Here is a 1,153,433-nt window from a genome sequence, read left to right as displayed (position 1 = left end):
ACAGTATGACACATTTACAGAAACCTGCAGGTAGTAGAGTACATCTGTTTCACACTACATGCTCTCCAAATGTGTGTTGTAGAAGCTGCATGGATCACTTTCTCCTCATTATAGAGGGCAGCCAGGCAAGAAAGTTGTATGTTCAAGTGCTTCTGGGATGCCTGTCTAAGCAACATTTGGACAGGAGTATGATAGTCTGCATAGTTCTTAAGTTAGGGTCATCAGCTGCGCTACACTTTTCAGACTAAACATAGAACTGCAGACCTACCTACCACATGGTGGCAGTCAAACATTGAAATTTGACACAGTACACTTTCAGTTTAAAGTACACTCCTCACTTTATATGATCTACCTGCAGTATACAGTTGCAGAGACGTGTATGAACTAAGATAAAGGTTAATACATTTAGCAACCTGTTTTAAATCTCACTTTTCTCTGTCAGTTTCATTAGACAGGCAAAACTCACAGTGCCAGGCCTAACCCAAAATGAAAGGCTGACTCCTGTCGTGCCACTCTTTTGAGTGTCAACATCTTTCTAGAGACGTCAATGAGCGTGTCAGTGCCTTCAAAGGGGTAATATGACACATGTAAGCAAGTATATAGATACTAGATTACCGCTGTTACACACCGCTGGCTCTGTGCTATTTATGAAACTGCATGCATCACTTGCTGTTCATTATACAGGGCAGTCACATATACATCTCTGTGTTCAAGTGCTTCTGTGACTTCTGCCTAACAAAGAGATCTGTGCTTCTGGAATTGAATATCGAAGTAGCTCTAACAAGATTTGTGCAAGTGTATGATAGACTGTTTACTTTTTAAGTTAGGGTGATTAGCTACACCACAGGTGTCAGATTACACATAGAAGTGCAGACATACCTAAGACATGATAGGAGTCAGACATTTGCATTTTCAGTTTAAAGCACACACTGCACTATGTGAGACCTACTTCCAGTGTACCTTTTCAGAAACTGATATGGAGAAGGATACAGGTTAATACATGTGACAACATCTTTCAACGCTCACTTTTCTCTACCAGCTTCATTAGAGAGGCTCGCAATGCCAGGCCTAACCCAAAATGAAAGACAGACTCCTGTCATGACGCTCTAGTGAGTATCAGCATTTTTCTAGAGACCTCAATGAGTATGGCAGTATCTTTTAGGGGTGACATGACAACTATAAAATAGCCTTTAAGATCTAGATTACTTCTGTTTTACCCTGAATGCTCTCCCCTTTTGTGTGTAGTAAAAGCTGCATGGATCACTTTCTTCTCATTATACAGGGTATGAAGGTATGTGATCAGGTGCTTCCCTGGTGCTTTTATGACTAAACCTACATTAAGTACCACAGATTTTCTATCCATGTAATTCAATTGCACAAAATACCACATAATTCCATTACACTCCATATACATCCACTCCACTCCGCAACACATAACGAAAAAATAATTATATTTACTACGCTAATAGCTCTATCTCTTGCAAATGCGAGACCTATTGTACTGCAAATGCTTTTTTAACTAGTAGTTGCGTTTGCAGAGTGATATAGAATGAGGCCTGGGCTTCCCTCCAGTTAGCAGGAATCCTGCTGTGTAGGAATTACTAGAGGTAAGAGGAGGGCTCTTGGCCCCCATGGTCCCTCAGAAGTCAAGTGGACATCATCCCCCAACAAGTAGTGAACCATGAGCCATGATTGCAGAGTGGTGGCGAAAGGGGGCGTGGCCTCTGAAGACCTCTTAGCATTCCATCTTTGTGGGACTTTTTGAAGATAACAGGAAGGGGTAGTTGGCACCCAAGGACGTCCTTGGGCGCTAACTACCCCTCCTATTACCTCCAGTAAGTTCCATACAGCAGGATTTCTGAGACCTGATAGCAGGCCACACCCCCTTTCTCCGTAACTCTGCGAGTGCACCTCCTGGTGCACTAATAAGATGGGGATAAAGTCCCCTGGGTTACTGAGGGTCCTTGTGGGGCAACCACTCTCCTGTGGATTTGCTGAGAGGTTTTCAGTGACCACACTCCATTTCTCCTTCACTCTGCAAGCATGCCTCCTGGAACACTATTAGTTGGGGGATGAAGGGCCCTTGGCTCTTGAGGGTCCTTGGGGGCCAACTATTTCTCCTGTTACATCCTGTAAGACCAACACAGCTGGATTGCTGTGAGGTGGCAAGAGGCCCGCCCCCTTTTTCAACCACTCTGCAAACTCGTATCCTGGTGCACTGCTGCTTGCGGGAAAAAGTCCACTTTAGTCCTGAGGTCCACAGGAGACTAGGAGATGTCATCCCCTTACCAGCAGTGCATCGAGAGGTGTGTTTGCAGAGTGGTGGATGAAGGGGGCATGCTTTCTGACCTCTCACTGGCGGTAACAGGAGGTCTTGTTGGCCCCTAAGGACCGTTAGCAGCCAAGGTGACTTAATTGCCCAACTAGGAGCATGCCAGGAGGTGTGTTTGCAGAGTAGTGGAGAATGGGGGCAGGGCTCTGGCAAGTTGCTGGCTTTTACGTTTTTATTTTTTAGGAAGGGGGTTTTATGGCCCCCCTTCTGTGGGACATTTTCAGCCTGGTGACCCCATCCCAGGGGGCCTGCCCCTTTTTACATTTATTTATTAAAAACCAGGAGGCAGCTATGCATCTATCCTCCTGGGACGATTTCAGACCCAAAGACGCCATTTCCCAAGTCCAGGATACCCATATATATGGACATATATATATAGATAGACATTTGTATAGATATAGATTTTTTTGTCAGTGGAGGGCGGCCAGACGGCTCCTCTCCCCAGGTTTATTTTGACCCCAGGGACTCCAGGTCCTGGCCATTTTGCTTATTTTCTTTTTGATGGGGTAGAGCAGCCCTCTCAAGGGCTGTATTTGTTGGCCCTGGGGACCCCAATTCTCTAGGACCTGCCCATATTTCTGTTTTTCTTTTTTAAAAAGGGCAGAGGGCTGCACAGCCAATTTTGACCCCGGAGACTGCATGCCCTCTTAGGCACCCACTCACAGAGGCTTATGCTTCTAGAGAATAATGTACCCACTCACAGGCACACTCAGACTCATGCACACAGTCACAAACCCACTCGGACACTCATGCTTTGACTCACAGGCCCACTGAGAGGCTTATGCTTCCACTAACACACCCACTGATGGATTGATGTGCCCACTCACAGATCTACTCAAAGACTCATGTACCTATGTACAGACCCAGTCAAAGGCTGATACACCCATTCACACACTAATATAGCCACTTATAGATCCAGTCACAGACTCATGCACCCAATTACAGAGACCTATACACCCACTCACAAACGTAATCAAAGACTCATGCACCCATTCATATACCCGCTCACAGATGTATGCACCCACTTATAGAACCACTATGCGCCCACTCACATATCCACTCAAAGATTCATGCTCTGACTTGCTAACCCACATAAGAGAACACATGCAGTCTGGCGTATACCCACTGAGATGCAAGCACCCACTCACATAACATACCTACTCAGAGAAATATGCTCCTTGTCACATACCCTCTCCGGCACTCATGCACCCACTGAGAGAGTAGATCTGAGAGTTAGCTACCTAGTCAGAAACCCAGTGAAAGACTCATACACCCCCTCAAAGATCCACTAAAACATTTATGCACATACTCATAGGTTCAGTCACAAACTGATATATCCACTCACCCACTCAGACAGTTGTAAACCCATTCAAATTCGAACTCAGACACTCATACACCCACTCAGACACTCTTGTCAATATCTTGTCAATATCAGAGACTCAGAGGGAAACTTATGTACCTTCTCAAGTATGCACTAAAAAGCTCACATACCCACTCGCAGATCTATTAAAAAAGCATGTGCCTACTCATACCCACTTAACGACGTATACATCCACTCACATACCAAATAGACACTCATATACCCAGTCACATACCTACTTACATACCCACTCAAACACTGTTACACCCACTCATAGACTTAATAAGAGACTCATGGCCCTACTCATATACCCACTCAAAGGCTTATACACCCAGTGAAAGATTCACTCAGAAACTCATGGCCCACTTACATACCCACTCAGAGACTCCTGCACCCACTCGTATATCCATACAGAGACACATGTACTCATTTGTATACCTACTCAGACACTGAGGTTTCCACTCACAATACTCAGTTAGAGATATATGCACCCAATTACAGACATACTCAGAGACTATTACAGCCACTCGCAGACCCACTGAAACACGTATTCACCCATTGACACACCCACTTAAAGGCTTATGCTCCCACTGACAGACCTACTCAAAGACTCATGCACCCACTCACAGACCCAATCAGACATTTAATAACCAGTCATAGATCCAGCGGAGTGATTAGAGGTCAGTTCTCTGTTGCTGGCCACGCTAAACGCTGCTTGCATGTTTTAAGAGCGTTTTTTTAAAACCTCAACTGTATTGCCTTTTTCAACTGTTCTTAAAAGTCATACCTGCGCATTTGCACAATCCCCTGCTGGGGCTTTGTCCTCTGCCCTTGTCTACCGTGGCAGGAGCTGTTTCAGTGGAGGGTGGGTCCAAATCATCCCTAACACAGCTGACTCCAGTCAGGACAGAGAAGGGGCGGAGTCACTCCTAAGCTCCCCCTTATCAGTCCATAGGCTAGAGGACACGCAGCGGGCGTGCCTCTGGTGCACCACTGGTGCGCCAAAGGCAAGCCCGTCTGCACCCGTCCACATCCGGCACTCATCCAGCACCAGCCCTGCTGCAGAGTGGGCTAAAGAACGGTACAGATGCTCCATCCATCACCACCCTCTTTTGTACCGCTTTGTTCTCCATAAGTTGGCAGGGTATGCTCAGACGTGAGTCCCTTGCTCACTTTGCCACTGGATTCAAGCAATCCTGGCTGAAGACGGCTGAAATGACAGAAACCTGTCCTAGGGAGCTTGAGTCCGGTCCAGGGAAGGCATGGCTTGGCAGTTCGGGCTGGACTGTCTCCCATGAGGCACAGGGTCAGCCTGATTTGCATATGGCCATGTCTGCACTAGGGTAGCAGAGTGGGCTAAAGAACGGTGATGAATTAAACCCAGATCCGTTGACTTGGTGTGAGTGTTTGATTGGTTCAGATGCTCCGTCCATCACCACCCCCTTTTGTACCCGTTTGCAGCCAGCCTCAAGATTGACACTGACCCGGGACCAAATCCTGGAGCATAAGTCCAGAGGTTGTCCCAACCCTATACGCTTAAATCCCTGCACATTAGATCAAGGGGCCCCGGTCAAAGGCCCCACTGTAAGGACTGTACCTTTACATTGAATGAAGATTACCTATGCAAAAGGTGTAAATCCTTGGATAAGGTCGCAGCCTCAGACCCAATGACGACCAATAGCGGGTCAAACATACGCATTAGAGCCTCACTGATGAACTGCAGGCCTCTCCCCAAGCATGCTGATGATATATGGCTACTACTAGAAACTAAAACCTGGGACATCATTTTCCTCACAGAAACATGGTTAAGAGAAAGTACCACCCCGGATGTCTGGCTGGCCATCTCTCAGGAGTAATAAATAGTCACAGTAATTTAAGCTGGCAACAGACTAGGTGGCGGATTAGCTATTATCATAAAAAAGTATTGGGAAATATCGCCCAAAAGGGTTGAATCCATGGACTTGCTGTAAGCAATGTCCTTTAATGTTACAATCTACCCCACTCTCTCCATTGCAGGAATGCTGGACTATAGACCTCCTGGTTCCAAACCCACTGAGCTATAGAATATACATGAATTAATTGCTGATCTTTCATTGAAATACTCAAACAACTTAGTTTTAGGGGATTTCAAAGTCCATATGGACAACTCCCAATGTCCCCTAGCCTACCAACTAGTTGACACACTCAAGGGACTAAATCGCAACCAACTGGTCTCTACACCCACACATCTGGCATGACACATACTAGATCTCATCTTTACCAATATCTCAACCTTAACAGCAGATAACCCCATCCCTTTTGCATGGTCAGACCATACCCTGATACCATTTAATCTAACCTTCACCACAAACCTTGGCCATAGGGAAAGTAAGTACGAAGTCCGAAGAAACTGGCGGAAAATCACTCTTGAAACCATGGGCCCGCACTGCTCAACACCCCCCTACTATTTACTGGAGAACCAAATAGTGATACAGCAACTTTCAATCACTGGGTGACCTCCGCTATAGACACCATAGCCCCCATGAAAGTCACAAAATCGTCCTGGCATAAACCCTCAGCCTCTTGGTTCACGTAAGTACTGCAAGCAGAAAAAAGTTGCTACAAAAAGCTCCAGCGGCCATGGCGCAAAACTTACAGCACTGAGATGAAAAACATCTACAGGAAAGCAGTAAACCAATTTCATAAACTAAAACGCACCTCTATAAAAGATCATATTGCTAACCAAATCAAACTATCAGACAATTCTACTAAAGAAGTCTTCAAAATTGTCAAAAACTTCCTGAAACCAGGGACAACGAAAAGCAATGACACCATGTATGACACTCTCTGTGAGAATCTTTCTATTTTTTTCCAAGAAAAAATTCAAGATATCTACGCCTCATTTACTGAGACTGATACACCTAAAACACCCCCCCCCCTATAAATACCTGGTCGGAATTCTGCCCGATCAACCCCGACACCTCTCCTAGCCAACTGGAAAAAATGTAATCTGGAACCCCTATGGATCCCTGCCCAGCGAGGTTTTTCAAACTATTTGCCCATTTGTTTAACCCTCCATTAAATTTGCTTTGGAACCCATCTCTAAAGTTAGGCACCTACCCTTCCATCTGGAAACTGCACTTATTCAACCTATCCTCAAAAAAGAGGATGCAGACCCAGCTGTACTAAAACATTTCAGACCCATCTCCCTTCTGTTCGCACCAGCCAAGGTTCTGAAGAAAGAGGTGCAGACACAGCTATCCAACTACCTGGAATCCAACAAACTGCTACACAACACGCAGTCCGGATTCAGAGCTGGCTACAGCAATGAGACAGCATTGTTGGAGGTAGCTGAAACAATCTGGGAAACCTTGGACAAGGGTAGTTACGCAATTCTGGTGCTGCTTGACCTTTCACCGGTGTTTGATACGGTGTCTCATAAGATCCTCCTTGACAGGCTCAGGCAACTGGGAGTTAATGGGACCATCTGGGCCTGGTTCAGATCCTTTCGTGAGGGGCGATTCCAAAGAATAAGACTGCAGCCGCACGTCTCTTCACCCCCTCCTGTGATATGTTGAGTTCCACAGAGCTCGGCCCTAAGCCCTACCCTTTTTAACATTGATTATGCCCCCCTAGCCCTACTCATTGAGCAGCATGGTGTAAGTGTCACTGATGACACACAGCTGATGTTTTCCTTCAAAGACCATTCAGAGGCTGCGTTTACTAAGTTCAAGCAATGTCTTACTGACATTTCAACTTGGATGACCAAGAACTGTCTGAGGCTGAATGCCGAATAAACAGAAGTACTGTTTATTAAGCATGTTTTGGGAAACTGAAGGCATTATTGAAATAGCTTCACTTCCCCCCAATGGACTGTAGAAAAACAATTGTCCACACACTTGTTGCATCACAATTGGACTACGCCAATATAGATTGTTGGCGTAGTCCAACAATCTATATCTGGGCCTACCAGCCTACCTGTTCAGTAAACTGCAAAAAATACAGAATGCAGCTGCAAGACTTATCAGAAAAGCCCAACTGAGGCATCACATTTCTCCACATCTACGTAGCCTACACTGGCTGCCTGTGAGAAAACGGACGGAATTCAAAGCATTCACCATTGCCTACAGGGCAATAAACAGAGCTGGTCCCCACTATCTATGGAAATGAATCCATAAATCACACCAAACAAGGAATTTAAGGTCCAATCATCTTGAACGCCTTTCCACCCCTCGCTTTGCCAAAGCTAGAATGGGTGGGCGATCATTCCCCGTCAAAACCATGATCCTCTGTACAAATCAGAAAGGCCAACTCGGAGTCCAGCTTCGGGAAGTCCTTGAAGACATGGCTCGTTAATCTCCTGTGGCACCTCGCTAGCCCCAACATGCTCACCCCTCCTCTCTCTTTGTCTACGTTGCCAGCGCCGGGACACTCCTGTTGGGGGTAGCCGCGCGCTTTTCAAGCTACATAATAAATAAATAAATAAATGTACTCGATGACATATCCACTCAGACACTTATACATCTATTCACATACCCACTTATACCCTCACTCATATGCCCACTCAAACCCTCTTGAACCCACTCACACACTCACTCACAGACTCATGAGTCTACTCACGTACTGATTCACAGACTAAAATACCCACTCACAGACCCACTCTGGCACTTATGCACCCACTCACCTAACCAGTAAACCATTATTACAGACTGTTATAGAGATATTTGCAGACCGATACATGTTTGTATAGAGTTGTTTAGTTAGTGATGTATCTAGTGGGATGGTTAAAATGAATTATACAGTTATAATTTTTGAATGTGTTGGTTTATATTGAATTACTGCTTTTGCTTTTAGAGGTGGTTTTTATAGAAACTCATTAGAAAAATCAGACTTTAGACAATATAGTAACAAAATGCCAGTGGGCAAAATACTGTAATATGTGTGCTTATATGTGTGTTACACTTCATGAAAAAGGCGTGATCAGAAAATAGGTTTTAAAGATGAATTTTAAAGAAAGTTAGTACAAAATATGAGTTTAAATGGTTTTTTAAAGAACCATGTATAGAGCAATATGTGTAGTGCAATGTTTAGAATATATTTTTCTCATTATTATTTTTGCATGTCCTGGTGGCTTCTGAATGTCTCCTTTTGTTTCGCATTTTGGCAACATATCCGCCACCATCATGACGTAATCCCAAGATTCCCCAAAAACTAAACGAATAATCTTTATTAAGAAAAAACAACATTTGAGGTACTAGAGTGGCTCTGAGAAGAGCTTTTGTGTTGATTGTATGTATCTGACAGCTACACATAAGGCCAGATGCAGAGTTTTAGGTTACTTAGAAACATCTGTAAAGTGCACTCCGTCATTCAAATAAATTCCATGCTGTCGAATTGCATGTTGTTGTTAAAGATTGAGTCCATGTTATGGTCTCTGAGAAATGCAGTAACAGTCCTAACAACATGTTTCCTGCCTTTGTCAAGCTGTGGACAGAACTGATGATTAGACCACTACTATTTTTGCCTTTGGCATTTGTTATAGTACACAAAGACAGTGCTAGTGAAAATCAGTAAAGGTAACCTTTATTAGGATTCCCAGATACCCCAATCAATGTGTCTAGATCATTGCCACCACAGTGCAGCCAAGTCCCTGTCCATACTCCTCTTTCTTGCTGCCTCACATGCGCAATACACATAGCAGTGTCCCACAGTCCACCCTCTAACCCTTTTGAAGTGAAGCAGCAGTAGTAGACAGGAGAAGGCTGCACCTGAATAATGCAGTTGGTGCAATAAAAGCCAGTTAAAATGCATGTGTGGTGGTGATTTCAAAATTAAATAGAAAATATCATTGGTTGCAGTGAATATACTAGTGAATAAAAGTAGATAGTGTTTGCAAATAATTAGTAAATAAATGTTTTGATCGGTTCTGGTAAATACAGACTTGGACATGCTTTACAGTATGTGCTGTAAACCACAGCTGCTGTAGTTAACATTGTAAGTAAAATGGCCCTTCTTGAATATGCTATGAACTTCTGGGCTACTGATTGTATGGAGGATGTGCAGAGGGTACATTGGGGGAAGGGTGTTAAAAAGACAGGTATTAGTTTTTCAGAATTGGAGAGGTGTAGATGAATTGTTCTATAAGGTAGCTAAGATTCCCTAGTGAGGATTTTCCATTAAGGTGTAGAATGGTGATAAGAATATATAAAGGAAAGTAGTTTTTCTGAGTCCTTTTTTTTGTTTGAATTCATTGTGATAATTGTGATTACTTTGCGATTACTGACACAAAGGTATGCATTTTGGTCTATTTCCAAACAGTAGTAAAAGGGTTAACACACAGTAACCATTCAGACATACAGTTACAAAAATGCAACATGCAATATGAAAGAAATGCATTTATTTGTGGAGTTTTGCAGAATCTTAGAAAGTTGCCATTTATGGTAGCTTTGCATGAGAGTGGTGTGCCATTCTTGCTCTATGTTTTTACAAAACCTGAGAGTATTGTATCTATCTAATAAGAGAACATTTTTTTTTTACCAATGAACTCAATATTATGGTATGTCAATTACATTATTTTATAAATGAAAAAATTGATTAAGCATGTATATTTCATTAATATACTGTTAAAAAGCAGTTTAAAGTATAACAAATATTTAAAAAGATAAGATGGTTTATAACTGATAGAATGCATGTTTTTATATTTCAGTTAATAGGAGGACTAAGGCAGTTTGTCTGAGGTGCAGTTAGGTGCCTCTGAGGATAGTTTACAACATGTTTCTATGGAACTGCATATTGCAGTTGTTCTCCTTTACTTTATTTTGTAAGTGATAGAAACAAAGAGTGTACACTAATGGTTTAACATATTATGTAGTATAAGATGCAACAATTTTCTATGTGCATAACATGATGTTCTGCTAACAAAAACATGTTTTCATTTAAATTGTGGGAGCTATAGTCTATTTTCGATCATTATAAAAGAGGACTAGAACACTTACAATTAAATGTGGAAAGATTGCCCTGTGGGTGTACATGCATTATGAATCTGTGAAAGGTGACAACTATCTTTACATACTTTTTTGTGTAGATGTTGGATAAATTAAAGGCAGATTTGTATGTGCACAGTTGGTGAGATATGTTATTTTATTATTACTCTAAGTGAGATGTGTAGTATAACACTGATAGCCATAGATGAACATGCAGTGTTTTAATATGGATTACAGTTAGTAGTGTGAAGTGTACTTTAGTACTGTTACAAGCAGCATGTAGTTTGTGATGTTTTCAAAGTATGTTTTCATATCTATAGGTAACCTCTAATATACCCTGTATGTATGTTTTCAAGTAAGAATGTTATGTGAGGCTGTAGATCAAATATTCCAGTTTTTATGCGACTGACATAGATGCTTAAAAATTATTTAGGGTGGTTCTGACCCAGAAGCACTTATACATTCACTAACATACTAAGAAAGTAGGAATATATTTCTAGCAGCATATAAAGTTGTTGCAGATATTTTTTGTAATTTATATTACAGCAACTGAGGTATCCAAATTAGCTATGTATGTTCCTACACAAGGCATACACTCATGTTCTAATACAAGTGGAAAGTGAGGTAGGTTGCAAACAGGCCATAGGGCAGTCTGGTATGTGATTAAAAGGTAATGCAGGTACTCTAAAGCCTGACTGGGCTATATACCTTCATGGAAACTGATATGCCCGAATGAATATCCACACTTTAGTAGGAAAGTCAGTAAAGTAGCACTGATATCGATAGGTGCAGGTCATGTTTTTGTACTGCTAATAACTGTGACAGAAGCACCTAAACATCCACTCATGTAGACAAGCCGGACTGTTATGTATGTCATGCTAATTAAGACATTTGGACAAACACCTAAAACACTACTACTTACTAACACATGTACAAGGCAAATCATGTAACCTCTCACAGGCACATTTATAGAGGTTACAAAGAGAGGCAGATGTTTACACACAGAGTTACATGAACATGCAGTGAAAGCCACAGATATGGACTGAGACATTATTTACATACATATGCAGTGAAAGCCACAGGTATGGACTGAGACATTAAACATTTACATTTAAAAGTCCTATACAATGTATAAAGTGCTCTTTACCATGTACAACTTACCACTAAGGTATGCCACAGCTAGGCCATAGCGTTGGGTGGTGTATGCTTAAAAGGTAGCATATGTATGGCGAAGTTTCAGTGAGCTCTATGCACTTCAAGAGACATATTTGCCCAAATATATATCCAACCTGATTCCCATACTTAAATCTGACATACCCAAGTAGAAACGCAGAGAGACACTAAAAAACTCAGTCACATACTAAGATAAGCATCTAAGGATTCACTCAAACACACAGGCAGAACTTATATATATCTAGTGCTAATGGGGGAAGTTGCAAGCACAATTAACCTGTTGGCTGCCGCCGTCGGCCAATGGTCGTCGCGTGCACTACCTTGGTATTGCTGCGCACGTCCGTTGGCCGACGCTGCCCCACCCGTTTTTCGAACGTTCAGCACTGGAGCTGAACGTTCGATGCAGCCAACGGGTTAAATAACTTAATACTTACTAACATAGCGAGTAGGTAATCCATGCACCCCTTGAAAACATATTTACAGAAGCGAGGATCTCAAACAGGGAGGCACTCATTTACTTGGAAACTTACATACACATGCAACCAAAGTCTCAGATAGGAACTCAAACTCTCATTTAGATATTTCCAAACAAATTACACTATCAATTCTACCATGAAGAGAAGTAACCCTTGCATTGTGTGTCAAGCCTGCTATAATTGAAGTTGTGCATTCACATTTAATGCCAGGGCTGTCTTGACACTTAAAACTTGCAAAGAAGGAGTAAGCTGTTCTAGCACCACATATAAGTGAGTACTAAGATAGAATGTATCTAGGGTATAGCGCATGGAGTTGTGTGGTTAAAATGTAAAACATGTAGTCTGAAGTTTTGGTGAGCTAAATGCACTCCTAGAGATCAAACTGCCCAATTAAATATCCACCCTGCCACCCAGACTTTAATCTCACATACCTAAGTAGAAAAACACAAAACACTTCAAATCACCCTGTGAAATAGTAAGAAAAACAGCTAAACATTCACTCACATAGACATGCAGAAAAGCTGATGGAAAAGAAAAGAACTGCTGGAAAGAGGACAAATGGAGTTAATACACAAGAATATATAAGACGCACTAAGAAAGGTGAGCAAATACATGGACAAAGACTGAAAAACTGAAGAAGGAAGGAGATATTTTTACTAGGAGACATGAGCACGTTAAAAATTTAAGTAGAAGTCTGAAAAAGTATGAAAGAAGAAATGAAGCAGTGAGACAAAAGGATCATGTTTAGGGTGTAGTGGATAAGGTATTTGTTTCAAAGAGTTAACAATATTTTATACTAAAAAGAATTAGACACTAGAGAAAATGCTATTGACAATGAAAAGACAAGTTGAGAGGCAAGATGGCGGCCGTCACTCTGGCCGAGTAAACGGGTCGTATTGCTTCTTCCTGCCTGGATGCCCTGCCGGTGCAGCAGCCCTTAACGAAAGTATTCAATTGATGCAATCCGAAGTCTTTTGAAATGACGATCGGCATTCTCTTACTGTCTGCAGCGGGATGCTGCGGCTGCCCATGAAGAATCGTCGCCGCCCTTCACAGCTAATCCCGGCTCCCTGGCGTCTGCTTTAAAGCGGCTTTGCTTTCACGCGGCGGCTTCAGCAGCTCTATCTGCTTTGCATGCAAAACGCCGTGATGCCGCCGAAGCGACAAACAAAAAAACAGTCTCGGATCCCCGCAAAACCTCTGGTGCCCCAGCCCCCGTCTACACATGCGGCGCTCTCAGCTGACAGCGCAAAGAAGGTTCAGGCAGATATTTCACTTGGTAAAAATCCCAAAAACACCAAGACCGTACCAGTACCTGCAATGTTCCAGACACGGGCTGTCAGTATTAATAAAACGCCTCAGACTCCTCACAGCCCGGTGACAGCAAAGACTCGACAGCCTACAGCTACCACATCCACCAAAGCCTCCACAGCTGCAGCGGGTAAGATTGATACCGTCTCTAAGACACTATCTGTAGTTGTTCCACTGAATGTTAAAAATGGGGGCTCAGTAGACTCTGTACAAGTAGAGGCTGACAATTCTGGACCTTTGAATCGTATTGAGTCTACAATGGCTTTATATGCACAGTCCCAAGGCCTTCTGGGAGATGTAGTCCCTCTGGCACAGATTCCTCAGAAACTCACATTCATAGACTCCCTTGCAGCACTCTCTTCGCCGCCATCAAGTGTCCACACACATGTTGGGGCTATCCTAGCTCATTTGCCACCAGCCTCAATAAATACGGATGTGGACACAGACGGTGACAATTTTTTTTCTTTATCGGAATACACTGGTTCTTCGGTGGACGATGATGGCTTAGATGGGGACTGGACGGATGACGAGGGCAGTGTAATGGGGGACTGGCGCACAAATGAGGTTCTAAATTCAGCGGCCATCTCAAATGTTCTAGCTACAGTTTGCAAACTGCCTCAAGATCAGGATCAGGTGATGGGCTCCTTAGCTTGGGACTATTCATTTACAAAGCAGCCGGGAGTTCAATCCAACCCTTTAGAGTCAGCCCCTAACATCTTTGACCCTAGTTTGGTGAAATGACGCTGGCAATAATGTATCAAACAATCATTGCCCACCGGGAAGAGACGCGCCAGGAAAGTGCCCGTGCGCAAGTGGCTTACCGCAGGGTCCAGAACACACTCCGGAGAGTCATTAAAACCTGTGCAGAAACTGATTCTAAGGTAGCTGAAGCAGAAACTTGTATTTCGACCTTGGAGGATGAAATGTCTGCCCAGAGGAATGCGATTGAGGCAATCCAAGCGCACAGGGGAGATGTTCAATGGAAGCTTGTGGATATGGAAAACAGGGCCCGCAGAAATAATCTGAGGATTTTGGGGGTTCCGGAGGGCATCGAGGGGACTGATGTTCGCCGATTTGTGGTGGAGCTTTTCACGGAAGCATTCCCTGAAGTGAAGGAATGGGACTGGCAAATGGAAATACAGCGCGCCCACCAGTTTCCGTACAAACCTAAACAACACTCTGGCCAAACATCTTATAGACCTCTGGCTATTTTAATATCTTTGCTTAATTTCTTGGCCAGAGAGAAGTTGCATGATTTAGCGAGGGCGGACAAACAGAGATCGGGGAAAGGGTGCCAATTTTTTTTTAGGCCAGACTTTTGCCCAGCTACAGTGGAATGGAGGTGGCAACTCCGCCAGCTGATCGCCTCATTCCAATCTAAAGGGGCACAGGTGTTTTTGCTGTATCCGTCTAAACTCAAAGTCATTTATCAAGCTCAAACTAAATTTTTTGAGTCAGAGATACAGGCTAAGGTGTTTCTGGACTCAATCTACACTTTTTTGTAGGATTGCATTGTTATCCTCCCCCTTCTTCTCATTGTTTTGTTTAAACTTTAGTGGGGGCATGCCCAATAGGGGGGTTGACGATTGTTAGCTTTTATTTCTTCTGGTGTTTTTCAGGGAACCTACTAGGGCATGCCCCTATGTGAGTTGACCGGCAGCAATTCCGGGGGGGTCTCAGCACTCACTAGGTTCCCCATCATTTGGACTTCGGTCCTATTGCCTAGCTCTGGGGTGGGGGGCTGGTTCAGCGGGGGTGGTGTCTCAGGGTTGGAGGGGGGTAGGTCGGGGGTTCCGGGTCCGGGTTTAGGGGTGGCTGGGAGGGGGGTGCATCAAAAAAAAAAAAATCAGCTTGTTGTTTGTATCATGATACCATAGTGACCCTTGTGGTTATTTTGTTGAGTTCTCTGAGAAGATTGAATGGCGTTGGGTAAAATACGCATTGCTTCATTAAATGTTTGTGGCCTGAATAATGGCAAGCATAGGGCTTTATTCTCAAGGGTTGTTCAGGCCTTAAACTTAGAGGTACTTTGTCTCCAGGAGACGCACTTACCTTGGCAAAATAGAGAATGTTTAAAAATCCCCGGTTTTGATTTGAATGGGTGTTCCTGACAAACTTCAATGACACGAGGGGTTGCTATTTTGGTCAAGCGTGGGCTGGGATCATGTGTGAAAACTACCCAAGACAATAATGGTCACTGGGCTATTGCTGAATTTCTGATCAATGGGGCGCCCCTGACTATTTGTACTGTTTATTGTTGTAACTTGGATGACCCCGCTGTTTTACATCATTTAAATTTAGAGCTGGCACTGTGGCCGCACCCCGTCTGTCTGTGTGGTGATTTTAACATTAATCTTTCGGCAGACTTTAATATAACTGGGGGACAAAAATATGTAGGCAAGAAACCTAGGGTGTTTAGGGCCCTACAAGCACTGGTTCAGGAGCACTTGATGACTGATCTCTGGCATTACCACCATAGGGATCTAGATGGCTGTACGTATTTCTCAGCTCCCCATAATAAAATGGTGCGTTTGGACTATTTCTTCCTGTCGGATCAGTTAGCGGACACAACATCAATTACTATTTCACCTCGTATAATATCTGATCATAATCCCCTGACATGTCTGCCCAGAGGAATGCGATTGAGGCAATCCAAGCGCACAGGGGAGATGTTCAATGGAAGCTTGTGGATATCGAAAACAGGGCCCGCAGAAATAATCTGAGGATTTTGGGGGTTCCGGAGGGCATCGAGGGGACTGATGTTCGCCGATTTGTGGTGGAGCTTTTCACGGAAGCATTCCCTGAAGTGAAGGAATGGGACTGGCAAATGGAAATACAGCGCGCCCACCAGTTTCTGTACAAACCTAAACAACACTCTGGCCAAACATCTAATAGACCTCTGGCTATTTTAATATCTTTGCTTAATTTCTTGGCCATAGAGAAGTTGCATGATTTAGCGAGGGCGGACAAACAGAAATCGGGGAAAGGGTGCCAATTTTTTTTAGGCCAGATTTTTGCCCAGCTACAGTGGAATGGAGGTGGCAGCTCCGCCAGCTGATCGCCCCATTCCAATCTAAGGGGGCACAGGTGTTTTTGCTGTATCCGTCTAAACTCAAAGTGATTTATCACGCTCAAACTAAATTTTTTGAGTCAGAGATACAGGCTAAGGTGTTTCTGGACTCAATCTACACTTTTTTGTAGGATTGCATTGTTATCCTCTCCCTTCTTCTCATTGTTTTGTTTAAACTTTAGTGGGGGCATGCCCAATAGGGGGGTGACGATTGTTAGCTTTTCTTTCTTTTGGTGTTTTTCAGGGAACCTACCCGGGCATGCTCCTATGTGAGTTGACCGGCAGCAATTCCAGGGGGGGGGGTCCCAGCGCTCACCAGTTTCCCCATCATTTGGACTTCGGTCCTACTGCCTAGCTCGGGGGTGGGGGGCTGGTTCAGCGGGGGTAGTGTTTCAGGGTTGGAGGGGGGTAGGTCGGGGGTTCCGGGTCCGGGTTTGGGGGTGGCTGGGAGGGGGGTGCATCCAAAAAAAAAAACAGCTTGTAAAATGTTGTTTGTATCATGATACCATAGTGACCCTTGTGGTTATTTTGTTGAGTTCTCTGAGAAGATTGAATGGCGTTGGGTAAAATACGCATTGCTTCATTAAATGTTTGTGGCCTGAATAATGGCAAGAATAGGGCTTTATTCTCAAGGGTTATTCAGGCCTTAAACTTAGAGGTACTTTGTCTCCAGGAGACGCACTTACCTTGGCAAAATAGAGAATGTCTAAAAATCCCCGGTGTTGATTTGAATGGGTGTTCCTGACAAACTTCAATGACACGAGGGGTTGCTATTTTGGTCAAGCGTGGGCTGGGATCATGTGTGAAAACTACCCAAGACAATAATGGTCACTGGGCTATTGCTGAATTTCTGATCAATGGGGCGCCCCTGACTATTTGTACTGTTTATTGTTGTAACTTGGATGACCCCGCTGTTTTACATCATTTAAATTTAGAGCTGGCACTGTGGCCGCACCCCGTCTGTCTGTGTGGTGATTTTAACATTAATCTTTCGGCAGACTTTAATATAACTGGGGGACAAAAATATGTAGGCAAGAAACCTAGGGTGTTTAGGGCCCTACAAGCACTGGTTCAGGAGCACTTGATGACTGATCTCTGGCATTACCACCATAGGGATCTAGATGGCTGTACGTATTTCTCAGCTCCCCATAATAAAATGGTGCGTTTGGACTATTTCTTCCTGTCGGATCAGTTAGCGGACACAACATCAATTACTATTTCACCTCGTATAATATTTGATCATAATCCCCTGATTATTAATTGTACCCTACCCTCTGTCTTAAAGGTCCCTAGACCTTGGACCTTTGAGAGGAAGTTGCTGTCAAAGGAAGCCTATTTAAATTATATGCGACCTTGGGTTTGTGAATTTTTGGATTTTAATAGAGGGTCGGCATCTAACATCATAGTCTGGGATACACTTAAGGCTGCGATCCGTGGTGAAACTAAGAGCTTTTCACTGTCACGTCAGAAGCAAATCCGTGAGCAAATCAATGTTCGGACCGATGAACTTTGTCGTGCAGAGGTTTCGCTCACCAACACTATTAAGGAAGGTCTGGATACCGCCCATCATCAACTACAGGTGGCACGTATCAAAGCTTCTCTCCTTGAATTTTTTGGGCAAGATCTAGCAGCTAAGTACTTTTTTTGAGTTTGGGGAAAAAGTGGCAAGGGTCCTTGCCACGCGCCTTCAACAGCAATCCTGAATCGTATTGATTCAATTCAGGACGCTCAGGGCCGGATTCACGATACCCCGGACGGAGTCCTGACTGTCTTCTCTGATTTTTATTCTTCATTTTACACAGAGGCATCCTGGGATAATAATCCGGATGAAGAATTCGCGGCCTTTGTTTCCGAACTCAATACCATAAAAATATCAGACAATCAGAACTCAGTCTTAGCTGCACCTATAGAATGGGAGGAGGTCGAACTGGCTCTAAACATGTTGGCTAAGGGTAAGGCGGCTAGCCCGGGCTCCATTCCTTTGGAGTTTTATAGTATTTTTCGTTTGGAAATCCGGGAAGATCTCTTAACAACGCTTAGGGAGGCCCAGCTTGGCTACATACCAACCTAGTGGCAACATACAAATAATATTTTATTTAAAAAGAAGAATAAGTCTGCTCTCAATCCCACTTCATTTCGCCCGATCTCATTGATTAATACGGATAATAAGATTTTCGCTAAAATTCTCGCCACCAGATTAGCTTTAGTCATCTCCCCTCTAGTCTCTAGTCTCTATTCATCAGCACGGATTTATTGTGGGCAGAGACACGGCGGATCATGTTCGCCGTGTCATTGCACTCCTAGATTGGGCCCAAGCCACGGGTTCTCCCCTCAGCGCAATCCGACGCCGAAAAGGTGTTTGACAGGGTTGCATGGGGGTTCCTGTGGAAAGTTTTGGAGTGGAAGGGGTTTTGCTCTGGTTTTATTCAGGCTGTACAGTCACTTTACATCACGCCACGGGCAACTATATCCATCTCTGGCACAACCTCGAGTTCTTTTCCTATTAGCAGGGGCACCAGGCAGGGTTGCCCCTGCTCGCCCCTGCTATTTGCTTTATATATCAACCCATTTTTAAATAAAATCGAGACTACCCTCTCTATACCTCCAGTAAGGGTTAACACTTTTGAGTTCAAAGTTCTGGCTTATGCCGACGATATTTTGGTATTGACTAGTGATGTGGCAACCGCGTTTCCAGCACTAAAGATTCTGGCAGGGCAATTCGGCCTGTGTTCGGGGTACAAACTTAACGCTCAAAAAATCCAGGTGGTCCAATCCTCTGCTAAGGGGCCATCTGACGCACCAGTGGTCCCAAGTGCATTGAACCTAGGTGTAATAATTACAGCAGCGGTGGAAAAACTTACAGAAATTAACAGCTTACCTATTATAGATACAGTTGCTACCACTTTATATAGACCAGATAATCTGCACCTATCTCTGTTTGGAAGGAGGAATGTTCTAAAGATGTTAATTCTACCAAAACTTTTGTAACTCTTTAGAACTATCCCATTAGAATTTGCCCAGACCAGTATGGCCAGGGGACAGAGATGCTGTAATAGGTTTTTATGGAGTTATCGTCAGGCACGCAGGGCTTCGAGATGGATGCAGCTGCCTGTGGATAAGGGAGGGTGGTCAGTCCCCAATCTGCTGTTTTACAACTGGGCAGCTCTATTACAACATCTTGCTGTTCCACTCTTTGGGGACAGAGCAGTACTCCCAGTATGCTGTAGCCCTTCGATCTTTGCAATTGTTCTGGGGGAGGATGTGAAAGGAACGTTATTAACAGTTCTCGAACCCAGTTACTATAAAAAAACTAAATTTAGAGTCATCATGGCTATGTATTCTGTTTGGAGGAAAGTGCGGCGGAAATGGGCAATTCCTATTATTAATTATTACACACCCCTCGCAGCAGCTAGATTATTACCATCTATCTTCCAAGATCATATTACCATTAGGTGGAGGATGCATGGTATTATCGTTTTGGGAGATTTAGCCCAGCAGGAGAGTCTGGTTCCTTTCCTTTTTCTTAAAGAGAAGTTTGCTCTGGACTCGCACACATTTTTTTAAATATCTACAGATTCGTAGCTTTCTAGAGCGACTTCTGATTGGGAATCCAACTTTTGTTGTTAAAAATGTACTCATGGATTTGATTCTGAGGAAATCAAAAATTGGGCTTATCTATCAAAACCTTCTTTTGGGCCTTCCTGATGACCTATCCATCCAAAACTCTAAATGGGATAATAAACTCGGTCGGTCAGGCACGTATATCATGCATTCACTTGAGTTATCTAATATGGTTTTAACTTCTGGGAGCCTGCGTACACAATCATATATGGCCTTATTGGACCTTTACTACACCACGGCTAAAATTTCCAAATGGGGGAAGGGGGGCCATAGTTGTCCGAGATGTGGCTTAGCTGCTGCGAATGATATACATATGTTTTTCAGCTGCCCCAAACTTGCTATATTCATTCAAGACGTCCAAACATTTATTAATGTTAGCCTTAAAATATCAGTGGCTCTATCTCCCGAAGTAGTAATATTGGGGTGTGAATCAAATGTCGTGGACTCCAGATCAAGCTACCCTTCGGCTTTAATATTCATAGCGATGTCTGTAATGTGATTATGTATCACCTCTGAATGGATCGCCCAGATCCCCCCACGTTCGTGAACTGGAGAGCCAGGATTCTGGCTCTACATAATTTAGAATCCGCAGCGTTCATGCGAGGAGGCAAGAGGAGGCGGGAGAGGGGGCTGCGAGTTTGGGGTCCATTTGTTCATTGGCAGAATAATTGATTGGCCGACCTGGTTTATTATTATTGTTGCCGTGTTAACCCGCTTTACTAACCTCTTCTTTATTTTGTATTTGTGTTTCAATCCTATGTCTATTGGCTGCCATTTTTCTTTTGCTCTTTCTTTTGTAAGTATAAATTTGCTGTAAGGATTTTATGGTTGTCACTATACGTTCTAATGCAATGTTATACGATGTAATTTGCAATCTGAATAATAAAAATATTTAAAAAAAAGACAATGAAAAGACAAAGCCAAAATAAATGATTTGTTTTCTGCTGTACCGGGTCTCATTGGTGGTGCAAGAGTACCACAAGAGTTTACCATATGGTGCCTGCCAGCAGAGTGCTTCCTTAACCTGGGAGTCATCTTCACCACGGGGGTCCAGCCACTGTGAGGTGCAGCAGCTCAGGTAGCAGGTGCAGCAGGTACTACAATGCCCATAACCCCCTGCGCAACTCACCAGCTGTTCACAATCAGCCCTGTTAGAGTCCTTAGCAAATTTTAGCCAGATTGTACAATAAACTGACTTCTCACATCACTTCTGAGTCCTATGAAATCCTGCAATAATGGGTAGTTTGATAGATCATGTACCAGTGCTCTGCTGAATTTGTTCCACTTGGAACCCTAGGGCGATTAAGCTTTGATGTAAAAAATATATTATGGCTATGGCAAGAAGGAAGATATTATTACAGGATGAGGCCTAGTCCAAATTGATTATAGCTTCTGAAATGAGGGACACCAAGCTTTTTAGTTAATGCCCTGTTTAAAAAAATAAAATGATTCAATCCCGAAACTAAAATCCTTTGGGGCAGATTTATGTCGGACTTGCGACACGTCTACACCGCCGTTGCATCACGCAATGGCGGCGTAAATGTGGCGCATCCCTGCAACCTATTTACAATGTGACGCATCTAGGCAGATGCGTCACGTTGTAAAGCCCTGCGCCACATGTGTGCGTTCCGGCGCAGGGTGGGCGTTCCGGGGCAGGTGCGCCACGCAAAATCGCCTGCGTGAAATCTACAAGATTTCACGCAGGCACTTTTAGGCCAATGCTGCGTGAAAACCCTGCGCCTGCTTGAAGCAGGCGTAAGGCTTGACGCAGCATTGTACAGATAGGGCCCCCCAGAGCATTGCTGGAGCTGCGTCGCGCTTGCGATGCAACTCCAGCAATGTACCGCCTTTACGGAACAGATGCGTGACGCATCTGTGCCGTTTTTGCCCCATGGTGCACCGCATTGTAAATGCGGCGCACCATGGGTGGCGGAGCTGCGGCGCACAATAACTAGCGCATCCCTGGGGATGCGCCAGTTATTGTAAATCTGCCCCTTTGTTTCTTGTGAATCCTGGGTAACCCATTTTTCAGCAGTGTTTAATCCTAATCTAGTCAGTAATGGCTCTACCATGCATGCACAGGAGTTAAGTAGGAATCCTCCCTTTAATACTACCCTCAAGGAGGTTCATCTTTCCTTACATCAAAGTGCGGCTGGGAAAGCACCAGGCCATTATTGAGTTTCAGTTGACACATTTAAATCAGTCGTGAATTTATGGGACACATCTTGACTCAGTATGTAACGCAGCTGAGGAATGTATGATCCCCTTCCTGAGCTTTATTAACAATCATATATCAATTTTTAAGAAGGGTGATAACTCAGATCCCAGCTGCTCTCGCCCGTATTTTTCTTTTAGACTCATCATTTAAATTAATGTGTAAGATCTTACTAAAGAGGCTATAGGAATAAGCTCAGGACAAATCGATCTTTTTCAGTAGCACATTTTTTAGGAAGGACCTGGGGACAGTTGAACAATTTGTGAATTTGGAATTGGTAATCGGAAAGTACGCTAGGGTTAAGCCAGGACTTAACGTGGCTTAGCACTGCCATGTGCACAAGGCCCCCTTTCCCGCTTTGCTTGGGGTGAAAGGGGTGGACAGTGGGTGTTGCGGTAGGTGTTCCACCGCAACACTCATTAATTTTAATGCTGCCCCCTATGTACAAGGATAACGTACATAGGAGGAAGCACAGCACCATCGCAAGGGGAAATGCAAGGCAGCACCCAATTCTTGTATACATGCTACAGCCTTGGGTTTCAGAAGTGGCGGAGCAAGGGGTTAAGCCAAGGAGGCTAACGCCCCGTTCCACCACTTCCTTATACATATGCCCCTGATTCTTCTTGCGTGAAATATTAGAGATTATAAAACTGCACTGAGTTATTTGTCTTCACGGGAAATTCCTTTGTTTGTATTAATGTTGCTATTTTTATAAGGGGGGGCTATACAATCTAGGAAAAGTATTATGTATTAGGGTTGATAATGGGAGAACTGGGGCTGCTTTTCCTATGTATTATGATTAACATGTTTTTTATGATATGTTCATGCATTGTATGTGCTGAATAACGTTTATTCGAATTGAACATTTTGATACATAGCCCTTATTTTGAGTTTCTCAAGTGAAATGGGGAATAACATAAGGATTCTGATGTTTGCTGTACCAAAATCAGTACAGTCTAATATTTACTGGGCCTTTTTAGTCCAGTAAATATTGGTATTTTTGATCTGCTAACATTTAATTGGGGAAAACATCAATAATAATGATCTTTATTTAGATATAAAACAAATATCTTTAAAAGCGAAATTTCCGGTTCATGTTGATTACAAATATTAAAACAGTACAGACTATCAAATACACAGCAGAGATATGCATAATCATCTTCCTTGCTCTCTTAGTTGCAAATAACATTAAAACTGCTCCCCTAGTCTATGATACATACATAAAACAAACCATGGTCCTAAAATGCTGTTTAGCTTTTCTTGTCTCTAATTACCTAATGGTTTTAGGAATATTTGTTTTAAAAGCGTTAATTATTTAAAAAAAGGTTAGGGGAAGGCTGTAACTGGTCACTTTTGTTTAAAATTGTGATATGCCTGCTGGATCAGGTTTGTCAGTCTTATGTTTAGATCTGTGTTGTCTGGGCTCAAAGCAGTAATGATAGCTTGCCTACAGGACCGAACACCCAGCCGATTCCATTCCCCCTTCAGCTTAGACCTGCGTTGGAGACCAAAGGCTGGGCAGATGCAAGCCACATGCAGTAGCGTTTCTGCTGCTTCGCCGCACCCTCTACATAATGTGTCCTCCTCAGTACAACACCAGGCGGGTAAATTTTGCAAGAATAGCCAGTCGCCCTTTCTAATTGCTGTGAAACTGCAATTTAGGAGGAGGCGGGGGTTAGGCGATTATAAGAATTAATAACTGCCCATGAATGGCTTCGTTTTGCAAAGAGTGCTTTGTCACTGATAAGTGATAGCGTTCTTACACTTTTTTTAATTGCGAGCTTAAATGCTGACTGACTGGGGTTTAGGGCCCAGAGGCCGTCTGCTGACATTTGTTGAATGTAGTCCTTAAAAAGACAGCCAAATGTGCCTCCTGGATTTTTCACACTTATTTCTTGCCAGACTAGGGACTCTAATGTGCCTGGGTTAGATTGTCTTAGTTTATGGCACAAGTTAAGAAATACCCCAATGCTGGAGGCATCATAATTCAATAGCCCCATCTCTAGTCTAATCTGTGAGGAAGAAGCAGAGTGTGGCAAATGAAGGACCTTTTTGTAAATTTTGGTCGTATACTGATTTAGAGCGGTGTTCAGTTTGCCCTTGAATATCCCTATGCCATACGACAGAGTGGGGCATGTTTTCGCTTTCAGGACTTCCAAAAGGGGTGACAGGGTAGGGCCTGACATATTTTCTGAGAGCTTAGGCAATGACACCGCTAGCGTCATTGCTTTGACTGCGATCTCGTCACGCTGCTTTTTGAGGTTACCCCTAGAATCTAAATGAACCCCCAGATATTTATACGACTTGCCTGTGGCGAGGCCATTGTTGTTAAATGACCATCCGCCACCGACATGTCGCTTCTTCCCAAACGGCATTACCTGGGTTTTCTTCATGTTTACTTCTAGTTTGTTCTTGATCGTATATTGCAGCAGTGTGTCAAGGAGCCTTTGCAACGCCACCCTTGTGTGACTGAACAGCACCAGATCGTCGGCATATAAAAGATTACTTAATGCCGTGCCCCCTATCTTTGGCGGGTGGCTGTTGACCTCATCCAGGGTCTGGATAGGTCGGCCAGAAATAGGTTGAAAAGGAGATGGGCCAGCATGCATCCCTGCCTAACGCCTCTCGTTGTTGGAATTTTTCGCGAGAGATGCGTGCCATTCCCTAACTTTACTCGAACCCAAGTACGTGAGTGCAGTTCAATGATTGCATTCAATAATTTGTCTGGGATTCCCCACTTCCTCAACTTTCCCAAAGGGCCTCCCTGGGGACCCTATCAAAGGTGGCTTTGAAGTCGACGAAGCAACAAAACACAAACCTAGATGTAGAGAGGGCTTTGTCGACAATGGAGGACACCGCTAATAAATTGGTCATGGTCCCCGAGTTGGCAGTGAACCCGGTTTGGCTCATTGGCACCCGGTTATGATCTTTTGCCCAGAGCCTCAGGTCCTCCAAAAGGAGCCCTGCGTAGTGTTTTGCCTCAATGTCCAGGAGGGCTATAAGCCTGTAATTATTGGGAACAGCATGCGAACCGGATTTGTAATAGGGTGAATTATTGCACCCCGCCATGAGTCTGAGATTGTTGCAGTCCTCAATGCATAGTTAAAAAAGGTTTGTTAACAATCCAGACCATAAGATTATGTCCGATTTAAAACGTTTTTGTGGCATGCCATTAGGCCCTGGTGCTCCGTCTTGTCTGGCCTTTGTCACTACAGTGATGACCCTGCCTACGGTCACCTGATAAGCCTCGTCAGACAGGTGTTGTAGCACTGTAGGAGTACACCCTGTGGGCCCGAGACCGGTGCCCATTTCTCCTTGCGATCCGTGTCCTGCGGAGTCTGGTTGGGCTTGAGACTTGAAGTGGTCCGTAAGGTAATTAACCCATTCAGCTTCTTCAATATTTGCAGTTCCAAGACTCGAGGAGCTCGAGTTTGAGTTGTCGATTAGGGCCCAGAATTTCCTTGCGTTTTGCTCTTGCTCTCCCACACCAGTTTGCACCAGAATTGGTTTTCATGGGTCCGCCTGTCTTCATTGATCGCCATCCTAAAGGCTTTTTGGGTTCTGTGGTATATTTTTAAGGACTCGCTGTTCCCGGGGGGTTTTAACGAGTAGCCGTAGCGCGTTATTTCTTGCTTTTTTAAGCAATTTTGTTTTTAAAGATACTTCAAACTTACTAGACTGAGATCGGCTATGCCCCTGCATTTTAGATGGAAAGCTGCTGGTCAGATGGAAGCAGAGCCTCGTCCATATGACGGTCGGTGCGGCGTCAGGGTTGTTGTTGCCATTTAAAAAATCCATGCTCACTTGTAGTATTTTGGGGCTGATGTCGTCACTCCACTTCAGTCGCTTTAGATTTTCAGTATATGTTCCCTGACTAGTTGAAGGTGCTGGTTTGTGACGCTCTGGCTTTGTGTTGAAGGAAATGACCTGGGGCCTATGGTTGCTTTCGGTACGTGGGAGGATGCTAAAGGTATCTAGGTGGTAAAGCAGAGCAGCATTGCAGATAGTATAGTCTAGATGGGAATGTCTGCTGCCATTTGCCCAAGACCAGTTTGGTGGAGTATCGCCTGTGGACCTGCCGTTCATTACCAGGAAGCTTGCACTGTAGAGACGCGACACACAGAGTTCTCCCAGTTTGCTGTCCGCCTGGTTAGGTGGTCTGGTTTGGGGTGCGGCCTCTATGATGTTGTAAAGAAGGTGCTCATCGGTCTCTGCTGTTTTTCCCTGAAATAGGTTGATGTTAAAGTCCCCCGTAGCGATGCAGTCAGAGTTTGGATGCTCAGCCGCAATGTTGCTCTTAATTTCTGTTAGGCGGGCTAGATGGGCTTTTTTGGTGCGAGGGTTTGGATTAATGTACACATTTAAAAGAAATAGGGAACGCAGCTGTCGCCACCGATTGATTTTTACCCCTAATACCCAATCTTCTTTAATGGGTAGTTGTTTAGCTGTACCTTTTAAATTGGTGGATAGGTAGATTGATAGGCCACCTTTTGCGTGGCCGTAGGGGCTGTCCCTAAGAGCTGGGTTCCAGAATTCAATGAATCCGATAATAGGGTGCCTGTCAGTTGCCCAGGTTTCCTGGAGGGCTATTACTGTGTGCTAAAGAGAAAAGATGAAGTTTCTTGGTTCATGATTTTTTGGTGAAGCCCGCTGATATTCCAGGAGCACATTGAAAAGGTAGCATATCCTTGATGATCGTCTGTGGTGGAGAATACTACAGGCCGTATTGGTGCGCCCAGAGGTTTGTCTGTCACGGGGGGTGCCGCTCCACTGGGATTCATTCTGTGCCTTTAGATGACAAGAACCCTGGAAGCCACCGCCAGCCCTGGCTAGGATCGACCTCATGGACCTCTATTTGCGGAGTATTACAATGAACTAGTGGCCCTGATGCGTTTTTTAGAATCGAATATGGTCTAACTTTTGTAGCCTGTCTAGTGCTGGCGGCTTGCTGGAGCAGCGGCAATTGAGGAAGCAAGGAGGTGGGATAGCCGGGGGTGGAGTATGGATAGACTCTAATACCCCAATTTCGCAGGGTGGGCTTATTTACCCATCTGGCCAGTTTAAATGACACCAAGGTTACCTCAGACGGTTGGGTGCCTCTGGGGGGAGAAACTCAATGGATTGAATGTCCTCCGAGGTCAGCCCTTCAAGCCCCGAGATGCCTGCCACTAATTTTAATATATTTGATCTGTTAAGGATATCTTGACAGCCCTTTGATTTATATTCCGGGGCCAATAAGAGCTGATGGTGTGGCGTATCGTTTTTTGTCGTGTGCTCAGACGTGTTTATTTCATTGGGCAGCTGCCCTACATCAGATTCATGCTTCTGGTCGGACTGCCGATGAGGGGGTCTTCCATAATTGTTGTATGGGTCTAGGCTGCTTCACAAGGTCGTTGTGAATTTTTTTTTGTAGGTCCTTCTTGGTGTAACATTGTCCGCTCCAGAGAGGGTTGGGGCCGGCAATAGATTGTTTTTTTCTTGTTTCGTCATTGGCCACGTTGGCTTAGCCTCATTGGTTTCGTTGGTTTTCAACCTTAAGATTTCTGTAGTTATACTAGGCTCATCTATTGCTATCTCCAAAGCTGGCTTGCTTGGTGCGGGGGCACTCTTCACACCCTGTTCGATGGCGGGCCCGGTCAATTCTTCTTGACGATTCATTGGGGGTGACAAGACGCCCGTCTCGCTTGGGATCCTGTCTCAAAGATGGGGAAGTACTGCCGATGAGCGGTGTGGGTGAGAGCCCTTGTTTTTGTATTTCTATTTTTTCTTAGGCGTTTGCGCTCTCTCTTGCTGCGTGGGCGAGGGGGGACTGATGCTTCTTCTCGAGTGGACCCATTCAATGAACCTGGACTGTCCTTCGGCCCTGTGACTAAATGATCCAGGTTAGTTGTGTTTCCACACGAAACCCCGCCGTTTTCGATCCTCGGTTTGGCACTTGTTGGTAAGGTTTCTATTTTCTCGCTATTCACCTGCCCATTGTGTTGGGTTCTGCATGGAGCTATTCCATCCGATACCACTGTTCCTTTGTTTGTGGTGAGCCAAGGATTTGCGGGGTATTGGGGCGGGCCGGGCTGATTTTGATGTTGCTGGCTGGGGTTTGTGAGTGGATAGCCTCCCTTCAAACCCTTAACTTCCTTTATGATGCTAGATAGAAGCTCTGGAAGCGAGGAAAGGGAATCGATGATTGGGGAGCAGCAGCAAACTGATTGAACGAGTTTTGTGGATGCTTGCGCCCCTAATATTAGGTTATTTAATTTATCCAGTTTGTTGTCAATCCCGGACGTAAAAAAGTGCTAGAGTGTTTAGAAGGTCAACCTGAACCTCCAGTTTGTCCCAGTGGTAGTTTAAAGCAGTGACTGTGTGTTCAAAAGTCTGAAGGAGTTGTGACCAGACACTGCTTACTACATACTCTTCTTTGTGAGGATTTATATTAAGCACTGAGGGGTATATTATCAAGGGGTTTATCTCCGCTTTTTTGGCTTTAAAAGCCAAGAAAGCGGAGATAAAATTATCTCCCTATTACCAAGCTGTCGCTAACACCAGTTAGTGACAGCTAATAGGAGATAGCGACCATCTTGGGCCCCGCTTTGCATGTCAGTGATATTTATCACTAATGACATGCAAAGTGGGCGTGCCAAGATGTTAGTGACTGGAAACAGTCGCTAACATCGCTATCTCCTATTACCAACTTTTGGAGATATTCGCGCTAAGCGCGAATATCTCCAAAAGCTAACACCTGCCCTGAGCAGTTCTTCACCATGTTATCCAATGGGAGGTGGATAATATGGCTAAGAGCATTTGCTCGATAATGCATGAATATCGCTGACTTTTCAGCGATATTCATGCATTGCGGCCGTTTTTTATCGCATTTGCGATAAACCTTGCTAATAGCAAGGTTTATCTGCGATAAAAATCGCCGATGTGCGGCAATAATTTTTGTCTCTAAACAAGTTAGAGACAAAAATTATCGCTAGGTGTTGGTAATATGCCCCTGAGTTTGGTGTTGAGTTGGGAGAGTTATTGGTGTCTTTAAAAAAGATTGATAAATCCGCTAAAAGCTGCTCGCTTGGGTCGGGAGTTTTTAACTGTTTTTGTGGTGATAGCATAATGGCTCCAGGTGAGGGAAATGAAATATGCTCGGAGAGTTGTGCAGCTGTCTGCTCCATTAGGCTTGTTTTGTTTTGGGATCAGACCGGCATATGAATATTATTTATACAAACATTAGAACTTTGGCCGTGGATTTGCACGTAGGTTAATTGACTTGGGGGAATCCTTGATGAGGTCATTGGCGACACCAAATTTTGGTTGGTGGGTGATTGTTGGAGTTCCAATGACTGTGTGGGGTCAAGGCGTGGACTTAAGGCAGGCTGTGGCCCCGGTGACTGGGGTTCCATGTGGCATAGTGCTTCTATGTCCACCCAGGAGGGCTTAGGCGGCTGGCCCAGTGGCGACCGAGCTTGATGATTTATGATGAGGTTCTGGTTGAGAGTTACGTCTCCCCGTAGACCCTGGACAGAGCGCTGGGTGAGGATCCAAAGATATAGACTGCAGTGGGTTGGGCCAGCTTTTTGATCTCAAAAGACCAAGGTCGGGAAGAAGACGCGTGCAGGGGGATGCACTTAGTTCTGCTGGTTCGGGCGGGGCTCCAGACCTCCTTCCCTCCGAGGGTTGGGACTGCCGCTGGGGAGATGAGATGCTGGTTGTTGGAACTTTTTTTTTAAAATTCAGCAAACTTGAAGATTTTAAAACTTTTGAAACTTTAGACCTGTCCATAATTCTGTCTTTATGTAGAACTATATCATCGGGCGATGGTGGTTTTGCCACTTTTACTGTTTCTTGCGGGGTTCTGGGCATTTTTTGACTGTCCAGGTGGGGCTCCGGGTGGGGGGCTCCACTGCCAGAGCAAGCTGTTTGGGGCTTCCCCGTTTGGGGACTGCTGCAGCCTTCCTTACTTTTCCTGATCTTATGGTATCCCGGTTAAAAGGGGTGGCTGGTGCTGCGCAAATCCCAAAATTCGAATTCCGTGATCCGTGTTCCCAGTGCGGGGCACGGATTTAGTTCTGATTTGGATTCTTTTCCGATAGTCCTATCCCCCGCAGACTGATTAGCAAAGCAGTAAACAAGCTCGCTCCCCTTGGCGAGCTGGAGGGATTCAGCAGGGTTCAGCAGTGTGATCTGGCTTCTCCCCCACCCGCGCCGCTGTGGGTGCCTGTGCTGGTACTGGTGCTGGGTGCTAGGTCTAAGGGCACCCCCCCGCTCTGCTATGCCCGCCCTCCCAAGGCACCGACCCTGGCGGCCCCCACGCGCCGCGCCCCTCACGCCCTATCCGGAGCCAACCGACGACCACACAATTGGATAGCACGGTCAGGCTGGCTCACAGGATGGGCAGAGGGGGCAGCGGAGCTGGCCACCACTGGTCCGGGCCCGAGCAGGGCACAGGGCAAGAAGGCAGGGGGAGCAGCCCCAGAGCTGGAGGCGATGGCCCGACAGCTGGGCTGGCTGGCGAGCAAGGGCCACAGGGGGAGTGCGGCGTGCGAACCGAAAGGAGCCGGACTGAGCAGGGAAGCAATCATGGCAACTGGAGCAGGCGAGCCAGAGAGCGACAAGAGAAACTAGAGGACAACAAGAGAGCAGCACTTGAACAGGACTGGTGAGGCCAGGAGGGAGCAGGCGACTCGCGGTAACGTGCCGTGCTTCTGTGAGGGGGGGGCTAGTTGGGGTGAGAGCGTCCCGCGGCTCAACAAGGGGGGAGGCAGCAGACCTCTCAACCCGCCTCCCAACCCACAGCCCACACCCCAGCACAGGCTTGGCTCAAAGCGCTGCACGTAGCTGCACGTACACTTACCGATCAGCGCTTGCCTGCTCTCTCCGTTCCTGCCTCCACACAAACCTCCGACCGTCAGCGGGTTGAGTATCACCCCCGCTGGCCCCCAGCTCTCTGTCCTCCGTGCGCGCCTCCGGCTCTCCGGCTCCAACAGCTCACAGCCGCACGCCTACCGCTATCCCGCCTCACCACACCTACCTGCTGACACACCTGCGTTTCCGTTAGTGGAGCGCGGCCCGATTCACCAGTGGTTCAATTGACAAACAATTGTATGAAACTCTGGTAAGTCTGGGAATCCCAGACAACAAAAAGATAACTGGAGTGTGACACTTTCACTGGTGGAAAACATCAACTCAAGCGGAAAACTCTATCTCACTTATATTTTTGACACACATGCAAAAAAGTATTTGTATCATGGCAAAACAAGAGCTGCAACATAATTGTAAACTAAATATTATTTATTGTAGTTTTACAAGGGCAGATCCGTCAACAAGAGTGAATAAAAGTGTGATAACTGCAAGACTCTTGTTCCAGTTGTAGTCATGAAAGCAGGAGGAACAATCCAAAATCCAGGTCCTAATGATTGTCACTGAATTCTACTTTCACAGGTCATACCTATAACCCTGCCAGCCTCTCTAAGTTACTGCTTGCATGCTGCTTCCAATTTAGATGATGATGAGGGCTCAACTGTCCAGAAAATGAACATCATGCCTTCTCTCTTTGAGATGGAGCAAGCCTTGTGCATTGACACCAAAGGCGCCTATACTCAATTCAGTTAACCTGGTTTCAACAGAAATACACTTGAAGGGCCCCCTTGTTTTCACTATCACTATAGAAGGCGAACAGACTACTGTATGCTTTTTTAGTCGAGCTTTAGCAGCAGCGTGCATGCGCAGCTCACTCTGTGAAGCATGCAGTAGTAGAGTATTTGGAGACAAGCTTCCCTCACTCTCTGCCCATATTTTTCATTGGCTTCTGTCTTTGACCTTCGTAAATTCTGTCTTCTGATTGATTATAAGGCTGGTCAGCCCATCCTTATTATGGCCATGTTCTCATTTGTACCCTTCCATGGTTATTGGCCCCTTTACTTTGAGTGTTACACAGTATGGTATGTGTTATTTAGAGCACTATTTTCTCTCACCCCCGCCCGCACTCCCGCTCTCCGTGCCTTCTCGCCCCCTTGCCCCCCATCTCCCGCCCACCCGCCAACCCGCACGCATGCCTGTTTGCAATGCAATAGGTCTTGCGTAAATGCGATTCCTATTGCACTGCAAATGCTTATTAGTGTACGAATTGTACTGTGAGTGCCAGATTTGTTCTTGGGGAAAAGTGTCCCGTCCCAAAACATTTCAACATTTGTGCTGAGAACATGAATTGGCCGGGCCAGCTAATTTGCTCCCCGGAGGTCCATGGGCAGCATTGTCTGAATGTCCCTCTTATTGAACTATGTGTAGGGCCCCAGACGCAACAAACATATGGCCTTGCGCAGCGGTGTGTGGCCTTGGAGTGACCTCTATTGTAGGGCCGGCATGTGCTGGGTCAGAGTTTGCCACAGATGTCTGGGAGGGGGCCTGAAGCATGCCCAGTGGGTCACACTCTAATCATGAACGATTGCCAAATTCAATTCCCAAGCGGGTGAAGCTTGGCCGCGCGCTCCACGTCGATTTCTGGTGACCATATGCAGACACCAACCGCGAGCTGGGGCTGCTGCATTCAGGATTTGGGATTTTTTATAAGCGCAAGCCCACAGCACATTTGGTAAGAGCAAAACTTGTATTCTGTAAGAGTTTATGTGGAAACATAGTATTAAATAAATCCGTTTAGCATCTTTAAAAAGAAATGTGCAAGCAAGCGAGCATTAGTTTGGCTGTGCTCTGGGTTTTTCTTCCTTGTCAATTTCACTGTGCACTTATTGCACAGTAGCAGTACAACTGGGCAAAGCAGCAGTTTATTTTCTGTCCCATTTAAGAACAGATTGGTGTCTATATATTGAGACTAGACCTTAGAATATGTAGAGTTTGAAAGGCCATATAGCATAACATTGGTATGACCCATCCTTAAGTTTTCAATCTGGCTATTTGAGTGACATAGCTTGTTTAACCATGCCTGAATGTTTTTATTTTTGCTTATTGTTGTTTATTTCTTAGCCTCATATTTAGGCTAACTGAAACAATACTGTTTATTGTGGTGTGTGACCAAAGCCATTACGGAACATTTCACCTTGACACACTCTTCCTTATTTAAAATATGTTTTTAAATTCAATTATAAATTTTGAGGCATGTTCACAAGGAGCTATCGCCGAATTAGCTGCACTTTTGCACAGCCAAACTTGTGATAAATTTACCACCTCATTCACAAGCTGGTGGTAACTACACTTAGCACCAGTTTACCCTCGATAGCAGCTGCAAAAAACATCACAACAGAGGACCCTAGCAAATATCGTTAATGAGATGCAGAGTAGGCGATCCCGTGCCAAAAGCCGCAACAACACCACACCACAACATTAAGAATGACCAGACCGAACCACGAAAAAAACACAAAACACGCAATAAGCTGGAAATTTCCACCTGCTCTGACCTGGTGTAAAGTCGGACCACAGTCTGCACCACAAAAGGGAGCACAGTCCACAGCCACACCTGAAGACAAACAGATGCCGTGGTGCAACTGAAAACGCAGCACGGACAACCAAGAGGGCCACAACACCAACCAACACCACGCCCAGGCCTACAACCCCCCCCCCGGGCCCACCCCCAAACCCGAGCCACACCAACACCACGAATCACAAAAAAACATGTTTCCTGAGGTCGCACAAGCAGAAAAATCAACATACATGCGTCGCCAGAAAATGGAGAACCAGTCATACAGCAATGCAATCACCAACACAAAACACCATACAAACAAAATACAAAACAACCATTTGGATGAGTCCTCGTGGGTCGACACTGGACAATCCGTAGAACACAGCCTGGACGACTAAATACAACAGAAGAAGGTGTGTCATGCGCCCAACAAAGGAAAGACAGGGAGAGAGCATGGGAGAGAGACAGAGTGAGATTGCACATGCAGGGAAAGGCCTTGGAGGGCACCTGTCACCACATGCCTTCATGTGTGTGAGTATTGCCATCCGTACACCATGAGCCCAAGGCTGTGTCCCACTCTTAGCCACAAAGCCACATCTATTCAGAAACTGCAAGTAGTAGTCAGACAAACCTCAAGGATGAAAGCTCCATTGTTTCAATGCAGAAGGCGAGAGGACACCTGCACCTCTGACCTTGGTCCTGAACGCGCCTGGAACACCCTGCGAGAGATGCCATGGCAGATGTGGACAACTCCCACACCACGTATTGCACAAAATAATTATCCAACTGATCCACATCCCACACACAGAACCCCCTGCCTGAGCTACCCCTGCATGCAATGGCCTTGACTGTCACGGAAACAGCAAACCATTCAGCCCAACGTTGCACACACATTCAAGTCATTGCTCAGAGCTGTGGCATATCCTCCACACAACTGCTGCATTTCAGAAGAGTGCTGGTTCCACGAGACGCACCAAGGCAATGGCAGGCCATACTGGGCACATGCACAACCCCGTCACGTGTAAAAGTACTGTGCACATATGCTGCATTTACTGGGTGCAGTGCCACTGGCAGTGCTGCTGATCAGTTACCGGCTCAGCTTCCGCATTGCCAACGTCACCTGCATCCAGCCATGATTCCACTGCCGAACATGCACATTCGAGTGTCCCATGGATGTCTGCCTATCCAACACAAACGTTGATGAATTGGACTATGACTTGTGTCAGCTCCCCCTGTTGGATCATGAACAGGAGTGTAGCAGAGGGATGTATGACGTTACAACGCATACTTTTACCACGCATACCTTTACAACGCGGTTTTTACATCGCAAACCTTTACAACGCATAGCGCTTAGAGGTTCTGGATAGTGGTAAGTATAATTTTCTATTCCAACTCCAGTCCCCGTGGACACTAGGGAAGGTGTTGGATAGAAAATTAAACTTATTCCCTATCCTAGAGCGCCCCCCAGCGCAATGCGTTGTAATGGTATGCGTTGTAATGCCTGCGTTGTAATGGTAGTGCGTGGTAAAAGTTTCGTTGTAAACGTTGTATACCGTAGCAGAGACAGCCGTGCATGGGATGCTTTGACATACTGCGTTTGTATTGGCAGTTGTGCATGGGAGATTGCACAATTCCTCATGTGCAGTGACCACATAAAGGCGCTTCTCTATTGGGCTGTCTAGCGGATTGGTGAAATGACGTGGGCTGAGCACACCTGCCCAGACCAGTTAATGAATGGGCTCACCCTGGTGTTCCTTGAAAACAACAACGATATACTATTGGAACACATTGCATATGAAGCTGCGTGGGCATTCATGGACGAGTAACTACTTTCCCGCAGCCACATCTGATTGTTACCCACAACACAGGTCCCAACAACATGTTGCATCGTGCGGATTGCTCACATATCGCACCATAACAGAGGACATGTCCATGGTCATAGCAACACAGCTTGGTTTGGCAATGTTGCCAATTTGGACAAACTGCTGGGGTACAGCACACACACACAGCACTGTGGCACAACATGTGAACCTGTCGGGCCCTTTCACCTGAGCACTCTCAGCAGAGCAGACAACAGGCGCACTCCCGTGGCAGTACACTAAGCAGATCCCATCGGCAGTGAGTTGTGCCCCCTCACACGGGGCAATGGGCAGATGCCAAACAACAACTGACTCATGCAGCAAGGCAAGGTGGGCTGGGAGCATTGGCATCCGTGATGATTTTCGTCCAGTGTTGCAACAACAATGTCTGAACCTCACCATGTACCCATGCTGCGTTCAAGTGTCTTAAGCATGTCCCTGCCTGTTGTGGCCGTACTGACACGCACAAGCGAATAAAGTCTATGTCACCCCACAAGTGTCTAACTGTGAGTGGTGTTGATTTGATTGTCCACTTGTGTGCCACAATGAGCATCGTCCCCACACAGGGAGGGACTGACTGACGCGTGTGCAATGGTGGTGTGTCCCTTTTGCAAGCTCAACCTCTGTGAGCCAGACATTGTTTTGGAATAGGTGCAGGCCGCCATGTGCACTCACGTGACTTCAGCAATGTGAGTATGGTGTGCAACCTCCAACCATGTGGAGAAATGTCATGCATCATAACAGAATGAGTCCACACAGATGTGTGTGAGTGGGTATGCGACGTGCAGTTCTGCTGTCACATGTGATGTAGGCCACCACTCCTGGCCTGTTACCGATTTGAACAAATGGGGGTAGGACACGCACAGCCGGTTAATCCAATGTTAATATAGTTCTCTCAGTGTCGCGTGCAACTAGGGCTTCGCTGTTTGTTCCAAACAGCGTTGTAAACAATGTCAATGGGTGCAGCTCCTATGTAGGGGTTGTACCCCAGTGCACAGCGAAAGGAAACACATAAATGTTTAAATCCAATGATCAAATAAATCATATGTTTAACAAACAATCCATTGTCAAAAGTTCTTTAATGAACACTTCTATTCAATGGTCATTGTTGGTCAAATGTTCAAATCTTCACGAGATAATTTAAAATGTCTCTCAATTGAGTATCCACAATAAATCAATGATCCCAATGCATTTCGGGCATCGTGTCTGCCCTTCATGAGGGGATAATTCTACAAACAAAAAAATAATAAGCAGGTCTTAATGGGAAGCATCTCGCTATGTCTTCAGCAAAGTATTCTTTAACAATCAAAGCATGGTTCCCAGAACTACTGTTAGATACCGTGAATAATAACATTGTGTATTAGACATGTTTATTGGTGAGGGAAGAGAAACGAAGTATGAATATGACAAATGGTCAACCGGGTGATTAGAATAATCAAGGAATGCATCAAAAAAGTAAATAGAGGTGCGCAAGTGCTCAAGATTGAACAGGCGTGTGCTAGAGAACGTGCAACGCTCTAATTGCTGGTGAATTAGCCGGCCTACGTGATGGGATACTGACGGTGTTAGCCCGAATCGTGTTTTTAGTGCCATGAAGTAAAACATAAGCTTCATGTGATCAATGTGTGGTCTTTATAGTTGTGTCGCATGACAAAAGGTGCCCCTCTTATACATAACATATCAGTGAAAAATCAATAATCCAATCTCCCGTGTTAAGTAGAACTCGTGAGCGGCCGTTCTCGCTAAGAACAAAACAAAATTACGAACATTCCGTCAAATGCGTACAAAACGCGTGTACTGCTGGAAAGAATCCAGGGTCCACCACTGTGGTACTTACAAGGTTAGGGTGCTCTAGAGCGGAAAGTAAACTCCTAGGTCGATACGACGTCCGGGTGTTCGAAATGTTGCTCCACCTCACCAGTAAGCCGGGTGAAACGGCGTGTGTCAGTCGGAAAGAAAGGAAAACAGTGTGCTAAACATAAAAGAAGTACTAGGTCGGCGATCTCCAAGAACGGGCGCCATCTTGGAACGGAGTGCGTGATAAAAGGTGCAACATGCTGTGACAAAGAAGCAATAAAATGTTCGATGATGCTTAGGAAGCATAAAAAACACTGAATCAGAATGAAAGAAGTGATAGCTGCCAATAGCACTCGTCTAAAATAGCATGTCAACAGGGTTTCTAAGTGCGAAAAGTGTAAAGATAAAATTGCTCAAATACACATGATTGAAAAATGATGTTCGAGATGCAATACACTGAACAGTTCTAAATCAAAGATAACACAAGTATTCCATTCTATCATTTAGCCCGTTAGGCTGCATCGTGCAGAGATACCGGATCCAGTCATTTTCTCGTTGTAACAGTTTGTTTTTGTTGTGTATGCCTTCCCCTGGTTTAATGACCTCAAGGATGAGGAACTTGAGTTGTGCTACGCTATGTCTGTTCTCAACAAAATGCGCAGCTACAGTAGATTTCAAATTTTTCGAACGAATATTGCTCTTATGTTCAAGAATCCGGGTGCGGATCTTCCTTTCAGTATGTCCCACATAGCATGACCCACAGGGACATTTCAGCAAATAAATGACGTTGGCAGTGTTGCACGTAGCATTGACTCTGAGTTTGATGTTGGTTCCTTTCATGGGATGGTTGAAGTGATTGCCTTGTATGATGTTATGACAGTTGCAACAGTTGTAGCACGGTGACAGACCTTTAAAATGAGCGGGTGTAGAACTGTCTACTGGTTTTGTGAGCATATCTTTGAGGTTACATCCTCTTGTATACACAAAGATCGGTTTGTTTACAAATAGTCCCCTGAAGTCAGGTTCACTGCTGAGTAATGACCAATGTTTCAAAATCATGTTTCGGAACCGGTGACTTATAATGGAATATTTGGACACAACTACCATCCGTTTGCTGGAATCTTTCTTCTTGACTGTCAGAAGTTCTTGTCTGTTTAAAGACTCACATCTCGTTTTGGCAGATTTCAGAATCTCTTCAGGATAACCGCGATTCTTGAATCTAGTCAGCATCTCATCAATTTGTTTGTCGCATTCAGAGGGCGAAGATACAATGCGTTTGACTCTGAGCAGTTGTGAAAATGGTAAATTGTTTTTTAGACCCGGTCTGTGGAAGCTGTTGTAGTGTAAAATGCTGTTTCGGTCTGTGGTTTTTCTAAATAAATTAGTAGAACGTTTACCATTGATGAGTTGAATTTCAACATCCAAGAAATGAATTAGTCGTTGGTTAAACTCTCACGTGAACTGAATGCGTTCATCGATCTTGTTCATAAGCTGTAAGAAGCCTTCCAAAGTGTTGTTCTGGACCACAGGATGAAAATGTCATCTATGAATCGAAGAAAAATTCTACCATGTTCTTGCCAGATCAGTTGGTTCAATATGTGTTGTTCTTCATAGTGTCTCATGAAGAGATTTGCATAGGCTGGAGCTGCGCAGTTGCCCATGGAAGTACCACACAGTTGTAGGTACCAATTGTCGTTCCACTTGAAGTAACTGAGGTACAAAGTAAACTTTGAATTGTGTGCTTTTCGGGGCCTGATGTGTTTTTGACTTGGGTTATATGTGCTTTCGGACAGATTTTGTGGCCTGGTGCATGGTTTGTCTGCTGCATGTTTTGTAAGGCATGGGTTGTGTGTTCGCGTGGACATGTCAGAGTGTGACCTGCTCCTTTACGGATGTGATCCGCACTGGGCTACCACCATATCAATTCGGGGGCCATCACAAGTTTTTGGGCTGCTGCCATGATATCGGGCACACAGTGTTACTTGCATAGTCAGTGTGGGTCACAGAGCCGCTGCTTTGCTGGATTCAGCACATATGCATGGGTCGGTTGTTTTATTGGTGATCTGAAGGGGGGCCCCGTTGTGCACATTGTGGACGGGGGCCTACTTGCCGTTTCTATGTGTGCTGCAGTGTGCCAAGCCTCTCAATGACATGATCCAGGGTCATTGTGGTTGTGCAGTGTGCTACACATAAATGTGCATGTGGGTCATTGTGCCCATCTCCCCCCGTCCACCCGTCTCTGGTTGTTACTCACTCTGTTGCTGTTGGGTCAGGTCTTATTGTGCTGTGTCCAGTCCCCAAATTCGTGCCACCGTCTCCACACTGCTGACTGTGGCCACCATTTCCTCCAGCTCATCAATCACCTGCTGTGTCGCATGATTCCCTCCCCCAGTCGCCCTTGCTGCATTCCTGTTGGCGGAGAGCTTCTCGTTGGTTTGGCTGCGCACTTCATGCCAGCGCCTCTTGACTGCATTCACGTTGTTGACGATGGCCTGCCATATTTTCGTTTTGGTTTCCAGTGCCGCAGTGGAGGTGGCGGCCAGTTGTTGGTAGTGTCCTGTGACCTCTGTGACGATGATCCGGTCTTCCTGCGGCCTGAACCCCGTCTTCCTCTTCCACTTGTCCTTGCCCTTCCCCAAACCCGGGGTTCCATGCTGGTCCTCTGTGGTGCTTGTGGAGTTCGGCTTGTCCTCTGCTCTTGGTCCGTGTGCGTCCTCGCCAGACGTGTAGTATTTGCAGGCCTGTGGCTGGTTTTCCCAGATTTTTGTACCGCGATTGGCCTCATCGCATGTGTTTTTGCGTTCGCGTTTTTGCATTTTTGCGGCGTGGTGTTGATTTTCTGGCTGATTTTTGACGCGTTATCTGATGACCATCGAATACTTCCGCATTGTTGTGAATTCCACGTTGACATGGGTTTTTTTTCCCGCGATGGGCTGCGATCTTAAAAGATGCGTTACGCTACTCTCACAGTAGTTATCACACATTCTTGTGAATATACCCTTAGAGCGTTGGAACATCGGTGTTCCCTAAAGTTTTGTTTTTGATACCGTTATATTTTCAAATTCATTTGTTAAATTCAGAGGCATGGCACCGTGACTCGTGCGGAAAAACCTGAAAAACGTGTTATTTTTTCTTTCTTTATTTGTTTATTTACTCATTATGTGTGCATTTTTAGATTTTGGTGCTGTGCGTCTCCATTAGCACTTCTGTATATTACTGGAGAAACGAGTTGTGTTGCTGCCGTGGGCCTTTTTAGAAACCACATTGCCAATAGACAGGTCTGCAGATGGTGCTTGTAGTCTTTGCAAACAGCTGAATTTAGCATACGAAAGACATACAAAGTAAACATTTTGAACAAGAAGTTAATATTTAAATAATATAATATAAATAAATGTGTCTATATTATGTGTTAGTGTGTGTATATATGTCTGACTGACATAGATCTAAAGGTGTAAACAAGTGCTACCAGGCTCAGACATTGCTCAAGTGTGAGCAGTTATCTAAAATAGACCTCTAATAAACAAATATCACGTCACTTCTCCCAACAAAAGTACATTTCGTCAGGCAGTCTGTACTTCCCAATCAAACTTTCATTCAGCAGCCCTTTCTCCCATCTCTACAGACAGCCCAGGTCCCTTTGGTGGAAAGCCGTGCAGCCTGCACATAGGCACTTTGATAGAGGCGGTCTCTGATGACAGTTTGTTCCTGCAAGCTACTGCTGGAAACAGTGAAGGGTACCCTTGCTGCTCTAGGGCTTTGGCCTTTTGAACTGATAATGCATCAATATGGACACAGTTCCACTTCTTCCACCTTGGAATTCATTCCTGAAGCCCCAGTTTGTTATGTTGTTTACTTCTTATTTTGAAGTGCTGAATTGTGGGAAGGAAAGCTGGTTGTGTTTGCTGCAGTTTGTGATTGGTTGCTCAATTGCTCGTATCATCGAAGCTAGAAATGACCACACTTCCCATACACACTAAATAGGGCGGCTTATTTTATGTTGTTAGTTCAAAACATATGGCCCTAACTTAGAAATGAAAGAGAAAGTAAACACCCTCAGGATTATGATTTACATACAAGAAATGTATTCACTTTATGTACACCTGGAAAACTCGCAGCAGTTTCACATTTCCTTGTGCACTCCTGAGAAACTTGCAAATTAAATTGTATTAAATTTTCGCATATCATAATAGTAACGGGTAATTTTTGCAATTGAAAATCAGCCTCACAAAAGCATGGGGATTTTTTTTTCCCTAGGATGGAAACATGATTGTTTATGTTTAAACCTCTTGTTGAATACTTTAATACCCCCACCAATTGTTGTGTTCCCTTTTCATTCTCGAAGGAAGTTTATTTTTACCCACAAACGGGTGTTAACCCCCTTCCAGAGCATTCGTCCCCTGGACTATCCCCCTCCCTCGAACAAGCACATCACCATCATTGCTAGTGAATGTTTTATAGAACAACAGTATTGTTGGCCCTCTAACATCAGTGATAAATTACATTATCCACAAAGAATACTGCCCAGTCGCCACTGGCTACCCAGAATTTAGAGAGAAGGCAGCACAATCTGCACATACGAGTCATCTACCTGGTCCATCAGTTGGGGGTATTATAGCTATCTGAGCAAGATTCCAGCCTTTTAATCCCAGAAAACATCAAAAGGTGGGAGGTGATTATTTAACATTTACAAAGAGTCAGGAGCTGCATTCCATGCAATGTAAAGACTTTAGTAATCTTTCCTCATTTGAGGGATTAAATATGTAAATTATGCAGCAGAAGGTGGATTCAGTAGCATGTGAATGCCATCCATAACTATGAAAAATCCAGGGACAGATTTACAAGCCCTTAGCGTCACTTTTACGCTGCTGTTGCGTCACTTTTGTGACGCAACGGCGGCATAAAAAGTGCTGCAAATTTACTATGACACGCATCTAGGGAGATGCGTTACGTTGTAATGCCCTGCTTGACATTATACCTGAGTCAGGTATAATGTATGCAGGGTAGGCATTCCCACCCAGGAAAGCCTCGTAAAAGTGACGCAGTGAAATCAACAAGATTTCACGGCGTGACTTTTAGGATGCCACTGGGTCAAAACCTTACGCCTGCTTGAGACAGGCATAAGGAGTTACGCAGTGTATTGGAAATGTGCCACAACACGGATTGCTGAAGTCGCGTCGTGCTTGCAGCACAACTCCAGTTGTGCCCAATGCGTGACTTTTCCACCAACAGATGTGTCAGAAATTTTGATGCATCTGTCAATCCTTGAGCCATAATGCGCCGTATTGTAAATACGGCGCATCTATGGCGGCGCAAGGGTTTTTCACTCAGGCGCAGGGAAACTGACGCATCTGTACAGATGCGTCAGTTTTTTGTAAATCTGCCCCCCAGTGGCCACAGAGTCCAAGATTGACAGTAGTCCTGCCTGTGACTGACTGCTTGTGTGAAAACTAGTTGTGTGAAAGAGAGCATGAGGAGCTCTAAATATCAATTAAATAAGAGTGTGCATGAAGGTATTTGCCATTTTTTGTATCAAGAGATGTGTAAAACGTCTCGGGGAAAAAGCTCAGGCCAGCTTTGTAGCTTGAGAACCTACCAGGGTCCAATGCAGTGTTAACTGCTCCATGGAAACACAGCTAAGCCTTCCCTGGGACATGAAGGAACCCTGGCTTCCTGCCAGTAACATGCTGGGCACCTTGGCCACCATGAACATTAGGATGTTTCTACTAGGTTGACCATGGGCTACATAAGACCAAATCTCACCTATTCTTGTAGTTTTAATAAATCCCAAAGTCCTTCTGAGGCCCCCATCAGATATCCTATCCTAATACTTACATTTGTGCCAACATAATAGTGAATATTTGTAACACCACAATAATGAAAACTGAATAGTGTTATCAGTCCCCAGTATGAGGGCTGTCTTAACCCATTCCGTGCAGGGGTAATTCCCCCGCTGTTCTGGGGGGGGTGCGCACAGCGCCCAGGTGCTCATGACGATCTGAGCTCGTCATGACCACACCCGTTCCCGTGGAACGCTCAGCACAGCAGGGGAATTATCCCCGCGTGTGAGCGTTCCACGGCTCATGACGAGCTGAGCTCCTCATGAGCACAGGAGCGCTGTGCCTCATGACGAGTTCAGCTCGTCATGCCCATGGATGAGGTTAACATTGAGGGACAGCACATGGATAGGCAAGCTACGCGAGGGGATCCTACCCCAAAGAGCTTGAGAAGTGGACCCTTCACCCTATTCATGCATGTTAGATACTCCGGTGGGTCTCCGATACCTGCTTAACTCTATCATTAATTGAAATCAGGCATGACCTTGACTTTGCCCTGGAATGTTTTGCCAATGTAATAACCATGTAACTATCAAATCAAATTACCTCCCCAATTTGTTTATTATGTGGAAATTTGCTAAAGGTGAAATCATTTCTCTGCTCTCCCTTGAACATAAGCCTGTTGGTGGATCCATGATGGCGAATGGCATCCGTACGAGGATACAGGTTCAGCTCCACACAAACCAGCCACAGTAACTCACGAGGGACCTTCCTATGCACCCAACTGTCAAAGGAGCTGCCTCAGGGTCTTGGCTCGAGAGGGGCTGTTCTTATGTTTGAAAAAGTTCACCTTGGATTATATAGATGTGACAACATTATTCACCTGCTTTCAACAGAAGCTCTAATCTGAATACTGAACTATTGACCTTCCTTTTGACTGAACTTTTTCAGGGGGTCAGGGTTCACAGTTGAAAAACGTCAGACAGTCACTCGCCTATCTGATCGGACTTTACATACTATCACATTCATTTTGAAATATATGTCTCTCATTATTCTAAGTGCTTTGAGTAACCCTGTGTATAATTTCAGCGTCACATATACAATATCTTAATTAATAAAGAACGTTCACCCTGGTTGTATGTCATTGCAACGCGTTGTTTCACCATGCATGTTTTTTCAACGCAATTGGTACAGCACACACCTCTAGTACGCATTCATATTTAGTTACATGCAAAAACGTCTGCCACGCTAGCAAGTAGCACACGCACATGCACCACACATACCATTTACGGCACATATGTATTTGTTAGAGCATACTGGCTTAGAGCTTGACTCTGCCTCCCTTCTTCCTTCGTTACTGTAAATGTTCTTGATTTTTTACAAGAATATAAATTAAACTTATCTGCACACAGCACTCTGATCGGTTCCTCCATCCAGCTCCATCGCGCTTTACTTGCTCTAAAAAGACATGCTCCACCGCGTAGGGTCGGGAGTAGGCATGGAAGGCGAGAAAGGACTACTGTTTCAAGCGTTTTGGGATTAGTTCATTGTAAATCTGTATTTTTATTTTGTACTTTTCTGGTATTATTTATAACAAGCATTTGCAATAGAATAGGTCTCGAATTTGTGAGAGTTTGAGCTATTGATATTGTCAATTCCAATACCTTTTATTTATGTGTTTGTGTTTAAAACAGATAAATATTAGGCATTGTCATTTACAATGCCACTAGCTTAAACGCTCACAAATGCAAGACCATTGCATTGCAAATTCAGTCAGGACGGAGGCTCCGATTATGCTCATCTCATTTCTTTACTAGAAATGCTCAGCAGCCAATCACAAAACAGTAAAGAAAAACACAACTACAATACCCATGAATATTCTGGGTATCACCTGGTAAACTATAGAGTAACCACTATATAAGGTCCCATAGAGAATACCACATCCTCTTTCTTTGCTGCCCCTGATGGAGCGAGATAGAAAACAGAAATCTGTTTAAACTCGTGAAGTCACACTTCCATAAATAAATTAATAATGTTAACAATTTGTGCTATGTGTGCTAATTCAATCTAGTTTAAAGTTGCATACACAAAAGACACGTGGGAAACTAACATGTGTGCTCATAAATGTGCATTATGTTGCATTCTTATGTATGTGGAAAATAATAAATTAATCTTGTCTATTGTCATGTCATAACTAATAGCAGCTGTTTTTATATAATGGCATGTGCTTATTTTGCTTTCCTTGTCTATGTGATGTCATTTCTACTATTCTAGGTGCACATAAGGTTTTATGGATTCATGAAGACTGGTAGATATAAAATGCTGCTTTATTTGTGCTTTACTGCTAGGTAATTTAGACTAATGGGTTAATTATTAGCAATGATGGGAGGCAACAGAACAAACTGTATTTCTTTCATTAATTATTCTTTGTGTTTGTTTATATAATAGTTTTACAAGTGAAGCTTAAAGATGACTGCAGGAAAATAGTACACTTTTAAAAGTGGCGCAGGAGAGGTGGCGCAGAAAATTGACGCTAATTGAAAAGAGGCCTATTGATGAAAATGGCTCAAGTGAAAATAATTCTGAGAAGGATGGAAAAGGCCTCTGAGCTTTTATTTTGAAAGGTTTTGGATTGAACTGCTAAAAAGATGACTCTTTGGAGAAATTTGCTAACGTTTGCTAACGTGCCACGGGAGTTCAGAGCTGACAGGCTCAAGGTTGAAAGGAAGCTTTCGCTACAAAATGTAATAGCCTAAGGAAGAACTGCCAAGACTTCTAAATGAACAATGAACTAGTGAATTTGCCCGGGCATGTAAGAAGGAGGTGTCACAGTCTACTGTGGTACGAGGTGGCTCAGCCAATGGAGAACTAGAATTCGTCTGCTGGAATGTGAAAAATAGTTAGCTCAGCTTAATTTAGGGTATAAGAATAGGTTCAGAGAACACATATATGTCGATTCCGATCCGGTAAAATGCGCTCCGAATGGTCGTACGGAGAGTTTTTCCCCCGTACGAATCGTATCCGTAGACGTCCCGTACGTACGATGAAGTACGATCCGTACTAGGTGCCGAACTCCGTACGAGTCGTACAGGACTCCGTACGACTCAAATCTCCGTACGAATCTCACTCGGAACCCGCAGTACGCGACATCGCGGCACGTTTTTACGACCCAGCAAGTACGATCCGTGTCGGGTACGCGCCGTACGACCCTTTTCCTACGGGAGCCGAAAACAGTCGTAAACGCAGAGTTCGCGCCGAAACAGGTACGGAAGGCTCCCCCCCCGGGTACGGCACGTACCCCCCATGATCGCAGGGGTACGCGCTGTACCCCTGTGGTCATGCGGGGTACGCGCCGTACACCCAGCGTACATGGGTGTACGGCACGTACCCCGAATGACCAGAGGGGTACGCCGCGTACCCCTGCGATCATGGGGGGTACGCGCCGTACGGTGTGTAGGTGAGCGTGCGATTTTCCGTACGAATCGACGTGTACCGTACGAATCGCGTACGGGTCGGCCGATCGGGATCGGAATCGTCCGATCGTACGGCGTCTGTACGAGTCGTACGGAAACGGCTCCGGATACGATTCGTACGCCGGATTATTTTACCGGATCGGAATCGACCCCATAGTTGGCTTACGCTCGAGAAATCTGGAGGACGTGTTATGCTGATGGACTTTACACGTGAGGAAAGGTGTTTTTTATTAATTACTTTATTACTAGGTGATGAGGGTAGAGACAGAGATATAGTTAGGATTTTGGAAATGCTTAATTTTACTTATTCCTGCTAATGAATAATAATTCTTGATGTATGCTCTTTTTATTAATACTGAATAAATCTTTCTTTATGACATTTTCTAATGCTTGTTTAATAAAATACCAAAACCTAAGTTTTCCTAGATGTGTTTAAATAAACTTTCTAAAATGACAAGCTGGTCTTGATTATTGTGGATAGTTTTAAACAACATATTTAGATCTTATCGCCTCATGATTCAGTCGCTCTATTGTTGTTATGGGCCTAGTGTTGTAGTGTAAGTTTTGTGGTAGTAGATAGTGTTATTTGTGCAATATTTTAGTGAGAGCGCTGGATCAATTTCATGGTAGCCATCGGACGGTTTATATATGTTGTTTTTGACATACATGTTACATGCATGATACATATATGTTGGTAAATTCATAGGATTAAATTTTAACACATGTTGAGTTTGTTTATTTTGTGCTATGTGTGTACCGGTACAAAAACTGTATGATGAGAAGGTAGTCATGCAGAATATCTGATCTGTTTCTGTGATATCGCCGAGTATCACTGTTGGTATCGCCGTGTACCAGAGGTGTTGTCGCCGTGCAACACAGTGTTGTCGCCGTGCAACACAGTTTTAGGGCTAGGTGTGAATCTTGTATAGTGAGGATTGCCTAGGAAATTAGAGCAGCATGAGAATAGGGACAAAGCGCCTTCCATAAAACTCACTGTGATAAGAGTATTAGGTATATTCAAGCTTGAGTGAAGGGTAGAGTAATGTCGGTGCATGATTACCTATAAACAGGTTAGAGTCCTGTAGGGGTACATGTTTTATATCTATAAACAGGTGAGAGTCCTGTACGGATAACGTCGTTATTTTGCTAACGGTGCATGATTTCTATAAACAGGTGAGAGTCCTGTACGGATTTCATGTGTGTTTGAAGTTAGGGAATTTTCAGTGTGAAAGTGCGAGTTTGATTTGTAATTTATGTTCAAGTGGAACTTTCGAACTGTCACTTCGCGGTGCGTTCAGAGGAAAATGAGTTCATATTTTACGTGTTAGAAGGGTAGGGTAAGAGTTGCTCTACTGACAATTGAAAATTATCCTTAGTGAGAATAGCGCCGACTATTCCGAAGTGTGGATACTTGAATGTATGTAAACTATCCTAATTAGAGAAGCAGACAGATGAGTTTCGTTTTATGAATTCACTAAATAGTACCAAAAGTAATTCTAAGGTACTTAGGAATGTTCTAGGTAAAGTCTGTACCATTCTAAGACTTTATAAAGTGTTGCGCGTTGTTTAAATGCACTTAAAAGCACTGCGCGCTATTTTAAATTCATTGAAAAGTGCCCCGATCGAAAATTGTAAGGGAGGGGCTGGTTTTACGAGTGAGATCGTGTGGGAGAGAGCCTGAAGCTGCAGCAGCTGCTTACGTCAGAATTGCCGCACTCGGATTGGCTAGAGCGTCAGATTAGTTAATGAAAAGCTGCCCCCTGATTGGCTGAGGTGTCGTTATGCTGTAACAAGCTAAACGTCTACTTTTGTTCCCTTTATTTCAATAATACAGTTAAATTAAACACTGATGAATGTGACAAGCGCGCTGTACTAAGAATAAAAACAGCTGTTAAGTACTCAAAGCGTCATAATAAAATATCACTCCGATTAATTGAAGTGTCTGGAGTGTCTTCTGCTGAAAAATTTTGTTTAAATAAACGTCCTCGAAATAAATGCCCGTTTTAATTTAATTATAATTCTTCCCAAACACTAATATTAAAAGAAGAGAATAGCGCGCTCTGTTAAAATTCATTTTGTGAGGGAGGGGCCGTTTATTGTGTGAGAAGCGCTGAGGTAGAGCTGCCATCTGAAGCGGCTGCCTACGTCACAGCCGCCGCGCACTCATTGGTTAGAATATCACAGCTTCGTGACAAGGCTGTGTTCTGATTCGTTAAAGTCCCGTCGCGTCATAACGAAGCTGCGCTAATTGGCTAATGAGCGTCACCTTGACTACTGAAATTTTAATAATTAGAAAATGTCCCCAAATTAAATTGAATAATAAAGAGTACGTTCTAATGGATCGACTCTATGCATGAGCGAGTTGTAACGAGTACGTGTGGAGAGCGCTGCACATTGTAATTCAGTCTCTAGGTATTTTGGAAAGAGACTGAAGCGCGAGAGGAGAAAACTTGAAGCTGCAGCGGCAGGATAATTAAATAAAGAAATAGATCTTCGCTTCGGTTTTAACAACTGCAGTCCCACAGTTATTTTCGGGGAAGAGGTGTGTGCTGGCTGATGCGGACGAGCGAATACACACAAAATAAAATAAAATAAATTAAAAGCGCTAAGGGAAAACTGAAAACAACAGCAGCTGTGTGAGCCGCCGTATTCTGTTTGAGCAGCGCTGCTATTGGTTAAACACTCCGTCGCGTAATAGCGAAATCGCGCAACCATTGGCTGGTGAAGCGCACACCCCTGGTTCCCGGTGCAGCTTAGGAAGGTTGTGCACCCATTGGTTGTTGACGCGTAGCGTCACACAAAGGCCGCGACCTCATTGGTTGAGGCTTCGTGAGCCCCGAGGTTGTTTATTTTTGTACAAATATTATGCTACACTTGTGCCTGCTGCTTGGAGATTTGAAAAATTAAGAAGCAGGTTGGATTTCAGTATCAGTGTTGTTAGGCTTGGTTGAGGGAGGTTTGTTTGCTGTTGTTCGAGAAGAACAGTATTCTGATTGGCTCAGACGACGCAGTGTCATAGAAAGGCCGCGACGGGATTGGTCGAGGCTTGATGAACATTGTGGTTGGCTGAGTGATGTGGTAGATGCATGATGATTGGCTGAAACACTCGTTGTGCTGATGCACATTGTTTATTTAATACCAAGTGTTTATTTCTACGCTAGCAGTGCCCAGAGCTTTGTGATTAATACTTAATTCGTTTTTTAAATATTTAGCCACAACATTTGGGAAGGTGGAATTTCCTGGAAAGTATTAAACATCAAAGCAAACAGCTATTTTGATTAATTAACAATAGTAGCTAAGGTGACTAGAACCTATTAAATAAAAGGATTGTGCAACATAATTAAATAAATAAATATTTCCAAGTATTTTGTTAGTTACTGTATTAATTAATGGTGTGATTATAGTGTCCCAGGTATATTATTTTAAATTATACAGTTCTGTCCCTGTTTTGATTTATAAATTGGATTATTTCCATTGATATTTTTAGTTAATTTACATTTTACTACTCAAATTTAAAAGCGAACAGATTAGGTTTTCTTTTTCCACAGGTATATGTTGCAGAAGGTGTGTAAGTAAAAAAAAATAAGTACATTTAAAACACATGTGATTATATGATGGTATTATTGTTATAAATAAATATTTTGCATTGCTATTGTTTTTGCAAATTGATATTTTTCTTTACAGGTTAATTATAATTAGTGATACAGGTAAATTAGGAGATATATTAAATTGACCAAATTATAAGGTTTTCTACACCTGATAGTGTTAAACTAATTAATTAATTGATCAGCAAGCGCTGCAAGGCAAATTTAAAGAGTACTTTTACCAAATTATTTAAAGAAAATGTCTTCCTTATATAAGAAAATGAAAAAGGTTGTTGCCAAATGCGAGAGCAAATTAAAGATTCCCAAATTAGCGAAAATAAATAATAAAAGTGTCAGAATAGAAAAAGTTGATCAATGTAAAATCAATATTGTAAATATTGATCAGAACAGGAAATCAAGAACACGAAGACCCCCAGAGCAGATTAATGCAACGCCAAAAGTGTCAGATCAGATTGATAAAGTGTCAGCTCAAACTTCTTCTAAAATTAATGCAATTGAAAAACATGATGAAATGATTGGTACATCTGGAATTAATATTCCTGATCATGTGAATTCATCAAATGATTTAAAGGAGTCCATGAAAATTATGGAAACAGTGACAGTCCCTGTGCTGGGAAAGGATGAAATTAGTCCCGCAGTTTTAAAGGTCCCATTAACTGAAAAAGTTTATTCTATTGTACTTGAAATTGAATTAGTAGGGATTGCAACCGAGCAAGAAACAGAGATGACTTCAGTTCTGGTAAGTGAGAAGTCTGATACTAATCTGATTGATTTGACACAGTCTGATGAGTCAAAATTATGCTCGAAGGAAAAGGAGATTGAAATAAATGAGTTGAATGAACAGCTACAAATACAGCGACAGGTAATGGTTCAGCAGAATGACATGGCTTCACTGCCATTACAAATTTTTGTTAATGAACAGACAGATAATACAGATACAGGATTAATTAATGAACAAGAAAACAGTCTAAAAAGAATAGATGCACTTCCAGAATTTAGGAATAAAAATAATGTTCTTTTGAGTGAAGACATCAAAGTAAAAGATACAATTGATCAACAGATTAAAACTTTGACTTCTGCAAGTTCGTATTTCAGAAATAAAAATTTAATTAAAAGGTTGATTGATGATATTCAATTGGCAGAAAGGTTTGCTGGCGTGATATGTGCAGCATACAAAATGAACGATGAACATGCTTTGAGTTCACTAATACTAACATCTGTAGTTGAAACATGGCAGGTGGTCAAAGACTTACAAGATGAAGCAACTCATGAGGAGAAAAACACATGGTTGAGAAACACATGGTTGAGTGCAGATTTTAGACAGCAAGATGAGGATGAGATTTGGATACACAAAGATAACAGAGTTGTTTTGCTAAATAGCATGTTTACTGACATGGACAGAATGTACCATAAAATCGTAGAATCTCTTTACCAAAGGTGTCTGACTTACCAGCAAGTGAACACAATTAAGAGAACAATTGTGAGATTGGGAACAGAATTACAGGAGAGTGGTTTATTCACTGGATTACAAATGGATTTCTGTGAAATGTCACTGCATGAAAAACTGTGCTACATTTTTGTGATTATTTGTTTGATTACAAAATGGTTTGAAACATTTCAGATGCGACATGATGATAAAATTACTGTTACAAAATTAGCAGATGGCAAAAGACATATTGAAAACAGATTGCTCCATTGTACAAATAGAATAGAAATTTCAGATGTTGAGGAACAAGAGAACGGTACTATAAAAGTCAGAGATGCAAAAGTGTGCCTAGCTGCAGGTACAAAGTGGATAGATGTCCTTCCACTTGTTTTGATGTTTCTGAGAAACACTACTGATAAAAAGACAGATTTAAGTCTACATGATATTATGATGGACAAGGTCATGAGACAGACATTCATACCAGAGAAAAGAATGATGACTATCAATGATAGCATCAATTTAGAGAATTTCAGGAATTTATCAGATGAAATGATTTCTGTGTTTGATGAAGATGAAACTGAAGTACAAACAAGAGAAAAAGAGCAAGCACTTGAATTGTTACCAGGAAAAAGAATCAGGAAAAAGGTTCGTCTTAAAAGAAATACTCTAGTGCAAAGGTGGCAGAAAAGGAGGCCAGTCAGTCTTGTCACAACAAATGCAGAGAAGTGCAAAAGACTGAAGAGGTGGATTGACACTGGCCATACTTTTCGTGTAACTACACCTGAAAATCCTGATGAGGATAGTGTCACAACTGCTGATTCAGATTCTGAAGAAGAGCCTGAAGAGAATCCAGATCTTGAAGATCGACAGGTTGGTCGACATCTGGAGAGTTTGACTGAAAAAGAATAAGCCTTGATTGAAGAAGACTTGAAAGTTGTGACTGAAGACTCAGAAAATGATGGAAATCTGCCAGAAAAAGAAGCAGAAGAAGAATGTGATCAAATTGTGATTCAAGACCAGGAGAGTATTGAAAAGCAGAAAAGTAGCTTTGAAAGCAGGAACAGGAATTCTGAAACTGGGAAGTTGAAGGTAATTGAAGAAGAAAATGAATTGCCAAGTACCAGCTACAAAGATGATGTTCCTAACGGAGTGAAGCTGCCGAGTAAAGAAGTGCCTGAGTCTGAAGTTGAAATTTCTGACACTGAAAATGATGAGAATGATGAAGATTCTCAAATAAGAAAATTCAGAAAAGGAGCTTGGAGAACAGAATGTAATGTGACCAAGCAAAAGAAGAAAGTACTAAGAAAAAGTGATAACTGGCCAGAAGAAAATGAAGGCCTAAAATTCAAATTGAGATACAGATCAAAGAAACAGATTGATGAAAAATCAAGTCAAAAAGATTCTGTAAAGGAAAGTGAGGCAGGAAAGAAAATAGAAGTGATACCTGTAATGGAGGTAAATAGTTACAGTCAAAAAGTGATTGAAAAGAATAGTGACAATGATTGAAGTACATACCTGTTAAATTTTAAGTTTCTGTTTTTGGCATAAGGCTGAAGAAATCTTGTTAGATGACACAAGGTCGAAGAAATTATGTCAGCTGAAAAATTAATTTGTGACATTAGGTCGAAGAAAAACTGTTAGAAGGTTTAAAGAGTATATAAAAAAAAAAAAAAAAAAAATTTGAAAAAGGGGGGTGTTAGAAATTTTTAGAAAATTTAGGTAAAATTTTTAAAAATTTTGTTTTATTTTTCTTTGCAAGCTTAATGAAAATACATTCAACAAGCTCAAGATGCTTAATTTTAAATAAATGTTGTAAGATGTCTCTGATATATATGCTCCTAATAATTCTGCTTTGGTTAATTTAGGTTATTGTTCTTTTAGAAATTAACAAGGAGAGGTTTAAGGTTAATATGACAAGCAAGATACTGACATTTTATTAGTTATAGTTTTTGCAACACATTTATTGAAGCTTAGTTGTATATTACACAAGAGAAAGAAATAGAACTAGAGGGGTTTCTTAAAACTCAATATGAGAATTGTAGATAAATTGATAAGATAAGTCTTTAGAACTACTAACACAGGTGAAATTGAATCATGTTCATCTTAGATAAAATTTTTGCTAAATTTTGGGTGGTGGTGTGGTGATTTGTTAATCACCAGATGAGGGAGTTGATGGAGCGAGATAGAAAACAGAAATCTGTTTAAACTCGTGAAGTCACACTTCCATAAATAAATTAATAATGTTAACAATTTGTGCTATGTGTGCTAATTCAATCTAGTTTAAAGTTGCATACACAAAAGACACGTGGGAAACTAACATGTGTGCTCATAAATGTGCATTATGTTGCCTTCTTATGTATGTGGAAAATAATAAATTAATCTTGTCTATTGTCATGTCATAACTAATAGCAGCTGTTTTTATATAATGGCATGTGCTTATTTTGCTTTCCTTGTCTATGTGATGTCATTTCTACTATTCTAGGTGCACATAAGGTTTTATGGATTCATGAAGACTGGTAGATATAAAATGCTGCTTTATTTGTGCTTTACTGCTAGGTAATTTAGACTAATGGGTTAATTATTAGCAATGATGGGAGGCAACAGAACAAACTGTATTTCTTTCATTAATTATTCTTTGTGTTTGTTTATATAATAGTTTTACAAGTGAAGCTTAAAGATGACTGCAGGAAAATAGTACACTTTTAAAAGTGGCGCAGGAGAGGTGGCGCAGAAAATTGACGCTCATTGAAAAGAGGCCTATTGATGAAAATGGCTCAAGTGAAAATAATTCTGAGAAGGATGGAAAAGGCCTCTGAGCTTTTATTTTGAAAGGTTTTGGATTGAACTGCTAAAAAGATGACTCTTTGGAGAAATTTGCTAACGTTTGCTAACGTGCCACGGGAGTTCAGAGCTGACAGGCTCAAGGTTGAAAGGAAGCTTTCGCTACAAAATGTAACAGCCTAAGGAAGAACTGCCAAGACTTCTAAATGAACAATGAACTAGTGAATTTGCCCGGGCATGTAAGAAGGGGGTGTCACAGTCTACTGTGGTACGAGGTGGCTCAGCCAATGGAGAACTAGAATTCGTCTGCTGGAATGTGAAAAATAGTTAGCTCAGCTTAATTTAGGGTATAAGAATAGGTTCAGAGAACACATAGTTGGCTTACGCTCGAGAAATCTGGAGGACGTGTTATGCTGATGGACTTTACACGTGAGGAAAGGTGTTTTTTATTAATTACTTTATTACTAGGTGATGAGGGTAGAGACAGAGATATAGTTAGGATTTTGGAAATGCTTAATTTTACTTATTCCTGCTAATGAATAATAATTCTTGATTTATGCTCTTTTTATTAATACTGAATAAATCTTTCTTTATGACATTTTCTAATGCTTGTTTAATAAAATACCAAAACCTACGTTTTCCTAGATGTGTTTAAATAAACTTTCTAAAATGACAAGCTGGTCTTGATTATTGTGGATAGTTTTAAACAACATATTTAGATCTTATCGCCTCATGATTCAGTCGCTCTATTGTTGTTATGGGCCTAGTGTTGTAGTGTAAGTTTTGTGGTAGTAGATAGTGTTATTTGTGCAATATTTTAGTGAGAGCGCTGGATCACCCCGCAGCCAGTTAAGTGCATTCTCTCCTTTATATGTTTCATATATTGTATTGCTACTGCTGTATTTGAATGAATTATTCATATCTGCTTACTTTCATGCTGCCTGTGTTTGCGCCATGTTTCGCGCATTGCCGCTGTGGTTTCTGGCTTCGTGGCAGCGTCTGTGCGCTTCGCGCTTCTTTGTGCGGTCGGTCCTTCGTTTTACCTCCGTTGCGGGGAGCGTGAGTTCGCCTCCTCCGTTTGGGCACTTGGCGCCCGCGCCTGTTATTTGTGGAGTGGGAGACTCGGGGACTGAGAGGCTGCGTGCGCTGCTCGCGCGGTCCTCCCTGTGGCGTTCTGCAGGCGGCCGATAATGTGCATGCGCAGCGGGCATTTTCTTTGTTTATCTCCGTATTGACACGGAGAATTACACGCCAGAGCAGCGTTTTTGACAGCTCATGCCCCCAGCCTGCACGTCTGGTCCCCATGTTACGCCCTGATTGTATTTTATCGATTTTGGGCTGTATAATACTCATAGGTATTGCCTAAAGTGGCCTGTTTTTTCAGGAAGCCCTCCCTTCACACTTAATACTTTATTTCAGTCAGGTGGCTGCCTGCCTTCCATTGGCTTGCTTTGGGGTTACCACTTCCCCTTATTTATTGCCTTCGGCATTTTTGTACTTCCTTCCTCTAGTGGGCGTGAATTGTTACACTTGGTGTAATTATGGGAGATTATTACGAGGAAGATGGCTATTATTATGATGAGGAGGCCTCTGGTCCTATGGAACAGGATTTGGTAGAGGCCCTAGACCAAGGTGTCCAGCACTCTGTTAATAAGGCGCTTGTCCGCGCAATTGCGACCTTGAAGCGTCATCTATCAAATTATGCATTGCAACAAGGCTGGTTGCCTTCTTCTTCAGGGCGCTCTTCAAAATCTCCCAAAAATCCACGGCAGTCGGATTTTGCTAAACTGGCCAAGGCGCTGTCTGCTGTCTTCTGAGCAGGCTTCTGGAAAATCGTCCAAGGATGCTCGAGCGTCTCCAATTCTCCAGACCGATGATGGCGATACATCTTCTTCTTCTTCGTCCTCTGATCAGGATGTTCCTCCTCCATCTAAGAAAACTTGTAAAGAGCATTTTGTGGACGCGCCATCTCATCCCCAAATGCTTACATTCGACCCTGCAGATATTGTGCACCCGAACTCCACATCTTGGCTTCCGTCTCCGGAGGTGGCGGAGTATGTTCAAGCACATATTCGCCAGCCGTTCGAAAGAGATGTGTGGACCCGTCTTCGGTCAGAGTGCCCGCGCCCTGATTTGGCAGACAAATTGGCAGATACCCCAGAAGTGGATCCAACGATGGTGACGTATCTCAAGAAGTATGCCAAGGATCCAAAAAAGAACATAGATAGGGCATGGCAATCATGTCAAGATAAAATGTTAGATCTTCTGGGTCCCCTTACGAAGATTCTAGACATAGGCTTTCGGGCCAAAGAGTCTGCAACTATCATAGACCCTGACAAGTTCATTGGTTGGTCCCAGAGGGCTATCTGCCAGTTAGGGATTGACAACAGTGCAATATCCTGTGAGCGCCGTCGCTCTATTTTGTTGAAGCTGGATCCTAAATTAGCTGAATTAGCAACGTCTGAGTTGGGCTCTCTAGCTCAGGGCTTATTGTTTGACCAACCATTCATTAAGGAATTAACCACATTCATTGCGACTTTTAGTGGGCTTGACAAGGCTCAATCTTCTCTTTGGTGGGCGTTCTGCCCGGTTTTTGGAAGGGCCGGACGATACAGGGGACGATCGTTCGGCTGTGGGTCTAACCAACATGACCAGCGTGGATATCAGTCCCAGAGAGGAGGTGGTCAAGATTCATCTTACACCAGTAATAAGTCCTCGTTCTATCCCTCCAGCAAAGGGAGAGGGCAACTCAAAAAAGGATGCTACGGTGGTAATCAGGGAGGACATCACGACTCCTCGAATTCAGGTGAGTTCGATCCCAGCCTCAGAAGTAGTATTGGGGGCAGGATACAATTTTTTCTTCCAAATTGGCATCTGATCTCGAGCGATGCTTGGGTGTTGGAGACTGTACTAGGTTACAAAATAAAGTTCTACAGTTGTCCGCATCAGTCCCATCCTCCTTAGCCCCTAGTTTTTTCACTTCAAGATCAAAAGGTAATTTCCACAGAAATCGAGTCTCTTTTGGCCAAAGGGGCCATAGTTCAAACTTCCCGTCATCCTCAGGGTTTCACCAGCAATGTCTTTCTGGTCCAGGGGGCGGTTCGAGGTTGGTTCTCAATCTCAAGGAGTTCAACGGAGGGGTAGTTTACCGCCACTTCAAGATAGTGGGCATCCATCTTCTGAGGGATCTTCTTCGGGAAGGGGACTGGATGGTCCGACTCGACCTGAAGGATGCTTACTTGTTGATTCAAATCTACGGTCCTCACCGCAGATTCCTCCAATTCCAGTGGCTAGGCACTTGGTTTGAATACAAAGTTCTCCCTTTCGGCCTCTCGTTGGCACCGTGGTGCTTCACGAAGCTTCTGAGGCCCGTTGTGGAATCTCCTCGAGCCCGGGGTGTTCATCTGATCATATATCTAGACGACATTCTCATTTTGGCACATTGCCCTCTCCTGTTGATGACTCATTTGAATTGGTCAATAGATCTTTTACAATCACTAGGTTTTCTGGTGAATCCTCAGAAGTCTGTTTTCAGTCCCTCTCAGTCAATAGAATTCCTGGGTTTCCTGGTCAATTCGGTCTCTTGCCAACTCCTCTTGCCCAATCAGAAGATCAGATCCATCAAGAGGTTGAGGTTGGTTTTGTCCAGACAGAGTAGGTAGCTCGGATTTTCTGTCTGCTGGCTTCTTCGATTCAGGCGATCTTCCCGGGTCCTTTGTATTACCGGGCTCTTCAGCGTCTAAAAATCCGGCATCTCCAGAAAGGCCTCCGCTATTCGGATCAGGTTCCTCTGTCGGAGGACGCGAGGTGGGAGATATTATGGTGGTTGGAGCACATGGAGTCTTGGAACAGGCGAGCCCTCTTCGGAACATCCTCAAATGTGGTGATAAAATTCGATGCAAGTCTGTGGGGATGGAGGCCGGTGGGCTCAGAAAGAATTGTCTCTCCATATAAATTGCTTGTAGCTTCTGGCAGGGTCTTTTGCAATTCGTTCGGTATGTCAACAAGTTAGGGGGGACGAGGTCCAGAATTCTGGCAGAGATTGGCAAGGATTTTTGGCACTTTTGTCTTCAGCGGCAGATCACAGTTACTGCACAATATCTCCCGGGTCGCGACAATCTGATAGCCGATTGGAACTCTCGTCATCTGAGGGATCTCAGCGATTGGAGGCTTCATCCTCGCATATTCCGGTATCTGTCCCGGATTTGGGGTCAATGTCTGATAGATCTGTTCGCCTCTCGCCTCAACACTCAGCTTCCCCTGTTTTTCAGTTGGCGTCAGGATCCGGAAGCCTTAGCCATGGATGCTTTTCTCCAGGTCAGGCCTCCTCTCCTGTGTTATGCATTTCCCCCATTTGTGATGATTCCCAGGGTCTTGGCTCACATGAAGCATTGCCAGTCGGAGCTCATTCTGATCACTCCTCTGTGGAGGGCTCAGGCTTGTTTCCCGGTTCTTCTGGAAATGAGTTGTGCGGTGGCAATCCTTCTTCCTCAGAGATGAAACCTGTTGCTGGACCCTCTACTCAACCGCATCCCATCATACAATCCGGTCAGCTCTTCCTAATGGCATGGCGGGTTTCAGGGAACGCTGGCAAATCCCAGGCCTTTCTAGAGACGCTGCCAGATTTATCAGCGAGGCTTGGTCTCCCAACACACACAAATGTTTTGCGTCAGCTTGGAAATGATGGTGTGGTTGGTGTTCTCAACGGGAGTTGAATCTCGCTTCAGCGGATATCTCTTTAATTGTGAATTTTCTGGCCTCTATTGCTTTGTCAGGTCTAGCTTATAGGACAGTAAATAATTTTAGTTCTGCCATTTCTGTAGGACATATCACTATTGATGGCAAACCTGCTGGTGAGCATCCTTTGATTTCTAAGTTACTCAAGGGTATATGGCTGGTAAAACCACCCTGTGCAAAATATGTGACTTTATGGGATGTTTCCATTGTTTTGCATTTTTTGGAGGCTCGGCCTTCATTATCCCGCAAACAACTCTCAGCTGAACTGACTATTTTACAGTGTTTAGTTTCGTGCAAACTGGTTTCCGATGTTCGTGCTCTGGATCTTGCGGTCATGCTTACTCACCTGAAGGTGTTACTTTTACTATCTCCAGATGCACCAAATGTAATACGTCTTCTGTTACTTATCCCTCTTTTCCAAATAACCCAAAGCTTTGCGTGGTTCAGTGTATTAAGGATTATGAGGTGAGTACTGCTCTTTATCGACAAAATCAACATGGTCAATTGTTAATTGCTCTGCAGAAGCCTTTTTGTCCTATGACCCCAGCTACGTTAGCGAGATGGGTACGATGGCTCATGCATGAAGCAGGTATTGATGTTTCCAAATTTGGTGCGAATTCCGCACGGGGGCTATGGCTTCCAAAGCCTTATCTATGGGAGTGAGTTTGCTTGACATTATGAAGGCCGCTGATTGGTCATCTGACTCTATGTTTAAATCTTTCTATTATAAACCTATTGATATTGCATCTGCGGTGGTGGCCCAGTTTTAAACACGCATAATCGGAGCCTCCGGTCCTGACATAGAATTAAACATTTGCAAACATACGTGACAAGAATTTTCAAATCCATTAAGGACACGGAGGCGAGGATTATCCCACCCAGATTTGTCTTGCTGCATTTCAATTATGATGATATTGTTGTCATTTTCTTGCAACTGTATATTGTGTATTGTTTATCTCAATTCCTTGTTTCCTCCCCCCCTTCTTGCTCCTACATATTTCTACTATGGTGGAATGGTATATTACGACTCGTTGTTTCTTTTCAGGTTCTGATCCTAAATGAGGTTTATTCCTGTATGGTCCTTTGATCTGTCTGATGACTGTCTTCCTTTCCAGTGGGCTGCTGCTTCACAGTGTTTTCTTTCATCCACGGTCTTCGTTTTGGACTGAGAATTTCTTCAATTTAACTTTTTTTTAAATTGCCAAAGAAAGAGGATGTGGTATTCTCTATGGGACCTTATATAGTGGTTACTCTATGGTTTACCAAGTGATACCCAGAGTATTCATGGGTATTGTAGTTGTGCTTTTCTTTACTGTTTTGTGATTGGCTGCTGAGCATTTCTAGTAAAGAAATGAGATAAGCATATTCCTTGCCTCCGTGTCCTTAATAGAATTGAAAATTCTTGTCACGTATGTTTGCAAATTTTTTATTCTTGTTTGAAAATAGAAAGGATTTAATAGCATGGGGTGTTGGGGTTACCTAGCAGCACAGATAGTCTTTATGGTATGAGAAATGCTTCCAAATTAAAATGTTTTTTGAGTATTTAACCAATCTCCCCATGCTTAATTTAAGCCGGTGGTGGCCAGTGGGGTCCACCAGCACTCTTTTGAGGGAGCAGCAACCATTTTTAGGGACTAGCACTCATTTTTAAGATCTGGGATTGTTTTACCCCACCATTTTTTTGGTAGTCCAAAAACACACGAACGATGGAGGAAGAGAAAGACTGCATAACTGTCACAAAGGGTGAAAGAAAGAACCTACAAAAGTGAGATAAAGGTGCAGGGAGTGTCTGGAAGTGGATTTAAGAGGCATGACGTGATTTAAGACCTTTGTTTTCAGTGTTTAATTGTTTCTGCCTTGTATTTCAGATCGAGGATAGGGGCACCAGCACTCTTTCTTTTATAAATTAAGCTGTCCACTCCCATAACAAAATTAGCAAGAGAATCAACATTTCTGGCCTGGGATGCCATATTTGTTTTAAAAAATATCAACATTTAACTACTATTAGGGTGGGAGAGAATGCCATAGTTAAGAGATTACCCAACAAGCAACGTACCATCAATAACATTAGACAGACCTTAATAGGTCTGTAAAGAGCAGTTTGCATGAGAAGTGTTTCCCAAGGATATTTATAAAATGGGTACAACATTTTAGGTTGGAAATATCAGTACAATTAAATAAATGTTGCTTTGATTAACTTGTGGCCAAAACGTTGACAACTTTAAATTCTGCTGTATAAGAAACTGAATGGTCTCCCCTGAAACTAATGTTTTTGAAAGTAGCGCGAATTGTTGTGTTTTAAAGAATATTGGACTATTAATAATAGTGTAATTTAAAATAGCCTGCTGTCCCAATGTGCTGTTTTATGGTATCGACATTCTATCCATCTACATTCAGTCCCCTCTGTCTCTCTGGCTCTTTCAGTGTCTCTGCCTTTTACCCCTCCTCTCTCTCCTTTCTTATGTTTCTCCCTCTTCCACTCATTTCCTTCTAATGTTTGTCCTGTTCTCTCCCCTTCAATCCCTTTCACCCTTTGCTTACTCCCTCTCTATTTTGTCTTCACTTTCTTCCTAAAACCCAATACACCCCTTCAGATTGCTTTTCCCCTCTTCATCTTCCCTTCACTTCCATGTACACCTTTTCAGCTCCCTAATGATGAATAATAACTTCTGTTTTCACTGTTCTCATCTATGTTACCATTGGCTTTCTCTTTCTTGCTCTTTCTCATCAATATGCAGCTCTTTGTTCTTTTTTCCTCTCACATATTTTTCCTCGCATTCCTTCTTTCTATTTCCAGCTCTCACATCCTTTTGAAGAACTTCTTTCTCTTCTCTCTACTTTTCACTCGTTCTCCATAATTTTCTCTCTAGCAAACGACTCCCAATGTATCTGTGACCAGAGCATTCTACAAGTGATCTCATCACTATTTCCACTATCCCATTTGAAGAGATATTCAGCCTTAAGAGTTGAGAGAGATTAATATTCCATGAAATCAAAGGGTTAATATTTGTAAGGGACATCTTAGAAAGTAGCCAATAGAAACTACGCTGCAGAATAATATTTCATAGAATTCCAGCTGTGCCCTTTTATTAAACCAACCTGCTCATCAGTGCCCAGGGTTGGAGTGTAATAGAAATTTAATATTTTGGGTGAGATGGTGGACTCATAAGTTATTTTTATAGGAATTGTGAAACCTAAAGCAAAATCTAAGGTATTTTTTGTCCAATGGGATGGGAGACCTGTGCAGCTGTTCAACTTCTGCATATCCAGATGTGTTGTTTTATGCAGTAGCGGATGACAGGTGAAGATATATTTGTATTGGACAAGCAGTAATGCAGAATCAACTGGCAGAGACTATAGACAATTTCCAGAAGAGGTAATGAGTACATGGACAGATCCAAATCTACAACATCTGATCTAGAAAGGAAATGAGTAATGATGCTGATCCAACTATACACCCCTCCTTATTGAGAGGAGGTTCTCATCAAGTAAGTGAAAATTAAAGACTGGAGTGATGCCACGCAGCAAGAGGGTATTCACATGAAAGTCAGCAAAATCAACATATGTTTGAGTTTTCAGCACTACAACCATGTCAAAGTTAGGAAAGCCAGAACATATATGCATGTAATGGGTGAATCCATAGCAACACTTTGCTTACTTTGAAGCTGCTAGGTCTGGTGGTTTAATGGACTAATACATCCACCGTAGGGGCCTGTGTTCGACCTCATGGGCACAGCTTCAAATCCCAATTGTTCCACTTTGCCTTTCATCCTTCTGAGGTCGACAAAATAAGTGCCATTGAGTTTTTATTTATTTAGAAAGTTTTATTTATCACAAACGAGACCCTGAAAGGGTATCATAGCACTTTACAAATGTTACATCAAATAGATAGAGTGAAAAACTAGAAACATATATGAGTAGATAACAGGAAAACAAATGTTGTCAATACTCATTGTAGATCACATCGAACAGACAGAGTGAACAACTAGGAACATATATATGAGTAAATAACAGGAAAACATAAAAGTTGTCAGTACTCTTAGATCTTGAAGGAATTCAAGAGTACGTTAGTAATTCGCACTTAGAGTCAAGCGCAGATCCTGGTAGGTGAGCTGCGTCTGATTAGTACCCAACTAACTCAACAATTGGAATGAAGGAATAATTGTGTTCACTAAAAGTTATTCGACTTCTTTTTTGAAGGAAGTGATTTAAGGGTTCTTTCTGATTTCTAAGGGCAGGACATTCCAGATCCTAGGTGCTAGTCCGGAGAAGGTACGGTTGTATGTTTTCTTTTTCCACGATTTTTGAGGTTTCAACAACAAGGTGCTGGTGCTTCTTGAAGTTCTGCCACCACCTGATATTTCCAGTTTATTGGGTAGATGCTTTGATGCGTTGAAGTGCAGGGCTTTGTGTGTCCTGCAAGCAAGTTCTAGCTGTGTTCTTGCCTCATAAGGGAGCCAGTTCATTGCCTTTAGATCAGAGATGTGGTTGTTTTTTTGGAGCCAGTGATGTGCCTTGCAGCCTCATTGAGGGAGGCTCTTAGTGGAGTCAGTCTGGATCTCAGTAAACCACATAAGATTGGATTCCCATAGTCTATTCTGGGAATCACTTGAGCTTGCACGGCTGATTTGAAGTCATCAGCGGTGAGGAAAGGTTTTCGTTTTCTAAGAACATTCATATGAAAGTTTGCTCCTCTGGTGGCTGTGTTGATGTGTTCCTGCATGGTGAGATTCTTGTTGAGTGTGATTCACAGTGATCTTGTGTAGTGTGCAGTTGAAGACTGTTAAGTGTTTCATCCAAATTTTAATGTCAATTGGGCAACATTAAACATCTGTTATTGAACCATAAGATACAACGTCATATTATGTCATGTTAAAGCGCACATTAAGCGTCAGTCCACAGACCTAAATTTGTCATGGGAGGAAGAGCAAATAGCTGAAAGCCTTAGATCATGGCGAGGATGATGAATACATGATTTCAGAGAGATTGCTATCAGGACCATCTACTAAGGCTAGTGTGTAAAAGGCTAACGAAACCACCACTCTTACAGCACAACAAAAGGCTTCAGTTGATAACACTTCATGAATGATCATAGGTCAAGACATCTAAAAACATTTACAATAAAGATAAAAACAATGGCCCGATTCGCAAAGGCAATCTGAGACAAAAGTCTATCTTTACGACTTTTGGTATTCACACTGCATTAGACTCGGAAAGATTTAAACACTTTATGCAATATTTTGTGAGTCAAGTACCATAACAGTAGGATTAGGGATTTTTCAAGTTAGAAAAATAATTATTAAACCAAAAATCTTGTGACACTTTAAGAAAAATACTTTTATACATTGGTACCTGGAAAGGGTGAGAAAGGGAAACGGTACAAGGACATACCACAAAGATTATATTTACCTAGAATGGTGCGAGGACCAACCATGGTCACGGGCTGGGACAAGAAAGGGCTCCCAACTAATCAGGTGCCAACAGGAAAGGACATGTGCAAGACAGGACAGGTTACCTCTTCTAAGTGCAATACTAGCGTCACACCCCTCTCTGAAGGTACTCTCATTTCCCTCTGGTTGACAGTCTTCTCCCTCAGCCATTCCCCAATTCCTCTTTTGAGTGCTCGACCAGCCCTCTGAGATCTGCGTCATCCACGATTCTTCTCCAGCATACGTTAGGTTAGAGACAGGTCTTTACAAGTCAGACGAACTAACTAACTGAACCTACCTTAGTTATACCATTTGCCAGGGTATATACCACCCCCCAGTGTTGCAAATATGTGTATATATGTGTATTGATTGGTCAGAAAGACGAGGAGAGGTCATCACACCATACCAATATGAGATCATTCGTATTCGATGCAATTAATCAATGTTCCTACCCCTAATTTACTTTCCCATGCCACCCAGCAATATTAGTTTCAATTCATATTCAATGTATGTAAATGCAGTCAGTATTTCTTCCTCTCTTGGGGTCATAGAGTTAGGTTCCCAAGCGCATCGCTGGTGAAGTGAGACTTGGCGATGTTTCAATGACAGAGCTTCAATGTTTCGGTCTTTGAACACTCAAGCGTACCAGTTTTCAAGATGGAGGTTTGCAGTACCCACTATAAACCAACGTTAGAATATGGTCCAAGGGCTGGATTAATGACCCAACAGATACATACCCTATTGACACTTATAAACGAAAAAAATATCTGAGGGTCAATAAAATCTACCAAACCACTGTAAACACATTGACAGGAATGATGTTTTATGAACCAAAAAATGTGACTATGTGTCATACTGCATTTGAATTCTGAGTATTGGGAAAACGTGCCCATCAGCTCCCATCCGATACCGCCCTACATCATTTGGGCTTTCCTTACCCAGGAGAAGGTGCAGTATATCTATCAATGTAGTGTTGATAGAAAAACCACTTCAGAAAAACTGGAGTGTCATGTTGGAAAATTATTAAATTCGGGTAGCTGATTTTACAGTGCCAAAAATAAATGTCTGAAAAAGTGCTATGTTAAAATTAGGTAAATATCGAGTGGAAAAATTATTTATTAAGTACCCTCAATATTCCTAATGTTAAAACGTGAGAGAACAAGCAGATTTGACATAATATCTGCTATTCAGTAGGGTCGAGCCTACTGAATAGCAGATATTATGTCAAATCTGCTTTGATAGATATACTGCACCTTCTCCTGGGTAAGGAGAGCCCAAATGATGTAGGGCGGTATCGGATGGGAGCTGATGGGGACACATAGTCACATTTTTTGGTTCATAAAACATCATTCCTGTCAATGTGTTTACAGTGGTTTGGTAGATTTTATTGACCCTCAGATATTTTTTTCGTTTATAGGTTTGCAGTACCCTTCAGGCCCAAAATATGACCTATTAATAAAGTCAAAGAAAGACACATTAGAATACAAATATAAATGAATGCACTGTATACCACTTATTTCTACTCTAACCCATTACTTTAATTTAACTATAGTATTTGTAGTAAAGCAGGACATACAAAGTTTAGAACATTAAGTTCATTTTGTGAATCGGGCCCATAGACTGCAAATATGAATCCTATTCCTAGTTCCTAGGATTCAATATTGAGCATCAAAGAAGTACAAACAGCACTCTGCAGTGATGATGGCAAAACTCCAATCGTTAACTTATGGCTTTAAGCTAATAAAAAGGAAATTGAGCTGCCAGTCCTTTGCCCACCTGCTATCGGTAATGCGCTCCAAGTTAATGCCAACAGTTATGTATGGCACAGAAATGAAGGGTCGTGAAGCAACCATCCAAAAGAAAATTCAAATGCGGACTCGTCAGCCCATGTCCATCTTGTGTTTGGATTGATAAATTAAACATTTCAAAGTAAAACAGCTTTTTTTTACCTTATGCTGGAGACTGTGCGCATCTGAAAGAGACACTATTGATAACTAAATAAAAACTGATGAATTAAAAAGGATTCTGGGGATCCTACCTAATGTATACCACTTATTTTTTCTCCAACCCATTACTGAGTCCCACGCTTCTCAACTTGTACGTGCGGCCGCTGGCTGATGTCGCCAGGCAATGGGGCCTAACCATGGTCTCGTATGCCGACGACACGCAGCTAGCAGTCACGATCAGCGGGGATGCCGAACAGGATGCCCCCAGGTTTCGAGATGGACTGAGAGAGGTGGCCAGCTGGATGAATAACAACTGTCTCCAGCTGAACGCGAAAAAAACTGAGGTGATGATCGTTGGGAAGGGAGCTGACCGCTTGGGTGGCGTTTGGTGGCCTCCGGACTTAGGGCCGGTCCCTACACCAGTGATGGAATTTAGGAACCTGGGAGTGTGGCTAGATCACACCCTTTGCTTTACTACCCATACTAAGAGAGTGGCGGCATGCTGTTTCGGTGTCCTGCGCGGGCTAAGGCCGGTGCTCACATTTTTTGATGCCCCGACGAGACAGCTAGTTATACAAGCGATGATCATCTCCTGGCTGGACTATGCCAGCTCGCTCCTGCTGGGAGTAAACCAATCTGAGATCGTTCACTTGCAACGAGTACAGAATGCTGCTGCGAGAGCAGTGGTAGGTCTGCCGAGGTCCTGTCCCACTTCTAATACCCTGCGGTCCCTACACTGGTTGCCAATCAAAAGTCGAATCCACTTTAAAGCCCTTAGCCTTGCTTTTAAAATCTTAAAAGGATCGGCACCTGAGATCCTTAATAATCTTTCATCCGCCTATGTCCCGACTCGCTCTCTCAGATCTCTTGGGCAATCTCTTGTGGTTATTCCGCGTTTCAGGCTTAGCCGGATGGGCGGTCGTACCTTTCGTGTGAGAGCTGCGGTTCTCTGGAACCCCCTCCCTTTGGAAATCCGCCTGTTAGAGGATCTATTAGCATTCCGTAGGGCCGTGAAAACTCACTTGTTTTAATTCCTTCACATGGAGTCGTGTACTTTTCTGTTTCCTTTTGCGTTGTGTTATGTCCACCTTTTCCATGCGCCAGGACGCTCCTTAGCTGGAGCATCTGTGCGCAAAATAAATGATAATAACATAACATAACATAACTTTATTTTAAATATAGCATTAGTTGTTAAGCAGGACATACAAAGTTTAGTTCGAGCAGAAGCATGTACATTAGTATGTGTAGTTTGAAGCGGCCATCTTAGGCACTACTGCGCAACTGTAAAGAATTCCCAGCAAAAGCAGAAATACGTCACACTATGTAGATGTAGTAGACGCATGCGCAGAAAGGTTCCCGCATGTTCTGCACCTATTTTAGGACACTCGGGTTACTGTTAGTAAAACCACATAGGAAAGCTTCCCCTAAATACAAAAATGTTGTGTGGTGCCATTATTAGTACTTACAAAATATGTTGGTTAATAAGTTAAATGTTATTTTGAGAGGGCTGAATCCAAGCAAGTTTCTTTACATATGAAACCTTTATCCATCACCTGCATCAAAAGAAAAGGGCAAGAATGTGCCGTACCTATGAGATATGGCACATTTTTGTCGTCTTTCATTGTGCTGGCTCAAAGATGGCTGCCTATCACCAATGCAGGCACTCTAAATTGGCACAATTGTTTTTGTGAAGGAAGGAAAACCTTCCTTCACAAAAACAACTATTATGCCACCACTGGAAAGGTCAAGGCTTTTGACACATTCCCAGATTTAGGCAGTGTTGTAAATCTGGCAATGTGTCAAACCCCATGGGCACCCATCGCAACGCCCATAGCACACCTCCTCAAGGCAGTGTGAGGCAACACAGCGACTTGCACTGTGTAGCCTTTCATCCTATCTACGAGGCCATGAAAAGCCATGCAGGTAGCTTTAACTGGCCTCATAAATATATCGTCTGCACTGTGAACCCTGAGGAGATCAGGTGTCGTTCCTGCGGTGCACTGGGCTTGCAAATAAGTTCCCTGGTTTCTAATACCTAAATGTAGAAGCCTGAAACAGGCATGTTAACTCACTAACCTATATTTCATGACTAGCCAGTACTCTTCAAAATGATCTAAAACTGAAGTAGAGTGAGTAATATGTACAGCCTACCTGACATAGTCCTAGTTCTGCCCTGCCGGGGGATCCAAGAACAATCTCACACCGAATTATGGAGATTTCTCAGGAGGACCGTGCCTCAGTAAGGCTGCCAGTGTTAAGAAAAGGTTGGTGAATTACTCATAAAGTATTGTAAAGACAGATCAATAAAGGTCCTGGCTTGAGAAAACAATACGTAAATATCCCACACGTGTGCACACATTCAAATATGGCATCTAAGCTGCGGATGGTGAGTAGCATTGATACTGTTATTCAAAGCTTAGAGTGACTTTAGAAAATTGCTAATAATTTTATTACAGCCACCAAAGAAAGTGATGTGCTGTTGAAAAAAGTGTTACTGTCTCTGTCAAGTTGCAAAGCTCCTGTCTCATTAGAAGTACAGCAAAAATGATTAGAAATCCAAGTTGTGCCCATTAAAACAATAATATGGCACCTGGAAATGGAATGGCATGGAAAGCTAAATGTCACTTTTGGACTTAAAAACATGTTTTGTCACCCAAAATGTTGACAAGGAAAACATGGCATCATCCCGTCTGTGTAGACTGACTGCTGCAGATTTTAAACTTGCAGTCAAAACTGGCAGCAAGGAAGGAACCAAACTTTCAAATAATAAATATGTTAATTCTAAATAGGATCTTCTAGATACAGCACCTTCCTTCCCTTTCGTTCTGATGTAGGGCAGTGCAGCTACAAGGCTTGCGATGCTGCACTATGCCAATATATTGTAAATATTCCCCAAAATGTTAAATTTTAACTTTTTAAAAGTAAAAAAGAGGCAATACAAATTGTTCTACTCTGGGTATTTATATATGTTTTAAAACACATTGATCAATATAAAACTCCATGGGTGAGGCCAAAAAGCGTCCTAGTACAGATTATTTGCAATTGCCTCCAGGTGTCATGCTTGCCTCCCAGCATTAGCATCAATTTCCTCCTCAGAGGCTCTTCATCCTTCCAGAGCACATGTTAGTCTGGGCACCGACTTTCAGGAGCAGAATGGTCATTTTTGAATCGTGTTTTTAGGGGGGAGTGTTCTGGGGAACAATGTTTATGGGTATGGTGAGGGTTAATGGTTATGGGAAAGTTTCAAGGTGTTTGAGAAAGTTGCTAATTGATGCCATGGATGGCATGCAGCATGCCACCAACCCCACACAGAGGTTCTTAAGAAACTTCAGTGCATCTTCTAATACTCTTGCTTGAGGAATGGGAGCAGGGAGGCCAGTGGTGAGGGTGTCATTGTGCCCTGTGATGTTTTATAAGTCCCTACGAGAGGCTGGACAGAGTCAGATACATCAGAGTCTGATGGTAAATTACCTCCTCACTCTCAGTGTTACTGGGTACCTCTGTGTTTGTGGCTCTGCCATCTGATTCCCAGTGATCTTACTGATGGTCCCACACAGTCAGGCATAGAGTTTCCCTCACATACTCTGAAGGAGGCTAAAGCAGACATAAACCCACATCACTAACAAAGTATAGAGTAAATTAGCAAATTGTGCACACATCAAAGAGCTCCTCAATGTTTACATGGGAGGGTAATATTCCATTGAAAGTGAAATCAAAGAGCCTGATTTAGCATTTAGCCTACTTTTTGCTGTGACACAGATGTCATGGCTAGTCTGCCAGCCTTACTAGAAGTGCATTCTATCCTACGGCACTTGCGGTAAGGCAAATTGGATATTTAGCACATTTGTGAATACCCATCTACAAACTCTAAATCAAGGCTAATATGTTAATGTACAAATTGAAAGAAAAGCTTACATTTACAAAGTATGCAATTTTGTTTACAAACCAAAAACACTGTTTCCCATCTATATAAATTGATGGACCAGTCACTATGTCACAATTGTGACAGAAAACTGGTCCACTATTTTACAAAATACCAAACAATGTAATATGCTTGTAACATGGTGTATGTGCATTTACCATGTATGTGAAGGAGTGTTATGTCCTTGTGTATTTTTTACACATGAGGGCAATTTTTATGTTTTTAAACTTATCCATAAAACATGTGCACATAGATTATTTAGGTCAATCATCCACCCGAGGGAAGATGGAGAAGAATTTATCAGTGTAATTGACATGTGAATCAACGAGGTCCAGAAATAGAACTGGACATCAAAATGCCATTTATTGTGAATATGAAGTCATTGTTACAGTTCTGTGTTACTTGCTCATTAGAGTATCTCAGCCAACTTTATGAGCTGTCCTTATCCTAGTCATACAGCCACAGGGAATAAAGAGGGGCGGGAAGATAACCCCTCCAAAAACCTCCAGGAGGAGGGTGATGACAATTGTCCACTACTTCTATTATGAGGTCCAGCCATTCAGATAATGGTACGAGGAGAAGAGGCTCCCCCCACAGAGGAGCCAGAGCTGCCCCTTGCAGAGAGACAGTCAGCTTCAACCCAATTGTTCAAAAGGAACTCATTTAGATCAAAATGTGTTATTTTTCAAAAGTTCCTACTATCTTGCAGTGATTTAAGCATAGTTAGCAGTTGATACAGTCAATATGTACAAAAACTATTTAAAGTTTCTTTTACGTTTCATGTAGTCTATGACTTTAGATAGAAACATATGACTGGAGAGAAAACAGCCCAACATATTTTCATATTCAACACTCACTTCAGCCGAAGCAAGTGCTTGTTATTTGCAACTACCAATTTATGGTAATACAAAACAACACATTCATAACTACCACTGTATATTAACACTATTTCCATATTCATGGAGAGAAACATGTGTCTTATGTGACCCCAGTGAAATGACCATAACCAACATGTGAATAAATCTAAAGTGACGGTTTTAGAACAAAGGGTTGGGGATTGGAGGTAAAAGGAAGTCCTTCAAGGTTTCAGAATAAATCATAAGGTCATGGAGTGTGCTCTAGTGTTCTTCCGATTATCCTTTATCAATTTTCGATGACGTTTAGACCCTCTATCGTTTTTGGGGTCTCTTCAGGACTGAAATTCTGGGAATCAAGGTACTTTAATGTATGCCAGAAGTCGCAAGGAGTAAATGTAATATTCCTATTCCAGTAGGTGCAACAGTAGAGAATGTGTTGGATTGCAGAGGGGTACAATTTACTATTCCCACTCAAGTATGTACAGTAGGGAACATGTTGGATTGCAGAGAGAGGGGAGTTACTATTCATACTAAACTCCGTGCAATAATAGGGAAAGAGTTAGACTCAGGAGGGGTAAAATTTGCTAATGCAGTCTGTGCAACAGTAGGGAAAGCATTGGGCTCAGAAGGGGTACAAATTATTATTCCCAATCCACTTTATGCAGCAGTAGGGAAAGTGTTGTATTTCAGAGGGGTACAATTTACTATTACTGTTCCAGTCTGTGCAACATTGGACAGAAAGTAGTTCACTTCATGTAAATAGATATTTTAACAACTACATAAAATAACTGGAAACTTAAATATTTAAATACAAAAATCAGCTATATAAATAAATATTTACATATTACATATTTATTACAATGCATATTCAATGATATAACTTGAAACTAATAAAATTAACATAAATAAAATACCACATTATATTCTCACAATCATGAACACCAACAATTAACATGTAGTTGAAATTCAAAATAATAAAATAATTAACACATAACATAATAAATAACACACGGTTTACTGAATGAATAACATTTTTGACATTTATTATAACTAAAATAGCATCCCACCCTATACCTCAACAAACTAAACAACACAGACCTGAAATCTCAAAAATTATAATAATGACATATTTTACATACATATCAATTAAGCAATTATAAATATTTAACTAATAATAAATTAAACATATTTGATTAACTTAAGGTAGGTAATCAAAATGGAAGCATCTCAATAAAATATATTATTATAATAAATGTTTATATCCACCCAAGAAAAGAAACGAAAAGGAAAAATATTACAATTTTGCTTGAAATAATAAAAACAATACAGAGAAAACACAAACTAGCCCTGTTTTTCATCACTGGAGACTTTAACACAGATCTGTGTAAGAAATTGCAGAATACTCCTCAAAGTTGTAACGCATATAGAACGCAACTATGGTTAAGGCATTTGAATGGAATCACAAAAGATGAATCTTCTGCGTCAATTACTTTTTTTAAGTGGCAGCAAAACTTCAACTAATAATCATACATTGGTAAGTGATTTTGAAAAACCTCAGGTATGCCAAATTTAAATAACGGAGAGTGACCATTTTCCACGAATTATTAAGATAACGTATAAAACGGATTTGATACCATCAGTTAAAGAAATAACTTTGGGCTGTTAAGTACATAATCTAAAGAACCCGAAATGGAGAGGCCCGAGGCCAGAAATGGCAATGACACAGGTTTACTCAATCAATTTATTTTATTATGTTTTGGCTCTCAAAAGAGGGCCACTTAAAACAAAATACAACAAATGCAAACACACATTTTTCCTTAAACAAAATAACAACTAAAGCATTTTCCAATAACAAGATAGTCAGTGTCACAAACCTCCATATCTCATCAATAAATAGCTAAAAAACATTTAAAAAAGTTAAAAATATTGAAGCAAAACATTTCATTTGGAGGCGAGTATAATGCCTGTACAAAAGAATTCATATTAAGGATACCCAGTTGCAAACATATTGGTTTTATCCACTTCAAACGAAGTGGACGCAATGCATGGCAAATGAACAATATATGGGAACGATCCTGAACAGATATATTACAAAAGTTACATCTAGAAGAGGATCCATACCATTTTGCCAAAATATTATTCAAGGGTAGCAGGTCCTGCCTTAACAGGAACCAGAATCTCCGAATACCATGGGGTAAATTCCAGGCGACATAGGGTTGGGCAAGCTTCATAGAATATGAGGTAACCAAAAGATCACCTTCCCTCTTTGCTTGCATAGACTTTTTATCCAACATAAAACATAAATCCCAGGACGCCTGTTTCAAAAGGGATTTTAACTGGTAAGGAGAAATAGTAAAGAGAGTACTCTCTTCTAATTCAAGAAGTGCCACAGCCTTTCTAAAGTTCTTAACAATTTGGGAGTACTCCTTTAAATTACCCAACAATTCCCCTTTAAGAAGGAATCTCAAAGTCCCCATTTCACCTCTAGCGAGGCTAACCACCCATCGAACTAAAGCAGATAGGCCCTGCGCCCAGCTGCTACGGAGACCAAATTCCATTCTGCACGCAGCCACGGAACAGGCTGGGTTAAGAGATGTAATAGACCTTAATAATTTTCCTTCTATCGTCTGCAAAAAGCCCCAGTGCTTTATGTCAACCAGTTCCATTCCATACAATAACGTTGGAGGAATTTTTGCCCTAAAAACTTCCAGTAAGCAAGCAAAATGTCTTCTCCCTGTGGCGGAGTAAAGGGCACTCAGACTTTTGCCTTGGGACCAGCCTTTACGAGAATTATTATCAATATGAGGCTTCTCACTCAAGTTAGCGGAAATTATTTTTCCTAAAAAGGTATATGTCTTAACCACCTCCAGTTTCTGGCCGCCTACAGCCCACCCAAAATTCTCAGATTTAGATTTTTTCTTTCCTGTAATGCACATAATTTTACTTTTTGACGCATTTATCCTCATATAATGGGACTCTGCAAACAGATGTAGAGCCTGCAGACGATGGGCCAATCCCTTAGGAGTTAAGTCCAGGATAAGAATGTCGTCTGCGTATAGCAAGCAGGAAATAGAAGATCCACCCACTACCGGGGCTATGCCAACACAAGATGAAAGGGTAGCAGGTAGATCAGCAATATACAGAGAGAAGAGTAAAGGCGCAAGAAGGCAGCTTTGTTTTAATCCATTAATGGAGGGGATAACCCGTGATAAACCCCTTTCTCCTCCTTGTAACACTCGGCACCAGGTGTCCGTATGAAGGGATCGCACCAGGTCTAGTAGGAGGGGAGGCATGCCCAAATCAAACAATTTTCTCCACAGCAGGGGTTGGTCAACTTTGTCGAATGCTGTGGAGAAATCAATAAAAGCCGCATACACCCCCCCCCCCCCGAACTCTTATATATTTGTCCGTAATAACCTGAAGGGCTGTAAGATTATCCAATGTACCATGCCCCTTGCGAAAGCCAGTTTGTTCAAGGGGAAATATATGATTCACATCAACCCAATCCATTATTAAAAAGAGGAGACATTTGGCAAAGACTTTGCCAATGGCATCCAGGAGAGCTATCTGGCGATAGTTCATTGGATTATCCCTATCACCCTTTTTGAATAGGGGGACCAGTATGCTCCCCTTCCAAGAAGGGGGTATGATTTTGCTAATGAAGCAAGATCTAAATAAAAGGAAAAGGATCTTACTCCATGAGATAGGATCCTGCTTAAGAACTGAAATGGGAAGTTCATCAGGCCCCATTGCTCCGGAGGAGCGCATATCCCTAATGGCCAATTCAATAGTTATTTCCGATGGAGAATCAACAGGAAACACATCCTCTTTAATAGACTCCTTACAATCTACCGTTGCGATATTCCCTGCATACAGGTTGGAAATATGGGTAACCCATGATAATTCAGCAATGGGAATAGGGAGCGAGCTAACTCTGGCTCCGCATCCCTCGCCAATGAGAGACCAAAATTGTCTTATTTTGCCATAAACAACGGCCTCCCGAAGTTTTATCCAGAGTGAGTCTTCTTTTTCTTTTCTAAATTCCTGATTCTGTTTCTCCTTCTTTTTAACACACATATTTCCCTATTCGTTTCGATAGATCTACACAAAAATTGTTCTCGCACCAATTTATTTATTTCTTTATTTAAGAGGAAAATTTGTCTGGGAACATAAATCCTTTTCCCAGAAAATCTGGACCTTTTGGCAACGGAGATGACCTCTTTCATAAATTTTTCAAAATGGATCAATTCTGAACCCTGCCAAACATTCAGTTCTGATATTACTTTACCCAGTATGCCCTCCAGGCCTTTCTTGGCTTTAAAATTCCAAAAACATGTACCAGAGTCCCTATGAAAGTTAACTAAGTCACTGCCAAAGGACCATGGATCAGAATCAGGAGGAAGAAAAGAAAGGCTTATAGTAATCAAGTTGTGGTCGCTAAATTGTGTCAACGAGAGCACCAAATCCTTCACTAAGGAGAAAGTACAATAATCAGAGATTACATAGTCCAGAATAGACTTATTTTGGGAAGATCTATGGGTATAGCTGGCAGGGACATCGGAAGGAAGCCTACCATTCACAATTAATCCCTCTGCCACTGCAAGTTCTTCCAACAATAACTTCCCTCTCTTATTAGTTTTAATTTTACTAGGGAAGAGGGATTGGGGAATGAAGAGGGCTTCTTCTTTAAATTTATTTCTATATAGCTCTAGGCTTGAATTGGAAACTTTACAATTAAAATCGCCCACCAGCAAAACATATGGGGGAAATTCCACATCTTCAATCTGCTTAATATATGAAAACAATTGCTTCAATAGGATATTAAAACATTCATCGGGTGGGATATAGGCATTTATTATTACCAAAGAATTAGAGTTTCCCCTGCTATTTAAGCCACAGAGGGACACAGCTTGAAATAAGTTGCTGGGATCAACATAATGGGTGAAGTTCCACTTCAATCTATTAGATAAAAGGCACGCGATTCCCCCTTTTGCACGCCCTTTCTTCGATGGAGCAGCCACCGCCTCTAATACAAAATAATCTCTCCCTACACACATTCTACTAGCGCACCAAGTCTCTTGGATGCAAATCACACTAGCGTTCAAAGAGAATAAGTACTGTAATTTCTCAGGGCTACTGTTTATCCCGGCGGCATTCCAAGAGATAACTTTCAAGTTACTGCTAAAGATGTTGGAAAAGTTTAGGGTTATCTGTGGTTTTACTAGATAAAGCAACGGGCAGCCAATTCCACCGCTGATTATCTTCTATTGGGAGAATATTCTGAATTAAAGGGGGGGCATTACATGTGTCACCAGACGAGTATTTTTCGATACCCAAATTTTTAAATCGTCATAAGAAGTAGTATGCCCATTTTTGCCATTGCCCTGCTGGGGAAGTCTATTATAAGGGAAACTGTCTCTACGAGAAAAAAAAACAGGTAAAACATCAATTCCCCTACGCTGAAAATACTCAGCCTGTTGTAATATAAGATTTACTATAAATTTAGAATAGAACTTTACCCTAGCATAGGGCGAGGTAGCTGTTCCGGATAGGTAAACTAAGTCAATATCATTTGTTTGAATTAGCTTTAGACTCTCTATGCTTTTGAAACATTTGAGTAGCCATGCTCTATTTAGAGGCTGATCAGAATCAAATAACGATAGAAAATCCAAAGTCACTGTATCAACAGAAGCTTCTAATATTTTTGTGGGCAAATGGTGAGGCCATGTAACGTCGACACCTGTAGTATGAAAATCAGGAGCTAGTGGATTAAGAACCACAGGTACGATGGGACCTGATTCTATCAGCTCTACTGTGGGGGGAGGAATCGTCAAACCTGCTACATTTAAGGAGGGGACTCCCGCAGGAAGAATGGTACGTTTAGGAGAATGTATAATATTTATTGCAGAGAGATTCAAATTATCAGAGGAAAGAATGGCAACTTCCTGACTCAAGGACCCGTGCACGTGCTCCTGGGAACTAGCTTCAATTATATCAGGAACAACAGAGTCCTCAAAAATTATTTGTCTCTGCTTTTTTTTTCTATGTCTCCGGATTGGTTTTCTCTTTGTCACTTTATTTTTTCTATGATTTCTAGATTTTACTTTTTCAACACCCCCTATGACCTTACTTTCGGGGACAAAAATTGGGAAAAGCTCTTTTTCAAGTTCTGGAGCAGTAACAGACATATTTTCTTCTTCAATTACAAGAACAGAATTTCTTACACAATTAAATGCCGAAGATGTGGAGAGTAGAGGAGGCTCATAATTAGAAATAACCACATGTTTATTTTGGACTGGATTAACATTTCCGGCTAAGTGGTCACTACTCAGCTCAGACCCTTGCAATCCCGCCTTAGGATCTAAATCACGATCCTTTTCCGGAAGCTTTAATAGTAAGACATTTAATATCTGAGTAACTGACTCCAAAATACAATCAGAGCTACCCACAAATTTACCCAATAACATTAAAATGGATGCCAACAAATGTTCCAATGCAATCATAGATTCAGAAATAGGTTTTTCCAATTTATCAGAACCAGGAAGACCTAAAGGACCAATGCCAGAGATGTTAAGCAAAGGGCTCTTCGATATATTATACTGTGAGGAAATATCTTGTGATTTTATGGAGGGGCTACTACTATAAAGCAGAAGTCCAGATGGAGTAACACCAATAGGGGACTTGATCGCTTCTTCTGGTTTCAAAGAAACATCAGCTAGGTATGGGCCACATAACTCCAGGTCAATACTCGACAAATGAGAGTCCCCCTATTTTCCACCTTTGGCGGTGAATCTCCTCTTGGAACATTAGAATATAATACTTCAAGGGTTGAGGCTACATTTTTCTTTTGTTGGCCACCTTCAGAACTGGAAACAGGGGATTTGATAACACTAGTTATTGCAACAGACACTGGACAAGACTCCTCAAAAGTCAAGGAGCCAGAACAAACTTCACTCAACGGAAAAGGAACCTTCTTAACCACTGCAGGGGTTATGCCAGATGGAGAAGCTATAACAGAAGCTTTGTTCGCAGAGTTTAACAAGGCCTTATCCTGGGGTTTTTCCCAAAGATTCAACAGCTGACATTGTCCCTTTAACAGCAGATTAGTGGCAGCCCTGTTTCTGAGGGGGTTAGAACGTGTCTTCATACAGGACCTTCCACCCAGTAATCTCCCTGAGCGTAACTTTTTAGAAGTCATCCTTGTGCTACATAGAAAGGGAAACGTAGTCCCGATGAGTATGATTAATAACAGATTACACAAAAAACATAAATAAATGGAGGTGAGTCTCAAAGAATACCTGAATAAAGGGAAAAAGGGCTAAGCTGACATGTTATACAATGTAGTGCTGTACAAGAAATAATTACAAACGAAATATATAGAAATGTTAATAAGTGGGCCCAGCCCAGCCTACTTCAGCCACAGAGGGCCCGCCCTTTGTCCGGGCTTAGTCCGGCGCGTCCCGCGCGCGTCCCGCGCGTGTCCTCGCGGGACGAAGGCTCTGCCGCTGTTAAATGCACCTCCTGGTGCGCTGACTAGTCACGTGCCCAATTTCCCCCTTGGAGTCCTGGGGATTGCAGTCTTTACTGTGCGACCGGCGGAGCAAAGCCCGGCCGGTCGTTTGCAGCGAGGGGGGGGGCGGAGCCAAGCCCGGCCGCTCCACGGGAAACTGAAGGCACTGCAGCGAGTCTGAGAGTAGAAAAATAATGAGGAACGGGGAACTCAGCCCCTGCCGCTGTTAAATGCGCCTCCTGGCGCGCTGACTAGTCACGTGCCCAATTTCCCCCTTGGAGTCCTGGGGATTGCAGTCTTTACCGTGCGACCGGCGGAGCCAAGCCCGGCCGGTCGTTTGCAGCGAGGGGGGGGGGAGCCAAGCCCGGCCGCTCCACGGGAAACTGAAGGCACTGCAGCGAGTCTGAGAGTAGAAAAATAATGAGGAACGGGGAACTCAGCCCCTGCCGCTGTTAAATGCGCCTCCTGGCGCGCTGACCAGTCACGTGCCCAATTTCCCCCTTGGAGTCCTGGGGATTGCAGTCTTTACCGTGCGACCGGCGGAGCCAAGCACGGCCGGTCGTTTGCAGCGAGGGGGGGGCGGAGCCAAGCCCGGCCGCTCCACGGTAAAATGAAGGCACTGCAGCGAGTCTGAGAGTAGAAAAATAATGAGGAACAGGTTTACTCCTGTGCACGTCCTATTGATGTAATAAAAAGCAAATTAAATCCACCAGAAAATATGGGCCTCATATATGAAAAGTGACGCATCACTGCGTGAAAACACTGATGCACCCCTTTTCGTTGCAGCCTCCTTGCGACAACAATGATGAGTCATATTTACAGTATGATGTATCATGTCGCAAGGTGTTACAGAAACGCCAGTATTTCTGACGTATCTGCAGGCGCAAAAATGAAGAAATTGCTGGAGTGTGACATCAAAGTGACGCAACCCCAGCAATGTGTCCTTTCACATGGGGCAAGCCCCATGTGAGAGGGCCTGCACCTGCTTTGAGGCATGTGTAAGATATTTACGTAATGGTGTGCTAGAAGTGGCGCAATGAAATCTCTTAGATTGCAATGCGTCACTTCTACGAGTCTTACTTAAGTGCGAATGCCCCCCTGAATACATTATACCTGACTTACGTATAATGTAGCGCAGGGGTTTACAAAGTGACACATCTGCTTAGATGCATCACTTTGGAAATATAGTGCAACAATGCTCACTTTTTACGCCACTGGTGCGTCACAAAAAGTGACGCACCAGCGGCGCAAAAGTGATGGAAGGGCTGATAAATAAGCCACTATGTATTTAGAAGAAGGTGAACTGCAAAAGGCATAGGAAATTTTAATGAATATAATATTGGAAAAATTACAAGCAAAAAATCTAATAAGTAAGAGGCATTTCAGTACAAAACAAAAAGATAGATTTTGACCCTAAGTCTGGTTTAGCAGGGAATAACGTAACCTTAAAAAGTTAATATTACAATAAATTAGGAAAATCTGGAAGCACCTAAGACAAGGTGTTCAAACAGATAAAAAAAGATTGCAAAATTTAAGAACTCAATATAAGAAAAATTGCTGGAAATCAAAAAGAAGGTCAAAAGTTGACTTGTGGAATAAACACTTGATGGCAAGTGAACATTGTAGGCAGTTAAGAAACAGATTGTCTTTCGGCAAGAATAGACAACAAAATGGGGAGATAAATGCTGCGTCATGGCAAGCCCATGTTAGAAATGTATGCTGATCCTATGCCTAAAGTTAACAAAGGTAGCTCAGAAGTAGAGTCCTAAATGCGAGAATGTTTATTCCTAGAATCTCAGACAGACAATATGGTTCACGAAAAGAAAAATGCAAACAATATACTTCATAACACAAATAAATTGTTAATATCAGACATAGATCAATTGATAAGACTCATAACGAAAATAAAGCCAGAAGGTGTGGCAGGACCGAACGGAATCCCCAACGCACTATTTAAAGGAAACGTGACATATTGGGCCCACTACTTTTTACCTCTATTTAATGAGCTGTACGGCACAGATCGAATTCCGGACTCATTGAAAGGTAACATCATTCAAATGATTTTTAAATGTGGAAATCAGTCATCACCTATAAATTAAAGGCTTATAGCCTTAAACGCTCTAGAAACGAAGCTCTAATCCTCTTTCCTATTGGAGCATCTCAAATCATTGACAGAGGATAATAAACTAGATATAGGGCTGGGTTGGGAACATCAACAAATCTAACAGCATTACCATTCTTAGCTGAAAAGGCTAAAAACAAGAAGAAGGCCTGTTTTGTAGACTTTAAGTCTGCATTTGATTGAGTGCCTTGCAGGCTCTTATGCCAAAAATGTGCTAAATGGGATATTAAAAGCAGTTTGCTGAGGACTATTTTTTAATTATATGCAGAAACCTGGGCACAGGTTAAAATGGGAGATGGCAGACGAGCAACAAACAAAATAGAGACAAGGAACGGAATAAAACAGGGGTGTGTTAGCCCCAGGCTTGTTTAATTCATATCTTGCCGACCTTGCAGAAACACTTCATAAAGATAAATGCCACCCGCCTTTCCTGGCTAACAAGGAAATAAGATGTATTCAGTATGCAGACAACATTGTCCTATTAAGCCAAATGCCAATAGGACTAAAACGCAGCATGACGGCTGTGAAAATGTACATGAACAAACATAGATTAGAATTAAAATTGCAAAAAACAAAAGTGGTTCGACTGGTAAGACCCGACTCACTGAACTAACTTAAGACAAAATCTTAAACTTACTACTTTTGGCATTCACAGAATGCACTTACTACTTTTGGCATTCACAGAATGCACTTACTACTTTGAGCATTCACAGAATGAACTTACTACTTTTGGTATTCACAGAATGAACTTACTACTTTCTGCTCTCCATTTCTTTGCCACTGGGTATTTCCAAATATTCTCGAGTTACCATGTGGGCATTTCCCAGGCAAGCCAGTCATGGTGCCTGCATCAAGTACTGAAATGCATCTCTGCTAGAGCCCACCACCACATAAAAATGCCCCATACACTGGCCAGGAGACAAATGGCAGCACGAGATTTCTATCCTATTGCACAATTCCCACGTGTGCTGGGTGCCATTGATTGTACACATGCGGCCCTTCAGCCACCCTGCCGCATTGCACACATCTTCTGCAACAGACACCAAAGGTATTCCATCAATTTGAAAGCTGTCTGTAATGACAGTGGAAGGTTCATTCATGTGCATGCAGTGTTCCCAGGCAGTACCCATGACAGCTTAGTTTTCGGCATGTCGCCTCTTGCGTGGCGGATGGCTGCGAAGAATTTGTTAAGATGTGGCTATTGTGTAAGTACCAAGCATTACAAATGAGGGATATGTGTCATTGAAATATCTGAATGCCACACAAAATTAACCATTGTATAATAAGAATCATAAAGCTACATACATGGCCAAACAGGCACTGCATGTACTAAAGTATAGATCATGTCCTGTGCAAATCAAAGAGGGAAATGTAACCAACTGAACTTTCTTCCCTCCTCAGGCGACGCTGGTTATGCACTCTCCCCACATCTCCTCACCCCTTACAGGCGTGCAAACACTGTACCTCAGCATAGGTACAATAGAGCACACATACGGACTAGAGCCATCATAGAGCGCACTTTTGGTCTGTTGAACTCGCGATTCAGATGTCTTGACCGTATAGGGGGTGTGCTGCTGTACTCCCCTGAAGTTGTGTGCAAGATCATATTAGCCTGTTGTGTTTTGCACAACATTTCTTTAACGCATGGCTTACTCATACCTCTCTAATCTCGGCTAGCTCTGAATCTGGGAAACCGGGCCATTGCACATAACCGAGGTCAGGGTATGCAAGTTCGTGATCAGCCCGTTGCCACATTTTTCACATGACCAACCTGTAGTGTCATGCACACAATGTGGTTTGCTGTCTGTTGTCAATGATGAAACTTGTATAGACTCAACTGTGTCAATATATTCCATCCTGAGACTACTTTGCAAGCCACACACACTGCATGTAAATCACGGCTGTTGAACAGTAGCCTCAGGTCATGTGCCCATGTCAGCGATCAGTGTAGCGGATGTCCCTAAACAATCTATTTACGCAGATAAAAAACGATACATGTTCTGAGAGACCTACCTGGTCCTTATGAGGATGAGTAAATCAATCACAATAGGCCATAACCATTGCAGTCTCAGGCCTGTGCACTCAAAGTTTTTGACTCCCCACAAATGATGGGCCCACAACGTGAGTGATGATGTGATGGGTGAATCAGGCACCATGTGTCTGTGATATACATCACTGCTCCATTCCATTGTAACTCATTAAAGAACTCTTGTAATGAGCACTCAAGATGGACTACACGTACCATAATGCAAAGTAGGAGAAAACTAAACTGGGGTTTGATGTTGTGTCACCCCGCCCCCTGTCCGCGCAGACATTTCATTAAATGGCTGCCAACAATTTCCTGTGATGTATTTCCTGTCTCCCACTTCATGTATAACATTTCCTGTATGAAATATTGTGTTGTGAGTCAATTTCGAAGGTAACGGCCCGAAAACTTAATTTCCGGTTTCAGAAAGTAATGCGCGGATGCGGACCTGCCGCTCCGGAACCAGAAACAGATGAGGATCATGTGACCTGGTTAGTGTACCACCACAAATTACAGCTCACACATAGCACTGAGGCGTTAAACGGAGATGTACATTATACAAACAAACTCACCAACTCCACCCACAACTTTCTGTCCCTTCGCGATCACCCCTGTTCTCAAATGCTGAACCTGTCAGCTCATTGATGTTGTTAACATGGCTGTCCAAGATCCATCAGCTGTAGAGGGAAGTGACAAAATTCTCAATGATCAGCATTACTAATTGACAAACAGGTACATGTGACACTCGTAATATGTATGTCACTTTGTAAACAACAACTGTTGATTCCATACAGAAGGGGATCTTGATCTCTGTCATGGTTTAGTAATCTAAGCTAGTGACACAATGTATGCCAGAATTACCTGATGGATGGGTGCGAGAGGGTGTCACTGCTGCAGCCAGGATGTCATGCATTCTCCGGGATGGTGTACGCTACACTGGTGTCATCCTGTCAGCAGCTGTGATGAGACACACATGTCCATATTTCAATACAACAGATGGTAGCTGTGAGCTAACATGTCATTCTCAATAACCATTGACCGGATAATCCAGGACAATGTGCAGCATGTTTCCCTCATGGACTTTACATGTGGGCTCCTGCTCTCATGCAGTAGTTGCCAGCTGTTACCTCTATACAGCACTGACATCAATAAGATGACACATCAACAGACAAACTTGTATGAGAAGGTTACTGACATTTCAAGGAAGGGGATAACTGACCCATACTCCGCATTACACTGATTTCACATTCACCATTAAGACCAACAGGTGAGTGTAATGTTCTCTGTTGACAAGTCAAAAGGTTTTCATGTGTGAGATGTGCAATAGCCAGGTTCATAATGTTGATCATTTGTGCTTCCCTAACCAAGAAGTCACAAAGGTCATTTCTGACTGAGAGTACACAGAATTCTTATGTCCGTCCTTTGAGTGTCCTCTGGTTGCATAACCTAATTCCAACATCATGGTAGTATTTAGCTGACAACGGATGGTGTCTTGTACAGCAGACATCCTAATGTCATATGTCAACAACTCATCTATATGTAAATACGGTAGAAGAGTAGGCAAAGAGAATGCAACATTTGGTAATGATCCCACATTGCATCTAAGTTGAGAAGCTTTGATGCTCTCCACCTGCACTGGATTAGCGTGTTGCTTTTCAGACAAGTGATTTGAAAATGTAACTGCATGGAGATTCCACTTAAAATGTAAAAATTGTAAATTGATACTTGTATAGCGCACTACTCACCCGCAAGTGTCTCAAGGCGCTTGTACGAATACCGCTGTGGAACCCATCCTGGCTTTCCCTGTGAGGTATTCACTCCTGGGCACCCCCAAGGTGGAGGCCAGGCATCCTTAGCGTTGTGGGGGCGGTTGTGGAGATTAAGCAAGCTATTGCCCAGAGTTGCACTCCATGATTGGAATAGGCACCGAGGCGAGAATTATCAGGTCCGTGGAATGTTTGAGCTCAAGACCTGCCGAGGCGGGGAATTGAACCCTGGTCCCGGGCTAGACCTCTGCATCAGGGTCTGCCGCTCTAACCATTTAGCCACACTTCTCCACTACTTAGCAGCCCATACACCCATCTCAAAGGTACACAACTGGCATCAGTGTGAGCCTCATTTATACCAATTTTAATATTATTTTGCCACAGATATTTTGCTAGGGACTTTTCATATAATTGAATTGCAATCCTGTTGAGTTTTAGACACTTCATATGACACATTGTACTATTTTATGTCCATTCTGCAATCACTTGGCATACATTTTGTGTCATCCGTTCGTTACCCAAATCTCATAAATGCCTTATGTGAGCATATTGTGATGCAGGACAACAGTGTTGTACAACACATACAACATACGGTGGAGATCAAAGGCACATTTAATGAGCATTCTTGTACATTATTATTGAGTTTGCTCACCATGGCCCAGCACCGGCCCAATGTGTGGTCCCGGACCAGATGCCACAGCCAACCTTGTAGCAGAAGTCAATGTGTGTCTCTGATTCTGGGAGGACTTCATTGTACCTACAATGATAATTGTGTTTGCAACTTTACATTTCTGCTGGCCCATGTGACGCACTCAATTACAGGCACAAAAGATAAGCACAAGCAGTTGTGGGCAACACCGTTGCAAAAGTGTGTGTCACCTAATATCATGAGTGATCCCACATATAACTTATAATTGGCCCACTACCTATAAACGACGTATATCAGAATTACATGAGTCCGAATCCGGAAATAAGGTCCACTATCGTGTTTTGTTGATGGCCAACATGCAAGCCATCCAATGGAAGTAGTACATGCCCAGCTGGGTTTGACTGGGCGATTTCACGTATAGTGAAAACATTCTGAGTTGGATAGCGGCTGCATTGTTATTACTTCCTCATTGTCATATTTGTTAACATTTGAATTCTTGAATATGTCTACAGACACTATTACAATATAGTGGGGGCACCCTTTTGACGTGTGGCACTCGATTGCAGGATTGAATTCCCAGGTCTGGGACTGTTATTGTAACACATGTTATGTTCACCAATTACAAAGGTATGATGAGCCAAGACATATTATATTTTATCTTTCAATATTCACATATGTCATTTGCTAAAGGTGAATGTCCATTGACAAATCCAATAGTTATTAAGCCAGGTTTTTATCTCTGGTTACCTTTCACATTCAGGCACTATATGTCCCTCTGTTGTCTCCTGACAATGTATGCCTTTTGACCATCTTCTGACCAGTTTGAGAAATGAACAACAGACCATGGTCTGTGGAGTGACCTCTGGTGGCCAGCAAGTCTGGGCACACCCCCGCAAGCAAGTGGTAAAGAACTTAGGGTTTTGGTTGGACTCATCCTTAAACTATTGAGTCCAAACCAAAAAAATAACTGTTGTTTGCTTTGGATTTCTATGTTGGCTTAGGCCACTGATGGGCCTCTTTGATACCTCTATACGTCAGATCATTATCCAAGCGGTGGTCTTGTCTAGACTTGACTATGCTTGCTCCCTCTATATAGGGTCGAACAAAGCAGAGGTTCAGAGGCTGCAAAGGACACAAAATGCAGCAGTCAGAACACTTCTAGGTCTGCGCAAGTCCTGCTCTATGTCCAGTGCCATCCGTCGTCTTCATTGGCTTCTGGTAGCCAGGCGCATTGAATTCAAGGCCCTGTGCATCTCTTTTAAGTCTTTGAAAACTGCTACCCGCCTATTTTGGCTAATCTACTTTCATCGTATGTTCCATTGCGCCCCCTCTGGACAGAGGGTCAGCATTTGGTGGTCCCCCGGATTCGTAGAGTTCGGGCTGGTGGCCGCTCTTTTCGTTATAGAGCTGCCACGCCATGAAATACCCTTCCTGTGCAGATTCAGGGCCTAGAGAACTACCTGCAATTTAGAAAGGCCATCAAGACTCTTCTCTTCCCCACTGACTAGCTTGTGTTTCTCTGCAATCTGTCAATCTTTCTTTCAGCGCCGGGGCGCCCTATAAAAGACATCCTAACATAACATAACATCTGTGAATGACAGACTTTGATCTGAGGATTCTCTCACCTCCTGCTTTGCAATTTTTGCTGGCACAGGGTGAGTTACTTCTTGGATAATTTGTGGCAGATGTACAGTCCCTTGCTGGATATTTAAGCCGCCTTTGCGTCACTTCTGTGACACAGCGGTGGCAGAAACCATGTGCCACGTTGCTACTTACAAAATGACGCATCTAGGGAGATGCATCACGTTGTGCACCCTTGCCCAACATCAAACCTGCATCAGGTTTAATGTAAGCAGGTAGGCGCATTCCTGAGTGAAATGCCTCGTGAAAGAGATGCAGTGAAATCCACAAGATTCCACAGAGTCACTTTTCATAGGCCGCTGCGATAAAACCTTACACATGCTTGAAGCAGATGTAAGGAGTGTCGCAGCACGTTATGTATGGGCGGTCCATGAACATTGTTGGAGTTGCATTGCACTTGCAACACAACTCCAGCAAAGTGCTGCCCTTACGCCATCAGAAGAGACACACATCTATCTATCCCTGTGTCACGGTGTGCAGCATTGCTAATGCGACGTATCCGTGGTGGTGCAAGGGTAGAATTGCGTGTCGCATTGGTGCTGGCGCATTCCATGCTAATATGCAGGGATGTGCCAGTCCATGTAAATCTGCCCCCTTCTATTGTTCCAATGAATTTTCTGTTGATTTTCATATGCTCCGCAACCCCTTACATTTTTGACTGACTCAGCCACATCTGGATGAGTGGAAAGGGCACTTTGTCAATTGCTACTTAGCAGTGTTAGGTATGTAAGGCAGCAGTACTGTGCCCATGTTTTCAATAGTGGGAGAGGGATTTGCCATTTCTATTGCAAAGGATTCTGGAGCTTGTGGTGATACATACGGAGGGTAACACATGAGTCTCTGACTGACTATATTTTTATATACACTTTGTACAACTTCCTTACTCACAATGCCAGTGCAACACAGACAATCTTTTCATAGACTGTTTCTTGTGATCCAATTTACCTAGTGCCACGTTTCGGACATCACTCACAGGCAGCCCATGAAGCATGTGGGGTAGATTGTGGTGAGAATATCCCCCTCTAGTGGGGTGAGACGGGGGCGTGTTCCGGAGTGTGGGGCAGGGGGGATCCTGTTCAATACGATCCTCGAGTCCTTCTCCTTCACACTCTGCTTTTCATCCTGCCACTTCTCCATGATATCCTGGACTGTGCGCCTGTCTTCCCCCAAAGCTGTGACAGAAGTGGCTAATTGCTGCCATTTAGCTGCCTTCTATGTGCCACTGGTGCAGTAAGGTGGGTGACCATATAGGCATTTGTGGTGCCTCGCCATGTACTCCATAAGCATGGTGGTCTCCTCAGTGGTAAAGTTATTCTTCCTCCTCATTTGTTCAATTTTCCTCTGGCGATGTACAGCGATTGTAAACAAAAACTCTCTGTGGCCAAACCCGTTCCTTCAATGTGTGTTGCTTTTATATGTTTAGTGGTGCTGGTCTTGCAGTTAGTGTTAATTGACTTCAGCTGGAGCATGGTGGGGGATGGTAGGCACTTGAAACGTTCATCAGGCCAAAGTGGTGGTATTCCGACACAAAATCTGGAATTCCGGCCTGGAAGCAGAGACTCCGTGCAGTAAGCAGAGATTCCGCCTCGTAATCGGAAATTCCGCTCTGGGGGCAGAATTTCCAGTTCGAGTGCGGACGTTAAGGTAATAGTCTTAAATCCATTCTGTGAATACAAAAAGTAGTATGTTCATTCTGTGAATACCAAAAGTAGTAAGTTTATTCTGTGAATACCAAAATGGTAGTAAGTTTAGGATTTTGTTCTAAATTCATTCTTTGAATACCAAAATGTTGGTAAGTTTAGGATTTTGTCTTAAGTTTTTACTGTCAATACCAAAATGGTGGCAAGTTTAGGATTTTCTCTTCAGTTCATTCTGTGAATCGGGCCCATAGACTGCAAATACAAATCCTACTTCTGGTTCTTAGGATTCAATATTGAGCATCAAATAAAGTACAAACAACACTCTGCAGCGATGATGGCAACAGCCCAATCGTTAACTTATGGCTTTAAGCTAATAAAAATGAAATTGAGCTGCCAGTCCTTTGCCCACATGCTATCGGTAATGCGGTCCAAGTTAATGCCAACAGTTATGTATGGCACAGAAATGATGAAGGGTCGGGAAGCAACCATCCTAAACAAAATTCAAATGAGAGTATACAAATCAGTTTTTAATATATCAAAATCGGACTCGCCAGCCCATGTCCGTCTTAAGTTTGGATTGATAAATCAAACATTTCAAAGTAAAACAGCTTTTTTTACCTTATGCTGGAGACTGTGCGCATCTGAAAGAAACACTATTGATAAATTGTGCTGTCAGGAAATAGAAGAATAAAAAGTGATGAACAAAAAAGGATCCTGGGGATCTTACCTAATGTAGGTCATTGAAGGATTAGGGGTGCATGAAGTTAGGATAGCGAGTATGGGAAAGCAGCTTTTTATCAGGCAATTAAAGCCACAGACAACATTTTTTCTCATACAACTAACAAGAATATTCTTACATGAACACACCACTCCTGGATAGTGATCAATTCCTATGAAACGTGGCAGATGCAGGAATACATCTCAGCTCATTTCTCACTAAACATAAAACAACAGTTCATGCATTTTAGCAAATCAAAGATCTCGCTCCCAATGGAAATATTGGTTTCAAAATCAAGAATGATGGCTGTGCAAATATAAAAAGGAGTGTTTAGCGCATAACCTCTGTGTGTGCCCAAAGTTTGGATTAGAAAGGAAAAAGCTATTGAAAACAAATTTTACAGCATTGAAATTGTGTACCTGCAGGCAAGGGGTAACAACTTGGCTGGGAGGGAATCTCACTCTCACTTGTCTGCAGAGGGGTAACATATTTAAAACTCATGTTCAAAGAAATAGGCCAAATAAAGGCCTAATAACACAAAAAGCACATATGTAAAGATCAGTTGGATTACAAACCAACCAAGAGTTTAGTAATCCTAGACTAAATGAATAATGCAGATACCCTATTAAGAAGACATTTTGGAATTAAGGAAAATACTAAAATTAGTCACGAACGATGATCTTGACGGAATAAATTAATCCCATCTCATACACAAATTTGGAAAGAAAACATGAGTTGTTTTATATCTTGTTCTGACTGAAAAGAAACATCTCTTGCCAGTATTCTGTTGCATGAGAGATTTGTGAAGTATATTAGGTATTTTAATGAGACGACATGAATTTTCAAAGGTAAACCGAGAGTCTGAGGCCTAGCACTACTCTGCTATTTAGAATAGAGAGAGGTTTGTTTGTGAAATGCTGGTCTGTGTGTGTGTGAGTGCTGAACTTGTGGTAAAAGTGAAACTCTGAGTCTCTGCCTCTGAGTCTTCTTATCTTGATATACTCCACATGTAGCTTACTATGCTTCTCTCTTTCTCCTTGACTCTAAAATAGTTTCTTTTCTACATTCCGCAGGCCTTTTTCTAGACTCCTTAAAAAAAAGGTGAAAGCTAGCTGAGCTCAACAATACTCCTGCTTCTCTACCTGAACAGTGCAAAGAGGCCATAAAGAGAGGAAGTTCCTAAGTAAAATGCAGATGCACCACCCAATTTACCAATACATGTCATTTTTCTTTTTACAATCATATTAACTAAGAAAGGTTGGTGGGTGGGTTCACACCCAAAACCCAGAAAACAGAACATATAGATACATGGTAAATTGGGTCTCGGGCAAAGGACTGTTTGAAATGCATGTATCTGTACTCTGTCATACTCATTCATTGTTTACTTCTAAAAACAGATTGATGGCAAATGTTGTACTGTTACTTATTTTCTAAATTATTGTTGGCCTTGCGTTGTACTGTTTGTCTTTGACAAACCTTTCCTCAAGTCTCTTTCTCCATTCATTCATTAAACCCATAACCCGCTTCCCCTGTGCTATTTGATTTATTGAGTTGTGGCTTAAATTACACCATCAATGGAACACACACTTGTTTGGGCAGATGTGTTGAAAGCAACACCAACTTACTATATCTTTGAAGCAGTAGCCTACACCAGCCCTTTACCAACCTGTGCTTTAAAAACGAACCATAGTTTTTTAAACTTAGAATGAACAGCTTCAGTCATCAGCATCATCATCATTAATGCCTTGTGTTGCCTAACCGTAATCTCCTAAACTTAGCTTGTCAAATCCATACTTTGAGTCCATTTTTCATAACTTGTGGATTTCACAAATGATACTGCTAACTCCACATTAGCCAAAATATACTAGTATTGCTATTGTTTCTATATCAGCACAATCAGGCATTCTCATTGTGTCATCATCATCATCATCACTTAGTACTCAGGTGGTGTCAATTGTTTGTAAATCTTTTATAAATATATAACCCTCTTACTCAGTTTTTCTACTTATATTTAGCCATTCAGAACAATCCTGCAGATGGAACACACCTGGGTGGTACTGGAAGTGGAGCTTCGCTCGTGAATCTGTGATGCCTCCCTTATTACTGCTGCACGTATATTCAGGTAAGATAATTAGTATAGATGAAATTTAACTTAGTAAGATACAAATTAACTGCTACTGCTTTTCATCTAGATAGTTCAGACCCTGCACACAATATAGTCTAGGTCATCTCATCATGGCAGCTTTCCCCATAATGGTGTAGATAGTTATAGAAGTATAACCTTAGACTCTATAACTAAGTGCTACTCTATCTCTAGTCTTAAGTTACAAACACATAAACAGGTAAGAGCGGTTGGGCCGGGTAGAAGGTGATTTTGAGAGATAGTGCCAAAACACAATTAAATAAATGAGTAATTTTGTGGAAACAACCGTTACATCGCAACTATTACCACGAACTACTGTTACATCGCAATTTTTACAACGCAGGATCCTTTACAACTAATGCCTTTACAACGCATGATTTTACATCGCAGATGCTATTACAACGCATGCCATTACAACGTAAGTATAGGTAAGTATATTATTTTATTAAATCATTTATTTAATTAAAATTATTATTTTTAATAATTACATATTAATAATTTAATAACAAAATATTAAAAATAGTAATAATGATTAATTAAAAAAAGTACTTTAAATAAATTTAAAAAATAAATTAATTTAAGTATTTTTGATAGTAATTTGTACCCTTACACTATCCAGCACTTACCCTACTATTACACCCCCCTGGAGTTAGAATAGTAATTTTTACCCCTACACTATCCAGCACTTACCCTACTATTACGCCCCCCTGGAGTTAGAATAGTAATTTTTACCCCTTCCCTATCCAGCACTTACCCTACTATTACACCCCCCTGGAGTTAGAATAGTATTTTTTACCCCTACACTATCCAGCACGTACCCTACTATTACAACACCCTGGAGTTAGAATAGTATTTTTTACCCCTACACTATCCAGCACGTACCCTACTATTACAACCCCCTGGAGTTAGAATAGTAATTTTAACCCCTACACTATCCAGCACTTACCCTACTATTACACCCCCCTGGAGTTAGAATAGTAATGTTTACCCCTACATTATCCAGCACTTACCCTACTATTACACCCCCCTGGAGTTAGAATAGTATTTTTTACCCCTACACTATCCAGCACTTACCCTACTATTACAGCCCCCTGGAGTTAGAATAGTAATTTTTACCCCTACACTATCCAGCACTTACCCTACTATTACACCCCCTTGGAGTTAGAATAGTAATTTTTACCCCTACATTATCCAGCACTTACCCTACTATTACTCCTCCCTGGAGTTAGAATATTATTTTTAAACACCTACATTATTTAAAAAAAAATATATGTATATTTAAAAAAAACTATGTTTTAAATTAATTAAATTAAATTAAATTAATTACATTTTTATTAATTCAATTTTTTAATAAAGTTATATACTTACCTATACTTACGTTGTAATGGCATGCGTTGTAATAGCATCTGCGATGTAATATCATGCTTTGTAAAGGCATTCGTTGTAAAGGATCCTGCGTTGTAAAAATTGCGTTGTAATGGTATGCGTTGTTAAAGTATGCGTCGTAACGTCATACATCCGTAATTTTGTGTTCGTCATCGTATCTCAAAATACCCCCCACCTGGCCCCACCGCCTACTGCTCTTACCTGCACGGGCCGTGGCTGTGTGTAATAATACTTGAAGGGAGCAATGCAAAGTAAAAGTAAAATAAACTACTTTTGTTATAAAAATAGTGTCCCTCTTTATTTATTTACAAAGCAACCCACCCTCCTCACCCAAACAACATTCCCACCCCTCTCCCAAACTAAACTGACCCAAGCCCCAAAACTCATAATGTTCAAGAAAGTCTCTTGAGTCCCACTCTTGACTCCCAACTCCCTTCCCACCCTTTCCACCCGGCCCCAACAAACAACACATCCCTTCCACCGAAACAAAATATTTAAAAAAGGGTTACAAGAGGGAATTACGTATATCAGTTCGAGGATGGTCCATGCTCTGCTCCTTTGAGGTGAGATGGCCCTTCACAATGTCCGGCCGCTGCAGGAAGCGGTGCAGCAATCGCCTGTTGCCATTCCGGTGGGTGGTGGCAGCAGTTGACGGCCAGTGGCACCAGCAATGGAATGGACAGGAGTCTGAGGCGGGCCGGTTTCACTGGGGAACAGGAGCTCTGCATTGATTTCCTCCTCTTCTTCTTCCAGGACCACAGGCCATCAATATGACTGTTGGATATGCTCCAATCTCTGCCGCCGCAAACGGGTCACTCTCTCCTGCCTGTCTGGTGGTCAGGCTGGAGAAACAGGCGCATCTGTATTGAAAAAAACAAAAGAGACAAATTGTAAGTAATGCTCCGTGCAAACCAATTGTTTCAAATAACAGCATGGTCCCCAATGACCATCAATAGCCATGGGGAGTAGGTATGGACTGAACCAAGATGAGCAACTCTATGTAGATTTAGTCTAAAAAAATGTTTCAGCACGTTTTGCTTCTCAATTAGCTTTTAATGCAATGTTTCACTTTTGATCACTTTTTTCACAGTAATTGTTTAATCAAGCTTGATTTTGATGGGTATTCTTACATCATTAAATTTGATTGAACTACAAAAATTGCAAGCAGGGAAAAGAAGAAGATCAAAAAAAGAATTTCCATTTGGGACTGAGTTATAGAAAAGGCACTGAACAATTTCTCACGTATTATCAGTGGCTGCATTAGTGAGTGAGTGGTTGTGTGAGTGGTTGTATGGGTGAGTGTGTAGAGGTGTGTGTTGATCTATGAATCCGTGAGGAAATGTGTAAGTACTGGTAAGGGTGTAGGAATGGGTTTGAGAATGGTAGTGTGGAAGCTGGGGTGTATTTTTTCATCCAGATGTTTTAAAAAATATGCTTTTTTTGGTCCTGGGGGTCCCTGGCAGATCCTATGATCAGGTCTAGGGGTTCAGGGTGTTTCTACCGTGCCCCCTTTTCTTAATTTGTAACAATTCTTTGCCTTTCTCCTTGTGACACAGTTCAACAGAGTCACAAGATGTCTGCCTGCACTTCCTGGTTTGAAGTGTTGGCAGACTATGAGATTGCAGGCTCAATATCGGGAGGGTTCATGCATCCTCCGCAGCCACAGTTGTATATCTGAGAAATGTTTACATCGGAAACTTCGATACATATTTGCGGCTTCCGTGATCTTAATTGAACAGGCAGGTAATCGCATAGGAGCATGCCCTGCACTGTTTGACATCGTTTCCATGCCTCTTATGAACGATTTTTACTGGTTTTTGATGACCTGCGCTCTGAGCCTGCTCTGCTGCCGCCATTTTGTCCTACAATCATTTTAATCTCGTCAGAGGTGAACTGTTTGTGGCACTATTTTCCAATTTCCCAACTCTCTCCTCACTTCTTGGACGTATCCTGTTTCTCCTTGGAATTGAAAGATTGGGAAAGGTGATATATATTCATTGTTGGCTGCGTTCTTTTCCTGTCTGTGTTTTTCAATGTTTTTCTATGGGCAGAAGTAAAAACGTACTGCATTCATATAAAAGCAGCAGTGTTAATTCTTCTAAGTCTGCTTCCTCACTTACAGTTTTTTCCATGGACTGTTCGCTCTCTGCACTCGGGATGGCTCAGTCTTCTACCTCTCAGTCAGCACTTTTGCCGTTCTCGACCTCCAAGACGCACATAACGCCTACAGCTAACAAGCGCCACTAGCAAGCCCCACCTTCTCCTCCTAAACATCTTACTCCTGTATAATTAGATACTATATTGTAGGAGATAATCGCCCTGCCCCCTTTCATTGAGGAGACTTATACTCGGTTACAAGTGATGGATAATAAGGGGTCATCTATGGACTCTAGGAGTTCCTTGGTGGAACAACGTGTCAGTGATGTCCAGGATGCTGCTGTTATAGCAACATTGGAGAAAGATATTTCATTGCTTAAAAAATTGGCTGAAGACCTTGAAAACAGGAACAGACAGAACAATCTTCAGTTACAAATGCCTCCAGCTGTCATGCTTGCCTCCCGGTACAAAAGGGGGTGGTGATGGACGGAGCATCTGAATCAATCAAACACTCACACCCAGTCAAAAGATCTGGGTTTAATCCATGAAGACGGCTGGAATGCTAGAAAACGGTCCTCGGAAGCTTGTTTCGGGTCCAGGGAAGACATGGCTTGGCAGTTTGGGCTGGACTGTTCCCATGAGGCACAGGGTCAGACTGATTTGCATATAGCGATGTCTGAACTGGGGTGGCAGAGTGGGCTAAAGAACGGTGATGGATTAAACCCAGATCTTTTGACTGGGTGTGAGTGTTTGATTGATTCAGATGCTGCGTCCATCACCACCCCCTTTTGTACCGCTTTTGGCCGCCATAAGTGTGGCAGGGTATGCTCAGACGTGAGCCCCTTGCTCACTTTGCCACTGGATTCAAGCAAGCCGGGCTGAAGACGGCTGGAATGCCAGAAATCGGTCCTCGGAAGCTTGTTTCCGGTCCAGGGAAGACATGGCTTGGCAGTTCGGGCTGGACTGTTCCCATGAGGCACAGGGTCAGACTGATTTGCATATAGCCATGTCTGAACTGGGGTGGCAGAGTGGGCTAAAGAACGGTGATGGATTAAACCCAGATCTTTTGACTGGGTGTGAGTGTTTGATTGATTCAGATGCTCCGTCCATCACCACCCCCTTTTGTACCACATGCTTGCCTCCCAGCATTTGCATCAATTTCCTCATCAGAGGCTCTTCATCCTTCAGGAGCACATGTTAGTCTGGGCATCGACTTTCCGGAGCAGAATGGGAATTTTAGAATCGTTTTTTTAGGGGGGAGGGTTCTGGGGAACAATGTTTATGGGTATGGTGAGGGTTAATCGTTATGGGAATGTTTCAAGGTGTTTGAGAGAGTTGCTAATTGATGCCATGGATGGCATGCAGCATGCCACCAACCCCAAACAGAGGTTCCTAAGAAACTTCAGTGCCTCTTCTAACACTCTTGATTGAGTAATGGGAACAGGGAGTGCCGGGGGGTGAGGGTGCCATTGAGCCCTATGATGTTTTAGAAGTCCCTACGAGAGGCTGGACAAAGTCAAATACCTCAGATTCAGATGGTAAATTACCTCCTCACTCTCAGTGTTACTGAGTACCTCTTTGTTTGTGGCTCTGCCTTCTAATTCCCAGTGATTTTACTGATGGTCCCACAAAGTGAGGCATAGAGTTTCCCTCACATACTCTGAAGGAGGGTAAAAGCAGACATAAACCCACATCACTAACAAAGTATAGAGTAAATTAGCAAATTATGCACACATCGAAGACGTCCTCAATCTTTACATTGACAGGTAATATTCTGTAGAAAGTGAAATTACAAAGGGCCTGATTTAGCATTTAGCTTACTTTTTGCAGTGTCGCAGATGTCATGGATAGTCTGTCAGCCTTACTAGAAGTGCATTCTATACTATGGCACTTTCGGTAAGGCGAATTGGCTATTCAGCACATTTGTGAATACCCATCTACAAACTCCAAATCAAGGCTAATATGTTAATGTATAAATTGAAAGAAAAGCTTACATTTACAAAGTACGCAATTGTGTTTACAAACCGAAAACACTGTTTCCCATCTATATAGGTTGATGGACCAGTCACTCTGTCACAATTGTGACATAAAACTGGTACACTATTTTACAAAATACCATACAATGTAATATACTTGTAACATGGTGTATGTGCATTTACCATGTATGTGAAGGAATGTTATTTCCTTGTGTATTTTTTACACAGGAGGGCAAATTTAATTTTAATGTTTTTAAACATATCCATAAAACATGTGTACATAGATTATTTAGGTCAATCATCCACCCGAGGGAAGATGGAGAAGAATTTATCAGTGTAATTGACATGTGAAGCAACAAGGTCCAGAAATAGAACTGGACATCAAACTGCCATTTATTGTGAATATGAAGTCATTGTTACAGTTCTGTGTTACTTGCTCATTAGAGTATCTCAGCCAACTTTATAAGCTGTCCTTATCCTAGTCATACAGCCCCAGGGAATAAAGAGGGGTGGGAAGATAACCCCTCCAAAAACCTCCAGGAGGAGGGTGATGACAATTGTCCACTACTTCTATTATGAGGTCCAGCCATTCAGTCAGTCATAAGCTTTTATTCGATATGCAAGATATCTTGTAAGCACATTTGAATACAAACATTACAGTATCAAAAATAGAAAAACATGCCGTACAAGAAGCCAGTATAAAACACATTTAAGAGGGATAAAAGAGCGTGAAATGCCCGTTAATAAATTAGCTAAAAAATGAATTAAACAGCTACTGACAATCTCTTACAACGAATAAGCCAAAACTGCTTTAAAAATTTTGCTATTCCACACACTAAAGGGGGAGAAGTGTCTGTGGTTAGGATACGCAAGGCTACTAGGTGGTTACGCGTGCCCATTTTACGACATAGAGGTTTCAGCCAAGAGCTCCTAGGCCTTGCATAATCCGGGCATTCGAATAGAACGTGGGCAATGGACTCAACCCTGCTCGGGCAGCATGCACAATTAGGGGAAGTGCGGCCCGATGATGTCCATTTCGATACCACAGCACCTACTGGAAGGGATCCAACTCTGAATTTAAAATAAAGTGATCGATCAAAAGGGATGGTGATCATGTCCAGGTATTCAGATAATGGTACGAGGAGAAGAGGCTCCCACCACAGAGGAACCAGAGCTGCCCCTTGCAGAGAGACAGTCATCTTCAACCCAATTATTCAAAAGGAACTCATTTAGATCAAAATGTGTTATTTTTCAACAGTTCCTACTATCTTGCAGTGATTTAAGCGTAGTTAGAGGTTGATACCGTCAATATGTACAAAAACTATTTAAAGTTTCTTTTAAAATTCATATAGTCTATGACTTTAGATAGAAACATATGACTGGAGAGAAAACAGCCCAACAGAATTTCATATTCAACACAGAAGCAAGTGCTTGTTATTTGCAACTACCAATTTATGGCAATACAAAACAACACATTCATAACTACCACTGTGTATTAATACTATTTCCATATTCATGGAGAGAAACATGTGTCTTATGTGACCCCAGTGAAAAGACCATAACCAACACGTGAATAAAGCTTAAGTGACGGTTTTAGAACAAAGGGTTGGGTATTGGAGTTAAAAGGAAGTCCTTCAAGGTTTCAGAATAAATCATAAGGTCATGGAGTGTGCTCTAGTGTTCTTCCGATTATCCTTTATCAATTTTTCGATGATGTTTAGACCCTCTATCCTTTTTGGGGTCTCTTCAGGACAGAAATTCTGGTGACCAAGGCATTTAAATGTATGTCAGAAGGCGCAATGAGTAAATGTACTATCCTTATTACAGTAGGTGCAACAGTAAAGAATGTGTTAGATTGCAGAGGGGTAGAATTTACTGTTCCTACTCAAGTCTGTGCAACATCAGGGAAAGCGTTCGACTCAGGAGAAGTAAAATTCCCTATTCCTACTCCAATCGGTGCAACAGTAGGGAAAGTGTTGGATTGCAGAGGGGGGATTCACTATTCCCACTACACTCTGTGCAACAGTAGGAAAAGAGTTAGACCCAGGAGGGGTAACATTTGCTAATACAGCTCTAGCCTGTGCAACAGTAGGGAAAGTGTTAAACTCAGGAGATGTCAAATCTATTATTTCCACTCCAGTTTGTGCAACAGTGGGCAAAGCGTTGGGCTCAGAAGAGGTACACATTATTATTAAATATTTTAACTACATAAAATACCAGCACATTTAAATATTCAAATATAAAAATCGGCTATATAAATAAAAAAGTTAAACAAATTAGATATTTATTACAATGCATATTGAATGTTATAACTTAAAGCTAATAAAATGAACATAAATAAAATACCACATCTCTCACAATCATAAAAAAAACCAAATAAAATGTAGTTGAAATTCAAAATAATAAAACAATTAAAACAATTAACACATAACATAATAAATAACACAATGTTTAATGAATAAATAGTAATTTTTACATTTATTATAACTAAAATAGCATCCCACCTATAATAATCTTAAAATGAGATATTTACATACTTATCAATTGAACAATTATAAATATTTAACTAATAATAAATTAAACATATTTGATTAACATCCCTTTATACCTACAAGCCTAACAACCAGCACCTAATATATAATTCAAAACATATCTTAATTAATCATGGGCCGTAATCTACGCTCCGCTTGCGGAGTTTGCGGAATTTGGTCACTACATGTAGTAACTCGGAATTCCTGAATTCCACCATTCGGGCAGGAAGCAGAGTTTATTTCCCCATTTTTGCGCCAAGTTTTCTTTGGGGGCCTAGTGTTTTTTAATGCATGAAATTTATCTTCTTTTGTTAAGGAAAATGTTGCACAGTTCAGTACATTTTCTCTATATGTTTTTTAATAAGTTTGCAATACTGATTGATTAAATTCACTATGTGGCCTAGTTTCCTGTACTATTCAAGGGTGCAGAAAACAACTTTCTGTGGTGTCTGAAGATTTAAAACGCCATTTAGGGGATGGATGTCATTGGATTAAAATGCAAAATGTGGTTTTGCACATTTTTCTCCTGCAAACAGTGTTTAGGTGGGGTAATGCGTTAGGTGGATGTGTGCTGTTGATAACATTTTTAGCAAGTTAATTTCATTTTTGGCATTGCTGAATTTTGTGTCCTCTGTGTTACCATGGCACTTTTGTCTGGTCACAGTATATGAGCATAGGCCACCATTTGCCTTTTTTGTTCAAAAAATATTATGCTATTTGGCCAGGGGCCATTTTGTGTAGTCAGTGTCAGGAATGCATGTGTTCTTTGTTTTCCAGGCCTCCTGCGTATTGCTGTTGTGACCTTTGTGGCTGGTGGCCATTTTGTGTAGCCTGTCAGTGTGCTTTCCTCACAGGCCTGCATTTCTTCTTTTTTGTGGCCATACCCCCTTGCTGGTTTTCGTTGCTGTGACCATGCGGCTGCCAGCCATTTTGTGTGGCCAGCCAGTGTGCTTTCCCCATAGGCATGCATTTCTTCTTTGTTCGTGGCCATGCCCTCTTGCTGGTTGTTTTTGTTGTAACCATGTGGCCAGTGTCCATTTTGTGTTGCAAGTCAGTGTGCTTTCCCCATAGGCATGCATGTCTTCTTTGTTTGTGGCCATGTCTCCTTGCTGGTTGTTGTTGTTCTGAAGTTTGCCCATGTGGCTGGTGGTCTTTGTTTGTAGCCAGCCAGTGTGCTTTTGCCATAGGCCTGCATTTCTTCTTTGTTTGAGGCCATGCCCCTGTGGAAAATTAGTACGGTCTGGTAAACATTATCTGCGCCATCTTGCCTTTTTCCCCTGATGCCACACTTTTTGTCGTGCGCACCCGCCATTTTAGGTGCCTCGATCAGAACAACCCTTCTGCATGCCACTGGCCCCCAGCATAGCCCTCCTCCCTCACAAAAGCCCGCACTCTGACAACCCCCGCTCGCACATGCCTTGGGTCATAAACCCCTCTTCAGCGCAGCTCTGCCTCAGAACCCCATCCTGTCCCCAGCGCGACACCTCCCTTCCTTCCTTTCATGGTCCCAGGCCCTTTTTGATACAAATCCCCTTTTCCTGTGTGCCCGTTTGTCTTCCTCGTTCCCAGGCCGACACCTAGCTCTGCCGATACTGTTCCTTGCCCCTCCCCGTACAGTAGAAAGCTTCCCTCATCAAAGGACCCCCGAGTTGATCAAAGCCCTCACCCTATGAGATCCGACCAAACCCCCACATTCCATGAATCGGCGGAATGTCCAGCTGCGCGGTAATCATCACCTGTTGTGACCAGGGTGGGGACTTCTGCTGTATATGTGTGTGGGAACGGGCTTGGAGCGGGGGTTCCGAGAATGTCTTTCCGTACATCAAAGCATTGCCAAGAATGTGTTGTGTGTAATAAAGCAATAAACCTGTGTATAAGAGGCCAGGCCTCAGAGATGCGGTTAGAGGACCTCCTGACGATACCTGCTGTCTGAACTGATGTGTTCTCCTCCGGAGAGAATAAACCTTGTTTCCTGCCTTCCCGTCTCCAGCGCCTGCCTCTTCATTGATTAATATTTCGCGGGTTAAAGAGGCGATACCGCCGGGCAAATATCGATTGTCCCAGACCTAGTTTTAACAATTGGCGTCCCAAGCGTGGGGCCCATCAGCGACTCGTGGATCCAGTGGGAGAGGTCCTGACGACAGAGTGAACGACTGCAACGATCGGGAGAGCTCTTGCCCAATAGACCCTCGTCTGGCAGCCGATCATCCGAACTTCACTGGTTCCGAACAGACCTCTCCCGAGTGATCTACGGTCCTGACTGGGAACCATCAGGAGTGCTGCGAGGAATACAAAGAAAAGAGGACGATCGGGCGCTGGATTCGGAAGACAAGAAACTGTCCATACGGTCCGGGTAAGGTCGTGTAGACACGACAAAACACGAAATAATTGTTTAATTGTTCAGAAAATACTAGTATTACTCTTTGTTGACCTATTTGAAGATTCACTGTCTGCACACGAAGAAACAGTAGGCTCTTTCTCTTTGCAAACAGTGAAGGATAGGTAACGCAGCCGTCGCGCCTATCTTTCTCCCCCACTGAATCGAGTATTTATTAACGGCCACTGATTAACTGTTTTTGACCCCGAGCTACTGTTCGCGGATTGTTTTCTGGAGATTCTCTGTCTACAAACAGGAAAGAACAGGTTCCCCTTTGCAGATAGTGAAAGGGTAGAGGACGCAGATCTTTTGCGAATCTACTTATTCTTCCCACTGGTCCTCTTTTTGTTCATTTGATATTGGTTCATGAGGTATTCACTGCCTGCAAACAACGTAGAATAGAAATATTCTGTCTAGTCTTTGCACACAGTGATAAGATAGGCAGTGCTGACTTTTGTCCCTCGTTGTGAGCTGTCATGTCTGTCTTCTCCCCACTGGTCGATAGCTGGTTCAGCCCGGACCGTTTATTAGAGGTGGATCATCTAGCTCCGCTGGAAGGCACCCCTAATAAAGACATGTTCATAAACTATGGATTAGTTACCATAGCCTATAGTAAACTGTGGCACAGGTATACCAAAGAAAGTCAAGAGAAACAGTGGCCACTGATAGGATCCTTCGATCATGATAAAATAGAAACGTTAGAAATAGCCCTTCGTGATAATAAGACAACGCCTATTATGCTCGACTGCCTCGGTATGTGGCGCAAAGAAGCAATGCAACGAAAGAAAAGAGACGAGGACAGAGCAGGTAAAGGAACATATCGACAGGACGACCTCAGGACACAACGTCCCGAAAGTAATCCCCCGACACTACGCACAGGACGGCCAGACTTAGGGCAAAACCAATGTGCTTTTTGTAGATATGCCGGGCACTGGAAAGCCCAATGCCCGACTCTACTGAACGTGAGTAGGAGCAGAGGACCGACAGGAATAACAGGCCGGCAGAAAGGGAAAAGGCGCGAGACAAAGATGAATCAGACTGACATGGACAGGCCAGATAGAACCACCACGTTCGATTATGCCCGATGGCACAGATTTCGCCAGGCCGATTTCAGCGACATGTTCGAGTCCTCATAGACCAGACAACGCTAAGACAGGAAACCCAGTCTAGCTCTAAATTAACAGACGACAAACCCCGAATAAAGCAGAAAGAATAATGTACACACATGATCAAGCATCCTTACGTTTAGCCAAGTAGGGAAAAGTTTAGGGTATTTCGAGGTAAGGGTTACACAAGTATCCTTCGCCGAGAGGACTAGGGATATTGCCAATGTCTGAAAACCTACTACCTCCTTTCTTCCGCATCCTTATAGGCATATAACTAAAGCCTGCTCCATTGCTCTAACGATAAGTATGCGCAGCATACAGAAAAAGATAATTATGGCCACAAAAAAAAATAATAATAACTGTTTTATGTTTGTCTTGGGTCTTTTGTATATAATACTTGTACTGTCTCCCCATCTGAGTTTGTGTGTACGTGATGCATGAATCTGCATCATCCCTCTGCCTGTGTTTCCGTGTGCATGAATCTGCGTCATCCCTCTGCCTGTGTTTCCGTGTTACTTAAACTTCTGTTAACAGAAGCTTTAGCATGGAACAACCTGGAAAGAAAGGAATGGGAAAACGAAATCCGTAGGCCACTGATGAACTTGAACTTTTATTTAACATAACGAACAAGAAACAAATAACAGTACGTAATAATAACACCTAATAATGCCCTAACAACAGAACACGTTTGAAACAAGAACGGTAAACTAGAAAATGAAAATCAGCAGAACATTCGCCCCCCCCCACTCTGGAACCTTCCAAGGTAGGGCAGGGTTACGGCTACGCCCAGCCGGCAGCAACCCATATAAGGCGGGTCCTGCTGCCAACAGTCGGCCAGGAAATCGTAGCATAGGGTGGAGCCGGAGGAGAGACAAGGGCCAGCGGGACCCAGCCAGGGGATCACCTTGACCACACCGGAGAGTTGTAGGGGGGGGGAATGTCTATGTCCTCGACCCCCCCCCCCTCTCTCTCTCTCTCCCCCAGTCCGGCCACGGTGGCACGTGGGAGTTTCAGGTAGTCCCGCCACATGTCTTCCCGGTCCGGCCACCAATGGCCAGGGACTGGGGCCAACTGGATCCGGCTGCAGCCGATGAGCCAAGGAACCCGTTCATGGGGCCAGAGCAAGGGGCGTCCGGCCGACATCCACCGGAAGCCCGGCCCAGAGAAGGACGGGACACTTCTTTCTTTTCTCCTCCGTAATGGCCGCAGCAGCACGCCCGGCGCCACTTGAATAATGGCTGCGACAACTCTGGGGGGAGGGATGTCTTGTACATACCTCCGCGAAAATTAGTCCAGGTCGGGCTGGGAGGGAGAGGCGACGCGGACGAGCCTCTCCCACCTCCACGGATAGGAGGTTTCCCAGCCCCCGGCCCAGCGCCGAACTCCTCCAGCCAGGCGGTGGTGCCAATACCTGCGTAGCACCGAACATACAGCGGTGGCGCCAATACTTGCGCAGCACCGAACATGCGCCGCAGGTGACCATACTTCCGCAGCACTGGCATGGGACTTGTGGAGCACAGGGTGTGGAGAGACCATCGTGCATGCCCATGAAAGAGAGCGGCATGGAGTGCACCGGGAGAGGGAGACGGCGCGAACGAGTCTCCCTCGCCCCCCCAGGTGGGGGCACCACAGCTGCACCCTAGCCGAACGTCCTGCTTCCACAACACGGAGTTCCATTCCCTATTTGTCCCCAGAAAGGTCTCTTCCACTCTTGCAGACTCGACGAGGGGGGCTGCTGCAGGGCCTCAAAATGGCGTCTGGGTCCGCTGGAAGGCGGGTCTCGGCCGCTAGAGTAACTTTGAACAGCAATGTAACTCGGGCGCTTGCCCACCGGGGCACGAGCCCCCACCTCCGACAGCACCCCCACAGCCTTGAAGATTCTACAAAAGTCCCAGGAGCCCTCGGCCCCTGCAGGTTTCCGGTGAGGGACAACTGCCTTGATCGCTAACGAAATAAGCATGACATAGCCACTCCTTCTGTTAGCATGAATTCTCGAACTGCCGAAAAGGACTCTGGTCCAACTGCCGGTTGTAGGAAACATTTTTTCCTTGGTACTACTTCCGGACTAACCCGGCCCCGCCCAAAATGGCGCCGGTAACAATAGGAACTTACGAACGCCTCGTGGTGTTTTCTTTTGCTAAAAAAGACTCGATGTTCCGAGATATGTTATGATCCTTTGTACACTTGACTGAAAAGAGGGAGGATTCACTCGACGAACATGTAAAAGGACCCCGTGAAAAATGTTTTTCAATGTACGATTCATTATGATATTATCATGTCTGACATGTGACCTCGCTTATGACACACTCCCATGGTATACCTATAGGAATTTGATTACAACTAGTCCAACAGTGTTTCCAATTATGAAATGAATGCCCCTTGGTCCCTCAACTATTCGATAGACGTTTTTAGTTCACTGCAAATGAATGAATGAACCTTTTTAAACATGTTTTTAATCCTACAAGATAGCCCCCCCCCCTCTACTGTACGCACTTTAGCCATTGCCGTATCCGGCCAACCCCGATCACACTGTCCTATCAACATGCTGAACGATTGTGAAAATAAAGGTTTTCGAAACTATGAACGGGTATTGCATGCTTTATTTAAATGTGGGATCGGCGGGAGAGTTTTTTTCTGTGCACCCTACTCTGCTCTATCTTTAAGGTTAATAGAAGATGGTTGCCCAGCCCCGGATGGAGGATCGAATCTAAGACACGACACTCTGCCGTCAGATATGCGACTGACTCAGGGACTCGCGCATGGAGAAAGACCTCGACTTCTGGGGACGGGTAAAAGTGAAACGGTGTAAAAGATGGAATATAAAGGATGGGTAAAGTGAAACGATGTAAATGATAGAATATTATAAAGATACGACACTCAAAGGTACTAGGGAACAGAGTTGACCGAAGAGCTGATAAACCTTAAAACATCACAGCGTTGAAAGAGATTTAAGGACCCCGATAGCTAAATACACCTACCAACTAGAAACCTCGCGCTAAGTGCTTCTGATTCTCTAACGTTTTCCTACTCACAGCCTATAAGGACACACTGCCCCCCCCCTTGGCTCCAGAAACCACAACCCCAGGGATTCTATCCCGAAGAGATAAGACGAGTATGAGGTAAGTAAAAGACTTTCGTACCCGTGCTTTTGATATGCTCGAATGTTGTCCCCCTCCCCTCCCTTTTCCCCCCCTGCAGGCCACATCGGAATCACGACCGAGGTATGGTGAAGATCTGAAGCCTCGCCATGTCTGATACACGAAGCGGACTAACACTGCCTGGTGGCACCTAAACACACCCACAAACTGCTCTTGTACCAAAAGAGCCAATAGATTGTATGACATGATGAAAGCGATCACCCTTAATCCGTGTTGCGTGAATGGACGCCTGTCACGTATGTCCGAAACTATGAGATGATGTTTGTGTATGACTGACGCGTTGACTTAACTGGTTAAAGGACCGAGAATGCAAGAAATGCGACACAATGGTGCCCTTTTTACTCGATGTATGTCCCCTGTACCCGGCCTAATGCTCGTCCATCCCAAACTGCATGCTTTCAAAATTCTAACACAGACCCGTAATGTCTTATGTTGTGTAATGCGCTGAATAGCCTATCTTAATGCACGGCCACTCCCCATGTCGCACGTGTACTATTTAGCCTGTTGTTGCACATCTCTCTCTCTCTCTCTCTCTCTCTCTCTCTCTCTCTCTCTCTCTCTCTCTCCCTCTCTCTCGCTCTTCCGAACGACTAGCACCTAAATTGGCAAACCGCCACCCCTAGTGCACCACCCAATTGGCTCCAAATACCACAAGTATTTGCTCAAAATGTATCCTAAATAAAAATTACCCTGACGCCGTGTCACTACCTCTCCTTTCTGCTAAAAATTTATGAAACCGAGATTTGGCCATAAGGGAAAGGACAGGTAAGACGACTGAGGTTCCCTAATCTGACCCGAAATAAGGGAACTACATGTCAGCGGCTCCTGTGTTATAAAAAGATGCCTCAGATAACGCGACCTTCCCCGTCCCGAATTGCCGCAATACCCAAACAGTAAAGGTGATCGAAACATCCTCATGTTCCCGGAACGCCCCCTGTTTCGTATCAGCTGCCCTAGACGAGAGTTATAAAACTGTCCCTCACCCCCGGCTGTAAGAGATGGGTCGATTTACGCCCTTACCACAGTTTTCTATGTCCCTAGTTGTTTCCCATAAGACCCCTGTCTTTTCTAATTAAGTAGTCAGGCCGTAAGAGGCTATGTAGGAACTAGAATGATGTTTTACAAAGTTAAAGATTAGACCAAAGCGAAGAAATCATTGCAATGAACCCTGTTGACAGCGAAAACGTTTAGTTGAAAGGCAGGATGCATTGATAGAATGAAAAATGTTTAGCCTATGTTCGTCCCTCAGCAAGATACCTGTCAGACCATGGTGATAGCACACAGCACCCTTTTTAAATATAAAGCCCTGGAGAACGGTATAGCTTCGTAAGGCTCGTATTAAGAAGGTGGGTCTCCGTCAGAAGAACTGACGTAACTGTAATGCGATAAAAGGTACCAGATCTCGTCCCACGACCAACAAACACCAAAGAAATAGTTGTGAAGGAAAGTTATAGTAAATCCAGCAGGCCCATCATCAATCATTTATATGTTAGTTGTGAACCCTAATATAACGGACGTTTCCATTTTTGCCTGGAGCTGGGAGAGAAATAGACTTATGTGATTACCTTCCTCTGCCAATTCTCTAAAGACTGTCTTTTCAAACTCATTTAAGGGTACGACTGTCGGAGGAAAGAAGGACCGGATGTGGGAGCACGTGGCCTGACTACAGACTATGGAACATCTGCGACATTGGCCAAGGCGAGACCGCGACAGTAAGGAGCTGCAGGACGAGGCACTGTTTTCGACAAAACGAGAGGAAAGGGCTGACCTGATGCCCCTGCTCGATGTTCAACGTATGCCGAAAAGTCCCCGCTCTCTAAACTCGGTCATGAGCCCGCCTACCTGAAATTTTCCGTCCCCCTAGTCTGTTCCCGATCTGGCCCTGCTCCATCCCCCTTTTTCTCCGACCTACCCTAAAGGACTGCTCACACGCACATTTCTTCCATCTGAATCTTTTTGACAATCAACTCAAAGGACACAGGGCGAAAAGGACCTTTTTGACCAGAAACGCGAGGAAAAGGTCGTGCCCTGCAACGCGGGACCTAGAATAGAGCTGGACCTGTAGCTCCACCGCCGGCGCTCCACAGCGCCAACAAAAGACGACAAAGAATGCTGAGAACTCATTAACTTCGAACATTGACACCCTCAATTATCGTTTCTACTACGTCTCATTTCTCTCCCAGCCACCATTGTATTAATTATGCTCCAACCAAACATGAACAGAACTGACATATGTAATGACCTATCAATTTGCATTCCGAACGACCATAAGTAGCTATGAAATGTACTCAATGCTCTCACTACAGAATCATTTTTTGTCTGTTATTGCATTACTATGACTTTCCTGCAAACGAGTTTTTATCGATAGACCCGCCTCCTAAGATAAAAGATTTTAAAATGTAATGTTTATAACTCCTTCACCTGGGTACCTACTTCTTTCCCTATGACCACCACAGTCGACATGAATTGGAAATAGGCCAGCAAGATGTCTTGGATATGTTAAAGGGAGGACTGTGGAAAATTAGTACGGTCTGGTAAACATTATCTGCGCCATCTTGCCTTTTTCCCCTGATGCCACACTTTTTGTCGTGCGCACCCGCCATTTTAGGTGCCTCGATCAGAACAACCCTTCTGCATGCCACTGGCCCCCAGCATAGCCCTCCTCCCTCACAAAAGCCCGCACTCTGACAACCCCCGCTCGCACATGCCTTGGGTCATAAACCCCTCTTCAGCGCAGCTCTGCCTCAGAACCCCATCCTGTCCCCAGCGCGACACCTCCCTTTCTTCCTTTCATGGTCCCAGGCCCTTTTTGATACAAATCCCCTTTTCCTGTGTGCCCGTTTGTCTTCCTCGTTCCCAGGCCGACACCTAGCTCTGTCGATACTGTTCCTTGCCCCTCCCCGTACAGTAGAAAGCTTCCCTCATCAAAGGACCCCCGAGTTGATCAAAGCCCTCACCCTATGAGATCCGACCAAACCCCCACATTCCATGAATCGGCGGAATGTCCAGCTGCGCGGTAATCATCACCTGTTGTGACCAGGGTGGGGACTTCTGCTGTATATGTGTGTGGGAACGGGCTTGGAGCGGGGGTTCCGAGAATGTCTTTCCGTACATCAAAGCATTGCCAAGAATGTGTTGTATGTAATAAAGCAATAAACCTGTGTATAAGAGACCAGGCCTCAGAGATGCGGTTAGAGCACCTGATGTGTTCTCCTCCGGAGAGAATAAACCTTGTTTCCTGCCTTCCCGTCTCCAGCGCCTGCCTCTTCATTGATTAATATTTCGTGGGTTAAAGAGGCGATACCGCCGGGCAAATATCGATTGTCCCTGACCTAGTTTTAACACCCCCTTGCTGGTTATTGTTGCTGTGACCATGTGGCTGGTGGCCATTTTGTGTAGCCAGCCAGTGTGCTACTGCTTTACAAATAATTATTTTATTTATTTATTTGAGTTTTATATATTTCTGGCTTGACGGGAGGTATCAGAGCGCTTTACATAACGCAATAGAGTGTTACAAGTTGCAAAATAATTAGATTAATTACAGAAAGGTTACAAATTCAATATATGAGTTATTAGCGACAATGAAAAAACAAGATCCACAGAAAAGCAAAAAAAAAAGAAAAAGGCTAGGGAGATCAGGGAGTTAGCAGCGGAGAAAGAGACGAGACATAAATCTGAGGTTCGGCTGGGTAGGTGATGGCCAACGCGGTGTGCCAGAGCCTGTCTCCCCTACAGCTGTCGAAGCAGCTCCACCGGGAATCGGTCATACATTTCGGACTCCGCTGTATAAAAATGAGGATCAGGGAGGGACCAAAAGTTGAAAGTCCAGAGATGGGCTGGTGGAGCTGGCAAGTGTGGCAGGATAGGAAGAGGAGTGTAGCTTGGCAGCCATCTTAGAGTCTGGCAAATCAAGTCTGTTGATATCTGTAGGTGGTATTGTCTTTGGGTCTTAGGAATTGTTACCTCAGCTAAGTCCATTGACATAGTGACATATCGGGACCGATGGGCTGGGGCCTTCACATTTCGAGCATACGTATAGGGGGAACCTGCAGAGAAGGTGCAAGTGAATGTCTCAGGCACTGTGCAGGTGTGTCAGCGTTAACATTTATTGTTGAAATTCGATGTTATTGAATTGCAAGGTGCAGCCCAGCTCCCCCTTGTTGGTTAATTTCCCAGCACTTCCCAGTGCTTGTTTGTCTCCCAATAGTGGGGTCTCCAGAACAGATCCACCCGCGTAGACAAACGCAGGTCAGGTTCGCAGGTCCCTCCACTACCAGCCGCACTCATACCTCCTAATGGGTGCAGGCAGGCGTAGTCAGAAGTGGGAGTTCCCCCCCCCCTGGAGGGGCAGCCGGCAAGTCCGTTAGTCAGGATGAGGGCAAGCTGTGATGAGAACCTCATCGGCTGAAAGAGTAACGGGGCGATTCTCTCGGCCTCCGGGCGCTGTCCCGCAGCTCCTCGAGCGCTATCTTAGTGCACTCGCCTACAGGGACATCGTGATTCAGTTCTCAGTCAGGCAGTGTCAAAGAGATGCAATGCATAGTTTTATGTGAGCTGCCTGCATTCCGATTGCAGAAAATTGGTTTTCCAATGGGAATTGAGCACGGAATGCACTGCTCTGGAAGTTGGTGTGTGGGTTCTCAACGGAGCTTAAGCTCCAAGCGGACATCATGGTCCTGCGATGCCTTCTTATAGGCCTGCATATCTTCTCTTAGTTCCCCATGCCTACTTGCTTGATGTTTGACCATGTGGGTGGTGGGTATTTTGCATGGACAGTGTGTGTTTGCCGTCAGCTTGCATGTGTTGTTTTTCGATCATTATGTTGTGGCTATTTCTCCCTGTTTGCTGCTTCAGCATGTGGTCAGTTGGTGGCCAATCTTTATAGGTAGCCAATGTGCTTTTGCCAAAGGCCATCATGTCTTCCTCTCTTTGGTCCCATTGCCAATGCCTTTTTGGTCTGTTTTGTTGTTGTTGATGACCATGTGGCAATGGCAGGCAGCCATTGTGTGCGTCCAGCCAGTGTGGCCCTTTGCCATATGTTTGCATGGATGCTTGAGCACTAAGATAGCAGTTTAATAAATTAAATCAGATAAAATGCTTGAGGATACTGTCAATATTTTTTTTCTAACAATTTTTTATTTTTGTAAAGATTTTTTTACCATTTTCATAACATCTGACAAGAATTAACCAACCTTTTGTCTGCTTTAGGCGCACAACTGCAATCATTGTGTAAGGAATATTTGATTGTCAATGCATTTGTCAGCTGTACCTCCCTGCATGCCACATCCCACATGATGAATTGCAAATAAAGCAAACAGTTCCACCTGTATTGTTTTGTTTTTGTTGTTCTTGCAAATCCTTCCTGAGTGTACAGTCACTTTGAAAGTTTATATGGGTGTTGTTTTCCGTTAAACCAATGAACACTGTATACTATTGTTAATTATTTATAATAACTTAAGTATCCACACTAAATGATATTGTTTGTTTGTACTACTGCTTGAACGGCAACAATGCCACGTTTCACTGATGTTTCCTTGCTTGTTTACTTTTAGGTTCACAAGAGAAGAAACATCACCCACAGTACTACCAGACAGAAGGCCTGTGCACGACGTGACACATAACTGACTACTACAGTTATCTCATCAGCTTGTTGTGAAGCTAAGTGCCGCTGCCAACTGACAGCTTCAAGATGGCCCAAAATACAGTGTCTGCCAAGAAAGTGGCTAGTGGGGATCAGAAGACGAAGATTTCCACCACTGGCCTGCCCACCGCAACCTTTTTCACAGTTGTGCCTGACGCACCAGCCTCCAGAGAGAAAGCTGAGAGCAGCACTCCTGCATCAACAGCACCACCTCCCAAACCTAAGCCCAGGATCATGACTGTCAGTGAGGCAGCCTGTGCAATCATGTCGACGCTGATGAGTCATGACGTTGAATAGGATTTGTCCCTTTTGCAAAGTAGTACACAATGATTTCAGGAAACACAGCTGTTAAAAATGGGGGTCTCTAGTTGGCAACCTTTGTCCAAATAGGGACAATTGCTTTTAGTGAGGATAAGGGGGTTGCGGTGCAAGTTGGCCTGGCAGGCAGTTCACAGACGGTAGAAAACTCTTGGAGCAAGAGAGCCTTTCTCCCGCTAAGGAGCCCCCAAAGCACATGTGAGAGGGATCCTACAAAAGAATGCTCAGCATGCTAACGGGCAATTACCAAAGTATGATTAATATTCCCTGAGAACATAAACAAGATATAATAATAAGTGTAAGGCTGCTTTAAGAAGTCGACAATACCAGAGTAGGCAACGTGAAAGGGAACATAATGCGGTCTGGAAGAAACAGTTGGTCTCTCTCTCAAGGGAAGAAAAAGCAGATAAAAAGAGTTAGGCAGGAGTTACCTAAGCTGGACTCTTCACAGGAAACAGTGGCACATTCTGACACCAGAAATGAGCAGGAGTCCCCCATTCTAGTGAGGATAAGGGGGACTGCGGTGCAAGTTGGCCTGTCAGACAGTTCACAGACGGCATACAATTCTTGGAGCAAGAGAGCCTAAGGAGCACCCCATTCTAACAACAGAACAAAAAAAGCAAGGACTGCAAAATCAAAAAAGAAGGAAGGGTTTAAAATAACAGACTTCCTAAAAGGAAAAAGTACAATAAAAGTAAGCCCCACAAACAGTAATTTAATTTTTAATATGGAGGGAGAAAGTAAAATTGATGTAGGAAATGAAATTACCTGTAATTTGAGAGACCAAGGCCTAGAGGAGAATGAAGCTGTTAAAACAATGCAAGGAATAGACACAACTCAAGTAGGTACAATCCAAGTAATGGTTCATAAATTGAACCTAAGACATTCCCTCTCCTCAGACCTCCAGAATTAGATCTTTCTGTATTCGAATTACGCAAAACTACAATGCTCATACAGGATACACGTCTCTTCTTAAATATCAACCAGAACAGCAATGGAGAGGGGAGGTGCAGGAAGAGACCGGCAGACAGAGGGACAGTTCAATAACTAGCCTAAGTCCAGTTGGGACTGGCAGCACTGGCCATCTTGACAAAAAAATAATTCACCCTCCACAATTTAACGCTGTGAATCTTAACCAGGAAGACTGAGCATATGCTGGCTTTGTTAGAGGAACACGAGACAAAAGGAAGACGTTATTCCCCTAAACAAAATTATGAAACCCAGGATCCAGCAAATAAAGCTCCAGCCAGTACATGGGGGACACTTCTTTTTTTTTTTTTTTTTTTTATTGCCAACAGGGGATCAGACAAAAACAGAAAGAAAAAAAATTGCAAATATATTTTACAACTTACGATACTCGAAGATTAGAGCCGGAGATAACATTAACAATTTAAATAAGCAGTTAAATCCAGGGTATTAATTCATTACATTACAAGACACGTAACCTAGTCATAAAGAGATTCTAATTCTCTAGGTAACCTTTAAGTACACCCCATATCAAAATTCCAATCCTTTTTTTCCTTGTCCCTTTTAAAGCAAATAAGTTCCATTCTAATTCATATATGTTCATTAATTTCCTTTTCCAAAATTCAAAAGATGGTGCTTGAGGTTGTTGCCATTCCGTAGCTATACACAATCTAGCAACTATCATTGCTACAAATAAAAAATATTTAAATTTAGACAAATGTGTATTTTCATTGATACTTTGAGTCCTTCCTAATAACATCAATGCCGGTGATATCTTTATAGGGTAGTGGGTAATTTCTAACATAAACTTTTCTATACTTAAAATAAAGGGATTCAATTTAAAGCATTCATAAAAGATATGAAGTAAGTCTGCTTCTTCTCCTCCGCACCTAAAACATTTTCCATCATATTGTGGCCCCCATGAAGACATTCGTTTAGGTGTATAATATAATCTAAAAACCATTTTATATACTTGTGCTTTCATATTAGCTGAAACACAGATATCTTTAGTCATAAGAATAGTATCTACAATATTCAATTCATTATCTTCCAGCTGATTTTGCCAGTATATATTATATTTGTTCAGATCGTCCTGTCTGTATTCCAGCAGTATTTGATATAACTGCCCTAGCTTTCTCTTTTGTTGTATCGCTTCTATTAAGTTATTAGATGTCAAGTTAGTTATTTTCTTTAAACAGAAGTCCCTGATTTGCAGATACTTAAAGAAGCTAGTATGCTGGATGTTAAATTTATTAATTAGTTCAGAGAAGGCTTCAAAGGTTCCATCCTTCTGATATAGGTCTCCAATTCTTGTCATCCCTTGCAGACTCCATGCTTTAGTTACTTGATCCCTAAATATTGATGGTAGGACTTTCTCTGCTGAAAATGGGGTGTAAAAAATAATTTTATCTAATTTCAATACCTTTTTGACTTTCCTCCATACTTTATATGCTGCATTAATCACCTTAAACCGGGTGTGTTTGTAGTAGTTGCCTTCCAGTTCTTTCAGTAGACAACCCTTTGAATATTCTCCCAATAATAAATAAAATATTGAAGGAGATTCTGCCGGGTCCTCTATTCGGTCTCCTGTTAAGAGGATTCGCATTCTCTGTAAAAAACATACATAATAATAAAACAAAAAATCCGGAATCCCCCGGCCCCCCCTCTCTTCCGGCAAAGTTAGCCATTTCATTGCTCTTCTGGTTTTCCGGGGTGCCCATAGAAATTTCGTACATAACGTTTGTATTTTATTTATATAGTTTTGAGGAATTTCTAAAGGAATGCTACGATATATATATAATATTTAAGGTAATATATTCATCTTGATAATATTACCTCTTCCGATTATGGAAAATTGAAGTCTCCCTCATCTGTCTAAATGATTGTTTAATTTGTGATGTTATCGTAATCAAATTAGTTACCACTATCTCCCGTGTATGTGATTTTATAGTTATTCCTAAATATGTTACTTCTGAGACTACCCTGTTGTCATTATATAGAAGATTATCTGTACAAAGTATCTGCGTTTTTGCCGCATTAAGTTTATAGCCCGAGCTATGTCCAAAGTTAGTGGCTAGTTGTTCAATCTCTATGATTGCTTGTCTGGGATCTACGGTAATAACAGCTATGTCGTCCGCATATGCAAATATTGAAAAAGATATATTGGATACACTAAATGGTTTGATACATAATGACTCCTGTAACTTAATTAAAAGAGGATTAATAAACAACGCAAAAAGAAGTGGAGAACAGGGGCATCCCTGTCGGGTACCTCTCGTGATAATTATACTATCTGATTTTTGCCCCATAACTACAATTCTCGCATTGGGTGATCGATATAGTATCTTAATGGCTGTTAAGAATTTATTACCAAATCCCATTCTAGCCATAACTTCCCATAAATAATCCCATTCTACGCGATCAAACGCCTTCTCGGCGTCCAGTAATATCAGGGCCAAATCTCTCTTCTCAGTTTCTGCGATATCAATTAAAGTAATCACTTTATTAATATGTGATACAGTTCCTCTTTTGGGGATGAAGCCATGTTGGTTTAATGATACTAAAGGTGTTATAATCTTAGATATACGATTAGGTAACATTTTTGAATAAATTTTACTATCGCAATTTAACAATGATATGGGTCTATATGAGGCAGGCTCTTCTGGGGGTTTCCCTTTTTTAGCAAAAATGATTATCGAGGCGTCATCCCAAGATTGTGGGGCTTTCCCTATTTGCGCTCTTCTAAATGTCTCTAGCATAAGATACTTTAGAGGATCAAAAAAACATTTATAAACCTCACTTGGAATGAGGTCAGGACCGGCTGCCTTACCATTAGATATGTTTTTATTGCACTTTCCAGCTCTTCCATTGTGAAGGGTTGATCTAACACATTTTTCTCTGATTGAGTGAGTTTATTCAGTATCGCGTCCCGCAAAAACAAATCAATATCTAAATTAGGTTGTTTCGTGTATAATTCTGTATAGAATTGATGAAATATTTCTAACATCTTTTAGGGATCTTCAGAGATTAGACAATTTTTATCTTTTAATCTCGCAATTTGTTGACACGATTCTTTCATTTTTAATTTTAATGCCAAAGCTCTACCTACAGCTTCCCCATACTCATGCATGTATCTCCTATATACTAAATATTTCCGAGCAATCTCCTGAGACCAGATTCCTGTGATGTTTGCTCGACATTTAGCTATAAGAAACTCAGATTCCTGAATTTTTGTTATATTGTTAAGTCCCTTTTTAATTTCGATAGTTAGCTTTTCTTCTGCTTTGGCAAGCTGGTCAAAAAGATCTCTCATTTTACCTTGTTGTAAATTTTGAGCATGAAAGCCATAGCTCATTGTTTCACCTCTGAAACATGCCTTCCATGTATCCCATATTATATCAATATCGGCCGATCCTATATTGTTTTGAATAAATTCCATGATCCATTTCACCATAGCTTCTCTATATTGTGAATCTAAACATAGCTTCCTGTCAAATGTAAAGTTCCTAGTCTGTTTTACTTCTCCTGTATAAATAATCTCTATCAACAATGGTGAATGATCCGATGTTACTCTCGGAAATATCTGGATTTTTGTTTTAGATTGTAAACTAATTGAAGTAAAAAAATAATCCAAACGGACTAGTTTCTTTATTTGTTTTTTTTTTTTCTTATTTTTTTTTTTGTCCTCATTTGCCGATACCCTAGTACAAAGAAACAACCACCAACCACCACAACGCCTCCGTAACCAGCCCTCGGGTATGTTAACATGGCACGGACCCAGGCGCGCAAAAGCTATTATTGGCGGGAGAAGGGATTCTTCACACTACAGGGAGACCTAGATCTCTCCATCTAGACGTGTTAACGCCTGTTGGACCAGCCCAAACCTAGGAAGACCCTTCAACCGGTCCATGGAGTAGGAAACAGGCATAATCATAGGACCCGGGGAAAAAAAAAAAAAAAAAAAAAAAAAAACAACCCCGGGCATTTTATCTCCATTTTACCAAAAAGTCCCAAAAAGCAAGCTTTTTCCTGCTGCAGGATCTGGCCAGGTCCACCCTAGAAACCTCGTAGAGCGATGTCAACCATCCTGAAAAAGTTGGGGGAGCTACGTCTACCCAAAACCTGCAAATCTGTCTCCTAGCCAGGAGGATTGAATAAAACAAAAAGCATCTAGCCTGCCCAGTGATGCTATCCTCTAATCCAAAGATAATCAGGGGAAGAGAGATATGCAATGTTGTATTAAGCATAGAAGACAGAGCCTCCAACACCTTCTCCCAAAAATAGCTGATTGCTGGGCAGTCCTTGAACATGTGAACATCCGAAGCCTCCGGCAGATTACATTTATTACAACTTTTCCCATGTTGATATTTAGATAGTTTCTTGGGAGAAAGGTATGCACGATGTAGCGTGAAAAGGTGGTTTCTTTTCAGCCAAGCTGGTTTCACCAGCTTGTTTAGCAAAGTAAATGAAATTTGCCACTTCGAATCCCACTGATCTCCCATCTCACTTGCCCATAATTTCTCAGGGAGATTAAAGTCTCCATCTATTTCTTCTAAAATCCCCCAGTACCAACATGCAACCTCCTTGCCCCCCCTTGGTCTCGTGACCAATAAACTTTCCAGTTGACTTTCTTTCCCAAGGGGGACCCTCTTCCTAAGCGTTGCCTGAGCCCAGCTAGTTAGTTGTATATACTTAAAGGTAGAAAGGTGCGGTCCGACTTTCTCCCGCAGATCCTCCCAAGAAATCATGGAGCCTCCTGCCACCAACTCTCCCCAGGACAAAAAACCGGCCTCTTTGATAGGACCCGCCAAACTGTCTTTAAGACACGCTGGAGCTCCAGGTGAGTCCCACAGAGGAGCCGCGTTGGAGAAATAGCCGAGCCCTAACCTTTTCCTAATTATAGACCAGCTCCTCGCCAGTGATTGAAGAGTCTTTAATGTAACTTTTTTGAAAAATTTCTGGTCTCCAAACTTGAAAAGAAAGCCAGCCAGTGGAAGACCGGCACCTTCTAGCATAGCTCGAAACATTCTTCCCCTAGCATTATCCATTGGTGTCTTTAGGAGCATTCTAGAGTAAGATAGCTCAAATGCCCAGGCGTAATACTGAAGGTCAGGCAGCGTCAACCCCCCTTTTTCCCTCCTCCTCCTCAACTTCTTCCACGCCAGACGTGTGGCTCCATATCTCCAGACAAATGAATTGACATCCTGTTGACACTTCGCCAATTGTTTAGGGTCAAAAGCCATTGGGATCGAGTTAAACAAACACGTATATATAGGCAGGATAGACATTTTAACTAAGTTAGTTCTCCCAAAGATGGATAAAGGGAGATGGTTCCAAGCCTTAAGCTTCTTCCGGCATTCATTATGTACTCGCTCCAGATTTTTAGCGGCGAGCTTATTAATATCTTGAAAAATTCTGATGCCTAAATATCGCATTGAGGGTACTGTCTCAACCAGAGTAGTAGTGGTATTCCAGGCCATAATTTCCGTTTTATCTGAGTTTATCTCATATCCGGAAATCTTGCCAAACTCTTCAGCCCTCTTGAACACTGTGGGGAGAGCCTGGTCTAGGTTGGAAGTCATTATGAGGATATCGTCCGCATATAGGGCTACCTGCTTTTTCCACCCTCCGAAGCTGAAAGATGATATGTTTGCTTCTTCTCTTAGAATCTGAGCAAAGGGCTCGATATAAAGGTTGAAAAGGAGGGGGGAGAGCGGGCAGCCCTGCCTTGTTCCTCTAGAGATATTAAAAGGCTTTGTCAGAAGATTGTTCACAAAAAGCCTGGCCGTTGGAGCTTTATAGATAAGAGATATCATATTACAAAAATTTGCGGGTAAGTTAAATTTCCTCATAACTGCCGCCAAATAGACCCAGTTGACCCTATCAAAGGCCTTTGTCGCATCCAACGTAAAGGCGGCAAGCGGGAGAGAAAAAGTGGTAGCTATATCAATTGCACTCACAAGATCTTGAGTGAGATCTGATAGCTGTCTACCCTTAATGAAACCCTTTTGGTCATCGTGTATAATTGTTTTAGCCACCGCCCCCAGTCTGTCCGCCATAATAGCAGCGAAGATTTTGTAGTCGCAATTAAGAAGTGATATCGGACGGTACGACCCACAGTCCCTCACGTCCTTCCCAGGTTTGGGTATTAAAACCACAGTGGCATCTTTCCAGGAATTAGGTGGGTCTGAACCTTCCAGAAAAATGCTATTAAAAACAGAGGTCAAGACCGGCGCAATTTCTCCACTAAGGGCTCTATAAAGTTCCCCTGGTAGCCCATCAGGGCCTGCGGCTTTCCCCCGACTCACTTGCCCTAGTGCCTTGTTAACCTCCTCCACCGAGATCTCTCTCTCCAGGATCTTACTCTGCTCAGTTGTGAGCTTAGGAGTAGAGATTGAGTTCAGCCAAGCCTCACACTCCCGAGTATCTACAGCAGTTGAATGTATTAAAAATCTTGAGTTGGAAATGAAGGCAGTAGAAAACACTTTGGGGGATCACATGGGCACGGAAGCTGATCGAGAAAGATTAGGAGCTTTAAAATCGCAGCTGGAAGGCATTTTACAGAACAGAATAGCGAAACGGTGGGAGGCAAGTAAGAATTCTCATTTTGAGTTTGGGGAGGCGGCGGGGAAAATCCTCGCTTGGAAAACCAAGGCTAACCAAGCTCGGAATTATATTAGGGAGATTAAGGTGGAGGGGGAAGTTTCCCCGCGGCTGACCCAATTAGAAATTGGCGCTGCCTTTCAGGATTTTTTTCAGGCCATTTATAAAGAGGATACTGCTGTAAACGGACTAGTTTCTTATGCGAGGAGGAGTAAAAAGTATATCCTGGGGCGGAAGGATGATTCCTACACCAAACATCAACCATTGCGTGATCCTTCACTAAATTGTATAAAGCTTTAAAGACCCGAGGTTTTCTCCCCTTATAATTCTCTATTCCCGCATTTAATTCTCCTACACTCAAATTTATACTAAAATCTCCACATAGTACTAAAGGAGTTCTCCAATTAGCCAATTCAAGATTTAAATATTCAAATATTTCTCCCTCATTCAGATTGGATCCATAAATTGAACATATTGTAAAATACGTAGTTCCTATATTTAGCGTAGCTATCACCCATCTGCCCCATTTATCCGATAGGCTTCTTACCAACGTACCCAACCTTGGTTTTATAAAGATCATTACCCCTCTAGTCATGCTTGCTTGCCGGGAAGTTACCAATAAAGTATATCCTAAATCAGATGCGAGAGCTCTTTTCTCCCATGGTAAGTGTGTTTCTTGGAGACATAATATATCCGGTTTAAAAAAATGAATTTCTGCTGCAATCCTCTTTCTTTTATTTATATTATTAAGACCAGAAACATTAAAAGAACATATTTTCATTTTCTTAACCATTTATTAATTTTCCCAATCCTGTTTCTAACTCCGAAATTAACATTAAAGTATATTGTTTTGATCTTAGCCTTTCCTTCAAAGCTATCTCCATTCCTCTTAATTGGTTCCAAGAAAACGTTTGACCTCCCAGTGGCTTTTTCCCCTTTTAACCCCCGTGCCCCCCTCCACCACCCACCCATCCCGTGACCCAGTAACCCCCTCCCCTTCCCGCCCCCCTCCTTTACCGAGGCTTTAGGACTCCTGGTCCTGGTGATGGAGTTGAGCACAATCTCTCCCCCTTCTCTACCTCACAGGTTTAACAGTTCCTTCGTCGTAATATCACATAAATCACATATATCGATACTTTCATGCTTTTTTTTCAATGCATATACCAGTAAGTGCTACCCAGTATCAATATCCCATTGAAGAAGTATTTTCATTTTTTTTTTTCCTTTTAAATCAGATAAATCAAAAAAAAATAAAAAATAAAACTATATCATTAAGCAATACCGACTGTGTCTAACCAACGTTCAAGGATCTAAGGGTCTTTTAAGTCGTGTAAATATCCTTTAGCAGATGCGGCATTAGTGAAAAACCGAGTGTTCTCTTTATAAATAACTTTCAACTTAGCTGGGTTCATAATATAGGCCTGTGCGCCCTTTTTTTGAAAGCCAGTCACTAATTGTCTTAACTGCCAGCGAGTATCCATGGTATATTTACTATAGTCTGGTGTTGCAAAGAAGGTAAACCCTTCCCCCCTGCTTTTGCTGTTTGGTCTTGTATTCATATATACATCTTCTCTCGCCAGATAGCTGTTGAAAGCAAACAAAATGGGTCTGGGTTTTCAGACGTCTTCTCCAGATCTGAGTTGAATCTTAAATGGGAATCTATGGGCACGTTCAATCTCCCGATCCCAATCCCATCTCTTCAGCTCAGGGAATGCCCTTTGAAATAATTCAACAATAAATTTACGTGAATCTTGTCCCTCTTTGCCCTCGGGAATTTGCATTAGCCTTAAATTATTACGTCGAGAGCGATTTTCAAAATCGGCCATTTTCCAGAGTAGATCCTCTTTGTTAGTACTCAAATTTTCTGTGATAGTCTTTTGTTTTACCAATTCATCTTCAATATTAGACACTCTTGTCTCGACCTCAGTAAATCTTTCCCCAAAGTCAGAATGCGATTTCGCTAATCTGCGGATAGAACTCTGTAGCTTTCGACATGAGTTTTGGATTTTTTGACTGTCTCTCTCTGTTTTATCCATATGGCTCAGAATAGTCTGGTAGATGGTCGCTAAGGTGATATTATCGTTAGGTTCTTCTTGGCGAGCTGCTATAGATCTTTCCATTATTAGGGAGTCTCCATTACCTCTCAATGTATTAGGGCTATCTTCAACATCCTCTAGTTCATCTTCATCTTCTATTTCGCTCTCAGCTTCCTCTAAACACATTTGTCTTGAGTACTGAGCGGTTAAATCCTCACATGAAGATGCAGAATTCTCTGACACAGAGTAAAAGTCCAGCAACTCTGCGTCATTAATTATTTTTGAATCTACATTTGTCTTTATCAGATTAAGCCCTGCCTGAGAGTCTGCAGTAATCGCCCCGTCTAGGATAGCAGCAGCACTATCTCCCATTGGAGTATTATCGGCAGCTACATCTACATCTATACTTGTACATAGAGCAGCAGCTGGTGTAATAACAATTTGAGGCACTTGAGTATTTAACTGCTCAGTTTGTAGCTTTTCTCTTGCCCCTGTTGCAGCTAATATATTAGGTTCTTTGTTAACACTACTGACTGCTTGCAGAGCTGCAGGGGGACTACATATAGCTTCCTTCCATTTTTTTTGTTCCACAGCTTTAAACAATGTAGAGATAGTTTGTTTAGCTACATTTGTTACATTTGTTGCGTTAGTAATATTTGTTTCATTCAAGTTCTCTGAGCCATTTGTACCCACAGTTGTATTGATCTCTAGTTCTCGTTTTTTCCGTGTTCCTTTGGGAGCCATGCAGGTTCTCCTCTCAGCTGCTTTCCTTTCCCTGTCTCCTATAATGCAGCACTGCAAGGCTGCGAGAAGACTGCGAGGAGCTTTGGGGCTTGGAGCTAAAAACGTGTATGACTCGGCGCTCAACGTTCAAATCGCGGCATTCAGGGTGCGGCTGATTTCAAGAATCTCCCTTCCTCCATGGAAAACCCGCCCTCGCACTCCCGTGAAGTCAGCACCTGTGTTGCCGTTGATCCCCGGAGTTCGGCGTTTCCTCCTTGTTATGTAACTCCTCGCTTGCCTCGGGAGCCTTGTGTAGGTGAGCAACCACTTCAATAATATTAGCGGAGTCCCGCCCGCGCATCACCTCCGTGGCGTCTTTCAGCTCCCTGCATCGGCCCCCGCGGCCGAGGTCCGTCAACCAGCAGCCGAGCTGCCGAGTCGTCCCAGCTGTGTCGAGGTCAGTGGATCAGCGCCAAGTACGAGGAGCAGGCATGAAACACAGAGAAACACGGGGAAATCCTACTCGCGCCTTTGCTTTATTTGCAGCTCTCCATCCGATAGCCGGGTGTTATACTGGATACTCGGTGGGAGAGAAAAAACCTGTGAGCAGAAGGAGAGTAAAGCTCACACGTCCGACGCAGCTCGGCGTTCGGGCGCCATCTTGCCTCTCGCTGACACTTCTAATGACGCAATATCGAAAGCAATTCACCATCAAGCTGACAAGCATGATCTTCAGTTGGACTTCTTAATCGTCATGGCAGTGCATATAATCGGCATTGTCTTGAAGTGGCAGGCATTAAAAGACCTGATCAGGAGGGTCCAAAAGCACAACAATACACAGCGTGTTACTTGTCAATGTGCCAAGTAGAAGACAACCCACAAGTTTTATCATTGATTCTTATAGTAATACTGATGGAAGTCAAAGCACAAGCAGCAAGTCCACTTATGAGACTAAGAGTGCAAGAATACAAACCAAAAGATCCAATAAAAATGAAGGCGATACAAGAAATGTCCCAAACAAGTAAGGATAGTACTTCTTTTATACAAACGCCAAATGTGGCAAACTACCAAAAAGCTAAATGAAGAGACAAAACCCTATGCAACCAAGACAAATATAATCATAGACGACAAGAAAAAGAATATGAAGACAACTGCAGAATTAGCAGTCTCAAAAAAGAAACAAAATGGCAAAGAAAAGCACGTGAGAAAGGGAAATTTAGCCAACAAAACTACATATGGCAATTGTTCTCACATCACAGGAATAAAATGCCGCTGGGAGCTAGGGACCAAAACAAGGTGGATACAGAATCAAATAAACAACAATTAGATATGCAGGCAATTAAATCCATACCAATTGACTCAATTAGATTCCAGCTGAGTAGTAAAAATAAAAGATAACTAACCTTAGCTATTGACACTGAAATAGCAGTTCATCAAGAGGATAACATCAAAACAGAGCATAAAAAGGCAATTAATCAGCCCACCATATTACAGCAAATCCTGGAAGAAAACAGATTGTCAAAGGCAATTAAACGCCTGCCTAAACAAAAGAGCCCAGACTACAAGAAAAGTCTACGGACGGAGCTGACTCAGAGACTTATTTTAGTGTCAGAAAGTGTAAATACAGCCCAAGAGCGGGATAAGAACCAGGAACTAGGGCAGTGCGTTCAACGTCAAGACCTCAACTTTCCAAACAATTACCTAGAAAATCAACAAGTAAACGGGTGAGGGCAAGCGAACAAGCTCCTGCTATTCCCAAATTATATATCAAGTGATATCCTTAATAGAGGCACAATTCTAAAATTAAGTACGGAAATAAGGGACCTTGCCCATAATAAATCTTCTGATTTAAGATCTATTGAATTCAAACATCATCCACTGAGTAACAACAGAGACGGAACAATGATAAAGTGGGTCTCAAAGGAGATAGTAGAGCAAATATTGACAAAGCACCTCTGGGCAGATTTGGAAGCCCCGTATGCCACTTTTGCGCAGCTGTTGCATCACTTCTGTGATGCAGCGTCGTTGCAAAGCCAGCGCCATGCTGCGGGGTATTTACAATGTGACGCATCTAGGGAGATGCATCACGTTGTAAAGCCCTGTGCTACACGAAACCTGTGCCAGGTTTCATGTGGGTGTTGCGGCACGGGGGGGGGGGGACGTTCCGGTGCAGGAACGCCTCGGAAAAGTGGCTGAGTGAAATCTTCAAAATTTCACTCAGTCACTTATCCGACCCCGCTGCGTCAAAACCTTATACCTGCTTGTAGCAGGCGTAAGAAGTGACTCAGCACAGCTAGTATAGGGCACCCCCGAGCAGTGCTGGAGTTGCATCACGCTTGTGACACAACTCCAGCACTGCATCACCTTTACGGCATCAGATGCATCACGCATCTGTCTATTCTTGCGCCATGGTGCGCCTCATTTACAATGGTATTTAACAACAAGGGGTGGTGATGGACAGAGTTTCTGAATTAAGCAGAATACTCTCACCCAGTCAAGAGATCAGGGCTAGATCCAACACCGTTTTTAGCTCACTGCACCATCCCAGTTCAGAATTTGGTGGCGCAACAGGTTTCTGCCGTGACAAAAAAATAATTGGCGCATCACGCTGATATGCAGGGATGCGCCAGTTATTGTAAATCTGCCCCCACATCTTTAAAGCAAGGGGAATTGAGCTATAAAATATTGAGCCCCTGTACTATCCAGGACCCATGCTTCCCACATCAGAAAGACGGAGATCAGGTTTAAGAGGAGCAGCATATACAGATTTATTCAGAAAACTTAACAATTGTCAAGTTTGTACCCAACCAGGGTGCGGTTTCTCTTGAACACCACAATGGTATCCCTGCAAACAATCAGGAAAGATCATGGCCTTATTACCATTGAGCCATGACGCATCCCTGATAAGCCAACAGAAAGCCCTGATATGGTGCAAAACAGCATCAATATTTGTTCTTGGAATAGTCATGGGCTGGAAAATGTGTTACAAAAAAACAATGTCATGGCATGTTATGGAATGTTAGGGCATTCCTTCAGGCTCATGATATAATCATGATGCAGGAAACATGGAGTCCATCTCCAATACACATTACGGGCTAACCAGCTAATTATGAGGCAGCGATTAGATCTGCAAACTTTAGTCATATTTAAGGGGGTCTCTCCATATTTTGTTTTACAAAACACAACTGGCAAACAGAAAAATTGGAAACCGGGCTGAACTGGATTTTAAGGTAGATAATCAGAATTCAAATTAAACATATTTGATTAACTTAAGGTATATAATCAGAATGCAAGCATCTCAATAAAATCTATTATTCCAATAAATGTTTATATCCACCCAAGAAAAGAAACAAAAGGGGAAAATATTAAAATTTTGCTTGAAATAATAAAACCAATACAGAGAAAACACAAACTAGCCCTGTTTATCATCACTGGAGACTTAACACAGATCTGTGTAAGAAATCGCAGAATACTCATCAAAGTTGTAACGCATATCGAACTCAACTACGGTTAAGGCATTTGAATGGAATCACAAAAGATGACTCTCCTGCGTCAATGACTTTTTTGTAAGTGGCAGCAAAACTTCAACTAATAATCATACATTGGTAAGTGATTTTGGAAAGCCTCAGGTATGCCAATTTCAATTAACTCCCCGTACAGAGAGTGACCATTTTCCACAAATTATTAAGATACCGTATAAAACGGATTTCATACCATCAATTAAAGAAATAACATCAGGCCTTCAAGTGCATAGTCTAAAGAACCTGAAATGGAGAGACCCAAGGCCGGAAATGGTAATGACGCAGGGTTACTCTTGTGCACGTCCTATTGATGTAATAAAAAGCAAATTAAATCCACAAGAAAATATGGGCCTCCTTTATGAAAAGTGACGGATCACTGCGTGAAAACAGCGTTGCGCCCATTTTCATTGCGACCTCCTTGCGACACCAATGATGCTCCATATTTACAGTATGACGTTTCATGTTGCAAGAAGTTACAGATACATCAGTATTTCTGACTTATCTGTAGGCGCAAAAATCACGCATTGCTGGAGTGTGTCACAAAAGTGACTCAACCCCAGCAATGTGTCCTTTCACATGGGGCAAGCCCCATGTGAAAGGTCCTGCATCTGCTGTGAGGCAGGCATAAAATATTGACGCAATGGCGTCCTAGAAGTGACGCAATGAAATGTCATAGATTGCACAGCGTCTTGGTTACGTGCGATTGCCCCCCGGTATACATTATACCTGACGCAGGTAAAATGTAGCGCAGGGGTTTACAAAGTGATGCATCTGCTTAGATGCATCCCTTTATAAATATGGTGCAACAAGGCTCACTTTTTACGTCACTTTTTACGCCACTGGTGCGTCACAAAAAGTGACGCACTGGCTGCGCAAAAGTGACGCAAGGGCTCATAAATAAGCCCCTATGTATTTAGAAGAATGTGAACTGCAAAAGGCATAGGAAATTTTTATGAATATAATATTGGAAACATTTCAGGCAAAAAATCAAATAAGTAAGAGTAATTTCAGTACGGAACAAAATTATAGATTTGGACCCCAAGTCTAGTTTAGCAGGGAATTACGTAACCAAAAAATGTTAATATTACATGAAATTAGGGAAATCTGGAATCACCTAAAACAAGGTGTTGAACCGGATGAAAAAAGATTGCAAAATTTAAGAACTCAATATAAGAAAATTTGCTGGAAATCAAAAAGAAGATCAAAAGTTGACTTGTGGAATAAACACTTGATGGCAAGTAAACAATGTTGGCAGTTAATAAACAGATTGTCTTTCGGAAAGAATAGACAAAAAAATGCGTGGATAAATGCTGCCTCATGGCAAGCCCATGTTCAAGAAATGTATGCTGATGCTGAGCCTAATGTTAACAAAGGTAGCTCAGAAGTACAGTCCAAAATGCGAGAAAGTTTATTCCTAGAATCTCATACAGACAATATGGTTCACGAAAGAAAAATGCAAACAATATACTTCATAACACAAATAAATTGTTAATATCAGACATAGATCAATTGATAAGACTCATAACGAAAATAAAGCCAGACGGTGTGGCGGGACCGAACGGAATCACCAACACACTATTTAAAGGAAACGTGACATATTGGGCCCACTACTTTTTACCTCTATTTAATGAGCTGTACTGCGCAAATCGAATTCCGGACTCATGGAAAGGTAACATCATTCAAATCATTTTTGAATGTGGAAATCAGTCATCACCTATAAATTAAAGGCTTATTAGCATTAAATGCTGTAAAAGCGAAGCTCTAATCCTCTTTCCTATTGTAGCACCTCAAATCATGGACAGGGGATAATAAGCTAGATTTAGGGCTGGGATGGGAACATCAACAAATCCAACAGCATTAACATTCTTAGCTGAAAAGGCAAAAACAAGAAGAAGGCCTATTTTGTAGACTTTAAGTCTGCATTTGATCGAGTGCCTCGGAGGCTCTTATGCCAAAAATATGCTAAATGGGGCATTAAAAGCAGTTTGCTGAGGGCTATTTTTGAGTTATAAGCAGGAACCTGGGCACAGGTTAAAATTGGAGATGGCAGACGAGCAACAAACAAAATAGAGACAAGGATTGGATTAAAACAGTGGTGTGTTAGCCCCAGGCTTGTTTAATTCATATCTTACCCACCTTGCAGAAGCACTTGATGTATTCAGTAAGCAGACGACATTGTCCTACATCGCAGCATGAAGGCTCTGAAAATGTACATGAACAAACATAGATTACAATAAATCTGCAAAAAATAAAAGTGGTTCGACTGGTCAGACCAGATTCACAGACCTAACTTAAGACGGAATCTTTAACTTACTACTTTTGCCATTAACAGAATGCGCTTACTTCTTTTGGCATTCATAGAATTCACTTACTACTTTGAGAATTCACAGAATGAACTTACTACTTTTGTAATTCACAGAATGAACATACTACTTTTGGTATTCACAGAATGGATTTACGACAACTAACTTTACGTCCGCAGTCAGACCGGAAATTCCGCCCTGGAGCGGAACTTCTGCTTATGAGCTGGAATCTCCACTCACAGCCCGGAATCTCCGCTTAAGGACTGGAATCTCCGATTTAGGGCCGTACTACACGCACTGTGTTCTTTGATAATTTTCCTCAAGGGTAAACACCAGTCCAAGTGCCTACCATCCTCCAACATGCAGCAGGTGACGCACTGCAGCCAATCCCAGCCCGGCAGGATGTATAAATGCTGAGCAGACACACACAAATCCTCCAGAAGTCATCTTGGATATGGGATGTGAATGCCTCTGTGACTTGCTTCTCCCATGCAATACCAGCCTTTTTCAAGATCCTTTCAGCTCTCCATTTCTTTGCCACTGGGTATTTCCAAAGGGTCTCCAGTGACTATGCGGGCATTTACCAGGCAATTCAGTCATGGTGCCTGCATCAGGTACTGAGATGCATCTCTGCTAGAGCCCACAACCACATACAAATGCCCCATACACTAACCAGGAGACAAAGGTCAGCACAACGTTTCTATCTCAGTACACACTTCCCATGTGTGCTGGGTGCAATTGATTGTACACATGTGGCCCTTCAGCCACCACGCCGCATTGCACACATCTTCTGCAACAGACACCGATGGTATTCTATCAATGTGAAAGCTATCTGTGATGCCAGTGGGAGATTAAGTGATGTGCATGCAGTGTTCCCAGGCAGTACCCATGACAGCTTTGTATTCCGCATGTCACCTCTTGCCTGGCAGATTACTGCAGGAGAATTTGGCTACTGTGTAAGTACCAAGCACTAAAAATGAAGGACATGTGTTATTGAAATGTCCGAATGCCACACAACATTAACCATTGTACAATAAGAATCATAAAACTACATACATGGCCCAACAGGCACTGCATGTACTAAAGTATAGGTCATGTCCTGTGCAAATCAAAGAGGGAAATGTAACCAACTGCCCTTTCTTCCCTCCTCAGGCGACGCTGGGTATGCACTCTCCCCACATCTCCTCACCCCTTACATGCCTGCAAACACTGGACCTCAGTGTAGGTACAATAGGGCACACGTACAGACTAGAGCCATCATAGAGCGCACTTTTGGTCTGTTGAAGTCGCAATTCAGATGTCCTGACCATACAGGGGGGGTGCTGCTGTACTCCCCCGAAGTTGTGTGCAGGATCATATTAGCCATTTTAGTTTTGCACAACATTGCTTAAGCACGTGGCTTACACACACCTCTCAAACCTTGACTAGCTCTGAATCTGGGAAACCGGGCCATTGCACACAACCGAGGTCAGGGTATGCAAGTCCGTGATCAGCTCGTTGCCACGTTTTTCACATGACCAACCTGTAGTTTCATGGACAAAATGTAGTTTGCTGTCTGTTGTCAATGATGAAACTTGGATAGACACGACTCTGTCAATATATTCCATCCTGAGACTACTTTGCAAGCCACACTCACTGCATGTAAATCAGGGCTGTTGAACAGTAGTCAAAAGGTTGAGCATGCCTGAGGTCATGTGCCCATGTCAGCGATGAGTGTACTGGATGTCTCTAAACAATCTATTCACGCAGATGAAAAAAGATGCATTTTCTGAGAGACCTACCTGATCCTTATGAGGATGGGTCACTCACTCACAAAAGGCCATAGCCATCGCAGTCTCAGGCCTGTGCACTCTACAGATTTGACTCCCCCACAAATGATGGGCCCTCAACGTGAGTGATGATGTCATGGGTGAATCAGGCACCATGTGTCTGTGATATACAGCACTGCTTCATTCCATTGTTACGTAACACATCACACAACTCTTGTAATGTTCTCTCAATATGGACTACATGTACCATAATGCAAAGTAGGCGAAAACAAAACTTGTGTTTGATGTTGTGTCAACCCCCTCCCCCTGTCTGCGCAGATATTTCATTATAAGGTCTCTTCCCCCGTTTGTTACATGTTCATGATTCTAACCTGCACTATCATTTCAGGTTTTTTCCAAGACATAACTGCAGGAAGGCAATGGATTTGCTTAGTGATCGTGGATGGATCAGGATGAATACAAAATGGCGCCAATAATTTTCTGTGATGTATTCCTGTCTCCCACTTCATGTATAACATTTCCTGTATGAAATAATGTGTTGCGGGTCGATTTCGGAGGTTACTGCCCAAAAACGTAATTTCCGGTTTCGGACCGTAATGCGCAGATGCGGACCCGCCGCTCTGGAACTGGAAACAGATGAGGATCATGTGACCTGGTTAGATTACCACCACAAATGACAGCTCACACCATAGCATTGAGGTGTTAAACGGAGATGTACATTATACAAGCAAACTCACCAACTCCAGCCACAACTTTCTGTCCCTTCGCGATCACCCCTGTTCTCAAATGCTGCACCTGTCTGCTCATTGATGTTGTTGACATAGCTGTCCACGAACCAGCAGGTGTAGAAGGAAGTGACAACATTCTCAAAGATCAGCATTACTAATTGACAAACAGGTAAATTAGCAATATTGTGTATGTCACTTTGTAAACAACAACTGGTGATTCCATACAGAAGTGGATCTTGATCTCTGTCATGGTTTAGTAATCTAAGCTAGTGACACAATTTATGCCAGAATTACCTGATGGACGGGTGCGAGAGGGTGTCACTGCTGCAGCCAGGATGTCCCCAGGATGTTGTACGCTACACTGGTGTCATCCTGTCAGCAGCTGTGATGAGACACACATGTTCATATTTCAGTACAACAGATGGTAGCTATGAGCTAACATGTCATTCTCAATCACCATTTACCGGATAATCCAGGACAATGTGCGGCATGTTTCCCTCATGGACTTTACATGTGGTCCTCTGCTCACATGCAGTAGTTGCCAGCTGTTACCTCTATTTTGACTAACTGACCCGGACTCCTCCGCATTACACTGATTTCACATTCACCATTAGGACCAACAGGTGAGTGTAATGTTGTCTGTTGACAAGTCAAAAGGTGTTCATGTGTGAGATGTGCAATATTCAGCTACATAATGTTGATCATTTGGGCTTCCCTACCCAAGAAGACACCGAGGTCCCTTCTGACTGAGAGAACACAGATTTCTTATGTCCGTCCTTTGAGTGTCCTCTGGTTGCATACCCTAATTCCAACATCATGGTAGTATTTAGCTAAAAACAGATGGTGTTTTGTACAGCAGACATCCAAACCTCATATATCAACCACTCACCTCTATGCAAATACGGTAGAAGAGGAGGCAAGCAGAAAGCAAAATTTTGTAATGATCCCACATTGCGGCTAAGTTGAGAAGATTTGATGCTTTCCGCCTCCACTGGATTAGCGTGTTGCTTTTCAGTCAAGTGATTTGATAATGTAACTGCATGGAGATTCCGCTTAGCAGCCCATGCACCCATCTCAAAGTTACACAACAGGCCTCTGTGTGAGCCTCATTAATACCAATTTTAAAATGATGTTGCCATATAAATTTTGCTGGGGAGATTTCATAAAATTGAATTACAAGCCAGTTGTGTTTTGGACACTTCATATGACACATTGTACTATTTTATGTCCATTCTGCACTCACTTGGCATACATTTTGTGTCATCCTTTTATTAGCCACCAAAGTCTGATCTGGTATGTGATTAAATGCCATATGTGAGCATATTGTGATGCAGGACAACAGTGTTGTACAACACATACAACATACGGTGCAGATTAAAGGCACATTTAATGAGCATTCAGGTACATTATATTTGAGTTCACAGCCAACCTTGTAGCAGAAGTCAGTGCGTGTCTCTGATTCTGGGAGGACCTCATTGTACCTACAATAATAGGTGTGTTTGCGACTTTACATTTCTTACAGGCACAAAAGATAAGCATAAGCAGTTGTGGGCACCACCGTTGTAGAAGTGTGTGTCACTTAATATCACGAGTAATCCCACATATAACATATAATGGGCCCATGATAAACAGACAAAATCTTCTTTAGGTAATAACTCTTCTTTTGTTCACAAGTCCTCTCTCCAACAGTAGTCAGCAACTCCAGTAGAAAACAACTACCTCAATCAACATTCTAAGGTAGCCTCCAGAGCATAAAGGAATTTACCAACAGGGAAACAGGGGTGGGGAGGAGAAACATACCATATATATGACTACCATAAATAATTGGCAATTATATAAATAAAGTGAATTATATATTAGAGAGAATACACGTTGTAACAGCCCACTACCTAGATGCGACGTATTCAGAATTACATGACTGAATCCTGAAATAAGGTCCACTATCATGTTTGTTGATAGCTAATAAACAAATGACCAGCTGTGTGGACTGGGCGATTTCACGTATAGTGAAAACTTTCTGAGTTGGATAGCGGATGCATTGTCATTACTACTGACAATGGTAGCTCACTTCTTGTTCCTCATTGTCATATTTGTTCACATTTGAATTCTTGATTATGTCTACAGACACTATTACAATATAGTGGGACACCCTTTTGACTTGTTGTGGCACTCGATTGCAGGATTGAATTCCCAGGTCATGTTATGTTCACCAATTACCAAGGTATGATGAGCCAAGACATATTATATTTTATCTTTCGATATTCACATATGTCATTTGCTAAAGGTGAATGTCCATTGACAAATCCAATAGTTATTAAGCTATTTTTTTTTATCTCTGATTGCCTTTCACATTCAGGCACTACATGTCCCTCTGTTGTCTCCTGACAATGTATGCCTTTTGACCATCTCCTGACCAGTTTGAACTACCAGTTTGTGAGGGTGGTATGCCTTGCTCTGGATGATGTTTTTTCCTCCCAGAAGATGCAGGGAGCCTGTTACTGTGGTTGTTTGTGCTGTGGCTGAATATATCAATAGGTGAGAAGAGAGAAAAGTAACCAAATGGGAAATGTACATGTGGAACTTTTCAGGCATTACCCCATATCTTCTGAATGCTAACAGACGGGGCAGGTAGGTGCAGTGGGGATGTAATGGTGTGGCAGTGTGGAAAATGAACTTCGGAATATATGAATGAGATACTTTGATCTGTGGATTCTCTCACCTCCTGCTTTGTGATTTTTGCTGGCACAGGGTGAGTTACTTCTTGGATAATTTGTGGCAGATATACAGGCCCCTTGCTAGATATTTAAGCCGCCCTTGCATCACTTCTGTGACACAGCGGTGGCAGAAACCATGTGCCACGTTGCGACTTAGTTACAACGTGACGCATCTAGGGAGATGCATCACATTGTGTACCCTTTCCCAACATTAAACCTGCATCAGGTTTAATGTAAGCAGGGTGGGCATTCCTGTGTGAAATGCCTCGTGAAAGTGATGCAATGAAATCTACAAAATTTCACAGAGTCACTTTCATAGGCTGCTGCGACTAAACCTTACGCATGCTTGAAGCAGACGTAAGGAGTGGCGCAGCACATTAGGTCTGGGCGGTCCATGAACATTGTTGGAGTTGCATTGCACTTGCGACACAACTCCAGCAAAGCGCCGCCCTTACACCATCAGAAGAGACACACATCTGCCTATCCCTTAGCAGTGTTAGGTATATACGGCAGCAGTACAGTGCCCATGTTTTCAATAGTGGGAGAGGGATTAGCCATTTCAATTACAAAGGATTCTTGGACTTGTGTTGCTATAAACAGAGGGTAACATATGAGTCTCTGACTGACTTTATTTTCATATACACTTAGTACAACTTTCTTACTCACAATGCTAGTGCACTACAGACAATTTTTTCATATATATTCTTGTCATCCCATCTCCAGGCCTTACATCAACCTGCACATACGCTACGCCTCGGCTGGCCCGGCCCCAGACACTACTAAGCAGACTCCGTGACCGCCTTCACCGCAACCAAGGGGGGCCCCCTAGGGCCGGTCTGCATGACGCCGAAGAAGGGGACATCCATTGTGTTGGGCTGCGGTGCTGGCGAGGATGCCGCAGAGCTGCAAAGGACGGTGTCAGCGCTAAATGGCCAGATTCTCCTTGGAAACTGCTTGGCAGATCTAAACCAGCTGAGGTCTCCCCTGGTATTTGTGTGCATTGATGACATAGTGTGTATTGCTGGCAGTGTGTGCATTGTTGGGCAGTGTGATGCGGGATGGAGTGCCTGTGCACCCAGCTTTCCCTTGGTGTGGGGGAGAACGGGTGAGCCTGTGACAACAATCCATGCGAGAGAAGTGCGGATGTTTGGACCGGAAGCAACATAGCTGCTCCGGGTCTCGCGGACTGCCGCGCCGCGGGTCTACACAGCGCCAGGAGAGGAGCTGAGTGACAACACTTGCCTGGGCGCTTGCAGGCAGACCTCTGGCTGCGGGGTGCTATCATCATGAGGGTGTGCGCACTGGGTGGCCCCGGGCGATAGACGGAGCATCAAATCGGCCCGATCTCTCTCAGAATCGGATGCGAGCAGCGTGATTTACAGTGTTTTTGAATGTACCGCAATACAAGCCTGATAGTCTACATTGCAAAGCAGTCTAGCAGAGAAAATGTAGATAATCATTTCACATTCCTCTATGAATGAACGCTGGGCTGTACTGCTAAAGGCCACCGACCCATCCTACCTGACTTGCCTGTCCCTGATGCTGATACCTAAAATGGCGGCTCCCACTGCGGAGATGTGATATAAAAAGCGATTGAATGCAATTTTTCGCCAGTGTATGCAAGTGACATTTAAACGTGCAATAAGACTTGCTAAGAGAAAGCAGATTGGGAAATCTCCCTTGAGGAATACAAGTCTGTTTTGTCTGACCTGGTACCTAAGATGGCAGCTCACTCCATGAAGTTGTTCCCTGTATGACAACAAACTTGCAAAGTGGACTTGCAAGGCGGTATCAATAGGAACGGAAAAAGAAGATAGGTAGCTTACATCTCTCTTTCATTGTGCTCTGTTCACAGTAGTCTACCAATCCTTCCCATCTGATTTGCCTGACCCTGATGCCAGGACATAAAATGACATCTTCCATTATAGCCAGGTGCATTGCCGGATCCTTATATGAAGCGGATACATGCGGTTGTGTGCAGAATCCACATTTTTTGCCAGCAGCATTTAAACAATCTCCTTTGGATGTGTACGAGATTGATATGCCTGGTCTGACCTGTTCACTGATACCTGAGATGGTGGCTCCACTGTGGAGATGCTCTCGGTAGGAAGCCTGACGTGTGGTCCCTATCAGTGACTTGCCTTCCAAGAGTCCTAACTAAACTCTTCCTTACATAATCAACTGTGTCTGACCTCAAGATGGCATCTGGAATTCATTCAGACCATGGTTTCCCCCCCACCCCCAAATCTGACAATCTCTGAGTACTCCTGATCTCCACCCTGACATAGGACTCTGAGCACTATGTCTGATGCCCGGTGGAGCTGCTCTGTTCAGCTATTAAGGAGATCAGCCTTGGTTCATCCCCTGACCGTCACCTACCCGGCCGGTCTTTGGGCACAGTTTTTGTCTCCCCATCTCCCTGTCTTGCCCACCCCCATCGTATTTCTGTAATTATGCTTTTTCCTTGTCTCCTTTCTATATATATGTTCCCATTTAGCACTCTTTATTTCATTGTTTACTTCCTTTGCTCCTGTCCCCTCTTAATCTTTCACCTTGCCAGCTATACCGCCTAGCCCCCTGTCCTTTTGTGCCCATTGACTAAGCACTCCTTCTCCCCTTGTTGGGGAAAGATCTAATATTTATACTCTGGAGTCTCAGCGAACCCGCTGAGAGAGTCCACAGCGCCTAGAGAGCCACTCACAGTTGAGTTATGGTATGGCCCCCCTACCAAAGCACTCCCTCCCCCCTTTTTGGGGAAGGATCCAGTATGTAGGCCTTGAAGTCTCAGAGACTCATCTGAGAGAGTCCACTGCATATAGGGAGCCTCTCGCAAAAGAGATGGGGAAATGATACCACTTTCCCTAGGATCCCAGCTTACTGGACTTTGGACGCAGCTCTGACTTGTATACCAGTTTGTGTCCCTGTCACCCTCCCCCCTCTTGCCATGCTGTGTTCTCTCACCCTCCCCTCCTCTTCCCTCCTCCATTCTCTGTCTACTTCCGCTGCTCTTACCCTCTCCTGAATATCTCCCCTTGCCGGCTTTTTCCCTTACATATGTCCTTTTTGTTTATCTCAGCCTTACTTGTCACTATGTTGCTGGGCTCTAATAACTGTGTAACCTTTTGTAATGATGTAACCTGCAATTATGGTCTGATACTCATGTAAAGCGCTCTGCTATCTCTGGGTCTAGCCAGCGCTATATAAAACCTTTAAAATAAATAAAATACACGTATTTACCTAGTGCCACATTGTGGACATCACTCAAAGGCAGCCCATGGAGCATGTGGGATGGATTGTGGTGAGGAGATCCTCCTCTAGTGGGGTGATATGGAGGTGGGTTCTAGAGTGTGGAGCAGGGAGGATCCTGTTCAATTCGATCCTGGAGTCCTTCTCCTTTACCCTCTGCTTTTCATCCTGCTACTTCTTCTTGATATCCTGGACTGTGCGCCTCTCTTCCCCCCAAGCTGTGACAGCAGTGGCTAATTGCTGCCATTGAACTACATTCTGAGTGCCACTGATGCAGTAAGGTGGGTGACCATATAGGCGTTTGTGGTGCATCACTATGTACACCACAAGCATGGTGGTCTCCTCAGTGCTGAAGTTCTTCTTCCTCCTCATTTGTTCCACCTTCCTCTGGTGATGTACAGCGATTGTAAACACAAACTCTCTGTGGCCAAACATGTTCCTTGAACCTGTGCTGCTTTTATATGTTTAGTGGTGCTGGTCTTGCTGGAGCGTGGTGGGGGATGGTAGGCACTTGAAACGTTCAGCAGTCCAAAATGGTGGAATTCCGGCAGAAAATCAGGAGTTCGGCCTGGAAGCGGAGACTCCAGGCTGTAAGCAGAGATTCCAGCTCGTAATCGGAAATTCCGCGCCTGGGCTGAATTTCCAGTCTGAGTGCGGACGTAAAGTTAGTAGTCTTAAATTAATTCTGTGAATACCAAAAGTAGTATGTTTATTCTGTGAATACCAAAAGTAGTAAGTTCATTCTGAGAATACCAAAAGTAGTAATTTCATTCTGTGAATACCAAAATGGTAGCAAGTTTAGGATTTTGTCTTAAATTCATTCTGTGAATACCAAAATGGTGGTAAGTTTTGGATTTTGTCTTAAATTCATTCTGTGAATACCAAAATGGTGGTAAGTTTAGGATTTTGTCTTAAGTTCATTCTGAGAATCAAGCCCGTAGACTGCAAATACAAATCCTACTCCTGGTTCCTAGGATTCAATATTGAGCATCAAATGAAGTACAACACCAATCGTTAACTTATGGCTTTAAGCTAATAAAAAGGAAATTGAGCTGCCAGTCCTTTGCCCACCTGCTATCGGTAATGCGCTCCAAGTTAATGCCAACAGTTATGTATTGCACAGAAATGAAGGGTCGTGAAGCAACCATCCTAAACAAAATTAAAATGAGAGTATACAAATCAGTTTTTAGTATATCAAAATCGGACTCGCCAGCCCATGTCCGTCTTGTGTTTGGATTGATAAATCAAACGTTTCAAAGTAAAACAGCTTTTTTTACCTTATGCTGAAGACTGTGAGCATCTGAAAGAGATACTACTGATAGCTTGTGCTGTCAGGAAATAGAAGAATAAAAACTGATGAATAAAAAAGGATCCCGGGGATCTTACCTAATATGGGTAATTGAAGAATTAGGCGTGCATGAAGTTAGGATAGCGAGTATGGGAAAAGCAGCTGTATATCAGTCAATTAAAGCCACAGCCAAAATTTTGTCTCATACAACTAACAAGAATATTCTTACATGAACACACCACTCCTGGTTACTGATCAATTCCTATGAAAAGTGGCAGGTGCAGGAATACCTCTCAGCTCATTTCTCACTGAACATAAAACAACAGTTCATGCATTTTGGCAAATCAAAGATCTTGCTCCCAATTGGAAATATCAGTTTCAAAGTTAAGAATGTTGGCTGTGTAAATATAAGAAAGAGTCTTTAGCGCATATAATCTGTGTGAGCCCAAAGTTTAGATTGAAAGCAAACTTTACAGCAATGAAATTCTGTACCTGCAGGCAAGGGGTAACAACTTGGCTGGGAGGGAATCTCACTCTCAATTGTCTGCAGAGGGGTATCATTTTTAAAACGCATGTTCAAAGAAATAGGCCAAATAAAGGCCTAATAACACAAAAAGTTTATATGTAAAGATCAGTTGGATTACAAACCGACCAAGAGTGTAGTAATCCTAAAATAAATGAATAATGGAGGTACCCTATTAATTAGACATTTTGGATTTAAGGAAAATACTAAAATTAGTCAAAAAGGATGATCTTGACGGAATAAATTAATCCCATCTCATACACAAATTTTGAAAGAAAACAGGAGTTGTTTTATATCTTGTTCTGACTGTAAAGAAACATCTCTTGCCAGAGTTCTGCTGCATGAGAGATTTGTGAAGTATATTAGGTATTTTAATGAGATGACATCATGAATTTTCTCTTATGTTAACACTTATATTAAACATTTTGAAAAAATAAGTGCACAAAAGCTATTATGAATGTTTTCAAGTGTAATGGTTTTAAAAAGCCTGATCACTAGAATAAAACTTAAGTCACTTAAGTAATCAGGTATCGACTTCAGTTTAAAGGTAAACCGAGAGTATGAGGCCTAGCACTACTCTGCTATTTAGAATAGAGAGAGGTTTGTTTGTGAAATACTGGTCTGTGTGCGTGCGCTGAACTTGTGGTAAAAGTGAAACTCTGAGTCTCTGCCTCTGAGACGTCTTATCTTGATACACTCCACATGAAGTTTAACTTGCTTCTCTCCTTCTCCTTGACTCTAAAATACAGTTTCTTTTTTACATTCCGCAGGCCTTCTTCTAGACTCCTTCACAAACAAAAGGTGAAAGCTAGCTGAGCTCAACAATGCTCCTGCTTCTCTACCTGACCAGTGCAAAGAGTCCACAAATATTGAAAATTCCTGAGGAAAATGCAGATGAACCACCCAATTTTGCAATACAGTATCATTTTTCTTTTAACAATCATATTAACAAGAAAAGTGGGTGGGTGGGTCCACACTCAAATCCCAGAAGACAGAACATTTAGATACATGGTAAATTGGGTCTCGGGCGGAAGGACTGTTTGAAATGCATGTATCTGTACTCTGTCATACTCATTCATTGTTTACTTCTAACAACAGATTGACGGTAAATGATGTACTGGTGCTTATTTTCCAGATGAATGTTTACCTTGCGTTGTACTGTTTGTCTTTGTCAAACCTTTCCTCAAATCCCTTTATCCATTCATTCATTAAACCCATAACCCACTTCCCCTGAGCTATGTGATTTATTGAGGCGTGGCTTAAATTACACCATCAATGGATCACACACTTGTTGGGGTGGATGTAATGAAAGCAACACCAACTTAATAGATCATTGAAGCAGTAGTTACACCAACCCTTTACCAACCTGTGCATTAAACATTATCCATAGTTTTTTAGATATAGAATGAACAGCTTCAGTCATCAGCATCATCATCATTAATTCCTTGTGTTGCCTAACCTTGTGGAGTGGTGTGGCTCACTGGTTAGAGGCGGCAGACCCGGGAGCAGAAGTTGGCCCGGGACCAGGGTTCAATTCCCGACGCGGCAGGGTCGTGGACCAGGGTCAGCGGACTCGACAATTCTCGCCTCGGTGTCTACTCTAACCTGGGGTCCCACTCGGCAACTCTGGGCATTATCTTGCCTAATCTCCACAACGGCCCCATCAACGCCGGGGATGCCTGGCTCCACCTTGGGGATTCCCAGTAGGGACCATCCCACAGGGAAAGCCAGGACGGGTTTCCCAGTGGTATACAGCGCCGGGACGCCCCTTTGCTGGGGCAGCTGTGCGCTTTACAAGTATACGACATTTAACGGTAAACTCCTAAACTTAGCTGGTCAAATGCATACTTTGAGTCCATTTTTCATAGCTTGTGGATTTCACAAATAATACTGCTAACTCCACATTAGCCAAAACATACTAGTATTGCTATTGTTTCTATATCAGCACAATCAGGCATTCTCATTGTGTCATCATCATCACGTAGTACTCAGGTGGTGTCAATTGTTTGTAAATCTTTTATAAATATACTAGCTTACTGCTGCGATCTCATAAGAAAGGAAATTCAAAGCAACTTGTTATGTTAACATTCAATTTACATTGTTTCATTTTTATTGAAGTATATTTATTTTAATATGGAAAACATTTCAAAGTGTTGTTTGAATTCTACTTATTTATTCAAGTGCTTGTGGATACACAATATTTTTAGTTTTTCTGTCTGGTGCGTACACGAATAAATCAGAAGCTTTTCCAAAGCGTGAGCTGGCCACATACAGTTGTCCATGTGAGAAGCACTGATTCTCCAATTGGAGTCCACACATTTGCAGCGATTGTCCTTGTGCTTTGTTGATGGTCATTGCAAAAGCGAGTCTGACCGGAAACTGTAAACGTTTGAATTCAAATGGCATACCTGTTGGGATCATTGGAATACGTGGCAACAGTACATTTCCCCCTTGGATTTCCCATTCAAAATTGTAGCTCCTATGACATTGTTAATCATCTTTTTCACTGAAAGCCTTGTACCGTTGCAAAGTCGTGGTGGATTGATGTTTCGGAGTAGAATAATAGGCACGTCAATTTTCAATGTCAAAATGTGCGGTGGCATACCGGGCAAATCCAGTAAATTCCAATCTTGATTCTCGTTGCTCTCCTGATTCAGTCGAGCGGGCTTGAGCAGTGCGTAATCGATCGGTTTCCAATCATGTTTCTTGTTGCTCTCCTGTTTCATTCAAGAGGGCTTGATCACTTTGTATTCGAACAGCTTCTAATCTTGCTTCCCATTGCTCGTCTGTTTCTGAAGCTCATAATGCCTTTTTCTTTCGTGCGTCAGATGTAGATCGACCAATCGATTTCCTCTTGGGGGGCATAACTGTTGATGATGCTCGCAAATTCTCTGAAAATAAATAAATTGAAATATTAATTATTCGAAAGATTATATGGGCCTGGGGGGGCGATATTTAAAAAAATATTATGCCAGAAACCTTCGCGGGATTATACTCAACAACTTCCCAAAGTTTCATGGCGATCGTATGAATGGTGAAGTAATGCATAAAGGACAAACCGACAGACAGACATATATACATTCATTTTTATATATATAGATAACCCTCTTTCTCAGTTTTTCTACTTATATTTAGCCATTCAGAACAATCCTGCAGTTGGAACTCACCTGGGAGGTACTGGAAGTGGAGCCTTGCTTGTGAAGCTGTGATGCCTCCCTTGTTATTGCTGCACGTATATTCTGGTAAGATAATTAGTATGGATGAAATTTAACTTAGTAAGAAACAAATTAACTGCTACTGTTTTTTATCTAGATAGTTCAGACCCTGCACACAATATAGTCTAGGTCATCTCATCATGGCATCATTCCCCATAATGGTGAATATAGTTAGAGAAGTATAACCTTAGAATCTATAACTAAGTGCTACTCTATCTCTAGTCTTAAGTTACAAACACATAAACAGGTAAGAGCGGTTTGGCCAAGTAGAGGGGGGTTTTGAGAGATAGTGCCAAAACACAATTAAATAAATAAGTAATTTTGTGTTGTCATCGTATCTCAAAATAACCCCCACCTGGCCCAACCGCCTACTGCTCTTACCTGCACGGGCCGTGTGTGTGTGTAATAATACTTGAAGGCAGCAGTGCAAAGTAAAAGTAAAATAAACTACTTTGTGTTATAAAAATAGTTTCCATCTTTATTTATTTACAAAGCAACCCACTCTTCCTCACCCAAACGACATTCCCACCCCTCTCCCAAACAAAACTGACCTAAGCCCCAAAACTAATAATGTTCAAGTATGTCTCTTGAGTCCCACTCCGGTCTCCCAACTCCCTTCCCACCTTCTCCACCCGGACCCAACAACACATCCCTCCCACCAAAACAAAATATAAAAAAGGGTTAGAAGGGGGAATTACGTGTGTCTGTCCGAGGCTGGTCCATGCTCTGCTCCATTTTGGTGAGATGACACTTGACATTGTCCAGCTGCTGCAGGAAGCGATGCAGCAATAGCCTGTTGCCATTCTGGTAGGGGGTGGCAGCAGTTAACTACCAGTGGCACCAGCAATGGAATGGACAGAAGTCTGGAGTCTGAGGGGGGGTGGTTTCACTGGGGACCAGGAGCTATGCATTGATTTCCTCCTCCTCCTCTTCCAGGAACGCAGGCCACCAATATTCTTGCTGGATATGCTCCACCCTCTGATGCCGCGAGGGCGCCACTCTCTCCTGCCTGTCGGGTGGTCAGGCTGGAGAAACAGGAGCATCTGTATTGAAAAAAACAAAAGAGACAAATTGTAATGTTCTGTGCAAACAATTGTTTCAAATAACAGCATGGTCCCCAATGACCATCAATAGCCATGGGGAGTAGGTATGGAATGAACCTAGATGAGGAACTCTAATTACATTGAGTCTAAAAAACTTGTCAGCATGTTTTGCTTCTAAATTAGCTTTTAATGGAAGTGGTGAGTGGGTGAGTGTGTAGAGGTGTGTGTTGATCTATGGATCAGTGAGTAAATGTGTAAGTACTGAAAAGGGTGTATGATTGGGTTTGAGAATGGTAGTGTGGAAGCTGGGGTGGGTTTATGAAAGATTATATAATGGTGTTAGTGGGTACGCCAGAGATTCTGTAGATGATGTCATCAGTGACATCATCAGTAGTGTCATTTGGAATATCAGTACTGGCCCATATACCAATGAGATGTTCATTCACTCACCAACACAGCCATACACACACTCACACACCCAAACTGCCCCTCATAGACACACTCATGAACCCATACACCTAGTGCCGCAACTGGGGGCTTAAAGGAAATGAAGCGTGGAAGCCAGCAATTTTATTTTTTTGTATTTTTTTTATCCAGATTCTCAGATTAAATGCGAATACAGCTAAAAAAAAAAGTTTAAATATACTTTTTTGAGACCTGGGGGTCCCTGGCAGACCCTTTGAGCAGGCCTAGGGGTTCAGGATGTTTCTATCCTGCCCCCTTTTCTTAATTTGTAACATTGTTTTACCTTTTTCCTTGTGACTCAGTTCAACAGAGTCACAAGATGGCTGCCTACACTTCCTGGTTTGAAGTTGGCAGCCAATGAGATTGTAAGCTCAAGATCGGGAGGGTTCACGCATCCTCCGCAGCCACAGATGTATATCTGAGAAATGTTTACATTTCTCAGGAAAGACTGAACCGATTTACACCATTTTGTAAAAAGAGTGCACTCTTTTTTCCCCGCTTGGTAGATCAACCTGAGATTTTCAAGACAGCAGCTAAAGTGAGTGGGCCATTAGTTTTGAACATTTTGTGAAGGTTTGTCAAATGGCGTCAAAGATATCGGCAAAAGAAAAAATGCTTTTTGAATAGAAACAAGGTCCTAACTATAACTACCTAATGGTGACTATATGCAAAAAAGAAGCAGAGAACTCTTGTTAGTTCTCAAGTTTAGGTCGAAAGCAGCTTCTGCATAGAGCACCCTCAACACCAACAACACTCTAAATCTGCTCACCTCAAATGTCTGCTTTTCTATCAAAGTCTTTCAGCAAAAGATTAGCACAGTGCCATCAACACCAAGACACAGGGACAATGTATTTTGCCATTTCTACAGCAAAGTCTTTAAGCATAGAATTAGCACAGTGCTCTCCATGCCAAGCTGTAAAATGACAAAAGCCTTTTACCACTCCAGGCACAGTTTTACAGCTTTGGATTGGTAAAGAAACATATAAATCAACCTGAAATGATGAAAGCAAACCATGACACGTGCTTTGCTCTCATTAGAGCTCTTCAAAGCAGTTAAGCATGGGCGTAAAATCCGTTCCGCTCGCGGATTTTGCGGATTTTCGGTAAATTCGCAATCCGCGAACTCTCGCGAATTTACCGAAAATTCGTAAATCCGTGCGAAGCGGATTTTTTTGCTTGGTCGCACTAGCCAACTAGAATACTATACAATTTCGCGGGAGTAAACACTCGCGAAAACGTAGATGCGGCGGGCAGCGACAATCTTGCAATTGCGAGATTGCAAAATTTGCAATTTCGCACAAGAAATCCACCAGCAGGCAGCATAAACCTTGAAAATTATGATTTTTATTAGAATAACTCCTCAGGTTGACATTTGCCTGCACTTTTTTTTTGCAAGGAGTCCATTTTGGGGGGGGTGGGAGGAAGGAAGTGCCCCACAGTCTCCAACTTCCTGTTCCTGTCCAGCAGGCTCCTCTCAGTGCTTTCTTCATGTGCTGGTCACTTTGATTTGGATCTTGACCTGGAAGCACTCAGCAGGTGCAAAAGTTCAAACTCATCATTAGTAACCATTCCCTGTAGTGCTTCCTGAGGGGCCCCTCCAGAGTTCAGTTGCCTACTTGCAACTATTCTATGACCCTGCTCTGACCCTCACAGCAGGCTCAGAGAATAGCTACAAGTATACAACAAAGGTCCTGTTAAAAAAATTACACTGCAACAGAAAGCAATTACAGATAAGGAAGCAGGTGCCAGGGATCTTGACCTGGAAGGATTACTTTTTGTGGATGCTGCTGGATATTTGGATTTTTGCAAAACTGAAAGCACTCAGCAGGTGCAAAAGTTCAATCTTATCATTAGTAACCATTCCCTGTAGTGCTTCCTGAGGGGCCCCTCCAGAGTTCAGTTGCCTACTTGCAACTATTCTATGACCCTGCTCTGACCCTCACAGCAGGCTCAGAGAAAGCAATTACAGATAAGGAAGCAGGTTCCAGCCAGGAAGTTCAAATTCAGTAACACATTAATCAGCCCCTAATTCATTTATGTCAGTTGAGGCAGGGCAGGTGTGCTTTTCCACCCATAATCTACAGTGATGAACTAGAGGGTGGCATGGGTGAGCCAGAGGGTGGCATGGGTGAGCCAGAGGGTGGCAGTGGTGAAACAGAGGGTGCTGTGATGAACCAGATGTAGAAACAACATGTTCGCGACCGTTGCTACCCAAAAAGTAAGTTCGCGTTTGCGAACTGGTACAAAATCCTCGCGAACTGGCAGAAATCCTTGCGAACACACAAAAAAAAATCCGCAAATTCGCGAGAGTTCGCGGATTTTGCAGATTGCGAATCCGTAAATACGCAATTTCGCGGATTGCCAATTCGCAAAATCCGCACATGCTTAAAAGCAGTATAGTTTAGTCAAGAAGCAAGGGAGCACCCAGTATAGGTCAAAACAATACCCTTTCACTCATGGAGTGATGCATAAATTATGCAAAAAAGAAGCAACAAACTCTGGGTAGTTCTCAAGTTTAGGTGAAAAGCAGCTCCTGTATAGAGCACCCTCATCACCAGCGACACTCTAAATTTGCTCACCTCAAATATCTGCTTTTCTATCAAAGTTGTTTAGCATAGGATTAGCACAGTGAGATCCACCCTGAGGTAGAAAGGAACAAAGTATTTTGCCATTTCTACAGCAAAGTCTTTAAACCAAGGACTAGCACCATGCCGAGCTGTAAAATGACCCAAGCCTCTTACGACTCCAGGCACAGTGTTACAGCTTTGGCTTGGTTAAAAAACCTTCCTGCCGACCTGAAATGAATAAAAACAGTACCTGACACATGTTTCGGTCCCATTAAAGCTCTTCTGAGACTTATACTGGTGTTCCCTTGTGTCTGGAAAAAGCTACATCCCTCTGAAGAGCTGGATTAAAAATATCACTAAATTGCACTAAAAAAGCCATTGAAGGATGCTTACTTCCAGTCCACATAGGACCTGGCCTAGCTGGTTAGGCAGGACTGTTCCCATGGGGAGCACGGTAAGACTGATTTGCATATGGCTGGGTCCAAACTGGGGTGAAGTGGTGGACAAAATAATTATGGATTCAACCCAGATCTGAGAATGGAGGGTAATGTTTTAAAAGTTTCCAGTCAAAGATTGAGTGACTTCCTTTCATCTAAAAAGTCGCTCAAATAATGAAAACCATAGGAAGAACATAATGCTTAGAATACGGCTATACCCAGTATTGCTCAATCAGACAGGTTTTTGATAAAAATGTGTTCAGAACTATACAACTGAGAAAGATATCATATTTTAACTGACTGAAGAATAGAAAAAAATGAAAGGTGTGGCATCTGCTCATTCTATTAACATCAGAGTGAGAGGAACTATGTAGGGACACTGATTTTAATTTGAATCATATTGGCCAAATTTCATTAAATCTCGGGTAGGTCAACATTTTCCTATGTAATAGCAAAAATCATTCTCAAGCTTCCAAGAAATTGAAGAAACCGACAGCGAACCCCACCGACCTCAAAAACTTCCGCCCCATCTTGCTCCTCCCTTTTCCTGCTAAAGTCATCGAGAAGATCGTCAACAGACAGCTTGCCGCCTTCCTCGAGACGAACGGATCCCTCGACCCCTCGCAGTCCGGTTTCAGAGCCAACCACAGCACCAAGACCGCCCTCATCGCAGCCACCGACGACATCTGAGCCCTGCTCGACAACGGGGAAACAGCGGCACTCATCCTCCTGGACCTCTCTGCAGCGTTCGACACTGTCTGCCATCGCACCCTAGTTCAACGCCTCAGCAACATCGGCATCCAAGAGAAGGCACTGGAGTGGATCATCTCGTTCCTCGCCGGAAGAACACAGAGAGTCAACCTCCCCCCGTTTCGATCCGAGGCCACCGAAGTCATCTGCGGCGTACCACAAGGATCATCACTCAGCCCCACCCTATTCAACGTCTACATGAGACCTCTTGCTGCCATCGCACACCAACACAACCTCAACATCATCTCCTACGCCGACGACACCCAGCTGATCCTCTCCCTCGCCAGAACCAGCCTACATGAAGGGATGAAAGACATCACCGAGTGGATGAAGAACAGCCGCCTGAAACTGAAGTCAGACAAGACGGAAGTCCTCATCCTGGGACCATCGCCCTCCGCCTGGGATGACTCCTGGTGGCCCCCTGCCCTGGGCACCACTCCCAAGCCAACAGACCACGCACGCAACCTGGGCTTCCTCCTGGACTCCTCACTCTCGATGACCAGACAAGTCAACACCATCTTCTCATCATGCTTTCACACCCTACGCATGCTTCGCAAGATCTTACAATGGATCCCGACCGAAACCAGGAAGACGGTCACCCAGGCACTCGTCACCAGCCGACTGGAGGACGGAAACACCCTCTACGCCAGAACCACAGCCAATCTACAGAAAAGACTCCAACGCATCCAGAACGCCTCCGCCCGACTCATCCTGGACATCCCCGACGCAGCCACATCTCCGGCCATCTGAGAGACCTGCACTGGCTCCCCGTCAACAAGAGGATCACGTTCCGGCTCCTCACTCACGCACACAAGTCTCTCCACGACCTGGGCCCCAAGTACTTCAACGACCGCCTGACCTTCTACACGCCCACCCGCCAGCTACGGTCTACTAGCCTCGCCGCCGTACCACGCATCCGAAGAGCCACCGCCGGAGGCAGATCCTTCTCCTACCTGGCGGCCAAGACATGGAACTCCCTCCCCATCCACCTTCGGTTGACCCAGGACCATCTCGCCATCAGGAGACAACTCAAGACCTGGCTGTTCGAGCAGTAGCGGACCCTTTCCCCCAAGCTCCTTGAGACCCCTCCGGGTTAGTAGTGCGCTATACAAGTGTTATGATTGATTGATTAATTGATTGAAGACAAATTTACAATTGCTGTTTATTGAAAAAAAATATTCTAAATGATTCGGGTATATCAAATATGGAGAATCTTTTGCTTTCTTATGCATCACACTTGCCTCTGATTTTAACCTTGTTATTTTCAAAGTTTACACCTTCAAATACTATAGTTTCTAGTGTTACATTCTAATACAATTCAGTAATTAATTTAATGCTGTACTTACAAACAGAACAACAGGGAGGTGTTGAAATATTTACGATTTTGCAGGTAATCCAAACTTGAGTATTCTCAATTGATATTCTGTCCTGATGTGTACCGAGTAGAATCATCTCTTCTGAAGCATTTATGCACTGTCCGCAAACTTTAAACAGAGCTACACCCTTGGTAATTCTAGAGGAGGAAACAAATGATAAAAATATACATTACTGTTGCAATTGGTGTGTTTCCTTCCTAATAAGCTACACCAGTGGGTGAAAAGTGAGTCGGTGAAAGGCACCTCCTTAGTGCTCAGATAGCTACTCTGTACGGCGACAAAGCACTGGAGTCTGACTGAAGGATAGCAGTGAGTCTGAGGTAGTTCAGACAGAATATGTGGCAGTATGTGATTATACTGCTAGTTTGCTTAACAACACTAAAGGCAAGAGGTAAGAATACATTCAACATGAAAGCGCGTGTGGCAGCACCTAAGATGGCTGCCCGATAACGGAGCTCAGTGTCGCATCGGAAACTTCTATACATATATGCGGCTTCCGTGCTCTTAATTGAACAGGCAGGTAATCGCATCAGAGCATGCCCTGCACTGTTTGACATTGTTTCTATGCCTCTTATGAACGATTTTTACTGTTTTTTGAGGACCTGCGCTTTGAGCCTGCTCTGCTGCCGCCATTTTGTCCTACAATCATTTTAATCTCTTCAGAGGTGAACTGTTTGTGGCACACTTTTCCAATTTCCAAACTCTCTCCTAACTTCTTAGACGTATCCTGTTTCTCCTTGACATTGAGAGATTGGGTAAGGTGATATATATTCATTGTTGGCTGCGTTCTTTTCCTGTCTGTGTTTTTCAGCGTTTTTCTATGGGCAGAAGTAAAAACTTACTACATTCATTGTATTGTATTGCATTGTAATTGCATTTATATAGTGCTTACTACCCTGTCGAGGCATAGAAGCGCATTTTCGGTGGGTAGCACGCTGGTCCGGGACCCATAGAGGATTAGTGTTGAATTAGTATAGTGAAACATGCAAGTACATTTTAAGTGGTCAATAGGTTAGTCAGTTATTTGAATTTGGAATGATAGCAGAAGGATAGAGGAGGAAAAAAGGTTTGTACTTATATAGCGCTTGTTACCCCTGATGGGGTGTTGAAACATGCTATTCAGGAAGCCCATAAATGATTAGTGGTGAATTAATATGGTAAAATATGAAAGTAATTTCAGTAGTGGATAGTAGTCAGTTATTTGGAGTGAGAAGGATAGCGGAGGGATAAAAGGGAAGAAAGGTTTGCATTCATATAGCACTTGTTACCCCTGATGGATGTTGAAGCGGTTTTCTGGCGAGTAGCTCGCCACTCCGGAACTCATAAAGGATTAGTGTTGAAAATGAGTGTAGGAAAATATGACGTAATTTGAGTAGTGGATATGTTCTTCAGTTATTTGGGTAGAGAAGGGTAGGTGGTGGGATAGTGAAGGGAAAGAGGTTTGTATTTATATAGCGTTTGCTACCCCTAATGGGGTTTTGAAGCGCAAGTAGCAGGCTAAACTGGAACTCATCAAGATTAGTGTTGAATTAGTATGGTGAAACATGAAAGTAATTTTCGTGGTGGATAAGCTAGTTATTTGGATTGAGAAGGGTTGAGGAGGGGTAGAAAAGAGGGAAGAGTTTAGAAAGGTTTGTTTTGGGAGATCGGTATAGTAAACGATTTGTAAGATGATGCAAGGAGGGATAGAGTAGGAGAGAGTCTAGAAAGGGTTATTTTGGGGATCATAGTAGTGGTATGGGGTTTGGGGTTAAATGAGAGAGTGGATGTTGAGGATATATTGAGCGAAGTATAGTCTGAAAAATAGGGAAGTGCATTGGAAATGCTAAATTAGTGATAAATATATAGATCCATAGGTACATTGACAGTATATAGATGCATAAAGGAAGTATGTATATTGGGTAGCATTTCTGTCCCTGGTCAGTCTCGAACAGGCTCAAACAGGCAACTGCTCTTGTCCTCTCCACCCTTGGCAGAGACGCCCTAACCCTGACCTTTTATAGCCCTAGTAATCAGGTAACTATGTCAGCCAATGGTAACCCTAGCCCTAACACTGTCCAATCACAACACTAGCCCTAAAACATTGTTCCCCAGAACCCTCCCCCGATTCTAAAATTCCCATTCTGCTCCAGAAAGTCGGTGCCCAGACTAATATATGCTCCTGAAGGATGAAGAGCCTTAGAGGAAGAAATTGATGCAAATGCTGGGAGGCAAGCATGACCTCTGGAGGCAATTGCAAATGAAAATTGTTCTGTCCGTTCCTGTTTTCAAGGTCTTCTGTCAATTTTTTAAGCAATGAAATATCTTTCTCCAACGTCGTTCTAACAGCAGCACCCTGGACATCACTGACACGATGTTCCACCAAGGAAAGCCTAGAGTCCATAGATGACCACTTATTATCCATCACTTGTAACTGAGTATTAGTCTCCTCAATGAAAGGGCGCAGGGCACGTATCTCCTCCAATACAGTATCTAATGAGATAGGAGTAAGATGTTTAGGAGGAGAAGATGGGGCTTGCTTGCTGTAGGTGTTATGTCCGTCTTGGAGGTCGACAAAGGCAAAGGTTCTGACCGAGAGATAGAATATCTAGCTTTACCTAGTGCAGAGAGCGAACAGCCTCTTCGAACACTCTTGCTTGAGGAATTGGAGCAGGGAGGACAGGGGGTGAGGGTGTCATTGTGCCTTGTGATGTTTTATAAGTCTCTACGAGAGGCTGGACAGAGTCAGATACCTCAGAGTCAGATGGTAAATTACCTCCTCACTCTCAGTATTACTGGGTACCTCTGTGTTTGTGGCTCTGCCTTCTGATTCTCAGTGATCCTACTGATGGTCCCACACAGTTAGGCATTGAGTTTCCCCTCACATACTCTGAAGGAGGGTAAAAGCAGACATAAACCCACTTCACTAACAAAGTATAGTGTAAATTAGCATATTGTGCACACATCAAAGAGGTCCTCAATCTTTACATTGAAGGGTAATATTCTATAGAAAGTGAAATCACAAAGGGCCTGATTTAGCATTTAGCTTACTTTTTGCTGTATCACAGATGACATGGATAGTTTGTCAGCCTTACTAGAAGTGCATTCTATCCTACAGCACTTGTGGTAAGGCGAATTTGATATTCAGCACATTTGTGAATACCCATCTACAAACTCCAAATCAAGGATAATATGTTAATGTACAAATTTAAAGCAAAGCTTAAATTTACCAAGTATGCAATTTTGTTTACAAAACAAAAACACTGTTACCCATCTATGTAGATTGATGGACCAGTCACTCTGTCACAATTGTGACATAGAACTGGTCCACTTATTTACAAAATACCATACAATGTAATAAACTTGTAACATGGTGTTAGTGCATGTACCATGTTTGTGAAGGAGTGTTATTTCCTTGTGTATTTTTTACACAGGAGGGCAATTTTAATGTTTTTAAACATATCCATAAAACATGTGTACATAGATTATTTAGGTCCATAGTCTACCCAAGGTAAGATGGAGAAGAATTTATCAGTGTAATTGACATGTGTAGCAATGAGGTCCAGAAATAGATACCATGCTGTAAAGGCACATCATTAAATATTACGGCATGAACCATAAATACCTAGATGGTTTCTAACTACAATTTCAATCTGAACTTTTGCTGGACACAAAATGCCATTTATTGTGAATATTATTTCATTGTTACAATTAGGTGTTACTTGCTCATTAAAGTATAGAGTAAGTGAGTTAAAAGGCATATCTCAACCAACTTCATGAGCTGTCTTTAGCCTGGTCAGACAGCTACAGGGAACGAATTGGAGGGGGAAGATAACCCCTCCAAAAACCTCCCGGAGGAGGATGATGACAATTGTCCACTACTTCTATTATGAGGTCCAGCCATTCAGATAATGGTACGGGGAGGGGAGGCTCCCCCCACAGAGGAGCCAGAGCTGCCCCTTGCAGAGAGACAGTCATCTTCAACCCAATTGTTCAAAAGGAACTCATTTATATCAAAATGTGTTATTTTTCAAATCTGGTAGTGATTTAAGCGTAGTTAGCAGTTGAAACAGTCAATCTGTAAAAAACAATATAACGTTTCTTTTAAGTTCCGTGTAATCTATGACTTTAGATAGAAACATATGACCTGGGAGAAAACAGCCCAAGAGAATTTTGTATTCAACACTCACTTCAGCCGAAGCAAGTGCTTGTTATTTGCAACTACCAATTTAATGTAATACAAAACAACACATTCATAACTACCACTGTGCATTAACACTATTTCCATATTCATGGAGAGAAACATGTGTCCTATGTGACCCAAGTGAAGTGACCATAACCGACATGTGAATAAAGCTAAAGTGACGTTTATAGAACAAAGGGTTAGTTATAGGAGTTAAAAGGATGTCCTTTAAGGTTTCAGAATAAATCATAGGGTCATGGAGTGTGTTCTAGTGTTCTTCGGATTATCCTTTATCAATTTTCGATAACGTTTAGACCATCTATCGTTTTTGAGGTCTCTTCAGGACGGAAATTCTGTAGACCAAGGCACTTTAATGTATGCCAGAAGGCGCAAGGAGTAAATGTACTATACTTATTCCAGTAGGTGCAACAGTAGGGAATGTGTTGGATTGCAGAGGGGTACAATTTACTATTACCACTCAGGCCTGGGCAACAGCAGGAAAAGCGTTAGACTCACTGGAAGTAAAATTCCCCATTCCTACTCCAATTGGTGCAACAGTAGGGAAAGTGTTGGACTGCAGGGGGGGGATTACTATTCCCACTCCACTCTGTGCAACTGTAGGAAAAGAGTTAGGCTCAGGAGAGGTAAAATTTGCTAATGCTGCTAAAGTCTGTGCAACAGTAGGGAAAGTATTAAACTCAGGAGATGTCAAATCGGTTATTTCCACTCCAGTGGGCAAAACGTTGGGCTCAGAAGGGGTACAAATTATTATTCCCAGTCCAGTTGATGCAGCAATAAGGAAAGTGTTGCATTTCAGAGGGGTACAATTTACTATTCCTGCTCCAGTCTGTGCAACAGTGGAGAGAAAGTAGTTCACTTCAAGTAAATGAATATTTGAACAACTACATAAAATAACAGGACATTTAAATATATAAATATGAACATCAGTTATATAAATAAAAAGGATAAACGAATTACATATTTATTGCAATGCATATTTAATGTTATAACTCAAAGCTAATAAAATTAACATAAATAAAAAACCACATTATATTCTCACAATCATAAAAACCAACAATTAATATGTAGTTGAAATTCATAATAATAAAATAATTAGCACATAACATAATAAATAACACAATGTTTAACGAATGAATAACAATTTTTACATTTATTATGACTAAATAGCACCCCCCTATACCTCTACAAATTAAACAACACTGACCTAAAATCCTAAAAATTATAATAGGGACATATTTTACATACTCATCAATTAAACAATTATAAATATTTAACTAATAATAAATTAAACATATTTGATTAACATCCCTTTATCCCTACAAGCACAACAATCAGCACCTAATATATAATTCAAAACATATCTTAATTAATCATGGGCGGTAATCTACGCTCTGCTTGCGGAGTTTGCGGAATTCGGGCACTACACGTAGGAACATGGAATTCCTGAATTCCACCATTCGGGCAGGAAGCAGAGTTTATTTCCCCATTTTTGCGTCAAGTTTTCTTTTGGTGCTCAATTGTGAGCGTCAAGACACTCAGGCCATTTGTGAGTGCCCTTGAAACTTCTCACACTGCTAGAGAGCTCCTGTGAGACTTTGTGCTCACTTGCGCTCACTTCTGGCTGCATCAGCACCAATCTAGAATCTTAGAGTTGATAAACAGAGCAGTCGAGCAGCTTTTCTGCTTTAAAATTGAGCTTACAGGCATTTGGAGTGGATTGTCTTCTCAAACTGTCAATTGGAGTTGTTTTTTTTGTGCGAGAAGTTATTTTTCATTAACTTTTTTTTCAAAGCAGAAGGAATTGCCCCAGTGACTCCAAACTTCTGTTCCTGCCCAGCAGGCTTCTCCCAGTGTTTTGTCCCTCTCCTGGTCACTTTTCATTGGGATCACAAGTAAGTTGAAAAACTGATGTATAAGGTTGTTGTTTGTTTGACCAAGGGCATGCATCTGTACTATTATTCAATTTATTACATTTATTATTGTGGTGGCCTAGTTTTTTTATGAATGACACCATTTAGGGGATGGATGTCAATGGATTAAAATACAAAATCTGGTTTTGTTTTGGTTTTTTACGTTTTTCTCCTGCAAACGGTGTTTAGGTGTTTAGGTGAGGTAATGCATTTGGTGGAAGTTTGCTGTTAATAAAATTTTTAGCCAGTTAATTTTATGTTTTGGCATTGCTGAATGTGGTGTCCTTTGTGTTACCATGCTACTTTTGTCTGGTCACAGTATATGCGTGTGTATTTGGCATATTCCACCATTTGTCTTTTTTGTTCAAGAATCATTATGCCATGTGGCCAGGGGCCATTTTGTGTAGTCAGTTTCAGGAATGCATGTGTTCTTTGTTTTCCAGGCCTCCTGCGTATTGCTATTGTGACCTTTGTGGCTGGTGGCCATTTTGTTTAGCCAGCCAGTGTGCTTTCCCCATAGGCATGCATTTCTTCTATGTTTGTCGCCACGCCCCCTTGCTGGTTATCGTTGCTGTGACCATGTGGCTGCCAGCCATTTTGTTTAGCCAGCCAGTGTGCTTTCCCTATAGGCATGCATTACTTCTTTGTTTGTGGCCATGCCATCTTGCTGTTTATTTTGTTGTGACCATGTGGCTAGTATCCATTTTGTGTTGCAAGTTTGTGTTCTTTCCCCATGGGCCTGCATGTCTTCTTTGTTTGTGGCCATGCCTCCTTGCTGGTTGTTGTTGTTCTGAAGTTTGACCACGTAGCTGGTGGCCTTTGTTTGTAGCCAACCAGTGTGCTTTTGCCATAGGCCTGCATTTCCTCTTTGTTTGAGGCCATGCCCCCTTGCTGGTTATTGTTATTGTGACCGTGTGGCTGCCGGCTATTTTGTGTAGCCAGCCAGTGTGCTACTGCTTTACACATACTTATTTTATTTTATTTATTTGAGTTTTATATAGCGCTGGCTTGACCAGGAGGTGTCAGAGAGCTTTACATAACGCAATAGAGTGTTACAAGTTGCACAATAATCACATTAATTACAGAATGGTTACAAATTCAATATAGGAGTTATTAGCAACCATGAAAAAACAAGATCCACAGAAAAGGAAAAAAAAATCAAAAGGCTAGGGAGAGCAGGGAGTTAGCATCGGAGAAAGAGATGAGACATAAGTCTGTAGTCCGGCTGGGTAGGTGATGGCCAACGGTGTGTGCCAGAGCCTGTCTCCCCTACAGCTGTCGAAGCAGCTCCACCGGGAATCGGTCATACATTTCGGACTCCACCGCATAAAAATTAGGATCCGGGAGGGACCAAAAGTCTAAAGTCCAGAGATGGGCTGGTGGAGCTGGTAAGTGTGACAGGATAGGAAGAGGAGTGTAGCTTGGCAGCCATCTTAGAGTCAGGCAAATCAAGTCTGTTGATATCCAAGACTATTTAGGTGGTATTGTCTCTGGATCTTAGGAATTGTTACCTCAGCTAAGTCCATTGAAATAGTGACATATCTGGACTAATGGGCGGGGTCCTTTACATTGTGAGCATACGTGCAGTAGGGGAACCTGCATAGAAGGTGCAAGTGGATGTCTAGGGCACTGTGCGGTTGACTCCGCATTAACATTTATTGTTGTAATTCGATGTTATTGGATTGCATGGTGCAGCACAGCTCCCCCATGTTGGTTCATTTCCCAGCATTTCCCAGTGCTCGTTTATCTCCCGATTGTGAGGTCCCCAGAACAGATCCAACCGCACAGACAAACGCAGGTCAGTTTCGCAGTTCCCTCCCCACCAGCCACACTCGAACCTCTTAATGGGTGCAGGCAGGCGTAGTCAGAAGTGTGAGTCCCCCCCCACCGGAGGGGCAGCCGGCAAGTCCATTAGTCAGGAAGAGAGCAAGCAGTGATGAGAGCCTCATCTGCTGAAAGAGTAACAGGGCGATTCTCTCAGCCTCCGGGCGCTGTCCCGCAGCTCCTCTGGCGATATCTTAGTGAACTCACCTACAGGGAGATCGCAATTCAGTTCTCGGTCAGGCAGGGTTGAAGAGATGCAATGCATAGTTTTACGTGAGCTGCCTTGCAGAAAATTGGTTTTCCAATGGGAATTGAGCACGGAAATGCACCGCTCTGGAAGTTGGTGTGTGGGTTCGCAACGGAGCTTCAGCTGCAAGCGTACATCATGGTCCTGTGATGCCTCCTTATAGGCCTGCATATCTTCTCTTGGTTCCCCATGCCTACTTGCTTGCTGTTTGACCATGTGGGTGGTGGGTATTTTGCATGGGCAGACATCCAGTGTGTTTTTGCCATCAGCTTGCATGTGTTGTTTTTTGATCATTATGTGTGGCCATGTCTCCCTGCTTGCTAGTTCACCATGTGGTCAGTTGGTGGCCATTCTGTGTAGGTAGCCAATGTGCTTTTGCCATATGCCTACATGTCTTCTTCTCTTGGGTCCCATTCCCAATGCCTTTTTGCTCTTTGTTATTGTTGTTGAGGACCATGTGGCAATGGCAGGCAGCCATTTTGTGCTTCCAGCCAGTGTGCCCTTTGCCTGGATGGTTGAGCACTGAGATAGCAGTTTAATAAATTAAATCGGTTGAAATGCTTGAGAATACTGACAATACATTTGATTGACTTTTTTTATTGCTTCTAACTATTTTTTATTGTTGTAAACATTTTTTTACCATTTTCATAACATCTGGTATCTCCTTTAGTTGCACAACAGCAATCATTGTGTAAGGAATATTTGATCGTCAATGCATTTGTCAGCTGGACCCCCCTGCATGTCACATCCCACATGATGCATTGCACATAAAACAAACAGTTACAGCTGTAATATTTTGTTGTTGTTGTTGTTGTTCCAAATCCTTCCTGAGTGTACAGTCACCTTGAAAGTTTATATTGGTGTAGTTTTCTGTTACACGAATGTACACTGTGTACTATTGTTAATTATTTATAATAACTTAAGTATCCACACTAAATGATATTGTCTGTTTGTACTACTACTTGAACGGCATCAATGCCTTGTTTCAATAATGTTTTTCTTGCTTGTTTGCTTTTAGGTTCACAAGAGAAGAAACATCACCCATAGTACTACCAGACAGAAGGTCTGGGCACGAGGTGACAAGTGACTGACTACTACAGTCATCTCATTAGCTTGTTGTGAAGCTATGTGCCACTGCCAAATGACAGCTTCAAGATGGCCCCAAAGACAGGGGCTGACAAGAAAGTGGCTAGTGGGGATCAGAAGACGAAGATTTCCACCACTGGCATGCCCACCGCAACCTTTTTCTGGACAGATGTGCCTGACGCACCTGCCTCCCGAGAGAAATCTGAGAGAGCACTTATGCATCAACAGCACCACCTCCCCAACCTAAGCCCATGATCATGTCTGTCAGTGAAGCAGCCAGTGCAATCATGTCGACGCTGATGAGTCATGACGTTGAATAGGATTTGTCCTTTCGCAAAGTAGTACACAATCATTTCAGGAAACACAGCTGTTAAAAACGAGGGTCTCTAGTTGGCAACCTTTGTCCAAATAGGGACCATTGTTTCCGGTGAGGATAAGGGGGATTGCTGTGCAAGTTGGCCTGGCAGGCAGTTCACAGACGGCATAAAACTCTTGGAGCAAGAGAGCCTATCTCCCCCTAAGGAGCACCCAAAGCAGAGGTGAGAGGGATCATACAAAAGAGTGGGAGTGTCTCTAATGCTCAAGCATCCTAAAGGCCAATTACAGAAGTATGATTAGTATTCCCTTGGAACATAAATAAGATATCATAATAAGTGTAAGGCTGCTTTAAGAAGTGAACAGTAACTGAGTAGGCAAAGTGAAAGGGAACATAATGCGGTCTGGAAGAAACAGTGGGGCTCTCTATCGAGGGAAGAAAAAGCAGATGAAAAGAGTGAGGCAGGAGTCACCTAAGCTGGACTCTTCACAGGAAACAGTGGCACATTCTGACAACAGAAATGAGCAGGAGTCTCCCATTCTAACAATAGAACAAAAAAAGCAAGGACTGCAAAATCAAAAACAAAGTAAGGGTAAAAAAAGAACGGACTTCCTAACAGGAAAAAGTACAATAAAAGTAAGCCCTACAAACAGTAATTTATTATTTAATATGGAGGGAGAGAGTAAAATTGATGTAAGAAATGAAATTACCTGTAATTTGAGAGACCAAGAAATAGAGTAAAATTAAGCTGTTAAAACCATGCAAGGAATTGACACAACTCAAGTAGGTACAACCCAAGTAAAGGTTCACAGATTGAATTTAAGACATTCTCTCTCCTCCTTAAATGTTAACAAGTGGGGTTATTTGATCCAATTGGCAACTGCAAATACTCTTCAGAGTCCGTCCAAACCTCCAGAAGTAGATCTTCCTGTATTCAAATTACGCAAAACTTCAATGCTCATACAGGAGACAAGTCAACTACTGATTAAATATCCACCAGAACAACTACAAATTGTGCAGGGAGAGACAGGCAGACAGAGGGACAGTTCAATACATAGCTTAAGTCCAGTTGGGACTGTATTTCTCTGGATAAAAAGCAATTCAACTTCCACAATTTAACGGTGTCAATCTTAACCAGGAAGACTGAGCATCTGCTGGCTTTGTTAGAGTAACACGAGAGAAAAGGAAGATGTAATTCCCCTAAACAAAATTATGAAAACCAGGATCCAGCAAATAAAGTACCAGTCAGTACATGGGGGACACTTCTATCGACGTAATATCAAAAGCAATTCACCATCAAGCTGACAAGCATGATCTTCAGGTGGACCTGTTAAACGTCATCACACTGTATATAATGGGCATTGACATGGAGTTGTAGGTATTAAATTACCTGATCAGGAGGGCCCAAAAGCACAACTATACATAGCAAGTTACTTGCCAATGTGCAACTGTAGGAGACAACCCACAAGTTTTATCATCGATTCTTATAGAAATACTGATGGAAGTCAAAGCACAAGCAGCAAGTCCACTCATGAGACTAAGAGTGCAAGAATAATAACCAAAAGATCCAATAAAAATTGAAGGCGATACAAGAAATGTCCCAAACAAGTAAGGTTGGTACTTATTTTATACAAACGCCAAATGAGGCAAACAACCAAAAAGCTAAATCAAGAGACAAAACCCTATACAAACAAGACAAATATAATCATACACGACAGGAAAAAGACAAAGGCAGAATTAGCAGTCTCAAAAAAAGAAACAAAAAGGCAAAGAAAAGCACGCACGAAAGGGAAAATTAGCCAACAAAACTACATATGGCAATTGTTCTCACAGCACAGGAATAAAATGCCGCTGGAAGCTGAGGACCAAAACAAGGTGGATACAAAATCAAATAAACAACAATTAGATATGCAAGCAAATAAATCCATACCAATTAACTCAAAATTAGATTCCATTTTAGTAGTAAAAATAAAAGATCCATTAACCTTAGCTCTTGGCACTGAAATAGCAGTTCATCAAGAGGATAACATCAAAACACAGCATAAAAAGGCAATTAATCAGCCCACCATATTACAGCAAATCCTGGAAGAAAACAGCCTGTGCACTCAACAGATTTTACTCCCCCATAAATCATGGGCCCACAACGTGAGTGATGATGTCATGGGTGAATCAGGCACCATGTGTCTGTTATATACAGCACTGCACCAACCCCATTGTTACATAACACATCACACAACTCTTGTAATAAACACTCAATATGGACTACATGTACCATAATGCAAAGTAGGAGAAAACAAAACTGGGGTTTGATGTTGTGTCACCCCCGCACAGAAATGTCATTAAGTGGTCTTTTCTCCCTTTTGTTACATGTTTATGATTTTAACCTGCACTGTCATTTCAGGTTTTTGTACAACAGAACTGCAGGATGGCAGTGGATTTGATTAGTGATTGTGGATTGATCAGGATGAAAACAAAATGGCTGCCCACAATTTTCTGTGTTGTATTTCCTGTCTCCCACTTCCTGTATAACATTTCCTGTATAAAATAATGTGTTTTGAATCAATTTTGGAGGTTACGGCCCGTAAACTTAATTTCCGGTTTCGGAACATAATGCACAGATGCAGACCCGCTGCTCCGGAACTGGAAACAGATGAGGATCATGTGACCTGGTTAGTGTACCACCACGAATGACAGCTCACACTGTAGAAACTAGAAACCTTCTAAGGGGTCCCACTGATACTTGATCCTTTTAAACCAACAAAGAAGAAATTGGCACAGAAGCTGAAATATAAAAGAACATCTTTATTAACCTCAAATGAGGGACACTACATCACACAGAAGTCTTAGCAACTGAATGAGGCAGTCTGAGGAGTCCAGAAAACGGGGGCCTTATATATGCTTAGGGTTACATAGTCAGCATAAGACCAAGGGGCAGTACTGGCTCATGTAAGCATGCAAAATGACTAATATGGGCATGCAGGATCTGCTTGCTCAACAAAGTGGGAGGAGCTAACAGTTGCTAATTCTGGTGAGCACATCCTGACATTTACAGACTAGAAACAGTTCAAGGATAGCTGCAAGCTCAACTGAGCATGTCCGAAGGTGGAAGATGCTAAATATAGTTTGTTTCTATGCAGATTACAAGAGCAGTCAATACTGAGGGAGGACAGAGCACACGGCGAGCACGTGGCAGCACATGGCAAACAAGATGGCTGCCAGAAATACAAAATGGCTTTCAGCTCATGCTAACAAATCCGTCCAATCTTTAATAACACCATAGCACTGAGGTATTAAACGGAGATGTACATTATACAAGCAAACTCAAAAACTCCAGCCACAACTTGCTGTCCCTTCGCGATCACCCCTGTTCTCAAATCCTGAACCTGTCTGCTCATTGATATTGTTGACATGGCTAACCACAATCCAGCAGCAGTATAGGGAAGTGACAAGATTCTCAATGATCAGCATTACTAATTGACAAACGGGCATATGTGACACTCATAATATGTATGTCACTTTGTAAACAAAAACTGTTGATTCCATACAGAAGGAGATATTGAACTCTGTCATGGTTTAGTAATCTAAGCTAGTGACACAATTTATGCCAGAATTACCTTATGGACGGGTACAAGAGGGTGTCACTGCTGCAGCCAGGATGTCATGCATTCCCCGGGATGGTGTATGCTACACTGGTGTCATCCTGTCAGCTGCTGTGATGAGACATACATGTCCATATTTCAGTACAACAGATGGTAGCTATGAGCTATCATGTCATTCTCAATAACCATTGAACGGATAATCCAGGACAATGTGCTGCATGTTTACCTCATGGACTTTACATGTGGGCCGCTGCTCACATGCAGTAGTTGCCAGCTGTTACCTCTATACAGCACTAACATCAATAAGATGGCACATTAGCAGACAAACTTGTATGAGAAGGTTACTGAAATTTGAGGGAAGGGTATAACTGACCCGGACTCCTCCGCATTACACTGATTTCACATTCACCATTAAGACCAACAGGTTTCGTGAGTGTAATGTTGTCTGTTGACAAGTCAAAAGGTGTTCATATTTGAGATGTGCAATAATCAGGTACATAATGTTGATCATTTGTGCTTCCCTACCCAGGAAGTCACAAAGCTCTGACTGAGAGAACACAGATTTCCTATGTCCATCCTTTCAGTGTCCTCTGTTTGCATACCCTAATTCCAACATCATGTAGTATTTAGCTGACCACGGATGTTGTCTTTTACAGCAGGCATCCTAACCTCATATGTCAACCACTCACCTATATGAAAATACGGTAGAAGAGGAGGCAAGCAGAATGCAAAATTTGGTAATAATCCCACATTGCGGCTAAATTGAGAAGCTTCAATGCTTTCCGCCTGCACTGGATTATGTGTTGCTTTTCAGCCAAGTGATTTGAAAATGTAACTGCATGGAGATTCCGCTTAGCAGCCCATACACCCATCTCAAAGGTACTCAACTGGCATCAGTGTGAGCCTCGTCCATACCAATTTTAATATGATTTTGTTATACATATTTTCCTAGGGAGTTTTAACCCCTTAAGTGCTGCCGTCGGCCAACGGTCGTCACGGGCACTACCTCCCCAGTGCTGCGCACGACCGTTGGACGTCCAGTTCAGCACTGGATAATGGACAGCGCAGCACTGGGGAGGTTTGTTTACTAGCTTTAAAGGGGTTAATATCATTGAATTGCAAGCCAGTTGTGTTGTGGACACATCATATGACTCATTGTGCTATGTTATGTCCATTCTGCACTCACTTGGCATACATTTTGTGTCATCCTTGCATTAGCCATCAAAGTCTGATCTGGTCTGTGATTAAATGCCATATGTGAGCATATTGTGACGCAGGACAACAGTTTTGTACAACATACGGTGGAAATCAAAAGGCACATTTAATGAGCATTTAGTTACATTTTTATTGAGTTTACTCACCATGGCCCAGCACCGGCCCAGTGTGTAGTCCAGGACCAGCTGTCACAGCCAACCTTGTAGTAGAAGTCAGTGTATGTCTCTGATTCTGGGAGGACCTCATTGTACCTACTATGATAAGTGTGTTTGCAACTTTACATTTCTGCTGGCACAAGTGACGCATACAATTTCAGGTGCAAAGGATAAGCACAAGCAATTGTGGGCACCACCGTTGCAGAAGTGTGTGTCACTTAATATCAAGAGTGATCCCACATATAACTTTTAATGGGTCCACTACCTAGAAGCAACATGTATCAGAATTACATGACTCTGAATCCTGAAATAAGGTCCACTATCTTGTTTTGTTGATGGCCAACAAACAAGCCATCCAATGTAAAAAGTACATGACCAGCTGGGTGGACTGTGCGATTTTATGTATAGTGAAAACATTCTGAGTTGGACAGTAGATGCATTGTCATTACTACTGGCAAAGGGAGCTCACTTCTTGTTCCTCATTGTCATATTTGTTAACATTTGAATTCTTGAGTATGTATACAGACACTATTAGAATATAGTGGGGACACCTTTTTGACTTGTTGTGGCTAAGCAAGGGCGTAAAATCCGTTTCGCAGGCGAATTTGCGGATTTTTGACGATTTCGCGATCCGTGAATCACGCGAATTTACCCAGTAATCCGCAAATTCGCAAGCTACGAATTATTTTGCTTGGTCGCGCTTGAAAAATACAATATCGCGTGCGCGGCGTTGACTATGAGCCTGCCGAGTTGTTTTTCTCCCGGTTTTGCGTGTGCTGCCCCATTTTCGATTTTGCTGCATGATCACGCGAGAGTTTTTCGAACGCAATTATGTTATCGCGGCTTGCCATCTTGCACGGCGAGAGTTTGACAATGCGAGTACTTCATAAAAACCCGCGACGGCACGCAGCTGACTTCCGGCGGGAGGTTCGAACAGCTAACGTTCCCAAAATTGCAAAAATTGCAATTCTGCACAAGAAATCCACCGCAGGAAGCATAAACCTCATGGAAATGATGATTTTGATCAGAATAACTCCTCAGATTGACATTTGCTGCACTTTTTGGTGCAGGAGTCCGTTTTTTGGGGTGGGGTGGGAGGAAGGAAGTGCCCCAGAGTCTCCAACTTCCTGTTCCTGTCCAGCAGGCTCCTCCCAGTGCTTTGTCCATGTCCTGCTTACTTTTCATTTGGCTGTGGAGGTGGAAGGATTACTTTTTGTAGCTGCTGCTGCTGGATATTTGTATTTGAGGACTTTTTGGACTTTGGAGTTTGGATCACTTTTGGACTTGAGATTTTACAAGTAAGTTGGTGTTGTTTGTTTGGGGCATTGCAGTTGAGGCAACTCCAGTTCTAAAACTTTTTTCACAACTTTAACAAAATATATATTGTGGTGGGTAGCCACAGTATCCAGTAGGCCCAGGGTTAGTCATGGGTGCATGATACAACTGTTTCTGTGATTTTTTTTAACTTAATTCTCATTTATGTCCTGTAATTTTAGCTCACTGTTATATGTTGTTGTTTTTTTTTTATTTTGGGGTGCCTGTAAAGCCTCACTAGCCAGTAGGCCCAGGGGTAGCTAGTGAGTGGTGCATGGACCAAGTCTTTCTGTGGGGTGTCTTGAATGTAAACATCATTGAGGGCATGGATGGCATTGGATTGTGGTGATTTTTATGTGTTTTTCGATTTTTTGGGGTGTTGATAGGGCATGGCCATGTGGGTGGGGGCCATTTTGAGGGCTGGTCCAGGCAGGGCCTGGCCATGTGGTGGGGGTCAAGGGGCCATTTTGAAGCCAGGCAGTGTCCTTTGTGCCAGAGGCCTGCATCCAATGTGCCTTGCTTTCATCCATTATGCCCAGGGTTACTCAGTGGCGCATGGGGCTAGTCTTTCTGTGGGTTGGCTTGAATGTAAACATCATTGAGGGCATGGATGGCATCGGATTGTGGTGATTTGTGTGTGTTTTTCGATTTTTTGGGGTGTTGATGGGGCATGGCCATGTTGGTGGGGGCCATTTTGAGGGCTGGTACAGGCAGGGCCTGGCCATGTGGTGGGGGTCAAGGGGCCATTTTGAAGCCAGGCAGTGTCCTTTGTGCCATAGGCCTGCATCCAATGTGCCTTGCTTTCATCCATTATGCCCAGGGTTACTCAGTGGCGCATGGGCTTAGTCTTTCTGTGGGGTGGCTTGAATGTAAACATCATTGAGGGCATGGATGGCATCGGATTGTGGTGATTTGTGTGTGTTTTTCGATTTTTTGGGGTGTTGATGGGGCATGGCCATGTTGGTGGGGGCCATTTTGAGGGCTGGTACAGGCAGGGCCTGGCCATGTGGTGGGGGTCGAGGGGCCATTTTGAAGCCAGGCAGTGTGCTTTGTGCCATAGGCCTGCATCCAATGTGCCTTGCTTTCATCCATTATGCCCAGGGTTACTCGGTGGTGCATGGGCCTAGTCTTTCTGTGGGGTGTCTTGAATGTAAACATCATTGAGGGCATGGATGGCATTGGATTGTGGTGATTTGTGTGTGTTTTTCGATTGTTTGGGGTGTTGATGGGGCATGGCCATGTGGGCGGGGGCCATTTTGAGGGCTGGTACAGGCAGGGCCTGGCCATGTGGTGGGGGTCAAGGGGCGATTTTGAAGCCAGGCAGTGTGCTTTGTGCCATAGGCCTGCACCCAATGTGCCTTGCTTTCATCCATTATGCCCAGGGTTACTCGGTGGTGCATGGGCCTAGTCTTTCTGTGGGGTGTCTTGAATGTAAACATCATTGAGGGCATGGATGCCATTGGATCGTGGTGATTTTGTGTGTGTTTTTCGATTTTTTGGGGTGTTGATGGGGCATGGCCATTTGGGTGGGGGCCATTTTGAGGGCTGGTACAGGCAGGGCCTGGCCATATGGTGGGGGTCAAGGGGCCATTTTGAAGCCAGGCAGTGTGCTTTGGGCCATAGGCCTGCATCCAATGTGCCTTGCTTTCATCCATTATGCCCAGGGTTACTCAGTGGTGCATGGGCCTAGTCTTTCTGTGGGGTGTCTTGAATGTAAACATCATTGAGGGCATGGATGGCATTGGATTGTGGTGATTTTTATGTGTTTTTCGATTTTTTGGGGTGTTGATGGGGCATGGCCATGTGGGTGGGGGCCATTTTGAGGGCTGGTACAGGCAGGGCCTGGCCATGTGGTGGGGGTCAAGGGGCCATTTTGAAACCAGGCAGTGTCCTTTGTGCCATAGGCCTGCATCCAATGTGCCTTTCTTTCATCCATTATGCCCAGGGTTACTCAGTGGTGCATGGGCCTAGTCTTTCCGTGGGGTGTCTTGAATGTAAACATCATTGAGGGCATGGATGGCATTGGATTGTGGTGATTTTTATGTGTTTTTCGATTTTTTTTGGGGTGTTGATGGGGCATGGCCATGTGAGTGGGGGCCATTTTGAGGGCTGGTACAGGCAGGGCCTGGCCATGTGGTGGCGGTCAAGGGGCCATTTTGAAGCTAGGCAGTGTGCTTTGTGCCATAGGCCTGCATCCAATGTGCCTTGCTTTCATCCATTATGCCCATGGTTACTCAGTGGTGCATGGGCCTAGTCTTTCTGTGGGGTGTCTTGAATGTAAACATCATTGAGGGCATGGATGGCATTGGATGGTGGTGATTTTTGTGTGTTTTTTGACTTTTCGGGGTGTTTAACTGATGTTCCTCTGGCTTCCATTGCTTTTAGGTGCACAAGAGAACCACCAGTGCCAGGAAGAAGTCCTGCAGCGGTGTGTGCAGCACAACGTCACGTGACGTCACGTGTGGCCACAGACAAGACAACTCTCCAACTCATGGAATTGCGGCCTGCTGTTCTGAGTTGACATCTGAAGAAGATGGCCCCAAAGAAAGGTGGCCGTAGCGCCTCAGCGAAAAAAGTTGCTAGTGCCACTGCCAGTAAGAAGGAGCAGAAGAAGCAAGTGGCACCACCTACCAAGGAGACTGGTGTGCCCACCGACACCTTTTTTGGGAAAAAAGTACGCCTGCAGCAGCAGCGGTGTCCGCCGGTGACCAAGCTGGAAGCAGCACCTCCGCTTCATTGGGCTTAGTGCCACCACGCCAAGTTAGGTCCAAGACCATGAGTGCTGTTGCGGCAGCCACTTTGGTTGTTCAATCCCCATCGACCAGTGATGTTGGCTCATCACAAGAAAGTACCATCCAATCAACGCCGGGTGTAACTCAGCTGACGAGTGTTCAACAACCACAGCCGCAACGACAACCACAAGTGCAACTAGTACAAGCGCAAGTACATGGGCAAGGAGAGGTGCAAGTACATGGGCGAGGAGAGGCGCAAGTACATGGGCAAGGAGAGGCGCAAATACATAGGCAAGGAGAGGCGCAAGTACATGGGCAAGGAGAGGCGCAAGTACATGAGCAAGGAGAGGCGCAAGTACATGCACAAGGAGAGGTGCAAGTAGAGGTGCATGGAGAGGTGCACTAGAGGTTCCTGGAGCGGCACAGCTACCTACAATGCTTGTTCCTCCAGAAGTAGGGGCACATCAGTAAATTGATATTCAAGTGGAAGGATCATCCGAGGAAGCCACTCCTCCTGAGGATGATCCATTGTCTTCCAGATCCCCAGCAATACAAAGGTTAAGGAGGGGTGCTACTTCTACTACTACAAGTTCTTCAAGCCCCCTTCATTCTGATGACCTTGATCGTGATTGGAACCCAGCAATGCAGTCTGACAGTGAGGCACGCCATGAGACGACAAAGGTAGCTAAGCCTAAAAGGAAGGTTCCCGCAAGGCTTCGACTTATGGTTGATGACGATGAACAAGAAGTGGTGCCTTCTGCTGCTGATGAACAGTCTGACGATGACCCAGTCATCACAGATGTCACTCCAGCTACAGCGGGCATGCAGCAGACAAACATTTTAACCCTAGCCCGAATGGCTGCTGAGCGGGATGTGGGCAGCGTGGCACTGGTACCACCACCAACGCAGTTAACTACAACGCCAACACGACCTACAGCTTCCATATTTTCTCGTCAGAAGGGCCGGCAGGGACCTCCTTCCAGCTCGACCTCCATTAACTTAAGTAGTGGTGCTGTAAGTGAACAACAGAAACGAATTCAGCCATGCCCATCCTCCACTTCATCTGGCATTGAAAGTCAAAGTAGCACCTCCACCACCAGCAGACATCTCCACTCCCAGTTTGGGACTTCTTTACTGTTAGCAAAAAGGCGGAAAACATGGTTGTTTGTTCGATTTGTAAAGTATCAGTTAGTCGGGGTAAGCTTGGTACCAACTATGGTACCGGAGGCCAGAGAGGTCATCTCAAGCATAACCACCCTATCCAGTGGTATGCGCACCTAAGTAAGATCCAGGAAGTCCAAACCAGAACTGATCCAAATGTATCCATTGACATTGCATCTGATGCTGATGAGGGGCCGATTGTGCAGGAGGGAAGTCAAGAACCGATCGACATTTTTTCTGGTACAGCCAGTACCCACGGCAGCAGCACTGCAGTGGTAGCGCCCACACCCTCTACCCCTGCAACATGTATGATGCACACTAAGAGTCAGGGACATTCACCAATGCAAAAAACTAAATCAATGAGCCTAACTGGACTGAAGTCTGCATCATCATCATCATCACGTAAAATGGTCCAGCCCACCATTAGCAGCGCGTTTTGGTCGGATGCGCCATTTGAACGCAACCGCCCAACGGTACGTCTGTATAACGCAAAGCTAGCTAAAATGCTAGCGCTGGACCTTCTCCCTTTCTCTTTCGTGGAAGGGGTGGGTTTTCGTGAATTAGTGGCAACAATCTGCCCTAAATGGAAGGTTCCTAGCCGGTCCCCTTTTGCCAGGGTTGGTGTTCCAGCACTACATCAAGATGTGCTGAAGGTGATTGGCGCAGCTATTCTGAAGAGTGCTGTTCACACTCTCCACATGACAACAGACATGTGGACCAGTTGCCAAGCCCTTGATTACATGTGCATCACTGCACACTGGGTCTCTTTTGCAGGGATCGAACAACAGTTACAAGCAGGTGTTGACATGGAGGAAGTTTTTCAAGCTACTCGCAAACATGCAACAGTAGGCATGTTTGCCATGGAGAAATCTCACACTGTACATAACCTTTTGGAGGAGTTTGATAGGAAGGTTTCTGAATGGCTGCATCCAAGAAATCGCATAGTTGGTTATGTTTCCACGGATAATGGCAGTAATATACTTAAGGCCATGCAGCAAGGTGGCTATTTCAGAGTGCTGTGTTTGGCGCACAGTATTAACATTGTGGTGCAAGATTTCTTGAAAAATGAAAACACAGTCAGCAAGTTACTGACCACCGGCGAAGAATCTGCACACATTTCAGCCATTTTTTTAAGGCCCGGAAGGAGCTGAGGACCATTCAACATGAACGTAGACTGCCAGTCAAAGGACTCATCCAGGAGGTGGCAACAGGTTGGAACTCAACCTTTTACATGCTTGAGCGTCTGTCTGAGCAGTGGGAGGTAATAAATCATTATGTCTATAAACCGGGTTCTACTCACAAAGAGATGAGGCTAGAGTTGGAAGAATGGAAGCTAATTGCAAGCCTGACAGACATGCTTCGTCCTTTTGAGCTCTTCACACGTGAAGCCAGCAGGGAGGACTGTTCTTTGAGCAAAGCTATCCCATTGTTGCTCATGCTTGAGCACCAACTGAAGAACATGTCTTCAACGTTCAAAGATGATGGTGAAAAGCGAGAAGCATATGATTTGGCGAAGAAGTTATTAAGGCGCCTACTTCTCAATGAAAGGCTTAAAACATACATACAGACCAACATTACATTTGTGCCACTATTCTGGATCCACGGTACAAAAAGGCAGTGGCTAGCAAAGCATGCATTCCTTTTGATGAAGCAGATGTTTCAAAGTACAAACATTGGCTAGATGTGTCAGCCACTTGGTTCGAAAAAGAGCGGCAGAACCTTCAAGGAGGCAGCACAAGTACAACTAAATCCGCAGGCCATCCGGCGTCAAGTTCGACTTCTCAATCTGCGGCCGAAGGGAGTCACTTTCCCTCACAGCCGTTAACGACATCAGCAACCGTATCTTCATCCTCACCTGCACCAGGCCGCCCAAAAATATTGTCGGAAGGGGATTGGCTAACTCAGCAAGGGTTTGCTCGGACCACTTTTGCAAAGGTCGCAGATGTTACGCAAAGTGGATCAACCATGGAGAACCTTGAGTCGGTGGTGTAGGCCTATCTGGATGACCCAACAGAGGTCTGTCATAATGACATAATGAGAACCCATTGGCATAAGGTATATGAAAAGGTCTGGATGGCGACTGATCACCAACTTGGCTCTAAATTATTTGTCTTGCCCACTTGCAAGTGTGTCTTCTGAACGTGTTTTCAGTGCTGCTGGTGCCATTGTAACTTCAAAAAGTACCTGCCTTTTGCCCAAAAATGTGGAGAGGTTAACAATAATCAAGATGAATCAGCACTTCATACCACCCGATTACAAAATACGTGAATGCATGGAGGAAGAAGAGGACACCGACTTAGGTGACGCCAACGGAAGTTCTTCTCTCTCACCAGATCTACTCCCGTCTCAATTCATAGACTTTGAGGACGAGCTCTACTTCCCTGACACCGAGGCCTGAAAATGACTTCCTTTTTTTCCGTACTTATTCACTTTTATTCCTGTGTGTCTTTCTTTGTTTTGCAACTTTTAACCACAACAAAACTCTAATCACCTAATCACAAGTCCATCATCAGCACTGTCTTCATCTTATTTCCCTTATTGATTTAAAGGTGCCGCAGTCTGCATTCCTGATGTTCACAAGTTCACAACTCAATCATGCTCCTCTATCCTCCTCCTCCAGACTCCCCCTATCCATATCCCTCAAGGCAGATGGATGGATTATGGAGAAAAAATAAACTTTGTCTTCGTAGACGAGTCCCCTCAAGTGGGACTGAAATAACTGACTGACTAAATGCTTGCTGATTGTTCACAGACTTACTCCTGAAATTTACTGGAGAGGCTGCCCTGTGGGCCCTCACTTTCCGAATAAGATGCGGACAAAAAGTAGAACAGGTAATGAATAATGGGAAGATGGCATGCAGTGGACAGCAATGGCTGTATGTCTCTGTTGAAACCAATTGCTGATTGTTTTTTGTGAACAGTGCAATTTGCAATGTTTTGACTATACCAGTATTGCAGGTTTTTGGGGGTTTCTTTGGGGGTGTTCTAGATTTGCGGTGCTGGGTCGGGGGGTCTGAGAGCACTGCTGGCACAGTCTAAATTTGATTGCATTTTTTTTTCAGGAATCCATGGTGGAAAACAGGATTTATGGCCTAGCTGCAGAGCGCGCTTCGAGTGATTTTGGAATGAGGCCTAAATATTTCTAAGTGTAAGTTTTTCCGGTTTTGCTTTTTGCCTGTTTGGGGGTCTTCTACTTTTTTTCGCCTGGGTTGACAGGTCTGTTGGCATTGCTGGGAAGGTCTAATACCGTATAAAAGTGGGTTGGACAAAATCCATGGTGGAAACGTTTTTCCGTTTTTGCTCACTTGCCTGTTTTTGGGGTGCTGTTTGGGGGGGTTCCTGGTGTTTGGGAGTGGGTTGAGGGGTCTGGGAGCACTGCTGGCACAGTCTAATTTTGATTGCATTTGTTTTTCAGGAAATCCATGGTGGAAAAGGGGAGTTAGGGCCTAGCTGCACAGCTCATTTGGACTGAATTCCAGGTACGCCAGAAATTTGCTGTCTCACATTTTGTGGTTTTGCTTTTTGGCTGTTTGGGGTGTTAAACTTGTTTCCGCCTGGGTTGACAGGTCTGGGGGCATTGCTGTGAATGTCTAATACAGGATAAAAGTGTTTTGGATAAAATCCGTGGTGAAAAAGTTTTTCACTTTACAGAGTTTTCGCTCACATTCATATTTTTGGGGGCCTGCTTGGGGGGTTCCTGGTGTTTGGGGGTGGGTTTTGGGGTCTTGGAGCAACGCTGGGTATGGATACTTTTGATTGCAAGTGGTTTGAAGAAAATCCATGGTGCCAAAGGGGAGTTAGGGCCTAGCTGCAGAGCGTGCACGGAGTGATTTTGGAAATTTGCCTAAACATTCTAAGTCCCCATTTTTGTATTTTTGCTTTTTGGCTGTTTGGGGGCTTCTACTTGTTTTCGTCTGGGTTGACGGGTCTGGGGGTATTGCTGTGAAAGTCTAATACCGGATAAAAGTGTTTTGGATAAAATACATGGTGAAAAAGATTTTCACTTTTTAGCGTTTCCGTTCACTTTCGTGTTTTCGGGGGCCTGTTTGGGGGGTTCCTGGTGTTTGGGGGTGGGTTTTGGGGTCTTGGAGCAACGCTGGGTATGGATACTTTTGATTGCAAGAGGTTTGAAGCAAATCCATGGTGGCAAAGGGGAGTTAGGGCCTAGCTGCAGAGCGCGCACAGAGTGATTTTGGAAATTTGCCTAAAAATTTCTAAGTCCCCATTTTTTTATTTTTGCTTTTTGGCTGTTTGGGGGTCTTCTACTTGTTTCCGCCTGGGTTGACGGGCCTGGGGGCATTGCTGGGAAGGTCTAATACCGGATAAAAGTGGTTTGGAGAAAATCCATGCTGAAAAGCGTTTTGGCACTTTTTTTAACTTAGGGCTTGTTAGGGTTAGCAGCAGTATTGCATGTGTTTGGGGGTGTTCTAGATTTTTGCAACTGGGTTCTGGGGTCTTAGAGCACTCGTGGGAATGTGTAATTTTAATTTTGGTTGCAAGTGGTTTGAAGAAAATCCATGGTGGGAAAGGGGGGATTTGGCCTAGTAAAAGAAAGCGTTTGGCACTATTCTTAACTTATGGCTTGTTAGGGTTAGCAGTATTGTATTGCATGTGTTTGGAGGTGTTCTAGATTTTTACGACTGGGTGGGGTCTTGGAAAACTTGTTGGAATGTCTATTTTTGATTGCAAGTGGTTTGAAGAAAATCCATGGTGGGAAAGGGGGGTTTTGGGCATCCTTTCTGAGTGCGTTTTGGCACGATTTGAAATTAGGCCTCTGCGAGGTAGCAGCAGTATTCTAACTATTCTGCACGTTTTTGGGAGGGTAATGTGGGGTGTTCTAGATTTTGGGGATTGTCATCTCTGAAAGTGAAAGTATAATCTTTGCACTACACAGTGTGCCTTATATATTTTTTTCTCTGAGGTGTATTTATCACTTACTGTTGTGTTTTTCCATCATCAATTACAGGCAGGCTTTTACCCTGTGCCATCGATGTACTACTCAGGCTTACAATTAGCGATCCGCAAATCCGCATCAGGCAGGCAGTGGACAGTGTGTCTGGTCACCAAGATTGATCGACGGAGCATACGATGGAATAAAGGAGTACCGCGAATAGGAGGAATGGCTGGATGCATCAACTTCACAAATTCAACGGGACAACTACAAAAAACAGTAACAGTATCCAAAATTATCCTTATCTTTTAAATGATATTCTTGTGAACTTGAACTTACTTCTACGAGTGTGCGTTTGTTTGATCTCTACTTCAAATTCATCGCTCCAGCTATTTGATACATCTTTGCTATGTTTAACACTAATTTAATGTTCTAAGTGTTTATTCTAAGTATGGGCGAAATCGAATTCGCAATCCGCAAAATCCGCGAATTGGTGCGAATTTGCGGATTTTTGGTTTTTTGCGTGTTGGCGTTTTTTTGCGTGTTCGCGGGGCTTTTTGCGTGTTCGCGGGCCGCTTGCATGGCGAAGTTACCCATGCGGTCGTGTATGGGCACAGCACCCTCTGGTTCACCACTGCCACCCTCTGGTTCATCACTGCCACCCTCTGGTTCACCACTGCCACCCTCTGGTTCACCCCTGCCACCCTCTGGTTCACCCCTGCGACCCTCTGGTTCACCACTGCCACCCTCTGGTTCAGCACTGCCACTCTCTGGTTCACCCCTGCCACCCTCTGGTTCAGCACTGTCACCCTCTGGTTCACCACTGCCCCCCTCTGGTTCACGACTGCCACCCTCTGGTTCATCATAGCACCTCTGGATCACCACTGCCACCCTCTGGTTAACCACTGTCACCCTCTGGTTCAGCACTGCCACCCACTGGTTCACCACTGCCACCCTCTGGTTCACCCCTGCCACCCTGTGGTTCATCATAGCACCCTCTGGTTCACTCCTACCACCCTCTGGTTCAGCACTGTCACCCTCTGGTTCACCACTGCCACCCTCTGGTTCACGACTGCCACCCTCTGGTTCATCATAGCACCTCTGGATCACCACTGCCACCCTCTGGTTAACCACTGTCACCCTCTGGTTCAGCACTGCCACCCACTGGTTCACCACTGCCACCCTCTGGTTCACCACTGCCACCCTGTGGTTCATCATAGCACCCTCTGGTTCACTCCTACCACCCTCTGGTTCAGCACTGTCACCCTCTGGTTCACCACTGCCACCCTCTGGTTCACGACTGCCACCCTCTGGTTCATCACATCACCTCTGGTTCACCACTGTCACCCTCTGGTTCAGCACTGCCACCCTCTGGTTCACCACTGCCACTCTCTGGTTCACCACTGCCACCCTCTGGTTCACCCATGCCACCCTCTTGTTCACCACTGCCACCCTCTGGTTCACCCTTGCCACCATCTGGTTCATCATTGACACCCTTTGGTTCACCACTGCCACCCTCTGGGTCACCCCTGCCACCATCTGGTTCATCATTGCCACCCTCTGGTTCACCCCTGCCACCCTCTGGTTCACCCATGCCACCCTCTGGTTCAGCACTGCCACCCTCTGGTTCAGCACTGTCACCCTCTGGTTCACCCCTGCCACCCTCTGGTTCATCACTGTCACCCTCTGTTTCATCACTGCCACCGTCTGGTTCACCACTGCCACCCTCTACCGGGACCTTTTGTGATGCAGCGGCAGCACAAAAGATGCGCCATGGTGCTGGGTATTAACAACGTAACGCATCTGAGAGATGCCTCACATTGTAAAGCCCTGCGCCATCAGGAGGCGTTCCGGCACAGGGGAGGGTGTTCCTGCGCAGAAACGCCTCCTAAAAGTGGCTAAGTGAAATCTACAAGATTTCACTCAGTCACTTTTAGGCCAATGCTGCGTCAAAACCCTGCGCCTGCATGAAGCAGGCGCAAGGCTTGATGCAGCATTGGGGAGATAGGGCCCCCCAGAGCATTGCTGGAGCTGCGTCGCAAGCGCAACGCAGTTCCAGAAATGCGCTGCTTTTACGGCACAGATGCGTGACGCATCTGTGCCATTTTTGCCACATGGTGCGCCGCATTGTAAATGCGGCAGACCATGGTTGGCGGAGCTGCGGCGCACAAAACTTGCGCTTCCCTGGGGATGCGCCAGTTATTGTAAATCTGCCCCTATACATTTAGCCAACGAGGGAGCACTTACAGATTAGACAGTAGAAAGTACTCCAGTTGAGTAGAGGTGTTGCACAAAAAGGTGGCATCTTCGTGGACAAACACGCAGGGCGGGATTCATTCTGCCTCCTGTTAGACTCGTTTTTTTGCCCTTCTGCCCTCTGTTAGACTCGTTTTTCCCTTGTTTTTGTGCCCTTCTGCCCTCTGTTAGACTCATTTTTCCATTGTTTTTGTGCCCTTCTACCCTCTGTTAGACTCGTTTTTTGTGCCCTTCTGCCCTCTGTTATTCCCTTGTTTTTGTGCCCTTCTGCCCTCTGTTAGACTTGTTTTTTGTGCCCTTCTGCCCTCTGTTAGACTCGTTTTTGTGCCTTTCTGCCCCGTTAGACTCGTTTTTTGTGCCCTTCTGCCCTCTGTTAGACTCGTTTTTCCCTTGTTTTTCTGCCCTTCTGTCCTCTGTTAGACTGTTTTTTGTGCCCTTCTGCCCTCTGTTAGACTCGTCGTTTTTCCCTTGTTTTTCTGCCCACCTGACCTTTGTTAGACTGCTTTTTGTGCCTTTCTGCCCTCTGCATCACCACATCCTCACTCAGCGCTACCCCAGCATCACTCAACACCACCACATTATCACTCAGCACCACCACATTATCACTCAGCACCACCACAGCACCACTCAGCACCACCACAGCATCACTCAGCACCACCACAGCATCACTCAGCATCACCACAGCACCACTCAGCACCACCACAGCACCACTCAGTGCCACCACAGCATCACTCAGCACCACCAGAGCATCACTCAGGACCACCACATTATCACTCAGCACCACCACAGCACCACTCAGCACCACCACAGCATCACTCAGCACCACCACAGCACCACTCAGCACCACCACAGCATCACTCAGCACCACCACAGCACCACTCAGCACTACCACAGCATCACTCAGCACCACCACAGCATCACTCAGCACCATCAAAGCACCACTCAGCACCACCCTGTCAGGAGTCAGTAGCGCCCAACTTACAATGCCACTAACCTTCAGGACGGCCAGCAGGAACGACGCCGTGAAGATTTAGTCCCAACGTCCCCCAAACACTAAACCCACCACAACGTATGTCGCACAATGGTTAGTGTAGTATTCGAGGGAAAAGGGGAAGGGGACAAAGGAAGGCAAAGAAGCCTGTTCCGTCACAGGAATGGGTGACTGTGTTCTATACTCCCTCTAGGACCCCTGCATCAGGAAGACAACAAGAACAGAAATGAGTAGATCCACAAACACACCCCCTCAAGCACAGAAAGGTAACACACCTCCACTAGCATGTACAGGTACAACGCCCTTCGAACTTACATGAAGATATCCAGGATCGCTCTTCAGAGGGCTGTAAAGAAGAGGCAGGTGCCTTGAAGGGCGTACCGTGGCCAGCTGGACTGTTCTAGATGTGGAGAGGATCACTCCTGAACTCCGGAGTGTCTTTGTACCCTGGAAGGGGGCGTTCCCGGTCCCAGGTCTCCAGAACCAATCCAAATGTCCCTAGCTCAAAATAACCCAGGCAATCTAAAGTCTCAAAAGTATGGTAATTAGCAAAGCAAAACAAAACGCAATCCAAAGTTCATCGGTTCGTTTCTTGAACCGTGACTTGTAGCACCAACAGTCTCTAGGTGCTTCCGGGTATTCAAGTCCGCTGTCGGGAGGTTCAGAGTCACTCTCCCTGGCAGCGCGAAGGTTTCAGCGTCTCCTGTTCAGCTCCGGTGAACAGAGACGCGGCTCTCCCTGGGTTCCGCGGGAAGACCGCGAACCAAGGAAATGTTGCAGGCAAGGTTGGACAGCAATGTAGCACGATGGAGGAACGTGAATACCGTTCCGACTGAATTTGCAGAAGGAGAACTCCGGGGAAAAAGGCGAAGACGCAGCACACAAGGGTAAAGCTTCACAGGCAGTTTGTCAAGCACCGACCCATGTGGGGGCAGGGTTTAAGTAGGAGTGTGCTCCTTCCTGGCCAGCAGGGATGTGCCCCTAAGGATTGTAGGATATGTAGTCCCTACCACATTCATTCGTGACAGGCAAAAACCGGGAAAGGTGAGGGCGGTTGGCTCTATGCGTGCTCGTAACCATGACAGAACCCCCTCTCAAAGACCGCCGAATCGGTGGTCAACCTGGCTTTTCTGGATGGGCCCTATGAAACCTTTCTATCAGTGCGGGACAATGAAGGTTCTCTACAGGTTCCCAGGTACGATCCTCCACCCCGTACCCTTTCCAGTCTACCAGGTATTGAACCTTCCCCCGAACCAATCTGGAGTCCAGGAGGGAGTGAACCTCGTACTCTTCCCACCCCGCTACTTCAATAGGCAAAGGACGAATAGGCAACCTTGTGCTAACAGGGCATGGTTGCAGGAGGGAGACATGAAAGACAGGATGGATGCGCCAGGAGACGGGCAAGGACAGTCGCATTGTTACTGGATTGATGACTTCCTCAATCCCGTAAGGGCCCACGTATCGAGGTTTGAGTTTGTTCACCTTTTTCAGAGGTAAATTCCTAGTGCTCAACCATACTTTATCCCCTACTTGATAGGCTGGTTCTGGGGTTCTCTTCCTATCGGCTTGGTGTTTCTGATGTCGCTGAGCTGTGAGCAAATGCCTCCTTGAATCCACTAGCACGGCTTTGAGGTGAGCATGGTGTTCACTAACGCTTGGCAGACGTGACTGGATAGGCCATTCAAAAGGGAGCAGATTTGGGTGGAATCCGTTGACACAAAAGAAAGGAGAGCACCCTAACGTGGAATGTTCTGCATTGTTCTATGTGAGCTCTGCCGCCCACAACAGCGGATACCAATCGGTGGAATTCTGTAGGGAAAAACAACGGAGGAACTGTTCCAGGGTTTGATTTAAGCGTTCCGTTTTCCCATCTGTTTGGGGGTGATAGCTGCTGGATAGTTTTGCCCCAATGGACATGGACTTGCACAAGGCCTTCCAGAAGCGGGAGATGAACTGCGACCCTCTGTCCGTGAATATAGACGCTTGGTATTCCGTGTAGTCTTACAATGTTCTGGAGAAAGACAATAGCTAGCTCCGAGGAAGTGGGTAGTCTCTTGAGTGGTATGAAATGGCCCATCTTCGATAAATGGTCAACCACAACCAAGATAGTGGTAAACCCTTCGCTTGGTGGCATTTCGACAATGAAGTCCATCGAGACTGTATGCCATGGCTTCGAAGGCACGGGGAGCAGGCGTAGGAGTCCTGTTGGTCTTGTATGGCTGGCCTTTCCTTGTGCACATACTGCACAGTCCTGCAGATATTTCCCCACATCACTACGCAGCGATGGCCACCAGAATGAACGTTCTATATTGGCTATGGTTTTGAACCTTCCCAAGTGCCCACCCAGGTTGGAGTCATGCACCCATGTCAACACTTTGTTCTGGAGATTAGAGTGTGGGACATATAGGGCTTGTGAATGGTAGAGCAGATCGTCCTTTTTGGTGCTGGATTCAGGATTCTCCTGGATCCAGGCGTCGCCGTCCAGGTCTGCGATAGCCACCTTCAAGTCGTCCAGGAATTCGTGAGAATCAATCAATGCTAGAAAAGATCCAGGAAAGCATGCTGCAGGTAAAATAGAGGGTATGTCTTCTTCCTGACCAGTTTCAGGTATGTCTTCATTACGCGACAAGGCATCCGCCTTCCCGTTTTGAGGCCCAGGCCGGTACTTTATCACGAAGTCATAGTCGGCGAAGAATAAGGTCCATCTCAGTTGCCGAGGTGTCAACGCCTTCGCTGTTCTTAGAAATAACAGGTTTCTGTGGTCTGTGTAAATTTCTATCACGTGACGAGCCCCCAGTAGATAATGTCTCCATTCTTCGCATGCCCTCTTAATCGCGAGTAACTCCTTATCCGATATGGAGTAATTTATTTCGCTCGGAGTGAGCTTCTTCGAAAAGTAAGCGACTGGGTGAAGTTGCCGCGTGGACGGATGTCTCTGAGAAAGCACTCCTCCAAGAGCATACTGGGAAGCGTCTGTTTCTAGGATGAAAGGCAATTGAGTGTCTGGATGTCTTAGGATTGGGGCTTGTGTAAACCGTTCCTTAAGTGTCTCGAAGGCCCTCTCGGCGTCAGGTCCCCAGGCAAAAGGGGCATTTTTTCTTAGAAGACTGGATATGGGTTGGATGATTCGTGAGAAGTCTTTAATGAATCGCCGGTAGTAATTCGCGAATCCTAAGAAACATTGGACCGCCTTTACATTCGAAGGTGTTTTCCAACTGTTTATCGCCTCCACCTTTCCGCTTTCCATTTGGAATCCCTCTTTATTGATGACATATCCCAAAAAAGCTATTTCCCGAACATGGAACAAGCACTTTTCCAATTTGGCGTACAGGGAATGGAGTCGGAGACGTTCCAATTTGGTCTTCACGTGCTGTATGTGTTCAGGAAGAGTTGTTGAGTAGATCAGAATATCGTCAATGTAGACGATGCAGATGGTGTCAAGTAGCCCTCTAAGTACTTCGTCCATGAAGTACTGAAACGCCGCGGGGGCGTTGCAGAGCCCAAAAGGCATTACTCTGTATTCGTAGAGTCGGAATTTGGTTCTGAAGGCTGTCTTCCATTCGTCCCCTTGTTTTACCCTCACCAAATGGTAGGCTCCTCGCAGGTCCAGTTTTGTGAAGTACTTGCTCCCTTTCAACTGATCCAGAAAACCGGTGTCAACGATAACGGGTAGCGGTTTTTTATAGTGATACGGTTGATACCCCGATAGTCGATGCAGGTGCGAAGTTCGTCGCAATCCTTTTTCGATATAAAAAATAGGGGCGAAGACGCTGGTGAGGAAGAATGTCTGATGAAACCGGAGGCCAGGTTTTCATCAAGGTAATTACGGAGATATTGCGTTTCAGGTTCCGTTAGCGCATATACCCTACTACACGGAATTTCGGCTCCAGGTATCAGCTCTATTCGGCAATCATATGCCCGATGAAGGGGATAACTGTGTGGCCAGTTGTTTATCGAACACTGTTCGATATTCCTCGTATTCTCCGGGCAACGTTATCGCACAACTGTATTCCAATTGAGGACAAGCCGTAGCCAAGTAGACGGCCTGGGTGCTTTCTTGTTGCTTCCTCTCCTGTATACAATGTTCGTGACAATGTATGGATTCCATCGTCACAGATCGCTCGGCCCATTGGATCGTAGGATTATGGACTATGAGCCATGGCATACCTAATATGAGACGGAACTGCAGGGCATCTATTACATCGAATTGGATGGTTTCATAATGATGTTCTCCCAGCTTCATCAAGAGGGGGACCGTGTGATACCAGACAGGTCCCGAGGTGAGGGTCTTCCCATCTACTGCATGGACTTGAGTGGGGGCCTTCTTCTTCTGCCATTCCACTCCTATTCCTTGAGAGTACGCTTGGTCAATAAAATTGCCGGTTGCTCCTGAGTCTATCAAGGCTGCTACGATGATGGTATTGTTTTCTTCGTGAGATAACTGCACTTCCACGGTAAGATGGGCGGCCGTACTCAGGAGGGTGTTTGTCATTACTGATGAGATCGTCGTCCAGGCGCCTGTTGAACCAGTGACCTCCCCCTGGTTCATGCCTGTTCGTTTCCCAACCCCTCCGATCTGATCACTGCTTGTCCTTTTTGCATCGGTTTTTGGTTAGGCAATTGAGCTCGAGCTCGACAGTCTTTGATGAAATGGCCTGCCTTCCCGCAATACATGCAGAGCATCAATTTCCTCCGTTTGTCCCTCTCTTCTGTGGTCAGGGGGCCCCTGATCCCACCGATTTGCATGGGTTCGGTTCTATCGCTCTGTTTACTGGTTTCTTCCTGAATAGCTCTTGGTCTGGAAGGCAAAAAACGTACGTCCGCCTTTGATCGGTCGCCTTTCCTTTCGAGTAAGCGATGATCAAGTTGTACCGTAAAATCGATCATTTCTTCAGAAGTCTGCGGCAACTGCACCACCTGTGAAAGAACGTCCTTTAGTTCGCCCCTCAGCCCTTGATAGAAAAGGGATGTCCTTTTTGCTGGAGGCCAATCAGATTCTACTACTAGCCGATTGAAGGTGGTGATGTAGGCCAGAAGATCTTGGGAACCTTGACGAAGGGTTAACAACTCCCGGTCTAAGGTCAGCATGTGTGACTTGCGATCGAACAGTTTCCTCATCTCCAGACAGAAATCGTTAAAGTTTTGTAAAACAGGATCATTGCGTTCCATTAGCGGAATGGACCAACTCGCCGCATTCCCCCCCAAGTACGACATCATAAACGCAGTTTTGGTTGCTTCTTCTTGAAAGACCGCGGGTTTACATAAGAAATGCAGGCGACACTGGTTTAAGAATGTTTAAAATTTCTTTGGATCCCCATAAAATCTCTCAGGAGGGGCTAAGGGTATTCCGGAGTGCTGCAGAACATGCACCGTCGGAATCGGTCCAGCAACTGTAGGGAAAGCAGGATTGGGAGTGAAGACACCTCCATCAGGAGGGGCAGAGGTCGAGGGAGGAGCTGCCTGAGTAGGAGGCTGTAGGGTGGCTTCCTGTATATATGATCTGCCTCCTTGTCTAGAGATCCCCGCAACCTCTCTTCTAATGGTACCCATCTCTTTCTTGAGTTCCTGGTTTTCTAGTCTAGATGCTTGAACCTCATGCTGTAGAGCGTTGAGGCTGTCTACAAGCGAGGTGAGGACAGCATTAGTATCCATCGCTCGGGCTGGATTTTAACTTGGGCTTGACAATCTGTCAGGAGTCAGTAGCGCCCAACTTACAATGCCACTAACCTACAGGACGGCCAGCAGGAACGACGCCGTGAAGATTTAGTCCCAACGTCACCCAAACACTAAACCCACCACAACGTATGTCGCACAATAGTTAGTGTAGTATTCGAGGGAAAAGGGGAAGGGGACAAAGGAAGGCAAAGAAGCCTGTTCCGTCACAGGAATGGGTGACTGTGTTCTATACTCCCTCTAGGACCCCTGCATCTGGAAGACAACAAGAACGGAAATGAGTACATCCACAAACACACCCCCTCAAGCACAGAAAGGTAACACACCTCCACTAGCATGTACAGGTACAACCCCCTTCAAACTTACATGAAGATATCCAGGATGGCTCTTCAGAGGGCTGTAAAGAAGAGGCGGGTGCCTTGAAGGGTGTACTGTGGCCAGCTGGACTGTTCTAGATGTGGAGAGGATCACTCCTGAACTCCGGAGTGTCTTTGTACGCTGGAAGGGGGCGTTCCCGGTCCCAGGTCTCCAGAACCAATCCAAATGTCCCTAGCTCAAAATAACCCAGGCAATCCAAAGTCTCGAAAGTATGGTAATTAGCAAAGCAAAACAAAACGCAATCCAAAGTTCATCAGTTCGTTTCTTGAACCGTGACTTGTAGCACCAACAGTCTCTAGGTGCTTCCGGGTATTCATGTCCGCTGTCGGGAGGTTCAGAGTCACTCTCCCTGACAGCGCGAAGGTTTCAGCGTCTCCTGTTCAGCTCCGGTGAACAGAGCGTTCGGCTCTCCCTGGGTTCCGCGGGAAGACCGCAAACCAAGGAAATGTTGCAGGCAAGGTTGGACAGCAATGTAGCACGATGGAGGAACATGAATACCGTTCCGACTGAATTTGCAGAAGGAGAACTCCGGGGAAAAAGGCGAAGACGCAGCACACAAGGGTAAAGCTTCACAGGCAGTTTGTCAAGCACCGACCCCTGTGGGGGCAGGGTTTAAGTAGGAGTGTGCTCCTTCCTGGCCAGCAGGGATGTGCCCCTAAGGATTGTGGGATATGTAGTCCCTACCACATTCATTCGTGACAGGCAAAAACCGGGAAAGGTGAGGGCGGTTGGCTGTATGCGTGCTCGTAACCATGACACACCCCAGCATCACTCAGCACCATCCCAGTATCACTCAGCACCACCACATCACCACTCAGCATCACCATAGCAGCACTCAGCACCACCCCAGCATCAATATGCGCAACCATTCAACAAGTGGTTCAAATATGTTCTCTCAATGTTTCAAACTTTATTACAAATGTCACAAAAAGATGTTAATATTTTACTTCTGTTCTTGGATTTTCGTCACAATAAAATACACTGAACATTATCTTCACAAAAGTTATTTACAAAAGTTTAAGCTATTGCCATTATAAATTAAAATCACTTTTATTTAAGTATTAATTATTTAAATTTTTTTAAAGCCATTGTAATTTGTAATATCAATTCAGCTAAGTCACGTAAATACAAAACATGTTGCATTACAAATGCTATAGGTCTCACATTTGCGAAAGTTATAACTATTGGCATTGTAAATGACAAATCTATTAATTTAGCTATTTTCAAAACCAACACATAAATAAAAAAAATTGTCATTTACAAGACCAATAGCTCAAACTTTCCTAATGCGAGACCTATTGCATTGCTAATGCTTGTTTTTATACCTGTCAGTGCTTCCTGTTGAGGTTTAATTTTCGTGACAGGCGCCTCATTGCCTACTTGTAACTATTCTCTGACCCTGCTTCAAGGGTCAGAGCAGGGTCAGAGAATAGTTGCAAGTAGGCAACTTGGCGCCAGGAAGCACTTACAGGCTTAAAGCAGCAGGTGCCCAAGTTGAAGGTAATTTCTTTGTAACAATTTTGTAAAAGGTTACAAAAAATTAGCTTCAACTTTTGCACCTACTGCTGTAACCCTGTAAGTGCTTGGTTAAAAATCCGTCCCCGCTGATTCATGGATTTTTCCGCGATTTCGCGAGATTCGCGGATCGCGAAATCGCAGAAAATCCGCAAATTCCGCGAGCGGAACGAATTTTCAGCCCATGCTGTAGTGTAGCTCCTATTTTCCCAATAGGCTCTGCGCATTGGAATAGTACCTACAGCAGTAAAGGCCTAGGCCAGACGTTAACTAGGTCTACTACTGTCGATACTAGACTTAATTTTTGGGTTTGCCAGCTAAGCTCAGAGTTCGCTAGAAACTTTCTCGAATGTTCAAGGAAGGATTAACTTCCCTGATTAGACAAGAAGGGATTTAGTTTCTGACAACCATAGAACATGACAACTTTGCTCTCCCCTAATCAAGAGTCAATCTCAAGAGTCGTGTGAGCACAAGGCAATTATTTTACTCAGTCAGTACGTGCATTCTTAGTCTCATCAGAATGTAGAGAAAAGGAAGAGACGGGCGTGTTCAATAAAAGATGTTATTTATTGATCAGTCTCTTTTCTCGTACAAGAGAAATGGATCGATATTATTGCGATACTTATAGTTAAGTAAAGTGCATACATTAGAAGCAATAGTATAAAATAATACTGTAAAAACATTGATATGGTTTCTGAGCCATATGATGTTTAAAATGATTAAAATATATTTACATACACATATACATTTGACTAAACGTACTCAACTGGTGTTTCTAAATACGCCTACCCCGTGTACCTGACCTAAGTCTAATACGTGGGCGGGAATAGAAAGTTACAGTTTAAGTTAAGTTTGTTTTTGCCAAGTGAATAACTAAAGAATTCTCTAGGAGGGGTTATTCAGTTCTGTACCTGGAATTTAGGATGAATGAGGAATGGTATCTCTTTCTCTGCTCTCGATATTCCAGGCTGCCTGCGAGGGCTGCCCAGAAGCGCCGGTGCTGGGTCTCTCGGCTTGAGATAGCAGCGCGTCTCTCAGCGCGTCAGGAAGGCGGGGCTGCTGCCTGCGGGGTCTGCTTCGGCTCTCTGCTTCGGCAAGTATGGCTGCTCCGTCTTGTCACCACGCGTGTGTTTTGCATAGGGCAAGGTCGGCAATATTTATACCTTAAAGGTGCCGGGATTGACGTAAGGATGGACATAGGTACGTCAATAAAGATGTCATACGACTTGCTCGTTAGCACATTCTTTACTAAAGTTCTCTGTGAAATCAAAACAATGGCCGCACGGATTATCCAGGTTGTCATAGGTTTGATTTGTTATGAGAACGTCGTATGCCTTATCAGGGGCTGGAGGAATATCGCTTGTCTAATTAGATCTCAAGCGTTATGACCTAATCAGATAACACGTTCCTGTGCCGTAGTGTGACTGCGTCAGATAACGGTATCTGCATCATGGGGGATTTCTTGCCTCATGGGCTGACTGTTAGTTAACTAGCTAGTAAGTTTAACCAGAATAGGGTCAGGAATAGGGGGATCGATTCAGAACCTATAGAAATACACGACACCCACTCCACGCTAACTATGGTCATATCTACTAATCTATGCATAGTATAACATAGTACAACATACTATAGAGTATAGTGTATACCTTACCACCCCAAAATACATAAATGCATTTTGAAATTTTCAAATATACTGGAAAATTGCAGTCATATATATTGTATGCACTTAAGCTATGAATTAAATGCAAAAGTAAACACGCATTGTTATGCATTATTGCTTGTTGGTATATGAGAAATACACATGAAATGGCTCTTAATATGGCTATACAGAAAAAAAGTCGAAACCATTTCATCACATAAAATATATTGTGAACATACCAGTGGGCAGCTAAAGTCTACATAAAGTCTATAAAGTATCTAAAAAAATAGAAATCTTAGTTCTCTAGGAATAGTTTCTTACTTTAAGCAGAAGATCAGTGTCCCGGGAAAAAATATATAGAAAAATATTTTAGGGGCTTGCTGAAAAAAGTTGCTGTCCGTGAACTGGATTGTAATTGTTCATGTGACTTTATTTTTAAAGTTGAAGGCCGAATTCAGGGAACGCCGTGTGCGAGTTTACTCAAAAGTCTCTATTTCTGTTCCGGAGAGAACATCATATCATTCAGGCTTTCGAAAAAACTGTCAACAGCTTCATGGGAAAGTTCCTCTAAGTCGGAAATAGGGGTAACCATGCATTCGTGCGCATGATTGTCTCCATTGACATTCTGATTTGCATTGCTGACAGAAGGTCGTACCTGTTCGATGCTGCTTTCATCTTGAACTTCACTACTCTTCAATCGCAGTGGTGAAGATTCCAGGAATGCCGTCATCAGAATTGGCAGCCTTTGAGGGCAGCACAGTGCGTGAACCTTGGTAGGAACCAACAGTGTATCTGCATCCACCGGCGCATCCGATTGTAGCGTCAGACAGGTGTCTAACACGCATTCTTCTCCGCATAGCAGACACCTTAGTACAGGTAAAACACACCTTTGCCACATTGGTCGAAATGATAGAAACCAAGTCATGTTTAGGTCTCTAAGCCGGGAGAGTCCCAGGATTTTTGATATCCGGTCCCGGTATCCAATGGCTAGGATCGTATCTTCCATTGTCGTGAGATTTTGTTCTGTGACATGGGTTGCCATAACGAAAAATAAGGACCAGGAATAGGATTCCTGCAATTAGTCCTAGGATCAGGGGAAGTCCGCCAAAAATCGAATGGACGAAATCTGGAAAGATACCCAGTATGGCTTTGAATGGTGTTAATGCCATCGAAAATACTGTCTTAAATACCTTTGAGACCCCAGTGGTATCAGAAATATTTAAGATTTCGCTCAGGATTTCCGCGAAATGTACGGGGGAATTGGTTGATAATAATGTATGTATCTCTGCAGTCGTCCTTGCGACTTGTAGATCATACGTTTCTTTAGATGACGTGAGCCTTGTAGGCGTCTGAAGAAGCACTGTTTTCATTCTGCTTAAAGTGTCTATTCGAATAGAAGTAATTTTCAGACCGGGCCATGCCCTTGCCTCCCTGTCTGGAAAGGAGCTGGGGAACAAAGAACGTCCACAGCACTTGACCTTCGCCGTCGTAGTGACGAGATAAGGAGTCCCGGGCATAAGACTACAGCATCTGCGGTCTACAATAAGAATGTAACTCCCATTATAGAGTCTTTGAAAGAATGGTTCTATTTCAGTTGCAGGTGCGCCTTGCTGGTGACATGAAAGGTTGTATGAATTCCCTTCACAGGCTCCGTGCAAACTAATACCGTTACACAGAAGCGTGCCGCTTAGTGACATAGCACAATTGTTGCCACTAAGAAACACTTTCTGTCCTTTGTTACTGACACATGCATGTGAATAGGGCAGGTTCCAAGTTGTTTTAAGGTACCCCTTTCCCAATTTTTCGTACATGCCAGCCTGTATATATTTTTGCCAGTATTGAAACCTGAAGGTTGAGATTGGAATATTTATGATTCCGTGGATTATCCATTCACTGACAGGTCGTTCTGACATTGTCATTGGTAATCTTTCTAGTTTTTCAATGCTCAAGATTGTATAATCAGCACCCTTCTGCGCCATACCGATTTGTCTATCAGTAAGGTTAAAGATTTGGAATAGTGACGTAGTGTTGATTAAACGCCAAGGCACGTAGCCTGAACGCAGATTTTGTAACGTCCAGCCAAGCTGTACAATAGAACGCAATTGTGACTGACCATGTTGTAATAACAGTAAGTCTTGCGATAATATATCGATTGCTGAAGACACAATGCTGTCCAATGAAAAAATTCTGGAGGACAGAGTCATTAACCCATTGTCCACTACAGAAAGTGATTTTTCCAAATTAATACGGTCAATTTCCCGTATTCTTTCTGCTGTCTCAATTTGAGTAACCTTCCAGGCCTCATTGTATGCTGCATATACAGAGGCTGCTATGAAACGCTTCTGACGCTGTTTGCGTGGTCCCAGTATGAAATCACGCAAGTCAGCACCATCAGTAAGTAAAGTTAGGTGTTGCTTAATTTCAGGCAGTGTGGAAGTTTGTAGCCATTGAAGGCATAATTTGCCCACACTGTAGGTTGTTATTATCCCTGGGTGATGTCTTTGGGGATATCTAGGGTCTGGCCTGTTCATTTTGAAACCCTGTGTTTTATTCAGGAATCTATCTTGACAGTTATTTGTATCTGTGGGCCAGATCAACCATTGTTTCCAATCAGGATGTGTTCTGTTTTGGTTAAGTATATGGTTTATGTCTATATCAGAGTTATTGCTAAACATTGTTGGCTTTGGAATAGACAGGTTATTTAAATCTTTGATTTTCGCTAGGCCAAGACAGGTGGTTTGTTGAACGGTGTCATTTAAAAATATCATTTGTTCTGGGATCATGCAGGCTCTAAACAAAGCTTCTAAACCCTGTACTTGCCATTCTTTTGTACCCCAAACACTTTTCAAATCAACATTTTTGTCCCAATAATCAAATCCAAAGGTATTCATTTTTTCAAAGAAAGAATCTGAATATATCAATTTTGTGTTGGTTATCATGGTTTTCATCCCTGTCTTGTTTGACAATTTGTAATAAAATGTTTCAGCATTAGTTATGTTAAAACCTGAAAAATATGAATATTTGTCATAAACGGTTCTAGAGCTCCCTTTTGGAGGTGTAGCACAATGTTCCAATTGATTATAACTTAAAACATTTCTAGGTTGTGCAGATTTATGCACGAAATGGTTACCATAATGGTTATAGCAGTACATGCTGTCATAATTTGTAGAACCCTGCAAATAATCATGTTTTGTAAATTTAGCAGACATTACTAAGTCAGACATCATATTGTTAATACTTTCAAAGTCCCAATCATCAGCAAATGAGTTTGGTTTTGCAAAGTCACTCAAAGAGATCTTAATTTGGTGTGGATATTTCAGGATCTCGACCGGACCATAAATTTCATAGTCAGTGTTGTCCCAGGCTACCCCACCAGGTATTGGAATTGCTGTGAAGTTGGCTGAAGAAAGTTCTGAAGAAAGTTCTCGTTTCTCGACGTGTGAAGATGTGTGTGGTTTGAGGACCAAGTTGATGTTCTGACTTGCTGTGTCCATTTTAGCATATTTTCCCTCAATGAAGCGTCCCAAGGTAAATACCATGATGAGCCAAAGTATGAGGATAAATGCACCAAAACCCACCCAAAATTCAATCCATGGAGAAATCAGATATGTTTCTTTTAGTTGTTTCAAAAGTTCCTTCGCTTTGTCTTTAAAGGATTTTGATGATGGCTGTGTCTTTTGTTCGCTGAAACCGTCGGAGGAATCATCGAAGTTGATGAAGTAACCAGATGCAGTTCTGTCAATTGTTCCAATTGGTTCAGGATTTTTGTTTCTTGCATTTTCACTTGGTACTTCTGTATAGATTGGTGTGTCTCTGCTAAATGTCTTTATTTGGGTTTTCAGAGGTCTTAGTTCTATTGCATTGTTGCATAGTCCTTGTTGTTCTTCTGTAGGCGTTTCGAATGTGATGAGCCTCTTTGTTAGGACCTCTGTACTGGTAGCAAACCTTGGTGTTCTGCTACTTATTGGGAGTCCACTTGGCCTACCGTTGGTTATCGGCCACATGTTGTGGTTTTACCAGGTCGATGGATACAACTCGGTTCTCCTTTTTTCCAGCAAGTGGCGGTAGTACAACTGATCTTGTCCCGTTGACAGACAATACAGGAACTGCTTTTCTGTAAGAAGGCCCAAATTCCTTCTTTACCGCGATCTTCTCCCTGACTAGATCCCCGACTTTTGGAATCCAGACAGGTCTTGCTGGGACAGGTGGTGATTCTTCAGTGGTTGTTGGCTGTTCTTTCAACTGTATGTTGCTCAGGTCTTTTCTTGTTTTGGTTAAGTCCTGCAAAATAGCCAAACGGTCTTTGACATCAAAGCTTTTTTCTGTTACCACTGAAGTCTGACTATCAAGGTCAGAGATCAACATCCTAGTTCCGAATAATAATTCGTACGGACTGAATCCCTTCAGAGAATTTCTTGGCAAGTTATTTAGACTACGTTGGACACTTATTAGATGTTTGACCCACCCAGCTCCCGAACCTAATATCCTTTCTATTATAGATTGCTTTCTGTCTTGGTTTTTTCTTTACACCATCCCATACCCTCAGGAAGGAAGTGAGAAGATTCCCGCTGGGCTGTGCTCATTTGGCCATTCTTTCCCTCCCCCAGGCTGGATTGCCTGAGAAAAAGAAAAAAAAAATGGTCGAACGTAGCATGCTCTTAGCGTATATGCCATTTAGACTCGCAAATCTTGTATAACAGTCCGGACGTCAGCCGAGTGCTGTGGATCTACATTATAAGTGGGAACTAGCCTGTATATGTTAATCGCAAGCCATTCTTTTTACTGGTAATATTATCTGCCTTGATACGACGAGGTATTAAACTGCTTCTCTCCCCACTGCGATCTCTGTTGCAGTTTGGGCAGTTTTTTACAAACATGGTGTAGTGCAGGCTCATGCCTGGCCACCAGTACCGTGATTGTAATTCTTCCAGAGAATCTTTTAATTTAAGGTGTCTGAGACCCTCGCCCATGTGTGCGTCTGCGATTAACAAGTTTCTCCTGTCCATGTTTGGAATCACTCTATCCCCCACTCCAGGGATTCGAGCAAAAGGAATGGAGTTTGCATCTATGATGTATGTGTAATTGAGTGGATAGTTGATCGGTAACGCCGAGCAGTCGCCTTTTGATGACGTTTTTACTGCCAGCAATGTTTCGCCGTCAATGTATTTTAATGTACGCTTTTTCCGATCTACGGGAGCCGGTTTACTGGCTGCCGCTGCGGCTGTTTCAGCCAATGAATTCCCTACAACGTGAACGCCATCACGCTGGTGACTCAGTGAGTGTGTCACGTGAGTCTTTGGTAGTTCTTTTTTCAAAAGAGCTACCTGTTCCCAGAGCAGTCTCTGCTTTATTGGTGCATCCGTGTCATCTTTGTAATCGTTCTGAATCCAGGTCTGCAAATCCTTGTTATATGCTTTGACGCAGAAATATGAATCTGACACTATAAGTGTCGGGAATTCGCGATCCGCATTATCTAGCGCCATTTTCAAAGCTAATATTTCAGTTTGTAGTTCTGAATTAGTTTCTACTGAATGTGATTTTGTTAATAGAGGTCTTAGTTTACCTCCGTGCCACACTTCTTTTGTAATCTCACATGTGGGATTGTATGCATGTTCTCCCCAAACGGAGGGTTGAGCATGTCCGTCTGTATAGATTACACAGGCGTAGTGTCGTAGAGGCAGAATGTCGATTGGCAGAGGATACGTTTTTTCATATTTTAGATTTTTTAATTCTTCTAGTTCTGGATCAAAGAAGTAATATACTTTGTCCGTTGTGATTGAATTTACCCATTGTAACCATTCTGGATCCAATGTTGTTGTTGGTAAATTACACGGTGTTGTTAATGCCTCAAAGGCTGATTCTGCTGTTCTGACTGTGATATGTCTACCGTCAGCTATGTCTTTTTCTCTAGCTATTGCGGTTTGAACTGCTTGAACAATTTTTCCTTTGTTGTTGAATCTCTGTTCAGCTTTTGTGTACAAATGTGATTTGAATGCAATTGGTACCTTATCTCCTTCATTAGAAGTCAGGTATGTGAATCCGCATCTCCCTGGGATGACTCGGATCACAAGGTTGCGTGTATTATCACGGGTTTCTAATTTTGTTTTAATTAGCATGTCTGTTTGTAAGGATCTCAAAATTTCTGTGTGTGCTTGAGTCCAACTGGATCTTTTAAAGTCTGGTTTAATTAGATCATAAAGGGGTTTGACCCTTTCTGCGTAATTTGCAATATATGTTCTTCCGAAATTTAGGAAGCCTAGAATTGACTGTAGGTTTTTTAGTGTTTTAGGAGCTTGGATTACGGCACATTTCTCTAGGAAATTGTCTGCCAGGCTTTTGCCTTCACTTGATAACTCATATCCTAAGAATAGGACCGTCAGATGGGCAATTCTGGACTTTTTGAAGTTGAATTTGTAACCCTCTGCAGCGAAACCAAGTATTATGGTGTTCACTCTTTTCAAGTGAGTCTCCAAGTCATCATCTGTTAAGTAAATGTCATCGACATAAGATAATGCTTCATCATCATATAGTTGTAGTAATTCTGTTACTCTCGCTGAGAATACCCCCGGGCTGTTCTTGTACCCCTGGGCTAACCGACAGAATTGTTTTTGAGTGCCATTTACTGAGAATGCAGTTAAATATCTGCTCTCTGGTGCTATGTTTTGACAAAAGAATCCGTTGGAGATGTCCAAGGTTGTTTTGTATTTTTTGCGCACTATGTTATTCATTAGTGCAGCACTGTGTGAGTTTTGCACTGCAAAAGTTTTGCAACATGTGTTAAGGTGTCGGTAATCCAAAACTAGACGGTACGAATTGTCTGGTTTGGAGACCGGAAACAAAGGATTGTTCATTTGCGAGGTGCAAGTTTCAATCACCCCCTGGTATTCTAGCTGATCTAGTATTTCATTTACTTGTTTTTTAGCTTCTTGCTTAATTGGGTACTGCCTTTGTGCAGTTGGTTGTGATTTTAACTGGATTTTGTGAGGAGGAGAATCCTCATCCCATCCTACATGATTTTTATATAAAGCAGGTGCTAAGGCCACTGCCCACTTTCTAGCAAGTGTGTATTTTTTATGAATCGGTATTTGATTCGAGAAGGCAGGCATAATTACTTCTTCGCCATGAGGGCACTCCCTGACAAACTCTGGTGGCCAGTCTTTTTCAGCTAGAAGTATGTCATAGCCTTTGGATAGGTTATCCCAAAATAGTCCCCTTATTTTCCTAGTCTTATCTCCCTCTATACGTAATGTTATCTCGTATATTTTGTGGGGCTTGCTAACTCTGGTATCTGCAGTTTCCACTTGAAGGTATTCATTCGTGTCCACTGTCTCCAGATGATCCATAAGGACTTTGCGAGCTATGCTCACCTCTGCTGCGCTGTCTAGCATTGTCTGAGCCCATTCTCTGTTTTTCAGTTGTGTCCTCAGTATTCTCGGCATTGTTAACTACCTTGATACTGGCTACCTTCTTTTTTGGAAATTGTGATTTCTTTTTCAGTTGAGCAGGTTCCTTGTCTTTGGACTTGGCGTGCTCTTCTGATCGTCCTCTTCTTTCCGATTTCTGCGAGGAATTCTGAAAAGATTGAGAGGGACGTGTATCAATGTCTTGATATCTATCAGGTTTTTTAATATTATCCCTATTTCTAAGGTTATATCTATTCCCAGAGGGGTCACTCTGAGGTGACCTTTGTCTCGGGTTTGGAGATTTCTCTCTTCGCCTAGGAGACCTTCCTCTGGACTGGAATTTCTTTTCTTTGGGATTGGATTGTTTGTTCCCATCCCAGTTCTTTTTTGGTGAATTATTATTATTATTAAAAAACATTTTTTCTGGACTTGTAGTCAGTTGCGGTTTTACTGGTATTCCACCTAGACTATCTCTGCCTAGTTCTTCATAGGATTTTTCTATGATTCTGGCAATTTCAGCTGGTTGGTCTGCTATATCTGTCTCTTTTAACCTCTGGCGGATCGCCACGTTTGCTGCTTCACCTTTTATGTTGGCTAGTAATATAGCCGAGACCTGCTTGAAGTCTTTCAGTAATTTCATACCAAGAGTTAAAGCAGGTTCTGGACCGTATTCATCTTGAATTTGTTTAAGCACATCTGGTATTACCGAAATGGATGGAACACCGTGTGTTTTTGTATAGATGGAAGCAAAGACTGTACCCCAAGTGTCACAGTCCTCAATGTGTGGTGCGATTCCCATTGGGAGACATATAGTCAGAATCCTGTGTTTTTCCAGCGGGGTGGTGTCAGGAAACACCGCCTCTATTTGGGTAATTTTCTGTGCCAACCAGAATGGTATCTGTTCCCGTTTAGCTGGAACTTTACCTAGGCAGGATTGGATGTTCTGTGGTGTAATTTTATTTGTGTTCCCCTGGTGAGGGGTCAGCTGTGGAAGTTTAATCGCTGGCTGAATTGTTGAAGTCCGCATTACATACTGAACTAATTGTCTGTGAATTTTTAGTAGTTGTTTTAGCTGTATTAACAGCTCTGCTGCAGGCATTCTTTCGATGTCTGGATGTGGTGTGTATCCGGCTAAGACCGGCCACGTTGCTCCTGGTCTTCCTAAAGGACCGAGCCTTGTAATGTGATTATTATGTTTTAGGGCGCCATCAAATAAGAGCAAATGCTCTTGGAATTTGAGTGGTACTTCCACCTCCTCGAAAGGAGTGTACTCATTAGGAGGTTCCTCTACTTTGTAATAGTGGAAGTACTTTGTTACAGCATTTGCTGCTGGAAAATGTATCCATGTATAGTATACCTCTGTCTGCCGATATTCGTGTGCCTCGATTACGAATATGACTGTGCCACCTCTAGGTGTCAGTCCATTTTCTATAAGTTTTAAGGTTATAGATCTTCTTTTGGTGACCGGAATGAGTATTATATCCGCGTCTGCTGCTTGCATGGTAGCATCAGCATCTGCTATTTCAGTAGCTAATCTAATTGCCTCTCTTTCTCCATCACTGTCTCCCATTTTACTGACAGGATGGTATTATTTTTATTTGCAGATCAGGTTTTTTATGGAAACAGAGATTAGATGCACAATATTCTGGAACTGTTTTATCCTTCAACGTTGACTAGACCAAAAACCATACATAGGAGTTCCCTCCTGCGAGGTTTTGGAGGATATAATAACCTTTCACCCACTCCAGACGTCTTTGGAGTATTTGGAAAAAGGGGTCTGAGTGAGAAAGCACGACTGAGTTACTCTAAATGTCTTACGTTAGTTTTATCGCCCTTTCCAAACGCGTTGGGCGCCATGTAGTGTAGCTCCTATTTTCCCAATAGGCTCTGCGCATTGGAATAGTACCTACAGCAGTAAAGGCCTAGGCCAGACGTTAACTAGGTCTACTACTGTCGATACTAGACTTAATTTTTGGGTTTGCCAGCTAAGCTCAGAGTTCGCTAGAAACTTTCTCGAATGTTCAAGGAAGGATTAACTTCCCTGATTAGACAAGAAGGGATTTAGTTTCTGACAACCATAGAACATGACAACTTTGCTCTCCCCTAATCAAGAGTCAATCTCAAGAGTCGTGTGAGCACAAGGCAATTATTTTACTCAGTCAGTACGTGCATTCTTAGTCTCATCAGAATGTAGAGAAAAGGAAGAGACGGGCGTGTTCAATAAAAGATGTTATTTATTGATCAGTCTCTTTTCTCGTACAAGAGAAATGGATCGATATTATTGCGATACTTATAGTTAAGTAAAGTGCATACATTAGAAGCAATAGTATAAAATAATACTGTAAAAACATTGATATGGTTTCTGAGCCATATGATGTTTAAAATGATTAAAATATATTTACATACACATATACATTTGACTAAACGTACTCAACTGGTGTTTCTAAATACGCCTACCCCGTGTACCTGACCTAAGTCTAATACGTGGGCGGGAATAGAAAGTTACAGTTTAAGTTAAGTTTGTTTTTGCCAAGTGAATAACTAAAGAATTCTCTAGGAGGGGTTATTCAGTTCTGTACCTGGAATTTAGGATGAATGAGGAATGGTATCTCTTTCTCTGCTCTCGATATTCCAGGCTGCCTGCGAGGGCTGCCCAGAAGCGCCGGTGCTGGGTCTCTCGGCTTGAGATAGCAGCGCGTCTCTCAGCGCGTCAGGAAGGCGGGGCTGCTGCCTGCGGGGTCTGCTTCGGCTCTCTGCTTCGGCAAGTATGGCTGCTCCGTCTTGTCACCACGCGTGTGTTTTGCATAGGGCAAGGTCGGCAATATTTATACCTTAAAGGTGCCGGGATTGACGTAAGGATGGACATAGGTACGTCAATAAAGATGTCATACGACTTGCTCGTTAGCACATTCTTTACTAAAGTTCTCTGTGAAATCAAAACAATGGCCGCACGGATTATCCAGGTTGTCATAGGTTTGATTTGTTATGAGAACGTCGTATGCCTTATCAGGGGCTGGAGGAATATCGCTTGTCTAATTAGATCTCAAGCGTTATGACCTAATCAGATAACACGTTCCTGTGCCGTAGTGTGACTGCGTCAGATAACGGTATCTGCATCATGGGGGATTTCTTGCCTCATGGGCTGACTGTTAGTTAACTAGCTAGTAAGTTTAACCAGAATAGGGTCAGGAATAGGGGGATCGATTCAGAACCTATAGAAATACACGACAATGCTTAGTTTATTCTCTCTGAGGGCAGAGAGGCAAGTGAAATTGCATAATGACTGCAGCCCTGTACTGTCAACTTGTTTCTTCGTAGTTACTAGTAAGTTGCAGTAAGTAGTAGTACTACTTTTTAGTAACCTAACCATCCATTTAGTAAACAACTTCTGGCATGCAGTAGTGCACTTCCTTTATGTCCCTTTAAAGATTTATCAATATCTTCAAATCCAAAGATTTATTTCTCTTCATTTGTTGTTTGACTGTCCATGCTGTGTTTTTTTTCCTCTCTACCAAACTTTCCCAAAAAACCCCATTCCCATCTAATTTTCAAACCCTAACCCTCTTCCCCCAGTCTGTGTGGTATTTCATTGAGGTGTGACTGACAACAACAATAAATTTCACACACTTGCTAGGGAGGATAAGGTCAAAGCAACCAGAAGTTCATGTGCGCCATCGTGGATTGATAAGAACATCCTCCTCCTACACGACGTGAACAATCAAATGCTTAATGCTTACCTTACGTTGGCACTGCTTAGGCTACAATTTAGGGCACTGTTCTGTACCGTACTATCTATTGTACTGTTTCTAATGCTACGCTCAGGCCACTCAATGTTTAATTTCCTCTTTTTTTCATATGGTGATACTGCCAGTGTGTACCACTACTGCTACCAGCACAACAATGATATTGCATCCGTCGAGTATTCAAGTCAACAACCAACCTTAATCACCATTTACAATGCAGCCAGCCCTGGGGCTACCCCGATTCTCAAACAAAAATCACAGGTAAGATAAGCATATTGGAGAGGTAGTAGAATAATGGGCTAGGAGGACTAAGTTGGGAGGAGAGCAGAGACTGACAGTACTACTAGTAAAGTACAGTAGTAGGGTTACTAAATTTACTAACTCAGTTACTTGCATTTTGGTACATTTCAGGACTAGATGTTTCATTCATGCTGGTAAGTTTGAAGAAAACAAACGTCCAGTAACCACCGCCAACCCCCACACAAAATAATACATGAACACGTATACTGTGTTTTTGTAAGAAAAATAAATATTAACAAATATATATTCGTGTTGTTTTCAGCACAACAATAAAATAAATTACCCGAACTCACCCCCCTCCCTAACCCAACCAATGTCAAAAAGTCCAAAAGTCCCCTTTCCCAAACACCCAATTCCCACCCCCCCCAACAGTCTTTAAAAAAGGGGCAAGGGACAGTCACTTCCTCCGGTGGCGTAGTTTGGCAAGCTGTTGCTGCATGTCCCACTGCTCTTTGCGGAGGTCCCGGAGCTGGCGCTGATGTTTTTCGGCCAACCGCTCCAGGTAGTCCACTCTTCTACGTAGCCAGCGCACACGAACCATCCAGGATCTGGGGGGGGGAGGGGCGCTGATGTTGTTGCTGCTGTGCGGCAACGGCGGGAGGCTTTCGGGCCACGGCTCCGTTTCGCTGGAGGCTTCTAGCTGGTGGACCCGGGGGCAGTGGAGGAGGATGTAGATGTTGATGTCTCCTCATGCTCCTGAGCCCACAACCGCCGATACTCGGCACAAATAGCCTCCATCTTACGGGCCCTGGCCCGGACAGCCATCTCCTTACGGGTGATGCTTTTTGGGAGTAGCATCTATGAAGAAAGAAAGAAAAGTAATGTAGCCAATAGTCTTTAACATAAAGTCAAAATAATTCAACGGAAGGTTGACACTCAGTGACCCCAGCTAGTAGCAAACACAGTATAACATTTTGGCATGTATCTTTCTGCCGTCTTTGTAAGCCTGTGAAACTGTGAGTTTCTGGTATTCCACTAGCAGCAATATAGGTGGACTCACTACTACATACATAGTCAGAGAGTACTAAAAAAGGCCTTTTTTACTTTTTTTATCTTGTTTTGCAAAAGAAATTACGGGTACGTGAACTTGTGGAAGCCGCCATAATGACAGCTCACTCAGCTTTCACCCAAGAAATACAGACACAGGCCATGATGATGCAGACTCGCAGTACTTTAAGCAGTACATGCAGGTGGGGATAGGAATGTCTTACTTTTCTATAGGGGTGGCACTGCCACTGGCCATACATCATCCACTCAGCGTTGTGCTCTACTACATCATACATCAAAAGTAAAGAGAGTACCCTCTGGACCCACAGGAACTGGGTAGAGTATAATCAAAAACAAATAATGTTCCCTGGGTTATGTTATTCATTGGGGAAATCCATCAACACAGTCACCTGTCACCATATTACTCAAATATACAGTCTACAACTATTTAAATGACGAATATTGAACACAATATGATGTATGATTAATGTGTATGTTTATATCTTCATGGATGAATTCATGCGTTTTTAATTAACAATTTTAATAAATATATCCCTTTGTGAATTTACATTGCCTTTGTGGTTCTACTCTTGCATGGGAGCAGTAATAGGCACATATTAAACACTGCAGACTGTATGTTTGAGTAATATGGTGACAGGTGACTGTATTGATGGATTTCCCCAGTGAATAACATAACCCAGGGAACATTATTTGTTTTTGATTCTACTACATCATACACCTCTGCTATCGACGAGGAGGATAAAGAAGATAACATCCAGGCTTCCAAAGTACGTCTATGATTCTTCTTAATGTCCAAATGTACCAAAATTTCTTTTTTTCATCAACCAACTAACACCCTTTTCATTATATTTTGGAAACCGCCGTCTTCTTATGTTGAATTGCATTCAACAAAACCATTCTTTACAGTCATAAATATTAAGACTCGCTCGTCCTTCGTTTCACCCTTCTTTAACTTTTCGTTCTTCACACCCCTAAACTACATCTGATATGACTTGGCTTCACAATAAACATTTGCCAGCTGAGTTGAAGTGAAATAGAGGGGGCCATTGGTTGCCAGAGAAGTACCACCGCTAATGCTATTAAAAGTCAAGGTTGACTGTCTTCTCCGTGATTGCCCAAAAAGTAGTTCTAAATTAGTACATGTTCTTGACAGTACGGTATACTTATACTAGTGTTCTGTGTACTACTGTACAGTACATCATACACTCCTTTGCGAGCCTACTCAAAAAAATTTCAATAAGTAAGGAGTATAATAACTTACCTCTGTCCGCCGCCGCTGAGTCTTCCCCCCCAGCTCCTCCTGTTGGCGCCGCCACATCCAGAGTGGACCCCTCCGCACTGCTGGCCCCGGCACTGGTGGTCTTCTGTGCTGCATCAGATGTTGTGACGTCTAGGAAAAACATGTCATATTTTCAGATGCCATACACAACCCCCTATTTTGTCTCGTAATGGAAGGAAATGTTACATAACACATTTTTTATTACTGGGATTGAAAAAAAGTAACGGTTTTGGGGAGGGTGTTAACCTTTTATGTGCTTATTCCATTAAATGCTGCTACACTTCTTCTTATGACAACTAATGAATGCTTGCTTAACGTGCACCATTTTTCTCATTAGAGAAAGAAGATTCCATTGCCCTTCTGCCAGACGATTCACCAACTACTACTAAGTCATCACCAGCAGTACTTTAAGTACTTTAAAGAAGGTGGGGGCTCCCGCACAGTTATTCTAATAATTTTATGTGTCTGTTAACTATTATTAAGTTTGAGTCATACTAATTTCATTCATGGGAATGTTGTTTAAACTTTAACGTCATCTTCATCCATCAGAATACTACGCTATTAAAAATAAAGAAATAATGTTTTCATTTCTTAATTGAAAATAAAACTTTAAAACTAACAAACACTGTGTGGTTTTTGTTTATGAGTGAGTGACCGGAAAGGTTTGAACTACTGCACTTGGCAGTCATGTTTCAGTGACTCAGATAGGCCGGGACTCGGAGGTAGTCTTCTTCTGTTCTTCTGGGTCGTAAAATCATTGGTCTGACATTCTAGATAGTCGGTCAGGTGATTGGGGGTTCAACTTGTGTTCGGACTGAGGTATGTCAAATGTCGAACTGCACCTATCATCAACAATGTCCGATTTATCTTGTCCATACTTCTTTGTGTGCAGAATAGTCCCTGAAACACTGGCGGTATGGGATGTGCTCCTCTCAAATCAAAAAGGCAACTGCTACCTTTTACTTGGTGTAAACAATGACATTTTGTTGTTGGAAATTGTCAAAGCACTTACATTAAGAAGACTGGAAAAATAGATAGCAAGGGCAACCCAGAGGACTGCACTCAGTGCCTAGAGCTATTGCTGTATCAGAGTTTTGTTTCACACCATTTGCCGAATGGGCAAGCTTAGCTACCTACACAGACAGACTCATAATTGTAAATAGTAGTAGCACAGAGAGTGATGGTAGAGGCAGGATAAGAATGTAGAAAGTAGTCTACATTAGAAGATCAAAGACTATTTTGTAAAACATAGAATTATTAGGAACTAGTTTGTAATGAATAGGAACTGTAAAAATTAGGGAAGTATAAGTATTAATATAACAATAGAACAACTTACTGGGGCCAGCAGAAGAGCCTGCAAGGGACTGATCCTGCCCACCTTCTGCCACCGGAGTCTCTGTCGCCGCCGGCGCCTTGCCCTTGGGAGGTGCTGGTGATCATGAAATTAAGAAAAACAACATGGATGATTGTTTTTTTGGAAATATTTGATTTCTTTGTACTCAATCTAAAATTATGTCGGGGGAACAAATTAACATCAATTGCATCTGATCTGGTCAACTAGGAGGATAGTAGTACAGTATTGCAGGATTCGCAGACCGTCTAATAGGAAAGTTATGTAATTCACTAACTACATCAACAACAAAAAGGTTCTACTACGACTGCCATCACTCAGCAGCACGAGACGTCGCGTGACAGACACAGTCCATCATCATGATTGCAGACCACTAACAAATGTCCTATAACAAGTAATAAATAATATACTCAACGTATCAATCCACCACTATCTCTTTAAAGTGGCAGCAGCAGGAGTAAAAAGGACTAGACTTGAGTCTACTGTCTCTAGCATTACGCAGTAATGCTCTCAAATGACTAATAAGTTGCAAACAAGTAAGAATAGTAGCAACGCCAATAACCAGGCAAGCACCTGCAATGACAGAAGCTATTTAAACATTAATTTACCTGCAATGTAATCGAATCAGCAGCATTCGTACTCTTCAGGAAAAAAATAGATTAGCAATATAACAGAGCAGAAGGAAAAAAAGTAGTTATTAAATAGCTACTTACCAAGGCCAGGGATCTCCAATCCTAGCAGGTCGAGCATGTCATGCTCCCGGTCCAGGATGTCACTCCACCGGAGCGTCACTTGCTGTTAGGTGCGCCGGACCCCAGACTCCTTATACATACGCCGGCACACCTTCTCCCACAGCTGGCGATGCTCCCGGAGGCCGTAACCGGAGGCAATCCGCCCACCTGCTGCCACGGTCTTTGGGAGGTGGACTTGGACGAATCTCGCGAAATGACAGAAAAACGAACTTTGGAAAACTGAAAGCACTTAGCAGGTGAAAAAGTTCAAGCTAATTTGTAACCATTCCCTGTAGTGCTTCCTGAGGGGCCCCTCCAGAGTTCAGTTGCCTACTTGCAAATATACTCTGACCCTGGTCTGACCCTCAAAGCTGGGTCAGAGAATAGTTACAAGTATGGCACAATGCTCCTGTGAAAAAGATAACTGCAACAGGAAGCACTTACAGCTAAGGAAGCAGGTGCCAGACTTGAAGCACAAATTCAGTGACACATTAACCAGCCCCAAATTAATTCATCTCAGTTGAGGCTGGGCAGGTGTACTTTCTCCCATAATCTACAGTGGTGAAAAAAAGGGTGGAAGTGGTGAACCAGAGGGTGACAGTGGTGAACCAGAGGGTGTCAGTGGTGAGTGCTGAACCTGAGGGTGGCAGGGGTGAACTAGAGGGTGTCAGTGGTGAACCAGAGGGTGCTGTGATGAACCAGAGGGTGGCAGTGATGAACCAGAGGGTGACAGTGATGAACCAGAGGGTGGCAGTGGTGAACCAGAGGGTGGCAGTGAGAACCAGAGGGTGGCAGGGGTGAATCAGAACACCCTCTGATTCACCCCTGTGATGAACCAGAGGGTGGCAGTGGTGAACCAGAGGGTGGCAGTGGTGAACCAGAGGGTGGCAGTGATGAACCAGAGGGGGGCAGTGATGATCCAGAGGGTGGCAGTGGTGAGTGCTGAACCAGAGGGTGGCAGCAGGGGTGAACCAGAGGGTGCGGTGATGAACCGGAGGGTGGCAGTGGTGAGTGCTGCACCTGAGGGTGGCAGGGATGAACCAGAGGGTGTCAGTGGTGAACCAGAGGGTGCTGTGATGAACCAGAGGGTGGCAGTGATGAACCAGGGGGTGGCAGTGATGAACCAGAGGGTGGCAGTGGTGACCCAGAGGGTGGCAGTGGTGAACCAGAGGATGGCAGTGATGAACCAGAGGGTGGCACTGGTGAACCAGAGGGTTCTGTGATGATCCAGAGGGTGGCAGTGGTGAGTGCTGAACCAGAGGGTGGCAGCAGGGGTGAACCAGAGGGTGCGGTGATGAACCGGAGGGTGGCAGTGGTGAGTGCTGCACCTGAGGGTGGCAGGGATGAACCAGAGGGTGTCAGTGGTGAACCAGAGGGTGCTGTGATGAACCAGAGGGTGGCAGTGATGAACCAGAGGGTGGCAGTGATGAACCAGAGGGTGGCAGTGGTGACCCAGAGGGTGGCAGTGGTGAACCAGAGGATGGCAGTGATGAACCAGAGGGTGGCACTGGTGAACCAGAGGGTTATGTGATGAACCAGAGGGTGGCAGTGATGAACCAGAGGTGGACAGTGATGATCCAGAGGGTGGCAGTGGTGAGTGCTGAACCAGAGGGTGGGAGTGGTGAGTGCTGTACCTGAGGGTGGTAGGGGTGAACCAGAGGGTGTCAGTGGTGAACCAGAGGGTGCTGTGATGAACCAGAGGGTGGCAGTGGTGAACCAGAGGGTGGCAGTGGTGAACCAGAGGGTGGCAGTGATGAACCGGAGGGTGGCAGTGGTGAACCAGAGGGTGGCAGTGGTGAACCAGAGGGTGGCAGTGATGAACCAGAGGGTGGCACTGGTGAACCAGAGGGTGCTGTGATGAACCAGAGGTTGGCAGTGATGAACCAGAGGGGTACAGTGTTGATCCAGAGGGTGGCAGTGGCAAACCAGAGGGTGGTAGTGATGAACCAGAGGGTGGCAGTGATGATCCTGAGGGTGGCAGTGGCGAACCAGAGGGTGGCAGTAATGAACCAGAGGTTGGCAGTGATGAACAAGAGGGTGCTGTGATGAACCAGAGGGTGGCAGTGGTGAACCAGAGGGTGGCAGTGATGAACCAGAGGGTGGCAGTGTTGAACCAGAGAGTGGCAGTGATGAACCAGAGGGTTGCAGTGATGAACCAGAGGGTGTCAGTGGTGAACCAGAGGGTGGCAGTGATGAAACAGAGGGCGGCAGTGATGAACCAGATGGTGGCAGGGGTGAACCAGAGGGTGGCAGTGGTGAACCAGATGGTGCTGTGATGAACAAGAGGGTGGCAGTGGTGAACCAGAGGGTGGCAGTGATGAACCGGAGGGTGGCAGGGGTGAACCAGAGGGTGGCAGGGGTGAACCAGAGGGTGGCAGTGATGAACCATAGGGTGGCAGTGGGGAACCAGAGGATGCTGTGATGAACCAGAGGGTGGCAGTGATGAACAAGAGGGGGGAAGTGCTGATCTAGAGGGTGGCAGAGGCAAACCAGAGGGTGGCAGTGGCAAACCAGAGGGTGGCAGTAAGGAACCAGAGGGTGGCAGTGGTGAAACAGAGGGTGGCTGCGATGAACCAGAGGGTGGCAGGGGTGAACCAGAGGGTGCTGTGATGAACCAGCGGGTGGCAGTGGTGAACCAGAGGGTGGCAGTGGTGAACCAGAGGGTGGCAGTGATGAACCAGAGGGGGACAGTGATGATCCAGAGGGTGGCAGTGGTGAGTGCTGAACCTGAGGGTGGCAGGGGTGAACCAGAGGGTGTCAGTGGTGAACCAGAGGGTGCTATGATGAACCAGAGGGTGGCAGTGACGAACCAGAGGGTGCCAGTGGTGAACCAGAGGGTGTCAGTGGTGAACCAGAGGGTGCTGTGATGAACCAGAGAGTGGCAGTGGTGAATCAGAGGGTGGCAGTGGTGAACTAGAGGGTGGCAGTGATGAACCAGAGGGTGCTGTGATGAACCAGGGGGTGGCAGTGATGAACCGGAGGGTGGCAGTGGGGAACCAGAGGGTGCTGTGATGAACCAGAGGGTTGCAGTGGTGAGTGCTGAACCTGAGGGTGGCAGGAGTGAACCAGAGGGTGTCAGTGGTGAACCAGAGGGTGGCAGTCGTGAACCAGAGGGTGCTGTGATGAACCAGAGGGTGGCAGTGGTGAATCAGAGGGTGGCAGTGGTGAACCAGAGGGTGGCAGTGATGAACCAGAGGGTGCTGTGATGAACCAGAGGGTTGCAGTGGTGAGTGCTGAACCTGAGGGTGGCAGGAGTGAACCAGAGGGTGTCAGTGGTGAACCAGAGGGTGGCAGTGGTGAACCAGAGGGTGCTGTGATGAACCAGAGGGTGGCAGTGGTGAATCAGAGGTTGGCAGTGGTGAACCAGAGGGTGGCAGTGATGAACCAGAGGGTGGCCGTGTTGAACCAGAGGGTGGCAGTGATGAACCAGAGGGTTGCAGTAATGAACCAGAGGGTGTCAGTGGTGAACCAGAAGGTGGCAGTGATGAACCAGAGGGTGGCAGTGATTAACCAGATGGTGGCAGGGGTGAACAAGAGGGTGGCAGTGGTGAACCAGAGGGTGGCAGTGATGAACCAGAGGGTGGCAGGGGTGAACCAGAGGATGGTGTGATGAACCAGAGGGTGGCAGTGATGAACCAGATGGTGGCAGGGGTGAACAAGAGGGTGGCAGGGGTGAACCAGAGGGTGGCAGTGATGAACCAGAGGGTGGCAGTGGTGAACCAGAGGATGCTGTGATGAACCAGAGGTTGGCAGTGATGAACCAGAGGGGGGCAGTGCTGATCTAGAGGGTGGCTGTTGCAAACCAGAGGGTGGCAGTGATGAACCAGAGGGTGGCAGTCATGAACCAGATGGTGGCAGGGGTGAACAAGAGGGTGGCAGGGGTGAACCAGAGGGTGGCAGTGATGAACCAGAGGGTGGCAGTGGTGAACCAGAGGATGCTGTGATGAACCCGATGTTGGCAGTGATGAACCAGAGGGGGGCAGTGCTGATCTAGAGGGTGGCAGTGGCAAACGAGAGGGTGGCAGTAAGGAACCAGAGGGTGGCAGTGGTGAACCAGAGGGTGGCTGCAATGAACCAGAGGGTGGCAGGGGTGAACCAGAGGGTGGCAGTGATGAACCAGAGGGGGACAGTGATGATCCAGAGGGTGGCAGTGGTGAGTGCTGAACCAGAGGGTGGCAGCAGGGGTGACCCAGAGGGTGCTGTGATGAACCAGAGGGTGGCAGTGGTGAACCGAAGGGTGGCAGTGGTGAACCAGAGGGTGGCAGTGATGAACCAGAGGGGGACAGTGATGATCCAGAGGGTGGCAGTGGTGAGTGCTGAACCAGAGGGTGGCAGCAGGGGTGACCCAGAGGGTGCTGTGATGAACCAGAGGGTGGCAGTGGTGAGTGCTGAATCTGAGGGTGGCAGGGGTGAAACAGAGGGTGTCAGTGGTGAACCAGAGGGTGCTGTGATGAACCAGAGGGTGTCAGTGGTGAACCAGAGGGTGCTGTGATGAACCAGAGGGTGGCAGTGATGAACCAGAGGGTGGCAGTGATGAACCAGAGGGTGTCAGTGGTGACCCAGAGGGTGGCAGTGGTGGACCAGAGGGTGCTGTGATGAACCAGAGGGCGTCAGTGAAGAACCAGAGGGTGGCAGTGGTGAACCAGAGGATGGCAGTGATGAACCAGAGGGTGGCACTGGTGAACCAGAGGGTTCTGTGATGAACCAGAGGGTTCTGTGATGAACCAGAGGGTGGCAGTGATGAACCAGAGGGGGACAGTGATGATCCAGAGAGTGGCAGTGGTGAGTGCTGAACCAGAGGGTGGCAGCAGGGGTGAACCAGGGGGTGCTGTGATGAACCAGAGGGTGGGAGTGGTGAGTGCTGTACCTGAGGGTGGCAGGGGTGAACCAGAGGGTGTCAGTGGTGAACCAGAGGGTGCTGTGATGAACCAGAGGGTGGCAGTGGTGAACCAGAGGGTGGCAGTGGTGAACCAGAGGGTGGCAGTGATGAACCAGAGGGTGGCAGTGGGGAACCAGAGGGTGGAAGTGGTGAACCAGAGGGTGGCAGTGATGAACCAGAGGGTGGCACTGGTGAACCAGAGGGTGCTGTGATGATCCAGAGGTTGGCAGTGATGAACCAGAGGGGTACAGTGTTGATCCAGAGGGTGGCAGTGGCAAACCAGAGGGTGGTAGTGATGAACCAGAGGGTGGCAGTGATGATCCTGAGGGTGGCAGTGGCGAACCAGAGGGTGGCAGTAATGAACCAGAGGTTGGCAGTGATGAACAAGAGGGTGCTGTGATGACCCAGAGGGTGGCAGTGGTGAACCAGAGGGTGGCAGTGATGAACCAGAGGGTGGCAGTGTTGAACCAGAGAGTGGCAGTGATGAACCAGAGGGTGGCAGTCATGATCCTGAGGGTGGCAGTGGCAAACCAGAGGGTGGCAGTTAGGAACCAGAGGGTGGCAGTGGTGAACCAGAGGGTGGCTGCAATGAACCAGAGGGTGGCAGGGGTGAACCAGAGGGTGCTGTGATTAACCAGAGGGTGGCAGTGGTGAACCAGAGGGCGCCAGTGGTGAACCAGAGGGTGGCAGTGATGAACCAGAGGGGGACAGTGATGATCCAGAGGGTGGCAGTGGTGAGTGCTGAACCAGAGGGTGGCAGCAGGGGTGACACACAGGGTGCTGTGATGAACCAGAGGGTGGCAGTGGTGAAACAGAGGGTGTCAGTGGTGAACCAGAGGGTGCTGTGATGAACCAGAGGGTGGCAGTGATGAACCAGAGGGTGCCAGTGGTGAACCAGAGGGTGTCAGTGGTGAACCAGAGGGTGGCACTGGTGAACCAAAGGGTGCTGTGATGAAGCAAAGGGTGGCAGTGATGAAGCAAAGGGTGGCAGTGATGATCCAGAGGGTGGCAGTGGCAAACCAGAGGGTGGTAGTGATGAACCAGAGGGTGGCAGTCATGATCCTGAGGGTGGCAGTGGCGAACCAGAGGGTGGCAGTAATGAACCAGAGGGTGGCAGTGATGAACAAGAGGGTGCTGTGATGAACCAGAGGGTGGCAGTGGTGAACCAGAGGGTGGCAGTGATGAACCAGAGGGTGGCAGTGTTGAACCAGAGGGTGGCAGTGATGAACCAGAGGGTTGCAGTGATGAACCAGAGGGTGTCAGTGGTGAACCAGAGGCTGGCAGTGATGAACCAGAGGGTGGCAGTGATGAACCAGATGGTGGCAGGGGTGAACCAGAGGGTGGCAGTGGTGAACCAGATGGTGCTGTGATGAACAAGAGGGTGGCAGTGGTGAACCAGAGGGTGGCAGTGATGAACCAGAGGGTGGCAGTGGCAAACCAGAGGGTGGCAGTGATGAACCAGAGGGTAGCAGTCATGATCCTGAGGGTGGCAGTGGCAAACCAGAGGGTGGCAGTAAGGAACCAAAGGGTGGCAGTGGTGAACCAGAGGGTGGCTGCGATGAACCAGAGGGTGGCAGGGGTGAACCAGAGGGTGCTGTGATGAACCAGAGGGTGGCAGTGGTGACCCAGAGGGTGGCAGTGGTGAACCAGAGGGTGGCAGTTATGAACCAGAGGGGGACAATGATGATCCAGAGGGTGGCAGCAGGGGTGACCCAGAGGGTGCTGTGATGAACCAGAGGGTGGCAGTGGTGAGTGCTGAACCTGAGGGTGGCAGGGGTGAACCAGAGGGTGTCAGTGGTGAACCAGAGGGTGCTGTGATGAACCAGATGGTGGCAGTGATGAACCAGAGGGTGCCAGTGGTGAACCAGAGGGTGTCAGTGGTGAACCAGAGGGTGCTGTGATGAACCAGAGAGTGGCAGTGGTGAACCAGAGGATGATAGTGATGAACCAGAGGGTGGCACTGGTGAACCAGAGGGTGCTGTGATGAACCAGGGGGTGGCAGTGATTAACCGGAGGGTGGCAGTGGTGAACCAGAGGGTGCTGTGATGAACCAGAGGGTGGCAGTGGTGAGTGCTGAACCTGAGGGTGGCAGGAGTGAATGAGAGGGTGTCAGTGGTGAACCAGAGGGTGGCAGTGGTTAACCAGAGGGTGGCAGTAGTGGCATTAGTGAACCAGAGGGTGGCAGTGATGAACCAGAGGGTGGCAGTGTTGAACCAGAGGGTGGCAGTGATGAACCAGAGGGTTGCAGTGATGAACCAGAGGGTGTCAGTGGTGAACCAGAGGGTGGCAGTGATGAACCAGAGGGTGGCAGTGATGAACCAGATGGTGGCAGGGGTGAACCAGAGGGTGGCAGTGGTGAACCAGATGGTGCTATGATGAACAAGAGGGTGGCAGTGGTGAACCAGAGGGTGGCAGTGATGAGCCAGAGGGTGGCAGGGGTGAACCAGAGGGTGGCAGGGGTGAACCAGAGGGTGGCAGTGATGAACCAGAGGGTGGCAGTGGTGAACCAGAGGATGCTGTGATGAACCCGAGGGTGGCAGTGATGAACCAGAGGGGGGCAGTGCTCATCTAGAGGGTGGCAGTGGCAAACCAGAGGGTGGCAGTGATGAACCAGAGGGTGGCAGTCATGATCCTCAGGGTGGCAGTGGCAAATCAGAGGGTGACAGTAAGGAACCAGAGGGTGGCAGTGGTGAACCAGAGGGTGGCTGCAATGAACCAGAGGGTGGCAGGGGTGAACCAGATGGTGCTGTGATGAACCAGAGGGTGGCAGTGGTGAACCAGAGGGTGGCAGTGGTGAACCAGAGGGTGGCAGTGATGAACCAGAGGGGGACAGTGATGATCCAGAGGGTGGCAGTGGTGAGTGCTAAACCAGAGGGTGGCAGCAGGGGTGACCCAGAGGGTGCTGTGATGAACCAGAGGGTGGCAGTGGTGAGTGCTGTACCTGAGGGTGGCAGGGATGAACCAGAGGGTGTCAGTGGTGAACCAGAGGGTGCTGTGATGAACCAGAGGGTGGCAGTGATGAACCAGAGGGTGCCAGTGGTGAACCAGAGGGTGTCAGTGGTGAACCAGAGGGTGCTGTGATGAACCAGAGGGTGGCAATGATGAACCAGAGGGTGGCAGTGGTGAACCAGAGGATGGCAGTGATGAACCAGAGGGTGGCACTGGTGAACCAGAGGGTGCTGTGATGAACCAGCGGGTGGCAGTGATGAACCGGAGTGTGGCAGTGGTGAACCAGAGGGTGCTGTGATGAACCAGAGGGTGGCAGTGGTGAGTGCTGAACCTGAGGGTGGCAGGGGTGAACCAGAGGGTGTCAGTGGTGAACCAGAGGGTGTCAGTGGTTAACCAGAGGGTGCTGTGATGAACCAGAGGGTGGCAGTGATGAACCAAAGGGTGACAGTGATGAACCAGAGGGTGACAGTGGTGAACCAGAGGGTGGCAGTGATGAATTAGAGGGTGGCACTGGTGAACCAGAGGGTGGCAGTGGTGAACAAGAGGGTGGCAGTGATGAACCAGTTGGGGACAGTGATGATCCAGAGGGTGGCAGTGGTGAGTGCTGAACCAGAGGGTGGCAGCAGGGATGAACCAGAGGGTGCTGTGATGAACCAGAGGGTGGTAGTGGTGAGTGCTGAACCTGAGGGTGGCAGGGGTGAACCAGATGGTGTCAGTGGTGAACCAGAGGGTGCTGTGATGAACCAGAGGGTGGCAGTGGTGAACCAGAGGGTGGCAGTGGTGTACCAGAGGGTGGCAGTGATGAACCAGAGGGTGGCAGTGGTGAACCAGAGGGTGGCAGTGGTGAACCAGAGGGTGGCAGTGATGAACCAGAGGGTGGCACTGGTGAACCAGAGGGTGCTGTGATGAACCAGAGGGTGGCAGTGATGAACCAGAGGGGGACAGTGATGATCCAGAGGGTGGCAGTGGCAAACCAGAGGGTGGCAGTGATGAACCAGAGGGTGGCAGTGATGATCCTGAGGGTGGCAGTGGCGAACCAGAGGGTGGCAGTAATGAACAAGAGGGTGGCAGTGATGAACCAGAGGGTGCTGTGATGAACCAGAGGGTGGCAGTGGTGAACCAGAGGGTGGCAGTGATGAACCAGAGGGTGGCAGTGTTGAACCAGAGGGTGGCAGTGATGAACCAGAGGGTGGCAGTGATGAACCAGAGGGTGTCAGTGGTGAACAGAGGGTGGCAGTGATGAACCAGAGGGTGGCAGTGATGAACCAGTTGGTGGCAGGGGTGAACCAGAGGGTGGCAGTGGTGAACCAGATGGTGCTGTGATGAACCAGAGGGTGGCAGTGGTGAACCAGAGGGTGGCAGTGGTGATCCAGAGGGTGGCAGTGATGAACCAGAGGGTGGCAGGGGTGAACCAGAGGGTGACAGGGGTGAACCAGAGGATGGCAGTGATGGACCAGAGGGTGGCAGTGGTGAACCAGAGGGTGGCAGTGGCAAACCAAAGGGTGGCAGTGATGAACCAGAGGGTGGCAGTCATGATTCTGAGGGTGGCAGTGGCGAACCAGAGGGTGGCAGTAATGAACCAGAGGGTGGCAGTGATGATCCTGAGGGTGGCAGTCTTGAACCAGAGGGTGACAGTAATGAACCAGAGGGTGGCAGGGATGAACCAAAAGGTGGCAGTGGTGAACCAGAGGGTGCTGGGATGCACCAGAGGGTGACAGTGCTGAACCAGAGGGTGGCAGGGGTGAACCAGAGGTTTGCAGTGGTGAACCAGAGGGTAGCAGTGGTGAACCAGAGGGTGGCAGTCATGATCCTGAGGGTGGCAGTGGCGAACCAGAGGGTGGCAGTAATGAACCAGAGGGTGGCAGTGATGATCCTGAGGGTGGCAGTCTTGAACCAGAGGGTGACAGTAATGAACCAGAGGGTGGCAGGGATGAACCAAAAGGTGGCAGTGGTGAACCAGAGGGTGCTGTGATGCACCAGAGGATGAAAGTGCTGAACCAGAGGGTGGCAGGGGTGAACCAGAGGTTTGCAGTGGTGAACCAGAGGGTAGCAGTGGTGAACCAGAGAGTGGCAGTGGCGAACCAGAGGGGGACAGTGCAGAACCAGAGGGTTGCGGTGGTGAACCAGAGGGTGCTGTGCCCATACACGACCGAATGGGTAACTTTGCCGTGCAAGCGGCCCGCAAACACGCAAAAAGCTCTGCGAATACGCAAAAAGCCCCGCGAACACGCAAAAACCCCAATATGCGCAATTTCGCACGAGTTCGCGAATTATGAAGATTGCGAATTCGCTTTCGCACGATTTAGCGGACCGCGATTTCACAGATTTCGCCCATACTTAGTTGTGGCACTCAATTGCAGGATTGAATTCCCAGGTCTGGGACTATTGGTGGAATACATGTTATGTTCACCAATTACAAAGGTATGATGAGCCAAGACATACTATATTTTATCTTTCGATATTCACATATGTCATTTGCTGAAGGTGAATGTCCATTGACAAATCCAATAGGTATTAAGCTAGTTTTTCATCTCTGGTCACCTTTCACATTTTAGGCACTACATGTCCCTCTTTTGTCTTCTGACAACGTATTCCTTTTGACCATCTCCTGACCAGTTTGACTTACCAGTTTGTGAGGATTGTATGCCTTGCTCTGGATGATGTTTTTTCCTCCCAGAAGATGCAGGGACCTCTGCTACTGCGGTTATCTGTGCTCTGACTGAACATGTCAATAGGCGAGAAGAGAGAAAAGTAACCAAAGAGGAAATGTACATGTAGAACTTTTTAGGCATTATCCCATATCTTCTGCATGCTAACAGATGGGGCAGGTAGGTGCAGTGGGGCGTTGGGGATGTAATGGTGTGGAAGGGTGGGAAATGAACAACGGAATATGTGAATGACATACTTTGATCTGAGGATTCTCTCACAACTTGCTTTGTGATTTTTGCTGGTACAGGGTGAGTTACTTCTTGGATAATTTGTGGCAGATTTACAGGCCCCTTGCTAGATATTTAAGCCACCGTTGCATCACTTCTGTGACACAGCGGCGGCGTAAACCATCTGCCACGTTGCGACTTAGTTACAACGTGACGCATCTAGGGAGATGCGTCACGTTTTTTACCCTTGCCCAACATTAAACCTGCGTCTGGTTTAATATAAGCAGTGTGGGCATTCCTGTGTGAAATACCTCGTGAAAGTGATGCAGTGAAATCTACAAGATTCCACAGAGTCACTTTTCGTAGGCCGCTGTGACAAAACCTTACACATGCTTGAAGCAGATGTAAGGAGGGTGCAGCACGTCAGGTATGGGCGGTCCATGAACATTGTTGGAGTTGCATTATACTTGCGACACAACTCTAGCAAAGCTCCGCCCTTACACCATCAGACAAGACACACATCTGTCTATTCCTGTCCCACGGTGCGCAGCATTGTTAATTAAACAAATCCGTGGTGATGCAAGGGTAGAATTTCGTGTCGCATTGGTGCTGGCGCATTCCCTGCTAATATGCAGGGATGAACCAGTCCTTGTAAATCTGCCCCCTTGTATTGTCCCAATTAATTTGTCAGTTGATTTTCTAATGCTCCGCAAACCCTTACATTTTTGACTGACTCAGACACATCTGGATGAGTGATAAGGGCACTTTGTCACTTGCTACTTAGCAGGATTAGGTATATATACGGCAGCAGTACTGTGCCTATGTTTTCAATAGTGGTAAAGGGATATGCCATTTCTATCTCAAAGGATTCTGGGACTTGTGGTGCAACATACAGAGGGTAAAACATGAGTCTATGACTGTCTTAATTTGTATATACACTTTGTACAACTTCTTTACTCACAATGCCAGTGCAACTAAGACAATCTTTTCATACACTTTTTTCTTGTCATCCCATTTACCTAGTGCCATGTTGCAGACATCACTCACAGGCAGCCTATGGAGCATATGGGGTTGGATTGTGGTGAGGATATCCTCCTCTAGTGGGGTGAGACGGAGGCAGGTTCCGAAGTGTAGGGCAGGGAGGATCCTGTTCAATTAGATCCTGGAGTCCTTCTCCTTCACCCTCTGCTTTTCATCCTGCCACTTCTTCTTGATATCCTGGACTGTATGCCTCTCCTTCCTCAAAGCTGTGACCGCAGTGGCTAATTGCTGCCATTGAGCTGCCTTCTGTGTGCCACTGGTGCAGTAAGGTGGGAAACCATATAGGCATGTGTGGTGCCTGACTATGTACTCAACAAGCATGGTGGTCTCTTCAGTGGTAAAGTTCTTCTTCCTCCTCATTTGTTCCATTTTTCTCTGACAATGTACAGCGATTGTTAACATAAACTCTCTGTGGCCAAACATGTTCCTTCAATGTGTTCTGCTTTTATATGTTTAGTGGTGATGGTCTTACAGTTAGTGTTAATTGACTTCAGCTGGAGCGTGGTGGGGGATGGTAGGCACTTGAAACATTCAGCAGGCCAAAATGGTGGTATTTTGGCAGAAAATCAGGAGTTCCAGCCTGGGAGTGGAGACTCCGGGCCGTTACCAGAGATTCCTGCTCGTAAGTGGAAATTCCGCTCTGGGGGCAGAATTTCCGGTCTGTGTGCGGACGTAAAGTTAGTAGTCTTAAATCCATTCTGTGAATACCAAAAGTAGTAACTTCAATCTGTGAATATCAAAAGTAGTAAGTTCATTCTGTGAATACCAAAAGTAGTAAGTTCATTTTTTGTTTACGATTTTGTCTTAAATGCATTCTTTGAATACCAAAATGGTAGTAAGTTTAGGATGTTGTCTTAAGTTCATGCTACGAATACCAAAATGGATTTTGTCTTAAGTTTCCGTAGACTGCAAATATAAATCCTACTCCTAGTTCCTAGGATTCAATATTGAGCATCAAATGAAGTGCAAACAGCACTCGGCAGCGATTATGGCAAAAGCCAATCGTTAACCTATGGCTTTAAGCTAATAAAAAGAAAATTGAGCTGCCAGTCCTTCGCAAACCTGCTATCGGTAATGCGCTCCAAGTTAATGCCAACAGTTATGTATAAGCAAAGTGGCCCCAGGTAAATACACAATTAGCTCAATCGTAACAGCAAAAAAGTACATACAAAAAAGTTATAACAACATTATTTTTACTCACAACGTGTATCGTAAAAGATTCAATCATAAGAGTAAATACATAGTAAATGACATATAATGCCCCTAAATGATTCAGCGGGGATCCACGCACGTCATTGTCTAAAACTACAGCTGAACCCCCTTTTTCTGCTGCATCCTTGCTATCGGCAGCTCGACAGCGATTAATACCCGCTACATCTACGTGTGAATCTCTATTGTCAACGGCCCCTTTTTATTAAAAGATTTAGAGCCATTCCCACCACTTCATTCTTCACATAGACATTGACGGAAGACGTAACTTTACTTCTGCATCTTCAAGAGCCTACTACTTTTGAACCATACCCACTACATTACTGTATCAATTTAAGATTTATTGCCCCACCTCCCGCTAACCCTGTCCTGATGAAGACCCTCTAGCAAGGTTTATACTACGCCTGCATCCATTTGGGTCGAAACGTCGACACTTCCTCCTGTGTTCAGCCTTTTTCCCGATTTATTAATTGTGATTTTATTTGAGGCATGATTTTTCAAATTGATTGATGAATTAATTGTTCCATTGTGTCAATTTGTCATTATTTTTGGTGTATCCTGGTCTTTTTGACCCATTCTTTAGTTTCTATACTTTCACCATTCCAGCACTACCCTTCCCCACTCCATTCCTTTAGGGGCATTATATGTCATTTACTATGTATTTACTCTTATGATTGAAACTTTTACGATACACGTTGTGAGTAAAAACAATGTTGTTATAACTTTTTTGTATGTACTTATTTGCTGTTACGATTGAGCTAATTGTGTATTTACCTGGGGCCACTTTGTTTGTATCAATATTTCGCCCAGGTCCCAGTGACTTCTTGGGTTAACCCGTGTTTTTTGTAGCACAACAGTTATGTATGGCACAGAAATGATGAAGGGTCGTGAATCAACCATCCCAAACAAAATTTAGATCAGAGTATACAAATCAGTTTTTAATATATCAAAATCGGACTCACGAGCCCATGTCCGTCTTGAGTTTGAATTCATAAATCAAACATTTAAAAGTAAAACAGCTTTTTTATCTTATGCTGGAGACTGTGCACATCTGAAAGAGATACTATTGATAACTTATGCTGTCTGGTAATAAAAGGATAAAAACTGATGAATAAAAAAGGATCCTGGGGATCTTACCTAATGTAGGTAATTGAAGAATTAGGCGTGGATGAAGTTTGGACGGCGAGTATGAGAAAAGCAGCTTTTATCAGGCAATTAAGCCACAGCCAAAGTTTTGTCTCATACAACTAGCAAGAATATTCTTACACAAAGACGCCACGCCTGGATAGTGATCAATTCCTATGAAAAGTAGCAGATGCAGGAACACCTCTCAGCTCATGTCTCACTGAACACAAAACAACAGTTCATGCTTTTTGGCAAATCAAAGATCTCGCTTCCAATTGGAAATATCGGTTTCAAAATCAAGAATGTTGGCTGTGTAAATATAAGAAAGAGTCTTTAGCGCATATTCTGTGTGTATGCCCAAAGTTTAGTCTAGGAAGGAAAAAGCTATTGAAGACAAATTTTACAGCATTGAAATTCTGTACTTGCAGGCAAGGAGTAACAACTTGGCTGGGAGGGAATCTCACTCTCACTTGTATGCAGAGGGGTAACATTTTTAAAACTCAAGTTAAGGGGGCGTGGCCAAGATGGCGAGGTGAGCGGTCGCACTCTGTTATGTTATGTTATGTTATATAGTTGCTTGTAACGCGCACTGTTAGTCGAAACTGTCCTGGTGCGGGAGAGGATCAAGGTGTCAGCTAAAATAAAAGCAAATAGTCTACAAGGCTTGCCTGAAAAAGTGAGTTTTCAGATGTTTTTTAAAATATGTGAGGTTTGTCGTATGCCTGAGGACGTCGGGAAGATTATTCCACAGCTCAGCAGCTCTAACTGTCAGGGATTGTCCCCCTAGATGAACTCTCCTAAATCTGGGAATGACCAGGTGTCTAGGGGTGGCAGATCGCAATTGACGAGGAGGATGGCAGAAAGCAAATCTGTCCCTTAGATAGGAGGGACAAGGGCCATGTAAGGCTTTGAAGGCCAAAACCAAGATCTTAAAGCGTACTCTTAAAGCAACTGGAAGCCAATGTAGCTGTGAGAGCTTTGTACGTACACTGAGTCTCCTAGGAATGTCAAAGAGGTGCCTCACTGCCGCGCTCTGGACCACCTGCAATTTGCGAAGCAAAAAGTCAGGCGCACCGATGTAGAGGGCGTTGGCGTAATCCAGACGCGAGAGAATAAGTGCTCTGGCCACTGTTTCTTTTGCCTCTTGGGGAAGGAGAGGAAAAAACCTCCGGAGAGTAGTTAGGGTCCCAAAACAAGTACCCGCCAATCGCATGATTTGTTCCCGGAAGCATAGATCAGCTCCAAACCAAATCCCCAGGTTTTTTGCAACCCCACAGCCCCCAGTGGGACAGGGCAATCCACTAGGCCAAATGGATTCCTTAAAAGTCACCGGGAAGTGACCATACAGAAGAATCTCGGACTTCTCCTCATTGCACCTGCGGCTGGCCCGGTCAAGCCAGGCAAACACTGAGGACAGGCACTGCCAGACACCGTCGGTACAGAGATTATTCTGTCCCAAGTGAAGAGAAGTTGGGTGTCGTCGGCATAAGCCATTATTTTCGCACCCAAGCTCTCTGCCAAGCAGACAAGGGGAGTCAAATAAACATTAAAAAGCAGGAGACTCAATGTCGACCCTTGTGGAACTCCTGTATCTACCCTGCTGTTCGATGAATGGTAGGGGGCAGCCATACTTGTTGGAACCTGTCTGTGAGGAAAGATTTGACCCAGCTGAGGGCCGCGCCCGTGATGCCAATATCCTCCAGCCTAAAGAGAAGCTGGACGTGAGGGACCGTGTCAAACGCGGCAGAGAGGTCCAATAAAATTAGAGCCGCTCTGCCGCCCCCGTCCAGACATTCTCTAATGGCTTTGGTGACTTCCACGAGCGCGGTCTCGGTGCTAAAGGAGGTGCGGAACCCGGACTGGGCAGGATGTAGAGCCCCCGATGATTCCACAAACTTCTCCAGCTGCCGAAAGGCAGCCTTTTCACAGACCTTGGCTAAAGGAGCTAGGCCTATAATTCGAAACAATCAGGGGGTCCGCTGAAGGTTTTTTGATCAGTGGGAGAAGTTTTGCTTGTTTCCACTGAGGGGGTACCACGCCTGTTTGTAAAGACTTATTAACCAAGTCGGTTACTATAGGAGCAATAACCTCTGCCACACCACTCAAAACTCTAGCAGGGCAAGGGTCGATTGGAGACCCGGACTTCAGAGCTTTTAGGATGGCCAAAACATCCTTCTCTTCAGCTTTTTCAAAAGAGCACATCACGTCTTTCGACTCTATACAGTTAAAAGAGACCAGAGGTTGGGGAGGATCACCTTGATCCCGGGCCCCCTGAGCAGATTGGGAGGAGCCTAAATCAGAGGGATTAAGACTCTCTTGAATTTTTTTTATTTTTTCTATAAAGTAGGTGGACAGTTTCTCACACCAGCCCTCAGATATAGGGGCCGACAAAGTTTCTGCCACTGGAGACGTAAAACTTTTGACAATAAAGAACATTTCTCTGCTGTTGTTTTTGGCCTTACGAATCCTGTCTGCATAGTGGTCTCCCTTAGCCGTCTTAATTGCAGCATAGTAGTCTTTTTGCACTGCTCGGAGTTCCGCCTTAGCTACTGGGCGGTACTCTTGCCTCCAAATTGTTCCCCGCTCTTTACAGCCAATTTTTAAGTTTTTAAGGTGTTCCGTATACCAAGGAGAGGAAGGGGAGACTCTCCGTGAGCTCCCCCGAACCTGAACCTTTAAGCCGTGAATTTGTGCTGATCTCCCCCCGGTCGGCCGAGAAACTGCAGAGGGGACAGAGGAGCAACCAACGGTCCGTCACAGATCCGACCCCAACACGGAGATCATGACGACAGAGCCCCGTAGAACGGTCGGGAGCCAGCGCGGGGAGCGGGAGGAGCCAAGAGCCGCGGCCCGCTGGTGCACAGGGAAGCATCGAGACCCGGCCCACGACGGACCTGGGTGCAGCAGACTGCTCGACTGTGGGGGCAGGGCTTTAGTGGAACCGCAGGCATAAATCCAGAGACTACGGGGCAACCGGAAGCGTCCGGCAGCGTTGCCGGAGCAATTCACCCGGCGTGAGGCTCCTACACGAGGCTGGGGACGCGGCCTACGACCGGAGCGGTCCGGGCCCCCTCGACAGAACGGGCGGAAACAAGACCTGCCGCCAGCGGAGGAGAGGTGAGAGGCCAGCGGTGTGGGGAACGCGGCGGAGAGCACGCTCCCAGGGACGCAAGGCACGATAATCGACGAGAAGAGTAGGCCCCAGACCGGACCCACCTGAGGAGCGCGGCCTCCCTAGAACGTGACCGGTTGAACGGCCGGCCCTTGCACTGGAGGCTGAAAGAGAACTTCGGGCCCCTCTAAATTCCACCGGCCCCCGGTGGCAGTAAGGCACCGACAGCAGTAGGGCCACTGACCGGAGAAGACCGCTGGGTGGCCCGGCCTGAAAGCGGGAGGTGGGCAGCTGGCCCCTCCCCCCCTGTGAGCCACGTGGCGGTCACCGGATCAAGTGGGACCTGGGGGACCCCTGGACTGGCGGGGAGCCCGGGCTGTGCCAGAAGAGAGACTCGCCTGGACACGAGATTAGAGGGTGGAGCGCTCAGAAGACCGGTCCCACACCATAGTGCCCTTCCTGACTGCGCCGGCAAGTGGAGCAGTGGTGTCGCGAGAGTGACCCCAGGACCAGGACGATGGACGCAGCGATCCGAGGAGATCGGGCTGGGGCGTGGTGGGCACACTGGGTCATCACCAGCAGACGGCAGGGACGGCGGAGTCACGAGGCCGATGACAAGGGGGGCCTGTGGAAGGCCGCGTCCCTGGGGTGCCCACGACGAAGGGGGCAATGGCGGCCTGCTGAAGTGGCCTGAGGACTGAGGGGGGTCCGGTTGCACACTGCTAGGAGGACGCAGCCAAAAACCCGAGGAGGAACTGAGGCACGGATCGAGCCCACACGGTCTCTTACAATGACGAAGACGACTTAAGGAAGCTCACAGCCGGACCGGTGCTTTGCGGGGAGTCAAGAACGGGACTCGCCGGACAGAAGCGGATGTCGGGCAGGCCTAGTGACTGACGTGATAGCGATAGCAGTCTGAGGTACGCAAGGGGTACGAAGCCGAGCCACGCCAGATAGGACGAACCACCACGTGGCTGGACTGCGGATGGTAGTGGCCGCCGCACTGTGACTGAGCCCGGGGAGTGATCCGGAGACCTGCGACGGAGAAGGACGGTCCACTGCGCCTGCCAAGGATGACGGGCTGAACGTCGGTGACAGGGGAGGAGCTCTCCCCGGGTTGGTAGCGCCCCTGCACATTGCTGACTATCGCCACGGGCCGGAAGCCCGATAGGACTCGCTTAAGCGGTGCCCGCTCCTGCAATGGCCAGCAACAGAGGGAACAAGAAAGAGGAACGGACATTGCCAGAGATGATGAACAGGGGAACAACGAAACAAGACAAAGGGCAACACTCGCCGGGCCCCTCGAGAAGCTCGCTGGAGGCGGGGGAGAGGGAACCACCGGTCACCAGGTCCTTCCTGGAATCTCTCTTCAGTTCCCTGCGGGATGATTTCCAGACGCTAAAGCAGGAGGTAGCCGGAGAAGTCCGGGAGGTACGGAGAGAGGTCGATAGCCTAGGCGAAAGAGTGGCTGCCATGGAAGAAACCGGACATTCGAGGGATGAAAAGATCGGGTAACTGCAGCAGGAGGTGCTGCGCCTGAGAGAATAGCTGGACCTCCAGGCGCACAATGAGGACCTCGAAAACCGGTCCCGCCGGAATAACATCCGGGTCCGGGGAGTGCCTTCCAAGGAGGAGGGGAAAGACATTGCTGGATACCTGCAAAGCATGTTCAGGGAGATACTGGGTGAACCAGAGGACTTCCCTATCAGAATCGACAGGGCGCATAGGGTGGGCATGATGTGCTGGACCTCGGCACCCCCGCCTGATATACTGGCCTTCCTACTGGACTTTCCGCTTAAGGAGCGAATCCTTTGTGAAGCAAGGAAACAGCAGTCGATGCAATTCCGAGGGCACCCGGTTGCTCTCTTCCACGACTTATCGACGACCATGCTCCAGAAACGCACCCGAGCAGATATCTGTGTTCTTCAAGAGACCCACTTACTGTCCCAAGACTCCCATAGGCTGCGCTCCCATAAATTCCCGACACAATTATTTTCTTCTAACAATACTAAGACTGCGGGGGTAGCGATCCTGGTATCCCAACATTTCAGGGGGGAAATCCTTCACAAACATGCAGAACACAAGGGTCGGCTGTTAGTTTACAGGCTTAGGATAGGAGGTGTTGCATTTCCGGTTGGGTCCCTGTATAGCCCTAATGAACAGCAGGAACGCTTCTTGCGATCAGCACTGGTGGACATCACTCCGTCGCAGTACATGCACATTATCATCGGAGGGGACTTCAATATGGTCTTTGACTCAGCCATGGATAGATCTGCGCAACGCTCCCCACAGGTCGGGGAGTTCTCGGCCGGGTGCAAAGCACAGTTGTCGGAGGTGGACCTCCACGATTTCTGGCGTCACATGCACCCCACTGATAGGGGGTATTCATATTTCTCCCACGCCCACAAAACATACGCGAGGCTGGACCATCTCCTGGTCACGACTCCGGTACGAGCTTTGGTCTCAACGTCGGAACTGGGAGTGCTATCCCTATCAGACCATGCCCCGGTCACCGCCACGCTATGCCTGCCGCCGGTATCTTGCCCTCTCAGAATCTGGCACCTCAGAGACACCTTATTGCACAGAAAAGTGGTGGTTAAACACATCGAGGGTGCTATTCGGGATTATCTGTCCCACAATGAAAACCCCGACACTTCCCTGGCGACGCAGTGGGCGGCCTTGAAGGCAGTCCTTAGGGGGGAGTTTTTGGCCATCTCCTCAGCTGAAAATAAGGAACGGCGGAACAAGAGGGAAGAACTTACCCAGCGGGTCCGCGAGCTCGAACAGATACATCGCCGTACGGGGGCCCCAGGATCTGGAGGCAGCTTAAGGAGGCGAGGAAACTCCTGGCGGCCCTAGACTTGGACCGCGCAGAATATGCTGCGCTTCGTTTGCGCCATGCCTACTACACTGGGGGGGGCCGCTGTGGCCGACTGCTGGCTAACAGGCTCCGGGTAGCGCACCAGAGTCAGCTAGTGAAGGAGATCTCTGACTCCACAGGGGCGAAAGTCACAGAGGACGCCCATATTGCCGAAACTTTCCGCAGATTTTACGCAGATCTCTATGCCGGGGACCCACCGGATGATACTGCGACAGCGGCGTACTTAGACTCGGTCGCCCTCCCAGGCCCCCTCGCAGGCAGAGCACCTAGATATAGAGATTCGAATAGAGGAAGTGATCTCCGCCATCGTTAAACTTAAGCACGGTAAAGCCCCGGGGCCGGACGGATATACATCTCTTTTTTATAAAACGTTTTCACGTCGTTAGCCCCGCTCCTCACCCTCCTATTTAACTCATTCGCTGCTCCGGGGGCCATCCCACCTGACCTCCTACGAGCCTCTCTCACGGTCATCCCCAAGCCAGGGAAAGACCGGTCGCACTGCGGCTCTTACAGACCGATATCTCTCTTAAATGTAGATCTTAAGCTGTACACAGGGATCCTCGCGGCCCGACTAGCCCCCCACCTACTGGGTTTTCCAGACCCGGACCAGGCAGGATCCGTTCCTGGGCGGCAGACGGTGGACAACACCAAGAGGATCGTCCACCTTATAGAGAAGGCCTTCCGAATTCCTGGAGAGAGAATGATGTTAGCGGTGGACGCTGAGAAAGCGTTTGACCGAGTTCATTGGCCTCATCTCGAACAAGTCTTGGTGAAGGTGGGTATAGGAGAAAAATTCCGCTCCATGATCCTTAATTGCTATAGATTCCCGACTGCAGTGGTGCGGGTGAATGGTTACAGTTCGCGGAGCTTTAACATTGAGAGAGGTACTAGGCAGGGGTGCCCACTCTCGCCCCTGCTCTTCGCCCTTTGTATGGAACCCTTCGCCCAACGGATCCGTACCAATCCGGCGGCAACAGGGGTGCGGTTCGGGGGCTTTACTCACACCATAAGCCTCTATGCGGACAACATTATATTGTCTCTAGATGAGCCCCGGACTGCCCTTCCGGCGTGCCTCGGGGAGCTTGACTCCTTTGCTGCTGTTGCGAGTTTCAAAATGAACATGGGGAAATCGGTGGCCCTGGACATCTCCCTTATGCCAGCCACTAGATCTTATCTACAAGGCCTGTTCTCCATGCTCTGGTCGTCGTATCTGGTGCCTTATCTGGGGATCCAGCTGGCTCCCACCTTGCCGGCCATGGTGACAGCTAACTACACCGCACTGGGCAAGAAGATCCGGAAGGAACTCGGGCGATGGAATCGCAGCACTCTTTCCTGGCTAGGCAGAATAGCTGCAGTTAAAATGATGGTCTTACCCCAGGTTCTTTACCTGTTCAGGGCCTTACCGCTCCAGCCACCTGTTGGGTGGATCCAACAGACACAGGCAGACCTCTCGCGTTTTATCTGGCAGGGCAGGAAGCCCAGAATGCGAAGGACGCTCTCTATGTTGGCCCCTGAGGCTGGAGGGCTTGGGATACCGGATCTTCGCAAATACTTCTAAGCGGCACAGTTGCGTTATCTCCTAGAATGGAGTAGGTGGGAATCAGATAAGCACTGGCTCTTCCAGGACCAGGCAGTGGCGGACCGACCCCTGCAGGAGGCCTCACCGCCCGCGAATTTATATGCTTCCTTTATCACCAGGGTGCCCCTGCGGGTCTGAGACGCCACCAACCTCATTCACAATCTTACCACATTCCCATCCCCACTCACACCACTGGTGGACAACCCGGATTTTACTCCGGGGATGGAAATGGGGGCCTTTACCCACTGGCGAGCGGCCGGGTGTCAGGCCCTGTGTCATATGTATGGCCCAGAAGGGGTTGTCGCCTTCCCGCACTTCCGACAGGAATACTCGTTCCCAGAGGCTGAAAGACTCCGCTATATGCAGGTTCGCCACTGGGCACTTCACCCACAGGTACGGGAGACGGCCGATAGACAACTCCTCCCCTATGAGAGATGGCTCATGACGCGCACGCCGGACGCAAAACTGATTACAGATCTCTATAAGCTACTGCAGCCACTTTCTTCACACCTTTACAACCCGGGCAAGGAGCGCTGGGAACGGGAGTTAGGCAGGACACTGAGCCATAAGGAATGGGAGCAGATATCATACAGGGAAAGGCACTCGGCATATCACATGGGACTCACTGAAACACTAACTAAGGTCTCTACCTATTGGTACTATACGCCAGAACGGGTACATGAAATGGACCGTAGTAAGGACAACACTTGCTGGAGGGGATGCGGGCAAGGGGGCACACTGACACACATTCTATGGGACTGTCTGCTCCTAGACTCCTACTGGAAAGAAGTGTTGGATGAAGTAGATTCCCATTTTGACACCGACCTGCCGTGCTTCCCCGCATACATGTTGTTGGGACTCCCAAACAGGTTGATGTATCCCCTCAGATGTGGCAGAGGCAGACAGATAGCTATCGCATTAGGCTCAGCAGTTCAAAACATCTTACTAAACTGGCGCACCACCACACTTCCCTCTATCACGGGCTGGCTACATAGATTGTGGCATGTACTGGGCATGGAGAAACTGTCGCTCACAGTGGCAGGGGATATAGAGTAATTTGACAATCTCTGGCAGCCGTTTCAATCTCTGCTGCTCACTGAATTCAGGGAACTCACCTGCCCCAAATACCTCCGCCTCTTGAGGCTCACGACACCTGCAGAATCGACCACTTGAATGGATACATGATTAGTCTCTCTCGCTCAAGAACGGCCAAGGTAGACGGCAAGGAGACAGGGGATCCGGGAGTTGGGGTTTGGGGGGAGTTCGGGTGGGGAAGGTTGTTTTATTACTGCAACACTGCCTGTCCTCAATGTTGCTGCGGACTAGCCTGCGATTGAAATATCCTTTGAAGACGCAACGCCGTGGGCGCGGCTCTGTCCGCAATGACCTGATATCTCATGCGCTCTGTATGTTTGTTCCTTTGTGTTGCACCAATAAAAAAAATACTTTAAACCTAAAACTCAAGTTAACACAAAAAGCACATATGTAAAGATCAGTTGGATTACAAACCGACCAAGAGTTTAGTAATCCTAAACTAAATGATTAATGAAGGTACCCTATTAAGAAGACATTTTGTTTTTAAGAAAAATACTAAAATTAGTCACAAACGATGATCTTGACGGAATACATTAATCCCGTCTTATACACAAATTTTGAAAGAAAACAGGAGGTGTTTTATATCTTGTTCTGACTGTAAAGAAACATTTCTTGCCAGTGTCCTGTTGCATGAGAGATTTGTGAAGTATATTAGGTATTTTAGTGAGATGACATTATGAATTTTCTCCTATATCAACACTTAAACATGTTGTAAAATAAGTGCACAAAAGCTTTCATTAATGTTTTCAAGTGTAATGGTTTTAAAAAGACTGAACACTAGGATAAAACGTAAGTCTCCTAAGTTATCAGGTATCGACTTCAGTTCAAAGGTAAACCGAGAGTCTGAGGCCTAGCACTACTCTGCTATTTAGATTGGAGAGAGGTTTGTTTCAGAAATACTGGTCTGTGTGTGTGTGTGTGTGTGCTGGATTTGTGGTATAAGTGAAACTCTGAGTCTCTGACTCTGAGTCTTCTTATCTTGATATTCTCCTCATGAAGCTAAAATACAGTTTATTTATTACATTCCACAGGCCTTCTTTTACACTCCTTCATAAACAAAAGGCGAACGCTAGCTGAGCTCAACAATACTCCTGCTTCGCTAGCTGACCAGTGCAAAGAGGCCCCAAAGAGTGGAAATTCCTGAGGAAAATGCAGATGCACAACCCACTTTTGCAATACAGTATTATCTTTCTTTAAACAATCATATTAACTAAGAAAAGTGGGTGGGTGGGTTCACACCCCAAACCCAGAAGACAGAACATTTAGATACATGGTAAATTGGGTCTCGGGCGGAAGGAATCCCCTTATCCATCCATTCATTAAACCCATAACCCTCTTTCCCTGAGCTATGTGATTTATTGCGGTGTGGCTTAAATTACACCATCAATGGATCACACACTTGTTGGTGCAGATGTGGTGAAAGCAACACCAACTTAATATAGAATGAACAGCTTCAGTCATCAGCATCATCATCATTAATGCCTTGTGTTGCCTAAACGTGAACTCCTAAACTTAGCTTGTCGACTCCATACTTTGAGTCCATTTTTCATAGCTTGTGGATTTCACAAATAATACGGCTAACTCCACATTAGCCAAAACATACTAGTATTGCTATTGTTTCTATTTTAGCCCAATCAGGCATTCTCATTGTGTCATCATCATCATCACGTAGTAATCAGGTAGTGTCAATTGTTTGTAAATCTTTTATAAATAAACAACCCTCTGACTCAGTTTTTATACTTATATTTAGTCATTCAGAACAATCCTGCAGTTGGAACTCACATGGGTGGTACTGGAAGTGGAGCCTCGCTTGTGAAGCTGTGAGGCCTCCCTTGTTATTGCTGCACGTATATTCGGGTAAGATAAGACTTAGTAAGAAACTAATTAACTGCTACTGTTTTTTATCTAGATAGTTCAGACCCTGCATACAATATAGCCTAGGTTGTCTCATCATGGCAGCATTCCCCATAAAGGTCAAGATAGTTAGAGAAGTATAAGCTTAGACTCTATAACTAAGTGCTACTCTATCTCTACTCTTAAGTTACAAACACATAAACAGGTAAGAGCGGTTGGGCCGGGTTGAGGGGGATTTCAAGAGATTGTGCCAAAACACAATTAAATAAATAAGTAATTTTGTGTCATCATCGTATCTCAAAATACCCCCCACTGCCTACTGCTCTTAACTGCATGGCCCGTGGCTTGTTTGTAATAATACTTGAAGGCAGCAATGCAAAGTAAAAGTAAAATAAACTACTTTGTGTTATAAAAATAGATTCCCTCTTTATTTATTTACAAAGCAACCCACCTTCCTCACCCAAACAACATTCCCACCCCTCTCCCATACTAAACTGACCCAAGCCCCAAATCTCATAATGTTCAGGAAAGTCTCTTGAGTCCCACTCCCGCCTCCCAACTCCCTTCCCACCCTCTCCACCCGGCCCCAACAAACAACACATCCCTTCCACCAAAACAAAATATTTAAAAAGGGTTACAAGAAGGAATTACATATGACGGTCATAGGCTGGTCCATGCTCTGCTCCACTGAGGTGAGCTGGCCCTTGACAGTGTGCAGCCGCTGCAGGATGCGGTGCAGCAATAGCCTGTTGCCATTCTGGTGGGGAATGGCAGCAGTTGACTGCCAGAGGCACCAGCAATGGAATGGACTGGAGTCTGGAGTCCGAGGGGGACAGGTTTCACTGGGGACCATTGATTTCCTCTTCCTCCTCCTCTTCCAGGACCACAGGCCACCAATATTCCTGCCGGATACGCTCCAACTTCTGCCACCGCAAATGGGCACTCTCTCCTGCCTGTTCAGGTTGGAGAAACAGGAGCATCTGTATTGAGACAAACAAAAGAGACAAATTGTAATTAATGCTCTCTGCAAACAATTGTTTCAAATAACAGCATGGTCCCCAATGACCTTCTATAGCCATGGGGAGTAGGTATGGACTGAACCAAGTTGAGGAACTCTATGTAAATTTAGTCTAAAAAAACTTTTCAGCACGTTTTGCTTCTAAATTAGCTTTAATGCAATTTTTCACTTTTGATCACTTTTTTCACAGTAATTGATTAATCAAGCATGATTTTGTTGTGTATTCTTACAACATTAAATTTGATTGGACAACAACAATTGCAAGCAGGGAAAAGAAGAAGATCAAAAAAAGAATTTCCATTTGGGACTGACTTATAGAAAAGACACGGAACAATTTCTAAAGTATTGTCAGTGGCTGCATTAGTGAGTGAGTGGTCGTGTTAGTGGATGTATGAGTGAGTGTGTAGAGGTGTGTGTTGATCTATGAATCAGTGAATAAATATGTAAGTACTGGTAGGGGTATATGAATGCGTTTGAGAATGGTAGTGTGGAAGCTGGGGTGGGTTTATGAAAGGTTATATAGTGGTGTGAGTGGGTACGTCAGAGATTCTGTAGATGATGTCTACAAATGGTACCAGTGATGTAATTTGGCATATCAGTACTCACCCATATACCACTGAGATGTTCATTCACTCACCAACACACCATACACACACTCACACTGCCCCTCACAGACACACTCATGAACCCATTCACCTAGTGCCCCACCTGGGGGCTTAAGGGAAATTAGGCGCTTTGAATTTTTTATTTTTTTTTCATCCTAAACCGCAGATTGAATGCGAATACACCTAAAAATGTTTTTAAAAATATGCTTTTTGGGACCTGGGGGTCCCTGGCGGACCCTATGAGCAGGCCTAAGGGTGCAGGGTGTTTCGACCCTGCCCCCTTTTCTTAATTTGTATTTTTTTTTACCTTTTTCCTTGTGACTCGGTACAACAGAGTCACAAGATGGCTGCCTACACTTCCAGGTTTGAAGTGTTGGCAGCCAATGAGATTGCAGGCTCGAGATCGGGATGGCTCACGCATCCTCCGCAGCCACATTTGTATATCTGAGAAATGTTTACATTTCTCAACAACTACTGAACCGATTTAAACCATTTAAAAAAAACTGTGCACTCTTTTTTCCCCACTTGATCAACCCGAGATTTTCAAAACAGCAGCTAAAGTGAGTGGGCTATTAGTTTTGACATTTTGTGAAGGTTTGTCAAATGGCGTCAAAGATAATGTCAAAAGAAAAAATGCTTTTTGAATAGAAACAAGGTCCTAACTATAACCACCTACTGGTGACTATATGCAAAAAAGAAGCAGAGAACTCTGGTTAGTTCTCAAGTTTAGGTGGAAAGCAGCTTCTGCATAGAGCACCCACAACACTAACCACACTCTAAATCTGCTCACCTCAATTATCTGCTTTTTTATCAAAGTCTTTCAGCACAGGATTAGCACAGTGCCATCAACACCAAGACAGGAAGGGACAATGTATTTTACCATTTCTACAGTAAAGTCTTTAAGCATAGAATTAGCACAGTGCTATCCATGCAAAGCTGTAAAATGACCAAAGCCTTTTTCCACTCCAGGCACAGTATTACAGCTTTGGATTGGTATAATACCATCAAAGCCAACCTGAAATGATAAAAGCAAACCATGACACGTGTTTCGCTCTCATTAGAGCTCTTCAGAGAGGTATAACTTAGTCCAGAAACAAGGGAGCTCCCAGTATAGGTAAAAACAATACACTTTCAGGCATAGAGTGATGCATAAAATATGCAAAAAAGAAGCAACAAACTCAGGGTAGCTCTCAAGTTTAGGTGAAAAGCAGCTCAAGTGTAGAGCAGCCTCATCATCAGCGACACTCTAAATTTGCTCACCTCAAATATCTGCTTTTCTATCAAAGTCGTTAAGCATAGGATTAGCACAGTGCCATCCACCCTGAGGTAGAAAGGGACAAAGTATTTTGCCATTTCTACAGCAAAGCCTTTAAGCCTAGGACTAGCACAGTGCTGCCCATGCCGAGCTGTAAAATGACTAAAGCCTCTTACCACTCCAGGCACAGTGTTACAGCTTTGGCTTGGTAAAAAAACCTTCAAGGCGACCTGAATTGAATAAAAACAACACCTAACACATGTTTCACTCTCATTAGAGCTCTACAGAGACTTATACTGGTGCTCCCTTGTGCTGGAAAAAACTACACCGCTCTGAAGAGCTGGATTAAAAATATCACTAAATTGTACTAAAAAAAAGCCATTAAAGGAAGCTTATTTCCAGTCCACGTAGGGCCTGGCCTAGCAGGTTAGGCAGAACTGGTCCCATGGGGAGCAGGGTAAAGACTGATTTGCATATGGCTGGGTCCAAACTGGGGTCAAGTGGTGGGCAAAATAACGATGGATTCAACCCAGATCTGAGAATGGAGGGTTAATGTTTTAAAAGTTTCCAGTCAAAGATTGAGTGACTTCCTTTCATCTAAAAAGTCGCTCAATAATGAAAACCATAGGAAGAACAGAATGCTTAGAATACGGCTATACCCAGTATTGCTGAATCAGACAGGTGTTGGATAAAAATGTGTTCAGAACTATACAACTGAGAAAGATATCATATTTTAACTGACTGAAGAATAGAAAAAAAAGAAAGGTGTGGCATCTGCTCATCCTATTAACATCAGAGTGAGAGGAACTATGCAGGGGCACTGATTTTAATTTGAATCATATTGGCCAAATGTCAATAAATCTCTGGTAGGTCAACATTGTCCGATGTAATCGCAAAAATCATTCTGAAGCTTCCAAGACAAATTCACCATTGCTGTTTATTGAAAAAAAATATTCTAAATGAATCGGGTATATCAAATATGGTGAATCTCTTGCTTTCTTATGCATCACAATGGCATTGGTTTTATCCTTGGCATTTTCAAAGTTTATACCCTCAGATAATAAAATTCAGTACTTATGTTAATGCTGTACTCACAAACAGAACAACAGGGAGGCGTTGAAATATTTACGATTTTGCTGGTAATCCAAGCTTGAATATTTTCAATTGATATTCTGTCCTGATGTGTACAGAGTAGAATCATTCCTTCTGAAGCATATATGCATTGTCCTCAAACTTTAAACAGCGCTACACCCTTAGTAATTCTAGAGGAGGAAACAACTGATAAAAGTATACATTACTTTTTCAATTGGTGTGTCTACTTCTTAATAAACTACACCAGTGGGTGAAAAGTGAGTTGAAGAAAGGCAGCTCCTTAGTGCTCAGATATCTACTCTGTACGGCGACAAAGCACAGGAGTCTGACTGAAGGACAGCAGTGAGTCTGGGGCAGTACGGACAGGATTTATGGCAGTATGTTCTTATACTTCTAGTTTGCTTATCAACAATAAAGGCAAGAGGCAAGAATACATGCATCATGAATGTGCGTGTGGCGGTGCCTAAGATGTATGCCAGATAACGGAGCTCCGTGTCGCGTTGGAAACTGTGATACATATATGCGGCTTCCGTGCTCTTAATTAAACAGGCAGGTAATCGCATCGGAGCATGCCCTGCACTTTTTGACATCGTTTCTATGCCTCTTATGAATGATTGTTACTGTTTTTTGAGGATCTGCGCTCTGATACTGCTCTGCTGCCTCCATTTTGTACTGCAAACATTTTAATCTCCTCAGAGGTGAACTGTTTGTGGTGCTCGTTTCCAATTTCCCACTTCTCTCCTCACTTCTTGGACATATCCTGTTTCTCCTTGGCATTGAGAGATTGCTGAAGGCGATATATATTTATAGTTGGTTGCGTTCTTTTCCTGTCTGTGTTTTTCAACATTTTTCTATGGGCAGAAGTAAAAACTTACTGCATTCATATAAAAGCAGCACTGTTAAGACTTCTAAGTCTTACTCATCACTTACTGTTTTTTCCATGGACGGTTCGCTCACTGCACTAGGGATGGCTCAGTCTTCTACCTCTCGGTCAGAACCTTTGCCTTTGTCGACCTCTAAGACGCAGATAATGCCTAGAGCTAACAAGCGCCTCAAGCAAGACGCACCTTCTCCTCCTAAACATCTTACTCCTGTATCATTAGATAGTATCTTGGAGGAGATACGTGCTCTGTGCTCTTTCATTGAGGAGACTAATAATCGGTTAGAAGTGATGGATAATAAGAGGTCATCTATGGACTCTAGGCTTTCCTTGTTGGAACAACGTGTCAGTGATGTGCAGGATGCTGCTGTTATAACAACATTGAAGAAAGATATTTCATTGCTTAAATAATCAGCAGAGGACCTTGAAAACAGGAACAGACAGAACAATCTTCATTTATATGGTCTTCCGGAGGGCCTTGAAAAGAATGATCCAGTCTCCTTTTTTCACCTCCTTTTTTTCCAAAGCTTCTGGATGTTCCACCTTTGACTAACTAGAACATTCAGCGTGCTCATAGATTAGGCCCTCACCCCTCTTTGATGTCAGCTCCATCAAAACCTTGTGGAGGGATTCTTCTTTTCGTACAGTTTACAGACCTCATCCAAGTGCTAAATGCAGCTAAGTCGAAACAGCGACACTTTCGGTCTGGTGCTAACCTGTTTATCTCTCAGGATATTTCTACTGCAATAGCTAAATGGCAGAAGGACTTCCTCGAATTACAACCTGCCCTACGGGCTCTAGTTGCACGATATGGGCTTTTTCAACCTTGTCTATGTAAGGTGAAATTTCAGAACAACACGTCCACATTTGATGATCCCGCAGAGTTGAGGAAATTCATTCATTTGCATTCTACATCGTCAATAAAAATTCCTGGTCCTTCTTCCGTCACTTGACTATTACGCAAATCTTGTTCTCTGTTTTACTAATGTTTGCTTTCCTTACAAGTTGCTCCTTAATTCAGCTTTTTGCTCTCTTGATTCACATTTTTTCCTTTATTAATTCTTCTGTAGACTTTGTGGAATTCAGCTGCCTGTTTCTCCATTTGTCGAGTCGACATCCCAACGTGATTCCTTCTCCCTTGTGAGTCGTGCCGTCTTCATTTGTTATCATCACTCTTATTGTTGTCTTCATTCCCCACTTAAATGGTACATATTACAGTCATCAATTTGTCATGTACTATCCTCTCTTTCTATCTTTTCCCCCCTTCTTTTTCTTATTTTTTCTATCTTTCTTCACTTCTTTCCCCAGTATATGTTCCAGTGTATTTTTCATCTCATACTAATTTTTTCTCTTTATTTTTTTCCTTTTGTCTTATTAATGACGGTCATATAGCTCTGTATAAATTGTTTCTATACCTACCTTATACTACATATTGTTCTTCCTATACTCCTTCATTACTGTCAGTTCCATTGTTATATTTCTATAGTTAATTTTCTGCATTCAGAGTTGTTACGTCTCTTCTATTCTTCCCTTTCTCTTATTGTTCTCATTGGAGACTTTATTTTACAACCTTCTTTTTTGATTATTCTTCCTTTTTCTTTCCATCAATGTTGATCATGTGATTCTATAATATATTTATTTTATTTACATTCAAAGTTATTTCATGGAATGTAAAAGATTGTATTAATCCCATAAAGAGGCAGAGGAGACTATCCCATTTAGCTACATATAACCCTGACTTATTTTTATTGTGAGAGACTAATTTGACAGTCAGAAGCTTTAATACTTAAAAGGCAGTGGGTTGGTTTAGTCTTAGTATCTCCTATGACCACAAAGAAATATGGGGTAAATATTCTAGTTCATAAATGTTTGAAATGTTCTGTTATTTCTAAGGAAACTGATTCAGAAGGCAGATGGTTATTAGTTAAGTTGCTCATTAACAATATTTCTCTTACTGTTTTTAATATTTATGGTCCAACTCAACCACACTCTTGCTTTAGACCTAATATCACACAAAATGCATTCAAAATGAAGACACATTTTTTATTTTAGGTGGTGATTGTAACCAAGTTATGGACCTTTTCATTGATCAACAGTCACAAGTCTGTTTCATCCTCCACAAGACCCACAAACTATTTTAAAACACAATATCTCAGACTCATCTGGTAGACGCCTGAAGCCTCTGTAGCCCTGACATCTCAGAATTCTCTTTTTTCTCTCCCCCACATGGCACTCTGACATAATTGGACTATATTTTTTTCTTTTTTCTGCCTTACCACAGACCCTTATTTCTTTATCAATTGAACCTATTGTCATTTCTGATTATGCCCCAGATGTTGCTGATTTTGACTTGCTCCGCTCACATCCCAAATCTTCTAAATGAAGGTTTAATAACTCCCTTCTGCAGGATCCACTTTTTTCTTCCTTATTCATTTCTTTTACAGAATAATTTTTGTCTTTCGTCTCCTGACACCTCTCCTTCACTGCTTTGGGAAACTTTTAAAGCTACAGCTTGCGGCTTTATTATAGATTATGTATACAAGAAAAAGAAACATTTTTTTTAATCAGCAAATAATGTTGCTAGTTAATGTTAAACGTCTAGAGCATCATTTCTATACATCCTCATCTGATTCTTCCTTACAGGAGCTTGTTCGTGCCAAACTCGACTTTAATAAAACAACCACTGTGAATGCTGTATCTTTTCTACTCAGAACGAGCGCTCAATATCACGGCAGACACAATAAAGATGGCAAACTCCTGGCAAATTATCTTAAATCTCAAAAAGAACGTGTTTTGATAGATTCCATTCACTCATCGGATAGGACCCTTTATGAAGACCAAAACATCGTAAATGAATTCATGGCATTTTTACGAAACTTTATATACCCCAGAATCCTCTTCACTTCTCTCTTCTATTGACTCATATCCTAATCATATTCCACCTTCATCTCACGTGGACCTTGACTTTAGTTCTCTAGAATCTGATCTGTCTATCCAAGAAATATCTCAATCCCGAAATCTTCTTAAGAAAAATAAATCACCTGGTCCAGATGGCTTTACGGTGGAGTTTTTTCTACATTTCTAACATCTTCTTTTTCCAAAACTTCTACAACTTTTTTAATTTTTCCACACTAACGGTAAGGCACAGGGTACTTTCTTAGATGCTACAATCTCTTTAATCCATAAAGATGGCCGCGATCCCAAACAGTGTAAAAATGATTGCGCTATTCCCTTTTAAATGTAGATTGTAAAATCTTTGCGAAACTGCTTGCAATATGCCTTTGGCCTCTTTTACCGAAACTAATTGGTTTAGAGCGATGTGGTTTCCTCAAAGGTAGATTAACATCTGACAACTCTCATATATTTTTTAATGTTTTAAATGCCCTCTTGCCGCAGTCTCTATCAATGCAGAGAAGGCTTTTGACAGAGTTAATTGGTCCTTTTTATTTAAAGCCCTCCATTGGCATGGTTTTGGTCCTAAATTATTTTCTTTGATATCTTTGTTATATTCAGCTCCAAAAGCTTCTGTAGCAGTTAATGGTCTTGTTTCTCAATCTTTTAACTTACACCACAGTGTACGTCAAGGTTGCCCTCTTTCGCCCCTTCTTTTTATTTTATCACTTGAACCCTTTTTATCGCACATCCAACAGAGTTGGTCTATTTATGGTTTTATATATGGTGAACAACATTTGAATTTATCCGCCTATGTGGATGATATCCTACTCTTCATATCTCATCCTGAAACTTCTATCCCTCCTCTTTTGCAAGAAATTTCAGAGTTTTTCCATGTTTCAGGTCATAACATAACTGACAAGACCGAATTTTTTCCCATTACCAAATTTTGTTTTAAACAGCACGTTGATGCCACTGGCTTCCATTGGAACAGTTCTAAAATCAAATAACTAGGCATTTGGTTTAACAACTCCATATTAGATTCAGTTAAAATTAACATGAAGGATGTGATAGTTCGTATCTGTAAGCTTATTTCCTCCTGGAACCCTCCCTTTCTTTCTTGGTAGGGACAGCTTGATTCAATTGATTACTCCTTTTTATTATATATTTTTTCTATGATCTCCTATCATGTCCCAAATATCTATTTTAAAAAAATTGACTCCCTCCTCTCTAATTTTTATGCGACAATAACAAATCTAGACTTTCCTTGGCACATCTTTGTCATCCTAAATCTATAGGAGGAGTACATTTTCCCGATTTTCGACTGTGTCATAAGGTCTTTTGTCTTCGATTAGCTTCTAAATGGCTCTTTTCCACGCACTCAACGCCGGACGATCACACACCTGCTTCTTGGCCGTCCCAAAGCGCACACAAGGACCCTTCTCATTTCCGAGCTGCAGCTTCACCAGCCTCCGAGCCACCAAACCAGCCACCGATAAAGGACACAACCACCTCAGATGCATTTTACTCAACATCCGCTCCGCTCGCAAACACTCCATCGAACTCTGGGAACTACTCGACTCCACCTCCCCAGACGTCGCCTTCCTGACGGAGACCTGGATGAACCCCTCCTCGGCACCCGACGGCTACAAGATCACCCACAGGGACCGCAATAACAGGTGGAAGAATCACCATCGTCCACAGGAACACCCTCAGAGTCTCGACCAGCACCGACGACTCCCTCAGCACTGCCGAACTTCTGCACTTCCAGATCCACACTGATCCCAACACCACCCTCTGAGGAACCCTTATCTATAGCCTGCCAGACCACGGCCATAGTTCGTCAGCAGGTACACCCTTGCCTCCACAGACTACATCCTCCTTGGAGACCTGAACTTCCACCTCGAGAACAACAACGACACCAACTCCACCACCCTGATCGCCAACCTCGCCAACCTCGGACTCAGACCGCTCATCACAACACCCTCCTACTCTGCCGGCCACAGGCTTGACCCCATCTCTCCTTCAGCCACACCACCGAACTCCACTGGACTGACTATCGCTACATCCACTTCACCTTCCAGAAACCCACCATGCACCACCTCACTCAACAGATCCCCCACCGCTACTGGGGCAAAGTCACCGAAGACCAACTAAACACCACTCTCGCCCGGAGCCCATCCGCCGACACCACCGACGCCAACACCACTGCCCACAACCTCAGAAAGTGGATTGATGACTGCGACAACACACTCACCCCATTCCAGAAACCCTCCAGACACACCAACAAGAAAGCCAGCTGGTTCACCGCGGACCTCCAGGCCTCCAAGCAAACCTGCCGGAAACTAGAGAAGAAATGGCACCTCGAACATACACCAGACAGCTACGCAGCCCACAAGAACGCCATCCGCAGACACCATCACCTCATCAGATCCACCAAAAGGGCCTCCTTTAAAGACTGCCTAGACACCAATGCACAAAGAGCTCTTCAACATTGTGAAGGAACTTTCTAATCCCAGCTCCAACAACAACGACATCCCACCATTGCAAGACCTGTGTGACACCTTGGCTATCTTTTTCCATAGCAAGATCGCAGACATCCACGACAGCTTCAACAACCTGACCGCCTGACAGCCACAGAGTCCTCCGACCTCCTCCATCGATCTCCTGCTCACCTGGACCAACCATACACGACAAAGACACCATCAAAATCATGACCATCATCCACTCCGGCTCCCTGTCAGACCCATGCCCACACCACATCTTCAACAAAGGTAGAGTCACCATCGCAACCCATCTCCGCAAGGCCATCAACATCTTCTTCGAGATGGCAACCTTCCCGGAGAGCTGGGAGCATGCCGAGATCAATGCTTCACTCAAAAAACTCAAGGCTGACCCAAAGGACTTCAAGAACTTCTAACCCATCTCCCTGCTCCCGTTCCTGGCGAAGGTCATTGAGAAGACTGTCAACAGACAACTGACCCGATACCTCGAAGAGACCAGCATCCAGGACCCATCCCAGTCTGGGTTCTGCAGCAACCACAGCACCACAACTGCCCTCTTTGCCGCCACCGACGACATCAGGGCCCTGCCGGTCAACGGCAAAATCGCAGCCCTCACCCTCCTGGATCTATCAACCACCTTCAACTCTGTCTTCCACCTTACCCTGAGCACACACATCCACGATGCAGGGATCCAAGACAAGGCTCTGGCTGGAACGGAGCCAGCAGAACCCAGAGCATCTGCCTCCCCCTTTCTGTTCCGAAGCCACCAAGATCATCTGCGGCATACCCCTAGGATCATCGCTCAGCCCGACATTATTCAATGTCTACATGGCACTGCTCGCTCACGTCACCCAACTGCATGACCTCAACATCATCTCCTACGCCGAAGACACCCAGCTGATCTTCTCCCTCACCAAGAACCCCTTCACCACCAAAATCCAACCTCCACAAAGGAATAAAAGCCATTGCCGAGTGGATGAAGAACAGCCACCTGAAGCTGAACTCGGACAAGACAGAAGTTCTCATCCTCGACTCCACCCCCTCAGCCAGGGATGACTCCTGGTGGCCGACCGCACTGGGAGCAGCACCGACACCCACCGACCACGCACGCAACCTGGGGTTCATCCTCGACTCAACACTCTCCATGACCAAGCAAGTCAACGCCGTCTTGTCCTCCTGCTTCAACACCCTCCGCATGGTCCGCAAGATCTACAGGTGGATCCCCACCGAAACCAGAAGAACGGTCACCCATGCCCTCATCAGCAGCAGGCTGGACTACGGAAACGCACTCTACGCCTCTGCACGCCTGATCCTCGACATCCCTCGCCACAGCCACATCACACCCCACCTGAGAGATCTGCACTGGCTTCCTGTCAACAAGAGTATCACCTTCAAGCTCCTCACCCATGCACACAAGGCACTCTACAACACCGAACCGGCAGACCTCAACAGACGACTCACCTTCTGCACCCCGAACCGTCATCTCCGCTCCGCCGGCCTTGCCCTCGCCACCGTCCCCCGCATCCGATGAGCGACCACCGGTGGCAGATCGTTCTCCCAACTCGCCGCCAAAACCTGGAACACCCTCCCCATCCTCTTACGGCAGACCCAGGACCTACTAACCTTCAGGAGGCTACTCAAGACATGGCTATTCAAACAGTAGCAGCACCCCTACCCATCCCCCCTCAGCACCTTGAGACCCTAGCGGGGGAGTAGTGCGCTTTGCAAATGCTCTGATTGATTGATTGATTTATTGATTTTCTGAAGTTTCCCCCTTTACACCTTTATGTGTTACAATTGAATGATCCTTACTTGCACAGTTTTCTTTTAAGAAAGTCCTTGCTTTCTCAACAAAGGTCAGCAGTACCTGTCTTCTGTTATTTAAACACACTTGTTCATTATTAAAGCCTCATTGTCGATTGGAAATTATCTCTAGGAATACATTCCCTCACTCTCTCCTTTGGTGCAATTGTCTCAATACCTCCAATAACAGAAATCTTGGAAAGTAAGGGGATTATATGGGTTCAGGATCTGTTTGATGGCTTATCTCCATGCTCCTTCCCTCAATTTCAAGACACCTTCAAATGCCCTTGCTTGTTCTGGCACAAAATATTTTTTTATTCTCTACCTTCTACTAAACCCATTCGCATAGCAGATCCACTACTCTAAGTATTAACTACATTTCAAAAAGCTTCCTTTATGTATAAACTTTTTCTTTTTTTCCTGATTTTGTTTGCTGTAATTCTAAAATAGAGGCTGCCTGGGAAGCAGTTTTGGGCTGTGATTGGACATCGATTTGTGGAACAAACTATAGGATAGGTCTTTGAAGATCTCTAGATCTGCCTCCACTACTCAGTCCATGTTCTTTCTTTGTCACATATTATATTATACACCCTTAAATATAGCTATGTTTAGACACTCTAATGTTGAGGTCTGCTGGTCCTGTCAATCTTCTTTGGCTGATCTGATACATCTTCTTTTTTCTTGCCCTGCTGATGCTTCCTTTTAGAAGGATGTTTGTAATTACCCCCACTTATTTTTAACTTAAAGACTCCTTCATCACATATTCATCTCTTCATAGGATGTCTATCAGATTAATTGGTATTGTCTTTACATGAGAAGGGTTTATTTGATTTAATGTTGGCCTTAGCTTTGCAGCAGATGGCACTTAATTGGAAATGTCCATATACACTTTCAGTGAAATCCTGGTGGAATAATGTTTGTCATTACCATAGATTAGACATTGCATCTGCTTCTTCTGTTAAACCAAATGTTAATAGGGATGCATTTTGGTTATCATTAACCAATTATTTAACTAGGATTTCAATTCATATATCACGTAATCGTTCTGAGAATTTCCAGCTTTCATAGATCATTTGATTTATGTTTTCTCCCCAACATTATTTTTACCTTTTTTGTATATTCCATTTTGTATGTTTTGAGTGTTTGCCTGCCTCTTGGATACGTTTAATAAGTATAATAGGTTTAATAAGTTGAATAGGTTTCATAAGTTTATCATTTAATCTCATGATCTTCAATTATAGAATTGTATTATATACCCCCTTTTTTCCTTTCCTCTATTTTTTCCTTTATTATTACAAAAATGAAAACAGCGTTCTACTCTGCTTTATTGTCTGTTTTTATACTTCTATTATACTATAGACATTTTTGTTTTTCATGGCCTATTCTCATGTAATTGTTACTTACTTAATAAAGCTTATTAAACACAAAATAATTAATACATTCATCATGTTTTTACATTTATGTGCCCCAGGTCGATGAACAATCAAATTTCCATTCAATTTTGAGTTGTTACACCCTATTTTCACATGCATTTTTTTCACAAAGAGGGTTTCCAAATAGGCAACTGTACTCGCAGTGTGCGCAATATGTGCATAAGACTGCAATGTTCAAAATACTTGGGCTTAGAATCCCAGTGAATGCTTCATGACTTTTCTGAAATACAAATGAATTCAATGTATCTATTGATTTCGAAGGGCATACCTTCTTTTCTGATTATTTTGTTGCTATGCCTAATTTAAATTTGCTGTGCGAGGATAATGAATTTTAACTGTTGCATAAATTAGTGCTTCTTTAGTGAGGCACTTAACGGGATATCAAAACTAAAGTTATGCTACTGGCTGACACAGTACTGTTTTGACCTCTTGGCATTCAGAAACCAAACATGGGGTACACACATATCAGGTCATGGTGTTTGCACAGAGGGGGTTTATTCTTGGAACCATGAGATTTTTACTTATTTCTGGAAGGTCCAATTGACTTCTATCACTTTAAGAAGAGAGGGAATATTCTGTCCTTGGACATCTTAACAGAAAATACCATCTTCCTATTCTGGACTTCTTAATGTTGAAGACTACAAATAGAACGATAGCCATCTCATGTCACGTCATCACATACCCTTGTTTCCGACCTGGGTTAAATCCGTTCTGGGAATTGTAGTCCTGGTGTCCTTTAGCTAGTTCTAATTAGACTCCCAAACAATAGCAAAGATATGGAGGTTTAACAAACATAGCACTAATTTATAGGTTAGAATCTCAGGACTGGGAGCAATGTCCGTGGAATCATTTTTTTCCACACTTCTTTCTATGAAGTCTGATTGTATTCTGGCTCCAAGTGTGCCAAGAACCACCAGAGATGGAGAGCTTGTCTCCCATGGATGTACTGCTCAAATTGGCTTTGTAAATGATCTTACTGTTGCGGACTTTCAAGGCGAGCCTATTGAGTTCCATCAGGGTGGGGGCAGTGACTTCATATTTCTTCACTTGTTGGATGGGACGTGCTGTGGCATGTATGATGCCCTTAAGGGGTTCCAGGGAAAATAGTGACACACGCGAGAGCATTAGGCGCTTTTCTGAAACCTTTGCCAGTTCGGGATTCACCACATTTGCTACAGTACAGAAAATGAAAGTAAAGTGAAAGTGTCTACAATTAATGCTATAAAGTTATATATTCCAGGGAGCACCAGGGTAGACCCTATACAATAGCGACAGAGGTGTGGCGCCGCAGATAGGGAGACTGACTTTGGATGCTGGGGCTCACAGTTCAATCCCCGGCTCCGGTGGCAGGGGTCTGCCCAGCACCATGTAATAGCTCGCTTAATCATCCCAACGGCCCCCAGCGCCGGGATGCCTCCGGGTAGCTGTGCGCTTTACAAATACTGGATTTACGATATTGCACAGTAAAATACATTAGATGTTATTCATGAATGTTTTCATTAAAAACAGATCATTGACAAGTGCATATGGAACATAATTAACCTACAATTCAATATAATAGATAAAGTCAAACATCACTGATTCACCTCTGATTGATTCATTATACTATTGAAAATGTTCTATTATCCTAAGAGAATTTTACATTGAATATTTTGGCAAGTTGTGAAGGAATAGAAGCTGGACAGCGAAACGATTCTTGAAGGTTGAACGTTTGTGGCTAAAGAACCATTCACTAATGTGAGAGTCTGGCAATAGGGTTTTTTAGCAGCACTAAAGGTGGTGATCTTATAAGACAGGTATGCATTGAGAGTAGGGAACAGGACTACAGCAAAGGAGGACATATATCTGAGAAAGCATAGAGAACTAGGCTAATGGATTTGAAGATGATGCTCTTGCCAACTGGAAATCAGTATTTGCTTACTAGATGACTGCTAACAGACGTGAACAGAGTCAGGTTAAGGGAAAGGTTCAGGGAAATGTTCTGAATTATTTGTAATCTCAAAATGAGATATTTCGGGAGCTCTAGTAAAACATCATTGTTGTGATGGGATAGCTGCGTGAGCTACCACTCTTGCTAACAGTGGCCATATAATAAAGAACATAGAGCTTGCAGAATTTGTTTACTACTGTAAGTTTTAAAACATTTTTTCCAAATACCACAGGAGGCAAAAAATATTATTGACAACAAAATTGAATATTACATTTGGAAGTAAACTACAAATATATCGAAAAAAATATATTGGAGATCAGAAGATCATCAAACACAGGGCCCTAAGGTAACTATAAATCGTGCCCCCACCAGGCACAATCTTGTCATCAGTGTTGTCATTTCCAATGTGGCAGTGATGTTATAAATAATGTCATCGAACATGTCATGAGTAATGTAATATATGGTGTAATCTGCGGTGTGAGGGCACAAGTTATAGTTACTTGAGATAACCGTGGGACTGATTATGAGTCTTGTGGTCTTGAGTCCACCAGACACGCTGTGGCGCAGAGGTGTCTACCATTATCACATTGGAGGTGGACCACCTTGTGTGCAAGGGAACAGTCATTCCCTGGCAGTGGTGCAGGAGCACCACAAAGCATTATGCTGAGCAGTAACCGGCCAAATCCTGTTCAGCGTATTTTGGGGCATATTTACAAACCCCTATCACCACAGTAATATCACTTTTAGTGACGATCCTGTGGCAATATATACTTTGTCTTATTTACAAGGCGGCAAAAAAAGTTACTTAACATGGCTTAACGATGCCTTGTAAATAATGCCCCATTTCATGCAATATTTAGTGTGAAAGGGGTGGGCAATGGGTGTTACGTTGGGCATTTCACCGTAACACCCATTGATTTTGACGCTGCTCCATAATTACAAGGGCTGCGCCAGAATTAAGAAAAGGGAAAACCTGGTCTTAAACAGATGCATCAAGGAGAAATGTTTAATTTTTCCCTGTTTATGCTGTTTCCATGTGTGATGCATTAGGCAGCACACATAGAAGTTGCAAAATGCCAGTTAAAGAATGTTTATATGCAGGAAGTAACACCTTCTTGTATATAAACAATCTTCACAATGGTTTAACCCCTTCCATGCTGATGACGAACCCCAGCCGTCACGCTCCACGGTGCTCTTGTGCTGATGACGGCTGGGGTTCATCACGGCCCGCCCTGTTCTTTTGTTTACCGCACAGCGGCGGAATCGGCCCAGCATGGAAGGGGTTAAGTGCAGGGCTGCACCACATTGTTGTATATATGGTGCAGCTCTGCATTTCAGAAGTGGCGGAGGGTGGTGTAATGCCAAGGAGGCTAACACCACTCTCTGCCACTTAAATATGCCGTTTGAATTCTTGCACTTACTCATAGCGGATCGACACCATGAAAAAGCAGGCGGTGCTGGAACAAAAAGGGCTTATAGGGCCCCAATGAACCCATGCCATGGGGCTACAAACAGGGGGCAACAACCTGTGACCCCCTTTCTCTATTCCCCCCTTTGCAGCACGGCATGGACGTCGCATATTCTGCCCCCCTATGTGCATTCACATATGTTTGAAGCACAGGGGCCCTACATGTGTCCTCTCTGCCACTCTTTTAATGGCAGTGTAACCACCATTAAATCCTAGCTGAGAGGAAACTTGTAATATGCATGGTGGTGCCAAGCATATTGCGACCTTAGTCCACTACTCCTATGCCAGAGCCCGTAACCAGGCCTGTAGTGTACAGAATCTTCACCGATTGAAGTCATATTGGAGTGGTAATAGTAAATTTAGTATGTTTAGTGGTAAGCACTTTAATTAAATTCATTTGTATGTGTAGTGATAATAGTATATTTTGTGTGTTTTAAAGATGAGTATTTTCTCTTTTGCATACTATTTTGTGTTAGAATAGGTATTTGTGTATATTTTTATATTGTTATAAATAATTAGTTGATTATGTTTTAGTTGCATTATATTTATATATTTAGTTATATGGTATTGAAAAGACACACATAAATGTTGTAATATTTTTTATTTGACAAAAATAAGAATTAAATAAGAAAATATTGAGGGGCCGATTTCGATGTCGGTCTGATCGCAATCGACGGCCTGTCTGATGCAACCCAACTGACATCTTTACATGCAGTCCGACCACTGCATTATGATGCAGTGGTCAGAGGCAGGGGGTGGAGGGATCGACCGCTGCCTATACGACAGGTTCATGGAACCCATGAGGGCTGAGGGTAGAAAGTAATCCCCTACAATCGGGTACTGCCTGTTCAGACACATGAGGATGCATGGTTCAGTAAGCCTTTAAATGGGGGTCTGGTACAAAATGGTATTTGTTTGTTGGTTTTTTGATAATTGCATATGATATGTATTGTTTTATTTGATATCTATGGAGATTTATATTGCCTCTGTTAAGGGATTTTCAATTGTTTTCTATTTTTTGTATTATTGTTTTTTATGTTAAAAATTTTTTGTTATGTCAAACATTTTTGAAAAATATATATAAATTTTTTCCAAGTAATATTTGATTGGTAAATTTTTTTGTTGGTTACAGGTTTTGTTTAGAGTATAGAATTTGCTATGGTTTATGGGTATTCTATTCCTTTGGTGTTTGCATATAGTCTAACTTTGTATTGTACATGTTCATACATTGTTTTTGTTTGTTTTGTTAGTTTAGGGCATAGTTGTGTTAGGGATTGTTCTGGTCTAAGTTCCTGTTAATTAAGGGCCTGATTGTGATAGCTGTGGGACCACCACCATCAGCCGGTCGGTGGCAGTTCCATTGCCATCAAACCGAGGAGGTCCACCACCTACATTACAGTTGCTGGCAGATGGTTCGCGGTCTCTCTGACCGCCACACATCTGACGGGCTCAAGGACTGGTATGTGGAATTCTGGTTGATGTCTATATCCAGATCTGTGTAGTCTTTAACCCTGGGCGGAGAACTACACTCCGTTCGCGGAGTTTGCGAATTTTCGGCAACTTCGCGGCGAGCGCGAAGTTGTCGACTACTTCGCAATCTACAGCGTAGCGTAGTAGTTTTTCTTCCTCACGCACTCAATAGCATTCTCGCTTGCGCGGTAATTACTTACCGTGGTTCTGCGTTCGCTTTCTCGCTTTTCTCTCCCGGTTGCGTTCGCTACGATGTTTGGAATCCGGCCGCACAATCCCATGCGACTTTGAGAACGCGATTACGTCATTCGGACGCGCGAACATGTCATTGGGACGTGCGATCCTCCTTGCAGTGCCATGTTGGTATGATCGCGTTTCTGAACACGCAGAAACAGCAATCTGTCACAGAATATCTCCCGAGCATGTTAAAATCTTCTCAAAAATGTTCATTTAACCCCTCAGATTGTGATTTGGCTGTATTTCTTTGGGCTAGGAGTCCTCTTTTTGTTTCTACTCTTTTTTTCAAGAGAAAGGAAGTGCCCCTGAGTCTCCAACTTCCTGTTCCTGTCCACCAGGCTCCTCCCAGTGCTTTGTCAATGTGGTGTTCACTTTCATTTGGAATTGGAGCTGGAAGGATCACTCTTTGTGTATGTCTGCTGCATCATAGCATTTAATTGGATTTATTGAGGAATTTTGGATTTGAACTTTTCTTTTACAAGTAAGTTTGAGAATTGAGAATTGGTGTACTGTAATTGTTTTTTTTTTTTTAACTACAGTTTTCTGTGCTTCTCAACCTTTCCTAAAAATTATTATTGAGGGAGGCCTGTACTTTCCTGAGGGGCCAAGTTGTATGTGTTTGAAATTTCATCCAGTAGGCCTAGAGGTACCCAGGGGTCCACCCATGTTTCTGTTGTGTCTGTAAAACATCATGGATGGCATTGGATTTAATTGCATACTCTGTTGTAGTTTTAGTAAATTTAGGTAACCCTGGTAGTTCATGTAGTTAGTGTAGGCCTTCTTGAGTTCATTTAATTTCTGTGGGTGGCTTGGCCAGGTGGTGGTGGCCATTTGGTGTTTGTAGCCACTGTGTTTTTGCCATAGGCCTCCAAGCTTGTGGCCTACCCTGCCAGTAGGCCCAAGGGTACTACTACAGTCCTCATCATGGGTGCATGAAAGTTGTTCAACTGTTGTAGGGGTGTTTAAGTTGTAAGTGTAACATCATGTAGGTCATGGATGGCTTTGGATTAATAAGCAAAATGTGGTTTTGGTGTTGAATTGCAGGTTTAGGGTGTGTGTTGAATAATATGGCTTTTTCTGCGCACTAGGTAACCCTAGGATTCAGCTCGCGTAGTTTTGGTAACTTTGCACAGTGCTACAACACGACCTTACAGTTTTTGTCTTCTTTGCGCGCTCAATGTGCGTGCTCGGACACTCGATAACGACGTTTTGTACAGTTCGCGCTGCCGAACACGCCGAATTTGCATTCTCGCGAGCAATATCTCTCAAGTTGCCTAAAACGTTCCCGAAAATGTAGATGTTGTTCATTTTGCTAAAAGAAACTCCTCAGGTTGTCATTTGCTTGTAGTTTTTGGAGCATGGACCACTTACTGTTTCTGTCCTCTACGTACTTTGTTGTTTGAGGGTGGCCTGACCATGTGGGCGGCTTGTCGGCCATTTTGTCAAGCCAAGCATTGTCCTTTTGCCATAGGAATGTATTGTCTATCTTCTCTTTCTTTTCATGTTTTTGGGGGTGGCCAGGCCATGTGGGGGCGTCCATTTTGTGTGACCTTCCATCGTGGTTTAGTTTTTTTGCCGCAGGCCTACAAACTTGTGTGATTTTTTCTGCCAGTAGGCCTAGAGTCCCAGAGATAGTCAGCGGGGATGCTTGATGTAGCGTTTTCCATTTTGTCTGTTGAATTTAACTTCATTTAGGGCATGGGTGGCAATGCATTGAATTTTCAAATGTGGTGTTTGGGGTGTAGTTAACTGTTTGGGTGAAAACTCTATATGCCTTTGTTGTTTGTGTTGTTGTCTAACTTTCAAACCTTGTAGCCATGGGGATTTTCTTTTTTGCATTAAGCTGTGATGTGTAACAGGCATCCTCCTTTTTCTGGCTATATAGGGTTATTGATAGACCTGCTTGAGTTTATTTAAATTGTATGTACTTTCTTGTTGGTGGGCTGACCATGGGGCTGGTGCCCATTCCCATTTGGTGAAGCCATGCATTTTGCTTTTCCCATAGGCCTGCTTTGTCTGTTTTTTATTTTTATTCCTTTCTTATTTTTTTATTCCTTTTCTTTTTTTTATTGTGACCGCCTGTCCATGTCGTGGCGGCCATTTCCTGGTACTAGTAGTAGCCTCTGTGTTTTTGCCATAGGCCTCCAAGCTTGTGGCCTACTCTGCCAGTAGGCCCAAGGGTACTACTACAGTCCTCATCATGGGTGCATGAAAGTTGTTCAACTGTTGTAGGGGTGTTTAAGTTGTAAGTGTAACATCATGTAGGTCATGGATTGCTTTGGATTAATTAGCAAAATGTGTTTTTGGTGTTGAATTGCAGGTTTAGGGTGTGTGTTGAATAATATGGCTTTTTCTGCGCACTAGATAACCCTAGGATTCAGCTCGCGTAGTTTTGGTAACTTTGCACAGTGCTACAACGCGACCTTACAGTTTTTGTCTTCTTCGGGCGCTCAATGTGCGTGCTCGGGCACGCGATAACGACGTTTTGTACAGTTCGCGTTGCCGAACACGCCGAATTTGCATTCTCGCGAGCAATATCTCTTGAGTTGCCTAAAACGTTCCCAAAAATGTAGATGCTGTTCATTTTGCTAAAAGAAACTCCTCAGGTTGACATTTGCTTGTAGTTTTTGGAGCATGGCCCACTTACTGTTTCTGTCCTCTATGTACTTTGTTGTTTGAGGGTGGCCTGACCATGTGGGCGGCTTGTCGGCCATTTTGTCAAGCCAAGCATTGTCCTTTTGCCATAGGAATGTATTGTCTGTCTTCTCTTTCTTTTCATGTTTTGGGGGTGGCCAGGCCATGTGGGGGCGGCCATTTTGTGTGACCTTCAATCGTGGTTTAGGTTTTTTGCCGCAGGCCTACAAACTTGTGTGATTTTTTCTGCCAGTAGGCCTAGAGTCCCAGAGATAGTCAGCGGGGATGCTTGATGTAGCGTTTTCCATTTTGTCTGTTGAATTTAACTTCATTTAGGGCAAATGCCTTTGTTGTTTGTGTTGTTGTGTAACTTTCAAACCTTGTGGCCATGGGGATTTTCTTTTTTGCATTAAGCTGTGATGCAGGAATCCTCCTTTTTCTGGCCATATAGGGAGGGATATAGGCCTGCTTGAGTCTATTGTTTTCTGGCCTTTACCCATGTACCTGTGATGAGAGTGCCCATGTGGAGCTGTGGTGGTAGTAGTAGTGTGCTGTTTTGTTTTTGACAAATTGGCCTGTGTCTTGCCATTGTTCCTGTTGGCTTACTACTGTTCACATCCCCATTGCTATTTGCTGCAGGTCACTGATGCTGCATCCATCCGAAATGATGCACAAATTAAGGATAAACAAGTTCCACTTCTACTACATTTGCATTTTAGTTCTTTGCTATTCTTACTCTTACTGGTTGTACTAATACTTCTTGTAGTAATTAAAATTAAAGCTAAAAAAAATCCACAATCGACTGATGTTGTTCTGCCTTCTTTGCTCGTAGGTGCACAAAAGACTGAAGAGGAGGTGTCTGTCATCATTCATCGCCTGTTCTACTGCCAGACGGACGTCCTTCTGTTCTGTTCTACGTCACGTGTGGTGTGACTAACCTGACCAGACATCATTCTCAGCAACTTGTGCAACTGAGTGCTGCTGCTGACATCTGAAGAAGATGGGCCCAAAGAAAGCAGGTACCAGGTCCTACAAGACCAAGAAAGTCGCTGAGAAGAAGGAAGAACAGAAGAAGAAAGTGACACTTAAGTCTGGTGTTGACCCGAATACCTTTTTTGGGCAAAAAAAGTACGCCTGCAGCAGCAGTGAAGTTGGGGCCAGCACCTCCGCATCAGTGGGCCCAAGCCACCAACCCAAGTCCAAGCAGATGAGTGGGGAAGAGGTAGCCAGCCTAATGGTGGAAAGCAGTGATCCTGACCCTGACCTGAACTTATCGCTATCTCAAAGTAGTACACATTCCACGCAAGAGGGAACACAGCAGAAAAGTGGTGAACAACAACCAGCGGCCGCAATAGTAGATGTTCAACCTGAGCCACCGCCCGCAATAGTAGTTGTTCAGCAACCACCGCCTGCAATAGTAGATGCTCAACGAAAAGAACAACCACAACCACCACCTGCAATAGTAGGTGTTCCACAACCACCGCCCGCAATAGTAGATGTTCAACGAAAACAACAACCACAACCACCGCCTGCAATAGTTGTTGGTCAAGAACCACCACCGGCAATAGTAGTTGTTGTTCCTCCCGAAGTCGGGGCAGTTCAGGAAATTGAGCCTGATGCAGAGCAAGAAGAGGCAGCACCTCATGCAGGAGATCTATTGTTTTCCAAATCCCCACCAAGGAAAAGGAGGGTTAGTCCATCGAGTTCTTCGCCAAGCATCCCTTCTGATGATCTTGATCCCAATTGGGAGCCACAACAATCTGAGCATGAGAGGGAGAGACATCCCAAGAAGACCAGGCTAGGGAAAAGGAAGGTTCCAGGAAGCCTACCACTTATGGAGTGCGATGTTGAGCAGCCGGATAATGATGGTGATGATGAGTCAGACCCAGTCATCACAAGCATTACTCTTGGCCCTGAGGACATGGAGACCAACATTTTAACCCTAGCAAGAATGACCACCAACACAGGCCACACCAAAACTACCTCCAGCTTCCATTTTTACATTTGCACACAGCGTCCTACATCCAGCACAAGTTCCACCCCAGCAGAAGTAGGTAGTGGTACTACTGCGCAGCCACATAGTGAAATTCACCACACAACCTCCAGTTCATCCGGCATTGGAAGTGGCACCTCTAGCAGGAGACAAAAGTTAAGCTCCCCAGTGTGGGACTTCTTTACAGTTAGCGCAAATGAGGAGAACATTGCTATATGCTCCATTTGTCATTCCTCTGTTAGTCGTGGTAAGCTTGGTACAAACTATGGTACAGGAGGCCAAATGACTCATATGAAAAAACACCACGAAATCAAGTGGGAGGACCACCTACGTATCATAAAAGCAGGAACCATTAATGTTGGTGGGGAAGCAATAGAAGGTCCACAGGTCGAACAGGAAGAAGAGGGAGACATTCTATCTGGGAGTGGTACACTAAGTACCCCTGTCCGACTCCCCAGCACTGCAGTGGTAGATCCCACATCCTCCGCATCAGCAACATCTCTGTAGCACCAGAGTAAGAGTACCCCGGAGACATCAAGGAGTACGGGTGTGAAGTCTGCGACGCGAATGACAGCATCAGGCACAACTGAAAGAAATACCAAGCAGCGTACCATTGTTAGCATGTTTAGGCAGGAGGGAAAGTACGAGCACAACCACCCAATAGCACGTTTGTACAATGCTAAGCTGGCTAAAAATTTTAGCTCTGGACCTTCTCTCTTTTTCTTTTGTTGAAGGGGTGGGTTTCCTGGAATTTGTGACAACCCTCTGCCCAAAATAGAATGTCCCCAGCCACTACTATTTTGCCAGAGTTGCTGTTCCAGCACTACACCACAACGTGCTGGAATTGCTTGGAAAAGCCTTGAAGCAGAGTGGTGTGCATAGTATCCACCTGACAACAGACATATGGACCAGTAGCCAAGCCACTGATTACATGTGCATCACTGCACACTGGATCTCTTTTACAGGTGTTAGAGACAAGATATCTACAGGCATTGACACTACTGATATTTTTAATGATACTCGCAGACATGCTACTGTAGCCATGTTTGCTATGAAGCAATCGCATGCTGCTGCAAACATTTTGGATGAGTTCAACAGCAAGGTCTTTGAATGGCTGCGACCAAGAGGCCTCAACATTGGTTTTGTTGCCACCGACAATGGCAGTAATGTAGTTAAGGCCATGGAAGATGGTCGCTATTTCAGGGTCCCGTGTTTGGCACTCTGCATTAACATTGTGGTTCAAGACTTTCTGAAAAATGAAAGCAAAGTCAGCAACTTACTGACCATTTGCAGAAGAATCTGCACGCAGTATAAAATGCCAGTCAAAGCACTCATCCAGGAGGTACCAACACATTGGAACTCTACTTATTACATGTTTGATCGGCTGTTTGAGCAGTACATGCCACTTAATGCTTATGTCATGACAATGTCAAGAAGATCAGGGCAGGATCCAACTGTTATTAAAGCCATGACAGTTGAGATGTCGCAATGGGACCACATTAAATGCCTGACAGAGATGCTACTTCCTTTTGCGGTCTTCACACGTGCAGTCAGCAGGGAGGACTGTACTATGGGCCAAGCTATCCCATTGTTGTACATGCTGGAGCAACAGCTGAAGGAGGTGTCTGAAACATACGAAGGTGTTGAAGGAAAACTCAAAGCATGTAATTTGGCGAAGTCCTTAGCCATCCGCTTATCTGAGAATACAAGGATTCAAAATAAGATTGTGTCACATCAACATTACATTACTGCCACAATTTTGGATCCACGGTACAAATTATTTGTGAACAGTAATGCAGTAATTCCTTTTTCAGAAGGGGATGTTTCCAAGTACAAAACTGTAATAGCAAAGGAAGCCACTGATTTAAAAAACGAACGGCTCTCAATTAGAGGCCTGCCAGTGCCAGCCCAGGACAGTGCAAGTACTACTGAGCATCCTACAGAGTCAAGTTCTTCTTCACAGCATGCAAGCAGTGCGTTTTCTTCCCAGCAGTCACCAACATGAACAATAACAACAACCGCACCAACAGGATCTGATTCATCAGACACAAGCGAAAAAATAGCTGCTTGGTTTCTACAGAAAGGGATGGGTAAGTCTGTTGCTGTCGCAAAGCAAAAAGAGGACGAGCAAACCCGAGCACCAATGAACATTGAGCGGTTGGTCCAGGCCTATCTGGATGACACAACAGAGGTGTTCATGGAGCAAAGCCCATTGATCTATTGGTATAGGACAAGAAAGCAATGGCCACTGCTCAGCAGGCTAGCGATAAAGTATCTAGCTTGCCCTGTTGCAAGTGTCTCTTCTGAGCGTGTTTTCAGTGCTGCTGGTGCCATTGTGACTGTGAAAAGGACCAGTCTCTCGACCAAAAGCGTGGAGAGGTTAACCATGATCAAAATTAATCAGCACTTCATACCACCAGACTACAAAGTACGTGAATCAGAGCTGGAAGAGGAGAGCGAGTCGGAAGAAATAACTAGTGGGTTACAGGACCTACTTCTGTCAGAAGAACCACCAGGGTTTGAGGACGAGCTCCTCTTCCCTGACAACTAGGCTTTGAAATTGTTACATTCTCCCCTCCTTTATTTCTCCCTTCCTTATTTGTGTGTATCTGTCTTTCTGACTCAAACTTAATCAAAACCAACACCATCTTCCTTTCTTTTTTAATTACCTATTGGAGTTGCACATCTGAGCATTTACTGTGCATTCCACTCATCAAAGTCCTGCTCCATCTTCTTGACTCACCCTAAAGTAAATACATTTCCATCTTGCCATACTCGTCATCACTTTCAGAAGACTCTGCTGTATCTGTGATCTGACAGCCACAAAGAAGAGAAAGACAGGTATATGAATGTGCATGAAGTAGAAATATACTAGTAGTTTAATATAATAACAAAGTACTTGTGTCTCAAGTGATGGTCAATGTTTCCATGTTGTTTAATATTATGTATCCAATTGTACTCCTACTACTGCAGGTGCAGTCTGGACTTAATCGGAGTCACTCACTACAGACTGAGTTGCTATTGGTGGTCTGTTGGAGAACACGTACACATGCCACACCGGATGATGATGATGATGACCACCATACCATCTTTGCACGCTGTCAGTCAGTTCGATCAGAGATGATTGATGGAATATGTTCAGGAAGTGGAATACAAGGTAAACACACAACCAATCAACAAGAACCACAGCAGACCTAGGCTACATGTGTGTGCAGTGGTGGAATAGAATAGTGGTATGATTAACTGACATTGACGCATTGATTTAATCAATTGTTTTGGAAAATGCTAGGTTGATATATATGCCTTTTGTCTGAAACTGTGAAAAATGTAGGTAAATGGGGTTTGGGCCACAGACTCACGGCCCGGTGTTGTGGTGTGGCCCTGTAACTGTTCTGTGCTGGCTCCTATCTTGTTGTTCTTTTCGATAACTGCTGTGCAACTAGAAGAGTAGAGTTAATCAATGTATCCAAGCAGCCTCAGTCTGAAAATCTTATCGCTCACGGGTCTTGTCTTTTTTGCACTACACCGTAATTGATCTTTATGTTTTCTTTCAGTTAACATATTTTGTAATACCCCATTTCTTCTTTCATCAACACTTACAGGCCGGCCTTTCACCCAGCGCTATTATACGTGGAGCAACAACTCACGCTTACCTTACCAATCCTCCTCATCATCATCCAGCCAGAGGCGCCCAAGAATGATATAATCAGTCACAGTGTGCATATAAGGGAGGACAAAGATGAATGACGAGATACAACTACACATTTGGCCCTGGATAATACATTAACTTTAGTATCATTTTCATATTTTTCTTTGATTCCTTTTTCCTCTTCATTTATGTTACGCTTGTGTTTGGTAATTGATTGTTCACTTAAACTATCTCTTAATTTTCTTTGCTAGCTTTCAGCCCGCTACATCAGGTATTACGGTTTCTCAGACGGCATACAGCCTAGGCAAAAGTCATATTCATATCATATATAAGAAATACTTCCTTTGAATTGTGTAGTAGTAGTTAAGTAATTACCACTTATTATTAACCATCAAGTTAATAATAAACCTTCATCATGCATCCATTTAGTTTTTCTTACTTGACTTTACATTTATTGGGTAGTTGTGGATCAGCAATCATCGTCTTCATTGTTTTGCTTTTGTTGTCTCCATGCGTACTGTTTTTCTTTGTCAAACCTTTCCCCAAACCCCCGTTCCCATCCATTCATCAAACCCTAACCCTCTTCCCCCGGGCTGTGTGGTTTTATATTGAGGTGTGATATTACTACATTAAATCTACACCAACAATTGATCACATGCTTGCTGGGGCAGATGTGGTGAAAGCAACACTAATGAAATCAAATGTCAACGAGGCAGGGCGAGGATCTTCTTATGCTTGCCCACCCAAGCTCACTTTATGTACCAGTGTACACAGCAATTAATTTCCCAAAGTGACCCAACGAATAAATGTAAATCATTGCTGGCATTGTTTGAATTTAATTTTAGAGCATTTGCGTTTACGATTTGTATTGTGTTTTTATGACTCCAACGCAACTACAGTTATCTTCTTGTACTTGGCACAGTCCCCGACACCGTTGATTTCTTTGAGTTCGTTTAGCAGTTGCAATATTGTTTGTATTTTTTTTGTCAGTATTATGTTCTGTAATTTTCTACTTCTCCCACATTCTCTCTCAGGCAAATGACTGTCTCTTTGTTTTTGTTTGCCAATGCAAACAAGGTCCACATTAAATACAGCCAAGCTGAGACTTATCAACGAGGGCCCCACGCACAGAGCGGGCCACACGCTTGATTTAATTTTTTCCAATATTAACTATGTGAAGGCAGAGGCACCATTACCATTAGTCTGGTCTGACCATTCTCTGATCCCATTTAAACTAAATATAGTGGCTGACAGTCCTGCTACAAGCAAATGCTCTTTTATGAAGAGACAATGGAAGAAGCTATATATTCCCTCTCTTACCTCGAATGTCAATTTAGACGCACAGCTACTCAGTGATTGGGTCGGGAACATGGTGTCTTCCATTGCACCGGCTACACGCGCAATATCTAAACGGGATTCCCCCTCCGCTCCCTGGGTCTCTCAGGACCTTAGAGTAGAGAAAGCAGCTTGTAAGAGGCTGGAGAGACTTTGGATGGTAAACTACGGGCCCGTAGAAAAAGCTAGATATAAGGAAGCATCCAAAAAATTACAGAAAGGCAAAAAAAAATGTTCTACGCAGAATCAATTCAGCAGGCAGAACACTCAAGCAAAGAAATGTTTAAGGTAGTACAGTCCTTTTTCAAACCTAGGTGTGTTGAGAGGGAGGTTTCCCCCTCAACCACTCTGTGCGAAAACATCTCAGAGTTCTTTGACCATAAAATTAAACAAGTCTATGAGTCATTTGGACCAGAGAAGAAAACGGTGAAAACGGATCTGGCTATCAATGGGGTGGTTGGTGAAACCTTAGCACAATTCCAGCCGATATCCCTGAGTGTGGTCATACAAGAACTAAGTTGTTGCAAGTCAGGGTCACCGGACGACCCCTGTCCACCTAAACTTTGGAGCACCATAGCTGAATTTGTGGCCCCCAGACTACAGCAGATTTGGAATATGTCCATCTCATCCGGGGTGTTCCCAAACATATGGAAACATGCCACTCTACTCCCGCTAAAAAAAAACAAAATGGGGATCCTAAGGACCTCAGTAATCTTCGGCCGATCTCTCTGCTCGCAGCTCCGGGCAAAATGTTTGAGAAAATAATCCAGCGCCAGCTGAGCAAATTCATTGAAGATAATAAGATACTGCATGAGACGCAATCAGGCTTTAGACCCGGCTTCAGCACGGAGACAGCACTAATTGAGGTGGCAGAGTCAGTGAGGTGGTCGATGGATTCAGGAAGCTCAGCGATGCTGGTGCTCCTGGTTCTGTCGGCCGCTTTCGATACGGTTGACCATGCTAGACTCTTGAAGCGACTGGCTGAGATAGGAATCCAGGACCAGGCACGGGGGTGGATACAATCGTATCTGACTCAGAGAACACAGAAGGTGGCGCTGGGGACCGTCTCTTCAGCTCCCAAAGTCCTCAGCTGTGGCGTCCCTCAGGGGTCTGTACTCAGCCACCTTTTATTCAACATCTACCTAGCTCCACTTTTTACGTTGATTGCCAATTGGGGGGTTAAGGCAATTTCATATGCCGACGACACCCAATTGGTATTTCCGTATTCAGAGGTGTCAGAAGCGGCCTTCTCGAGTTTCAAGGGCTGTCTCCAAGATGTTGCATGCTGGATGAATACGAACAAATTAAAACTCAACGTAAATAAAACGGAAGTGATCTTTTTTGGTAAAGGCCTTCCTCCACCCTCAGAGCTGTGGTGGCCAGCGGAGATGGGACAAGCCCCCTCACCTAGCCATACGGCAAAAAATCTGGGAGTGCGATGGGATGACAGTTTGTCCTTTACCCCGCACATCCAGCAAGTAGTTGGCTGCTGTTTGAGTAAGCTGAGGAATCTCCGTAAGATTCTGCGACTTCTACCAGAGGGCTGCCGAAAAACAGTAATCCACGCCACAGTGACATCTAGGCTGGATTACGCTAACGGCCTTTATCTGGGCTTACCAAAATACCTAATTCAAAGACTACAACTGGTCCAAAATGCGGCTGCGAGACTGCTAATGCGGATCCCTTTTAAGCATTCAGTCTCTCCGTATCTTCTGTCACTTCACTGGTTACCAGTAGCCAGCAGAATCAAATTCAAGGCACTTACGTTGGCCTTTAGATCTCTGTTTGTCACCTGTCCTAACTACCTGAAAACTCGGCTCCCGAGATATACCCAGACCCGCTCTCTCCGTTCCAACTGTCGCGTTCAGCTTGCCGTCCCACGAGTAAAAAGGGCTCGGCTGGGAGGACGTACTTTCTCGGCTAATGCTGCGACACTCTGGAACACTCTGCCCCCAGCGATTCAGCAAGCCCCCTCCGAGCTCTGCTTTAAGCGGATGATAAAGACCTGGCTTTTCACCCAACCGCGCTAGGCATTATTACACCTATCCTCGTGGTCAAAAATGTTCTTTAGCGCCGGGACACCTCCGTGCGAGGTAGCTGTTCGCGCTCTATAAAATGCTGTATTATTATTATTAATGCTAGTGCCAGTGTCTAGTCTACTACTACCATCACACAACCACGGCATATTCTCCGTTGTCTTGGGAAACCATGCAGCCCTTGTGCTGCCAAACTTAATCATCATCAATCACAGGTAAGAAGAGAAGTTTGCTGGGAGGTATAATGGAGGAGAGGCTGGTAGTACTAATAGGACAAATATAACTGAGTGAGGGATACAGCATCTATCTGTTTGCATGTTACACATGTGGTCAATTAATAAAGTATTTCAATCAAACACTGGCCGCTGCCCTGCATCTAGAGTAAACCTTGTGACGTACAACAGTAACCCCCCACAAAACAACATCATATGTGTAAGTTGAAAATAAATAACATTTATTCATGTAAAAAAATATCCTCCTAGTCCTCCTATCCCACCCCTATCCCCACCCTAACCCCAACCAATGTACAAGTCCAAAGAATGGCCCACAAAAATAACCCCAACACCCAATTCCCACCCACCAACAAAAGTATTAAAATAGGGGCAAATCGACAGGGTCCATTACAATTGGTGGGCTTTGAGGTGTTTGTCCACTAAAATCTTGACGCGCTCCTCTAATTGGTCCTCCAGCTTGGCCACCCGGAGGAGAAGTTGTTGCCGAAATGCACGGCACCTACATTTGTAATCATGCTGTGTGGGGGTGGCAGATGTTAATTGCCGGTGGTGAGCGGCTGCCTGGCCGCGACGCCGTACTCCTGCAGGTGGGGCCTTGCTGGGGCCAGACGCCGCCGCCTCTTCCTCCTCCTCCTCGGCCTCAGCCACCAGCTTGCGGTACTCCTCCACAATGGCCTGCAGTTTCCTTTGCCGGGCCCTGGCTGCCAACTCCCTCCTTGATAGTTTTTGGGAAGGAGTATGAGTATCTATAAAAAAAGAAATAGAATTGTAACTGAAACTCTTCAAAACTAATTCAACAGTACATTGTGGCATAGTAGCACTACCAAGCTCAGTACATACATTTGGTGTCAACGTTTAGTATCTATCTAATCTATCCTCCTGCTTCCCCTGCATGTAGCATTAGTTGAAGTTTTTTCCGGCATTATACTTGCCCTAGTACTGGGTGGCCTTTCTACACAGAAGAAAACCATTCTTTTTTGTATCTCCTTTTATTTTTTCAAAGTAAGACTCTGCTTCCAGTGACAGTATTCACCTATGATGAATACAATACATTTAGGGGGCATCCACCCATTAAAAGTAAATGTCTATCATTCTTTATTATCGGCTTAGCTGGTTTCACTTTCACCAGCAACCACCCATGCGTCCATTCCTTCCTTGCCTTGGGTTTCATTGACACAAACTCCGCTCATGATTCTTGCTATCCACTATATCCATGCACCCATATTGTTTTACCCAACCAGGCCTGCATTTTCTTTTACCTCCCAGTTCTACCCATCCTTCAACAACCCATGCATTGGATTCATATCAGCCACGTGAATGAACCTTCCAAAGTATCCTTCTATGGTAGTTAGTCTTAATATTACATCACTTTAGTCCTTCCTCCTTCCACCCTAGTTCACTTCTTTCCCTTTTTGTTCAACACATCCCTCAAGGTCATCTGATCTGACTATTAGTCTTCTCCATAACTTTCACAGCTGAGTTGGAGTCTGATTGAAGAGGCCTTGTTTACTCAACTCACACTGGTAATGCTACAAAGGGTGTCTTCTTCAATCATTCTATATTGTCCAGTACAACTTCAAATTCATACTTTCTTAATAAGTCTCATAGCACAGTGAGGGAAATGTCCCCCTTCCACCTAGTAATGCAAATAAGTAATGAATATAACTTACCACCGCCCACCGCTGAAGTTTCCTCCCCCACTGATACTCCTGCAGGTGCCGCAGCCACTGTCCCCTCCTGGATGGCAATCACATCGCCGCTGGCCCCGTCGGCACTGGTGGTTGGTAGTGATTGTGCACCTATAAAAGCAAGTACACCTTTTTAGATGCCTGCACACCTCCCCCTATTTTACTAGTTGTACTTGTTTTACCAGGAAGGAAGATTGAAAAAACAGTGACGTACAACATGAATCGTTGTGTAACTAGTCCAAATTGCGTCCTACTGTACAGCAGTCACATTAGACAGAGTTTAGTTTTAATTTATTAGATGGTCCCTAGGGTCATCTAATCTCTACTCCTACTCTAGTCTTTGGAAAGTTAGCCAGAGCCATATAACTATTTTAGATCCGGGTCTACTGCTTTGCCCATGTTACCTCGCAGCTTGTTGCACAGTAAATAAGACATCTTTGAGGCCACATGAGTGTTGCATACAACTAAAGATGTTGACAAACCAGTATTGTTTGTCCCTTTTGCTTATCCATAATGTTGCACTATTTGCCATGACTTCTAAAAACTGGCATAGTTGTATTCACTGTCTAACGAGCAACATTTTTCTCATAGGCAGATGAGAAGAGAAGATTGACTTCTACGAACCAAGGGATTTGCAGAGCTTTCGAAAGATGCATGTGTAACCAGTATACGTTCAACGGTGAGGGGTCTCCCACAATTCACACATTTCTCTATCGTGCACTAGATGTACAAAATGGATTGTCTTTAATCTTCTTCATTTTGCATGGTGGAGCAGGATGTTTTTCATGGAAATACTTACAAGTTGCAACAATACAAACCTTGTTATTAAAAAAATAAAGTTATTGAACTTGCACATAGACTCTGTGGTATATTTTGAGTGTCTGGGGTGTTGTGGACTGAAACGAGTGAGTGAGCGAAAGGGTGTTCTTCTGTTCTGGCCCGGGTTGTGTAATAAAATCATTGGGTATATATATATAACTATCTTCGTGTGGAGGTCGGGAGTGGGACAAATGACTATGACCGAGACACTTAGGTAGGTAGACGGTCATTGGATTGTGGGTTCTTCTGACTGAGTTCTGTGACTAGGGTGTAAGGTGTAAGTTCCAACCTCCCTATCACCAACATCAACATCCTATTTTCTTGTGCATAGTTCTGTATTTGTATGTGCAGAGAATAATAACCACAACAGTAGTAGTAGTATACTAACTGAACAAAAATTAGTAGGCAAACATCTGGTTGTGCATTTTGTTGGGGGGAATTGACAAAGACTGGAGATTACAGAGGACAACGCAAAAGACAGGAGTGGACCCAGTGGCTACAGCTATTCTATAACAGCTTTATTCAAAAGAATACCTTAACTAAAGAGTGGCCAACAGGGCAAGCTTAGCTACACACAGTCTAATAGTAGTTGCACAGAGAGTCTTAGGGCAGAGGCAGTTTGAAGGAACTGAAAGTCAGGGATGGCATTGGATACCCAAAATTTGTAAAACAAATTTAAGACCAAAGAAGGTTTTGCTAACATTGAAATAGGAAGGAGGCTTAATAGGTTGGAAAAAATAAGGTGCGTTAAAAAGTTAGAGAAATATAATTGTTAATAAAATAAGCACTGTAGGATTTACTGGGGCCAGCAGCAGGATCTTCGGTAGAGGAGCGCTCCTCTTGTGGTTGTCCCGCCGACTCGGACCCCGTCTTCTTGCCCTTGGGTGGTGCTGATCATGTAAGAAATAATAAAGAAAGAAAAACATTAAGTGCTGTGAAACAAAGACCTCATTCAAAAATCCTCTCAAACATTTTAGGAAACAACAATTCCAATAAAATTGACTTCGAAGTAGAAATTACTACTGGCTTGCAGGATTCACAGACCGTCTACTTATAGAACACTAATCAAATGTTCCATAAACATTCTGATTGCAGAATATACTAACAAAGCCAGTACCACCTGACCTACACCACCTATTCAAGAATCCAGACAGGCCAATTGTTCAAGAAGTCGGCATTTCTATTTTATTTTTGGCCGCAAACATGCATAGATAATGAGATGGAGGACACATGCATACATTTTTGCATACACGGAATTGTTGGTTGCTTGCGTCATATGAACTGCTACTGACTCACCTGACCATGCTATTGCTGCTAAGCCTACCACTCAGTAAACAAACTTAAAACCGGTTCTATAGAGGGGTGGGGTAAATAAAGAACTAAGCATTCAGTGACAGAGGAGGCGTCTAGCAGACCAATAGAAAAATATGAACTAATACTATCCATCCACCACTATTTCACTAAAAGACAATGTAAGGAAGGACTAGACTCCAGCAATAGCATTAACTAACTTCAGTTCTCTAAAAACTCTAACATGAATAATCACCAGCCCAAACTAGCGCAAAGTTACAAACCAGTAAGAGAAGTGGCGAGCAGCACCTGTGTCATACAATAACAGAAGATTTTGAGACGGAATTGATCTGCAATGTAACTAAGCGCACCAGTAATCGTGTTACTTTTTCGTCCATGCAATATACACAATACTTATACTACTATATTATATATTAAATATTACTAGCTACTTACCAAGCCCCACGACCTCGACACCTAGCAGGTCCAACAGGTCCTGCTCCCTGTCCAGAATGTCTGCCCACCGGTGGGCCAGCTGCTGGTGGGTGCACCGGATATCCGAGTGACGGTATACTGCCGGGCGCACCTTTGCCCACCGGCGGTGACGCTCCTCTGGGAGGTAACCGGAGCCTGGCCTGCCGCCTGCTGCCAAGGTCAAGGGGAGGTGGCGCTGGATGAAAAAAAACAGGGCGGCCACCTCTGCCTCCCCGAAAAGATTCTGGGCCTGCACCCCTGCAGGTCTCATTCTGCCGCAAGGCAGCCGGCTCTTGGGCGCAGGCGCCTTGCCCTTCGAGCCGGTTCTGCTGCTCCCCTTTGCCATGGTTCTGGGGTGGAGGTGGAGGTGGAAAAGAAAAGTTAGAACAATAGGAAAAAAAGTTAGGGAGAAGAAGTAGGAGCTTAAATAAAGAAGTAAAATAAAACAGTAGAAAAGTTTAAAAAAAGGTGGAAAAGTAGAAATAAAATGCAAAATATAAACTTAGGGTCAGAGAGAGATAGATGATAAGTAAAAACAGTAAGAAAAACTGTTAAAATAGGTAAAGATTGCACAGATATAAGGTGGATAGAAAACTAGGCCCAGAACCATAGCATAGAGTGTGAAAAACAAGATGGCCGCACCCATCGCGACCACGTGGGTAAGTTTGCGCGCGATTTCACGCGAACACGCACTTTGTCAGCGTGAACAAGTAGTTGTGTTCCCGAACAAGACGTGCACCGCGCGAACACGTTATACGCGACCCGGAAGAGGAAATAGGAGACGCGAGCGGGCGGGACAATTGAAAAAACAATATGGCCGCGCCCATAGCCCACCACATGGGTAAGGTCGCACGCTACAATCCACCGAACACGCAGACAGCGCCCCGAACACGCACAACATGCTCCCGAGCAAGAAAAACGGCTCGCGAACGGGAACAACAAGCTACTACGCACGCTTGCGAAGCTCGCGTAGTGCGAGAACGTCTTCGCGTAGCTTCGCGTAGCGCGACTACGCATACTACGCCCAGGGTTAGTAGTCTTCCTACCCAGGTATATTCAAAATAATTCATTAGGCTCGGGAGAAGGGACTTAGTGATCAATAGGTAGTAGTGATTTGTTACTTCTGTTTTGGGGACATATGCTAGAGCATCTGCAGCTACTGCTGGGAAGTGCGGTGTGGTGGAGGGGCAAGGTGAGGGGGATTTTGAGAGATGACCACAAGGGATCTTACCAGCAGCAGCCTAAGCTGGGCTATTATATTTTTTTATTTCATATGCAAAGTGAATATTTGTTCCATTTTCTACACTTAGGGGCCCAATTATGAGTTTGAGCTGTGCTGGGGAGGGTGGGACTCCACCACTGCACCCCAGCATTGCTGAGACTTGCTGGGTGCCCACCAGAGTACAAGTTATTTGTAGTCTGACAAGCTGGCGGCGTGGTGCTCCCAGGGCAGTGCCTTTTCTAAAGGATGCGGTGGCTTTGAAAAAGGCATCACAATGAGAATGCATTTGGAGGTTCCTGCATGGCATCGCCTCAAAAGTACATGCCATGCAGGAACTTTGCACAGGCATACACAGGAGCACATGTTATGCCCCCCTGTGTGCATGCACAAGCAGAGGAGGCACAGGAGGCCCTGTAGGGCCCTCTTTGTTTCCTCTCCTTTGTTTCCTTTCCTCCAAGATGTACATGGAGGAGGAAGCACCATGTAATCCCTGGAGGAAAGGAAAGCGTATTTCCCCCATTTACTTATTAAGCATTAGGGACATGTTTGGAAAAATAAAACAGATAACAAAAATTAAAAAGGACAGTGCACAACTTGGGGAGAGAGTACTTCTTCAGATTTGTGGAGCAAATTAAGTCATCAACCTGCAGTTGAGACACCAAACAAGGTGCCCTTCTTCAGACGGACTGAATGTTCTCTAAAAAATATATTCCCCAGACATTTATTGTTAATGATTAATTTTACTTATAGTACAAACCTGTTACTACTATTTTTTTAACTCTGCTGTTTTGAAACTTCGAAGTCCAGTAGGTGGCAGAGTTACTCTGTTAGTGAAATTTGTACTGGTTAGCATATCCATTCACAAAAGTAATATTATTAAGGAACTGTACGAATGAAGTGTGTGGTGACAGTGTTCTTGCTAGTCGTTTGTGTGGCAATTGTATTTTTAAGGTGTGTAAATGTTAAAGTGTGCTATTGGTATGCATGGTAAAATCTACGCACAGTAAAAAGACGTGCGGTAATGACATACATCCGGCAGGTAACTGGCCAATTACGTGCTTTGGTACAAGGGGCAAAATATCTTTGAGAATTTGAGTTGAGAGGTTTTTGGGAGCTAGTGCTTTCTTTTTTAATGTTTTCTAGCACATCTCTTTTTTCGATTTCAGTTGCCTTAGAGGGGGGCTATGTTCTTTAACATTTAAAACAATTGTTTCTCTAGTTGTTATTCTCTCATTGCAAGCATTTCAGGGATATTTTGTACATTTCCAATTTAGGTAGTTAGAGGATGTTTTCTTTTGCCTGTGTGTGTACCCCATATAGCATAGCAAAAGGTTGACTTTTTGCGAAGGGAAATATTTTTCTCCTTCTGTCATTTTCCTAATTTTGCTGTAATTTATTATGTATGTAGATATAGCTAAAAATATGTTATATGCATTTTTTACATGTTAACATTTTTACATTCATTTATGAACTTACATATATGGTGTGCTTTTAATTTCTTGCTTTGCTTACTGTTGTTTCATGTTTAAGTAAAAAAAAGTTTAATTATTTGATAGAAAAAGTATGTTTTTTAAGGGAATAAGGGTATGGGTAGGGTTTTTTTACTTGTTTAGTTGTGTGTTATAATGTATATAAGGTATTCCTATTATATTTAGTTGCTTTTCTTTGTTCTTCAGTGAAGTTTGTATGATGTTGGGTGGAAATTAAAGTTTTAAATATACTTCTTATTTTATATTGCTTTTACTTTTATTTAGTTAAAGGTTGTAATAAATTAGAGAGTATACTTTGTTAGTTAAATTTATGTGTGAAATATTTCTTCAAAGTTGCTGTGTTCTGACAGAGTTTAATTCTTCTCTAGGGCTTAATTTGTGAAAACTGTCACATCGCTGCATGAAAACAGCGATACAACAGTTCTTACCCCGTCCTCCTTGCGACACGAAGGATGCACCGTATTTAAAGTGCAGTGCTCCATGTCGCAAGTAGTTACAGATATGTCAGTTTTTCGGACGTATCTGTAGGCCTGGTAATGACGCATTGTAAAAGTGACACAACTCCAGCAGTGGGTCATGACACATGGGCAAATCCCATGCTAAATAAGCATGCGTAGGTCTTGACGCAGTAGTGTCATACAAGTGGCTCAGTAACATCTGATAAAGTTCACTGTGCCACTTCTATGAGGCTTTTTGCGGGGGAATGCCCATTCCGCATACATGATACCTGACACAGGTATAATGTGATGCATCTGCTTGGATGAATCACTTTGGAAATAGGGTGCAACATGGCACAGTTTTTACGCTGCTGATATGTCCCAAAAAGTGATAGAACATTTGTGCAAAAGTGTCACAGTGCCTCATAAATAAGGCCTGCAGTTTTAGATGTAGCTTGTTCTTAATTCTTTGTCATCTTTTAAATTGTTTATTTATTTGTTAGAAGATTTTTAGTGGCTTTTATTGCTTGCAGTTTTATCTCATTGGTTGCTATAGTTTCTGCTTAATTGTTATGTCAGTGTTGTCCTTATTTAGAAAAAGCTATTTAATGCTGTTTAATGGTAAATGTGTGTTTTAAATGTATATTTATTATATTAATAGTATTTATTTATTCTGGAAAACAAAATAATTATTTTAAGAAGTATATTAAATTTTTCTTGTGATGTTTATATATCTTATTTATTATTGGTAAATAATCAATTTTCTAAAATGTTGAGTGATATTTCTAAATGTGAAAAGATGATTTATTTAAATGAAATGCATTTATTTATATTAGTCATTTTTTATACCTGTATTTGTTTTATAAATGTAAAATTTGATGATTTGTAGCGGTAAGTTTGTATGTGTTTGTATGATATTTAGGGAGTCACTATTTTTAGTTTCAATAGTATTGTTTTTTTTTACAAATCTTTTTATTGAAACATACATCAGTAAAGCAATGCAGTGCAGAGGGTCATGCAGGTTACACATTACAGTACGCTTGGGAGGATGGATACATTGATTACATCATAGAGAGAAACATCATGGGGTTATAGGGTCAGCCTGCTCAATTCTTCGAGCCGGTACACAGATCTCCCCTCTATAGACTTTCCACGGATTCCAAATACGGGACCATTTCCTGGGGCACCCCCTTGCCAAGTTTTTTCTCTGAACATAAACCAATCAAGGTTTTGCTCCCAGGCCTCCAGAGTGGGCGGTTGTGCTGCCCCCCACAATTGAGTGATGTTTTGTTTGGCCAAATGTTTAAAATACATCGCCTCACCTCCGTGCGAAGAGAGACCCGCAGCACATCATTGATTGTATCATGGATCTGGAGCCAGTAGGGGCTACAATGTGTTCATTCCCAGATGGTGTGCATGAATGTTCCGGTGAAGCCGTAACCCCATTTGCATTAGCCTGTGTCGGACAACCTCATATGTACTAACCGGGGGATCAGAAACCCTAGGCAGCAGAGATTGGAGTGTGTGTGAGACCTGGGCAAGGAAGTACTCGGTGCCTGCAAGCTCATATTCGTTCTGAAGCATACTGAAGGACTTGACCCCCTCTCTTCCCCAGATATCCTTGATCGCTGTGATACCGATTAGATACCACTTACAAAGCTCTTCATTTTCCACAGATCACCTAGCTGCTCTGAGTCCCAAAGAGGGGTGGCCTAAGTCAATTTATGTTTCCACCCCAGGGAGTTGGTGGCGTTGTGCCAATTTTGAACGAAATGTTTTGTGGGGCCCGTCAACAAAAATCTTTTAGGTCGGAAGTACAAAGCTCCGCCGTCAGTGCCCCCCAGGAGGAGCCACCTATCCATATGATAGCCCGGGTCGTCCACACGACCATACGTACAGTGGTTGATGGCCACCAGTTGTGAGACCCAATAATATTTCTTGTTATCTGGGAGGCTGATGCCTCCGTCATACCAATTTAGCGTTAGTTTGTTGAGGGCAATTCGGGGGTCTACCGTTCCACAATAAGTCCCTCTGTAGGCCTTCGATTTTCTTAAAATAGTGAGCTGGAACTAGATCTGAGGTGTTTTGAAAGGCATACAGGAATCATCGTGGTAAGGCAATCATTTTGAATAGGGCAGCCCTACCCAGGAGTGAAATAGGGAGCATCTTCCAACTAGCAATGTCACTTCTGAGTCTCTGAAGAGGGGAAAAAGATTTTGGGCGTAATGGACCGAGGGGTAAAGTGAGATAAAAATTCCCAGATATTTAAATCCGGCAGTGTCGATTTGTATTGGACACCCCTGGGGCGGAACAGGGGGGTCCCTGCTCAGTACAAATAGTAGGGTAGTAGGGACTTTCCCCAATTGATGGAGAGGCCAGAGAATTTGCCAAATATTGCGATGATGTCTAGTACTACCGTCAGCAATTTCTTAGGAGAAATAAAGTATGTTGTTTGCGTATAAAGGTATGCGGTTCTCATCCGAGGGACCACGAAGCCCCCTTATCATCGGAACCCAATAGATCCAAGTAGCAAACGGTTCTAAGGCCAAGAAGAAAAGGTGGAGGGATAATGGGCAACCCTGACGAGTGCCCCGACTAGGCGAAAAAGTGGGCGAGACTTTGTTGTTTACCACCATTTGGGCTAGTGGGTCCGAATACAAAAGGCGCACCCAGTGAATATAGTTCGGGCCATACCCTAACTTCGCTAAGACTGGCCATAAATAGGGCCACTCAATAGTATTGAAGGCCATGGTCGCGTCCAGTGAAACGATCACAGCTGGCTCTCGAAGGGTGTGGGCTCTGACCACCACCCCGTGAACTCCGCGCAAGTTGAGGGCAGTATTTCTATGAGGCACAAAACCAGACTGATCCGGATGCACTAGGCCACTGATCACCTACACCAGGTGGTTAGCTAATAATTTGGCTAATATCTTAGGTTCTGCATTTAGAAGAGCGATGGGCCTATACTAGGCACAGTCTGTTTTAGCCTTCCCTTCCTTAAGGATCATGACAATAGTAGCTATTCTCTGCACCCGGGGGAGCATTCCCGCTTCACTTGGGGATCCACTGAGGTAGGACGTCCTGTTTTAGCACCTCCTAAATTCGGCGCCCCAGCTTTTCTCATTCAGACTTATGCAGGGGCCACTGCAGATCAGGAGACACCAGTCGATTCTCTACTTTTATGAGTCAATGCCAGTTGCATTTTCTGTGCAAACCACAAATCTTTACTACTGACACTGCTAAAGTGGCTTTTATAATTTCCTATCTTGGAGGAGTGGCAGCTAATTGGGCTATGCCACTGGTTGATAATGATGATCCTCTCTTGCATAATTTAAATGATTTTAAGACAGCCATGTCTAATCTCTTTGCCAAACATGTGTTCCTTCAAGCCTCTGATAACGAGGTGTTGAATTTGTGGCAGGGTTCTAGGGATCTGATAACATATGTCACAACATTCAATAGGTTACTCGCAGAAACTCATTGGCCAGCAGAAAAAAGAGGGTCTTTCTTTTACCGAGGTCTTAGAGATGACATTAAGGACTCACTTGCTCATATAGTTGATTTACCCGATGATTTCGCTGAGTTTTGTGAAATTGGATCATAGGTTGGGGGAACGTAAAGGTGAAAGACCAAGAGGTGATATTAGGAACCTGCATTTCAAAACAGAGAGAAAGGAATCTGAGAACAAGACTTCCACAGTGGAACCAATGCAGATAGGAAGGATTAAAGGGCCTGTATCACATGAAGAAAAAGAAAGACAGCAAAAGGGGAATCTATGTTTATACTGTGGGAAATCTGGTCATTTTGCGAGAGATTGTCAAGTGAAACCAGTTAAAAAGAACGTATCAGCCATAACAACTGATCTCTTGCACACGTCGGAAAACTAGTCATCTCAGGGAATGTAGAGATCGATTCCTTGGTAAACAATATTGATAAGATCTCACAATATGCAACCAGTGTAACAAATCATGTACCTAAACACTTCACGGTCAGGATACTTCTGATATCATCCACTCAGCAACAACATAGCATTCCAGTGCTCATAGATTCAGGAGCCACAGGTGTTTTGATCTAGAGTTAGCTAAGAAATTTCAGTTGACTCAAATACCAAAAAGGGAGCGCGAACCAGTGCGGGCTGTTGATGATTCAGCTTTATCCTCTGGTTTAATTAGATTCAACACAACACCGCTATTGCTTGTCACTGACAATGGCCATTCAGAATACACAGTCTTCGATTTAATAGATTCACCAAGGTTCGGGGTTATTCTTGGCATCCCTTGGCTGGAACTCCATAACCCAAAAATTGACTGGGTAAAACACACTGTGACTTTAGATTCAGCTCATTGCAGACTGCACTGTTACCAAGACACAAAAGACCCTATCATGCCTCTCTTTTGTGCCGCATTAACCACAGATCATCCTGATATCCCAAAGGAGTATCAGGATTTCTCAGATGTTTTCGATCCTGTCAAGGCAACTAAGTTACCACCCCATAGAATCTACGATTGTAGAATTGATCTCATCCCAGGGGCAAAAATACCATGTAGTAGGATGTACGCATTGACTGAACCCGAAAATCAATATTTACGAACCTACCAGGATGAGTTGTTAGAACTGGGTTTTATTCGACATTCCACTTCGCCAGTTTGATCTCCCCTCTTTTTCGTAGCAAAGAAGACGGGAGATTTACGCTTGTATTGACTATCGCGCAGTAAACAAGGCAACCATTAAGAATAGGTTGCCTTTGATCCCTGTCCTTCTTAATCAAGTAAAAGGTTCTAGTGTTTACACAAAACTGGCTCTACAAGTAGCCTACCATTTGGTTCGCGTGAAAGAAGGCGACGAATGGAAAACCGCATTCCGCACTAAATTCGGTTTATTTGAATACATCGTGATGCCCGTTGGTCTGTGCAACGCTCCCGCAGCGTTTCAATACTTCATAAATTAAGTCTTGCACGATCTTTTAGACATCTGCGTCATAGTGTATATTGACGACATACTGATCTATTCAAAGAACTCAGAGGAACACAACGAACACGTTCGGTTAGTTTTTCAAAAACTCAGAGACAATGTCCTTTTTGTAAAATTAGAGAAATGTGTGTTTAGTTCTCCTAAGGTGGAATTCCTGGGATACTAGTTATCTCCAGAAGGTATCACTATGGACCCCAAAAAGTGGAAGCAATTCTGAATTGGCCTTCTCCCAAGTCAGTTAAAGTCGTACAGCGCATTTTAGGCTTTGCAAATTTTTACAGGCGCTTTATAGCCAACTTTTTGGAAATTGTTGTACCTATTACTCAACTATTGCGAAAAGGAAAGAAATTCCTCTGGAACTCAGAAGCAGACCAAGCCTTTTTAACCTTAAAAAAAGCTTTTACATCAGCACCTATCCTTACAAGTCCAGATCCTGACAGACCATGTTTTGTAGAAACAGACGCCTCACAAACTGCAATCGGAGGAGTCTTGATGCAGAAAGATGACAGGACAGGTCATTTACATCCAATAGCTTTTTTCTCAAGGAAGCTTTTAGCGGTTGAACAGAATTATACGATTGTGGAACGTGAGTTACTAGCAATTAAAGCAGTGTTCCAAGAATGGAGACATCATCTCCTGGGAGCTAAGCATACAGTCACCATTTTTTCTGATCACAAAAATTTGCAATTTTATTCCACAGTAAAAGCATTCACCCCGAGGCAGATGCGTGGGCTACAATTTTTTTGCGAATTTGATTTTATAATCACTTACTGCCCTGGGACGAAAAAATTACTATCGTACACTCTCTCTCGATTAGTGTGCGAAAAGCAAAATGATCTAGGGAAAGAATCAAAAAGTATCAATCCAGCCGAAAAAGTGTGTGCTGAGAGACTTTTTTAGACCTAGTTAGAAAACAGGTAAAAATCCTGAATCAAGATAACTGGCTGACCCAGAAACACAATTCGATTATAGACGGCCTGTTCTTTCACAAAAAGAAATTGTTTAATCCTAACAATGAATTGCGTCAACAAAGTAAGAGGTGGAATCACGATCTAGCCACAGCAGCTCATCCGGGAATAAACAAAACCTTAGACCTGTGTAAAAGGCATTTTTGGTGGAAGGATATGTTTTCAGATGTACAACAATTCGTCAAGACTTGTTCTGTCTGTGCACGTTAGAAAGCAGTACATACTGCTCCTAGAGGGTTTTTAGAACCAATAGCGATTCCCCCATACCTTTGGTGTACGATTAGCTTAGCCTTTATCACAGATCTACCAAAATCCAATGGTTTCACTACTATTCTAGTGGTGGTAGACTTGCTGTCAAAAATGGGACATTTCATTCCTCTAGCTAAATTACCATCAGCAGTAGAATTCAGAAAAGTATTCTTAAATCATATAGTCAAACTGCATGGATTGCCAAGTAAAATTATTTCAGATAGGGGCCCCAATTTGTGTCTAATTTTTGGAAACAACTCAGTAGTCAGTTAGGAATAGAACTGGGATTGTCCTCTGCTTTCCATCTTCAAACAGACGGTCAGACCGAAAGAGTTAATCAGGTTGTTGAACAGAGTTTACGCTGCTTGACAAGCACAATGTCATCAGAATGGGACGAGACACTGCCCTTGGTTGAGTTTTCCTACAACAACACAATTCACTCAGCATTAGGGTGTTCACCATTGTACTTTATGACCGGGCAACAACCACGTTCCTTGCCTGAGACATTTCCTGAAAATGAACAGAATATGCCAGCAGTTGCAGAAAGATTAGCAAAGCTATAATCATTTCAGAAACACTTAAGGAGAGTTTTAGCCAAAAACAAAATTAAAATGAAAGAAGCAGCTGATAAGCATAGATTGCCAAGCCCGTCCTACAAGGAAGGAGATTTGGTTTGGTTGTCAACTAAAAACATTCAAATTGAGGGACCTAAGAAGTTGAAACCATGATTTATCTGACCATTTCCCAAAGAGAAAGTCCTGAACCCAGTTTACAAGAAGTTACATCTCCCAGATGATTACTCAATTCATCCCGTTTTCCATGTATCCCTTCTGAAACCATGTGATCCTTCCACTAGACCTGATAACCCTCCTCGGCCTGTTGTAGTCGGAGAACTCGTTGAGTATGAGGTGAATAAAATCTTAGACGCCAATTGCTTCCGTGGTAGACTTTACTATTTGATTGACTAGAAAGGTTATGACCCATCTGAGAGATCCTGGGAACCTGAAGCGAATGTTCATGCTCCACGACTCATTAAGAAGTTTCATGCCCTCCACCCAGATAAGCCGCGACCAATTAGGCGGCCTTTGGGGGGGGGAACTGTTAGGGGGTTACATGCTGCCATTGTTTAATTACATGCTGACATTCTTTAATTTTACAGTAGGGCACTGAATATTGTATGGTGCAGTTAGTGTTGGTGCAATGCTTGTAGTATGCACATAAACTTGACTTGGCCTCTTGCCTTCGCTTGTGCTTGTTGTATATTTTTGTTTCCTGCTTGCGTAGTGCATGTCTCATTACTCGCTTCCCTCACGTGTATAACACTTTGCGGCTTTCATGTGAGGGTCGCGAAGGTTCCAGGAGCAGTACAGTATAAAAGGCTGCTTTGGGGACACGGCGACGCTTCGCTTCATTTCGAGCGTCACCGCGAGAGTTCCTGTGCCTTCCGTTCATCGCCCCGAGAATCCCCCGACCTCCACCCTTACTACAATCCCGCTCAAGAGACAATCGTCCTTCGTCTTCCCTCAGCTGGATCCCACCCGTTTCTTATTTCCCTTTGCTCACATTATCCTGGCTTACCTGAGAATCGAACCTCGTCAGAACGCCTCTTCTGGACACTTCCTGGATACTCGTCATTTCCGGTCCAGCTCGCAGTAAGACTTTGATTAACCTCTTCCTCGCCGCTTGCAGTAGGACTTGTTTTAGAACTGCTTGTGTAAAAGAGAGCAGATGACTTTCCGTATTTGCTAAATAACAAACATTGATACATACAAGTGCAATATTCATGTTGGCAAACAAACATTGGTGAATGTAATTGCATAGCTAACATTGGGAAACACTTACAAACGTTAGTAGAGGAATTGTCCTTGGTACTCTACAAACAAACATTGGTTAAGACAAATGTGATTTATGCTTACTTGTGTTGTGAACAAGACAACAAACATTGGTTCAGACAAATGTGATTTATGCATACTTCTGTTGTGAACAAGGCATGTTAATACCATTAGAGTGATAAAGCAAACCCTAATATACAGTAGAAGTAAATTGGGAGCTCTCTGCTTAAGTCTTTGGATATTTGGTGTTTTCTTAGTTTTTTCTTTCACTACCTTTTCAGAACAGAACCCCACATCTTAAACTTAAAAAAACAATTATCAGATATGTTTTGGATTTACAATTTTTAATAACCATTAAATCAAGTACTATCAACACTAATCGGTTAATATATAATACATAGTGCTGTTGGTATTTCATGTTTATGTTAACTTTCTTGAAGGTATTCACGAGTTGTAAGGAGTCTAACATTGATACATACAAGTGCAATATTCATGTTGGCAAACAAACACTGGTGAATGTAATTGCATAGCTAACATTGGGAAACACTTACAAACGTTAGTAGAAGAATTGTCCTTGGTACTCTACAAACAAATATTGGTTAAGACAAATGTGATTTATACTTACTTGTGTTGTGAACAAGACAACAAACATTGGTTCAGACAAATGTGATTTATGCATACTTCTGTTGTGAACAAGGCATGTTAATAGCATTAGAGTGATAAAGCAAACCCTAATATACAGTAGAAGTAAATTGGGAGCTCTTTGCTTAAGTCTTTGGATATTTGGTGTTTTCTTTGTTTTTTCTTTCACTACCTTTTCAGAACAGAACCCAACATCTTAACCTTAAAAAAACAATTATCAGATATGTTTTGGATTTACAGTTTTTAATAACCATTAAATCAAGTACTATCAACACTAATCGGTTAATATATAATACATAGTGCTGTTGGTATTTCATGTTTATGTTAACTTTCTTGAAGGTATTCACGAGTTGTAAGGAGTCTTCTATTATCTGATAATTGTAGGAGTGTCAGCAAGGGCGCGAAGACATTTGGTATGTTCATTTAAATACTGTAACGATTGTTTGCATAATAAATGTTCTTAGATAGTCTCAGTAGGTATTGATTATTGTTTATGCATATTGTACAGAACCTGTCAATTCGACATCAAAGGCCCGGCACACTTCAGCCTGAGAAACTTACTTGGATTCTGCAAGGACCAGTGTTTTGTTTGTTTCTCTCTCCACTTCCCCTTTCCCTTGTGGAAAAGTCAGAGTAGTCAAGCGTCAGTAATCCTTGTTACCTGATTGATCCCCGGAGGAATTGGGAGTTTGCAGCATTAAGGAGAAACACACAGGTGCCTCGTGGATGGAAGCTCAACATCTATGACATCTTTTTGTGCTGGACATTGAGAGACGTTTTGTGGCTTGGGGTAGGGACAGTAATTATGATACCCTGTAGGCCAAAGTTTCAAATGTGTTTTGGCAGTTCTGTCATTGGTCTAGCAACCCCTTATGTGGGCATAGTTAAGTTAAAATAATTAGCTCTCTACATGAATGTGTAGTGGTTTAGTGGCTGCCACTGGGTTGTTAATCAGGGCTATCTTTCCATAGGATATATTTCAGTTTTTTCTAATAATATGCATATTGTATTTGAGGAATCTGCACAAAATGTTCCCGAAAAACATCTTATCCTTTTCAGCCCCTTCCTGAAGAGTTTCAGGCTATCCATCATGCAGAAAAAATGGTAGACCAGAATGACACCAAACTTGAAACAAAGTAAGCTCTTTACCCAGAAAACATACTTTTTGTAATTTAGCATAATTAAATTCAGTAGTTTCAAAATGAATGTATATTTCAGGCCACAGAGGATCCAACAAAATATTACGTCTGGGGGACTCATACCCCAGTCCTGGAAAAATAAAACATATAGGGGGGAAGGGTAGGGATACCATGACACCCGAGACCACAGGGGACTCCCCCAGGGCTGCAGTTTCATTGTAAAAATGTAATAAATACCTTACTTTTGAATTGTCCTGGGGTTGGCAGGATGAGAAAGGGGGCATGCAGCTACCATCCCTAAGCCATAAAATGGCCATATGGAACCCACCCCAAAGGGCTTAACAAACCTGCCAGTGTACTGTAGACACTTCTGTTCTGTTTGCATTAGAATATGGCCAATGAACAGAAATGAAACTCCCTGCTGTTGCTCTCCCAGGCAGGGAGCATAGGTTTGCTCCTACACAGTGGTAGAACAAGCAGGAGCAAACCAATAGAGCAGGCTCCCACCTGCACCCATGATGGGTGCAGGCAGGGATCAAAATGGGGCTGTGGGGGCCTGCCCCAACAACTCTCATTAATGTGAGTGCCCAGGGTGGGACTGAGGTACTCACAAAAGAAAGCATTACTGGCTCCCCCACCACCCAGATTAGGTGCTGGCAGGGGAGCCAGTGGGTCAGCAGGGGTAATGGGCCTTCCGCTTTGCCCTCAATGATTTCCATTTATTGGATAACTCATGCGAGACCACAGCACACTTAAATGTTATTGCCATCTCCTGCTGGCACACTTCAAATAATACAATATATGAAATGTTACCAAAACAATCAAAACAAAATACAGTATAAATAAATTATATTTTAAAGAAAAATAATTCTCCTAAAATTAAATATTAGATAATAATGATAATGTATTAAAAATATAAATATAAAATAACACTAGTAAAGACAATGAAATAAAAAAATAATTTACAAACATTACACAAATACCTCAATACTATTCTCATTCCTTCTTCTAGGGAACTATAGGAAAAGTGTTGGAATCCACAGAAGTTAGATTTACATTTCCCATTCCGATCTAATCAACATTAGGGAAAGTATTGGCATCCCGCAGGGTTAGGTTGACTTGTCCCTCTCTAGTCTAAGCTTTTCCTTTTCTTGTCTACGCAACAGTAAGGAAAGTGTTGGAATCCAAAGAGGTTGGTTTTACTATTCCTACTCCAATATAAACAACAGTAGGGAATGCTCTGGACTTCAAATGGGTAGGATTCCTTATCTCCCCCTCGAGTCTAAGTCACAATAGGAAACATGTTGGTTTCTAAAGGGGTCAGATGTACTATTTGTACTCCAATCTACACAACAGTATGGAAAGTGTTAGTCTCCAGGGGGTACATTTACTATCCTTCCCCATTCTAAGCAAGAGTAGAGAATGTGTTGAATTCCAGAGGGGTTTGATTTACTATTCCCACTCCAGTCTAAGCAACAGTATGGAAATATTGGACTCTGGAGGGTTTAGATTTAGTATTCCCACTACAGTCTAGAAGACATGTTGGACTCCGCAGGCCTTAGATGTACTATTCTCACTCCAGTCTAAGCAATAGTAGGAAAAGTATTGGACTGTAGTATTCTTACCCTAGTCTACACAACAGTAGGGAAGGAACTACACATAAATTCATACCTTGTAATAGTATTCTCTAAAACAATAAAAAACTAGTATATACAAATTAAAACACATTTGAAAAGCAGAGTTAAATGATATATATTTTTAAAATATTAAAACGAAAAACTGTAAAGAAATTAGACAATTGAAATATACCTTCTCCACGTAAACCAGAAAAGTAACTACCTGGAAATGCTACCTTCCTTATGAATTTAAATAGGTAAAATATTTTTTAATATAAAAAAACATGCAATTTTAATTTCAGTGTATTACAAATATATTTGAAACTAATTATTGTAAAAACACAAAATTAATGAAACACTTTAAAAATAAAAGAACTAGGGATATAATATATCCAAGGTATAAACATATATAGTTAAAAATATAGAGACAAAATAATAAATAAAATATTATTAACATTTAATACAGTAACATGTTTGAATTTAATTGCTTCCCGCCCTACACTCCTAAAAACTACCTGAAATATCAATTGTTTAAAAAATATACTATTAAAAAATGAAGGGTTGATTACGATTGCGGTCAGGCAAGCACCCGTCCATCATCATTGTGGTAACCAGACTGACTGACAGATAGTCGGCAGACCCACCCACAAAATTACGAATTAACCACCCTTTAGGCAGTCAGACACATGCCTTTTACCATTGAGGCTTGTGCTGCATCCCGCAAAATAGACCAACACAAGCCTCAATGGCAAACAGCATGTTTACAAACATCGCTGTACCCTTTTCTAGGCACCACATCAATCATAAAATTTTTATAGCGCACTACTCACCCGGCAGGGTCTCAAGGCGCTTGGGGGAAGGGGTCCGCTATTGCTCGAACAGCCAGGTCTTGAGTTGTCTCCTGAAGGTGAGATGGTCCTGGGTCAGCCGAAGATGGATGGGGAGGGAGTTCCATGTCTTGGCCGCCAGGTAGGAGAAGGATCTACCTCCGGCGGTGGCTCTTCGGATGCGTGGTACGGCGGCGAGGGCGAGGATTGTAGAACGTAGCTGGCGGGTGGGCGTGTAGAAGGTCAGGCAGTCGTTGAGGTACTTGGGGCCCAGGTCATGGAGAGACTTGCGTGCGTGGGTGAGGAGCCTGAACGTGATCCTCTGGCTGACAGGGAGCCAGTGCAGGTCCCTCAGGTGGCCAGAGATGTGGCTGCGTCGGGGGATGTCCAGGATGAGTCGGGCGGAGGCGTTCTGGATGCATTGGAGTCTTTTCTGTAGCTTGGCTGTGGTTCCGGCGTAGAGGGTGTTTCCGTAGTCCAGTCGGCTGGTGATGAGTGCCTGGGTGACCGTCTTCCTGGTTTCGGTCGGGATCCATCGGAAGATCTTGCGGAGCATGCGTAGAGTGTTGAAACATGATGAGGAGACGGGGTTGACTTGTCTGGTCATCGAGAGGGAGGAGTCCAGGATGAAGCCCAGGTTGCGTGCGTGGTCTGTTGGCTTGGGAGTGGTGCCCAGGGCGGGGGGCCACCAGGAGTCGTCCCAGGCGGAGGGCGATGGTCCCAGGACGAGAACTTCCGTCTTGTCTGAGTTCAGTTTCAGGCGGCTGTTCTTCATCCACTCGGCGACGTCTTTCATCCCTTCGTGTAGGCTCGTTCTGGCGGTGGTGGGGTCTCTGGTGAGGGAGAGGATCAGTTGGGTGTCGTCGGCGTAGGAGATGATGTTGAAGTTGTGTTGGCGTGCGATGGCTGCGAGAGGTCTCATGTAGACGTTGAAGAGGGTGGGGCTGAGTGATGATCCTTGCGGTACGCTGCAGATGACTTCGGTGGCCTCTGATCGGACGGGGGGAGGCGGACTCTCTGTGTTCTTCCGCCAGGAGTCGTCCCAGGCGGAGGGCGATGGTCCCAGGACGAGGACTTCCGTCTTGTCTGAGTTCAGTTTCAGGCGGCTGTTCTTCATCCACTCGGCGACGTCTTTCATCCCTTCGTGTAGGCTCGTTCTGGCAGTGGTGGGGTCTCTGGTGAGGGAGAGGATCAGTTGGGTGTCGTAGGCGTAGGAGATGATGTTGTAGTTGTGTTGGCGTGCGATGGCTGCGAGAGGTTTCATGTAGACGTTGAAGAGGGTGGGGCTGAGTGATGATCCTTGCGGTACGCCGCAGATGACTTCGGTGGCCTCGGATTGGACGGGGGAGGCGGACTCTCTGTGTTCTTCCGGCGAGGAACGAGATGATCCATTCCAGTGCCTTCTCTTGGATACCGATGTTGCTGAGGCGTTGAACTAGGGTGCGGTGGCAGACAGTGTCGAACGCTGCAGAGAGGTCCAGGAGGATGAGGGCCGCTGTTTCCCCGTTCTCGAGCAGGGTTCTGATGTCGTCGGTTGCTGCGATGAGGGCGGTCTCGGTGCTGTGGTTGGCTCGGAAACCGGACTGCGAGGGGTTGAGGGATCCGTTTGTCTCCAGGAAGGCTGCAAGCTGTCTGTTGACGGTCTTCTCGATGACTTTGGCAGGAAAAGGGAGGAGCGAGATGTGGCGGAAGTTCTTGAGGTCGGTGGGGTCCGCTGTTGGTTTCTTCAGTAGGGCGTTGAGCTCGGCATGCTTCCAGCTCTCCGGGAAGGTGGCGGTGTTGAAGGAGGTGTTGATGATGTCCCGGAGTTGGGGTGCGATGATGGAGTCGGCCTTGTTGAAGATGTGGTGAGGGCAGGGGTCTGTTGGAGATCCGGAGTGGATGGTGTTCATCGTGCGGGCTGTGTCTTCAGTGGTCACCGTGGTCCAGGTGCGGAGGGTGGCGGTGGGGGGCGTTGGTTCGGCAGTTGGGTGCGTGGATGGTGCGCCGAAGCTGTTGTGGATGTCGGCGATCTTGCGGTGGAAGAACGAGGCGAGAGAGTTGCAGAGATCTTGTGAAGGAGTGATGTCGTTGTTGCCGGTGCTGGGGTTGGAGAACTCCTTGACGATGCTGAAGAGTTCCTTGCTGTTGTGGGCATTGTTGTCCAGTCGTTCCTTCAGTGATTTCTTCTTGGTGGTGGGGATAAGCTGGTAGTGCTTGCGGGTGGCGTGTTTGAGGGCGGTCATGTTGTCTGTTGTCTGGTCGAGGAGCCAGGCTTTCTCGAGGGTGCGGCAGTTTTTCTTGGAGTCCTTGAGTTCGTCGGTGAACCAGGAGGCTTTCTTGCTTCTGGGTCTGCTGGGAGGGTTCTTCAGTGGCGCGAGGTCGTCGGCGCAGGCGGTCAGCCACTGCGTGAAGTTGCGTGCTGCTTCGTTGGGGTCCGTTGTGCTGGCTGAGGGAGGTGGTGAGCTGCTCAGCGGTGATCTTGCTCCAGCTCCTGTGAGGAACCTGTTGCGGGTGGTGGTGTGTCGTGGTTCTGCTGAAGTGGACGCAGCGGTGGTCGGTCCAGTGAAGTCCGGTGGAGTGGCTGAAGGTGATGTGCTTGCTGGATGAGAAGACGGGATCAAGCGTGTGGCCGGCGTAGTGGGTGGGGGTGTTGACCAGTAGCTTGAGTCCGAGGTTGGCGAGGTTGTCCAGTAGGGCGGCGGTGTTGCGGTCCTTGTTGTTCTCCAGGTGGAAGTTGAGGTCCCCTAGGAGGATGTAGTCAGCGGAGCGGAGGGCGTGCGGGCTGATGAAGTCCGTGATGTCTTCGCTGAATTGTGTACGTGGTCCCGGGGGTCTGTAGACGAGGGTGCCTCTGAGGGTCGTCTTTGGGTCGGTGTGTATCTGGAAGTGGTGGTGCTCGGCGGCGGCGAAGGTGTAGTTGGAGTCGGTCGTGATGCGGATGGTGTTCTTGTGTACGATGGCGATGCCTCCTCCAGTCTGGTTGCGCGGTCTCTCCGGGTGATCTTGTATCTGTCTGGGATGGCGATGGCAATGTCGGGTGCGGAGGAGGCGTACATCCAGGTTTCTGTGAGGAAGGCGACGTCTGGTGAGGTTGTGTCGAGCAGGTTCCAAAGTTCGATGGCGTGTCTGTGGATGGACCGGGTGTTGAGCAGGATGCACTTGAGGTGGCTGTTGCTGGTGCTCGGCTTGGTGGCTGTGGTGCAGGTCCGGAGGCAGGTGAACTTGCAGGCTTGACAGGTGAAGGGTCCGTGGGTGCGTCTCGGGGTGGCTCGGTGGCAGACTATTGTTCGGTCGGGTTTGAGTGCGATGAGGGTGGCGGCGTCGTAGGTCTGTCATTTGGGCAGGCATCGTCGAGGCCAGGGGTCCTGGCGCTGGGCGCGGGCCAGGCGCGGGCCAGGCGCGGACGGGCTTGCCTTTGGCGCGCCTTCGGCGCACAATCGGCGCGCCCGCTGCGCGTATGCATGGGCGTCATAACAAGGAACCGGGAGGGAAGAGCAGCTGGGTGGCGGGAGTGGGGCGGCGATTGGGCAGGAGGGGGGCGGGGCCGCAGGGAGGCAGCAGCGGGAAAGGAGGTCAGGGGGCGGCTCAGCGGCGGCTGGGTCGTCCGGGGGAAAACGAAGGAAAAACGAAGGCACAAATAAAGGCAAAAACGAAGGCAAAAAGATAAGGCAAAAACGAGGCAGTAGCAGGGGTGTGTGGGGGAGACCTCGCCTGGTTACAGGCTCAGCGGTCGCTCCTCCACCTTATCACTCTACAAATGCAACCACACAGTATATTATAAATTGGTAATTTACCTTAAAAAACTAATAATACAGTTAAAACAATAGTCTTAACTGTGATATTGATGACACAATATTTTCATTTGAACAATATCCTTGATATAATATTAAGGTATTATGATTATTGCCACTTGATACTTTGCCCATTCACCAGGGTTAAATGGTGGCCTGCGTGTCCTTTTTACCCATACCAGATTACATTTCTGTTTATAAATCACTTGTTGTGATGAACACCCTGAAATACCCAACTCACATGTTTCCTCAGCAACATTTCATCATGCAAATTGAGACCTCAATTTAGTTCTTATATTGTTCATGCGCACACCATTACAGCCCTTTCATATTTGTTTCTTATGGCTTCTAACAGTCAAAATGGTCTTTATCATTGCAGTCACTTTTATACACCACGTAGGTTAACTCCAGGCTACCATTCCAATACCAGCTACTTCCAAGACAAGTTGGTGCTTAGAACTCAGGCACCCTTACTTCCAAAGGTAGTATCAACCTCTCATGTTGAACCAACCAGCTTTTTTGATTTGGTTGCATTCCTTAAAAGAGAAGTAGAGGTGTCACCAACTTTATACATAAAGAGCCTAGAGCATTCAAATTGACCAAACAAGTTAACACTTCGTCAATGCTAGGACGGAAGACGGCCCCTGAAAAATGAATAGGGGAAGTAGCTCAGATGCGCCCACGGGAAAGAACGATCAATAGGAAGCAAACAACAGAATCTCCAAAGTATTTGAAACAAAAATAATTATTTAAATATTCAAAACCATAAGTATGACCAATTCTAATTATAATATATTTTCAAAATATGTATTCATATACATTTTACTATTGATCAATTTTCACACAAAAATAAACAGATATTTTATGAGCTCCCTATATACACAACATCAAAACCAGAAAAAACAAGAACAACCACATCCTCACAATTTGAGTCAGTAATACCCACTCATGCTGAGAAAACCAAACACACAAAACATTTTAAACGAACATGAATATACATGTAAATATGTTTTTCTTTTTCTGTTTAAAAGACAATTCCTATGTCTATTAACCATAAAAAATTATTTTAACAATACAAAAAGTAGACTGAGCAAAAAAAACATCAACAAGAAAAATTGCAAACGATACAGCGACTGTAATGAATACGGCTGATATGGCTGATAGCTCTCAGTCTGATACAGTAAAACAACAACAAGTAATTGGGCTAAAGCAAAAAGGGAATGATAATTGCCCAGATAGTTTGATTTCATCATCTATTAATGATCGCTCTCAAGTGCAAATGGACTCATAATCACCTTTAAATATGAGTTCATCGGAGGAAGGGGAGATACTTCAAAATGATAAAGCTGGGAAAAAAACTGAATCAACCGCTAAGAAACACCAAAGACTGTGGTGAAGAAAAGAAATATGAAATTTACGAATTTAAGGGGTAACAAGAAGACGCCGACCAAACCTGACCAACAAGGTGTAGTTATGCCACATAATAAAGTGGTACTTAACGATACCTCCCTACGTCGCTGGGTCCAAATGAAAGGTGGGGTGAAGTCGCTTGTTTCTCGACTATCTGGGAGCAGCCCACGGAGACACTTCAGAATAAGGACACTGTAATGGGCAACTCAGGAAAAAGTACATTTACTGCCTCTATTCAATCGGCTTCATTTGATATGTCAGAAGCTTCTGGGACTGAAGTTGGTAATTCTGATCCAACCCTTAAAGAACCGCTTGGCTTCCACTCAGAACCGCCATTGGCCCTAATCTTTCAAGCTTTGAAAAGATCAGAGGCAAGAAGCTCAGGAACATTTTATGCAGCTTAGAACTGATACCCAAGGCATCCAACAGGCCTTACAGTCAGTAACACTAAAGGTTGATACTCTAGTAAAAGATATTGTTGATCTCCAGCAGCATGTGGCAGACACTGAGGAGGCTATGTCGCAGACGATTGATCTAATACATACTCATGACACTTCAATCAGGGACCTGAAACTTAAGGTGGAGGATTTGGAGAATCGTCTATGCCGGCACAATCTGAGGCTATTTGGTGTTCCAGAGGGGAAAGAAGGGGCGGACCCCAGGGCCTATCTTGTACTGCTATTTCAGAAGGCTTTCCCAGATCTGGTTGATTGGGATTGGAATAGCCAGATCCAGTGGGCACATAGACTCCCTTTTGGGCCTCAGAGACAAGGGTCCCGGTTTCCTAGGCCTCTGTTAATTTGTTTTGGTAATTTTTTGCTGCGTCAGGCTGTATATTTGAAACCCCGCCTAAGCTCTCCTATAACAATGGACGCTGTTACTTTTTTTGTTCAATCAGATCCGTGTAAAGCCTCAATGTATAGGATATGGCAAATGCGGCAATTAATTGAACCTATGAAATCTCTAAATGTACAGGTGTTTCTACAACAACCAGCACGTTTGAAGGTTTTGAGAGGCGGTCAAACTTTTTTTTTTCTGTCATTAATGAGGCTAAAGACGCTATCAGTAAATGGCAAAATGAGAAGGGTGGGAAGTAGTGAAGTGAAACGAAATGAAAATGAAATGAATGAATAGGCATAGACAGTTAAACTCTTATGGCTTCGGGTGCAGGGTTTGGTTGAGGGGGTGTGTTTAGGGTGACCTGTTTTCCTTTGGCTGCCTTTGTAGCAGCTTTTCAAGGGGGTAATTCCTCTCCCAAGGTACGGGGTGGGATGGTGGGATGGTTTGGGGAAGGGTCAAGGGGGAAAATATGGAAAATAAAATCAACAAGACAGCTTAGAGAGAAATTAAGTATAAGTTTGCTTATAGTAGGGAAGGAAGAAAGCAATTGGAAAATAACAAATGTTATAAGGTTGAAATTAAATATAATGGTTTATTTGAAAAGAAAAAGATAGTTTGATGATGGATAGAATTAAATGTATGGTTTGGAACGTCGCCGGTGTAAATAGTAAACTCAAGAGGCAGCTGGTATGGGAAGAGTTAAAGACACATAACCCTCAATTTGTCTTTTTAACAGAAACACATCTTTGTTATAAAGATTGTAAACTTTTGTTACAATTGGGCTTTGAAATCATTGTCTGTACCTCTCAGTCTTGTTCTATTAGAGGAGCGGCTATATTGAAGCAAACAGGTTTTTTCTGTGTGACACATAAAACTATGACAGACAATGCCGGGAGATGGGTAATCGCGCAGGATGAAATACGATGTAAAAAATATGTTTTATCTGCTATATATGGCTCTAATGCAGACAAACCATCAATATTTGATGCTTTAAATATGGAATTACTAAATTGGGAGGGAGATAAGATGATAATGGGTGACTTTAATTGAATTATGAATTATAATATTGATACAAATAGACAAACCTCCACTCATAGAATGTCTAAAACAAGAGGCGATAGTGGAGCTGGGTTGCTTACAGCAAGTTAAAGATCTATGGAGATAGTTGCATCCTAACACTACAGGATATACGTACTACTCTCCTCCACATCACTTATATTCAAGGATAGACATGGCGTGGGTTTCAGACTGGATTTTGATAACAGCCGATATAACGATATGCCCACGCATTACCTTTGACCACAATCCTCTTATGGTAACATTTCAGGTTATAGCAGGAGTTAAGACACGCAAACCATTTACTTTTCCAAAATACTTGCTTACAGATGAAACATATATAGAAACCAGTAGGAAGCAACTATAAGTATTTTTTCAGGAGAATATAGGTTCAGCTACTCCTAATATAATATGGGATACATGGAAAGCAGTTATTTGAGGGATGACCTTGCAGTATGTACAAGAAAAAATTTCAACAATCAAAAAATCCATCCCTCCACTTCCCCAATGGCCGCTACCGGACAATCCCTTTAACAACCCCTCGACCCTCACCTCCTTTCCTGCTCTAGATTCCACCTCCTTGGCGGAACTAGCCACTCGCGTGAAATCTGGCTCTCCGAACGACTGCTGCCCACCATCTGTCCTGCGGAGCATCTGCCTCAACTTACCAGATAGTGTCTTACACCTAATCAACAGATCTCTCAGCAGCGGCATCTGTCCTACCTCCTTTAAGGAGGCCATTCTGGTACCCCTTCTAAAAAAAACGGGTGCTGACATGTCGGAGCCATCGAACTACCGCCCCATTTCCCTCCTCCCTTACTTTTCCAAACTTATGGAGGCCCATGTTACCCGCTGCCTGTCAAGTTTCATAGAATCCGCCTGTTATCTCGAGCCGACTCAGGTCGTCTTCAGACCTGCCCACTCCACATAGGCCGTTATCTTGGCAGTTCTTGACACACTCAGGAGTAACGCGGACGCGGGAATCCCCCAAGCCCTCGACCTACTGGATTTGTCTGCCGCGTTCGACACGGTGGATCATAACATCCTGCTCCACCGTGTCGAGCAGGCGGGCATCCAGGGCGTTGCTCTTGCGTGGGTCAAATCTTTCCTTACGGGAAGAACACAGGCGGTCCGCCTAGGTCCCTACACTGCCAACCAAACCCCCACGTCCTGTGGTGTCCCCCAGGGCTCTTCCCTTTCCCCGCTCCTTTTTAATCTTTATCTTCGGCCACTCATTCAGTCATTTTCGAAATGGGATATCGTCACTTATAATTACGCTGACGACCTACAAATCATCTTTTCTCTCAATTCACCACATGCCATCAAAACCTTCCACGGAGCCATGATTCACGTCCAACACTGGATGAACCAGAACCAATTGAAGTGGAACCCCGGTAAAACCGAGCTCCTCCTCCCTGGACTCAGTCACGTCTACTGGGGTCCTCAGTTCTGGCCTCCAGAGTTTGGCTCCCCACCTACCCCACTAAAAACAGTAAAGAGTCTGGGCATCATCATCGACACCGAGCTCTCCCTCAGGGCTCAAGTTGGAGCGGTGGTCTCCTCTTGTATGTATCAACTTCGGAGGATCCGCAAAGTTCGTTACCTTCTTCCCCCGGCGGCACTCACCCAAACCGTTATTTCGCTGGTACTTTCCCGTCTGGATTTTTCCAATGCCATCGACCACGGTCTGCCGCAATTTCTGATACAACGTCTCCAAGTTGTTCAGAATCAAGCGGCCCGCTTGATTCATGGAACCCCCAGATGGCAATCAGCTAAGCCTCTGCTCACGAGCCTCCATTGGCTCCCAGTCGATCGAAGGGTCACCTTCAAGGTGGCATGCCTCACCTTCAAAGCACTTCACTGCCCTGGTCCCGCTTTCCTAAAATCCCTAATTCGCCCTCACTGTCCCACACGCAATCTCTGATCAGCCCACCACGATCTGCTGATCACCCCCAAGAGTAAAACTAAGAGATTTGGCGGCCGCCGTTTCTCCCACCTTGCTCCTGTGCTTTGGAATCTCCTCCCTCTCCCAATCAAATCCTCCCCTTCCCTCCAGAACTTCAGAAAAATGTTAAAAACCCACCTCTTCCCCATCTCTGGCTAGAATTTATAATCTATGCTCCCCCCTCATCTGTTCTGTCTATCAGCGCCAGGAAGCTTCGGTGTCAGTGCGCTTTATAAATTGCATTTAATAATAATTAAAGCAAAATAAAAAAAGCAAAATATAATAGAAGAAGGTATTTTGGCTATAACACCGGCTGAAATAGAACATATAACTCGGTCCGGCTCGGATCATCTAACCTGTATGAACTATTACTTAAATTAATTGATTTGAGGGTAGCTGCTAAAAGGTATTTAGGGTAAAAAATTGTTGCAAGTTTTAATAAGTATAGCGCTTCACAATACGAATTTGGCGAACATATTGGAAAAATCCTTGCTTACAAGGTAGCCGATGATCGGGCTAAAACTTCTGTCAAAGAAATAAGGGCGGCAAATGGTATTATGCATACAGAACCGAAAGAGATTTTAAAACAATTTTCTGCTTATTATCAGGAGCTATACACTTCTTATATTGTAATTAATGAGGCAGATATACAACAATGCCTCCGAAACATACACCTTCCAAAGCTTAGGGAGGAAGATATTACTTCAATAAGTAATGAGATCTGCAAAGAGGAGATACTCCTAGCAATTTCTGCACTTCCGTCGGGAAAGGCGACAGGGGAAGACACCTTACCTTTGGAGTTATACAAAGTATTTAAAGAGCAGTTAATTTAACCGTTTAGAGGGGCTATACAACATATTGCAAACTATGGTACAGTGCCCGAATTCTGGAATCTGACGCGAATAGTGTTTTTTTTACAGAAAGACAAGCCTCCTTATGAGTGTGGCTCATATACGGCCTATTTCGCTTATCAACTCAGATGCCAAATTTTTGCCAAAATTCTTGCCAACCAGATAGCACCAGCTATGCCAGACCTTTTCTAGGTCCATCAACATGGCTTTATTCAAGGAAGAGAGACTACGGCTCATATAAACACTGCTATCTCTGCCTTTGATCTTAAAAAGGATATCCCACTAGGCATGCTGCTCTTAGATGCAGAAAAGATGTTCGATAGGGTTAACTGGGAGTTTTTATGGGTCAAAAGTGGGGATAAACAATATTTTTAAACAGTGCACTCAGGCTTTATACGACAAACCACAAGCAAAATTAATGTATGCAGAGATACAATCAGAAGTTTTTCCAATTTTTCGTGGTACGCGACAAGGATGCCCACTTTCTCCCCTTTTATTTGCCCTTTAAATGGATCCGCTTATTTTTTCGTTACAGTCTAATCCTCAAATTATACCATTACGACAGGCTGAAAGCTTACTAAAGATAATCGCTTATGCGGACGACATAGCGGTTTTTCCAGAACTAATAAAAGCAATGGAGGAAATTGTAAAGGAAGCAGCTGGGTTTGGTGCAATAGCTGGCTACAAACTTAACACCCATAAAACTCAGAAATTTTTAAACTTCACATCTAGGGAACCCATATGTGATGTATGCTCTGTTGCTACATATTTGGTGGTTAGACTATCCTCACAGATTAAGCAAATAATCTCATTGAATTATGAGTCTTTGCTGAAAACTGGCATAAACTTCCTATTTGCATTATAGGCCGGGCTAACATTATTAAAATGTAAGTACTCCCAATTTTCTTTTATTTTTTTAGGTCTATTCCTCTATGGGTCCCTAATAGTTTTTTAAAAAGATTAGATGGTCTTTTTAGTAGCTTTCTTTGGGGCTATAAGAGGGCACGGAGAGCAATTGATTTACTTAAATGCCCCTTTGCTCAGGGGGGAATAGACTTTCCAGATTTTAAGATGTATTTTTGGTCTGCATTCGCGGGTCGTTTTCGGAGTTTGTTAATTCCTTCATGCAAAACATTTTTTCACCAATTACTGTTGGCAGAGAATAGTTCAATGTATTTGTATAAAATCACTGATCCAAACTACTTCAAGCGCGTTAAATTTAAGACTTTACGGGATAGTGCGTGCTTCTGGAAAGCTATCTTAACTAAATTTGACTTATCATGCTATCATGATGAACTCCCTTTGTGGGGCAATCCGGTTTCCTGGAGATCTTTCAAGATACTACCATTATGCGATGGGCTGATTTTGGTATTGTAACACTCAGGTGTTGTTTCCTCTTTTGAAAATCTGCAACTTCTGTTTAAGTTACCGGGGTATATGTTTTTTAAATATCTACAGATCAAGAACTATCTTTTGACACATTTAAAATTGACAAATATAACCAAGTCGGCTGGAATGCCAGAAACCGGTCCTCGGAAGCTTGTTTCCGGTCCAGGGAAGACAAGGCTTGGCAGTTCGGGCTGGACTGTTCCCATGAGGCACAGGATCAGACTGATTTGCATATAGTCATGTCTGAACTGGGGTGGCCGAGTGGGCTAAAGAATGGTGATGGATTAAACCCAGATCTTTTGACTGGGTGTGAGTGTTTGATTGATTCAGATGCTCCGTCCATCACCACCCCCTTTTGTACCGCTTTTGTCCGCCATGAGTGTGGCAGGGTATGCTCAGATGTGAGTCCCTTGCTCACTTTGCCACTGGATTTAAGCAAGCCGGACTGAAGACGGCTGGAATGCCAGAAACCGGTCCTCTGAAGCTTGTTTCCGGTCCAGGGAAGACATGGCTTCGCAGTTCGGGCTGGGCTGTTCCCATGAGGCACAGGGTCAGACTGATTTGCATATAGCCATGTCTGAACTGGGGTGGCAGAGTGGGCTAAAGAACGGTGATGGATTAAACCCAGATCTTTTGACTGGGTGTGAGTGTTTGATTGATTCAGATGCTCCGTCCATCACCCCTCCCTTTTGTACCGCTTTTGGCCGCCATGAGTGTGGCAGGGTATGCTCAGACGTGAGTCCCTTGCTCACTTTGCCACTGGATTCAAGCAAGCCGGGCTGAAGACGGCTGGAATGCCAGAAACCAGGCCTCGGAAGCTTGTTTCCAGTCCAGGGAAGACATGGCTTGGCAGTTCGGGCTGGACTGTTCCCATCAGGCACAGGGTCAGACTGATTTGCATATAGCCGTGTCAGAACTGGGGTGGCAGAGTGGGCTAAAGAATGGTTATGGATTAAACCCAGATCTTTTGACTGGGTGTGAGTGTTTGATTGATTCAGATGCTCCGTCCATCACCACCCCCTTATGTACCGATTTTGGCCGCCATGAGTGTGGCAGCGTATGCTCAGACGTGAATCCCTTGCTCACTTTGCCACTGGTTTCAAGCAAGCCGGGCTGAAGATGGCTGGAATTCCAGAAACTGGTCCTCGGAAGCTTGTTTCCTGTCCAGGGAAGACATGGCTTGGCAGTTCCGGCTGGACTGTTCCCATGAGGCACAGGGTCAGACTGATTTGACTATAGCCATGTCTGAAGTGGGGTGGCAGAGTGGGCTAAAGAACGGTGATGGATTAAACCCAGATCCTTTGACTGGGTGTGAGTGTTTGATTGATTCAGATGCTCCGTCCATCACCACCCCCTTTTGTACCGCTTTTGGCCGTCATGAGTGTGGCAGGGTATGATCAGACGTGAGTCCCTTGCTCACTTTGCCACTGGATTCAAGAAAGCCGGGCTGAAGACGCCTGGAATGCCAGAAACTGGTCCTCGGAAGCTTTTTTCCGGTCTAGGGAAGACATGGCTTGGCAGTTCGGGCTGGACTGTTCCCATGAGGCACAGGGTCAGACTGATTTGCATATAGCCGTGTCGGAACTGGGGTGGCAGAGTGGGCTAAAGAATGGTGATGGATTAAACCCAGATCTTTTGACTGGGTGTGACTGTTTGATTGATTCAGATGCTCCGTCCATCACCACCCCCTTTTGTACCGCTTTTGGCCGCCATGAGTGTGGCAAGGTATGCTCAGACGTGAGTCCCTTGCTCACTTTGCCACTGGATTCAAGCAAGCCGGGCTAAAGACAGCTGGAATGCCAGAAACCGGTCCTCGGAAGCTTCTTTCCGGTCCAGGGAAGACATGGCTTGGCAGTTCGGGCTGGTCTGTTCCCATGAGGCACATGGTCAGACTGATTTGCATATAGCCATGTCTGAACTGGGGTGGCAGAGTGGGCTAAAGAACGGTGATGGATTAAACCCAGATCTTTTGACTGGGTGTGAGTGTTTGATTGATTCATTTGCTCCGTCCATCACCACCCCCTTTTGTACCGCTTTTGGCCGCCATGAGTGTGGCAGAGTATGCTCAGACTTGAGTCCCTTGCTCACTTTGCAACTGGATTCAAGCAAGCCGGGCTGAAGACGGCTGGAATACAAGAAACCGGTCCTCGGAAGCTTGTTTCCGGTCCAGGGAAGACATGGCTTGGCATTTCGGGCTGGACTGTTCCCATGAGGCACAGGGTCAGACTGACTTGCATATAGCCATGTGTGAACTGGGGTGGCAGAGTGGGCTAAAGTACGGCGACGGATTAAACCCAGATCTTTTGACTGGGTGTGAATGTTTGATTGATTCAGATGCTCCGTCCATCACCACCCCCTTATGTACCGCTTTTGGCCGCCATGAGTGTGGCAGCGTATGCTCAGACGTGAATCCCTTGCTCACTTTGCCACTGGTTTCAAGCAAGCCGGGCTGAAGATGGCTGGAATTCCAGAAACTGGTCCTCGGAAGCTTGTTTCCTGTCCAGGGAAGACATGGCTTGGCAGTTCCGGCTGGACTGTTCCCATGAGGCACAGGGTCAGACTGATTTGACTATAGCCATGTCTGAAGTGGGGTGGCAGAGTGGGCTAAAGAACGGTGATGGATTAAACCCAGATCCTTTGACTGGGTGTGAGTGTTTGATTGATTCAGATGCTCCGTCCATCACCACCCCCTTTTGTACCGCTTTTGGCCATCATGAGTGTGGCAGGGTATGCTCAGACGTGAGTCCCTTGCTCACTTTGCCACTGGATTCAAGCAAGCCGGGCTGAAGACGCCTGGAATGCCAGAAACTGGTCCTCGGAAGCTTTTTTCCGGTCTAGGGAAGACATGGCTTGGCAGTTCGGGCTGGACTGTTCCCATGAGGCACAGGGTCAGACTGATTTGCATATAGCCGTGTCGGAACTGGGGTGGCAGAGTGGGCTAAAGAATGGTGATGGATTAAACCCAGATCTTTTGACTGGGTGTGAGTGTTTGATTGATTCAGATGCTCCGTCCATCACCACCCCCTTTTGTACCGCTTTTGGCCGCCATGAGTGTGGCAGGGTATGCTCAGACGTGAATCCCTTGCTCACTTTGAAACTGGATTCAAGCAAGCCGGGCTGAAGACGGCTGGAATACAATAAACCGGTCCTCTGAAGCTTGTTTCCGGTCCAGGGAAGACATGGCTTGGCATTTCGGGCTGGACTGTTCCCATGAGGCACAGGGTCAGACTGACTTGCATATAGCCATGTGTGAACTGGGGTGGCAGAGTGGGCTAAAGAACGGTGATGGATTAAACCCAGATCTTTTGACTGGGTGTGAGTGTTTGAATGATTCAGATGCTCCGTCCATCACCACCCCCTTTTGTACCGCTTTTGGCCGCCATGAGTGTGGCAGGGTATGCTCAGACGTGAGTCCCTTGCTCACTTTGCAACTGGATTCAAGCAAGCCGGGCTGAAGACGGCTGGAATACAAGAAGCCGGTCCTCGGAAGCTTGTTTCTGGTCCAGGGAAGACATGGCTTGGCATTTCGGGCTGGACTGTTCCCATGAGGCACAGGGTCAGACTGACTTGCATATAGCCATGTGTGAACTAGGGTGGCAGAGTGGGCTAAAGAACGGTGACGGATTAAACCCAGATATTTTGACTGGGTGTGAGTGTTTGATTGATTCAGATGCTCCGTCCATCACCACCCCCTTATGTACCGCTTTTGGCCGCCATGAGTGTGGCAGTGTATGCTCAGACGTGAATCCCTTGCTCACTTTGCCACTGGTTTCAAGCAAGCCGGGCTGAAGATGGCTGGAATTCCAGAAACTGGTCCTCGGAAGCTTGTTTCCTGTCCAGGGAAGACATGGCTTGGCAGTTCCGGCTGGACTGTTCCCATGAGGCACAGGGTCAGACTGATTTGACTATAGCAATGTCTGAAGTGGGGTGGCAGAGTGGGCTAAAGAACGGTGATGGATTAAACCCAGATCCTTTGACTGGGTGTGAGTGTTTGATTGATTCAGATGCTCCGTCCATCACCACTCCCTTTTGTACCGCTTTTGGCCGTCATGAGTGTGGCAGGGTATGCTCAGACATGAGTCCCTTGCTCACTTTGCCACTGGATTCAAGCAAGCTGGGCTGAAGACGCCTGGAATGCCAGAAACTGGTCCTCGGAAGCTTTTTTCCGGTCTAGGGAAGACATGGCTTGGCAGTTCGGGCTGGACTGTTCCCATGAGGCGCAGGGTCAGACTGATTTGCATATAGCCATGTCTGAACTGGGTTGACAGAGTGGGCTAAAGAACGGTGATGGACTAAACCCAGATCTTTTGACTGGGTGTGAGTGTTTGATTGATTCAGATGCTCCGTCCATCACCACCCCCTTTTGTACCGCTTTTGGCCGCTATGAGTGTGGCAGGGTATGCTCAGACGTGAGTCCCTTGCTCACTTTGCCACTGGATTCAAGCAAGCCGGGCTGAAGACGGCTGGAATACCAGAAACCGGTCCTCGGAAGCTTGTTTCCGGTCCAGTGAAGACATGGCTTGGCAGATCGGGCTGGACTGTTCCCATGAGGCACAGGGTCAGACTGATTTGCATATAGCCATGTCTGAACTGGGGTGGCAGAGTGGGCTAAAGTACGGTGATGGATTAAACCCAGATCTTTTGACTGGGTGTGAGTGTTTGATTGATTCAGATGCTCCGTCCATCACCCCTCCCTTTTGTACCGCTTTTGGCCGCCATGAGTGTGGCAGGGTATGCTCAGACGTGAGTCCCTTGCTCACTTTGCCACTGGATTCAAGCAAGCCGGACTGAAGATGACTGGAATGCCAGAAACCGGTCCTCGGAAGATTGTTTCCGGTCCAGGGAAGACATGGCTTGGCAGTTCGGGCTGGACTGTTCCCATAAGGCACAGGGTCAGACTGATTTGCACCACTTTATTCGTGACACTGCGAGCTATCCGAACGGGCGGCCGAGACCTAGGTCGGACCCTCCCAAAATTATCAAGCTACTGGGATTGAATCAGCTATTTCAGTGAGAACGGACGACCTCCTATCTGTCTACAAAGTGGCCAACTATTGTATGGTCACATTTGGAATTCCCGTGTGTTGAAAGATTATAACAGCTCTACGACGAGCTAAAAACTACAGAACTGTTCCTTCACCTTAATAGCCCTGATGAAGTTCAATGTGAACGAAACGCGTTGGGTGAGGAGTCTGTTTTAATGGGAATCAAATAAAATAAAATAATTTTTGAAATAAGATCTGTAGCTTTCGAGTACTCCCTTTGGTGCACCGTCCTTTTACACGTGAACTTTGGGATCTGCTTTGCAAGAGAGTATTGGTGTGGCATACTCTGGACGTCTTGTACCCAATTTTTGGACTTACATCTCATACTTTGAAATACTGTGTGCATAACCTTAGTCAGCCACTCTTTTCTTTCTAACTGATTTGCATATAGCCATGTCTGAACTGGGGTGGCAGAGTGGGCTAAAGAACGGTGATGGATTAAACCCAGATCTTTTGACTGGGTGTGAGTGTTTGATTGATTCAGATGCTCCGTCCATCACCACCTCCTTTTGTACCGCTTTTGGCCGCCATGAGTGTGGCAGGGTGTGCTCAGACGTGAGTCCCTTGCTCACTTTGCCACTGGATTCAAGCAAGCCGGGCTGAAGACGGCTGAAATGCCAGAAACCGGTCCTCGGAAGCTTGTTTCCGGTCCAGGGAAGACAAGGCTTGGCAGTTCGGGCTGGACTGTTCCCATGAGGCACAGGGTCAGACTGATTTGCATATAGCCATGTCTGAACTGGGGTGGCAGAGTGGGCTAAAGAACGGTGATGGATTAAACCCAGAACTTTTGACTGGGTGTGAGTGTTTGATTAATTCAGATGCTCCGTCCATCACCACCTCCTTTTGTACCGTAAATATATGATTAGCCACATGTATAAAGTTTTCATTAGTTTCAGTAGAGGTGATGGTGATAAATTAGTTGAAAAGTAGAGCTTAATATTGGGGGAGGAGGTCACAGCAATCAATATAGAACAAAGTCTGAGGGTAGTTAAGAAATCTGTACATGCAACTAATTTACAAATACAACAGTTTTGTACTGTGTGTATCCTTCATTATACACCCGAGAAAATAGCTAAGTGGTTTGTTACAGGATCTTCCAGTACTCGAGAAAAATGCCAGAGATGTGATCTTTTTGCAGCAAATCTAACACATATGTTGGTAATGTGCCCCAAACTTTATAACTTTTGGCAACAGGTGGGTCAGATGTGTTCTCAGAAGTTAGGGATAGATTTTTCCCCTACTGTTAGAGACATTATGTTGGAACACTTTAATCATAGACAGAATTGGCTATTACTGATTTTGTTGGTAATCGCCAGATTGGTGATTGCTCGAGTCTGGATCGGTCCGAGCTCTCCAAAATATAAGTGAATGGTGGATGTTGAGGAAGGAAATATACTCAATTGAATATGCTTTGGCGAAAGCGAGGGGTACTCATGCCTTGAACTAATTAAAATCTATATGGGGACTTATATTCTAATGTATAGACATACAAATTATTATGATTGAGGTCATGGGAGAATTCATTGTCTTTTGTTTCTTTATTTGTGATTAACAAACTTTTTTACTGTTCACTCTTTACTGGGATATATGTAATCTTCTCTGCTGCTTGTGGTATATGCTGACTTGTTGATTAATAAAAAATTAAGAAAAAAAGAAACAAATTATTGTAAAAACAAAAAATTTATGAAACACTTTAAAACTAAAAACTAGGGATATAATATATCCAAGGTATAAACATATAAAGTTAAAAATATAAAGATCAAATAAGAAATGAAATATTATTAACATTCAAACAGTAACATTTTTTAATTTCATTGCTTCCCACCCTCAACTCCTAAAAATCACCTTAAATATCAATTGTTTAAAAAAAATATACTTTTAAAAAACGAAGGGTTGATTACGATTGTGGTCTGACAAGCACCCATCTATCATCATTGTGGTACCCAGGCTGACTGACGGATAGTCGGCAGACTCACCCACGAAATTACGAATCGACCACCGTGTAGGCAGTCAGACACATGCCTTTTACCATTGAGGCTTGTGCTGCATCCCGGAAAAGGGACGAACCACAAGATTCAATAGGAAATAGCATGTTTACAAACATCCCTGTACCGTTAGCCAGGCACCACATGGTGTCTGGCCAACGGGGCATGGATGTTTGGGTGAGCACCCTAGGTGCTTCCCAGGTCTCATAGCGGAGGTCCGGGGGGGGTGGGAGCCCTACTAGGGGCCCCCAAAGTCACCTTCAGATGGCCTTTTGATGGCGGTCGCACCACCATGGAACGGCTCTATGAAAGGGACATCATAATATCTATGGCGATGCCTGAGTAGGCATCGTCCCTCCCTATGACCCTTGAACCCAACAACCCACTACAAAACAAATAGTTTTGCCAAAAATTAAAACAATTTAATATTTATCTAAAAAATAAAAATAAGCTTTTAAAAATATGACTTTTAAGTGATAAGACAATTTAGATTATTATTAAGAAATGAAAAAATAAATTTACCCTCAAAAAATAAATTGAACTTAACATTTATATACGTATAACTCAATTTACTCCCCACCCTATCACTCTACAGTATGTTATAAATTGCAAATTTACTTAAAAAAACTAATAATACAGTTAAAACAGTTAAAACAATATTCTGAACTGTGATATTCTTGACCAAATATTTTCATTTGAACAATATCCTTGCTACAATATTAAGGTGTTACGATTATTGACACTTCATACTTTGTCCATTCACCATGATTAAATGTTGACCTGCGTGTTCTTTTTACCTTTACCAGATTACATTTCTGTTTATAAATCACTTGTTGTGATGAACACCCTGAAATACCCAACTCACATGTTTCCAACACAACATTCCATCATGCAAACTGAGACCTCAATTTAGTTCTCATATCGTTCATGCGCACACTATTACAGCCCTTTGATATTTTTTTCTTATGGCTTCTTACAGTCAAAATGGTCTTTATCATTGCAGTCACTTTTATACACCACGTAGGTGAACTCCAGGCTACCATTCCAATACCACCTACTTCCCAGACAAGTTGGTGCTTAGAACTTAGGCACCCTTAATATCAAAGGTAGTATCAACCTCTCTTGTTGAACCAACCAGCTTTTTTTACTCACTCATATTCCTTAAAAGAGGAGAAGAGTTGTCACCAACTTTATAAATAAAGAGCCTTGAGCATTCAAATTGAGCAAACAAGTGAACACTTTGTCAATGCTAGGACGGAAGACGGCCCCTGAAAAATGAATAAGGAGAAGCAGCTCAGAAGCAGCCCAGGGGAAAGAACGATCACAATGAAGCAAACAACAGAATCTCCAAAGGATTTGAAACAAGAATACTTATTTAAATATTCAAATCCATAATATACATTTTACTATTAATCAATTTCCACACAAAAATATACAGATATTTTATGAGCTCCCTATATTCACAACATCAACACCAGAAAAAACAAGAATACCCACATCCTCACAATTTGAGTCAGTAATACCCACTCATGCTAAGAAAACCATACACACAAAACATTAAAAACATTATTGAAAAATCAAACGCATGTTCCAATGTAACATCAATTAGCCAATATCCTATTGGCATCAGTGAACATAAATATACATGTAAATATGTTTTTCTTTTTCTGTTTGATAGACAATTCCTATGCCTATTAACCATAACAAAAAAAACAAGAAGAAGAAACATTACAGAAAAAAATTGTGTGATGCACGCTTTGGTGCACAAGACACACTTAGGGCCTGAACACGATCTCACTAGGAAGCCCTCCATACAGGTTCCAGAATGAGCAAATCTGATTCGGTGCCTATGTTTCCGACCAAAACGTTCCCCGTTCTGAACAACCAAGTACAATGCAAGGATATCGTCCATGTCGACTGAATCATTTCCAAACCTGATCTTTTCAGTCTGACTCGTTCGCAACAAATTGCGCTATGCAATAAAGCAGGCTCCCGAATGAGCAGGTAGGATGCATGATTGGGACAGCCATATCGACTCAGTCTCAGGGAGATGAAACAGCTGTGGGAATCGGACTTCGGGAGGCTGTAGTGAGCCTCCCTTCAACCTGGGCCCGCCGAATCTTTCTCGTGGGGTCCCCATGCTTCCCCCCTTCCCATGCATGCACAGTGTCCGAGCAAACCTTATCCGTCACCATATGGGTGCATCATACTAGGTCGCTCTGACTTGCAGAGCACAATTTGCTAGGAAAGCCCTCTGGAACTGAGTCATTTGGAGGGCTTTCCTAACAAGATCATACTCAGGCCCTTAGGTGAATTATGCAACTTTCAGCAGAGCACTACTCAAGATACATGTAATGTGGCTAAAGCCATCAAAGCTGAGCAATTCAACAATGCAGGGAACTCACAGCCGCTTCGTTGTGGGATCTGAAATATGAATGGTTCCACAATCATTTATGCATAACTAAAAGCAATAATTAAAATAAATTAAGAGAACTGAGAAAAAGGAGATATAGTGGCAATGAACCAAGAGATCCCATTGTACTGAAACACCCAATGTGCAAGGAATTTCTTAATATTTGTGCCCAACACATTCTAAATATCAAGAGTGAATGCTGTAAAGATTTTTGACTTGTTCGATGGCTAGCTTTTCATTTTCATTATTGGGTATCAAAAAGGTTAAAAAGTACAAAAGAGGACTTTGTCATGGTGGATTATCTTTAAAGTAGCCTACACACTGGCCATGAGGAACTCCCATAATACCTATTCCACTATGACCTAGACAGCTATGGTGATGCTGGCATGGGTGGGGGGGCGGGGGGAGCTGTGCTATAGACATTGTTGTATATGAATTAATTATTTTTATTTATATTACTTAACCCATTTGCAATACAGCTTACATGCCAGGTAAAAGAAATTTAGGAACAGCAATTATAAAAGAAGACATTTATATGCAACACTCTCAAAACAATGTATTAAAAGACGATAAATATATGAGTATATATATCTATACATTGGTGAAAACAGCGAGAATCTGCCAGTACATCCGTTTTACTAAGTTTCTTGTGTTATTTAAAAGATATTTATTAATTACTAAAATAATGTCTTCTCCATCTTGTTTGGTGGGGGCATGTTTTACTTATTGATTTGAACTAACTTTCATCTTGCCTGACCCCTCATCTTTCATAAGCCTATTTCGAATCTCTGCCATGTATTTCCCAAACCCGGCCAGGTCCGATGGAAGAGTACAGGAGAAAAGTACCAAAACGGCTTCTTTTACTGTTCGAACCCCGTGTCGTAGCCAAATTTGTTTTAAAAAGGTCTTGCGGGCGAAATCATCACAGGACAGCAACAAATCATGTGTAGCAGAGATTTGTGTTTATAGTTGCAGAGTCTGCATCTTGTTTTGTGTTCAAGGGACTTCCACCCGGGGTTTAATTCTTTGATTTGGAGGGGCACTAGTCTGGCCCATATAATGTTTTTAAGTGCTTTCCTTCCCAGTGCTTGACTAAGATAGGGCTGGGTTTTATGCCCAGTATATGATGTTGAGATATGACTATTCCCTTGAAGCATACAATGGGTCTGGCTAGAATCTAGCTATAGCACCTTCATTAATACAATCATGACAACATACTATACAATTCAAAAGGTACACAATTATTTATTAAAATGACAAAGATAAAAATCGATTCACAATTATAAATCATCCATTACAAAAGAACACACAATTAAAATTATTGGTCAACTAAAAAACAGTTAGACAATTTCTTGTGACCTGCACAATGAAACGGACAGACAAAAAGTTGCAAAACATGAAACTTGTAAGATACAGTTGTACATTCAATCCTGCAATATAATATAATCACTCCCTGGTTATGTAAACCAAAACTTGTATATCACCAAGGGAGGAAACAGTTTGAATTGTACTGGGTTTTGGGCGTCGACGCGTTTCGGTGGTAGTGCAGTGTTTATCTTCCACCTTTTTCAAGACAAAAAGTCAGTTGTCTGTCTCTTTACAGGGTCTTTGTGATTGTCCTATAATAAATATACATACAATTACTTTTCTGTTTGCATTTATCAGTCAATATCAATACATTATTAACAGATAACCAATTCAATTTCCTTGAGGATCGATTCCGGTCTCCACTTACTCAATTCTACAGAAATATTAATACCTCACACAGTGCATTTAACATTTCTTCTATCATATAATTTTGGCCCTTTGTTCCTTTCCATATCTATCTCTAAGTCCCCTCACTAGAGATGGACAGCTCACTCAAACTTTTTCCGGGAACAGGCATCTCCCCTCCCTTCTTGCAAATGGGCATGCTCTCCACTGCCTCATGTATATTACAGAACCATTGATAGTGGTAGCCTAGTCCTGTCTTTATAGGTCCTGTTATCAAATAGGGGGCTGGATGGTACCAAATACTGTTATTGAGAGCAATTGGCGAGGGGAAACTTAGGGACTTAGCATTTGCATATACTGGTTGTGGTAGAGTTGAATTAAAGAAGAAAAAAAATTTTTTTCTAGGTATGATCACCTGAGCAAAATATCATGCCTCTTTATTGGGATGGCTGAGGGCTCTGGCTCTTCCTTCTGACTCTGGGCTAATTATTTTGCATAAACCTAATTTTAATCAAAGTATATGGTCTTGTATATACCTGTAAATGGATATATCGTAGTGGAAACGATGTACACCACAATGCTGGGCAAATGATGTGTTTCTCAAAGTTGCTGGACCTGTTTCATCTATTTAAAAGACATGTTAGGGATCTGCATTAAATAGATATCTGTAATCTGCTATCTGCTACTCTTGTTTGAGTTAACTTTGAACACGTACCTTAACAGTAAGTAGATTTCGTGATATATGTCCTGCACTACATGTGGGTTCAAATGAATTGCCAATTTGCTTGTCGTTTAGCCGCCGTTACGTGGGAACCAAAAATCCGAATTCCAAACGTCTGCGCGGTAACTTTGTCTGGAGACGATACTCTCCTAGTGTGATTAAATGGAGAGAATTTAATCAGGGGGGCAATAATTTGGTAGTATGGGGTGGTTGGCCGTCCTCATCGTTTCCTATTCCAGCGACAAGGTTCAGCTGTTCTAAAGCATGGCGTGCGACCTCACCTACAAGCGGGCTTACCTTTAATTGCGGATAAATCGCGCTGTCTCTGGGTGTTTATGCGGTAACTCAGTCTGGAGACGATACTCTCCTAGTGTGATTAGATAGAAAGACATTGGTTAGGGAGGCAATTGTTGGGCAATATGAGGTGGTTTGGCCCTACTCCTCGTCTCCTGTTGCAGAGACAAGGACCAGCTGTTCTAAAACGTGGCGAGCGTCCTAACCTAAAAGCGGGCTTACCTTTGAAGGCGGATGAATCGCGCTGTCTCTGGGTGTCTGGTTCGCATAAGAAACACCGGTTGACGGGAGAATTATAAATGTAGGGCAAAGTGTCCTGATTGGTCGAGAGACTACCGCGAGTCATCCAATGAGATTCGTTCTTTTTCGGGAAGCGGATGCTTTGCATAAAATGACTTATGAACGTTGTGCCCCTATTGGATACTGACATGTCCAATGCGGATGTATGTTTGGAGTTTGGAAAAGGTTTCCACTAAGGTCCTCACTTGCCGTTTCTGTGCTGTTTAACGTGACGGGAACCTAGCCGGGGAAGGGGATGTTAATAATGTCATTTGTGCCCGCTCTATTAGATCACGTGTTGGTAAATGGTTATTCTCTATTCAGAGTCGTAATGTTTGTTAGTGCTCGTGACATTTTACGATTCGCTGCGCGTACGCTATGAGCACCAGCTCTTTAGTTGGTTTTATATTCCTATTTGTAATTCCCTAATCTATTTATGTTTTATTGTAGTGGACGTCTTCCAACTGCAAAAGCGTTTGTGGGGGGAAGGTTGCAAATTGCCGTTAGAGTGGGAACTCTGTGTATAGGGGGGACCCATGGGGTCACCTCCTCTGTAGTGAATATTTGGATCGTTCCTATGCTCAAGTGGTAGATGGTTTATCTCCCTTTAGCGCACTTGAAATTTCATAGATGATTTGCTTCCCTCACAGAGACTGCCTGTGTAACGACATGTGACTACACGTGCTTTTTCGGTGTCAATTTATAAGATATATCCATGGGCAGTGCATTAGGTTATTTATAGGCACTTAGCCCAATCTTCTCTAGTGTTAAGGCCCTTATCTATGGTATTGAGATGACAGAAATACCATTGTTCTCGTATTTTTCTGCGTCTCTCTATATCACCTCCTCTTCTATTGGTTCTGATTTTTTCCAATATGAACCATCTAATATCATTGCAGGAGTGGTTCATTTTCCTGTAATGATCTGTTAGGGGTGCATTTGTTTTAGAGGTACGTATTGCAGACTTATGTTCTAGGACCCTGGTGCGTAGTTCTCTTCCAGTTTCTCCCACGTAGCCGAGGTTACAGGGGCACATAAGAAGGTATACTACGTTTTGGCTGCGGCAGTTATTAAAGGTAGTTGGCTGAAGGTTTTTACCATTGTACACTAAATTACTGCCCGTGGTGCAGTGGGGACAGATTGAACAGGTGCCACATTTGAAATTGCCTGTTATTACTTGTCCTGTCAGAGTGAGTTGTTTCTCTTTCTCTGCCGGATAAGTGTGCACAAGATTATTTTTAATTGTCTTATTGCGACGGAATGAGAACAGTGGTTTTTCAAGCAGGTTTTCGCTGTTTTGGTTTAGGATTTTCCAGTTTCTGTTTACTATATTCTTAATCTGATTGCTCAGGTGCGAATATTGTGTAACAAAAACAATCCTACCCAAGGTGGAATTATTTTGATTCGACTTTCTTTGTGGATCTAATAAACTGTCTCGATTATAATAGCGAGCACGTTTGAGTGCATTTTTAATCAATTTCTTCGGATAACCTCTATTTTCTAATTTTAGCTTAGTATTTTCCGCATGTTTATAGAAGTCATCTAGATTGGTACAGTTCCTGCGGAGTCTCAGGAATTCCCCAAATGGTACATTATCTTTTTGTGATTTCGGATGGTTGCTGGAATATAGAAGGAGGGTATTTTTATCCGTCGGCTTTGTAAAAAGTTCCACTTTCAGAGAACCCTCCTCCTCCTTGATAATGATGTCAAGGAAGTTTACCTGTTGGTTACTTTGTTGTCCAGTGAATTTTAGGTTAGGATCACCCATGTTGAGCCACTCTAGGAAATTTGAGAGATCCCCGCTGGCACCGTTCCAGATGAAAATGATGTCATCTATGTAACGGTGCCAGCAGGTGATATTCTCAAAATAGGGGGCGACCTCGTTATATATATGTTTATTTTCGAAATTACTGACGTACAAGCATGCCAGGCTCGGGGCACAGGTAGCCCCCATGCTGGTCCCTTTGATTTGGAGGTACAGGTCATCTTTAAAGAGAAAGTAGTTCTTTTTTAAAATTAGATAGATACAGGACATTATAAATTGATCGTTTCCTCCCTTAAGGTCTTCATTTTCTAAAATCGAGGCTATCACTTCGATAGTGTCATTCTGGGGTATGTTAGTGTAGAGGGCTTCGATATCTAAGACGACCAAAAATTGGGTCGCCTTATCGAACCCTCTACCTTCAAATGTTGTTATTGCATGGGTGGTATCTTTAAGGTAGGATCTCTGCTTCTTAACAATAGGCTGGAGAAAAAAATCCACGTATCTACTAAGGGGCTCCAACAGTGATCCAATGCTACTGATAATAGGTCTCATTGGTGGGTTATCTAGATGTTTATGGATCTTGGGGAGACCATATATTGCTGGGATAACTGGGTGATTGTTGAGGAGGAATTTATATTCATTGTCACTAATGTGACCTTCCTCTCTCCCTTTGTTTAGAAGTTCTACTACTTCCTGTTTAAGTGTGTTAAGATCTGTGAATTTAGCTTTTTTATAGTGTTCTTCTACACCTAAAAGATCTCTAATATTTTTTTCGTAGTGGCTAGTGTTGAAGACCACTACTCCACCTCCCTTGTCTGCTGGCTTGATAGTAAGCTCGTCGCAGTTTTGTAGTTTTGCGAGGGCTGTTCTTTGTTCGTGTGTGAGGTTGTTGTTGGGCTTGTTAATATCTTTCCTCTTATATAAGTCTTTAATTTCCATCTCCACCACGTGTTCAAATATTTCTACCTTTTTGTCCAGTGAGTTAAGGTTGGGCAAAAATGTAGACTTGGGTTTAAATCCTGTGACACTAGCTGTAGGAGTGTAATTTCTGTCTTCAAAGAAATGGTTAAGTCTTATTTTTCTAAAAAAGTTTTTTAAATCGCTTTCTAAATTAAAAAGTGGATAAAAATTTGTTGGTGCGAAACTAAATCCTTTTTGTAAGACTTCTTCCTCTATATTAGTTAAAACTCTGCTCGAGAGATTGACTATCGGGAGTTCTTTTACCTCCAGTACTGTTTGCTCCTTGTGGCTATATATTCTTTTGTGCTGTTCTGAGGTTGATGGTTGCGGGGGGGATCCTGACGATTGAAATTTCTGTGGTTCCTCTGACCCCGGAATGGGCGTCTTCCTAAAAAAGGCTCCCTATCAAAGTTACGGCCTGGTCTGTTATCCTGTGCTCTCTCTGGTTCTTCTTCGCTCCCTGATCCAGATGTTTCGGAGAATGTGATTCTCCTATTGTCATTTCCCCTTGAATAAACGGGTCTTTGTACATAAGGTCTCTCATTACCTGTGTCGTTTTTGTTTGTGTAGTAATCCTTATTAGTGTAGGGGTATACTATTTCTATTGAATATTTTTCTACATCCTTCTTGAATTTTTTGAGTTTTTTGTTAGTTAAGTACTCTCTATATCCCTCTACATCATAGTTGATTTCTTCTAATTTCTTTTTAGCGTCTTCAAGTGCTGGTGATTGTAATATCTGCGCTTCTAATTTGTCTATTTCTTTTTTCTCTATTTCTATGATTTCTTGCGCTGTTTCAATAATTAAAATCAGCCAGTCTCGGCTACAACGATTGGCTATCATAGTCCAAGTTTCTATGAATTTGGGGCATTCCACAAAAAGACCCGGTTCGTTTCTTACTTGCAACCCAATTGGAATGACTCCTTCTTTAAGGTAATCAATAAGAAATTCTGCGTGAAGTTCAGTTCTGATAAGTTTCTTTTTGGTGTTTAGAATCTTCACTAATTGTTCGTGGCTACTGTTGTTTAGGGTTTTGTTGCTCCCCCCTTTTGGATTAAGGGTCATGAGTCTGTTGTATTGATCTTCTGAAAACCCGAAAGTTTTAAGTTTATCCATGTTTGAAAGTAGTTGTTATCAAACAACTTACTGTGACTCTGAGAACCAGAGTAAATGAGACTACTGCCTCTCCAACCAGTCGGTTGTGCAAGTTATATTAAAAAAAGAGAGAGGAACCCCTTAGAATAAACAAGGGAAGTTAGGGTATTGAACCTGTAGAGATATGACTATTCCCTTGAAGCATACAATGGGTCTGGCTAGAATCTAGCTATAGCACCTTCATTAATACAATCATGACAACATACTATACAATTCAAAAGGTACACAATTATTTATTAAAATGACAAAGATAAAAATCGATTCACAATTATAAATCATCCATTACAAAAGAACACACAATTAAAATTATTGGTCAACTAAAAAACAGTTAGACAATTTCTTGTGACCTGCACAATGAAACGGACAGACAAAAAGTTGCAAAACATGAAACTTGTAAGATACAGTTGTACATTCAATCCTGCAATATAATATAATCACTCCCTGGTTATGTAAACCAAAACTTGTATATCACCAAGGGAGGAAACAGTTTGAATTGTACTGGGTTTTGGGCGTCGACGCGTTTCGGTGGTAGTGCAGTGTTTATCTTCCACCTTTTTCAAGACAAAAAGTCAGTTGTCTGTCTCTTTACAGGGTCTTTGTGATTGTCCTATAATAAATATACATACAATTACTTTTCTGTTTGCATTTATCAGTCAATATCAATACATTATTAACAGATAACCAATTCAATTTCCTTGAGGATCGATTCCGGTCTCCACTTACTCAATTCTACAGAAATATTAATACCTCACACAGTGCATTTAACATTTCTTCTATCATATAATTTTGGCCCTTTGTTCCTTTCCATATCTATCTCTAAGTCCCCTCACTAGAGATGGACAGCTCACTCAAACTTTTTCCGGGAACAGGCATCTCCCCTCCCTTCTTGCAAATGGGCATGCTCTCCACTGCCTCATGTATATTACAGAACCATTGATAGTGGTAGCCTAGTCCTGTCTTTATAGGTCCTGTTATCAAATAGGGGGCTGGATGGTACCAAATACTGTTATTGAGAGCAATTGGCGAGGGGAAACTTAGGGACTTAGCATTTGCATATACTGGTTGTGGTAGAGTTGAATTAAAGAAGAAAAAAAATTTTTTTCTAGGTATGATCACCTGAGCAAAATATCATGCCTCTTTATTGGGATGGCTGAGGGCTCTGGCTCTTCCTTCTGACTCTGGGCTAATTATTTTGCATAAACCTAATTTTAATCAAAGTATATGGTCTTGTATATACCTGTAAATGGATATATCGTAGTGGAAACGATGTACACCACAATGCTGGGCAAATGATGTGTTTCTCAAAGTTGCTGGACCTGTTTCATCTATTTAAAAGACATGTTAGGGATCTGCATTAAATAGATATCTGTAATCTGCTATCTGCTACTCTTGTTTGAGTTAACTTTGAACACGTACCTTAACAGTAAGTAGATTTCGTGATATATGTCCTGCACTACATGTGGGTTCAAATGAATTGCCAATTTGCTTGTCGTTTAGCCGCCGTTACGTGGGAACCAAAAATCCGAATTCCAAACGTCTGCGCGGTAACTTTGTCTGGAGACGATACTCTCCTAGTGTGATTAAATGGAGAGAATTTAATCAGGGGGGCAATAATTTGGTAGTATGGGGTGGTTGGCCGTCCTCATCGTTTCCTATTCCAGCGACAAGGTTCAGCTGTTCTAAAGCATGGCGTGCGACCTCACCTACAAGCGGGCTTACCTTTAATTGCGGATAAATCGCGCTGTCTCTGGGTGTTTATGCGGTAACTCAGTCTGGAGACGATACTCTCCTAGTGTGATTAGATAGAAAGACATTGGTTAGGGAGGCAATTGTTGGGCAATATGAGGTGGTTTGGCCCTACTCCTCGTCTCCTGTTGCAGAGACAAGGACCAGCTGTTCTAAAACGTGGCGAGCGTCCTAACCTAAAAGCGGGCTTACCTTTGAAGGCGGATGAATCGCGCTGTCTCTGGGTGTCTGGTTCGCATAAGAAACACCGGTTGACGGGAGAATTATAAATGTAGGGCAAAGTGTCCTGATTGGTCGAGAGACTACCGCGAGTCATCCAATGAGATTCGTTCTTTTTCGGGAAGCGGATGCTTTGCATAAAATGACTTATGAACGTTGTGCCCCTATTGGATACTGACATGTCCAATGCGGATGTATGTTTGGAGTTTGGAAAAGGTTTCCACTAAGGTCCTCACTTGCCGTTTCTGTGCTGTTTAACGTGACGGGAACCTAGCCGGGGAAGGGGATGTTAATAATGTCATTTGTGCCCGCTCTATTAGATCACGTGTTGGTAAATGGTTATTCTCTATTCAGAGTCGTAATGTTTGTTAGTGCTCGTGACATTTTACGATTCGCTGCGCGTACGCTATGAGCACCAGCTCTTTAGTTGGTTTTATATTCCTATTTGTAATTACCTAATCTATTTATGTTTTATTGTAGTGGACGTCTTCCAACTGCAAAAGCGTTTGTGGGGGGAAGGTTGCAAATTGCCGTTAGAGTGGGAACTCTGTGTATAGGGGGGACCCATGGGGTCACCTCCTCTGTAGTGAATATTTGGATCGTTCCTATGCTCAAGTGGTAGATGGTTTATCTCCCTTTAGCGCACTTGAAATTTCATAGATGATTTGCTTCCCTCACAGAGACTGCCTGTGTAACGACATGTGACTACACGTGCTTTTTCGGTGTCAATTTATAAGATATATCCATGGGCAGTGCATTAGGTTATTTATAGGCACTTAGCCCAATCTTCTCTAGTGTTAAGGCCCTTATCTATGGTATTGAGATGACAGAAATACCATTGTTCTCGTATTTTTCTGCGTCTCTCTATATCACCTCCTCTTCTATTGGTTCTGATTTTTTCCAATATGAACCATCTAATATCATTGCAGGAGTGGTTCATTTTCCTGTAATGATCTGTTAGGGGTGCATTTGTTTTAGAGGTACGTATTGCAGACTTATGTTCTAGGACCCTGGTGCGTAGTTCTCTTCCAGTTTCTCCCACGTAGCCGAGGTTACAGGGGCACATAAGAAGGTATACTACGTTTTGGCTGCGGCAGTTATTAAAGGTAGTTGGCTGAAGGTTTTTACCATTGTACACTAAATTACTGCCCGTGGTGCAGTGGGGACAGATTGAACAGGTGCCACATTTGAAATTGCCTGTTATTACTTGTCCTGTCAGAGTGAGTTGTTTCTCTTTCTCTGCCGGATAAGTGTGCACAAGATTATTTTTAATTGTCTTATTGCGACGGAATGAGAACAGTGGTTTTTCAAGCAGGTTTTCGCTGTTTTGGTTTAGGATTTTCCAGTTTCTGTTTACTATATTCTTAATCTGATTGCTCAGGTGCGAATATTGTGTAACAAAAACAATCCTACCCAAGGTGGAATTATTTTGATTCGACTTTCTTTGTGGATCTAATAAACTGTCTCGATTATAATAGCGAGCACGTTTGAGTGCATTTTTAATCAATTTCTTCGGATAACCTCTATTTTCTAATTTTAGCTTAGTATTTTCCGCATGTTTATAGAAGTCATCTAGATTGGTACAGTTCCTGCGGAGTCTCAGGAATTCCCCAAATGGTACATTATCTTTTTGTGATTTCGGATGGTTGCTGGAATATAGAAGGAGGGTATTTTTATCCGTCGGCTTTGTAAAAAGTTCCACTTTCAGAGAACCCTCCTCCTCCTTGATAATGATGTCAAGGAAGTTTACCTGTTGGTTACTTTGTTGTCCAGTGAATTTTAGGTTAGGATCACCCATGTTGAGCCACTCTAGGAAATTTGAGAGATCCCCGCTGGCACCGTTCCAGATGAAAATGATGTCATCTATGTAACGGTGCCAGCAGGTGATATTCTCAAAATAGGGGGCGACCTCGTTATATATATGTTTATTTTCGAAATTACTGACGTACAAGCATGCCAGGCTCGGGGCACAGGTAGCCCCCATGCTGGTCCCTTTGATTTGGAGGTACAGGTCATCTTTAAAGAGAAAGTAGTTCTTTTTTAAAATTAGATAGATACAGGACATTATAAATTGATCGTTTCCTCCCTTAAGGTCTTCATTTTCTAAAATCGAGGCTATCACTTCGATAGTGTCATTCTGGGGTATGTTAGTGTAGAGGGCTTCGATATCTAAGACGACCAAAAATTGGGTCGCCTTATCGAACCCTCTACCTTCAAATGTTGTTATTGCATGGGTGGTATCTTTAAGGTAGGATCTCTGCTTCTTAACAATGATTCCTGCAATGATATTAGATGGTTCATATTGGAAAAAATCAGAACCAATAGAAGAGGAGGTGATATAGAGAGACGCAGAAAAATACGAGAACAATGGTATTTCTGTCATCTCAATACCATAGATAAGGGCCTTAACACTAGAGAAGATTGGGCTAAGTGCCTATAAATAACCTAATGCACTGCCCATGGATATATCTTATAAATTGACACCGAAAAAGCACGTGTAGTCACATGTCGTTACACAGGCAGTCTCTGTGAGGGAAGCAAATCATCTATGAAATTTCAAGTGCGCTAAAGGGAGATAAACCATCTACCACTTGAGCATAGGAACGATCCAAATATTCACTACAGAGGAGGTGACCCCATGGGTCCCCCCTATACACAGAGTTCCCACTCTAACGGCAATTTGCAACCTTCCCCCCACAAACGCTTTTGCAGTTGGAAGACGTCCACTACAATAAAACATAAATAGATTAGGTAATTACAAATAGGAATATAAAACCAACTAAAGAGCTGGTGCTCATAGCGTACGCGCAGCGAATCGTAAAATGTCACGAGCACTAACAAACATTACGACTCTGAATAGAGAATAACCATTTACCAACACGTGATCTAATAGAGCGGGCACAAATGACATTATTAACATCCCCTTCCCCGGCTAGGTTCCCGTCACGTTAAACAGCACAGAAACGGCAAGTGAGGACCTTAGTGGAAACCTTTTCCAAACTCCAAACATACATCCGCATTGGACATGTCAGTATCCAATAGGGGCACAACGTTCATAAGTCATTTTATGCAAAGCATCCGCTTCCCGAAAAAGAACGAATCTCATTGGATGACTCGCGGTAGTCTCTCGACCAATCAGGACACTTTGCCCTACATTTATAATTCTCCCGTCAACCGGTGTTTCTTATGCGAACCAGACACCCAGAGACAGCGCGATTCATCCGCCTTCAAAGGTAAGCCCGCTTTTAGGTTAGGACGCTCGCCACGTTTTAGAACAGCTGGTCCTTGTCTCTGCAACAGGAGACGAGGAGTAGGGCCAAACCACCTCATATTGCCCAACAATTGCCTCCCTAACCAATGTCTTTCTATCTAATCACACTAGGAGAGTATCGTCTCCAGACTGAGTTACCGCATAAACACCCAGAGACAGCGCGATTTATCCGCAATTAAAGGTAAGCCCGCTTGTAGGTGAGGTCGCACGCCATGCTTTAGAACAGCTGAACCTTGTCGCTGGAATAGGAAACGATGAGGACGGCCAACCACCCCATACTACCAAATTATTGCCCCCCTGATTAAATTCTCTCCATTTAATCACACTAGGAGAGTATCGTCTCCAGACAAAGTTACCGCGCAGACGTTTGGAATTCGGATTTTTGGTTCCCACGTAACGGCGGCTAAACGACAAGCAAATTGGCAATTCATTTGAACCCACATGTAGTGCAGGACATATATCACGAAATCTACTTACTGTTAAGGTACGTGTTCAAAGTTAACTCAAACAAGAGTAGCAGATAGCAGATTACAGATATCTATTTAATGCAGATCCCTAACATGTCTTTTAAATAGATGAAACAGGTCCAGCAACTTTGAGAAACACATCATTTGCCCAGCATTGTGGTGTACATCGTTTCCACTACGATATATCCATTTACAGGTATATACAAGACCATATACTTTGATTAAAATTAGGTTTATGCAAAATAATTAGCCCAGAGTCAGAAGGAAGAGCCAGAGCCCTCAGCCATCCCAATAAAGAGGCATGATATTTTGCTCAGGTGATCATACCTAGAAAAAAATTTTTTTTCTTCTTTAATTCAACTCTACCACAACCAGTATATGCAAATGCTAAGTCCCTAAGTTTCCCCTCGCCAATTGCTCTCAATAACAGTATTTGGTACCATCCAGCCCCCTATTTGATAACAGGACCTATAAAGACAGGACTAGGCTACCACTATCAATGGTTCTGTAATATACATGAGGCAGTGGAGAGCATGCCCATTTGCAAGAAGGGAGGGGAGATGCCTGTTCCCGGAAAAAGTTTGAGTGAGCTGTCCATCTCTAGTGAGGGGACTTAGAGATAGATATGGAAAGGAACAAAGGGCCAAAATTATATGATAGAAGAAATGTTAAATGCACTGTGTGAGGTATTAATATTTCTGTAGAATTGAGTAAGTGGAGACCGGAATCGATCCTCAAGGAAATTGAATTGGTTATCTGTTAATAATGTATTGATATTGACTGATAAATGCAAACAGAAAAGTAATTGTATGTATATTTATTATAGGACAATCACAAAGACCCTGTAAAGAGACAGACAACTGACTTTTTGTCTTGAAAAAGGTGGAAGATAAACACTGCACTACCACCGAAACGCGTCGACGCCCAAAACCCAGTACAATTCAAACTGTTTCCTCCCTTGGTGATATACAAGTTTTGGTTTACATAACCAGGGAGTGATTATATTATATTGCAGGATTGAATGTACAACTGTATCTTACAAGTTTCATGTTTTGCAACTTTTTGTCTGTCCGTTTCATTGTGCAGGTCACAAGAAATTGTCTAACTGTTTTTTAGTTGACCAATAATTTTAATTGTGTGTTCTTTTGTAATGGATGATTTATAATTGTGAATCGATTTTTATCTTTGTCATTTTAATAAATAATTGTGTACCTTTTGAATTGTATAGTATGTTGTCATGATTGTATTAATGAAGGTGCTATAGCTAGATTCTAGCCAGACCCATTGTATGCTTCAAGGGAATAGTCATATCTCTACAGGTTCAATACCCTAACTTCCCTTGTTTATTCTAAGGGGTTCCTCTCTCTTTTTTTAATATAACTTGCACAACCGACTGGTTGGAGAGGCAGTAGTCTCATTTACTCTGGTTCTCAGAGTCACAGTAAGTTGTTTGATAACAACTACTTTCAAACATGGATAAACTTAAAACTTTCGGGTTTTCAGAAGATCAATACAACAGACTCATGACCCTTAATCCAAAAGGGGGGAGCAACAAAACCCTAAACAACAGTAGCCACGAACAATTAGTGAAGATTCTAAACACCAAAAAGAAACTTATCAGAACTGAACTTCACGCAGAATTTCTTATTGATTACCTTAAAGAAGGAGTCATTCCAATTGGGTTGCAAGTAAGAAACGAACCGGGTCTTTTTGTGGAATGCCCCAAATTCATAGAAACTTGGACTATGATAGCCAATCGTTGTAGCCGAGACTGGCTGATTTTAATTATTGAAACAGCGCAAGAAATCATAGAAATAGAGAAAAAAGAAATAGACAAATTAGAAGCGCAGATATTACAAACACCAGCACTTGAAGACGCTAAAAAGAAATTAGAAGAAATCAACTATGATGTAGAGGGATATAGAGAGTACTTAACTAACAAAAAACTCAAAAAATTCAAGAAGGATGTAGAAAAATATTCAATAGAAATAGTATACCCCTACACTAATAAGGATTACTACACAAACAAAAACGACACAGGTAATGAGAGACCTTATGTACAAAGACCCGTTTATTCAAGGGGAAATGACAATAGGAGAATCACATTCTCCGAAACATCTGGATCAGGGAGCGAAGAAGAACCAGAGAGAGCACAGGATAACAGACCAGGCCGTAACTTTGATAGGGAGCCTTTTTTAGGAAGACGCCCATTCCGGGGTCAGAGGAACCACAGAAATTTCAATCGTCAGGATCCCCCCCGCAACCATCAACCTCAGAACAGCACAAAAGAATATATAGCCACAAGGAGCAAACAGTACTGGAGGTAAAAGAACTCCCGATAGTCAATCTCTCGAGCAGAGTTTTAACTAATATAGAGGAAGAAGTCTTACAAAAAGGATTTAGTTTCGCACCAACAAATTTTTATCCACTTTTTAATTTAGAAAGCGATTTAAAAAACTTTTTTAGAAAAATAAGACTTAACCATTTCTTTGAAGACAGAAATTACACTCCTACAGCTAGTGTCACAGGATTTAAACCCAAGTCTACATTTTTGCCCAACCTTAACTCACTGGACAAAAAGGTAGAAATATTTGAACACGTGGTGGAGATGGAAATTAAAGACTTATATAAGAGGAAAGATATTAACAAGCCCAACAACAACCTCACACACGAACAAAGAACAGCCCTCGCAAAACTACAAAACTGCGACGAGCTTACTATCAAGCCAGCAGACAAGGGAGGTGGAGTAGTGGTCTTCAACACTAGCCACTACGAAAAAAATATTAGAGATCTTTTAGGTGTAGAAGAACACTATAAAAAAGCTAAATTCACAGATCTTAACACACTTAAACAGGAAGTAGTAGAACTTCTAAACAAAGGGAGAGAGGAAGGTCACATTAGTGACAATGAATATAAATTCCTCCTCAACAATCACCCAGTTATCCCAGCAATATATGGTCTCCCCAAGATCCATAAACATCTAGATAACCCACCAATGAGACCTATTATCAGTAGCATTGGATCACTGTTGGAGCCCCTTAGTAGATACGTGGATTTTTTTCTCCAGCCTATTGTTAAGAAGCAGAGATCCTACCTTAAAGATACCACCCATGCAATAACAACATTTGAAGGTAGAGGGTTCGATAAGGCGACCCAATTTTTGGTCGTCTTAGATATCGAAGCCCTCTACACTAACATACCCCAGAATGACACTATCGAAGTGATAGCCTCGATTTTAGAAAATGAAGACCTTAAGGGAGGAAACGATCAATTTATAATGTCCTGTATCTATCTAATTTTAAAAAAGAACTACTTTCTCTTTAAAGATGACCTGTACCTCCAAATCAAAGGGACCAGCATGGGGGCTACCTGTGCCCCGAGCCTGGCATGCTTGTACGTCAGTAATTTCGAAAATAAACATATATATAACGAGGTCGCCCCCTATTTTGAGAATATCACCTGCTGGCACCGTTACATAGATGACATCATTTTCATCTGGAACGGTGCCAGCGGGGATCTCTCAAATTTCCTAGAGTGGCTCAACATGGGTGATCCTAACCTAAAATTCACTGGACAACAAAGTAACCAACAGGTAAACTTCCTTGACATCATTATCAAGGAGGAGGAGGGTTCTCTGAAAGTGGAACTTTTTACAAAGCCGACGGATAAAAATACCCTCCTTCTATATTCCAGCAACCATCCGAAATCACAAAAAGATAATGTACCATTTGGGGAATTCCTGAGACTCCGCAGGAACTGTACCAATCTAGATGACTTCTATAAACATGCGGAAAATACTAAGCTAAAATTAGAAAATAGAGGTTATCCGAAGAAATTGATTAAAAATGCACTCAAACGTGCTCGCTATTATAATCGAGACAGTTTATTAGATCCACAAAGAAAGTCGAATCAAAATAATTCCACCTTGGGTAGGATTGTTTTTGTTACACAATATTCGCACCTGAGCAATCAGATTAAGAATATAGTAAACAGAAACTGGAAAATCCTAAACCAAAACAGCGAAAACCTGCTTGAAAAACCACTGTTCTCATTCCGTCGCAATAAGACAATTAAAAATAATCTTGTGCACACTTATCCGGCAGAGAAAGAGAAACAACTCACTCTGACAGGACAAGTAATAACAGGCAATTTCAAATGTGGCACCTGTTCAATCTGTCCCCACTGCACCACGGGCAGTAATTTAGTGTACAATGGTAAAAACCTTCAGCCAACTACCTTTAATAACTGCCGCAGCCAAAACGTAGTATACCTTCTTATGTGCCCCTGTAACCTCGGCTACGTGGGAGAAACTGGAAGAGAACTACGCACCAGGGTCCTAGAACATAAGTCTGCAATACGTACCTCTAAAACAAATGCACCCCTAACAGATCATTACAGGAAAATGAACCACTCCTGCAATGATATTAGATGGTTCATATTGGAAAAAATCAGAACCAATAGAAGAGGAGGTGATATAGAGAGACGCAGAAAAATACGAGAACAATGGTATTTCTGTCATCTCAATACCATAGATAAGGGCCTTAACACTAGAGAAGATTGGGCTAAGTGCCTATAAATAACCTAATGCACTGCCCATGGATATATCTTATAAATTGACACCGAAAAAGCACGTGTAGTCACATGTCGTTACACAGGCAGTCTCTGTGAGGGAAGCAAATCATCTATGAAATTTCAAGTGCGCTAAAGGGAGATAAACCATCTACCACTTGAGCATAGGAACGATCCAAATATTCACTACAGAGGAGGTGACCCCATGGGTCCCCCCTATACACAGAGTTCCCACTCTAACGGCAATTTGCAACCTTCCCCCCACAAACGCTTTTGCAGTTGGAAGACGTCCACTACAATAAAACATAAATAGATTAGGTAATTACAAATAGGAATATAAAACCAACTAAAGAGCTGGTGCTCATAGCGTACGCGCAGCGAATCGTAAAATGTCACGAGCACTAACAAACATTACGACTCTGAATAGAGAATAACCATTTACCAACACGTGATCTAATAGAGCGGGCACAAATGACATTATTAACATCCCCTTCCCCGGCTAGGTTCCCGTCACGTTAAACAGCACAGAAACGGCAAGTGAGGACCTTAGTGGAAACCTTTTCCAAACTCCAAACATACATCCGCATTGGACATGTCAGTATCCAATAGGGGCACAACGTTCATAAGTCATTTTATGCAAAGCATCCGCTTCCCGAAAAAGAACGAATCTCATTGGATGACTCGCGGTAGTCTCTCGACCAATCAGGACACTTTGCCCTACATTTATAATTCTCCCGTCAACCGGTGTTTCTTATGCGAACCAGACACCCAGAGACAGCGCGATTCATCCGCCTTCAAAGGTAAGCCCGCTTTTAGGTTAGGACGCTCGCCACGTTTTAGAACAGCTGGTCCTTGTCTCTGCAACAGGAGACGAGGAGTAGGGCCAAACCACCTCATATTGCCCAACAATTGCCTCCCTAACCAATGTCTTTCTATCTAATCACACTAGGAGAGTATCGTCTCCAGACTGAGTTACCGCATAAACACCCAGAGACAGCGCGATTTATCCGCAATTAAAGGTAAGCCCGCTTGTAGGTGAGGTCGCACGCCATGCTTTAGAACAGCTGAACCTTGTCGCTGGAATAGGAAACGATGAGGACGGCCAACCACCCCATACTACCAAATTATTGCCCCCCTGATTAAATTCTCTCCATTTAATCACACTAGGAGAGTATCGTCTCCAGACAAAGTTACCGCGCAGACGTTTGGAATTCGGATTTTTGGTTCCCACGTAACGGCGGCTAAACGACAAGCAAATTGGCAATTCATTTGAACCCACATGTAGTGCAGGACATATATCACGAAATCTACTTACTGTTAAGGTACGTGTTCAAAGTTAACTCAAACAAGAGTAGCAGATAGCAGATTACAGATATCTATTTAATGCAGATCCCTAACATGTCTTTTAAATAGATGAAACAGGTCCAGCAACTTTGAGAAACACATCATTTGCCCAGCATTGTGGTGTACATCGTTTCCACTACGATATATCCATTTACAGGTATATACAAGACCATATACTTTGATTAAAATTAGGTTTATGCAAAATAATTAGCCCAGAGTCAGAAGGAAGAGCCAGAGCCCTCAGCCATCCCAATAAAGAGGCATGATATTTTGCTCAGGTGATCATACCTAGAAAAAAATTTTTTTTCTTCTTTAATTCAACTCTACCACAACCAGTATATGCAAATGCTAAGTCCCTAAGTTTCCCCTCGCCAATTGCTCTCAATAACAGTATTTGGTACCATCCAGCCCCCTATTTGATAACAGGACCTATAAAGACAGGACTAGGCTACCACTATCAATGGTTCTGTAATATACATGAGGCAGTGGAGAGCATGCCCATTTGCAAGAAGGGAGGGGAGATGCCTGTTCCCGGAAAAAGTTTGAGTGAGCTGTCCATCTCTAGTGAGGGGACTTAGAGATAGATATGGAAAGGAACAAAGGGCCAAAATTATATGATAGAAGAAATGTTAAATGCACTGTGTGAGGTATTAATATTTCTGTAGAATTGAGTAAGTGGAGACCGGAATCGATCCTCAAGGAAATTGAATTGGTTATCTGTTAATAATGTATTGATATTGACTGATAAATGCAAACAGAAAAGTAATTGTATGTATATTTATTATAGGACAATCACAAAGACCCTGTAAAGAGACAGACAACTGACTTTTTGTCTTGAAAAAGGTGGAAGATAAACACTGCACTACCACCGAAACGCGTCGACGCCCAAAACCCAGTACAATTCAAACTGTTTCCTCCCTTGGTGATATACAAGTTTTGGTTTACATAACCAGGGAGTGATTATATTATATTGCAGGATTGAATGTACAACTGTATCTTACAAGTTTCATGTTTTGCAACTTTTTGTCTGTCCGTTTCATTGTGCAGGTCACAAGAAATTGTCTAACTGTTTTTTAGTTGACCAATAATTTTAATTGTGTGTTCTTTTGTAATGGATGATTTATAATTGTGAATCGATTTTTATCTTTGTCATTTTAATAAATAATTGTGTACCTTTTGAATTGTATAGTATGTTGTCATGATTGTATTAATGAAGGTGCTATAGCTAGATTCTAGCCAGACCCATTGTATGCTTCAAGGGAATAGTCATATCTCTACAGGTTCAATACCCTAACTTCCCTTGTTTATTCTAAGGGGTTCCTCTCTCTTTTTTTAATACAGTATATGATGTTGCCAACCCTGGTGGCCCTCCTCTTGTTACATATTCTGCTAGGTCATTTATATGTGACAGGTGAAAACAACGTTTGTTTATTGCATTTGTAATCGCCAGATAGTTTATTGATCCATCCTGCCAGTTGTCGATTGCCAACCCCAAGGTTTCCACTGCTATTTCCTTGTAACCATGCCACGGGTTGGTGGTCTCTCTGTAAATTGGCTTAAGCCTACTTTTTAAACTTCCGGCTGGGGCTGTTAACACTTGATAGAAGTATTTTACATGTTTTCCCATGCATTCCTTACTTTGTTGCTTTAGGCCAAACTCCAAGCAAATTAAACTGTTACAAGAAAATTTAGGAAGTTTAAAAATGTGTTTGTAGGCCAGGCATTGCACTTTGTACAACATTGCCTCCATTTAGCCTGGGAATGCCTGTTGTGCATAACCTGCAGTTGCCCTGATTTTGGCTTGTAATACTTTTCTAATGAGTGCTGACGTTGGACTCTGCATGAGCTCATTTAATTTGCATATCGAAAAGATTGTTGCCTGTGCTCTGGCCTTCATTTTGTGCATGTGTGATGTTGCTTTGCCAGTTTCAGTTAGCCAGCACCCGAGATAATTGTACGAGCGCGTGGTATTAATAATTTCCGTACCCACGTGCCATTTCAGTAAGGCTTTTTTGGGGAAGTGTTTTGAGCGTTGATTTTATTAGACTTATTTAGGGAGTCCAGCCCAATTTGTGTGTGGTCCATTACCACTAAGTCATCTGCGTATTGTAAAATTTGCAGTTTGTTTGTCCTGATTTTAGGGGTTACGAGGCTAGCATTCCGAAGCTTCTTCCCCAAATCTGCAGTGTATAGATTAAACAGCGTGGGGGCAAGTACACATCCCTGTTTTAATCCATGGTTTGTCAGGCACTTCTTTGTTATTGTGTGGTCCGCTAGCTTTACTTGGATCCAGGTATTACTGTAAAGTGAAATAATGGCGTTAAGGAGACCTGCTGGGATGTGCCAATTGCTCAATTTTTTCCAGAGCTTATGTCAGGGTACCCCATCGAAGGCAGCTGAATAGTCAACAATGCAAGCAAAAACTGGTTTGTTGTTTTTGCAGTTAGCTTGCTGGCTCAGATATGACATAGCCACAATGTTGTCAATTGTAGAACAGCCCTTACGGAGACCAGTCTGATAGTAGGGGAGGATTTCGTTCTCTTTAATCCATTCATTTAGTTGCTTCACCTGGGTGCTGGCATAGGCTTTCCCTACAACGTCCAGAAGAGCAATTAGTCTATAATTTTATGAATCCTGTTTGATTTACATTGTAAAGGTTTTAATTAATCGTGTACAATAAAGTAGTATTCTTCTTCTTCTATAATTTTATGGTCTGTATTATCCCCTTTCTTAAAAATTGGATGCAAGAAAGACCCTCGCCATGAGTCTGGTACTTTTGCTTTTAATCTACATTCTGTGAACAGTTTAGAGAGAATTCTACCCCAGTAGACTGGATCTTCTCTAAACATGGCCCCTGGGAGCCCATTAGGCCCAGGAGCCCCTTCTCTTCTTATCCTTTTTATCACTTGTTTAACTGTGGTAACGTCTTTATCTTTACAGAGTGATCGCACGGAGGCCTCTGTGTCTGTGTCTTCACTAAATGCGCGTTGGACCTCATAGTTTTCATGGTCTATAATAGCTGCTTTCTCAGTATAGATTGAAGCAACATGCCTTATCCAAGCATCAGCATGTACTGAGTTGCGCCTGTCCACTTTGCCTTTCTCCAGGTTTGCAATGTATTGCCAAAGTTGTCGTTTTTTGTGGGGTTTTGAGAGCTCGTATATTGTTACCCAGTCTTTCTCTAGTTTTTCCTGTTTTAGTGACCATAACAGATGTCTCTTCTTCTTAGATAAGTCTTTACATCTCTCCCTTGTTTCCTGTGTTCCTCTGGTTTTGTGTAATCTTTTTGCCCTTTTTTACTTACGTGTCATTGTAGTTAGTTTTATTTTGTTGAATCTAAACTGTGAGGTATGCGTTTTATTACCCGATGCACTTACATTGGAGTTGTTAATCAATTCGTCTTTTAGGTTTCCAATCCACTTTGTCCAATTTTCCATAATAAGTAGATTCCCCGAACCCTTCTCTTGTTTTTTTTTCCAAACATTAAACCACTTTGCTTGGTTCTTGTTTCATTTTATCCTTTTAAATAGAGAGTATTCTTCTGTCCCTGTTCACTGTGATACTGCCACTGCTTGCTCCCTCCGTAGTAAGCCGAAGTTTGGGTCCACCTGCAATAATTTGTGGTCACTAGTTTTGTGTGCTTTTACTTCAAAATTGACAATTTTCTGGGCTAGCAGATTGCATAAAAATATGTAGTCTATTGTGGAACAGTTCCTGAACGTGGCCGTACTCAAGGGCTTGGAGTCTGGAGTTTTCCATATGTCCTTCGCAGATTTTAGATCGTTGTTTTTTAAGAAGGAATTAAACACCCTTTCACAAATGGTTAGACCAAGCCAGTCACTCTGGTTTATTCCCAGGTGACACAGGTTAAAATCTCCTACAATCACTTAGGCCAAAAGTGCATTGGAGTATACGATTTCCTTTATTTGTGTTATAATATGTTTGGTGGCATCCAGTTTATTCTTTCCCTGTTATAACTAGAATAGGATCACTATCTTTTCTAACCCTGTCGCCCTCTATTATGAAGGCCTGTAAAATACGTCAGAATCTATTTTCACCCTTTTTACTGTCATCTGTTTTTGATGTGTTACATAGATCGAAATGCCCCCAGATGGTCTACCAAACTGATTGTTTTTGGTTGCTAGTTTATGAAAACCAGCATAGCCTTCGTGGTGTACATAGTCTGTGGCCCAAGTTTCTTGTTTTCTGTGGCCCAAGTTTCTTGTTGACATTGTTGTATACATTCATCAAGCATTACTGTCATAATAGCCATATCTGGAAAGTGTCCTTCAGGAATTAGAAGTGTCTATTTTAGAAAACATTAGTTATCTTTGCTAATACTCTTTTTGGTGGGTATTCAATCTAAATGAAAACTTTTCACCGCGATCCTACCTTCTCTTTCTGTCTAGTAGAAGATTGCACATTGTAAGTTGTCTCAAGATAAATATCAGCACACTTTCAAAAACAACTTGTTGAGAAGGATCCATAACTTTGAAAGTCAATGTGACGGGGTAGTTCTTTTACGCAGGTCTGTTCTATCACTTTCAGGGCTGTGGGAGTTTTCTGCTCAACCACACTGTGCCAGGTGGAAGAACCTCGAAATATTCTAAAGGTAAGGTATCTGTTTCTAGGGAAGGTATACTTTAGGAAGAGTGTTATAGAGGCTACCAGTCTTATAATGAATTTAGTGGTCCTCCTGTCTGCTGGCCACCGCTGTACCAAATGGAGGACCGCCAAAGCCGTAGTGTGGCCACTTGCTGGATCACGAGTGCAATCCATGGCGGCCAGGCGGTGGTGCATCGGTCTCATGGCAGGGGTCTATTAAGCTCATAGGAGAACCTAACATGCAGACTGCTGCAGTGAGAGCACCAATTGCCTATTCCTGCATGGTGTGGCATGCACCAGGTTGTGCATGCAACACCATGCAGGAACAGAGGTTCAATTCCAGGGGAGCATATTACTGCTCCCTGGGTGCTGCACTACCGACACAGGATCCTGGATACTGGCGGAGGCAGCAGTCCTGTGACAGTGCAACCCTCACAATACTGAGGGGGGCCTGGAGTGGTGGCATTAGTCTGACCGCCAACCCAAGTACAGTGGTCCTGTGGACCGTCATATTCATAATAAGGCCCTAAGAGTACATATTTATGAGGGAACCTACTGCGTCAGCTATATATTTTTTGTTTTATTATTGCACTCACAATGAAGTCAGAGATTCCCAAATATGCATTGACAAATTTACAGAACAAATTATTTGGGCTCAGTCTCTTTCTTGAATTGTGCTTTACCCACTGCTCTCACTACAAACCTCGTCTTCATATATGCTTTTGTGTGCCTTGGATTACTTCAGTCCTACACATGTGCACCTTCTGCTCTAGTTTTCTTCGTTCTTTGCTTCCTGTGCTCCTTTTGCAGCCAGGGCTCTTCTTTAAATCCTGTACTCTCCCCTGTACCCTAAGCTTAATATGAGCACCTCGGCTATCCTGTTAGTCAGATTTCTCGGCCTGTGCTCCCCTTTGCACCTTTTTGGATTTCACTATTTCTTTTGATGGCCCATTGCACATCCTAAGCATGCCAAAGTGCCCAATACTTCCACCAAAATCCAGAAAACTCCAGAAATTCAAATATGGTTCACAAACTGCACTACAGTATAACACAGGTGCAATGACAGGATAGCAGGCAGGCATATGTAATCACACAGACACACATGCACAAGCCAATCAGGTGAAACATAGGTACCAACAGTGCACGGTTCTTTTTGAGGGAACTATGTGCCAGATGTTTGACCATCAGGGTTTGTGATTCGCAATTTATGATTTTTATCGACTCACAATTTTTGAGTTGCAAAAAACTGATGTAAAACAGTGTCTCATACACTGTTTCGATTCTCAATTGGGTTGCAAGGGACCTGCCTCAATAATATTTATGACGCATGTCGCAACATGCAACCCATTGGGCATGGGCGGCACTCACAGTGATGGTGGCCTGGAGGTTAAGCTGACCACCGTGGCTGTGACTGCTTTTTAAATAAAGCTGCCTTTTTATAATAATGCAGCCCGTTTTGCTCACGGGAAAATGGGATGCTTTTCAAAAATAGGAATGACAAGTTTTTTTTTCATCTTTTCAGAGCAGGCAGTAGAAACACTGCCTGCTGTGGAAAACAAATAGTTTTTCCATTCACAAAGGGGAAAGGGTCCCTTGAGCACATTACTCGTTGACATAGAATGGGTAAAACCCTTTGATACATCAGACCTTAAGAATCCATTATTCCTACATTTGGGCCATGTCATCCATGTGAAGATATATAAAATCCAAAAGCCATTGGTTGTTCAATATCCTCCCCTTAAATATCTTACATCAAAATAGCCCTTCAGGTTTGGGTAGAAATGTGTCTGTAGCACATTACCACATAGACCAGAGAGTTAATACTTTTGTGATCGCCATTTAGCAAATTCTCTACATATGTTGGAGTCAATTTGTCCACCAGCTCAAAGTACATCAGAAAGGACTTTAATGCAGAAGAACATTGAATATTTATTTTTTAAATATGTGGCATTTACAAATCATGGAAAATGTATTGGGACAAAACATATTCACATCACATTTGAAATACAAATTAAAACAAAACAGCTGTTTGATGGTCTTGTTCAATTATTAGGCGGATTTGCATGCCAGCAGACAGAAGTAGTTGGAGCAGACCTCTAATTCAGTGTCCGCAGAAGACTCCCCCATTGCCTTTAGAATCCTGCAATAACAAATAGGGACAGTAAGTAAGCCATAAACTAAGTATAAACTGCATGGTTTAGCAAAGCCACTTTTCAGAATTATAGAGGATCAAATAGATCATTTAAATGCAGTTAAGTTGGTTTGTTTTGATAACATCATCTTTGTTCAAGGTCCCAGACAGTACAAGTACGTTCTTTTTTCTCTTTTTCAGACAAAGTGCAAGGGCTTGTATATTGTCCAAATCCTCATTATATTGATTACTTCATTCATTTCTTCTGTTAAACCTGTCAACCATAGGATCATCTTCCCTTAAACGTTTGCCTACTTCCTCCACTTTCGGCTGAAATTTGTTTTTGAGTCCTTACGACTTTGTGCACTTTACCACTACTAACTAGTGCTAACTGCTTGTGCTCAGACCTCTAAACATGGTTTGATTGGCATATACCCAATGGGGATATTTAATTTACTTGTAAGGTCCTTGTAGAGTGGTATACCATATCCCCTGGGCCTGTAAATAAAATGCTACATTTAGCACTTATTGTGCCACCCACTTGAGAAGCACCCTTAAAACATGTCACAGGCCTAACATTGCAGATTGAGTGCTGACTGTCATGTCGACTTGGCATTTAAACCCCTTGACAAGCCTTTTATTACTTATTAGTCACCCCTAAGGTAGGCATTAGGTAGCCTGTAGGGCAGGATGCTGTGTAAATAAAATGGCTGACCACCCCCTTTAAGTTTTATATGCCCTGGTAGTAAAAAACGTTTGAATTCAGTTTTCTCTAATTTGAGGCCTACCTCTCTTATAGGATGACATTGGGGAATACTGATTACTTTTAATAAGCTATAATTCCTTATTGGGAACAGGAGGGTATATCATGTGTGGTACTTGTGAATTTGTAATGATAAACCTCTCTAATGGTAAAGTTAGATTTTTCGTTACAATTTTGAAAATGCCACTTTTAGAAAACTTTATAGAAAAGAAAGAAAGGAAAGAAAAGAAAGAAAGACAGTCTTTCTTTTCTATAAAATGTTCTGCTACGCAACCACATTTGCACCACCCTTGAATCATATTGTTTAATTATGAACATGGCATCTTTTGATGATATAGCGCATCTCACCGAGAATAAAGCACAAACCAAAGTTTATTCAGCTGCAGAGGCAGCGGTCATTTATGGACTTATAAAAGAGGTGAGAAAATTGGATGTCACCTCAGATCCAGTCCAGCAACAATTAAAACAGCTAGAATACCTCATGCAACGTGAAATAAATCAGCGTCTGCATGCTACAACTCTCATTCAATACCATAGATTTAGTAGAATCCCACGAGGATTACGTCTTGCCATTAAACCTATGCTTTTCAAAATGAACAAGAAATTTATGGAGAGATGGTACGCCATCCTGAATAAGTGCTCCCTCGATCTCATTCTTCTGATAGTTGAAGAATTGTCTCAGGTTCTCACAGGCCTTGAGTCAGAATTCAAAGATTTACAAGCCATTCTAACCCAACGTATGGAAGCAGAATCTTGGACATCCACTTTAGATGACATCAACACTCGCTTGGACACTTACGCCAAAGATCTTCACGAAAGGAAAATTAGAAAATTCCGTCGTGATACAATCGACTACAAGCTCGATGAGGTTTACTCATGGGCTGAGGTTTATGCTCAAAAGAGAACCTGTCAGAAAAAAACTGCTACTGCTTTATCTGAAGAAAGTGTAGCTTCAGTCACAGACACCCAAATGTCCCGCCCACCAGTTTCTTTAACAATAACTAGTGATCCGGCCGATGGTGGTTCCACTGTACAGAAGTCTTTTTTATCCACAAGCCCAGCCTCCAACGAACCACCTATAGAAACCATCCCACCAAAACCCGCAGAGGTCACAGATTCGGGAAAACCAAGCAGAAAGAAGAAACACTAGTGGTAAACATTTCATCCAAGCAATTGACTCAGACCCAAATGGCAGTATTAAACAAAGGTTGTTCTTTTGTTCCTACTAATCAAGCCAGAAACCTAGATTCTCAAGTGGATCTCTTCAGATTCACACGAAAACTTAGACTCCGGTATTTCTTTTCGACCATTGAGTCTACCACTTTCACCCCTGAGCCCACTGATTATCAGGAGTTTAAGCCCAAAAGCACTTTTGTACCGCCCATCTCACATAAAGCTATAGATCTCAGTCAACCTCAAATCTTCCCAAAAGTGAACAAGACGCATTACTCTCTTTACAAATAAACATCTCTTTGCACTTCAGAAGAGCTGATAAAGGTGGCGCTCTGGTGGTCATGGACCGGAACAAATATGACTTTAAAGTAGAGGAGATGCTGAAAGATACCTCTAAATACCTTCCTCTTCACACTGATCCTACCAATGCATTTCTAAAAGTTCTTGACACTATTCGTACTAAAGCTTTTGTGATGAAATGAATCAACCAAAAAACTAAGGATTACCTTCTTGCTAAACATCCTCGCAGACCCCATCTGTATATGCTCCCTAAAATTCATAAATCTCTCACTGACCCTCCCTTGAGGCCAATAGTATCAGGATGTGGTTCTGTACATGATAAACTTGGACGTTATCTAGATACTTTTCTTCAACCCATTGTCCAATCGAGTCCAACCTACGTTCAAGGTACCACACACTTATTGAACATCTTAGGTTGCATTTATATACCCTCTGATGCTGAGATATGGTTGTGTACAGTGGACGTTGTTTCGCTGTACACCTCCATCCCTCACCTACAGGGCATAGAAGCCATCGAATGGGCACTACTAAAATCCGGAAAATGTGAGAGCAAATCGTGTATTTCTCTTAGATATATTACATTACTGTTTATTCCACAGCTACTTTCAATGGAAGGATCGCTTCTCCCTACAGTCCAACGGTACTTCCATGGGCTTTTCGGGAACCCCCAGCTATGCCAATATCTTCATGATGAAATTTGAAGAAGAAAACATCTTGTCTGGAACGAATTGGTCTGAGCATTTGGTCGAGTTTAAAAGATACATAGATGATATTCTCATCATATGGCAAGGATCACGTTTGTCACTAGAAAACAACATTCAAGAGCTTAACACCATCACCCCACAAATCCAGTTTACTTTTCAAATTGAAGCAAATCATATACCTTTTCTTGATGTACTAATTACATTACAGAATGACCACATAGAAACTTCTCTTTTCACAAAAAAGACTGATCGCAACAACGCTCTGGCATACCAGAGGTTTCACCCATGGTCACTTAAGGGTCTCCTACCATTCTCTCAGTTCTTACGTATTAAACGGATACATTTAAATAAGCAAATTGGCATGCAGACCATAGACACTTTTAAGCTGAAATACAAAGAAAGAGGCTACCCTTACTCAGTGATTGAACAAGCAGCTAATAGGGCTTCTGCTCTTAAACGCACCGATCTACTTGTCAAGTCAGTTCAGCACGACTCCCCAAAAAGAGAGGTTTTCGTTTCCACATATTCGACACAATCTAAATCAATGAAGTCTATCATTCACGAAAGATGGTCTCTGTTACAATCAGAACCCAACTTTAAAGGCATGTTTTCGGAACCCCCTATATTTGCATATAGGCATGCACGTAATTTAAAAGAGATTCTTAATCAACCACCTAAACCTTCACTGTCATATAGAGGTATGATGACATGCATGATCTGCTCAAACTGTAACAATATCATTACTGGCAAAATTATACATCATCCTAGGTCAGGCAAACCTATCAATTTAAGATTCAACGCCACATGCAACAGCCACCATCTTGTCTACTTCATCAAATGTCCTTGCGACCTATTCTATGTGGGAAAAACCGAGAGATCTTTGCGTACACGCATCACCGAACACAAAAGTCGCATTAGAACTCACACGACTAGCCCCGCCATTGCTGAAAACTGGCGCACATCTAGACACAACATCTCTCAACTGAAATGTGGTTTTCTTGAGGTTATTGAACAACGCTCAGATCGAGATACTAGCAAGTTTTTATCGCAACGTGAAATGTACTGGATATGGTCCATGCAATCATTGACCCCACTTGGTCTTAATGATATGAATGATAAATTCGAACTGGCCTGTTTCCTTTGAACCATTATGTATCATCTGCAAACTATGTATATGTCTCTGAACCACTATTCATCATCCGAAAGTTAAGTACATCTATCCCATCTAGGTGTGTCTATTTAGCCTTTGTATTTTTAGCCTTGTCTACAATGTTCCCATCCTTGTCTTATTGTTGATTATTTTGCCTTTAAATTGCTGTTGTTTAATCATTATGATTGTGAATATTATCGCTGGACCACCCCTGATATGACATTCTTATTGTATTTATTTTATCCTTTTCCATCTGCTTGAGTTATTCATCTTATCCTTTTCTGTCTGCCTGAGCACTCCACAACCACATTTGACTACCATCCCCTTATGGTCACCGTCTTTTTTCGTCGTTTACGCGCTACAATGTGTTTTATTTTTATTTTATTCTTGACACTACGCGTTTACTTATCATTCCTCTCCAATTTCACCACTTCAACATGGCCGCCGCCTGTAAAAACAGTTTCAATCGGGTCGGGGACAATCGATATTTGCCCGGCGGTATTGCCTCTGTGACCCTCTAGTTATTTAAATCAATGAAGAGGCAGGCGCTGGAGACTGGAAAGCAGGAAACAAGGTTTTTTATTCTCTCCGGAGGAGAACACAACGAAACGGACAGAAGGTATCGTTCTGAGGTGCTCTAACTGTATTTCTGAGGCCTGGCCTCTTATATCCACATTTATGACTTTATTGCAGATTACACATACATGTTTAAAGCTTTGATGTGCGGAAAAGACATTCTCGGAACTCCCCTTTGGGCCCGTTCCCACACACATTTACAGTTAAAGTCCCCACCCTAGTCACAACAGGTGATGAGCATCGCGCAGCTGGATAATCCGCCGATTCACGGAATGTGGGGAGTCTGATCGGATCTCATGGGGTGGGGGGCTTTGATCAACCCGGGGATTCTTTGATGGGGGAAGCTTTCTATTGTACGGGGAGGGGCAAGGATGGTATCGGCAGAGCTGGGTGTCGGCTTGGGAACGGGGAGGACAAAACGGGCACACGGGGAAAAAGGGGTTTGCATCTAAGGGCCGGAGATCATGAAAGGAAAGCAGGGAGGTGTCGCGCTGGGAACAGGATGAGGGCCGGGGGCAGAGCAGCGCCGAAGAGGGGTTTATGACTCAAGGCAGGTGCAAGCAGGGGGTGGTCAGCGTGCAGGCTTAGTGAAGGCAAAGGGCTATGTCAGGGGCCAGCGGCATGCAAAAGGGTTTGTTCTGATCGGGACATCAAAAAAATGGCGGGCGCGCACGACAAAAGTGTGGCATCAGGGGAAGAGGCAAGATGGCGCAGATAATGTTCACCAAAACGCACTAATTTTCCACAGTCCTCCCTTTAACATATTCAAGACATCTTGCTGGTTCATTTTCTACTCGGGTCTATTGTGGTGGGCATGAGAAAGAAACCGGTAGGAACCCTAGAAAAAGAGTTGTAAACAATACATTTTGAGGTTTCTAGTTTTTAGGAGGTGCACCTATTTGATAAACTTTGATAAATTTGTTCAGCAGGAAAGTCATAGGAATGAAATACAAAAAACGGCGAGCAGCAAGTACATATCATAACGTGAACTGGCAGGTTAATACATATTTCAGAATCGGTTTGGAGCAGGATCAATACAATGGCGGCTGGGAGAGAAATGAGGCAAAAAAACGGTGATTGAGGATGTCAAATGTTCGAAGTTTACGAGTTCTCATTGTTCTTTGTGGTCTTTCGTTGGCGCTGTTGAGCACCGGCGGTGGAGCTACAAGTCCGGCTCTGTTCTAAGTTCTGCGTTGCAGGGCACGACCCTTTCCTCGCGTTTCTGGTCGGAAAGGTCCTTTTCGCCCTGTGTCCTTTGAGGTGATTGTCAGAAAGTTCCGATGGAAGAAGAGCGTTCAAAACAGTCCATAGGGTAGGTCAGAGGAAAAAAAGGGGGATGGAGCAAGGCCAAATTAGGAACAAACTAGGGGAACGAGAGACTTCAAATAGGCGGGCGTGTGACGGAATTCAGAGAGCGGGGACTTGTCGACAGGCACTGGACGTCGAGCAGGGGCATCAGGTCGACCCTTTCTTTTCATGCTGTCGAAAACAGTGCCTCGTCCTGCAGCTCTTTTCAGTCGTGGTCTCGCCTTGGCTAATGTCGCAGGTGTCCCTTAGTCTGCAGTCAGGCCTCGTGCTCCCACATCCGGTCCTTCTCTCCTCCAACGGCAGTACCCTTAAACAAGTTTGAAAAGACAGTCTTTTAGAAAATTTTCGGATGAAGATAATCAAAAAGTCTATTTCTCTCCCAGCTCCAGGCAAAGAATGAAAATGTCCGTTATTTTTAACGTTCACAACTGGCATATGAATGACCGGTGGCGGACCTGCTGGATTTACTATGACTTTCCTTCATAATCATTTATTACAGGCATGACAGTTCATCTGATGGTAACCCACCTTCGGGAGACAAATCTGGCAAAGATATGCCGTTCTCTAGAGTTTCACATTTACAAAAGGGTACAGTGAGTCGTCAACATGGTACTACACAGGTATTTTGCTGAGAGACGAACATGGCTAAACATTTCCTTTCTATCGGTGCATCCTGTTTTTCAACTACTGCGGGGTTCATTTTGATGATTTCTTTACCTTGGTCTAGTCTGTTAACCTTGTAAAACATCATTCTGGGTCCTACGTAACCTTTTACAGCCCGGTTACTTAACTAGGAAGGACAGGGGTTTTATGGGAGACAACCAGGGACATAGACAGGGGAGGTAGCGGGGGTGATCGTTTTTCTGGTTTGGGTATTGCGACGATTCGGGGAGGGGAGGGTCGCGTATTCTGAGGTCCTTGTTTTATACTATAGGAGCCGTTGACATGTAGTTCCCTTATTTCGGGCCAGATTAGGGAACCTCTGTCGTCTTACCTGTCCTTTCCCTTACGGCCCAACCTGGGTTCATTGACTTCTAGCGGAAAAGGAGAGGTAATGACGCGGCCTCAGGGTGATTGTATTTAAAGACAAATGTTTGTGCAAATACTGACGGTATTTGAAGCCAATTAGGTGGTGTGCTAGGGGTGGCAATCTGCCAATTTCGGGGCTAACCACTCGGAAGAGTGGTAGTGCAAAAAAAAATAGAGAGAGAGAGTGAGAGAGAGAGAGAGAGAGAGAGAGAGAGAGAGAGAGAGAGAGAGAGAGAGAGGGAGAGAGAGAGAGAGAGAGAGTGCAACGGCAGGCTAAATAGTACACGTGCAACAGAGGGGGCGGCAGTGCATTCAAGAAAGGCTATTTAGTGCATTACACAGTAAAGGGTATTCACGAGTCCGCGTTAGAATCTTGTAATCACGCAGTTTGAGCATTAGACAGGGTAGAGGGGACGTACTTTGAGAAAAGGAAAGAAGAAAAAGGAGGTACCATTTTGTCGCACTTTCTCGCATTCTCGGTCCTTTGACCAGTTGGGTCAACGCCTCAGTCACACACACACACATTCCCTCACAGTTTCGCATCATACGTAACGTGGGTTCATTCGTCCGGTCTGGTTTAAGGGTGATCACTTTTTATCAGGTTGTGCTAATTTTTCGGGTTTGTTCGATACGTGAGTAGTTTGCAGGCGTGCTTAGACACCACCCTGCGGCGCTAGTCCGTTTCGTGTATTTAGACATGGCAAGGTCTCAGATCTTCGCCACACCTTGGCTGTAATCTCTGATGTAACCTGCAGAGGGAGGAAAAAAGGGGGGGGGTGGGGGAGACAGCATTCGCGCGCATTCAAATACATGGATTCATAAGTCCTTTACTTACCTTTTACTCGTCTTTCCTCCTTGGGGCAGGGTCCCCGGGGATATGGTTTTCGGAGTCGGGGGGTAGTGTGTTCATGTAGGGCGTGTGCGGGGAAACATAAAAAGGAAACCAGAGGGGCCTAGTGCGAGGTATCTAGTCAAAGGATATATCTCACTATCGGGATCCTTAAACCTCTTTCAACGCCGTGGCGTTCTAAAGTTCTTCGGTTCTTGGGTCCCTGCTACTTCGGAACGTTGTACTTTACAATATTTACATTATTTCATTTCACCCTCCTTTTACATTCCCTCATTTACACCATCCGTTTTACCCATCCTTGGAAGTCACGGTCTTCCTCTACGCGAGAGTTCATGAGTCAGTCGCGTACTTTTAAGTCGGAGTGTCGTGTTGTCGATCCGATCCGTCCTCCAGGGCTGGGCAACCATCTTCCTTTAACCTTAAAGAGAGAGCAGAGTAGGGTGCACAGAAAAAGAACTTTCCTACCCATCCCATATTGTTTAAAAATAAAGCATGCAATACCCGTCCATAGTTTCAAAGACTTTATTTTGCAAATTCATTTCAGCATATGGATTAGGAGGGTGTGGTCGTATTTGGTCGGTCGTGGCAATGGCTAAAGTGCGTACAGTGGGGGGGGTGTCGTTTGCAACAGTAAAAACATCGGAAAGTTTTACTCATTCATTTGTAAGAGACTAAAACGTCTATTAATTGGCTGGGGGCTCGGGGGCATATATTTTCATAATTTAGAAACATAATCATAACAGTTGTAATCAGATTTCCTATATGCATACCGTACGTATGCATCGTAAATGAGGTTTACATCAGTTATAAAAAATATAATACATTGTATATTCGTAGTCAACATTTGTAACGGGGATCTTTTCATACTGTTCGTCGAGTGAGCTCTCCTTGTCTTTTCTAGCCAAGTGTACAAAGGATCACAAAAATCTCAGAACATCAAGTTTATATTAGTGCAAAGGAACACCACGAGGTGTTCGTAAGTTCCGATTGATACCAGCGCCATTTTGGGCGGGGCCGGCACAGTCCGGAAGCAGCATCAGGGGGAAATGTTTCCATTACTGGCAGTTTGGACCAGAGTCCTTTTCGGCAGTTCTAGAATTCACGCTAACAGAAGGTGTGGCAATGTCATGTTTGTTTCGTTGGCGATCGAAGCAGCCGTCCCTTACCGGAAACCTGCAAAGGCCGAAGGCTCCGCCGGGGACCTTTGTATGATCTTCAAGGCTGCGGAGATGCTGTCGGAGATGGGGGCTCGTGCTCCATGGGACAAATGTTCGAGTTGTATTGCTGGCCAAAGTTACTCTAGTGGCCGGGGCCCGCCTTCCAGCGGATCCAGACGCCATTTTGAGGCCCTACAGGGGCCACTCTCGTCGAGTTTGCAAGAATGGAAGAGACCCTTTGGAGTGAAAGGAAGAGGTCCCTGTTTTGTGAGAGCGGGACGTTCAGCTGGGGTGCAGCTGTGATGCCCCCACCTGGGGGGGCGAGGGAGACTCGTTCACATCGTCTCCTTCTCCCGGTGCACTCCATGCCGCTCCTTTTCATCGCCCCGCATGAAGGCCTCTCCACATCCGGTGTTCCCCAAGTGCCACCATTGTACGTTCGGTGCTGCGCAAATACTGGGGTGCCACCATTGTGTGTTCGGTGCTGCGCAAGTACTGGGGTGCCACCATGGTGTGTCCGGTGCTGTGGAAGTATGGGCACCATCGCCTGACTGGGGGTGTTCGGCGCCGGGCTGGGGGCTGGGAAACCTCCTACCGGTGGAGGTGGGAGAGGCTCGTCCGCGTCGCCTCTCCCTCCCAGCCCAACTTGGACAAATTGTTGTGGAGGTACGTGCAGGACATCCCGCCGTCCAGGACTGCTGCGGCTGTGACGGAAGAGAAAAGGAAGAGGTGCCTCGCTCTCCTCTTGACATGTGGCGGGACTACCCTAGTCTTTCCAGGCCCGTTGCGGCCGGCCAAGGAGACATGTGGCGGGACTACCTGCAAATGCCCAGGCTGCGGGCTCCTGCCTCTCCTCCGGCTCCCCCATACGTTAAGATTTCCTGACCAAGAGTTGGCGGCGGGGCTCGCCTTATATGGGTTGCCGTTGGTTGGGCGTAGCCGTAACCCTGCCCTACTTTGGAAGGTTCCAGAATGGGGGGGGGGGCGAATGTTCTGTTTGACTTCCACTTTCTACAGTTTATCGTTATTATTCCTTGTTTGTTGTGTTAAATTAAAAGTTCAAGTTTATTAATGTTCTACGGATTTTGTTTTATCATTTCTTTCTTTCCAGGTTGCTTTTATGCTAAGTTTCTGCTAACAGGGGTCGAGTAACACGGAAACACGTGTAGAGGGGTGACGCAGATTTGTACATTACATACACACGAACTCAGACGGGGGACAGTACAAGTACGACATACAAAGACCCAAGACAAATATAAAAACAGTTATCGGTCATAATTATCTCTTTCCGTCTGTGAATTTTAAACGAGGCTGGGTTCCCGTCTTGACATTGCCCGACCTAGGAGAACTTGATCATGCCGCTGAGATTTTCCTGGCGAAATCTGTGCCATCGGGCATAATCAAACGTGGTGGTTCTGTCTGGTCTGTCTATGTAAGTCGGGCTCTTCTCTGTCTCGCGCCTTTTCTCGTACTGTCGGTCTGTCGTTCTTGTCGGCCCTTTGCTTTTACTCACGCTCAGTAGAGTCGGGCATTGGGCTTTCCAGTGTCCGACATACCTACAAAAAGCGCATTGGTCTGACCCTAAGTCTGGTCGTCCTTTGTATAGTGTCGGGGGATAAGTTGTGGGTAGCGGTGTCCTGGGGTTGTCCTGTCGGTATATTTCCCTACTTGGTTTATCCTCGTCTTTTCTCTGTCGTTTCGTAGCCTCTCTGCGCCACATACCGAGACTGTCGAGCATAATTGGCGTCGTCTTATTATTTCGAAGGGCTATTTCTAACGTTTCTATTTTATCAAGGTCAAAGGATCCTGCCAGTGGCCACTGTTTGTCTTGGCTATCTTCGGTATACCTGTGCCATAATTTATTATAAGCTATGGTGACTAACCCATAGTTTATGAACATGTCCTTATTAGGGGTGCCTTCTAGTGGAGCCATATGGTCCACCTCTAACACCCGGTCCGGGCTAAACAGGCTATTTATCAATGGGGAGAAGACAGACATGACGGCTCGTAACGAGGGACTAAAAAGTCAGCACTGCCTATCTTATCACTAGGTGCAAAGACTAGACAGAATATTTCTATTCTACGTTGTTTGCAGGCAGTGAATACCTCATGGATCCAAAAAAAACCAAAAGACCAACAAAATAACAATGGGGAGAATGAGTAGGACCGCAAAGATCTGCGTTACCTACCCTTTTCACTATCTGCAAAAAGGATGGTCTCTTCCCTGCTTGCAGACAGAGAATCTCCAGGAAACAATAGTTTGTGAACAACAGTTCAGTTTCAAGCAATTATTGAGTGGGGGAGAAAAAGAACAAGCACGGCTGCTACCCTACTTGTCCTCCACTGCTTGCAAAGGGAGAGAGAGCCTGTTGCTTCTCCGTTTGCAGACAGTGAATCTCTAAATAAAAATAAACAAGGCAATACTAGTATTTTTGAACAATCAAGCAATCAAAACAAATTCTTTCGCAACTTGTCGTGGCAACACGACCTTACCCGGACCATGTGGACAGTTTCCTGTCTTCCGAATCCAGCGCCCGATCGTCCTCTTTTTTCTCGTATTTCTCACGGCACTCCTGATGGTTCCCAGTCAGGACCGTAGATCACTCGAGAGAGGTCTGTTCGGAACTAGTGAAGTTCGGATGATCGGCTGCCAGACGAGGGTCTATTGGGCAAGAGCTCTCCCGATCGTTGCAGTCGTTCACTCTGTCGTCGGGACCTCTCCCACTGGATCCACGAGTCACTGATGGGCCCCACGCTTGGGACGCCAATTGTAAAAACAGTTTCAATCGGGTCGGGGACAATCGATATTTGCCCGGCGGTATTGCCTCTGTGACCCTCTAGTTATTTAAATCAATGAAGAGGCAGGCGCTGGAGACTGGAAAGCAGGAAACAAGGTTTTTTATTCTCTCCGGAGGAGAACACAACGAAACGGACAGAAGGTATCGTTCTGAGGTGCTCTAACTGTATTTCTGAGGCCTGGCCTCTTATATCCACATTTATGACTTTATTGCAGATTACACATACATGTTTAAAGCTTTGATGTGCGGAAAAGACATTCTCGGAACTCCCCTTTGGGCCCGTTCCCACACACATTTACAGTTAAAGTCCCCACCCTAGTCACAACAGGTGATGAGCATCGCGCAGCTGGATATTCCGCCGATTCACGGAATGTGGGGAGTCTGATCGGATCTCATGGGGTGGAGGGCTTTGATCAACCCGGGGATTCTTTGATGGGGGAAGCTTTCTATTGTACGGGGAGGGGCAAGGATGGTATCGGCAGAGCTGGGTGTCGGCTTGGGAACGGGGAGGACAAAACGGGCACACGGGGAAAAAGGGGTTTGCATCTAAGGGCCGGAGATCATGAAAGGAAAGCAGGGAGGTGTCGCGCTGGGAACAGGATGAGGGCCGGGGGCAGAGCAGCGCCGAAGAGGGGTTTATGACTCAAGGCAGGTGCAAGCAGGGGGTGATCAGCGTGCAGGCTTAGTGAAGGCAAAGGGCTATGTCAGGGGCCAGCGGCATGCAAAAGGGTTTGTTCTGATCGGGACATCAAAAAAATGGCGGGCGCGCACGACAAAAGTGTGGCATCAGGGGAAGAGGCAAGATGGCGCAGATAATGTTCACCAAAACGCACTAATTCAAAATTGACAATTTTCTGGGCTAGCAGATTGCATAAAAATATGTAGTCTATTGTGGAACAGTTCCTGAACGTGGCCGTACTCAAGGGCTTGGAGTCTGGAGTTTTCCATATGTCCTTCGCAGATTTTAGATCGTTGTTTTTTAAGAAGGAATTAAACACCCTTTCACAAATGGTTAGACCAAGCCAGTCACTCTGGTTTATTCCCAGGTGACACAGGTTAAAATCTCCTACAATCACTTAGGCCAAAAGTGCATTGGAGTATACGATTTCCTTTATTTGTGTTATAATATGTTTGGTGGCATCCAGTTTATTCTTTCCCTGTTATAACTAGAATAGGATCACTATCTTTTCTAACCCTGTCGCCCTCTATTATGAAGGCCTGTAAAATACGTCAGAATCTATTTTCACCCTTTTTACTGTCATCTGTTTTTGATGTGTTACATAGATCGAAATGCCCCCAGATGGTCTACCAAACTGATTGTTTTTGGTTGCTAGTTTATGAAAACCAGCATAGCCTTCGTGGTGTACATAGTCTGTGGCCCAAGTTTCTTGTTTTCTGTGGCCCAAGTTTCTTGTTGACATTGTTGTATACATTCATCAAGCATTACTGTCATAATAGCCATATCTGGAAAGTGTCCTTCAGGAATTAGAAGTGTCTATTTTAGAAAACATTAGTTATCTTTGCTAATACTCTTTTTGGTGGGTATTCAATCTAAATGAAAACTTTTCACCGCGATCCTACCTTCTCTTTCTGTCTAGTAGAAGATTGCACATTGTAAGTTGTCTCAAGATAAATATCAGCACACTTTCAAAAACAACTTGTTGAGAAGGATCCATAACTTTGAAAGTCAATGTGACGGGGTAGTTCTTTTACGCAGGTCTGTTCTATCACTTTCAGGGCTGTGGGAGTTTTCTGCTCAACCACACTGTGCCAGGTGGAAGAACCTCGAAATATTCTAAAGGTAAGGTATCTGTTTCTAGGGAAGGTATACTTTAGGAAGAGTGTTATAGAGGCTACCAGTCTTATAATGAATTTAGTGGTCCTCCTGTCTGCTGGCCACCGCTGTACCAAATGGAGGACCGCCAAAGCCGTAGTGTGGCCACTTGCTGGATCACGAGTGCAATCCATGGCGGCCAGGCGGTGGTGCATCGGTCTCATGGCAGGGGTCTATTAAGCTCATAGGAGAACCTAACATGCAGACTGCTGCAGTGAGAGCACCAATTGCCTATTCCTGCATGGTGTGGCATGCACCAGGTTGTGCATGCAACACCATGCAGGAACAGAGGTTCAATTCCAGGGGAGCATATTACTGCTCCCTGGGTGCTGCACTACCGACACAGGATCCTGGATACTGGCGGAGGCAGCAGTCCTGTGACAGTGCAACCCTCACAATACTGAGGGGGGCCTGGAGTGGTGGCATTAGTCTGACCGCCAACCCAAGTACAGTGGTCCTGTGGACCGTCATATTCATAATAAGGCCCTAAGAGTACATATTTATGAGGGAACCTACTGCGTCAGCTATATATTTTTTGTTTTATTATTGCACTCACAATGAAGTCAGAGATTCCCAAATATGCATTGACAAATTTACAGAACAAATTATTTGGGCTCAGTCTCTTTCTTGAATTGTGCTTTACCCACTGCTCTCACTACAAACCTCGTCTTCATATATGCTTTTGTGTGCCTTGGATTACTTCAGTCCTACACATGTGCACCTTCTGCTCTAGTTTTCTTCGTTCTTTGCTTCCTGTGCTCCTTTTGCAGCCAGGGCTCTTCTTTAAATCCTGTACTCTCCCCTGTACCCTAAGCTTAATATGAGCACCTCGGCTATCCTGTTAGTCAGATTTCTCGGCCTGTGCTCCCCTTTGCACCTTTTTGGATTTCACTATTTCTTTTGATGGCCCATTGCACATCCTAAGCATGCCAAAGTGCCCAATACTTCCACCAAAATCCAGAAAACTCCAGAAATTCAAATATGGTTCACAAACTGCACTACAGTATAACACAGGTGCAATGACAGGATAGCAGGCAGGCATATGTAATCACACAGACACACATGCACAAGCCAATCAGGTGAAACATAGGTACCAACAGTGCACGGTTCTTTTTGAGGGAACTATGTGCCAGATGTTTGACCATCAGGGTTTGTGATTCGCAATTTATGATTTTTATCGACTCACAATTTTTGAGTTGCAAAAAACTGATGTAAAACAGTGTCTCATACACTGTTTCGATTCTCAATTGGGTTGCAAGGGACCTGCCTCAATAATATTTATGACGCATGTCGCAACATGCAACCCATTGGGCATGGGCGGCACTCACAGTGATGGTGGCCTGGAGGTTAAGCTGACCACCGTGGCTGTGACTGCTTTTTAAATAAAGCTGCCTTTTTATAATAATGCAGCCCGTTTTGCTCACGGGAAAATGGGATGCTTTTCAAAAATAGGAATGACAAGTTTTTTTTTCATCTTTTCAGAGCAGGCAGTAGAAACACTGCCTGCTGTGGAAAACAAATAGTTTTTCCATTCACAAAGGGGAAAGGGTCCCTTGAGCACATTACTCGTTGACATAGAATGGGTAAAACCCTTTGATACATCAGACCTTAAGAATCCATTATTCCTACATTTGGGCCATGTCATCCATGTGAAGATATATAAAATCCAAAAGCCATTGGTTGTTCAATATCCTCCCCTTAAATATCTTACATCAAAATAGCCCTTCAGGTTTGGGTAGAAATGTGTCTGTAGCACATTACCACATAGACCAGAGAGTTAATACTTTTGTGATCGCCATTTAGCAAATTCTCTACATATGTTGGAGTCAATTTGTCCACCAGCTCAAAGTACATCAGAAAGGACTTTAATGCAGAAGAACATTGAATATTTATTTTTTAAATATGTGGCATTTACAAATCATGGAAAATGTATTGGGACAAAACATATTCACATCACATTTGAAATACAAATTAAAACAAAACAGCTGTTTGATGGTCTTGTTCAATTATTAGGCGGATTTGCATGCCAGCAGACAGAAGTAGTTGGAGCAGACCTCTAATTCAGTGTCCGCAGAAGACTCCCCCATTGCCTTTAGAATCCTGCAATAACAAATAGGGACAGTAAGTAAGCCATAAACTAAGTATAAACTGCATGGTTTAGCAAAGCCACTTTTCAGAATTATAGAGGATCAAATAGATCATTTAAATGCAGTTAAGTTGGTTTGTTTTGATAACATCATCTTTGTTCAAGGTCCCAGACAGTACAAGTACGTTCTTTTTTCTCTTTTTCAGACAAAGTGCAAGGGCTTGTATATTGTCCAAATCCTCATTATATTGATTACTTCATTCATTTCTTCTGTTAAACCTGTCAACCATAGGATCATCTTCCCTTAAACGTTTGCCTACTTCCTCCACTTTCGGCTGAAATTTGTTTTTGAGTCCTTACGACTTTGTGCACTTTACCACTACTAACTAGTGCTAACTGCTTGTGCTCAGACCTCTAAACATGGTTTGATTGGCATATACCCAATGGGGATATTTAATTTACTTGTAAGGTCCTTGTAGAGTGGTATACCATATCCCCTGGGCCTGTAAATAAAATGCTACATTTAGCACTTATTGTGCCACCCACTTGAGAAGCACCCTTAAAACATGTCACAGGCCTAACATTGCAGATTGAGTGCTGACTGTCATGTCGACTTGGCATTTAAACCCCTTGACAAGCCTTTTATTACTTATTAGTCACCCCTAAGGTAGGCATTAGGTAGCCTGTAGGGCAGGATGCTGTGTAAATAAAATGGCTGACCACCCCCTTTAAGTTTTATATGCCCTGGTAGTAAAAAACGTTTGAATTCATTTTTCTCTAATTTGAGGCCTACCTCTCTTATAGGATGACATTGGGGAATACTGATTACTTTTAATAAGCTATAATTCCTTATTGGGAACAGGAGGGTATATCATGTGTGGTACTTGTGAATTTGTAATGATAAACCTCTCTAATGGTAAAGTTAGATTTTTCGTTACAATTTTGAAAATGCCACTTTTAGAAAACTTTATAGAAAAGAAAGAAAGGAAAGAAAAGAAAGAAAGACAGTCTTTCTTTTCTATAAAATGTTCTGCTACGCAACCACATTTGCACCACCCTTGAATCATATTGTTTAATTATGAACATGGCATCTTTTGATGATATAGCGCATCTCACCGAGAATAAAGCACAAACCAAAGTTTATTCAGCTGCAGAGGCAGCGGTCATTTATGGACTTATAAAAGAGGTGAGAAAATTGGATGTCACCTCAGATCCAGTCCAGCAACAATTAAAACAGCTAGAATACCTCATGCAACGTGAAATAAATCAGCGTCTGCATGCTACAACTCTCATTCAATACCATAGATTTAGTAGAATCCCACGAGGATTACGTCTTGCCATTAAACCTATGCTTTTCAAAATGAACAAGAAATTTATGGAGAGATGGTACGCCATCCTGAATAAGTGCTCCCTCGATCTCATTCTTCTGATAGTTGAAGAATTGTCTCAGGTTCTCACAGGCCTTGAGTCAGAATTCAAAGATTTACAAGCCATTCTAACCCAACGTATGGAAGCAGAATCTTGGACATCCACTTTAGATGACATCAACACTCGCTTGGACACTTACGCCAAAGATCTTCACGAAAGGAAAATTAGAAAATTCCGTCGTGATACAATCGACTACAAGCTCGATGAGGTTTACTCATGGGCTGAGGTTTATGCTCAAAAGAGAACCTGTCAGAAAAAAACTGCTACTGCTTTATCTGAAGAAAGTGTAGCTTCAGTCACAGACACCCAAATGTCCCGCCCACCAGTTTCTTTAACAATAACTAGTGATCCGGCCGATGGTGGTTCCACTGTACAGAAGTCTTTTTTATCCACAAGCCCAGCCTCCAACGAACCACCTATAGAAACCATCCCACCAAAACCCGCAGAGGTCACAGATTCGGGAAAACCAAGCAGAAAGAAGAAACACTAGTGGTAAACATTTCATCCAAGCAATTGACTCATACCCAAATGGCAGTATTAAACAAAGGTTGTTCTTTTGTTCCTACTAATCAAGCCAGAAACCTAGATTCTCAAGTGGATCTCTTCAGATTCACACGAAAACTTAGACTCCGGTATTTCTTTTCGACCATTGAGTCTACCACTTTCACCCCTGAGCCCACTGATTATCAGGAGTTTAAGCCCAAAAGCACTTTTGTACCGCCCATCTCACATAAAGCTATAGATCTCAGTCAACCTCAAATCTTCCCAAAAGTGAACAAGACGCATTACTCTCTTTACAAATAAACATCTCTTTGCACTTCAGAAGAGCTGATAAAGGTGGCGCTCTGGTGGTCATGGACCGGAACAAATATGACTTTAAAGTAGAGGAGATGCTGAAAGATACCTCTAAATACCTTCCTCTTCACACTGATCCTACCAATGCATTTCTAAAAGTTCTTGACACTATTCGTACTAAAGCTTTTGTGATGAAATGAATCAACCAAAAAACTAAGGATTACCTTCTTGCTAAACATCCTCGCAGACCCCATCTGTATATGCTCCCTAAAATTCATAAATCTCTCACTGACCCTCCCTTGAGGCCAATAGTATCAGGATGTGGTTCTGTACATGATAAACTTGGACGTTATCTAGATACTTTTCTTCAACCCATTGTCCAATCGAGTCCAACCTACGTTCAAGGTACCACACACTTATTGAACATCTTAGGTTGCATTTATATACCCTCTGATGCTGAGATATGGTTGTGTACAGTGGACGTTGTTTCGCTGTACACCTCCATCCCTCACCTACAGGGCATAGAAGCCATCGAATGGGCACTACTAAAATCCGGAAAATGTGAGAGCAAATCGTGTATTTCTCTTAGATATATTACATTACTGTTTATTCCACAGCTACTTTCAATGGAAGGATCGCTTCTCCCTACAGTCCAACGGTACTTCCATGGGCTTTTCGGGAACCCCCAGCTATGCCAATATCTTCATGATGAAATTTGAAGAAGAAAACATCTTGTCTGGAACGAATTGGTCTGAGCATTTGGTCGAGTTTAAAAGATACATAGATGATATTCTCATCATATGGCAAGGATCACGTTTGTCACTAGAAAACAACATTCAAGAGCTTAACACCATCACCCCACAAATCCAGTTTACTTTTCAAATTGAAGCAAATCATATACCTTTTCTTGATGTACTAATTACATTACAGAATGACCACATAGAAACTTCTCTTTTCACAAAAAAGACTGATCGCAACAACGCTCTGGCATACCAGAGGTTTCACCCATGGTCACTTAAGGGTCTCCTACCATTCTCTCAGTTCTTACGTATTAAACGGATACATTTAAATAAGCAAATTGGCATGCAGACCATAGACACTTTTAAGCTGAAATACAAAGAAAGAGGCTACCCTTACTCAGTGATTGAACAAGCAGCTAATAGGGCTTCTGCTCTTAAACGCACCGATCTACTTGTCAAGTCAGTTCAGCACGACTCCCCAAAAAGAGAGGTTTTCGTTTCCACATATTCGACACAATCTAAATCAATGAAGTCTATCATTCACGAAAGATGGTCTCTGTTACAATCAGAACCCAACTTTAAAGGCATGTTTTCGGAACCCCCTATATTTGCATATAGGCATGCACGTAATTTAAAAGAGATTCTTAATCAACCACCTAAACCTTCACTGTCATATAGAGGTATGATGACATGCATGATCTGCTCAAACTGTAACAATATCATTACTGGCAAAATTATACATCATCCTAGGTCAGGCAAACCTATCAATTTAAGATTCAACGCCACATGCAACAGCCACCATCTTGTCTACTTCATCAAATGTCCTTGCGACCTATTCTATGTGGGAAAAACCGAGAGATCTTTGCGTACACGCATCACCGAACACAAAAGTCGCATTAGAACTCACACGACTAGCCCCGCCATTGCTGAAAACTGGCGCACATCTAGACACAACATCTCTCAACTGAAATGTGGTTTTCTTGAGGTTATTGAACAACGCTCAGATCGAGATACTAGCAAGTTTTTATCGCAACGTGAAATGTACTGGATATGGTCCATGCAATCATTGACCCCACTTGGTCTTAATGATATGAATGATAAATTCGAACTGGCCTGTTTCCTTTGAACCATTATGTATCATCTGCAAACTATGTATATGTCTCTGAACCACTATTCATCATCCGAAAGTTAAGTACATCTATCCCATCTAGGTGTGTCTATTTAGCCTTTGTATTTTTAGCCTTGTCTACAATGTTCCCATCCTTGTCTTATTGTTGATTATTTTGCCTTTAAATTGCTGTTGTTTAATCATTATGATTGTGAATATTATCGCTGGACCACCCCTGATATGACATTCTTATTGTATTTATTTTATCCTTTTCCATCTGCTTGAGTTATTCATCTTATCCTTTTCTGTCTGCCTGAGCACTCCACAACCACATTTGACTACCATCCCCTTATGGTCACCGTCTTTTTTCGTCGTTTACGCGCTACAATGTGTTTTATTTTTATTTTATTCTTGACACTACGCGTTTACTTATCATTCCTCTCCAATTTCACCACTTCAACATGGCCGCCGCCTATCATTTTCTTGTCATCTTCAGACTGTCCTTTTTCAGTTTTCACTGCACTACACTTCATATTCTCCTCGCACTAGGGCAGGGCCCTCGAGACCTCCTTCGCGTCCTGTTCGGAACTCCATGTGGACACCCCGACACTCGGCCTTGGTTTTTCACTGTTGAGCCTCTTTACCACTACCTCATTTACGCACCATTAGTTTTACTTCACAGCGCATCTTTACCGTTTCCTTATACATTACAGGTCACCCCATTTTATTCTATTTTCATCGGGTTCCGCCTCCCGTTTCGTCTCGGTAAGTTCTAACCTCCTCTCCTGGTGTACTGGTTACCCACGCCCTCCCTCACCTTCACTTAACACGATCCCACTGTTCTTTTTAGTCAGCTAACTTTATCGGCTCGCCTCTTCGGCGGCTGACCCACGATACTAGTAATGCTCCCCCAAGCGCTCCGCTCATACCGTTAAGCGTTCCATTCACTTTTCACGTTCATCTACATTCTCCTTCAGCCCTCACTACACTATCGTTCAGTTTTTGATGAGCCTCACGAGGTTTTTTTCCTGGCGACTTCATGCTCTTCTCCTTCTCATTTCTTTTGCAGATTCAATGTGCCACATACCTTATGCTCTCCTCTGCTTTATGGTCGTATCTGTCACTTTCTCTCACACTTCTCAACTCTTGGCTTGTGTTCGTCTCCACTGTCATATCTTTGATCATTCTCACGATCCCCCACCCCGCTATGAGACGCTAAGTGTTTAGCTGCCACCATAAAAATGTTCTACAATAGTATCATATTGTTTCTTTAAATTCCCCTGAAGAAGGGCCATCTTTGACGCCCGAAATGCATTGGGATTTTTAATTCAAGATACTCCTGGAACATATGTGAACATTAACTGAATGGATTTTGTGAATTTGCAACAACATCCTTGAACTTTTGATTTTCAGTAAGAGACTCAAGATAAAACCAGAAGACTCTGCGTTGTTGACTATTATTTTTCAGCGTTTCCAGAATAATATCATATATTGATATACATGTAAGAAATTAGTAACAATATTAACCACTATTGTTCTGCTTGCACTCATTTTGAGTGAGTTGTGCAGTGCATCAGGATTTCCAGGCAATTATCTGGTGATCTTCTTATCACTTTTAGAAATTTGGCATTTTCCTGTTATTAGACACTTGTGCATGCAGCCTACTTTAGGACCATGACTGGGTGTAGCTGACTGACTTTGTGAATTCCTCCAGAATGCCATGCAATAGAGGGATTAGGTGTGCCTCAATGGGCATCTTCTTGCAGGATGGAGGAGTGGAATCGAGCACAGGCCCACTTGCTACAGAAATGCCTGTGTTCTGCCTTTACACAAAGGGCCTAATGACTCTGCAGTATCACTGCAGTCAGTTTGAAACCAGGGCAGAGGAGTCAGAAAAGTCCATGCACTTGAAAGAACCTTCCCAGAAGTGTCTTCCACCTTCCAGAAGAGGAGCACAGAACCTTCAGACCTGCTCTTAAGTTCACTTCTGGACCTGCTGAAGTAGTCTCAGTGGTCTGCCTGCTGCTCTGGCCTACTGTGCACTCTGACAGACTGCTCCTGGATGGATGGCTTGCTTATACTCACTGACGGGTAGCTGTTCCTATAAGACAAGCAATAACCTAATCGGTTATGCAGAAAGGGAAGATAAATGGTAGTCTCTATGTGTGGTGCCAGTCTGATGAAGGTGGTGGAATTTCTCCTTTAGAAAATAGTGCCCTCACACACTCTTGCTAGTGTCATGCTTCATCATCGGGCGTTGCTCCTCATGGGGGTAGCGCTGCTGTACCCCACAGGCCCGCGAGAGGAAATTACCCCACCGGTACCCAGAAGTCAAGCTTTATATGTGGATCCGAGAGGTAAGAGTAAAAGAAATATTTAGGGGTAATGGAACACCCCCAAAAAAACAAATATAATAGAGGTAAGGGTATTACTCTGCTTCTTTCAGTACCCGTGTTTTGTTTTTTTTGCAGAGTTTTATATAGCGCGAACTAGACCCGAACCGAATCAGAGCGCATTACATAGCATCAGTTACGTTACATGAGGACGAACACACATTCATTTTTAGGCACGAGGAGATTAAGTGATTTGCCCAGAATCACAGGAGGTTTTGGCGTCGTTACCGAGACTCGAACCCAGATCCCCAGGTCCGAGGTTGAGCGCCCTAGCCGTTAGGCCAACTCCTCTCCCTCTCCTCTCCCGTGTTAGTGTGTGATTGTGAGATCTGGTCAACATGTTTCACGCTAGGAAAAGGTCCCCAATGGATCCTGCTGCGCTTCATCAGGACTGTGATGTGTAAAACTCATGAATAAAAACAGGAGCAGAGACAGTATCCTTATGGTACCTCTATTAAGGTGTGGATGCGTCAAAAGCGCTCATGGGAACATCTCAATCGTGTTCCTGTTTTCAACCTGGTGGAAATAAACAAGAGTGGAAGACAGACACCTAGAGACAAACTCAAGTCAAAGTGAATAAATATGTCCACTTTTAACTTAATTACAGCAGCTGCGTATCAGTTACAACATGTATCTTGTTGCGGCAGGTATAGGAAAGAGTGCTCCTGACATCATCATTATGCCACATGTACATGTTAGACAGAATCTTCTGAATTTTTGTGATTTGTAGAGAGGTCTCTTCCACAGGCCTTGTGTTAACTACGCTTGGCCGTGCTCCACCAATGTGAATTAAGCAAACACAATTGTTTGAATCATGGTGGCCACTGTTACCATTGCTTATAGTGCGGAATAATTAGGTGGAGTGAAAAATGGCATAGATGCCATGGTGTAAAGTGGCAGTTCATTACCATCACACAATAGTGCAGAATACACTCTAGAAACTATTCTTATGAGACACACTGCATATGCAGGAAGACGCATACTGTTAATTACAGCATTCATACCAATTACCCCTTCAAAGCAATGGAGTGCCTCCTCGGCAAGTCCCCGCGGTCATGAAAGGAGATATTTGTGGAATGATAATTCAGTCGTGAGCCCAAGGTGTGGTCGGATATACCTGTGTTGTAGTGAGAGGCAGCAGAGAGATACTCACAAGTTACCCCCTTTGTCATGGCCCAACACCGGCCCTGCTGCTGGTCTGATGCCGTGGAATACTGAGAAGCGTCCGGCCTGTTGATTGTGCTTGAACGGAAGTGGCGCAGCTCTTCCTAGGAGCGAGGTTTGAGGACAGAAAGGCTGCGGAGATTGACTGGTACTGGCAAGTCAATCATGCCGAAAATAGCGGCCATCTTGGAAAGTGAACGTGTTTATTCACATATGTTCTAGTATGCCGTAGTTTGGTTAAAAGGCATGTTTCGTGCTAATGTAACTGCTGTGATGTAGACAGGAATAAATGCTACTAAAACGTCACTCAGTTATCTGGTCTTGTACAAGTGAGGGAGCCTTAGTACAGATGAAGATGCCGTTTTAGGATTATGTGGTGGCTATCGGTATGTGTGTGTGGCTCGCCCTGAGATGCATGTAGTGCAAGGGAGTGGTCATGGTTAGGGATAGATTGTAAATATTTAGGTCACTCTTTCTCAATAGTGTATGTTCCCACATACATGTGGCAAATAGGAAATGTAAGTCATGTAAGGCTGATTTTAGATACCGAATGTAATGTGGGTTTATTCTAGGTGGTTTGATACCCACAGCTGACAAGTATACTAAGTATACTAATACTCACTCAGTTCTGACTGGCGATTAGTGATTGTCTCTAATACTTCAGCTGATGAGTTCAGCCCTACGGTATCTCATTATTTAATCCCATAGGATGACACCTTAACCGGAACACCCAGCGTTGTTCCTGCCTGAATAGGGTGCATGTTGTCCAATTAGGATTGGATTTGATGATGGTCCATCTAAGACTGTCCAGGTCATGGTTCTACTCAAGGAAGTGACTCAGTAACTTTGTGCTAGTCTTCTTGCAATGTATATTACTCTTCTTGTGTTCCTCTAAGTGGATTTTCACGGGCCTGGTTGTCATCCCCACATATCGCATGTCACACGGACAAGTGATTAGGTTTATGCAGTTTTTTGTGTTGCAGTTTGTGTGTCTTTTTGAACCCAAGATCTAGCCAGACCCAGATCAATCTGTTTTGATACTCCTGTAAAGGGACATACAGAACATGACCCTCAGGGGTGGTGGCCTTCGACAGATGGAAGTTGGTAGAGTGGTGATAGGCAATTGTGGTCATGTACGGACCAAGAGGTCCTTAAAGTTCTGTGTTTGTTTGAACGAGAATAGTGGGGGTGGCCGAGGTTTAAATACTCCAGTCTCTAGGATGACCCAGTGTTTTTTTTAATCAGTTTTGGGATTTTGTTGGAGTTGGGACTGAATGTAGTTACATACGTAAGTACATCTGTCTGGAGTCTCTCCTTCACTTCCAACAATGCCTCTCTGTGATTATTTCTCGCTCATTTTTGTGCTTGTCATATTGTCCTCCTAGGGTAGTTACATGCCGACAATTTGTTTGCCAAGATTGTTGATTGTTTTCCAAACTCACAGATGGTGTTATAGCTACAGCGAAGGTGTAAAACCTGCCCGACTGGGAAGTTATCACTGAGTGCTTTAGGGTGGTGACTTTCATACATCAGGAGGCTGTTGCGATGTCTGGGCTTCTGGTAATTAGTAGTCAGCAAGGTCTCTTCGTGTCAAGTAATCCAGAGATCCAAAAAGGCGACGCTAGCATGTGATATAGTCCCTGTGAATTTTAAAAAAGGTCAAGGGTGTTCCGCCATTCACAGAATGTTGTGCATTGGTCTCCATCACCTCTCCAGAAGAGCAGAATATCATCTATGTAGTGTCGCCAAGTGAGTATTCTCACCATGTAGGGGTTGGTCTCGCCCAGAATGAATTTATCATTAAAATTAGCCATTTATAGACAGGCTAGACTAGGCGCGTACATGCATCCCATGCTGGTACCTTGGATTAGATGATACAATTGTTTTTGAAAGGCAGAACTGTTTTCTTTCAGGCCCAAAGATGCGCGCTCATAAATGAAGGAGCATTGGTACTCGACCTATCTTTTCCACATCGCTCCCTGTCCCCCCTCTTTGCAGTGTTTTGCAGATGGCTTTGCTGCCTGGATTCTGCCTTGAACCTTTAGAGGCCAGTCCTGCTAATGAGCCCTACATCTTTGCCTGCACTCAGATTTACCAGAATTGACTTCAAATTCTATTTGCTGACTTCCTGTTCAGAGCCTCAGGGATATAAAAGACTCCCACCATCTTCAACCTACCTTGATTGAGTTCTGAAACCCCAAGAGTTGTCCCACCAGTTCTGAACTCTTAGAGGTGGTTTTAATGGTGGCCAGATATCCAAATTCTAAAACTAAGAGTTTGGAAACATTTTGGCCCAAAACTGATCTGAGAACCTGCAAGAGACTGGGCCCAGCCTGCTCACTTATCTGTCCTAGGTTCATGGTCAATCTGATTAATTTCACAGCTTATGTTAAGTTTTTCTCCACATCAGCAAATCCTTTTCAACTGTTCTTCATCAAAGGGGTATCTAACCTTGTGGAACTGTCTTCACATACAGCCCTCTGCCTTATCCCGGTACAGATTTTTACTTACATTTCAGGGAAAAAGTCTGAAAGTAGAAATCTTCACCACAGCTTTGTCCTAGGGCAATTCCAATGCCGACTCTCCCTCCTCAGACACCTCCTGCAGACTTGCCTCACCGAACTTTACCTTCCGTGACACTTTTTCTCAGAATTTCTTCTAAATTCCAAGGTAAGCATTGAATAAGCCCAATCCACTTCGTGTACCCTAACCACATCAGCCATAGTTTTGGGACAATAATCTGAAGCCAGTCTCCCATGACTAGATGTCCGTTTTTGGCAATCTGCAACTGGCACTTCAATCTTTTAGGAGCTACTGTTGTCATCTTGGTGGCAAATATTTTATTAAAGTGTACTTTACTTTTGTAAATTGGTTCGGAGTTTTTCTTGTACTGTATTTTATTATTATTATTGTTTGTGTCCTGCATAAATACTTTACACATTGCCTGACTACATTTTGTGCCAAGCTGCCCATGGTTAAATTCAGGTTAATTTGCTGATTTTTTGTGGTTTATCTTACAAAAGATTGTAGCTATTACGTGATCAGGGTTCACCCCCAGTCAAACAACAACCCAATGTCTCATATCTTCATACTAGCAGACTTCTCTGTTCCCTGTCTTTGGGTGTTCTGCCTCACCCAATTATTTTAAAGCCTCTTTGCATCACCAAGGCCACACATTCTTTGATTCACTAAGTCCACTCACTAGCTCGATGAGTAGTCCTGTCAGATACGTTTGTGATGCCTGGATCCCTACATCATAATGGACCTTTACAGAACCCTATAGTGATGCATGAAGTCTTCCTTTAAAACAAAAGCAATATGTTATTGGAAATAACTTTCAGTGGCATAAGTACATACTGTCATGAATGGACAGCTGGCACATCCTGCCTCCTCATGGACATTTCGTACTGCTTTTGTGTTTTATTTTCCAGTTTATCCATGACAGCATGGAAACATGTAAATAGTGTTGCTCAGGGTCCTCAGAGAAGAAAGACCATGCCAGTGTGGCAGTCTGTGTGGTGATCCAGGAAGCATGAACATCCCCTTCTGCAGCATGAATTTAAAAAGGAAGAAGGGAGCCGGAAAATCTGCTTCAGAAGTAATAAGTACACCATATATTTTTCTGGTGGGCTGCGCCCCTGTGAGGGCAGTTTTTAAAGCCCAGGGCCACCCCTGGTACCTCTGTTGTTTTTCTTTGCTCCAGAGATTAATTGCAGCAGGCATAGGGTGACATCAAGAATGAGACAGAGAGATGGAGAAAGGAGCAGGTTAGTGGGAAAGTGAAATGAGAGGGAATGGTATGAAAGAGAGAAATAGCATGACGGGAGCTGGTTTGAACATTTTTACTAGGGCTACTCCTGGTTCCCCAGTCAGGCACTGAAAGTAAGAATATGCTTCCCACACAACAATATAAGTGCAAGGCAGAAGGCTTAATATTAGTAAATAGAAACATAAAACCTAGTGACGGAAAGGAACGAGGAGGAATCATTGAGGCAGCAAAATAGGGTGTGATATATTAATATATAACTTTTTTAAATATGTAATTTCTGTGTGATTGTACATTTGTAGGTGCCTTACATTTGTCGGGTTTTCGTGTTGAAAAATGTGTTTTGGAAGGTGGTCGGTGAAAACAAATCTAATGCAAGACACTGCTCACTCATCCTTGCATTATAGTAAGATGCTTACTAGCCTGCTAAAACAGCAGAGTGGCCAGTTGCTCTGAACTATTTTAATGTTCCTCAGGTTCGTCAAGTTATGCAGGATTTTACAGTAATCTGACGGAATTACATGTACCTTTACTTACAACACCGTACCCATAAGGTATTCCAGACACAACTCATATTTGCTGGATACAAAGATTTTATTGTTGATGCATCCCACAGGGTTTTGTAACAACATATTTTTGTTCCAATAGGACACCAGGTCAAGTGTCAAAATTAGACACCTCAGTGCCTGTGATGTATACAGGCATTTCAGGCTGAAGCAAATCTATGTGGAAAAAGCGTTAAGTGGCATATATGGATGGCTAACATATACTCCTGATATCCAACTGTCACATACAGTTCCGGAAGGTCCTGTGAATGGGCCAGACTTGGGCATATTCTTATCACCTCTATGGTTCTTATTCAAACAACTGAAGATAACAATGTTGTCATATTTCAGGGCCTACAATGTAATGGTAACATTGTACTAACATGACATGTTTTTAAGGCTGGATGAGCAAGGGCCAATGTGGGAATGATGATGAACCTTTCAGAGAAGATGGGTTTGTACAAAAATACCTCAAAGTCATACCTACTACAGCAAAGATAAATTACATTTGTGGGTTATGTCATACATGAAGAGTAAGCAACGTTCCACCATCCCATGTGGAAGATCAGGAGCACAGAGTGAAAAAGATGATGGCAGGACCTTTGTTTCCCTCAGGGCAAGACAAAGTAGTACGCCTGTAGACTACATTCACACAAGTGATATTCCTCAAGAGGTTACACTGCCATGTATTGCAGTATTACAAGGTCTTTCATATTCGATTTAAATCTCATTGAACAAATGGATGATAACAGAGTTCCTATGGTATTTTGAATGCTGGTACACATGGAACATAACCCCTATATTTGAAACCCTCCTAGAATGGGTCAGGGTGTAGGGCACCTTACAGAGTGGAGCCCCAGGAGGCATATGGACTGAGGACGAGCTGAAATTCACATACGTTGCCTGGAAATGTTAGCAGGCTCCTTCATTGTGAGTGCGTGACTTAGGGGGCTCCTTTGCTGTGAATGGATTAGTTGGCGACGGGGTTTTCTGTTGCATAAGTCTGTAAATGTACAAGGTTTCGTAGTAGAATATGAAAATCACCTGAGGTAGACTTTTGCATGTATGTCCTACGTTGATAATTACCAAAATAACTCTAGAGAGAAGTGAACGATTGAACAAGTTTGTGTCTTAAAATTTGTTCAATGTTTATTTAAAAGAAAATGAAAGAAGATTAAGTAAACACACTTCTTAAAAGAGTTTTCACCTGGCACTCTTCCTGCACAATAGTGATGATGGAAGTCTTTAAATCAGAGAATGTGTACAGGGTGGTTGTAGAGGTGTTGCGGGTGCTGCTGGTAGAACTACAGTTTGGTACTGAAGGTGGTAGTGCAGGTGATGCAGGTTGTGCTGGTGTCTGTGTAGTGTCCCGTGCATACAATGTCTGTGAAGATTGATAATGGACGTGTTTGCTGATTGTTCCTATCATCTACATCACCTATACATGGATGCATATTTACAAGCACTATCGCCACCACAATGTCACTTTTTTGAACCAGTGAATAATGGAAGATATTATAGCCCTATGAAAAAAGCTAACATAACCATTTGATGCATGGTGCCAGGCCTGTTGTTACCAAAGGATGCAAGGAATAAGTCCTATATACAAAACAAATAGGATTCAGCCTAATTAATCACGATGGAATTTAAATACTTGTCATGAATTATAGTGTTGAAATGCAAGGGCTTTCGGTATAAAATGTTGTTGAATAGGACATGATCATCTGAGTATTTGAAAAAATGTGTGTTTTAGTAATCTGGGGTTTGGTTAATTGCCGTTTGATATTCCAAGCACTCCAGTTTCCCTTTTGGATTTTTCTTACCTAAAAACTTGTTGTTTGATATTGTATACACCTCTCATCCTGTCCGTGGTTATTGGGAGAAACCCATGCATATATAGGTGTAGTCCTGAAGAGAGAGCACTCTTCTCGTAGATGGCGTATGGCACACAAGGCAATTTTTTTTTTTTAATTATACATATTTGTGTACATGTATACATTCCGGGATTAGTTTTTACTTTCCTTTAAATACATAGGTAAATATAAATTGACGTCAGACAGGCTAGGTTCCTACAGGTCTTTGTAGGTGGCTTGCGTTGCAAGACCTGCACTGTGTTTGGCATGCAGCAGTTCCACAGACATATTTGGTCTGACTGCATGAGGATCAGTAAAAGTAACATTACCACAATATTTTTTTTTTAAAAACCTGATTTGAGAATGTTTTTACTTGCATAGGCCATTACCAGTTTCTTGGAATTGTAATACGACATACGCATATTTAAATTCAGCAAAATGCAAAACAGAAAACATGAACTGGATTACTTACATGAACCAAAGAAAGATTACATTTAGGGAGAGTTAGGAGTGTTTTTTGATGTTTCTGACCTGAGACACCATTAGTATTATCTGGAAAAGGATAGTGTGTTCTCCAGGAAGAACACTAGCAAGCTCAATTTAGCTTCTCCTCCACCCGCCTCCTCACATTCTGCCATGTTTTTCATTATGTCCTCCATGGCTCGGGCATCCTCCTTCAATGTGTTTACTGCACCAGTCACTACCTGCCATAAGGATGTCTTCTGGGCTCTACTGTGGTAAAATGGAGGCAGCCTATGTAGTTGTGTATAATTTATCACACTAAATGAAACTGCAAGGATTGTTCCCTTTCTCAGTGAATGTTCTCTTTCTCCTCAGCACAGGCTGCACACTTGCAGGAGTAAGGGTCCCAAAGAGAGCTGCATGCAAAGGATCAGTAGGCAAATTCTGATGAGGAAAGACCTCACCATCATTTACTTATGGCCAGCTGTGCCCACTGTGAGTGAAGTTGTGACAGGTGTGCCTGATTGCTTTCAGGCACATATGACTCCTGTTCACTACCATATAGAGTCTCTGTTCAAATGCAGATTCTCCACCTCGAATAGGAAGTCTCCAACAAAAATAACTTACAGTCATAACTTAGATGTAATAACTTTATGGTTGCAAATTGTAACTATTCATATTTCAATCCCTCAATTGTAGGGGGTGAAGACATTTAAGTTACACTTTTGTAGTAAACTTACTCAAAAATGTATTTAATTCTAAAGTGTAAGCTACCTTTGTGAAACAGGCTTTCACTGCACTGGTATCCATTCAAGAACCAACAAGTCTTAAACACATTCAAACAGCCTTGCACTGCATCAAAATCATAAGCAATGTATTGCACCACTGCCAAAATGTTCAAAAGCACTCGTTTCATCAAAGGCCGTTAACCTTTGGTATAATAATCAGCACCCATACAAAATAAAGCCTACAAAAATGAGCCCCCAGGAGATTTGCACTTATTAGATGCATATTTAGAGGCTGTGTTGCGTGTACCTATAACCACCCGTGTGTAAGCCAAGTAAGATGTATGATTCCACATAAATCATTTTACATGCAGAGATCCCAAGATATGCAGGTAGCTCGCGTGACTGTACTTGGTTTTATTTGGTATATGGATTTAGTGCAAAGCCAAAACAAGCTATTTTATATAATGTGTTTTTTTGACAAATTCTAGGGGTATTTGTGAAATTCTGTAGTATGGCAACCTCAGTGCATGCATTAATAGTAGAATGTGGCCCTACTTGGTACTAGAAAATATTTGAAATTCTCGACCATCAACACTTAGCAATAAATAAAGTTTGAGCACAGGCCTGCACTCTCCCCGACAGCTCCTACGATCCGTTGCTGACGCTGAGGGTCTTGCGTGTTCGAGGCTGCTGCTGTTCAGAGAACTGTTCTTTTTTTATTTGTATTTACGCTTGCCTACATTTCTCCTGTATTTTTGTCACTGTTGGTTAATTTTGCCTCTGTCTTTTTAATCTTGTACGGCCATACCTGCTCTTGCCCCCTCGCTCCGTCTCTTCCCACTCTTCCTGCCACTGGCACTGCTCACCCGGCTCCTCCCCTCTACTGCGCCCGTTTTTCTGTCTCCCAGCTGAGCATCTCTCCCCTCCCCTACATAAAGCACACCACTGCGGGGGAGCGCTCGTAAGACTTAGACCTCAGTCACAGGCCTGCACTCTATCCAACAGCTCCTGAGATCTATGACTGACGCTTGGCCCCCTGCCTTGTGTGTTCGAGACTGCTGCTGTTTCGAGTACTGTTCTTTTTTTATTTGTATTTACGCTTGCCTGCATTTCTCCTGTCATTTTTGTCACTGTTGGTTAATTTTGCCTCTGTCTTTTTAATCTTGTACGGCCATACCTGCTCTTGCCCCCTCGCTCCGTCTCTTCCCACTCTTCCTGCCACTGGCACTGCTCACCCGGCTCCTCCCCTCTACTGCGCCCGTTTTTCTGTCTCCCAGCTGAGCATCTCTCCCCTCCCCTACATAAAGCACACCACTGCGGGGGAGCGCTCGTAAGACTTGGACTTCAGTCGCAGGCCTGCACTCTATCCAACAGCTCCTGAAATCTATGACTGACGCTGGGCCCCCTGCCTTGTGTGTTCGAGACTGCTGCTGTTTCGAGTACTGTTCTTTTTTTATTTGCATTTACGCTTGCCTGCATTTCTCCTGTCATTTTTGTCACTGTTGGTTAATTTTGCTTCGATCTTTTTAATTTTGACCGTCGTACCTGCTCTTGCCCACTCGCTCCTTCCCCATCCCACGCTTCCCGCCACTGCACCCCTGGCCCCTCCCCTCTACCCGCGCCCATTTTCCCGGCTTCCAGCTGAGCGTCCCTCCCCTCCCCTACATAATGCAGACGGCTGCATGGGAACGCTGCTGGCGTGCCAAAGCCGCGCCTGAGGCAAGCCTGTCTGCGCCCGTCTGTGACCTGAACGCGACCAGTGCCCGGAACCCTGGCTCACCCAGGTACCACCGCCACAATTCTAACGTCTACCATCCTCAATGAACTGCCCTGGAAGACACACCGACTGCGGAAGAGCCTCACCAAACACCCAAGGATAGTTTGCATGTAGAGCTTGCCATAGATCCTTCGCCATCGACAATACCCACACCACCAGCGAAGGCCCCCCCTACGCATGCACCACCAACACCCTGACTTGCATCCTCCTCAACATGAGCTCCCCTCACCGACACGCCGTAGAGATCTGGGACCTGATCGATACCCTCTTGCCCGATGTTGCCTTCTTCAGGCAAACCTGGACTAATGCCATCTCCGACCCCTACATCGCCACTGTCATTCCTGACGGCTACAAGTTCCAGAGAATGGACCACCATCACACACAAGACCCCCCTCTGACTCTCCACATCCAGCACGAGTGACCCTCACTCCGGCACAGAAGACCTCCACTTTCAGATTTTGACCAGCCCCAGGATCACGCTACGTGGCACCCTCATCTACAGACCACTGGGCCCTCACACCCAGTCCGCAACCACCATCGCCGAGTTCGCCACACCCCACGCAATTACCTCCACGGGGACCTCAATTTCCACCTTGACAACCGCAGCGACCCCCACTCCATCACTCCCCACGACAGCCTCGCCAACCTCAGACTGAAGCAGCTGGTCAATACACCCACGCACAGAGTTGGTCACACTCTAGACCCCATCTTCGCGGGAGGAACAAACATCTGTTTCAGTCACACCACCCAGCCACCCTGGACGGACCGCCACTGCATCCATTTCACCTTCAACATCACCACCACTGCCAAGCCTGCCCCAAGACTGCCACAAAGAAACTGGAGGAAGGTCACAGAGGAACTCCTCATCACCACCCTCCACCAAGACCCCCCTGCACCACCACCGACACCAACCCCGCAGCTACTGAACTTCACCACTGGATCGCCCGATCCGCCGACATACTCGCACCCCTCCGGCACCCTGCCAAGCAATGCCCACTGAAAGCCGCCTGGTTCACCACTGAACTACAGGAATCCAGAAGCTCTTGCAGATGCCTAGAGAAATCCTGGCAAAACATGAAAACCCCGGAAGCACAGAACAACCACAGGAGCCCCCTGAAGTAATACCACCAGTGAATAAGGGAGAAGAAATGGACCTTCATGAGAGACAAAGTCCATACCAACGCGACCAACACCAAGGAACTGTTCAGCGTCATACAGCAGCTCACCAACCACCCAGCGAAGCCACAGACGTCACACCTTCCCAGCAACTCTGCTACACCCTCAGCTCATACTTCCACCGGAAGATCAGGGACCACTATGACAATTTCACTGAACTGTCTCTGGACATCACCTCCCCCCCATTGTGGCTGATAAGCCTACCATAGTGACCAGGACGCCTGCCACCGTTGAACACATCACCACTACCATGGATAAAACCCACTCAGGAGCCCTTACTGACCCCTGCCCACTGCACATATTCCACTGAGCCGCCATCACACTAGGTCTTGGACTTACCATCAACACCTCCTTCACGTCTGGCATCTTCCCAGATGACTGGAAGCAGGCTGAGGTTAAACCCCTCCTCAAGAAGCCCACGGCCGACTCAACGGACCTGAAAAACTACCAGCCCATCACTCTCCTCCCTTTCATGGCCAAAGTCACCGAAAGATTTGTGAACGCTCAGCTGACCACCTTCATTGAGAAGAGAACTCCAGCCTAGACACCTCCCAGTCTGGACTCCACAATAACCAGAGCACGAGACCACCCTCCTCGTTGCCACAGACGACATCCGGATGCTACTCGACCAGAGACATACTGCAGCCCTCATCCTTCCAGACCTCTCTGCAGACTTCGACACCATTTCTCATCGCACCCTCGCAGCCAGACTTCATGACGCTGTGATACAAGGAGCCACACTTGACTGGATCTGATCCTTTCTCTCCTGCAGAACCCAGACTCCCTCCCTTCCTCTCCAAACCCACCAACATCAACTGCGGAGTGCCCCAAGGCTCATCACTCAGCCCCACACTCTTCAACATCTACATGGCCCCCCTTGCCGCCATCGTCAGACAGCATGGGCTCAGCATTGTTTCCTAGACAGACGACACTCAGCTCATCCTCTCAATCACAAAGAATCCACAGGACACCAGACTCTGCTTCCAGGAGGGAATGAAGAACATGGCTGCCTGGATGAAAGACAGCTGCCTGAAGCTCAACTCAGAGAAGACCGAGGTCCTCATCCTCGGACCCTGCAACTCCCCCCGGGAAAACTCCTAGTGGCCCTCCGCCCTTGGGAACCCACCAATCCCTACAGACCATGCACAAAACGTCAGCATCATCCTCGATTCCTCCCTCTCCATGAACCGCCAGATCAGCGCCGTCGCCTCCACCAGTTTCAACTGCCTGTGCATTCTCCGCAAGACCTTCAAAGGGATCCCCGCAACTGCAGAAAGATCATCACCAACTTGCTCATAACAAGCAGACCTGACTACGAAAACGCCCTATACGCTGGAATCAACAGATCTCTCCTACACAGGCTCCAGACCATCCAGAATACTTCTGCCAGACTCGTCCTCGGGACTCCATTCCACAAGCACATGACCCAAAACCTATGAGACCTCCACCGGCTCCCTGTCGAAAAGAGGGTCACCTTCAAACTCCTTACCCATGCCTACAAATCCCACAACAACATCAGACCCAAATACCTCAATGAGAGATTATCCTTCCACGTACACAAGAAGAGACTCCGCTCCGCTGACCTCGCCTTGGCAGAGGTACCCCGCATCCGGAGAAACAGAACAGGTGGGAGAGCTTTCTCCCACATCGCAGCCAAGACCTGGAACAAGCTCCCCTTGCACATCGGATGCTCCCCAACCCTGCAAACATTCTGGAACGACCTCAAGACCTGTCTATTTGACTGATCAGGAGATCCCCCTCTTCCTCCTCCAGTGCCTTGAGACACTCACGGGTGAGTAGTGCGCTTTACAAATCCCTGATTGATTGATTGATTGAGCACAAAGAGCAGCTGATCTGGTCCTATGGGACTATGAAAGGTAAGAAAACATTGATTTGTATTGTTATTTGTGTTATCAATATACATACAACAGGACTTTTGCATTTTAATAACACCAATATTGAACATTACAGTGTTGATAAGGGAGCACAAAGAGTGAGCAAGTGATCAAGTGATAAATAATAGAATTGCACAATTGAATTGCATACAGAATAATTGGTCAGGAAAGTCAACAATATAGAATTTCCTAATTGTGACTGAGGTAATACTGTGAGCAAAGGTGTTAAGGAACCGAGGTGAATGGTGATTTGTTATCTGTTTTGCACTGCCTCTTTTCAGAGAGTTCACTTGATTTGCAAAAAAACAAAACATGTTGTTTATTTAACAACAACAGGAGTATCAATATGCCCTACTTAATTTCAAGAGTATTCTAAGGACACCTGGCTTCCAAACATCACAAGATCCTATGCAAAACTGATATGGACCAATCCACCAGGCTTCATGTCTGCGGCGGAGATTATAAACTTGTGCAAAGATATGTCTAGTATGTCATTGAAGATTTCTGACAATGCAATTAAGATTTAAGACAAGAAAGTTAAAATTGATACTTTGTCATCACTTATGGCAAAAATATTTCCCATGTCTGCTCTTCTTCTGGATTTGGAAATCGTAACAGACAGTATAACCTGCACACTTTTAATTTACTAGAAGACGTTGAAGGTTCTGATTGTAGATATATTTGGAAAATTTGAAACCTGGGGGCATATTATCAACGCTGTGCAAAAAATATCGCACAGCGTTGATAACGTGGAAAAATCTATCGCCGATTTCACATCGCCTGTTAGCAGCGTATTCTCAACGCTAAAGCCAACGGGCAATGTGAAATCGTCGATAGGTCGCATTAGCGCGTGAAAACAAGCACTGTTTTCACGCGCTGATGTGTGCCTTGATAATATGGGGGGGGGGTGGATTCAGCTTTATGATCCACCCCCTCATGTTAGCAATGCCTAACATGTACTAAAAGCAGGCATTGGGAGACCTGCGATAGACGCGTTTATCGCAGGTCTCCTTCTCCCAAGGCCTGCCTTGTGAATAAGGCAATCCCACCTCCAACCACATTTTACATATGGTTGGACGTGGGAATGCCCACCCTGCATCTCATTAGCGTTATTCATCGCCCCCAGCGTGGGGGCGATGAATAACGCATGAAATGCGTTGCTAAACGGAGTTAGCGACACATTGATAATAGGGCGATAATTAATTCATGCGTTAGCAACCGGAAAAGGTTGCTAACACATAAATGAAGGCCCTTGATAATATGCTCCCTGGTCTTTTGCGCATGAAATTTCCTGAGAAATTTGGAATAGATAAAGCTCATATGATTCCTTCTCATTGTAATCCACACCACAGCAACCTGAAACAAATGTTTTTCAAGGTTTTACATCACCATCATTTAGTCTTGCTAAGAATAGTGGTACATGAAATTCCTTCTTTAATGGTAATAACATTTTTATTCACCATGACTTTGCTAAAGATACTGTTAAGACTCAGAAGGAATTCACTGACATTCGTTCACGGTTAAGAAGTCTTGGATTTAAATATGGTCTTTTTGAGCCTTCGACAATGCGAACTTCCAGAGATTTACAAATATTTCAGGATCAACACTCACAGCACTCTATGGATACATATGAGCCTGCTACTTGAACATTACTAGATAATTTTTTTCTGGCCAATTTAAATGTTTATTTCCACATAGGGGTCCACTGGTTCGGTCATTCAAATTTGATATTAATGTTTAATTGTTGTTGTTTTTTCTATGTTTGTTTGTCTCATTATTTTCCCTTTTTTCCCCTATTACCCTTTTCTAGAACTACTATTTTCTTCTTTTACTTAAACTTTTTTTTCTTCTCATTTGTATTTTTCCTACTTTACGATGGCTAATGTTCATAACATTAAAATAGTTTCCTTGAATGTCACAGGTTTACGACATCCTGTAAAACCAACAAAATATTAGATTATTTAGGTAGCTGTAAAGCGGATATTTGCTTCATACAAGAAACACATACTGAAGACAAGGTTTTGGATTTTATGAAAAAAAAGTGGGTTGATCTATTATATCTTCTCCTACTATGGGGAATAAATGGTGCGGCTATTCTATTTTCAAAAAGGTTACATTGTCAAATTTTAAGTAAATCTGCAGATTTAGAAGGTAGATACGTCATAGCGAAAGTTAAAATTCATGATACAGTTATGTTTTTACTTATTTTGTATGGCCCAACAGTTGATTATCCTGATTTCTGGTCCATTTTAACCACGGAAGTTCTCAAGTTGGGCAACGTCCCACTTATAGTTGGAGGGGATTTCAACCTTATATTTGATCCTTTATTAGATAGATCTTCTCTCACTAATTTTCGACCACCTAATGCATTTTTTACTTTCATTTTTTTTAAAACAACCATATTGGTAGATATCTGGTGACTATATTTTCCTATTGAAAAAATGTTTACTCTTTTCTCTAATCCTCAGAACTCGTACTCAAGACTAGATTATTTATTAGTTTCTCGACAATTAATACATTCATTTGTTACTCCTAATACCTGCAATATTGATATTCGGATCTTGTCTTGATTTCCATGGTACTACACCTTAACTCAAAGGTTAAAACTCAATCAAGATGACGCATGACTACTAGCACTGTCCTCAATGAACAAAATAAACTTAAAATTTTAACTGAACTTCAAGAGTACTTTCAACTCAACCCAGAAGGCTCTACATCTATTGTGAATCAATGAGATACTTTCAACGCCTATTTTAGGGTCGCCTCCATTTCTCTTATTGCACATAAAAACAAAACGTTCAATGAAAAATTTAAGGAATTAGACAAACAAATTGCAACATTTGAGAGACTTTTCATCTCTTCCGATGACCCCCAAAATAGAATGGAATTACAAAAACTTCGATATGAGTTTAATTCAATCTCAAGCAAATACAGCTCTCTAACTCTAAATCCAAATTCTGTTTGAATGCTATCAGAACTATTCACGTATTAAAAAAGATGAAACACAAATAAATTCAATTCATGGCCACAATGGGAAAATTGCATTATCACAAAAAGATATTGTTAATGAATCCTACCGGCTATTATAAACCTAATTTCAATGATCCTTCTTGAATTGATTCTTTTTTATATACATGTGGGTTACCAAAAGTTCTTCAGTTAATCAAAAATAAATTAGATTTACCTATTACTGAAAAAGAAATTCTACTACCCATTAAGTCTCTTAAACAAAATAAATCTCTGGGCAGTTCATATAGATGACAGTATAAAACAATTATAGCAAAATTAATTTCCAGAACATTTTTCAAGTAGGCACTTCTGAACAAAATTCATACATTTAAAATCCCCCATCAAAAATGGAAAAATAAATAAGTTTCTAAAAAACACAAAAAATTTATAAAAAGCAATGTATGTCCGTTGGCTGCCACTCCAGGCTTAAGCTCGGGTCGTTAGAATTCTGCGCCTATGCCACATAGCTTCCAAAAATTGTGAGACGGCAAATACAATAGGTGCAGTTGTGTCTGGCTTTAACACTTTGAGTGCCTGCATGCAGTGCCGAAAACCCACGTTTTTGCACAAGGGAACGAGCCAGTACTTCCTAGGTTTGTAGTACGCCGGACAAAAAAATAAGACATGAAGCTCAGTTTCAATATCACACTTGCATGCAGGACAATTTTTCGGGGCATGAGATGACCACTTGCTGGTAAGTGCACGTAGGGGTAAAACTCCATGCCTCAATTGTACATACAATTTTTTTCCTAATAAAGGATATATGTCATCTAAAAACCGCTCAAAAATTTAAAATCTTTAACCAGAAGAAAGGAAGCAGTTACAGAACCAATTTGGGGATTACGTATGCCACATCAAGCTTGTCTGCACGGAAATCTTTAGTAAGCAAAGTGAGTGAGATCGTTTTGCAACCCCTTCCTGGGTCGGCGCATAGAACGGGAACTCCTAGCCTTGTGAATTAATTCTTTATAAAAGAAAGCCACAGAATTTTCCATGCATTCGGGAAGGTCAGTATTTCTTTGAGTTCCTGTCTGTAATTTGTCAGCTCTGATGTTACCCAGAGCCTGCGCCAGAACCTCAGGGGTTTTAGGGCTAGCTCTTCATCAATTAGTCTAATCCCCAGGTCGAGCCTTAAGGGAAGAAGCGGGGTACTGGATGGAAGTGCTAGCAGCTGTCTTAAAAATGTATTTTCGGTCCTAGTAATTTCAGTCCTATTACAGTGTCCCCATAGTTCGCCCCCATACATGATGGCACCCCTTGCTTGTGATTTATAAATCTCCAGCGCGGGACCACCAGGTTTAATAGTGGACTTATTGGATAGTTTGAGAATTCCGCCCGAAAGTTGGGCCAGTTTCAATTGTGATTTAGTTTGCTGGGGGCCCCACGTCAAGTACTCATTATTGGTCACCCCCAGATAATCAAAGGTGCTTACCCTTTCAAGTCTCGTTGTCCCTAGACTTGGGTTTGGTCGGGTTGTTCTGGGGGGGTTGAAGATCATGAATTTGGTTTTAAGAGAATTGATCTCCAGTCCCCGAATAGCACAGAATTCTGTAAATCCATCCAATATTCGCTGTATACCCATTGGAGATGCAGAGAGCAAGAGGGTGTTGTCGGCGAACATTATAGCAGGGACCCTGTTGCCTGCTAACTTCGGGGCATCATTATTCTGAACTCCGTTAAGATGCACGATTACCCCATTGACATAGAGGTGAACATCCTTCACAACGTGGTCAAAACACCGCGGTGCCATTACGACGCGTCTTTTACAACGCAAGTCGTTACCACGACTTGCGCTGGAGGGCACTCTAGAATAAGGAATAGTAGATTTACTATTCCAAGACCTTCCCCACTGTACGTAGGCTGGAGTTGGAATAGTAAATCTTACTATTCCTAAGTCCAGTACCCTACAGTGCAAGTCCTTGTAAAAGATGCGTTGTGATGTACCGCGATCATTTTGATCGCGTTGTAACATCATACATCTTACATAGAGGCAAAACAGGGTCGGTGCGAGCACACAGCCCTGCTTTATCCCCCTGCCAACACGGAATCGAGATGACAATGCACAGTTTTTCCCACATCTAACTTGAGCAAAGTTAGCCTCATGTAACCTCATCAGGACAGACAGGTGATGGATAGGAATGCCCAACTCAAGAAGAACACTCCAAAGTTTCCCCCGGGGAACAAGATCAAAGGCAGAGCGAAGGTCCACGAACACCATATAGAGGCTGCCACCCTCTATCCTCACCGTTTTCCAGTACAAGACCCGGTAATGGCCTTCCCATACTTCCGCCGCTATATTAGATTCAATGGCTGCTTTCGGCTCACTGCAGCCAGTGTTAATTATGGACCAGAATTTCCGAGAATCTTTGGTAGCTAGTGCAAGAGATAAACTAGACTACTTGTCATGATCCCACTCTTCCTTCGCACACTTAATTTACCATTTGTAGTGGGCCCTCCTATCCTTAATTGCAGTTCTATTATTATCTTTTATGGCCTTCAATAGTTCCATTTTGGCCTTCCTACACGCTGAATTACACCACGAGCAGTGGGGGGCCCTATTTCCCTTCTTAGAAACCCGAGGGTTGAGTACCTCTGCCCGATTGGATACTAAGCCCACATGAAGAGCCTCCAGCTTGATTAAATAATCAGAGGGCGGTGGTTGGTTAACTAGTGCTGCAACCTCTATAAGAGAGGGAATTATCAAGCTATATAATTTTTCTATTTGTTTTGGGTGTTCCATTAATTTATGCCATCTTACTCTGCGCCTATCATTAGACAGGGTAAGATCCCCATCGATATCCCCGGAAACTGGGGCCCTGCTCCTACTGATGTTAGGCAAGCCCAGTTCTAAAATTAGGGCATTATTATCGCTGTCCATTCTTGTAACCAAATTACAATCTGTTACCTTTGGCCATAGCCTTGTTTCAGCCAAAATGTAGTCAAGATGGGACATTTGTCCAGGTTTGTTAAAAGTACATTTGTCTGGAGTGTCAGAGAGCGTGCGGCCATTGCATGCTCGTAGGGAGTGAATTAAAGTTAGTGCCATGATCTGTACGGCTAGCGGCAAGCCCTAGGAGATGGAGCCTGGATCAAAGGGATAGACCAATGGTCATCCTCTGCCGATAGGACATCTTCATTTATACCCTCAAGAGGCTCGAAGTGGCAGTTCAAATTGCCCCCTACCAAAAGGTAGGTGTCTATCGGGATTGTTGAAATAAAGAGGGACAGGTCCTCAATAGTGCTAGACTCTTTGACTATACTGCCAGGCCGTGAATACACATTAATCAGTGCTAACTTAAAAGCATTGGGCCAAGCAAGGACTACGCATTGAATATCTTTGAAGTAGGTATTTAGTGACTTGGCAGTACAACCTAAATAGGATATCACCCAGATAGTAAGCCCCCATGAAGGGTGACCTCTCCCTCCCCATACTGCCGGGACATGGAATGAAGCAAAACCTGCCCGATATTGCTCCGCTCGTGCCCAAGTCTCTTGGAAGAGGCACACACCACTTTCATCCACAAAAGAACCCCATTCAGGACAGGTCAGTTTGTTAGACAGACCTGCCAGATTCCAGGATAAGATTTTAAGTGTCTCTGTCCCTATTCCCATAACCATACTCTCAGGTAGATCCGCATTTCCCTCCTCGGTTAAACCCGTTTTACCTAATAAGGGGGGCAATAGGTTACCTTCCGCAACTGATTCAACTTCAGGCTCCTTGTTTCTATCAGTGGGGAATGGGCTACTACTTTGGGTGGCTGGAATCAGTATATCCACCATACATCTTTCAACACTCCTGTCCCCTAAGCTGCTAGAGATTTTTCTTCCTACATCCTCCAACTCTCTCCGTTCTATTTCAGGGATTGTCCCATTTGTACCCCCCAACAGTGAACTGCAGCTTAGAAGAATTTAGTCAATCCACCATCTCCAGGCAACTGTATCTATTTTACAGACAGCCACAGGAACTAAAGGTTCTCTAAGCCTTCCCTGGCTGGAACCGCCCACAGCGGAGCACCCTACAATGTTCCAACCCGGCTCAATGCCAGGCCTAGTGCACAATGGACCAGAGGGGTAAAAATGCGACAAGGGAAGGGACTGGATGACTGTCGCGGGTCTGGACTGGTTCCACTCACACATGGCATTCTAGCTGAATTTGATAAGGAACTAGATTTGCAACTAATTTCTCATTTGTTTAAACTTATTACCCTTTTCTAGTTCTACGGGATCAACTTCAGGTTCTTTGACTTTGATTGTTGTATTACCTAAACATAACTGTGACCCTACACTTGTATCAAATGATCACCCTATTTCCTTAATAAATTAGTGTTCATGAAAAATAGATATTCTGTTAATAACACAATACCTTTATTAAATGCTATCAAACAGGGGTCTACTTTATCCCTACCATCTGGGGTAATTGCATTGGATGCTGAAAAAGCTTTTGATAAAGTTCATTGGCAATTTGTATTCTTTACTTTAGCAGGATTTAATTTTGGTGATTTGTTTATATATATGATATCTGCTCTTTACTCCTCCTGCTCGTTTATTTATTATTGGTCACTTTTTTTCTTTTTAGAGGTACCAAACAAGGTTGTTCACTCTCCCTGTTACTATGTCTTCTTGTTATTGAACTTCTGCTTGTCTCTATTAGGAAATGTAATGATATCATTTGTGGTAATATTAATGAGGTTATTATTATAACATTAGCATATGCAGATGATGCACTTTTATTTATTAGCAATCCTGAAACCTCACTTCCTCTTTTATTAGATATTATTTAATCATATTCCTTAATTTCTGGTTACACGTTAAACACCAATAAAACAGATTTTCTATTTTAAAATTTCACTGTACCCCAGATATGTTACCCATACAAGAAATAATTTGGCAAAGCGATAAAATCAAATACCTTGGCATTTTGTTCTCTTTATCTATAAAAAAAACAATATCATTAAATTGTGAATCTATTTTAAGGTATATTAAGGATAAAATATCTAAATCGTCTTCGCTTCACCTTCATGGTGGGTGAAAATGGACACAATAGAAATTGTTTCGTAGCTATGATTCCTAGTCAATTTCCTATGAAGTTTTATAAAGTTGTTAATCAGCAACTTTCTAAGTTTCTTTAAAACAATAGAACACCTCGTATTGGTTATAAAAAACTAAAAATGTCTAAATGTAATGGAGGATTTGGTTTACCAATTTTTTTTAATTATCATAAAGCGTTTATCTTAAATCAAAGCTCTCTTTGGTTTATTCATTCCCACCGATTTATTCTCCTACATGGCTTCCTATAGAAAGGAGTCCGGTAACTCCATTTCCATTGTCTACCTTGTTAACCATGTTTAACAAGTCAATATTATTTCATTATTTTGAAATCCATAAAAAACTTACATTCAATGATTTTGACTCACTTTTTCAATCAACCATTTCTAACACTGTAGATATGTCATTATGGTATAATCCACGCCTGACACTTTCATGGATTAAGGCTGTTTTTTTTACCTCAAAGATATCTACAATTACAATACTTTTGTATTGTTTCATGTATTACAGGCCCATTTTCACTTACCATCCTATGATTTCTTAAAATACAAACTTTTATGTAACTCCATATTAGATTCCTTTCCCCATAATATTCCTTCAAATACTAAGTTAGATTTATCAATTTATATTCAAACTTCATCCTCTTTTTCTCATGCTGTTTCATTAATGCATAAGAAGATGAATGCATTTCAAGGTAACAATATTGATACGGTTTCAACATTTTGGAATAATGAGCTGTCAACCTCTTTCTCATATGATACATGTAAAAAAATATGGCTAAATTATATCTCAAGGTGGTTACCTGTATCACTTTATCATAAAAATTCTTATGATCTGCCCAATAGCTTATGGTCCCCCTTAAGGTTATTTCAGGCTAAGCTTTTTCCGTGTTCAAATTGTTGGCATTGTAACTTACATACTGCTTCATTAAAACATATGCTTTTTGATTCTACGTCTGTTTTTACATTTTGGAATGAAGTTTGGGATGTTATACAAGAAATACTCAATATCTCTGATGAACTCTCATTCCAATTGTTGATTTGCAAATCTGTTTTTCTTTCCAAAGAATTGTCTGACTTCGAATGTAAAATCGTACATTTTCTGTTATCAGCTGCTTTAAAGTCTATTACAGCGTGTTGAAAAGATGTTTCATTACTATCTTTCCATGCTTGGTGGTCATTGATAATTTTTTCTAGAAGAGGTGCCCATCTATCTTTGACTGGTATTACTCACAACTGTAACTCTTATCATTTATTTTGGAAACTGATTGATTATTATTTATCTTCTTAGATATGTATGTCTCTATTTATTTACTTATAATATAAGTTGCTCATGTTTTTAACTGCTAGTAGCTCAACTCAAATTGCTTTGTAACATATTTATGCTTGTTCCTATCCCTTCCTCTTTATTTTTGTTACTATTAATTCTATATTACATTGTACCTGTTTTGCATGTAATTATTGTTCTTTACAGTTATGTAGCCTACATGGGTACTTTATATAATACTCTTTTTGTATTATCACTGTCTATTATAAAATGTAATAAACTATTTTGAACATAAAAAGCACAAAAAAATAACATTACATTTAAAAAGATAACAGCTCCTCTAATTCTGCTGAATCAAATGCAAGCTTGCCACAATATGAAGCCCAGCCTTAATTCTAAACCGCAAGTAATCAACGTTGTTTAATGTTCATTAAGCAATGATTATAAAAGAAAAAAACTGCTTGTATTCTTTGGATATACAAAAAGTGGTGTGCATAAATAAGTAGGTGATGTTAAAAAAAATGTATTATTGATACAGATATAGGTTACTTATAAATGATTATGTTATTTATAGGAACCATACAATTATACGCTCTTACCTGTCCTTAATGCATGTACAGTTAACAAGCATGGTGTCAACTTGCACTTGAGAACCATTATATCATGCAAGCACGTCAGGATGTAATGCTTTCAAACCAATGGGTTGTACATTTATACCAACAGTTTATGCTTTCAAATTAGTGCAATACAAGAACAAAACATTACTTTATATATATCAGCCATAAAATTATGTACAAACCCGTATGTTTTGCATGCAAACCAGAGAGGTATGCATGCAAATCAACAGATGATCCATTAGAAGCACATAGCTTTCATGTTTTCAGATGACTTATGTATGACATTTCCATGATTTCAAGGTGCTTATATTGAACATTTTGATTGTTCATGTGTAACACTTCTAGTCATATTTTATAGTGTGTAGAGCAAAGCAATGATGACAATGTCAATAGATACATACCAGAATATATCTCTTTTGTTGAGAATAATGGCTTACAAACTGCATTATAACTGCTGCAAGACCAACCTATATATTTTCTAAGATGACAATAGCCTCCCCATTACCAGTGGCCTACAAAACGAAGAAGATTTCCCCAGCTTTGGAAATGTCGATACTGGGGGAAACAATAACTCTACCAAGGGGAGGGAAGGAGGGCGAGGGGTTTCGTGTTAATCTGATTTATTACAATATGATCATAGGCTCCACTAAAAATCATGGAATTACCGTGAAGCAGTGATTCTGAGTGTATCCCCCAGAAATTTCATAATGTTTTTGCTAAACTGAAACTGTGAAATTAAGCATACCAGCGGTTGAACTCATAATTCGATTGGGGCCAGTAATAGCAGTTACTAACCTCACAAGAAACCTGCATTGCATTCTAAAGTGATTTACAGCACTATAAAAAACATGTGTAAGGCACTAAACATCTTTCATTTCTTGTTACACACTGAAAACACAACACCCTCTCACCATTCTCCAGCATTTTATATGTTATCCACTCCTTTTTTTCTCCCTTTGTCACTTTCCATCTCTTCACTCCCTACCTTACTCCTTCCACTCTCTCCCCCTTTCCTAATTGTTCAATCACCCTTTCTTTGAGCTTTCTCTCCGCTTCTTTTTCCTCCATCATTCTGCTCTACCTCACTAATTCTCTATGGATCTCTAGATCTTCTTTTTTCTTTTGTTTCATTCCTACAGTCACTCCTGTGGCTAACATTGTTTTGTCCATTACTCCTTCCCTTCTTATTTTGTGCCTGCCATTCATTTCTTTGCACAGTACTCTGCTGCTTTTGTATTTTCACTTTCAGCCATGCCCATGTTACCCTTCCCTTCATCTTCTCCCTTAACAATCCTCCCTTTGTTTCTCTTCTTGCCCCCCACTGATAAAAATGCATAGTGCTGACCAAAAATGTTGCTTATCTGGATAACAGTATCCTAATTTGGAATTAACCTCTCTTGTTATTTTGTCTGTGCATAGCAGCACAATCACTGGAGCTGCTCATTGTTGCTGCTGGTATCCACCATCTGCTGCCAGGCTAATGTTGGAAAGTGGGTTATTTGTCATCATAAATTTAAATCTATGACTGGCAATAAGGCCACTAATAGGGTCTGACGCTAAGTACAGGTCTCAATAAATTATTCCCATGCACCACCTTTAGTAGCTTGGCTGTGAGCAGCAGTCTTAACCTACGAGACAGGTATGTAAAGCATTGAAAGACACCAATTCAGTAAATATTTAAGACACCACACTCAACAAAAATCCAACACCAATTTACAAAAAAAGAAAATACTTTTATCTAAATGACACCAAAATCATGAGATATGAATGTTTTAAGATTTAGCGCTATATAGCACTTAGAAACCTTTTGAGCACCTTTGGGACATCTGGTCATGCCTGACCGGGAAAAAGTCAAAGTTTCAGGCCAACCGTGATGGAGCCCAGTTTGGATATCCCTCAGGGTAGACCTCAGTCAAAAATGTACCTGTGGACCTAGAAACCTTTCTGGAGCTTTTTCTGCCTGGGTCCTTTGATGCTCTTTGCCAGTCCATATTTACTGTGAGGGTTCACATACTTGCTTTCCAGGGAGCTCCCAGTCACCCTCTGAAAGTTGGACCTCCAGAGCTTTTATGCAGGATGAACCAGTATCCCAGGCCAGCTCGCTGATGAAAGTGTCCGGCCTGTATCTCGCACTTGAGTTAGTCTACTTATTAAATTTTTTTCCATAGTTATCCTAAACTTCTGGAACTTCTTCCTGAAGTTCGTCTTAGGGGTCCAAAGTGTCCGAAACACAATCCAAAGGCCTGGAATCTCCACAATGGTCCTTGAAAGGTTGAGACCACAATTGCCACAATGTACCTGAACAAAACACTCACAAATCCACTGGACGCACTCCAGCCAGATGATTTTGGTGGTGATGATCCAGGTGAGCTCTGTTAACCTGTAGCTTGCAAGGAGTCCACTCCTATGAGAAGTGTGTCTCAATGGTTAGAGCGGCAAACCTTGATGCAGAGGTCTAGCCCGGGACCAGTGTTCAATTCCCCACCTCGGCGGGTCTTGGGCTCAAAATTCCACAGATCTGGTAATTCTCGCCTCGGTGCCTATTCCAATCATGGAGTCCCACTCTGCAACTCTGGGCAATAGCTTGCTTAATCTCCACAACGGCCCCCACAACGCTAAGGATGCCTGGCCTCCACCTTGGGGGTGCCCAGGAGTGGACACCTCACAGGGAAAGTCAGGATGGGTTCCACAGCGGTATTCGTACAAGCGCCTTGAGACCCTTGCGGGTGAGTAGTGCGCTATACAAGTATCAATTTACATTTAGTGCTCTTGAAGTAAGGTATATCCAAAGGGCTGAAGTTCAAGATAATGCAGCCAGTACAGTCAATCAGAATGCAGGGTAGTTAATCTGAGAGGCTCTGCTGCTCTCAGAAATGTAATCAGTGTTCCCTGGGGTCAAGCAGGAGAGCACTTCTGTCAAATGAAGTGCAGGGCAACACCCCAGAGCATGACCACTTCCTCCAAAGTGTGGCATATTGTTCTCCCAGAATGCACTATTCCTCCAAAACTCAATAAGGCTGAAGGCTCAGCAGAGGAGCAAGAATGAGTTAAGACAACTTCCAGTGTAGCTCATTTCCAAAGCTCTCCTTCCTTGAGCCTGCCATCTGCCTGGGTCAGAGAGGGTGGGGGTAGATGGACCTGGCCTTCTCTGCTTGTCCTATTCTCCCTTTGAAGCTCATGCTTTCCAACACCTCCCCCCTGCTCTGGCATTCCTGTTTAGCAGAACCCTCTCCTACCAGATAGCCTCTCTGCCTGGGTGCCACTTATCATTTCATCAATGCAGCCTGCCACTTTATTATCTTTAAAAGCAGTGCTACAACACAAGGCAGCTTTTAAAACAACCTCATGGTCGCAGCAATGCACACATGCATATACAAAAATGGCAGCTGACCTCTAAACTGCCATGCCATATTATATTCTAGGGACTTAAAGGTAGTTTCAATCCCCCTTCTCTATTACGTACTAGGGATGTATAGGGTACGTCATGACAATTATAAGTTTACTCTAATATATAGTATACCCTCATGTATGTGTGTGTGTTTCACTAAGTTTTCACTGTGTTTTCACCATAGCACTGATCCTGGATTTGCCTAGCAGAGCCTAGGATGCAGTCAGTTACCACCAATAAAAGTCAGTAAAACTTTGCCATGCACAGGGCTCACATGATAACTTTGCAACAGCTAATTTTTCATATGTTTCAGTATGACGGTGGGGGTCAGGCAGTGAGGGTTTGAGGCCTCTCAGTTTATCAGTGTGGTCGACATCCTGCTGACAATTAAGTTTGTATCACAAACTGGATACCCCCTACATACTTACACATTCAAGCAATTATTGTGTTTCTTGATTACAAGGATAATCAACCTGCCTGGTGATCGATTAGCCAATAAATTAACAGGAAGAGTAAAGTGGGCAAACTCCGCATAAGTTTAAAAAGGCACTGGCCCCTCTTTAACCGTGTCTGGGCATAGGCAGCAGACCGACAGCAGACTGACTCGTGATGAGTGCCTCAAGCTGCATAATGGCAGATAGGAGCTATAATTGTGTGACTGATGTATTTGAGCGCACGATGCATGGACAAGAACTGAAATACATGAATCTAACTATTGATCCCGGGAATTCTGGAGGGAGGCAACACATATATCATACATACAACCCACCATGTATATGTCATATATGTCAACCACTACAATAAAATACAAAAAGTGGTACGAATGTGAGTGGTTAAAGTACAAATACGAACTCTATTCATGCATGTCACTAGTAAATATGAATTCCAACCGGCAGGTAAAGCTTTGAAAGTGCATTACAACTGTGACCCAACGTGCAGTGAATCCTTTGCTTTCAGTGAGGCATGCACTTGGATCAGTGTGCTTTTCATACACTGAGAAATGTATGAGGGCAAGCCAATCTACAGTGTTTTATATGTCTGAACAAATGTGCTTTTTCTGCACAGTTGTGGAGTATGAATGCAAGGCACAGTTGTATGCATATAAACCAAGCAATTGTGAGGGCAAACCAATCGATTACGATTATCACACAATACTTTGAGAATTCACATCATTTAATTCTTCATATACCAGGATTTACTATGCATAAGTGAATGTGCTAAATGTACACTTCACGGTGCTGTTGATATAGACCGGTATACTGAGAACATAAAGAGAGATATTGAGCATAACATCTCTAATCATTCTCACGTAAATCATCGTGCTTCATTGGTGTGCTGATAGTTTATTTGTAAATTAAAACAACATATTTATTCCTCTAAGCAATATTACAGTATACCAACATGTAGAGTGTATGCAAATAAATAGGAATTGTGTGCATCAGCACACTATGCACAAATACACATCATATATACATACAGAAACCAACCTAGTTGCTATGTGAACCACTATGATTGTTGGAGCCCAAAGAGTCCCACATGAACAAGCTTTCGATAGACCACCTGGTGCATGCTCACAAAGCCTACCAGGTATTTAAATAGGCTTTTATTTTGTGATTATACAACAGATTCATGTCTTTACCTTTCTTGCAGTGTTTGTAGGAATTCGTGTCCAGCCTCTGGGTTACTAGAGAAGTGGTATTGGAACAAGAAGATCGACTCCATGAAACCGACCAGAACAGAAACAGGCATGGCACGCTTCATGACAATGTTGCTAATTCTGTAAAAGATTAACAAATTGAAGACTTTGAAACACCATTTTTCATCATAGGCTAATTTACTCATTATCTTTTAGAAGTCTTGCTTGTAGTTGTCAAGATTATGCAACCCCGAGTTCAAATATGATGTGCCACATTCTGTAAGAGAGCAGAAGAAACGGTTTAATTTGTATATTTCCTGGCAAGAGTGCCTTTTAAAACAACTAGCTTGATTTAGATTTGGATGGTTATCAAAGATAACTCCCTTCTTGGTGGAGAAGCAACTTCCTCTTCCCAAGAAGCCCCACAGCGCAGGCAACTTCTACAGTTGTTCTTTTTTTTATTTAACAATGTACAAATGAACTGACTTAAATAATTGTACATTTTTTAAAACATTTTCGAAGTACATTTTCAAAAATGTCCACACATTTGTCAGTGGTCTCTAATGTATATGTATCAAGGGCCTCATTTATGAGGAATTTTTATAAGGCAGCGCCGCAAGTCATCTTGGTGCGTTGCCCTACGTCAATGTGAATAGGCAGAATATACCGTATTTTTATCCTGCACTGGCACACAGTTTAGTGCTTAGTGCCAACCCAGACACTCTTCCACAAGAGTGCAAAGGTGCCTCTGTTGCCATAGGGATTGTTTTTTTTCAAGAAGGGCCACCTTCCTCCACAAAAACAATCCAGAGTTGCGGTGTCCTCTGCAGCATACATGGAAAGAGGAAATAATAAGAAATACAAATATTTCTCCTCGTTACGCCTTCACTGGGGTGCAGTAAGGTTTGGGAGCTGCCTAGTTTTACATGATTAAGTGATTCTGGGGCAGCGTAAAAATCCATGTGTGCTCTCTGGGAATACCCATGGCAATACCATTGGAACACAGCCTTGATGCAGACTAACACAATCAGCAACTTACACTGGTTTGTCTTACTCCATATCTATAAGGCCATGCAAAGCCATGCAGAGCGGCATTGTGATGTCTCATAGATATGAATTTAGAGACTTGCATCACTGGAGCGTCAACAAAACGGGCACTCCAGCAGTGCAAGCCTCTCATAAATAAGGCCCCTACAGTATGACATAGCTGACAGGGAATCAACAATTCTGCACATGTGTGAGTTCTCCTAGGACAAATAAGTTTCCTAAATTGATACATTTTCATAATAATGGATGCCCAACTTCACGGAGAGTGTCCTCAGCTTCATATTCAGTGTTCAATTTGTAAAATAATGAATGCTGATGGTCACATGCCCATGGCTAGCACTATCAAATTTTAGTGCGCCAAATACAAATGCTGCATAGTTCTGAATGCCTCCCTAATCCTCTGCCAGGTGGTCTCTGCCCTTTTAGCTAACTCTTGCAAGTTTCTGCTTCCGCACCGTGTGACGATGTTTCTCATCCATTGGTCCCCATTGTGTGTATCCCTCTTATTCTGGCAACAAAAAATAAGTGCAGGTCCACAAAAATGAATTAGTGAACACCACCAGCAGCCACTGGCTCAAATTAAGCACTAAACACATTAGACTGAATGCATGAGTACTGCTCGACCATCGCAATGATAATGACAGTCTGATCTGCTTGAGAGCTGCAGTAACTGCTCATTCTCCAATTTCACCAGTACACCAGTTCAGAGCAGAGGTATTGTAGGCCCTTATTGAAGGCCCTCCCAAGGTTTGTGATTTCTAATTGTTTAATACACAGGACTGTGGGGTACCCTTAATACAAGGAAAATCATTACCAGGCAACCGTTAGGACATCTTATGGCTCTGGAATGCTGGTAACATAAAAAAAATAAGCCCTAATATGAAAGCACCAAACTAGGGGCCTGATTTAGATGTTGGTGGATGGGGTACTCCATCTTAATGGTGACAGATATCCCGTACACTGAAATATGAATCTCATTATAGCCTATGAGATTTATATTTCGGCAGACAGGATACTCGTCATCGTTATGATGGAGTAACCTGTCCACCAACATTTAAATGTGGCCCTAGGTATTCTCAGAGTGACATCACTGATGACAAATCTGCATTGACCATCTAAAACAGAGAGCTTTTGCTTCATTCTGAGGTTCATCACTTCAATCCTCTTTACCACTTGACATGGTAATTTCAATCCCAGCTACTCACTCAAAACTTGTTTTCCATAGGTATCTACATTGTTCTGTAGGCCACACATCCCACCCATTTTTTTTTTTACATTTAAAATACTACAGTATGACAGCTTCTGACTCCTGATTCATATGTTTCACCTGTTATATAAAAATAGTGTTATCATTTTACCCAGATAGACCTATTTATGTGTCATTTTTTCCACCATAAACTAAACTGTTTCTATTTTGTACATGTACACTTGATCATTAGGTTATATGAGGCACCAGTGATGTCCTAAGTGATGTCATTAATGATGCCTTTTGAGATATCATCAATGATACCATCATAGATATAATTGTTTGTAGAAACTTGGCGGTTACACTTGTGATAAAATGGAAACAATACCAAATAGCCAGATGAGTAGTTTTTCCTCTCAAGTTGCAATGTCTTTACACATGACGTGTGCAAAACGCCATCCTGACAGCACGATCGTCAATATTTGTCTATTATCGAGAATCCTTTCCCGATTTTTCAATCTGAGGACAAATTTGGTTTGACCATTTCCATTTATGTCTTTGGCATATATTGGAATACACAAAGACTGTTTGAGGGAAAAGCAACATCAGTTGTCTAAAGGTGTACTTCAAAAGCATTTCCAAACCTACGCCAGTCAATGTGCCTAGGTCGTTTCCACCAAAGTGAAAAGCCTACATACACTAGGGAACACTATGCGTTGGGGTACCTCTGTGATTAGCATGCCCTCCTCTGTAAGCTCCTAGTACATAATAGGGCAGGGGATTATATCTACCTCTTAAAACGCGCCATGGGGTGCGTTTGCACACTGGTGAAGGAGCCTGAGGTGACATGTGTGCAAACAAGGCCTGTGGGCTTTTTAAGTTAGGGGATTAAGTCCCCTTGAATTCTGAGGGTCCCTGGGGGCCAACTAACCCACCAGGTATGTCCAGTAAGTGCCACAGGGTTGCATTGCAGAGAGGTGTAAAATGGGCCATGGCCTCGGACCATCTCTCTGCAACGCAGCTCTGTGGTGTTTACTGGAGGTACATGGTGGGCTAGTTGGACCCAGGGACTCTCAGGATTGAAGGTACCTGGTGGGCTATTTGGCCCCTAGGGGACCTCAGGATTGAAGCGCAATTAATTCCCCAACTTAAAACGGACTACAGCGCATGTTTGCACACCTCACCTCAGGCCGCGTCCCCTCCCTTCACCACTGTGTAAACACGCCCTGTGGCCGTTTTAAGTTGGGAGATTAAGACCGCTTGAATCCTGAGGGTCCCTAGGGTCCAACTAGCCCACTAGGTACCTCCAGTAAGTGCCACAGGGTGCGTTGTAGAGAGATGTAAAAAAGGGCGTTGCCTCTGAACACCTCTATGCAACGCAGCTCCCTGGCGCATACTGGAGGTACCTGGTGGACTAGTTGGCCCCCAGGGACCCTCAGTATTGAAGGGTCAGTATCCTGACGGTCCCTGGGGGCCAACTAGCCCACCAAATACCTCCAGTATGTTTATCCTTCTAAAGTGTATAGAATCGTGGAGTGGTGTGGCTCACTGGTTAGAGGCGGCAGACCCGGAAGCAGAGACCGGCCCGGGACCAGGGTTCAATTCCCAACGCGGCAGGGTCATAGACCAGGGTCAGCGGACTCGATAATTCTCGCCTCGGTGCCTACTCTAACCAGGGATCACACTCGGCAACTCTGGGCATTAGCTTGCCTCATCTCTACAACGGTCCCCCACATTTGCCGGGGATGCCTGGTTTCACCTTGGAGATACCCAGTAGGGACCATCTCACAGAGATGTCCAGGACGGGTTCCCCAGCGGTCTACAGCGCCAGGACGCCTCAGGGCAGCAGTGCGCTTTACAAGACACATATATTTACATTTACAATCAAATTCTAAGTTTGTCCGCATTTGGATAACTATTGTGATAAAAGCATTTGGTAAGTTAATGTGTTTAGTGCGTCAGCTTTGATTAATAAAGTGCTGTACTAAAAAATTTAGATTGTGTGCAGTCACTTTTTCAGTTGTAGAGTAGTTAATAGTGGTGCTTATTTAGAATTAGGCTTGTGTTTTAAATCTACAATTTTCCAGTCAGTATACATACACAACTGTGAACTCTCTGGGACAGATTTAAAAGTCTATTGTGTGTCTTTGTGCTGCCAGTGTGTTCCTTTTTTGATGCAATGTTCGCACAAATAATGCAGCACATTGTTTATTTATTTGCAAAATGAGTCAGGGTTGTGCATTGAAATGTAGTAGTTATATACATGGAATGTGTGTAGTCACTTTATCGTTTATAGATTAGTAAATGTGTTTTTTTGTAAAATGCAAGGTATAATATTTTTTGTCTAGAGTTACACTGTGCATCTGTGTGCATTTAAGTATTATTCTGAGTGAAGCATTTTTTTATGTTTTGTGTGTGCGGAGATATAAGTGCTTAATATCTATCCTTTTTCGAAGTTTTGATAGAAATATAAACTAGTTATTATTTTTGTGTTTGCAAAATGACTCATGGTCATACAGAAAAAAGCAGTATTTATATTTCTGTAATGTGTGCAGTCATATTAGTCCATGAAGAGTAATTAATAGTGTTTTTTGTCTAGAATCACACTGTGTCTGTGAGCATTTAGGAATTGTTCTGAGAGCAGCATTTTTGTATGTTTTGGTCTACAGATACATTAGTGGTTATAAAGCTAACCTTTATTCTAGTTTTGATAGAGTTGTAAACCGGTTATTGTTTTTGTATTTGCCAAATGACTAATGGTTGTACAGTAAAATGCACTAGTTATATTTCTGTAATGTGTGTAGTGATATTAGCCCTTCAAGAGTAATTAATAGTGTTGCTTGTGTAGAATCAGACTGCTGTTTTAAATCTACAATTCTCCAGTCAGTATACATACACTGCTGCATACACTCTGTGGCAGATTTACAAGCCCCTTGCACCTTTTTGTTGTTCTATTGTGTCACTTTTTTGATGTAATGTTGGCAAAAATAATGCAGCAAATTGCTTATGTATTTGCAAAATGAGTCAGGGTTGTCCACTGAAATGTAGTAGTTATATGCATGAAATGTGTGCAGTCACTTAACCGTTTGTAGACTAGTAAATGTGTTTTGGTAAAATGCAAGGTGTTATATTTTTTGTCTAGAATCACACTGTGCGTCTGTGTGAATTTAGGAATTATATTCGCCCCTTTTTTAACATTCTCCCTCCTCTCTCCTCATACTCCCCCATCTCCTCATACACATTCATCTCTCCTTATACTCCCCCTCTCTCCTCACACTCCTCCTCTCTCTCCACATACTCCCCCTTCTCTCCTCATAATCCCATGTCTCTCCTCTTAGTTCCCTCTCTCTCCTCATACTCTCCCCTATCTCCTCATACTCCCCCTCTCCTCATACTCCCCCTCTCCTCATACTCCCCCCTCTCCACATATTCCCCCTTTCCTCATACTTCCCCCTCTCCTCATACCCCCTCACTCCTCATACTCCCCTATCTCCTGATACTCATTCATGGCTCCTCATACTACCCCCTCTCTCCTCATACACCCCCTCTCTCCTTATATTCCCATGTCCTCCTTATACTCGCCCTTCTTTGCACATACTCCCCCCTCTCTGCTCATACTCCTCCTCTATCTCCACATTCTCCCCCCTCTCTCCTCATTATCCCCCTCTCTCCTTATACACATCCCTCTCTCCTTTTACTCCCCCTCTCTCCTCATACTCACCCCTCTCTACACATACTCCCTCTTCTTTCCTCATACTGCCCCTCTGTCCTCATAGTCCCCTCTCTCCTCATACTCCTCCTTTCCTTCATACTCTCCCCTCTCCTCATACTCCCTCTTTTCCTAATGTTCACCCCTCTCCTCATACTCCCCTCTCTCTCTCTTCATATCCTCCTCACTCCTCATACTCCCCCATCTCCTCATAGTCTTCCCTGTTTTCTCATACTCCCGCCTCTCTTCTCATATACTCCCCTCTCTTCTTTTACTCCCTCTCTCATTCACTCCTCCCTCTCCAACTCTCCCTTCTCTCCTCATAGTCCCACCTCTCTACTCATATTTCCCCCTCTTTCCTCATACTGCACCCTCTCCTCATTCTTCCCCTCTCCCCTCGTACTCCCACCTCTCCTCATACTCCCCCTTGTTCTTATATTCCCTCCTCTCCTCATACTCCCCCCTCTCTCTTCATACTCCTCCCTCTCTTTATAATCCCCCTTTCTCCTCATACTCCCCCCTCTCTTCATACTTCCCCCCTCCTCATACTCCCCCTCTCTCCTCATACCCGTCCTCACTCCTCATACTCCCCCATCTGCTCATACTCCTTCCTGTCTTCTCATACGACCCCCCTCTCTCCTCATACAGCCCTCTCTCTTTATACTCCCCTTTTCTCCACATTCTCCCCCTCTCTCCTCACACTCCCCTTCTCTCTCCTTATACTCCCCCTCTCTCCTTAAGCTCCCCCTTTCTCCCCACACTCCCCCTATTTCTCCTCATACTCCCCCTTCTCTCCTCATACTCCCATGTCTCTCGTCATACTTCCCTCTCTCTCCTCCTACTCTCCCCTCTCTGCTTATATCCCCCCTCTCTCCTCATTCTTCCCTCTCTCTTCATACTCCCTCCTTTCCTCATACTCCCCTTTTCTCCTCTTACTCCTTCCTTTCTGTTCATACTCCCCCCTCTCCTCATACTTCCCTCTCTCCTCATACTTCCCCCTCTTTTGTCATACTCCCATCTCTTCTTATACTCCTCCCTCTTTTTTCATACTACCCGCTCTCTCCTCATACACCTGTTCTCTCCTTATACTCCCCCCTCTCTCCACATTCTCCCCCCTCTCTCCTCATACTCCCCCACTCTCCTTATACACGCCCCTCTCTCCTTATACTCCCCTTCTCTCTCCTCATACTCGCCCCTCTCTCCACATACTCCCTCTTCTTTCCTCATACTGCCCCCTCTCTCCACATACTCCCTCTTCTTTCCTCATACTGCCCCCTCTGTCCTCATAGTCCCCCTCTCCTTATACTCAAACTTTCCTTTATACTCCCACCTCTCCTCATACTCCCTCTATTCCTCATGTTCACCCATTTCCTCATACTCCCCTCTCTCTTTTCAAACCCTCCTCACTCCTCATTCTCCCCATCTCCTCCTACTCCTTCCTGTCTTCTCATACTACCCCCTCTCTCTTTATAATCCCCTTTTTCTCCTCATACTCCCCCCTCTCTTCATACTTCCTGTCTCCCCTCATACTCCTCCCTCTCCTCATACTCCCCCTCATCTATTATTCCCTCTTCTCATCATACTCCCCCACTCTCCTCATACCCCCTCTCACTCCTCAAACTCCCCATCTCCTCATACTCCTTCCTGTCTTCTCATACTCCCCCCTCTCTCTTCATGCACACCCCTCTCTCCTTAAACTCCCCCTCTGTTCTCACACTCGCTCCTCTTTAATATACTTCCCCCTCTCTCCTCCCAATCCCCGTCTCTCTCCTTATACTCTTCCCTCTCTCCTTATACTCCCCCTTTCTCCTCACACTCCCCCTCTTTCTCGTCATACTCCCCCTTCTCTCCTCATACTCTCATGTCTCTCCTCATACTTCCCTCTCTCTCCTCATACTCTCATCTCTCTGCTGATATTCCCCCTCTCTCCTCATTCCCTCTTCTCTCTTCAAACTCTCTCCTTTCCTCATACTCCCCCTTCTCTCCTCTTACTCCTTCCTCTCTGCTCATACTCCCCCTCTCCTCATACTCCCCTCTCTCCTCATACTTCCCCTTCTTTTGGCATACTCCCATCTCTCCTTATACTCCTCTCTCTCTTCTCATATTACCCCCTCTCTCCTCATACACCTCTTCTCTCCTTATACTCCCCCCTCTCTCCAGATTCTCCCCCTTTCTCCTCATACTCCACCCACTCTCCTTATACATTACCCTCTCTCCTTATACTCCCCTTCTCTCCTCATACTCGCCCCTCTTTCTACATACTCCCTCTTCTTTCCTCATACTGCCCCCTCTGTCCTCATAGTCCCCCCTCTCCTCATATTCTTCTTTTCCTTCATACTCTCCCCTCTCTTTCTACTCTCTCTTTTTCTCATATTCACCCCTCTCCTCATACTCCCCTCTCTCTCCTCATACTCTCCTCACTCCTCATACTCCCCCATCTCCTTATACTCTTCCCTGTCTCCTCGTACTCCCGCCTCTCTCCTCATACACTCCCTCTTTCATTATACTCCCCCTCTCTCCACATACTCTCTCCTCTTACTCCCTCCTCTCTCCTCATACACACCCTTCTCTCCTTATACTCCCTCTCTCTCCTCATATTTGCTCCTCTCTCCACATACTCTCCCTTCTCTCCTCATAGTCCCACCTCTCTCCCTATACTTCCCCCTCTTTCCTCATACTACACCCTCTCTTCATACTTCCCGTCTCCCCTTATACTCCCCCCTCTCCTCATATTCCCCCTCTCCTATTATTCCATCCTCCCCACATACTCCCCTCTCTCCTCATACCCCCCTCACTTACCCTTATACTCCCCTATTTCCTCATACTCCTTCCTGTCTTCTGATACTACCCCCTCTCTCCTCATACACCCCCTCTCTCCTTATACTCCCCTTTTGTCCACATTCTCCCCCTCTCTCTTCATACTCCCCCTCTCCCCTCATACACACCCCTCTCTCCTTATACTCCCCCTCTGTCCTCACACTGGCTCCTCTATCATATAGTCCCCCCTCTCTCTTTATACTCCTTCTCTCTCTCCTCATACTCCCCCCTCTCCTCATACATACCTCTCTCTCATTATACTCCACCGCTCTCCTCATACACATCTCTCTCTTGTTATATTTTCCCCTCTCTCCTCATACTCCTCCCTCTCTTCTCATATTCCCCCCTCTCTCTTCATTCCCCTCCTCTCTCTTCATACACTCAATCACTTATAAATTCAGTCAGGCACTCTCCTTACAGAACTGTAATCATTTAGTCACTACCCAAGTACTGATGCAGGGAAGTAGGCCTTAGCACATAAAGTGCTTCAGACTCCTATCCAGTATATATGCATTTTTCTATCAACCTGCACACTTGTGTTTCACATCTTCAATTTTTGCATTCTGTATCTTTATACTTCCATCAAACACTATGTGACTGTTCTTGCAGTACTATGAATTTGAATTGAATTTGAATTTGAATTTGAATTTAAAATATTTATATAGCGCTACATTCACCATACGGTTTCTTGGCGCTGTGGAGACTAATTTAGCAGTAGGAACAAGGAAACCAGTAAGGGGAATAGAAGATAAAATCAGATTACATTAGGAAAAGCCTGGGTGAACAAAAAAGTCTTGAGATCTTTTCGGAAGAGGGAGTAATGTCTGGCCAGACGTAAGTGATCGGGGAGGGAATTCCAGAAGGATGGTGCCAAGAATGAAAAATTGGCTCCGCCCCATTTCTTACGTCTGTAGCGGGGTACCTGGAGAAGAGATTGGGTGGATGAGCGGAGCTCACGGGCAGGGGTATACTCTTTTAGCAGGGAGGAAATGAAGGCAGGAGCCGTGCCCTGGCGCGCCTGGAAAACCATGCAGCCAGTTTTAAAAAGGGATCGCTCCCTAACAGGTAGCCAGTGTAATGCCTTCAGTAAGGGGGTGGAGTGATGGGAGTGGGAGAAACCATACACCAATCTGGCCGCCTGGTTTTGAACCAGCTGGAGCTTCCGCAAACTATACGCTGGAATGCCGTTGTATAGAGCGTTGGCGTAGTCCAGCCGGGAAATCACCAGAGCGGACATGATTAGTTTAAGTGCAAGGGGAGAAAAAAAGCGAGAGACAGAACGGATAGTTCGAAGAGCAAGAAAGTAAGAAGAAACAACAGAATTAATTTGTGAGTGAAGATTAAGTTGGTTATTGATTTTAACGCCCAGGGTTTTAACTGAGGGAGAAGACGTCGGAGGGGGTCCCAAAGAAGAAGGCCAGAATAAAGAGTTCCAGGGACTGGAGGAACCACCCGTAAGGACCAGTTCTGTTTTATCAGGGTTCAACTTCAGATGGTTGTGGTTCATCCAGTCCCTGATGAAAATCATAATAGTCTGAAAGTTAGAAATAGAATGAGAAGAAGGGGAAAGAGAAAAGATAAGCTGGAGGTCATCCGCATAATTATAAACGGTGACCTCCAGTTGTTGAAGTGCAAAGATCAGAGGATAGATGTAGAGATTAAACAGAAGAGGGGAGAGAGAAGAGCCCTGGGGAACACCACATGTGACCTTGAGTTGGGTGGCCGAAAAATCCCCCAGCCGAACCGCCTGGGTGCGGTCCCTCAGGAAGGATGATAGCCAAACCAGGGCTGAGCCCCCGACCCCCGCCGCTCCGACACGGGAAAGTAAGATGGAGTGATCCACCGTGTCGAAGGCGGCGGAGAGATTGAGGAGCACCAAAGCCTGGTGGTTGTTTTGGTCCATGCCCTCCCTGAGGTTGTTCAGGACCGACACCACAACGGACTCGGTGGAGTGCCTAGGCCGGAAGCCTGCCTGGCGGGACGCAAGGCCCCCATTGGCTTCTACATGGGCACTGAGGACCGATGTTACATGTCGCTCCAGCACCTTGCCCAGATAGGGCAAAAGGGAAATGGGGCGATAATTAGCTGGCGCAGAAGGATCCGCGCCAGGCTTCTCCAGGATGGGCACTATGGTGGCAGATTTAAGAGCCGGGATTACCACCCCCTGAGCCAGCGAGCTATTGAGAAAGGAAATTGGCGGTTTGGGGCAAGTAGAATAAATTTGTTGCAAGATATGAGCTGGGCAGATGTCTGCCGGGGATCCAGACTTTACTTTGGGAAGTATTGCAAGGAATACTTCTTCGGTACGCGGGGGGATAGAAGAGAGACAACCGTGAGAAACCGGGGGGTGGGGCTCAACAAACATAGGGGAAGGAAGTGGGATATTGGCTTTAATATTGCAAATTTTTTCCAGAAAGTAGGAGTTCAGAGAATCAGAGAGGGACTGGGTAGGGGGAGGCTTAAGTGTGGCCCTGTCGGAATAGGCCAAGTCATGAACGATGGAGAAAATCTCCCTAGGTTTGTTCTCCGCCACCAGAATTTTAGCTGAAAAGTATGCAGTTTTAGCGCCTAATATGGCCCTTTTATAGTCACTCAGCAAAGTCATGTAGTGAGTTTTTAATAGAGGGCAGTAATCCTTTCTCCATTGCCTCTCGGCCCGCCTGAGGGTCAGCTTTTTTATCTTCAAGTCATCGCCGAACCACCGATTTGACTCCTTAGGTCTTCGGGTTGAAATCCGACGTAGTGGGGCTACCGTATCGCAGCCTCCAGCAAGCCAGGTATCGATGGCAACGGCTTGAGAGACAGAAGATAAACCCTCTAGGTTAGGTGCAGAGTTCAAGAGGGAGGATGACAATGCAGGAAGGTCTACCCTATTCCAGTTCCGCTCCCAGGTGTTTTTGGCAAGCGGAATCTTTGCTGCCGACTTAAGGCGGAGGGAGAAGGAGATCAAAGCATGATCTGACCAGGGGCATGGGGACACGGACATGGAAGAGTCCGAGATATTAAGAGACCAGACCTGGTCTAGTACATGACCGTGGATATGTGTGGGAATCTGCAAGTGAGGACAAAATTCAGGGATACAAGTGAATCAGAAAATTGCTTAGAAGCAGCACATTCATGAGGGTCTAAGGGCCAATAATTAAAATCCCCTAATACTAGAACTGAAGCGTGATTAATCGCTAAAGTGGCCAATGAGTCCTGAAATGCTGGTAAAAACAAGTGGGAAGACTGGGGAGGGCGATACATTAATAAGCAGGTGAGCGGGGGAGAAAAGGCAAGAGAGCGAGCCACCAGGTGCTCGGTGGGAGTAATAGGAAAGGAGGGAAGGAGTTGAAAATTGTGCTCAGATCGGGCTATAAGAGCCACGCCACCCCCTGCCTTACCCGCTGACCGATCAGCACGAAGGGCCACATAAGACGAGGGAAGGGCGGCCAAAAGGGAGGGCAGGGAGGACTCACAAAACCATGTTTCTGTTAAAAGTAACATGTCAGGCTGGTGGGTATCGAGCAGCACAAATAACTCCTGGTGATGCTTTACAGCCGACCTAGTGTTAAGTAAAATAATAGACAGAGGAGGGGAAAGGGATAAGGAACCAGGGTCGGGAACAAAGGAGAGTGGAGGAGTTATGTGGGAAGGGATGATGTGATGAGGGGTAGAATCAAGGTCGGCAGAGATGTGCCGAATAATAGGCACAGACAGAGGCCAATCACCCTGAATAGAGCGTAGTTCTTCGGATGAATAAAAAAGGACATTAGGACGCGCCCCAAGCCCCAGTCGGCCGCGGACGGGCGCAGACGGGCTTGACTTAGGCGCCACTTTGGCGCGCCTTTGTCACGCCCGCTGCGCTTCCTCATTGGGTATGTTTAAATAGGGGCGGAGCGCGGTGGGTGTGGCGCCGAGCTGGGTCGCCTGACCAGCCCAAAGGAAGATGGCGCCCACACTCCACCGAGCCCTGAAGAGGTAAAGGTAAAAGTTGGTCTCCTGTTGACTCGGAGATATTTAAAAACAATAATGCAGTCCAGCGCCACAGCTCTCGTTCAGCAGGGCGTAGCTATCACATTCAGCCAAACACAGTCTCGTTCCTGACTGCAGGCGCGAACCCTCTGCCACCGGGGTCGCCTGCCTCCAATAGCGAGTGATGAGGGAAGCCACTCCTAAATAGGGGCGGAGCGCGGTGGGTGTGGCGCCGAGCTGGGTCGCCTGACCAGCCCAAAGAAAGATGGCGCCCACACTCCACCGAGCCCTGAAGAGGTAAAGTTAAAAGTTGGTCTCCTGTTGACTCGGAGATATTTAAAAACAATAATGCAGTCCAGCGCCACAGCTCTCGTTCAGCAGGGCGTAGCTATCACATTCAGCCAAACACAGTCTCGTTCCTGACTGCAGGCGCGAACCCTCTGCCACCGGGGTCGCCTGCCTACTATAGTGACATATTTGGGATTCTGTGATAATCTTTTCACTGCACTAACACTCAAGCACTTATAAATGAAGTCAGACATTCTCGTTTCAGAACTGTAATCATTTAGGGCCAGATGTAGGTGGCCAATTACCGGTCGGTAACGACCGGTAATTGGATTTTGAGATGTAGGGCATGCATTTACAGAATCAGTATTTTACCGATTATGTATTTACCGATTCGGTAAAATTATCGAATCGGTAAATACAGACTCGGTAAAATACAGATTCTGTAAATGCAGATGTAGCTGGCACATGTCAGAGTGCCACAGGGCTTTAAGAATCGGTATTTTACCACCCAATCCAATTGGGTGGTAAAATACCGAATCCAGGTGTGCATGCACATGTGTGCATGCACACCTTAGCCCCCTAAGGGCATGTCTGTGTGCCACATGGCGCACATGCCTATTTTTGGGGTGCCAGAGGGTGTCAAAGTGACACCTCCTGCACCCTTGCTAAAATCGGTATTTACCCTATTTATTCCTATGGGCTCAAAGGCCCATAGGAATCAATGGGCAATACTGAATCGGTATTTTCAGAATCGGTAAATACCGAATCTTAACGATTCTGTATTTACCGAATCTGAAATACCTACATCTCCCCCCCTCTATTTTACCACCTCTTAAATACCGATTCGGTATGAATCGGTATTTAAGAGGTGGTAAATTAAAATTACCTACATCTGGCCCTAAGGGCCAGATGTAGGTAATTCCTATTTACCGACTCTTAAATACCGACTCATACCGAATCGGTATTTAAGAGTCGGTAAATAGGAAGGAGGCAGATGTAGGTAAAAAATTACCGAATCTGTAAGAGTCGGTATTTACCGAATCTGTAAATACCGAATCGGTATTTCACATTGATTCCTATGGGCCTTGAAGCCCATAGGAATCAATGTGAAATACCGATTCGGTATTTACAGATTCGGAAAATACCGAATCCTGCAAGGGTGCACGGGGTGTCACTTTGACACCCTCTAGCACCCCAAGTACAGGCATGTGTGCCATGTGGCACACAGACATGCCCTAAGGGCATGTCTGTGTGTCACATGGCACAGGTGTGCATGTACAGATGTGCATGCACACCTGAATTCGGTATTTTACCACCCAATAGGATTGGGTGCTAAAATACCGATTCTTAAGGGCCTGTGGCACTCTTAGGAGTGTCACCTACATATGGATTTACAGAATCGGTATATTTACCGATTCGGTAAAATACCGAAGTGGTAAATTTACCGAATCGGTAAATATACCGATTCTGTAAATTCAGACCCACCTACATCTCAAATGCCAAATACCGGTCGGTAATGGCCGAAATCGGCCGTTACCGACCGGTATTTGGCTACCTACGTCTGGCCCTTAGTCAGTACCCAAGTACTGATGCAGTGAAGTAGCCCTTAGCACATGAACTGCTTCAAACCCCTATCCAGTATATATGCATTATTCTATCCACCTACACACTTGTATTTCATATCTTCAATTTTCCATTCTGTATCCTTATACTTCTAAGTAAGGCTCTGTGACTGTTCTTGCAGTACTGTAGTGACACATTTAGCAGTCTGTGATAATCCTTAAACTGCACTAACACTCAAGCATTTATACATTCAGTATGGCACTCGCCTTACTGGACCGTAATTATTCAGTCAGTGCCCAAGTACTCATGTAGTAAAGTAGGTGTTATGGCATTTGTAAGTCCTTTAGCTTTAGCACAGTGAATGGATTAGTACATTATGTTGAATGGGTCACTACAACAATGGAATAGCAGTGATAGAGTGCTCGGTGAAAGTGTAAGGATAGAAACTGAGAAATTAAATGTGTGAAAAACAAGTGTGGAGGTAGATGCAAGACTGCATGCATGCTGAGTAGGGGTTTGAAGCAGTCCATACACTAAGGCCTACTTTGCTGCATGAGTATTTGGGTACTGACTGAATGATTACAGTGTTAAAAAGAGAGTGCCTAACTGCATTTATAAATGTACACTTGTCTTTCACAACTTCAATTCCCCAGTTAGGATCCATGAAGTTGCGGAAAATAGTTTGTGTCTTCCCTTATATTGTTCTTGTGTTGTATTCAGTACCATGAGGTAATGCATTTAGTGCTCCAAAATTCAACATCTTATAAATTAATTCCAATACTCTTCTTGCAGATGTAGTTTTTCAAACTCTTTTGCAGTATGTATACATTTTTGTTAGTAATTGCATACTTGTTTTTTATACTTAGTGAATATATTCGTTTAGTAATAGAATGTTTTATTTTTATAGATTTATTTTTATAATATTATATATATATATTTTTAAACAGATTTTTTGTATGAACACTAAAAGAAATTCATCATGACATCAAAAAGTCAAAAGAAAAAACAATATAAAAAAGAATATTTTTTCCTAAAAAGTCATCCACAAGATTTACCTGAACAACAATGTGTGACAAAAAGAAAAAAACTCCTGGTAAGACAACTAAGGATTTTTTGAAGAAGTTATCAAACAGTAGGAATAGTGTGGACAATGTGAAAAGTAAAACACAGTATCTGCACCCAAAAAAGGAAAACAAGGCAGAAAACTAAAATTCATGTTGTAAACAAACACTGTAGAGTAAAAGGAGGAAGAATCAATTTCAGGAAATTAGAAAAAGAATGTTGTATAATAGAGTTGTTTTAAATTTGATAACGGGAATGAAGAAATGTAAAATGAAATCAGCATTTTATAAGAAAAATAAATATATTGAAAATATTGTTGAGAAGGCTTTTAAATTAAAAAACAAATTATTTATTTTAATAATCAATATAATTTGATCACTAGATAAACCAATCAATTTGATGAAGGAGAAAAGTAAGTGGAGAAGACTAATTAATAGAACTAATTTTTGTGGGTTTTTTTGGTGAATGGAAACATATAAGTATGAGCGTAAAATCCGTTCCGCTCGCGGAATTTGCGGATTTTTGGCAAATTCGCAATCCGCGAATTCTCGCGAATTTGCCGAAAATTCGCAAATTGGCACGCAGCGGATTTTTTTGCTAGGTCGCGCTTGACAAATACAATATTGCGGCGCGTGGCGTTCACTTACCGTCATTCAGCGTTTGAAGAGTTGTTTTTCTCCATGTTTGCGTGTGCTGCGCCATTTTGGATCTTGCTGCGGGATCCCGCGGGAGTTTGTCTACCGCGAATACGTCATCGCGGCTTGCCACCTTGCACAGCGAGAGTTTGTCAACGCGAGTACGTCATAAAGGCCCGTGATCACGCATCGCGGAAGTAAACAATTGCAAACACGTAGATGCGGCGGGCAGCAACAATCTCGCGTTTATGAAATTGCAAAATTTGCAATTCTGCACAAGAAATCCACCAGCAGGCAGCATAAACCTGAAAATGATGATTTTTATCAGAATAACTCCTCAGGTTGACATTTGCCTGCACTTTCTTTTTGCAAGGAGTCCATTTTCGGGGGGGGGGGTGGGAGGAAGGAAGTGCCCCACAGTCTCCAACTTCCTGTTCCTGTCCAGCAGGCTCCTCCCAGTGCTTTGTTCATGTCCTGGTCACTTTGATTTCGATCTTGACCTGGAAGGATTACTTTTTGTGGATGCTGCTGGATATTTGGATTTGAGGCCTTTTTGACTTTCTTTGGATCACTTTTGGATTAGAAATTTCACAAGTAAGTTTGTTTGGGGCATTACAGTTGCTGCAACTACAATTTTGGAACTTTTTCAGAACATTAAATAAAATATATTGTGGGTAGCCACAGTATCCAGTAGGACCAGGGTTAGTTATGGGTGCATGATACAACTGTTTTGTTGAATTTCAACATGATTTAGGGCATGGATGGCATTGGATTGTGGTGATTTTTGTGTGTTTTTCGATTTTTTGGCTGTTTTTGGGGCCTTTTGCCTAGGGGTACTCAGTGGTGCAAGGACTGATTCTTTCTCTGGGGTCTCTTTAATGTAAACATCATGGAGGGCATGGATGGCATTGGATTGTGGTGATTTTTGTGTGTTTCTCGATTTTTTGGGCTGTTGTTGGGGCCTTTTGTCCAGGGGTACTCAGTGGTGCATGGGCTGAGTCTTTCTGTATTGTCTCTTTAATTTAAACATGATGGAGGGCATGGATGGCATTGGATTGTGGTGATTTCTGTGTGTTTTTCGATTTTTTGGGTGTTGATGGGGCATGGCCATGTGGGTGGGGCCATTTTGAAGACTGGTACAGGCAGGGCCTGGCCATGTGGTGGGGGTCAAGGGGGCATTTTGAAGCCAGGCAGTGTGCTTTGTGCCATAGGCCTGTATCCAACGTGCCTTGCTTTTATCCATTATGCCCAGGGTTACTCAGTGGTGCATGGGCGTAGTCTTTCTGTGGGGTGTCTTGAATGTAAACATCATTGAGGGCATGGATGGCATTGGATTGTGGTGATTTTTGTGTGTTTTTCGATTTATTGGCTATTGTTGAGGCCTTTTGCCCAGGGGTACTCAGTGGTGCATGGACTGAGTCTTTCTGTGGGGTCTCTTTAATGTAAACATCATGGAGGGCATGGATGGCATTGGATTGTGGTGATTTTTGTGTGTTTTTCGATTTTTTGGGGTGTTGATCGGGCATGGCCATGTGGGTGGGGGCCATTTTGAGGACTGGTACAGGCAGGGCCGGGCCATGTGGTGTGGGTCAAGGGGCCATTCTGAAGCCAAGCAGTGTGCTTTGTGCCATAGGCCTGCATCCAATGTGCCTTGCTTTCATCCATTATGCCCAGGGTTACTCAGTGGTGCATGGGCCTAGTCTTTCTGTGGGGTGTCTTGAATGTAAACATCATTGAGGACATGGATGGCATTGGATTGTGGTGATTTTTCTGTGTTTTTCGATTTTTTGGGATGTTGATGGGGCATGGCCATGTGGGTGGGGGCCATTTTGAGGCCTGGTCCAGGCAGGGCCTGGCCATGTGGGTGGGGGTCTAGGGGCCATTTTGAAGCCAGGCAGTGTGCTTTGTGCCATAGGCCTGCATCCAATGTGCCTTGCTTTCATCCATTATGCCCAGGGTTACTCAGTGGTGCATGGGCCTAGTCTTTCTGTGGGGTGTCTTGAATGTAAACATCATTGAGGGCATGGATGGCATTGGATTGTGGTGATTTTTGTGTGTTTTTCGATTTTTCTTGGCTGTTGTTGGAGCCTTTTGCCAGGGGTACTCAGTGGTGCATGGACTGAGTCTTTCTGTGGGGTCTCTTTAATGGAAACATCATGGAGGGCATGAATGGCATTGGATTGTGGTGTTTTTTGTGTGTTTTTCGATTTTTTGGCTGTTATTGGGGCCTTTTGCCCAGGGGTACTCAGTGGTGCATGGACAGAGTCGTTCTGTGGGGTCTCTTTAATGTAAACATCATGGAGGGCATGGATGCCATTGGATTGTGGCGATTTTTTTTGTGTGTGTTTGTTTATTTTTTGGCTGTTGTTGGGGCATTTTGCCCAGGGGTTCTCAGTGGTGCATGGACTGAGTCTTTCAGTGGTGTCTCTTTAATGTAAACATCATGGAGGGCATGGATGGCATTGGATTGTGGTGATTTTTATGTGTTTTTCGATTTTTTGGGGTGTTGATGGGGCATGGCCATGTGGGTGGGGGCCATTTTGAGGACTGGTACAGGCAGGGCCTGGCCATGTGGTGGGGGTCAAGGGGCCATTTTGAAGCCAGGCAGTGTGCTTTGTGCCATAGGCCTGCATCCAATGTGCCTTGCTTTCATCCATTATGCCCAGGGTTACTCAGTGGTGCATGGGCCTAGTCTTTCTGTGGGGTGTCTTGAATGTAAACATCATTGAGGGCATGGATGGCATTGGATTGTGGTGATTTTTGTGTGTTTTTCGATTTTTTTTGGCTGTTGTTGGAGCCTTTTGCCAGGGGTACTCAGTGGTGCATGGACTGAGTCTTTCTGTGGGGTCTCTTTAATGGAAACATCATGGAGGGCATGCATGGCATTGGATTGTGGTGATTTTTGTGTGTTGTTCGATTTTTTGGCTGTTATTGGGGCCTTTTGCCCAGGGGTACTCAGTGGTGCATGGACAGAGTCGTTCTGTGGGGTCTCTTTAATGTAAACATCATGGAGGGCATGGATGGCATTGGATTGTGGCGTTTTTGTGTGTCTTTTGATTTTTTGGCTGTTGTTGGGGCATTTTGCCCAGGGGTACTCAGTGGTGCATGGACTGAGTCTTTCAGTGGTGTCTCTTTAATGTAAACATCATGGAGGGCATGGATGGCATTGGATTGTGGTGATTTTTATGTGTTTTTCGATTTTTTGGGGTGTTGATGGGGCATGGCCATGTGGGTGGGGGCCATTTTGAGGACTGGTACAGGCAGGGCCTGGCCATGTGGTGGGGGTCAAGGGGCCATTTTGAAGCCAGGCAGTGTGCTTTGTGCCATAGGCCTGCATCCAAGGTGCCTTGCTTTCATCCATTATGCCCAGGGTTACTCAGTGGTGCATGGGCCTAGTCTTTCTGTGGGGTGTCTTGAATGTAAACATCATTGAGGGCATGGATGGCATTGGATTGTGGTGATTTTTATGTGTTTTTCGACTTTTTGGGGTGTTGATGGGGCATGGCCATGTGGGTGGGGGCCATTTTGAGGCCTGGTCCAGGCAGGGCCTGGCCATGTGGGTGGGTGTCTAGGGGCCATTTTGAAGCCAGGCAGTGTGCTTTGTTGTGCCATAGGCCTGCACCCAGTCTGCCATGCTTTCATCCATTATGCCCTGGGGTACTCTGTCAGTGGTGCATTTTATTGGTCTTCCCATTTTGGGGGGTGGGTCTAATAAAAATGCTTACTTACAAACTATTAATTGAAGCGCTACATATGCAACATTTATTTAACTGATGTTCCTCTGGCTTCATTTGCTTTTAGGTGCAGAAAGACGAATCATCAGCCTCATCGTTCTTCATTAGTGCCAGGAAGAAGTCCTGCTGCGGTGTGTGCAGCACAACGTCACGTGTGGCCACAGACAACTCTGCAACTTGTGCAACTGCGGCCTGCTGTTCTGACATCTGAAGAAGATGGCCCCAAAAATATTGTCCCGTAGCTCCTCTAGCAAGAAAGTTGCCAGTAAGGAGCAGAAGAAGCAAGTGGCGCCACTTACCAAGGAGACGGGTGTGCCGACGGCCACATTTTTTGTGGAAAAAAAACAGTACGCCTGCAGCAGCAGCGGGGTCTGCTGGGGACCAAGCTGGGAGCAGCACCTCCGCTCCATTGGGCTCAGTACACAAATACAGGTGTAGGGTCCTGCACCTAACCAACCTGGACCTCAATAATTGAGAAACAGAACAAAATGGCTGATCAGGGTAATTGGAAACAAAGTATATAACCACACAACCAATGAGTTTCGTGCAGCCAAGGGTATAGATATTCCCAACAACTTAAGTATTTTTTGAAAAAGCTTTTGTATTACTCCATGAAAAATGGCATCAAATAGACACTCCGTCACAACAGTTAGTGCAAAAACACTGAAGAATATATACAAATATCTACAACAAATATATATACATCACATTGAAAGCAACATATACATGAAAAAATGATGAATAACAATATAATACAATTATTGTGATGACACCAATTATAGTATACAATGTGAATTCAAAAGCACACGTTTGCAAATTGAACACTTTTTCTACAATTCATTAAAGAAATAAACCAGTCCTTTGGTAACAAAACATGTGAACAGGGCGGACACTGAGGTGGAATGGCCTGCCTGTCACACAACACCTGTGAATAGTAATTTTATAAGGAATTGCAGGTAGGGCCCACAGAAGTGGTATGAATTTATCCCTAGCTGCACCCTCCGTTCTTGACACAGGCTGGGGGTCAACGCGTTTCGAACCTTGTTTATTCTAGGTTCTCCTCAGGACGAGGACTGGGTAAGGGATTCCCTGAAAGGGAATATGGGGAAGGTGTCAGCAGTTGTATAAACAGTATATATCTGACAAAATAATACTCTGACTAGCTACCCCTGAGTGAGATTACCTTCTCAGCCAACACGTTGACTGCGTGGAGAGAAGGGGGAACACCGGAATGAATCTGAAAGAACAGGAGGAGGCTTTCAGTACAAGCGTTGCATAAGGTTTATCACTCACAGATTAAGCAGATTGGCAGGTGCCTCGGTATATTGAAATGTCAAACTACCTGAGTATGGTGTCAAAGGTGCCGCAGTCTGGGGCACCAAGGGCGAGCTGCATTTATCATCGTGGACTCACATCCTCCCTTAATGGTGTATTATTCAGACGGAGAGGGCTGGGGAGTGAAAAAAATATATATAGAGAGTTGAAGAGTTCAAACTCTGGACAGAGGTCTATGTTCATCATGACCCATTGGCGTATTGGCATGGGAAAAGAGATGTGTGGCCAGAGATCACCAACCTGGCTATAAATTACTTGTCTTGCCCACTCGCAAGTGTGTCTTCTGAACGTGTTTTCCGTGCTGCTGGTGGCATTGTCTCTTCCAAAAGGACCCACCTCTCGCCCAAAAATGTGGAGAGGTTAACAATGATCAAGATGAATCAGCACTTCATACCACCAGATTACAAAATACGAGAATGCACGCAGGAAGTAGACAAGGAGGACACCAACTTAGATGAGGAAAGTTCTTCTCTGTTAACTGACCTACTCCCAGAGTTTGAGGACGAGCTCTTCTTTCCTGACACCGAGCCCTGAAAATGAGTCAATGAATCACTAACTTTCTTTTTCATCCTTATTCACTTTTATTCCTGTGTGTCTGTCTTTCTTTGTTTTGCAAAATCTATATAAAAAAACTTTAATCACCTAATCACAAAAACAAGCCCATCAGCAGAACTATCTTCACTTATTTGCTTATTGATTTGAAGGTGCCGCAGTCTGCATTCCTCAGGTTCACAAGTTCAAAAGAACATGCTCCTCTATCCTCCTCCTCCAGACTCCTATTTCCCTCAAAGCAGATGGCTGGATTACGCCCAATGAAGACTCTGCACTTGTGGGGGTGTTCTACTTCTTTGCGGGTGAGTTGACGGGTCTGGGGCATTGCTGTGAAGGTCTAATACTGTATAAAAGTGGTTTAGGGAAAATTGGAGGTGAAAAAGTATATTGCGTTTTTGCTCACTTGCCTGTCTTTGGGGTGCTGTTTGGGGGGCTTCCAGGTTTTTGGGGGTGGGTTTTGGGGTCTGGGAGCACTGCTGCCGCAGTCTAATGTTGATTGCATTTGTTTTTCAGAAAATACGTGGTGGAAAAGGGGAGTTAGGGCCTAGCTGCAGAGCTCATTTGGACTGCATTCCAGGTAGGCCCAAAGTTTCCTAAGTGTGGCTTTTCCCGTTTTTGCTTTTCGGCTTCTTGGGGGGGTGAAACTTGTTTTTTCCCGGGTTCACAGGACTGGGGGCCTTGCTTGGAAGGTGTAATACCGGCTAAAAGTGGTTTGGAGAAAATCGGAGCAGAAAAAGATTTTGCGCTTTTGATCACTTGCCTGTCTTTGGGGTGCTTTTTGGGGGGCTTTTAGGTTGTTGGGGTGGAGTTTGGGGTCTGTGAGCACTGCTGGCACATTCTAATGTTGATTGCATTTGTTTTAAAGGAAATCCATGGTGGAAAAGGGGAGTTGGGGCCTAGCTGCAGAGCGCATTTGGACTGAATTCCAGGTAGGCCCAAAGTTTTTTAAGTGTGGCTTTTCCCGTGTTTTGCCTTTTGGCTTGTTGGCGGTGTTAAACTTGTTTTCGCCCGGGTTGACAGTTCTGGGGCCTTTGCTGGGAAGGTCTAATACCCGAAAGAAAGTGTTTTGGAGACAATCCCTGGAGAAAAAGTTTTTGCATTTTCTGAGATTTCGCTCACTCTACCGTTTTTGGGGGGCTGTTTGTGGGGGTTCCTGGTGTTTGTGGGGGGTTTGCGAGTCTTGGAGCAATGCTGGGTATGGATACTTTTGCTTGCTTGCAAGTGGTTTGAATACAATCCATGGTGGGTAAGGAGGGATTTGGGCCTACTTTACTTTCAAAGTACGTTTTGTCCCCATTTTCTACTAGGCCTCTGACAGGTAGCAGTATCGCACATTTTTTGAGAGCCGATTGTGGGTCTTCTACATTTTTGCGACTGGGTTTAGTAAGGGTCTGGGAGCACTGCTGGGAAGGTCTAATTTTGTTCTAAAACACAGTTTACAGTAGACCTAGCTTGAGGGGAAAGATCCGCTAAATTAATTCGCCCATACTTATTTATCCTTCAAAAGGAGACTCACACAGAGTACGCACTTTCAAAAATATTGTACTGTCTACTAGGAAACTCAAAGTGTGACTTTTTGCACTACACAGCGTACATACCTTATATTTATTTGTCAGTGGTGTTTTAATATCACTTCCTGTTTTTCCATCAATAATTACGGCCGGGTTTCAGCCTGTGCAATGGGAAAAAAAGGATGAAGTCAGGCTTCACATTAGCGAGCCGCAATTCAGCATCCTCCAGGCAGGCAGTGGACAGGGTGTCTCCTGGTCACCAACATTGATGGGCGGAGCATCAGATGGAATGGAGGAGTCCCGCTAATAAGAGGAATGGTTGGATGCATGCAACTACCCAAATTCAACAGGACAACTACAACAACATACAGAGACAGTATCCGTTCTTTTCTAATTATCTTTTAAGTAATGGTATTGCTGTGAACTTCTATGAGTGTGACTCTGCATTTCTTTGATCTCTGCTTCTAAATTCATCCCTACAGCCATTGTATAGGTTTTACTTCTGCTATTTTTCAAACCTAATTTAATGTACAAAGTGTTTCTCTGAGTGCAGAGATAGGCAAGTGAAAAGTAAACGCATAATTACTGCAGCCCTGTACTGTCGCATTCTTTCATTCACGGTTGTCGAAAGTACTACCTACTTTTCAGTAACCATGCATGCAGTAGTGCATGCACTTCCTTTATGTCACTTAAAAGATTTATGGATAGCTTTGTACCCAAAGATTTGTTTATCTTCAATTATTGTTTGTCCATGCTGTGCTTTTTTTTCTTCTGTCAACAAAACTTTCCCAAAACCCCCCATTCCCATCCATTTTCCAAACCCTAACACTCTTCCCCCGGGCTGTGTGGTTTTGATTGATGTGTGACTAAATGACAGCAATAACTCCACACACTTGCTGGGGAGGATAAGGTCATAGCAACAGGCTGGTGAAGGAATCCGAGGATATATTCTTACTCAGCTTGACACAGACCCATGACAGTGGCAAATGAAAGCAGATTTTCATGTGCGCCATCAACTTGATTGATCATCAAGAACATCCTCCTCCTAGACGTGGCAAATGATTACGCTGCTATGTCTTTCACCTTCAGTACTATTTCTTGTAGTAGTAGCCAATGTCAAAGAAATTCAACGCAAGTAGTAATTATACTTTCAATACTTTACCATTTGTTAGGCTACATTGTGGCACTGTTCTAGTGTACTGTCGCTTGCTACATTCTCTATCGTACCGTTCTAATGCTACGGTAATGACAAACAAGGTTTCAATTTCTTTTTTTCAGATGCTGCACCTGCCACTGTGTAACACCACTAGTACCACCGCAATGATGACATTTCATCCGCCCAGGATTGCCAACCTTAATCGCCATTTCCCGTGCAGCCAGCCCTGTGCCTAGCCCTGTTTCCAAACACAAATTACAGGTAAGATAAGCGTTTGGGGGGAGGTAGTATAATGGAGTATTAGGAGAGACGAGAGACTGACGGTAGTACTAGTAAAGTCCTAGGACTATTGAATTCACTTACTCTGTGAGAGGCACTTAGTTTTGAAAACATTTGGGAAATTACTTACACAACTTGAATCAAGATGCCACTTAAGTTTCAGGAAAACAAACTTACTGTTAAACCCCCACCCACCAGCCTCAAAAGAAGTAAAAAACACGTCTGCTAAGATAAAATAAAGTATATTTATATCCCTAACATAAATAGTCTCCCGCAAGACCCAACCCACCCCCCTCCCTAACCCCAATGAATGTCCGTGAAAAGTCAAAAAAACCCAACTCCCAATTCCCACCCCACAGAAGTCTTTAAATAAGGGGCAAGGGACAGTCTCCTCCTTCTGCTGGCTGCTGTTCCCTTTTCGGGCCAGGTCGGCATGCTCCTTGCGGAGGGTCTCGAGCAGGGTTTTGGTGTTCAACAGCTCCTGCTCGAGGTAGGACACCCTGAGTGAAAGGCGGTGCAACCTTTTTTTGGTACTACTGTGGGGGGCAGCTGATTTTTTTGCTGCTCGGTAGTGGCGGGTGGCTGCGGTACCCCGGCTCCGTACCGCTGGAGACCTGCTGCGCTGACTGGCTGACCCAGGGAGCGCGGAGGAGGATGCAGCTGTCCCGGTCGATGTTGTGGTCGACTGCGTGTCCCCCTCCTCCTGGGCTACCAGCCGCCGATATTCGGCGACAGTCGCCACCAGCCTCCGTTGACGGGCCCTTTTAGCCAGCTCCTTCCGCGTTAGTTTGGAAGGAGTATCTATATGAAGAAAGAAAGACATAGTCTGTAACCAATGCTCTTTAAGATTAACACAAAATGATTCAGCCGAAAGTTGTGTCACAGTAGAACTAACAACTTGCAAGCGCAGTACATAACTATTGTGGCCAGTATCTATCTAACCTCCCACTTCTTCATCCTTGCTCTAATGTTAGTGGGAGTTTAAGGAATCAATTCTACGAGCACTATGGACTCACTCCATTAGAGTCGACTATGACAGTAGACCAGTCTTATTCTTCTTCTTCTCTCTTGTTTAGCAAAATTGGTACGTTAACTTCTGCAAGCTGGCATGCAGTCAACTTGCACCCGAGAAAAACAGACGCCCGCCATGATGAGTGAGACAGACTTGCGTTACTGTACCGGTCCAGTACATGCAGGTGGTGATGCTCTTACTTTTCTATTACGGGTGGCACTGAGAATACTCTGTTCCAAGGGCTACTGCTTAATTAATTTAACTTTCACCCTACAGTGCCAATGAATACTAGAAAAGGAAAATGAAGAAGATTAAATAATCTGATTATCTATCAGTGCACATGGTATGTATTTGCTTACATATGGGATGACTTTAGGTGCTTTGCTTTTTATTGAGTGAACAGTGATACATCCACACATGAATGACCGAGTTCTACTAAATTTATTAACAGAGGTAGTGAGTGGCCATCGTAATAGCCGGTTATATGCTGTGCTTGCAATACAAACTACTGCTAATATTCATGGTAGTATTAGGACAAAATTAAAACTTCTTTTCCTTGCCTTTCCTACACTGGAACGGACGTGCGGGTGCGGTGTTACATGCTCTTCAAAGTAACACTTAGTTCATCCAGTGACCGTCTACTCTCTCTAGATACACATATGCTATCTAAGAATCAGATACTACCATGATCCAGGCATCCATCCATTCAAACTATATGTCAAGCATTCTTCTTCATGTCTCTCATCTGGACAAACTTTACGTTTTCTCACGGGAAAACAACCTTTTCATTTTATTTGGGAAACCGCAAGCCATACATCCGTGCTTGACTTGCATTTGAATTTCAACCAAAGGATATATTGCGCAAACATACAGTTTCTGTTTCACCCACACAGGCTGTTCTCCTTCCACCCATACTTGCTTCATCCTTCACCCAGCCATGCATCATATTCCTTCCCAGCCACCTCGGGCACCAATCAAACATGTATCATTCTTCTTTGTCAGTCATCATTACTTTTAACTTGCTCGTTCTTCCACACTTACTTACTCCCTTCTTTCGCTTTTCGTTCATCCCATCCAACAAGTTCATCTCAGATCTGATTTGGATTCTCGGAAAAAAATTCACCGCTGATTTGAAGTAAATTTAGAGGAGGCTACTACCTGGTTGATAAAAACTTTGTTCTAAATTTGAAAGTCTTCTTAACAGTATAGTAACTTAACTGTACAACATATATACTAAACCCGTGCAGAGAGCTCACTCTGCAGTCTGCAATCTCAGTAAGTAAGGAATATAGGAGCTTACCACTGCCCGCCACTACCGTGGCAACCCTCACAGCAGTTTCCTTCGGCACTTGCACCGCCTCCTCCCCAGAAGTGTCCTCCTCCACCTCCGCGCTGGCCCCGGCACCAGATGTTCCGCCTACAAAGTACATTTAAGAATGTTAGATGTCATAGACATACACCACTCACTAGTATTTTCTCTAGGAATGAAGAAATGTGAATACAGAAACCAATCTAATAATTTGTGACTGTCTACTCTAAAGTAAAAATGTCCCTTTTTCCAGGGAAGGGTGTTGTCTTGCTACACTTTTTGGCACAACTGATGAATCACTAAGCACTTTTCCATTTTTAATCAACTCTTTATGATGTCTGACAAACTTGATTTTAATAAATGTTTTTACTTTTAATAAAGCTTTAAAACTTAAATAGACTCATATTCATCATTGGGGATCAATCATCGATGAATTCGGGAGCTAAATGACTCTGCCACACTATCTAGTCAGTAAGGAGATTGGGGGTTCTTCAAAGTCTGTTATCACTGAGGTATGTGGAAAGTCTACCTGCGCCTATTATAATTGATAAACAATGCATTATTTAGTGTCCATAGTTCTGTTTGTGCAGATTTGTCCCTGAAATTGTCAAAGCTTAAACATTTAGAAGACTTGAAAAGACATTAAGGACAATCCCAGAGATCTGCACTCAGTGCATAGAGCTATTGCTGACTAGAATGGGAGTTTCGTTTAACACCTTTTGCCAACTGTGCAATCTTAGTTAGCTACACAGACAGACTAATAAGAATAATCTAGTAATACCACAGGGAGTCATAGTAGAGGCAGGATAAGAATTTAGATACAGTCTACAAGAAGATCAAAGACGATTTAGAAAAAATCTACGCTAGGAAAAAATAGGTACTCTATATTAAAATGAAAACTTACTGGGGCCAGCAAAGGAGCCTTCGCCTGACCAATCCTGGCCTTCTACAGCAGCAGCAGCCGATAACACCTCCTCCTCTGTCCTCTTGCCCCTGGGGGGAGCTGATGTACAACATGAAAGAAAGAAAGACCCAAAAACATGGATGATTGTTGTCAACCAAATCAAACATTTCAAAAGAACAATAACAAAATATTTGGCGAAATAGCAAATAGACAACTATTACACGGGATATATTGTTGACCTATCTCATGTGGTCTACTACGATATTAGTATTGCTTGATTTGCGGACAATAGACTTGGAAAGTTATGTAACTCACTAAACAAACTACTAAAAAGGTTCGCCTAGGACTGGCAGGCAGCAGTCCGCAGCACGCGAAGTGACAGACAAACTCCATCGTGATTGCAGATCAGTGACAACACTAAAAAGTTTCCTACTACATTAACCAGTCATTAAAATACTCAAACTATCAATCCACCACCACTATTTCTTCTTAATGCCAGGTGTACAAAGGAAGGACTGGACTTGAGTCTGTAGGGGCAGATTTACAAGTCCCTTGCGGCTCTTTTGCTCCGTTGTTGCTTGACTTTTGTGACGCAGCGGCAGAACAAAAGAGGCGCCATGGTGCGGCGTATATTAACAACGTGACGCATATGGGAGTTGCATCACGTTGTAAAGCCCTGCGCCATCAGGGGGTGTTCCGGCGCAAGGGAGGGCGTTCCTGCGCAGGAACGCATCCTAAAAGTGGCTGAGGGAAATCTTCAAGATTTCAATCAGTCAATTTTAGGACAATGATGCGTCACTCAAACCTGCGCCTGCTTGAAGCAGATGTACGGCTTGATGCAGCATTGGGGAGATAGGGCACCCCAGAGCATTGCTGGAGCTGCGCCATCGTTGCGACGTAACTCCAGCAATGCGCCGCCTTTACAGCACAGATGCGTAACGCTTCGGTGACGTTTTGGGCCCATGGTGCGCCGCATTGTAAGCACGACGCACCATGGGTGGTGGTGGCGTGGCGCACAATTACTGGCGCACCCCTGCTACTTTGCAGGGATGCGTCGGTAATTGCAAATCTGACCCTTAGTGTCTAGCATTACGCAGTTCTGTAAACTACACTCATACATAATTTCTTAGGCCAATGAAATGAACACAAAATCGAAAACAAATAAGCATAGTAGCAACGCTACTGAGAAGGAGAGCAGTGCACCTGAAATGCACAGAAGATTTTGAAATATAATTTACCTACAATGTAATCGGCAGCATTATTGTTCTTGATAAAAAACAAAAATTTAAAATATAATAACACACAGAGAAGGAGAAAACAGAGTAGTGATGAAATAGCTACTACTAATCACCAAGCCCGGGGATCTCGACGCCGAGCAGGTCGAGCAGGTCGCGTTCCCGGTCCAGGAGATCCGTCCAACGGTGGGTGGCCTGGTTGTAGGTGCGCCGGACCCGAAAGTGTTTATACATGGCCCGGCACACCTTCTCCCACCGCTTCCAGCACTCCCGGAGCCCGTAGCCGCTTGCGATCTTGCCACCTGCCGCTATGGTCCTGGGGAGGCGGCGCTGTACATAGTACACTAGTGCGGCCACCTCCTCCGTGCTAAAGATCTCCCGTGGCATCACTAGCTCCCCCCTCAAACGCCCGCACGGGAGCCGGGCACGGGGTGCGGGACCCTTCCCCTTCTCGGGCTGCTTCCCGGCTCCCTTTACCATGAAAAATAGAGGGATAGATAATAAGTAAAATAGATTAAAAAAAAACTTCAAACAAGCAAAGGATGGCAGAGATTGAGAGAGGATACAGAAAGGATGCCCAGAACCATAGCAATGAATGAAAAACAAGATGGCCGCGCCTGTTCGCGACCGCGTGGGTAAGTTCGCGCAAGATTTCCCCGTGATCACACGCGAACTCGTACTAGCGAGCCACACACTTCATGAGATTACACATAGCGCCCAGAAATGGAAATACGTCACTCAAACAAGATGGCGCGCCCATGTACGACCACTAGGGTAACTTCGCGTTGTTGCGCTACAAGCGGCTCGCGAAAACGCAAAAAACCACACCAACTAACACGCCGCAAAAAAACAAATCGCATTTTCGCACCAATTCGCGGCTTCCAAATTCGATCTTGCGCAAATTCGCGCCCCACGAATCGCGCGAAATTGCAGAAAAATTATTTTTGAAAAACTGAAAGCATTCAGCAGGTGCAAAAGATCAAGCTCATCATTAATAACTATTCCCTGTAGTGCTTCCTGAGGGGCCCCTCCAGAGTTCAGTTGCCTACTTGCAACTATTCTATGACCCTGCTCTGACCCTCACAGCAGGCTCAGAGAATAGCTACAAGTATGCCACAAAGGTCCTGTTAAAAAAAAATTACGCTGCAACAGAAAGCAATTACAGATAAGGAAGCAGGTGCCAAACTGGAAGTTCAAATTCAGTGAAACATTAATCAGCCCCTAATTCATTCATGTCAGTTGAGGCAGGGCAGGTGTGCTAACGAATTTTGCAAAACTGAAAGCACTTAGCAGGTGCAAAAGTTCAAGCTCATCATTAATCAGGTAGCACTTACAGCTAAGGAAGCAGGTGCCAGCTCAAATTCAGTGACACATTAATCAGCCCCAAATTAATTCATGTAAGTTGTGGCAGGGCAGGTGTGCTTTCCCCCCATAATCTACAGTGATGAACCAGAGGGTGGCAGTGATGAACCAGAGGGTGGCAGTGGTGAAACAGAGGGTGCTTTGATGAACCAGACGTAGAAACAACATGGTCGCGACCGTTGCGACCCGACAAGTAAGTTCGCGTTTGCGAACTGGTAAAAAACCCTCGCAAACTGGCAGAAACCCTTGCGAACATGAAACAAAAAATCCGCAAATTCGCGAAAGTTCGCAAATTTTGCGGATTGCGAATTCATAAATACGGAAATTCTCAAATCTCGAATTTGCAAAATTCGCCCATACTTAGAAACATAGTTCAAGTTCTGAGCCTTTTTTTAATGAAGAGAGTTATTTTCAAATTAATGATTTGTTGCATGCAGTTGACACCAGTGGTCGAGCTTATGAGGTTAAAAATGGTTGTCCTATTGAGAAAGAGAAAATTGTTCCCAGAAATGTAGAAGAGCTGATGAAGTTTTAGGGAGACGTCCTAAAGCTCCAGTGTTCACTTGGAATTGCAGTAGTATTTGTAGTGTACGGCAGGAATCTATTGATTTTTTATGCAATTTCTTATGTAAGTATACTAAGAAAAGTGTTAAACAAAAGATTAGGATGTTGCCAGGACTAGACTCTTGCAGAGTGAGAGAAAATACTGGTTTACAAGGTCTGGCTTGTCTTTCTAAAAGAGTATGTCAAAGTGTTTTTCACCATTTCAGGATGTTAGCAGTACATCATACTCAAATGAGGAAATTAGTCAGAACCTTCTATTATGCAAAACGTCAAGTACTGATATTAAAAAAGTTGAACAGTGCTCTTTTGCATGGATCTGTATCAGATGTAATGAACGTTTGTGAAGAAATTGAGGTTAGTTACTTTAGTCCGGAGGAAGCCAGTGCAGAAACTGATACTTTAATAGTAGGAAATGTGGAAGAGAATGTACAACATTGTAGTACAGAAAAGTATGAGCAAGAAATTACGAAGTTTAAGGTGATTTCAGGTGAAAGGCCAAATTATTCTTGTATTTGTTGTCGACGAACTCATTATAAAAATCAGACCGGGACTGTTGATCTATATTTAAAAAGTGAAAAAGAAAAAAATAATGAGTGGAAAGAATTTTCAACTGATTTGTTAGTAGAGAATTGTTTTGATTTGGGTTCTAATCAACGTATTTGTAAATATTGTAATAACAAATTAGACGAGAACAAAATGCCTGCTGGAGCTGTGCATAATAATCTTGAGTTGGTAAATATTCCTTCTGAACTGATGGATGTAAATACTTGTGAGTCTATTCTTATTCAATGTGTCCATCCATTTCAGGCTATTGTTCGTATGGAGCCTAAGGCAGGGAAATTGCCTCCTTTAGCTTTACAGAGAGGATTAAAGGAAAGAGTTGTATATTTGCCTCTAGATTTAAAGAAAAATATTGAAACAATTGGTGTAGAAAATGTCGAATATGAACCTCTAGTTATTCTGATTAGTGGCATTCCTACTCAGAGTAAGAAAATATGGCAAGAATTAGTGGATGTTAGGAAAGTGAAAAAGGTAACATTGTATCTGATAAAAAATAATCAGTACTGTAAAAATATGTATGTGGGAGAAGAAGAATAACTGTAGAAGAAGATAGTGACTCGTCAACTGGACAAATTGAAAAAGTAGATGTGTCCAGAACTGAAGAAATCTATGAACATTACAGTGTTCATCCACTTCATTCCAAATAATTGATGGGGAATACTATTGAGTTATTCCAAATGAAAGATGCAAAGGGAAATCCCATTAGTGTATGGGAAGAAAGCTTGGAAGCTCGCTGTTTCCCTCAGTTGTTTCCAACCGGAAAAGATGGACGATATAAGGAACGACCTGTGCAGATTCCTGCTTCTGAATACCAGACATCAAGATTGTATGCAGAAGATCCAAGATTTAGACAATGTATTCCATATTTGTTTTATCTTTTGTTTAAGAGTGCCTTGTCTGGACTTTCTTATGCGGTCAACCATACATTGAAAAAAGGTGTGCATCTGCAAAATTTTATTGAAGAATATGCTACGTGTGATATACCCAAAAGCACAGAAGAAAACAATTTAAGACAACAAGTCTTACGATTCCAAAGCCATCGTTTTGGGAAATACTGTCTTCGAAAGTACAAATCTAAGGACAAATTCTATACCAAATGTCATTTTGGGTTTCCACGTCCTGTAATATCAAAGGGAAGAGTGAACAGTTTTATGTCATCTTTGCGACATACTATCACAAGAAAGTCTCCAAAAAAAACCTACAACTTAAGAAGAAATGAAGAGTCAAAATATTTAAATGACTACAACCCAGTTATTTTGTCCATGTGGAATGCTAACATGGATATTCAATACGTTGCGGACAATTCCATTGCTGTTGCTTGATATGTAACATCCTACACAACAAAATCAGAAAATACGGAATTGAAGGAAATGTGGGAAGAGATTTCCCACAAGAAGACTCTAAGTTAGAAATTATACAATTACAGTTTGAAGATGGTATCTCATTGAGAAATCGGAGCGTATGAATGCTCGGATCGCTTATCATCTGCAAGTCTATCAAGAAGATTCATTTGGGTGATTCTAGGTTTTGCTGCAACACGAAATTGAGTACTTTAATCTGTACACAAAATTGAATATTTAGCTGAGCCAGAAAGTACAGATATTGTGAAAACAAATATGTTGGATACATATTATCCAAATAGAAGTCATCATCTTTGAGAAAAATGTTCTCAATGAAGTGCTGCAAATCTATATTTTTTAAACGGAATATTGCAGAAAACATCAATAATGGTAAATATGCTATGATTGGTTCTGAAGGATGTTTGGTGAAACAAAGAAAAGGACAAAAGGGAATTTTACTATTTAGCTCTTTTGCAACTCTTCAAGCTCTGGCGTTCAGAATTGGAGTTACTTGGAGATTTTCAGAGCTACAAAGATTCATTCAACGCAACTAAAGATACTATAGAATGTCCTGTTTTTGCTAATTATGTGAAAATGTTGAACAACGAAATTGAGCAAGAAGCTAAAATTGCATTGCTAGAGACAGTTCTCAAGACAGTCAAACTTCTGCTCCGTTGAGTCAGGATCCACTAGGAGAACCAATTGTTCAAAATGAAGCAGCAACTGCCAGGAATGAGGTGTAAACAGTAATGTATCAAGCTCAAGAAGATGTAACAAACTTAGGAAACTTAGAAGAACAACTAAATGTTGAGCAAAAACAAATATATGACCAAGTGAGAGAACAGATTGACCATGGATTACTTCATGAAAAGAAAAAGTGCACATGCTCGTCATTTCAACCTATCCGAATGTACATGAGTAGACAAGCTGGAACAGGAAAAAGTATTTTAATAAAAGTAATTACAACTTATCTACAGAAAACAACTGAGTCGCATTTGTCTTGTGTTGTCACTGCTCCAACTGGGTTGGCAGCACACAATATTAAAGGAATTACTTTACATCGTTTACTAATGCTACCAGTAGAGCATGAAAACAAATTGGAATACCACTAGCTATCTGGAGAAGCTTGTTGTGAAGTTTCAAGAGTCTTGAAGTAAATAAAACTTCTGATTATTGATGAGGTAAGCATGGTATCAAACTTAATGCTTGCCTTTGTGCATTTAAGAATGCAGCAAATTCTTAAAACAGAGTATGATGTATTATTTGGAGGAAAACACGTCATAGTTTTTGGAGATCTACTACAACTTACTCCTGTAAAAGGACAACCAGTGTTTAAAACACTGGCGCATGAAGATACCAGAAAGTTTTTGGGGAACATTGGAAATGTTAACATTTGGTCATATTTTGAGTATAAGGAACTTATTACAAATATGCAACAGGCAAAGGATGCTGATTATGGAACTATTCTACAAGATATATGAATTGGAAAAGTGACTGAACATGGTAAAGAAGCTTTACTGAGACGATTAGTTTCCAATTTGTTTCCAAATGACAATATCGCACCTAAGAAAATATATTAGAGAATTGCAAAAAACAAATCTGTAATCTGCTTAATGCCAACACTGCGTGAATGTTCTTTATTCAATGAAGACATTTTAAACTTGGAAAATGAAGAAATTATAACATTCGAAGCTATTGATAAAATAGAGCATGAAGGAATCACTATTATTTTGACAGAAAAGTTGAAGAGTAAATTGGATTCTTTAGAGAAATCGATATCTAAAACTGCTGGTTTAGAAAAGTATCTATATGCATAGGTAAACGCTCGGGTAATTTTACGACGTAATTTGGATGTGGAAAAAGGTTTAGTAAATGGAACAATGGGTAAAGTTGTTGATTTCGTTAATTACATAAATAGAGATGGTGTTGAATTTTTGAAAATCAAATTTGATCAAATTGAAGAAGTACAACAATTTATCCGTTGTTCAGCTCGTTTTTTGCTTGTAAAAGATTTGCATATCCACAAAAAACGGTTTCCTGTTTCTTTGGCATATGCGGTGACCATTCATAAATCGCAAGGTTTAAGTGTAGATAGTGCGTTGGTAAATATTGGAAGTACCGTGTTTAAAGAGGGTCTGGCATATGTTGCTGTGTCTCGAGTCAGAATTGTATCTGGATTGTACTTGATTGATTTTGATGAGACAAAGATTAGTGCAGATGCAAATTGTGTGAAAGAGTATAATAGGTTAAGAGGAGAATATGCTCCCAATTTAGGTCAATATCCTGTATTTGAAAAGCGTGTGGTAGGTCGAAAAAGAAGATATGGGAATATCTGTAGTGAAGTTGCAGAGAACGAAAAAAAGCAAGATGAACCTCTGATTGCAAGCAAAAAGAAAAAGGACACTATAGAAGAGGCTGTTGGTTATCAGTTTGAAAATAGTTCTGGTGTCAATTGCTATGCTAATGTAGTTGTTAATGTTGTTTTTTTTCTTGAAAGTTTGCAATAGCAAATTGTTGAAAATCGGGAAAAAAGATTTTGATCGTTGTATTCTGTTTATAAGAAATGTAGTAGCGATAAAACTAAAATGCAAAGTGTTGCTGATATTGGAAATGTATTGGACATATGTTCTGGGTGTAATCAATTTACACTGAATATTTAGCAAGATTGTCAGGAATTTCTAATGTATATGCTCGTTGTATTGGAAGATGAAGGCATAGATATTGAAAATCTTTTTGGCCTTTCTTATAAATGGCAACATGACTGTGAAAAGTGTTTGTTTACATGTAGCACTAATATAGACACTGAAAGATTTATATATTTGACTTTACCAGACTGTGAATCAGTGTCATTTAACAACCTAGTTAGAGGAGCAAGTCAAAACATGGAGTGTAGGTAATGCAAATCAGAAATGTCATCAAGATTATGTATAGAAAGATATGGAGACTGTGTAATTTTAGGGATGCAATGATGGAAGAAAATTGGAAACTTTAATTAAGAATTTTGTTTCTACTCAAGTATCCAATCCAATCCAATCCCAAAATTCTTTATTTCGGTCTTTTAGACCATAAAAGATGCATTGCATATTACATTAAAACAACCATATTAAAAAGAGATTGCGATTATAAAAACACATTACATAAAATTGATTACCAGGTTGTTCCAGACATGATAAGGATTAGAAAAACAATTCATAGTTAGAAAAAACATTTCATTACATAATAAAAGCACAATCCATAATTGTAGGAACGGAATCATATTTTTGGCATTTGTGCCTTTAACAATTTTTTCCTAATCTGCCACATAGCCATAATAAATTTCGCCACTGCAAAGACTATGTGGGGCAGAGTACTAGTTCTCAATACTCTTTACGCATACATATGGCTCCTGAAACCCAAGTTCCTACATAAGGGTACCAGCCAGTGTTTCCTTGGTCTATGGTATGCAGGACAGAAGAAGAAAAGATGGGTTTCATCCTCATCATGGGAGTTACAACCTGGGCAGGTTTTATCGTCCCGCTGTAGCCATTTGCAGGTGAAGGTTTTAATAGGCAGAGTGCCAAGCCTCCACTGTATAAACAGTTTCCTGGCTAGAATGGGGAAGATAATGTCCATAAAACCTTCAAATTCATATGAGTTTTTGGATTGCAAGAAACGTTCAGTTAGGGTGCCGTTGCTAGTTGCGGTCAGGAGGAGATCTAGGTTTTTTTCCTTGTGAATTTGGACTAATCATTTACGGGAAAGCCTTTGGCAGCCTAGTTCTGGAGCCTCCCAAAGCTCAGGCAATTTTAAACAATACAATTCTTTTTTGACAAAAGCTAGCCAGGGAATTCTATCTCGCTGGTTCAAGTCCATTACATGGGCAAGATCACTCCTATATTGTGCAAGCTCACTAGTGGACCAGAGCCTATGCCAGAATCTTAATGGCTTAGACTCCAGCTCAGCAGCGATGGAGGGTAAACCCACGTCCAGTCTTAAGGGAAACAAAGGTGTGCCACAGGGGAGGGCCAGAAGACGTCTGAGAAAGGTGTTTTCCACTCTCGTGAGATCTGGACCTGCTCTGTACCCCCATAGCTCACTGCCATAAGATTCAGCCGCTTTAGCTTGTGTTTTGTACATTTCCAGTGCCGGGCTTATGGGTTTGAAGGTTGAAGTATTTACAACCTTCAAAATTGCACCAGATAGTTCGGACAACTTTAGCCAGGATCTTGCTATCTGGGGGTCCCAGGATAGATTCTCATGTAGTGTTACCCCCAAATATTGAAAGGTTGTGACCCTTTCCAGACTGGCTGAGCCCAGAGTGGGATTAGGTCTGTTTTTTGGGATGGATTGAAGATCATGAACTTGGTCTTCTCTGTATTGATCTCTAGACCATGTTGTCTACAGAAAAGACCAAATCCATCTAGAATCCTTTGAATCCCCATTGGGGTTTTGGAAAGCAGGAGGGTGTCGTCAGCAAACATAATAGCTGGCACATTCCTGCCTGCCAAAAGAGGGGCGTCATTGTCCTTAACATTGTCAAGGTGGGATTTAACGCTGTTGACAAAGAGGCAAAACAGCGTTGGCGCCAGGACGCAACCCTGCCTTACCCCTCTGAGAACAGGAAACCTTGATGACAGCGCTCCATCCCTCCCACACCTGACCTGCACATAGTTGCCATCATGGAGCCTAATTATGGCGTGCAACAGTTGGGTTGAAACACCCAACTCCTTTAGGACCTCCCATAATTTTTAGCGTGAGACCAAATCAAAGGCTGACCTCAGATCCACGAACACCATGTATAGCCTCCCCCCCCTCAATCCTCACCGTTTTCCAGTACAGGAGGATGAGGCGGAAGATCTGGTCCATGGTGGACGTGTTTTTTCTGAAGCCAGCCTGGAGGGGACTCAGGATTTCATTTGCCTCCATCCAATCAAGGAGATGGTCCAAGAGGAGACGAGAGAAGAGTTTCTGGGGAACATCTATGAGGCTGATCGGCCTGTAGTTGGCTGGGAGAAGAGGAGAACCCTTTTTTATAAATAGGCACTATCTCTGCTCCCAGCCAAATACAGGGGATCTCCATACCTCCCAAGATGGCATTAAAGAGAATAAGGAGGTACGGGCCCCAAATCTCAGAGTATTGTCTAAAGAGGTCACCGGGCAATCTATCCAAGCCCGGGGCCTTCCCCGTTGCCAGTCTCTCTACTGCACTAACCACCTCACCAAGAGTAAATTCCAGTCCAACTGCAGGGATGGATATATCATCAGGGGCCACTTCATAGGCGGGCTGTTCAGTATCCTGGTACAATTTGCCATAGTGGGCTTCCCAGACAGATGGTGCAATGTTAGGCTCCACTGCAGCTTTAACTACTCCTGTGCCATTATTTACCAGGGACCAACATTTTTTCGAGTCCCTGGTTTCTAATGCAGAGGAGAGATCCTGCCAATGATTCCAATCCCACTCCGTCTTTGCCAAAGCCATGGCTTCCTTATACTCACGCCTAAGTTTGGCGAACGTGCCCTTGTCTGAACCTGCTTTAATTGTGGCAATTAACTCTGTCTTAGACTTTTTGCAGGAAGAATTGTACCATGTTGAGGTTCGGGTCTGTTTGCGCCGTGGAGCTGCCACTGGGTAAAAAACCTCAGCTAGAGATCCCACTAGGTTTGCGTGGATGTGCCCCAGTTTATCACTAAAATCTGGGGCTCTAGGCTGGTTAATTAGTTCATCTATTTCTACAAACTTCGGTAGTGCTCTATCAAAGATTTTACCTATATTTTCCTCTGAACTAATTATTTTCCCCTATTTTACCATTCGCCTGTTAGAACTGAGGACCAGGTTACCTGGGTCTTCAATTGGATTGGTAGATAGTGACTCAGGAGCGGGAGCAGGGTGTTTCAGATCTAGTAAAAATGCATTATGGTCGCTGTCTGTTCTGGGAGATACTCTAAAATCCTGGACCTTGGACCATAAGCCAATGTCGACAAAGATGTAATCCAGCCTCGATTCATGATCCTTCCTATTGAAGGTACACAATGAGGGGCTGTCTGATGGAGTACGACCATTACAAGCCCTCAGTGCGTAGTTCAAAGTGAGGGACATGATTTGCACCGCAAGTAGAGACCAAGATTTGGGATGAGGGGATGAACATGGTGGGACACCCCAAAAGTCGTCTTCAGTGGTAAGGGCACCCTCCTTTAGGCCTTCCAGAGGTTCAAAATGGCAATTAAAATCTCCGCCCATCACAATTTTGTGGTCACTTGGCAGTGAGCCCAGAAAAGACGAGAGATCTTCCATAGTGTGCGATTCCTTGTCTACACTGACTGGACGAGAGTATACATTTACAATTGCCAATTTAACTGCATTGGGCCACCTAAGAAGTACACACTGGATGTCCTGCGAGAACGTGGGAACGTTTTCCGCAACACATCCAATGTGACTAGCTACCCAAATCGCTAGACCCCCCGAAGGGCTCCCCATTCCACTCCACCTAGCCTGAATTTCAAAAACTGCTCTACTCAATGGGTCCCTGGCCCACATCTCCTGGAAGAGACAGACATCACTGGGGCCTATTAGAAGATCCCAGTCTGCTGTGTGTATTTTATTTGCAATACCAGCCACATTCCAGGAGAGGACCTTCAGGGTTTTGATAATAGATTTAGAAGGGGGGCCCTCAGTTGTTTCAAGTGCAGTGCCCATAGATGGAGGTTCGGGCAGCCGTTCTTGTGTTTTCTTAGTGGGTTCAGCAGTGGTTGTTGTGTTTGGGACACAGGGGGCTTGAGGAGTTAGAGTACTGCCCGTTTGACTCAAGGATGAGGTAGCTGCAAGGTCCCTAAGGCTAGGGGATTTCAAACTACCACCTTGGAGTGAGTCCAATCTCTATTGGTGATATCAGTTACTCCAATTCCCGTCCCCTGTCCTGCAGATTCAGTTACGATGACTTGGTAGGATTGTGAGGAAAAACCCCTTTGAAGTCAATCTACTTCATCAAGGCAATTGAATCTATTGGGATGTGCATAATTTACAGTGGCAGAATGAGTGTTATACCTGGGCCTATATCTTGACCCGTCCACAGCAAAACCCACCCGTGTCCAGCCATCGTCCCTCCTCATAGATGGCTTGCATGAATTAGGATAGAAATATGAGAGAGGGACCAATTCAATGGATGTGTTACCTGCGTTACTGAGCCAGTTGCAAATATAAGTGACGACCTGGGGGCTCTTGAAACTGACAATTATACAATCCCCCACGCTTTTCTTGGCAGTGTACCCAACCCACGGGACCCTTCTAACCATAAGAACATCTCCTTTTAGGTTGGATGGTAGAGGCCTTTGGATGTTTAGCCAGCTAATTACCGTATTGCGTAAAGAATCATAGGACTCCATTACGCCGCTGGCCAGCTCTGGGACCCCCGTCAGTATCACAGTATAGCCCGCCACCTCAGGGGGCAGGTTAACTGCCTTGCGCCTGGTTTTAGGGCTATCCTGCTGGTTGGAGCTATGGGCTAGCGCATTTGATAGTCTCCCCTGGGTGGATAGGCTGGCCGGAGCTGGTTGCTTCGACCTCCTAGGGGTTGGAATCGGGGGCACTAACCTGGGAAGTGGTACAGGTGCGGTTTTAGGCACGGGAACTGTACTGATGTTACTATTTTCCCCAATAGGGGTTGTAGAAAATAGTGGAGCATGGACCGTAGTGACCGGAGGGGGGTGTGGAGCTCCAGCACCACCCCCATGTGTTCCATCTGAACTTGCTCCTATCCCAAGCTGACCTCCATTGCCCACACTTGATCGCTCAATCGCTAACAGTCTCGATTCTATTGAATCCAGTTTAAGGAGAAGGGGATTCAAAAGACTTTTGAGGGCAGCGGTGAGTGAAGCAATAAGGATTTCTGTAGTGTTAGGGGTAGCCCCACCAAAAATAAATGGCTGAGTGAGCACAGGTGTGGATGCGATAGATGGGATGCTTAACATTACCCTGTCCTTTCCCATACTTAGAGTCTCAGGTTCATTCTGGATCTTTTCCTTTTCATTACGGGATCCTCTCTATGACCCGTGTGCTCCGACAAGTTTTCAACCTCACCCTGATCCCCGGACAGTGCACGCTCTGCAACAGGGGATAGCTAATGCGTGATGTGTCTCTATACCTTAGCGAGGATGACAGTGTCCTTAACTGTTGAAAAACTGACTTGATTGTTTGGTCAATACTGTCCATTAGGGATAGGTGGGTGGCATCAAGCAAAAGCGGTGTACTTGTGTTTGTTGATAAACCTGGTGAGGATAGACAGGAATTTTCTACACCCTCCTCAGTTAATTTGTCAAGCACTGAAATACTCTTATTAGTTACAGGATTAGCTTTAAGGAGGAATTTGTCCAAAGTACCTGAAACCGCGGAAGCAGCCTTGCTTCTAGTTTCCCTACTGGCCATAATGTAGCGTCCTGCTTCGGGGCAACCAGCTAGACAATGCACATAGCCAGGGAGACAGGGCGTTAGGGGGGTAGCCCGGCCCGGTCTCTAACGTTCTCTAACAGCCTCAAACGGCCCGCCTTTGCCCGGGCTTAGCCCGCGCGCGTCCCGCGATGCGCGTGACTTACTGCGATCTTAAAGCCTATGGCTGGGGCGGGGCGCCCGGGAGGGAGGCGGGGTCGAGAGGGAAGAGTCTCCAGGTGCGGCAAAGAGACAAGCCGCTGATGTTTCTGGGACTCGCAGTCCCGCTGTTCCAGCCGCCGCCCACAACAGTGTCCTTCTGCTCCCAGGGACGGTTCACAGACAAACAGCGCTCCACAAGGGTCAGGTCAGTTCTCCACCCACACAACTACGAGCGGCTCCCGCGGAGCGGGGGCCGCGAGTCGCGGTTTTACCGCCCGGTAGGGAGGCGGGGTCGAGAGGGAAGAGTCTCCAGGTGCGGCAAAGAGACAAGCCGCTAATGTTTCTGGGACTCGCAGTCCCGCTGTTCCAGCCGCCGCCCACAACAGTGTCCTTCTGCTCCCAGGGACGGTTCACAGACAAACAGCGCTCCACAAGGGTCAGGTCAGTTCTCCACCCACACAACTACGAGCGGCTCCCGCGGAGCGGGGGCCGCGAGTCGTGGTTTTAACGCCCGGGAGGGAGGCGGAGTCGAGAGGGAAGAGTCTCCAGGTGAGGCAAAGAGACTAGCCGCCGATGTTTCTGGGACTCGCAGTCCCGCTGTTCCAGCCGCCGCCCACAACAGTGTCCTTCTGCTCCCAGGGACGGTTCACGGACAAACAGCGCTCCACAAGGGTCAGGTCAGTTCTCCACCCACACAACTACGAGCGGCACCCCCTCAAGTATCAATATCAGGAAGAAATTTTGTAGCCGTAGCAATTATTTTTCAAGATGGTCCTTTTACAACATCTGGACATTACACTGCTTATTTAAAATGTGCTAAAGGTTGGATACATTGTAATGATAGTCAATTGGCTTTTAAACAACGTTTGCCTAAATAATTACCAAATTATTACCTGATATTTTTTAAGCCAAAGTTTTAGGAACAAAATTTCGCCTTTCAGAATTACTACTGTTAAGATAGGCTAGTCCGGTGTTGTGAAGTGCTTTGTGAGCATGGCTAAGCAGCTTGAAGGTGATCCTTTTGTTGATGTGGAGCTAATGTAGGTCTCTCAGGCGGGGGGTTATGTCACTGCAGCTGACGTTGGGCGGAGGCGTTTTGGATTTGTTGTAGTCGTTGTAGGTGTTTGGCTGGGATTTTTGTATAGAGTATGTTGCTATAGTCCAGTCTGCTGACGACGAGGGCCTGTGTCACTGTCTTCTTCTTTCGGACGGGATCCACTTGTAGATCCTGCGGAGCATGCGGAGTGTGTTGTAGCAGGAGGAGGAGACAGCTTGCTTATACATGGAGAGGGAGCAGCAAAAAAGGCAAATGAAATGTTTTACAAATTATTTTGTGTTGTAAAATATATATTGTAACTGTATTTTTTCTTGTCTTCCACTGCTAATTTTATAATATATACTTTTTTATTATTTATTATTTTTAAGGTAAGTATAAGCAGCTATAAAAAATTGTGAATATGCTGTGCTTCTACACAGCTGAAGAAACAAGAGATGGATGGAGTACATATCTGTGCAAAGATGTTTTGTATCTTTTAAAGATATATGAAAATGTTAATATACATATAATGGAACATAACATGTAAAGTGCTCTGTGCAGAAAAAGAATCACATGGGCACAATTCTAGTTTAGTATCGCAGTATGCATCACATGGGTACGACACCAAGAGATGAGCAATACCCATCCTGAATCTGATCAAATAAAACATTTTAGCCTGATTGAAATGGAAAGAGAGGTACGGCTCAATTTTTGGGGAGCTGACAAATATTAAGGTGCTCTACAACCCTTTTTTGCCATCTTTTTACTGTCTCTTACATGCTTCAAATAAAGAAGAAAATCTCTTTTCAGATTGTATTTTGGGATTGCAGAAATGTCACCCAGGGTGCTGAAACAATTCTCCATACCCAGTTTCCCTAATTGTTCTTGAATATAAGATAGCCAGGGAATCTTTTTTACAAAATCTAATTTTAAGCAATCCAAAAGGATATTGGAATTCAGGACTGGTTCCTCCTTGGCTCATATGGGCGGGATACCCGTCACCCCCTCCCAACACAAATCCCAAGAATGGGAAGACGGAAACGGTTCTTGAGCTTTTGGAAGGCGGTGAGGGAGTTACCCTCACCGGCCGTATTTATTAAAATATGAAACAAAAATTAAAACATTAAATTAACAGTTTCATATCATGTACAATTTCATTTACACATTACGATGCATTTTCTCAAAATCAAATTGTACATCCTAGCATTACGGGCCAACGGCAAGGTCGTAACCGGTGTCAGATCCCTAATACCATAACTCCCCCCTCACTTGTGAGGGGCGGGTGCACAGAGGACTGTACCTCTGTGCCAACTTCCAATTTCCCTTGTCTTAACGGGGGCCCCATATTTACTCGGCGCCATCTTGGTGGTCGTCCGAGGACTCGTGTGAGGTGTCTAGAAGGTAGCGTAGACCCCCCTCCCACCCCACACTGCTTACCACATCCGCCGTCGCGGATGTCCTGGCCCCGGGAAATTCCCAGGAGGGGCCCGTAGCCCCTCCTCCCCAGGGAAGGGACGATGACCGCCTTCCCTTTCGGCGTCCCCATCCTTAGAGGGTACCGCCTCCCCGTGTGAGGGGCCAATGGCCGGCTCACCCCGGGCGCTCCCATCCATAATGGGTGGCGCCCCACCTCTAGGGATCTTCCAATTACTGCTCACCGATCATGACCTTACCGCCCGACCAGAAAATAAATACGACAGTTTTTAAACTAAAAGAGAATAACAGTTATACTGGGCATTTTAAAAATATAAACCTCCAACTATGCCCTAACAGTTTTTACATTTAGCTGTGATACCTCGCCAGAAAAGAGCAACCATTTTATTGTCATATCACGACCATCCCAACTTTTCCCAAACAACCTGAGAAGAGATAATATCCATGTCAATTGACTTTATTGCAATACAAATCGCTGTCATCAGGGGCTGGTGGGTGGGTCAAAATTGGCTCCTTGTTCCGTCTCGGGCTCACGAGCAACGAGGAGGTGCAGCTTCCAAGCACAGGAACAAGAGGATGCTTCCTTGGCAAGATGCTCCTTTTATCCTTCTTCGGGAGGGCGTGGCCTTCCCCAACACGCCTACGGGGCGGTTCGAACGGTGTATGTGTCTAGGACAACCCTTCTTGGGCGGGAAAAGGCGCGCCCCGGCTACGCCACTACGGGCATACCAGCCAAGCCACGCCTCCCACCCAAAACGGTTTCCCGGGGGGATCGGGGTACTCCACCACACGTTCGGGGGGACCGAGTGGTCGCCCCTTTCCATATGTTATGCCAGAGCTTCAGGGGAGCTAATTGCGTATGAAAAGTCAACGGTTTTCCATCTAATTTGTTGTGGCACATAATGACAGGAGTACTTTGAGATAATGTCAATGTGCGTTTAAACATCATATTTTCCGCTCTCTGAAGCCCCAGAGTATTAGTGATGCCCCAGACTCGTACTCCATACAGAGAGTGACGGCACATGTCCGTGCTTTGTAGATGCCTATTATGGCTTTAATTGGACGGGAGCCTAATTTCTTTGTGTATCTCAAGTTGGCCTCCGTGTTTGTATTAAAGCTACCAATGCTTGCATCCATTAGAAGTGTCCATTAATTTTTTTCATTAAAAAGTAAGAAAAAGTTGGTATCCGAGACAATATTTCATTATTTATATAAAAAGTGTTTGTTTTTGTCGGAGATTTACCTATTACCTTTACATGTGATTTTGCAACATTGGTTTTTAGGCCAAGGTCACTCATGAAATCATTTAAACCAGTTAAAAGTCTTTGTAATCCCACCCCAGTTCTCGACATTAAAACACAGTCATCAGCGTATAATCGGGTCGGTAGAGACCTGTTACCTACTGTTGGTGCATCTACATCTTTTATGTTTAGAAGGACAGGATAAGTTACTTTGTGTAGCTTTTCTTCTCTATGTAAATATATCCTCATCATACACAATACTTTCTGTTGAAGCGGCGTTCTATACCTGTTGCTGTGAGTATTTTTGACTTATATTAGCAAAGACTACTTTCTAATGATGTTAAAAGGTGAGTACTGGATTGGTTTTCGGGAAAAACAACAGTATTCCTTGCATTTTACTAAAACACATTTACTAGTTTGCAATGGGTAAGGTGAATAGACATATTCTACATTTTTAGTACTGTATTTTACTATAACAGTCTGAGTCTTTTTTTTATAGTTATAAGAAGTGACTGGTTTCAAATTTTATGAAAATTAAGAACAAGATATCTTTATAAGTAATTATATATATTCAACATTTTAAAGTAATAAAACTGATCTGTTGGAATGTTATTAGACAATGTTATTTGTATAATATTTTTTTGAGGCCAAAATAGTTGATAAAGCTAGTTTTGTAATATAAGAAAACTGATAAAGTCAAATGTTTATGTTTTTGTTCAAGGACCTACAACATAAGAAATTAGTTATGGAAAGAAAGCAGAATAATAACAAAGACACATTGGAAATCACGAACAGTTTAATTGAAGAAATAAACATACCTCTAACAGGCAGCAAGACTGAAGTACTAAACATCAGTACTGCAGATATCAGCTGTGATTTCGAAGATGAAAGCTTTGATGCTGATTTTGTAGAAGCACTGGATAATGTCGAATTTTCGGAAGACATACATTTTGAGATTGCTAACCAGCAGTATGATGATGAAGAAATAGCTGATGAATTGCTTTTAGAAGTTTTGTTACAATATGAGATGTTAGAAGAATACATTCATTGTTTAATAATAATAAAGTATTGAGCACTATGTACTAATGCATTCACTGTACTAAAAGTCAAGCACTTATAGATTTATTTACACAATGTTTACAATATTCTATTAATTTAAAGAACGCAAAGTAGGTCTCAGGGCATGCACTGCTTGAAATCCCTATGCACTATGCATGAAGTCTTGTATCTACCTGCACACTTGTCTTTTATACCTTCAATTCCCCAGTCTGTATCCTTCCACTTCCACTAAACACTCTGTCACTGCTGTTTCAGTATTGTATTAAGCCATTCAGCAGAATGTGTTTTTATATGCACTGTGCTAAAACTGAAGGTCTTATAAATTCAGTCAGGCAGTCTTGTTGCAGAACTGTAATCATTCAGTCAGTAACCAAGTACTCATGCAGCAAAGTAGGCCTTACGGCAAACCCCTATAGACTATGCACGCAGTCTTCTATGCACCTGCAAATGTGTCTTTTATACTTTCAATTACCCAGTCTGTATCCTTACACTTCCACCAAACACTCTGACGTTTCTGTATTGTGGTGAACTTTTGAGCAGTATGTGCTTATCCATGCATTGTGATAAAACTGAAAATCTTTTAAATGTACTCAGGCACTCTTCTTGTAGAACTGTAATCATCCAGTGAGGACCCAAGTAGTCATAGAGGAAAGTAGGCCTTACGCCATGGACTGCTTCAAACCCATCGTTGTGGAAAATACTGTTGTTGAAAGTACAAATCAAAGGACAAGTTCTATACAAAATGTCGTTTTGGTTTTCCACGACCAGTAACATCAAAAGAAAGAGTGAACAATTTTATGTCATCTTTGCGACATACTGTTACACGAAAATCACAGAAAAATACCCCTAACTTCAGAAGAAATGAAGAGTCAAAGTACATAAATTACTATAACCCGGTCATTTTATCCATGTGGAATGCAAACATGGATATTCAATATGTTGCAGACAACTCCATTGCTGAGGCTCGATATGTAATTTCTTACATTACGAAATCTGAAAAGACAGAACGAAAGTAAATGTGGGAAGACATTTCTCATGAAAAGAGCCTAAGCAAGAAAATGCACAGCTACAGTTTGAAGATGATGTCTCATTGAGAAATTGGAACATATGAATGTTCAGATCGCTTATCATCTGCAAGTCTATATGCCAAATCTAGAACAATCATTTGGGTGAGTTTAGGTCTTGCAAGAACACGAAACCGAGTTTTGCAATCTGTACAAGAAATTGAGTATTCAGCAGAGAGAGAACCAAACAGTACAGATATTTTGAAGAAAAATATGTTGGATACATACTATCCAAATAGAAGTAATCATCTTGAGAACGTTTGTCTCCATGAAGTACTGCAAAGCTATACTTTTAGGAAGAACATTACAGAAGATATCAATAAAGGGGTATATGCTGTGATTGGATCTGAAGGATGTCTGGTGAAACAAAGAAAAAGACATTTGATTAATCATCAAAAACTGAGTTGTGAAACTTCTGACAAAAGGGAATTTTACTATTTAGCTCTTTTGCAACTCTTTAAGCCATGGCGTACAGAGCAGGAACTACTTGGAGGTTTTCTCAGTTATGAAGATTCATTCAACGCATCCAAAAATACTCTGCTTGCAGAACTGTAATCATCTACTCAGTACGTAAGTACTCATGCAGCAAAGTAGGCTTTAGTCCACGGACTGCTTCAAACCCCTAAACACTATGCATGCAGTATTCCATCCACCTCCAAACTTGTCTTTTATACCTTCAATTCCCCAGTATGTATCTTTACACTTCCACCAAACTTTCTGTCATTTCTGGCATATGTAGTAAGGCATTCATCAGTGTGTAGTAATCCATTGACTGCATTAAAACACTAAGGGGCAGATATACAATAACTGGCACATGCCCAGGGATATGCCAGTTATTGAGCACCATGACACCATCACCATGGATACGCCGTATTTACAATGTGGTGCACCATGTGGCAAAAACGGAACAGATACGTGATGCAGCTGTGCTTTAGAGGAGGGGCATTGCTTGAATTGCATTGCAACTGCAATGCATTTCCTGCAATCCTCTGGGGGCCATATGCTCAGAATGCTGTGTCAATCTTTACGCCTGCCTCAAGCAGGTGCAGGGTTTTGACGCAGCATGAGCATGAAAGTGACAAAGTGGAATCTTGTAGATTTCACTCAGCCACTTTGAGGAGGTGTTCCTATGCTAGAACACCCCACCCCCCACCCCGCGCAGGAATGCCTCCTTCTTGTACATAGATTTACAATGTGATGCACCTCTCAGATGCATCATATTGTAAATATCACACACCATGGCACATCTTTTGCCCTACCACTGCATCACAAAAGTTGCGCAACGGTGGTGTAAAAGAGGCACAAGGGGGTTGTAAATCTGCCCCTAACACTTAAAAAATTCACCCAGGCAGTTTCACCAGCAGTGGAAAAGGAAGCATAGACTTGTAACATATTTATGCACATATGTTGCATTCAAGTGCTTTGGAAGTACTACAGTATACTATAAGTAAACACCTTACAGATTTATGCTGTAGCACTTCCTTATAGTTCTGCACTTTCACATTCACCATACACTACTAATGTATTCATTCATTCATTTATGCACTCTACACTAATTTCGACAATGTTTTACACACTATCATAGAAATATAGCTCTTTTTTAACCAGTGAAGGTAGTTTTTTTTACATTTAAAAAAAATTAACAGTTTTTTATTTTTAACTGCAAAAAAGAAACTGTAAATAAAAAAGTGTCCAACAGGAACAAATAAACAAAAAAAAATAGCGTTGCGAGCAGCGGTGCTCCAGTTTGTGCCGGATAATTAAGTCAATTGACTGTAGGGTACGCTTACGCAGTGCGTACGGTCGACAGTTGCCGCGATTTGGGTAATTCTTTTTAAAAGTAATATACGCTTATTAAAACTCAATGAATTCTATTTTCATAATTATGCCAGATAATGTCTTCCCTTAATATTTACATTAAATAAATAAATATGTATTTTTAAGGAATTAGAAACTTTGACGCAGTGCGCGTACGGGAACCGTACAAACGTGCATGACGTGACGCGGAAGCGCTGATGCAACGCTGAGTGTCGAGACCTATTCGTAACGTATGCGTGGGTACACACAGAGAACGATTACCTGTAAAAAGGACGGTGCTATCACCGTACGCGTACTGTACGATTATGAAAAAAATGCAAAAAGGAAATATGTAGAATGTAATTTAAATATATTAAAAAAACATGACATTAATAATAAAAAAAATGAATTTAGTTTTTATTATTTTAATTAAAATATGTTATTTAATTTAAAAAACATAACAAAAAAAATTATTATAACAATGTAGGAAATTACTATAAAAAGAAATACAAGGATGATGTCATCAGTGATGTCATCAGTGATGTCATTTGAGATGTCATCAGTGATGTCATGAGTAATGTCACTGACCATGTCATGAGTGATGTAATATGTGACGTTATCAGCAGTAGATTGCGGGGGCGCGAGTTATAGTTAGCTGAAGTAACTATAACGGAGGAATTTGAATGGTTTTGTATGAGTGAAATGTCCAGCTAACTATAACATGTGTGAAAGCTATGGTTTTTTCAGTGAAAATATATATATATAGTAGCTCCAATTCCTCCAAAAAATACCCAGCCGGGCCAGTCAGAAGAACGCGTTTCGGGAAAGGTTCCCTTCGTCAGTAAACACTGACGAAGGGAACCTTTCCCGAAACGCGTTTGTTTTGAGAAATAAATCTGTGCTGTTAAACTACTAAATCCCGAGAGTGCTGTATTCTTCTGACTGGCCCGGCTGGGTATTTTTTGGAGGAATTGGAGCTACTATTTGTATCGCGGGACACCACCGCATTTACAGCACCCGCTACTGGAGTGACTCGTGTTATTGGTGTAAAGGAGCATTATATATATATATATATATATATATATATTAGCCAGTCAGTAGGTAATATATATATATATATATATATATATATATATATATATATATATATATATATATATATATATATTCACTGAAAAAACCATAGGTTATACACCATATATAGTTAGGAATTAGCATTTAAAAAACCTTATTTTACTCACACAAAACCATTGAAATTCCATATATAGTTAGTTGCACTAACTATATATCGCGCACCCGCAATCCACTGCTGATCATGTCACATATTACATCATTCATGACATGGTCAGTGACATCACTGATGACATCACTGATGACATCTCAAATGACATCACTGATGACATCTCAAATGACATCACTGATGACATCACTGATGACATCTCAAATGACATCACTGATGAGATCACTGATGACATCATCCAGTGACTGTGTGTTTCTGTAAAGTTTAAATATGTTTTACATATTGAAGAATGAGTAGATGTATAAGTGTCTGGGCGAAGGATTTAGTAGGTGCATGACTGAATGTATGAGTGAGTGATTAAATGTGTCTCACTGAGTGCATGGGTTAGTGAGTAAACTGTCTTAATTTGTGCATCATTATGTCTGTTGTTCTGTAAACTGCTGCATGTGTTGATCAGTAGCTATATGATTAACTATATGGGTTATTGATTGATTGTCCAAGTATTTGTATAGGAGACTGAGTGTGTGTGTGGCTGGCTGGGAGGTGTGTGACTCTGTGCAGATCAATGTGTACTTGTATCAATGATTGTATAAGAAAGTAAGTATGTGTTAGTATATGTTTGAAAATGTAAGGTGCTCTATGTTTAACTGTATAGACAAGAAAATGGAAGTGTGATTGATTCTTTACAGGACTGACTAGGTGTGTGAGTAACTCCATGGATGAGTGGCAGAGTGTAAGTGTCTGTATAGGTGTATGAGTGCATATGATAGTGTTGTAAAGATGAGTGATTGTATGTATGAATGATTGTATGGGTGAATGAGTGAATGTGTGTGTAGACGTAGGAATCAGTGAGTACGTATGTAGTAACTAGTATTGGTGTGTCAATGGTTTCAAAAATTATACTCTGTATTTAACACTGGGTGAAACAGAGGTTATATTAAAACGTGAGGAGATGCATTGTATTGTCACATGAATGATATCATCAGTGATGTGGTCATTGATGTCAAATGAGATGTCATCAGTGATCTCATCAGTGATGTCATTTGAGATGTCATCAGTGATGTCATCAGTGATGTCACTGACCATGTCATGAATGATGTAATATGTGACATGATCAGCAGTGGATTGCGGGTGCGCGATATATAGTTAGTGCAACTAACTATATATGGAATTTCAATGGTTTTGTGTGAGTAAAATAAGGTTTTTTAAATGCTAATTCCTAACTATATATGGTGTATAACCTATGGTTTTTTCAGTGAATTTTCAAGGTTTTGTAAATGCTAATTCCTAACTATATATGGTCTATAACCTATGGGTTTTTCAGTGAATTTCAATGGTTTTTTAATAGCAAATATCATAAGCTGTCGAATGTCAAGTACGTGGTAAGTGAAAACATTTTCGTGTTTATGCACACTGATCTGCTTTGAATGGTGCCCCCCCCCCCTCATTTCTATTAGGAGTACTCTCTCTTTGCAGATAGTGAAAGGTAGTTAACGCAGGCCTTTGCCCCCGTTGTAATCCGTCGTGCCTGCTTCTCTCTCCATTTGATTGATTGTTATCCAAGTATTTACTGTTTTAGAATTAGTTCTCTTTGGTTCATTCTCTATTTACAAACAAACACAGAGTCGCAATACTCTGTTTAGTCTTTGCAGATAACGAAAAATCGTGTAAAAAAAAAGAAAAGGAATCGAGCAAAATCAGTAGGCCACTAATGGGATCTCTTTTTGACCTCGCTAAAATAGAAACATTAGGAACAACCCCTCATGACAAATACAAAACTAGTGAGATGAACTGAACTCCACACAATGATGGCTGCAAAACAGCTCGGCTCCGCCACCCACCCCGCCCAAAATAACGATAAAGAGCGGCTGCCATGATTGGTTGCGGAATGGCCACAACGGAGCTACGAAATGGTGCTGCTCTCATGCTAACCCCAGCTTCGGTCTGAAACATCCAGAAACACTGTAGACTACCAATTCGATCAGTTCCGGTAGCGCCCCAATGTAACCCGGTAGAGAAGAACTAGCCCTCCCCTCTTTGACTGATGGTTCTTGTTGCCTGTCCTTTCTGTTGTCATTTAACAGAACTATTTAGCCTGCTGAAAGGGGTTGTGTTTCGACCGCTGGTTGGTGGAGACATTTTGACTATATTCTGGACCTGCGTTGTCGCGTAATGCGTCATATGACGCGCCGCGTTAGCGCATCCGGAAGTCATCCGGGGCGCGCAGCGCGTAACGTAAGCATAACAAGTCATGTGACTTGTTAATAAAACTTTTCATTGGTTCATTTTACTTTTCTTATTCTAATGATGAAAGCCTTGGTCATATCACCTAAAAATTACGCTTTTAATTACTTCCGAACATTATTTTCTCTTAAATATATGTTATAATGTTCCAGGCTAATGTACTTTCCCGGAAATTTTACAACTGTCCTGCAAGTAAAATATATTCTTTTTTCGAGAAAAAGAGCGTTTCTTCGTCCCATGACGGAGCCGTTGAGCAAAAGAGGGTCGACCTGCTGTCTTAGTCGCCGATACGCCTGAATATCAGATTCTTATCGATCACTTTATGTTGCAGGAATAGAAAACAAAACAGCCCTTGACCATTTATCTTTACTGCGTTCCTTCGTATTATACCTTTTACCCTTCATGTAATTGGTCTGCTTTATTTCACTTGCCTTTTAATGATTCTAAAACAGTGACTATTATTAAAAACTTTACCAATGTATACACTACTACCATGTTTTCTTTTAAAAACCTTTATTGTGAAAATTTCATTATACAAATACGAGCCTATAACCACGTGGGCCTGCCACGGAGCAAACTGTAATCGTATATGATGAATAGACATTTACACTGTAGAGGAACGTAACGGGCGGGCCATTAGGTTGCAAAAACTAAGGTGTCTAACAGTTACGGAATCGGTGGACGTACATTTTATAATTAAAATACGACAGGGCCAGTTACAATAAAATTATCTAGATATACATTTGCGGGCAAGTACCATGGGTGACGTTAATTCGAATTTTCAACAGTACAGTAATCAATAACACATCAGAACTTAATATCAATAGGGATGTCGAAATATTCAATCAATTCTCGTCCCCGCCCGCCATGTGCTTCAAAACTGCATACGTATCTCGTGATTTCAAGGTTCTGCAACCAGTACACAACAAGGAGTTACGAGTCCCATTTATTCCGGCGCCATTTTGGGCGAGGACGGGCAGGTCCAGGATATAGTCAAAATGTCTCTACCAACCATCGACTATGATGATGTTCATATGCTGTATTTATTAGAGTAACACTCATCTGCCCACATGAAATTAATTTACCACAATCTAAACATGTCATTTTAATCTTTCCAAAGTTCTTCTAAATATTTGGGACCGTTTCCCTTGCCTCTGAAGCTCTCAGTGCCACTTCTTTGATGAATGTACTAGCAGGTCAGGGGTTCTCCTCCAAATCTCTCTTTTATGCAGCACTATAATTAATTGGTGCCACCTCTCCATATGACGATGCATGGTATAGTTACCACAACTATATATTTTTTCGGTTCCTCTGGAGAGTTCATCGTGGCAGATGAAGCGTGTAACATACCGGGCATTTACCTTTTTTTGCATGTACAGGAAAGGAAAAAAAAATCGAGCGTTCGAGTTCTTAGGTGTCCCAGGGCCATTTTAGTGGACCAGGCCCAAATCCAAAGAACAGCTATCTCACAGGCTAATGGGGCGACCCACGCCGAGTTTCAGCATTGTAGGATGACCACACAAGTACAGCAACTTGCTAGACATCACCTCGGTGCCATCCGGATCTCGGCGCCCCACTGCAGATGAAGTGCCTCTCAACTATGAAACCACCACGGTGACATCCGGATCTTGGCGCGTTGTGCTGCCTTCGGCCTATTCGCACATCGGTCCGCTACTGACGCCATCTCACAGGCTAATGGGGTGACCCACGCCGAGTTTCAGCATTGTAGGATGACCAAACCAACTTGCTAGACATCACCTCGGTGCCATCCGAATCTTGGCATCTCAACGCCTAGTGGTATCTTCCATACAGAAAATATTGTTACGCTGCCTTTGGCCCCATTCGCACATCAGTCCGCAACTTAGACATCACCTCGATGCCATCCGGATCTTGGCATCTCAGCGCCTTGTGGTGTCAGTCAGAAAATATTGTTGCGCTGCCTTTGGCCCCATTCGCACATCAGTCCGCTACTGACACCATCTCACAGGCCAATAGGGCGCCCCACGCCGACTTTTACCATTGTACGATGGCCACACCAGTGGCACAACTTCCTAGACATCACCTCGGTGCCATCCGAATCTTGGCATCTCAACGCCTAGTGGTATCTTCCATACAGAAAATCTTGTTACGCTACCTTTGGCCCCATTCGCACATCGGTCCGCAACTTAGACATCACCTCGGTGCCATCCGGATCTTGGCATCTCAGCGCCTTGTGGTGTATTCTCTTCAGAAAATATTGTTGAGCTGCCTTTGGCCCCATTCGCACATCCGTCCGCAACTTACACATCACCTCGGTGCCATCCGGATCTTGGCATCTCAGCGCCTTGTGGTGTCTTCTACTCCGAAAATATAGTAGAAAATATTGTTGCGCTGCCTTTGGCCCCATTCACACATCAGTCCGCTACTGACACCATCTCACAGGCCAACAGGGCGCCCCACGCCGACTTTTACCATTGTACGATGGCCACACCAGTGCCACAACTTGCTAGACACCACCTCGGTGCCATCCGGATCTTGGCATCTCAGCGCCTTGTGGTGTCTTCAAATCAGAAAATATTGTTGCGCTGCCTTTGGCCCCATTCGCACATCGGTCCGCTACTGACGCCATCTCACAGGCCAACGGGGCGCCCCACGCCGACTTTCAACATTGTAGGATGGCCACAGAAGTGCGACAACTTACTAGACACCACCTCGGTGCCATCCGGATCTTGGCGCGTTGTGCTGCCTTCGACCTATTCGCACATCGGTCCGCTACTGACGCAAACTCACAGGCCAACGGGGCGCCCCACGCCGACTTTCAGCATTGTAGGATGGCCACACCAGTGCGGCAACTTACTAGACACCACCTCGGTGCCATCCGGATCTTGGCGCGTTGTGCTGCCTTCGGCCTATTCGCACATCGGTCCGCTACTGACGCAAACTCACAGGCCAACGGGGCGCCCCACGCCGACTTTCAGCATTGTTGGATGGCCACACCAGTGCGACAACTTACTAGACACCACCTCGGTGCCATCCGGATCTTGGCGCGTTGTGCTGCCTTCGGCCTATTCGCACATCGGTCCGCTACTGACGCAAACTCACAGGCCAACGGGGCGCCCCACGCCGACTTTCAGCATTGTAGGATGGCCACACCAGTGCTGCAACTTGCTGGACACCACCTCGGTGCCATCCAGATCTTGGCGCGTTGTGTTGCCTTCGGCCTATTCGCACATCGGTCCGCTACTGACGCCGCCTCACGTGCCAACGTATTTTCTCCTAATTTTACACCCTATGCCGCATAACAGGTCATGTGACTTGTTTATAAAACTTTTCATTGGTTCATTTTACTTTTGGTTTCCTAATGATGGAAGGCTTGATCATGTGACCTAAAAACAACACTTTTCATAGGATGAAAACTTTTTTTTTTCCCCAAACGATGAAAGCCCCACCTTGTTTCTGGATGTTTCAGACTGAAGCTGGCGTCAGCATGAAAGCACCACCATCTCGTAGCTCAGTCGTGGTCATTCCGCGAGCAATCATGGCAGCCGCTCCCCACCAGAAGCCTGCAGGAGTCGGAGCCCCCAAAACTTTTGATGAATTCTCAAGGCGGAGGGGACGCTTTCGAGAATGAGGTCCAAGACCTAGCAGACAAGCGTCCGATTTCCAAGGTGTCCCAGGGCCATTTCAGTGGACCAGGCCCAAAAAGGAAAGAGCCTGCCGCCATTTTGAGAGTCCTGTGACAGCCGCCTATCGCTGCACCGCAAGAGTGGGCGCAACTCAGCTGAATTGCGGCTTTTGACACAGTGGACCAAAAACGGACGGAATGGCAACTGAAACGGTAAAGGGGCGCCCCACTACAACAGATGACACTCCACCTGGAGAGGCCCGTTCACGCCGCCTCCCCCGGGGCGCTCCACGCCGTTATTCGGAGCAGCATTGTAGGATACCAAAACCAGTGCGGCAACTTACTGGACATCACCTTGGTGCCATCGTTCTGCTGCCTTGGAACTATTCGCGCAACAGTTTGCTACTGATGACCCACCCCCCGCGACGCCCCATGCCGTTATTTGCTGGGTGGCAACTTACTAGACATCACTTTCGTGTCATCTAGATTTCAACGCGTTCTGCTGCCTTGGAACTATTCGCACAACAGTTTGCTACTGATGACCCACCCCCCGCGACGCCCCACGCCGGAAATCTGGACGTTGTGCTGCGTTGGGACTATTCGCACAGCCGACCGCTACTTCGTTGTTTTTCCCTAAAAATGTTTATATGTTATTACTATTTTTGTTTTCTTGTATATATTTATAAATTATTAAAGTTTTATAATCTTACTACTTTGTCGGAGTGCTATATATTTTTAATGTGACACATAATTGTAAAAACTTTGATGTACAAACAGTCATCCCTGGAATCTTCCGCTTCAGGCTCGGTCCCCTCCCCAATCACAATACAGGATGGTTTTCAGATAATAGCAACGCTTCTGCTGTGACGAATCTCATCGAGTGTGGGCCTTGATCTACTATAACTCCTTTGAAGAGGGGTGATTCTTTACAGCTGTGGCCATAAACTACATCTGCAGGGCTAGCTGATACCCTAGGACCAGCCTGGACAATCGGACACAGAGGAAAAGGAGTGTCAGAGGGTGCGGTAGTGAATAGGGCGAAAGGGAGGTGTCGGGCGGGCACAGGGTGTGATTCTCAGGGAACAGCAGCGCAGATGGGGGAGGTTTATTACCCATGCATAAGACAGAGAGCGGGGGTGACCACTGCCTGGGGGAGATGTTTGCGAGGGTGGGGAGCCATGCTAAGGATCGACAGCGTGCACAGAGTGGGTCTGGTCAAGGCATCTAAAATGGCTGCCGTGCACGACAAAAGTGTGGCATTTGAAAAAAGACAAGATGGCGCAGACAATGTTTTTCAACACTTCCTGATTTCCTTCGAATCGAACGTTAACAGACGTTGGGGCATATTACCAAAGTTAAGCGATATTTATCCCTAACGATGCTTAGCAACGATTTTTTTACCGTCAGAAATTATCGCAGATAAACCTTGCTATTATCAAGGTTTATCGGAAATACGATAAAAAACGACCGCAATGCATTAATATCGCTGAAAACTCAGCGATATTCATGCATTACCGAGCTAATGCTCTTAGCCATGTTATCCACCTCCCATTGGATAACATGGCTAAGAACTGCTCAGGGCAGGTGGTAGCTTTTAGAGATATTCGCCCTTATCTCGAATATTTCCAAAAGTTGATAATAGGAGATAGCGATGTTAGCGACTGTTTCCAGTCGCTAACATCTTGGCATGCCCACTTTGCATGTCATTAGTGATAAATATCACTCACATGCAAAGTGGGGCCCAAGATGGTCGCTATCTTCTACTAGCCGTCGCTAACTGGTGTTAGCAACAGCTAGGTAATACACATATAATTTTATCTCCGCGAAGCGGAGCGCTGTTACAGATATATATCTTGTTTCTGAACGTTAATTTCTCAAAATGCACTGAAGCACATATATTGAGACCTAGCAAAGGCACATCGGGCTACCAGTCCCTACAATTTTGCCAAGTTTCGTGCAAATCCATTCAGCTGTTCGATCCTACCGAGAGACAAGATGGCGGCCGCTACGGACTGTTTGGAATGTTTACAGACACCGGAGAGCCAATCAGCTTCGCTTCGCAAAGCTCCGTAACGCGAAAAGTACGCGAAGCGGTGCGCTGTTACAGATATATACCTTTTTTTGAACGTTAATTTCTCAAAATCCACTGGAGCACATATATTGAGATCTAGCAAAGGCACATCGGGCTACCAGTCCCTACAATTTTGCCAAGTTTCGTGCAAATCCATTCAGCTGTTCGATTATTATTATTTTTATTTTTTTTTGCCCCGCGGGGCCCTTTTAAAACCTCCACATCAAACCTAGGGGGTGAGCGACAATGTACTATGCCCCCTTATGGTCATTTGCCCCTTCGCTTCGGCCTCCTCTTGTCTCTCGATCCTACCGAGAGACAAGATGGCGGCCGCTACGGACTGTTTGGAATGTTGATAGACGCCGGAGAACCAATCAGCTTCGCTTCACAAAGCTCCGTTGCGCGAAAAGTCCGCGAACCAGAGCGCTGCCCGGTCCGCTGTTACAGATATATATCTTTTTTTAAACGTTAATTTCTCAAAATCCACTGGAGCACATATATTGAGACCTACAAAAGGCACATCGGGCTACCAGTCCCTACAATTTTGCCAAGTTTCGTGCAAATCCATTCAGCCGTTCGGGCTAAAAGTGAGGCCAACCGCCCTATGGAAAACTCAATGTTAAAAACACGTTTTGGGACCCCCCTTTTTTCTCAGCCCCCACTGGACGAACCCCCCCCAAATTTTCAAGGGCTGCTCAGAAACAAAATGTGCCATTTTCCTGAAAATTTCAGCCAATTCCGTCCACAAACGCCAAAGTTATTAGACATAGAATTTTCAAAAAACCCATAGAGAAAAAATCCTAACTATATATACCTACTGGCGACCGCCAGTAGGTAATATATATATATATATCTCCGCTACTTTCCTTTTTTCTTTGTGAAAAGAAAACTGCACTCGCGGGAGTAGGATCTACGTTTTTATTTTTTGATCCTGTGAGCACCAGGATCAAAAAATAAAAACGTAGATCCTACTCCCGCGAGTGCTGTTTTCTTTTCACAAAGAAAAAAGAAAAGTAGCGGAGATTATAGCGAACCGCGCCGCTCGCAACACGCACCCGTGCTTGAGTGCACGACTTGGCGCAACGAGGAGCGATAATATATATATATATTCACTGAAAAAACCATAGGTTATACACCATATATAGTTAGGAATTAGCATTTAAAAAACCTTATTTTACTCACACAAAACCATTGAAATTCCATATATAGTTAGTTGTACTAACTATATATCGCGCACCCGCAATCCACTGCTGATCATGTCACATATTACATCATTCATGACATGGTCAGTGACATCACTGATGACATCACTGATGACATCTCAAACGACATCACTGATGACATCACTGATGACATCTCAAATGACATCACTGATGACATCACTGATGACAACATCCAGTGACTGTATGTTTCTGTAAAGTTAAAATATGTCTTACATATTGAAGAATGAGTGGATGTATAAGTGTCTGAACAAAGGATTTAGTAGGTGCATGACTGACTGTATGAGTGAGTGATTAAATGTGTCTCACTGAGTGCATGGGTTAGTGACTAAACTGTCTTAATTTGTGCATCATTATGTTTGTTGTTCTGTAAACTGCTGCATGTGTTGATCAGTAGCTATATGATTAACTATATGGGTCATTGATTGGTTGCCCAAGTAATTGTATGGGAGACTGAGAGTGTTTATGGGTGGCTGGGAGGTGTATGACTCTCTGCATAGATGTGTGAGCAGTTGATTCACTAGGTGTATGGGTTCAAAAGTGCATGTGGAAACATCTGTATGGGCGGTTGACTGTGTGCATGAGTGCATTGGTGAGTGAATGGATATCTCAGTGCTACATGTCAAAGTAAGTACATATGTAAAACACAGTACATGTGAGAGTTGACATATATAAATAACTGTGCATAAGAGCCAGTGAATGTGTGAGTGGCTGTATGGATCATTGTGAACTTGTATCCAGGATTGTATAAGTGAGTAAATATGTGTTAGTATATGTTTCAATAAGTAAGGTGTGTATAACTGTATAGTTGAGGAAATGGAGGAGTGATTGATTCTTTGCATGACTGACTAGGTGTGTGAGTAACTCCATGGATGAGTGACAGTCTGTGAGTGTCTGTTTTCACTGAGTGTATATAAGGTTATATTAGAGTCTGAAGAGGTTCATCGTATTATCACATGAATGATGTCATCAGTGATGTGATCAGTAATGTCAAATGAGATGTCATCAGTGATGTCATCAGTGATGTCATTTGAGATGTCATCAGTGATGTCATTTGAGATGTCATCAGTGATGTCATCAGTGATGTCATCAGTGATGTCATTTGAGATGTCATCAGTGATGTCATCAGTGATGTCATTTGAGATGTCATCAGTGATGTCATCAGTGATGTCACTGACCATGTCATGAATGATGTAATATGTGACATGATCAGCAGTGGATTGCGGGTGCGCGATATATAGTTAGTACAACTAACTATATATGGAATTTCAATGGTTTTGTGTGAGTAAAATAAGGTTTTTTAAATGCTAATTCCTAACTATATATGGTGTATAACCTATGGTTTTTTCAGTGAATTTCATTGGTTTTTTAAAAGCTAATATCTATAGCTGTAAAATGTATTCTTCTTTAAATCCAAAAATATATTTTATGTGTTTATTAATAATTTTTTTTAAATATTTTTTTGTTTCGCTCCCGGTCCGCGAACCGGGAAGCTTCCCGTTAGCTCAATTTAATGCCGCGACCCGGTCCGCGAACCGGTAAGAAATCAACATAGTGACGGTATCGCGTTGCCGTGTAATGCGTCTTATGACGTACTGCGTTAGCGCACCCGGAAGTGCCCCGGGGCGCGGACCGAGGCGCGAAACGCAGCTCCCCGGAAGCGATCCGCGGCGCGTCGCGAAAGCGCGACGTATCGCGTTGCCGCGTAATGCGTCTTGTGACGTACCGCGTTAGCGCACCCGGAAGTGTCCCAGGGCGCGGACCGAGGCGCGAAGCTCAGCGACCCGGAAGCTAACCGGGGCGCGTTCCGCAGCGCGTAACATGAGCGTGAGAGGTCATGTGACTTGTTAATAAAACTTTTCATTGGTTCATTTCACTTTTGGTTTCATAATGATGTAAGGCTAGGTCAGGTGACCTAAAAATAACACTTTTCATTGGTTGAGAAGTATTGTTTTTCCCAAATGATGAAAACCCCTCCTTCTTTCCTCACTCTGACTTTCATCATTGTGAGAGGAAGACCTTTACTACTATATGAGAAATGGCTTCATTGGTAGCTTCAGCTGGTGGACCCCCACCACCACCACCACCTCCTCATGGGAAGAGAGGACCACCTCCCCAGGTCATGACCAACACTGAGGAGGAAGAGGAAGAAATGGATGAGGAGGGAGAAGAACCACAGTTCTTAGAAGAGGTGCCCCGGGTTTCCAGAAAGAAAGCCAGTTTCATCTGGCAGTTTTATTCGATCCCTCGTGGCCAAAAAAAAGTCAATGCGAGGTATGTCACCTGCCTCATATGCAAAGAACAATTATCCCGAGGGACGGACAAGAAATATAGTTACGGAAATCACACAATGCACAGGCACATGACAAGGAAGCATCCGCTCAATTACAGCCGGGCGGAAATAAGGGATTTGCAGGACAATCCAAGACCAACTCCTGTGGCCAGCCCAAGAATACCAATTTCATTAACACCAGAAGAGGCACGGGAAACAGTGCCAAGTATACAAGAACATTTTGGCCACATGATACACTCTTGTATGCACTGTCGGGCGTTGTTAGATGTGGCAACATGAGCATAAACGCTATAAACCTGGCGTATGAACACCATGATTGCCCTAACCGCCCCCAGTAATTTTTTTTTTGCTCCTGTTGAGCCCTTTTCAACGCCTGTTTTTTGTTGTTTCCCCCCCCAAAAAAAACCAAAAAAAATATAAAATCGTTCAAAAAATACAAAAAAAACAAAAAATGTTCAAAAAATAAAAAAAAAATATAAAACAACAAAAATATTTAAAAAAAAGTTCTTTTCAGAACTACCTTCCCTTTCAAAAAAAATTGCTAGAATGTTTAGCACTCTGGCAAGCTCTATTTCTTTTGGTTCGCTCCCCGGTTAGCTTCCCGGTACGCGGACCGGGAGCTAACCAAAAAAAAAAAAAAAAAAAAAAAAGAGTAAGTATAAGGAAAGTAAACAGAGAGTGATGTTAAAAGAAAGACAGCTATAGGGAGTAAAGAAGACATACTGTTTAATAGATCTATTTACTGAAGAAAAGACGGAAGAGGGTATAATTGTGAAAAACAAAATAGATAACGAAGTGAAAGAAAAAAAAAGAGTATAACATTAACAAAGAAGAGTTTCTTGGAGAATGTGAGTGAATGTTCAAAATAAGATTAAAACATGAGGAATAACAGAGAGAAAAAATAGAAAACAGAAAACAAAAAATAACAGAAAAAGATTAATTGAAACAGCAAAGAAATGTAAGTAACATAGAGCCATATCATCAACATAGGCAATAAAAGTTTTGCAGCTTTTATTGGCAGAAATGTGTCGCTAAAGCTGCTTTTGCGGCAGAAAACTGCCGCTACAACCACTTTTGCACCAGTTTTCTGCCAATAAAAAGAGCAATAATTTTATTGGCTGTGTTCATAATATGCCCCTTAGTGTGCTTCAACTACACAGAGAAAGCATTATGAACAAGTAGTGATAGAGTGATCAGTCAAAGACACTAAGAGTAATAGAGACGGAGTGAGTGAACAAGAGTGAGGAACTATGAGAAGAGAGGGACTGAGAAAAAGAATGGAAGGAGTTGAATAAGTAGGTAATAGAGAAAGGAATGATGGAAGTAGCAAAGGCAGGAAACTGAGGGTTAAAGAAATGAAGCAGTGGAACTAATAGTAGGTGAATGTGATAGAAATGTAACGAAAAGAGTACAAAGCATTTACCTTATAATTGTCGTTAAATTACTCACTTTTTGTTTTTATACTTTCAATCTGTGAAAGAGAGAACAAACATTTCAAAAATATTAAAACATGTATTTAAAAATTACAAAAGACAAGGGAAAAGATTGAAGGACAAACAGTTTTTCAACAACTTTGACACTTACAGAAGCTTCTGCTTCTCCAGGCCCCCAAAACAGTCATAAAGATATACATTTTAAACTAACAGTATCTTGATGCAGATGAAGTGAGGCCTATCTTAAAACATGGTGCATCTTTTGCATTGCTGTTGTCTCAGAAAAGTGTCGCAAGACACTAACATTTTAAATAATTGCTTCAGGATGCCAATAAGATGTGTCCTATCCAGAGGTTTGTTTGAGGTGAGGCCTACTCAGGGTTGCAGATGAAATTTCGAGTTGTTGAAGAGAATAGAGGACATAATACATGTGAAGGTCTACCAATGAAGTGAGTCATGTCCACTGCACTCTTGAACAAAGTCCAAACCTCCTATGTTTCCCTGGACAGACCTAAACTTGATCTGCACAATGTGATTCGTAATGATAGGAAACACAGGTGATGTAATTGAAATACGTGCAATTTCTTTTGCTCATTTCACAATCACATCACTTGTGTTTCCTTTGCTTAGGTATCTCATTGTGCAGATGTAGTCTAGCATATGAAAGAATACGCAGAAGTGCAGCACTGCATGCAACAACTTTGACACTTACAGAAGCCTCACCTTCTCCATGCCTCCTACACAGTTCTACATATACATCATAAATGCAAACAGTACAGAATTAATTATACATGTTAAATGGTTTATTTTTGCTGTTCTCAGAATGTATCAAAATTCACTAAAAACAGTGACTTGAAGGTATTCATCATATAACAGCAGGGAAAAAAAAACACAATCAAAATGATTGTGTTTAAAAAACCCATACAACATAAGAAATCAGAATTCAGAACTCCTTAAAGTTAACTTACTTTCCATGACGTCAAAGGATGTCCTATGAACAGCTTACACTCTTTTGTGCTGTTATTACTTTCAGCCCGCCACTTTCTGAAAGAAAATCTCCATCGTTTTTAAAAACATGTTACATGCAATAAATGACTTCTTGCTCTCTACCACAAGTTTCCACAAGGCCAAATCTTGTCAGACCCATTTATAACTCTTGGATTTCTTGTAAGCCAATCCCGTCATTTGGCATTTCCGCAACTTTCAGAATTAAAATGTTGAAGATCATTTTCACAATCCTGGAATAGTAATATCTTCCCCTTCTTGCTCAGTCATGTTCTACATTTCCTATGACACTGATACTGCTTACTATGAAGCAGACTTACACTAACTCTATGACTACTACAATGATTTAATTCTCTACATCACTTTCAATCACAAAGCAATGTAAAACAGTAGACAGCGTTGCAGACTTACATTCCCTCTACTCTATGTTTTGATTGGCTGCTTCAATTAGCTTATAAAAAGAAATAGTTTTTCTGAACTCATTCAAAGTGCACTTATTTTTCCATGACGTCCAGTCTTATGGTTAGAAGTTATGTCTCTGAACTACACTTATCCTCAAGGCCAAATTGTGTAGGAGCCATTAGAACTTCTTGAAATTCCACAGAGCACATCCCGAGATTATTTCCCTAAAATTTTGGTTTTAAAAACACCAGGTAAGAGTTTTTAAGGTCATACGGCAATTTTTTTTTGAAAATTAAAACAGAATCGTTGCAGAATGACCAGCCATTTCTAGACTTTAAATAAGCTGTGTAATGTCCTGATGTTATTGAAGGGCTGTCATGATATATAATTGCTACAGTTACAAAAGTCCTTCCTGATATTGCCAACTGCGAAGCTACAAAATTTTTAATTAAAGTTGTCAATTTTGTTCCATCAGGCCTACATCGTTGGAACATTAAAATGACATACTGGCCATATGTTCGTATAAATAATGTGGACATCATTTCAGATTTACATTGGCTACACTCCATGTTGTGATCAGCTGCTTTTACTAGCTTATTAAAGGAGACTGATTTACTGTCTGGCAAAGTTAAATATATAAATCTTTCTGAGTCTACACTAGTAGTACTTGATACCATACAGTTCTCGCAGTCATGCTGCCATTGATAAGAAAGCCCAAACAGCTGATCTACATCTACACCTTCAGCATGCAATACATCAAGCATATACATTAAAAACTCCTGACAATCTTGCTGAATATTTTGAGAGAATTGTGTTTGGCCTGAACATCTGTCTAACAGATTTCGAATTTCAGACACACTTTCTATATTTCTTCTATCAGTGCTACATTTCTCTAACACAGAATTTAACAAACTGCAAAATCTTTGATCAGAATTGACCACAATCTCTTCTTTGACATTTTCTAGAGAAAACAAAACATTAACCACTACATTAGCATAGCAGTTGACACCAGAACTGTTTTCAAATTGAAAACCAACAACATCTTCAACAGAATCCTTTTTGTTTCTGCTTGTAATTTTAGGTTCATCGACTTTTCGTCTTTTTGCTACAACCTCCCCAGTATTGGTCACATTTCTTCGTTTCCGGCCTACCACACGTTTCTCAAACAAAGGATACTGAGGCAAATGTGGCGCATACTCTCTTCTTAACCTATTGTATTCCTTAACACAATCTAGATCCGCACAAATGTTTGTGACATCACACTCAATCAAGTACAATCCCGATAAAGTTCTAACTCGTGACAATGCCACATATGCCATACCCTCCTTGAACACAGAACTGCCAATATTCACCAATGCACAGTCTACACTTAAACCTTGCGATTTATGGATTGTCACCGCATATGCCAAGCAAACAGGAAACTGCTTACGGCGAACATCTTTTACAAGCAAAAATCTAGCAGAGCAACGACCAATTAGCTGTACTTCCTCAATGCCATCAAATTTAATTTTTACAAATTCAATTCCATCTCTATTTCTGTATTTCACAAAATCAACAACATTACCCATTGATCCATTTACCAGACCTCTTTCAACATGTAAATTCCTTCTTAAAATTATACGGCAGTTTAAGCACACATTCAGAGTCTTTTCAAAACCTGCAGTTTTAGATATACTCTTCTCTAATGAATCCAATTTTGTTTTCAGATTCTCAGACAAAATAATTGTTGATCCCATATGCTCTACTCTGTCAATAGCTTCCAGTTTCACAATCTCTTGCTTTTCTAAATGCAACATTTTGTTGTTAAATTTGGCACATTCTGCAAGAGTTGGCATCAAACATATTCCAGATTTCTTCTCAGTAATTTTCTGAAAAATATTCTCAGGCACAACATCTTGTTCTGGATATAAATTTGACAGTAATCGTGCATGTAAAGCTTCTTTCCCATGCTCGGTCACTTTTCCAATTCTAACATCTTGTAGAATAGTCTTGTAAACTTCATCCTTCGCCTGACGCATATTTTCATGCAGTTCAGCATAATTGAAGTTTAACCATATATTGACGTTGCCAATGCTGCCTAGGCACTTCCTGGTATCTTCATGCGTGAGCATTTTGAACACAGGTTGCCCTTTCACTGGTGTCAGCTGCAGAAGATCTCCGAAAACAATGATGTGTTTGCCACCAAATAACACATCATACTCTGTTTTGAGAACTTCTTGCATTCTCAAATGCACAAAGGCAAGCATGACATTGGAAACCATGCTTACTTCGTCAATGATAAGAAGTTTCATTTTCCTCAAGATTCTTGAAACTTCAAAACAAGCATCTCCAGATAGCTTGTGATATTGTAATTTGTTGTCATGCTCCACTGGCAGCATCAGTAAACGATGTAAAGTAGTCCCTTTAATATTATGTGCTGCCAGTCCAGTTGGAGCAGTGACAACACAAGACAGCGATGACTCTGTCCTTTCCTGCAAATAGCATGAAATTGCTTTAATGAGGAAACTTTTTCCAGTTCCCGCTTCTCCACTCACGTACAGTCGGACAGGCTTCAACGACGTACATGAGCACTCTTTCTTATCATGACTTAATCCATGATCAATTTGCATGGTAACTTCGTCATATATTTTCCTCTGCTCAACGTTGAGTTGTCTTTCCAACTCTTCTAAGTTAACCGCATCCTCTTGAGCATGTGCCATGGCTCTTTCCACTTCATTCATAGCAGTGGCAGCTTCATTTTCAATAACAGGTCCTCCTAGTGGATCCTGACTCAATGAAGCAGAACTCTGACTGTCCTGAGAACTGTCTCTGGCAATCTCGGCTGCAATCGTTTCTTCCTGCTCAATTTCCGCATTCAACATTTCTACATATTTGGGAAAAGCAGGACATTCTATGGTCTCCTTGGCGGCATTGAAAGAGTCTTCGTAACAGAGAAAATCTCCAAGCAGTTCCTCTTCTGCACGCCAAGGCTTGAAAAGTTGCAAAAGTGCTAAATAGAAAAACTCCTTTTTTTCAGGAGATTCGCCACTCAATTTTCGATGGTTTATCAAGTGGCATTTTCTTTGCTTGACCAGACATCCCTCACTTCCTATTACAGCATACACTCCTTTCTCAGTATCTTCTTTGATGTTCCTCTTGAATATGTAATTTTGAAGAACCTCATACAGACAAACATTCTCGAGGTGAATGCTTCGATTTGGATAATATGTATCCAACATGTTGGTCTTCAAAATGTCGGTACTGTTTGGCTCCTTTTCCGCCAAATACTCAATTTCCCGGACAGGTTTGAGAACTCGATTACGCGTTGCAGCAAGACCAAGACTCGCCCAAACGATACTCCTGGACTTGGCATAGAGACTTGCTGAAGACAACCGGTCAGAACATTCGTACGCTCCGATTTCTCGATGCGACAACATCTTCAGACTGAAACTGTACAACTTTTTACTGAGGCTCTTTTCATGGGAAATGTCCTCCCACATATCCTTCAATTCTGTCTTCTCTTTTTTGGTGATGTAAGACGTCACATACCGAGCCACAGCCATACAGTTATCAGCCACAAACTGTATATCCATGTTAGCATTCCACATGGACAAAATCACCGGGTTGTAGTCATTGATGTTCTTGGACTCTTCGTTCCTCTTCAAATTGTATGTGTTTTTAGGTGATTTCTTCATGACATTGTGTCGCAGCGAAGACATCAAACTGTTTACTCTTCCTTTAGAAATCACCGGTCGTGGAAAGCCGAAACGACATTTGGTGTAGAACTTGTCCTTGTTTCGGAATTTACGACGGCAGTACTTTCCACATCGATGGCTTTGGAAACGCAGAACTTTTTCTCTTAGGCTTTTCTTCTCCTTTGCGTTTGGAACAGCACACGTAGAATACTGTTGGATGAAACTCATCACTGAGTCTTCTGGATCCGTTCCAAATTTAGGTGCATCCTTGATCCACAGCAACATATGTATATGAGGAGCACCACTTGCTTGGTACTCCTTTCTCCAGAAGAAATCCAACACCTCTCCAAGAGGTGGATTCTTATTATTCATGATGAAAGACATCATAGCTTCAAATCTATGATTGAAGTACCTACATACATTGACTGGATCCAAAGAGCACAGTTCTCCGGGTGTCTTGAATTCGATGTTATCTACGTTAGCATTTGCCTCTCGTAGAAATTCAAGTAAGTCTTCCCAGCCATACTCGGCACAGCTCAGAGTGAGGAACCATGTGGGAGTACCTAAGTTCCTCAGCATACATTTTAAATCACCATGACGACGGTACCAGTACTCATTAGTACCACGCTGACACGCCATGAGATTAATCAGGTGAGAATCCAAAATACTGTCTTGGACATTGACTTTATCCATAAAGTCACTTGCCGAGATGTTTTGCATGTGTATACCACTTTTCAAGATGTGGTTCACTGCATATGACAGTCCAGACAGATCGCTTTCAAACAGGAGATGAAACAAATAAGGAATGCATTGTCGAAACCTAGCATCTCCTGAATACAATCGCAAAGTCCGGTATTCAGAAGCAGGAATTTGATGAGGTCGCTCATCATATCTTCCTCCCTGACCTGTTGGAAAAAGCTGTGGGAAACACCGAGCTTCCAAACTTTCCTCCCAAACACTAATGGGACTCCCTTTGGCTTGTTTCATTTGAAACAACTCAATAGCATTCCCCATGACTTCCTTGGAATGCAAAGGATGAACACTATAATGTTCATATATTTCTTCACTAGTAGAGGGTTCTACTTTCTCAATTTGACCAGCACACAAATCGCTATCCTCTTCCTCACTTACTTCCTCTTCTGCAACATATACATTCTTATAGTATTTATTATTTTTTTTCAAATACAATGTTGCCTTTTTAACTTTCCTAACATCTACTAAATCTTGCCATATTTTCTTATTCTTTGTCGGAACCCCATTAACTAAGATAACCAGAGGTTCCTCTTCCACTTTTTCTACTCCAATTGTGTTAATGTTTTTCTTCAAATCTAGAGGCAAATAAACAACTCTTCCCTTTAATCCTCTCTGTAAATCTGATGGAGGCAATTTCCCTGTCTTTGGCTCCATTCTTACAATAGCCTGAAAGGGATGGATACTTTGAATCAAAATAGATTCATAAGTATTTAAATCCTTCAATTCAGAAGGAATCTCAACCAATTCCAGATTATTATGAACTGCTCTAGCAGGCATCTGGTTTTGATTTAATTTGCAACAACAATAAGTACACACACGTTGATCGAATCCCAAATCAAAACAATTTTCTACCATCAAGTATGTTGCAAAATCCTTCCATTCACTATTATTTTCCCTTTCACTTTTTGCATATAAATCCACTAACTTAGTCTGATTCTTATAATAAGTGCGTCGACAACACACACAAGTGAAATTAGGCCTCTCACTTGATTTCACCTGAAACGTCGCAATTTCCCTCTGGAAATTATCTGTACTGGAAACCTGTACACTATCTTCCACATTACCCTCTTCTTCTGGGTCAATTTCAACATTCTCCTCTTTACTTCCAAAGTAACAAAACTCAATTTCTTCACATATGTTCTTCACATCTATTTCAGAACCATGCAAAAGAGCAGCGCATAATTGTTTAAGCATAATTGCTGGACTCTTAGCATAATACAACATTCTAACTAATTTCCTCACTTTATTATGATGCACTGCTAGCATCCTGAAATGATGAAAAACACTCTGGCATACTCTCCTGGAAAGACAAGCCAGTGAATGACCATGCAAACCTGTCACTTCTCTCACTCTGCAAGGATCTAATTCTTGCAACAACCTTATTTTCTGCTTCAAACTTTTCTTATTAAATGACCGTACAAAATCACAAAGCAAATTGATGGAATCCTGTCGCACACTGCAAATACTACTACACTTCCAGGTGTACACAGGACCCTTAGCACGTCTTCCTAAAACCTCATTACCTAACACCTCTTCTGTCTCTGTTGTCACAAGTTTTTCTTTTTCAACTGGACAACCATCTTTCACTTCATAAGCACGACCACTGGTGTCAACTGCATGCACCAAATCATTATCCTGGAAATAACTCTCCTCATTAAAAAATGCCTCACAGCTTGAACTATGCATCCATTCTCCAGAAAAAACTTCACAAAAATTACTACGATTAACTATTCTCTTCCATCTACTATTTCTTTTGAAATCATAAATTGCCTTGTTTAGCTTCCTAATTCTATTGATTATCAAAATAAATAACTTACGTTTAATTTCAAATGCCTGATCAATAACTTTCTCAACTTTTTTTTTTCTCTTATAAAAAAGCACTTTCTGTTGACCTTTCTTAATATTTTTTAACAAATTGCCAATTATCCTGTTGCGGAACATTCGTTTACGAATGTCCCTAAACTGTTGTTTCCTTCTACTATCATGCACAGAGTTATCTCTTGCTCTAGCAGTAACATTTTTGATTGGCCTTTCCTTTCCATTTGAATTGGTTCTCTTTTTATGGACTGAAACATTTTCTGTAGTAATATTTTTTTTACTACACATATTTCTTATGAAATATTTTGTGCTCTTACCCGGTGCTTTCTTCGTGACTTGACAAATCTTTTTGTTAGAGGACTGCTGCTTATTTTGTTTCACCTGCTGTCTTTGACGTTTTTCAGCCTTTCTCTGTCTTTCTATTGTTGGCATGGTGAAATCTTGAAATGATCTGCAGTTGAATCTGTGGTAAAATATAATAAAAAATGTTATTAACCATTATTACCAAACAGTAAATCAATAACAGTGATCAAAAACTTAACACACTACTTGACATTTTAAATAGAAGATTTTTTAGTCCTTGGCAAAATTACAATACAGAAATAGCAGAAAAGAAATGACATTTATATTTATGTTACCTGTGCTATTTTATATGTGAATCTGATCTAATTTTATGAGCATATTTTAATATTTTATTGAAGACACTACACATAACCTATTTTTGAAGGTGTCTTTATTTTTAAATTAAACGGTTTACACTTTTACTTTTTATTTATTATAAATTTTAAAAATAAATGTTTATAGTTCCATAGGCTCAAGCAGGTCAGCTTCCCACCCTATGTCATATAATTCGGACAAATCTGCATCCTCATCACGCTCTTCTTCATCCTCAGGATTTAAATCATCCAAGGGATCAACATCCCGCGATAAACCTTGATAATAGCAAGGTTTATCTGCGATAATTTCTAACGGTAAAAAAATCGTTGCTAAGCATCGTTAGGGATAAATATCGCTTAACTTTGGTAATATGCCCCAACGTCTGTTAACGTTCGATTCGAAGGAAATCAGGAAGTGTTGAAAAACATTGTCTGCGCCATCTTGTCTTTTTTCAAATGCCACACTTTTGTCGTGCACGGCAGCCATTTTAGATGCCTTGACCAGACCCACTCTGTGCACGCTGTCGATCCTTAGCATGGCTCCCCACCCTCGCAAGCATCTCCCCCAGGCAGTGGTCACCCCCGCTCTCTGTCTTATGCATGGGTAATTAACCTCCCCCCATCTGCGCTGCTCTTCCCTGAGAATCACACCCTGTGCCTGCCCGACACCTCCCTTTCGCCCTATTCACTACCGCACCCTCTGACACTCCTTTTCCTCTGTGTCCGATTGTCCAGGCTGGTCCTAGGGTATCAGCTAGCCCTGCAGATGTAGTTTATGGCCACAGCTGTAAAGAATCACCCCTCTTCAAAGGAGTTATTGTAGATCAAGGCCCACACTCGATGAGATCCGTCACAGCAGAAGCGTTGCTATTATCTGAAAACCATCCTGTATTGTGATTGGGGAGGGGACCGAGCCTGAAGCGGAAGATTCCAGGGATGACTCTTTGTACATCTAAGTTTTTACAATTATGTGTCACATTAAAAATATATAGCACTCCGACAAAGTAGTAAGATTATAAAACTTTAATAATTTATAAATATATACAAGAAAACAAAAATAGTAATAACATATAAACATTTTTAGGGAAAAACAACAAAGTAGCGGTCGGCTGTGCGAATAGTCCCAACGCAGCACAACGTCCAGATTTCCGGCGTGGGGCGTCGCGGGGGGTGGGTCATCAGTAGCAAACTGTTGTGCGAATAGTTCCAAGGCAGCAGAACGCGCTGAAATCTAGATGACACGAAAGTGATGTCTAGTAAGTTGCCACCCAGCAAATAATGGCGTGGGGCGTCGCGGGGGGTGGGTCATCAGTAGCAAACTGTTGTGCGAATAGTTCCAAGGCAGCAGAACGATGGCACCAAGGTGATGTCCAGTAAGTTGCCGCACTGGTTTTGGTATCCTACAATGCTGCTCCGAATAACGGCGTGGGGCGCCCCGGGGGAGGCGGCGTGAACGGGCCTCTCCAGGTGGAGTGTCATCTGTTGTAGTGGGGCGCCCCTTTACCGTTTCAGTTGCCATTCCGTCCGTTTTTGGTCCACTGTGTCAAAAGCCGCAATTCAGCTGAGTTGCGCCCACTCTTGCGGTGCAGCGATAGGCGGCTGTCACAGGACTCTCAAAATGGCGGCAGGCTCTTTCCTTTTTGGGCCTGGTCCACTGAAATGGCCCTGGGACACCTTGGAAATCGGACGCTTGTCTGCTAGGTCTTGGACCCCATTCTCGAAAGCGTCCCCTCCGCCTTGAGAATTCATCAAAAGTTTTGGGGGCCCCGACTCCTGCAGGCTTCTGGTGGGGAGCGGCTGCCATGATTGCTCGCGGAATGACCACGACGGAGCTACGAGATGGTGGTGCTCTCATGCTGACGCCAGCTTCAGTCTGAAACATCCAGAAACAAGGTGGGGCTTTCATCGTTTGGGGAAAAAAAAAAGTTTTCATCCAATGAAAAGTGTTGTTTTTAGGTCATATGATCAAGCCTTCCATCATTAGGAAACCAAAAGTAAAATGAACCAATGAAAAGTTTTATAAACAAGTCACATGACCTGTTATGCGGCATAGGGTATAAAATGCGGAGAAAATACGTTGGCACGTGAGGCGGCGTCAGTAGCGGACCGATGTGCGAATAGGCCGAAGGCAATACAACGCGCCAAGATCCGGATGGCACCGAGGTGGTGTCTAGTAAGTTGCCGCACTGGTGTGGCAATCCTACAATGCTGAAAGTCGGCGTGGGGCGCCCCGTTGGCCTGTGAGATGGCGTCAGTAGCCGACCGATGTGTGAATGGGGCCGAAGGCAGCGCAACAATATTTTCGGAATAGAAGACACCACTAGGCGCTGAGATGCCAAGATCCGGATGGCACCGAGGTGGTGTGTAGCAAGTTGCCGCACTGGTGTGGCCATCCTACAATGCTGAAAGTCGGCGTGGGGCGCCCCGTTGGCCTGTGAGTTTGCGTCAGTAGCGGACCGATGTGCGAATAGGCCGAAGGCAGCACAACGCGCCAAGATCCGGATGGCACCGAGGTGGTGTCTAGTAAGTTGTAGCACTTCTGTGGCCATCCTACAATGTTGAAAGTCGGCGTGGGGCGCCCCGTTGGCCTGTGAGATGGCGTCAGTAGCGGACCGATGTGCGAATGGGGCCAAAGGCAGCGCAACAATATTTTCTGATTTGAAGACACCACAAGGCGCTGAGATGCCAAGATCCGGATGGCACCGAGGTGGTGTCTAGCAAGTTGTGGCACTGGTGTGGCCATCGTACAATGGTAAAAGTCGGCGTGGGGCGCCCTGTTGGCCTGTGAGATGGTGTCAGTAGCGGACTGATGTGCGAATGGGGCCAAAGGCAGCGCAACAATATTTTCTACAATATTTTCGGAGTAGAAGACACCACAAGGCGCTGAGATGCCAAGATCCGGATGGCACCGAGGTGATGTCTAAGTTGCGGACCGATGTGCGAATGGGGCCAAAGGCAGCGCAACAATATTTTCTGAAGAGAATACACCACAAGGCGCTGAGATGCCAAGATCCGAATGGCACCGAGGTGATGTCTAAGTTGCGGACCGATGTGCGAATGGGGCCAAAGGCAGCGTAACAATATTTTCTGTATGGAAGATACCAGTAGGCGTTGAGATGCCAAGATTCGGATGGCACCGAGGTGATGTCTAGCAAGTTGGTGTGGTCATCCTACAATGCTGAAACTCGGCGTGGGTCGCCCCATTAGCCTGTGAGATGGCGTCAGTAGCGGACCGATGTGCGAATAGGCCGAAGGTAGCACAACGCGCCAAGATCCGGATGTCACCGTGGTGGTTTCATAGTTGAGAGGCACTTCATCTGCAGTGGGGCGCCGAGATCCGGATGGCACCGAGGTGATGTCTAGCAAGTTGCTGTACTGGTGTGGCTATCCTACAATGCTGATAGTCGGCGTGGGGCGCCCCGTTGGCCTGTGAGATGGCGTCAGTAGCGGACCGATGTGCGAATGGGGCCAAAGGCAGCTCAACAATATATTCTGAATTGAAGACACCACAAGGCGCTGAGATGCCAAGTTCCAGATGGCACCGAGGTGGTGTCTAGCAAGTTGTGGCACTGGTGTGGCCATCCTACAATGGTAAAAGTCGGCGTGGGGCGCCCTGTTGGCCTGTGAGATGGTGTCAGTAGCGGACTGATGTGCGAATGGGGCCAAAGGCAGCGCAACAATATTTTCTGACTGACACCACAAGGCGCTGAATTGCCAAGATCCGGATGGCACCGAGGTGATGTCTAAGTTGCGGACCGATGTGCGAATGGGGCCAAAGGTAGCGCAAGAATATTTTCTGAATAGAAGACACCACAAGGCGCTGAGATGCCAAGATCCGGATGGCACCGAGGTGGTGTCTAGTAAGGTGCACTGGTGTGGTCATCCTACAATGCTGAAACTCGGCGTGGGTCGCCCCATTAGCCTGTGAGATGGCGTCAGTAGCGGACCGATGTGCGAATAGGCCGAAGGTAGCACAACGCGCCAAGATCCGGATGTCACCGTGGTGGTTTCATAGTTGAGAGGCACTTCATCTGCAGTGGGGCGCCGAGATCCGGATGGCACCGAGGTGATGTCTAGCAAGTTGCTGTACTGGTGTGGCTATCCTACAATGCTGATAGTCGGCGTGGGGCGCCCCGTTGGCCTGTGAGATGGCGTCAGTAGCGGACCGATGTGCGAATGGGGCCAAAGGCAGCGCAACAATATATTCTGAATTGAAGACACCACAAGGCGCTGAGATGCCAAGTTCCAGATGGCACCGAGGTGGTGTCTAGCAAGTTGTGGCACTGGTGTGGCCATCCTACAATGGTAAAAGTCGGCGTGGGGCGCCCTGTTGGCCTGTGAGATGGTGTCAGTAGCGGACTGATGTGCGAATGGGGCCAAAGGCAGCGCAACAATATTTTCTGACTGACACCACAAGGCGCTGAGATGCCAAGATCCGGATGGCACCGAGGTGATGTCTAAGTTGCGGACCGATGTGCGAATGGGGCCAAAGGCAGCGCAACAATATTTTCTGAAGAGAAGACACCAAAAGGCGCTGAGATTCCAAGATCCGAATGGCACCGAGGTGGTGTCTAGCAAGCTATGCAGTTGAGTTGTGTGCGCACTTGCGGCGAATAGGTCGAAGGCAGCATAACAATGTTTTCTGAATAGAAGACACCACAAGGCGTTGAGATTCGGTTACCACCGAGGTGATGTCTAGCAAGTTGCCGCACTGGTGTGGCCATCCTACAATACTGCTCCGAATAACGGCGTGGGGTGCCCAAAGGGGGGGGGGGAGGCGGCGTGAATGGGCCTTCCTAGGTGGAGGCTCGTCTGCTGTAGTGGGGCGCCCCTTTACCGTTTCAGTTGCCATTCAGCTGAGTTTCGGCTGCTCTTGATGCTACAGCGTCAGGCGGCTGCAACAGGACTCTCAAAATGGCGGCCTGTTCTTTGGATTTGGGCCTGGTCCACTAAAATGGCCCTGGGACACCTTAGAACTCGGACGCTCGATTTTTTTTTCCTTTCCTGTACATGCAAAAAAAGGTAAATGCCCGGTACGTTACACGCTTCATCTGCCACGATGAACTCTCCAGAGGAACCGAAAAAAAATATAGTTGTGGTAACTATACCATGCATCGTCATATGGAGAGGTGGCACCAATTAATTATAGTGCTGCATAAAAGAGAGATTTGGAGGAGAACCCCTGACCTGCTAGTACATTCATCAAAGAAGTGGCACTGAGAGCTTCAGAGGCAAGGGAAACGGTCCCAAATATTTAGAAGAACTTTGGAAAGATTAAAATGACATGTTTAGATTGTGGCAAATTAATTTCATGTGGACAGATGAGTGTTACTCTAATAAATACAGCATATGAACATCATCATAGTCGATGGTTGGTAGAGACATTTTGACTATATCCTGGACCTGCCCGTCCTCGCCCAAAATGGCGCCGGAATAAATGGGACTCGTAACTCCTTGTTGTGTACTGGTTGCAGAACCTTGAAATCACGAGATACGTATGCAGTTTTGAAGCACATGGCGGGCGGGGACGAGAATTGATTGAATATTTCGACATCCCTATTGATATTAAGTTCTGATGTGTTATTGATTACTGTACTGTTGAAAGTTCGAATTAACGTCACCCATGGTACTTGCCCGCAAATGTATATCTAGATAATTTTATTGTAACTGGCCCTGTCGTATTTTAATTATAAAATGTACGTCCACCGATTCCGTAACTGTTAGACACCTTAGTTCTTGCAACCTAATGGCCCGCCCGTTACGTTCCTCTACAGTGTAAATGTCTACTCATCATATACGATTACAGTTTGCTCCGTGGCAGGCCCACGTGGTTATAGGCTCGTATTTGTATAATGAAATTTTCACAATAAAGGTTTTTAAAAGAAAACATGGTAGTAGTATATACATTGGTAAAGTTTTTAATAATAGTCACTGTTTTAGAATCATTAAAAGGCAAGTGAAATAAAGCAGACCAATTACATGAAGGGTAAAAGGTATAATACGAAGGAACGCAGTAAAGATAAATGGTCAAGGGCTGTTGTGTTTTCTATTCCTGCAACATAAAGTGATCGATAAGAATCTCATATTCAGGCGTATCGGCGACTAAGACAGCAGGTCGACCCTCTTTTGCTCAACGGCTCCGTCATGGGACGAAGAAACGCTCTTTTTCTCGAAAAAAGAATATATTTTACTTGCAGGACAGTTGTAAAATTTCCGGGAAAGTACATTAGCCTGGAACATTATAACATATATTTAAGAAAAAATAATGTTCGGAAGTAATGAAAAGCGTAATTTTTAGGTCATATGACCAAGCCTTTCATCATTACAATAAGAAAAGTAAAATGAACCAATGAAAAGTTTTATTAACAAGTCACATGACTTGTTATGCTTACGTTACGCGCTGCGCGCCCCGGATGACTTCCGGATGCGCTAACGCGGCGCGTCATATGACGCATTACGCGACAACGCAGGTCCAGAATATAGTCAAAATGTCTCCACCAACCAGCGGTCGGAACACAACCCCTTTCAGCAGGCTAAATAGTTCTGTTAAATGACAACAGAAGGGACAGGCAACAAGAACCATCAGTCAAAGAGGGGAGGGCTAGTTCTTCTCTACCGGGTTACATTGGGGCGCTACCGGAACTGATCGAATTGGTAGTCTACAGTGTTTCTGGATGTTTCAGACTGAAGCTGGGGTTAGCATGAGAGCAGCACCATTTCGTAGCTCCGTCGTGGCCATTCCGCAACCAATCATGGCAGCCGCTCTTTATCGTTATTTTGGGCGGGGTGGGTGGCGGAGCCGAGCTGTTTTGCAGCCATCATTGTGTGGAGTTCAGTTCATCTCACTAGTTTTGTATTTGTCATGAGGGGTTGTTCCTAATGTTTCTATTTTAGCGAGGTCAAAAAGAGATCCCATTAGTGGCCTACTGATTTTGCTCGATTCCTTTTCTTTTTTTTACACGATTTTTCGTTATCTGCAAAGACTAAACAGAGTATTGCGACTCTGTGTTTGTTTGTAAATAGAGAATGAACCAAAGAGAACTAATTCTAAAACAGTAAATACTTGGATAACAATCAATCAAATGGAGAGAGAAGCAGGCACGACGGATTACAACGGGGGCAAAGGCCTGCGTTAACTACCTTTCACTATCTGCAAAGAGAGAGTACTCCTAATAGAAATGAGGGGGGGGCACCATTCAAAGCAGATCAGTGTGCATAAACACGAAAATGTTTTCACTTACCACGTACTTGACATTCGACAGCTTATGATATTTGCTATTAAGAAACCATTGAAATTCACTGAAAAAACCATAGGTTATAGACCATATATAGTTAGGAATTAGCATTTACAAAACCTTGAAAATTCACTGAAAAAACCATAGGTTATAGACCATATATAGTTAGGAATTAGCATTTAAAAAACCTTATTTTACTCACACAAAACCATTGAAATTCCATATATAGTTAGTTGCACTAACTATATATCGCGCACCCGCAATCCACTGCTGATCATGTCACATATTACATCATTCATGACATGGTCAGTGACATCACTGATGACATCACTGATGACATCTCAAATGACATCACTGATGAGATCACTGATGACATCTCAAATGACATCACTGATGACATCACTGATATCTCAAATGACATCACTGATGACATCACTGATGACATCTCATTTGACATTACTGATCACATCACTGATGACATCATTCATGTGATAATACGATGAACCTCTTCAGACTCTAATATAACCTTAGATACACTCAGTGTAAACAGACACTCATAGACTGTCACTCATCCATGGAGTTACTCAGACACTTAGTCAGTCATGCAAAGAATCAATCACACCTCCATTTCCTCAACTATACAGTTATACACACCTTACTTATTCAAACATATACTAAAACATATTTACTCACTTATACAATCCTGGATACAAGTTCACAATGATCCATACAGCCACTCACACATTCACTGGCTCTTATGCACAGTTATTTATATATGTCAACTCTCACATGTACTGTGTTTTACATATGTACTTACTTTGACATGTAGCACTGAGATATCCATTCACTCACCAATACACTCATGCACACAGTCAACCGCCCATACAGCTGTTTCCACATGCACTTTTGAACCCATACATCTAGTCAATCAACTGCTCACACATCTATGCAGAGAGTCATACACCTCCCAGCCACCCACACACACACTCAGTCTCCCATACAAATGCTTGGGCAACCAATCAATAACCCATACAGTTAATCATATAGCTAATGATCAACACATGCAGCAGTTTACAGAACAACAGACATAATGATGCACAAATTAAGACAGTTTAGTCACTAACCCATGCACTCAGTGAGACACATTTAATCAGTCACTCATACAATCAGCCATGCCCCTACTAAATCCTTCATCAAGACACTTATACATCCATTCATTCTTCAATATGTAAGACATATTTTAACTTTACAGAATTATACAGTCACTGGATGACGTCATCAGTGATCTCATCAGTGATGTCATTTGAGATGTCATCAGTGATGTCATCAGTGATGTCACTGACCATGTCATGAATGATGTAATATGTGACATGATCAGCAGTGGATTGCGGGTGCGCGATATATAGTTAGTGCAACTAACTATATATGGAATTTCAATGGTTTTGTGTGAGTAAAATAAGGTTTTTTAAATGCTAATTCCTAACTATATATGGTCTATAACCTATGGTTTTTTCAGTGAATATATATATATATCAATATTAGATGTCCCCATAAGATTGTAAATATGGCTTATGGTTTTTTGTATATATGTATAGTATTTATTGGCAATTTTTGCACATAATATATCATTTATAGTGTATAAGTATATACTGTATTTTAGAACATCCGTTCAAAATAATACCTTTTAGTGATATAATATGTGTGCTTCGCAACAATATCTTGTGTATATATGCTCTTTTCTGTATTAAGTTTTATGGAAGTCAGTATGTATTCATCTTGCAAGCTGCTAGTATGTGTAATTATCTACAAAATATACATATTTGTATTTTCCCATTTTCCCATTTTATAAGCATTTATGCAGAAGCAATCTTGGTTTTACACATCAATGAATTTATTCAGGTATTAATTGGTGTTTGGGAGACTAACATTGTGCATATTGATTGTCTTCCTTCCTGCCTCAAATCCATGCCAGTGATACGTAGTAGCAGTATTTTTTCCATCTCTATTGTTATCACGTGATGTGCACTAGCACTTTAAAAGTTCAGGCATGATGGGTTAAGATTTGACTGTGATCAAGGGCATCCGCCCGAAACGCGTCAGTTTTTGCTTCTGTTCAGCTTTGCTCAATAAAATTTCAACTGCCTCAGATCGGATTCGTTGAGTCATCTGTCCGGCACTGTGGATCCGGGGCTGCAGTCTGGGTTTTTGTTCTGAAGATATATATATATATATATATATATATCTATATATTACCTACTGGCGGTCGCCAGTAGGTATATATAGTTAGGATTTTTTCTCTATGGGTTTTTTGAAAATTCTATGTCTAATAACTTTGGCGTTTGTGGACGGAATTGGCTGAAATTTTCAGGAAAATGGCACATTTTGTTTCTGAGCAGCTCCTGGAAATTTGGGGGGGGGTTCGTCAAGGGGGGGCCGAGAAAAAAGGGGGGTCCTAAAACGTGTTTTTAACATTGAGTTTTCCATAGGGCGGTTGACCTCACTTTTAGGCCGAACGGCTGAATGGATTTCCACGAAACTTGGCAAAATTGTAGGGACTGGTAGCCCGATGTGCCTTTGCTAGGTCTCAATATATGTGCTTCGGTGGATTTTGAGAAATTAACGTTCAAAAAAAGATATATATCTGTAACAGCGGACCAGGCAGCGCTCCGGTTCGCGGACTTTACGCGTTACGGAGCTTTGTGAAGCGAAGCTGATTGGTTCTCCGGCGTCTGTAAACATTCCAAACAGTCCATAGCGGCCGCCATCTTGTCTCTCGGTAGGATCGAGAGACAAGAGGAGGCCAAAGCGAAGGGGCAAATGACCATAAGGGGGCATAGTAGATCCTCCCTGACCCTCTAGGTTTGATGTGGAGGTTTTAAAAGGGCCCCGCGGGGCAAAAAAAAAAAATATAATAATAATCGAACGGCTGAATGGATTTGCACGAAACTTGGCAAAATTGTAGGGACTGGTAGCCCGATGTGCCTTTGCTAGGTCTCAATATATGTGCTTCAGTGGATTTTGAGAAATTAACGTTCAAAAAAAGATATATATCTGTAACAGCGCTCCGCTTCGCGTACTTTTCGCGTTACGGAGCTTTGCGAAGCTGATTGGTTCTCCGGCGTCTGTAAACATTGCAAACAGTCCGTAGCGGCCGCCATCTTGTCTCTCGGTAGGATCGAGAGACAAGAGGAGGCCAAAGCAAAGGGGCAAATGACCATAAGGGGGCATAGTAGATCCTCCCTGACCCTCTAGGTTTGATGTGGAGGTTTTAAAAGGGCCCCGCGGGGCAAAAAAAAAAATAATAATAATAATCGAACGGCTGAATGGATTTGCACGAAACTTGGCAAAATTGTAGGGACTGGTAGCTCGATGTGCCTTTGCTAGGTCTCAATATATGTGCTTCAGTGGATTTTGAGAAATTAACGTTCAAAAAAAGATATATATCTGTAACAGCGCTCCGCTTCGCGGAGATAAAATTATCTCTGTATTACCTAGCTGTTGCTAACACCAGTTAGCGACCGCTAGTAGGAGATAGCGACCATCTTGGGCCCCACTTTGCATGTGAGTGATATTTATCACTAATGACATGCAAAGTGGGCATGCCAAGATGTTAGCGACTGGAAACAGTCGCTAACATCGCTATCTCCTATTACCAACTTTTGGAAATATTCGCGATAAGCGCGAATATCTCCAAAAGCTACCACCTGCCCTGAGCAGTTCTTAGCCATGTTATCCAATGGGAGGTGGATAACATGGCTAAGAGCATTAGCTCGGTAATGCATGAATATCGCTGAGTTTTCAGCGATATTAATGCATTGCGGTCGTTTTTTATCGTATTTGCGATAAACCTTGATCATAGCAAGGTTTATCTGCGATAATTTCTGACGATGCTTAGCGGTAAAAAATTAGTTGCTAAGCATCGTTAGGGATAAATATCGCTTAACTTTGGTAATATGCCCCAACGTCTGTTAACGTTCGATTCGAAGGAAATCAGGAAGTGTTGAAAAACATTGTCTGCGCCATCTTGCCTTTTTTCAAATGCCACACTTTTGTCATGCACGGCAGTCATTTTAGATGCCTTGACCAGACCCACTCTCTGCACGCTGTCGATCCTTAGCATGGCTCCCCACCCTTGCAAGCATCTCCCCCAGGCAGTGGTCACCCCCGCTCTCTGTCTTATGCATGGGTAATAAACCTCCCCCCATCTGCGCTGCTCTTCCCTGAGAATCACACCCTGTGCCCGCCCGACACCTCCCTTTCGCCCTATTCACTACCGCACCCTCTGACACTCCTTTTCCTCTGTGTCCGATTGTCCAGGCCGGTCCTAGGCTATCAGCTAGCCCTGCAGATGTAGTTTATGGCCCCAGCTGTAAAGAATCACCCCTCTTCAAAGGAGTTATAGTAGATCAAGGCCCACACTCGATGAGATCCGTCACAGCAGACGCGTTCCTATTATCTGAAAACCATCCTGTATTGTGATTGGGGAGGGGACCGAGCCTGAAGCGGAAGATTCCAGGGATGACTCTTTGTACATCAAAGTTTTTACAATTATGTGTCACATTAAAAATCTATAGCACTCCAACAAAGTAGTAAGATTATAAAACTTTAATAACTTATAAATATATACAACAAAACAAAAACAGTAATAACATATAAACATTTTTAGGGAAAAACAACGAATTAGCGGTCGGCTGTGCGAATAGTCCCAACGCAGCACAACGTCCAGATTTCTGGACGGCACCCAGGTGATGTTGCCTGGGTGCCGCACTGATTTCGGCATCCGGCGTGGGGCGTCGCGGGGGGTGGGTCATCAGTAGCAAACTGTTGCGCGAATAGTTCCAAGGCAGCAGAACGATGGCACCAAGGTGATGTCCAGTAAGTTGCCGCACTGGTTTTGGTATCCTACAATGCTGCTCCGAATAACGGCGTGGGGCACCCCTGGGGGTGGGGGGGCGTGAACGGGCCTCTCCAGGTGGAGTCTCGTCTGTTGTAGTGGGGCGCCCCTTTACCGTTTCAGTTGCCATTCCGTCCGCTTTTGGTCCACTGTGTCAAAAGTCGCAATTCAGCTGAGTTGCGCCCACTCTTGCGGTGCAGCGATAGGCGGCTGTCACAGGACTCTCAAAATGGCGGCAGGCTGTTTCCTTTTTGGGCCTGGTCCACTGAAATGGCCCTGGGACACCTTGGAAATCGGACGCTTGTCTGCTAGTTCTTTGACCCCATTCTCGAAAGCGTCCCCTCCGCCTTGAGGATTCATCAAAAGTTTTGGGGGCCCCCGACTCCTGCAGGCTTCTGGTGGGGAGCGGCTGCCATGATTGCTCGCGGAATGACCACGACGGAGCCACGAGATGGTGGTGCTTTCATGGTGACGCCAGCTTCAGTCTGAAACATCCAGAAACAAGGTGGGGCTTTCATCGTTTGGGAAAAAAAAAAAGTTTTCATCCAATGAAAAGTGTTATTTTTAGGTCATATGATCAAGCCTTCCATCATTAGGAAACCAAAAGTAAAATGAACCAATGAAAAGTTTTATAAACAAGTCACATGACCTGTTATGCGGCATAGGGTATAAAATGCGGAGAAAATACGTTGGCACGTGAGGCGGCGTCAGTAGTGGACCGATGTGCGAATAGGCCGAAGGCAACACAACGCGCCAAGATCCGGATGGCACCGAGGTGGTGTCCAGCAAGTTGCAGCACTGGTGTGGCCATCCTACAATTCTGAAAGTCGGCGTGGGGCGCCCCGTTGGCCTGTGAGTTCGCGTCAGTAGCGGACCGATGTGCGAATAGGCCGAAGGCAGCACAACGCGCCAAGATCCGGATGGCACCGAGGTGGTGTCTAGTAAGTTGCCGCACTGGTGTGGCCATCCTACAATGTTGAAAGTCGGCGTGGGGCGCCCCGTTGGCCTGTGAGATGGCGTCAGTAGCGGACCGATGTGCGAATGGGGCCAAAGGCAGCGCAACAATATTTTCTGAATAGAAGACACCACAAGGCGCTGAGATGCCAAGATCCGGATGGCACCGAGGTGGTGTCTAGCAAGTTGTGGCACTGGTGTGGCCATGCTACAATGGTAAAAGTCGGCGTGGGGCGCCCTGTTGGCCTGTGAGATGGTGTCAGTAGCGGACCGATGTGCGAATGGGGCCAAAGGCAGCGCAACAATATTTTCTGACCAGAAGACACCACAAGGCGCTGAGATGCCAAGATCCGGATGGCACCGAGGTGATGTCTAGCAAGTTGCTGTACTGGTGTGGCCATCCTACAATGCTGAAACTCGGCGTGGGGCGCCCCATTAGCCTGTGAGATGGCGTCAGTAGCGGACCGATGTGCGAATGGGGCCAAAGGCAGCGCAACAATATTTTCTGAATAGAAGACACCACAAGGCGCTGAGATTCGGTTACCACCGAGGTGATGTCTAGCAAGTTGCCGCACTGGTGTGGCCATCCTACAATACTGCTCCGAATAACGGCGTGGGGTGCCCGAAGGGGGGGGGGGGAGGCGGCGTGAACGGGCCTTCCTAGGTGGAGGCTATTCTGCTGTAGTGGGGCGCCCCTTTACCGTTTCAGTTGCCATTCAGCTGAGTTTCGGCTGCTCTTGATGCTACAGCGACAGGCGGCTGCAACAGGACTCTCAAAATGGCGGCCTGTTCTTTGGATTTGGGCCTGGTCCACTAAAATGGCCCTGGGACACCTTAGAACTCGGACGCTCGATTTTTTTTTCCTTTCCTGTACATGCAAAAAAAGGTAAATGCCCGGTACGTTACACGCTTCATCTGCCACGATGTACTCTCCAGAGGAACCGAAAAAAAATATAGTTATGGTAACTATACCATGCATCGTCATATGAAGAGGTGGCACCAATTAATTATAGTGCTGCATAAAAGAGAAATTTGGAGGAGAACCCCCGACCTGCCAGTACATTCATCAAAGAAGTGGCACTGACAGCATCAGAGGCAAGGGAAACGGTCCCAAATATTTAGAAGAACTTTGGAAAGATTAAAATGACATGTTTAGATTGTGGTAAATTAATTTCATGTGGACAGATGAATGTTACTCTAATAAATACAGCATATGAACATCATCATAGTCGATGGTTGCTAGAGACATTTTGACTATATCCTGGACCTGCCCGTCCTCGCCCAAAATGGCGCCGGAATAAATGGGACTCGTAACTCCTTGTTGTGTACTGGTTGCAGAACCTTGAAATCACGAGATACGTATGCAGTTTTGAAGCACATGGCGGGCGGGGACGAGAATTGATTGAATATTTCGACATCCCTATTGATATTAAGTTCTGATGTGTTATTGATTACTGTACTATTGAAAGTTCGAATTAACGTCACCCATGGTACTTGCCCGCAAATGTATATCTAGATAATTTTATTGTAACTGGCCCTGTCGTATTTTAATTATAAAATGTACGTCCACCAATTCCGCAACTGTTAGACACCTTAGTTCTTGCAACCTAATGGCCCGCCCGTTAGGTTCCTCTACAGTGTAAATGTCTACTCATCATATACGATTACAGTTTGCTCCGTGGCCGGCCCATGTGGTTATAGGCTCGTATTTGTGTAATGAAATTTTCACAATAAAGGTTTTTAAAAGAAAACATGGTAGTAGTATATACATTGGTAAAGTTTTTAATAATAGTCACTGTTTTGGAATCATTAAAAGGCAAGTGAAATAAAGCAGACCAATTACATGAAGGGTAAAAGGTATAATACGCAGGAACGCAGTAAAGATAAATGGTCAAGGGCTGTTGTGTTTTCTACTCCTGCAACATAAAGTGATCGATAAGAATCTCATATTCAGGCGTATCGGCGACTAAGACAGCAGGTCGACCCTCTTTTGCTCAACGGCTCCGTCATGGGACGAAGAAACGCTCTTTTTCTCGAAAAAAGAATATATTTTACTTGCAGGACAGTTGTAAATTTTCCGGGAAAGTACATTAGCCTGGAACATTATAACATATATTTAGGAAAAAATAATGTTCGGAAGTAATAAAAAGCGTAATTTTTAGGTCATATGACCAAGCCTTTCATCATTAGAATAAGAAAAGTAAAATGAACCAATGAAAAGTTTTATTAACAAGTCACATGACTTGTTATGCTTACGTTGTGGAGAAGTGTGGCTCAGGGGTTAGAGGCAGCAGACCCGGAAGCTGAGATCGGTCCTGGACCAGGGTTCAATTCCCCGCCTCGGCAGGTCTTGGGCTAAAAATTCCACGGACTCGATAATTCTCGCCCCGGTGCCTCCTCGACTCACGGGTTCACACTCTGCGACTCTGGGCAATAGCTTGCTTAATCTCCGCAACGGCCCCTCGCGGTGGGATGCCTGACTTTCACCTTGTGGATACCCTGCTATCTCACAGGGGAATACCAGGACGGGTTCCCTAAGCAAGCACCGGGACACCCACTGCGGGTAGCTGTGCGCTATATAAGCTCAACTACATTTACATTTACGTTACGCGCTGCGCGTCGCGCCCCGGATGACTTCTGGATGCGCTAACGCGGCGCGTCATATGACGCATTACGCGACAACGCAGGTCCAGAATATAGTCAAAATGTCTCCACCAACCAGCGGTCGGAACACAACCCCTTTCAGCAGGCTAAATAGTTCTGTTAAATGACAACAGAAGGGACAGGCAACAAGAACCATCAGTCAAAGAGGGGAGGGCTAGTTCTTCTCTACCGGGTTACATTGGGGCGCTACCGGAACTGATCGAATTGGTAGTCTACAGTGTTTCTGGATGTTTCAGACTGAAGCTGGGGTTAGCATGAGAGCACCACCATTTCGTAGCTCCGTCGTGGCCATTCCACAACCAATCATGGCAGCCGCTCTTTATCGTTATTTTGGGCGGGGTGGGTGGCGGAGCCGAGCTGTTTTGCAGCCATCATTGTGTGGAGTTCAGTTCATCTCACTAGTTTCGTATTTGTCATGAGGGGTTGTTCCTAATGTTTCTATTTTAGTGAGGTCAAAAAGAGATCCCATTAGTGGCCTACTGATTTTGCTCGATTCCTTTTGTTTTTTTACACGATTTTTCGTTATCTGCAAAGACTAAACAGAGTATTGCGACTCTGTGTTTGTTTGTAAATAGAGAATGAACCAAAGAGAACCAATTCTAAAACAGTAAATGCTTGGATAACAATCAATCAAATGGAGAGAGAAGCAGGCACAACGTATTACAACGGGGGCAAAGGCCTGCGTTAACTACCCTTCACTATCTGCAAAGAGAGAGTACTCCTAATAGAAATGAGGGGGGGGGCAGCATTCAAAGCAGATCAGTGTGCATAAACACGAAAATGTTTTTACTTACCACGTACTTGACATTCGACAGCTTATGATATTTGCTATTAAAAAACCATTGAAATTCACTGAAAAAACCATAGGTTATAGACCATATATAGTTAGGAATTAGCATTTACAAAACCTTGAAAATTCGTTGAAAAAACCATAGGTTATAGACCATATATAGTTAGGAATTAGCATTTACAAAACCTTATTTTACTCACACAAAACCATTGAAATTCCATATATAGTTAGTTGCACTAACTATATATCGCGCACCCGCAATCCACTGCTGATGATGTCACATATTACATCATTCATGAAATGGTCAGTGACATCACCGATGACATCACTGATGACATCTCAAATGACATCACTGATGACATCACTGATGACATCTCATTTGACATCAATGACCACATCACTGATGATATCATTCATGTGACAATACAATGCATCTCCTCACATTTTAATATAACCTCTGTTTCACCTAGTGTTAAATACAGAGTATAATTTTTGAAACCATTGACACACCAATACTAGTTACTACATACGCACTCACTGATTCCTACGTCTACACACACCTTCACTCATTCACCCATACAATCATTCATACATACAATCACTCATCTTTACAACACTATAATATGCACTCATACACCTATACAGACACTCACAGTCTGCCACTCATCCATGGAGTTACTCACTCACCTAGTCAGTCATGTAAAGAATCAATGACACTTCCATTTTCTTGTCTATACAGTTAAACATAGAGCACCTTACATTTTCAAACATAAACTAACACATACTTACCTTCTTATACAATCATTGATACAAGTACACATTGATCTGCACAGAGTCACACACCTCCCAGCCAGCCACACACACACTCAGTCTCCCATACAAATACTTGGGCAATCAATCAATAACCCATATAGTTACTCATACAGCTACTGATCAACACATGCAGCAGTTTACAGAACAACAGACATAATGATGCACAAATTAAGACAGTTTAGTCACTAACCCATGCACTCAGTGAGACACATTTAATCACTCACTCATACAGTTAGTCATGCACCTACTAAATCCTTCGTCCAGACACTTACACATCCACTCAATCTTCAATATGTAAGACATATTTAAACTTTACAGAAACAAAAAATCACTGGATGTTGTTATCAGTCATGTCATCAGTGATGTCATTTGAGATGTCATCAGTGATGTCATCAGTGATGTCACTGACCATGTCATGAATGATGTAATATGTGACATCATCAGCAGTGGATTGCGGGTGCGCGATATATAGTTAGTGCAACTAACTATATATGGAATTTCAATGGTTTTGTGTGAGTAAAATAAGGTTTTGTAAATGCTAATTCCTAACTATATATGGTCTATAACCTATGGTTTTTTCAGTGAATATATATATATATTACCTACTGGCGGTCGCCAGTAGGTAGCCAGTCAGTAGGTGATATATATATATATATATATATATATTACCTACTGGCGGTCGCCAGTAGGTATATATAGTTAGGATCGATTTCCATAGGGAAATCGCAACATTCTATTTGGAATAACTTTGGCGCTGGTTGAGCAATCAGGCTGAATTTTTCAGCAACTTTGCCTCGCGGCTCTCCGCTCCTTCCCTGTAGGTTTGGGGGGGATTCGTCAAGCGGGGGCTGAGATAAAAGGGGGGTCCCAAAACGTGTTTTCCCCATGTTAATTTCCATAGGGCGGTCTGTCGCAGTTTAAGCTCGAACGGCTGAAAGGATTTGCACCAAACTTGGCAAAATTGTAGGGACTGGTAGCCTGATGTGCCTTTGCTATGTCTCAAGATATGTGCTCCAGTGGATTTTGAGTAATTTAGGTTTAAAAAAATGTATATATCTGTAAGCGCGCCCCGGTACGCGTACCGGGGAGCGCTCCGGGCGCGCCACGCGACTTGCGCACGGCAAGCTGATTGGTTCTCGGGTGTCTGTAAACATTCGAAACAGTCAGCAGCGGCCGCCGTCTTGTGTCTCGGTAGAATTGAGATACAAGAGGTGGCAAAAATCAAAGAGGGAAATGAGCAAAAGGGGGCAGGGTACACCCCCCTGACCCCCTAGGTTTGATGTGGGGGCCATAAAAGGGTCCCGTGGGACAAAATTATTATTTATTTATTTTTGATTTTCGCGGGGGGAGCGCCCGGTACGCGCACCGGGGAGCGTACTTAGGTGAAAAATAGTGAAAATAATAGTGTAAAATAATCATTTTGAGTGATTACAGGTAGGGTAGCTCTGTAAAGAGCTTTTGGGTTTTGTGGCTGTTTTAGGTACCTACAAGTGTGTCCCACACACACCCACATGCACACAACCCCACACCCACACACTCCCCACACACACTTCACACATGCACACTTCCACCCACAGTCAAACACCCCACACCCACACATCGACACCTTACACATCCACACCTACACCCACATCCCACACACCCACACTCAAACACACACATCACCCCCCTTCCACCACACACACACACACATGCACATACACACAAATATCTCACAGACACACCCCACACATCCCACACACACATCTCCCCCCCCACACACACACAGAGACAACTCACAGACACATTTACACATCTCACACATACATAGACATCCTACACACATACCTCCCACACCCACACACACCCCACACACACCTCACACACCCACACTCCCACCTATATTCAAACACCCCATACACTCACACCGACACACACACACCTTACATACCCATATCCCCACCCACATCCATATACCCCACACACCTATTCACCTCATCCCCCCAAGACACACACACACACACATACACACCTCACAGACACCCCCGCACATCCCCCACACACACCTCCCCCACGTCTACACATGGGGAAAACTAAGTGAAACACTAAAATAATAATTTAAAGTGCTTAGAGGTAGGGTATCTCTGAATGGAGTTGTTGTGTTGTTTGGGTGTTTTAAGTACCAACATGTAGGTACCAATGCTGAGTCTTAAAGTCAATGTACACCGTCTCCTCTGTAGATAATTTGCATGTTGTTACAGAAGTTATTTTGTTTTATGGAATCCATACCATAGTCTGTCAGGAAAGCAGAAACAGATCCTTTAAGTACTCTCTGAGAAGACCTACGGGGTCATGGGTAGTCTACCCTGCTCTCTTATGATGTTTTAGAATTGCACAGTATATTGTAAATTTCACTTTATACTATAATATAAACATAATTATTTTGGTAGTACTTCAGGAATTAGATATAAAAATGAATAATGTCTCAAACAATGTTTAATTATTAAATACAAATTTATTGGTCAGAATTTTCATAGTTCAATACAACTTCCAGCATTACATCATCTGGAATCTCCTCAAACATGCATGTTTCTATGTTTTGTAAACATTCAATAAATTGTTCATCCAAAGACTGATCCATAAAATCTTCATCCAAAAAATCTTCATATAGAATGTCCTCAGATGTAATCTCGAAGGAAATATTGATATTTTCTTGCTCCCCTTCTATTTTTTTGCTGTAAATTGTATAAAAAATAACCATATCAGTAGATTTAGGGCACGGTTGTGTTTAAGTTGAGACAGGTAGTTCTGTTTTTTTAACAGTTAAGTTAACTTTGGGTAGTGTATGGTAACAGGCAGGAAGTAGAAATATAAAAAAGTGCCTGTGAAGAAGCGTAAGTAAATTTATAATTATAGCAGAGAAGACTTAGTCAATCAATAAATATAACAGAGGAGCCTATCTTTATCTATAACTATAGCAGAGGGACAGTAAATAATTATCAGAAAACGTTTTTACAAATTAACTTAAAGTGCCCCTTACAAATTATCAACTTACTTTACAGAGAGGTGAAGAAGCTAAAATGCGAAAATCCTTTCAAGATGTACTTCAGGTAGTTGTAGTCAAAATGGCCGTGTTTCCCTCTCATTTTTCATTTATATTCATGTACATAACCAATGAAATGTCAGGAAAAATAAGTAGAAAATGAAAGTAACATTTTAATTGGTTGTAAATTCTAACACTTCAGATGTGTTTTTGTGAAGTAATTTACCTCAGGGTATTTAGAGAGGTCTACAGGCTAAATGGCTCAATGGAATTCCATCGAATTTGGGAAAATGGTAGGGATTGGTATGTAGTATGAGCTATTCTATATTTGGTGAATGTGTCTCCAGTGGTTTTTATGTAAATTAACTTTTAACATTTTTTTAGAGCGCTTCCCGGTGCGCGTCCCGGTACGCGTACCGGAAGCGCAACGGCAGTCCTCCATTTTGTGTTTCGGTAGAATTGAGACACAAGATGGAGGATAAACAACATTGGGAATGGGTATAAGGGGGCACGGTAGACACCCCCTGAAAAAAAGATCATTATTTGGAGTGATCAGAGATAGGGTAGCCCTGAAAAGGGCTTTTGGGTTCTGTGGCTGAGTTAGGTACCTACAAGTAGGTACCAATGCACAGTCTTAAATTCAGGAGGAATATTCTATTCCCCTCATCAGAAAGGTGCACACCATCTTCTCTGTAAATATCTTGCATGTTGTAACGCAAGTTGTTGTTGTATATTGAACCCATTCCATAGTCTCTCATGTAAGCAGAAACAGATGTATTCACATGTTTCCGTGCTTTCTCAAACTGTGGACAAATTTGATTGGACCACTTCCATTTCTGTCTTTGGCATATATTGGAATATACCAAGGCAGTTTGTGGAAAAAGTGCCATCAAATGATCAAAGGTGTCCTTTAAAAGCATTTCCAGACCTACCCCAGTCAAAGTGCCCAAGTCATTTCTTCCACAGTGCACAATTAACAGGTCAGGGTGTGGCAAATGCATAAAGGTTTTCACCAATGGAATCAATTGGTGACATTTTAATCCTCTGTGACCAATCCATTTTATGTTCACATTTGATAAATGAAGGTTTTGTAAATTTCTGGTAGCTGCATACCTTTGAGCCCCGTGGATATAGCTATGTCCAATAATCCAGACAGAATACATGGTCAGAGGAGATTCTGGTGCAGTTAGATGAAGTGTGGAAAAGAAATGGCAGTTGGAACAATAGAAGTTTGCAAAAAAAAACCTGTGGAGTTTCAGTGCTTTTGAATTACAAGCAATGATTGGTAGAATGAGATAGTTGAAAACTGAAAGTTAGGGTGCATGGTTGTGTTCTATGTAAGAAGTAATTTGAATGGTTAAAAAAAAGTTATTTAAAGAAACCTTACACCAGATAGGCTGGTGTATTTGCAGGTCAAACATCCTTGCAGAGGTGATTTGCAACATTGTAGAATACACTTTTAACCCTGGGAGCTCAGTGAGGAGGGAGTTGCTATGGTAACAGGTAGAAAGGGCTGAGGGGGGGAAGGGTGTTGGTTTGAAAATAGAGAGGGAAGAGTTTTAATTGGTTAACAAAAAGGGATATCTGTGTAGAATTAGAGGTTTTCTGTGCCTTTATGGTTTGCAGTGCCTGGAGAACATACCTTTTGCTCTGCTAAAGAAATATTGGTGTATGTATCTGACACTGTTGTGAATCTCCTAAAGAATTTGTAAAGGTGAGGAGTTATGATTCATTTAATATACATAGAGACTTGTATACTCTATGGAGAAGATTTGGAAGGAAATTGTGGCCTTTACATGTTGCTTTGTGTCATGCTTTTTGATAATGCTTGGTAAAAAGTTTTTACTGCATAGAGTAATTGTATTTTGTAAAATTGTGAATTTTTAGTCATGACATGGAATGCTTCTACGTAGGACCTGTGCTGTGTTTTGTAAATGTGATGTAAAAAAACGATTTTGGAGGGAAAAATAGTTTTTCCATTTTTTAAAAGGAATAAAGAATGTGTGCATGTTTAATAGAAATACATTTGACTGTTTACAATGATGTTAGCTGTGTTAACTCAGTGTAGGAAGCATATTGAGTTTGTTTGCATAGAGGAATTGTATTTTGTAAAATTGTGAAGCTTAATGTGCAAGATTTTGCCTCAGTATTATCCCTGCTGGGAGGCAGATGGTTGTAAATATGATCTGTGCTGTGTTTCCTAAATGTGATGTCAAAAACGATTTTGGGGAAAATAAATGGACTCTACATATTTGAGTATAATGTAGTGGAAAGGTTTAAAAAATGACGCATACTTGGTCACTTTTTAAATATGGGGAAAAAAGGTACATGTTTGGCCTTTCCTGGGGAGCCCAGGTGGTGAGGATTGTATCTAAGTGTGCAGTGGACTAGGCTTCATGAAGCATAAAAATAGTTTTTACATTTTTTAAAAGGAATAAAGAATGTGTGCATGTTTAATAGAAATACATTTGACTGTTTACAATGATGTTAGCTGTGTTAACTCAATGTAGGAAGCATATTGAGTTTGTTTGCATAGAGGAATTGTATTTTGTAAAATTGTGAAGCTTAATGTGCAAGATTTTGCCTCAGTATTATCCCTGCTGTGAGGCAGATGGTTGTAAATATGATCTGTGCTGTCTTTCCTAAATGTGATGTCAAAAACGATTTTGGGGAAAATAAATGGACTCTACATATTTGAGTATAATGTGGTGCAAAGGTTTAAAAAATGACGTATACTTGGTCACTTTTTTAATATGGGGAAAAAAGGTACATGTTTGGCCTTTCCTGGGGAGCCTAGGAGGTGAGGATTGTATCTAAGTGTGCAGTGGACTAGGCTTCATGAAGCATTAAAATAGTTTTTACATTTCTTAAAAGGAATAAAGAATGTGTGCATGTTTAATAGAAATACATTTGACTCTTTATAATGATGTTAGCTGTGTTAACTCAGTGTAGGAAGCATATTGAGTTTGTTTGCATAGAGGAATTGTATTTTGTAAAATTGTGAAGCTTAATGTGCAAGATTTTGCCTCAGTCTTATCCCTGCTGTGAGGCAGATGGTTGTAAATATGATCTGTACTATGTTTCCTAAATATGATGTCAAAAACGATTTAGGGGAAAATAAATGGATTTTACATTTTTGAGTATAATGTGGCACAGAGGTATACTCAAAAATGTAAAACCAATCATTTTCTCCAAAATCGTTTTTGACATCACATTTAGGAAACACAGCACAGATCCTATTTACAATCATCTGACTCACAACAGGGATAAGACTGAGGCAAAATCTTGCACCTGCCTCACAACAGGAATAAGACTGAGGCAAACGCTTTCTCATGGAGCTTCACAATTTTACAAAATACAATTCCTCTATGCAAGAAACTCAATATGCTTCCTACACTGATTTAAAACACAGCTAACATCACTGTAAAGAATCAAATTGACACCTGCGTCTAAGAATGCAGATAGGTATATGCTTCATGAAGCCTAGTCCACTGAACTCTTAGACACAAGCTTCACCAACTACGCTCCCCAGGAAAACCCAAACAAGTACCCTTTTGCTCCATATTTAAAAATTGATGCATGTAGGTAGATGCGTCACTTTTTAAACCTCTGCGCCACATTATAATCAAAAATGTAAAAACCATTTATTTTATCCAAAATCGTTTTTGACATCACATTTAGGAAACACAGCACAGATCCTATTTACAATCATCTGCCTCACAGCAGGGATAAGACTGAGGCAAAATCATGCACCTGCCTCACAACAGGAATAAGACTGAGGCAAACGCTTTCTCATGGAGCTTCACAATTTTACAAAATACAATTCCTCTATGCAAACACACTCAATATGCTTCCTACACTGATTTAAAACACAGCTAACATCACTGTAAAGAATCAAATTGACACCTGCGTCTAAGAATGCAGATAGGTATATGCTTCATGAAGCCTAGTCCACTGAACTCTTAGACACAAGCTTCACCAACTACGCTCCCCAGGAAAACCCAAACAAGTACCTTTTTGCTCCATATTTAAAAATCGATGCATGTAGGTAGATGCGTCACTTTTTAAACCTCTGCGCCACATTATAATCAAAAATGTAAAAACCAATCATTTTCTCCAAAATCGTTTTTGACATCACATTTAGGAAACATAGCACAGATCCTATTTACAATCATCTGACTCACAGCAGGGATAAGACTGAGGCAAAATCTTGCACCTGCCTCACAACAGGAATAAGACTAAGGCAAACGCTTTCTCATGGAGCTTCACAATTTTAAAAAATACAATTCTATATAACTATATAACTCAATATTTTCTTGTGAAGCATAGGTGGTGAAGCCTGTGTATAAGAGTGCAGTGGAGTTAGACATAGGTCTGATCTTCTTTGTAGTTGTGGACAGAGCTGTCTTCCACTATATTTTTCAATACAGGCCTCACCTTTTGTGCACCACTGGAGAATCCTCACCTGATCTGAAACCCTGTATTGATTGTTTGCTTTTTGTCATTGCTTTGTTGTTTGGTAATAGTGGTCTATAATGTGCTACTGTTTTTCTTTAACACAGATTGAAATCGTTATTTGAAGAAAAAGCAAAGATGCCCACAAAGGAAAGGACAAAGAAACTATGTAACCGGGAAAAATCAAAAACAGCAACGGAATTACAGCATTCTTCCACAACAGATACTTCAAAAAACAGGAACAAAGCTCCTGGTAAGACAACTAAGTCTTTTTTACGTAACATATGTACATCCCAAAAAAATAATGGACAGCCTGTAGAAAAAGAAAATGAGAGAGTAAAATTGAAAAGGAAGGAGAGAACTTCAAAGAATCCTAAAACTGGAGCAGGAGAGAATAATATGTACAGGAATAGAAGGCAGAATCAGTTTAGAGACATTCGTAGATGAATGTTTCGCAATAGAGTGGTTTTAAATTTGTTAAAAAACATTAGGAAAGGTAAACAGAGAGCTGCTTTTTATAAGAAAAAGAAAAGTGTAGAGAAGATTGTTGATCAGGCTTTTGAAGTTAAGAAAACATTATTTATTTTAATAATCAATAGAATTAGGACACTTAACAAGACAATTGATATTTTCAAATCAAACAGTAGATGGAAAAGAGTAATTAATCGGACTAATTTTTTTAAAGTTTTTTCTGGAGAATGGATGCACAGTTCAAGTTGCGAGCCATTTTTTAATGAGGAGAGTTACTTCCAGGAGAATGATTTAGTGCATGCAGTTGACACCAGTGGTCGAGCGAATGAAGTGAAAGACGGTTGTCCGATTGAAAAAGAGAAACTTGTGCCTAGAGAACCAGAAGAGGTGTTATCTGATGGAGTTTTAGGGAGACGTACTAAGGGTCCAGTGTACACTTGGAAGTGTAGTAGTATTTGTAGTGTGCGACAGGAATCAATTGATTTGTTTTGTAATTTCTTACGTACATATAGTAAAAAAAGTATAAAGCAGAAAGTGAAGTTGTTGCAAGACTTAGATCCTTGCAGAGTGAGAGGAATCACAGGTTTGCAAGGCCATTCACTGGCTTGTCTTTCTAGAAAAGTCTGTCAGAGTGTTTTTCATTTTAGGATGTTAGCAGTGCATCATACCAAAATGAGGAAATTAGTGAGAATGTTGTATTATGCAAAAAGTCCAGCACTTAAGCTTAAACAATTAAACAATGCTCTTTTGCATGGAACAGAATTAGATGTGAAGAAGATTTGTGAAGAAATTGAGATTTGTTATTTTCGTGAGCAAGAGGACAGTGTAGAAATTGGGACAGCAATTCAAGGTAATGTGGAAGACAATGTACAGATTTTAAATACGGAAAAGTTTGAGCAGGAAATTACCAGGTTTAAAGTGAAATCAAGTGAAAGGCCGAATTTTACATGTGTGTGTTGTCAACGGACTCATTATAAGATTCAGACTAGGTTAGTTGATTTATATGCGAAAAGTGAAAAGATGAATAATTATGAGTGGAAGGATTTTGCAACATATCTGTGGGTGGAGAATTGTTTTGATTTGAGTTCCGATCAGCGTATTTGTAAATATTGTTATGATAAATTAAATCAAAACAGAATGCCTGCTAGAGCTGTTCATAATAATCTGGAGTTGGTAGACATTCCCCGTGAATTGATGGATTTAAACACATATGAGTCTATTTTGATTCAATGTGTCCATCCTTTTCAGGCAATTGTTCGCATGGAGCCTAAGATAGGAAAATTGCCTCCTACAGATTTGCAAAGAGGATTAAAGGGAAGCGTTGTTTATTTGCCCCTAGATTTGAAAAAAAATATTGATACAATTGGTATAGAAAAAGTAGAAGAGGAACCTTTAGTTATTCGAGTTAATGGGGTTCCAACAAAGAGTAAAAAAATCTGGCAAGATTTTGTGGATGTTAGGAAAGTCAAAAAGGCAACATTGTATTTAGTCAAAAACAATGAGTATTATAAAGATGTATGTGTTGCAGCAGAGGAAAAAGCTGCAGATGAAGACAGTGATTGTTCAGGCGGCCAAATTGAAAAAGTTAATGTGTCTAGAAGTGAAGAGATATATGAACATTATACTGTTCATCCTTTGCATTCCAAGGAAGTAAGGGGGAATGCAATTGAATTGTTTCAAATGAAAGCAGCAAAAGGAAGTCCCATTAGTGTATGGGAAGAAAGTTTGGAAGCTTGTTGTTTTCCACAGCTATTTCCAACAGGTCGAGGTGGACGATATGACGATCGACCACTTCAAATTCCAGCATCTGAATATCGAACTGTAAGATTATATGCTGAAGATCCAAGATTTAAACAATGCATATCCTATTTGTTTCATCTACTGTATGAAAGTGACTTGTCTGCTCTTTCTTATGCAGTAAATCATATACTGAAAAGTGGAGCACATCTGCAAAATGTTTCGGCGAGGGACTTTATGGAGAAAGTGAATCTGCAAGATAATATTTTGGAATCTCATCTAATCAATCTCATGGCATGTCAGCGTGGTACAAATGAGTATTGGTACCGTCGCCATGGGGAATTGAAATGTATGCTGAGAAACTTAGGAACCCCTACATGGTTCCTCACTCTTAGCTGTGCCGAGTATGCATGGGAGGACTTACTTCAATTTCTACGAGAGGCCAATGCTAATATACAAAATATAGAATTCAAAACACCTGGAGAACTGTGTTCTTTGGATCCAGTGAATGTATGCAGATATTTCAATCATAGATTTGAAGCTATGATGTCTTTTATTACCAACAAAAAAAATCCTCCCCTTGGAGAAGTTTTGGATTTCTTTTGGAGAAAGGAGTATCAAGCGAGAGGTGCTCCTCATAGACATATGTTGTTGTGGATTAAAGATGCACCCAAATTTGGAACAGATTCGGATGAGACAGTGATGAGATTCATTGAAGAGTATTCAACATGTGCTGTTCCTAAAACTACGTAAGAAAACAGTTAAAGGCAACAAGTTTTACGTTTTCAATCCCATCGTTGTGGAAAGTAGTGTCGTCGAAAATTCAGAAACAAGGACAAGTTCTAGACAAAATGTCGTTTCGGCTTTCCACGACCAGTGATTTCTAAAGGAAGAGTAAATAATTTGATGTCTTCTCTGCGACATAGTGTGACGAGGAAATCACCAAAAAATACATACAATTTAAAAAGAGACGAAGAGTCCAAGTACGTCAACGACTACAACCCAGTGATTTTGTCCATGTGGAATGCTAACATGGATATTCAGTTCGTTGCTGACAACTCTATTGCTGTGGCTCGATATGTGACGTCTTACATCACAAAAAAAGAAAAGACAGAACTAAAGGAAATGTGGGAGGACATTTCACATGAAAAGAGTCTAAGCAAGAAATTATACAGTTACAGTCTGAAGATGTTGTCGCATCGAGAAATTGGAGCGTATGAATGTTCTGATCAATTGTCGTCAGCAAGTCTCTATGCCAAATCTAGAAGCATCATTTGGATAAGTCTAGGTCTTGCTGCAACAATAAATCGAGTTTTGAAATCTGTACAACAGATAGAGTATTTGGCGGAGAAAGAACCAGAAAGTACAGATATTTTGAAGACAAACATGTTGGATACATACTATCCAAATAGAAGTCATCACCTTGAGAACGCTTGTCTCTATGAAGTTCTGCAGAGATATATTTATAAGAGGAACATCAGAGAAGATATCAATAATGGAATATATGGAGTCATTGGATGTGAAGGATGTCTAGTGAAACAGAAAAAAGGTCATTTGATTATTCATCGCAAATTGAGTTGTGACAATCCAGACAAAAGAGAATTTTATTATTTGGCTCTTTTGCAACTGTTTAAACCATGGCGTGAAGAAGAGGAACTTCTTGGAGATTTTCTCTGTTATGAAGACTCCTTTAATGCAACGAAGGATACCATAGAATGTCCTGTTTTTCCAAATTATCTGCAAATGTTGAATGAAGAAATAGAGCAAGAAGCCACAATTGCTGCAGAGATTGCGAGAGACAGTTCTCAAGGCAGTCAGAGTTCTGCTTCATTGAGTCAGGATCCACTAGGAGGACCAATTATCCAAAATGAAGCTGCTACTGCCATGGATGAGGTGGAAAGAGCTATGGAACAAGCTCAAGATGATGAAGTTAACTTAGAAGATTTGGTGAAACAACTAAACCTTGAGCAGAAACAGATATATGACGAAGTAACAGAACAGATTGAACATGGATTCAGTCATGAGAAAAAAGAGTGCTCATGTACATCATTTAAGCCTGTCCAACTGTACGTGAGTGGAGAAGCGGGAACTGGAAAAAGTTTTCTGATTAAAGCCATTGCAACTTATCTGCAGAAAAGGACTGAATCACCGCTGTCTTGTGTTGTTACCGCTCCAACTGGGCTGGCAGCACATAACATTAAAGGGATTACTTTACATCGTTTACTGATGCTGCCAGTGGAGCATGATAACAAATTGGAGTATCACAAGCTATCTGGAGATGCGTGTTCTGAAGTTTCAAGAGTCCTGAAGAAAATGAAACTTCTTATCATTGATGAAGTAAGCATGGTGTCAAATATAATGCTTGCTTTTGTGCATTTGAGGATGCAAGAAATTCTTAGACCAGACTATGATGTCTTATTTGGAGGAAAACATATTATTGTTTTTGGAGATCTTCGGCAGTTGACTCCAGTAAAAGGACAACCTGTGTTCAAAATACTCACTCATGAAGATACCAGGAAGTGCTTAGGGAGCATCGGAAACGTTAATATATGGTTAAACTTTAAATATGCAGAACTGCTTCAAAATATGCGGCAGGCAAAGGATGAAGATTATAAAAATATTCTACAAGATGTAAGGATCGGAAAAGTAAGTCAGCATGGTAAAGAAGCTTTACATGGACGATTAATTTCAAATTTGTACCCAAATGAAAACATTCTTCCAGAGGACATTTTTAAGAAAATTAACGAGAAGAAATCTGGCGTATGTTTGATGCCAACTCTGAAAGAATGTTCCATGTTCAACAACAAAATGTTACAGTTAGAAAATGAAGAGATAGTGAAACTGGAAGCTACAGATAAAATAGAGCATATGGGAGCAACAATTATTTTGTCTGAAAATTTGAAATCAAAATTGGATTCATTAGAGAAGACTATATCTAAAACTGCTGGTTTTGAAAAGACTCTGAATGTGTGTTTGAATTGTCGTGTCATTTTGAGAAGGAATTTAAATGTTGAAAGAGGTCTGGTAAATGGAGCAATGGGTCATGTTGCTGGTTTTGTGAATTACAAAAATAGAGATGGAATTGAAATTTTAAAAATTAAATTTGATGACATTGATGAAATAGAACAAATTTGTTGTTGTTCAGCTAGATTTTTGCTCGTGAAAGACTTATATGTTCGCCGAAAACAGTTTCCTATTTGTTTGGCATATGCGGTGACAATTCATAAGTCTCAAGGTTTAAGTGTAGATAGCGCTTTGGTGAACATTGGAAGTTCTGTGTTTAAAGAGGGTATGGCATATGTGGCATTATCACGAGTCAGAACTTTATCAGGATTGTACTTGATTGAGTGTGATGAAACAAAGATTTGTGCAGATCTAGATTGTGTAAAAGAATACAATAGGTTAAGAAGAGAGTATGCTCCACATTTGCCTCAATATCCTCTGATTGAAAAACGTGTGGTAGGCCGAAAAAGAAGAAATGAGAGTAATTGCAGTGAGGTATCAGCAAAAATGCATAAAGTAGATAAAAGTGTAATTGTAAAGAGAACAAAAAGGATTCTGTTGAAGATGTTGTTGGATTTCAGTTTGAAAACAGTTCTGGTGTCAAATGCTATGCTAATGTAGTAGTTAATGTTGTTTTTTTTCTTCAAAATTTACAAAGACAGATTGTTGAAAATCGGGAACAAACATTCTGCTGTTTATTGAATTCTGTGTTAGACAAATGTAGTAGTGATAGAGCTAAAATAGAAAGTGTTTCAGAAATTAGAAATCTTCTAGATATATGTTCAGGTCAAAATCAATTTTCACAAAATATTCAGCAGGATTGTCAGGAATTTTTAATGTATATGTTTGATGTATTGCAAGATGAAGGAGTAGATATAAAAAATCTATTTGGCCTTTCTTATCAATGGCAACATGACTGTGATAACTGTGCTTCATCAAGTACTACTATAATAGAGTCTGAAAGATTTATATATTTATCTTTACCAGACTGCAAATCAGTGTCTTTCAATAATCTAGTTAAAGCTGCGGATCACAATATGGTGTGTACCCAATGTAAGTCTGCAATGCTGTCCACATTATTTCTACAAAATTATGGTCACTATGTCATTTTAATGTTCCAACGAGGTAGACCTGATGGAACTAAATTGACAAGTTCTATTAAAAATTTCGTGGCTTCTCAGTTATCGATATCAGGAAGAACCTTCGCAACTGTAGCTATTTATTTTCATGACGGTCCTTCTACAACATCAGGGCATTACACATGCTATTTAAAAACTTCTAAAGGTTGGACCCAATGTAACGACAATCATTTGACTTTCAAACAACGTTTGCCTTTTGGCTTTATAAATTCATACCTAGTGTTTTTACAGCCAAAATTTAGGTAAAGGTAGTTAGCCTATGAAGACGGGAGGAGTACTGATATATACTCATACATCTGACACTATTTGGCCAAATGGAGAGGTGCAGGAATGAGTAAAGAGTCATGACTGAAAAAAAGGAGTATATTAACATTTTGAAAATATTTCAGATGTTCTTGGAGCTTTTCTTGTAGAAAGTGGATGAAATGGATTTCTAAGTGAACAGCAAAATACTATGCAACGAGAAAAGGACCTCCATGATTTACTATTTGGCCTCAAGGAAAAGTAAGTCAATCAAAGATTAGCGTACATTTGTCATTTGTCAGTATATAAGGTTTTTTTTAAAACACAATCTTTTAGATTGTGTTTTTTTTTTCCCGCTGTCATATGATGAGTAATTTGAACTCACTGCTTTAAGTGAAATTCAATATATTCTGAGAACAGCAAAAATAAACTATGTAACATGTTGTAGAAGTTATTCTATTCTTTGGATTGTGTAAATTAAATTGTATTCCCATTCTCTGACATCCATTCTCCCTCGCTTATCTTTGTTTGCTCCTTACTTTTGACCTCTTCTCTCTATTTTTCGTTCACTACTTCTCTGTGCTCAGTGCCTCACTCTACTTGTGTTATTTTCACTTGTGTTCATCTACCTTCTATCACTTGTTTTACAACAACTTCACTGCTCCTCTTTCGTCGTTCTTCATCCCATTTCTTTTACTGTGGTTCCGTTACTATCCATCATTTCCTTTCTTTCAATGTCCTTCTCTTTACTTTCATCACCAAATTATTTTCTCTCAGTAGCACTGTTTTAGTCGTGTTTTCCTCTCTTTCCTTTTTTTTGCTCACTTACTTTTTTTCTTTTCTCACTCATTGTACTCCACCTCACTCCGTTTTTCTCTTAGTGTGTCTACCTTATAACTTCCTCAGTCTATTTCCTTCAATTGTTGTATATTATTCTGTCTCCCTTCATCCTTTTACTCTATGACTGTTCTTCACTTACTCTCATTTATCTTCTATTCCTCATTCTTCTAAATGCATCCTTAATTAGACTGTTTTCTGTCTCAGTCATTATCTTTTTACTTACTTCTGTTTCCTGATTTAGTTTTGCTGACTCACATTGTTTTAGTATCTTTCTTACCTTCAGGTCATTTCTCTCTTCTTCTTTCTCTTTTTCTTAGTGAATGTATATGCTTTACTCTTTGTAATTTGCTCTCCTTCTATTTCTTTTTCCCTCTTTTTGTCCTTTAACCTTACTTTATTTCCCTTTCTGTGTTCTTCACTCTAACTTTATTTCTAAACTAGCAGCCCGTCCTGACCTTGTCCGGGAGCAATCAGGTTTCCCCGACTCCCGCCCGCCCCGACATTGTGCAGCAGCCTGGCCGCCCGCCCGCCGCGACATTGTCAAGCAGCCCGGGCCCCCGCCCGCCCCGTCCCCCACCTGCCCCGACCCCCACTTGTCCGAAGCCTTACCTCAGCCGCCGCTCCTCCCACGTGCTCCTCATTTCACCGCACATTGTGCAGAAGCCCGGCCCCCCGCCCGCCCCGACATTGTCAAGCAGCCCGGGCCCCCGCCCGCCCCATCCCCCGCCTGCCCCGACCCCCACCTGCCCCGACCTCCGTCTGCCCGGAGCCTTACCTCAGCCGCCGCTCCTCCCCCGCACTCATCATTTCACCACTCCGCCGCTCCTCGCCGCTTACCGCTCCTCCCGCCTGTCTGCCGGTCCTCACCGCTCCTCCCCTGCGCCATGTCCGCCACTCCTCCTCGCGTTCCTGGACGCCGCTCCTCCCCGCGCTCCTGACTTCAGCACGCAGGTCGCTGGCGGCGCTACTTCGAAGGGACTACTGTTTTTTTATGTTAATTTTTTAAATAACGCATATTTTTATACTTTATATAGCCTATGTCCATCTGCACACCCTGACGATTACAATGATGTATCAGGTGTGTGGATTGGCGCTGTGGTTCCCGAGTTTACCCGCCTCAAAGGTGCAAATTTCTTCCTTTATAATAGTAGTATAGATAGAGTGTTATGATGTTTTTAGCTCTTCATTTGTATCTTTTAATTTAAAATACATATTTTACTAATTATAACTTATTTTTTCTTCTCTCTTTCACAGATACCAACTGTAGTAAAAAAATTATAGTTACATTTATTATATGGTAAGTATGACTACAAAAACAAAAATGTAGTTTGTTATCACCCTTTGCTTTAACTGCTTCACTGCGGCGGCTATTCCGCCGCAGTGCTGACGAATTTTCCCGGCCGCGCGGCGGCCGCATGCTCGTGACGGAGCCGCTCCGTCACGAGCGTCGGTTGAGCTGTGCTCGTGACGGAGCGGTTCCGTCACGGCCCGCCCCGCTCAATAGAACGCACAGCGCAGGCGCGGAATTCGTGCCGCGCATGAGCGTTCTATCGAGCTGGGCGGGCCATGACGGAACCGCTCCGTCACCAGCACAGCTCAACCGACGCTGGTGACGGAGCGGTTCCGTCACCAGCACCGAAGGGGTTAAGGTCACTAACATTTTCTCAATCTACCTCACTCCTGTGTTTTTACTCTGCTTCTCTCACTTATACTTATTCTCCAAGTTTACTCCCCTTTCCCATTTACCCTCTCATATTCAACTTCTTTTGATCCCTATTCTTTAATTCACTTACCCTCTGTTCCTTTGCTTCTTTACTCATTCACTTTTTCTTCCACTGCTTTATTTCCTTAACCCTCAGTTTCCTTCCTTTGCTTTTTCCCTCATTCCTTTTCAATTACTTACTTACTCCACTCCTTCCACTCCTTTTGTCAGTCCCTCTGTTCTCACAGTTCCTCACTCCTTTTCACTCAGTCCATCTTTCTAACACAAACTGTCACTGTCTCTTCACTCTTTTACTAGTTGTTCTTTATGCTTTCTCTCTGTAGTTCAAGCACACTATCTTATTTTCATTTTTTTGCTGCTTCAATTATTCTTTTTCTATCACTTCTTCTTTTCTTCTTTCGGTTTTTTCTCTCTGTCATGCCACATGTTTTAATCCTATTTACTTTCACTCACCGTTTTTTTAACGCCTTCTCTCAGGGTTGTTGTTTTAGTCCGGTTCTATCCCTACCTCTTACTCCACATCCTTTACTCTCTTTCTTTTTAATTTGAAGATTCATTCACATTCTCCAAGTAACTCTTTTTATTATTCTTCTACACTCTTTTTTCTTTCACTTCCTTTTCTATTTTTTTCCCAATTTTTCCCTCTTATAACTTTTCTTTGTATAATTATCTATTATACAGTATCTCTGTGTTACTCCCTCTAGCTGTCTTTCTTTTAACATTATTCTCTCTGTCTCCTTCCCTTATATTCACTCTTTATTTTTTTTTTCTATTTTTTTGGTTCGCTTCCGGTTCGCGTACCGGGGCGCGAACCAGGAAGCGAATCCAAAAAAAAGAAATTGCAAGAGTGCTAAACATTTTAGCAATTTTTTATAAATGGGAGGTAGTTCTGAAAAGAACTTTTTTTTATTGTTTTTGTTGTTTTATATTTTTTTTATTATTTTTCTGAACTTTTTTATTTATTTTTTTGGAACAATTTCAATTTTTTTTGTTTTTTTTGAGGGATAACAACAAAAAACAGGCATTAGAAACGGCACAACAGGAGCAAAAAAAAAATCACTTTTTGGGGCGTTTTGAGCACTTGGGATTTTCAAATGCTCTGTTCATTAAAATCACACTCATCTCCCCGTGGCAAAGGGCAAAGTAGTCCTCCACAATAAATACACACTAGCTTGATGTGATGAAAATTGCTCTGGATATTGGGGACCGTCTCCCTCGCCTCTGGTCCCGAAAAACTTTCCTGTGTTGAGGTGGTGGCCACAGTAGTTCGTGGGTTTTCACGGAGTTCACGCACCTCAGCCACGCTGTCATTTATTGGATGCCACCTTTCCATGTGGCGATGCATAGTTTAGTTCCCATAGCTATATTTTTTATCTGTGCCTCGGGACAGAACTTTTTTGCAGATCAGGCATGTCACATGACGGGCATTGACTTTTTTTTGCCCTTCAGGGAATGTAAAAAATTGCCAAATTAAATTGGCCTTGTGGTGGGATTTCCGGGGCTGTTCAGGCAAGAATACTCTCTCATGAACGTCCTCTTCCTCTTCTTCCTCCTCTTCCTCAGGGTTGGGAAGGAACTGGGTAGGTGGTCCTTCCTTCCTTGGAGGTGGTGGTGGTGGGGGTGCACCAGCTGCAGCTACTATTGAAGCCATCTCCTAATATTGAAAATAGGTCTTCCTCTGACAAAGTTGAAAGTCAGAGTGAGAAAAAAGGTGGGGGCTTTCATCATTTTGGAGAAAAAAAATGTTCTAAACCAATGAAAAGTGTTATTTTTAGGTCACATGACCTAGCCTTACATCATTAGGAAACCAAAAGTGAAATGAACCAATAAAAAGTTTTATTAACAAGTCACATGACTTGTTACGCTTACGTTACGCGCTCCGCGCCGTGCCCCGGATCGCTTCAGGGGTGCTGCGCTTCGCGCCTCGGTTCGCGCTCCAGAGCACTTCCGGGTGCGCTAACGCGGCGCGTCGTAAGACGCATTATGCGACAACGCGATATGTCGCGTTTACGCGACGCGTCACGATGTTGTTTTCTAACGCGGCAGTTGCGCTAACGGAACGTTTACTGGTTCGCGGACCAGGTCGCGCCACCAAATTGAGCTAACGGGAAGCTACCCGGTGCGCGGACAGGTAGCAAAACAAAAAAAAAGAAAGAAATTAAATATATACATAAAAAAATTATATTAAAAACATATAAAATATATTTTTCGATTAAAAGAATACATTTTAAAGCTTTTGATATTTGCATTTAAAAAACGATTGAAATTCACTGAAAAAACCATAGGTTATAGACCATATATAGTTAGGAATTAGCATTTACAAAACCTTGAAAATTCACTGAAAAAACCATAGGTTATAGACCATATATAGTTAGGAATTAGCATTTATAAAACCTTATTTTACTCACACAAAACCATTGAAATTCGCATATATAGTTAGTTGCACTAACTATATATTTCGCGCACCCGCAATCCACTGCTGATGATGTCACATATTACATCATTCATGACATGGTCAGTGACATCACTGATGACATCACTGATGACATCTCAAATGACATCACTGATGACATCATCCAGTGACTGTGTGTTTCTGTAAAGTTTAAATATGTTTTACATATTGAAGAATGAGTAGATGTATAAGTGTCTGGATGAAGGATTTAGTAAGTGCGTGACTGACTGTATGAGTGAGTGAGTGATTAAATGTGTCTTACTGAATGCATGGGTTAGTGACTAAACTGTCTGAATGTGTGCATCAGTATGTCTGCTGTTGTGTAAGATGCTGTATGTGTTGATCAGTAGCTATATGAGTGGCTATATGGGTCATTGATTGGTTGCGCAAGTATTTGTATATGAGACTGTGTCTGTGTGTGGGTGACTGGGAGGTGTGGAAACAGCTGTATGGGCGGTTTACTGTGTGCATTGGTGTGTTGGTGACTGAATGTATATCTCAGTGCTATATGTCCAAGTAAGTACATATGTAAAACACAGTGCATGTGAGAGTTGGTATATATACATGCCTATACATGAGAGCCAGTGATTATGCAAGTGGCTGTATGGATCAATGTGTACTTGTATCAGTGATTGTTTAAGAGAGTAAGTATGTGTTAGTATATGTTTGAATAAGTAAGGTGTTGTGTGTATAACTGTATAGATGAGGAAATGGGAGTGTGATTGATTCTTTGCATGACTGACTAGGTGTGTGAGAAACTCCATGGATGAGTGAAAGTGTGTGAGTGTCTCTATAGGTGTATAAGTGCATATGATAGTATTGTATTGATGAGTGACTGTATGTATGAGTGATTGTATGGGTGAATGAGTGGATGTGTGTGTAGACCTAGGTTATATTAAGGTTATATTAGTGTGAGGAGGTGCATCGTATTATCACATCAATGATATCATCAGTGATATGATCAGTGATGTCAAATGAGATGTTATCAGTGATGTCATCAGTGATGTAATTTGAGATGTCATCAGTGATGTCATCAGTGATGTCACTGACCATGTCATGAATGATGTAATATGTGACATCATCAGCAGTGGATTGTGGGTGCGCGAAATATATAGTTAGTGCAACTAACTATATATGCGAATTTCAATGGTTTTGTGTGAGTAAAATAAGGTTTTATAAATGCTAATTCCTAACTATATATGGTCTATAACCTATGGTTTTTTCAGTGAATATATATATATACATATATATATATATATATATATATATATATATATATATATATATATATATATATATATATATATATATGTATATACATATTGTCGCTCCTTCTGCACCTACTCATGCACTCTCACAGGGGTGCTGCATGCGAGAGATGCTCCCGCTAACATCACGCTTCCCGTCTTCTTCTCCTTCAAAACGACACAGCACTCACGGGGGAGAGTCATAGGCTTTATTTTGACTCTTCAAACGCACCAGACGCGTTTCGGCATACGCCTTCCTCGGTGGTACGAAGGGGCGCTTGAACCAGCCATTTTTTAAAATATATTTTTTTCTTTTCTTGGTTTTGTGCGCTTACGGGATTTCGCACCGAACGTCGTATGTACGTTCATGGTACACGCACTGTAAATCTATCGTAAAAAATAAATAGCCTCTATTACTAATTTTTTTGAATGCCCGGGGACCCCATCCCCTGGGGCTTAAGGAATATGTTTGCGGGGGGCTCTTTGCCCCCCTGCGGTCCCAGGGTCGGCCACCCCCGGGCATTCATTTTAAAAAAAAACCTGTGTGGGGGTCTTAACCCCCCCCACACACCCCGGGGACCGCCACCTCTCCGGGGCACTACTATGTAAAATAGGGGGGTCCGTGACGGACCCCCAGCCCCGGGGACCACCACCCCCCGGGGCTTTTTAATGTGGAGCCTTTTAATGTGGAGCCTTGTGTGGCCCTGGGGACCGCCATCTCCCCAGGGCCGGCTCCTGCAGTGTCCCGGGTTCCCTACCCCGGGACCCTGCTGTTTGGTATGGTAGGGCGGGAGCCTCGCGGCTCCCACCCTACCATAGCAAACTGCTTTTTGGCAGAGAGAGCAGCATGTTGGCTGCTCTCTCTGACGAAAAGCAATGCTGGCTCCAGAAGGACACGGGGAGCCGGCTGGGACCGTGGGGGCTTTGGGGCTCCCCCCACGATCCCCAACGTTATATTTTAGCCGCGGGGGATGGGGTTCCTAGGGATTATAAAAAATTAGTAATAGACGCAATTTTTTTTTTACAATAGATTTACAGTGCGCGTACCATGAACGTACATACGACGTACGGTACGAAGCCTGTAAGACATTCCATAAGCGTACCTCAGCATGAAAAACTTAATTAAAAAAATATATTTTACAAATATCTATCAAGTTTATGTGTTTATGTGTTGGTTGTTTCTAATTATACCTTTTCTATTTATTGGCACTTATATGTAAGTACTTATGCATAGTCTAAACTTGTTGAGTAGCAGTGTTTTATAGAGTGCTGAACTTTTGACCTCTGTTGAAAGTTAACTTTTGCATGATCTGCTGGGGGGAGGGTGGAAAGTTATGTCAGTTGGACAGGTTTGAAATGTTGAACCAATGGAAATGTGTCTTTGGTTTTGAATTATTGTGTGAAGGAATTTGATTTGTTATTAATGTGTATATATGTGAAAATTGAGAGGGAAAATGTGCCATTTTGTTTGGTTCTACTGCACGCACTGAAGCAGAGAGATTCTGTGTGAGGTTATCTGCTGTGTGAGTGGCATTCTTCTTAATCTTCCGATCAGTCTGAAAGTCGAGTTTATTGCTTGTAAGGGACTGTATGTGTTGCATTTTATTTTTAGTAATAGTAATGTGTTTATTCCTGTAAAGTTTGTAGAACCATATTCTGAGTTTCCCTCCATTTGGATAACTATTGTGATTAAATCATTTAGGGCCAGATGTAGGAAGGCAAATACCGGTCGGTAACGGCAGATTTCGGCTGTTACCGACCGGTATTTGGAGTTTGGGATGTAGGGGCATGTTAAAATACAGATTCGGTAATTTTACTGATTCGGTAAAATAAAGATTCGGTAAAATTACCAAATCTGTATTTTGACATGTAGGTAGCACTGTCATCAGTGCTACAGGGGTTTAAGAATTCGTTATTTACCACCAACTAGAAGTTGGTGGTAAATAATGAAAACCCTTTAAAAATCATTTTTTTTGCTTTTAAAACAGTGCAATGTTGCAGACATACATGCCCTAAGGGCATGTATGTCTGCAACATGTGCACCCATGCACAATTGAGGGGTGCAACAGGGTGTCAAAGTGACACTCTGCCACCCTTCTATGTTTCCCCCTGTTACCGAATCGGTATTTACCGATTCGGTAATTGGATGAATGGCAATTACGGAATCGGTAAATACCGATTCATTAATAAAATTACATACATGTCGATTGCCAGTTCTTAAATACCAAATCGGTATGATTCGGTATTTAAGAATCGGTAATCTGGGATTACCTACATCAGGCCCCAAATAAGTTAATGTGTTTAGTTAGTCACCTTTGAGTAATAAAGTGCAGTACTAAAAAATGTAGAATGTGTGTAGTTACTTTTTTAGTTGTATAATATTTAATAGTAGTGCTTTTGTAGAATTAGGCTTGTGTTTTAAATCTACAATTTTGTAGGCAATATACATACACTGCTGCATGTATTCTTGCGCTGACTTGCAAGCCCCTTGGGCGTCTTTTTTATTCTATTGTGTTTCATATTTGGATGTAATGTTGTCATTGGATGTAATGTTGGCAAAAAAAATAATGGTGCAAATTGGAAATGTATTCGCAAAATGAGTCAGATTGTGCACTGAAATGTAGTGGTCACATACATGCATTGTCTTTAGTCAGTAAAATGTTTTAGTTTGGTCAATGTGTTTTGGTGAAATGTATGGTTTAAAATTATTTGTCTAGAATCACACTGAGCGTCTTTGAAAATTAAAGATTTATACTTACATCTTTTTCCATAATCTGTGCTGTCTCTCTCACAGTCTACCTCTCTCTGCTTATAGTGTCCCCTCTATTCTGATATTTCCTTCTTACCTTATTTTAATTTGTCTTTCTTTACAGTGCCACTTTTTGTCATACTTTCTCCAGTCCTTTTAATCCCTCTCTGTCTTTATTGTCTCCTTCTGTCTCTTAATAGTGCCCATTCTTTTTATAGTTTCTCATGTGACCGCTTATTCTTCTCTCTCTCATCATATATGTCTCTTAATAATTCTCCAGTCAGTATACATAAACTGCTGCATATATTCTTGTGCTTATTTATAAGCCCCTTGGGCCTCTTTATTGTGTTATTGTGTTTCATATTTGGATGTAATGTTGGCAAAAAAAATAATGGTGCAAATTGGAAATGTATTTGCAAAATGAGTCAGGATTGTGCACTGATATGTAGTGGTCACATACATGGATTATCTTTAGTCAGTAAAATGTTTTAGTGTGGTCAATGTGTTTTGGTGAAATGTATGATTTAAAATTATTTGTCTAGAATCACACTGAGTGTCTGTGAAAATTAAAGATTTATATTTGCAACTGTATCCTTAATCTGCGCTGTCCCTCTCACAGACTACCTCTCTCTGCTTATAGTGTCTCCTCTCTTCTGATATTTCCCTTCTTTCCTTATTTTAATTTGTCTTTCTTTACAGTGCCTCTTTTAGTCATGCTTTCTCCTGTCCTTTTAATCCCTCTCTGTCTTTATTGTCTCCTTCTGTCTCTTAATAGTGCACCTTCTTTTTATAGTTTCTCCTCTGAACTCTTATTCTTCTCTCTCTCATCATATCTGTCTCTTTATAATTCTCCAATCAGTGTACATAGACTGCTGCATATATTCTTGAGCTTATTTAAAGCCCATTGGGCCTCTTTCTTGTTTTATTGTGTTTCATATTTGGATGTAATGTTGGAAAAAAATAATGGTGCAAATTGGAAATATATTTGCAAAATGAGTCAGGATTGGCCACTGATATGTAGTGGTCACATAAATGGATTATCTTTAGTCAGTAAAATGTTTTAGTGTGGTCAATGTGTTTTGGTGAAATGTATGGTTTAAAATTATTTTTCTAGAATGGCACTGAGCATCTGGGAAAAGTAAAGATTTATACTTGCACCTTTTTCTAAAATCTGCACTGTCTCTCTCACAGTCTACCTCTTTCTGCTTATAGTGTCCCCTCTCTTCTGATATTTCCCTTCTTTCCTTATTTTAATTTGTCTTTCTTTACAGTGCCACTTTTTGTCATACTTTCTCCTGTCCTTTTAATCCCTCTCTGTCTTTATTGTCTCCTTCTATCTCTTAATAGTGCCCCTTCTTTTTATAGTTTCTCCTCTGACCTCTTATTCTTTTCTCTCTCATCATATCTGTCTCTTTATAATTCTCCAGTCAGTGTACATAGACTACTGCATATATTCTTGCGCTTATTTAAATCCCCTTGGGCCTCGGTCTTGTTTTATTGTGTTTCATATTTGGATGTAATGTTGGAAAAAATAATGGTGCAAATTGGAAATGTATTTGCAAAATGAGTCAGGATTGTCCAGTGATATGTAGTGGTCACATACATGGATTATCTTTAGTCAGTAAAATGTTTTAGTGTGGTCAATGTGTTTTGGTGAAATGTACGGTTTAAAATTATTTGTCTAGAATCACACTGAGTGTCTGTGAAAATTAAAGATTTATACTTGCACCTTTTTCCTTAATCTGCGCTGTCCCTCTCACAGTCTACCTCTCTCTGCTTATAGTGTCTCCTCTCTTCTGATATTTCCCTTCTTTCCTTATTTTAATTTGTCTTTCCTTACAGTGCCTCTTTTTGTCATGCTTTCTCCTGTCCTTTTAATCCCTCTCTGTCTTTATTGTCTCCTTCTGTCTCTTAATAGTGCACCTTCTTTTTATAGTTTCTCCTCTGAACTCTTATTCTTCTCTCTCTCATCATATCTGTCTCTTTATAATTCTCCAATCAGTGTACATAGACTGCTGCATATATTCTTGCGCTTATTTAAAGCCCATTGGGCCTCTTTCTTGTTTTATTGTGTTTCATATTTGGATGTAATGTTGGAAAAAAATAATGGTGCAAATTGGAAATGTATTTGCAAAATGAGTCAGGATTGTCCACTGATATGTAGTGGTCACATACATGGATTGTCTTTAGTCAGTAAAATGTTTTAGTGTGGTCAATGTGTTTTGGTGAAATGTACGGTTTAAAATTATTTGTCTAGATTCACACTGAGTGTCTGTGAAAATTAAAGATTTATACTTGCACCTTTTTACCTAATCTGCGCTGTCCCTCTCACAGTCAACCTCTCTCTGCTTATAGTGTCTCCTCTCTTCTGATATTTCCCTTCTTTCCTTATTTTAATTTGTCTTTCTTTACAGTGCCTCTTTTTGTCATGCTTTCTCCTGTCCTTTGAATCCCTTTCTGTCTTTATTGTCTCCTTCTGTCTCTTAATAGTGCACCTTCTTTTTATAATCTCTCCTCTGAACTCTTATTCTTCTCTCTCTCATCATATCTGTCTCTTTATAATTCTCCAATCAGTGTACATAGACTGCTGCATATATTCTTGCGCTTATTTAAAGCCCATTGGGCCTCTTTCTTGTTTTATTGTGTTTCATATTTGGATGTAATGTTGGAAAAAAATAATGGTGCAAATTGGAAATGTATTTGCAAAATGAGTCAGGATTGTCCACTGATATGTAGTGGTCACATACATGGATTGTCTTTAGTCAGTAAAATGTTTTAGTGTGGTCAATGTGTTTTGGTGAAATGTATGGTTTAAAATTATTTTTCTAGAATGGCACTGAGAGTCTGTGAAAATTAAAGATTTATACTTGCACCTTTTTCCAAAATCTGCACTGTCTCTCTCACAGTCTACCTCTCTCTGCTTATGGTGCCCACTCTCTTCTGATATTTCCCTTCTTTCCTTATTTTAATTTGTCTTTCTTTACAGTGCCACTTTTTGTCATACTTTCTCATGTCCTTTTAATCCCTCTCTGTCTTTATTGTCTCCTTCTATCTCTTAATAGTGCCCCTTCTTTTTATAGTTTCTCCTCTGACCTCTTATTCTTTTCTCTCTCATCATATATGTCTCTTTATAATTCTCCAGTCAGTATACAGAGACTGCTGCATATATTCTTGCGCTTATGTATAAGCCCCTTGGGCCTCTTTCTTGTTTTATTGTGTTTCATATTTGGATGTAATGTTGGAAAAAAATAATGGTGCAAATTGGAAATGTATTTGCAAAATGAGTCAGGATTGTCCACTGATATGTAGTGGTCACATACATGGATTGTCTTTAGTCAGTAAAATGTTTTAGTGTGGTCAATGTTTTTTGGTGAAATGTATGGTTTAAAATTATTTTTCTAGAAAGGCACTGAGCGTCTGTGAAAATTAAAGATTTATCCTTGCACCTTTTTCCAAAATCTGCGCTGGCTCTCTCACAGTCTACCTCTCTCTGCTTATAGTGCTCCCTCTCTTCTGATATTTCCCTTCTTTCCTTATTTTAATTTGTCTTTCTTTACAGTGCCACTTTTTGTCATACTTTCTCCTGTCCTTTTAATCCCTCTCTGTCGTTATTGTCTCCTTCTATCTCTTAGTAGTGCCCCTTCTTTTTATAGTCTCTCCTCTGACCTCTTATTCTTTTCTCTCTCATCATATCTGTCTCTTTATAATTCTCCGGTCAGTATACAGAGACTGCTGCATATATTCTTGCGCTTATGTATAAGCCCCTTGGGCCTCTTTCTTGTTTTATTGTGTTTCATATTTGGATGTAATGTGGAAACAATTAATGGTGCAAATTGGAAATGTATTTGCAAAATGAGTCAGGATTGTCCACTGATATGTAGTGGTCACATACATGGATTGTCTTCAGTCAGTAACATGTTTTAGTGTGGTCAATGTGTTTTGGTGAAATGTACGGTTTAAAATTATTTGTCTAGAATCACACTGAGTGTCTGTGAAAATTAAAGATTTATACTTGCACCTTTTTCCTTAATCTGCGCTGTCCCTCTCACAGTCTACCTCTCTCTGCTTATAGTGTCTCCTCTCTTCTGATATTTCCCTTCTTTCCTTATTTTAATTTGTCTTTCTTTACAGTGCCTCTTTTTGTCATGCTTTCTCCTGTCCTTTTAATCCTTCTCTGTCTTTATTGTCTCCTTCTGTCTCTTAATAGTGCACCTTCTTTTTATAGTTTCTCCTCTGAACTCTTATTCTTCTCTCTCTCATCATATCTGTCTCTTTATAATTCTCCAATCAGTGTACATAGACTGCTGCATATATTCTTACGCTTATTTAAAGCCCATTGGGCCTCTTTCTTGTTTTATTGTGTTTCATATTTGAATGTAATGTTGGAAAAAAATAATGGTGCAAATTGGAAATGTATTTGCAAAATGAGTCAGGATTGTCCACTGATATGTAGTGGTCACATACATGGATTGTCTTTAGTCAGTAAAATGTTTTAGTGTGGTCAATGTGTTTTGGTGAAATGTATGATTTAAAATTATTTTTCTAGAATGGCACTGAGCGTCTGTAAAAATTAAAGATTTATACTTGCACCTTTTTCCAAAATCTGCACTGTCTATCTCACAGTCTACCTCTCTCTGCTTATAGTGCCCCCTCTCTTCTGATATTTCCCTTCTTTCCTTATTTTAATTTGTCTTTCTTTACAGTGCCACTTTTTGTCATACTTTCTCCTGTCTTTTTAATCCCTCTCTGTCTTTATTGTCTCCTTCTATCTCTTAATAGTGCCCCTTCTTTTTATAGTTTCTCCTCTGACCTTTTATTCTTTTCTCTCTCATCATATCTATCTCTTTATAATTCTCCAGTCAGTATACAGAGACTGCTGCATATAGTCTTGCGCTTATGTATAAGCCCCTTGGGCCTCTTTCTTGTTTTATTGTGTTTCATATTTGGATGTATTGTTGGAAAAAAATAATGGTGCAAATTGGAAATGTATTTGCATAATGAGTCAGGATTGTCCACTGATATGTAGTGGTCACATACATGGATTGTCTTTAGTCAGTAAAATGTTTTAGTGTGGTCAATGTTCTTTGGTGAAATGTATGGTTTAAAATTATTTTTCTAGAATGGCACTGAGCGTCTGTGAAAATTAAAGATTTATCCTTGCACCTTTTTCCAAGATCTGCGCTGTCTCTCTCACAGTCTACCTCTCTCTGCTTATAGTGCCCCCTGTCTTCTGATATTTCCCTTCTTTCCTTATTTTAATTTGTCTTTCTTTACAGTGCCACTTTTTGTCATACTTTCTCCTGTCCTTTTAATCCCCCTCTGTCTTTATTGTCTCCTTCTATCTCTTAATAGTGCCCCTTCTTTTTATAGTTTCTCCTCTGACCTCATAGTCTTTTCTCTCTCATCATATCTGTCTCTTTATAATTCTCCAGTCAGTATACAGAGACTGCTGCATATATTCTTGCGCTTATGTATAAGCCCCTTGGGCCTCTTTCTTGTTTTATTGTGTTTCATATTTGGATGTAATGTTGGAAAAAAATAATGGTGCAAATTGGAAATGTATTTGCAAAATGAGTCAGAATTGTCCACTGATATGTAGTGGTCACATACATGGATTGTCTTCAGTCAGTAACATGTTTTAGTGTGGTCAATGTGTTTTGGTGAAACGTACAGTTTAAAATTATTTGTCTAGAATCACACTGAGTGTCTGTGAAAATTAAAGATTTATACATGCACCTTTTTCCTTAATCTGCGCTGTCCCTCTCACAGTCTACCTCTCTCTGCTTATAGTGTCTCCTCTCTTCTGATATTTCCCTTCTTTTCTTATTTTAATTTGTCTTTCTTTACAGTGCCTCTTTTTGTCATGCTTTCTCCTGTCCTTTTAATCCCTCTCTGTCTTTATTGTCTCCTTCTGTCTCTTAATAGTGCACCTTCTTTTTATAGTTTCTCCTCTGAACTCTTATTCTTCTCTCTCTCATCATATCTGTCTCTTTATAATTCTCCAATCAGTGTACATAGACTGCTGCATATATTTGTGCGCTTATTTAAAGCCCATTGGGCCTCTTTCTTGTTTTATTGTGTTTCATATTTGGATGTAATGTTGGAAAAAAATAATGGTGCAAATTGGAAATGTATTTGCAAAATGAGTCAGAATTGTCCACTGATATGTAGTGGTCACATACATGTATTGTCTTTAGTCAGTAAAATGTTTTAGTGTGGTCAATGTTCTTCGGTGAAATGTATGGTTTAAAATTATTTTTCTAGAATGGCACTGAGCGTCTGTGAAAATTAAAGATTTATCCTTGCACCTTTTTCCAAAATCTGCGCTGTCTCTCTCACAGTCTACCTCTCTCTGCTTATAGTGCCCCCTGTCTTCTGATATTTCCCTTCTTTCCTTATTTTAATTTGTCTTTCTTTACAGTGCCACTTTTTGTCATACTTTCTCCTGTCCTTTTAATCCCTCTCTGTCTTTATTGTCTCCTTCTATCTCTTAATAGTGCCCCTTCTTTTTATAGTTTCTCCTCTGACCTCCTATTCTTTTCTCTCTCATCATATCTGTCTCTTTATAATTCTCCAGTCAGTATACAGAGACTGCTGCATATATTCTTGCGCTTATGTATAAGCCCCTTGGGCCTCTTTCTTGTTTTATTGTGTTTCATATTTGGATGTAATGTTGGAAAAAAATAATGGTGCAAATTGGAAATGTATTTGCAAAATGAGTCAGGATTGTCCACTGATATGTAGTGGTCACATAGATGGATTGTCTTTAGTCAGTAAAATGTTTTAGTGTGGTCAATGTGTTTTGGTGAAATGTATGGTTTAAAATTATTTGTCTGGAATCACAGTGAGCGTCTGTGAAAATTAAAGAATTTGGTGGGGGCAATTTGTCTGGCATCTTAATGGACCCCTTAGAGTCTCTCTGTCCTCATTGTCTCGTCTGTCTTCTATTAGCCCTACTTCTTTTCATACTCCCTTGTCTAACCTCTTTTTATACTTCCCCCTGTCTCCTTATTCTCTATGTTTTTCCTCTCACAGTTTCCCTTCTCTACTGATACTGACATATTTGTCCTCATACTGCTCATTATCTCTTCATATTTTTTATGTATGTTTCCTATTGTGTCATAGTCCTCTTTCTCTTGTTGTAAGTCCTTCTATTGTCATAGGTATAGCAAAAAAGATGTTGTACTCTTATGTTTGTTCTCATAACATCTCCTCTCTTCTTATAAGTAATATAATAGTCTATTTGTTATATTTATTTTTCTAAAGTGATATATATTTTTATAATAGATTCTTTTGTTCATCACTGAAAAAAAATCATCATGCCTTCGAAAATTGAAAAGAAGAAAGGACGAAAGAAAGCATTTACTTAAAGAGATCTCATGTACAACATTTAGCTGAAGAACAATGTGTTAACAGAAATAAAAAAGTCCTGGTAAGAAAACTAAGACTTTTCTGCGAAGATTGTCAACCAGTAACAGTAGTGTGCGCAAAGTTAAAAATACGATGATTGTTCCTGAAACTAAGAGAAAAGACAAGAACTATGGAAATTTTTTTGAAAAAATGGATATAGTAAAAGGAGACAAAACCAATTTCAGGAAATAAGGAAGAAGATGTTTTATAATAGAATTTTGTTTAATTTGTCTAAGTTAATAAAGAATTGTAAGAAGAAAACTGCATTTTATAAGAAGAGAACATTTATTTAAAATGTAGTTGAGAAACCTTTTGAATAAAAAAAAAACACGTTTTGTCCTAGTAATCAATTGAATTCGATTACGAGATAAGTCAATCCATTTAATGGAGAGCAAAAGTAAGTGGAGAAGAGTAATTAATAAAGTAATTTTTCTGAAGTTTTTTAGGGTGAATGGAAACATAGTTCAAGTTCGGAGCCCTTTTTTTTAATGGATAGAGTCATTTTCAGAGTAATGAGTTGTTGAATGCAGTTGACACTACAGGTAGTGCTTATGAGGTTAAAAATGGTTGTCCTATTGAGAAAGAGAAAATTGTTCCTAGAAATGTAGAAGAGGTGTTAGCTGATAGTGTATTAGGGAGAAGGCCTAAAGCTCCAGTGTACACTTGGAATTGCAGTAGTATTTGTAGTGTACGTATGGGCGAAATTGGCGAATTTGCGTTCCACGAATTCGCGCAAAATCGAATTCGCAATCCGCAAAATACGCGAATTCGTGCGAATTTGCGGATTTTAGTTTTTTTGCGTGTTCGTGGGGTATTTTGCATGTTCGCGGAGCTTTTTGCGTGTTTGCGGGCCGCTTGCATGGCGAAGTTACCCATACGGTCGTATATGGGCACAGCACCCTCTGGTTCACCACTGCCACCCTCTGGTCCATCACTGCCACCCTCTAGTTCCCCACTGCCACCCTCTGATTCACCCCTGCCACCCTCTGGTTCACTCCTGCCACCCTCTGGTTCACCACTGCCACCCTCTGGTTCAGCACTGCCACTCTCTGGTTCACCCCTGCCACCCTCCGGTTCAGCACTGTCACCCTCTGGTTCACCACTGCCACCCTCTGCTACACGACTGCCACCCTCTGGTTCATCACATCACCTCTGGTTCACCACTGCCACCCTCTGGTTAACCACTGTCACCCTCTGGTTCAGCACTGCCACCCTCTGGTTCACCCATACCACCCTCTGGTTCACCACTGTCACCCTCTGGTTCACCACTGCCACCCTCTGGTTCATGACTGCTACCCTCTGGTTCATCAAAGCACCTCTGGTTCACCACTGCCATCCTCTGGTTAACCACTGTCACCCTCTGTTCAGCACTGCCACCCTCTGGTTCACCACTGCCACCCTCTGGTTCACCTGTGCCACCCTCTGGTTCACCACTGCCACCCTCTGGTTCATCAGAGCACCCTCTGGTTCACCCCTGCCACCCTCTGGTACAGCACTGTCACCCTCTGGTTCACCACTGCCACCCTCTGGTTCATGACTGTCACCCTCTGGTTCATCACAGCTCCTCTGGTTCACCACTGCCACCCTCTGGTTAACCACTGTCACCCTCTGGCTCAGCACTGCCACCCTCTGGTTCACCATTGCCACTCTCTGGTTCACCACTGCCACCCTCTGGTTCACCCATGCCACCCTCTGGTTCACCACTGCCACCCTCTGGTTCACCCCTGCCACCATCTGGTTCATCACTGCCACCCTCTGGCTCACCCCTGCCACCCTCTGGTTCATCACTGCCACCCTCTGGTTCAGCACTGTCACCCTCTGGTTCACCCATGCCACCCTCTGGTTCATCACTCACCCGCTGGTTTATCACTGCCACCCTCTGGTTCACTCAGTCACTTTTAGGCCAATGCTGCGTCAAAACCCTGCGCCTGCTTGAAGCAGGCGCAAGGCTTGATGCAGCATTGGGGCGATAGGGCCCCCCAGAGCATTGCTGGAGCTGTATCGCAAGTGTGACGCAGATCCAGCAATGCGCTGCTTTTACGGCACAGATGCGTGACGCATCTGTGCCGTTTTTGCCACATGGTGCACCTCATTGTAAATGCGGCGCACCATGGGTGGCGGAGCTGCGGCGCACAATAACTGGCGCATCCCTGGGGATGCGCAAGTTATTGTAAATCTGCCCCTATACATTTAGCAAACGAGGCAGTAGGAAGTACTCCAGTTGAGTAGAGGTATTGCACAAAAATGTGGCATCTTCGTGGACAAACACGCAGGGCAGGATTCATTCTGCCCCCTGTTAGACTCGTTTTTTGTGCCCTTCTGCCCTCTGTTAGATTCGTTTTTCCCTTGTTTTTCTGCCCTTCTGCCCTCTGTTAGACTCGTTTTTTGTGCCCTTCTGCCCTGTTAGACTCGTTTTTTGTGCCCTTCTGCCCTCTGTTAGACTCGTTTTTCCCTTGTTTTTCTGCCCTTCTGTCCTCTGGTAGACTTTTTTTTTTGTGCCCTTCTGCCCTCTGTTAGACTCTTTTTTCTGCCCTTCTGCCCTCTGTTAGACTCGTTTTTCTGCCTTTCTGCCCCGTTAGACTCGTTTTTTCTGCCCTTCTGCCCTCTGTTAGACTCGTTTTTCCCTTTTTTTTCTGCCCTTCTGTCCTCTTTTAGACTGTTTTTTTGCCCTTCTGCCCTCTGTTAGACTCGTTTTTCCCTTGTTTTTCTGCCCTTCTGCCCTTTGATGGACTGCTTTTTGTGCCCTCTGCATCACCACATCATCACTCAGCGCTACCCCAGCATCACTCAGCACCACCACATTATCACTCAGCACCACCATATTATCACTCAGCACCACCACAGCACAACTCAGCGCCACCACAGCATCACTCAGCGCCACCACAGCATCACTCAGCGCCACCACATTATCACTCAGCACCACCACAGCATCACTCAGCACCACCACAGCACCACTCAGCCCCACCACAGCATCACTCAGCACCACCACAGCATCACTCAGCACCACCACAGCACCACTCAGCACCACCACAGCATCACTCAGCACCACCACAGCACCACTCAGCACCACCCCAGCATCTCTCAGCACCATCCCAGTATCACTCAGCACCACCACAGCACCACTCAGCATCACCACAGCACCACTCAGCACCACCACAGCACCACTCAGCACCACCCCAACATCAATCAGCGCAACCATTCAACAACAACTGGTTCAAATATGTTCTCTCAATGTTTCAAACTTTATTACAAATGTCACAAAAAGATGTTAATATTTCACTTCTGTTCTTGGATTTTCGCCACAATAAAATACAATGAACATAATCTTCACAAAAGTTATTTACAAAAGTTTAAGTTATTCCAATTATAAATTAAAATCACTTTAATTTAAGTATTAATTATTTAAAAAAATTTAAAGCCATTGTAATTTGTAATAACAATACAGCTAAGTCACGTAAATACAAAACATGTTGCATTACAAATGCTATAGGTGTCACATTTGCGAAAGTTATAACTATTGGCATTGTAAAAGACAAAGCTATTAATTTAGCTATTTTCAAAACCAACACATAAATAAAAATAATTGTAATTTACAAGACCAATAGCTCAAACTTTCCTAATGTGAGACCTATTGCATTGCAAATGCTTGTTTTTATATCTGTCAGTGCTTCCTGTTGAGGTTTAATTTTTGTGACAGGCACCTCATTGCCTACTTGTAACTATTCTCTGACCCTGCTTCAAGGGTCAGAGCAGGGTCAGAGAATAGTTGCAAGTAGGCAACGAGGTGCCAGGAAGCACTTACAGGCTTACAGCAGCAGGTGCCCAAGTTGAAGTTAATTTCTTTGTAACCCTTTTGTAAAAGGTTACAAAAAATTAGCTTCAACTTTTGAACGTGCTGCTGTAACCCTGTAAGTGCTTGGCTGAAAATTCGTCCCCGCTGATTCGCGGATTATACAGCGATTTTGCGAGATTCGCGGATCGCGAAATCGCGTAAATCATACTGAAATGAGGAAATTAGTCAGAACGTTCTATTATGCAAAAATTCCAGCTCTAATGTTAAAGAAGTTGAACAGTGCTCTTTTGTATGGATCTGTGTCAGATGTAAAGAACGTTTGTGATGAAATTCAGGTTAGTTACTTTGGTACAGAATAAAATAGTGCAGAAATTGATACATTCGTGGAAGGAAATGTAGAAGAGAATGTACAACATGGCAGTACAGAAAAATTTGAGCAAGAAATTACAAAGTTCAAGATGATTTCAGGTGAAACACCAAATTTTTCTTGTATTTGTTGTCGACGTACTCATTATAAAAATCAGACTAGGATTGTTGATTTGTATTTAAATGTAAAAAAGGAAAATAATAAGGAGTCGATGGAATTTGTAACTTATTTGTTGGTAGAGAATACTCTTGATTTGGGTTGTGATCAGTGCATTTGTAAATATTATTATAATAAATTAGATGAACATAAAATGCCTGCTGGAGCTGTGCATAATAATTTTGAGTTGATAAAAATTCCTTCTGAACTGGTGGATTTAAATACTTATGAGTCTATTCTTATTCAATGTGTGTATCCTTTTCAGGGCATTGTTCGTATGGAGCCTGTTGGACCTGCGATGGGCATGCCCAGCACAAATGGGGGTAGCTTGGCTCAAGTGTCAAGGCAGTGAAGGCTGTAGTGCTAAGCCGGCTCTGACCCAATAATAACCCCCTGCACAGTCACACTAAAAAGAAGGACAACTCACCCACCCCCAGGGGACATTCTGCAGTTACCTCAATGACAGTACCTCTGTCTGACTCCTCCTCCTCTACCGTTCCCTCCGGATGTGCTTCCACCCAGGCTCGCAGACTAGTACGGAGCTCCTCTCTTTTGGCCCCTCGCTTAACGAACACTCCCCTTTCCTGACAGAAATCCTTGAGCTGTGCCACAGTATAGGTCTCCAGCTCTGACATTTCGAATTCCATCTTGTCAGTGAAAAGTGTGGACAACCACCCCGAAGTAGGTTATAAGGATATGAGACTCTGAGGGTCACCTCCACCCACCTCCAGAAGAGAATTTGAAAAAAACTAAATGTTAAATCAGAGGGCCGCTGGGAGAAAACTCCGGGTGTGTATCTGTGACGCACACTGAATTATTATGGGGTACAGAACAAGCACGGCTCGCAATCCCACCAGCTCCCGCCAATTTTATATTGGACCTGCGATGGGCAAGCCCAGCACAAAGGGGGGTAGCTTAGCTCAAGTGTCAAGGCAGTGAAGGCTGTAGTGCTAAGCCGGCTCTGACCCAATAATAACCCCCTGCACAGTCACACTAAAAAGAAGGACACCACACCACTGCTGTAGAAAAATACGATTCCTTTATGTAAAAGTTCTCTGCTTGTGAATAGGGATCAATTGGAAAGCACAGTTACATTTCACTTTTCATAAAACTCTGGGATTCAGGTTAAGAATAAATACAGGGAATAAATACAATACATAGGAATTCAGGAATACTGGTATTGCATAAATATTGAGAATAGCTCTGTTCAATAAATAGATTAAATAGCAGGCTCAACTGTCACCATTACATGAATTAAATACCACTTGTACATAGCGCATTACTTTCTAGTTCATTTAGTCTTCAAAGCCACATTTCCATTTTAATAACGCTGCCACCAATTAGAGAAAGTCATGCAGTTAACTCTGGTAAGTAACACACTTTTAGTAAACGGTTGTTTACAGTACTTGTGGAGTTCTGAGGACTGCCTGCGGTCACACGGTGAGCGGGCACTCCTTTTAGTTCACTCGGGAACTATGCGCGTATGACTGGAAAGACAAGGAAACCCAGTAAGTCCTTCATTCGGCCCTACGCGGCCACCGGGGAAGGATGTCCGCTGCCGGTGGGGGTTGACTCGAGCCTGCAGTGCTACTGCGGGCTCCTAGGCGGCTCAGTTCGACGTCGCTGAACGGACGAACGGCCGCACACAGGGGTTCTTGCCTTCAGCGCTCACTTAACTCAATGTCGGGCACAGTTCCACTTTACCGCGGCGCACCAACAGGGGAATCAGATTTCCTCACAACGGCTGGATCGATTGGCGATTCCGTCGGGCACAGTATTCTCCTCCGCCAGCATGAGGGAACTCACGGGCTCCCGGGACCTCCCTCCAACTTCCTCACACGGGGGCTGGTCCCGCCCACAGCAACAGTTTCTCGGGTCTCGGAAAGGGCAGGGACACAGATCCCGCCCAGTAAAGGCCAGCCTCTCCCCGCCCCGGCGCACCACCTCACCTTCTCACTTTGGGCACCAACCAGGAAGCGCGCAACGCCGGTGGGGCTCGGAGACGCCCGAGTCCCCCGTGCTTGGCGCTACACGTGAAGGGGGCACAGGATGAGGTCCCGGTCACGGCGATCGGGCACACGCCTAGTGACCCGACTTCTTCCTCAGTCTGACGCCACCGGGGGGGGGGCGGGGAGGCACACAAACTCGGCCACAGTCTTCTGGGGCACAGAGGCGCTAGCTGGGCAGGCGCTGTAGGTGCAAGGGTTCAAAATTACACCTGACTGGAACGCCAATCAGTATCCACAATATTAACCCTTGCCACGCTACTGCCTGTACTCTCAGCCACCTCAAGGGTAAGCAGGGCAGGTGTCTTCTCTGGTGTCAAGTCAGGAATAGGGGTCACACCTCTTCAGCAGCTATCAGCATCTAGGTGTAGTAGTCTAATCAACTCCCCTCTCTCTTCAATAAAATGGCCGCCAGGGTCTGGGCTTTATATAGCCAGAGCCCTGAGGTACTGGCACCAGCCAGAAGGTTCTAGAACCTTCCCTGGCTGTGTCAATGGGTTGACACATTCTGAGGTGTCTTATGGTCACTCACAGCCACCGTACTGGCGCTCTGGAGCGGCCATTTTGTGTACCTGAAGAAAGCTTAAGAATTCCTGTCAGGAAAGCGCGCCAACCAAAAAGGGCGCCAAAACCTCAGAAGGTCAGGGTTCAAGGAGGCTCCAATGGGAGTCACTCTCATGAGGAAAATATGTGTCCACCATTTTAAGGTTAAACACACACAGGTTGCCAACCTCAGTTTTAATGGCCACAGGTTTCGCCAGGCGCCTTGTATATAGGTGCCAGAAACCTTGTGAGCAACTGGGTGTCAAGGAACACCTAGCCCCATGAAACAACACACAAAAAGGTCCTGGTAGACAAATGAAAAGCGACAAATTTTGGGAGGTACAGGAGAACAAAAGAAATTATAGTGGTGAGGGGTCTCTCAGAAGCAGACGCGTCCAACACGCGTCCCCCCCAGCTGAAAGTGGGGAGAGCTACCCAACCCCTTGGGAGTTCTCAACACTAAGGCGGAAATACCTGGAGAGACCGTCTGCATTGGCGTGGTCAACTCCGGGCCGATGTTCCACCCGAAAGTCCATTCCCTGTAGGTAGATAGACCACCTCAACAGTTTGGGGTTTTCCCCCTTCATCTGCATGAGCCAGCGAAGGGGTCGGTGGTCCGTCTGAACAAGGAAGTGTGAACCAAACAGGTATAGTCGCACCTTCTTCAGTGCCCAGACCACCGCAAAGGCTTCCCGCTCAATGATACTCCACCTCTGTTCCCGGGGAAGCAGTCTCCGTGACAGAAAGACCACGGGTTGATCCAGACCCTCTTCATTGAGTTGCGATAGCACCGCCCCAATGCCAATATCGGATGCATCTGTCTGGACAATGAACTCTTTCGAAAAATCTGGAGCCTTCAGGACTGGAGCATTACACAATGCTTGTTTCAGAGTGTCGAAGGCTCGCTGGCAGGCCTCCGTCCAGATGACTCTCCTGGGTTGCTTTTTGGCCGTGAGTTCTGTAAGGGGTGCCACGATAGTGCCATACCCCTTCACGAACCGTCTGTAGTAACCTGTGAGGCCCAGGAAGGCTCGGAGCTCAGTCTGGGTCTTGGGGGGTTTCCAGGCCATGATTGCCTCAATCTTCGCCTGAAAGGGCTGCACCGTTCCCCGGCCCACCAAGTGACCTAAGTACACTACCGACCCCTGTCCAATCTGACATTTGCTGGCCTTGATCGTCAAGCCAGCCCGTTCCAGGGCCTGGAGAATGGCTTGCAAGTGCTGCAAGTGATCCTCCCAACTGCTACTGAAGACAGCTATGTCATCCAAGTAAGCAGCAGAGAATGACTCCATCCCGGTGAGGATCGTGTTCACCAACCGCTGGAAAGTGGCAGGAGCGTTCTTGAGCCCGAAAGGCATAACGCAGAACTGGAAGTGTCCATCAGGTGTGGAGAAGGCTGACCTTTCCTTGGCTCCATCAGTCATGGGAATCTGCCAGTACCCTGCAGTGAGGTCAATGGTACTGAGATATTGGGCAGCTCCCAACCGGTCAATCAATTTATCCACCCAAGGGATCGGATGAGCATCGGTTTTCGTTACCAAATTGAGTCCTCGGTAATCCACACAGAATCGTAATTCTGGTGTGGTGCCAGGTGGGGCAGCTTTGGGTACCAAAACCACCGGGCTGGACCAAGGGCTGCTTGAAGGTTCAATGACTCCTAGCTCCAGCATCTTAGCTACCTCGCTTCGGATACTGGCCTTCACCTTGTCAGACAGCCGGTAAGACTTTGACTTCACAGGTGGGCTGTCTCCTGTGTCCACGTCGTGGGTACACAGATGGGTCTTACCCGGGACAATGGAGAACAGTGGAGCGAATGTCCCCATGACCTGGTGACATTCCCCCTGCTGCTCAGGAGTCAGGGATGGTGAGAGTTTTACTCCCTCCACTGACCCATCCTTTTCTTGAGACGCAAAGAGGTCGGGGAGAGGCTCAGTGTCCTCTTCCTCCGATCCGTCAGTCACCATCACCAGCATGACTTCCGGCCTCTCATAGTGGGGCTTGAGGCGATTGGCATGTAACACCCGATGCGGATGCCGAGGGGTCCTTACGTCCACCAGATAGGTAGACTTGCCCATCTTCTCCAATACCTCATAGGGGCCTGTCCAACGGTCCTGGAGAGCACTCAGCTCCCCCGGCTCCATCACCCACACCTTCTGTCCAGGCTCCAACTCCACTGGGTGAGCATTGTGGTCATACCACGCTTTCATGACTGCTTGACTGGCTTCCAAGTTGTCAGAAGCTTGCTTCCACAACTTAGCCATTTGGCTCCGGAAGGCCAGCATGTAGCTCACCACATCCTGGGGAACTTTCCGGGGAGACTTTTCCCAGGAGTCCCTCACCAGGCTGAGAGGTCCACGTACAGGGTGCCCGTACAAAAGCTCGAAGGGGCTGAAGCCCATTCCCTTCTGTGGCACTTCCCTGTAGGAAAAGAGCAAACAGGGCAGGAGGCGTCCCATTTCCTCCGCAGGCTTTCGGGTAGACTTCTGATCATACCCTTTAAGGTTTGGTTGAACCTCTCCACGAGGCCATTAGCCTGTGGGTGATAAGGAGTCGTGAACCGGTAGGTCACTCCACACTCCTTCCACATTGCCCGCATATACGCTGACATGAAGTTGGTCCCCCTGTCAGACACAACTTCTTTGGGGAATCCCACTCGGGTAAAGATCCACTTCAGGGCCTTCGCCACTACCGGTGCAGTAATGGTTCTCAGAGGAACTGCCTCTGGATACCTTGTGGCGTGATCCACCAGTACCAGGATAAACCTGTGACCGGATGATGTCGGTGGATCTAGGGGCCCAGCAATGTCGATGCCCACCCTTTCAAAGGGGGTGCCAACGACGGGAAGTGGTTCCAGGGGAGCCTTTAGCTTCATCCCTGTTTTCCCACTGGCTTGGCATGACACGCACGACCGACAGTATGTGTCGGACGCCACCCTCATTCAAGGCCAATAAAAGTGTCCTGCCAAGGGAATCTCATGAGCCAACTCTAATAGGAAGGCTCAGTAACACTGTGGGACTACCAGGGCCCGTGACAGTCCGTGCACTGGTGCCCTGGGTTCACTGTAGAGGAGACCTTCCTCCCAGTAAACACGATAGTTCCCAGACTCGTTACCTGCTGCCTGGGCTTCAGCCTGTTGCCTTAGACCCTCGAGGGTGGGACATTCCCTCTGTCCCTTGCTTAGTTCCTCCCTGGACGGTCCTCCCTCCACTCACCACTCAGCGGGGATAGGTAGGTCCTCCATCAGAACCATGTCCTCCTCCGCGGACTCCGGGTCCACCTCCACAGGTGGCCTATCCATCTCACGGGGCACGGACATCGAGGCAGGCTCCTCCTGTCCTCGAGATGCTCCCTCATCAGCAGCTGGGCGGGCCATTGTTCCAGGCTCCAACCCATGCGACTTCTCCTCCCGAGCAGCCGCAGACCTGGTACTCACACAGGCCCAATCAGGTGTACCCAGCATCTCAGAATGAGTCCGGTATTCCACCTCCCTCCAAGCATTGTGCTCCATATCATTGCCCAGTAGACAATCAACTGGCACGGCGGGGCTTACGGCAACTCGAAGTGAACCTGCAACCCCTCCCCACTCAAAGGGAACCTCGGCCACAGGATAGTGGCCCATTCTGCCGTCAGCCATCGCGGCTGGATGAAGTACGCCTGGAATTACCTGCTCTGAGGACACCAGATGACTCCTTACCATAGTCATACTGGCTCCTGTATCTCTCAGAGCTTCCCCTCTATGGCCATTGATGGTGACCCACTGCCCATACTTGGTAGTATTTGAGGGCACCTGGATCTTTGGAACCATCTCCCGATCACCCAGGGACACTAAGGTGACTCCCGCCCACTCCCTCCCCTTAACTAAGGGCATCTCCTCCCCGAGCACTACACTAGCAACTCCCGGGGCCTTTCCTCCAGTGGGAGGGGGTGGTCTCTTTGGGCATTTCACGTCTCCCTTATAATGTCCAACACCACCGCACTCAAAGCAATGGACAACCCTTGGCTGCTGACTCTGGCCAGGATTAGGGTGCTTCTGCGGGTTAGCCTTAAAGTTGGAGAAGGAACTTTTCCGCTTAAAGTTATTTTGGGGGCCTTTGGAGAACTCCTTTTGCTTATTATCTCCCCCCTCTTTCTTCTGGGGAGCGCCCTGTCCGGACTTCTGAGAATCTCCTCCCGTCCCCCTGGTGGACACTCGGGTACTTGTCTAAATGTCCGCCTCCTCAGCAAGCTTACGGGGGCAAGTAAGTTTGCTGTCTACCAGGTGTTGCCTCAGCTCGGGAAGACATTTCTCGAGTAGATGTTCCTTGAGTATTAGGTCATACAACCCTGAATAGTCTTCCACCTCAATACCTTGGACCCACCCATCTAGGGCTTTCTTGGCATAATCCAGGAAGTCAACCCAATTCTGTGAGCTCAGTTTGTGGCTGCCCCTAAACCTCTGCCGGTATTTCTCTGGGGTCAACCCAAACTTTCTGATGAGCGCCACCTTCATGACGGGGTAATCTACCTGCTCCTCCCGGTCTAGGACCAATAGGGCATCCCTACCTGTCGGAGGCATGTAGCGGTACAATCCACCACCCCAATGCTTCTCATGGATCCCATGGGCTCATAGCCTGTCAGCCACTTGGCTATGTCGTCTCCAGCGGTATAACTGGCGTATAACTGGCGACCACGTCCTTGGGTAAATGAGGCCTGGGCTCCCTGACAAATTCCTTTGACTCGACACCCTGCGGAGTGATGTTACGGGCTTGGAGGTCGAGCTCTCGTAGCTTGAGCTCATGTTCCATCCTCCTCCCTTCTCTCCTATCCTCCATCTCCAGCTTGGCCAACTCCCATCTGAACTGTCTTTCCTCTCTCCTGTCGGCTAACTCGGTCTCTGACAACCCTCTTGAGGATACACTGCTGCCCTCCCGTGAGGCTACCTTGGGGCTGATTGACAACTCACCCACCCCCAGGGGACATTCTGCAGTTACCTCAATGACAGTACCTCTGTCTGACTCCTCCTCCTCTACCGTTCCCTCCGGATGTGCTTCCACCCAGGCTCGCAGACTAGTACGGAGCTCCTCTCTTTTGGCCCCTCGCTTAACGAACACTCCCCTTTCCTGACAGAAATCCTTGAGCTGTGCCACAGTATAGGTCTCCAGCTCTGACATTTCGAATTCCATCTTGTCAGTGAAAAGTGTGGACAACCACCCCGAAGTAGGTTATAAGGATATGAGACTCTGAGGGTCACCTCCACCCACCTCCAGAAGAGAATTTGAAAAAAACAAAATGTTAAATCAGAGGGCCGCTGGGAGAAAACTCCGGGTGTGTATCTGTGACGCACACTGAATTATTATGGGGTACAGAACAAGCACGGCTCGCAATCCCACCAGCTCCCGCCAATTTTATATTGGACCTGCGATGGGCAAGCCCAGCACAAAGGGGGGTAGCTTAGCTCAAGTGTCAAGGCAGTGAAGGCTGTAGTGCTAAGCCGGCTCTGACCCAATAATAACCCCCTGCACAGTCACACTAAAAAGAAGGACACCACACCACTGCTGTAGAAAAATACGATTCCTTTATGTAAAAGTTCTCTGCTTGTGAATAGGGATCAATTGGAAAGCACAGTTACATTTCACTTTTCATAAAACTCTGGGATTCAGGTTAAGAATAAATACAGGGAATAAATACAATACATAGGAATTCAGGAATACTGGTATTGCATAAATATTGAGAATAGCTCTGTTCAATAAATAGATTAAATAGCAGGCTCAACTGTCACCATTACATGAATTAAATACCACTTGTACATAGCGCATTACTTTCTAGTTCATTTAGTCTTCAAAGCCACATTTCCATTTTAATAACGCTGCCACCAATTAGAGAAAGTCATGCAGTTAACTCTGGTAAGTAACACACTTTTAGTAAACGGTTGTTTACAGTACTTGTGGAGTTCTGAGTACTGCCTGCGGTCACACGGTGAGCGGGGACTCCTTTTAGTTCACTCGGGAGCTATGCGCGTATGACTGGAAAGACAAGGAAACCCAGTAAGTCCTTCATTCGGCCCTACGCCGCCACCGGGGAAGGATGTCCGCTGCCGGTGGGGGTTGACTCGAGCCTGCAGTGCTACTGCGGGCTCCTAGGCGGCTCTGTTCGACGTCGCTGGACGGACGAACGGCTGCACACAGGGGTTCTTGCCTTTAGCGCTCACTTAACTCAATGTCGGGCACAGTTCCACTTTACCGCGGCGCACCAACAGGGGAATCAGATTTCCTCACAACGGCTGGATCGATTAGCGATTCAGTCGGGCACAGTATTCTCCTACGCCAGCATCAGGGAACTCACGGGCTCTCGGGACCTCCCTCCAACTTCCTCACACGGGGGCTGGTCCCGCCCACAGCAACAGTTTCTCGGGTCTCGGAAAGGGCAGGGACACAGATCCCGCCCAGTAAAGGCCGGCCTCTCACCGCCCCGGCGCACCACCTCACCTTCTCACTTTGGGCACCAACCAGGAAGCGCGTAACGCCGGTGGGGCTCGGAGACGTCCGAGTCCCCCGCGCTTGGCGCTACACGTGAAGGGGGCACAGGATGAGGTCACGGTCACGGCGATCGGGCACACGCCTAGCGACCCGACTTCTTCCTCAGTCTGACGCCACCCGGGGGGCGGGGAGGCACACAAACTCGGCCACAGTCTTCTGAGGCACGGAGGCGCTAGCTGGGCAGGTGCTGTAGGCGCAAGGTTTCAAAATTATGCCTGACTGGAACGCCAATCAGTATCCACAATATTAACCCTTGCCACACTACTGCCTGTACTCTCAGCCACCTCAAGGGTAAGCAGGGCAGGTGTCTTCTCTGGTGTCAAGTCAGGAATAGGGGTCACACCTCTTCAGCAGCTATCAGCATCTAGGTGTAGTAGTCTAAGCAACTCCCCTCTCTCTTCAATAAAATGGCCGCCAGGGTCTGGGCTTTATATAGCCAGAGCCCTGAGGTACTGGCACTGGCCAGAAGGTTCTAGAACCTTCCCTGGCTGTGTCAATGGGTTGACACATTCTGAGGTGTCTTATGGTCACTCACAGCCACCGTACTGGGGCTCTGGAGCGGCCATTTTGTGTACCTGAAGAAATCTTAAGAATTCCTGTCACGCCAACCAAAAAGGGCGCCAAAACCTCAGAAGGTCAGGGTTCAAGGAGGCTCCAATGGGAGTCACTCTCATGAGGAAAATATGTGTCCACCATTTTAAGGTTAAACACACACAGGTTGCCAACCTCAATTTTAATGGCCAAAGGTTTCGCCAGGCGCCTTGTACATAGGTGCCAGAAACCTTGTGAGCAACTGGGTGTCAAGGAACACCTAGCCCCATGAAAAAACACACAAAAAGGTCCTGGTAGACAAATGAAAAGCGACAAATTTTGGGAGGTACATGGGAACAAAAGAAATTATAGTGGTGAGGGGACTCTCAGAAGCAGACGGGTCCAACAGAGCCTAAGACTGGGAAATTGCCTCCTTAAGATTTACAGAGAGGATTAAAGGGAAGAGTTGTGTATTTGCCATTAGATTTAAAGAAAAATATTGAAACAGTTGGTGTAGAAAATGTAGAAGATGATCCTTTAGTTATTCTTGTTAATGGCGCACCTACAAAGAGTAAGAACATCTGGCAGGAATTAGTGGATTTTAAGAAAGTAAAAAAGGCAATGTTGTATCTGATGAAAAATATTCAATATTATAAAGACGTGTCTATGAGTGAAGAAGAAATAACTGTAGTAGAATATAGTGACTTGCCATCTGGACATATTGAAAAAGTGGATATGTCCAAAACTGAAGAAATATGTGAACATTACAGTGTTCATCCTCTGTATTCCAAAGAAGTGATGGGGAATACTATAGAGGTATTCCAAATGAAAGAAGCAAAGGGAAGTCCCATTAGTGTATGGGAAAAAATCTTGGAAGCTCGTTGTTTCCCTCATTTGTTTCCTACAGGAAAAGGAGGACGATATGATGACCGACCTGTGCAGATTCCTGCATCTGAAGACCGGACATTAAGATTGTATTTGTTTAATTTTTTGTTTGAGAGTGATTTGTCTGGACTTTCTTATGCAGTAAACCATATATTGAAAACAGGTGTACATCTGCATAATATTTCGGCAAAGGAATTTATGGATAACGTACACCAGAAAGATAATGTTTTGGAATTTCAGCTAATTGATCTCATGGCATGTCAGCGTGGTACTAATGTGTACTGGCACCGTTGTCATGGAGAACTTAAATGTATGTTAAGGAACTTAGGAACTCCTACATGGTTCCTTACTCTAAGCTCTGCTGAATATGCTTGGGATGATTTACTTCAAATTCTATGAGAGGCAAATCCAAATATAATAAATATTGAATGTAAGACACATGGAGAATTGTGCTCTTTGGATCCAGTAAATGTATGCAGGTATTTCAATCATAGATTTGAAGCTATTATGTCTTTTATCACCAATAAAAAAAATCCTCCTCTTGGAGAGGTTGTGGACTTGTTTTGGAGAAAGGAGTATCAAGCAAGAGGTGCTCCTCACATACACATGCTACTATGGATCAAAGATGCTCCCAAAATGGGAACGGAGTCAGATGATACTGTGATGTCTTTTATTGAAGAATACGCTACATGTGATATACCCAAAAGCACACAGGATAAGGACTTAAGACAACAGGTCTTACGATTCAAAGCCATCGTTGTGGAAAATACTGTTGTCGAAAGTACAAATCAAAACACAAATTCTTCACCAAATGCCGTTTTGGATTTCCACGACCAGTTATATCGAAAGGAAGAGTGAACAGTTTTATGTCATCTTTGCGACATACTATCACAAGAAAGTCTCCAAAAAATACCTACAACTTAAGAAGAAATGAAGAGTCAAAATACATAAATGACTACAACCCAGTCATTTTGTCAATGTGGAATGCCAACATGGATATTCAATGTATTGCAGACAATTCTATTGCTGTTGCTCAATATGTAACATCGTACATAACGAAATCAGAAAAGATAGAATTGAAGGAAATGTGGGAAGAGATTTCCCATCAGAAGAGTCTAAGTAAGAAATTATATACTTACAGTTTGAAGATGTTATCTCATCAAGAAATTGGAGCATATGAATGCTCGGATCGCACCATCTGCAAGTCTACACTCCAAATCTAGAAGAATCATTTGGGTGAGTCTAGCTCTTGCTGCAACACGAAACCCAGTACTTAAATCTGTCAAAGAAAATGACTATTTAGCTGAAAAGGAGCCAGAGAGTACAGATATTATGAAAACTAATATGTTGGATACATATTATCCAAACAGAAGTCACCATCTGGAGAACATTTGTCTCTATGAAGTGCTGCAAAATTATATTTTTAAACAGAATATTACAGAAAACATCAATAATGGTATATATGCCGTGACTGGTTCTGAAGGATGTTTGGTAAAACAAGTTTATATAGGTGGGTCCATTGCCCATGTTTCCTGCAGAAATATTAATTGGTTTTGATCCGAGAGGCCTTCTATTTTGGCATCAATTAACTTACTACAAATCCCCTTTATGTTCCATAAGCATATCTTTGTTATAGAGGTGGCCTTTCTCTGCTCTTGTAATAGTACTTGTGATGAGTGTTGTCAATGTTCCTTGTTACCATGCAAGGCTGCCATAATTTAGATTTTTCACAGCCTGCTGGGCAGAAACTCTGGATTTTATTAAGGACACGGAGGCTACTATTATGCAAATCTCCTTTATTACCACAGCTCAGTAGCAACAATTGAAGAACATGGAACTTCAATGAACATTCTAAAGAAGTATAAGGTTCCTTGCAGACTATCTCTAATCCTTCTTTGTCCAAACTGCGAAGAAAGATCATCATGAAGAACATAAGTATAAGATTCAAAATAACTGGAGAACCAAGAATTTCCAAATACGAACTTCCAGAGGAGAGGAACCATTTTTACTCTGAAAGAAAAAAGTGAAATATCACAATATCACATAAAAAGTAGGGTGGGATAAAGTACAAGAGGAGGGATAATATTAGCCTCTGTGTCCTTAATAAAATCCAGATTTTATGCCCAGCAGGCTGTGAAAAATCTAAATTTTATGGCACGACACGGAGGCCATATTATGCAAGTTTAAAGTGCATTAAGAACATTATCAATCGCATTATAGATTGGTCTGAAGTAACAAGCTTTAAACATACTATCATTCGACCAATCTGCAGCTCTAAGGATATCTTGTAATCCTCCACCAAGACAGTAAGCTTTTGATGCAGAAGCACCTCTAATAGAATGAGCACCTAAAACTGAGACATCCACACCACTTTCATACATGACATACTTTACCCATCTGGCTAAAGTTGGAGCGGAGACTCCTTTAAGAGGAGATCTGTAAGAAATTATTAATTGAGATTCATTTAATCTTAAAACTCTGGTTCTTTTTTCATATTCTTTCAAACACTTAACTACACATAGTCTACTATTTCCGTTAAAATAGGGATTGAAAATAGAGGAAGATAGCGTTTTAGTTCTCTTTTTAATGAAAAAACAAACGTCTGAAGTTCTTCTAAAAGAAACTAAGCATAGAAGAACGGTAAGTTTAAAAAGAAATACGTTTAAGGGAAAGAGAAGAATTATCTCCCCCATGAAGATAAGGTTCGAAGGACGAGGGTAACGTCCCACAGAGTAGTATACTTTGGACCAGGTGGGTTTATAACCCTCATACTTCTCATTATTTTCTTAGTTAAAAGGTTCTGTCCCACAGAAATTCCGTTAATTAAATAATGGCCAGCTGATATTGCAGATCTGTAAACGTTTACGGTTCTATAAGACAGACCAGAGGTGAAAAGGTCTGAAAGGTAATTAATAACATTAACTAAATCAGTTGAGATGGGATCGTAACATCGTTTAACGCACCAGCGAACCCATTTATTCCATGCCAATCTATAGGCTTTCCTTGTTCCTGATGCCCAGGATTCAGAAATGAGTCTGAAAGCATTAGACGAAAGGCCAGGGATTCGCCATTGTCGCCGGAAATCCTCCATGCCCTTAGAGGTAGAAGCCCCTGTTCTACTAGTGGATGGATATGACCCTCTGGATCCAGTAGGATTTCTTTGAAAGAGGGAATCAGAATGGGAAAATCTATGCTCATTTCTAGGATGATGGGAAACCAAGCTTGGGATCTCCAAAGAGGAGTTATTACTACCATGCTCTGTTTGTAACGTCGAGCGTGAAGGAGAACTCGAGGAAGCATTGCAAAAGGAGGGAAAGCATAAGGTGCTGGACCTCTCCAATCTTGAAGGAAGGCATCTACACTCAGAGCTTGAGGATCCGGCCTCCAACTGAAGAAGTTTTTCAGATGGGTATTCATACGGTCCGCAAACAGGTCTGTTTTGAAGGGACCCCGTATGGACTGCATTGTTAGGAATGTTCGTCTGTTCAGTCTCCAATTGCTGGAATCTCGGAAATTTCTCGAGTACCAGTCCGCTACTTCGTTGTTCAGTCCGGGAATGTGTTCTGCCACAACAGAAATACCTTTGTTCAAGCAAAAGCTCCACAGGCTCTTTGCTAGGTCTGTTAAGTCTTTCGAGTGAGGACCCCCCAATTTCGAAACGCATCGAACTGCTGACACATTGTCCATGCGAAGGGTTACACATTTTATTGAGTTCTGAGTAAAAGAACGAATTGCAAAGGAACCTGCTAGTAGTTCCAAACAATTGATGTGTAATATCTTCTCTTGAGGAGTCCAACGAACCCCCGTAGTCAAATTTCCACATCTGGCTCCCCATCCTTCCAAACTCGCATCCAACTCTATTATAAGATCTGGTTCCTCCCCAAAAATGTCTTTGCCATTCCAAGTCTCCAGATTCTTTAACCACCAGATGAGTTCTGTTTTCGATTCTTGATCTAGAAGGATTAGTTGGGAATACGATTGGTTCAATCTCAAGTAATGCGTCTTGAGTCTTTGGAGTGCCCGGTAATGAAGCGGGCCTGGGAAGATCGCTTGAATTGTAGAAGAAAGAAGGCCTAACAATTTGGCTAGAAATCTGAGGGGAAATTCCTTTAGCTTTAGGATTTTCCTGATTTCTTTCCTTACTTTTTTTACTTTGTCGCTCGGTAGGCGAAGTTCTGCTTTTACAGTGTCAACCAGAAAACCCAGAAATTGAGTTTGTTGGGACGGAACTGTGCATGACTTTTTTTAAGTTATCACGAAGCCTAAATGTTGTAATAGATTGATTGTAAGGTTCGTATGAAGAACAACGGTCTTCTTCGACTGACCCATTATGAGTAGATCGTCGAGCTATATGATCAGTCTTATTCCTTTTTCTCTCAGCCACGAGGTAACGGGACGAAGAACCTTGGTGAAACACCATGGGGCGAAAGACAGACCGAAGAGAAGGCTGCAAAATTGATATAAATGGCCTTGCCATGTGAATTGGAGAAACTTTTGGTGGTGTATCAAAATCGGTATTGTTAGATAGGCGTCTTTGAGGTCTAGTCTTGTCAACCAGTCCCCTTTTTTTAAGATGTCTCGGAGTTGAATTCCCTCCATTTTGAAATGTTGATAGACTACCCATTGATTCAAATTTTACAAGGAATATATTGCTCAAAAAACCCATCTGAGTAGTCTCTATAATTGCACCTTTTTTTAAAAGTTTCTGAACCTCTTGAGACACGAGTGCCCTGTCCTTTCCAGAGAAAACTATTTCTCAAGGAGGTTTTGATTGATGGGGAGTAGTTATAAAATCTATTTTGTAACCCCTCACAGTATTGAGAACCCAAGGGTCTTTTGTTATTAGATTCCAGTTCCTAGCGAATTGGCGTAGTCTCCCACCTACTTTTGGAGGGGTATCTAAAGGGTCTGACAAGGTTCTTACCTGAAGAAAATGAACGTCGTCCTCATTCTCCTCTACAGTTGCGTCCACGGCTTCTTTGTCTCTGCGGGTAGAATTGGCTGAAGTTTGAATTATTAGTGTATCTTCCACCTCCGCGGGAGATAAAGGGTGTTGTGTTTGAATTTCCACGGCCGGGGAAACAACCCCGCATTCTCCCGGCCCGTGTAGAAGCACGTTGTTGAAAATCTTTTTTGATGTCTTTCTGAGATTTTTGAATTGAGCTGAATGCTCCAACTTATCTGCAAACACAACAGTGATGGACAGAATGTGGATCAATGTCACACATTCACCCCAGTCCAAAGATCTGGGCCCAAATCCATCGTTTTTCCACTCCACACCACCTGGGTTAGACAATGGCGATATGCAAATCAGCGCTGACCCTGTGCCCCATGGGAACAGTCCAGTCCGAACTACAGAAGCCATGTCCTTCCCAGAATGGAATCAAGCATCCGAGGACCGGCCCGGTTTCGAGGTAACACCTCTCATCAGCCCGGCTAGCTTGACTCCAGTGGTGTGGAGTGCCTGGGACTCACGTCTGAGACCGGGCCGGTACTCGGATGCTTGTTTCCGTTCTGGGAAGGACATGGCTTTTGTAGTTCGGACTGGACTGTTCCCATGGGGCACAGGGTCAGCGCTGATTTGCATATCGCCATTGTCTAACCCAGGGTGGTGTGGAGTGGGAAAACGATGGATTTGGTCCCAGATCTTTTGACTGGGGTGAATGTGTGACATTGATCCACATTCTGTCCATCATTGTTGTTTTTGCAGTATCCAACATATCTGGCCATGTCTTTTATGAATTCGTCTCCGAAAAGGAAACCCTGTGTATTTTCCCCTCCATTACTTTTTGCCAATTCAATTAATTTTGGATCTATTTTAAAGAGGATCCCTTTTTTTCTTTCTATAGACAATGCAGTGTTGGCGTTATCGATTAAACAAATAGCCCTCTAAATCCATTCCCTGAGCTCCTTGGGGTCTACTAGGCGATCCTCCAAATAAGCTGATTCCGCCATTTCAAAAATTTTAGTAATAGGACCCACCGTATCAAGGAAGCGATCTTGACAACATCTCAAGCCCTTGTCAATGCCTTTTCTTGGATCTCTAGAGGTCTTTGAAATAAAGGCTACTACTTTTGGGTCGAGTTCAGGGGTTGCCAGAATTTTATTTGGCAATGAGGGTCTAGGCATTCAGAGCGCAATCTAGTTCTGACTTCTTGTGGGATCTCCTTTTTAAGCCAGAATGTAAGATAGTCTCCCACATGTTGGGAGGGAGTCTAATCTGGTGACAAAGGATGTTTGATTAGGAGGGGGTCAAACATAGGATCACCCAAAGGGTCCAAGAGACCCATGTTATTATCTTGGGCCTTTGGTGCCCCTTGTGAGCTCCCCGTTCCCCTTTCTTGCGCCTCTTCCTCGTCGGTATTGAACTCAGAAGAATAAGAAAGGTCTATTAATGGCTCTGAGTTGTCACTAGTATCAATATCAATAGGGGGCTCTGGGCCTTCTTTTTGCCCAAATGGGGTGCCCAAGGCACCATTCATGTCACCACCTGAGGGTGTGAGGGGAGGGAGGAGGTTGTTGATCTCTTAGGGTCTTTTCCTTTACTTCCACCAATTCTCCGCTTTTTTGGAGCCTTAATTGCTCCTTCTTGGTAACTACTAGTGGAAGGGCGCGGGGATTTTAAAGACTCTAGTTTTTTATTGATGGTTTCGTCAACAGATCCAATTACCTTTTCAAAGGCTTCATTAATGAGTCTTTCTAGATGTCCCTGATGTTTGGTAGAGGCTCAGAAATGTCAAATATATATTTACGTTTTCTCAATGCTTCAAATTGAAAAAAAATTGAATTTCTGAGGAATTTTAACAAAAAGTTGTATGAGATGAAGAAACGCTGTAAGAAACGCGATATCCGGTCGAATAAACGATCTAACTGTCACTAAGATTGTTTGATTAATAATGCAAGTAAAATGTCCCAATTTCTTAAAATGTCCACCTAATGGATTGTAATGAGACCATCCCAAAGTTGCAAAATGGCCGCGACGCACGTAAACGATGTGCATCGGCCGTTTCTGAGTCAATTTCTTTAATCGTTCCCCCTCCGCGCATCGTTATGCCGGAGGGGGTAGGAAAAAACTAATTTTAACCGGGATGGTGTTGGAGAGGCGGTACGAGTGTTAGCGAGGTACTCGGCCACCACTCGCATATGAGGAGACAATCGCTAGCGTTAAGGTAGGGAGAAATAGGCGGAAAACTGTGTCTCACACTACATTTTTTTAAATATAAACTAAGTTTCTATTCCGGCTCGAAATAGGCCCGGAGTTGGTTATTTTATTCGCAAATGCGTAAGTGTTAATTTCCGTCGCTCTACATAAAGCAAAGGTTAATTTCAGAATTCAAAAGTCGAGGACAGACATTAAAACGAAGTTTAAAAGGCCTTAAATACCATTACCAAATATATATAAATGGAAATGGGAAAAAGAAGCACTCTCACACTAAAATATAGCTAAATATCATAAGAGGCAATATGTTACCCATACATACAGGTATAAAATCAAGAAAATAGATTTAAGTATGTTGGAGATATACTTATCTTTCTGAGCAGCAGCAACAAAGAAGGATGAGAGATAGTCTGCAAGGAACCTTATACTTCTTTAGAATGTTCATTGGAGTTCCATGTTCTTCAATTGTTGCTACTAAGCTTTGGTAATAAAGGAGATTTTTCCATTTTTCGTTTACCTCATTGCCGTCGTCTTTCTTTAGGTTATTGGGACATTTTTTTATCTTCAATGTTTGTTTTGCCAAGGGGGGGTTTTAGAATAGAAAAAACACTCTCGATCCTTTCAGGCTGTGATTTTTTTGTTGGACTTTCTGTGCGTAGAAGGGGAGTTGGAAAGACCTTTGGCAGTGGCTGGCTGATTAGTATACCCCATTCAAGAAAGATACCATGCTCTTTCAGGATTTAGTCTGCTAATGGTCCTGTGGCCACTGTTAGTAACGTTAATGGTAGGCTTCCTTCGGGGTTAGACTGAAAGCCCACACATATAATGTCTTCTGAAGTTATCATTTCAAGCGTTATCGATTTCAACAATCGAAGGATATTTCCTCTATTTAGAACATCACGTGCTCCTTTTGATTCATAAAGTGGTTTGAGGACAAGTTGTGTGGACCTATTTTTTAGGTGAGTGTTATCACTATTGGTGTCTCCATCTCTTCTATATTCCGTAAAAATGATTTGCCTATTCTAACCTCTTCTTTCAATTACTAGGTTATTTTGGATATTTGGGTATGTCAGATCGTTTGTTGGTTCTTATTCATTCCAAGATTTTGACTTTGTTTTCTTAATCCCTGTTTCGTTCCTTGCCACCAGATCGTATTTTTGGTTACAATTCCTAAGGATGCCAAAGAAATGTTTTTTTATCTCGTTCTGTTAGCATCAATGGACTTGTGTGATTTTGTCGGTCATTCTCATTAGGGGATGATGTTCCGGGTTCCGGTATAGTCCCTAGCACCTTTTCTTTGGTGATACATTTAGTTTGGTCACTTCGGATATCGGAATAAGTAGGCTCTTTTATTATGCAACCATTTCCATTATTTTTTACCTTTACTTCTTCTTCCTGAGCTTTGTTTTGTTTGGCTTCACAGGAATTTTCAGTTAGTGTACTGATGTTAACTTGAGACAGTTTTTGTTTACTACTGGAAACTATTTTTTTTGAAAAAATCTCGTAGTATTTGTCATCTATATCAATAATATTTGGACATTTTGTTCGGTTCTTCCCATTGGTGTTACCTTTTATTTTATTCATCCCATTAGTGGTACCATCTATTGATTTTATTTGTATATGTTTTTTTCCTACTTCATTCCTAGTGGGCAATGAGTAAGATTTAATGTCTATTGTTGTTCCTCTTTCTCTGTTAAATGTGGCCATTTCAACATTAAATTGCGAAGTTTTTTCTTGCCTTGTTTCTTGCTTTACGTAGCTTTTTTCTCTGTCTTTTCGTTGGTTCAAAGCCTGTCCTTATCTTTTAATCCTTCTTTATTCGATTCATATTGTGAGTTCAACAGTATTTTGTGATCCTCAATAGTATTTATTTCTCGGTTTATATTTGGTTTTATGATCCCATTTGATATGTTATCGTTAGCAGTACCCATTTTTAATAGAACTTGGTCCTGTTTTTCTACTGGTGTTAATTCACTAAGGTTAGATTGATGACCGTCCTCCTAACAGGTATCCTTGAAACTTGGTAAAACAAAGAAAAGGACAGTTGATTAATCACCGTAAACTGAGTTGCGAAACTCCTGACGAAAGGGAATTTTACTACTTAGCTCTTTTGCAACTTTTCAAGCCATGGCGTTCAGAATTGGAATTACTTGGAGATTTTGACAGCTATGAAGATTCTCTTAATGCAACTAAAGATAGTATAGAATGTCCTGTGTTTGCTAATTATGTGAAAATGTTGAACAATGAAATTGAACAAGAAGCTACAATTGCAGCTGAGATTGCTAGAGACAGTTCTCAAGACAGTCAAACTTCTGGTCCGTTAAGTCAGGATCCATTAAGAGAACCAATTATTCAAAATGATGCAGCAACTGCTATGGGAAAGGTGGAAACAGCAATGTATCAAGCTCAAGAACAACTTAATGTTGAGCAGAAACAAATATATGAACAAGTGAGAGAACAGATTAACCATGGATTACTTCATGAAAAGAAAGAGTGCTCTTGCTCATTATTTCAACCTATCCGATTGTATGTGAGTGGACAAGCTGGAACAGGAAAATGTTTTTTAATTAAAGTAATTACAACTTATTTACATAAAACAACAGACTCGTTTATGTCTTGTGTTGTCACTGCTCCAACTGGTTTGTCGGCACACAATATTAAAGGAGTTACTTTAAATCGTTTATTAATGCTACCAGTAGAGCATGAAAACAAATTAGAATACTACAAGCTATCTGGAGAAGCTTGTTTGAAGTTGCAAGAGTGCTGAAGAAAATGAAAGTTCTCATTATTGATGAGGTAAGCATGGTATCAAATGTAATGCTTGCCTTTGTACATTTATGAATGCAGCAAATTCTTAAAACAGACTATGACGTATTATTTGGAAGAAAACATGTCATAGTTTTTGGAGATCTACTACAACTTACTCCTGTAAAAGGACAACTAGTGTTAAAGACTGGTTGTCCTTTTACAGGAGTAACGCTGGCACATGAAGATACCAGAAAGTCGTTGGGGAGTATTTATAATGTTAATATTTGGTTATATTTTTAGTATAAGGAACTTATTACAAATATGCGTCAGGCAAATGATGCAGATTATGGAAAAATTCTTCAAGATGTAAGAATTGGAAAAGTGACAGAACATGGCCAACAAACTTTACTGAGACGATTACTTCCCAATTTGTTTCCCAGTGAAAATATTGTTCCAGAAAAAATATATATGAAAATTGCGAAAATCAAGTCTGTAATCTGCTTAATGCCAACACTGCATGAATGTTCTGTATTCAATGAAGAAATGATAAAGTTGGAAAATGAAGAAATTATAAAATTGGAAGCTATTGATAAAGTAGAGCAGGAAGGAATCTCTACTATTTTGACTGAAAAGTTGAAGAGGAAATTGGATTCTTTGGAGAAGTCGATAAGTAAAACAGCTGGTTTAGAAAAGAATTTATATGCATGTGTAAACTGTAGGGTAATTTTACGACGTAATTTGATTGTGGAAAAAGGTTTAGTAAATGGAGCAATCGGTAAAATTGTTGATTTTGTTAATTATGTAAAGAGAGATGGAATTCAATTTTTAAAGAACAAATTTGATGAAATTCCTGAAATACCACAATTTAGTCGTTGTTCATCTCGGTTCTTGCTTGTAAAAGATTTGTATGTACATAGAAAACAGTTTCCTATTTCTTTGGCATATGCGGTGACCATTCATAAATTTCAAGATTTATGTATAGATAGTGCTTTAGTACATTTTGGAAGTACCGTGTTTAAAGAGGGTATGGCATATGTTGCTTTGTCCCGAGTCAGAACTTTATCTGGTTTGTACTTGATTGATTTTGATGAGACAAAGGTTAATGCAGATGCAAATTGTGTGAAAGAGTATAATAGGTTAAGAAGAGAATATGCTCCCAATTTAGGTCCATAACCAGTATTTGAAAAGCGTGCGGTTGGTAGAAAAAGAAGATTTGAGAATATTTGTAGTGAAACTGTAGAGAAAGAAAAAAACAAGATGAAGTTGTGAGTGCAAGCAAAAAGAAAAAGGACAGTGTTGAAGAGAATGTTGGTTATCGGTTTGAAAATAGTTGTGGTTTCAACTACTATGCTAATGTAGTAGTTAATGTTGTTTTATTTCTTGAAAGTTTGCAACTGCAAATTTTTGAAAATCTGGACGAAAGATTCTGCTCATTGTTGTATTCTGTTTATAAGAAATGTAGTAGTGATAAAAGTAAAATACAAAGTGTTTCTGATATTCGAAATGTTTTGGACATGTGTTCTGGTTCTACCCAATTTATGCAGAATATTCAACAAGATTGTCAGGAATTTTTAATGTTTATGCTTGGTGTACTGGAAGATTAAGGTATAGATATTGAAAATCTTTTTGGCCTTTCTTATAAATGGCAACATGAGTGTCCAAATTGTTTGTTTACATGTAACACTAACATAGACAGTGAAAGAATCATATACTTGACTTTACCAGACTATGAATCAGTGTCCTTTAAAAATCTAGTTAGAGGAGCAAGTCAAAACATGGAGTGTAGCCAATGTAAATCAGAAATGTCATCAACATTATTTATACCAAGATATGGACAATATGTTATTTTAATGCTGCAACGTTGTAGAGCTGATGGAAGAAAATTGGAAACTTTCATTAAAATGTTTGTAGCTTGTCAAGTTTTAAAATCAGGAAGAATTTTTGTAGCTCTTTCAATTATTTTTCATGATGGACCTTCTACAACATCTGGACATTACACTGTTTATTTAAAACGTCTGAAAGTTTGGATACATTGTAATGATACTCAATTCGTTTTTAAGCAACGTTTGCCTAAAGAGTTACCAAATTCTTACCTAATATTTTTAAAGCCAAAATTTTAAGATAAAAATGTGGCCTTTCAGAATTACTGCTAATAAGGTAGATTTGTCTGGTGTTGTACAGTCTTTTGTAAGTGAGGGTGAGGAGCTTGAAGGTATTCCTCTTGTTGATGTTGAGGCAGAGTAAGTATATAATGTCATGGGTGATGTGGCTGTAGCAGGGGACATTAAAGATCGATCAGGTGGAGGTGCTTTGGATTGGTTGTAGTATTATAGGTGTTTGGCTGTAATTCTTGTGTAGAGAGTGTTGCCACAGTGTAGTCTGTTTCTTCTTGTTTTGTTTAGGATGTACTTGTAAATGTTGTGGAGAATGTTGAGGGTATTATAGCAGTATGAGGAAATGCTGTAGACTTGTTTACATTTGTAGAGGGAGGCGTTTAATATGAATCATAGGTTGTGTACATGGTCAGTAGGTGTTGGTCGTGTTCATAGTGTACTTTATCAGCTGGAGTTATCTGAAGCTAAGTGGGTGAGTTTGAGAAAGAGTATCGTCATGTTGTCTGAAATCATGTTTAAAGAGCTGCTCCTTATCCACTTGGTGACTTGCTTAATTGTGTCGTGGAAGTTGTTTTTGGTGGTATGTGGCTCCTTGTTGAGGAAGAAGAAGAGCTGGGTGTCGTCGATGTAGGAGATAATGTTGTAGTTCAGTTGGTGGGCCATTTGTGTAAGGGTGGCCATATAGATGTTGAATAGCTTTGGACTGAAGAATGAGCAGTGGAAGACGGTGCAAATGATGTCAGTGGTTTTGGATCTAAGCGCTGGGAGGCAGACGCTCAAAGTTTCTTCTGAACAACTTTTGAACTAAGAATTTCACACATACTATTTGGCCATGGGGAAAAGTTTGTGAAACTCTTAATACCTTTTTGTTGTAAATTTTGTCAGCATATATTTGTTAGTAACATTATTTATAACGGAGCAAAATTAATGATGGTGTTTTGTTTTTTCAACATTGTTTGCCATATCTCATAGTTACGTAAGAAATTTGTCTTTCCAAAAAATATTTGAGATTGTTGTTTTTTAGATAATCTTCTTGATAGTCTTTTTTTTGCCCGCTGTTATGTGATGAGTACTATTGAACTCACTGTTTCTAGTGAATTTCAATATATCCTGAGAACATCAAAAAAGGCATCTAAAATGCTTTACAAATGATTTTGTGTTGTAAAAGATAAATTGTAATTGTATTTTTTTGTCTTCTACAGATGCTAAATTTATTAAAAAAGTAAAAATATATATATTTAATATTTTGAAAGTAAGTATAACTAAGTGTTAAAAGTGATCGATGGGATGTACTTCTACAGAGCTGAAGTAAGAGAACGCCCAAGGTGTACATAAGTTTGTAAAGATGGTTTGTATCTTTTAAACATTTTTGAAGAAATTTAAAAAAATATATAGAGTGTACCTGTATTTTTTGCATTTAACTACAACACATCAACTCCTTTGAAACTGGTAAGGTTAATAGATATTTTCTACTTTATTTAGTACTGCATTTTATTATAATAGCCTTAGTTTTTTCTCATAGTGATAAGGAGTGACTGGTTTGAAAATGTAATAACATTTTTCAACTAAAAAATTCGTACAAGCAATTTCATTAATATGGTCTTATAAAGTAGTTGACAATGGTATTTATATAATCTTTTTTAAAGGGAAAATTAGTTGAGAAAGTTAGTTTTGTATTAAGTAATAGGAAGAACGATAAAATAAAGTGTTTGTGTTTTTCTACAAGGAACAATAACCTTTAAAAAAATCACTATGGAAGAAGAGCAGAACTATTTAGAAGAAAGTATTGAAATTTCTGACACTTTCATAGAGGAGTTAAATGTACCTTTTATTGATTGTGAAAATGAAGATGGAAATATTGCTGGAGATATAAGCTGCGATTTCTTTGATAAAACAATGGATGAGGATTTTATTGAAGCTTTAGAGGACATCGAGTTACATGAATAGACTTTTGAAAGTTATAATGAAGAAAATGAAATTTCAGACGAAATGATATTAGAAGCTTCATTAAATTATGAAATGTTAGAGGAATAAATTTATGAATTAAAATTAAGAATGGTTTGAGAGACTCTTCTTGTAGAATTGTAATCATTCAGGTAGTATCTAAGTACTCATGGTGGAAAGTGAACCTTAGGACATGTACTGCTTCAAACTTCTATTGATTATGTATGCACTCTTCTATGCACTAGCAAAGTTGTGTTTGATAGTTTTTATTTCCAGGTCTATATTCCTGTGTCTCCCTCCCTGTGTCTCCCTCATTCTCCCTTTCTGTTGGTCTCCTATAGTTTTCTTCTTTCTTTGTCTCCTACCCTCTATCTGTTTCCCTCCTTCTGTTTGTCACCCTCTATTTTTATCTCTATCTGTCCCTGTCTTCCTCCCTCTGTCTCCCTCTCTGTCTCTCTATCTCTGTTCGTCTCTGTCTCTATATTTTTGCCCCTGTCCCTATTTCTATCTCTATCTGTCTGTCTCTGTCTTTATCTCTTTCACTCTCCCTCTCTCTTTGTCTCTCTTTCTCTATCTCCCTCTCTCTCTGCCTTTTTCTGTCTCTCTTCCTTTCTCTCTCTCTGTTTACTTTCCTCTTGCTTGATCTGTAACTCTCTCTTAGTCTTTCTTCGTATGTGTCACTCACTCTTTCTGTTTCCCTCTCTCTCTGTTGCTACAAGACCGCAGAGGGGGAAGCCAGCACGTTTTGTAATTTTCTTCCAGCAAGAAACCCTCCCTTACACCCAACTGAATTTGAGTTCTATACTAGTTTCTACCCTGAAAAGTGTTTTCTAGAACTCTTTGCAAGAAAAGAAGTCTGCTTTGTAGAGACCACTAACACAAGAAAAGCCACGCCTTGATTCCTACACAGAACACTTCTTCAATAGGGTTTACAATTGTGCACAGTTTTAGCTTATAACACATCATGAATATTTTACCATCAATAAATGAGAGAGCAAGCAGAGAGAACGTGCCTTGAATTTTCATAGAGTAGCCATGGAACGTCTCTCTAATGGTTCTATGCAGAATAGCTCTGGCGTGCACCAAAAGTGAAGATAAACTATGGACACATGCACACACATTTTTAACTTGGCATGTATATTGTACTTCCAGCTTCTCTGCAAGAGGCTTCCCTGGCTTCGTTGTGCACAGGGAGCCGAGGCCAAGGTTAAGGCTTTGTGCAGCAAGTTCGAGACACCAAAGGAATTTCTACAAAAGGATGTGCAGAGTTCCGATTAACACTGAAAGCCTTTAGTGTGCTTTTTTTGTAGCTGATAGACAGGCGGTATTTGTCTTCGTCTAGCCTGGAGATCAGAGCTGTTAGCACTGTTGCACTTCATAGGTTGGCATAGGCACACTATTGAGTTATGGTGGAAGGGAAAAAAAAAGGTATGTGCCGTAATCCATTCACAGTGATCAGCAGATGTACGATAAGTGGTACATACCCAGAGGTATATCAGTTATTGTGCACTGTGACATCACCACAATGGATGCACCGTATTTACAATGTGGTATATTATAGAGCAAAAATGACACAGATATGGGATGTATTTGTATTGTGAAGGTGGTTAATTGCTTGACTTGTGTTCCAAGCGCAACGTACTTCCAGCAATGTTGTTGGGGCCTATGCTCATAATGCTGTGTCAATCCTCACATCTGCTTCAAGCAGGTGCAGGGTTTTGATGCAGCATAAGCCCAAAAGTGTCTATAAAAGTGTTCATGAGGTAAAGTGGGCTTAGGGTATGGACTGTTTCAAACCCCTTTTGACTATGCATGCACTGTTTTTTGTACTGGCAAATTTGTGTTTTATACCTTCAATTCCCTAGTCTCTCTCCTCACACTTGCAGCAAACACTGTTTCACCTAGACACTCTCCTTGCAGAATTGTAATCATTCACCCCCTCATTTACGAGACTTCTTGTGCCATTGCAACGTCACTTTTTGTGATGTTCTGTGGCACAACTGTCAGCGTGCTATTTATCAGGCAGCACTAAGGCACTTTTTTTGGTGTACTGTTGCTTGATGAATATCAGCTCATTTAATGCAGTGTTCTGTGTTAAAAGGGTGTGCAATGGGTGTATTTGAGGGTGTTCCCAGGAACACCCATGGCCGTTTTACTCTTTTGCATATTTATGAGAAATCAAAAATCTGAGGCACTGCCAAAAAAGGAAGGTGCAACGGGGAAAAAACTGTGGACCTGGAACACATTTTTTTTTTTTAAATGTACTTCTTGGGGCATTGGTGCTGCTCCTGCCTCTTAACAATCAGGTCCACTGACTGTTCTCCGTAGCAAAGCAATTCATTGCAATGCTTGCAGTGGAACTTTATCTCTGCAAACTGGGGAACAATTACAAGACTTGCAGTGCTTCCCGGTGGTGGTGGTGCACTTGAGGGGCTCCCCACTGCAGGTGGTGGATTAACCTACAGGCTGTGTGTTACCTCCCTTGCATAGTTATGTGGATGCAAGTTCTTCACGTGTCTATCCATAATCGTAGTCCCGAACAAGTATTTTTTTGTAGGGTCACCACGAGAGAGTGTCACACTGCATAGCTTGCAGGTGACCAATGATGCATTCACCGTCTTTTGATCCTACCGAAAGGTAAAACATTTCCAGATGAAGGCTTCCTTTTTCTTCTTCTGAGGAGGCTCAGGTAAAAAAGTATTTTCATCAGATGAGTGGTCTGATGGTGTTGGAGATCGACCAGCCATATTAATGAAAAACAATTCTACAGGACTTCACCACAAAAGAAAAGATCCTGCTCCTCAGAAAGTCCAAGTTGAATGATCAAACTGGGAGGGGTCTTTGAACAATTGGAGCAGGAAGTATTATGAACCAATAAAATCTCTTCTTTTAAAGTCACATGACTGTGTGTACTCTTACGGTGCGCTTACGGAGCTCTTAAGGAGCGTGTACGTACGAAGTACCGTCGCGATGGTCGTAATTGCTTTGAAAAGTTATATACGCTTATTAAAAGTTAAAATAAACTATTTTCTTGCTTATCCCAGATAATGTTTACATTTAAACTTTACAATAAATACATAGATATATTGTTTTAAACATTATAAAAGATTTGTGGGGTACGCGCACGGTGCGTCGTACAAACGCAAATGACGTCACACGAAAGCGCTGATGCGCCGCGTAACGTCAATACGTATTTGTGACGTATGCGCGCGTACGCGCTGAGTACGACTTACAGTACAAAAGACAGAGCGATTACCGTACGCGTACGGTGCGATTATCCCCCCCAAAAAAAGGAATTATGTAGAATTTAATTTATATATGTAAAAAAAATAATAATATATTATAGATTTTTGGGGGGTATTTGTTTTTGTTTTTAGTTTACATTAAAATGTAAAATATACATTTAAAAAAATGTAAATATTTATTATAAAAATGAAGAGAACAAGTTTAAAAAGAAACAAATAAAAAAATTAATACATTTAACAATTATCATTCAAAAAACCGTAGAAATTCACAGAAAAAAACATAGGTTTTGGCCACTTTATAGTTAGGAATTAGCATTTAAAAAACCTTGCAAATTCACTGAAAAAACCATAGGGTTCACACACGTTATAGTTAGGAATTAGCATTTAAAAAACCTTGCAAATTCACTGAAAAACCATAGGTTTCACACATGTTATAGTTAGCTGGAGATTTTACTCATACAAAACAATTGAAATTCCCCCGTTATTGTTAGTTCAGCTAATTATATAATTCACGCGCCCGCAATGCACTGCTAATGACGTCACATACTACATCACTCATGACATGGTCAGTGACATCACCCATGACATCACTGATGACATCTCAAATGACATCACTGATAACAACATCCTTGTGAAAGAGTGGCAGACCTCCTCTTTCCCTAGTATAACCTTTGATACACACATTCAAAAATAGAACGTAACATTTTCTGAAGAATGAAGATGCTAATACCAGTTAGAACAACCTATTCAGTAATTCCTAAATCTATATACGCATCCACTCATTCACCAATAGTTCTATATAGTCACTCATGCATGTAGTCACTCATCATATATATTCATGAACCTATATATCCTGTTACACACTACACTAATATATAGAGTTATTCACATATATGTACTCACACATGTAAATAAACTATGAAACATCCATTTACTTGCATATACAGCTCTACACGCACCACTACACTTATTTCTATAGAAACATACACAAACTTACTCTCTTAAACAATCAGTAATAGAAATGCATATTTATTTATACAAGAACTCTTCCAATCTGTCACTGTCATATATCATTACTTATATACATCAATACTCACATATACTAGTTTATAACATATGCACTTACTTATAAAGACACTATTGAGGCAGACATTCACTCACTAAAAAACCCATGCACGCAATCATCCACCCATACAGTCCTGCACACATGTTGTCTTCAAAACACATACAAACAGTGAGTAAGTCATTCATGGATCTGTGCGGTAAGTAATACCCCCCACCAAATCATACAGACACTCATTCTGATACTCAAAAAAGCAACTAATAACCCATATAGACATTCATGTAGCTACTCACTAACCCATGCAGCCACTTATACACAAAGTGAGACACTGATACAGATATTTACATATTTACACATTACTCGCTTATACATGTATTCACTAAGATATACTTAATAAGTTCCCCCTCAGGAAACACACCACGGCGCTGCAATGAGGCCAAGCCCCTTTTTACACCTCTGTACAATGCAGCCCCCTGGCCCATACTGGAGGTTCCTGGTGGGCTAGTTGGCCCCCAGGGACCCCAAGTATGGAAGGGGACATAAACTCCGAATGTAGAACGTGCTACGGGGCGCGGTAGCACAGGGGTGAAGGTAGGAGGCGGGGGTTGAGGTCATATGTGTGAAAACATGCCCTGTGGCGCGTTTTAAGTTGGGGAATTAATTCCTCTTCAATCCAGAGGTCCCCTAGGGGCCAACTACCCCACCAGGTACCTCCATGTAAGCGCCACAGAGCTGCGTTTCAGAGTGGTGTAAAAAGGGGGCATGTCCTCTGAGCACCTCTCTGCAACGCAGCTCCCTGGAGCATACTGGAGGTACCTGGTGGGCTAGTTGGCCCACAGGGGACCTCAGAATTGAGGAGGAAATAATTCCCCAACTTAAAACACACCACAAGGCGTGTTTGCACACATGTCACCTCAGGCCCCGCCCCTTTCCTTCACTATTGAGCAAAATATTCCTCTAAAATCAGGCGAACTACGAATTCCGATTTACTCACCTGTTATCACGAGAGACCTTAGTGCTGCATCTGTGAACCCAGTACGGACCCTGAAAAGTAAATCTAAGCGTACTTACCAGTAACTTGTATTTCCTTCCATAGGAATCTATTGTGTGGTTTTTACCAGACAAGTTTCTAATTGTCTATTTTTGAAACGTACAAATATTCCTCTAAAATCAGCCGAACTACGAATTCCGATTTACTTACCTGTCATCAGGAGAGACCTCAGTGCTGCATCTTCCAGCTTGCTACTGATCCTGAAAAGTACTTCTAACCGTACTTACAGTAACTTGAATTTCCTTCCGTAGGCTAACATCGACTGGTTTCACTTGGAAATTCTTAAGTGTAAAGTTTTGGAACTTTAAAAAATTCCTCTAAAATCAGCCAAACTACGAATTCCGATTTACTCATCTGTTATCAGGAGAGAACTCAATGCTGCATCTTTCAGCCCACTACTGATCCTGAAAAGTAATTCTAACCATACTTACCAGTATCTTGAATTTCCTTCCATAGGATATAATTGCCTGCTATATAATATATAAATACATTAAAAAATATAAAATAAAAAAACAAATACTACAATTTCAATATTTTTAAAAAACTATTTATATTAAAAATTTGTAATGTAATTTCAAAAATAAAATATCTAAAAATAAATAGTTAAAAACAATGTAGTAAATCAGTATGAAAAAATAACAATACATTTAAAAATTATCATTTACAAAACCTTTGAAATTCACTGAAAGAACCATAGGTTTCAGCCACGATATAGTTAGGAATTAGCATTTAAAAAACCTTGCAAATTCACTGAAAAAACCATAGGTTTCAGCCACGTTATAGTTAGGAATTAGCATTTAAAACATCTTAGAAATTCACTGAAAAAACCATAGGTTTCACACATGTTATAGTTAGCTGGACATTTCACTCAACAAAACCATTGAAATTCCCCCGTTATAGTTAGTTCAGCTAACTATCACTTTCGCGCCCGCAATGCACTCTGATGACGTCACATATTACATCACTCATGATATGGTCAGTGACATCACTCATGACATCACTGATGACATCTCAAATGACATCACTGATGATATCACTGATGACATCATCCTTGTGAAAGAGTGGCAGACCTCCTCTCACCGTAATATAACCTTTGATTCACACATTCAAAAACAGAAACAATATTTTCTTTTTTTAAATGGAGATACCAATACCCGTTACAACAACCTATTCAGTGATTCCAACACCTACATACACATCCACCCATTCACCAACAGTTCTATATAGTCACTCATATATGTACTCACTTGTCATATGTAATCATACACCTATACATCCTGTTACACACCAACACCCATCCATGGAGTTACTCACACACATACTCACACATGCAAATAAACTATCAAAAATCCATTTACTTGCATATACAGCTATACAAACACCACTACACTTACTTCTACAGAAACGTACACATACTAATTCTCTTAAAACAATCACTTATAAAAACACATACTTATTTATACAGGAACTCGTCCAATCTCTGAATCTCACGTATACTCACTTATATACATCAATACTCACATACAGTCCTGCACACATGCAGTCTTCAAAACACATACAAACAGTGAGTCAGTCATTCATACATCTATGCGCTAAGTAATACCCCGAACCAAACCATACAGACACTCATACTGATACTCAAAAAATCAACTAATAACCCATATAGACACTCATGTATCTATTCAACAACCCATGCAGCCACTTATACACAAATTGAGACACTGATACAGATATTTACATGTTTAAACATTACTCGCTAATACATGTATTCACTAAGATACGCTTAATAAGTCAGTTATACAATCATTTTTACAAAAAAAACATCCATTTCGACACTTATTTACCCATTTATTCTTCCATCGACCTTTAGATAAACATATATACAAAATATGTATTTTTCAGAAAGATACACATTCACTGGATGATGTAATCAGTGATGTCATCAGTGATGTCATTTGAGATGTCATCAGTGATGTCATGAGTGATGTCACTGACCATGTCATGAGTGTTGTAATATGTGATGTCATCCGCAGTGCATTACGGGCGCGCGAGTTATAGTTAGCTGAACTAACTATAACAGGGGAATTTCAATGGTCTTGCATGAGTGAAATGTCCAGCTAACTATAACATCTGTGAAATCTATGTTTTTTCAGTGAATATGAATATATATACATATATATATATATGTGTGTGTGTGTGTGTGTGTGTGTGTGTGTGTGTGTGTGTGTGTGTGTGTGAAAATAGTGCTCTTAGCCCAATTATTGAATTAACTCATATGGAAGTTGTACAATGTACTTGCTCATTTAATCCTGTACCACAATAGGAATCATTCGAGTATTTTATTCCCAGGTGAGTCATAAAGTGTTATGTGCAGTAATATGTATTAATAAAAAGTATATGTAAAGTGGGGATTACGATTGTAGAACTACGTACAATCTTGAAATCAATGTGGTGAATTATGAAAAGTTTAACTTGTTGAAAAATGCTAATAGCTTTCAAATGTTGTCACTATGCTAACAGTCAGGTTATATGCACTAGTTTTTGTGTTGCAATAAGTTGAAGGACTATATCATCAAAGGTGATAGCCCCAGTTAAAGGCATCACGCCAAAACATGTGAGGCCACATGATTTAGCTTCTTTTATCTCTGCAATTCGGCACCTGTATTTTAGTCTGGAGATACCCGATAGGGCTCAGTGTGCACCTTTTGGATATATTTTTGTGAGTACTGGCAGTAGATTCCTGTGGTGTTGACATTTACAACTTATAGACCTTTTTAGCTTGGACAATAGAAATTTTCTTTAACATAAATTTGTATCCATTAGCATAAAGACAGCTAAATGAGTTACCATATAATAGGAATAATTAATATTAATTCTTCTTCTTTTATGTTGTCATATTGTACTCATGAATTGAAATAACATGACACTGAATGAGTTTGACTATTGAGAGTTTGAGATTCTAATTACAGCACTCCAAACGGTCACAAATTGTTCAATCTGGGCTTAAGTATAGAGCCCTCAGCACAGAAGCTCTATCTGTCATAGAGATTGGAATCAAGAGAACAGACAATGTTCCAATAGATAACCAGGATCCAAATAGTCCAAGATGAATTCAAGTAGAGTCCACTTTAAGTTTCTTCAATATTTTTCTTTATTGATATTCACATTTCATAAAATAGATTTTCCCAGCATATACAGTGCCAACACGTGTTTCGTCCCACACGTGTTGGCGCTGTATATGCTGGGAAAATCTCTATGACAGATAGAGCTTCTGTGCTGAGGGCTCTATACTTAAGCCCAGACTGAACAATTTGTGACCGTTTGGAGTGCTGTAATTAGAATCTCAAACTCTCAATAGTCTTTGTGGCATTCACTTCTGGTGTATGCATATAGCACCTTGAGGTAGTAGGTGTCTTGAGTTTCTTTAGCACCCTCTGTGTATTCAATTATGTTCTGTTGTTCTATATACATCGTGTATTATTTGCATATGTAATAATATTGTATTATAAAGAATTGTGCGGACGCTTCCTTCGGGAACACTACTACCTAAATTCTGACTGAATGAGTTTGAATTGGATTGACCCTTACAACACTGTTTTATTGACTATGAGGATTGACTACAATGTGTGGTATTATGCATACTGGCCTATGGTTATTGGACTATTTTTTATGTAGTAGGATCATGTTCACATCTTTGGTACTGTTGGCATTTTGCACAAAGCAAGTGACACTTTAATTGTTGTGGAATCTTTGATAATAACTTATTGATGCATATGAACCAGGCTGTTTTCTCTGTTGTTGGGGATTATCTAGTGAAATATAGTCATCTTAGTCTATACCCAAAATTGGGATTCTGTGTAAAATAAATGATCTTGATACATGAGCAACCCCCACAAAAAGGACTAATGCTCTTTGTATGTTTAAATTCGGCTATGATTTGCGTCATTTTGCAAATACATGTGTCATTGTAATATGAAAATGTATATAGTCTGAAAGATTTTCTAATGCCAATTTGAATTCTGCTAAATAATTCAATTATTTTGCACATCAATGCTTCACTTTTTGAAATATTGGGAATGAGAGCCAACTTTAGATTTTGATAAGTGGTTGGCAAATATTATTTCTTGGTCCCCAATATGATGTAATATATGAGGTCATAAGCAGTGCATTGCGGGGAGCAAGTTATACTTAGCTCAGGTAACTATAACTGCTGAATTCACTGGTTGTATGCGAGTGAAATGTGAGCCTAACTATAGTGTCCCTGTAACCTTTGTTTTTTTTCAGTAAAGTTCTAAGGTTTCTTTCATTTTTCTTTCATAACTATAACATCCTTGTAACCTTTGGGTTTTTTTTAAGTGAATTTCTATAGTTTTTTAAACAGGAGAGAAATTTGCAAATTGGTGGTGAAAGAGGGTGAGGCCTCCAACCAGCGCTCAGCAATTTTGCTGTGAGTGACTTACTCTAGGTAACAGGCAGGGTTCTTGGCTCCCAATTGACCCTCAGCATTCAAGGGGACTTCATCCCCCAACCAGCAAAGCACCAGGATACGCATTTGCATAGTGGTGGAGAAAGGGGGCTTGGCCTTCGAAGACCTCTTAGCAATCTGCCTCTGTGGGTCTTACTGGAGGTAACAGGGCCCTCTGCAGCCAAGGGGACTTCATCCTCCAACCAATTGTGCACCAGGATCCTCATTTGCAGAGTGGTGGTAAAAGGGGGTGGGACCCCTAAGATTTGCCAGTCCAGCATTTTTTAAATTGTATTTTATTTTAACACATATAACAGCTTATCAGGCTCAAAATGTAATGCCGAGGAGAGACACTTTCCGAGGAAAGGAACGGTGCAGACATCGGTTTTTGTACTGCAGGTAAGCCCAGATGGGCAAATCTTTCTACCTTTCTTCTTTACTTCCTCTTATTTGAATAGCATAGAGCATATTTTAACCTAATGAGACAGTAGCTTCCAATTCTGCACTAGCATGGGCAGAGAAACCTCTGTTTGCTCCCACCGAGAATTTCTAAAACATCTGCCACATAGGAACAAACACAAAGTCTGCCCCCAGCTGGTGGGAGCTTAAAAAATTATCCATCCGGCTTGGAGCAATTGTGTGATCTATTTTCCTGCCGCAAACAGATCAACAGATTGCTCCAACCCAGAGGTAGTTGCATGATTAGCTGATCCTTTTGGGTGGTACAATGCCAGCTCCAACAGCATGGGGGCACCTGGCTGGAGCTGCAGGGGCCCCGGGGCTCCCTCTGCAGCCACCAGCATTGTGCATGATGGTTTGCTTGTCTGGGCACCAGGCACCCACTGTCAACTAATGCAAGCCCTGTGGGATGGGTCCCAAGGGCTAAAAATAGTCTCTGGGAGGTAGGGCAAACAGCCCCGTACACTTTAAAAAAAATGTCCATCGGACATGGGGTCACATGGGCTCAATAAGGCTCAGAGAGTAGGGCCACGATACCCCTCTCCCCTTAATAAATTGACAGTTCACAGTTTTTAATTGCTGTTGAGAATGTTGTGTTTGAGAATGTAAAACACCAAATCACCTGCAAGCTCCATCCATTTGGCCCCATCCCTTCCACGTTAGTAGTATGCAATGGTGTTCCTACAATTTTACAGGCTGATGGACAGAGTGTTTTCTTTACAATTGATCTTTGAAGGAGGTGAACCCATCACTGATATATTGGAGCACTATCACTTCAGTAGTGAGTGTCAAAGATGCGTGGGTTTTTTCATGTTGTCTTCTGTTCTAAGCGCAGAGTCCACAGTTCATCCTTTTAATTACTGCTGAGCAGGCAAAGGCACCAAATCACCTACAAACATTGCCTGTTTGACCCTACTCTTACCAGCTAGTAGTATGCAAAGGTGTTCCCCCCATTTTCCCAGCTGATACACAGTGTGGTTTCTTTACAATTGTACATTAAAAAACAATCTTTTAACCATGATGGAGGTGAAGGCATTGTTGATTTATTGGAGAACAAACTCTTCTGTAGTTACTGTCCAGGGCATGTAGAATCTTTCTTGTCATCTTGTGGTCTGATAGTAGAATCCACTGTTCTTCGTTCTAATTGTTCTCTCTGCCGGCTTGGCCCTCCCCTTCTAGTTAGTAATTTTCAATGATGTTCCTGCAATTATCTAGGCTGATGAACGGGTGTTTTCTTTCCAATTGTGCATTTAAAAAGGATCTGACATCCTTAAAGAGGTCAATGCTTCATTGATTTACTGGAACGCTTTCTCTTTTGTAGTGACTGTCCAATACTAGTGGGATCTTCCCTGTCATCTCCTGGTCTGAGAGAAAAGTCCATGGTTCTTTCTATTAATGGCTGCTGAGTTTACAAAGTTGCCAAATCACCTATACGCTCTGCCCATTTGGCCCCACCCCTTTCACATTAGTAGAAAGCAATTGCCTAGCTCCAGGTGGGTTGGCCACAGTGGCCAAACACTGTAAATGGGAAAAGACCAGGTGCAGTGTCAGTTTGGCTGCCTGTGAGGAGTCTGCTGCACAACCTGGCCACAGACAGAGGGTTGGAAATGCATATGGTAATACAGTATTACAAAATAGCGCATTTGGTGAACATCTTGTGGCACAGCGAACTCACCCTCCTCTTGACCGCTGAAGCCAGGGATCAGCTGCTGGTCGGTGGGCGGACTAGAACTCTGCTTCCCAGCGTCCCCGTGTGGCACTCCACCTACGTCATTCTCTAGCGCCCGGAGGCAATAAAAACAACTTTGCGCCTCCCGCGGCGCGGAACAACTTAGCGCATTTGGTGAACATCTTATGGCACAGCGAACTCACCCTACTCTTGACCGCTGAAGCCAGGGATTGGCTGCGGGTCGGCGGGCAGACTAGGACTCTGCTTCCCAGCGTCCCCATGTAGCGCTCCACCTACGTCATTCTTTGGCGCCCGGAGGCGTTAAAAACAAGTTCGCATCTCCCACGGCGCGGGACACGCGCGGGCGCTGCCCGGGCGTAGCCCGGCCAAGGGCGGGCCCGTCCGCGCCCATCAAAGCTGGGCTGGGCCAGGTCTCTTGGTTCCACTATTCGATGCGGATCGGAAGGAACATTTGAAACCCGGGTAACTGACATTACTGTGTACAATCTTTGCTGCTTGTTTTAACCCTCAACTGACTCAGGGCCTGCATTTCTATATACTCTTCAGGTCTGCTTAACAATCAAGTGGGCCAATAAGGGAATGTGAAAGTATGCTTGTGGCAATTATCAACTGCCCTGTAAAATAACCCCTATGCACTTTGATCAATTCCTTGTATACCCTGAATTTTTTTCACACGAAAGCTGGGAGGGTGTGCTGTTTTTTTTGTAAATTAGTACCTATCTACCAAACTTCCTTGTGAAGTAAAGGTAAGGGGCTAGTTTCATCAACTGATCAGGGTATAGCTGCAACTTATTAGGCCCCTAATAAATGGGGAAAAGAAAGCTACACACTAGCCCACTGGGCAAGAGAACGTTAAAGAGTCAAGTACGACCCTAATGAAATATCTGACGGGGGCATTAGGAGCTATAGAGAAACAAATTTCTAACGTAGAGGAAAAACTTAATAAAGGGTTGTCTGGCTTGTCCGCCACTAGTATTAACGATCCTGCTCGAAATGAATCGAATGATGTACCTGCCATTTTCACAGTAAAGGTATCCCCCCTGATCTACATAATGGGTGTGTGCAGCAGGGGAGTGATGAGATTTCCGCAATTGACCTAGAGGGCTCAGATTTCCCTCCCATAAAAAGAGTATGTGTGTCTAAGAAACCTCCCCTTACTATTTTATCGCCCCAGATCCATGAAGTTCCAGCAACCCCAAATGACCTAAAGACCAAAAGTAAATTCCAGACAGGGAAAGAGGCAAAAAAGGTTGTAAGGAATAAAAGAAAAGGGTGTCCCAAACCCACTTGTGATCAATGTTTAAGCAAGGGCAAAATAACACAGAACATGGAGACATTATGAAATCAATTGCTGATCTCACTATGTTTGTGAAAGAAGCCATAGCCTTGATGGGGAAAAGATAGGGACAGATAGAGTCCACTCTGTCATCTCTTACAGCGCAAGTGAAAGATGTATATAGCAAACAGGATGTTACTGGTAGGGCTAGTAACACGCAGCCTAGCCAGCCTCGCAGCCCGCGAAAAGATAGCTTCCCTGTACCTGCCATTTACAAAAATAGCGGGCAACGAATTTCCTTGCCCGCGGCACCTGGACCTAGAAAAACGGTCAGTAGAACACTTTCCCACCAAGATGAAGGCAATATCTTGCCAAACCTGAATCTCCCCCCCCGTGGCAGCTCCTTACACGTTGGTTTTGGCCAACGTTCCCACAGTGGAGGACGGTGAGAGGGAAAACTGGGTAACGCTGAGAAACAAAGCTATACACTTCCTGGGACAGAAAACAGGACTAACACAAGCAATGACCACCACGCCTCTGGCCTGGTTGCCCCCTCGCTCCTCCGCGCTCCTGCTCCAGAGACCCCTGCTGTGCCAGACCTTCATCAACGCCGAGAGCAGCGCCCCAGCCCCCGCTCAAACCGATCCCGTTTTCCCGCCGCTTCCTGCCTGCGGCCTCGCCCCCTCGCCACACGATTGGTGGACGCGACCCCGCCTCCCAGCTGACCCGCCCTCCCGGCTCCCCTCTTAGGTCGCCCCCTCAGCGATAGCGCAGCGGACACGCACAGCGGGAGCACCGATTGAGCGCCAAAGGTGCGCCAAAGGTAAGCCCGTCTGCGCCCGTCCGCGCCTGGACCGCGCCCAGCGCCAGGACCCCTGGCCCCCACCGACAGAAGCCGACCCGACGGAGCTACGACGCCACCGAACTCATCTCTCTCAACACCGGCCGAACCCCGGGTTGCTACCGAGCCACACCGAGACGCACCCACGGACCCTTCATCTGCAACGCCTGCAAGTTCACCTGCAACCGGACTGGCACCACTCCGGCAGTGCTCAAGACCTCGACGAGCAGCAACAGCAACCACCTGAAGTGCATCCTGCTCAACACCCGCTCCGTCCTGAGACACGCCGTCGAGCTCTGGAACCTGCTCGACACCACAGACCCAGACGTCGCCTTCCTCACGGAAACCTGGATGAACGCCTCCTCAGCACCCGACATCGCCATTGCCATCCCGGATGGCTACAAGATCATCCGGAGGGACCGCGCCAACCAGACCGGAGGAGGCATCGCCATCATCCACAGGAACACCATCCGCATCACGACCAACACCGGCGACACCCTCGCACCCGCCGAACACCTGCACTTCCAGATCCACGTCAACCCCAAGACCACCCTCAGAGGCACCCTCATCTACAGACCCCCGGGGCCACGTACACAATTCAGCGAAGACATCGCCGACTTCATCAGCCCGCACGCCCTCCCCTCCGCCGACTACATCCTCCTCGGGGACCTCAACTTCCATCTGGAGAACAACAACGACCGCAACACCACCACCCTGCTGGACAACCTCGCCAACCTCGGACTCAAGCAACTGGTGACCACCCCCACCCACTACGCCGGACACACACTCGACCCGATCTTCTCTTCCAGCAAGGACATCACCTTCAGCCACACCACGGAACTCAACTGGACGGACCACAGCTGCGTCCACTTCAGCTACAGAAAAACCACGCTCCACCATCACCAGCAACAGGCTCCCCGCAGAAGCTGGAACAAGATCACTGCAGACCAGCTCGCTACTTCCCTGAGCAAGAACCCTCCCACCAGCACAACGAACCCCAGCCAAGCAGCAACCAACCTCACGAAATGGATCAGCGACTGCGCAGACGACCTCGCCCCGCTGAAGACCCCGCCGAGCAGACCCGGCAGCAAGAAAGCCCCATGGTTTAACGATGAACTCAAGAGCTCCAAGAAGAACTGCAGAGCACTCGAGAAAACCTGGCGCAGAGACCCAACACCGGACAACATGACTGCCCTCAAGTTCGCCACCCGAAAACACCACCAGCTGATCCACGCCACCAAGAAAACCGCATTCAAGGAACGACTGGACAACAACGCACACAACAGCAAGGAACTCTTCAACATCGTGAATGAGCTCTCCAACCCCAACGCCGGAAACAACGACATCACCCCTTCGCAAGACCTCTGCAACTCCCTCGCCTCCTACTTCCACAACAAGATCGCGGACATACACAACAGCTTCAGCACTCAACCGACGCACGCCACGATCAAACCACGGCCCCCCACCACCACCCTCCGCGCCTGGACCCCGATCAGCACCGAAGACACCATCCGCACGATGAACTCCATCCACTCCAGATCCCCGACAGACCCCTGCCCTCACCACGTCTTCAACAAGGCCGACGCTGTCATCGCACCCCACCTGCGGGACATCATCAACACCTCCTTCGACACCGCTACCTTCCCGGAGAGCTGGAAGCATGCCGAACTCAGCGCTCTACTCAAGAAACCATCAGCCGACCCCACCGACCACAAGAACTACTGCCCCATCTCGCTGCTCCCGTTCCCGGCTAAAGTCATCGAGAAGACCGTCAACAAGCAGCTGGCCGCCTTCCTCGAGACGAACGGCTCCCTCGACCTCTCGCAGTCTGGCTTCCGGGCCAACCACAGCACCGAGACCGCCTTGATTGCAGCTACAGATGACATCCGAGCCCTGCTTGACAACGGAGAAACAGCGGCCCTCATCCTCCTGGACCTCTCCGCGGCCTTCGACACTGTCTGCCACCGTACCCTAGTACAGCGCCTCAGCAACGTCGGAATCCAGGAGAAGGCACTGGAGTGGATCACCTCCTTCCTCGCCGGAAGGACACAGAGAGTCCGCCTCCCTCCGTTCAGATCGGAAGCCACCGAAGTCATTTGCGGCGTCCCTCAAGGCTCCTCGCTCAGTCCAACACTCTTCAACGTCTACATGAGCCCCCTCGCAGCCATCGCACGCCAGCACAACCTGAACATAATCTCCTACGCCGATGACACCCAGCTGATCCTCTCCCTCACTAATGACCCCGCCACCGCCAGAGCCAACCTGCACGAAGGGATGACAGACGTAGCCAAATGGATGTCGAACAGTCGCCTGAAACTGAACTCGGACAAGACGGAAGTCCTCATCCTGGGATCCTCACCCTCCGCCTGGGACGACTCCTGGTGGCCCCCCGCCCTGGGCACCACTCCCAAGCCAACAGACCACGCACGCAACCTGGGCTTCATCCTGGACTCCTCCCTCTCCATGACCAGACAAGTCAACGCCGTCTCCTCGTCGTGCTTCAACATCCTGCGCATGCTACGCAAGATCTTCAGATGGATCCCCACCGAGACCAGGAAGACGGTCACCCAGTCCCTCGTCACCAGCCGTCTGGACTACGGCAACTCCCTCTACGCCGAAACCACCGCCAAACTCCAGAAAAGACTCCAGCGGATCCAGAACACCTCAGCACGACTCATCCTGGACATCCCCCGCCGCAGCCACATCTCCGGACACCTGAGAGACCTGCACTGGCTCCCGGTCAACAAGAGAATCACCTTCCGGCTCCTCACCCACGCACACAAAGCCCTACACAACCAAGGACCAGGATACCTCAACAGCCGCCTCAACTTCTACGCTCCCAAACGCCAGCTTCGATCGACCAGCCACGCCCTCGCCGCCGTCCCCCGCATCCGAAGAGCCACCACAGGAGGAAGGTCCTTCTCCTACCTGGCCGCCAAGACTTGGAACTCCCTTCCGACCCACCTCCGCCTGACCCAGGACCACCTCGCCTTCAGGAAGCAGCTCAAGACCTGGCTGTTCGAGCAGTAGCGGACCCCCTCCCCCCCAGCGCCTTGAGACCCTCCGGGTGAGTAGTGCGCTATACAAATGCTCTGATTGATTGATTGATTGATGTTTCATTCATTTAAAATGGAGAGACAAGTGAGGTGGCTTGGTCCAAGCGGAAAGTCATTTGACGGGGATTGTATAGTTTTATCACTTGCCGCTCCACCCTTAGTCCAAGTAATTTAGAACCAGGTTGGAGATAATAGAAGGCGGGTGGTGGGTATAAACGTGTTCCCACTTGGTTTCTTCTACCAAACCAAAATGACAAACAAGCTTAACATTCCCCTCTTTGGCCACCCTGGTATAACCTGGAAGTCACAAATCGGTTTGGCCCTCTATACTCGCTAGATGAAGTGGATTGGCCTACACTAGCCAGGGCTTCCCAGGAATGTAGAACCCCATCCAGCTACCCAGCCCCCCAATTTTAGACGACTCGGGACTTGAGGGCGAAATTAATCATGAGGATAGGAATGTTATTGACAAAGTCCTAAAAACTGCCGCTCCCCATTTCTCACCTCCTGTGGATGTTAATACGGGCATGGCCATATTAGAACAGACTCAAAAATACCTCTGAAAGAACTCCTGTAATTAGACCCTAGAACACCTGGCAGTGACGTAGGTAACATCCCGGTCCCCAGAGAAACAAGCAGGGAGGAATATGGGACGGGGAGTGTGGGTACTCATGGAACCCAAGAGTCGTTTGTACAGGGACGGGTGAGGGTAGCATTCTGGAATATATCCGGGCTTCAATCCAAGATTAATAATCTAAATTGGTTAGACTTTATTAGAAACTTCGACATCCTATGCCTCCAGGAGACATGGTCTTTGGAGGAATTTCATTTTGATGGTTTTAAAAGGTTCCATGTTCCAGCGGGTCACTCGAGTCTTGGGAGGCATTAAGGGGTGATCTGGGTATATGTTGCAAATCTCTTGGGGGCTGCAGGGATACAAATGGTGAAATTGCGCAGTTATTACCAAATTATTGCCATTAAAGTTCTTCACTAGTTGAGCTAATAATTATTAATATGTATAATTACTTGGATAAGGGCCTAGTTTGTGATATGTTACATGACCTTAATGAGGATCTTAAGAGTGTAAGCGATAACTTAGGGAAGGACTCTAACCTCATATGAGGCCGCGATTTTAATCACAACCTCTGCCAACAGTTCTTGTGCGGATGTGGTGATTGTGAGGCTGATGATAATGATCGCCAGTCCCACTTTGCGCACTCCAATGGGGGTGACAGTTTTAACAATGTCATGGCAACACATAACCTAGGTTTTCCAAATTTGCTGTGCTCGCCCACTGTTGATTTCAGTTCCACATTTGTAGGAAGAGGACACAGTACCCTGATTGTTTTTATCGGTTCTTCTAACAGCTACGCAACCTGGGTAACGGATTTCGTCACACACACAGTTGGGATTAGTGATCAACTCCCGCTTAGTATTAACATACTATTCCCCCCATAAAAAGGCAAGTTCGCTGGTAGAGAGCCTAGCATGGACTCAAGGGTGCGTTCTGGATAGACAAAATGGGTATTCCCTTCGATGGGCCAAGAACGACCCTAAGGTCACCAATAAGAAAATAATTATGCAGGCAATAACCCCAATTTAAAGTGCTTGCAGGAAGAGGTATCCTATTCCGACATATATTGGGTTCTTTTGCTGACATTACAAGGATAATCCAAGAAAATCTGCACCGCCCCAATAGAGATTTTAGACCCAACAAAAATGGTTTGTTTGACTCTAATAGTACAAAGCCCACTCACAATTAAAAAAGGCCCTACAAAGTTCGAGGAGGGATACTGAAGAAGTTAGGTGGTGTAGGAAGGAATACAACTTAGCTAGAAACAGACGTAAGCGGGAAATCAAAGATCAGAAGATTTATGGACAGACTTCGTCTCAGAAGTATATAATCCTGGGGGGATAGATACAATTGTAGATACGGGGACTGAAATCCAGGAGGGACCAGAAACATTTGTACAAATTAATATTAACATCAGTAACAAAGAAGTATTTGCAGCCATAAAACAAAGTAAGGGAGGCAAAGCGCCGGGCCCCGATGGTACCCCGATCGACTTATTTAAATACTCGGTCGAGCTTTGGTCCCCATTATTAACCCGAGTTCTTGAAGCCAGTTGCGAGAAGGGCTTTATTAAAACCTGGTCCGAATCGGTAATCATCCCTATATTTAAACAAGCATTTGCAATGCAATAGGTCTCGCATTAGGAAAGTTTGAGCTATTGGTATGGTAAATGACAATTGTTGTATTAATGTGTTGGTTTTGAAAATCGCTAAATTAATAGCTTTGTCATTTACAATGCCAATAGTTTTAACTTTCGCAAATGTGACACCTATAGCATTTGTAATGCAATATGTGTTGTATTTACATGACTTAGATGTATTGATATTACAAATAACAATGGCTTTTATTTGTTTTAATAATTAATACTTACATAAAAGTTATTGTAATTTATAATGGCAATAGCTTAAACTTTTGTAAATCACTTTTGTGAAGATTATGTTCAGTGTGTTTTATTGTGATGAAAATCCAAGAAGAGAAGTGAAATATTAACATCTTTTTGTGACATTTGTAATAAAGCTTGAAATATTGAGAGAACATATTTGAACCTGTTTTTGTTGAATTGTTGCACAGATTGATGCTTTGGTGGCACTGAGTGATGTTGTGGTGGGCCTGAGTGATGCTGTGGCGATGCGATGGATAGAGTGAGTGCGATGGATAGAGTGAGTGAGATGGATAGAGTGAGTGCGATGGATAGAGTGAGTGCGATGGATAGAGTGAGTGCGATGGATAGAGTGAGTGCGATGGATAGATAGTGGGAGGGCGATATATAGAGGGAGGGCGATAGATAGAGGGAGGGCGATAGACAGTGAGGGCGATCAATAGATAGAGTGATGGCGATAGATAGAGTGAGTGCGTTAGATAGACAAATAGAGTGAGGGAGATAGAGTGAGGGCGATAGATAGAGTGAGGGCGATAGAGTGAGGGCGAAAGATAGATAGAGTGAGGGTGTTGTTGAGTGTGTGGTTGGGTGTGGTTGTGTGTGTGTGGTTGGGTGTGGTTTTGTGTGTGTGGTTGTGTGGGTGGGTCTGTGTGGTTGTGTGGGTGTGTGTGTGGTGATGTGTGGGGTTGTGTGGGTGGTTGTGTGTGTGGGGTTGTGTTTGTAGTGGTGTGTGTGTGTGTGTGGTGTTGTTTGTGTGTGGTGTGATGTCATATCAGACCTGAGTGTGATGTGCTCTGCTTTGTGTGATGTGGTGTCAGACCTGAGTGTGATGTGCTCTGCTGTGTGTGATGGGATGTCAGGCTTGAGTGTGATGTGCTCTGCTGTGTGTGATATGGTGTCAGGCATGAGTGTGATGTGCTCTGCTGTGTGTGATGTGGTGTCAGGCCTGAGTGTGATGTGCTCTGCTGTGTGTGATGTGGTGTCAGACTTGGGTGTTATGTGCTATGCTGTGTTAGGTAAGAGAGAGTGAATAAACAAAGTTTAAATGTGTGCGCTGCTCTGCCCCTTACAGTGCCTGCCAGCTGCTGCTGAAAGGGATGGGCTAAAAGGGAGGAGGGAATGCAAGGCGCACAGCTGTACCCGTGATATGATCAACACATTTTATTTAAAACTTTCACAGAAACCACACAGGTGTGCTGGAAAATGTAGTAAAGGGTGGGCGTTGTTATTAAAGAGCCCAAACCGAACCTTTTTTTTAATGTTTACTGCAACAACGCTCGACTATTTTGGGAATGTACAAACCAGGACGCCCAATATAAACATTGTTTTTCACCTAGCCAAAGTGGGAGAAGCCAGGTCTGAGTGACAGTCGGTGTGATCTTGGGCATGACAGCCTTCAGCGAGCAACGGGGGACGGGGGAACGGATTACTTTGAAGTCTGATACCGGTTGCAAGCAAACCAGCATGAGTGCGGAGAGAGGCTCACAAGCTGCCAAATGGTGTGTTCACCCATTCACTGCCTTACTTCGAACTAAGGCAGTCTTTGATAGAATGAAGCAAATGTCATAAAATGCATAGTCGGCATGCTACGAAATAACGTTAACGAACTGCACTCATCGTACCTGTCTGATCGTTTGCATCCTTGTGCATCGCCAAACACCATGCTGCCAATGCCGCAAGGTTCAACTCATGCCACGGAAACCCCAAACAGGACCAAATGACTACAAAGCTAGCAGCAACACACTGGTGCTGTCTCCTGTTTTCAAGTTGTTGAAGTGAAATAGTAAACAGTGACGGGTACATCACTCAGTGTGTGGTGGTTTAAGATTCACTCCGATACCACCAACACAGTCCAAGAAGAAATGGACTACACAAACGTATGCACATATAAGTACAGGGTCAAAACATAAAACACAGCTTTCTTTTTGTCTCTATCATTTTATCTATCTATAAGTTGGAATGTTTGCAATGGTGACACAGTAGAGCTATAGTGGCACAATAAAATTACATGCAAGAAATGGCACAGGTGCGTGCACAGCGAACAGGCAAATGAAGGGATATCGGACTCATGCAGAAATATTGGGCTGCACGTGATGGTATGCAATAAAACCACGGTAGTTGACATCGAGTTTCAGCTTTTGTTAAAATGCGGATTGCTGGTATTAAGACCTCTTGAATTAAACAAACACAGAGCTAAGAAGTATGAAAGAAAATATAAAACGTATTAAACAGAAAGAACGCTGGTTTTAAAGCCTCGTCAGATTGTGCATAAAAGAGAGAAAAGTGCCCCATTTCAGGGGAAAAGACAGAGCTATCAGGTTACCACACACACTGCATGTGTTCATACGTACTGCAAAATTATTTTCCCTTTTAAGAAAAGCACAAACAGCATGTGTAGATATGTCATATCATTCCGTAAATGACAACCAGATCATTTCAAATTATGGCTTTATTTGGTTCATATATACATATCTGCAATGCAAAGTTGGAAAAAACACATGGACTAAAAGTCTCTCTTAGAGACCGCACCCACTTTCCATTAGAATACAGAAACAGAAATCTTTAACTATCGACCCTGCATTTATCATTCAATCGAACATATCACAAGCTAGCCTGATAGATTTTAAAAAAACAATGTGCCTATCTCTTTTTGGGGAGTTAGCACACATTTTTCAGGTACAATAGTACGTGTTAAAATGTACACAAAGATGCCTTTATTTTAACAGTTCACTGCATCTGGTTACCCCCTCCCCACACACACACCACACACACACAATAACAATAAATAAATACCGCCTTCGGGTAAAGTCCGCGCTATATAAAAATGCATAAATACATAAATAAATAAATACCGCCTTCGGGTAAAGTCCGCGCTATATAAAAATGCATAAATAACTAAATAAATAAATACCGCAAATCACCGCCGTCACTCTGCCGGCCTGCGACCAGGAAGTCAGGCAGGCCGGCGCAACAACCGGAAACAGGCAGTAGGAGGGCGGGAGCCTACCCCGCCTCCCACGGAAGAGCCGCGATTGGTTGCAGCACCGGAGCAGGCAGGAGCCTACCCTGCGCCCCGGTGCCGAAGAATGGAGGAAGAGTCCTGCTGCCGGTGAGTGGGGCTTCGCTTTGTGGCTGGCCTGCGAGGGCGGGGGGGGCATGTGTGGGCACGCGCGTGGCGGCGGGCTGTGTATGTGTGTGAGCGTGCGTGTGTCTTGGAGTCTGTGTGTATGCGTGTGTGACTGTGGGGGAGGAGGAGGGGGTTGCCTGTCTGGGTGCCTGCGTGTCTGTGTAAGTGTAAGTGCGTGTGCGCGTGTGCGCGTGTGTGTGTGTATGCAGTGTGTGTATGTGCGCATGCGTGAGTGAGTGTTTGCGCAAGGGAATGTGGACAGGAGAGGGGCACGGCGCCGTGCACGCTCACGAGGTCAAAACTGAGCAGCTCTGCGCTCGTGCACCCTCTCCTGTCCACATGCCCGAAAACGGGCGACATAAGGTCTTTCGCTGACGCGAGACCTAAAAAGGGGACCGGGATAACCCCTCCTGTTATTGTCCAATATCCCTGCTTGATTCATTTATGAAAGTCACAGGCAGGGCTATTTTGAATCGCCTCCAACAATGGGCGGAAGATACTAATGTATTAAGCCCAGTACAATATGGGTTCAGGGAGGGGCGGGGCCCTGTAGAGCAGGTGCTAAATTTTTCCATCTTACATGGAAAATGTATTCAGGTCAAGGGAGGTAAATTATATGCAGCGTTTGTCGACTTAAGCGCAGCTTTTGACTGCGTAATCCACACCCGGTTATGGCAGATTTTATCAGATTTAAAGGTAGATGAGGTACTTATATAATTTTTAAGACAACTCTACGTGAGTGCTACAGCCAAGGTGAGATTCGGTCTAAAAGGCGAATGCACCAAGCCTTTTCATGTAAGGAGAGGAGTCAGACAAGGGTGCGTCCTTGCTCCTTTTCTTTTTACTTTATATACTAACGATCTGGAAAAGGAATTAGCGGCTAAAGTACGAGACTCACCCCAGGTTAATCAGATTGTATCGCTCCTGTATGCCGACGATGCCGTCTTATTGGCGAGAACACAAATTGGTCTTCAGACGGCACTTGACACTTGTATACATTTTATGGACAACAGGGGCCTGAAACTTAATGTTAAAAAAACCTTCGTTATGACCTGTGGGAGAGGCAAGAATAGATCCTGTCCCCTGTTTGCTGGGAATGAGAAAATTGCACCCACCAAAACATTCTCCTATTTAGGCATTGTATTAGAAGGAGCAGGATCCTGGGGACCAGTCAATAAAAGTAGGATATTAATGTTCAAAAGAGCAACGGCAGCACTAATGATATTCGCTAACAAAATGGGGAAAAGGCCCCCAGAAATCCTGCTAAAAATGTATCAGGCTAAGTGTACAAGTACAGCTATTTACGGAGAAGGTGTTTGGGGAGCCTATGATACTTCATCTATTCAAAAGGTAGAAAATGCTTTTTTAAGATTTACTTTACCCATTCCTCAAACTACTTCTGTTTTTAATTGTCACTCTGAATTGGGTATCCGCTTTATTATCGATCTGATAAGCATGCAACCCTTACTTTTATGGCACAGAGCCTGGACCTCGCCTGACTTAGTTTTAAATAGAGAAATAATCAAAGATTCTTTGGGATTGGATCAGGCCGCTAAGATCCCATGGCTGAGTTATATACGCAATTTTACAAATGACTTGGGGAGACCAGAGTTTTATCATAAGGCAGACTCCCTACTTAACATAACGAAGAAAGACTTAAAGTCACTTTGTTGGAATCATCTTGAAACATTAAGACTAGGAGTGGAACTACACAAAAAAAACGTATTACAACATCAACTCACCCTGGTCTCAGCCTTAATTCAACCCTTTTTGGTCAGGTGTCAGGAGGGGTACGATAGGTACATCCTGACAAGATTCAGATTTGACTACTTGTTTCGCCTTATTACCTTCCCTAAAGTAAACGATTGGTCCAGAATGCTCTGTAAATGCCCGTGGGACAATCTATCAGATCAATCTACCTTGCACGTAATTTTTTGGGGAAATTTTATTCAGCAGAAAGGACCAGATGGATTAAACCATTTTTGAAACAAGGTTCATGGCGTCAATGTCGCTCGGCTCTATTATTCCTACAATTTTTTAAATGATGTATATTGTGTTGGTATAATGACAGGCTTCTTAAAAAGTATCTTGAGGAAGAGGAAAAGTTTAATCTGTTCCTAAAACTTTTAATGGACATGTTCATTGTTCTCATCTGTAATTCATTGGACTGTATGTTTTAACGAATGAACTGTTGCTTTTATGATTTTATATACTTGTGAAATCGAATAAAGCTTTCTACTACTACTACTACTACTGTATTACTTTTAGATAAAAAAAACTAGAAGTCACCAAAAAGAAAAGTTTACAGTAATGTTATAGTTAGGTGAATATGTCAGTGACAACATTAATGTTTTTAACCAAAAAATACACAGATGTTTACCAGTTATAGTTAGCAGAGTTAACTATAAGTTGCGCCCCACCATACAATGTTTATGACCTCAAATATAACATCATCATAATTTATGACATCACGTATAATATCTCAAATTATATGACTGATGACATCACCAATGACATCATCCAATCAGTGCCTTAGGTTGTTTTATGGTTAACACAGTGGTTAGTAGCTAATCAGCGTTTTCAACCTAATTTTGTACAGCTTGTGTCCAGCTAATTGGTGTAAGTGTTTACAAAATTCATGTGCTCTAAATGCATCATGGGTGTGTAGAGGTATTAAAAACATAAATCTTTGTATTAAATAATAGCTCTGTGTAGGTGACAGTTGACGACTTCTGTTCAGCATGTTCCACATAAGCTTACATACTACATCCTAAGTAGCCCTGAGTGATTAGACAAAATAATCACAGCATGACACGTTCCACATAGCATTGAAGACTGTGTGTATCAAGTACTAACCCAAGGACATGTGCCTCTGGGTACATCGTGGAGAAGATGGGTTCCTTGAGGGGGTGGAGTGGAAGTAAGATCTGGTCTGCCTCCAAGAAGAGCATTTCTTTATCATGGAACTCTGTTCCTTTATCCACCTCCTTTCAGTTTACATCTTTCATCTTAAATTGCCTATTTTTCTTACCTCTAACTCCAATACATTTGCAATCTTCATGACCTTTAGTTACCTTCTCTGCTCAACTGAAGGTTTGTGAATACAGACCATGTAGTTCCTTGTAATAATCTACTACACAGTGAACTTTAAGCTCTCTATTATCTTCCTCTTGCATAAGGCGGGCTGCATCCTGGAGGATGTAGCTGATGTCTGATGTCCATAAAGTGACAGTACAACATTCTGAAGGCATAGCCTAGGGTATGTTCTGAACGTATGTTGTTGCAGTGTTAATTCTTGTCAGGTGTGAATGATTTTGTTCATGTCAATTCTGTTACCTATTCTCTTTCATTCTTTTTTCATGCAGCATAGGGGGGATCTCCACATCTGTTGCAGGGATTTCCACTTAGAGGCGAAAACCTGGAAACTATTATAACGTTAATGGTAGTCTCATTATGGTCATACTTTCAGTTATAAGTCAGGGTGTCCCATAGCTATGGTAGGGCTCTGCCTAGAATTGTGAATAACATCTAGGCAAATATTTTCTCTTATGCATGTATACAAGTCTACTTGTGCAGAGAGCTAACCAAGTACATTTCCTTACATGAATAGTGCCCTGAGACATTGTGAAGAAGATATTATCATTAGATTAAAAGGTTCCTCCTTATTTTTATAGTTTCAGACTACATTTTTTAGATGAGCAATATCAACTTACAATATTGGCAGATAAATTACTACAGAGTCTGTATGGGAAGGCAGATTGAGTCAAAATAGCCATGGGAAGTTCAAACACGAAATAGTGCTTCTGGTTCTCAAAAACTGCTTTTAATTATCTTACCTTGTTTTATCTGCAAAATGCAGGTCCTTAAATATTTCTTCATATTCAGATTTCATTATTTCAATTATTGTAGCACCAGGTCCACATACAAGATTGTCAAATGCCTGCAATGATACATATAACAAAGTCACAATATTGACATACTGGTGCTTCACTCCATTTCAAGTAAATTGCAAGGGCAACATGTATCAAATTGGAATGAAACACGTGAAGATAGCTATTGTGAGAAACAAAAAAATAGAACACAAACCATAACTAATACAAACGTTTCCACACAACATAACCATACTGTGCACACAATTGGTATTAACAATTGTTGGAAAGAAAATGTGCATAACCAACAACCTAACAACTACTAATTAATGCTATTTTAGTGAATGATCATACACAATAATGTAAAATAATTACATAGGTCTGATATACTTTTAGGTTTTAAAGGCAGCCTGTGGCTACGCAAATACAACATGTAAATAGAAAGGATATAGAAAAAAACATGAAACAATCATAAATTACATGAAATAAAATTCAATCCAACACATGAACGAATCATAAATACCTGCATCCAACTGCTTCTCAACACACCATGACCCACAATTGCTGTTTTATCTTTTCCCAAGAACTTCGGCGCCAGTTGACGAATCTTCGCTAAATTTTCTAAACTAGTGGGGAGTTCCGGTCAGTTCCTATCCTGAAAGTTTTGGGGTGATTCGGTAAGCGGGGGCCATGAAAAAAGAGGGTCCCAAAACATGTTTTCTCCATGTTATTTTCCATAGGAAACTTTCAACACGGCTACAGCCCGAACTGCTGAACGGAATTACACCACATTTGGCAAAAAGGTAGCCCTTGTTTCAGAAAGAACTCTTTTTGTTGGTATAAATCCGTTCAGTAGTTCCTGAGAAATTCAAACAAAAGAAGTCGGAAAATGAATTTCCCATAGGCAACTTTAGACACGGCTACAGCTCGAACTGCTGAACAGAATTAAACCAAAATTGGCATAAAGGTAATGCTTGGTTCAGAAAACATCCCTTTTTTTAAATAGTGTAAATCAATTCAATTTCTTGTCAAGTCTACTCCCATGGATTTCCTAAATAAAGAACATGATCATTTGAATTTTTCCGTTTGTTTGTGATGTTCAACTGTTGTCATTATTGGAGAATCTTCATATATTGTGAAATAACTAGGAGACCTATTAGTCTGTTAATGTACATATGTCTGCTAGGATTGTGCTCGATTTGACCCTTTTGTTTCAAATAAATCAATTCAGTAGTTGCTGAGAAAATGAAAAAATAAAAGTTTTGAAATCTAGAGGCGCGGTTGATCCGCGGACCCTACTGACCACAATGTTATTATTCTAATGGGCTGTCAGCACTCCAAACAAGGAAGTGTTGGCAGCCATCTTGTGACTCGGAAGGACCGAGTCACAAGAAAAAGGAAAAACAAATGCGAAAAACAAGAAAAGGGGGCAGGATAGAAACACCCTGACCCCCTAAGCCTGCTTAGCGGGTTCCACAAGGACCCAGAGGGCTCAAAAAGCATATTTTTTTTAACGGCAAAGGTTACGGAGGATCCGCAGATCCTGCCATGAACACAATAAAAACCAAAGCGCGGGCTCCAGCGCTTCGTTATTATTTAGCCCCCAGGTGGGCCAAGTCTAGGGGGCATGCCAAATTGTAATTGCAGGGGCCCAGGGGGGGGGCCTGCAGGCCCGGGAACCGCCACCTCCCCGGGGTACTATGTAAGCAAATGTGGGGGTCCATAACGGACCCCCGAGCCCCAGGGACCACCACCTCTGAAGGATTGTGCACACATTAGGAGGGGGTCGCATGGCCCCCTCCTGGAGCCCTTAATGGCCTTGGGGACGCCACCCCCCAGGGCCAGCTCCTGCTGTTTGCAATGACAGGGCGGGAGCCTTGCAGCTCCCGCCCTGTCATTGCAAACTGCTTTGCTTCAGGGAAACCTGCTCTCGCTTCAATGAAGGAAAGCCAAATTACCTTTCCACAAGGGGAGCTGTATGTCAGCAGCTCCCCATGTGGAAAATCAATGCCAGCTCCTGCAGGACACAAAGAGCCGGGGGTACCGTGGGGGGATTGGGGCTCCCCCCACGGTCCCCAACAGATAGGGTCTGCCCGGGGGATGGGGTCCCTGGGGCTAGAAGTGGCACAGAAGGGGGTCCACGTAGCCCCCCTCGCCAAAAAATGAATAAATAAATAAAACAAAAAATGAAGGCTGGCCCCGCGGGATGGGGTCCCCGGGGCAATAGAGGTCTCAGGAGGGGGCTACGCAACCCACCTCCATAAAACATAAATATATATGTGGCCATGCCCGTGGGATGGGGTCCCTGGGGCTGGAATTGGTCATGGGAGGGGGGCCCACATGGCCCTCTTCCCATTCATATATATATATATATTTTTAAGTGATCCGACTCTGGGGGATGTGGTCCCCAAGGCCTAGAACAAGGAAAAAGAAAGAGGTCCACACAGCCCCCTTTTAAAAAAATAAAATAAAAGAGACCTCGATCGGCCCTGAGGCCCCGCCCCCTCCCAGCAACACTCAGCAAATGCACCCTGTGGCTAATTTTAAATTAGGGAATTACTTCCCCTTAAATATTGGGGGTCCCTGGGTGCCAACTAGCCCACCAGGAACTCCACGAAGCGCCACAGGGCTGCATTGCAGAAAGGTGGTCCAGGCCATGCCCATTTTTACACCTCTCTGCAACGCAGCTCTGTGGCGCTTACTGGAGGTACCTAGTGGGCTAGTTGGACCCCAGGGACCCTCAGGATTCAAGGGGACTCAATCCCCCAACTTAAAATGTACCCCGGGGTGCCTTTCCTCAGTGGTGAAGCGGGGGAGGGCCTGAAGTGAAATGTGTGCAAACACGCCCTTTGGCGTGTTTTAAGTTGGGGAATTGATTCCTCTTCAATCCTGAGGGCCCCTGGAGGCTAACTAGCCCACCAGGTACCTCCAGTAAGCGCCTCTGCACTGCGTTGCAGAGAGGTGATCCAGGCCACTCCCATGTTTACACCTCTCTGCAATGCAGCTCCGTGGTGCGCACTGGAGGTACCTGGTGGGCTAGTTGGACCCCGGAAACCCTCAGGATTCAGGGGGTCTTAATCCCTCAACTTACAACATGCCAGGGGGTGTGTTTGCAGAGAGGTGGACAAATGGGGGCATGGCCTTTGTCTACCTCTCACCAATCCTAATGCAAGTGGCTTACTGGAGGTAAAAGGTAGGCTAGTTGGCCCCTAACGGACCCACAGCAGTGAAGGGGACTGCAATCCCCATCCAAGAGCGTGCCAGGGAGCACGTTTGTAGAGTGGTGGGCAAAGTAGGCGTGGCCTGGTACGAGTACTTACGAATGCTGCTGTGTGGATCTGACTGGAGGTAATAGTTTGGGAAGTTGGCACCCAAGTATGTCCTTGGGGGCCAAATTCTTCTCTTGTTACCTCCAGTAAGTCCCACACAGTGGGACTGCTAAGACATCTTCAGAGGCAATGGCCCCCTTTCCCTACCACTCTTCAAACATGCATCGTGGCAGACTAAGGGATGGGGATGAAGCCCAATTTAGTCCTGAGGGAGATTGGGGGCCAAGAATCCCTACTGGTACCTCCTTTAAGTCCTACGCAATGGAATTCCTGAGAGTTGGTTGGACACCCAGCACCCTATCTCCACCACTCTTCAAACACAACTACTAGTTAAAGTAGCATATTTCTGCACCTCTGACTTAGAGGTAATTTTAATCCCCCTGCCCTTTTATGTACTAGGGCCTTACAGGGGAGGTCATGCTAATCACAGGGGTACCCCAATAAATAGTGTTCCCTATTGTATGTAGGTGTTTTCACTGTATTCCTAGTGTCTTTTAGCATAGCACTGGCTTTAGACCTTGTTAGTCAGAGTCAGTTACCATCAGTACTCGTCTGAAAAAGTTGTGGGCACAGGATAATTTTGCAACAAGGCCTCTTTCTGCTCCTCTGTTGGTTCTTTCTGCACATCCCTTCTTCTTCCTGCACTTTTCTTCATCTTTCCGGACTTCTGTTACCTCTTTCTGCATTTGTCTTGCTTCTTTCTGCGCTTGTCTTCCTCTTTCTTCACATGTCCTACGTTTATAGGCGTATTTAGAAATTAGCATTTAAAAACCTATGAAATTCACTGAAAAAACCTTACGTTTCAGGCATGTTATAGTTAGAAATTAGCATTTACAAAACCTTACAAATTCACTGAAAAAAACATAGGTCTTAGGGAAGTTATAGTTAGTTGAAGATGTCACTCATATAAAACCATGGAAATTCGGCCGTTATAATTAGTAGACCTAACTATAACTTGAGCCTCCGCAATACACTGTTGATGACGTCACATATTACATCACTCATGACATGCTCAGTGACATCACTGATGACATCATCCATATGATTATCTAATGCACCTCCCAATACCCTAATAAAACCTTTCATAAACCCACTTTAAAATACAGACCACCAATATTAAAACGATAGACCAATAGCAGTTAGTACATACCTGCTCAGTGATTCATACGCCTACACACACATCTACCCACTAACCCATACTGTCACTCATACACACAGTCATTCATCAATACAGCCACTGACATATCTACTCATAAACCCACATATACACTCACACACTGCCACTGACCAAAGAGTTACTCATACCCCTGGTCAGTCATGCAAATAAACTATCACACACCCATTTCCTTGCTTATATGGTATACACACACGACCACACTTTATTTGTACAGATACTAACACATACTTACTCTCTTAAAAAATCACTCATAGAAACACACACTCATCCATACACTCACTCACAGCAATCACTCACTCTCACATATAGTCATTTATATACTCCAACGCCCACATATACTGCTTTAAAACATACGTAGTTACTCACACATGCACTACTGAGACATCCATTTACTCACCAACACACACATACACACACTAACCCACCCATTCAGGTGTTTCCATATGTACTCTTGTACCTATACACCCAGTTAAACAACCACTCACATATCTATGCACAGAGTCACACACCCCCCACCCACCCACAAAGACACTCAGGCACCGATACAGATACTCAGACAACCAATAAATAACACATATAAACACTCATGTAGCTGTTCACCAAGCCATGCAGCCGCTTACACACTAACTAACAGACTAATAAAGAAATTCACAGAGTTTACTCTCTAACCCATGCATTCAGTAAGACACATTTAATCACTCACTTATACAGTCAGTCACACACCCACTAAATCATCCATTCAGACAGTCATACACCCACTCATATTTCAATACACCTTGGCATATACATGTAAAACAAATTGTTTATACTTTATAGAAACACACATTCACTGGATGTCACTTGAGATGTCACCAGCGATGTCATCAGTGATGTCACTAAGCATGTCATTAGTGATGTAATATGTGATGTCATCAGCAGTGCATTGCAGGGGCATGAGTTATAGTTAGGTCTACTACTAACTATAACGTCCCTGAAACCTATGTTTTTTTCAGTGACTATATATATATATATATATATATATTACCTACTGGCGGTCGCCAGTAGGTATATATAGTTAGGATTTTTTCTCTATGGGATTTTTGAAAATTCTATGTCTAATAACTTTGGCGTTTGTGGACGGAATTGGCTGAAATTTTCAGGAAAATGGCACATTTTGTTTCTGAGCAGCCCTTGAAAATTTCGGGGGGGTTCGTCAAGGGGGGGCCGAGAAAAAAGGGGGGTCCCAAAACGTGTTTTTAACATTGAGTTTTCCATAGGGCGGTTGGCCTCACTTTTAGCCCGAACGGCTGAATGGATTTGCACGAAACTTGGCAAAATTGTAGGGACTGGTAGCCCGATGTGCCTTTTGTAGGTCTCAATATATGTGCTTCAGTGGATTTTGAGAAATTAACGTTCAAAAAAAGATATATATCTGTAACAGCGGACCGGGCAGCGCTCCAGTTCGCGTACTTTTCGCGCAACGGAGCTTTGTGAAGCGAAGCTGATTGGTTCTCCGGCGTCTGTAAACATTCCAAACAGTCCGTAGCGGCCGCCATCTTGTCTCTCGGTAGGATCGAGAGACAAGAGGAGGCCAAAGCGAAGGGGCAAATTACCATAAGGGGGCATATTAGATCCTCGCTGACCCCCTAGGTTTGATGTGGAGGTTTTAAAAGGGCCCCGCGGGGCAAAAAAAAAAAATAATAATAATAATCGAACGGCTGAATGGATTTGCACGAAACTTGGTAAAATATTAGGGACTGGTAGCCCGATGTGCCTTTGCTAGGTCTCAATATATGTGCTCCAGTGGATTTTGAGAAATTAACGTTCAAAAAAAGATATATATCTGTAACAGCGCTCCGCTTCGCGTAACGGAGGTTTGCGAAGCTGATTGGTTCTCCGGCGTCTGTAAACATTGCAAACAGTCCGTAGCGGCCGCCATCTTGTCTCTCGGTAGGATCGAGAGACAAGAGGAGGCCAAAGCGAAGGGGCAAATGACCATAAGGGGGCATAGTAGATCCTCCTTGACCTCTTAGGTTTGATGTGGAGGTTTTAAAAGGGCCCCGCGAGGCAAAAAAAAAAAAAATAATAATAATCGAACGGCTGAATGGATTTGCACGAAACTTGGCAAAATTGTAGGGACTGGTAGTCCGATGTGCCTTTGCTAGGTCTCAATATATGTGCTCCAGTGGATTTTGAGAAATTAACGTTCAAAAAATGATATATATCTGTAACAGCGCTCCGCTTCGCGGAGATAAAATTATATCTGTATTACCTAGCTGTTGCTAACACCAGTTAGCGACGGCTAGTAGGAGATAGCGACCATCTTGGGCCCCACTTTGCATGTGAGTGATATTTATCACTAATGACATGCAAAGTGGGCATGCCAAGATGTTAGCGACTGGAAACAGTCGCTAACATCGCTATCTCCTATTATCAACTTTTGGAAATATTCGCGATAAGCGCGAATATCTCCAAAAGCTAGCACCTGCCCTGAGCAGTTCTAAGGCATGTTATCCAATGGGAGGTGGATAACATGGCTAAGAGCATTAGCTCGGTAATGCATGAATATCGCTGAGTTTTCAGCGATATTAATGCATTGCGGTCGTTTTTTATCGTATTTGCGATAAACCTTGATAATAGCAAGGTTTATCTGCGATAATTTCTGACGATGCTTAGCGGTAAAAAAATCGCTGCTAAGCATCGTTAGGGATAAATATCGCTTAACTTTGGTAATATGCCCCAACGTCTGTTAACGTTCGATTCGAAGGAAATCAGGAAGTGTTGAAAAACATTGTCTGCGCCATCTTGCCTTTTTTCAAATGCCACACTTTTGTCGTGCACGGCAGTCATTTTAGATGCCTTGACCAGACCCACTCTGTGCACGCTGTCGATCCTTAGCATGACTCCCCACCCTCGCAAGCATCTCCCCCAGGCAGTGGTCACCCCGCTCTCTGTCTTATGCATGGGTAATAAACCACCCCCCATCTGCGCTGCTCTTCCCTGAGAATCACACCCTGTGCCTGCCCGACACCTCCCTTTCGCCCTATTCACTACCGCACCCTCTGACACTCCTTTTCCTCTGTGTCCGATTGTCCAGGCCGGTCCTAGGGTATCAGCTAGCCCTGCAGATGTAGTTTATGGCCCCAGCTGTAAAGAATCACCCCTCTTCAAAGGAGTTATAGTAGATCAAGGCCCACACTCGATGAGATCCGTCACAGCAGACGCGTTCCTATTATCTGAAAACCATCCTGTATTGTGATTGGGGAGGGGACCGAGCCTGAAGCGGAAGATTCCAGGGATGACTCTTTGTACATCAAAGTTTTTACAATTATGTGTCACATTAAAAATATATAGCACTCCAACAAAGTAGTAAGATTATAAAACTTTAATAACTTATAAATATATACAAGAAAACAAAAACAGTAATAACATATAAACATTTTTAGGGAAAAACAACGAAGTAGCGGTCGGCTGTGCAAATAGTCCCAACGCAGCACAACGTCCAGATTTCTGGCATGGGGCGTCGCGGGGGGTGGGTCATTAGTAGCAAACTGTTGTGCGAATAGTTCCAAGGCAGCAGAACGATGGCACCAAGTTGATGTCCAGTAAGTTGCCGCACTGGTTTTGGTATCCTACAATGCTGCTCCGAATAACGGCGTGGGGCGCCCCGGGGGAGGCGGCGTGAACGGGCCTCTCCAGGTGGAGTCTCATCTGTTGTAGTGGGGCGCCCCTTTACCGTTTCAGTTGCCATTCCGTCCGCTTTTGGTCCACTGTGTCAAAAGCCGCAATTCAGCTGAGTTGCGCCCACTCTTGCGGTGCAGCGATAGGCGGCTGTCACAGGACTCTCAAAATGGCGGCAGGCTGTTTCCTTTTTGGGCCTGGTCCACTGAAATGGCCCTGGGACACCTTGGAAATCGGACGCTTGTCTGCTAGGTCTTGGACCCCATTCTCGAAAGCGTCCCCTCCGCCTTGAGGATTCATCAAAAGTTTTGGGGGCCCCCGACTCCTGTAGGCTTCTGGTGGGGAGCGGCTGCCATGAATGCTCGCGGAATGACCACGACGGAGCTACGAGATGGTGGTGCTCTCATGCTGACGCCAGCTTCAGTCTGAAACATCCAGAAACAAGGTGGGGCTTTCATCGTTTGGGGAAAAAAAAAAGTTTTCATCCAATGAAAAGTGTTGTTTTTAGGTCATATGATCAAGCCTTCCATCATTAGGAAACCAAAAGTAAAATGAACCAATGAAAAGTTTTATAAACAAGTCACATGACCTGTTATGCGGCATAGGGTATAAAATGCGGAGAAAATACGTTGGCACGTGAGGCGGCGTCAGTAGCGGACCGATGTGCGAATAGGCCGAAGGCAACACAACGCGCCAAGATCCGGATGGCACCGAGGTGGTGTCCAGCAAGTTGCAGCACTGGTGTGGCCATCCTACAATGCTGAAAGTCGGCGTGGGGCGCCCCGTTGGCCTGTGAGATGGCGGCAGTAGCGGACCGTTGTGCGAATGGGGCCAAAGGCAGCGCAACAATATTTTCGGAATAGAAGACACCACAAGGTGCTGAGATGCCAAGATCCGGATGGCACCGAGGTGGTGTCTAGCAAGTTGTGGCACTGGTGTGGCCATCCTACAATGGTAAAAGTCGGCGTGGGGCGCCCTGTTGGCCTGTGAGATGGTGTCAGTAGCGGACTGATGTGCGAATGGGGCCAAAGGCAGCGCAACAATATTTTCTGACTGACACCACAAGGCGCTGAGATGCCAAGATCCGGATGGCACCGAGGTGATGTCTAAGTTGCGGACCGATGTGCGAATGGGGTCAAAGGCAGCGCAACAATATTTTCTGTATGGAAGATACCACTAGGCGTTGAGATGCCAAGATCCGGATGGCACCGAGGTGATGTCTAGCAAGTTGCTGTACTGGTGTGGTCATCCTACAATGCTGAAACTCGGCGTGGGGCGCCCTATTAGCCTGTGAGATGGCGTCAGTAGCGGACCGATGTGTGAATGGGGCAAAGGTAGCGCAAGAATATTTTCTGAATAGAAGACACCACAAGGCGCTGAGATGCCAAGTTCCAGATGGCACCGAGGTGGTGTCTAGCAAGTTGTGGCACTGGTGTGGCCATCCTACAATGGTAAAAGTCGGCGTGGGGCGCCCTGTTGGCCTGTGAGATGGCGTCAGTAGCGGACCGATGTGCGAATAGGCCGAAGGCAGCACAACGCGCCAAGATCCGGATGTCACCGTGGTGGTTTCATAGTTGAGAGGCACTTCATCTGCAGTGGGGCGCCGAGATCCGGATGGCACCGAGGTGATGTCTAGCAAGTTGCTGTACTGGTGTGGCAATCCTACAATGCTGATAGTCGGCGTGGGGCGCCCCGTTGGCCTGTGAGATGGCGTCAGTAGCGGACCGATGTGCGAATGGGGCCAAAGGCAGCGCAACAATATATTCTGAATTGAAGACACCACAAGGCGCTGAGATGCCAAGTTCCAGATGGCACCGAGGTGGTGTCTAGCAAGTTGTGGCACTGGTGTGGCCATCCTACAATGGTAAAAGTCGGCGTGGGGCGCCCTGTTGGCCTGTGAGATGGTGTCAGTAGCGGACCGATGTGCGAATGGGGCCAAAGGCAGCGCAACAATATTTTCTGACTGACACCACAAGGCGCTGAGATGCCAAGATCCGGATGGCACCGAGGTGATGTCTAGCAAGTTGCTGTACTGGTGTGGCCATCCTACAATGGTAAAAGTCGGCGTGGGGCGCCCTGTTGGCCTGTGAGATGGTGTCAGTTGCGGACCGATGTGCGAATGGGGCCAAAGGCAGCGCAACAATATTTTCTGTATGGAAGATACCACTAGGCGTTGAGATGCCAAGATCCGGATGGCACCGAGGTGATGTCTAGCAAGTTGCTGTACTGGTGTGGTCATCCTACAATGCTGAAACTCGGCGTGGGGCGCCCCATTAGCCTGTGAGATGGCGTCAGTAGCGGACCGATGTGTGAATGGGGCAAAGATAGCGCAAGAATATTTTCTGAAGAGGAGACACTACAAGGGGCTGAGATTCGGTTACCACCGAGGTGATGTCTAGCAAGTTGCCGCACTGGTGTGGCCATCCTACAATACTGCTCCGAATAACGGTGTGGGGTGCCCGAAGGGGGAGGGGGGGGAGGCGGCGTGAACGGGCCTTCCCAGGTGGAGGCTCGTCTGCTGTAGTGGGGCGCCCCTTTACCGTTTCAGTTGCCATTCAGCTGAGTTTCGGCTGCTCTTGATGCTACAGCGACAGGCGGCTGCAACAGGACTCTCAAAATGGCGGCCTGTTTTTTGGATTTGGGCCTGGTCCACTAAAATGGCCCTGGGACACCTTAGAACTCGGACGCTCGATTTTTTTTTCCTTTCCTGTACATGCAAAAAAAGGTAAATGTCCGGTACGTTACACGCTTCATCTGCCACGATGAACTCTCCAGAGGAACCGAAAAAAAATATAGTTATGGTAACTATACCATGCATCGTCATATGGAGAGGTGGCACCAATTAATTATAGTGCTGCATAAAAGAGAGATTTGGAGGAGAACCCCTGACCTGCTAGTACATTCATCAAAGAAGTGGCACTGACAGCATCAGAGGCAAGGGAAACGGTCCCAAATATTTAGAAGAACTTTGGAAAGATTAAAATTACATGTTTAGATTGTGGCAAATTAATTTCATCTGGACAGATGAGTGTTACTCTAATAAATACAGCATATGAACATCATCATAGTCGATGGTTGGTAGAGACATTTTGACTATATCCTGGACCTGCCCGTCCTCGCCCAAAATGGCGCCGGAATAAATGGGACTCGTAACTCCTTGTTGTGTACTGGTTGCAGAACCTTGAAATCACGAGATACGTATGCAGTTTTGAAGCACATGGCGGACGGGGACGAGAATTGATTGAATATTTCGACATCCCTATTGATATTAATTTCTGATGTGTTATTGATTACTGTACTATTGAAAGTTCGAATTAACGTCACCCATGGTACTTGCCCGCAAATGTATATCTAGATAATTTTATTGTAACTGGCCCTGTCGTATTTTAATTATAAAATATACGTCCACCGATTCCGTAACTGTTAGACACCTTAGTTCTTGCAACCTAATGGCCCGCCCGTTACGTTCCTCTACAGTGTAAATGTCTACTCATCATATACGATTACAGTTTGCTCCGTGGCCGGCCCACGTGGTTATAGGCTCGTATTTGTATAATGAAATTTTCACAATAAAGGTTTTTAAAAGAAAACATGGTAGTAGTATATACATTGGTAAAGTTTTTAATAATAGTCACTGTTTTAGAATCAGTAAAAGGCAAGTGAAATAAAGCAGACCAATTACATGAAGGGTAAAAGGTATAATTCGAAGGAACGCAGTAAAGATAAATGGTCAAGGGCTGTTGTGTTTTCTACTCCTGCAACATAAAGTGATCGATAAGAATCTCATATTCAGGCGTATCGGCGACTAAGACAGCAGGTCGACCCTCTTTTGCTCAACGGCTCCGTCATGGGACGAAGAAACGCTCTTTTTCTCGAAAAAAGAATATATTTTACTTGCAGGACAGTTGTACATTTTCCGGGAAAGTACATTAGCCTGGAACATTATAACATATATTTAAGAAAAAATAATGTTCGGAAGTAATAAAAAGCGTAATTTTTAGGTCATATGACCAAGCCTTTCATCATTAGAATAAGAAAAGTAAAATGAACCAATGAAAAGTTTTATTAACAAGTCACATGACTTGTTATGCTTACGTTACGCGCTGCGCGCCCCGGATGACTTCCGGATGCGCTAACGCGGCGCGTCATATGACGCATTACGCGACAACGCAGGTCCAGAATATAGTCAAAATGTCTCCACCAACCAGCGGTTGGAACACAACCCCTTTCAGCAGGCTAAATAGTTCTGTTAAATGACAACAGAAGGGACAGGCAACAAGAACCATCAGTCAAAGAGGGGAGGGCTAGTTCTTCTCTACCGGGTTACATTGGGGCGCTACCGGAACTGATCGAATTGGTAGTCTACAGTGTTTCTGGATATTCAGACTGAAGCTGGGGTTAGCATGAGAGCAGCACCATTTCGTAGCTCCGTCGTGGCCATTCCGCAACCAATCATGGCAGCCGCTCTTTATCGTTATTTTGGGCGGGGTGGGTGGCGGAGCCAAGCTGTTTTGCAGCCATCATAGTGTGGAGTTCAGTTCATCTCACTAGTTTTGTATTTGTCATGAGGGGTTGTTCCTAATGTTTCTATTTTAGCGAGGTCAAAAAGAGATCCCATTAGTGGCCTACTGATTTTGCTCGATTCCTTTTCTTTTTTTTTTACACGATTTTTCGTTATCTGCGAAGACTAAACAGAGTATTGCGACTCTGTGTTTGTTTGTAAATAGAGAATGAACCAAAGAGAACCAATTCTAAAACAGTAAATACTTGGATAACAATCAATCAAATGGAGAGAGAAGCAGGCACGACGTATTACAACGGGGGCAAAGGCCTGCGTTAACTACCCTTCACTATGTGCAAAGAGAGAGTACTCCTAATAGAAATGAGGGGGGGGGCACCATTCAAAGCAGATCAGTGTGCATAAACACGAAAATGTTTTCACTTACCACGTACTTGACATTCGACAGCTTATGATATTTGCTATTAAAAAACCATTGAAATTCACTGAAAAAACCATAGGTTATAGACCATATATAGTTAGGAATTAGCATTTACAAAACCTTGAAAATTCACTGAAAAAACCATAGGTTATAGACCATATATAGTTAGGAATTAGCATTTAAAAAACCTTATTTTACTCACACAAAACCATTGAAATTCCATATATAGTTAGTTGCACTAACTATATATCGCGCACCCGCAATCCACTGCTGATCATGTCACATATTACATCATTCATGACATGGTCAGTGACATCACTGATGACATCACTGATGACATCTCAAATGACATCACTGATGAGATCACTGATGACGTCATCCAGTGACTGTGTGTTTCTGTAAAGTTTAAATATGTTTTACATATTGAAGAATGAGTAGATGTATAAGTGTCTGGACGAAGGATTTAGTAGGTGCATGACTGAATGTATGAGTGAGTGATTAAATGTGTCTCACTGAGTGCATGGGTTAGTGACTAAACTGTCTTAATTTGTGCATCATCATGTCTGTTGTTCTGTAAACTGCTGCATGTGTTGATCAGTAGCTATATGATTAACTATATGGGTTATTGATTGATTGTCCAAGTATTTGTATGGGAGACTGAGTGTGTGTGTGGCTGGCTGGGAGGTGTGTGACTCTGTGCAGATCAATGTGTACTTGTATCAATGATTGTATAAGAAAGTAAGTATGTGTTAGTATATGTTTGAAAATGTAAGGTGCTCTATGTTTAACTGTATAGACAAGAAAATGGAAGTGTGATTGATTCTTTACAGGACTGACTAGGTGTGTGAGTAACTCCATGGATGAGTGGCAGAGTGTGAGTGTCTGTATAGGTGTATGAGTGCATATGATAGTGTTGTAAAGATGAGTGATTGTATGTATGAATGATTGTATGGGTCAATGAGTGAATGTGTGTGTAGACGTAGGAATCAGTGAGTACGTATGTAGTAACTAGTATTGGTGTGTCAATGGTTTCAAAAATTATACTCTGTATTTAACACTGGGTGAAACAGAGGTTATATTAAAATGTGAGGAGATGCATTGTATTGTCACATGAATGATATCATCAGTGATGTGGTCATTGATGTCAAATGAGATGTCATCAGTGATCTCATCAGTGATGTCATTTGAGATGTCATCAGTGATGTCATCAGTGATGTCACTGACCATGTCATGAATGATGTAATATGTGACATGATCAGCAGTGGATTGCGGGTGCGCGATATATAGTTAGTGCAACTAACTATATATGGAATTTCAATGGTTTTGTGTGAGTAAAATAAGGTTTTTTAAATGCTAATTCCTAACTATATATGGTCTATAACCTATGTTTTTTTCAGTGAATTTTCAAGGTTTTGTAAATGCTAATTCCTAACTATATATGGTCTATAACCTATGGTTTTTTCAGTGAATATATATATATATATAGTCACTGAAAAAAACATGGGTTATAGACCATATATAGTTAGGAATTAGCATTTACAAAACCTTATTTTACTCACACAAAACCATTGAAATTCCATATATAGTTAGTTGCACTAACTATATATCGTGCACCCGCAATCCACTGCTGATGATGTCATATATTACATCATTCATGACATGGTCAGTGACATCACTGATGACATCACTGATGACATCTCAAATGACATCACTGATGACATCACTGATGACATCATCCAGTGACTGTGTTTCTGTAAAGTTTAAATATGTTTTACATATTGAAGAATGAGTAGATGTAGAAGTGTCTGGATGAAGGATTTAGTAGGTGCGTGATTGACTGTATGAGTGAGTGATTAAATGTGTCTCACTGAGTGCATGGGTTAGTGACTAAACTGTCTTAATTTGTGCATCATTATGTCTGTTGTTCTGTAAACTGCTGCATGTGTTGATCAGTAGCTATATGAGTAACTATATGGGTTATTGATTGATTGTCCAAGTATTTGTATGGGAGACTGAGTGTGTGTGTGGCTGGCTGGGAGATGTGTGACTCTGTGCAGATCAATGTGTTCTTGTATCAATGATTGTATAAGAGAGTAAGAATGTGTTAGTATATGTTTGAAAATGTAAGGTACTCTATGTTTAACTGTATAGATTAGAAAATGGAAGTGTGTTTGATTCTTTACAGGACTGACTAGGTGTGTGAGTAACTCCATGGATGAGTGGCAGAGTGTGAGTGTCTGTATAGGTGTATGAGTGCATATGATAGTGTTGTAAAGATGAGTGATTGTACGTATGAATGATTGTATGGGTGAATGAGTGAATGTGTGTGTAGACGTAGGAATCAGTGAGTGCGTATGTAGTAACTAGTATTGGTGTGTCAATGGTTTAAAAAATTATATTCTGTATTTAACACTGGGTGTAACAGAGGTTATATTAAAGTGTGAGGAGATGCATTGTATTGTCACATGAATTATATCATCAGTGATGTGACCATTGATGTCAAATGAGATGTCATCAGTGATGTCATCAGTGATGTCATTTGAGATGTCATCAGTGATGTCATTTGAGATGTTATCAGTGATGTCATTTGAGATGTCATCAGTGATGTCATCAGTGATATCATTTGAGATGTCATCAGTGATGTCATCAGTGATGTCATTTGAGATGTCATCAGTGATGTCATCAGTGATGTCACTGACCATGTCATGAATGATGTAATATGTGACATCATCAGCAGTGGATTGTGGGTGCGCGATATATAGTTAGTGCAACTAACTATATATGGAATTCCAATGGTTTTGTGTGAGTAAAATAAGGTTTTGTAAATGCTAATTCCTAACTATATATGGTCTATAACCCATGGTTTTTTCAGTGAATTTTCAAGGTTTTGTAAATGCTAATTCCTAACTATATATGGTCTATAACCTATGGTTTTTTCAGTGAATTTCAATGGTTTTTTATTAGCAAATATCAAAAGCTTTAAAATGTCAAGTACGTGGTAGGTAAAAACATTTTTGTGTTTATGCACGCTGATGTGCTTTGAACGCTGCCCCCCCCTCTTTTCTTTTAGGAGTATTCTCTCTTTGCAGATAGTGAAGGGTAGGTAACGCAGGCCTTTGCCCCCGTTGTAATCCGTCGTCCCTGCTTCCCTCTCCATTTGATTGATTGTTATCCAAGCATTTACTGTTTTGGAATTGCTTCTCTTTGGTTCATTCTCTATTTACAAACAAGCACAGAGTCGCAATACTCTGTTTAGTCTTTGCAGATAGTGAAAAATCGTTAGAAAAAAACAAAAGGAATCAAGAAAAATCAGTAGGCCACTAATGGGATCTCTTTTTGACCTCGCTAAAATAGAAACATTAGGAACAACCCCTCATGAGAAATATGAAACTAGTGAGAGGAACCGAGCTCGACGCCATGATGGCTGCAAGACAGCTCACTCCGCCGCCCACCCCGCCCAAAATAACGACAAACCCTATGCAAATATTATAAATATATACAACACACCAGCAAAGTAACAGGGTAAAACGTTTTATTAAATAACTATGTACATGGCAGCCTGCTGCAACATCGATCCAAATGCATGCCGCCGTTCCCGGGATTTCTCCCCGACTACTCTGCGGCCTACGAGATGGAGATGCCGGGGCGTTGACTAGGCGGGGCCTCCGGCCGCAACCACAGTGCCAATGATCGCTGTTGACAGAGGGGAGCCTTGCCGGTGAGACCACTGATTTGAAGAACCGCTGCCTGCGGTGCCTCCCTGAGCCGCTTGACGGAGGCCCCCGAGGGGCGGTGTGGTGGCGCAGACTCGGAGGGGGCGCTTGGCTCCTGCCCCCTCCCCAAGTCTTGTTGCCCTGGTGTGGACTGAGATCGCCCCCGACATAGGCGGCCAGCTCCCGGGGTCCGGCGGAACTTTTTGCCTTTTGGTGACTCTTCCATTCTGGACCTTGTCCCACAATCCGTTTGACCTGAAGACACGTCCTGCGGTGCCCTGGTCCGACCATCACATATACCTACGCCAGGAGACGGCGTGGGGTGCACTGGAAGGGAGAGGCGGCGCGAACGAGCCTCCCCCACCTCCCCAGGTGGAGGTTTCTCAGCTGCACCCCAGCGCTTCACTCGGCCAGCTGAATTGCGCCCGCTCTTGCGGCACAGTGCCTCGCTCGGCCACCTGAGTTGCGCCTGCTCTTGCTATTACAGCGTCTCACCCGCCATCCGGCTGAATTGCACCCACTCTTGTGGTACAGCGACAGGCGGCTGCCACGGAGCTCACGAAATGGCGGTCGGCTCCACAGACTTGGGCCTGGCCTGCAAGGATGGCTCTGGGCAACCCTGGAACTCGGACGCTTGACTGCTAGGGCATGGGCCCCATTCCCAAAAGCGTCCCCTCAGCCTTGAAGATTCTACAAGAGTCACCGGGGCCCCCAACTCCCGCAGACTTCCGGTGGGGAGCGACTGCCATGATTGCTCGCGGAATGGCCACGACGTAGCCACGGGGTGCTCTCATGCTGATGCCAGCTTCAGTCTGAAACATCCAGAAACACTGTAGACTACCAATTCGATCAGTTCCGGTGGAGCCCCAACGTGACCCGGTAAAGAAGAACTTGCCCTCCCCTCTTTGACTGATGGTTCTTGTTGCCTGTCCCTTCTGTTGTCATTTAACAGAACTTTTTGGACTGCTGAAAGGGGTTCTGTTCCGACCGCTGGTTGGTGGAGACATTTTGACTATATTCTGGACCTGCCCGGCCTCGCCCAAAATGGCGTCGGTATAAATTAAACTCGCAACTCCTTGATGTGTACTGGTTGCTCAGCCTTGATATCACGAGATATGTATGCAGTTTTGGAGCACATGGCGGGCGGGGACGGGTACTGATTGAACATTTGCACATCCCTATTGATATTAAGTTCTGATGTATTATTCATTACTGTAGTATTGAAAGTTCGAATTAACGTTACTCATGGTACTTGCCCGCAAATGTATATCTAGATAATTTCATTGTAACTGGTCCTGTCGTACTTTCATTATAAAATTAACGGCCACCGATTCCGCAACTGTTAGACACCTTAATTCCTGCAACCTAATGGCCCGCCCGTTATGTTTTTCTACAGTGTAAAGGTCCCCTCATCATATACGATTCCAGTTTGCTCCGTGGCCGGCCCACGTGGTTGTAGGCCCGTATTTGTATACTGACATTTTTGCAAAAAAAAAAGTTTTCGAAGGAAGTATGGAATCAGCGTCATAACAATCGTCTAGGTTGGTAGGATTTTAGAATAATGGCTGTTATTCCCAAACAATAGAAGACAGATAATGCAGACCCTTTGCCTGAATTTTGGATTGATTGAAATTTGTATCCGTCACACCTGCCCTTTTTCCAGAATTGTTAGAAAATGGTCGACCGTAGCTTAAGGTATCTGCCGAATGTAAGGTGTGGTATTTTGTCCCATAAAATGAGACTAATTGAGAAACAAATACACGAAGAGGGAACTCGAATTTAGAGAGAAACAAAATGAAACATTTTTTGGCATCATAAGAAGGGGAGGATATGTTACACAGAAAAATAATGCGAAAGGGATAGCCAAGATCTGTTGTATCACACGTTCCTGCAGCTAGTCTGATACATGGTAAGTAGAAGCTTTTTCGTGTTTGCGCGCGCTGACATCCTCTGAATGCTGTATCCCCCCCCTTTCTTTTCTCCTCTGTAGGTTACATCGGAGTTCCGACTAAAGAATGGAGTGGACATGGACCGCACCGTGCTCCATGTAGGGAAAGACATAGACAAGCGCTGTGAGATATTGCATGGAGTGCAGACCATCACTGTGAACGTGAAAAATAGTATGGTGTGACTGAGCGTACATGCCCTGATTGTATGGTATGAATGTGTATGTATTCCATATGCCCGGCCGATAAACGTTCTGTTTGCGCACCTGCCGCGTTAGAAAACAACATCGTGACGCGCCGCGTAACCGCGACATATCGCGTTGTCGCGTAATGCGTCATATGACGAGCCGCGTTAGCGCACCCGGAAGTGCTCCGGTGCGCGAGGCGCGAAGCGCAGCTTCCCGGAAGCGATCTGGGGCGCGGCGCGGAGCGCGTAACGTAAGCATAACAGGTCATGTGACTTGTTAATAAAACTTTTCATTGGTTAATTTCACTTTTGGGTTCCTAATGATGTAAGGCTAGGTCATGTGACCTAAAAATAACACTTTTCATTGGTTTAGAACTATTTTTTGTCCCAAATGATGAAAACCCCTCCTTGTTTCCTCACTCTGACTTTCATCTTTGTGAGAGGAAGACCGTTTTTCATCACTTAGCAATGGCAAGTGTTGTAGCTTCAGCTGGTGCATCCCCACCACCACCACCACCTCCTAGGAAGAGAGTACCACCTCCTCAGGTGGTGGTTGAGCAAGAGGTGCCCCCCCCCACCTTCTTGTTGCCTGATTCGGCCAGTTCAATCGATCGAGCATGAGACTCTGTTGTGATCTGAAGAACCGCTGCCTGCGGTGCCTCCCAGAACAGCTTGACGGAGGCCCCCGAGGGGCGGTGTGGTGGCGCGGACTGGGAGGGGGCGCTTGGCTCCTGCCCCCTCCCCAAGTCTCGCTCGGCCAGCTGAGTTGCGCCCACTCTTGCGGCCTACGACATGGAGAGGCCGGGGCGTTGACTAGGCGGGGCCTCCGGCCGCAACCACAGCGCCAACGATCGCTGCTGACGGAGGGGAGCCTTGCCGGTGAGAGCCACTGATCTGAAGAACCGCTGCCTGCGGTGCCTCCCTGAACCGCTTGACGGAGGCCCCCGAGGGGCGGTGTGGTGGCACGGACTGGGAGGGGGCGCTTGGCTCCTGCCCCCTCCCCAAGTCTCGCTCGGCCAGCTGAGTTGCGCCCGCTCTTGCGGCACAGTGCCTCACTCGGCCGGTTGAGTTTCGCCTGCTCTTGCGGCTACAGCGTCTCACCCGCCATCCGGCTGAATTGCACCCACTCTTGTGGCCTACGACATGGAGAGGCCGGGGCGTTGACTAGGCGGGGCCTCCGGCCGCAACCACAGCGCCAACGATCGCTGCTGACGGAGGGGAGCCTTGCCGGTGAGAGCCACTGATCTGAAGAACCGCTGCCTGCGGTGCCTCCCTGAACCGCTTGACGGAGGCCCCCGAGGGGCGGTGTGGTGGCGCAGACTGGGAGGGGGCGCTTGGCTCCTGCCCTCTCCCCAAGTCATGTTGCCCTGGTGTGGCCTGAGATCGCCCCTGACATAGGCGGCCGGCTCCCGGGGTCCGGCGGAACTTTTTGCCTTTTGGTGACTCTTCATTCTGGACCTTGTCCCACAATCCGTTTGACCTGAAGACACGTCCTGCGGTGCCCTCGCAATGCGGCCTGGTCCCTGAATGTGTGCAGGGGGACGGTATTGATTGGATCAAGATGGCGGCTTCACACAAAGCTGACTCAAGTGTTGCTGCTGATGCTATGCAGACAAAAACTGGTTTTCAGTTTGTACATTCTTCAGGATTTTTCCATCCAAGGCTGGTTGAGAGTTTGTAGAACGATGGCTTCAGATTTTCAACATACTACTCTTCAACATTCTTCATAAATGTAGCAATGTGAGACTCACTAGGAGAACGGCCGTTTATCTTTCCTTTCAAAATGCTGCCAACAATATTTTCTGAATGGAAGACACCATCTTGGAGCATAAAGGGCTGCGCCAAGGGTGGTATTGCCCAGAATGTCTTGTTTTCTAGTGCTCGTAATGACGAAGCCAGAACTGCCGAAAGGGATTCTGGTCCTGCCGCTACTTATTGGAGACATTGAACTATACTCTGGACCTGCCTGGCCTCGACCAAAATGGCGCCAGTATGGGAGCGACTTGCAACTCCTTATGACGTTCTAGTTACTTAGCCTTGACGTTATGGGGGATGTATGCGGTCTATGTGCACATGGCGGGCGGGGAAGGGTACTGACTGGGAATACGGACAACCCTATTGATGTCGATTTTTCATTATTGATTATTGATTATTGTAATAATAAAGCTTCGAAGTAATGTTACCCATGATACTCGCCCATGGTGTGCGTATGGACGATTTTATTGTAACTGATCCTGTTATACTTTCAATTATAAAATCAACCTTCACTGATCCTGCAACCGTTTGTCACGTTTAGTTTTTTCAATTAAATGACTCGCTTGTTACATACTCCTATACCCCTGGCTTTTGAAAGACACCATCTTGTAGATTAAAGGGCTGCGTCAAGGGTGGTATTGCCCAGAATGTCTTGTTTTCTAGTGCTCGTAATGACGAAGCCAGAACTGCCGAAAGGGATTCTGGTCCTGCTGCTACTTATTGGAGACATTGAACTATACTCTGGACCTGCCTGGCCTCGACCAAAATGGCGCCAGTATGGGAGCGAATTGCAACTCCTTATGACGTTCTAGTTACTTAGCCTTGACGTTATGGGGGATGTATGCGGTCTTTGTGCACATGGCGGGCGGGAAAGGGTACTGACTGGGAATACGGACAACCCTATTGATGTCGATTTTTCATTATTGATTATTGTATTAATAAAGCTTCGAAGTAATGTTACCCATGATACTCGCCCATGGTGTGCGTATGGACGATTTTATTGTAACTGATCCTGTTATACTTTCAATTAAAAAATCAACCTTCACTGATTCTGCAACCGTTTGTCACGTTTAGTTTTTTCAATTAAATGGTTCGCTTGTTACATATTCCTATACCCCTGGCTTTTGAAAGACACCATCTTGTAGAATAAAGGGCTGCGTCAAGGGTGGTATTGCCCAGAATGTCTTGTTTTCTAGTGCTCGTAATGACAAAGCCAGAACTGCCGAAAGGGATTCTGGTCCTGCCGCTACTTATTGGAGACATTGAACTATACTCTGGACCTGCCTGGCCTCGACCAAAATGGCGCCAGTATGGGAGCGACTTGCAACTCCTTATGACGTTCTAGTTACTTAGCCTTGACGTTATGGGGGATGTATGCGGTCTTTGTGCACATGGCGGGCGGGGAAGGGTACTGACTAGGAATACGGACAACCCTATTGATGTTGATTTTTCATTATTGATTATTGTATTAATAAAGCTTCGAAATAATGTTACCCATGACTGATCCTGTTATACTTTCAATTATAAAATCAACCTTCACTGATCCTGCAACCGTTTGTCACGTTTAGTTTTTTCAATTAAATTGCTCGCTTGTTACATACTCCTATACCCCTGGCTTTTGACCCTTTCCTACGCGCGGTCTGGTCTGTACTACCGCCCTCGGGCGATCTATGTAATGAACAGACTACCATTGCCGAAACACAAGGGAATGCATCTCAGAGAGATAAGTCAAGTACGTGGTAGATAAAACATTTTCGTGTTTATGCACGCTGATGTGCTTTGAACGCTGCCCCCCCCCCTCATCATTTAGATTACCACCGCCCATTGCACAAAAGCGTACCGGGCGCTCCCCACGCAAAAAAAAGCCTCCACTTCAAACCTAGGGGGTCCGGGAGGATCTACTATGCCCCCTTATGGTCATTTCCCCCTTTGTTCTGGCCTCCTCCTGTCTCTCAATCCTACCGAGAGACAAGATGGCGGCCGCTCCGGACTGTTTAGAATGTTGACAGACACCGGAGAGCCAATCAGCTTCGCTTCGCGAAGTTCCGTTACGCGTCAAGTACGCGAACCGGAGTGCTACCCGGAGCGCTGTTACAGATATATATATTTTTTTGAACGTTAATTTATCAAAATCCACTGGAGCACATATATTGAGACCTAGCAAAGGCACATCGGGCTACCAGTCCCTACAATTTTGCCAAGTTTCGTGCAAATCCATTCAGCCGTTCGAGCTAAAAGTGAGGCCAACCGCCCTATGGAAATTAACATGGGAAAAATGTGTTTTGGGACCCCCCTTTTTTCTCGGCCCCCCATTGATGAAACCCCCCCAAATTTTCAGGGGCTGCTCAGAAACAAAATGTTCTATTTTCCTGACAATTTCAGCCAATTCTGTCCACAAACGCCAAAGTTATTAGACATAGAATTTTCAAAAATCCCATAGAGAAAAAATCCTAACTATATCTACCTACTGGCGACTGCCAGTAGGTAATATATATATATATATATATTCACTGAAAAAACCATAGGTTATAGACCATATATAGTTAGGAATTAGCATTTAAAAAACCTTATTTTACTCACACAAAACCATTGAAATTCCATATATAGTTAGTTGCACTAACTATATATTGCGCACCCGCAATCCACTGCTGATGATGTCACATATTACATCATTCATGACATGGTCAGTGACATCACTGATGACATCACTGATGACATCTCAAATGACATCACTGATGACATCACTGATGACAACATCCAGTGACTATGTTTCTGTAAAGTTAAAATATGTCTTACATATTAAAGAATGAGTGGATGTATAAGTGTCTGGACGAAGGATTTAGTAGGTGCATGACTGAATGTATGAGTGAGTGATTAAATGTGTCTCACTGAGTGCATGGGTTAGTGACTAAACTGTCTTAATTTGTGCATCATTATGTCTGTTGTTCTGTAAACTGCTGCATGTGTTGATCAGTAGCTATATGAGTAACTATATGGGTTATTGATTGATTGTCCAAGTATTTGCATGGGAGACTGAGTGTGTGTGTGGCTGGATGGGAGGTGTGTGACTCTGTACAGATCAATGTGTACTTGTATCAATGATTGTATAAGAGAGTAAGTATGTGTTAGTATATGGTTGAAAACGTAAGGTGCTCTATGTTTAACTGTATAGAGTAGAAAATGGAAGTGTGATTGATTCTTTACAGGACTGACTAGGTGTGTGAGTAACTCCATGGATGAGTGGCAGAGTGTGAGTGTCTGTATAGGTGTATGAGTGCATATGATTGTGTTGTAAACATGAGTGATTGTATGTATGAATGATTGTATGGGTGAATGAGTGAATGTGTGTGTAGACGTAGGAATCAGTGAGTACGTATGTAGTAACTAGTATTGGTGTGTCAATGGTTTCAAAAATTATACTCTGTTTTTAACACTGGGTGAAACAGAGGTTATATTAAAATGTGAGGAGATGCATTGTATTGTCACATGAATGATATCATCAGTGATGTGGTCATTGATGTCAAATGAGATGTCATCAGTGATGTCATCAGTGATGTCATTTGAGATGTCATCAGTGATGTCATCAGTGATGTCACTGACCATGTCATGAATGATGTAATATGTGACATCATCAGCAGTGGATTGCGGGTGCGCAATATATAGTTAGTGCAACTAACTATATATGGAATTTCAATGGTTTTGTGTGAGTAAAATAAGGTTTTTTAAATGCTAATTCCTAACTATATATGGTCTATAACCTATGGTTTTTTCAGGTAATTTTCAAGGTTTTGTAAATGCTAATTCCTAACTATATATGGTCTATAACCTATGGTTTTTTCAGTGAATTTCAATGGTTTTTTAATAGCAAATATCATAAGCTGTCGAATGTCAAGTACGTGGTAAGAATTTTTTTTTTCGTGTTTATGCACACTGATCTGCTTTGATTGCTGCCCCCCACCCCTCATTTCTATTAGGAGTACTCTCTCTTTGCAGATAGTGAAGGGTAGTTAATGCAGCCCTTTCCCCCTTTGTAATCCGTCGTGCCTGCTTCTCTCTCCATTTGATTGATTGTTCTCTTTGGTTCATTCTCTATTTACAAACAAGCACAGAGTCGCAATACTCTGTTTAGTCTTTGCAGATAGCGAAAAATCGTGTAAAAAAACAAAAGGAATCGAGCAAAATCAGTAGGCCACTAATGGGATCTCTTTTGACCTCGCTAAAATAGAAACATTAGGAACAACCTGTTGAAAATAGCAATGCGTATGTATATAAGCGGCGTTCATTTGTGTTCACAGTACCCCTTGTTGATTGTTTCAATCGAGCATTGAATTGTTCGAAGTTAATTCTCTTAACGATCTTCTCTACCTGCAAACGAGGAAGAATAGGAATATTCTATCTCCCTTTGCAGATAGTGAAGGGTAGGTAACGCAAGCCTTTAACACGTCGTACCTATTTCATTCCTCATTGATTGATTGATTGTCCGAACATTGACTGTTTGGGAATTAGTTCTTTTTGGAGGTATTCCCTGTTTGCAAATAAACGTAGGAAAATCTTTGCAAGTAGTGAAAGGGTACGTAATGCGGACCGTTCTCCCCCGTTGTAATCTGTCATGCCTATCTACTCCCCACTGATTGATGCACCTTTTTCACCCGGACCATTTACTAGAGATACGTCATCTGGCCCGACCAGAGAGCACCCCTAGTGAAAAGGACATATGCAATAATAACGAAGTGATCACTGTATCCTGTTAACAGAAACTTTACCATGAAACAACCTGGAAAGAAAAAAATAGGAAAACGAAAATCAGTAGGCCACTGATGAACATGAACTTTTATTAAACAACGAACAAAGAAACGATAACATAACGTAATGATAAAACCTATTAATGTCCTAGAAACAAGAAAACGTTAAAATATGCCAGTGGTGAGAGACCAGAAAAACAGTAAGAGAAACCAAATCACCCCTCGCTGTCCCACCGCCTGCCACGCCAAAAAAATCGATAGACTAGGGAAAATGCAAGTCAGTAGAACATCCACCCCCACTCTGGAAACTTCCAAGGTGGGGCAGGGTTCCGGCTACGCCCAGCCGGGAGCAGCCCATATAAGGCAGGTTCTGCTGCCACGCCTCGGCCAGGAGATCCTAACGTAGGGTGTAGCCGGAGGAGAGGCCGAGACCAGCGGGACCCGGCCAGGGGATTGCCTTTACAACGCTGAACAGTTGCAGGGGGGGGGAATGTCTCCTCGACCCTCCCCTCTCTCTCCCAGTCCGGCCGCGGTGGCCCTTGAGAGTTGCAGGTAGTCCCGCCACATGCTCTTCCGGTCCGACCACCAACGGTCGGGGGGCCGAGGCCGACGGGATCCGGCTGCAGCCGATAAACCAAGAAACCCGTTCATGGGGCCAGAGCCAGGGGCGTCCGGCCGACATCCTCCGGAAGCCCGGCCCGAAGACGGACGGGACACTTCTTTCTTTTATAATGGCTGCGACAACACTGGAGGGGGATGTCTTGCACATGCCTCCGACCCCCCCTCGTCCTCATCGCCTGGTCCGGCCATAACAAATCTCAAGCGAGACGCCGTGGGGTGCACTGGGAGGGAGAGACGGTGCGAACAGGCCTCTCCCGCCTCCCCAGGTGGAGGCTTCCCAGCTGCACCCTCAGCGCTCCAGGCGGTGGCATCCTAACAACTCCAGTGCTGCACAGTTTCGGAACGACCTAGATAACGGTTCTTCCACTGTGGCCATGCTGCAACGTCTCGCCCGGCAGGGTGGAGCCCGTCCGCTCATGTGACCCCGCGATCGCCGGTAGCTGCCGAACTCTCAAAATGGCGGTCGACCTGGCAAGAGCGGGCCCAACATAAAGAAATGGCCCGGTCACTGGTTGACTCCACCACCGTAGTCCTCCACGACCTTGAAGATTCTAGAGGAGCCGCGGGAGTCTCCGACCCCCGATGGGGAATGACTGCCATGATCGCCCGTGGAGTGACGAAACTGTATCCGCGGGACGTCGGCGCTCCCATGCTGGCGCCAGCCTCACTTTGAATTACTACAATCCTGCAGACCTCACTTCCGGTGAAAGCACAGTGTGACCCGGTAGGAAAAATTATTGCACCCCCTCCCCTTTTTGACTGATAGTTCAAACCACCGATCCTTTCCTTTGCCCTTTTAACGGAACTTTGGACTGCCTCCCCCTCTTTTACATTTTCTAGAGAAAACAAAACATTAACCACTACATTAGCATAGCAGTTGACACCAGAACTGTTTTCAAATTGAAAACCAACAACATCTTCAACAGAATCCTTTTTGTTTCTGCTGTGACCCTGCTACAGCACAGGCATTGTCCCCAGCAGTAATTCTGCAATGCCGGTAAGAATAGCTGTGGTGCCTACTGGACTCACTCACCCCCGCGGCGCCCCACGCCGTTATTTGCTGGGCGGCAACTTGCTAGACATCACTTTCGTGCCATCTAGATTTCAGCGCGTTCTGCTGCCTTGGAACTATTCGCACAACAGACCGCTACTGACAAGAATATTTCATTATTGGTGCTGTCAATTTCAATAAATCTATTGGATAATTAAAAAGAAATTGCCACGGTCTCTTCGTTGTTTAAATGTTTTTACTGTTTTTGTTTTGTTGTATATATTTATATGTTATTAAAGTTTTATATTCCTACTACTTTGTTGGAGTGCTATATATTTTTAATGTGACACATAATTGTAAAAACTTTGATGTACAAAGAGTCATTCCTGGAATCTTCCGCTTCAGGCTCGGTCCTCTCCCCAATCACAATACAGGATGGTTTTCAGATAGTAGGAACGCGTGTGCTGTGACGGATCACATCGGGTGTGGGCCTTGATCTACTATAACTCCTTTGAAGAGGGGTGATTCTTTACAGCTGGGGCCATAAACTACATCTGCAGGGCTAGCTGATAGCCTAGGACCGGCCTGGACATTCGGACACAGAGGAAGAGGAGTGTCAGAGGGTGCGGTAGTGAATAGGGCGAAAGGGAGGTGTCGGGCGGGCACAGAGTGTGATTCTCAGGGAAGAGCAGCGCAGATGGGGGAAGGTTTATTGCCCATGCATAAGACAGAGAGCGGTGGTGACCAGTGCCTGGGGGAGATGCTTACGAGGGTGAGGAGCCATGCTACGAATCGACAGCGTGCAGAGAGTGGGTCTGGTCAAGACATCTAAAATGGCTGCCGTGCACGACAAAAGTGTGGCATTTCAAAAAAGGCAAGATGGCGCAGACAATGTTTTTCAACACTTCCTCATTTCCTTCGAATCGAACGTTAACAGACGTTGGGGCATATTACCAAAGTTAAGCGATATTTATCGCTAACGATGCTTACCAACCAATTTTTTACCACTAAGCATCGTCAGAAATTATCGAAGATAAACCTTACTATTATCAAGGTTTATCGCAAATGCGATAATAAACGGCCGCAATGCATGAATATCGCTAAAAACTCAGCGATATTCATGCATTACCGAGCTAATACTCTTAGCCATGTTATCCACCTCCCATTGGATAACATGGCTAAGAACTGCTCAGGGCAGGTGTTACTTTTTGGAGATATTCGCGCTTAGCGCGAATATCTCCAAAAGTTGGTAATAGGAGATAGATATCTTGCATGTTGTAATGCAAGTTATTGTGGTATATGGAACTCATACCATAATCTCTCAGGAAAGCAGAAACTGATCCTTTTGGGACCGCCTAAAAAGGCCTAGGGGGTGAGGAGTACTCTACTTTGCCCCCTTTTCACGTTCCGAACTATTTTATTTTACTCTCTTCTGTAATTACACAAAATACCAGCGATAAGATGCATCGGAGACACACAGTGAGAGAAAGGAGGCCGGAGATGAAGAAGACATGTCAAATACACATTGGAGATAATATAGTGGCAGAAGGGAAGTAAATATGAGTAAACTTACCATGTAACATAAAAATGTTGCACTCTATACTATAAGTCTCATTTTATACTACAATCACTTCGCTACAACCTCATAAATTAAAAATAAAAATAAATAATGTCTCAAACAATTTTTGATTTCTAAATATAAATTTATTCTTCAGAATTTTCTAAATTTGAAACAACTACTAACATGTCCTCATCAGTAATTTCCTCTTCAATCATCTCATCTGGAATCTCCTCATTAAAAGTCTGCAATGATGATTCTTGTAACTCTATGGTCTCCAAACACTCGATAAATTCGCCATCAAGAGATTGATCAAAAAAATCATTCAAGTCATCTCCTCCTTCTGACAATATTTCATTATTGGTGCTCTCAATTTCAATCAATGTAGTGGAATCATTCAAGTCATCTCCTCCTTGTGACAATATTTCATTATTGGTGCTGTCCATTTCAATCAATCTAATGGAATCATACAAGCCATCTCCTCCTTGTGACAATATTTCATTATTGGTGCTCTCAATTTCAATCAATGTAGTGGAATCATTCAAGTCATCTCCTTGTGACAATATTTCATTCTTGGTGCTGTCCATTTCAATCAATCTAATGGAATCATACAAGTCATGTCCTCCTTGTGACAATATTTCATTATTGGTGCTCTCAATTTCAATCAATGTAGTGGACAATTCAAAAGAAATTGCCACGGTCTCTTCATTGTGAGCCATTTTATTTTGAAATTGCTTGCTGTAAAATGCAGAAAAAAATAATCACTTTCATTTATCGTTTTTAGTAATACATAATATAAAACTAACTTCATCAAGTATTTAGTATAACAGAAGGACAGCAAATAAATAACAGAAAACATTTTTCAAATTATCTTCAAGTGTACAACATAGTTCCCCTTACAAATTAACAACTCACCTTTTTAAAAGTAGCAGAAGTGTTAGTACTGTGTAAATCAAACACCAGAAATTCACCACCAAAAATTCCTCACAAATGTACCTCAGACAGTAGTATCACAAAATGGCTGTGGTTTCCTCTCATTTGACATATATACATAACCAATTAACTTTCATCACACACAAATACAAAACCAAAGTAACATTTTAATTGGTTCTAAATTTCAACACTTTCAAATGTGTTTTCCCCATGCAATTTTCCATAGGACATTTACATACGTCTACAGCCTGAATGGCTGAACGGAATTACACCAAACTTGGCAAAATGGTACATCAAACCTAAGAGGTCAGGAAGGATCTACTATGCCCCCTTATGGTCATTTCCCCCTTCGCTTTGGCCTCCTCTTGTCTCTCAATCCTACCGAGGGACAAGATGGCGGCCGCTACGGACTGTTTGGAATGTTGACAGACGCCGGAGAACCAATCAGCTTCGCAAAGCTCCGTAACGCGAAAAGTACGCGAAGCGGAGCGCTGTTACAGATATATATCTTTTTTTCAACGTTAATTTCTCAAAATCCACTGGAGCACATATATTGAGACCTAGCAAAGGCACATCGGGCTACCAGTCCCTAATATTTTGCCAAGTTTCGTGCAAATCCATTCAGCCGTTCGATTATTATTATTTTGTTTTTTTTTTGCCCCGCGGGGCCCTTTTAAAACCTCCACATCAAACCTAGGGGGTCAGCGAGGATCTACTATGCCCCCTTATAGTTATTTCCCCCTTTGTTTTGACCTCCTCTTGTCTCTCGATCCTACCGAGAGACAAGATGGCGGCCGCTACGGACTGTTTGGAATGTTGACAGACGCCGGAGAACCAATCAGCTTCGCTTCACAAAGCTCCGTTGCGCGAAAAGTCCGCGAACCAGAGCGCTAACCGGTCCGCTGTTACAGATATATATCTTTTTTTAAACGTTAATTTCTCAAAATCCACTGGAGCACATATATTGAGACCTACAAAAGGCACATCGGGCTACCAGTCCCTACAATTTTGCCAAGTTTCGTGCAAATCCATTCAGCCGTTCGGGCTAAAAGTGAGGCCAACCGCCCTATGGAAAACTCAATGTTAAAAACACGTTTTGGGACCCCCCTTTTTTCTCGGCCCCCACTGGACGAACCCCCCCCAAATTTTCAAGGGCTGCTCAGAAACAAAATGTGCCATTTTCCTGAAAATTTCAGCCGATTCCGTCCACAAACGCCAAAGTTATTAGACATAGAATTTTCAAAAAACCCATAGAGAAAAAATCCTAACTATATATACCTACTGGCGACCGCCAGTAGGTAATATATATATGTATATATATATATACATATATATATATATATATATATATATTACCTACTGGCGGTCGCCAGAAGGTAGTTATAGTTAGGATTGTTTTCCATAGGGAAATCGCAACATTCTATTGGGAATAACTTTGGCGCCGGTTGAGGAATCTTCCTGAAATTTTCCTTAACTTTGCCTCGCGGCACTCCGGTCCTTCCCTGAAAGTTTGGGGGGGGATTCGTCAAGCGGGGGCCAAGATAAAAGGGGGTCCCAAAACGTGTTTCCCCATGTTAATTTCCATAGGGCGGTTGGACTCACTTTTAGCCCGAACGGATGAATGGATTTCCACCAAACTTGGCAAAATTGTAGGGACTGGTACCCCGATGTGCCTTTGCTATGTCTCAAGATATATGCTCCAGTGGTTTTTACGAAAATTTACTTTAAAAAAATAAATATTGGGCTACATTGGGCTATATATATGTTAGAGCCCAAATGTAGCCCAATGTAGCCCAATGTAGCCCAATGTAGCCCAAAGATGGCCACCAGAGACAAAAAAAAACAAATGTAGCCCAAATATCAGCCAGATGTACCCCAACTATAGCCTAATGACAGAATGTCCCAGAGTGTTCTAAAGAACAACTAGAGCGCTAACAGTCTTACTTATGACACAAGTATGGCACACCTGAAGTCATCTTGATTGGAATAAAGTGTTAACACGTAAAACATTTAATTTGCAAAGGAACAAAATGAGGGGGTTCATTTTGCCATAGAAATTATGATTAGTGCTGAAGAAAGAAAAATTAGGGTACATTTTGAGTGACTTCTCAAATCCTCTTATATTTCATTAAAAAAATTCTGATATGCAGTCTCCCAAGATGGCCACCAGAGACAAAAGAGCCCAAATGTAGCCCAAATATCAGACAGATGTAGCCCAACTATAGCCCAATGACAGAATGTCCCAGAGTGTTCTAAAGAACAACGCTAACAGTCTTACTTATGACAAAAGTATGGCACACCTGAAGTCATCTTGATTGGAATAAAGTGGTAACACTTAATACATTTAATTTGAAAAGGAACAAAATGAGGGGTTTCATTTTGCCATAGAAATTTTATATATATATATATATCTATATATATTCACTGAAAAAAACATAGGTTACACACCAGTTATAGTTAGGAATTAGCATTTAAAAAACCTTTGAAATTCACTGAAAAAACCATAGGTTTCACACCAGTTATAGTTAGCTGGAAATTTTACTCACATAAAACCATTGAAATTCCCACGTTATAGTTAGTTGGACTCACTATAACTTGCACGTCTGCAATGCACTGCTGATGACGTCACATATTACATCACTCATGCATATATTTAAATATTTAAACATTACTCGCTAATATAATATATGTATTCACTAAGATACACTTAATAAGCCAGTTAACCAATCAATTTTTTTTTAAAAACACTGTCATGAGTGATGTAATATGTGACGTCATCAGCAGTGCATTGCAGACGTGCAAGTTATAGTGAGTCCAACTAACTATAACGTGGGAATATATATATATATATATATATATATATATTACCTACTGGAAATCCGCAACATTCTATTGGGAATAAGTTTGGCGCCGGTGGACGAATCTTCGGGAATTTCTCAAAGAAGATGGCCCGCTCCGCTCTGCTCCTTCCCTGAAAGTTTGGGGGGGATTTGTCAAGCGGGGCCGAGATAAAAGGGGGGTCCCAAAACATGTTTTCCCAATGTTAATTTCCATAGGGCGGTTGGACTCACTTTTAGCCCGAACAGCTGAATGGATTCCCACGAAACTTGGCAAAATTGTAGGGACTGGTAGCGTGTGTGTGTAGCTGTATATGCAAATAAATGGATGTTCAATAGTTTATTTGCATGTGTGAGTATGTGTGAGAGTATCTTTAGGATGACTGTCGGTGTGTAAGAGGATGTATAGGTGTATCACTTCACATGAAGAGTGAGTATATGTATGAGTGACTATATAGACCTGTTGGTGAATGAGTGCATGAGTATATAATTGGTGGAATAATTGAATTGGTTGTTGTAACTGGTATGGCTATCTCAATTTTTTTGAAAATGTTAGTTTTTATTTTTGAATATGTGTTTCAAGGGTTACATTTCAGTGAAAGGAGGTCTGTCACTCTGTCACAAGGATGGTGTCATGAGTGATGTCATGAGTGATGTCACTGACCATGTCATGAGTGATGTTTAATGTGACGTCATCAGCAGTGCATTGCACGCGCATGTTATAGTGAATCCAACTAACTATAATGTGGGAATTTCAATGGTTTTATGCGAGTAAAATTTCCAGCTGACTATAACTGGTGTGAAACCTATGGTTTTTTCAGTGAATTTAATAGGTTTTATAAATGCTAATTCTTAACTATAACTGGTGTGAAACCTATGGTTTTTTCAGTGAATATATATATATATGTATATATATATATATATTACATTACATTACATTACATTACCTACTGGCGATCGCCAGTAGGTAGTTATAGTTAAGACCATGTTTCTATAGGAAAAGCATTTTTGTGCTTATAACTTTGGCGTCGTTTTATGAACCTTTGCGAAATTTTCCTAAAAGTTGCTCTTTTTAGATCAGCTCCTCTCTTGTAAGTTTGGGGGTGATTCTTCAAGGGGGGCTGAGAAAAAAGGGAAGTCCCAAAACGTGTTTTCTCCATGCAATTTCCATACAAAACTTTTGACAGGGCTACAGGTGAAACTGAATTACGCCAAATTTGGCAGGGATAAAGGTCTTGGTCCAGAAAACATGCTTTTGTTTAAATTGGGTAAATCTGTTCAGTAGTTTGTGAGAAACATCAAATTTTACAGATAACGATATTTGAGAATTCTGACATCTGATTGGCTGAGGCGTTAAGAGTATGAGCTTGCGGCTCATTGGCTGCGAACTGTTTAAACTAGGAAGTATTTTCAGCCATTTTGTTATTCAGTCCATCAGCTCACATCTCTTCCTCTACAAGCCATTGAGTCCATAGTTCTACCTCTGCGAGACCGCACTAAAAATATACCGCAGCTCTGTCTGTGCGAAATACCCCTTTCACAGTCCCTCTCCCCACATCGCCAGCTTGCAGTTATGCTTTTAGAAGCCAGTGCGTTGGCTCGCATCTCTGTGTCTGCGAGCTGTCAGACATTTTGTTACTCAGTTCGTCATCTCTTCCTCTACAAGCCATCGGTTCCTTAGTTCTACCTCTGCGAGGCAGCACTAAAAATATACCACAGCTCTGTCTGTGCGAGATACCCCTTTCACGGTCTCTCTCCCCACATCCACAGCTCGTATTTTCGCTTTTAAAAGCCAGTGTGTTGACTCGCAGCTCTGCATCTGCAAGCTGTTAGACATTTTGTGACTTAGTCCGTCAGCTCGCATCTCTCCCTCTTCAAGCAATCGGGTCTGTAGTTCTACCTCTGCGAGGTAGCACTGTAAAATATACTGAAGCTCTGTATGTGCAAGGTACCCCTTTACACAGCCTTTCGGGTATGTATTTCTACCTGTGCGAGGCAGCACTAAAAATATACTGCAGCTCTGTCTGTGCAAGATGCTCCTTTCACGCTGCCTCTCCCCACATCACCAGGTCATGGCTATGCCTTTTGAAGCCAGTCCGTTGGCTTGCAGCTCTGTGAGTCAGGCCGTCAGCATGAACACCTACACTACACAAACACCACTGCACTATCTTAAACACCAGTGCAGTACGCTAAACCCTAAAACACTACCCGCAGCACAACCCCCTACACTACACAAACACCACTACACTACCCTAAACACCAGTGCAGTACCCTAAACCCTACAAAACTACCTGCAGCACAACCCCCTACACTACCCAACACCACTAGGCTGCCGTAAACCCTAAATCACTACCCCCAGCATGACCCTTTATACTACCCAAACACCACTGTGCTACCCTAAACCCTAAAACACTACCCACAGTACGGCCCTCTACGCTTCCCAAACACCACTGCACTACACTATCCCTTAAAACACTACTCCCCGCATGACCCACTACACTATCCAAACACTACTGCACTAACCTAAACCCTACAATACTAACCCAAGCACGAGCCCCTACACAACCCAAACACCACTGTGCTACCCTAAACCCTGAAACACTAATCCCAGCACAACCTCCTACACTACCCAAACACCACAGCACTGCCATACACCCTAAAACATTACCCCCAGCAAAACCCCTTACACTACCCAACACCACTGTGCTACCCTAAACCCTAAAACACTACACTAAACTGTAAAACACTACCCCCAGCATGGCCCCCTGCACTACCCAAACACCACTGTGCTACCCTAAAACACTACCCCCAGCATGACCCATTACACTACACAAACACCACTGCACTATCCTAAACACCAGTGCAGTACCCTAAACCCTACAAACCTACCTGCAGCACAACCACCTACACTTCCCAACACCACTAGGCTGCCGTAAACCCTAAATCACTACCCCCAGCATGACCCTTTACACTACCCAAACACCTCTTTGCTACCCTAAACCCTAAAACACTACCCACAGCACGCCCCCCTATGCTAATCAAACACCACTGCACTACACTATCCCCTAAAACACTACCCCCAGCATGACCCCTACACTATCCAAACACCACTGCACTACCCTAAATCTACCCCAGCAAGATCCCATACGCTACCCAAACACCACTGCACTAACCTAAACCCTACAATACTACCCCAAGCACGAGCCCCTACACTACCTAAACACCACTGTGCTACCCTAAACCCTAAAACATTACCCCCAGCACAACCCACTAGACTACCCAAACACCACTGCACTGCCATGAACCCCAAAACATTACCCCAGCACAACCCCTTACACTACCCAAACACCACTGTGCTACCCTAAACCCTAAAACACTAATGCCAGCACAATATTACACTACACAAACACCACTACTCTACCCTAAACTGTAAAACACTACCCCAGCATGGACCCCTGCACTACCCAAACACCACTGTGCTACCCTAAACCCTAAACACTACCCCCAGCATTACCCACTACACTACACAAACACCACTGCACTATCCTAAACACCAGTGCAGTACCCTAAACCCTAAAACACTACCCGCAGCTCAACCCCCTACACTACACAAACACCACTACACCACCCTAAATACCAGTGCAGTACCCTAAACCCTACAAACCTACCTGCAGCACAACCCTCTACACTACCCAACACCACTAGGCTGCCGTAAACCCTAAATCACTAACCCCAGCATGACCCTTTACACTACCCAAACACCACTGTGCTACCCTAAACCCTAACACTACACAGAGCACGGCCCCCTACGCCACCCAAACACCCATGCAATATACTATCCCCTAAAACACTACCCCCAGCAAGACCCCCTACACTATCCAAACACCACTGGACTACCCTAAATCTACCCCAGCAAGACCCCCTACACTACCCAAACACCACTGCACTAACCTAAACCCTACAATACTACCCCAAGCACGAGCCCCTACACTACCCAAACACCACTGCACTGCCATAAACCCAAAACCTTACCCCAGCACAACCCCTTACATTACCCAAACACCACTGTGCTACCCTAAACCCTAAAACACTACTGCCAGCACAATATTACACTACACAAACACCACTACACTACCCTAAACTGTAAAACACGACCCCCAGCCCGGTCCCCTGCACTACCCAAACACCACTGTGCTACCCTAAATGTTAAAACACTACCCCCAGCATGACCCCCTACATTACAAAAACACAACTGCACTGCCCTAAACACTAAAACAGTACCCCCAGCACGACACTCTACACTACAGAAACGCCATTGCAATACCCTAAGCCCTAAAACACGACCCCCAGCACGACCCTCTACACTACCCAAATACCATTGCACTACCTTAAACCCTAAAACGCTACCCCCAGCATGACCCTCTACACTACCCAAAGACTACTGCACTACTCTAAACCCTAAATCTACCCCCAGCACAACACCCTACATTACGCAAAAACCACTGCACTACCCTAAACACTAAAACACTACCCCAGCACAAACCCCTACACTACACAAACATCACTGCACTACCCTAAAAACTAGAATACTACCAGTCTGTCAGCTCGCAGCTCTGCGTCTGTGAGTGGTCGGGCCCGCAGCTCGACTGCTGCGAGCCAGTCCGTTAGGTCGTAGCTGTATCTCTGCTAGCAGGCCCGTTGGCCCGTTGCTCTTCCTCTGCCAGTGAACCCGCCGGCTCGCAGCTCGGTCAGCTCTACCACGGCAAGCCAGCCCATTAGCTCGTAGCTGTTTCTATGCTAGGAGGCCCATTGCTCTCCCTTTGCGAATCAGACCATAGTTTTCTCTCTGCGAGCCAGTACGCTGCTGTGCCTTTGCAAGCCGATGGCCCGTAGCTCTCCCTCTGCGAGTTGAGCCACGGGCCGCAGCTCTCCCTCTGCAAGTCTGCCCGACGGCCCACAGGCCTCCCTCTGCTAGCCAGATCGCAGCTGCCACTCTGCAAGCTGATATTGGGAATATAAGGTGGCTCTAACAAGAGGTCTTGTGTTTGTTAGTTTGAGTTACGTACAAGTGTGAATGCACAGCTTCAGGTTATTCAGAAAAACTTGATTTCCCTGAACTGTGAATTGTAATCTATCACTTCTGTAGATATCAGCCATATCAAAACGTATGTTATTGTTGTAGATCGACCCTATTCAATGGTCTCTGAGATATGCATGACATTCTTCCTAGATTTTTCATTCTGAGGACAAAATTGGTTTGACCCTTTCCATTTCTGTCTTTGGCATATATTGGAATATACAAAGACAGTTTGAGGCAAAAGCAACATCAACTGTCCAAAGGTGTCCTTCATTAGCATTTCCAAAGCTACCGCAGTCAATGTGCCTAGGTCGTTACCACCACAGTGCACAATCATGAGGTCAGGGTGTTGGAGATGCAAACAGGTTTTAACCAAAGGTAGCAATTGGTGCCACTTCAATCCTATCTGTGCAAACCATTTAATGTCCACATTTTGTAAACCTAGGTCTGAGTCAATATGTCTCTATTCTGCATACCTCTTGCTCCAGAAAACATAGCTATGTCCTACGATCCACACTAGCCTTTTGAAGGCATGGCTGGAAGGTATGGCTAGATGTCTGCAGCTCATGCAATCCGTTTGTAGAATAAGAGATATGTTTTGAAGATGGGGAACTACTTTTTTTCCCATACTAAAAAATAACTGATTGGGAGATGAAAAGCATTGTTTTCTCAAAAGTAGGGTGTATATTAGATTTGAGGAAAAACAGCTTTGTCATTGGTTATTAAAAAGCAGTTTCAACGTGGAGTACATATCATAGGATAAAATTTGCACAGCTCAACCACACCTGCTACTTGCATTTGGAAGGCACTGTCTGAACTTAAAACAATGATGAACTTTTAACCGGCATGTGTCGTAGAATGTTCTAGAAAGTGTGTTGATAGAATACGTTGAACATCTCACCTCTATGTGTCCTTAAATATTGAAACAACTGTTTATATGGAAAGATCAAAAATAACCAATAGAGAGAATTTTTGCAATCGGAAAAAATGAAGGAACTATTCTTATTTGTTCTTTACATGTATTTTTGTGTGGAGCAACAGGGACATTGGTCCATTACTAGTTCCATTCTTGATGAAAGCTGTGCATTACGTGTACCGTGTGACAAACAATGAATTGCATGCATTTGTGACATTTGAAATCTGCATACCAACTACAAATGCATGTTGGAAATTAAGAAGGTGTGTTATGTGTTCTGTAGCAGTAGCTAAGTATTTGAGGCAATATTTTTAACTTTGAAAGTATTTTTAATTTCTAAATAACATAGCTTTACTAAAGTGTGGTGTTTCACATTGGTTCTAAAATATGCATAAGTGTGACTAGTTGTTAAACAAGTACTTTATATGTTTAGGAGTTTTTCACAAAGAAAAGGTGTAAGTTGCCATCAGTAAAAGATTATATGGTTTTGAAAATTAGATGTAGTGTTAATTTGTATTTGTATATTTTTTCCGGCGAGATAAACAGAATGCCACACGTTTCCAAATTATGCTTTGTCCGGAAATAGCTGGGAAGGGGTGAGAGTAGAAAATTCATGTGTTATTAACTTAACAGAGATGGAACAAAAACCAAAAATGTTATGCGCACAATTTGTGGTCTATTTTTTTACTCTGAGAGGTAGATTTCAATATCAGTCAGGGCTGGTGTGGTACTGGAAGGCTTTGGATTTGGGTGTTCTTAGGAAATCTAAGTTGTTGGGGAGCGTTTCTTCAGAAGACATTGTTTATAAATATGTGAGAGATAAAAAATAAATGAAAATGTTCTCTGTATATTTTCTGTATGATTTTGTTCACAGTGCTAGTAAAATGTGATTATTACTGAAGGTTGTTGTCAGGGTGTGTCTGGGTCTTGTTGGTACTGAGCTCCGCCACCCCTTTAAGACAGTCGCCAATTTTTTCATCCGACTTAAAGCTGTTAATATACGTATAGTAAAGGGACGATATATAAAAAGTTTGGGAATTACACCTTTATTTACTCTGTCCAGCTCCCACCACCATTTTGTGCCCCCTGTAGTACTGTTTATCAAAATAATCTAATGCACCATTTTGTATTATAAACAATGCACTTCTAAGTTTATTGCCATATTGGTAGGATTTGTACTATATAGAGAATGTTGCAAACAGTTCCCATGGTATAATACTGCACTGTATTATGTTGGAAATATTACATAAACAACAACACAACGATCAATTGGGGGCCCTAGGGAATATTTAAAGACCAAGCTTTGGGACGTTCCCTGACAATACTTCATAACACAAAAGTGCCAAAGGGCCTAAATATAACAACGTACACTCGCGGTGCGAACTGACACTAGACACATCGCTCCAAAATGTCTACAAAGTAATAGTTATCCTAAAAACCTCAGTAGATGGTCAAGGATACCCATCAGTCACCACTCGGAACCGCCCTTCATCATTTGGGATTCCTTACAGACCCATACACACTGAATCTCTATTCCCAGAGAGAGGACCAAGATGGAGGAAGGTCCCTCCTACTGAAATGGGAGACAAGTATGGTCTGACCACTCGATTGCAAGGGTAATTTTGAAAATGCGAGGTGACCAAAGGTGCAGTGCAACAAAGAAAAAGAATATCTGAAAATAGAAAAGTGTGTTAAAATTGGATGAGGGAGTACTAAACAACTTTATTCTGGTGATACTCGCTCTACCAATGTTAAAAATAGTCAAGACAGTTTACCAAAATAACTGTCTAGAAGTGATACAAGGTCGACATGTTTCAGCAAATAGGGACGTGTTCATCCTTGCTTTCATCAGGACCCAAGACAACTATAGCTACTGCAGAAAAAAAAGGGAACGTCCCAAAGCTTGGTCTTTAAATATTCCCTAGGGCCCCCAATTGATCATTGTGTTGTTGTTTCTTCTTGAGCAGTCAGCTGACTGCGGGCCCTGTGTATATGTGCAACAGATCATTAGACTGTGTGTAGATGCCACCACTAGAGGTGGTGAGTATTTGCTCTTTTTGTTAACTATCTCCTCACTAGATGTGCTCCTAGCCACCTCCTTTTTCTTTTCTCTCCTTTGCCTTTTCACATGATGGCCGAGAATCAGGGCTTGTCTTTTGATGATGATGATCTCAATTTAGCTTTAGCTAATCACCCTGATCTGCTAGACACTACACCAGCAGTTATTTCTAGTAATGAGGACGAATGGAGCAAACTGCTTGGCCCCAAGAAATCCCAAAAACGAACAGCACTACATGGCACAATATGGCACAGTATTTACGCAATAATTGTGCACCTACTGGGCTGATTGTGACCAATGCTCCTAGACTGTTCCTCAAAGATAAAGAGTTCCTGAGAAACTGGTCACTCATCGCATGGCGATGTACCAGGGACTGGTTGATTCTTATTATTCAAACATCTAAAAGGATTGCATATACAATACTTATTGAAATCCAGGTCACAGAGTCCCAGATCAAAGCCTTTCAGAAAAATCAGGACGAGACTAATAAAAACAACAGGGAATATAAAGAGTACATACTATCGGTCAAAATTGAAAAATTCAGGAAAGATCTGGATAAGTTCAAATTTGAAAATATATATCCCTACACCAGCGAGTCTTATGTTCCACCTGACTTTAGTGCTAGTGGTCGCAGAATGGGATCGATGTATGGTACATCCAGTTCCGATGACAGTAAATCAGGTAGCGACACTGGATCTAATAACCAGAATGCTCGTGGCAGAGGTCGTGGTAAGAAGAATTTTCGCAACAGTTGGAGAGTGTAGCAGGGTTTCCGTTCTCCCACAGAACTGTGCGCAGAGGAATGGAACCTCGGCGAATTAGAGTGACCCAAAACTCACCTCAGTACCCAAAAAAACCCTTACCGAGCTAGCTACAGTGTCGCATTGGTCATAGCCACACTCCCAATGTTTAGACAAACCAGAACATGAACTTGCAATACCTCAGGTTACGTTGAACACATGAACACTCTTTCGTTATACATTCATTTCAACCCAGAACGTGGAGTAAATGAGGACACATGCACATTTGAAATATTTATTTACTAATGCCGTTTTCTCAAGCGCAGTATCTTAGATAATACAAGGAAACATATTATCAGAAGCAAAGTTATCAGCATAGTTACTAGTCCATAGAAAGCAAACGGTGACAGCATGCTATTATGCTGAAATGAATAAGTGCTAACCACACCTAATTCTCACCGTCCCTAACAGGTATATTATATTAATATATTAGAAGGTCTCTTTGGGTTTTAGCAGGGTGGGCCCATCCCTTGAGATCCTAGTATGGAGAGATCACATCTGCTTCCAACAGCTCTCTGCATGCGAACCGCATCAAGTGTATGTGTGTGCTCTAAGCATTGCAATATAAAACGCGCCTAAAGCCCGAATTTGGCAGGAGCTGCTATTATGTTATGTCTATGAAGGTGCAGAGATCAGTTCTCACAACAATCTGTGTTGTGTTATCCTTGTAGCTTCAGCACTCACTGTACAGACATAGTTTATTAAGCAAAGCTGATTTGAGAGCAATAACATATTATTCTCATGTAAACTACTAGGTTGAAAGCTAAATCAACAATTATGTATCGTGTGCAAAAGCAGCAAAAGGAAAAATGGCGTTTAAACATTTAATGAGCCCATGCTAACTTAACACAGTATTCAGAATTAACAGTAGCTATAACGCACATCGCATAGCCCAGAACAAAGGTCCGGATTATCTCAAGAACCTCCTGGCCATACATCGCCCTACTCGCAATCTAAGATCTTCTGGTGCGATGCTGTTTAAAACTCCCCGTATTCTTAGGGCCAGAATGGGCGGTTGCTCATTTAGGCACTTAGCCCCCAAATACTGGAATGCTCTACCTCTGAATATGAGGATGGAGCCATCTGAAATAGGATTCCAGAGGAAACTAAAAACATTCCTTTTCCCCACTTCATAATCCCGTTCTCTCAGGCCCTAGGTAGAATTTATCAGTAATTAGCGCGGGGACACACTGTTCTATGTGTAGCCAGGCGCTTTATAAATGCTGTAAAATTAAAAAAATTAAATATGACACCCCCCCCATGATCCGAGCACGGATAAGATAAGATAACGTAAGGGCCATCACTTGAGAGCAGAGTTCAAGAACTATTGAGCTTGTGTATACTTTAAAAAGATTGGTGAAACTGTGGCATAATGGAACAATTTGAAAAAAAAAAAAAAACAAAGTTCATGTTGGCGCAAGTCAATAGGCTTGGGAAGGTAAAAAAGCGTAACACAATCTGCAAGAAATAATGTCAACAGAAATCTAGTTGGCAGCATGTCGCCATGTAGCAGGTTCTAAAAGTTTTTAGGACATGACCGTGTATGCAAAATAAGCAGCAACAGCCTCCAACATGAAATCACCGTATTCATCCGAAAACAGTTCAGCCATCCAATTTAAAAGTGGAAAAGAACATACGTGTTCCTCTTGTACCGGAGCCTCTATTACCATCAGAGGACAACTCGGTGGGTTTTCAAGAAAGCTCAGTGCCAAGAAATCTTGCGCTGCTGCGAGTATGTTCCAAGGACCCATTAGTCCATGCATCTCTGCTAAGGCCATAATCCATTCGCCAGTACAAACCAACTCGTGAGTAACGACGGGACTCATCAGCTGATTAAAATCGACGTCAGTAGAAACCGGTCGGCAGAGACACAAATCAATGGCCCAGTCAAAATCACAGCTTAGGCAATGAAACACAGGCTGGACACAGGTGAAGTAGGAAAATCGAAATGATAATCCATATGCCGTGCTTACAATCGCAAGCGGCAGTGTGCCATAGTATTCAAGCATCCGGTTGCGAAACAGCGCCAGAAGGGACTGGGCGGCTTCTTCCACATGCGGGGCATCCATATTTAATGAAGCAAAAAATCACCAGAACGCCTGCCGCTAGTGCCAGTAAAACCGGGAATCCAACAAACAAACTCGAAAAAATGGAATGAAAGAAAGCAGGAATGACTCCAAATATTATTTCAAATGAAGTTACAAGACCGCTGCTAACTATTTTTAAAAAATGCGCCAGCCCAGTTGTGGAGGACGCGTTAAAGATAGAATGAACCATCTCGCTGAAATGCAACGGTAAATCTGTATTGAAAAGGGCCTGAACCTCAGTACGGGTGTTAGCTATGTGAAGCACGAAAGTTTCCCGAGCCGAACTCAAGGCCACTTCTTTCTGGGACAATAGAGCTCTTATTCTGCTCATGCCGTTGAACTCCACTGTCAAGGTTGGGATGCGCGGCCAGATGGAAACATCCCTGTTCTCATGCGTGGGTGGGTACAGTACATTTCTGCAGCAAACTACACGCTCAGTTACAGTTACCACATAAGGAACACCTTTAATTAACCCACAACAATCCTCATTATTCAAAAGTAAATAACTACCGTTCCCCAATAAGGTAAAAGTTGGGATAATAGCTGGAACTGGTGTCCCTTTTAAAATATAGGCTAAATTTGGTCGGTCCTGGTTGCATGAACCGTGTAATTGTATGTGCCTACACATTAACGAATGATCTGGTGTCTCTGTACACTCCTCCCCATTCAGCTAAACCTCTTGTCCATCTTTCAAACATCTGTAAGTGAAAGGAAGGGACCACACTTCATGAAGGAAACCACTACCTAATGGTTCATATCGACCAATGGCAACATATCGCATACAATTTGTAAATTTATACAAAGCAAAAGGCAACGTTATTAAACCGTGTATAAGCCACGTTGCAGCAGTGGCCTCTTCCACAGAAAAAGGCAAGGAGTCTAATCTCTCAATATGTAACATTGAAAAAGATGCATCTCGCATGGAAAGCAAGTGCTGCTTGTCAGTCAAATTAAAAGGGGCAAAAAGAGATGAAACGTTCATGTAGGTCCATGGCACCTTTCCAGCTTTCAACGTTTGTAGGGTCCATGCAAATTGCATAATCAAACGCAATTGATTTTGACCATGGTATAATACAGACACTTCATCCTGTACAATATCCACAACAGAGGACACAATATTATCTAACGTGTAAATGCGGGAAGAAAGCATGTTAATGCTATTATCAACTACTGCAAGCACTTTCTCAAGATTAGCTTGATCAATCGCTCTAAGGCGTGTCGCTGCGTCAACCTGTGATGTTTTCCCAGATTTCATTGTAAATAGCATATATCCATCTCTTTGACCTACCACTAGCCGGGCCTTTTATGAAATAATTTCAATCTACATCTTCATTCAGTTTTGACAGATGAATTTTAACTGCAGGCAATGTAGAATGTTTCAGCCAATTCTGACATAACTTGCCCACTGAATAAGACGTGACAGTATGGACCATATCAAAACGGGGATCAGGCCTAACCTGTTTAAAGCCATCTGATAAACCCAGAAAACAGTGCTGGCAGGAATCAGCACTACTGTGCCAAATCAGCCAACCTTTTGGATCCATACTGGATATGTTAAAGGAAGAATTCAGTAAAAGGGTCTGTATTTCTCTAATAGAAAACTGAGTAAAATTGTTCCAGCCATTATATTCCTCCAGATCAGGGATGGTTGGGGTATTTAACTTTTTAGAAGTAGCCAATCCAAAGCAAGTTGTTTGGGAAATTGTTTCATTAAAAAACAACATATGATTTGGGATGAGACATGCACGGTGCAAAGCCTCAGTGCCTTGTACCTGCCAGGCTCTTGAACCCCAAACTGATTTAAGGTCAATTGTTTCCTTCCATAGCTCGTAGCCTTCAATAACTAACTGATCAAGGAAGGACTTCGAGTACAATAATTTGGTATCGGTAAGTCTAACCTTGGACATTGGCTTCTTTGAAATTTTAAAATAAAAAGACTTGGGACTGGACTGATTAAAGTCAGTAAAATAAGTGTACTTTTTTAGAAATGTCTCGGAACTGCCTTGTTTAGGTACTGGGCAATGTTCCCACTGTGTAAAATTAACAGTATTCCTCCTGGAAGATGTTTTGTGTAAGAAGTGATTGCCAAAATGTTGGAAGCAAAACAAATCACCATAATTAGCGGATTCTAAATACAAATCCTCAGCATCAAAGGCAGCATAGTATTTCAAATCAGAAAACAAACTTTCTACTGCATGAACATCCTAATCATCAGAACGTATGTTTTGTTTCACTACATCCCCCATGTTTACTCTAAGGACATTAGGAACATTAACTACTTCTGTAGGGCCATGAATTTGAAATCTAACTGCATCCCACACAATTCCATCAAGGACTGGCCAGGCAGTGATGTTAACAAATGTCAAGTCCCTTTTCAATCTGTGTGCAGAATGTGATGAGGAAAGTGGGGCCAAAGTTCCATTGAGATGTTATGTTATGTTATGTTAATAACTTTTATTCAGCGCACAGCTGCCCCAGCGAAGGGGCGTCCTGGCGCCTGATCAAGTACCACAACATAACAGATCGCCACTGAGAAGAAGAAATTAATTAACGGAGGTGAACAGATGGGTCTTAATCGCCCGTCTGAAAAGAGTCAGGCTATTCAGGGCACGGATATGGACAGGAAGAGAGTTCCATAGTCCAGCCGCCATAACACAAAAAGAACGACCTCCTATCCTACTCAATCTGAATCTAGGCACGTTCGCTAGGTAGAGAGATTCCGACCTGAGAGACCGCCTGGGGACATATGGGGAAACAAGGCCCATCAAGGCGGGGGGAGACGAGAGTTTCAAGATCTTAAATGTCAAACAGAGTGCCTTAAATTTGATTCTCTGTCTGACCGGCAGCCAATGCAGGGAGGTCAGGACTGCCGATACAGAGCACCGTCTCGGGAGGCCTACAATGGCCCGCGCAGCGGCATTCTGTACTCTCTGCAGTCTAGTCGCCTCAGCCTGATTAACGCCGAGTAACAGAGCACTCCCATAGTCCAGCCGGGAAAGAATGGAGGCTTGGACAACCAGTTGCCGAGTAGGGGGGTCGGAGAATTTAAGGACCGGTCTCAGTCCTCGCAGAATCCCATAACAGGTGGCTGCGATCTTCTTAGTATGGCTGGTAAAAGAAAGGTTGGAATCCAGCCAGACCCCCAAGTTCTTCACTTCGGCCGCTGGAATGGGAGTCACCCCCAGCTCAGGAGGCCACCATTGATCTCCCCACGAATCCGCTTGCTTTCCTAAAATCAGGACTTCGGTTTTCTTGGCGTTTAACTGTAAACAGTTAATACGCATCCAGTCCGCCACGGCAAGAAGCCCTGCGCGAAACCTGGGGGCAGTCACCTCAGGGTCCCCACTGAGTGTCACCGCTAGCTGCGTGTCATCGGCATAAGATGTCATGGTTAAGCCAGATTGTCTAACTACGGCAGCTAGCGGTTTCACATACAAGTTGAACAGCGTGGGGCTCAACGCCGAACCCTGAGGGACTCCTAACCCCAGAGGATGGAACGAGGACTGACCAGGAGGAATGGCCACTTTAAAAAACCGGTCCGAAAGGAAAGAGCGGAACCATTGAAGAGCCTTGCCCTCAAGTCCCACTTCCTCCAACCTCCGCAACAAAATGCCATGAGACACAGTATCAAATGCGGCGCTCAGATCTAACAAAAGGAGCGCCGCTGTCTGCCCCACATCCAGCACCGAACGGAGATGTTCGCTCATAAAGAGCAGAGCCGTTTCGGTGCTGTGTTGTGCCCGAAAGCCATTCTGACTCTCGTCAAGAATATTATTACGAGAGAGATGGGCAGACAAGATGGAATTTACATGTGCCTCAGTGACCTTGGCGGTCCAGGGCAGGAGGGAGATGGGGCGATAGTTCTCAGGGAGCAGAGGGTCTAGACTAGGCTTCTTCAATATAGGGCTGACCACAGCTTGCTTCCAAGAAGCAGGAACCACGCCTTCCGTAAGTGAAAGATTAATCAGGTCCAGTATGGGTTCACGACACAGGGGCGGGAGGAGAGTGATAAGCTCTGGCTTCAAAGGATCTAAAGGAGAGCCCAATTTAATTTTGAGGCTCAGGGTGTCAAATGCCTCAGCCGACATAGCAGGCAAGGAGGACAGAGGTTCACAATCTGGAACCCCAACAGGCCTGGGCTCAGCATCGGGCACAGCTGGCATAAACCCTCGGTAGATTATCTGCACCTTCTCCACGAAAAAGGATGCCAAGCTTTCACAATGAGAGTCCGTGCAGATTTCTAGCGAGGTGGCCCGTTTACCCATCAGATCTTTAAGCACCTTAAAAATTAATTTAGATGGATTAGGGCTGTTGGAGAACTCAAACGCATAATATGCTGCCCGGGCTTGACAGATAGCTCTGTGATAGCTCTTAAGCTGGGTAAAGTACAATGATTTCAGTGTGGGGTCAAAAGACTTCCTCCACGCCCTCTCCGCTTGTCGGCAAGTTCTCTTGAGCTCAGCAAGGGACTCATTATACCAAGGACTGCGGGTTTTAGCATGACATTTCGACCAACGCATTGGTATAAGAGAATCGAGGGCAGTACGGACCCAAGCACAGAACTGTTCATATCCCTGTTCAACATTCGACAGGTTGCCCAAGGGCTGTGCCTCGAGAATATTAACAAACTCCTCCATTTTAAGCTTACGCCAATTTCTTTTGAAGGTCAATCTGTCCACAGGTTTAAATTGGTGATCATCCAGAGGGCATGATACTTTAACCAATAGATGATCAGTCCAGCCCACCACCATCGGGTCAGATGCCAAAGCCCGGTCCAAGGTGGTAAAAAAGGGGTCGAGAATGTGACCTCCTCTGTGGGTAGGGGCAGTGACAAGTTGGTTCAACTGCATGGCTTCCAGATCCGCTATCAAAGAGCTGATAGATAAAGAAGATGTCTGATCAAGATGTATATTCAGATCACCAATGATGTTAAAATTAGCACATCTAGGAGCCAGGGAGTTAACCATGTCAACGAGAGCGGCCTTAAAGACCGTGTCATTCCCTGGAGGGCGATAGATTAACAGACCACTAAAAGTGAACTGATGGCTGACAGTGACCTTGAAAGCGGCGCTTTCGCACATCGGCAGATCAAGGGCTTGCCAGACCGCCGGAAAGCAAGATTTTGTTGCCAAAGCTATGCCTCCACCCCTGGTAGTACGGTTCAGGGTGAAGACCGTGTAGGTGGAAGGAAAGGCCAAATTTATTATGGCCGAGTCGGTGTCCTGTAACCACGTCTCAGTGAGAAAAATAAGATCCGGTGAGTCCTTGTCGATCATATCGCGAAGGGACTGATGGTGCTTAACCAATGATCTGACATTAAGGCTCCATATACTGAGTGCTCGCCCGGAAATGTCAGTATGCGCAGCTAGGGTAGACCTTTCAGAGGAGCGCACCCCACTAGGGGGATCCAACGAAAACCTGCCACACGGACAGTCATAGGGTCCCACAAGTGGGCACACCGGAGCATGAGTACAATCCGAGTGACCGTCTCTTAAGGTAAGGAGGTCAGTACGATTGTACCTGAGTGGCATGATAAAGTCCATGGTGAAAAGAGGACTGATGCCAGAGTCCTGTGCCCGTACCCGCTACCTCGACGCGGACGAGCGCAGACGGGCAGGACTCTGGCACGACTCCGGCACAGCGCAGGCGTCACCACTGCGCGTCCCGCTGCGCGGGAGAGGACGACTTTAAATAGGCGTCTCAAAGTACATCACGAGCGTGGGGACGCTCCAAGATGGCGCCCACAGGAAGTAGAACTCACCCAATCCAAAATGGCGCCCACAGTTATCCACCCCGGGACCCGGACCCGCCAAACAGCGGTGACAGTTCCTCAATTTAAATGCAGGTAAGGGGACTTGAGCCACACAGGGGCGCTACGTTAAAATCAGCAAATACAGCAAACTGAATAAACTAAATATGATAAAGGCGAGTTAAAAGTGCAGCGCACTAGCAGCGCGACCTGCGCAGAATGCAGCAGATGATCAAGGAATGAGGTGTAAAAGTCCGCCTTAAATAGGCGTCTCAAAGTACATCACGAGCGTGGGGACGCTCCAAGATGGCGCCCACAGGAAGTAGAACTCACCCAATCCAAAATGGCGCCCACAGTTATCCACCCCGGGACCCGGACCCGCCAAACAGCGGTGACAGTTCCTCAATTTAAATGCAGGTAAGGGGACTTGAGCCACACAGGGGCGCTACGTTAAAATCAGCAAATACAGCAAACTGAATAAACTAAATATGATAAAGGCGAGTTAAAAGTGCAGCGCACTAGCAGCGCGACCTGCGCAGAATGCAGCAGATGATCAAGGAATGAGGTGTAAAAGTCCGCCTTAAATAGGCGTCTCAAAGTACATCACGAGCGTGGGGACGCTCCAAGATGGCGCCCACAGGAAGTAGAACTCACCCAATCCAAAATGGCGCCCACAGTTATCCACCCCGGGACCCGGACCCGCCAAACAGCGGTGACAGTTCCTCAATTTAAATGCAGGTAAGGGGACTTGAGCCACACAGGGGCGCTACGTTAAAATCAGCAAATACAGCAAACTGAATAAACTAAATATGATAAAGGCGAGTTAAAAGTGCAGCGCACTAGCAGCGCGACCTGCGCAGAATGCAGCAGATGATCAAGGAATGAGGTGTAAAAGTCCGCCTTAAATAGGCGTCTCAAAGTACATCACGAGCGTGGGGACGCTCCAAGATGGCGCCCACAGGAAGTAGAACTCACCCAATCCAAAATGGCGCCCACAGTTATCCACCCCGGGACCCGGACCCGCCAAACAGCGGTGACAGTTCCTCAATTTAAATGCAGGTAAGGGGACTTGAGCCACACAGGGGCGCTACGTTAAAATCAGCAAATACAGCAAACTGAATAAACTAAATATGATAAAGGCGAGTTAAAAGTGCAGCGCACTAGCAGCGCGACCTGCGCAGAATGCAGCAGATGATCAAGGAATGAGGTGTAAAAGTCCGCCTTAAATAGGCGTCTCAAAGTACATCACGAGCGTGGGGACGCTCCAAGATGGCGCCCACAGGAAGTAGAACTCACCCAATCCAAAATGGCGCCCACAGTTATCCACCCCGGGACCCGGACCCGCCAAACAGCGGTGACAGTTCCTCAATTTAAATGCAGGTAAGGGGACTTGAGCCACACAGGGGCGCTACGTTAAAATCAGCAAATACAGCAAACTGAATAAACTAAATATGATAAAGGCGAGTTAAAAGTGCAGCGCACTAGCAGCGCGACCTGCGCAGAATGCAGCAGATGTCTAATGCATGTTCTTTCCTCGACATAGTGTCCATTAATGAGTTGAAAAAAATAAAACACAAAACCAATTGACATAAAAAGGTAAATTGAAAAAAGTATCAGCCAAATATATGTCCAGGGGGTAATTAAAAAATGTTTTTAAATAACGTGGCATAAACTGCAAAACGTGAGGGTTTCTGCGAGGCAATGGAAACAGTGTCAAATGAAAATCTCGATTCAGTGGCCAAACGGGTTTGTAGGTCAGGCATCGATAAGTCAGTGGGGTAAGTGCAATCGATATCATCATGGTCAGTACCAGGCAAAGTACTAAATAAAGGACTGGAAAGTGCAGGTAATTCGATGGCCATATCAGGCTCAGGATTTGATGTAGTAGCCAAAACTGAATTTCTCACCATGGAAGGACAGGATACAGCTGGTGTCATACTAAGAAGAATCGGCCATTCTGTGTACCTTGACATTGTCAATGGAGATAAACCTGTTTTCCTTACGACCTGGAAGAGGGGGTAAAATGACTGTTCTTGTGCCCTTCACGCCAAGGACCGGGACCGGAGCTCGATAGGAAGGTCCAAATTCTTTCTTGTTTTCGATCTTCTCTCGAACCAGTTCTCCAACTTGGGGTAGCCAGCCAACTACCGGGATCTGCAACACAACATCCGATGTGGAGGGCAAGTGTTCCTTTGCAAGACTGTCTCTGGTCTTTTGTAGATCCTGTAAAACATTGCAATGTTCATCTGCGTCAAAGGTTGAGGAACGAACCACACAGTCTAGACCGTCAAGGTCAGGGACGTACATCTTGATGCCAAAGAGCATTTCGTATGGGGTCCGCCCACCCAGAGACCTTCTAGGGAGATTATTAAGAGCACGCTGCACGCTATTGAGGTGGGCCAGCCAGTTTCTGCCAGTGCCTATAACTCGAGCTGTCAAAGATTGCTTTAAGTCGTGGTTCATTCGCTCCACTACACTGTTACCCTCAGGTCTGTAGGGAGACGAAAACTTGACTTGGACCCCCATCGAACTCATGGCATCCTTGTACGCCTTAGAGGCGAAAGCCGGACCCTGATCTGAATGGAAGGTACCACAGGCAAAAATTCCCACAAAGACACGCAAATCTCTAATGACAGTCCGTGAATCAGCGATGCGATGGGGCCAAACCCATACAAAGCGTGTGCATGAATCAACTGCTACTAAGATGTACTTATACGCAGTATCAGAGGAAAATGGACCGCAGTGATCCAAATAAACACAACCAAGGGGTTTATTTGAGATGTACAACTGTGTCTGTGGCGGACGCGCAGCAGTAGAAGGTTTAATCTGCTGGCAAATGTCACATTGAAGGACATAGTCGCGCGTCTGTTTGTACAGTCCCCGCCACCAGAAACGTTGTTGTAATTGAGTCACAGTGGCCGAGACGCCCGCATGCGCAGACGCCACACCTTCATGAGCCGCTGTAATCAAGGTGGCCCTGGGATCCGAGTTGGGAATCAAGCGTTCGCCAACATCAGGTATTTTCACAAAAGGAACCTTATTGGGACTTAAGTGGTATGTGTACTTCGAAGGGAACCCCGTAGGATGTTTACTCCCCTTCTCAGTGGCAGCCACTGCCGCCAAGATGTCATTATCGATCTTACTTTTGGACCGTGTAACTGCTGCAACTAAATACTTCGATACCGCTGATTTCGCTGCTTCATCAGCAAGCGAGTTACCGACAGCGTGAACTCCCACACGCTGGTGGCCGAGAGTATGAATTACAAAAACAAGCGGCCGTTGAGCCTTAAGCTCAGCCACTCGAACCCAGATCATCTTGTGTTTTATTGTGCTACCCTTGGAATCACGAAACTCATTCTGAATCCAAAAGAACAAGTTCTCATTGTAAGACTGGACACAGTAGTAAGAATCACTCACAATAAGAGTCGTCACACTCGGATCTGCGTACTCCAACGCTAGTAAAAGAGCACGAAGCTCTGCCAATTGTGCAGTGCAGTCCCCTAGAGTCTGCGAATGCACTACTCTGGACTTGAACTCATCGTTCACCATGGCACCGACCACAATAGCGCATGCGGAAACATAGGCGTGTTTAGAGCCATGCGCAACCTGCGCCGAACCATCAGTGTAAATGATGCAATGGAAATCCTCCAAAGGTCGCATTGCTAGAGGAGCCGGATGAACGAATTCATACTGCAAGTACTCCTGCGACCGCAATGAGGCGTCAAAAATAAACGTGACATCCGTGGACGTCAAGGAAGCAGCCCATTGAATCCACCGAGGGTGCAAAGCTTTTGAATTTGGTACACTGGCTTTCGTAACTGCCTCCAAGTGAGGGCATGGTGTAACAACCAACATGCGTTTTCCCTGTGACAGCGCACGATCCTTAAGAATCGCCATCTGCACAGCCGTTAAAACCTTTTCCACAGTGGAAAACCGCATTTCAGCCGAAGTGTACAAGTGTGACTTGTAAGCAATAGGTACTGTATCTCCTTCATTAAAAGTCAGGTACGTGAAACCCACCGTCCCAGGAATAATTCTTATCACCAGGTTAGTGTGGATATCACAAGTCAGTAGAAATTTAGAAGCAAGCAGATCAGCCTGCAAAGATTGCAAAATGGCTGAGTGCTCAGGCAGCCAGCATGATTTGGAAAAAGTTGGTTGTATCAAAGCATACAAAGGCTTGATACGCTGGGCATATTCCGGAATGTATGTCCTTCCGAAATTCAGAAAACCCAGTAAAGACTGTAATTTTTTCCGTGTTGTTGGAGCGCGCAATTGTGCGCATTTCTCCAGGAAGTGAGTAGCCAAACCTCTACCTTCATTGTTGAGCTCATAGCCCAGGAACAACACAGTGTACTCTGCAATGTGCGACTTCGCAAAGTTAAATTTGTAACCCATGTCTGCAAAGGTACAAATTATGCTGTTGACGCGACACAGATGCTCCCAATTTTCGTCGTCTGTGAGAAATATGTCATCCACATACGAACAAGCATCCGGGTCGATCCTCTCCAAAAGAGAGACTATACGGGCAGTGAAAACTCCAGGACTATTCTTATAGCCCATCGTAAGACGCCGGAATTGTTTTTGGACCCCGGCTGCAGTACAACTGGTCCATTGGGAACTAAGACCATCCAATTTATGTGCATAAAAACAATTGGAAATGTCAAGCGTGGTTTTAAAATGCTTACGCACAAGACTATCCACTAACGCAGAGCCGTGTGTATTCTGTACTGCACAGTTACGGCAATGCGAGTTTAAATGCCTGTAATCCAAAACCAAACGATACGTTCCGTTCGGCTTTGTCACAGTAAAAAGGGGGTTATTCATCGGAGACAAACACGTTTCAATTACACCCTGATATTCCAATTGTTCAAGGATTGCTGCGACGGAAGCTTTGGCTTCTCGCCGGATGGGATATTGAGGTTGAGGCTGCGGCTGAGACCGCAACGGAATTTCGTGGCTAGGGGAACATTTATCCCAACCACATTGGTTGCGGTACAGAGCCGGTGCGGGAGCCAGAGCCCACTCTTCTGCAAAATGTTGCGCATGCTCTTTCGAGACAGTGTTCGCGAAACTGGGGAGGATTACCTCCTCCCCTCGCGGCACTGCGAGTACAAAAGGTGGGGGCCAGTCAGCCTCCGAAAGCAAAATGTCATACGTAGACGAAAGGTTTTCCCAAAACACCCCTTTAATAGTGCGTTGTATGTCTCCTTCAATTAACAGGACAATTTCAAAAAGTCTATCAGGGGGAGCTACTCTCGTGTCCGCTGTTTCTATCACAACATAAACGTCAGTCGCTGTCACCTTCAGCAGTGGACGCAGGGCCTCTCTCACTATGGTAATCTCCGCCGCGCTGTCCAGCAAGGTCAGAGCCCAGGTCAGATTCCGAAGCCGCGTTCTCACTATCTGTGGCATATCGATGTGCAGTTAAGGGCGCGACTTTCTTTTTCGCAAACTGCGGTCTTTTTGGCGTTGAGTCCTCCTGCTTCCCTGCGCCGTCTGTCTGACGGGGCTGGCCGCGTCCTTGCTGGCCACCATGTCCCCTTCCGCCTCCTCCTCTACCAGTCTTCGGGGCCGATGAGTCCTGAAAGGAACGAGGAGAGTGTTGATCAGAAACCTGAAAACAATCAGGTGATTTAATCATCGCGCGATCGCGCAAGTCATAAACTCTCTCTGTCGGCGCAGGTACTGGTGGCGCAGGATAAGAATCCTAAGTCTGCTGTTGTTGCTTCCCCTGTTTCTGTTTTTTAGGCCAATTTTGTTTTTTGGACTTGTGCTGGACATCTGCCTCAGCAGACTGCCCTTGTGGTTGTTTTTTCTCATTAACTGCAAAATACTTTAGATCCTTACTTGTGCGACCAATCGTTTTATATGCGGCCACAACAATCTTCGCCAACTGGCGGGGTCTTTCGGCATCGGGTCGAGCTACCAAAGCATTAGACACCTGAAAGTTCACCGCATCCCCCTTTATATTAGAGAGTATGAGATCGCTAACAATCTCAAAAGAACCAGACAGGCGCATACACAAATTCAACCGCTGCTTCCGGTCCGTGATCATCCTGAACATGTTTAACGATCGTAGGCAGTACAGCCATAGATGGGGTGCCGAAACACCGTGCATAAACAGCCGCAAAAGTTTTCCCCCAACTTTCACAGTCAACGAGTTCGGGAGCTAAATCCTTAGGTAAAGTAATTGTTAACATTCTATGTTTATCAGCAGGAGTAGAATTCGGAAACACAGCTTCCAGTTGGTCAAATTTCTCGGCAAGCCAGAAAGGAAAGTCACCTTTGTCATCGGGGCGCTTACCAAAAACTGCATTGACCATAACCGAATTGAGTTTTAAACCGCCATGTTCCGTTTGAACAGCCAGACCCCCCGGGGGACCACCCGGGAGATGACGACCAATGTATTGCACTAATGCACGAATCACGGCAATCGAAACAACATGTAGTCTATGAATATCCGCTAGGAGACACACGCCGTGATTCGGGTGAGGGGTAAATCCAGCCAATGCAGGCCAATTTATGCCTGGAATGGACAAAGGACCTAACCTCGCAGCGGACAAAGAATGGGGTAGGGCGCCACCAAACCAAACGCGATGCTGCCAATGATCAACAGGAATTTCCAATGCCCTGTACGGTGTATATTTAGCCGGTACAGGCGAGGGTGTGTACGTGTGGAACACACCAGAATTTGCGTCCACTGCCGGGAACGTTACCCACGAATAAAACAGTTCGTAAGGGTACGCTGGATCTGCACACACCACCAAAATCACAGCCGAGCCATCCACTGGGACTTGGAAAGTCTGTAAATGGTTGCGCACCGCAATGCGACTATGCTGCGGGATGTCCACAGCCTGGGTCATGATTACACCGGAACTACAGAAAAACAAAGTAAACTTTGTAGCACAACTGGGTAGTAATTCAAAGAAACCGTTTTAGATAGATTCAAGCTCGAAAAGACCTATTTAAAAAAATAGGTAGGTTTTTCCGACATCACCGTTTTCCGGAAACGACAGTGAAGGGGTTAAGGATTGAATGATATACTACTCAAGTGTCATGATATAAGACCACCAACGTATGTGCGCCATGTAGCAGGGTTTCCGTTCTCCCACAGAACTGTGCACAGAGGATTGGAACCTCGGCGAATTAGGGTGACCCAAAACTCACCTCAGTACCCAAAAAACCCCTTACCGAGCTAGCTACAGTGTCTCATTGGTCATAGCCACACTCCCAATGTTTAGACAAACCAGAACATGAACTTGCAATACCTCAGGTTACGTGGAACACATGAACACTCTTTCGTTATACAATCATTTCAACCCAGAACGTGGAGTAAATGAGGACACGTGCACATTTGAAATATTTATTTACTAATGCCGTTTTCTCAAGCGCAGTATCTTAGATAATACAAGGAAACATATTATCAGAAGCAAAGTTATCAGCATAATTACTGGTCCATAGAAAGCAAACGGTGACAGCATGCTATTATGCTGAAATGAATAAGTGCTAACCACACCTAATTCTCACCCTCCCTAACTGGTATATTATATTAATATATTGGAAGGTCTCTTTGGGTTTTAGCAGGGCGGGCCCATACCTTAAGATCCTAGTATGGAGAGATCACATCTGCTTCCAACAGCTCTCTGCATGCGAACCGCATCAAGTGTATGTGTGTGCTCTAAGCATTGCAATATAAAACGCGCCTAAAGCCCGAATTTGGCAGGAGCTGCACTTATGTTATGTCTATGAAGTTGCCGAGATCAGTTCTCACAACAATCTGTGTCGTGTTATCCTTGTAGCTTCAGCACTCACTGTACAGACATAGTTTATTAAGCAAAGCTGATTTGAGAGCAATAACATTTTATTCTCATGTAAACTACTAGGTTGAAAGCTAAATCAACAATTATGTATCGTGTGCAAAAGCAGCAAAAGGAAAAATGGCGTTTAAACATTTAATGAGCCCATGCTAACTTAACACAGTATTCAGAATTAACAATAGCTATATGACAAGAGGTAATCAACAAAATCAGACGCAGCAGTGGTGGCCACCGAATCCCTGGCAATTCGGTGGGCCCTACTTCCCTCCCCAACAGCCGGGCCATTTTCAGCAACCAATGGGTCCCTTTCCACCCCAATTCCCTGGTAACTTTGGAGGCCAGCCTTTTTTAGGGATTGACCGAGGATGGTCCAGGGGTCGGACAAGAGGTCTGTCGCAATCTCAGGTACATTACAGTTCACCGTAAACCTCGACGAGGAACCTCAGGAGCACGACAGCCAAGAACAAGGAGCAAGTACAGAACAGCACGGAGCTGGGCTCGTGATTAACCTCAGTAAGCACGTTTTAACCCAGACAGAAGAAGAAGCGCTCAACAAAGGACTAGGCTTCGTCCCTACACATAAGAATGACCACTTTGAAACAAGTCTGGAATCGGCTAAATTCCTAAGGAAGGTTAGACTACACTTCTTTTTTGCACATAAGCAGGGATCTGAACAGGATGAGAGGGATACCAACGCTCTCAAGTTAAAGCCCACCTTCATTCCACCTGCCCATATGATGCCACCTCAAGTACTGGTTTGACACCAGTTATAGTTAGCTGGAAATTTAGTGATGTCATGAGTGATGTCATGAGTGATGTCACTGACCATGTCATGAGTGATGTAATATGTGACGTCATCAGCAGTGCATTGCACGCGCAAGTTATAGTGAGTCCAACTAACTATAACGTGGGAATTTCATTGGTTTTATGCAAGTAAAATTTCCAGCTAACTATAACTGGTGTCAAACCTATGGTTTTTTCAGTGAATTTAATAGGTTTTTTAAATGCTAATTCCTAACTATAACTGGTGTGAAACCTATGTTTTTTTCAGTGAATTTCATAGGTTTTTTAAATGCTAATTCCTAACTACAACTGGTGTGAAACCTATGGTTTTTTCAGTGAATTTCAATGTTTTTTTTTAATGGCAAATCTTTTTAGTTATAAAAATAAATAAATTTTAAAGCAAATTTTATATTGTCCATTTTTTTTTATTTTTTACCCCGGGGCGCTCCCGGGGCGCGTACCGTTGAGCACACGGGCAAGCGCAATGTCCTTAGGGTACGCGTACCGGGGCGCGCCCCCCCCCCCAAAAAGAAAAAAAAATGAAGCAGTTAGCATGAGGAAAGGACACAAACAGAGTTATGATAAGAGAAAAAGAGCTACAAGATGACCACAGAGGGATTGTTTATTACATAGTAAAAAATAGAGAAGGTGTAATTGGATGAAAGTGAAAAAAGTAAAATGGCTAAAGGAGCGATAGAAAGGAAGAGAGAGGAAGAACACTAAAGTAGAGATAGTGTGAGACTGTGATTGGCTGTTTAAAGAAAAAGAAAAGACAGTAAAAAATGGAGAATGAAGGGTAGTGGCAGAATCACGATAAATAAAGAACAATGAGGGAAAGTGAGTAAAGACCAGGTAGTATAAGTAAAGAGGGGTGAAAGGGGGAGAAAAATTGAATTATGAAAACACATGTGGAGTGACAAAGAGAAAGGACAAAGAGAGTAAAGGAAACAGTACCTGAATGGGCTTGAGTAAAACAGCAAAAAAAGATAAGTAATGCAGTGTGTGTGACTTATAGGAAGTCAGTGGGTGTAGGTCGCAGTGTGGGTGTGTAAGGTGTGTCTATGGGTGTGGCTGTGTGGGGTATTTCGGTGTGGGTGGAGGTGAGGGTGTGTGAAATATGTGTGAGGAGTGTATGTGTGTGGGTGTAAATATATGCGATGTATGTGTGTGTATGGAATGTGTGTGTCTGTGTTTGAGGAGTGTGTGTGGAAGGATTTTTTGTGTGTATGAGGTGTGTGTGTGGTGTGTGTGGTGTGTATGTTACAGGTGTTTGTATGTGTTGGAAGGGGGATGAGGTGTATGTGTAGGAGTAAGGTAAATAATTAAGAAAAAGAGAATGAGTGAAGAAGCAAAGGAAGAGATTAGAGGGTAAGTGAAGTAAAGAAAAGTGATTGAAAGAAGTTGAATATGAGATGGGAAATCGGAAAAGGGGAGTAAACATGTAGAATAAGAATACGTGAGGGAAGCAGAGTAAAGACACAGGAGTGTGGTAGATTAAGAAAATGTTAGTGAGCTTAAAGCAAAGGGTGATCACAAACTACATTTTTTTAGTCATACTTACCATATATTAAATACAATTTTAGTTAATTATTTTAACTACACTTTGTATCTGTGAAAGAGAGAAGAAAAAATAAGTTATAATTAGGAAAATACGTATTTTAAATTAAAAGATCCAAATGAAGAGGTTAAAAATCATAACGCTCTATTTAGAAATAAAGTTAGAGTGAAGAACACAGAAAGGGAAATAAACTAAGGTAGAAGGACAAAAAGAGGGAAAAAGAAATAGAAGGAGAGCAAATTACAAAGAGTAAGGCATATAGATTCACTGAGAAAAAGAGAGAGAAGAACAGAGAAATGAAATGAAGGTAAGAAAGATACTAAAACAATGTGAGTTACCAAAACTAAATCAGGAAACAGTAGTAAGTAAAAAGATAATGACTGAGACAGAAAACAGTCTAATTAAGGATACATTTAGAAGAATGAGGAATACAAGATAACTGAGAGTAAATGAAGAACAGTCATAGAGTGAAAGGATGACGGGAGACAGGATAATATACAACGATTCAGGAAAATGGAATGAGAAACTTATAAGGTAGACACACTAAGAGAAAAACTGAGTGAGGTGGAGTACAATGAGTGAGAAAAGGAAATGAGTAGGTGAGCAAAAAGAAGGAAAGAGAGGAGAAGACGACTAAAACATTGGTACTGAGAGAAAGTGATTCGGTGATGAAAGTAAAGAGAAGGACATTGAAAGAAAGGAAATGAGGGATAGTAATGGAACCAGAGTAAAAGAAATGGGATGAAGAACGATAAGAAAGGAGCAGTGAAATTGTTGTAAAAGAAGTGATAGAAGGTAGATAAACACAAGTGAACATAACACAAGTAGAGTGAGGCACTGAGGACATAGAAGTAGTGAAAGAAAAACAGAGAGAAGAGGTCAAAAGTAAGGAGCAAACAAAGATAAGCTAAGGAGAGTGGGTGATTTATAGTGATAGAGTGCAATAATACTGCTGAGTGAGTAAACAGGAATTACTAAAAGAGCAAAGGAGGAAAATACGGAAAAGAGAAGTAAAGCAGAAATACTGAAAGCTGAAAAGTTATGCAAGGGAGAGACGGGATACACACAGTTGAAATGAAAATGAGGGGTTGTCAAAGAAGTGGAGTAAGGGAATGGGGGTTACAGAGAGTGAGAGAAAGACATTATAAGTGAGTAAAAAGAGCTGAAAGAGGATGGAAAAAGGAAAGTAAATGTCAAAGAATGGGAATACAATTTATTTTACACAATCCAAAGTATAAAATAACTTGTACAACATGTTACAAAGTTTATTTGTGCTGTTCTCAGAATATATTGAATTTCACTTAAAAGAGTGAGTTCAAATTACTCATCATATGACAGCGGGAAAAAAAAACACAATCTAAAAGATTGTGTTTTGAAAAAACCCTTAGATACTGACAAATGACAAATGTACGCTAAAGTTAGATTGACTTATTTTTCCTTGAGGCCAAATACTGTATCATGGTGGTCCTTTTCTCGTTGGAAAGTACTTTGCTGTTCACTTAAAAATCCACTTCATCGACTTTCTAGAAGAAAAGCTACAAGAACATCTGAAATATTTTCAATATTTTCATGTACTCCTTTTTTCAGTCATGACTCTTTACTCATTCCTGCACCTTTCCATTTGGCCAAATAGTGTCAGATGTATGAGTATATGTTCAAATTAATTCTAAGGCACTCTGAAATGATCTTTTTCCCGACGTTCTGAAAGAAAGGCTCTACAACATTTTCACAATATTTAAATATTTGTAAAACCATCTCTGACTCACTCATGTTCATCATTTTGTATAATACTAACTTCACTTATTATGAGATCCAATTACAGTACCTATATGACAAGTCAATTTTTTATATTGCCTGGAACACTTTTACTCAGAATATATTTTTAAACAGCAAAATAACCTTTATGAACTACTCCCGTCTTCATATGCCAATTACTTTTACCTAAATTTTGGCTGTAAAAACACTAAATATGAATTTATAAAGCCAAAAGGCAAACGTTGTTTGAAAGTCAAATGAGTGTCGTTACATTGGGTCCAACATTTAGAAGTTTTTAAATAGCATGTGTAATGCCCTGATGTTGTAGAAGGACCATCATGAAAAATAATAGCTACAGTTGCAAAGGTTCTTCCTGATATCGATAACTGTGAAGCCACGACATTTTTAATAGAAGTTGTCAATTTAGTTCCATCAGGTCTACATCGTTGGAACATTAAAATGACATAGTGACCATAATTTTGTAGAAATAATGTGGACAACATTGTAGACTTACATTGGGTACACACCATATTTTGATCAGCTGCTTTAACTAGATTATTAAAAGGCACTGATTTGCAGTCTGGTAAAGTCAAATATATAAATCTTTCACTGTCTATTCTAGTACTACTTGATGAAGCACAGTTATCACAGTCATGTTGCCATTGATAAGAAAGATTAAAAAGATTTTTTATATCTACTCCTTCATCTTCCAATACATCAAACATATACATTAAAAATTCCTGACAATCCTGCTGACTTATCTGTGAAAATTGATTTTGACCTGAACATATGTCTACAAGATTCCTAATTGCTGAAACACTTTCTATTTTTCCTCTATCACTACTACATTTCTCTAACACAGAATTCAATAAACAGCACAATGTTTGATCCCGATTTTCGACAATCTTGTAAATTTTGAAGAAAAAAAACAACATTAACTACTACATTAGCATAGCAGTTGACACCAGAACTGTTTTCAAACTGAAATCCAACAACATCTTCAACAGAATCATTTTTCTTTCTGCTTACAATTACAGTTTCATCTATTTTTTGTCTTTTTGCTACTACCTTTCTGCAATTACTCTCATTTCTTCTTTTTCGGCCTACCACACGTTTTTCAATCAGAGGATATTGAGGCAAATGTGGAGCATACTCTCTTCTTCACCTATTGTATTCTTTAACACATCTAGATCAGCACAAATCTTTGTTTCATCACACTCAATCAAGTACAATCCTGATAAAGTTCTCACTCATGATAATGCCACATGTGCCATACCCTCTTTAAACACAGAACTTCCAATGTTCACCAAAGCACTATCTACACTTAAACCTTGAGATTTATGAATTGTCACTGCATATTGTCGTGTTTTGGCAGCTCCTGAGTTAGCGTTTAGCTCAGCTACACGATCTTTTCTGTTAACTTGACCAAAATGTACGGGGGCCATTTTGAACCCTTCCGACTTCCATTTTGTATGAAAACGCTGCCTCGTGGTCAGCGTGCCCCTTTGTCCTTTCTCGATACCCATGGTCATTTATTCTGCTCGGCAACAGGCTATTTTTAGTACTGGTCAAGCGCACATGCGCACTATGCATCGACTGGTCATTCTTTAGGAATGTTAGCACAAACTGACCAGTGCCATTAAACTCCTCCCACATGCTGGCTGTGTTCCAAAAATGACCTTATATGTACCTAAAGTGTGTAACTTGTAACCGCCTATCTTTTTATTGTCATTAAACTGTATAAAAGAGGTCGCGCACCGATGTTCGGTGTGCTACTTCTTACATTGCCGAAGGGTGCTGTAGGAATGTACCACCACCCCATGGGGTCTTAATAAACTTGTCTTTTGCATTTTCCAGTGTCCGTGCCAACTTCTATACTAAGGTGTCCGAGAGTTTAGCAGAGTATGTAGGCCTGATTTGAACCCAACACCTCAATATGCCAAACAAACAGGAAACTGTTTTCGGCGAACATATAAGTCTTTCACAAGCAAAAATCTAGCTGAACAACGACAAATTTGTTCTATTTCGTCAATGCCATCAAATTTAATTTTTAAAATTTCAATTCCATCTCAATTTTTGTAATTCACAAAACCAACAACATGACCCATTGCTCCATTTACCAGACCGCTTTCAACATTTAAATTCCTTCTCAAAATAATACGACAATTTAAACACACATTCAGAGTCTTTTCAAAACCAGCAGTTTTAGATATAGTCTTCTCCAATGAATCCAATTTTGATTTCAAATTTTCTGACAAAATAATTGTTGCTCCCATATGCTCTATTTTATCTATAGCTTCCAGTTTCACTATCTCTTCATTTTCTAACTTCAGCATTTTGTTGTTGAACATGGAACATTCTTTCAGAGTAGGCATCAAACATATGGCAGATTTCTTCTCGTTAATTTTCTTAAAAATATTCTCTGGAAGAATGTTTTCATTTGGGTACAAATTAGAAATTAACCGTCCATGTAAAGCTTCTTTCCCATGCTGACTTATTTTTCCTACTCCTACATCTTGTAAAATATTTTTATAATCTTCATCCTTTGCCTGCCGCATATTTTGAAGCAGTTCTGCATATTTGAAGTTTAACCATATATTAACGTTTCTAATGCTTCCTAGGCACATCCTGGTATCTTCATGTGTGAGCATTTTGAACACAGGTTGTCCTTTCACTGGAGTCAACTGCAGAAGATCTCCAAAAACAATAATATGTTTTCCTCCAAATAAGACATCATAGTCTGTTCTAAGAATTTCTTGCATTCTCAAATGCACAAAAGCAAGCATTATATTTGACACCATGCTTACTTCATCAATGATAAGAAGTTTCATTTTCTTCAGGACTCTCGAAACTTCGGAACACGCATCTCCAGATAGCTTGTGATATTGCAATTTGTTATCATGCTCCACTGGCAGCATCAGTAAACGATGTAAAGTAATCCCTTTAATATTATGTGCTGCCAGCCCAGTTGGAGCGGTAACAACACAAGACAGCGGTGATTCAGTCCTTTTCTGCAGATAAGATGCAATTGATTTAATCAGAAAACTTTTTCCAGTTCCCGCTTCTCCCCTCACGTACAGTCGGACAGGCTTAAATGATGTACATGAGCACTCTTTCTTCTCATGACTCAATCCATGTTCAACCTGTTCTGTGACTTCGTCATATATCAGTTTCTGCTCAAGGTTTAATTGTTTCACCAAATCTTCTAAATGAATTACATCCTCTTGAGCTTGCTCCATAGCTCTTTCCACTTCATCCATGGCAGTGGCAGCTTCATTTTGGATAATTGGTCCTCCTAGTGGATCCTGACTCAATGAAGCATAACTCTGACTGCCTTGAGAACTATCTCTCGCAATCTCTGCAGCAATTATTGATTCTTGCTCTATTTCTTCATTCAACATTTGCAGATAATTTGGAAAAACATGACATTCTATGGTATCCTTAGTAGCATTAAAAGAGTCTTCATAACAGAGAAAATCTCCAAGTAGTTCCTCTTCTTCTCGCCATGGTTTAAAGAGTTGCAAAAGAGCCAAATAGTAAAATTCGCTTTTGTCTGGATTTTCACAACTCAATTTTCGATGATTAATCAAATTAACTGATTTCTGTTTCACTAGACATCCTTCACATCCAATGATTCCATATATTCCATTATTGATATCTTCTCTGATGTTCCTCCTATAAATATATCTGTGCAGAACTTCATAGAGACAAACGTTCTCAAGGTGAGGACTTCTATTTGGATAGTATGTATCCAACATGTTTGTCTTCAAAATATCTGTACTTTCTGGTCCTTTCTCCGCCAAATACTCTATCTCTTGTACAGATTTCAAAACTCGATTTCTTGCTGCAGCAAGACCTAGACTCACCCAAATGATGGTTCTAGATTTGGCATAGAGACTTGCTGACGACAATCGATCAGAACATTCATATGCTCCAATTTCTCGATGCGACAACATCTTCAGACTGTAACTGTATAATTTCTTGCTTAGGCTCTTTTCATGTGAAATGTCCTCCCACATTTCCTTCAGTTCTGTCTTTTCTTTTTTTGTGATGTAAGACGTCACATATCGAGCCACAGCAATAGAGTTGTCAGCAACGAATTGAATATCCATGTTAGCATTCCACATGGACAAAATCACTGGGTTGTAGTCGTTGATGTACTTGGACTCTTCGTTTCTTTTTAAATTGTATGTATTTTTTGGTGATTTTCTCGTCACAGTATGTCGCAGAGAAGACATCAAATTATTTACTCTTCCTTAAGAAATCACTGGTCGTGGAAAGCCGAAACGACATTTTGTGTAGAACGTGTCCTTGTTTCTGAATTTTCGACGACAGTACTGTCCACAACGATGGGATTGAAAGCGTAAAACGTGTTGCCTTAAATTGTTTTCTACGGTAGTTTTCGGAACAGCACATGTTGAATACGCTTCAATGAAGCTCATCACTGTTCCAAATTTGGGTGCATCATTAATCCATAACAACATATGTATGTGAGGAGCACCTCTCGCTTGATACTCCTTTCTCCAAAAGAAATCCAAAACCTCTCCAAGGGGAGGATTTTTTTTGTTGGTAATAAAAGACATCATAGCTTCAAATCTATGTTTGAAATATCTGCATACATTCACTGGATCCAAAGAACACAGTTCTCCAGGTGTTTTGAATTCTATATTTTGTATATTAGCATTGGCCTCTCGTAGAAATTGAAGTAAGTCCTCCCATGCATACTCGGCACAGCTAAGAGTGAGGAACCATGTAGGAGTTCCTAAGTTTCTTAGCATACATTTCAATTCCCCATGGCGATGGTACCAATACTCATTTGTACCACGCTGACATGCCATGAGATTGATTAGATGAGATTCTAAAATATTATCTTGCAGATTCACTTTCTCCATAAAGTCCCTCGCCGAAACATTTTGCAAATGTGCTCCACTTTTCAGAATATGGTTTACTGCATAAGAAAGTCCAGACAAGTCACTTTCATACAGTAGATGAAACAAATAGGGAATGCATTGACGAAACCTTGCATCTTCAGCATATAATCTTACAGTTCGGTATTCAGATGCAGGAATTTGAAGTGGTCGATCGTCATATCTTCCACCTCGACCTGTTGGAAATAGCTGTGGAAAATAATGAGCTTCCAAACTTTCTTCCCATACACTAATGGGACTTCCTTTTGCTGCTTTCATTTGAAACAATTCAATTGCATTCCCCATTACTTCTTTGGAATGTAAAGGATGAACAGTATAATGTTCATATATTTCTTCACTACTAGACACATCAACTTTTTCAATTTGGCCGCCTGAACAATCACTGTCTTCATCTGCAGCTGTTTCCTCTGCTGCAACACATATATCTTTGTAGTACTCATTGTTTTTGACTAAATACAACGTTGCCTTTTTGACTTTCCTAACATCCACTAAATCTTGCCAGATTTTTTTACTAAAGGTTCCTCTTCTACTTTTTCTATACCAATTGTATCAATATTTTTTTTTAAATCTAGGGGCAAATAAACAACTCTTCCCTTTAATCCTCTCTGCAAATCTGTAGGAGACAATTTCCCTATCTTAGGCTCCATGCGAACAATTGCCTGAAAAGGATGAACACATTGAATCAAAATAGACTCATATGTATTTAAATCCATCATTTCACGGGGAATGTCTACCAACTCCAGATTATTATGTACAGCTCTAGCAGGCATTCTTTTTTGATTTAATTTATCATAACAATATTTACAAATATGCTGATCAGAACTCAAATCAAAACAATTCTCCACCCACAAATAAGTTGCTAAATCTTTCCACTCATAATTATCCATCTTTTCACTTTTTGCATATAAATCAACTAACCTAGTCTGAATCTTATAATGAATCCGTCGACAACATACACAAGTAAAATTCGGCCTTTCACTTGATTTCACCTTAAACCTGGTAATTTCCTGCTCAAACTTTTCTGTATTTAAAATCTGTACATTGTCTTCCACATTACCTTGAATTTCTGTCTCAATTTCTACACTGTCTTCTTTTTCACCAAAATAACAAATCTCAATTTCATCACAAATCTTCTTCACATCTAATTCAGTTCCATGCAAAAGAGCACTGTTTAATTGTTTAAGCTTAAGTGCGGGACTTTTTGCATAATACAACATTCTCACTAATTTCCTCATTTTGGTATGATGCACTGCTAACATCCTAAAATGATGAAAAACACTCTGACAGACTTTTCTAGAAAGACAAGCCAGTGAATGGCCGTGCAAACCTGTGATTTCTCTCACTCTGCAAGGATTTAAGTCTTGCAACAACCTTACTTTCTGCTTTATACTTTTCTTACTATATGTACGTAAGAAATTACAAAACAAATCAATTGATTCCTGTCGCACACTACAAATACTACTAGACTTCCAAGTGTACACTGGACCCTTAGTACGTCTCCCTAAAACTTCATCATTTAACACCTCTTCTAGTTCTCTAGGCACAAGTTTCTCTTTTTCAATCGGACAACCGTCTTTCACTTCATACGCTCGACCACTGGTGTCAACTGCATGCACTAAATCATTATCCTGGAAGTAACTCTCCTCATTAAAAAATGTCTCACAACTTGAACTGTGCATCCATTCTCCCAAAAAAACGTTACAAAAATTAGTCCGATTAATTACTCTTTTCCATCTACTGTTTGATTTGAAAACATCAATTGTCTTGTTAAGTGTCCTAATTCTATTGATTACTAAAATAAATAATTTTTTCTTAACTTCAAAAGCCTGATCAACAATCTTCTCTACACTTTTCTTTTTCTTATAAAAAGCAGCTCTCTGTTTACCTTTCCTAATGTTTTTTAACAAATTTAAAACCACCCTATTGCGAAACATTAGTTTACGAATGTCTCTAAATTGATTCTGCCTTCTATTCCTATACATATTATTCTCTCCTGCTCCAGTTGTAGGATTCTTTGAGGTTCTCTCCTTCCTTTTCAAATTTACTCTGTCATTCTGTTTTTCTACATGCTGTCCATTTTTTTTTAAAAAGTACATATGTTACGTAAGAAAGACTTAGTTGTGGAAGAGTGCTGTAATTCCATTGCTGTTTTTGATTTTTGGAGGTTACATCCTTTTTTTTTCCTTTCCCTAGTGGGCATGTTTGCTTACTCTTCAAATGTGTATTTCAATCTGTGTTAAATAAAAAAATAGCACATTATAGACCACTATTATCAAACAACAAGCAATGACAAAAAGCAAACGATCTATACAGGGTTACAGATCAGGTGAGGATTCTCCAGGGGTGCACAAAAGGTGAGGCCTGTATTGAAGAGTATAGTGGAAGACAGCTCTGTCCACAAGTAATAATAATAATAATAATAATCCACATTTGTAAAGCGCACAATCACCCATAAGGGTCTCTAGGTGCTGGGGGCCGTCGGGAAGATTAAGCAAGCTATTGCCCAGAGTCACATGGTGCTGGGCTAACCTGCCGCCGGAGCCGGGGATCGAACCCTGATCCCCAGATTCCAGCGTCAGTCGCCCTGGCCGCGGCGCCACACCTCTCCCACAAGTACAAAGAAGATGAGACCTATGTCTAAGTCCACTGCACTCTTATACACAGGCTTCACCACCTATGCTTCCCGAGAAAGGCCTCTCTCCCACTACAGTCTTGATCATAAACCTCTCCTCCTCTGTCCCTCTGGACATGTCTCACCTCATCTACAAAAACTATTTCCTAATCTCAGGTAACACAGATGACACAATTGATCCTCATTTATAAAGCCATGCATCAGTTTTGCACTACTGATGCGTCACTTTTTGTGATGCATTGGCGTCATAAAAGATGTGCCTTGTTGCACCATATTTAAAAAGTGACGCATGTAGGTAGATGCGTCACTTTTTAAATCTCTGCGCCACATTATACTCAAAAATGTCAAAGCCATTTATTTTCCCCAAAATCGTTTTTGACATCACATTTAGAAAACACAGCACAGTTCCTATGTACAACCATTCCATGTCATTACTGAATACTCACTATTTTACAAAATACAATTCCTCTATGCAAACAAACTCAATATGCTTCCTACACTGACTTAACACAGGTAACATCATTGTAAAGAGTCAGAATGCAGCAGAAATAGGCTTCATGAAGCCTAATCCACTGTACTCTTAGACACAAGCCTCACCACCTACGCTCCCCAGGAAAGCCCAAACATGTACCTTTTTGCCCCATATTTAAAAATTGACGCATGTAGGTAGATGCGTCACTTTTTAAACCTCTGCGCCACATTATACTCAAAAATGTAAAAAATATTTATTTTCCCCAAAATCGTTTCTGACATCACATTTAGGAAACACAGCACAGATCCTATGTACAATCATCTGCCTCACAGCAGGGATAAGACTAAGACAAAATCTTGCACCTGCCTCACAACAGGGATAAGACTGAGGCAAACGCTTTCACATGGAGCTTCACAATTTTACAAAATACAATTCCTGTATGCAAACAAACTCAATATGCTTCCTACACTAAGTTAAAACACAGGTAACATCATTGTAAAGAGTCAAATTGACACCTGTGTCTAAGAGTGCAGTCGGGTATAGGCTTCATGAAGCCTAGTCCACGGCACTCTTAGACACAAGCCTCACCACCTACGCTCCCCAGGAAAGGTCAAACATGTACCTTTTTGCCCCATATTTAAAAATTGACGCATGTAGGTAGATGCGTCAGTTTTTAAACCTCTGCACCACATTATACTAAAAAATTTAAAAACCATTCATTTTCTCCAAAATCATTTTTGACATCACATTTAGGAAACACAGCACAGATCCTATGTACAATCATCTGCCTCACAGCAGGGATAAGACTGAGGCAAAATCTTCCACCTGCCTCACAACAGGGATAAGACTGAGGCAAACGCTTTCACATGGAGCTTCACAATTTTACAAAATACAATTCCTCTATGCAAACAAACTCAATATGCTTCCTACACTGAGTTAAAACACAGGTAACATCATTGTAAAGAGTCAAATTGACACCTGTGTCTAAGAATGCAGACAGGGATATGCTTCATGAAGCCTAGTCCACTGCACTCTTAGATACAAGCCTCACCACCTAGGCTCCCCAGGAAAGGCCAAACATGTACCTTTTTTCCCCATATTTAAAACTTGACGCATGTAGGTAGATACGTCACTTTTTAAACCTTTGTGCCACATTATACTCAAAAATGTAAAAACCATTTATTTTCCCCAAAATCGTTTTTGACATCACATTTAAGAAACACAGCACAGATCCTATTTACAATCATCTGCCTCACATCAGGGATAAGACTGAGGCAAAATCTTGCACCTGCCTCACAACAGGTATAAGACTAAGGCAAACACTTACACATGGAGCTTCACAATTTTACAAAATACAATTCCTCTATGCAAACAAACTCAATATGCTTCCTAAATTGATTTAAAACACAGGTAACATCATTGTAAAGAGTCACATTGACACCTGTGTCTAAGAATGCAGACAGGGATATGCTTCATGAAGCCTAGACCACTGCACTCTTAGATACAAGCCTCACCACCTAGGCTCCCCAGGAAAGACCAAACATGTACCTTTTTTCCCCATATTTAAAAAGTGACATATGTAGGTAGATGCGTCACTTTTTAAACCTTTGCGCCACATTATACTCAAAAATGTAAAAACCATTTATTTTCCCCAAAATCGTTTTTGACATCACATTTAGGAAACACAGCACAGATCCTATTTACAATAATCTGCCTCACAGCAGGGATAAGACTGAGGCAAAATCTTGCACCTGCCTCACAACAGGGATAAGACTAAGGCAAACACTTTCACATGGAGCTTCACAATTTTACAAAATACAATTCCTCTATGCAACCAAACTCAATATGCTTCCTACACTGATTTAAAACACAGGTAACATCATTGTAAAGAGTCAAATTGACACCTGTGTCTCAGAATGCAGACAGGGATATGCTTCATGAAGCCTACTCCACTGCACTCTTAGATACAAGCCTCACCACCTAGGCTCCCCAGGAAAGCCCAAACATGTACCTTTTTTCCCCATATTTAAAAAGTGACACATGTAGGTAGATGCGTCACTTTTTAAACCTTTGCGCCACATTATACTCAAAAATGTAAAAACCATTTATTTTCCCCAAAATCGTTTTTGATATCACATTTAGGAAACACAGCACAGATCCTATTTACAATAATCTGCCTCACAGCAGGGATAAGACTGAGGCAAAATATTGCACCTGCCTCACAACAGGGATACGACTAAGGCAAACACTTTCACATGGAGCTTCACAATTTTACAAAATACAATTCCTCTATGCAACCAAACTCAATATGCTTCCTACACTGATTTAAAACACAGGTAACATCATTGTAAAGAGTCAAATTGACACCTGTGTCTAAGAATGCAGACAGGGATATGCTTCATAAAGCCTAGTCCACTGCACTCTTAGATACAAGCCTCACCACCTAGGCTCCCCAGGAAAGCCCAAACATGTACCTTTTTTCCCCATATTTAAAAAGTGACACATGTAGGTAGATGCGTCACTTTTTAAACCTTTGCGCCACATTATACTCAAAAATGTAAAAACCATTTATTTTCCCCAAAATCGTTTTTGACATCACATTTTTGAAACACAGCACAGATCCTATTTACAATAATCTGCCTCACAGCAGGGATAAGACTGAGGCAAAATCTTGCACCTGCCTCACAACAGGGATAAGACTAAGGCAAACACTTTTACATGGAGCTTCACAATTTTACAAAATACAATTCCTCTATGCAAACAAACTCAATATGCTTCCTACACTGAGTTAAAACACAGGTTAACATCATTGTAAAGGGTCAAATATATTTCTTTAAACATGCACACATTCTTTATTCCTTTTAAAAAATGTAAAAGCCATTTATTTTTCCCAAAATCGTTTTTGACATCACATTTAAAAAACACAGCACAGGTCCCAAATAAAAGCATTCCATATCACTACTAAAACTTCACAATTTTACAAAATACAATTCCTCTATGCAGTAAAAACTTTTTACCAAGCATTATCAAAAAGCATGACACAAAGCAACATTAAAAAACCACAATTTGCTTTCAAATCTTCTCCGTAGAGTATACAAGTCTCTATGTATAGTAAATGAATCATAACTCACCTTTACAAATACTTTAGGAGATTCAGAACAGTGTCAGATACACACACCAATATTTCTTTAGCAGAGCAAAAGATATGTTCTCCAGACACTGCAACCATGAATGGCACAGAAAACCTCTAATTCTACACACATATTGCTCATGGTAAACAATCAAAACTCTTCCCTCTGTATTTTCAAACCAACACCCTCCCCCCCCTCAGCCCTTTCTACCTGTTACCATAGCAATTCCCTCCTCACTGAACTCTCAGGTTCAAAAGTTTGTTCTACAATGTTGCAAACCACCTCAGCAAGGATGTTTGACCTGCAACACACCAGCTTTTCTGGTGCAAGGTTTCTTTAAATGATTTTTTTTAACCATTCAAATTACTTCTTACACAGAACACAACCATGCACCCTAACTTTCAGTTTTCAACTATCTCTTTCTACCAATCATTGCTTCTGATTCAAAAGCACTGAAAGTCAAAAAAAATGTTTGCAAACTCCTATTGTTCCAAATGCCATTTCTTTTCCACACTTCATCTGACTGCACCAGAATCTCCTCTCACCATGTATTCTGTCTGGATTATTGGACATAGCTATATCCACTAGGCTCAAAGGTATGCTAGTACCAGAAATTTTCACAACCTTGATTTATCAAATGTGAACATCAAATGGATTGGCCACAGAGGATTAAAATGTCACCAATTGATTCCATTGGTGAAAACCTTTTTGCATTTGCCACACCCTGACCTGTTAATTGTGCACTGTGGAGGAAATGATTTGGGCACTTTGACTGGTGTAGGTCTGGAAATGCTTTTAAAGGACACCTTTGATCAATTGATGGCACTTTTTCCACAAACTGCCTTGGTATATTCCAATATATGCCAAAGACAGAAATGGAAGTGGTCCAACCAACTTTGTCCACAATTTGAAAAAGCACGGAAACATGTGAATAAATCTGTTTCTGCTTACATGAGAGACTATGGAATGGGTTCAATATACAACAACAACTTGCGTTACAACATGCGAGATATTTACAGAGAAGATGGTGTGCACTTCTCCGATGAAGGGAATAGAATATTCCTCCTGAATTTAAGACTTTGCATTAGGTACCTAAATCTGCCACAGAACCCAAAAGCTCTTTTCATAGCTACCCTACCTCTGATCTCTCCAAATAATTATCTTTTGTTAGTATTTTCACTATTTTCACCAAAGTACGCTCCCCGGTACGCTCCCGGGACGCGTAACGGGCGCTCACCCAGCGAAAATTATCATTATTTATTTAATTTTTTTGGCGTATATGGGCCTCCTAACACCCCCTCAGAAAACCTAGGGGGTCACGGAGTGCCTACTGTGTTCCCCTTATACACATTCCCAATGTTGTTTGTCCACCATTTTCTGTCTCAAATCTTCCGAAACGCAAAATGGAGGACTCCCGTAGCGCTGCCGGTACGCGTACCGGGGCGCGTACCGGGAAGCGCTCCCCAAAAAATTTTAAAAGTTAATTTACATAAAAACCACTGGAGACACTTTCACCAAATATAGATTAGCTCATACTACATACCAATCCATACCATTTTCCCAAATTTGGTGGAATTCCATTGAGACATTTAGCCTGTAGACCTCTCTAAATACCCTGAGGTAAATTACTTCACAAAAACACATCTGAAGTGTTAGAATTGACAACCAATTAAAATGTTACTTTCATTTTCTATTTTTTTTACCTGACATTTGATTGGTTATGTACATGAATATATATAAAGAAAGAGAGGGAAACACAGCCATTTTGACTACTACTTCCTGGTGTACATTTCAAAAGGATTTTCACTAATAACTTCAACTTCTTTTTAAAGGTAAGTTGTTATTTTGAAAACTGAAGTATATTGTGCACTTTAAGTTAATATGGAAAACTTTTTCTGATAGTTATATACTATCCCTCTGTAATAGTTATAGATTTAGATAGACTTCTCTGTTATAGTTATGGATGGATTTAGGCTTGTCCTGTATAATTATGAATTTACTTAGGTTTCATCACATACACTTTTTTATATTTCTACTTCCAGTCTGATACCATACACTGCCCAAAGATAAATTCACTGTTAAAAACTACCTATCTAAACTTAAACCCAACAGTGCCCTATCTCTACTGATATATATTTTTTTATGCAAATTTCAGGCAAAATGGAAGGAGAACAAAAAGTGTCATTTGAAATTGTCCTTGCAGAGACCAATCAAGAAAACATTGAACCAAATGACATTGAATTCATGGATGAATCACGGGACCCTGAACTACTACAATGTGTACAATCTGTAGATTTCCTCCTTCAAAATGAGGACATTTCAGACACTCAAATGTTGGAAGTTATCTTCACTGAAAATGACGACATTTCGGACAGTCAAATATTAGAAGTTATGTTAAATTTTGAAAAACAATCACAAAAATAAATTTATATTTAATAATTTGAAAATTGTTTGATACATTATTCATTTTTATATATAATTCTTAAACTAGTACCAAATTGATTTTATTGTAAAGTCAGACTTATAGTATACTGTGCAACTTTTTTGTGTTACATAGTAATTTTGCTCATAGATAGTTCCTTTCTCCCACTATATTATCTCCAATGTGTATTTGACATCTCTTTTTCATCTCCTGCCTCCATGTTCTTTCTGCTTTCCTGACAGACTATGATATGGATTCCATATAGCACAATAACTTCTATAACAACATGCAAGATATCTACAGAGGAAACGGTCTACATTTAATTTAAGACTCAACATTGGTACCTACATGTTGGTACTTAAAACACCCAAACAACACAACAACTCTATGCAGAGCTACCCTACCTCTAATCACTTTGAATTATTATTTTCCTGTTTCACTGGGATTTCCCTGTAGTACGCTCCCCGGTACGCTCCCCGGTACGCGTACCGGGCGCTCCCCCTGCGAAAATCGAAAAAAAAATAAAATAAAAATTCGCCCCGCGGGACCCTTTTGTGGCCCCCACATCAAACCTAGGGGGGTCAGGGGGGGTGTTCCCTGCCCCCTTTTGCTCATTTCCCCCTTTGATTTTTGCCACCTCTTGTGTCTCAATCCTACCGAGACACAAGATGGCGGCCGCTGCGGACTGTTTCGAATGTTTACAGACACCCGAGAACCAATCAGCTTGCCGTGCGCAAGTCGCATGCCGCGCCCGGAGCGCTCCCCGGTACGTGTACCGGGGCGCGGCTCTAGATATATAAATTTTTTTGAACCTAAATTACTCAAAATCCCCTGGAGCACATATCTTGAGACATAGCAAAGGCACATCGGGCTACCAGTCCCTACAATTTTGCCAAGTTTGGTGAAAATCCATTTAGCCGTTCGAGCTAAAAGTGCGACAGACCGCCCTATGGAAATTAACATGGGGAAAACACATTTTGGGACCCCCCTTTTATCTCGGCCCCCGCTTGACGAATGCCCCCCAAACTTTCAGGGAACGAGGCAAAGTTGCTGAAGAATTCAGGCTGATTCCTCAACCGGCACCAAAGTTATTCCAAATAGAATGTTGCGATTTCCCTATGGAAATCGATCCTAACTATAACTACCTACTGGCGACCGCCAGTAGGTAATATATATATATATATATATATATATATATTACCTACTGGCGGTCGCCAGTAGGTATATATAGTTAGGATTTTCTCCCTATGGGATTTTTGAAAATTCTATGTCTAATAACTTTGGCGTTTGTGGACGGAATTGGCTGAAATTTCCTGGAAAAAGGAACATTTTGTTTCTGAGCAGCCCCTGGAAATTTGGGGGGGGTTTGTCAAGGAGGGGCCGAGAAAAAAGGGGGGTCCCAAAACGTGTTTTTAACATTGAGTTTTCCATAGGGCGGTTGGCCTCACTTTTAGCCCGAACGGCTGAATGGATTTCCACGAAACTTGGCAAAATTGTAGGGACTGGTAGCCCGATGTGCCTTTGCTAGGTCTCAATATATGTGCTTCAGTGGATTTCGAGAAATTAACGTTCAAAAAAAGATATATATCTGTAACAGCGGACCGGGCAGCGCTCCGGTTCGCGGACTTTACGCGTAACGGAACTTCGCGTAGCGAAGCTGATTGGCTCTCCGGTGTCTGTCAACATTCTAAACAGTCCGGAGCGGCCGCCATCTTGTCTCTCGGTAGGATTGAGAGACAAGAGGAGGCCAAAACAAAGGGGGAAATGACCATAAGGGGGCATAGTAGATCCTCCCTGACCCCCTAGGTTTAATGTGGAGGCTTTAAAAGGGCCCCGTGGGGCAAAAAAAGAAAAAAAAATGTTTTTGTTTTTTTGCGTGGGTAGCGCCCGGTTCGCGAACCGGGAAGCGTTCTGGGCAGCGTACTATAAGGAAAAAAGAATGATAGACTTTTCAAATACTGTATGTTAATTGATTGTTGGTTTTGTTGATTATTTTTTAATTTTTTTATTTTTTAAGCAATTATTTATTATTGTAATTGTGTTTCAAAATTTTATAACATTTCTAACATTTCACTAGTTTATGAATTACATATAAAAATGATTAAAGACTCAAATAATTTTTTAATATTACATATAATTTTATTTAAAAAAATAAATAATTTGGTTCGCTCCCGGTTCGCGAACCGGGAAGCGAACTGGGAAGCGAACTAAAAGAAATAGAGCTTGCCAGAGTGCTAAACATTCTAGCAATTTTTTTGAAAGGGGAGGTAGTTCTGAAAAGAACTTTTTTTTTTAGGTTTTTGTTGTTTTATATATTTTTTTTTTTTGAACATTTTTGTTTTTTTTTGTATTTTTTGAACAATTTTATATTTTTTTGGTTTTTTTGGGGGGGAAACAACAAAAAACAGGCATTGAAAAGGGCTCAAGAGGAGCAAAATTGTTTTTATTTTTTGGGGCGTTTAGGGCAATTATGATTTTCATAAGCTACATTTATTAATGTTATGCTCATGTTTCCACAGGAAATCAATGCTCCACAATACAAACAGGTGAGCTTGAAGTGTGCAAAGTTCTCTTGAATGTTTGGCACGGTTTCTTGTGCCTCTGCTCCTGACAACGATATTTGAGAAGTTGACCTGGCCACAGGAGTTGTTGTTGGGTTCTCCTGCATGTCACGTATCTCTGCCCGGCTGTAATTCAATGGATGCCACCTGCTCATGTGCCGATGCATGGTATAGTTCCCATAGCTATACTTTTTATCAGTCCCTCTTGATAATTTGTCTTTGCAAATGAGGCAGGTGACATACCTCGCATTTACTTTTTTCTGCCCTGGAGGGAGTGAAAAAAATTGCCAAATGAAACTGGCTTTCCTATGGGAAACCCAGGGCACCTCTTCCAAGAACTGTGGTCCTTCTGTCTCCTCTTCCTCTAGTTCTTCCTCTTCCTCCTCTGTGTTGGTGATGACCTGGGGAGGTGGTCCTCTCTTCCCATGAGGAGGTGGAGGTGGTGGTGGGGGTGCACCAGCTGAAGCAACTACTGAAGCCATTGCTCAAGTATGAAATAAGGTCTTCCTCTCACAAAGATGAAAGTCAGAGTGAGGAAAGAAGGAGGGGTTTTCATCATTTGGGAAAAACAATAGTTCTAAACCAATGAAAAGTGTTATTTTTAGGTCACCTGACCTAACCTTACATCATTATGAAACCAAAAGTGAAATGAACCAATGAAAAGTTTTATTAACAAGTCACATGACCTCTCACGCTTATGTTACGCGCTGCGGAACGCGCCCCGGATCGCTTACGGGTCGCTGCGCTTCGCGCCTCGGTTCGCGCTCCGGAGCACTTCCGGGTGCGCTAACGCGGCGCGTCATAAGACGCATTACGCGGCAACGCGATACGTCGCGCTTTCGCGACGCGCCCCGGATCGCTTCCGGGGAGCTGCGCTTCGCGTCTCAGTTCGCGTACCGGAGCACTTCCGGGTGCGCTAACGCGGCGCGTCATAAGACGCATTACGCGACAACGTGATATGTCGCGCTTACGCGACGCGTCACGATGTTCATTTCTAACGCGGCAGTTCCGCAAACGGAACGTTTACCGGTTCGCGGACTGGGTCGCGGCATCAAGGTGAGCTAACGGGAAGCTTCCCGGTTCGCGAACCGGGAGCAAAGAAAAAAAAAATTATTAATAAACATATAAAATATATTTTTGGATTTAAAGAAGAATACATTTTACAGCTACAGATATTAGCTTTTAAAAAAACAATGAAATTCACTGAAAAAACCATAGGTTATAGACCATATATAGTTAGGAATTTGCATTTACAAAACCTTGAAAATTCAATGAAAAAACCATAGGTTATAGACCATATATAGTTAGGAATTAGCATTTAAAAAACCTTATTTTACTCACACAAAACCATTGAAATTCCATATATAGTTAGTTGTACTAACTATATATCGCGCACCCGCAATCCACTGCTGATCATGTCACATATTACATCATTCATGACATGGTCAGTGACATCACTGATGACATCACTGATGACATCTCAAATGACATCACTGATGACATCACTGGGGGCATCAGCTCAGCTGCTCATTGAAGAAACAATTAGCACTACGAAGACCAGAGTGCCGCCGTAAGGGCTACGCCCATGAGGCGGGGTCGGAGAATTGTTAGTGGTGCTTTTAAGTGCGGTGCTGCTGCCTCTTCAGTTCGTGAGCCTTTGATAAAGTGGAATGACCACGAAACGCGTCAGGCGGAACTTCATTTACATTGTGAGACTTTGCTGGTGTGTGCCCTGCTTCAACCCCTCTAATAAAGCTGATGGTGGCATTATTATATCCTGTCGTGAGGCTCCTCTATTTCACAGGCAACTGATTGGAATGGTTTGCGGCCTGCCTGAGCCGCGGAGGAGCTCCGGTGTTGTCTAAGCGCTCCTGCAACGACGTGTAATAGCGCCGTTATTTATGGGACAGAAGCCGGGCTGTTGGAGGAAGACTGGGTAAGCAAGGACTCGTGCAAAGCCCCACGGCCCACGGTGGTAGCAATTTTGACAACTATGGGGGGCATCAGCTCAGCTGCTCATTGAAGAAACAATTAGCACTACGAAGACCAGAGTGCCGCCGTAAGGGCTACGCCCATGAGGCGGGGTCGGAGAATTGTTAGTGGTGCTTTTAAGTGCGGTGCTGCTGCCTCTTCAGTTCGTGAGCCTTTGATAAAGTGGAATGACCACGAAACGCGTCAGGCGGAACTTCATTTACATTGTGAGACTTTGCTGGTGTGTGCCCTGCTTCAACCCCTCTAATAAAGCTGATGGTGGCATTATTATATCCTGTCGTGAGGCTCCTCTATTTCACAGGCAACTGATTGGAATGGTTTGCGGCCTGCCTGAGCCGCGGAGGAGCTCCGGTGTTGTCTAAGCGCTCCTGCAACGACGTGTAATAGCGCCGTTATTTATGGGACAGAAGCCGGGCTGTTGGAGGAAGACTGGGTAAGCAAGGACTCGTGCAAAGCCCCACGGCCCACGGTGGTAGCAATTTTGACAACTATGGGGGGCATCAGCTCAGCTGCTCATTGAAGAAACAATTAGCACTACGAAGACCAGAGTGCCGCCGTAAGGGCTACGCCCATGAGGCGGGGTCGGAGAATTGTTAGTGGTGCTTTTAAGTGCGGTGCTGCTGCCTCTTCAGTTCGTGAGCCTTTGATAAAGTGGAATGACCACGAAACGCGTCAGGCGGAACTTCATTTACATTGTGAGACTTTGCTGGTGTGTGCCCTGCTTCAACCCCTCTAATAAAGCTGATGGTGGCATTATTATATCCTGTCGTGAGGCTCCTCTATTTCACAGGCAACTGATTGGAATGGTTTGCGGCCTGCCTGAGCCGCGGAGGAGCTCCGGTGTTGTCTAAGCGCTCCTGCAACGACGTGTAATAGCGCCGTTATTTATGGGACAGAAGCCGGGCTGTTGGAGGAAGACTGGGTAAGCAAGGACTCGTGCAAAGCCCCACGGCCCACGGTGGTAGCAATTTTGACAACTATGGGGGGCATCAGCTCAGCTGCTCATTGAAGAAACAATTAGCACTACGAAGACCAGAGTGCCGCCGTAAGGGCTACGCCCATGAGGCGGGGTCGGAGAATTGTTAGTGGTGCTTTTAAGTGCGGTGCTGCTGCCTCTTCAGTTCGTGAGCCTTTGATAAAGTGGAATGACCACGAAACGCGTCAGGCGGAACTTCATTTACATTGTGAGACTTTGCTGGTGTGTGCCCTGCTTCAACCCCTCTAATAAAGCTGATGGTGGCATTATTATATCCTGTCGTGAGGCTCCTCTATTTCACAGGCAACTGATTGGAATATATATATATATATATATATATATAATTTTTGGTCTCAATCTGGTCTCAATTGTGTCATGTTCTAGGGCTTAATAATGGTTTTTCAATATATGAAGTTTTTATAATACAACTAGACTACGATAGTCCATTCATCTTCGGTTCCCCAGATAGAATATTTATTTGTGGTTTGAGGCGTCCCTTTAACACGTGTTATCTTTCAGCATGTATTCAAATTTAAGCGCATATGGGAATTGACGCGTGAAGAGCGTTAGTACAGATACCTCTTGTTTACTGTGGGCGACTTATGATTGGTCAACCTAGCAGAGCAACATCCAATAAACGGTATAGTTACAACCTTACAGAGAGACCATCCAATCGCAATCAAGGTGCGGAGGTCACATGGCCTGCTCCACCATTAGCGGGAAACCTTTTATAATGCAGATGCCCCGAGTCCCGGTACCTCCCCAGTCAGCTCAGAAGCCGACGGAAAGGTAAGCTCTTACACCCCTCTTTTTTCCACATTTTTGTTCCACATTTTTTTTCATATTTTGACATCATCGTCCCGCTTTTAGTGACATTCTTGGGCAACATTAATTTTCTTTAGCAGTAAACAGCAACCAAACGCGGGACCTGTTTAAATGATGATAAAAAACACCGGGTCTGTTGCAAACTGATAGAAGCACTTTTAAAGCCGACTAATTTTGGATTGTGCTCACACATAATCTACACGCCGACGATAACAGCATACGGCGTTTAGGGACGAGTGAAGTCTCTTCTGTCTCTTCGCCCATCTACCTATAAAGTTTTTACAATGGAGAGTATTCCATCAGAAGGAGTTTTTATTTGGTGGCTTATAGTCTAGCACTGTGTGAATGTGGGTCTGTGACAATGAATGGCGTGTTCCCATTTTTAATGTTTACTTGCCTCACTACAGAGCGGTGCTTCACTCTACCCCTGAGCCGCTGCCAGGTGGGGTGAGGTCTTCACTTCTTACTAGTTCGGTAAGATGAATTCTTCCTTCATGTGGAATATAAGTGTATATCCAGGAGGGTGGTAACAGTACACTACTTTATTGAGTGGCAACGTTAACCTATTGGTGATGGTATACTGAGGTTCATGAGCTGTAACCTAGTATTGTATGTACATTCATGTGTGACTTGCAGGCACTGGCACTGAATACCTGTCTTTTATATTTTCAGTGAAATGCATGCCTTGCGAGAAAAGACTAGACGTGGCACCTAGAATATTCAGGTGATCTCTGTGCTTGTCTTGAAACCTTTTTTTCCTAATTTTCACTGTACATATACTGGAAATATTACATATGCGTTGGTTGTGATGTAATTTTTTACACTGTGAGGTACATTTGAATGTAAGTGAAGACAGGTGTTATACTGCGAACCCATAGAGAATGTGTACAGATTACATGGAGAGTAAATGGGCAAAGTAAAGGTTCACATTGCTTTGTGTATGTATGCATGGTTTTGAATCATTTGATGATACTTTAAGGTATAATCTAAACACTGTTTGGGCTTTACAATTGGATACAGTGCACAGTGTTAGCAGTTAGTGACTAGATGCTGGTAAAGGGAATATTTATTGCTCGTTGTTACGAAATAATGGTGAGAGGGGCGTTTCTTTACAAGAGATATTTTATAAATGTGTGACAGATATTAAAGAAAAAAATGTTCTTAGTACATTTTCTGTACAATTTTTCACACTAGTAAACTAACTGATTATAAGTGATGACAATTGTTATTTGTGTTTCTGTGCTGAATAAATGCAGGCCTTTAAGTGGTCCGGGTCTTACTGGTGCTGAACACTGCTACCCCTTACAGACACTGCCTTTTTTTTTATCCCACTTAAAGCCCTCGATGTGCGTATATCAAAGGAATGGTACAATAAAAGTTTAGGAATTACAACTCCGTTTACTCTCCTCATCTCCCACCCCAAATTTGTGCACCCAAAAGTAGTGTTTATAAAAATTAATTAATATAGCTTTATCTAGTATGAAAATAGCACTTATACCTTTATTGGCATGTTCGTGGGATCTGTAGTGTAAAGAGAAGGTTGTAATCAGTTTCAATGGTACAAAAGTGACGTGACATATGTTTGAAGGATTACATGGTTTTCGAATAAGCTCTCCGTCTGCAAGTCCTCGGGCCCACTGTTCTACCTCTGCAAGCCAACACTGGAAATATACCGCAGCCCTCTCTCTGCGAGATACCCCCTTCACACTCCCTCTCCCCACATCACTGTCCTGCAGCTATCCCTTTGCAAGTCAACGGCCTGCATCTCTCCCTATGCTAGTCGGCCCACAGCTGTTTCTCTGTGAGCCGGCCTGCAGCTCTCCCTCTGTGAGCCGACGGGCCACAGCTCTCCCTCAATGAGCCAGCCAGTCGGCTTGCAGCTCTTCCTGTACAAGCCAGCTCGTGAGCTCGCAACTCTCCCTCCGCGATCCACAGGTCGGCTCGCAGCTCTTCGTCTGCGAGTCGTCGGGCCCACAGTTGTTCCTCTGCAAGCCAACACTGGAAATATACTCTCTCCGTGAGATACCCCCTTCACACTCCCTTTCCCAATATCACCATCCAACACCTATCCTTTTGCAAGACGTCGGCCCACACTTTTCCCTATAGCAATCGGCCTGCAGCTGTTCCTCTGCGAGCTGATTCGCAGCTCTCCCTCTGCGAGATGACGGGCTGCAGCTATCCCTCTACAAGCCAGCCAGGTGGCTCACATCTTTTCCTGTACAAGCCAGTCTGCCTGCTTGCAACTCTCCCTGCGAACCACCGGTCGGCTTGCAGCTTTTTGTCTGCGAACCGTCGGGCCTGCATTTGTACATCTGCGAGCCAATACTGGAAATATACCGCAGCTCTCTCTCTGCGAGATACCCCCTTCACACTCCCTCTCCCTACATCACCATCCTGCAGCTATCCCTTTGCAAGCCGACGGCCCTGTAGTTTTGTAAATCAGATACAGCGTTGATTTGTGCTGAGAAATAAATTTGGTCGAGATAAAGAAAATGTTGCACGTTTGGAAATTATGCTTGGTCTGGAAATAGTGGTGAAGGAAGGGGGGTATTTATGTATTATTAATTTAAGGCAGATAAAACAAAAAAACAGATATATTATGTGTATAGCGTGTGGGTTGATTTTTCACACAGAGAGGTATATTTGAATATAAGCCAAGGGATGTGTTGTACTGCAAGCACGTTTACAATGTGCAGACATTACATGGAGAGGAAATACAGAAAGTAAATATGTACCTTCCTTTGTATATGTATGCATGGTTTGAGTGATTTGATCATACTGTTAAATATAATATACAATGCCCGGAGATGCGGGGCAAGAGAGAGTGAAGGAGGTATTTTGGAGAGAGAGCTGTGGTATATTCTCAGTGTTAGATTGCAGAGGGATAGCTGCGGGGCGGTGATGATTTGTGTTGCAGAGGTAGAGCTGCGGGCCCCATGGTTTGCAGAGGGAGAGCTGTGAGATGTTGTCTTGCAAAGAGATAGCTGTGGGCTGTTGATGTGGGGCAAGGGAGGGTTAAGGGTGCACCTCATAGAGGGAGAGCTGCGTTATATTCGCAGTGTTGGCTAGTAGAGGTAGAGTTATGGACTCGACGGCTTGTACAGATACACCTGAGGGCCCGATGCCTCATAGACGGAGAGCTGCAGACTGATCGGTGGTTCGCAGAGGAAGAGTTGCAAGCCAGGGGGCTGGCTTGTAGAGGAAGAGCGGTGAGCCGACTGCCTGGCTCGTGGAGGGAGGGTTGCCTCTCCAAGCCAACACTGGAAATATACCGCAGTTATTTCTCTACAAGCCAGCTGGTTGGCACACAGCTCTCCCTTTGCGAGCCAGACCATCGGCTCGGAGCTCTGCCTCTGCGAGGCAGCCCAGCGGCTGGTAGCTCTTCCTCTGCGAGCTGTCGGGCCCGCAGCTGTAACTGTCCAAGTCAACACTGAAAATATACAGCAGCTCTACCTCTGCCAGATTCCCCCTTCAGCCTCGTTCACACCACCTCACTGGCTTGCAGCAGCCCACAGCTGCTGCTGTGTGAGCTGGCCCGCAACTCGACCTCTACGAATTTGCACGCAGCTCTTCCTCTGCATGCCAAAGGCGTGCAGTTCTCCCTCTAGAAGCCGTCAGGTCCGTAGTTCTACCACTGCAAGCCAACAGTGGAAAAATACTGCAGCTTTCCCTATGCTAGATACTTCCTTCACCTTTTGTGGCCCCACATCACTGGTCGCAGGAATCCTTTTGCAAGCTGACGGCCCGCAGCTCTCAATATGCAAGTCAGCCCACAGCTGTCCCTATGCAAGCAGGCCCACAGCTCTCCGTCTGTGAGGCAGCCCGTCAGTTCGCGGCTCTTTGTCTGCAAGCCGTTTGGCCCGCAGTTGTACCTTTGTAAGCCAACATTGGAAATATACAGCAGTTCTACTCCTTCATGCTCCCTATCCCCACATCACCGTCCCGCACCTATCCCTTTGCAAGGCGATGGCCGCACCTTTCCCTATAGCAGGTGGCCCACTGCTGTTCCTCTGCAAGCCAGCTTGCAGCTCTCCCTCTGCGAGCCGACCGACCGCAGCTCTCCCTCTACGAGCCAGCTAGTTGGCTCGAAGGTCTTCCTGTATGAGCCAGCCCGCTGCCTCACAACTCTCCCTCTGCGAACCATCGGTTGGATCGCAGCTCTTCTTCTGCGAGCCATCGAGCCTGCAGTTGTACCTCTGCAGGCCAAAACTGGAAATATTCTGCAGTGCTCTCTCTGCGAGATACCCCCTTCATGTTCCCTCTCCCCACCTCACCAACCCGCTCCTAACCCTTTGCAAGGCGTTGGCCTGCACCTTTCCCTATAGCAGTCAGCCCACAGCGGTTCCTCTGCGAGCCGGCCGAAAAGCTCTCCCTCTGCGAGCGGACGGGCCATAGTTCTTCAAACCAGCCAGTCAGCTGGCAGCTCTTCCTGTACAAGCCAGCCCGCCGGATCGCAACTCTCTCTCTGCGAACCATCGGTCGGCTCGCAGATCTTCATCTGTGAGCCGTCAGGCCCACAGTCTTACCTCTACAAGCCAACACTGGAAATGTGCCACAGCTCTCTCTCTCTGCGAGATACCCCTTCACGCTCCCTCTCCCCACATCACTGTCCTGCACCTATCCCCTTGAAAGCTGATGGCTCGCACCTTTCCCTACAGCAGTCGACCTGCAGCTGTTCCTCAGTGAGCCGATGGCACGCAGCTTTCCCTTTGCAAGCCAGCCCGTGGGGGGGGGCGTCTTACTCCCACTGTGTGCTATTTTTATACTAGATAAGGCACTATTTGTTTGTTTTTATAAATAGTACTCTCAGGGGGACAAAGTGTTGGATACAGTGCTACAGCACACATAAATGAAAATTAATGTAATTATGAGATTTTCTGCTGGTGTGAAAGCTCTGTACATGAATGTTGATTTGTATTTGAAATCTGAAAAGAAGAATAATGATAAATGGAAGGAATCTGCTATTTACTTGTTAGTGGAAGGTCAATGTGAGTTAGGCAGTGATCAACGTGTTTGTAAATATTGTTAGAAGAGAGCAAAATGCCCACTAGAGCAGTGCATAAGTTAGAATTAGTATCTATTCCAGAGGAACTGGCAGATTTGAATAGATATGAGTCAGTTCTAATTCAATCTATTCATCCATTTCCAAATATAATTTGCATGGATCCTAAAACAGGTCAACTGCCACCAACAGACTTACATAGAGGGCTGAAAGGAAGAGTGGTGGACTTACCTTTAAATTTTAATAAAAATATTGAAATTGTTGGTGGAGTCAAAGAGGAAAATGAAGCAGTAGTCAATCTAGTAAATGGAGTACCAACTAAGAGTCAAAAAATATGGCAAGGATTTGTGGATGTTAAAAAGGTTCACAAGGCTATATTATTTCTTGTGTAGAATAATATTTATTATAGAAGTGTAAATGTGCGAGAACAGGTAATAAGTTTGAAAGATGAATCTTACATTTAAAGTGGTCAAATAGAGAAAGTGGACAAGTCAAGGAGTGAAGAGATTTATGACCATTACACAATGTGTTCTCTACATTCAAATGAAGTAATAGGAAATAGCATTGAGTTGTTTCAAATTAAACAAGCAAAGGGAACTCCAATGAGTGTATGGGAGAAAAGCTTAGAAGCTTGTTGTTTTCCACAGCTGTTTCCTACTGGAGAAGGTGGATGATATCACGACCGACCTGTACAGATTCTAGCTTCAGAATATCCCTCAACAAGATTATACTCTGAGGAATCTAGATTTTGACAGTGTATTCCATATATATTTCACCTTTTGTTTGAAAGTGATCTGTATTCTCTGTATTCTCTGTATTCTCTGTATTCTCTGTATTCTCTGTTCTATGCAGTGAACCACACTCAATCAGTTCTTTCAGTGAAAGAATTAGTGGAGAAAGTTCAACAGACAGATGGAAATTTAGAAGCACAGTAAATTAATTTGATGGTATGTCAATGAGAAACAAATGAGTATTGGTATCATAGTCATGGCAAACTGAAGTGTATGTTACGGAACGTAGGTACAACAACATGGTTTGTGACACTTAGCTGTACGGAGTATGCATGGGAAGATTTGCTTGAATTTCTACGACAAGCAAATTCCAATATAAAAAAAATTTGAAATGAGGACACCAGGAGAACTGTGTTCTTTGGATCCTGTAAATGTGTGCAAATATTTTAATCATCGGTTTCAAGCTATGATGTTATTTATCTGCAATAAAAAGATTCCACTTCTTGGAGAAGTTGCCGATTTCTTTTGGAGAAAGGAGTACCAAGCGAGAGGTGCTCCTCATATACATATGCTATTATGGATCAAGGATGCACCTAAATTCGGAACTGATTCAGATGTAATAGTATTGTCCTTCATTGAACAGTATGTGACATGTGAGATTCCAAGCAAATGAGGAGATAGAAGCTTGAGACAACAAGTTTTACATTTCCTAATTCACTGTTGTGGAAAGTACTGCCGACAAAAATACAAGTCTAAAGAACATTTTATACCAAGTGTCGGTTTGGATTTCCACGCCCAGTAATTTCTAAAGGACGAGTACATTTTTTTTTCTTCTGTAAGGCACACAATAACTCGCAAATCTCCAAAGAATTCCTACAACCTAAAAAGAACAGAACTGTCAAAGTATATTAATACAATCTGGTTATTTTAAAAATGTTGAATGCAAACATGGACATCCAGTATGTTGCAGACAACTCAATTGCTGTTGCATGCTACATTACAACATATATAACAAAATCAGAAAAAAACGAGATGAAACAATTGTGGGAAGAAATTGTACAAGAAAAGAGCCTTAGCAAAAATTGTACAGCTTTACATTGAAAATGCTTTTCCACAGAGAAATTGAATCCCATGAATGTTCAGACCACTTGTGCTCTTCAAGTTTATATTCAACATCATGAGGGATCATTTGGGTAAGCTTAGGTCTTGCCTGCTCACGGAATAGAGTATTGAAATCATTAGAAGAAATTGAATACTTAGCAGCAAGTGAACCAGACAGAACAGAAATTTTTAAAACTAATATGTTGGATACAAACTATCCTAAAAGGAGTCGACATCTAGAACAGCTATGTCTATATGAAGTACTTCAACATTACAGCTTGAAAAGAAATGTTAAACAGAATTTAAAGGAAGGAATATATGCAGTAGTTGGATGTTATGGATGTTTAGTAAAACCCACAAAAGGTAACCTTATCAACCACAAGAAACTCAGTTGAGAAAGTCCAGATAAGCGAGAATTTTACTATTTTGCACTTCTAAAACTATTACTTGGAGATTTCGACTGCTAGGAAGATTCTTTTAATGCATGTAAAGATAGCATTGCATGTTCAATTTTCCCTACATATTTAAAAATGTTGAATGATGAAGTTGAACAGGAAAAAAATATTACAGCTGAAATTGCTAATGAAAGTTCTCAAAATAGTCAAAGTTCTGGTCCATGTAGTCAAGATCCACTTAGACAACTAATAGTGGAAAATGAAGCAGCGATTGCTCTGCATGAAGTCAAAATTGCAATGTAACAAGCACAAGAGGAGAATATTACATTAGAAAAGTTAGAAGGACAAGTAAATATTGAACAAAAACAAATATATGTACAAGTGAGAGAACGGCTGGAACATGGTTTGTTACATGAAAAAAAGATGTGTATGTTCACCTTTTAAACCTATTCTGATGTACATCAGTGGTCAAGCTGGAACGGGTAATAGTTTTTTAATTAAAGTTTTGACCAGTTCTCTTAAAAAAACTACTGGTTCACATTTATCTTGTGTGTTAACAGCTCCAACTGGATTTGCTGCACACAATGTTAAATGAATTACTTTGCATAGATTACTGTTGTTACCAGTTGAGCATGATAATTCAATAGAATATCAGAAGTTGTCTGCAGAAGCTTCTTTGAAGTGTCAAGAGTGCTGAAGATGAAACGTTTAAATATTGTTGAGGTGAGCATGGTCTCAAACGAAATGCTTGCTTTCGTGCATTTAGAATGCAATAGGTATTAAAAGCAGATTACGATGTTCTCTTTGGAGGAAAACATTTAATTGTATTCTGACATCTGCTACAACTAACTCCTGTGAAAGGAGAACCAGTCTTTAAAACTCTTCCACATGAAGACACTAGGAAATCGTTGGGAAGTATTGGAAATTTGAATCTCTGGTTAAGTTTTGAATATAAATAACTCACTCAGACTATCCGACAAGCAAGTGATGAAGATTATAGAAATATTCTGAAAGATGAAACAATTGGTGTTCTAAGCAAACATGGTAAACAAGCTTTACAAAGTTGTCTACTAAAGTACTTGTTTACAACTGAAAACACACCAGCAGCAGTAATGTACAAGAACATTGCAGAAAAAAGTCTACAGTTAGCTTAATGTCTACAGTGGAAAAGTGTTTTACCTTTAATCAAGAGCTTCTGAAATTGGAAAATAAGGAAATAGTTCTCATTGAAGCTATTGATAAAATAAAGTACAGACTAAATTGGATTCTTTGGAAAAGTCTGTATGAAAAACTGCTGGCTTATAATTTATTTTAGATGTATGTATAAACTGTTGGGTAATTTTGAGGCGTAATTTGAATATAGAAGAGGGTTTAGTGAATTGAGCAATAGGGAAAGTTGTTGAATTTGTAAAATATCAAAACAGAAATGCAATGGATTTCTTGAAACTTAAATTTGATCAGATTACAGCGGTAAAACAGATTGGGCGTTGAACTGTAAATGTATTGCTGGTTAAAGACTTGTATGTTCGCTGAAAACAGCTTCCTTTTTGTTTAGCATATGCAATAGCCATTCATAAATATCAAGGTTTAAGTGTAGATAATGCTTTAGTAAATGTTGGAAGAAGTGTGTTTAAAGAAGGAATGGCATATGTTGCATTATGTCTGGTTTGTATTTAATTGATTTTGATGAAAACTAGGTTAGTGCTGATGTAAATTGTGTAAGAGAATATAATCGTTCAAGAAGACTTTATGCACCAACGTAGGTGAATATCCTAAAATGAAAAACCTGATGTGTGTTCAAAACACAAACATGTTCATGAATCAAGGGTGGTTGAAAAGCTGAAATAAAATCAGGAGAAACGAAAAAAGGGAAAAAAACTGAAATGATGATACTACACTAACATCACTGTGAATAGTGAAGTTAAGTAGAGTCTGATAACAGCAAAAAAAGGGAGAAAGTATGCTTTCAAAATGTTAAATTATGTTGTATTATTTGATAAGTAGCACTGTAATTTGTGAAATATATTACATTACACAACAGTTTTACAGTTTATTTTCTGTTATGTAGTGGAAAAGCTAGAAAAACAGTACTAATGACAAATAGCAGATCTCCAGATCTCCAGGTAGCGTGAATACATCATCGTCCATCTCCAGCAGTAACAGTAACCAGTACCAAAATGTGATTTCTTTTTTAAAGATAACCCTAGACACAAGCATATCCTCCAGTTCGTGTCAAACACCTATGTCTTCACCCACTGCCATATGCCAGCTTTGGATCTGAAGAAACTTAAATCTTGAACATCTACAACCTAGCTCCTGCTCCCACCTGCTCCACGGAACTAAGTGTTCATCTTGAAACAACTGCTTCCAACTCAGAATGCCTGCCCTTTAAATGGTCGAGCTACAAGATTCTTAGTCCATGCTGGAGGGACTGGTGTATCCCAGATCTGGGCTGACCCAGTAAAATAAGAGATTTTAAAAACTCTCCTAATTCTATACCAGATTTCAGCCATGGACTGTAGCACCTTCAATCTAACTTTCATAAAATATCTTGGACCAGCAAATTTAAACATAAACCCCAGTTCTGATCCCTCTTCTTCTCTCAACATCTCCTTGAACATCCTCCATATCTCCGTATTTGTTGGGGAATTAAATAGCATCCTTCCATTTTTCAAAAGGAAAGCCCAAGAATAAAATAATAAATCAGACAATGCCAGACCAACCTTATTCAATATCCGTCTCAGTTTTTTCCATGACAGTCTTGGGCCTTAGATGCCCAAATAAAAGAGCTGATCTCACCTTGCAGTTTTATAAACCATTCTTTCTGAAAAGCAATGGGAATCGTATCAATCAAAAAGGTTATTTTCGGCAGGACGATCATTTTAACTAAATTTACTCAGCCATATAGTGAGAGAGGGAGATGCAGCCACCCTTTTAGATTTGCTGAAAATCTCTTTCTTTACTTTATCGGAATTAAGCTTGAAGAGATCTACAAGATTTTGAGTGACCCTAACCCCTAAATATCTTATTTCTTTTTTATATTCCATCCCCGCCGTCTCCATATTCCAAGTCATAATTTCTGTTTTCCACTAATGCCATATCCTGAGATTTTTCCAAAGTCATTTGTTATTTCCAGAAAATAACCTGATGATTGTTATGGATTTGTTGTAAAAATTTAAATATCATCGGCATAAAGCCCCACTTTTTTCCCAGTCATGAAATTCATAGGGCGATATACCTTGACAACTCCTAATTTTTCTAGCCAAGGGTTCAATGTAGAGATCAAACAGGAGAGGTGACAGAGGACACCCCTGCCTACTTCCTCTTTCAATCTGCACCGGTTGTCTCAACATCCCATTGATGAGCACCGTAGCATTCAGGTTCTTATAAATAGCTTTCAATGTTTTACAAAAATGTGCACCTAAATTTAAATGTTTCTCTAATGTCTGCAAATAAAGCCAAATTACTCGATCTAAAGCTTTAGCTGCATCTAAAGCTATTATTGCCAGAGGAAGATCGTATGCTGTGGCCATATCTATAGAACCTATCAGAGAGTATGTCAACTCCTTCAAAGTTCTACCTTTGATAAAACCTTTCTGGTCTTCATCTATCAATTTAGGCATTAGAACTTTTAACCTATCCACCCACACTTTAACAAAAAGCTTATAATCAGTATTTAAAACTGAAATCGGGCCATACGATTCTGCATTTTTTTGTGATTTACCAGGTATTACTATTAGCTTTATACTTGCGTCTTTTCAAGACTCCAGTACCTCAAAATTAAAGCAGAAAACTGCATTAAGAAGCTGTCTCAAAATAGGAATTAATTCACTGGCTAATGCTTTATACACCTCTACTGGAAGGCCATCCTGGCCTGGTGCCTTTCCCTTCTTCCCTCCTTTCATAGCCTCTTCATGTACCTCTATAGAAATGTCCTTATTCAAAATGCCCCTATCTTCATCTGATAAAGGTGCCATATCGTCTAACCAGGTTAGCACTTCCCTTTTGGTAACCACCAAATTCTTCTTATATACCTTCCTAAAATAATCCTGAAAAACTTGAGCTATTCCCCTGTCTTCACTAATCATCTTCCCTGACTCTACCTTCTTAATCTCTTTGATCGCATTTCTCACTTGATCGCTTTTAACCATCCAAGCTAGTAGTTTGCTACAGCCCTCACCATATTCAAAATGCGCTAACTGACTAGCATCCCACTTCTCCTTAACCCTAACTCTTTATTCTTCTGCCAGATGCTCTTTTACATTTAATATTTCTCCCCTCCCACTTTCGCCAGCTTCCTGGTGGCCAGATCTTACTATGGCATCTTCCAATTTTCAAATTTGTTCTTCTAAATCTTCCACTTTTTTCTAATATACGCTTCTCTTTTCTGCCACTAAGGTACCCAGCCTACCTCTCAAAAATGCCTTATAAGCATCCCAAATATACCAATTTTGGATGACCTTGATTTATTTAAAAAACACTCCTTGGTTTCCTGCCTCAACAACCCAATTGTCTCTGAGTCACTCAATATTGTTCAATCCAACCACCATCTTGAGGTAGCTCTTTCATGCCCTACCCTCAGACATAACAAAATAGCTGAGTGATCTGAAATGTGTACCCCAATATGTTCCACTTGTACCACATCATCCTTCAGGGAAAACATGGCGGCCGGCTAGTGGTGAGCCACGAGTGCTCCAGAGTTGTGTGGAGTATTATAATGTTTTCTCATACGGAGAATCTAGTTAGGTGAGAGTTGGGCGGAGAAACCAATAGTTTAAGTAAAGGTGAAAATAGGGCGAGTTAAGTTCTGTTTTGGAACGCAAACACGCCCTTTCATTGTAAATGTAAATGTACAGGAATTTATATAGCGCAAATCACCAAGCGGTTTCTAAGCACTTGCTTAGGGAACCCGTCCTGGTATTCCCCTGTGAGATAACCCCGGCAGGGTATCCGCAAGGTGAAAGCCAGGCATCCCGCCGCGAGGGGCCGTTGTGGAGATTAAGCAAGCTATTGCCCAGAGTCGCAGAGTGTGAACCCGTGAATCGAGTAGGCACCGGAGCGAGAATTGTTGAGTCCATGGACATTTTAGAACTCAAGACCCCGCCAAGCCGGGAATTGAACCCTGGTCCCGGGCTGACCTCTGCTTCCAGGTCTGCCTCCTCTAACCAGTGAGCCACACTTCTCCACTTCTCATTACAGAACAACGTATAGTGGCGGCAGGGAGTTCCACTGCCATTCTCCTGTGATCCGAATGCTGGAAGGGGGAGTGGCAACATCAGCGGAGCAGCCGTGGGGCAGAGCGGCGCTGGAGTTATGCCGGGGGTGCCGAGCGCCTGCTAGGCTTCCATTCAGAGGCAATGGATGCAAGAGTGATCGAGGATTAAGTTGTGCGAGTGAGGCTGCAGACGAAGCTCCTATTAAGAGTACAGAAGACCAACAGAGGAGTTCAGAGGTAATAGGAAGATCACATCGATTTGTTTTGTCTGCTGCCAGTGAGGGGAAAAAAAGATACAGAGGAGCAGGAGGAGAGAGTGGGGTACAAAGAGAAAGGGAGAAACACTAGAGGCTCTAAGAGTAGGAGGGGGAACCCCAGTGGTGTATCAAGATATACTCTCAGGAGTGAGGTGAGAGAGGGAGAGGGAGCAGAAAAATCTTTTGAGTTATGGGATTTCCCACCAGCATGTGATACAACACGAGTGCTTAAAAAAGAGTGATAAAATTAAACCAATGTCTTTTGTCTGTTGATTTCTGCCTGAATACGGCCAGTGGCGATGACTGATGGCGCACTGAGTTAGTAGTTCCTTTGGCGCTGAGAGTGTACGTAACCTGCGATGATGCGTGGTCCGAGGTGGCCGCACTGGTACAAATGTATTTTGCCTTGTGAATTCTGCCTTAATAAGGCCACGTGAAGATGACTTGTGGTACAGTGAGTTAGTAGTACCTGAAGAACTCAGTGTGTGTGTACCCTGCGATGATTCGTGGTTCAATGTCTCTTGCTTACTGGAATGCGTCATGTGCAATCGCCATTCCACCTGAATCGTGAGCCCTCACAATATAGATGGAAGGCAGTAATCAGTACAGGCTTTGAGAAATGTTTTTTGTCAAATCCTTTAACAGAATCTGAGGCCATAGAGTACAATTGTCTCTGCCTTAAATAAAGCAAGGCTGGATTTCATGCTGTCTGTAGTGTAGATCCAAAGCTGAATTCAAATTGTGAACCCTGCTGTCTTCAGTGTAGATCAAAGGCAGTAGTCAGCACAGACATTGAGGAATGCTTTTTGTCACATCCTTTAACAAAATCTAAAGACATATAGTACAATTGCCTCTCTATTAAATAAAGCACGGCTGAATTTCCTACAGTCTGTAGTGTTGATGCAAAGCTGAATTCAAGTTGTGAACCCTGCTGTCCGAAGTGTAGATCGAAGACAGTAGTTGACACAGACATCGAGGAATACTTTTTGTCACTTATTTTAACAAAATCTGAAGACATACAGTACAATTGTCTCAGCCTTAAATAAAGCAAGGCTAAATTCAATGCCGTAGTGTATATCCAAAGCTGAATTCAAGTTGTGAACCCTGCTGTCCACAGTGTAGATCGAAGGCAGTAGTCAGGACAGACATTGAGGAATTCTTTTTGTCACATCCTTTAACAAAATCTCAAGACATATAGTACAATTGTCTCTGCATTAAATAAAGAATGGCTTAATTCAATGTTGTCTGTAGTGTAGATCCAAATCTGACTTCAAGTTGTGAACCCAGCTGTCCGCAGTGTAGATCGAAGGCAGTAGTCGAAACAGACAAAAGTCTGCAGTGCTTCAGCGCTGACTTCAAAATGGGCCTGTATCGAGGAGGCACGTCGTCATGGCTTGCAGCCACATGGCAGGATGAGGACCTTCGCTGTGGCACAGACTTTTATCTTCCATGCCCAAGGTATAGCCTAATTATTTATACTCTTATGCTGGAGTTGAGTACGTTGGACCAGCCCACTGCCCTTCTGCTTCAAGGGGGGGGGACAACACAGCTACATGACCGAGATATTCCCCAGTGTCTGAGATAATATGGTTGAGTCCACTGTGCAGTACACAACACGTATCAATACTATATCTAAACACGGAAAAATTTTCAGTTTGTATAGCATATCACCGGTAGTTTTGGCATTGTGTAAATTATTGTTGATGTGCAAGTTCCCTCCCTTATACATAGTTGGTTGCCGCATCTCTTACCATTCAGCTAGTGTGCTGTTGAGGGGATATATTATTTTGGGAAGGTGCATTGTCCTGTTTTGCACTGCCTCTGAGGTAGTAGATGGGGAGGGGTCAGGAGGGGTGGTTGTAGTGGTGGTGGCGCTGGGTGTTGTGATGTAGTTAGGTGTCGGTAGTGCATATTTAGTACCTCTATCACATATTCATTTTTAAATATGGGTGTGAGTTGGATGTAATTCACACAGTACTTAGTCGACGTCCTTACACTAGTTAAATGTTGATGTTAATTTGTTAGTGGTAAGTGGAACTATCGTCTGTTTTTTTAGGTAGCATTGCAGATTTAGCTTGTTGTTGAACATATGGGGAAGTGGTGTTTTTTTGTTTTTTTTTCTATGGGAACGCCTACTTTGTATATTATTAACGTGAGTTGTGGTTCTGGTTTGTGGGGATTTTGTTGGAGGAAAGAATAAATAGAAGAGTGGTAATATTTGCAGCTTTTACTAGGTTAAGAATGGGATGATAATTAAAAAAGATAGTAAAAAAAAGATATGCTTGATGAACATTATAATTAGGAATTATCATTTTAAAAAGCTTTCAAATGTAATTAAAAAAACATAGGTTTCAGGTATGTTATAGGTAGGAATTATCATTTAAAAAACCTTAGAAATTCACTGAAAAAAACATTGGTTTCAGGGATGTTATAGTTAGCTGGACATTTCACTCATACAAAACCATTGAATTTCCTCCGTTATATTTAGTTGCACTAACTGTAACTCGCACGTGAAAAACATTTGCAAAGCAATTTTGTTGTGGCTGCAAAGAAAATTTAGAATAAAAAGGACTGTGTGTCTACAATCAAAGAACCATTGTTTTGCTTTTTTCATTGGGAAGCTATCTGTTCTATATCAGCTCTGGTTTTAGTAACATTATACTACATTGTCACTATATATTATTTGTGTTTCGGCTACGTTATAGTTAGGAATTACCATTTAAAAAAACCTTAGAAATTCACTGAAAAAAACATAGTTTTCACACATGTTATAGTTAGCTGGACATTTGACTCTTACAAAATCTTTCAAATTCCCCCGTTATAGTTAGTTCAGCTATAACTTGCGCGCACGCAATGCACTGCTGATGACGTCACATATTACATTACTCATGACATGGTCAGTGACATCACTCATGACATCACTGATGACATCTCAAATGACATCACTGATGACATCATCCAGTGAATGTGCGTCTTTCTGAAAAGTAAATATTTTTTATATATGTATATCTAAAGGTCGACGGAAGAATAAATGGGTAAATAAGTGTCTAAATAGATGTTTTTTTTGTAAAATTGATTGTATAACTGACTTATTAATTGTATCTTAGTGAATACATGTACTAACGAGTAATGTTTAAATATTTAAATATCTGTATCAGTGTCTCACTTTGTGTATAAGTGGCTGCATGGGTTGGTGAGTAGCTACATGAGTGTGTATATGGGTTATTAGTTTGTTTTTTGAGTATCAGTATGAGTGTCTGTATGGTTTGGTTCGGGGTATTACTTACCGTATAGATGCATGAATGGGTGACTCACTATTTGTATGTATTTTGAAGACAGCATGTGTGCAAGACTGTATGGGTGGATGAGTGTGTGTATGGGTGTGTTAATGAGTGAATGACTGTATCAATAGTGTCTTTATTAGTAAGTACATATGTTTTTAACTAGTATATGTGAGTTTTGATGTATATAAGTGAGTATATGTGAGAGTGGGAGATTGGATGAGTTCCTGTATAAATAAGTATCTGTTTCTATAAGTGATTGTTTAAGAGAGTAAGTATGTGTACGTTTCTGTAGAAGTAAGTGTAGTGGTGTGTGTATAGCTGTATATGCAAGTAAATGAATGTTTGATAGTTTATTTGCATGTGTGAGTATGTGTGTGAGTAACTCTATGGATGAGTATCGGTGTGTAACAGGATGTATAGGTGTATGAGTACATATGATGAGTGAGTACATGTATAAGTGACTATATATAACTGTTGGTGAATGAGTGGATTTGTATGTAGATTTTGGAATTACTGAATAGGTTGTTGTAACTGGTATTGGTATCTCCATTGATTTGAAATTTGTAGTTTCTATTTTTGAATGTGTGTATCAAAGGTTATATTACGCTGAGAGGAGTTCTCCACTCTTTCACAAGGATGATGTCATCAGTGATGTCATTTGAGATGTCATCAGTGATGTCATGAGTGATGTCACTGACCATGTCATGAGTGATGTAATATGTGATGTCATCAGCAGTGCATTGCGGGCGTGCGAGTTATAGTTAGTTGAACTAACTATAATGGGGGAATTTCAATAGTTTTGTATGAGTGAAATGTCCAGCTAACTATAACATGTGTGAAACGTATGGTTTTTTCAGTGAATTTCTAAGGTTTTTTAAATGCTAATTCCTAACTATAACGTGGCTGAAACCTGTGTTTTTTTCAGTGATTTTCAAAGGTTTTGCAAATGATAATTTTTAAATGTATTAATTGTTATATTTTTTATACCAATTTACTAATTGTTTTAAAGTATTTATTTTTAGATATTTTATTTTTTAAATTGCATTACATATTTTTAATATAAATTGAAAAAAATGTTTTTAAAAATATTGAAATTGTAATATTTATTTTTTTATTTTATATTTTTTTAAATTATGTATATTTTATATAGCTGGCAATGATATCCTATGGAAAGAAATTCAAGTTACTGGTAAGTTCAGTTAAATTTACTTTTCAGGAACAGTAGTGAACTGAAAGATGCAGCACTGAGGTCTCTCCAGATAACAGGTGAGTAAATCCAAATTCGTAGTTCGGCTGATTTTTGAGGATTTTTTTAAAGTTCCAAAACTCCACACTTAGAAGAATTTCCAAGTGAAACCAGTCAATGTTAGCCTATGGAAGGAAATTCAAGTTACTGTAAGTATGGTTAGAATTACTTTTCAGGATCAGTAGTGGGCTGAAAGATGCAGCACTGAGGTCCCTCCTGATAACAGGTGAATAAATCGGAATTCGTAGTTTGGCTGATTTTTGATGAATTTTTTAAAGTTCCAAAACTCCACACTTAGAAGAATTTCCAAGTGAAACCAGTCAATGTTAGCCTATGGAAGGAAATTCAAGTTACTGTAAGTATGGTTAGAATTACTTTTCAGGATCAGTAGTGGGCTGAAAGATGCAGCACTGAGGTCCCTCCTGATAACAGGTGAGTAAATCGGAATTCGTAGTTTGGCTGATTTTTGATGAATTTTTTAAAGTTCCAAAACTCCACACTTAAAAAAAATTCCAAATGAAACCAGTCAATTTTAGCCTATGGAAGGAAATTCAAGTTACTGTAAGTATGGTTAGAATTACTTTTCAGGATCAGTAGTGGGCTGAAAGATGCAGCACTGATGTCTCTCCTGATAACAGGTGAGTAAATCGGAATTCGTAGTTCGGCTGATTTTAGAGGAATATTTCGCTCAATAGTGAAGGAAGGGGGCGGGGCCTGAGGTGACATGTGTGCAAACACTCCCTGTGGCGCGTTTAAGTTTGGGGAAATTATTCCTCTTCAGTCCTGAGGTCCCCTGTAAGCTAACTAGCCCACCAGGTACCTCCAGTATTCGCCAGGGAGCTGCGTTGCAGAGAGGTGTTCAAAGGGCATGTCCCCTTTTTACAACACTCTGCAACGCAGCTCCGTGGCACTTACTGGAGGTACCTGTTGGACAAGTTGGCCCCTAGGGGACCTCTGGATTAAAGAGGAATTAATTCCCCAACTTAAAACGCGCCACAGGGCATGTTTGCACACATATCACCTCAAACCCCGCCCCTACCTTCACCACTGTGCAAACACTCCCCGTAGCGTTTTCTAAATTGGGAGATTAAGTCCCCTTGCACACTGGGGGTCCATGGGGGCGACTAGCCCATCAGGAACCTCCAGTATGCGCCAGGGGGCTGCGTTGCAGAGAGATGTAAAAATGGGTGTGGTCTCATTACACCTCTCTGCAACGCACCCCCCTAGTGCGTTTGCAGAGGGGGAACTAATTCCCCTTGCATACTGGAGGTCCCTGGGGGCAACTAGCCACAAGGAACCTCCAGTATGCCCCAGGGGCCTGCGTTGCAGAGAGGTGTAATTAGGCCACGCCCCTTTTACCACCTCTCTGCAATGCAGCCCCCTGGCACGTTTGCAGAGGGGGAACTTATACCCCTTGCATACTGGGGGTCCCTGGGGGCCAACTAGCCCACCAGGAACCTCCAGTATGTGCTTGGGAAGGTACAGGGTACAATACAGAGTACAGTACAGAGTACCATACAGAGTACTGTACTTCGTACCCCACGATTTAAAAAAATAAAATAAAATGTTGGGCCTTGAGGGTCCTTGTGGGACCCCTGAGCAGGCCTAGGGGGTCAGGGTGTTTCTACCCAGCCCCCTTTGTGTGTTTTGTACGTTTGTTTCTCTGCTTTCTTGTGCCTCGGTTCTACCAAGGCAAAAGATGGCTACCAACACTTCCTGGTTTGGAGTGTTGACAGCCAATTAGCATGAAGCTCTTGCTCGGGAAGGTACAGAGTACAGTACAGAGTACAGCACAGAGTACGGTACTTCATCTATAGATATATCTATGATTTTACTTTTGTTTTCTCAGAAACACCTGAACGGATTTACACCATTTAAAAAAAAGGATAATCTGCGAACCAAACTCTACCTTTTTGCCAAATTTGGTGTAATTCCGTTCAGCAGTTCGGGCTGTAGCCCTGGCTAAGGGTCCCTATGGAAAATTGCATGGGGGAAAAACATATTGGGACCCCCCTTTTTTCTCAGCCCCGCTTAACGAATCACCCCGAAACTTTCAGGGAAGGAGCAGAGCAGAGCAGGCCATTTTCTTGGAGAATTTCACATGTATTCGTGGACCAGCGTTAAAGTTATTTCAAATAGAATGTTGCGGTTTTCCTATGGAAACTAGGTCCTAACTATAACTACCTACTGGCGACTGCCAGTAGGCAATATATATATAGATATATATCTATATATATATCTATATATATATTCACTGAAAAAAACATAGGTTATAGACCATATATAGTTAGGAATTAGCATTTACAAAACCTTGAAAATTCACTGAAAAAACCATAGGTTATAGACCATATATAGTTAGGAATTAGCATTTACAAAACCTTGAAAATTCACTGAAAAAACCATAGGTTATAGACCATATATCGTTAGGAATTAGCATTTAAAAAACCTTATTTTACTGACACAAAACCATTGAAATTCCATATATAGTTAGTTGCACTAACTATATATCGCGCACCCGCAATCCACTGCTGATGATGTCACATATTACATCATTCATGACATGGTCAGTGACATCACTGATGACATCACTGATGACATCTCAAATGACATCACTGATGACATCACTGATGACAACATCCAGTGACTGTATGTTTCTGTAAAGTTAAAATGTGTCTTACATATTGAAGAATGAGTGGAAGTATAAGTGTCTGGACAAAGGATTTAGTAGGTGCATGACTGACTGTATGAGTGAGTGATTAAATGTGTCTCACTGAGTGCATGGGTTAGTGACTAAACTGTCTTAATTTGTGCATCATTATGTCTGTTGTTCTGTAAACTGCTGCATGTGTTGATCAGTAGCTATATGATTAACTATATGGGTTACTGATTGATTGTCCAAGTATTTGTATGGGAGACTGAGTGTGTGTGTGGCTGGCTGGGAGGTGTGTGACTCTGTGCAGATCAATGTCTACTTGTATCAATGATTGTATAAGAAGGTAAGTATGTGTTAGTATATGTTTGAAAATGTAAGGTGCTCTATGTTTAACTGTATAGACAAGAAAATTGAAGTGTCATTGATTCTTTACAGGACTGACTAGGTATGTGAGTAACTCCATGGATGAGTGGCAGAGTGTGAGTGTCTGTATAGGTTTATGAGTGCATATGATAGTGTTGTAAAGATGTGTGATTGTATGTATGAATGATTGTATGGGTGAATGAGTGAATGTGTGTGTAGACGTAGGAATCAGTGAGTGCGTATGTAGTAACTAGTATTGGTGTGTCAATGGTTTCAAAAATTATACTCTGTATTTAACACTGGGTGAAACTGAGGTTATATTAAAATGTTAGGAGATGCATTGTATTGTCACATGAATGATATCATCAGTGATGTGGTCATTGATGTCAAATGAGATGTCATCAGTGATGTCATCAGTGATGTCATTTGAGATGTCATCAGTGATGTCATCAGTGATGTCACTGACCATGTCATGAATGATGTAATATGTGACATCATCAGCAGTGGATTGCGGGTGCGCGATATATAGTTAGTGCAACTAACTATATATGGAATTTCAATGGTTTTGTGTCAGTAAAATAAGGTTTTTTAAATGCTAATTCCTAACGATATATGGTCTATAACCTATGGTTTTTTCAGTGAATTTTCAAGGTTTTGTAAATGCTAATTCCTAACTATATATGGTCTATAACCTATGTTTTTTTCAGTGAATTTTCAAGGTTTTGTAAATGCTAATTCCTAACTATATATGGTCTATAACCTATGGTTTTTTCAGTGAATTTCAATGGTTTTTTAATAGCAAATATCATAAGCTGTCGAATGTCAAGTACGTGGTAAGTAAAAACATTTTCGTGTTTATGCACACTGATCTGCTTTGAATGCTGCCCCCCCCCTCATTTCTATTAGGAGTACTCTCTCTTTGCAGATAGTGAAGGGTAGTTAACGCAGGCCTTTGCCCCCGTTGTAATCCGTCGTGCCTGCTTCTCTCTCCATTTGATTGATTGTTCTCTTTGGTTCATTCTCTATTTACAAACAAGCACAGAGTCGCAATACTCTGTTTAGTCTTTGCAGATAGCGAAAAATCGTGTAAAAAAACAAAAGGAATCGAGCAAAATCAGTAGGCCACTAATGGGATCTCTTTTTGACCTCGCTAAAATAGAAACATTAGGAACAACCTGTTGAAAATAGCAATGTGTATGTACATAAGCGGCGTTCATTTGTGTTCACAGTACCCCTTGTTGATTGTTTGAATCGAGCATTGAATTGTTCGAAGTTGGTTCTCTTAAGGATCTTCTCTGCCTGCAAACGAGGAAGAATAGGAATATTCTCTCTCCCTTTGCAGATAGTGAAGGGTAGGTAACGCAAGCCTTTAACACGTCATACCTATTTCATTCCTCATTGATTGATTGATTGTCCGAACATTGACTGTTTGGGAATTAGTTCTTTTTGGAGGTATTCCCTGTTTGCAAATAAACGTAGGAAAATCTTTGCAAGTAGTGAAAGGGTACGTAATGCGGACCTTTCTCCCCTGTTGTAATCTGTCATGCCTATCTACTCCCCACTGATTGATGCACCTGTTTCACCCGGACCATTTACTAGAGATAGGTCATCTGGCCCAACAAGAGAGCACCCCTAGTGAAAAGGACATATGCAATAATAACGAAGTGATCACTGTATCCTGTTAACAGAAACTTTAGCATGAAACAACCTGGAAAGAAAAGAATAGGAAAACGAAAATCAGTAGGCCACTGATGAACTTTTTATTAAATAACAAACAAAGAAACGATAACAATACGTAATGATAAAACCTATTATTGTCCTAGAAACAAGAAACGTTAGAAGTAAGCCCGTAATAAGAAACCTGAAAACATCGCCCCTCACTGCCCCAAAACGTGTCTGTCCCACCGCCTGCCACGGCCAAATAACGGCAGACTGGGAAAGATAGAAGTCAGCAGACATCCGCCCCATTCTAGAAACTTCCAAAGGGCAACAGGTTTTCGGCTACGCCCAGCCGGAAGCAACACATATAAGGCGGGTCCTGCTGCCACGCCTCGGCCAGGAGATCATCACGTAGGGTGTAGCCGGAGGAGAGGCCGAGGCCAGCGGGACCCGGCCAGGGGGATTGACAACGCTGGAGAGTTGCAGGGGGGGAAATGTCCGTGTCCTCGACCCTCCCCACTCTCTCCCAGTCCGGCCGCGGTGGCCCTTGACAGTTGCAGGTAGTCCCGCCACATTCTCTACCGGTCCGGCCACCAACGGCCGGGGCCGATGGGATCCGGCTGCAGCCGATAAACCAAGGAACCCGTTCATGGGGCCAGAGCAAGGGGCGTCCGGCCGACATCCACCGGAAGCCCGGCCCGAAGACGGACGGGACATTTCTTCTTTCTTGAATAATGGCTTTGACAACACTGGGGGGATGTCTTGCACATGCCTCCGACCCCCCCCCTCGTCCTCATCGCCTGGTCCGGCCATAACAAATCTCAAGCGAGACGCCGTGGGGTGCACTGGGAGGGAGAGACGGTGCGAACAGGCCTCTCCCGCCTCCCCAGTGGAGGCTTCCCACCTGCACCCTCAGCGCTCCAGGCGCCCGGAAAAGGGTTCTTCCACTGTGGCGATGCTGCAACGTCTCGCCCGGCAGGGTGGAGCCCGTCCGCTCATTTGACCCCGTGATCGCCAGTAGCTACCGAACTCTCAAAATGGCGGTCGACCTGGCAAGAGCGGGCCCAGCATAAAGAAATGGCCCGGTCACTGGTTGACTCCACCACCGTAGTCCTCCACGACCTTGAAGATTCTAGAGGAGCCGCGGGAGTCTCCGACCCCCGCAGACACCCCCGATGGGGAATGACTGCCATGATTGCCCGTGGAGTGACGAAACTGTATCCGCGGGACGTCGGCGCTCCCATGCTGGCGCCAGCCTCACTTTGAATTACTAGAATCCTGCAAACCTCAGTTCCGGTGAAAGCACACTGTGACCCGGTAGGAAAAATTGTTGCACCCCCTCCCCTTTTTGACTGATAGTTCAAACCACCGATCCTTTCCTTTGCCCTTTTACCAGAACTTTGGACTGCCTCCCCCTCTTTTACATTTTCTAGAGAAAACAAAACATTAACCACTACATTAGCATAGCAGTTGACACCAGAACTGTTTTCAAATTGAAAACCAACAACATCTTCAACAGAATCCTTTTTGTTTCTGCTGTGACCCTGCTACAGCACAGGCATTGTCCCCAGCAGTAATTCTGCAATGCCGGTAAGAATAGCTGTGGTGCCTACTGGACTCACTCACCCCCGCGGCGCCCCACGCCGTTATTTGCTGGGTGGCAACTTACTAGACATCACCTTCGTGACATCCAGATTTCAGCGCTTTCTGCTGCCTTGGAACTATTCGCACAACAGACCGCTACTGACAATCCACCCCCCGGGACTCCCTACGCCGGATACCCAAATCACTGCGGCACACAGGCAACATCTTCTGAATTTTCATAATTTGAAAGAACTAGTAACATGTCCTCATCAGGAATTTCCTCATGAAAAGTCTGCAATGATGATTCTTGTAACTCTATGGTCTCCAAACATTCGATAAATTCGCCATCAAGAGATTGATCAAAAAAATCATTCGAGTCATCTCCTCCTTGTGAGAATATTTCATTATTGGTGCTGTCAATTTCAATAAATGTATTGGATAATTCAAAAGAAATTGCCGCGGTCTCTTCGTTGTTTAAATGTTTTTACTGTTTTTGTTTTGTTGTATATATTTATAAGTTATTAAAGTTTTATAATCCTACTACTTTGTTGGAGTGCTATATATTTTTAATGTGACACATAAATGTAAAAACTTTGATGTACAAAGAGTCATCCCTGGAATCTTCCGCTTCAGGCTCGGTCCCCTCCCCAATCACAATACAGGATGGTTTTCAGATAGTAGGAACACGTGTGGTGTGACGGATCTCATCGGGTGTGGGCCTTGATCTACTATAACTCCTTTGAAGAGGGGTGATTCTTTACAGCTGGGGCCATAAACTACATCTGCAGGGCTAGCTGATAGCCTGGACAATCGGACACAGAGGAAGAGGAGTGTCAGAGGGTGCGGTAGTGAATAGGGCGAAAGGGAGGTGTCGGGCGGGCACAGAGTGTGATTCTCAGGGAAGAGCAGCGCAGATGGGGGGAGGTTTATTGCCCATGCATAACACAGAGAGCGGGGGTGACCAGTGCCTGGGGAAGATGCTTGCGAGGGTGGGGAGCCATGCTACGAATCGACAGCGTGCAGAGAGTGGGTCTGGTCAAGCCATCTAAAATGGCTGCCGTGCACGACAAAAGTGTGGCATTTCAAAAAAGGCAAGATGGCGCAAACAATGTTTTTCAACACTTCCTCATTTCCTTCGAATCGAACGTTAACAGACGTTGGTGCATATTACCAAAGTTAAGCGATATTTATCGCTAACGATGCTTACCAACGAATTTTTTTACCGCTAAGCATCGTCAGAAATTATCGAAGATAAACCTTGCTATTATCAAGGTTTATCGCAAATGCGATAAAAAACGGCCGCAATGCATGAATATCGCTAAAAAGTCAGCGATATTCATGCATTACCGAGCTAATGCTCTTAGCCATGTTATCCACCTCCCATTGGATAACATGGCTAAGAACTGCTCAGGGCAGGTGTTAGTTTTTGGAGATATTCGCGCTTAGCGCGAATATCTCCAAAAGTTGGTAATAGGAGATATATATCTTGCATGTTGTAATGCAAGTTATTGTGGTATATGGAACTCATACCATAATCTCTCAGGAAAGCAGAAACTGATCCTTTTGGGACCGCCTGAGAAGGCCTAGGGGGTGAGGGGTACTCTACTTTGCCCCCTTTTCACGTTCCGAACTTATTTATTTTACTCTCTTCTGTAATTACACAAAATAGCAGCGATAAGATGCATCAGAGACACACAGTGAGAGAAAGGAGGCCGGAGATGAAGAAGAGATGTCAAATACACATTGGAGATAATATAGTGGGAGAAGGGAAGTAAATATGAGTAAACTTACCATGTAACATAAAAATGTTGCACTCTATACTATAAGTCTCATTTTATACTACAATCACTTCGCTACAACCTCATAAATTAAAAATAAAAATGAATAATGTCTCAAACAATTTTTGAGTTATAAATATAAATTTATTCTTCTGAATTTTCTAAATTTGAAAGAACTAGTAACATGTCCTCATCAGGAATTTCCTCTTCAATCATCTCATCTGGAATCTCCTCATGAAAAGTCTGCAATGATGATTCTTGTAACTCTATGGTCTCCAAACATTCGATAAATTCGCCATCAACAGATTGATCAAAAAAATCATTCAAGTCATCTCCTCCTTGTGACAATATTTCATTATTGGTGCTGTCAATTTCAATCAATGTAGTGGACAATTCAAAAGAAATTGCCACGGTCTCTTCATTGTGAGCCATTTTATTTTGAAATTGCTTGCTGTAAATTGCAGAAAAAAATAATCACTTTCATTTATCGTTTTTAGTAATACATAATATAAAACTAACTTTATCAAGTATTTAGTATAACAGAAGGACTGCAAATAAATAACAGAAAACATTTTTCAAATTATCTTCAAGTGTACAACATAGTTCCCCTTACAAATTAACAACTCACCTTTTTAAAAGTAGGAGAAGTGTTAGTACTGTGTAAATCAAACACCAGAAATTCACCACCAAAAATTCCTCACAAATGTACCTCAGACAGTAGTATCACAAAATGGCTGTGGTTTCCTCTCATTTGAGATATATACATAACCAATTAACTTTCATCACACACAAATACAAAACCAAAGTAACATTTTAATTGGTTCTAAATTTCAACACTTTCAAATGTGTTTTCCCCATGCAATTTTCCATAGGACATTTACATACGTCTACAGCCTGAATGGCTGAACGGAATTACACCAAACTTGGCAAAATGGTACATCAAACCTAAGAGGTCAGGGAGGATCTACTATGCCCCCTTATGGTCATTTGCCCCTTCGCTTTGGCCTCCTCTTGTCTCTCGATCCTACCGAGAGACAAGATGGCGGCCGCTACGGACTGTTTGGATTGTTTACAGACGCCGGAGAACCAATCAGCTTCGCAAAGCTCCGTAACGCGAAAAGTAGGCGAAGCGGAGCGCTGTTACAGATATATATCTTTTTTTGAACGTTAATTTCTCAAAATCCACTGGAGCACATATATTGAGACCTAGCAAAGGCACATCGGGCTACCAGTCCCTAATATTTTGCCAAGTTTCGTGCAAATCCATTCAGCCGTTCGATTATTATGATTTTTTTTTTTTTGCCCCGCGGGGCCCTTTTAAAACCTCCACATCAAACCTAGGGGGTCAGCGAGAATCTACTATGCCCCCTTATGGTCATTTGCCCCTTCGCTTTGGCCTCCTCTTGTCTCTCGATCCTACCGAGAGACAAGATGGCGGCCGCTACGGACTGTTTGGAATGTTCACAGACGCCGGAGAACCAATCAGCTTCGCTTCACAAAGCTCCGTACCGCGAAAAGTCCGCGAACCGGAGCGCTGCCCGGTCCGCTGTTACAGATATATATCTTTTTTTGAACGTTAATTTCTCAAAATCCACTGAAGCACATATATTGAGACCTAGCAAAGGCACATCGGGCTACCAGTCCCTACAATTTTGCCAAGTTTCGTGCAAATCCATTCAGCCGTTCGGGCTAAAAGTGAGGCCAACCGCCCTATGGAAAACTCAATGTTAAAAACACGTTTTGGGACCCCCCTTTTTTCTCGGCCCCCCCTTGACAAAACCCCCCACATTTTTAGGGGCTGCTCAGAAACAAAATGTTCCATTTTCCTGAAAATTTCAGCCAATTCCGTCCACAAACGCCAAAGTTATTAGACATAGAATTTTCAAAAATCCCATAGAGAAAAAATCCTAACTATATATAACTACTGGCAACCGCCAGTAGGTAATATATATATATATATATATATATATATATATATATATATATATATATATATATATATATATATATATATGGTATATATATATATATATATATATATATAGTTTAAACAAAAGCCCAAGAGCACAGGGATGCACACACAACAAATAAAACCATCCAGCTTTCTCTTTAAAGGAAAACTTGCATGCTTTATTCATGGATAAGTTTTTCCAAGTCCTGACACGTTTAAAGGTTCTCACCTCTTTTTCAAAGGTCACTTATTTGAAGTCTCACTCGCAGGAGTTCAATAAGCACTAATCTGAGCAAGCACTGAACTTATAGAAGGAAATGTTTTATTCACCTTGGGGCTGGATGTCCCATAATGCAACAGTAATAGTGAAATGATTAACGCTCACTGGGGGAGGTTGAATGTATAAAAGGAAATTAAAAGAGAGGCGACTTATCGATGTTTTGTCTCAACAGCCCATGAAGAAGAGGCGTGGAAGCCTCAAAATGCGTTGGCATGTTATCAAATTATTGGGAGCAGAGGCTTAAAAGACCTAATGGTTGGAGTGCCTTTGAGTGCCCTTTAAGCTCTTGGGCGTTTGTTTAAAAATATTACGCACAGCTGTCCAGCCGTGGAAGGAGCACCACTTCAAATAAGGTGAAAGGCCGTGGATTGGAACAATTCCAAAGCCGTATGGCACGGCATTCCTAATTGCAAATTGAGCCTGCATTAACTTTTTTCCAAACCTACTAAGGTTGTTAAATAAGTACTAATATGAGCAAGCATTGAACTTACAAAAGGAAATGTTTTATTCACCTCGGGACTGGATGTCTTATCAAGGAAAACTTGCTGCTTTATTCATGGGTAAGTATTTCCAAGACCTCGCGCGTTTCAAGGTTCTCACCTCTTTTTCAAAGGTCACTTATTTGAAGTCTCACTCGCAGGAGTTCAATAAGCACTAATATGAGCAAACATTGAACTTATAGAAGATAATGTGTTATTCACCTTGGGATTGGATGTCCCATAATGCAACAGTAATATTGAAATGCGTAACGCTCACTGGGGGCGGTTGGGTGAATAAAAGGAAATGAAAAGAGAGGTGACGTATCGATGTTTTGTCTTAACAGCTCATGAAGAAGAGGCGTGGAAGCCTCGAAATGCGTTGGCATGGTATCAAACTATTGGGAGCATAATGCAAGCTGCAGCGAGGCTTAAAAGACCGTTGAATGCCCTTCAAGCTCATGGGTGTTTGTTTAAAGAAATATACATATATATGTATATATATACAGTGTGAACAAGGGCAAGTTGGCCCGAAACGCGTAGCTGTTACCTCTGTGAAAAATAAATTACATCTTGCTGTACCTGGCTGGTCTGTCTCCTTCGTTGCTGGCGTGCTGCTGCGCATGGCGAAAAACTGCAAGGAGTTGATTCCATATATATATATACATTTATTTATCACCTACTGGTGGTCGCCAGTAGGTAGTTATAGTTAGGACCTAGGGTCCATAGGAAATCCGCAACATTGTATTTAGAATAACTTTGGCGCCGGTCAATGAATCTTCACGAAATGCTCCAAGAGGATGGCCAGCTCCGCTCCGCTACTTCCCTGATAGTTTGGGGGTGATTCATCAAGCGGGGGCCGATAAAAAAGGGGTCCCAATATGTGTTTTCCCATGCAATTTTTCATAGGGACCTTGAAGATGGGCTACAACCCGAACTGCTGAACGTAATTACACCAAATTTGGCGGAGAGGTAGAGTTTGGTTCGCAGATGACACTTTCTGTTAAATGGTATAAGTCCATGCAGTAGTTCCTGAGAAAATCATAGATATATCTATAGACGTGCACCTTTTGTTTCTGCCTCTCAGCAGTTGTGCAGTTTGGCGGCCATGTTAGGTGAGGGAAGGGCGCCGGGCGTGTAGTGCACGCTCTAGCGCCCAAGGACGCTCGACCTCCTCTTAAGGAAGGTAAATCTAGGGCTCTGTCTTGCTGGATGATTTATTAGAAGAACATCTGACCTGAGCAGAGCGGTCACACCGCATTGCTCGCCTAGTGGTGCAATTTGCTTGATTTGCAATCATTTTTAAACTTTCCTCGTTTTATATTTGGTTTCTATTTTATTTGCCTTTCCCCTGTTTTTAAGGGCTGCTCCTCACACTTGCATTATAATCGGCAATTCACCGCGTTTTGCGGGTCCCGGGTCCTTTTGTTTCTGCCTCTCGGCAGTTGTGCAGTTTGGCGGCCATATTAGGTGAGGGAAGGACGCCGGGCGTGTAGTGCACGCTCTAGCACCCAAGGACGCTCGACCTCCTCTTAAGGAAGGTAAATCTAGGGATCTGTCTTGCTGGACGATTTATTAGAAGAACATCTGACCTGAGCAGAGCGGTCACACCGCATTGCTCGCCTAGTGGTGCAATTTGCTTCATTTGCAAGCATTTTTAAACTTTCCTCGTTTTATATTTGGTTTCTATTTCCCCTAAGGGCTGCTCCTCACACTTGCATTATAATCAGCAATTCACCGCGTTTTGCGGGTCCCGGGTCCTTTTGACCTCCTCTTAAAGGAAGTCATGATGACGCGCAGCGGTCACGCGCAGCAGGAACGCCGGATCATCGCTGGAGTCACGCCAGAGTCCAGCCCGTCTGTGTCCGTCAGCGTCCCGGAGGCGAGCGGAGCAGCGGGCGGTGGTATATCACCGGGATTACCTTCGCCTACTGTTACTAGGGTTTGTTTCACGTCGCTTGAGCTTCGGTCTCTGCGAAAGGTACCCTGTGGTTGTCATAAAGTTTTTCCGGGTCGATACAGGGGTAAGAGACGATGCCCTGGCTGTGGTTGGGTACCAGACAATGCCCCGGCCACTTTACCAAATAGGGAGTTGGACAGTGTGAAACATCTCTGTCTGCTTTTAAATACTAGATCAGCACGCAGGCATGCGCAGGATATCTATGATCTCCTGGCCGCTGAAAAGCTGCTATGTCTGATGTTTCAGAGACATGGTTTGAGGATTCATCTAATCCCGATATAGCTATAGCAATGCCCCCAGAATATAATATCTTTAGGCAAGATAGATTGGACGGGAGGGGCGGGGGGGGTGGCACTAGTGGTGAATAAACTTGCCGCTTGCTCTATTATTCCCATGGATGCTATTACAGGATCTCAAGCCCTTGCTTTCTCTATAGCTTTGGCGCTGCATCAATCCCTTAAAGGGCTTTTAGTTTATAGGCCCCCTGGACCGGCTGGCTCTTTCTTTGACGAGCTTCAGTCTGCAATTTCGGCGCTGGCTCTGAGAGCGGAGCACTGCATCCTGGCTGGGGATTTTAACTTCCATATGGATGAGGGATCGGACCCTGATACGATCAAACTGATTGAGATCACGGCCCCCCTAGGCCTGGCTCCTTACCTTTTTGGACCAATGCATGAAAAGGGCCATACCTTGGATCAGGTTTTCTCCACGTCCCCCATTGAGGTCATGTCACTTCTGCCGGTGCTTTGGTCAGACCATAGGCTGGCCAAATTTCATTTTCTAGGCACAAATAAGCCATCTAGTACCGCTCCTAGGCAGCCGGGGCGAGCCCCTAGGGCGTTTCATCGGGTGACTCCAGCGACGCTGGTTCAGGCATCTCTCGATCATCCCTGCCCTTTCTCGGGAGACCTGTAGAGGGATTTAGAGGCCCTGCAGGCATGGCTAACGGATATGCTGAACGATCTAGCCCCTGTGACGGCCCCCCGATCAACATCGAAACGGGTTTCTGCCCCCTGGTTCACTGAAGCACTGTCGGCTTCTCGAAGGCAGTGCAAGGTGGCTGAAAGGGCTTGGCACTCTCAGTACGATCCAGCGGCCAGGCTTGTCTATAGGACTGTGGTTAAGGCCTACCATCGGGACATCCTCCTGGAGAAAAAAGGTTACTTTGCAAGGAGGATAGAGGCTGCCTCTAATTCCTGCAAGGAGATTTTTACGATCGTCAGGGAATTCACGGCCCCTCGAACTAATTCGACCCAGGCCGCTCCCTCTGACTCGTGGGTTTCTGGTCTCGCCAATTTTTTTACCACCAAGATCAAACTGATCTAGGAGTCTTTTCCCTTGAGGGTAATTGAAGTATCTTCGAGTCTCGAAGATGGGTCAGGTCCGTGGGCCCTTTCGGGTTCAGTCTTGGCAGATTTTCCGCCTATTTCAGTTCCTTCGTCATTGGCACTTATGGCCAATCTTAAATCTGGGTCGCCTCTTGACCCATGTCCGGCCAAATTCTTGGCGAAAATGGCCGACGCTATAAACCCGTTGGCGAATCAACTCTTGAATCTCTCCTTGAGTCGGGGGGTGGTCCCGCAGGCTTGGAAACAGGCGACGGTCATCCCCTGGTCTAGACCCGGAGGCCTTGGTCAACTACAGGCCAATCTCTCTCCTCCCTGCGCTGGCTAAGATCTTGGAGAAGCATGTTCATATCGTGCTTTCCAATTTTCTGGAATCTAACGATCTGCTGCACTCCACTCAATCTGGCTTCCGCCCCAATCTAAGCACCGAGACGGCGCTTTTGGAGGTGTCTGAGGCCATCAAGGAGGTGCTTGATTCGGGGGGCAAAGCTATGCTCGTAATGCTGGATTTGTCGGCGGCCTTTGATACCGTCCCCCATGAGGGTCTCCTCATCAGACTCCATGAGATCGGTCTGAGGGGGACGGTGCTTAGCTGGTTTAGATCATTCCTGGCCGGCCGCCGACAAACGGTCTGGGCCTCACCCAGCTCCGCCGTGATGCCGCCTTTGGGAGTCGGAGTTCCGCAGGGCTCTGTGTTGAGCCCGACTCTTTTCAACATCTTTATGACCCCTCTGGCGGCATTGGCGGAGTCTTATGGGGCCCAGATTGTATCTTATGCCGACGATACCCAGCTCCTCTTTACGTGCAGGAAAGGAGAAGATTTTGATGGAGAGAGTATCCGTGAGTGCATTGGGGCTGTTTTTAAATGGTTCCAGCTTAACAGCCTCAAGTGCAACTCAGATAAATCTGAGGTACTCTTCTTCGGCTGCCCATACGACCCAGATTGGCAGGAATGGTGGCCTGTTAATATGTTTCCTCCAGCGCACTCGTCCCAGCTAGCTAAGAATCTGGGGATCAAGATGGATAATGGTCTGATGTTAAGATCTCAGATCCTTGGTCTTACGGGAACTTGTTTTGGCCTCCTCAGGATGCTTCGCAAGTTTCTTCCTTTGCTCTCAGAAGATCATAGGAAGATGACGGTGCAGGCCTTAATTGGCTCAAGATTGGACTACTCCAACGTCCTGTATCTTGGCCTGCCGAATTATCTTCTGCAACGCCTGCAGGTGGTCCAGAACTCGGCCGCGCGGGCCATTTTTGGCCTGTATAGGCATGCCAGAGTTTCGGGACTCCTGCAGTCGCTCCATTGGCTGCCTATCCAGAAGCGGATAGTTTTCAAGGCCTTGACCTTGGCCCACAAGGCTCTCCATGCCTCGGGGGCTAAATATCTCCAAAGGAGGCTTGCCTTCTACCATCCGACCCGATCTTTGAGATCTGAATCATTTTTCCTTGCGGTGGTCCCTCGAGTAAAAAGGGCCCGTATTGGGGGCCGCTCTTTTGGGCTGTTGGCGTCACAGATTTGGAACACGTTGCCTTTGGCACTACGCAGCACCTCTAATTTGCTGACTTTTAGGAAGGGCCTCAAAACTTGGCTTTTCGCACAGTAGTTTGCTTCTTTTGTTTGTTGCTGATCCACTTTGCTTTATTGTGTTGTGTTACTCTGCTATTGGTTTTTAATAAAAGCGCCGGGACACTCTATGGAGTAGCCGTGCACTATAAAAGACAAAACTAACATAACATAACACGTGTCCGCACTGAGCTGGGTGCGCAACTTTTACTTTTTCCGTAAAAAAATTAGCCCCTATCAGAAGTTTCTAATCTTCCTTGGGATTGTATCCTCCGGGTCTTATAAAAAGTGTTGGGGACCGTGATGGGAGCCACTATGCCCCCAGTGTCCGGCCAGCTTCCCGCGTTCTTCGGGAGCCGGCATTGCTTGGACATGCTAACTTGTATGTGGAAATGCAATCTTATTTGGATTTTGAAAGTGAGAACAGATTTCACTGCTCTGTCTTTCAAAAATGCAAACTAAGTTTCCTATGCGAGGGCGGGAGCTGTAAGACTTCCGCCTTCTCATAGCAAACAGCAGTGTCCCGGGGGTAGGCACCCCAGGACACTGCAGAAACGGGCTCTTGGTGTGGCAGTCTCCAGGGTTCTCGAGGGCACCAGGCTGAGGACCAAGCAGCCTGCCTCCACAATACACAAATCTCCGGGGGTGGTTGTTCCCGGGGTTTGAGGGGCGTCATTGAGGCCCACATACTTTTAATTTTGTAGGGGGTCTTGGACGTGAAAGTGGCGTAAGGGGGTTGTAAATCTGGTACACAGTATTTTGTTTTAGTTTGCTTTCCTTTCTGTCTTGTAGAGGATCCAGGGTAAATATAATATTTTTTGTACAGCCAGTATTTTTCAACCCTACCTCCAAATGGTTTTCTGCCTGTTACCATAGTACTTCAAATTATAAATATTATTTTTATTGGGGACCGCTACCCTCCCAAAAAAAAAGACGTATATACTTTTTTAAAATTAACTTTTATTAAAACAATAAATAACTAGAAACGTAACTTAAAGATAACAATACAATAAAGAACTAGAAACATAACTTTAATAAAACAATATAATAAACAAAATGTGCTGTGGACTCCAATAGAGTCTCCATTACAAGTCAAGGTAACACTAAGATTTTACAAGTACGGTGTGCCTGGTACATTGCACTTGTGGTATAGGCCCACGTTGAAGCGGTGTCTGTATGAAAATGCCTACTGCGTTACTGACGCAAAAGTGGCCCAACGGTATTGTAAATAGGTTCTTTTATTTCTAATGAATTTAATCGGAGGCATTGTATATCTAGGCCGCTCTACTTACCTTGTGTAAACACTGTGAGTAGCGGAATTCACAACGTCAACTTAACTTTGGTTCTACACGTCAGAGTAAAAGAGGAAGAGAAATGATGTGAGAGAGAGTGCGAAAGAGAAAGAGAGAAAAAACGACATTAAAATGTGAGAGAGAGAGAAAGTTATAGATGGAGTTATAGTGGAGTAAATTCTCATAGCTCACCTTTTGCCTCCGTTGTGTGTCCAAGCACGTGCTGCTTCAGAGTGCACCCTCCAGTTTAGTGATCTGAAAATTAGTATAAAAAGTTAGTAATAGTATAGTCCATACAACTGGATGTTTTTTTTCTTTATATTTTTGTACACTCAGGATACTATATTACAACAAGTTCCACTGTAAGGAGGTGTCTGTCCGCTGTTTTTCTTCCAATGTAGTATATCACATGCACTCCCACTGCATAGCGGTGAGTTCTCAATATTGCGTGCCTAGACTGTTGCACCCCATTGAGTCGCAGAGTCTGGAGGTGAGTGTTTTTATTGAGAAGTCAGAGGCAGATTTACAAGCTCCTTGCGCCACTTTTCCCATGTTAAAAGTGACACAAAAGTGGCGTAAGAAGCTTCTAGATCTCTTCCTCAGACTGTTGTAACCTATCTATTCTCACTGCTCGGAGGTAATTGTATATTTCTACGCAGTCAAGCTGCTGCACACTACCCACTCTCTCCTTTCACAGATAACTTGTTGCTGTTTCTGAAACAAGTTTCTTTGCTCACCTAGTGCCATTGGCATGATTCAAGGAGGGTGCACTACATTTCGAAGCAGGCTTCACTGTGCCCAACAGAGTTCACTACTTGAACTCAGGTAAGGTTGTACACAGCAGAGTGAACAGCAGCGTCCATAACTTTAAAAGAGAAGGAGAAACGATGTGAGCGAGAGTGAGAAAAAGAAAGAGATAAAAAACAATATTAAAATGTGGGAGAGAGAAAGTTATAGGTGGAGCCGTTAATAGTGGAGAAAATCTTCGTAGCTCACCTTTTGCCTCCGTTGTGTGTCCAAACATGTGCTGGTTTATTGTCCACCCTTCAGTTTAGTGATCTGAAAGATAGTATATAGAGTTAGTAGATAGTACATACAACTGCACACGTATATTTTTGCTTAATTTTTTTTACACTCAGGTAAATATATTCTATTAAGTTCCACTGTAAGGAGGTGTCTGTGTGCTGTTTTTCTTCCAAAGTAGTATATCCCATGCACTCCCACTGCATAGCGGCAAGTTCTCAATATTGCGTACCTAGACCTTTGCGCCCCATTGACTCGCAGAGTCTGGAGGTGACTGTTTTTCTTGAGAAGTCAGAGGCAGATTTACAAGCTCCTTGCACCACTTTTCCCATGTTAAAAGTGACATAAAAGTGGGCATGAAGCTTGTAGATCTGTTCCTCAGACTGTTGTAACCTGCCTATTCTCACTGCCCGGAAGTAATTGTATATTTCTATGCAGTGAAGCTGCTGCACACCAGTCAGGCAACTAGAGGCAAATTCCGGGGGTGGGGGGGTTACAAATATTTGGGTGGGCTAATTTTTCCAACCATAAACGGAGTGGCTGTAAGAAGGGATGAACTTGCAACAAAAGCCTCCTTTACAAGTAAATAGTCTTTTAAAGTCCTGTTAAGTACTCTGCTGCGACTGCAATTAGATGATCGCCAGTCCGCAAAGCTGTCTCCGCCCGTGCGGACACACACAACGGGGGGCTGAAGCCCCGTGAGCCCAATGGGTGTTGCGCGCCTTCTGCACACTACCCACTCTCGCCTTTCACAGATAACTTGCCGTTGTTTCGGAAACAAGCTTGTTTGCTCACCTTGTGCAACTGGCTTTTACTCAAAGAGGGTGCCCTACGTGTCGAAGCAGTCTTTTCAGACTTTGTTACAATGGCCATGCATCATCGCAGAATACACTAACGTAGAGCTTTGTAGTTTTTTTTGGGTGGGGGGGTGACGCCAATTTGTGAAACACAACCTGTAAGATAAAAAGGAAGTTAACATTGTGTGTAATTTTTTAATCAATGGAGAGAGGAAGTGAGAGAGTGACTTTAAAGAATATTTGCAGCTCAACTTCTTGTGACCAGTGTGTTTTTCACTACGTGTCGGGACATAATGCACCCTGAAGCTCTACATCTAAAAGATAGCAAAAGAAAGATGTTATGATTGGTAATTGTTACTATCTTAATGTGGAGTTGAATAACATCGCCTTTTCGCACACGTCCCTTCTCACGTTTAAAATAACTATTTGTATAGATTATATTCCGGACATTTGAGCGATTATAAAAACGTTCCTGCTATTGAAAACAAAATATGTACATGTACATGTAATTTAATACACTATATGGGACTAAATTGCTGCGTAGCTTTTTGCATCCAGTCTGGTACAGCCCTTCAACTCCCTCCAATGTGCACCCAGGCCTCACTGCTCACCTTTTCGTGGACAGGACACCTTCTACATGATGCAGTTCCGATCTGCCACCAAGAAATCTGACATATGGTGCCGAGTCTTGATATCGGTATGGCTAACGACATACTCCTGCTCCCATCATCATCATCGCAGGTACTTCACCCGTTCAGTGCTTCGGATACTACCAACTCAGTGACCAAAGAGGCCAGGCACGTGGTAGTGGGCCCCCTTGTTCGGTAGTTTGGGCCTACATGAGGCGTCCAAAGTACTAAGATGGAGCATCACAGCGGTGCGGATGGAGCAACTCTAAAATGGCGTAGAGCATGTGCGCCCCGTCTTTTTTATAGGTAGGGTCACGTGTGTTGGGATGCATGTGCTGGATGGGTGTGGTGTGGGTATATACCAGCCATGAGGGAGTGCGTCTGCCGTTCTGAGAACTAAACCTGGAACTAAGAAATCACTACAATGGAAATCTGGGCCACGTAGTGTTGTTGTGTTTTCCTGGTAGGGTAAGTGAAGTGGGCTGGCCTGACGTACACCAGTGCTGCGCGAGGTTCTGAGACATGCTTCCGGAGCTATGGGCGTGGTCACGTTGTGAGCTATATGCAAAATCATGTGATTCAGGTGTCCGTTTACTGAGGTCACCCGGGTCTTAAAAGTAAATGTGTCATTATATCTGTAAAGTTCTATAACTTGGCCAACATGGAAGGTACGGGGTATCACTGACTGTATATTCGTTTATAGTAGCACATATAAAATATGGTAGACATGACGTATTTCTGCGATTATGAATGTTTTTTGTACATTCAGTGGAGTGTTGTTGTTGTAGTAATATAGGGCTGTGAGAGGTTTAAGTTGTAGTTTTTGGCACATGAAGGGCAGCTAATTTATATACGTATGTTCTCATTCGGGTACACTGTACAACTTGATTGTGGAAATCAGTGTTCGAGTGTCGGAGTTGCATCCTGTTCTTGTAGAGTAATCACATAATGTATGCGTACCCCGTGAAAAAGGAAAAAAAAACTGAAGCCTGCTTTATTGTTAATTAGCCCCCGGGGGGCAAATCCCGGGGGCAATGTACTTATTTATAATGGGGGGCCGGGAAGGGTCCCACTTCCCCCAGGACCGCCACCCCCGGGGCTTTTTATTTACATAATATTGGGGGGCCTAGAGGGGCGCCCCAGGAACAGCCACCCCGAGGCTTTGACATTATGTATTCGGGGGGCTCACGGCACCCCTGCAGCCCCGGGGACCGCCACCCCCGGGACACTAGATTTTTAAATTGGGTAGTCCGTGACAGAGCCCCCAGACCCAGGAACCACAACCCCTCAGGGCTTTTAAATATTGAGAGGGGGGCCGAGCGACCCCCCTCCTGGAGGCTTGTGGTGGCCCTGGGGACCTCTGGTGTGCACGCGTTGCATACGAGTACCATACCCCGTATGCTACCTGGTTTACAAGGCAACCCATACGCGTATGCAAGCAAGAAATAGAAAAATATTTTTCAAATATTTATCAAGTTTATGTGTTTAGATGTTGGTTGGCTCTAAAAAGAGCCCTTGTGTTTATTGAGAGATTTTGGGGCCATATTATGAAGAAAGGGCGATACATTATCGCCGCTTTTATCAGCAGGAAACTGCCGAAAAAGCGGCGATAATGGGCTTGATAATATACCCTTGTAAATTCCTATAGAAGCCCAGGTTAACACCAGAACCTGGGCTTCTATGGGAATTTACAAGGGCCCATTATCGCCGCTTTATCGGCAGTTTCCTGCCGATAAAAGTGGCGATAATGTTTCGCCCTTTCTTCATAATATGGCCCCTAGTACCTACAAGTCAGTACCGATGCAGAGTCTAAAGTTCAAGAGGAAGACTCTGTTCCTTCCATCTGTAAAATTTACAACATCTCTCCTATGGATGCCATGCATATTGAAACGCAGATTGTTGTGGTAAATGGACCCCATTCTATAGTCTCAGAGAAAAGCAGAAACACATTTATTGACAGGTTTTCTAGCTTCCTCAATCTGTGGACAATATTGGTTGGACCAGTTGGCATATATTAGAATAGACAAAGGCAGTTTGGGGGAAAAGTGCCGTCAATTCTCCAAAGGTGTCCTTCATAAGCATTTCCAGACCTACCCCAGTCAAAGTGCCTAGGTCATTGTCACCACAGTGCACAATTATGAGGTCAGGGTGTTGGAGATGTAAAAAGGATTTAACCAATGGCATTAATTGCTCTGTCCAATCCATGTAATGTCTACATTTGGTAAACCTAGATCTTTGTGAATTCCTTTCTGTTCTGCGTACCTTTGGCTCCAGAAAATATAGCTGTGTCCCACAATCCACACTCTAAGCATGATGTGATGAAGAGAGATCTGGATGAACTCAGATGGTCTCTGAAAATGAAATGGCAGTTTGAAAACTAAGATTTTTCTAAAATGGTGGATAAGATGCAGTTTTGAAAAAAGATAAGAAATTATTGGTTGTTTGAGAACATTCTACACTGAAAATTAGGGTGCATGTTTCTGTTTTTTAAAAGTATTTTTCTTATTGGTTAGCAAAAACTGATTGAAAGGTACATTACATCAGATAAGCTGGTATGTTGAAAAGTCAATCATACTTGTTGTTTTGATTAGTAACATTGTGTGATGAACTTTTGACCTGTGTGCTCTGTTAAGTGTTTCTATGGTAACAGGCAGAAGGCAGAATGTGTCAGTTAGATAGGGTTCTATAGTTCAACCAATAGAAATGTGTGTTTGCTTTTGAATTAATTTGGGAAGAAATGTAATTTGTTATTTACATGTATATGTGAGTAGTATGTGAGGGAAACCTTGCCATTTTTTTGTTTTTCATAAGAAGAGTGAAGTATAGAGATTCTGTATAAGAATATCTGTTTTTAATAGGAGTAATATGTTTATTGTTCTAATTTGTAAGGAGTAGTTTAGTTGTGTTGAATGACATTCTGAGTTTGTCTGCATTTCGATAACCATTGTGATAAAAGCATTTGGTAAGTTAATGTGTTTGGTAAGTCACCTTTGTACAGTAAAGTGCAGTAGTAAAAAATGTAGAATGTGTGCAGTTACTTTTCTAGTTGAAGGGTTGTTCAGCACCCTGCATCTTCTGGCTGGGCTATGCACCCATGTGCTTTGTTGGGCATAGTTTTTCTAACTTACATGTGTCGTTCAGCACCCTGCATCTTCTGGCTGAATCTGGTTCAAATGGTTTGGTTTTTGTTTTCTTTGGCGTAAGGTTTTTGTTAGGGGTATAGGGTTGCATTTCCTAAGTATGTTGGGCTATGCACCCATGTGCTTTGCTGGGTATAGTGTGTAATTGATGTTGTGTCGGATCCGTGGTGTAGTGGCCCAGTTGGCGGCAGTTGGAGCAGATCTTAACTGCTTCTTTTATTCTTCTTAGTAGTGTCTAAATATCTTTCTTTGGAGCCCCATTACAAGGTCTGACAGCAAGTGCTTGAGAGTGATAGATGATGCTGGATACGGAAGTTTACAGATGACAGATGCAGCGTGGATGAATGATGGATGGATGTGTGAAAAGGTGGATTAATAATGGATGGGTGGATGGACAGATGGATGGATGGAAGGGTGGATGGGTGAAGGATATATGTAAGGATGGATGGATGAAAGGGTGGATGAATGAAGGATGTATGGATGGAAGGATGAAAGGGTAGATGGATGAAGGATGGATGTAAGGATGGATGGATGAAAGGGTGGATGAATGAAGGATGGATGGATGGAAGGATGCAAGGGTGTATGGATGAAGGATGATGGATGTGTGAAAGGGTGGGTGGATGAATGATGGATGTATGTATGGATGTAAGGATGGAAGGGTGTATGGATGAAGTATTGATGTATGGATGGAAGGATGAAAGGGTGGATGGATGATGGATGGATGGATATGTGAAAGGGTGGGTGGATGAATGATAGATGGATGGAGGAAAGGGTGGATGGATGAAGAATGTATGTATGGATTGAAGGATGAAATGGTAGATGGATGAAGGATGGATGGAAGGATGCAAGGGTAGATGGATGAAGGATGGATGCATAGATGAGGCATTGGATGGATGTAGGGATGACGCATTGGCTATCTTAATGTACATTCAAATATTTTCTCTGTGCGGGATAAGTCCCTCTTTATCAGTTTATAAGAAAAATTAAGTATTCATATAATCATATACACTGCGATATTTTAGCTTTTCTGTGCCTATACCAAAGACGCTGTTTCTGAGTTTTGAGTACGGGTTTAGGGGGACGGACATAGGGGGTGTGCTCGTGCTTGGGGTAGTGTGTGTTATTTCGGGGGGAAAAATGCGATGTTAAGGTATGCGAGGTGTTTGTGTGCATACTAGTTGTGTTTTGTATGCATTTTAATGGTGGAGCGAAGTAATGGGTTGCGTTGTGTCAGCGTGCTTTGTGATTGTGTTTGCAATGTAAAGACGGCGTTGTGAATGTTTGCGATGAAAATGTGTGTGGTGTAGCATTATAAATCCACAGTTTCTAGAGAAGTAAATGTATTTTGGTAAAATGCAAAATCAATTTTTTTTGTCTAGATTCACACTGTGTATCTGTGTGCATTTACGAATTATTCTGAGAGAAGCATGTTTGTATGTTTTGTATATGCAGCCACGTAACTGCTTAAAAATCTATCCTTTTTTCTAGTTTTGATAGAATTAGAAACCAGTTATTGCTTTTGTATTTGGAAAATGACGCATGGTTGTACAGTAAAATGCAGTATTTATATTTCTGGAATGTGTGCAGTCATATTAGCCCTTCAAGAGTAATAAATAGTGTTGCTTGTCTAGAATGAGACTTGTGTTTCAAATCTACAATTCCCCAGTCAGTATACATGCACTGCTGCAGACAGTCTGGGGCAGATTTACAAGCTCCTTGTGCCTCTTTGTGGTTGTATTGTGTCACTTTTTTGATGTAATGTTGGTGCAAATAGTGCAGCAAATTGCTTATGTACTTGCAAAATGAGTTGGGCTGTACAGTAAAATACAGTAGTTAGATATATAGTAAGCCTTAGGGCATGGACTGCTTCAAATCCCTATGCACTATGTATGCAGTCTTGTATCTACCTGCACACTTGTGTTTCACATCTTCAATTCTCTACTTTGTATCCTTACACTTTCACCAAATACTCTGGCACTGCTGTTACACTATTGTAGTGACCCATTCAGCAGTATGTGCTTATCTATTCACTGTGCTAAAATGCAGGCATTTATAAATTTAGTCAGGCACTCTCCTTGCAGAACTGAAATCCTTCAGTCAGTATCCAAGTACTCATGCAGGAAAGTAGGCCTCAGGGCATGAAGTGCTTTAAATATCCTATGCACTATGCATGCAGTTTTGTATCTACCTGCACCATTGTCTTTCATACCTTCAATTCCCCAGTCTGTATCCTTACACTTCCAGTAAACAATCTGTCATTGCTCTTGCACTGTTGTAGTGACCCATTTAGCGGTATGTACTGATTATTCAGTGCACTAGAACTCAAACACTTATAGATTCACTCAGACACTCTCCTTACAGTGCTGCAAGTATTCATTCAGTACCCAAGTACTTTTATAGCGAAGTAGGCCTCAGGACAAGGACTATTTCAAACCCGTATGCTGTATGCATGCTGTCTTCTATCCACGTGCACCTTTGTCTTTCATACCTTGAATTCCCTAGTTAGTTACCATGATGTTGCAGCAAATACTCTGTGTCTCCCTTTGCACTGCTTTAGTGATGCATTGAGCACTATGTACTAATTCATTCACTGTTCCAAAATCCAACCATCTATAAATGCATTCAGGTACTCTTCTTGCACATGAAGTTCTTGAAACTCATACGCAGTATGTATGCACTTCTGTTATCAGTTACACACTTGTTTTTTATACTTAGTCATTGTAGATTGTATTTGTTTAGTAATAGATTAGTATATTTTATAGATTTATTTTCATAACATTATATATATTTTTTATTACAGAGGAACGAGGAAACAACGTAATAAAGCGTATTATTTCAAGAGAAGTCATCCACAAGATTTACCTGAACAACAGTCTGTGGTGAAAAAGAAAAAAAGTTGTGGTAAGAGAACTAAGGATTTTCTAAAGAAGCTATCAAACACTAGGAATAGTGTGGAGAATGTGAAAAATAAGAAGAATGTATCTGCAACAAAAAAGAAAAAAAAAGAAAAAATATAAATGATGGGAAATCATGTTCTAAAGAAACAATGTGTAGTAAAAGGAAGAACAATCAATTTAAGGAAATTAGAAAAAGAATGTTTTATAATAGAGTTGTTTTAAACTTATTAAAGGATATGAAAAAATGTAAAGTAAAATCAGCATTTTACAAGAAGAAGAAACATATTGAATGTATTGTTGAGAAGGCTTTTGAATTAAAAAAAAAATATGTATTTTAATAATCAATAAAATTTGATCACGAGATAAACCAATCCATTTAATGAAGGCAAAAGTAAGTGGAGAAGACTAATTAAAACAACACATTTTTCTGATTTTTTTTGGGTGAATGGAAACACAGTTCAAGTTCTGAGCCTTTTTTTAATGAAAAGAGTTATTTTCAGAGTAATGATTTGTTGCATGCATTTGACACCAGTGATCGAGCTTATGAGGTTAGAAATGGTTGTCCTATTGAGAAAGAGAAAATTGTTCCCAGAAATGCAGAAGAGGCGTTAGCTGATGAAGTTTTAGGGAGACGTCCTAAAGCTCCAGTATACACTTGGAATTGCAGTGTTATTTGTTGTGTACAACAGGAATCTATTGATTTTTTACGCACTTTCTTACGTGGCTATACTAAGAAAAGTGTTAAACAAAAGATTAGGATGTTGCAAGGACTAGACCCTTGAAGAGTGAGAGAAAATACTGGTTTGCAAGGTCATTCTCTGGCTTGTGTTTCTAATAAAGTGTGTTGGAGTGTTTTTCACCATTTCAGGATGTTAGCAGTACATCACAGGACATTGTATTATGCAAAAATTCCAGCAGTAATGTTAAAAAAGTTGGACAGTGCTCTTTTGCGTGGATCAGTATCAGATGTAATGAACGTTTGTGAAAAAAATTAGTTTAGTTACTTTGGTGCTGAGCAAGACAGTGCAGAAAAATGTGAGCAAGAAATTACAAAGTTTAAGGTGATTTCAGGTAAAAGGCAAAATTATTCTTGTATCTGTTGTCGACGAGCTCATTATAAAAATCAGACTCGGACTGTTGATCTGTATTTAAAAAATGAAAAAGAAAATCATAATGAGTGGAAGGAATTTGCAACTTATTTGTTGGTAGAGAATTGTTTTGATTTGGGTTCTGATCAACGTAATTGTAAATATTGTTATAACAAATTAGACGAGAACAAAATGCCTGCTAGAGCTGTGCAAAATAATCTTGAGTTAGACTGGAGGAACATGGCGGCGGCGGACTAGCTGCCGCGATACCCCGCTCTGGGCTCTCGCGGAGCATTTGGGCTTTTCACCTGCCGAGGGGTCTATTGCAATAATGTGGTAGCGTTTCTATCTATGCGCTGCTATTTTTTACCCCCTCTGGTGTAAAGATTATTGTAATCTTAGCTGAGAAACTCGCCTGATTCAGGAGCCGTTAGGCTCGGTCTTTCACTACCTTCAATGCGCGTGCTTGCTGGGGGCGTGTTCCATTCTGATCCGGTGTCTACTCTCCCGAGCGCCGCATTCATACAGTCGGCGCAGATTTCCTTTTTCATACCTCCCTGGAAGTGGCACCGGGCCGCCCTGGAGCATTGACGTGGGAGACAAGCCCGTTCCCTCTGCAGAGGCACTCTTCCTGCGTCTGAAAGTGGAGGTCAAGATCGAGGTCAAGCAGCTCTGGCGGTGAAGGGCGGGTCGGCCAGCGCGAGCACTTTTTCATCGGTTCCTACCTTACTGGAAGAAGCAGGAGACTCCGAGGCCTTTGATTACTCGGTGAATCAGGTGAAGGGGGACCGAGGGGGCCGAGGGGTGGAGGAGGAGGAGGAGGCGGTAGCGTCTGCTCAAATTTTCCCGGAGACACAAGAAGGTCAAGGAGGTCAAGGAGGTCAGTCCTTGGGGCAGTCATGGGGCTCCGATGTGATAGAGGGCTTAAAGTAGAGTATCAGCCTTGTAGAAAGCAGATATTTTCTAAGAAGTCAAGCCCCATCGGAGCTAACTACAAAACCAACACCAATAGTTTCAGGAAAGGTTCATAAAGGAAGGAAAACAGCTAAAGCAGTTAAAACAGGGAGTGTATACCATAACCGAAGGGGCAAGATAAACTTAGGTAAACCTAACTTGCTCTTTGCATCAGCCCTGGAAACCAAGCAGGTTACGCAAGTCACTGGCCAGGAGGACTATGAAAACACTGCAGGTGGTCTCAAATTAGTTAATTCAAATTGCGCAACATCTACTGAATTTGAATTTGGAGGCACTATTCCCAATAGGACACCTGTTAAGCCCTCTTCCTTAAACGATCCAAGAGATCCAAGGCAGTAAAATCAGTCTTGGATTCAGGTTCCAAGATTACACCCTCTCTGCGGTCTTATTTTAAGGCAATACCCCAGGTTTTGAGCCTTGCACAGAGCGCCTATTCCTGCATTGGAGAACCCCCAGAGACAATCTCTGGCTTTTTAACAGCCCCCGGTATCGCCTCAGTCCCCCTAAACATGGAAGGGGGGGCCTGCAATGTTAATCAAATGGACGAGAAAGGAAGAGGCCAATCCATGGAAAATATACGACCAGGTACTATACCAGATACTATACCAGAAAATGTCCTTAACAAAGGCAGCGACAGTGTGTACACTCCTTTAAATCCTTTAAATCTTGACAAGATTACTGACGCCCCTTCCAGTAGCACAGCATTGGGGGACCCCAGTTATTGTGGTGGACGCATTAATTCTGAAGAGACTGTAAGTCTGGTTCCAGAGAATACAGAATTGGAGAGTCAACCTCAAATATTTGAGGTTTCTTTAATTTCAAATCAGAATGTTCATCCTACAACTAGCTCAGATTCCTCCTCTTCTTCTCTTTTCGCCCCAGGTCTACAACTGCCGCTAGATGCCGGTTCTATTGCCTCAACCTCTACTTCACCCTTAGATCTTTCTTCAGTTTTAACAATGTTCTCAAACTTGACAGCTGACATTAAACGAGGTTTTGAGGAGTCATCCAAAATCCAGAGGGAGATTAGGTCATACTGCAAATATCTGGACATTAAAATTGACGGGCTTTTTTCAAGAACTGGGGCCCTAGAAGAAACTACAGCGGTAATGTCCATGGAGCTTGACAATGCTAAAGAGGAAATAGTGAAACTTAGAAAGGAAGATACTCTACTGGCTGAAAGAATGGAGATCCTGGAAAACAATGCCAGGCGTTGCAATATTCGCATCTTGAATGTTCCAGAATCGAATGAAGGCCCCAACATTAAGGCTTATATTATTCAACTCCTAATAAAATCTCTAAACTTAAAATACACAGAGGAGGAGCTCAATATAGACATTCAACGGATCCACAGGGACCCTTACAGGCGTAACCCGCAGCGTGTAAAGCCTCGCAAGATTTTAGTGAATTTTCACACATTCCAAATGGATCATATCCTAAACCTGGCCCTAAAACAAAAATCTTTGACTGGTGAAGGCTTTTCCTTTCAAGTGCGTTCTGACTTGTCAAGGGCGACCCTTGACAGACAGTGGGAATTGGGTCGTAGAATGGAGGCATTCAGAAATTTGTTCAGCTGAGTTTTCCTGCAGCATTGAAGATTATGCTTAATAACAAAATGTTCAATATACGCACAGTCCAAGCAGCAGATGATCTTCTGTTAAATTTAGGCATCGCTAAACACTGACGGTAGGGTAGTCTAGTCTCAAATCCCACGTTTACTAGCTATGGATTATCCTTGCACGATAACCTACAGAGCCTATCAATGAAAAAAAAAAAACTTAGTTCAGTGCAACTCTCTCTAATAGAAAGACAAAAATGGTTAAAAAAATAAATAAATAAATAATTGAGGTTCAAAAAAAAAAAAAAAATGTAATAGGAAATAAAGAACCACTTTTAATAAATCACTGCTAAAAAAAAAAAGAAAATTAAAAAAAAAAAATGGTGTATAACAATAAACTACAAGAGCACTAATAAACGCATACTACCTCAATAACCCTTCACTCGTGTATTCACTGCCTGCTGTTTGTTTCCCGGCGTGTGCTGCTAGCGCGACTGGAGTCGCTGACCACCCCGCCCTGACCTGCTGAACCGGCTTGGAGCTTGAAAAGACCTCGTGGCCGCAGAGGAGGGAGAGGCGCCGGCCCCGGGACTGCGAGGACCAGCATTCACCAACTCCAGCTGGTCCTCTTCCCGTGTGCAGCCGCGCCCCCTCCCAGTGCCACGCCTCTAGCCGAGCCCTTCAACTTCTCGCGGCACCCGCTTCGCGGGTGCCACTTGTGTATTCACTGCCTGCTGTTTGTTTCCCGGCGTGTGCTGCTAGCGCGACTGGAGTCGCTGACCACCCCGCCCTGACCTGCTGAACCGGCTTGGAGCTTGAAAAGACCTCGTGGCCGCAGAGGAGGGAGAGGCGCCGGCCCCGGGACTGCGAGGACCAGCATTCACCAACTCCAGCTGGTCCTCTTCCCGTGTGCAGCCGCGCCCCCTCCCAGTGCCACGCCTCTAGCCGAGCCCTTCAACTTCTCGCGGCACCCGCTTAGCGGGTGCCACTCGTGTATTCACTGCCTGCTGTTTGTTTCCCGGCGTGTGCTGCTAGCGCGACTGGAGTCGCTGACCACCCCGCCCTGACCTGCTGAACCGGCTTGGAGCTTGAAAAGACCTCGTGGCCGCAGAGGAGGGAGAGGCGCCGGCCCCGGGACTGCGAGGACCAGCATTCACCAACTCCAGCTGGTCCTCTTCCCGTGTGCAGCCGCGCCCCCTCCCAGTGCCACGCCTCTAGCCGAGCCCTTCAACTTCTCGCGGCACCCGCTTCGCGGGTGCCACTCGTGTATTCACTGCCTGCTGTTTGTTTCCCGGCGTGTGCTGCTAGCGCGACTGGAGTCGCTGACCACCCCGCCCTGACCTGCTGAACCGGCATGGAGCTTGAAAAGACCTCGTGGCCGCAGAGGAGGGAGAGGCGCCGGCCCCGGGACTGCGAGGACCAGCATTCACCAACTCCAGCTGGTCCTCTTCCCGTGTGCAGCCGCGCCCCCTCCCAGTGCCACGCCTCTAGCCGAGCCCTTCAACTTCTCGCGGCACCCGCTTCGCGGGTGCCACTCGTGTATTCACTGCCTGCTGTTTGTTTCCCGACGTGTGCTGCTAGCGCGACTGGAGTCGCTGACCACCCCGCCCTGACCTGCTGAACCGGCTTGGAGCTTGAAAAGACCTCGTGGCCGCAGAGGAGGGAGAGGCGCCGGCCCCGGGACTGCGAGGACCAGCATTCACCAACTCCAGCTGGTCCTCTTCCCGTGTGCAGCCGCGCCCCCTCCCAATGCCACGCCTCTACTCTCAGCCACTCTTCTTATTCCAACTCAGGGAACGCGCCTCGCGGGACGCGCGCGGGCCGCAGCCCGGGGCGAAGACCGGGCAAAGAGCGGGCCGTTTGAGGCCGTTCGAGGACCGGAGGGACTGGGCTGGGCCACATTTCTTGTAAGTAGTTACTTGCCCTATATAATCTTCTGAACACTGGCTTTTTAACAGTATTTATTAGACTGATCAGAACATTATCCTTTCCAAGACCTCTTAGTCCATACAATGGTAGTCACGAGAGGGAAAAAGACTTTAGCCCCTGGGAGCGTTGGAAGTCTAGTGGGCCCGATGGACGACTTTATCACCAAAGCAAACACGTTCATTGATCAAAGTATTTCCCTCATGGAAAATAGAGTCTCACTAGACCTAGAATTTGCTAAAAGATCCTCGTTGGGTAATTTAGCACAAGCTAGAACCCCTGTGTCAAAGACTAATACAAAGGCACCAGGGATCGCATGCGAAGGCAGACGTAGCCTTCCCAACAACGTCGACCTTTCAGTGTCAGAGCTCATTGACTCTCCCTTGGGCTCAGAACTAGAGAAGACCCCCGAGCTACCTCCCCAATCTCCTACTCCAATACCATCAAGGGAGGACACTCATGCCAGAGGCAGGAGGGAAGGAGCAATCAGTAAAAATACCTCTACGAAAACAATCCCTACTACCCCCTTAACAGCTTCTATCCCCATCCCACTACCCCTACCCCAGAATCAACTTTGCACTGCAATAGTGCACCATGACCACCAGGAAAGTCCTACTCCGATTTTATTGGTCTCACAAACCCAACTACCTGCAGAGAAGAGTTCAGACCAACACGATAACTCTATCCTTGTAAATAAGCTGACCGAACTTTTTAAACAACTCATTCAGCCTTTAGAACAAAAATTAGCAAGGATCGAAACTAACATTGCGAAACTTATCTCCAGGCCAGACCTCAAACAGGGACCCCCCCAACAAAAGACAGGGGGTACAAATCCTTTTCACACTACTCTTCCAAATCCCCCGAACACAAATCCTAAACCTTCCAATCCTCAAACTATCACACCACAGTCAGTCATAACGATAGCCTCACTTCCCACCCCATATCGACAGCTACGTCGACTCCAATCATTTCAAACTCTAATTGTGCAGTGCCAACTTTGCAAAAAAAAGATAATCATCACCCTCAGGTACCCGCAAGTACCGTGTCACAATCAGCCCCAAAAAAAAACGTACCTCCCAAGACTCAGACATTTAACCCCTTTTCCCAACCGACCCAAAGAAATACTTCAAGAGGAGCTGGAGAAAGCAAAACTCATCTTGATCTTCCCCCTGAGGCTGCCCCTTACGTAGCAGTGATGATTGGAGTCCCCGAATTACCTCTTAATACGGTGGAACCACCATGGTCACTAAAAAACAAAGTGCATCACTGGCTACAGACAAATCGCCCTATGCCTCCAAACTGCCACGGAAGAATCTCTTCCTTGCGTAGGACCTCATGGGTGGGTAAAGGTATTAAGCAGTTCTCAGGGGATTGTATTATTATCACCTTTGAAGACCCCTGGGCGGCAGATTACATTAGTTCTTGGGATCAATCCAATGAAACCGGAGGAATTAGAATCAAGCCACTTTCCTTTTTTTATCCTTTTATACAAACCATAAACAGTAACTTTTTTGAGGACTCAGTCCCCCCTTGGATAGAACGACCCCAGCGCCAACCCACAGTGTATGAGGACAGGCATTACGCCCCCCCTCGCCCCCGAGAGCAGGAAAATCCCTGGGTTACAATTACCCCACGACATCATGGACCAAATTGGGGAGAATGGGGATACCACCAGCAGAGAATGCCTCGGAGAGAACCGCCAAGATGGGAATCCTGGTACAATATCCCTGTAGGAAATAGATATAGCTCTCTGGAAATGGTGGACTGACCACTAACAGACACACAGCACACTAACCCTACCCTCCCAGTTTCCCCTTTGGTAATAAATAACATTGTGATGACTCCACCAACCCCAGTTTTAAATACCAACCTTCATACATTATCATTTCTATTCTGGAACGTAGCGGGTCTACGGTCCAAGACCAAAGACCCGATGGCTGTTAATTTCCTTGAACAAGGTGAAATTATCTGTCTCCAAGAGACTTGGCTAACTTCGGAGGCCCATCTATTAGGGTATTAAACCTACTCCTCCCTAGCGATTAGTAGCACAATAGGCAGACCCAAAGGTGGATTAACGACTTACATCGCCAACACCCTATCCCGCCTAAAAGTCACTAACCTTCTCACTGATCCCAACTGCCAGATTCTCTCTCTCTCCTTCCTAAAAGAAGACACCACCATCATCCTCGTTAACACCTATAATAATCTTTCGGATAATGATTTCCTGAGTTTCATTGAAAACATGCAGGAGAGATTAGTATCTCTATTACAGCGGGAGACCTCCTCCAAACCGATTCATCTCATTTGGGGAGGTGATTTCAATCTCCATCCATGCAGAGCGGCAACCTCCCAACAATGTGGATTCGTGGACGAGCAAGAAACCCCACTAGCTCATTTCGCCCATAACAAACCCGGCAAAGCTATGAACACCATTTTGTCAGAGTTTGACTTAGTGATTACCAACTCCTTAAAGGCGAAGGAACACCAATTCGATCCAACCTATGTGGGTAGAGGCCACCAGACAACAGTGGACTATATCCTGCTTTCTCAAAGATCGATCACTATGGTCACGGACCATCAAGTACTGGTTAATACATTAAGCAACCACTACGCTCTCAGGATAGAGCTCCTTCTTCCAGACCATAAATCCAAAACCCCTTACATAGCAAAAGCTCTTGCACAAGAAAGCTTGCAACTGGGGAAATACAATGGATACTCCATAAAGTGGGAGAAGATTGACCCGCAAAAGCTCACGAAGAAACTAGTGACCCAGACATACTCAAAGATCATTAATTGCCTGGACCCAGCGATGAGCCATGCAGAGGTTCTCTCAAACTTCGGAGAAATTCTGGCCGTGGCCAAGGACCTACTCACAGGGAAAGTAACAAATAAACACCACAAAAGAATAGGCTGGTTCGATCATAATTGCACGAGGGCCTTAATTGACTTGAAATCTGCCCTCCACAAAAAGCCAAGAGACGTAGGTCTCATCCAACGTTTGAGAAGGGAATATAAAAAGGACCGCAGGACAAGATTACTGGAAATGAAAGACAACCTTTGGAAAGAATTAGATAGGAGTTCCTTATCAAAAAAAGGCAAGGACTTCTGGAAAACGGTTAGATCCCCATATCTAACAGATAACAACTTACCGAAGATAGAGGTGGCCATCGATGAAGGAACTTGGGTAGCCCATTTTGAGAGTATATTCAAAACACACTCCCAATCCCAGTAGCCTTTGACATTTCGGAAATCCTGGTCGCTCTGGAAAGAAGTAAGACAGGCAAAGCTCCGGGCCCTGATGGCGTCCCAGTCGATCTTTTTAAGAGCAATCAAGACTTGTGGGCACCCATCCTCACAAGAGTATGTACAGCCGCAGCTAGCGAAGGCATTTTGGATTCCTGGACAACATCAGTCATGGTCCCCATTTTTAAAAAGGGGGACCGCCAGGATCCAAAGTGCTATCGTCCTATCTCGCTTTTGGACTCCCTTGGTAAAGTGATGGGGAGGGTCATTTTGGAGAGATTCCAACAGTGGAGTGAGGAAAAAGCCATCATTTCTGATCTTCAATTTGGCTTCAGAGAAGGCCTCGGGACAGTAGAGCAGGCACTGAATCTTAGCCTCATAATGGCTAAATACACGCAGGTCAAGAAAGCTACGGTCTACATGGTTTATGTAGACTTATCTGCCGCCTTTGACTGTGTTTCACATTCCAAACTATGGGCAGTTTTAAGAGAAATGGGTATGGAGCTTCCCTTGCTGGATCTCCTGAGAGAGCTATACTCTGGGGCCTCGGCGAGAGTTCGCTTCGGAAAGAGCGGTGAGCTGACGGACTCGTTCCGGGTGGAGCGGGGAGTCAGGCAGGGCTGTGTCCTGGCCCCCTTTCTCTTCTCTCTCTATACAAATGGGCTGGAAGAGGAGATGCTGAGGGGGGCTCAGGACATCCCAAAAATGAAACAGAGACCAATTCCTGCGCTCCTCTACGCGGATGACGCTGTCATCCTGGCCCGAACCCCTCGTGAACTCCAGTCCTCGCTCAACAGGTATACTTCATTCATGAGCTCACTGGATCTAAAGGTCAACATAAAAAAAACTTTTGTTATGATCACTGGGGGTGCAAAGAAAGATACTAAAAACATCTTTCTGGACAACCAACCTTTAGAGACAGCTACCCAATACCCATATCTTGGGATTATGATGGACCACAAGTTAACATGGAAACCAGCCGTGGAAAACAGATGTCATCTTTTTAATCGCTCGATAGCGGCCCTACAATCCTTTTCACAGAAACTAGGTAGGAGACGCCCAGTAGAACTTCTGAGAATTTACAAAGCCAAGTGTCAGGCTATCGCTCTCTATGGAGCAGGAATCTGGGGCCATACGGAGGTTGGCGCCTTACAGAAAATCGAAAATAAATTCATCAGTTTTCTCCTCGCCACACCAAAGGGCGCATCGATCTACGCCATGCACTTGGAACTCGGAATTCCTTACCTCCAGGATCTTATTAAAATCCAACCTTTGTTACTCTGGAGACGCATCTGGGTATCGGACACAAATATATTAACCAAATTGATCGTGACCGACACAATTTCACTTGATCACTCTCCTAGACTGAAATGGCTACGCTATATTAGATCTTTCTTCACCGACCTTGGGCTCGAGAAATACTACCTCCAACCAGAGGCGATTGCATCCCTTCCCAAAAAAGAGCTCAAAGAACTTGCTCTACGACATCTGGAAACACTAAGACTGTCCAGTGACGCTGCAAAACCATCAGTCATCCAAGCGAACATAGTCCAACATTCTCTCGGTATCCAACAATATCTTACTCTACCGACTAAGCTATACGAGAGGATGTTGTTGACTAGGTTCAGACTGAACCTTTTTTTCAGACTGGTCGTGTTTCCTACAAATAAGGCCTGGGAACATAGTCTGCCCCCATGTCCTTGCGACGGGATATCTACTCAATCGAACATCCATGTGATCATGTTCTGTAAATTTTACCACCCTCACAGAAAAAACTGGATCCTCCCGATATGCAAGAGATGGGGTCTGAGACAGTGTCGACCGGCCTTTTATCGCCTGCAATCACTAGAGTCCGAAGAACTTTGCTATCTAGTTACAAACTTTTTAAAGTCCATCGTGAACCACAGGAAAAATCTGTAGCTTTATGTACAAGTAAAAACAATGACTTTTTTAATATATGTATATTGTATTAACTGTATTTTATAAATTGCTGAAATTGTTGTCTTTTATGGTTATCCTTGTGATTACCTGAATAAAGAATTTATTATTATTATTATAATAACCCTTCACAGAGAAACTAGTAACTACTACTTAACCAATTTGGAACTTGATTATTAAGGTCTTGATTTAAAATAGACATTCTCGGCCCTCTAGCACTCTAGTCATTGATGCCCCGCTTGAGCCTGGACAGAGTATCAGGGGTATCATAAACCGGATCTGTTCCGGTTGGTTAATCGGGGGTTACTCAGGGGGGCGGAGGGTGGTTTGCAGGGGGGGGAAGGGTAAGGGAAATAAAAAATAATTTTTTTCTCATTTCTAAAATGGCGGTCGTTAATTTTACAGATGAACAATGGACGTATTTTGCTTTGTTCAGTAATACTGAGGGGTCTGAGTTGACTGGACTCTATTTCACTATTAGATATGTCATTGGAATTGTCATCTATGACTACCATTAAGATTCTCTCCTGGCATGTTAATGGCCTGCGCACCAAACCTAGATCTAACACAATTTTACAATATATCCGTGACTTTGATGCGCAGGTCATTATTCTCCAGGAGACACATTTGGTTGAAGCAGAGATATCGGACATGCTTAAAAAGAACAGATGGGTAGACTTATCAGTTATTACCTCTCAAACAGTTAATACTAGAAGGGTTGCCATATTCTTTAAAAAAAACATCAAAACAAGGCTTTTGAAGCAGAAGGTTGATCCTTTTGGTAGGTGGGCAATAGCATTGGTCATGGTTGAGGGAACATATCTTACCTTGGTTGGTTATTATGGGCCTAACCGTGATGACCCATCAGTCCTGGCTACGATGTTCTCTGAACTTTTAAACTTTCAAGAACCTATGATAATAGCGGGGGATTTCAACATTTTACTTAATCCTCGGTTAGATAAGTCTTCTTCCGGTCGACAACTCCCGCACTCTAAATCTAGAGATCTTCTAATTAAAAATATGCATCAATATGGATTTATTGACATTTGGAGGGTAAGGTCGGGCTCTAAAACAGGCTTTTCTTTCAGAAACTACAAGTACCGCCATAGATCTAGGATCGATTTTATCTTGATAAATAAAAGTTTGGATAGATCGATTAGGAATGTAGCGTATTTACCATCTCACCTATCAGATCACTCGGCGATACTCCTAGAACTCGAGTTGCAGACTCAACCTCTGACCAGGTCTTGGTCAATCGATAGATCTTTGCTTACATCCTCCGAAGATTTGGAGTATGTTAAGTTGGAGACGCAAGAATTTTTTTAAAGTAATACTGGTTCTGCACGCTCCAGTATAGTGTGGGACGCCTTTAAGTGCTCTTTAAGAGGCGTTATAAAGAACAAAACCTCGTATCGTAAGAAGCAGTATATCCAGGCTGTTGCATTGATAGAGGCTAATATATCAATAGCCCAATCAGAATTAGATCATCTCAACAATCCTCCAGAACATGTTATACATGCTAAACAGGAGGAACTGATTAAGCTTAGAGGGCTACTAGCTTCTGAATTAAACCAACGTATACTGCATAGGTGGGAAGCCAGTAAACTGGCAAATTTCGAATTTGGAGAAGAGGCGGGCAAATTGCTAGCCTGGAAGTCTAGAACAGACCAGACACGAAACAACATTGAGTCTATAACTACTGGTTCCGGTACAGTATCTTCGGACCCAGAAATAAGGTCAGCTTTCAAAGACTTTTTCCAGGCTATTTATCGAGAGGACAATAACATCACTGCTATTGATGTAGAAAATTGGCTGAATAAAATCTCATTACCAGTACTATCTACAGAACAAGCAGCCTTATTAGATCACCCTATAACGGTTGAAAAGGTATCAGCTTCCATACTAAATAGTAAATCTGGAAAGGCGGCAGGTCCGGATGGCCTACCGGCAGAAATATATAAACATATAGCAGCAGATATCGCTCCATTCCTTACCAAGTTATTCAATCAAATTCTGGTAGATGGCGATTTACCTCCTACATCATGGAATAAAGCTTCTATTACACTTATTCTGAAACCAGGAAAGGCTCCCACCGCCTGCAGTTCTTATCGCCCAATTTCAGTTCTTAACGCTGATTATAAGATCTTCGCGTCTTTACTAGCCAAAAGATTGGGGCAGGTAACCCCCGCAGTGTTACATTCTAACCAAAAGGGCTTTGTTAAAGGTCGCCAACTCTACGAGCTGATATATGACCTAATAGGAGCATTTGATATGGCAACCAGTTCTTTACAACCCCTGGCTATTCTCACCTTGGACGCAGCCAAGGCCTTCGACAGGGTCAATTGGGAATACCTGTCGGGGGCCTTGTAAAAATTTGGTGTTGGGAGGGCCTTTCGCAGAGCGGTTGAATTACTGTACCATAGTCCACTGGCCTCAGTCTTGGTTAATGGCGGACTGTCGGAATCATTTGTTATCACAAGGGGTACTCGGCAGGGATGCCCGCTTTCCCCTCTACTTTTTGATATCTACATTGAGCCATTTGCTCAAACAATTCGTGATGATATTAACATCGTCCCATTTAGATATAGAGATTGGGAGAAAAAAGTATCTTTGTATGCTGATGATCTTATGATTATAACCTCGGATATCAGCACAGCGTTCCCGACGGTCATAAACCTAGCTCAACAATATGGAAACATCTCTGGCTATGAAGTTAACGCCACAAAGACTGAGGTTATGGCATGGAATAGTATAATACCGAGACTCACAGTACAACCTTGTGACAGCATGAGATATCTAGGCATAAAAATTGTAAAGGATATTAATCTGATCGCCCATTCAAATTTTACTATGGTGGCTAAAGAATGTAGGAAACTAATGAGTTCTTGGAGGCATTTTCCATTAACGCTTCTAGGTCGATCAAACCTAGTTAAGATGTCTATCCTACCTAGGCTGACCTTTATCTTTAACAGTTTAGCACTCTATTTCGATAAGAAACTGATAGCTAAGATCCAGAGCGACATTACCTCATTCATATGGAGGAATAAGACCGCTAGAATCTCTTGGTATAAACTAAGACGTCGTAGGGAGAAGGGTGGCCTGGCCGGTCCTGACATTCAGATTTATGCTTGGGCCTTCCAGCTGACACATGCCCGAATGCTACTTAAAATTCCATCAGACCAGGGTATCGGGTTAATGTTTTCATCACTATTACATTGTGAAGGTCTAAGCCAGCTGGGATTTCTATTTAAGTTTGGAGACCCCAAATGTTTTAAGAAAATAAAGCTGATACTGCAGGGCCTAGCAAGAACTTGGTATAACCTCAGAACCACAACTAAAATAGGCTACTACTCTAAAGGCTCTCCTATATGGGACCTTCCTGCTCCGCCGGGCTGGACTAAGGATGCATTGATAAGCCCATTAAAAGATGCTGGAATCTTAACATGGGGAGACCTGTTTTTCGAAGGGGAAATGCTTTCCTGGGAACATCTAGCGAGTCAGGTAGGCCCTAATCTCTCCAGACTTAAATTCCTGCAAATCTCAAGCTGGGCGCAAGCACAAAAATTGGGTTCTACACGCCTCAAGCAACGACCTTTGGGAGGAAGTAGCCAATTAGAATCTTCTTTACTTGACAATCCACCAAAGTCTAAAGAGGTTTCATACTTTTATAATTTAATCCTCGATGAGATAGACGGAACATTTCACCTTCCGGTCCAGCTATGGGGAACTTTACTGCCTGCAGCAAATCTGAATGAACTTTGGTTAACATCTTGCAACGTTCTTTGGGATATTGTTAAACCGGCCTGGCTACGCAGAAACCATCTTTTTACCCTTCATAGGGCTTATTATTCTCCACAGAGGTTGTCCAAATTTTCAACAGTTTCACCAGTGGCCTGTTCCCGATGTGGCCAAGTAGCAGCCTCAGATGCTCATATGTTTTACGCCTGCCCACGTTTAACATCTTTCTGGCAATCAATAGGCAATACATTAACATCATCAATAGGTTCTACTGTGAACATCGATCTTAGCCTAGTAATCTTCGGGGTTATGGACAAAAAACGTAGTATTAACAACAACCTCTTGTTCTACTCAATGCTGGTGGCACGACGTGAGATTTGCAGGCGTTGGAAAGAGGTCTCTCCTCCGACGCTATATGACTGGAGTACTTCGATGCTTCAAATATCAAAATTGGACCTTTGCAGGACTGGAAATCCCGACAAAAGAGCTTTTTGGTTGAAACTTGATGGGTCCCAATAAATAGAGCTGGGTTTTTTTTTTTGTTGTTGTTTTTTTTCACCCCAGTTCCAATGATTATGAAGCTATGACACACTCTTTCTGCTCTATCACCTAAGTCCTTGCTCTCATTTAAGGTCAATCGGTGGTAGCGGCAATGGTGGAATCTGGCTAATGGCATACACTACCAAAATAGTATACAAGGATTTGTGATTCTTTGTGAAACAGACATGACTGTAGGGTCTGGGTGCCTCCCTATTACGATCGACCCCCCTTCCAGTCTTGCGCTGTGACAGTTTGTCTTTTTCTCATATCACATTTTTCCCAATCCACGATACTATTGGGCCAACCATGGTTGAGATGAGGAGCAAAAAAAAAAAAATAATAATAATAATAATCTTGAGTTGGTAAATATTCCTTCTGAACTGTTAGATTTAAATACCTATGAGTCTATTCATATTCAATGTGTGCATCCATTTCAGGCTATTGTTCGTTTGGAGCCTAAGACAGGGAAATTGCCTCCTTCATATTTACAGAGAGTATTAAAGGGAAGAGTTGTATATTTGCCTCTAGATTTAAAGAAAAATATTGAAACAATTAGTGTAGAAAATGTAGACGATAAACCTCTAGTTATTCTAGTTAATGGCGTTCCTACTAAGAGCAACAAAATCTGGCAAGAATTAGTGGATGTTAGGAAAGTGAAAAAGGCAACGTTGTATCTAGTGTAAAACGATCAGTACTATAACAATGTGTATGTGGGAGAAGAAGATGTAACTTTAGAAGAAGATACTGACTCATGGGGTGCAAGAGAGCGCACGGCAAGATGGCCGGACTTATGTGAGGCTCTGCCGCACTGAGCACACATCCGTCTAATATCCGCCACATCCTGCTTCTGCCACCTAATTTCTCGATGGCAACTTGTACCTGACAACCTGCGGCACTGATTCGAGCCAATCCCGGTCATCTGAGCCCTCTAATTGCGGGTATTGGTACATCGTTCGCTCCGCCGCGATCTCTGGAGCGTGGCGTCCGGAGCTGGCCTGTGTCTGCCGAACCTATCTGGAGCCTGGTGAGGGAAGCGCGGCCCGAAGGCGAGTGGAGCTGTGCCCCGGAGGCGTGAGAGTGCTGCCGTTCTTGCCGGAGCGGTGCCGGAAGAGATCGTGACAGCGAGTGGCAGCTCTGCTCTCCGGGCCTGTGCCGACTGGCCGTGACGGGCCTCGGCGTCCGCCTGCGCTGATGGCGGTGAGTGGGGCAACGGCCTAGGGGAGGCTAGCGTTGCAGAGGCGGTGCTGGGCTGGCCTGGGCCGGGCCGCGCGAGCTGCGTTTGGTGGGGGCGGGGGGTGGTCCAGAGCGGTTGGTTCGGAGCAGCTGGGAGACTGAGGCCCCCCTTGCATTTGGGGCGCTTGTTAACGGCTAAGCTGAGGGGCCCATTGGAGTGCTGAAACTTCTGATTATTTATTTATTTATTTATTTATAGATTTGTATAGCGCTAGAATCACTCCTACAGGAGTATCTCTGCGCTTTTGACCAGGGATCAGCAGCATATTGACAGTGAGGGGATGAGTTAGACTTCATTTTTAAAAAGAATTGTTTTTAAAAGTTTGCGGAAAGTCAGAAGTTCTTTACATTGTCTTAAGGCCAAAGGTAACTTGTTCCACAACTTAGGGCCAGTAACAGACAGGGCTCTGCCTCCATGTCTTACTTTTTTTATGTGGGGAACCACCAAAAGCAGATTACTACTAGATCTAAGAGACCGTACTGGAGCATAAGGAATAAATTTCCGTTCCAGATAAATGGGTCCCTCTGAGTTTAGACATTTGTGGATCAAACAACATATTTTAAATTTGACCCTCTGTCGTATTGGGAGCCAGTGTAGGCGGTTCAGGAGAGGTTTAGAAGCAGTTCTCGGAGGGGCATTCAGAACTAGACGAGCCGCCGTGTTCTGGATCACCTGCAGCTTATCCAACACACCCTCATTGGCTGATAATAGTAAACCGTTACAGTAATCAATCCGGCTGAGGATCAACGCTTGAACCAGCGTTTTTCTTACTGCGTCGGGTAAAAGCGGGAAGATTATTGACTATGACTGAGGGCCCGGCAGATGGGAGCAGCGAGGGACGTCGTGGCCTAATCCCTGTTGACATCGGTTATCCTGTGAGGGTTCCATGTTCAAATATCGTTAACATAAATATCGTCTGATAAAAATATCGTCACTAAAACATCGTTGACATAAATATCGTCATCCTATACTTAAACTAGAATTTACACAAATATCGATATTTTTTTATCGACAACCCTAATATCGTTCACACTAATATCGACTACTTAAATATCGACTATTACATTATCGACTTTATTTTACATAACATTACCTTTGACATATATATCGACTATACTAACATCGACGACCTATGTGCTCTAAAAATATACAAAAAATATCGACGTTTTGTTTAGAACTCGAAATGCACTATTCTTGAATTCACTCATTTTTTTTGATTTTTTTTTACAAAACTATGAACACATATTTTTTTTTGGTTTTCCTATTACTTATTTGTAACATAAAATATTAATATAGCGATTTTGTTTTTACTTTTACTGATACTATATTACACTCCGATGGCCTAAATATGATAAACATTTCTTTATTTTCAACATATAAACGATTTAAATATTACACAAAAATGTAACTTATAACACATTTTCATATATTCTTTTACAAACAAACTGTGAAACAACATAGTATAACAAAAATAACGGTTTTCCCATGCCAAATTACGTTCTCAACCAATGAATTTGAATTTTCACTAATTGAACCAATCAAAAAGTACCATTAATTAACTCACTAATATAAATACAATGACACACTTAACGTAATTTACCATTTTTGGCCCAACCTTGGAGAAAAACGGTTACCTTGCTGAGAGAAGAGAATACAAACCAACGACTACAACTACAATACATCACACTACACTTCAAGTAAGTTAAATACCATTTTTTCTTCGAAGTTACTATAAGTAGATAAAGTCCCTATTTTTAAAACTGTTGATCTTTAGAGTGAAAACTAAACATGTTGAACTTATCAACAACAACAATACAGTTAGATGTAAAAACATTTATAAACTACCTTATCCATGTCTATTTAGATAGCTGATAAAAATTATTTAAACTTACTAAGTAAATGTACAATGTAAATAATATGTATCCAACTATTATCATCCAAATACTACAAGTAACACAATGATAATTTTTTCCACAGACTCTACAAAATTATTTACCTATCTACAACTACACTACCAACATCCTCTACTACATCAAGTAAGTATAGTCAGTATATCTATAACAATTCAGAACGTAAAATGATACACCTATTACACTAAAGTATTTCTTTCTATTATTCTTTAACACTACTACAGAACGTAAAAGGGAGACAATTCTGATAAAGAAATAAGAATAAAAGGTTTACCAGTGAAGCCACATAGTAAGTATATGGTTACACTTTTGCCTAGTCTTATACACACCTCTAAAATGGTGTTCAATGTTCTAAAAAAGACATATATATATTTCCACAGATCTACCTTAGACATGGCAACTGGAGCTACTTTCATTACTTCGCAAAAAGGAAAACTAATGCTGAGCTACATGGGTTACACCTACACCCAAGAAAGAGTGAAAGCTAATAAGACCCATTGGAAATGTAGTAAATATTACTCAAATGCATGCTATGGTAGAGCAACAACTGTTGATAACAATGTGGTAAATGTACGTGAGCATAACCACCCACCAAATGTAACTGAAGTGGAAGTGAGAGAAGCACTAGAAACATTGAAAGATGCTAGTACAGGATCACAAGAAACAAGCACTAGCATTTTGAAAAATGTTTTAAGCAAAGTGCCTGAACATGTAACAGGACAGCTACCTTCTATTCCCAACTTAAAGAGATTAATTGCTAAAACTAAACGTGCTTCTGATCCAACTCCACCAACACCAGAAAGTTTTCAGGATATAAAAATATATCCAGAATATACCATTACACATAATGAGGATAAATTCTTAATGTATGACAACAACAGTCATGACAAAAGAATTTTACTTTTTGCTACTAATAGTAATTTGCAAAAGCTTAAATCATGTGAAACATGGATGATGGACGGGACTTTTAAAGTTTGTCCCAAACCTTTCTATCAACTTTACACCATTCATGGGGAATACCAAGATACAAATATACCTCTAATTTATACTCTGCTGCCAAACAAAACAAATACTACCTACGTTGAATTTTTAACAACGATCAAAGAATTAACTGATAATTACTATCCTCAAAGAATTGTAATTGACTTTGAAATGGCCATGATTCAAGCTATCCTTAAAATATATCCCCATACCTCCATACAAGGTTGTTATTATCACTACAACCAAAGCATATGGAGGCACTTACAAAAATCAACTTTAAGCATTGAATATTGTACAAACAGTAACTTTGCTTATCAAATAAAGAAGTTGATAGCATTAGCATATGTACCAACAACAGAAGTAGCTAACTACTACAATTTATTAATTGACAGCCCTTTCTACCGCACCAATGAAAAAAAGCTAACTCCCTTCTTAGACTACTTTGAAGATACATGGGTTGGAAGATTACATCGTTCAGGCCACCGTAGACAACCTAAATTTCAAATTCCATGGTGGAATGTCTATGCTAGTACAATAGCCCAGAAAGCTAAAACTAATAACGCAGTTGAAGGATGGCATAATGCCTTCCAAGCGTCTTTAGGAAGAAGTCAACCAACACTTCACAAACTGATCCAAAGCATTAAAAAAGAGCAAAGCTACCAAGAACTCAGAATAGAGCAATCACTTTCAAAAATTGGCCCTAAACTAAGTAAGCAAACATTAAACATGTACGAATATCTCCAGCAAAAAACTAGAATGTACCCAAGTATAGAAGGTCTAGCATACTTAGATCTAATAGCTAAATCAATCCTTTAAATATAAATTCCCAAAAAGTGAGCAAAGGACAATTAAAGATAATATGTAGTTAAATATCGTAATATTATGTCATGTAAAATGATCAATAATATATTTTTACAAGACATAATAATATAATATTTAACTAAACAGTAGACTATACCACAATGCAACACAAAAGTAAATATCACTTTTAGTTACGGTTCTGCTGCTGTAGAATATGTTCCATGGTGATAATTTCCACAGGAATAATACCAAAAGCTATCCATATCCAATATCGAAAAATCCCAACAAAATGCACAAAATACAACTGTTTGATAATACTCCCGTTGCAATCCTCTCGAATTAGAAACCATAAAAAAGTAGATAAATCTTCACGAGTAAAAAAAGTAGAGACCCCGAAAATGCAGGACATTTTCAAAAATATGTACCTGCTTAAAAAAAAAACCGTCACAGTCCATCTGCTCACCAAAACGAACACCTGTAAATTATCGAAAAAATAACAAACCTCAAAACATTGGAAATACGCATAGCCTACACATAGCATATAACACATAAAAATAATCTGAATTCATCCATTAATACAACAGTAAACGTTACTTTTGTTCGAACTACCTCACAAAGTACGCTCTCCATAACGACGCAAAATAACACATAATTCGCACATAATATGTAAAGTACTACACATATCTACACGTACACACTACAACTATCACTAAACTTAAGTTAAATATCTTTAAAAGTAAAGTGAAACAAACTTACCTTCACCAACAAGAAACAGCTCCCAACCGCGAGCTTCCGTTTTCTACAATGACCCAAACAACGATGTTGATAGAATAAAAAGTGAAGTTCCAAAAAGTAAAATGTCTGCATAATAAAAACTAAAATAGGACAAAATAGCCTTTAACTAAAAAATAAACAGTATTAAATAGCATAATATATGCAATATGTATTAATAATTTTATTTTTCTTCTTAAAAAACATATGAATATTGTAAAAGAGACATTAATATGTTTAAAAGAGTTATGGATTAATTCTTTTTTATCAAAAAATGTATTTCATTGTTAAATATTTTTCTCACATATTACAAAATGTAAATGTATGTTATGTACATATCTTGATAAAAAAAATGCAATAATAAATATGTAATATATTAAATTTTAATAATACTTATTAAAATTTAATATAATAATGTATGTATAATACAAATATTATTTATGTAAAAAAATGCTATATAATTTGTGACCAAAAATTATGTTAAATGTTTTTGTGAAAAATAGTAATATCTTTGCAATACCAAATTAAACTCTCAATAAAAAAAAAAAAATTAAAAATTGTTTCTTAATTTTGACTTGTCATATTAATGTAAAAATGTTATAAAAATGTTTTTAAAGTATATTTATGAAATGAATATTACTACATAACATATATGATTCTTATTAAAAATAATAAATAAATACTGCTGAATTAAAAATATTAATAATTCTGCTGGACAGTAAACCATAATTAATTACTATTCTAACTCCAATTCAACATAACTCAGGGAAAGTCCTGGATAATAAACCATAAAAAAGTACTATTCTAACTCCAAACATAACTTAACTCAGGGAATGTGCTAGATAGTAAACCATAATAATTTACTATTCTAACTCCAATCCAACATAAGTCAGAAAAAGTGCTGGATAATAAACCATACTAAATTACTATTCTAACTCCAATCCAACATAAGTCAGGGAAAGTGCTGGATAATAAACCATAATAATTTACTATTCTAACTCCAATCCAACATAAGTCAGGGAAAGTGCTGGATAATAAACCATAATAATTTACTATTCTAACTCCAATCCAACATAACTCAGGGAAAGTGCTGGATAGTAAAGCATAATAAATTACTATTCTAACTCCAATCCAACATAAGTCAGGGAAAGTGCTGGATAGTAAAGCATAATAAATTACTATTCTAACTCCAATCCAACATAAGTCAGAAAAAGTGCTGGATAATAAACCATACTAAATTACTATTCTAACTCCAATCCAACATAAGTCAGGGAAAGTGCTGGATAATAAACCATAATAATTTACTATTCTAACTCCAATCCAACATAATTCAGGGAAAGTGCTGGATAATAAACCATAATAATTTACTATTCTAACTCCAATCCAACATAAGTCAGGGAAAGTGCTGGATAGTAAAGCATAATAAATTACTATTCTAACTCCAATCCAACATAAGTCAGGGAAAGTGCTGGATAGTAAACCATACTAAATTACTATTCTAACTCCAATCCAACATAAGTCAGGGAAAGTGCTGGATAATAAACCATAATAATTTACTATTCTAACTCCAATCCAACATAAGTCAGAAAAAGTGCTGGATAATAAACCATAATAATTTACTATTCTAACTCCAATCCAACATAAGTCAGGGAAAGTGCTGGATAGTAAACCATAATAAATTACTATTCTAACTCCAATCCAACATAAGTCAGGGAAAGTGCTGGATAGTAAAGCATAATAAATTACTATTCTAACTCCAATCCAACATAAGTCAGGGAAAGTGCTGGATAGTAAAGCATAATAAATTACTATTCTAACTCCAATCCAACATAAGTCAAAGAAAGTGCTGGATAATAAACCATACTAAATTACTATTCTAACTCCAATCCAACATAAGTCAGGGAAAGTGCTGGACAATAAACCATAATAATATACTATTCTAACTCCAATCCAACATAATTCAGGGAAAGTGCTGGATAATAAACAATATACATATTACAATTAAAATTTCGTGACAATTTCAAATTTTGATTTGTAAATTTCGAATTCTGATTAAATTTCTAATTTGTTCTTAATTTTCGATTTTTTTAATACATATTATCTAATTTACTACCCACCCTTATCCCCTATTATACCAATAACCCGCTACTAAAATATTAATATGAAATTTTTCACTATCATTACAAAAATAATTTCGCTTAAATTTCTAAATTTTATTGTTAAATTTCTATTTCTAATTTATTTTCGATTTTTTTATTATTTATCTTTATTTTTTTTTAATTTTCAAATTAATACCCACCCTTAGCCCCTAAAATACCAATGACCCACTACTAAAATTTAAATATGATTTATTAATTAATGATTACAAATAAAATTTCGTGAAAATTTCTATTTAGAAATTTTAAATTTCGAATTCTGATTAAATTCATAATTTGTTCTTTTTTTTAATTAAATTTTAAATTACTACCCACCCTTATCCCCTATAATACCAATAACCCGCTACTAAAATTTTAAATATGATTTATTAATTAATAATTACAAATAAAATTTCGTGAAAATTTCTATTTAGAAATTTTAAATTTCGAATTCTGATTAAATTCATAATTTGTTCATATTTTATATTAAATTTTTAATTACTACCCACCCTTATCCCCTATAATACCAATAACCCGCTACTAAAATTTTAACAAATCTTTTGTAACTAATATTTTTTTTTAATTATTATTATTAAAAGTATTTTTCTAAATTTTTTTAAAATATAATATTTTTTTTTTTTTTTTTTTTACCCATTATATTTTTTTGTCGATATTATGTACAACGATTTTTTAGTCAACGATGTTCTATTCATCGATATTTTTGTTTGACGATATTTATGTCATTCTAACAAAACGATATTTTTTACAACGATATTTACTACGACGATATTTTTTCCTTTCGATATTCTTACCACGATATTAATACTACTCGATATTTTCCCGTCGATATTCTATCCTAATACCTCCTGTGAGAGTGCCTGATCGGCGTAAGGATTTTGCTACTAGGGGGTGCGAGGAACGACTGGTACTTCTGGATTAATGCAACTGGCTTTGGAAGTACGCCATTGTATCTCCTTACGGTATAACGCTACTGCACATGGCGCGGTGTACCTCATTGTTTGACAATGGCATTCAGCTGCTGGCTCTGTCGCCATTAACGGGCCCCGATTGCATTTAGCTTTTGTTTTACTTGACGGTTGTCGACATGGGCAGACCTGAGCGGAACCAGCCAAAGATAAACTTTGACACACGCAAGACTGCGATGTCCTCTTCGCAGGCTCCATCTGACGCTGAGACGGCGGGAGCATCGGGGGGAATGCCGAATTAGGAACCACACTCATAGCTATGCAAAAAACATTGCAGTCCATAGAAGGAACCATGGAGGCGGTGAACCACAGACTAGATCACATGGCCAAGCAATTTGACAGGCAAAATTAGAGGATGGGTGAACTGGAGCAGAGGGTGTCAGCTACGGAGGATGGTCTCACCACAGTGACTAATAAAGTATTCAATATGGAGCAAGTGCTGGCAGTTATCCAAGCAAAAAATGAGGAGTTGGAAGGGCGGTCCCGATGCAACAACATCCGCGTCACGGGGCTGCCGGGGTCCAGGAATGTAGGCAGAATGGAAGACTTTATGGAGCGCTTATTTGTTGAATTATCTGGGTCTGACCAACTGCCCCAAGTGTTCATTTTGGAACGTGCGCACCGCTCCTTAGCGAAAAGGCCAGTGCCTGGTGCGCCGCCCCGCCCCATCATTGCTCGCATTCTAAACTATAGAGACAGAGATGTACTGCTACGCTTGGCACGAGAAAAGGGCACCATAGAATATCAAGGTAGCAAGTTGGAGTTTTTTCCTGATTTTACTGTGGCTGTGCAAACAGCACAGAAAGAATTCAATGGGGTGAAGCAACTCCTCCGGGCAGAGGACACACCGTATGCCATGTTGTATCCTGCTCGGCTGCGGATAGGGGCACCTTCGGATAATAAAATTTTCACATCACCGAAAGCTGCCATGGAGTATGCTAAGAAACAGAAGAAGCTCAAGCGTGACTCTGCTATGGCGCAGGAGGGAGTTGAGGAATTGAATGAAAATAACTGAACGAAATCTTGAGCATACCGAATTGATTGAAGCTCGATCTGATGTTCTCCGGAGCCTTTTAAAGTTGGAACTGCTGTCCTTCACTGTACTATTAGTCTTGCTTGCACTGGACCATTGCAAGGCTTATGCACTATTGGGGTTGCGGCCTTGTAAGACTCAAAGTTGGAAATTGTGCTATTATGCTTATGTGAAATTATGATGGAATTGCAGAACTTATGCATGGTTGGGGTTAATGCCTTCTGTGACCTACAGTTTGGGACTGTGATATTATACTTATGTGACGTTGTGTTGGTATTGCAGAGCGGGTGCACTGTTGGGGATAATACCTTATGAGAACCAAAGTTTGAAATTGTGATATTAAGTCTCTGTGAGATTACAGTGGTACTGTGCTGATATCTGTTTGGCGCCTAGCCTCTCCGTTTGTGAGGGTTAGAAGGTACAGCAGTGGTGGGACACAGATACATGGTGGTAGAGGTGGGTTGTCCATACTTGTGGCTTGGTCACCTCCCGTTTTTCCATTTACGGGAGTTCAACGCCTCTTTGCCCCCACATATGGGAGTACCCCACAATCTATTTGAAGTTGGGTTGGGGATGGGGAGTTTGGGGGGTTGGAGATGGCTTTGGCAGGTTGGGGGAGCTGAAGTGGGTGGGGGGTTGGTGGGGGAGGTCAGGGGATTTCAGGTTTGGTTTGGATCTACAGCTGAAGTGGGTAGGGGGTTCCGAGGGGTGGACTGTGGAATTGAGGCCTACTGGCTGACATACTTTTTGGACCTCGGGGGGGGGGTTACCACATGTAATTACTTGGTTTGGCGTTGCGAGCTCAGCGTTTGGTATTGGAAGGTGGGTTTGATGGCTATGTCTAAGGGTCTAAATACTGGAGGGACATATGGATAAGGGAGGCGGGGTTACATGGGTCACTTGGAATGTGCGGGGCTGAACCGGCCACAAAAGACCAGGCAGGTACTGGCATACTTGAACAGGCATGGAGTGCAGGTGGTCTTCCTTCAGGAGACGCACCTTCGGGGACGGGCAGCGGAAACAGTGGCCAGGCAATGGGCGGGCACTAGATTGGCAACAACATATTCCTCATATGCTCGTGGAGTCATGATAATGATTAAGAAGAATATTCCGTTTGTGACTCTTCACGAGGACATTGATAAAGAAGGTCGCTATGTTATTTTGCATGGAAAACTGTGTGGTACGCTAATCACAATGGTCAATGTTTATGGTCCGAATATTGATGACCCTGAGTTTTATGTCCCCTTATGGAACAAAGTGTATGCTCTACCTCCCTCAGCAATTGTGTGTGGCGGGGATATGAATGTGACGTTAGACAGTGTACTGGATAGAAAGGATGACCGACATTACACAGCTAAGAGAGCAGTTGGAGCGGTGCGGGACGGTATGAATGGACTTGGCTTGGTGGATGTGTGGCGTCTGGGACATCCGGGAGCGAGAGAGGGTACCTGTTACACGTCAGCGCATGATACATGGTCGCGTCTGGAATATTGGCTTGTGACGAAAGATGTAAGCGGTTGGACGAGGAAGGTGGAACATTTGCCTCACACGTTGTCTGATCATGGACCTGTGCTTATGGAGGTATGGTTACCATTGCATGCACCTGCGCCTTTTTCGTGGAGCTTGCCACCTGGGGCTTTATCGGATCCGGTGTTGCGTGAAAGCTTAAAGGAAATGATCGAGGACTATTTTGTCAGTAATGTTGGCTCTGTAGATGACATGTGTACTGTCTGGGAGGCCTTCAAGGTAACGGTACGCGGGGCGTGTATTGGTTTGCAGGCTGGTGTGCTCAAATCATTGAGGGACTCCATGAACACAAACTGGAGCGTGAGCTGTTAGGCCTGGAACGGCAATATGAGCTGAAACCGGCGGAATCTCTATTGGCTGAAATACGGTCTAAGGTTACTGAGTATAACGAATTGGCTGATCAGGAGGTCAAATTTGTATCCAAGCGCACTAGGGCACGGTATTATGGTGAGGGTGGTCATCCGGGGCGTGGGCTGACAGATAGAATTAAGGAACCCTGGGCCAAGCACTGCGAAATACAAGAAATTAAGGATGGGGATGCTAATGTGACGGATGCGGATGGTATATTAAATTGTTTTGTGCACTATTACGAGCAAATGTATGGGCATAGGGAGACGGCTGGGGAGGACGAGATAGCGCAATATTTGGAAGACATTGCGTTGGTCTCCCTGTCAAAAGGGCAACAAGATTTTTTAATGCAACACATCACGGAGGGGGAGCTCAGGGATGCGATTGCGGCTCTGCCGAACGGCAAAGCGGCAGGCACTGATGGTTTGACGTCTGAATTTTATAAGGAGTATGTGGACTTACTTTTGCCCCACCTGGCGTCAGTACTGGAAGAGGCCTTAGAACAGGGACAGCTTCCAGCGACGATGCGAGAGGCCCTACTGGTGGCTCTTCCGAAGCCGGGTAAGCCACAGGATCAATGTGAGTCCTATCGCCCTCTGTCCCTGATGAATACGGATGTAAAGATCCTTGCCAAAGTGCTGGCAACGCGCCTACGTCTGTATTGCCCGTTATGGTACTGCCGGACCAGTCCAGGTTTGTCCCCCTCCACTCCACGACACATAACTTGAGAGCTTTGTTTGCGGTTCTCCATCTACTTAAGCCGGAACTTGCTGCAGTGGCGGTGCTGCTGGATGCTGCAAAAGCGTTTGATTCCGTTGCTTGGCGATATATGATAGCGGTGTTACATCGCATGGTAGTGCCTTTTGTCTTCACGTCCTGGGTCACCCTACTTTACACAAATCCGATTGCACGGGCGAGGGTTAATGGTCGTGTGTCAACGCCCTTCTCTGTACAGAGGGTTACGAGGCAGGGTTGCCCACTCTCACCCTTATTGTTTGCTATTGTTTTACAACCCCATGCCTGTATTTTGCGGCAGAGACATGCGGCCGCGGCGTTACGTTTTCATCTCCGGTCACTCGCGTTTTCCATGTACGCTGACGACATGGTTTTGTATGTGCGGGAACCTGCTGGGTATCTGGAAGGGGTAATTCTGGAGTATATCCGGTTCGAACACTTCTCTGGTCTATCCATTAATTGGGATACATCCATATTGTTGCCTCTAACGGACGTCACGCAGCCATTCCCGTTGGAATTCCCATTGGCATGGGCCACGGAACCTGTTCGGTACCTGGGGATCTGGGTCCACAGAGATTCCCAAGAGATAATACGAACTAATTATGGAGTGGCTAATTCGAAACTGGAAGATCAGGTGGCTCGCTGGATTTTTCTGACACTTTCGTTTGCTGACCGGGTTGCTCTGATAAAAATGGTGGTCCTACCTAAGTTCATGTAATACTTCGTTAATATTCGTCTTGCCCTAACATCTCCATTTTTTGCACAGCTTCAGTCTTTGTTAGTCTCTTTGGCCTGGGGGGGAAGAAGCCACGTGTGAAATGGGACACTCTGACCAAGCCCTATGCGCTGGGCGGTTTTGCCGTACCGGATATGCGGTTGTACTAACTATGTGCCCAGGCGCATTTTGCCTCCTACTGGATTTCGGCGCCACCATATACGCCTCATGTAGCGCTTGAGGCAGGACGTCGTGCTGATATCTCTGTGTCAAGAGAAGTGGGGGCTCTACAGCTGTTGCAAGGTGCCAGGGTACACCCCATGGGAGATACTTTTCCGGCTGCCCAGTTTCTTCCATTGCAACACTTATTGGAACAGGTGACTAATGGAACCATGGCTACTTTTATTTATGTCAGGCTGGGGGCTGCAGTGTGCGATTTTTATTCATCTTTCCCTGCAGAACCACCTGTGCTGGGCGCATTACAGTTGCTATATACGACGACTAATCTGGTGAAATTAGTCTCAATGTTGTACCGTGCATCACAGGAGGATGAGGGAGGAGTTGGTGTGACGGCGAGAGCCAGGTGGGATGCATGTTTGCCTGAACCTCTGACGGATGATGAATGGTCTGAATGCTGTTCTATGACTGGCAACTTTGCAGCTAATGGTAATTTCCGACTCATACACTATACATTTTTGCAGCAATGGTACTATACACCGGCACAGCTGGCCAAGTATGGTCTCCGTGATTCGGCTGTCTGCTTGCGCTGTGGGTTGGATGGAGCTGACTTTATGCACTTGGCCTGGGGGTGCCCACGTGTATTTGCGTTTTGGACAGCTGTGACGACAACATTATCTGAAATTACGCCAGTGGAGATTGCTAATGACCCGCGCATATGTTTGCTTGGTATGGCCTCTGGTGTACCGGTGGGACTGAGACGATTGGTGGTATTGGCATTACAAATTGCCAAGCGCAGAGTGGCAGTTTGCTGGGGTGGGAGATGGGCGCCTGATGTTAAAACCTGGTTACAAGACTTGGCATATTGCCGTGATCAGCTGACTTGCTATTATGAGGAACTCCCTCCTGCCTCACGCCCACGTGATATTTGGGGGCCTTACACTGCCTATATGCTGTCCAAACTCGCTGATGACTGATGATCCACACTGCATTTCTTTGTAATGCCTGGACGTTGCTATCCTGCCACTGTTGGCTTGAGTGAGGCCCTCTGCCTTGTTGTTGTTGTGGTACTTGTACCGCCCGTATGCCATGTGGCGTAACACTGGCATGCTGGCCTCTGGTACCACTTATTCCCGCCTTCCTACACTTGTATTATGCTATTTTCCTTACAATAGGCATTTTGTAAGTGCACAGAATGAGACTGATGCCTGAGCCAAGAGTAAACCTGAAGTCAATGTGTTTCCCACTGGTCTATTTATCATTGAACGCTGACCTGCTCGAATCCCTGGGGTCGTTGGAAGGGGGGGTGTTAAATAATACGGTTGTTTCTAACGTATGTACAAAAATAAGACAGTTTGTATCTTCTACATTGGATATGCAGGATATGAGCATATTATTTTGGTATTGTTACACCGCCGGACCTTTGGTTATCGGCTGGAAGGCTGTGTGAAGGTAATTGGATGTATATGCCTTTGAATACTTCGCGGCCGGCCCTTCTTGGGTTGTAGGCCTGATGCTGTGTTCTTGCATTATGGTACAATAAAGGTCTTACAAAAAAAAAAAAAGATACTGACTCATCAACTGGACCAATTGAAAAAGTAGATATGTCCAGAAATGAAGAAATCTATGAACATTACAGTGTTCGTCCACTTCATTCCAAAGAAGTGATGGGGATTACTATTGAGTTATTCCAAATGAAGGAAGCAAAGGGAAGTCCCAGGAGTGTATGGGAAGAAAGCTTGGAAGCCTGTTGTTTCCCTCAATTGTTTTCAACAAGAAAAGGAGGACGATATGATGGACAACCTGTGCAGCTTCTTGCATCTGAATACCGGAACTCAAGATTGTATGCAGAAGATCCAAGGTTTCGACAATGTATTCAGTATTTGTTTCATCTTTTGTTTGAGAGTGACTTGTCTGGACTTTCTTATGCAGTCAACCATATATTGAAAAGAGGTGTACTTCTGCAAAATGTTTCGGCAAAGGAATTTATGGATAAAGAACACCAGAAAGATAATGTTTTGGAATCTCAGCTGATTAATCTAATGGTATGTCAGCATGGTACTAATGAGTACTGCTACCATCGTCATGGAGAACTTAAATATATGCTAAGGAAGTTAGGAACTCCTACATGGTTCCTTACTCTAAGCTGTGCTGAATATGCTTGGGATGATTTACTTGAATTTCTTCGAGAGGCTAATCCAAATATAGTAAATATTGAATACAAGACACCTGGAGAATTGTGCTCTTTGGATCCAGCTAATGTATGCAGATATTTCAATCATAGATTTGAAGCTATGATGTCTTTTATCACCAATTAAAAAAATCCTCCTCTTGAAGAGGTTGTGGATTTCTTTTGGAGAAAGGAGTTTCAAGCAAGAGGTGCTCCTCACATACATATGCTAATATGGATTAAAGATGCTCCCAAATTCGGAACAGATTCGGGTGATACTGTGTTGTCTTTTATTGAAGAATATGCAACATGTGCTATACCCAAAAGCACAGAAAAAAAGAACTTAAGACAACAAGTCTTACGATTCCAAAGCCATTGTTGTGGGAAATACTGTTGTTGAAAGTACAAGTCAAAGGAAAAGTTTTCCACGTCCTGTAATAACCAAAGGAAGAGTAAACAGTTTTATGTCTGCTATGAGACATACCATCTCAAGAAAGTCTCCAAAGAATACCTATAATTTGAGAAGAAGTGCAGAGTCAAAATATATAAATGATTATAATCCAGTTATTCTGTCCATGTGGAATGCTAACATGGATATTCAATACGTTGCAGACAATTCCATTGCTGTTGCTCGATATGTAATATCCTACATAACAAAATCAGAAAAGACGGAATTGAAGGAAATATGGGAAGAGATTTCCCACGAGAAGAGTCTAAGTAAAAAATGATACAGTTACAGTTTGAAGATATTATCTCATCGAGGAATCGGAGCGTATGAATGCTCAGATCGCTTATCAACTGCAATTCTATACTCCAAATCTAGAAGAATCATTTGGGTGAGTCTAGGTCTTGCTGCAACACAAAATCGTAACTTAAATCTGTACGAGAAATTGAATATTTAGCTGAAAAAGAGTGAGAAAGTACAGATATTGTGAAAACAAATATATTGGATACATATTATCCAAATAGAAGTCATCATCTTGAGAACATTTCTTTCTATGAAGTGCTGTAAAACTATACTTTTAAACGGAATATTACAGAAAACATCATTAGTGGAATATATGCTGTGATTGGCTCTGAAGGTTGTTTGGTGAAACAAAGAAAAGGACATTTGATTAATCATCTAAAACTGAGTTGCGATACTCCTGACAAAAGGGAATTTTACTATTTAGCTCTTTTGCAACTCTTCAAGCCGTGGGTTTCAGAATTGGAATTACTTGGAGATTTTCAGAGCTACGAAAGAAACTATAGAATGTCCTGTTTTTGCTAATTATGTGAAAATGTTGAACGACGAAATTGAGAAAGAAGTTACAATTGCAGCTGAGATTGCTAGAGACAGCTCTCAAGACAGTCAAACTTCTGCTCCGTTGAGTCAGGATCCGATAGGAGAACCCATTGTTCAAAATGAAGCAGAAATTGCCAAGGATGAGGTGGAAACAGCAATGTATCAAGCTCAAGAAGATGTAACAAACTAAGGAAACTTGGAAGAACAACTAAATGTCGAGCAAAAACAAATAAATGAGCAAGTCAGAGAACAGATTGTCCATGGATTATTTCATGAAAAGAAAGAGTGCTCATGCACCTCATTTCAACCTATCCGAATGTACGCGAGTGGACATGCTGCAACAGGAAAACGTTTTTTCATTGAAGTAATTACAACTTTTCTACAGAAAAGAACTGAGTCGCATTTGTCTTGTGTTGTCACTGCACACAATAATAAAGGAATTACTTCACATCTTTTACTAATGCTACCAGTAGAGCATGAAAACAAATTGGAATACCACAAGCTATCTGGAGAAGCTCGTTGTGAAGTTTCAAGAGTCTTAAAGAAAATGAAACTTCTTATAATTGATGAGGTAAGCATGGTATCAAACTTAATGCTTTCCTTTGTGCATTTAAGAATGTACGACGTGTTATTTGGAGGAAAACACGTCATCGTTTTTGGAGATCTACTACAACTTTCTCCTGTAAAAGGACAACCAGAAAGGCTTTGGGTAGCATTGGAAATGTTAATATTTGGTCATATTTTGAATGGAAGGAACTTATTACAAACATGAAACAGGCAAATGATGCTGATTATGGAACTATTCTTCAAGATATAAGAATTGGAAAAGTGACTGAACATGGCAAACAAGCTTTACAGAGACGCTTACTTTCCAATTGATTTCCAAATGAAAATATTGTTCCTGGGAAAATATATATGAGAATTGCAGAAAACAAATCTGTAATCTGCTTAATGTCAACACTGCGTGAATGTTCTATATTTAATAAAGACATTTTAAAGTTGGAAAATGAAGAAAATATACAATTGGAAGCTATTGATAAAATAGAGCATGAAGGAATCACTATTATTTTGACAGAAAAGTTGAAGAGAGAATTGGGTTCTTTAGAGAAATTGATATCTAAAACTGCTGTTTTAAAAAGGAATCTATATGCATGTAGAAAACAGTCGGGTAATTTTACGACGTAATTTGTATGCGGACAAAGGTTTAATAAATGGAGCAATGGGTAAAGTTGTTGATTTCGTTAATTATCCAAATAGAGATAGTATTGATTTTTTGAAAATCAAATTTGATCAAATTGAAGAAGTACAACAATTCAGTCATTGTTTAGCTCAGTTTTTGCTTATAAAAGATGTATATGTTCGCAGAAAACAGTTTCCTGTTTCTTTGGCGTATGCAGTGACAATTCATAAATCTCAAGGTTTAATTGCAGATAGTGCTTTGGCGAATATTAGAAGTACCGTGTTTAAAGAGGGTATGGCATATGTTGCTTTGTCTCGGGTCAGAACTTTATCTGGATTGTACTTGATTGATTTTGATGAGAGAAAGATTAGTGCAAATGCAAATTGTGTGAAAGAGTATAATAGGTTAAGAAGAGAATATGCTCCCAATGTAGGTCAATATCCAGTATTTGAAAAGCGTGTGGTAGGTCGATAAAGAAGATATGAGAATATCTGTAGTGAAGGTATAGAGAAAGAAAAAAAACAAGATAAAGTTGTGATTGCAAGCAAAATGAAAAAGGACACTGTTTAAGAGATTTTTGGTTATCAGTTTGAAAATAGTTCTGCTGTCAACTGCTATGCTAATGTAGTTGTTAATGTTGTTTTTTTCTTGAAAGTTTGCAACAGCAAATTGTTGAAAATAGGTAAAAAGATTTTGTTCATGGTTGTATTCTTTTTATGCGAAATTTAGTAGTGATAAAAGTGACATAAAAAGTGTTTCTGATATTCGAAATCTATTGGTCATATGTTCTGGTTGTACTCAATTTACACAGACTATTCAGCAAGATTGTCAGGAATTTTTAATGTATATGCTTGTTGTATTAGAAAATGAAGGTATAGATATTGAAAATCTTTTTGGCCTTTCTTATAAATGGGAACATTATTGTGAAAATTGTTTTTTTACATGTAGCACTAACATAGACACTGAAAGATTCATTTATTTGACTTTACCAGACTGTGAATCAGTTTCTTTTAACAACCTAGTTAGAGGAGCAACTCAAAACATGGAGTGTAGCCAATGTAAATCAGAAATGTCATCAAGATTATTTATACAGTGGACAGTATATAATTATAATGATGCAACGTTGTACAGATGATGGATGAATATTGGAAACTTAAATTAAAAAATGTGTAGCTACTCAAGTTTCAATATCAGGAAGAACTTTTGTAGCTCTAGAAATTATTTTTCATGATGCTCCTACTACAAGATCTGGTCATTACACTGCTTATTTAAAATGTGAGAAAATTTGGATACATTGCAATGATAGTCAATTGGTTTTTAAACAACGTACCAAATTGTTACCTAATATTCTTGAAGCCAAAGCTTTAGGAACAAATTTTGACCTTTCTGGATTACTATTGGACAACTTCCAAACAAATGGTTTGATGCATACTATTTGGCCTTGAGGAAAAATATCTAAAATAATTAAGGACTTTTTGTTGTATATTTTCTCAGCATATATTTCTAAAGAACATTATTTACAGTGTATGGAAATTAATATTAATGTTTTGTTTTATCATTGTTTGAGTTGTTTCATATTTATGTAAGAAATTGCTCTTAGAAAAAAACATTTAACATATGTTTTATTTCTATTTTTTAGATTGTTATTGAGAATGTTGAAAAGGTTTTTTAAATATAATCTTATTGATTGTCTTTTTTTGCCAGCTGTTATGTGATGAGTACAATTGAAATCACTGTTTCTAGTGAAATTCAATATACTCTGAGAACAGCAAAAAAGGCAAATGAAATGTTTTACAAATTATTTTGTGGTGTAAAATATATTTTGTAACTGTATTTTTTCTTGTTTTCTATAGATGATAATTTTATAATATATAGTTTTTTTATTATTTATTATTTTTTGGTAAATATACAAAATGGGCAATGTGTTGTCCTTGTACACAGCTGAAGAAACAAAAGTTGGACGGAGTACATATCTGTGCAAAGATGGTTTGCATCTTTTAAAGATATATCATAAAGTTAATATGCATACTTAGTGCCCCTGGGAACACACTATCTTAGAAAAGATATTCAAAAAGTGCCAGAGAGTTTTATTACAGAGATGTATAAAATGGGAAATGGCTTTAGAATAGCTCTCTGCAACGCACTTGTATGGTATTGAATAGAAAGATATGCTTGGCTAGTAGAGATCAGGGACTTTCAGGATTAAAAGAGACCAAATTGCTCAACATAAAATACATCACAGAGTGTGTTTTCAAATACTCTTTTATATTTAGAAGGACACGATAAGTTACTGTGTGTAGCTTTTCTTCTCTATTTAAATATGTCCTCATCATACATAATTCTTTGAGTTGAAGGGGCGATCTATAGCTGTTGCTGTGAGTATTTTCGACTTATATAAGCAATAACGAGTTTCTGATTATGTGAAAAGGTGAGTACTGGATAGGTCTTTAAGGATTGTTGTGAGTGAAAACACATGAACTATTCAAAAACTAGTGTCAGAATGGTACCTAAATACACACAGATACACACAGATTCCCAATGTTATTCTACAGTATCATTGCATTTTAGTAAAACACATTTAGTAGTTTGTAAGGGGTAAGTTGAATATACATATTCTACATTTTTTAGTACTGCATTTTATTATAAGAGCCTGAGTGATTTTCCATAGTCATAAGCAGTGACTTGTTTCAAATTTTACGAAAACTTAAGAACAGATATCTTTATAAGCAATTATATTTGTATAGCCTTATGAACTACTAAAACTCTACTGTTGGATTGTTATTAGACAAGGGTATTTGCATAATATTTTTTTAGGGACAAAATAGTTGATAAACCTATTTTTGTATGATGTACTAATAAAACTGAGAAAGTGAACTATTTATGTTTTTGTGCAAGGACCTAGAACGTAACGGATTTGTTATGGATGAAGAGGAGAATATTACCGAAGACACATTGAAAATGAGCAATGGTTTAATTGAAGTACAAAATTTACCTATAACAGGCAGCGAGACTGAATCAGAGGACATCAATACTGCAGATGTCACTTGAGATTTTGAAAATGAAAGCAATGATGTTCATTTTTTGGAAGCACTGAATGACGTAGAGTTACTGGGAGCTATAAACTCTGAAATAGCAAACCAGCAGTATGATCTGGAAGAAGTACCAAATGAACTCCTTTTAGAATCTATGTTAAAATATGAGATATCTGAAGAATAATTGTATTGTTTATTAATAATAAAGCATTCACCACTATGTGCTAATCCATTAACTGTACTAAAACTCAAGCACGTTTAGATTCACTCAGACACTCTCTTTACAGTATTCAATTGATTCAGTCAGTAGCCAGTACTTATGCAGCGAAGTAGGCCTTAGGACATAGACTGGTTCAAACCGTACAGTTTATATGCAGTCTTGTATCTACCTGCACACTTCTCTTTTATACCTTCAATTCCGCATTCTGTATCCTTACACTTCTGCCAAGTACTCTGTCACTGCAGTTCCACTATTGTAGTGACGCATTTAGCAGTTTGTTCTAATCCATTCACTACACTAAAACTGAAGTATTTATAAATTCAGTCAGACACTGTCCTTGCAGAACTGTCATCATTCAGTCAGTACCCAAGTACTCATGCAGCAAAGTAGGCCATAGGGCATGAACTGCTTCACCGGGCTATGCAGTATGCTTGCAGTCTTCTATCTACCTGCACACTTGTCTTTTATACCTTCAATTCCCTAGTCTGTATCCTTACACTTCCACCAAGAAGTCTGTCACTGCTGTTGCACTGCTGTAGTGACCCGTTCAGCAGTTTGTGTAATACATTCAGTGCACTAAAACTCATGCACTTATAAATTCAGTCAGGCACTGTCCTTGCAGAACTGTAATCATTCAGTCAGTACCCAAGTACTCATGCAGCGAAATAGGCCTTAGGGCATGAACTGCTTCACCGGGCTATGCAGTATGCCTGCAGTCTTCTATCTACCTGCACACTTGTCTATTATACCTTCAATTCCCTAGTCTGTATCCTTACACTTCCACCAAGAAGTCTGTTACTGCGGTTGCACGGCTGTAGTGACCCATTCAGCAGTTTGTGTAATACATTCAGTGCACTAAAACTCAAGCAGTTATAAATTCAGTCAAGCATTGTTCTTGCAGAACTGTAATCAGTCAGTTAGCACCCGAGTAGTCATGCAGTGGAATAGGCCCTAGGGCATGGACTGCTTCAAACCCCCATGCAGTATGCATGCAGTCTTGTATCTATCTGCTCACTAGTCTTTCACACCTTCAATTCCCCAGTCTGTATCCTTGCACTTGGAAAGGGGCGACCGCTCGGTCCCCCCGAACGTATGGATGGGGGCCCAAACCTCCCGGGAAGCCATTTTTGGGCGGGGTGGGCGTGGCCCAGCTGGTATGCCCAAAGCGGCGTAGCCGGGGCGCGCCTTCCCCCGCCCGAGAGGGGTTGTCCTAGACACCTCGAAGGAAGACCACGCCCAGTAGGCGTATCGGGGACGGGTACACGCCCTCCCGCAGAAGGATAAAGGAGCGGGAATCCAGAAGATCGTCCTCTTGTTCCTCGGATCGGAAGGCTGCACCCACTCGTCGCTCGTGAGCCCTCGACGGAACAAGCAGCAATTTTGAACGTGGTAATCCTGTTTTTTCTCTTTCAGTTCGACACGGATTTCAGGACCTCGTGGATCGACTAAAGGCGGAGGACTCGAAACCATGCCTAGCAAGCAAGCAGGAAAGGGTTCCGAGATGGAGAAGGTGCTACGCCTGTTGTCGAACCGGATGGCTTGTATGGACCGAAAGCTCGGTCAAGTCCAATCGCTCGGTAGAGGTTTGGCGGAGGTAAAGAAACAATTGGCGGCAATGAACGACCCAGGTCAGCCGAAAAAGGTAATAGGCCCGGCCTTGCCGGGAGTGGTTCCCGGGTTAAGAGGGAAGCGGGTCAAAGAAAGGGCAGTCTCGGGGGGGGGGTCCCGGCACCGGAGGTGCCGACCATCGTCCCCCTAGTACCGGCTGGTAACCCGGTTCAGGAACCAGTTTTAGGCCAGCCTATCCCAGTGGTGATCACCTCGACCGAGGATGATGATATGCCCCCAGAATTGGCCGCACAGTTGACCGCATGGCTTAAAACATAGGTGGGGGGCACAGCGACCCCGGGAGATCCGGCCGAAGAAGCCAGAGTGTTAATGAAGCAGTTGCGGCAATCGAGAGATGTCGCGAAGGCGAGTGTTCCTCTTGTTCCCCCACAGGTGGCGCCAGGAGTACCAGCAGCTGGTCAAGAGAAGGCGGCGGCAACAATAGCCGATCCGGGTAAGCTCGCATTGCCAATGGTGGGGGAGGGCTCGATACCCTCAAGGCGGGAAAAGGTTGCACAGCACGTTCCCTTGGCCACGAAAGAGTTAATATGGGGAGACAAGTATGTCAACATGTTTTCTTTGTTAACGGACCATCGTGAGATGGAGTATGCTAAAACGCAGAAAGATTTGTGGCACCCTAGTGTATGCCGCGCCAAGATGGCCGAGTTCAGGGTGGAAGAGACGGTGACGAACTGGGTTAAGGCCTTCTCTATATTTACCGCAGTTATGGGGGAACGTAAACCTGATGTTATGACTGAGTTGGTTTGCTATCAGAATCGCATTATGGATTTTTATTCAATGTATGAGGGGGAAGAATGGAAAGGCTATGACATGAAGTTCCGTAAAGCAAAGGAATATGATGCTTCTCTGTCTTGGGATTGTTTGGACTCGGTGTCATGGCACAAGCAACTCCTGCCAGGGGCGACAGGTACGTGCTCGCCAGGCGGGAGCGGGTCCGGAGTTGTCCGCCAAAAGCCCGGGGTGCCCTTTCGAGCAGGCGCAGGTGGGGGCTATCAGCCTAGAGTTGGCGGGAAGGGCGGACAAGGAGGGGTCTGTTGGGGCTTCAATCGAGGCAATTGTAACAGACCACAGGGGACATGCAAGTTTAAGCATGTGTGTGCCGGCTGTGGGAATTCCTCACACCCGGAAAGTGCATGTAGATCAAAGAATGGCGGGACGGGTGGAAAAGGAGGACCTAAGCAGGAGTGAGGTGGACCTTTGTAACCGATTGCCAACACCCGTTGATCTCATGGTTATGATTCTGTGGTTAAACAAATACCCTGATCATGTGTCCGCTAGGGTGTTGAGGAAGGGATTCTTACATGGCTTCCACATCCCGGTGGGGGAAGTTCGGGGGAATTCCTTTTGTAGAAACCAGTTATCGGTACGGCACAACCCAAGCGTGGCAGAAAAGAAAATAGCAAAAGAAGTCAGTTTCGGACGAGTGGCTGGCCCCTTTTCCTGCCCGCCGGTGGCCGATTTCATATGTTCCCCGTTAGGGGTTGTCCCGAAGAAAGATCCGGGGGAGTTTAGACTCATACATAACCTTTCTGCTCCCAGGGGTTCCTCAGGGAATGATGCCATAGACCCAGAAGTTTGTTCGGTACGATACGCATCGTTCGACGATGCCGTGGCCATATTGAACCACCTAGGCCCTGGGGCGCTGATGGCGAAATGTGATATAGAATCAGCATAGGTTCTGCATTTCAGGGTAATTATTACATGGATAAATGCATGCCCATGGGTTGTTCCATTTCATGTGCATATTTTGAGATGTTTAGCTGTTTTTTGGAATGGGCATTTACAGAGGCCACAGGGCATAGACATGTTATGCATTATCTGGATGATTTTCTGTTTTTGGGGGCAGCCGGTGATATGAATTGCGCACAGGCGCTGTATGATTTCTGCATCCTCATGAATGAATTCGGTGTCCCATTGGCACCAGGTAAGACGGTCGGACCATCTACTTCACTGGAGTTTCTGGGTATTGAGCTCGATTCTGTGGAGGGGTGTTTCCGACTACCAGTAGACAAAGTGACCAAGTTCCGTGCTTCCTTGATGCAATGCCTGGGTGGGAAGAAAGTGACCCTGCACCAGTTACAACAAACAGTGGGTCAGCTTAATTTTGCCTTAAGAGTGATTCCTATGGCCCGCCCGTTTTCGCGCTCTATCGCGCAGGCTATGGGTGGTCTCAAAGAGGCTCACTACCGTACGAGACTGTCTGGAGAGGTTCGCCAGGATATGCGTATTTGGTTGGCATTTCTGGCGGACTTCAACGGTCGAGTCGTCTGGAGCTCCCCGCCGGAGTCTTCGGAGGAATTAGGTCTATGGACCGACTCGGCAGGGAGCGTGGGTTTTGGCGCCATCTTAGGTGATCGATGGTCGGCACAGACATGGCCAACATGGTGGCACTCCAACGGCCTCACAGGTAACATTAGGTTCCTGGAGTTATTCCCCATCTGGGTTGCTCTGATGACATGGGCTGATGACTTCAGGGGCCGCTCAGTGGTGTTTTGGTCTGACAATATGACTGTCGTAGATTGCATTAACCAACAGGCAGCACGCTGCAAATTGATTTTGAGATTGTTGAAAGAGATTGTGCTGCTGTGCATGAGATTGAATGTACTGTTCAGGGCGAAACATGTGCCAGGTGTACTGAATCATGCGGCTGATGCACTCTCTCGTTCACATATGCAGGCATTCAGGGGTTATCTGCCCACAGCAGACCTAGAGGCAGCACCATTCCCAGAAGCAATGTGGCTAATCGGTGCCTTGGATTACAAGACCTCGTGGCAGCGAGTCTAGCCCCCAGGACAAGGAAAGCATACGAAGGAGCGTTTCGTTCCTATTGCACATATTTGGGTCCCGTAGGGAGTCTGCATTGGGGTCAGGAGGAATCCTTCCTGGGGTACCTGGTTGCACTACACAGGGAGGGCCGATCAGTGGCAACGGCCGGTAGGCATAGGGCGGCCATTTCCTTCATGGCCCAGGTACATGGCATAAAAGATCTTACAGTTTCTTTCTTGGTGAAGAAAGCCCTTCGCGGCTGGCAGCGCCTTGAGGGTTGCAAGAGAGATTCGAGGCACCCGATTGGCTTAGACAGACTGTCTCTGCTTTTACCAAAGCTGGACGAGACGTGTTCCTCCCATTACGAAGCAGTTCTGTTCCGGGCAGCGTTCACATTGGCATTTCATGGGGCCATGAGGGTGAGCGAGCTTGTCGCAAGGAACAAGAGAGAGATGGAGGGAGGTTTGTGCAGGGATCACATCCAGATAAGGGGTGATTCGATGGTAATCATGATAGCCAGGTCCAAGACCGACCAGGGGGCTATGGGAGATAGTGTGGTCGTACAGCGCAAGCGTGGGTCCCCCGTCTGCCCGTTGAAGTGTGTGGAAGACTATTTGGCGCTAAGAGCGGCCGCTTGGGGGGGGAGCTTGCTCAGACACAAGGATGGCACCCCACTGACGAGATTTCAGTTTCAGAGGGTGCTGGCACTGGCAATCGCTGACGCGGGCATGGACCCGTGCGATTTTGGGACCCACTCCTTTAGGATAGGGGCTGCTACAGAGGCTACAGCCAGGGGTCAGAGTGCCGATGAAGTGAAACAATTGGGCCGTTGGTCCTCGAATTGCTTCAAGAGGTATGTGCGATTGCACATGTTGTAAGTGATCAATTGACATGCACTCACGTTTTCTGTCTTTTGTTTACTTTGCAGTTTCGCGGGCCTGCCATGCAGGGCGGAATTGGAGGCCGACCCTACATCAAGAGACCAGCGGTCAGAGATCACCGACTGGGGAGAGGTTGGTATGGGTCGTGGGCCACTCATACGTGAGGCGCGCCGGTGACGTATTCATGGAAGGTGACGCGATTCACGCACCTGGGGAATACGGGTTCAGAGTGGCTTTCCATGGGAAAGGTGGGCTCGTTTTTGACAAATTTGAGTCATTTTTCGAGGGACTTTTAGGGCGGCATAGGTCACCGCCATCTATAGTCATAGTACACCTGGGTGGCAACGATTTGGTGACACTGGGTAGACGAGTGTTGCTAGAACGAATCTTGTCGGCTGTTAGCTGGTTGGCTAAAAGAGTCCCGGGGTGCACGATTGCCTGGTCCCACATGATTCCTAGAAGGAGGTGGCAGGGGGGCCTTTCGGTGTTAGCTCTGAACCATTCAGTTAAACGGGTCAACAATAAGATTAATAGACTGTTCTGTTCTGCACAGTTGCATGTCATTCCTCATGGGTGTATCCGGGGTGATCATATGTATCTGAACGATGGGGTTCACCTGTCCAGGGAGGGGAATGATTTACTAATAGGAGATTTTGTTGCATGGCTGAGAGGTTTGAGGGAGCATGACCTATAGGAGGAGTTGGGGGGACCGGATAGTCGGTCAACTATCTGGTCTGTGGCGGTAAGGTCATGATCGGTGAGCAGGAATTTAAAGGTCCCTAAAGTGGGGCGCCACCCACAATGGATGGGAGCGCCCGGGGGAAGACGGCCATTGGCCCCTTCCACGGGGAGGCGGCACCCACTAAGGATGGGGCGCCTAGGGGGAGATGGCCATGGGCCCCTCCCAGGGGGGGAGGCGGTTAAATGCCCCTCCTGACTAATTTCCCGGGGGCCGGATATCCGCGACGGCGGATAGAGATTGTGGGGTTGGGGGGGAGAGTCCACGCTGTCCTTCCTACAGAGACCTCATACGGGAACTCGGATGACCCTTAAGATGGCGTCGAGTAGAACGGGGGCCCCCACCACGACAAGGGAAGTTACAGTTGGCAATGAGGGTAGAGCCCTCTGCGCATGCGCCGCTCACACGGTGATGGCGGGAGTTTGGTAGTAGGGATCTGACACCGGTTAAGACCTTGCCGTTGGCCCTTAATGCTAGGATGTACAATTTGAATTAGAGTGTATGCATTTTCAGGATGTTAGCCAAAAGTACATGACTGCATCGAAAGGTAATAAATGTCAAATTGTACATAATGCATAATGATGAAACTTTTATTTAATGTTTTAAATTTTGTTTCATATTTTAATAAATACGGCCGGGAGGGTGACTCCCTCCCGTCTTCCAAAAGTTCAACTATTGTCCGACTTCCCATCCTTGGGGATATGTGTTGGGAGGGGGTGGCGGGCATCCCGGCCATATGGAAAGGGGCGACCGCTCGGTCCCCCCGAACGTGTGGATGGGGGCCCGAACCTCCCGGGAAGCCATTTTTGGGCGGGGTGGGCGTGGCCCGGCTGGTATGCCCAAAGCGGCGTAGCCGGGGCGCGCCTTCCCCCGCCCGACAGGGGTTGTCCTAGACACCTCGAAGGAAGACCACGCCCAGTAGGCGTATCGGGGACTGGTACACGCCCTCCCGCAGAAGGATAAAGGAGCGGGAATCCAGAAGATCGTCCTCTTGTTCCTCGGATCGGAAGGCTGCACCCACTCGTCGCTCGTGAGCCCTCGACGGAACAAGCAGCAATTTTGACCCACCCACCAGCCCCTGATAGCAAATGTTTGGAGAAAATAAAGTTTTCTGAGTGATGAAAGTAGAGGCCTTTCTTTTTCCTTGGTAGAGTGAATAAAGGAATATTGAGAAATGTAAATATGGTTTGCAATGGAGAAATTTCTTCTTGCAGGAATGATCAGTAATAATAGTAAGATGATGTGGAATTTTTTCTTTTTAGTAGGTAAACAACTGTCGTATTTATTTGTCGGGCGGTAAGGTCATGATCGGTGAGCAGGAATTTAAAGGTCCCTAGAGTGGGGCGCCACCCACAATGAATGGGAGCGCCCGGGGGAAGACGGCCATTGGCCCCTTCCACGGGGAGGCGGCACCCACTAAGGATGGGGCGCCTAGGGGGAGATGGCCATGGGTCCCTCCCAGGGGGGGAGGCGGTTAAATGCCCCTCCTGACTAATTTCCCGGGGGCCGGATATCCGCGACGGCGGATAGAGAGTGTGGGGTTGGGGGGGAGAGTCCACGCTGTCCTTCCTACAGAGACCTCATACGGGAACTCGGACGACCCTTAAGATGGCGTCGAGTAGAAAGGGGGCCCCCACCACGACAAGGGAAGTTACAGTTGGCAATGAGGGTAGAACCCTCTGCGCATGCGCCGCTCACACGGTGATGGCGGGAGTTTGGTAGTAGGGATCTGACACCGGTTAAGACCTTGCCGTTGGCCCTTAATGCTAGGATGTACAATTTGAATTAGAGTGTATGTATTTTCAGGATGTTAGCCAAAAGTACATGACTGCATCGAAAGGTAATAAATGTCAAATTGTACATAATGCATAATGATGAAACTTTTATTTAATGTTTTAAATTTTGTTTCATATTTTAATAAATACGGCCGGGAGGGTGACTCCCTCCCGTCTTCCAAAAGTTCAACTATTGTCCGACTTCCCATCCTTGGGGATATGTGTTGGGAGGGGGTGGCGGGCATCCCGGCCATATCCATCAAACACTCTGTCAGAGCTGTTCCACTGTTATAGTCATCCATTCAGCAGTATGTACTAATCCATTCACTTCGCCAGAACTAAAGCAGGTATAAATTCATCATGCACTCTACTTACAGAACTGTAATCATTTAGTCAGTACCCAAGTACTCATGCAGCAAAGTAGGCCTTTTGACTTGAACTGCTTCAAACCCTTAAGCAGTATGCTTGCAGTCTTCTATCTACCTGCTCACTTGTCTTTCACATCTTCAATTCCGCAGTCTGTATCCTTACACTTTCACTAAGCACTCTGTCACTGCTATTGCACTGTTGTAGTGACCCATTCAGTGCTATATACTAATCCATTCACTGCATTAACCCCTTCGCTGCTAGGCCTTTTCCCCTCCTGTGCTAAGCCTTTTTTTGGCGATTTGTTGTAGTGCGCGCTTAGGCCCCTGTAACTTTTGTAATGTAATGTAATGTAAAAAGAACTAATAAAGCGCAACTAACACCAGACGGTTTCTTGGCGCTGGAACATAGAGAAAAACAGACAATCCATGGGGCTGAGAGGGTGAGTTATAGGCGTTGTGAAACAGGTGGGTTTTTAGGAGAGACCTAAAGTGGGTTAGGGGGGAGGCCAGTCTCACGCCTAGCGGAAGGGCATTCCAGAAGGACGGGGAAAGGAATGAGAACCTCAGTCCTCCCTGTCTTTTACGTTTGAAGGTCGGGATCTGGAGTAAGGCCAAGTGGGAGGAACGGAGATTGCGGGACGGAACGCAGTAGTGAAGAGATGAACAAAGGGCCTGTGCCGACAAGGGACTTAAAAATAATGCAGCCCAGTTTGAACTTACACCGCTCAGAGACAGGGAGCCAGTGAAGAGATTTTAAGAGAGGGCGTACGTGTTGGTGCTTGGGTTGGTGATGAATGAGCCATGCTGCCTGGTTCTGAACCAGTTGAAGCCTCTTTAGTTGGTATGCCGGTATGCCAACATAGAGAGAGTTGGCATAATCGAACCTGGAGATGACTAACGCCAATAGGGCCAGGGTGAGTGCTTCGGTGGTCAGGAAGCGGGCAATCTTTCGGATTTTTCTCAGCTGGAAGAAGCTGGAGGACACCACCGCGTTAATCTGGGATTTCATCATAAGGTCATTACTAATGATGATCCCAAGGCTTTTTACTGAGCTGACGGGTTTAGGGGGGGGCCCAGCCTGGTGGGCCAAAAGATGGAGTTCCAGGGGTTGGCCGTACCCCCGACAAGCAGCACTTCTGTCTTGTCAGGGTTAAGTTTCAGATGGTTCACCCCCATCCAGTCGCTAATGTGACAAAGAGTGTTTTGGAAGTTGTCGATTGACCGGTCCGTGGAATTGATATCAAAGACCAGCTGAATGTCATCCGCGTAGTTGTCCACATAAGGTATCCACGCCAAATTTGCGTCCTTTTCTTCCAACATCATGTGGATTCTAAAGGTGCCCAGGGTTTGTGGATTCCCTTGGAGGGGTCCCATAAATTAAGCAAAATACAGTGACATTTTAGGTTTTTTTCAGAAAAATGGAAAAAACGGGCTGCAAATGAAAGACTCTGAGTTTTTCCCTGCAAATGTTATCAAAAAAGGGTTTGTGGGGCTGCAATCTCCATTTTCTCAGCTTTTAGGGAATGACAGTCTTTTGTTAGAGAACCAACATTTTTCACACAGTTTTGGCATTTTTCTGGGACATAGCCTATTTTTTCTATTTTTAGAGCTTTCAACCTCCTTCCAGTTAATGGTAGAAATGAGTTTGAAAGCAATAATGGATCCTGGAAAGCTATACATTTTCGAAAAGTAGGCCAAATTCTGAATTCAGAAAGGGCTCATTTGTCTACATCCATGAAGGTTTCTTTATAGAAACTAATAGTTAAATATTGAAATAATTGAAAATTTGTTAAAAAAAACAGCCTTTTGTCTCAACATTTTCACCTATAACTTCTTGTAATTTTGACAACTCTTGGAACGCAATATACCATTACATCCGTTTGACCTTCCTGGTTGTGGGGATATATAGGACTTGTAGTTTCACCAAGAACCCGACGAACCCAGAGCCAAAAACTGAGCAGCAACTTGCAATGGTATTTTATTATTTACTGGGTATAGAGCACTTATTCTTGGAAAATGTATACAAGGAAAAATCGGTATGAAAGACACCTATGTATTTATGAATTGGGTACAAATTATAGAGTTTAGAAACAGTATATATTTGCAAATTTTCAAAATTGGGAATACTCGACTAGCATGAGAATTATTGGTCATTTTTCAAAAAGATTTTTTTTTTACACAATGTCTTTCATTGGGAAGGGAGAAATGCATGAAAACTCGATAGGTAATAACAGTTGATTTACAAATCTGAATTACCCTAAGTCTCCCGATAAAAACGGTACCTCACTTGTGTGGGTCGGCCTTGTGCCTGCAACAGGAAACGGCGCAAAATGCAACGTGGTCACACCTCAATTTTGCAGTTAAAAATTGACCCTTTTACGGCAAAGTGCCTAGCTGTAGTTTTTACACCCTCGCTCTGCCGGCACCTAGGGAAACCTAGGGAATTCAGGAAGGGGTGACTTAACTGTCTACCAGATTCCAGAACTTTCCACCACAGAAATGTGATGAAAATGCATTTTTTTGTCAATTTCTTAGCTTTGCAAGGGATTCTGGGTAACAGAACCTGGTGAGAGGCAGTCGTGTCACCCCATCCTAAATTCCCCTGGGTGTCTAGTTTTCAAAAATGTACAGGTTTGCTAAGTTTCCATATGTGGCAGCTGCGCTACGGCCCAAAATCCACAGGTAGGCATATTGCTAAAAACAATTCCGTGCCTAGTCGGCTTTCTGCTGCCCTGGGGTGAAGATTTCGGGGCTGGGGTTGCCCCGATATGCCCCCAAGGGGGGCAGAAACATTGTGGCTATATTTTTGGGGGGGAGGGGGCATTGGTATGCCCATTCTGGGCAGCCCCCGCCCCCACACATAAAAAAGCCAACGTAATCGTTGGCATCAAGTGGGCTTTTTGCCCCCCTGGGGGCAGATTCGGGGCTACTGCCCCCATCCTCCCTCCAGGGGGGGCAGAAAGGCTGTCATTGTTGCGGGTAGGGGGTAGGGGCATTGGCATGCCCATTTTGGGCAGCCTCCAACTTAAGACAAATGTGCCCAAAAATCCCATGTGTCTGGTGGGTTTTTTGCCCCCCCCGGGGGGGGCAGATTGGGGCTACTGCCCCATCTGTCCCAGGGAGGGGCAGGAAGGCTGTAATTTTAGTGGGGGAGGGGGTGGGCATGGGCTTCGCAGTTTTGGGCAGCCCCACCCTATTTCAAATTATCCCTCCAAAAAATCCCTTGCGTCTAGTGGGCATTTTGCCCCCCGGCAGGGCAGATGGGGGCTGTCATGCCCCCATCTACCCCCAGGGGGGTCAGAAAGTCCACTAGATGCCAGGGAGTTTTTGGGGCAAATTTTTATTAGCCCAGCTTGGGCAGACCCCACCCTAATAAAAATGTGCCTAAAAAAATCTTTGGTGTCTAGTGGACTTTTTGCCCCCCCAGGGGGGCAGATTGGAGGCTACTGCCCCATCAGCCCCCAGGGGGGGCAAGAAGGCTGTTATTTTTGTGGGGGAGATGGTGGGAGCTTGGGCATGCCGGTTTTGGGCAGCCCATCCAAATTCAAATTTGCCCGCAAAATAATCCCTGGCATCTAGTGGGTTTTTTGCCCCCCCCGGCGGTACAGATTGGGGGTAATGCCCCCATCTACCCCCAGGGGGGTCAGAAAGTCCACTAGACGCCAGGGAGTTTTTGGGGCAAATTTTGATTATGTTGGGTCTGCCCAAGACGGGCATGCCAATTTTTGCCTAAAAAAATCCCTGGTGTCTAATGGGCTTTATGCCCCCCCAGGGGGGGCATATTGGAGGCTACTGCCCCATCAGCTCCCAGTGGGGGCAGGAAGGCTGTTATTTTTGTGGGGGAGGGGTGGGGGCATAGGCATGCCCGTTTTGGGCAGCCCATCCAAATTCAAATCTGCCCGCAAAAAAATCCCTGGCGTCTAGTGGGCTTTTTGCCCCCCCCCCCCGGCTGGGCAGATTGGGGGTAATGCCCCCATATGCCCCCCAGGGGGTCAGAAAGACCACTAGACGCCAGGGAGTGTTTTGGGTACATTTTAATTAGGGTGGAGTCTGCCCAAAACGGGCATGCCAATGCCTCCAACTTAATAAAAATTTTGCCCAAAAAAATCCCTGGTGCCTAGTGGGCTTTTTGCCCCCCTGGGGGGGCATATTGGGGGCTACTGCCCCATCTGCCCCCCAGGGAGGGCAGGAAGGCTGTAATTGTTGCGGGGGTGGGGGCATGGGCATGCCTGTTTTGGGCAGCCACACACTATTTCATATTTGCCCCCTCAAAAAATCCCTGGCGTCTAGTGGGCTTTTTGCCCCCCCTGGTGGGGCAGATTGGGGGCTAATGCCCCCAACTGCCCCTTTCCAATGAAACCTCTCCCATCTTTCTACGTGCTCAGAGGACTGAGATAGCCCACTGAGCATGTAGAAAGTTAAACTGAAATGAGCCTAAAGGCTCATTTTAGTTTCGGTTTGTGTTCAATGACGACAGCGCGACGTGCGCGCTGATCGTCATTGAACAGAAACCAGGGAGGGGGCCTCGGGAGCTGGGGAAGCTCTTCCCCAGCTCCCAAGGTCAGAGGGGCGAAAAGGAAATCCCTCTGCTGTCTGCAGCAGAGGGATTTCGTGCCCCTGGCCTCATGACGGAATCGTTCCGTCATCAGCACAGGAGCACCGATGCTCATGACGGAACCATTCCGTCATGAGCATGGAAGGGGTTAAACCACTAACACTTATAAATTCACCCAGTCAGTTTCACCAGCAGTGCAGGGGGAAGCATAGACTTGTAACATATTTATGTACATATGTTACATTCATGTGCTATGGAAGTACTACAGTATACTGTAAGTAAACACCTTATAGAGTTATGCTGTAGCACTTCCTTATAGTTCTGCACTTTCACATTCACCATACACTAATAACAGTGTTTCCCTGGGTTTGGTTTTACTTTTTCTTTGGAACAGTCAAGTATAATCTGTTCATACCCTATGGCCCGGAATATTACATCTAATAGCTCTTGAACCTGTGCCAAAGACTTCTGCTCACTGCCAAATGTTTCATGCAGAGATTTTCTGCATAGGAACTGCTGAGTTTCAGTTTGGGTGGGTGAAAACTTCCTGCATGGAAAATTGAGTTTCCCGCAGTCTCCTTTCACAATGTTTCGGTCTGTATCTTGTTGTCTTTGACAAAAACCTTGAGATCTAGATCATTAACATGTTGTATGACAATCTAGCAATGCTATATGTAGATGAAACATATTATGATACTGTTACAAATTAGTATGACTCAGTATGCCTTCTTACAGTAAAGAATATGCAAAAGTTTAGTGAGTAATTGAAGAGTTCTCATGCAACTGTTCACTGCACACATCATAGGGATAAGGACACAATTACATGCCCTTTTTCACCACGTGAAACTCACTGGAAAAATGGGTATCCTGCCTTGAACACTGGGCAGAAAGGACTGATATAGCTCAGTCTAGATATCTTCAAAGACATTTGGCATCTTCACCCACACACCCAACACATAGCGGGCCTTTACGATGGAAGTCGGAAAGCCTCTGACGGCTAGACAGAAGCTTTCCGAAAAGCGGTCAGAGACTTTCCAACCAATTTGCTCTGTTTGTGGTCCGATTAACCTATTACAATGTCAGCGGTCTGAAGGTAAACCAGCTGGTCATTCCGACTTGGTTCCAACTCGCTCTCGGAGTATTCCTATTGGTCGGAACCGCACCGTTATACCCTATGGATGGTGTTTCCGCAGTCGGATTTATGATGTCCGTTTCTGACAGCCTCTCAGTGCTGGCCTTTTCAACATGAGAAGACTGTCAGAAAGTGACTTTGGGGGCCCCTGGCAGGGCCCCCTTGCCTACATGGCCTATGGTACTATGTGACAGCCACCATGGGGTGCCTGCCACAGAGTATAGGGTTTTACATACACACCATTTTCTCTATAGGAACCTGTATTACTGCTGATTTACAGCAGTAACACAAGCTCCCATAGAGAACCATGGGAATCCATCGTAATCAGGTGGTCGGAACCTCAGGTCAGGCGGCCGGTCCTGAGTCTGAGACAGTGTCGGTCAGAGGCCACTCCAACCAACATCGTAATAAGCCCCTTAGTGTGGTAGCATCTATAGGATATGTATGCAGGGGCTGTTATCATTCTTGGGTAGGGTGTATGGGTTCAGTTCCTTGCTCATCTTTTATGTTGGATTTCTACTACCAGAAAAGTATGGCTCAATCAGAAAGGGAATGTAGTAATATGCTATTTAGTTTCCTTAATTCTGTATGCTTTCTTTTTGCCCACTACAGCCAATGTAATAATGGTTTTTATTACTATTTTTTTTCATTTATTCTGTAGTACATTTGTATATAATGAACGCCTATTGGAAAATCATCCTGTGCCCTGGGCACTCCCCAACTTTTTGCTGACTGGTACTGGTGATAACTGACTCTGACTGACCCTGGGCTTTGCCTAACCAGGCACAGGGCCAGTTCTATGCTGTAAGAGACGCATTTAGAATACAATGAAAACACCTGCATACACTAGGGTGCACTATGAGTTGGGGGGTACCCCTGTGATTGGCATGACCTACCCTATAAAACCCTAGTACATAATAGGGTAGAGGGGTTAAAACTACCTATCATTCCCTAATATATAATAGAGAATGGTTGTTTAGAGGGCAGCAGCTCTTTCTTCACTTGCATGTGTGCACTGATGAAGTCTGAGGTCAGTTTAAAAGTTACCCTGTGCTGCAGGACTGCATTTAAAAAGTAAATTGTGCCAAAACTCGACGTTGGGGATTGGGGCACTTAAAAATAGTTATCCTACAATGTTTGGACATATTAGGCACCCCCATGGTCTCTCCTAGTTGTCCCAGGGGTGGGGGGTCGGGTATTTATAAGGAGGACCCTTATAAAATGAGTTTTATAAGCCCTGGGTTAAGTGAAAGGGCACATTTCACTCTCCACATTGTAATAAAGTGCTGCCCAAAATCGACTTTGGTGGTAGGAGCACTGTGGAGGAAGGATCTACAATATTGTTACATATTCAGAACCCCTAAAGTCTCCCCTGGGTGTTCTTGGGGCGGGGACCCTATAGACAGATATAGAGTACTTATAAAAATATATTTTGATAAGCCCTGTTGCTGGAAAAATGGCCCAAGTCATTTTTCCTATTGCAAATCCCATGCCACATAGGTTAACATGGCAATAAGTTATTAACTAATAACTCTTGATAGAAAAAGGCAAAACATACAATTCAAAGACTTCCTAGCATGGTAATAATAAATCCAACAATATTATATTGCTTGAATTTCTCCTAAAATGTACATACAAGAAGTTATAAGACTTTCTAGTTTGTGAGCCCAGATTTCGCCTTCCAGTGGTCTGTCCTGATTGGTCAGAGTTAAATAGATTAGCCAGGCTTCTTCAAAGAGGTGATAAAGCGCCCCTGAGGTTGAACAGCCATCCTGGGAGGGCAGTGTTCTATTGCACAGGAATGCTAGAGCAGGGGGAGGAGTCATAAACAATGGACTTCAAGGGAAGGGGAAGACTTCAGTGTCATTTGCAACTCTACTCTTTTGACCCCCACCAGATACTAAGATTAAGGAAGGAATGCGCAGATGCAAGGGTGAGAGACCATGGAGATTAGCCATCCTAGGGGTGTGTTTAGCCAGATCTTCTATCCCTGCTGGAAAATCAGCAATTATGAATTTGGAAGAATTGGTGCACTCTGGGACAATATAGTGCCACACTCTGCAGGAAGTGGTCAGACCTTTGTGTGGTATTCTGCAGCCCATTGGGCAGGAGTGACCTCCTGCTTGACCCAGAGAAATCAAAATAAGTATCTGAGAATGGCAGAGCCCCTCAGATCTACTGCTTGAAACTTAAGACAGCAAGATGGGCCATGCTGAGAAGTTTGATGTACATTCCCTAAGGCCTGCACTCTGAAGATTGCACCATCTAGAACTACAGCCCTGTGGATTACCTTGTTGTGAAAGGACTTAAGAGTGCACTCCCTACATGCTACAAGTTAACAGAGCTCACCTGGAACATCACCTCCAAGAGTCCATATCCTGGAGTACTACCAGTGGATTTGCAAGGGATTTGTCCAAGTGGATTGTGGTAATTGAAGTCTCACACTTTCAAGGACCTTCTTGGAGATTCCAGAACCTTGGAGTGTGTGTTGGACACTTTGGGACCCACAAGAGGAACTTCAAAAGGAGTTCTAAAAGGATCCAGCCTGCTGGAGGGGGCTGCACAAGACTGGTGAGAGATCCTCCAGAACAATTGCTGAATATGAATTTGTGCCTGTCAAAGGCAACAAAATGACCAAAAGTGGCACTGTTGATTTCTAAGCACTAGAAAGCGACTAATATTTCGAAATTCATATTTCTAGTTCCCTACAAAGCATTTTGTTTCATTTTTGTATCATTTAAAAGATAAACATATTTCCTATTTTTATAAATTGTTGTTGGATTTTTACTCTGCATTGTGTCTTTATTATTTACTGAATTGGTGTTTTTAAATACTTTAAGAATTTGTCTTTGAAGATAAAATTGCCTGCTCGCAGCCAAGCTACCAAGGGTTGAGCAAAGGAATAATGTTCTAAGACCTATTCTGAGCCCTATACCGTGTTAGTGGCCTTATTGCCAGTGGCAGATATACATTTTCCCCTACTAATAATCCACTTTCCAAAAATGCCTATATGATACAAGTATATTTATTTCATTATGCAGCATTTGGTGTAGAAAGTACAACAGATACCCTTATGTCATACATCAATTCTTTTATTTGTACAACTAATAAAAATAATTACAAAGTTTTCTAATTCCACTTACTAAAAACATTAAAGAAAATACTTAGCATTGTATTCACACATACTTCTCAAAGGAAAAACAGAAATGTAAGAACACTAATTACATGTACCATAAGGACTATATGCAAGGGCTAACAGTGACAGATATGACAACATTCTGCAACTACCTCTGGATCCTCTCTATACATATTGTGTTACTGTCTAGAGGAAATAGCAATCACGATCTGATAAAAAGCATACATGTTTAAAACATATGTATTATAATATGGGTATCAAAACCTACAAATCAAAACATCCATATCTGTACATACACCTCACTAAAAGAGTATGTGGGCCCTCTACGTGCTTAAAGTGAATGAAGTGCTGTCAGATGTTGCTACAGCTTAGGACAGAGTGGCAATTCAAATTACTGTGTTTTCCTGTCACTCTTACCTGTCACTCTTACCTTTTAAATGTAAATCGGATCACAATTCAATTTGAAATAGTCGAGCTAGTAATATGAAGGGTCTCAATGCCTCACTGGAGCGATGTTGATGCCCCTAAAAGTGCATAGAGTGTATAAAGTGCTGTCTTGGCTGTAACCTTGTGGATCATAGGCACATTTCATGAGTCACACTGATAGGAAGTTGACCCCCCAGTGTGCCAACAATCAATAGAGGGCTGTCTGGACTGCGGCGTTGAAAGGCATGGCCAAACACCTCCCTGAAGGGAAGTTAAATGCCCCTAATGTAGATGCAGTGAATGAAATGCTGTCTAGGCTGCTAAATTGTGGGTCTCAGGGGCATTTTGTAACATGTAAAATTAATGTCACCAGGGGTGCAAAATGTAAATAAAGTGCTATTTGAATGGCTACATTGCAAATCAGGGGCACTTTACACAGGCCTTGCTAAAAGAGAGGTTGACCCCCCCTGCAAGCGTGAAGTAAATAGATCACTATCTAGACTGCTGCATTGCAAGACACAAACGCGTGACTCACAAAGAAAAGGGATGAACCCCCAAATGTGCATGCAAACGATAAGTTGCTTTCTAGAATACTGCACTGCAGATCACAAAAGGCATTTCTTGATGCATTCAGTTAACGCAATGATGACTATTACTATACATCAGATCACTTATAAAGATAACCAGATCACAGTCCATTGAGGCATATATAACCAGGCTCAGACTGCATAGAATAGATGTTGAGTCAGTATGCCTGAAAGATGCATTAATCATTTTTCAATGTTCTCTCAAACACCTGCATACATTGTACAAATCTCCCTGCCAAGATGGGATGTTCAGCAGTGAGACAGGGGATTACAACAGGTCTGCAGGAGCGGATGCCCAGTGACAGTAACTGAGGTTTTACGAAACCCTGTTTTATTTTCAACACATCATGGTAGATACAGATGATAAGCGCAAGTGTTTCCTTTCAAGAAAGGCAAAGCCTGCACAGGGAATTTGGGCTTTCTCTTCTATGTGCTGGTGTACAGTCCTGAGTCCGTAGTCCTCTGAGCCTATATTGAACACATTGTTGTGTATCTTGTATTTGACAAGCAAATGCCTGTGACCAGTTGTGATCCCACTTTGGTATTTATTCTTACAATGAAATAGGCATGCGAGCATAAAGCCATTTTTTGTTTATCGGCTAGCCATGATATCTGAAGCTATATTATAAAAAGTGCCTTATGGGTGCAACGGATGTTTGTGCCCACTTTTGTGTGCCATTGGAGCACATTGGTATTGCAGAAGGGGCTGCAGATGGTTGTGGTGTCTCTTCTGTAATACATACAGCACTGTCACTACATGTGCTCCATCATCAGACAGTGTTATCTCATTTGCAAAGATGCTGTCAGGAGGCGCAACGACTGTGCGCCACCTGAAAGGGGGCCTGCTGTTAGTACGTCTCCAAATGGCAGCCATTTGGAGGGGGTGAAGAGGGCCCTATCTATCCCCTAAAACATCAGACACATTCTCAGAGTTCTTTAGGTAAGGATTGAGGCGATCCATTTGAGGGCGTCTCCCTGGTTCCAAAGTGGTGATATCTGTTGATCAGGATTTGATGTGAGATAGTGCTGAAAACATCTGACAGGTCCAGGGTATGGGGACCGCCAATTTGGTGTGGTCAGCAAATGGTTTCTTCGGGAGGGCCTTCACTTTGGCAATTTTCTAGACCTCGGTGAAGGAGGAAGAGGTGATGGAGGTGTTTAGGGCTTTCTTGACCTTGTCACCGAGGATGAAGATGTGGTAGGGGGCAGGAGTCCGTGGGTGCCTGAGTTCATGATGGCGATTGTGGCTTCAGTTGTGAGTGGGTCCCAATGAGTGCACATGTCTTCGGGGTCTGTGTTTGTGGGTGTGAGAAGGTCGATGCTGTTGTAGACAGGGGTTTGGGGGTTGGTGTTTTCGTAGATGGCTGAGATCCTATTATGGAAGAAGTCCACCAGGATGTCACACAGTTCTTGGGAGGGGTGATGTTGTTCTTGGCAGCTGCAGGTTGGAAGAACTCCTTTAAGATGACAAAGAGCTTCTTGCTGCAGTTTGAGCTTGCTTCTATGTGGTCTGCTAGGGTGTTCTTCTTTGTTTCCTTGAGGAGGTGGTGGTATTGTTGAGTACTGTCTACAAGGTGATATATGGTCTCCTATCTCTTTGCTAGTGCACCACTTCCATTTTTAGTTGCTGGTAGTGGAATTCGGTGGATTTCAGCTCTGGTCCTTTTCATTTAGCTGGCTTGGTGGGGGCGACTGTGTTGCTAAATTCTCTCCCATGATTCTGGGTTTGATTTTGTATCAGGTTGGTGGGATTTGAGACTGTGGTTCTATTGACCAAATTACATTTTTTTCAGTTTGTGCATGTGGAACTGGGGGGCATGGTTTGTTATGTCATTTGATTGTGACGTGGACGCCAAAGTGGTTGGTCCAGGTGAGCTGTGAGACGTGGTTATACTTGATTGTGTCACTGGACATGAAAATGGGGTTGAGAGTGTGTCTTGTGATTTGGGTAAGGTGGGTGACAAGCTGCTTAAAGTCAATGTTGCTCATTTCCTGGAGGTTGGTTGTGTTGGCGTTGGTGGGGTCATTGAGAACAAAGTCTAAGAAAATACCTAAGAAAATGTAGTGCTCAGAGTCAATGGCGATTGGGGCGATGAGCGTAAGGATGGCTTTGCAGGATTCAGAGTGTGGTCTGTAGGCAAGGGTGCCTCTGATGGTACTTTTCTGTCAGTGTGAATGTGGAAGTTGAGATGTGCTATAATTAGGCCTGGGCGGAACCCTGCAAAAGTGACCAAAAACCTATGCCGCCCTACACGGAGTTCAACAACGGTGGAGTGCATTAGGTAAAGCTGTTTGTGCTGATTTTTAGCCCCAAATGTTTGTCGCAAGCTGGGAAATCAGCATTAACGGCACTACGCACAGAGCAAGAGGACGCTGCTTCTTTCTGAGGTTCGAGTGGATTTTGGACTCACCGCCAGCTTCCTCAAAATGAGAGGATGGTTTCTCAATGCTAGCAGTTATGACAACATGTGACCACCCGTGTTAGAAATGTGGCGGGAAGGTGGTCTAGTGTTGAATTTTACTGACGCACGTACACCAATTTAACATTGGTGATCAAAAACATTTTTGCAATTCCATGTGCTCTGCAGAATGCAGAAAACTCTGCGCACTTAGCATACATAGCAAATGGATTGGAGTTCAAGGCCTATCTGTTATCAAGGTTGAGTCGTCATAGGAGGTCGTGCAGTGGATGGTGTTCTTGTAGATTATGGCAATTCCACCTCGTTGTTTATTGGTTCGGTCACGATGTCCAATGCAGTGAGAGGGTTCTGCCAGGTCTCTGTCACGAAGATAGTATTTGAGGTGATGGATGAGATTGTGTCCCAGATCTCTCTGGCATGTTTGCCAAGTAAATGTACCTTGAGTAAAATGCAATGGAGTTGTGGTGTGGCTGCTTTAATTGGTGTGGTGGATGCAGTCATGTGTCCAGTGTCTCTGTCATTGTTGGTGTTTTTGGTGTGGTAGGTAAAGTAGCAGTGCTGACAGGGGAAGGCTCCTATGGTGGTGTTTGGAGATGTATGCCAGCAGCTGTTGTTGTCTGTGCTCCCGGGATCAATGGCTCAGAGGTCTAGATGCATTGTAGCTATGTTGGGTGGATGAACCAGGCTTCCTGGCACTGGGCGCGATCGAGTTGGACGAGTGAAGATAGGCCTGGCTTTGGCATGCATTAACACATGTTTTTCTAGTAAAGCATGTCTGCTATGTGCGATTCAAAAGGGGGTGGTGATGGTCTGGACAGAGTATCTGAATTAAGCAGAACACTCCTACCCAGTCAAAAGATCAGGGCTTGATCCATCACCGTTTTATAAATCCAACTGAGCTATTTGCGTTCATGTGAAGGTATTGCATAGTGAAGACCTAACAGCCTCGCTACATAATACCCTACTTTCCACCAGGATGGCAAGGGTTTCTTACCTAATTTTGGAGGCCTGCACTTTCTCTTTTACAAATTAATTGTGTATTAAGAATTGTTTAGGCACTCACCTCCATGAAAGCATGTGTTATATGTTGAGAGCAATCCTTATAGTAAAGATCAAGGTGCGGTTTCACACAGTACATTGCTAAGCAGCCATTGGATTTTAGCACACGATCCACTTCTTTTAAGAACTCGTCTTTGTTGAAAAAGTGAGCAGCAACTGAAGCAGTGATTAGGTCAACAGATTCATCTTCAAATGGCAACTTCTCTGCAGGGGCATTTCTAGGAACGTGTAGAAAATGTAAGTTTAAGTTTTCAACCAATCAGAAAAGGCATGCAATGCAAAGGTCGTTAAAAACCAACGACTGAAAAGTTGATATTCCTATAGCTGCTGCTGATAACTTGTGGTGTTGTAGTGAATTTCTTATTGCGTTTAAGTTGTGCAGTTAATATAGAAAACTTTTTGAACTTTCTTTTTTATGGTATGTATCTGTATCTATTTTATCTATTGCATTGAATTGATTTTCCTATAAAATAAATATATGTTTGATACTTAGAGTACGCCACATTACTCAGTTTTATTCATTTACGTTTTTCCTTGTTCGTGGCTGGATTCACTTGATACCAAACATATATAAGAATGTAAAACTATATGCAGATTATTCCTTCAGGAGCTCCTACTAGTGGAATATGAAATTCAGCAGGGAACAAAGCATTTGAAGTTGGGAATTCATCTTTAACCAAACTAGTCCATGATTTTCAGCAACAGGATGTTCACACCAATTGTCATTTACAAACAGCACTTCTAAAGTCAGTACAGCTAAACAGAGATCACAAATGGGGGCAGACCTACTCTAGGCCAGAACTGAAGCAAGTCCAATTCCACACATGGCCAAACATTGGTAATGCTAGACCTTTCCATAGAAATCAATGAAGTTAGGAACTTGAAATAAAACATTCTAATAATTAATGTTAAATTACATTAAATTATATAAAATAGTCAGAAATATAAATAATTGTATTTCAACATTTACAAATACACATAAAAATAGTGTACACGTTTTGTTTAATTACAATTAGTTTAATACATTTTTCTTGCATTTCAATATAAATAACACATATGTTGCTTAATACAATTAGGCATGCATTCAATTACATAAAAACATCACTTTTATTATTTTTTATGCATAACTTGAGAACCGTTAATTAATTGCACTGTTTAATTTTTCTCTTTGGTTCTACATTTAAAATACATATGAAAAATATGTAATATCAACATTAAGCATTAGGATAGTTTAATACACTTTCATACTTTTCAGAGGGTACAGAGATGTAAGTCAAAACGTTTGAGTCAATTTATAATATGAATTTTTGAAAAGCCTAAAGTATTAAAGCTGCTTAAAAGTATGAGTGAAGTTGCATTTTTAAATTAAGTGTAAGTGAACTTTGGGAATATCATCCTACAGCTTCTAAATAATATAAATATTACCTCTCTTTTCACACAGATGTTGTCTGAGGAAGCATTCTTTCTACGTTGTCCGTGATGGTAACAAACTTTTCAGGCGTATGTGCTCATCATTCCTATTCTAAGAGTATCTATTCCAGCCAGGTACCACCTTCTCCACAGTTAAGGAAAAACCCATGAGAACCTTTTATTTCTGTTGTTCCAGGAAATGCAGTGCCAGTGCATCCATGAGAAGGCCTTTGTCTATGCCATGTCCAGTCTGTGGCATGAGAGAGAGAATAAGAGGAGATCACAAATGCCTCCTTAAGAGAGAACAGATTTAAACTTCTCTTCCCTTTTGTCACTGCCTGGTATGATGTTTCCTGTGAGTGTCAGCTACAATAGTTTTATATCCTTGGATTGCTGCTAGTAAACCCATAGCAAGACGCTGAAACAAAAGACATTGTCTTTGAGGAAGAATGCCAATTACAGTACGTCACACTGTTAAATGTGAAAACAATCACTTCAGGAACAAAATGGCCTGGAAGGGCCGATCTTAACCTCAAGTCTAGTGGAGGTAGGATTTAACAACCCCTTCAGAAAATGTGTTTGACATTTAATCTCCATTAAACTCGATTTCTTACAGATTAGCACAATTTTTTAAAAACAGCATCTCAACAACTTTGCTAACACAAGATCTAAAAACATGCATTAAAAACATAGTGCAAATTTGTAAATGATAATCTGAGATAACCCTAAGCAGTAGCATCAATTGCTTTTTTTTTTTTTTACTAATATTTGTCTTTCATTTCTGGATATTGTGCAACTGGGCCTTCCAGGTTACAAGACAAAAGTAACAGTTGACTTATTTAATATCAGATGCAGGCTTTGCCCTTTAAATACAAGCTAAGTTAGGGCTGAAAATCCACAGCTAGGCACATTGCTGAAAAAGGTCAGTTTTCAGTAGAAAAATGTGATGTGTCCATGTTGCGTATTGGGCTGTTTCCTATCGCAGGCCCTAAGCCTATCCACACATCTGAGGGAACATTTTTATTGGGAGACTTGGAGAAATGCTGGGGGAAAAGACGTTGTGGCTTCCTGTCGACTACAAAACTTTCCATTACAGAAATGTGAGGAACATGTGTATTTTTAGACAAATTTTGAAGTTTGCAAGGTATTCTGGGCAGAAAAATGTGGAGCCAGCTGCAGAAGTCAGCCAATCCTGGTTTCCCCTAGTAGTCTACTTTTAGAAAATGTACAGGCTTGCTAGATTTCCCAAGATGCCGGCTCCGTTAGAGCACAAACTCCACAGCTAGGAACATTGCAAAAATAGGGTCATTTTTTTGTGAAACAAAATATTGTGTCCACGTTGTTTTTTGGTCCGTTTCCTGTTGAGGACACTAAGCCTACCCACACAAGTGAGGTACCATTCTCATTGAGAGACTTGGGGAAATCCTGATTTTGGCTCCCCTCAGATACCAGAACTTTCCATCTGAGAAATGCGAGGAAAATGTGCATTTTTAGACACATTTTGAGGTTTGCAAGGGATTCTGGGTAGAAAAACATGGAGCCAGCTGCAAAAGTCTGCCCATCCTAGATTCCCCTAGGGTTCTAGTAAAAAAATAATTACATTCTTGCTAGGCTTCTTTCACATACACTGCACCCTGCCCAGGGGGGTACCTAGGGCCTTCAATAGGGGTGTCCAATGTTTACAGAAAGGGAAGGGTTAGACCTGGCCAGTGTGGACACTGGTCAGGTCAGCATGACAGTTAAAAACTGCACACAGGCACTGCGGTGGCAGGCCTGAGACACCATTTTAGGGATACTCCTGTGGGTGGCACAATCAGTGCTGCAGGCCCACTAGTAGCATTTGAGTCACCAGCCCTGGCACACCCAGTGCACTTTACTAGGGACTTCCTGGTAACACAAATATGCCAATCATGGATAACCAATCACAATAACAATTTATACAGAGATCATATGCACTTTAGCACTGATCAGCAGTGGTAAAGTGACAAGAGTCCTATTGCCAACAACCACAGGTTAGGAAAAATAAGGGAGGAAGAGGCAAAAAGTTTGGGGATAACCCTGCAGAAAGGGCCATTTCTAACAGTGTCCATGTTGCGTTTTGGGACATTTGCTTTTGCAGGCATTAGGCCTACCCGAACAAGTGAGGTACCATTTTTATCATCAGCCAGGATAGCATGACACAAGTGGCATGAAGTGTATGAGACCCACTTCTGGGCATACCCATCCCACTCGGGGTGACAAATGTAAAACAATTGATGGACAGAATGCAGAACAAAGTCATAAATTCACCCCAGTACAAAGATCTTGGACTAAATCCATAGTTTTTTTGCCCCCAATGCCATTCCAGTTTGGAACCGGTCATAAGCAAATCAGTCTTGACCCTGCACCCAATATGAACAGTCTAGCCCAAACTGCCAGGCCAGGTCTTCCTGGACTGGAAACATGCATCCTAGGACCGTGTTTGGGGTTTCCCCCCTCATCATCCAGGATAGCATGACTCTAGTTGCATGGAGAGCACCGGACCCACGTCTGGGCATACCCGTCCCACTCGGGGTGACAAATGCAAAAACAACAATTGGTGGACAGAATGCAGAACATTGTCATACATTCACTCCAGAACAGAGATCTGGTCCTAAATCCATCTTTTTTTGCTCCCCATGCCATTCCAGTTTGGACCCAGCCATATGCAAATTAGTCTTGACCCTGTGCCCAATGAGAACAGTCCAGCCCAAACTGCATAGCCAGGTCCTCCATGGAATGAAAACAAGCATCCTATAACCAGTTTTGGGGTTAAAACAAAAGTGGTCCGAGGATGCTTGTTTCCAGTCCAGGGAGGACCTGTTTTGGCAGTTCGGGTTGAACTGTTCCCATAAGGAACTGGGTCAAGATTAGTTTGCTTATGGCTAGGTCCAAACTGGGGTGGTGTGGTGAGCAAAAGAATGCTGGATTATATTTAGATCCTTGTGACTGGGGATGAATGTTTGCATTGTCCAGCATTCCATCCATCAATTGTTTCTTTTGCATATGCCGCAGTGGGAAGGGTATGCCCAGACGTGGGTTCGGTGCCCACTACACCCCTGGATTCCAACCAGCCTGGCTGATGCCCTGAAACTGGTCTTAGAATGCTTGTTTCTGGTCCAGGGAGGACCTGGCTTGGCAGTTCGGGCTGGACTGTTCCCATAAGAAACAGGGTCAAGACTGATTTGAATATGGGTGAGTCCAAACTGCGATAGTGTGGTAAGCAAAAGAATGTTGGATTAAACCCATATCCATGTGACTGGGGTTGAATGTTTGCATTGTCCAGCATTCCGTCCATCAATTGTTACTTTTGCATAGTTTTTAGAAATGTGCAGGTTTGCTACTTTTCCCTTAATGCCGGCTGATCTAGGGCCCAAAATCCACAGCTAGTGGAAACAACATTTTATATGTCCACGTTGTGTTTTCTGACAATCTTGTTGTGGATGCTGTACCATTTTTATCAGGAGAATGCTGGGGGGTTGGACGTTTGGGACTTCCCACAGATTTCAAAATGTTAAATCACAGAAATTTTAGAAAAATCAGTTTTTCAGGCAAATGTTAAAGTTTGCAAGAGATTCTGGGTAAAAAAACATGGAAAGTCAGTCCATCCTGGATTCCTGTAGGTGTTTAGTTTTTGGAAATGTACCGGTTTGCTAGGTTTTCATATGAGTTAGTACCAACAATCTACAGTGACACATTGTATAAAAAGGGTCCGTTTTCAGTGATAAAATGTAATATGGCCATTTTGTGTTTTGGGCCATTTCCTGTCGGGAAGACCCACAACATGAGGAAACATTTTTATCAGGAGACTTGGGAGAATCCTGGGTGGGTGGAAGTTTGGGACTCTCCACAGATTCTAGAACTTTAAATCACAGAAATCTGAGGAAAATGTGTTTTTTAGACACAGGTTAAAGTTTGCAAGAGATTATGGGTAAAAAAAACATGGAGAGAGCCACACAAGTCAGTCAATCTTTGGACTGTCATCAGTGTTCTATGCCAGTGACACCCAGCTGGTCATGTCTATTTCACAGGATCCAATATCCAATCATCCATCCCTTAATTCATGCCTGCAGGCAGTATCCAGTTGGATGGCTAGCTGTAAATTAAAACTCAATGAGGAAAAGACAGAAGTTATGGGTTGGACAATAACTCTCTGGGTAGTCTCCGGAGGCCCATCCCAGTCTCTCTAAGTAAGCTGCCAACCCCATAGGCCCAATAAAGATCCTGGGAGTATGGCTGTACCCTAAACTTACGATTGAACATCAGGTTAAAAAAATCTCTGCAAGCTGCTATTGCACCCTGAGATTACTGAAGAACGTTCTTAATCTCTTCCCATTCTCAGCCAGGAGAACAATTGTCCAGGCATTGGTACTAGCATGTCTGGTCTCAGGCAAAGCCTTATACCTTGGTTAACCATCTTCTGTGGTCAAAAGGTTGCAAATTGTGCAGAACGCAGCGGCTCAACTGCTCCCAGACATACCCAGAAATGAGTCCTCCAGGATCTCCACTGGCTTCCGGTGGAGCGCAGGGTGCAGTTTAAGTCCCTATGCATCATTCACAGCGAAATAAACAGCAGGGCCCTCCAATGCTACGCCTACTGGCCTCTCCCTACGTACTCAGTAGGCCTCTTATATAAGTCTCTGCCCACTTATTTAAGGTCCCCAGGATTTGGAGATCACACAGGGGTGGACACTCCACATCATTCCTGGCATCCTAGCTCCGGAATTCTTTTCTCAGAGGCTCATTTCGGTAACGCTGCCGATCTTCTTAACTTTTAAATTACTGCCTGTTTTAATTACATTTTTTGCACAGTACTCTGTTGGGGCTTGTGCTTGCTTTTTTAGTAATATTGAGGTGCACTTACTTTTCTACACCCTCCGGTCTGCCGCTGCTTGCCGTTTGAGCAGAGAGGGTGTACTGGGCATTCAATCACTCTGGTTTTCTCGCTGGGATGGCCGCCGTCATAGTTGGTGGTGGTGGGCTGACCCGCTGGGGAAATTGACGCACTTCCGGGTGCGGGGAGCATAAAGCACTCATGGAATGGTGAGCGCACAGCGGAAGTGCCTTCGGCACGCCGAAGGCACGCCAAAGGCAAGCCCGTCTGCACCCGTCCGCGGCCGGTCGCGACCAGGGGCCATAGACTATGTCCATTTTTTATACTATTCGTCTGCTAGATTAAAATCCCTTCAGGGTAACTGGGACCTTGACCTAGACAGTAAGAATATGTTAGATAACCTGGGGATCCTGGCTTCATCAAACCACCCATTCAGGAGCCCCTTTACGAGCAGAGTGTAGCTCTAAAACACCTATCTAGCCCGACCTGTTCGAGACAGGAGACTTTGTCTATTTGGTACTTAAACACCCGCTCGATGGTAAAACATCAACTCGCGATTTTTTATCTCCTTGACACTAACAAGCATGACATACTCTTTTTATCTGAGACCTGGCTAAAAGATGAGTCTAGCCCTGACATTCTGGCAGCTATCCTGGACAATTATTACATCCTACAGTCTAACAGGCCAGATAATAGAGCTGGAGGGGGGGTAGCAGCAGTGATCTCACAGAAGCATAAATTTACCTCTCTTGTCACAACTTCAATCCCACTAGTTGACTACCTTTTGTTTAAACTCGACTCTGATCATTTTTCTTTGGTCTGTGACGTATTTTAGGCCCCCTGTCTCTATGCCCACTTTTCTGCAGTCGTTGAGTGGGGCGATTGCTGAACTTGCCATAAATCATGCCAAAGTGCTGATTGTTGGCGATTTTAATTACTGGCCTAACAATGTGCGGGAAGACCATCATTCAGCCAAATTTACTGACCTATTGACAGGCAAAAACTATGTCCAGCACATCAAGGGACATATTAACGGACACATCCTAGACCAGGTGTGGTCTGCCAATTTAGAGATAGCTGACCTGCAAATTTTTCCCTGTTCATGGTCGGGCCATCATTTTATTATCTTCTCCCTTCCCTAAAGTCTCTTCCTCAGGCCCTTTTATGGCCAGGAACTAGAGTCGAGTTGATACTAAAGAATGTATTACCTTATTAGTAGCATCTAAACCGTCGGATTTGACGTTATCTCCTCATATCCAGGCCAGAATATTAATGCCTGGCTTGATTCTGCCCGAGATATCACTGCCCCTTTGAAGACCATCAAGAATAAGAAACCCCATGATGCACAACAATGGTTTTCTGACAATCTGAAGGCAATGAAATTAGCCTTGTGGCAAACCGAACGGAAATGGCGACAGGATTATTGCCCTCATAAAAAGATCATCTTTGTGACAGCACTTATAGATTACAAAAGCGACATTTTGAGGACTAAATCTGAATATTTCTCCTCTAAAGTCCTGGATTCTACAAATAAGGCTAAGGACAACTTTACTATCGTAGATGAACTTGTTAAGCCTGATCGTGTTATAGTAAAGCCTACTCTGTCTCAATCCTTATGTGACTCCCTTAATACTAATTTTATTGAAAAAATTGTAAACATTAAATCCATTATCCCTCAGTCCTCGGCACCCACAGATCCTTAGGCTCATATTCCAACTCTTGCCACTTGGATTAATTTCCTCTCATTACCCAAGAGTTTTTTTCCTTACTTAAGAAGGTGTCCTCTGGCTCCCCTACAGACAGTTGCCCCCCTCAGATTATTCGGGAAGTCTTTCTTCAATGTCCAGAGCACCCGATGTCACTTCTTAATAACTCCCTCATCAATGGCATTGTCCCTAATCTGTTCAAGAGCGCAGAAGTTGTACCTATTTTAAAGAAACCGGGTGTTGACCCGTCAATACCCAGCAACTTTCGCCCAATTTCATGGCTGCCCTTTTTGGGGAAGGTCTTGGAAGCCCATGTGGCCAACTGTCTCAGTACTTTTGTCGAGTATTCACATCATCTGGATCCTCACCAGGCTGGTTTTAGACCTGAACACTCCACGGAGTCTTTTATTTTAGCTGTCCTGGATGAATTACGTAGGGGGGGGGCAACCACAGCTCTATGCAAGCTATGGTACTCCTGGACCTTTCGGTGGCCTTCGACACAGTCGACCAACGACTGCTGGTCGACCGTTTCAAGAGCGCGGGGATTCAGGGCCTTCCACCAAAATGGGTCTCCTCCTTCCTTGGTGACCGATCTCAAGCAGTTTGTCTAGCTGGCTTTCTCACAGAGAAAAGGAAGTTGACGTGCGGGGTCCCTCAGGGCTCATCGCTCTCTCCCCTCCTTTTTCATTTGTATATCTGTCCTTTAATTTTGGCCCTTCAAACAAGAGAGGTGGTCATATTCAATTACGCTGATGATCTCCACTTGGTGTTTAATGTTGATGCCTCCCCTTCATTCGCTAGCCACCAGTGAAAATCAGCTCGGTTTTATCGGGGGTTTAGCTTCAGATGGTTTACATTCATCCAATTGCTAATGAACAGCATGGTGGATTGGAAATCCACCATGCTGTTCATTAGCAATTGGATGAATGTAACCCATCTGAAGCTAAACCCCCGATAAAACCGAGCTGATTTTCACTGGTGGCCAGCGAATCCTTGGAATTCCAACTTCTGGACGAACTCCCTGGGCTGCCCTCCATCTCCTGTCAGCTCGATCAAGAGCTTGGGAATTGTGATTAGTAATGACCTTACGATGAAGGCACAGATAAGTACTGTGGTCACGCTTGTTTTTTTCATCTTCGGCGAATCCGCAAAATAAGCAGATACTTAAACACCGAGGCCAGGATTCTAGTTATACTGGCTCTGGTTATGTGGGGTATTGATTATGCTAACTCTTTATATACTGGCATTCCAGCTTACCAATTACGGCCAACCAAAATCTTGTCATGTAAAACCTCTGTTGAAAAAGCTACATTGGCTTCCAGTCACCTAACGCTACGTTTTTAAACTCGGCTGCACAATTAATAAAGCCCTCTCTGCCCGCGGTCCGGCTTTCATCTTGTGTAAAGTACGGCGCTATGTTCCGTTCAGTGAATTACGGTCAGCAAATCTGAATCTGCTGACTCCTGAATTGCGACTGTCTACTTCTTATACCCAGTTCAGAAAGTCTCTTAAAACTTGGTTATTTGTTCAGGCCTATATTTGAAAGTTTATGTATTGTCAAGGTAACTGATTGACTCTGCTTAGCGCCAAGAAACCGCTGGTGAACGTGCGCTTTATAAATTATTTTAACATAACATTTACCAGTTGCATCATCTGGAGCAAGAACTCCTGTTCTGTAAAGACTTGAAGACCTTGCTATTGAAGGAATAATGTCATACCTGGGCCACTTTACAGTAGATGTGAAAGTGCTGGGATGCCTGCTGCCAGCCAAACACCATATAAAAACCACAGGATAGAATTCTGGATTTCCCTAGTCTTTGAAAACATACAGGTTTGCTGGGTTTTCCTAGATTCCAGGTGAGCTAGTGCCCCACATCCACAGCCAAGCATATTGCAAAAAAGGGGTCGGTTTTCAGTGGAAAAATGTGATGTGCCCAGGCTGAGTTATGGGCTGTTTCCTGTCCAGAGCACCAGCCTTAACCACACAAGTGAAGTACAATTTTTATTGGGAGTCTTGGAGAAATGTTTGTTGGAAGGAAGTTTCTGGCTCCCTGCCGACTCTAGATCTTCCCATTACAGAAATGTGAGGAAAATGTGTTTTTTTAAAACAAATGTTGAGGTTTGCAAGGGTTTCTGGGTAACTGAGCCTGGTGAGAGCCACAAAAGTCACCCCATAGTGGTTTATCCTGGGTGCCTAGTTTCCTCCATGTTTGCTGGTTACTGGATGAGCTAGGGCCCAAAATTACATTGCAGAAAAAGGGTCAGTTTTCATTGGAAAAATCGGATATGTCCATATTGCATTTTGGGAATGTTCCTGTTTTTGACACCTAACCTCACAAATGAGGCACCATTTTTATGGAGAGACTTGAGGAGATGCTGGAAATGTGTGGCTCCCCTGAGATGCCAGAGCCATCCATCACAGACATGTGAGGAAAGTGTGGGGCATATTACCAAGCAATAGCGATAATTATCGCTATTGCTTGGTTAGAGACCAAAATTTACCGCTGAGCTGCGGCGATTTTTATCGCAGATAAAACTTGGTATTACCAAGGTTTATCGCAAATGCGATAAAAAACGGCCGCAATGCATGAATATCGCTGAAAAGTCAGCGATATTCATGCATTACCGAGCTAATGCTCTTAGTCATGTTATCCACCTCCCATTGGATAACATGGCTAAGAACTGCTCAGGGCAGGTGTTAGCTTTTGGGGATATTCGCGCTTAGCGCGAATATCTCCAAAAGTTGGTAATAGGAGATAGCGATGTTAGCGACTGTTTCCAGTCGCTAACATCTTGGCACGCCCACTTTGCATGTCATTAGTGATAAATATCACTGACATGCAAAGTGGGGCCCAAGATGGTTGCTATCTCCTACTAGCTGTCGCTAACTGGTGTTAGCGACAGCTAGGTAATAGGGAGATAATTTTATCTCCGCTTTCTTGGCTTTTAAAGCCAAAAAAGCGGAGATAAACCCCCTTGATAATATGCCCCTGTGTTTTTTAAACTTTTTAGTTTTGAGGTTTGCAAGGGATTCATGTTAGAAGAACACTGCAACAGCTACGTAGTCAGTCCATCCTGGATTCCCCTAGGTGTCTAGTTTTAAAAAATGCACAGGTTTGCTAGGTCTCTTTTTATGCCGAGTGATGCTAGGGCCCAAAATACACAGCTAGGTACATTACAAATAAAAGGTTTGATTTTAGGTAAAAATGTGAAGTGTCCATGTTGTGTTTTGGGGAGTTTCATGTTGTGTGCACTTTGCCTACCAACACATGTAAGGTATCATTTTTATCAGGAGTCTTGCAGAAATCCTGGGTGGGTGAACGTTTGACACTCCCCTAAAATTCCAGCACTTTCCATCACAGAAATGTGGGGGAAATGTGTTTTTTAGACAAATGTTCATGTTTGCAAGGGATTCTATGTAAAAAAAACTTCAAGAGAGCCACACAAGTTTGTTCCTCCTGGATTTCCATAGGAGTTTATTTTTTTTAAAATCTAATTTTTTTCTAGCTTTCCCTCGATGTGGGCTGAGCTAAAGCCAAAAATCCACAAATAGTCACATTGCAAAAAAATGGTCAGTTTTTAGTGGAAAAATGTGATGTGTCCACGTAACATTTTGGGCTTTTTCCTTTCACGGGCACTAGGCCTACACACACAAAAGAGGAAACATTGTTATCTATATGCTTGGAGAATTGTTGGATGGAAGGAAATGTTTGGCTCCCTGCATATTCCAAAACCGTCCATAAAAGAAATGTGAGGGAAATATGTTTTCTATACACATTTTGAGGTTTGCAAGAGTTCTGAGTAACAGAACCTGGTGAAAGCCACACAGTCCACACCATTATGGTTTCCCCTGGCTGTACTAGGTTTCTCTAGGTGACAGCTGATCTAGGACCCAAAACCCACAGCTAATCACTTAGCTCAAAAGGTCATTTTTAAGTGGCAAAATGTGATGTATCCACATTGTGTTTTGGACCGGGTCCTGTTGAGGGCACTAGGCCTACCCACACAAGTGAGGTACAATTTTTGGGGTGAAATGAAGTTGCTGGGTGCCCGCAGATTCCAGAACTTTCCATCATAGAAATGTGAGGAGAATATGTTTTTAGACAAATAATGATGTTTACAAGGGATTCTGGTGAGAGCCATACAAGTCACCCCATCCCAGATTCTCTTTGGTGCCTGGTTTTCAAAAATATTCGCTAGGGTTTCTTAGGTTCCGGCTGAGTTGGGCACAAAATCCCCACTAGGAACATTGCAAGTAAAGGGTGAGTCTTAAGTTGATAAATGTAATGTGACATCATTGCATTGTGGCCCGTTTCCCGTAACATGCGCTAGGCCTACCCACTCAAGGAAAATACCATTGCTATAAGTACACTTAGGGGAACACAAAAGAGTAGAACAAGTATTATTACCAACTGTTTTTCCCTGCATGTATGCCTTCCAAATGTAAGACATTGTGTAAAAAAGATGTCATTTTGAACAATGTCCTCCAGTTCACATGCTATTATGGGTACCCACAAATTCAGAGATGAGCAAATACCCTCTGCTTCTAAGCTCCATGTATTGTTCCCATTTCGGAAATACATAGGTTACCTTGATACCTCTTTTTCTCTCTTTATATTTCACCAAAAGAATTGCTGTATACCAATACACAATGAAAAACCATTGCAAGGTGCAACTCAGTTATGGGCTCTGCGTACCTCAGGTTCTTGGTGAACCTAGAAGCCCTATATATCCCCACACAAGAAGGGTCCAGCGGACATAAAGGCAGTTATAGGTGAAAATGTAGGTACAAATCGATATTTTTTAAACTTAATTCCTATATTTTTTCAACTGTTACTTTCTGTAGGAAAACCTTAAAAAATCTATGCAAGTGACCCTGTGCGGAATTCTGAATTGTGTCTACTTTTTAGAAATGTATAGCTGTCAAGGATCCACAACTAGTTTCATACCCATTTCTACTATTAACAGGAAGGAAGTTGAAAGCATAAAAAATTGGAAAAATAAGCTATGTCCCAGTTAAATGTCAAAACTGTGTATAAAAATGTGGTTCTCTGACAAAAGTTTGCTTGTTCCTGAAAGCTGGAAAGATGTTGATTTTAGCACTCCAAACCTTTCACCTTGACGAGAAGACCGTCAACATTCAGCTCACCGCCTTACTCAAGACGAACGGATCCCTCGACCCCTCACAGTCCTGTTTCCGAGCCAACCACAGCACCGAGACCGCCCTAATCGCAGCCACCGACGACATCAGATCCCTGCTTGACAACGGGGAAACAGCTGCCCTCATCCTCCTGGACTTCTCTGCAGCATTAGACACAGTCTGCCACCGCACTCTAATACAGCGCCTCAGCAACATCGGAATCCAAGGGAAAGCAGTGGAGTGGATCACCTCGTTCCTCGCCGGAAGAACCCTGAGAGTCAGCCTCCCCCCGTTCCGATCCACAGCCACTGAAGTCATCTGCGGCGTTCCTCAAGGATCCTCACTCAGCCCCACCCTCTTCAACGTCTACATGAGCCCCCTCGCAACCATCGCACATCAACACAACCTTAACATCGTCTCATACGCTGACGGCACCCAGCTGATCCTCTCCCTCACCAACGACCCGGCCAACGCCAGAGCCAGCCTACACGAGGGAATGAAGGACGTCGCCGAATGGATGAAGAACAGCCGCCTGAAGCTGAACTCAGACAAGACGGAAGTCCTCATCCTGGGATCATCCCCCTCCAACTGGGACAACTCCTGGTGGCCCCCCGCCCTGGGCACCACCCCCAAGCCAACTGACCACGTACGAAACCTGGGCTTCATCCTGGACCCCGCCCTCTCAATGACCAGACAAGTCAATGCCGTATCGTCATCCTGTTTCAACACCCTGCGCATGCTCCGAAAGATCTTCCGTTGGATCCCCACCAAAACCAGGAAGACAGTCACCCAGGCACTCGTCACCAGCCAAATGGACTATGGGAACACCCTCTACGCGGGATCCACTGCCAAACTACAGAAAAGACTTCAACGCATACAGAACGCCTCCGCATGACTCGTCCTGGACATCCCCCGCCACAACCACATCTCCGCCCACCTGAGAGACCTGCACTGGCTCCCCATCAGCAAGAGGATGACGTTCAGACTCCTCACCCACGCACACAAAGCTCTCGACGGACCTGGGACCCAAGTACCTCAACAACCACCTCATTTTCTACACGCCCACCCGCCAGTTGCGATCGGCCAGCCTCGCCCTCGCCACCGTACCACGCATCCGCAGAGCCACCGCCGAAGGAAGATCCTTCTCCTACCTGGCGGCCAAGACATGGAACTCCCTCCCCATCCACCTACGGCTGACCCAGGACCATCTCTCCTTCAGGAAGAAACTCAAGACCTGGCTTTTCGAGTAGTAACGGACCCCTCCCCCCCAGCGCTTTGAGATCCTTCCACGTGAGTAGAGCGCTAAACAAATTGTTCTAATTGATTGATTGATAGGGTAAAAACCCAAAACTTTTTCTGCTTCACTTAGACCCATTTTCCCTAAATTGTATTGTTTGTACCGGACCCACAGTCAAAATCAAGATTAGGATCATCTTTCATCATCAAATTACCATTCATCACCTATCGCCAACTCTAGATAAGAACTGAGAGATCAGGTAGGCCCAGTAGCACCTAGTACTGACAACCGGTTGGTCTCTATTTCTGAGCCAAATTACCATATGTAAGTAGACAGCACCAAAAGGAAGTTGGTTAATTGAATAAAATCTGACAAGATCTGGCAAGGAGTTAAAGACCAAAAATTATTCTATTTTTGAGAACCTCCTGATTGGGAAAACCATCACAGTACCAGCTGAAACAAATGTCAATATGGCATTAAAGGATAACACCTTAATAGCCCACAGTGAAACACATCTAGTTACTAATAAAAAATAACAAAAAACTCTTCTAGCTCATATAAATTGAATAGCTGACTTAGAAAGTGGAGCATTCATCTCCATCAGCTCAAATAATCATACTGGTAATGAGACTCAGCAGGCTACACTTCAAAATAGTGAAGGGAATGATAACAGCAGTTCTAGGTGGTTATCTACCTCTTTGGGAGGCAGATTTAGGGTAGCCCCCCAATTGGGACAAACCTCTGAAATGGGCGTCCGCAGGGGGGGCAAGGTGGGGCGCTTGCCCCCCCTGGATCCAGGCCCGTTTCTAGAGGATGGGCCCACATACCTCGGCCAACTTTCCTGCTGGGGCAACACCTGAAAGGTTGCTACAGCCCGAGTGTGACTCTCAGCAGGTCACAGAGTCAGCTGTTCCCATTGTCATGGGCAGAATGACAGTGGGCCGGCAGAGGAGGCCCAGTATGGCGCATCTCCCCCAAACCCAGGCCTCAGGAGATGACGCTGAGTCCTTGGGGAGCTGCTGATGCCTTCGAGCTGCACAATTAGCAAGTCTTAGGTAGGGGACATGAGCTTTAGTCCCTCCCAGCAGGCCACAACGATCGGATAAAAATCTAAGGGTTGCGGGTGGGGGCGTTTGGGGAGCGGGGATAGTGCCAACATTCTTAGTTTAAAAACTGTGAAGTGACAGACCGGATTGAAATTGAAAGTTTCATTCTTATGAAATTCCATTCGTTTGTACAATGGAGAGAGTGCTGTATACCGCTAAGAGTGAAAAAAATCTGGAAAAAAACACCAAGGACTGAAATAACTAAATTTAAAGAACAATATGACTAAAAATAGAGAGAGAGAAATGAAAATTCGATTTTGACAATGTTGTAGTGAAAAATGTAACTAACCCTCCATGTTGAGACAAAGGGAGACGTAAGAGCAGAGGAGAGATAAAGAGAGAGACAGGGCCAAAAGGAAAAATAAGAGACGGAGTGGGTAGTAGAGACAAACGAAGAGGGGGAGAGGAAAGAGAGAGAAATGATTGATGAGAGAAGATAGGAAAAGAGGCGAGAGGGGAGGGAAATAATGATAGATAAGCACAATGAGAGAGTGGGAGAGGGGGAAATGAGAGAGGGAAACGGCCAATTAAAAGATGATGTGAGAACAGACTAAGTGGAGAGACGGTTAGAGCAAGAGATTGGTAAAGATAGGGTAGGAAACAAAAGTGGAGAAGGGCGATGGCAAGGGGAGTAAAAAGAATAGTGAATGACAACGCAAAGGATGGCTGCAGAAGAGGATTATTAGAAGTTTCCTGGTCAGTAATAATAAGGAAAGGATGAATCAAGGCCTCACACACACTTCTTAGATCTAACTTTCAGCAGCCTACAGTTTGATTTAGAGGTTGGTAATACCTTGAGGAAGTGCCAAATCAGGAGTAGAACCCAAGAAATATGACACTATCACTTAAAGAAAAGGATAGTTTGGTAAAAGAAATGCCACATGTGTAGTCTCCATGGTATCTAATAACTCCTCCAGAAATAGGTGGCTTTTCCTTTACCACTCAACAATACACTTTCTTTTGACCTAATGCCTACTAAAGGTTGAACAAGGTCTTTAAACTTTCCTAACCTTTAGAAGCATGCAGAACTGAAAGCACTCACAGGGACAGGAATCTATTTAATGTCTACAGAGAAGGGTCTTCTGCAAATGACAAGGTTTGATAAAGCCGGTAGTTGGCATAAGACATAACTGAAAAACAGGAGAATTTGCAATACAGGAAAAAGAACTGACGTAATCTCAAAGAAGCAATAGGAACTTTGAGAGTGGGGACTAAGGACATGGGAGGTAGAAATAGAATGTAGTATAGAGTGTATATGGGAGACAAGTGAGAAAGAGGGATAAATTATAGACTATGAGTGAGGAAGGGAAATAGCTCAGGGGCAATTGATATAGGAAAATCAGGGTAACAATGGGAAGAGAGAGAGGAAAAGAGGGATGGATAATGAGAGTGATGGATAATGGGATAGAGTATGATAAAGCAGGGGTTGGTAGAATGAGAGAAAGACAGAGGGAGGGAGACAGACAGAGGGAGACAGAGGGAGGGAGAGAGAGGGAGAGAGAGGGAGGGAAACGTAGGGAGGGAGACAGAGAGAGAGAGAGAGGGATGGAGGGAGACAGACAGAAACAGATTGAGGCAGAGACAGGGACAGGGGCAGACAGGCAGAGACAGACAGAGAGACGGAGAGGGAGACAGAGAGAGGGAAACAGGGACAGACAGGAACAGATAGAGACAGGGACAGACAGACAGATAGAGGCAGAGATAGGGACACACAGATAGAGGCAGGGACTAGGACAGACAGAGAGACGGAGAGGGAGACAGAGAGGGAGACAGTGGGAGAGAGAGATGGAGGGAGACAGAGGGTGACAGAGGGAGGGAGAGGGAGGGAGACAGAGAGAGAGAGAGAGAGAGAGAGAGAGAGAGTGGGAGACAGTGAGAGGGAGACAGAGAGAGGGAGAGGGAGGAAGACAGATGGAGGGAGGTAGAGGGAGAGAGACAGACAGAGGGAGGGAGGGAGAGAGAGGGAGGGAGACAGAGGGAGAGAGGGAGGGAGACAGAGGGAGGGAGACCAACAGACAGGGAGGCAGATAGAGACAGAGGGAGGGAGACCAAAAGACAGGGAGACAGATAGAGACAGAGGGAGGGAGACAGAGGGAGAGGAAGACAGAGAAGGATACCGTGAGAGAGGGAGACAGAGGGAGGGAGACAGAGGGAGGGAGACAGAGGGAGGCAGAGGGAGACAGAGACAGAAGGAGACAGAAGGAGGGAGGGAGACGGAGGGAGGGAGAGGGAGACAAAGAGAGAAGGAGACCGAGAGAGAGTGGGAGACAGAGGGAGACAAAGAGGGAGGGAGACAGAGGGATGGAGGCAGAGGGAGGGAGGCAGAGGGACGGAGACAGAGGGACGGAGACAGAGGGATGGAGACAGAGGGACGGAGACAGATGGAAGGAGACAGAGGTAAAGAGAGGGAGGCAGACAGAGAGAGGGAGACAGAGAGAGAGAGGGAGACGGACAGAGTGAGTGAGACAGAGGGAGACAGCGGGTGAGAGAGAGAGAGAGAGAGAGAGAGAGGGAGAGAGAGAGGGAGACAGAGAGGGAGGGAGACAGAGACAGACAGAGATAGAGACTGATGGAGGCAGGGACAGACAGATAGAGGCAGAGACCAAGACAGAAAAAGAGACAGAGAGGGAGAGAGAGAGAGGGAGGGAGACAGAGGGTGACCAGAGGTAGGGAGAGAGAGGGAGACCGAGAGAGAGAGAGGGAGAGAGAGGGAAACATATGGGAGACAGAGGGAGACACAGTGAGAGGGAGACAGAGAGAAGGAAACAGAGGGAGGGAGAGGGAGACAGAGAGAAGGAAACAGAGGGAGGGAGAGGGAGACAGAGGGAGGGAGACAGAGGGAGAGAAACAGAGGGAGGGAGGCAGAGGGTTGGGAGACAGACAGAGGGTGACAGACAGAGGGAGACAGACAGAGGGAGACAGAGAGAGAGACAGAGAGAGGGAGGGAGGGGGAGGGAGACAGAGGGAGGGAGACAGAGAGAGGGAGACATAGTGAGAGGGAGACAGAGAGAGAGGGAGACAGAGAGAGAGAGACAGAGGGAGGGAGACAGAGGGAGGGAGACAAAGAGAGAAGGAGACAGAGGGAGGGAGACATAGAGAGAGAGAGACAGAGAGAGAGACAGACAGAGGGATACAGAGAGAGGGAGAGAGACAGGCAGAGGGAGACAGACAGAGGTCGCCAGACAGAGGGCGGGAGACAGACAGAGGTAGAGCGACAGAGGGAGACAGATAGAGGGGGGAGGGTGACAGAGGGAGGTAGACAGACAGAGGGAGGGAGACAGGGAGAGAGATGGAGGGAGGCAGAGAGAGAGGGAGGGAGAGAGATAGACAGACAGAGTGAGTGAGACAGAGGGAGACAGAGAGAGGGAGAGGGAGGGAGAGAGAGCGATAGAGAGAGAGAGAGAGCGAGATAGAGAGAGAGAGAGAGAGAGAGAGAGAGAGAGAGAGCAAGAGCGAGAGAGAAAGAAAGATGTGTGTATGCCAGGTCTGGTGGCTCAGTGGATGAAGGCGTCTGCTGCAGGGGCATGTGTTCAACATGGTCATAGTTTTTTTTGTTGCTCTAGCACAACACCCCTCCCCCACTGACCCCGCCCCCACCGGTGCGGCTCTCGGCAACAAACCACACTGTAAATTTGGCCCCCAAGAGAAAGTTTGACAGTACCGATGCTCCAGAACCACATCAACCTGATTTAGAATGTTTTTGTTTTTTCCAGCCATTTTTTTGTTTTTCCTTCTGTTTTATTGTAGTTGCCAGGTCATCTGCTGTGGCGCCTCACAAGATTTTTCTCTCCCCCCTATGGGTTTCTTTATTTATTTAAGCTCTTTGTCTTATTAGATTTAAAAAAAAATGTATTTAACACTTGTGCTCAATCATGTCGGAGGATGGTGAGGAAGTTAAAATGTTGCACCCCCCCGGAAACATTTCTGTGGATGCCCATGACCTCGGATCTGGCAGAAAGACACTGTTGCCCCTTCTGAGCGGGGTGCATGGCTCGTGCCAGGGTTGGCATCTCATTCTTTTTTTTTTGTTTGCTCTTTTGAAATCCCTGCCCTCTAGTGGGCTTTCCACCACCAGGGAGGCAGATTTGAACACCTCTTATCTCCATTGAACACTTTTGGGGTGAAGGCATGGACTTGTCCATGGTGGGCAGATCCCTCCTCTATGTGTTTTTTTTCTTATTTTATAACTATTCACTGGTGTCTATTGGGGTGTCTGTGTCCCCTGAAGGAAGGCAGATTGAGGCAAGCATCCAATCTGCCCCCTGGGGGAACAGAAAGAATGTTGCATCCTTTTTGAGGTGGGGGAATGGCCATGCTCACAGTGGGGAGCCCCAACCCTTAATTGTTTTAATATGACTGTTCCCTGGTGTCTAGTAAGCTTACTGTCCCTCAACCCCCTGGAGTTACGGAATTGGGACAAACCTCTATTCTACACTGGTTTCCTGTTCCCAGCAGCCCAAGCCAAAGAATAGTTAAAAGGAATCCCCACGATGCAAGTGCTAGAGATTCTTTTACAGCCCTATCTACTGTCAGCCAATGGCTGTCTCACACACAGGGGATGTAATGAGGGAATAAGCTATTGGCCGACATTCACACTTAAAGGGTTCACATCTCTAAATGGTTTACTGTAACATGTTAACCCTACAACTTTGACTGAAATGCAAATGAGCGACATATGCCAATGGCATTTGTCAATCAGTTGCCAGTGCTAGGGAGGATGTAAGTGCAAGGAAAGCTGTTTAGCAGTCTCGAATGCCCACAGATGAAAACAGTCAATGATTAGTTCCATTAACATTCACACTAAGGCTGTGGAAACACACACATATAAGGATATGCATAGTCATAATTATGGGAGAATTCTTTAACACCCCACAGAACGTGAACTGTTATTGACATGAGTGACTTGTATGGATATTGTTATCGGATTAATGTCTTATCGCTGGAGTGTGTCTCTTTTGCATCATGTAGAATGGTAATGATAACGATCAAAGGAAAAGTCAACACATGTTTTGCAGTAATATATATGTGTATCAACATCTCTTTAAAAAAGATAACATAGATAAATGATCCAGCAAAATCGAGACCAATTTAAAAAAAAGACTGTGGGCCCGATTCACAGAACTAATTTAAGACAAAATCCTAAACTTACTACTTTTGGTATTCACAGAAGTTAGGATTTTCTCTTAAGTTTGTCTTAAGACAGACTTAAGACAGACTTAAGACAAAATCCTAACTTAAGTATGTCTTAAGTCTGTCTTAAGACAAACTTAAGCAAAATCCTAACTTCTGTGAATACCGAAAGTAGTAAGTTTAGGATTTTGTCTCAAGTTAGTTCTGAGAATCGGGCCCATTATCATTTTGATGGGGGTGACATTCAGAACAAGTTCAACACTAAAGTATGAATAGTGATCTATAATGTCATGCATTTTGAGTAGTTGGGTGAAGCTTCAACATGTATTTTGTTTATATTTCTGAGAAAAATTAGCTAGTCAATGTCAGGCAAGCTCTTTGGTTAGGGAACATATGTGCTACCAATGAAGACTTGTATTAGATAGTGATTGGTCCAGACTAGTACTTCCATCATAATTACCCACATTAGTCAACTGGGTAAAGTTAAGGGAATTCATACCTGTGATATCTTAGTTGCTGACAATATGGTCACGGTGGCAGCAACAGAATGTAGGCTCTGGAATGAAGAGTTCATCATGACAGAGATATGAATGTGAGCATTCAAAGAGGTGAGGGCAGTTGCCTAAGGACGCTGTTGGTGTATTGATGGGATCCTCTTTTCAAGTAATAAACCTGACTTCAATTGAAAAAGGCTCATGTCTTGCTTTGCTCTACCAAGGACTGGATCTAAAAATAACCCTATGTCATTTTCTGGCTATGAACATCTGATGGGTCGGTAGTCAAGATGTTGAGTTCACCCACAGTGAACATTTAGTAGAAAGTGGGTAGAATATGTTGGTTCATATGAAGGTGAATGAAAGAAAGACATTTAAGAATGGTTGGTAGATGAATACATGCAGAAGAGAGAAAGTTAAAATAGTGACCATCATGGGTCGGAAATATTTCAATATGCATGAAATAATATAAATGAACTGACTTGATGTGTACTATGGTTCATGTAGCAGACGATAACTGACTTATTTCTTCAGGACGGGAGACTTAAGTTTTTCTTAGGAAACAAAAGTCACTTTGACTTTTGTCGTGTGAAAAGTTAAAATATTTTAATTACCATCATTCGTATTAACTATATCTTTTTAGTAAATTCAGATTTTTTTAGTGCTGTTATTGCCTCAATGCTTTGACACTGTCCATATGTCCTGCACTCATTGCACATTACTTATCTGCCTTACCACTTGCTGTTCATCAACACCATGTATCCAATTGCTCTGCATCTAGCCCCTGCCACACAAATTGTTCACCTGTGTGCTGCGGAGGATGGGTGCAGGTCTTGACATGTGGCAAGAGGATGCACCCAACTGTGTTGTGTATAGTGTTTTGATGGAAGGCCATGCATCTGGTCAGACTTTCCGTCAAAATGCCTTTTGTCTAATGATTTTGTGTACAACCCTTGCTTATGCAGAAAATACAATGTACCCACATGTCAGAAACTGCACCCAGCTTGTTGTGAACTGATGATGGCACGACCAGGCCAATGCCCAGCATTTTTGCTAGTGTGGAGAACAAAATTTACTATCGGAGGTAAAATGGGAAAAGTTTTATTTTTGACAGTCCCCTCGCTTTTTTCAACAGGATGGATCTTCTGAAACTTAGTTGACAGGATATCCGTCACGATTCTGACAGAGTAAACCATCTGTCAAACTATAATTCAGGGACAAATTCAAAAGGGGCTATTGCTACCAGAAAATAACTTTTAGTGACATTCTGGTGGCGATATGTCCTTCTTCATATTTACAAAGCGCTGTTAAGCAACTATTTGGGCTTAACACTGCCTTGTAATAAGACCCCTTTCCGCATATCAGCATGAAAGGGGCATGCAATGGGTGTTTCTGTGGCCGTTCCACTGCAAACACCCATTGCTTTTGACGCTGTCCCAGATTTACAAGGAGTTGTGCAACAGCAGGCGTTGGAAGGATGAAACAAGGAGAAATAATTATATTTCTCCTTGTTTTTGCTTTTTCAACGTGTACTGTATTCTGCAAAATGCTATTGATTACTTTTTATATGCAGGAAGGTGTTATATGTGTTGCATTCAGCAGCACAGTTGGAAATAACACATCGCCATTAGTAATTGTTTATGTACAGGAAGGTGCACCTTCCGGCACAAAAAACAGCCTTTCCCCGCAACACAGGAACCCATGCCTATGGTGCAAGGGTGCCTGCATTGGCACTAGGTAGCTAAATGTAGTGCCAGCTCTACAGAAACAAACAGCAGGGGCATATTCTTGGGAATATGGCGCATTCCCGCGTTTTGAAAATGGCAGAGCAGCACTGTGTTGCCAAACTTGGGTAAGCTTCGTGGGCCAACTTTTTCTCATGAATATGCTCCCCGGTAGTCCAAAACTATTCAGAAAAATTCCATGCAGATTTTATGATTTGCGTCATCTTCAATATGTTTGCCTAGTATTCATTTGTGAGTTTATAAAACCTGTTTATACAAAAATTGATAAGCAACGTGCAAGCAGTAGTACATTTTTACCGCCGCATTTGCCAACAAGTGCTGTAGCCCGTTAGTATCATCTAATTAATCTCAGTTTGGAATCAAGAGCACTTGAATGTTCACCACAAAGCCCATTGGCAGATTACAAATTAGCTTCTCTTAAACTGAGACTGGTCTTGTGAGACAGGAAGTCTGCTCATACAAACAAAGCATGAAGTAAGACACTTCACCTCTCGCGATACCAGAGCCTAAGTTACTAATTCTAATTTAAAGAGACTCAACGGGAAGGCTAATTATAAGGAAATAATGTTACCTCTCTTCATAATATTTTCGTTATATTCATTCCTTGTCCCCACACCATTTGTGATAATAGCAACCATAATATTACTTCAGTCATGCATTAGCTTGAGTTCTTATAAAAGCGTTAACGAAAGTAGCTCAGCCGACTTGTTTATGTAATCACTCAGAGAAAAGAGAGAGGGGAGCCTAGGGGAAAGCCTCATATCCCTGAAGGTAATTTCGGAATATTTTTTCTATCCCAGATGGTAATTTAGTATGTCTGCATCCGCTGTTAACACACCAAAAAGTCTCACCAGTCTGAAGGAATAATGCCAGCAGCTGCTGATGATGGCAATCCGTGAGAAACATGTTGCCCCCAATTGCTGGAAACAAAGGTCTTCTTTTATGTTACACAAATGATGTAAATGCCCTTTTGTAAAATATGTAGATTTGATCATTTATTAAGATACTATTTTGACTTAGTTTCCCTTCTTCAGAAGACATAGTTGGTGGTGAAGTGATAGAATTATTAACAACACTTAGATAGTTGAGGTACAGCATTGGTGAAAATAGATTTTGCATTTATTAAGGAAACCCCTTAAAGGGTTTATGGTAACTTACAAATAGGACACATTGGGGGGTGAGCTGACACACTTCGCCACTTGGATCTGAGACTCACTGATGTCGACACCAATCACCTTCTGGAAATGAACAGCCAAGACACGTGTGCTCTCTCCGGTGCCACAGCCAACGTCCACTGCCAGCCTGAAGGGTCTGCCTTTCTGGAAAAAAAGCAGATTGGAAGCCAGAATGTCAAAGCTAAATGTACATATTTATATGCCATTTATGTTCGCGGATAGGGCCACTACCCTCTCTTTCAGCCTATGGGAGGTAAGTTCAGACAGTCTTCAAACATATTTCTAATTCCATGCTGTGGATCAATGTGCCAATCCTTACAAGATACTAATGGGGATATATTTACAAAGAAGTGGCTGAGTGAGGTGTCTGCGGTAACCTCGCTCCGTCACTCCAAAAATGCAAGGCTGCGCCATATTTACCAGAATATGGTGCAGCCTTGCGTTTTCCTCTGCACTGGTGTTACACTTAGCTGCCTAGTGCCAACACAGGCACCCTTGGATAACCCTGGGCATAGTACTACACTACGCTCGCAGAGCATTCGTAGTTTGCGCTACTACGCACTACGCGAATTGCACGTAGCACTGTGCAAAAACACATAGCGTTTCGGGCCTTTTTTGCTTGTTCGTGGTCCTCAAGTTGGCGACCAAGAGAGAGCAAAATCAACATCCAGGCGAGACTTGTTCCTCGTTCGCGATCAGCAACATCAAGTTACCGATCCCGAGCGTGGAAAATAAACCTCCCGGCGAGATTATCAATGCTTGCTTTGAGAAACTACCAGTCCACGTTGAGAAAGCTGCTGCTTGAGTACAAATCTACTCAAGCGGCAGAAAGTGACCGCTTGCACTGTGCAAGATGCCGTTTGCAATGATAGCACAGTGCGGACAAGCATCTGGCACTGTGCAATCAGTGCGAACAGCATTTTCCCTACCGCACTTGGCAGTTCACGTACCTACGCGTAGCGTGCATAGTGGGAAGTGTACTTCGTGTAGCTACGCGTAGTGCTACTACGCAAACTACGCCCAGGGTTACCCTTGAACCATAGTGCAAGGGTTTCTGCGTGCATGGGAAGATTGTTTATGTGTCGGAAGGTGTCCCTTCCAGCACATAAACAATCTTTAAATGCCGTTTTCTAACTTCTATGCGCGCTGCTTATTGCAGCACACATGGAAGTTACAAAATGTATTTTTTTTAAAGGTTGTTAATGTGCAGGAAGGGACACCTTCCTACACATAAGCAATGGAAGACATTTTGCCTTTTCAAGGCAGCACACATGGCAAAAGCAAAAATTAGGAGAAATAAAGCATTTCCCCTCGATCCGATAAGTTAAGAACAGGTCTTAATTTTGGCGCTGCCTCCTATTTACACCACATCTTGTGAATAGAGGACAGCATCCAAATCAATGGTTGTTGCAGTGAAACGTCCACTGCCACACACACAGCCCACCCCTTTCACGCCAAGCATAGCATGAAAGGGGACCTTATTTACAAGGCAGCGTTAATCCACGGTAAGTAGCTTAACGCTGCCCCTTGTACATAAGGCAAAGCCTGTATCACCACAGGAACATTAGAAAATGTGATGTTACCCCGGATATAGGGGCTTTTACATATGGCCCTCTATTTCTTAGCAATAATGGACTCCAAAGCATTGAAGACTAACACTTGCTTTGCAGCCTTCTGCACTGCCTCACTGTTGGTTTGACTTTGTACTGCATTCTGGAAAGATGAGCGAAGTAAAATGGCTAAATTGAAATGTTATGTTTTAGATATACAAATAAGCCAGACAGATAAAATATAACAATAATTAATCAAATGAAATCCACACCAATAGGGCATAAAAGTGCCAATGAGGTACTTTCAGATTTTAATGCAACAATCAAACATTACACTTTCAATATGAACCGACATGCTCCTACTTTTGAGGAATGACTAGTATTATTCTTTTCTGAAACCTCATCCTCGTATTAGGTTTTAATTATGAGAGTTCTGTCCTTCCTAGAGTGCTTGGGCCAGTTGTGGTGCCTCTGGAAGTCGTACCTGTGCTGGTAAGCTGAAAAGTAAGATTGAGAGACTTTTGCAACTGAAAAGTTATCGCATCGCTCACTGCGGAGCGCATCTCCGACAGTGCGAGGAAATTCCCGCAACTACAGAGGTCGACATCATCGCAGCGCCTGTTGCTGCTGCCTAAGACAACGCATCCTTCGATTGTGGGAAGATCACCATCGCTGCGAGCTTCGTCGCAGAGCCTGTCATCGCTGAGGGAGATCGCCACAGCGCCGGCTTGCGGATCGCATCACATCGCTGCGAGCATCGTTGCAGAGCCATCGCATCGAGGAGCTGCGAGAGAAAGGATCGCCGCTGGATCGCGCATTGTCGCCCCGGAGATCGTCGCAGCCCCTACGAGATCATCGCATTGTGCCTTTGTGAGAACAAACTTCCTATGGAACCTACACACCGGAATTCATACAGGTGGCCTTCCTCCCCATACAGACCGGATTCGTCACAACACGCCCGCTGCTACAGCGGGGTTGTCGCAAACGCCTCCCCAGGGTCTCAGGAGCAACGCATCACTTGTTTTCCACCGCACCAGCTTCTGCTTTTGGAACTTTGTCGCAACTAAAGGTACTGTTGGCTAAACGTGACGCAAATGTGAACTTTTTACACATCTGTGGATTATTTTATCGAAACCTTAAGAACTCTTTTGAAACCATATTCTTGAACTGTGTATGTTGGATTTTTGTTGTTTTGGTCTTGTGTAGTTTAGATTAAATACCTTAATTTTTCTAAACTGTTGTGGAGTCAGTTTGTGGTTTTTTCACTGTGTTACTGTGAGTGTCGGTACAAATACTTTGCACATTGCCTTTGGATAAGTCTGACTGCCTGTGCCATGCTTCCAAGGGGGTGAGCAGAGGTTATCTAAAGAGTGTTTCCTCCTTACCCTGACTAGAAGCATGGGTCCCTATTTGGACAGTGGTACCTACCTCTGCAAACTAGAGACCCCCAGTTCTAACACTTCCCATTGGGACAAGGTAGAAAGATGGAGTTTAGGATGCCTGAACTCAGAATACAAAAATGCATCCTTTAGTAAAGATGAATTTCATATTGTGTATTTGAAAATACCACTTTTAGAAGGTGTTTTTTTCTTGCTAAGCCATCCAGTGTGCCTCTGCTGGTTTTTGAATTGACTGTCTGGCTTTGGCGTGACAGGGGCGTGGGGTGTGCATTCACCGTAGATAGGCACTGGAGGGGTAGAGGTGTGTCCTGCTATTCCTGGATGAGTCACAGCTGGGCTGAATAGACCTGGGCTGCATTTAGAGTAGTGGGATGAAATTTCATTGCACCTGAATAGGTCTGGCCTGCTTTATACAATGCTGTCTCCACCTCCTGACAGGAAGCTGGACCAGAGAGAACAGAACTGGTTTGGAATGAGCACAGTGCCTTTCTGCCACAAGGGAACACAAATAAATGAAGTTATAATATTGGGGCCTAGACCCCAGAACTCGCTTTGATCAAGGAACCTGCCAAGAAGAAGAGCTGGGAAAGCTGTGACAAACTTTGCTGTTTGGGCCTACAGTAGCTGCCTCTGTCTTGGACAGAGAAATGACCGGACTGAACTTTCTGTAACGTTTTCTGCTGAGTGTCTCCAAAGGCTTTGAAATGGAGCTTGCCCCCTGTTCAAGAAGTCTCGGGAACAGCAAAGATTTCGCCTTCCTCTGGGTACTGCCCCTGGGACCGTGCGTTCCATTTGCCACAGAAGGAAACTGCAGACTGATGCCATCACCAACATCACTGCTGGCTCTGTGAGCTGAAGACACCACAAAGGGAACTGCTGCTGCACTCATGATGACCACTCCCTCCATAGATCTGCTACGTGCTCTACAACCTGTGGGCACCGCACTGTTAGATTCATAATTCCCTTTCATATGATGCCTCTGCCGTGCTGATTTAGGTTAGCAATGTGTGGCTAAAATACATGCATTTGTATCCACGTTATGCAACCCAATAAGGTATCCTCGCAGCATGTAAGCTTTAGTTAGCCAGTGTGCATCCATTTTAAATTTTGCAATCCATATTAAACAGTGCCTGGGTTAGGCCTCAGTGCTCATATTAAATGCCTCGGCAGAACACAGGGTTTTGTAATTATTTCTCCTGCTGTCCAAGCCTGTTTCCTTGAATTGCTAATGAATAAGATATTCTGCCATCACATGCCTAGCTGAATGTGTAGCTTCGGTCCCCACCTTAGGAGATACTGAAACCCAGCACCGTGGCCTTGTATTCCTGATAACGTGTTCCCATCTGGCATGTGTTAGCTTATCTCTGTGCTCCATTGTTCAGGTCTGCTCAAGCCAGTACTTTTCCACAGTGAGCAGGGTTGGAGATGGCTGGGAAGCCCTTTTAGCCCTTTTAGCCTACTGTAACCTATTGGGAAGTCAATCCGCTCAGCGTCCATCTTTGGGTGCAGGTCTGACCGGGGCTCTCTTTGCAGAGAACTACGAATAAAGTCTGTTTATATTCTCTACTGTCTGACCAACTCTTCGCTTGGGAAGGCATTGCAGGTGGTTGTATATATACCCCACAGGGCCCTTAGAGTGCCCATCCTTCAGTTAGTGCCCAAACAGGGGCCCGTGTAAGGGCCCCCTCTCTCATAACCGGATCACAGTGGCTGTGGTGGTATCTGGACGGTCTGGCGGATCGGGCCCCTCACATACAAGACCGAGCTTGGTTGCACTGCTCTGTCCATCCGACGGATCCTCTGCTAGTGGCCCTTGGCTGGGGTTCTGAAGGTGAAACCCTGGAGCTGACCGTTTGGTCCAGAGAGTCGGCAGTGGAGAATAACTGAAAAAGGACACCTTGCTTGCACAACACGAGCCTGTGGGCCGTGCCTGATACAGTCTGTGGACTGCTTTGTCTTGGACTTGGTGGGTCTGCGGACCCTTGTAGGACACAGAGCGCTTGTGAGTATTCTACCGGGCCAACTGGTAATTGGCCTCTTTGTGAAAACGTCCGGGACTGTTCAAAGGTAATCTGCCAAACCAACTGGTTATTGGATTTGCTCTTGAAAAGGTCTGGGGCTAGAGGCACGTCCTCTTGTATTGGTACAGTCTTGGGTTGTCTTGGGTGCAGTTTGCAGACTGCCTTGCTTGGATGACACCGGCCTGCGGGCGGTCCCTCGATACAGTCTACGGACTGTCTTTGGATGACATTAGCTGACGAGCTGCCTTGGCACGGTCTTTTGGGCCGTCTTGGTTTGTACTTGGTGGGTTTGCAGACCCTTGGAAAAGACATAGGGTATTCATGAACAGTCTGCCAGGCCAACTGGATATTTGGCTCACGCTCCAAAAGGACTTGGTCTGTTTGCGGTCAATCTGACAGGCCACCTGATAAATGGCATACACTCAAAGATTTCTGTGGCTAGAGCCTGTCTTCTTGAAATACTGCAAACTCTCTGTGGCATATTTAAAAGCCTCTTGCGCCTCTTTGTGCTGCCATAGTGTCACTTTTTTTTATGTTACGTTGGCGTCAATAATGCATCAGATTGCTTATGTATTTGCAAAATGAGTCAGGATTCTATAGTAAAAGGCAGCAGTAATATATATAGAATGTGTTTAGTCACCTTACCGTTTCTAGACTAGTAAATGTTTTTGGGTAAAATGCAAGGTCTAATATTTTTTGTCTAGAATTACACTATGCGTCTGTGTGCTTTTAGGAAGTATTCTGAGAGAAGCTTTTTTGTACATTTTGTGTTTGCAGACATATAAGTGCTTAAAAACCTATCCTTTTATAAAGTTTTTATCAAATTTGAAACCACTTATTGCTTTTGTATTTGCAAAATAACTCATGGTTGTACAGTAAAATGCAGTATTTATATTCCTGGAATGTGTACAGTCATGTTAGTCTTATAAGAGTAATTAATAGTGTTGCTTGTCTAGAATCAGACTTGTGCTTCAAATCTACAATTTAACAGTCAGTATACATACACGGCTGCATACACTCTGGGGCAGATTTACAAGCCCTTTGTGCCTCTTTGTTGTTACATTGTGTCACTTTTTTGATGTAATGTTGGTGCCAATAATGCAGCAGATTGCTTATGTATTTGCAAAATGAGTCAGGATTCTATAGTAAAATGCAGCAGTCATATATATAGAATGTGTTTAGTCACCTAACAGTTTCTAGACTAGTAAATGTGATTTTGTAAAATGCAAGGTTTAACATTTTTTGTCTAGAATCACATTGTGAGTCTGTGTGCATTTGGGAATCATTCAGAGAGAAGCATTTTTGCAATATGCAAGTAGTAGTGTAACCAATTTAACACTTGGGTTTCAGGCCTATATTTTCCCAGTCAGTATCTATACAGTCCATTTATAAGAAATACTGTTATTTGTCTAGAATCACAGTGTGAGTCAGTGTCCATTTAAGAAACTTGATAGAGAATGATTTGGTAGGTTGATGTGTTTGCAGATATATAAGTACATGTACTGTTGCAGTGAGCCACTCTTTAGGGCATGCAGTGCTTGAAACTCTTATGCACTATGCAAGTAGTAGTGTAACCATCTTCACATTTGTGTTTCAGGCCTACATTTCCTGAGTCAGTATCTATACACTCCATTTTTAAGAAATACTGTTGTTTGTCTAGAATCACACTATGATTCAGTGTAAATTTTGGGAAATTTGAGAGTGAATGATTTGGTTGGTTGCTGTGTTTGCAGACATGTGAGTACATGTACTGTTGCAGTGTGCCAGGCTTTAGGGCAGGCAGTGCTTTAAACTTTTATGTACTATGCAAGTAGTAGTGTAATCACCAATACACTTGTATTTTGGGCCTACATTTCCCCAGTCAGTATCTAAACACTCCATTCATCAGAAATACTGTTATTTGTCTAGAATCACACTGTAAGTCAGTTTGTTGACCCATTCAGCAGTATGTCCTTATCCATTCGCAGCAGTAAAACTCAAGCACTTATAAAGTTAGTTAGGCACTGTCCTTGCAGAACTGTAATCATTCAGTCAGTACCCAAGTACTCATGCAGCGAAGTAGGCCTTAGGGCATGAACTGCTTCAAAGCGCTTTCCACTATGCTTGTGGTCTTCGATCTATCTGCACACTTGAATGAATGAATGAAATTTGTACTTGTAAAGCGCACTTATACCCGAACTGGGGTGTCCAGGCGCTGTAACGCATACTGCTGTGGAACCCTTCCTGGCTTTTCCCTGTGAAATGTCCACTCCTCAGCACCCCCAAGGTGATGCCAGGCATCCCAGCGCTGTTGGGGTCGTTGTGGAGATTAAGTAATATTGCCCAGAGTTGCAGAGTGGGACCCATGATTAGAATAGGCACCGAGGCGAGAATGATCAGGTCCGAGGAAATTGAGCCCAAGACTCGCCGAGGCGGGAATGGAACCCTGGTCCCGGGCCAGACCTCTGCATCAGGGTATGCCGCTCTAACCATTGAGCCACACTTCTCCTATTGAGCCACTTGTCTTTTATATCTTCAATTCCTGAGTCTATATCCTTACACTTACACTAAGCAGTCTCTAACTGGTGTTGCACTGTTGTAGTGAGTCATTCAGCAGTTTGTTCTACTCCATTCACTGCACTAAAACTCAAGCACTTATGAATTCAGTCGGGCACTGTCCTTGCAGAACTGTAATCATTCAGTCAGTACACAAGTACTCATGCAGCGAAGTCGGCCTTAGGGCCTGAACCGTTTCAAAGCGCTATGCACTATGCTTGTAGTCTTCTATCTATCTTCAAACTTGTCTTTTATACCTTCAATTCTCTAGTCTATATCCTTACACTTTCATCAAGCAGGCTGTCACTGCTGTTGCACTGTTGTAGTGAGCCATTCAGCAGTTTGTTCTAATTCATTCATTATGCTAAAACTCAAGCACTTATAAATTCAGTCAGGTGCTGTCCTTGCAGAACTGTAATCATTCAGTCAGTACCCAAGTACTCATGCAGCGAAGTAGGCCTTAGGGCATGAACTGCTTTAAAGCGCTATGCACTATGCTTGTAGTCTTTTATCTACCTGCACACTTGTCATTTATACATTCAATTCCCGAGTCTGTATCCTTACACTTCCACCAATAACTCTGTCACTGCTGTAGCACTCTTGTAGTGACCCATTCAGAAGTTTGTCCTAATCCATTTACTGCACTACAACTCAAGGACTTATAAATTCAGTTAAGTACTGTCCTTGCAAAACTGTAATCAGTCAGTCAGTACCCAAGTACTCAAGCAGCAAAGTGGGCCATAGGGCATGAACTGCTTCAAACCACTATGAACTATGCTTCTGGTCTTCTATCTACCTGCACTCTTGTCTTTTATACTTTCAATTCCCTAGTCTGTATCCTTACCCTTCCACCAAGCAGTCTGTCACTGCTGTTGCATTGTTGCAGTGACCCATTCAGCAGTTTGTTCTAATCCATTTCCTGCACTAAAACTTAAGCACTTATGAATTCAGTCAGGCACTGTCCTTACAGAACTGCAATCATTCAGTCAGTACCCGAGTACTCATGTAGTGAAGAAGGCATTAGAGCATGAACTGCTTCAAACCGCTATGCACTATGCTTGTAGTCTTCTATCTACCTGCACACTTGTCTTTTATACCTTCAATTCCCTAGTATGCAAGCCTTACAGTACCACCAAGCACTGTGTCACTGCTGTTGCACTATTGTAGTGCCCACTCAGCAGTTTGTTCTAATCCATTCACTGCACTAAAACTCAAGCACTTATATATTCAGTCAGGCACTGTCCTTGCAGAACTGTAATCATTCAGTCAGCACCCAAGTACTCATGCAACAAAGTAGGCCTTAGGGCATGAACTGCTTCAGAGCGCTATGCCCTATGCATGTAGTCTCCTATCTACCTGCACACTTATCTTTTATACCTTCAATTCCCTAGTCTGTATCCCTCCACTTCCACGAAGCAGTCTGTCACTGCTGTTGCACTGTTGTAGTGACCCATTCAGCAGTTTGTTCTAATCCTTTCACTGCACTAAAACTCAAGCACTTATAAATTCAGTCAGGTGCTTCCTTGCAGAATTGTTATCATTCAGTCAGTACCCAAGTACTCATGCACCGAAGTAGGCATTAGGGCATGAACTGCTTCAAAGCGCTATGCACTATGCTTGTAGTCTTCTATCTACCTGCACACTTGTCTATTATACCTTCAATTCCCTAGTCTGTATCCTTACACTTCCACCAAGCAGTCTGTCACTGCTGTTGCACTGTTGTAGTGACCCTTTAAGCAGTTTGTTATAATCCATTCACTGCACTAAATCTCAAGCACTTATAAATTCAAGCAGGCACTCTCCTTGCAGAACTGTAATCAATCAGTCAGTACCCAAGTACTCAAGCAGCGAAGTAGGCCTTAGGACAAGGACTGCTTCAAACCTGTGTGCTGTATGCATGCAGTCTTCTATCCACGTGCATACTTGTCTTCTATACCTTCAGTTCCACAGTTATTATCCACGATGTTGCAGCAAATACTCTGTGTTACCCCTTGTACTGTTCTAGTGATGCATTCAGCACCATGTACTAATCCATTCACTGCTCAAAAATCCAACTACTTATGAATTTATTAAGGTACTCTTCTTCCAGATGTAGTTCTTGAAAGTTTTATGCAGTATGTATGCACGTCTGTTATCGCCCCTTCTGTTTGCCCTCTCAATGGAGCCATTTCTTTCTGCTCTCCTGGCCCAAACTAGAATAGTTCCATTCTGCTCCGCGGTACATTGTTTAAAAATTACCGCATATGCGGACGACATTGCGATATATTCATCCAATGTTGGAGAAGCCCTAGAAGGTATCATGGTGGAAGCGTTAAGATTCGGGGCTGTATCAGGCTATAAATTAAACACTAATAAAACACAAATTGTAGCTAACTACACCCCCTCAGCCCCCGTTCATGGAATATGGAGGGTTGCTAACTATTTAGGGGTTAAAATGTCTTCAAATATCAGAGACATAATTCCTTTAAACTATGATGCGCTATGTAAAACAACGGTACTGCTTTTGAAAAAATGGTATAAGCTTCCTCTAAATATTATCAGTAGAATCAATCTGATAAAAATGATAATTCTTCCGAAATTCCTTTATTTATTTCGATCTATACCTTTGGCGCTCAATAACTCTTTTTTTAAAAAACTTGATGGAATTTTCAGTTGCTTCATTTGGGGCTACAAGAAGGTTCGAAGATCACTGTCAAAACTCTAAGGCCCTTTAGCGATGGGAGGACTTAATTTTCCTGATTTTAAATTATACTTCTGGGCCACCTTCATCGGGCGTCTTCGTTCCTTGCTCAACTCAGAAACTCAACTTTTTTTTCACACTTTCATGTTAAAAGCTGATTCTAATGTGTTCTTGTTAAGGCTGAACGGTCCTAATTTTTACAAGAGGGTGAAATGTAAGACCGGCAGAGACTCAGCCAAAATTTGGTTTAATATTTTACTTTTTTGTAAAACATCTTTTTTTTATTCGAAATTACGGTTGTGGGGAAATCCGGGCTTGCCCAGGATCTTTAATGACGGGTGGGCCAACAGATAGTCGGCTTGTGGAATTTCTACTCTGGGGGACCTTCATGGCCCTAACGGACTTTGAGGTACTTAAAACTGTGTTTAATTTGACCGAGGACATGCGGTTTAAATATTTTCAAATTCATGATTTTCTGGTTCATAGGATGAAAATTAATTTTATTTCAGACTCTGATATTTGGGATTGTTTCTACTCATCTAGGACCAAATCCCTAATAAGCAAAGGATACAGTTGCCTAATCTCTTACAGGAAAATGGATTGCTCTAAACTAGCAGAGAAATGGAGCTCTATGCTGAATCTGACAATTAATAGTGACCAGATTTCCCATTCACTTTCTAACATCAATAATTTGGTCCATTCATCCAATTTAAGACTACAACAGTTTAAAACTACATGTATGTTGTACTTCACCCCTGAAGTCATTCTTAAGTGGTCTACAAATATCTCATATAGCGACCATACTAAATGTCCTAAATGCCATACGGTAGGGGCTAGTATAGAACATATGTTATTTTCCTGTCCGGCTCTATCGGAGTTTTGGTTGGCCCTGGATAAAGTCTTTAAGCTGGAACTGGTTAAACATCCGTCTATCTTGGCTTTAACCGTACTTCTAGATATACATGACACCCCCCCTACCCCAACAGGCTTTAATAATTATCCTACTATCCTGTGCCAAGCTAACCATTGCTCGTTCATGGATCTCTCCACAACCACCACATATTATGGATTGGTGGTTGCTGGTGAACGAAATTTGGGGCAGGGAAGCTGCCTTGGCCCGACTCAGAGGTACTAGGTCACTACTCAAACTTGGTAAAATCTGGGGTAACTTTATTTAAAACTTAGCTGGATCGGTCTGTATTGTTAATTTAAATTGTGTATTTAAACTTTCACTCTTATTTTTGATGGTTCGTTTATCTTGCCTTTTGCTCTTTCTCTAATTTTTTAAACTGGATCAACCCTTTTTTCTTTTAATGTGATATATTGTGTGCCAATGTACGTGCTGTCAATAAAAAATAAAATAAAAAAAAGAGTCAGTACCCAAGTAGTCTTGTAGCGAAGTAGTTTTTAGGGCATGAACTGCTTCAAAGCACTATGCACTATGCTAGTAGTCTTCTATCTACCTGCACACTTGTGTTTTATACCTTCAATTCCCTAGTCTGTATCCTTACACTTACACTAAGCAGTCTGTCACTGCTGTTGCACTGTTGTAGTGACCCATCCAGCAGTTTGTTCTAATCCATTCACTACACTAAAACTCAAGCACTTATAAATTCAGTCATGCACTGTCCTTGCAGAACTGTAATCATTCAGTCAGTACCCAAGTACTCACGCAGCGAAGTAGGTCTTAGGGCATGAACGGTTTCAAAGTGCTATGCACTATGCTTGTAGTCTTTTATCTACCTGCACAGTTGTCTTTTATACCTTGAATTCCCTAGTCTATATCCTTACACTTTCACCAAGCCATCTGTCACTGCTGTTGCACTGTTGTAGCAACCCATTCAGCAGTTTGTTCTAATGCATTCACTGCACTAAAACTCAAGCACTTTTAAATTCACTCAGGCACTGTCCTTCTAGAACTGTAATCATTTGGTCAGTACCCAAGTACTCATGCAGCGAAGTAGGCCTCAAGGCATGAACTGCTTCAAACCGCTATGCACTATGCTTGTAGTCTTCTATCTACCTGCACACTTGTCTTTTATACCTTCAATTCCCTAGTCTGTATCTTGACACTTCCACCAAACACTCTGTCACTGCTTTTCCACAATTATATTGAGCTATTCAGCATTTTTTTTTATCTATTCTCTGCACTAAAACTCAAGCATTTATAAATTCAGTCAGGCACTATCCTTGCAGTCTAATCATTCAGTCAGTACCCAAGTACTCATGTAGCAAAGTAGGCCTTAGGACAAGGACTGCTTCAAACCTGTGTGCTGTATGCATGCAGTCTTCTATCCACGTGCATACTTGTCTTCTATACCTTCAGTTCCACAGTTATTATCCACGATGTTGCAGCAAATACTCTGTGTTACCCCTTGTACTGTTCTAGTGATGCATTCAGCACCATGTACTAATCCATTCACTGCTCAAAAATCCAACTACTTATGAATTTATTAAGGTACTCTTCTTCCAGATGTAGTTCTTGAAAGTTTTATGCAGTATGTATGCACGTCTGTTATCAGTTACACAGTTGTTTTTTATACTTAGTCATTGTACATCGTATTTATTTAGTAATAGAATGGTATATTTTATAGATTTATTTTTATAATGTTACATATTTTTTCATTACAGATTCTATTTATCAACACTAAAAAAAATTCATCATGCCTTCAAAAAGTGAAATGAGGAAACAACATAATAAAGCTTATTATTTAAAAAGAAGTCCTCCACAAGATTTACCTGAACAACATGTGTGAACAAAAAGTAAAAAAACTCTTGGTAAGACAAAGATTTTTCTAAAGAAAGTATCAAATACTAGGAATAGTGTAGAGAATGTGAAATATAAAATGAATGTATCTGCAACAAAAAAGAAAAACAAGAGAAAAAACAGATATGATGGGAAATCATGTTCTAAAGAAACACTGTATAGTAAAAGGAGGAAGAATCAATTTCAGGAAATTAGAAAAAAGAATGTTTTACAATAGAGTTGTCTTAAATTTATTGAAGGATATGAAGATATGTGAAAGAAAATCAGCATTTTATAAGAAGAAGAAACATGTTGAAAGTATTGTTGAGAAAGCATTTGAATTAAAAAAGAAATTATTTATTTTAATAATCAATAGAATTCGATCACTAGATAAACCAATCCATTTAATGAAGGCCAAAAGTAAGTAGAGAAAACTAATTAACATAACTAATTTTTCTAATTTTTTTTTGGTGAACGGAAATACAGTTCAAGTTCTGAGCCTTTTTTTATTGAAGAGAGTTATTTTCAGACTAATGATTTGTTGCATGCAGTTGACACCAGCGGTCAAGCTTATGAGGTTAGAAATGGTTGTCCTATTGAGAAAGAGAAAATTGTTCCCAGAAATGCAGAAGAGGTATTAGCTGATGAGGTTTTAGGGAGATGTCCTAAAACTCCAGTGTACACTTGGAATTGCAGTAGTATGTGTAGTGTACGACACAAATCTATTGATTTTTTATGCAATTTCTTACGTGAGTATACTAAGAAAAGTGTTAAACAAAAGATTAAGATGTTGCAAGGACTAGACCCTTGCAGAGTGAGAGAAAATACTGGTTGCCAAGGAAATTCTCTGGCTTGTCTTTCTAAAAAAGTTTGTCGAAGTGTTTTTCACCATTTCAGAATGTTAGCAGTACATCCTACTCAAATTAGGAAATTAGTCAGAACATTGTATTATGCGAAAAGTCAAGCACTAATGTTAAAAAAGTTGATCTTTTGCGTGGAACAGTATCAGATGTAATGAATGTTTGTGAAGAAATTGAGGTTAGTTACTTTGGTCCTGAGCAAGACAGTGCAGAAACTGACACATTAATAGTAAGGGTGGGCGTAGTTCGCGAAGTAGCGCTACGCGAAGCTACGCGAAGTGCACTTCACACTACGCGAACTTTACGTAGCACTACGCGAACAGCGTAGTAGCATGTTCGCACTGTGCAAGATGTGTTTTCAATGATTGCACAGTGCGGACAAGCATCCGGCACTGTGCAAGCATTGAAAACGGCATCTTGCACAGTGCGAGCTGTAGTTTTCTGCTGCTCGAGTAGATTATTACTCGAGCGGCAGCTTTCTCAACGCGAACAGGTAGTTTCTCATTGAGAGCGGTCGGGAGCATGCTCAACCACTCAAAAATGAGAAACCTGACCTCCTCGCGTTGAGAATCTCGCCGGGATGTCATTTTGCTTGCTCGCGGTCGCAAACATGATGTTCAGGACCGCGAACAAGCAAAAAATGACCGCTGCACTACGCTACGCTGCACTACGCATGTTCGCATTGTGCTACGTGCAGCTCGCGTAGTGCGAAGTTGCGAAAACTTCGCAAACTCCGCAAGCGTAGCGTAGTGCTTCGCCCAGGGTTAATTAATAGAAGGAAATGTGGAAGAGTGTGTACAACATTCTAGTACTAAACATTTTGAGCAAGAAATTATGAAGTTTAAGGTGATGTCAGGTAAAAAGCTCATTATAAAAATCAGACTTGGACTGTTAATCTGTATTTAAAAAGTGAAAGAGAAAATATTAATGAGTGGAAGGAATTTGCAACTTATTTGTTGGTAGAGAATTGTTTTGATTTGGGTTCTGATCAACGTATTTGTAAATATTGTTATAACAAATTAGACGAGAACAAAATGCCTGCTAGAGCTGTGCATAATAATCTTGAGTTGGTAAAAATTCCTTCTGAACTGATGGATTTAAATACCTATGAGTCTATTCTTATTCAATGTGTGCATCGGTTTCAGGCTATTGTTCGTATGGAGCCTAAGACAGGGAAATTGCCTTCTTCAGATTTACAGAGAGGATTAAAGGGAAGAGTTGTATATTTGCCTCTAGATTTAAAGAAAAATATTAAAACAATTGGTGTAGATAATGTAGAAGATGAACCTTTAGTTATTCTAGTTAACGGAGTTCCTACTAAGAGTAAGAAAATCTGGCAAGAAATAGTGGATGTTAGGAAAGGAAAAAGGCAACGTTGTATCTGGTAAAAAATAATTAGTAGTATAAAAATGTGTATGTGGGAGAAGAAGAAATAACTGTAGAAGAAGATACTGAGTCGTCAACTGGACAAATTGAAAAAGTGGATATGTCCAGAACTGAAGAAATCTATGAACATTACAGTGTTCATCCACTTCATTCCAAAGAAGTGATGGGGAATACTATTGAGTTATTCCAACTGAAAGAAGCAAAGGGAAGTCCCATAAGTGTATTGGAAGAAACCTTGGAAGCTCGTTGTTTCCCTCAGTTGTTTCCAACAGGAAAAGGAGGATGATATGATGAACGACCTGTGCAGATTCCTGCATCTGAATACCGGACTTCAAGATTGTATGCAGAAGACCCAAGATTTCAACAATGTATTCCATATTTGTTTCATCTTTTGTTTGAGAGTTACTTATCTGGACTTACTTATGCAGTCAACCATACATTGAAAACAGGTGTACATCTGCAAAATGTTTTGGCAAAGGAATTTATGGATCAAGTGCACCAGAAAGATAATGATTTGGAATCTCAGTTGATTAATCTCATGGCATGTCAGCGTGGTACTAACTGGTACCGTCGTCATGGAGAACTTAAATGTATGCTAAGGAACTTAGGAACTCCTACATGGTTCCTTACTCTAAGCTGTGCTGAATATGCTTGGGATGATTTACTTCGATTTCTTCTAGAGGCAAATCCAAATATACTAAATATTGAATACAGGACACTTGGAGAACTGTTCTCTTTGGATCCAGTTATTTTATTCAGAAATTTCAATCATAGATTTGAAGCTATGATGTCTTTTATCACCAATAAAAAAAAATCCTCCTCTTGGAGAGGTTGTGGATTTCTTTTGGAGAAAGGAGTTTCAAGCAAGAGGTGCACCTCACATACATATGCTAATATGGATCAAAGTTGCCCCCAAATTCGAAACAGTTTCGGACGATACTGTCTTGTCTTTTATTGAAGAATATGCTACATGTGCTATACCCAAAATCACAGGAGAAAAGAACTTAAGACAACAAGTCTTATGATTCCAAAGCCGTCGTTGTGTGAAATACTGTCGTCGAAAGTACAAGTCTAAGGAAAAGTTTTATACCAAATTTCATTTTGGTTTCCCACGTCCTGTAATATCCAAAGGAAGAGTAAACAGTTTTCTGACATCTGTGTGAGATACCGTGACAAGAAAGTCTCCAAAGAATACCTATAATTTGAGAAGAAATGAAGAGTCAAAATATATAAATGATTATAATCCAGTTATTCTGTCCATGTGGAATGCTAAACATGGATATTCAATACGTTGCGGACAGTTCCATTGTTGTTTCTTGATATGTAACATCCTACATAACAAAATCAGAAAAGACAGAATTGAAGGGAATGTGGGAAGAGATTTCCCACGAGAAGAGTCTAGGTAAGAAATTATATAGTTACAGTTTGCAGATGTTATCTCATCTAGAAATCGGAGCGTATGAATGCTCAGATGGCTTATCATCTGCAAGTCTATACTCCAAATCGAGAAGAATCATTTGGGTGAGTGTAGGTCTTGCTGCAACACAAAATGGAGTACTTAAATCTGTACAAGAAATTGAATATTTAGCTGAAAAAGTGCCAGAAAGTACGGATATTGTGAAAACAAATATGTTGGATACATATTATCCTAATAGAAGTCATCATCTTGAGAACATTTGTCTCTATGAAGTGTTGCAAAACTATATTTTTAAACGGAATATTACAGAAACATCAATATTGGAAAATATGCTGTGATTGGTTCTGATGGATGTTTGGTGAAACAAAGAAAAGGACATTTCATTAATCACCGAAAACTGAGTTGAGATACTCCTGAGAAAAGGGAATTTTACTATTAAGCTCTATTGCAACTCTTCAAGCCATGGCGTTCAGAATTGGAATTACTTGGAGATTTTCAGAGCTACGAAGATTCATTAAACGCACCTAAAGATACTATAGAATGTCCTGTTTTTGCTAATTATGTCAAACTGTTGAATGATGAAATTGAGCAAGAAGCTACAATTGCAGCTGAGATTGCTAGAGACAGTTCTCAAGAAAGTCAAACTTCTGCTCCGTTGAGTCAGGATCCATCAGGAGAACCCATTGTTCAAAATGAAGCAGCAATTTCCATGGATGAGGTGGAAACAGCAATGTATCAAGCTCAAGAAGATGTAACAAACTTAGGAAACTTGGAAGAACAACTACATTTTGAACAGAAACAAATATATGAGCAATATATGAGCAAGTGACACCACAGATTGACCATGGATTACTTCATGAAAAGAAAGATTGCTCATGCACGTCATTTCAACCTATCCAATTGTAAGGGAGTGGACAAGCTGGAACAGGAAACAGTTTTTTAATTAAAGTAATTACAACTTATCTACAGAAAACAACTGAGTCACATTTGTCTTGTGTTGTCACAGCTCCAACTGGGTTGGCAGCACACAATATCAAAGGAATTACTTTACATTGTTTACTAATGCTACCGGTAGAGCATGAAAACAAATTGGAATACCACAAGCTATCTGGAGAAGCTTGTTGTGTAGTTTCAAGAGTCTTGAAGAAAATGAAACTTCTCATTGATAAGGAAAGCATGGTATCAAACTTAATGCTTGCCTTTGTGCATTTAAGAATGCAGCACATTTTTTAAACAGAGTACGACGTGTTATTTGGAGGAAAACACGTCATAGTTTTTGGAGATCTACTACAACTTACTCCTGTAAAAGGACAACCAGTATTTAGGAACACTTGCACATGAAGATACGAGAAAGTCTTTGGGTAGCATTGGAAATGTTAACATTTGGACATATTATGAATATAAGGAACTTATTACAAATATGCGACAGGCAAATGATGCTGATTATGGAACTATTCTTCAAGACATAAGAATTGGAAAAATGACTGAACATGGCAGCTTTACAGAGACAATTACTTTCCAATTTGTTTCCAAATGAAAATATCGTTCCTCGGTAAATATATGTGAGAATTGCAGAAAACAAATCTGTAATCAGCTTAATGCCTACACTGCGTGAATGCTCTATATTCAATGAAGACATTTTAAAGCTGGAAAATGAAGAACTTATACAATTGGAAGCAATTGATAAAATAGAGCATGAAGGAATCACTATTATTTTGACAGAAAAGTTGAAGAGAAAATTGGATTCTTTAGAGAAATCGATATCTAAAACTGCTGGTTTTGAAAAGAATTTATATGCATGTAAAAACTGCCGGGTAATTTTAAGATGAAATTTGAATATGGAAAAAGGATAAGTAAGTGGAGCAATGGGTACAGTTGTTGATTTTGTTAATTATCTTAATAGAGATGGTATTGAATTTTTGAAAATCATATTTGATCAAATTGAAGAAATACAGCAATTTAGTCGTTGTTCAGCTCGGTTTTTGCTTGTAAAAGATTTGTATGTTCGCAGAAAACAGTTTCCTGTTTCTTTGGTGTATGCAGTGACCATTCATAAATCTCAAGGTTTAAGTGTAGATAGTGCCTTGGTGAATATTTGAAGTACCATGTTTAAAGAGGGTATGGCATATGTTGCTTTGTCTCGGGTTAGAACTTTATCTGGATTGTACTTGATTGATTTTGATGAGACAAAGATTAGTGCAGATGCAAATTGTGTGAAAGAGTATAATAGGTTAAGAAGAGAATATGCTACCAATTTAGGTCAATATCCAGTATTTGAAAAGCGTATGATAGGTCGAAAAAGAAGATATGAGAATATCTGTAGTGAAGGTATAGAGAAAGATAAAGTTTTGATTGCAAGCAAAACGAAAATGGACACTGTTGAAGAGATTGTTGGTTATCAGTTTGAAAATAGTTCTGGTGTCAACTGCTATGCTAATAGTGGTTAATGTTGTTTTTTTTCTTGAAAGTTTGCAATAGCAAATTGTTGAGAATCGGGAAAAAAATATTTGGTTCATTGTATTCTGTCTATGATAAATGTAGTAGTGATAAAAGTAAAATGCAAAGTGTTTTTGATAGTCAAAATGTATTGGACATATGTTCTGGTTGTACTCAATTTACACAGAATATTCAGCAAGATTGTCAGGAATTTCTTATGTATATGCTTGTTGTATTGGAACATAAAGGTATAGATATTGAACATCTTTTTGGCCTTTCTTACAAATGGCAACATGACTGTGAAAATTGTTTCTTTACATGTAGCACTAACATAGACAGTGACAGATTTATATATTTGACTTTACCAGACTGTGAATCACTGTCTTTTAACAACCTAGTTAGAGGAGCAACTGAAAATATGGAGTGTAGCCAATGTAAATCAGAAATGTCATCAAGATTATTTATACAAATATATTAACAGTATGTAATTTTAATGTTGCAAAAAGCAAAATGCCAAGGTTTCTTTATGTACAGATTATATTTATATATATATATATATATATATATATATACATATATATATATTCACTGAAAAAACCATTGGTTTCACACCAGTTATAGTTAGGAATTAGCATTTAATAAACCTATTAAATTCACTGAAAAAAACATAGGTTTTACACCAGTTATAGTTAGCTGGAAGTTTTACTCGCATAAAACCATTGAAATTCCCACGTTATAGTTAGTTGGACTCACTATAACTTGCGCGTGCAATGCACTGCTGATGACGTCACATAAAAAAAGAAAAAAGAAGAAAAAAAATAGTTATTTTCAGAACTACCTCCAATTCTCATCAAAGAGCTATATTCTTAAAAAAATTAAAAGAGTAAGTGAAGTGGAGTGCATTGATAAATGAAAGGAAAATGAGTAAGAAAGAACAGAAAAGTATGAGAGGAGAAAGGAAGAGAATTAGGGGGACTGAAAGAAGGTGAGCGTTGGGAACGAAAGTAAGGAGAAGGAGAGTGAACATGGGGAATGTGGTTATTCAAACAAAATGTAGAAAAGGAACGGGGGTGTGGAAGGATAAAAAAAGATGCATTGCTGGAGTTGCATAATTTTTGTGACACTCTCCAGCAATGCATCACTTTTGCGCTTACAGATACGTCTGAAATACTGACGTATCTAAAAGTACTTGCGGCATAATACGTCATATATTTAATATGACGCATGAGTAGAAGACTGAAGGCTTCATTTATGAGGCCATGCGTCACTTTTACGCCACCGGTGCGTCACCAGTGCTGTTAAAAATGCACCTTATTCATTCATATTTACAAAGTGACGCATCTAGGTAGATGCGTCACTTTGTAAACCCCTGCACCACATTATAACTACGTCAGGTGTAATGTATGCACAATGGGTATATTGATGCAAGAAAGGGTCGTAGAGGAGACGCAGTGAATGAACGGGATTTTCCCCCTGCTACGGTCCCCGGAACGCTCCCTGTAGGTAGATGCGTCATTTTTTAAACCTCTGTGCCACATTATACCTCTTTCAAGTGTAATGTACACATAGGGGTCATTTCTCCACAAAAAGCCTCGTAATAATGACGCAGTGAAATCTATGAGATTTCACTGCGTCACTTTTAGGACACTGTTACGTCAAAATCTTGCACCTGCCTGACAGCAGGGATAAGACTGAGGCAAACGCTTTCACATAGGGCTTTCCCCATGTGATAGGATTCTGACACCTAAGCAGGAGTACAGATGAGATGAGGCCTGTCCAGGGGAGCACAAAAGGTGGGGCGTGTGCCCAAGAGTGCAATGGACAGGACTAAACTGGAGTAGTGTGCAAAAAAAGATGACCCTCATTTATGAGGCCCTGCGTCAGTTTTGCACTGCTAATGCGTCACTTTTTGTGATGCATCGGCGGCATAAAACATGTACCTTTTTGCGCCATATTTAAAAAGTGACGCATGTAGGTAGATGCGTCACTTTTTAAATCTCTGCGCCACATTATACTTCTGTCAGGTGTAATGTATGTATTGTATATATGTAATGTACACAGAGGGGGCATTCCCCCGCAAAAAGCCTCATAATAGTGACACAGTAAAATCTATGAGATTTCACTGCATCACTTTTAGGACACTGTTACGTCAAAATCTTGCGCCTGCCTTACAGCAAGCGTAAGACTGAGGCAAACGCTTTCACATGCAGCTTTCCCCATGTGAAAGGATGCATTGCTGGAGTACAAGCATTCCATTTCATTACTAAAAACTCACTATTTTACAAAATAGATTTCCTCTCTCTTGCAAACAATGCTACCAAGCAACCAACAAACCAACAGCAAACAAGCTCAGTGTGCTTCCTAATTCTTTTTCAATTACCATTTTATGAACAGAACACAGGTCCTATGTACAAGCATTTATTTTCACTACTGAAAGCCATTAATTTACCCTAAAATGGTTTTTTATTTAATATTTTATGAACAGAGCACAGATCCTATTTACAAGCATTCATTTTCACTACTAAAACCCATTGTTTTGCACTAAAATCGTTTTTCAATTAACATTTTAGAAACACTGCACAGATCCTATATACAAGCATTCATTTTCACTACTAAAACCCATTGATTTGCACTAAAATCGTATTTCAATTACCATTTTAGGAACACAACACAGGTCCTATGTGCTTCATATATAAGCATTCATGTTCACTACTAAAACCCATTGATTTGCGCTAAAATCGTTTTTCAATTACCATTTTAGGAACACAACACAGGTCCTATGTGCTTCTTAATCTGAACTCTCTATCTAAATGAATCATAACTCACCTTTACAAATGCTTTAGGAGACTCACAACAGTGTCAGATACACACACCAATATTTCTTTAGCAGAGCAAAAGGTATATTCTCTAGGCACTGCAACCATTAATGGCACAGAAAACCTCTAATTCTACCCACATATTGCTCATGGTAACCAATCAAAACTCTTCCCTCTGTATTTTCAAACCAACACCCTTCCCCCCCTCAGCCCTTTCTACCTGTTACCATAGCAACTCCCTCCTCACTGAGCTCCCAGGTTTAAAAGTCTATTCTACAATGTTGCAAATCACCTCAGCAAGGATGTTTGACCTGCGAATACACCAGCTTACTGGTGCAATGTTTCTTTAAATGATTTTTTTTAACCATTCAAATTACTTCTTACACAGAACACAACCATGCACCCTAACTTACAGTTTTCAACTATCTCAATCTACCAATCATTGCTTGTGATTCAAGAGCACTGAAACTCCACAGGTTTTTTTTTGCAAACTCCTACTGTTCCAACTGCCATTTTATTCCTACACTTATTTACAACAAGGGGTGGTGATGGACAGAGTCTCTGAATTAAGCAGAGTACTCTCACCCAGTCAAGAGATCAGGGCTAGATCCAACACCGTTTTTTAGCTCATTGCACCATCCCAGTTTCAGAACCTGGCTGTATGCAAATTAGTCTGTCCCTGGCCCAGTGCATCATGGGAACAGGGCAGACCAGACTAAAAAAGCCAATTCTTACACTGGGAAGGAAACAAGCTTCCGGGGACCGGTTTCTGGCATTTCAGCCGTCTTCGGCCCGGTTTGCTTGAATCCTGATGGTGCAATGAGCAAGGGACTCACATCTGAGCATACCCTTCCACGCTTAGGGTGGACAAAATTATTTACAACAAGGGGTGGTGATGGACAGAGTCTCTGAATTAAGCAGAGTACTCTCACCCAGTCAAGAGATCAGGGCTAGATCCCTCACCGTTTTTTAGCTCATTGCACCATCCCAGTTTCAGAACCTGGCTGTATGCAAATTAGTCTGTCCCTGGCCCAGTGCATCATGGGAACAGGGCAGACCAGACTACAAAAGCCAATTCTTACACTGGGAAGGAAACAAGCTTCCGGGGACCGGTTTCTGGCATTTCAGCCGTCTTCGGCCCGGTTTGCTTGAATCCTGATGGTGCAATGAGCAAGGGACTCATATCTGAGCATACCCTTCCACGCTTAGGGTGGACAAAATTATTTACAACAAGGGGTGGTGATGGACAGAGTCTCTGAATTAAGCAGAGTACTCTCACCCAGTCAAGAGATCAGGGCTAGATCCAACACTGTTTTTTAGCTCATTGCACCATCCCAGTTTCAGAACCTGGCTGTATGCAAGCCGGGCCGAAGACGGCTGTAATGCCAGAAACCGGTCCCTGGAAGCTTGTTTCCTTCCCAGTGTAAGAATTGGCTTTTGTAGTCTGGTCTGCCCTGTTCCCATGATGCACTGGGCCAGGGACAGACTAATTTGCATACAGCCAGGTTCTGAAACTGGGATGGTGCAATGAGCTAAAAAACGGTGTTGGATCTAGCCCTGATCTCTTGACTGGGTGAGAGTATTCTGCTTAATTCAGAGACTCTGTCCCTCACCACCCCTTGTTGTAAATATTTTTGTCCACCCTAAGCGTGGAAGGGTTTATTCAGACATGAGTCCCTTGCTCATTGCACCATCAGGATTCAAGCAAGCCGGGCCGAAGACGGCTGTAATGCCAGAAACCGGTCCCCGGAAGCTTGTTTCCTTCCCAGTGTAAGAATTGGCTTTTGTAGTCTGGTCTGCCCTGTTCCCATGATGCACTGGGCCAGGGACAGACTAATTTGCATACAGCCAGGTTCTGAAACTGGGATGGTGCAATGAGCTAAAAAACGGTGTTGGATCTAGCCCTGATCTCTTGACTGGGTGAGAGTATTCTGCTTAATTCAGAGACTCTGTCCCTCACCACCCCTTGTTGTAAATATTTGTGTCCACCCTAAGCGTGGAAGGGTTTACTCAGACATGAGTCCCTTGCTCATTGCACCATCAGGATTCAAGCAAGCCGGGCCGAAAACGGCTGTAATGCCAGAAACCGGTCCCCGGAAGCTTGTTTCCTTCCCAGTGTAAGAATTGGCTTTTGTAGTCTGGTCTGCCCTGTTCCCATGATGCACTGGGCCAGGGACAGACTAATTTGCATACAGCCAGGTTCTGAAACTGGGATGGTGCAATGAGCTAAAAAAGGGTGTTGGATCTAGCCCTGATCTCTTGACTGGGTGAGAGTATTCTGCTTAATTCAGAGACTCTGTCCCTCACCACCCCTTGTTGTAAATATTTTTGTCCACCCTAAGCGTGGAAGGGTTTACTCAGACATGAGTCCCTTGCTCATTGCACCATCAGGATTCAAGCAAGCCGGGCCGAAGACGGCTGTAATGCCAGAAACCGGTCCCCGGAAGCTTGTTTCCTTCCCAGTGTAAGAATTGGCTTTTGTAGTCTGGTCTGCCCTGTTCCCATGATGCACTGGGCCAGGGACAGACTAATTTGCATACAGCCAGGTTCTGAAACTGGGATGGTGCAATGAGCTAAAAAACGGTGTTGGATCTAGCCCTGATCTCTTGACTGGGTGAGAGTATTCTGCTTAATTCAGAGACTCTGTCCCTCACCACCCCTTGTTGTAAATATTTTTGTCCACCCTAAGCGTGGAAGGGTTTACTCAGACATGAGTCCCTTGCTCATTGCACCATCAGGATTCAAGCAAGCCGGGCCGAAGACGGCTGTAATGCCAGAAACCGGTCCCCGGAAGCTTGTTTCCTTCCCAGTGTAAGAATTGGCTTTTGTAGTCTGGTCTGCCCTGTTCCCATGATGCACTGGGCCAGGGACAGACTAATTTGCATACAGCCAGGTTCTGAAACTGGGATGGTGCAATGAGCTAAAAAACGGTGTTGGATCTAGCCCTGATCTCTTGACTGGGTGAGAGTATTCTGCTTAATTCAGAGACTCTGTCCCTCACCACCCCTTGTTGTAAATATTTTTGTCCACCCTAAGCGTGGAAGGGTTTACTCAGACATGAGTCCCTTGCTCATTGCACCATCAGGATTCAAGCAAGCCGGGCCGAAGACGGCTGTAATGCCAGAAACCGGTCCCCGGAAGCTTGTTTCCTTCCCAGTGTAAGAATTGGCTTTTGTAGTCTGGTCTGCCCTGTTCCCATGATGCACTGGGCCAGGGACAGACTAATTTGCATACAGCCAGGTTCTGAAACTGGGATGGTGCAATGAGCTAAAAAACGGTGTTGGATCTAGCCCTGATCTCTTGACTGGGTGAGAGTATTCTGCTTAATTCAGAGACTCTGTCCCTCACCACCCCTTGTTGTAAATATTTTTGTCCACCCTAAGCGTGGAAGGGTTTACTCAGACATGAGTCCCTTGCTCATTGCACCATCAGGATTCAAGCAAGCCGGGCCGAAGACGGCTGTAATGCCAGAAACCGGTCCCCGGAAGCTTGTTTCCTTCCCAGTGTAAGAATTTGCTTTTGTAGTCTGGTCTGCCCTGTTCCCATGATGCACTGGGCCAGGGACAGACTAATTTGCATACAGCCAGGTTCTGAAACTGGGATGGTGCAATGAGCTAAAAAACGGTGTTGGATCTAGCCCTGATCTCTTGACTGGGTGAGAGTATTCTGCTTAATTCAGAGACTCTGTCCCTCACCACCCCTTGTTGTAAATATTTTTGTCCACCCTAAGCGTGGAAGGGTTTACTCAGACATGAGTCCCTTGCTCATTGCACCATCAGGATTCAAGCAAGCCGGGCCGAAGACGGCTGTAATGCCAGAAACCGGCCCCCGGAAGCTTGTTTCCTTCCCAGTGTAAGAATTGGCTTTTGTAGTCTGGTCTGCCCTGTTCCCATGATGCACTGGGCCAGGGACAGACTAATTTGCATACAGCCAGGTTCTGAAACTGGGATGGTGCAATGAGCTAAAAAACGGTGTTGGATCTAGCCCTGATCTCTTGACTGGGTGAGAGTATTCTGCTTAATTCAGAGACTCTGTCCCTCACCACCCCTTGTTGTAAATATTTTTGTCCACCCTAAGCGTGGAAGGGTTTACTCAGACATGAGTCCCTTGCTCATTGCACCATCAGGATTCAAGCAAGCCGGGCCGAAGACGGCTGTAATGCCAGAAACCGGTCCCCGGAAGCTTGTTTCCTTCCCAGTGTAAGAATTGGCTTTTGTAGTCTGGTCTGCCCTGTTCCCATGATGCACTGGGCCAGGGACAGACTAATTTGCATACAGCCAGGTTCTGAAACTGGGATGGTGCAATGAGCTAAAAAACGGTGTTGGATCTAGCCCTGATCTCTTGACTGGGTGAGAGTATTCTGCTTAATTCAGAGACTCTGTCCCTCACCACCCCTTGTTGTAAATATTTTTGTCCACCCTAAGCGTGGAAGGGTTTACTCAGACATGAGTCCCTTGCTCATTGCACCATCAGGATTCAAGCAAGCCGGGCCGAAGACGGCTGTAATGCCAGAAACCGGTCCCCGGAAGCTTGTTTCCTTCCCAGTGTAAGAATTGGCTTTTGTAGTCTGGTCTGCCCTGTTCCCATGATGCACTGGGCCAGGGACAGACTAATTTGCATACAGCCAGGTTCTGAAACTGGGATGGTGCAATGAGCTAAAAAACGGTGTTGGATCTAGCCCTGATCTCTTGACTGGGTGAGAGTATTCTGCTTAATTCAGAGACTCTGTCCCTCACCACCCCTTGTTGTAAATATTTTTGTCCACCCTAAGCGTGGAAGGGTTTACTCAGACATGAGTCCCTTGCTCATTGCACCATCAGGATTCAAGCAAGCCGGGCCGAAGACGGCTGTAATGCCAGAAACCGGTCCCCGGAAGCTTGTTTCCTTCTCAGTGTAAGAATTGGCTTTTGTAGTCTGGTCTGCCCTGTTCCCATGATGCACTGGGCCAGGGACAGACTAATTTGCATACAGCCAGGTTCTGAAACTGGGATGGTGCAATGAGCTAAAAAACGGTGTTGGATCTAGCCCTGATCTCTTGACTGGGTGAGAGTATTCTGCTTAATTCAGAGACTCTGTCCCTCACCACCCCTTGTTGTAAATATTTTATTCCTACACTTCATCTGACTGCACCAGAACCTCCTCTACCATGTATTCTGTCTGGATTATTGGACATAGCTATTTCCACTGGGCTCAAAGGTATGGAGCTACCAGAAATGTTCACAACCTTGATTTTCCAAATGTGAACATTAAATGGATTGGCCAGAGAGGATTTGCAACATTGTAGAATAAACCTTTAAACCTGAGAGCTCAGTGAGGAGGGAGTTGCTATGGTAACAGGTAGAAAGGGCTGAGGGGGGGAAGGGTGTTGGTTTGAAAATACAGAGGGAAGAGTTTTGGTTGGTTACCATGAGCAATATGTGTGTAGAATTAGAGGTTTTCTGTGCCATTAAGGTTTGCAGTGCCTGGAGAACATACCTTTTGCTCTACTAAAGAAATATTGGTGTGTGTATCTGACACTGTTGTGAATCTCCTAAAGCATTTGTAAAGGTGAGTTATGATTCATTTAATATACATAGAGACTGGTATACTCTATGGAGAAGATTTGGAAGCGAATTGTGGTTTTTTAATGTTGCTTTGTGTCATGCTTTTTGATAATGCTTGGTAAAAAGTTTTTACTGCATAGAGGAATTGCATTTTGTAAAATTGTGAAGTTTTAGTAGTGACATGGAATGCTTGTACATAGGACCTGTGCTGTGTTTTTTAAATGTGATGTCAAAAACGATTTTGGGAAAAATTAATGGCTTTTACATTTTTTCAAAGGAATAAAGAATGTGTGCATGTTTAAAGAAATACATTTGACTCTTTACAATGATGTTACCTGTGTTAACTCAGTGTAGGAAGGATATTGAGTTTGTTTACATAGAGGAATTGTATTTTGTAAAATAGTGAGGTTTCAATAATGACATGGAATGCTTGTACATAGGAAATGTGCTGTGTTTCCTAAATGTGATGTCAAAAACGATTTTGGGGAAAATGAATGGCTTTTACATTTTTGAGTATAATGTGGCGCAGAGGTTTAAAAAGTGACGCATCTACCTACATGCATCACTTTTTAAATATGGCGCAAAAAGGTACATGTTTGGGCTTTCCTGGGGAGCGTAGGTGGTGAGGCGTGTGTCTAAGAGTGCAGTGGACTAGGCTTCATGAAGCCTATCCCCGACTGCACTCTTAGACACACATGTCAATTTTACTCTTTACAATGATGTTACCTGTGTTAACTCAGTGTAGGAAGCATATTGAGTTTGTTTGCATAGCGGAATTGTATTTTGTAAAATAGTGAGGTTTCAGTAATGACATGGAATGCTTGTACATAAGAACTGTGCTGTGTTTCCTAAATGTGATGTCAAAAACGATTTTGGGGAAAATGAATGGCTTTTACATTTTTGAGTATAATGTGGCGCAGAGGTTTAAAAAGTGACGCATCTACCTACATGCGTCACTTTTTAAATATGGCGCAAAAAGGTACATGTTTGGGCTTTCCTTGGGAGCGTAGGTGGTGAGGCTTTTGTCTAAGAGAAGAAAGCGTTTGCCTCAGTCTTATCCCTGCTGTGAGGCAGGTGCAGGATTTTGATGTAACAGTGTCCTAAAAGTGACGCAGTGAAATCTCATAGATTTTACTGCGTCATTATTACGAGGCTTTTTGCGGAGAAATGACCCCTCTGTGTACATTACACTTGACAGAGGTATAATGTGGTGCAGAGGTTTAAGAAATGACGCATCTAACTACTTGCGTCACTTTTTAAATATGGTGCAACAAGGCACATGTTTTATGCTGCCAATGCGTCACAAAAAGTGACGCATCAGTAGCGCAAAACTGACGCATGGCTTTATAAATGAGGCTCATCTTTTTCTTGCACACTACTCCAGTTTAGTCCTGTCCACTGTACTCTTGGACACAAGCCTCATTTTGTGCTCCCCTGGACAGTCTTCATCTCATCTGCACTCCTGCTTAGGTGTGAGAATCGTATCACATGGGGAAAGCCCCATGTGAAAGCGTTTGCCTCAGTCTTATCCCTGCTGTGAGGCAGGTGCAAGATTTTGACATAACAGTGTCCTAAAAGTGACGCAGTGAAATTTCATAGATTTCACTGTCATTATTACGAGGCTTTTTGCAGAGAAATGAGCCCTCTCTGTACATTACACTTGACAGAAGTGTATTGTGGTGCAAAAGGTTTAAAAATTACGCATCTACCTACATGCGTCACTTTTTAAATATGGTGCAACAAGGCACATGTTTTATGACGCCAATGCGTCACAAAAAGTGACGCATCAGTAGCGCAAAACTGACGCATGGCTTTATAAATGAGGATCAATTATATCATCTGTGTTACCTGAGACTAGGAAGTAGATTGTGCAGATGAGGTGAGACATGTCCAGAGGGATAGAGGAGGTGAGGTTTATGATCAAGACTGTAGTGGGAGAGAGGGCTTTCCCGGGAAGCATAGGTGGTGAAGCCTGTGTATAAGAGTGCAGTGGACTTAGACACAGGTCTCATCTTCTTTGTACCTGTGGACAGAGCTGTCTTCCACTATACTGTTCAATACAGGCCTCACCTTTTGTGCACCCCTGGAGAATCCTCACCTGATCTGTAACCCTGAATAGATCGTTTGCTTTTTGTCATTGCTTTGTTGTTTGGTAATAGTGGTCTAAATTGTGCTATTTTTTTCTTTAACACAGATTGAAATCAAGATGATGTCAAGAGTAAGCAAACATGCCCACAAGGGAAAGGACAAGAAAACAACGTAACCGACAAAAATCAAAAACAGCAATGGAATTACAGCACTCTTCCACAACAAATACTTCAAAAAACAGGAACCAAATTCCTGGTAAGACAACTAAGTCTTTTATACAGAACATATCTACTTTAAAATAAATGATGGACAGCATGTAGAAAAAGAGAATGAGAGAGAAAATTTGAAAAGGAAGGAGAGAACCTCAAAGAATCCTACAACTGGAGCAGGAGAGAATAATATGTATAGGAATAGAAGGCAGAATCAGTTTAGAGACATTCGTAAAATAATGTTTCGCAATAGGGTGGTTTTAAATTTGTTAAAAAACATTAGGAAAGGTAAACAGAGAGCTGCTTTTTATAAGAATAAGAAAAGTGTAGAGAAGATTGTTGATCAGGCTTTTGAAGTTAAGAAAAAATTCTTTATTTTAATAATCAATAGAATTAGGACACTTAACAAGACAATTGATGTTTTCAAATCAAACAGTAGATGGAAAAGAGTAATTAATCAGACTAATTTTTGTAAAGTTTTTTCTGGAGAATGGATGCACAGTTACAGTTGTGAGCCATTTTTTAATGAGTAGAGTTACTTCCAGGAGAATGATTTAGTGCATGCAGTTGACACCAGTGGTCGAGCGTATGAAGTGAAAGACGGTTGTCTGATTGAAAAAGAGAAACTTGTGCCTAGAGAACCAGAAGAGGTGTTAACTGATAAAGTTTTAGGGAGACGTACTAAGTGTCCAGTGTACACTTGGAAGTGTAGTCGTATTTGTAGTGTGCGACAGGAATCAATTGATTTGTTTTGTAATTTCTTACGTATATATAGTAAGAAAAGTCTAAAGCAGAAAGTGAAGTTGTTGCAAGACTTAGATCCTTGCAGAGTGAGAGAAAACACAGGTTTGCAAGGCCATTCACTGGCTTGTCTTTCTAGAAAAGTCTATCAGAGTGTTTTTCATCCTTTTAGGATGTTAGCAGTGCATAATACCAAAATGAGGAAATTAGTGAGAATGTTGTATTATGCAAAAAGTCCAGCACTTAAGCTTAAACAATTAAACAGTGCTCTTTTGCATGGAACTGAATTAGATGTGAAGAAGATTTGTGAAGAAATTGAGATTTGTTATTTTAGTAAAAAAGAGGATAGTGTAGAAATTGACACAGCAATTCAAGGTAATGTGGAAGACAATGTACAGATTTCAAGTACAGAAAAGTTTGAGCAGGAAATTACCAGGTTTAAGGTGAAATCAAGTGAAAGGCCGAATTTTACTTGTGTGTGTTGTCGACGAAGTCATTATAAGCATCAAACTAGATTAGTTGATTTATACGTAAAAAGTGAAATGATGAATAATTATGAGTGGAAGGATTTTGCAACTTATTTGTGGGTGGAGAATTGTTTTGATTTGAGTTCTGATCAGCGTATTTGTAAATATTGTTATGAGAAATTAAATCAAAACAGAATGCCTGCTAGAGCTGTTCATAATAATCTGGAGTTGGTAGACATTCCCCCTGAATTGATGGATTTAAATACATATGAGTCTATTTTGATTCAATGTGTCCACCCTTTTCAGGCAATTGTTCGCATGGAGCCTAAGATAGGGAAATTGCCTCCTACAGATTTGCAAAGAGGATTAAAGGGAAGAGTTGTTTATTTGCCTCTAGATTTAAAAAAAAATATTGATACAATCGGTATAGAAAAAGTAGAAGAGGAACCTTTAGTTATTCTAGTTAATGGGGTTCCGACAAAGAGTAAAAAAATCTGGCAAGATTTAGTGGATGTTAGGAAAGTCAAAAAGGCAACGTTGTATTTAGTCAAAAACAATGAGTATTACAAACATGTATGTGTTGCAGCAAAGGAAACAGCTGCAGATGAAGACAGTGATTGTTCAGGCGGCCAAATTGAAAAAGTTGTTGTCTCTAGAAGTGAAGAAATATATGAACATTATACTGTTCATCCTTTGCATTCCAAAGAAGTAATGGGGAATGCAATTGAATTGTTTCAAATGAAAGCAGCAAAAGGAAGTCCTGTTAGTGTATGGGAAGAAAGTTTTGGAGCTCGTTGTTTTCCACAGCTATTTCCAACAGGTCGAGGTGGACGATATGACGATCGACCACTTCAAATTCCTGCATCTGAATATCGAACTGTAAGATTATATGCTGAAGATCCAAGGTTTCGTCAATGCATTCCCTATTTGTTTCATCTACTGTATGAAAGTGACTTGTCTGGGCTTTCCTATGCAGTAAACCATATACTGAAAAGTGGAGCACATCTGCAAAATGTTTCGGCGAGGGACTTTATGGAGAAAGTGAATCTGCAAGATAATATTTTGGAATCTCATCTAATCAATCTCATGGCATGTCAGCGTGGTACAAACGAGTATTGGTACCGTCGTCATGGGGAATTGAAATGTATGCTAAGAAACTTAGGAACTCCTACATGGTTCCTCACTCTTGGCTGTGCCGAGTATGCATGGGACGACTTACTTCAATTTCTACGAGAGGCAAATGCAAATATACAAAATATAGAATTCAAAACACCTGGAGAACTGTGTTCTTTGGATCCAGTGAATGTATGCAGATATTTCAATCATAGATTTGAAGCTATGATGTCTTTTATTACCAACAAAAAAAATCCTCCCCTTGGAGAGGTTTTGGATTTCTTTTGGAGAAAGGAGTATCAAGCAAGAGGTGCTCCTCACATACATATGTTGTTATGGATTAAAGATGCACCCAAATTTGGAACAGATTCGGATGAGACAGTGATGAGCTTCATTGAAGAGTATTCAACATGTGCTGTTCCGAAAACTAACGAAGAAAACAGTTTAGGGCAACAAGTTTTACGCTTTCAATCCCATCGTTGTGGAAAGTACTGTCGTCCAAAATTCAGAAACAAGGACAAGTTCTACACAAAATGTCGTTTCAGCTTTCCACGACCAGTGATTTCTACAGGAAGAGTAAATAATTTGATGTCTTCTCTGCGACATAGTGTTACGAGGAAATCACAAAAAAATACATACAATTTAAAAAGAAACGAAGAGTCCCAGTACATCAACGACTACAACCCAGTGATTTTGTCCATGTGGAATGCTAACGTGGATATTCAATTTGTGGCTGACAACTCTATTGCTGTGGCTCGATATGTGACGTCTTACCTCACAAAAAAAGAAAAGACAGAACTGAATGAAATGTGGGAAGACATTTCACATGAAAAGAGTCTAAGCAAGAAATTATACAGTTACAGTCTGAAGATGTCGCATCGAGAAATTGGAGCATATGAATGTTCTGATCGATTGTCATCAGCAAGTCTATATGCCAAATCTAGAACCATCATTTGGGTGAGTCTAGGTCTTGCTGCAACACGAAATCGAGTTTTGAAATCTGTACAAGAAATAGAGTATTTGGCAGAGAAAGAACCAGAAAGTACAGATATTTTGAAGACCAACATGTTGGATACATACTATCCAAATAGAAGTAGTCATCTTGAGAACAGTTGTTTGTATGAAGTTCTGCAAAACTAAATTTATAAGAGAACCATCAGAGAAGATATTAACAATGGAATATATGCTATCATTGGGTGTGAAGGATGTCTAGTGAGACAGAAAAAAGGCCAATTGATTAATCATCGAAAATTGAGTTGCGAAAATCCAGAGAAAAGGGAATTTTACTATTTAGCTCTTTTGCAACTCTTTAAGCCATGGCGTACAGAAGAGGAACTACTTGGAGATTTTCTCTGTTACGAAGATTCTTTTAATGCAACCAAGAATACCATAGAATGTCCTGTTTTTCCAAATTATCTGCAAATGTTGAACGAAGAAATAGAGCAAGAAGCCACAATTGCTGCAGAGATTGCTAGAGACAGTTCTCAAGACAGTCAGAGTTCTGCTTCATTGAGTCAGGATCCACTTGGAGGACCAATTATCCAAAATGAAGTTGCCACTGCCATGGATGAGGTGGAAAGAGCTATGGAACAAGCTCAAGATGATGAAGTTAACTTAGAAGATTTGGTGAAACAACTAAATCTTGAGCAGAAACAGATATATGACGAAGTCACAGAACAGATTGAACATGGATTCAGTCATGAGAAAAAAGAGTGCTCATGTACATCATTTAAGCCTGTCCAACTGTACGTGAGTGGAGAAGCGGGAACTGGAAAAAGTTTTCTGATTAAAGCAATTGCAACTTATCTGCAGAAAAGGACTGAATCATCACTGTCTTGTGTTGATACCGCTCCAACTGGGCTGGCTGCACATGACATTAAAGGGATTACTTTACATCATTTACTGATGCTGCCAGTGGAGCATGATAACAAATTGGAGTATCACAATCTATCTTGAGATGCGTGTTCCGAAGTTTCGAGAGTCCTGAAGAAAATGAAACTTCTTATCATTGATGAAGTAGGCATGGTGTCAAATATAATGCTTGCTTTTGTGCATTTGAGAATGCAAGAAATTCTTAGAACAGACTATGATGTCTTATTTGGAGGAAAACATATTATTGTTTTTGGAGATCTTCTGCAGTTGACTCCAGTGAAAGGACAACCTGTGTTCAAAATGCTCACGCATGAAGATACCAGGAAGTGCTTAGGAAGCATTGGAAACGTTAATATATGGTTAAACTTCAAATATGCATAACTGCTTCAAAATATGCGGCAGGCAAAGGATGAAGATTATAAAAATATTTTACAAGATGTAAGAATCGGAAAAGTAAGTCAGCAAGGGAAAGAAGCTTTACATGGACGAATAATTTCAAATTTGTACCCAAATAAAAACATTCTTCCAGATAATATTTTTAAGAAAATGAACGAGAAGAAATCTGGCATATGTTTGATGCCAACTCTGAAAGAATGTTCAATGTTCAACAACAAAATGTTACAGTTAGAAAATGAAGAGATAGTGAAACTGGAAGCTACAGATAAAATAGAGCATATGGGAGCAACAATTATTTTGTCTGAAAATTTGAAATCAAAATTTGATTCATTAGAGAAGACTATATCTAAAACTGCTGGTTTTGAAAAGACTCTGAATGTGTGTTTAAATTGTCGTATCATTTTGAGAAGGAATTTAAATGTTGAAAGAGGTCTGGTAAATGGAGCAATGGGTCATGTTGTTGGTTTTGTGAATTACAAAAATAGAGATGGAATTGAAATTTTAAAAATTAAATTTGATGGCATTGATGAAATAGAACAAATTTGTCGTTGTTCAGCTAGATTTTTGCTCGTGAAAGACTTATATGTTCGCCGAAAACAGTTTCCTATTTGTTTGGCATATGCGGTGACAATTCATAAGTCTCAAGGTTTAAGTGTAGATAGCGCTTTGGTGAACATTGGAAGTTCTGTGTTTAAAGAGGGTATGGCATATGTGGCATTATCACGAGTCAGAACTTTATCAGGATTGTACTTGATTGAGTGTGATGAAACAAAGATTTGTGCAGATCTAGATTGTGTTAAAGAATACAATAGGTTAAGAAGAGAGTATGCTCCACATTTGCCTCAATATCCTCTGATTGAAAAACGTGTGGTAGGCCGAAAAAGAAGAAATGAGAGTAATTGCTGTGAGGTATCAGCAAAAAGGCATAAAGTAGATAAAAGTGTAATTGTAAAGAGAAAGAAAAAGGATTCCGTTGAAGATGTTGTTGGATTTCAGTTTGAAAACAGTTCTGGTGTCAACTGCTATGCTAATGTAGTAGTTAATGTTGTTTTTTTTCTTCAAAATTTACAAAAACAGATTGTCGAAAATCGGGAACATACATTGTGCTGTTTATTGAATTCTGTGTTAGAGAAATGTAGTAGTGATAGAGCAAAAATAGAAAGTGCTTCAGAAATTAGAAATCTTCTAGACATATGTTCAGGTCAAAATCAATTTTCACAGAATATTCAGCAGGATTGTCAGGAATTTTTAATGTATATGTTTGATGTATTGCAAGATGAAGGAGTAGATATAAAAAATCTTTTTAACCTTTCTTATCAATGGCAACATGACTGTGATAACTGTGCTTCATCAAGTACTACTAGAATAGACTCTGAAAGATTTATATATTTGACTTTACCAGACTGCAAATCAGTGCCTTTTAATAATCTAGTTAAAGCAGCGGATCACAATATGGTGTGTACCCAATGTAAGTCTGCAATGCTGACCACATTATTCCTACAAAATTATGGTCACTATGTCATTTTAATATTCCAACGATGTAGACCTGATGGAACTAAATTGACAACTTCTATTAAAAATTTCGTGGCTTCTCAGTTATCGATATCAGGAAGAACCTTTACAACTGTAGCTATTATTTTTCATGACGGTCCTTCTACAACATCAGGGCATTACACATGCTATTTAAAAACTTCTAAAGGTTGGACCCAATGTAACGACACTCATTTGACTTTCAAACAACGTTTGCCTTTTGGCTTTATAAATTCATACCTAGTGTTTTTACAGCCAAAATTTAGGTAAAAGTAATTGGCCTATGAAGACGGGAGTAGTTAATAAAGGTTATTTAGCTGTTTAAAAATATATTCTGAGTAAAAGTGATCCGGGCAATATAAAAAATTGACTTGTCATATAGGTACTGTAAGTGGATCTCATAGTTATTAATATTAGTATTATACAAAATGATGAACATGAGTGAGTCAGAGATGGTTTTAGAAATACTTAAATATTGTGAAAATGTTGTAGTGCTTTATTTCAGAACGTCGGGAAAAAGGTCATTTCAGAGTGTCTGAGAATTCATTTGAAAATATACTCATAAATCTGACACTATTTGGCCAAATGGAAAGGTGCAGGAATGAGTAAAGAGTCATGACTGAAAAAAGGAGTATATGAAAATATTGAAAATATTCCAGATGTTCTTGGAGCTTTTCTTTTAGAAAGTCGATGAAATGGATTTTTAAGTGAACAGCAAAGTACTTTGCAACGAGAAAAGGACCTCCATGATATACTATTTGGCCTCAAGGAAAAGTAAGTCAATCAAAGATTAGCGTACATTTGTCATTTGTCAGTATCTAAGGTTTTTTTTAAAACACAATCTTTTAGATTGTGTTTTTTTTCCCGCTGTGATATGATGAGTAACTCACTGTTTTAAGTGAAATTCAATATATTCTGAGAACAGCAAAAAAAAACTATGTAACATGTTGTAGAAGTTATTCTATACTTTGGATTGTGTAAATTAAATTGTATTCCCATTCTCTGACACTCACTTTCCTTTTTCCATCCTCTTTCAGCTCTTTTTACTCACTTATAATGTCTTTCTCTCACTCTCTGTAACCCCCGTTCCTTTACTCTACTTCTTTGACAACCCTTCATTCTCATTTCAACTGTCTGCATCCCCTCTCTCCCTTGCATAACTTTTCAGCTTTCAGTCTCTCTTCTTTACTTCCCTTTTCCGTATTTTCCTCCTTTGCTGTTTTAGTAATTTCTGTTTACTCACTCAGCAGTATTATTGCACTCTATCGCTATAAATCACCCACTCTCCCTTGCTTATCTTTATTTGCTCCTTACTTTTGACCTCTTCTCTCTATTTTTCGTTCACTACTTCTATGTCCTCAGTGCCTCACTCTCCTTGTCTTATGTTCACTTGTGTTTATCTACCTTCTATCATTTCTTTTACAACAACTTCACTGCTCCTCTCTCATCGTTCTTCATCCCATTTCTTTTACTGTGGTTCTATTACTATCCCTCATTTTCTTTCTTTCGATGTCCTTCTCTTTACTTTCATCACCAAATTATTTTCTCTCAGTACCACTGTTTTAGTCGTCTTCTCCTCTCTTTACTTTTTTTGCTCCCTTACTCATTTCCTTTTCTCACTCATTGTACTCCATCTCACTCAGTTTTTCTCTTAGTGTGTCTATCTACTAACTTCCTCAGTCCATTTCCCTCAATCGTTGTATATTATCCTCTCTTCCTTCATCCTTTGACTCTATGACTGTTCTTCACTTACTCTTAGTTATCTTCTATTCCTCATTCTTCTTAATGCATCCTTAATTAGACTGCTTTCTGTCTCAGTCATTATCTTTTTACTTACTACTGTTTCCAGATTTAGTTTTGCTAACTCACATTATTTTAGTATCTTTCTTACCTTCAGTTCATTTCTCTGTTCTTCTCTTCCTCTGTCAGTGAATCTATATGCCTTAATTTTAGTAATTTGCTCTCATTCTATTTCTTTTTTTCTCTTTTTATCCATCTACCTTACTTTATTTCCCTTTCTGTGTCCTTCACTCTTACTTTATTTCTAAATAGAGTGTTATGATTTTTAACCTCTTCATTTGTATATTTTAATTTAAAATATACATTTTACTAATTATAACTTATTTTTTTTTCTCTCTTTCACAGATACAAAGTGTAGTAAAAAAATTAATTAAAGTTACATTTATTATATGGTAAGTATAACTAAAAAAATTTAGTTTGTCATCACCCTTTGCTTTAAGCTGACTAACATTTTCTCAATCAACCCCACTCCTGTGTCTTTACTGTGCTTCCCTTACTTATTCTTATTCTACATGTTTACTCCCCTTTCCCTATTTTCCCTCTCATATTCAACTTCTTTCAATCCCTATTCTTTACTTCACTTACCCTCTTTTCCCTTCCTTTGCTTCTTCACTCATTCTCTTTTTCTTAATTTACCTTACTCCTACACATACACCTCATCCTCCTCCCAACACATACACATACCTCTAACATACACCCCACACACACACACCACACCCACACCTCATACACACAAAAAATCTTCCCACATACACACCTCAAACACACACACACATTCCATACACACACATACATCGAACACATATACACCCCACACTCATACACTCCTCACACATATTTCACACACCCTCACCTCCACCCACACCAAAACACCCCACACAGCCACACCCACAGACACACCTTACACACCCACACCCCGACCTACACCCACTGACTCCCTATAAGTCACGCACACTGCATTACTTATCTTTCTTTGCTGCTTCACTCAAGCCCATTCAGGTACTGTTTCCTTTACTCTCTTTGTCCTTTCTCTTTCTCACTCCCCATGTCTTATCCTAATTCAATTTTCCCCCTATTTCACCCCTCTTTACTTATACTACCTGGCCTTTTTTTTGAAAAAAAATTTATTGAAGATTTTTTCCCTTTTTCTTGCAGGGCACGGCAGCCTGTTACAACAAAACTAAAAACAAATACAACAAATTTTACTTTGCCTACTTTGTTAAAGATCAAGCACCAATACAATCAAAATGAAAAACAATTGTCGTAGTTCCAATTTTTCTAATACAAAAAAGTCTCTATTTTTTATTGTCTTATGCCTGTATTGAGTAATAATTCTTACCAGACAATTAAAAAAAAGGGAAGAAAAAATAAACAAATAAATACAGGAGATTTGCAGCAGACATCGAGTATTAGCATATATATAGTCTGACCCACAGTAAATATTTATATTTCTTGATGTTCAATTAGGGTCCCCTTCTTTCCATCGAGTAATGGGACCCCAAATTAGTTTACCCAGCTTCGTTCCTTTTTTCCCCTTCCTTGCATATATCTCAATCTCTAAATTATACACTGCTAGTAGTTTGGCCAACCAGTGATGAAATGAAGGTGGTAGGGGATCTAACCACGCAGATGCTATACACAGTCTCATAACTGAGAGAGCTACAAATAAGAATTCTCCTCCTCCCTGTTGTTGCCCCTCATCCTCCTTCACTCCCAGTAGAATTATCGCAGGAGTTAGGAGAGTTTCAGTTCCTAATACCTTATTTATAAAACCCTCGATATCTTTTTTAAGCAACTGTATATGAGGACACGTTGCGAATACATGTACCAGATCTGCATCCAAGCTTCCACACCTAAAGCAACTAATTCCTGTTGTGCCCCCCCATTGTGCTATCTTTGCAGGCGTATGATACAAATGGTATATAGTCTTGTAGTGTTGCGCCTGATGAGGCGCTGAGCACAGCAGTGTATATCCCTTTTCTAGGGAAATATTAAAAAATGTCCTCACTGACATTCAAATTGTTTTTCCATTTGTTTGCCCATTTTTCCATATCATCCTGCTTTGAAGTTGTTAATTCAGCATAGAACCTTTTTATTGTGCAGTCCTCCCCTGCTTGAATCACTTCCATAATAAGATTTTTAGTGAAGCCCGCCGATCCTCCCTTCTTATTGTTTAAGAAGCTCCTTATTTGTAAGTATTTGAAAAACTGCCTGTTATCTAAGCCAAATTTAGTCTGTATTTCAGAGAACTGAAAAACCCCTTGTTGTCCCATAACATCCCCTACCTTTTTGACTCCCTTCCTTTCCCATTCTGTAAATATAGGTCCAGAGAAGACCTCTTCAGATAAGTTTGGATTTCCTTTCACTCTGGTGTATAAATTGTATTTCCCTAGTACAAACCTTTTAGCAAAAGCTTTCCAAACTGTATAAGCTGCGATAATCGTCTTAAACCTTGTTCTTTTAAAATAACTAGCCTCTGTGTGTCTTAAAAATATATTCTCAGCTTCTGAGCCCAGAATTAATCCATATATTGCTAATGAGCCAAATTCGTTCCAGCCTTCAGACTCTCCGCACCCCATCAGCCATGCCATATACTGTAGAGCTGCTGCCCAGTAATATAACTTAAAATCTGGCAGTGCCCACCCGCCCCTCTCCCTTGGTAGTGTCATGAACCTGAATGCCCTCCTAGTTTTCCCCTTTGCCCAGATAAATCTGTTAATCACATGTTCAGTATTCTTAAATATTTTGGCCTCAAATAATAACGGTATTGCTCTAAAACAATATAAAAATGTGGGTAAGACCAACATTTTTACTACATTCGCCCGCCCCACAATAGAGAGATGTAAATTATCTAGTCTATCCAGGTCCTTACGCACTTTATTAATTAAAGGTGTTATGTTCTTTTCCACTAAACCATCCAGGTCATCCGATATAGTCACGCCTAGATATATTCCTGCTTGTACCACTTGACTATCTGTGCAGATGGTATAACAATTTTTGATAATCTGTGTTTTTGCCACATTTAATTTATAGCCTGAGACCTGCCCGAACTTCGAGGCCTCAATTTCAATTTGAGCAATAGCCTCCATAGGGGTCGGTGTAATCACTGCGACGTCATCGGCGTATGCTAATATTTTACACTGGCCGATACGTGTGCACATTGGCATTATTAGTTCACACCTCTCTATTCTGCGGATCAGTGGATCCATGTACATAGCGAATAACAGCGGTGAACAGGGGCACCCCTGTCTTGTGCCTCTCCTTATTCGAAATTGTCCTGTAGACCCCGCATTCACTCGAACAGAAGCCACTGGATTTACATATAGTGCCTGGAGCGCTTTAACAAATCGCTTTTTGACGCCAGATCTTTCCATTATATGCCAGAGGTAGTCCCAGGAGACCCGATCGAAAGCTTTCTCAGCATCTAAGAGCATAACCGCCATCGGGTCCCCTGAGACTGCTGCGGCATCGAACAAAGTTATCACCTTGCGTGTGTGGTGAGTAGTACCCCGCCCAGGTATAAAACCATGATGATTCTTGCTCACTACTTTGTCTATTATCCTAGCATATCTTGTTGCTAAAGCTTTAGAGAATATCTTAGTGTCCGAATTCATGAGAATGATAGGCCTATATGATCCAGGCTCTTCCGGGGATTTTCCTTTTTTCAAGATAATCACGATTTCCGCACCTCCCCATGATCCGGGGATAGATTCCCCTATTTGTGCCTGCTGCAATGTCCTAATTATATCCCCTTTTAAAATATCCCAAAACACTTTATAAAACTCTATTGGGATTTGGTCAGGGCCCGCTGCTTTCCCCGAAGGGAGGTTTAAAATAGCTTCTTTGATTTCTTCTGCCTGTAGATCCTCTTCCAAACCTTCTGCATCCTCCTCCATAAACTTATCTACCGGGATGTCCTGTAAATAATCAATAATTCCCTGAATATCTCCCCTCAATGGCTCGTCATACAGTTCTTCATAGAAAGTTCTAAAAACTTCTCTTATTTCCACTGAATCTGCATGAATCCTACCTAGTGTATCCCTGATCTCCCTCACAGTGCCCGATGATTCCTGTTGTCTTATCCGCAGAGCTAGAGTTCTCCCCACTGTTTCGCTAAATTCTTGACATCTCTCTCTCTTTGTCATATATATTTTCGCAGCTTTTCTGGCAATTTGTCCCTCTGCATCTCCTTTAACTTTCAAAAGTTCTATCATAGCAGTATCTATTGGGGTTCCAGTCATGACACATTTTTCCAGCTCCTCTTCAGCCTTAAGTACTGCCTCAGTGATTCCTATATTACGTATGTACTCTTGCTTTCGTTTAAAGGAATTAAAACTCAATGTTTCTCCCCGAACTCCCGCCTTGAAAGCGTCCCAAACCACTCCTGTAGCAGCACTACCCCTATTAATCTCAAAAAATTCCTTAATCCCCTTTTTCATATGCTCTACATATTTATCTTCTTGTAAAAGCCCTCTTTCAAAAGTCCACACTCTTTGCTGTCTAATATCTGTTGATTTAGTAATTGTAAGAACCAGGGCATTATGATCACTGAGGATCCGCGGTAATCTTTCTATCTTTGAGTCTGAGAGAATAATACTAGAAACGAAAAAATAGTCCAATCTAACACAGGTCTGGTGTGGAGCAGAGTAATATGTAAAACCCTTTTTATCTTTCCATTTTTCCCCCATACATCTGAAAGAGTATTATTTGCTACTAAGCTCTGTAATGCCTGGCTTACTCTTCTCTTCCTACCTTGATATTTACCAAACGAACCTAGCCCCAGACCATCAGCACCATTAATGTTGAGATCCCCTGCCAAACTTATTTTAGGTGCCCAAGTAGCTAGTTCTACATCCAAAAACTGAAAGATCTCTGGGTCGTCCTCAGTTGAACCATATACCGTTACTAATGTTGTCCATTCACCCTCAATCATACACTCAATCATTGCCCATCTTCCCCATTGATCCTGTGCCTTTTTTCTCGTTAATAAATTTTGATTTCTAGATAGTAAAGCTACCCCCCTTTTTTTAACACCTTGTCGCGAATTAACTAATACATAATAACCCAATTGCTTCAAATAATATTCTTGCGAGGCCATGACATGTGTTTCCTGTAAAAAAATAAAATCCACATTCATTTGTCTTAAAGCAACAGAGATTTTTAACCTTTTCTGGGCATCGTTTAGTCCACAGACGTTCCATGTTACATATCTAGTCCCCATGCCTGATTCTTAAACTCTTACCATATATCTTCACACATTTATTAACCTTATTTATTTTTCCATTATAATTTAATTCTTTTACTTTATACGAATCACCAAATAGTGCCTTCCTTCTTTCAAACCCTTTATACTTAATCACAACCCCATACTTTGTCCCCTCCTCTTCTATGAAAAACTTCCACTTTTGTTGCCGTACCGTGCCCTGCACCACCCCCCCCCCCCCCCACCTCCAACCCCTACCCCCCCCCTTACTGGCAAATAGGTCAATGCTGACCTATGCCTGACAGCCGAACCCCCCCCAGGAAGCTTCTCCCACCAACTCTCCCGTTATCCCTTTCTTAATCCTGCTGTGCTGGAGTGATTCATGCTAATCCCACCTCCTTTTCTATGTCAGCTGTGCTGTTTGTCTTATAGCTGCAGCCCTGTCGCTTTGTGCTTTGCCATCCCTTTGTGCCCTCCCTTCTCTTAGAAAGTTCAGGTACTCCTGTGCCACTATTTCAGAATACAATACTCTAAACTGGCCGTTGAGTCCAACCTTAAGGCGACAGGGAAACAACAAGAATACTTCACAACCAACATTTTTAAAAGGCGTTATTAGCTGCCTCATACGCCATCTCCTCTCCACCGTAGTGTGGCAGAAGTCCGGTCGAGCAAAGAAAGTGATATCTTTATATGTTCTTTTGGCCATTGGTTTTGCCTTGCCAATTACCTCCTCCCTTAACAAAAAATTTCCCACATACACCAGTATGGCCCTTGCTTTGGAGCCTGCATTGTTCTTCCTTTGAGTTAGAGGAAAGCGATGCGCCCGCTGCACCTCCCTGTCCCAGTCCCACTTGTCCATCTCTGGGAAGGCCCCTTTCAGCAAATCGACAACAAAGGCCCGTACATCACCCCCCTCCTTCCCTTCCTCAATTCCGAGCAGTCTTATAATATTACGCCTTTGTCTATTCTCAAACTCTTCAAGCTTCCAGAGAACATCCGATGAGGTCTTTTCTTGCTCGTGTCTATACTCCTGTAGTTTCACTACTTCATCCTCCACTTTACCCGACCTCTCTTCCACTTCTACCAGTCTGCCAGACACTTCTGCATACATTTTATTAACTTTGCGCAGAGACCCTTGTATCTGTGTATGTGCTTAGCTCTCTGACTCTCTCGTCGAGCCTCCCCCTGAATTTCCTTCAGGGTTGAAAACAGTAACTCAAAGCTAGCTGCATACCCTCCCGCCTGGTCCTGCGTCTGACTCTGGGCATGATTTGATTGTTGGGAGCCACCTACTGCACCCTCTTGACATATCTGCGAAGTAGCAGCACAGTCCCAATCCAGCTTCTTAACTACTTTCGCTTGCATTGTGCTTCCAAGTTTTTTTAATCTCCTGCGGGATCTTCCCTTGGCTTTACTCAAATTACGTACTGGGTTACGTTTTAGTGCAGTGTTATGCTCAGACTCGGATTCTAGCTCTGAAGTGTCTACCTCGGACTCCTCCAAGCAGCTCTCCGTAGATAACGATATAGCATCTAACTTATCAGACAAGTCATCAGTTAGATCTGAATTTTCACCTTCCTCTTCGTCTTCGCCCTTATCTTCATTACCCTCTTTATCTTCGTTCCCAGTAAAAAAGCAGTCATCACTAGGTGAACCAGTGTTTGTGGGAGGCAAGCAATTTTCCCTACTATCTGTTCCTTTATTCATCTCCCCCCCATCCACCGATTGTGCATCATCAAAATTCTTATGTGTGGTTCCCTCGCAGGTAACTACGATATTGTCATCTCTAGCTTTATCATTCATTATTTCTGCTAAATCCTTATCTGAGAGAAGACCCTCCTTCTCTATCTCTAGCACTTCCTTGTCTCCCAGCAACTGCTCCTCCGCCATTGTCAGGATGTGATTACTCACTATATCAGCGCCCCTCTGTGCCTTACTTGTCTGAACTTGCATAAACAGCACAGGTGTTGATATTGGTAGAAAAACCAACTCTGAATCAGCCAAAGCGCCCTGCGCGTCTGTTTTCTCCATCGTAGTCTCAGTCTCAAACACAAGAGGCGTAGGAGTTATCTGTTTCGAAACAGGCTGCTGAGCTACAACTTTGGGCTGTTCTTCCTGTTTGCGAGCGCTCTCTAAATCCGAGGCAATCATTTTTTCATTTCCTTGCCTCTGTACCGGCTGAGTCAAAGCTAGCGCCTCACCTTCCGTCTCGTGAGAATTGCTGCAATCGTTCTCGGCGCTGTGAGGTTCTTCTGCGTGTGTCATAACAGCTGATCCCCCGGGCAGTGCCGCTCCTCTCAAGCCGTTGACGTCACTCTCTAGCTCAGCCTGTTGGAGTGCAGCCTCGGTTACATCAATCAGCGGGCTCGGCAGCTCTGTAACCCTGATAGACTCGGCAAAACCAGTAGCGTAAACAGGTACAGGTACAGGTACGTTCTCCGCTCTGAGCGCTGGAAATGATTCGAACAGCGTAGGTTGCCGCAAACTAGTTTCTCTCGAGATATCCAAACCGGTATCCATACTCTTGAGCAGTCCTTTTCCCGGCGCCTCTTTTTTCCTTTTTTCCGCTTCTCTGTCTTGCTTTCTTTTCTCAGAAACAGAGAGCCTTTCCTCCTCGCGTAACTTGGCAGCTTCTTTTCTTGCTTGTGCTCTATGGCGGGGTTTTGTTCTCAGATTGGCAGCCGGTATATCGGAGTCACTCACCAGTGAACCCTCCTCTTCTCTTCCAACTACATCCTTAAGCACCCTCTGCACCTTCGGCGCCATAGTCCGCCTTACAACGTACCAGCTTGTTTGAAAGCGCCGGAATGTGTTCAAAATCGTCACCCCGGCTTTCCGCCAAATGAAACTAGAATCTTCCTTAAAGCTGTTATACAGGCCTGCTGGTTGTGTTGAGGGGCCCTCTTCCTGAGTAATCCAGCTAGTGAAAGCCACGAGCATTGCTATTTCCAGCTTCCAGCTTCAGCTATCTCAGTTCAAAACGGTGTGGAGCATACTCTTTTATGCGCTTTATCTCAATAATTTTTCACCATCTCATCAGAACCAAGTTATCAGCACATCACAACACCATGGGAGAGTAGGTTAGGAGCTGCCACCTCCTACGGTCCGTCGGCGGCCATCTTGCCTCTCTGAATTACCGGTTGGACTCACTATAACTTGCGCGTGCAATGCACTGCTGATGACGTCACATATTACATCACTCATGACATGGTCAGTGACATCACTCATGACATCACTGATGACACCATCCTTGTGACAGAGTGACAGACCTCCATTCACTGTAATGTAACCCTTGAAACACATATTCAAAAATAGAAAGTAACATTTTCAAAAAAATGGAGATACCCATACCAGTTAAAACAACCAATTCAATAATTCCACCATCTATATACACATGCACTCATTCACCAACAGTTCTATATAGTCACTCATACATATACTCACTCATCATATGTAGTGATACACCTATACATCCTGTTACACACCGACAGTCATCCAAAAGATACTCTCACACATACTCACACATGCAAATAAACTATTGAACATCCATTTATTTGCATATACAGCTATACACACACTACCACTTTACTTGTAAGGAAACTTACACATATGTACTCTCTTAAACATTCACTTATAGAAATACATACTTATTTAAAGAGGAACTCTTACAATCTCTTACTCTCACATATACTCACGTATATACATCAATATTCACATATACTAGATTAAAACATATGTAGTTACTGATAAAGACACTAGTGAGACAGTCATTCACTCACTAACACACACATATACACACTCATTCACCCATACAGTCCTGCACATATGCTGTCTTCAAAACAGATACAGAGAGTCAGTGATTCATGCATCTACCACCAAACCATACAGACACTCATACTGATACTAAAAAAACATCTAATAACACATATACATACACATGTAGCTACTCACCAACCCATGCAGCCACTTATACACAAAGTGAAACATTTATACATATATTTAAATATTTAAACATTACTCTCTAATATATGTATTCACTAAGATACACTTAATAAACCAGTTAACCAATCATTTTTTTTTTTAAAACATCCATGTAAACACTTATTTAAACATTTATTCTTCCATCAACTTTTACATATACATATATAACACATATTTATTTTTCAGAAAGACACACATTCACTGGATGGTGTCATCAGTGATGTCATGAGTGATGTCACTGACCATGTCATGAGTGATGTAATATGTGACGTCATCAGCAGTGCATTCCACGCGCAAGTTATAGTGAGTCCAACTAACTATAACGTGGGAATTTCAATGGTTTTATGCGAGTAAAATTTTCAGCTAACTATAACTGGTGTAAAACCTATGGTTTTTTCAGTGAATATATATATATATATATATATATATATATATATATATATATATGTATATATATATATATATATATATGTATATATATATATATATATATATATATATATATATATATATATAAATATATATATATATATACATATATACAACGTGATCATATAATTGCTCAGATTGGTGTACCTTCACTTCAGTTCCCCAGTCCTCAATAATGCATGTGGTGATTTTTATCCTACAAAAGAATGTGTATATTAGGCCGAGACCTTCCATGATAGTTAACATTATAAGTTCATTTTGGATTCCACTGTATTTGCTGCCTCATCTACGAATTGTGCACATCCTCAGTTATAATATGTGACATGACAAATAGACTCTTGTATGTGCAGTATCCCAGTTTGTTGCATTTACTGCTCAGGAAATGGCATATATACAGTACAGGTGCTGAGATCATGGTCCAGAAGGAGATCGATGATTGATGAGTGTTGATGTACACCTATCTGCATGGCTCAATGGTTAGAGCGGCAGACCCTGATGCAGAGGTCTGGCCCGGGACCAGAGTTCAATTCCCGCCTCGGCGGTTCTTGGACTCGATTTCCCCGGATCTGATAATTCTCCCCCTGGTGCCTAGTCTAATCATGGGTCCCACTCTGTGATTCTGGGCAATAGCTTGCTTAATCTTCACAACGGCCCCAGCAGAGCTTGGATGCCTGGCTTCACCTTGGGGGTACCCAGGAGTGGACATTTCACAGGAAAGCCTGGATGGGTTCCACAGCGGTATGAATACAGCGCTATGAGACTTCTTGGTAGAAGTGTGCTATATAAATACAAACACATTTACATATCTTAAGTCAATATGTCTTTTATAGTTTCCTTGCTTCATAATAATGAACATTTGAAGAGTTTTTGATACAGTCTGACCATGACATAGTGTTGAAGAACATAGTAGTACACCAAGGGTATACACCTAGATCAGCTGAAAAGGAGGGTGCCTTATATCCAGAAGATTATATGCAGGTTAGTATACCTGTGCTGACTTGTTTCACTTTTAGATTTGAGTGACCATGCATTTTCTTTCTCCCGATTTAGAATTGTAAAGACCAAAACCTGCTGGTGAATAAATCTTATTTAGCCAACACTGCTAAAAGGTGGGTCTGTTAGATTAAAAATCCCCTTTCCTATGATGCCTCTGCCGTGCTGATTTAGGTTAGCAGTGTGTGGCTAAAATACATGCATTTATATGTAAGCTTTAGTTAGCCAGTGGGCATCCATTTTAAATGTTGCAATCCATATTAGACTGTGCCTGGGTTAGGCCTCAGTGCTCATAGTATTATTTCTCCTGCTGTCCAAGTCTGTTTCCTTGACTTGCTAATGAATAAGGTATTCTGCCATCACATGACTGGATGAATATGTAGCTTCTTCCCCCACATTAGGAGATGCTGAGACCCAGCACTGTGCCTTGTATTCCTGATAACATGTTCCCATCTGGCATGTGTTAGCTCATCTCTCTGCTCCATTGTTCAGGTCTGCTCAAGCCAGTACTTTTCCACGGTGGGCGGGGCTGGAGACGGCTTGGAAGCCCTTTTAGCCTACTGTATCCTGTTGGGAAGTCAGTCCCCTCAGCGTCCATCTTAGGGGGCAGGTCTGACCAGGGCTCTCTCTGCAGAGCCCTACCAATAAAGCCTGTTTATATTCTCTATTGTCTGTCCGACTCTTCACATAGGTAGGCATAGCAGGTGTGTGTCTATAACCCGCAGGTCCACGTCCTTGAGCACTCAGCACCACCTCGGTTCACATTGCTGCCCTTGAGATATCGCTGCCACTGCCTGCAACATGGTTTGGGGGCACCGCTCGTAAGTCACACGACACACCACCCCGTCCCACACCACAGTCTGGTTCCACCGACTAAAGCTCTAATCGACTGGCAACGCCACCGCCACCAGCTCCGTGACTTGTCAGCACTGCAACTAGAATCTCCCCACTTTGCACCACCACCCAAGTCTCACCGACACTGCAGGATGCCCGTCCCCAAGCCATTTTTGGGGTTATTTTTGTAAAGTACATATTTTGATTATTGTATGTGGGAATTTTTTCATTTTGGTCTTGTTTTGTTTGGAAAATGATTTCGTATTTTTCTAAACTGGTGTTGTGTCCATTTGTAGTGTTTTCACTGTGTTGATGTATGTGTGCACAAATGCTTTACACACTGCCTCCGAGAATACCCTGTCTGCTTGTGCCAAAATACAAAGGGGGAAAGCAGGGGTGGTCTAACACCTTAATTCCCCTCTCCTGACTAGAAGTAACGGTCCCCACTTGGACAAACCATTGCCAATTAGAGACCCCTATTTCGAACAGCAGCTGTGCACATATCTCCGTGAAGTGGGATGCTTTCAGAATCCATCACTTCAAGAGGAGTGCAGCCCTCCAACATCCTGCTTACTCTGAGCAATGCCGCACCATCTGCATCAGACACCGGGGGCTGGAGGACCTACCATTGAGACAGGAGTTGCAGTGGGCCCAGTGAAGAGCACTCACCCCACCTAAGGCGGTTATCTTGTTTGATGTTTCATCTCTTCTGTACTCGCCATCACTTGGAAAGACCCTGTGGGTGCTGAACCCTACACCATAGGGCCACTGCTGCCTAAGGGCTCTGCTACACCTTTTGTACAGTGCTGCTCCCACCAGTGAGTTCTGCATGCACATGCACCACTTGAAAAACTCCTCCATATTGCCACCTGCCTGAAAGACTCCAATTTACTGGATTTCTAAAGATCTTAATGTACTTTGCTGTATGGTGTAATTTAAATACAAGTATGAATCCACCCCACATACTTATTAGTAGGGGTAAGTATGCACCTACCACTAGCAAAAAGCCCAAAAATGCAATATAATGTCCAGTCTAGGTCTCAATACATTAGCCCCTAGCTCAACCCGTGGTAGTTGGCTGCAAGCAAGCAGGCATAACTCTGGAGGCTGGTATTTAAACATTAAAAAACATCAATTAAATAAGTAAGACACATCACAATCCCACAACAATTTATAAAAATAGGAATTATTTTCATCTTTAAAATAACACCAACGTGACCAATATCCAATATAGGGAACCTATGACTTTTATGCACTTGACCGGGACAAAGTCAAATTTTTTATGATCAGTGCAAGGGATGCTTAAAAGAGAGGAACGGTTTGAAACAAATTCCTATAATTGCACTTTTTCGTCTATTCTTCTTATTACAATATAGGGTACTACAGGCCCCTTCATCCAGACAGACCATGAGGTGCAATTTGCCCATAAAATAAGTACGTGACCGTCCTGACCCTCCTCAGAAGCGGTTGCTCCCTTGCTCCCTTGCTGGTATCGTATCGCCACACTGCTGCCAGACTGAACAAAGATTTTTAAAACGCTGCCCTTTGCTCGCATTGACCCCTGCATTATTCTTTCACTTGTGCCTCATTAGCATAGCATCGTAGCGCGATTGTAGACGCTGAGCGCTAATTACCTGTATTTGTATCTGTCTGTGCATTGGTGCCTGTGACTGCATAAATAGTTTTTTCTGCTGGCTATTGCGACGCTTCCTCTCTGTCCAAATTAAATATCCCAGCCTCGTCCTGTTTGGCTTTGGGGTCGCTGCCATTTTGTTGATTGTTGTTGCTTCCCAGCACCGCCTCTCCACCCCGCTCCCGCCTCCCTGCTGACACACCCCTCCCACAGAAAGGATAGCCTCTTCCCTCGGCCACTAGCGCTGTGACCGTCCTAAACCTCCTCAGAAGCGGTTGCTCCCTTGCTCCCTTGCTGGTATTGTATCGCCACACTGCTGCCATACTGAACAAAGATTTTTAAAACGCTGCCCTTTGCTCGCATTGACCCCTGCATTATTCTTTCACTTGTGCCTCATTAGCATAGCATCGTAGCGCGATTGTAGACGCTGAGCGCTAATTACCTGTATTTGTATCTGTCTGTGCATTGGTGCCTGTGACTGCATAAATTGTTTTTTCTGCTGGCTATTGCGACGCTTCCTCTCTGTCCAAATTAAATATCCCAGCCTCGTCCTGTTTGGCTTTGGGGTCGCTGCCATTTTGTTGATTGTTGTTGCTTCCCAGCACCGCCTCTCCACCCCGCTCCCGCCTCCCTGCTGACACACCCCTCCCACAGAAAGGATAGCCTCTTCCCTCGGCCACTAGCGCTGTGACCGTCCTTAACCTCCTCAGAGGCGGTTGCTCCCTTGCTCCCTTGCTGGTATCGTATCGCCACACTGCTGCCAGACTGAACAAAGATTTTTAAAACGCTGCCCTTTGCTCGCATTGACCCCTGCATTATTCTTTCACTTGTGCCTCATTAGCATAGCATCATAGCGCGATTGTAGACGCTGAGCGCTAATTACCTGTATTTGTATCTGTCTGTGCATTGGTGCCTGTGACTGCATACATTGTTTTTTCTGCTGGCTATTGCGACGCTTCCTCTCTGTCCAAATTAAATATCCCAGCCTCGTCCTGTTTGGATTTGGGGTCGCTGCCATTTTGTGGATTGTTGTTGCTTCCCAGCACCGCCTCTCCACCCCGCTCCCGCCTCCCTGCTGACACACCCCTCGCCCCACCCCCCTCCACACTCCATTTTTGACGCATGGATTTACGCGCAGCGTCCACGCGCTGCGGCCGCGCCGAAGGTGCGCCAAAGGTAAGCCCGTCTACGCCCGTCCGCGCCGAGACCGCGCCCAGCGCCAGTCCCCCTGGTTCCCATAAGTCCCAGCCCACTCGCATCACTTACGATGCCAACACCCTCCTAGCCCTTAACCACGGTCGCTCCCCCAACTGCGTCCAAGCCGTTCCTGGACACACCCATGGACCCTTCTCTTGCAACTCCTGCAAGTTCGACGGCACCAAAACCAACTCCTCACCCACCAACACCAAACAGAGACCTGACACCAACCACCTAAAATGCATCCTACTCAACACCCGCTCGGTCCACAGACACGCCATCGACCTTTGGAATCTACTAGACACCAAATCACCGGACGTCGCCTTCCTAACAGAAACATGGATGAACGCCTCCTCAGCCCCAGACATCACCATTGCCATCCCGGAAGGATACAAGATCATCCGGAAGGACCGCATCAAGCAAACAGGAGGAGGCATCGCCATCGTCCACAAGAATTCCATCCGCATCTCAACCAGCTCAGACGTCAACCTTGCCAACGCCGAACACCTCCACTTCCAGATCCACACCGACCCCAAGACCACACTCAGAGGCACCCTCCTCTACCGGCCTCCAGGACCCCGTGAACAATTCAGTGACGACATCACTGACTTTATCACCCCACACGCCCTCCCCTCCGAGGACTACATTCTATTGGGAGACCTCAATTTTCACCTGGAAAAGAGCAATGACAGCAGCACCACCACCCTACTGGACAATCTTGCCAACCTCGGACTCAAACAACTTGTCACTACCCCCACTCACATTGCAGGTCACACACTCGACCCCATCTTCACCTCCAGCAAACATGTCTCATTCAGTCACACCACAGCTCTTCATTGGACGGACCACAGCTGCGTTCATTTTACCTACAATAAGACCACAATCCACAACCATCCTCAACCTACCCTGCGAAGAAACTGGAACAAAATCACCATCGACCAGATCTCCTCATCGCTTCTCCTAAACCCCCCCGCCCACTCCTCAAACCCCGACCAAGCAGCCACTAACCTCACCCAATGGCTATCCAACAGCGCCGACATCCTAGCACCGTTGAAAAAACGTCAAAGCAAACTAGGCAGCAAAAACGCCTCTTGGTTCAACGATGATCTTAAGAAATCTAAGAAAATCTGTCTATCCCTTGAGAAGGCCTGGAAAAAAGACCCAAGCACCAGCACCAGAGACGCCTTCAAAAACGCCACCCGCATACACCACCAACTAATCCGATCTGCCAAGAAAGCCGCATTCAAAGATCGTCTAGATAACAACGCCCACAACAGCAAGGAACTATTCAACATCGTCAAAGAATTTACCAACCCTTCAGCCAACTCCAATGACATCACCCCCTCCCAAGCCCTCTGCGACTCCCTAGCTTCCTTCTTCCACAACAAAATCGCAGACATCCACAACAGCTTCGACAACCGACCCGGAGACCAACCCACCCAACCTTCCGCAGGACCTTCACCCCCCTTGAACATCCTTAACGACTGGAACCCAATCTCCACCGAGGACACCATCCGCCTGATGAACTCCATCCACTCAGGATCCCCAACTGACCCATGCCCTCACCATATCTTCAACAAAGCAGACTCCATCATAGCACCACACCTCCGAGATGTCATCAACTGCTCCCTCAACTCCGCCACCTTCCCGGAAAGCTGGAAACACGCAGAACTCAGCGCCCTTCTGAAAAAACCCACAGCTGACCCCACCGAACTCAAAAACTACCGCCCCATCTCGCTCCTTCCATTCCCAGCCAAAGTCATCGAGAAAGCTGTCAACAACCAGCTCGCCGCCTTCCTCGAAACCAACAAATCACTCGACTCCTCACAGTCTGGCTTCCGAGCCAAACACAGCACTGAGACCGCCCGCATCGCAGCCACAGACGACATTCGAACTCTACTGGACAATGGAGACACAGTCGCCCTCATCCTCCTCGACCTCGCCGCTGCCTTCGACACAGTCTGTCATAGCACCCTTCTACAGCGCCTCAGAAATGTCGGAATCCAAGGAAAAGCAATGGAATGGATCACCTCGTTCCTCACCGGAAGAACCCAGAGAGTCCGCCTCCCACCATTCAAGTCAGAAGCCTCTGAAGTCATCTGCGGCGTGCCACAAGGATCGTCACTCAGCCCCACCCTCTTCAACGTATACATGAGCCCCCTTGCGGCCATCGCTCGCCAACACAATCTCAACATCATCTCCTACGCTGACGACACTCAACTGATCCTCTCACTCACCAAAGACCCTAACACCGCCAAAACCAACTTACACGAAGGAATGAAAGAAGTAGCCGAATGGATGAAGCACAGCCGTCTGAAACTGAATTCAGACAAAACAGAAGTCCTCATCTTAGGCACCTCCCCCTCCGCCTGGGACGACTCTTGGTGGCCAGAGGCCCTCGGAAAAGCACCCATCCCGACGGACCACGCACGGAACCTGGGCGTCATCCTGGACTCCTCACTCTCGATGACCAAACAATTTAACGCCGTTTCATCTTCTTGCTTCAACATTCTTCGCATGCTCAAAAACACATTTCGCTGGATCCCCACCGAAACTAGAAAAACGGTCACCCACGCACTGGTCACGAGCCGCCTGGACTATGGAAACACCCTATACGCCGGTACCACCGCTAAACTCCAGAAAAAACTCCAACGCATCCAGAACGCCTCAGCCAGGCTCATACTAGACATCCCGCGTAAAGAACACATCTCTGGTCACCTGAAAAACCTCCACTGGCTCCCCGTACATAAGAGGATAACGTTCCGCCTCCTCACCCACGCACACAAAGCACTCTACGAACTTGGACCCGAATGCCTCAACACACGACTGTCCTTCTACACCCCCACCCGTCAGCTACGATCCTCCAACCAAGCCCTGGCCACTGTTCCTCGCATCAACAAAACCACCATGGGAGGTAGATCCTTCTCCTACCTGGCAGCTAAAACCTGGAACTCACTTCCCACTCACCTTCGCCTTACTCAGAACCACCTAGCATTCAGAAAGCAACTCAAAACTTGGATATTCGACAAGTAATTCCCCACCCTCCCTCAAGCGCCTTGAGACCCTATGGGTATGTAGCGCGCTATACAAATCTATTGACTTGACTTGACTTGACGTTGCAAAAATAGATTGTTATTATGTTTCATGTTGCGTGCGTTCTGTTTTTTCCATTATCACAAGTGTTTTTAACATATTTTTTAACCTTGCTTTCTCACAATAGTGATGTTAAGTGTAGTATAATAATACACACAGAATCTAAGCATGAATTACTGTTACTTTCAATGGCACTTACACCATTTCATGAAGTAACTTCATTTACGCGCAGCAGAATGCCATAACCTGCCCACAGGAGTGGTGGGCAGACAGTATATTTAAACTTGTATTTTGCTTTTTCTTCTCCATGACAGATACTACGTGTTCAGAATCGACCTAATGTATTTTTTCGAAATGCTCACACAATAGGTGTGCAGCATTCATTATCTTTATTTTCACTTAACTATAAGTCCTGCACAGAGTGGTACACAAGGGGCTGGTCCCTTTGTTGTCCTGAAGAAGAGATTTAGGGGATACCTCGAAACATGTCGACACAATACTAGGGATTATAATGACATAACAGTTATTTTTCCCTTTTATTAACCCCTTTTTATCCTTGCCAACTGGGAGCAGGAATAAAAATTTGGCTCACTAGTTAGGTACATTTTTAAATATCCCTTACTCCACTCCCCCTACACTGCACTACACATAACCTCACAAAATAAGTGCTCCTACGTAATCCGCAAGTCACAGCACCCACCAAGCAGTAGATGCTTGGGATGGCCCCAATGATGAAGCATGTCACCTAGGGGCAGCCCCGGGTGAGTGAGAGGACTCAAGAAAAGAAATGTTTCTTTTTGGCTAACAGAGGTTGGTTTCCACCCAATTGGTGAATCCACTGATTTTTTTTTCTACACTTTGAACACATAGGAGGGTGAACTTAGTCTCATCCTCCTTCTCTCCCTGTTTTTGATTGATAATATGTGAGGCATCAGCATGCTAAAAAAAATCTTCAGGAAGTCAAAAAGACATGGCCTCTACAGATACGACAATTCTTAAACCCTGGTCATAGTAGATTTTTCTGCACCTACTAACGTCTTACAGAAGGAAGTTGTTCTTGAGTCTCCACCCTCCTCTCAAGAAGGACATTAAATATGGCCTACCGGAACCCACCACCATGATCATCATATTTTAAGATGAAACGTCCAAATATGATGAGCTGATTGCCTGGAATAATGTCTGGATGCCTTGGACAATGCCAACTTGGAAGCAGCACTCTCTGTGGTCTACTTGAATTCACTTCCCCAAACTCAACAAGGCAAATCCCAGTGGGATACAACTTAATTGAAGAAACTAAAACTTTGGAAGAGATAAATCAAGATCACCTCTTAAGATCTGATGTGGCCATCATCTCCAGCAGTGTCCAGTGGTGCTAGCTCCGTAATGTATGTTTGAGTTTATTATATGAATGTGCACTCCCTTCTCCCCCTCCCACTCCCCATCCATTATTGTACTGCACTGTGGGAGATTGTTGAGGACCATCTGATATAGTGTTCCTGGTTCACTGATGTTGTGGTTTTCTGTGGCGTTACATTGCGGGTACCAGTGTTGAATGTTGCACATTTAATTGTGGACTCGGTGGGCCCTAATGTTTCATGTGCTACCCACAGAATCTATTTCCACTCCAACTCTCATGGGCTGAATCTCCTACCTTACTGCTTCTCCTTCAAGCACTTTGCTTTTCAACCAGTGGACTAAACTGGGTCTCTTTTTGGTGGCTTCCATGCTCTCTCTGTACCGGCACCTCCTCTCTCGTGCCCCTCTAAATGGTTCAAGCCTTGCTTCTAACGGAGGTCCAATTACGGCCCTGTAAACAACCCCTACTCCAGATGCAAGCCTCTCAACTATCACTGAGTGACCCTGATAGCAACCCTTTTCTAAACCATCAGTCCTGTCACACGCTCGCCTGCATCACGACACCCCCAAGTGCCTCCTAGCTGATCCAACCCACCTTTGTAACCCTTACTATGGCTTGCTAGTTGATCTCTCCCCTAAGCTTTGCTATTGTGACCCTACAGCTACTTTTAACATCATTACATACCCCACCACAAAAACTCTTGAAAGTATTTTCGCTCAATGTGCATGACTTGACGCACGTTATCCAATGGAAAAACATCCTCACCATTTTGGACCAAAAAAACCTGATATCACACCTCTTCAGGAAACCTCTTCCGAGCAGATAGCGACAAACTTCGGAGAGACTGGGTGGGCTGGGGAATACACGCTAACATCCTGCCCAAATTGCAAGGGCAGGCTGAGATGAGTGGGCCACATAGAAAACAGGGCATTGCTATACGGTTCCATAAACACCTCCTGTACAGACTCCTTCAAACATGGGTAGACACCGAAGGCAGCTATGTTTTCACAAAACTTTCAATAAAGGGGGTGCGTGTTGGTGGCCTTGGCATATGCCCTGGTGATGTTGAAGACTGAGTTTCTCCTGTGAATGAGGAGGCTACTAACATCCTTTGGTGCTTATAGAGTCATCAATGAAGGAGAATGGAATGTGACACTTGGCCCTCTTCTCGGCAGATCAGGCAAATCAGACATACTTCATGACTATGTTAAGCATGCATTGCAAGACCATTTGCAGTCAACACTTTCTGTGACCCTTGGAGACTCTTGCAGCCCTGAGCCAGAGATTATACCTTCACCTCCTGCCCCCACAATATCCCGATTTGCATTGACTACTTCCTCTGCAGCCCTTTAGTGAACCAAGATTTAGCAGATGTGAAAATAGTCCCCAGCGGGGTCTCTGATCATGACCTTACAGATCACACCTGGGATAGCCCCACAACGCCCTTTACAACTAACTTGCTCCCAATATAAGGATCAAGAATCAAAACTATGCCTCACAGAATACTGATATAAATACTTAAAGGAAATAGGGACTTGGAACTTTCAGCGCAGATGCTGTTGGGGCCGTAAAAGCCATTCTACATGGCATGGTAATGAGAGACACAGCATTATCTAAACGGAAGCTTCCAGTCTCCGGATGAAAACTGGATGCTCAGATCAGGTCCCTGACTACTTCCTACTCCTCCTCTCAAGTCTGACCCTCTTCCGGGAGCTCCTGTTGGCTAAATACTAATTGAAAAAACTCTGTAAATCAGAGACAGAGTTATGACTTTTCTGTATATGGCAGAGACATTACGAATGGGCTGAAAAATCGGGCCCACTCCTGGGTTACCAACACCACCAGCTGGACTCTTGTAGGGCCTTCTAGGGCACTCCCTGCCTTCTGCAATGCAGAGAACTGCCTAGTTACTCATCCAATAGCAATAAGGGTGGAATTTCAGAACTACTCCAAAAACCTTTACTCAGCTGAAATTCCCCCTGCCCAGGAGCCTGAACCTTTATTTTCCAGACCCCTCAAGCTACCAAAGCTGACTCCCACTCAATCTGCACAACTGGAACGAATGATCATGACAGAGGAAATATACTCAGTGACCAAAGCTATGCCCAATGCGAAGGCTTCCGGAGAGGACGACTGCCTGGCTGAATATTGATAAAACTACCAAATCCCAGACCGTACCTATACTAGTCTTGGTTTACCAAGAGGCCCTTGACAACAGACATCTCTCTCCAGAGTTTCATAGGGTTAGAATTCCTGTAATCCTGAAAGCAGGGAAAGCTCCGCTAGAATTATCTGACTACCAACTGATTTTGGTGATAAATGAGAATGTTTAGATATTAGCGAAGGTTTAAGCGATGTGCTGGAATAGAGTCATTGTGGCCCTTGTACAGCCTTCAGAGGTGGGTTTTGTCTCAGAATGCTCCTCCACCAATCATTCGCATTCTCGCTCCTATTATTTGGAAGTTGAGGGACAATGTGAAAGAGAAGGTTCTCCTCTCTTTGGATGCCAAAAAGGCCCATGTGGATTGGGGTTACCTTCTTTGGACTACATAAATAAAGGGCATGGGTCATCAGAAATTCATTATCCTTGCCAAAGGCATGTATAATGCTCCCACTGCATCTGTTGCATGTGGAGGGTTCCCCTCCCCATATTTTTTCTTAAAGACATGGCCTCAGGCAATGTGCAACCTACCCAACAAGACTGTCCCTTGTCCCTGTTTCTATTTGTTCTGAAGTGTCTGGCGATTGCAATATGATATGATATAGCGCTGGCTAGACCCGGAGGTATCAGAGCGCTTTACATGAGGTTCCACAAAATTACAAAATTACATCAGTTACAATTTACATCAGTTGCTAGACAAACATTATAAGAGCACAGAAGATGAGATAAGTGAAGTGTAGAGGGTAAGGGGGTAAGGGTAAAGGGGTAGGAGGGAGATACGGCAGAGAGACGAAGGTAAGTCTGCCCAAAGTCCGGCTGGGTAGGTGACGGTCGAGGGGGAAGTCCAAAAAACCCATCTCCTCAATGGCTATCAGGTAGATCCACCGGGCATTGGCCAAATAGCTAGGTTTCAAGGGGAAAACATTTAAAGAACATAGAGGGCAAAATAAATGGAGCGTAGAGGGGTAATGGGGTAGGGTAAAGGAGTAGGAGTGAGCATATGACAAAGAGACACAGGAAAAATCTGCCCAACATCCAGCTGGGTAGGTGACGGCCGAGAGGGAAAGTCCACAGCCCATCTCCTCTTTAGCTACCAGGTAGCTCCACTGGGCGTCAGCCAGAAACTAGGTCTCCACGGTCAGGGGTAAGTTCCCAGATTCAATGTCCGGATGGGGGAAAGGTCAATGTCAAATTAAATAACCCATAGTAGGAGGACAACATGGAAGGGACCACTGTGGCAGCCATATTGGGGTCAGGCAAGGGGTTCTGACCTTGGTGTTAACATTCAGCTGTTCCCCATTTTTATCTTTTTCTCAACAGGGGTTGGGATTGTTGTGCAGAGGAGCAGCTTGAGGGCAGAGCCATTGTCAGCTTGTCTCCTGGGGTGAGTATTTCCGAGTTAAAGTGGCTAGGGGGAGAGACAGCCACCATTTTAGGATCACGCGGTGTGCCCCAGGTGCCTTACTCGGTTGGTCTTAAAGCAGACCGTAGTCTACCCTAGAGGACGGGGCTGTTGCTGTCATTTCCATCCGCCCCGTGGCCACTATGCTGTAGGTGCCAAAGGGGGCCTCCCTTGGGGTGTAGCCCCCCTGACCCCTGGCGATGATCTTCTGTCGGCACCATTTTGGGGTCTGGCGCGTTAAATAGAGGCTCTCAAATACAACTTCATGCCCTAAAAAAGACCAAGGAGAACAGTGTCGGGAGCCCCAGCCTTGCGGGCTCACCATCAGGACCCCTGGCGCTCCCAGCGATGTCAAGAATGTCCCCGCTCACCGTCTCTCATCTTGCGGTGAGTTTCTGCAATGGTGGGCGGGATCCCCATAGGATCGGCACTAACTCCTCCCCTTGCTGTGTGCACCCTCTCCGCACCGGCAGGTCTCTCACTGCGCCTCCGCCGTGTCCAATATGGGGAGATGAAAGAAACCTCATCCGCTGGTAGAGTGGAGACAGCCAATGTCACGGATCGTTCCTCTCAGCCTCCGGGCGCAGTCCGGCAGCTCCTCAGGTGCCATCTTAGTTCACTCGCCTACTGGGACGTCGTGAGCCATTACTCGGCCATGCAGGGTCGGACAGAAACGATTTTTAGCTCGTAGAGGTCCGCTTGCATTCCGATTGCAGAATCCCTTTTTGTCCATGGCAATGCGCCGCTCAGGATACTGGTGTGCGGGTTCACCACCGAGCTTCAGCTGTGTGTGGCCATCTTCGCAGCACGGCCTACCATACTACTTCGTACTGCAATGTTTTAGGACCATTCTATGGGCATCAATCTACCCTGTCCAGGATGGAACCCTCTTTGGTTGTGGGGACTTTAGACTGTATATCAGTTCTTCTTTGAAATATTGGGGGGCTATACATTAAGGGCATTAACATGACAGTGGGTGAGGTAAAGGCATTTGATTACTCAGATGACCCCCTTTTGAAATTATCAGGCCCCTTAGTCTCAGGAGCCTCTTTCATGTCCCAACTCAAGTCTTTTTCCCAGGTTCTGGATATAAGATAAACTGCGAGGCCCTACCCTTAATACCCACCACCAGTAGAGCCTCTTTGGATAACCTTCCATTTAAGTGGCTGCAGTTCCACTTGAAATATTTTGGGGTATATTTTAACTGGGTCCTGAAAGACATTATCTCAGACAATATGCAGCCCATCATAGACGATATGGAACAAGATTTTCAAAGGTGGTCTGCCCTCAATCTCTACAAATGGGGAAAAGTTCAGATCATTATGGTGAATGGCCTGCCAAAGTTCAAATTTACCTTTGGCCATTGTCATCTCTCCTTAAGAGCATCCAGCACTCTATTTCCCAATCCATCTGTGGCCTGGATAAACCGAGAATATTGGGAGCTAAGTTCCACTCCTGATAAAAGAATGGCGGATTATGTCTCCCGAAATTGCAGGGTTATTGGTGGGAGCAACAGCTGGTCCATTCAGTGTATTGGCTGCCTGGATCCACATGCGTGCTATTGGAGCTATAAATATTACAGACATTCAGTGACTTTGTTGTATATTACAACACAAGATCTTTAGCTACCCCCTCTCCAATCCAATCATTCACGCTTTCTAATATGCATGGCATGGAACCCATCAGCTTGTGCGAGTCGCAAGCCATATTCATTCTTAAGCTCCATTACAGCGCAATAAGCCCATCACAGTCGTGGGGGATGTACAGGTCTATTTGAATCACCCATGGTGTTCGCCAAATTGATTATCTTGTTTCTAATGGTTCCAAAAAGCTGTTTCCTGAATTGAGATGGGAATTTGTGACCCTGCTCTTCCAGCTATGGAGATATAATCAAGTCTTTCACACCCTAACAAGTGTTTTGGGCACATTTCATATCAACCTCCCTAATTCTCCCAATACTCAATACATCCATACTTGGATAAACTCTGGAGGGACTATTGTGGTATTGTATGCTGCATTGCTGGGCCCTTACTTCTCCTCCACTTCGATATCATAGCGTGCTTAGTGGGAAACATATCTCAATGCTCAATTCTTGGATGACGATTTGGATACCCTCCTTGTGGATTATAATAAGGAACTATGGGAGGCAAGTTTTAAGTGTATTTTTTGAAAGATTCTCCACAGCTAGCACTAGAACCCTGTGAAGTTCCACAGTGGCTGCCTTAGTGTGAATTCTCGCTTCTAGAGATGTAATATAGTCCACATCTTATGTGAATGTGACCGGCTGAGGGCCTTTTGGTTACAGATATGGAACCATCTGAAAAAGGAACTACGGATGGATAGAACTCTGACAGCATGGCTGGAGCTCTTGCATGACACTTCCTACCTCTCCTCCATGACCAAACATGGTAAAATGCCCCCAAGGCTCTCCAGAGCATTACGGTTGGCCAAACTGGTGATCCTGTGACACTGGAAAACTACATTGACTCTCAAGTTCCAGACCTGGTTGGACAACATGGCATGCATTGCACACCTTTTAAGTTAAATGCTAAATTGCAAATATTTGAGGAGGTAAGGGGCTCTTTCCATACAGACAAAGGAGACACACTTACAGGCCCACATACCCAGGGGGGTCTTTTGAGTACATAGTATTGTTTCCTGTTTATACAGGCCCCCTACTGACCACCCCAGCCTTCCCAGGGGGTCGCCAGTACTCTGTCTGATTTGCTTTTAACTTTCACCAGGTGAGGGTTGTTTGCCTTTTGCCCTGAGGCAGAGCTCCCTGTGACTTGACCTGGTTGCCACTGGGGCCCATCGGCAGTCCCAATTTCTAACATAGGCAAGCTAGACCTGGATTAGTTTGAAGGTGGACTTGCCCTCATCTCTATTCCCCACTGAGAGGGTATGTCCCTCTACCCCAGGGTTGCTACTCCTCCTGTTTAATTGACACTTATTCACCCATCTCCTGTATCTGTTCTCAGAGATCCATATGTTGCTGTTCAATGTAATTCTTTCCATTGTCATTTTTGTGGGCCCCCAGGGAGGACAGGTATGACGCTTGATTGTGGGTTCGCATAATAGCTGTTGGTTTTCTCACCTTGTACAGTGACAAGACTAAGAATTAATGATAATGTACTATTTTGCAGTCGTGGAAAAACTCAATAAATAATTTAATTGAAATACTTAATGGGTACCTTACTGACTCTTGAGAACTTGAGTTATATTCCAACTAAAATTCCTAGAGGACATTTTACTTCCTTTATGTTTTTCAGAAAATAAAAAACTCCTGTTAGATAGTGGCTACGACTATTCATATGTCATCTTATTTTTCTCATGTTCTACCCACTTTTCAAGAAATGTGCAATGATTTCTCAAATTCCCGCATCTCTTCTAGCATTTTACAGTCTGAAGTATTGTATCAAAAACTATTTTAGCAACCCAAGTTAGGCAAAATAAGCTCTAGTTAATTTAAAACATATTTGCCCTTCTAGTTAGGTGGCTTAGAGATTTCCCACACACTGGGAGAAAAATGCATTCACACATTTTTTTAAAACACTGCATTAAAGTTCAAACAAATTTACTCATAAGTAATAGTCCTCCTACCTTATTTTCCAAGTAGGAAAGGATTATGCTGTGCACCTCCTTCGGTGTTTGTAACATGTATTTCTGGTAGATTGACGCATGTTGTTTATTTTCAAAGAACCGAATAGCCATCTGGGGATGAAAAGGATGAAACCATAACTACTATAAAGGAAAAATACAACCAGCCTCTGTGTGGAATCTTGAAGGAGACAATGTGCATAGAGGTGTGTATGTCAAACCCTATAGGTAATCTTTCCTTTACAAAATCAGAATCCCGCACAGCCATTTCCATCATGCATTTACAGATTTTAGCACAAGATTGGGCTCTACCAGTAAGGAATGAGGTACTGCAAAATTGCATTCGCACTTCTAGTTGTATTAAAAAAATACATTGGCCGCTAGAGGATCGTAGAAGGCAGTCGCACCTATACCCTCTCCTGTGCGGGATGCTGATGGACGAGGAATACGGGCATGCTGCGGAGTTTTGAAACCCAGATAAAGGAGAAGGCAGCCGCACGTCTGGATCTGAGAATAAACCAGGGGCTCTGCTCGCTACTTTTATTAGTGAGAGCCTGGTGGAAAAAACTCTATTGTGGCGCTACTCGCTCCACTATAGTGGGAGAAATGGCACAACGCTCAAGACTTGAGAAAGAAAAGCTAATACCTGCTCAGCTTAATACGTCGAAGCCGATGGGGCAGCGGGACACCCCGGGACCAGCAAGCAACGTAAGGAAGACCAACACCACAACGCGTTTGGCAGCAACTACCAGCACGGCTACTAAGGCGCAACTTAAAAAGCTAGACAAAGGAAGGGGTTCCGAACGAAAGGCAGCACAGAACGCTGGTGACAGCAACGAAACGGCACTAAGGCAGCCTACCTTGACCGAAGCATTTGTTATGAAATCACCGTCATCTGGACCCGATCGGAGACAGACATTGCTGCCGGTAGACGCTGATTCGGGGGAAGCCGTCCTCGAGGACGTAAGCGTCATGGTTTCCAGGCAACCGAAAAAGCTGGAGTCAGGCTTGGAAAATGCGCCTCCCGCCGAAAGCACACCAGCAGAAGCTCACACGGACAGCAACCTGGAGGTGAGCGGAGGGGGTGCGAAAGGGGGGAGAGGCTGCCATAGTGTGATTCAGGGGATGGAGCACCCCGCAGTGAATCTTACTATTACTAACTCTAACACTGATATGCTGGATGCACTACTGCAGGTCGAGGCAGGTCTCAACAGCAGGAGGGTGGAAGGAACAAACAAGTGGGGCAGCTTGGCAAACTTAGACTCACAAAGGGAAAAGGAGGAAAATAAAGGGGCCAGAGGTGGTGGCTTAACTCAGTTAATGAGGAATCAGACTCACTCTCCTCTGATGAGACTGGAAGTGCCTCAGGCACCTCAGACTCGAACCTAAGCTCTAACGACTCTGGTGGGAAAAGTACGCAAAGGAAAAAAAGGAGGCCGGTGCGAGAGCAGGTAGGAGGTGCCTCCCCTGACAGTATGAATAAAAAATTATTGTGGGACTATTCAGCAACTACTAATGTGTATCAAGAAGCTAATTTCGGAGACCGGGCAGCAGTTGCAGGGAGCAGCACCAGGTCCTCCCCACAGCAAGCCACACTTGACTTAATGTTCAACACACTAAAGCAGATGCAGGGGGAAGCCAGAGCAGAGAGCCGGAGAGCTAGGCATGCAACGAAAAAAATTCAAGGCTCTCTGAGGAAGATGAATAGGAAGTTTGATGAAATGGATGAAAGAGTGACTCAGGTGGAAGAAAGAACGGGCAGACTAGAAGATGACGTAACTGACTGGCAGACTTTTAAAACAGATCAAGTGAAGGTGGTGGAAGATCTCCAGTGGAAGATGGAGGATTTTGAAAACCGCCAGAGGCGGAACAACATTCGACTCCTTGGATTGGCGGAAGGGGTTGAAGGGCAAGATCCAAGGGGTTATGTTGTCAAACTGCTGAAGGCCGCCTTTCCTGAGTCACACTGGCACTGGGAGACGGAGGTCCAAAGGGCCCACCCCTTCCCGCTTCCACTTAAGAAAAGAAGGGATAGCAGTCAGGATAACCTACCCACGGCCATGCTGGTGTTTCTAGGAAATTTTTTGGCAAGGCAAGAGATAATGGATAAAGCTAGACCCAACTTCAAGATAACAGCTGAGGGAGCCACCTTCTTTTCAAGACCAGACTTCTGCCACATTATGGTGGAGAGGAGGTGGAAGCTCAGGCAATTAATTGCCCCCTTCCAGGGTCTGGGCTCAGAAGCCTATCTGCTGTTCCAAGCAAGGCTTAAGGTCATAACAAGGGGACAGGTCAGGATGTTTTCTTCGGAAATAAAGGCTAACCAGTTTTTAGAGGAACTTACAGATTCCGGAAGGGGTCAAGGTAGCAGAGGTAAAAGACCACCTCAGGCACCTTAGGGGCAGCACAGCAAATACGATCTTGTTTAAGGCAGGAGAGGGTAGCGACACTACAATCCACTACAGCCACACGTAGGTCATGCTTAACCTACTTGCCTGTAAAAGGGGAGGAGGGTTCCACAGGGGGTGGAGGGCTCACGGGGGCGGGAGGGGGGGTTGGGGGATCACAGAGGGTATATTACAGCACAAAGACAATAGGACACAGAGATACACTTGTTTTGGGAAGACTAAGACACACAGGAAGATAGGAGTAAAAAAGCTGGAAAGTACTAGGAAGTCTCCATGATAGTAAGAATAGCCTCAATAAATATTTGCGGCTTGAATGAAGGGACAAAAGGATGAAAGTGGCTGCTATGTTGAGAGCTCTCAAATTAGACATCATTTGCCTTCAGGAGACTCATGTGGAAGGGAATAACAGCCAAATACCGAACCAGCTAGGATTTGAGGTACTTGCATACATGAAACAAGAAACTAAAACAAGAGGGGTGGCTATACTAGCAAAGAAAGGGGGGGTTAGGGTACTGAGGAAAAAAGAGGATCAATGGAGACGATGGGTGATGGTGGAGGGGGAAACAGAGGCGGGGAGATGCACACTTGTCTCCGTGTATGGCTCCACAGATGATGAACCAGACATCTTCCATTTTCTAGATACAGAACTGTCAATTTGGCCCGGACCTATAATTTGCTGTGGGGACTTTAATATAAACGGTATGGATGGAATAGGTTTAACGGGTGGGAGCCCATACGTGGGGAGGAAGAAGAAGACTTCACAGGCTATTGTTAACTTAGCAAGGAATAACGCATTAGTAGACGTATGGGCTCAGAAGAATCCACCAGGTACAGGCAGCACATATTACTCGGCACCACATAGGACGGTGGCCAGGTTAGATTATTTCTTTGTTTCTAGCTCATTAGTAAGTGACAGTCAGCTGGAAAGGATCCCAAGAATACTATCAGACCACAACCCACTTATTCTATCATTACCCCACAAGAATAAATGCAGGAAGGAGAGCACCTGGATCTTTGAGAGAGGGCTGCTTAGAGAGGAAGGCTATCTTGTGCATATGCAAAGGTGGATCACTGTATTCTGGTAGATAAATAGGGGAAAAGCTTCATCGGGCATAACTTGGGATGCGTTCAAAGCCGCAGTGAGGGGGGAAACCCTGAGCTACACACTGTATAGAGACAGGCAGGAAAGGAGTAAGGTAGAGGAAAAGATTAAAGAACTGGCAGATTTAGAAGAACTCCTTATTGAGACTATAGTAATGCAAGACTCGATAGAGGAAATCTTACTAAAGATGGAAGTAGCTAAGACAGAAGCTACCGAGAATATTGCGAGGAAGGCCGCCTGCAGGTATCTTGCCAATAAAGAAAAATGCTATGAATACAGCGAGAGGATTGGGCATTTGCTGGCAATTAGAGCCAGGCAAAGCTTGGCTATGGGTGAGATAAAAGAAATCAAGAATGGGATAGGTGTGGTCACTAATAAGGTGGAAGAGATTAGAGAGACTTTTAGGAATTTTTATGAGGCTTTTTACAATCAAGGCCCCCCCAATACGGATGCCGAGATTATGGAATATCTGTCCGAGACACTACATGCAGAATTGTCAGAGGAGGGGAAGGAGGAGCTAGACAATCCACTAACATCACTAGAAATTCAGGAAGCCATACAGAAACTCCCCTCTGGCAAAGCCACTGGTCTGGACCTAATCCCGGCAGAATTCTATAAGACATTCTGGAATGTGCTGGGGGAAGATATGTATAAAACCATTGGCCAGGCACAGCAGGGACTATCAGTTCCCCCCTCCTGGGCGGGGGCAGACATCATAGTTATACTAAAAAAAGATAAGCCTCCACTAGAACCAGGGTCCTATAGACCAATCACGCTCATGAATGCGGACGCTAAAATCTTCTCCAAATCATTGGCATAGAGGCTGAGCAGGGTTATTGAGAGCTTGGTGAGCAATACACAGCATGGGTTTATCCCAGGGAAGGGAACTACTCAACATACACGCCAAATGATAACCATAATTGATGCCGCGGGAGTTACGGGAGACCCTGTCGCGGCTATCTTTCTCGACGCAGAGAAGGCCTTCGACAGGGTCTCCTGGAACTATTTTTTTTTTTTTTTAAATATATTTTTATTTTATACTTCAAAATCAGAGCACACATTTTGAAAGAATATGCAAATTTCTCTCCTACATTTGTTCATCTCACAATATGAAAGGAAAAAATACAAACAATAAAAAATAGACTAAAAAGAAGGAAGCCATTGCAACAATGTAGAGTATAGTAACATTTCCATAGATTCAGAAAGTCAGCACAAAATCATGTCAACCTATTCCTGCTCTCCACTTCTCCCGGGGCCCCCAGATTTTAATACCTCGAGCTCTCCCCATCGTACCTTTTCTTGCATATATATGTTTTTCTAGATTATGTATAGAAATAAGATTTGATAACCATGTTTGCATGGATGGGGGACTCTTATCTAGCCATGCTCTAGCTAACATTAGTCTAAAAACAGCAGACACCATAAACAAAAACATTGCATCATTTGGATCCATTAGAGCATTTTCCGCATCAACTCCTAACATAATTAAGCTCGCTGTAAGGGTTATCTTTATCCTTAGTGAGTTATCCAAAAAGTACTCAATGTCCTTAATTAATGTATATAGCTGAGGACATGTAGCAAACATGTGGACAATATCTGCCTCAGTGGAGTTACATCTGGGGCAAGTAATACCCTCAGTACCCCCCCATTTCGCAATCCTGGCTGGTGTGTAGTACAATGAGAATAAGGTTTTATAATGTTGGGATTGCAAGGGAGCAGAGCAGAGCATGGACCGACCTAATTCCAGGGATTCATTAAAGGATTCGGAAGTAATCTCTATTCTCTCCCCCCATTTATCCCTATGCTTGTCCAGGTCGTCCGGTCTACTTTTTGACAAAAAAGCATATATCGACCTAATGGAGTGTTCCTCCCCCGTGGTTATCCCTTCCATCAAGTCATTAGGTTCAAAACCCACCGGTCCCCCTTGTTTGTTTCTTAAAAAACTCCTAACCTGAAGGTATTTAAAAAAGTCCCTTCTATTTATTTTATATATATTTACCAAATCCTCAAATTGAACAATCGCCACTGAATTTCTTAAATCCCCAATTTGATGTATCCCTTTATCTTCCCAGCCCGCCATTACTGAATCAGCGAAGATCTCTTCAGGGAAGGATTTATTTTTATATACTTTGGTATATCTATTGAATCTTCCCATACCTGTCTTTTTTAGAAAGGAACTCCAGATTTTAAGCGCCGCCCTGAGAGTCTTATATGTCTGTCTTCTAAGATAACCCAGATCCGTATGGTACAGGAAGCAGTTTTCTGCATCTTGACCTAATACAGCTGCGTAGACTTCAATTGACATAATAATAGTTTTTGATAACCCCCCGCCTCCTCCTATTATCCCCTGCATATACTGGAGAGCCGCAGCAAGATAATATAATCTAAAGTCTGGTGCACCCCATCCCCCTCTATCCCTTGGTAGAGTGATAAATTTATAAGCCCTGCGGGTTTTTCCATGGGCCCATATAAACCTAATTGCTAGACCCTCCAACATGTTGAACCATTTATTCTCAAAAATTAAAGGAATTGATCTAAATAAATACAAAAATTTAGGCAAGACCATCATTTTCAACACATTAGTGCATCCAACCAATGATAAGTGCAAGTTATTTATTCTTTCCAGATCACTTTTAACCTTCGCCAGCAGTGGAGACATATTGAGCTCAATTACCTCCTCCAAATTTGTAGAAATCTCAATCCCTAAATAAGTTCTACTGTTAACCACCCTGTTATCCACGCTAGTTGCAAAAAATTATCTGGGTTTTTGTTTTGTTTAGACTATATCCTGAAACCAGCCCAAAGACATGCGACTCTGCTTCTACTCCCACCATAGCTATATCCGAATTCGGGGTCAGTATAGCCACGTCATCAGCATAAGCGAGAGTTTTTACAATGCAGCCATTCAATGACATAGGCTGTATTTCCGGATTTCCCTCCAATTTGCGAAGTAGTGGCTCGATATATAGAGCAAAAAGCAGTGGGGAAGACGGACAACCCTGCCGAGTCCCTCTTTGTATATAAACTAGATCTGAATGCCCTCCATTGACTCTAATTCTTGCAGCCGGATATTTATATAGGGCTTGAATGGCCAGTATATACCCTGGCCCTATACCACACCACTTCATAACCTCCCAGAGATATTCCCAGGCGACCCTATCAAAAGCCTTTTCGGCATCTATGAAGAGTGCTGAAATAGGGTCGCCTGTAACCTCTGCTGCATCAATCATGGTTATTGCTGTCCTAATATGCTGGGTAGTACCCTTCCCAGGTATAAAGCCATGTTGTGATGGGCTCACCAAATGTTCAATACAACCTGCTAACCTCTTTGCCAACATCTTTGAATATATCTTAACATCTGAGTTCATCAGTGTGATTGGCCTGTAAGAGCCAGGGAAAGATGAAGGCTTCCCTTTTTTAGCAATGATAATTATATCGGCCCCTCCCCATGATTCCGGTGGTTGTCCCCCCTGTTGTACATATAACATAACCTCATACATATAGATCAACAAACATTCACGAAATACTTTGTAGAACTCAACCGGAATTTGATCAGGTCCAGAAGCCTTTCCTGATAATAAACTACCCAGTGCATCAATAAATTCCTCCAAGCGCAAGGTAGATTCTAATATTTCTCCTTCTTCCTTTGAGAGAGATGAGGGGACTATATCCTTAAGATAGTTACTAATTTCTACAGTTCCCCCTGTATCTTCCCGTGCATACAGTTTTTCATAAAATACTCTAAAAACCTCTCTTATCCTGTCCGGGTCTGTGACAGTATTCCCCTGTGGAAACAATATCTCTTTTATCTCTGCAGCCGCTTTCTGCTGTCTAATTTTAACCGCAAGGATATGACCCACTTTCTCACTGCACTCATAGGCCCCCTCCTTTTTAGCCAGATATTTCTCTGCCACCTTTCTAGAAAAGCTTTCTACAGCTTCTGCCTTTAATGCTACCAGTTTTAGTAATAAATGCTCCTGACTAGATTTAGATTCTACTGCAGCAACTAGTTTTCCTTCCTCTATAATCAACTTTTGCCGAATAATTCAACCTTCATCCTCTCCTTCTTACGCCTTGCCAATACATAGCTCAATGTTTCTCCTCTGACCCCTGCCTTGAAACAATCCCAGGTTTGTCCTATAGAAGCAGTGCCATGGTTGATTTCCCAAAAAGACCTAATCCAACCTTCCATGTACTTCTGATATTCGATATCTTGAAGGAGGCTCCGCTCAAAGGTCCATGTTGACCTCTTACTCTGCGATTGCGGAATCCTCACTGTCAATATTAACGGACAATGATCAGAAATAATCCTTGGTTGTTTTTCAATCAATGTCTCAGAAGCCAGAGTCCTTGAGATTAGAAAATAGTCCAGCCTTACCAAGACCTGGTGTGGTGCCGAAAAAAAGGTACTGCTATCTAGCAGTGGATGTTGCATCACCCAGGGATCTACCAATGAATTATGATTGACCATACTGTCAATAGCCCTATATACCTTTCTCTTTCTTCCACTATACACCCCTCCTATATTCAAAAATGAACTTGTAGGGTCGTGCAAATTGAGATCACCACAACATATTACTGGTTCAGGCCACTGAGCTAATTCTGTATCCATAAATTGCCATATCTCAGGATCATCCTCAGTGGATCCATACATAGTTACTAATGTTAACCTGAGACTTTTAAAGCATAATTCCACCATAGCCCATCTCCCCCACTGGTCTTCTTTCTTCCTTTTGACTACCACATCTCTTCTTCTCCCCAAAATTGCAACCCCTCTTGTCCTAGATCCTTGCCTACTAGCTGCTAGCACATCAAACCCCAAATGATTCATTAAATATATCTGTTTTTCTTCTATGTGCGTTTCCTGTAAGCATACTAAGTCCACTTGTAAAGTTCTAATATAAGCTGCTACATTTGCCCTTTTCCTTGGATCATTTAGGCCACATACATTTATTGAGACTAACTTACAAGACATTGGAAATTGTCATAAGGAACTTTTCTTCGTATCCCATTTCCAAACTTTCTCCTCTCTTTTCTATTCAAAGAGATAGACAACAAAATATATATGTAAACAATGTGTGCTAAGAAACTTAACCAGTCTACAAACTGACACTGATTTTTTGACCCCCTCCCCCTCCCCCTCCCCTCCCCTCCCCTTCCCTACTTGCCCCCCCTCCCTTTACAGGCAAATAGGTCAGCAATGACCTATGTGTGGCCGCTTCTTGGTTGTGTTAGTCGCACCCCTCTCCCACCCTCTCCAGTTTCCCCCCCTTTTTTACCACTCAAAAACTCTCTTCAATGATTCATAGTATTGAATTTAAGACCTACAGCAATCTTAAAGAACTACAACCTACTATTTCTTCCCCCCCCCCAACTCCTGAATGAACTCCTGAGCTTTCACTTCCGACATAAACATCCTAACTCTGCCCTTTGTAATGACTTTCAGTCTAGCCGGGAACAATAGGTATGCCTCTGACCCTAAGGCCTGAAACTGTGAGATCAGTTTCCTGAGCCTCCACCTCCTCTCAACTGTCACATGGCAAAAGTCCGGCCTAGAGAAGAAAGTGACACCCTCCACAGTTCTTTTGCTGTCAGGTCTAGCTTTCTGAATAATTTCTTCTCGGAGCAGAAAGTTTCCGACATACACTAATATTGCTCTGGGGAGTGTTGCTTTAGAACCTCCTTCAGCTCCATATGTCTTACGCTGGACAAAGGGGAACCTATGTGCCCTCTGAATCTCTGTCTCCCACTGCCACTGGGACTCAGGAAATGCACCCTTTAGTAGGTTAATCACGAATCCCCTAGGATCCTGCCCTTCAAGCCCTTCTGCCACCCCCAAAATGCAAACATTGTTACGTCTTTGACGATTTTCAAACTCCTCCATCTTCTAGAGAAAATCGTCTGCCTTCTTTTCCTGTTGTGTTTTAAATTCCTGAAAGCTACCGAAGTCATCCTCCATCTTGCCAGTTCTTTCCTCCACCTCAGCCACTCTTCCAGCCAAGCCTTCATAGAGTTTGTTTGTTTTCTGAAGTGTCGTTTGAATCTTCTTGAAGTCTTGCCTTGTTTTTCGGCTTGTTGATCTTGCTTCAGTTTGTATTTGCTTCAGCATGTTGAACACCATTCCAAATGCATCCTCTTGCCTTGGGCCTGCTTCTTGCTCTTCCTGGTACGTCTGCGATGTTGCTGAATAATCCCAGTCCAATCTCCTCTCAGCTCCTCTTGTGGACGACCCTCCATGTCTACACAGCCTTATCTGCTTCCTCTTTTTTGTAGAGTCTTTGCCTATGTCAGTTCCCGAGGAGGTAGAGGCTGACCATGAACCCTCGTCGTCTTCGTCTTCCTCCTTTTCCACCTCCTCCTCCTCGTCTGTTATTTCCTCCTCCTGTTGTATGGAGTCAGAATCCTCATTCAATGAGAAGAAGTGTTCCCCCTCCAGTGAGCATAAATCCTCCTTTTCCCTGGGATGTCCGCCTTCTGCACTTGCTGCCACCAAGCTTACAGAGCTTCCCCATGTGGATTTAGGGGATTTAGCTAATAATTCTGCTTCAACCTGCATAATTGCCAGCAGCATATCCGTATTTTCTTGCCCCCTTGGCTCCCCCTTACCGGCATCGTCGACTTCAGTAATCCCCGCTGTGGGCACCGTCTGCTGCAGAGTCTTCTTTTCTCCTTTCTCTTCAGCGCACTTCTTAGCCCTCTGCCCTGCAGTTTCCTCAGCACTCCTGTCTGCGTTCTGCTTGGCGCTCACCGAGAGTGGTTGCCTAGCAACAGCCGGATCAGCGTCTGGCACGTCTCCTACTCCCGATCCTGCTGCTGCCGCTGCGTCCTCGAGGACGCTCTGCTGATTGTCTCTGGAATCGGTTTCTGCATCACCGGGGGCTCCCGCTGCCGATTCTGCCGACTCTGATATGGCTGGACGGGTAAATGACTCCGGTAAGGTGCGCTGCCTAAGGGGGGTTCCTCTGTTTCGTGTTTTCGTGATCGCTTGTTTTTCTGGCACTTTGGAGCGCCCTTTCATCGCAGCGCTCTCATCACTGCATACTAGTTTCCCCTTCAGATCCATTTTCTTTCTTGCCGGGGGTGCAATCACCTTCTTGATTGCACCCGGATTCTTCATCGGGATCAGGATCTTCTGTGCTACGGGCGTCTTCGGCTCAATAGGGGTCGTTTTAATAACCTGGAACTATTTGTGGAGGGTGATGGCCTGGTCCGGGATTGGTCAGGGGTTTATTAAAGCAATACAGGCCTTATAAACGGGACCCACGGCAAGGATCAGGATTAATAAAGGATATACGGAAATGGTAAGAATAGGGCGAGGAACCCGACAGGGCTGCCCCGCATCGCCCCTGCTATTTGCTTTATACTTAGACCTAATTTTACGGAGGTTTGCAGGCAATAACAATATCGCCCCGGTTAAGCTGCATACTAGGGACTATAAAGTGTTTGCTTATGCAGACGACGTGGCAATCATTACACCGGAACCAGGGAGGGCCATAACGGAAATTGAGCAGGAGGCAATGATATTTGGTAGGATTTCGGGGTACTCATTAAATAAGGGGAAGACACAGATTGTGAAGAATAATAATACAGTATATCAGGACAATAGGATAGTATCAGAGGCAACTTATCTAGGGATTAAAATCACTACGGATCTGGATAAGTTGGTTGAATTGAATATGGATCCCTTAATAACAAAAGTAAAAAAAAACACCGAAAGAATACACAATTTGAACTTGACTTTAATGGGCAGAATAAATACTATAAAGATGATTACCTTCCCCAAATTTCTGTACATTTTTAGGGCCATTCCGCTTTTCTTTGAACACACCTGGTTCACTAAATTGGAATTAATCCTCAATAGACTTATCTGGGCGCACGGGAAAACGAGGAGAGCGTATCGACACATTACACTACCGAGAGAGAAAGTGGGATGGGGCGCCCCAGATTTTAGACTATATTACTGGGCAGCAGCCCTTCAGTATTTCCAAGGGATGATAGGGGGAGGGGGTCAAGATCATGATCAGGCGGGCACTGGAAGTTATTTAACGAATGTATATACACCACTGATGGGGGGGGGTGCAAAGAATGCCTTTCTAAACACAGTTAATTTTAGTTACTTTAAGCACACGATTTTCAAGACTTTGAAAGCAGCCTACAAGGTGTGGACAGCAGTGGCCAAAAAACTAGGATTGGGGAGATACAATAGGTACACCCGGTTGTTTACAAATCACTCACTACCCGGGGATATATTCAGGGATTTAGTTATGAGAGAATGGGAGGAAAAGGGCATTAGGAAAATAGGGGATCTCTGTGATCAGGGAGGCATTCTTCTGTTTCAAGAGCTACAAACAAAATATAAATTAAACGGAAGGAGTTTCTTTAAGTACCTGCAGCTGAGAAGCTACTTCATGATGGCACACTGGGATGGCACACTGGGATTTGGGCAGTGCAAAATTTTGGAATATCTGGAGCGTGGCCAACATTGCACGATTCGTCAGCTGTACGCAGAACTGCATATATTGAAAGAAGATGACAGGGGAAAATACGCCACAAATTGGGGGGAGAAAATAGGTTCATCGCAAGAGAACTTCCAGGAGTCATTAGACTTAGGCTGCACAGTGCTATGCTCCGCCTCGCTTCAGGCACAACATTACAAAACACTGTTCTCACTTTATTATACCCCCGCTAGAATAGCACAATGGGGGGTACCTCGGGAATAACCTGCCCGCGATGCAACTCAGCGAATGCGGATATAGTCCATATGTTTGCGGAATGCCCACAACTCTATTCATTAATAGCGGCAATAAAGTCGTTTGTAATAGTTCATTAGGGATTCCATTGGTAATGTCTCCTAATTTGATACTGCTTGGCCTGACGATGGATGGAGAGAGTCATTACATAGAGTTCATGTTTGTCACCATGGCAGTATTACGGATCTGCATAGCTAAAGCCTGGTTGGATAGAGCTCCCCCAACCTTTCAAACCTGGCTAGCTAGATTACTATCTACCTATAATTTGGAACGCGCAATATATGGCAGGAAGGGGCGGAGAGCAAGAACTCTAGGCGTAAAGATCTGACAACCTATAGAAGTATGGAAAACCAGAATGGGGAGGGCAGGAAACTCAAGATAGGGATGATTTTTTTGTTTTTCTCTCCCTCTATTTCGGTCTTTTTATTATATCCTGTGATGTCGGATATTTTTTTTGTTTACTTAAACTGTAATACGATATGTATGTCAATTGTAAACAAATGTGATGTAACATTTGCGGATTCATGCTGATAATAGAAAAACTTTTAAATAAAAAATAAAAAAAAATACATTTTTTTTTCACTTACAAATAGGCAATTGCTGTTTATAAGAATATTAATACACAGGCCCTTGACAATTATTCGTGATTATTGTCAGTCCTCTTAATGCTTAACACCAAATAGTTAATAGTGTTATTCAGCTCTGGTAATATTTGTGGTATTTTCAAAGTTGATATATTGAGTGAAATCTGTGTGTGTGTGTGTGTGTTTGTGTGTGTGTGTGTGTGTGTGTATGTGTTTGTATATTACCTACTGGCAGTCACCAGTAGGTAGTTAAAGTTAGGGCCTAGTTCCCATAGGAAAAGCATTTTTCCACTTGCCTATAACTTTGGCTTTGTTTAAGCAATCTGCATAAATTTTGCAGAAAATGTGTCAAAGTAGGTTTTGTGTGTCATGGAAAGTTTGTTGGTGATCTGTGCAGTGGGGACCAAGACATGGAGGCACAAAATAAGGATGCATTGAAATGTTAATTCCTTAGGAATGCATTGTTGATAACCACTGGACGGTATTATACCAAATTTGGCAGAAAGGTATATGTTGTTAGGTAGATTGTGCTTTTTTTATTTGGTGATAATCCCTTCAGTACTTTCTGGGAAATAAAGGCCGAAAATTATAGTGATATATCTGGGCATGGATATTTCACAATGCTTTAGCGATTAGTCATGAGTATTCACAGGAATGCTCTGATTGGCTGGATGCAAACTGAACAGAAAGTTGCAGCTCCCATTTTATTGATCAAGAATGGTTCCTGGGGCTGAACATTTCTGTGAAACATAAATTAAATGAAATGAAAAATTCCACTTATATAGCGCATAACCACCCGGAGGCCTCGCAGCGCTTTAGACTGAATTGGTTTGTCGGTGCTCCTGGGTGGAAATTAGTCCGCTTTTGAAAACAAGTAAGTTTTTAAATCTCTCCTAAATGACATTCTATTGCTATTTTGTCTGAGAGTTAGGGGCAGGGAGTTCCATAGTTTCGCCTCCGTGTTCGTGAAGGAGCGGCCACCCCAATGGGCTTTTCTGACTTTTGTCATAGTTGCCAGATGCAATGAGGCCGAGCGAAGGGCTCTGGGTGGTGAGTAAGGTAGCACTAGAGGGCGCAGAACCGCCGGACCAGTTTGATGGAAAGATTTGTGCAAAATGCACATGGCCTTAAACTGTGTCCTGGCAGCCACTGGAAGCCAGTGGAGTTCTTTTAAAGCATTCCTCGCTGATTGCCAGCGGGGAATGTTGAACAATAGACGGGCGGCACAGTTTTGGGTGACTTGAAGTTTTTTAGTCACTGCTACCGGGGCTCCTAGATATAACACATTTCCATAATCCAGGCGAGACAGTATCAGGGCCTGGACCAGGGCCCTTCTCGCCTGGAAAGGAAGTAGGGGGAGCACCTTGCGGAGCATTTTCATTAACCCCATATAAGTGGAGGCAGTTTTGGTAGCTTGGACTGAGAAATCCAGCGCTCTATCAAGCCAGATTCCCAGGCTCTTTATCTGGTCTTTAGGAGGAGGGGGGACACCGAGGCATAAAGGCCAGCTAGAGGCTAAGGAAGTAGGGGAGGGGTTACCCAGTACCATGATCTCAGTCTTCTCTCCATTAAGTTTGAGGTGGGAGAGTCGCATCCACCTAGCAACAGCCTCCAGACAAGGGCCCAAGGTGTTAGACGAACCCTCATCGTGGTCCAAAGAGACCACAAGTTGGGTATCGTCTGCGTAGGTGACAATCCGCACACCAAAAGGGAGGACTATCTTCTCTAGAGGCTGCATATAGACGTTAAAAAGTGTGGGGTGAAACATAAGGAGTCAAGGTGGAGGTACTCTGAACGCATGTTTGAGAAATGGGAGTAGTAGTAACACAAATTATGTTTCCGAAATGTATTTTATTAATCTAGGAAGATATTCACCAGAACACCGTGATCACCAGCGTGGCCCTCCGTGTACCGTTGCAGTGACATCACAATATTGTAACATCATCCTGAATATTGGTGAAAATATTTTTTTTAAAACAATTACACATTTGTAAACACTCGCCAGTCATGGTGATTGTTTACAAATTGCACACAAAATCACTCAGACACCTATGCACCCATGTACATAACAACTCACACACGTATACATTCAGTCACATACCGACTCAGATACTCATGCACCTACTCACATACCCATTTAGGTACTCATAACCCACTAACTGGTTCTCTCAGATTTGCTGAAATACTGTTTTGATTTCCAGAGATGTGGGAGGCAATCAACGCATTCCCAAGGCATTTTTCGGCACTTTCCTGATGGGAATCACAGTTAGCTTCACACATTTTCCCTCTCCCCACTAGTCACAATAAAAGAATAATAATATTGCTTAAGACTACCCCTTTTGTGTTGAATATTTAGGGACAGATTTATCACTCTTTCACTTAGCGTAACTCAGCAAGCCACCTTGCTGCACTACACTGCATGAAAGGTAAAGGGCAAGAATGTTCAGTATTTATCATTATATGGTTCATTCTTGTCCTTTCCTATCTCTGGTGAACACTTGACTACCTAGTGCCAATGCAGGCACCCTTAGTCATGCTGCAAGGGTGCCTGCGTAATAGGCAGGATTGTTTATGTGCTGGAAGGGATACAAACCTATGTGTGCACAGGGACAATAATTATGAGTTGGGTCACTATTATCAAACCCATGTAGTTTTCCCCTTATAAATCCAGACAGATCAAACCTGACAAAATGTATCGGTAAAAGATGCCCGTTATTGGTCAGTGCATTTGGGTTTTGGTGTGATAAATACAAAATCCACATGGTAGTCCCCAAAAATGTGTAAACAGGCGATATTTGTTTCTCCGATAAATTCTGACTCTGCAGAGTCGGATTTTATCAGGTGGAATAAATATCACAATGTTTTGCGGTCCGCCTGAAGAGAGGGCCCTACAGTTGTCTTTTGCTTAGCGCCTGTGTTTTTCCTGGCAGACTCTGCATCGTTGTAACCTTGATGCCACCAAATCCTGAAGTATGGAGAATATATTTCCTTCAAAGGGTGTGTTTTGTGTTATAGGTTCATTCACAATCTATAATATGCAATGTCCATTATTATAGAGCAAGCTCCAAATTCAGAGATCCAAGCCAAGTCGTATTCTTCCAACTCTTTACTGCATCCATAGACATATAAAACACTTCACAGCTCATTATGATCCTGTGTTTGTGATGGCCCTGTGACCCCTCTTACCAGCCAGTAAATGCCAGCACACATGTTCAATTAAGCAAACTAAAAAAACAAAACTGATGCTTGCGGTGCCACATCCTGTACTCAGTGTATACATTTAGAAGTGGATTATCTCTGTTTGTTGCAATCACATTACATCACCGTGTCATGCGAATGCTGTTGTAGCCGTCCCGCAGCAGCTGGGATAATTATGAATGCTCATTGGTGCAGCCAGCTAAGCTGAACCCCCAGGTTGGTGCGACCCACTCCTGACCTGACATTCAAGACAACTTTGCCCACTTGATAGTACAGTACTGCTTGCTCATCATGATGGTTTGGCCCAGTGTGGCAGGGTATGCTCAGACCTGATTCCCTTGCTCACTTTGCCACTGGATTCAAGCAAGACTGATTTGCATATAGCCATGTCTGAACTGGGGTGGCAGAGTGGGCTATAGAACGGCGATGGATAAAACCCAGATCTTATGACTGGGTTTGAGTGTTTGATTGGTTCAGATGCTCCGTCCATCACCCCCCTTTTGTACCGCTTTTGGCCGCCATAAGTGTGGCAGGGTATGCTCAGATGTGAGTCCCTTGCTCACTTTGCCACTGGATTCAAGCAAGCCGGGCTGAAGACAGCTGGAATGCCAGAAACCGGTCCTCGGAAGCTTGTTTCCAGTCCAGGGAAGGCATGGCTTGGCAGTTCGGGCTGGACTGTTCCCATGAGGCACAGGGTCAGACTGATTTGCATATAGCCATGTCTGAACTGGGGTGGCAGAGTGGGCTAAAGAACGGTGATGGATAAAACCCAGATCTTTTGACTGGGTGTGAGTGTTTGATTGGTTCAGATGCTCCGTCCATCACCACCCCCTTTTGTACCGCTTTTGGCCACCATAAGTGTGGCAGGGTATGCTCAGACGTGAGTCCTTTGCTCACTTTGCCACTGGATTCAAGCAAGCTGGGCTGAAGACGGCTGGAATGCCAGAAACCGGTCCTCGGAAGCTTGTTTCCGGTCCAGGGAAGGCATGGCTTGGCAGTTCGGGCTGGACTGTTCCCATGAGGCACAGGGTCAGACTGATTTGCATATAGCCATGTCTGAACTGGGGTGGCAGAGTGGGCTAAAGAACGGTGATGGATAAAACCCAGATCTTTTGACTGGGTGTGAGTGTTTGATTGGTTCAGATGCTCCGTCCATCACCACCCCCTTTTGTACCGCTTTTGGCCGCCATAAGTGTGGCAGGGTATGCTCAGACGCGAGTCCCTTGCTCACTTTGCCACTGGATTCAAGCAAGCCGGGCTGAAGACGGCTGGAATGCCAGAAACCGGTCCTCGGAAGCTTGTTTTAGGTCCAGGGAAGGCATGGCTTGGCAGTTCGGGCTGGACTGTTCCCATGAGGCACAAGGTCAGACTGATTTGCATATAGCCATGTCTGAACTGGGGAGGCAGAGTGGGCTAAAGAACGGTGATGGATAAAACCCCGATCTTTTGACTTGGTGTGAGTGTTTGATTGGTTCAGATGCTCCGTCCATCACCACCCGCTTTTGTACCGCAGCATGCAACAGAGGCAGTCAGATCCCTTTGTAATGATCACATCATTATGATCCTGTGTCTGTGATGGCCCTGTGACCCCTCTTACCGGCAAGTAAATGCCAACACACATGTTCAATTAAGCAAACTAAAAAAACAAAACTGATGCTTGCGGTGCCACATCCTGTACTCAGTGTATACATTTAGAAGTGGATTATCTCTGTTTGTTGCAATCACATTACGTCACCGTGTCATGCGAATGCTGTTGTAGCCGGCCCGCAGCAGCTGGGATAATTATGAATGCTCATTGGTGCAGCTAGCTAAGCTGAACCCCCAGGCTGGTGCGACCCACTCCTGACCTGACATTCAAGACAACTTTGCCCACTTGACAGTACAGTACTACTTGCTCATCATGATGGTTTGGGCCAGGGCGGCAAATTTGGTACACTGATGCGGACCACCACAGTAAAATATGTTAGCCTCATGTGTGGTACTTGGCAGGGTTGCGCTTGAAGTAGTTGCTCATGGGTATTCATTGAGGATATTTGTCTCCCTGGCCATGTGAAGTGCCAAAAAACTCCAGATTAGCACAGGAACGAACACCATCTTTATTGACAGTCTAGTTTCTTTCTTAGCCCCAGCCTCAGTATTTAATGACGCTCAGTGCGCGGACACGCTGCTGGTGGGTCAAAGGCAAGCCTAGCTGTGTGAGTCCGGCCATGCTGACACCATGAAATGCCTAAACTATCTGTTGAGTGAAACATTTCCACTCCCTAGATCATGTTGATATATCTAATAAGTGCTAGTCTGCAATTATAACATTAGTTGTGTCATAGTAAATGCGATAGATGATCTATCCACCAATTTTAACAAGTTGGCTCAGACAGCCAGAAACTCTTTGCTACATGTTCTTGATTGATTGTAGATCCCGCTTAACCCACTATTCAGAATTGTTTATATCTTTTAAAGACATGTATCCAGAAGCCCTCTTTTTGACAGAAACTTGGCTAAAGGATGGTAGCTGGCTGGATATAGCAACAGCACTATTCAATCACAAGAAGCGATTGGGCTGATAAGATGGGAGGAGTAGTAGCTATTATCTTTAAAAACAATCTTGACTTTAAATTTACACAAGTATCAATCTAAGGATGTGAAAGTCTTCTGTTTTCTATGAAACTCTCACATACCTAAACACTTTCAGAATTTCTTGTTTATCCCCTACTAGGGCCCACCTCAGAGTTCATTCAGATTATGACAGATATAACTTCACACAGCCTTCAGACAACTAACTTTATGTTAGGGACTTAGCCGCTATTCAACTTTCTCAACTGTTTATGACCTCCACACATATCAAGGGTCATGTATTATTTCCAATTTTTACCAACATTCTTAATATGACCATAAATGCCCATGCCAGGTCTTTGGTCTGATCATTTTTTGAATTCAGTAATCCATTCCTAGAACAGGAGAACACAAACCCAAGAAAATGCAATCAAGGAGAAATATTTACAAAAAATAAGCGTAGGGCAGTGCTGCAAGATTTTTGCTACACTCTGCCCTACACCAATCTGAAAAAGCAGGAATGCACCGCATTTCCGAGAGTATTTCAGCCAACGCCTGTGCACAATTTGGTGCCTAGCGTCAATGCAGTCACCCTTTTGATACAAGGGTTTCAGCAGTATTGGTAGAAGTGTTTCAGTGCGGGAAGGGGCACCTTTCTGCACAAAAATAATCCATGGGGGTGTGTTCGTCATTCTATGAGTGCAGTGCACATAAAAAGAGATAACAACAAGGAGAAATAAAAATATTTTTACTGGTTACACCTGCTCTGGGGAGGTGTAAGGTTTTGGCACTGCTCCAGGAATATGCGATTTTATAAATCTGGGGCAGCATCAAAATCCTTGATTGTTTCATGGCAACACCCACTACAAAGCCCATGGTATGCCTCCTTGAATTGGGGTTAGGCAATGCAGCTCTTTGCTGTGCCTTGCCTTACTCCATATCTATTAGGCCATGGAAAACCATGCTGGGTGGCTTTATGTTGCCTCTTAGATATGATTGAGAGACCAGCGCCACCGGAACATCAGAAAAGGTTTTCATGGCAATGGCCAAAATTGGACATTACTAGCTGGAAATTAGCCATTCACTATTCTATTCCAGATCTAGATGGAGATGTCTCCACAATGCTATTTGATCTTTAAGAAACGGGTCAGTACTAAGCTAGATGCATTAATCCCCATAAAAAATAAAAATATAAACCCGATCTAGGAACAATGCTAAGTGGTTCTCACCAGAGTTAAGAGAGCTAAAATAATTCTGATGTCACCGTGGCTAAAACTTCTGCCCTCCCCTAGACTGACCATAGGGTGATATATTTTAATATCAACATCATCAAAACAAATGTTTCCATTACAAATAAAGAAGCTAGTTTAAAAACTAGATCATGGAATGAAGTCCAAGGAGGGGACATTGAGCAGGCTTTAAACATCCTACCTCCCGTGTGGGTCCACGACAACAATGAGGCGGCTATCCAGTTAAATAACTGGATTTCTACAGCGGTTGACCAGGTGGTACCTGAAAGAATTATTAAAGTAAAAAGATCCAGGGTGATGTTGCCTTTGTACGGACCAGAGCTTAAAAGGCTAAAAGCTGTGTATAGAAGAGTTGAGCGCATTTGTAGGGCGGACTATAGCACGGACCATAAGGCGGCATACAAGATAGCACTCCAATCCGATAAAGAAGCTATTATAAAAGCTAAAAATACGTATCATACTGCAAGAATCAAGGCAGCTTAGAACTCCTCTAAGGAGCTTTTCAAAACTGTCCGAGTGCTATCTCAACCCCAACAGGTCAGTCTATATAAACCAGACCAAACCTTTTGCAAATAAAATGGCGAATTTTTTCAAGCTAAGATGCAACTAATCTATGTTGACCTCCATAATAACATGAAGTCTGCGGGAAATGACCCTGACTTAGTACTGGAAGAAACATTACCTCAGTGCCAACTAACTAGTTTCAGTACTCTCACTTCAATAGAACTGAATAAAATATTACTCTCTACTAAATCCGGATACCCCATAGACCCATGTCCACCAATGGTCCAGCAGCTGGCTTACGGGATGATCAGTTCATATCTAACCCCTCTCTTAAACCAAGTGCTTGAGTCGGGGATATACCCGTCAGTTTGGAAAACAGCCTGCATAAGACCAATTTTAAAAAAGCCTACTCTAGATCCTACAGAGGTGGAGAACTATCGACCCATCTCCTGTCTGCCAGTTACAGTTAAAATCCTCAAAAGGGCGGTTAATCAGGAGCTTATGCAATATCTAGATACTAATATTTGGCTCGATTCCACTCAGCATGGCTTCTGGTCATGTCACTCGGCAGGGACTGCCCTGATCACTGCAATGGAGGAAATCTTCAGACAGGTGGGTGGAGGGGGCAAAGCTATCCCCATTCTCCTAGACTTCTTGACAGCATTTTGGGGAATTGGCTCTGTCCCTTCTTTCTTCATTTCTGGCTTCTAGGCAACAGAGTATACATTGGGATAATATACAATCTGAATCATTCTGCATACCGTGTGGATTGCCGCAGGGATCTGCACCGTCACCCACACTGTTCAATGTATACATTGCTCCATTTGCTGCACTTATCAGAGAGTATGGCTTTTTGTTGGTTTCTTATGCAGACGATTCACAGATTGTCTTCTCTGTATCCAAACATCCTGAGGACACTGCTGTCAATTTCAATGCCTGTCTGACTCCTATCATGAGATGGATGAGTCCTAATTATCTCAAGATCAATAACTATAAGACCGAAGTGATGGAATTTGGCAATGGGCCATCCCTATGGAACTCAGCATGGTGGCTGGCAGAGGCAGGTCAATGTTGGAACCGTATGTAAAGCACTCTGATACCTTCGGGTCTAGCCAGAGCTATATAAAACTCTTTAAATAAAAATGAATAAATAAAAAATGTCCTGTTCCATCTAGCAAAGTTAAGAACCTTGGGGTCATATTTGACGACCAGCTCAACTTTGCTGGCCAGATTTACAGTGTAACTTCTTCCTTCTTCTTCATGTTGAAGCTTCTTAGGAAGATATTTTCTTTAATTCCCCATGACCTGTAGAAATCAGTGGTAGTTGACCTCGTCCTCCCAAGGCTAGAATATTGCAATGCGCTTTTTATAGGCATTGATGAAGCCCAGACGTTAAAATTACAATCGATACAAAATGCTGCTACTCGGCTATTATTAAACATCCCTAGGAGGCCTTCTGCTTTTGCTCCTATTAGGTCATTGCACTGGCTCCAGATCCAGCAAAGGATGGAGTTTAAACCCTTATGCCTTGTTCATAAGGCACTATATGGCAAAGGGGCTGCCGGTTTTTGGAACCTTTACTACAGCTATACCCCTATCAGAAACCTTAGATCCACCGACGCAGGTTTCATTTGTATTTCTAAAATTCGTAAAGTCAGGTGTGGAGGCATAAGTCTGTCACATTGTGCAGCCAAATTGTGGAATCAGCTGCCTATCTCCATGATATTAATTTCTAATAGGCTTCTTTTCAGGAAGGCACTAAAAACATGGCTGTTTGCACCTCTTTAAAAATCAGTCATAGCCGCTACGATACCTCTATCTCACTTCTTGGAGCCAAGATGCCTCGGCATGCAAGCGCTCTACAAAACCATATGCTATCCTATCCTATCCTATTGATCAATCAATCAATGAATCAATCATACCATTTGTAAAGCACACTACTCACCCGTGAGGTTCTCAAGGTGCTGAGGTGGGGAATGCTGCTACTGCTCGAAAAGCCAGGTCTTGAGGAGTTTTCTGAAGGTAGGCATGTCTTGGGTCTGCCTTAGGTGGATGGGGAGGTTGTTCCAGGTCTTGGCGGCGGGGTGGGGAACGATCTGCCACCGGAGGTTGCTCTTCGGAAGCGGGGGACTGTGGCGAGGGTGAGGTCAGCGGAGCGGAGCTGGCGGGTGGGGGTTTAGAGTCGTCTGTTGAGGTACGTTGGTCCAGTGTGGTGGAGTGCCTTGTGTGCGTGGGTGAGGAGCTTGAAGGTTATCCTCTTGTTGACTGGGAGCCAGTGCCGGTCTCTCAGGTGGGGTGTGATGTGGGTGCGGCAAGGGATGTCGAGGATCAGTCGTGCAGAGGCGTTCGGGATTCGTTGGAGCCGTCTCAGAAGTTTGGTGAGGCTCCTACATAGAGGGCGTTTCCGTAGTCCAACCTGCTGCTGATAAGGGCCTGGGTGACCGTTCTTCTCTTTTTAGTGGGGATCCACTTTTAGATCCTGCAGAGCATGGGGAGGGTGTTGAAGCAGGAGGAGGCAACAGCCTTGACCTGTTTAGTCATGGAGAGGGTGGAGTTGAAGATGACCCTTAGGTTACGTGCGTGGTTGTGGGTGTTGGGGTGGTTCCCAGTGCAGTCGGCCACCAGGAGTCGTTTTGGCCGCTATAGGAGTGGCAGGGTATGCTCAGACATGAGTCCCTTGCTCACTGCACCATCAGGATTCAAGCAAGCCGGGCCGAAGACGGCTGTAATGCCAGAAACCGGTCCCCGGAAGCTTGTTTCCTTTCCAGTAAAGAATTGGCTTGGTAGTTTGGTCTGCCCTGTTCCCATGATGCACTGGGCCAGGGTCAGACTAATTTGCATGTAGCCAGGTTCTGAACTGGGATGGTGCAGTGAGCTAAAAAACGGTGATGGATCAAGCCCTGATATTTTGACTGGGTAGGAGCATTCTGCTTAATTCAGATACTCTGTCCATCACCACCCCCTTTTCTGAATCGTTTTGGCCACTATAGGAGTGGCAGGGTATGCTCAGACATGAGTCCTTTGCTCACTGCACCATCAGGATTCAAGCAAGCTGGGCCGAAGACGGCTGTAATGCCAGAAACCGGTCCCCAGAAGCTTGTTTCCTTTCCAGTAAAGAATTGGCTTGGTAGTTTGGTCTGCCCTGTTCCCATGATGCACTGGGCCAGGGTCAGACTAATTTGCATGTAGCCAGGTTCTGAACTGGGATGGTGCAGTGAGCTAAAAAACGGTGATGGATCAAGCCCTGATATTTTGACTGGGTAGGAGCATTCTGCTTAATTCAGATACTCTGTCCATCACCACCCCCTTTTCTGAATCCTACATAGAGGGCGTTTCTGTAGTCCAACCTGCTGCTGATAAGGGCCTGGGTGACCGTTCTTCTCTTTTCAGTGGGGATCCACTTTTAGATCCTGCGGAGCATGGGGAGGGTGTTGAAGCAGGAGGAGGCAACAGACTTGACCTGTTTAGTCATGGAGAGGGTGGAGTTGAAGATGACCCTTAGGTTACGTGCGTGGTTGTGGGTGTTGGGGTGGTTCCCAGTGCAGTCGGCCACCAGGAGTCGTCCCAGGCTGAAGGGGTGGCTCCAAGGATGAGGACCTCCGTCTTCTCCAAGTTCAGCCTCAGTCGGCTGATCCTCATCCATTCAGCGATGGCCTTCATTCCTTCGTGAAGGTTGGTTTTGGCGGTGTGGAGGTCCTTGGTGAGGGAGAGGATCAGCTGGGTGTCATCGGCATAGGAGAGGATGTTGAGGTAGTGCCGACGGGCGACGTGGGTGAGCGGTGTCATGTAGATGTTAAACAGGGTTGGGCTGAGGGATGAGCCCTAGGGTATGCTGCAGATGATCTCAGTGGCTTTGGAGCGGAAGGGGGATGGAGGACACTCTGTGTTCTGCCGGAGAGGAAGGAGGTGGTCCAGTCCAGGGCCTTCTCTTGGATCCTGGTGTTGTAGAGGCGTGTTCGTAGTGTGTGGTGGTAGACCATGTCGAAGGTGGCTGACAGGTCCAGGAGGTTGAGGGCCTCCGTTTCTCCGTTGTCCAGCAGGGTCTTGATGTCATCGGTGACGGTGATGAGGGCAGTCTCGGTGCTGTGGTAGCTGCAAAACCCGGACTGGGAAGGGTCCAGGATGTTTTTCTCCTTGAGGTAGCGGGTAAGTTGTTCGTTGACGGTCTTCTTGATGACCTTTGCTGGGAACGGGAGCAGGGAGATGGGCCGGTAATTCTTGAGGTACTTGGGGTCCGCCTTGGGTTTCTTGAGTAAGGCGTTGATCCTGGCGTGCTTCTAGCTCTCCGGGAAGGTTTCTGTCTCGAAGGAGGTGTTGTTGACTTTCTGGAGATGGGGTGCGATGGCTGTGCTGGCTTTGTTGAAGATGTGGTGTGGGCATCGGGCTGAAGGAGATCCGGAGTGGATGGTGTTCATGATCTTGATGGTGCGTGGTCTTTGATGTTGGACCAGGAGACCAGGCGGTTGGTGCAGATGGTGGTCGTGGGGGCGGAGGTCTCAGTGGTTGTGGGGGCGGTCGTGGCATTGATGCTGTCATGGATGTCTGCAATCTTGCGGTGGAAGAAGGTGGCCAGCGAGTCGCACGGGTCTTCCGTGGGTGGGACGTAGTTGGTGGTGGAGCTGGGATTGGAGAGTACCTTCACGATGTTGAAGCGCTCTTTGCTATTGTGCACGTTGTTGTTTAGGCAGTCTTTGAAGGAGGCCCTTTTGGCAGATTTGATGAGGTGATGGTGTCTGCGGGTGGGGTTCATGTGGGCTGCGTTGCTGTCCGGTGTTCGTTCACGGAGCCAGATCTTCTCCAGCTTTCGGCAGGTTTGCTTGGAGGCCCTGAGGTCTTCAGTGAACCAGCTGGCTTTCTTGTTGGTGTGACTGTTGGAGGGATTCTTGATCAGGGCGAGGATGGTGGCACAGTCCACTGTCTGAGCTTGCGGGCGGCTGTGTCGGCGTCGGTGGGGTCGGCGGGAGGGCTCTGGGTGAGGGTAGTGGTTAGCTGGTCTTCGGTGACTTTGCTCCAGCAGCGGTGAGGCATCTGTTGGGTTTGGTGGTGCGTGGTGGGTTTGTTGAAGGTGAAGTGGATGCAGCAATGGTCGGTTCAGTGGAGTTCGGTGGTGTGGTTGAAGAAGACGTGAGGGCTTGTGGAGAACATAGGGGTCAAGCGTGTGACCGGCAGAGTGGGTGTTGTGACGAGTTGTCTAGGTCGGAGGTTGGCTCAGTTGTCGATCAGGGTGGTGGAGTTGGTGTCGTTGTTGTTCTCGAGGTGGAAGCACAGGTACCCAACGAATAGGATGTAGTCCGTGGAGGCGAGGGCGTGTGTGCTGATAAAGTAGGCGATGGAGTCGCTAAACTGTGGTCAGGTTCCTGGGGGTCTGTAGATGAGGCTTCCTCTGAGGGTGGTGTTGGGGTTGGTGTGGATCTGGGAGTGCAGGTGTTTGGCAGTGCTGAGGATGTCGTTGTTGTTGGTCGAGACTCTGAGAGTGTTCCTGTGGATGAAGGAGATTCCTTCTCCTGCTCCGTTAGTGCAGTCCCTGCGGGTGATCTTGTAGCCTTCCGGGACGGCTATGGATATGTCAGGTGCTGAGGCGGGGTTCAGCCAGGTCTTCGTCAGGAAGACGATGTCTGGGGAGGTTGAGTTGAGTAGGTCCCAGAGTTCAACGGCGTGTTTGCAGTGGGTGTTGAGAAGGATGCATCTGAGGTGGTTGGGTTCTTTCCTGGTTGGCAGCATGGTGGGGCGGATGCTTGTGAAGCTGCAGTTCCGGCAGGTGAAAGCTCCGTGGGTGGGCTTCGGGGTGGCCAGGAAGCAGGTGTGTGATTGTCCGGTGTTGAGTGCGTGGAGGGTTCTGGCAACGTAGCGGTGCCGGGCGGTGTGTCGTTCGCAGGGTCCAGGGGTCCGGACGCTGGGCGCTTCGGCACGCCTGCTGCGCGTCCGCTGCGCGGCCTCCATTTGAGATGATGTGGGAGGGAGGAGCAGCTGGGAGGTGGGAGCAGGGTGGCGAATGGGATTGCTGGGGGGCGGGGCCGCAGGGAGGCAGCGGCGGGAAAAATGGGCGGGGGCGCGGAAGAACTGGGCACAGGAAGGAAAAACAAGTTTAAGCAAGAAAAGAAGTACTGCACAGAGGAAGAAAAACAAGTCTTGGCAGGAAAGCATGTACAGGCACAGAGGAATAAAAACAAGTCTGGCCAGGAAAGCAAGTACAGGCACAGAGGACTAAAAACAAGTCTGGGCAAGAAAACAAGTACAGGCACAGAGGACTAAAAACAAGTTTGGGTAAGAAAGCAATGACAGGCACAGAGGAATAAAAACATGTCTGGGCAAGAAAGCAAGTACAGGCACAGAGGAATACAAACAAGGCTGGGCAAGAAAGCAAGGACAGTAACAGAGGAATAAAACCAAGTCTGGGCAAGAAAGCCAGTATAGGCACAGAGGAATAAAAACAAGTCTGGGCAATAAAGCAAGTGTAGGCACAGAGGAATAAAAACAAGTCTGGGCTGGAAAATACAAGATTAGGCAAAAACAAAGCAGGCAGATCCATGCAGCAGGGTGGGGTGCGACCTGCCTGTGATCCTATCCAATCCTATCCCTGTAATTTGCAGGTAATTATGGAGTGACCTTGGCTCCAAATCCTCATTCTTGGCACAAATGATAACTAACACCTTGTCCATGTGCAAAAGCTGTTCCTTTGTCTCCACTTGGAACTCATGAAAGTCTTTGGCTCGGTTTTCAAGTACATCCAACCTGGTCTCGTGCGAACCCACCTATGTTTTGACATCATCCAGTTCAGTTGTCAGCGCATCTAGCTTGGTATCAATGTTCCGCAGACTAGACCTCATTTTTTGCATCAGGGTGCATAGATCCTCCCCACGATCCTCCGTCTGTGACTCCGGAAGTCTTTCCGCACCTGCCTCTGGGTCTGACTCCGTGAGTCTTGTGGTTCTCCTCTGATCGAAGGTCAGTTTTGGCAGCTTTGTGTCTTGTTTGACCATGGCATATTCGAATGCCGCCTGTGTTTCTGGTGGGGCACTCTGGTTGAATGTTACATGAAGCAGGTCCACCACCGATCCTGTGTAACGGTGGTTCATCCACCTCACAGCCGGATGCTAACGGGGGAGCAACTGCTGCATAAATCTCTGCGTGGGGATCCCTGCTGCCTCCAGTGTTGCACTGCTGATACAGAGGGGGGGGGGGTTGGGCGCTATCCTCAAACAGCGAGTCCCCCCTGCAATGAGAGCACACTAGCCAGTTTAGCAGAGTTCAGGTTGGGACAACAGATCCCCTATCTTGTCCTTCCAACACTCCCGGACCAGTCCCACAGTGCACCCTAATGCCGGCCACCACAGCACACACAGATCTGTAGATCTCCAGGTCCGCTCCACTCTACGCCTGGTGTAAAATGGCACTTAGAGGTGCCAGCCGATTGCAATGCAACCAGTTCACGCCTAGTCCCTGTTGGCTACCATACTGCCCTTTCCTCGAGTGGCACGTGATGCTGCACTATCCCAGCATTCCTCTGCACCAGGGTGGGGGTCAGCTACTCATGTTCCCAGAGTTCAGGTCAGCGCTGCTTCCATCCACCTCACAGCGCCACCTCGTAGGCTCCGCTCTGCACTGCCGAAGTGAATGCAGCACAGTCTGATGGTCCCGCGCTGGCACGCACCTCACCTTCCCAACTCCAGCTCAGATTTCACAGCAGCTCAGCTTCAGAAGCTGCCGATCAGCTCTCGCTTCTGGCGTGGCCCTCGCAGCATGGAGTGCTGCAGTCTCGAGTTTCAGAGCAGCCCGCCAACACCCGTTGGAAACGAACAAGCACGTCCGAGCCTCTTCTCGATCGGGTGCAGTGCTCGGTTCAGGTGCCAAAAGCAGGGACACCAGTCAATCAGTTTGAATCCCTACATTCTGGGGTGTTATTTGGAGTACAAACAGCACGGCAGCAGCTCACCAAAAGTTGGGATAATGCCAGGATTAGTTCAAGGCCGGCGGAGCTCACTCAAATAGCGGCCATTCCGCAGCTGAGCAGACCACGCCCCGAGTCCATGCCCACCTCCTTAGGTGTAAAGCGCAAATAGTCTTTCTACAGGAATCATACCTAACTGATTTGGAGGCTTTGAAAGTTTGTAAGAAATGGAGGGGCCACATTTTCTCCACTAACTATTTGGCTTTTGCACGAGGGGCGGCCACATGGATCCGTCATGATATCCCATTTACAGAACTAGATTGAGGCATTGACGAACAGGGTAGATACATATTACTGAGGGGAATCCTTGACGGTCTACCTGTGGTTTTGGGTAGCATTTACGCCCCAATTTTGACCAGGACAAGTTTTTTTAATAAACTAGGCACTTCCCCAACTGGGTGGGACACATATCCCTGGATATTGGGAGGGGACTGTAATACTGTCATGGATGTGGAATTGGATAGGTCACACCCCCCGCTGCATGGCGCTGGTGCTCACAAACAAGCTGATTCCCTGAAAGTCTGCACAACTGACTGGGGTTTGAGTGATGTTTGGCTAATGCTACACCCAACACATAGGGAATATTCCTTTTATTCACCACTACACCAACTTCATACTAGGACTGATAGATTTCTATTCTCCCTAATAATGCTTTCCAGATTCACCATTCAACGTACCTAGCCTAGACCTTCTCTGACCACAACCCTTTAGAGATCACACTTACATGGGGCAGGGTGCGCATCCCGGTCCCACCTGGAAAGTCTGGCCCCAGCTGTTGGAAGATGCCCCTTTCGTACCACACTGTTCACAACTGTCACAAACTACTTTTATGAGAACTGGAACACAGCTTCCTCCAATTTAATCGAATGGGACGCACTCAAGATGGTCGTGCAGGGTGCTGCAATTGGGTCTATGGTGGGTGCTAGATAAGAGATACATAAAAAACAGAATAGAAAATCCAAGCACACCGAGACTGATAAGTCTGGATCATTGTTGGCCCAGATACTGTGGGACAGCCCAACACCTCCCATTGTCACCTGGATTAATATACTAAACAAGGACTTGGTCCACACTCAGCACGAGATAAACAATGCCTTTTGTAACTACTACAGCAACCTGTATAACAAACCTGCACACATTGGTGACACTTTAATGAATAATTTCTTAAACTGCTTAACATATCCATGTCTTACTGCAGACACGCAGAAGCTCTTTTAGGCCCCATCACTAGACTCGAAATATGGGCAGCCATCAAAGGTCTGTCGCGTAACACGGCTCCGGGACTTGGCGGCCTGCTCATAGAATTCTTAGACTCTTATTCAGACACCCTCGTTCCTAAATTAGAGGAAATATACAAAACTGCCCTAGAATCCGGCCATTTACCACATTCCACCATGCAGACGTTAGTCATTTCACTCCCCAAACCGGGACGGAACGGCACTGATTTATCCAGTTACCAGCCCTTGTCTCTATTAGCAACCGAATGCAAGATTCTAAGCAAGGTCCTAGCTAATCAACTCTTGCTCCACCTAACTACCCTAATACATAAAGACCAATGCAGGTTTCTCCCCGCATGCAGCACTACCCTAAATATCAGACGCTTACACCATATTAGGCTGGCTACGCCAGGGGTTTATGACAACGCTGGCTATATTGCGTTAGACTTACATCAAGCTTTCGACTCCATTACATGGGACTACATGTTCGCGACCCTGCGACGCGTTGGCCTCCCTACTGAATATCTTAATAGGGTGGGTTTACTGTATAGTGGCCCCACTGCAAGAGCTCTCACCGGTGGTCATATTTCAAGTCAATACACTGTACACAGAGGCACACAGCATGATTGTCCCCTTTCCTCTCTGTTATTTGTCCTTGCCATGGAGCCATTAGCAATAGCACTGAGGCAAGCTGCCAATCGCCTGGGGATTCCAATAGGGGATACAACACACCTAATATTGATCTTTGCAGATGACGTAACCATCTTCCTACGAGACCTCTGTGCCTGGTCATAGCCCCTTCCCACCATCTTTTTGAAATTTGAATGTATCTCTGGTCTCGCTATTAATAAAGGGAAATCGAACACCTTCTATCTCCATGATGGACCTCACCCAAACATGCTCAAATTTGGTAAATATAACCTGCCAGTAGCTCACCATACATTTAAGGATCTACGTATTCAGATAAACAGAGCGCAAGCTGACCAACTTGATGGCAATTTGTCAAGGGCAATCACTGCAATACGATCAAGTGTATCCTTTTAGACATCTCTGCCATTGTCAGTGATGGAGTGGGTTGCCATCTCCAAAATGGTGGTACTCCCCCGGCTGCTATATTTTTTTTCAAACTTACCTCTAGTTGTTCCTCAATCCATCTTTCGCACACTTGATACAATACTACTAGAGCTTGGGGACTGGCTGCCACAGGGTGAGCCTCAAGAAATTGCAGTTGAGACCTCACAAGCTTCAATGGTTATCTTATTGGACTGCAGGCAGGGACCCGTAGGAAATAGGTTATAAGACCCAAGACTTAGAGCAAGGATCCCTGCATACTCTACTGTTACCGAAAGTAAAAATCCCCCCGGATTGGCCACCGTTACTTAAGACAGCACTCCACAGCTGGAAGAAGGCTCTGCTTTACACCTCAGATGTGTTCCCATATGCAGGTAATATCCCATTATTAGGACTACCAACCACTGGTGGCAGGATCACGAAGGCTCACCACATGTCCGATCGGAAGCAGGCGTAGATGAGGTTGGGGTGCTGTTTGGCAATGGAACCCTCCTTGATCATGAAAACCTTGTACAGACGACTGGCGTGAAGGATCAACTTTACTTAACTCATGCAGCAGTATCTCACTACATTAGGAAGACATGGGCACCTCAGCGCAATGAGGCTCCACAACACCAATTGGTCCGATCACTCTATTAAATGGGGGAGGGTCACCATCCTATTAAATGGCTGTAGATTAGTATTCGGGCGCAGGCATCCATTCCACTCACTGACCTCAAAACAAAATGGACAGTGTCAACTGGCGTTGCACTAACTGATAAAGCATGGGCGAGTAACCTAGAGCACCCAAGCGAGTATCCCGCAATGCCAAATTTAAAATCATACAATGTATGGTGTTACACAGATCCTATCTAACCCAAAAAGAGACTACATCACCTGTTCCAGGATGCCCAACACTGCTGCCCATGCTGCAGGTCGGAGGAGGCGGGCTTTATTCACATGCTATGGGCTTGCCCTCAACTTCGTGATTATTGGGATGGTGTCCGAACCGCACTTAGGGAGATTACACATTTGCAGATTAAGGATAACATGATGGAGTGTTTATTGGATCTCCGCAAACGCACAAGTACTTTGAAAGTTCAACTGCGCTTCCTTGATCTTGCCCTCATATTGGCCATATGAGCAAGCAACATGAGATGGAAATCCTCTAGATGCCCCACCTTATTTACATGGTGGTACGTTGATGCGGTGCCGAAAGTGCAGCAATTAGGCGCGAAGAGGCACGCCGCCTACGAGACACTCCATCTCCATGGAATGGGATCTCATGATGGAGGTGTTAAAACATTAGATCTTCTCCCGCAACATATCAATTCTACCCCAAAGTGACAACCGTTGTATGCGGTTCAAGGTTTAAATAACTGTTATTTGTCCAGATTGCATTATCGGCCGCACACCAGCAGTAAGCCATACCAAGTGGTATTTACACAAGTACACATGGTCGAGTGGCACGAAGAAACCGACAGGCCAGGAGGGGGGTGGAGGGTGGGGTGTTATATATGTTAATGGAATTGTTTGGAAATACGTTGCATATCGAACCAAATTGTATTTTTTCAAATTGTCTATATATATGTTTTCATAGATACGCAGAATACTCTATTTTTACCCTGGTTTATGCTAGCAGATCATTAGTATGCACATAGGAAACATTTGTACACAATATGAAAATGCCACAATGTACTTGATATGACAACTCAACATCATTCTGTGGTGCTCAATAAAGTTTGTTTAAAAACAAATAGGTGACCAAGTATGGTGATTGTCAAATACGACACCCAAGTAGAGGAAAGAATCAACAATCTCCAGTTTGCGAGCCCCTAAGTAGAAGGATGGGGTTTTACCTTGCCCCTCTTGCCTTGCTATTAAGATAAATGAGTTTGATTCATTTACCCTTAGATCAAGGGAGCTCATAAACGAGGTCTAACCTGTTAGCATATGTTGTAGCGCCCTCCCCGTTCTGCCTACTAAGATGGTAGCATCTGCATATGCAAGGAGAGGCAGTGATAAAGACCCGAACCTTGGAGTGTCCTGAGCTATACCTGCCAGTGCCGCTCCTACCCCATTCGTATGTAAACAAAAAAGGAAAGGGGTGAGAACGCACCCTTACCTAACTCCTTGAAGAATCTTAAAAGAGCTGGTACAAACCCAGTCCTTGCCATACCGCGCTGAGGCTGTAGTCTGGTTGTAGAGCTGTCTAATGAACAGGAGTATTGGAGGGTCAATCCCATGGCCTCCATTATCTCCCAAAGCCCACTATGATTTACACTGTCAAATGCAGCTGAGAGATCAATGAAGGCCATGTAGATCAACTCACCTCTAGGTCTGATATATTTTTCAACTATGAGGCTTAAGTTTAGGCACTGGTCGATGGTACCTCTGCCCGTTGGAATCCATATTGGGCTGGGATCAGTATATTTTTGTCATTTGCCGATTCTTCCAGCCGGTGTAGTAATAGCCGCCCCATTAACTTTGATGTGCTGTCCAGAAGGGATATTGCCTATAATTCCATGGCTTGCTTTTGGCTCCCTTTTCAAAAATAGGAACGATAACACGTGTACCCCATGATGTCAGAGGGCCAAAAGTGCGAGTTATCACCCCAAGGGTATCCAGGCACTGGGGGCAGTTGGGGAGATTGGGTGCCCTTTCACCTGTTAAATTGTGATGACATAAGCAAACAAACTAAAAAAATATCCTTGAAAATATGCCAATATGCCACTCATAGAGCCAGGTTAGATGGCTGTGTACACAAGATTAGTCATACTTCATATCCCTCTAGGAAAAGTCACCAGATCATAATAAGAGGGTTAAGGATAACCCCAGTGCCAAGAAATCTAAGGCTGAGATTTCATCCTTCTCTCAACTGAGCAAACATTATATTTTGACCTTAGCTCCTGCACCCTTAGATATCCTCCTAAAAGAGGGATGGTATTCTGACAGTGTTGGCGGACATATAACTTATCTTTGCAGAATTGTTGTGTTCCTGACTCATGGGAACATGCCATCATCTGCCCCTTACTCAAGAATATGATAGATTATTTTGTTACTCCCAGGTGGCAGCAACATTTTAAAAAAGCAGATAATAACATACGGCATCCGACGCTAACAGGTTTTAGATCTAGTTGCAATAAAGAAACAGCAATTTTGGTGTCCACAGGGGACCTTAAAAAAGTCCTTGAATAGGGCAGATCGGGAGCTCTCATTCTTCTTGATTTAAGTGCATTTGACACTGTATCCCATTCTATTCCACGGTGCATACTGGAAGAGGCAGGCATTACAGGGAGCGCTTTGAAATGGTGGGCATCCTTCCTTAACAATAGGAGCTTTCAGGTTGGTGAAGGCCCTTCTTTTCAGCAAACCATCAGATTAAGTATGGAGTCTCACTGTGCTCTTCTGTGAGCCTTACACTCTCTGACATCATCTGCTCCTTAGGCTTTACTATGGTGTCTTACACGGATGATGCTTAGATCATTAACTCCTTATCAAGTAATATTTGCCCCATATCTGAAAAACTCAACATCTGATCCGTGCAGGTCACTAGTTGGATTGAGACAAGCTGACTTAGGTGAAATGGAGACAAAATGGACCTCATGGTAATCAGAAACAATCCATCACTGTGGGATCAACTCTATTGGCCCCTATTTGTGGGCAATCACCCCGTTCCTAAGCTAGAAGTGAAAAGTGTGGGTGTCACTTTAGAGAAACACCTTATCATGACTACTCAGACAAAGAAAGTTTTGGCCATGTGTTTCGATCTCTTCAGAGCTCTGAGGAACAGTGTAAAATGGCCTCCTATGGAAGCGAATTGCACAGTGGTCAAAGGTCTTATTCCATCCTGCCTAGGCTCTCTTTATTTAGGCAGCCCATTACCAGTTCACTAGAAATTGCAAGTCATTCAGAAAGCCACTGCCTGTACACTGCTGGATATACCCAAATTTAAGTTGACTTGCCCGGCTCTTGTCACACTCCATTGGTCGCTGATAAGTAAAAGAATACAGTTTAAGGCACTCTGTATTGCACATCATGCAAAATATATCTGTTCTGCAGATCCTCCGCCATCTAATCAAACCTACACTGCCAACAGAGAAGGAATAGTTTCTTATCTGTAACTTCAGTTCCCTCGTAGGGGAACTTCCATGATAAGTCATAAGCACCTAAATAGAATAGTCCTTCCCATGTGCAGGGACGCGGGAACACTTCTTTAGATATACAGCTTCTTAAGTGGATATTTTTCACCTTTCTTCAAGAAGGCGTGCAAAGACACTTAAGAGATAGGGAGACAACAATGCAGCTACACTGGCCGCATCTTCATCTTGAAGTGAAAAAAGAGAGCCAGTATACTATATTTTGTGCAATTTTGTTGTGTTTAACACACAGAAGAATCCCCTTCACAAAACTCCTTTTTCATGATAGATATGAAAGGAGAGAACAGATTAACCTCATAGGCTGATATTATATGTTTAACAAATAGAAGCTGTGCCTTTAAGAATCCAGACACCACCAGTATACTATCATGGACAACAAGTGGAAGTTACTTCAGTTTATTTTGAAGTGAATGCATGTTATATGTGTGGATCTCTCTGTCTATTCCACTGGGGAAGAGGGAGGGAAGCTTATGACTTATTATGGAAATACCCCTACGAGAGAACTGGAGTTACAGGTAAGAGTCTGTTACTTCTCTGGTATGGGATTTCCATGTATAGTCATAAGCACTTGAATAGAGTAGCATTCCCATCCCTTTAGAACACGTTGAAGGAGACGGACAATAGAGGTAGACAGATTTGCTGCAAATAGGTTCCTAAGGGAAGTCTGCCCTACTTGAGCAGCTGCCTTGACATCCGAGTCCAGGCAGTAGTTTTTCGTGAATGTATGAACTGATTTCCAGGTTGCTTCTTTTCATATCTCTGCAATGGGAATGTTACAGGGCAAAGCCGCTGTAGCTGCCTTTCTTCTGGTAGAATGAGCCTTAGGCTTAGCAGTCAGAGATTTATTCGCTTTTTTTGGTAACAAAGTAAGATGCACAAACTAATCCATCTGGAGATGGACTGATTAGAGGTTGCTAAACCTGTAAGGAGCGAGCCATAATTTACCAATAAGTGGTCAGATCTGCATTTATCATTATTTTTATCCAAATCGAATTTTAGAACCTATCTAACATCCAGGGAATGAAGAGATCTCACTGCTGGAGTGGATAGATGTTGGGAAAAAGAAGGTAAAGAGATTGTCTGATTGATATGGCAATCGTAAACCACCTTAGGGAGGAATTTCGGACGAGTTCTCATGGACTAACTTAGATGCATGAAACACTGTGTATGGCTCTTGACAGCAAAGTGCCTGGATTTCCCTAAACCTGCAGACATATGTTATAGCCACATGGAAAGCTGTCTTCCAAGACAGTTGCTGAAGAGATTTCTAATGCATGAGTTCAGGAGGTTCCTGCATAAGACGAAAGAGAACCCCATTAAGCTCCCAAGGAGAAGAAGGACTTCTAATGGATGGAAAAAACCTTCTTCAAACCCTCCAGGAAATCTTTGATGACAGGAATTCTGAAAAAGAAAGTTTGTAAAGGGCATTTCCTGTAGGCAGTTTTGGCTGCCAGGTGAACCTTAATGGAAGAGAATTAAAGGCCAGATCGTGCCCAATGGAGAAAATATGGAAGGATGACATCTCCCTGGCAAGAGGTGGAGTTCTCATTCTTCGATGAAAATCAAATACAGCATCTCTTCCATTCATGAGCATAAGCAGAACGTGTGGAAGGCTGCATCACTTCCTTGAAGATGTCCATGCAAATCTGAGATAAGTTCAAGTGTCCATACTGTACTAGCTCAGATGCCATGCTGCCAAATTTAAAGAGGAGAGGTTGGGGTGCACCATTTGGCCTCTGAACTTTGATAGCAGACCTGTTTTGCATGGAAGCCTGAGATGTGGATGGATAGACCATTGAAGGAGGTATGTGAACCACCTTTAACGTGGACACTCCAGGGCTAGGTGTATCTCTTGGCCTGTGACTGCCACAGCTTAGTGAGGACTTCCTGGATTAGGGGAAATGGCAGAAAGGTGTAGTTAAATCTGCCTGACCAGTTGATCCCTAGGGCATTCCCCAGAATTCCCGGTTGATGGTACTTCAACGCGAAGCTTTGGCATTTGTTGTTTTCTGTGGTGGTGAACAAATCGACCTTCTTCCGAAGATATTGTGGACCACGTCATTGTTTAAGACCCACTCATTGTTTTCATGGAGGAGCCTGCTGAGAGAATCGCCCTGAGCATTCTGAACACCTGGGAGGTGACCTGCTGTAAAGGTGAGGTCTCTGGACAGAAGCCACTTCCAGATCGTCTGGTCTTCCCGAGATAATGATTTGGACCTCTAGCCTCCCTGCTTGTTCAGGTAGTACATTGTTGTTGCATTGTCTGTCTGAACAAGCAGGTAGTTGGAGCGGAGTGATGGATGAAAGGCTTTTGTGCAAAATGAACTGCTCATAGCTCTAGTAGATCAATAAGGTAGGTGGATTCTCTGTGAGACCATTTGCCTTGAATCTGAAAGTGGCCTGTGTGGGTTTCCATCCTTGGAGAGAGGCATCCGTGACTACAGTCCTAACAGATATCTCCTTGTGAAACAGGATCGCTCAAAGGAGGTTGGCGGGATAGAACCAACATTTACTTTACCAGACGGGCATGCTGAGACAATCGAATCTGGTCTTCCCAATATCCTGTTTTCTGGTCCCATTGGTCTTCCAGGATTGACTGTAGGGGTATCATGTGGAGGCCTGCATTCGGTGTGAGGAATATGCAGGATGTCATAGAGCTTGAGAGCAAGGAGACATTCCTCATGGTTGGCTGAGATATTGTCAGGAAAGCCTCAAAGTAATGATAAGTGTCTCTCCTCCAAAAGACACACATTACCCTTGAGAGCATTGATGGTTGCTACCAAATTTTGGGATGGAGGATGACTTTGCATGGTTGATAAGAAGGCCCAACAAGAGGAGAAGATCAGAGTTCCAATTGAAGTGAAGTTGTGCCACCTAAGACGTGGATGCCTTGATTAGCCAATAGTCTAGGTAGATAGACAAATACTTTGTGTTTCGTCAGATGGGTCGCTAACACTGCCTTGCATTTTGAAAAATTCTTGGGTGCTGACTTCAGGCCAAATGGAAATACACTGTACTGATGCCACCCCCTACGGCTCTGCAACGCATCTCCTCTGCTGGCCTTATGCGCCCCGACCAACCCCTTTTTGACGGTCGTCTACCTCCAGCCATGTCGACTAGGAACGCCACATCCATCAGGGTATCATATCTGAATACCCGCTCGCTAGTAAAACAATCTGAGGACATTTTCATCTTGTTATCCAGTTCTAATCCTGACATGCTTTTACTCACAGAGACGTGGCTTACTTCAGAATCCCTGCCAGATATCCTGACGCCCCCCCCCCCGACTACTACATTCTCCACGCCGACCGCCCCGGCGACCGGCCTGGGGGTGGGGTAGCGGCCATCATTTCCAAACACCTGAACTCCTTCTCCTCTTACTCTCCTCCCCTCCCTGAGGTGGAGAACCTACTCATTAATGTGCAAACGGATACCGGCCCCCTTACTCTCCTCCTTTTATTAAGGGACATGTTTTGGACCAGATTTGGACCTGCATCCTGGAGTTGTCCCCACCAGACATACTTCCGTGTACCTGGTCTGATCACCATCTGGTGGACACCACCATCACGGTTGCCGGTCAGACCCCTGCCCCCCTGATGGCTGGTGGCCTCTCCCGCAAATGGAGCTCATACGACTCCCAGAGCTTCCTCACCACCCAGGCCGACTCCTGCCCAGTCATTCGTGACCCCAACAACATCGACGGGTTAGAACAAGACATGGCTCTTGGCTTGAGTCGGCTAGCGACCTGTTTGCCTCCTTAGTCAAATTCCCTTGTACCAGACACCGGAATTCTCATAGGTGGTTCTCCGACGATCTTAAAGCCCGGAAACTAAAAACACGCCAGTTAGAACGCACCTGGAGACATGACTACTCTGACTCAGCCAAACGATCATATCTGGCCGCACGCAAAGACTTTAAAACAGCTATCCGTTCAGCCAAAATGGAACACTTTTCCAACAGGATCTCCCTGGCAGTCGACAAATCTAAGGAGGTGTTCAGAGTCTTGAGCGAGCTAACCACTGACGACAGAACCCTTCCAGCCCAGACCCCCACCCAGGAGGCCTGTGACACCCTGAACTCCTTTTTCCTAGAAAAAATCTTTACAATCAAAAAATCCATCCCTCCACTCCCCCAATTGCCACCACCGGACAATTCCTTTAACAACCCCTTGACCTTCACCTCCTTTCCTACTCTAGATTCCACCTCTTTGGAGGAACTAGCCACTCGCGTGAAATCTGGCTCCCCGAACGACTGCTGTCCACCGTCCGTCCTGCGGAGCATATGCCTTAACCTACCAGATAGTATCTTACACCTACTCAATAGCTCTCTTAGCAGCGGCATCTGTCCCATCTCCTTTAAGGAGGCCATCCTGGTACCCCTCCTTAAAAAACCTGGTGCTGATATGGCGGAGCTGTCTAACTATCGCCCCATTTCCCTCCTCCCCTATTTCTCTAAACTTATGGAGGCCCACGTCACTCGCTGCCTGTCAAGCTTTGTAGAATCTTCCTGCTATCTTGAACCGACTCAGGCCAGCTTCAGACCTGCCCACTGCACAGAAGCCGTTATTTTGGCAGTTCTTGACACACTCAGGAGTAACGCGGACGCGGGAACCCCCCAAGCCCTCGTCCTACTGGATTTGTCTGCCGTGTTCGACACGGTGGACCATAACATCCTCCTCCACCGTGTCGAGCAGGCGGGCATCCAGGGCGTTGCTCTTGAGTGGGTCAAATCCTTCCTTACAGGAAGAACAAAGGCAGTCCGCTTAGGTCCTTACACTGCCAAAAAAAAAACCACATCATGTGGTGTCCCCCAGGGCTCTTCCCTTTCCCCGCTCCTCTTTAATCTTTATCTTCGGCCACTCATCCAGTCACTTCTGAAATGGGATATCGTCACTTATAACTACGCTGACGACCTACAAATCATCTTTTCTCTCAACTCACCACATGCCATTAAAACCTTCCATGGAGCCATGACTCACATCCAACTCTGGATGAACCAGAACCAATCGAAGTTAAACCCCGGTAAAACCGAGCTCCTTCTCCCTGGACACAGTCACACCTACTGGGGCCCACAGTTCTGGCCTCCAGAGCTTGGCTCCCCCCCCCCACCCCAGCTAAAACAGTTAAGAGTTTGGGCGTCATTATCGACTCCGAGCTCTCTCTCAGGGCTCAGGTTGGAGCAGTGGTCTCCTCTTGCATGTATCAACTTCGGAGGATCCGCAAAGTTCGTCACCTTCTTCCCCCGGCGGCACTTACCCAAACTGTCATCTCGCTGGTACTTTCCCGTCTGGATTTTTCCAACGCCATCTACCACGGTCTGCCACAATTTCTGATTCAACGCCTCCAAGTTGTCCAGAATGAAGCGGCCCGCCTGATTCATGGAACTCCCAGATGGCAATCAGCTAAGACTCTGCTCACGAGCCTCCACTGGCTCCCAGTTGATCGAAGGGCCGCCTTCAACGTGGCATGCCTCACCTTCAAAGCACTTCACTGCCCTAGCCCCTTTTTCCTAAAATCCCTCATTCTCACACTGTCCTACACGCAATCTTCGATCTGCCCACCGCGATTTGCTGATCACCCTCAAGAGTAAAACCAAGAGATTCGGCGGCCGTCGTTTCTCCTACCTGGCTCCTTTGCTCTGGAACCTCCTCCCTCTCCCAATCAAATCCTGCTCTTCCCTTCTGAACTTCAGAAAAATGTTAAAAACCCACCTTTTCCCCATCCTTACTTAGAATCTGTCACCCTGCTCCCCCTCATCTGTTCTATTTATCAGTGCCAGGAAGCTTCGGTGTCAGTGCGCTCTATAAATTACATTTAACATAACATAACATAACTGATAGGGGTTGTGACCCATTACAAACCTCAAAAACTTGCAATGCTTTCTGGTGATGGGTAGGTGAAAGTATGCGTCTTGAAGGTCAAAGATGCATAGCCAATCCTCTTGGTGTAGCTGAAGGTAAATTTGGTGAAATGCCAGCATCTGGAACCTTTCTCTTCAAATCCACTTGTTGGCCAAACCTAGGTCGAGAATCGGCCTCTACTTGTAGTTTTCTTTCTTTTTAACAAGAAAGAATTTTGAGTATAGTCCTGTGCCTCATTGTAGAGGAAGTACGGGTTCCCCCGCCTGTTACTGTGATATAATGTTTGCCTCTGACTGCAATTGGTGCAGTTGGAACCTGGATTGTTTCGGAGATATCGAAGGTGGAGGACTGATGACTCTGAGAGAATATCCATTGCAAACAATATTGAGCACCCAATTGTCTTCATGATTTTTTACCACTCTGCCAGGTAATGTTGGATGCTTCCCCCTACCGAAGCGGGAAACGGAAGAGGGGGAAGAAAGGATTCATGGTTTCCAGCCTGCTGGGATCTTGCCTCATTGAGCAGGTTGCTGTCCTGATCTTCCTGCCTGTCATTTTTGATAAGGCTGATAGGAGCGTTGGTACTTTTGCTGTGTACCTGACTGGCGGCCCGAATACCATTGAGGGGTTTGAACCCTCCGTGTGGGATGGCAGCGTTGAAAAGGTCTGAAAGATTTACGCTACTCCTTAAGTCTTTCTAGGCCAACAGCTTTCAGCGTCTCCATTTCTGCATTCATCCTGGCCATTTCCTTGTCAGTGGGAGTGCCAAAAAGAGTTGTTCTTGAAAACAGGAGATTTAGGATGCGCTGCTGTGATTCAGGTTTAAGAGACTTGAGGTGCTGCGATGAGTGCCACGGAAGGGCCACGTCGTGGCAATACCCGTGTGCAACAGGAAGAGATGTTTCCGCTGCTGTGCTTATGACTTAATTCGAGGCCATAAAGCCTTCTGTCAAGATATCATTTAAGTCCTCTCTTTTGTAACTATGGAGGTAGTCCACAAACTGCTGGAGTGATTCCCACAGTGCCCGGTTAAATCTGCCTAATATGTTAGTGGCACTAGCTGCTTTCCTGGTAGTAGCTGCTGTGTTGCAAACCTTCCTCCCTACTGAGTCTATTTTATGCTCTCTTTGTCCGGTGGCATCATAGAGGTTGGATCTGTGGCATGTTACTTTTTCGCTGCCACCACACTGACAGAATCCGGATCTGGGTCTGTCCGTAGGAAAGCTGGGTCCCGCACTGGAGGCCGGTATATCTTTTGCAGTCTGGATGGAGCTGACTTTATTGAAGAAGGTGTGAGAAGAAGGTCCATAGCTGGCTCTAAGTGACCCGGCACAAGAGCTATCAAGGGGTGTGAAGCTTGGTTTTTCTGGAGTCTCAAATATTGCAGAATTGGACACTGGGATATTTAATTTGGAAGCACCCCACACCAAAACCTCTGGAAATGTCGATATGTCATCCACTGGTTAAATATGCGGGGGACTTAGACCTTGATCTTGGTGGTGGTAGAGGTGGTGGTGGGGGAGGTAGAGGCATGGAGGAAGAGGAATAGGCGGAAGAGTCTTCTGAATTCTTGATTCCACATCTGGTAGCAGAGGTGGAGGTTGCTGAGTAGGTTACATTGGAGAGGGAACTTCCCTAGATGGAGAATAGGTTCGGGAATACTTTGAATCTGATGCATATATCAGGCTTCTCATTTTGCGCGCCTCTTGAATCTTTGAAGAGGCTGACAAAGGCCCTGAAGAAGATCTTTCTGTCCCCCTCAATGTTGATCTACACGCCGATGGCGACAGTCAACATCACCTCGAAGACGGGATTTGTCTCAATGTCGAGCAATGATTTCTTGACGGCGATCGACGACGATCTGTGAGGATCAGTCTTGGCCTTCTGTCTACCACAGGCTGGACACTTATCAAAAAAGAGATGGCATTTTTGATTGAAAACTGTAGAAATTCCTGTAAAAAAAAAACAGAAAAAGGTAGGGAAAGACCAAAGATGTGGAGTGAGGCAGCCATGTTTGTTAAATTCAGAAGTCAATTTTCAAGAAAAAAACTAAATTGGTTGAGCTCAATGCTCTAGGAGCCGTTTTGTCACGGGATCTTCTCTGTGTTAAACACTACAAAAGTGCACCATATATAGTATGGTGCCCTTTTTTCACTTCAAGCTAAAGATGCGGCCAGTGTAGCCTATGTATTTAGGCTGCATTATTGTCTCTCTATCTCTTCAATCAATCAATCAATCAATCAAATAATTTGTAAAGCGCACTACATACCTGCAAGGGTTTCAAGGCACTGAAGGGTGTGGCGGAGGGGGTGCTGTTGCTACTGGTCGAACAGCCAGGTCTTGAGTTGTCTCCTGAAGGTTAGAAGGTCTTCGGTTTGTCGTAGGAATCTTTAGAGGTGGGTGGAATTTGCGTAATCGCTTGTTCGCAATGCTTTTTTCCTGTTGACAATTGCTGTTTGGGTGCTCGGGGGGGCGGGGGGGAAAGATCTTGCGAACACACATTTTGAGAACGTGAAGAAGCAAAAATTTTGCGAACTCACAGCACTTAGATTTTTGGGCAATTTCACGTTCTCGTGAAATTACCCACATTCTGCAAATTCCGCGAGCGGAATGGAATTTACGGCCCAGGCCTACGTAGGATGAGGGGAGGGTGTTCCAGGACTTGGCGGTGCAGTGGGAGAAGGATTTGCCTCCGGCTGTAGTTTTACAGATGCGTGGGATGGTAGCCAGGGAGAGGTTTGTGGAGCGGAGTTTTAGAAGGAGAGTCGGCTTTTGAGATAGGCTGGGCCGGTCTTGTGGAGTGCTTTGTGTGCGTGCATCAGGAGCTTGAAGAAGATTCTTTTGTTGACTGGAAGGCAGTGCAGGTTCCTCAGGTGGGGGGGTGATGTGGTCGCGGCGCAGGACGTTGAGGATCAGGCATGCAGAGGCATTCTGGATTCTTTGCAGTCTGTTGATAAGCTTGGTCGGGGCTCCGGGGTAGAGGGCAATTTCGTGGTTGAGTCTACTTCTGACTAGGACCTGGGTGACTGTTTTCCTTGTGTCTGTCGGGATCCATCTGTAGATCTTGCGGAGCATACAGAAGGTGTTGAAACAAGTGGAGAAGACAGCATTGACTTGTTTGGTCATGGTGCGTTTCGAGTCGAGGATGACTCCCAGATTGCGTGCATGGGTGGTGGGCGTGGGGGGTGTCCACAGTGATGCGGGCCACCAGGAGTCATCCCATGCTGAGGGGTTGGGCCCGAGGTTGAGGATCTTCGTCTTGTCTGTGTTCAGTTTGAGGTGGCTATGCTCCATCCATTCGGCGACGGCCTTCATTCCCTGTTAGAGGTTGGATTTGGCGGTGTGTGGGTCCTTGGTGAGGGAGTGGATCAGTTGCGTGTCGTCAGCGAAGGAGATTATGTTGAGGTTGTGCTGTCGGGCGATGCGTGCTAGAGGCGCCATGTAGATGTTGAACAGCGTCGGGCTGAGGAAGGATCCCTGAGGGTCGCCGCAGATGATCTTGGAGGCTTTGGATCGGAACGGGGGGAGGCGGACTCTCTGGGTCCTGCCGGAGAGGAAGGAGGAGGTCCAGTCCAGGGCCTTGTCTCAGATCCCTGCGTCATGGATTCGTGTGCGTAGTGTGCTGTGGCACACTACGCACACGAAGGAGGCAGAGAGGTCCAGAAGGATGAGGGCCGCAGTCTCGCCATTGTCCAACAGGATCCTGATGTCATCTGTGGCGGCGATTGTTGGAAAGGCAACCCGGGGGAGGCAGAAGATGTCTGACTGACCACCCCTAGGTCCACCCCTCCTTTGAGAAGTAGCCAAGCGTTATCGAGAGGCCTCCTGAATGAGGGCCCTCTCCTAGGATCGTACAACAGAGTAATCACAGCACTACAAACGGACACCACACAGGAGGTCAAGTTCTCAAGCTTTTATAAGTAATAACGGTTGCGGGTTCTTGGCAGTATATACAGCTGGATCGAGGGATCCGTAAAGTCTCGGTCAAGGAGGGTAAGGTAGCGGGACAGTCTTACTCTGGGCGGAGGAGGGGATACCTTACGCACAGCTCTCAATCCTCGAGCTGGGGGGTTCCGAGATGTTCGAGCCGCGGCAGCGCCAGCAGGCTAACAGGATGATTCGGCAAGGTAGGCCGCGGCGGCGCCAGCAGGCTCTCAGATGGTTCAGCAAGGTAGGCCGCGGCAGCGCCAGCAGGCTCTCGGATCGTTCAGCGAGGTAGGCCGCGGCAGCGCCAGCAGGCTCTCGGATGGTTCAGCACGGTAGGCCGCGGCAGCGCCAGCAGGCTCTCGGATCGTTCAGCAAGGTAGGCTGCGGCAGCGCCAGCAGGCTCTCGGATCGTTCAGCAAGGTAGGCCGCGGCAGCGCCAGCAGGCTCTCGGATGGTTCAGCAAGGTAGGCCGCGGCAGCGCCAGCAGGCTCTCGGATTGTTCAGCAAGGTAGGCCGCGGCAGCGCCAGTAGGCTCTCGGATGGTTCAGGTTACAGGAAGGATGAGTTCGTCTGGTGTCGGCCGTGACAGCGTCAGCAGGGCTTCCAGTCCAGGATACAACTGGGGTCCTACTCTGGGGCTGGCCCAGATATAGGACGGAGGTCCTTTGATGTCCGGACCCTCGCGCCTGGGGGCCAGAGGGGCCGAGATGATGGTGTCCAGACACCCAGCAGGGGGTTGGAGCCAGCGTCCAGGGAGCCCGGAGGGCGATCGATACCAGGCGTCCGGGGACGGCTGGAGGGCCATCGAAACTCCTCTCCCTCCGGGATCTGTCGAGTGGCCACTCGACCACCTGGGTGGATCTTGGTGCCTCGATGTCTGGGCTTCGCTGGGGCCGGGGCTGAGGCCGAGGCCACGTGGTCGTGACGTGGTGGGCCCAAGATGGAGTCGGGCACCGCCTCGTGCTTCGGTCGTGATGGGCCTACGCTGGGGTCAGGCCGATGATGGGGATCCGGGATGGTAGTCGGATCTGTGGTGTTGGGGCGTGCAGGGTCGGGCAGAAGGGGCCGCCCGAGGTCCGGAGGAGGGCTGATGTTGTCCTGGGCCCGCCATGCGGGAGGGGTAGGACCACGCCATGAGGCCGGGTCCAACAGCGATGAGGGCGGTCTCGGTGCTGTGGTTGCTGCGGAAGCCTGACTGGGAGGGGTCCAGGGTGCTGTTGTCTTCGAGGTAGCGGGTAAGCTGGATGTTGACTATCTTCTCGATGACCTTAGTTGGGACGGAAGCAGGGAGATGGGCCGGAGTTTTTTCAGTTCGCTCGGGTCTGACTTGGGTTTCTTCAGTAGGGCGTTGATCTCGGCGTGTTTCCAGCTTTCAGGGTAGGTCGCAGTCTCGAAGGAGAGGTTGATGATGTTGTGTAGGTGGGGTGCGATGGAGCTGCTGGCTTTGTTGAAGATGTGTTGTGGAAAAGGGTCAGACGGTGAGCGGGAGTGGATTGTGCCCATGGTCTTGATTGTGTCTTCGATGCTCACGTTGGCCCAGAATGCAGTTGGTGGGGTGTGGTGGTTCCTTCATGTTGGGGCCTGTAAGGGTCGTCCGGGAGTAGAAGCTGTTGTGGATGTCGGCGATCTTGCGGTGGAAGAAGGTGGAGAGGGAGTCGCACAGGGCTTGTGATGGCGGGATATTGTTGGCACTTGAGCTCGGGTTGGAGAGTTCCTTCACGAACTTGTTGTTGAGGTTGTATTTGAAGAAGGTCCTCTTGGCGATCCTGTTGCGGTGGTGGTGGTTGCGGATGGCGTCTTTGTGGACTGCGCGGCTGCCAAGCGACTTCTCACTGTGCCATATGTTCTCCAGCTTCCGGCAGGTGCGCTTAGATACTAGGAGTTCCTGGGTGTACCAGTTGGCTTTCTTGCTGGTGTCTTTGAGGGTTTGTTTTTTCAGCGGGGCTAAGGTGTTGGTGCAGTCGTCCATCCACCGTCTGAGGGTGCAGGCGCCATTGCCGGGGTTAGAGGGGTTGGTCGGTGGGTTGAGTGCGAGGTGTGTCTGTAGTTCTACTTCGGTGATTTTGCCCCAGCAGCGACGGGGGATCTGTAGGGTGCAGTGATGTGCGACTGGTTTCCTGAAGGTGAAGTGGATGCAGTGGTGGTCGGTCCAGGTGGGTTCGGAGACGTGGCTGAAGGAGACGTGTGGTCTTGAGGAGAAGCGTGTGTCTGGAGATGTGGGTCAGTGTCGTGACGAGCTGTTCCAGTCCGAGGTTGGTGAGTTTGTCTATCAGGGTGGAGGTGTTGCTGTCGTTGTTGTTCTACAGATTGAAGTTCAGGTCTCCGAGGAGGATGTAGTTGGTGGAGGTCAGTGCGTGCGTGCTGATGAAGTCCGCAATGGTGTGGCAGAATTGTGGTTGCGGTCCGGGTGGATCTGGAAGTGCATGTGTTCGGCGGTGCTGAGAGTGTCGTCGGAGTTTGTTGAGACCCTGATGGTCTTCTTGTGGACGATGGCGATTTCTCCTCCGACTCCGTTGGTGCAGTCTCTGCGGGCAATCTTGTATCCGTCGGGGATGGCTATTGCGATGTCTGGGGTGGAGGCTTTGTTCATCCAGGTCTCGGTCAGGAAGGCGACATCTGGAGATGCGATGTCAAGTAGGTCCCAGAGCTTGACGGCGTGTTTACATGCGGAGCGGGTGTTAATCAGGATGCAACGGAGCTGGTTGTGTTTTATTGTGGCGAGTGTCTCTGCGTCTTCAATGCAGGAGAAGCTGCAGTTCTGGCAGGCGAATGGACCATGGGTGCGCTTCGGGGTGGCCCTGCAGCAGATGGGGGTTCATCCTTGGTTGAGAGCGATGAGGGTGCTGGTGTCATATCGGAGGCAGTCATCACGGCTGGTGCGGGGGCCAGGGGTTCTGGCACTAGGCACGGTCCAGGCGCGGAGGGGTGCAGATGGGCTTGCCTTAGGCACGCCAATGGCACGCCAGTGGTGCGCCCGCTGGGCGCAGCTCCACACAGGCTGCCATTTTATGGGGAGGTGGGAGGGAGGAGCATCTGGGAGGCAGGAGGCGGATGGCAGGGATGAGGGAATGGGCACGGGGGTGGGGCCGCAAGGGCAGCAGTGGTGGGAACTGCGAGCGGGATGGGCACGGGGGCGAGGAACAGAAGGAAAAAAATGGGCACTCAAGGAGCAAGCTGAATGGGCACACAAAGAGACAGGAATGAAGAAATGAAGAAGAGAATGGGCACACAGGAACAGAGGCAAACTGGGCACAGCGGAAACCAGGCACAGGGGCACTCAAGCGTGGTGGAGCTGCAGCGGGGGGGGCGACCTACCTGGCAAGGTCAAGGGTCGCTCTCCTCACCGCGCAGCGGCCGCCATTTTATGGGGATGTGGGAGGGAGGAGCAGCAGTGAGGCGGGAGATGGGGTGCAGGGGTGAGTGAATGGGCACGGGGGGCGGGGCCACAGGGGGAGCAGTTGTGGGAACTGTGAGCGGGATGGGCACGGGGCGCGAGGAACAGAAGGAAAAAATGGGCAGCCAAGGAGCAAGCTGAATGCGCACACAAAGAGACAGGAATGAAGAAATGAAGAAGAGAATGGGCACGAAGGAACAGAGGTAAACCGGGCACAGCGGAAACTGGGCACAGGGACACTCAAGCGCTGGTGGAGCTGCAGCGGGGGGGGGAGCGACCTACCTGGAAAGGTCAAGGATCTCTTAAATGTCTTTGCAGGCCGTCCTGAAGAGAGGCAAAAAATATCCATTTAAGAAGATATATCTAAAGAAATGCTTCGGGTGAACATTGATCTCTGGGAGATGTTTCAATATAAGACAGCCACAATATGCAGCTGTTGGGGATCAATCGATGCAGCAAGAAAAGGAGATAGCAGAATGCCACGTTAGATGTCAATTATGTCCACAGTTATGTCATAACATTTAGTTGACTGAGCACGACCTCTGACCTCCTGTTCAGGGACCTGCTCTCCCCCGCAGCTCCGCTTCTAAGTGCTGCTGCCCAGGTAGGTGTTGAGGCCCTCCACCTGCAGGCTCCTGCCTGCACTTCATCTCTGGTGGTCCAGTGGGAGAGCCTTGCTCTTCTGCTGGCCGCTGTTATCTCTGTCTGTCTGTGTGCCATTGTGCTGTCTGTCTGTGTGCCAGAGTCTGTCTTTGTGCCTCTTTGATGTTTTATTGTGTTTTGTTCTGTCTCTCTTGCGCTTGTGTCTGTCTTTGTGCCCCTTTCTGTGTTTTCTGTCTCTCGTGTGCCGGTGTCTGCCTTGTGGCTTTTTTATTTCTTCTGTATCCCTTGTGCCCATTTTCTGCCTCTGTGTCCTCTCCACCGCTGCTTCACCCATGACCCCTCCCTCTGTCGGTTCCCACTTGCCGCCTCCTAGCTGCGCTTCCCTCCCTCCTCTGCTACTTAATGGCGGCTGCAGCGAGGGAGTGCTCCAGCACTGCTGCCCAGGTAGGTTTTGAGGCACTCTGCCACCCGCAGGCTCCTGCCTTCACCTCATCCCTGGTGGTCCAATGGGAGAGACTTGTTTTTCTGCTGGTCGCTGTTCTCTCTGTCTTTGTGCCACTTTGCTGTCTGTTTGTGTGCCTGAGTCTGTCTTTGTACCCCTTTCTGTGTTTTCTGTCTCTGATGTGCCCGTGTCTGCATGGTGCCTTTTTCTGTTCTTCTTTCTCCCTTGTACCTCTTTTCTGCCTCTGTGCCCTCCCTGCCACTGCTGCTCCGGTGGTCCCTCCCCCTGGTAGTTTCCACTTCCTGCCTCCCAGTTGCACTTCCCTACCCCCTCCCCTACTTAACAGTGGCCACTGCATGGCCGCGCTGCTGGCGTGCCAAAGGCAAGCCCGTTTGCGACCCGGCCACAGCCAGCGCCAGGAACCCTGAATCTGCAACCTCCCACAATTACAGCTGCCCTTCTCGCACTCAACCCCGGAAGAAACAACAACTGCCAGAGATCGACGCTGAACACCACCCACTGCCAGTTCTCCTGCCTACATTGCTGACAATCCTTCACCATCAACAGCTCCCCCATCACTGCTGAACCCACGCCAGACTCCTGCCCCACCGAAGCCCTGCCATGCATCCTCCTCAACATGCACTCCCACGCCACGGTGATCTGGAACCTGCTCGACACCCTCTCACCAGACATTGCCTTATTGCCGGATACATGGACTAACACCACCTCCACCCCCAACATTGCCATCGCCATCCCCGACGGATACAAGATTCAAAGAAAGACCTGCCCCCACCGCGCCCAGGAGGAGGGCTCACCATCGCACACAAGAGCTCCCTCCGACTCTCCACCTCCAGCACGAGCGAACACAGAGTACCTCCTCTTCCAGATCCAGACCAGTCCTAAATCTATTCTGTGCAGTTCCCTCTTCTATAGACCCCCTAGCCCTCGCACTTCTTCCGCCACCACCATTGCCAACCTCGTCGCAGCCCATGCCATCGCCACCACGAACTACCATCTCATCAGAGAGCTGAACTTCCACCTCGACAACCGCAGCAACCCTGACTCCACTGCCCTCCTCGCCAACATCGCCAACCTCAGACTGAAGCAGCTTGTCACCACCCCCACCCACAGAGCCAGACACACAATCGACCCCATCTTTGCAGGATGGAAAAACATCCACTTCAGCCACACCATGCAGCCCCTCTGGACAGACCAACACTGCGTACACTTCACCTTCACCACCACCACCACACTCAAACCCACGCTGCATCCTCCACAAGGGAACTGGAGCAAGATCACACAAGAACACCTCATCACCACCCTCCTCCTTGACCCCCCTCCACCATGACCAAAGCCAACTCCGCAGCCACAGAACTAAACTGCTGGATCGTCAGCTGCGCTGACAAGCTCGCACCCCTCCGCGGACCGCCACTCGGTCAAACAGCGCCCCCTGAAGGCTGCCTGGTTCACCACTGACCTCCAAGAACCTAGGCGCTCCTTCAGGCGCCTCGATAAACTTTTTCAGAATAGGAAAACCACCGAAGTCCAGAACAACTACAGGAACGCCATGAATAAATGCCACCAGCACATAAGATCCACAAAGTGGACCGTTATCAAGAACAAAATCCACACTAACGCAAGTAACACAAAAGAACTTTTCAACGTCATACAGCAGCTCAAAAATTAACCCAGCAAAGCCACTGACGTCTCACCATCTCAGGACCCCTGCAAAAATCTCATCTCCTACTTCCAACTGAAAATCAAGGCCCTCTACAACAACTTCAGCAAACAGACTCCGGACACCACCCTCCTCTCCACCACCGACAGCCAGCTGACCATCACCGCCTGGAATCCCACCACCACTGAAGACACGCCCACAACCATGAAGAACACCTATGAGCCCCCACAGACCCCTGCTCACCACAAATCTACCACCGAGCCGCCACTGCCATAGCACCCAAAAATGGCCAGACCATCAACGCCTCCCTCTTATCCGGCATCTTCCCAGATGACTGGAAGCAGGCAGAGGTCAAGGCCCTCCTCAAGAAACCAGTGGCCCACCCGACGGATCTGAAAAACTACCGGCCCTTCTCTCTCCTTCCTTTCCCAGCCAAAGTCCCCGAAAGATTCATCAACGCCCAACTGACCACCTTCATCGAAGAGAATGCCATCTTCGACTCCTCCCGGTCCAGATTCCGCAGCAACCACAGCACCAAAACGCCCTCCTCGCTGCACATGCGACTCGATCAGGGCCACACTGCGGCCCTCATCCAACTAGATCTCTCTGTAGCCTTCGACACCGCCTCACACTGCATTCTCACTGCCAGATTCCACGATGCTGATAAATGAGGAACCTCCCTTGACTGGATCCACTCCTTTTTCTCCGTCAGAAAACAAAGGATCAGACTCCCCGCTTCCTCTCCGAACCTACGGAGATTAACTGTAGAGCCCCCTAAGTATCCTCTCCCAGCCCCACGCTCTTCAACATCTACAACATCTACATGGCCCCCCTCACCGCCATCGTCAGACAGCATGGGCTCAGCACAGTATCTTACGCCGATGACACTCAGCTCATCCTCTCTCTCACAAAGAACCCTGAAGAATCCAGACTCAGCTTCCAAGGACGAATGAAAGACGCCGCAGCCTGGATGGGTGACAGCTGCCTAAATCTGAACTTGGAGAAGACAGAGGACCTCGTCCTCGTACACTCCCCTACTGCGTACGACAACTCCTGATGGCTTCCTGCCCTCGGAAACCCACCCACCGCGACGGATAATGCCTGGAACCTCAGCATCATTCTAGACTCCTCTCCCACCTTGATCCGCCAGATCAACACCATTGCCTTCACCTGCTTCAACTCCCTCTGCATCCCCCACAAGACCTTCAAGATCACCCATGCACTCATAACCAGCAGATTGGACTACAGTAATGCCCTTTTACGCCGGAATCAACAAGACCCTGCTACACAAGCTCCAAACCATCCAGAACACCTCAGCCAGACTCGTCCTCAGAACCCCAAGACCCGAGCACATGACCCAAGCACCTAGAAGACCTCCACTGGCTCCCCATCGGGAAGAGAGTAATCCTCAAGCTACTTACCCACGCCTACAAATCCCTTCACAACATCGGACCCAAATACCCCAACAAAAGAGTCTCCTTCCATGTACCGAAAAGAAACCTCCTCCGTCCTGTGTCTGAGCCCGGGCTGCTGCTGCAGCTCGAGCTGCTGTTTCTGGCATCCTGACACACACACACAGTTTTTCACAGATCTTTAAAAGCGCATTTACGTTCCTTTGGATCTGGTTAAGGAGGGTTTGTTGTTTTGTTGACTGATTCCAGTATCCCATATGTCCCCACTCTGCCTATTAGATAGTTATTTAATTTTTAATGCCTCAGTGGGGAAATGCATGTAGTGTAAAGGCATCTCACAAGTAGGGACTACACATTTCCCCATTTTCACAGAATGTGCAAGAGAACATTTTGTTAAGAATATATTGTTACTTAATTTTCATTTTTGTTGTAATTTAGCCGTTAATGTCAGTTTTCCAGAGCTATGATATACTGCTTTGTTGGAATCTTTTAAACCTGAACAACCATTTTTCTATGAGGGCATTCATTTTTAAGCGTTGAATGCAATTTTAACTGTTTTAGAAATGTACAAGCTTTTGTTGCACTTGAATTCTGTGACCATTATTGCGTAGCCTCAAAATTAGTGCTCAGCTGTTGAAGTGCCTGTTCTTCCACATGCAAACTGCTGCCACACTTTATGTAGATGTTCAGTGCCTTATAGACAATCCAATTAAAGGATGGTGGCGCATTCTCTGTGGGATTTACAGCTTGAAGTTCATACCCTGGCAATGAACCTCTGACAATACCCCCAATAATTTGAAATGCTGTAGGTTAGCTCATTGGTCTCAAAGTTTGAAATCTAGGGGGTGAGAAACTTGACAGCTTCTGTAATTATATCAGCTAAAATCGGTATACTTTCTCACATTGTTGAACTCTGTTAAGGTTAGTTATTTTTAAACTCCAGTCACACTTTGTTGTTGGTAATTGCTCAGACGTGACCACAAGCATGTGTGAGCACTGTTAAAAAATTCTATAAAACCAGCAAATATTTTGTGCAGCAGGTATAGACATATGGTACATTCTTCATTGAAACTAGTTTGATTACGTTCAGTTATGTGCAGCACGTTTTATGTAGCTGATATCTGTTGCCAGCAAGGCTTGCATTTTGTAAATTCAAAGTGGAAAACTTTATAGACCAAAGATTTTCCTAGGCTGCAGCTGGGCAGATGTGAACCTGTATCTATGTTTTTGTAGTTTACCACAGTGGTGACCATCTTGCAATTGATGCTTGAACTCCTGTTCTGCTTTGCAGTTGTCTAGTGCAAGGACTACATGGTCTGGAGCTGGCACACTCACACTGTTCTTCCTCCTCTTACCCTGCTCTCACACAAGCACACCTCTCTCCTTGAACTCACAGCAACCACAATGCACTTGTCCCACGCCATGAACTCACGCCGTTCTCCCTCTAACACTCACACAGCTAACACGTGACTCACATCTTCACACACATCTTAACTCACATGGGCACAACACTCACCCTGCACTCATATCACACAAACAACCACATTATTTACAACAAGGGGTGGTGATGGACAGAGTCTCTGAATTAAGCAGAGTACTCTCACCCAGTCAAGAGATCAGGGCTAGATCCAACACCGTTTTTTAGCTCATTGCACCATCCCAGTTTCAGAACCTGGCTGTATGCAAATTAGTCTGTCCCTGGCCCAGTGCATCATGGGAACAGGGCAGACCAGACTACAAAAGCCAATTCTTACACTGGGAAGGAAACAAGCTTCCGGGGACCGGTTTCTGCCATTTCAGGCGTCTTCGGCCCGGCTTGCTTGAATCCTGATGGTGCAATGAGCAAGGGACTCACATCTGAGTATACCCTTCCACGCTTAGGGTGGACAAAATTATTTACAACAAGGGGTGGTGATGGACAGACTCTCTGAATTAAGCAGAGTACTCTCACCCAGTCAAGAGATCAGGGCTAGATCCAACACCGTTTTTTAGCTCATTGCACCATCCCAGTTTCAGAACCTGGCTGTATGCAAATTAGTCTGTCCCTGGCCCAGTGCATCATGGGAACAGGGCAGACCAGACTACAAAAGCCAATTCTTACACTGGGTAGGAGTGTTCTGATTAACTCAGATACTCTGTCCATCACCACCCCCTTTTTGAAATTACACAAACAACCACAGCACAGCACACCATTTACTCTTCACTTCCAGCGCTGGAACATTCTGAGCATGTATGAATATAAGTATTGGGGAGTGTGGAGCCTAAACCTAGTTGGGAAGTTGGTGCCCGTGACCGCGACGGAAAGGTATATTGCATATGCTGTCTCAGCACTTAATTTGAACTGGCTGATGCAGGTGGGGCTCACCAGCACCTATTTTTTAGGACTCTTACCAATTTTTCTTTATCAGACTTTCAACAAAAGCAGAGAGATAAAAATATAAAAAGAGGAAAGAAAGAGGAAGAGAAAAACAGTGATACAGGAAGAAAGCAGTAACAAAAAAAGAACATGCATGAGTTAAAGGAAAGGGGTGACCGGTGCTGGATGAAATAGGCAGGATTTGTAATCAAGAATACGTAACATTGCTATGCGGCATGCCCAATATTCATACTGCCACCTAGAGGATTTGAGCAAAACTTTGTGCACCAGCAGTTACTGTTTTACAAATTAAGCACAGTGGCAAACTGCATCACGTATCACTTTTGCGTGCCCAGGAGTGGAGGGTCGGTGGACAAGGCTGTGACTAGGAGTTGCTGTGTCTGTGAGAGGTGTTCCGCCCGGGGAGCTGACCAGACCGACAGCATCAGCGCCGTCAGGTGTGTGGTCCGGATGAGTTTATTTTGTTGCTCTGCAGGAGGTGTGTCACGCCGGCAGCTTCAGGAAGCAGAGCATGTCTGCACTATGAAGCAGGAGCTTGAAACAACCACAAGCCTGCACTGCGTGTGTTCCTGGTCAAGGCTCTGAGCTAAAACACATTATCATCTCTCACCCACATGCAAAATGCTCTCAGGTACGTGCATCTCTCGCAGACCAGTAAACAGCAGCTTCATGCATTGAACACATTAAAGCTCCGACCCACGTGCTCTAAGGCTGCCTCCCCAACAGATATGCTTTGGAAGGTGGTTTGCACAGTTTTGAATCCGGAAGCCGAGCCACAATATTTCCCTGGATGTCTTTCAAAATGATGACTGAAAAGGGAGTGCCTCACACAAGAAGGGAGAAGAGGGAGCTCAGGGCCTTCAAGTACAATGTTGCTAAGTGCAATGTCTTTTTTTAAAAGCTGTATTATAGACTGATAATAACACTAATAGTCAAACTAAACGGCACATGATGGTTTAATTATTTGTATTTGGATTTGCACATTCCTTTTCCTAATGTTGTTGTTAAATCACTTTCCACTTCCTTCCTCCTCCGTTTCTAGCGTGTGGACGCACACTTTTTGTTAATCGAATGCTTTGAAAATCTGTATTTAATTATTTTTTGGTTCTTCCATCTCTTTCATTTTCTAAGCAATTCAGATGTGCATGTTGATTTGATGAACCCTGCTCGTGCTTGCAATTATTGACCGCATGCCCCCCACAAAGCTGAGAACACCAATACTCCACTTGACTTCATTCAGTTAACTTCAACATACTGGACTTTCCATATCATATAGGACAAAAGACCAGCTGACTAGAATGGTCTTAAATTGAGGTGCAAACCCATGGGGAACCATAGTGTTTATTGAGCAGCGAGCTGCTCAACTGAGATCCACATGAAGTGCTGACATTCTGTGAAACAAATAGATATACCTTCCAAGTGGGGATGGCATGCAATCCGGACCTCAAAAAGAAAAAATACATTTCCTTTTCAACATTGGCTCTCTTACATTCCTTTGGGATAGGGACTGTAGAACACCCAATACTTGCTACTGTCATGCTTCTTCACTTCAGCCACCATCTTGCATGAAAGCTCCCTCTCGTACTTGTAATTCAGCAGTTCCAGTTGAGGATTTGGTCTCCTGGGGGGGTTCCTCCCGGGGAGGGGTTCTCTCTGCTCTGCTCTCCACAAACCCCCGCAATTCAGAATCGGGACTCCGGTTGCTCCCGTAATTTCTGTCTTGTTCTGCTCTGCTCTGCCCACCGGCTCGCTTGCTTGGCGGCGGAGCGGTGGGGGGGAAAGAGCAGCTGTGTACTGGGGGCCTTTCTACTTGTCACCCCTGCGCATCACCATCGACCGTCGACCAGCGACCATCAGCAAGGTTCAAGGTACAAGGTCTTTTCGGGGGAAGGCGAGTTTACATGCGTGAGCGCGGCTGCCGGTAGAGGCGGCTGCTAAGTAAGAGCCCGGGGGGGTCTGACAGGCAGTCCGACTAGGTCTGACTGACCTACGGCCCTTTCTGCGTGCTCCGCTCCACTTTATATCCAACCAGCCCATATTCAGCCAGCATACCTAGCCAGCTATTGGTAAAGCCAATCACAACCAGCCCTCGCCCTCTCCACTACATTTATATACCATCTATACACCAGTGGCTACACCAGTGGCTATCACACCAGCAACCTTATCTGGTAGGGAGTCTCCGGTGCAGGAGCTCCCTCACGGGTCCTATAGCCTTTGTTGCATCGTGCTAGCGCGCTCAACCTAGCCCTAACAGTTGCTAGCCCACGCTTCCAGGAGAGGAGAGAGAGGAGACAGCTGCTCTACAGAAAGAGCAGGCGGGACAGCCCCTTCAACCCTCAGACACAAAATAAGAGAGCCTACTATCATCGCTACTAACGACATGAGGTCAGGAAAGGTCAGGGGACCCCTGGAAGCTAAACCAAAGCCCATAGCAAAAATGGACGCAAAACTGGGAAACGGGAAAGGGCAAAAGAAAAAGAAAAGGAAAACGAACGCAAATTCGACCACCGGCACGGAGCCGAATCTCTCTACATCTGAGCAGGATCTGGGGCAGAGTTATAATACAACAGAGCAGGGATCTCTAATGGCCTTGATACCTGAGACCTTAGCAAGCGCTCAACAAACTGTTAAAAAACTCTATCAGCCTAAAATATACTCAAAGTTTGAATTCTTAAGGACGCGGGCGCAGCTATATTTTCGAGCAACGGTCACCTGCCCGGACTGCAAACACCACTGCTTCCCGCTGCCTTGGGACCAGCTTGCTCTTTGCCACCTCTGCATACATCCGCAAGTCCGTCGCGCCTGGGGGGCCTTACGTCGGATTTTGCGCAGAGCTGTATCACAGGGAATGGGAGTACGAGCATTCCTCTGGAGGTCTTACGTGCAAAAGGGAAAACTTCTAACATCGTTGCTCTTAACCATAACCCTCTACCTGCACCTCCACTGGAAGACCTTAAAACTAATGTCAACGAGGAACTCATCTTAGCGCAAAAAACAGCTGATATACCAGATAGCTGCCCAATTGAAAGGGTCTCTGGGGCAGGCCTAGAGACATCAACGACGGCTTTAATAAAAGAAATAGCACCCAGTCCGGCGCCGGACTCGCAACCTATGAGCCACATCTATAGCACACCCATCAAGTCTCATCTAACGGATGAATGCACTCCACCATCTATAGACCAGGAAACCCTTGACCTACCAAGAAACGCCTTAGGCAGGGAGGCAGCAAGTCCCCATGATTCTAGTAGCAGCAAAACCGAAGCAAGGGCATTAATGTCCTACCTTAACACACAAGAATGGGAAGACATGTTAGCCACTTATGTATGAAAATAAATATCTAGGCAACTGTGATGGCTTGTCGCACAGAAAAAATTAAATACAGGCTAAAGGCTATTCTCAGAATTATGGTACCAAAATATTTTATTAACATTACATCAATTTGTATGCTAAATTAAAAACAAACATTTAATAATAACAAAAGTTAAAAATGACCCAAACTGGGTGAAGTGAAGTATCATGAGCAACGAGTTAGAATTTCTGGGCTCATTGATCACAAATGGTATTTTGGGAAATCTCAAAGAGAAAATATAATTATCACGTCTAGTTGATTTGGGAAACAAGGGTATTTAATTCTTATTGATATTATAACTATAACAGTGTATATTGTCACTTACTTTGTTGATATTAAAACGGAAGCTTGATATTTGCTAACATCTGGAGCCCAGAAATTCTAACTCGTTGCTCATGATACTTCATGGGCTAGACTTGTCGAAAAAATAGGTCTTTTGTCTAATTCTCAACATTTAGAGCCTTGAATTGATTGGTGCCATATGTATATAGATTGTTTTGTAGAATTCATTGTTTATTATTATTTAACATTGTGTATTTATAACCTAGGTTAATTCGTGGCTTTTCCTGAGGAAGGCGCTGGTCGCCGAAACGCGCATCGAGAAGATATTGTACTGTGCCACACAATTGTTTTATATTATGTTTTACTTTTAATTCGCTAACTGTTGTATCTATATATATTGATGTGTATGTACCGTATGCCCCAGTTTGGGTCATTTTTAACTTTTTTTATTATTAAATGTTTGTTTTTAATTTAGCATACAAATTGGTGTAATGTTAATAAAATATTTTGGTACCATAATTCTGAGAATAGCCTTTACCCTGTAATTAATTTTTTCTGTGCGACAAGCCATCACAGTTGCCTAGATGTTTATTTTCATACATGAGTTTACCCTGCTCTAGGAATTGTTTATTCTTTACTGTTCAGGGGGCCTTTGTTTGATTCACTAATGTTAGCCACTTATACACCTGATCAAAAAGAGACCCATGTCCCCGAATTACCTTCGGTAGCTAAAAATATAAACACGCCCGCCAGCGACTCTAAAGAGGATGAGGGGAGAAAGGAACAAAACATCGGAACGTGGAACTCACTGCTAAACACAATCCAATTAGCAGTAGATACCCTGCAATACCAATCAGAGAAAATGGAGCTTCAACTTAATCTTCTCAATACATTGGCAGTCTTCACAGCTGGCATTGACGACAAGTTAGGCAACCTAAAGAACCTGATACTGAGGGCACAATCAAACACCTATCTGAGCTGCAATTGCAGCCAGGCTCTAGCCAAAGTAGCCACATTGCCTTCAATGCTAACAGAACTAATAGGAGAAATAAAGACTCAACACAGAGGTTACGCAACTAAAGACATGGGCTCTACCAACTCTGAAGAAGGAGACATCAGGAGCGAAGTATCCAGAAATATAGCAGAGCCAACTGGCCATTTTGTATCCACAAATGAAGAGACAAGCCACACGGGACAGGAGTATTCACAAAAACTTAACGCCAAACAACGGCGTCAACAAAAAAGAAAAGGGCGTAAGCAAAAATCTGCAACATCTACGTCTAAATACTTCCCCATCTTCTACGACATAAAGGAGAATTTCTTGGATGACACTAACAATGCTAATCCAACAGACAGTGAAAACCACTCGCCCTTAGGATTAGACCTGCAGAAGCACAAAATAAACAGTAGCCAGCAGAACCAAGAAGTGCAAGGCCCCAAAGGATCACCGGCAACAGACCGAACGGAACAAACAGACGGACACAGAGAGGCGGCAGCAAAGCTCATACATCTTACACTGCCAAACGGTGCCAAGAATAAGATTGTAAGGGCCTCTGAGGATCAAGCGGGTGACTCAATGCTGCAAAACAAGGAGCCCCCTCCCCTAATGGAAAGGGTAACGTCAGAACCAACTACCAACCAAGATATATCATCAATAGATGCAGACGACTATCCACCAAGGTCAAACTCTGAGGCAGGGAACAGGACTAGAAAACCTGGCTTAATATTAAGCCAAACTCATGAAGCCCATGCTTCTGCCATATTGGACCTTACTATCCATCCTGTCTCTAGTCAATCTGAGCATCCCCAAGCTAAACGGCCATTTGATTCACGATCAACATCAAAGCAAACACCCTCACTTACAGCATCATCACTTACCGCCAATAAGCCAGGTGAAGGCTCTATACTGGCTTCCCATAAAACCCTCACAGGTCATGGCTCACCAGCTCAAGTACATCACCTATCAAAAAAATATAATGAGGCAGGAAGTACTAAACAATCAACAGAGATGCTGGTTTTTCTTCCGGAATACAAGTCACAAGGGCAGCATGACACGCTGAATCGTGGCAATATTCTCAAACTAATGGGTCATATTCCCAGCCTGGAGGGGATAAGCACTAAGGACTTAATCTCGGTTGAATTTTTGCCTGCCGCCAACCCAAACAGCCCAGAGGGGACCAAGGTCTTCTAATAATGTTGCAGATTCTATTGCAGCAGAAGCTGAGCAATTCATGATCTGGGGCATTAAGCTTGTCCCCATATCAAAACCAGCTTACCCCTCTCCCCTACAGAGGAGGACAATCTCAAAATCAGAGGCCAGACAGGCAAACACCTTCAGCGTTCTCAAAGGTGCCTTGGGATGTTCGCCTAAAAAGAGAGAGAATATACCCTGGCAACGTCCGGAAGACAGGCTGAGGGCGGCAGCTGGTTTCGAATCAGCGCCCACAATAAGTAGGAGAAGCCCAGCGCCAATGGACCATCAGACCCTCACGCTTACCACTAGCAAGCCCCTGAAAGGAAATCCGCCAAATAAAATCATACGCAGTCCTCGGGGATGGACAGAAGCGAGTACAAGGGGGCCGCCACATCGAAATCGAGCATCAACAAGAGAAACTCTCTCTCGAACAATTTTCATACGCCCTGAAGAGGATTGATGCCATCAACAAATGAGAGACGATGCAAAGGGTAGGGAGCCAACCATAGGCATTTGCTCTTGGAATATAAATGGCCTAACTTCAAAAATGGACGACCCAGAATTTCAGCAGTACATCTCTCAATTTGACATAGTAATGCTGCAGGAAGCCTGGCTCACTTCCACACAACATATCACAGGTTTTTCCTGCTACTCAAAAGCAGCAGTCAGAACCAACAGATTCGGCCACCAGTCAGGAGGCTTAGCTACATATATATCCAGTACAACAATATCCTCGGCAGATCTCATGAACTCCTCCACATCCTCAACCTTAACAGTAAAAATAAAACTAAAACTCTGCAACAAAGAAGAAGAGATATTCCTTGTTAATGCATATGTCCATCCTAAACACAGAGGCAACGACTCCAAAATAATTTCCAAACAACTTGAGGAATATATGTCTCAGATGGAAAAGCCACTCTTCCTCCTATCAGGGGATTTCAACCAAAACCTGCTTGGTTCATCACCAGAAGAAGGGGTCCTGGCTCTAAACATAATTTATACGATACCATCGCAAAGCTCCCCGCAACACAGGAGAAAGCATCAATATAATGCCCTACTTAATGACTTAGAACATCTAAATCTTCGGGCATTAAACGGGAGATTCACGACAGATCAACCCCCAGTAGAAACATTCTACTCACAAACAGCTAGCTCCATCTTGGATTATACATTCGTCAGCCTGGCACTTTTCCCCCACATCTTGGAATTTAGAATGGGGGATAAAGGCGAAAGTGACCACCGCCCCCAAGAATGCTATCTGACAACAAAGTTGTCTATTGCAATCAGGGCAGACAAAACTTATGGGGCGATCTATTCCATCAATCAAAAAAGGATCAAATGCACGCCAACCAACTTAACAACTCTGGCTGATATTGCCCTCCAACGATATAACACACAAAAAACAAATGCAGCTGGGCATATCCTCCACTGGGAGCAATACACAGGATCTTTGCAAAAAGAACTGGCAACTAAGATCCCCCCAAAAATTAATTTGCATAAAGAAATGAGTGAAACCAACTTAAAAAAAGGACCAAAAGCAGAATTAAGGCAGCACAAAAGATTAGTAAACTCGACGCTACGACAGCTAAGATCAGCCCCCGATAACGCACAGCTTCAGGCAGCGCTGAAGAAACAAAGAACTGAGCTCAAATGCATAAAATGGAACATAAAAAAAGATGCTGAAAATGAGACATGGGCAAAATTATTACATGACATTAAAAGTAGTAATAGCTCACACTTCTGGCAATCAGCAAATAGGATCCTACGACCACAGCATAAAGGTCTAGGCTCGCATATTGTGGAAGAGTTATGGATTAATTACCTCTCTACCCAGTTCAACGATTTACCAGAATATGCTGGAGCGCAAATATTGAACATCACAGAGCCCAACTCCATAATGCTTACGCCGAAGACCCCGACTAAGAGAGAGCAAGGCCTACCCAAAAATATACCGGATATAACAGTCGGTCAGCAAATAGCATTAATAAAAAAGCAGATTCGTAAGGGCAGGAAGGAAGGTGCTCCGGGCCCGAACGGCATTCCGCCATCCCTATTCAAGGAAAAGATCACAGAATGGGCTATCAACATGCAACCGCTATTTTCGGAAGTCAGACTCTTAAATAAAATCCCAGAATCCTGGAGAGGGTCAATGATTGTCCCTATATTCAAAAAAGGTGACAAAATGGACCCTAACAACTACCGACTAGTAGCCCTCCTCGACAATGATGCAAAATACTTTGCGGGAACCCTCTTAGAGGAGATCGTGCTTTGGGCGGATTCAAATCAGATCATACCACTGAACCAGACCGGATTCCGAAAAAATACCGGAACAGCTACCAATATTCTGGCCATCTCTCTAATGATCGATGCAGCAAAAATAAAAAAACTGCCGCTGCACATGTGCTACATCGATTTTAGTGCAGCGTTTGATAACATTGAGACAGGCAGACTTTGGGGGAAACTGGCTCAATAGGGATTACCGCAGCCGATTCTAAGCATGCTGAAGCTTCTACACTCGGATACCTGGGTGCAGGCAGGTGAAGCTAGGAGGCGGCACACATCTGTCATCTAAAGTCCGCACCACCAAAGGCCTCAAGCAAGGGTGCGTGCTTGCCCCGATATTGTTCAATCTGTTCATAGCGGATCTATCAGGTTTACTCAACACATGCAACTCGCATTCCCCGAGGCTGGGAGGGAAAATCTTGAGCAACCTGTTGTATGCGGATGACGTCGTGTTACTCAGCCACACTTACATCGGCCTCCAGCATCTTCTGACCCAAATGAACAGCTATGCTACGGGAAATAAACTTAAAATAAATTTGAGCAAGACACGCACCATGTCGATCAACACCAAGAAGAAGATTCAGAAATCATGGGCCCTAGGCGGCCAAAAAATAGAGTCTGCACTCGTTTACAAATACCTGGGAGTCCTCTTTGATAGAGATGGCACTTTTGCACAGCAAAAGCAGGAAGCGAAAAGGAGAGGGGCGTGCATTGCCGTCACACTAAAAAACATAGCCAATCAATTGATGGGGCCAATTCTAACCCCCTATCTGAGAGCTATTCAGGCTAAGCTACTCCCTTCTATCTGCTATGGCAGCGAGGCGCTTCGTGGGAGAGACTCCAAGAACCTGGACATAATCCAGACATTAGCTTATAGAATAATGTTTTCGCTCCCGTCCTATACATCGCCTGCCCAACTCAGGCTGGAATTTGGTTTGCAAAAGCAAGTTGTTGCCAGATAGGGAGCATACATCATCTGCTTCCACAAACTTCGCTCGGCTACCACCAACACTCTAAACTCGCTGCTATGGCAAGATATTCAAAACAGGGACACATCTCAGGCAAGATCCTACCTGCAGGAAGCCCTGGGGGCAACCAATCTAACTGCGATCTGCTACATGCAACTTGGGCACAACCAGTTCAAAAAACTAGTCTGGAAAACGGTCAAAACTCTATCCTTACTAGAGGATAAGGCCACATTCGCCAAAAGAAAACACGCTTGGATGACATTAAATTCGTACAAATCATTGTCATCACAACTGTGCAGCCTGATCAAAGGTATCTGGAGGCAAGTCACAGGGTCATCGTTATGCATAGCGCTTTTGCGCGCTAATAGCCCTGTTAATCACAGAGGGGAATTTCCTTTGTCCCCTCGCCCCCCCCACTCTTGTCCCCCGTGTCCCCCGCACTCCAAATTCTGGGGGGGATATATCCCCCTCGGCCCCCACACTTCCTACGCCCATGCACTGTAAACTTTGCTGCTGAGAAAGGAAAGCATATCTGTTACACCACATAGGTCTGCTTTCTTATTCTGAAAAGTTGAGCCAGTCAGTAAAACTGTAGATTGAGGAAATACCTACCCGAGACCAGGAGCTGCACACTTCACAACGAGTCCTGCTACAAATAATAGTGGCGACTGCCGGTGCGTGTGTGCTTCGTGTTCATAAGGCGGGCCGGCAGTGTGTAATTTTAAAAAGGCTACTTACGCATGCACGCTGCAGCCGCGCCTAAGACAGCCACACATGACCCAATCCAGCCAATCAGAGGCCCGGCCACCGGCAACGCAAAAAAGACATGTATTTATAATTGGGTCAGCTCTTCATGGGGAGACTAAGTGAGAGTGCAGATCTTGTGAACAGTCGATTTTATTCATTTTTTGATGCACGCTGTTAATGTGAGTTGGCAGTGGCAATCTGCTCTAGACCTGGCCCTGATAAATAAGTGCCGGTGCTAAGCCCCAGAAAACACCGGCACCAATTAAGCACTTAGGTGGAGGAGAGGTTGTGGGGGGTAGGGGGTTCACCCAATAGGAAGTTTGAAATATTGGTGTAAAACGCTGCTTTTTCCTACACAATTTCTATAATAAGTTGACCTAAAATACAGTTCTTTTTGGATTTCAAAAGGAAAACCTGACCTTTCCCGGGTTGCGAGTACCAGGCCTGTCCCTGTCAGCTGTTCCCATTAATTACTTAAATCGCTCACCTTTAGTAAGAGGTAAACATGCTCTTTAGGTCACATTTAGAATAAGAAACTAGAAAAACCATTGACGGTTACATATTTATACCTTGCAAATTGCATGTTGCTCCTATGTGAAGGTCCACTTAAATTATAGCTTGTGTCCCTCGTACAAGCACAGTGAGCTGTCTACATAAAATGCAAATTTACGTTCAGTCTGCTAAAGGTCGTGCATTCTATCAGGCACATTACCCTCTTATGCTATTTTATGCGACTTTGCTGCAAACAGTTTTCTCCAAGGGCCCATCTGAGTCAACATACTTTTATTATACCCTTATATTACCCTGCACTACATTTATTACACCCTTATATTACTCTACACTACTTTTATTACAGCCTGGAAATGGCTGGGTGCATTAGGATCTTTGCATGGGTCCCCAGTCAGAACCTAAAATATATTTTTTTTAATGCATGCAATTGGTGTATGTTTTGACAATTTCAGATGTATTCCCACATGTTCCTTGTTGCTAATGTTTGGAGCAGACTTTTAAAAATAAAAGTCCAAATGTTTTTTTTTTTAAGTCCAGTTGACTGTCAGCCTGGACTTCTCTCGTCATGGTATCGCCACTCTCCGACGACGCCACACCTTAATGTTACTTACTACCACCACTCGTCTTAAGACCCCATTTCAGAGATCCCTATCTACGGAAACATTTTTGAAAGTATATTCTAAATAGGAGGCATCAATAGAAAATAAACTGAAATTCAATTAGAGAACTTTGACCGAAGTTGTAGAGGAAACAGGCAGGCGGGAGGGCTTGCTTACCTTCTTCTTAGTCTCGAGGTTACAGGTGAGGGCGCAAAACGCAAAGGCAAGCTGATGCGGGGCTAGTTCAGTGCAGCACACGTCCTCCTTAAAAACTGTAGTCTGATTGCCTTGTGTGATCGTCAGCACTGCGAGGTAAAACAACTGTCTGGGTTGTCAGTGGCAGCTGTAACTATTTAAAGATCATTCAGGCGTTATTAGCTATTGCCTCAAGTCAAATAATAACATGTCAGCTACTCACAATCTCCTGTAACCTCACCCTTTCTCAAGTAGTCAAAGTGGGGTGTTGTCATTGATGCTAGCACGCTTCACCGCACATCACCCACGCCTCTGATGACTTGTGAAAGGGCGGGAGTCGCTTGCAAGGCAGGAGTGATTGGCATGCAGCCCCAGGTAGAACTGCCTGAAGTGCTCGGGCCTCAGTAAAATTTGACACTGCTGCCCGTCATAAGAGGGGACCTTGACACCCCCTCCTCCCAAGAAGAGAAGGCCTGTTCTAGCCCTTAGGCCCACAACAAATAGACACTGACTGGCACAGGTGCGCCTGCGCACATGCCTGAGAAGAGAGGCTGGATGCCAGACCACACTTAAACATGGGTCAGAGGGAGACAGCTGGACACTGGCAGAACAGCACTATTGGACACTACCATACTTTACATTAGATGAAGAGCTGTTATTAGCAGCTACATTATCATTCTCTTGGAAGCACCTGAACAGCTGGAGGTTAAAGAGAAGTGCTGGGATTGCAGAAGGATCCCTGGCACAGCTTTCGAGAGTCTGCGCCCCTCCTCCACTTCATCATCGCAAGCTCTATACACTCTAGCCCCAGCGTGAAAACACGAGAAAATCATGCATGTGAACTGAACAGCCGCAGCCCTCGCAGGTAAGAGCGCTGGGGCCGTGTGTGTGAGAGGGGGGGCTCGACAGATTACGAGCCAAAGTGGGGCTCAGTGATCGTGAAGTGCACCCTGGGATTCGGGCATGACAGCTGTCAGATTTCCAGACACACAGAGGACTGACAGTGGTGGAAGAAGCGATATGTATATAATGTCAAGACGGGCCTTTCTACTTGCCTCTGCCAGGCAGAGAAGCTAACCGGCCTCTCCTGAACTTTTCATTTGGTCGGCCCACCCATGCACCCAGGTCCTACATCCTTCCATATGGCACACAGATTTCGAGTGAATATATTACTGCATTGTGTAGAGAATATGTGTGGAACCTGTGGAACACCAGAGGCTATAGTCAAACACGTATGCTTTTTAGGTTTCGCCTAAGCCAGCGTGCATGTGCTGGAAGGCTTTTAGTAAGGGCTTTTAAACTCTAAACACATGCTTGTGCTTTTTTTTTATCACCCGCAATTGGCCTTTGCATGAGTCTTTCTAAGAAAGACAGCACACAATTGGTCCAAGGCAGCGTTGTACCATCATACACCAGCTGCATATTTCGAAGTGCATTTTAATTTTTTTTATAGTGTCAAACATGTATGTTATATTGTTTAAAACAAAATAACACCTTTAAAGAAAAATAAACATGTTCTGTCACACTCAACCCAGTAGTGAAAAACAGCTGCCTACAACTAAACACCAACAAAACAGAAGTACTCATCATGGGCCCAAACCCCGACGCCTGGAGCGACACCTGGTGGTCCACCGCCCTCGGAAACCCGCCAACCCCAACAGACCACGCACGCAACCTGGGAATCATCCTGGACTCCGAGCTCAAAATGGACCGCCAGATCAACTCTGTATCATCTTTCTGCTTCCACACCCTCCGCCTCCTTCGTAAGACCTTCAAATGGATCCCCCTCGAACACCGAAAGACAGTCACTCACGCCCTGGTCACCAGCAGACTCGACTACGGCAACGCACTCTACGTCGGAATAAACAAAAACCTCATCCGCAAGCTACAGAACATCCAGATCGCCGCCGCAAGACTGGTCCTCAACCTGCCAAAACACTGCCACATCTCCCAGCACCTGCGCACACTCCACTGGCTCCCCGTCGAGGCGAGAATCACCTTTAAGATGCTCACCCACGCACACAAGGCCCTCCACGGCACAGGACCAGCTTACCTGAACAGCCGACTCAAATTCCACGCACCCCAAAGGACCCTACGATCAGCCCAGCTCTCCTACGCCGTGGTCCCCCGCATCAGAAGGACCAGATCGGGAAGCTACTCCTTCTCCTTCCTCGCGGCCAAAGCATGGAACGCCCTTCCACTCCACCTCAGACAGACAACATCGCTCCCCATCTTCGCAAGAAACCTCAAAACCTGGCTCTTCGACAGACTCCCTCCTTGATGGAATGGCAGATGCACCCCCCCACCCCTAGCGCCTTGAGACCCTTACGGGTGAGTAGTCGCGCTGTAACAAACCCCTGATTGATTGATTGATTGTAGTGCTTTATTAAAGGAATTTAATCAGATCCTCGGGCGCTTCCATGCTCAACTTCCCTCTGCCTTTACTCTATCACACCACCCCATATTACAACTCATTTCACATCTTAGGGGCAATGACGGCTGAACAAGGGTGGGATTTGCCATTGATGGTACTAGATATAGACCCACACGGCAGGACATCCCAATACAGAGCAACTATTTGCATCCCAATAGGTATAGTTGTCTCGAAGAAGTAGATTGACTGTACCAAGATGTATGTAACGGAGAAAGAGATTGGGTGGTGCTTTCTGCAGCTGTACCACAGACAGCTCCGGATATCATTGATGCTGGAAACTCTCTTGTTGACCATGTGTCTAATGGTCAGCCGAGTCCTACCACCCTGGAATCCCCCATACATTCTCCTAAAGCCGTTTATCCCCTGGAAACATGTAATGGCGTTAAAGGAAGTGAACATCTGGGTATGGTAGGATACCTCACTATGACAGCGATTGGTGTAGATAGTCCAGGAGGCGGGAGGGAACACAGAATAACTACCAATGAGATAATAACAGATAGCGTTCCCTGAGTATAGGTGACCAAGCGAACCCTCCACTTACCATTTTAACACCAGGGTACAAACCAAGTGGCAGGGTGGGTAATATAGTTTCTTGGAATATCGCGGGATTAGGCCCCAGAATGCATTCACCAGAATGGGTATCGTTTATAATTGGCAATGATGTTTGCATTTTCCAAGAGACATGGGCCTGCGAGCCCCTGTTTCTCTTGGGTTTCCTCAACTTTTTTGTTCCTGCTGTGAAGGGTCCTAAGGGCAGACCAAAAGGGGGATTGACGATTTGGGCTCGGCAGGCTCTATTTGAAAAAATAGTAGATCTCCCCACAGGTAATAATGACATTCAGCATATAAGATTAAATCTGACCAAGGGGGAACCGCTAGACATTTATAATTTGTACAGAAGAGGTTCAAATGGGGGGAAATCTCCAGTCTTAGTGGCACTGGACCAGCTGATTGAAGCCCAACCAAGCGCTAATAATACGTTAATTGCTGGGGACATGAACATGACCTTTGAGCCTCTCTCTATTGATGACTGGCATCTCAGAGAGGAAGCAGATACCGAGTGGGGGATCCCTAAACTGGGTTTAAATCCCGTGAGTAGATGGTCTGCTGAAATAATTCAGATGAATGCTTTATGCATGGAAAGGGGGGTAAGAGCTCTGAACGGAAGGTCTGCAAGTGATGGACAAGGGGCCAACACATTCGACAATGGTCGGTGGCAAAGTCGGATTGATTATGTCATCTGCAACTTGACAATTTGGCACCTAATGATTGATATGAGGGTGGTCTGTAGGCAGGAGAGTGACCATAATCCCCTATGTATCACCCACAAATTATGGGGTGGGGTGGTGGAGGGCCTAAACGACACAGAAGAGGGGATACCAGAGATTGTCGCAACGAACGACATGAGAAGAGTCAAGTGGCCCAAAGTAGTGGTGAACCAAGAGGCTTTGGATAGTATCAATAAGGAATTGGAGACCGCCACTGTAGCTATGGAAGCTATGCTGAAGATGGGAATGGAGGGAGGTACAGAAATGGACGAGATCACTAGCCTCCATTGTGCATTCTTTGGCCTAATAAAAGGCCATTTTTATAGGGTAGTACGGGTGCAACCTGGCAAGAAAACTCCGCCATATCAAGTAGGATGGTATAACGTACAGTGTAGGGCAGCACGAAGTTCATTGGGGATGGCTATTAAGAGCAAGGTCCCAGCTGCCATGAGGAAAGCAAGGTGGGTGTATAAGGCTAGTGTTCACCAGGCTAAGAAGGACTGGGATGAGCAGCATTGGTTAGATCTTAAGGCCGCCAGCTCAGCCAAAGATTCCAGATTATTCTGGAATATAGTCAAGTGGGGGAAAGGCGGCATCCCGGAACCACCCTCAAACTATGTCTCGCAGAGTAGCTGGTTGGACTACTTTGGTCCTCAATACAAATGTTGTCCGAAGGATATCTCGGGAGATTCTGTGGTAACTACAGTCTTTAAAACACCGCCTTTTTTAAGAACCGACGTAGCAATGGCCTTAGATTCAGTGGCGCGGGGCAAAGCTCCAGGACCAGACGGGGTGCCCGCCGATGTCTTCCTCCACGATAAAACCTGTTGGGGGAAGTATATCTTGAATTTAGCTAATGCGGTAGCCCTAGGGGCACCAGTACCAAAATCGTGGCTGGGGGCGGTAATAATACCCATATTTAAAAAGGGAGACAAAACTATACCGGGGAATTACAGGCCCATCAGCCTAATAGATACGGTCCAGAAGGTCGTAGGAAAAATGACCCTAACAAAGATCATGAATTGGGTAAATGAATCTAATGTATTATCACCGTATCAAGCCGGTTTCCGCAAATTGACCAGCACAGTAGACCAGATCTTTAGGTTCACTTTGCTACATTGGAAAACAGTGCAGCTAGGGAATGGAAACCTGTACGCAGCTTTCATCGATCTGCGTGCAGCTTTCGATTTAGTCCCCCGCTCCTTGTTATGGAAAGTCCTAAGTGAGATGGGTATGCCATCTGAGATTCTATCCCTGGTCATGAGATTACACGAGGCCAACCACGCAAAGATTCAGTGGGGTAGGCATGGCCAGGTAACTGATGAGTTCCCAGTGGAAAGAGGGGTACGTCAAGGCTGCGCCATGGCGCCAACACTTTTTTCCTTATACATCAATGGTGTAGTGGAGCACATGTTGTCTGCATCTGTTGATGCTCCAGTTTTGGATGGCTTGAAAACCCCAATATTACTTTTTGCAGACGACACACTGATAGTATCCAAAACCCCTAGTGGCCTTCAGCGTGCCCTTAACATTTTTGAGGACTTTTGCAGGGATCGTGGCCTCGAAGTTAATGTGGCTAAAACAAAGCTCATGACTTTTAATGCTCACCTTGGTTTCAGAGGGAACTTTTTCTTGGATGGTCAGAAGGTGGAAACAGTATCAGACTTCGTCTACCTGGGTGTCCATATTGATAAGGGTGCCAAGTGGAAGAAACATATGGAAATGTCGGCTCTCAAATTCCGCCTAAACACAGGTGTCATAAGTGCTGAGCATAAGAAATCATTGACTAGACCTATCAAGCCAGCACTCCAGGTATATGAAGCCAAAGCTGTTGGCTCTGCGCTATACGGCGCTGAGCTATGGGGCTATGACAACCTGACACCACTAACACGCACTGAAAATAAGTTCCTCCGAAACCTCACTGCACTGCCTAAAAGCACTCCCTTGAAGCCGCTGCGTTGTGAGTTGGGCAGGAAATCCATATCTGATATGACCTGATTGCGACCCATTTTATACTGGCGTCGCATCTGGGTTACTCCTGAACTCGCTCATTATGCTAGAGGCTTCCGGGATGTAATCAACCGGGACAAATTTCATAAGATAGGCTGGTTAGGGGATCTGCGCAGATCCTTGGGGTCTTTGGGTTTGAACGAGCTTTGGGAGAAACCAGAGGAGGTGCAGTTTCCGGCTAAGGAAATTATAAAAGCAAAGTATTGGGAAACAGTAAATCATAAGAATTGGAATGATACTGACTCTTCCACGTTGGAGGGCCAGTACCTCGAATGGAAATCTTGCCCTTCCCTTGAGCTTTACTGGTATATTATAACCAAGCCCAGGAAAGGAAGTTATACTTCCAGCTCAGGATGGGGTCCATCCCTATTAGATCGTTAACTGGGCGATGGGTTGAGGGTAACTCTCACTTTTGTCCATCTTGCAAAGGTTGCATAGAGACCATTGCCCATCTCCTGTTTGTATGTACGGCCTACTGTTTACCCCGACGTGTCTGGTTGAGGGCGATGTGTAAGCAGCTTGGTACAAGGGATAGTGTTGCGGCCCTTAGAATAATACGTACTACTACTACTACTACTATTGCTGTGGCTGTTGCGAAATATCTAGGCTGGGCATGGGCAATCAGAAGAACTTTTTTGGCACAATAATAGGATGTACTGAGAAATGTAGCCCTTCTCCTGCCCTCCCAATTACCTACTGAGAATCAGATTATTTACTGGTGTCGTATCTTTGCATGAATACTGTAGTTATAAACCGAATTTTAAATGGAAGTCTTGCAGCTTTAGTTTTTAATTTCTTGGTGATTGTAAACATGTTTTTAATACCATTGTTATGAATGTAAGGTTTTAAAGATGTTCTGCTTTTATGAGTTTTTTACCTTGAATAAAGCATACTTGACTGACTGACTGACAACTCATTTCACACTGTTTATCACTACGCATAAAAAACAGTCAACATACGCATCAACATAATGCACAGCAGCCACAATGCTCTACCACATAGCCAAAAGTTCTGCCTTAACACATAAGGTCCCAAAGGCGAGACCTATTGGCAATGCCAATGCTTATTTGCTTTCGCTACAACCAAGTTGTATTTGAGGCGAAGGGTTGTGGATAGCCCCAGACAGGAATGTGAATCACAGGGTTCCTTCACACATTCCAGTGATCATATGTAGTGGGTGAATCAAGCAAGTGGTAAGGAGTGGAGAAAGAGTGCCCCTGTGAAGAGTCCTGACAACTTGGATTGTGTCTGGACTAGTCTGAGCACAATTAGAAAAAGGGCCAGAACTTGCCAAAGTGTAACTCATAGCTGTGAGTGGGAATACATAACTGCTACCTGAATCTTTGCTATAAAGGTGAGACAGAAACATCCAGTCACTGGGCAACGGTATCACCACCAGATTCCGTGATCTGCATACCAATGTCAACCGATACATTCTCTGTACTCTAAAGTCGAGAAAACTAGTGCCAACTCCCCTTACTAGGGCTGGTGCTGGTGCTGTAAGATGGGGGTATATTTACAAGCCCCTAGCACAATTGGAGCATCACTTCTTTTGACGCTCTGGTGGCACTGTGTGCTGGCCCATATTTACAAGGCCACGCAAAACCACTTTGCGTGGCTTTACACAGCCTTGTAAAAATGGCCCTCTTTCATGCAGTCCCCTGCATCAAAGGAGCGTGTCATAGGTGGTGCTATGGGTGTTCCATGTAACACCCATAGCTTTTCGACACTGGCCCAGATTTACAAGGATTCGTAAACCTGAGGCAGCGCCAAATACTAATGCCTTTCCAGGCAAGGTGTTAAAGTGGCACAGCAAGGAGAAATATTTTTATTTCTATATGTTTTTGCTCTTTCACACATAGAAGGAGAACAATTCCGTTACTGATTGTTTTTGTTCTCTTGCAACATGGTGTGAGGGTACCTGCAACTGGAATCAAGCTAGCGTGGCTAAAGAAGGGTGACATACCCTGAAACCGGTCCCAGGATGCGTAGTTCCAGTCCAGGGAGGGCCTGGCCAGGCAGTTCGGTCTGGACTGTTCCCATGAGGCACAGGGTCAAGACTGAATTGCATATGGCTGGGTCCAATCTGCGGTGGTGTAGTGGGCAAAAGAACAATGGATTTAACCCAGATCTTTTGACTGGGGGACAATGTTTGCATTGTCAACATTCCGTCCATCATTTGTTTGCTGTAACATGTTTCACAACACAGCACACATAGGAAACAGCAAAAAGAAGGAGAATTAATGTATTTCTCCTCGTTTCGCCTGTTTAAGACCAGGTTTTCCCTGGTCTTCATTGTAGAGCTGCCTCCTAATTACGCCACCCTTGTAAATAGAGGGCAGCATCAAAATCAATGGGTGTTGTGGTGAAACACCCATTGCAACACCCATTACCCTCCCCTTTCAAGCTAAGTACAATGTGAATGGGTGCCTTAATTACAAGGCAGCATTAAGCCACGTTAAGTGGCTTAACACTGCCTTGTAAATAAGGCAAAGCCCCTAACACCACCACAACGTCACTAAAAGTGACATTGTTATGGCGATAGGGGCTTGTAAATATGCCCCTTAGTGGCATATTTGCAAGCCCGTTGCACCACCAGTACGTCACTTTTTCCCACATAAAAGGATGGATTTTCCTTTAAAAGAATGGAACTTCATCACGCTCAAAATGCTCTGCACTGTCACTTGGAGAGTGCACCTTGTTTGTTTGGGTGGTTGATTTTGCGATTGGCCTAATGGAAATTCTAAGCAGTAGGATCAATCAAACAGTGAGCACCACAACCAATGATCAACCTTCTCTTCAGACAGTATCAGTACTACTGCCACTTACCCGGCTAACTGGGCCCAAGCGCAATAGACACAGGTCACTAGTGGTGCAACAATAACTCCTGCAACCCCTGGTGGTGAGGTGGGGGTTTGGGGGGGCAAGCTCCAAGTGGCCCCTTCCGGCACTGTGCACGGGTGGCGGTTCTCTGGCCTCAGAGCTCCTGACTAGATACAGAGCATGGGAGGCCCCCTCTATGTACTTTTCAGATGGTCCCCATCAAGTTTTGTTACGTCACTATGGATCACCATCACATCACTGGAGTTGATATTCCAACTCAATCAGAACAGCCTCTCCAATAATAGTATTCATCTTAAAACCTTTGGAGACACATAGAAACTGTTGCTTTTTGCACTGAGAGTAACATTAAGAACTGTCTGGCTTCCGAGAGTCGTTGCAACATAGTAGAATATTAGTTGATATGCCTTTTGGTATTCATATTCATGCTTCTTATATGTTGTGTGTGATTGTTCTCTTTTACAATATTGTGCTGACTGGACAACCTGTTATTATGTGTATAGGATAATTTTTTGAGTTCTAAATCTGCAACTTCACACAACCTTCCTGCTTCACTTCCTGTACATAAACAATCATTAGAGGTTATTTTCTCATTTTATGTGTGCTGCAGAATGCAGCACGCATGGAAAGAGGAAAACAAAGAGGAGAAATGAATACAATTCGCCTCGTCGTGCCTCCATATGCCGCCTCTGGGGAGGCAAAGCATTCAGGCGCATTTCCAGATTTACCGTTTCTTCTAAATCTGGAGATGTGTTTGGTTCCATGGGTGTTGCATTGAAACACCCACAGCAACACGCATGGAATGCCCCTTTCACACAAAGTGCTGCATGTAAAGGGGCCGTATTTACAAGGACAGGAAAAGCCACGCAGTGTGGCTTTTCCTGTCCTTGTAAATATGGGGCAGAAAAATACGCTGCCAGTGCATCACTTTCTGTGACACACTGGCAGCGCAAGGGGGTTGTAAATCTACCCCTTAATGCCTTGTTGGTTGGGTCCAATTTTATGTGGCATAGTGAGCAAAAGAACGATGGATTAAACCAGATGGGGGGGGGGTAAAGGTTGAAAAGCTTTAGCACTCCGTAAATCATCTGGTTGTGTTTGCTTTGCTCCCATGATGCAGCACACATTTGGGAGGCAGGCTGCAGATTTAAAACTAGTAATGAACAATAAGGACTTAGCACCCATCCAAGAAGTGGTTTTTTTTTCAATGTTTTCAAAGGTCCACAATGAATATGAAAGTATAAGGTCTTGTGACAAATAAGTCCGGGCTTCAATAATCCAAGATCACATACGGATTTCCTTCTTAGCTTTAGGCTAAGAAGGAAATCCATATGTGATCTTGGATTTTGTCTTATCTTGAATCACTATAATAAAGAACTTTTGGAAAAGAAAATCTCATTGAAGCCCGGACTTATTTGTCACAAGACCTTATACTTTCATATACATTGTGGACCTTTGAAAACATTGAAAAAAACACTTCTTGGATGGGTGCTGAGTCCTTATTGTTCATTGCATTTTTCGGGTTTTGCCCTTGAAGGAACAGACAGGGTTGTGTTCCTTGGATTCACAAGCACCATCCTCATTACCCTCAAGCCACGGGTGAAAGCAGGTGCATTTTCTTTGCCTCAACCCTTGCCATTTAATAGAGATTTAAAACTAGCTCAGCCCCGATATATATGTAAGCGAAAGGTGCCTGGGCACTTGATTGGACAATGGTGATTGGCAGCATATTCCGTATTTCTCGAATTCTTTTCTCTCTTAAATCAGCTTTTTCGAGGACTGTAGAAAGAGAGAACTTTACCTTATCCGTGGTGCTGAAAAGGGACTCATTTCACTACCATTGCTGCAAATCACGTACTATTTCTGTGTGCTAAAATTGGGTTTATTTGGTCTTGTTGATATCAACTCGAGTTCAGGAGAATGTTGAAGCTGTATCCTGACCTAAAAAGGAAATAATTGTTACCATGTACTTAAATATCACACTCACACTTCCCTTCTTCTGAACAACAGTATCAATTAACAGAGGTCATATCCATCTATATATTTATATGGGGTATATTAAGTTCATAAATATAGTAATTGGGGAAACCATGCTAGACACTGCTTGTATCTATCATTATGTACAGATTCAGGATACTCATTAACCGAAGCAATCAACGCACCTTCAGAATTTAAAACGGGAGGTTGCCCAGTCTGCAGCCATCTCAGATACCTATGTGAATTGCGTCCTACTCGTTCCTTTTGATGATAATCTTATTACGTTATAGCATAATGTAACAAGCATTTGCAATGCAATAGATATTGCATTAGTAACATTTAAAGCTATTGGCGTTTTGAATTGTAATTTGTTTTTATTTATATTTTGGGTTTGCAGTGGAGTGAGTAACAAAAATAACGTCCTTGTGCATCATGTAGTTTTCAGAAAATAATAAAAATATCAAGATAACTCTGGTGATTAATGTTCCTACTAGTGAGAGTTCAGAATTTTGCCTGGTTGCAGGTAATCGTGGAGTGGCACGAGGGTTAAATGTGTGAGTGAACCATGAGTAGCACTATACAAAAAATGAAATATATGTGACAGAAAGGCAGTGAGGGAATTCATGGAGAAGTAAGATATGAGGGAGAGAGTAGCAAAAAAGAATGTCGGCCCCAGGGCTCGAGTTGGTCCTAGCTTTGAGTGTTAGCCACCCCCCCACCCAATACCCCCCACCCCACACACACTGAAGTTCGGGTCTAGTTGCGCTCCTGCACCCCATCCATCGATCTAGGGCCTGGAGTGGTGGGATAATGTGCAACATCCGAGAAAAATGCCAACATCAGAAAGATATATGATGGGGAGAATGTGAGTTATATATGTGGAAAGAAGAAACGAGATGTGGGAGGAAGAAATGGGGGGCTATATTAGAAGAGGTGGGAGTGGGAGCCAGACTGTCTGGTGAGAGGAGGAAGTGTTCGAGTTACTGTTGAATTGGACTAAGGTCAATCTGCGAGGTTAGAGGGGCAAAGGGCCGAATCAGTAAGGGTGAGTATCTTGGATGGGGCAGGAGGCGGCAAAAACTGAAGGAAGAGAGGTGACAGAGAGACTGGAAAAGTGCAGGATGCGAGTGTAGAAGAAGAGAGAAAGGTGCACAGGTGATTAGGAAACAGACACAGAGAAGTCATTCACGTGCAGACTGAAGTGTGAGGGGACTGGGCTGGAGGGAGAGGTGTAACATGAGTTGTGCAGCTGGACCATGTGTGACTGAAAGGTATTGAGAGATGTTTCTGTTGAGGGTGTTAGGTCGGATACTAGGATGGAGGTACGGGGGGATTCGTTGTGTTGAGATGCATGTGCGTTATAGGTGTATGACTTGTTGGAGGTACAGGTACTTTCTATAAAATAGTTTGGAAAGGGTTGGGAACAACAGTTCACCCCTCGCTGGTGCAGGAAGTGTGGACTAGAGTTAGTGCCTTTTGGTGCTTTCATAAGTTATTCACACCTGGGAGCATATCTGAGCACCCTGATGGAAGTGTGCTTAATGCGCCAAGACGTGTTTCATTAACTCCAAAACTGGTTCAGTATTTCTCTCAGTGGTCATTGTCTAAAGAAGGCTGAGAGTTGCTAAAACATTGTTTTTCACAATATTGAACATCTCAATTAATAAATGCATAAAAACGGGTGTAGGTGGAGACTTCAGTACATCAGGCACAGAAACTGCCATCTCTCATTTGACTCATTACCGTTATTTATCATTGGGATGCAAATGGAGGCAGTTTTTTTTCTTTGTCCACAAGATGATGCAATAACACCATAGCATGTCTGAAGATACTGGTTGTTGACTGTCGATTGCTGACACCCAGGGCCTATGAAATATTAATTGCAGTCACTGGTATGTACGTACACACATGCAGATTGTTAATGTGCATGATATGAGGAACAGTGTACAAACCTGGTTGGGCGTGTACAAATTCCTTACACAAGCAAAAAAATATCGACTGTAACAAATTTCTTGATTCATAAACATTTATTTTAGAAAGAAGTTACCAGAAGGATTGCATTACGAAAGAGGGCTGAGCAGCACAGCCTTGAAGCATTCTTCCTAAGTGGGCTGGGTGAGTCATTTCCTTATGAACCTCTCGCCTACTACAGCTTATCAAATTTCAAATCTTTATTTCGATCGCATGATCATAAAAGATATACAAAGTAGCTACATTTAGTTAAAATCCAAAATACGAGTGAATCATTAATATTAAATACATTGAGAATTAAAAACAAGGCAGGAAAAAACAATGGTGGTAGGAAGGTTAACAATACATCGAGGGGTAAGAATTTTCAAGAGTCTCCAGCCATCTTTATCAGTCGATTTCGGGTGTGCCACATTGCAGTTTAAAATGTTGCCACTGCAAACACAATTGGCGGGGATAAATCTGTCTTTAGGACTCTATACGCGGGTAGAAATGTTCTAAAACCCAAGTTTTTAAGGAGGGGGACGAGCCAAAATTTCCTGCTTCTCTGGTAGGCTCGACAAAAGAAAATCACGTGGACCTCATTCTCCTTTGAGTGGTCACATGCCGGACACATCTCTGTGGGCGACCGGGAGGACCATGCTTTGGTGAAAGACATTAAAGGAAGGGTCCCGTACCTCCATTGCATCAATAATTTTCTAGTTAGGGCAGGAGTCATTCCATCCAAAACACTTTCAAGGTTATATGAGTCTTTGATAGTAATGAAACAATGTGTCAGAGAACCCTCGCGTGCACCATCCAGAGCTCGAGAAAGCATTTTGTCATAGTATGCTCTGGACAGCGCTTTCCTTGAAATCCTGGTACTTGTGTTTCCCGGGTCTGACCATAGTTCTGATAGTCCAAGGGTCTCACAAGTTCTCTTGATATATTTTAACCAGGGCATCTTGGTGGCTTTGGGTAAGGATATAAATTCCTGTAACTCAGATCTATAGGAAAGAAGGTCTTGGCTACTCCAAATGCGATGCCAAAATGTTAGTGGCCTGAGCCCTAGTTCCTCCGTGATGGGCCTCAGGCCCAGGTCCAGTCTCAGGGGCAGGAGTGGGGTGCTTGGGGGAAGAGCAGTCAGCTGCCTCAGAAATTAATTCTCTGTGGTTAGCAAAGCGGACGATGGAATATGGCCCCACATCTCTCCCCCGTAAGTGACCCCCCCGTGCCTGTGCTTTATAAATTTGGATAGCAGGGCTGAGTGGGCGATATGTTGACTTGGACGCAATTCTCATAATACCACCGGCCTTCTGGGATAATTTCATGTTTGCCTTTATCTTGTGTTCCCCCCACGTGAGATTTTGGTTAAGTGTTATCCCCAAGTACTCTATTGAGTGAACCCTTTCTAAGTGGACTGTGCCGAGCAAGGGGTTTGAGCGCTTGCAGGATGTGGGGTTTAGGATCATGAATTTTGTTTTCTGCGGGTTAATTTCAAGTCCCCTTTCTGTACAGAATTCCAGGAATCCGTCTAACACCCGCTGTATGCCCATCGGGGATTTGGACAGCAGCAGGGTGTCATCCGCAAACATGATTGCTGGCACCCTCCTGCCGGTCAATTTTGTGGCGTCGGTGTTTGCAATCCCCGCCAGGTGCGCGATTACCCCGTTTACAAAGAGGCAGAACAGGGTCGGTGCGAGCACACAGCCCTGTCTCACCCCTCTGCGGACGGGGAATCTTTCAGTTAGATTGCCACTTCTCCCGCACCTGACGCGTGCGAAGTTATTATGGTGTAGTTTTATCAAGATTGCAAGAATGTCTTTAGGGACCCCTAACTCTTCCATTATCCTCCACAGTTTTGATCTTGGCACCAGATCGAAGGCGGCACGTAAGTCCACAAAAACCGTGTACAGGGTGCCGCCCTCGATCAATGCGGTCTTCCAATACATGAGGTTTAATCTAAATATTTAATCAATTGTGGAGACCCCGCTCCTGAAACCTGCCTGGTATGGAATCAGGGAATTTGTTTCCTCAAGCCAATTCTGCAAGCGGTCCAGTATCAGCCTACCGAAAAGCTTCTGGGATACATCAATGAGGCTTGTTGGGCGGTAGTTGGCTGGGAGCAGAGGGGATCCCTTTTTGAATATTGGGACCACCTCTGCGCCCAGCCAAGTATCTGGGACCTCCATTTCCTTGAGGATTGAGTTAAATATCAGCAGGAGGTAGGGGGCCCTTATCCCTGGCTCCTGCTTGAAAAGGTCTCCTGGCAGCCCGTCGAGCCCCGGAGCTTTGCCTGCTGCCAAGCCCGCGATTGCTGCCCGGACTTCTTTTTCTGTAAAGGGTTCACCCTCCTGGCCACTCTCTATGATGCGGTTAGGTGTGCTCAGGGCCGCATCCTCTATTGCGTATAGGGACTGAAAGTGATTTTGCCAAACGCTCGGGGCAATGTTGGATTCAATTGTCGACGGGAGATCTTCTGACCCATTGTTGACTAACTGCCAGAATTTACGAGAATCCTTGGTGACTAATGCCCCAGAGAGTTCCTCCCAGTGTTGTTGATCCCACTCGACCTTGGCGTTTGCCTACAGTATCTTATATGCCCGTCTTCTGGCTTGTAGCTCCTCCCTGCAACTATGCGCCTTGATAGCGAGTAAGAGTTCACGTTTCGAGTCCCGGCATATGGCATTGTACCAGGACTTTTTATGTATCCCGCTAGATCTAGCAGTGCCATTTGTGAAGAGATCTAACTCTAAGGTGTTTATTACTTCTCCGTGGGTTCGCCATAACTGGTCTCTATTTTCCCTATTCCCCAGATCCTCGGCAAGATCGAAAGCTTTTTCCAGCATAGGGATAATTCTGGCGTAAAGCCTGCGTAGCTTATCGCCACTTATGGCCAATTTTCCCCACCTGACTCTTCTCCTATTATTCTCCAGGAGTAACCCTGTCTTTAGAATTTCTTTGTCCTGTCCCAAGTCCTCGATGCCTGGCATGGCATATTCGAGTTCCAGAGCGTTGTGATCACTGTCCCCTCTTTCCAGTACCCTGAAATCAATAATTCGTGGCCAACAGGACAGTTGGACTAGGACGTAATCTAGTCTAGATTCCCTCCCTGCTTTGTTATAGGTGCATTTGCTTGGAATATCTGATTTAATGCGCCATTGAAAGCCCTTAGACCATGGTTGAGGGTAAGGGCGGTGATCTGCAATGCGAGGGAAGTCCAAGCTCTTGGTGGGGGTGCCACCGTAGCAGGTATCAACCATCTTGAATTCTCCTCTAGGGAGGGTCCATCACGAAGGCCTGGCAGTGGCTCGTAGTGAGAGTTCAGGTCCCCTCCAACCACATGTGGGAGGTCTCTTGGAATTTCGCTCAGGAAAGCCGAGAGTTCCTCAATGGTGTTCGATTCGCGTTGGAAGGCTACAGGTCGCGAATAGACATTTATTATCATCAGTTTGGTCAAGTTTGGCCATTCTAAAAGGACAGGTAATATGTCTTCGGAGTCAACTAATAGTTGTCTTGCCTGGCAACCTAGTTGAGAGGCCACCCAAGTTGCCAACCCTCCTGACGGACGTCCCCTTCCCCTCCATTTAGCGGGGTTTTGAGAATACTGCGAACCCAGGATATGTATACTCCTCTCTTGCCCAAGTCTCCTGGAAGATGCAGATACTTTTTGAGTTAACAAAGGAAGCCCACTCCGGACAATCCATTTTATTGCCCAGCCCAGCTATATTCCATGAAATCAAATTAAGTGTTGGAGGTCTTGGAGATGGTAAGACTGTTCCAGAATGGTCGTTTTCTTTTGTGACGAGGTTTACCATTGGGTATTGTGGCAAATCCCCCTGACCAGCCCCTGATTTTCCACCCTTCCCCTGTGTGTCAGCTGTGGGGAGGCCGGGGTCCTGGCACTGCGTAAGATCATTAAGAGCTGTTATCCCCTCTCGTGAAACCTGGGGTTGTTCACAGGGGGTGATTCCATCCTCACTTTCGTCTGTTGGATGGAATTGATGCAGGTCCCTAACTGTGGGCTCGAGCAGTCAGTCAACCATTTCAAGGCTGCTGTACCTATTTGAGATTGGGAGGTAAGCTGGCTGATGAATTCTATATGGCCCCGGGACTCCTCTCACTCTTCCCCCCCATCCGCCCCTCCTCCTAGTGCTAATCTCCTATCCCTCTTCGTCGCCATATTGGGGTAAGTTTTCGGGGACCCTACTCCTATAATAGTGGGTGTCCCTCCTCCCAGCACTGTTGTTCTCCCACTCTTCTAGTAATTCTTGATGGTGTCCCCATCTTTGGTCTTCTAATTGATACATGTTAGATGGATAGAAGAATGAGAGAGGGAGAGACTGAATTTGGCTCTCTTGGTCTTCGAGGGCCCAGCTACAGATGTAAGAGGTTGTCCTGGGTTCTCTAAAACTAACCACCACACAATCACCTCTTATTGTTTTTCTCGTATTTCCAACCCAGGTAGTCCGTCTCACCATAAGAACGTCACTAGTTGTGCCTTGCGGAAGGGGTCTATATATGGACAACCAATTGATGACTTTGTTCTTAAGGGAGGCGGTCTTCTCTGTAGCGGTAGATTTTAGCTCGGGTACACCCGCCAAAACAACTGTGTAGGGCAGTGGTTCCCAAACTTTTTTGACCTGTGGCTCCCTTGACCTAATCGGCAGTTGGCCGTGGCTCCCCACCATTTATTACTGGTGTACATGGTCAATGAGCACGTGCATGCATTCGCCTCGCCTGTCTAGGCATGCTAACGGCGGTATGTGCACACTTTACATGCTTTCTATTTGGAAGGTGGGCATCCTGTGTGTGTTAGCAATCTCAAGGGTGTGCCCGTTACCTATGTTTGCATGCTCTTTGCTCGCGGGTGGACGCTCTCTGCTCAGAAGTGCCTGCCTTTGTGCACACTTTCGAGATTCTCTCTCTGAAGTGTGTGCACTTTTCTGTGTGCACGCACATCCATTCAGCGTTTAAGTGTGTACGCATGCTCTTCAATCGTGTGTGCATGCCTCACCTGGATGCTAGTTGACGTGTGCCAGAGCGTAGGTGCTGCAGTGGCTGCTTTATGAATAACAAGTAACAAAAGGAGCTCTCTTACAGAAGCAGTAACCCCCTGACCTTTTTACATTATATGCAGTTTTTTTATCTGCATAGTACACGTTCTTAGCAGCAGGCATTTTAACGCTCTGCGCTTCCTTAGGATGATTTAAAAACTTCCATTAGACAAACCTCCGGTCTTTTTCCAGGAAGACATTAAACACCAGCTTTAACTTGACATTTTAATTGATGCCTGACAAATTGCTCGAGGCCAAGAAGGCTGAAGCAGGTGCTTTCAAAATGATAAGATACTTGTAAAAATGATGCCCCCACCCCAAATCAGCGCCCGGTGCTATGGCACCGATCGCACTGCCCTAGAGCCAGCCCTGTCACCACCTTTTCCCTTCTAACACTCATGCTGCCATGCACACGAACACACAAAAGCAAGACCTCCCTTCTCACACAGGCTGATGGGTCCATCAGCCTATACCTCCAGTCACACACACATCCCCTCCTTTCACACAGGCATGTCACTACCCTCCCCAGATGACTCGCACACATACACACACTAGCCCCAGCCTCTCAAGCAATGGCAGAGACTAAGCCCCTGAAAGCACATAAGCGTGTACGTACGAACGTCGCTTTTGGGCCAAACATGTTGCAGGATGATTAAGGTGGCATAACTAACTCCCCCCACGCTGCGGCTGCAATTTCACACATCGTGCTGCGGCGCCCCTGGCACCTCATTACGGCGCACCGGGGTGCCGCGGCGCACAATTTGGGAACCACTGGTGTAGGGGGACGCTTCTGGTGGTAGATTCGTAGGTTTAATTTTACGGAGGTTATTTGGCATATTTTCTTTGGGTTTTGAATCACTCTGCAATTTATCCGAGGAAGTGACGCTGTTTTTGGAATGTGCAGTTACATTTAAGGGGGCGTGTGGTAATGCCTGGGTTTGTGTAGGTGAGGTAGTTTTGTTTGTGGTAAGCAGGGGTTGCGGGGTCTTGTTTAGGTTCGATTTGTGTTGTGTATGTTGGGAATTAACTGGGCCTTTTTTCTTCGTTAAGGTTGTAGAATCACTACCGTTATTAGAATTTGGTTCCAAGCCCATTTTAGCTCCCTTAGTTTCTGTTTTCAGGCTGTCTGCCAGCTGGACTGTGGATTTTTCGATGTTGACCAGCCTGGCTTCAATCTTTATGAGCCGGGCTTCAAGGGGGGCTAGGAGAGACCTGAAAAGTGCGCCTATGTCTGTGAGTGTTATATCCTCACTAGAGGAATCCGTTGAAATGTTGATAGGGTGAGAGGATGTGTGTGTTGGTGCAATGAGTACTGGTGGGGCCTCCGCACTGATCTTGGAAGGTTTGCCAGAGGTGTTACTGCCAGAACCGGCAACATCCTTTGTGGGGGTAGACTTAGATGTTTTTTGCTTGCATCCACCCTTGGTTTGCCCCCCTTTCTTCTTTTTTTGGATTGCACCTTCCCTTGCTCCCCTTAAAAGATCCGAGACATTCTCGCTCAAGGTGACTATGGCAGAGTCAGGGTTGGGGGTTAAAAGTAAGGTAGGTGGTATTTGGCCCGCCGGTAAGGTCATTAGGCTCATGTCCTCGAGATCCTTTAAGGCCTCCCTGGTAAGGTCTGGGCTAGTAGGTGATTGATTGACCCCCAGACCCTCAAGGTTAGAGTTGTTAGCCTCTGGCCTTCCTTCAGGGGTCTTAGCCAGAGCCAATGGGCCCATTGATAATCTCCTTACCCATTCAATTTCCTGGGAGATTCGTCTTTCAAGCACAGTAATTTCGTCTATGAGAAGTGATCCTGCCTTGACAAAGTAATTATCGATGGTACCTTTGACGGCTCCTGCCGCAGCCAGCGAGGCTTTGCTCCTTGTTTCCCTGGTACACATCTCGACCTCAATGTAGTCTAGGCCTGGTAGCGACTGGGATAGAAGGATGGTCTGACCAGGAGGGGTGGCCCGGTCCCGGTCTCTGCCGTCCTCGAACGCCTCAAACGGCCCGCCCTTTTCCCGGGCTTCGCTCCGCGCTTTGTTCTGCGCGCGTCCCGCGTGCGCGGGTATGATACTGGCTATGTACGTGTGCGCTGTGGGCGTGGCTTCCGGGGAGAGCAGGCCAGGTGTTAGGAATTGGCCTCGCAGGGACTATTGGTCAATGGAGTCCCTGCCTTCACGCTCGCAGCCCCGTTGAGCTGCCGCAGCCCCTGGTAGGTTGGCCGTGAAGCGCGACCCGTGGAGCGGGTCGGGCGAACAGTTAGAGCAGCAGGAACGTTCAGGAGCAGGTCAGTGACAGAAGGTCCTTTTCCCCGCTGAATTCACCTTCGTAGAGTTTAGAGTCCCACCAGTTGGAAAGAGGAGGGCAGGTTTTCTCCAGTCCGATGCGCTGTGGGCGTGGCTTCCGGGGAGAGCGGGCCAGGTGTTAGGAATTGGCCTCGCAGGGACTCCTGGTCAATGGTCAAGGTCCTTTTCCCCGCTGAATTCACCTTCGTAGAGTTTAGAGTCCCCAGCTTATCAGTGATACGAGAAAACACACACACGCCTGTAGCGCAGCTCTTTTTGCTTTCTACCTCGTCGGCAGTAACATCTTAGGGCTTGCAATGGCAAATTGGTAACTGTTAGATTTGGGGATCTCTAGTTGGCACAAGTAGGTACTTGTGACAAATAGGGACCCTCTCCTATAGTCAGGAAAGGGGGATTACACTCCTAAAATAACCCCTGCTCACCCTCTAGGTTGCGTGGCGCGAGCAGTCAAGGCTTATTTCAGAGGCGTTGTAAGTTAAGCAGTTGTGACCACATACAGTAACCCAGTGACAACACTACAAATGGACACCACACAGGTTTTATATAAAAAATAAGTAGACTTTATATAGAGTTACCACAAGACCATAAACAACAAAAATACACACTATGATTACTTTAAGATGGTTGATGTAAGCTTAGTTCAGTTCAGTTCTCAGACGTGACACTCTGCGTCAATGTACCTTAAGTTGCGTTGCACTTCCACAACAAGCAATGTCGCAGCGATGGGAAATTCAGGTACAAAGAAATAAAGAGGTGAAGATCTTCCAGATGCAACACACTTCTTGGGGATGGATTAAGTCCTCGGTTCGATACGTGGACTGCAGCAGCGATACCCTTACGATGCGGCAAGAACAGCTCCAGCAGCGACGCTCTTCTCCCATGATGCGTGAAGCTTCTGCTCAATGCAACAACTACAGCGGCGAGATCCAAGATGCGACGGCCGCAGCTCCAACGGCGGCCCGCTTCTCGGGTATGTGAGGTGCTCTTGGTCGATGCTGTGCAATGCAACAGTTACAGTGGCGACACCCTCCTTCGGAGTTGCGACGGCAGGCATAGCGACGGCGACATGCTCCGAACTTGTTGTGAGATTCTTCTCCTGATGCGGTGCAGTGCGACAACTACAGCAGCGACACCCTCCTTCTTCGGAGTTGTGACGGCAGCAGCAGTGACAGCGACACCCTTCCTCTTCGTTGTGCCATGCTTCTCTCCGATGCGGTGCAGTGCAACAGTTCCAGCAGCGATACCCTCCTTCGGAGTTGCGACGGCAGGCACAGCGACACGCTTCTTCTCGTTGAGTCGTGCTTCCAGCTCGTTGCGACACGCAGTTCCTCGGAAGGCCCAAAACAGCAGCAGGCACTTCCACAAGAACTCTGGGGAGCTGGGAATTGAAGTCTGCTGTCCCTGAGACTTCAGCCGGAGGCAAGCTCTCTTCCAAGCCCTTTGGAGATCCTTCACAAGTTGAAAGCAAAGTACACCAAGTGCCTTTCTCCTTTCTTTGGCAGTAAGGCAACCACTGCAGGCCAATCCCCCAAGCAGCACTTCAGCTTGGGAATAGTCTCTCCTCAGTTTCTTCAGGTTCCTTTCCTCAGTAAAGGTTTCTTCTTGTAGTCCAAAGTGATCTAATTTCATGGGATCAGGGTCCCAATATTTATACCCCAAAATCCTTTGTTATCTGAGGGGAGAGGGGCCTTTGCCAAGTCCAAACCAGTTCTGAAGCACTATGTTTACCAGACTTCTCCTTTCCTTTCACAGTGCAGGGAAGGCACATCAGACACCCCACAGGAGGTGGAGCCAGCATTGTGGAAGGCAAGTACAGTCCTGAAACACTTTGTTTACAGGACTCTTTCTCTTCTTTCAGTGTGCAGGGTAGAGCCATCAGCCGCTCCCCAGGGTGTGGAGCCAGCATTGTGGGAGGCAGGCACAGCCCTATTCAAGGTTCACTTGCAAATCCTCCCTCCCGTCTAGATGCAGATCTCTCTATTCACCACTGGGTGACTCAGCCTGTCTCCTGGAATTCCCCAGCCCTATCACTCACAAAACCAGACATAGGAATACACAACCCAGCATAGGCAGGTTTGAATGGTTAGATAAGCAAATACCTACTTTCTAAAAGTGGTATTTACAAACACAGAATATTAAAATAAACTTAAAAGATGTATTTCATTCACGCATACTAAACTCGAATTTCTACCATGTTCTCTGAGACAGTTAGGATTATAAAATGTAATAACTCTAACTGCCCATTCTGGCCTATGGAGAACAGGTAGCCTTGCAATTGTGAAAAAAATGAAGATGGCTGTTATTCACTATTAGGACATGCCACACACATCAGGGCTTGTCCTACCTTATACTTACAATGCACCCTGCCCTTGGGCCTACCATAGGGGTGACTGATATGAAGAAAAGGGAAGGTTTAGGGACTGAGAAGTGGGTGCACTTGCCCAGTCAGCATGACAGTACCAGACTGCACACAGGTTCTGCAATGGCAGACCTTAGATACCTTTTACACAGCTGCTTCTGTGGGTGGCACAACCAGTGTTTCAGGCCCACCAGCAGCATTTGGATTTACACGCCCTGGCCACACTCAGTGCACTGGACTAGGGTCTGACAAGTAAACCAAATAGCCAAACATGGAACCACTGATTAGTACATCAATTTACAATAGGGAGCACTTGCACTGTGGCACTGAATTGCGGTGGCACAGTGCCCAAAGCATCTAGCACCAGCAAAAATACATGAGGCAACAGCAAAAATGGAAGGGAGACCCACGCCAATGGTGCCAGGTCTAACAGTAACTGTCTGTATAAATGTTTTGTCTTGCATTGCTTTAGTTTGCAATCGATTTTCCAAAAAATTATTTCGCTGACGCAATGGGCGTAAAGCAAATTGACTGCAGCTGAAGTGATGGTGCACCGGAAACAGTTAAAAGAGTACTCCCGAGCAAGAGATGAAGAATGGAAGTGGAAGGTAACTGTAGTTGGTCGGTGCTGCTCTTACAAAATGGAGGTGAGGTATTGCTATGTAAACCATTTAGGAAGCAGCAAAGTAGAGTGACAATGGATTGAAACAATGGGAAGGCGGCAAGCGGGATATAAGTCATTTTCCTCGACAGCAGGTCTTCCAGACAGCTCATGCTCTGTGTAGGCTCAACCCAAAAATGGGTGTTTATGTGCTCGCTAAACATTAACGAATACATCAGGCAGCATGCTTTTGAGGCTTTGTCCTTGTATTTAGTGTAATTTACACTGGAGCATATGTGTGATATCCACTAAATAATAATGGAACACTACCACTTATCAGAGGTCATACTAACTAAATTAATATAGTACATATTTTTACAGTTTTTTTACTTGAACTTGTGATTGTTTGACAGTGCTTGGCACCAGCACTTGACAACACTAGCACTTACCACAGCCTATCACACATTACAAATCTGGGTGGCTAGGAAAAATCTGTGTTATGTTACTAGAAGGAGTTTGATGGTAATAATTTGTGTTAGTACTGGAATTGGCACAGCTGGGAGGGGCAATGGGTTGTGAAATTTGAAGTGGCCTCCTGAGAAGGCTTTTACCAATTACGCACTACATATTATAACCTAAATCTAGCAAACGAGGAAACAATGCCACTAACATGAAAATAGATACAGTCCCAGGCACTGCAAGTAGCGGTACAAGGTGCTTCAGCACCCTCAAAATAACTATGCTGGAATTAAGGTAGTGAATGAGTACTAAAGATTACTTTAAATATTGTGTTTATCTTGTAAGAGGTCAAATGTCAGGATCTGTCTTCTGACAAATTGCTGCTTATTCTTTTGACATGGAGTATGGTGTTTACGTTTCTTTCTTAGACTGCAGCAGAGCAGCTCAAAATGCTGCGCTGTGTTAAGTGACAAGGAGGGAGCAGAAGAGTGCCATATCTACAGTGATATGGCTCTCTCCTCCCCTCTCCCTAGCGCAGATTTCAGCTACTGTACGCCAGGTATACGCCTTAGCACCATTGCGCTAAAGTGCATGCCTGAGTCTACCATAGATTTTGTACAGGTAGGGTACCCTTTTTGTTCAAAATACTAACAGCCTGATTCATCATTCTCCCGTTTTGCGAGCCCCTAATAGCGATTCATAACGAATCGCTATTAAGGACTTGCAAAACGGGATTCATGTAGAAATTGCATAAAGAAATGCGATTCCTACACATTCCTTATTTGCGATTAGCAAATTGCTAATCGCAAATAAGGAATAACTCCCCATTCATTCCTATGGGCCAAAAGGCCCATAGGAATGAATGGGGAGTATTCCTTATTTGCGATTAGCAATTTGCTAATCGCAAATAAGATAGCGATTTTAAGGGTGCCAGGGGTGTCCAAAGGACACCCTGTAGCACCCCTTAAATGCAAATTGAAACAGGTGTTGCGCACACACATGTCCAAAGGACATGTGTGTGTGCAACATGCAACTTAGAAAAATGCTTTTAAAAGCATTTTTCTAAGTTTTCGCTATTTACCACGAGGTTTGACCTCGCGGTAAATAGCGGGCCGAAATTGCGAATTCGCAATTTTTAAATGGATGATGAATTGCATTTAAGGAATCTCAAATAGAGATTCCTTAAATGTAATTCCTCGCAAAATAGCGAAATCGCTATTACCGATTTTTGCATTTAGGATGATGAATCCCAAATGCAAAAATAGTGCTCGCAAAGGGCCAGATTCACAGAATCTGGCCCTTTGCGAGCCGATTTCGGCTTGATGAATCAGGCTGTATGTCTAGACAAGTTCAAACAGTTTTCCAACTTTGTGTGTGCTGCACAGTGCAGCACGCATGCAAAGGTGGAAAATAAAGGAGAAATGGAAACATATCTCCTCTTCACAACTATTACAATTGGTTGTAGAAAGAGGTTTTGCAACAAAAGGCATGGGTGGTTGCATGAGAACAGCCGGTTACCAACCAAGTAATGCCCCCTATGCGCTAAGTAACGCAAGTGAATACTTTGCGTGGCTTTGCATTGAATATAGTTTACTTTCCAATGCAAAACAAGTTTCGTGCTGGATAGTAAATTGGTAAAAAAACATTTTGTTCTGGTTAGCTTTGCTTTTGTGATGCTAACCCCTCGCAAAATGTTTGACAATCTACACCACAGAGTGCTAAAGGAATGTTACAGTACTGCCAAGTGTTCCTAATACACAACAAAATACCTGCAAATGAACTGTTCAAATATTTCAAACTATATCAGCAGTTAAGAAAACAAAATGAAGCACTTTCTTCTGTAGTTCTGAAGTGAGAAGGAAGTTAACATTTTAAAAGGATGACACTTGGGACTATATTTGCAAGGAGATAATACTGCAGCATCATCACTTTCTTGATGCTGTGGTGCTAGTTTTTTAGCGCCATATTTAAAGTGACCCTAGAGCCTCTTATTGTCACTTTTCCACTGCTGGCCCCCATTTTTTTTACCGCCAGATCTGCTAGCAGTTTTCGGAAATGATATGGAAAGTATACATAGCGTTCCCTCAGAAAAAAATTGCAAAATTGACGCTGCCATGTGTACGAGGATTTTTGGAAATAGTCCTGCTTTTAAAAAACAGTCTCATTATCTGCAGTTTTTTACAGCTATGGAAAAGCAGGTCTTCAAATGATGCATGCACACTGGTATATAAGTAGAACATACCCAAATCCCTTTGGCAAGCTCAACTACGCCATGGATCTATTACCGTTGCAACTTGGAGCACCAAGAAGGCCACCTCAGAGGCAGCACAATGGAATGGAGCAGACATACTACTAGACAACTGACACTGACAACACTTTATTTGTGTGATTAATAAAAACTAATACAAAAATGAAGCATTCGATATAAAAAAAGATGTTTAAAATTGAATACAATATTAATATATAGGGAATAATCCTAGAACCACCATTTGGTGTTTAATTTTTTTTTAAGATGCAGTAAATATTGTTCCTTTGGCTGCCCTGGGCAAGTTTTTAGTAGGGTCCGGACTGCGGGAAGCCTTCCTCCAGAGAAATTCCATGCTGTGCTATGGTTGACCTGTCCATTAGGGCTTGTCATGCATGATAGATGAGTTTAGCAAAATTAGCCATGTGCTTCACCGTGTCCAGCAAATATAGCTCAAGGACTGCCTCCTTTGCCGTCTGCGTGCCCGGTTGGAGGAGAATGGGCCTTAGATGGATTCGGCGGATTGACAACAGGGCGGGACAGCATAGTAAGACGTGGGTCAGTGTTTCTCGCTTATAAAGGCACAGGCATAATCGCTGGTCTTACTTTCACTGAAGGATACAGGTGTTTTAAGGGAAGCACATGCAGTCTAGCTGCAAGAATCCTTTGTAGGGCTTGCCTCTCCACAGGTGTGGTTTGCGGCCATATAGTGTGTAAAGAGAACTTCGGGTCTCGTAGCAGCCTCTAGCTGTGAAAGCTTCAATATCCAGTTTTCAAGAGCATGATCTTACTTGCTTTTTTATTGATGTTTTAATAGTTGTATACTTAATTATATTGGGGTCCCAGTTCTCTGTAGTGAGACCAGTTGACCACGGTTTGCACGGGTTTTTAAATATTTTGTTTATAACAAACTTCATTGAGTTCTCTGGGGCCAAAGTGGTTAGGTAAAAGTATTTTGCCAGACTTGCCAGTTCTTCCAAAGATTGCCGATTAAGGTTAAATTCCAAGCAAATTAGAGTGTTTCTTGTGCACGACGGAAAGCAAAATAGCTTTTTGTAGGCTGCACAGTTGATCTTTTCAAGGTCTTGCACCAATTTGTCTGGAAATGCCTGTATAGCGTAGTTGAAGGTAGTAATTTTGCCCTCAAGACTTCGTTGGATAGTCGTGGTTGTTGGACTTTCCAAGGTGGCATTAAGTTTACAAATGGCATCAGTAACCATTTTGCCTTTCTGCTGGAGCTTGTGTCGATGTGCCTGTGGCCGGCCTGTTTCACTGAGCCATACTCCGAGATAATTGTATGATTGTGTGCTGGATAATGTTAATGGTCCCAGACTCCATTTCATTAACTTCTTTTTTTGGTAACGGCCAAAGATCACTATCTTAGATTTCGTTGGGTTTGCAACCAGCATGTTTTGGCATTTATCTGCTAGTGATGTTAGACCTTTTTGAAGGCCAACTTTGGTATGGTCCAAGAGGACCAGGACGTCTGCATACTGTATCAAGTGGATTGTGGATCCTGGGAGTCGCCAGAGTTGCTCCATGCAATGCTTTTCCCAGATCTGCTGTGTATAAGTTAAAGAGCAGCGGGGCAAGAACACAGCCCTGTTTCAACCCGTGGTCTGTGCTAATTTTTTCTGTGGCTGTTTCGCATGAGAGTTTGACTCTTACCCTCGTTTGAGTATACAGCGATTTGATGGCTTGTAGTAGTTTCGGGCAGATATTCCAGCAGGCCAATTTCTTCCATAGAATGTTTCGGTCTACCCCGTCAAAGGCTGCTGTATTATCAATGAAGCAGGCAAAAAGCAGCTGATTGTCCTGAGCCATTATTTGTTGTACTAAATATGATGGGGCTATGATATTATCTAAGGTAGAGCCTCCCGGACGAAACCCTGTCTGATAAAAAGGAAGCAGATTCTCCTTACTGACCCAATCACTAGTTCCATCAGGAGTGCTTGCATAAGCCTTGCCCTCCACGTCCACTAAGGCAATCATGCGGTACTTCTTCGGTCCCTGCTTGGCCTTTTTTTATAGATTGGATGTAACAGAGATCCCCTCCAGGAATATGGGACGTCCGCCAAGAGCCTACACTCCGCATACAACTGTCCCAGATTCTCAGCCCAAAAGTTGATATCCTCTCTGAAGAGGGAGCCGGGCAGACCATTTGGTCCGGGGGCCCCATTGTGGCGTATTTTTTTCAAAATTGTTCGTAGTGCCTTTGTTTCAGCAAGTGTGGCATCGACTGGGGGGTCCATGGATTCAATCAGTGTTTTATTTAGATGTTCCCCGAGAGATGTTATTTCAATTGGGTTTTTCTTTGAATCGTTGGTATAGAGAGTTTTTACGTGTGGCTGACCAAGTACTTGCATCAAGTGAATTCTCTCTATTGGAAGTTCCATGGATTACCTTATTTATATATTGCCAAAACTCATGGGTCTTGCTGGGGGCAAGCAACTCAAAGATCGTCAGCCATTTTTGCTCTGTAAGTTTGCGTTTTACTTGTCAGACCATTGTTGCATAACATACTGCTAGAGGATAACCCCCATTGACCTCAGAGAGGAGGAGTTCATTGCAATATATTGTCTCAGGAGGGAATTTATTTTCTGCTTAAGGTTCAATATTGCAAAAAAGCCACGACCAACATCCCAGCACTGCACAAACATACCTCTGCATGAGAAGCTGCTGGCTGTCCTGTACATGCTGGCGTACATGTCTTTCTAACCCACCACAGCCAGGTTTTCCCAGGCATCCTTCTCAAGGTTCCTCCCCACTGTCCCGGATGCCAATAATAACCTTCACACTCCAGTGCCTCTACTTCCCCAACACAGCGCAGCAACAGAAGGACAATAAGCAAGGCTTTCATGCCAAGGCAGGATTTCCAAATATGTTGGGAGCAATGGAATGTACCCATGTGCAACGTGTGCTTCTAGCAGCAACATCATACCTCTACCGCAACAGGTGCGACATCTATTCGATGAACGTGCAGGCAATTTATTTATTTATTTATTTATTTTTGATATTTATAAAGCGCAGCATATACCCTCGGGCGTCTTGGCGCTAATCAATCATGTAGAATATGGGCCTCTTCATAAATGTCCTTGTGAAGTACCCTGTCAATGATCCTGATTCATTCATCTTTGGACAGTCCACCAATAATGAGCGCTTCCAGAGTGGAACCTATGGGAATGGCTACTGGTTAGTAAGTACACCTCAATCACATGACCGAACACATGGCAGTCGGTTATTTAGGAATAGGTTGACATATCAGTCTTGTGTTGAATGAGCCAGGGCATCCGTAGTTGGTACAGGCCTACATGCTTGCGCCATACTACATGTTCTATGCGCTATACAGTGCTACAAGTCACACATGTCTAGACCGCCTACTCCACTATGGGTCACATGTACAAGTAAACTGTGCTCGTGGAGTATCACTATTTACGATGCGCTGGTGGAGCAGCTCCCCACATAATATCAATGTGGCAGTGCAAAGTATGCCTGCATGACATCGAATGGCCTCATTAGTATGCAGTAAAGGAAGCCCCACCAGATTGCAGTATTCATTCACCCTACATTAAGGATGTCTACCATGGGCCTTGTAGTGGCCTTTCCCATCCAATGCAAATGAAGGTCTCACACATTTCCACACCCTGAACCCTGGGGCAGTGTGTAAATACTGTGCCTCCCAAGGAGAGGTGAAATGAGGATACATAAGTACATGTCTCATTGTCATGTCCAATTACTGTGTGTCCTGCATTCTGCATAACATATAGTAGGGAATTTCATATATTGTGTATCTTTGATGCTGGACTGTGTCCCTCAAAGCATGAGATCATGTGAGGACACTAAGCTGACACATGTGAACCGTGGTGCAAGGATAGGGTTTGGCACTATTCACTAGCATGTGATGGTGCGTATTTGGACAAATCGTCAGTATGTTAGCTGAAAGGCACATTCCATCACTTCACTTTGGATGCAGGTTAGTGCATCCATGTTACATGCACCTCTGCCCAGAAGCAACAGCTGGTAAATGAGGCCCTGTGTGTGCATTTAACAGTGTCAAAGACCCTCACAAATGCAGAACCTTGTAAAAAGATGGGTCCAAACAACCTGTTTAAGCAAGACAATACCTGTCTCTGGTCTGTGTTTCCACACGCAAATCCCTTTTACATGAGGCCTGAGATGTATCCCAGACCTGTGAAACTGAGAGATGTTGTCATATATGAAGCTGATAAGATCATCTCTACCATGCTAGATTATATTGATCATCATATACATACAACACATCCTATGTGCACACCATTTTGTTGGGCACAAACCACTACATCATTCATCTAAGGCCTTAGACTGTTCAGCAAGGTGCAGCTTCATGCACAAACTACATCTCCCATGATAGCCAACAATAACGTTCTTATGGAAATAATGGCTTGTCTTGGCGCAATGCTGCACAGGTTTTGCCAGCTCAACCACAGAACCCTGCCCACTGAATTATATGGAAGATATAGCCTACACTGTCCACAAGCAGTGTGGCACTGTAGTGTAGTTAGTCTACCAGTTGCACTGTATAGCGCAAGATATACACATGTTCATAACCCCTTTGCGTACTGTCTCCATGGTGGACACTGTGCACTGCCTTGTGTACACTATCATTTCCCACATTGATATCCACTCAATATCCTTTCCATGGAGGAACACATTGAAAAACATTACCTACAACTCTCAATCCAATATATGTGTGAATGAAGTATGCCAATTCACCTGTTCCTGGAACATGTTCTCAAATCAGACAGGTGTCAGTTCAGGAATAGCAATAATAGCCAATAATAGACACAAAACATGAATGCGAGACACCTGCCTGCAAGGGGATCTCGGATCTCCTTTATACGTGCAGGTAGGATGCAGCCTGCACTGTGAAAACACAGAGCGGCTTTAAATCAGCTGCTCCATATTGTACATAAATTTGCTGCCCCAAGGGCAGCCGGAGTTCTCAGCTGCTCTGGTGGCAGCACATTCACCATAATAGGACGCAATTTCCTGAACTGCGCTTGGCTCACCTTTAGAAGTGTGCACCCAGCGCAATCCCGGAAAATACCTCCATATACAATATGGCCCTTGGAGTATTAAAATCCTGCTTCTGGAGCCTTGATGTATCTGGGGACAGTGTTGCATGTGAACACACAGTGATTTGCACAAGCAACACCGCCTTGATGCTAAGTGCAGTTATGATTTTTTTACCTAGACCTACAAAGAGCAGTATATAGGAGGTCACACCAATACCATAGCCCAATGAGCATGACTTAGGATCATGGTGGCCACTAATGATGACACTTTAATGTTAATACTTAAATCATCTAGTGACCCATCTATACATCCCCTTCCAGGTGGGTACATTAATCTCACCACACTTCCAAAATCCCCCACAGGCTGATTCCTCCACTGTTGGATACCACGCTGTTTGGCAGTAGGTTGATATGTTGTACATGTGGGAGCACTGACTCCATGCCAGTGTTAGTCAGTGTTAGTCAGTCTCATCCCTGGGGGAAGGTCATAAAATGTCAATGAGTGCTAAGGCATATTTAGCATATATGGCACCTCTTGTAATGTGTGCCTTTGTGCTACCACAGTGGGCATTCGTATAAGGAAATGGTACAGCACGTTGCTGCTGCAAATTTTGTGGTGCTGCACTACATCATGTCCAAAACTCAAGGATGCACTGTATTTACAAGAATATGGCACACCCCTGTGTTTTACCTAGCACAGGTGCACATAATCCCTTCCTGCAAAAAAACAATTGTTAATGGTGTTTTACTCTTTCTATGTGTGCGGCAGAATACTGCATACATAGAAATAGCAAAAACAATGAGATATGAAGTATTTTTCCTCATTGTGCCAATCTAATGCCAGCTTTTGCATGGCGTTAGTTATTTTGCACTGTCTCAGATTTACACATCATTGCAAATCTGGGGCAGCATAAAATAGTGATGGGTATTGCTGTGGAAGCCCCACAGCAACACCCATTGCATGGCCCTTCCACGCCGATACCTGCATGAAAGGGTACTATATTGACAAAGAGGTTGTAAGTCATTCAAATAGGCTTAAAGCTGAATGTTAAACATGTTGCAGGGCACCACCGGAATGTCAGAAAAAGTGACGATCCAGTGCCAAAGATCCCCTTACATATGCCCCAGTGTTTGGGCACTATGCATAGTATAATCCCTGAATGGCATTAATTCACACATATGTTTACTGTCAACCCACTTAGAAAATATATGCAAAGACTGTAAATGGGTCCACTCCACTATACACACCCAATACTGCAATGCCTGTACAGTATTACATGCATTGCACATCGCAATACACCAAGAACATACTTTGTACCTATTGCATCCTAAAATTGGGACCACAAAGCATGATTTTGCCATCTGCTGCATGAGCCACACATTCCCAGTCAACCTGTACTAAATAAATGCATTATGCCTTGTTAGGCCTTGTGTGAAGTCGATTGATTGACTGGTAGCCTAAAAAAAAGACAACGCTACGGCTGAAAACAGGACTCATCTGCTCAGGAAGATAAGTATTGGATAAAGGGAAGGGATGTAATGGAACCTGCATGCTGCAAACCAGGAACTGGTGAGTGACTTTCATTTTCCCTTTAAGCCACAATTTTTCAGTCTGTGCTTGGGAGTGATGGGGTTTTCTTTCTGCTGGAGATTGATTTTGGTGTTGGTAGAGCTGGTGGATTATGTCTGCTGTCTTGGTCCTGCCACTCAAGTGATTTTCCTGCCTATTTGTTGTTTATTGTTGTTTAATGGTGTTAGAAATGAGGGTCTCTAGTTGGCAGTGGTAGATACGTTTGTTCAAATAGGGACCCTTGCTTCTAGTCAGCGTAAGGGGGATACACACTTTAGATAACCCCTGCTCACCCCCTTCGTAGCGTGGCATGAGCAGGCAGGCTTATCCCAAGGGCAATGTGTAAAGTATATGTTCCAACACTCACAGTAACACAGTTTAAACACATCACACCAGCTTAGAAAAATAAAATATCTTTTCTAAACTAAACAAGACCAAAATGACAGAAATCCAACATACACTGTTAAAAATATTACTTTAAAAAGGTTTCAAGAACTTGTACCATAGAAAACAATGGATGCGTGACTTTTCACTAAAGTATCTGTAGATGCGTCAACGTACACAAGCCAAACATCTGCAGCAGCGGAAAACATAGAGATGCAACACTCCTGAGACCTTGGGGAGACCATGCGAGAGTCCCGCTGCATGCAGAGGAAGGGTTGCATCGAATCCGGTCTGTACGGGGAGTGATGCGCCTAGTCTTCGTGACGGTTCCGGTCCGTGGGTGATGCATCAGAAGAACCTGCAGCGCAGCTACGATGCGTGGAAATCCGGGATGAGTCGGTGAACATTGCATCGAGCGGCGCTGCGTCAGTCCTCTTCAGCAGCAATACCTTGATGCGTGAATTTCCTGTGTGTTCTTTGAGTTTGTTCTTGCTTACAGCTGCCAAACAGCAGCAACAACCTCCAGAGGCCCAAAACTGCTACAGGCACCTCTTGGCAGGGCAGATCTCACAGCAGCAGAGTTCAGGGGGGTGAAGTCTTTGTTTCCCTGAGACTTCAGAACAGGAGGCCGGCACACGTCAGGCCCCTAGAGATCTCCTTCAAGCAGGAGACACAGCACACAGCAAAGTCCTTCTCCTTTCCTTGGCAGAAACAGCAACTGCAGGCCAACCCTAGACACACAGGAAGGACGTCTGGGGTTTTGGTCTGATACTATTACCCAAAATGTCTTTGTTCTCTTTGTGCAAGGGGCTCTGAGCCCAGTTCAAAGCAGTTCTGGGGGGGCACTCTGCAAGTGCACAACAACATCCATTGTCAGTGTGAGCCTTGGCTCCATTCACACCTTAGAGGGATGGAGCAAGCATCGTTGAAGGCAGGCACAGCCCTATTCAGGTACAGGTGCTACTCCTCCCACCACTCCAAATGCCGATCAGGCCTATTCAGCCTAGTGCTGACTCATCCAGACTCCGGGAGCCACTGCACCTCCCCAACCCCTGTCACTCAAAAGTCAGTCACTCAATCCACAACCAGGCAGAGGCACACATGATGGTTGAACAAGAAAATGGCCACTTTCTAAAAAGTAGTATTTTCAAAAACACAATCTAAAAACCATCTTCACTAAAAGATGTGTTATTAAATCCTGAGTTCAGGGATACTAAATTCCATTTTTCCATCTTATCCCTATGGGAAGATATGCTTGTGAAATGTTACACAGCACTTCCTATTCTGTCCTATGGGGCAAGATAGTCTTTCAATAGTGAAAAACGAATTTGGCAGTATTTACACAGAGAATATATGCACTTTAGCACTGATCAGCAGTGGTAAAGTGCCCAGAGTCTTATAGCCAACAAACACAGGTCAGGAAAAATAGGATGAAGAAAAAAAGGGCCATTCCAAAAAATGGTCTGTGTGCTATTGGGTGTTCCGCTTTTGGAGCACATGTGTGTTAGGGGTAGTAGTGGATTTTTGGGACTTTTTGTTGTGTTTGGGCATAATTATTATGGGTGGGATCAATCAATCAAATATTTGTATAGTGCGCTACTCACCCGTGAGGGTCTCAAGGCGCGGGGGGGGGGGGGAAAGCTGCTACTGTTTGAACAACCAGGTCATGAGAAGTCCCCTGAAGGTCAGCAGGTCCTAGGTCTGTCGCAGGTGGATTGGGGAGGGTGTTCCATGTGCTGGCGGCGAGGTGCGAGAAGGATCTGCTGGTGGTGGTTGTTCTGTGGATGCGTGGGACGGTGGCGAGCGCAAGGTCAGCGGAGTGGAGCTGGTGGTTAAGGGTGTAGAAGGTGAGTCGCTTGTTGAGGTATGCTGGTCCGGCATCGTGGAGTGCCTTGGGAGCGTAGGTGAGGAGCTTGAAGGTGATCCTCTTGTTGATGGGGAGCCAGTGCAGGTCCCTCGGGTGGACAGTGATGTGGCTGTGGCGGGGATGTCGAGGATGAGGTGTGCAGAGGCGTTCTGTATGCATTAGAGTCTCTTCTGGAGTTTAGCCTTGTTTCCCATGTAGAGGGCGTTGCCGTATCAGCCTGCTGCTGACAAGGGCCTGGGTGGCCGTTCTCCTGGTTCCGGTAGGGATCCATCTGTAGATCTTGCAAAACATAAGGTGTGTGTTGAAGCAGAAGGAGGAGACCGGGTTGACTTGCTGGGTCATTGATAGAGATGAGTCCAGGATGAACCCCAGGTTGCGTGCGTGGTCGATGGGTTTTGGCACAGTTTCCAGCGAGGCCGGGCACCAGGAGTCATCCCAGGTGGAGGGGGTGGAGCCGAGAATAAGGACCTCCGTCTTGTCCAAGTTCAGTTTCAGGTGAGTGCTCTTCATCCATTCGGCGACAGCCTTCATATCTTCGAGGAAGTTGGTTTTGGTGGTTGTGGGGTCTTTGGTGAGGGAGAGGATCAGTTGGGTGTTGTCGGCATTTGAGACGATGTTGAGGTTGTGTGATCGGACGATGCTGGCGAGCGGTGTCATGTAGATGTTGAAGATGCTCGGGCTGATGGATGAGCCTTGGGGTACGCCGCAGGTGACCTTGGTGGCTTTGGATCGGAATGGGAGAGGTGGACTCTCTGGGTTCTGTCGGTGAAGAAGAAGGTGATCCAGACCAGGGCTTTGTCGTGGATCCATGCGATGTGGAGGCGTGTGCGTAAGGTGTGATGGTAGATGGTGTCTAAGGCGGCCAAGAGGTCCAGGAGGATGAGGACCATGGTTTTGCTGTCCAGCAGTCCCGTGATGTCATCGGGGATGGTGATGAGGGTGGTTTCGGTGCAGTGGTTGCTGCAGAATCTGGATTTGGACGAGTCCAATGTGTTGTTCTCTTCGAGGAATTGGGTCAGTTGTCTGTTAAGGATCTTCTTGATGACTTTCACCAGGAACGGGAGCAGGAAGATGGGCCGGAAGTTCTTGAGGTCCTTTGGGTCTGGCTTGGGTTTCTTGAGTAGGGCGTTGATCTCTGTGTGTTTCTAGCTTTTCTGGGAGGTGGCAGTCTCAAATGAGCTGTTCAAGATCTTACGGAGTTGGGGTGTGATGATGGAGCTTGCTTTGTTGAAGATGTGGTGGGGGCAGGGGTCAGATGGTGAGCAGGAGTGGATGGTGTTCATGGTCTTGATGGTGTTCCAGGAGATCAGGTGGCCGGTGTGACTGGGGGGTGGTGAGTCCATGGTGTCGGCGGCTGGTGGGGGGGCTAGGTGTTGAAGCTGTTGTGGATTTCTGAGATCTTGTGGTGGAAGAAGGTGTCTAGCTACTCAAAGAGGTCTTGTGACGGCAAGATTTCGTTAGAGCTGGGTTTGTCGAGTTCCTTCACGATATTGAAGAGCTCTTTACTGTATTGTGCGTTGTTGTCGATGCGTTCCTTGAAGGAGGTCCTTTTGGCGGTTCGAATGAGTTGGTGGTGTCTGCAGCTGGCGTTGTCGAGGGCTGCGTAGTTGTCTGGTGTTTGCTCGTGGCACCATTTCCTCTCTAGTGTTTGGCAGGCTTGCTTGGATGCCTGGAGGTCGGCAATGAACCAGATGGCCCTTCTGTCGGTGCGTCTGTTTGAGGGTTTCTTGATCGGGGGAGAATGTTGGTGTAGTCTTCGATCCATTGCCTGAGGTTGTGGGAGGCTGTGTTGGTGTCGGCGTGGTCGGTTGGTGAGTCGCGGGCGAGGGAGGTAATTAGCTGGTCTTCGGTGACCTTGTTCCAGCTGCGGTGGGGAATTCTTTGCTGGTGGTTGTGTGCAGTGGTTTTCTCGAAGAAGAAGTGGATGCTGCGGTGGTCAGTCAAATGGAATTCGGTGGTGTGCGTGAAGGTGACGTGGCTGCTGGTGGTGAAAATGGGGTAGAGCGTGTATCTGGCAGAGTGGGTGGGCGTCGTGACGAGCTGTTTGAGGCCAAGGTTGGTGAGGTTGTCCAGCAGTGTGGTGGAGTTGCTGTCGTCGGTGTTCTCGAGGTGGAAGTTCATGTCTCCGAGGGGGATAAAGTCTGTGGAGGCCAGGGCATGTGAGCTGACGGCCTCTGTGATGGAGTCACTGAACTTTGGCCAGGGTCTGTATATGAGGGTTCCTCTGAGGGTGGTGTTGGGATCGATGTGGATCTGGAAGTGCAATTGTTTGGCGTTGCTAAGGGTGTCTTCGGTGCTGGGTGAGATTCTGAGGTATTTCTGTGGACGATGGCGATTCCTCCTCCCGGTCTGTTGTTGCGATTCCTGTGGGTGATCTTGTAGCCATCTGGGATGGCTATGGCAACGTCGGGTGCCGATGAGGTGTTCATCCAGGTCTCCATCAGAAAAGCAATGTCTGGGGAGGATGAGTCGAGCAGGTCCCAGAGTATAACGGAATGCCAGAGGAAGGAGTGGGTGTTGAGCAGTATGCATCTGAGATGGTTGTGGCCTGCCTTAGTTGAGGGGGCAGGACATGCTGGTGAATGCTGGCTGGTGAAGCTGCAGTTTCAGCAGGTGAAGGGTCCGTGGGTGCGCTTCAGGGTTGCCTGGAAGCAGGCGGTGGATCTGCTGGCGTTGAGTGCGTGGAGGGTGTTGGCGTCGTAGCGGCGTCTGGTGTTGTGAAGCTTGCGGGGCAAAGGGGTCTGGTGCTGGGCGTGGTCCAGGCACAGACGGGTGCAGCCGGGCTTGCCAGTGGCGCGGCTGCACAGCGGCCGCCTTAAGAAGGGGAGGTGGGAGGGAGGAGCAGCTGGGAGGTGGGAGCGAGCTCAAATGGGCAAGTAAGGGGGGCAGGAACGCAGAAGACGCAGTGGTGGAAAGAAAAGGGCTGAAACGCTGGGAGGGCTGTGGGGGAAGGGGGAAAACGGGCAGAGAAGAGTACAATCAGGAGTGCAAGCAGAAAACTGACTACAACAGTTTAATCAAAGCAGAAATACAGACTACAGCATTTTGAGTAACAGCATAACAGAATATTACAGAAGACAGAGCAAAATGCAACAGAGCAATCAGACAGATAATCACGGCCCCCCACTGGGCCACCAGGGATGAGGCGCAGGTGGGAGCCTGCGAGTGGAAGGGGGCCTCGGACTCGCAGCAGCAGCGAGAGTCCGGGCCAAGGGACACGGGCACAGCAGGTGTAGCTGTGCGGCGTGGAGAGTGACCTGCCTGCAACAGGGTGAAGGATTGCTCAAGGATCATGCCTGTGAAGAGTTTCTGTCGCCCCATGAATAGGCAGGAGTTTGGGAGTACCCATGTTATTCCTGCTATCCTATTGACTCAAGTTCCCATTGATGATTTGTGGTAACATCAAGTATGGCTTACATGACTTTTAGCTCAAATTTACCATGCCCCCATGCAAAAGCTGAAAATGCCTTGGCTATACTGCAGGCAAGATCTGTGCACCAGTACTATCTGTGACGCTGTGTGGGCCACACACCTATTCATATCCCTGTAGCTGATACAAATGAGTCCCAGGGAAGCATTGAGATGATTACATGCCCTTGGCCCATCCCAACATCTCATATGATGATAGACCAGGTAGTGCATATATGCTCCAGAGCTGCTTACTGCACAACAGGCATTTGTCAGGTACAGTTGTGATTGGCCCTTAATGAACACATAAGGGGCTTATTTACACGCCCCTTGCACTGCTGGCATGTTACTTCTTGCATTGTCAAAAGTGATGCACCCATCGCACAAGAGCCTTGTAAATAGGAAACATAGTGATATGCCGATCACCCTCCTTGGCATACTTCCCTTGGGTACTTAAGCATTATTGAGAACTGCCATGGCTTACACTGCCTAGGTAACCTTTGAATGTGGCTAAACACATATCACTAGTTTTGAACTGCATTTATTATGGAAGTGTCATAGCTCCTTTATGTCCACTATAGCTACACAGTGATTTGCAATGATCTGCCTGCCTACATACCTCTGAATGCATCGAAAATCCCACATGTTGCCTTTGCATGACCTCATGGAAGATGTGTTCGAGGCCAGAGCCACTAGATCTGTCCTTACATAAGAGACTCACATACTACATGCCTCTAGTATGTGAGGCCAATGTATGTCAGATGAGAGTCAACTCCCATGCTACTGTACCCAAGTGTATGCTGGCCTGAGTATGAAAAATGGCAACCTATCTCATACAGGTTATTGGTCAATTATGCTAGTTCAATCTTAGGGATGAATGGAACATGTGTGATCAATATCATGCACTCAGCAGCACTGACAGAAACAGAACTCAACTAACTTCGGGAACAAGTACGCATGGTGTGAGATTTATGTAGTGTACTCATTTCCTGGTGTCGGCATTCAGGAGATCCTGGGTATTGCAATACCTTGCTGAGTATGGTATGTTTTTTATATATGTGCAGAGACTCATCAAAGCCAGCTACCAAAGGGAAATTTGGTAGTGAGAATGTTGATGACCTGGTTCCACAAATTGCCCAACAGGTGCATGATATAGCTCTTCACATGTACGTGCACTTCAGCCACCCTTACCAATTGGTAATGTTTAGGCATGTAAAGTACGTCAATATATTACTTATGACCGGAAGGGTTACATAGCTAATAGCTACACATATTTCCTGTGCTTCTGTTGCTTATCAGATATGTGGTCTGTGTTTACTGATGTGTTTTACATGATATGTCTTGCAGCTGAATCCCCATCATACATGGGTGGTGAGGTGGAATACTTAAGGACCCCAACCTTTCTGGTGAGTTTCTTCAACATCCATGTAGTGGAAGGATTGAGTGTGATGTCAGATGCTGTCTGGCTTGCCAGATTCAATGTGCATCCCTATTAAAAATTAACTTTTGGAAGGAGATAAATAGGTCAGTAAAAGTAGACTTTAAGTGTTGCATGCCTGTGACTACTGTCAAGGAGAACACTTTGTCAATGGAGGATGGACCACATGATAGAGGCTTGCCAGGTGAGCCATGATCACAGTGTCATGCTATGCCAACATATTTAGTAGCAGATACACATCTGAACCTGGATGTGGCTGTGAAGATTGTGAAATGAATGGCAGTTGCACGTGCTATAATATTGGGAGCATGTAATGAGGGGTGGCATGACACACCATGGACTTACACAAAAACAAACAGAACACCTCTAAATACTCCCTCACTTATTAACCTCTTCCGTGCTCATGACGGCCCCCGGCCGTCATGAGTCACTGTGGGCATGTGCGCACGACAGTCGGGTGCAGTCCGAGCCACGCCCGTGATTGGAATGTCCCAGCACCGCAGCGGAACCCACACCTCAAGCCACAGAAGGGCCTAGCTCTTTTGAAATGTACATTAAAAAGGACATCTCTCAACTGAAATTACACGTGGCAGTATTGGAGAACAAGGTGGACGAGGCATTTACCATGCTCCAAGAGATCGAGCAGGCAGTGGCCAGACAAAAGAGACCATTGCCACAGTGACTCTTTCTGCCCGTATCCCTGTATATATTGTTTTAAGTTGTACAGAATGTTTTTTATAGTTTAGGTTAGAGTAGTCATAGTGATAGTGTATGGTTAGTGCTTTTAGGTGTTTTGTAGGGAGGGTTATATTTTTAGTGGTTAGGGGTACTTTTGTGTTTTTTAGGGTGGGGATTGATGTCTTTCTCATGTATAAAACCAACCAAAAACAATTCAAATATTTCAATAAATACAAACAAAATACAATTGTTTAGGATCCTATATGTAGGTAGTTAATGTTTAAGTATAGTTTCTGTTGTCCTTGTGTGAATATGTGTCTGAAAGGGGTCAGGGTTTGATGTTTATCATGTAGTGCTAAATGTGTACAGTAAGGTAGGTAAAGTTAAGGTAGTTTTCCATAGTATGTAGGGTATGATAGTGTAGGTTAGGTTAGAATAGTAAGTTTGTACAAGGTAGGTAGTTTAGTCATTAGTTGTTAGTTTTCTATTGGGATTAAATGTCATTGTTTGATACATACATGTCTATGTCATGATTTACAGTGTGGGAGTTAGCATGTGTGCTTGGGTAATGTTATGGACATACATATGTTTTTTCTTGCAGCGTTGGTAAGGCAACATGTGTGAGTAGGTATCTTACCTATGGACAGGGATCTGTCTGGTTCAGCATGACTTTACATCCCTAACTATCAGCCATTGTTTAGCAGTGGACATGGCAATCATGATGGAAACTGTACACATTTCAAATCATGTGTTCACATACAATATCTCTGTGTGGGTACGTCAAGCAACATGCCTTGAAGCCATCTTGTACTCAAAAGCATTTGCCCAATTAGTCGGTTTATGGACTCAGACACTGATTGCTGGCTCCATATCAACTAACACTTGCAGAGTTTAGTTGTAAGCCCAATAATGTATGGTGCTAGTAACCATGGGTGGACCCGAGACTTTTGGGGTGACTTGACTGCATGCATGTAACCATGAGTGAGAACTTGCTAGTCAACACACAAATAGTGTTCACCAGATATGTTACACTCTCACTGCTTAGCATTGTCAATGACTCTGCAAAAAACATGTCCTTTTGGCAAGTATTGGTGTATTTGCCTCCCAGAATGACCAATGATCAACCTAGTCCTAACTCTTACAGACAGATAACACACAGGTAGTTCTACGTGCATTTAGTTACATGTGAAATGTTAAAGCTGTTCACAGTAAAGTTCATTGGACACCAAGCCCAATAGATGTTTATAGTCAGTGGATGTCCAGAGTCCATGTGAGGAGCATGTCTTGGGACATATGGGGGAGAGGAGTACTTGAATCAGGAGAATGGCCAAAATGTCATAAGAGAGGATAGGCCAAATTAGGAGTCTAAAAATGCTCAAGGTGAACAGTGGGAAGTCAAAATGAGGACAGCAGCAGCATTGGTTCCCATGCATGTTTGGAAACACAGGGCAAAGGAGAAACTGGGTATGTGGCATAGATGAATGCTGCAGGATACTTCTTCTTTGGAAAGAGGTACGATCCACATCTTCCTCCTTTTATTTTTGTGGTGTCTCTTGTGAGGGTGGTGCCGTAGGTGTGGCAGCAGAGGAAGGCACACCCAAACACATCAGGGGGGGAAAGATGTGGATCATGTGCCTGCTGCAGCATTCATCTATTCGAATAGATAGGGCAGCACAGCAGAGAAGAAGATCTTCTGGTTATGCAATACAACAGCAACGTTGTGGTGGTAAGCAGAATTGGCAGCACAGTGGCAGTCCTGCGCCCATTTGATGCGATGGTTCTCATTGCCCTCAGCTGGTTGGCCACTTCCCTGGTGCCACTCAGCAGGGCAGTTGTTGATGCCTATACCTCATGAAAACCAGCTGCACCACCCTGTGTCATTCCACAAACAAAGGAAAGCATCATATTCCCAAGGATACAGCGCACCCCATGTGTTTTCCCTTGTGCTGGCATGGATTAAAGAATCCAAGCTCCAATAAACACACTTGCACCATGTGGCAAAGGTGCCTGTATTGGTGCACGGCTGTTCTTTTTGCAGCAGCGCAGGGGTGAGCAAAGGAGTGTCACATATTCCTGCAAATACAGCCCATCCATGCCTTTCTACAATAATGCAGCTCGGCACAGTGGATTTATTTGCATTGATACGCTGTGCCATTTAAATGTAAATAGGCCCCCTGGTCCTCTGGTATAGATCACTTGCATTCACCCCCAAAGAAGGTCATATTTAGTAGATGAAGAGTTCAGGTGGTACCTACCATGGCAGCCAACATCTGTGTGGTCTGAGCCTGCATGACAGGACAGCTGCTTCCAAATATGGACGTAACTCTTGAAATGTCCCTATGTGTAGGTACTACCCAAGGCTCACATATCCCCCACCCTTCATGTGTGTTGTTTCTCTTCTGAGATACAAATCGCATGTTAGCTATTTGGAGACTAAGTTACTGTGCATTGGCAAAGATGAGGCAGAGGGGCATATGTCATAGACATGTGGTGCATGCAGGGCAGCACAATAAATCATCTTGCAGCTTTAAGCTGTGTGAATAGGGAAGTGCAGGGTTGCGTTGTGTTTACAACAATTCAATGCATCCCAATGCTTTCAGTTATGCTGGCGCACATACAGTTGGCTACCACCAGAGGAGGAACCCTTTCCCTATGGTGCAAGGGAGCCTGCTTTGTCATATGTATGTTGTTTGTGCACCGGCATTGGCATAAAGGACAAGAATACTCCCTATATGCTGCCCTGATGTAGGATAGCATAGCTTGAAGGCTTATGATGCTGCCATTAGCCAACATGCTCATGAGCCTTCTATTGATGTCTTATCTAACCATAGATGAGCTAGGCGCCTACGGATAGTGCCGCAGAGCGTAGGGACATAGCTTGCTGGATTGCACAACATTATGTAGTTACCCACAATGGCCCTTGTTGGAAATTAGATTGTTGCTGATGTAGTTCATCATAGCCAGGACTTTCCTGTCCCACAAATCCAACCACTGACTCCTCAGAGATGACTGAGGACACCTGCTCCTCCAAGGGATTCAGCTCCTCCTGGGTCGCGGGACTACCACCTCAGGGATAAAATGCTGCCTTGAGATTGGTTGCAAGTTTCTCCTTTGGTTTGCACTTACAATTGTGCCAGCAGCTCTTACAGTTACTCACTGTCCTCTTGACTTTGGCAGCAAAGTTCACCTTGTCCACTATTGACTGCGATTAAGTCTTTTTTCCTCCCTGATGACTCTTTGTAGCTGACGAATAGGTGGTGTTGGTGCTCCATAACCTTCATGATCAAGACCTCATTCTACACCTGGCTGAACTTGCACTTCTTGTTCCTCTTTGCCTGGGACTCTAGTTAGTCATCCTGGCTAGTAGTGGGGTTGCAGGGGTTGTTGTGCTCTGCTGTACCAGCATTTTGTTTTCCCTGATAGATGCAGAAAAGTGACGTTAGGACGGCAAGCATCTATTTTCTAGTGGCCAATTGGCAGAATATCACCTTTTCTGCTTAGTGTAATTTTTTTATCAACTCACCATAGATGCCATTATCGTTTTTTTCAACTGCTAGCTCTTCCTGGTGCCATGGCACTAGGAACCGTCGTGCAAAACAACAGTTGATGGACAGAATGCAGAACAATGTCATACATTCACCCCAGTACAGAGATCTGGGCCCAAATCCATCATTTTTTTGCACTCCACACCACCCCAGTTCAGACATGGACATATGAAAATCAGCCTTGACCCTGTGCCTCATAGGAACAGTCCAGCCTGAACTGCCAAGCCATGTCTTTCCTGGACCGGAATCAAGCATCCTAGGACCAGTTTCTGGCTATCAGCCGTCTTCAGCCAGGATAGCTTGACTCCAGTGGTGTGGAGAGCATGGGACTCACGTCTGAGCATACCCATCCCACTTGGGGTGACAAATGCAAAACAACAGTTGATGGACAGAATGCAGAACAATGTCATACATTCACCCCAGTACAGAGATCTGGGCCTAAATCCATCGTTTTTGCACTCCACACCACTCCAGTTCAGACATTGCCATATGCAAATCAGCCTTGACCCTGTGCCTCATGGGAACAGTCCAGCCTGAACTGCCAAGCCATGTCTTTCCTGGACCGGAATCAAGCATCCTAGGACCGGTTTCTGGCTATCAGCCGTCTTCAGCCAGAATAGCTTGACTCCAGTGGTGTGGAGAGCATGGGACTCACGTCTGAGCATACCCCTCCCACTCGGGGTGACAAATGCAAAGCAACAGTTGATGGACAGAATGCAGAACAATGTCATACATTCACCCCAGTACAGAGATCTGGGCCTAAATCCATCGTTTATTCGCACTCCACACCACCCCAGTTCAGACATGGCCATATGCAAATCAGCCTTGACCCTGTGCCTCATGGGAACAGTCCAGCCTGAACTGCCAAGCCATGTCTTTCCTGGGCCGGATTCAAGCATCCTAGGACCGTTTTCTGGCTATCAGCCATCTTCAGCCAGCATAGCTTGACTCCAGTGCTCCATCACCTCCATGATCAAGACCTCATTCTACTCCTGGCTGAACTTGCACTTCTTGTTCCTCTTTTCATGGGACTCTAGTTAGTCATCCCGCCTAGCAGTGGGGTTGCAGGGTTTGTTGTGCTCTGCTGTACCAGCATTTTGTTTTCCCTGATAGATGCAGAAAAGTGACGTTAGGACGGCTAGCATCTATTTTCTAGCGGCTAATTGGCAGAATGTCAACTTTTCTGCTTAGTGTCATTTTTTTTATCAACTCGCCATAGATGCCATTATCAGTTTTTTCAACTGCTAGCTCTTCCTGCTATGGCACTAGGAACCGTCGTACCGCAGCAGTAATCTTTTTTGGCCCTCCTCTTTGGAAAAATAGCGGAGCGCCATTTCTTGTAAATTTACCCCTTGGTGACTCCCAAATGATAACTATTCACTGAAACTCTATTTCCACACATTACAGTTTGTGCTCTATAGTTTTATGAGTAAAACAGAATGTCAGAAAATGTAGTGCTCAATAAAAAATGTATTGAGCTAGCACACCAAACTTTAGTAATATCTTTGCAACCCTGCACTCCGAAAAAACACTGCAAGCTACATAAAACATTGTTACGACTCTTGTGCTGAATGAGCATAGATCATTTGCCTCATTTGTTCGTAATGTGATGCTAGGAGTTTTTACTGTTTTACGCTCCAGTAATATAACATTGATGGCAGTATCCATACTCTGAAGATTTCTCTACCACCTCTTGATAACATGTTTGTCACAGACCTGGCAATAATATGGATCCTCCTACATAAGCAATGTGATTTCCCTGAGACATGCACGGCCATCATGTTCCAATCTGGTCAGTGCAGTGGTAATCCTTTTTTCAGTGCAATGAATTGTGCCAGTTGAACAGTTCTCCCTTCATCCTTTCCCCAACAATATCTTATTTATTTTTAACACCTTTTTGAAGAAATTAATGTTTGTGAAAACTGAAATACTGACAGATTTTCCCGCAGCTCCCCAGAATGCAAAAATTCATCTTAATGAACAAAGTAAATAAATGTAAAACTTATTGTGCGCCTTACAACAGAAGCTCCTTCATATTTTTAATGCATGTGATGCCACATGTACGATTGATTCATTTTGCGAGCTCCTAATTGTGACTTGAAATTAGGAATTCGCAAAATGTAATGTACTTATGTGTCTAGGACACATTTACTGATTCCCAATGGGCTTGCAATTGACCTACCTCATCAATATTCCTTGGAAATCGCATAGGAAACACAGGGATGGTGGCCTGCTGGGGATATCATGTCTGTGTTTGCTTTTAAATAAAGCAACTCTTTTTTTTATGCAGCACGTTTTCTTTGAAGGGAGCACTGCCTGATATTGAAAAACGTTTTTGCTACCGTTCACAAAGGGTCCCCAGGAATCCCATCCCATTTGCGACTGGCTTGCCATCTACTTGAGAAGGGCTGTACACTGCAAATGTTTTGCAACCGCATGCCATTGCCAAACATCCATGCATCCCCCTGCAACTCACTGTTAGGAAGGGATACCCTTGATACTCGTCTCCCTAATACCAACTCGAAAACCCTACAGTGCAGGTTGGTAATATGTTACAGACTTGCAAAATAAGGTTAGTACTTACCAAAAGGCCCTTTAGCAGTCGCATATGGCTGGATTCATGGTTTGCAACAGCTAATAATATACACTCACAAATCCTTAAGTGAAGGACAATGCCCCTGCCCATCAATGCAGTGTTTGAGAAATAGATCCTCAGGTAAACCAGCATCCACAAACCTTCAACACATTTTACTTCTCTCATGAAGCCACATACTATAGTAAAATGTCTTTTTCTGGGCTGATGGAATAAAATATGGCATTCACACTCAACACAGTCTTAGCAATGTGACCAAAAAAACGAGGGCAAAGACAAAAAGGTGAGTTATACTTATCCAAATACAACACTCTCATAAGTTTATATTTACTGCTCTCTTCAGGCAACACACATCAGAATAGAAACTCCTCTTGTTGCTTCCATGCAGCACTTTCATGCACCAAAAAGTCAACAGAATTAAGAAGCTTACTTACAAGCCCCAGGCACTGCCAACACATACTGCCAAGGAGGCCACTTTAAGCCACCCTGCATGACATTTCATGGCCTCATAGATATGGTTTGAAGCAGTGCATGTCAGTGCATTGCCTCAAAATGTGATAGGGAGGCCTGACATGAGTTTTACGGTGGATGTTCACATGTAACAGCCCTGGCTTTTTGTACATTCCCAGATTTACAACATGCTGTAAACCTGGGAATAAATTATAGGCCTATGCCTTCCCAGGGTTGGCTTAAGGGTTGTTTTTGTGAGGGAAAGTGTACATTCCCTAACAAAAACAACCTAATTTCAATGTAGTTACCCTTGCACCATGGTGCAAGGGTGTCTGTGTGGCGCAAGCCAGCCATTTGAGTGCCAGTGCAGGTAAAGAGGGCACGAATGTGCTGTATCTCATATATAGTTTTAAAGCACGGGGGAGTCAGGTCCTGGGACGTGTAATCGGCTGGACCATAAATTATAATATCAAAGAACACTTTGCCGACTACACACTAATTTGAATCCTCTCTTTTTAAGGAACAACCAAGTGAAACTCCTGGGTTAGTTGGGTATATTTTACTCTTACCCCTTTATTTTTCGTTTTGAATTTTTTTGAATATTTACATGTATAAAAGGGAAACTTTAACGTTCAGCTTCATTTACACATAAAGACTATACAACTTACCGTATGGCCAACTGCTCCGCATTAGGAGAAATTGTACGGAGCTGGTCGATTATGATAGGCATGCTGGTACATTCTGTAAGGAACTAAAAGACAGAGGGTACCCCAACAAACTGCTAAAGCATTCACTCAAAAGGGCACGATATACGCCTCGGGAATGTCTTTTACAAACTAAAGTCAAATCTGAATTGGATAGACTCGTCTGCGTTACCACATTTGGGCCAGACACTAACAAACTGAGACAGGTGGTCCTAAAAAATTGGCACCTATTAGAAAATCTGGATTGCCCCTTTCCGCGTCCGCTTTTTGCATACAGGAAAAATAGAAGCATTGGACAACAATTAGTACGTGCAGACATAGCTGTGCCCAAACCCAGAAGTGACCTACTGGCAAAGTGGGGAATGAAACCCATAGAGGGACACCATAGATGTGGCTCCTGTGCGGCATGTGGAAACACGATGGAAGGAACGGAATTCCAACATGGGAGTGTGAGATGGAAACACCTTTGTTTTTCCAACTGTAAAACACGCAATGTCGTGTATGTTATTATCTGCCCATGTTCTAAAATCTATATTGGCAAAACCACACAACAAGCCAATACACGCATAAGCCAACATAAATCAAGGTTGAAAAATAAAGTCCTGTCGGCCCCTATGGTCGAGCATTTTCTAGAACACAACCATACTGAAAATGACTTTAGGTGGTCAATATTGTATGTCTTGCAACAATCAAGACCTATGGACCCAGACAAAATCTTACTCCAAAAGGAGGCGTATTTGATACTAAAATTCAATAGCGCACTTACTGGTTTAAACTCACTATCCGAAGTATCAAGGCTATGATTATTGGAAAGGTCCCTTAAAAACTGTGATTCACCTTCTTTCTGTACTAAACATAAGTCAGTGTGTTTTTGCAAATGGATAGGATGATTACATTCTTCGTTTAGACAAAACCCACTCAAAGATGGCCGCCATAGTCCAGGCTCGTTTTGCTTCAAAATCTCTTCCCAAAGATGGCCGCGGCATCCGCAGACTGACTTGGAAGTCACCGGATCGCCGCGATACAAGTAGGTCGAACCCAACATCCTGGCAATAGTGAGTTTAAGTATTACTCGTTATGTCCAATTCTGACTGAGTCCTTGTGCCTAGGGAGACGAGTGTTTGCCCTGAGCGAGAATAGTGGTTTTATTGAAAAACGGTGAGAACACGCAGAGCGACCACAGCCGAGCCCGAAGTTGGGACATAAAAGGTATGTTCCCTTTTTGAGGAATGAACGCTGGATCTCTCCCGTACGAAAGCGAAGGAAATTACATGACTCTTCTGTTGTTTTTAGGCTGTGAAAAACTGGTAATGATAAACACTGCCACTAGCAACAGGATACTTACAGAAGATCAGTGCGAGATCAAAACTCGATATTTTGAGGTATGTTGAATGAGTGAATTCGCAATACCGCACTCATAGGGTTAAATCGAGTAGTACAACATCTCCCTGTTTGCTAACAGGTGCAAAACCAAGGAAACAGAGACAAACCCTAAACCAATACTTGCGGACCGGCGATTGCTGGAAAACAGGTAACATCAGTGACATGAGTGAAAAATGGAGGCAAGCTTAAAAAATATTGACATAAGAAATTTGAACAAGGATTTCTTTTGTTTTATACACCTTTAGATGAACCTTTAAAAGACAGAGCCCTGAGGAGAATCCGTCAAGTGATTAAACCGGATTCGAAACGCGTTGGCACACAAAGATAGACATCAGTTGCCTAATAAGCCACATGATTAATTTATGGTCTATTTTGTATATATAAATATACTCTTTTGGCTGCATTTATTTGCTGTTTAGTTACATCTTGAGTCCAAAGCGTGACTCTTGACTTTTCAAGAAAACATATGCTTGTGTATAAATTCAAAGAAAATATTTGTGTATATATACATGTTGTATTTGTGTTGTAGAAATGTATAGTCTTTATGTGTAAATGAAGCTGAACGTTAAAGTGTCCCTTTTATACATGTAAATATTCAAAAAAATTCAAAACAAAAAATAAAGGGGTAAGAGTAAAATATACCCAACTAACCCAGGAGTTTCACTTGGTTGTTCCTTAAAGAGCGAGGATTCAAATTAGTGTGTAGTCGGCAAAGTGTTCTTTGATAGTATCCCATATATAGGGCACAATCCTGCCCTTTTCTTTTGACGCAGGACAGGGCAGCGGGAACACTTTCGATGATGCCCTACACCACAATCCAGTAAATGAGGTCCTGTATCTTCAAAACATTACAAGCCGTATTTATGAACAAGTGGCACGGCGCTGCACCTTGCTGCGCTGCGCCAATGGGAAAGGGCAGGAACGTGATGTATTTAAGGCACTAAGGGACATTCCTGTCAATATCCCTGAATTGACGAACAATGGGCTGCCTAGAGCCAACGCATCCACCCTTGTACCATGATGTACAGATACCTGCGTTGCATGCAGGATTGTTTTTTGGCAGGAAGGAGCACCTTCCTGCACAAAAACAATCCTGAGTGGCTTCTTCCTCTTTTTATGTGTGCTGCACAATTCAGCACACATAGAAAGAGGAATTAACAAGGAGAAATAAAGATATTTCTCCACATTATGCCTCTCCTGGGGAGGTGTATACTCAAGGAATGTGTCAAAATCCATGGCATGGATGTTGTGTGGGAACACCCATGCATCAGCCATGGAAACTCCTCCCTGGTGCAGAGTAATGCAAAGCAGTAATTTGCACAGCATTACATTACTCAAAATTTATAAAACCACTAAGGGCTAAGCAAGGTGGCCTTGCGTGGATTCATAAATCTTATTTTTCACTTGTGTCGCTCTTGCACCACATTGTATGCTGCAAGAGCAATGCAAAGGGGCTCATAAATATGCTGATACGTAATTGATCCAAGATTACTCCCTCTCTCTCACCCACATAAAGAACACAAGCGACTTTGCTCATCACAAACAGAGTGTAAGAAAAGTACGATGCTACTCACTTCTTTACAAAGGCAGCAACAATGTAAGGCAGCACAGTGTAAACCGCACTGATGCCATGAGGAAGTGATGGACGTATTCCTTAGAAATCAAGAGTTGCCAGATAATGTCTGGGCATTAAATCACTTTCATTGAAACCACTGAATTATATACTTATTAGTACCATTCTGAGGCGGAGGTGATTGTACTTCCATTATAGTTAAGGGTTCAGGTGTCTGGTGTCTCAGTCTTAAATATTAAGGGCCTCATTTACAACAACTGATGCAATGCAGCATTTCTGCAGTGAAGTGTCAAAATGACTAGCTTCCCACGACATCATTTTCAAACACCAAGGATGTACTGTTTTTACATATAGCGCACATAGGTGTAAGGTCCCGGTTCTTTGAAAAAAAGTATGCGATTCTGTGGGCGTGATGCCACAGTGGAAACTGACACATCAGGAGCAAAGGTAAGGTAAGACTGGTTTTCATCACGTAATGCCACCCAAACCCCTCAGCATCACTCTTCAATGTGTGAAGCGTAAAAAAACATTAAAAAATTATGTTTTTGTAAAAAACAATTGGCATACTTCACACAAGGCAGCCATTGAGCTGGGTGCAGAGAGCAGCAGCAAGCAGCAGCCAGCACAACAACCCCAACAACCATAGTACCTGCCAGGATGTCCCGACGGACACCGTGGAAGTGCAATTTCATTAAGGAGGAGAATGTCACTTTGATCACTGAGGTGGCAGCACACCAACATCAGCTCTTTGTCACAACAAAATTGCCATTAGGGAAGAAAGAGGCCATTTTGCAGTCCACAGTGGCCAAGATCAATAGAGTGGGACAAGCAAAGAGAACAGTCACTGACTGTGAATCAAGCTGGCAGTACTTTAAGTGCAAGAAGAAAGGGAAACTGGCCAACAACCGGAAGGCAGCCTGCAGACCAGAGCAAGGGTGCCCCAGGAGGAGCTGGATCACTTGGAGAACGGAGTGGCAGCTGCCATCCCAGAAGAGTTGGTGGCAGGAGGTCCGGGGCAGGACAGTGCTGGCCATGAGGAACAACAAGACCAACAGAGGAAGTCGCAACAAGGGGCAATGTGGGCAAAAAGGTCATGTTGTGAAGCGCAGAAAACTATGTCCCAGCACTCCACTGCGCTGTGTGCAGGATAAAGGGCAGGAATGTGGGTCATGTCAGTAAAACATTACGATCATCATCATAAAATGTTTTGGCTCACATAGACCTTATAAAGTACATTGCAATACATACATATACATACAACATCATAAGACAATAATTTAAAATACCAAATCCAATCCAGCTAACACAGAAGAAAGTATGCAGTTACAAGGTGGCTCGGCTTTACTTATAAAGACAGCAACCTGATTAAAACACATTGTTGATTTGAGGGTCTCTAGTTGGCACAGGTAGGTACTTGTGACAAATATGGACCCTTGCCTCTAGTAAGGGTAAGGGGATACACTAAAAAAATAACCCCTGCTTACCCCCTTGGTAGCTTGGCACGAGCAGACAGGCTTATGTCAGAGGTAGTGTGTGTCTAGCGAGACGTCAATCCTCTTCTTGGGTGATGAGCCGTGACAGGCCCAGCGACATGCTTCTCTGAGATGCGGTGGCGTCTGATGCAACGTTGATCCTCTTCTCCTGTGACATGCTTTCCGGTGATGCAGCGATGTCAATCCTCTTCTCTGGCGATGCGAGGCGCTTCGTGTTGTGAAGCGGCAGCGGCAGTTCGGCAACCCGTTTCCTGTTCTTGAGTTGCACTTCCAGCTCCTTGCGACACGCAAGTCCAGCACAACTGCAGGCACTTCAAGAGAACTCTTGGGAAGGTGGTCAGTGAAGTCTGTTGTCCTCGAGACTTCAGGAGGAGGCAAGCTCTGTTCTCAAGCCCTTGGAGATCCTTACACAAGTTGATGAAAGTACACGCAAAGTTCCTCTCTCCTTTCTTTGGCAGTCAGGCAACCACTGCAGGCCAATCCCCCAAGCAGCACTTCAGCACAGCCCTATTCAGGTCCCAGGTACAACTCCTCCCTCCCATCTAGATGCAGATCTCTCTATTCACCACTGGGCTGACTCACCTTGACTGGCAAGTGGGTGCACGTGGCCAGTCAACATGGCAGTACCAGACTGCACACAGGCTCTGCAATGGGAGACCGGAGACACACTTTCACAGGCTACTTCTGTGGGTGGCACAATCAGTGCTGCAAGCCCACTAGCAGCATTTGGTTTTCAAGCTCTGGGCACACTCAGTGCACTTTACTAGGCTCTGACCAGTAAACTAAATCAGCCAATCATGGGATCACTAATCCATACATCAATTTACCACAGGGAGAGCATATGCATTTTGCACTGGTCAGCTGTGGTAAAGTGCCCAGAGTCATAAAACCAACCAAAACATGTCAGACAAAATACAGGAGGAAGGCAAAAAGTTCAGGGATGACCCTACAAAAAGGGCCAAGTCAAGGCCAACACAACCCCCTTATTTATTTATTTTTATTTATTTGCAGAGTTTTGTATAGCGCCGACATGATCCTTGCAGATATCAGAGCTCTTTACATACACATGAAAGGAGAGCACAGTAAAGAAAAATTAATAAGGCAATTCGTACATACATATGAAAGGAGAACGCAATAAAGGAAATTAATTAGGCAATTTGTACAGGGAGCACACAATGCCAGGTATTAGGGTGTGATTGTGTGGTCGATTGAGGCACTGAATTACAAGGGGGAGGCAAACAGTAAATGCAAAGTTAACGTTCAGGTGAATATAGCCATGAGGATAGATTTGACTTCTTTTTTGAAGGAGGCAGTGGATGAGATAAGTCTCGTTTCTGGCGGAAGGGAATTCCAGATCCTGGGGGCCATCCCTGAGAAGGAACGCTTGTAAGTTTTTTTCATGTGGAATCTTTGTGGTTTCAAAAGAAAAGTTTCTGTGCTTCTTGTGGCTCTTGAGCCTCCTGAGATTGTCAATTTTTGAGCAATGTAGCTGGGCGAGCTGTGATGTAAGGCTTTGTGAGTAAAGCATGCGATTTTCAGGTGTATTCTGGTTTTGAGCGGTAGCCAATTCAGAGATTTTAAGTCCTGAGAGATGTGGGAGCGTTTTTTTGATCCTGTTATAAGCCTTGCTGCAGCATTGATGGAGGCTCTTAATGGTGCTGTTGTTGATAGTGGGAGGCCGCAGAGGGCGGTATTTCCATAGTCAATCCGAGGGATTACTAGTGCTTGAACGGCAGTTCTAAAGTCGTTGCTGGGAGGAAGGGTTTCAGCTTTCTCAAGGTATTGATTTGGAAATTAGCTCCCTTGGTTGCATTGCTAATATGTCGTTGCATATTGAGATTGGAGTCAAGGGTGATGCCTAATGATTTGGCTGAGTCTACAATGATAGGTTGGACGTTGAAGGCAGTGAGGTGTTTCAGCCAGTCCTGGGCAATGAGGATTTTGGTGGGGGGTGCTATTAGGAGGAATTCTGTTTTTAGAGCAGGTGCTATTAGGAGGAATTCTGTTTTTAGAGCATTAAGTTTGAGATGGTTCTCTGCCAGCCATGTTTGTGTGTCTTTAAGTGTTGAGTTGAGAAGTTTAAGGTCTTCAGGGGATTGAAGTTTGAGGTAGAGTTGGGTATCATCCGCATACATGTGGAATTGCACATTAGAGGCATGAAGCAGTGCGGTGAGTGGCTCCATGACTAGGTCAAACAGGGTCAGTGATAGGGAGGAACCTTGCGGGACACCAAGTGTAACTGGAACAGGTGTGGACATAGTGTTATTAGTTTTGAATTTCTGGGTCTTGTTATGAAGGAAGAAGGTGAAGCATTTGAGTACTGTCCCAGAGATGCCCATTCTGATATTCAAAAGATCGAGTCGGTTCTCATGTTTGACTGTATCGAATGCAGATGAGAGGTCAAGTAGGATGAGGAGGCAGGTGCCGTTTTGGTCTAGAATTTGGAGTGAGTCATCAATAATGTGAGTCATGGCTGATTCAGTGCTGTGTCCGGCACGGAAGCCGGATTGGTGTTGGTTGAGGAGGTCAAAGTGATTGATGTGTTTAGTCAGTTGGAGGTGGACAAATTTTTCTAACAGTTTGGCTAAGGTAGGGATATTAGTGATGGGGCGATAGTTATTGAGGTCAGTAGGGTCAGCTGTGGGTTTCTTAAGTATGGGTGATACTTGTCCCACTTTGAGGGAGTCTGGGATAGATCCTTGTTGAAGAGAACTGTTAATGATTTTGGTCCAGAGCGGGACAAGCCATGGTCTAAAGTCCTTTACGGCGTTTGCAGGTAGAGGATCCGAGAGGTGGTTAGAGGGCTTCAGGGTACTTAGGATCTTGCCTATAGAATCAGAATAAGTATCAAACACTTTCCAAGTAGCATTGTTTTTTGGTTTGACTGGTGTTTTGCTGCTGGGGTCAGAGTATAGGTTTAGATCCGTGAGGAGATCTTTCTCCTGATGTTGACTGCTTTTATGTTGAAGAAGGTAGAGAATTCTTCACAGGACGGTAGCGTGCTGGTTGTGCTATGCACTCGCTGTGGTTCATCTTTGGATTGAGTTTTGATTAGTTCAAATAGCTTTTTTGGTCGGTTTTTTGCTTGGTCTAGTTGCTGGCTAAAGAAGTTTGCTTTCGTTCGTTTGATTTTCCTGAAGTAAGCATTTCTTTTTTTATTGAGGTGCATAGCTGATGGGGTGGATCTCCAGTTGCATTCTGCTAGTCTCATTTCTCGTCTATACTTGTTAAGCAGATTGTCATACCACGGCTTTGAACTTTTGGAAGAGATTCTCTTTAGCTGAGGGGGGGCAACCTCGTTGATTATCGTAGTCATTGAGTTGAGGTAGTGATCGGTAAGGACCTGGACGTCGGGGGGGTATGAGTAGGTTGTAACTAGAGGAGGGTGAGGAGATGGGATTGAGATTCCTCAAGTCTCTTTTCCATACCTTGGGTTTGGTGGATTGGGCTGGGTGAAGTTTCACCAGTTCATTGATGAAGAATGTGATAATGTGGTGGTCGGACCAGTCACAAGGTTGGATTGAGTCGAGTCGGGTGGTGTGGTTTTTTGAGATAATGAGGTCAAGGATAGAGCCTTTGTCATGAGTAGGGCTGTTGCAGATTTGGGTTAGGTCTATGGTTTTGAGGAAGTTTTTGAGACTGTTAACCACTGAGTCGCTGTGATCATTCCAATGAAGGTTGAAGTCACCAAGGAATATTTGTGTGTTTTGTCGACCCGAGTTAGTTGTGATCAAGTCTATGAGGTGTTCAGTGAAGGCGAGGTTGTCAGCTGGTGGGTGGTAGATAATATGTAGAGAGCACACTGGATTGCCCTCGCTGTTGATGTCGAGGCACAAGTGTTCACAAGAGGAGAATGTAGGGGAGATGGCTTTGGTTACTGAAAGGCTACTGTGATAAATACATGCTATCCCACCTCCTGTTTTGCCGGTCCTGTCTAATCTGATGATGTGATAGTTAGGGGGAACTAGATTGTCGATGAGGGGGGATGAGGATTCAGTTAACCAGGTTTCGGTGAGTATGGTAAGGTCTAGGTCATGTGCGATAATGAGGTCGGCTATGTTAGATGCGTGTCTGGGGGCTGATCTGCAGTTAAGTAGTGTGGATTTGAGCCCTGGGCTGAGGAGGTAGGTGGCGGAGTCCAGTGTGAGGGTGACTGTTTTCAGATTGTTAGAGATGGTGCCTCTAGTATTTTGAGTGGAGGGCCTGTGAGGGTTGGAGAGGATGGTGGGGATAGGAAGGTGAGTGGACCGTGGTGAACTATTTGGGGGGGGGGCGTGTGAGGGTTGGACTGGATGGTGGGGATGGGAGGATGCGTAGTGGCTATGTGGGTGGTGGGAGCGGATTAGTAGGAATGTAGTAGGGCCCGTATGTCATATCGTGTCCATGGATTGGTGCAGCGGAGAGGGCAGTTGGAAGAATTAGGGGCAGGGATAGAAGTCCAGTAAGGGGGGTTGAGTTTGTGTAAGAGTGTGGGATGGTTGGGGTGCTTGCGGGATATCACCGTATTAGGTGGAGAGGGGAGCCTAAGATGGCTTGAGAAAAGTAATTTGAAAGTTTGAAGCTCGTCTTTGATTTGGTGAAGGGTGGACATGATCTTGTCAAGAGTGTGGTTAGGGACAGTGGTAGTGGGGGTAGTGGGAGAGCCAAGGGTAGGTTGAAGGGAGTTGATTCGGTTCGATTCGGTTCAATGGGTGCGTGGGAAGGGTTGAGTGTTAGGTATGAGTTAGACGTAGGTGTGCAGGATGTTAGGGTGGGTGGAGGAGGAGGGGTAGGGGTGGGGCTTTCCGTGGTAGGTACGTGGGTGACTGTCGTGATGGGGAGAGGGGGGAGTGATGTGGTAGGGGAGGGTGGTAAAGGAGGAATGGAGACTTGGGGTGGTATAGGAAGAGGGGGAGCTTGGGGTGGTGTTGGACGGCAGGGTGGAGGTGGAGGGTGGTCAAGGTGTGGAGGGCGGGCATGTGCTGATGTGAGCGGGGGAGAGGAGCTAAGGTGAGAGAGGAGGAGGGGTTGTGAGGAAGGGGGGAGCAAGGGGAGAGAGGGGGAGCATTGGTGGTGTGAGAGGAGGGGGTGAGCTGGGTGTGGTAGGTGGCGGGGTGGGGAAGTGGCAGGATGAGGGTGTGATAGGTGTGGGAGGTATGGGGGTTGTGATAGAGGGGAGGGGGCTATTTGGGGAGAGGAGATGTATATTGTGAGGTGGAATAGAGGGCTTGAGGGTTACGCCAGACTCTGGGCACCCAAGTGTTAGGGGTGTAGGGGGTGGGAGCTGAATGTGAGGTGGTATGCGAGGCGGAGGGGGCTGGGGGTACCAGTGTGGTTAGATGTAGAAAGGGTGTGCGTGTTGTGGGGTAGGGTAGATTGGTTCAGGGTGGCGTGCAGTTCTGGGGATCCAGGAGTCAAGAATGTAGGGGGTGGGAGGGTGTGGGACTGAATGGGAGAAGCAATGGATTGGGTGTTGGGAGTGGGGGTAGGTTGGGAGGGGGTCAGTAAATTGGCTACATTCTCTTTAATGGTGGGAAATAAAGTATCAAATAGGTTAAGGCTAAGATCTGTGGACTGGATGAGAATAGTGCCATTGTTGTAGGTAGTGATGGTTGCTGTCGCTTGGAAGAGTTGTGATGGGGTAATGGTCATCATAAGACCATGTGCGGACTTCCTCGTAGAGAAGACCATGAGTAGGGCATGGAAGGCTTTCCTCCATTGTGCTCTGCGTTTAGTGTAGAAGATGATGTCGGTGGTCATGTGTCCAATACGGGGGGATAAATAGGGATCTGCAAAGGGTGTTTCTGGGTGGGATTTCAGAAAGTTGTGTTTGAATTTTTAGGCAGATTTTTTGGAGAGCTTGAAGGGGTAGCTGATAATGTATGTGTGGGTGCCGGAGAGTTCCTAGGTGGTAAGTATGGTGTGGGTGAGAATGCTCTTAGTGTGTAGAACTGTGGAGGTGGGGGTGCAGCTGGGGGGAGTGTGAATGGGGTATCTGGAGTGGTTATCTTAAGATAGTCAAGAAATAGTTGGAGAGGGCCGATACTATAGGGAGGTAAGAGAGAGGCTAAAAGGGGGACTAGCAGCTGAAGAGAGCGTTCCAAACTTGCCTGCTGAGGGGCTAGTCCAAGATGGCCGATAGCTAAGGGGTGAAAAGGTAGTGGCGGTGTGGACCTTTGTGTGTATCAATGGTAAGTCCTATTTCTGTTGTTGTGAGATGAGTGACAAAAGAAGGAGCTAGGACTGGCCAGCGGTTCGGGGTGAGCTGTTGTTTATGTGTTTGATGGCTCGGCCTAAAATGGGGATGTGAAGAAACTGTGGAGGCGGGGTAGCAGCTGGGGAGAGCGTGATAGGGGTTACGGCGGAGGGGCTTTCTTGGAACTAGTTAATGCTGGTTAGAAGGGCTATCCTGGGATTAGTGAAAACTGGTTAGAGAGGGCCGATACTATAGGGAGAGAAGAGAAAGGCTAAGTGGGGAGGTAACAGCTGTAGAGAGAGTTCCGAGATTACCTGCCAAGAGGATAGTCTAAGAATAGTAGAGACTAGTACAAGATGGCCGACAGCTTAGAGAGGAGAAGGTAGTGGCGGCCAACATGACCTATTTCTGTTAGGGAGAAGGTAATGGCAGAGTAGTCCTTTGTCTGTTTCAATGATGTGTCCTAATTCTGTTGTAGTGGTTTGGGGGACAGAGAGGGAGATGGGATTGACCAGAGGAAAGTCCTATTTCAGTTGTCAGTTGTTAAGAGTAGGATCAAAGAGGTTGCTGCTTATCACTTTGAGAAAAGGCCAATGAATGGACGTGGCCCCCTTGTCCTTGTTGTTTTATGCGATCAGCCATTTTGGGATATGCTGTCCAGATCCACTGCCCTCCTACTAAGCGGAAAGTTTTATCGAAAATAAAAATAAAAATAGGGACAGGATAACAATGAAAATACAAAAAGCACTGGTACTGTTAAAGCAGCGGTCGCTGCACTAGTTTTCTTCATCGTCCGATCGAGTTGCAGTCTAGCTCATGTCCACCAATTGGTGAATGAGGGTTATGCTGCAATGGTCGCTATGTGTATAATCCTTGAATATGAAAAGCTTCCGCCATAGCAATCTGAGCTAACGTGCTGTCGGCGTTATTGTGTGCTAATCCGGAGGGGGGGCGGGGGTCAGAGCGGTTTCTCTCCTGTAGCCGCAAGGAGTGGATCAGTCTGACCTGACTCCTGATCCTTCGCCGCGTAGCAATTGCAGAGCGTGATGGACCCGCTGCCGCTGCATCCAGGGGTCACAAGAGCTTGCTACAGCAGCATCGGCGATCGGTCTGACCTGGCCCTTGAAAGCTCGCTCTGTGAAAGACCAGGGCATGCTGGTCCGGTTGCAGCCTCATTCGGGGGGAGGGGCGGGAGCTTGCTGAAGTCGTATCTAGGAGCGGCCCAACCTGGACCCTGAGACCTCGCTCCCTAAGATTCACAGCACGCAATGGACCCGCTGCAGGCTCGACATGGGGTCTCTGAGGCTTGCTATGATCCGGTGGTCTGTCCAGCTTGCTTACCGACAATCCATCTCGCAAATGGCGTCCAGCTGTTCGTCTGCTCCGGAGTCCGATTCAAGGTAGGCGATCTAAATATGAGCAGGGCCAAGTGTGATTAGATCCACATTAATTGAAAATATCCTGTTACTCTTGGGCATTCTGTTCCGTTGAAGTGACTGCCGCTAACAGGGATATTATAAGGATATGGATCCCAAGCGTTTGGAGCATCTTCGGAGAGCTCCTACCAGCATCTTGTCTGCAGCAGCCAAAACGCAGAGGAGGCCAATCACTACCCTGATGGGCTTCTCTGCTTTGAGTGATAGAACATGGGCCCTGGCCCACAACAGCAGGGGCAAATTCCAGTTCTACGACAATCTAAACCTATTTCAATTCCTCTGTCCCTACTCTCAGGGCCCACCATGCCAAGGAATGGGGAACCCTTGTCGTCACCTGTGGACACCATCTGTGTAGCACCTAACCTTAGCTTGCTCACAGGTGTGTCCCAACATATAGACAACGAGCAACAGTGACCACTGACAGTAGTCAGTGATGAGACCCAGGGCTTATGCCTCTCAGGGCTCTCAAACCTCTGTGGCATCAGAGAGTGGGGGCAGTAGCCCCAGGTGCTTGGCACCCCTTGTCCAATCTCCCTCCGATCAGGTCAGGTCTGACATCCTGATGCTGACCTACCAGCCCTGGACCTTTCCTACACCTTGTCCTCCTCCTCCTCGTTGAGGCTCTGTACTCTCCCACCTGGAGTGGTATCCCCTTCCCGAATTGCCAGGGCACGTGTGGCAGGTGTCTTGCTCGATTTGCCCGCCAGTTCAGAGGTTCTATCCTGCAACTGGGTGTCCAGGTCAGGGGGGACACCTAAAACCCGGCCCTTCACCCTAAGGTCTAAACCCTTCAGTTGAACGGGGGTCAGAGGCGAGGAATCCCTCCCTCTGTACCCCCATCCAGAGTACTACTTCCTCCCATCAGGAGCAGTACACCTAGGAGCTCCATCGGTTAGGACACTGATTACAGTTGCCCCTCCCTCCAGGTCAGACAACACCTGAACCTGGATTCCCAACCCAGGTACCAATCCCTGTGGTTGAACATTTGCCTGGCAAACAGGACTTCCTGGGGAGTACATATACCCTCCCCGAGGGTGACACATAACTCATGTGTTGTGTGATAGTCTGCCTGGCGCAGATCTACCGACTCCTGTCCATCTGACAGTATGCAGAGATCCCCCAGGACAGAAGTGGTGTCACCAAGGTCATTCACCGGTAACTCAGCTCTTCTGGCTGGCCCCTGACCCACTGGTTCTTCCACTGGGGACTCTTCTCCCCTCTCACCCATCAGTCTGGACTTCTGTACCCTCCACTTAGGAGCGATACTGCCAGACACCTAAACTAATAGAGGCCTACTTACATACACTCCCAGTTCACCAGAAACTAGGAGATCCCCCTCAACGAGCGGCCCATCAGGACAGGCTAGGTTCCCCACCTGGTGTTCCCTTAAAGAACCATCCAGGCTCTGAGACTGGGTTTTGGGCACCTTGGGACACACAGCCCCACACTCACTCCGTCTCCACTGAGACAGGACTTGAGCCCCTGGACCCCTCCCACTACAACGGGACCTAGCTGGACTACAGTGAACCTCTTTCCAATCTCTGGGCTGGAAGAGCCACACCTCTGAGGGTCACCCCCCAATACCTCTCCAGACCCTCTGGAATCCACCAAAAGGTCTGCCTCCAATGTGAGCTCCCTGGGGTCAGAGAACTTACTCTGGTGTTGGCAAAGCTCTGGAAAACAAAGACTTACAATATACTCTCCCACAATTGGATCACACAGCCCCCTACAGGGTTAACCAAACTATCCTTCACCTCACCATCCAGTGCCTCACACACGTACTCCACACCACTCTCTTGAGATTGGCAGGACAGTATCTGACTGTCTCTGTCACTCAACCCACACTCTTCTGGGCAGTCTTCACACTCCCATACCAGGACTTCTTCCTTGGAGGAACCCCTCTCCCTCCACCTCTCATCTAGAGTCAGTAGAGTGTCCCTCCCACCACTAGGACCATGAACCCCTGCGTCAGTTTCCCCTTTTACCTCCGAGACACTGCGCACTACTGGAGCTACCTCATGTCCTTCAACCTCCTGATGTATGTTAACCTCCTCCTTCAAGTCAGGCTCCAAATCTCTAGGTGAGTGTACTACTCCCTCAGTACTAGAAAATTCAATTTTGCTGCCACCATCTGAGCTGGACTCCACCTCCAACTCCACAAAGCTCACTTCCTGAGCTACACACGTTTCTTTTTTCTGGGTTGAGACACTCATGGCCTCAAGCCTCTCGAGCTCCAATTTAAGCTCCCTCATTCTCAACTCATGCTCAAACTGCATCCTCTTTTCCTCTAGGGTCAATTTCCTAGTTTGCAACTCAAACTGTAACTGCCCACCTCTCTTGACCTTGGCTAGCTCCAATTGGTGCATCCTGTTTTCTTTCCTGTCAGCCAGCTTCTCTGGGGACAGGCTATTGGCAGAGACACTGCTACCTGCTGGAGAAACTGCTCTCCTCATTCCTGGTCCCAATGGCCCCTCAAACTGCTCATCTGCATTCTCTCCCCCCACATGCTATGGGGTGCTCCTTGCTTCAAACCAGGCCCTCAGCGCCTTTTGGAACTCCTCTTTTCGGGAGATACCAGTCATAGAAACTTTGAACCTCCTGAAGAAGTGCTTGAGCGGGTTAACAGTGTAGCAGTCTAGTCTCTCCTCTTCCCACTCAAAATCAACAGATGCTATGGATGCTGCTTTCTCCATGGTAGTTACATTTGGCAGTTCTTGGCAAAAATAGAAACTCCCAGGAAAACAATCTACCAAAAAGTATGTGGTTGCGTTTTGGTCTGCATTCACAAGTAGTGTTCAGCAATCACTGTACATGAGTCACCAATGCAAGTCCAGAATCCCCACCGCTGCCACCAATGTTAGATTTGGGGTCTCTAGTTGGCACAGGTAGGTACTTGTGACAAATACGTACCCTTGCCTCTAGTCAGGGTAAGGGGGTACACTCCTTAAATAACCCCTGCTCACCCCCTTGGTAGCTTGGCACGAGCAGACAAGCTTATCTCAGAGGCAGTGTGTGAAACATTTGTGAACACATACAGTAATCCAGTGACAACACTACAGATGGACACCACAGAGGTTTTATATCAAAAATAAGTATTCTTTAAATAGACTTATCACAAGACCACAAAATACAAAAAAACACAATACTGTACTTAAAAAGGTAGAATTAGCTTAGTTCTCTTTAGATCCTAAAATGCGACACTTTGAGTCAATGTACCTTAAGATGCGACACGCAGGGCAACGAAAGTGTTGCAGGAAAGGTGATGCGGCTTACACGCAAGGACTGTGATGTGTTGCAGATCTGGTGCAAAGAAACAATGATGGCGCTTTCTACTTGATGCGACACGCTTCCTGGTGATGAGGCGGCATCTGCTGGTACGTCGATCCTCTTCTCCGGAAATGCGAGATGCTTTACATGATGCTGCCGCGACAGGCCCTGCGACACGTTTCCCAGTGATGACCTGCTGTGACTTCGATCTTCTCCCCTGGTGATGCGAGTTGCTTCCACAACGATGCGAGCCGCAACAGGCCAAGCGACACTCCTCCCGGTGATGCCGTGGCATCTGCTGAGACGTCGAGCCTCTTCTCCGGCGATGAGCCGTGACAGGCCCTGTGACACGCCTCTCGGAGATGCGGCAGCGTCTGATGCGATGTCGATCCTATTCTCCTGCGACAAGCTCCCCGGTGATGCGGCGGCGCCTGCAGTGACCTCGATCCTCTTCATCGGCGATGTGAGGCGCTTCGTGTTGTGAAGCGGCAGTTCGGCGACACGCTTCCTGTTCTTGAGCCGCGCTTCGAGCTCCTTGCGACACGCAAGTCCTCAAAATGTCGAGCACAACTACAGGCACTTCAAGAGAACTCTTTGGCAGCTGGTGGGTGAAGTCTGTTGTCCGTGAGACTAAAGCAGAAGGCAAGCGCTGTTCTCAAGCCCTTGGAGATCCTTACACAAGTTGATGAAAGCACACACAGAGTTCCTCTTTCCTTTCTTTCACAGTCAGGCAACCACTGCAGGCCAATCCCCCAAGCAGCACTTCAGCTTAGGGATAGTCTCTCCTCAGTCACTCTGGTTCCACTCCTCAGCAAAGGTTTCTTCTTCTTGTCCAAAAGTGATCTAAAGTTCTGTGGTCTGGGTCCCCCTTTTTATACACAGTTTCCATTTGTTCTCTGAAGGCAGAGAGGCCTTTGCCTAGTCCAAACCAGTTCTGGTCAGTCCTGGAGCACTCAGTTGACATATCTCCTCCTTTCCTTTCACAGTGCAGGGCAGGGACATCAGACTCACCACAGGGGGTAGAGCCGGCATTGTGTAAGGTCCCAAGGTGAAACTCCTCCCTCTCATCTAGATGCAGATCTCTCTAATCACCACTGGGCCGACTCATCCTATCTCCTGGAATCCCCCAGCCCCTGTCACTCAAAGTCCAGACAAGGAATACACAACCTAGCAGAGGCAGGCTTGGATAGTTAGACAAGAAAATGCCTACTTTCTAAAAGTGGTATTTTCAAACACAGAATGTTAAAACCAACTTCACTAAAATATGTACTTTATCATTCTGAGTTCAGGCATACTAAACATGAATTTCTACCTAGTTCCCTGAGTCAGTTAGGATTATAAAATGTATTAATCCAACTGCCCTTTCTGGCCTATGTGGATAGGTAGCCTTGCAATAGTGAAAAACGAAAATGGCTGTAATGCACTATTAGGACATGCCATACACATCAGGGCTTGTCCTACCTTATACTTACAATGCACCCTGCCCTTGGGCCTACCATAGGGGTGTCTGATATGAAGAAAAGGGAAGGGTTAGGGACTGGCAAGTGGGTGCACTTGCCCAGTCAACATGGCAGTACCAGACTGCACACAGGCTCTGCACTGGCAGACCGGAAACACACTTTTACAGGCTACTTCTGTGGGAGGCACAACTAGTGCTGCAAGCCCACAAGCAGCATTTGGTTTACATGCCCTGGGCACACTCAGTGCACTGTACTAGGGTCTGACAAGTAAACCAAATCAGTCAATCATCGAATCACTAATCCATACATCAATTTACCAGAGGGAAAGCAAATGCACTTTAGCACTGATGAGCAGTGTTAAAGTGTCCAGAGTCATACAAACAACAAGAACAGGTCAGACAAAATACAGGAGGAAGGCAGCAAGTTCAGGGATGACCCTGCAAAAAGGGCAAACTCCAACACACATGATCACATATATGCCTGCATAGAAATACCAGGAGTAATCAAGTAATTCCTTACAAATAATTACATAATTAAACATTACATAAATGTAGGTCACACTACCCAATTAACAGTTGCAGAGTTCAGTCCAGCCTAGTCATTTTTCTCCCTTCTAAATGTGTAGTGCAGCACCAGTCAAGGTTCACCTTTGAATACAGGCACTTGTAGTGGAATCTACAGCATGAGTCACCAGAACTGCAATACCCAGAATACAAAACAAAACACACGGACTGGAACAACACATCATGCATGGACACATTAACCCTACTCAAACTGACTGTGACAATGCAGCCCACCTTGCACCCTGAGGCCACTGTGTCTAACTTATGGCTATAAAAGCAAATATGGACTGTAAAGCAGTGGTATGGAATCAGCTTGTCAGAGGAGATAGGTCTCTCCTGAGAGGGGGGTCAGGTGTGGTGCATGTGAAGTATCAACACATAGGAACATGCCAAGTGACACATGTTTATCAACCTGCATAAAACAAATTTGCATCTAGCTGTACCGACATGTCAGCTACCATGGTAGGGACCAGTTGAACTCCTGTCATGTACTAAATTAGACTGGGTGTTGAGGTGAATGCAAGTGATACACACCAGAGGACCATGTGTGTTGAAACAAAAGGTGACGGGTGGCCCAGGTGGCCCTCTCTTACTGCAGTGCATTGTAGGCGCTGGCTGAGCACATTGAACTGCCACTGTTTCTGAATGGGGAGACACTGCATAGGAAGGCAGTGAGAAGGGATAGGTGTACTGCAAGGTTGCCTGACCAATACATATTCACTGTTGTGTCTGACAGTATCACACTTGTCTCATAACTGGGAAGGCATGATAGGGAGGAGCTATTGGAAGGTTATTAGTTATTAGTAATCTAACTAGGGGTGGGTGGAAGTCGCGTAAGGGATTATCGCGGAGAGGAACGGAGATTGAACCAATCTCCGTGCCTCTCCGCGATATTTCCATTAGCCGCCTCCCGCCTCCTGCTCACCTCCCGCCCGCCTTTTTAAATGCGCAGTTTCCAGATGAAGCCACGATGGGCAAGGATGCGGCCGCAGTAAGGTAAGTTTTATTCAAGTTTAATTTTAGGCTTTTACATATAATTTAATAAGGTGGGCGGGAGGCGGGCGGACGGCCAACTTCCGTTCCGCCCCCGAATGTGCGGAGATTTGCCTCAAATTTCCGCCTTCTTTGCGCAAGGGCGGAAGGGCAAATCTCCGCACATTCCGTGGGCATAACGGAGATGTCCGCCCACCCCTAAGTGGAACCAGGCACCCACCACTGGCAATAAGGCCACCAAACTAGTCTATGGTCCAGTAAGGGATTCAATACATTATTCCCATACTCAGCCCTTTGTAGCAGGCAGGTTTAACTTAGGAGACACGTATGTAAAGCATTTAAAAATGCCAATTCAGTAAATATGTAAGACACAAAACACAATACAAATCCCACACTAATTCATAAAAATAGGAAATATTGTTAATCTTAAAATGACACCAAATCAAATGTAGGGAACCTAGAGATATGATTTTTTAAAATACTTTCTAGCACTTGGAAACCTATTTCGCCACTCTGGGACATCAGGTCACGCATCAACGAGACAATGTCACAGTTTCAGGCCAAGGGCAATGGAGCCCTGCTTGGATACACTGAGCGGGACGCCTGATTCAAATTTTTACCTTCTGAGTTAGAAACTTTTCAGGAGATATTTCTTCCGAGGTCCCTCACTGCTCTTAACCAGTCTGGATTCTGCAAGGGTACACTGGCTTGACTTTGGAAGTCGGACGTTTGGAGCTGTTCAGTGGGATGAACCTGGAATTTGGACCGGGTCGCGGTTGAAGATGGCCGGCTTGGCTCTCGTGGTCAAGTCAGTCAGATTTTGGAGCTTTTTTCCAAAGTTGCTAAGTATGTTTTGAGGGTCCACAATACAATTCAAGGGCCTGAAGCTCCAAGATGGGCCGTGAACATTTGGGACCACAACGCCTACAGTGCACCTGGCCAAAACCATTACAAGTTCACTGGCTGCCTTCCAGGCAGGGAACTCTTGGTGGAGTTGATGTAGGTAAGCCCTGTTAAGCTGAAGATTTCAGGCACTTCCTCAGGGCTGTAGTTCTAGATTGTGCCACAGAGCAAGTAAGTCATAATGCAGGGTCCTGTGGTCAAATCAATTTTCCAGCATGGCAGTCGTTCTTCTTTTATTAGTTTAAAGCAGCAGATATGAGACCCTCTGCACCTCTCACTTATGTATTCAACATTCTCTGGGGTCAGGCAAAAAAGCAACCCTGTCAAATGAGATGCAAGGCAACACCCCAAAGCATGACCACATCCTCCAAAGTGTAGCATAATATTGTCCCAGAAAGCACTATTCCTCTAGAATTCATGACGGCTGAAATCCCAGCAGAGCATGAAGAGCTAACTAAACCAACTCTCTGTGTGGATCATTTCCATAGCTCCCCACCCCCTCACACTGCAGATCCCTTCCTTAAGCCGCCTATCTGGAAAGGTCAGAAGGGCTGGGAGTAGGCAGGCCTGGCGTTCCCTGCTAGTACTACTCCTCTTTTGAAGCATCATGCTTTATAACCCCTTCCTCCTGCTCTGGCATTCCAGTATAGCATAGCCCTCTCCATCAGATGGTGTGCAGTCATAATATCGAGTCTTTTATTTCGACTGGACAGAATATCGAGTAAAAAATATAGAATGGACATAATATCGACTAGACATAATATAGACAACAAAAATATCGACTAGAGAAAATTAATATCGAATAGAATGGACATAATATCGAATCAAAAATATAGAATGGACATAATATCGACTAGACATAATATAGCCAACAAAAATATCGAATTTAAGGTAAGTTAATAATAATTTTTATTTTTTGTGTAATATAAGTCTGTAGCGGGTTGTGGGTTTATAGGGGAATAGGGTGGGAACTAATTTAATTATAATTAATTAAATATGTTAATTTATTTATTGATATTTATTTAGAATTAATTGTTAATTATTAATTAATTGGTAATTAATTAAAATATAATTGGTAATTAATTATAATTGATTAATTGATAAATATTTTAATTTTAGTAATTTATTTTCTGTAGCGGGTTGTGGGTTTATAGGGGAATAGGGTGGGAAGTAATTTAATTATAATTAATTAAATATGTTAATTTATTTATTGATATTTATTTAGAATTAATTGTTAATTAATTATTAATTGGTAATTAATTAAAATATAATTGGTAATTAATTATAATTGATTAATTGATAAATATTTTAATTTTAGTAATTTATTTTCTGTAGCGGGTTGTGGGTTTATAGGGGAATAGGGTGGGAAGTAATTTAATTATAATTAATTTTTTTTATTTATTATTTATTGATATTTATTTATAATTAATTGTTAATTATGTATTAATTGGTAATTAATTAAAATATAATTGGTAATTAATTATAATTGATTAATTGATAAATATGTTAATTTTATTAAATTATTTTCTGTAGCGGGTTGTGGGTTTATAGGGGAATAGGGTGGGAAGTAATTTAATTATAATTAATTAAATATGTTAATTTATGTATTCTTAATTATTTGGAATACATTGTTAATTGAATAATAATTGGTAATTAATAAAAATATGATTGGTAAATAATTTTAATTGATTAATTGATAAATATGTTAATTTCATTCATTTATTTTCTGTAGCGGGTTGTGGGTTTATAGGGGAATAGGGTGGGAAATAATTTAATTCTCATTAATTAAATATGTCATTTAAATTATTGGTATTTATTTTGAATTCATTGTTAATTAATTTTTAATAGGTAATTAATTAAAATATAATTGGTAATTAAAAATAATTTATAAATTTTTAAATTGTAAATTAATTTATTGTTAATAGGTAATTAATTAGTATGAGTAGGCAATTTTTAAAATAAATAATTTTATTTTGTATTTATAAATAAATATTTAATATTTTTATACACAAGTAAAATATTTTATTTATTTGTAATTGGTATTACTATTTATGTTATTTATATCTATTTGTGAAGTATTTACTTTCCCTATTATTGCACTCTCAGAAGTTGGAATAGTAATTTTAACCCCTACGCTATACAACACTTTCCCTACTGTTGCACCCACTGGAGTGGGTATGCAACGTTTACAACGCAACTTTTACTATGCACTACCATTACAATTAAACTTTTACAACGCAAAAACTTTTACAACGCATACATTTACAAAGCATGTTTTTACAACGCAGATACCTTTACAACGCATACCATTACAACGTAAGTATTGCTAAGTATATAATTATTTTTAAAATGTTATATGTTTGGGTTTTTGGGTAAAGGGGTATTTTTAGGGTTCAGGGTCAGTTTTCAGTTTTTGGGTAAAGGGGTATTTTTAGGGTTCAGGGTCAGTTTTCACTTTTTGGGTAAAGGGGTATTTTTAGGGTTCAGGGTCAGTTTTCAGTTTTTGGTTAAAGGGGTATTTTTAGGGTTCAGGGTCAGTTTTCAGTTTTTGGGTACAGGGGTATTTGTAGGGTTCAGGGTCAGTTTTCAGTTTTTGGGTTAAGGGGTATTTTTAGGGTTCAGGGTCAGTTTTCAGTTTCTGGGGTAAAGGGGTATTTTTAGGGTTCAGGGTCAGTTTTCAGTTTTTGGGTAAAGGGGTATCTTTAGGGTTCAGGGTCCGTTTTCAGTTTTTGGGTAAAGGGGTATTTTTAGGGTTCAGGGTTAGTTTTCAGTTTTTGGGGTAAAGGGGTATTTTTAGGGTTCAGGGTCAGTTTTCAGTTTTTGGGTAAAGGGGTATTTTTAGGGTTCAGGGTCAGTTTAGGGTTTTTGGGGTACAGGGGTACTTTGTAAAAATAAAGTAAAATTACATTTAAATTACATTAATTAAATAAAATTAAATAAAATAAAATTATATTATAATATTTTAAATTAATTTATATTAAAAAAAATTATATACTTACCAATACTTACGTTGTAATGGTATGCGTTGTAAAGGTATATGCGTTGTAAAATCTTGCGTTGTAAATGTATGAGTTGTAAAAGTTTTTGTGTTGTAAAAGTTTTGATGTAATGGTAGGTGTTGTAAAAGTATGCGTTGTAACGTCATACATCCCTGGAGTGGGAATAGTAATTTTAACCCCTACGCTATCCAGCGCTTTCCCTACTGTTGCACCCACTGGAGTGGGAATAGTAAATTTTACCTCTACGCTATTCAACACTTTTGCTAATGTTGAACTCACTATAGTTGTTACAATAAATTTTAACCATTTTCTATGCTACGCTAAAAATGTTATATATGTTTATTTAATAATATGTTTATATATATATATATATATATTCACTGAAAAAAACATAGGTTATAGACCATATATAGTTAGGAATTAGCATTTACAAAACCTTGAAAATTCACTGAAAAAACCATAGGTTATAGACCATATATAGTTAGGAATTAGCATTTAAAAAACCTTATTTTACTCACACAAAACCATTGAAATTCCATATATAGTTAGTTGCACTAACTATATATCGCGCACCCGCAATCCACTGCTGATCATGTCACATATTACATCATTCATGACATGGTCAGTGACATCACTGATGACATCACTGATGACATCTCAAATGACATCACTGATGACATCACTGATGACATCTCAAATGACATCACTGATGACATCACTGATGACATCTCATTTGACGTTACTGATCACATCACTGATGACATCATTCATGTGATAATACGATGAACCTCTTCAGACTCTAATATAACCTTAGATACACTCAGTGTAAACAGACACTCACAGACTGTCACTCATCCATGAAGTTACACACACACCTAGTCAGTCATGCTAAGAATCAATCACACCTCCATTTTCTCAACTATACAGTTATACACACCTTACTTATTCAAACACATACTAACACATATTTACTCTCTTATACAATCCCGGATACAAGTTCACAATGATCCATACAGCCACTCACACATTCACTGGCTCTTATGCACAGTTATTTATATATGTCAACTCTCACATGTACTGTGTTTTACATATGTACTTACTTTGACATGTAGCACTGAGATATCCATTCACTCACCAATACACTCATGCACACAGTCAACTGCCCATGTAGCTGTTTCCACATGCACTCTTGAACTCATACACCTAGTGAATCAACTGCTCACACATCTATGCACAGAGTCGCACACCTCCCAGCCACCCCTACACAAACTCAATCTCCCATACAAATACTTGGGCAACCAATCAATAACACATATAGCCTCTCGTATAGCTAATGATCAACACATGCAGCAGTTTATATCACAACAGACATAATAATGCACAAATTAAGACAGTTTAGTCACTAACCCATGCATTCAGTGAGACACATTTAATCACTCACTCATACAGTCAGTCACGCACCTACTAAATCCTTCATCCAGACACTTATACATCCACTCATTCTTCAATATGTAAGACATATTTTAACTTTACAGAAACATACAGTCACTGGATGTTGTCATCAGTGATGTCATCAGTGATGTCATTTGAGATGTCATCAGTGATGTCATCAGTGATGTCACTGACCATGTCATGAATGATGTAATATGTGACATGATCAGCAGTGGATTGCGGGTGCGCGATATATAGTTAGTGCAACTAACTATATATGGAATTTCAATGGTTTTGTGTGAGTAAAATAAGGTTTTTTAAATGCTGATTCCTAACTATATATGGTCTATAACCTATGGTTTTTTCAGTGAATTTTCAAGGTTTTGTAAATGCTAATTCCTAACTATATATGGTCTATAACCTATGGTTTTTTCAGTGAATTTCAATGGTTTTTTAATAGCAAATATCATAAGCTGTCGATTGTCAAGTACGTGGTAAGAAAAAACATTTTCGTGTTTATGCACACTGATCTGCTTTCAATGCTGCCCCCCCCCCCTCATTTCTATTAGGAGTACTCTCTCTTTGCAGATAGTGAAGGGTAGTTAACGCAGGCCTTTGCCCCCGTTGTAATCCGTCGTGCCTGCTTCTCTCTCCATTTGATTGATTGTTCTCTTTGGTTCATTCTCTATTTACAAACAAGCACAGAGTCGCAATACTCTGTTTAGTCTTTGCAGATAGCAAAAAATTGTGTAAAAAAACAAAAGGAATCGAGCAAAATCAGTAGGCCACTAATGGGATCTCTTTTTGACCTCGCTAAAATAGAAACATTAGGAACAACCTGTTGAAAATAGCAATGTGTATGTACATAAGCGGCGTTCATTTGTGTTCACAGTACCCCTTGTTGATTGTTTGAATCGAGCATTGAATTGTTCGAAGTTGGTTCTCTTAAGGATCTTCTCTGCCTGCAAACGAGGAAGAATAGGAATATTCTCTCTCCCTTTGCAGATAGTGAAGGGTAGGTAACGCAAGCCTTTAACACGTCGTACCTATTTCATTCCTCATTGATTGATTGATTGTCCGAACATTGACTGTTTGGGAATTAGTTCTTTTTGGAAGTATTCCCGGTTTGCAAATAAACGTAGGAAAATCTTTGCAAGTAGTGAAAGGGTACGTAATGCGGACCTTTCTCCCCCGTTGTAATCTGTCATGCCTATCTACTCCCCACTGATTGATGCACCTGTTTCACCCGGACCATTTACTAGAGATAGGTCATCTGGCCCGACCAGAGAACACCCCTAGTGAAAAGGACATATACAATAATAACGAAGTGATCACTGTATCCTGTTAACAGAAACTTTAGCATGAAACAACCTGGAAAGAAAAGAATAGGAAAACGAAAATCAGTAGGCCACTGATGAACATGAACTTTTATTAAACAACGAACAAAGAAACGATAACATAACGTAATGATAAAACCTATTAATGTCCTAGAAACAAGAAAACGTTAAAATATGCCAGTGGTGAGAGACCAGAAAAACAGTAAGAGAAACCAAATCACCCCTCGCTGTCCCACCGCCTGCCACGCCAAAAAAATCGATAGACTAGGGAAAATGCAAGTCAGTAGAACATCCGCCCCCACTCTGGAAACTACCAAGGTGGGGCAGGGTTGCGGCTACGCCCAGCCGGGAGCAGCCCTTATAAGGAGGATCCTGTTGCCACGCCTCGGCCAGGAGATCCTAACGTAGGGTGTAGCCGGAGGAGAGGTCGAGGCCAGCGGGACCCGGCCAGGGGATTGCCTTTACAACGCTGAACAGTTGCAGGGGGGGGAATGTCTCCTCGACCCTCCCCTCTCTCTCCCAGTCCGGCCGCGGTGGCCCTTGACAGTTTCAGGTAGTCCCGCCACATGCTCTTCCGGTCCGGCCACCAACGGTCGGGGGGCCGAGGCCGACGGGATCCGGCTGCAGCCGATAAACCAAGAAACCCGTTCATGGGGCCAGAGCCAGGGGCGTCCGGCCGACATCTACCGGAAGCCCGGCCCGAAGACGGACGGGACACTTCTTCTTTCTTGAATAATGGCTGCGACAACGCTGGGGGGGGGATGTCTTGCACATGCCTCCGACCCCCCCCCCTCGTCCTCATCGCCTGGTCCGGCCATAACAAATGTCAAGCGAGACGCCGTGGGGTGCACTGGGAGGGAGAGACGGTGCGAACAGGCCTCTCCCGCCTCCCCAGGTGGAGGCTTCCCACCTGCACCCTCAGCGCTCCAGGCGCCCGGAAAAGGGTTCTTCCACTGTAGCCATGCTGCAACGTCTCGCCCGGCAGGGTGGAGCCCGTCCGCTCATTTGACCCCGCGATCGCCAGTAGCTACCGAACTCTCAAAATGGCGGTCGACCTGGCAAGAGCGGGCCCAGCATAAAGAAATGGCCCGGTCACTGGTTGACTCCACCACCGTAGTCCTCCACGACCTTGAAGATTCTAGAGGAGCCGCGGGAGTCTCCGACCCCCGATGGGGAATGACTGCCATGATCGCCCGTGGAGTGACGAAACTGTATCCGCGGGACGTCGGCGCTCCCATGCTGGCGCCAGCCTCACTTTGAATTACTAGAATCCTGCAGACCTCAGTTCCGGTAAAAGCACAGTGTGACCCGGTAGGAAAAATTGTTGCACCCCCTCCCCTTTTTGACTGATAGTTCAAACCACCGATCCTTTCCTTTGCCCTTTTAACGGAACTTTGGACTGCCTCCCCCTCTTTTACATTTTCTAGAGAAAACAAAACATTAACCACTACATTAGCATAGCAGTTGACACCAGAACTGTTTTCAAATTGAAAACCAACAACATCTTTAACAGAATCCTTTTTGTTTCTGCTGTGACCCTGCTACAGCACATGCATTGTCCCCAGCAGTAATTCTGCAATGCCGGTAAGAATAGCTGTGGTGCCTACTGGACTCACTCACCCCCGCGGCGCCCCACGCCGTTATTTGCTGGGCGGCAACTTACTAGACATCACTTTCGTGCCATCTAGATTTCAGCGCGTTCTGCTGCCTTGGAACTATTCGCACAACAGACTGCTACTGACGACCCACCCCCAGGCAACATCTTCTGAATTTTCATAATTTGAAAGAACTAATAACAGGTCCTCATCAGGAATTTCCTCTTCAATCATCTCATCAGGAATTTCCTCATGAAAGGTCTGCAATGATGATTCTTGTAACTCTATGGTCTCCAAACATTCGATAAATTCGCCATCAAGAGATTGATCAAAAAAATCATTCAAGTCATCTCCTCCTTGTGAGAATATTTCATTGTTGGTGCTGTCAATTTCAATAAATGTAGTGGATAATTCAAAAGAAATTGCCACGGTCTCTTCGTTGTTTAAATGTTTTTACTGTTTTTGTTTTGTTGTATATATTTATATGTTATTAAAGTTTTATATTCCTACTACTTTGTTGGAGTGCTATATATTTTTAATGTGACACATAATTGTAAAAACTTTGATGTACAAAGAGTCATTCCTAGAATCTTCCGCTTCAGGCTCGGTCCCCTCCCCAATCACAATACAGGATGGTTTTCAGATAGTAGGAACACGTGTGGTGTGACGGATCTCATCGGGTGTGGGCCTTGATCTACTATAACTCCTTTGAAGAGGGGTGATTCTTTACAGCTGGAGCCATAAACTACATCTGCAGGGCTAGCTGATAGTCTGGACAATCGGACACAGAGGAAGAGGAGTGTCAGAGGGTGCGGTAGTGAATAGGGCGAAAGGGAGGTGTCGGGCGGGCACAGAGTGTGATTTTCAGGGAAGAGCAGCGCAGATGGGGGGAGGTTTATTGCCGATGCATAAGACAGAGAGCGGGGGTGACCAGTGCCTGGGGAAGATGCTTGCGAGGGTGGGGAGCCATGCTCCGAATCGACAGCGTGCAGAGAGTGGGTCTGCTCAAGGCATCTAAAATGGCTGCCGTGCACGACAAAAGTGTGGCATTTCAAAAAAGGCAAGATGGCGCAGACAATGTTTTTCAACACTTCCTCATTTCCTTCCAATCGAACGTTAACAGACGTTGGTGCATATTACCAAAGTTAAGCGATATTTATCGCTAACGATGCTTACCAACGAATTTTTTTACCGCTCAGCATCGTCTGAAATTATCGAAGATAAACCTTGCTATTACCAAGGTTTATCGCAAATGCGATAATAAACGGCCGCAATGCATGAATATCGCTAAAAAGTCAGCGATATTCATGCATTACCGAGCTAATGCTCTTAGCCATGTTATCCACCTCCCATTGGATAACATGGCTAAGAACTGCTCAGGGCAGGTGTTACTTTTTGGAGATATTCGCGCTTAGCGCGAATATCTCCAAAAGTTGGTAATAGGAGATAGATATCTTGCATGTTGTAATGCAAATTATTGTGGTATATGGAACTCATACTATAATCTCTCAGGAAAGCAGAAACTGATCCTTTTGGGACCGCCTAAAAAGACCTAGGGGGTGAGGGGTACTCTACTTTGCTCCCTTTTCACGTTCCGAACTATTTTATTTTACTCTCTTCTGTAATTACACAAAATCGCAGCAATAAGATGCATCGGAGACACACAGTGAGAGAAAGGAGGCCGGAGATGAAGAAGAGATGTCAAATACACATTGGAGATAATACAGTGGCAGAAGGGAAGTAAATATGAGTAAACTTACCATGTAACATAAAAATGTTGCACTCTATACTATAAGTCTCATTTTATACTACAATCACTTCGCTACAACCTCATAAATTAAAAATAAAAATGAATAATGTCTCAAACAATTTTTGATTTCTAAATATAAATTTATTCTTCAGAATTTTCTAAATTTGAAAGAACTAGTACCATGTCCTCATCAGCAATTTCCTCATGAAAAGTCTGCAATGATAATTCTTCTAACTCTATGGCCTCCAAACATTCGATAAATTCGCCATCAACAGATTGATCAAAAAAATCATTCAAGTCATCTCCTCCTTGTGACAATATTTCATTATTGGTGCTGTCAATTTGAATCAATGTAGTGGAATCATTCAAGTCATCTCCTCCTTGTGACAATATTTCATTATTGGTGCTCTCCATTTCAATCAATGTAGTGGAATCATTCAAGTCATCTCCTTGTGACAATATTTCATTATTGGTGCTGTCCATTTCAATCAATCTAATGGAATCATACAAGTCATCTCCTCCTTGTGACAATATTTCATTATTGGTGCTCTCAATTTCAATCAATGTAGTCGACAATTCAAAAGAAATTGCCACGGTCTCTTCATTGTGAGCCATTTTATTTTGAAATTGCTTGCTGTAAATTGCAGAAAAAAATAATCACTTTCATTTATCGTTTTTAGTAATACATAATATAAAACTAACTTTATCAAGTATTTAGTATAACAGAAGGACTGCAAATAAATAACAGAAAACATTTTTCAAATTATCTTCAAGTGTACAACATAGTTCCCCTTACAAAGAAATTGCCACGGTCTCTTCATTGTGAGCCATTTATTTTGAAATTGCTTGCTGTAAATTGCAGAAAAAAATAATCACTTTCATTTATCGTTTTTAGTAATACATAATATAAAACTAACTTTATCAAGTATTTAGTATAACAGAAGGACTGCAAATAAATAACAGAAAACATTTTTCAAATTATCTTCAAGTGTACAACATAGTTCCCCTTACAAATTAACAACTCACCTTTTTAAAAGTAGGAGAAGTGTTAGTACTGTGTAAATCAAACACCAGAAATTCACCACCAACAATTCCTCACAAATGTACCTCAGACAGTAGTATCACAAAATGGCTGTGGTTTCCTCTCATTTGACATATATACATAACCAATTAACTTTCATCACACACAAATACAAAACCAAAGTAACATTTTAATTGGTTCTAAATTTCAACACTTTCAAATGTGTTTTCCCCATGCAATTTTCCATAGGACATTTACATACGTCTACAGCCTGAATGGCTGAACGGAATTACACCAAACTTGGCAAAATGGTACATCAAACCTAAGAGGTCAAGAAGAATCTACTATACCCCCTTATGGTCATTTCCCCCTTCGCTTTGGCCTCCTCTTGTCTCTCAATCCTACAGAGAGACAAGATGGCGGCCGCTACGGACTGTTTGGAATGTTGACAGACGCCGGAGAACCAATCAGCTTCGCAAAGCTCCGTAACACGAAAAGTACTCGAAGCGGAGCGCTGTTACAGATATATATCTTTTTTTGAACGTTAATTTCTCAAAATCCACTGGAGCACATATATTGAGACCTAGCAAAGGCACATCGGGCTACCAGTCCCTAATATTTTGCCAAGTTTCGTGCAAATCCATTCAGCCGTTCGATTATTATTATTATTTTTTTTTTTTGCCCCGCGGGGCCCTTTTAAAACCTCCACATCAAACCTAGGGGGTCAGCGAGGATCTACTATGCCCCCTTATGGTCATTTGCCCCTTCGCTTTGGCCTCCTCTTGTCTCTCGATCCTACCGAGAGACAAGATGGCGGCCGCTACGGACTGTTTGGAATGTTTACAGACGCCGGAGAACCAATCAGCTTCGCTTCACAAAGCTCCGTTGCGCGAAAAGTCCGCGAACCGGAGCGCTCACCGGTCCGCTGTTACAGATATATATCTTTTTTTGAACGTTAATTTCTCAAAATCCACTGAAGCACATATATTGAGACCTACAAAAGGCACATCGGGCTACCAGTCCCTACAATTTTGCCAAGTTTCGTGCAAATCCATTCAGCCGTTCGGGCTAAAAGTGAGGCCAACCGACCTATGGAAAACTCAATGTTAAAAACACGTTTTGGGACCCCCCTTTTTTCTCGGCCCCCCTTGACGAACCCCCCCCAAATTTTCAAGGGCTGCTCAGAAACAAAATGTGCCATTTTCCTGAAAATTTCAGCCAATTCCGTCCACAAACGCCAAAGTTATTAGACATAGAATTTTCAGAAATCCCATAGAGAAAAAATCCTAACTATATATACCTACTGGCGACCGCCAGTAGGTAATATATATATATATATATATATATATATATATATATATATATATATATATATATATATATATATATATATATATATATATATATATATATATATATATATATATATATGTATTATTTTTGGTGATATAATTTTTTTAAATATAGAAATTATTTATTAAAATTAAATTTTTAAAATAATTATTTCTAAGTTTATATTAAATATATTTATTACTATATTAGTTTTAACTTAATTTTAAGACATTTAAAAAAAATCGATATTTTGACAGTCTATATTTTTGTAAGTCGATATTTTGGAGTCGTTGGATGTATGGGGCTTTGCACGCCTGACGAGGGAGGCTCACTGTGTGTCTACAGGTCTGTTCAGGCTCTGACCTCGAGCCTGAAACCATCAGAGAGAAGCAGAGCAGGCTGCATTCAGGAGCTGCAGCCTGCACAGAGTTCATTCACGACCACTGTAAAGCAGGGCAGCCACAGCGCAGAGTATAGCGCTTCAACTCACTTGAGATTTATTTTGAACTACAAAGGATGGAACTGCGCACCCACATGGGTTTTGAACTACAAACACCAAAAGGCAGTGTGAGTGCCACGCCCAACAGGGCAGGTGTTTATAATTAGAATTGTGAAGCGCGATGGTTCATTTCCAAGAGCTGCCACTGAGGAAAGGATTGTTTATCCTGAAACGCGTCTGGCAGTGTCTCTGAAATTGGAAGCCTAAGACTTTGTTCGTGACTACTGGCAAGTGTTCGTGATTTATTAAAGAACTTTATTAAGCTGCTGGAGGCCTCCCTCTTTGTGATTTCCTGTCGTTGGATGTATTGGGCTTTGCACGCCTGACGAGGGAGGCTCACTGTGTGTCTACAGGTCTGTTCAGGCTCTGACCTCGAGCCTGAAACCATCAGAGAGAAGCAGAGCAGGCTGCATTCAGGAGCTGCAGCCTGCACAGAGTTCATTCACGACCACTGTAAAGCAGGGCAGCCACAGCGCAGAGTATAGCGCTTCAACTCACTTGAGATTTATTTTGAACTACAAAGGATGGAACTGCGCACCCACATGGGTTTTGAACTACAAACACCAAGAGGCAGTGTGAGTGCCACGCCCAACAGGGCAGGTGTTTATAATTAGAATTGTGAAGCGCGATGGTTCATTTCCAAGAGCAGCCACTGAGGAAAGGATTGTTTATCCTGAAACGCGTCTGGCAGTGTCTCTGAAATTGGAAGCCTAAGACTTTGTTCGTGACTACTGGCAAGTGTTCGTGATTTATTAAAGAACTTTATTAAGCTGCTGGAGGCCTCCCTCTTTGTGCTTTCCTGTCTTTGGATATATATATATATATATATATATATATATATATATATATATATATATATATATATATATATTCACAGAAAAAACCATAGGTTATAGACCATATATAGTTAGGAATTAGCATTTACAAAACCTTGAAAATTCACTGAAAAAACCATAGGTTATAGACCATATATAGTTAGGAATTAGCATTTAAAAAACCTTATTTTACTCACACAAAACCATTGAAATTCCATATATAGTTAGTTGCACTAACTATATATCGCGCACCCGTAATCCACTGCTGATGATGTCACATATTACATCATTCATGACATGGTCAGTGACATCACTGATGACATCACTGATGACATCTCAAATGACATCACTGATGACAACATCCAGTGATTATGTGTTTCTGTAAAGTTTAAATATGTTTTACATATTGAAGAATGAGTGGATGTATAAGTGTCTGAATGAAGGTTTTAGTAGGTGCGTGATTGACTGTATGAGTGAGTGATTAAATGCGTCTTACTAAATGCACGGGTTAGTGACTAAACTGTCTGAAAGTGTGCATCAGCATGTCTGTTGTTGTGCAAGCTGCTGCATGTGTTGATCAGTAGCTATATAAGTAGCTATATGGGTTATTGATTGGTTGCACAAGTATTTGTATGGGAGACTGAGTGTGTGTATGACTGGCTGGGAGGTGTGTGACTCTGTGCAGATCAATGTGTACTTGTATCAGTGATTCTATAAGAGAGTAAGTATGTGTTAGTATATGTTTTAAAATGTAAGGTACTCTATGTTTAACTGTGTAGATTAGAAAATGGAACTGTGATTGATTCTTTACAGGACTGACTAGGTGTATGAGTAACTCCATGGATGAGTGGCAGAGTGTGAGTGTCTGTATAGGTGTATGAGTGCATATGATAGTGTTGTAAAGATGAGTGATTGTATGTATGAATGATTGTATGGGTGAATGAGTGAATGTGTGTGTAGACGTAGGAATCAGTGAGTGGGTATGTAGTAACTAGTATTGGTGTGTCAATGGTTTCAAAAATTATACTCTGTATTTAACACTGGGTGTAACAGAGGTTATATTAAAGTGTGAGGAGATGCATTGTATTGTCACATTAATGATATCATCATTGATGTGACCATTGATGTCAAATGAGATATCATCAGTGATGTCATTTGAGATGTCATCAGTGATGTCATCAGTGATGTCACTGACCATGTCATGAATGATGTAATATGTGACATCATCAGCAGTGGATTACGGGTGCGCGATATATAGTTAGTGCAACTAACTATATATGGAATTTCAATGGTTTTGTGTGAGTAAAATAAGGTTTTTTAAATGCTAATTCCTAACTATATATGTTCTATAACCTATGGTTTTTTCAGTGAATTTTCAAGGTTTTGTAAATGCTAATTCCTAACTATATATGGTCTATAACCTATGGTTTTTTCTGTGAATTTCATTGGTTTTTTAACAGCTAATATCTGTAGCTGTAAAATGTATTCTTCTTTAAATCCAAAAATATATTTTATATGTTTATGAATAATTTTTTTTTTTAAATATTTTTTTTTCTTCGTTCCCGCTTCGCGAATCGGGAAGCTTCCCGTTAGCTGACCTTGATGCCGCGAAATAGACCGCGAGCCGGTAAACGTTTCTTTACCGCAACTGCCGCGTTAGAAAACAACATCGTGACGCCTCCCGTCCGCATGACGTTTCGCGTTGTCGCGTGATACGTCATATGACGTGCTACGTTAGCGAACTCGTACGCTTACCGAGTCGCAAAGCACAGGTTTCTGGAAGCAAACCGGGAGGCCCTGCAAAGCGCGTAACGTAAACACAGCAGGTCATGTGACTTGGTAATAACACTTTTCATTGGTTCATTTCACTTTCGGTTTCCTAATGATGTAAGACTAGGTCATATGATCTAAAATGAACACTTTTCATTGGTTGAGAACTATTTTTTTTCCCAAATGGTGAAAATCCCTCCTTCTTTCCTCACTCTGACTTTCATCATTGTGAGAGAAAGACCCTTTGTTACCAGTGAGCAATGGCTTCTTTACTAGCTTCAGCTGGTGCTTCCCCACCACCTCCACCACATCCAAGGAAGAGTGGACCACCTGCTAAAGTTATAATTCAGCAAGAAGAGGAAGAAGAGGAACAGGACGACCTAGATAATCTCCCTATTATGGCCAGAAGATCTGTTGTACCGGAAGTAACGGGACCAGAGGGCAGGGAGATGGTGCCAAATATACAAACGAGATTTCGTGAAGTAAAACAAGTCTGCGTACATTGCAGTGGAATCATTTGCTACGCAGAAAGTAGCATCACTCTGATCAACAGAGCTATTAACAATCATGCTCATGTTTGTCCGAAACTCCCCAAACAATAAATTCTTTTTTTTGTTTTCTTCCTCCTGTTGAGCCCTTTACAATGAATCGTTTTCGTTGCCCCCTCCGAAAAAAAAACAAAAAAAATATAAAACTGTTCAGAAAAATTCAAAAAAAGTAAAAAAATGTTCAGAAAAAAAATAAAAAAAATATAAAACAACAAAAACAATTTAAAAAAAAGTTCTTTTCAGAACTACCTCCCCGTTATAAAAAAATTGGTACAATATTTGCAACTGTGCCAACCTCTATTTCTCTTAGTTCGCTTCCCAGTTCGCTCCCCGGTACGCGAACCGGAAGCGAACCAAAAAAATTTTTTTATAAAAAAGAACAGTAAGTATAAGGGAAGGAAACAGACAGTTATGTTAAAAGAAAGACAGCTATAGGGGAGTAAACTAGAGATACTATTACCCGTAATCCACTGCTGATGATGTCACATATTACATCATTCATGACATGCTCAGTGACATCATCAGCAGAGGATTGCGGGTAACAGTATCCCTAGTTTATTCCCTATAGCTGTGTTTCTTTTAACATAACTGTCTGTTTCCTTCCCTTATACTTACTGTTCTTTTAAAAAAAAATTTTTTAGATCTGTCAGAAACAGTGAAAGTAATGAAATATAAAAGACTACGTAGAATATGAGCACTGTATGCAACAACTTTGACACTGACAGAAGCCTCACCTTCTCCATGCCTCCTACACAGTTCTACATGTACATCATAAATGCAAACAGAACAGAATTAATTATACATGTTAAATGGTTTATTTTTGCTGTTCTCAGAATGTATCAAATTTCACTAAAACAGTGACTTGAAGGTATTCATCATATAACAGCGGGGAAAAAAAAACACAATCAAAATGATTGTGTTTAAAAAACCCATACATTACAAATCAGAATTCAGAACTCCTTAAAGTTAACTTACTTTCCATGACGGCCAAGGATGTCCTATGAACAGCTTACACTCTGTTGTGCTGTTATTACTTTCAACCCGCCACTTTCTGAAAGAAAACCTCCATCGTTTTCAAAAACATGTTACATACAATAAATGACTTCTCGCTCTCTACCACACGATTCCACAAGGCCAAATCGTGTCAGAGCCATGTATAACTCTTGGATTTCTTGTAAGCCAATCCCGTCTTTTCGCATTTCCGCAACTTTCAGAATTAAAATGTTGAAGATCATTTACACAATCCTGGACTAGTAATATCTTCCCCTTCTTGCTCAATCATGTTCTACATTTCCTATCACACTGATACTGCTTACTATGAAGCAGACTTACACTACCTTTATGACTAGTACAATTATTTAATTCTCTACATCACTTTTAATCACAAAGCAATGTAAAACAGTAGACAGCATTGCAGACTTACATTCCCTCTACTCCATGTTTTGATTCGCTGCTTCAATTAGCTTATAAAAAGAAATAGTTTTTCTGAACTCATTCAAAGTGCACGTATTTCTCAATAACGTCCAGTGTTATGGTAAAAAGTTATGTCTCTGTACTACACTTATCCTCAAGGCCAAATAGTGTAGGAGCCATGAGAACTTCTTGAAATTCCTCAGAGCACATCCCGAGATTCTTTCCCTAAAATTTTGGTTTTAAAAACACCAGGTAAGAGTTTTTAAGGTCATATGGCAATTTTTTTTTTAAAATTAAAACAGAATCATTGCAGAATGACCAGCCATTTCTACACTTTAAATAAGCTGTATAATGTCCTGATGTTATTGAAGGACCATCATGATATATAATTGCTACAGTTACAAAAGTCCTTCCTGATATTGACAACTGTGAAGCCACAAAATTTTTAATTAAAGTTGTCAATTTTGTTCCATCAGGCCTACATCGTTGGAACATTAAAATGACATACTGGCCATATGTTCGTATAAATAAAGTGGACATCATTTCAGATTTACATTGGCTACACTCCATGTTGTGATCAGCTGCTTTTACTAGCTTATTAAAAGAGACTGATTTACTGTCTGGCAAAGTTAAATATATAAATCTTTCTGAGTCTACACTAGTAGTAGCTGATACCCTACAGATCTCGCAGTCATGCTGCCATTGATAAGAAAGCCCAAACAGGTGATCTACATCTACACCTTCATCATGCAATACATCAAGCATATACATTAAAAACTCCTGACAATCTTGCTGACTATTTTGAGAGAATTGTGTTTGGCCTGAACATCTGTCTAACAGATTTCGAATTTCAGACACACTTTCTATGTTTGTTCTATCAGTGCTACATTTCTCTAACACAGAATTTAACAAACTGCAAAATCTTTGATCCGAATTGACCACAATCTGTTCTTTTAAAGTTTCTAGAGAAAAGACAACATTAACCACTACATTAGCATAGCAGTTGACACCAGAACTGTTTTCAAATTGAAAACCAACAACATCTTCAACAGAATCCTTTTTGTTTCTGCTTATAATTTCAGGTTCATCAACTTTTCGTCTTTTTGCTACAACCTCCCCAGTATTGGTCACATTTCTTCGTTTCCGGCCTACCACACGTTTCTCAAACAAAGGATACTGAGGCAAATGTGGCGCATACTCTCTTCTCAACCTATTGTATTCCTTAACACAATCTAGATCCGCACAAATGTTTGTGACATCACACTCAATCAAGTACAATCCCGATAAAGTCCTAACTCGTGACAATGCCACATATGCCATACCCTCCTTGAACACAGAACTGCCAATATTCACCAATGCACAGTCTACACTTAAACCTTGCGATTTATGGATTGTCACCGCATATGCCAAGCAAACAGGAAACTGCTTACGACGAACATATAAGTCTTTTACAAGCAAAAATCTAGCAGAACAACGAGCAATTAGCTGTACTTCCTCAATGCCATCAAATTTAATTTTTAAAAATTCAATTCCATCTCTATTTCTGTATTTCACAAAATCAACAACATTACCCATTGATCCATTTACCAGACCTCTTTCAACATGTAAATTCCTTCTTAAAATTATACGGCAGTTCAAGCACACATTCAGAGTCTTTTCAAAACCAGCAGTTTTAGATATACTCTTCTCTAATGAATCCAATTTTGTTTTCAGATTCTCAGACAAAATAATTGTTGATCCCATATGCTCTACTCTGTCAATAGCTTCCAATTTCACAATCTCTTGCTTTTCTAAATGCAACATTTTGTTGTTGAATTTGGCACATTCTGCAAGAGTTGGCATCAAACATATTCCAGATTTTTTCTCAGTAACTTTCTGAAAAATATTCTCAGGCACAACATCTTCGTCTGGATATAAATTTGTCAGTAATCGTGCATGTAAAGCTTCTTTCCCATGCTCGGTCACTTTTCCAATTCTAACATCTTGTAGAATAGTCTTGTAAACTTCATCCTTTGCCTGACGCATATTTTCATGCAGTTCAGCATAATTGAAGTTTAACCATATATTGACGTTGCCAATACTCCCTAAGCACTTCCTGGTATCTTCATGCGTGAGCATTTTGAACACAGGTTGCCCTTTCACTGGTGTCAGCTGCAGAAGATCTCCAAAAACAATGATGTGTTTGCCACCAAATAACACATCATACTCTGTTTTGAGAACTTCTTGCATTCTCAAATGCACAAAGGCAAGCATGACATTGGAAACCATGCTTACTTCGTCAATGATAAGAAGTTTCATTTTGCTCAAGACTCTTGAAACTTCAAAACAAGCATCTCCAGATAGCTTGTGATATTCTAATTTGTTGTCATGCTCCACTGGCAGCATCAGTAAACGATGTAAAGTAATCCCTTTAATGTTATGTGCTGCCAGTCCAGTTGGAGCGGTGACAACACAAGACAGCAATGACTCTGTCCTTTCCTGCAAATAACATGAAATTGCTTTAATAAGGAAACTTTTTCCAGTTCCCGCTTCTCCACTCACGTACAGTCGGACAGGCTTCAACGACGTACATGAGCACTCTTTCTTATCATGACTTAATCCATGATCAATTTGCATGGTAAGTTCGTCATATATTTTCCTCTGCTCAACGTTGAGTTGTCTTTCCAACTCTTCTAAGTTAACCGCATCCTCCTGAGCATGTGCCATGGCTCTTTCCACTTCATTCATAGCAGTGGCAGCTTCATTTTCGATAAGAGGTCCTCCTAGTGGATCCTGACTCAATGAAGCAGAACTCTGACTGTCCTGAGAACTGTCTCTGGCAATCTCGGCTGCAATCGTTGCTTCCTGCTCAATTTCCACATTCAACATTTCTACATATTTGGAAAAAGCAGGACATTCTATGGTCTCCTTGGCAGCATTGAAAGAGTCTTCGTAACAGAGGAAATCTCCAAGCAGTTCCTCTTCTGCACGCCAAGGCTTAAAAAGTTGCAAAAGTGCTAAATAGAAAAACTCCTTTTTTTCAGGAGATTCGCCACTCAATTTTCGATGGTTTATCAAGTGGCATTTTCTTTGCTTGACCAGACATCCCTCACTTCCTATTACAGCATACACTCCTTTCTCAGTATCTTCTTTGATGTTCCTCTTGAATATGTAATTTTGCAGAACCTCATACAGACAAACATTCTCGAGGTGACTGCTTCGATTTGGATAATATGTATCCAACATGTTGCTCTTCAAAATGTCGGTACTGTTTGGCTCCTTTTCCGCCAAATACTCAATTTCCCGCACAGGTTTCAGAACTCGATTACGCGTTGCAGCAAGACCAACACTCGCCCAAACGATACTCCTGGACTTGGCATAGAGACTTGCTGAAGACAACCGGTCAGAACATTCGTAAGCTCCGATTTCTCGATGCGACAACATCTTCAGACTGAAACTGTACAACTTCTTGCTGAGGCTCTTTTCATGGGAAATGTCCTCCCACATATCCTTCAATTCTGTCTTCTCTTTTTTGGTGATGTAAGATGTCACATACCTAGCCACAGCCATACAGTTATCAGCCACAAACTGTATATCCATGTTAGCATTCCACATGGACAAAATCACCGGGTTGTAGTCGTTGATGTACTTAGACTCTTCGTTCCTCTTCAAATTGTATGTGTTTTTAGGTGATTTCTTCATCACATTATGTCGCAGCGAAGACATCAAACTGTTCACTCTTCCTTTAGAAATCACCGATCGTGGAAAGCCGAAACGACATTTGGTGTAGAACTTGTCTTTGTTCCGGAATTTACGACGACAGTACTTTCCACATCGATGGCTTTGGAAACGTAGAACTTTTTCTCTTAGGCTTTTTTTCTCCTTTGCGTTTGGAACAGCACACGTAGAATACTGTTCTATGAAACTCATCACTGAGTCGTCTGCATCCGTTCCAAATTTAGGTGCATCCTTGATCCACAGCAACATATGTATATGAGGAGCACCTCTTGCTTGGTACTCCTTCCTCCAGAAGAAATCCAACACCTCTCCAAGAGGTGGATTCTTCTTATTCATGATGAAAGACATCATACCTTCAAATCTATGATTGAAGTACCTACATACATTGACTGGATCCAAAGAGCACAGTTCTCCGGGTGTCTTGAATTCGATGTTTTCTACGTTAGCATTTGCCTCTCGTAGAAATTCAAGTAAGTCTTCCCAGCCATACTCAGCACAGCTCAAAGTGAGGAACCATGTGGGAGTTCCTAAGTTCCTCAGCATACATTTTAAATCACCATGACGACGGTACCAGTACTCATTAGTACCACGCTGACACGCCATGAGATTAATCAGGTGAGAATCCAAAATACTGTCTTGGACATTGACTTTATCCATAAAGTCACTTGCCGAGATGTTTTGCATGTGTATACCACTTTTCAAGATGTGGTTCACTGCATATGACAGTCCAGACAGATCGCTTTCAAACAGGAGATGAAACAAATAAGGAATGCATTGTCGAAACCTAGGATCTCCTGCATACAATCGCAAAGTCCGGTATTCAGAAGCAGGAATTTGATGAGGTCGCTCATCATATCTTCCTCCCTGACCTGTTGGAAAAAGCTGTGGGAAACACCGAGCTTCCAAACTTTCCTCCCAAACACTAATGGGACTCCCTTTCGCTTGTTTCATTTGAAACAACTCAATAGCATTCCCCATGACTTCCTTGGAATGCAAAGGATGAACACTATAATGTTCATATATTTCTTCACTAGTACAGGGTTCTACTTTCTCAATTTGACCAGCACACAAATCGCTATCCTCTTCCTCACTTACTTCCTCTTCTGCAACATATACATTTTTATAGTATTTATTATATTTTTTCAAATACAATGTTGCCCTTTTGACTTTCCTAACATCTACTAAATCTTGCCATATTTTCTTATTCTTTGTCGGAACCCCATTAACTAAGATAACCAGAGGTTCCTCTTCCACTTTTTCTACTCCAATTGTGTTAATGTTTTTCTTTAAATCTAGAGGCAAATAAACAACTCTTCCCTTTAATCCTCTCTGTAAATCTGATGGAGGCAATTTCCCTGTCTTTGGCTCCATTCTTACAATAGCCTGAAAGGGATGGATACTTTGAATCAAAATAGATTCATAAGTATTTAAATCCTTCAATTCAGAAGGAATTTCAAACAATTCCAGATTATTATGAACTGCTCTAGCAGGCATCTGGTTTTGATTTAATTTGTTACAACAATAAGTACACACACGTTGATCCAATCCCAAATCAAAACAATTTTCTACCATCAAGTATGTTGTAAAATCCTTCCATTCACTATTATTTTCCCTTTCACTTTTTCCATATAAATCCACTAACTTAGTCTGATTCTTATAATAAGTGCGTCGACAACACACACAAGTGAAATTTGGCCTCTCACTTGATTTCACCTCAAACGTCGCAATTTCCCTCTGGAAATTATCTGTACTGGAAACCTGTACACTATCTTCCACATTACTCTCTTCTTCTTGGTCAATTTCAACATTCTCCTCTTTACTTCCAAAGTAACAAAACTCAATTTCTTCACATATATTCTTCACATCTATTTCAGAACCATGCAAAAGAGCAGCGCATAATTGTTTAAGCATAATTGCTGGACTCTTAGCATAATACAACATTCTAACTAATTTCCTCACTTTATTATGATGCACTGCTAGCATCCTGAAATGATGAAAAACACTCTGGCATACTCTCCTGGAAAGACAAGCCAGTGAATGACCATGCAAACCTATCACTTCTCTCACTCTGCAAGGATCTAATTCTTGCAACAACTTCATTTTCTGCTTCAAACTTTTCTTACTAAATGACCGTATAAAATCACAAAGCAAATTGATGGAATCCTGTCGTACACTGCAAATACTACTACACTTCCAGGTGTACACAGGACCCTTAGGACGTCTCCCTAACACCTCATTACCTAACACCTCTTCTATCTCTGTTCTCACAAGTTTTTCTTTTTCAACTGGACAACCATCTTTCACTTCATAAGCTCGACCACTGGTGTCAACTGCATGCACCAAATCATTATCCTGGAAATAACTCTCCTCATTAAAAAATGCCTCAGAGCTTGAACTATGCATCCATTCTCCAGAAAAAACTTCACAAAAATTACTACGATTAACTATTCTCTTCCATCTACTATTTCTTTTGAAATCATAAATTACCTTGTTTAGCTTCCTAATTCTATTGATTGTCAAAATAAATAACTTACGTTTAATTTCAAATGCCTGATCAATAACTTTCTCAACTATTTTTTTTCTCTTATAAAAAACCACTTTCTGCTGACCTTTCTTAATATTTTTTAACAAATTCCCAATTATCCTGTTGCGGAACATTCGTTTACGAATATCCCTAAACTGTTGTTTCCTTCTACTTTCATGCATAGAGTTATCTCTTACTCTAGCAGTAACATTTCTCATTGGCCTTTCCTTACCATTTGAATTCATTCTCCTTTTCTGGAGTGAAACATTTTCTGTAGTAATATTTTTTTTACTACACATATTTCTTATGACTGTTTTTCGACTCTTACCCGGTGCTTTCTTAGTGACTTGACAAATCTTTTTGTTAGAGGACTGCTGCAATATTCCATGCTCCTGCTGTCTTTGACGTTTTCCAGCCTTTCTTACTCTTTCTTTGCTAGGCATCCTAAAATCTTGAAATAATCTGCAGTTGAATCTGTGGTAAAATATAATAAAAAATGTTATTAACCACTATTACCCAACAGTAAATTAATAACAGTCATCAAAAACTTAACACACTACTTAAGTATATAATATACTGAAGCCTATCTCCAATTTTTCACTGAACAGGACTCATCTCTTCTTAACCTTGGATAAACCTCACCTACTCTGTGTCCCCTGCACATAATTAAATGTAAAGGGGCAGATTTATATTAACTAGCACATCCCCAGGGATGCACCAGTTAACGTGCACCGCTGCTCTGCCACCCACGGTGTGCCGCATTTACAATCAGATAGGACAAAGCTACATCAAAACCCTGCGCCTGCTTGAAGCAGGCATAGATCTTGACGCAGGTAGGCTGAAAGCTAAAGCAACAACTAAGTGTCGTGTGCAGAAGTTACAAAAAAGGAAAAATGGCGTTTAAACCAGTAATGAGACCATGCTAACGTAATACAGAGTAAAAATATCCAGGATCTACATCAGTTTGGGGTTCACGAACCTGGCAGGTACAAGGCACTGAGGCTTTCCACCGTGCATGTCTCATCCCAAAACATATGTTGTTTGTGAATGAAACAATTTCCCAGACCAAATGCTTTGGATTGGCTACTTCTAAAAAATTAAACACCCCTACTATCCCGGAGTTAGAGGAATACGATGGTTGGAGTAATTTTACTCGTTGTCTATTAAAGATTTACAGGCCCTACTCCGTAATTCTTCCTTTAACATTTCCAGTATAAATCCAAAAGGTTGACTGCTTTGGCAACGTGCCTTATCCACGGTTTAATAACGCTGCCTTTTGCTTTACATAAGTTTTCAAATTGTATGAAATATATACCAATAGGTCGTTATTAACCTTTAGGTAGTGGTTTTCTTCATCAAGTCTGGTCGCTTCCATACACATACAGATTTTCAAAGATGATCAAGAACTTTATCTGAATGGAGAGGAATGCACTGAGACGCCAGATCATTCACTAATGTGTAGGCACAGACAGTTACACGGTTCATGCAACAAACACCGACCAAATATGGCTTGCGTGTTGCAAGGCACGCCAGTTCCTGCTATCATCCCCACGTTCAAGTTCTTGGAAAATGGTAGTTATTTGATGCTCAATAATGAAGATTGTTCTGGGTTAATTAAAAGTATTCATTTTATCGTAACAGTAAATGAACGGGTTATTTGCTGCAGAAATGTTCTATTTCCTCCCACACATGAACATAGGGAGTTTTCAATCTGGCCACAAATACCAACCTTGGGAGCACATTTCAACAGCATGGCAAGAATAAGAGCTCTTTTGTCTCAGAGAGAGGTGGCCTTGAGTTCGGCCCGTGAAACTTTCGTGCTTCACATAGCGAACACCCGTACAGAGGTGCAGACCCTTTTAAATACAGATTCGACTTTGCATTTCAGCAAGATTACCCATTCATTTCCATGCAGCAGGAGGCCCATAGGAATGAAGGTGCAATTTGCGATTAGCAATTACCTCATCGCAAATTACGAATTTTTCCGACGGTGCAGGGGTATCTCAAGAACACCCTGCTGCACCCCTGAAAAAAAAAATTGGGGTCATATGGCGCACATAAATTTTGAAAACATTCCTTTACCTCAAAAACGATTTTCAACTCATAATTTGAAAACACTGCACATGGGGAAATGACTTAAAATGTCCTTAAGACACATAAAAGCATTTTTTGATTGCCTTTGCAGCATGTTTCAGTCACCTTTAACATGCCTATGTAACGGAAACATTCAAAATCTAAATTTGCCATGCACAGGTGGGAGCATATTTACAAGCAATTTGCTCCACAGACAAACTTCTTACATTGAAATGGGAAAGACTCTCAATTACCTTATAAAGAAGCAGACACCATTATATCCTTCTCATCAATATTAAAACCATTGCTTTTTCTCAAAAACGATTTACAAGTCATAATTTGAAAACACTCCACAGCTCCTATGCACATAAAAACCCTGTCAGTACTAATACTTCACATTTTCTCCAATTACAATTTCTCAAAGAAACAAAATCTATTTGTGAAACACTTGAGACAAAGCAACATTTGAAAAACACAACTTTCTTCATAATTTTCTCCTTAAAGCACACTATTTTCTATCTAAATTAAAGAAATTTTTTCTCACCTTAGCAAATACTTTGAGTTTCAAAACAGTCTCAGAAACACACCAATTTGTCTTCAGCAGAGCAAAAGGTATGCACTCCAGAGTCTGCAGCTATCAAAAGCACAGAAATGCTGTAATTCCTCACACAGATCTCTCATGTCACCCAATCAAAACTCTTCCCTCACTTTTTTTCAAAGCAAAACCCTTCCCCCCTCTGCCCCCTCTCTGCTTTTTCTGCATAGCAACCACCTCTTGCAAGACCTCTCACACAACAATGTTGCAATTGAACTCTGAACTCTCAGTGCACCTGCATATCCAAAGCATTCTTTCATTTAATGATTTTTTCTTCGCCACTCAAAATACATCTTTCAACGAACTCATCCATGCACACTAACTTTCTGTTTTCAGCAATCAAAATCCACCAATCACTCTTACTGCTTCATTAACACAGAAACTCCTCAGTTTTTTTCATTTTACACTCTCATTTTTTCAACTGCCATTTCATTGCCACACTTCATCTGACTGCAGGAGAACCTTCTCTCGCCATGTTTTCTGTCTGGATTGTTGGACATAGCTACATCTATTGGGCTCAAAGGTACGCTGAAAACAGGAATTTACCTAACCTCAATTTACAAGATGTGGAAATTAAGTGGTTTGGCCACAGAGGATTAAAATGTCACCAATTGATACCATTGGTGAAAACCTTTATGCATTTGCCAAAACCTGACCTGTTAATTGTGCACTGTGGAGGTAATGATTTGGGCACTTTGACTGGGGTAGGTCTGGAAATGCTTTTAAAGGACACCTTTGAGCAATTGATGGCACTTTTTCCTCAGACTGCCTTGGTATATTCAAATATATGCCAAAGACAGAAATGGAGGTGGTCGAACCAATTTTGTCCACAAATTGAGAAATCGAGGAAGCATGTAAACAAATCTGTTTCAGCTTACATGAGAGACCATGGAATGGGCTCCCTGTACAACAATAACTTGCGTTACTACATGCAAGATATCTACAGAGGAGATGGAGTTCACTTCTCAGATGAGGGCAACAGAGTTTTCACTCTGAATTTAAGAATGTGCATTGGTACCTACTTATAAGTACCTAAATGTACCATAAACCCAAAAGCTCTTCTCAGAGCTACCCTACATCTGATCACTCACAATTATTATTGTACTCTAACTTTTTTCACTAATTTTCAAGAAAGTACGCTCCCCAGAACGCTTCCCGGTTCGCGAACCGAGCGCACTCCACGCAAAAAAACTAAAAAAACGGTATATATTTTTTTGCCCTGCGAGAACCTTTCAAAGCCTCCACATCAAACCTAGGGGGTCAGGGACGATCTACTATGCCCCCTTATGGTCATTTGCCCCTTCGCTTTGGCCTCCTCTTGTCTCTCGATCCTACCGAGAGACAAGATGGCGGCCGCTACGGAGTGTTTGGAATGTTTACAGACGCCGAAAAACCAATCAGCTTCGCAAACCTCCGTAACGCGAAAAGTACGCGAAGCGGAGCGCTGTTACAGATATATATCTTTTTTTGAACGTTAATTTCTCAAAATCCACTGGAGCACATATATTGAGACCTAGCAAAGGCACATCGGGCTACCAGTCCCTACAATTTTGCCAAGTTTCGTGCAACCCATTCAGCCGTTCGATTATTATTATTATTTTTTTTTTTGCCCCGCGGGGCCCTTTTAAAACCTCCACATCAAACCTAGGGGGTCAGCGAGGATCTACTATGCCCCCCTATGGTCATTTGCCCATTCGCTTTCGCCTCCTCTTGTCTCTCGATCCTACCGAGAGACAAGATGGCGGCCGCTACGGACTGTTTGGAATGTTGACAGACGCCGGAGAACCAATCAGCTTCGCTTCACAAAGCTCCGTTGCGCGAAAAGTCCGCGAACCAGACCGCTGCCTGGTCCGCGCTTACAGATATATATCTTTTTTTAAACGTTAATTTCTCAAAATCCACTGGAGCACATATATTGAGACCTACAAAAGGCACATCGGGCTACCAGTCCCTACAATTTTGCCAAGTTTCGTGCAAATCCATTCAGCCGTTCGGGCTAAAAGTGAGGCCAACCGCCCTATGGAAATTAACATGGGAAAAACGCGTTTTGGGACCCCCCTTTTTTCTCGGCCCCCCCTTGACGAACCCCCCCCAAATTTTCAAAGGTTGCTCAGAAACAAAATGTGCCATTTTCCTGAAAATTTCAGCCAATTCCGTCCACAAACGGCAAAGTTATTAGACATAGAATTTTCAAAAAACCCATAGAGAAAAAATCCTAACTATATATACCTACTGGCGACCGCCAGTAGGTAATATATATATATTCACAGAAAAAACCATAGGTTATAGACCATATATAGTTAGGAATTAGCATTTACAAAACCTTGAAAATTCACTGAAAAAACCATAGGTTATAGACCATATATAGTTAGGAATTAGCATTTAGAAAACCTTATTTTACTCACACAAAACCATTGAAATTCCATATATAGTTAGTTGCACTAACTATATATCGCGCACCCGCAATCCACTGCTGATGATGTCACATATTACATCATTCATGACATGGTCAGTGACATCACTGATGACATCACTGATGACATCTCAAATGACATCACTGATGACATCACTGATGACATCTCAAATGACATCACTGATGACATCATGACACACCAATACCAGTTACTACATAAGCACTCACTGATTCCTACGTCTACACACACATTCACTCATTCACCCATACAATCACTCATACATACAGTCACTTATTATTACAACACTATCATATGCACTCATACACCTATGCAGACAGTCACACACTGCCACTCATCCATGGAGTTACTCACACACCAAGCCAGTCCTGTAAAGAATCAATCACACTTCCATTTCTTTATCTATACAGTTAAACACAGTACACCATACTTCAGTGACATCACTGATGACATCACTAATGACATCTGAAATGACATCACTGATGACATCTCAAATGATATCACTGATGACATCATGACACACCAATACCAGTTACTACATACACACTCACTGATTCGTACGTCTACACACACATTCACTCATTCACCCATACAATTACTCATACATACAGTCACTTATTATTACAACACTATCATATGCACTCATACACCTAGTCAGTCCTGTGAAGAATCAATCACACTTCGATTTCCTCATCTATAGTTAAACACAGAACACCATACTTTTCACACATATACTAACACATACTTACTCTCTTATACAATCACTGATACAAGTACACATTGATATGCACAGAGTCACACACCTCCCAGCCAGCCACACACACACTCAGTCTTCCATACATCCAGTCATTCTTCAATATGTAAAACGTATTTAAACTTTACAAAAACACACAGACACTAGATGATGTCATCAGTGATGTCATTTGAGATGTCATCAGTGATGTCATCAGTGATGTCACTGACCATGTCATGAATGATGTAATATGTGACATCATCAGCAGTGGATTGCGGGTGCGCGATATATAGTTAGTGCAACTAACTATATATGGAATTTCAATGGTTTTGTGTGAGTAAAATAAGGTTTTCTAAATGCTAATTCCTAACTATATATGGTCTATAACCTATGGTTTTTTCAGTGAATATATATATATATACACATACATATACATATATACACATACATATATATATACACACATACATATATATATATATACACATACATATACATATATACACATACATATATATATATATACACATACATATACATATATACACATACATATACATATATACACATACATATACATATATACACATACATATACATATTACCTACTGGCGGTCGCCAGTAGGTATATATAGTTAGGATTTTTTCTCTATGGGTTTTTTGAAAATTCTATGTCTAATAACTTTGGCGTTTGTGGACGGAATCGGCTGAAATTTTCAGGAAAATGGCACATTTTGTTTCTGAGCAGCCCTTGAAAATTTGGGGGGGGTTCGTCCAGTGGGGGCCGAGAAAAAAGGGGGGTCCCAAAACGTGTTTTTAACATTGAGTTTTCCATAGGGCGGTTGGCCTCACTTTTAGCCCGAACGGCTGAATGGATTTGCACGAAACTTGGCAAAATTGTAGGGACTGGTAGCCCGATGTGCCTTTTGTAGGTCTCAATATATGTGCTCCAGTGGATTTTGAGAAATTAACGTTTAAAAAAAGATATATATCTGTAACAGCGGACCGGTTAGCGCTCTGGTTCGCGGACTTTTCGCGCAACGGAGCTTTGTGAAGCGAAGCTGATTGGTTCTCCGGCGTCTGTCAACATTCCAAACAGTCCGTAGCGGCCACCATCTTGTCTCTTGGTAGGATCGAGAGACAAGAGGAGGTCAAAACAAAGGGGGAAATAACTATAAGGGGGCATAGTAGATCCTCGCTGACCCCCTAGGTTTGATGTGGAGGTTTTAAAAGGGCCCCGCGGGGCAAAAAAAAATAATAAAAATAATAATTGAACGGCTGAATGGATTTGAACGAAACTTGGCAAAATATTAGGGACTGGTAGCCCGATGTGCCTTTGCTAGGTCTCAATATATGTGCTCCAGTGGATTTTGAGAAATTAACGTTCAAAAAAAGATATATATCTGTAACAGCGCTCCGCTTCGCGTAACGGAGGTTTGCGAAGCTGATTGGTCATTCTGTCACTGGGCTATAGTTGGGCTACATCTGGCTGATATTTGGGCTACATTTGTTTTTTTGTGTGTCTGGCGGCCATCTTTGGGCTACATTGGGCTACATTGGGCTTCATTGGGCTACATTCGGCTAATTAGCAAATAGCTCATCGCAAACTAGGAATGGTAAAGAATCGCTATTTATTCCTTAAAGTTCGCTATTTAGGAAATGCAAATAACTTTTATGATACATATGGCGGTTCATCTCTAACAAGATAAGAAGCATAGGGATAGATTTATGATGACTGGCGCATCACCAGGGATGTGTTAGTCATTCTGTGCCGCTGTTCCGTCACCTATGGTGTGCTGCATTTACAATGCGGCGCATCATGGGGCAAAAACAGCAGAGATGCGTGATGTATCTGTGCCGTAAAGGTGGCGCATTGCTGGAGTTGTATCGCAAGTGTGATGAAGCTCCAGCAAGGGTCGGGGGTGCCCCTGTCGCAGGGTTTCTGTTCTCACACAGAACTGTGGACAGAGGATTGGAACCTCGGCGAATTAGGGTGTCCCAAAACTCACGTTAGTAATCAAAAACTATTTAGCAAGCTAGGTACAGTGTCACATTGGATATAACAAACTCTCAATGTTTAGACAATCCAGAATATGAACTTATAGTACCTCAGGATACGTGGAACTCATGAACAGTCGGTCGTTATATATTTCTTAGAAACCAGAACATGGAGTTAAGAAGAACACATGTGTATTTGAAATGTTTATTTACTAATGCCGTCTTCTCAGGCGTAGTACCTTAGATAATAAAAGTACACATATTATCAGTAGCAAAATTACCAGCATAGTTACTAGTACATAAAAAGTGAATGGTGATAGTATGTTAACATGCTGTAAATGAATAAGAGTTAGCAACACTTATAAGCAGCCGCGGGCCGTGGAGGGAGTTACGGTGAGGCAGGGAGGCGGGGAGGGGGAGAAGCAGGGTGGAGAATACAAGTACACATATTATCAGTAGCAAAATTACCAGCATAGTTACTAGTACATAAAAAGCGAATGGTGACAGTATGTTAACATGCTGTAAATGAATAAGAGTTAGCAACACTTATAAGCAGCCGCGGGCCGTGGAGGGAGTTACGGTGGGGCAGGGAGGCGGGGAGGGGGAGGGGCAAGGTAGAGAGGGCTCCACCCTGCTTCTCCCCCTCCCCGCCTCCCTGCCCCATCGTAACTCCCTCCACGGCCCGCGGCTGCTTATATCTCACCCTCCCTAATACACATATTATATTATTTGCTAAGAAGGTCTCTTTGTGTTGGTTTAGGGCGTGTCCATACTTTAGTGTCTTAGATTTGAAGGAATCACATCAGCATACACCAGCTCTCTCTTCATGTGAACCGCATCAACTGTTGTGTATGTGTGTTCGGCAAAGCAATATAAAACCCGCCTCATGCCCAGAATTGGCAGAAGTTGCACTTATGTTATGAGTATGAAGTCGTGGAGATCAGACCTCATAACAATTCTGTATCGTGTTGTTCTTGAAACTTTAGCACTCGCTGTACAGATATAGTTTAACAAGTAAAGCAGATAGTAGACCAATAACATATTATTCTCATGTAAACCACGATGAACTACTAGGTGGAAAGCTAAAGCAACAACTAAGTGTCGTGTGCAGAAGTTGCAAAAAAGGAAAAATGGCGTTTAAACCGGTAATGAGCCCATGCTAACTTAACACGGTGTAAAGATATCCAGGACCTAGATGACACCTCCTCATGATCCGGAAACGAACTGAATAAGATAATAGAAGTGCCATCTCATGAGAGCAGATTGCAAGTTTATATGTGGACGGTCCGCAAGGTAAAGCATTAAAAACTAGGAAAATTCAATGCTAAAGAAAAATAAAACAGCCAAGTACTTTATCGAGTCTTAAGCCAATAGGCAAGGTAAATAATAAAAACTTGACAAATAAGTCAATGAATTGTCAATGAAATGCTAGTACTCAGCATATCAAACATGAAAAAGGTCTATGACATAACTGTGTATGCAAAATAAGCTGCAACAGCCTCCAATAGGAAGTCACCGTCTTCATCCGAAAACAGTTCAGCCATCCAATTTAAAAGCGGAAAAGAACATACGTGCTCTCCCAGCACCGGATCCTCTATCACCATCAGAGGACAGCTCGGTGGGTTTTCAAGAAAGCTGTGTTCCAAGAAAGACTGTGCTGCCGCCAGTAAATTCCAGGGACCAAGTAGTCCATGCATCAATGCCACAGCCATAATCCTTTCGCCAGGACAAATCAACTCGTGAGTAATGATAGGAGTCATCAGCTGATTAAAGTCGACGTCAGGAGAAACCGGTCCGCAGAGACACAAATCAATGGCCCAATCGAAATCACAGGTCAGGCAGTGAAATACAGGCTGGACACAGGTGAAGTAGGAGAACCGAAAAGATAATCCATATGCCGTGCTTAATATCGCCAACGGCATTGTGCCATAATATTCTAGCATGCGATTGCGGAACAGTGTCAGCAGCTGCAGGGTCGGAGGTTGCATAGGAGGGACATCCATATTTAAAAATGTAAAAAAGCACAAGAGCGTCCGCTGGTAATGCAAGTAAAAATGCAATCCACGAACCAGAGTGGAGAAAAGGGAATGAAAGGGAGCAGGGATGACTCCAAAGATTTTCTCAAATGAAGTCACGAGACCACTGGTAACAACTTTAAAAAAGTGTGCCAGGGATTTTGTGGAGGATGCGATAAAGATAGTCGGAAACATGTTGCTGAAATTGAAAGGCAAACCTGTGTACGGGTGTTCGCTATGTGAAGTACGAAAGTTTCACGGGCCGAACTCAAGGCCACCTCTCTCTGAGACAAAAGAGCTCTTATTCTTGTCATGCCGTTGAAACGTGTCCCAAGGTTGTTATTTGTGGCCAGATTGAAAACTCCCTATGTTCATGTGTGGGAGGAAATAGAACATTTCTGCAGCAAATAACCCGTTCACTTACTGTTACGATAAAAGGAATACTTTTTAATTAACTCAGAACAATCTTCATTATTGAGCATCAAATAACTACCATTTTCCAACAACTTGAACGTGGGGATGATAGCAGGAACTGGCGTGCCTTGCAACACGCAAGCCATATTTGGTCGGTGTTTGTTGCATGAATCGTGTAACTGTATGTGCCTACACATTAGTGAATGATCTGGCGTCTCAGTGCATTCCTCTCCATTCAGATAAACTTCTTGATCATCTTTGAAACATCTGTATGTGTATGGAAGCGACCAGACCTCATGAACAAAAGCACTACCTAAAGGTTCATAAAGACCTATTGGTATATATTTCATACAATTTGAAAACTTATATAAAGCAAAAGGCAGCGTTATTAAACCGTGGATAAGGCATGTTGCCAAAAAACCCGCAATCCTCTGCTGATGATGTCACTGAGCATGTCATGAATGATGTAATATGTGACATCATCAGTAGTGGATTATGGGTAATAGTATCTCTAGTTTACTCCCCTATAGCTGTCTTTCTTTTAACATAAGTGTGTGTTTCCTTCCCTTATACTTACTGTTTTTGGTTCGCTTCCAGTTCGCGTACCAGCGAGCGAACTAGGAAGCGAACTAAGAGAAATAGAGGTTGGCACAGTTCCAAATATTGTACCAATTTTTTAATAACGGGGAGGTAGTTCTGAAAAGAACTTTTTTTTTTATTTTTCTGAACATTTTTTTACTGTTTTTGAATTTTTCGGAACAGTTTTATATTTTTTTGGGTTTTTCTTGGAGGGGGCAATGAAAACGATTCATTGTAAAGGGCTCAACAGGAGCAACAAAACAAAAAAAAGAAGTATTTATTATTTTGGGCGTTTCGGACAAACTTGCATATGATAGTCAATAGCTCTGTTGATCAGAGTGATGCTTCTTTCTCCGTAGGAAATGAATCCATCGCAAAATACGCAGGTGTGTTTTACTTCACCAAATCTCATTTGTATATTTGGCACCATCTCCCTGCCCTCTGGTCCCGTTACTTCCGGTACAACAGATCTTCTGGCCATAATAGGGAGATTATCTAGGTCGTTCCGAAACTGTGCAGCACTGTAGTTGTTAGGATGCCACCTAGTCATATGGCGATGCATTGTGTAGTTTCCGAAACTGTATTTTTTGTCGGTCCCTCTGGACAGTCTATCTTGACATATAAGGCAAGTTACGTATCTTGCATTTACTTTTTTCTGACCTTTGGGAATTTTAAAAAATTGCCAAATGAAGTTTTCTTTCCGGTGAGACGTCTTGGGCTGCTCAGGCAAAAACTGCCTCTCTTCGTGCTCGTCCTCCTGTTCCTCTTCTTCTTCTTCTTGTTGAATTACAACTTGAGCAGGTGGTCCACTCTTCCTTGGATGTGGTGGAGGTGGTGGGGAAGCACCAGCTGAAGCTACTAAAGAAGCCATTGCTCAGTGATCACAAAGGGTCTTTCTCTCACAATGATGAAAGTCAGAGTGAGGAAAGAAGGAGGGATTTTCATCATTTGGGAAAAACAAGAGTTCTCAACCAATCAAAAGTGTTCATTTTAGATTATATGACCTAGTCTTACATCATTAGGAAACCAAAAGTGAAATGAACCAATGAAAAGTGTTATTACCAAGTCACATGACTTGCTGTGTTTACGTTAAGCGCTTTGCAGGGCCTCCCGGTTTGCTTCCAGAAACCTGCGCTTTGGCACTCGCTTCGCGTACCAGTTTGCTAACGTAGCACGTCATATGACGTATCAAGCGACAACGTGGAACGTCATGCGGACGGGAGGCGTCACGATGTTGTTTTCTAACGCGGCACTTGCGGTAAAGAAACGTTTACCGGCTCGCGGTCTATTTCGCGGCATCAAGGTCAGCTAACGGGAAGCTTCCCGATTCGCGAAGCGGGAACGAAGAAAAAAAAATATTTTAAAAAAAAATTATTCATAAACATATAAAATATATTTTTGGATTTAAAGAAGAATACATTTTACAGCTACAGATATTAGCTGTTAAAAAACCAATGAAATTCACAGAAAAAACCATAGGTTATAGACCATATATAGTTAGGAATTAGCATTTACAAAACCTTGAAAATTCACTGAAAAAACCATAGGTTATAGACCATATATAGTTAGGAAATAGCATTTAGAAAACCTTATTTTACTCACACAAAACCATTGAAATTCCATATATAGTTAGTTGCACTAACTATATATCGCGCACCTGCAATCCACTGCTGATGATGTCACATATTACATCATTCATGACATGGTCAGTGACATCACTGATGACATCACTGATGACATCTCAAATGACATCACTGATGACATCACTGATGACAACATCCAGTGACTGTATGCTTCTGTAAAGTTAAAATATGTCTTACATATTGAAGAATGAGTGGATGTATAAGTGTCTGGATGAAGGATTTAGTAGGTGCATGACTGACTGTATAAGTGAGTGATTAAATGTGTCTCACTGAGTGCATGGGTTAGTGACTAAACTGTTTTAAATTGTGCATCATTGTGTCTGTTGTTTTGTAATCTGATGCATGTGTTGATCATTAGCTATATGACTAACTATATGGGTTATTGATTAGTTGCCCAAGTATTTGTATGGGAGACTGAGTGTGTGTGTGGGTGTCTGGGAGGTGTATGACTCTGTGCATAGATGTGTGAGCAGTTGATTCACTAGATGTATGGGTTCAAAAGTGCATGTGGAAACATCTGTATGGGCGGTTGACTGTGTGCATGAGTGTATTGGTGAGTGAATGGATATCTCAGTGCTACATGTCAAAGTAAGTACATATGTAAAACACAGTACATGTGATAGTTGACATATATAAATAACTGTGCATAAGAGGCAGTGAATGTGTGAGTGGCTGTATGGATTATTGTGAACTTGTATCAGGGATTGTATAACAGAGTAAATATGTGTTATTATATGTTCCAATAAGTAAGGTGTGTATAACTATATAGTTGAGGAAATCGAGGTGTGATTGATTCTTTGCAAGACTGACTAGGTGTGTGAGTAACTCCATGGATGAGTGACAGTCTGTGAGTGTCTGTTTACACTGAGTGTATCTAAGGTTATATTAGAGTCTGAAGAGGTTCATTGTATCATCACATGAATGATGTCATCAGTGATGTGATCAGTAATGTCAAATGAGATGTCATCAGTGATGTCATCAGTGATGTCATTTGAGATGTCATCAGTGATGTCATCAGTGATGTCACTGACCATGTCATGAATGATGTAATATGTGACATCATCAGCAGTGGATTGCAGGTGCGCGATATATAGTTAGTGCAACTAACTATATATGGAATTTCAATGGTTTTGTGTGAGTAAAATAAGGTTTTCTAAATGCTATTTCCTAACTATATATGGTCTATAACCTATGGTTTTTTCAGTGAATATATATATACATATACATATATATATTCACAGAAAAAAACATAGGTTATAGACCATATATAGTTAGGAATTAGCATTTACAAAACCTTGAAAATTCACTGAAAAAACCACAGGTTATAGACCATATATAGTTAGGAATTAGCATTTAGAAAACCTTATTTTACTCACACAAAACCATTGAAATTCCATATATAGTTAGTTGCACTAACTATATATCGTGCACCCGCAATCCACTGCTGATGATGTCACATATTACATCATTCATGACATGGTCAGTGACATCACTGATGACATCACTGATGACATCTCAAATGACATCACTGATGACATCACTGATAACAACATCCAGTGATTTTTTGTTTCTATAAAGTTTAAATATGTCTTACATATTGAAGAATGAGTGGATGTGTAAGTGTCTGGACGAAGGATTTAGTAGGTGCATGACTGACTGTATGAGTGAGTGATTAAATGTGTCTCACTGACTGCATGGGTTAGTGACTAAACTGTCTTAATTTGTGCATCATTATGTCTGTTGTTCTGTAAACTGCTGCATGTGTTGATCAGTAGCTATATGAGTAACTATATGGGTTATTGATTGATTGCCCAAGTATTTGTATGGGAGACTGAGTGTGTGTGTGGCTAGCTGGGAGGTGTGTGACTCTGTGCAGATCAATCTGTACTTGTATCAATGATTGTATAAGAAGGTAAGTATGTGTTAGTATATGTTTGAAAATGTAAGGTGCTCTATGTTTAACTGTATAGACAAGAAAATGGAAGTGTCATTGATTCTTTACAGGACTGACTAGGTGTGTGAGTAACTCCATGGATGAGTGGCAGACTGTGAGTGTCTGTATAGGTGTATGAGTGCATATGATAGTGTTGTAAAGATGAGTGATTGTATGTATGAATGATTGTATGGGTGAATGAGTGAAGGTGTGTGTAGACGTAGCAATCAGTGAGTGCGTATGTAGTAACTAGTATTGGTGTGTCAATGGTTTCAAAAATTATACTCTTTTTAACACTGGGTGAAACAGAGGTTATATTAAAATGTGAGGAGATGCATTGTATTGTCACATGAATGATATCATCAGTGATGTGGTCATTGATGTCAAATGAGATGTCATCAGTGATGTCATCAGTGATGTCATTTGAGATGTCATCAGTGATGTCATCAGTGATGTCACTGACCATGTCATGAATGATGTAATATGTGACATCATCAGCAGTGGATTGCGGGTGCACGATATATAGTTAGTGCAACTAACTATATATGGAATTTCAATGGTTTTGTGTGAGTAAAATAAGGTTTTGTAAATGCTAATTCCTAACTATATATGGTCTATAACCTATGGTTTTTTCAGTGAATTTCATTGGTTTTTTAACAGCTAATATCTGTAGCTGTAAAATGTATTCTTCTTTAAATCCAAAAATATATTTTATATGTTTATGAATAATTTTTTTTTTAAATATTTTTTTTTCTTCGTTCCTGCTTCGCGAATCGGGAAGCTTCCCGTTAGCTGACCTTGATGCCGCGAAATAGACCGCGAGCCGGTAAACGTTTCTTTACCGCAACTGCCGCGTTAGAAAACAACATCGTGACGCCTCCCGTCCGCATGACGTTTCACGTTGTCGCGTGATACGTCATATGACGTGCTACGTTAGCGAACTGGTACGCGAAGCGAGTCGCAAAGCGCAGGTTTCTGGAAGCAAACCGGGAGGCCCTGCAAAGCGCTTAACGTAAACACAGCAGGTCATGTGACTTGGTAATAACACTTTTCATTGGTTCATTTCACTTTTGGTTTCCTAATGATGTAAGACTAGGTCATATAATCTAAAATGAACACTTTTCATTGGTTGAGAACTCTTGTTTTTCCCAAATGATGAAAATCCCTCCTTCTTTCCTCACTCTGACTTTCATCATTGTGAGAGAAAGACCCTTTGTGATCACTGAGCAATGGCTTCTTTAGTAGCTTCAGCTGGTGCTTCCCCACCACCTCCACCACATCCAAGGAAGAGTGGACCACCTGCTCAAGTTATAATTCAACAAGAAGAAGAAGAAGAGGAACAGGACGACGAGCACGAAGAGAGGCAGTTTTTGCCTGAGCAGCCCAGGACGTCTCACCGGAAAGAAAACTTCATTTGGCAATTTTTTAAAATTCCCAAAGGTCAGAAAAAAGTAAATGCAAGATACGTAACTTGCCTTATATGTCAAGATAGACTGTCCAGAGGAACCGAGAAAAAATACAGTTTCGGAAACTACACAATGCATCGCCATATGACTAGGTGGCATCCTAACAACTACAGTGCTGCACAGTTTCGGAACGACCTAGATAATCTCCCTATTATGGCCAGAAGATCTGTTGTACCGGAAGTAACGGGACCAGAGGGCAGGGAGATGGTGCCAAATATACAAATGAAATTTGGTGAAGTAAAACACACCTGCGTATTTTGCGATGGATTCATTTCCTACGGAGAAAAAAGCATCACTCTGATCAACAGAGCTATTGACTATCATATGCAAGTTTGTACGAAACGCCCAAAATAATAAATACTTCTTTTTTTGTTTTGTTGCTCCTGTTGAGCCCTTTACAATGAATCGTTTTCATTGCCCCCTCCAAGAAAAACCCAAAAAAATATAAAACTTCAGAAAAATTCAAAAAAAGTAAAAAAATGTTCCGAAAAATAATAAAAAAAATATAAAACAACAAAAACAATAAAAAAAAAAGTTCTTTTCAGAACTACCTCCCCGTTATTAAAAAATTGGTACAATATTTGGAACTGTGCCAACCTCTATTTCTCTTAGTTCGCTTCCCAGTTCGCTCGCCGGTACGCGAACTAGAAGCGAACCAAAAACAGTAAGTATAAGGGAAGGAAACAGACACTTATGTTAAAAGAAAGACAGCTATAGGGGAGTAAACTAGAGATACTATTACCCGTAATCCACTGCTGATGATGTCACATATTACATCATTCATGACATGCTCAGTGACATCATCAGCAGAGGATTGCGGGTTTTTTGGCAACGTGCCTTATCCACGGTTTAATAACGCTGCCTTTTGCTTTATATAAGTTTTCAAATTGTATGAAATATATACCAATAGGTCGTTATGAACCTTTAGGTAGTGCTTTTCTTCATGAGGTCTGGTCGCTTCCATACACATACAGATGTTTCAAAGATGATCAAGAAGTTTATCTGAATGGAGAGGAATGCACTGAGACGCCAGATCATTCACTAATGTGTAGGCACATACAGTTACACGGTTCATGCAACAAACACCGACCAAATATGGCTTGCGTATTGCAAGGCACGCCAGTTCCTGCTATCATCCCCACGTTCAAGTTGTTGGAAAATGGTAGTTATTTGATGCTCAATAATGAAGATTGTTCTGAGTTAATTGAAAAGGGTCTGCACCTCTGTACGGGTGTTCGCTATGTGAAGCACGAAAGTTTCACGGGCCGAACTCAAGGCCACCTCTCTCTGAGACAAAAGAGCTCTTATTCTTGCCATGCCGTTGAAATCTGTCCCAAGGTTGGTATTTGTGGCCAGATTGAAAACTCCCTATGTTCATGTGTGGGAGGAAATAGAACATTTCTGCAGCAAATAACCCGTTCACTTACTGTTACGATAAAAGGAATACTTTTAATTCAGATTTGCCTTTCAATTTCAGCAAGATGGTTCCGACTATCTTTAACGCATCCTCCACAAAGACCCTGGCGCACTTTTTTAAAGTTGTTACCAGTGGTCTCGTGACTTCATTTGAGAAAATCTTTGGAGTCATCACTGCTTCCTTTCATTCTATTTTCTCCACTCCGGTTCGTCGATTGGCATTTTTACTTGCATTACCAGCGGACTCTCTTGTGCTTTTTTACATTTTTAAATATGGATGTCCCTCCTATGCAACCTCCCACCCTGCAGCTGCTGACACTGTTCCGCAATCGCATGCTAGAATATTATGGCACAATGCCGTTGGCGATATTAAGCACGGCATATGGATTATCTTTTCGATTCTCCTACTTCACCTGTGTCCAGCCTGTATTTCACTGCCTGACCTGTGATTTCGATTGGGCCATTAATTTGTGTCTCTGCGGACCGGTTTCTCCTGACGTCGACTTTAATCAGCTGATGACTCCTATCATTACTCACGAGTTGGTTTGTCCTGGCGAAAGGATTATGGCTGTGGCATTGATGCATGGACTACTTGGTCCCTGGAATTTACTGTCGGCAGCACAGTCTTTCTTGGAACAGAGCTTTCTTGAAAACCCACCGAGCTGTCCTCTGATGGTGATAGAGGATCCGGTGCTGGGAGAGCACGTATGTTCTTTTCCGCTTTTAAATTGGATGGCTGAACTGTTTTCGGATGAAGACGGTGACTTCCTATTGGAGGCTGTTGCAGCTTATTTTGCATACACAGTTATGTCATAGACCTTTTTCATGTTTGATATGCTGAGTACTAGCATTTCATTGACAATTCATTGACTTATTTGTCAAGTTTTTATTATTTACCTTGCCTATTGGCTTAAGACTCGATAAAGTACTTGGCTGTTTTATTTTTCTTTAGCATTAAATTTTCCTAGTTTTTAATGCTTTACCTTGCGGACCGTCCACATATAAACTTGCAATCTGCTCTCATGAGATGGCACTTCTATTATCTTATTCAGTTCGTTTCCGGATCATGGGGAGGTGTCATCTAGGTCCTGGATATCTTTACACCGTGTTAAGTTAGCATGGGCTCATTACCGGTTTAAACGCCATTTTTCCTTTTTTGCAACTTCTGCACACGACACTTAGTTGTTGCTTTAGCTTTCCACCTAGTAGTTCATCGTGGTTTACATGAGAATAATATGTTATTGCTCTACTATCTGCTTTGCTTGTTAAACTATATCTGTACAGCGAGTGCTAAAGTTTCAAGAACAACACGATACAGAATTGTTATGAGGTCTGATCTCCACGACTTCATACTCATAACATAAGTGCAACTTCTGCCAATTCTGGGCATGAGGCGGGTTTTATATTGCTTTGCCGAACACACATACACAACAGTTGATGCGGTTCACATGAAGAGAGAGCTGGTGTATGCTGATGTGATTCCTTCAAATCTAAGACACTAAAGTATGGGCACGCCCTAAACCAACACAAAGAGACCTTCTTAGCAAATAATATAATATGTGTATTAGGGAGGGTGAGATATAAGCAGCCGCGGGCCGTGGAGGGAGTTACGGTGAGGCAGGGAGGCGGGGAGGGGGAGAAGCAGGGTGGAGCCCTCTCTACCTTGCCCCTCCCCCTCCCCGCCTCCCTGCCCCACCGTAACTCCCTCCACGGCCCGCGGCTGCTTATAAGTGTTGCTAACTCTTATTCATTTACAGCATGTTAACATACTGTCACCATTCGCTTTTTATGTACTAGTAACTATGCTGGTAATTTTGCTACTGATAATATGTGTACTTCTATTATCTAAGATACTACGCCTGAGAAGACGGCATTAGTAAATAAACATTTCAAATACACATGTGTTCTTCTTAACTCCATGTTCTGGTTTCTAAGAAATATATAACGACTGACTGTTCATGAGTTCCACGTATCCTGAGGTACTATAAGTTCATATTCTGGATTGTCTAAACATTGAGAGTTTGTTATATCCAATGTGACACTGTACCTAGCTTGCTAAGGAGTTTTTGATTACTAACGTGAGTTTTGGGACACCCTAATTCGCCGAGGTTCCAATCCTCTGTCCACAGTTCTGTGTGAGAACAGAAACCCTGCGACAGGGGCACCCCCGACCCTTGCTGGAGCTTCATCACACTTGCGATACAACTCCAGCAATGCGCCACCTTTACGGCACAGATACATCACGCATCTGTGCTGTTTTTGCCCCATGATGCGCCGCATTGTAAATGCAGCACACCATAGGTGACGGAACAGCGGCACAGAATGACTAACACATCCCTGGTGATGCGCCAGTCATCATAAATGTATCCCTATGCTTCTTATCTTGTTAGAGATGAACCGCCATATGTATCATCAAAGTTTTTTGCATTTCCTAAATAGCGAACTTTAAGGAATAAATAGCGATTCTTTACCATTCCTAGTTTGCGATTAGCTATTTGCTAATTACAAATTACCCATTCATTTCCTTCATTTCCATAGGGCGGTTGGACTCACTTTTAGCTCGAACGGCTGAATGGATTTCCACGAAACTTGGCAAAATTGTAGGGACTGGTAGCCCGATGTGCCTTTGCTATGTCTCAAGATATATGCTCCAGTGGTTTTTACGAAAATTAACTTTGAAAAATATATATTGGGCTACATTGGCCTATATATATGTTGGAGCCCAAATGTAGCCCAATGTAGCCCAATGAAGCCCAATGTAGCCCAATGTAGCCCAAAGATGGCCGCCAGACACACAAAAAAACAAATGTAGCCCAAATATCAGCCAGATGTAGCCCAACTATAGCCCAGTGACAGAATGACCAATCAGCTTCGCAAACCTCCGTTACGCGAAGCGGAGCGCTGTTACAGATATATATCTTTTTTTGAACGTTAATTTCTCAAAATCCACTGGAGCACATATATTGAGACCTAGCAAAGGCACATCGGGCTACCAGTCCCTAATATTTTGCCAAGTTTCGTGCAAATCCATTCAGCCGTTCGATTATTATTATTATTATTTTTTTTTGCCCCGTGGGGCCCTTTTAAAACCTCCACATCAAACCTAGGGGGTCAGCGAGGATCTACTATGCCCCCTTATAGTTATTTCCCCCTTTGTTTTGACCTCCTCTTGTCTCTCGATCCTACCGAGAGACAAGATGGCGGCCGCTACGGACTTTTTGGAATGTTGACAGACGCCGGAGAACCAATCAGCTTCGCTTCACAAAGCTCCGTTGCGCGTAAAGTACGCGAACCGGAGCGCTGCCTGGTCCGCTGTTACAGATATATATCTTTTTTTAAACGTTAATTTCTCAAAATCCACTGGAGCACATATATTGAGACCTACAAAAGGCACATCGGGCTACCAGTCCCTACAATTTTGCCAAGTTTCGTGCAAATCCATTCAGCCGTTCGGGCTAAAAGTGAGGCCAACCGCCCTACGGAAAACTCAATGTTAAAAACACGTTTTGGGACCCCCCTTTTTTCTCGGCCCCCCCTTGACGAACCCCCCCCAAATTTTCAAGGGCTGCTCAGAAACAAAATGTGCCATTTTCCTGAAAATTTCAGCCAATTCCGTACTCAAACGCCAAAGTTATTAGACATAGAATTTTCAAAAAACCCATAGAGAAAAAATCCTAACTATATATACCTACTGGCGACCGCCAGTAGGTAATATATATATATATATATATATATATATATATATGTATTATTTTTGGTGATATAATTTTTTTAAATAGAGAAATTATTTATTAAAATTAAATTTTTAAAATAATTATTTCTAAGTTTATATTAAATATATTTATTACTATATTAGTTTTAACTTAATTTTAAGACATTTAAAAAAAAACGATATTTTGACAGTCTATATTTTTGTAAGTCGATATTTTGGAGTCGATATTTTGGTACTTACCTGTTTGTAGATATTTGTGTATCTCGATATTTGTGACGTCGATATTATGTCAGTGATCCCCATCAGATAGCTTCTCTGGTGAGCCACTTACAACTTCATCAAAGCAGCCTGGCTACTCCGGTTCGGTCTGAGCAATCAGGGAAGACTGCAGGAAGGATTCATTTTGGATTACAGACAAGAAGGTCTTATAACTTTTTTTTCTGCACAATTTAAGATAAATTCACAATGTCATACTGTTGGATTTATCAATTTCACTCTCCTAAGTCTTTGAATGATAGTTCATTGAATCCATAGCAAAATGTATGCATTCATAAACTATTGCAATGATATCCTCTGTGGCTCTTGGGACACCAAATGGGCAAAATCTCCATCACCAGGGATGTTAAAACATCTTTTAGAAGGGCCCAGCTTATAGTTGTGTGACACCTAGGGGAGACCGTGGGTGTCCTGAATATACAAAAATAGTGTAAAGCACCACAGTCAATTTTAGGATCCACTTTACTACAGTGGGGAAGTGAAATGTGCTATTCATCTATCCCCATGGCATATGAACATCTTTTCAAGGACCTTGCTTAAAGTTACTTAACCCCTCACCCCTGTAACACCTAGGCGGGACCTGGGGGGGGTACCAAAAATTTAAAAATATGATTATCACTTTTAAAGTATCTCTAACACCATAGTCGAGTATGCTGTGAATTTCCTTTCAAAAGCATTGCTGCAACATTAGGCTGCTTTTAAAATGTACTCATGCTCTCAGCAGTGCACACATGCAAGTGCAGAAAGGGCTGCTGAACTCTCTAAGCTGCCATGCCTGATTATTTACTAGGGACTCATATGTAGTTTTTGTCCCCGTGCCCTACTATTGTAAGTGTGCACTAATACAAGCGTACCCTAATGAACGTGTGTATTTTCAACTGTGTATGCAATGTGGTACTGGCCCTGGGACCACTTAGAGAGAGCCCAGGGACAGTCAAAACCAGTTACCACTAGACCAGTCAGCATAAAATGGGGGGGGCACAGGGCACACAGGATGAATTTGCAACAGGAGCCCATTGGGACACTACATCATACATGTGATGTGCCCAGGGCGAAGCAGTAGCACTTGGCGGGAGGGAGTCTGAAGGCAAATTGTCTCACCATGCCACATATGTCAAACTCAGTGGATATAAAACAGGGATCTGTCAAGTTATAGAAAGAACTGGTTTGCTACCGGCGCCGGGAAACCCTTTTTGGGTAGCTGCCGCGCCTAACAAATTCAAATTCAAGATTCAAATACCACAAAGACCAAGAGTTAGGAATGTTAAATGTTATGTTAAATTACTTTTAGAGCGCACTTACACCAGGCGGTTTCATGGCGCTGTGAACGGGAGGTAGCGGGGCCAGCGGTGAAAAGTGAGAGGAAAGCGAGGAGTTACTCAAAGGCCTGGCAGAACAAGATAGTTTTCAGGCGGGATCTGAAATGGGGGTAGGACGTGGTTGATCTTAGTTTCAAGGGAAGGGAGTTCCAAAAGGAGGGGGCAAGGAAAGAGAATCTGAGACCACCGTGCTTCTTTCGGCCGCAAGTGGGAGTGGTGAGAAGAGCCAGGTGGGAGGAGCGAAGGTTACGGGAGGGAAGATAACGGTGGAGCAAGGAGGAAGTAAAGGCAGGACCAAGGCCGGCCAGTGCTTTGAAGATGATGCAGCCTAGTTTGAAGCCACAGCGCTTGGCTACCGGGAGCCAATGGAGGCTTTTAAGCAGAGGGCGTATGTGGTGGTGTCTGAGTAGGTGGGAGATGAGCCTGGCAGCCTGGTTCTGTACTAGCTGCAGACGATGGAGCTGGTAAGCGGGATGCCAACGTATAGTGAGTTGGCATATTCGATCCGCGAGATGATTAGGGCCAGGAGAGCCAGGGTAAAGGCTTCCATGGTTAAGAACCTGGAGATCTTTCGGATTCTGCGTAGGTGGAAAGAACAGGATGAAACCACTGCCCTGATCTGGGACTTTATAGATAGATCTTTGCAGATTATGACCCCTAGGCTCTTTGCCGACTCGGCAGGACAGGGAGGAGTACCTAGCCGGGGGGGGGGGGCAGAAATTGGAGTTCCGTGGGTTGGAGGAACCTCCGATCAAGACTAGCTCGGTCTTGTCGGGGTTAAGTTTTAAGTGATTGGCCGCCATCCAGTCACTGATGAGGCACATGGTGGATTGAAAGTTGTTGATAGAGTGATCGGATGGGTCGATGTCGAATACTAGCTGGATGTCATCTGCGTAGTTGAAGGCGGTGGCCTTGTTCCTGCGCAGGGACCGAATAAGAGGGGTCAGGTACAGGTTAAAAAGAAGAGGGGAATGGGAAGATCCCTGGGGGATGCCACATGTCAGCTTAACTTTCTCTGCAGAGAATTTGGAATGGTTGGAGGTCTAGGTAGATGGGCCCAGTTAGGTAGCAAACCTGGGTAGGTACATGTCACCAATTCCAGCACTACTACCATGTGGGGTACAGCTTGACCCACACACCTCAGAAAACAGCCAGCCATGTCAGTCCATAGGATATGGTCACGCATATTGTTGGTGTTGTAGGCACATGAAAGTCAATGTATGATATGGGTTCCATCAGTGTATGGCATGGTGCAGAGACAGAATATCGAACTATAAATATCGAGTGTCATGGATATCGGATGAAGAATCTCATGAAAGAATAATATCGAGCTAAGTTATATCATTGTCAAAAATATCAAAATTTGTGTAAGTAACAAATATCGAATTTGAAAATATAGATGTAAAAAATATAGTTGTTTATAATAGTGACTGTTTAGTAATTTAATTTAATTTAATTTATTTTATTTGACTTTCTGATCCGCGACCTCCCTTCTCCCCCAGCAGCTCTGCTGTTGTGCAGCTGCCGCTGCCCCTGTGCAGGTAGGTGTTGAAGACCTCCTCCACCTACAGGCTCCTGCCCGCGCCTCATACCTGGTGGTTCAATGGGAGAGCCTTGCTCTTCTGCTTGTTCGCTGTTGTCCGTCTCTGTCTTTTGTGCCTGTTTTCCATCTGTTGTGCCTGTTATTCTGTCTTTTGTGCTTGTCTTTCTGTATTACCTCTCTCTTTGTACTGTCTGCACCTCATCTTTGTTCTTGTGCCTGTGTTTTCTTTTTGGTTTGTCACCTGAGCATCTCAGTTGTTTTTCCCTGATTTGTCCTGTTTTTGCCTGTGCCATTGTTCTCAGTGCCCTTTCCCTCTGCTGCTGCCCCCACTGCCCCTCCCCCTGCCAGTACTCGCTCCCGCTTCCCAGCTGCGCTACCCTATTTAATGGCGGCTGGTGTACATCCGTGCAGCGGACGCGCGCCGGTGTGCCAAAGGCAGAACCCCTGTGCCCGTCCGAGAACCTACCTTGACCAGCACCAGGGACATTGGATCTCCGACCTCGCACCGCTACAGCTCTGCTGTCCTCCTCGCACTCAACCACAGAAGGAACAACAACTGCCAATGGTCAACGCCTTACACCATGGCCAGTTCTCCTTCCGACAATCCTTCACCATCCACAGCACCCCTCAACCGCTGCACCCATGCCGGAAGCCCGCACCACCGCAGTAAAGATCTGGGACCTCCTTGATACCCTCTCACCAGATACCACCTTCTTCACAGAAACGTGGACAAACGCCACCTTCGCCCCCACCATCGCCTTCACCAAGCATGACGGATACAAGATACGGAGGAAGGACCATTCCCATCACCCAGGAGGGGGAATCGCCATCGCACACAAGAGCTCCCTCTGACTCTCCACCTGCAGCACAAGCAACTCCCTCTCCAACACCGAATCCTGCACTTCCAGATCCAGACCAGGCCAAGAGCCACGCTTCGTTGCACCCTAACTTACAGACCCCAGGGCATTGCGCCTCTTTCGCCACCACCATTGCCGACATCACTGCACCCCATGCCATTGCCTCCATGGACTACATCCTCATCGGAGACCTGAACTTCCACATCGACAACAGCAGCGACCCCAACTCCACAGCCCTTCTGAATAACCTTGCCAACCTCAAATTGAAGCAGCTCGTCACCACCCCCACTTACAAAGCTGGACACATCCCTGATCCCATCTTCGCAGGTGGGACCAACGTCCGCTTCAGCCACACCTCAAAGCCCCTCTGGACACACCACCACAGTGTACACTTCTCCTTCAACACCAGCACCACACACAAGCCTGCCCTGCGCCCACCATGAAAGAACTGGAGCAAGGTCACAGAGGAGCGCCTCAACTCCACCCTCATTCATGACCCCCCTCTGCCTCTCAGACAAACTTGCACTCCTCCGCCACCCCAACAGTCAATGCCCACAGAAGGCCGCCTGGTTAACCACCGACATCCAAGAAGAGAGACACTCCTAAAGACGTCTCAGAAAATGCTGCAGAAACAGCAAAACCACTGAGGACCAGAACACCTACAAGAACGCCATGACAGAATACCATCAACTCATCGGAGCCATCAAGAGGACAGTCATTTAGAACAAAATCCTCACCAGTGCAAGCAACTCAAAGGAACTCTTCAACATCACCCAGCAGTTCACGCCATCCCAGGACCTCTGCAACAAGCTTGGCTCCTACTTCCAACTGAAAATCAAGGTCCTCTATGGCAACTTTAGCGAACAGACTCCAGAAACCACCCCCCCTGCAATGACAGCCAGCGCACCATCTCTACCTGGTCACCGGTCAACATGGAAGATACCATCACTACCATTAAGAGCACCCACTCAGAAGCCCCCATGGACCCCTGCCTGCTGCACATCTTCCACAGAGCCACCAACACTATAGCACCAGAACTATGCCGCACCATCAATGCCTCCTTCAAATCTGACATTTTCCCTGACAATTGGAAGTGGGCAGAGGTCAAGCCCCTCAAGAAACCCTCAGCTGACCAGACGGACCTGAAAAACTACAGACCCATCTCTCTCTTTCCCTTCCTAGTAAAAGTAACTGAAAAATTCATCAGCGCCCAGCTGACTACCTTCATCAAAGACAACGCCATCCTTGACTCCTCCCAGTCTGGGCTCCACAGTAACCAAAGAAACAAGACCACCCTATTTGCCGCCACAGATGACATCCTCATGCTACTCAACCAGGGCCACACCCCGACCCTCATCCTGCTAGACCCCACTACAGCCTTCAACACCGTATACCACCACACTCTTGCAGCCAGACTCCACGACACTGGCATATGCTGAACTGCTCTCGACTGGATTCGCTCCTTTCTCGCCAGCAGAACTCAAAGGATCATACTCCCACCCTTCCTGTCCAAACCCACAGAGATCAACTGCAGAGCACTCCATGGATCTTCACCCAGCCCCATGCTCTTCAACATCTACTTGGCCCTCCTTGTCGCAATCGTCAGGCAGCATGGTCTCAGTATAGTATCCTACGCCGACGACATCCAACTCATCCTCTCCCTCATGAAGACCACTGAAGACACCAGCCTCAGCTTCCAGGAAGGAATGAAAGATGTCAGAGCCTGGATGAGCAACAGTTGCCTCAAGCTCAACTCGAAGAAGATAGAGGTCCTCATCCTCGGACCCTCCCCCACCGCCTAGGACAACACCTGGTGGAAACCCACCTACCCCGATGGACCATGCCCAGAACCTCGGAATCATTCTAGACTCCTCTGTCACCATGACTCGCCAGCTCAACGCTGTCACCTCCACCTGCGTCAGCTCCCTCTGCATCCTCTGCAAGACCTTCAAATGGATCCCTCCCGAAGCCAGAAAGACAGTCACCCACACACTCATAACCCGCAGACTGGACTACAGGCACGCCCTCTGTGCTGGAATCAACAAATCTCTGCTACAAAAACTTTAGACCATCCAGAATACCGCAGCCAGACTCGTCCTCGGAACCCCATGACATGCGCACATGACCCAGCACCTGTGAAACCTCCGCTCTGCCAACCTCGCCCTAGCAGAGACCCTGTGCATCCCCAGAACCAGAGCAGGCAGAAGAGCCTTCAGCTACGTCAGGGCCAAGGCCTGGATTGAGCTCCCAGTCAACATTAGATGCTCCCTTATCCTTCACACCTTCAGGAAGAGCCTCAAGACCTGACTTTTTGACTGATCCGGAGCTGCGCCCCTCAGCGCCTTTAGACCCTCACCAGTTAGTAGGGTGCTTTAAAAGCCACTGATTGTTTGACAGGAGCATGGACCCAGCACCACCTGACTGCAAGAGCACACCCAAACGGAAGACTGTGCAATGCATCCTCCTAAACGTCCGATCACTCCACAAACACGCCACCGAAATCTGAGACCTCCTTGACAGCACCACCCCGGATATAGCTTTCTTCACCAAAACCTGGACCAACACCGCCTCGGGACCAGACATCTCAATCGCCAATCCCCTAAGGATACAAGATCACCAGAAAGGATCGCCACACCTCCCCCGGGAGGAGGAATCTCCATCATCCAAAAATCCACCCTCCGCCTGAGGACACTCCCCGATGAGCCCACAGACATGATAGAACATATGCACTTCAATATATAGGCCAACCCTACCACAACCCTCTGAAGGAACCCTCATACTGAAGTACTGGTTTTTTAAGAACCCAGCGGTGCCAGGGAACACACCCGAAGACTTCGAGTCCTTCCTGTCTCAGACTACAGAAACACAGAGTCTTCTTGGTGAAGTCAAAGATCGAATTTATTGGCTGCAGCCGGTAACAGGTATCCTAGAAGTACAACACGGTGTATATTCTCAGGAGACTGCTTCCCTTACAAAGCTAGACATCCCTTTTATACAAAATATTATGCTTTAGGCAAACATTCCTTATTTTACAGTTGACCATTCACATATTTTCACTACAAAGAAAAAGCAGCATCATGATGACAAGCTTATTTTCAGTTTGTTCAGCCCACAATCAATTACCCGGCAAGGCCCAACATTTTCATCAGATATCGACGGACCCCTAATAAAATCGGGCACCTCCTCCTCGTAAAGCAGGTCATAAAGTAAGGAACAGAGACAAGTGTGTGTAAGATTAGGCATGGTTTGTGTGCGATGAAAGGTTTATGACATGCTGTGCCTTGATACTAATCTCGATCGGCCACTGGGAGAGGAACTGACCGAACAGGTTTGGCTTCGGGCAGTGAAGTCAGCTTGCCCAGGTCACACAGAAGTCAGCAAAGGTAAACGTGTCCTTCAGACTCGTTTTCGGCCTTAGTCATCGGCCTATGTGAGGGCAACCACAAAATGGCTGCCGTATGCAAAATAGAACCCGAGGGTTCAGGACGGAACCTCTATTTTCAGGGTGATTTCGTCACTCGAATATGACGAAAATGCTTGTGTGTGGTATACTAATCATTCTCAGTCTGTTGATACTAAAATCGTCATGATACGACGATGTTTATGACACGGGTCCAGAATTTTCAGTACCACAGACCCTCCTTTTGCCCTTACATAGGCAATTAACCTATACTCACGCTAACCTGAGTCCATGTCTATATCCGTAAAGTCATTGAGATGTTGCTGTAGCATCATCCTATTACTTAGCTCATCCCTCGATACAGGTTTCCTTACACACGATGTAGCACAGAGGCCACATATAGCAGGAGCACACTGTACGCACAGACAGGACAGGAAAAGAATGGGTGAGATCATCCCAATGACCATCAGAATCTTCCATCCCCAGGCAGATAACAGTTCCCAGAACCACCCCAGCAACGACCAATCTTCTTTATCCACATGAATAGATTCAGAGATCTTATGTAGTTTGGAAATGGCCTGGTACACTGTCAGAGCGTTATCTGGAATGAAAACACAGCAACTTGATTGGATCACTTTACATACCCCACCTCGGTCTGCAAGTATGACGTCTAACGCAACCCTGTTCTGAAGGGTCATGAGACGATCCGACTGGAGCTCAGCAGTCAAGTTACTAAGGGCACCGGCGGTTTCAACTACGGTGGATTCAACCACCCTCGTTAATTGCCTTATGTTCCTGCTGTTAACCATGGGTCCCCAAAACGGCAGAAAACCCTTCACGAAGTCTCCAAATTCTTGTCCTGCAGTGTCTTCTTTACTGAAGACACCTCTAACTATCCTTGTCTTATGGTAATCTGCCGCAGCTGTGTAGGTGGGAGGCAACAGGAACGAAACAAAACATGTGCCCGAGAAGTCAGGGGGCAACAATGTGTAGGCTCTATCATGACAGATGAAATAGATGCCCCTAGCTGCTAGGAATGAAGGGGAAGTCTGAGATGCAAAAACATACGTCTCATTGCAGATACTCTTCCCTAGCTGGGCTCTGGGATTTTTGCCATTAACTTGGAGACATAGATGATCCTGATGGGGTACAATCCAAATCGGGGAGGATCTCTTAGCTCGCTGTTTCTCACTCAGAGTAACTCCATATCCGGTCATGTTCCATCCAAAATATGCTAGTGTCTCATCTCTCTGGATAGTCTCATAGGAAGTATCTTCCCTAAACATATCCACTATACCCTTGACTAGAGCACTATTCTTTGGATTATCTTTTACAGAACGTAGGGGGTTGACTTCATGAGCGTAGATAAACATTGTTCTGTATGCCCACACAGAACCATTATGGCTGAATGGCAGGACCAGGTAAGGGATACCTTTGTCCGTAGTGTGAGGCATAAGACCACACACCCAACAGTTAGTCGTGTTTACTACTAATTGGTGTTGGTGCAAAAGCTGAACGAAGGAGTTATTAATAAACTCTAATCTTCTAGCGGACTCATGTTCAGGCAGAGGGTGAAAAGAATGTGAGGAAACAGTAGAGGGAGGTATGGGCTGTGTAGTGGGTGCAAATGTCACTCGAAAAGAGAAGAAAATATATCCTATTAAAAACATCATTACACTGAACAACATGAAAATGCATAATATCAAAAAACGTTTCTTAGTCATCATCATCATACATATTTTATCTTTAAAGTTCATCTCTTTGGCAGGTCTCTCCATCTCGAAAAACTCCATCCTCTCTAATTGCTGCTCACGGTGGTAGGGTGTTCTATGCTAAGGAATGCTTCTGTCAGTCCAGGGCAACTCCCTTAGACCAACCAGAACCGTCGACCTAACGTCTCCGGCTGCACTCCAAAGACTTCGGCAACCGCGACCCTACAGCTGAACCCGGATGGTGGTTCGAAAAACAAAAATAAAAAAGTTTCTTAGATGAGAGAGCTGCACTTTCAAAAATAGCAATGAAAAAGAAATATTTTATTTGTCCATAGTTCTCGGCCTCAGGTTATAATGTCTTTTCCCAGGTAATGTCTGGTTTTGAAACAAGAGTTCAGGCTCGGTAGTGTCCAATCGAGTTAACGGTGGCACAGCTTCTTGCAAAAGATTGTCACTCTCACGTTCAGAAATTGTTCCTTTTACACGTGCATCACTGAAAGGCAGAAAACGAGGCACAGTCTCAGTCTCAGAGTCAGCAATACCCTCCTGGACCCACCGGTCGTACGGTAGAGGCAAAGGGACCCTCTTGCAGTGTACGCCGTGGATCCAGTTCTTCTTTCCTTCCACTCGAACGGCTGATCTCGTTGAGAGAAGGACTAGGTGGCGGCCTGTCCAACGGGGCTGATCGTTTTTCGTACGCTGGAAGTTTTTCACCAAGACCCATGAGCCAGGATCGATGATGTGGACTGGATCTTCAGAAACCTGAGGCAGAGTGTCATGAACCTGTTGGTGTAAAACACGCAATTTAGCCGTCAATTCATGCAAATAATCAAGCAGTACAGGGTGTTCGATCTCACTGAATTTTGTCGGCCTTGGCACTCCCCATATGTTGGCCGGACGGCCGAATACTATTTCATAAGGACTAAGTCCCACTCGCGAATGCACAGTCATTCTTGTTGATAGGAGTGCTAAACGCAGAGTGTCAGGCCATTTAAGACCAGAGCTTCCTTGTATCTTGGCCAGTTTCAATTTTAGTGTGCCATTGTAGCATTCTACTAGTCCAGCTGATTGGGGGTGATTTGCAGCGTGGAATTTTTGCTGGATTCCTAGTCCCTCACATACTTTCTTCATCACTCGGCCCACAAATTCACTCCCATTATCACTCCAGACCATTCTCGGCAAACCGAACCTAGGGAAAAATTCTTTGACAAGGACTTTAGCTGTGGACAGGGCAGTGTTGTCTTTCAGAGGATATGCTTCTACCCATCTTGAAAAGGCGCAAACAACAACGAGTACGTATTTCAAATTGTTGCACCTTTCCATGTGGATGAAAACTAGCTGCAAAACCTCGAACGGATACGTTGGAGGCGCAAAATGACCAGCTGGAGTTGGGGTTCCCCTACCGGGATTGTATTTCAGACACACCATGCAATTCTTGACCACATTCTCTGCACACTTAGGAATTCCAGCATTTTGCCATACTGGAGCCAACAACTTACAAATCCCTTTCACACTGATGTGAGCCATTCCATGGGCCATTGTAACCACTGCAAGCACATATGCATTGGGTAACAGCCATCGCTGATGCTCTGACAACTCAACCCAACAACCGTTCGCATCCAATTTACCCGTACTTTCTCTCCACACACTCAACTCTTTCTCTGTAGCTTCAGCTTGAATAGATTTTATACTCTCTATTGATCTTTACACATTCCAACGTCACCAACCCATCTTGCAGGGCCTGCAACATACATTTGGCTCATCACATCCTTTGCTGTTTCTTTTGCGACTTCGTCAGCAAATGCATTACCACGACCAACATCATCAGTAACCTTCTTGTGTGCACTACATTTCACAATCGCAACTTGCAACGGCAGAGTAAGTGATTCAAGAAGCTCATTCACCAACTGACCATGCTGAATCTTGATTCCATGCGAAGTCAGAAACCCACGTTCTTTCCACAATCGTCCAAAACTATGCGCCACACCAAATGCATACTGGCTGTCGGTATATATGGTCACTTTCATTCCTTTCGATAACACACACGCTCTTGTAAGTGCAATCAATTCTGCTGCTTGAGCTGAATTATGTGGGATACGTGCAGCTTCAACAATCGTATGCAAAGTCGTAACAGCATATGCCGCAGTTGTATTACCATTCGGAAGCTTGAAGCACGAACCATCCACCCATAAGGTACCATCACACTTCACGAGAGGAGTGTCTTTCAAATCTATCCTCCCTTTCGTTTCTTCTTCTGTCCTGAGAAAACAATCATGCTGTTCAGAAGCATCAGTCTCTGCTATAGTTGGCAACAACGTAGCTGGGTTCAACGTGTTGCATCTCTTTATGTGCACATGACTCGCTAACAGTGTCAACTCGTAACCTGACAATCGAGCACTCGTTAAATGCTGCGTTTTGGTCCTGTTTAACAAAGTGTCAACTGCATGTGGAACCACCACAATCAATGTATTATTCATCACTAAGCCAGCAGACTGCCGAATAGAAACAGCTGCTGCGGCTGTGGCTCTCAAACAACTCGGCAATGCTTTAGCTACCGGATCCAAAGTCGACGAAAAATACGCGCATGGACGCTGCTTGTCTCCAAAAGACTGTGTCAACACTGACAATGCACATCCTTCTTTCTCATGGACATACAGTGTAAAGGGCTTACTGTAGACTGGGGTACCTAACACAGGAGCCGAACACAATGCATCAGGCAATTCGGAAAAACTTTTCTGACAATCTTCAGACCATGGAAGAGGATTCGGTGTATCTTTACAAGTCAATGCTACCAAAGGTTTGGCCAGCAAGGAAAAATTCGGTATCCATTGTCTGCAATATGATGTAATACCCAAGAAAACACGCACTTCTCTCTGTGTCTTTGGCACACTCAATTTTGCAATTGCTTGAATTCTTTCTGGGGTCAGTTTCCTTCCCTCCTTCGATAAGAGATGACCTAAGTAAGTCACTTCTTGTCGACAGTATTGTAATTTCGAAAGAGACACTTTGTGATGCAAATCAGACAAATGACGCAACAACGATAACATGGCTTCTTTACAAATCTCCTTAGTATCTGCAAAGACTAGCAAATCGTCGACGTACGGAATAAGGGTAGCGCCATCAGGTAAAACAATCATATCAAACTGTGTCTTTAAAGCCGGCCTATATATCGGTGGACTTTCACAATAGCCTTGGGGAGCGCGTTTGAAGCGGAAGCTTCGACCTCCTAAACAGAAGCCGAAAATATCCCTGCTCTCTTCGGCAATCGGGATGCTGAAGAAAGCATTCTTCAAGTCAATCACCGAGAACCAAGTTGTGGAAGCTGGAATCATAGTCCGTAGGGCAGTGATATCAGGAACAATTGGAAATTGTGGCACAACTATTTTGTTCACCTCTCTAAGATCAATCACAAACCTGTAAACAGGTGGCTGAGAAGGGTCAGTACTTTTTAAAACAGGCAGAACAGGACTATTGCAAACGTTACCTCTAGTTTCTTCAATTACATCTTTTTCAATCAAATCATAAATGATTGCTAGCAATGCCTTTTCACCTTCACTAGAAATCTTGTATTGGGGAACGTGCGGCATTTTAACATTCGCTTTCAATGTCACAACATATGGTGGTATCTCCAAGAGACCCACATCATTAGGAACAGTAGCCCAAAGAATATCGGGAAGAAATGACAATTCTGTGGGAAATTCATCCTTTGACAAATACATTGGGGAGACCACTTTCTTACCTAGTGTAAGTTGTACACCTGAAGGAGAACAATGCAAGGTTGCATACAATCTTTTCAACAGATCTAATCCTAACAAGTTCTCACCACAACCTGTTGTCAGAATGAGGGGTGCTTCGAATTCACAAGGTCCAACAGAAAGGGACATAGGACTAGAAACCGGGTTCCTAACCGGGGCGCCAGAAAAACCTACTGAAACATTCGTCTCGCCAGACAAAGGTGCGCCAGGGAGTTTAGAGTGCATAATAGAACTCTTTGTAGCACCCGTATCCAACAGAAAAGGTTCTGACACACCTGATGTAATCACCTCAACATAAGGTCCACTCTGATCTACTGGAACTGAAACAACTCCCTCTCTTTGTCTGTGGCTGTCCTAGCAATCATCACCTTCCATATTCTCATTTTCTGCATAGTAGTCATTAGCATAGTACTGAGTCGTCCTACCAGACGCGTTATTCTGCTGATCAAAACTATTCATTGAATTTTGAGGGGGAAAAGGGCACGCGTTCTGGGGGAAATTTCCACGTCTTATACCTCTAGGTGCTTGTTGAACACCTCGACCTCTTACGCTAGAAACACCATTCATACGCTGCAACAGAACAGGACAGGTACCTTTTAAATGACCTTCCTCTTTGCAATATGCACACTGGTTAGGACCTACAGGAAAACGTGGTTGAGAAGACTCGAACCTTTGGGAGTTTCTCTGAAACTGCGAAGGCTGCTGATAGTTATTCTGACCACCACGAGGCGGATACGCCTGCTGTAAAAGCACTTTCGTTTTCAGTTCTTTCGTTTTCTTGTCTGCTCTATCCTTCTCATCTTTATCTCTATTTTCGTAATATTGTGTAGTAGCCAATATCTGTGCTGAAGAGGAAACAGCCCACGAACTCTCTGAATCTTTCAATTTCTTACACAACTCGGGAAGCAAATTGGGCACAAACTTGTCAACAAACAACCGTTGACCACCTTCTGTGCTCATATCTTGACCACTGTGGTCGACAAACGTCTCTTCAAACCTAGTGAAGAAATCAGACACTGTCTCATCTTTCTTCTGCTTACATGCCGACAATTTGTACCAGTTCACTCGCATAGCAGGCATTAAAGTCTTCATGTATGTAACTATCTTACCAGGAAGTTCTGCTACTAAAGGCTCAGGTTTAGCACCACCAACTTGTAGCGCATCTGCAGCACTAATATTAGCCCAGGAATCACATAGCTCTTGCGCATGGTCCGTATGACGGATCAATCCCGATAAAGGCTGTGGAACAACATTTCCAAACAACATGTCTATATCGGCTAAATTCATAACACATGAGTCTGCGGTCTGTGACAATTCCTTATAGTACCCTGCAGGATTTTTACGGGGGTCAGGTAAAGTCTGCTTAAGTGCCAAAACTTCGGCTCTTTTCCATGGGACATGTACCCAAACACGCTGAAAATGTGCTGGTACGGCATCAATGTTATGAGCGGCATGAGCCTGAACTGCTTCCTTCCAAACCGGAGGGACTTCTCTCATGGGATACTGTCTCGCTTTCCTCTTAACGGAGGAATCATGCTCAAACAATGATCAAGAAATACCCTCATTCCTAAACGACAACAATGTCGCAACTGCTTTTTCAACGTCGGAACCCACAATCGTGCCTTTTGCAAACTCGAACCGTACACGACTCAACTCAAGCGGATTAGGCTCCAAATCATTTTCCTCTAAATCCTCACAAAGAAAAGCACACATTTTCTCAAAAACATATCTCTGCTTCGGTGCTTCCCACTGATGGAAGACATCCATAACAGAATCTAGTTCATATCCTGTGGGGTCTGTAACCCATTTATGTGCCAAATAATTCAATGTTTCCTGCTCTCTAGAGTCGGTCAGTTGACTACGCAATTGTTTATGCGTTGAAACAGGGGTCATACTTGTTGTCCCAAAGAGAGGATATAGAAGCCTAGCAACTGTATCAGTCATCCTCTGTCAAACAGAAGGAGAAGTCGATGAAAGAACAGGAGGAAAAGCAGAGTGAGGCAGAGCAGATGCAGATGCAGACGCAGAGGCAGTAACAGGAGGAAAATCAGAAAAGGTAGTCGATGCAGTAGGCAAAGTCGTAGGAAGTACAAGTAGCGCAGGTAGCAAAGTCAGTGGCCCTTGAGGAGGCTGTACCAGAAGAGTAGGAGCCAACTGAAGAGGTGTTGGCGGTTGTGGAGGAGCAGGAGGCACAACAACCGGGGGTTGCACAACTAAAGGTTGCGGAGGTGCTGTAGCACTCTGCGCATAAGGGGGTGGCGAACTCAATAAGTGAGACATTAAAGGATCTTTCTCAAGTTCTTTTGCTGCATCTTGCTGAAGAGGCGGCAAAAGTGGATAACATTTATCAATCACCATTTTACGTTGCCTGTGCAACCGCTCGCTTGCTTGCTCTTCTTCATTATCTTTAAACTGCATGGCAGCTTGCATTATCGAAATACTCTTTTCTCTTTTATTTCTCTTTGCTAATTTAATTTCTTTCTGTTTGGCTTCCTTTCGCCATAGGCGGAAAGAGTCAAACATCGCCGGTCGGGCCTTCTTCTTAAAAAGTCTAACCTCCAGATTGTCTAGGATTTCTGTGTCGAAACTACCATATTGGGGCCATTTTAAAACACCATCATTTCTGGTGTATCGGATCCATACTTCATTATATGTGATGGGGCCCACGCCATGCTTCACATACAATTCATAGGTTGGAGTTCCAATCGGAGGAACCGGACACGAGTCCTCCAATCGGGAATCCCTATTACAACCAAGACAAAACAAATTTCCAAGTCTGCTAAGACCAGGCATCTTCGCTCTCTAGTCTAGCTTCAAACTTCAAAGGATTATCGAATACGATAGTCTCGTGAAAACACGAGTCCCTCGGCTTTGGTACTTGCAAGTTCCAAATCAAAGATCCCAAGGGGATACCCAAACTAAGAACCAAACTAAGGACTGGGAGACGCTCCACTTATACTTAACTGAGGTATCAATGACGTCACCAGAAGACTCGTCTATCGTTTCACTCTACAAATCATCAAGGGTCCAAGACAGGGCGATAGTCAGGACAGCAGTCCTTTGTAGCCGTCGGGAAGCGGGGAACCTCGCAGCAAAGGCTTTCGGACCACGAACGACATGCAGGGGTCGATGAAGTGGTTGGCCTTCCTCCAGAATTTTTCACGAAGCTCCTCACGAACCTCTGGCTTGGACGGGTACCGCTAAAATCGCCCCTCGTTGGGCGCCAACTGAAGTACTGGGTTTTTAAGAACCCAGCGGTGCCAGGGAACACACCCGAAGACTTCGAGTCCTTCCTGTCTCAGACTACAGAAACACAGAGTCTTCTTCGTGAAGTCAAAGATCGAATTTATTGGCTGCAGCCAGTAACAGATATCCTAGAAGTACAACACGGTGTATATTCTCAGGAGACTGCTCCACTTACACAGCTAGCCATCCCTTTTATACAAAATATTATGCTTTAGGCAAACATTCCTTATTTTCAGTTGACCATTCACATATTTTCACTACAAAGAAAAAGCAGCATCATGATGACAAGCTTATTGTCAGTTTGTTCAGCCCACAATCAATTACCCGGCAAGGCCCAACATTTTCATCAGATATCGACGGACCCCTAATAAAATCGGGCACCTCCTCCTCGTAAAGCAGGTCATAAAGTAAGGAACAGAGACAGGTGTGTGTAATATTAGGCATGGTTTGTGTGCGATGAAAGGTTTATGCCATGCTGTGCCTTGATACTAATCTCGATCGGCCACTGGGAGAAGAACTGACCAAAGAGGTTTGGCTTCGGGCAGTGGAGTCAGCTTGCCCAGGTCACACAGAAGTCAGCACAGGTAAACGTGTCCTTCAGACTCGTTTTTGGCATTAGTCATCGGCCTATGTGAGGGCAACCACAAAATGGCTGCCGTATACAAAATGGATCCCGAGGGTGCAGGACGGAACCTCTATTTTCAGGGTGATTTCGTCACTCGAATATGACGAAAATGCTTGTGTGTGGTATACTAATCATTCTCGGTCTGTTGATACCAAAATCGTCATGATACGACGATGTTTATGACACGGGTCCAGAATTTTCAGTACCACAATCTCCCGACCACTGGAACCCACAGACCATTCACCAACTCCATCACGGACATCATCTCCCCACATGCCATTGCATCCACCAACTATACCCTGCTGGGAGACCAACGTCCACATCGACAACCAACTGGACACCAGCACCACATCCCTCCTGGACAACCTCCACAACATTGGACTCCAGCAAATCGTGACCGAACCCACGCACTCAGCAGGACACACCCTCAACCCCCTCTTCACAACAGGAAACTCAACACCTTCACCCACACCACCAAACTCCCATGGACTGACCACCGACGCGTCCACTTCACCTTTAGAACACTCACCATCTACAGACACCAGCACCTGCTCCTACGAAGAAACTGGACTAGAATCACTGATGACCAGCTCACCTCCTCAATCTGCAACTTCGCCCCAACCATAGCGGAAACTGATGACCCCAACACAGTAGCCCAAACCCTGCACAAATGGATCTCCAACAGCGCCAACAACATTGCCCCCATCAAGAAAAACATCAACACCCACACCAAGAAAGCCAGATGGTTCACCAGCGAACATCAAGAGTCCAGACGCACCTGCAGCCGCCTCGAAAAGGCCTGAAGGAACACCAATTCCACAGAAGCCCATAAAAACTTCAGAGCCGCCAACAGCCCCCACCACCAACTCATCAGAAAAATTAGAAAAAAACGATTGAAGACAGAATCTCCACCCATGCACACAACAGCAAAGAACTCTTCAACATCATCAAGAAGTGCTACCAACCCACCAGCGAATCGACAGACATCCCTCTCTTACAAGACTTCTGCAACAAACTCAGCACCTTCTTTCACCACAAAATCAAAAGCATCTACGACAATTTCAACAAAGACAGCCCACACATGGAACCCCATGAAGCCAATGATTGACAGCTTGACAGCCCTGCATTGAAGACACACTGAAGACAATTAGGTCAATCCACTCCGGGGCCCCCACGGACCCCTGCCCCCACCACATCTTCAACAGAGCCACTGACACCATCATTCCCCGATGACTGGAAACATGCAGAGGTCAACCCCCCACTGAAGAAACCCTTGGCGGCCCCACTGACCTCAAACACTGCAGAGCCATCTCCCTGCTCCGGTTTGTGGCGAAAGTCATTGAGAAAGCCACGTCAGACTGTTATTCCCTATAGAGATATGTCAAACACATTATGAGGTGGGGTGCGCGCGGCGCAGTGAACCAAGATGGCCGCAATGTGAGGAGCTCGGCTCTGTCGAGCCGACCCACGGAAGATGGGACTCTGTTACAGCAGCGCTGCAACTCGGGAAACGACACTCTTTGCTGTCGGAAGTGGCAATACACTGCATGGCAAGTTTTTAGACCGAAACTGGGTCTTTTAGTCAATTTACGAGCTGTTCTTGTCCTCTCCTGATAACAGCCGCCATTTTGAATGCTTTGTTCCTACGCAGCGTTTATTTTCCCTCATGCTGCAACAATGCATCCTGGGCACTCATAGCTGCAACTTACCTCCACTGCTGAGGAGGCTTTTTTTTTCAGTTCATGATATGCCACATTAATGTCTTTTTCAAACTTTTTTCTGCTCTTTATCCCTTTCAGTGCTTCAAATGTACTTTTTTTTTCTTGTCAACTGATTATTATTGAAAGGAGCGGTTTGCGTGCACTAACTACATAGCGCCCCCAGTTTGCACTACATGGTTTCAATATTCCTTATTTGCTCCTTATAGTGTAGCTGGTATTTCTTTTTAACCAATATCCTGTTGCCTTTTTGTGTGCGCATTCAGTGCCTCACATTTTTATGCCTTTCATCACTGCACTGTGCTGTGGATCTGACATTTCTTTATCAAACGGAGTGCTGGTGTTGTTTCCTCTCTTCTCTCAATACCTCCTCATTCATATTGATATTGTTTCTCCTGCGTCCTCCAGTTTGCCCTCTTTTGCATTTTTTTTGTCATGATAGTTTCAACATTCAATTAAGCCTTATGGGAACTCTTCAGGAGGTCGTAAGGAGCCAAATACCTCTTCAGGTAAACGCATCAAGAAGGATCCACCTTCACTGCCTAAATCACCGCTTCCTCTAACTCTTGAGGATATCATGGAGGAATTGCGCCTTATTCGTCCTTTAATGACGGACACTGCTGCCACTCTTCAGAGGTTGGATGACAAATGGTCTTGCCTTGATACAAGACTCTCTGATGTAGAACAAAAGATCAGTTATGCTCAAGATGTTGTTGCCAAAGTTGATAGCCTCACCACGGAGGTTATCCAACTTAAAAAGGTCACATAGGACTTGGACAATGGTAACTGGGGCAACAATCTTCACATTTATGGTATTCCAGAAGGTTCCGAAGGGTCTGACATGATTGAATTTCTGAAATCTCAAGTCCTTCAAATTGTTGGCCTCCCAAAATCTTCGGATTTTCAACATACAACAAGCTCATCGCCTATGGCCAAAGACTACATCTAAACCTCAAAGCATAATTGCCTACTTTCTCCTATATTCGGACCACATGACGATTCTTCATGCCGCCAAACAACACAAACAGATGCTTTGGTCCAGTCAAAAAGTTTTCTTTTCTCAAGATGTTTCTAAACCGACTGCTACCCGTCGGAAGGAATTTCTAGACCTCAGACCTGCGTCGAGATCCATGAATGCACGCACTGGTTTAATTCATCCTTGTTTTTTCAAAGTGACCTATAAAGACAGGACTTTTAGTTTTGATGATCCTGCTGACCATACTCACAAAGGAGAACTTATGGAACTGAGCAAACCCTAATTGTTTTGTTCATGATTTATTGTTGTGTCTCAGTTTGTAGTATGTGTTAGACCTGGCATCATTGGCATAAGTCTCTCCTCTATTTTTTCAGTTTGCCTCCTCTGTTTACGATGTTTTTGCTGGTATATTGCTTTGGGCACTGTGCCACTGCTGATCAGTGCCACCGTGCAAGTGCTCCCTGTATGAAATTGATATTGATTGGATTCCATGTTTGGCTTATTTGGTTTACTGTCAGTCCCTAGTAGAGTGCACCAGGAGTGCCAGGGCTTATAAATACAAATGCTGCTAGTGGGCTTGCAGCACGTGTTGTGCCACCCACAAAAGCAGCCTAGTAAAAGTATGTCTAAAGGTCTGCCATTGCTAGACCTACATGCAGTCTGACTGTCACGCGGGCTGCGCAAGTACACCTACTTGCCAGTCCCTAAACCTTCCCTTAACTTCATGTTAGTCACCCCTATGGTAGGCCCACGGGTGCATTGTAAGCATAAGGTAGGACAAGCCTGATGAGGTTGGCATGTCCTAATAGTGAATTACAGCCATATTTGTTTTTCACTATTGTAAGGTAACCTGCTCTCCATAAGTTAGAATGGGCTGCCAGGATTATTAATGGTATAATCCTAGCGGGCTCGGGGAGCATGGTGCAATGTCGAGTTTGGTATCCCTGAACTCAGAGTTTAATAACGCATCCGCTTGGGTGGATGGTTTTTGGACTCTGTGTTTGAAAATAGCACTTTTAGAAAGTGGCTATTTTCTTGTCTGACTATCTACTGGTCTCTGCTGGTTTGGTGTGCATGTGACAGGAGCTGGGTGGCTCCAGAGGTCTGAATGAGTCAGTGTGGGGTGAGTGGGCCATTTGCATTGAGAGTAGGGGAAGAGTAGCTCCTGATAGCCTGCCCTGCCTGACAAAATGCTGGCTCCACCTCCTGCCAGGCGACTGATGGCTCTGTGCCTGCCAGGGACGATCCTGGCCCCACCTCCTACCGGGCGACTGATGGCCATGCCCCTGCCAGTGACAATGCTGGCTCCACGTCCTGCTGGGCGGCTGAAGACTCTGCCCTGCACAGTGAATAGGCCAGGTGCCTCGGCCTGGCAACACCCACAACAAACCCAGGGTGGGGGGAAATTCCCCTGCATGGACAAAGGGATCAAAGCCAAAAAGGGGTGTAAGAGAAGGACCCCTGAACTAGGAATTTAGATCACTTCTGACAAGGAAACCTGAACCAAGGACAAGAAGCCTGCTGATCCAAGGACTTGCCTACCCCTTCTGCCAGTGTGCTGTTTGTTGGGGGAATCCTGCAGTTGCTTCTTTATTTTTGCCAAGGAACCAGGAGAGAGGAACTGAGTGTGTACTCTCAAGCTTTGCCAAGGAAAATCACCAAGGGTTGGAAGAGTGCCAGCCTCCTGTTGAAGTCACAGGGTCAAAGGACTTCATCATTTTCTGAAAGTGCTATTGCTGGAACCTGAAAATCCAGCACCTCTGTAGAATCCAGCAATCTCGACGCCGACGGACGCCCCCGAATCCAGCTCGACATCGTGAGTGTAGCTCCCATGTCCCGCACCTTCGACGCCGGCCGCCGGGCCCGATCGACGCTAGTAGCGACGCCGCTACCGACGCCTCGACACCGAGCCCTCTCGACGCCCTGAGCGCTGCTCACTCTTGCAACATCATCATCGACATCGACGACGTATCCTGCTTCGCCTCGTGAGCACTGCTCCTGCCTGACATCTGTCGACGCCGCTGCAGATCGCCCCGACTCCGAGGCCCGATCGACGCCGAATACGCGACACCGGACATCTCGACGCCGCTGATCATCGTGTGCTTCACTTTTCCAAGGTACTGTGTGGTGGGGGTCTGTTGCGACTGCGGGCTCGACGTAGCGCTCCTCGCGGTCGACGCCGAACCTTTGGATTAACTTTGCCTCGACGTCGTGTGACTCCCGTGTGGGTTACATTGTTGCCAAGAACTGTGATTTAAAGAAGAAGAGTTGCTTTTGTTACTAAAGACTGTGTTCTAAGAAGAAACTACACTTGAACTATTATTGTTCCTTCCAAGAGTATTTATTGAGATTGTGGTATATTTTTGTTGTTATTTGGTCTTTGCTAAGACTTATATAAACATTCTTATTTTTATAATACTACTGTGTCATGTCCATTTGTAGTGTATTCACTTTATTACTGTATGTGGTCATAAATGCTTAACGCACTGCCTCTGAGATAAGCCTGTCTGCTTTGCCAAGCTACCAAGGTGGTGAGCAGGGGTTATCTAAGTGTGTGATCCCCTTGCCCTGACTAAAAAAGGTGTGTTCCTATTTGTCAGAAGTGTATACCTCTGCCAACTAGAGACAGCCGCTTCTAACAGTATGTAACTGCAATGTTTCCTTTCCTCATACTCTCCCTTGTTTCATAGGTCTCCCCTATGCAGTGTTGTTGTTGAAGGTCTCCATCCATGTTATCCCGGTGTTTGTAATGTGCAATTCATCCCGCTGATACTTCCCTAGATGTTTGGTAAGTTACCTTCTTTTGTCTCACCTGGTTGCCTTCAATCTTTGGATTCCCCTGTCGAATGTTTTTTTCAGTACTAAATGGTGACCTGTTCTCTCCGGTGTCTTCTGTTCGTGCGGTTACCTTGTTCTTCGCTACATTAATGTTTATTGTTCAGTTGTTCTTCGTGACCTAACCATTTGGTTTTCTGTCATCCCCCTTTTGATGTATTTTTCTGGGGGACTTTGCCCCCCTCTCTTGCTCTTCTCCATTCTATTATCTTATCCTTGTTTCCCCTCTCATTTTCCCTTCTTTTCCCAGCTCCCTCTTTTCCCTATTCTCCTCCTTGTTTTCTCTGTCTACTCATTTTACCATTTTTTTTTGGAGGTCGTTCCTCTCCTTCTGTAATCTCTCTGGCAACATTTCTCTTATTTATCCCTTCCTACATTTACTTTTCTTTCTTTCTCAATCTATGACCTTCTACAGTCCTTTGAGCCTCTTTTGGTTCTTTTTCCTATGGTGGCATTACAGACCATTTTTCTCTTCTTTTGTTCTACTTTGTTCACAACATTTTTTTAACGATAATCATTCAACCTTTTCCTCTCCTCTTTTACTCTTCCCTGACTGCTCTTCCTTTAATCGCCTTTTCACACTGTATCTTCTTCGCATTATTTCCTCGAATGTCAAAGGTATTCTAAACCCTATCAAAAAGCAACGTGTTTTATCTCATTTAGCGAGATTGAAATGTCAAATTGTTTTATTACAAGAAATGCATCTTACTTTACAAGATCTGTCTTCACTGCGTAAGCAATGGGTAGGAGAAGCCTTCTGCTCTCCAGCTGTTAATAATAAGAATGGTGTTGGTATTTTATTTCATAAATCGTTGATTGTTCAGTTAAAAAATGAGTTTCTTGTAAGCATGGGCGTAAAATCCGTTCCGTTCGCGGAATTTGCGTATTTTCTGCAATATCGCGGTCCGCGAATCTCGCGAAATTGCAGAAAAATCCACAAAATCGCATTTGGGACGGATTTTCAAAAACTGAAGTACATCAAGCACTGACAGGGTTACTGCAGGTGCCCAAGTTGAAGCTAATTTCTTTGTAACCATTTACAAAATCAGAGGGTGGCAGTGATGAACCAGAGGGTGGCAGTGTTGAGACCACATACTAGTCACTATCTCCACTAGTATGTCACTTTTTCACAGTGTGTTCATGGTCACTACAGGGTCACATGTTGTTACTTACCTGTGGTAATGTTCTCCTTTGTCTCCACTCTTTAGGCAGGAGCAGGGTCAAACAGGTAGTACAACTTATGTGCTGTATTTAACACTGATACTAATCATTAGGTCATGTTTTGTAGATTGTAGTTTTTTACTAGGTCCTGAAGAATCGCAGTCAATGTACTAGAAGCGAGAAACATGTTGACCACATCACTTGCAATTTAGCCCCGGTCCAATCTGGGAAACCAAAGTTCCCATGAACACCGGCTGCCCTTGATTTTAATTGTGGTAGAGGACCACCAGAATAAAATTGTTTTCCGGTACCTTGTACCACATTTTATCCTCACCCGTACTATCTACTCTGTCCTGGCCCCTCACCCCCACTTCACCCATAGGCAGTTGGATAAAAGATCTCCGATAAAGAGCCCCTCTTTGAGGTGAGCCCGTTGGGCATTGCACCGCCTGCCCGACGAGGAGCATTGCCTATGATGAAGCATGACACTCGCAAGGGTGTGTGAGGCCATTATATCCAACAAATTGGATACCCAGGGGTGGTCCTCCATTGAGCACTAGCCCTTATACCTTAGTGACCTTCTCCTTCTTTCTTTCTCCCCCTAGGAACAGCCCAGTCATCTCTCTTGTTGTCTTGGTGGCAGTGTTGAACCAGAGGGTGGCAGTGATGAACCAGAGGGTGACAGGGATGAACCAGAGGGTGGCAGTGATGAACCAGAGGGTGACAGTGGTGAACCTGAGGGTGCTGTGATGAACCAGAGGGTGGCAGTGATGAACCAGAGGGTGACAGTGATGAACCAGAGGGTGGCAGTGGTGAACCAGAGGGTGACAGTGATGAACCTGAGGGTGGCAGCGGTGAACCATAGGGTGGCAATGATGAACCAGAGGGTGGCAGTGGTGAACCAGAGGGTGGCAGTGATGAACCAGAGGGTGACAGCGATGAACCAGAGGGTGGCAGTGATGAACCAGAGGGTGGCAGTGGTGAACTAGAGGGTGCTGTGATGAACCAGAGGGTGGCAGTGATGAACCAGAGGGTGACAGTGATGAACCAGAGGGTGGCAGTGGTGAAACAGAGGGTGCTGTGATGAACCAGAGGGTGGCAGTGATGAACCAGAGGGTGACAGTGATGAACCAGAGGGTGGCAGTGGTGAACCAGAGGGTGGCAGTGATGAACCAGAGGGTGGCAGTGGTGAACCAGAGGGTGGCAGTGATGAACCAGAGGGTGGCAGTTATGAACCAGAGGGTGGTGCTGCTAAACTGCCCGGGAGCCCTGTGGGTGTGAGCCCCTGTGCTGCTGAGCTGCCCAGGGGTCGTGAGCCCACGCGCTACTAAACTGCCTAGGGGCCCAGTGGGTGTGAGCCCCCGTGCTGCTGAACTGCCCCGGAGCCCTCTCAGTGTGAAAGTCATTTGTGCTCAATTGCCTGGGAGCCCTCTGGGTGTGAGCACACATTGTGCTAAGTGTCCCCCTGCCCCCCAGTACATATATACTCGTACCGCACAGCACCATTATGCTCTTGCACCATGAAGTCAGAGGTGCCTGGATGCTCCTGATCCGTGTAGGTGGTACCACCGTCTGGTGCAGTCAAAATGTAAAGTCATAACTTGCTACAGAGCACCAATAAACAAGTGTCCCCCCTGGCACCGGTATGCGCATGTACCAGGCGTGGAGCACCCGCATGCCACATATACGAAAAGATCTCTCCTAGGTAATTACAAAAAATACAAGCAATACTTCGTGGAGGACTCAACAGAAACAATAAACTATATGCATAGAGAAATACATTTGTTTAATCAGTATTACAAATGCATGTGATTAAAAACTAAAATTGACAGGACAGCACAACAATAAATCCTCTCAATCAATACATATCGAGTATCCCATCTGACATAAACATTACATAAAATTTCTTTTGAATAAGCAACACTTAGATTGTATAGCAGTATTTCTCATAGACTGATAACGTTAAAAGTAGACGCCAGAATCCAGGGAACAGAACGGAGCTATTGCGCCTTTGTGAAACCACTTTCAGCAATATCCCTGCTACCATCGGGCATACGCAACAAACCCCTGTTTTCAGCTGCTATCAATAAGACCGAATTAAATATGCACAGCCACCAGGATACTTTCCTTAGCTCCGGGTTATCAAATCTGACTTACGATTTCAGTAAGAAGAAGGAGGTCTTCATTTACAACATTTTTAAATGATTGTACTCCATGTTCCCGACATCATCAAAAGGGACTAGCCTTATAGGACTACTTTTAACGTTATCAGTCTATGAGAAATACTGCTATACCATCTAAGTCTTGCTTGTTCAAAAGAAATTTTAAAGTTACTTGTGGTAATTTCCTGAAGAAGGCGTTTGCAACACAGAAACGCGCGTCGACAATTACCACTGTGTTTTTTATGAAGGATTTTAATGAGATTCTTATGTAATGTTTATGTCAGATGGGATACTCGATATGTATTGATTGAGAGGATTTATTGTTTTGCTGTCCTGTCAATTTTAGTTTTTAATCACATGCATTTGTAATACTGATTAAACAAATGTATTTCTCTATGCATATTGTTTATTGTTTCTGTTGAGTCCTCCACGAAGTATTGCTTGTATTTTTTGTAATTGCCTAGGAGAGATCTTTTTGTATATGTACATTCCCTGTCCTAGGAATTGAACTACTTAGAACTCAGGGGGCCTTTGATAATCACTAGCACCCGCATGCCACTGCACCCTACTGCCCAGCGCCAGCATATGCCTGTTAGGGGCAGTTTAGTATGAGATGGGACATTGTCCAGCAGCAGCAGCTGCATGCACCTGAACCCACTGAGCAGGATCAGAATGACTTTGTACCAACACGCGCAGCAGAGCTATCTTGGACATCCGAAGGATTCTGGGGTCCTGTGCCAAACGTATTTTTGCATCCATGAGTTTCCCGAGCGCCATCCCCGTGTAGCTCCTGTGACCAGGAGGCTGCTTTCTCCTCATCTGCTGCTCTGCTCGGTCTCTGACCCTTTATAAACATGATGCATGTGAACTCGCATAGAAACCCCGCCCGTTTGGCCCCATCCACCACACACTAGCGGTATGAAACGTCTTCCCACCCGTCCCCACTATAATGGCCAGCTCACTCAAGGGACCTCGGCGCCTTTTGGCGCACTGGCAAAGGTACAGGCACACGTGGTCACATATTTGTGCAACTGGCACAAAAATCCGCGGGAAAATTTGCGAACTCGCTGACTTTTTTTGTAATTTCGCACGAATTCGCGGACCGCAAATTCGCAAATTTCGCCCATACTTAGTTTCTTGACCCTAATGGTAGATAGTTGTTTTTAGATGATAATGTTAACAATGTACAACTTTCCTTTTGCAATGTTTATGGCCCTAACGGTACAGATTTAAACTTTTGGAATGATTTTTCCTCACTTCTTTCCTCACATGCAACTGATGATTTAATTGTGGGTGGTGATTGTAACCAACTCATGGATCCCTTTTTGGACCGGAAATCTGAAACAAAATATGTTCCTACTAAGATGCAAAAATCCTTTTACAAAACTTTTTATTCCAGAGGTCTTATAGATGCGTGGAGAATATACCATCCTGACTCACTCGAATTCTCCTTTTTTTCTCCAGTGCATGCATCACACTCCCGTATTGACTATATTTTCCTTACTCAACATGCTTTTCAATGTATGACCAACTCAGAAATAGGCTCTATTCTTATTTCAGACCATCCCCCTGTTATTTTGGACATGAATTACCCCTCACCTTCTCCCGCCTCTAGACGCTGGCGCTTTAATAACTCCCTTCTCCTAGATTCCCAGTTCATGGAACACTTTACGCTTTTCATGGATGAATTCTTCCATAATAATCTTAATTCTACCTCAGACTTTCACTTTATTTGGGGTGCATTCAAGGCTGCCGCTAGAGGTTGTATTATTGATTGTTTTTCTCTAAAGAAGAGAAAGCCCCTCTCTCAGTCATCTCAAATCCTCAAGCAAATTAAAGAGCGTGAGCACCTCTACTTCACCACTAACTCCTCTGACACACTTTCTTCTCTTATCAAGGTGAAAATACAATTTAACAAACACTCCTGGGACTCTGCCTCCAATAACCTTCTCAATTTTAATGCTAAAATGTACGGAGGACGTAACAAGGCAGGTAAATCACTTGCAAACTATCTTAAAATCAAAAAGCAAAAGTCTAAGATTATAACCATTAAGGATTCTCAGGGAGTTTGTCAGTCCACTGATGCTAAGATTCTTGATTGTTTTGTCTAATACCTCTCATCCCTCTATACTCCAGAGACCAGTACTTCCTCCGCACAAATTGACTCTTTTTTTCACTCCATCCCCAAATCTCCTGACAATTCCGTGGATCTCTCATCCCTTGATATTCCTATGTCAGAGAAAGAACTACTTAGTGCTATTACTCTTCTGCCCAAGGACAAAACGCCTGATGGTTTTACTGTTCATTTTTATCTTCACTTTAAGAGTGTCTTAGTACCACACTTACTTTCCTTAATCAATCACTTTCTTGCTAAAGGGGAATCCAGGGATTCTTTCACGTAGGCAATGCTTTGCCTAATCCCTAAGAAAGATAAAGATCCCTCTCTTTGCAAAAATTATCGGCCCATCTCCTTAATCAATACAGATTGTAAAATGTACGCCAAAGTTATAGCCATTCGTATTAACAAAGTCATCCCTGATCTGGTCAACATTTATCAGTCTGGTTTGATCAAGGGTAGATCTATTACTGATAATTCGAGAACTCTCCTTAATATCATACACCTTGCTTCAAAAATGGCCTCCTCTTTCGCAGCTATTACATTAGATGCTGAAAAAGATTTTGATAGGGTTAATTGGTATTTTATGTTTGGGGCGTTGAGATGTCATGGTGTTAGTCCCCCTATTATTCATTATATTCAGCTCCTGTATTCTGATCCTTCTACTTCTATTGGGTTAATGGTGCTCAATCTAAATATTTTTCCCTTCATACAGGAACCAGACAGGGATGCCTCCTTTCTCTTCTTCTTTTTGTCCTTGCACTAGAACCTTTTTTGGAAAAAATACGGCGTACATTATCCAACACTGGTTTGACTTATAAGAATATTGAAATCAAGTCTACAGCTTATGTAGACGATATCTTACTTTATATCTCCAATTCGGACACTTCTCTACCTGCACTTTTCTCCATATACCATGACTATTTCTTAGTTTCTGGTTACAAATTAGATATTGACAAATCTGAAGTCTTACCTCTTAACAAATTTTGCCACTCTCACATGTTTCAGGGATCTGGCTTTAAATGGAATCCCAAACATATTAAATGTTTAAGTATTCTTTACGCTAATACTATCGGAGAAACCATTAAACTCAATCATGAGGTTATACTACGGAAAATATCCTTACTTATAGAGGGTTGGTCCCCCCTCTTCTTATCTTGGTGAGGGAGGTTAGCAACTGTTAAAATGATGCTATTTACTATTGTTAATTTTTACCTCTCGATGCTTCCTATTTATTTCCCGCACTTTTTCTTCAAAACTGTGAATCGTCTCCTAACGAAATTTCTATGGAATAACCGTAAAGCTAAAATGTCTCTCTCTCGTCTCTATCAGCCTAAAGATGTAGGTGGGGTTAATTTTCCTAATATTTCTAGATTTCACTCAGCCTTCACTCTCAAACAAATTTGGCCTTTTCTCACAGATTCGTCTTCTATTCCATTAACAGCCTGGAACTCAGTAGAACTCGCACAACTTGCTACTTTTTATTTCCCTACAGCTACTCGCTTATCTCAACCCCGAAGAGATTTCTTACTCCCACATTTAAACACTCTAAGGCACTTGCCATTTCTTTGTTTCGCACCTTTCTTCCACCAGCTAACCTTCTCCTTTTAACTCCAATTTGGTATAATTAATCCTTGACGATTAATAACAGAGCGCTTTTCTGGAGAGAATGGATTGACAAAGGTATCATCACCTACGATCAATTACTTCAAGTTAACTCCTTAAGAACTTTCCCAGATATACGTAACACTTTTCATCTTTCTAATGCACACTCCGCCCAATTTCCTTTGCTTAACCACGCCCTGACCTCTATTATTTCTCAGACTGGTTCCCTGACAACCACCGTCCCACTCCCTCTCCTCCACCAGATTTTTCTATTCCATTTAGAGCTGCCGCCATTTATAAATTACTTTCTCATCCCAGTTCTGACATACCTAAATCCAAGCTTGAACTTATATGGGAAAGAGACCTAGCTCAAAAGTTTCCTCTTCAGGTTTGGGACACCATTTGATCTAAAGTACATGCTGTTTCAGCACTACACAGACTTCTTTTTTTTTTTACAATAGACTTTTTTTTACTTCCTCTAATTTACATAAATTCAAGTTAATATATTCTAAAAAATGTTGGTCCTGATCGCATGTTATTAGGGATTTTATTCACAAGTTTTTCCTTTGCCCGTTGGTCCAGTCCATTTGGTTCGTCATCTTGTCAAAATTGAATGACATCTTAGCTTCGGACTATCCCTTTCAGATTGTATATATTTTTTGGGGCGGTCCTCACCCATTTGGAATGTCCCTTGTAATGTACGTACATTTATAGATCTTTATATATCTATTTATTTTCAGATAATCATGACCAACTGGAAAGATACTTTTGAGATTTCATACACTGCTTGGTGGAACCTGTTATATCATCACCACAGGCTTGATCGGGCTTTTGCTACCACTGTACCTTTATTAATCAAAAGAGACTTGTTATGGTTGCCTTTAACTAATTTCCTTTCCAGACATGTTCCCTGAATTTTTTCTTTTTCTCCCCTATTTTTCAGTGATGATTGTTAATGCATTTCATTTGTACTTCCTCATAGCCATTTCCAATATTGTAATAGTATTCTAAGTCACCCTGCTTTTCCTCCTCCCCTTCCCTCTCTTTTCTTTTTCTTGCTCCTCTCCCTTCCACAAAACACAAATTATACAAGCTTTTTTCCCTAGTACAGTTTATATTTCCCTTTTGGGGATTGCATTGCATACTGTTCGATTTTCACATTCGCCTATCTCTTTTAATTGATACTGGTTTTGTACTGATGTTTTACTTGGCATATATTATTTACTAAAGCTTTCTAAACTCAAAACGCATTTTGAGGTTGCTTAGGATTTTTGTATTAATATGAACAAGAAGGTTGCTGTAATAGGACAACAGAGGCAATCATCCTATGCACTGCTCTCCCAGTGGACCAGACATCTCAGAGTCAGTCACCACAACTATCCGTCAAAAAAAGAGGGGGATCCGGGCAAAAAGGATGACATTCTCACACAAACCACAATAGGGAATCGGAGATCTGAGCAAAGATTAGCTTTCAATAATATTTAAGAGATTTGGAGCCCCACCTCACATGGCCCAAGTTATAATAGCAAGTTATTAAAGCATGAGTATATTATGTTTGAAATGTAGACTACTCTTTGCTGGACTTTGATGTTTTTCTGTACCCGAATATGTGTATGATTCAGTGGTAAATTTAAAACCTCACACAAAATCTATGAGGTTGAGTAGTCTCTAGAGGTTGCATAGTCTCTAGATGATGTAACTTATTTTTTTTCTCTGACCTAATGACATTGAGTCTTGATTGGTCTCCTATGCGTTGCCACTTTTGAAGAATATTTTTTTTGTTAAGGCAGTGTACTATACTTATTTGTCACCCAACAGGTGCCTATGGTGATGAAGGAAATAACTGAAATATCAGGATGTTCGGAAAGTAGGAAGCAGCTAAAAGAGATTAAGAGACATACTTATGGCCTAGTCACGCAGTGCAGTCAGAAAGTCAACTTGCTGTGCTGCACTGCATCACAGGGAAACGTGCTGTACTTTAGTCAATACCAATAACAACCAGAAAAATTCCACTACTGATACCATTCAAACTCAAGCAAATATTGCACACCCCAGTTGACCTAAACACTCTGGTTGGAACTTTTTTTATTTTCTTTTTCTTTTTCAAACATTCTTTTTTTCTTGTTAGTTATCTTTTTGTTGATAAACAATTGTTTATAAATTTGAACAATACAAATCAAGTGAAATTCTGGACATACACTGAAGACACACCAACACTAGACAGAAAAAGAGACACAAATGAGTTACAAATAGAATAAAAAAATATTTATACAATCTATAAATTATCTGTACAGCTCTTGTTCTAAACAGATTTTTTCTCGTGTCAAAAACAAGCCGTGCCTCTGAAACCTTTTGATTATTTGCATAGCCTTTTTGCTCAATAATTCAGAGGACAGTTCCAAATGGTGGCTACTGGGCTCACTCAATAATTTTAAACTTTATATACACTTAATGAATGGTGAGCAACATGTGGTCTACCCATCCGAGTGGGCACCTATTTGGTTCAAAATGATAACAGTTGACGTGTTTCGAACCCTTTGGACATTAATATCGGGTTCTCCTCAGGACGTAGAACATCAAGCTGAAAATAAAAAATAAAAATCATAGTGTCAGAATCATTCAAACATTCAAATTTCATTTACTCCATTAACTCTCAAAACATTTCACTCCCTTTACCTCAATCTCTTCTTGAATGGACAGCAGTCTCCTTATTCATCAGCCGGTGAGCCACAATCACAATAAACAACCTTCAAGGAAAACCATAGCCAAATATGCATTATAACACGGTCATCGAGCCAGTATACATTCTGTAAACCAATCGGATCATTTAAATGCTTACTTGTGTGTTCGTTGAAAGAGGAACTCCTTCCCACATTCACTTATAATTCATGGGTGTTATTCTTAATCACAGTCTTTGTTGGTAAAAATGCTGCGTTTCAATGTTTAGTCGATACCCAAATCCCATTGCACCAATTTTAATGTAATCAAAGTGTTGAAAGCACCGTCGTTTTTTCATAACATCAGAGGGATCCTGTCAACAGAAATGACCCTCATCTGATTTAGAGAAAATGACAAAGAGTTAAGAAACCTCCTCACTAAGCATGAGCGTAAAATCCGTTCCGCTCGCGGATTTTGCGGATTTTCGGCAAATTCGCAATCCGCGAACTCTTGCAAACTTGCCGAAAATTCGTAAATCCGTGCAAAGCGGATTTTTTTGCTTGATCGCACTTGCCAACTAGAATACTATACAATTTCGCGGGAGTAAACACTTGCGAACACGTAGATGCGGCGGGCAGCGACAATCTCGCAATTGCGAGATTGCAAAATTAGCAATTTTGCACAAGAAATCCACCAGCAGGCAGCATAAAGCTTTAAAATTATGATTTTTATCTGAATAACTCCTCAGGTTGACATTTGCCTGCACTTTTTTTTGCAAGGAGTCTATTTTGGGGGGGGTGGGAGGAAGGAAGTGCCCCACAGTCTCCAACTTGCTGTTCCTGTCCAGCAGGCTCCTCCCAGTGCTTTCTTCAGGTGCTGGTCACTTTGATTTGGATCTTGACCTGGAAGGATTACTTTTTGTGGATGCTGCTGGATATTTGGATTTTTGCAAAACTTAAAGCACTCAGCAGGTGCAAAAGTTCAATCTTATCATTAGTAACCATTTCCTGTAGTGCCTGGAAGGATTACTTTTTGTGGATGCTGCTGGATATTTGGATTTTTGCAAAACTGAAAGCACTCAGCAGGAGCAAAAGTTCAATCTTATAATTAGTAACCATTCCCTTTAGTGCTTCCTGAGGGGCCCCTTCAGAGTTCAGTTGCCTACTTGCAACTATTCTATGACCCTGCTCTGACCCTCACAGCAGGCTCAGAGAATAGCTACACGTATACAACAAAGGTCCTGTTAAAAAAATTACACTGCAACAGAAAGCAATTACAGATAAGGAAGCAGGTGCCAGCCTGGAAGTTCAAATTCAGTGACACATTAATCAGCCCCTAATTCATTCATGTCAGTTGAGGCAGGGCAGGTGTGATTTTTCCCCCATAAATCTACAGTGATGAACAAGAGGGTGGCATGGGTGAGGCAGAGGGTGGCATGGGTGAGCCAGAGGGTGGCAGTGGTGAAACAGAGGGTGGCAGTGGTGAAACAGAGGGTGCTGTGATGAACCAGATGTAGAAACAACATGGTCGCGACCGTTGCTACCCAACAAGTAAGTTCGCGTTTGCGAACTGGTAAAACACCCTCGCGAAATGGCAGAAACACTTGCGAACACAAAAAAAAAGGAATCCGCAAAATTTGCGCGAGTTCGCAAATTTTGCGGATTGCGAATCCGTAAATACGCAATTTCGCGGATTGCCAATTCGCAAAGTCCGCCCATGCTTACTCCTCACTAATGGCAATATGTTAGTGTGTGGCTCCTCAAAGGTATCACACAACTACAAGTCTGAGTAATATTTTACGATAGCTTTGTACAAAGTGCTTTATCTTATCTCTAAGTGATAGCCGATAGAAGCTGGAAGTTGTCGATCCAGTCTCTTTGTTGGAGTAATGTACCTGAACCCATATGAATTTCGGCTTGCTGTTTTATCTAATCAAACTCTGGATATTAAATGAACTAACAGGTGTTCTTCATTCAAAAACAGTGCCTTGCACTGGCGCTTTTGAACTTACCCATTTTCTTTTCTTTTGGATCCTTGGTATAAAGAGTGAAGCAACGTCTCGACCCACAGGATCACTTCCAGTTCACTTGACGCACATGCCTTCTGGGGTGAACTTTTAGCATGTTTTTTTGACAATCCGAGAGTTTTATCGAAAACAGAGAATGTAAACATAGGTAATTTGTTCGCACTGCTAGACAAACCGGCCGTAATTCCTAAAATGTAGACGTAAAAACGCTTACTAGGCATTAAAAATAGCCCTTGATGAGTCTAAAAGTCTGAATCTTGCAAAACAACGAGGTACTTTAAACCTCAAATTCGCAATAAACCTTTATATGAATCTCCAATTGTGAGACCTTTGAATCCATTAGGCAATAGGATTTTAAGTTGGTATAAAGGTAACAATTGCTTATACTCGGACCAGGAGTGTCTAATGAGACAAAATTATCATAAACTTTATGTGGGCACTGTTTGGGTTCAATAGTGAAAATAATTAAGCAAAACAGTGGATGAAGGATGGGATCATCAAGTGAGGTCCAAAGTACACAGATATAAGTGCAAGGCAGCAAAAGTGACAGGCCTATCCAGGTACTCACAGGATTTGGGCTTCTGTCTGGTCCTTGAGCCCATTTTGCACTGTATTGAATTACACGATAAGGAATGCCTCTCGATTGTTCCGTTTGCGCTCTAAATCGCTTCCCCGTTCACCCACTTCAATCGAAGATATCACTGTCCATCTTAAATCCATTTCCAGATGCTGTCACTATATGTTTCCGTATTCTTGATTTATGTTGACAAATTTCTTGTCGTACCTCTTGATTTGTCCTAGCAATATTGAGTTTATTGCAAGGACAGATCATACGGTACACACTGTTCTTGGTTTTACAATTTGTGAAGGTATCATGGGCCAGATGTAGGTGGCCAATTAGCGGTCGGTAACGTCCGAATTCGGCCGTTACCGACCGGTAAAAGGATTTTGAGATGTAGGGGGCAGAATCGGTAAATTTACCATTCGGTAAATTTACCGATCGGTAATTTTACCGATTCTGTAAATATACCGGTCGGTATATTTACCGACCGGTATTTTTACAGATTCGTTAAAATTGATATGTAGGTGGGACTCTTATGAGTCCCACAAGGCCTAAGAAATCGGTATTTTACCATCAAATTCAATTTGATGGTGAAATACCGATTCAGGTGTGCATGCACATGTGTGCATGCACACCTGTGCCATATGACAGGCAGACCTGCCCTTAGGGCAGGTCTGCCTGCCATATGGCCCCCGACCCTTTTTTGGGGGTGCTAGAGGGTGTCAAAGTGACACCCCCTGCACCCTTGTCAAAATCGGTATTTACCGATTCGGTAAATACCGACCGGTAATGCCCCATTCATTCCTATGGGCTTCAAAGCCCATAGGAATGAATGGAGCATTACCGGTCGGTATTTACCGATTCGGTAAATACCGATTTTTACCGATTCGGTAAAATACACATCTGGATGGACCTACATGTCCACCCTTCATATTTACCGATTCTTAATTACCGAATCGGTAAAATTCGGTAATTAAGAATCTGTAAATATTTTTTACCTACATCTGGGCCCAAGTTTCCAGTTTATTGATCCATAAGAAAACAGATTACCTTCTATTGTTTGGCTACAGAATTCACAAGTCTCACATTTCCGATGACCTTGAATGGGTGGCAATCTCAAGAAACCACACATATCTAGTCCTGATGGTTGTTTTGGAAGGGAGGCTCCCACCAATTGATTTTTAAGACTACTTTCTTTTTTGAAGGCAAATAAAGGTTGTGTGAAGGAATTGTCCCAATTAGAAATTAAATGCTAGTTTTGAGTTATAATTTTCTTGAATTCATTAGATATTGTGCAGAAGTGGATAACCAGACTAGTTGATCCAATTGTTGTTTCCTTTTTTTTCTTTAGTAGCTCTTCATGTGGCGTCCGCCATGCCCTTTTCATTGATCCCTTTAGGAGCCTTTTCGGATATCCATGGTCTTTGAGTTTACCAATCAGATTCTCTGCATCTTGTTGGAATTCCTCTTTATCTGTTTAATTCTGTTGAATCCGTAAAAACTGGCCATATGGGAGATTTTTCCTTTATGTCCTAGGATAATGGCCTTTATAATGTAAGGCCTTAATCCTGGCTGTTGGTTTTACAAACAATGTGGTTTTAAGTTTTCCTCCTGAAGCGTAGACTTTCACATCTAAGAATGTGATGCATTTGTTATCTTGATGAATACTAAATTGAATATCCAGTGTACGATCATTCAGCCAATTGTAGAACCTTAGCAACATCTCCTTGGTTCCTGTCCAGATAAAAAATATGTTGTCAATATAATGAACCCATCTTGAGATTTGTTGAAAGAATGGGTTGTTATTCAACACAAATGTGTCTTCATATTTGGCCATTGGAATACAGCAAATTCAGGAGCGAAAGGACAACCCATTGCTGTATGTTTCACTTGGCAATAATAGTTATCACCAAATTTGAAATAGTTACGCTTTAGGCAGATTTTACCCAAATTCACAATAAAGCTAGTTGGCACTTGCTTCGGCTTGGATCTTAAATCCAAGTATGACTCTATTGCCTGCAATACATCCTCCTGGGGAATTTCAGTGTACAAAGACACCCCATCAAATGTAACCAGTATCTGTGATGTCTTTAGACAGTACAGCACATTCCGGCCTTTTCCTTTGCTCTGGCGCCCTGTTAGCTGCCTATCACAAATGCAGGCACCTTTGCACCACAGTGCAAGGGGGCCTGCGTTTGTAAGGAGGGTTGTTTTTGTTCAGGATTTTCCCTACATTGCTTTACTTGAGATTTCTGAAACCATTCAAGGACACGCAAAGTGGCCTTACACAACTCCATAAATCTCATTTGTAGTTGCTCTGGTCTTGAACCGTGTTGCGTAGCGCAAAAGCGATGCAAAGTGGCTTGTAAATATGTCCAACAGGATCCTCTTTAGAGTTTGATGGACAGAGTATTACATCACGAATAAGAGAGAGTACCCTGTTAGAGAAGCCATCAGTCCACCCACTCAAATATGAGTTGAGTAGATGATCAACTTTCCAAAAGCAGTGCCCCATTGGTTCCTCTGTCAGAAAGCATACTGTCGTGGCACAACAGAACCTTATGTAGAGCGGGCAGTCTGAAATTCTTTTATTTTTGCCCATCACTGCCATTGAATATCTGGTGGACAAGAACAGATAAGAAAATCAATCATTATGTAGATGTTTTTTAAACTCCTGCCTTTGAAAAACAAAAAGGTTTGATGCAAAGCTGCAAAAGAACACCAGCTGTGCTGCCCTCCCATGCCAGTGAGGGCCATGTTTTGGGCCCACAAACCTCCTCCTGATGATCGGTGAGACGATCATACAGTTGATCCTGTTCTGAGCCAACTCCCACCCCTGAGGCACAGTTAAAAATTGAAGTTTGCTTAGGTAATGTAAAACACTGATAATGGGAATCTCCATATATCCATAAAGGGAAACTACAATGCACATCACAATATGAGCAATACAGCATTGATAACTGAGCCCTATCATACCATTGTTGCCAGTCTTTAAGAGAGGACCAGACACTACCGCTCCCAAGGGGAAGGTGAAGGGGGAAGGGGATGTTTTGGTCCCAAGATGGGACCCCACACCCTTAGACACACGCTCAAGGGTAGGCTAGGCTAGAGTATACCTCATGTAAGCAGACTGACCATCCGTAACCTGCTGCCCTGCATCAAACTTTCGGGGCTTCATTTATGAGAAGTGACACATAGTTCAGTGAAAACAGCGATGCATCACTTTTGATTGCGCCCTCCTTGCGACACCAATGATACGTCACATTTACTCTATGACGCATCATGTCGCAAGGAGTTACAGATACGTCAGTATTTCCGATGTATCTGTAGGCGCAAAAATGATGCATTGCTGGAGAGTGCCACAATAGTGACGCAACTCCAGCAATGGGTCATTACACATGGGCAAGTCCCATGTGTTATGTTCCTGCGTCAGTCTCATGCCTGCCATGAGGCAGGCGTGAGATATTGACACATTTGCATCCTAGAAGTGGCACAGTGAAATCTTATAGATTTTACTGCGTCACTTCTACGACCCTTTCTTGCATCAGAACGCCCTCCCTGCGTACACTCTACCTGGCGCAGGTAGAATGTGGCACAGGGGTTTACAAAGTGACGCATCTACCTAGATGCGTCACTTTGAAAATATGGGGCAACAGGGCTCATTTTTTACGCTGCTTGTGCTACACAAAAAGTGACGCACCGGCTGCGCAAAAGTGACGCAAGGTTTCATAAAGAAGCCCCTCAGTGCTTTTCAGCAGTCATTCAGAGGCCCCTCTGAAGGCACAGAAATCACTGCAGGACTGGTGGCGATCTAGTCATTTGGCCTCGACCACCCTGACAGGTGTCAAAGAGTCCACCATGCCTTAAATCAGGCAGTTTTAAGTACTGCAGTTAAAAACATTGGTAATGGGGGACCTGAAATGCTAAGATCTGGAAAGCCAGGGAGGTGTGTCGTTAATTGTGGCTAGCATGACTGCTATCTCTTGCAGAATTTGTGAGTGGTTCAGAATGGAACACAAACATAGGTGTCTTAGAAGGCATGATGCTATGGAAACCCTCATTCCGCTTTCCACCTCAAACGGGTCAGACTCTTAATAGAGAAACGGGCTGGTATAAATCCCTCTCTAGAGTCTTAACAGATTGTCAGGGGTGATGAGAAAGGGGGTTTTCCATATGTATTCCTTAAAATGTTTGTGAATATCAGAAATTCATAAATCTATGCTTACACATAGGTGTAAATGGGCATGTGGAGATTTACTATTCCCTGTGTAAATCGAGCCCAACGATTTGAAAAAAAGGCTTATAACTACAACCCGACAGTGAGCACTGAGATAAAATCACAATGATTATGTCTTAAAATGGTCTGCTGTCCTCATTAGTAAGAAAGCTTTCCACAGTGATCCAGCAGTAAGTACATAGAGTATAGTGGCCCATCGTGCATCGTGGTCAGCGCTCTAGTTGTTGTGCAGGGTTGCTCATATAACGTCACGCTGGAGCAAGCGCGCAACAGATGATACTCGCTACTTGACCTGTACGGGGGGCTACAGCGGTCAGCACTTTTTTAGTGCTAATTTGTGCTTACCGAATTTTGCACTGTTTTAAAAAATATATAGTTTATGAACTGGCTTTAATTAGCTGTATCACAAATAATAGCTTGATAGCGCGTCTGTACCCTGACAGTGTCCACCTGTTAGAGTAGGCCCATCGTGCTTTGGCGTCCATGCTCTAGTTGTTGTGCAGGGTTGCTCATATAACATCACGCTGGAGTGACCGTACAACAGATTATACTCATTACTTGACCTGAACGTGGGGGCTGCAGCGGTCAGCGCTTTTTTAGAGCTAATTTGTACCCTGACGGTGTCCACCTGTTAGAGTGGGCCCGTTATGCTTCGGGGTCAGCGCTCTAGTTGTTGTACAAGGTTGCTCATATAACGTCATGCTGGAGCAACCGGGCAGCGGGTGCACCAGAGGCAAGAAGGTCTGCCAGCCATGCTGCTGGTGCAAGTAAAATGATTGCCTTGAAATATCATTATAGATATTCTGGTAATCAACTATTGGCCTTCGATGAGCTGGAAATGGAGGTGGTAAATTTACACTGGAGAAGACAGCAGGCCGGTTTCGGATTTCTTAAAAAAGGATATGTTGAAATGTGGCCTTCTTAATGTGAGGTCACTTCCAAGGCATTCTGTTGAGATCCAAATTCCATTAGAAATGCATAATCTGGATGCTCTGTTTATGACAGAGACCCGGACGGATGTAGATCAGATCTGAAGCTGGGTCTGATATGCCCATCGGGGTATAAAGTGTTCCACAAACCTAGGTTCAGAGGTAGAAGCGGAGGGGTTAGGATTATCTATAAGGAACTCTGGGATATTACACCTATGGATATTGATGAGGTGGTGGGCATGGAAATATTTGTCTTTTCCGTAAACGATTCTGCAAGTCATGTTTTGACTGGCATGGTCTGCTATAGACCTCCGGGGGCAGTAAGTAGACAATTTCAACAGAGAGTTGTTGATGTATTCAATAATAATGCACTTACTCATACCGACTGTTAATACTAGGAGATTTTAATCTAGGAGGGACCCAGGGAGAGCCGTGCGCGAGCCGGTCTCTCCCTGGGTTTGTTCGCGCAAGGACGACTGGGCGCAGGACAGGTGGTGTTCTCCTTGATTAGGAGGAAAGTTATATAAGAGGTCCAGAGCAGGCGGTAAAGGAACGCGCTAGTGGGAGGTTGGGGAGGAAGGTTCTTTTGCCCTGTACCTGTATTCTGGGGGCCATGAACGATTTTGCGGCGGGCTGTGCAAATCATTTGAGAGGCGGGGAGAGAGGCTTTCCTTTGTTATGGAGTTCCTGGAGCGGCGTGTTTGGGTTTGGCCCGCCCCCATCGCAGGGCGGCCGTAGGCGTGGCACAGGCGGCCACGGCGTGTCTTTCTCAGCGGCCGGAGGATGACGAGGACGGAGCTGCGGCCCTGCCGGCTGTTCCCCCGGTGGTGGCTGCGGGTTTCCATGGTGCCGTGGCACCCTCCCCTGAAGTGCCGGGCGCCCACCTGCAGGTATGTTTGGCCCACACTGGGGCTGCCGGCTTGCGAGGGGCGCCCGGCGGGAGGCGGGGTCGGTCTGTAGGGGGCATTGTGCAGGGGTCGGGAGTTTTTTCCGCCTCTTTCACAGCTGGGCAGTCCTCCGTGTGTGACGGGGCTCCGCGGGGGAGGAGCCCCGACTTGTTGTGCCTCACCCATGTTTCTGGTTTTGCTCAGGTAGAGGGCAGGCGCCCTGCGCCCTGCTGGTTGTGTCCCCAGGTGCTTCTTCGTACTTTTGTTGGAGGGGCAGTGTTCCCTCATGTCCCCTGCCCCCCCCCGGCTCCCCCCTCGCCTCCCTCCTTTGTCCACTGCTGCAGGGGGGGTAGGCTGCTTTCGGGTCTGTCTCCCTGTCCGGTCTGGGTGGGGTCCTGGCGGGGGGTGCTTCCCTGGAGCTGGTTTTCTTCCCCGTGGCCTGTCTGCGCTGTCCATTCCCCCGGCCCCCGGGCTCCGGTTATGGGGCTTGCTGGGCCTTGTTCTGGTTTCCGGCGGAACACCTGTGCTGGTCTGGGGTGGGGCGGGCTCTGGGGGGGGGGGGTTCTTGCGCCATCCAGCCTGGTTGTTTTTCCCAAGCATTGCGTGGGGGCCCAGTGCCTTGCAGGGTGGTCTGGCGGGCGGTTTGAGCGGTGGCCCATGGGTTGTGCCTTGTCCTGGTGGGTTGTCTGTGGGCGTTTCCCTTGGCTCCAGTGGGGTGTCACTCTCGCTGTTTCCTCGCAGTCTGGCTCGAGCGGCCCTCGTTTTCCCAGTTTCGGCTCCAGCTGGTCGGCTGGTGGCTGGTGAGAGGCTTGCGGACTGACCATACGGCTGTCTCATGTGGGGGGGGGGGTACGGGAGAGTTATCTGGAGCGGATTACTCTTCTGCAGCGATGTGCGCAGTGCGCTATGATGGCATTACATGGCAATGTTTCGATGGGGGATGGTGAAGGGACTCTGCATAGTGGTAGTACGCAGTTTTCTTTTTCTTGATGGGGCGCTGCCAAGTGGCAGTGCGCAAGTTGCATTTTCTGGAGAAGCTTTATATTTGGATTTACAAGATGATGATTTGGAAGAAGGGGAATTGAGGGATAAAGATGCTGGGCTTTTGGCAGCACGGGCCCAGTGGGGTGGGCTGGGGCAACCCCCTGTTTCTCGTATTTTGCAGGAGTCACGTGCGGACCATGCAGCGGTACGTGAGGCAGTGAGGAATAGACCTTCTAAAGGGGATCATGTTGATTTTCAGCAGCAGTCGGCGTCGTTGCCAAGAGGTAAGGATGGATGGTGGGCCGTGTGGAAACCAAGGGAGAGTCTCCCTGTTAAGAGTACAAGATCAATTGGTACAGGTGATGGGGTTCTTGGTGAGCGAGTCGCTCTGGCACCGAGGCTTGAGCGGCCGGTGGGTTTGAATGTTTCTACTATGCAACCTACGGGGGAAGTTTCTACAGTTGGGGATGGGGTGACTGTGCCAAAACCTGTTACGGAGGATAGTATCCTGCCACAAAGATTGCCCTGGTGATGGGGTGATTGGGGAGCGAGTCGCTCGAGCACCGCTGCTGGTGCGGCATGCGGAGGTGAATGCTCCTGTCAGCGACACATATGGAGCAGGTTGCGGAGGATAGTATCCTTCCCAAGACAGTGCCTTATTCTGGAGTGGGATGCCTTTGGGTCTCATTTGTTTGAGAACACTAAATTTAGAGTCTGGAATGGCGGAGGATAGTATCCTTCCTAAGCGATTGGCAACAAGGGGAGAGTCTCCCTGCTCAGCGTGACAGATCTATTGGTACTGGGATGGGGTGATTGAGGAGCGAGTCGCTCGAGCACCGCTGCTGGTGCGGCAGTCGGAGGTGCATGCTAATGTTGCAGGGGATGTTTCCGCCAGTGGCTTGTGCGGACAGGGGACTCAGCGGCACCTACGAAGCAGGTGGCGGGGGATAGTATCCTTCCTAAGCGAATTGCCTTATTCTGGTGCTGGGATGCCTTTGGGGTCTCATTTATCGGAGAAAACTGAATCCAGGATCTGGGATGGTGAGTTTGTGGATGTGTTCGAGCTCCTGCATTGTGTTGGGCAGGCAACGGCAGGGTTTAAGGAAGATTTTGAATTGGCTTGGCGGACGCGAGTTCCGAAGTCTATTGACAATTGGACCAAGGGAGGGGTACAGGGGGCAGAGGACAGCCTTCGCATTTTGTTTCCTACGGCTAGGAATACCCCGATTTGGAGGTGGCCAAGACTTTGTCCTGGGGGTTTCCGGGTAGGTTTCCGGATTGGGTACCAGGGTCCTCGGTTGGGTCGGTGGTCTGATAATCAGAAGTCCGCCGCAGAGTGCCCCCAGGTTGTGCAGAGGATGTTGGAGTCTGAGCTTGCTGCGGGTGGGATCGCTGGTCCTTTTTCTTAGCTGTCCTTTCCCGGATCTGATATTTTTTCCCCTCCGGGTGTTGTCACCAAAAAGGCGGCTGGGGATTTCCGGCTCCTACACCATTTGTCCTGGCCGGAGGGTCCTCTATCAATGATTTCATCGACCAGGCAGTTTATAGCGTGTCCTATGCTTCGGTTGCTGACGCCCTGAGGCTGGTTTGCACTGTGGGCCCTGGTGCGCTGCTGACGGACAGTGACATTCGCTTGGTTTTCGCCTTCCGCCCATTCATCCGTGGGATTTTTTGGTCTCTTGGGTGTGCACTTTGGGGACGTTTTCTATGTTGACAGGGTTTTGCCGATGGGCTGTTCGGTGTCCTGTGCCCTCTTCGGGACTTTCAGTATTTTTTCTGCAATAGCGCTTTCACTTTCATCAGTGGCCATGTTTTGGTATGTCATTGTTTGGATGCTTTCCTTTTCATTGATGCACGGTCTGGGCGGTGTCGGTTGGCCCTTGCGATTTTTCAGGCTATGACCATGGAGCTGGGTGCCCCGTTTGGGCCCGATGAGACCACGTGCACATGTACCATGTTGACCTTTTTTGGGAATTGCAATCGATACCACGGTTGTGGTTGCGAGGCTGCCTGCTGGCACGGTGCGTGAAATCTCTGCTTTCATCGGGTTGGTGTTGGGCGAACGCAATTGGAGCTCCGTGCGCCTTACCGCACCTGTCCGTGCAGCTTTGGGTATCGGGTTGCACATTTTTGCAGGCTTTCAACGGCGTGTCCTTGTTTTTGCGGACGAGGACATTATCTGACAGGTGTCGCTCTTCACGGACGATTCTGGAGCCCACGGCTTCGGCATCTTTTGGGACGGGCGTTGGTGCGAGGCTGGCTGGCCTGTTCATTGGCGGGGGCAGGGGCGCAGCATGGCTTTTTTAGGACTGTTCCTTTTGCTGGCGGCTCTGTACAGCTGGGGGGAAGAGTTCCGGACCCGATCTGTGTTGTTCCGCGTGGACAATATGGCGATGGTTGACCTTGCTAACAGGCAGAGTGCACGGGTTTTTTGCGTGCGTTGACACTGTCGCGTGCTTTCATGTTGTGGTATTCGCAGCTGGATATTGTATTCACTACTCGATATGTTCAAGGGGTCACTCATTGCATTTCTGTTGCTTTATCTCGCTCTAAGTGGTTGGAGTTCCGACGTTTGGCTCCTGGGGCAGATCTAGACCCGTTAACGATCCCGCAGTACGTATGGGCCTTGGGGGATTGAGAGTTTTACAGTTGGTTGAGCATTCAGGGCTGACACCACCCGTCGGAGCTATTTCCAGGATTGGGGGGAATCATTGCAGTTCGGTGAGAACAATTTTTCGGTCTGGCATCGGTGGGTTTTTTGTCTGAGGAGCGTTTTTGTTGCATTTTGTTTTGCATTGGTGGACGGAGGCCTCTCCCTCACCGCAATTTTGAGTAAGCTGGCAGGGACACCCTTTTTTATGGGCAGCTTCGGTGGGGGAGGGATCCTGCTGGGGGGGGTGCTGGTCATGCAGGTTTTGAAAGGTTTGGGTAGTTTGCAGGCCGGTGCCCGGAGGCTGCGGCAGCCGGTGAATTTTGATTTGCTTCAACTGCTGTTAGCCCAGTTAGCTGTCTGCTGTTCTGACGCTTTTGAGTGCCGGAAGTTTCGTTTGGGTTTTGTGTGGTTATTTTTGGGGGCATCCCGTGCTTCTGAGTTGTTGGGTTTGTTCAACAGGGCGGGTATGATTAACAGGTGGAGTGGTGCTGGCACAAGGCAGGGTTCGCCTCTGGTTGCGAATGTCTAAAACAGTTCAGTTGGGAAGGGTACGTGGGTTTTTTCTTGGGGCTGAGCGGTTGTCATTTCTTGTTGTCCTGTGGGGGAATGGGAGGCTTTCTGGGCGTCCCCCCATTTTTTCCACTGGGGGTAATTCTCTGTCCCGCTGATGGCAGTCGGATTGTTGTTTCGCAGTTGCTGACTGTTCTGAGAAAGGTGCTGTTAGGTCTGGGGCGGGATCCTTTTCAATTTGGTGCTCATTCCTTTCGGATTGGGGCGGCGACGGAGGATGACAGGTTGGGGTGGGACTGGTCCCAGATTTGCTGAATTGGGAGATGCAGGTCGAGATGTGGTGCAAAGTATGTAAGACAATGACTCGTCTTTGTTTTCCTAACATTTGTTTTTCTCCTAGGTCTTTAAAAAACAAAAAAAAAAACCTGGGTGTGCACCATGGTGATCTGGACGGCGTTTGGGCCATGCTTCCAATGGACTGGGGCGAGGACTTCTTCAGCCATGGAAACGGCGCGGGCAAAATATTGAATTGTTCGATGAAACTGTTTTGTACAGACTTATGCATTTATTAGTTGGCTCACCCTCATTTGCAAATTTCTGAGAAACATTTTTTTTGCGGGGTTGGGGTCCACCTGTCGCAATTGGGTCTTTCTTTTATCTTTTGGAATTGCGTGATTTAATAGCTACAGCACTGGATGTGCAATTGTGGTGTTCCCCCCCCACCCCCTTTTTTGTCCTTTCCTTTGGGTGGGGCAGGAAAACTCTAAAGGTTTTCCTGGGTGGCGGTTTCTAGTGGGGGGTGGGCAGCCTGGAGCGGGTTGGTCCATCCTCAAAGGGCAGTTAAAGGAAATGAGGGGGTATTCTTCAAGAGTTAGTTGTTTCTGGTTTGGGTTAGGTTAACTTGGTGGGGGGGGTTACTCCTAGGTAGGGATGCTTAGTCAAGCTGGAAGATTTGGATTTTATTAATTATTAAATAATGTGTTGGAAAGATGTTTGATGTACACACCTGTCTTAAATAAAGTGGCCTTTCTTGCTCTCAAAGAGGTGTGGACAGTGTTTTCTTGCGCGAGGAGGGACCCAGGGAGAGCCGTGCGCGAGCCGGTCTCTCCCTGGGTTTGTTCGCGCAAGGACGACTGGGCGCAGGACAGGTGGTGTTCTCCTTGATTAGGAGGAAAGTTATATAAGAGGTCCAGGGCAGGCGGGAAAGGAACGCGCTAGTGGGAGGTTGGGGAGGAAGGTTCTTTTGCCCCACCCACCCTTCCCCTTTTTTCTCTAGGTTTTTTCCCCATTTTGCAGTCTTTTTCGGTACTGCTATGGCCTTCTGGCCTTGCCACTTTAGGGCAGGTGTCTTGTTCTTTTGTAGGCGGTTTCTAGTGGGGGGTGGGCAGCCTGGAGCGGGTTGGTCCATCCTCAAAGGGCAGTTAAAGGAAATGAGGGGGTATTCTTCAAGAGTTAGTTGTTTCTGGTTTGGGTTAGGTTAACTTGGTGGGGGGGGGGTTACTCCTAGGTAGGGATGCTTAGTCAAGCTGGAAGATTTGGATTTTATTAATTATTAAATAATGTGTTGGAAAGATGTTTGATGTACACACCTGTCTTAAATAAAGTGGCCTTTCTTGCTCTCAAAGAGGTGTGGACAGTGTTTTCTTGCGCGATGGACTAACGGGGAAATGAATGCAGGTTATAACAATACCTTTCATTCCGGCACAAACTTGAACCTGCTGCAATGAGTTACTGAACCGACCCATGAGGGAGGGCATGTACTAGATTTGGTCTTAGCTGGGGAAGACTCGATCATAATGGATAACATTATACTGGTGGGATGGTCAGACCACCACCTGGTCAAGTTCAGAGAGATGTACACTAGGGTGAACCAGCCCACACCGAAGGGGTAAAGACGTTTTCTAGGAAGAGATTGGATGGGACTACTGAGGAGAGCAATTATGTCCCCCATCTTTCACGCAGAGAATTGTTTTGATCCGAGCAAACAGGTGGATGAGAATTATATAGTTTTCTGCGGGTGCATAACTAGAAAGTTAGAGCAGATTGCGCCCCTTAAAACCATTAGGATATTGGGAAGAACCTCTGCCCCATGGTACAGCGATAACTTGAGGAGCCATATGCTGGCCTGTAAACAGGCAGAGAGACAATGGAGGAAGCAATATGCAGAGGATGAAAAAGCTATCTCGAAGGAGAAAATAGCCATCTATAAAAAAGCAATTGTTACTGCCGAAGCGGAATACTTTGCTGACGTAATTTTGAAGTCAGCTAACAGCACTAAAAGGATTTCTAGAATAGTAAAAGATGGTCAGCCCTGAATGTATAAAAAAAAGATCTTACCCACACAGGAGTTATGTGATGGCCTGGCATCCTTCTTTCAGGAGAAGATAAGTATGAATGTTGAAGGGCAGAAGGTAGAGGACTCATCTGGCACTATGGTGTGGGATGATAGAAAAATATTAAATATGGCCGGGATTAGGGTCAGTGGGACTATGCCATTGAAGCAGGAAGTTATCCTTGGCCACTTTAAGTTGCCCTCTGATGAGGAATTCATCAGGGAGGCTTCAGGAGTTTCCTCTGGTTCACCTCTGGACCCCCTCCCTCACAAAATATGGAGGGAGCTAGGCTCTGAATTCTTTCCAGTTTTTCGCCATTTGTGCGGACAGTGCTTTGGTAGTGGGTTGGTTCCATCATGCTGGAAGCAGGGGATAATCACACCCCTTCTGAAGAAACTAACTTCGGACCCAAAAAGCCCAAAAAGCTACAGGCCCATTTCTCTTCTTCCATACCCAGTGAAGATTGTGGAGCGCCTGGTGAGCAGTCGCACTCCTAATTCCTGGAAGTTAACAACAAGCTGGAAGATGAGCAATTTGGGTTCCGTCCGGGGCACGGGACGGAAACTGCTCAGATAACCGCTCTGGACGATCTTCAAATGCGTGCAGACAGGGGACAATCGGCTATTCTAATCTTGCTGGACCTGTCTGCCGCATTCGATACGGTCAATAATGCGATTCTCCTAGCAAGGCTAGAAGAAATGGGGATGATAGGTGTGGCTTTACGTTGGGTTCAGTCATACATCAGGCAGTGGCCCTCCCTTTTTTCAATCATACTTTGTTGACATACAGAATGGGGTACCTCGGGGGTCCTCAATCAGTCCTATTCTATTCAATGCCTATATGAGGCCACTGATAGGTATCAACAAGTCATTTAACACTAGGTTGGTGAATTATGCTGTTCACACCCAGCTCATTTTGTCCCTGGAAGGCGACCATGCTGGCTCTTTCAAAAACTTCCACATATGTATGCAGGAAATGGTTGATTGGCTGAGCGACAACTCCCTGCAATTCAATAATGATAAAACTGAGATATTGCACTGTGGACTGGAGAAGGCAGAGTGTCGCCGGTTCTTCCAACCAATTTTTGGCCTTTCCCCATGGATGTTCCCTTGGTACCTGTGGGGACGGTGTGAAATCTTTAATGATGAGCTGAACCTAGAATCTCAGGTCAACAAGCTGGTGGGGAGCTGCTATACTCTTAATAGAGGACTACGGAAGGTGCTGCCAGTGCTACCAACTTAGGCCAGAGATCTAGTGGTCAAGAGTGTCACTATGAGCCGCATGGACTACTGCAATGCCTTGCTATTGGAATGCCCAAGATATTTGCATGAGAGGCTCCAGAGAATTCAGGCGGCAGCAACAAAATTTGCCCTTATGAGACCACGGCGGTCATCTTCATCTCAGGCCTTGGCAGAGTTGCACTGGCTCCCGGTGACTCAAAGGGTACAGTTTAAATCTCTGTGCATTGTGTTTAAGGCTTTACATGGGCTTTAGCCCAAGCCAATACGGAACAGCTTTGGATGGTATGCTCCTATGCGCAGCCTCCGCTCCTCATCAGCCAATCTTGTAATTGTACTTAAGACAAAGAGAGCAACTATGGGGGGGAGAGCATTCGGCGTGGCAGATGCTCGTCTGTGGAATAGTATCCCTACTGTACTGAGACAGATACCGGATTTGATGATGATGTTTCGTAAGAAAATTAAGACCTGGCTTTTTCCCAGAGTATAACCTTTCTGATTATGATATACAGCATTCTCGTTGGTAACATACGTGTATCGCAGCGCCAGGATGCCCGTAGGGTTACAGCGTGCTTTATAAATGTGCTTACAGTGCAATACAATACAATACATCATGCAGGCCTTATAATAAATGCAGCCGAAACTTAAGTCTATTTAATGTAAACTCAGCTCAGGATCTGCAAAATGCGGTACAGCTAGCCTACCCTATAGAGAAGCCAGGGTAGCGCTCACAAGGGTGATTACGCAGAAATGTGATAGCCAGAGGTGTAAAGGTGGGAGCATTGGAACTGGAAGGTGCAGGCCATGCGCAGGAGGGTGCAGGCTTTGGGGCAGTTGGTACAGGAGGGTGCAGGCCGAGGAGCTGTAGGACGTCAGTGGACTGTCTCAAAACTCTTGCCATTAAATTCTCCCCTTCCAAAACTCCAAACAGCACAGAAGGGATGTGAGAAGGGCCCTGCCAAAGTCTCTCTTATTGTGGTTCCTGGCAGGGTAGGATGGTTGTTGTAGCCAGGAGATCGTGGTGCTTCACAACCGCTTAAGAGAAACCATGACTTGGAGCAGATTTTTGACTTTGCTAAATGCTTATATATAAAGAATATGAATTCACTGTAAAAAGTGAGATATATTTTCCTGCATGAGTAATTTCACTAATAATACATTAAACTCACTAGCCAATTTTTATATTTTATATAGCACTACACATCCCATCGTTGGGTGTCACAAAGCTTAACATCATATGTGTACACAAATTTTACACAGACAATGAATTATACAAGCGTGTAAATCAATATACAGGAAATATACAGGACAATGAGCCACATATCGTCTGTACTGGTATGCATGTTAAGAGTGCTTGGTTTGGGAAACACAAGTCATGATATAAAATATAACACTGTGGTTGAGCTGGTGTGTACTAATAAGACTTTATTAATCCACAAAGGAAACCTGTTTACAAACCAGTGAATTTCCTTCAGCTCCTGGGTTGAAGTCTCACTGCAGCTGCTGCACTCACTGCACTTGTGGGGCTACTATTCACCTGGCCTGCCTCTTCAAAATGTTTCCTTCATGCAACTCCTGCCCTTACTACAACCCTGGCTTCCCTGAAGCTCCATGGTCCCCATCACCTGAGTGTCATTGCTGCCACTGTAGGCTCAGGTGCACATTAACTTCTTCTTTCTTTGCAGCGTATGGGATAGAGATGCCCTTTAGCTCCTTGATGCCCCTGAGCCCTTGGGCCATAGATCACCTATAATACCGTCTGCCCTTTCAGTCTTCCTTTCGCCCTTGGAGCTGCTAGGTTTAGGGATCTGTGCTGTTTCTATGTGTTTGTGTCTCCTTTCTCCGCCAGCACCCCGCTCTGCCCCTTGATCCCGCCGCTGCTTCCCTGCGGTCCTGCCCCCTCACTCTCCCATAGGCCGCCCGCTCTCGTCTCCCAGCTGCTCCTCCCTCCCTGCACCACTTATATGGAGGCCGCTGTGCGACTGTGAGAGCGACCCTTAACCCTGCTTGCCTCTCCCCTCTGCTGCCGTAAGTTCACCGCTGGACAGCGCCACTCGGCGCCTGCCGTGTACCTGGTTTTTCTGCCCTTCATTCCTGTGCTCCTTGGTATTGTTTAGTGTGTTTCTTTTATTCTGCCATTGTTGGTTTCACTAGCCCCTGACTCCCTTTCTCAGCCAGCACCCCGCTCTGCCCCACGTTCCCGTCGCTGCTCCCTCTGGCCCCGCCCTCTCGCTCTCCCATAGGCCACCCGCTCCCACCTCCCAGCTGCTCCTCCCTCCCTGCTCCACTTATACGGAGCCTGCTGCCCGGCCGCACAGACGATGCGCGCAGCAGGCGTGCTGCTGGCGTGCCTAAGGCACGCCAAAGGCAAGCCCTTCTGCGCCCGTCTGCGCCTAGACCGCCCCCAGCACCAGAACCCCTGGACCCTGGAGACGCCACGACACCCGATTGCACTACGGTGCCAGCACCCTCCACGCACTCAACCCCGACCGAGAACTCACCTGCTACGAGCAACCCCGAAGCGCACCACGGACCCTTCACCTGCTGGAACTGCAACTTCACCAGCATCCGGGCAGCCACACCGCCCACCAAGGAACCCAACTACCTCAGATGCATCCTCCTCAACACCCGCTCTGCCCGCAAGCACGCCATCGAGCTCTGGGACCTCCTCGACTCTACCTCCCCTGACGTCGCCTTCCTGACAGAGGCCTGGCTGAACCCATCCTCCACACCTGCCATTGCCATTTCAGAAGGATACAAGATCACCCGCAGGGACCGCGCTAACGGAACAGGAGGAGGAATCGCCATCATCCAAAGGAACACCCTCAGAGTATCGACCAACACCAATGACACCCTCAGCACCGCTGAACACATGCACTTCCAGATCCACACCGATCCCAACACCACCCTTAGAGGAAACCTCATCTACAGACCCCCCTGATCCCGACCACAGTTCAGCGATTCCACCACCGACTTCATCAGCATCCACGCCCTCGCCTCCACAGACTACGTCCTCCTCGGGGACTTGAACTTCCACCTCGAGAACAACAACAACGCCAACTCCACCACCCTGATCGACAACCTCACCAACCTCGGACTCAGACAACTTGTGACAGCTCCCACCCACACCGCCGGTCACACGGTAGACCCCTTCTTCTCCGCCAGCCCCCACGTCTCCTTCAAACACACCACCAAACCCCACTGGACCGACCACCGCTGCATCCACTTTACCTTCAGGAAGCCCACCACACATCGCCGCACCCAACAGATGCCTCGTCACTGCTGGGGAAAAGTTATCGAAGAGCAGCTAGCTACCGCCCTCGCCCAGAGCTCACCAGTCGACCCCACCAAACCCAACACCGCTGCCCTCAACCTCCGACAATGGATCACAGACTGCGCCAACACCCTCGCCCAGCTCAAGACACCCTCCACAACACAAGAGGACCACATTCAAGTTCCGCCTGGATAACAACGCACACAACAGCAAAGAGCTCTTCAACATCGTGAAGGAAATCTCCAACCCCAGCTCCAACACCAACGACATCCCCCCTTCGCAGGACCTCTGCGACTCACTTGCCACATACTTCCACCGCAAGATTGCAGACATCCACAACAGCTTCAAAGCCACGCCCACCCCGCCAACCACCGAGACTCCCACCGCCGCAACCACCTGCAGCCTGATCGCATGGTCAACAACAACAACAATGACACCATAAAAATCATGAACTCTGTCCACTCTGGATCCCCGTCTGACCCATGCCCACACCCTGTCTTCAACAAAGCCAGCACAATCATCGCACCCCATCTCCGGAAAATCATCAACACCTCCTTCGAGACAGCAACGTTCCCAGAGAGCTGGAAGCACGCCGAGATCAACGCCTTACTAAAGAAACCCAAGGCGAACCCCAAGGACCTCAAGAACTTCCGTCACATCTCCCTGCTCCCGTTCCCGGCGAAGGTCACTGAGAAAATTGTCAACAAGCAACTGACCTGCTACCTCGAGTACAACAACATCCTGGACCCATCCCAGTCCGGTTTCCGCAGCAACCACAGCAGCGAAACCGCCCTCATCGCCACCACCGATGACATCAGGACCCTGCTCGACAACGGAGAAACATCAGCCCTCATACTCCTGGATCTGTCTGCCGCCTTCAACGCGGTCTGCCACCAGACACTACGAGCATGCCTACACGACACCGGCAACCAAGAGAAGGCCCTGGACTGGACCACATCCTTCCTCTCCGGCAGAACGCAGAGTGTCCGCCTCCCCCCTTCAGCTCCACCGTCACCGAGATCATCTGTGGCGTACCCCAAAGCTCCTCCCTCAGCCCAACGCTGTTCAACATATACATTGCTCCCCTCACCCACGTCGCCCGTCAGCACAAACTCAACATCATCTCCTATGCCGACGACACCCAGCTGATCATCTCCCTCACCAACGACCCTCACACCGCCAAAACCAACCTCCACGAAGGAATGAAGGCCGTCGCCGAATGGATGAGGAACAGCCGACTGAAGCTGAACTCGGACAAAATGGAGGTCCTCATCCTCGGCTCCACCCCTTCAGCCTGGGACGACTCTTGGTGGCCGACAATACTGGAAAAAGCCCCGACACCCACTGACCATGCACGCAACCTGGGGGTCATCCTCGACTCCACCCTCTCCATGACGGAACAGGTAAACGCCGTCTCCTCATCCTGCTTCAACACCCTACGAATGCTCCGCAGGATCTTTAAGTGGATCCCCACCGAAACGAGAAGAACAGTAACCCTGGCCCTCGTCTCTAGTAGGCTGGACTACGGAAATACCCTCTACGCAGGAACATCAAACAAGCTCCTGAGACGGCTGCAACGCATCCAGAACGCCTCGGCACGACTGATCTTCGACATCCCCTGCCGCAGCCACATCACACCCCACCTGAGAGACCTACACTGGCTCCCCATCAACAAGAGGATAACCTTCAAGCTCCTCATCCACGCACACAAGGCCCTCCACAACGCCGGGCCAGCGTACCTCAAAAAACGACTCTGCTTCTACGCCCCTACCTGCAAGCTCCACTCAGCTGGCCTCGCCTTCACCACAGTGCCATGTATCCGAAGAGCAACTGCTGGCGGCAGATCGTTCTCCCACCTCGCCGCCGAGAACTGGAACACCATCCCCAAAACCTACGGCAGACCCAAAACCTACTGACATTCAGACGACTTTTCAATACCTGGCTCTTCGATCAGTAGCAGCACCCCCCTCCCCACCCCCAGCGCCTTGAGACCCTCACGGGTATGTAGTGCGCTTAACAAATGTCCTGATTTATTGATTGATTGACTCTGCATCAGGAAATAAAGTTCGAAACCTATGCCTTGTAGTGTGCATGCAGCGCCTTGATGCTGTTTCTTAGCTCACTGTGTTATATTAAAAGGATTGCAGCTGAGGAACTGCAAGTAACACAAGGATCTCGGTGACAAAAGCGGTAATGATTTCTTTCTACATAAAACAGATATCTGTGATCTGCATGTTACATTTTTGGCTATACAGTGGGCACGTAAAACCTGTTCTAATCATGATCAATCAATCAATCAGGAGTTTGTTAAAGCGCGACTACTCACCCGTAAGGGTCTCAAGGCGCTAGGGGTGGGGGGGGTTGGGGGGATCCAGGTTCCATTCCATCAAGGAGGGGGTCTGTCGAAGAGCCAGGTTTTGAGGTTTCTTGCGAAGATGGGGAGCGATGTTGTCTGTCTGAGGTGGAGCGGAAGGGCGTTCCATGCTTTGGCCGCGAGGAAGGAGAAGGAGCGGCCTCCCGATCTGGTCTTTCTGGTGCGGGGGACCACAGCGTAGGAAAGCTGGGCTGATCGTAGGGTCCTTTGGGGTGCGTGGAATTTGAGTCGGCTGTTCAGGTATGCTGGTCCGGTACCGTGGAGGGCCTTGTGTGCGTGGGTGAGCATCTTAAAGATGATTCTCGCCTCGACGGGGAGCCAGTGGAGTGTGCGCAGGTGCTGGGAGATGTGGCAGTGTTTTGGCAGGTTGAGGACCAGTCTTGCGGCGGCGTTCTGGATGTTCTGTAGCTTGCGGATGAGGTTTTTGTTTATTCCGGCGTAGAGTGCGTTGCCGTAGTCGAGTCTGCTGGTGACCAGGGCGTGAGTGACTGTCTTTCGGTGTTCGAGGGGGATCCATTTGAAGGTCTTACGAAGGAGGCGGAGGGTGTGGAAGCAGGAAGATGAGACAGAGTTGATCTGGCGGTCCATTTTTAGCTCGGAGTCCAGGATGATTCCCAGGTTGCGTGCGTGGTCTGTGGGGGTTGGCGGGTTTCCGAGGGCAGTGGGCCACCAGGTGTCACTCCAGGCATCGGGGTTTGGGCCCATGATGAGTACTTCTGTTTTGTTGGTGTTTAGTTGTAGTCAGCTGTTTTTCATCCATTTGGCGACGGCTTCCATACCTTCTGGAAAGTTGCGTCTGGCGGTGTTGGGCTCGTTGGATAGGGAGAGGATGAGCTGGGTGTCGTCTGCATATGACACGATGTTGAGGCCGTAGGTTCTGACGATGGGGGCAAGTGGAGCCATGTAGACGTTGAAGAGCGTCGGGCTGAGGGAGGAGCCCTGGGGGACTCCGCAGGTGATACGTGTGGGGTCCGAGAGGAAAGGGGGGAGTCTGACCCGCTGCGTCATGCTGGAGAGGAAGGAGCAGATCCAGTCGAGGGCCTTGTCCTGGATTCCTGCATCATAGAGTCTGCGTATTAGGGTGCGGTGGGAGACTGTGTCGAACGCCGCTGATAGGTCGAGGAGAATGAGGGCTACTGTTTCTCCTTTGTCCAGTAAGGTGCGGATGTCGTCTGTTGCGGCGAGGAGGGCGGTTTCCGTACTGTGGTTTTTTCTGAAGCCGGATTGGGAGGAGTCGAGGATGTTGTGTTCTTCAATGAATGTGGCGAGTTGGCTGTTGATGGCTTTCTCGATGACTTTCGCTGGGAACGGGAGCAGGGAGATAGGTCTGTAGTTTTTGAGGTCGGTGGGGTCTGCTGAGGGTTTCTTTAGGAGGGGGTTGACCTCGGCGTGTTTCCAGTCATCGGGGAATGAGGCGGTCACCAGGGAGCGGTTGATGGTGTGGCGGAGCATGGGTGCGATGGTGTTGGCGGCTCTGTTGAAGATGTGGTGGGGGCAGGGGTCCGTGGGGGCCCCTGAGTGGATTGACTTCATTGTCTTCAGTGTGTCTTCGGTGGTGAGGGCTGTCCAGTCATCAATCGCTGGTTTCCGGGTGTCGGGGGTGGTTGGTGAGGGTTCAGTGTGTTGGTTGTCTTCGTCGAAGTTGTCATAGATGCTCTTGATTTTGTGGTGGAAAAAGATGCTGAGTTTGTCGCAGAGGTCTTGTGAGGGAGGGATGTCGGTAGACTCGCTGGTGGGTTGGGCGAACTCCTTGATGATGCTGAAGAGTTCCTTGCTGTTGTGTGCGTGGGTGGAGATTCTGTCTTCAATCGCTTTTTTCCTCGTTTCTCTGATGAGTTGATGGTGGGCGTTAGTGGCGGCCCTGAAGTTGTTGTGGGCTTCTGTGGATTTGGTGTTTCTCCAGGCCTTTTCGAGGCGGCGGCATGTGCGCCTGGACTCTCGAAGTTCGGTGGTAAACCATCTGGCTTTCTTGGCACGGGTATTGTTGTTTTTCTTGAGGGGGGCTATGGTGTTGGTGCTGTCCGAGATCCATCTATGCAGGGTTCAGGCTGCGGTGTTGGGGTCGTCGTTTTCCGCGATGGTTGGTGTGGAGTTGTTGAGTGAGGAGGTGAGCTGGTCATCGGTGATTTTGGTCCAGTTTCTTTGTGGAAGCAGGTGCTGGTGTCTGTGGATGGTGGGTGTTCTGAAGGTGAAGTGGGCGCAACGATGGTCGGTCCATGGGAGTTCGGTGGTGTGGCTGAAGGTGATGGAGTTTCCTGTAGTGTAGAGGGGGTCGAGGGTGTGTCCTGCTGAGTGCGTGGGCTCGGTCACGATCTGGCGGAGTCCAATGTTGTGGAGGTTGTCCAGGAGGGATGTGGTGTTGGGGTCCAGTTGATTGTCGAGGTGGAAGTTGAGGTCTCCCAGCAGGGTGTAGTTGGTGGATGCGTTGGCCTGCGGGGAGATAATGTCCGTGATGGAGTTGGCAAAGGGTCCGCGGGGTCCAGGGGGTCGGTAGATGAGGGTTCCTCGGAGGGTGGCGGTGGGGCTGGCCAGTATCTTGAAGTGAAGGTGTTCCATCAGTTCTGTGGACTCGTCAGGGAGTGTGCTCAGGCGGAGGCTGGATTTGTGGACGATGACGATTCCTCCTCCTCGGTGGATGGGGCGGTCCTTCCTGGAGATCTTGTATCCTTGGGGGATGGCGATGGCGATGTCCGGTCCCGAGGTGGTGTTGGTCCAGGTTTCGGTGAAGAATGCTACGTCTGGGGTTGTGCTGTCGAGGAGGTCCAGGATTTCTGTGGCGTGTTTGTGGAGGGATCGGACGTTGAGGAGGATGCATTGCAGGGTCTTCGGTTCGGTTGTGTTCATGTGGGCGGGTTGTTCTGGATCCGTGTTCTTGGCGGTGCTGCAGGTGTGCCGGCAGCGGTGACAGCTGAAGGGTCCATGGGTGTCGGCTGGTGATGCTAGCTTGCAGTTGTTGTTGCAGCCTGGGTTGAGTGCGTGGAGTGCTGCTGGGTCGTAGCGTTGGCGGGGGGAAGGTCCAGGGTTCCTGGTGCTGGTCGCGGACGGGTCGCAGACGGGCGCAGACGTGCTTGCCTTTGACGCGCCTTCGGTGCACCAGCGGCGCGCCCGCAGCCCGCGGCCGCACAGCGGCCGCGCAGTGGCCGCCATTAAGTAGGGGTCGGGGAGGGCTGGACAGCTGGGAGGCGGGAGCGGGGAGGGGAGCTGGATTGGGCCGGTCGTGCTGGGGGGGAGGGGCCACAGGGGCAGAAGCGGCGGGGAAAGGTAAAGGGAGGAAAGAAGGGATAAAGAAAAAAGGGAAAATAAGCAGAAATAAGGCACAAAAGAGCAGAGATGCAGAAAAGAGCAGAAAGGTGAAAGATAGAAAGGGTAAAAAAACGAGTGAAAACGAGTGAAAGGAGCAGAGGGAGAGAAAGGGAAAATGGACAGAAATAAGGCACAAAAGAGCAGAGGTGCAGAAAGGTGAAAGATAGAAAGGGGAAAAAACGAGTGAAAACGAGTGAAGGAGCAGAGGGAGAGAAAGGGAAATGGGCAGAAATAAGGCGCAAAAGAGCAGAGGTGCAGAAAGGTGAAAGATAGAAAGGGGAGAAAAACGAGTGAAGGAGCAGGAAGAAAGAAAGGAGACAGAGGTCCACTGGACCACCAGGGATGAGGCGCAGGGAAACCTGCGGGTGGAGGAGGGCCTCGATCACCAACACTCAAGAGTGCAGGGGCAGGGGCACCTCACTTAATGGTGGAGCTGCGAGGGTGGGAGAGCAATTTCACTGACAATGAGTCAGTGGTCTTGCTCCAGACTCAAAATCAAAACTGTAGCTAGACAAACACAGATCTCTCCATCAAGTAATTTGACATCCAGAGTCCCAAAGGCTCTGAGTGTTAAACTACAAGACCCAAAGGCCCGATCTGTAGGTTTTACACAGTGACCCATTCTGACACAAGGGTAAGAGGCATGAAGACGTATATGTCCCACTCGGGAAGGAAGAGGCAAGGCCAGGGCCTCACTAGAACAAATGAATTTCGAATTGTCTCAGAGCATACATCACATTGATCCCTCAGAAAAACTAGCTTTCCAACCAAAATCATATAATTGAACATTCTCTACTCCTAGCCACTGGCATCGCAGTTGTCAAACTCGTAAAATTAAAGTTAAATAAAGTAAAGGACAGTCCTCACCTTCCCTGTGTGAGGCGAAAAAGGCTGTGGATTCCCCTTGGCAGGGCAGTGCAAGCACCTAAGGCTGGATCAGCAGAAGCTCCTTGTGGAAATGCACACACCGCCATCACAAACTGTACAAAGGTCCCTGCAGCAGGTGCCTTGAACCTTGAGAGATAGTCACTGTTTGCGATCAGTTAAAAAGTAAATGCAGCAAAGACATTATAGTTGTAGTGCCTCGTTGACACTAACTCACTCACCTCAGAGACAGCAGCTCGCTCTGGCTGGGGGACGCCGCTGCACGTTAGTGCTGCTAACTGGCAAAAGAATGGGTGGGGTCGTGGGTAGTGGCCAGATGCAGATAGAGGGGTGTAGCGGCTGTGTGCCCTTCCCTCCTGCCACTTCATAGTCAAGCTCCTCAGGTACCCCCGGCTTACCTGAAGCTCGTGAGTCACATCTGCCACTGTCTTGATATTGGTTGCTGCCTCTCCTGATCCATCACAACTGGCTTGGCTGAGGATTACCTCCAGCTCCAGGAGGCATTGCATCACCTAGATTGTATCTTGATGTACACCACCTTTCTAAAGCTTCAAGGCTATGATCACAGTTTTCGAAGCCTTCTCCTTGGCTCCTGTCCCCCCTGCAGCTTCTGTTCCTGTTACATCCTTGAGTAGCCGACATGTTTCGCCCCACCAGCTTACCTTCTCTCCAGTTGCTGTTCCAGGCATCTCTTTGTCCTTACCTTTATTGTTGGTCTTTGGCTTCTTGCAATTCTGTACCCCCTTCAGCTTCCTTACTCCTTGCATCTCATAACATTCCTGCAGCTGTTGGCCTACCCATTACTACAGTCCTCCTATAGCTCCTGGCTCTGCTTAAGTCTCGTGACACTATCTGATCTAGCCATCTATGCACATCTATACATCTACCCTACTCCTGCATCATTGGGGTAGGACTTTCCCTGCAACTCCTGCCTTTACTGCAGCTTCCGGGTGTCCATCACACTTGTTTTGCCACTGTGGATTCCGCCATGTTGCAACTCTGGATCTTACTGAGCTCCTGAGCTAAGGGCAGTGTTCCACACTTTGTACATTTGAGGCTCTTACCCTCCCTTCGGGCCCTTGACCTCAAAGAAGACCCTATGGCCAGTGCACTATAATCATGCCACTGTTGCTCTTGGCTTCTATTTACCTTCTGAAGTCCTTGTTCCCCCTGAAGTTGCTGGTTTTCCCTACAGTTATAAACATTCCCGTAGCTCGAGCCTCCAAACCTCGCTCCAGGTTCTGGACCGAGATCCATTTGCAGATCCTGTCTATAATCTGAATCACCTGTAGGGCAATTTGAGAGGGCCTGGAGGGCTGGCCTGACACCTCAGCATGTGGCCCATTTCTTTGGCTGTCCGTGGGCCTCTCTTATTGCCTAGTGGGCCGATAATAACTGAGCCTTACTTGGAACCTGCCCGAATTATCTAAAAACTCGCTTGCCTAGATATATTCAGACGAGATTCCTCCGCTCCAACCGCCTGGTTCAACTACTCGCTCCACGAGTTAGAAGAGCGCGCTTGGGCGGGAGGACCTTTTCCGCAAGCACTCCACTTCTTTGGAACACTCTGCCACCTGGAATACAGCTGGCACCTTCTGAAACCAGCTTTAGGAGATTGCTGAAGACTTGGCTTTTTACGCAGAAAATGTAATCTCCTATCACTCTGGCTCCTGCTGCACACTTAGCGCCGGGACACTTCCGTTGGGGGTAACCGCTCGCGCTCTATAAGATTCGGTATTATTATTATTATTATTATTCATTACCCTGATATTACCCCAAAATATGTGCTGAAGAATGCACACATGCATGCAGTCTCTCTCTCATACTTTGGAAAACACCTTTAATGTGTGTATTTGTAAGTTCAGAACTGCCTTATTCTGCAGAATAATGGCCATTTTTCACCAACGCGGGCTCCTTTAATTTGGTGCCAGGGCCTATGTTTCGTCCCAGTTCGGTCCTGATGCTGTCCTCATGGTGCTGGTGAATCTGCCTTTCACCTGTCTCCGCACTTCAGAAGCTTGCCTTCATGTAGCCCCTGCTCTTGCTACGGTTCTTGGCTGCACTGAAACTCCAGGGCCATAATCCAATAAATCCCAACGTTTGTACTGCAGACCCTGGTGAGCAGCAGCGTTTGGCTTCTTTACAGATTCTGTGTTACATGATTACTTGATCTCCTGTGTGCTCTGAGGCCTTCTGGTTTCATTGCTAACCTGAAATAATCAGATTGCTCCAAATTTGTAAAGCGGAACCATATCACCCTTTAGGATTTTCAAGACGCTAGGGACCGTGGGGGAGATTAAGTGAACGATTGCCCAGAGTCACATGTTGCTGAGCCTGACCTGCCTCCGCCCACTACTAATTGAAACTATGTCCTCTGTCAAATCTGGCTGTATCTTTCCCTTCAGTTCTGGAGAGGGTGTGAGTGTTTCTCCCTTTGAAGCTGAGCTTAGGTTGTTTTGTATAGCTTTTTTACTATATTGAAGAGGAAAGCACATCTCCAGCGATACTGCCTGGGATTATAATCAATTGAGCATAATACTAGGCATTCACCTCACCTCACTGACCTTGCAATGCTGCATCAAATTTGTTTTACATAAGGGTATGGGCTTCATATATGCATCAAAGGATTCAGGAGACAGCAGTGGCAGTATAAGAGCATTAGAGGTCCCTTGGCGGGGGATACAGAGCCTCTTCATTTGAGCCCACACGAATTCGCTCTGATAACTGATTCGGTTCGGTTCTAGTTCGCGCTATATAAAACTCTGCAAAAAAAAAAAAAATCCACTGGTGGAGCAGAATTTTTTTACCCACATATTCCTGCACGCCATTTTAGGGCGTCCATGCTCAGCCCTACTCTTTCAATCCTGTGTGACGGGCAATCCAACATGCCTGTCAGTAATGTTGAGAACCTGACGCGAAGGAGGATGGGTAATGTGTGTGGCTCCCTCACCGACGTGCCTAGAATTGGTTTGCCCATGCACGCATCTGCATCTATTCTTTAGCGCTAACGGTGCAGACCACAAAGTAAAGTCCAGCCCCACATTGGCGATGCGACCATATCAGCATACCCCATATACCCTGGCATCATCCCAGGTAAATACAGCCATATGGAGGCTGTTATCTGCTTCGCAGAAGTGTGGCCAGTAGCGTCGTACCCAGCCTCTCATTTCACAGTGGCCCCTGTATTAAACCTCATCCATGCACAAGATCGGGGCAACTTAAACTCCACTAAGCACCTTCATGGGGTGGCAGGGGATCTGTGACATCCTGCAGCCCTTTGCCACGTACTCCTGTCTCTGCACCTGTTGCAACCTGCAACAGGCACTCCCACCGGGGCGCCCAACCCTACAGATGAGCCATGCGCCCAACGTCAGAAAGAGGACCAGGTTTCAATTCAAGCACCCTCTCTAGCATCCCCATCCCTCAGCAAGGTGGGGATTTTCAGATTCACTTGGTGTTACAGCGCACGTGCCACAAGGGACCCTCCAAACTCATCAATAAGTCAGTGAGGCCACCTACACCGCAGCAATCTTCAGTGCCAGTGATGCTATGGCAAGAATCCCCGCCATAGAGGCCTTTATCATTGAAGGCATGCCCTCGGCGCAGGCGGCAAGTGGAAAGAATGGGTGGAATGCTTCTAGTTCTACTTAGAAGGTGCAGACATATTGGTGGAACGGCATCACATTCTACTGCTGCATCCAGGAGGAAAGGACATTAATAGGGTCTATAAAACTCTAGTGGAGTCGAATCCAAAGAGGTATGTTACTCTGGCTGCAGCCCTGAATGCGTACTTCAAACCTATGAATAATCATAACTATGAGGGATTTGTCTTTGGACTAGCCCACCAAGAACTGGAAGAGTTGTGCAAGCACGTCTGGCTTTCATGATGAACAATAAGAGATCAGGGGCCAGATCATCCATCGCTGTGCATCTGCTAAACTTGGAGAGGTCATACTCCAGGAGTTTGTAAGGTCACTCCGTGATAACTTAACTGCAGGAAAATCAAACGAGCTGTACAAAGCCTGAGCATCACAAATGGAAGCTGTCTTCCACAGAGCCATCAAAATGGAATGCATCAATGCAATCCAACCGTGCTGCAGCACTGACTGACCTCCAGGGCATACAATTACTTGTGAATACTGTGGGGGACAGCCCCCCAGGCCAGACTACTGGCCCACCAAAGGCAGAAAATGAGCCAGCTGCAGCAAGTATGATACGTCATCAAAGTCTGCAGGTTTTCAAAATGTAAACCAATGAAGGAACCCATTCAAGCCGTCACTGAGACATCAAGAGAGCCAGACAACATGGACGGTGGCATTGCTGAGTACACGGTACACACGGTCTTTCCAGTGCCCGCTCCCACAACACTAGCCTGTCACTGAGACAATCATCACGGGTGCTTCTAGAGATCTCAAGCATGTAGACAACTACCATGTGCTGACAAAACCCTAACCCCTTGAAAAAAGCCAGGGTGAGGGGATTTTTGCAAATGGCCAATCCCAGCCACTGCCCATGCTCCGAGGTTTCAAGTCATCGGGGTCCCATGGAGTAGCGAGTATGGATGGGTTAAAGTAACAGGGACCCGCTGATTTCAAATGGAGTTCCTAGGACAGGGTAAACACATATGTTATAGAAAAAATTCCTAGGCAACAACTGACCTGTCGAGACTCAGGTTGAACATAAGCCCTTGATGATCAAAAGGAACAGCCTCAATATACTGACAAGCACCACAATGTTTATATAAAAAATATATATATTTATTAAAGATATTAACAATACACATCAAATATTCAAAAACACAATTTATAAAAAAAAGGGGGGGTAGCGGCAAAACATATGATATAACTACCTTAATTTATTAAAAACATTTTCATAAAAAATATCAAATTACATAGGTACAATGGTAATCAAGATATTCAAACAGTGAATTTAATGTCGCAATCAATCTCGACGCGCGTTTCGGCGATGGACCGCCTTCTTCAGGAGAACCACTGGATGTTCAGTCCAGAACACTATGTCTGTGCTCCAAGCAATGAAATACCAAACTAAAGTAAGCTGGATAGTCAAGTACTAGAGATAAAAAACAAAGTGCAGTCATGATAATCTGAGACGTGTAACAGTTCAGTGCAGTAGAATACTGCGCGCAGGTAAAAACGTGACGATATATTCGCCCATACGAAATATAGATAAGTCTCTGTTTGTTTTGCTTTGTAAATATCCAGAGATATATAATGTTTATTTTGTAAACCGGTCACTGGCATACATGCACCTCGATAAGATAAATTAGAGGTTGTTCAAGGATAAATGAAGCCTCTAAGACTGACACAGCGTGTGAGTTGCTGATATCTGAGGTACTTGTAGTCAATGATAGAGCATGAATGTGACTGAAGTCCTTCACGAGGTGATGCCAGCTCAAAAGGGAGTATGGATACCACAATCTATGTGGCCGATGGAGGTCACAGCATGCTGATCAATGGCTACACCATGAAAACTCTGAACCTGATCTCCTTTGCATTTGGTGTGCAATTCAAAGAGTTATTGCACATCCTAGCAGAATTTGATCATGTTTTCCAAGCAATTTGCTGCTTAAAAGGCAAAATCAAGAGACTGCATAATTAGCCAGCAGGACTAAATCTCTGGTGCATCGCATTCCACCTTTACCCAAAGGTGGACAAGCCTAAATGAGCCAGCATCATAGAGAAGATGAATCGCCCCACACCGGGGGCATCCTCTAACGTAGTAGCAAAGAAGCAAAAACCACCTGGATAAGTCTGCATCTGCATGGAGAGGCAACTCCCAAATTCTTAGTTATCTGATGATAGGTTGTGGAGACTGAGGAAAAGCTGCAGGCTTTCCTTTTGCCCCTGCTAAGCTCCTTATTCTTTGTTGTTGTTTATACATATGAGATTGTATCTATTTTTGTCCCTTTATTCTTCCTCAAGGGAGACATGTAAGGGAAGGCGAGGACAGGAATGCAAATATACCAACAATTCGAAACAAGACTAGAAGCAGCTGAAATAACAAAAAATTGCGTTTAAAAATTTGGAGTCTCCAGTCTGAATTGGGTATTTTGCCCTGTATGGAATTGGGCTCAATACATTCTTAGTAGAGGAGAGTGAAGCAGTCCTAATGTTAATATTTAAGAAGTGTGCAGTTTACTGTTGTACCTGCTATGCTCGATACAAATGCAGTGATTGTTAATTTGATTGCTGGAAAAGAAACATCTCACTGAGGTGCATCAGTCTCTGGTGGCACAACAATTATCTATGTCTTTCAATTAAGTAGTCTAATTTATGTCCATAAAGAGACAGTATTGGTTTAGTGGGGCTTCCTAAATTAATGGTATGAGAAAGATACTGGTGAGAATATCACTTTGTTAGGGAATCCAGTTGTTAATTAATCTTTCACTCCTGGTCTGCTGAATGATGGTGATCAGGATCCTTTAGATACTTGTATTTTGCCTTTACCACATAAGGTGATTTCAGATTCATTAGGGGTTCCCTACTTTGGTCCTAATGTCTTAAAGCACCCGAGACATCCCCATCTTTTTGGCAAGTAGGGCATTTTGATTCTGCATGTTTTTTAATTTTCATTTATTTAACATTTGCATAGGAGAGTTGGGCTAAGTCCCAATATCATTCTATTTCAATGGTTAATGACTGTACTTTTCAGACTCAGTCAGTTACTATGTGGGAAAACCTACCAAATTCGCACATTTTTGAAGTTAGATATCTGGGGAGTCCAAGGTTATATGACTTGCATGGATCCCATAAAGTCTTCTTACCCACAATGCCCTGAAAACCTTAAACTTTGCCCAATATTTCACATTTACCTTGCATTTCTGTGATGTAAACTTCCAGAATCAGCAGGAATCTCAGTGAGACTCGCATTAACCTTGGTTTGATGTTTACCCGTTGCTTGCACTAGGCCTAGCCACACAGGTGGGGTAGCATTTTTCTGAGGAATGGTTGGTGGATGGACATTTGTGGCTCCCAGCAGATCATAGAAATGTGAAGAAAATGTGTCAACGGTTGAGGTTTGTAAGGTATTCTGAGTAAAATATCCTGATGAGAGCCACGCAAGTCACCCCATCCCAGATTCCCTTAAGAGTTTAGTTTAAAAAAATGTACAGGTCTAAGTTTCCTGTTAGACCCGACAGCCTTTGGGTGGTCTTCCCCTATACTTTTTTCCTGCCTGCCTCATATTTTTCATGATCTCTTATTTGCCAACCAGTGCTAAAATGCATGTGCTTGTCCCCTAAAACATGGTTTGATTGACTTAGCCACAATTGGAATATTCAATGTATCTATAAGTCACTAGTAGATTGCACTACATGTGCCCAGGGCATGTAAACGAAATGCTACTAGTAGGTCTGCATCAGTGATTGTGCCATCTACACCCGTAGCCCTTTTAAACGTGTCTCAGGCCTGCCACCGCAGAGCATGTGTGTTCAGTTTTACTGCCATGTCAACTTGGCATTTAAAACCACTTAGAAGATATTAATTTGCCCTTTTAATACACATGAACCCACCTCAAAGGCAGGCTCTAGCATAGAGCAGGGTGCTATGTATTTAAAAGGCAGGATATGTATGCTTAAGTTTGACATGTGTTAGTAGTGAAAAATTCCCAGATTCATGTTTCACTACTGTGAGGCCTACATGTCTTATAGGTCAAAATTGGGAATTCTTTATTACACTTATAATCTGTAATTACTAATTGAGAAGGAAAACATCTGTCATGTTTTATATCATTGGAATGGCAATGATAAATTCTCTTTACTGGTAAAGAATAATGTATTACTACCCTTTTTGAAATACCACTATTAGAAAGATATATTTAACAAGGGGTATTTGCCTGAGCCTTTCGTTCATTAAAGACAAACACGTTACTTTTTGTTTGATCCGGAAATTTATTTATACCTTTTTATTTAAGAAGTTTTTCGATTTTTGCTATTTATTCAGTCATGCAAAAGACAAGTGTCTAGTCCTATCCAGATTCTAATAATACAAAACGATGTGGTCCGGTTAGGGACGGCCCGGACCACACAAAAATGGCAGCCCCCACCCGATAACCGATGCGGATCCTTGACCACTGGGGGAAGCGACCACAGATCTGGTGTTGTAGAGGTACAACTTTTACTCACAGCAAGAGATACAACCCAGTGTCTGCAGGAACCCCAGGGCATTAAAGCGGGGGTGCATCTACTCAGTGGAGGACGTCACTACAATCCCGAGGTACCGGGCTGTTATGCTAGACCCCTCAGGTGCGTGGGCGGTATAGCGGGAACCCGGAGATTACCTAACAGCCGATCGGCGAAAATGAAACCCGGGAAGCATGGATCTGGCACCTACCGGCTGAGCGACTGTGTGGCGGCCGGACCTTTGCGCTATGCCTGACCCTAAAATGGTGATCCTGCGGTAAACGCAAATGCCTGCGAGTGGCTCTCCCCGACTCGCGAGCCTCAGACCCAGTCACTGCAGGCAAGTCTGACCCTCAGCAAGTGGCGCAAGAGCTAATCCACTCCCCACTTCAGAGATGCACCGTTTGTGATGGCCGACAGCCACATTAAACGCGGCACTTAGCGCACAGCGGCAGCGTGGGACCGGGCAGGAGATGCAAATCCCACAACAGAGAATGGGACAACCACCAGGTCACTTCTCGAGCTAGGCGAGCTATTACTATAGCCACAACCCCCCGTCTGACCTCAAGATAGCCGCCTCAGTTGGTCTCTCCACGATGCTCCACCATTCCTAGACAATAGAACTGGTCATCGACCTGATCTTATCCACATCTCTCACCTGACCTTGATCCTGCTCTCCCTCTAGGACATGTACTCTTCAAGCTTTCCCTCGACCGTGGAGACCCTGCCATTTGACAGATGCCCGGTGGAGCTACCTGTTAGTTGAAGAGGAGACAGGCTGTGGATCCCCCCTCGGCCGTCACCTACCCAGCCAGACATTGGGCAGACGTTCTTTCGTCTCTCTGTTGATCTCCCTCCTACACCTTCACCCGACCCCCCTTCCCCTTCTACGCTCCCAATTTCTTTCCTTCTATCCCTTTATTGTTTTTCTGCTGAGTCCTAGCTATTTGACCGATGCCCAGTGGAGATACCTGATAGCTGAAGAAGAGATGGCCTATGGATTCCCCCTCAGCCGTCACCTACCCAGCCAGACCTTGTGCAGACTTTCCTTTCGTCTCTCCGTTGTATTTATACCCTACCCCTTTCTCCCCTGATAGCTGAAGAGGAGATGGGCTGTGGATTCCCCCTCAGCCGTCACCTACCCAACCAGACCTTGGGCAGACTTTCCTTTTGTCTCTCCATTGTATATATACCCTACCCCTTTCTCCCCTACCCCTTACCCTTCTCACTCAATTTTCCTTTTCTTCTATGCTCCTTAAGGGTTTTTACTGGTATCATTGGTAATATGTACCTGATGTAAGTTTGTAACTATGTGGAACCTTATGTAAAGTGCTCTGATACCTTCGGATCTAGCCAGCGCTATATAAAATTCTTTAAATAAATAAATGAATGCAAAGCATTGTGAATACACATACATGGTTTAACATTACTACACAAAAATAAAGTTACAAAAAGACATCCAAAACATTAGTTCTCTCACACCAATATAGATGGTGTTCAGAAGTGTTGATCCTAGACTTTCTCAAAATGTCTGAATCTGATATCAAAGATTACACAGTGAGCACTTAAATGTCTGTGGCAGGGATGATTTTCCTCTGTTTACAGATTCAAATTTATTTCTTCATTCCTCTGTGTTTATATTATATGCCTACGAGTTTCGAATCATAGGCAATAAGTCCAGGTATTCTCGTCAGGGCCCTTGAATTTGAGAGTGATGATTTTTTCTGAGAGGGTGATGTTCTTCTGATTATGGCATCCACAGGATGTACATGTTAAGGTTTCTTTTATCTTAGCAGTTTAAATTCTGTTATTGACCCTCGCTGTTGGCGCTCACTTTTCTTGTATGGAGGTCTGTAAGCCGAGGATTTCTGTGAGCGGCAGCTCGTGCTGGGACTTTGAATATATCTGAAAGCGGGGGGGGTTCTGTAAACCCCCCGCTCGTGCTGGCGTTTTCCTATCCATTTGGTTCATATGTTGTGCGCTGAATGCTTGGCGGGAAGCACTCACGTCCCTGGCCGCTCGCCTTGTAGTGTAGTTCCTATTATCCCAATAGGCTCTGCGCATTGGAATAATACCTTCAATAGTATAGACGTAGGGCTGAGGTTAACTAGGTCTTCTACTGATGATATTAGACTTAAAGTTATGTGTTTGCCAGCTAGCTCAGAGTTCACTAGAAACTTTCTCGAATAGACAAGGAGGAGTTTAACCTCCCTGGATAGACAAGAAGGGATTTAGTTTCTGACAACCATAGAACATGACAACTTTGCTCTCCCCTAATCAAGAGTATATCTCTAGAGTCGTGTGAAAACAAAAGACAACTTATTTTACTCAGTCAGTACGTGCATTCTTAGTTTCACCAGATTGTAGAGAAAAGGAAGAGACGGGCGTGTTCAATAAAAAGGTGTTATTTATTGATCAGTCTCTTTTCTCATACAAGAGAAATGAATCGCTATTATTGCAATACTTAAGGTTAAGTACAGTGCATACAGTAAAAGCAGAATTATAAAACAATACTGTAAAAGCATTGATATGGTTTCTTAGCCATATGATACTTTAAAATGGATAAAATAGTTACATACATATATACATTGACTAATCGTACTCAACTGGTGCTTCTAACTACGCCTACCCCAGTGTACCTGACCTAAGCCTAATACGAGGGAGGGAGTAGATAAGTAGCAGTTTAAGTTAAGTTTGCTTTGCCAAGGGTCTGCTTCAAGAATTCTCTGCAAGGGGTTATTCAGCTCTGTACCTGGGATTTAGAAGGCTGGAGGGCTGGTATCTCTATCTCAGGGCTTGATATCCCAGCTGCCTGCGAGGGAGTTGTTAACATGCATTCATGAGCATGATTGCCTTCATTGATGTTTTGATCAGCATAGCTGACAGAAGGTCGTACCTGATCGATGCTGCTTTCATCTCGTACTTCACTACTCTTCAATCATAGTGGTGAAGTCTCCACGAATGCCGTCATCAGGATTGGTAGCCGCTGGGGACAGCACAATGCATGAGCCGTTACCGGACCCAACAAAGTCTCTGCGTCCATTGGCACATCCGATTGTAGTGTCAGACAGGTGTCCAACACGCATTCTTCGCCGCATAGCAAGCACCTTAATACAGGCATAACACAACGTTGCCACATCGGTCTAAATGAAAGAAACCAAGTCATGTTCAGGTCTCTAAGCCGGGCTAATCCAAGGACTTTAGTTATGCGGTCCCTGTAGCGTATGGCTAGGATCGTTTCTTCCATTGTCGCTGGTGTCTTGTCTGTGACATGGTTTGCCATAGTGAAGTAACAGGATCAAAAATAGGATTCCTGCCACCAGTCCCAAAAGGAGAGGAAGTCCGCCAAAGATGGAATGGACAAAATCAGGAAAAATACCCAGGATGGCTTTGAATGGGGTTAAAGCTCCTGAAAACACTGTCTTAAATACACTTGAGATACCACTTGTATCAGAAATATTTAAGATTTCGCTCAGTATTTCAGCGAAATATATGGGGGAATTGGTCGATAACAGTGAATGAATCTCTGCAGTTGTCCTTGCAACTTGGAGATCATACGTTTCTTTTGATGACGTTAACCGTGTTGGCGTCTGTAGGAGCACAGTCTTCATTCTGCTTAAAGTATCAATTCGAATAGAAGACATTTTCAAACTGGGCCATAACCTTGCCTCCCTGTCTGGAGCATCGTTTGGGAACAATACTCGTGCACAGCACATGACCTTCGTAGTCACGGTTATGAGATAAGGTTTTCCGGGCAGCAAACTGCAACATCTGCGATCTACAATTAGAATGTAACTCCCGTTCGAGAGTCTCCTAAATAATGGTTCTATTTGTGTTGCAGGTGTGCCTAGCTGGTGACATGAAAGATTATTCGAAGTCCCTTCACAAGCTCCATGCAAACTAATACCCTGACACAGAAGTGTACCGCTTAGTGACCTCGCACAATTATTGCCACTAAGAAACACACTTTGGCCTTTATTACTGATACATGCATGTGTATAGGGCAAGTTCCATGTTGACTTAATGTATCCTTTACCCAACCTTTCATACTGGCCTGCCTGTATATATTTTTGGCAGTATTGAAACTGGAAAGTCATTATCGGAATATTTATTATCCCATGTATTATCCATTCAATGACAGGTCGTTCTGACATTGTCAATGGTAATCTCTCAAGTTTTTCAATGCTCAGAATTGTATAGTCAGCACCCTTCTGTGCCAAACTGATTTGTTTATCAGTAAGGTTAAAGATATGAAATAATGACGTTGTGTTGATTAAACGCTAAGGCACATAGCCTGAACGCAGATTTTGTAACGTCCAGCCAAGTTGTACAATAGAACGTAATTGAGACTGACCGTGTTGTAACATCAGTAAGTCTTGCTCTATTATATCAATTGCTGAAGACACAATACTGTCCAGTGAATATATTCTGGAGGGTAGAGTCATTAACCCATTGTCCACAATAGAAAGCGATTTTTCCAAATTAATACGGTCAATTTCCCGTATTTTTTCTGCTGTCTCAATTTGAGTTTCTTTCCAAGCTTCATTGTAAGCTGCATATATAGAGGCCGCTATGAAACGCTTTTGACGCTGTTTGTGTGGTCCCATAATGAAATCACGCAAGTCAGCACCTTCATTAAGTAAAGTTAGGTGTTGCTTAATTTCTGCCAGTGTGGATGTTTGGAGCCATTGAAGGCAGAGCTTTCCCACACTGTAAGTAGTTACAATCCCTGGATGTTGTCTTTGGGAGTATCTAGGGTCTGGCCTGGTCAATTTGAACCCCTGTATTTTGTTCAGGAATCTGTCTTGACAGTTATTCGTGTCTGTGGGCCAGATCAACCATTGTTTCCAATCAGGATGTGTTCTGTTTTGGTTTAAAATATGGTTTACGTCTATCTCAACATCCGTAGTGCTATCACTGTCCGTTGTTGGCTTTGGAATAGACGGTTTATTTAAGTCTTTGATTTTGGCTAGGCCAAGACAGGTAGTCTGTTGAATTGTGTCATTCAAAAATATAATTTGTTCTGGGATCATGCAGGCTCTAAACAATGATTCTATACCTTGTACTTACCAATATTTTGTGCCCCAGATCGTTCTCGTTTCAATGTTATTGTTCCAGAAACCAAAACCAAATGTATTCATTTTTTCAAAAAATGAGTCTGAATATATCAATTTTGTGTTTGTAAGCATGGTTTTCATACCTGTCCTATTTGACTATTTGAAATAGAATGTTTCTGCATTACTTGTGTTAAACCCTGAAAAATATGAATATTTATCATAAAGTGTTTTCGAACTACCTTTTGGTGGAGTAGCACAATGTTCCCATTGGTTATAATTTAAAATATTTCTAGGTTGTGCAGATTTATGTAGATAATGGTTACCATAGTGGTTGTAGCAAAACATCTGATCATAATTAGACGAACCCTGCAAGTAATCATGTTCTGTAAATTTAGCAGACATTACTAGGTCAGACATAATATCATTAACACTTGGATGCTATGACTTTGACACCAACTTCATGTAATTTCCATTGAAATGAATGGGCACTCCATGACGAGTTACCCTTGTCATTAGCAACCAAGTGGTTAATACTTTCAAAGTCCCAATCATCAGCAAATGTGCTTGGTTTTACAAAGTCACTTAATGAGATCTTAAATTGGTGTGGATACTTCAGGATTTCAACCGGGCCATAGATTTCATAATCAGTATTGTCCCATGCTATACCACCTAGTATAGGATTGGCTGTGAAGTTCACTGTAGAAAGTTCTCTTTTCTCGACGTGTGAAGATGTGTGTGGTCATTTGTTACTTCATTGTAGGTTGGTGTTTCTTGATGAAAAGTTTTGATTTGGGTTTTAAGAGGTTCAAGTTCTATTGCTTTGTTGCATAGTCCTTGTTGATTCACTGTAGATTTTTCACATGTGATTAGTCTTTCAGTTTGAACCTCTGTGTTTGTAGCAAACTTTGGTGTTCTGCTACTTCTTGGGAGTCCACTTGGCCCACTACTTGTTATCGGCCACATGATTGTGGTTTAACCAGGTCGATGGATACAACTCGGTTCTCCTTTTTACCAGCAAGGGGCGGTAGTACTACTGATCTTGTCCCGTTGACAGACAAGACAGGAACTGCTTTTCTGTAAGAAGGCCCAAATTCCTTCTTTACCGCGATCTTCTCTCTGACCAGAACCCCGATTTTTGGAATCCAGACAGGCCTTGCTGGGACAGGTGGTTTCTCTTCAGTGGTTGTTGGCTGTTGTTTCAACTTTATGTTGCTCAGGTCCTTTCTTGTTTCATTTAAGTCCTGTAAAATAGCCAAGCGATCTTTGATATCAAAGCATTTTTCTTTAACCACTGAAGTTTGACTATTTAAGTCCTGGATTAACATTCTAGTCCCAAACAATAGTTCGTACGGACTGAGTCCTTTCATAGAATTTCTTGGCAGATTGTTAAGACTACGTTGGACACTTATTAGATGTTTGACCCACCCAGATCCCGAACCTAATACCTTTGCTGTTATAGATTACTTTATGTCTTGGTTTTTTCTTTACACCATCCCGTTTCCCTCAGGAAGGAAGTGAGAAGAGTCCCGCAATGCAATGCTCATTCTGGCCAGGTACCCCCCATAGGTTTGAGAGCTAAAGGAAAGATATCGGTCAGGACGTAGCATGCTCCTAGCGTATATGCCATTATAGACTCGCAAATCTTTGTATAACAGTTCAGACGTCAGCCGAGAGTTGGTGGTCTACATTATAAGTGAAAATAGCCTTTACATGTTAATTTGACGCATTATTCATACTGGGTTTTTTATTTTTTATTGTTGATCCAATCTGGAGCGAAACGCCATGGTAATACACCGTCTCGGTCGCCACTGCGATCTCTGTTGCAGTCTGGGCAGTTTTTTACAAAGGTGTGATGATGCAGGCTCATGCCTGGCCACCAGTACACTGATTGTAATTCTTCCAGGGAATCTTTAAGCTTGAGGTGTCTAAGACCCTCAGCCATATGTGCGTCTGCTATTAACAAGCCTCTCCTGTTCATGTTTGGAATAACTCTATCCCCCACTCCAGGGATTCGAGCAAAAGGAACGGAGTTTGCATCGATTATGAATGTATAATTGAGTGGATAGTTGATCGGTAGCGCTGAGCAGTCGCCTTTTGATGACGTTTTTACCGCCAGCACTGTTTCACCGTCAATGTATTTTACTGAACGCTTTTTTCTAGCTACGGAAGCCGATTTAGTTGCTGCCGCTGTGGCTGTCTCAGCCAATGAATTCCCTGCAACGTGAACGCCATCACGCTGATGACTCAGTGAGTGTATCACGTGAGTTTTTGGTAGTTCTTTCTGTAAAAGAACTACTTGTTCCCAAAGCGCTTTCTGCTTTATTGTGGCACCTGTGTCATCTTTGTAACCGTTTTGAATCCATTTCTGTAAATCGTTATTGTATGATTTGACGCAGTAATACGAATCGCACACTATATCGACATTATCTAGCGCCATTTTTAACGCTATCATTTCAGTTTGTTGTTCTGAATTATTTTCTACTGAGTGTGTTTTCGTAAATAGAGGTCTCAGTTTACCTCCGCGCCACACGTCTTTTACAATTTCGCATGTGGTGTTGTATGCTTGCTCTCCCCATACTGAGGGTTGAGCATGTCCGTCTGTATAGATTACACAGGCGTACTGTCGTAAGGGCAGAATGTCGATTGGCAGAGGGTATTCTCTCTCATATTCTAGATGTTTTAATTTTTTCATTTCTGGATCAAAATAGTATTTCACTTTGTCTGTAGCAATAGAATTTACCCATTGTATCCATTCTGGATTCAGTGACGTAGTCGGTAAATTACATGGGGTAGTTAAGGCCTCAAAAGCTGATTCTGCTGTTCTGACTGTAATACGTCTACCGTCAGCTTGGTATTTTTCTTTTGCTACAGCTGTTTGAACCGCATGAACAATGTTTTCCTTAATGCTGAACGTTTTTTCAGCTTCTGTGTACAAGTGTGATTTGTATGCAATTGGTACCTTTTCTCCCTCATTAGAGGTCAGGTATGTGAATCCGCATCTTCCTGGGATGACTCGAATCACAAGGTTGCGTGTGTTGTCGCGTGTTTGTAGTTTTGTTTTAACTAACATGTCTGTTTGTAAAGATCTCAAAATTTCTGTGTGTTTTTGAGTCCAGTTGATTCTTTTAAAATCTGGTTTTATGAGATCATAGAGGGGTTTGACCCTCTCTGCATAATTTATAATGTATGTTCTTCCAAAATTTAGGAAACCTAGAATTGATTGTAAGTTTTTTAGTGTTCTGGGTGCTTGGATTACAGCACATTTCTCTAGGAAATTGTCAGCCAGGCTTTTGCCTTCACTTGATAATTCATATCCTAAAAACAGGACAGTTAGATGGGCAATTCTTGACTTTTTAAAGTTGAATTTGTAACCCTCTGCTGCGAACCCAAGTATTATGGTGTTCACTCTTTTCAAGTGAGTATCCAAGTCATCATCTGTTAGATAGATTTCATCGACATAAGATAATGCTTCATCATCATATATTTGTAGTAGCTCTGTTACTCTCGCTGAGAATAATCCTGGGCTGTTCTTGAACCCCTGGGGCAAACAACAGAATTTTTTTTGCGCGCCATTTATGGAGAACGCGGTCAAATATCTGCTCTCTGGTGCTATATTTTGACAAAAGAATCCATTAGAGATGTCTAATGTTGTTTTGTATTTTTTGCGCACTATGTTATTCATTAGTGCTGCACTGTGTGAGTTTTGCACTGCAAAAGTTTTGCAACATGAGTTCAAGTGTCTGTAGTCCAAAACAAGACAATATGAATTATCTGGTTTGGAGACAGGAAACAAAGGATTGTTCATTTGTGAGGTGCAAGTTTCAATCACCCCCTGGTATTCAAGTTGATCTAGGATCTCTTTTATCTGTTTTTTAGCTTCTTGCTTAATTGGGTACTGCCTTTGTGCAGTAGGTTGTGATTTTAACTGGATTTTGTGAGGATGAGAGTCCTCATCCCATCCCACATGGTTTTTATATAATGCAGGAGCTTGGGCTACTGCCCACTTTCTTGCAAGTGCATATTTTTTATGTATTGGAATATGATTTGAGAAGGCAGGCATAATTATTTCTTCGCCATGAGGGCACTCCCTGACAAACTCTGGTGGCCAGTCTTTTTCAGCTAGAAGGATGTCATAGCCCTTGGAGAGATTATCCCAAAATAGACCCCTTACTTTCCTAGTCTTATCCCCCTCTATACGCAATGTTATTTCATATATTTTATGAGGTTTGCTAACTCTGGTATCTGCAGTTTCCACCTGAATGTATTCATTTGTGTCCACTGTCTCCAGATGATTCATAAGGATCTTGCGAGCTATGCTCACTTCTGCTGCGCTGTCTAGCATTGTCTGAGCCCATTCTCCGTTTTTCAGCTGTGTCCTCAGTATTCTCGGCATGTTTGATTACTTTGATACTGGCTACCTTCTTCTTTGGAAATTGTAATTTTTTATTTTGATGAGCAGGTTCCTTGTCTTTGGACTTGACGTGCTCTTCCCTGTGTTCCGATCGTCCTCTTCTTTCCGATTTCTGCGAGGAAGTCTGAAAAGATTGAGAGGGACGTGTATCAATATCTTGATATCTATCAGGTTTTCTTATATTATCCCTATTTCTAAGGTTGTATTTTTTCACAGAGGGCTCCCTCTGGGGAGACTTGCGTCCTTGGTCCGGAGATCTTTCTCTCCGCCGAGGAGACCTTCCTATGGACTGGAATCTTTTTTCTTTAGGATTGGATTGTTTATTTCCATCCCAGCTCTTTTTTTGAGTGTTTAGAATATTTTTAATAAATACCTTTTCAGGACTTTCAATTAGTTGGGGTTTCACCGGTATTTCACCCAAGCTATCTCTTCCTAGTTCCTCATAGGATTTTTCTATGATTCTGGCAATTTCAAATGGTTGGTCTGCTATATTTGTCTCTTTCAACCTCTGGCGGATCGCCACATTTGCTGCTTCTCCTTTTATATTGGCTAATAATATTGCCGAGACCTGCTTGAAGTCTTTTAGTAATTTCATACCAAGAGTTAAAGCAGGTTCTGGACAGTATACATTTTGAATTTGTTTTAGCACTTCTGGTATTACTGACATGGATGGAACACTGTGTGTTTTTGTGTAAATAGAAGCAAAGACTGTACCCCAAGTGTCACAGTCCTCCACATGTGGTGCGATTCCCATTGGAAGACAGATAGTCAGAATCCTGTGTTTCTCAACAGAGGTGGTATCCGGAAACACCGCCTCTATTTGAGTGATTTTTTGTGCTAACCAGAATGGAATTTGTTCCCGTTTTGTGGGTACTTTACCTAGACAGGACTGTATGTTCTGTGGTGTAATTTTATTTGTGTTCCCCTGATGAGGGGTCAGCTGTGGAATTTTAATTGCTGGTTGGACTGTTGAAGTCCGCATTACATATTGGACTAATTGTCTATGTATTTTAATTAGTTGTTTTAGCTGTGCTAAAAGATCTGGTGCAGGCATTTCTTCAATATCTGGATGTGGTATGTATCCGGCTAGGACCGGCCACGTTGCTACTGGTCTACCTAGTGGACCGAGCCTGGTGATGTGATTATTATGTTTTAGGGCGCCATTAAACAAGAGCAGGTGCTCTTGGTATTTGAGTGGTATTTCCACCTCCTCGAAAGGAGTGTAGTCATTCGGAGGTTCCTCTATTTTGTAATAGTGGAAGTCCTTTGTTACAGCGTTTGCTGCTGGAAAGTTTATCCATGAATAGAATACCTCTGTCTGCCGATATTCGTGTGCCTCAATTACGAATATGACTGGACCACCTCTCGGTGTCAGCCCATTTTCTATAAGTTTTAAAGTTATACAGCCTGATTCATGTACGGGCCGTTTTGCGTGTCCCTAATAGCGATTCATAGCGACTCGCTATAGAGGAAACACAAAACGGCATTCATGTACTTTTCGGGGAAAAAATAGCGACTCGCACGCGGGCGCTAAAGCCGTTAGCAACCAACTAAAAACGCAGAAAAATCGCTATTCCCGGCTACCTGCGAGCGGGATTGCGACTCGCAATCCCGTGCGATCGGGATTGCGACTCGCAATCCCGTACGATCGGGATTGCGACTCGCATTCTCGCGGGATCGGGAAAACGGGAAGACGCATTCCGAGCACCGTGATGACATCACATCCAGGAAGCAGGCAGTTCCCACCCCCAAACACCACAGTGACGCTATCCTACGAGTGAGCACGTCGGAAAGCAGACGCCGAACCAGCGATAGCGACTCCAGAAACGCCTGAAATAGCGACCGCCATGTCTGAGGAACCTGTCCCTGGCCCCAGCAACAGCGCAGGACGAAAGCGCAAGCTCAAGTTCTCAGAGCAGGAGCTCGAGAACCTAATTGAAGGGGTGGTGGCCAACCATGACCGGCTCTTTGGTACCAACTCCAGAAAGGTCCCAGAGCAGGACAAGCGGAGGATCTGGCTGGGTATAGCCGCCAGCGTGAACTCGGTGGGTGTGGCCGATAGGTCCTTGGAGGAGCTAAAGAAGCGCTGGTACGACCTCCGAGGTCGTGCCAAGGAGAGGGTGGCGGAGCGCCTTGGTGAGGCATCGGGCACTGGAGGTGGCGGACCGACAGTCCCACCCAACACACCCCTGGAGGACCAGGTTGAGAACACCTTGGAGAGGGAGGCGTGCGTTGGTGTGACCCCTCTGGACTCCTCCCGCCCCACCCAAGACACCCAAGGTAAGTGGCATGCGACTGCGACCCTGTCCCCTATGACCGTCCCTGACCAAATAGGCTCACTCATTGGCCCTTAGTCATGCCTATGTTGTGCATCAGGAAATGCCCTGAAGCATTGTGGGAGATGTAGTATGTCCACAATGTAGTAGTACCACAATGCAGCCAGAAAGGTTCCAAAGTACGCAAATCCACAGCCATCCAGGGAATGTCACCCAGCATGCATGTAACATCTGCACGTCTGACAGTCACATGCAACTAATGAGTATCCACTTACCCTCACAGGTGGCGCAGATAGCAGCGACAGCGAGAGGCTGCAGATTGATGAGGAGGCCCAGGAGGAGGACTCACAACCCGAAACACAGGCACCAGCCCCTGCCGCTGCACCAACACCAGCAGCCAGGCCCCCCACCATACCTGCTCCTGCATCTGCCGCTGCACCAACACCAGCAGCCAGGCCCCCCACCGTTGTGGCCCCTGCAACTAGCATCCCACCGGCAGCCAAGGCCAGGCCCCCCACCGTAGCTGCATCTGGATCTGCCGCACCACCCGCAGCCAAGGCCAGGCCCCCCACCGTACCTGCTCCTGCATCTGCCGGCCCACCGGCAGCCAGAGCCAGGCACCCCACCAATGTGCCTCCAGTTCCTGCCGCAACAGCAACACCTGCTGCGACACCACCTGCAGCTCGTGCAACGAGATCTGGGCCTGCGACAGCGGCAACACAGCGGCCGATCAGCAGGAGGGGCAATGGGCATCTCCATGCCTGTATGAGCGTCGAGCGGCGCATGCTCAGAATCCACCAGCGCCAGTCGCAGCAGCAAGGAGCCATCCAGCTCCAGCTGCACAAAATTGGCCGCAATGTGGCGGGAATTGGAGACAGGATGGACCGCATGACGGCGGCCATGTGCCGCATGACAGCAGCCATGGAGGATAACACTGCTGCGCTCATGAAGCACCGCAGTGTAGCAAGCAGGCGCCACCACCAGCTAATGAGCCGGCTGTCGTCCTATAGTAGGTCGAATTATGTGGCAGCAAATGCCACCACCCAGTTGTCGCGGCGCTCTCTCACCCAGCAGCACCAACTGGTCCAGTGCTGCGAGGACATAACACGGGTCCTGGAGCACCTAACCACCGCCGTGACGGCACTTCACACACCTGTGCTACCGGCCACTGTAGGGGGAGACGATGCCAGTGAGGGTGTCTCCAGCGTGAGCAGCCAATCTGCCACGCAGGTCCCGCCACCTAGGCGCAGCACCAGGGCAACGCCTGGTACAGCTGCCCAGGATGAGGATGAGCCTCACAGGCGCCTGGGCATTACGCGCCGGAGGCGCCTTTGACACTGTCTGAGGGACACTGCCACAGGCTGACGCTAAGCCTGCCAAGAACCTTCTTCACACTGCAGTATGCAGGAATACTGTAATTTGTAAATAGTTGAAACCATAACCTTTTTCTTGTGAATGAAACAAATACATTTATTTTGCTGCACACATTAGCCTTGTGTAATCATTACATTTTGCATGCAATTGTGATATGTGGGTTGGGGGAAGAGGGTGGGCTAGAAATTGTTCGCTGTGATGTGGTTGTGACGTCTGTGGCCTTCAGCTGGGTTCTCCCCGCGTGCATGGTGCGCATGTGCTGGTGGCCGGTCGTCCCCCTCAGATTCACTGCCTGAGATGTCAACAGGTATCCGGCGCTTGGTTGCAATGTTATGAAGCATTGCACAGACAGCCACAATGCGGCAGCACGCTGCAGGACTGTAATACATCGCCCCACCTGTCTTGTGCAGAATACGGAACCTGCTCTTGAGCAGGCCAAATGTCCTTTCTATACAGTTCCTTGTCCGGATGTGCGCAACATTGTAGCGCCGTTGCTGAGGTGTGGCAGGGTTGAGGTAAGGGGTCAGGAGGTATTCCCGTAGGGCGTAGCCACTGTCACCTGAATGAGAGGAGCAGATGTTGATTGCCTGTGCAGCGCAGTTACTTCATAGCAATGTGACATTGTCGACAAAGTGTACTTACCAAGTAGGTGTCCTTCCCCAAACTCTCCCCTGAGCAGTCGTGTGTGGAGTCCGCTGTGCCTGAAGATAAAGGAGTCATGGGTACTCCCTGGGTACTGGGCCACAATGTCAGTGATGATGGTCTTGGCATTGCAGACCATCTGTATGTTGAGGGAGTGGTAGGACTTCCTGTTGCGGTACATATACTCCGTGGCAGCTGGTGGGCAGATGGCGACGTGGGTACAGTCTATGCAGCCGAGGACATGGGGAAAATGGGCGACATTGTAAAATTGTAGTTTTGTCAGGTCCAATTCCTGTTGGCTCATGGGAAATGTGATGTGGCGGTGGAGCTGGCTGAGCATGGCGTCAACAAAAGTGTGGAGGCAGCGTGACATGGTGGGCTGGGATATCCCCCCAGCAGCGGCTACTATGCCCTGGAAACTGCCGGAGGCCAGGAGGTGCAGGCTGCACAATACCTGCACATGTGTGGGCACAGAATTGTTTCGCCTTGTTGGGTGCTGCATGATGGGGTCGAGTTCTTGTATCAGCCAGGTGATCATTTCCCCATTCAGCCTGTATTTAGCATAAATCTGTTCTCTGGTTTGGCCCAGCAAGGTGACCCGCTGCCGGTAAATCCTTTCCTGCCTCATGCGTCTCCTCCGTGCTGCTCGCTGTAGCCTTCGCCACCTCACCACCATGTACATCCCTGGCATTGTGGAACGCCTAATGCTGCTGCTGAATGTCCTTATGTGTGATTGGTCAGGCCTGGACCTGTTGGTGATTGGCCAACAGTTTTTCAAATTTTACTTAATCATGGCTTTTATGGTTACCACCTGCTTTGAGTTGTCCTTAAATTGCGCCGCGCAAACGTGCGAATTTGCGCTTTTTCGCTATTGTATTTTTTTCATGAATGCCGATTGAGACAATATTGCGTTTCGCTATTCATTTCGCAGATTCCGTGGTTGGTCGCTATTTCCGGATCGCTAATGCTCGACTACCCGGAGTCTGCGACTATTATAGCGTAATCGCTATTTAAATCGCTATTCTGTGTTTGCGAATTCGCTATTTCGTACTTGAATGCCGATTCCGTGTTTTGCACCCGCAATTGCATTTTCGCAGCCATTGCGGGCGCAATTTCGCTTCATGAATCAGGCTGATAGTTTTTCTTATGTTGACCAGGATTAGTATTGCGTCCGGGTCTTGTAGTAGGAGACTATTGTCAGCTGCTAGGAGTTCAGCTGCTACTCTAGCTGTCTCCCTTCCTTCTTCACTGTCTGACATTTTATTGACAGGAAGGTTATTTTGTTTATTTGCAGATCAGGTTTCTACGGAAACAAAGATTAGATGCACAATATTTTGGAACAGTGTATCCTTCAATGTTGAATAAACCAAGAACCATACATAGGAGTCTCCTCCTACGAAGTTTGGCGGATATAACCTTTCACCCACTCCAGACGTCTTTGGATTATTATGGGAAAAAGGGGTCTGATTGAAAAAGCACGACTGAGTTACTCTAATGTCTTACGTTAGATTTATCGCCTATCCAAACAGTTGGGCGCCATGTAGTGTAGTTCCTATTATCCCAATAGGCTCTGCGCATTGGAATAATACCTTCAATAGTATAGACGTAGGGCTGAGGCTAACTAGGTCTTCTACTGACGATATTAGACTTAAAGTTATGTGTTTGGAAGCTAGCTCAGAGTTCACTAGAAACTTTCTCGAATAGACAAGGAGGAGTTTAACCTCCCTGGATAGACAAGAAGGGATTTAGTTTCTGACAACCATAGAACATGACAACTTTGCTCTTCCCTAATCAAGAGTATATCTCTAGAGTCGTGTGAAAACAAAAGACAACTTATTTTACTCAGTCAGTACGTGCATTCTTAGTTTCACCAGATTGTAGAGAAAAGGAAGAGACGGGCGTGTTCAATAAAAAGGTGTTATTTATTGATCAGTCTCTTTTCTCATACAAGAGAAATGAATCGCTATTATTGCAATACTTAAGGTTAAGTACAGTGCATACAGTAAAAGCAGAATTATAAAATAATACTGTAAAAGCATTGATATGGTTTCTTAGCCATATGATACTTTAAAATGGATAAAATAGTTACATACATATATACATTGACTAATCGTACTCAACTGGTGCTTCTAACTACGCCTACCCCAGTGTACCTGACCTAAGCCTAATACGAGGGAGGGAGTAGATAAGTAGCAGTTTAAGTTAAGTTTGCTTTGCCAAGGTCTGCTTCAAGAATTCTCTGCAAGGGGTTATTCAGTTCTGTACCTGGGATTTAGAAGGCTGGAGGGCTGGTATCTCTATCTCAGGGCTTGATATCCCAGCTGCCTGCGAGGGCGGCTGGAAACGCCGGAGGCTGGATTTCTCGGCAGGAGAAAAGGCAGCGTCTCTCTCTCAGAGCGTCAGAAGGGAGGGGCAGCGTCTGTGGGCTTCGCTGTCAGATGGGCTCCTCGGTAAGTCTCGCTGCTCCAATCTTGTCACCACCACCGTGTGTTTGCTTAAGGCAATGTCGGTAATATTTATATCTGAAAGGTGCCGAGATTGACGTAAGGATGGACATAAATACGTCAATAAGGATGTCATAAGAACTGGTCGTTCTCACATTCTTTACTGAAGTTCTCGGCTAAATCAAAACAATGGCTGCGGGGATTTCCCAGGTCGCTGTAGGTTTGATTTGTTTTGAGAACTCCGTATGCCTATTAGGGGGCTGGAGAAATAGTGCTTGCCTAATGAGATGGCATGCGCTATGACCTAATCAGATAACGGGCTTCTGTGCCGTTGTATGGCTAATCAGATAACGGGTTTTTGTGCCGTTGAATGGCTGCTAGTTAATTATTAACCAGACAAGGGTCAGAAATAGGGGGATCGATACAGTACCCATAGTAAATACATCACAGCCTTCTTGAAGAGAACTCCAGGGGTCGATTAATTTGCGTTTCTCTTTATATGTATAATTTGTTGTGAGATGTTTTCCGTGTCTGCTCTCTTCGCGTCTTTACTGTCAAGCCCTGGGCCAGATTTAGAAATATAGCATTTTTCTGCTCTAAGCCCTGTGTCGCTACAGCCTGTCTCCAGTACATGTCTGGGGTCGGTGACAGCTGGAGTTTGTGCATTCCCTTTACACAGCCGTACACAAAAGGATCTTAGGTGTGACTGTGTGGCCATCCATTATCGGATAGGCCATTCTAGGCAGGATGAGAGGGAGGCGCTGACACATCAAAATAGGCTGTGTTGTGTCCCCACACAAAGGGATACATACCTCCTGTAATGAGTCTTAACACCTTCAGCACGGCGCAGACTCCTGCGCTGTGCTGAAGGTTCTAATGAGCCTACCGGCTCATGACGGAACGGTTCCGTCATGAGCACAGCTCAACCGACGCTCATGACGGAACCGTTCCATCATGAGCGTCGAAGGGGTTAATCCAGAGCTGGTAGGAAGGACCTCAGTGCACTCCAAAGCTACTCTTTGATGTCACCTCAGCTTCAAAGACAGAATTGGGTACAAGTACTGTGTCTATGACCCCACAAAATCAGACACTGCGGGACCTGTAAGGAACCCTGCCAGGAAGGATTGCTGTTCTGCTACATAGACTGACACTCTGCTAGACTGCTGCTCTGAAAATACTTATTTTCTGCTGTGCTACACTGCTGCCTGCTATCCTCTACCCTGCTAAAGAAGGCCTGGAACCATTTCACTTTAGCCCAGAGTGTGCCAAAGGGCATGCTGACCTCCCCCCTGTTTTAAGTTTCAGACACATCAAAGGCTTCTCATCAAACTGCAACAGCACCTGGACTTTGCTAGTTGCAGGTCTTGCCTTGGCAAATGGTGGCATTTCAATCCTAGGCCCTTGGAAGATGTTATAAACTGATGCAACTGCTAAGAATCCACGCATCAATGACGTTATGCAGATCAGAGCAGGTGCATCTCCCTCAACACCGATGCATTGCTGCTGCTGACGGGTCGCAGACATCACATTGACGATTGTATGGCACATCGACTCCAGGCTCTGATGCATCCCTGACTTTGAGCAGCTTGGCACCTAAACATCAGTTCATGCTGTTCCCATCTCCTACAACCAAGCACTTGATGGTTCCTGCATCTTGAAAGCATCTTTGGCATTGCAAAGCTCGGGACCATCACATCGCCTTCATCAAAAGGATAAACAATGACGCATCACCCCCCCCCCTGCTCCTTGCATCATCTTTGATGTCAATGCAACTAAGGTACTATTTCAGTGAGCCAAAGCCAGTCCCTGTATCTGACCTGGGTTCCATCACCGTGGGCCTGAACTTTTGAATTTACTCCAGTCAAGCGTGACCAGATGTTCACAGTTGGTGCTTTAAGCATTTAAGCACTATAGTTTCATTTAATCTTTAAAAATTCATGACTCCTACTATACTTATTGGATTTTTAATTGGTTTGTCTTGTTTCTAACTTGGTGTGGAGTCGTTTTGTGGTGTTTTCACTGTGTTACTGTTTGAAGTGTTGCAGACATTATTGACACATTGCCTCTTAAGATAAGCCTGCCTGCTCTGTGCCAAGCGACTAGGCTTGTGGTTCCTGTTTTGACAGGGTGCATAGCTCTGCCTACAGTTACCAATTTCTGACATTTCATTAGGTGCCAGAAGAACTCACAGTTACCCATTTTGGAAACAACAGGTCTGTTTTGAGTGGTAAAATGAGGCACCATGTTGCATTTTGGGCTGTTTCCTGCCATGGAACGAGGCCTACCCACACAAGTGAGATACAATTGTTATCAGAAGACTTAGGTGATTGCTGGGTCGAAGCAAGTTTGTGACACCCCAAAGACTCCAGATCTTGTCATCACAGAAATGTTATGCAAATATGTTTTTTTATTCAAAGTTTGGGGTTTGCAAAGGGATTCTGGATAAAACAACCTGGTGAGAGCCATACAAGTCACCACATCATGAATTCTAGTATTAAAAAATGTACATGTTTTTACTAAGTGCCAGCAGAGTTAGGGTCAAAAATCCACAGCTGCCCACTTTGCAAAAAACAGGTGATGTTGGGTCAAAAAATGTGATGTCTCATTTGGGAAATTTCCTGTAGGTGGCACTACGCCAGGCCACACAAGTGTTGTACCATTTTTATTAGCATGAATGTGGGAGAATAGAATAGTTAGATATGTAATATTGCCAATAGGATCAAAATATAAGCCAATGTGTAAGAAAGAAGACATTTTGAAAAATACCCTCTACATCATATGCATGTAAGGGTACTCACTAATTCAGAGATGTACAAATAACCACTGCCCATAAACTCAATTTCTTTATTCCCATTTCAGAATTACATTGGTTACCTTGACACCTATTTTTCACTCTACATATTTCATCATATTAATAAGTATATATTCAGCACACAATAAAACACCAGTGTACCGTGGCGCTCAGTTGCTGGCTCTGGGTACCTCAGGTGCTTCGAAATCCTACAAATGCTATACAGCCCCTCAACCAGAAGGGTCTAGCAAACGTAATGGTGCATTGCTTATATAAATCAGCCATCATGACATAAACAGTTAGTTTCTTTAGGAGTTTTGTCTACTTTTCAGAAATATGTAACTTTCCTGGATCACCCATGGGTTTCACACTGGTTTACAACAAAAACTGGAAGTAGGTTGAAAGCACAAAAAGTAGGAAAAATGGGCTACTTATTTTACAAATGCCAAAACTGTGCTAAAAATCTATGTGGCATATTTCCAATATTTTGGCATAGGGCAGTGCCACAAGCATTTTATCTGCGCTGTGCTTCGTCAAGAAAAGGGCAGGAATGCACCATATCTACAAGATATGGTCCATTCCTGTTCTTTTTGCCTGCACGGGTGCACATACTGCAACCGAGCGCCACACCCTTGCACCATTGAGAAAGGGTATCTGTGTTGTTAGCATGATTGTTTTTGTATAGTAAGGGACACCTTCCTGCACAAAAACAATTAAAGGAGGTATTTTCCTCATTCTATGTGTGCTGCTGGATGCAACACACGTGGACAGAGGAAAAAATGACCAGAAATGTAAACATTACTCCTTGTTATTCTTGTGTTAGGAAGGCGTTACTTTTGGGGATGCCCCAGATTTTTGGTATGTCGTAAATTTAAAAGCCATGGTTGTTGTTTTAAACACCCACAACAACTCCTGTGGAGTGCCGGTACACTGTTTCTCCAGAGCATCACAAAAGTGACACTCCAGAAGTGTAGAAGTGTTGCAGGGGTATTGTAAACATGCCCCTTAGTTTTTTTGCTATTTTTATTCAGCTCTGCATGTTCCTGAAAGCTTAGATGATGGTGACTTTAGCAAATTTGTTGATGGCATTTTTATGAGATAAAAACAGACACTTGTATCCAGATCACTTTTTGCCTAATTTCCCCCAAAAACTCAAAACATAGCTATATATTCTGGTTATTTTCTCAGTCCCCTTCAGGTGGATCCAGAAGCCTTGAGTACTTTTAGAATCCCCAGGATGTTGAAAAAAAAGCAAGCGAATTTGGCGCGGATAGCTTAAGTAGACAAAAAGTTATGGAGGCCTAAGACTAAACTACAATAAATAGTCAAAAAGGCTTAGCACTGAGGGGAAAAGGCATAGCAGCAAATGGATTAAATATACACCGTGTAAGGATGTTTCACAGTGTTCATGAGAATAGGAAATCTGCTTTCCTATCTTCGATCATCAGATTAAACAACCTTGAAATTGATGTTGTGAGTTGCCTTTTGCGACTGACACTTGTTAAAATTGATGGATTACAGTATAGCAATACATTTGGATTAAACTTATAAAATGCAGAAATGTATTCCACAGTGATATTGTATGTGTCAATGCATTTTTAGGTCTCGGACTAGGCAGCGCATGCGCTGTCTCGTAAGACAGATGCTGTATTCAGTATAGTGGGGAAGCTCCACCCACTTTCCGCCCATCTTTGTCATTGGCTTAGGTCAGTAAATGCTGGCTTCCCATTGGTTTAAAGCTTGTTAGTCCCTCCTCATGACGATTATATCGTCATATGTATCCTTCCAAGGCTAGTGGCCCCTTTACTCCCCGCACTTTCTTCTGGTGCATAGCCTAATCACGATTGTATGATTTTACTACACATTCCGTTGCAACGCATGCCTTTTCCAGGCATGCGTTACAACGAGAATGCCACTACCACGAATATGCTTTACAACGAAAATGCATTTACCACGCATAGTTATACAACGTTTTTCGTTGTATAACTATGCTTGATAATGGCATTTTCATTGTAAATGCTTTTTTCGATCCCTGCCCCAATTTATTTATTTATTTTTATTTATAATTGCATTTATTAAGCGTGCAGCTACCCAGAGGTTTCCCGGCGCTAAAGCAAGCTGAACGGTATAAGGAGTGCGAGGAATGTCAAACTAGGAGATTAAATGTCAAAAAGCCAGGTTTTAATTCCTTTACGGAATTTCAGAAAGCACAGTTCAGAACGCAAAGATTGGGGTAGGGAATTCCATAAAGAGGGTGCCAGCAGGGAAAACGAACGTCCTCCCATTTTGGCTCTGTTGACGCGTGGAATCCTGAATTTATTCTGAGTGGAAGACCTAAGTGTACGGGGGGGAATGTATTGCTGAACCAAAGCAGAAAGGTAATGAGGGGCTCTTCCAGTCATAATCTTGTGCATGTAGCAAAGTGCTTTGAATTTAATTCTGCTCTCGATGCATAACCAGTGCAGTTTACGCATATGCTGTGTGACCGAGGATCTAGCAGGAAGGTGACAGATAAGGCGAACTGCCATATTCTGTACCACCTGATACTTCCTGGTCACTTCCTTGCAGGCACCCAAGAGTAGGATGTTCCCATAGTCCAGGCGTGAGGTGACAAGGGCCTGGACTACAGTTCTCAGGGTGTCGGCAGGCAGCATCCACGTGATTTTCCTCAGCCACCTGATGATGGTGGTACAGGTGGCGGAGACTTTCACCACGTGTTGCTTAAAGGATAGTTGGTTATCGAGGATAACCCCAAGATTCCGAGCTGACACGGTGGGAGTAGGTAAAGGGCCCATCTCTGGTGGGCAATGTTGTGGGCCCCAGAGCGAGGTGTCTGAGCCAAACAGGAGCAGTTCTGTTTTGTCCCCGTTTAATTTTAATTTATGCTTCAGCATCCAATCCGATATTTGTTTCAGCCCGGATTGAAGAGTAGAGGAGGGGAGTTTTTTATTGGTAGAAAGTGAGTAGATGACTTGAGTGTCATCAGCATAGGAATAAATTGTGAGACCAGCCTGTTCCGCCAAAAAAGCAAGAGGTCTCACATATAAGTTAAAAAAAAGGGGACTAAGGATAGACCCTTGGGGAACACCGTGAGTGGAAGGGAGTATGGATGAAACAGATGTGGAAGAGAAGACTTGGAACGTGCGATCAGAAAGAAAATTAGCAATCCAGGCCAGGGCGGAACCACCGACGCCAACAGCCTTCAAGGTGGACAACAAGATGGAATGGGAGACGGTGTCGAATGCGGCACTCAAGTCAATTCCTTATATATTCCCGATAATCATTAAAATTTAGTATAATTAAAAAAAAATTACTCACTGTTTGTCATAGATGGACTTCTCCTTCAATGTTAAGTGGTCCCTTTTCTATTTTTTTTGTAAAGGCAGTACGTGTACGCACGTACGTTATTACGTCGTTTAGGAGGCTGACTTTTTTCATGAAGGACGAAAGGCACAAATCATCCTCTTTATGGTAAGTGTTTTTTCTTTGTTTAAACTCAATCCTTTTTTTGGGGGGGGACCCCCCCAAACCCTCCTAGCCCCCTAGTCCCCTTTTTTTATTCTACCTTTACCACACATTCCTTTACTACGTATTTTGTAGTAAGGAAATGCGTGGTAAAGGCTTTACGTGGTAACCACGCATGCGTTATAAAGCATGCGTGGTTAAGTACAGCGTGGAAACGGCCGCGTTGTAATGGCTGTTTCCTCCCTAATCACAACGGCAGGCACGCAATGACGTGCTCTCTTCCTGGCCGTTGTTCTGTCGTTTCCAGCTCCCCGTCTATAAGCGCTTCCCCGGCATGTGTGCGCGGTACGTGGAGGTCGGTGTGCGGTAACATCAGACCGCTGCAGGAGGTCGGCGTGTGTGTGCTGTATATTCAGACCAGTGCGTGGAGGTCGGTGTGTGGTAAGAGACATTGCGGGCAAGCCGGTGTGCGTAGGTAGAGCAGCGTGTTATAACGTCAGACGCACCTCACACGCAGCCCCAGGCAGCTGTAGAGCCTCCTCCGCTCAGATATCCCCTCTCCCGCTGGCTGCCTCGCCTGGTAACAGGTGCGGGCCGTCTCCCGCTCACACAGCTAATAACGACAGCGTGGGCCTGGCGGATTCAAAATCTGACAGCATGGGCCTGGCGGACTCGAAATCCGTGTTCTCCGTGCCGTTTTATCTCCGGGCGCTGCGGCAGGACATGGTGATGAGCTTAATGTAAACTAGGAGCAGATCGATGCACCGTTCGCCCCGCCGGGCTAACACATGCATCATCTGCTGAAATAAAGGCACCGTCCGCACACGGGTATCGCTGGCACCAAGGGTGCTTGCAGTGAAAAGGCTGAACATTGTGAGCCCTTTCAACAAAGCATGGCTGAAACTTGTTATTGATATGGTGCCTAATGCTGTGCATTCAGTCTGTTTGCAACTTCTATGAGAGCTGAGACTCGGGAAAATAACTACATTTGTGAACAGGCAGCTCTCGTGATGTGGCGGGCAGTACATCCTGTGAAGATTTTAATATTGTGGCCATACTTAAGCAGCGCTGCGCCTGTTTTACGAGCGCTGCGCCGGTTTTAATTTCATTCGTGTGTCACTATCCCGCTCCTCCACCCCATTCACTGCTCTTCGTCCCTCCCCCTCCCTTACAATTCACGTGCTCCAGCTAGGACAGGGCTTTAAACAAACTGCAGAAGTGTGGCCGCCTGGGAGACTCAAGCAGACAGCAGTGGTGCGTCCATTGGGGCGTAGGGGCGTAGCCCCACTAAGCCTGGTGGACGCACCTGCTGCGGGCGGCACAACGAGCTCCATTTATTTGACTCCCAATAAATATCAATAATATAAAAGCTTTCAGCGGGGGTTCCGGCCGGGACACACCCACTGAAATAGGGAGCGCGCAGGGGGTGGGGCTGGGTTGGCTGGCTGGCTGGCTGGCATTTAAACTCAGGGCTGTTTAAACTTAAAGAAACGGGAGTTGCGCATTATGGGCATAAACTTGCCCGAGCATGCGCGTCAGCGTCATGTAGACGCTGAGACAGATGGAAGGGGCCAGGGGGGGGCGCGTTTAGCCAGCCCTGTCGTTTGGAAGGCGAGAGGGCGAGTGCTGTGTGTGCCCCCCAAGCCAATCCTGGCGCTGCATAAGCGCCAGGATTGGCTGGTCAACCGCGCCAAGGACAGGCAATCCATCATTGGATGCCGCGTGGGTGGCTCAGGCAGGCCGCTCAGCACTGTATCCTGCTGGCCAATCACTGTGACTTCAGATATGAAGCCATTCAGTGATTGGCCATGCGCGCCGTTAGAAGTGTAAGTTGTTCTGGAATCATCCCTCTCTGCTCTGTGACTGTCTGTGACACGAGACGAGAGTCGCACCCGCCGTCTGAAGAAGAAGGAAGAGATCGTCGATTCCCTCTGTTCGTGCCGGTGTTCGACGATTAATATTAAAGTAGGTACTGCCAGGCAGCAACGCCGGTGATTTTGTGCATTTAATTTAAATTAAAGACTCTACAGTCTGTTCAAGTAAATGTCACTTGAGTTTTGAACTGAAGACTCAGAGAGCTGTGCTGAAGGCTGTCATGCGGTGTTGTGAGAGTGCTCTCACGAGGTGCAGTGTGGGGGCTTAGAGGTTAGAATGCATAACTATTTAACATCATTATATGTTTCAGGCTGCCGTTCCTCTCCACTGTATCACTGGAATTATTTATTTCTGGGTTTTTGAGGATTAGTGCATGCATTCCGGTATCCTGCTGCGACATCAACGCGCTTTATGTACAAGGAGCAATGTGCAGTTTTGTTGTGTAGTTGTGGATGAATTTACTTAGGTTCCGTTCCGGTGGGGTCAGTGTGTGGGCTCTGAGGGTGGCCAAGCCCTCAAGGTCGGTGTGGTGATGCAACGTGCACTCCTGTGGGTGGGGCGCTTACTTTGATTTTGAATTGACTATCCCACTTAAAATAGAAATTTTTACATGAAAAGAAGGGGTCGCCTTTCGGATCAGTAGTTACACAGGCCAGTGGAAAAAAACTACATGACTATACTACTCTTTAAGTTTCGTTTCTTCAAAAGTCCCTATACAAAATCTACCTACACACAATAGCAGCAGAGAATCATCATGAGAGAAAAGAGGAATTAGTTTAGACGGGTATTGGAACTTCTGGTCTGTTGTGTAGGAGTAATGTAGGACTCTAACTTATCCGTATCAAAATCAGTTACTGCAGGTGCAGGTACTACTTCGCCAGTTAAGGACATGGTCTAGCAGGAAAATAATCACAAAGGCTAAACAGGGAAAACTGAAACAAAAAAATTGAAATGGTCTCAGTGCAGAGCCGTTGTGCACAATGAGTTACTGTATGTGTATTACACAAACATGAATCCTTTTTTTTTTCTTTTTTTTTTAGCCATTAGTATGAGAAACCAACATTAAGGTAGCACTTGGTCTCAACCTCCGGAGAGGAGTACATAGGTATGTGTGGACTATTTGAAAAATCGTTCACTGGGCACTTTCAGAATGTTTGTAGTGTTCCCATCAGAAAACCAACCTGTACCGCCCCACATCATTTGGGAAAGACATCATAAGACACACTGGAAATGGCCCAGTGTGCGATAAGGCACAACAGTGCTCAAGTTGTTCTCTGCATCCAAATGTTTGTTTTGTCACTGAATAGGTATCAGGAGGTTTCTAACAAGCAGTGCTAAATGTTGAAATAAACAAATTATATCAAAATGTGGTGGTGCCAATAAAATGGGGTAAAGGGAGGAAAAAAGTTTAATAGAGACCTTCCTTTCCCAATATTAAAAACAGTGAAAAGAGGTAGTGTTAACAAATAACTACCTTGACAGTTATTATGGTCATGGTCGACATGTTTCTGCAGCTTTACCTTGGGCCCAGAGGTCACCTACTGCTTCATCAGGACCTTCTTATTCTACTGCTTGTTTGTAGTGAAAATAACATAAGGGAAAGTGTAAAGAATATCACCTTAGATTCTCATGGATGTCGAATCCCGGGATTTCATAAAGGGACACACACACCAATATGCAACAAAGGAAAAGAAAAAGCACATTTAGCTGATTTGTCACATCTAGCCAAAGTGGTACAAAGCTCTACATAGTAGCTATTGCTAAAAGTAATTAAAGTAATTAAAACATTCACATATCACATTCTCGCATAGCGAATCAGCAGAATAACCTCTAGTCAGATACACTCACCCAGTGTTAAGGAGAATATCGCCCCACCTCACCCGGCATTAGCGCAGGTATGACGGAGCCCCGCTCTGTGTGAACAAATAAACAAAGGCAGAAAGAAAGGGTCAGAGGAGGCACTATAAGGCAGGGACAACCACTGTTTCCTTTTAAAATTATTCTCAAGCAGTCTCAGGGGAGTTTATCGTTTCTGCTGTTATGACACGATCTTAGACTCAAGATTGTATGTATGACGCGCTTATATCCTAAGCGCGTTGAGGGACCATCATTATACTTCAGACTCGATTTCTTTAGAGCGAAAAACGGTTCGTGATGCCCTATCAAATCGAGTCCTGCGGTAAAACAAGTGACCCGGAGGTTCACTTGTAGTTTAGCGTGTGTCTCTTCAATCCGACCGCGCTGACCCTGAACCAAAGTACTGACTGATTCGCGCGGATCACTCACCTGCCCGTCGGTACTCCAGACGTCCTTCTGGGCTGTCTGTGGGAGGTACCGAGCGGGCAGGTTTGCTAGTATTTACGGACTTCTGTTTGTTTCCAGAGCGTTAGGCGCGGCGCCCTGACGTCATTGCGCGGCGCCCTACGCTCATGGGAAATGTAGTTTACATGTTGTATAGTGCAGCAGAACACCATAAGACAGCGTGAGTTATTAACATCTGATCTAGGTCTTGCTGTGCGCTACTCTCAAAGTGCAAGAGCAACAAGTTATTAAGAGAAAAGTAATTCTTTGTGTGACCTTCCATGGTCTCAATAGAGAACACAGAATCCAGCGCTCAGGTGGCAGCGCGTTATGCAATAGCTTATGGGAATTGTAGTTCTTGCATTTACAAGATCCATACACAGTCTTAATTCCATAAAATTAAATTTACATGACCCTAACGTGTTAGTCATTCTTTGATCTCAATCACCTAGACACGTGGTCTATGCAAATGTCTCCGTCTAGCACATATCAAAGGTACTATCTTCTTGGAGAAGAAATATGGACTTCCAAAAGGCTTTATAATGACATCCAAGGAATGTCTTCATTCAGTCCTTGTTTGTCCGTCTGAAGCTTATGTACCCATTTTTGTTCACGCCTAAATAGGAACCTCTTCGTATCAATGATGTGTGTGGGTATCAGAGGTTGCTCTAGCACTGTCCAGTGCAGATCAGTAGGCGTATGCTTTGCTAGTAAGAAATGGTTTGTAAGTCTCGTTGACTGTCTCGAACACCGAATGGAACTTTTATGTTCAGTGATGCGTGTCTTAACCGTTCGGGTTGTCATGCCCACATATCTTTTTTGACACGGGCATGTGATAAGATAGACTAGATTGGAGCTGTTACAATTGGTGAATCTGCGCTGTTCCCACGGACGAGCAGTGCCAATATCTATTGTATGTGATCTGGTGGTATTGGGACACACTGCGCAGTTCCCACAAGGATGATGTCCGGTGGCCGCCGGCATGTCCCATAGAGTGCCCAATGCTCTTGGTAAGTCATTCTTAGGCCGGGTATGGACTAGTTTGTCCTTCAAATTTTGCCCCCTCTTGAACGCGAACAGAGGAGCTTGAATGCAATCTGTTCCCGTGTTCAGAATACTCCAATGTTTTTTCACTATTCGTTGAATGCGATTAGACTGTGTAGTGAATGTACTCACAAAAGTCACACGTTCTTGTTTAGGTTTAGATGGTAAGATCTCCAATAGCCCCTCGCGATTATTATTTGAGGCTCGCTTTTTAGATCTGCAAACTAGATGTTTCGGGTATTCTTTTTGCAGGAGATCTAGTTCTAGGCCTCCTGCATGATGTTCAAAACTGTTCTTTGTGGAGCAATTCCTCTGAATCCGCAAGAATTGCCCATAGGGCAAATTATCCCTGAGGGCCTTAGGGTGACAGCTATTGTAATTCAATAGCGAATTCCGCGCCATTGGTTTGCGATAAAGTTCAGACGCCAAACCTGTGGACGTGGAGGTTATGAGCAGATCCAGAAAGGCCAAGTGTGTCCTATTGTGTTCTATGGTGAACTTCAGGAACTGATTCCTTCCATTCAACCATTCATGAAAAACAGCGAGTTCTGCTTCGCTCCCCCTCCATATCACTAGGATATCATCTATATAACGCTTCCACAGACGTACATTGTCTGTGAAAGGATTGGTCTCAGAGAAGATGTGATCTGTTTCAAACCTGTGGACATATAGATTCGCTAGGGACGGGGCAAAAATACTGCCCATACTGGCCCCACTCACTTGTAAAAAGAGGGAGTCTTCATACTGATAAAAGTTCTCAGTCATCGCTAGGTTAGCCAAAGTCATTATCAATCTTACTGGAGTAATAGAGTCCAGTTGTCTCTCTGTTAGAAGTGCCTCAACCACCTCTAGTGTTTCTACCTGGGGGATCGAGGTGTAAAGACTCTCTACGTCAAATGACACCAAGATGTCTGTCCTTCTATCATATTCAATGTCCGGAAGGAGTCTCAGTACATCATTTGGGAAAGACATCATAAGACACACTGGAAATGGCCCAGTGTGCAATAAGGCACAACAGTGCTCAAGTTGTTCTCTGTATCCAAATGTTTGTTTTGTCACTGAATAGGTATCAGGAGGTTTCTAACAAGCAGTGCTAAATGTTGAAATAAACAAATTATATCAAAATGTGGTGGTGCCAATAAAATGGGGTAAAGGGAGGAAAAAAGTTTAATAGAGACCTTCCTTTCCCAATATTAAAAACAGTGAAAAGAGGTAGTGTTAACAAATAACTACCTTGACAGTTATTATGGTCATGGTCAACATGTTTCTGCAGCTTTACCTTGGGCCCAGACGTCACCTACTGCTTCATCAGGACCTTCTTATTCTACTGCTTGTTTGTAGTGAAAATAACATAGGGGAAAGTGTAAAGAATATCACCTTAGATTCTCCTGGATGTCGAATCCCCGGATTTCATAAAGTGACACACACACCAATATGCAACAAAGGAAAAGAAAAAGCACATTTAGCTGATTTGTCACATCTAGCCAAAGTGGTACAAAGCTCTACATAGTAGCTATTGCTAAAAGTAATTAAAGTAATTAAAACATTCACATATCACATTCTCGCATAGCGAATCATATGAGAGCAGAATAACCTCTAGTCAGATACACTCACCCAGTGTTAAGGAGAATATCGCCCCACCTCACCCGGCATTAGCGCAGGTATGACGGAGCCCCGCTCTGTGTGAACAAATAAACAAAGGCAGAAAGAAAGGGTGAGGGATGGATAACAGCCAAAGAAGGGCAATTTCTGTGCACGGTGAATCCCAGAGTTCCCTATTTCTACCATTTATCAAAAATACACAAACCGCAACGACCACCCCCGGGCCGCCCTATTATCTCAGGGATCGGCTCGATATTAGAACCCCTATCAACATTCGTTGATGTCTTTCTTAAACCAATGGTGAGCAAAATGCCAACGTACCGCAAAGACACCAAAGATGTACTGAGACTCCTTCCGGACATTGAATATGATAGAAGGACAGACATCTTGGTGTCATTTGACGTAGAGAGTCTTTACACCTCGATCCCTCAGGTAGAAACACTTCAGGTGGTTGAGGCACTTCTAACAGAGAGACAACTGGACTCTATTACTCCAGTAAGATTGATAATGACTTTGGCTAACCTAGCGATGACTGAGAACTTTTTTCAGTATGAAGACTCCCTCTTTTTACAAGTGAGTGGGACCAGTATGGGCAGTATTTTTGCCCCGTCCCTAGCGAATCTATATGTCCACACGTTTGAAACAGATCACATCTTCTCTGAGACCAATCCTTTCACAGACAATGTACGTCTGTGGAAGCGTTATATAGATGATATCCTAGTGATATGGAGGGGGAGCGAAGCAGAACTCGCTGTTTTTCATGAATGGTTGAATGGAAGGAATCAGTTCCTGAAGTTCACCATAGAACACAATAGGACACACTTGGCCTTTCTGGATCTGCTCATAACCTCCACGTCCACAGGTTTGGCGTCTGAACTTTATCGCACACCAATGGCGCGGAATTCGCTATTGAATTACAATAGCTGTCACCCTAAGGCCCTCAGGGATAATTTGCCCTATGGGCAATTCTTGCGGATTCAGAGGAATTGCTCCACAAAGAACAGTTTTGAACATGTTATGTTATGTTATGTTATGTTAACAGATTCTTCTATAGCGCAACAGCTACTCCAGAAGGAGTGTCCCGGCGCTTTGGCGAAGAAGTCCTTCGGGGGTGGCAACATAACTGAAAGACCGTAAGGAAAGGCGGGGGGCCTATCTAGTGAAGAGCCAAGTTTTTAAAGCCTTTCTGAAAGACATAAGGCTGGGGATCTGTCTAAGAGAAAGGGGAAGCTCGTTCCAGGCACGAGGAGCCAAGTGGTGAAAAGAACGGCCGCCTTGTCTAGCACGTTTAATGGTCGGAACTACCATTTTAGACAAAAAGGCGGACCGTAAGGCTCTGTTGGGTTTATAAAAAACAAGACGTTTCCTGATATAGCTAGGACCAATATCATGAAGGGCTTTGAAAGTCAGCGTTAGGCTTTTGAAGAGAACTCTCTTGGCTATAGGAAGCCAGTGCAGTTCTTTTAACAGGTTCGAGGCACTAGCACGTCTGGGAAGCCCGTAGATAGCCCGGGCAGCTGAATTCTGGACTACTTGAAGTCTCCTCACAAGGTATTTAGGGAGACCCAAGTAAAGGGCATTTGCATAGTCTAATCTAGACCCTACAAGTGCTTGGACAATGACCCTTCGATGATTAATTGAGATCAAGGGGAGAAATTTTCTAAGCATTCGAAGGATGCCGAAACATTTCCCCGAGAGGCAGGATATTTGAGGCCCAAAGGTTAAATCATTGTCTACAATGATTCCTAGATTTTTGACTTTAACACTTGCATTTGCAGGTGGAAACAAGTCCTGTGGCCACCAGCTTTTCCAATTTGGTTCAATGGCACAGCCAAAAAAGAGCAGCTCCGATTTGTCGGAGTTGCATTTTAAGCCGTGCCCTTTGAACCAACCAAAGACTGCCTCTAAGCAGCCTCTGATGCGAGTCCTGTCAAACACCTCATTCTTGTCATATGTGAACAAGAGCTGGGTGTCGTCCGCGTAGGACACGATCTGGGCGCCGAAAGACTCCGCCACTTCTGCAAGGGGGGCCAGAAAGATGTTAAAGAGCAGGGGAGTAAGAATAGACCCCTGAGGGACCCCTACTTCCAGAGGTGCCATAACGGCGGAGTGTGGGGGCGCCCAGATCGTTTGCCGACGGCCGGCTAGGAAGGACTTCAGCCAGTTCCACACCGTCCCCCGAAGACCACATTCCCAGAGTCGTGTTAGGAGGGTATCATGGGGAACGGTGTCGAACGCCGCCGACAAGTCCAACATAACCAGCATGGCCTTTCCTCCCGCATCCAACACTTCTCTGATAGCGACAGTGACTTCAAGTAACGTGGTCTCTGTGCTATAGTTAGCACGAAAACCGGATTGAGTGTTGTGCAACAGATGGTTCTCTTCGATGAAATTAGAGATTGATCTGTGCACATGTCTTTCGGCCACTTTCGCAAGAGCAGGGAGAAGCGAGATTGGCCTGTAGTTGGCATGGACGATGGGATCAAGGGCTGGTTTTTTTAGAAGTGGAAGAATGAAAGCACACTTCCAAGCCCGCGGGACTACACCAGAAGACAGTGAGGAGTTGAGGATGGAATTGATGAGGCCATTTAAGGCTGGGTCTATTTTATTGAGACATGAAACTGGGCAAGGATCAAGCGGAGAGCCTGACTTCAGTCCTGTAAGATGGTCTAAGGAGGAAGCAAGACTCAGCGGGGGGAATTCCCAGAGAGTGGGAGCTGGGACAGATTGTGTGGCGGAGAGGGCCCCTAGTGGGTCAGCCTGAGTTTGTTCAGAGTAAACAGCAAGGGAAGCTTGGATGGATGTTATCTTATCTACAAAATAATGCGCCAATTCAATCAGCCAGGGTTCTGAATGAGACTGGGCAGGGGTGCCTAGGGACGGAGAAGTAAAGTCATTGACAATTTTAAAGATTTCCTTACAGGAGTTTCCTGAATCATCGATACGGCGTTCAAGATAAGATTTTTTTTCTTTCCACAACAACTTGTGGTAGGATTTAGTCAGATTTTTAAGCTTTATTTTCTCCAGAGGATTGTAATCCTTCCTCCAGGCTCTTTCAGCTCTCTTACAGTTTTGGCGGGTTTCCCTGAGCTGGGAGGTGAACCAAGGGGCAGAAGGCCGTTTGTTCCCAGACTTAACTATTTTCTCAGGAACGAGAGATGCCAGTCTTGCCGTAAGCCACTCAGCAAAATAGGCTAGGTCATCTTCCACGTAGCCTGATAAGGTGCAGGGTGCACATTCCATAGCCTGCAGTAGCATCTCATTTGAGAGAAGGTGGAAAGGTCTAGAAGATCGCTTGGAAGGGGTGATGGGTTTCATTCTAGAAGGAGGGGCACATGAAAGGAAGAAAGTAATCAAATAGTGATCTGACCATAGCACCGGCTGTGGAACTTGAGCGTCAATAGTGGTGGTAGAGTAGACTTGGTCCAGGATGTGACCCTTATTATGCGTAGGTTCGTGAATAAACGGTAGTAGCCCTAATGCAGTAGTTACTTCCGTAAGTTTCATGGTATCGGGATTAGTGGACTCATCCATATGTATATTTAGGTCGCCTAGGAGTAAGCAGTGCTCCGATTTGAGACAGGGGACTGAGAGTGCTACCTGTAATTCGTCCAAGAAAGGGCCTAGGGAGCCAGGGGCTCTGTATAAGAGAATGCCGGTGTATGCCTGAGAGGAGGATAGATGGAGTGTGAAGCCAAGGGCCTCGGTCTCCTGAATGTTGTCAATCGGAAAGGTGGTGCAGCGCAGCAGATTATTTACTATGATAGCCACACCGCCCCCACGCCCAGATGATCTATCCTTTCTAATGACGGAATAGTTTGGAGGGATGGCATTAGCTAAGTCCGGGGCCGAGGAGTCATTAAGCCAGGTTTCAGTCAAAAAAAGACAAGATACATTAGAGTTGTAAAGCAAGTTCCAAATGTCCAGCGCGTGGCAACCCAAGGAACGTGTATTAAGAAGTAGGCAGACGACTGGGGTCGGTTGGGGAATCAGTATGGGCTTTTCATATTTAGGAAGACGCCAGCCGCAGTCAGTGCAGCCTTTCCTTAGGGCACGACTACCGGGGAAAACATAATGACAGCAACCAACCGGGGGACGAAGGTTTAAAAGGGTCGCAGAAGTGTAGGAACGCAACATGATAGGAAGGAAGATGAATAGAGCACCTACCAGGTAAAAGTGCCAGCCAGCCGTCCTGCGCCGTCTGCAGCCGGAACGCTGATGGGCGCAGACGGGCAGGACTCTGGCACGACTCAGGCACAGAGAAGGCGCCACCCTGCGCGTCACCGCTGCGCGTTGAAGAGGGTGGAGCTTTAAGTAGGCCGGCGTAAGTTCAATATTCAGGCGCCACGACCCGCACCAATATGGCGGCGTCTGGCTTCAGCAACTGAACAAGTATGGCGATCCCTCACCACCCCAGAACCGGACCCGCAAAGTAGCGGTGCTTTGGTCAGTTTTACGTGTGAGTGAGGGGCCAGAAATAGCGCTACAGCGAGCAAGGTAAAAACAGAATTATTCTTCAATGCAAAGTAAAAGCGCTGAAACAGCAGTTTTAAAATCACCTCGAATAGCGCGAGCGCACAGTCCTTAGCAGCGCTAAGCAGCCTGTCCTCTAAGGCACCTTTGCCAGGGAAAGCCCCTGATTGGGTTCCGCCTTAAGTAGGCCGGCGTAAGTTCAATATTCAGGCGCCACGACCCGCACCAATATGGCGGCGTCTGGCTTCAGCAACTGAACAAGTATGGTGATCCCTCACCACCCCAGAACCGGACCCGCAAAGTAGCGGTGCTTTGGTCAGTTTTACGTGTGAGTGAGGGGCCAGAAATAGCGCTACAGCGAGCAAGGTAAAAACAGAATTATTCTTCAATGCAAAGTAAGGAAAAGTAAAAGCGCTGAAACAGCAGTTTTAAAATCACCGCGAATAGCGCGAGCGCACAGTCCTTAGCAGCGCTAAGCAGCCTGTCCTCTAAGACACCTTTGCCAGGGAAAGCCCCTGATTGGGTTCCGCCTTAAGTAGGCCGACGTAAGTTCAATATTCAGGCGCCACGACCCGCACCAATATGGCGGCGTCTGGCTTCAGCAACTGAACAAGTATGGCGATCCCTCACCACCCCAGAACCGGACCCGCAAAGTAGCGGTGCTTTGGTCAGTTTTACGTGTGGGTAAGGGGCCAGAAATACCGCTACAGCGAGCAAGGTAAAAACAGAATTATTCTTCAATGCAAAGTAAGGAAAAGTAAAAGCGCTGAAACAGCAGTTTTAAAATCACTGCGAATAGCGCGAGCGCACAGTCCTTAGCAGCGCTAAGCAGCCTGTCCTCTAAGGCACCTTTGCCAGGGAAAGCCCCTGATTGGGTTCCGCCTTAAGTAGGCCGGCGTAAGTTCAATATTCAGGCGCCACGACCCGCACCAATATGGCGGCGTCTGGCTTCAGCAACTGAACAAGTATGGCGATCCCTCACCACCCCAGAACCGGACCCGCAAAGTAGCGGTGCTTTGGTCAGTTTTACGTGTGAGTGAGGGGCCAGAAATAGCGCTACAGCGAGCAAGGTAAAAACAGAATTATTCTTCAATGCAAAGTAAGGAAAAGTAAAAGCGCTGAAACAGCAGTTTTAAAATCACCGCGAATAGCGCGAGCGCACAGTCCACCACCATCAACATCATGCAGGAGGCCTAGAACTAGATCTCCTGCAAAAAGAATACCCGAAACATCTAGTTCGCAGATCTAAAAAGCGAGCCTCAAATAATAATTGCGAGGGGCTATTGGAGATCTTACCATCTAAACCTAAACAAGAACGTGTGACTTTTGTGAGTACATTCACTACACAGTCTCATCGCATTCAACGAATAGTGAAAAAACATTGGAGTATTCTGAACACGGGAACAGATTGCATTCAAGCTCCTCTGTTCGCGTTCAAGAGGGGGCAAAATTTGAAGGACAAACTAGTCCATACCCGGCCTAAGAATGACTTACCAAGAGCATTGGGCACTCTATGGGACATGCCGGCGGCCACCGGACATCATCCTTGTGGGAACTGCGCAGTGTGTCCCAATACCACCAGATCACATACAATAGATATTGGCACTGATCGTCCGTGGGAACAGCGCAGATTCACCAATTGTAACAGCTCCAATCTAGTCTATCTTATCACATGCCCGTGTCAAAAAAGATATGTGGGCATGACAACCCGAAAGGTTAAGACACGCATCACTGAACGTAAAAGTTCCATTCGGTGTTCGAGACAGTCAACGAGACTTACAAACCATTTCTTACTAGCAAAGCATACGCCTACTGATCTGCACTGGACAGTGCTAGAGCAACCTCTGATACCCACACACATCATTGATACGAAGAGGTTCCTATTTAGGCGTGAACAAAAATGGGTACATAAGCTTCAGACGGACAAACAAGGACTGAATGAAGACATTCCTTGGATGTCATTATAAAGCCTTTTGGAAGTCCATATTTCTTCTCCAAGAAGATAGTACTTTCGATATGTGCTAGACGCAGACATTTGCATAGACCACGTGTCTAGGTGATTGAGATCAAAGAATGACTAACACGTTAGGGTCATGTAAATTTAATTTTATGGAATTGAGACTGTGTATGGATCTTGTAAATGCAAGAACTACAATTCCCATAAGCTATTGCATAACGCGCTGCCACCTGAGCGCTGGATTCTGTGTTCTCTATTGAGACCATGGAAGGTCACACAAAGAATTACTTTTCCCTTAATAACTTGTTGCTCTTGCACTTTGAGAGTAGCGCACAGCAAGACCTAGATCAGATGTTAATAACTCACGCTGTCTTATGGTGTTCTGCTGCACTATACAACATGTAAACTACATTTCCCATGAGCGTAGGGCGCCGCGCAATGACGTCAGGGCGCCGCGCCTAACGCTCTGGAAACAAACAGAAGTCCGTAAATACTAGCAAACCTGCCCGCTCGGTACCTCCCACAGACAGCCCAGAAGGACGTCTGGAGTACCGACGGGCAGGTGAGTGATCCGCGCGAATCAGTCAGTACTTTGGTTCAGGGTCAGCGCGGTCGGATTGAAGAGACACACGCTAAACTACAAGTGAACCTCCGGGTCGCTTGTTTTACCGCAGGACTCGATTTGAAAGGGCATCACAAACCGTTTTTCGCTCTAAAGAAATCGAGTCTGAAGTATAATAATGGTTCCTCAACGCGCTTAGGATATAAGCGCGTCATAAATACAATCTTGAGTCTAAGATCGTGTCATAACAGCAGAATCAATAAACTCCCCTGAGACTGCTTGAGAATAATTTTAAAAGGAAACAGTGGTTGTCCCTGCCTTATAGTGCCTCCTCTGACCCTTTCTTTCTGCCTTTGTTTATTTGTTCACACAGAGCGGGGCTCCGTCATACCTGCGCTAATGCCGGGTGAGGTGGGGCGATATTCTCCTTAACACTGGGTGAGTGTATCTGACTAGAGGTTATTCTGCTCTCATATGATTCGCTATGCGACAATGTGATATGTGAATGTTTTAATTACTTTAATTACTTTTAGCAATAGCTACTATGTAGAGCTTTGTAACACTTTGGCTAGATGTGACAAATCAGCTAAATGTGCTTTTTCTTTTCCTTTGTTGCATATTGGTGTGTGTGTCACTTTATGAAATCCGGGGATTCGACATCCAGGAGAATCTAAGGTGATATTCTTTACACTTTCCCCTATGTTATTTTCACTACAAACAAGCAGTAGAATAAGAAGGTCCTGATGAAGCAGTAGGTGACCTCTGGGCCCAAGGTAAAGCTGCAGAAACATGTCGACCATGACCATAATAACTGTCAAGGTAGTTATTTGTTAACACTACCTCTTTTCACTGTTTTTAATATTGGGAAAGGAAGGTCTCTATTAAACTTTTTTCCTCCCTTTACCCCATTTTATTGGCACCACCACATTTTGATATAATTTGTTTATTTCAACATTTAGCGCTGCTTGTTAGAAACCTCCTGATACCTATTCAGTGACAAAACAAACATTTGGATACAGAGAACAACTTGAGCACTGTTGTGCCTTATCGCACACTGGGCCATTTCCAGTGTGTCTTATGATGTCTTTCCCAAATGATGTGGGGCGGTACAGGTTGGTTTTCTGACGGGAACACTACAAACATTCTGAAAGTGCCCAGTGAACGATTTTTCAAATAGTCCACACATACCTATGTACTCCTCTCCGGAGGTTGAGACCAAGTGCTACCTTAATGTTGGTTTCTGTAAGTTAAGAGGGTTGTAGCATTGTGGTCGTTAATATTCCCTCAGACCCCCCTTCGAGTTAGTATTATAGCCATTAGTATGATACATTACAAAACATTAAAAGAAAAGACGATTTTTTTACACTTAATAAGATTAATACTATACTTAATGAAAGAGAGAAATAAACTGAAGGCATGAGACATAGAGGGGTTACAACAACTCATAATATTACACAGTAAGATACATAGATAAGAAAAATGAAAATCATTGTATGGCTAAACCCATTGCAAACTAGACCACACCCTATTACACATGCAGCAAGCGAAAGGGCCTCTGAGTTTAGCTAGATCTAGCTCGGATTCAAATACCTGTCTAAGTAGTCCCCAAAACTCCTTGACATTTGGACTGATAGGGTTTATCCATGATCTAGCGATACACAGATGCGCACAGGCTATGATAATAGAGAAAAATGCCCTCTCAGAGTTAATTACCTCGTGCTTAAGCCTGAGGAAGATTTCCTTCTCTGTAGGCTGGAACTGGCGACCAAATTGTGCCGATAATGTTGTGCATACATCTTTCCAAAATAGCCTAAGCAATCCAAAAACGTGCTTTAGATCTGCAGCAAAGAGATTATATTTGGGCAAGTACGACTTACAGAGAGATCTGGGTGTTGCCTACTTTGAAATGACCTCAGGTGTGTAGGGCAACATAAAAACCGTCTTGCGCTGTTGCAGCTTTAGGTTAATGGAGGCTACTGCTCTATCTAAGATATCTAATGGCCCCTGCACTTCTTCTGCAGTGACATTAGTGTTCAAGAGCTGATTTAATTTTACAGATGTGTGCAGGTTATCATTTGCTGATGAGATGAGTTTCTAATAAACTGCACCAATAACGCCTCTACCTGAATTCCTGTATGTGCCTACCAAAATTTCAGAGGTATATGGTGCTCATTTCCCATTTAGAAAATAATTTCTAATTTGCAAGTATTTAAAGAAGGAGCAATATGGGAGCCTAAACTCATCTTTAAGTTCAGAAAATGAACGAAAACCCTGATTATCGTATAGTTGGCCAAGCCTGTTGAATCCCGAGGACTGCCAAATTCTTCCAACAGGATCCTTAAAAATGTCGGGCAAGATTGGGCTTCCCCGTAAAACAGTATGACAATGCAGTGCTAGCCAAAAACATTTCTTGCAGATATCATGCCGGATACGGGTTATATCCCTAATCACCTTGAATTTGACTTGCTTGTAGTAGTTAGGGTCAGAGGTCTTATAGAGGGTGAATCCTATAGACGGCCCACACGCTACTTGATAGGCAAATGAAGATAGTCCTGCTTCCATCCCATTCAGCAAGCTCTGCATCTGCCCAGTGAATGCAGTCCAGAAACAGAACAAAGTCTGGAAGCCTAAAGCCACCTAGTTGATAGGACAATTTGATATGGCTGAGAGCAGTTCTAGCACATTTGTACCCCAAATAAAACAGCCTATCGTGCTTTTGAGATGCTTCAAAAAATAATTTGGGACCAGGAGAGGGATTAAGCAAAAAAGGTATAAGAACTGAGGCAAATTATTCATTTTGATTAAATTACACCTGCCAAAAATACTAAGAGGAAGCCAATGCCAGCTGCGCAGTTTGGCCGTGACAGATTTAAGGAGTGGTTCACTGGAGTAGACACATTTTCGTGAAAGTGGCTGAGTACTTTTCTAGGACTGCAAACAGGATTTGAAAAGACCACAACTCACTGATAAAAGAAACCAACACTGGTAAATGGTTATTATGCTAGACGCTTTTTTTTGCCTGACAGTTTTGAGTAAAAAAGCCACATCCTGAAAAACATCGGAAAAATAAGAGCTTGCTGGCTCGATTTCTCGAAAATGCCCTTTTCTCTATGTGCATTTGAAGATAAAAAACGCACTATCTATGGCAATTCAAAATGCATGTGTAAAAACATTCATTTGCTGAAATAAAACGCGACGTACCAACATTATAACATAACTCATAAAAACCAAATATAATAATAAGTCTTCATATTGCTAATTCTGAATCAGTGAATACCTCACACATAGAACAATGGCGTGTGGGTTTTATGAAAATAATGTTATGCAGTGGCTACATTCTGGTTTTGGTCCCCTTAAAACATACAGATCATGATGTATGGTGCAAAAATGAAAGATATAAGAAAGAGCATCAAATCATCTGTTACTCGCTCAAATGATGTCCAACGTGTGCTTAAGCCTTAAATGTAAAATATTTTGAGAGAAAACCGATTGGAATTATCTTTCAAGTGCCTGGAGAAAAGTGCCAAAATGGCCGTAGGTGAAAGAAATGCAAAATGCACTTTTCATATTCGATATCTCTACTTGCTTTCTGGGAATGCATTCTAGTTTAATTGTGACTGGTTGGTTTTAATGGTGAGACTAACACTTTAGATAATATGAACAGAAAAATGCATTTCGATCTCTTTGTTAAGGAACGTTAGATGTTCGTTCCCTATTCTGATACAACCCATGCTCATGCTTTGTAATCTAAATCCAGGATTAGAAAAAAAACGTAGGGAACTTTCATCTATTGTGTTAGGTTGGCATTAACTGAATTTCAGGTGCAATCATATGTGAAATGATTTTGCGAAGAGTGCATAAGTGATGTAGAAGAGAGCTGCATCTTCAGTTTTTTTTAAAAACTGCGCTCTCTCTGGTCCACATGTAATTTATGGCACGAATTTAATAAGACTTTGTGTCAGCACAAAGTGTTGAAATTCAGAGCATGGTATTTACTATCCAGGGCGGAAGGTGTTTTGTGTTGGTAAGGTGCCCTTTCTTCAGTGTGAAAACCGATGTGCTGTGCCTTGTGCTGCTTTGCACTAAGTGAGCGTAAACGGGGCAGACGAGCACAGAGTTGGTCACTGGGAAGTATCATAAACAAACAGAGGTTCCCACACCTTCAGCTCGCTGCGGCTTTAGCAGTTACTGCTGTTTCACTGGCACTCTAATCAAACCACGCCATCAATAATGTATGCTTCTCTTGCAGAGCATGACATATTTATGTGCCCTGCCAAGCCACTTATTTGAAATGCTGATTTATAGGGGTTCCCACACCTATGGGGGTTCCCACACCTCACTTTGGAGCCCAAAATAACATTTGCTAGGGCCACTGTGCGCTGAGTGATGCATATTTCAAGCTGGAAGGGCCCAGGGCTGCTGCTGTCTCGCTGTTGACGGGGTGCAAAGTCCCCGGCTCGAGGCCTTCAAGCGCTGCCTAACTGGAGCCACGCTCCATGCCAGTCTCAGCATGCGAACTTTGACCCCCCAGAAATGACACCACAAGAAGTAACAATATATGGTCCTTGCTCCGTTGACTTTATATGAAAGTATGTCAGCTGACTCGGGCTCCCATTGCCACTTACGCAAGTGGCAGAACTGAAGTTAAATGTATCTACAATAAGCACAAGGTTAGTTAGAAAATTAAAATATACTATACCATATATAATGGTGTTTGAATGATCCACCATATCCTAGCTAAGGTGCTGCATGACTTGTCAAGGTGCAGCCGTGATACGTGAAGGGTGATTCCATGATATATATTAGGTGATGTCTGTCAAATGTCCAGGTGCATTAGGTTTACACAGTCATCATATGCACTCTAACGTCCCCAGATTTACAGCCCAGGCATAGCCCAATAGTCCACTCATAACCACCATGTATAATCCAGTTGCAGCCACATGAGCTCTGATGCCACCGTAAAAGTCCAACGCAGCTCCATAATGCACCTGGCTGCGAAATAATCTATCTTGCAACCCTAAAGTGGCATTAATGGGTAAGAAAGAAATATCAGAAATAAAGTCAATGTTTGACACTTCGAAATGTATGTTTCTTCAAGTAACCAGCTGCTGTCCACTCAACAGGGACGCATGACCTGATCTTTGTGGTGAGGTATTTCGTCCTAATGGTTCTTCCGTGCTCCAAGAGAGGAAGACCAAAGGGGTGAAAGAACGCGAGAAAGGGAGAGAGTAGGAGGGAATATGACAGATTCTGCGTGGTAATTTTCCAGACAAAAAAATATAAGGAGCTGTGTTTGAAATGTGCACAATGATATATTAATATGGTGTTTTTATGAGGCACACAAACCCCATTTTCTAGCGCGTTATTGTTGCTTCCATGGCTTTAAGTGGAATGAAAAAACAGGGGGTCTTTCAAAGGGGCGTGGTCAGTGTAATTAATGGTGGACTTATAGACACCTAAGCTAAAAACCTGTGCTTAGAATAGTGTAATAGACTGGTATTTTGCTGATTCTGTCATTGCATCCAGATATATAATTCAGCATGTAACACTATACCTACAACAAGCCAGGACCATTGGCTTTGTCAATAATTGTTAGTTGCATGAGCTAAATAAGCAACAACTATGGTTTTGTTGTATATAATATTGAAAATACTTCACTTCTGAAATGATGAGACTATGAAAGGCGAGGTGCTTCGAAGTTACATCAAAGGCAGGAAAGGGTGGTGCTGCAGAGTTTTTTCTTTTCACCTGGAGGGTGAGAGCAAAAATGGAGAGCCGTATAGTGGCCCGACTCAGCATCTACTATTTTAGAACTGTCAGTGTGAGAACCGGCAGGACCCTGCCCACTAAAGGCCTGGTTGCTTTGCTGTTTGCAGGCCCAATGATGAAACCTTGGCAGTGGCACACTTGGAAGTCGCCTCTAAGTGTCGGAGAAATTGTATGTGCGTGTGTGTGCCTGAGAACTAGATGGTTACACGACCTAGTGTGTAAGATACCAAGCACATTACAGTTACACAACAACATTACATAAGGTGTAGCAGATGCATAGCACTATGGGGCGCGAGGTGCTACGTGGAAGGTATATTGGCGGTTGTGCACAAATGGCAGAAATGCAGGTGTTTCTGTCCACACCATGACTGGTGTGGGGCGTCATTTTACTCTTAGCCACTAAAATATAGCAGGGAGGTGCAGTATAATGTGTGACTAATGACTAATACACAGCCGAGCTTGTGAGAAACAGGGTGCCCACGATATTAAAGATTGTATACATTGTGTACTGTGAGAGGTAAGCCGCCCGTTGTGTGACAGGTACACAGCGCATTTTTGTGATGAATTAACAAGTTTGTCAGTGGGTTACACGATCTCCATGTGACAAATGTTCCGCTCGCTGAAAAGCAGCCCATAGTGTCGGTGCGTTTGACACTTCACTCCCTGTGCGATTGATATATCCATTCGTAAGTTTGTGACATGCACGGTCCAGGGTAACAGATATTTAGCCCACTGTTTACTGGAGATCAGTGCTTAATGTGAGCCGGTGCTTGCAGGTGGGGGCCCACCAGCACTCATTTTTAGACTCCCGGGACTTATTTTTTTATCATCAATCATTGACCCACGTCAAGAGAAAGAAAGGCAGGAAAGGGGGAGGGAGCGTGACAGAAGAGGGAGAAAGGAGGGGTGAAAAAGAACCTGCAGGGATGAGATAAAGGGGCAAGTGTGTATGGCGGGGGATAAACTCAGCAAAAGATTGAATTAAGTTTAGCCGTCCTTATACGTTGTACTTTGATTATTGACAGATTTATCAGCAAACAAGAAGAGGACCCCCAACCTCCTCCTTTGCTGCTCTCTCACCCAACCCCGGCTACAACCCAGCAAACACCAGTGACCAGTCTTGAAGGTAAGGAAACTGATGCTATATATTTTTTTACATGGGAGTTAGGGCTATGTATCTGGTCACTCTCCAGGCCCTCAAGCAGTGTCTCTTTCAGTGCCTCCAGCAACCACTATGGCACAGAGAGGCAGGAGGCAGTAAGGCTGTATTTTAGCAGTCATTTTGTGGGAAGGGGAGCTGTTGGAGATGTATTTGTACTGAAATTTCATATTATTGCACTGCACCTTATACGTTGTATTTTGATTATTGACAGGTTTCTTTAATATATATATTGGTAAGGCCAGCAACACACCATCATGAATACAGTACAAGAGCTGATTGCAAGGTCATTTCAGTCACGGCCACTTGAACAAAAACTACAGATAAAGCAATTAGGACCTCATCAGCCTGAAATAAACCTACAGCAAACTACCCAGGACAGAGGAAAAATGTCAAAACGTACATTCTCAAATGCCTGGTACAAAAAAGCCGATTGGCTTACAGGGTGCCCTATAAAAAATTCTCTGTTCTGCTTCCCCTGCTTGCTGTTTGGTGGTGACTTTTCTTGGACACGGCAAGGAATGGTAGACCTGAAGCACATCGCTGAAAAAATAAAGAAGCTTGCGCTCACAAAAAATCATCTGGAAAACCTGACAAGACTGGGAATGTTGGGGGAAGACGCACCAATTGAGCAGCAGATAAATGATGCATATCGCAAATCCATTCAAAAACACAATGAAGCTGTTGATAGGAACAGACAAAATCTATCCAGGATCATTGATTGCATTCGTTTCTGTGGTGCTTTCGAACTGGCATTGCGAGGCCATGACGAATCAGAAACTTCCTCAAAACCTGGGATCTTCCGAGGCCTAGTAGATTTAATGTCAACCATAGACAAGGATTTGGAAACACATTTAGCACGTGCTACAGTCTTTAAGGGCACCTCTAATACAATACAAAATGAACTCCTTGACTGTATGCTCGAAATTATAAAAAGCCATATTGTGCAAGAGTTGCGAAACACAGACTTTGTGGCTATTCAGGCTGATGACACCACTGATGTGGCCACTAAAACACAGTCCGTGTTAGTGTTTCGGTACCTTGACAGTGACAGAAACATTGTGGAGAGGTTTTATGGGTTCACACATTTAAAAGACTCTAGTGCAGCAACCATCACTGAAGCTATACTGTGTCAACTGGACTTAATTTTCCCCGACCTGCCTCAAAAACAAAAACTTATCGCACAAAGCTATGATGGTGCGTCCGTAATGAGTGGAAACCTTGGTGGAGTACAGAAACGAATACGAGATGTGTACCCTAATGCTCATTTTGTGCACTGTTACGCCCACCAACTCAATCTTATTATGCAACAGGCGGTATCAAAGATCAGAGAGACATGAGTTTTCTTTCAGGATATCGGAGGCATAGCAGCATTCTTCACACGTTCCCCCAAAAGAACAGAAGCCCTTCATGAGATTGTGGACAAAAGCGTACCAAGGGGATCCTCAACTCGTTGGAACTTTCACATTCGTACAGTCAACTTAATCTTTGAAGAGAGGGAGGGCCTTGAAAAATGTTTTTTCGCCATATCATCCAGAGAAGACTTTGATCGCACAAGTCAGAATGAAGCCCATGGCTTTCTTAGAACACTACAAGACAAAGAGTTTCAGTTCTTACTGTTTTTATTCCATGACATAATGTCTCATGTTGATGGGTTATACGATCAGTTACAACAAAAAGACATAGATACTGTCTCTGTGAAAGCCGTTACATCTGCATTTGTACAAAAGATAATGGAAGTGAGAGATGGGGTTGACGATTTGGAGAGTAAACTGCCGGAGCATTCTATTTTTGCAAACCGCAGACAAAACATCACCTCTCTGGTTCGAATTGGAAAGGAGATATGTGACATTGTAATTGTGCAGGCAAAAGAACGTTTTTCATTCACAAAACATTTGGTGACTGCCACTTTATTGCAAAGTAAAGAGTTTGCACGATATGATGAATCCTTCCCTGAGCGTGCTCTGAATCAGGCTGCAGAAGCATATCCTATGCTCAAAAAAGAGCAGTTGAGAACTGAGTTAACTGTACTCTACGGAATGCCTGTGTACCGGAAGGCTACAAGCGCCTTGAGTTTGCTGAGGTTAATTCATAAACTGCATATGGAAAACTCACTTACAGAGACAGTGACTTTACTCAAAATTGTGATTACGCCTCCAATGACAACAGTAGAAGCTGAACGATGTTTTTCAGCCTTAAAGCGTATAAAGACATTCCTCAGAAACACCATGCTAGAGGAAAGACTAAATGCTTTGGCGATGCTGTCTGTAGAGAGCAAGCTAGTCCAAAAGATACCGGACTTCAATATGCAAGTAATTGACAAGTTTGCTACACTGAAAGACAGACGTGCGGATTTCCTTTACAAAAAGTGAATGCTGCTACTTGTTGGTTGAATACAAAAAAATCTGATTGAGGTAAGAAATGCATTGTTATCTCTGTTTTTAAAAGTTTTGTAGTGTTTGTTCTAGTTGGAGACTACACAGATTTGCTCACCTTTGTTCACTGGCCGGACCTGTCTCCCGCAGGGTGAACGATTTGTTGCTTGTGTTGCCTATCAAACCTTTCCCCTTGGCAAATTGCGAAAACCTTTATACCATTTATGTTTGGGGTACTTGCGTGGACCTATGTGAAGTGTGTACAAAGCTCAGCTCAACCAGAATCACGGTAACAGCGCATTGCGCTGCCTCTTTTATATTCAGTATATTGTAAGACTGTTTTTCTTCCCCCGCCTTTCCTTGTTTCCCCTTGCTTGCCATTCGTTACTCTAGAGTCTAATATTCAGTATATTGTAAGACTGTTTTTCTTCCCCCGCCTTTCCTTGTTTTGTTTCCCTGTTTTCCCCTTGCGTGCCATTCGTTACTCTAGAGTCTAATAGAGTCGGAAGGCCGTAGGGGAAGACTGTGGACTTTTCTTCAAGTTCCTGACGCTCCTGCGGAACGAACCTGGCAACCATTACACTGCTGTGTAACTTCTTCTACTCTTAGAGCTGAGATTTCCATGAAAGTCTTATAGTCTGAATTCAGCACCTGAGCATAATAGGACAGAATGTATGAAGCTCTGTGGTAATACTGAATAAGCAGCTACCTATGTTATGCCATCTATTAATGTAATAACTGCACTTTCACAATTGCTTTATTAACCTTCCTGCTTTCTCAAATTTGCTTGAAAATGCACGATTTTTCTTCTTTTTTTCAAAATTTTCTTGGGGGGTTAACCCCACCAAACCCCCCTTTTGTGGTTCGGGCTCGTGCGCTGCGCGCGCTCGCTACGGTGCTGTATGCTAATTAGTTTGCGCCCCACCACTTTAAAATCTCACCCACCATCCCTGCAAGCAGATACGGTTGCATGTCACACTAGATAAGTGTTTTAGGTTATTGTGCAAAAAGCGCTGGGCACCCTGTGGATTATGAAGGTGAACATGGGACGCTAATGAAGGGATCTTCTCCTAACGATACTTTCACCACCTCTGCAAGCAATACCACTCATTCCTTTGTGTTGTTTTTGTTACTCCTAAATCTTGTAAATTCCCCAAGAAATCGTTGTTTCTACTATGGTATTCTGCAGTACAGTAGAACTTATAATGATCCTTCTGAGTATTTCTGGCTGCCATGGAGGAGCACTTGCTTTCTGGGCAAGCTTCACTGTGTACTTACAAGAGAGTTACTATTCCTAATGCTGCTGTCCTCCACTTTCTGTTTGTGTGTACTTCATTACCTCGGCCTGCACAGATTGTGTTTTATTTCATTAAGCGGGATGATGTGATGGGCACGTTTATGCCCAATGTGGTTACGTGTTGCCCGAGCTATTCTCATGTACCTCCTTTTATGTCAATTGCTAATAAAGACATGTTAAAGAAAAGTAAACAGAGCCAGAGTTCTGTATGTTATTGCATGAAACCGTTCTATTTTGACATCAATTTGAATTTGTTGGGGTATTCCTATGGCACTATGAGATTTTCCCAGCGATATTTCAACTTGCCTGCATTAAAACCTGTAGACCCGATTTATTCTTTTTTATTTGTTGTGTGAAATGTGATGTTTTTTTTTTAAAAAGCCAAAAATGTAATTGGTTTAAATACCACCGGCATCAGTGTAAGATACAGTTACAGTATATGAACCAGTATTGTGCTAAGATCCAGCCCCGCGCTGGCTGGCTCCCTCGAGCTGCCAGCTTACCTTTCCCCTTGGCAGCCTGCAGCCAGTCCCCAAATTGCCAGGCTATGTACTTACCAGAGTACGCCTGTTTAAGTTACAAGCTTTTTTTTTAAACTCTAAATGAAACTCGAGGACGGACCTGTCTGTTCTCTGCTTATCTAGGGAGTCACTTTCTGGTCAGCCCTCTCAATTTATCTCTCTTATATTTAATCAGTATTAAGGTATTGCTTGTCCTTAACAGCTTTATGGGATTACTGGACACTTTTGTCGGTCTGATGTTTCCTTTTTATCATATACTTAACTTTCAAAAGCACAATTGGGGGCAGTCAGCGCATAAGGTACTGCATATAAGGTCCCAAAGCCAAAGACCGTTTGCATTGCAAATGCTTGTTTTAACCCCTTCCATGCTCATGACGAGCTGAGCTCGTCATGAGTTGCGCCGCTCGCATGCTCATGACGAGCTCAGCTCGTCATGTAACGCGGTTTTTTCAAAAAAGCCGCACAGTGCGAAAATCGCGGCCGCACGCATGCGGTTAAATAGGCACTCTACTGTCAGTCCTGGGCTCGCAAACATAATGAGCAAAGACACCTTACTTGGTATAATTAACATGAGTCCATGCCTTTCGTATTTAATTCAAAATATATTAAGGAGCTTATTGACAAGCCCCTTGTGCCGCTGGTGCTTCACTTTTTGTGACGCACTGCAGCGCATTTTGCTGCCCCATATTTGCAAGGACAGAAAAAGCCACCCTGCATGGCTTTTACTGTCCTTGTAAATATTGCACCTTTATACACAGCACTTTACGTGAAAGCGGCATTCCATAGGTGTTGCTGAGGGTGTTCCCATGCAGCACCCATGGATCCTGACACATTTCCAGATTTAAAAGATATCGTAAACCTGGAAATGCATCTGAATGCTAAGACTTCCAAGGGTTGCGTACGGAGGTGCAATGTGGAGAAATGTATTCATCTCTCCTCGTGTTTTCCCCTTTCTATGTGTGCTGCATTCACCAGTACACATAGAAAGAGGAAATAACCTCTGGTGATTGTTAATGTGCGCATAAACAATCATTAATAAAATGATGTTTTGCAAGTTCTATATGTGCTAGTTATTTCAGATTGTTTATGTGCAGGAAGGAACACCTTAACACATAAAAAATCATCCCCATGAAGCAGGCATCCTTGCACTGTGGTGCAAGGGTGCCTGCGTCAGTGCATGGCAGCAAATGGTGCGCCAGTACAGGGGAGAACATAGGTATCTGGCATATTTTTGTAGATATGATACACCCCATGCTTTTAAAGTGTGACAGCGTGGTGCAGGCATAGGGCTTGAGGTGCCACGCTGTTGGCCATTCTTAAAAATGAGGCCCTAGAATAATTAGTTGTGTAAGTCATTGTAACAACTGCCAACCTTTTATATGGGCTATATTTCTATAATATTAAAAGCATACGTTCTCAAATAACATCATACAAACTTTAAGTGGCACTGATGCTATTTGGGAATGCACGTTTTTATTATTATATTATATATACATTAACACGTGTAAAGCGTTACAACAAAATTAAAGACACTAGGACGGTGAAAGATGGAGCAAGCTTTGTTGAGGCAGCTGGCATGTGTGGTGACGCTATTAACACCTTAGGAGCTTCGTAAATAAACCTCCCCAGTGCTGCGCTGTCCATTATCCAGTGCTGAACTGGACGTCCAGCGGTCGCACGCAGCACTGGGGAGGTAGTGCCCGTGACGACCGTTGGCCGACGGCAGCACTTAAAGGGTTAAGCAGAAACTGGGGGGGGGGCAGCTGACAGCCTTGGATTGCAAGAGGAAAGACACAAGACATGCAGGACACATTCGCTCTAATTCACCTAATACAGAGGTGTAGAAATCAATCCAGAATTCAAGTAAGATTTGATAGAAGTTTATTCTCAGCACAGCATTGCAGATATAGTCCTTGGTAGCTCCAGATGCAACTGGCCACAGTTACCTAACCTCAATCCAGAACACAGAATCCCATTTGAATGAAAACATTGTGCATGCTCAAGCTGGCGGAGAATAATATGATGTAAGACAGGGAAAGAGTAATAGACATAAAAGAGGTTTGTAGGAGATGTAACATATCCCCCTTATTAATAATATTTAAGATACAACAGCAATACTTGGTCTGTTTCTTATGCAAACAGAACTTTTGACCCTTGAAACAACAGACTCATCACAATTCCTATAAGATACTCTGGTGTCAAAAAGATTGTTTATTCTGGAACTGTTGTTAATATTATGACACTTGAAATTCATCTTATATTCCACAATTTCCCATCCTGAGTAATTACAGAAATACTAAACACTTTTGTAATTAGAATGGGTTTTCCAAATTTGCTTAAACCTTTATTCATCAGACCAGGTCTTAGAATCCTGACCCAGTCTCCCACAACAAAATCATGAACTATAACTTTCCATTCATCATTATACCATCTCACAGTCTTCTTTTGTTTGGTTTCGACACTTTTAGCAGTATCATGCACACATTCTTTGAAATCTAGTTTTCCCTAGCATATATTTTTAAACCAGAATGGACCAACCATTGATGCAGGATCTCTTCCTTTGAGTACCTTAAATGGACTAAGTTCTGTTGAGGTATGAGGCGTAATACGATAAACCCATAATTTTTCCCTTAAAGAGGTCATCCAAGTTCCACCTGTTTTTACAGCATCAGCCACATAAGATTTCAATAATCTATCGAACCGTTCCACTTGACCGTTTTCGTGTGGTTCATATAATGATGTACATTTGTGTGTAATACCACATTCTTTAAGAAAATTCTCCATTTCTATTGAAGTTAATTGCACTCCATTATCTGTGACAAGAATGTAGGGACATCCTTCCCATGCAAATATTTCTTTGAAAAATAAAATCAGTGCAATTGTGGTAGCCTTAGATACAAATTTGATCTCTGGCCACTTTGAGTGGAAGTCAATCATAACTAATGAAATCGCGAATTATCTGGCAAATTCTTGAATGGACCTGATATATCAAAAGCTACCTTTTGCCATGGTGTTTCTGGCCACTTTACTACCTTTAAAGGTGAAACATTTATTTTAAGCATCTTTTCACTTAACACACAGTCTTGACATTCTCTGACCACTCTATCTATAAACATGTCCATACCTGGCCACCAAAAAAACCTCCTAATTACCCGTTTCATAGATGATATTCCAGAATGTGTTTTGTGAGCTAATTTGAGATTGACGTCTTGCATCCCTTGTGGTGGAACACATTTACCTGATTTGAATAAAAAATCTCCTTCAAACTCTAATTCTTCAGCCACCTTTGCAAACGGTAATAACTCTTCCCTAACCAAATTCCTTTTAGGCCATCCATCCATGACGTTTTTTTTTTAGTTCATTCCATCTATCATCTAATTGTACACAACTGTTCCACTTCTCTTCCGTAATATCTTGGAATTGTTCACCAACCACATCACCAATGGTGACAACAAAATCACATTCTTTGACCAAATCAACCTTGTCTTGTTCACATGGTAACCGAGATAGAAAGTCAGCGGTAACATTTTTCTTACCTGGCACATGCTCTGTACTGAAGTTGTATTCTTGTAATCTTAATGCTACACCTTGCAATCCTAGCTGTGGCGTGCCATCCACCACCTGTGAATAATAGACAACTCTTTTAACATTTCTTTAAATTCTTGTCTTATATTAATTGGTACACCTCTGATTTTTTGTTTGATTGATATTGCGTTCTCTTTTAACACAATTTTGTGAGAAAAATTCTTTAATTTTCTCAACTTATCACAAAAAAATTGCCAAAACTGTTCAGTAAATTCTTTTCTCTCCCATCCACTTTGTTATCAGAATTAATCACTGCAATTTTATTAAATAGTAAGTCATCACACAATGAGATTGGTTCACTTGCCCTTGGATTGAGTGTTATGCCAAGTTTATACTGGTCACACCATCCTAAAACATTGACTCCATTTTTCGTGATGTACAGTTTAATGGATGCACATCTATGTTTGAAATTTAAATTTACCTGGAAAAAACCTTCAACATCAATTTTAGTACCATCGAAACTTTCTGCAACAATGTCAGATGGTTGTAACATATCTAGTTGCGAATGTTGGTTCAACTTTTCAAACTTGAATTGACGTGTAATTATTGTCCATGGAGAACCTGAATCTACCATCAACAATATTTCCACACCAAGAATTTGAAATGCACTATTTGGTGATTTCATAATGTGACCTGGAATGCCATCAATAATTGAAACCACAAACCCTTGTCTACATTGGCTACTTGCTCTACCATATTTGAGATAGTTCACTTATTGCTTGTAATATAAGACACTGCTCCACGTGTATGTGTAGTATTGTGTCTAAGATCTCTACATACACTGGTGAAATGCCCAATTCTGCCACCGTTTTTACATTCTTTAATTGCAGGGCAACCAGAAAATGAAGCTAAATGGGATCTAGTGCCACATCTATAAGAAGCACCAAAATTGCGAACTTGATTGTGAATGGGGATTTTCTTTCCTTTTGAACCTCGGATAGAGCGGACTCCAGGACTTGCTGCTCGGACCCACTAGTATTGCCCAGTTTCCAGCACCTGTTCGCCGGACCCGCTCCGCGGGCCCCGCAGCACAAGGACACCACTGGGGTGTATGTGGCAGCGCTACAGGGCTGCAAGCGTGACGCCAGGGACTCCAACAACCAGGAGTCCCTGCGAGGCCAACAGCTGACACCTGGCCCGCTCTCCCTGTCAGCCACGCCCCCAGCGAACCTGCCTGGTGAAAAGCAGTTTCCTTCACCGGACCTGGTGGGATTTTCTTTCCTTTTGAACCTCGGATAGAGCAGACTCCAGGACTTGCTGCTCGGACCCACTAGCATTGCCCAGTTTCCAGCACCTGTTCGCCGGACCCGCTCCGCGGGTCCCGCAGCACAAGGACACCACTAGGGTGTGTGTGGCAGCGCTACAGGGCTGCGAGCATGACACCAGGGACTCCAACAGCCAGGAGTCCCTGCGAGGCCAACAGCTGACACCTGGCCCGCTCTCCCTGTCAGCCACGCCCCCAGCGTACACGTATATAGACAGACTAAGACCCGCGCACGTGGGACACGCGCGGACGAAGCGCGGAGCTAAGCCCGGGCAAAGGGCGGGCCGTTTGAGGCCGTTCGAGGACCGGAGAGACCGGGCCACCCCCCTGGTCGGGACCATTACACCATCCCACTTGTCACACCCCTTGACCACACAGACCCAGGGATGAGTACCAGGGAAACAAGGAGAAAATCGCACAGGTTGCGGCTGGAACTGCCAAAGGTACCATCGATAATTACTTTGTCAAATCAGGATCACTTCTGATAGACGAGATTGCTGTACTCAAAAGACGTATCTCCCAAGAAATCGATTGGGTAAGGAGATCATCAATGGGTCCACTGGCTCTGGCTAAAACACCCGAAGGAAGGCCAGAGCTTCACACTTCCATCCATGAGGGTTCAGGGCCAAATCAGTCAGTTATTAACCCAAATCAGTCAGTTATTAACCCAGACCTTACCATGGAGGCCTTAAATGATCTTGAGGCTATGAGCCTAATGACTCTACCAACGGGCCAAATACCACCTAACCCACCTAACCCAGTCCCGATCTCTAGCCAGGACTCGGCCATAGTCACCATCAGCGAGAACACCTCCGATCGCTCAAGGGGAGTAAAGGAAGGGGCAATTCCAAAAAGGAAGAAAGGGGGGCAAACTAAAGAAGGGTGCAAGCTAAAAACATCTAAGCCCAACCCCCAAAAGGACGCTGCTAGTTCTGGTACCAATATTTCCGGCTAATCATCCAAGATTAGTGCAGATGCCCCACCAATTGTTATTGTACCGACGGACACATCATCTCATTCCACTAACATCTCCATGGAATCCTCTAGCGAGGACATTACACTCGCAGATATAGGTACATTGGTTAGGTCACTCTTAAGCCCCCTCGAAGCCCGGCTGATAAAGATCGAAGCCAGGTTGGTCAACATTGAAAAATCCACAGTCCAATTGGCAGACAGTCTCAAAATAGAAACTAAGGGAGCCAAAGGGGGGTTAGACCAAAAGCTTAAAAAGAGCGTTGACTCCACAAATATAATGAAGAAAACTGGCCCAGCCATTCCTCACCATACATAACACAAACCCAACCAAAATAAGACTCTACAACCTATGGCCACTGCAAACAAAACCGTTCCACCAACACAAATTCAGGCACTGGTGCTTCCATCCTCAAACATATCTGTAAACCCTAAAGATAATGCTAATCCATCTGACAAAATACAAAGCGATCCAAAACCCGTAGATAACATGCAAAATAATCTCCGCAAAATTAAACCTGCAAATCTACCACCTGAGGCGTCCCCCTATACAGTGATCCTGGTGGGTGTCCCCGAACTATTACCCACTGCCACAGAGACGACTGCCTCACTCAAGAACAAAGTTATTAACTGGTTGTCTATATATAGACCTCTTCCGCAAAGCACAACCAGCGATGTTCTTATGGTGAGACGTGTCGCCTGGGTGGGTAATCTGAGAAAAACAATCAGAGGTGACTGCGTTGTGGTCAGTTTTAGAGAACCAAGGACAGCCTCCTACATCTGCAGCTGGGGTCTTGATGACCAAGGGACCAACATCCAGTCTCTCCCTCTCTCATTCTTTTACCCATCAAGCATGTATACAATAGAAGATCCAAGATGGGGGTATCACCAAGAATTATTGGGAGATTGGGAGAGTAATTGTGTTGGAAGGAGGGAGCCTCATTATCATAGGAGCTTTGTGCCCGAATACTTACCTATTTTTATTTATTTATGTATTTTATATTCTTATAGAGCGCCTAATTCGACCCCCGAAGGGGTATCTCCGTGCTTTTGCCAGAAGGGGAGTACAGTTTGTGCTGGTCCATGTTCAGAAAGTGGCTGATTGAGTTAAATAAGTGGTTTTGAAATGTTCGTGAAAAGATGAGTTTTAAGGGATTTTCGGAAAGGTAGGTGATTGGTAATTTGTTTCAATGTCTGGGGCAGTGAGTTCCAGAGGACAGGACCAGTGTGAGCAAGGGCACGACCACCCTGCCTGGATTTTTTTATTCTGGGTACCTGTAGTAGCTGTAGGTTACTGGAGCGTAGGGAACGTGCCGGGACATAAGGTGCGAAGGCTTTTGTGAGGTACTTTGACCCAGTACCTGTCAGACATTTGTGAATGGTACATAAGATTTACATGGTGATGAAGAGGGCTGAGAGAATAGCACTAGGAGGAGGGGTGGATGTGGTGGTAGAACGAGAGGAGTCCCAGGGCCACACAGAATGCACCACCCAGCTTACTTCCCCACTTGTAACAGGTACAGCAGCCTGGAAACGGTTGACTGACTGCTAGAGTCTAAAGTCAGGGGTCAGCACCAATTTTATACAACAGATGGCTGTGAGGACAGATTTACCTCCCGTGAACGAGCCCGGCCCTTAGAAGAACTAACAACTGCTCCCAATGAACTCAGTCACTGCCAAGACCCTGGTAACCCTATAACAGATACATTGGGAAACAGTAGTAACTTAGGGGCTGGACAGGGGGAATCATTACAACACCCAACGGTAAATTCTGCCGCAAAAGAAAACAGCCACTCCAATACTGAGATACTACCCCCAAGACTTCCAACATTCAACATGATTTCATGGAATGTAGCTGGGCTTGGTAATAAAATGGATTGCCCGGAGTGGCTGTCTTTCATTAGCTCAAAAAGTATCTGCCTCTTCCAGGAAACCTGGGCAAGAGAGGAGTACACATGCCCAGGGTTCGCAGGGTTCTCCAAATATGCCAAATGAGGGGGAAGGGGATGACCGTCAGGTGGGTTGGCAACTTTGGTTGCCTCCCATCTAGGCTGTCAGGCTAGGTGCTTAACTGTCGACTCTGAAGATATTTTACCTGTCCTGTTAGAATGGCCAAATTTCGCAAAACTGATGATAATAAACGTCTATTCGAGACCCGCTGTTATATCATGTGAATCAAATACCATCGAAGAACTCTCGGTTTTCCTGAGCGAAATCCCAAGGGACTGCCCCTACGTGGTTGCAGGGGACCTGAACTCGCACTATGAGCCACGTCCTGGCCTTCTTGATGGACCCTCCTTATAGGAGGATTCAAGATGGCTGATACCTGCCACGGTGGCACCCCCACCAAGAGCTTGGACCACCCTTGCACTCCAGATAACCGCACTCACTCTTAACCATGGTCTAAGGGCTTGTAACAGCCGCACCAAATCAGACAACCCAAGCAAATGCACTTTCAATAAAATAGGAAGTGAATCCAGACTAGACTATGTCCTGGTCCAACTGTCACGTTGGTCACGAAATATCGACTTCAGGGTACTGGATAGAGAGGACAGTGACCATAATGCCCTCGAACTCGAATACGCCATGCCAGGCATCGAGGACATGGGACTGGATAAAGAAAATGCAGTGACAGGGTTACTTCTGGAGAATAATAGGAGGAGAGTTAGGTGGGGAAAATTGGCCACAAGTGGCGACAAACTACCTAGGCTCTATGCCAGAATTACCCCAGTGCTGGAAAAGGCATTCGCTCTTGCAAAGGAACTAGATAATGGGGAAAACAGAGAGCAGGTATGGCGAATCCACGAAGATCTGATAAATACCCTGGAGTTAGATCTATTTGTTAACGGAGCAGGTAGAACTAGCAGGACATATAAAAAGCCCTGGTATAATGCTACATGCCGGGACTCAAAATGAGAACTTCTACTCGCAATAAAGGCGCGTAGATCCCGGGAGGAGATAAAAGCCAGAAGACGGGCTTATAAGACATTGTTGGCAAATGCTAAGGCCGAATGGGACCAAAAACACTGGGAGGAACTCTCTGGTGCACTAGCACTGAAAGACTCTCGTAAATTTTGGTGGCTAGTCAATAATGGGTCAGAAGATCTCCCCTCGGCAATCGAACCCAACATTGCCCCGAGTACATGGCAAGAGCACTATCAATCCTTATATGCAATGGAGGATTCGTCGGAAGGTACCCCCCATTGTACTATTCCGAGCAACCAAGAGGGTGAACCCTTCACGGAAAAAGAAGTTTGCGCTGCAATTGCAGGGTTGGCAGGAGGGAAAGCCCCAGGTCTTGATGGGGTGCCAGGAGACCTTTACAAGCAGGAGCCAGGGATATGGGCTCCCTACCTCCTGCTGATATTTAATGCGGTTCTCAAGGGTATGGAGGTCCCCGACACTTGGCTGGGCGCAGAGGTGGTCCCAATATTTAAAAAGGGATCCCCTCTGCTCCCAGCCAACTACCGCCCAATAAGCCTTATCGATGTTTCGCAGAAGCTTTTTGGTAGGCTAATATTGGACCGGTTGCAGAACTGGTTGGAGGAAACAGACACTCTTAGCCCATACCAGGCAGGTTTCAGGAGGGGGGTCTCCACAATTGACCAAATATTCAGATTAAATCTCATGTACTGGAGGACTGCGCTGATCGAGGGCGGCACCTTGTACACGGTCTTTGTGGACCTACGTGCCGCCTTCGATCTAGTGCCAAGATCCAAACTATGGGAGGTAATGGGAGAGCTAGGCGTTCAGAAAGACATCCTTGCAATCCTGATGAAATTACATTTAAACAACTTTGCACAGGTCAGGTGCGGGAGAAGTGGTAACCTAACTGAAAGATTCCCCGATCACAGAGGGGTGAGACAGGGTTGTGTGCTTGCACCGACCTTGTTCTGCCTCTTTGTGAACGGGGTAATCAAGCACCTGACTGGGATTGCCAACACCGATGCCCCAAAATTGACCGGTAGCAGGGTGCCCGCAATTATGTTTGCGGATGACACCCTGCTCCTGTCCAAATCCCCGATGGGCATACAGAGGGTGTTAGACGCCTTTCTGGAATTTTGCACAGGAAGGGGACTCGAAATTAACCCCCAGAAAACGAAATTTATGATCTTAAACCCCATGTCCTTCAAGCGGCCAAATCCTCTGCTTGGCACAGTGCGCTTGGAAAGGGTCAACACAATAGAGTATTTGGGGATAACCCTAAACCAAAACCTCACGTGGGGGCTCACCAGATTAAAGCGAATATGAAGCTGGCCCCGAGGGCGGGTGGTATCATGAGGATTGCGACTAAGTCAACATACCGCCCTCTTAGCCCCGCTATTCAAATATATAAAGCCCAGGCGTGGGGGGGAGTTACTTATGGGGGAGAGATATGGGGTCACAATTTATCATCTAATTTGCTGACCACAGAAAACAAATTCCTAAGGCAGCTGACCGCTCTCCCGCCAAGTACCCCACTCCTGCCCCTGAGACTGGACTTGGGTCTGAGGCCTATCACGGAGGAATTAGGGCTCAAACCACTAACATTCTTGCGTCGTATCTGGAGCAGCCAAGATCTTACCTCCTACAGATCTGAGTTACAGGAATTTGTATCTCTCCCCAACGCCACCAAGATCCCTTGGATAAATTATATTAGGAGAACTTGTGAGACCCTTGGACTATCAGAACTATGGTCACATCCAGAAAGCACAAGTACCATGATCCCAAGGAAAGTGCTCTCCAGAGCATATTACGACAAAATGCTTCTCCGAGCCCTGGACAGTGCACGAGAGGGATCTCTGACACGTTTTATTACAATCAAAGACTCATACAACCTCGAAAGTGTCTAGGATGGCATGACTCCTGTCTTAACAAGAAAACTATTTCTGCAATGGAGGTATGGGACCCTTCCTCTGATGTCCTTTACCAAAGCATGGTCCTCCCGGTCCCCCACAGTGACGTGCCCTGCATGTGCCCACACTAAGGAGAATGAAGCACATGTAATTTTTTTCTGTCGAGCCTATCAAAAAAGCAGGAAATTTTGGCTCGTCCCCCTCCTTAAAAACCTGGGATTTAGAACATTTCTACCTGCATTCAGAGTTCTAAAGACAGATTTATCACCGCCAACTGTGTTTGCCTTAGCTAAATCTCTAACTGCAATGTGGCATGCCCGAATCCGATACATTAAGATGGCAAGAGACCCTTGAAACTCCCTGCCCTTGTCTTACTATTACCCCTGTTTTATTATTTCTTTTTAAACTTACGTACTAATACCAATGATACACTGATACTTTGGAATTTTAATGATGTGATATTTTGTACATCTTTTATGATCACCAGATCGAAATAAAGATTTGAAATGGATTGTGAATGATTCTATTGGTATTGACTTCAGAATTGTGTGGAAAGCATGTCTGGTGTTGTTCATTTTTTAGTTTAATGTAACATATTTCTTCTTCTACAGTATTTTTATTTGTATTCTGTTTAACTACTTCCATCCATTTTTCAGATTGTTCAAATGCTTTTGCCTCGGAAATGGCTTCAGACAAACTAGGATCACCCAATACCCATAATCTCTCTTGTATCTTCTTATTCTTAACATGTACTATTATCTGGTCTCTTATCATTTCATCAGTTAATAAACTAAAATTGCAATGTATGGATTTCGTTCTTAATACTATCAGGAAATCACCAAATGTTTCATCATCTTTCTGTGCTCTAGTTTAAAATTTAAATCTGTTTAAGGCAATACTGGTAACAGGTTTACATTTTTTCTCCATTCTTAATAATGCTTCCCCGTATACATTAATGTTATCTCCACTGCCATCACTTGGAGATGTAATATGTGGCAAAGCCCTAAAAATCACCTGTCCTTCTGAACCGAGACAGAGAAAAAATATATATTTTTTTTCTTTCTGCCCCCATGCGTTCTCCATCAATGGCCTTTATATATGTGATAAATTCTTCCTTCCACCTCGCCCAAGACATAGGTGGATCATGCTTTGATTGTAAAATTTTTGCTGGGGGTTCAAATTGCATGTTGTCACAAATTTTAACACAGAATTTTAAGAGAGAAATAGAAAATCAGGAAAACACCAGGTATTGTTAGAATACCTTTCAAATTGTCATGCGAATTATCAGGAAAACAAAATGTGTATGGAAATGCATTTCAAATGGTCATGTGAATTATTATACTAATATAATGTAGTTTAGCAATACACTTTAAATATATTCATAAATGATGAACCTTGAAAGATGTAGTTATCTTACATATAAGTAAATAAAATGAACCAGTAATACTGTCTAGTATCTTTTCATAATTTTTTTGGGGCTAAAACAGTTTGAACAAATTGTCTTCTTTTCCGCCTCTCCGTTGAAAATTATTAAAAGATTGTGGGTAGTTAATGCAGCATTAGGTATACAGTAGCATTTTTTTATCGTTTGTAATTCTCGGCAAAGATTGTGATTTGGTTACCACAGTAACCAAAATGGCCCCCAATTACATTGCACGTAGTTGAACGTACGTGGTTTGACGTGCGTGATGTGAGTTAATCGTGAAGAGAGGAGCTGAAGCGAAGACAAGGAACGCTCTTGAAATGGAATGTCGTGTGATCTCAAACAACACTGCCGCTGCTTGAACAAAAAAACGGTATGGTGGTTGTTGTTTGTTTTTGAAGTATGCGAAGTACAATATCTGACAAACACTTGAACACAGCTACCCAACACACACAAACTGTGTGGGAGGCTATGCCGATGCCGATGACTCCTCCCTTGCGCAAACAGCAATCAAGCATGCAGTAGACTGTATCACCCTGAAGCCCTTCACATAGCGCAAGCACAATGAAAACACGGTCTCTGCAAGGTGCGAAACACCCAGAGTCAACAGAGGGTTTCACAATGGAAAACGAGTGAAGCAAAATGTTTCTTTCTTAAAAAATGCTTCAGTACACATTCACGGAAGATTTTCCAACATTGGCAACAAACGTATTGTTTGTTTGGAGAAAGCCACTATTCCTCACTGCTCAATTGTATGACGTCTAAATACCATCAAATGATAGAAACTCCCGCTGGTGCAATCAGAGCACGTTTAACATATACAGACTGCCGCAGGTGCTATCAATGCACATGAATACTAATATGTGTTGGTGAAAGTATTTCCTAAATAATTTCTAAATAAATCTCTTTCTGCCACTGTTGCTATCAGTGCACAGTAGAGACTAACACACTTGCTTGTATTGTACAAAACACAAGTTATTAATTATGAAGTAAATGAAGGGTTTTAAAGTTCCAATATTCGTGGATTAAAGAAACACTGTGTACCTGTGCTGGTAAATGTGGTTCTTCTCCATCGTCTCCAAAATGTAGAAATCAATCCAGAATTCAAGTAAGATTTGATAGAAGTTTATTCTCAGCACAGCATTGTAGGTGCAGACCTTGGTAGCTCCAGATGCAACTGGCCACAGTTACCTAACCTCACTCCAGAACACAGAATCCCAATGGAATGAAAACATTGTGCATGCTCAAGCTGGCAGGGAATAATATGATGTACCACAGGGAAAGAGTAATAGACATAAAAGAGGTTTGTAGGAGATGTAACACAAGGTTTTACTTTTGTTATTCTGTGAGAGGGTTAACAATATTTTAGCACAGGATATTTAGAAGTTTCACTTTCACAGTTCATCTCTTGTAACAGATCAGTTTAACTTAACAATGCCCTCAAAGCTGGTGATATCATATGATTTTAGGATACTTCATTTCCATCCTCATCCAGCTGATGCCGAGTTTAAGGTACCATGCATCTCTTTATAATGTTTGGTAAAGTTTCATAATGTACAAGAGTTTATTCTTCTGAAAATTTTGTTTGTGATAGTAAGTTTTCTTTGTTGCTTGTTGCAACCTTTAAGCACAATTCAGATGTGTACACGTGTGGCTCAAGTAAACAGATAGCTTGTGCATGCTTCTGCTCAGAGTGTGTGTTTATAGCATTCAGCCAGAAAGCTTTCACTTTTAGTTCTGTTTGAGTGTGGAATCGAATAGGATGGTCAGGGCTCCTCCACAGCATACAATGTTCTGATTCCTAAATATACGCGTACCTCTTAGGGAGGAAGAAACTTCATCTGCAGTGCATCACATTCCTGCAATGACCTACCTTTTCATTTTAAAACAATGAAACATCTCTTGCTCTTAGGACCTGACTTTGTAAACCTACATAAAGTGTTTCTGCTAATGCTGACCTCGTTAGTAGGTCTGTCACGACCTAGCTCCAGGTCACCTCCGGGTAATCTCGTATTTTACAAAATAAATTAACATAACACAAAATACCTTAACATAACTCCTAGTGCATATAAGCCTTCAGTCATATTAATTCTGTTTCGCATGAAGTCGCTTTGATCAGGGTAAATAATACTAGTTATTACTGTAGCCTTTTTTTGTACTAGAATCTTAACCACAATTCTGGCCTCCATGTCCATTAAAAAGATTGGTTGCTATGAGCCCGGGATGACTGGAGGCCATTCAGAATTAAGGATGCATACATTTTGCACCTCTCGGTGTTCCAAAGGGAGGCCTCCCCATTCTCTAGCCCATTCAATCAAATTGATTAATGGATGCATCATCAGAGTGGCAAGGCACTTAAAGAAATCTAATGGAAAACCATTAGGGCCCAGGGCTGTGACATTTGTTAGCAGATCCATTGTGTCTGCCATTTCATTTACATTCATTAGTCCTTAAAATTGTGTCTGGGCAATATGGCATCGATACATAAAGTAAATAGCTTTGGATTTGATCTGGTGGATTCAAAGGTGTGTGTTTGCATAGGTCTTCATAATGTTCTGCAAACATTTGGGGTATTTAATGTGGTCAAGCGTAGAAGCTCCCCTCGGTGTTTCCTATTTGGTATATGTGTGGACCTCTCTTCCCTACATTAAACCCAATTAATTATTTTCCTTGTTTTGTCACCGTGGTCACATAATCTGTTTTGAGCAGCTAGCCACAGTTGAGAAATCATGTCCTTTCTAACATATTCATGATGCAGTGTAGCCTGTGTGAGTCTATTTAAGGTCTATTCTACTGTATTAGGTCCGTATTCTCTTTCGCCTGGAAAAAAATACTCTAACTTGTGTAGTAAGCTATATTTTCCCTTTTTATAGTGTGGGAAGAAACTAATACCTACCCTCTTATTATTGGCTTACAGTCGTTCTTAGGTGAGTCCTCTCTACCCTGGGTTATTTCAAAATATTGTTTTGTCTCTTCTATTAAAGAGTCTCTAATCTCTTGATTTCTGATTTCCCAATGGCTTATCGGCCATTTTTATGGAGCAGCCGGAATACAAAACAAGCATTGGCATAGCCAATAGGTCTCAGCAATCTGATAGCTAATGGCTTTGTCAATGTCAATGTCTTTTAGCCATGTTCTATAGCCGCACAGCTGGTGTTCAGCATGGCTGAAAGTCATGGAAGAAGGCTTTATGGAGCAGCCAACGCTAGCTGCGTCATAGCTCTAAGTGCCTCCCGACACACCAGCAGCAATTTAATTAAACATTGAAGTGTACATGGCTGTAAGAGAAGCATAAGCAATACCTAAAAGTAACAGTGAAGGAAACCCTTAAATGAAATAAAGACGTTGTTCACACTCGTATTTTTGCAGTTCTCTGAAACTGAAAACGACATCCTTAGCCCTCTCAAATCTCTGCGTCCCTTTCCCCACCTCAGGACTGTGTTATTAACTCATAACGAAGGGGCTTCTGGATTTAATTCAAACACAGCTTGCCTGGCGAGCATGTTTGGGTTGTCTAGTGCAACCCAGGGTTGTCTAGTGTAACCCAGGGAAGGATTTGAGGAATTCTTGAATGCCAAAGGATAAAGCAGCATAGGCGGAACAACACCCCTTAACATTGGGGGAGAGATGGGGCAAGCAGCCAAGGGGTGCAGAAGGGAGCAAGCGCGGAGGGTGATTGGGGGATGGGACAAGCAAGAATGCGGAGTGGGAGAAACCGATTTCAAAAACATGCACTCAGCAACAAGGGAAAATGCTTCCATAACATAGAGAAAACACGAACAAGGGAGGGATGGAGGTCAGGGCTGATGGGTACCATACCACCCGGAAGAGAGACTGATTCTGTATGAAGAGATTGAGCCAGATGATCCACTTTACCCCATTTAAAAATGTAAGATTTTTGAAATGCACAATGGCTAGTTTTGAGTTGGGAATGAAAGTATAAATAGGAATATTAGAAAGTGACAATATAGGATATAAAATTCGATTTTGTAAACCTAAATAAGGAGAATAGAAATTTAAAAAATATTTTACTCTATGTAATGATTTTAAACGTTGCATATAGGCAGGGAAAATTGTGCAATGCGCCTTTGTAATAATTAGGTACATATTGTAGCAATGATAATCATGTGTAAATATACACTATATATTGGTGTTTTATGTTGTGCATAGGTAGGGAGTCTTGGGGTGTTCACGTATTGTTAGTGTATTTTGTCAAGGACAGAAAGCATTGGCTAGGATGATTGGAGAAAGTTTTTTGTCTTGAACATTAATGAATGCAAGTTAGATTCTGAACACATTTGCAAAACTCCTGACAATTGAATCCCGTTGGATTATTCATATATGATATGTTTTTGGACATTTTATTTCTTGAATCCTACTTAAAATAGAGTTGAAAAGCATTTATTTTAACACAAGTGATGCTCATTTTCAATTGTTTTCTTTTTTTGTATATACATTGTGGTTTATATGTGGTGGCGCCACAAAAAGTAGAGAGTACTCATGATATCTATCTCTATTAACTAGTGCAACGTTAGGGCCCACACTGCTGGCGAGCATTTTTGTGTATGTTGGGAAAACAAAAGCACTCATGTGGAGTGCTGGAAAAAAACAAGTAGTTCCAAAAATTGGAGCAGTGAAGGGACACAAATACTTGCTCCATGCTCCAAGGGAGGGCCAAACATGCATGGCTTGATTTAATAAAAAGGATATGAAAGCAATGAAGTAGCAAACCAATTAATAATTTGAGGTGGTGGGCTGTAAAATGTCTCAAAGTGTGCATGAGCTGTCTATCCCAGACCGGAGACCTGAAGCTTTAGGTGTTCATGATCAGAGATGCCTCTGGTTGTAGAGATATGGATTTGACTCAGTCCATATTAGCGATTAGTGTCGGGAAATAATCAATTCTGGAGAAGGGCCTGTGAGCTCCACAGAAAATTATGAAACGGATGAAGTTGGCACAATATATCACACAACCCCATGATCGTTTTTTTTTTTTAGAGATTTTCATTAGGGGTGGGCCAGATGAACTACATGCATAATCCAACAGTCCATTAAAATCCTCCACCCTACTGTTGTCAGACCGACTGGTGCTTCCAATAGATTAGATACTATTTTGGACAACAGATCCCTAGACTGATATGGGTCTGATATGTATTTAGAATTTTCTCTTCAAATATCTGTGGCCCCTCTCAAATCTGGCATCTTTTTCAACTGCTTGATTTTTTGCCTCTGCATGGTCTCAACCTCCCTTTTGGTTATAGGTTTGCTCCTATCCTCCAGTCCCTGTGTTTTTCTTGGGGGAGGCCAGTCCCCCAACTTTTGGCCTTTCCGACACACATTCCTATGCCTCCTGTAGAGTCTTGAAAAAGAAAGTGCTATTTTGGAATAGCACCTTTTACCTTGCTGGGTCTAGTATAAAATAAATAAATACATACATAAATAAATAGTGACATTTACCTGATACTGAAATTCCTCTGAAACCACGTGAATTGACATTAGCAGGTTTTTTACATTCTTCATGAAGTCCGTAAAATTAATGATGTGGTAAGATTCATATTCCATAATGACTCATCTCAAGGGAGCCACGAGTTTTGTAGTTTTGAGTGAATGCATGGTGAGTGCTTTCAATGATGAAGCACTATGACTCACTGACCTAACGCTCCAGGAAGGAGGCTAAGCTTTCTACATCTGTATTCTTTTGGATTCAGAGAAAATAGAGGGTATTACATCATCTCATCACTCAGAATTGTCAGTTCTTAATACCATGGCACTTGCCAGGGTGGCTTTATTTTTTCATGTATTTTCCACCACCCTGGTTCCAATTAAAGTTACCGTCTTCATGGCATTTCTTAGGTCTCCTCGTAGCACTAATAGGTCAGATCTTAATCTCCATTTTAATTTTGAGTTTCCTTTCAGTATTGAATAGCTGTCAACATGAGATCAGTGGAATGCAGAACCTCTGATGCACAACCATTTTGCATTAGTCAATCCACCTCATCAACTTTCTTGCTGGGCCAGGGCTCCCACTGGTGAATTTATCCAGAGAGCCTTTGAAGGCAGTATTGGAGGTTTTTCATTAATCATGGTTTAACAAGGGTCAGATTGCTTCCAAAGAAAGAAACAACCTCCCATTTATTAACCGAAGCATGTCTCATTGGTTCAGATCAATCTATAGCCCAACATAAGGTTATCTATGTAACACCCAGAATCTGCATGGCCAAAAGTCACAGTGTTTGCTATTATATTTCCTCCCCAGGCTGATACATACAGTCCAGTTGCAGGGCATGACACTAGATTAAGAACAGTTAGCACATTCTAAGAAAGTTTATCAAGGTTTCACATAGCGCAGCAAGCCACCGTACTGTGTAGCATGAAAGGGCAGGGTTGCACCGCATTTTACATATGATGGTGCATTCCTGTCCTTTCCTTGCACTGGCACCCTTTTGGCTGCCTAGTGCCAATGCAGGAACACTTGCACTATGGTGCAAAGGTGCCTGGTTCATAAGCTGGTTTTGGAAACCAGGATTTGTTTGCAGTGTCCCCCATCTTTTGCCCCATTTGATACCTCTGGATGCTATTTTTCTATCTCCAAGAGTGCTGTGGGCTGTGCACTGCTTTGGGCAGGCTCAGGGCCAGTGCTATTTTGAAAAAGCACAATGATAATATACACATACATTTGGGTACATTATCTGTTAGGGTACCCCTATGATTGCTATGACCTAACCCACAAGTCCATAGTACATAATAGGGCAGGGGGATTAAAACTACCTTTAAATCCCTAGTATATAATAGGGCATGGTGGCTTAGAAGCCAGCGGCCCTTTCTGGACCTGCACGGGTGCATTGTTGAGAGCCTCAGGTCATTTTAAAAGCAGCCCGGTGTTGCAACACTGCTTTCAAATGCAAATTGTGCCCCAACACAACTATTTTGGTAGGGGCACTTAAAAAGTGATAAACTACAATATTTTGTCATAATAGGTACACTCAGGGTCTCCCCTAGGTGTACCAGAGTAGGGGGTCCACGTACTTATAAGCAGGGACCTTATAAAAGATGTTTGAAAAGGCCCTGGTGGTAGAGAAATTGCATATTTTATTTTCCTTTCTTGATCCCCAGCCACATATGATAACATTGCCATTGTTTATGATCGCATAGCTATCATTAGTTTTCATAGGAAATATAATTTAAGGACTTTTGAGAATGGTATTGATAAAACCAACATATGCTATTGTTAAATGTATCCTAAAGTATACCGAAAAGAATTTAGAAGACTTTCCTGTCTGTAAGCTACAATTCAACCTTCCTGTGGTCTCCCCTGATTGATCAGAGATAAGAGAATTAGCCAGGCTTCTTTAATGAAGTGATAAGTGGCTCACTCAGGGAGAGGTTTCCTCTTGTAGAGAGCTCTGCTACACGGGAATGCCAAGCAGGGTGGGAGAGGTTGGAGCTTCAAAGGGGATAGGACAGGCAGGGGTTGCCAGGCCCATCCATCCACTCGCTATCCAGACCCAGCCAGATAGCAGGCTTAAAGCTCAGTTCAGTTAAAGAAAAAGCAATAATTTGTAGACGGTAGAGGAGGAAAGCTATGGAAATAAGCCATACTGGGGGTTGGTTTAACTAGTTTATACTCCTCTGTTGCAAGTTCAGCCATACTGAATTTTGGAAGAATAATGCTTTCTGAAAGAAGATTATGACACACTTTAGAAGAAGTGGTAATACTCTGGGGTGTTGCCGTGCAACTCATTAAACAGGAGTACTCTTCCACTTGACCCCCAGAAAACACTGAATAAATATGTGAGCAGTTTGAAACTAATGGAAGAAGTAGTCTTTCCAAGCTGGAACCTTGATTTGCACCATAAGGCACGGCATTCTGACTGAATGTGCCTGTGCATTATCTGAAACAAGAGCCCTTTTGGAGTACCTTGCTTCAAGAGGAATAAAGAGTGGACGACCTGTAAGCTACTGATTAAAAGAGGACATCTGGACCATCTCCACCACCAATAATGCCCAGCCTGGAGTGTGTCCAGTGAATGTGTAAGGGTTTTGCCCAAGTGGATTGTGAGAACTGAAGTCTTAAACATATAAGGCCCATCTTAGAGATTCCTGACCCTTGATTGTGTTTTGGGCCCTTTGGACCCCCAGAGAAACTTCAGGAAAAAGTTCCAGAAGTTCAGAGAAACTTTGGAAAAAAGCTCCATTAGGGGAGATACACAACCATGAAAGACAAGCCGGCAACCTTCCACTGCAAGCGAACTTGCCCCGCTAAATCATCTTCCTGAAAAGCTCCAGCGGTAAGACTTCCAGAGTTTGACCGGAAGTTCCCTCGAAAGAAAGCCAGAGAACCATTGCTGCACCTAGACTGGTGAAGAGCATTGAGGGACCCTGGCTGAAAAAGCTCAAGAAAAGTTTCCAAGTCCGAAGGTAAAATCTCGATGGAGCCTACCTCAAAGAGCATCTGAGCAGGGCTCCATTGCAGTCAGTCTGAAACTTTGACTTGGTCCCAGTCAAGTGCGACTACATGTCCCAAGGTGGTGCTATAGGTTTCTAAGCACTATATAGTGCAAAATCTTTGAAAAGTCATATCTATGGTTCCCTAGAAATGATTTTTGTCATTTTGGTGTCATCTTAAAACTAAAAATATTTCCTAATATTATAAATTGGTGTGAGATTTCTATTGTGTGTTGTGTCTTAATTATTTACTGAATTGGTGTTTTTAAATGCTTTTAATACCTGTCTTTGGGGGCATGACCAAGATGGTGGATGGGAGAGACGTGCTTTAGTGTCTCTCCGCTTCCCACCACTTTCCACCACCAGGCCTTGCCAATTTGTATTGCTTCAAGCGGGGACCGAGCCTCCCGATCGGGCAGGCAGGCTAGCTAGAGCAGTGGGGAAGATCGAGGGCCACACAGATTGCTCCACTGCACAGGTCGCGGGGCTGAGAGGTGGCCTAAGCTTTGGGCGTCTCCTGGGGTGCATTGAGCGACGGAACCCTAGTCATCCCAGCTTCCTATACTGGCAGAATAGCCGGAGTGGAAAAGAAGATCAAGGGCCATGAGGACTGCCCCTGCATGGCCACCTGGTCTGGACTGGGGAGCTTTGGGGAGACCATGGCTTCGGGGCCTGCATGGCCAGACATCTGCCGGAGTGCACTGGCTCAGAGCTGCAGCCTCAAATAATAGAGCACTTCCCGTAGATTGCCCCCATCCAGTGCATGCCCCTGCGGGTGGCGGAGCTGACGGAGAACTGGACATCGGCACATGTGGGTGCACGGCAGCCTGGGGAGGCCGGAGGTTACAGGCCAACTGTGGTGTTTGTTAGCTTCCAGGGGAAGAAGGTGAGGAGCCAGGGGGGCGAGCCTGTGCTTTGAGCAGCCTGAGATTGAGCTGTGCACTGCAACTGTCCCTGAAGGAGGAGACGGCCCAACAGTGATCAAAGCACATCCACTACAACGTTGAACTCTAGGGCCTAGTTGGGAGCGCTCTGGCCCGACCGGAGGTGTGGGTCTACAGCAGGTCCCACAGTTAAACAAGCTGCTTGGCCTTGAGGGGGCTATAAACTCTGGAACAACCTACCCAGAGCCTTTATGTTAGTGCAACGAGGCACCTGCGTTCGGCCATGACCCCGGTCCTGCGATCGTGGTGAAGCACCCAAAGCACGTTCGCCTTCCCAGGAGTCCCTGAGTGGTCAGGGAGAGGTGGATCACTGGGACTGAGGGGTATGGATGTGCTGTCACCAGAAAATATTTGCCTGCCTTCATGTGGCGACCGCAAGATCTGGATGGGCTAGGTGAGAGTCCCCACGCTGGAAGATCATGAAACAAGTTTGGACAAAGAAATCAATCAACTCCAGCAGGAGATTCTATGACTTAAAGATCAGATTCTGGACCTCTAGGCCCATATAGAGGATCTAGAGTACAGATCATGCTGGAGTAACACACACATTTGTGGAGTTGCATCAGGAACAGTGGGACCAAACATCACCTCGTACATGCAGGGTCCAAAGACGACCATCCAAATGGACAGAACACACAAAGTGGGACCCAAACGCACACCTAAAGCCCCAAAGTGTCTAAATAGACATACCAGAAATGGACTCTAAATTCTTTTATTTCCGTTCAAATATTTGGCTGTTATTGACCTCAAGGACCTTGGTTTGTTTTGAACGGACCTGGGAAACACTACCATGTGCCTCTGACCCCACTCTCCCTAACAAACCTCGCCTTAACTATGCTGCACCTATGATCTTCTTCTCCCACACACATAGCCACTACATAGCACTCCTCACCTGTGCCCAAAGTCTAATCTACTGATCATTCTCACACTAAATGTTAAAGTACTCAATCACCCTCTGAAAAGGAGCTCTATTTTGTCATATCTCAAAGACTCAGAGGCTCAGGTTTGCCTACTACAAGAGACTCACCTTCTCTCTTGGGACGAACACAGGCTCAGCTCCAAGCACTCTCTACACCAATACTTCTACTCCCTCTTGAACAAGATAGCGGGGTGGCCATTTTAGTCTCCCGACACTTCAAAGGCAAGGTCATAACCAAAGAGGGCAAGTTTCAGGGATGACTTTTAGCCTACTCCTTACAAATAGGCACCAAAATAGTTACAATCGCCTCCATCTACTCGGCCAACGAAAGGCAGGAAGTCACAGAGCTCATGTGGTCGCCGGGCCAACTGACTTTGGTGGGGGCGACTTAAACCTCGTCTTCAATAGTGACATGGACAGACCTGCACAAAGACAGGGACAGATGGGTGCACTCTCCAGAGAGGTCTTGGTCTGGCTTAACAATCGGGGCCTCATAGACATTGGAGGAATACACATAGGCAGGCCCGAAATAGTCTCTTGCAGCATCCTGGTGATGCGGAGCGAATCTCCAGAGCGATTAATGACTATCTGGCCAGAAACTACCCTTTCCACCATATGGGACACACTGAGGGCTGAGGTAAGGGTGGAAATAATTGCCTTATCGTCGGCTGAAAATAAAGAGCATAGGGATAAAAGGGAAAATCTCTCCCAACAGGTTGTGGAATTCCAGCACAGCCATAAGCAACAAGAGCCCCCCGGGTGTGGCGGCAGCTGAGAGCTGCCAGAGCCCAGCTGGCTGGTATTGCCATAGACAGGGCACAATAAGCTGCTCTCCGCTTAAAACATCAATTTTACATGGGGGAGACAGGGCAGGGCGTCTTCTCACTAACAGGCTGCGGATTAAGGTGGCAGGAGCAGCGTGTCCAGGTGGTCATGGACCTTGAGGGCCAGGCACAGACCGAAGACCCTCTTATTGAAAAAGTCTTTAGAACCTATTTTCAAAAGCCATACACAGCGCAGAGGAAATCCTGTTATTCCTCCAGGAAGCACACACATCCACCCTCACTCCGGAACAGAAGTAAGATCTAGACAGCGCGATCACAATTGAGGAGGTCATCTCTAGTATAGCCTGACTAAAGCTTTCAAAGTCCCCTGGGCCTGACGGCTTCTCAGCATTCTTTATTATATAAAGTTTCATATGATTTTAGCACCTTTGCTTACCCAACTCTTTAATGCTCTTAGGGCTTCAGTGACCCTCCCTCCCTCGATGAAGAAGGCCTCCATTGTGGTAACCCCAAGCCGGGGAAAGATAAACCCCAATGCTCCTCATACAGGCCGATTTCCCTCCTAAATGCTGATTTTAAGTTATTCACAGGCATCCTAGTGGCTCGCCTCAATCAACTGCTGCCGGTCTTATTGACCTAGACCAGGCAGGGATCATTCCACAATGTCAGTGAGGGGACATTACACAAAGAGTCCTCCAGCTCATTCTTATGGCCCAGAGACATGGCCAAGAACGTATTCTCTTATCGGTTGATGCTAAAAAGGCGTTCAACAGAGTTCACTGGCCTTAACTTGAGGGCACTTTGGAACATTACCAAATAGGGGATAGATTCAGGCGATGGATCTCTGTTATCTGCGACAGCCCCAATACAGTTTTTCGGATAAATGGTCACTCTTCCACTCTGTTTAAATTAATAGAGACACCAGACAAGAGTGCCCATTGTCACTGTTACTCTTTGCCCTGTACATCAGGCTCAGGCTCGGCTGTTACTGCTGGCTTAGCTTTTTAGCGCGTCGCTCCTCAGCGCTGTATTTTAACTTTATGTGCATTTACCTGTGTTTATTTTTACTGTGCTTTGCTGCTTGGCCTGGGGGAAAGGGTCTCCACTCACCTGCAGTTAAAAAGTTGATGCACCGCCGTTTTGGCGGGTCCGGGTCCCGAGGGGGCATATCTATCTAACTTTAGCCGCCATTTTGGATTGGGGCTGTTGGCGCTTTTTGCGGGCGCCATCTTAGAGCGTCCTGACGCTCGCTTCAGTCCAGGGGACGCCTATTTAAGGCGGACTCGTGGTGTCTGACGGCGGTCAGGCTCTGCTGTTACTGCTGGCTTAGCTTTTTAGCGCGTCGCTCCTCAGCGCTGTATTTTAACTTTATGTGCATTTACCTGTGTTTATTTTTACTGTGCTTTGCTGCTTGGCCTGGGGGAAAGGGTCTCCACTCACCTGCAGTTAAAAAGTTGATGCACCGCCGTTTTGGCGGGTCCGGGTCCCGAGGGGGCATATCTATCTAACTTTAGCCGCCATTTTGGATTGGGGCTGTTGGCGCTTTTTGCGGGCGCCATCTTAGAGCGTCCTGACGCTCGCTTCAGTCCAGGGGACGCCTATTTAAGGCGGACTCGTGGTGTCTGACGGCGGTCAGGCTCTGCTGTTACTGCTGGCTTAGCTTTTTAGCGCGTCGCTCCTCAGCGCTGTATTTTAACTTTATGTGCATTTACCTGTGTTTATTTTTACTGTGCTTTGCTGCTTGGCCTGGGGGAAAGGGTCTCCACTCACCTGCAGTTAAAAAGTTGATGCACCGCCGTTTTGGCGTGTCCGGGTCCCGAGGGGGCATATCTATCTAACTTTAGCCGCCATTTTGGATTGGGGCTGTTGGCGCTTTTTGCGGGCGCCATCTTAGAGCGTCCTGACGCTCGCTTCAGTCCAGGGGACGCCTATTTAAGGCGGACTCGTGGTGTCTGACGGCGGTCAGGCTCTGCTGTTACTGCTGGCTTAGCTTTTTAGCGCGTCGCTCCTCAGCGCTGTATTTTAACTTTATGTGCATTTACCTGTGTTTATTTTTACTGTGCTTTGCTGCTTGGCCTGGGGGAAAGGGTCTCCACTCACCTGCAGTTAAAAAGTTGATGCACCGCCGTTTTGGCGGGTCCGGGTCCCGAGGGGGCATATCTATCTAACTTTAGCCGCCATTTTGGATTGGGGCTGTTGGCGCTTTTTGCGGGCGCCATCTTAGAGCGTCCTGACGCTCGCTTCAGTCCAGGGGACGCCTATTTAAAGTCGTCCTCTCCGCGCAGCGGGAACGCGCAGCTGGGACGCCGTCGCTTAGCCGGAGTCGTGCCTGAGTCCTGCCCGTCTGCGCCCGTCCGCGCTAAGGACGTGCAGGACTTGGGCAGGGCCCTGCTGGTGCGGTGTGCGGGTACTCCTTTCACTGCCATGCCGACATACTCCGGTGACACCCTGCGCGATCTGGGACGCCGGATTGCGGGCTGTGGTTTACCTCTCCTACACCCATTGGATGGTCCTTATTACTGCGCTGGCTGTCAATGGCTTTTGGAGCGAGCTACTTCCATCGCTTCCACACCTCTGGTGGCAGCCATTTGCAATACTCGCTCGGAGCATGTTCTCCGTATTTTTAGTCTCAATGCTAGGTCCCTGGTGTCGCACTACCAGGCAGTATTTGACCTGTTGCAGGAGGAAAGCCCGGACATCGTGGCTATCACCGAAACATGGCTGAAAGACGAGGACGCAGCCATTATTAATCTGGCATTCCCCCCGGACTATATAGTCCGTACCCTTAATCGATCTTCTAGGGGAGGTGGAATTGCCTTGGCTATCCGTTCCAGTTTCACTTGCTCCTGGACCGCACTGACCATTGCGGGATGTGAAAGTGCGCTGTTTAAGATTCTGGTTACTCCTCACTTTTCACTCTCGGGGATGGTGGTCTATCGCCCCCCAGGGAGCGAGGCGGCATTTCGCGCTGCTTTCCCTGATGTGGTCAGCTCCTTGGTGGTGGGGTGTCCCAATTTTTCGATTTTGGGGGACCTTAATCTCCATTTCGATAGACCTAATCTACCTGTGGTCAGTGGCATTCTCGCGGATCTGGAGGCCTTACAGTTGTTGCAGCTTGTTCAGCAGTCCACCCACAGTGGTGGCCACACGCTAGATCCCTTCTTCACTAATTTGACAGATGCTTCTGTCACTGCCGTCTCGCCCCTGGGTTGGACTGACCATTCGTTGGTCGCCATTAGTACCCCTTTACCAGGTAGGACTGTCATCCCTCCTGCCAAGCTGGTCGTAAGGCGGCATTGGGGCAAATTACGGTTGGAAGATCTGCACCGTGTCCTCGCTGCAGAGCCATTAGATCCGTTCGTAACTGTTGATTCAGGTTACGATGGGTTCTGCGCGTGGATCTCCAAGGCGCTTGATGCGCTTATTCCACTCACCGCCTGTAAGACCAATGCTAGAGAATCTAGCCCATGGTACGATGGCGCCCTACGTGCGCTCAAGGGCAGTTGTAGGCGTGCAGAGAGGGCTTGGCGGAAGGCGTACGATGCAGGGAAAAAAGCTATTTATCTCACCTCCGTCAAAGTATACCATCGGGCTGTGTGCCGTGCTCGGGCAACGTATTATACTGCCGAAGTCGGCAACAGCTCCAACCCCTCGAAAACTATTTTCAAATTGATGAAGGATCTTCTAGCTAAGCGCCCTGATGCTCCGACAACGGGCTCTACTGCTCATTGTGAGGCCCTAGCGGCGTTTTTTCAGGAAAAGGTCCAAAACATCTACATGACCTTTCCATCTACAGCACCTCCTGTTGAGTCTCCGATTTCCATCTGCGGAGACACGTCTCTGCACTCGCTGCCCCTGTTGACATTGGAAGGGTTTAACATCTTGGCAAAGCAGGTGAAATCTGGGTCCCCCGCCGACCCTCTTAGCTCTCTTTAGGGATGAGTCGTTCGTGGGTCGGACCGTGGTACACTCCTTGATCAACACCTCGTTGGAGTCGGGCACGGTCCCCCGTAGTTGGAAGCGGGCGATGGTTTCCCCCATCTTAAAAAAACCCTCACTGGACCCTGACAAGCCGGAAAACTATCGGCCTATCTCTTTGCTTCCCTGGCCTACCAAAGTAATGGAGGCCCATGTCAACAAAGTTCTCTCGGCGCACCTTATCCAGTTTAACATCTTGGATCCCACCCAAAATGGTTTCCGAGCTGGTCACAGCACGGAGTCCGCCCTTCTCTCCATGGCTGAATACCTTCGCACAGTGATGGATGCGGGGCAGACAGCGGCGCTCGTTTTATTAGATCTGAGCGCCGCGTTCGATACTGTGTCCCATCCCATCCTGTTGCATCGCCTGGAGGAGGTCCGGCTGGGTGGCGCTGCCCTCCAGTGGTTCCGCTCCTTCCTGAACGATCGTTTCTTTAGCGTTGCGTTGCCACCGCACCAGTCCCAATTCCTTCCTCTGAGACAGGGGGTCCCGCAAGGCTCCTCGCTGAGTCCCACGCTGTTCAATCTGTATGTGAGACCGCTGGCTGAGATCGTCAAGCAATGGGACATGACTATGGTCTCGTATGCTGACGATACTCAGCTAGCGGTTACTATCAGCGGGGATGCGGACCGGGATGCCCCCAGGTTTCAGAGTGGACTTAGGGCGGTGGCAAGCTGGATGAAGAACAACTGTCTCCAGCTCAACGCGAAGAAAACGGAGATCATGATCGTTGGCAGGAGGGCCGAACTGTGGGGGGACAAGTGGTGGCCAGTTGAACTGGGGCCGGTCCCTCTCCCGGTCACTGAACTTAGGAACCTGGGGGTGTGGATGGATCCCGCTCTCAGTTACGAGGGCCACTCGAAGAAAATCGCGGCCTGCTGTTTTGGCATCTTGCGGTCGCTGAGGCCCATTCTTAAGTTCTTCGACCGTGGTACCAGGCAGCTGATAGTCCAGGCCACGGTATTATCTCGCCTGGACTATGCCAGCTCGCTTTTGGTAGGGACCAATGTGGCGGAGACTACCCGCCTCCAACGAGTGCAGAACGCCGCGGCGAGAGCCATTGTTGGCCTACCCCGAAGGAGCTCTGTTTCAGGAGTCTTGAGATCTTTGCATTGGCTCCCCATTAAATCACGCATTCAGTTTAAGGTGTTGTGCTGGGCGTTTAAGATCTTGAGGGGAGTGGGTCCGCCAATTCTTGCTGATCTCCTGTCGTGGTATGTTCCTTCCCGCGCTCTGAGATCGGGAAGCCAGGCGCTCGCGGTGGTTCCCCGATACAGGTTGTGTCGGGTTGGTGGTCGCTCTTTTCGGGTGAGGGCGGCTGAACTCTGGAATTCCCTCCCAGTGGACTTGCGGCTACTGGCTGATCTTTTGGCCTTTCGCAAAGCCCTGAAAACTTTTCTTTTTAAATAAATTCTTTTATTGGTGTTGTGTTTCTGCTACCTGTTGCACTTTGCCTGCCATGCGCCAGGACGCCCCTTAGCTGGGGCAGCTGTGCGCAATACAAAAGTGCATAACATAACATAACATAACATAACATGAAGCCCATGGCCTACAGAGTATTCTCTCACCCGGCCATCAAGGGGATCCAATTTGATGGTGATTCCCATACAATTCGCCTATACGCTGATGATATTCTGGCCAAGTTGGGGACCCAACCTTCATCCTTGCTGGCCTTCGGATAGGTCGCAGGTTTCAAAATGCATATCTACAAATCACAATCCTTAAACCTAACAATGTTACAACAGTTGTTAACTACACTACACCACACCTTCCCCTTCCAGTGGGTCCCTTGTCATATCAGATATCTGGGATTACAGATCACCCCTATGACATCTGAGACTGTGACCCTCAATTTCCACACACTGACTCATCAAATACACTCGATTTACACCTTTGGCGGCAAAACACTCTTTCCTGGCTTGGGAGGATTGCCGCTGTAAAAATGGTCCTCTTTCAAGTATTACCCCTAGACCCTCTTCTATCCGAGCACTTCAGGATTATTTGAATCACTTCGTCTGGGCGGATAAGCAACCCTGACTTAACATAGAATTAGCGTGCAGGTCCCCCTTAGAGGATGGGCTAGGGGTCCCAGACCTTGCTCACTACTATCAGGCAACACAGCTAAGAGTTTTTGTCGAATGGTCATGTGCAGAGACTGAAAATCACCGGCTATTCATGGAAAAAGCACTTGCAGGACAGCCCTTGTGGATGATCCCTTTTTTTCCAAAAGGCGAGCGGCCCCCTAAGTTATATCTCTCTTCCAACACAAGACAAGCTTTAGTGGCCTGGGACAAGGTGGCGACCAGTAGGCACCTCACTTCCTTTCTCACTCCTTTGACTCCCATAGTAGGAAACCACAGATTTGCTCCCACCCTGTTGACCCTGGCTTCCACCACTGGAACAAAGCAGGCTCCCGATCAGTGGGCCCCTCTCTGTTTGACTCCCTTCGCCAAGAACACAAACTTCCTTAAAGTGAGAGGTGGCATTACACTCAGATTCGCCACTGGGTGATGCAACCTACAGTTCCACCAAGGACTCAATGTGGCCTTACTCCATACGAACGAAGGCTACTATCTAACACAACAAACAAACACCTCTTTATTCATCTATATACTCTACTTGCCCCTGAATGCCCATCTGTGTAATCCCTAGATCAACGACAATGAGAGGCAGAGATAGGGAGGGAGCTATCTGTGAAGGAATGGGACGAGATCCACTAGCAGGCCCTACACACAGCCCGTAACACTCCTGGCGTTGAAATGACCACTAAAATCATAACATATTGGTATCTCACCCCTAGTAGACTACATCAACTCACTCTATCTAAGTCACCTGACTGCTGGCGCCATGTGGTTCTTTAGGCACGCTACTAGATATTATGGGAATGCCAGAAATTAGTTAAGTAGTGGGCTCAGGTCCTTAAGGACATAGAAACACACCTGGATACAGATATCCAAAGGGTTCCCGGCCACATCCCCCTTGGCCTCCCCAACGCACTCACCTTCCCGCTAATGTCCCGTAGAGGAAAGAAAGAAAGGTCTAGTGCTATTAGCAGCCTGCAGAACATACTAAAACACTGGGGTACCCGAAATATTCCAACACATCAGGGCAGGGCCGGCTGCAGAGACTCTAGAATATTATGGGGATGTAGTGCGTCACCCTCAGATTGACTAATCAAAGCTCATCACTCCCTAAGCTCTGGAAACCCTTCTTAGCCCTCATAACGACAGAGTTTTGTAAACTGACTTGCCCCAAGTACTTACGTCTACTCTGATTGTCAGAGTCTACCATAGCAACAGCACATAACTACTAAAGGGAAATAGAGGTTGGGGGTTTTGACTTTTTCTTCTCACTGTTTTGTAGGTGCAGCCAGGTCCGGGATGGTTGGGTGGAGGGTAGCAGGGGTTTGTATATTGTTGGGTTTGTATATTGTTGCATTTACCACAGCTGGTGGTTCCTCCACCTGTCATAGATGCTTTTTACTTTTGAAAATAAGAAAGAATTTTAAACCATAAATTCCTGTCTCTTAAGTCAGGCCTGACTGCTCGTAGCCAAGATACGAAGGATTGAGCATAGGAATAATTTATTGAGACCTATTCTGAGCCCTAGTCCATGTTAGTTGCCTTATTGACAGTGAGATACACATTTGCCACTATTAATAACCGACTTTCCAACAGCAGTATTGTTTTTGTGCAGGAAGGGGCACCTTCTTGCACAAAAACAATCCCCTAAGGCATTTTCCTTCTTCTGTGTGTGCTGCAGAATGCAACACACATAGGGAGAGGAAGTCATGAGGAGAAAGATTTTTTATTAAAGATATTTCTCCGTGTTACCCCTAACCTGAGGAGGAGTAGCATTTTGATGCATTCCTAGGTTTATCACTGATGGTAAATCTGGAAATGGGCCAAAATCCGTGGTCAGATGCGTCGGAACACCCACACTTTACTCATAGAACGCCTTCCGCGGGCAGAGTAAAGATGTGCAGTGATTTGTGTGGCTCAAGGGTGCTGCAACTCCTACATAAATATGCCCCCTAGTGTATAAATGTACAATGTCACTTATGCCTCAGGTTCGGCTCCTAGATCTCAAATAGCAACCTGTAGAAGTTTGGTATGTGATCCATAGAGGTTGATCTTCTTTGAGGGGTGCACATTAATTTGCTCAAATTGTAGCATTGTGGTGCCAGATTGCCCCAAATATTTATGTGAGAATCCACGAGAGGTGCTGCTTATCACCTCAGCAACTCTTTCCCTCAAGATAGATCACATATTTTACCGAGCCTATCCTTCTGCCAGTAGATGTGAGCAGGAGAGTCAATTCTGTTGCCACAGGGGATGGAGTGAAAGGTAGGTCAATGACAACTAGGCCTTCAAATATTTCCTCAAGGCCTGTTCTCATTCGGTTCTGCCAGTCCCATCACATATTCTGCCCCAAAATTGCTTATGTCACCCCAGGAGCTGGGTCTTGGACACCGTTTGGTCTTTGGCCTGGGAGGAATGTCAGCCCATTCTGCTTCTTCCTGTTTGGATACTTATGATTGCCTTCTGATCAGTAATGTATCTCCATGGCACTACAGGAGGGTGCCCCGGCCGGTCAGCGTAGCAAATTCTCTGACCTCTTTGCAGCTACAGCCCTTAAGTGAGTTGGAGTTGGGGTCAGGTCATGGGGGAGGGTTAAGGCAGCCTTCACCTATAGGAGTCGAGCTTTGCTGCCCACATATCCCACCACTGTATCAAGGTCTCTGGGCCCGAATTTACCAGGTCCGGAGCTCGCAAACGCAATAATTCCAGGCCTGGAAGCATTTCTTTTTGTGAGTGGCAGAATTCTATCCATATATATGAATCCTTGTGAAATTCTGCCACTCGTAATCTGCAGAATACACAGCTAGATAGTCCTTCACCTCTCAATTTACCTATCAATCATTCACCTGCCCAACACTCTATGGACTTATCAAGCAACACAAGACCACGGAAAACTAGGAATCATTTAGATAAAAGAGTTTACTCTTCGTCTGCACCTGTTATGTGAGGGAAGAAGCATCACTGATGCTTTCTGACCTGTACCAGTTATTTAATGGAAGGAAGATTGCATTACTGCAGTAGGACTGTAACTCTTGTCAGGGAGGGGAGTTTGCACTGCTGTTACCATGCTGTTTCTGGTTCACAAGGGATTAAAGCTCGTATTGCAGCTGACCATGCTGCACATATTCTGTGAGGAAGGGCATCGTGCACCGCTGGTACCCAGGTTGTACCTTTTATGTGGTGCTTTAAATCTGCACTGCCGATGCAAATCTGTCTATTTGAGGAAGAGACACGTTTACTTGAGGAAGTCTTCTTGCATTGCTGGTGATGTGATATACCTGATTTGTTAGAGAGGGATGCTTGTGTAATAGCTGCTGTGCAGTACTTCTTCCATGAGCACAACTTAGTTCCACCAGTAACGTAGTGTTGTATCTGTTTTGTGAGGGATGCTTGAATTCCTCGTTGTGTCCCATACATTAAAAGTTAGCGCGTGGAGCTTGCAGCTTATGTGATGTACATATTTTGTGAAAATGGAAATGTGATGCATATGGCATATAGAAATTTGTACTCCTAGTGCCTGGTAGTTTCTATGCTATGAGGGACTCTTGCAATGCTGATGGTGTTCTGTACTTATTCTATTAGTGAGGGAAGGTAGAACTGAAGCTGCTTCTCTCATGTCTCACAAGCATTAATCACACACAATATTTTGTACTTATCTATTAGATGCCAAAGGGGTGAATCTGGCTAATAATTATGAGCCTGTGCCCTTTACTTTGAGCATCCAGTGGTTGTCTCTGTCTTTTTTAATACTTACATGTTAGAGAATGTGTGTGGAATGTGTGAGAAACACTAGCATAACTGCACAGGCATCAGTCTGTGTTTCCTGCCTCCAAGTGGTGAATAAGATGAGTTTTGGAAAGAGCCCAAAATAGCAGGGGCCTTATTTATGAAAGCCTTGCGCCACCGGTGCGTCACTTTTTCCCATGTTAAAAGTGACGCACCGGCGGCGCAAGGCCTTCATAAATAAGGCCCCAGATGTTTATTGCAGCGCTCTGCTACGATATTCAAGGTCTCCTTTCCAGTAGGTCAGATACTGGGCATTTTATGCTTAACTGAGTTTCCTCTGCCAATCCCTGGTCTATTATTCACTGAAAGGTATGCTTTTCCTCATGTTTTTTTGTTGTTTTTTTTCCAGAGTTTTATATAGCACAAACTTGAGCTGAAGATAACGGGTATCAGAGCGCTTTACATGAGTACCAATTGTGTTACACAAGGCCACAATTATTTTTTCTAGGCACAGAGAGATTAAGTGATTTGCCCAGAATCACAGGATATTGAACGTCATTGCCAAGACTCAAACCCGGTTACCCAGATTAGAGAATGGCCAACCTAGCCGTTAGATCACACCCCAACCCGCCTTTTTCTTTGGAGACCTTGTTGTGAGTGTCTCAGGACAGGAGATTGACAGCTCCATCCCATCTTCCTGCTAGTACCTTACAAAGAGAGCCACTGTGGTAATGGGACATTGGCTACACCAGTTAGAGATGAATAGGAAACACGACCACTACTTCCTAGAATCAGACTCGAAGCTGACTGTTGGAATATTCTTTCAATTTCACTATAAGGATGGACGGACTCTTCCACCCAAAGTGCCTACCCAGTGGTGACTGAAAACCTCTGTGTTCCACAGTTAGGGTAAACCAATTCCCCTTGCCAGGTTTTAGATCAGAAACCTAGGGACTTTCGTCAAGATTGTAGAGTAAATGTCTCGTCCCTTCTTCATGGGAGAGAGCTGACCATCTGTTCTGGCACTGCACTAGAGGTGCACTTGCACAAGGTACATGCTGCTCAGATGGAGAAGGGCAGTGAAGCAGCCCACGTGATACAAGCTGAATGCTTGCACAGCATGAGGGAAAGATTTGCCCTGCTCTGTGGGGTTCAATTCTGGAACCCCCAATATGCCCCTTCAGCATGAACTGAACTGTGTACCCTACAACTTGAGGCAGACTTGGAACACAACTTTACAAAATTTCTATTGTAAAGCTGCGCGTTAAGAAGTATCAACACACTTGATGAATCCGAAACACAACCTCTGATATCTCTAAAGAAGAACCCAGCAACTCTAAAGCACCTCCTCATCTGGTACTGACACTGCCCCGCTTTCCAGGTTCACTATGCAGGTACAATGGACAGAGATTGTGAATACGTTGGATGTGCAGGAGCAAAGACACTTGCCTTGTTGCTCCATAGGCTGTGCAGTGTGCACCTCTCTGAGTGGCACTGCCCTGCTGACCAAAGACGATTGCAGGATCTGCCTACACTCCCAAAAAATCATAACAGGCGATCTGTTATAGTGCAACTTGGAAGAATCCCAGACTTGGGTCAAACCCCATACAGAAATAAAGAGAAAAATCACAAGTACTGTTCCCAACCAAGAAGGCCTCCACAAGGACAGGATGTTTATAATTAGGATCCTCCAGGAAGAACAACAGGGAATGTTTTAAACTTTTTGCAAGAAGGGTGCCATTAGAAGTTGACTTACAGAAGCAGTTTAGACTGCATCCCCAGTAACCACAAGAGAATACCCAGGATACATATTTGTCTTTTGATATGTTATATATTGTATTGTATTTTGAATGATGTAGTAAAGTACTTCATTTTCCAAGGCAAAGTACTGTCTAGGCATTAAGGGGCAGATTTATGAAGGGCTTGCGCCGCCGGTGCGTCACTTTTTCCCATGTTAAAGATGACGCACCGGCGGCGCAAGGCCTTCATAAATCTGCCCCTAGGAGTCTAATTTGGAGTTTGGCCGATAGGCTATCGTCAGAAATTTTTATGTCTGGTTCACCATATTACAAGTGCCCCGTTTTAGACTCACCTGGAAAGTTATTACCCAGGCCACACTAGCCTATGTTTGGCCAGTGTTTTCTAAAAAAAATCTGAGGCACTTCAGGGTTTTACTCAATATTTTATTCTTATAAGCAGTGTACAACTCATTCAGTTGTGTAGGTATAAGCACCATGAACCATCAAAAAGCTAGTTTTATAGTGATATAACATTTCTATCATTAGTTCAACAGCACATGTTTCTGTTAGTGTCTCCGGGTCAGTCTCTTGTGTGGCATGCCTGTGCCATTTTACATAGCTTCTGTCTGTCTGGTATTGTCCATGCAGCAATGGGTATTTTTGAAATTGTATTTTATTTATTGAGTTTTATAAAGCGCAAACATGACCCTTTCGAGTATCAGAGTGGTGTGCAATATGGAGGTAAACAGGTAAGTATATACGTGTGACCCTATTGGGAATAAGAGTGTTGTACATCAGGAAAAATAAAAATGAATGAATAAACAAAGGTGGGGGAACAACTGAGGTGAGTAAAAGTATGGACAAGGGATGATGTAGGAAGTCTTGATTTGGAATGTTCATAAAAAGATATGTTGAGTGTCATCGGAAAGGTTATATCTGCATTGGGGACGAAATCTGACCATTAGGAGTTGATTTCGTTTTTGTTTGAATAGGGCAGTTGAGAGGTTGTATGTGGTCTCAGGAGGAAGTGGGTTTCAAGTTTATGGGGCTTACGTAGAAGTGCGCCTGTGCTTCTTAAAGTTCTGTTCTCTCCTGTTAGGACGGGTTTCTTGGCCAGGTAAGTTGGAGTGTTGTAGTGGAGTGTTTTCTGAGTCAAGCAGGTAACGTTTAGGTGGATCTTTGCCTCGTAGGGTAGCCAGTGTAGTGTCTGGAGGTCTGGGGTGATGTGATCACTTTTCTTTTGAGTAGGTAATGAGTTGAGCTGCCACATTAAGAGTTGCCTTCAGAGGTACCAGTTTGTTTTTGGTCGACTCACGAGGGTAGCACTACAATAATCTAATTTGAGGATCACTAATGTTTGTACTGCTGTCTTGAGATGTGCAGTCAGGATGGAAGGTTTGATTTTCCTTAGTAACTGCAGCTCTTAGTTGGCGCCTCTGCTGGTGGCACTGATGTGCTCCTTTATAGAGACGTGATTGTCCAAGATTATTCACAACAAATATGCTGAGATTATGATGTGTGGGGTAGAGTTCAGGGCTGTTAGATTGTCTGGCTTTCTTTGATGTTCGGAGTATGGTTGGGAAAAGATATTAGGAGGAATTCAGTTTTCAGGGCATTAGGTTCCAGGGGTTTGTGTGTGAGCCAGTGTTGAGTTGTTGTCAGTATGTTGTTAAGGATGCTGATGTCTTCTGGAGGGGCAATTTTAAGGTAGAGTTGCGTATCATTAGCGTAGATTTGGTATGAGATGATGGATAGTTGGAGTATTTCAGTCAGTGGTTCCATGAGCAGGTTGAAAAGGATGGGCGAGGGCAGATAGAGCTTGAATGAGCATAACAGTTTGAGTCCTGCTGTGTAAGCCTGAAGAGAACCATTGGAACACAGTACCCAATAGGCCCATCCTACTTTTTAGGAGGTTCAAGAAGTTGTCATGTTTAAGCTTGTCAAACACAGCCGAAATATCAAGCAGGATTATTAGGCAGGATTCATTCTGGTCTAGGAGTCTCAGGGAATCATCAACAAAACAGACCAGGGCAGCTATGGTACTTTGACCAGGCCTGAAGCCTGATTCAAATTGGACATGGAGTTGGAATTGATCTGTGTGGTTACATAGTTGTTGAGGTACGCATTTTTCCAGGAGCTTGGTCACAGTTGGTATGTTGGTAAGAGGGAGGTATTTATGGGGCTCTAATTGGTCAATAGTGGTTTTTTTTTAATAGAGGTGTGACCTGCCACATTTTGGACAGTCTGGTATGGGGCCTTGTGTTAGGCTAGTGTTAATAATGCAGGTCCAAGAAGGAATCAGGGGGTCTTTGATCCTGTTGATTAGAGTATTTAAGAGAGGATTGTAAATTTAAAATGTTAGGTGTTTTAATAGTCCTTAAGATGGGCCCTGAGGCATTGTTGATGATGGTGTTGATGATGGGCTGAGGGGGATGGATAAGATCTCTAGAGTATTTTGGAACTCAGTGTTAATGTGCTTAGTTTTCTCATTAAATAGGGGAGCAAATATATTCCAACGGGGTCGAGGTAAGTTCACGGAAGAGAGGGGATTTAGTTTCCTTTTGACTTGATTTTTGACAAGAACGAACAGTTTTTTTGGGACGTTTTAGGGCCTTTCAAGTTCTAGTTTGAAGAAAGATGCTTTGGATTTTCTGATATGTTTGTTGTAGGCCATGGGTACTCATAGTACGGCCCGCGGGCCGGTGGCGGCCCGCCAAGCCTTCCTCGGCGGCCCGCGGACCTTGCAAACATCGTACCCATGTATTATTATTATTTTTTTTAAAGAGTGTCTCCTGCAGCGCGACACTGAGAGTCTCTGCTGCTCTGTGGGGGTTGAGCGATTCTCGCATAGCCAGAGTGGAGCTGCAGGGGCCAAAGATGAGGTGAAATAAAACAAAGCCTCATTAGCATGCAAATGGCCTCTAACGACCTGTGAAGTGCTTGGGTGCAGCGGTGTGTGTGTGTGTGTGTGTGCACCTGGAAGCTGTCTCAGCCCCTGCTGACACGCAGGAAGGGTGAGATGACAGAGGGTGACAGAGGGAGCTAGAGAGAGGGAGGGAGGGAGAGAGTGAGTGATGGAGGGGGAGAGCGAGGGAGAGAGTGAGATGGGGAGTGAGAGAGGGAGGGAGACGGGGAGGGAGGAGTGAGAGAGGGGGAGTGAGGGGGGGGGAGTGAGGGAGGGGGGAATGAGAGAGGGAGGGAGTGAGTGACAGAGGGAGGGAGTGAGACAGACAGACAGAGGGAAGGAGACAGAGAGAGACAGACAGACAGAGGGAGGGATGGAGAGAGGGAGTGAGGGAGTGAGGGAGGGGGAGAGAGGGAGCGAGAGAGGGAGAGGGAGCGAGAGAGGGCGAGAGAGAGGGAGAGGGAGCAAAAGAGGGAGAGAGGGAGCGGGAGAGGGAGCAAGAGAGGGAGTGAGTGATTGAGGGGGGAGTGAGTGAGAGAGGGAGTGAGTGAGTGAGGGAGGGAGTGAGAGAGACAGACAGAGGGAAGGAAACAGAGAGAGACAGACTGAGGGAGGGATGGAGAAAGGGAGCGAGGGAGTGAGGGAGGGGGAGAGAGAGAGGGAGAGAGAGCGGGAGAGGGAGCGAGAGAGGGAGTGAGAGAGGGAGGGAGGGAGGGAGAGAGGGAGAGGGAGAGGGAGAGGGAGCGAGAGAGGGAGGGAGAGAGGGAGCGGAATAGGGAGCAAGAGAGGGAGGGAGAGTGGGAGTGAGAGAGGGAGCAAGGGAGAGAGGGAGCAAGGGAGAGAGGGAGCGAGAGAGGGAGAGAGGGAGGGAGAGAGAGAGGGAGGTATGGAGGGAGGGAGAGAGGGAGAGAGGGAGAGGGAGCGAGAGAGGGAGGGAGAGAGGGAGCAGGAGAGGGAGCGGGAGAGGGAGCAAGAGAGGGAGAAAGAGAGGGAGGGAGAGAGGGAGTGAGAGAGGGAGAGAGGGAGAGAGGGAGTGAGAGAGGGAGAGAGGGAGTGAGAGGGAGAGAGGGAGTGAGAGAGGGAGAGAGGGAGCAAGGGAGAGAGGAGAGAGAGAGAGGGGGAGAGAGAGAGGGAGGGAGGGAGAGAGGGAGCAAGAGAGGGAGAGAGGGAGGGAGAGAGGGAGTGGGAGAGGGAGCAAGAGAGGGAACAAGAGAGGGAGGGAGTGCGAGAGGGAGAGAGGGAGTGAGAAAGGGAGAGAGGGAGCAAGGGAGAGAGAGAGAGAGGGAGAGAGGGAGAGGGGGAGAGAGAGAGGGAGTGAGGGAGAGTGAGAGAGGGAGTGAGAGAGGAGTGAGAGAGAGAGGAGTGAGAGAGAGAGGAGTAAGAGAGGGAGGGAGTGAGAGAGAGAGGGAGTGAGAGAGAGAGGGAGAGAGAGGGAGTGAGAGAGACAGACAGAGGGAGGGAGAGGGAATGAGCGAGGAAGGGAGGGAGGGAGAGGGAAGGAGCAAGGGAGGGAGGGAGGGAGAGAGGGAGCGAGGGAGGCAGAGAGGGAACAAGGGAGGGAGTGAGAGAGAGGGAATGAGAGAGGGAGAGAGGGGGAGGGAGGGAGGGAGAGAGGGAGAGAGAGAGAGAGAGGGAGTGATAAGTGAGAGAGGGAGGGAGAGCGGGAGGGAGAGAGAGGGAGTGAGAGACAGAGGGAGAGAGAGGGAGAGAGGGAGTGAGACAGGGAGCGAGGCAGCGAGAGAGGGAGGAGAGATGGAGTGAGGGAGGGAGAGAGATGTGTGTATGCCGGGTCTGGTGGCTCAGTGCATGAAGGCATCCGCTGCAGGGACCTGTGATCATCCTCATGGTCATAGTATTTTTTTGTTGATCTAGCCTGCCCCCTCCCCCACTGACCCCGCCCCCACCGATGCGGCCCTCGGACACAAACCACACTGTAAATTTGGCCCTCGAGAGAAATTTTGTGAGTACCCATGATAGGCTTTCCAACTTAGTTTCAGGAAATTGAGATAAGTCGGGGAGGGAGAGAGTCTGCAATTTCTTTCCACTGCTTTTAGTGAGCGGCGCTCATCATTAAGGCTGTAGTTGAACCAAGGGTTGGACTTTTTAATTGGATTCTTTTCAATTGTTTGGTGCGATTTCATCCATGATGTCAGACATGGAGTTGATAAAGTGATAGGTGAGGTCTTGTGTGTCGTGGATGTTAATGGGTAACTAGCATGAGTGGGTTGATCTTTCTGGTCTCTCTGGTCATGCATTTGGCTTTCACTGGTTGACCTTTAGAGATAACCACTTTTTCTGCTATGGAGAATAAGATGCAGTGTCCAGTAACATGGTAGGATAAATTCAATTTGGATGGTATGCGCCTATGCTAGTATTAGGTCTAAGGTTGCCTCTTTTTTCTCCGTCAAGCTGTCTCACGCTTGAACCAGGTTGAGGTCACAGACGAAGGATTGGAACCTATTCACCAACGGGTAATTTGTGACATTCCAGTGGATATTAAAGTCACTAATAAAAATCTGATTACTGTGTGATCTGTTGTTGGTATTGATGCTCTCCATTATTTATTCTATAAATTAGTAATTCAATCAATCAAATTCTCTTTATTTTGGTTAATAAAAACCATAAAAGATACAGCCACACAAGTCATGATCAAATATATTCAGGGCTAAAAGGCGACATTTGAATGACGAATAAAACAATTTAAAGATAAAAGTGGCTGTGATTGGTATAATAATAACAATGTGTGAAGAGCATAAATGATACAATTCTCAAGTAGATCATCATTTTGATATCTCCAGCAATGTAAGGCAGGGCAATAAAACCACATGACTAAAGTGCAAGTACATTCATGTATTTTGTGTAACACAGTCCCCAAGTTTACAACCCAAACATAGGGTGGCAATTCATAAAAGCCCCTTTTCCCATAAGATCACCCTAACTCATAATCAAACAAAAATAATAGAGTTACATGCATAAAATAATACTAAAAGGGCATCTATTTACAATATAAAATAGTGGCAGCATTGGGAATTATTCCTCACTCGACTGGTCGTCACATTATACTTTTTAGCTCTCATGACCAGATAGGGGTGTTAACAACACCCTCCTTCTAATCGCCCAAAAGTGGCCTCGAAATTCGCAGTTGCGCAAGCGAATAAAGGTCTAGCATCTAATTTCAATATGCGCAAGGCCTCTTAGTAGTTTTGGGTCCCAAGTTATCTGTGCACTGGAGCTAGCCATTTGCTCCTTGGTTTCGCATAGACTGTGCAAGCAAAATTAACATAGACTATTGATTTATGTGAGCAGGGACAGCAAGGGCAGCCCTTGGGATGAGATTTGTTAATCAGCCAGAGGTTTGTAAAAGCATTGATTGGTAAACTGCCATGCCTGAACTGGATATACAATATCCTATCCTATGGAACCTTGATAATAGCAAGTCGATGAAAGCGTCTTTTAGGCTGCCATGTTAGATTTTCAAAAATGTGTTCTGCTTTATCCATCCCCAATACAATAGCTTGGCTTCTAGTGTTCATTGGTGAGCAGCCGGGATCATGTTTTGGCAAGCCAACGCTTGACCGAAGACTATCTACATGTTTGATCCAGCCAATATTTTAAGTGATGTCCAGAGCAGAAACCTCACTGAAAGCTGCAGCATATGGGGCCAGGTCAGGAGTGTTGACCAATCTATGCCAAAACAACAGTGGGGGTAGCCTTGCAAGATAATTAATAAGCTTAATACCCAAATCAAATTTTAGTGGACGGAGAGGGGTACTTTCAGGAAGGGATACCAAGTTTCTGAGGAACTTGTTCTCCACTGCTAAAATATAGCTTACGTTTGTTGTACACCCCAACTCTGCCCCATATAGAGCACTGCTCACAGCTTTGCAGCTATACGGTTTAAGAGCAGCTGCTACTGGCTTTGTATATGATAGGCAATGCTTCTGCCTTTTGAGACCCAGTTAGCTGGGAGAATTTGAGAGATGCCTTCTTGAGATGGATTTTCCAGCCCATTCCCTCTGACAGCTTAATACCCATATAGTCAAATGAGCTAACCCTCTCAATTGGAGCATTGTCCAGGGGCAAATTTCCCTTGAAAGACTTGTGGGGATTCAGCATCATTAGCTTTGTTTTGGTGGTGTTAATTACCAAACCCCTCCCATCACAAAAAGCCTTGAATTGGTTCAATCATTTTTGGAGGACTATAGGAGTTTTTGAAACTAAGAGGGTATCACCTGCGAATAACAGTGTGGAGATTTTGTGGTGCACCAAAGACGGAGCATCAGCTGAGATGGGGCACAGGAGATCAGCTACTTTGTTAACATACAAAGAGAAGAGGGTTGGGGCTAAACCACAGCTCTGAAGGACCCCCCACTGAATCTTGATATGGTCAGAGTTTCGACCCTTGTTTCCCCATCTCACACAGGCAAAATTATCTTCATGCAATCTGATTAGGAGTTCCAGAACTGCCAGGGGCATTCCCATGTCCCTAAGCACCCACCAAAGTAAATCCCTGGGCACAAGGTTTGAAGGCTGTTTTTAAGTCTATAAAAGCTATATATAGGCTACCCTTGCCCAACTCAACTACCTTCCAATACAGCATGACAAGATGAAAAACTTGACCGGTAGTTCCAGTATTCCATCGGAAACCCGTTTGTAGTGGAGAGAGGATGTGATTCTCATCCATCCCATCCTGGATCATAGCTAGGAGAGAGTGGCAGAAGACCATTTGGGTACAATCGATGAAGCTGATCGGGTGGTAGTTGGAGGGCTTTGACCTGTCACCTTCCTTAAAAATAAGGATTACTTTGGCCCCTTTCCATGATTCTGGAATCATCCCCCCACCAGCAATGTCATTGCCCAATGTTGTGAAGTGGGATGCCCAGTTTCCCCTATCTTAGTGGAAGAGGTCACCAGGGATATCATCCGGACCCGGGGCTTTTGGGGTTGAAATTGCATCCAATGAATACAGGATTTTCTCTCTGATGAACGAGAGGCTACCTACTGGATGACCTATATCAAGAAACATCTGGGCTCTATCTTGGGTGCTAATAATAGAGTACAGATCACTAAAATGTTTATGCCACTCCGTAGCTGGGTTGATTTTGGCCAAAGGGGGCAATCTTTCAAAATTGCTTCTGGACAAAACATCCTGCTATCCAGGTGCAGGATAGCCTCCCCAAGTTCTTCCCATCTCCTGTCATCCCACTCTCTCTTAGCTTTGTTTTGTGCCTGTTTGTAGTGCCTCCTAACTTCTTGTATCATGGGAGTGTCCCTGTTTCTGATGACTCCAGACAGTCTCAATCGCAATACCCTGAAGTTCTTCTTAAACTGCAGATTTACCCCTAATAATCTCCCCTGTTTAGATCTGTTCTTATGAATGTAAACATAAAAGGATCTGGCCAAATATTCGAAGAACTCCGTACGTGAAGCACTACAGCTAGCCTCTGTAGTCAAATCATTGGTCGCTAGTGACAGGATATCCAAATGCTTTTCTATATATTTTTTGATCTTTTGTCCGTCTGCCATGATTGCGGGCCATTTGAGCCGGCGTTTATCATTTGTAGGGATTATCTCCTTGGTGCTCAATGGGATGGAGGCGACGATCCCTTTTCACCCCATGGATGTTCAACAGTCAGGCTAAGGGGATTATGATCACTATCACAGGATGGGATGATAACCATGTCTTGTACTAGAGGCCATAGGTTAAGATCCACAAGTAAGTAGTCTATCCTACTCAATCCATTTGGTCCAATAAAGGTCATTTCCCCTCCTTTGTCAGAGCTGGTTCTCCCATTGATAGCCCTTAGCCTGTATTCTAAAGATTTAGCATTCCGCTGCAAAGTTGCTTGCAACTACTTTTTAGAGGGCGGAGCTCAAGAAGCTGTACCAACCACACTGTGTCCTCCTCATTCACCTTGTAGGAGTCAACCCAGTCAAGTGGCTCGTATGTATTGTTAAAGTCTCTCCCAACTATTAGGGTGTGACTGTCTTGCCTGGCCTTTAGTAACTTGTCCAGGGCATGAAGAGTTGGGTAGCTACCTACTCTAGAACTTCTGGCATAGACATTATAAATGTCAATGCACTTGCCACTATTTAGCCTGATCCCAAGAATGTCTTAACTAATGGTAACCAACTCCTTGACGTCACAGTTTATTGAGATGTTGACTAGAATGAGCAACCCACCTGATGGCTGGTCATGTTATGATGGGATTGCAGGTCTATGGAATGCCATGAACCCAGCGTCAGGCTCCATGTTTCCTGCAATAAGCAGATCTCATGTTGGTTGAAAAAGTTCGAGCAAGTGGGGGCAATCGTGCTTCCCTCGTATGCCCGCCACATTCCACAGCACTATTTTTAACTTAGTGCTGTTTTTCATCAAGGGGAATGACTGGGAAGGGAGTAGGGCAGTTAGATCAGTCAGCTTTGTTGGAGGATAGCTAAATGTGTCTGTGTCTCTAACCTGGACATGGTCTCTTGTAAATGGCATTATAGCTATAACTGAAAGAGGCTGTGAGTTGAGTATCATAGTCTCAAACGGCTTTGTTGGAGGATGACTAAATGTGTCTATGTCTCTAGCCTGGACATCGTCTCTCGTCAATTTGCATTATAGCTATAGTCTAAACAGGCCATGAGTTGGGGATCATAGTCTCAAACACTTGGAAGGGGCCCTCTTGATGGTTATATGATGTAGGGGAGGTGGAGAGAAAATCTACACTGAAGATGCAAACGGGTTCCCTGTCAGATTCTGGGGCAAAGTTTAAATTGGGGAATCCCTATGGGGCAACTGTAGCTTGTTCAGTCGTGGTAGAGATGTTCAGCTTCAGCCGGATGTTTGTATCAGGTTGCGGATAAGTTCTTACTTCCAGGGCAACTAGGTTATGCACCAAGTATTCACCAACTAGAGTAGGCTCTATTGCTTCAACAGGGCTGTGTTTTAGGATGCATCTTTTTGCCTGGCACAATATCATCCCTTATTGTAGATCTGCATCCCCTGGTGTGCCTTAACCAATGTATAGCTTTGTTTTTTAAGGCTTCAGTGTTCTCATTTTTATAGCTATTATTATCAACCTTATGAATATAGGTCATATAGATGTTGTAGGCAAGGGAGCAGTATGTATGGGATGAAATGATTGGGGAGGTGATGATGCCCTACTACTACCTGTTTTCTCTCTCTGTGATACTTGCTCTGTCGGCATCCCATGCCCCACTGGGTCCCAAAGTGCACCCCTATGTTTCCACCCTTGTACCTCCGGATACTTGCCATGTACAGATGTTAGGATACCACAAGCCCTACCATTGCAATCAAAAGAGCAAAGCTGAGGGACAGAATTGATGTTTAAAGCATCATGGCAAGTTTGCATGTAAAGGGAGGTGGAAGAGCCCGTCCTTGGGATGTTGTTAATATTTTGAGTGAGCACTGGTGGGAGGGACTGAGAGCTGCTACATTCTTCTAATTTATGGTACAATTTTGACCTTAATGCAGTCAAAGTCTCAATTGAACCTTTTAGAGCTAATATTTCCCTCTGAAGGTCTAAGTTGGATGGTGGGAGTTCATTGGCAGCTGTCTTTTTGCCATGGGAGAGGTTCCTATTTAACCCATTATCTATTATACTTGTATGCTCCGAATCACTATATACATAGTTTGTAAGGGATTACTCTACAAAAGGTGCAAAGCTATTACTCAAGGGAAAGTCGGCTAGCATAGCACATTCAGTGATTCAGGTTTCACTCACAGGGCACAGAAGGCGGCAGGGGGGCTCTTTTAGCACTTTCGGCACTGACATTGGGTGTGTTTTGCTAACAACTTTCCTAAATGAAGTTGGTATGTTCCCATGCCCTTTCTTAGTAGACCCGGCATGGGTATAAATGTGGGAGGCCGTATTGGTGGGAGCAGGGGCAGTGGTGTCAATGGATGGAACAGGTGTTGTAAGCAACCCCTCACAATCTGCTATGATGTTCTCAATATGATCTAGCATGTTCTCCCCATGCACCCCTTCTCTCCTGGGTTGGTGGCTTGAACCCTGGGACCGTTTCTTGGATCTCTTCTTTGTGGTGCCTCCCGGCCCAACCTCAGTCACTTTCCTTTTCCCCATGCCAAGCAGTCAATGAGCCAAAACTGCAAGATATGGTAAGAGATATTTTGCGATTAGAATATGAGGCAGTAAGTAAGTTAGAAGACAAATGCCAAATAATACCTTAGGAATAAGACAGCCCAAGAGGATGTATAAAGCGCCTCGTGGTGACGTGGGCTGCACAGACCTGCAATGTTTCCTGGGGCTTGAAGTCCTTGCCCCATCCCGTCCCCAGTGTAGGGAGCAGAGTAGTGGCACAAAAATGGCGTCCCGTGCTGCGGCAGCCGGCAACGATGTTTAAAGTTCCTCCTGATGAGAAAGGAGACACAGAGGATCTAAGGAGAAAACTAGTTTTTTTTCTTATTCACTGTCTAACCAGGCACTTTCAAGAAGGCATTGATAATGTTAATTACAAATGGAGTAGCTGCCTCAATAGCTTCAGAAAAAATAAGGATCTTATCTGTGAAAGCCTCATTTTTAAAACTGCACTGACCAAACTGAAGACCTTCTGATGTTCGTGTCAGCATTATGTAGCTTAAGCAAGGAGTCAATAGATAATAGGAAGTAGAGAGAGGACAACTCTTTCTTGTTCCTTGATAAGGGGGGAAATAAGAAGAGGTAGATCCATTAACCCTAATATATGCTATTGGGTTTGCATATAGGGCAAAGACCAGTTTAACGAAGGGGCCACCCAGTTTGTGTGATCCCAATAATACTTCAAGGAACAACCGAGACACCTTATCAAATGCCTTTCTGCATCAAGAGCAATCAATGCAGTTGGCAGTGCAGATAGACGTGCTTTTTCTATAATGTGACAAACATTGCAAATATTGTCTCTTGCATGATGTCCCTTAACTAACCCCGTTTGTAAATTATGAATGAGTTGGGGAATGTACCCCTCCAGTCAATTGGCAAGGATCATCACAAACATTTGGGCTTCCATATTTAAAATGGAATCAGACGGTCATTTTTTGGATCAGAAAGATCTTTACCCTCCTTGGGTATGGCCACAATAGTGGCGTCAGTAGCCATTCCGGATCAAGGCAGAGGTGCTTTTTAAACTTTTTTTCTGATTTTATTGTTATAGTCACCATAACCTTAAACTAATGACAATGTCACACTGCTCCGACAAATGAGAGACCAAGAAATTGAAATCACGAAACTTAAAAATCACGAAACTGTAGATTATCTTTTTGGATTTCTTTTTCTTATCTCAATGAAAAGTACATTTCTCTAAAACAAGAGATAGATTGATGAAAAATGAGTTGAGGCACTAGGATAACAAATGAAAGCATAAGGTACAGGTTGCGAGAGCAAGACTGTAGAATATACAATACTTAGCTTTTGTCAGTGAGAAAGTGGACTTCTTCAGGGTTGAAAAAGTAGAAAAAGTAAGGTTAGAAGCGGTGAGAAGAGAGAAAGGGGAGATTTGTGCTGATTCTAAAGAGCTCCAGGATGTAATAAGCGGCGAAGGAGAGTCAAGTAAAGAAGACCAGATTTGCTTAAGGGAAAATGCAGAATGAAAGCGTGAAATGTTTGGAAAGTTAACACCACCGAGATGTTTAGCCACCTTCAAAATTTTCTTCGCCTATTTTCAAACATTCAAAAGCCCTTGTACTTGCTCTTTTCCGCTCCTTTTCCTTGTCCTCTACTCTTCACTTGAATACCCCATTGTGGTACAATAAATCTCTTAAATTTCGTAACCGTGCCCTTTTTTGGAAGGAATGGATTGATAAAGGAATCCTTACTTATAGTCATCTTCTTCTTAATAATTCTCTAGCGACTTTTCAGGTACTTTGTGAATCTTTTGGTATCTTCAATAAATTCTCTTCACAGTTTCTCACACTTATTCCTTCTCTACACTCCACTATCATACAAGATGCACCCACTTCCTACACTCCTCCTCTCTTATCCTCCCCTCCTAATTTTCACATTCCCCTCAAAGCCTCAGCCATTTATA

The 1,153,433-nt window shown here is 43.8% G+C and overlaps 2 protein-coding genes across 2 annotated transcripts; both read right to left on the bottom strand.

The window, feature by feature from the left end:
- Positions 1 to 337,738: 337,738 nt before the first annotated feature.
- On the bottom strand, positions 337,739 to 882,011 carry LOC144767616 (putative methyltransferase DDB_G0268948). The gene is made up of 7 exons (XM_078651020.1): positions 881,902 to 882,011; positions 816,382 to 816,492; positions 752,873 to 753,033; positions 728,899 to 729,112; positions 547,588 to 547,691; positions 372,708 to 372,845; positions 337,739 to 337,926 (listed from the first exon to the last, which is right to left on the bottom strand). Exons 2-7 carry the CDS (start codon positions 816,490 to 816,492, stop codon positions 337,836 to 337,838), a joined length of 819 nt encoding a protein of 272 aa, XP_078507146.1. The 5' UTR covers positions 881,902 to 882,011; the 3' UTR covers positions 337,739 to 337,835.
- Positions 882,012 to 948,390: 66,379 nt separating this feature from the next.
- Positions 948,391 to 1,001,293, bottom strand: LOC144769626 (syncytin-A-like). The gene is made up of 2 exons (XM_078653794.1): positions 999,920 to 1,001,293; positions 948,391 to 948,495 (listed from the first exon to the last, which is right to left on the bottom strand). Exons 1-2 carry the CDS (start codon positions 1,001,291 to 1,001,293, stop codon positions 948,391 to 948,393), a joined length of 1,479 nt encoding a protein of 492 aa, XP_078509920.1.
- Between the last annotated feature and the right edge of the window lie 152,140 nt (positions 1,001,294 to 1,153,433).

This window comes from Lissotriton helveticus, chromosome 7, assembly GCF_964261635.1.
Source record: "Lissotriton helveticus chromosome 7, aLisHel1.1, whole genome shotgun sequence".
NCBI classification, from domain to species: domain Eukaryota; kingdom Metazoa; phylum Chordata; class Amphibia; order Caudata; family Salamandridae; genus Lissotriton; species Lissotriton helveticus.
Note: the sequence above shows the minus strand (reverse complement) of the source record. Positions and strands in the feature narration are given on the sequence as shown.

Coding starts and splice junctions, on each gene's coding strand:
- LOC144767616 (XM_078651020.1), bottom strand. CDS start 816,492: ATGGCTATTCGGTTCTTTGAAAATAAACAACATGCGTCAATCTACCAG. Junction 753,034..816,381: donor TTTCCTACTTGGAAAATAAG/GTAGGAGGACTA, acceptor CTTTTTTTCCAG/AAAGGCAGACCCTTCAGGCT. Junction 337,927..372,707: donor CTACAAACACTGCAAGAAAG/GTAAAGACATGA, acceptor TTGTTATTGCAG/GATTCTAAAGGCAATGGGGG.
- LOC144769626 (XM_078653794.1), bottom strand. CDS start 1,001,293: ATGGAGTTTTTCGAGATGGAGAGACCTGCCAAAGAGATGAACTTTAAA. Junction 948,496..999,919: donor TTTTCCTGTCCTGTCTGTGC/GTACAGTGTGCT, acceptor GGCACAATCTAG/AACTACAGCCCTGAGGAAGT.